General features: G+C 38.4%; 2 protein-coding genes, 1 long non-coding RNA gene and 2 other non-coding genes across 9 annotated transcripts; 2 read left to right on the forward strand and 3 right to left on the reverse strand.

The window, feature by feature from the left end:
* Positions 1–1,297: 1,297 nt before the first annotated feature.
* Positions 1,298–168,271, reverse strand: LOC136874889 (disks large-associated protein 5). The gene is made up of 7 exons (XM_067148594.2): positions 168,195–168,271; positions 122,315–122,709; positions 97,973–98,070; positions 97,689–97,869; positions 73,388–73,567; positions 19,266–19,403; positions 1,298–2,826 (listed from the first exon to the last, which is right to left on the reverse strand). The coding sequence occupies exons 1-7, from the start codon at positions 168,244–168,246 to the stop codon at positions 2,644–2,646; spliced, it is 1,227 nt and encodes a 408-aa protein (XP_067004695.2). The 5' UTR covers positions 168,247–168,271; the 3' UTR covers positions 1,298–2,643.
* Positions 168,272–231,655: 63,384 nt separating this feature from the next.
* LOC136874084 (platelet binding protein GspB) lies at positions 231,656–868,157 on the reverse strand. Of its 4 annotated transcripts, none has more exons than XM_067147621.2 (14): positions 867,860–868,116; positions 785,591–785,805; positions 708,533–708,793; positions 684,434–684,668; positions 673,539–673,661; positions 626,164–626,246; positions 490,223–490,404; positions 479,430–480,670; positions 422,644–422,801; positions 369,156–369,360; positions 348,687–348,866; positions 328,144–328,281; positions 305,560–305,806; positions 231,656–234,019 (listed from the first exon to the last, which is right to left on the reverse strand). In XM_067147621.2, the coding sequence occupies exons 2-14, from the start codon at positions 785,758–785,760 to the stop codon at positions 234,003–234,005; spliced, it is 3,240 nt and encodes a 1,079-aa protein (XP_067003722.2). In that variant the 5' UTR covers positions 785,761–785,805; positions 867,860–868,116; the 3' UTR covers positions 231,656–234,002. The 4 variants fall into 4 exon arrangements, with proteins under 4 accessions (XP_067003722.2, XP_068083754.1, XP_067003723.2 ...); XM_068227653.1 differs by lacking the exons at positions 231,656–234,019; positions 867,860–868,116 and adding exons at positions 254,737–256,488; positions 868,136–868,157; XM_067147622.2 differs by lacking the exon at positions 231,656–234,019 and adding an exon at positions 254,737–256,488 and having other exon boundaries at positions 490,235–490,404.
* Positions 521,194–521,267, reverse strand: TRNAL-CAA (transfer RNA leucine (anticodon CAA)). The gene has a single exon. It is a non-coding gene; the product is annotated as a tRNA-Leu (tRNA).
* Positions 521,570–521,643, forward strand: TRNAL-CAA (transfer RNA leucine (anticodon CAA)). The gene has a single exon. It is a non-coding gene; the product is annotated as a tRNA-Leu (tRNA).
* Positions 868,158–868,321: 164 nt separating the features above from the next.
* LOC136874086 (uncharacterized) lies at positions 868,322–925,785 on the forward strand. Of its 2 annotated transcripts, none has more exons than XR_010860217.2 (3): positions 868,322–868,457; positions 907,294–907,375; positions 924,865–925,785. It is a non-coding gene; the product is annotated as an uncharacterized lncRNA (long non-coding RNA). The 2 variants fall into 2 exon arrangements; XR_010860218.2 differs by lacking the exon at positions 868,322–868,457 and adding an exon at positions 868,529–868,695.
* Positions 925,786–1,018,002: the final 92,217 nt, after the last annotated feature.

Below are 1,018,002 nucleotides of genomic sequence, written 5' to 3' on the forward strand. Positions count from 1 at the left end.
TAGCTGCCTTACGACAGGCAGGGGATAAGTGGGTGTATTCTTAATCTGTAAATTCATCTTTCTTGCTGCTTTTTTGAGGCTTATGAAAGTTTCTCTCAATGCTCTTGGTGTTCTTGCGATGAAATTAATATCATCTGTACATATATATCCTTGTGATTGAAAGTTGTACTCCCCACTACCATATTTCTCGAAGATGCAAAATGTATAAGCCTGATTCCATTATCATTACCTCATTAGAAATATCATGCAAGCTGCATTTTCCAATACAAGGTCTGTATTAGTCTTCCTTTCCTATTTTCACATTCAAATCCCCAAAGATTAATTTACAGTCTGCTCTTGGGCACCCATAAATTCCATCTAATTCATCATAAAAGAAGAATAAGACTAATTGAAGAACTTCCCTCTAAGGCTGCACAATCTATGCATTTTTGCCCAAAAATTCATGGTATGATGTTTTATCTGCTTATTGACAATAAAACTAGTACCCAGTATGTGATTCTTCGTGTGGCAACTATAGAATACCATGCGATTCTTTCTCTGTATCACCCCTTCACCAATCCATCTCACTTCTTGAATAGCAGTAATATCTAGTCTATACTCATCCAGCTGATCGAGTAACTTTCTTAGGTTTCTAGCTTGGTAAAGAGTTAAAACATTCCACGAACTAATTCTCAAGTCCTTTACACATTTGCCGGCTATTTCTTTTGCAGATTTCGTAACAAGTTTTTTACAGATTGGATTGTCAGCCCAATGCCAATTCCCAGCAATCCTGGAGGGCCAATGTTTTCTTTTGGGGTTCTCCCCCGTAGCTGGTGGATCCCCATTTTAAAGAGCCGGGAACTGGCTTTTTCACCCTCAGACGACTTAACTGTGTACCAGCAGTGTACCCGTTGTCCAGGGACCATGGCGTGGATGTGCATCTATCCGACTTGGTAGGAATAAATGGTATTCCTGTGTTTTATTAGTACACTTCCACTAGCAAGAAGTGAACCCACAGGACCACATACTACCCCTTCGACCCCAAAACTTTAAACTATACCACTGTGAAATTTCAACATTCCAGTTGAAATACCAGGGAAGAAAAAAATTATTGTGTGTTACTTTCTGATCTGCCTATCATTTTCATGATTCATCAGCTTCAGTGACAAACTGCAAGGAAGAATACCAAGGGAAAGGTTTGTAATACAGTATTAAGAGGTGAAAAAGGAAGACTTTATGTCCAGAAACAAGAAAGGTTTAATAATAGAAAGAAATGCCACCCAGGAAACTAAATTTAGGAAATGATGATCAGATTAGGTATAATTAACTTATATTTATTTTTACCAGAAAGGCTACAAAAATATTATTATACAATATCATAAATTAATATGCATGGTATCATTAATAAAATTCAGTTTGGAGCAATGAATCATTCAACAAAAGACATAATATCTAACAAATCGTTAGTATTTACTATGGTCTGATTCTGATGCAATACAAAAATTAATAATATCATGTCAATATGATCAGCAAAATAAAAGAACGTATATCAAGGGTCGGGGAAAATAACATGAAAGTAAACTTTTTGTCATACTCGAGTATCAAGTTCGCAGTGATAGACTGGGCATTGGACCAAGCTCAATTCAGTTAACCACATTTCGAACTTCAGTTATTCACAGCTAAGATTTTGTAACCTTCATTAATTTATTTATTTATTCATTTGATTTTACGAGTTCTAAAGGAAGTTGACTTACCTGTTTCTTTCCCCTGACCCTTCATACACAACCACACCCTCCCTCCTTACACTGTTTTGATAGAACTGCTGTTTGCAGATTAAGTTTACTGTGGTCATAGAAAATCTGTGATATCAAAATGGGCAATATCAAATTTATCTTACTCAAAATATCACAAATTTCTCTTATCAATTTAAGAATGTTACACTAGGAACCAAGACAACACTAATAAGGTCAAATTCTTGATGATGCTTGTTGTTTAAAGGGCCTACCATCTAGGTCATCAGCCGAAGTCAAATTCTTCCATTACATCATTTTCTAAAAATTTTAAATTGTATATTTATCAAGAAGTCCTTTACAGGTGTTAGAAGTAATTATAATGCAAAAATAAACATTTCTTTAACACATATGCACAAAATTTATTTTTAAAATGCTAAAGTAAATTGAATATTACTTCAAAATAGAAGTTCTAAAATAATTCATAAAAGTATTGAGCAATTGAGCATGCAAAAATGATACTATTTCCATTACAAAATAACAATTCATACTATTAAAAGAGTGGCACTTGAAGACATTTTAAACGTTCATATTTAACATATTGCTAAAACATTTTAAAATTGCTGAAAAAATTATATGCTTGTCGCTGGTCAATTACACTATTCAGATTTGGTAACAGTTTATTTCAAGACACAAACATTAAAACAGACAAGAAAATTATTTCCTGCCAAATATGTGCCATAGTCAAACCAATAGTTTTCTGCTAAAATATAAGAAGTGAGAAGTGCAATTATGTAGACTAGCATTAACTTACAATAGGAGGTACTTTATAGCAACTTTCAACTACTGGCAACATTCACAAATCTGTAAAATATATCATCTCCAACTATAATATATATAAAATTTATTTCATCAGAAGATACTGGATTAAAACTTAAACAAGAGCTTCATTCTGCAACTTCAGACGTTCTTGCATTATCTTGCGCCTAAATTCCTCACGAGCCTTACGCGTAGCATCACGTATTGCTAGTTGCTTTTCAGTCAACACAGGTTTAGACAGTACAGGCTTCGAGACAGAACGCCGCTTGCGAACAACCACAGCTGAATCTTCTGTTTTCTGTCACACAAAACGAGTGAAATTATTAATATAGAAGAGAAATAAACAGATTAATGACTGATGATGATGATTATTATTATTATTTACGGAGTGAGACATGAGTCATTCGTCGCTCAAGCAATGAAATACACATTATTTCAGGAAAACTGTGCAATATCAAATTTTCTCAAAGTTGCTCAAATTTATACAAATTTCCCCATTGATGAAATCTTCAACCTGATCAAGTAATTCCCCTCACATCCCTTACTTCAAGATTATTATTATACAATCTTCCTGCAACAGCTGCAGGTTGCCCAGAGACAAAGAGTACCTTAACAATAATGGATACAGATAAAGTAGGTACACAAGATAGTATGAGGTTATATGTAGAAAAATGAGTGATGCACGTCAAACATTTATCTAAGGTCTGCAAGCGTGTTTCTTGAAGATGATGGGCTTCTTGAGAGTAGTAATGGCGCTGTTATAGATGAAATCTCTATTCAGCGCAAAGGTATTACAGAAGTTTAAGAATGTAATGGAACAGATTACAAGGAAAATATAAAAATACTCCTTTCCACACATCCTAAACACATGCTTCAAAAAACAAATGCTGGAAGATTCTCCCTATATATACATATATACAACAAAATGATACTGAAATAAAGCAGTTGGAAAGTACAGTGAGGATTGAAATACCATATGTAGCAAGCCCAATGACACGAAATGATTACACACAGATATGATTCCCTTCACTAGTTTTGTGTATTAACAGAAATTTCAGGACCTCACCATCGACACATCATATTCTGAGATGAATTTATACACTTCAGTAATAAGCAAGTTGGCCATGTGGTTATGGTCATGTAGCTGTAAGTTTGCATTCGAGATATTCTGGGTTCAAATCTCACCATCGGCACTGAAGAGGGTTTTCCTTGGTTTCCCATTTTCACACCAGTTAAGTGCTGGGGCTGTACCATAATAAAGGCCATGGTCACTACATTCCCATCCCTGCGCCGCTGAAAACCTTTGACGTGTTAATGTTATGTTATCCCACTAGAAAATAAGTCATACACTTTACTGAATGAAAATCCACAGCCTGTTTCCAGTCATTTGACCGGGTCAGGGATGGAATGAATGAAGCCCCTATCTAGCGGCGAGGATAGGAAATGTGCCGGCTGCCGAAGCCTGTCGCACTCCTCTGGAGCAATGATAAATGACTGATAGATGAAATTAAATGTGAATGGAGAGTGTTGCTGGAATGAAAGATGACAGGGAAAACCGGAGTACCCGGAGAAAAACCTGTCCCGCCTCCGCTTTGTCCAGCACAAATCTCACATGGAGTGACCGGGATTTGAACCACAGTATCCAGCGGTGAGAGGCCAGCGCGCTGCCGCCTGAGCCACAGAGGCTTCTCATACACATTACTACCAGATCTTTTTATATACAATGATTCTATCGCTTGTTTAAATTATACTTTCACTTTAAGGAAACATACACTGCTTATCTGTGCCTTGAAACAGGGCCATAGGTTATAAAGCACTGTTACCCTCGACAACATGGCCATCGCTATCCATAGGTAACAGACCGCCTACCTAGGTAAGCCTCCTGTAGAAAGTCTGAAATAAAGCACAGATCTCCAACAAGTTACACAGCAAAATACACAAGAGCACAAGGCTACCTTGTATTAACTGTAACGACGAGGATTAAAGCTGACAAGTGACTCAGCCACAGCACAAGAACAGAATAAGTAAATAACACTGGAATAAGAATTGTACACTGGACACAGTCCATCACATGCACATATAGAACTTAACCTCCCCACTCCACTTGGCATGGTGTATTCTGCTTGTCTTGTGTCTGTCAATCAGAAGCGAGAGATTTGTTGTGCTTAGTCTCCAACATAGCTGTTCCTCTTGACACACCTTAAACTATAACATTTGGGTCCATAGCTGCCATGTTCTCATCCATCTGATCATGTTGTTGACACACTCGTGACTTGGGGAAACTTTCCCTGGTTGTTAACAGCTTTCCAAATAGCTCTGTACTTCCCAATCAATGTACGAAGTAAATTACCAGAATCCAATATGGAGACCTTTCAGTGTCTAACGAAACTGCACGAATACATAAATAATAATAACAATGACAACAATAATAATAATAATGACAACAACAACAACAATAATAATAATAATAATAATAATAATAATAATAATAATAATAATAATAATAATAATAATAATAATAATAATGTGGGAGCGTGATATATGTAGGGGAGACCAGGGCTAGTTGTTATACGGGGCAAGCTGTTATATTCCAATTTTACATCAGCCGCCAGTAGTATATCCTCACCCTTCCACCAGATCGTATCACTTGTTGGTCCGGTTGTCCTTTCAATCCCGCCACTCGTGGCATTCAGCCACACAGCGTTTATGTGAGCAAATGTGTATTTTGTGTCTCCGAGTAATTTCTTTGTTAACAGAATATTGTTTCGTAGCTTCTAAGCATCAATAGATTTGGATTCAGTAATTATATTAATAACTCATCAACATTAAGTGACAGTACATTATGGTGTTGATGTAAGCTGCGAAACAAAATGGCGTCACATGGGGCTAGTTGTTACAGTAAGCTGGGAGTAAGTTGTTACACTAACAACTTGCCCCAGACTAGGTTTTAATGCATATGAAGTACATAGGATGCATATAGCTTACATTTTACAGGCAATATGAGGAATTATAAACAGAAGACAGACAGAGGTAGTACGCCAAAAGAGTTGTACATGGAAGTGAGGCGAAGCGAGTGTTCGCTGGTTCGTGTTACCTACGAAAGGCGGCAAAAACATTAAAATTCATTATGACGTTACAGAGACTCTGTAAGAAACTTGAGAAAGGAACGCCTGGTAAGTTTGTTTAGTTTCCATCATTCAGATAATGAAATGAACACATTACAGTAATTCATTCAATCATAGATATGAGAAAATGTTACTTTATTTACAGTGGTAGGATTATAATAATTTTAGGACGTAATTCTATTTTTTCATTTTTCATTGCTCACGTTACATTTTACCATAATCACATTTCCTTAAGAGTTAATACGAATATTTCCCTTTATGTCTACTTTGAGAATTTGGACAGTCCGTTTTGCCTAGTGTAAGATACAAAAGACCTCGTCAAGTCTTCTCTGATTACCAAGAGTCTGATCTTGCAGAATACATACAGAAAGCACCAAAAGTCTCTCGACAAAAGTGGTCCGACGCTTAGCATACCAATATGCTGTGTAAAACAACATGACTATCGCATTTGATTGGAGTGAAACAGAACAATCTTCTTGCGATTGGCTATCGGCATTTTTCAAACGAAAAAGTACGTTGTCTATCTGGACACCACAGGCAACAAGTTTAAGCAGAGCAACAAGTTTTAATAGGCACAACGTGGGAACATTTTTTAAGTTAAGTGTTGTGTATGACCGGTGTAAGTTTCAATGTCACGAAGTGTACAATATGGATGAAACCGCTGTAACAACTGTTCAAAACACAACTAAGATCCTTGCAAGGAAAGGCGTGAAACAAGTTGGTTCTGCGACATCTGCGGAGAAGGGTACCTTAGTTACCATTGCTGTAGCTGTAAGTAGGAGTGGAAATTCAGTGCCACATTTTTCATTTTTTGTTCCCAAGGAAGAACTTCAGAGATCATTTTATCGCTAACGGACCCAAAGGATGAGCAGGATCTGCAAATAAATCAGGATGGATGACAGGTCAAGATTTTCAGTCCTTTTTCATTACTTACTCTAGGGCTACCAAGGAAAAACCAGTTCTTCTGGATAACCATCAGTCTTACCTTGATATTTTAGTCCTCGACCTCACAAAGGAAAATGTTGAGGCATTGCTTTCCTTTCCACTGCACACATCTCGCAAACTACAGCCCTTGGATTGATCTGTTTTCAGACCTTTCAAGAAGTTTGTGAGCTGTGCTTCTGACCCAAAGCTGTCACTCATAACATCAAATCTGGGTTCCTAGTTACAGGCATCTGGCCCTTTAACAGCCAGATCTATTCAGAGGGTGATTTCTTGCCTTTGCTGTAACTGATCGTCCACTCAAAGAAACCAACAGAGATCAGTGTTGTGGGGATCTTGATTCTTTATTGCCAATTTTGAACAGCTATGTATGCAGCGACCCTTCTGCATTGTTTCCTATACCAGGACCATCTTCAACTACTCTTCACGTAAGTCCAGAAGAATTCAGGCCATTTCCTAAGGCAGGAACTCGTAAGACTGCACATAAGCGGAAGACAAGGGGAAGTGCCATTTTGACAGACACTCCGGTAAAAGCAGCGTTACAAGTGGAGGCAGAAAAGCATGAATCCAGCAAGCGGCGCAACTTGTTCACAGAGGGACATACAAAAAGTGGAACGTGGCAAAAAGATCAGGAAAACCATCCGGAGAACTGAATCATCGGAGGAAGAAGGCGACTGCTTTTGTATTGAGTGTGCTGAGCCTTACTCCCTCTCTAGGCCACCAACAAAATGGCTTCAGTGTACTCGATGCCACCAATGGGCACATGACCATTGTGCCAAATTCGACAAGTTCTAATATTTATTTTTTTATTTTTTTACAATTTGCTTTACGTCGCACTGACACAGATAGGTCTTACGGCGACAATGGGACAGGGACGAGCTAGGAATGGGAAGGAAGCGGCCGTGGCCTTAATTAAGGTACAGCCCCAGCATTTGCCTAATGTGAAAATGGGAAATCACGGAAAACCATCTTCAGGGCTGCCGACAGTGGGGTTCGAACCCACTATCTTCCACATACTGGATACAGTTCTATATCTGTGTGAACTGCAACTATGGTGATGACTTCGAGTGCAAGTCTTTTATATTCTTTGAAGATTGAAGTTTCCTTATACGGTGAATATTTTAAAATTATGATATTTTATGTATTTTATCTATATCGTGAAGAACTTGGCATATTAACCTATTTGTTATTGTTCTGTATATTATCTAAAATTAACTTTATGTGGAATACATAACCTCTCCTGGCACTGAAAAGGACAGTGAAATGGACAAAGATTGGAAGAAGAAAAATACTTTTAGATGTGCTACCTGGAATGTACAAGGTATCTCACACAAAGATGACCAGCTGGACGACATTCTTGCAAAAAAAGACATTTTAATTGCAGCAATTTCAGAAACAAAAAGAAAGCTTCAGGGATCAAAAGAGACAGTAAATTATTTACAGTTTTACAGTGGGGTTGACAGAGATACTAGAGCACAGGCGGGTGTACTGCTCATGGTACACAAAAGATTAAGATCAACAATTGATAACTACACTTTTTGGAATGAAAGGATTATCCAATTAAGACAAACTATTCAGGGGTTATCTTACAGTTATAGGGGTATACGCTCCAGTGGAGGGCAATTCAAACGAAAGTGATGGGTTCTATAATGATCTGCAAAATATAGTCAATAAAATTAACAAACAAGATATGCTACTATTACTGGGAGACTTCAATGCCAGAGTTGGTAATGAGAAAATTCAGAATCACATCGGAATCCACGGAGAAACAACCCGTAATAACAATGGAACGAAATTAATAGATTTCACTGTCTTCAATCAGTTAAAGATTATGAACACAGTGTTCCCACAGAAGGACACCCACAAGTATACGTGGTCTGCACGAAATCAGAAATCGATTATAGATTATATAATTTGTAATGGTAAATTGGCAGATTTAGTCTTGGATACAAGAGTCTATCGAGGCCCTGAATTGGAAACTGATCACTATCTATTAGTAGCACCTATTCGTCTGAGGCCTACATGGTATAAAAGAAACACACAAACAACACAAGAAATTAAAACTTCTTATAAGGTTAACCTATTAAGAGACCCCAGTATAAAATGGCTGTACCAGAACAGACTTAATGAACTTACACAGATGACACCAGTTAGCGACAATGTGGAACTGGAGTGGTCTAATTTGTGTTCAATTTTAAAGCAGTCTGCTTTTGAGAGTTTGGGAGTTAAGAAAAAATGGCAGAGGAAAAAGGGTTTAAGAATCTGGGATGAAGAGATTGAAAAGGTTATTTCAGACAAAAGAAATGCTTATAAAAAATTTTTTTCAACTGGCAAATTAGAAGATAAAATAGAGTATCATCACAAGAGAGCAATAGCAAAAAGGGAAGTGCGGAAAAAGCACAGAAAGAGTTGAGAAAACTTTGTTTCACAAATGGAGACTGATATAACAAGACCACAACCACAGACCTATAAAATACTCAAGAAACTAAATAATGATGTAAAAGAAGACATACGCATTAACGCAATACCTCTAACAGAGTGGCTCATTTATTTTTGGAACCTTTGGAGAGGTTCAAATATTGAGCCATTTCTTCTGCCAACATCTCTTAACAAGTCTTCGGAAACCATTACACTCTAAGAACTGGAGCTAATACTCAGAAAACTTAGAAATGGAAAAGCATCTGGAGAAGATTCAATAAATGCAGAATTATTCAAGTATTCCAGTGACATCTTCAAGCAAAGATTTCTCAAATTCATCAATTTAATTTGGAATGGCAACAGACCACCAGAGAATTGGCAAAAAGCTATAGTTATTCCTCTTCATAAGAAGGGCAGTGTGAAAGATTGTGGAAATTACAGAGGGATAAGTATACTCAACTCAGGTTACAAAATTTACTCAAATATTGTCAGAGAAAAATTATTCAGGTATTATGAAAATGTGATTGGAAATGAACAACATGGATTTCGAAAGGGACGCTCATGTGCTGATGCTTACTTTACCTTGAAAATCTTAGTCGAAAAACGCAGGGAATTTAACTTGGAAACTCACATAGCATTTGTTGATTTTAAGAAAGCCTTTGACCTAGTTAATAGGAACAGACTTCTTAATATCTTAGCAGAAGATAATGTCCCACAACAGTTAATAGATAACATATACAACATGTACAGTGACAACCTTATTGCAATAAAGTTAGGTAATCATCAGACTGAATGGAAACCGATCAGCAGAGGTGTGAGACAAGGTTGTGGACTTTCTCCTTTGTTGTTCATAATCTATATGAACAATGTAATACAGGAATGGAGGCATGAAAGGCATGGATCAATCCCAGTCAGCAGATATCTCACACATCTAGATGCCATACTCTTTGCTGATGATTAGAGTTTGTGATTTTTAGCATTTGCGATAAATGCGAAATATGCCGAAACTTTGTCAGTGTATGTGCCTTCATCTTATATGACCTGTACGGGTAGTTTTTAGCGATTTCGAATTCGTGATAAAATGCGAAATTATAGAATTTATGCGAAATAGATGCGAAATTCTCAGTTTTGTACGAAATAAACATATATTTTTAAAAACTATGCATTTTTCTTAAAAATAAGATATAAGTTAAATGTTGTTATTTATTTCAGGAGAAATAATTATTACGGCGCCCATTGCGATCGTAAAGTGGTAACATGCTTTGACGGACACTTCCGTCTTGGTGCACGGAACATCTATAAGTTCATTATCGCAGTTAGCTGGTCGGAGAGATTTATTCTCTTTGTTTTGCAGCCTAACCGATTGATGTCAAATGATACCTGAAGCTATTTTCTCTGTGTAAATAGTTACTCTGAGCTGAAATACGGAAAATAAAAAGCACCTCATTTTGCCGCTCGTTGTAAACAATCATGGTGGCATCCAAGCGCGGCATGGATGAGTTTATTCATAACTGGCTTGAAAATAGTGATGTTGAAAGTGGAAAAGATTCTCTGGAGAGTGAAAATACTTCTTCAAATGACAGTGATGAAAGTGATTCCGATTTCAGTTCCGAGATGATAGTGCCAATTAAAACTACGTGACAAAACCAGAATGCAACAAGAGCGAGTGAGAAGTCTAGTTTTTTTTTTTTTTTACGTCGCACCGACACAGATAGGTCTTATCGCGACGATGGGACAGGAAAGGCCTAGGAATGGGAAGGAAGCTATTTTTTTTTGCTAGGGGCTTTACGTCGCACCGACACAGATAGGTCTTATGGCGACGATGGGACAGGAAAGGCCTAGGAGTTGGAAGGAAGCGGCCGTGGCCTTAATTAAGGTACAGCCCCAGCATTTGCCTGGTGTGAAAATGGGAAACCACGGAAAACCATCTTCAGGGCTGCCGATAGTGGGATTCAAACCTACTATCTCCCGGATGCAAGCTCACAGCCACGCGCCTCTACGCGCACGGCCAACTCGCCCGGTGGGAAGGAAGCGGCCGTGGCCTTAATTACGATACAGTCCCAGCACTTGCCTGGTGTGAAAATGGGAAACCACGGAAAATCATCTTCAGGGCTCTCGACAGTGGGGTTCGAACCCACTATCTCCTGGATGCGAGCTCACAGCTGCGCGCTCCTAAGCGCACGGCCAACTCGCCCGTTGAGAAGTCTAGTAAAATGATACTTGGAATTATGATCTTGTTGACAATAAGCCTCTTTCTGTAACGTGTAAACCAGTTTTTGAAATTCACTCTATAGTGAGGAGGGGGTTGGGTAATAATCCGAAAGAAATGGACTTAGGGAATGAATTTCTAACCCCACAGTTCTGGGATCACGTTACTAAGGAAACCAATACCTATCCCTCTACATTTCTTGCTAATTTATCTGCTTCCCTTGAAACCAGTAATACTTACGAACAAAAACATTGGTTTCCTGTTACTATAGACGAGCTAAAAGCTCATTTTGCTTTGTGTATTCTGATGTAGCCTATGTGATTAATCAAATTTATGTTAAAGTGACGAAAAATAAATAGTATGTAGGCCTAAGGGAATATTTCCTTTCACAAGTAATGGCAGGCCAAAGGGGTAAATCATTCAATGTGTGGAATTTCTTTCACTGGCTCAAGAGCACTGCAAAGACCAGTCAATCAAACAGCAAATACACTTTCAAGCACCACGTTCATTCTCTTTGTGTGTTGACCCTTGATCTTAGTCGGTTATTCTTGACATTGGTGTTGAGTAGTAGTTCTGTTTAAAAGTACGGTAGCGATTTATTTTATTGTCTGTTAGCCATGGGTAGAAGCGAAGTGACGATCAAACAGCATGCCGAAAGTCACAAATCGGGACATTTTTATGTAAGGATACAGATGGCCTATATTGATGTGCCGACTCTACAATCAAAAACTTGAAGAAGAAAAAAAGTTTTGCAAGCTTTCCTTTGCCTTGGCAGCACTTCTGTGCATTTGGGCCTCTACGGACAGTGTCAATGTAGAGTTTTTTTTTTTAGCAAGTACAACATAATTGTAACTGATAGGCGGTCTCAAATGAAGGAGGATACCTTTTAAATAATTGACATGTTGTACTTAAATCATCATTGAAATCCCTCTTCCTCGTAGGTGTGTTGTACTGTGATAAATAAATACATTCAGAATAGTATTTTTCACTTTGAAATTGTGTTTGTAAATTTGAAAATAAGCATATTCCTCTGTGTGTTCGTTAATACTTCTTGCAGTCTTAAGTTGATGTTTGTCTTATTTTCCATAGTGAATACAAAACTGCACGACGAGCAATGTGTGATTAAACAGTATGATTTTACTCCCAACTGTTGTGTGTGCAATTTAGCAAATTATGCCTATTTTTAACCAATTTGCTACAAAATGCTAAATTTGAGAAGTTTAGATGCTACAAAACGCTAAATTTGAAAATCAAAACGCTAAATCACTGATTTTTAAATGCTATAAACCACGAACTCTACTGATGATGTTGCATTGGTAGCATCATCAGAAGATGATCTTCAGTGGTCAGTATTTAATCTCCAGAAAGTCTCTTCAAAATTCGACATGATCATTTCACCACAAAAGAGCAAAATAATGGCCTTTAAGGGGAAGGACCCTATCCCGAGTAAAATCTGTTTAGATAATAAAATTTTGGAAAGAGTCAACGAATTCAATTATCTGGGATACAATTTATCTTACCAAGGGGAAATTGATATCTCTGCAAAAATAACCAAATTTACCCGAACAACAGGAATCATAAATCATATCATGAAGCCATCTCTTGTCCAAAAACACACTCGCTTACGTCTTTATAACACTTTAGCCAGACCAACGCTTTGCTACGGCAGTGAGGCATGGACAATAAGAACTCAAGACTTTTCCAGAATTACAGCACGTGAAATAACATTCATGCGCAGAACAATAGGCTATACGAATTGGGATCGTATAAGAAATGAAGATCTGCATAAGGGACTGAATGTGAAATCAGTAATCAATTACATCTATGATTACCAAGAAAACTGGAAACGTCATGTTCTAAGGATGGAATCTGGAACACTACCAAAGGAGATCCTACGCTATCAACCAAGAGGACAGAGATCTATAGGACGTCCAATGAAGCGATGGAAAGAAAATGCAAGACCGTAACAGGCCACATGGCCCAGTACTTGGAAGGATGATGATGATGATGATGATGATTATGACATAACCTCTCCTGCCCAAAGGCCAACCTCACCTTCCCGAGATGAAAAACCTGTTCCCAGCCCTGTTGACAGAGTCACGGCAGTATAACCGTTACATCCATTATGGAGGAAATGCTGTGATTTCAGCTAGTCCATTAGCTGAGAGGTGGCAGCCCCACCAATGGTCTTACTTCCTTCAGGCTAGCAACCCGTCGGAAGGACATTTGATTGCTTTCAAGTCTTGCAAAAGTAAAATGCAAGACCGTAACGGGTCACATGGCCCAATACTTGGAAGGAAGATGATGATGATGATGATAATAATAATAATAATAATAATAATAATCATAATCATCAATCTCCCACTCCAGTCACCCAGGTGTGGCTGTATCCATAATAAATAAATAATTAATATATTTAGGGTGTGTGTACTGTTTTCAAACCCCTGTAACAACAAGCCCCATATAGTGTAACAACATGCCCCATAGTAGTGCAAGTTGTTACACTACACATACCGACAAATAATTGCAAAATGCAGATAAATATACGGCTTAATGACTGTAAAAAATTGTTTAATTTAACCTGAAGGGCAGTAATAACGTATTACGTAGGTATTCATATGCCACGTATGGTATGTGGGAAGTTAAACATTATTTTTAAAAATTGTAACAACAAACCCTGGTCTCCCCTACTATCACATCTCGATATGAACTCTTTTTGGAAAAAAATGTATATCTACACTTTGTTTCATGAATCCTATTAACTGAAATCATTTACAACACTTAACAGTATTGTACTTATTACACATGACTCTTGTCATGATCACTGGAAGGACATTCCAGGAATCATTAATGAACAAGGGGAATATATACATGCGAGGACTTACATAAGGAAGAAATATTAAATTAGCAGTATTAAAGGGAGTTGAATATAAGGAGAATGTCCAGATAGAGGAAGCAACTAATAATGGTGACTTACTGAAATTTATCTATGATAATGAAGCCATTTACAAACAGAAACAAAAGTTGAAAGCTATAAAAGCAGCTGGGATTGATAAGATTTTGGGGGATATATTTGTTATGCAGCAATGATGGTGGGCTTTGGAACTAAATGTAATTCCGGAGGTAAAATCGTCCCCAATTCCGATCTCCGGCTGTGGTCAGGGACAAAGCGTGGAAGAAACACAAGAAATATTATCTTAGGAACTTGGAATATACGATCTCTCAACATTTATGGTAAACTAGAGAACTTTTAAAAAAGGATGGCTAAACATGACAGACATATTAGGAGTGAGTGAAATAAAGTGGCCTGGGAAGGGGGACTTTTGGAGTGATAACTTTAGAATTACAGTGGAATTCCATTAGTCCGGCATCCAACAGTCCGGAACACCCGATGGTCCAGCACCATTCCAGGATTTTTTTTAATTTAAATTTTACGTTTGTGAGAGTTAAAGCGCATGACACGGTTCGAAACCATCCGGAAGTGTCCACTACGCGTCTGCTACTGTTAGACACAATCGGCATTGTTGGCTGTCACTTTTTGCTATAGTATTTTTTTCTTGCGATCTAGGATCCGTATTACAGTAGTGCAGTGAACATACATATCAAAGTGCCCCGTGGAAGTTTTCTTGGTTATTTAAGCAGTGACAATGTTTTCGAAACCAAAACCTCCTTCAAGTTCCAAATCAGGAGAAAAACTTAAGCACATCACTCTGACCATCAACCAGAAACTGGAAATCACAACGCCTGGAGAAAGGTGAGAATAGAAATATTTTGATGAATGAATTTAATATTAGCTCGTCAACCATTTAAGACATAAAAAAACAAAAGGATGAACTAATGAAATTTGCTTCTCAGTCGGTAACTGAAAAATTGGCTTCCAGACAAACATAAAAAAAAAAAAAGAACAATATTATTAGATAACTTATTGTACAAATGGTTCAGTGCATTACGCTCCGAAAGAAAGCCGGTAACAGGGCCAATGATTATTGAAAGGGCAAAGAAATTTGGACAAGGCTTAGGTGTTGCAGAAAGTGAATGCAATTTTTCTGATGGTTGGCTCAGAAACTTTAAGTTTCGGCATGGAATTCGAAGACTTGATGTAACCGGAGAGACACTTTCAGCAAACCAAGATTCAGCAGAAAAATACAAAGATGAGTTTGAGGAAATAATCGCAGTTAATAATCTAACAGCTGATCAGATTTATAATGCTGATGAAACAGGCCTACTGTGGCAGTGCTTACCAACATCTATTCTAGCTGCGGAAGATGAAAAGGCGGCTAAAGGATTTTAAAATAACAAAGACAGATTGACAGTTCTGCTACGTGCTAATGCATCTGGAAGCCATTGAATAACTTCTTTTGTAATTGGTAAATCTAGAAAACCTTGGGCATTTAAAAATGTTACGAGCTTGCCTGTTCATTATGATGCTCAATCAAATTCATGGATGACCGCCACCCTATTCAAAGACTGGTTCCTTCATCATTTTGTGCCACAAGTCAAAGAAAGCTTCAAGAACCATGGTCTACCAGAAGACAGCAAAGCCATCCTTCTTTTGGACAAACTGTAAAGCACATCCACCCGTAGCTGAGTTAGTTTCTGGAAATACATTTGCTACACTTCTGTCACCTAATGTTACGTCACTGATTCAGCCAATGAATCAAGGGGTAATCCAGAACTTTAAATGTTTTTATAGGAATTCTTTCGTTCGCAGCCTGTTAAACGCTGAGTGCGATGTACCTGAATTTCAAAACAAAATTTAACTTACAAGATGCTGTCTATGCTGTCGCAATGTCCTGGGCTCAAGCAAAAACAGTTACTTTACAACGGTGCTGGGGAAAACTTTGGCAAACTGCGGATCCTACATTTGATTCAACACCACAGACTGTTGAGGAGGAACATCCCGAATCAGTATCTGAAGTTTTGGATGTTGTAAGAAGTGTAACCAACAATAATCCTTTGGATAACGTATCTGAAGAGGAACTCGCGGAGTGGATTCAAATGGATAACAATGAACCTACCGAGCAGGAGCTAACCGAAAAGGACATTATCCAAAGTGTATTAAACCCTCAACCTATACATAATCTTGAAGGGAGATGAGGAAACCAAAGAAAAGGAGAGAATCAGCTGGGCAGAAGCCACAGAGTCCCTAAATAAATTCATCACTTTTGCTGAGTGTAATACTAATTATAATGCCACTGAACTTATTGATTTACATATCATAAGAAATAACTTTTATGACAAGTGACAACGATCTCAAAAACAAAAAGATATTCAAGACATTTTAAATCACACTAAAATATTGTATATTACATGTATGTAAAATGAATGTGTTGAATGAAAATTTGGTGCTGCCCTAATTTTGAGCTATAGTTATTAAACTAATGATTCTGCTGATCAACATTTTACTGCAAAATGCCTACAGCTGTTTTTGCTGTACGCCTTAACCTATATCGTAGTAAGAGGTACCGCTCGATAGTCTGGCATTTTCGGTAATACGGCACCGGGCCGGTCCCGAACGTGCCGGATTATCGGACTTCTACTGTATATACTCTGGAGAAAAAGGAAGCCATGCAGATGAAGGAATAGTATTAAGTACAAACGTAGGTGTACGAGTTCCGAGCTATGTACAATGCAGTGATAAAATAATTATGGTGAGAATAGAAAATGAACCAGTTGACATGATAATACAGGTGTACATGCCAACAACGAATCATTCAGATAAAGAAGTAGACCAGGTATATGATCAGTTAGAGGAGTTGATGGATACGATTAAGGACAACGAGAACATCAGTTTTCTTGGAGTCTGGAACGCTTCTGTTGGTGAAGGAGAAGACTGGAAGACTGGAGGTCAGTATGGTCTTGGAGTAAGAAATGATAGAGGACAACTAATAGACTTTTGTAAAGCAAAAGAACTAATAATTACAAACACCTTGTTCAAACAGCCCAAGAGAAGAAGGTACACTTGGACTGCACCTGGAGATAAAGCGATATATCAAATAGATTATATTATGGTAAGGGAAAGATACCACAACCAAGTCAAACAATGCAAAAGTTATCCAGGGGCTGATGTAGCGAGTGACCACAACTTAGTATTGTTAAAATCTGATTTAAGACTAAGAAAGAAGAGGAAGAACGTGGAAAAATATTGCAGATATGTCAGGAAACTAAAACAAGCAGAATCAAGGAAAATTATCAAACACTGGTAAAACAGAACGTCGCAGAAATACCCAATGGTACAATAAATTAGAAATGGATGGGCCTTAAACACTATCGTAGAAGCTACAAATCAGGCAATAGGGAAAACGACAAAACAAGCATGAGAACCATGGTTTACAGATTACGTGCCTGAAATTCTAGAGGAAAGGAGGAAATTTAAAAACTCAAAGAGTGAAGAAGGAATCAGAAACTATAAAAGACTCCGAAACCTAGCCAACAGAGAAGCAAAGAAGGCTAAGGAAGAATATATAATGAGACAATGCAAAAAAATAGAAGAAAGAATGGAGAAAGGAAACATGGAAACTGCTTATAAATTGATTAAGAAACAATTCAGAACAGCATATTAAGTGAAAATGGGAAACTGTTGTCTGAGAGTAAAGAAGTGGGAGAAAGACAGAAGCGATATACAGAAACATTATATGACATTAGATGACAGAACCTTACCGGCCAAAGTTCTAAGCTAAAATATTTCACATAGGAGGTTTTGTCCTGGCAACAACGATAAGCTTCATCTGGGGAAGATGTAGGAAGGATTATGTTAATAATTTGGAAGTCCTACAAAAAAAAGGGGCATGAAAATCATGTATGGATTCCCCTTCCTCAAATTGTCACATGAAGTTTTTTCAGAGTCAATTATTTTGCCATTCAATAAACAAATTAAATTTTCATCATCAGTCCTTATGTATAAGCTAGACAGGAAATTAACCCACTCTACTGTTAACTTCTCCCATTTTAGTGAAATTCATAGATATGAAACTACAGGATCATTAAGGATATATCCCTCTCGCTCTAATTCAGTAAAGTATGGAGTGAAAGGCATAGAATCATCAATGTTAAGGGAATATAATGTGCTGCCTCCTGTTATAAAGAACTAAATTGGTTATATGTATCTAGGAAAAACGGAAGGAATATTACTCTTATACAGATTTCTTAATATAACTTGCTTTAATTAATACAATAATATATTGTCCATATTGAATATCTTACACCCATGCAGTAATCTGAATATACTTCTGGAAAACTATGATGCTAACATGTTAAAAAAGTATGCCTTAGTTATCCAAAAATGTACTTGTCACTAGACAGAGAAAGCTGTCTATTGTATATGAAATCTAATTATTGTGTCGCCTTAAGAAAAGTATGTACTGTATTGTCCCTATCACGAGCCAGAGGCTCATGGGAACTTTTGTAATAACTAACTAACTAACTAACTAAATAAATAAATAAATAAATAAATAAAATCCGAGGTCTAGTAATTGGATTAATGAGGTTGTAAATAATAATTACAAATTTCTTCGTGCAGTTGTAGTAAGGATGCAAATGAGACCCCAACTAGAGTATGGTTCTAGTGTATGGGGCCAATGCCAGGATTATTTGATACAAGAACTGGAAAAATCCAAAGAAAGCAGCACGAATTGTTCTGGATGATTTCCAACAAAAGATTAGTGTTAAAAAAATGTTGCAACTTTGGGCTCAGAAGACTTAGAATTAAGGATATAAGCTGCTTGAATAAGCGGTATGATTGAGCTGTCAGTGGAGAGATTGCGTCGAATGATATTACTAGATGAATAAGGTTGAGAGGACCTTTCAAAGGTAGGAAAGGTAATATGAAAGTTATAAATTTAGAACTTACAGTTACAGAAAATATATAAAATTCTGTCGGGAAAAGAAAATTCCATCGAGACATAGAAAATATGCTTTCTTTGCTGCTCTTCAGTTTGTTCGATCCTCTTTGCAACATCAAATGATACAAAATTGTGCAACAAATAGAATACGGGTAAAACAACCTATAAAAATAAAAAAAAATAAAAAACACACAATACCCACCTCTACCCAATTAGCTTTTCGGAGTACATTAAGTTCTTCAAACATTTGGTCAATATGATTGACCTGTAACTTCACCATGTCCCAGAACCCAGCTAAATCCTCATTGGTAGTGGGAAACTCTTCATCATCTTTCGAACTCTGGAATCAAAATATGATAAATGTCATTAGTCCTCGGTAATCTTACTTTCATTTCACTACAATTAAGATAAAGTAGGTAATATAAAATTCTCCTATTGCTTTTCCCACACCCTAGCAGGATTGCAGGTGCAAACTATGTCGCACTTGGATGTGGCACGCCACATGTGGATATAGCACTGTGGATATAGCCTTTCCTGACGCTACCTTTACATGGAGAAATGTATTCACTACTGTGCGTTTCCATGGTGATGGCAGTGTGATGTGTGTGGGTTGTAACAAAGTCCCAGTCCTAGAGTCAAAGAAAAGCATCAGACACAGTTAAAACTCCATCCTAGCTGGGATTCAAATCCGGAACTCTCTGAAGGCCTTGACGATGTCCATTCAGCCAAAGAGTCTGACAGATAATCTATAATAATTATAAGAAGCTATTTTATCTACTAAAGTTAAAATCAAGAAAAGTGCACTAAAGTTTTCAGGATCCATATATTTTGTCATCTTTGGCCTTGTAATACAATATGTGAGAAATACGTCTTAACCTCAATTCATGTCAACATACAATAAAAATAAAACCTATTCTTATCATTAAAAGAGAAGTGAAAAAGTATCTACAAATTTTTATGCTATGACTTGAATATATCAGTTTCCTGTAATGGCAAAGTACAGTTACCGGTATCACATAACATCAACTTACAAAAAAGATTGTATGCTTACTACAAACTCCGCTTAAGTGTGTTGTTTAATTTGTAAAAGTATTTTGTTTGTTTATATGTGGTGTAAGATATGTCTCAACTATTATTTGGATTTATGATCGATAACTACCAACATTTTATTCTAATATAGCAATGCTGTTACAAAAAATTATCAATATTTTATTCTAATATAACAATGCTGTTCGAGAAAATTAAAATAAAGCAAAAAATATTTTCATTTTAATAGTAAACAAAACTTGATCATTTTATTAAAAGTAATAGTAGAGCAAAAACAGCATGAAATGAAATGTGAATATGAAATATGACACAATGAATTATTTTATACAAGAGAGGTGAAAGTATAAAGGCAAACTGTTAACACGTTGGCTGTCGCCTGACATGCCTGTGTGTCGTGGTTCCCGTGCAACATGCCGTAAACGCACACGTGTGCCATTGAACATGATCTGGTTTTGCTTTACTTTACTGGTCGGCACAGTGATTGGGCTTTATTCTACTGTAACGATGCTCAGGGTGTTCCGAGTTACATCTTCATGACCTGTTGCTTTTACTACCATCAGCAAAGAGAAGGATTTGACATGAATTGCAGGAAATAGTAACAGTAAGATCATCAATTAATGGGGCAAAAAGAAGGGGACTCAGGAAACTGCCCTGCAGCACACCCGAGAGGATGGTGGCAGAAGAACTGCATGTCGTGCATTTAAAAAGTGTTTTGATCTCAAATGCATTTGACGGCACAAAAGACAACGCTGTGTACGAAGACATTGACAGAGATATAAGAGACTATGAATCTGAATAATCTGGCTCGACGACTGACTGACCAATTAAATGGCAGAAAATTTATTTCTTATACTTTGTGTGCTGCCTTTTTTTTTAAATTTCCATTTCTGATTTCCAGGGGTTCGGCTTACAATCAGCTTATAATCAAATAAATACAGTAGTTATCTTCAACAGCACCATTGATAATGTGTACATACCTACCAACTTTACAAAACCAAAATTCAGGAATTTTGATACGAAAATCAGGAAAAATCAGAAGATACAAGTGGCCAAAACTGCTTTTTCTACATGTCTTGTGCAATACAGGAGCACCAGGGTATATATTATACCACTTATTGTCGCAAAACCCGACAGTTGCTGTAGGAGGCGACAAGGCTAAAAATTACACATCTCTATTCCCTCACAGGAAGTATGCGAGTGAAATGATCGGTCTCTGATAAGCCTTCCAAAAATAGTAATAACTCATGCTCCACATGTGTGAATCAGTCATGCACTTAGATGCCATTACTTAGAAAATGCATAGATTAATATACTGCATCACGCGTTCGCGCGATTATGCGAAGCGCAATGCTATTTTTATCACGTAATGAAATTCACCAGAACTGTCTCCAAATGGCTCCTAAAATCTCTAAAAAAAAGTCACTAGTCACCATCTTTGAGATTCTGCCACTAAATTACTGAAATAGACTCCAAATCTAGCAACTAGTCTCCAGAATCGACTAGACTGATGTGAACGAACACGAACACAGCACGCGAGAACGAGATATTTACAATCACTATATGCGTCGCGATATACAGGTTTCAATAAACATCGCACATTCGCGCGCATTTCTCGCATTAATAACCGGTCAATATTTCATCTGAGAGCGGCCAATGGGCAACGGATTTCCGGCCACTGCCGTACAGTGCTGAAATGGTGGGATTTGAACACAAATGTCTGAATTTCACCAAAAAATAAGCTAAAATTAGGAGAAATTATAGAATAATCGCGAGGTGGAAAAAATTGTCAAAAATCGGGAGTCTCCCATCTTAATCGGGAAAGTTGGCAGGTATGTATTACCCTGGGAAGAATCTTTCACTTTAAGAATCTATGGTTTTGAAGTATTCCAAGAGAACATCAGAGAAAAGAGGAAAAAATATGACATTAAGTTGCGGCGGTGGTATGGACATACGTCGATAGAAATCTTCTGTGCTGTCGTTTCACGTAAAATCATAATCAATTGGATCGCCAATCTTCGGAGGGAAACTGCGTCATAAGAAGTTGTACAGCAGTAAAATTTGAAAAGGTGTCTCCTTCCTTCAAGGTCCATTCGCTAATATTCGGAGACATGCAATGTTACATGTTCGGCCGCGGTGTGACGTGGTCTGATATCTATAGTTATAATGAACCAGTTCTGCATGCTATTATTGTGTAGTAGTGGTAACAAGTTGGACTGGTATTCACATGGTCCTACATTCAAATTTAAATTTAAGAATTTCATTTTTAAGTCCGTATTGAACCGAGAATAATAGATAAGTAAAAATGAAAATCCATTTTTTCAATACTAATATTAAACTAAATGTTGTAACATTTACTTGGAACTAGTTTCGACACTGGTGAGAGTCATCTTCAGCCAAATATGAGAACAAGCAATCGTAAATATACGTATCATTAAATCAATGCACATATAAACACTCTTAATATGGAACTTATGATGCTCCTAAAAGTATCTGGAGAGTAAAACTTCAAATAATCACAATTTCACAATCTTGAAATCATGATTAGAACGACACTTAGCATAAAATAATTCTCTTCACTCAAGTTAGAACTTTGAAAGTACATATTGAGTTTGACTTAGAACGGTAAGATTCTCCAATAAATAAAAAGTATTGTCATAAATGAAATGTTATACAAAGGTCGAACCACATATCGTCAGCGTTCTGGCAGAAGTTTTAAGTCCAAAAAACATATTTTTGAGATAAATGGATTTTAAGAATGGGCTAGTTCTTTCTTGCAATGCCTTCTACTACGTTACATATTAAGTGATTAAGTCCACTTAGTCACTTTTGCCTAACGTCAGTCTTCAAAAATGGACTTCACATTAAAGGGTAGGGTACCCGTACCCCCAAAATGGTTCATTCTATTAAAATTACCACCATGCCATCCTGTAGAACGTGCTTCCTTTACCCCAGTAGTGCATTTAACTCAAATTAGTAAAAAATGGACTTGGTCACTTCTGCCTGAACACCGACGATATAGAGTTTCTCTGTAAATAACAGTCACAATTAGAACGACATTTTACTCAAGGCGGAATCTTGAAAATCCTGCGTTCTACTTACAGTAGGAAGATTCTCAATTTAAATAAAAGGATCTTGTCACAATTGATAAGCAGAAATGTATACAGTTTCTTTATAAACATTAAAATTATTCTTAAAAAACAAACTGTGAACAGTCTTCTGTTTTAAATGTTGTAAATTGTTTCTATGGAAACTGTATTACAGCTGTGGATAGTTTCCTTTAACTTGAATGTTGAAATCTATTTTAAAAAGTGGAAGTTGTAACATTAACCCTGACAGCAACACGACTATAAATATCGCTTTAGTTACACCACACGTCTCGAAGACGTGCCACTCAAAGCCTATTATTTAAAGTTACGTTTCGGTAGGCGTTATGCTCTAGAAATAGTTCGCACCAATTCAAGTTTTATTGAATTCGATCATTTTAATTTACAAGAAAATGGAACGACTGAAAAAGTAAAAGAATTGTTTCAGATAGCATATCAATATTACCATATGATATTGAACAATTTAAAAACTTTCGTTGTAAGAAGTGACTACAATAAAAAGTCCAAATTTGATGTAGGCAAACGAGAATTTAAAAATATGAAAATACTGTGTCCATGGTACAAGCAAATTTGAGTCCATTAAATAGGAATATCCATATACAAATACTCAAAAAGGAATCAGGATTCAAACACTATCAGTACACACACAAATAAAACAGAATTTCAGAAACTGAAGCATAAGAGCAGAAAATTAACCAAACATAAGTTTCTAATTATGGCATAATAATTAGGCATGTTCCACTGTGCTCAATCCTGTTGAACGTCCACTACTGTCCCCGGCCTTCACAATTTGGGCAAATTTTTTTCTGATGCTCGCCATAAATCGCACATTCGCAAATCGCTCATCTTACTTTTGTCATCCTCTACCTTCCAAGGACAGAGACTACAGTACTTCCTGTTTACCCAGGCCTTGGTGGCAGACTTCTGACCTGCCTGATTTTCTCTGATCCCAAGACGCCGGCTGATTATCTTCCGAAGGTGATTAGGGATTGGTTTCTCCAATCTTGTTGCCAACCAAGGATCAACAAGCTGTTCAGAAAGCCTAACCATGAACTGAAATCAAGACATAGGTTTCCCATTTCCTCCTCCTTTGAAACAATAATGGAGGTACACAATATATCCATTGATGCATGTTATAAAATATACACATCGGCTAACGCTTTGTTTTGCGCCCAGTGTTCGTCAGCCGACACATTTGATCGAAGGAATCTACAGGACCTTTAGTGTCCTTATAATTCAAAATCATCTCTGGTTTTCTGTTTGACGGATTGACAGCGTTTGGCGCATTAGGTTTTAAGAACGGAAACATAACTTACCGTGCATGACAGATCAAAGTAACAAGTTTGTTAGCTTTTGGTTTATACGAAACTGCTGTCATATTTTCCTTGTGGTTAAATAAGGATGATCCAACTTCCCGTTTCTGAAACTTCACATCCCCGAATTCAACAGGAAAGCTGGGGTTTGGTTTTCTTTATGGTGCTTAAGCAAGTCAACTTGTAGCCATGGAAAAGTTCTTCAGCTAATGGAACACTCATAAACAAGTTGTCCCCCATGATGTTTCGTTTGGATCCTTTGAGGGGCTCAACGAGAAGCTTAGTGAAGTATGCAGCTGCTGGAATGCCAGGTGGGGTTGAACCTTTTCCCAGATATGGAACTGCATTCACCATGTATTTACTGCTCTGATCTCTTCGGAAAATGATTTTGAGGCCACATTTGTTTGGCTTGCTGGGAACGTACATTCGAAAACCACATTTACCTCTAAAACCTACCAACTGTTCGTCAATAGCCAGATATGAACTCTGCTGATAATTTTTCTTGCAGTTCAGAATGTCCCAAATTTCAGACACATGAGCAAATTTGTTGTTCTTCAGTCTCTCTTTGAATCAGATCTTAGGCAACTGCTAATGAATCGGAATCGATTCAATGATAGTGTTCCTTGATACCTGTCACCACACGATGAGTCGTAGAGGGCAGTAACAGGCAGGTGGTTATTTTTGGTAGCACCAGCCAAAATGAGCAAGTCAATAATTGCTTCCAGCTCCTCTCTCACATTATCTGTGAAGGGCCCTTCATTGGAATACTTGTTAGATTCACTGTTTCTAACAGCAGTCATCTCTTCAGTGGTGTGTTGTAAGATTGAATAATGTCAGAAGAAATGAAGGCTCTAAAACATTTGATAGGCTCTTTCGCACCAGCAGCATTACACAGTTTTAACACGCTGATTTACAAGGCTTTTATGGCGGGTTTTTGTGCTTGATGAAATTAGTGGTTTAGTGCTCCATTTAGTTCCATCTTTTCCAAGAACGTTGGTACCCGGAAATGTAATCTTAGGTGATGGTGTGCCATTCACATCTTGGTTTTCAGACGGTTCCTCAGGACGAACGCTTTGCTTAGTTGTAGATGGTCCAGATGCTCTCTTCTTATTTGGTCTCCCACCCTTGGAACTACCAGGAGCATCCAGTTTCTCATCTTGTAGAAATCTCCTAATGTTTCTTGCAAGAAGTTCATCCTCATCAATGAGGTCTTCATCTCGGGGTTCATAGTCGGGGTCATCCAAAGGGTTGTCAGAGTCATCTGTCTCCACCTCAAAATCAGCTGGTTCTTGTGATGCCTCTTCATCTTCTGAAGAAATGATATTGTCTTCAATATCTGATGAATAAAGATCTTTTTCCAGCTCAGCTGCAATTTCTTCCTCATTTGTACCTCTTTTTGTCCATTGTGATCTAGAAACAAAAAATAATGAAACCATTAGATGGCTTGTCAAATAAAATACCTAAAGGAAAAAACGGAAAAGCAACATGGTGTATTGAAGCCAACAACATGTGGTAGAAGGAGGCAAGTAAGGTAGGAGAGAGAGAGAGATGGGATAGTAAAGATGTAGAAATAATCCAACATTACAATGACGAGAATGCACTTAATACAGAAATAAAAAGAAGTGGTCTAATACCTAATATTTCTAACTTACTTCTCTTTATTCCTGCATACCTGACGTGTGCACAGAAACACACAACATACCGTACACCAAAATGAAGTGGGAGATCACACCATATAAGTTACACCCTATGTAAGACATGTGAATATTTATGTTAGAGTTACACCACACGTCATTTTGGCGCATTCGGTTTTAAGAACGGAAATATAACTTACCGCGCATGACAGACAGGCAAGCAGCATGAACAGGATCTCTCACCAGACTGAATGAACAAGAAATAGTGGTGGTGGAGGGGAAAACTCTCCCCTCCCTTTGAGCGCTAGATGGCGTTCATTCGCATGACACGTCAGAAAGTTGTATGGTGTAATTGTCAGGATTAATAAGAACTTCAACGAAATTTTTTTCAGTTAAATGTGGAGTCAAAGGAGTAAAAAAGAATAAAGAAAAGTAAATTAAGCAGAAATAAACAAGGGGAAGTAAAAGTTGAAAATGAAATTAAGTAAACTGTCAGGTTGAAAAGGAAAGGGAAGAAGGTACGGGGACAAGAGCAGGCGAGACAAGAGAGAGAAGGGAATTAAGGAGGGTATAGCGAAGGATATGCGTAAAGTAAGAAAGTGTTATGCATAATACGAAAGATAGAGCTGCAGTTTGGAGTTTTGTTATTAGTAAGAAGTAAAATAAGAAAATCAAACAAAACTTTTGGTTTTTCAGAGATGTCATTTAAATTTAGGCCTGCATTAAAATATTGGTCCAAGTGAATGTAACAATTTTCCGTAGCATCAAGCAAGGGACCTTTGTTTAGGACCTTCAATATCTCAATATCCTGATCGAATTCAGTAAAGGTATGTTTAGAATCCTTCATATGATGGCCTACTGCAGAAAATTTGTTATATATTTAATTGTATTAACGTGTTCTGCATACCTGATTTTGAAGCAACGACCTGTTTGACCTACATATGAGCAAGAACAGTCATTACAGAAAAACCTATAGACTCCTGATTTTGAAAGAGAGTTGACATTATTATAGAGGAGGGGTTGTGCAAAATATCCAAATTTCTGTTGTTAGTACGAAAAGAAATCTTAAGTGTATTTTTTGAAAATATTTGTGACTTTATATACATCTTTGTTAAAAGTGAATGTTGAAAACTTAGCAGGATTTGGTTTGTCTCTTGGTAAGGTGATTTTAGGACGATACCTAAATTTGTTAATTATTCTTTCTATAAAGGCCTCTTTGAACCCATTAGGTTTAGCTATAGAACGAATGATTTTTAATTCTCTATTCAAATCAATTTTGGACATGGGGATCTGGAAATTGCGATTTACCAGACTATAATATATGGCGCTCTTGTGCGTTTGAGGGTGACACGAGTCATATCTAATGGTAGTAGCCGTTTGAGTTGGTTTTCTGTAAATACTATAAAGTAAAAGAGGAGGGATGTCTTCATAGTTAAATCCAGAAAGTTGATTGATCTATTCGTTTCCAGGCTAAATATGATGTGCTGATCTATGCTATTAAGGCTTTTTAAGGTAGAATGTGCGCCAATAGAATGTTCATCAAGGATTACAAACATGTCATTCACATACTGGGCCCAGAACTGAATATTAGCGAATTTAACATCTTTATCAATTACGAAATGCTGTAGATAATCACGGTAAACCTCAGCTAAAATTCCTGAGGCCGGTGACCTCATCTCCCATGTTTCAATAGAAACAATTTACAACATTTAAAACAGAAGACTGTTCAGTTTGTTTTTCAAGAATAATTTTTATGTTTATAAAGAAACTTTATACATGTTTTCTACCGCCTTACCGACTATCAGCAGTAGAAGTTAAACATACACAAGAAAATAAAGAGAATAGACACCAAAACATTAATGTTAAACACTTACCGTTACATAGGTTTACCCAACAGTTACCCAGAGACCATGAACCAAAATAAATGTTGGTACGGTAGTGAAATTTCTAATCTACAATAAAGAGGACAAGTTTTTCATAATGAACATAACTTACAAATTTATTTATTTTAAAGAAAAAAGAATAAAGCCATCACTATCAGGGAAGCGTCCAAAATTAAAACCACCCAAACTGGGTTACAAATAAATTTAGAAAGGAAAAACTTAACGTGCCGTCCGGACGGAAAAATAAAATTACCTGATACATTTTGTATAACTTCAAACCAATCCAACTTCGTGTGAAATATTAACATGTTTCATGCATTGCATCTTCTTTAACTTATGAATATTTTCATTACACCGAAAACACTTAGGCTAACCACCACGGAGATTTCACACGGCCCCCAGTACATGCAACGCGGATGAGAAAATACCAGACATAAACCGGCAGAAGGCCAGAAAAATATAAGGATCAATAAAAGGGGAATACATAAAATTACATAAGCTATGGAAAACAAATGAAAAATCCCCAAAAAACGGACCAAAATTCACATGCATAATTAAGAGAAGCAGAACGCCAGCAAACAACAACAAACACAATCACAACCGTGACCAGTTGCCATGGTAACAAACACGCCAAGAGTCCTTGGCAACCCCGAAAAGATGAACCCAAATAACACACAGGTCCAACCAAAATACGTAGGGAAAGGGAAAGATTACCAAAACACAGTCAAAATTAAATGAGCAGAAACAGAGGTAAACAAGAAATTAAAACGAATAAGGAGACTGGTACCCAAGTGAAATCTCGCGTAGTTTAAAGATTATACACAGAGATTTTTCATAGTTACTCATTAGTATTATCAAATAAATAGGTTTTTAATTAATTACACTTCCTTATCACCAAACGGATCCTATATGAAACTAGATACAATTTGGAAACCCAATTCATAAAGACCTAAGGTAACCTAAAAAAACTGGACGACATAATAAATCCAAGACCGACGACGATACTCAAGATGAAAGAATTTCACTCATAATTCTTCACGCAGCAGGAAACAGATCCAAGACAGAAATGAAGAAAAGACTTACTTGCTTTGTTGGAGTTGGAGAAGTGTACTACTATCCGTTACTCACATAACTGAGATATACTTGAAGTTATAAATTCATAATAAAAGGAAGACGTTCCCAAAGTTGATAGATCAGCAGTAAGGACAAGTCCTTATGTAGAAACACTGTTATCCTTTATCTATGTGGTGGATCGGAAAACGACCCAGGAGAGGGAACGAAACACGTCTTGCCTCCATCGTACTCCAAGGATTACTCATGGCGGACCACACCGATAATGAGCATGGCCCCACAGAACGGAAAGCGAAAGTCATAGACTCGCCCACCAACTTAGGGCACGTAATTTTACCAGACCAAGATTAAGGGTTGCAAGAGAAAACATTACAGCAACATAAACTCATGGTGACAATGACGAAGATGGTATCAATTAAATAAAGTGGGCAAGGCCACGTAGAAGGTACTTGTAGAATACAAGACTGAAATAATTCTGATTGACACAATTTTAAAGAAACACAAATGCAGGTTTCGAAATATGGTTGGGGAGAGCTAATACTCGTCACCAACGTCACAGCCTCCCCCCCAAAAACCACACATAATGCTCTTACCATACAGTGATCAAACGAATAAGAAAATTTTTTGTAGTACCAATCACACGAGGGAAAGATCACTGAACCAATTTTCTTTTTTTTTTTTTTTTACCACACTTCCAAGATGCATAATATACCACCATTCTCATATTACTTAGACAGTTTACAATGTAAAATAAGGTCAAATGTTCAGCATACTTGTAGCCAAAATATAAATTCATAATTTATATTAGCCCTCCTTTTTTTTTTAACTTTTCACCATCAATATCTTTTTTCTTTTGAACAGAGTTCCTTTAAGAAAGTTCTTCAATACACATCCTTGTAGTTCCAGATATTTGTTATACCAAATGAAAGTTAATTTTCATATTAAAGTTCAGTAGATTTGAAATACTTAGTTACACTAAGTTGTTAACCATAGGCAACCAAAAGAGCATAATCACCAGCTAGGCCTTCGGAATTTCTTACACATTGTTAGAAGGATCACCCCTTTTTAATTTAGCATCACACGGGTCCAGCACGTACCATGAAAAACATTACCAATAGTTTATATCTTCATTCCTTTATCATAAGGTTCCTATCCACATGCGTCCATCTTAAGGCTTCAAGATTATCATCATAATATTAATCCTATCTATCGGGTTTCCATGGTAAAAGAGCGCAATATCTTGTTTCATGGCAGAACAATTAGGTTTTAAAAAGATAAAGGAAACGCAAAGGCGCAAGGGAGGGCAAAGGAGACGCAATTGGTGAATGAAAACTACAGAATAACCAAATTCAAAATTTAGATCAACACGGATTATTACACTTGATTGAGTCAGGGCCCAAGTGTACCACTCAAACACAGAGATCACCAGAAAGCCCACACTCCAGGGGGAAATCAATAGAGTAAGTACAAGTAGCACAAGGAGTACCCATAATACAGCAATGGAACAAGGAACGTTACATATCATCAAGTCAAACGGGACTCATTAATTCATCACTCGAGTCGGTAGCGACCCAATACCCAGGTTTTAAAAATTACCGCAAAAACAACAACCCATAATCAAGAGCATCAACCACAACATAAGGTGCCCTAACCACAGTGACCAAAGGCAATTTTCCACAGGAGCCCAAATTAGATGCACAGAGTGAAACAAGGCCTAGCTTACAAGTACCATCACGACAGTACAACGCCTTACCACCACTAACTAAACATAAATAAATATGACATAGGTCAAGAAATTTTTCCTCTAGACGAAGGTCATTACACAGGCGTACACCAATGAAAGCAGGTTAAGTCCAAGGTTAGAATTTAGTAGATACAGGGTTACGACACAGTGAAGAATCAACCACTAACAGATTCCAAGATCCACTGACAAGAGCATTAGGGAAAAAAAAATTTCAAATACAGGTTCAACTTCCCACATCAAAATACACCACCAAGTTGAATAAGAGTGAGGACAAGCAACCAAGATGCAATAAATAAATCCAGCTTCAAGAAGTCAGAGTTAGGATATTAAATATGGAAAATCCAAGGCTTAAAAGGGTAAACATGTTTAGAGCAAGGGAAGGATTGACTGGACCGGTTGGAGACTTCTTAAAGTATCCAGATGGAGGGTTCGCGAATAGTCTGTCATCGACAACGGATCAGCCAAGCAACACCAAGCAACCGCACACATCCTTAGTCACAAATAAGCAACCTGGAATTGACGGAACAGAAATAGGGATAGAAGAATCACAGGAGGGAACACAATCTGGAATCAGTAACCAACCTACTACACCGAACCTTAAATACAATTAATTTCACAATGGCCAGCCAATCAAATTAAAAGGCAAAGTAAAACCTCAGATCGGAAGACCAAAATGGAAAATATCGAGCAATGACGCACACAACGTACACCACCGGATACCCAATAGGGTCTCGGCATTACCCGGTCTACAAATACGTGACTTTCCCATCACACTGTCCCAATAAGGCCACAGGTACTTTCTCCTATCCACCAGGAGAGCAAGCAAATAAAACATAAGTGGCGGAATACGAGGCGAGTCCATGGAAAATGCTCACAGTAGCATGAAGAAGGCAGTACTCCACAAGAAGACCCCATAATCTACTCGCAGGAAGATTCCAGTACCGACTAAGGGAGCACTACTCCGTCCCATACCAGAGTAGCAAACCCAGAGCACGGTAAGATGACAAACACGAATGTCAACAGACACAAGAGATCCACTGAGAAAAATAAAACACCATAGAGTGGTAGGTAAAATAAAAATGAGCTTTACAGTAGAAGAAATTACAGACACGACAACGTCAGATCAATAGGAAATGCATGGAGACAGGGAAAGAAAAACCCGAGCATACCAAACAGACACATTACTGAAAATCCACAAGCTAATTCTGAGAGTAGTAGATTCATGTAGAAGAAATGGCCATATCCACAGAACACGGAGGTAAATCAAAGACAGACACGAACACTGCCCATACCAAGGTGCCAACATCACCAAATAATACAACACAAAGAATAACCCAACCATGACCAACCACACCGGACATGTGTCAGCTCCACAAAGGGATTAAAGGAACACAAACATCCTCAACAACATGCCGTGAAGTTCTCATGCCACCCCAAAATACATCCCCAAAAATAATCCACGGTACCGTCACAACACAACCACCTTACATATGTCCAAAGCCATCCCAATGAAGGTTCAAAAGGGCATATACCACCCCTCAGGCAGAGGATCATCAACAACACAACACAAGACCCGACAAGTAGATATGGTAGGAATACTTGAACCCACAACTCAAAGGAATTAGATAAGTACCAATAGGTTAACAACATTTTGACAACACATATTCTAGGCATATAATTACCACGGCAGTGCACGATACCAAAATGGAGAGAATAATCAGGCATAAGAAACACCAAATTACCAAATAACGTTTACACCGGGATGAAAACCAAAGCAGTAGTACCGGAAAGGTCAGACAGATTAATTAATACACAGCAAGACAAGTTACGAGTAGGAAAACTGGAAGTGGCCCAGACACCAGATAAATGCACTTCAACTAGTTGATAGCTTACACGAGGAAGATGGTTCACGACACACCAGAAATAGCTAAACCCGTCCTACCAATAATCAGGAAGGAAAAAACCAGTTAAAACTATAACAGCTCAGGCACAAGGCCATCTAGTTATTCCCACCTAATACCGGCCAACATGGCCCAACCATAACTGATAACTGCCTCAAAAACAGTTGACAGAAAGGATAACTCCAATCACAAACCAAGACCAGGCATACATACATATTCACGGATGGGATGATGAAATGAAAAGACACTCAAGCCAACAACACACAGCACTCAGCCAAGGCACAAACACACAAAGCTCGGTAATGATTGAGGCACATCATATAGGCAGATTCAATATACCAAATTCCACACAAGAATGGGAACACGTCTCTAGTAACAGGTCAAATAAACCAGACATGATCTCGCAAGGGTGCATATTTAACGGCACACTAAAAGCCAACTACACTTCAGATAACAGTAACTCAAACCAAATTTAAAGAAATAACAAAGGACAAGTGAGGATAAGCAATTTCCAAAATAAAAGCCAACCAAAGAGCACAGAAGCATCACAGCCTAGGTTAATTTCAAGATACCATGATGTTCCCCACTAGATTATCAGATACTAACAGCCAAGAACGGTTACAGGCATGGAAACAACAAAGGTTAGCCATAAGTTAGTAGGGGCAAATAACTTACCCACACAGCACCAATTAAATGAAAAGCACATACGACCACCAACGCCAAAATACCAGGTCTTAGTTCACAACCATGAAAGGGCATAACACATCACCGTACACTTCAGCACATAACCGTTTACACATATAATTAGGCATAATGACATGCTTAGCGGCTAGGTCAAATTATAGATCAGAATCACACGCCAGAGTTAACGCAACGGAAAACATTAAATTTAGAAGATAAATAAACGGTTAGCATGTACCCCACCGAAGTACCATACAGGAAATATGCTAGAAATGATAATAACAACATTAAGTCTCGGAGCCCAAAGCAAGGCCAGAACAGATAACGCAATAAAATGATTCCAGGACACACAGTGTCACTCTCCAAAAGCAACCGAGCCAGCTTCACATAACATAATGATCAGAAAAGGTCTCCAAGATAAAACCAGATTAATTCCCACCGAAATCGCAACCACAGGATGCAGGAAGGCAGTAAAAATACAAGGTTGACAGCCAGTACACATAACACAGCACATGTAGCCAACGGTAGTACACATGTAACCCTGAGTCAACCAAGTCATACTCAACTACAAGTTGTTCAATAATTACAACTTCCACCGACCCAGGATAAATAATTAAATGCAATCACTCACCAAATCCGCCGAGAATAAGGAAGAAAAAAAATTTACAGGTCACCTCAAAACATCCAAGCAGAGAGGCTGCGAGCACCACACAGTTACCAGAAGGGTTTCAAAATCATAATCAGCACATTGGATAATTATACAGCTCAGTTTAAGTGCAAAAGAAGTAAAACAGGGGACTCCAAATGGCAGATACATGAAACAAACAAATAAGATATTAGACAAGATCACTGCACTCTTTTTTACAATTTTATATCACAATATTTGTTTTGGTTTTTGCCTCAGATAGTCTTTCGACAACTTAATACCATACCATTAAAATAAAACCAAGGAAGGGTGCAATCAACCTACAGTAGATAAGAGCAGTCGGCACTCAAAATAATAAACTATCAGCACAGACAGTTGGGTCAGTTTGGGGTAACAGACCAGATTACAAAGGTGAGGATGCAACAAACCTACATTAATCCCACAACACCCAAACAAAATAACCACGCTCTGCTACCAATTAACTCTACCGCCTTACCGACTATCAGCAGTAGAAGTTAAACATACACAAGAAAATAAAGAGAATAGACACCAAAACATTAATGTTAAACACTTACCGTTACATAGGTTTACCCAACAGTTACCCAGAGACCATGAACCAAAATAAATGTTGGTACGGTAGTGAAATTTCTAATCTACAATAAAGAGGACAAGTTTTTCATAATGAACATAACTTACAAATTTATTTATTTTAAAGAAAAAAGAATAAAGCCATCACTATCAGGGAAGCGTCCAAAATTAAAACCACCCAAACTGGGTTACAAATAAATTTAGAAAGGAAAAACTTAACGTGCCGTCCGGACGGAAAAATAAAATTACCTGATACATTTTGTATAACTTCAAACCAATCCAACTTCGTGTGAAATATTAACATGTTTCATGCATTGCATCTTCTTTAACTTATGAATATTTTCATTACACCGAAAACACTTAGGCTAACCACCACGGAGATTTCACACGGCCCCCAGTACATGCAACGCGGATGAGAAAATACCAGACATAAACCGGCAGAAGGCCAGAAAAATATAAGGATCAATAAAAGGGGAATACATAAAATTACATAAGCTATGGAAAACAAATGAAAAATCCCCAAAAAACGGACCAAAATTCACATGCATAATTAAGAGAAGCAGAACGCCAGCAAACAACAACAAACACAATCACAACCGTGACCAGTTGCCATGGTAACAAACACGCCAAGAGTCCTTGGCAACCCCGAAAAGATGAACCCAAATAACACACAGGTCCAACCAAAATACGTAGGGAAAGGGAAAGATTACCAAAACACAGTCAAAATTAAATGAGCAGAAACAGAGGTAAACAAGAAATTAAAACGAATAAGGAGACTGGTACCCAAGTGAAATCTCGCGTAGTTTAAAGATTATACACAGAGATTTTTCATAGTTACTCATTAGTATTATCAAATAAATAGGTTTTTAATTAATTACACTTCCTTATCACCAAACGGATCCTATATGAAACTAGATACAATTTGGAAACCCAATTCATAAAGACCTAAGGTAACCTAAAAAAACTGGACGACATAATAAATCCAAGACCGACGACGATACTCAAGATGAAAGAATTTCACTCATAATTCTTCACGCAGCAGGAAACAGATCCAAGACAGAAATGAAGAAAAGACTTACTTGCTTTGTTGGAGTTGGAGAAGTGTACTACTATCCGTTACTCACATAACTGAGATATACTTGAAGTTATAAATTCATAATAAAAGGAAGACGTTCCCAAAGTTGATAGATCAGCAGTAAGGACAAGTCCTTATGTAGAAACACTGTTATCCTTTATCTATGTGGTGGATCGGAAAACGACCCAGGAGAGGGAACGAAACACGTCTTGCCTCCATCGTACTCCAAGGATTACTCATGGCGGACCACACCGATAATGAGCATGGCCCCACAGAACGGAAAGCGAAAGTCATAGACTCGCCCACCAACTTAGGGCACGTAATTTTACCAGACCAAGATTAAGGGTTGCAAGAGAAAACATTACAGCAACATAAACTCATGGTGACAATGACGAAGATGGTATCAATTAAATAAAGTGGGCAAGGCCACGTAGAAGGTACTTGTAGAATACAAGACTGAAATAATTCTGATTGACACAATTTTAAAGAAACACAAATGCAGGTTTCGAAATATGGTTGGGGAGAGCTAATACTCGTCACCAACGTCACAGTTTCATCATTTCTGCTTCTGATCAATTATGACAAGACCTTTTATTTAAATTGAGAAACTTCCTACTCTAAGTAGAACTCAGGACTTTCAAGATTCCATCTTGAGTAAAATAATCAAGTGTCATTCTAACTGTGACTGTCATATTTACAGAGAAATTCTATATGTGGTTCGATCTTTGTATAACATTTCATTTATGACAAGACTTTTTATTTATTTGAGAATCTTACAGTTCTAAGTTGAACTCAATACTTTCAAAATTCTAACTCTAGTGAAGAGAATTATATTGTGTTAAGTGTTGTTCTAATCATGATTTCAAGATTGTGAAATTGTGATTATTTGAAGCTTTACTCTCCAGATACTTTTAGGGGCATCATAAGTCCCATATTAAGAATGTTTATATGTGCATTGATTGAATGACGATATGTATATTTACGATTGCCTATTCTCATATTTGGCTGAAGATGACACTCACCAGTGTCGAAACTAGTTCCAAGTAAATGTTATAACTTATTTAGTTTAATATTAGTATTGAAAAAGTGGATTTTTAATTTTACTTATCTATTATCCTGCATTCAAACAACTTTCTGCTTGCTACTTTTCCAGAGAGAAAACACAGAAATGCTCTTGTCTCTTATGACTGTTCAAGTAAATAACACTAGGTTCATGAATTCAATACGCAGTTTTTTAAATTTCTTTTCTTTATAACTGAGCCTCTATGGACTGTGTTAACAATCAATCTCATCTTCAGTGTCTAGTAGATCTTGTTCATTTGCTGACTGACGTCCTGCTAGTATCTCTTTGGCATATCATTCAGCACTTTCTTTCGGTTTTCTGGTACAGGTCCTCTTCATCTTCTGGGTTCAGACTCATCTATAAAGCCATGACTTTTTACAATCCTCCCGAAACTTCCTGTCATTGATACTATCCTCCGCAATCCCTATCTTTTGCAGATCTTTCTCACACTCTTGGAACCATTTTAACTTGGATGCCTTCCAATTCGGATAATTCCAGATTTCTTTCCTGAGCCGCTCGTTATTCATGACTATCATTATTTATTATGACATTTTGACTTCAAATAAAAAGAATTGAAAGATTTTATTCTGAACGAAATAGCTTTTGTGCCATTAACAAAACGCTTAGTGGTATCTTCCTTAAAAAATTCACACAATTAAAAGTTTAAAAAATGAAAATAAAGCCATGATTCAATAATTGTCTATCTTCCTCCCAACTTGATCAAATCTTGCAGTTGAGTCTTTTCAAATGAATTTTTTTTTTTTTTTAACGGCACATGTCAAGATTGTGCCACAATTGAGTAAAGGCAAGTAATACAGTATAGATCTATCGTTTTCTGCAGAAACTACACGTCACTGCATTGCTTTATCCGGTAGCTCTGCCTGGTAATAATAGTTTGTTGGAGAAACAGCACTTGTCACTGACACTGTACGTTTTAAGTGGATATCTCCAAACTAAGATTTATTGACATGTGCTGTTTCAAAAAAAAACGATTCAAATAAAAACTGTTCTCAGCCAAGGCATCCTGGATGAGCTTTTACAAATCATCAGGATGTCTTGGAAGAGAACTGGGCCAATTTTTCTGTATATGTTTCTTTACTTGTGCCCACATATTCTCAACTGGGTTCAAGTCCTGAGAGCAACAACGTCAGTCTATGAATTCTATATCCTTTTGGCTCGCAAACCAGTCTTGAATCAATTAAGATGTGGACTATGATTTTCCTGCTGAAATTGATGAATTCCATCAGGATATAACAAGCTAATATAAAGAACCATAACATTCCAGCAACCGTTTATATTTATGCTGGTTCAATTTTCTCCAAAGGTGATGGATTGTGCCCACTCCACAATGAGAAATCCACCCCCAACACGACACAGACTCCACCACTGCAGAAATGGATCTGTGGTCAAATCGGGTGACAGGAGGATGATATATCAAAGTGGGTCCTTCCTTTGTGGTAGAAAAGAAGACTTCATGAGAAAAGAATTCCTTTTTCCAATCCTGATCATAATTTCCCATTGCAAAGACTAAGCACTTCTCTATAACCTGCTCCTTAATGACATGTCGAGATTTCCAACAGGCGGCACTTAAATGATTTCTCACAATGTGTCATGGCTTGGAAAATTAATAACTGGCTTCAAAGCAGCAGCCATATGAAAGGCATTTCTTTCAACCTCTGCCTATAATCTGGCATCCTATTGTAGTTTTGAAATTTTTCTTCTATCACTCCCAGCTTTTAGAGCAAAAATACTCGTCATTTTGCTCCCATCTCCGAGACGTCCTTTCTAAAATGTGGAAATGCCTAGCTGATTTGGATGCGCAAAAGCCTACTTGAATTACACTTTCCTTCATCCCTTCAACTCACCACTCTTCAGAACCATGTCAAAGAGTCAACTGCAAAGTCTCTTGCAAAAATTACATCGCTGGTTATCTCTACAAAGTATTCGCAATGATGCAAATATAAATTTGATAATTAAAAATTAATAACATAAACACATTTCGTTTCTTATTAACACATTGTGGACCGGGTGCTCGGTCATTTCCTGTGTAACTTATTGCTACAGCACATGCACTTAAATGAGTTTAGCATCAATAACCTTGTGCTGATTATGGTGAAATTTGCGGGAGACCTTCGGTAAGAGTCCTAATAATGTTTCCTGGTGTGGTATCTGCTCAAATCCGTTTCTGCTCGTTGTTTTGGAGTATATGAGGGTTTCAATGAGGGGATCATTTGAACAGTAATCTTTCCAAAATGAATTATTTTACCTGTCCCATCAATATAAACAAAGCATAAAATTTTCACACCTCACTACTAGTTACTGTACATCAGTCCACTTCAAGCTCTTAGGGGATATTTTGTGTGATGATACAGTGTGCTGATGATACAAGTTTGTCTACTCGGCAACAAGTTCAAAGAAATCATCACAACAAATAAGCCCTACTACAGAGTCGATGTTTTGTGGTACATGGAGTCTTGCCGTTATGCTAAGAACTCCTGGGAAATCTTCTAAAGTCTGTGAATTATTATTTGCTAGCCATTCATCAGAAGAAATAGACATATCACTTCCATTTACACTCACAGCATCACTTTCAGCCTCGTTCTCGACTGCCACTACTTCACGTTATTTTGGAGGGTGTACATCATTATTATCACTCAAGACATTTTTGTCAGAATAGCTTTCAACATCAAACTCGCGATCGTCAACATCACTGGGGCAATCCAAATACTTATCTGCATATAATTCATTAAAAATATTATCTGCATCTAAACTCGTGTTCAGTCTGGGAAGCGCCATCTTACCCACCACATGGCTCCTTGAACGATGTAAACATGAGGTCGGAAAACTTAGCAAATAAACATAAAACAGAAGAACGTAAAGCAAAGCTAGCATGGAATAAACAAAAGCTTCAACACCGAGATTCTAGCAACATTGGCCACCAGGTACTTCAGAAGTTCTGACAGATGTCAACGAACGTATGAGTCCCGTGAAGACGAGTTAACTAGTCTCCCGTCCACAATGTGTTAATTACTACATTATTTGCAGACAAGTTCCAAAGATTTAAGAGAAAATATTCACAATCTCAACCTTGACCTACACAGAGAGTAACTGCATCCACAAAATAATTTCTTAATCACTGCTTTGATTATAAGGTAAGAAATACTACTGTGGCTGCAGCGCCTGCTACAACTACAAAACAATGTCATAAAATTAATATATTTTTATAGCACTTTTAAATAATACTGTTCAAGAAATGACATTTTTACATAAACAGGGTGTCCACCAAATCCAGATTTTAAAATTCCCTGACATTTCCCTGTTTTCCAGACATAAAAACGAGTTTTTTTCCCTGACACAAAATGACAAAAAAACAAAATTATAAAAGGAAGTATCAGTAATATTCAAATACATTTTTTTTTGCTAGGGGCTTTACGTCGCACCAACACAGATAGATAGGTCTTATAGCGATGATGGGATAGGAATGGCCTAGGAGTTGGAAGGAAGCGACCGTGGCCTTAAGGTACAGCCCCAGCATTTGCCTGGTGTGAAAATGGGAAACCACGGAAAACCATCTTCAGGGCTGCCGACAGTGGGATTCGAACCCCCTATCTCCCGGATGCAAGCTCACAGCCGCGCGCCTCTACGCGCACGGCCAACTCGCCCGGTAATACATTTTAAAAAAATACATTTCTTAAAAAGCAATTCATGTGCATATTAAATTTCAAAACTTGGAAGTTTAATTTAGTCTAATTAAATTCACTAAGTTTTTTTTTTAAATGTACTACCATTACTGCTTCAGCAAAGAAATTTCTTCATAGCCACCAACGACTGTCGAGCTTCTGCCTTCACCCTCCGCTTCCTTTCTTCTAATTCTGCTTGCTTGTAGTTTTAAGGGGCCTAACATTGAAGGTCATCGGCCCTCTTCGAATTCTTTCAGCAACAAAGTGGCCTTTCTCTTATTTTTTTTTTTTGCAAAGAATCTTCTACTTCCAATGCTTCACATTTCTCCTTTAGATTTTGAACATACAAAGCATGAGCACTCCTTGCAGCATGGAGCATGTTCTTATTAATGGAGACCTTTTCAATTCCACCAGGGTTTGGGATAGCATCATATATTATTCTTTGTGCTACAAGGGATACTTGTAGCATGTTCTCGACTATAATTTCTTTATTAAAAGGAAAACCACGTTCAAGTGAAGCATTTCCATGAAACAATATTAGTATCATTTTGAGAAATGAAGCCCACTTTACTGTTTTCAAATTTACTGTTGGAAAAACAATGCGAAGCCAAAAGTGATCTAACCTCTCGTCTTTAGAAGTCAAAGAATTCACTTCTTTCAAAGCATCATTCTTACAAACAGAAGTGAACCCCCTATGTACATGATCGGCTTCATTACCCGAGATCCATTTGTTTTCAACAAAGGCATTTAAAGCTATCCTTAGCAGCCTGCTGCTTACAGGCTACTTGGCTACACTTAGATCGAAACAAGAAATTAATTTAGTTTATATGCCAGCGCTGAGCAGCCCAGCCAACAGCTGGAAACTGCAGATGATGATGACTATGATATGCCAGCGGTGACCTTTCCAGTAACTTCTGGCATAAAGCTACCATTCCTCTTAGACAATCTGTGCAAAACACTAACATATCTATATCATTTAATCCAGGAGTGCCATGAAGTGCTGCTTTAGCAGCAGAACCTACGTCAATTTTAGATGCAGGCAGAAGATTTTCTTTACTGTCTTAAATTCGTTTTAGGACATTTTCTGAAGACTGCACCAACTCAGACTTAACAAACCTTGTCATGAGATTTATCATCAATAAAAGATTCATAAAGGAGTGATGCAAATGGAAGATCTGTCTGAAACTTTTAGGATTTCTTTTACTGCCATTTTATATGAATTGTGCACAGTATGGAAGCCACAAGATCCAATGTTCAACAAAATAGGAGCATCTAGATCATCATTTAATAAATTATCAAAATTCTGAAGGAACTTTTTATTAACATTTCGACCATCCATTGAAATTCGTAAGTTTTTTTTTTTTTTAGATAGAGTCCTTGCTGTGCTTGCAAAAAAAAAAAAAACATTTAACAAATTTGAGGAGGTAGAGTGACCAAGAAACATGGAATCAAAATAAGAAGTGCATACTTCATTAGTATCAGGATTGAAACTATGAACTACAAGATCCATTTGGTCCATCTGAGAAACTTTATTCAGTGACTCGTCAAACCCAACGGTGAAATGTGTGCACTTACTCAAGAACTTGTTTATGGAAATAGAGAGCTAAACCATGAGTGATTCTATACGCAACTTTTGTTCTGTGCAGTTGAACTTTCAAAGTTATTTCAGAGTCTGGAAACATTACTGGAAACAAACGTACACTAGCTTCACTGGCACGTAAAGAATGGTGTTGCATGACAGTATGCATGCACCATATAATCTCAGCTTTGGTTACTTGCTCTCTTGAAAGATAATTCTGTAGACATCTCGTCTCTGGTGAACCTTCTTTAATGGAAGAAGAAGAAGTAGTGGAGTCACATGTGATAAAGTTCATTGTGGTAGCTGTGGCAGGCAGAGGGCAACTTGTGCGCGGCCAGGTATTATCTACTGAGTTTAAGTCTCTTGTTACTTCACTATTCTAATGTTCCTTTTTTAAATAACTTGAAAGGGATGACAAGAACTGGCTGAACTTGACACTACAGGCATGATCTTTCCTCCCATGTGACTTTTTAATGCCTGCTTCCCCATGTTGCTAACAGTAAATGATGTTTTACATATTATACAGATTACAATATTATGCAATATGCTGAAAATTTGTCTTGAGGCATGGGTTTCAACCATGTTCTGAAAGTACCATCAAGGAGCCACCCTTCATTAAACGAAGTTTTCCTTGGCTTTGATGAAGATATTGTTAGCTGAAAAAAGAAGATAAGGATATTGTAAAAATCGTTTAAATAGTCCTAAATTCCACACAGCTTTCTTCTAAATTGACAGTTCATAAAACCTGTGAGCATTGCCTTATCTATGCTGCCAGCACTCTACTGCTTCAATAACAGCTGATGCAATATAACTGCGGCACACAGCCCTCGTAAAATGTAATACCGTACTACAAAAATCACACGTGAATCACAAGTGAAAACAAATTCGCAAATCCTTCTAAGATAGTGCATGCACTTCCTAACAATATCTGACACAAACAAGAATAGGTACATTATTAATAAGAATAAAAGAAATAAATTATTCGCAACTAATGACTGGCATAGGAAGGATGTTATATGGCTGATTGAGACCACGGTGCCAATTTTTGCTGAGTCACATTCTTGCCACTTGTCTTTCATGAACTATACTGAGGTATGATACACAGACCAACTATATACTAACCAACACACGGATGTAAATACAATTCCATCTACACTGAACACTATTAAACCTATACCACACACACCGAGTGAGGAAGCTTAACCACATGGTGATGTAAACAATACAATTGTCAGCCAGGTTTCGAAATTGCACTCAACCGATATAAATCGATATGAATGGCAGCTTGGGTTTGGCTAGATCAAAACCGAATACATCCAAACATACTTCACAAACTCAAAATCTCTTAACCAACAAACAACCTTCATCCTTTTTTTTTTTTACGTCGCACCGACACAGATAGGTCTTATGGCGACGATGGGACAGGAAAGTCCAGGAATGGGAAGGAAGTGGCTGTGGTCTTAATTAAGGTACAGCCCCCGCATTTGCCTCGAGTGAAAATGAGAAACCACGGAAAACCATCTTCAGGGCTGCCGACGGTGGGATTCTAACCCACTATCTCCTGAATGCGAGCTCACAGCTGCGCGCTCCTAACCACACGGCCAACTCGCCCGGTAACCTTCATCTCACAATGTGATGTCACTATTTTAAATCTTGTTCTGTATTCACAAAATTACACATGATATTACAAGCTACTAGTCGTGCCTCAAAACTTCCGAACCCCTCACAGGAAAGATAGGTTGGAAACTCAACGTGGCGCAGCCCAAATGGTGTTGCGATGCACTACACATTTACATAAGGCTTACCTACGTCAGCGCATTTAATAATAATAAGCACTCGAATGAGTATTAAGTTTAAGAGAATTTCACACTTTTCTGCATTCAGTCAGTGTTTTGTGTCTGTTTTTACATTTTACGAGGTAGTAACTATCGCACAAGTCATTACATAGTAAACAAACACAGTCATCCATTGGGTTGTGGAATTTTGTCTATATGCATATATTGTTGTGGAAGCCATGCATTTAAGCGATTAGAAAAACTGAGAACGCAATATAGGCCAAATTCATCAAGCTCGCCATTCCTCAACAAGACAGAATATTCAATAGTAAGCAGATCAAAACATTGAAAATTCGATCAATCTATCATATAGCTATTGATATTATTGGTTACTTCACATTCGAGATCACACTTTATTAACTTTTCATTACGATTTATTCCTGGCATAAAAGACATGCCCTAGAGTAAAGTTATAAAAACTGAAAAATGTGTGTATATTACATGGATCTGGCAGAAGAATGAATTTCCAGAATTTTTCCTGAATTCCCTGACATTTCCAGGTTTTCCCATTATTTATCGAATTCTCTGACATTTCCCTGTTTCCCAGGTTTTCCATACGGGTGGACACCCTGATAAAGGAAAATACCCAATCTTTATAGATTTTGGTACGCTGAATTTGAAAATGTAATTTTTTTTGCTTCTAGCTCCTGTTTCTTTACATAAAGGAAAATACCCATCTATTACATTCTGGTACACTTTCATACATTTTCATGCTATATGAAGTTTGTTACGTCCTTATGCTGTGTTTCACGCAGTTTTAAGATATGCACATTGTAATGTGAGGTGACAAACTTGACCACATCCTCAGATATATAGACTGGAGAACACTTGCTCCGTGTGATATTACATCAGTGTTTTGTTGCTAGCCAGCACTGTCAGATTGCTTGCCTTCCGGAGTTCTCCATTACGGTATGTATTGTGATGCAAGTTCTGAGTTACTGTGTGGATTCAAAACTGCTGTTAGAATGCCCTGCAGATGTGTTAATAACCACAAAAATTGTGTTACAATGTGGAGATGCAATTTTTGGACAAAGAAAACGAACATTGTCAGAAGCAGTGAAAAAAGCTTATTTCCTATATTTTGGTTGCAGTGTTGGGGACCCATGAAAAGCATGGGCTCCTCGTATTTGTTGTACGACATGTTCAACTCTAAATGCATCAATGAAAGGAAAAACGTTCCCAGGCGTTTTGCGGTGCCAGCCACTTGGCGTGAACCTACAAATCACACCACAAGTTGCTACTTCTGCTTGGTGCCTCCACTAAGTAAAAGATCTAACAAGAAAATGAAAAGCATCATACAGTATCCTAATATACAAAGTGTGATGCGGCCAGTGCCTCGTGAAGTGGGTCTTCCGGTTCTAGATCCTCAAGTAACCACAACAAACTTTTCTAGTGACAGTGAAGATGAAGACCAGTCAGATATATGCCACCCTTCCACATCTAACGATCCCACTTTACACTAACAACATCTAGTGAAATGCACAAATCGCACAAAGTAAACTCAATCTTGTTAGAGACTTGGGACCTTCCAAAATATAAAGCTGAAGTATTGGCTTCTTGCTTAATGGAGTGGAATCTTCTGGAAGATAAAGCTCAAGTATGTACTTTTCATCAACATCAAAAGCCACTTGAAAGGTTTTTCAACAACAAATGAAATGACATACTGTACGGATGTTGAAGATTTGATGCAAGAACTCAATATGTTATACAAACAAGACAACTGGAGACTTTTCATAGAATGTTTGAAAACTAATTTGCAAGCTATTACATAATGGCAACATGCTTTCTTCCATCCCAATGGCATATGCAGCCCTAGCAAAGGAAAATTACATCATGATGAGAGGTATATGGCTCATATGTGCCAATTTAAAAGTCATTGGTATGTTTATGGGTCTACAAGATGGGTACACTAAGTACTGTTTCTACATTTGTGAGTGGGATAGTCGTGCTAAGGATTTTAAGTACAAACAGAAGGGCTGGCAATAACGATAAGCTTTATTGCCTGGCAAGAAATCTCTCACATGAGTCACTTGTAAATCCCTTACTACCACTAAATGTGAAGCTAGGACTGATGAAGTCATTTGCAAAAGCAGTGAATAAGAGCAACGAACAAGCATTTGAATACTTGCGTGGATAATTCCCTGGACTGAGTGTCGAAAAGATCAAGCAGGGAGTATTCATTGGTCCTTAAATATGTAAGGTTCTTGGAGACCAGCAATTAGAATGTATTCTCAGTCCTGATGAGCAAAACGTGAGGCAATGCTTTTGGAAAGTTACGTCATTGTTCTTGGGCAATAGGAGGGCAGAAAATTATATTGAAGTTGTGAACGACCTTATGTGCCTATCAGAAACTGAAATACAACATGTCACTCAAAATGCACTTCATTCACTCACATATAAACGTTTTCCCTGAAGATTCTGGGCCATTTGGTGATGAACATGGTGAGAGGTTTCGCCAAGAAATCTCTGTATTGGAACATCAATACCAAGGAAGATTCAGTGCTTCAATGTTGGCATATTTCTGCTGGAATCTGCAGAAAGACTCGCATCTCCCCTATAAGCGGCAGGTGAATAGAAAACGCGTGTTGTAAACAAGGTGGCTGTTAACAGTGTATCTTTAACTAAGTGGACTGTAGCATTTCATTTACTTAGTCTAAAGCACTTTGATTTATTTTTCACATGATTTGTGAATAGGTTATACTTTACAAATTTACATTGTAAAAACTAAAGCCTATTTGACAAAGAGGATAAGATATACGGAATCAGCACCCTTAAATAGTATAAATCCATTTAAATATTCTTGTCATTAATTTTTTTTGAATATATGAAAAATATATGTATCAGTATTTCAGTACAATATGAACTTCAACAGCCTGTTTATAGAAAACTAGAGCCATTCTGAAAGAAAGAAAAAAAAAAAAGAGAGAAAAAGAAAAAAAAAACGAACTCCATATTTGTGATCAGCGCATCAAATTAACCTCAAAACCACTGGCAAATGTTTGATATGTAAATGTTTGTAGAGCAGTGCTACGTTTTAGAATACGGCCCACTGTGACATGTGAAGGACAAAAGTTTCAATAACTTCCAAACCTAAGCTAATCTACATTTTGAATTGTCAGTTACAACTTCAGCACACTCAAATCCATGTAAATCAACTGAAGGGACACCATATGCTCTATGGACCAAACTAAAGAAAGTTTCTCTTTTTTTTGTTTTTTTTATTTTACTTCAGGGTAGAAAGAATCATGTCTATGTATTAGCTGTCTGTGTGGGTTTTCTGTAGATGTACGTGAGTTTTCCATTAGTCCTAGTAACGGTTAAATCCAAACCATTCAGTGAATTTCATAGAAGAGAATGCGGTATTTGATTCAAAAGATTCAAACTATTTTGCCATTGGAGACTTTATCGGCCAGTAGTTTAAAGGAGGAGATGAGTATAATTTACAGTTTGGCTATCAAGAACAGTTTTAACAAGACCTTCATTGATAAAATTGTCAACAAAATAAAAAATAAACCTGTGACTACCCTTGTTAGAGAATCAAAAACAAAAAGATGTCACATATACATACAATAATGAGAATACTTATCTAATTATAAATCTCTTTAAAAACAGAGTGCTGGGCTGAGTGGCTCAGACGGTTAAGGCGCTGGCCTTCTGACCCCAACTTCGCAGGTTCAATCCTGGCTCAGTCCGGTGGTATTTGAAGGTGCTCAAATACATCAGCCTCGTGTCGGTAGATTTACTGGCACATAAAAGAACTCCTGCGGGACTAAATTCCGGCACCTCTGCATCTCCGAAAACCGTAAAAGAGAATTGGTGGGACGTAAAACAAATAACATTATTATTAAAAACAGAGTTTCAACATAGCATTTAAAACCATTAATAACAATTCTACTTTGTTCTTTAATCATCCTGAAATTAATACTAGATCCAGATTTACAAATTCGGAAGTCTATAAATTAACTTGCATCCACTGCCCAGCGAGTAACGTGGGGCAGACAGGGCGTAGTTTCCCTACTCGTTACTTAGAACACGCTCATGCCAAGAGATATGGTAGATCGGCTATGAGTAGTCACGTCTATTATAATCACTCCTTCTCTAATATTGAACAAGATCTATCTTTCTTAAAAATAGCAAATAAGGTGTTCTCTTAAACATATAATTATGAGAACATCTTCATTAACGTTTACCAAAGGAACAACCCTAACAGCCAAAACGAAATCTCTGAAACCCTTAATATTCCTTTTGAAGAAATTATAAAAAACTTATTTCAGGAAACAACTAATACCAACATACTCAATCCTTCTGCTCTCATTCCTGTTCGATTCCCCCTCCTACTGCTCCCCTCACCACTGCTCTAAAGCATGCTGCTCCTAGCATACAATCACCAGGAGACAACAGTTCCACACAAGGCCACACACAGGCCAGCCAGGCAAGAGAGAGGGAGGAACGAGGCAAGGAAGTAAGTACTAAGGCGGCTTAAAATTAATTTATCTTCGAACTTTTCAGATCTTATACTCCTTCCTTTTTCTTTATTTTGAGATTAATTCTCTCAATCCTCAATATATGGAATCACATGGTATCTCCAGCAACGCAACCACTACATTGAGGAAATTCCACCCACTTTTATCAGGAATATTATGTGTTTTTACAATAATTTTATCAAGGCTGAAGATGTCCCATATAAGAGAGAAACATGTTTCTTATTAAATAGAAAAAAGGAATAAAAATGTATAGTATTGTAAAGATGGAATTACCCAAACATTAAGAAATCCTAACCATCTGATAGAGGTAACTTTTCTTTCAAGGGATTAAAGCTTGGCAGGGAAACATTCTTCCTGTACAGTCCTGACCCAGTAGCTGTGAGCCACTGCCATTTCTCCTTCAATGAATTTGCCTGGAGAAAATTTTCTATGAACAAGCTTTTGACACTGAGAATGCAAGTCATGATACTAAACGTTTTTATGTCACGCAAAGGTCCTGGAGCAGCAATGAAGGATTTGTAGATCTGATCCTCAAATTTCAGGGAGAAATGGAGGACACCAAATAATGGAAAGATTCTTGCGATAGTCAGTACGGTCACTCTACTACATACAAACATATTCTAGCAATTGGGATTGTCCTTGATCCATGCCACACAATATTATCTTGTATGTCAAAAAAATCTGTTAATAGTTAAAAATGTCTGTAATTGGCCTAGAAAAGTACAAGGCTTTCCTTATAAAATTTATCATCCGTCCTTCAATAACATCTGACGTGTTGAATACATAATTTCTAGAACATTGTTCTTTGGTTAGGTGTGAGTTATACGTATTTATGTAAAACAGCCCCCCACAATATGTACTGTGTAATATGCAATATGTAATATGTAATAATTTTGAAAAATATTATGAATGCAGAGTTCAACTTAAATTATATCAACAACTAGAAGTTTTTTCAATAGTCATACAAAGACTGTGATATTTTTAAAAAAGGACGATATTAATCTTACAATTATATATTGTGAGGGACTGTTTTACATAAATACGTATAACTCACACCTAACCAAAGAACAATGTTCTAGAAATTATGTATTCAACACGTCAGATGTTATTGAAGGACTGATGATAAATTTTATAAGGAAAGCCTTGTACTTTTCTAGGCCAATTACAGACATTTTTAACTATTAACAGATTTTTTAACATACAAGATAATAGTGTGTTTTAAGACGTATCTAACTTTCTAAAGATTAATTGGTCTTTGCTACTTAGTCACATATATTTTAATGTATATATACTGTATATATATATATGACTCGCTAATCAGAATAGTATGCTCTGTATATATTTTAGATTGTACTAATAGTTTTTTTATATATTCATCCAACACACCTTGCAATAATTTTCTCTATGGCTGATGATAGCATGCGAGATGCCGAAATTGGTACCATAATGTACACCATAATGTTTATAATAAATATGTGATGTCTTAATTGAATCACTATGTCAGTGTATTGAATAGGTGGAAACCTTTTATCTTCAATAAGCAATGTAAATCTTCAGGGCTGCAAACAGTGGGATTTGAACTCTTCTCAGATTAACAAAGCCTTTACTCTGCAATGTTCTTTCAACTTCTTTGTTGCTTTGATCTGTAGTAATAATGGCCTCCAGGAGGCCCAGTGCAAATCTTTTGAGTAGACTCCCTTACGGTGGCATGCACATCTGTGAAAATAGGGTCTTACCTAAGATGAATTCTAATGTTGAAGACAGCAAAAATATCCAGCCCCAAACCAAATTAATCAATTAAGGTTAAAATTCTCGACCCAGTTATGAAATGAACCCAGGATCTCTCGAATCATAGGCCAGCATGCTAACCATTTAGCCATGGAGCTGGACTGCACTGTGGAATATGAAGAGTGCTAAAGAGTAATATTTAATTTACAATCCTCCAGAATGGCATGTCCAGAAAGTAAATTATAATGTAGTTCATGCTCATTCTTCATTTCAACTCTAATCTTTATTAAATAGACAATGCTCGGAAGAGAAATCCACCACTGCATTATGCAATGCATCAGGACCAAGGGTTCTGTGTCAGTCCCAATGTAGGCAACGAGGATGAGTATCCTTGGAATCCTGCCAGACTTAAATTCAAACGGAAATATTTTGCAGGTACTCTATATGTAAATTCTTTGCTAAAGGTTGGTAAACAACGAGAATTGGAACGCCAAGATACAAATGAAATTCAGACCTTAGCGGTACAAGAGACCAGATTTTTTTATGAGAATGTGACGAAGACTAAAGATTACAGCATCTTTAAGAGTAAACCTGCAATCAAAATTATGAAACAAATGCCAGTTCCAGGTACAGCTTTCTTTGTACATAAAAAATTAAGACAATGTAACAGAATTCAAATCTAGCTCTCCTCGCAATTAAGTAAAACAATAAAAAGTATACATTTGTTGTCATGCACCAATAAATGAAGATAATAACAGGAATTTAAATAAAGAATTCTGGGATGACCAACTATCTAAAATTTCAAAATCAAATGCAGTGATACTACTAGGAGATTTCAATGCCTGAACTGGAAGAGAAAGAATTTACAGACCAATACTATGAGAATATCCAACACACAAAGGAAGAATGAGATTAGTGACTATCTGTAAAATCTTTCAACTGAAGTGAATGTCTACTTCCTTCAGGAAACTTCTGAGGAAAGCTAAAACATTGATATCTCCAAATCCGATGCTATGTGGATTTCAACTAGACCCTGTAGCCATACACAAAAAGTACGTGAAAGAAATAATGAAGGATAAGGTGGTAGGAAGCAGACAATGTGACTGACCATTATTTGTCTAAAATTAAATTCGTACCCCACAGAAACCACATAAGGAGGAAAAGAGTTAAGAAATATTACACACAGGCAACAAATCACTCGAGAAACATTAGAAGCATTTCAAAAACAAATAACAATAATAATAATAATAATAATAATAATAATAATAATAATAATAATAATAACTTTAATACAGCCATATACAAGTTCATTTTGGCTATTTCAGTAAATAATCAACTAAAATTACTTCTCCAGGCAGAATTTCTGTCTAAAGAAATAATCACCACAGCTCAGAAAATATTTGGGATAGGTAAATCTAAAAGGAAAACACGATGGAGTGAAATACAGTAGACGTCCACTATAACTAGTACGGGACATAACGAGAACAATGTTGTAACAACAGTTTTTGTCTGTCCCTTTAAAATTCCTATATTAAACTGTGTATTATCCTTCAGTTACAGCAAGAGCCCTATCACTGACGCATCCGTTATTACCAGCGATATTTTCTATTACCGACATTTATGCACCCAGCGATTATATTGCATGCGATCGATCTTTGATATCGTTTCCTTCCTATGTGAACTAGCGAGCTCTCTCGTCGACATTCGAAGGTGATGAGTCGATTAGTAATACCCATCGGCTGCTGTTCCATAAAGGAAAATGGAAATGAAAGAGAACATGTTTTCGTAACACATGTGTAAATAACGTGTCCGATAGCATTTGTTAACTCTTCAAAATAAAAGCTGAAATAGTGTAAATAACTTGTCTGATAGTTGTTAACTCTTAAAAGTAAAAGCTGAAGTAAACAAACGCTTAATTTTAATGCTAAATACTGCAATTAAGTAAGAATGGAATACACCTCAAGATATGACAGAGTGCATCATTGTTTTCAGTTTAGTTTCGGAAAGGCTATTATGTACATTTATAGCGAGAAGGTTATCATTTCTCTGCTGGCCCTTGAAATATGTTTTCGTGATACATACAGTACTATTAAGTTCGTTAGGTGACACTGTTTGAATAAAAAACACAAACATTGGCCACAAAATGTGATTGATCATCTTCAGTATGGTATAGTTTTCTTGTTATGTGCACTTGCGAGTTATCTTGTCGACGTTTGAAGCCGATGTCTGAGTCGATTAGTAATACAGTCAACAGCTGTTCCATAAAAATAAAAAAATCATAAATACAAGAGGAGGACATGTTTTCGTAATAAATACATAAATAACTTGGTTGATAACAGTTGTTAACTCGTTAAAAAATAAAGGCTAAGCAAATGATCACTTAATTCTACACTTAAATTAAGTAAGAATGTAATGCACCTTAAGATATGGCAGAGCGCATCACTGATTTCAGGGATTAGATTATGTTTTCTCGCGTCTGGTTAAATTTCGGTAAGGCTATTCCCATCTACATTTATAGCGAGAATGTTATTTCTCTACTGGCGCTTGGAATATGCTTTTATGATACATATAGTATGGTTATGTTAGGTTAGGAGACGATATTTGAATAAGAAAATTGAATCGTTTGTCACAAGGTGCGACCTTCGGTATCGTTTACTCGCTATGAACAATTGCGAGTTCTCTCGTCGACATTCAAAGGCGATGTCGGAGTCGATTCGTAATACCCGTCAACTGCTGTTCCGTAAAGAAAATCATAAATGAAAGAGGATGACACGTTTTTGTAATAAAGGCGCAAATTACGTGGCCGATAGCAGTTAACTTGTTAGAAATAAAGGCTGAAGTAAACATGTACTGAAATTAAGTAAGAATGCCATGCACATCAAGATATGGCAGAGTACATCACTGATTCAGAGGATAGCTTTTATTTTCTCACGTCTAGTTAAATTTCGGAACATGTACAATTAGGTTAGGTGATGCTATTTGAAGAAACCTGGAATGTTTGCCACAGAGGCCTCTGGAGTGATACAGTACTATGATTTTTTCAGAATGAATTTTTTATTTTTTATTTTTTGCTAGGGGCTTTACGTCGCACCGACACAGATAGGTCTTATGGCGACGATGGGATGGGAAAGGCCTAGGAGTTGGAAGGAAGCGGCCGTGGCCTTAATTAAGGTACAGCCCCAGCATTTGCCTGGTGTGAAAATGGGAAACCACGGAAAAACATCTTCGGGGCTGCCGATAGTGGGATTCGAACCTACTATCTCCCGGATGCAAGCTCACAGCCGCGCGCCTCTACGCGCACGGCCAACTCGCCCGGTCAGAATGAAATTAAACATACTTTCACGTAGTATCGGATTTCGAAAAATAACAAACGAGCAAGCTGTTTTGAACAAAATGATTGCCGTTTCATACAGATTTTAATGTGTATGGGCTTTTTTCCGACTCTTACGAAAAATATGATATAACAACAATCCGTTATAGCGAGTAATTTTTTTCGCCGTTATGAATTCTCGTTATAATGGATTAACAGAAAGAACGAATGGAAAGTGGAAATGCTCTAGAAGGATGGATGACTGAACAATTCAAACAAAGAAAGAGTCCACAAGAATAATAAGGGGAGTTAAAAGATCTTTCAAAAATCACAACTTACTGAATTGTGGGATAGTGTTGTTAAAAATAATATTCAAAACTTATATCAGATTTTTTAGAGTAAATTGAAGGGCTGGCAATCACCAAGTTTATGTTTTCACCCTTCCCAAGTGGATAGTTTTGTGGCTCTAAGGAGAATCTTTTTTTTTTTTTTTTTTTAAAACCTCTGTACATTATATCTTTCATGCATTAATTTAATTACAACGCAGCTATATTACGCTTACCTGTTGATATTGGAAGGTCGAACAGCATCTGCTGGCTGTAAAGTTGAATTCTGGTATTTTATGTCCTTGCATTTACTGCATTAACAGCACAAGTCACTGCACTTTACATATACAGAATACACTATACAATTTTTCAATGAAACACACAACACTTTCATGTCTTTTTACAAATGTCATGAAGTTTGATACACCTCAAAGCATGTATCAGGATGCAAAAAAAAGGCATCTAGCTGCAGCAGACATGTCAACTTTCAAAAGTAAAAAATCAGGAGAAACTTGGAAATGAATCGCGACATATTACAACATCACTGATGGCAGAACATGTACTAATTCATTATAATTCAATATATTAACAACTCTATTTTGCCTACATATATATATTTTTCATTATTTATGTGTGAATACTAAATACTGGATATACCTGAACTTTAAGAACATGTGATTTCTCATCCTTCAACAATCTGAGCACAAGACCAACTGAGGCATCTAGTATCAAAACCGGCCAAGTCACTGAAGGCATATTTTTCAGTATAGATGAAAAATCTGTTGACAAAGCAATGGTAGCCATAAAAGTTTTTTTTTTCATAGTTGTAGCCTTACTGGAAAAGTATTCAAGTTCCGCTGTTTTGAGAAATCTTACTTATAATGAGCCCATCATTTTTGTTAATATAAATTTTAACTTGGCCGTTTTTGTTGCGATTTTGAATAATTTTAGGCTTTTTTTCCGAAACTGTATTCAATTTAAACTCCAAACCCTTGTGAAAAAAGACTATTTAATGAAAATACATGGACATTGTAATTACTTTTCTTTATTGCAATTTAAAAAAAGCATTTCAGCACACATGGGATAATATATATAGGAAGAACATCAGAAAGCTGAGGAGAATACAATATAGGATTTCTCTCACTAAAAGTTTGTAGTTCACTTAGATCTTGAACACAGTAAAAGAAAATGATCAGCAATAATAGTCGCTTATATTAAGTATGAAGAGTGTTTTTTAAGTAAGGTCAGTTTTTTTTAGACACTAGTAGTTCGGGCGCATATCGCAACGAGCGCGTGCGTCGTGTACTGGCATGCCTCGGGAACAACTATGCTCAGTTTCAGCTCTGTAGCTAACCTGTACGGTTCTGTTCTATGCTTTCAAAATGTTTAAGACTATCAACTAGCCCGCCGCATGTGAGGTTCGGTCAGTGATACGGTTTTTGTCATCAAGGAACCTGTCTGCTGCAGAAATTCATCGACAGATTTGCAAAGTGTACGGTGATACTGTTATGAGTGAAAGCAAAGTGCGTAAGTGGGTACGACAATTCAAAGGTGGCCGTGACAACGTCCATAATGAGGACCGCTTCGGTCGCCCTTCTTTCATTACGGACGATTTGGTGGCTTCAGTTGAAGCGAAGATTCATGAGAACAGGCGTTTCACAATAACAGCTCTCTCAAACGAATTTCCTGAGTGTCGAGATCAGTGCTTTACAATATTGTTTCTGAACACCTATAAAGTTTAGGAAACTGTGCTCCCATTGGGTCCCGAAACTCCTAACAGAGGACCACAAAAACCAAAGATTTGAGTGTGCGATGAAGTTCTTAACTCGTTATGACGAAGAAGGTGATGGCTTCTTGAGTCAGATCGTAACTGGAGACGAAACATGGGTTTCGCATATGACGCCCGAATCGAAGCAACAGAGCATGGAATGGAGACACACTCGCCTGCAAAAGTGAAGGCCAAACAGACTCTGTCCCAGCGCAAAATCATAGCGTCGGTGTTTTGGGATAGGCATGGTGTTTTGTTGGTCGACTTCATGCAACGAGGAACCACTATCAATGCAGAAGCATACTGCCAAACCCTGAGAAAGCTACGCAGAGCGATTCAAAACAAAAGACATGGCATGCTGACAAAGGGAATTGTCCTTCTCCATGACTGCAAGACCTCACACTGCAGGTCAGACCCACGATTTATTGGACAGTTTTGGCTGGGAAGTTTTAGACCACCCACCCTACAGTCCTGATCTTGCGCCGAGCGATTACCATCTGTTCCTCCACCTCAAACATCACCTCAGTGACAACCATTACAATGACGACGATGTGAAAACGGCAGTGAACTCTTGGTTATCGGAGCAGGCGGCAAGTTTCTATGAAGAGGGTATTTTAAAATTGGTTATGAGGTATGATAAGTGTTTGAACAAACTTGGAAACTATGTCGAAAAATAGAGTGAAGTATGTACTTTCTGAATATAACTTTACTTTTTTGAAATAACCTTTCGTTGTGTACTTATTTTCAAACGGACCTTACTTAAAAAACACGCCTCGTAATATTCTTGTTTTAAGCCTTCAATTTGCTCTTATACAATGTCAGGCACTTCACGTGGGCTACTGATGCAGACTTCAGAGAGGGTGTTGGAACTCTCATGACTAGTGAAAGCTGTTTCACTTGCTAATATTATAGTTTTATAAAACTGCAATGATGGATGATCTTGCCAGGTTGAGCCAAAGTGGTTCTGCAAGGGATTTTTTATGTCTGTTTTAGAGACAGGAAGAGTAATGCCTTTGATCACTGTGTGAGGTGTCATTTGAGCCAGCGATTTTCCTCTTTTACACAGACTTCGGTACTTCCCAAGATCATTATTGTAAAATACCTCACCTTTTACACGAACAGAATATTGTGCGAGAAACTTTGATAATCTGTAGTATAATAAAATGAAATATTATTCTTGCCACTCTCGCTTTCGTTGTTATGATTTCCAATGTGATGTATCTCTTGTTCTCTTTCTTGCACTTGATCTGGGGAGTTTCATCTATTGATGTTTCCATTATGTAGGACAAGGTATGAAAATAAATTTTTCAGTTCACCGCTCGGAAAAATATACACGTTATACTACACAATGACAAAATATGACACACAGGAAATAGGATTGTTTTGTGCAAATGACGTTAGAAGCATGCGAATACGTAAATCAGTGTTGCAAACGAACAAAATATGAAATATTATGACTTCAAAGAATACACTGTACAATATAAGGAATGATTTTGCCTACTGGTAGTATTACATTGTTGCATAATATGACAACACAAGATTCCAGAGAATAATAGTGTAACGTGACATGGCCGGTTTTGAATTCACTGCCTGCATGACTTGGCCCATTCTGTTGCACGACCAAGAATTCAGTGCTCTGTAATGTGAAGACATGGACGATTTCAAAGCATATTCTTGTTTCACCTGATAGTACTATACTTCTACTTCACGTTAATAACCTTAACTCATTTTCGTAGATTTTCGTGTTTTGATACTAGACGCCTCAACTGTTGTTCAACGCACCCGTAGCTGACTTAGCCCTTTTCAGAAAATCGGAACTAAATTTTTGCTCAAAGCACTTGCCTTGCTAAACTGATTTTAAGGTTAAAAGTTTCTCCAAAGTTTATTCAGACAGCAAGGATCTGAACTGTGTTTTTGTGCTTGTAACTCTGCTAAAAATCCTTTCACGTTCTGCATTGCTATGTGGAATTGATAAAATAGCAAGCATCACCTTAGAGAGTGTCATATTCAAGTACAGTAGAACCTCGATTATACGTTCCCGGAAACTACGTTTTCCCGTATTATTAGTTCAAATTACATGGTCCCGCGAGCATCCTAATTAAATCACACCGTAAAAAATCCTGCATTATCTGTTCCATGAAGAAACTATTTCCTGGATCAACCCTCCAGAAATGTCAGTCCCATAAACGCTAAATCCTCGATCATTAAGCATAAGGAATTTCATGTTTTTATCCGTATTGAACTGAGATCACAATTAAATTAGCATATAGCAGGTTCCACCTTTTCAATACATATGCAATGTTGTTATCTGATGTTTACAACATTATTTATTACAAATTACAGGACATGTTTAGGTGTACAATTTTTAACACCATCATCAGCTGCATGGAAAGTGTGTAGAAACTTGGCGATTATAACAATGAACAGCATATTATCGTACTTAACTCCATATATACAGACAATAGAATGTTGTTATAATTAAATATTAACATCTTATTATGCTAGATTAAAACTAAAATGTATGACAAGGAAATTCTTGCAGGTCAAAGTATAAAATTCCTCATTTGTTATATGAGTGGACTTCAACTCCTTAATGTCTATAATTATATACACTCGTAATATTGGCTTCACATGCGATCCTAAAATTAAAGGATTGAAGTTGAATGCAGTCCATTTAATATTAAGATATTCATTTTTGTACATGTTACTTTGTTGAATTAAAAGTTCGTTATATACAAAAGGATTATTAAAGCTGAGCCGTTTTCTTCTTTTTGTTGAGTAAAAACGTAGTAGTGGTTGAACCGTGATATTAATTTGCCCTATAGTTGTTAAGCGGGCTAGGATTCTCAGTTCAATGGGAACCTGTAATGATGAAACCCTATGTTAAAAGAAAGAAAAGCGAGAAAATGGATAGAGAAACTGAATGAATCTAAGTGTTGATACGGCTGACTCACCTGACCATGCGTCTTCGCGTAATCCCCAAGCCTTCGGGCTGAGTAGCGGTCGCTTGGCAGGTAAAGGCCCATTGGGGCTGTAGTTCGGTTTTGTTTAGGAGTGTTTGTAAGATTATAACTTCATTTTTGTGATGTTTAGCCAAATTGTTGATGGTTCTCATTCATTCCCGTATTGGAAGTTTTTTCATGGTCCCTCCAAAAACAAAGAATCGAGGTTCCACTGTATAAGATTAGGAGGAAACAACAATTAACAGGGTGAAAATATTACTGAACAGATCAAAGATTTAGGGATATGGTCAAGCCGATTATCTATTAAGATGAACTGCGGGTAGACCAGCTCCGTGGCCAACTTGTTAACATGTTAGCCTTTGGCGCTATTGGTCCCAGGTTTGATTCCCAGTTGGGTCAGGGATTTTAAACATACATTGGTAAATTCTTCTGGCTCGGGGACTAGGTATTTGTGCCATCTTCAATATTAGATTTCATAAAAGGTATAGTCCCATCCTCACAGACGTGCACAAGTCACCCAACAATGTCCATTCAAACAACCAGCACTAGGCCTCTCCTTTCATGGGCTGAAACCGATCAGCTCTCCCTCATACAACTCCCACATCCATTCAACAGTAGGAGATTCCCACAAGGTTATAATACAGATCTTACATTTGCAAGTGAAATCTCAGCTCAAACATGTTCCAAATCTGTATGGTCCCCCCCCCCCATCTCTAACTCGCAACATATGCCAATATGTGCCAGTTACTTTCCTTAATCCACTATGTGTAAGTTGCATTCCCTAAAGCAGGCTTCAAAAAGTCCAATTCCAGACACTGTTTCAACTTTAATAAGGCTGACTTGATGAAGTTCTCAGAAATACCGGATGAAAAATTTAAGCTGGGGCTGTACCTTACTTAAGGCCACGGCCGCTTCTTCCAACTCCTAGGCCTTTCCTATCCCATAGTTGCAATAAGACCTATCTGTGTCGGTGCGACGTAAAGCCACTAGAAAAAAAAATCGAAAAATATCAGACAGTTGCATCAATTCCCAGAGAATATTTTATTTTATTTCCCAGTTTATTTTTCCTTTTGTTTGCACATCGAGAGAGGGGTAAGAATCACTGTGTGAATTCTTGTGAATACTGGGCAATTCCTCTGGGACTTAAAGGAACAACGATCCCCATTAATTAATGGTATAGAAAAGTACAGAGAGAAAGACTATTATTTTCATATATATATATGTGTGAATTGCGGATCAACAGTCAGCACGACAGATTTCTAGACGATAGATGTTAGGCGCTGCCATCAGCTTTTGCAGTTTTCCTGTAACTGCATTCAGGGGCACCAACTCCAGGGGTGCTACAGTGCTCGAGCAACCCCCAATATTTTTGTGGCGGTGCCCAGGAACCCCTACAAACAGGGAGGAGAAAGATTAAAAGAAGAGATAATAACAGAAGAAAAGAAATAAAAAGGGAGAATTTTTCATGACTGTTCTTAACCCTAGCAGTACCAAGATACATTTGTCCCTGCATAACCAACAGGGAGCTAAGGAGCCCACTAAGAAAATTTTCTGTACTTTATTCTCAATCACAAGTGAGTTATATGGATATTTTTATAATTAGATCTCATTGATCCAAAACTTCATAAATGGTAATTGATTCCAAGGTAGATAAGTTTGTTAAAGATCGCTTTAAATACACCCGTTTTTACATGTTCATCAGAACGTTCTTTTTCTACCTTGAGAAGATTTAAAACTTACCCACGCTGTACCAAGACGCAAGGAAAATTGAACGAAAATGCAATCATGCATGTCCATAATCAAGAAACAAAAACTACATTTGAACCTCGAAACTGCAGCAAATATTTTCATCACCACTATTATTTAACTGTGCTTTAGAAATGGTAATGAGGGAATGATTTAGGAAATAATCATCATCATCATCATCATCATCATCATCATCATCATCATCATTTCCCTTTATCCAGCTGTAGCCGGGTAGGGGCAAATATGGTTCCTCTCCATTTTCTTCGGTCTTTCCACTACTCCTCCTCCAACACTGTGTCCCAGTCCAGGTTTCTTCCTATAATACTGCATTGGATTGTGTCCGTCCATCTCAATCGTGGTCGTCCACAGCCTCTCCTTCCCTTCATTTGCATTTCCATCACCCCAAAATAAAGATTGGCCAAAAAATCAAAACAAATTGCCTGGGTTTTGCTGACGATTTAGCATTACTAGCAGTGGACATAAAAGAAGCGAAAACCCAGATATCAGAACTTCAAAACATTGCAAATGAAATTGGCCTCAAAATATCATTTGAAAAAACAGAAATTATGCCCCAAAAACCAACACAGCTAAAAGAAGTTACCATAAATGGTAATAAAATCGAAATAGTAACTCAATTTAACTATCTTGGAGAAGTAATAACACATAACCTAAATGAAAAAATCTCAATCCAATTAAGAACAAATAGATTAACTAAAGCACAAAAATTAACATGGGATATTTACAAAAAAGAAATGTCCATCAATAAATACAAAAATAAAACACTACAACACAGTTCTAAAACCGGAAGCTACATACGCAGCAGAAATACTTTTACCTGAATGAACAATCAAAGACTGATAGACTTCAGAAAATTGAAAGGAGGATTGGAAGAACCTGCATCAACAAAAAATACCAGAAAGATGGACAGTGGCGGTTAATACCTAACAAAGTCGTGTACAACGAGCTAGAACCCATTACAGATACAGTGAAACTCTTAAGAAGTTTTTCAAGGGACTGCAAAAATAAACTTCTTAAGCAGGAAACTTCTTAAAAGGGGTAATGCCCAAAAACTTATTCTGTGTTTTGAAATACATGTGAAACACACAGCCAACAGATTTCCTTGTTTGTAAACAATACCGAAATAGGCAGATATAAGAGCTGCTAACAGAAAGTCACAATATAAAAATTTGATTATCGTGACAATATTTTTAGAGATAAAGTAAAATAATTGAACATACCGTATTACAAATATATTTGATAAGAGAAGGGAACATATAAAACCTTACACAAGAGATAAGAAGAAATACTAAGAACATTAAAACAGTAAACAGGAACTGTACATAGTGTAAATTCTGTACTGCATTAGACATTAAATACATTTTCAAACACAAAAGTCTAGGCTCCTACTTGGAAAAGAAATTGTCCAGGGTGACTGTTTCAGGGTTGACTATTTTAGGTTTTTACTGCTTTCTTGAAATATAAACCTCTCCATCTCCCACACTGCCTTTATGTGTTCCGGCTCCCCATTTATGCATCAAATACCTGCATATACTCTAAACAGGGAACTTGTCATCCAAGCTGACTTGTTGCTGGTGTACTTGCACGGTAAATTCCTGACATTTTTTAAACAACGTGGCTTCCTAGACTTCCCTATCATCAGTTGAGGTAGTTTTTTAGTACCTTCCATATTAGCACCAACCAATACCGTAACTCAAACTTTATTTAATTTTACCCCGTGGCAAGATTCTCCCTTCAAAAGTAGAGACATATCCGGAATAAGCTGGTAAAAAAAGTGCGAATTCATCATGATTTAAAACGTTGCAGGGCTTGCTTATTTTAGCAGGCAGAACCATTTCCTTCCACGCTTCCCTTTCCTCCGCACTTACACACTCTGCTTCGCCACAAATTGTTTTGTAAACGATGCCGGCTCAATTTTTAAAGCGGTCCAGCCACCCGTTCGACGCGGCTTTCTCCTGCACAATAGTCCCACTGAAAGGTATGTTTAAACTTCGCTGCTGTTTAAACCATATTAGCAGAGCTTGTTCTATTTCATCGTACTTTTCATATTTATCTTCCTTGCAGAAGCAAAGATCTCTTCTTTCTCCGCTATAATGCCGTTCAAAGTAGATGGTGGCATCCCCAGCTCCTTTGCCAAAGCAACACAGGAAAGTGTAGATGACTCCACTTTCCTTATAATCTCCACATTGTCTTTTATTGTTAGTGCCTTTCGCTTGATCTCTTTCCTCTGAATTCCGCTCATTTTTACTTAAAACATTCGTAAGTTGATATTACGAGTACAACTAACTTCACAGACTCCTATTCATACTAATTACGATGCTACACTATGCTTGCGAATCCGTAGCTTAGGCTTACAAGACGCAAAGACAAGACGTGTACTACAGTTTGTTAGCATGTGCTTTCTATCTTCCTCACACCCCCGACACCTGCTGTAACGATCACTCACCTATTTTCGGCTACCGTCATCTGGAACTCCATCTATGTTCATATACTCGCCGATACTTCATTCATCTAACCGGCCTTGGACTTTCTCTGCTGCCTCGCCATGCATCCGTCCTGGTGAACTGCTGACTACACACTGAGTCTCCTCTGGGTTACGTCATCCGCTACGTCAGTGTCCGATATTTCTCGACGTTTTGTGTACTTTTTTCCGGAACTTTCTGCAGCGGTATAAAGGCTTCCCCCACATACTCGGTCTTCAGTCCAGCACTGATTCCGAGTGTGGTTGGAGGGTCGTCTGAGGACTTCCCAGTATTTGCTGGGGAGCTCCACTTCTTTTATTTGCTGTATTGGGTGAGCAACAGAGTATTTATTTTATAATTACCACTATTATTCTTCTCCTATGGATTTTGGAGTTATCTTCATTTCTGTGGCCGGTTTTCTTTTAAGCCTGATATGAGTGATATTGTTCCTTAACAAATGAACATCGAGTAATACGCAATTTCAAGAGTTTGTGAGTGATTGAACTTGTGGCCTGGACGGTACAACTTATCACATAAAACTGTTCCTGCATTTGGCAATGTTTATACTCGGACGACTCCCATTATTGTGATTCCCGCCCTTGATCCTTCCCGTGCCTTTCTTCTCCCTTTGTTTACTTTTTTGGAAATCTGTGTCCATATTCTCCGAGGGTTATAGGTTACCATGTTCATTTGATTAGTCACATATTATAACTTGTAAATGGTCTAGGGATTCTATTCTAATGTACGTCATTCACGATGAGTGTTTTTTTTTGTGTCAGGTTACAAAATTTTGAGTTGTAAAATTTAAAATTAATTCCCTTTGTAGAAACAATATACTGTTTTGATTAACCTTTTTTCTTCTTATTATTACATCCACTAACATCCCATTGGTCCCAGCTCTTTTCTCCTTGAACGTCTTGTCAAAGAATCTTAATCAACCAATACGTTGTTGCTATAAATCGTCACAAAATGGTAGCAGAGTAACTCACCTGATTTATTTACTGTTATCTTTTTTCAATTCTTCTCTTTTTTTACTCTTTGTTACTGTGCTCTCTTTTTCAACATGGCAACTTTTTCCGATAATTTTCCATTAAATTCTTCTGATAATTCTTTATATTTACCCCCGATTTCCCGGTCTCTACCTAATCCACCTTGTGCGGATTTAATTACTTTTGATGACACTTCGCCCTCAGAACCTTCATCCACCATTTGTTTGTCTTCGCATTCTAACACTTCAGACTTATTTGATCAAGACCTAAGACCAAAACTTCCAAGTACCACTTATCATTTACATCCTGAATCTTCTAGGCCACTCACCTCATCGCCTATTTCTCCAAATCCACTCATTTCCACATTAAATTTAGAGATTATTAAACAGTCATTAACACAAGTGCCTCCTTTAACTGATACAAATCCTCGAAATTTAACTATATGGCTATTTTTTGTCCGTAAATTTCTTAAAATTAACCTTGCCCCATTTTCTCAACTCATTAGTTTATTAACGTCTAAAACTACTGGACATTTAACGAATTTTTGGCTTGAAAATATGGCACAGTTTCAGGATTGGGCTCAATTTCGCACATGTCTCCATAATTACTTTCTACCTTATGAGGTACGTCATACATTGAGTTTGGAATTTGTCCGCCGTCATCAACGTTCTGACGAACCTGTACATGATTATTTAGACTCACTTCTTACTTTTAGTGATGTTCTTAATATCGCTAATAATCCATCGGACTTAATTTCAATTGTTACATTTTATGCTGTGCCTTCTTTCCGGCAACTTCTTCAGATACATTCTCCCCCTACCTCTTTGCTACAATTGTATACCACAGCACAAGCTCATACGACTTACTCGTATGCAGATATTTCCTACTATGCTCGTGTACCACCACCAACCAGTCTTACCTTCTGCTACTACCTCTCCCCCGGTGTCATTATCATTACCAATATCTCGTTCTGTTACAGTCAGTAAACCTATTATTTGTTACCGCTGTAGAGGTACAGGACATATAGCTAAATTTGGTGCCTCCCCCATCTCGGGAAACGCCCCCAACCCCCGTCCGTAGGCAGTGGACGCGTTCAAGGCGCAAATCTGCCTAATCAAATACATGCTTTTCATCACGACACCTTTACCACTCGGCAACCTTTTCGATCTTCTTACACTAAACCGAGCGTAAAATATGATTCTCACATTTTTTGCTCATTACCCAGAACTTCACATATTGTAGTCTTGCTCCACAATATTCCTACTATTGCACTTTTAGATTCTGGTTCAACGACTTCGTTAATTAGTTTAGAACTTTTCCAATCTCTTCAGACTATTTTTTCTCATCTTCAACTTTCTCAGTCTTCCCTTCGTTGTACTTCTGCATCAAATAATCTACTTCAGACCCTTGGCCAAGTCAAGCTCAACTTAAAAATTCAACATTTTTCGTGGACCTATTCTTTTAATGTTGTAGAAAATTTATCATATCCATTAATTCTAGGATATGATTTTTTTCGTCATACTGGTTTGGTACTTGATTCCTTTTCTTCCTCTATTCATTTCACCTTGTCGGATATTAGGATTCCATTAGTGAATTGTTCTGATTTCCCTCTTTCACATCTTCCTTCGGTTCGTAAGGACTATGTGTATTGTAATCGTTTTCAATCTGCCCAACTTGATCATTTGTTAGTTGAATTTTCTGATGTTGTAACCTCTAAACTTGGAACCGTTTCCAATTTTCAAGCTCATATTGATCTCCCCCGTATCATTTGAGTCCGCCCAGAATGAAAATTCTTAATCAACTTGTAGAGAAAATGCTGGTTGACAATACCATCGTACCATCCACTTCGGACTATGCCTCTCCCGTGTTCATTGTTGATAAACCTGATGGGTCCTTTTGTTTTGTAGTTGATTTTCGTAAAATTAATTCTAAGATCCTCTACGATGCTTACCCCATGCCTAAAGTTCAAACTGCGTTTCAACATTTTTCCAATGCACAGTATTTTTCCCTTTTAGATTTCAATTTGGCCTATAATCAAATACCCTTAGATGATAGTAGCTCTAAGTATACTGCCTTTATTACTCCTACCGGGCTGTATCAATTCACTAAAGTACCTTTCGGATTAAACCTTGGCTCACAAATCATGCAAAGATTTGTTGACAATCTTTTTTCTGATATAAAATATCAGTATCTATTTCCATATGTGGATGATCTTTTGATTTATAGTCCTGATTTTGACACTCATATTAAATATCTTCGTGAAGTACTCTCTCGTTTACGTTCTGTTAATCTTACCGTCAATCCTTCTAAAATTATTTTAGCTCAGACTTCCATTAAATTTTTGGGCCATATTCTGTCCAATAATGGCATTTCTGTTGATCCGGATCGGGTGTCTGCAGTTGATCGTATTCCTCCACCGAAAAATTTGAAGCACTTGCGAACATTCTTAGGTATGGTTGGTTTTTATAGTAAATTTATCCCTCACTATTCTCACATATCTGAGCCACTTAATTTACTTAAACGCAAAGGCATGAAATTTCACTGGGGAGAACAGCAACAAACTACATTTATTTCTCTCAAATCTGCCTTAACCAAAGCCCCTGTTCTTCAAATTCCTGACTTTGATTTACCCTTTGAAGTTTTTACGGACGCCTCTGACGTTGCTGTTGGAGGAGTCTTAAATCAAAACCGAGACGGTAAACTTCTTCCTATTGCTTATTTTAGTCGCTTGCTTTCGCCTACTGAACGTAGGTATTCTGTTTATGAAAGGGAAGCATTAGCGCTAATCCTCACTATTGAGCATTTTTCGGAATACCTTGACCATCGGCAATTTCTTGTTCAAACTGATAATCAGGCCTTATCCTGGCTACTGAACAATGCCCCTAAAATAGGCAGGACCGGTCGATGGCTGCTCCGCCTTTCTCGTTTTAAGTTTTCTGTAAAATTCGTTTCAGGTTATCAGAATTCAGTCGCTGATGCTCTTTCTCGCCTTTTTGACCAATCTCCCTCTTCAACTTTCGATCAACTTCCTTCTTATGAAATCAATGCGATTTCTTCTCTTATTGATTTTCCATTATCTTTTGACTCTTGTCATCAGCATCAATCTACCGATTCTTACTGTAAAGATATTAACCCTTTGGCACTCAGCCTATATGCAGGTGTTTGCTCGAAGACACTCAGACCAATTTTTGTGATTTTCCAAAGCAACTTACAAAAATTCAACACGTAAAGAGTTTAACACACATTAACATAAAATTAATCACACTAATACAGGAAACTATGAGCATTTCAGAAATGAATATACTTTGGATGTATTGTTATTGGTTAAGCCAAAAAAAAAAAATATTAAATTTCAAAAATAAATTTAAAAATAAATTATTGTTTTGAATGACAAAAACATTAGACATTGTTGCGTCTTCCTTCTTTACTCTTAGACGTGAACGAAATAACATTTAATTCTGAATAATTTGATATCAATATGATGTGTGTGCTGCAATTCACTCATGAAGCATTGCACAAAGTTATTCAGTGTACATGTAACGGTCATCGATGTCAGGTCCTCACGGTCCGATGCACGGATGAGCAGTTACGACCGTGTCACTTCCCACATAACGGGAATCACTTCCGGCAAAAGAAGGTCATTACTACTGTCTAAATCATCTGAAAATTCAAGGATATCGGTCTCATTCGGCCTTGAATATGGCCTAGCCATTACGGTAAAAAGATGACGCAAGCACGTGCAACAACGGAGTTATGAAAAGGAGTAAAATTGTAGTTTACGAAGTACATCGAATACACGATATACCAAAGAAACGAAATAAACTATAAACAAAACTCATAGCAAGATAAACTTGTTGTATTCATAAGCCAATCAAAACAGATCCACGCAATAACTTCAAATAACCACAACATAAACATTCACGGTTAATATATTTCATTTGTCGAAAATAAAAATATTTTGTAGGGCTGGTGGATATATCTGTTGAGTTAAACGCAAATTCAACACTTTAAGGTACCGTCATGATCAACTGTTACGATTTAACAGCTACGCAAATGACCAAAATCCGTAAATAAGACAGAGCCGATGTATCGGCGCCGTGAGCGTTTTCGCCATAACCTCTCGCGCCGATAGATCGGCGCGCTGAGTGCGAAAGGGTTAAGATTTCTCTCTCTGCTACTAACGATGATGGACCTTTTCGGATCCATAATGAATTGCTGGTTTTTAAACCAACTCCTAAATCAACCCCTAGAGTAGTCATTCTTTCCCCTTTACGTTCGATGCTGTTTCAGTATTATCATGGGTCTCCTACAGGGGGACACTTTGGGCGCGCTAAAACTTATTCTCGGTTGGCATCTCAATTCTTTTGGCCCAATATGCGTAAGGATGTCTTCACTTGGGTTAAATCTTGTATTTTATGCCAAAAACACAAACCCCAGAACGCATTGTCCTTTGGTGCTCATTCCGCCACACCTTCTACTTATCCCGCTGAGAGGTATTATATTGATGTTGTCGGACCTATCACTAAATCTTCCCACGGCAATGCATATATTTTTACTCTGCTTGATGGTTTCTCTAAATTTTTGATTTTGCGTCCGTTGCGTATGCTTTCTGCTCAGACTATTATTCGGCTTTTGAATGACCAAATTTTCCCTATTATTGGTCTACCGAAATACCTAGTTTCGGATAACGCTACCATTTTTACCTCACAATCCTTTTACAACTTTTGCTTTATGAATGGTATTAACAAGGTCTTTACCTCCCCCTACCCTCCTCAAGCCAATCTTGTCGAACGATATCATAGAAATTTGAAAGTTCTATTGTCCATTTTTCATTCCGAAGATCAACGCCATTGGGATTCTGAATTACCTGCCTTTGCGCTAGCACTTAATTCTGCCATCAATAACTCCACCTCTTTTTCCCCGGCGAAATTGTTTTTGGGTAGAGATTTGCAAACTCCTTTAGATTTAACATGGGATCTACCTTCTTTGCTCCTTTGCCCCCCTAAGCAAGTCACTCAAGTGGAGTGGAAAAGGGCCTTAACTAAATTACACCAGGCACGGGAGTTCCATCGACGGGTTCACGACCGTGGGCACCGTCCATCAAAATTTAAACTTTTAGATAAAGTACTGTTAAAGAACCATCCTCAAAGTTCCGCGAGTGATCATGTATCTGCTAAACTTTGCCCTCGTTGGACAGGCCCTTTTTCAATCATTCGCTTCTCTACTCCGGTTTCTGTATTATTGCAGGATGAAAATGATCCTTCCATTGTTAAAAAGGCCCATGTTTCGCAGTTGAAACAGTATTTTCAGTAATTTCTTTCTTTTTCTTTTCTCTTTTGCTCTACCCAGTGACCCTTCAACCCCACACTGGACTCTCCCATCTTGGTGAACATTAGGGAATGTTCCCCTTCTTTTGTTTTATTTTTTTATGTATTATGTAAAACAAAAAATTACCCTAGACCATATTGTGTTTGTTTATTGTAATTTTTTAATACCCCCCCATCCCTTCCTTGTGCCTTTATTATTTGTTTATTTAAACTTTGTTTCTTGCCGAGTCTGCTTTTGTTCCAGCTCCTCTTTTTCTTCCTTCCTCTTCGCCATTCGTCGGGTCCATCTTCACTTCCGGAATCCTTTGGATTCCTGGCCGGCGGGGGAATATGTAACGATCACTCACCTATTTTCGGCTACCGTCATCTGGAACTCCATCTATGTTCATATACTCGCCGATACTTCATTCATCTAACCGGCCTTGGACTTTCTCTGCTGCCTCGCCATGCATCCGTCCTGGTGAACTGCTGACTACACACTGAGTCTCCTCTGGGTTACGTCATCCGCTACGTCAGTGTCCGATATTTCTCGACGTTTTGTGTACTTTTTTCCGGAACTTTCTGCAGCGGTATAAAGGCTTCCCCCACATACTCGGTCTTCAGTCCAGCACTGATTCCGAGTGTGGTTGGAGGGTCGTCTGAGGACTTCCCAGTATTTGCTGGGGAGCTCCACTTCTTTTATTTGCTGTATTGGGTGAGCAACAGAGTATTTATTTTATAATTACCACTATTATTCTTCTCCTATGGATTTTGGAGTTATCTTAATTTCTGTGGCCGGTTTTCTTTTAAGCCTGATATGAGTGATATTGTTCCCTAACAAATGAACATCGAGTAATATGCAATTTCAAGAGTTTGTGAGTGATTGAACTTGTGGCCTGGATGGTACAACTTATGACATAAAACTGTTCCTGCATTTGGCAATGTTTATACTCGGACGACTCCCATTATTGTGATTCCCGCCCTTGATCCTTCCCGTGCCTTTCTTCTCCCTTTGTTTACTTTTTTGGAAATCTGTGTCCATATTCTCCGAGGGTTATAGGTTACCATGTTCATTTGATTAGTCACATATTATAACTTGTAAATGGTCTAGGGATTCTATTCTAATGTACGTCATTCACGATGAGTGTTTTCTTTTGTGTGTCAGGTTACAAAATTTTGAGTTGTAAAATTTAAAATTAATTCCCCTTGTAGAAACAATATACTGTTTTGATTAACCTTTTCTCTTCTTATTATTACATCCATTAACCTCCCATTGGTCCCAGCTCTTTTCTCCTTGAACGTCTTGTCAAAGAATCTTAATCAACCAATACGTTGTTGCTATAAATCGTCACACTGCTTCAAGGATAACGGCAGCAAATGGGAAATCTGGCAACTTATTCTTAGAGATTTCTAGAACCTAGGCTTAAATCGCCCCTGCATTCCTACTGGTTGTAACGGCAACGGGCGTAGTTTCTGGCTGTTTCGCAAGTACCGCATGGCCAAGCCAGTATTGAGTTTATTTTCCTGCTTCAATCCTCTTCATGCTACAGCTAATGAAGAAAAACACAGGTTCGAAGTTGCAGAAATGAGTGCATGGAAAAGTATCTGGGGCATTACGTGGGAGAGATGAAGGCGCAGTAGCAACGTTAGCACAACTAAACGTAAACAGTTTCTTTCCCCACGAGAATTTTATTTCAAGTCTCCTCATCCTTGTGCTACATTCTAATAATGCAATGTAATAATTACGAGTGACACAATAATACAATGTTTGGCTCGTATAAAGGTAAAATTAAAAATAACTTTAAATTTTATGCCAACACGTGGTACTGCAATGCCTCTGTGTGCCTCCCACCAACACCCAGTTGGCTATCAACATTTGTTCAACTTCGTAGACGATCGGGATCATTCGGCCGGCTGTTTGGCGGCATGTGTATCAGCTGGCAAGTTGACTGTTTCCTGCATAGAGACGGGATCTTGGGAAGTCGTTTTTGTTCACCTCACTAATAATGGACATGGAAAATCTTATCAGTTTAGTTCAAAAACATAATTTCCTCTACGACAAGACCCATAAGTATTATTGCAACAACGTAAGAGAGAATGCCTGGAAGGAAATAAGCAAGGAAATGAAATATCAAACAGGTTAGAATATTCAATTTTGTGGTAGATTAACAGTAATATTGTGGACAAACACACTTTACAGTTTTTAATTAATGTTTAGGCCTCCTCGATTAATGACTTCACCCTGTCACGGCCTGCAAATTACTGCATTAAAGTTTTATCAAACCATCCATTGCATGCTTTATGTTTTCCACGTAGAAGCCCGTTCGATTAGATACCGCTAGATGGAACGGTGGAGTGGAAATTTCGACTGATGGGTTCGATTCAATTCCACAAGGTGAGAGTGAGCATCTGGTGTCCGTGTTGTCATAGTGTGACGTCGTATGGCCTTGGCAAGCCCGCACAGGTTCCATGACACCAGAGACACACCGCGAGCGTGCAAACGGTCTAACACAGGGTGCAACATGCGTGGAGACTGGAGGGTTCTAACCACGGGCTGCTTTGAGCGGACGTTTTCTATCTCAAGGGGCTCTAAAATCTGAACTGGGAAACTGGGAAATATATTTACAACAGAACACTTTAAACGGGAAAAATATACATATATCTTAATGCAACTGATCACTGGACCAAGAATAGCACACTTCTTAGGCGGGAAAACTTATGCGGGAACTTCTTAACAGAGTTTCACTTGTGCGTAAGAGGAGACTGGGATTCTTTGGACATATCATGAGGATGCAGGATTCAAGACTTCTGAAACAACTAGTACACCACAATCTCTTCTCAAAAAATACCCCAACAGGATGTAAATGCATCAGAGAAGTAAGAGAGGATCTGAAGGAAATATGCCTTACAACAGAAGACACCACAAATAAGATAAAATTGAATACAAAACTCAAGAATACAAACCTCTGCTTTCCCCCTACATAAAACAAACCAACAACATGCATATTTTCAACTGAGGAAAGGGCACGAAGATCGGAGCGTCTGAAGAAGTACTGGGAGGACCGCAAAGCCCGAACAATCCCTTCAAAGAGACCTGAACAGCGGACTGACTAAAGTGATCCTATGTGGTCATAAAAGAAGAGGAGGAAGAAGAAGAAGACTTAAGAGTTTCAATTTTATTATACTAATAATAAACGCCAAAAATGATATAATTCTACGAGAAGACTAAACTATATTTTTTACTCAAAGACTTTAGAGAATTTTTATTTCTTTAGCTTCCGTCTTTTCAATTCACATTTATTTAAAATGTAAAATATCTTACTTTTTTTTCATGATTAAAACACACCTTTACCTTTTATGTAGATTGTATGTGGATTTATGCGGACTTTTGTATCTCATTATTTTTGAAAGAACACGTAACTGAACAATAGTTTGTTTTCCATCAAGTACTGCTCATTCAAAAATAACTAAAACTGCATTTTCATGAGGGTTAAGTTTCTACATATTCTACGGCCTTCCCCTTTTTGGACTCCGAGTTTTTAGAATTTGCTTATGCTGCACCATTGTAGATAGGTCTTATTTAATGTTAGGAATTTCATTACGGTCCGTATTGAATCGAAATTTACAATATTGATTAAGGATAAAGGGTTCCACCTGTTCAATACATTGACAATGAACAGGTGGAAACCCTTTATCCTTAACACTGTAGATAGGTCTTACGGCGATGATGGGAGAGGAAAGGGCTAGGAGAGGGAAGGAAGCTACTGTCTCCTTACTTGAAGTACAGCCCTAGCATTTGCCTGGTGAGAACACGGGTGGAAAACAATCTTCAGGGCTTTCGACAGTGGAGACCTACTATATCCTGAATGCAAGCTGATAGCTTAATATCAACCAAACCGTGCAGCCACTTCCTTGGCTCGACTGTGGTTAGAGCACTCCCACTCATTTTCAAAACCAGACACCCCTGACTGCATTACCTTTGGTGGTGCTATTTGAGAATCCAACCAGCCTCTAGACTGATGACACCCCCCTCAACACACACACGCGCGCGCGCGCGCAAGATGATCATAAGGAACTTTGAGTACAGAATAACAGGAATGTTCACCAAACTGCAAAGTTCTTACAACAAATACAAAAATTAAACTTTCAAAAACAACAGATTGAGGTTCTACAATAGTCATGGAAATAAATACATCCGTAGTAAATCCATAACTGACTCATAATATGGTGATCAAGTTCTTACCCCAAAGACAGATTATTCAGTAGCTTTAGACAGACAGCCAACTGAGAATCCATCTGGTGAACTTGGAACAGGGTAAACCAAGTGCTCAAGGTATCACTGCATTTGACAACCATTCTTAGCTTTTCTAAGAGACTTACGATGTTAATCTTGCAAAGACCATGAAATTGCTGCATTTTCTGTTTCATAAGGAGACGAGCTTTGCATGAAGCTACACGCAACTTTCCCCTTGCATCATCCGGCAATGAGTCTCCATCAGCCAATTCTCTTTCTGCTTCAGAAGCTAGATTTTCCAAGCGATCCATTTCTTTTTTCAAAACCTAAAATGAAAACAAAATTACACATTACAGTATGAGTTAGCTTAGTTCACTTCCAAATACTCAAAATCATGGTCAGCTCATAATACATATAGTCCTACCATTACAACACAATATAGAAAAAGAAAAGACAGGCCATTGAAGAACTAGGTCAAAAACAACCAAAGGATGTAATGTTGCTCAAAAGAGGAATGGCCACATGGAATTGTATGTTCCCTGCAATTGGTATTTTATCGGAATTGTAATTTTTAACATTTATAATTCACGTCCAATCCAAACAAAAAAAGTTAAAAATTGCCCATCATAATTTTGGTACTAGTACCACCATAGTTTTCAACAATGTCAACTATTTATTAAGATAAATAGTTTCTGAAATGTTAAAAAAAAAATATCTAAAAAACTATTTATCTTAATAAATGGAAAATGTTGGTAGACGTAACAGCCTTCCCAAGTGAATCATTCGAAAGAGATCACAGAGTTGTGATAGCTAAGTTAAAGATGGGAAAGAAACAAAAGATGACAGATTAGGCAGAGAAAGCTAAGAGTGTGGAAACTGCAGAAGGAAATAAATGAAGAGTTGCAGACACCTTAAAACAAGCATACCTAACGAAGACATCGGAAGGGTCAAAGAAGAATCGGCATACTTAAACAGTCAAGGTCGAGCCTGCAGAAAAGACCTGTGGAAGAGTATCAGCAAGGGAGAAAGATCAAGAAACGCCCTGGTGGAATGACGGGGTAAAAGATATAGTTAAAAAGAAGAAACAAGCTTGGAAATGATGGCTGAGAAACAGAACAACAGAATGCAAAACAGAAGCACTGCAATGAGTGCTCCAAGGTGGTTCAAGAAGAGAAAAAGAAATGCTGGCAAAAATTCACTGAATCTCTGCAAGAAGATACAACCAGAAACAAAAAGATCTTATTCCAGTGGGTTAAAAAAAAAAAAAAAAAAACCCAGTTGAAGGTGCTAAGTTCATTAAAAATGAACAGGAGGAAGTGATCACACAAGAGGTGGGGAAAATACTTTGAACAGCTTTACAACATGCAAAATACCTCGGTACAAGGAGAAATCGAAGAACCAGATTTAGTGCAGATGGAAGATAAGGAAAACGAGGTCTCCAGGGCAGAGATTGAGTGGGTCACTAAAGAATCTGTGCCTCTGTCAATGTTTTCCATACCAAATTCCTTGGGACACTGTCATATGCCTTTTCAATATCTAGAAATGTTACTACCATGTCCTTTCCATATTCCCAATACCCTTCCATCATTTGATGCAATGTAAATATTGGGTCAAATGTGGACCTGCCTCTTCTGAATCCATACTGGTGTTCTGCCAATTTCCCCTCTACTCTGTCTCTTATTCGTCTATCCAAGATTCTTTCAAGGATCTTAGCTGTATGAGGTATCTGTGTCACTCTCTGTAATTTTCACATTGCTTCCTGTTTCCTTTCTTGAAAATTGGTATAATAACCCCTTTCGTCCACTCTTTTGGAAGTCTTTTCTCTCCATATCACTCTGAAGAGTCTATACAACCACTGTACACCAACTACTCCTGCTGCTATTATCATTTCTATGATGAAGAAAGGGCATCCAGGTCAGCCAGAATGAAGAGGTTTGGGGAAAGGAAGAAGATGATGCAAGCTAAATCTTCAGTTAATTCTTTGTTAACATAAATGTATTTGCGTTTGATTTAAGTGCTCCAATGTGGGCGTAAACTATGTAAATAAATAAATCAAGCTTCTTCTCTTTGGGTTTTTTCCCGTTCTTGAATCCAGTAATCCTGGTGGGGGTCCCATACACTGGAACCATGCTCTAGTTGTGGGTCTTACCAGAGATTTATATGCCCTCCTCTTTACATCCTTACTACAACCCCTAAACACCCTCACAACCATGTGCAGAGATCTGTACCCTTTATTACAATCCCATTTATGTGATTATCCCAAAGAAGATCCTTCCTTATATCAACACCTAGATACGTAGATATGTGTTGAAATGATAAAGGCAGTAGAACCTATTGGTCTACATTGGTTATATAGGCTGCAAAGGTGTATATGGAGGAAAAAGAAGTACCTGATGATTGGTGTAAAGGTGTAATAACACCAGTATTTAAGAAAGGTGACAGGAAGGTACGTCACAATTATCGACGAATTACACTGTTGACGCAAGTAGCCAAAATAACGGAGAGAATAATAGAAAGGAGGATGAGAGGAAGGGTGGAAAGAAATCTGCAGTAGAAGAGCAGTATGGATTTCAACAGGGCAGGTCAACAACAGACCTTATATTTACCATGAGATTATTGATGGAAAAACAATCTGAATATGTCCGACTCATTGGCTGAACGGTCAGCGTGCTGGCCTTCGGTTCAGAGGGTCCCGGGTTCGATTCCCAGTCAGGTCGGGGATTTTAACCTTAATTGATTAATTCCTACGGCACGGGGGTTGGGTTTGTGTGTTGTCTTCATCATCATTTCATCCTCATCACGACTCGCACGCCATTTCATTTCAATGGGAATATGGAAAAGTTCTGGTGATTGTATTCCTTGATCTAGAAAAGGAATACGTCAGTGTTAAGAGAAAAGGGGTGGGAAACCCTGGAAAGAAAAGAAGGTAGAAGACAATCAAGGGAACTAGCGAAAGCAATGTACGCTGCTCTCTTAGCTAGAATGACGCGAGAATGACACATCAAGTTTGCCGTGAGGTAGGCTCTACTCCTTGCTCTGCTGTTCTCCAGCGCGCGCATTCGGCTCTATCTGTTGTGTGCGTAGAATGAGTGGTATACCGTATTTAAGGCATTTCAATTCTAATTATAATAGTCGTTGATTCAAAAAGAAGCGATTGGTTTTGTAAAATGAATCGGAACAATTGTCAAATTGCATCTTCTTCTAAGAAGACAGCAGTGTTACAGAAATATCGAGACGGTTACACAAAGGAATGGCCGTGCCTACTTGCTTCACGTGTTAGTGAAAACCACGTGTTCTGAAGAGTGTGTGTGTGTGTGTGTGTGTGTGTGTGTGAGATTTCTCTGTGGCTCACGGTGGACGAGATGATTGCACAGAAGACACACAGAATCCAAGAAACATCACGCATACGGTGAATCAAAATTACGAAACCAGTCTGTTTCATTGTTCTTCGTAAAAAGTAATGATACTGCAGTGACAAATGTCGAATTACTGTTCACATCGTTTCTTTTGGAGCATAATATTCCATTATCAGCTTCAAACCACGCTGGAAATTTGTTTAGATCAATGTTCCCCAACTTTTAAAATATCTCAGAAATATGGTTGTGCAAGAACTAAAACCTCTGCTTTAGTTCAATACACGGCATCTGAGGCAAAAAAGGAAATAAGTGAACTTTTGCAAATAACGCCTTTTTCTTTGGCTACTGATGGTAGTTTAAAATATTACCAAAATTTATTAGGATCAACCTATTCAATAAAATTGAGTTTCCAAAGTTAGGATTTACATCTTCTTACACTAAAATTTGAAGGGACCTGTTTCGCCCTTTATAAGGGCATCATTAGCCTTTTTACACTCATACCTTAAAGATATGAATCAGGATCCTGATTGTCATGGTAAAAATATAAAAATGAGAATATAAGATTGGAAATGAGTACAGTAGAAGTCCGCTATAGCGAGTACGGCATATAATGAGAACTCCGTTATAGCGACGACTTTTTTCTGTCCCTTCAAAATTCCTATATTAAACTGTGTATCATCCTTCGGTTACAGCGAGAACCCTATCACTGGCGCATCCGTTATTACGAGCGATTAAGCGTGCGCGCATTTTCCGTTACCGATAATTATGCACCACAGCGATGATATTGCATGCGATCGATTACCTTCGGCATCGTTTCCTCGGTATGTGCACTAGCGATTTCTCTCGTCGATATTCGTAGGCGATGTCGGAGTCGATCAGTATACCCGTCGACAGCTGTTCCGTAAAGAAAACTCGAACTGAAAGAGAACATATTTTCGTAATAAATGCGTAAATAACGTGTCCGATAACGGTTGTTAAATCGTTAAAAATTAAGGCTGACTAAACGACCGCTTAATTTTGAGGCTAAATACTGCACTTAAGTAAGAATGGGATACACCTCGAGATATGGCAGAGTGCTGAATTGATTTCAGAGGTTAGTTTATATTTTGTCGCGTCTGGTTAAATTACGGAAAGGCTATTATGAAAATGTATAGCGAGAATGTAATAATTTCTCTACTGGCGCTTGAAGTGTGTTTTCATCATACATATAGTACGATTAAGTTAGGATACGTGACGCTGTTTGAATAAGAAAACTGAAACATTTGCAACAAAATGCAATCGATCATCTTCGGTACGGTATAGTTTTTTCACTTTGTGCATTTGCGAACTCTCTCGTTGACATTCAAAGGCGATGTTGGAGATGATTAGTAATACCCATCGACTGCTGTTCTCTAAAGAAAACTCGAAATGAAAGAGGATAACATGTTTTTGTAATAAATGCGTAAATAACATGGCCGATAGCCGTTGTTAACTCGTTAAAAATAAAGACTGAAGTAAACAATATCTTAATTTTAATGTTATATACGGAAATTAAGTAAGAATGTGATACACCTCAAGATATGGCAGAGTACATCACTGATTTCAGAGGATATTTCATATCTTCTCCCGTTTAGTTACGGCTATTTACATGTAAATTTTTCGCGAGGAGGTTATTTCTCTACATGCATTTCAAATATGTTTTTATGACAGGCTACATATACGGTTATGTTAAGTGACGCTGTTTGAAGAAGAAAGCAGAGGTGTTAGCCACATAAATCTCTGGAGTGATACCGTATTTTTCCGAATCCAAGACTTTTTTTCTCAGAATCTCATGCGAAAACTCAAGGGTTGTTGCATTCGCGGCCTAACAGTAAGTTAATGGATACCACTAGCAACTACCGCGGTAACCACGCTGCTTCTTTTCACACGCGCATAACTCGTTGACAATAAATGACCGCCTCTTTACTACACATCGCTAGCCGCGACAACCGGTTTTGCAGTGCCTGTGTGTTTCTCAAATCTGCAGAATGGCATCAAAACATGCGACCCTTAGAATTCTTAGAAAAGCCATAGCTATTCAGTGGCAGAGTCATAACGCGTCTATTGTACTTGACGCTTAGTAAAATTACGGTTTATACACAGCAGGAATATTTTCGTGATGGATAGTCGTATTGTAAAGATACGTAGAAAAGGTATTGCCTGCAAATTTTCAACGGGTTCTAGTCGATATTATGATGCCAATTTTAAGTTAACGTTTATTAAACACTCGGAAATGTAGAATAATTGTGCAGCCGCAAGAAAATACGGCATAGCCCTAACTAAAGCCAATATTTGACGTTAGCGTGAAGACAAAGAGCTAAAAAAATGCGTACTGCACAAAAAATGCATTCAGTGGTCCACAACAAGGATGCTTTAAAGAAGTCGAAGGTGAAATTGTGAGGAATGTGCACAAAAAACGCAAGGGCGGAATGGCCATACCGTGGCGCAATAAACTCGTTCGTTGACTTTCAACGTTCGCGATTAGGCCTATACATCACTAGCCGCTGAATTTGGCCGAACCCGACAAGCGAGACGTGCGTGTAGTGGTAGCCGGTTATATCTGACGCTGCGTAAAAGTAACAGTTTTATAGATAGCAAGAATAATTTCCTGATTGGATCGTTGTATTGTAGAGACGCATGGAATAGATATTGCCAGAAAATTTTCAATGAGTTCTCTTCGGTATTATGATGCCAATGTTACGTTAATGGCCCTTAAACCAGCGGAAATAAAGAATAATTGTACAGCCGCAAAAAAAAAAAGCGTGCCGAAAGTCGATGTTCGGCATTTAAAAATAGTCTAAAATGCGTAGGCCTACTGTACAACAAGGCATTCATATAATTTTACACACTTCTTTTTGAGCCTGATTTAAATTTTTTGAAAGGAAAAGTGGGGTTCATCTTGGATTCGGAGAAATACGCTACTATATTTTTTTCAGAAATAAATTAAACACACACTTTCACCTAGTATCGGATTACGAAAAATAACAAACACGTAAGCCGTAGTGTGGATATAATCTGCGGAAACACAAGTTTTGAACAAACTGATTGCCGTTTCATACCGATTTTAATGTGCATGAAGGGTTTTCCGACTTTTATTAAAAAATCGGATATAACGACAATCCGTTATAGCAAGTGAATTTTTCGCTGTTGTGAATTCTCGCTATAACGGACTTCTACTGTATTATACAATGTGAGGAATTGTTATGAGTTCTAAAATAATAATTTACAATTGAAACTTAATTTTAAATGTTTACGAAGAAAAGGTTGAAGTTGGTATGATATTACACTAGTAACTTAAAATATTTTATAAAATAGACAAACTAGTCCTTATCCACATAACATGAAGGTCTATGGCTAAAGTTGCCATATCAAAGTTTGAGTGAAATTCGGCTAAAAGCAACTTGATTTACATGTTGAAGAGAAGGTTAACTGGACCTTAGTAGCTACTTAAGATGACATTGAAACTTTCTTGCTGAGAACTTGTGATATTAAACTGTAATATGGCGCTGTGTAGATGATAAAGTTGTTGGATCCATTAATCTCGTTATTTACGAAGTGGGTCCGTGGTCTCCATAATTTTGTTGAAGCTACTAAGGTCCAGTTAACCTTCTCTTCAACATGTAAATCAAGTTGCTTTTAGCCGAATTTCACTCAAACTTTCATACGTCAACTTTAGCCATAGACCTTCTTGTTATTATGTGGATAAGGACTAGTTTGTCTATTTCATAAAATATTTTAAAGTACTAGAGTAATATCATACCAATTTCAACCTTTTCTTCATAAACATTTTAAACGAAGTTTCAATTGTAAATTATTATTTAAGAATTCATAACTATTTCTCACATTGTATAATACTCATTTCCAATCTTATATTCTCATTTTTATATTTTTACCATGACAATCAGGATCCTGATTTTTACCTTTAAGGTACGAGTGTAAAAAGGCTGATGATGCTCTTATAAAGGGCAAAACATGTCCCTTCAAATTTTAGTGTAATAAGATGTAAATCCTAACTTTGGAAACAACTGTATTGAACAGGTTGATCCTAATAAATTTAGGTAATATCTTTTTTTTTGCTAGGGGCATTACGTCACACCGACACAGATAGGTCTTATGGCGACGATGGGATAGGAAAGGCCTAGGAGTTGGAAGGAAGCGGCCGTGGCCTTAATTAAGGTACAGCCCCAGCATTTGCCTGGTGTGAAAATGGGAAACCACGGAAAACCATCTTCAGGGCTGCCGATAGTGGGGTTCGAACCTACTATCTCCCGGATGCAAGCTCACAGCCGCGCGCCTCTACGCGCACGGCCAACTCGCCCGGTAGGTAATATCTTAAACTGATGTACATTTCAATACGGATCAAACACGAAATTTGTAACATACTGATGGTAGTACAGATTCAAATGCAGTTAAACTTTATCTTATAGTCGTCTCTTTCTTTAATGCTCAGAGAGGCCAAATACCAACACTTCTATTGTCACTGCATAGCTGCCAACTTTTATAAATGAAAATTAGGAAGATTTTTTAATTCTTGGATTTCATCACATATATTGCGCCAGGGTCTAAGTGAAAGAAAGGACAAGTTAAAAGGCATACATATCTACAGTTACAATGTGAATTGACCATTAAATTTAAAATCTTACAACTAAAAAAAACTAACCGTCTTACTAATATACTTTTATACAAGGTTTATACAACATTTATGTGAAATTCGTTACTAATAAACCGTGTATAAGCCTCCTGTGTATACATCTGGTATAGTTATTCATTGAATTGCTTATACAGACCCGGACCCTTGTATGAGCGTTGTATAGCAGCGAGTAGCGGAAAAAGAAACGAGTGGGCAGTTTATTTTCGTGGTATTTATTGGCTAAAGTAATATAATCGTGGTGAAATATCCGACTTATCCATTTAACACTGAACACGCATTGAAAGAATGGGCGATAACGATGATCTTCACGATATTTTAAACGTAAGACATACACCATTCAGAGGTTATAGAGGCTAGATATCTTCGTAAAGTAAAACACTTTAAAGAGACGGAATGACAATGAATAACTGTATAAAAGAAATGATAGTTGGACGTATCTTTGTGTAATAATGTGTTACTGCTTAATAGGCTTTTGATATTGCGAGTTTATTATACATTATCTTCCCCTACAAAGATCTTTCTCAAATTTGAGTACCTATAAAAGGGGACATATTCCTCGAGATAAAAAATGGCATAACATGAAAACCATACGTAATATGATTTCCATACTTTGTAGTTGAATACGCAGAAATATGATGTATAAATGCCTAATAGAAACTTTTTTGATCAAACCTTTCTTTTAGCTACAAAACAGGTTTTCCTTTCTCCTGAAAAGTAAGGATTGTGGAATGTGTAACCTTTTCAATTCGCCAAATCAATTACAATTGCTTACGTTTTCCGTACTATCCCATTTAGAAGTTATTGATCTTTTCTTAAGCTTTTCCATTTATTTTGTGGTGTTCATTACACAAGCAAGCTGAAGAAATGTTGATATCAGTATAAGGCAATTTCCAGCTGTCTCACTTAGTGTTGCCCACTGCCTTTCCGATATGCCGTGCTACTGTACGACTTTCCGGGAAGTTTTGCTCGTAGATAACCAGCAGAAGCGATCATAAAGGCGGTGAACGTGCGAAATACGTCAGTTAACTGCAGGACAAGATTCCTACCCCTTGGAACGAGTGTATACGTGCTGTATAGTAATACAATGCGTATACCTCGTTTATTGGTAAGAAAAATGTAAAACGCTTATACAGGGTTTATTCACTGTGTAAGTACACAAGAGTTAAACAAATGTATAAGGACTTTTTATTAGTAAGACGGTAAATGGTTACAAGAAAATATACCTAATCACTCTCATTTATGACACGTACATACGAATAATACAGTCGAACCTCGATATCTCAAACCTCCATTACTCGAATTTTCAGTATCTCGAAGTTAACTTAAATTTTGTAGCCGTTTGTCCTATCCTTCATGCGTATATATTTCTCTATTACTCAAAATTCGGTTACACAAATTTCTCGACTTCTCGATGCAAACATTTCCTCCCTTGAAGCAAAAAATACTCTGTAACTCAAATTTTGTGCAACATTAACTTGTGCCAGTCGGCACATGATTTAAGCCTTTCCCTTCAACATTTTAGACCTGGGCAATTTGCCACTGAAAAGTATGTCACTTGGAAATCTTTTCCCTATTCTCTTTTATTTTGCGTACTGTGCGACCAATGTCGCTAACTGTATCTGTATTCTGTCCGTCTGTCCGCGGAGTACTTTAAATGTTTAATTTGTTGTACGTCACCATTTCCCCATTATCTACTGGTCTGATCTCGGGCCAACTTTGGAGCGAGTTTGATTTCGTCCGGTTGCGAGCCTATGCTCTGTTGGTGTATCTCGCCTTGCTGGCGTGGGTTAGTGCATTGTTGGAAGCCATGCTGTATGCAAGCTTTGAGAGTTTGCTCTATAAACGAGCTTTTACCCGCCGCAATATGCCTGGATAACGTGTAAAGAATACGGGGCTACGGCCCTGAAGTGATTTATTCTTCTAATTTAAATTTTTTTTTCTTCAAATGAGTGGACGTGGATTATTTGTTTAGCTTGTTTTGAGCTCTTCAAGAACGTAAGTAGCTGTTAATCTATCTGACGCCATGCGTTAGCTGGGCTTCATGGACGAAATGTAAGTTCTATTTTTCAAACACATCTTATTTAAATTTCCTGGATTGAATCATCTCAAACCCAAACTTAATTTGTGGACATTACTACGCTCTACGATCTCCTATTCTGGTAATCCTTCATTTCGAGCCTGCTTGGAAATTTCATGCATAAAAAACTTTCGGCTTACGGAATACTCAGTTTAATCTGCATCTCCGTGGGAGTAATACCTTTCGACTAAGAGGTCATAAGCTAGAAGACTTTTCTGTTTCAACGGTGTAGAAGAAGTTTGGAGTAATGTAAATTTAATTTTTTTTAAAGGGGAATCATGTAATGCTATCAAATTGTACGAGATCGCGAGATTATCTCTGTGGATCGGAATCTGTTTTCTGCTTAATTTTTTCTCTCTCTGATCTTGTTTTCTCTTGCTGTTGATTTTTTCCTTTTGCTGGGGTAATGCTCTGTCTTGTTTACGTTTCTATGGTTACCGTCGCCCATGGGAACGTTTGTTCCTGATTATTGAAATGGTGGACGGGGTTCTTGAAAATAAATTGGCGACGTGCGTGTTTTAATGTTGAGTACTGTGGGCTATTTATTCTTCTTCCTTGCGATCTGTCATTTATTCCGGGAGCTTATCCTTTGGATTGAGCTGCCTGGCGTATTATGCACATTTGAATTATTGTGTGCTCACTCAGTTCTGATTTGAGCTGCTTACCCGGTTAATTAATGTTTGCATTCTCATTTTGTTGGGCACGTAATCCATTTTACCCTTTTGGTTGTGTGGTGGTTTCTTAAGGGTCATTTTTGCCCTTTTTAGTGCCTTTTGGTTTGACGTGCGCCTTCCGATTTGGATATGCTTTCTGGTCGTGTTAATTTGTTTCTACTTGTATCTGTTGTGAATCGGTTTCAGAGAAGAATCTCGCGGTCTCGCCTTGCCTAATGTACAAATATTTTGCGTTCCGCATTATATCTATTATTTGAGATTAGCAAGCCACACAATCTGCCGCATCGCTGATTGCCATAAACTTTGTGGATCTGGAGATCTCAAAATTATGGTGGGGAGCTGTTCCTCTGTCTAACCCCCACTCCATGCGAGTCCATATATGTACGCACATCTGAGGGTAGCTAGTTAGTCTGGAGGCAGTCTTGGATGTGAAAAGACGGTCGGTCGGTGGTCGGTTTTGCCTATTCTTTGTATAGAAAATGTCCAAACTAATGGGAGTGCTCTACGTATAATTTCTCATACAGTGTCAATAGAGAACCTAACTGATCGATAGTGCTATAGGAATTACAGATCATGAATTACATTATTACGTAATATGTACGCATCGCGTAACAGTGACGCTTTGATGTGACGAATATCGGACGGAGAGGACTATCCTTGAATTAATCTCCCGTGCGAGAGAGAGAGTCGTGTGGTGTAATATTAATTTTGAAACTGTGTGAAGGCAAACGTGTGAAAAGGTAGCACGAAAATCCGTGTTAGATAATAAACAAGATTTCCAGTATAAAATTATCGTGCTGAATGACGGCGTAGTTGTAGTAGTGCAGAGAAACAGATGCATGAGACTGGGTTTCAAAATAAATACCCAATGTCTCGATGATTCAGAATAACGAACTATTGCATTGACTACACGAGATTTTTGTACTAGCTTGTCGGACTGAGGTAGACGAGCTAAACCCTGCATCAAAATAATAAGTACGTAACTTTCATTCTGTCAGAGTAAAATGGGAAATTTGACTGTGACGTGTACAGAAGAAGCCTTCGTGAAAATCAGTGTGAGTAGTATCTTTCCAGCAATTTCAACCCTAATACCATGGATTACTCAAGAGGCAGCGAGGGACATCTTGAACCCGGGACTTCCCACTTCAGCACCATGGAGTAAACACTGCAGGCGGGTCCCTCGTGGACTCTGACAATGGGAGACAAACCAGCTGTTGAGTACCAAGCTATGACTTTGTAATGCTAGTATCCCCTTTGTAAATTTGTAAAAATGTAAGGATAGGGTTAGGATGATTTTTAATATTGAATTATTAGATTAGTTCACTTAGAGTGGTCGATAGAGTCCCTTTTACTTTTAGTCATTTGAGGTTACATGGGAAGGAAACAAATTAGGGTAATTGTACGTATTTTTGGCCCCATTTATTTCCTTGCATGGGCATGTTTTATGGGTATTTAAGAGTGCTGTCAGAGGAAGATGGGGGAAGAGAGTAGTTAATTTTGGTAGGTTAATGAAGTAAATTTCATCTGAATGACTATACAAGATGAGTCAGGGTAATGTGACGGTAGGATCTTTGCCAAGTGCCTGTGAACAATATAAATGTGGGATAGTTGAAGGTGTGGCTGTATCTGGATGTGTGTGAAGAATTCATTGTCCCCAGGTTCGAATACCCACCCTCCAACCACTAGCTAGGCTCTGTGTAATTTTTCTTTTTGTGTGTTTGATATTGTTTGATATTTGGATTTTATTGATTTGGTCGGATATTAAATGCCGATTTACTGAACGTGGTATCAATTTACCTCAGGTACACACTCTCATCTCATTAGTTAGAGATAATAGAAATTCATAGCTTGTGCGCTAGCAAAATCGTGGTTAACACTGCAGTGATAAGGAACAATGTTTGAACTCCGGATTTCTATAATGTCGAGAAAATATGAAGTGATATAGCGGCATAATTTTTGAGACATATTTATAAGATTGATGAACGCCTGAACTGATTTGAGCATATCTATAAATGCGTCAGTATGTTGCGTGACTATAATGATCCATTGTATTACACTGTGAGTGCGACAAGTACATAATTCATAATCTATGAGTCCTGTACATATATATTGAATATGCCTCGAAATGAATACTAGACAGCTACCCAATTCTTCAAAACAGTGTCCAAGACACTTCAAGATGCCCACCAGCAGAGGAACACAGTGAAACAAACATAGTTATTACAAGAATAAACCCTCGAAATGTTTTAACCAATGAGCCATATGTTTTAACGCAAAATAGTGGACACTTCAAGAATACTACTATCAATGCGTACATAGCATTGCAAGTTTTAATTTTTACGCTGATCAAAACAACAAAAACATTTGCAAATGACATGTCCTTTTATATTACGTAACCCTTTTACAATCCAAGAAGAGAGGACTTATTTTACTATTTTAATTGTATCATTTGTTTTAGACGGTCTGTTGAACTGGACAATTGTTACGACTGTACAACATTTTCCACTGTGATGTTTTAAGAACTATATTTGTAATTGTCAGCTGAGGATGACCCTTAAAGGGTCGAAACCAGTACTGTGAATGATAGTATGTAAATAAATGTATTGATAAGGTGGAGGCTTCAGTATCAATCTTATGTTGAAGTAGATAATTCCCGTTTGGGAGGGGCTGGATGCGAGGTGTGATTTATGCCAGGCGACCCCAGGGGGGGTTGTTTTCTTTTTGAGAGAAGGCCAGCTGAGCTGGGAGCTTGGGCCGCTCGACAAAGAAATTAAGTTCTTCAGACACTGCGTTCTCTGTTAGTAAAAGACGTATTTTACTTTATTACCACATTCACCACAAAGTATGGCTACATTAATGTAGGAGCATTTAAATTATTACCTTTTATGATGCGGAGGCTAGGGCTTTGTTTTCAGGATATCTTACTAGGCATGTAACCTAAAGTCACCACTTCAAAACCTTGGGAGCACAATGAGAATTGTCAGTCACACAAGCGGTGGATTATAATAAAACAAAATGCAGCCATTATTTTTATATTATGTGCATGATATGTTTTTTCTTTTTCAGGTGTTAGAAGGGTGCGAATCTGATGTTTAGATAATCATTGTTTTATTGAAGCTAGACTTCGTGAAAATCTTGATAGTTTGTTGAAGTGAAGGGCTTTGACCCTTATGACGTGTACAGTTAGTTCATCAAGTGAGTGGTTCATAAACTCCAGAATTACGTTCATTTTTAACATTGGTAGGATTATGCTGTAATATCGTAGCATTTGCTTATTTTTTTATTTGATGTATTTTTTTTTATAGATCATCTATCGTGTCATATTTAATTTAGGCGGCCACTCTAAGACTAATCTCAGTGTAAGTTAATGTTTGAATATGTAAATTGGGAGTCAATCCCAGGGAATATTTTGCATTCGCAAGGTCGTAGCTTCTCACTGTAAATACACAAGGGTTTTATTATGATATTGTTTGTCGTATTCAACAGCTGAAACATATTAGGTCGATGAACCTCAAAACCAATGATAGGAAAATTTAGAAGGAAAATTCAACCTTCTCCGATTTATTCAGATGAAAGTGCAGTAACACTCAATTGTTTAATTGATAAATGTGTGATTTCTTTGATTATTAAAATCAATGCCGAACTTTTGAAGTCCACACAGAGACACTTGTAAAGATGTTGATCGAAAGGTTTACTTGAGGGACAGCACGGACATGATTTCCTGTTGCTTTATCGAGTATCAAGTGTAATTATTGTAAATTTTAACCAGCAAGGTTGTAGAGTGTACTATATGTTTTAACGAGAGCTAATTATATTTTTTGAAAAATATATTTGTGCCTATCTTTGCCGATGACCTCTTCCGTTCAGTGTATGCCTATAAGTTAGATATAAGCTGGTTGATTTTCGTATCCGCGGATGCACCATGCCCTTGAGAGGCTTGCGCTCATATCTTGGAACGGAAGGGTAGCGGTTGACCTCGCTATGCTGTAATGGGCATTTGTCATCTCATGTGTTTGGATTAGTTATTAAAATCCAAATGAGGCGACATTTGTCACTAGGCAGAAAAGGTCCCTTGACTTATTTTCTGTAGCGCGTGGTCCCATGTGTTAAGACCTGATAGGGGTAAATTTGTGTTGTCACATGGTCCAATGAGCTATGGGAAATGATTGGAAAGGTCCCAGTACGTTGCATTCATACGCTGAATACTTGCGGCTCGCTGCCCTATTCCCGTATGTTTCGGCGTAACTGATCACAGTGAGTTTATATGATTAAGTATTACTCGAATACTTTCTCACTATGTACCAACAAACAATTTTGAGATCAGAGAAAACGCATGTCCTGTACCCGAAACACTCAAAATATGTTTGTACCAGACTGGAATAGTGTCACTAGTCACGTCTGCGCCGATTCTCTCACTGAACTAGTGCAGTGGTATTTCCTACCGGATGATAACAGCACATTGCCCAGCATTTATTTGGAATGCCCGGTTTTGCAATAGGAAGCCCGCTAACTGAGTAGTTGAGATCTTTATTTCAAAAGTATCCAGAGCTGCGTGATGGATGTTCGAAGAAGTGGGTGTGTCAAATACGTGAACATTTTCTTCCACTTTGGACCCAAAAATATCAGGATGCTTAAATTATGCAAGGGCATTAATTATGCAAGAAAATACGGTACTTTGGCTTTGCTTGCACTTTGACTCTGCACATCGCTATCTAGTCTTTACAGCAGAAACTACTAGAAGTCAGCTGCTCTCGGCTCTTCCCACATCCATGCCATTAGCTAAAGGAGTGGTTCACCCTCATAGCCCACCTATGATGTAGGGCCTATAATGGAAAATACTTTTGATCTGCTATGGCTCATTAGTATTTATTGATGGATGTAGTATTTTTACATCTGTGTCTGCACAGGCCAGAGTAAAATATCCTTTCTACCATAGTCTTATTCCCATTTATGGCTGTGACAATATGGAAGCTGCTTAGGTATGGTTATTATTATTATTATTATTATTATTATTATTATTATTATTATTATTCAATCTCCAAAGTGCAGTGAATCCTATTTTACCATAAGGTATTGTGACCGTTCATCACATCATCAGGACTATATTATGGCATTCTACCGCTCAAATACGCCGTTTTCCGCGCTCTCATACGTTAATTAGCGCCCACGTTAGCGCACGTTCACCCTCCACAGGGTGCGAGTGGCGAGCTGCCAGCCCCACGCACCAAACTCTCTTTGCGAGTAATTCTCTGGGTGGCGGGAAAAGGCACATAAGTCAAAAAATCTCATTTTTCGTTTATTTCACCTATGTCATATATAGCATCGAAGCCACGTTGTGGTAAAAGCCCATATGTCACTCTGGCTCCTAAAAAAATATATAGCTGAAAAACACAATCACCTGTTTCAGAACAGTGGAGATATGGCCAAGGAAAAACCACCTAAGTCAACTTATGTTATTGTGCTCAATTTGTTGAGTCTATCTTGATACTTGAAAAATCACTTAAGTCAACTTAAGTACTTTTTGCTTCCCTCTTGCTACAGTTCTGTGTGACTTAAGTGGTTTTTCACTATTTGCTTAAGAGCCATATTATTCTTTGCAATGTTATTATTTAGGCAAAAATTACTGAAATATTCTTAAGAGTATAATTTTATACCCGTTGTTTACACAGTGTTTAAATGTATAATTATAAAAACATTCCTTGCCCATCAGTTGGCAATACTCAATAACCTTCCCGCCAATTTTATTTCCTTACAGTGTTTTTGTGTTTGTGAGAAGCAGCATGCAAAATGTGTTCAAGGGGCTATAAACTGGTGGAACTAGCTTTAGATAAGCTGAAAGAAGATGATCAGAATGATATTTTAGGAGGTAGGTACAGGTTTTTACTTCCCCTAGAGGTAGTTTAATAGTATTTGTTCTAATGTAATAACCTAACCTTAAACTATGGAGTACATATGCAATCAAAATGTCTTGAAAACTAATTTTGTCAGTGTAGTTACTGCTGGATTTACATAGCAATATAGTTTTATACCATGTACAGTACTGTGTTACACAGTTGGAGGTGGCCGTTGAACATTGCAATGTGCAGCTGAAATACTGGTCATTATTAACTTGCAATATGTAGTAATTTATATACATTACTAGGCAATGTGTTTTAATGAACTGCATTCTATACAGGTGTTCTGGAGCCTAGAAAGTCACAATCTGACGCAGAACATAAGCACCTCAAACACGTGTTAGGAAGTGAGGATGTTATACATACCTGTCCTAAAACTGTTACCCTCCAGCAGGAAAATTCCAGTTTTACAGGAATCTACTGTGTACGTCCAGGTAATCTACCAAATGAGATGTTAAGTAATTGAAACTATACTTGATAATAGACCCGCAATTTGCATCTTAATATGAATGTGAACAAGTTACCAGTATTATTATTTACTTTTGTAGATGGTGTTTTGGAGCCGGAAAATATCACATCTGATGATAATATCGAAACTGAAGAGAATGCTGACCAACATCAATGTTACAATATATCTTTCAATGGTAAGTAGACGTTAAGGACGCTCAATACTTCTGTTCATGGTGGAGATCACCTGAGGATGTTGATTGCAATTTACATTTCAAATTTACGTGAAATGTATTGTGGTTTTACAGCAAAACACATTTTTAAAAATCTTATTTCTATGAAATGGAAGTATGTGAATTTTCATTCCCAATGTCTGCTGTCAAAATAAGAATATTGCTCTTTAAAATTGTGCAATGCGTTAATTAGGGTATCTAGCACAGAGCTGTGTAGCTGGAATTGTATTAATTGCATTACCTGAATTAATGTAACTTATCTCTAGAGGCTTAGAAAGAAAATGATGATTTGAAAATTCCGTAACATAAAATGACCTCGTACGACTTACAAAAGAATACCAGTGAATATAGTGGGTAATATCACGTAGGATAGTGGGAAAATGTCATCTAAATGTGTGTTGCTTGTAAACTCACGAGTTAGTTCTGTATGTTTTTAGAGTGGGTGAACTACTACCACTAATTTTATGTACTACTAATGCTTCAGGTGACGGATACATAAATGCATTTGGTGATGTAACTTCATTCTGTTTCAGATGATAGAAATCAAATTCAGTCGTCTGATCAACATACCCTGTGCAGTCCACGTCAGTCCAGTTCATTGGGAACATCTGCTTTTATGAAACGTGGACAAGTGTCACCAAACAAGGAACTACTACCCAACAAAATTTTGTGCTGTGAAAAACGCACGTTAGGGAACGATACTCCTGATGAAGATTCACCCCACAATACGACTTTAAATTTCAGGAATAGCCCAAAAAAGAGTCGTTCCAAAAGAAAAATTACACAGGAAAACAGAAACCTTGGAAGAAGGTACACAACGGACAAGGGAAAAATAATCAAGGAAAGATGTATGAAGGAACTTCCTGACTGCAGAAGTAAATGCAAAACAAAAATAGATGAAGAAAGTCGTCTGAAAATCTTTGAAGAATACTGGCAGTTGGGAACTTATGACAGACGGTGCGCTTATGTTTCTTCCCTGATGACAGTAATCGATAAAGCCACTTCTAGACCTCGAACAAACTCGCCTGATAAGCAAAAGTACAGGACAGTCACATACAGATACTGTACTGAACTCAATGGTAAAAAAATTTCTGTGTGTAGGCAGTGTTTTCTGAATACTCTTGATGAAAGTGATAACTTCATTAAGACAGTTGGCTTAAAAAAACGTTCCTCCAGGTGTGGAATTCCTTCTTTAGACTCCCGAGGAAAACAGACACCACCAAATAAGTGGTCTGAAGAGAAACTCGAAGAAGTCAGGAAGCATTTGAGGTCATTTCCTGCATATGAAAGCCACTACAAACGACAGGAAAATGATAATCTCTATCTGCCATCTCATCTCACCATAGAAAAAATGTACAAACTCTATCAAGACATTACACAGAACCCAGTTTCTAAGAAGCACTATGCCAACGAGTTCCACAAAATGAAACTGAAGTTCAAGAAACCCCATATAGATACATGTCACAGGTGCGATACGTTGCAAATGGTGATACAAGTGTCTGATGATCCAGAGAAAACACTTGCAACGAAGCAAGAACGGGATCAGCACCACCTCGAACAACAAAAAGCATATGATGAAAAGAAAAAGGATAAGTTAAAAGCAGTAGAAAACAACAATATGAAGTGTTTTTCGTTTGATCTACAACAGTGTCTTCCAACACCCGCTGTGAGTTCATCGATAGCATTTTATAAACGACTGTTATGGACTTTTAACCTTACAGTTCACGATAATGTTACTGGAGAAAGTACACATTATATGTGGCACGAAGCTGTTGCAGGTCGAGGTGCCAATCAAGTTGCCTCTTGTTTATATAAGCATGTTAAAGGACTGCCTTCACATGTATCACATGTCATATTTTATTCTGATACTTGTGGAGGTCAGAATAAAAATTCACACGTAACAGCTATGTTTACAAAAGTACTTCAAGAAGTACCAAGCATTCTCACTATTGACCACAAATTCATGGTTCCTGGACACAGCCACATGGAGGTAGATTCAGACCATTCTATAATTGAGAAAAAGAAGAAGAAAACAGAGCAACAAGTGTACCATCCACATGACTGGTACCAGCTGGTTCGGTCAAGCAGTACAAGATTCACTGTTGTAGAGATGAAACAAGAGGATTTTCTGAAGTTTTCCGCGCTTTTGAAGGGCCCACTTGTTTTGCGAAACAAAGATGAAAAAGGAAATGCATTCAAATGGCAAAAGGTTAAGTGGTTCCGTTACGAATCTAATTTTGGAGAAGTGAAATTCAAGACGATACTTGAAGAGGAAGACCAGTTTGAAGCACTATCTCTGAAAAGGCGTAAAACCAGTATGAGCGAGATTTCCTTGAAGCAAATCACAGACAAACCTGTCCCAATTAATGCAGATAAGAAGAAAGATCTCATTTCTCTGCTCCCTCTGATACCCACCGTGTTTCATCAGTTTTACCACAATCTAGCCACTTCTAGCAAGCAGCAAGATACAGACCCTGACTTGGTAGAATTTTGTGATTAGATTGACTTTGGCATACTAGCAGCAAATAATAATATGTGTCACTTCAGAGTGATGTTTGTGTACGCTTTTTAACATTATAACAGAGCGTTAAACTTGAAATATAATGAGAAAATAATAACTTAAGTCAGTGATAATTCCTGCACAAAATCACTTAAGTCACTCATTTATTTGTAAAATTAGCATTCCTTTTAGATCGTGTGTTTAAATAAATTTACTGTACCTGAAGATGATTAATATGTTATCTGTGTACCTTTCCCTTGCACATTCCTTGTAATAATTAGAAAAATGTCTCTCCTGAAAAGTTGCACTTTTTGACTTATGTGCCTTTTCCCGCCACCCAGAAAATTACTGTACCGAGACATATTTTCGCCTCCGGGCAGAAGCGCTCTCACTCAGGCGCGACAGAGAAAGAAAGACTCCAGCAGTAAAGTAGGTCAGAGACACTGTGCCCAACCTTGGCAAATATCACTTTGCCGTGCGCGTAGAGGCGCGCGGCTGTGAGCTTGCATCCGGGAGATAGTAGGTTCGAATCCCACTATCGGCAGCCCTGAAGATGGTTTTCCGTGGTTTCCCATTTTCACACCAAGCAAATGCTGGGGCTGTACCTTAATTAAGGCCACGGCCGCTTCCTTCCAACTCCTAGGCCTTTCCTATCCCATCGTCGCCGTAAGACCTATCTGGGTCGGTGCGACGTAAAGCCCCTAGCAAAAAAAAAAAAAAAAAAATCACTATTGCTCCTTTTCCCGCGGAAACACCACTACCAGTGACCCGTCTTCAATTGTTTTCAGGAGAGAAATTAACATAACTCGCATACAAGGCAGATTTTCTTGACTCAAGGTTCATTAAGAGCGGCGAATTTTATAGTAAATTTTGACACCAAGAAGTCCTCTACATGATTCTAATGAGATAATCTACGCAGTTTACGGACATCCTACAGGTGTTCACCATCTGGAGAAAGCTGTCGGGGAGAGCGAAGCCACAGAACCGCCAAATCACAAGCCCCTCCCTCACTGGGATATCAAAGGACGCTTTCAAGATTAAAGCAAAATGCGTGAAGCGATCAAGATGATAATCGATCAGTGGAAACTCTGGTAATCGAGCTTTAATTTGATGCGTTGATTGATCCTGGAAACTACGTGCTACCGGAGCGATTTCTGCAGGTAGGAGGAGTCTTACCCTCTCTCCCGAGTCTGACATGTTTTCATTATAAAAAGGGGGTGCGAACTGAGGCAAGCATCTTGTTCTATTCTGCCAGTTGTATGGTGAGGTGGTACCTAATGTGAGTGACTTCAGTATTTCAGTGCTACAAAGTGTGACCAGTCAGTAAATCGTTTGAATAGTGTTTATATAACTGAAGTTCTATCAGTGGTATGATTATGTAACAGTGAAGTGAAAGTTTATTGATATTAACAGAGTACGGCATTTAATCCTAACTATGACGGTCATATGGTAGGCGGAATGCTTGAGTGCACAAATATGTGAGTAAAGAGAATGTAAAGTCAAACGCTGGTAGGTTGTGCAATCGTGTAAGTAAGTTCACGAGCGTATTAATTGCCGATGAAACAACATGGGGACTCAAATTACCGTGTAATGATGAATAATCAGTTGTAGGAGAAAGTGCGGCTCAGTGGCGACGTGTAAACTCAGGGCGATATCGGTTAAAAATCCCAGACGCGGTAGCTAATCTGTACTCCCACAAACTAGTGCTGAATTAGGCAAAGTCAAACCAAGTTTGTAAGGGTAGCTTTGGACTTCTAATAATAGAGAAAGTGCGAACGTGATAGTTAGGGCCTAAACTGCCGACAGTGGAATAGACAGCCAATAGGGAAAGCAACGGGTTACAAGACTTTACCAATGCTTGATTGGAGGGCTAGAGCCTATGAGTCTCTCTGATAGTAGAAATTATAATGTGTTGCTAATTATCACAATTATAATTAAGTCAGATTCCCTCATTGTGTTGTGTGCCAGTGACATCAGTCTCCGAGGAAGAAGAGATTCGACGGGCATCCCGTACTTGATCAAGACGCCGTAGAACTTCCTACAGTGTACAAGAAGTCAAGACATCATGCCATCGACCCAGCAGAAGCCGAACACAGGACTCCAGGTTGCTGATACAGTCATAATGTGCAACTAAACAACTAGATGTGCCTTCCTGGGTGAGCTGTGGGGTGATCCAGGCAGATGAGTATTGTAAAAATATTTGAAAGTCCATTTCCTGTAAAAATGTAAATATTTAAAGCATGCAAATTCTTTAGAAATGTAGGGTAGGATTTCGTTGTTCTCAAAGGGATGGTAGTAGTTATTGATAGGGCTAGTACTTATGTTTCTTCACGGTCGGCGACCGTATTTCTTTGTTTAATATGGGAATTCATGCATGATAATTTAAGACCCTAGATTTGATTTACCGTGGAGCACTATGGGAATTAAAGGGATCTTTAAATATTAAATATCATCGATAAAAAATACGAGTAATATGAGTCATCCAGAAATTTCAGGGTTTCCTACAGTAGGTGCTCCACGTAATGTGTTAGGTCATCCCCTTGTATAAGTATGGTGAAGAAGAAACCCCAATGTGACAAGTGAAGTGTGATAATGTGTGAATTTATTTAGAACGCGAGTGTTAGCATATTTTGTCCCGAATGATACAGCTTTTCTTTCTTCTATAATGCTCGTGTATTGGTTATGCCGAGAAGTGGGATTGAACTACTCTAGCTGATGAGGAATAGATCGAATGCAGTGTTGTTGAAATATAAGCCTGCCCCCCCACATGAGTAAATGATATGCGTGATGTGGTATATCCCGTGCTAATGGTATAAATTAGGCTAGATGCGAGCCGATGTGTTTGTTTGATGCGTATGGCATCCAAGGAATAATGAGATTTAAAGCGAAGCGCCAAGGTGGCTAGATAACGGGACTGACAGAGTTCCCTTGTGTTGAAAGTGAAAGTGCAGGGCAAGGACAGTGTAAACAGCTGGCCGGTGAGATTTAAAGTCCGGCCAGGTAAGGAGGGGTGTGGAATACTATCGCCGCTGTGGGAGGAACTAAATGTTAAATGGCTCGTTCTCCTTCTTCGGCATCGATATTACATGCAACCAGTCAGAAATAAACACCGTTGGGTAGACCTACAATTCCAATAAATGAGAGAACTACCCCATTTCTTTATGTTAATTAAAACGACTAGGGATTTCAGAGTGGAAGTCACACTTCACAAATTGTCACAGGACATGAGTTTATGTCTCAGCAGCACCAGAGGCAGTTATGCTGCTGCCACCAGCTACGGGCGGATGCCCCTATCCATGAGTTATCTTGTGAATGCCGAGTGTATTTATTGTCTTCTATTCACAGGAGTGATATGTATTTGAATACTGTGTTGTTTTCTGGTTCACTAAATATGATTTGTTTAGGGACCATCGTTGTACAAATGTCCAATTCATCGATATTTAAGTGACATCCCATTGGAACATACGATGTGTATAATTTGCCTGTTTTATGAGATAGCGAGATAGGTGTTTTTATTTCTAATAAGTGAGAAGACTTTCAGATATTTTAAACAAGCTCATATATCAAATACGTCTCACCTGGTTCATTCGACAGCTAATGTTAATTCTCACCGATAGGACGACGACAACTTGTTAATTGAATATATAATTTAATAATGTAAATAAGATGAGTAATACGAGATACGCCATCATCCAATTATTTCTGTGTACAACGGGTACTAGTGCATAAAGTGTTTTGAATATCTTCAGAGTGAATTGCAATTCTAGAGAAAGGACTAGAGAGGACAGTCACACACTCAAGAAAATTTACAGTGTCTAATTTATAGGTTTAATATGGTGGCATATCCATGTATAAATTATCTACATGTTTTCTCAGGCATTAAAATAAAAAAATAAAAAACATAATTAATTCTGCTTATTTCACAGATAAATAGTATTCCTCTCATTATTAAGATTCCCCTACTGTAAATTATATTACTGCCCAGTTAGGACAGACTGCGACCCGTATGTCTCTACCGACTCAGCTAGTACCTTGTAACGCTAGTAGGGGAGAAGGGGTCTTCGGCGCCGCGCCTGATCGAAGGCCTCATCCAAGGTGTTCCATTTTAATGTCATGTTGCGGGACTATCATGATCTATTGATGTACTGATACCACGAAAAGGGTACATCAAGTTAGGGTTGTAGTTTATACAAAATATACAATTTGATAAAATTCAAAATACATAAACAACTTAGGTATGGTTAGTAGTGAGTTATGACATTCAGTGCACAACTAGGGGATCTGAGTGTTATGAATAGTGCTACTCAAGGAGTCAGTTATGCTACAATAGCACTCTGGCCCAGTGAGGAAAGCAATGGCAAACTACCTCACTCATCCTGTCCAGTATGATTTCAGTATCATCAGGTTTGTTTCCCTACAATCACACAACCTTTGGTGGTGCTATTCAACGATCCAACCAGCCTTTGGGCTGATGAGCTAACAGACATGTACATTTTACTTCATGATAAGTTTCTCTGTGCAGGGTCATAACCCAACAGAATTTTATCGCTTATGTCGAATAAAATTAGATGAGATTCATACAAAAGATAATTAGTACCTTTAAGAAATAATGTCCATCACAGTTTCCACTTTCCATTGTTTCCTGTTCTGGCACAGCAACATTATGGGGACATCTCTCTGCAGATTCTATTTCTACAGGTAAGATGACCTCTGCTGCAGCAGGCTGGACATCATGTAAAACCTCTGATGGTTCAGACTCTATTACCAAGGGCTCTGAGCTGTACGAAAAAGTACCAAAAAATGTCATATTATTATATCACCCAAAAATAAATTATGACCTAATTTATAAGCGCACTGTATTGAAAACATTCAGCCATTTACCTTCCATTTACATCCCCTTTCTCACTTCCAATTTTCTTACATCTGGATCGTAGACTTCTTAAGCAAGCAAGAGACGGAGTCTGCGACTTTTCCATATCCTACCAAAATAAGATCAATTTAGTTCTGAATGAATAAAAAAAAAAAAAAAAAAGACAAAAGTAAGTGAGTAATATACCCCAAACATGTGAAACTAGAAATAAAGTTACCACAAAAAGTAATTTTTTACTGATGTCCATAACAAACATACAAACAAAAATAAATGTATATAGACAAACTTCACATGACATGAGATATTTTAATAGGCACCAGAATCATTTTTGAAGGTCAACATTTCTTTGCTTCTAGCTTACTCAAAGATGACTGTTTTTTCCCCATACTTGTTTTACGTTGCACCAACACAAGACAGGTCATATGACAACAGACAGAACAGGGCTAGGACTGGGAAGTAAGGGACCATGGCCTTAAATAAGATACACCCCCACCATTCAACTGGTGTGAAAATGAAGAACCATTTTCAAGGATGCCGACAGTGAGGCTCGAACCCATAATCCCCCAAATGCAAGTTGACTGCTATGTGACCCAATTTGCGTAGCCAACTTACTCCCTTCTCCAGGATGTCCAGTCTCTTTCCAAAAGTAATTGTCACTCCAACTTACAGGACCACTTACTAGGCCACTAAGCCATTGCCCATGGATAGAGCCCTGCACGGATATACAAAATAATATCTGCACGCGCAAATGGTTATCCGCATCCGCAAATGGTTATCCGCATCCACAAATTGTTATCCGCAGATATTGTAAACATTTAACTACAGTATATTACACCCAGGTATTAAAACCGGTAGATCTGTTAACATAATACAATAGGCCTGACTCCTAGCACCGAAACCACTAGTCACAGGTTTATGACAGATTTTCTCTTGCGACAACTACCGATGTACTGACCTTTGTTCCTTCCTTCCATCCATTTATTGCGGGCAGGAGTCAGGTAGGCTCAAGTCAGATTTACATCTTTATGGTCTCAAGACTCTTCATATATCACCTTTCTCGCCTAATTAAAAGCAAAAATAAGAGTATACCCGAAAGAAAAATAATAAACGTCATTATTTAGAAATGATCAGAAACATTATCCGCACTGCCATACAGTTTGTATCCGTCAAGACACTAACCTGGCGTATATCTGCTGATATCCACATCCGTGCAGGGCTCTACTCATGGACATCATGGTTCACCAACTAGGACATGACTACAGGAACCCCACATTATGAAAATTAGTAGCATAAAGGTTGGACAAAATTCATTGGATGAAGTGAGATTCTGAAAGATATACAAGCAACAGAACAAACAGCTGGTGAGAATTAGAGAAAAGCAAGAAAATGTGAAGTTTCACGTTTTCAAAATTCAAACAACAGTGTCAGCTTACACATGGTAGAATGTTTCAATAAATTTTCAGAGAGATGCTCGCACTCCTCATTTAACAGCTGAAGGAGAATAAAACTGCACACTAGCGAGATGAATACAGTAAACCTAATGTATTCTATAAATCTGTTGCATTATTTTCTGTTCATTTCAATTCAAGGTTTTGAAACAGTTAATCAAGAATAAAACAAAAATACATAAAACATATTTCAAACAATGAAGTACACAATGTAAAAGTTTCCGGTTGGTCAAACACAATGTATAATAAAAACATAAACAATAGGCCTTTCTCGCCTAATCAAAAGCAAAAAATTTAAATGTTACCTCCTCCTCCTCAAATTGTTCTCGCAAATTTACATTTATCTTCAATGACACGTCTCTTGCAAATATCAAGAAGGCCTTGAGATAAAACTAATATTGCATCTCTCATTTATGTACATTACTCATTATAATGTTTGTACTGTACATTGAATTCAATTCTTAACTAAGGGTCACGAAAACAAAATTATTTTAACACAGAAAAGAGCTACTCTTAAGTCTGGTATTACTCGCATTCAGCACTTTGTAGACTCCGATCCAGGCACTGCTGACGTTAGTCTCATCCAAATCAAGCTTAGCAGATTACTTGCCATCCATGAAGAATTCAAAGAAATCCAGTGTGAATTAGAATTAAACAACGAGGACAATGGTGAATCTCATCTTTCTTGTAGAACAGAATTAGAGGATATTATCGATCTTCTCGAAGCCAAACTAAGAGAGGCCTCAAACCCGCAAAATACACAGACAAGTAATGAAGTAGGGTCTTAGTCTTTAAATGGTACCTAGAAAAATGTTATATAACCAAAAATCAATCTCCCTACCTCTAGCGGAACATTGACAACTTGGCTACACTTTAAGGACATATTTGAGAGTCTAGTATTAAATAATAACCTTTCAAACAAATATTATATTATTTGGTTTCTTGCTTGAAGAATGAAGCTAAGGATTGCATAAAGAATATCAACATCTCAGATTCCAACTTTCCTGTCGCATATAGTGCTTTGGTCAGTAGATACCACTGCCCCAAATTGATATTAGCCGAGTATGTCAGGCAGTTCGTAGAACCACCAAGTAAGCTGGGTTCAACAGAAAATTAAATATGGCACCTCATAATCAAGTTTCAAGGCAGCGTAGATGTTCTTAATGCTCTTCATACCCAACAGAGTATCTTAGACCTTCTTTTGAACGTGCTATTACTTTCACAGTTGGACAAGAAGATTAGGTTAGAATTTGAAACAACTCATTCTCATCTTCACTCCGTGGGATTGAAGGAGCTTATTAGTTGTCTAGAAAAATGCTGTCAGGCATTGCAACTCTGCCAAACTAGCCATACTCACAGCAATTCCTCAATTGACCACAACCGCAAAAAAAGGCCAAGGGTTGAATCACAATGCTCATACATTGCCACATCTGATCGGCACTCTATTTGCTCAGAGCAACACATATTATACAACTGCCCAGATTTTCTTGAGCCGAGTGCTGAAGAAAAATTCAAATTCGTCACGGGTAACAAATTTTGCACTGTCTTGGCTCAACGTATACATGGAAGAGCTGTAAATCTAAAACATCTTGCAGACATTGCAGTAAATTTCACCACACACTGCTGCATCAGGAAGAAAATGGTCGATCTCCGACTCACCCGAGATCAAACAAACTTCTGCTGATGCTCCACAAAATGATGACCCATGTCAGGTATCATATCATTCCTTATGAAACGCTCCGCAAACTCAAGAACTCCCGAGTACAGTCTAGGGTTGGGCACTATTTCCCAGTTTCGGCACACTGTGCCGGTGCACAGTTATGTTCTGCTGTTCCAAAACACCAAGTGTCAATTGTTCCGAAACATTCTCAAGCGAGACGGAGACACTGACTCTCTGTCCCGCCAGAAGCGCCACTATGCACCGCCCTTCGCCTACTAGCTGAACTGTACAGTGGGCACACGGGACTGTAACTGCGCAGTGTAGAGAGAACTTCGAGAGGCAACAGCACATGCTCCGCGCCAGCGGGAATGTGCCTGTACGGAACGTGCTGTGTAGTGTGTGCCTGTGTGTAGTTAAGGCCATGTCCAGCATAAAGCTGCACGGAACGTGAATGAACCGTCGGAACACTGAAATCCGCGCCCAATAATCATGTTTAAAGGCTGCTTTTAGGTTAAGATTTTTCCGGTCAATATGAAATACACATAACACAGTTACAATGGCAGTGCAGGTGTTTAAAAGTAACTAATTCAAGAATATTTTTATCAGTTGAATGTATTGGCCTGTATTCTGAGTAATTAGGGCCAGGATAAAACTTCACGCAACGTGAGAAAGCAGTCGGAACTCTGAATGAAATATTAACCCAAAAAATCATGTCTAAATTTTCTTTTTAGAATAAGAATGTTTTCATTCATTCTGAAATACACCTGTCACAATTACACTGGCAGTACAGGTGTTTACAAATGTCACAATGTTTTCACCAACTAAAAGTATACTCCCACAGTTGAAGAAACATTCGTCAGTGCTCTATTCACGTACACAATATACAAGCGGAACACGAAAATAAAAACTGTGGGATGTTTAAGTTTGTAATGTCTTGTCATCGTGCTGGTTGAAGGTCCCTTTGCAGACAAAATAGAACATGAATTGCATTTCACTCTGTCCGGTTTTCTTCTAGTAAAAAAGTCCTGAACAGGACTCCGATGCGACATTATGCAAAGTTTACCGTCTTTCGTACGGTTTAATTACTTTCATGCTGTTATGCTCTTTGCACTTCGAATTCCTTCCCTCTCAACTTCCATTTACTTTCTTTAATATCTCGAAAATTTCCCTCAACACTTTCTCAGGGATTGACGTTAAAAATTAATTTGGACTTTAAGGAAACTTTTAAGCCCAAGAAAAATATAGGTCATCGCTTTGGAATTAAAGATATAACTGGATGAAAAAATGTTTACACTCCAGCACACAGCCGGTAGCAACAGTCAGACACAGCCAAGGCCAACTAATCTATCTAGTGCGGCCTTCACACAGCACGTTCGGTATAGGCACATTCCACCTGACGCGGAGCATGTCGTGTTGCCTCTCGGAAGTTCTCTCTACGACGCAGTTAGAGTCCCGTGTTCCGTGTCCCAACACTCTGTACCGAAACACTCCGCCTCAAGCTCCTAATGTTGCAGAACAACTGAATGTTCCGGTCTGCCCAACCCTAGTAGAGTCCAGTCCATCTTCACTCCGTGCGATTCAAGGAGTTGTCTAGAAAAACGCCAAACTAGCCATACTCACAGCAATTCCTCAAATGACCACAACCGCAAACGAAGACCAAGTGTTGAATCACAATGTTCATACACTGCCACATCTGATCAGTGCTCTATTTGCTCAGAGCAACACAGATTATACAACTGCCCAAATTTTCTTGAGCTGAGTGCTGAAGAAAAATTCAAATTCGTCAAGGGTAACAAATTTTGCACTGTCTTAGCTCAACGTATGCATGGAAGAGCTGTAAATCTGAAACATCTTGCAGACAATGCAGTAAATTTCACCACACACTGCTGCATCAGGAAGAAAATGGTCATTCTTCGACCCACCCAAGAAGATCAAATATCACTTCCGCTGACGCTCCACAAAATGATGACCCATGTCAGCTATCACATCATTCCTTGTGAAACGCTCCGCAAACTCAAGTACTCCTGAGTTCAGACCAGGTAAAAGTTAAGGAGTCAAATGGAAGATTTCACCTGCTATGCACTGTGTTAGATTCTGATTCACAAAATTAATTTATCTCCAAACAGACAGTGAAACAACTGAAACTGAAAATAAGGAAGACAACTACAATATCCTTACAAGCACTTGGAAAACTCACAACTGAAGCTGACTCTGCCGTCCATTCAAATGTGACGCACCACCACTTCAACATGGAATGCGTTGTACTGCCCAATATAACAGGTAATATTCCCACTTCATACATCAACTACAAGGAATGGAATATCGCATAAGACGTCGTCCTAGCTGATCCAGATTTTCACCTTCCTAAAGGTACTCAACAGTTAATTGGCGCTCTGTTCTTCTTACATCTTATGAAAAAGGAAAGAAAATGCGACCAGGATACCCTACACTTCAAGATATTCATTTAGAATGGATACTAAGTGGGGAATATTCACAATTAGTAAATCAAAAGATGCATAAATCTCTATTCATCAGAACAGAGCTCAACTTTGAAAGCCCCTCACTGCCCTTCCTCTCTATGAACCCAACTCATGCCCACTTAGTAGCCAAAACAGATGGAAACACATACAAAAAATGGCTCAAAACTTCTATATAAGAACTATATTTGTCCACTGCAACAACTTCCCAAGTGGTCACAAAGACATTCCAACCTTCGCCCAGGTGACATGGCGCTGGTAAAGGATGGCAGTCTACCGTCTCTTTCATGGAAACGAGGGCTAATAGAAGCAATTCATGCCGATAATGACTCCCTCGTCAGAGCTGCTGCAGTCAGAACCAGTTCTGGAATAATAACGTGCCCCATCAGGAAGTTGTGTGTGTTACCTATAGTTACTTAATGTCTATGACTGTACTGAACATTCACATTTGTTAGCATTTCACTGATCACCGAACCTGCTTCACTTATCTGTTTGGTTTTTTTTCATTTTCTTGTTTTAAACACTGTGCCTTTTGGTGGGCCGGTATGTTAGTAAAATTTTACCATATCATTTTAGGTTAGATTAATTATTAAGTTGGCAATCAAAGAAATACAGAGAGTTCCCAGATGGAAATTATGTACATATTTTTTCGACTATTAACCATTAATCTATTAAATTTCTTATTGAAATTTTACCTTAATTCTTGTCTTCCACCTCAGAAGAATCTCTTGGCTGTATGTAAATCCTCTCAATGTCAAATGTCAATGTTCTTGTAACTATTTTCTGTTTCCTCCATGTGGCTGATGTAATTTCTCCACTTGTCAGGTGTCACAAGAAGTACTTTAATTATAGGAACAGGATGCAGGACAGGAATATTTTTATCAATCATATATTGAAGGATTCGATCTTTCTTCCAGGATTGATTAGGTTTAGGGTTAAATACACGACTGTGGCAGAAGGCATTGTCCATAACTATCACAGATGGTCCTAAACGTTGTAGTATCATCTCTTCAAACCAGTTGCCAAAAATTTCTGATTTTATGCTGCCATGGTTAATATGCGGGAGCATCTGCCATTTTAGTATGTGTGAGCATCACTAACAAAACCAAACCATCCACCGCAATAAACAAGAACGATTCTATCACCTTTCTTGAACGAGGTTGTTACAGCACAATTGTCAGAATTGTCTGTCCAGTTCTTCATTCTGCAACAGTAATTGTCGCACCAAGTTTCAATTAATTAATGTTATTTGCTTTGCGTCTACTAACTATTCTTATGGTTTTCGGAGACGCAGAGGTGCCAGAATTTAGTCCCGCAGGAGTTCTTTTACGTGCCCGTAAATCTACCGACACAAGGCTGATGTATTTGAGCACCTTCAAATACCACCGGACTCAGCCAGGTTCAAACCTGCCAAGTTGGGGTCAGAAGGCCAGCGCCTCAACCGTCTGAGCCACTCAGCTCGGCAAACCAAGTTTCATAAAGTGTGCCGTTCCATTGTCCTGATTGCCAATACACGGAGTTAAGATGTTATGATTTACCGCGAATAAAGTTTTTTAAAAAATACGTATTTTAATCATCGGAAGAATTCAAGTCATGTGGTACAAGCGCAACTCGAATCATAGTTGCTGTGACAAGAGAAAAATGTATCTTCCGAAATTGTTAGCATCAACACAGAACAAAAAAAAAGCACTGATTTTGAGAAGACAGGCAAATAGAATAGCAGAATTGATTTCAAGAAGAAAGAAGTTATTCTGGAAGTAAAACAACAAACTTATCGGAAGAAAACCAAGGGATATCAGAGATACATTTCCACACATATTATACAAGTTTAATTTAATTTTTTTTTTTTTTGCTAGGGGCTTTACGTCGCACCGACACAGATAGGTCTTATGGCGACGATGGGATAGGAAAGGCCTAGGAGTTGGAAGGAAGCGGCCGTGGCCTTAATTACGGTACAGCCCCAGCATTTGCCTGGTGTGAAAATGGGAAACCACGGAAAACCATCTTCAGGGCTGCCGACAGTGGGATTCGAACCCACTCTCTCCCGGATGCAAGCTCACAGCCGCGCGCTTCTACGCGCACGGCCAACTCGCCCGGTAGTTTAATTTAATACGGAAGACTGAAAACAGATAAAAAAATATATATAATAGAAATCATCTTGAGCGTTTGAAGGGAGAAGAGGAAGACTTTAAACGGATCTGACTTCTGTAAATAAAGCAAAGGTTTCGTTAGGAAGCATATTTTACAATACGCAATCGTATAAGATAAAATACCATTGAATTAAACGAGATAAAGTCACGTCAGTCATTTTGGTAGTCTGTATAATAACTTACACGTAGACGATATATTAGCAAATATCAAACAAGACAGTAGTACAAGAAGGCTTTGCATCTGACAAAATGTTATTAATATTGTCTTTGATCTGCATTTCCTGAATGTGCAATAATCCAACGTAATGGACCTGTAAATCGAGAATGGGGTTGACGACCAAAAGAGACCAGCTGACATCACCGGCAGGCGAGAGCTCATTTCCCGCAAAGGAAATCCTAGATGACTAAGCCCATAACCACAGGAGGACCAGAGCAGCTGACGATGTAGCAGAACCAACACCAATCCCGGCAGATGAAGAGAGAAAGTTCTCAAAACATTGTCAAATGATTCTGTTTTTATCTGTAGAATGTAGTTGAATATTTTATTTGGAAAGGAATAGGCCATTACATCTTCATGATATCATTCAATATTACGTATTTCCACGCGAGTGATCCAAAAGTGGAAGATAGGAAACTTAAAAGGGTCCACCTTTTCAATACAAAATTGTTATAGTTTATTACAACATATATTTACATTTGGAACTAGTTTCGACGCTGTTTCATTTTAAATATTGTGCAGAGACGTGAAGGCATGATCTTGAACATGATATAACTTCTTCATTTAACCCAATTTTTTACACAAGGTGTTACATTCAACAATACACATCTTACGAGGAGATAAAAACAGGGACGAATATAGAAACAAATGAATCGTTGAGAAAGCAAAATTTACCGTTTGTCTTTATAGCTATTGTTGAGAGTGAAGGAGAATTTCCTGTTGTGTGTATTTATCAGGAATTCAAGGGAAACTTCATTAGTTAGTCGGAACACAGAAAAAATGATGAACTCCTCTCAGAAGAACTCTTAAGGTTTCACTTTACTTTTTCCTGCCTGCTGGCTCTTCAGAAATGTGTGCGCGTGCGTTTTGTATTCAGGAATCATTCAAGGCGAATATTTTCACACTACAAGATGTGTGGTTAAGGTTATTTTTAATATGTATAACTTTTGCTTTCTCAACGATTCATTTGTTTCTATATTTGTCCCTGTTTTTATCTCCTTGCAAGATGTGTATTGTTTAATATAACGCCTTGTGTAATATAAATGTCTACATGCTAGCCTATTTCACACATTTTGGCTGAAGATGACGCCAAACAGCGTCGAAACTAGTTCCAAATGTAAATATATGTTGTAATAAACTATAACAATTTTGTATTGAAAAGGTGGACCCTTTTAAGTTTTCTATCTTCCATTCTCAGTTCAATACGGACAAAAATGAAATTCTTAGATTTAAATGATCCAAAAGTGACGTATTTAGGAAGGTGATAGATAGTCTTCAGCTTAAGTAAAGTATATCTTAAGATAGGGAAGTGACCACATAACAGTGAAGTGTTACGTGCGATATTCAGTTAATTATGATATACCTTGCCATTGATAAGAATTTATGATGAGAATAGATTGTGTTACGTAATAATATTGAGTCGTAGGATATCAAGTTCATAAAGATTGATCATTTATTGTCAATAATAAATCAGAATAGGTTGAATATGGATGAATACGAATAAATAAGGTACATATTGATACAGATGAAAGATAGTTGTTGGTACGTGAAATGATATTTTGGTTATGTGAGAAGTTAATTGAATTGTATGTTACGTTGAATTAAATAAGGAATACTGACATATGGTGCAGTATAAACATATAAAAAGAAATATGAGGAAGTAAGTGTGAAATGATGGAATAATGTTATATGAAGGAAAGAATCAAATTATGAAAAATACGAGGAGATATGAAGGATTTTCATATATGAATGAATAAAGAATAGTTAAGTAACGCTGATGTGGATCAATGGTAGATTGTGTGGTAATATTGATGTTAACGAAATAAATAATCCATATCGCATGGCAAATGGCAACTTGGTATTGAACTTATGAGCTAATGATAGGTATTGGTCATCAAAAATAAATCCAATAAGCCACGATCAACAATCGTATGGCAATTTCAATGATAAATACATATTATTTATGAGGTATAAGCTGATTGTAGCTAATATAACAGGTTGTTAGTGGAATATACAATCGAAATATCTTCTTAATAAGATTCTATATGACTAATGAGGCCTTAGAATTTTCATCCATGGTATTCCTTATTCATCTATACTAAAATGATTAAATTTTATGAGATGAAAAACAATAGAGTGAAAACTCTGTTAAGAAGTTCCCGCATAAGAAGTTGTCCTGCCTAAGAAGTGTGATATTCTTGGACCCTTGATCGGTTGCATTAAGATATATGTATATTTATCCCGCTTAAAGTGTTTTGTTGTAAATATATTTCCCAGTTAAACAGTTCAAATTTTAGAGCCCCTTGAGATAGAAAACATCCGCTCAAAGCAGCTCATGGTTAGAACCCTCCAGTCCCCGTGCAAGTTGAACCCTGTGTTAGACCGTTTGCGCCTGTCATCTGTCATGGAGCTTCTCCGGGCTTGCCAAGGCCATATGACGTCATGCTGTGACAACACCACCACCAGATGCTCACTCTCACCAAATATGCTCTCACCTTGGGGAATCGAATCGAACCCATCAGTCGTAATTTCCACTCCACTGTTTACATCAAGCAGAATAGAATCAAATGGGATTCTACGCGGGAAACACAAAGATGGTTTGATAAAACACTAATGCAGTAAGTTGCGTGCCGCGACAGGGTGAAGTCATTAATCGAGGTGGCATCAACATTAATTAAAAACCGAAAAATGTATTTGTCCACAACACAGCAGTTTCTTATGCATTACCGTACTGTTCGTTAGGAATACATGAACGACAACTGTAGGGAATGCCACTTACAAAATTGTTCACGGTAAATACTGTACATTCCAAGCAATATCAATTATCGTACTGACATACCGTACAGTATTTTTTTTTTTTTTTTTTTTTTTTTGCTGGGGGCTTTACGTCGCACCGTACCGTATATGGACTCAACATAATATGATTTGAAATAAGGTCAACAATAATTGCGAAATAAAGTACCATGTAGGCCTAATCTACCACAAAATTGAATATTCTAACCTGTTTGGTTTTTCATTCCCTTGCTTATTTCCTTCCAGACCTCCTCTCTTACGTTGTTGTTGCAATAATGCTTATGGGTCCTGTCATAGAGGAAATTACGTTTTGGAACTAAACTGATAAGATTTTCCGTGTCCATTATTAGTTAGGTGAATAAACTATTACGAAACAAAGAAACATCCCGACTCTATGCACGAAACAGCTGACAAAGAGAATGCAGCCGACTTGCCAGCTGATACATATTATGCTGCCAAACAGCCGACCGAAAGATCCCGATCGTCTACGAAGTTGAACGAATGTTGATAACCAGCTGGGTGTTGGTGAGAGAGGGCCTGACACGCACTCAGAGGCATCACGATACAACGTGTTGGCATAAAATTGAAAGTTATTTTTTACTTTTATACGAGCTAAACATTGTATTATCGTATCACTCGTAATTATTACATCGCATTATTAGAACATAGCACAAGGATGAGGAGACATGAAATAAAATTCTCGTGGGGAAAGAAATTGTTTACGTTTAGATGTGCTAGTGTTGCTACTGCTGCCTTTATCACTCGCACTTAATACCCCAATACTTACTCATGCACTCATTCCTGCAAATTCGAACCTGATTTTCTTTTCTTCATACCTTTAGCATGAAGAGGATTAAAGCAGGGAAATAAACTCAATATCGGCTTGTCCATGCAATACTTTTGAAACAGCCAGAAACTACGCCCGTGGCCGTGACAACTAGTAGGAATGCAGGGGCGATATAGGCCTATGATTTGGTTCTAAGAATCTCTAAGAATAAGTTGCCACTGTCCCGTCTGCTGCCGTTAACTTGAAGATGATGTCGGGAGGGGGTGCGAAAAACTGAGGCGGTTTATGGAAGGTTCAGTCAGTGTGTTCTGGGGAATGTGGGAGGTTTATAGTTCTTTTTTTTTTTTTTTTTTTTTTTTTTTTTCAAGTTGCTTTACGTCGCACTGACACAGATAGGTCTTACGGCGACGATGGGACAGGAAAGGGCTAGGAATGGGAAGGAGGCGGCTGTGGCCTTAAGGTACAGCTCCAGCATATGCCTTGTGTGAAAATGCGAAACCACGGAAAAATCCATCTTCAAGGCAGGCAACAGTGGGGTTCGAACCCACTACCTCCTGAATACTGAATACTGGCTGCACTTATGCAACTGCAGCTATCCAGCTCGGAGGTTTATAGTTCAAGAAAGCAGTAAAAACGTAAAAACAGTCAACCCTGGGCAATTTCTTTTCCAAGTAGGAGCCTAGACTTTTGTGTTTGGAAATGTATTTAATGTCTAATGCAGTATGGAATTTACATAATGTACGGTCACCATCTACCGTTATAATGTTCTTAGTATTTCTTTTATCTCTAGTGCAAGTTTTTATATAATATGTTCCTTTCTCTTATCAAGAATTTTTATAATACAGTATGTTTAATTACAGTATTTTACTTTATCTCTAAAAATACATGCCATGATAATCTAATACCGTATTTATATTGTGGCTTTCTTTTAGCAGCCTTTATACATCAGCCTATTTCGGTATTGTTCACAAACAAGGAAATCTGTTGGCTGTGTGTCCATGTATGTCAAAGTACAGAATACGTTTTCGGGCATTACCCCTTTTAAGAAGTTTTCTGCTTAAGTTTTTTTTCTTTTTTTATTCCTTGAAAAAATTCTTAACAGAGTTTCACTGTAATTGCAATCTGACAATGATGCTACTGTGTCTATTTAGAGCAATCTCACTTATTTCCAGAGTAGATATTGAATGTGTGTGTGTGTAATATATATATATATTGATTATATTAATTTAGAAAATATTATATCGTATGTAGCCAGCGGATACTACACATGATTGAAACTGATCTTATTCTGTATACGTCTAATTTATGAAGACAGATCAAAGCAATCTTTCTTAATATCAAAATATTTTGTTCACATCATGATACATACATACATTATCATTATAGACTGTTATGCCTTTCAGCGTTCAGTATGCGAGCCTCTGAGAATTTACTAAACGTCGCCACAATCCTCGATTTGCAACTTGAGTTGTGGCCTCATTTAATTCTATACCTCTTGTCTTTAAATCGTTAGAAACCGAGTCTAACCATCGTCATCTTGGTCTACCTCTACTTCTCTTACCCTCCATAGCACAGTCCATTATTCTCCTAGGTAACCTATCCTCCTCCATTCGCCTCACATGACCCCACCACCGAAGCCGGTTTATGCGTACAGCTTCATCCATCGAGTTCATTCCTAAATTAGCCTTTATCTCCTCATTCTGAGCACCCTCCTGCCATTGTTCCCACCTGTTTGTACCACCAATCATTCTTGCTACTTTCATGTCTGTTACTTCTAACTTATGAATAAGATATCCTGAGTCCACCCAGCTTTCGCTCCCGTAAAGCAAAGTTGGTCTGAAAACAGACCGATGTAAAGATAGTTTCGTCTGGGAGCTCACTTCCTTCTTACAGAATACTGTTGATCGCAGCTGCGAGCTCACTGCATTACCTTTACGACACCTTGATTCAATCTCACTTCCTATATTACCATCCTGGGAGAACACACAACCTAAATACTTGAAATTATCGACCTGTTCTAGCTTTGTATCACCCATCTGACATTCAATTCTGCTGAATTTCTTACCTACTGACATCAATTTAGTCTTCGAGAGGCTAATTTTCATACCATACTCATTGCACCTATTTTCAAGTTCCAAGATATTAGACTGCAGGCTTTCGGCACAGTCTGCCATTAAGACCAAGTCGTCAGCATAGGCCAAACTGCTTACTACATTTCCACCTATCTGAATCCCTCCCTGCCATTTTATGCCTTTCGGCAGATGATCCATGTAAACTACGAACAGCAAAGGTAAAAGATTACAGCCTTGTCTAACTCCTGTAAGTACCATGAACCAAGAACTCATTCTACCATCAATTCCCACTGAAGCACAATTGTCTACATAAATGCCTTCGATTGATTTTAATAATCTGCCTTTAATTCCATAGTCCCCCAGTATAGCGAACATCTTTTCCCTCGGTACCCTGTCATATGCTTTCTCTAGATCTACGAAACATAAACACAACTGCCTATTCCTCTCGTAGCATTTTTCAACTTCCTGGCGCATACTGAAAATCTGATCCTGACAGCCTCTCTGTGGTCTGAAACCGCACTGGTTTTCATCCAGCTTCCTCTCAACGACTGATCGCACCCTCCCTTCCAAGATGCCAGTGAATACTTTGCCTGGTATACTAATCAATGAGATACCTCGATAGTTGTTGCAATCCTTCCTGTTCCCTTGCTTATAGATAGGTGCAATTACTGCTTTTGCCCAATCTGAAGGTACCTTACCAACACTCCATGCTAATTTTACTATTCTATGAAGCCATTTCATCCCTGCCTTCCCACTATACTTCACCATTTAAGGTCTAATTTCATCTATTCCTGCTGCCTTATGACAATGGAGTTTATTTACCATCCTTTCCACTTCCTCAAGCATAATTTCACCAACATCATACTCCCCATGAGCTTGGCTGTTCGCAACACCACCAGGATGATTTCCTTTTACATTGAGAAAATGTTCAAAATATTCCCTTCACCTCTCCAGTGATTCCCTGGGATCTATTATGAGTTCACCTGAATTACTCAAAACACTGTTCATTTCCTTTTTCCCTCCCTTCCTAAGATTCTTTATTACTGTCCAGAAAGGTTTCCCTGCTGCTTGACCTAGCCTTTCCAAGTTGTTACCAAAATCTTCCCAGGACTTCTTTTTGGATTCAACAACTATTTGTTTCGCTCTGTTTCTTTCATCTACGTACAACTCCCTGTCTGCCTCGGCCCTTGTTTGGAGCCATTTTTGATAAGCCTTCTTTTTAGTTTACAAGCTGCTCTCACTTCTCCACCAAGATGTTCGCCTTTTCCCATCTTTACACACAGTTGTTCCTAGGCATTCCCTTGCTGTTTCTACTACAGCATCCCTGTATGCCACCCATTCACTTTCTATATCCTGAACCTGCTTACTGTCTACTGTTCGAAACTTCTCAATAATCATATCCATGTACTTCCGTCTAATTTGCTCGTCCTGGAGATTTTCTACCCTTATTCGTTTGCAGACAGATTTCACTTTTCCTACCCTAGGCCTAGAGATACTTAGTTCACTACAGATCAGATAGTGGTCTGTATCATCGAAAAACTCGTACATTCCTAACAGATTTCCTGAATTCGAAGTCTGTTAAGATATAGTCTATCATGGATCTGGTACCCCTAGTCTCCCATGTGTAGCGGTGAATAGCCTTATGCTTGAAGAATGTATTCGTAACAGCTAAACCCATACTAGCACAGAAGTCCAGCAAACGCTTCCCATTCCCATTAGCTTCCATATCTTCCCCACATTTACCAATCACCCTTTCGTATCCTTCAGTTCTATTCCCAACTCTCGCATTGAAATCGCCCGTTAGCACTATTCTATCCTTTCTGTTCACCCTGACCACGATGTCACTCAATGCTTCATAAAACTTGTCAACTTCATCCTCATTCGCACCCTCATATGGTGAATACACGGACACAATTCTTGTCCTAATTCCTCCAACTGACAAATCTACCCACATCATTCGCTCATTTACGTGCCTAACAGAAACTATGTTCCTTGCAATGGTATTCCTGATAAAGAGTCCTACCCCAGACTCTGCCCTTCCCCTTCTAACACCCATCAAGTACACTTTATAATCTCCTGTATCTTCCTCGTTATCTCCCCTTACCCGAATATCACTTACTCTTAGCACATCCAGATGCATCCTCTTTGCTGACCCAGCCAGTTCTGCTTTCTTTCTTCCATAAGCCCCATTAATATTGATAGCTCCCCATCGAATTCCATTTCATTCGCCAAGTTGTTTCCAAGGAGTCCCTCTCCTGTCAAATGGGAGTGGGACTCCGTTACTCCCATAGGTCCGAGGCTTGCTTAAAATGTTCTGAGCTCGGTAGATTCATGAAGTAGGATGCTACCCTACTTACACATAGTCCAAGTGAGGATCTCTCCTCTTAACGGGTTATGGACCACCGGTGGATTGTATAGTCCTAGCCACCTGAGCACAAGGAGGGCCAGGACACAGAATATGTCCGAGATGCCCACTCCCATTCCATAGCAACAGGTATCCCGACTCTCAGGACCACTTACTAAGCCACTCAGCCGTTGCCCATGGTTCACGAACTAGGACGTGACTACAGTAACCCACAAACATGAACCATGATATTTAGCAGGTTTATTTGCATGAATTATTATATAGATCCCATAAATTCTTAGTGTATATGAAGCACATATTTTAAGAAGAATAGCGCTTTAGCTAAACTTATAACTTCTTCGTAATGTTACTATCTGGTAAAGACTTACATAGTAGTTTGTAGATAAACTATACGTTTGCTTCAAGGTGATTCAGGAATTTATAAATCCCGTATGATAATTGAAGATGTCCCAAACCGAGGTATTATGTGAATTAGATAGATATGCGAGAAGAATTAAATAACCTGTAAGAATGGAGTCTTCTCTGTAAATTAATAGAACGGATTTGAAATGCGGTGGTATGATATGGAGGGTAAAGCTTGTGAATTTTTGAGACGTTGGAATGATAAAAGATTATAATAATTATGGCTGTTGTGTTATATTGAATTAGGCTAAATATATAGCCAGATATGAATAATAAGAAGTATAGGCTCTCAAATGAATGCGTGCTTGAGAACAAGCCGAGATGATACATAAAAGAAAGAAAGACAGGACGAGTTCAATGTGTTTTTGTAGCCACGGAGCTGGACACACAGCTGTTGTCATGATTGACAGTTTTACTACGCGAGGACTTGTAGGGTCTGAGGAAGATTCTGTTGTCCCCAACAAGCTTAATATTTACCTGCTGGATCCCTCTCGTTCGCCAATACAGTCTCAATTCCATTCTAATGACACGTTATGAGTAACGCGGATAATTTCCTGATTTTGCGAAGGATAAACCCCTTCCCATTTTTACGCATTAAATTACCTCGTGATAGGAGTTTTAAATTTTTTACCTCGGAAGCTGGAGTGCCTGAGTTCGACCCATGTTGGAACAAAGAATTTAACCCGATACTATGGCTTGATTAAGTCATATCTTCAAGATGTACTGTGTGATATATGTTTGATATTTTTTTATGTAATGTGTTTACGTGTTTTCTTATTCCCCAAAGTGTTCTATGGTGATGGGTTTGATTCCAGCGTTGGTTGATTTTTCTTTGAATATAATTTGTTAGGTAAACCTAGGATACACGTATGTGTTCAGTGTAATATATAATTGTCAAGGTCAAATAGACCATGTGTTTGATATGCGGCGATGCAATCTCGTGTGTAAAGTAGATGTACTTATGATATAAATCTTTTTTTTTTTTTTTGCTAGGGGCTTTACGTCGCACCGACACAGGTCTTATGGCGACGATGGGATAGGAAAGACCTAGGAGTTGGAAGGAAGCGGCCGTGGCCTTAATTAAGGTACAGCCCCAGCATTTGCCTGGTGTGAAAATGGGAAACCACGGAAAACCATTTTCAGGGCTGCCAATAGTGGGATTCGAACCTACTATCTCCCGGATGCAAGCTCACAGCTGCGCGCCTCTACGTGCACGGCCAACTCGCCCGGTGATATAAATCCTTTCCAAATCATGACTAATAATTAATTAAAGACATGATTAATGATGAATTATGATAAATTAATCAACAGGATGGATGCTATTTAGCATCACTGCTATAGATAAATAAATCCACGTATCAGTGTGTATTAATCAAATGATTTGAGGTATGCCGAGGACCAACTACAACTATGAATAAACTACAAGGACATTAAGTCATACTATATAAATAATTTTTGCATTATTCTCGATTGTTTCTTGTTTATGTGTTGTAGTATGGCACCATCTCATGCGATTTTATCAGTATAATAAAATGTTTAGCAAATAATATTTCAATGAAGATTCTTCTCATTTAATAATATTAGCGTACTCCTCTCACATTATAGAGAATCCTACTTTCGTTATATCTCATGTAGTGCTTATTTTCTTTTTCGAATATTCCATTGCCCGTATGCTTTATGAGTTCAGCCAGTGACGCAATGAAAGTAGGGAGGACGAGACTTCAAGCCTGGTAAGTGACTTCTGTAGGTTCTCATCCAACAATTCCATCTATACATCTGTTTGTGAAATCGAATTACGTAATTGTTGCCCTAAATGACCCAATATGGGTACAATACATGCTTCAACCTTAAAACATAACCATGCTTCTTTCTAAAGGAATATTCAAACTGATTCATACCCTAACATGAACGACTTTAACCAAGGTTCCTGTTTTGTAACAATACTTATGACTCAGGCGACTATAACAATTGAAGAAACCCCCAACTCACGCTGTGATAGATTTCTAGTCAATACAATTTGAGAAACCCCAATTCACGCTGTGATCAATCCAGTCTACAATTTGGATGTCTAGTCATTATAAAATAAATTAATTCATTGTTCGTAAATTCTGGCAAAGTAATGTACATATTGTAAACTATGTAAAAAGCATAGGACCATTGTATTTAGTATTAAGTTAAGTTTACTATTAAGTTCCGATGTTTATAGTTTTAATTCTTGACCTTAAGATTTAGTATTAGGCTGAAGATGCCCATAACTAGGGCGAAACATGTCCCTAACTAGTGTTTTTAATTCATGCAGAATTTAATCACTAAAAATATATATTTGTATTGAAAAGGTGGACACAATAATTTTAATCTTGAAAATGTTTTACTTATTGTATCTTCAATACGGACCAAAATGAGATTAGTTACCTGTAACTTGAGTTTAAGGTTCGCAAAATCCACGAGTTTGCAATGCGTAACAGCAGGTGAAACGATTTTTTGACAAATTCATTGAAGTGATGGAAAAATATTCATTCAAACCATCGATTTTTAATGCTGATGAAACTGGGGTATCTGTAGTGCATGAAAATCAGTTGAAGGTCATTTAAGTGAAAGGTAAGAAACAAGTAGGAAAGTTGACTTCTGACGAATAGGGAAAGAACGTCACCGTTCTGTTGTTCATTAATGCTTCAGGGGACCAGTTTGTTCCTCCCTTATTTGTTTTTCCACGGGTAAGAATGGACAGTGAACTACCAAAAGATGGTCCCCACGGTAGTGTGTTTGATGCGCAACCGAGTGACTGGATCACGAAAGATGGATTCCTTAACACATACAAAACACCCGTATCCGAGTTACTGCCTATAGCACGTGACCATGTTGTGGACCGTATCCGAGTTAGCCCGGATAAGCGCAACCTTGAACTGGAGCCGTTCCTACGCAGCTGGGATCTATTTTGGTCACAAATATGTGCAAGAGAGATGAAAGTAATACCCTTATGAATGCTTCTACTCACCAGAAACCACATGGCCACGGCGATTTTCCCTCCCAATGCACTTTCTTTACTTTGTTCCTGAAGGTAGCCTAGCGCTGGCACAACTAGCTGCGTAGTTGGTTTGTGATTGCACAAGCATGTGTATAATCGCGTTCTGAAGTGTAACCATGGCGTGTAGACACAATATAAATGATGCAAGTGATGCGAATTTACAAAGCACAGTTTTTCAGCTGCTTGAAAATTATCTTGGCCAGGAGTATAACAGTCTATATGGACAATTATTACAAATAACGTTGGACTCTCAAAACAATTACGGGAACAGAACACTGCCCTATGTGGAACAATACGGTCAAATAGGGGTGTACCAAAAGATCTAAAGGAACACCAGGCAATTCTCAAACGGGGGGAAAAGTGAACCTGATATACAAGTACAGTCACCTCTCTCCGAAATCTCAGCTCCATCTACTTCATCAGCTCCAAGTCAACGTCCCGCGATTTTGCCACTAAAAATCGCACCGGCCAACGATCCGTTATATAGGTTAGATAGGAAGAGAAAAGAGCATATTCTCTTTAAGTTTCCACTATCAAATATAGTCAAGTTCCCCTGAAGAAGGTGCAAAGTGTGCTTCAAAAATAAAATTATTAGTGAAACATGCTATTATTGTGGAAAGTGTGGTGTTCCCATTCACCCAGGAAAGTGTGACATTATCTACCACACACTACAGAGATACTAGAGGACTTCATTAAGGTATGTGGAAAATTTTGTTTCCATAACTTGTTTAGTTTAGAACTCATTGTGAAAAGAATTCGTTGTTTGCTCTGCCACTAACAGCTGGAATAGCTGGGCTAGCCCTTTAAATAGCCGCTCAGATGATGGGCGTGAATGTGTTAAGTGGACGAGAGCTTTTTCTGAAAGAGTGAATCCAGGTGAAGAGAACCCGGTGCTGTTGATTGTTGATGGCCACTGTAGTCATAAAGATTTAGAGGTGATATTGTTTGCTCGCTCCAGAAACATCCACATCTTGAGTCTTCCACCACACACTACCCACAGACTGCAGCCTCTGGATAGGGTTATTATGAAGGCCTTCAAAAATGCATACGAGGCGTGCTTTTTGTGGACGAGGAAGTACAGTAATTTGAAAATCTTGCTGAGAGACATTTCTGGGCTGGTAAATGCTGCATTTACCAAAGTGTGTCCTATGGATCTGGCTCAGGCGGCATTCGCTTGTACTGGTATCTATCCGTTGAACCCCAATATTTTCAGTGACTTGGACTTTAATTCGCCTCCCACTGAACTGACACCATGTTTGTCTGAAGTTGCCCATACATGCCAACGTTCTACCTTAGAAACATCACCCGAAGCACAACCATCAACTTCAAAACACGCTGTAACTTTCGATTCCATGCCTTCCTCTTCAAGACCCGTCTTGTCAGTACCAAAGGCCACCACATCTTTAGAGATAAGCCTACATAGCTCCTCTTTGTCCCCAAGTGGAAACCTAATTCACAACATCTGTCCACTTCCAAGTGCTAAGATTGTAAATTTCAACATACGGAAACAGCGTGGGGACCAAAGTGAAATTCTCACTTCAAGCCCTTACAAACTCCTCCTCGAAGAAAGGCAACGAATAAAAAGTGCCCATTCAGACCAGACGACCGTCAAGTCCAATATTAAATCCAGGAGAGATTTAAAAGGAAATATTCAGAACAGTAAAACTGCAAGGAAAGCGATGAAATTTCACACTGGAGACGACAAAACTGATTGTATCATCTGCGGGGAAAATTTTGCTGAGGACTGGATCCAGTGCAGTTTATGCAAGGGTTGGGCTCATGAAAAGTGTACAAATCTTGAAGGGAATGAACTTTATTATAAATGTGACATGTGCTGTGTGAAATAATGTAACAATACATAAGAAAGTAAGAACACTCCTTTGAAAGCAGAATGTCTGATACTGTACACCATGTTTTTAAATCTTTAAGATAGTTATGTTCCTAAATTACTGATAAATTGCTTTTGTTTAATGTTAGTATGTAAGAGTTGAACAGCAGTCATAAGGTGAATAATAAGGTTCCTGAAAATCGGTTATTTGTTTAATTCCACACTAGTCTACCTTTTTAACTCGAGCCTTTGCTTAGGTGTCTGGTACTGCCAGACCTTCCCTTAATTTTAATGAACTGTTAAGCGATTTTGAAAGTGTGAGTGATACAGAGTGTGCTGAAAATATTGTAAGTGAGAAAGAAACGGAGCCACCTAAATGAAAGAAGAAAAACACAGCGAGTTCACTATTTTCGTGGCGCACGGATGACTTTCACCACCGGACTTTCAAGTAACTAAGACAGACTCTGGGATCCACATAGTGTTTGACGACAACCCCAAAATTATTTATTTTTCTAAAATGTTGTGCCAGAGGAGTTGGTGTAGCTGGTTAAACAAATCGGTATCACAAACAACCAGTGGAACAGATTGAGCTCTCACCACATTCCAGGTTTAGAAAGTATTTTAAAATATCAACTTGTGTACTTTAAAGAGTTAAATGTATTAGTTGCCTACAGATTTTTGAAAATAATTTTATTTTGAGCTCATCACTATGCATAAAGATGATGTATGCATGGGCACAAAAAGTTTAATTTTGTTTTCTCTCAAAATAATATTGAACATAAGTGTAGGATTTTCCATTTGCATTTAGATTTATAAAGAACCAACATTTACAAACATTTTAAGCTAATCACCCTACTAATAAATTAAAAATTGAGGAATCTACATTTTTTACATACAAATAAAAAACCCTCAGCACTGAGGTACCAAACTGTCAACTGGTAACTCAGCACTTAAAATGTTAAAAAAAATTTTACCAGTTATAACACCGCCATTTCCTAAAGCACCTTGTAAGAAATTTGTAATGTTCCGCACACCAACATCACTGCTTGTTTTTATAATGTAATTAACACCTCCGACAATCACATTTTTGTCACTTTTCGTTGGAGTTCTTGGTGAAGAAGGTGGCAGTGGTCCAGGCAGCTGATTTAATTCTGCTTCATTACACTGAGATTCTTCATTTGCTCGTGGCCAGAAGAAGATCGACACATTACTGTTCTTGTGCTAAATTTATAAGTTATAAATATTACAAATATCACTTATTCCAAATATGACTATAAATAACGCTCACTAAGTCACTACACTGCACTCGACATGAGGAGTCAAGACTGAAGAGAGTGCTTTGGCAACCTCCCCACATCAAGCAAGGATCACTTAGAATTCATTAACTCAGTAGGGTGCACAATGGGCAGTGTTGCCAACTTATATTTTCAAGATCCGCTAAATACTACCAAAAATCTGCTAAAATTCCGCCAAGAAATCCGATCTCAAATAATAATAATAGTAATAATAATAATAATAATAATAATAATAATAATAATAATAATAATAATAATCATCTGAGGAAAATTCTCGGCCCCCGAAAAACAGAAGATGGATATAGACTGAGGTCACGCAAAGTGACAGAAGACCTTTCCAACATTGTAGCAGACATCCGCAAAAGACGTCTGAAATTTTATGGGCACGTCCACAGACTGCCGGCAAGTAGACTGACACACAAGATTCTCATCTACATAGAACATCTAAAAAATATTCCATGGGTACTGGAAGTGAAGAAGGATCTGGAAAAAGCCCAGATGAACTCAAATGACACCGCGGACAAAAACCTCTATAGGAAAAAAATGGATGGAAAATGCAACCAGAGAACGAAATGGGAAAGAAGACTGGAGCAAAGTGGACAGAAGAACGAAAAAGGATCCACGGAGAAAGGATGAGAGCTGTTTGGCAACTCAGAAAACAGAATCGTTAGAGCTTTGCGTGATCCATTGGGTCCATACGCACATAACAAAAATTAAAAAATGTCTGTACTCACCTGATCTGTGAGTTTCACTAGTATTAACCCCCTGCCTGCGAGCCGGCGAGCTAAAACTTGTAGGCGATTTACTGCCGGGTGCAATCTAGGTGAATCTCATACCTCAAGGGCCACACACAGAACAAGCTAGTTCATTAAACGGTCTTCCTTCATAGCACAAATATAAATGCTACTCTCTCACAGTTTCATTATCTGTCGTCATTCGTCAACTAAGAGATAAGTACCTTTCCCCACGCATTACAAATTTATGATACCACGATTTCATAACATCAAATCCAAATAACATGTTTTCCTCATGTGACTGCTAGCTCCTGACAAGAAATACGGAATAGCTCAGAGACTCACTGGAGTACAATTTTTTTTTAAAAAGTAATATAGATAAAACGCTAAATTCCGCTCTAATAAATCTAGAATTCCGCCAAAAAAATCCGCTGTCCGCTAAATGGTATATTTCTCGGCCGACAGTCTTCTAATTCCGCCAAATTTAGCGGAAAATCCGCCAAGTTGGCGGCAACACTGACGATGGGATTGACAGCTGGCTACCTCCTTACTTCCAAGAACTGAGGCCATCATGTTTTGTCCACAAGTATACCACAGCTGCACATGATGAGATCACCATACAACCAGCATTTCATCTAACTTGCTCAATTTTACAATAAAGAGCCTATATTTCTTAATGTAACTTCTTTTTCTTGGGCAATCTGAGGAATCAGAAGATGTCTACTTGCATGGACACGATTTTCTGCGTTCAATAAAAATCTTGTTTCAGCTCTTATCACTTATCAATAGTGTTTAAGTCACTGGAAAACATTTTTGCGCTGTGGCAGTTAACAAGTTGGCACTGAAAAAGAGTAGCTTCTAAGCAATCAGATAATGCATGTGGAAAAATTTAAATAAGCAATTGTGCCCTCCCAATAATGGACATCATTCAAATGCACATGCATTATGTATTACTACGAGCAGTGTCTGTAAATAAGAGGTTTTACTGTATCTTCATTTATAGTTTTCTATTATCATGCATGCTTCAAGATATTTCAGAAGCATCATCACTGATTTTCTCAATCACAATCCTATTTTACATACAATAAGACAATACCTACCTCAGATTCCAAAGGCAGTCTAGTTAGCTCTCGACTGCGTCGAAAGAAGCCCTGAACCAAAGCACCAGGACTATAGAGACGATCGACACGCTGCTGCCAGAATTGCTTTCTTTCAGAACCACGTGGTGTAAACCTCGATTTATCAACAGGCGTGGTCCAATGGATAGACTGATCTTGATTATCCGAGTCAGAGGAGCTGAGCGACTGCAAAGGAGTTCGGAATGGAGTACGCTGTTCTACTACTTGTGTTTCCTCAAGTCCATTATAAAAACTCTTAGGGGAAGACAACTCAGACTCGTACACTAGCAGATTGTCGGGCAAGGATGTTCCATTTTTTATATTCACTAATTTCTTATTTTTTGGAGAACTTAACACCTCGCAACCTTCAACTGCACCTGCAAGGAAAAGTTACAAAAGGATTTCACTATATTTTCACTTCTGAATAACATACTGGCAAACAATTCACAAAGGGAATATTAAATTTAAAGCTATAGCTCACCACAACTGAAACGAATTTCAGTTAAAATTTCATTGGAAGGAAGGAAAGAAGGAAGGAAGGAAGGTAGGTAGGAAGGAAGCCAGATCTAATGAAACATGGAGAAAAACGCAGTTTGCACACAATCTTGTACTTAGGCCTTTAAACTGTACAGAGGATATATTATTTTAAAATTTGTTTTATTTGTAAATTTTTCTTGAATTTTACACAAGTTTCATACTACTTCATGATGAATATACACTAAAATAGAACTCTATATCCTCTGGCTTATAACAGCAGTATGAGTTGGTACATTGAAGTGCTGGTCAGCATTTGCGTCTATCACACAAGCAATTCAGTCCATTGTTATACCGCTATTACTATATCATTCATGATGGGGAGTTATGGGAGAACCCTCAGAGAAATACCCGACCAAACCAAAACCAAACCAAACCCCTTGGCCTACCAAGTGATAGCCTGCAGATTGCGAGGTGACGCGTATTCAGCATAATGAGTCCTCGCAGCTGTTAATCTTGGCTTCCTAGACCAGGCCAGTATCTCGTCATATAGTACCTCAACTGTTCTCACGTAGACTTCGTACCAACTCTCAAATTCAGGTAAAAATCCCCGACAAAGCCCATAATCGAACCCTGGTACGAGGGCAGGCATGTTACCCCTAGCCTGTGAAGCAAGCAACTGTACTATCACTATCACTCCTGAATACGAGAATGCTGGGAAAATGTTTTTAAAAATTAGGAATTTTCACGGCTGGACCTAAATTGGTCAACTTTATTGCTCCTCTTAAAATCTATAGACAACTGCAAGATAGCTATGCACTATCATTAAGCAGTTAACTCACACAGATAATTATTTCTCAACAAATATAATCAGATTTAGGAAGTGGCAATTTATAATTCGAAAACAATAGTTTATCAGCTTTTTCAGCTAAATCAACTGTGCAAATTGTGCCCAGTGCTTCCCCAGATCTTTTGAATGGGCACACCCCACAGCAGATTTGACCAGTTGCCCAGATAACATAACTCCTAAAAGTTTCATGAGTAGAGGAGAGTTACAATAGTTTCACCAGGTCATATCAAAACACAGATAATTTTAAAATTGTCAAAATGAGTTTGAAAATTCATAACAGGACTCCTCACTAGGAATGTCATCAAAATTAAATGACTGGCATAACATTACTTGCCATGGCAGCTATGTTAGAGAAATCCAAATATAGATTTGAAGTCACGGCAGTAATCGACTGTGCGAACATCTTTCCTCAATTATTTCTTGACAGAGTTGCCAATGCCATTAAAATCAGAATGACAAGAAACTAATAAAAAGTCACAAAATTCCTTTATAAAATAAAAGTTAAAATCACTGAATTAGTAAAAGGTACCCTACCCACGGGAACAAAGCTAATGGTGCCAATAAAACAATTTTGCAACGTACTGAGTTTTAGCTTGTATAATGCCTGTATAGTTTATGAGATTTTTTTTTTAATGAACAGGAAACCAAGTCTGTTTCTTTAAGAAAGAACCTACATAACTCCCAACAGACGAATTCCAAAAATCGTAAATAAAATCGGTCCAATAAACAGATCATTCATTCACAATTCACCGTCGTCATCTGAAGTTTCACCATAGGAACTTTCGTTGCTGGCATCTATCCACAAATAGTCATCCTCACTACCGTTCACTGAATTTGAAGGCTGGTTCATCTAGCGAAATTCAAAAAGTGTGATCCAAGTGAATAAGTGCAAGGAAAACATTCTGCCAACCACTAGAGATAAGAAACCAGCTCCTTGTACCCATTTAAAACACACCAGATGAAGCTAATTCATCTGTCCGAACTTGTTCAAACCCATAATCGCACAGGCGCGACTTGCCAGTCTCCATACTCGTTCTGCACAAGTACACTCACAAGATGTAAAAAGTTTCAAACAAATTTATTAAAAGCCACCATTACAATACTCTACAATCTTTAAATTTAGATACCGTATAATTGTTACATGGATTTTAAAATGGGACATGTTTCGCTTAAACTTAGTAAGCATCTTCAGCCATTTAATCCAAAGTTAAGTCAGGGCCCTGAAACAGGTTCCTCATTGAGATCTAATACTTGCAATATTATAAGGTAGAAAGATGTAAAAATCTCATCTATGGAGTAAGCAGTGCTTAAATATACCGTATAATCCTGAATACCACCCGCCACCGAATAAGACCCGCACTCTAAATTTGAGACGGCAAAATAAGGAAGAAAATAAAAATCAAATAACTTACCTATTTAATTTTCTTCAAATACAGTAGAACCCCGTTTATCCAAAATAAAGGGGGCAGAGCCACTTCTGTTCACACGTTTTTTCGGATGACACATGGTAAATAATTTCAGAAATTAAATGTCGAAATAAAAATGCATATACTCTATTAAGCAAAAGTGCATACTGTATATTAACATTAAAATGTTTACATCCAGTGATTTCCTTCTGAATTTCCTTGGTGCAACACTGTCATGCAACTCTGTCACGCTACCGTTTAATCAACAATACATCAACTGGTGTAGATTCATTGCTTTGTTCAACAAAGCGTAAAGCAATATGAAATAATGAAACAATTTATTTTTCAGTGGGGTAAGAAAAGCATTGGATCTACAGAATAAAACCGCAAGGGCAGTGGAACGACCTTGGGTGAAAGAAAAATATTAATGGAGAAGGATCGCTGAACTTCCCTGGTTTCATAATAGATGCTGCAGTATAGTTCGAGCAGTAAGTAAGATGAAGCTCCCACAACTAAAGCAACGTTACCCACAGTCTAAATAATCTTCATGACTAATAATACAGGAATAATAATAATAATAATAATAATAATAATAATAATAATAATAATAATAATAATAATGCCTGCTTGTCCAAGAAAAAAATGTGTCATGAAACGAACTAGATGCTGTTTTGTTTTATGCTACACAAGCATTCTGGTATAAGTCATGATCTAAAAATAGGGTTTGCCTAGTAGCTCTCAGCACATATAGCAAGAGAATTACTCATATCGACGGCTAAGAACGAGAGGGTAAAAACAAAATATTAAAGTACAATTTTGCCAGAGCATTTTGGTTCAGCCGGGTTTCAGCTAAGCGAAGTTCGGTTAAGCGGGGTTCTACTGTATACCACAAATATAAATTCTAACAGCTTACAATTAATAAAATCATCACAAAAATCATAAATAAAATCGGTCCAATACTCAGATAATTCACAGTTCACCGTCATCTGAAGTTTCACCATAGGAACTTTCGTCGCTGGCATCTTTCCACAAATAGTCGTCCTCATTACCATCCACTGAATTTGAAATTCCACATTTCTTAAAGCTTTTGGACGCTAGATCGTTGGAAATGTGCGCCCATGCGGTCTTGATCCAGCTGCATATTAGTCCCACTTCAGGCCTCTTCACTCGTCTGGTTGGTGTTAACGCGTGATCACCATCAACATCCATTTAGTGTACAACTATTTCAATGCAGTTTTGAAAGGCCGGCTCACACACACACCTCCAATGGTTGTAGAATAGAAGCGAGTCCTCCGCGAATTATCGCAACATCGGTTTTTCCTTTCCTCATCATATATTTTACGGCATCAGTTGTATGTCCTCGGTAACTGTTCAACACAAGCAATTTTCGTTTTCATAACAAAGCTCCCGGGCGATGTTGCCAAATGCACTTCACCCAGTCCTCAACTAACGCACTGTCCATCCAGCCAGACTCGTGTTCTAACAATAACGCCGGACAGCCAGTTTCCTTTCGGAAGTGTTTTCCTTTTCAGAACCACATATGGAGGGAGTTTGGTTCCATCTGCTAATACGCACAACATTACAGTGCATCATTGCTTTTCGTTACCACCTGTTCTGATGGTTACACTTTTAGAACCCTTCGTATTCACTGTATTTTCCAACGGCATGTCAAAATAGACAGGTGTCTGATCAGTATTCCCAATCTGCGACAGCAAGTAAGAATTTTGCTTCCTCAAATTAATAATGTGACGCTGAAAGGCCATTCATTATTCTTCGTACGCCCCAGGGAGACATTGTGAAATAGATGTACGTCTCCGCATGCACAATCCCTTTCTCCGATAAAAGTTTCAGATCCATCCGCGGCTTGCAGTAAAACCCTGTGTTTTGAGTTCTTTTGAGATCTCTAGTGTTTTCAATTGACACATTTCATGAGAAACATTGTATCCTAACTCACGCTTTTCTATCACAAATTTGGGGAGCCGTTCTTCAATTTCTGGAAACGCGCACTCTGCCCACGGAACGCTCTGCGATTCCCGTTATTTTTTAGAAGACTTTACTTCTTCTTCCGCCAATTACGAATACACGACTCATCAATAACGTACTTTCTGCCAACAGCACGATTTCCATATATTTAAGCTTTGCTTACAACTAAGTTTCTCATGCACAGTAAATGACCGCAGACGCTGTTTTGAATCCATCGCTTACTATCGAGACAGCACCTTCACGATCACAATTTAGTCGTTGCTAATACTTGATTCAAACACCACAAACAACGGCTGTACACATGGACGAGACCTGGAGATATTGGAAGCTATCAAATAAGACTTCATTATGATTAGGCAGAGATTCAGAAACCAGTTGTTGGATTTCATAACTTTCCCAGGAGCAAACGTGGATCTGATCACAACTCTCAGGTCATGAAATGCCATCTGAAGTTGAAGACATTGAAGAAGGGAAGGAATCCAGTGAGATGGTATCTAGACAAGTTGAAAGAAAAGATTGTGAAGGATTGTTTCAAGGAACATGTTGCACAAGGACTAAATGGAAAGGTTAAAGGAAACACACAAGAATGGACAGTCATGAAGAATGAGGTCAGTAAGGCTGCTGAAGAGATGTTAGGAAGAAAGAAAAGATCAACAAAACACGAGATACTAGACCTGATCAATGGACGAAAATGCAAAAAATGAAGAGGGCAGAAAAGAATACAGGCGATTAAAGAATGAAGTGGATAGGAAGTGCAGGGCAGCTAAGGAAGAATGTCTGAAGGAGAAGTACAAGGATGTTGAAAGTTGTATGATCCTAGGAAAGGTAGATACTGTATACAAGAAAATGCAAGCAAACCTTTGGATAACGGAAAACTAGGTGTATGAATATTAAAAGCTCAGATGGAGAACTACTTCTAGGGAAAGAAGACAAGGCAGAAAGATGACAGGAACATATCCAACAGTTGTATCAAGGTAAGGACACAGATGATATAGTTCTGGAACAAGAAGAGAATGTTGATGCTGATGAAATGGGTGACCCAATTTTGAGGTCAGAATTTGACAGAGCTTTGAGAGACCTAAATAAGAACAAGGCACCAGGAATTGATAACATTCCTTCTGAATTACTGACTGCTTTAGGATAAACCAGCATGGCAAGGTTATGTGTGAGACAGGAGAAGTGCCATCTGATTTGACAGAATATTGTTATACCTATTCCCAAGAAAACCAGTGCTAACAAGTGTGAAAACTACCGCATAATTAGTTTAGTACCTCACGCCTGCAAAATTCTAACACATATTATTTACAGAAGAACGGATAGAAATGTTGAAACAGAGTTGGGAGAAGATCAATTTGGCTTCAGAAGAAATGTAGGAACATGTGAAGCAATCCTGACTTTACGTCTGAGCTTAGAGGATCGAATTAAGAAGGGCAAGCCCACATACATGGCGTTCACAGATCTAGAAAAGGCATCTGATAATGTTGATTGGACCAAGCTATTTGAGATTCTGAAGGTGATCAGGATCAGGTACCGAGAAAAAAGAATTATCTACCATCTACATAAAAATCAGTCTCCAGTAATAAGAATCAAGGGCTATGAAAAAGCAGCAGCAATCCAGAAAAGGGTGAGTCAAGGCTGTAGTTTTCTCCACCCCCTCCTTTTCAATGTTCTATATGAACAGGCAATAAATGAAATCAAAACTCTGAGATTTGCCGATGATATTTTATCTGAGACCGCAGTAGATCTGGAGAAGTTGCTGAATGGTATGGATGGAGTCTTGGGTGAGGAGTACAAGATGAAAATAAATCCAAAACAAAAGTAATGGAGTGCAGTCGTACGAAGTCAGGTGATGCAGGAAATATTAGATTAGGAAACGAAGTCTTAAAGAAAATGGATTAATATTGTTACTTGGGTAGTAAAATAACTGACGATGACAGAAGTAAGGAGGACATAAAATGCAAGCTAGCACAAACAAGGAAGGCCTTTCCTAAGAAAAGAAATTTGCTCACTTCGAACATTGATATAGGAATTACAAAAAAGTTTTTGAATACTTTCATTTTGAACATGGCATTGTATGGAAGTGCAACATGGATGATAACTCGCTCAGAAAGAAAGATAATAGAAGCTTTTGAAATGTGGAGTAACAGAAGAATGCTGAAGGTGAAATGGATAGATGGAATCACAAATGAAGAGATACTGAATCGGATTGGTGAGAGGAGTTATTATTTATAAGCTTCATTTTCCGTATTGATTGTATAGACAAGAAAAGTGTTCCACTGATCAATACTTATTTATTGTGAATGAATTATTACACTAGTACCGGTTTCGGCCTATCATGGCCATCATCAGCAAGTACATAACATTTATAGTCATTAGACAAAAATACAAAAATATTACGTTAGATCATCCGGATGTCTAATGAAGAATGGAAGTAAAATATATTGCAGTATTGTTATGTTAAAATATTTGTGATTAAAGGTGGTGGTGATGGTTACAATAAACTTAAAACCTATTTAGTGTTCATGGATATGAGTACATTAAACACATTAAAACATATAGGCCACAGTATGAAACACTTGAAAAATTATAACACATTAAAACATAGTATATATTTTTAAAATGTCTATTAAAATTTGAGTTCATGTTGAGTAGCACTCATTCTTCAATCTTCTTGTGGTTGTTGTGCTAATTTAGTTGTATTAGGTGATCGCTGAGAATGTTCTATGGCTGATATACTTCATATTGATGTGTTGTAAGAACTCTTGTCCTTAAAATTTTTTTGAAAATCGAGTACTGTGCAATTCAACTAATGATGTACTCCAGTAAGTTTTATATATACTGCGAGACAGGGTTTGGTTTTAGAGCAGTTGGTGGTGGCACCTCTCTTGTCTATGCACGTTATGTGGTTGTTATCTGTAAAGATAAGTTAATGTAAGTATAGTGTTCATATGAAGGAATGCCTGGTGTGTGTATGAAAATGAAAAGAGTACTTACTATTGTTGTTGTGGAACTTGTGTACCGCTATGTTTGGAGTTGTCTGTCTGATGCAGATACTATACTAGACAAACTTAACACTTTAGACCCCCAAATTAAATTCACTAAAGAAACCAAAAATAACCGTACTTTAAATTACTTAGACTTGACAATAACCAGACACGACAACCACTTATCTTACAAGATCTACAGGAAACCCACACACACTTTAAATACCATAAAAAATGACTCCATTCATCCTAACACCCACAAAAGAGCAGCCTATTATAGCATGATATATAGAGTTTTTAATATCCCAATGACAATAGAAGATCAAAATAATGAATTAAAATTAATCCACGATATAGCCAAACATAACGGATACAGCAAAGAAATGGTCAACAAAATCATTCACAAAATAAAATCCCAACCTAAAACTAAATTAATTAAAACAGCCAAACCCAAAAAAGATTATGTCCTATTTACCTTCAACAACACCAATATATATAACCTATAACTAATATTTTTAAGAAGCACAACCTGAAGATAGCACTGAAGACCACACACAACAGCACCAACACTATACACAACACCAAAACAGTCAATAATAATAATAATAAATACAACCAATCAGGTGTCTACCGTATCAAATGTAACAACTGTGACAAGTGTGACAAGTTATATTGGACGTACCGGCAGAAACTTCACCATCCGCTACAATGAACACATAAATGCAGTAAAACACAACCATTTTTCATCAATAGGTCAACATGTAGAAGAATCTAAGCATAGTTTCACAGACATCAATAATGACATGACAATATTAAACAAACTCTAAGGGCCCCCTGCTCAACATAACCGAAGATTTCTATATTTCTCTGGACCAATACGCTAACCCCAATCATAACATTAACAACATTACAGAGAAAACCAGCATCATTTTTGATAAAGCCATTCCTGCAATAAAGAATGACTATCTCAAAATAGTAAACACACGTCCTAACAAACCGACGAATCACAAGCCTAACCCCGCCTCTACCTCTACAATAGCCACTCCTCCTTCCCCTCCACCTACATCCCTCCCCACAGCTAACATGAGCCCCAGACGTACTCGTAGCAGAACACAGCAAGTCTCCAAACATACCGGTACACAAGCTCCACAACAACAATAGTAAGTACTCTTTTCATTTTCATACATACACCAGGCATTCTTCATACGAACACTATACTTACATTAACTTATCTTTACAGATAACAACCACATACCGTGCATAGACAGGAGAGGTGAAGCCACCAACTGCTCTAAAACCATACCCTGTCTCGCAGTATATATAAAACTTACTGGAGTACATCAATAGTTGAATTGCAGAGTACTCAATTTTCAAAAAAAATTAATGACAAGAGTTCTTACAACACATCAATATAAAGTATATCAGCCATAGAACATTTTCAACGATCACCTAATACAACTAAATTAGCACAACAACCACAAGAAGATTGAAGAATGAGTGCTACACAACATGAACTCAAATTTTAATAGACGTTTTTAAAATATATACTACGTTTTAATGTGTTATAATTTTTCAAGTGTTTTATACTGTGGCCTATATGTTTTAATGTGTTTAACGTACTCATATTCATGTACACTAAATAGATTTTAGTTTATTGTAACCATCACCACCACCTTTAATCACAAATATTTTAACATAACAATACTGCAATATATTTTACTTCCATTCTTCATTAGACATCCGGATGATCTAACGTAACATTTTTGTAATTTTGTCTAATGACTATAAATGTTATGTACTAGCTGATGATGGCCATGATAGGCCGAAACCGGTACTAGTGTAATAATTCATTCACAATAAATAAGTATTGATCGGTGGAACACTTTTCTTGTCTATACATTGGTGAGAGGAGATCGTTGTGGCTAGATTTGACGAGAAGAGAGAGAATGATAGAGCACATCGTAGGACACCCAGGACTTACGCAGTTGGTTTTTGAGGGAAGTGTAGGAAGTAAGAACGGTAGGGGTAGACCAAGGTATCATATGACAAGCAGATTAGAGCAAATGCAGGATGCAGCAGTTACGTAGAAATGAAAATAGCACAGGATAGGGTGGCAAGCAGTGCTGCATCAAACCAGTCTATGGACTGATGACTCAAACAACAGTAAGGATGTAAAAGGAGAGGGCATACAAGTCTCTGGTACGACCCCAAATAAAGTATGGTTCCAGTGTCTGGGACCCTCACCAGGATTAACTTACTTGATTCAAGAACTGGAAAAAATCCAAAGAAAAGCAGCTCGATTTGTTCTGGGTGATTTCCGACAAAAGAGTAGCAATACAAAAATGTTACAAAGTTTGGGCTGGGAAGACTTGGGAGAAAGGAGACGAATTGCTCGACTAAGTGGTATGTAACTAAATTTTACACTATTGAGAATCTTCCACCGTTTTGATACTTTATTTTGCCTTTTAGCAAATTTTTTATTTATATGTTAACAGTACATGTTTCGTTCCTTGTTTAGGAACATCCTCAGCTGTTATAGTGGCTTAGGTGAATGGTTAAGATTTTAAAATACATAGATTTACAAATACATTGATTCACTTAAAAACTAAATACGAATTAAGATAGATGATTTATTTAATTTATTTTCCGGGTTGAACCGTGTTGTTCTTGTACGCATATCACGTACAGTTTGCCGACGTTTCGAATACATTGCAGTATTCTTTGTCAAGGCGACTGAAATACCCCTACTCGATCCGAGGTAATCAGTCTCCCAGGCAGAAATTACACTACTAGAGTGGCCTTGATCTTAGCCTTTTATATCCTAGCCTATCTGGCTGACGTAAGCCCTGGCTGTCTCGCGAGGCTTCTGGAAAGTTTATGTCACAACCAGGTAGTGGGGGCTTGCCCGCGCTGTTATGTAATGGGGTTGCGGCCCGTGTGTTTATGTTGTGGTCTGTATGTCTTAAACTATAGCAAAGTAGAAATTGCAATCCGGCACCTTCCTACCGAATCTGCAGAGGAGATCAGACAGGATATATCATGTCTACTTAGATCCGCAAAGCCGCCGCCATCCAATTTGCCTAAAGAAGAAATTCATACCCTAAAAACACTACGTCAAGATACGGAAACAATTATCCTACCCGCAGATAAAGACAACGCTACGGTGATAATGACACGCACAGACTACACTCGGAAAATAGAACAATTAATCACCGATTCTACATACAGGAAAATTAGGAACCCTACCAACCGCATTAAGAACAAACTCCACACACTAGTAAAAAATTCCAGTATCCCAGCCGAAATACAGAAGAAACTGATATCCTCGGACCCGATACCTCCAAATTGTATGGCCTGCCTAAAATCCACAAAGAAGGCATACCTCTGCGACCTATCGTGAGCGCTATAGGCTCTCCCACGCACGAGATCGCCCGTTACCTAGCTGGACTACTTCAGCCACATACAGGAAACACTGAAACCTACGTGAAGGACTCCCGACATTTCATCCAGCTCCTTAAGGACCAATCAATTGAAAGTACGGACCTATTAGTAAGCTTTGACGTCACGTCACTTTTCACCAAGGTGCCGCTAACAGAAGTATTTCCGCTATTAGGTCAGAAACTTCCAGAAGACCTGTCAACACTAGCTAAAGAATGCCTTAGCGCCACTTATTTCTATTTCAACGGGGAGTTCTACGAACAGACAGAAGGGGCCGCGATGGGGTCGCCACTCTCTCCAATAATAGCAAACATGTATATGGAACACTTCGAACAGAAAGCCTTAGCTACATCTGCCCTGAAACCGAAATGTTTTCTGCGTTTTGTGGATGACACTTTTGTAATCTGGCCTCACGGGAGCAATAACCTACAGCTATTTCTCGACCATCTCAACTCCATACACGTAAATATTCAGTTCACCATGGAAATAGAAGTAGACGGAAAACTACCGTTCCTGGATGTGCTAGTAATACGTAACCCCAATGGGACGCTGAGTCGCGCAGTATACAGGAAACCCACTCACACAGACAGGTACCTACACGCCTCGTCTCATCATCACCCATCACAAAAGCAGGCTGTCCTAACATCACTAGTGAACAGGGCCATAGCGATATCTGACGCAGAGCACCTCGAGGAGAAAAAGAACACCTCACGGAAACCCTTAGGAAAAATGGCTACTCGCTCAATAACATCTGAAGAGTCCTTAAAAAATCAGAAGAGAAGTAAGAAAAGACCACCGCAGGAGAAAACAACGGGAAAGAAGAACTGACCCGCCAGAAAACAGCGATACTGCCATACATTAAAAACACTACAGACAGGATCGGCAAGATACTGGACAAATACAACATAAAAACTATCTATAAACCTCACCGTAAGCTAGCCCGTTATCTACCACCAGTGAAAGACACAATAGAATTACAGGCCCCTGGAGTGTATCACATTGAATGTAGCTGCGGAGCTTGTTATGTAGGCGAGACAAAACGTCTGATCTCCACCCGCTTAAAAGAACATATCCATCACACCAAGAACCAAAACACAGATATTTCAGCAGTAGCCAAGCATTCCTACGAAACTAGGCACGGAATATCATTTGACAAGACCAAGATCCTAGCAGCTATCCCTTGGAACCTGGAAAGGAAAATCCGCGAGGCTATCGAAATCAAGAAACATCCGAATAACATAAATTTAGAAGAAGGATACAAAATCAGTAATTCTTGGATGCCCATCATTCATAGTTTAAGACATACAGACCACAACATAAACACATGGGCCGCAACCCCATTACATAACAGCGCGGGCAAGCCCCCACTACCTGGCTGTGACATAAACTTTCCAGAAGCCTCGCGAGACAGCCAGGGCTTACGTCAGCCAGATAGGCTAGGATATAAAAGGCCAACATCAAGGCCACTCTAGTAGTGTAATTTCTGCCTGGGAGACTGATTACCTCGGATCGAGTAGGGGTATTTCAGTCGCCTTGACAAAGAATACTGCAATGTATTCGAAACGTCGGCAAACTGTACGTGATATGCGTACAAGAACAACACGGTTCAACCCGGAAAATAAATTAAATAATTCTTCACACCGTGGGAGTTTCACTTCTAAGATAAGATAGATGATATTTAAAACAGTGTGGGGTTAGTGTGTTACTGGTATGAGAGCAGATGATTACATGGTTGATTGACTTAAAACTATGTCTATTCATTAGAATAGTTGTTCAAAAAATTTTTCACTTTGTTACATAAAAAGTCTGTATGCAATTAAAATTCTTTAAAAAATGTTTGACTTCATAACATTGTTCGAATTGTTGAAAGTTTTTCTTCCTTTCCTTCCAGGTAAGTTGTTGTATGTTGTTGTATGTTGTGTGCTTGCTTATAGTGCTTTTGACTGAGTCTAATGTGGAAACTTTTGGAGCTGATTGCTGATCTATTAATGTGATGCAAAGCAGCATCAAACGTCCCTCCAGGGTCACAGTAGAATCGGAATTCAGCTATAGCAAGATATTTGAAACGAGGCTCCCTTCACATTAACTGATCAGCAATCAGCTCCAAAAGTTTCCACATTAGACTCAGTCAAAAGCACTATAAGCAAGCACACAACATACAACAACTTACCTGGAAGGAAAGGAAGAAAAACTTTCAACAATTCGAACAATGTTATGAAGTCAAACATTTTTTAAAGAATTTAACTGCATACAGACTTTTTATGTAACAAAGTGAAAATTTTTTTGAACAACTATTCTAATGAATAGACATAGTTTTAAGTCAATCAACCATGTAATCATCTGCTCTCATACCAGTAACACACTAACCCCGCACTGTTTTTAATATCATCTATCTTAATTCGTATTTAGTTTTTAAGTGAATCAATGTATTTGTAAATCTATGTATTTTAAAATCTTAACCATTCACCTAAGCCACTATAACAGCTGAGGATGTTCCTAAACAAGGAACGATACATGTACTGTTAACATATAAATAAAAAATTTGCCAAAAGGCAAAATAAAGTATCAAAACGGTGGAAGATTCTCAATAGTGCAAAATTTAGTGATTAAATTTTGATACGGAAAATGAAGCTGATTACTTGTAAGTGGTATGTAAAGTCAAAGAATAATACTAGATTATAAATTCCACCTATTCAATACATAAGAGTTTTTTTATTTAAATTTAAGAAATAGATCTTTACATATTAGATGCAGGGACATGTTTCACCCATAATGAGGGCATCATCAGCCTATAAATCTCATACCTGAGAGAATAAAAAAATCAGGATCCTGATTGTTCTTATTCGTAGTTTTTAACAAAGGTCTAAAATATAAATAAAAGGTTACTCTTGTAGGTACAAATGTCTAAAAAAGACTAGCAAGTGGAAAACAGTAGTTATAAGCACTCTTATGACAAAGTCTTATAATCAATCCTTATAATAGATTTTTACGAATGTCCTGGTTATAAATGTGGTAACAAGTAGCGAGTTAAAAGTTCAAAATGAATACGTAAATTGTTGCGCTGAAATGAAATCCGGTAAATATGGTGCCTTATTCTGGGGATGGCGTAAAGAGTTTATAATAGCTTAATATTTAGGGTAAAAGTCACTCTTAGTGGTGGTTAAATTAAAATCCAAAGTTGTTTGTCTGTTGAAGTTGTTAATCTTATGTGAAAAGATAAGACAGCTAACTTCTTAAAGTACTTAGGAGCGAGGACAAGTACTCATCAGAAATGTAGCTTTATTTATATTAGCAGGTAGACGTGGTTGTAGCTTCTTATATTAAAAGTCAAAAGGAAAACGTGTGAGGTTGAGTAGAGCTTATGGTGTTATGTATGAAACGAGAGGAGAGTGAAATGTTAAGGAATAAAATTAGAGGAGGAGAGAACACAGAAAAAACGATGTGTGTGCAATTACTCACCCCTTCGACAGTTGTGTTGTTAATTTGATTAAAGATGAGATGAGTTGAAGAAAATATGTTGTGTGCAATTTCATTTACCTTTTCGACTGTTGTAATGTTAATTAGTTGCCATGGTAGCATAGTAGTTGTCCTCGCTCCTATGTGCTTTAAGAAGTTTGCCATCTTATCTTTTCATATAAGATTAACAACTTCAACAGACAACTTTGGATTTTAATTTAACCACCACTAAGAGTGACTTTTGAACTAAATATTAAGCTATTATGAACTCCTTACGCCACCTCCAGAATAAGGCACCATATTTATCAGATTTCATTTCAACACAGCAATTTACACGTATTCATTTTTGACCTTTTAACTCACTACTTGTTACCACATTTAAAAACAGGACATTCGTAAAAATCCATAATAAGGATTGATTATAAGACTTTGTCATAAGAGTACTTATAACTACTGTCTTCTACTTGCTAGACATTTTTAGACACTTGTACCTAAAACAGTATCCTCTTATTTATATTTTAGACCTTTGTTAAAAACTACGAATAAGAAAATCAGAATCCTGATTTTTCATTCACCCTTCAGATGAGTTTTTTAGGCTGATGATGTCCTCATGGGCAAAACATGTCCCTGTACCTAATATGTTAAGATCTACTTCTTAAATTTAAACAAAAATCTCTTATGTATTGAATAGGTGGAATTTATAACCTAGTATTATTCTTTGACTTTAAGTACATTTCAATACGGACCATAACATGAGATTTGTAACATGTAAGTGGTATGTTCCTAGCTGTCAGTGGAGAGATGGAGTGGAATGACATTAGTAGAGAAATAAGTTTGAGTGGTGTCTTTAAAAACAAAAAAGATCACAATATGAAGATAAAGCTGGAATTCAAGCGGACAAATTAGGACAAATATTTGTTAATAGGAAGGGGAGTTAGGGATTGGAATAACTTACCAAGGGAGATGTTCAATAAATTTCCAAATTCTTTGAAATCATTTAAGAAAAGGCTAGGAAAACAACTGATAGGTAATCTGCCACTTAGGCCCCCAAACCAAACCCCATGGTACTAGAGCCCTTGAAGGGCCTTAGCCTACCAAGCGACCGCTGCTCAGCCTGAAGGCCTGCAGATTACGAGGCGTCATGTGGTCAGCACGACGAATCCTCTGGGCCGTTATTCTTGGCTTTCTAGACCGGGGCCGCTATCTCACTGTCAGATAGCTCCTCAATTCTAATCACGTAGGCTGAGTGGACCTCGAACCAGCCCTCAGGTTCAGGTAAAAATCCCTGACCTGGCCAGGAATCGAGCCCAGGGCCTCCAGGTAAGAGGCAGGCACGCTACCCCTACACCACGGGGCCAGCAAAATAAAGGACACATTAGGCAAATATTTGGCACATGGATCAATTCAACAAACCGCAATTGAAAAATGTCAGCCAAATCATTTGAATAAGCAGACCAAGATCAAAGAAAAACCACTCGCCCATACACAAATAAACAGCGAGACAGATCAGCAGCCTCTACTACTTCAACAGGAAAATTGGGAATTAAATACTGCAAAAAACAGCAAGACAGATCAGCAGCTTCCACTAGTTAACAACAGGTAACTCGGGAATTAACCCTTTGACCACCAGCCTCATACGCGGTGTCCATGTCTTATACTACCAAGGCCTAATGAGCACTTTTTAACTTGCAGTAAATTATTTGTAATAACTTCTGTTCAATTTATGTAAATTGGATGGGCATTTTTTGTTTTTTTTTGTTTTGAAGGTAATGCTTCAGGCATTTTATTGATGTAAATTAATGCACCTTTATTTTATAAATTTTTATTTTATGAAGTGATAATTCAAATAAATATTTCCTTTCTTTGAAAAAAAAGTATTTCATGATCAAAAAACGTTAAGAAAAAATATTTTTACTATAAAAAGCTGCATTATTTTAGAGAGGTGGTGTTTCCTATGCTACATATAAAAAAACAGAGCTTTATATACAATATTACAGTTACAATATTATTATTATTATTATTATTATTATTATTATTATTATTACATAAACTTGAAACTTTCTAATCTTATAGTATATGCAAATGCTGCAGTTCCTGGTCCGTTTTAAGTAAAAAATGAATACTAATGTCTATTGCACACAGGCTTTACACTCAGAAATTCACTTTTTGCCTTAAAAATATGATACAAGAAATTATTTACTAATAATTACACATGTTTATGATGTGTTCTAGCAAATGTGCTTAGGGAGGCACAAAGGGTGTACACCCTTCTTACACTGTTTACAAATGTATCTGGTCTTTTTTTCCATTTACCACCTTGACTAGTACTAATCTTTCTGAATACGGAAAAGTTGTGTTCCTTTCTTTTTTCGGTAAAATAGTAAGGGTTCGTCACCCACTCGCGGGAGCTGAATTGCCACTTGGCCACCAAGTCACTTGACAGCAAGTTCCTCAACTAAACTTGCTGTATATAAGTCTTATTTAATCCAATACTAGTCCAAAACATGTATTATTAAAATGAATAAATAACTTGGAAAGTATTTTTTCTGGAACGTCCAATCAATCGGACGTTGGCGTTTTTAGACTAAACCTCGAACGTCCGATCAATCAGACGTTGGCGGTTAAAGGGTTAAATACTGCAAAAAACAGCAAAAAAGATGGAAATGACCCATTCAGAACTTCAGAAGCAGGACAGGAAGACGTGGAGGAGCGCACCGAGGAGGAGGAGGAGGACGCTCAAGACAATTCATGGCCATGGACTACCTCTCAGGGAAGAAGAAAAACAAAGGCACGGGAATCTAGAAATACATATAATTTAAAAAAAAATATTTGTTTAATGTCAACCTGGTCAATACTTACAATTACCACTATTGTAGTTAAATGATCATAAATAATTGAAAAATCGTGAACATGTTTCGCCCTTCTTAACGGGCATCATCAGCACTATGAACAACTTTAAAAATAATAGTTACATTTAAGACTGTCTTACAATAATCAAGCATATAAGATTGGAATAAAATGTGACATTAAAAGTTGTTTTTGATACCATTATTAAAAAGTTATAAGTAATCTTATAAACAACAAGTTAAAACAATTGTAGGTCAATCTCATAATCTAGTCTAAAAAATATATATGTTAATGTTGGTAGGAAGATTTAGACTACATTATGAGATTGACCTACAATTGTTTTAACTTGTTGTTTATAAGATTACTTATAACTTTTTAATAATGGTATCAAAAACAACTTTTAATGACACATTTTATTCCTATCTTATATGATTGATTATTGTAAGACAGTCTTAAATGTAACTATTATTTTTAAAGTTGTTCATAGGGCTGATGATGCCCGTTAAGAAGGGTGAAACATGTTCACGATTTTTCAATTATTTATGATCATTTAACCACAATAGTGGTAATTGTAAGTATTGACTAGGTTGACATTAAACAAATATTTTTTTTAAAATTATATGTAATCACTGTCGTCAATACGGACCAAATATGAGATTAATGACTTGTAATCTAGAAATAACCATTCACGAGAGAACGTAATAGTTGGATCAAAACAAGAAACATATGTAGAAACAGGCAGCCAAGAGAAAAGAATGGATTTATATGAGAAGGCTGCATAGCAACACAGAACCGAAGTCAATAATCAAATTTCTCCAGGAAAATAGTATTGAGGGAGATATCGATTGTGAAACGTTACAAACAAAGCATTCCAAGTAGGAGTGGATTTAAAATTTCACAAATTCCTACAAGATTCCAACTTCTGGCCAAAAGGAATCAATCCAGCCATTTTGATTTCAAAGACAAGCAACGGGAGTATATTTGTAAGGCAGGTATAAGGTCACACTGCGAGAGCAAAGCAATGGACTTGAATATTCTACTTTGGAACGTGGAAGGTCTAAAGTCAAATCATCAACATCCGACACCTTCTGGAGTAAATTCAACATAATCACCACTGAGACTTTTTACGGAACCTATAAGTATGGCACATCTCTATAGTAAGCACGCCCTGACAACGCCCACAGAGAAAGGCAGACAGGAAGGAGGAGTTAGCAACATAGGTACACCAAAACAAGTCCATACAGAAGAAAATCTGATACTTAAGACAGACCGATTAACTATCATAGGTCTCTACATAAGCCCAACTAGGAATGCGGATGACGCAGCTGAACATGTATTGAATGCAATAACAAGAACAAAAAATGACTCGACAATGATTCTTGGAGGCGACTTCATCTGTCGAACAGATAAACAGGACTATAGGACAGAACTCATTCTTGATATACTGCAGGATGAGGGCTACAATTAATAAATCAGGCGGATGAAGCAACCCATATAGCTCCTAACGGCAGATCCAGTTTTCATCAAAGGTGATGGTCTCTCAATCAGTAGCCGTGTGATAATGTACAGAAACCCAGTTGCCATCCTGAGGAAACATATACCTGTTGCCATTCAAATCGAGGTAGGGAGACAAAACCTCATAAGAACCTACAGCAGTACATCACAAGAAAAATTTGCCCACAAAGACTAGAGAGGAAAATGAGTGACTTAGATGGAATCCCACAAATAATTAAAGGTCTACTAGACTTGGCACTTGACATTGTTCTAAGCACCCTCAAGAAAGCACAAATTTGGTCGACACCAAGTGGTTTGATAACGAATGTTACAAACTCAGACAAGAAACTTAGGAACTCCTCCACACAGCACGGCAAACGACTAAGAATTCTGTAAATTACAGAGTATGCAGAGAAGAGGAAAACATACAAAAACCTGATTCAACCAAAGAAAGCCCAGTATTTAGAAGTCCAGGCACTAATGAAAGCAGAAGCCTTAAAAGACCCTTTTATAGCACTCAAGAAAAGATCCACGAGTGACACTCCTGAACTTCCAATAACATCCTGGGAAAAACACTTCTCTGAGACCCTGAACAAACAAAATCTTGAGATCGCTCTCCCGTTCTGAAAGAATATAAATAATGTTCTCATAGATCAGGAAGAAATCAAAATGGCAATTCAAGCCTCAAAAAACAAAAAAGCACCAAGACCAGATGGCATATTCAACGAAAATTTGAAAGACTCATGTGACCTATTGATACGTATGGACCACCCTGACCAACACATGCATAACAGGAGTAATACCGGAAATATGGAGATAGGTTGATATAAGGAAGCTCTACAAAGGCAAGGGAAACAGAGAGGACCCTGACGCCTACAGAGGCATTGCTCTTGGAAACAAACATCTTCAGGATATATACAAAGATTCTAGAGAACAGACTCGTTTTAGAAACGGCAAGATCGATACCCGATCAGCAGTTCGGCTTCATGAAAGTTAGGGGAACTCTCAATACAATCCAAAACATCGACAGTATACAGACTGCAACGAGACATCCAAAAGGGAAATATTACGCTGTCTTTGACTTCAGGAAAGTTTTCGACCTTCTAAACAGAGATATACTTCTTGGTAAACTGGACAGCAAATTGGATCAGATAATCCGCTGACCATAGCGATAAACAACATCCTGGCACACAACATAGTCACAGTTCAAGACAGAAAGACATCTTCGGTCCCCACAATGCAAACAAATGGAGTGCTGCAAGGTGATCCACTCAGCCCCCTGCTATTCAATATAGCCGTTGCTGATATCAAACATCACTCACAGTATTTCAGTTGCACTATATATGTAAGCAGATGACATAGTTATAGGTTCAAGTAACAGATGAACTCCAAGAAGTAATGGTTAAACTTTGAGACTACGCTGCAAACAACAGCCTAGTAATCAACACTAGCAAAACGGTGCAGATGGTTTTCTGAAAGGGAGGAAGAATCTCATACAATGACAGAATACAATGTACACACAAATATAAAGATGGGAACCTTCCACTTAATCAATACTTATATTATCAATCAATCAATCAATCAATCAATCACTACTGATCTGCATTTAGGGCAGTCGCCCAGGTGGCAGACTTCCTATCTGTTTTCCTAGCCTTTTCTTAAATGATAGCAAAGAAATTGGAAATTTATTGAACATCTCCATTGGAAAGTTATTCCAATCCCTAACTCTCCTTCCTATAAACGAATATTCGCCCCAATTTGTCCTCTTGAATTCCAACTTTATCTTCATATTGTGATCTTTCCTACTCTTAAAGACACTCAAACTTATTCGTCTACTGATGTCCTCCCATGCCATCTCTCCACTGACAGCTCGGAACATACCACTTAAAAATAATAAAGGTGTTCTTTATTCCACCTATTCAATACTTTAATTTCCACTTATAGTGGTTACATAAACAGACTATCAGTTAAATGGGACATGTTTCGTCCTCAATTTACGGCATCTTCGGCCTAAAAACAATCTTCCAGAGTACACCTTATATTAACTCATTGCGGACCGTGGACGGCGTAAGACGTTTAAGCTTGCTCCTATGCTGCGGGCCGTGGACGGCGTAAGACGTTTAATGTTCGGCGCGAAGCAATGCTGTTTATATTCGTCATCTATGCATTCTTACACCTTAGTCAGCGTTCTGGTTGTAATAGGAAGTTAGTTGACCTTGTTGAGATAACCTTCGCGTTGAGTGAGCTCATGTTTATCTCAGCTGTTTTAGCGGGAATATCTCAGCACTTCCTCGCGCGTCAGGTCGGTACTAGAGATTCCCGTGCAGTGTGTGTCGTTCTTACCGAGTGTAGAATAATCTACACACACACACACACATATATATATAAAATAAGATTTTTGTCTCTGCATTGCTCAGAATTTTAAAAAGATGGCATTTATGTATTAGTCATGTCTACAGTAAGCACTTTTTAAATTTCCGCAATTTCTATCTGTCTGTATATATGTATGCACACGCATTACGAGAGAACGGCTGAAGAGAAATGAATGAAAATCGGTATGCAAAGTCAGGGAATAAGCCGCTACAATCTACGCCATAAATAATTGTATTCAGCCTTAGTCAAATTGTAGTTTAGGGGAAGGCCTAAAATGTAATTCTGAAATATTTATGTTAGTGGTCGTATCATAAAAAACAAAGTTAGAAGTGAAACAATATGTTACTGCAATAAGTGTGGTGTTCTGTTCCATTCTGGAACCTGTAACACCAGATATCACACCCTCAATATCTACTAGAGGTAAGCACAAAGTATCATGTTTCTAACATTTATAATTCAGGAGTAACTGTAAATTGTATTAAGTGGTGCATATTAAGAGGGCCAGGCATAAAAATGGCCGGTCCAGGCATTCAAGTGTCCTGCTGAGAAGCAGGTACTGAATGTGTTAATACGGAAGCTAAAAATTTAGGCAGTTACTAAAATATCAGTACATAAAAAAGTGAAAAATGATACATTATACAAACATGTTAATGGAAACACTGTCAATGATTAAACCATAAACTATTTTGTCAGGGACTAAAACTTATTCCGTTAAAAATTCTAATTAAAATGGTTCATTTAAAATTTTTAGTGGAATAACAAAGTGACAATGACATAATGCCAACGACATGAGGGCGTGAAACACAAGCACAAAAATGAATGTCATAAATACAACATGTTCAAGGCCGCTGATGAAATCGTGAGCATAAGGTGAAACTGAAGCATCAGTTGAATTATTGCAGAAGGGGCCCTTAGCACCGGTAGGCAATATTATTGTCGGAGACCTTGTCAGGAAATGTCAGTAGATACTGGAAAATGTTCTCTGTAAGAGAAGGAAAGGAAGGATTAAGAAGTTGAATGCAAGGCGAGAATTCTGTTTACGTTGTTAGGAACAGATGAGGACTTCATTGTTTGTTGAAAGCTGTCATTTGCTATCTACTGTTGCGTTGGTAGCTGCCCTTCTGTTGGCTCTGAGTCTCGTACTATAACTGTGCTGCAGAGGCAGTAGTGAATTTGGAGGGGAGGGAATGGGGGAGCGTGGAAGGGAGGAGAGGATGGCTGGAGTCAACTGTGAAGAGGCTGACAAAGGGGCGGAGTTATCTGTTTTGCTGGAAGTAGGCCTAATATCCGTAGGTATGGGTGGAGCACTAGAGTACGAAGAATTTAAAATATTAGGTATCCTAAATTTATTTGAACTAACTGTCTTTAATAATTTTGGCGTTAATTCTTGTAAATGCTCTTACTGTCCGTGATGTCATTAAGATTCTGTTCCTTATTATACGTCTGGTCTAAATAGATATACAAACTTTCTAGTTCATTCAACATTCTCCCTTTTTCTACGTTTCTAATTATCGCTAGGTCTTTCTCTATGGATTCAAATCGGTGACCAGATTCCCTCATATACAAACTCATCGCTGAGTATTTCCTGCGTTTTTCCGCATTAACATGTTCCATATATCTTGTCATAAAGTTTCTCCCAGTCTATCCAACATATGAAAAAGTACACTGAACATTTGAGTCTGTATACTCCTCATCCCAAATAACGATTTGACATAATTAACTTTTTATGATCAAAGAATATGGATTGGTTAGTATTAGTAGTTCTAAAAGCTATATTAAAATTATGTTTCTTGAACACATTAGTAATCTGGTGTATAGCTGGATTATTAACAGTAAATGTAGCATAGGTTTTTTTTTCTTTTTTTTTTTTTCTGGTATCATATTCTTGGATAACTTGATCTTAATTTTACTGATCAATTTATTGATCATTTCTATTTAGAAAACATTCTGTTTAGCAAGGTACCTAATATAATTCAATTTTTTCTCCAAATTCTTGGGAGATAGAGGGATTCTAAGTGCTCTGTAAATTAGACTGTGAAAAGATGCTTGTTTATGTGAATTCGGGTGTAATGAAAAATTGTTTATAATTGCAGATGATTGTATCGGTTTTCTAAATATTTGGAAATCAAGAGTGTTATCCTTACGCGTAACAGTTACATCTAGAAAATTCAATGAGTTATCGACTTCGTCCTCTTTTGTGAATTTCAAATTAGGTTCAATTTAATTTAACTTGTTTAAGATTTTTTGAATATTAGTGACATCTTTGTTCATAATTACAAACGTATCATCTAAATATCTCAACCATAAATCAATTCCTTTAATTTTTGCTATTATTTCATTGTGTTCAATTGAATCCATGAATATGGCGGCAAGGATGCCCGATATTGGGGCACCCATTGCTAATCCATTCTGTTTATAAATTTTATTGTTAAATGAGAAGTAATTATTGTCTAATTCGCAATTTGATAATCTAGTGAATTCTTCTACTTCCATTTTACTAAGATCACTATGTTTACAAATAGTATCATAAATAATATTAACAGTTTTTCTGTCAGAATGTTCGGGAACATATTCACTATGTCATACGAGCACATCGTCTGGTTTGGATGCACGCCAAATTTAATCAAAATGTCACACAAGTCAATGGAATTTCTTAATGGTTGTTTATTATTAAAAGTGTAAAGTTTTTTCAAAAAATTATGAATGTATTTGATTTGGAGACCTTATACGTGGGAGAATTTCGGCAATTGATTATCGGATGAATCGGAAAATCTTTTTTATGTATTTTGGGCAAAGCTCTAGTTTCTGGGAGCCTACAATTCATATTGACAAGTTTTAGTTGTTCTTGTTCGGTAAAAAGAGATGTGGATCTTTTAAGTAAGGCCTTTAAGCTGCGTTGAACTTTAGCTAACAGATCTTTAGTCACTACTGTGTACTGTATTTGTTATTATCAAAAAAATCTCCAGTTTTTTTTATATATGTATCCTTATCTACCAAAACAATTGCGCCCCCTTTGTCAGCCTTGGTTACTATAATATTGTTATCTTCACTACCGCCTCTGCAGCACAGTTATAATACGAGACTCAGAGCCAACAGAACGGCGGCTACTAACGCAACAGTAGATAGCAAATTATAGCTTTCAACAAACATGCAAGTCCTCATCTGTTCCTAACAATGTAACCAGAATTCTCTCCTTGCATTCAACTTCTTAATCCTTCCTTTCCTTCTCTTACAGAGAACTTTTTCCAGTATCTATTGACATTTCCTGACAAGGTCTCCGACAATAATATTGCCTACCCGTGCTAAGGGCCCCTTCTGCAATAATTGAACTGATGCTTCAGTTTCACCTTATGCTCACGATTTCATCAGCGGCCTTTAACAAGTTGTATTTATGACATTCATTTTTGTGCTTGTGTTTCACGCCCTCATATCGTTGGCATTGTCATTGTCACTTTGGTATTCCACTAAAAAATTTAAATGAACCATTTTAATTAGAATTTTCAACAGAATAAGTTTTAGTCCCTGACAAAATAGTTTATGGTTTAATCATTGACAGTGTTTCCATTAACATGTTTGTATAATGTATCATTTTTCACATTTTTATGTACTCAATTTTAGTAACTGGGTAAACTTTTAGCTTCCATATTAACATGTGTAGTCTTGAAGATTGTTTTTAGGCTAAAGATGCCCTAAATAGAGGGCAAAACATGTCCCATTTAACTGATAGTCGGTTCAAGTACCTACTATAAGTGGAAATTAAAGTATTGAATAGGTGGATTAAAGAAAACCTTTATTACTTTTGAACTGTAAATTTTCAATACGGACCAAAAATGAGATTTATAACATGTAACATACCACTTAGTTGAGCAGCTCATTTCCTTTCTCCTAAGTCTTCCCAGCCCAAACTTGGCAATATTTTTGTAACGCTACTCTTTTGTCGGAAATCGCCCAGTAAAAATCGAGCTGCCTTTTCTTTGGATTTTTTTCCAGTTCCTGAATCAAGTAATCCTGATGAGGGTCCAACACGCTGGAACCATACTCTAGTTGGGGTCTTACCAGAGACAAATATGCTCTCTCCTTTACATCCTTACTACAACCCCTAAATACCCTCATAACCATGTGCAGAGATCTGTACCCTTTATTTACAATCATATTTATGTGATTCCACCAATGAAGTACTTTCCTTATATTAATACCTAGGTATTTACAATGATACCCAAAGGGAACTTTCACCCCATCAACGCAGTAATTAAAACTGACAGGACATTTCCTATTTGTGAAACTCACAACCTGACTTTCAACCCCATTTATCATCATACCATGGCCTACTGTCCATCTCACAAAATTATAGAGGTCATTTTGCAGTTGCTCACAATCTTGTAACTTATTTATTACTCTGTACAGAATAACATCATCTGCAAAAAGCCTTATCTCTGATTCCACTTCTTTACACATATCATTGATATATATAAAAAACATAAAGGTCCAATAATACTGCCTTGAGGAATTCCCCTCTTAATTATTATAGGGACAGATAAAGCTTCACCTACTCGAAGTCTGAGTTCTATTTTCTAGAAACAGAGCCACCCATTCAGTCACTCTTTTCTCAAGTCCAATTGTACTCATTTTTGCCAGCAGTCAGCCATGATCTACCCTATCAAAGGCCTTAGACAGGTCAATCGCAATACAGTCCAATTGACCTCCTGAATCCAGGACATCTGCTATATCTTGCTGGAATTCTACAAGTTGGGCTTCAGTGGAATAACCTTTCCTAAACCCAAACTGCCTTCTATCAAACCACTTATTAATACTGCAAACATGTCTCATATAATCAGAAAGAATGCTTTCTCAACACTTACATATAATGCATGTTAAACTGACTGGCCTGTAATTTTCAGCTTTATGTCTATCACCCTTTCCTTCATACACAGGGGCTACTATATCAACTCTCCATTCATTTGGTAAAGTTCCTTCATGCAAACAATAATCAAACAAGTACTTCAGATATGGTACTATATCCCAACCCATTGTCTTTAGTATATCCCCCGAAACATTATCAATTCCAGCTGCTTTTCAACTTTTGTATCTTACTGTAAATGTCATTGTGGTCATAGGTGAATTTTAATACTTCTTTAGTACTGGTCACTTCCTCTATCAGGACATTATCCTTGTAACCAACAATCTTTACATACTGCTGACTGAATACTTCTGCCTTTTCAAGATCCTCGCTTACACACTCCCCTTGTTCATTAATTATTCCTGGAATGCCCTTCTTGGAACCTGTTTCTGCCTTAAAGTACCTATACATACTCTTCCATTTTTCACTAAAATTGGAATGGCCGCCAATTACACTTGCCATCATGTTATTCTTAGCTGATTTCTTTGCTCGATTCAATTTCCTAGCAAGTTCCTTCAAGTTTCTTTCCAACCCACACCTCCTTCTTAGTCTCTTTACTTCTCTGTTATAATATAGTGGATCTTTATCATTCCTTACCACCTTTAAAGGTACAAACCTATTTTCACATTCCTCAGCAATTGCTTTAAACCCATCCTAGAGTCTGTTTTTTTTTTACCGTTTACCGTTTCCCACCAATCATAATTACTTTTTTTAACTCTCTCATGCCTGTCTTATCAGCCACATGGTACTGCCTAATAGTCCTAATTTTAATATCTTCCTCTCTTTCACATTTATTTTTAATTACCACAAAAACCATCTATTACTTTGGTTTCTCTATAGAGCTCATCTGGTTTTACCAGCACCACATCCAGAATATTCTTCCATCTAATTGGTTCCAACACTTTCTGAATCAGGTGCCCTTCCCATTGTTGTTGTTGTTGTTGTTTGAGTCATCAGTCCAAGGACTGGTTTGATGCAGCTCTCCATGCCACCCTATCCTGTGCTAACCTTTTCATTTTTACGTAACTATTGCATCCTACATCTGCTCTAATCTGTTTGTCATATTCATACCTTGGTCTACCCCTACCGTTCTTGCCACCTACACTTCCTTCAAAAACCAACTGAACAAGTCCTGGGTGTCTTAAGATGTGTCCTATCATTCTATCTCTTCTTCTCGTCAAATTTAGCCAAATCGATCTCCTCTCACCAATTCGATTCAGTATCTCTTCATTCGTGATTCGATCTATCCATCTCACCTTCAGCATTCTTCTGTAACACCACATTTCAAAAGCTTCTATTCTCTTTCTTTCTGAGCTCTTTATCGTCCATGTTTCACTTCCATACAATGCCACGCTCCATACAAAAGTCTTCAAAAACATCTTTCTAATTTTGATATCAATGTTTGAAATGAGCAAATTTCTTTTCTTAAGAAAGCTCTTCCTTGCTTGTGCTAGTCTGCATTTTATGTCCTCCTTACTTCTGCCATCGCTGGTTATTTTACTACCCAAGTAACAGTATTCATCTACTTCCTTTAAGACTTCGTTTCCTAATCTAACATTTCCTACATCACCTGCCTTCATTCGACTGCACTCCATTACTTTTGTTTTGGACTTATTTTCATCTTGTACTCCTTACCTAAGACTTCATCCATACCATTCAGCAACTTCGAGATCTTCTGCAGTCTCAGATAAAATAACAATATCATCGGCAAATCTCAAGGTTTTGATTTCCTCTCCTTGGACTGTGATTCCCTTTCCAAATTTCTCTTTGATTTCCTTTACTGCCTGTTCTATGTAAACATTGAAAAGGAGAGGAGACAAACTGCAGCCTTGCCTCACTCCTTTCTGGATTGCTGCTTCTTTTTCAAAGCCCTCGATTCTTATCACTGCAGACTGATTTTTATACAGGTTGTAGATAATTCTTCGTTCACGGTATCTGATCCCTATCATCTTCAGAATCATAAATAGCCTGGTCCAATCAACATGATCGAATGCATTTTCTAGATCTACGAATGCCATGTACGTGGGCTTGTCCTTCTTGATTAGATCCTCTAAGATCAGACGTAAAGTCAGGATTGCTTCACGTGTTCCTACATTTCTTCTGAAGCCAAATTGATCTTCCCCCAACTCAGCTTCAACTTGTCTTTCCATTCTTCTGTAAATAATACGTGTTAAAATTTTGCAGGCATGAGATACTAAACTAATAGTGCGGTAGTTTTCACACCTGTCAGCACCGGCTTTCTTGGGAATAGGTATAACAACATTCTGCCGAAAATCGGATGGGACTTCTCCTGTCTCATACATCTTGCACACTAAATGAAATAACCTTACCATGCTGGCTTCTCCTAAGGCAGTCAGTAATTCAGAAAGAATATCATCAATTCCAGGTGCCTTGTTCCTATTTAGGTCACTCACAGCTCTGTGAAACTCTGACCTCAAAATTGGGTCTCCCATTTCATCAGCATCAACAGCCTCTTCATGTTCCAGAACAAAATTATCTACATCGTTACCTTGATACAACTGTTGGATATGCTCCTGCCATCTTTCTGCTTTGTCTTCTTTCCCTAGAAGTGGCTTTCCATCTGAGCTCTTAATATTCATGCACCTAGATTTCCTTTCTCCAAAGGTTTCCTTGATTTTCCTGTATGCAGCATCTACCTTTCCCAGGACCATACAGCCTTCGACATCCTTGCACTTCTCCTTCAGCCATTCTTCCTTAGCTACCTTGCACTTTCTATCCACTTCATTCTTTAATCGCCTGTATTCTTTTCTGCCCTCTTCATTTCTAGCATTCTTGTATTTTCGTCGTTCATCAATCAGGTCTAGTATCTCCTGAGTTATCCACTGATTCTTAGTTGATTTTTTCTTCCTTCCTAACATTTCTTCAGCAGCCCTACTGACTTCATTTTTCATGACTCTCCACTCTTCCTCTACTGTGTTTCCTTCGGCCTTTTCATTTAGTCCTTGTGCAACATGTTCCTTGAAACAATCCATCACACTTTTCTTTCAACTTGTCTAGATCCCATCTTTTTGCATTCTTTCCTTTCTTCAATTTCTTCAACTTCAGACGGCATTTCATGACCAACAAGTTGTGGTCAGAGTCCACGTCTGCTCCTGGGAAAGTTTTTCAATCCAACACCTGGTTTCTGAATCTCTGCCTAATCATAATGAAGTCTATTTGATACCTTCCAGTGTCTCCAGGTCTCGTCCACGTATACAACCGTCGTTTGTGGTGTTTGAACCAAGTATTGGCGAGGACTAAATTATGGTCAGTGCAGAATTCAACCAGCCGACTTCCTCTTTCGTTCCTTTGTCCCAATCCAAATTCTCCTACTGTGCTACCTTCTCTTCCTTGGCCTACCACTGCGTTCCAGTCTCCCATCACAATTAGATTCTCGTCACCTTTGACATATTGTATTAAATCTTCTATCTCCTCATATATTCTTTCAATTTCTTCATCATCCGCTGAACTAGTAGGCATATAGACCTGCACTATTGTGGTGGGCATTGGTTTGGTGTCTATCTTGGCGACAATAATTCTTTCACTATGCTGGTCGTAATAGCTTATCCGCTGCCCTATTTTCTTATTCATTATTAAACCAACTCCTGCATTACCCCTGTTTGATTTCGTGTTGATAATTCGGTAGTCGCCTTACCAAAAATCCTGTTCTTCCTGCCAACGTACTTCACTTATACCAACTACATCTAACTTTAGCCTATCCATCTCCCTTTTCAGATTCTCTAACCTACCACAACGATTCAAACTTCTAACATTCCACGCTCCGACTCGCAGAATGTCAGTATCCATCTTCCTGATGATCGCCCCCTCTCGTGTAGTCCCCACCCGGAGATCCGAATGGGGGACTAGTTTACCTCCGGAATATTTTACCCGGGAGGAAGCCATCATCAGTCCAACATTCATACAGAGAGAGCTGCATGTCCTCGGGAGGTGGTTACGGCTGTAGTTTCCCGTTGCTTTCAGCCGTGTAGCAGTATCAACACAGCTAAGCCATGTTGAGTATTATTACAAGGCCGTATCAGTCAATCATCTAGACTGCCGCCCTTGCAACTACCGAAATGCTGCTACCCCCCTTTCGATGAACCATTCGTTAGTCTGGTCTCTCAACAGATACCCATCCGATATGGTTGCACCTGCGGCTCGGCTATCTGCATCATTGGGACACGCAAGCCTCCCCACCGCGGCAAGGTCACATGGTTCGCAGAGGAGGGCCCTTCCCATATTAACTTATTTTCCATTTGTTGGTCATGCTTCCTGATATTCGCATTACCTTCCCAATTGACATTTGGTAAATTGAGATAACCCGCTACAATCACATTCCTTTCCTTATCATTTCCCCACATAGCTGATTATCTTATCAAATAATTCTGAATCAGCATCTGCGCTACCCTTTCCTGGTCTGTAAACTCCAAAGACATCAAGTTGCCTATTATCTTTAGAGATGAGCCATACCCCTAGAATTTCATGTTTGTCATCTTTAACTTTTTCGTAGCTTACAAATTCTTCTTTCACTAGAATGAATACTCCCCCTCCTACCATTCCTATCCTATCTCTACGATACACCCTCCAGTTCCGTGAGAAAATTTCTGCATCCATTATATCATTTCTCAGCCATGATTCAACTCCTATTACAATATCTGGTAAGTATATATCTATTAAATTAATTCTATTCCTTTTTTTTACAATACTTCTACAGTTGAGCACTAACATTTTTATGTCATCCCTACTTGATTTCCAGTTCCCTGTTCCCTTAATACCACTCCCTAGGCCACCCTGTTTCTCTGAATGTATCTCCCTATAACACTTCTAAACAAATTTCCTAACTTATATGTACCACTGTGGTTCAAGTGAAGGCCATCCGAGCGAAGATCCCTATCTCCTACCCACCCATTGGAATCTAGAAATCTCACTCCCAGTTTCCCCACATACCCACTCCATAGTCTCATTTAAATCCCCAATCACCTTCCAGTCAGTATCCCTCCAACACAGTCTTCTACTGATTACAATCTCCGCTTCCTTAAACACCCGTGCTGCATTTACCAGATCTCGCACATCCCCAACTATGTTGGTACTTATACCTGCTTGTCTTACATTGTTAGTACCAACCTGAAACACTACTTCTCCTTTCCCTCCTCCTTCTCTTCTACTTTCCTCAACATCTGCCTTAACCTAATTTCTGGATAACACTCTACCCTGATACCCTTTCCTCCACACACTTTCCCGACATGTCTAACGATGGAATCCCCCACGACCTGAGCCTCAACCCTACTCACCTCATTTGATCCCCTTCCCTCCTGGTCAGTCCTATCTTTCCTGACAGCTGCAGAAGCTACTTCCTCCTCCCTTTTCTGCATCCCGTGACCCTGTTCCACCTGTCTTTTCCTATCCACTACTCCACATTTCCCTTTCCTATCTCTTCCCTTTCCCCTATTTCCACACTTCCCTCTTCCTCATCTTTCCTCGGTTGTTCTACCTGCAGCGACTCATACCGATTTTTCACCGACACCTGTCCTGAATTCTGATTGCGAATGGAGCCCTTAGCCTGCAATCTCCTTCCCCTTAAAACATTAGACCACCTGTCTTCTACAATTTCCCACTTTCCTTCCCATCCCTCTATTACACCTACTGTATCCTGTACATTGTTTGAAGGACGCCTACTTTCCTTCCTGTCCTCTGAGAGAATCCTAATTATCTCTCTCAAGCTCTCCAACTCCTCCCTCATACTCCTTAATGCCTGGCCACACCCACAGTTCCTACACTCGCACTCCTTAGCCATTTTTTACTAAATAATGAAAAGAAAAGGAAGAATAAGATAACTTATTCTGTGAAAAATAAAAATGAAAGGAAAGAAATATTGTCTAGGTTAGTTCACAGAGATCACACGACAATAAGTTAATTAATATAGGCTTCTACTACACTACAATACTACTTAATTGTACGATTTTTTATTCCTACAACACGCTAACAGGATGAAAATTGCTGTTAATTACTGGAAACAGAGAATAACACACAAAAATTACACAATTCTTAACTGCAGTTAAGTCCACCCTAATTACAACAACAGGATTCTAGTAAGAGAGTTACTACAGATACCACAGAAACAGTACTATACTGCACAAATATTTCACAGTAATAGAATAAACACACTATTTTCTAATAAGATACTATAATACACTACAATAATTTAAACTATGTTCAGACGTACTCTAATTACAACAGGTTATTAACAAGCACAAACAGAAAAGAAAATTACCATTAAAGTTCGAAATTCGCAAAACTACTAAAAAATTATAGAATAGGCACTAATTTCTAAAAAGTTACCATACTACAGTACATGAATGTTTAAACTACGTTCAGATGTATCCTAGGTTATTACTAAGCACAAATAGAAATGAAAATTCCAATTAGGCCTAACTTAGATATTCGCAAGAACTACCGGTAGGTATTCAAAGATTACCAACAAAGTTAACCCGAGAACGGTCGCTGTGGGTCGTCATGACCCACACGCTTACATTTCCGTTCACTCCTCCTCCACCAATGGCGACACAGCAACCCCCATCCCAGTATCTTCCTAAGTCTACCCCCTCTACACAGCACAACAGGCGGCACTCAGTTCGACGGGAGCAGTTCTCGAGGAAAGTAGTGTGCGGGTCACCACGACCTTTTGTGTTCACATAAATGTTCCGAGTTAAATTTTACATTTCAGTACGTTTTCCTTGTTTCGGTGAAATGGATGAGAGAGAAGCAGACCGTATTCGTTCTCTGCTAAATGAATCATTCTCGGCAGAAACAGACAATGAACTGGGAGGTGATGAAAGTGATGTAGGGACTGATGTCGATCCAGAAGAAGAAATACAAGACGACCGAGACCGGAACACAGATACGGAACAAAGTGATGTTAGTGATGAAGTAGCCACTGACGGTGAACATTTGGAAGGCAACTCTACTTCGGATGATGACATCCCACTGCTTTATAGAGGTAACTACACCGGTAAAGACGGCACTAAATGGAAACTGGCTGAACCTACACAATCAGTCCGTACAAGACGCCGGAGTATTGTGACTCATCTTCCAGGGTGCAAAGGAGCAGCGAAAGAGGCTAACACACCGGTGAAAGCATGGCAGTGTTTCTTCACAGATGACATTCTACAGAAGATCGTTGATTATACCAATATATACATCAATATAATAAAAGACAATTACGAACGTGAAAGAGACTCAAAGAACACAAATTTAGAGGAGATAAAGGCATTACTAGGACTTCTGTTTTATGCATGAGTATTGAAATCGTCCCACATGAATATGGATGAAATCTGGAGTGACGATGGGACTGGAGTACCTATTTTTCGGTCTGTAATGTCTCAGCAGCGCTTCCGGTTTCTTCTCAGAGCTCTTCGCTTTGACGATAAAAGGGATCGCCACATTAGAATTGCTGGTGATAAACTCGCTCCATTGCGTGAGGTTTTTGAATACATCGTAGCTAAGTGTCAAGCAAATTTCAGTGTATCGGAATATACCACAGTCGATAAAATGCTGTCGGGATTTCGTGGCAGGTGTCCCTTTCGTCAGTACATGCGAAATAAACCAGCTAAGTACAGCATAAAGGTGTTTTCCATTGTTGATGCTCGCACTTTCTACGTCCTGAACATGGAGGTCTACTTGTGGAAACAACCACAAGGTCAGTATCATCAGATTACACAAACCCCTGCTGAAGTTATGAGGCTTGTATCACCTATTTCAGGAAGTGGACGTAATGTCACCCACGACAATTGGTTCACAAGTGTTCCCCTAGCTCAGAACATGTTGCTGCAACATAACCTAACAACTGTTGGTACCATTATAAAAATAAGACACAGCTTCCTCTTTGCTTTGCGAAAAGTACGGGGTGTGAAGTACATTCTTCCATGTTTGGATTTGGCAAGAATCTTACAACTCTGGTATCCTACGTACCAAAGAAAGGAAAGGTTGTCATCTTAATTTCAACGATGCACCACAGTATATCTATAGATACTAGCACAGGTGATGCGAAGAAACCGGAGATCACTACGTTCTACAATTTAACGAAAGGTGGGGTTGACGTAGTCGATGAAATGTCGCGAAGTTACTCTGTGGGTAGGAAAACAAACGGGTGGCCCCTTACTGCATTTTTTCATCTTATGGACATGACAGCTATCAATGCACTAGTTGTTTATTCCTGGAACAACAAAGACAAGCATCAGGTAAGAAGGCAGTTCTTGAAAGAACTCGCCAAGGAATTGGTTACGCCGTATATGAGGACCCGCTTGCTGGCTGGAAATCTTAGCCGTCAGCTTAGGACGGAAATTCTACGCACTCTGAAAGAAACGGATCCACTCCCTGTGGGACCTCAAGAGGACGAAGGTACCAGAAAACGAAAAAGATGTGCACTGTGCTCCAGGACTGTCAACAAAACGTATCAGACGTGTGCGATCTGTAAGAAGTTTGTGTGTGGAATCCATGGCAAACTGACTTGCCTAGACTGTCTGGAAAATGCCTAAACCAGAGACTGAGGACTATGAGAAGCTGGATTTGTAAATGTTTTTTTAATCCTAGCCAGAGATTCTGAATTTATCAGTGGTTTTCGACGTTTATTAGTTTCTGTTATTTTTTATATGTTTACTCGTACCAAAAGTTTATGTGTGAAAATCATTGAAAAATTCAATATGGTGCCTATTCAAAAATGATCTCTAAAACTTTCTTCATGTTCTTAGAAGGCATTCATGTAAAATTATTTCTGACTTAACAATACTCCAGAAAAGATACTAATTTTTGTAACACATGCAATTAAGTGGAGGTTTTGTATTAACGTTTTGAAAAATAAATTTGTAGTTGTATAGTAAGAACATAAATAAAGGTTCGGTTGATTCTATGTCCAAGATAATAGTATTAATTGATGTACAAACATAGTTTTAAAAAATAACAAGTCCTGGCGAAATAAGTTAAATAAAAATTTGTGGGTCATGGTGACCCACCGCGACCACTTTAAGATGCACCATGTGCGCAACCACTGCCGGGTTAAACACGTAGACAGATTAATATTAGTACTACTTTATCCTCCTATGCTGTAATAGTAATTAAACCTGCCTTTTGCACAAAAATACACACGAATATAACAAACAAGATACTATCTAATATACCCTATCTAAAACATTTCTATATCACAGTAATATCACAGTACCATTTTCGACCTTTTACTCAGGTCATCTTCAGCTGATTGAAGAACCTAGTAGTAATAACAACGTACAATTCTAAAACATTACCTATTCTAATCATGAATGACACACAATTCATTAAAGTAATATTTTATAGTGTTAAAATATGCTTCTGTGTTCTCATAGTCTAAAATGTTCAATAGCATTCTTGTGACACAAAATATTTAACTCTGTTGATAAAACATTATTTCCATTAATTGCTCATGGTAAGTTCTAAGGTGCATATGTGAGTTACAGGTGTGGAGAATAATCTAGTATGTTCACCAGTATATTGAGACTGTTCTTGATGAGTACACACGCTCATTTTACTTTGTCTGTTATTGTGCAATTAATTAACCTACTTAATTTATGATAAAACATCATAATGTTGAGTTATAAGTTGCTATATTTTACAGTGTCGGCATCATTAGTAGATATGGTAAGTGCAAATGCTCCCCTTTTCATACTCGTGTTCCATTGGATATGTCAAATAATGTGCCGTTCTTAGCTTGTCATCATGTGTTTGTCAGAAGGATGCCATGCGCTGCCTACTAATGATGCCGACACTGTAAAATATAGCAACTTATAACAACATTATGATGTTTTAGCATAAATTAAGCAGGTTAATTGCACAATAACAGACGTTGTTCTGTACAGAGTAATGAGTAAGTTACAAGATTGTGAGCAACTGCAAAATGACCTCTATAATGTTGTGAGATGGACAGTAGGCAATGGTATGATGATAAACGGCGATAAAAGTCAGGTTGTGAGTTTCACAAATAGGAAAAGTCCTCTCAGTTTTAATTACTGCGTTGATGGGGTGAAAGTTCCCTTTGGGGATCATTGTAAATACCTAGGTATTTATATAACGAAAGATCTTCATTGGGGTAATAACATAAATATGATTGTAAATAAAGGGTACAGATCTCTGCACATGGTTATGAGAGTATTTAAGGATGTAAAGGAGAGAGCATATTTGTCTCTGGTGAGACCCCAACTAGAGTATGGTTCCAGTGTATGGGACCCTTACCAGGAATACTTGATTCAGGAACTGAAAAAATCCAAAGAAAAGCAGTTTGATTTGTTCTGGGTGATTTCCAACAAAAGAGTAGCGTTACAAAAATTTTGCAAAGTTTGGGATGGGAAGACTTGGGAGAAAGGAGACGAGCTGCTCAATTAAGTGGTATGTCACAGAGACTTAAAATAATTGAAAATCTTCCACCTTTTTGATACTTTTTATTTGCCTTTTAGCAAATTATTAATTATAAACAGTACATGTTTCGTTTTCACTTGAGAACATCTTCAGCTGTTGTTATGCTTAGGCGAATCGCTAAGTTTCTGAATACATTATTTTCAGGTACATTGTTCCTCTTAAAGACTATTTGAATATAAATTAAATTAAAATGATGTTAAAACAATGTGGGGGTTAATGGGTTGATGAAATGAGACAGGATGAATACATAGTTAGCCTGCTTAAAAACTACTGTATATCTATTCATTGGAATAGTTGTTAAAAGTTTCAACTCTGTTACACTAAAAATATCTGTTTGTCTTTCAGTTAAAAGACTTTTTTTTAATGATTGGCTTCTTGACACTGTTCTAATTGTTGTTGAATGTTCATTTCTTTCAGTCCTTACAGGTAGGCTGTTATTTCTTTTGAGCTTGCTTAATGTGCCCTAAATTGAGTCTAATGCGGAACTTTGAAGCTGATTGCCGGTCACTTTTTGGGAAGTGAGCTTCGTCTTAATTTCTGAAATTAAATAAGGAAAATAGGAATTCGTTTTTGTAATGAAAACATGTGTCTTTACATAATAACTAACTAATAAATAAGAACGAGCCTCCGCCATTTTGTACATCCACTCTCCCCACCCTTTCTAAAGCCGAAGCCGTGACAGTAAGCGACACGCCTCCTCCCCTCACCACAGCCTTGCATCCCCGAAAGGAGGAGCAAACAATGGAACACACACACCATTATTATACTAGACGTAAAGCAGCTTCAAACGTTTCCCCTCCAGGGTCACGGTAGAATTGGAGTCTAACAACAGTAAGGTATGGAACCATTTTATACATTAAGTTATTCCTATTTTCCTTATTTCATTTCAGAAATTTAGCTCCCTTCTCAAAAAGTGACCAGCAATCAGCTTCAAAGTTCTGCATTAGACTCAATTTAGGGCACATTAAGCAAGCTCAAAAGAAATAACAGCCTACCTGCAAGGACTGAAAGAAATGAACATTCAACAACAATTAGAACAGTGTCAAGAAGCCAATCATTTTTAAAAAAAAGTCTTAACTGAAAGACAAACAGATACTTTTAGTGTAACAGAGTTGAAACTTTTAACAACTATTCCAATGAATAGATATACAGTAGTTTTTAAGCAGGCTAACTATGTATTCATCCTGTCTCATTTCATCAACCCATTAACCCCCACATTGTTTTAACATCATTTTAATTTAATTTATATTCAAATAGTCTTTAAGAGGAACAATGTACCTGAAAATAATGTATTCAGAAACTTAGCAATTCACCTACGCTTAACAACAACTGAAGATGTTCTCAAGTGAGAACGAAACATCTACAGTTTATAATTAATAATTTGCTAAAAAGTAAATAAAAAGTATCAAAAAGTGGAAGATTTTCAATTATTGTAAGTCTCTGTGATTAGAATTTGATATGGAAAATGAAGCTGATTACACGCAAAATAAGTGGTATATTCTGAGCTGTCAGTGGAGAGATGGCATGGGAGGACATCAGTAGACGAATAAGTTTGGATGGTGTCTTTAAAAGTAAGAAAGATCACAATATGAAGATAAAGTTGGAATTCAAGAGGACAAATTGGGGCAAATATTTGTTTATAGGAAGGGGAGTTAGGGATTGGAATAACTTACCAAGGGAGATGTTCAATAAATTTCCAATTGCTTTGCAATCATTTAAGAAAAGGCTAGGAAAACAACAGATAGGGAATCTGCCACCTGGGCAACTGCCCTAAATGCAGATCAGTAGTGATTGATTGAAAGTAAATGAGCGTGTGCACTCATCAAGAACAGTCTCAATGAACTGGTGAACATACTAGATTATTCTCCACAACTATAACTCACCTATGCACCTTAGAACTTACCATGAGCAATTAATGGAAAAAATGTTTTATCAATACAGTTAGTTCAAGATGTTTTTATGTGTGTCACAAGAATGCTATTGAACATTTTAGACTATGAGAACAACACCAGAAGCATATATTAACACAAAATAATATTTTAATGAATTATGTGTCATTCTGATTATATTAAGTAATGTTTTAGAATTGTACATTTTTATTACTACTAGGTTCTTCAATCAGCTGAAGATGACCTGAGTAAAAGGTCAAAACCGGTACTGTGATATTACTGTGATATAGAAATGTTTTAGATGCCTTATATTAAAGTATTAATTAGGTGGAAGGTTCCCGTATTTATATTTGTGTATACTAGAATCATCAATACAGACAATGAAGCTAATAGATTAGAATACAATGTGGCAGGAAAGACATGGAAATAGTAAAATCGTTTAAATACCTCGGAATAACACTCCAACCTTCAGCCACCTCATTTATGACCATACAAGGCAGGGGTCTATGGCAGCAATAAGAAGTATATATATCAGTGAACCCACTAGATATCCACAGCCATGATTCTGTTCTACGCCAAGGTGTTTCCAGTACTAACCTATGGGCTAGAACTAATCTGGGAGAATCTAACAGTAACCGACTTAAATAAGACCATAGAAAATGTTAAGCCTAGATTCCTTAAAAGGATTCTAGGAATCTCCAAGATGTCGCGCTCAAAACTGGCATACGAGCTAGCCAAAGACACATTTCTAATAGAAGATTTGAGAATCAGACCGCCACTCTCATTCACACAGCAGGAACAGGAATTACTCCTAAACAGGCAAAGGAAAAGGGCAGAGATTGACCCAGACTTCTACTCAACAGATGCCATGTTGGATCGAAATTGGATAGGACCAAGCAACAACCTAAGAAGCACCTTGAACAGACTAGCGGTTCATGGATTTCACCACCAACTATGTGCGCGCCGAGGTTTTCACGACCCGTCTCCACAGAGAGAGAGAGAGTGTGTGTGTTGTGCAATAAACAATGTGAACTGTACTGTTGTAACCAAGGTTGAAGTTTACAGAACACAACTTTATTTGCTTCACTTTATAATATTTACACAAATAACTGAAATTTATTTTTGAAGCAAAAAGGAATATTGAATCTTGAGAAAAGTCTGTCTTTATACAATATGTACAGGTTTGCAGTCTTTATATACACTTCTATCTTGAAAAGATAGTCTTTGTGAATTGACACTTTGATAGTCGAGAACTATCTGGCACACTAACATAAATGTTCATGAGAGTCCTTGTTTGTTGAAGTGCCTGAATTCCTAAAAAGCAAGTTCAATTGATTGAAGAAATTCCACCTAGCGAAACTAAGGGAGCTTGCATAAGTTCGGGAATGAAAATGGCTTGTAAAAGAATTACGGAACATAGGCAGCGGAAAACAGGTAAGGGAGCGGTGACCAGAGGTGAAACCTCGTACTGCCAGAAATTCAGTCCACCTGGTCGAAGCACATTTTCAAGAGGAGTAGCCTCCGTGCTCGACGTAGGGTGTATTCTGGAGCTGGACACCGGGGCAAGTGGGCAAGTGAGCAGGCCGGGAGCTCCTATTTATAGTACACTCGATGGTCAGGCACGCGCACTGAGGGCTGCGCGTCGAAGCTAGCAGAATGATACACAGGCGCGCGTGCAGCTGGCTGGCGGAGCGAGAAGGGAGCGCCGGACATACAACATGTACCATTCCAACAAATGTACAATGGGAACAAAATCAATACTGGAATACTGTAAATCATAACATTTTGTATACTATCATGGCCGTTCGGCTGCAATATATTCTTATTATAATTCACTATCAATATATTACATCATGTCAAGCATTCTACATTTTGACAGGTTAACACACATAATGCAGCTGTCCTTGGAAGTATGCTACATTTTCTTAACTTTTTGTGAAAAATCCATCCTTCTCTCTTAAAATTGATCAGTGGCCCTAATTTTGCAACCTGGTTTTGCAAGTCCCCTAACACCCAGCCAGCAGCAAGCAATGCACTCACTAACTACATCAGGACTTAACCAACCAACTGCAGGCAGTCCAGTTCTGCAACATCACTTATTTCTCACCATAGCTATCACAGGTTGAATTGCAGAGCATCAGTGATCTGTATAATGGAAAAATCACATCCTGTGGTTCGATTTGCACATTCTAGGTCAACGGCTTATGATTAGAAATGCAAACCAAAAAACGAGCTCCTTTCCCCAACCAAGCACTGTATTATGGTGCACTACCATGAACAATGCATTAAGCCCCTACATCAGTAGGCTGGGTGTGGACAGAAATAGTGTTCTTAGTCATCACAGAGCCGTACCAAATAGCTACATTTCTTCCAGTAGGCCTAAGTCAAGCACTACTTATTTCAATATCTGTTGAAGGTAGACATGTGGACAGGATTAGCGCATTGGCTTAGTTGCTGGCTTCCCACCCAAAAGACTTTACGTTCAATTCCCGGTTGATCGTTAGTCCAGATTTTCATCTTAAAAATCAGGTATCGTCAGGAAAGGCATCCGGACTTAAACCCCAGCCACAACTAAAATGAGCCTGCGTGGCTCCAGCAACCCCAGATATAACTGGGATAAGCTGAAGAAAGTAGCAGTCTGTAGTAGACAGATTCACTACAGTCTTAACATGGCTCCTTGCAGATGTTTGCTATTTGTTTTACGTCGCACCGACATAGATAGGTCTTATGGTGACGATGGGATAGGAAAGGCCTAGGAATGGAAGGAAACGGCCATGGCCTTAATTAAGGTTCAGCCCCAGCACTTGCCTGGTATGAAAATGGGAAACCACATAAAACCTGTAGGTTTTCTGTAGGTTCAGAGTGAACAGCGATGATGCCATAAAATAGTACAGATTTCTGCAGTGAAGGAATTTCAACAAAAAACTTCGAATTAAAGAAGATATAAAGTATACTTTATATAGTAATACTAAAAGTATAGTGTCTAGAAATTGTCACAACTGTAAACCCCTAGTGTACAGGTAATTTAGCTTGAATTTCGCATCTTATCAAGTACGCATTTCGGGAATAGATCACGATCTATGGGAGCCACCATCTTACCAAAGGTACAGCAGGCAGCATGGTGAGTATACAAGAGGTTCGGTTAGATACTACTGCTCCATGCGGAGAATGTGGGAAATCGACCATGAAAGCGGATGTAGCTGTCGAATGTGATGGCAGTTGTAAAAGATGGTATCACAAAGAATGTGCAGGTATCAGTGCAGGTGAGTTTGCTGTAATTAAGAAAGCAAAATGTACGCTCATTTGGTTATGCAAAGAGTGTAAAGATGACTTTGCCATGATGAAGAATGGGAAAGAAGAGCTGAAGGCAATTTGGGAAGAAATCCCTAACATGAAAGATATTATAAAACAGACAGTCTCAGAGGAAATTAGGAACGTTTTACCGCAATTGAAGCAGAGAGATATGAATGAAATTTCGAGCCACTCAAAGGTTCCAGCATACAATGACAGACAAAAGGAAAGTCTGACCAAGAAGAAAACTGCGCCTAAACCACCTGCTCTACAGCTCAATAATCAAACATCAAATGACCTTGAGTCAAGGTTTGATGCCTCATCTGTCAAGCCGGATCACTCCCAGGCATCCGATACCAACATCCAGTTCACTGCTCCGCTAATCAATGACCGGGAAGATGACGAAAAGAAAGATAAGGAGTGTGAAGTTTGGTCGGAGGTAGTTAAACGCAATCGTACGAGTATACCATTTATTAGAGGATCTAAACAAACTCAAGGTAATAAACTTCAAGCGGCAGCCAGGGTTGCTTGGTTATATGTTGGTAGTTTACATCCAGAGACAGAGTCAGAGGACCTCATAAATTATCTACAAGACAATGGGATTAACTGTAACATATCTTGTTCTCAACTGAACACCAAAGGGGCAAACAAAGCTTTTCGTGTCGGATTAGATTTTAACTTCTTAGACACGGTTAACTGTTCAAATTTCTGGCCTAAAGATGTGCTGGTTAGGCGATTTTCTTTTCGCTCCATTAGAAAAACCAGTACGCATTTCGATACACGCAATTAAGCGACAGGATGACCCCTACCCTCAAGAAATCAAGCTGCTATCTTGGAATACTGAAGGACTACTAGGTATAGCTCATTCAATTCGAGCAATGCTGCAGACGTGTGATGTTGCAATATTTGTGGAAACTTTTTTAACATCGGAATGGAATGTTAATAGCCACTACTCAGCGCATGTTCTAGCTGACAAAGGACCTACCGGAAGACCTAAAGGAGGAATTTCTTGTTTTTTCTCAGATAAATTCTCGCCTTTCGTTGTACAGCGAAAGTCCAAGAATGCTCTTGTAGTGCGCACTAGACTCTGTGTTCTCATTGGTGTTTATTTTCAACCTTACGCCAGTTCAACGGATATTATTGATGAAATTAGCCGCTGTTTGCAAGTGACAAAAAGAGAGGATACAGTAGTCCTGGCGGGAGATCTTAACTGCCGTATAGACATTCCTCTTCAGAAAACAAAAGAGGTCAGTAGTTACTTAGAGGAGGAGGGTTTTTATCTACTCAATAATAAGGATCAGAGGACATATATTTGCTACAATGGCATGAGTACGATAGACCTTGTATTCATTAACTCAAAATTAACTCTAATCAGTCAAGTAGTCAGAGCAGAAACAGAGAAAAAACATTTACCAGTTGAGACGAGATTGAAACTAGTAAACTTTTACTCCTGCCCAGAAGTACTACCAACTCAAGTGAGCAGGCGGATTGATTTGTCCTTAATTGGTGACTCAGAAAATAGGATAATTATTGAAAAACTACAAAGTGGCACTCTGTCAGAGGCAGCAACAAAACTAGAAAAGATCATTAAAAAGGCTGTCATCTCCAACGACATCCGCCAAAGAAAAGCGAAGCCTTGGTTTACTATGGCGTGTTTCAATGCAAGGAAAATTGCTTTACAAGCCTTACAAGATGCAAAAGTGCAACGGACAAAGGAACGGTTAGCAGTTTACGCTAGGTTAAGAAGAGATTATAAAGTCATTGTCGCAGAAGCTAAGAAACAGTTCAGAGAGAAGGAAGAGAGACTACTAATTGAGGAAGCGAAACAGAATCCATATAAAGCCCTTCGCCCAAGGCAACCATCATTCCCAAAGAATATACCGATGAGTGTATGGGAGACACATCTAACTGCAATCCTACAGGAGAGAGATACGCGGCCGGTTAACTTTCATTTACCCCACACGGAGGCTAGCGTCCATTACGAGGAATTCACACTTGATGAAATATCAGATACCATCTATAACCTGAAAGACAAGAAAGCATGTGGCCCTGATCTCTTATTCAACGAACATTTGAAAGCTACTTTCCCCAGTGTTACAGAACTCGATATCACTACTGCTAAACGAATGTTTGCGTCAAGGTAGAGTACCAGAAAGTTGGAAACGATCAACAATTAAGAAGTTATATAAAGGGAAAGGTGATACAGCAGATCCCAATTCTTATAGAGGTATTGCACTGGAGTGTATTCTCTTGAAGACCTTGACTGCTTTAGTTCATAAACGCATTACAGAGTTCATTGCGGACAAACTCCCAGATTATCAATTTGGTTTCAGGAGTGGTAGGTCAACACTTCAGGCAGTTCAGTGCCTTCAACGGGACATAGAGAAAGCCTTGGATCAACCTAGAGGAAAACTTCATGCTATCTTCATTGATTATTCAAAGGCTTTTGACACGATTGACAGAACTATTCTATCAGAGAAGTTACAAAATATCACCGACCATAGTTTCTATCTTCTTCCACTAATCAAAGATCTGCTCACCAGCAATTGGATAGAAATCAGTGATGGCATTACCAAATCAGGTCCCATTTTACAAACTATTGGTGTACTCCAAGGTGACCCGTTGAGCCCTTTGCTCTTCATTATTGCAATGGCAGACATTACAAAATCGATAACGTCTAGTAATGTCAAATTACTCATGTATGCAGATGACATGGCCTTAACGTCCATCTCAGAGTCTGACCTGCAAAGTAATTTTAACAAAGTGAGTAAATGGGCAGAAGATACTAAGCTGAGACTGAATGACGATAAGACCGTCTCGATGACTTTTAGGAGAGGAGGCAAGAAGGGAACATTTTACTACGGAGACCGGCAGTTAAGATCAGTATCAAGTTTACGGTACTTGGGAATAACATTTCAATCGGCTGGAAAACAATTTTCCCTTCATGTCAAAAAAAGACTAAAAGCGGCCATTAAAGCAATGGGTGACATCAAACTTCTCAGCAGCTTGTCACTGACGACGGCCAGAGAGTTGTTTCATCTCAAAGTCAGTCCAGTTGCGCCCTACGGAATAGAAAACATATGGGTGCATCTTACCAAGGCACAATTGCAAAGTTTAGAGAATGTAAAATCAGCATTTCTTAAAAGAGTACTTTGTCTATCCAAGTACACTCCTTCGCGCCTCGCTTACATACTGACAAGAGAACTGTTCTATGTAGAAGAGCTGCGTCTGAAGTTCCTGCTTCCCACCACCGCGGTGTATAAGGCACTACTGCAGGAACTTCTTCAAAAGAGGAACAACATATCGGACGATTTTTACCTCAGTGACGCAATGATTAATTTAGAGTGGATGCAAGGAGGTTATAAATTAAGACATATCAACAAGGCTTGCCGTGCATGGATTTCACCATAAACTGTGTGAATCCATGCAATTTCATGACCCCTGCCATGAATGTAAGTGCAGAAGATGTGGTGAACTCTGTGAGAGATACCATGTACTAAGGTGCAAATTGAGAACAGAATCTCTGAGACACTTTTGTGAGTCAGTGTAATACTTGTATTCATGCACATTGTGCGCAATTAAATGTTTATTTAATAAAGATGATACGTATTACATTATCGTGAAAAATCGAAGCTTTGACTTTAATGTTTAGAGATATTTTCTTTTTAATTAATTAAACCATAAACAGTAAGGTGTAACACAAATGCACCGTCTAGTTATGATGAAAGCTACGTACAGAACGAACATAATAAGTTCTGCCAAAATTAAACAAGTGCTATAACTTATATCAATAAATCGAAAAAAATACCGTCAAGAAGAAGCCAGAAAATTAAATTAAGGATTCCTGACAATTAAGTTACATTCATAGGTTACTCTCTCATACTGATCCAAAGCATTGGTAAGCGGAACAGTTCAAAGACCGGCTGGATTTGCAACACATCATAAATTGAATTCCCTAAGAATTCCTTACCATACCTGCAATTACTAAAGAAGACAGATCGTAGAGGTTTCTCGTTAGCTCATGCTTATCCTACACGTACCTGACAGTTTGTGATCCATTTTCAGCACAGCTTCAGCAAAACATTTAGCCATTGTGTATAATCTTGGCGCTCATTTACGTCACACTTCCATCAGCGTTTACAACTTTTGCACGAAAAAAATCTAGAACGTGGAAAGGAGGGAAGAATACGAAAAAACCCATCGATTGTTCTCTTAATTAATTATAAAAGACTATGAATTTTAAAATAATATCCATTCACGCTAAAATTGACCTTAGATAAGTCCAATTATAGGTCGTGATGTGATCACAATATGAAATGTCATCATTAAAAACATGGATAATGTTGGTGGACCTGAAAGTGTTTGTTCATTTACAGCTTATCGGTAACAAATTGCCTACCCATCAGCTGTAATATCTTTGAAGTTTTAAAATATTCCGGTGTTGCCAAAAAATACGGAATTTTACAATTTTTTAAAATGTACCAGAATATACGAAGTTAAATGGAAATCTTTCTATTTTTCCGTCCTCATAGACACAATTCTAGACAGAAGTCTTCCCTTCAAGTATTCACGTAACCGCAGTCGTCAATATATCACACACAACCACAGAAGTGCAGTCCTGTAAACCGCGTTTCGGAAGCTGGATAACATGTCAAAATCTTATTCTGTCGCCATGTTTGCGTTTTGTACTTCATAATAAAACAAAAACGACAGGTTTCCAAAATGTAAATGTACAGAGAAGACCGCCATATTTTAATCCATTTGAATGCGCGCTTGCCATACTTAAGGTATAACGACATAACAAGTGCACGTACTGATGAAGCAAATACACAGGCCGCATGAATAATGAACGTTACACAGTATTTTCAATTAGGAAAGCACTCAAATGTGCATAATGTCTTCTTTAATAGGGCATTAAAATTACAAGACATAATTACATGCTTATTGCCTAAAGAAGGAAAATTTTTAAAAATGCCTGTAGGCTACAGTAGGCCCTAATTATAAAGGAAATCAGAATTCACTGCCATTAAATATTTCCAGTACTTACTGAGAATACAAATAATAGAACTGAAAAACCTTGAACAAAATACTATGACAAAAGTCAGCTAAGAATAACATGACGTTGCATTCGGAAGATGGTGGCTTCGAACCCAGCTGTCGACGCCCTGAAGATGGTTTTCCGCGTTTTTCCATTTTCACACCAGGCAAACGCTGCGGCTGCACCTTAATAAGGCCGCGACCGCTTCTTTCCCACTCCTAGCTCCTTCCTATCCCATCGTCGCCATAAGAACTACCGGTATCTGTGTTGGTGCGACATAAAGCAAATTGTAAAAACTAAAATTAAAAAAAAAAAATAACATGATGGCAAACATAATTGCAGACATACGGATTTTAGGGAGCAGGTTCCAGGAAGGACATTCCAGGGACTATTAATGAACAACACGAGTGTACAGCATATGTGAGGACTTACAAAAGCCAGAAATATTCAGTCAGCAGTTAGTACGATATGTAAAGGTAGTTTATAATGTCTAGATAGAGGTGGCAACTAATACTGGAGAATTACTGAAATTTACCTATGATAATAAAGATATTTACAAAAAGATACAAAAGTCTAATTTTTTTTTTTTTTTTTACGATTGGCTTTATGTCACACCGACATAGATAGGTCTTATGGCAACAACGGGATAAGAAAGTGGTAGGAGTTGAAATGAAGTGGTCATGGCTTTAATTAAGGTACAGCCCCAGAATTTGCCTGGTGTAAAAATGGTAAACTACAGGAAACCATCTTCAGGGCAGCCAACCCACTATCTCCTGAATGTAAACTCACAGCTGTGCACTCCTAATCACAGAGCCCACTCGCTCGGTGGTTGAAAGTTAGAAAGGCATTTGGGATTGATAAGCTTCATGGGGATAAAGGTCATGGGTTTGAATATAGCATCATATCTGAAATACTTATTTGATTACTGTTTGCATGAAAGAGTGATACGGGTACTAAATGAATAGACAGTTGCAATTAGTAGCTCCAGTCTACAATGGAAAGGTTGACAAACACAAAGTGGATAATTACAGGCCAGTCAGCTTAAAATATGTTGTTTGTAAGCTCTGGGAAAGCATTCTTTTTGGTTATATTAGACCGGGTGAGTTGGCCGTGTGGTTAAGAGCGTGCAGCTGTGAGTTCGCATCCGGGATATATTGGGTTCAAACACCACTGTCGGCAGCCCTGAAGATGGTTTCCCATGGTTTCCCATTTTTATACCATGTAAATGCTGGGGCTGTACCTTAATTAAAGCCACGACCACTTCCTTCGCACTCCTAGGCCTTTCCTATCCCATCCTTGCCATAAGACCTATATGTGTCGGTGCAACATAAATCAAATTGTAAAAATTGATTATCCCATTAGTACCCAAGCACTCATTTTGTGTGAATTTTTCTGTGATTTTCATTTCAATGGGTTAGTTACTCTAATTATATAAGGAAACAAAGTTTCTGCTCCATGAGTTTTTTCATTTGTGAATTTCACATGCCTACATTTGTGTGCAGTGGACATGAATGGGAGGGGGAATATTAAAGAATAGATTCATAATAATTTGAAAGATACGTACTGTTTAAATTTTTTTATAAAATTTACCCTTCCTCCCCCCCACCCCGCCCCTTGGCACTACAGCCCTTGAAGGGCCTAGGCCCACCAAGTGACCGCTGCTCAGCCCGAAGGCCTGCAGATTATGAGGTGTCGTGTGGTCAGCACGAGGATCCTCTCGGCTGTTATTCTTGGCTTTTGAGACCGGGGCCGCTATCTCACTGTCAGATAGCTCCTCCATTCTAATCACGTAAGCTGAGTGGATCTCAAATCCCTGACCTGGCCGGGAATCGAACTCGGGGCCTCTGGGTAAGTGGCAGACACGCTACCCCTACACCATGGTTTATTCAGTTTGCATGGTCATATAATTAGCAAACTATTTAAAGATCACAAGCATATCTTGGTCTGAAACTTCTTGAAATATATCTACGTGCACGACTGCAAGACACAGAAATTTTTTTATCAAATATAAAATTATACAAAAAGGTACATAACAAAAGTACATGTTCATAAAATTTTAACATATGACAGTATGGTACCCGCTGCTATGGGAATGTGTTCTAAGAGTTGAAAATAGAGAAAGAATGAATATGACAAGCCACTTTACAAACTGTGCAAAATTTTTGTGCATTCCTTCTACACTGAGCGCAACATTTTATTGTTGGTGATGTCTCCAACACGTGCTGTGTTCTGGCTCATTCTGTCAACGCCACCCATATATACGGTGTACTGACCTACACAGTATGGTTGATCAACTTGAATAATATTTTTCTCGGAACTGCTCCAGCGCTTCACCTTTCCTACAGGCTGAACTCAACAGCATGTTGATGCAAGCATGACAACATTGTTGTCACTGAACTGCAGAGATACTGTAAGTTTTAGTAAAGTTCAACCTTTTCAATACAAATTACAAATTGTATAAGATGTTATCTACATTTATTCAATAGTGGTACCCATTTTAAAACCAAACCCCATGGCACTACAGCCCTTGAAGGGCCTTGGCCTGCCAAGCGACCACTGCTCAGCCCGAAGGCCTGCAGATTACGAGGTGTCGTGTGGTCAGCACGACAAATCCTCTCGGTCGTTGTACTTGGCTTTCTAGACCGGAGCCGCTATCTCACCGTCAGATACCTTCTCAATTCTAATCACGTAGGATGAGTGGACCTCAAATCCCTGACCTGGCCGAGAATCGAACCCGGGGCCTCTGGGTGAGAGGCAGGTGCGCTACCCCTACACCACGGGGCTGGCGGTACCCATTTCAACATATACAAAAGTCATCATCAGCCTAAATCACATAAATTGAGCAAGTTTACATATTAATTACAATTGTCGTGGTGACATGTAAGGATACACAACATACACTATTTTTCACCAAATAAATACAGTGATTAAAATTTTAATATCCTTTAGCTGTACCATCAACCTTTTCTAATCTATTTTTTTTTACACTCTGAATGTGTGAAAGTCTTTGAAAGTTTCTTGTTACTATATGTTAAAATTGAAGTGATATACTCATAGTAAATACATAATAACCTGATCTTGCTGATCTGTTTACATACAAATGCTCAAATCATCACATGTCATTTTACAGTTGCATTTAAAATCTTTTAGTGCTTGTCTGTCAATTTATTAAAACCAATTTTTATTCAAATGTCATCCCAGTAAGAACATAAACTTAGTCGATAACACATTGTTCGTGTAATGGAGCTTGTGGAACTATGCGTTTGTATATCTCATAAAATAAAACACGTTGTCTTGGAAAGGATTGTTACACTTGTTAAAATTTACACTGAGACATCTATAAAATTGTTTAGTATAAGACGGTATCATTTAAATATGGTAGTTGTTTGTCCTTCCGTTCTTCTCTTTGGGAGTAATACAGGTGATTTAAAATTTCTCAGTCCAATCGGGAAGATTTAAAGAAGCCTTGGACAGCATGCTGAGAAGTTTGACCTGTGAAAAGGAGGTGCAACTAACGTGAATGTGCTCTTGTCAATTGGCTCCTTGAAACTTCCAGCGCTGGTTCTACGATGTGGAGTTGAGCTGTAATCTGCACAACACTGCTTCTTAGCTTGCAGTGGTGTAACAAGTGAAATATCAGCCGTACATGGAGAATTAATTTCAGCAGCATCTAGATCTAACACTCCGGCAGCACATTTGACCACTAAACCCCCAGCTGTCATTCTTCTCCCAATGAGCTCTGCTCTTTAGCAAGCAGCTGATTGCCAGATAAATGATTGATATCTCCTCCCGGGTCGTCATCATCACTATCCTCATCACTTAACAGGATGAAGAGATCACCGTCTATCAGGCTTTCATCTTCTTCGCTAAGTGTCATGATTTCCACTGCAGTAAGCGATTTAGAACTAAAAAAGAAAAAAAATTGTATTTCAGCGAAATTAAACTTCCCCCCCTGGCCATGCCTATGGCACACAATTGTGTGCAACTGAATATAGCTCCACATTTGAGAGAGAGAATATAGAAGTAATTGGTTCATTGATAACCATGATTTCTAAGACTTATAATTACTTGAAATGAATAGAGATACGCGCAAATATATATTACTAATAAGATATGTAACTCATATTCTTGGAGGCAGCATAACTGCTACTGAAGTTTTATTATGAGCTATTTACTATTTTCTCCCCTGTTAAAGCACTTAGTTTGTTGGTTAGAAAGTTCATTATATTTTCTACTTTCTCATTTAAGTCCTCTATGCTTTCTTTATCAGGCGAAACATGTCTCATTATATTTGAACAATGTTTTAACTCATATGTTAACATAGGTCCATACTGAAGGTATAATTTAATGTATATAATAAAATATTTATTATTTTACCATGCAGAATTCTCTGAGTGCTATTTTCTAGAAAGGTAGCCACCCATTCAACCACTCTTTTGTCTAGTCCAATAGCCCTCATTTTTGTCAGTAATATCCCATGATCTAACCTATCAAAAGCCTTGGATAGGTCAATAGCGTTACAGTCCATTTGACCTCCTGAATCTAAAATATCTGCCATATCTTGCTGGAATGGTGCAAGTTGAGCTTCACTGGAATAATCTTTCCTAAACCCGAACTGGCTTCTGTCAAACCATTTAGTAATTTTGCAAACATGTCTAATAAGCCTATTGGTGCCCACTGCACACATTTGTAGGCACTAATTTAATAGGGATGTGTGAGCTTACAACACCAATGTCCTACTGATTCTTTGTCGTGGGTAATAATGTTGGCTACAATGTGAGAAACAAGTGAGTTGTAACATTGTTAGGTGCACACCGTTACTCATTAGAAGTCGATCAATCATTCACTACTGATCTGCATTTAGGGCAGTTGCCCATGTGGCAGATTCCCTATTTGTTGTTTTCCGAGCCTTTTCTTAAATGATTGCAAAGAAATTGGAAATTTATTGAACATCTCCCTTGGTAAGTTATTCCAATCCCTAACTCCCCTTCCTATAAATGAATATTTGCTCCAATTTGTCCTTTTGAATTCTAGCTTTATCTTCATATTGTGATCTTTCCTACTTTTAAAGACACCACTCAAACTTATTTGTCTACTGATGTCATTCCACGCATCTCTCCACTGACAGCTTGGAACATACCACTTATAATATATATATAAGAAAATTATTATTATTTTATCACTATTCAATACAATGCAGAATGTTAACATATAAGTTAAAACATTTGACCTTGGATTCCATTCCTCTGGAGAAATTTTTTCACAGATTCCATAGTAGTGCTTGAATTGAGCTTCCCATGTAGAGCCAGAATCTTTTCATTCCGCCTTGGAGTTCATCCTCCCCAGGCGAAACCTTTTCTGTTTTTGTTCCAAGTATCACAGGATTCTTTGATTCCTGTATCTGTGTCCTTCCAATATGCGTTACCTTTGCCCAAGAATCATGATTGGTAAGGGGTTCACTTCTTTTCTCTCTCCTTGTACATTTTGGAGTTGGCTCTCCACTATTATTGCCTTAGTATCAGTTATCTCCTCCTTTGATTTCACAGTAAAAGAGTCTTTGCAATAATCACAGAGCCAGTAAAGTTTCCTGTTCATGTTCTCTTGAGAATATCAAATTCTCCTTGAGTTAGTCCAGTACAGTATTTATGATATTTTCATTCACAAGCTCCATCGCATTTAAGAGAAATTTCCTTGTCCTCTTTGATATCCACATATCTTCATGGTCTCCTGTGTAGATGGCATGTCAATAATCTGCAGTTTATTCTTTGCTAATAAAATCCCCAGTGGTGAAATCACATGGCAGATCTAGTAACTCCCAAGAAGTTGACCACTTAGTGACACTTCCAATCTTTATACTTTATGGAAATGAATGAAAAAAAAGAAAATCCACAGCCTGTTTACAGTCATTTGACTGGGTCAGGAATGAAATGAATGAATGAAGCCCCTATCTAGAGTGTGATTTAATTATTTCTTCATTCAAAAGAATATAATCATCATTTCTTGTCAGATGAACATTCTTAATAACTGACTGGCAGCTATGAGTTTGATTATTACACTACCAGCTCTGTGTTGTACCTTGTTTTTAACCTCTGGCAACACGATTACGTGTTTGTTTTTTTGTTTTTTTCTCACTTAGCCATGATGAACACTTATATATTTTCTCTCTTGTTTTATGTTTTAACATTCTGATTGACTGACTGGTAGCAATGATACCCTAATGATTTTAATTATTTCACTACCAGCTCTGTATTGTATGTTCTGTTTTATCCTCTGTTTCAACACGAATGTGTGTTTTTCTTTTAGCCATGTTGTAATATTTTATGTTTGTTTCACACTAGTTTTAAGCTTATTTGATTTTCTAAATATATTTGTTGCTTAGGGTACCATATATTTTAAGGACACTATGTTCGAGGCCCTGACCTAACTTTAGGCTAAGATTTATTTTCGGCTGATGATGCTTACGACAGTTAAGCGAAACATGTCCCATCTTACAACGCCTGTTGTAATGTTTATTTCCTAAATATAAGGAAAGTTAAGTATTGGAAAGGTGGTGTTAACTATTATTCTTATTTTAATGTTTATAGACAGATTTGTAGTTTTCAAATACTTACAAAAAACCCGCTCACAACTCTGCTGCGCTAATCTACTTAGTAATTTACATTTTTGACTTGAAATCTGTATACCCTTCATGATCCATGGCTTTTTTGAAGCTTCATTAATTACTGCAAGGGGTGTAAGGGGTAGGTTGTCCTACTCAAATGTCAACCTCACCTGCACGTGGTGCACCCTGCTTTCGACTGACGAGGCTCTGGCAACCGAGCGACTCCCAGGATAAGGAGTCCCCCTCTGCTATGCCAACGGCTCCCTATGAAGGCGGATGAGCTGGCAGGGACTGGGCACTCTCTTGCCCTTGACGTGGGAAACCACCTCTTAAGGCGGAAGAACCATATAGAGTCAACGGCATAGTAAGTCCTCAACGGCGGACCAGGCGTAGGGACAACTAAAGCTTCCCTGGCGGCTAGGAAGATGGACGAAGGCTGCAGCAGTCTTGGAGCCTCCAGTCATCGTAACTCTTATGCCTCGGGGGACAGGTTCCGAGTCTGTCAAGAAATGTGTGATTGTTGATGTGCAGCAGTATTCCCACACTAAAAGATGTCACGCACAGGCATCTTCTGAAGAACTCAGCACATACACTACAAGTCCTGCGACGATTGGGGAGTTGTGACGGAAGCAGGATTGTGTAGTCTGGGAGCTCCTACTGACAAACCGGCACATAGGCGACGAATGTGTGATCGCCGTTTTGCTTGAGGAGAGGCTGTAAAGCAACTCGTGTGCTGCATTCGTGACTGAGCAGGCCTATTCACGAAACACTCTGCTCACCCTGAATGGGGAGGGGGCTATAAAAGGTGCCCTAAACATAGTCAGCCTCAACACAACCCGACTGGGGAACCGCTCCCAGAGGGTACACCATAAGCGGTCAAAAGAAAATAAAGATGAATTTTGCAACCTGGAACATCCGTACTCTAATGGATAATGATACAGCTAATCGGCCAGAAAGGAAAACAGCTATCGTGGCTCGTGAACTAAAAAGATTTAATATCAACATTGCAGCACTGAGTGAAATTAGAAGGCCCGATGAAGAACAAATTAAAGAACAAAGAGGCGGAGACACTTCCTTCTGGAAAGGTAAAAGCATTCATGAGCCCTGCATTCATGGTGTTGGTTTTGCCATTGCAAATGAACTTGTCCCTCAACTTGATGGACTTCCTTCTGGCTTAAATGAAAGACTCATGAGCTTACGCCTCAAACTCACCAACAATCAATGAGTTACAGTAATTAGTGCCTATACCTCGACCCTCACTTGTGAAGAAGATGAAAATAAGCATTCTATTGCCAACTTGACATACTTCTAACAAGAATACCCCAAGCTGACAAAATCATTCTCTTGGGTGACTTCAATGCGCGAGTTGGTAGAGACTTAACGCTATGGCCCAAAGAAATTGGAAAAGAGGGAGTAGGAAAGTGCAACTCTAATGGAACCCTTCTGCTCACAAAGTGCTCAGTTATCTAGTTATCACTAATACCCTCTTCAGACAAAAGGATAAATTTAAAACATCATGGCAACATCCACAGTCAAAACACTGGCATCTAATTGATTACATAATCGTACACGCCCGAGACCAACGTAATGTGTTAATCACAAAGGCTCTAACAAGTGCTGACGACTGTTGGACGGACCACCAACTTATACAGTCTACGATGAACCTGCAGTGAAGGAAACAGAGAAAACTTACGAGACCTAAAATGAACACAGACTGTCTCAAGGATCATAGCACTAAAGCAAAATTTCAACAACTCCTAGGTGACAAGTGCCAGATGAATATCCTGAAAGCACTGAAGAACACTGGGTAGCACTGAAGACTGCAATACTATCAGCTGGTGAAGAATTGGTAGGACACCTTAGGATCAAACACCAAGACTGTTTTGATGAAAATGACCAAGAAATTCAGACTCCAATACACAAAAAGAGAGCAGCACACCAAGCTTGGCAGATCAATCCTAGTTCACTCTCTAAGAAATGAGAATATCAAGAAGCGAAAGCAGATGTTCAGAGGAAAACCTGTGTTCTGAAAAACAGTTAGTGGATGATGAAGTCTCAAGAAATGCAACATCTAGCAGAAACTAACAACACTAGAGCTTTTTTCAGCATGATAAAAACCGTATATGGCCCAACAGCTCAAGGATTAAACCCTCTTAAATCTAGGGATGGCTCTACTCTTCTAAAAGACAGCAAATCCATTAATGCATGATGGAAAGAACATTTCCATGAACTGCTGAACAAGGATCCAGAGATAAACATAGTAGAAATCTTGAAAATTCCACTAAAACCTACAAAATCTCACCTTGGCGAAGTTCCTTCTTTACAAGAAGTTGAAAATGCTATTAAACAGCTCAAAAATAATAAAGCTGACGGATCAGATGGAATTCCTGCTGAATTTTTCAAGGAAGGTGGAGGAATTCTTGCTGAACATACACTAATGCTCATAGTCAAAATATGGAACACTGAAACAATACCTCGTGATCTCAGAGATGCTCTGATAGTTACGATCTTCAAAAAAAGGAGATAGAACTGACTGTTCTAACTACCATGGAATTACCCTTCTGTCTATTGCTGGGAAAATACTCGCTCAAATTCTATCCAACTGCCTGATGCTTCTCACTGAAGACTGCTTACCTGAAACTCAGTGTGGTTTTCTACCCAATCGCAGCACAACAGATATGATTTTCTGTGCTAGACAAATGCAGGAGAAATGCAAAGAACAACATCTACCTCTGTACATGGGATTCATAGATCTTGTCAAAGCCTTTGATTCAGTTAAAAGAGATGCCCTGTGGAAGATCCTAGCAAGAATAGGCTGTCCTCAGAAATACATATAGTATGCACACTTTTTAGTGATAGATTTTTGTACTCGTTGGAGAAGTAAGAAGGGTTCCGTTAATACTGCCAACTGAATGGAAATGAAATCTGAATTGAATCGATAATATGATCGATCGATATGAATTTTATAAACCTTTATTATTTTAAGCAAACAACTGTGTCACACACACAATATATAATACTATATAACATTTCCCGTTGCGAAACGTGTTCCTAGCATGAATTCTATAGTTTGGCTTTGCTGTGTAAACAACAACAGTACGAGTACTTAAAGTGTACGCCAGATGTCGCACAGCGATGATAAGCGATTCTTAGTTTGTGTTTCAAAGGTTGCCAATACGAATCTCGAAGATAACCGAAGTCGACCACTTCAGCACTAGGGTGTAAATCTATCACTAAAAAGTGCGCAGATAGTATATATTCTTAGATTCTTCTGAAGACGTCGTCTCCAAACAGAGGTAAATGATCCATACGGCCAGTTCTGATCTTGACGTTGCAGCCATGCCATGTGAATTTGTTGGAATATCTCTCAGGATCTTTAATGCAGTGGTTTCCTGTTGCCTTCTGCATCCTAATGCCATTGACCAAACTAATTCCTCCACCTTTGGGAACAATTTCTTGTCCCCAGGACAATAGAGTGTCCTTACCCATACCCGCTCATCCACTCTCAAAGAGACTGTTGGCACTTGGTATAGGGGATCTCCTTATACCGGGAGATAATTGGTCCCTTCATTTGTTAGTTGCCTGCATACAAAATGTTATTTTTATATGCAGTCATTGCCCCTCTCTACCGTGGGGAGGTGAATGTCAGGATTTCACCGTCATTGAAACAAAGACCAAATGGCAATTCCTTGTTTCTCTGGTAATATGATAATATGAAGGGCGTGGTTCTTGTCAACAATAACCCTGGAGAATATTTGAAATCACAGCAGGTGTGAAGCAAGGTTGTGTGTTAGCTCCCACTCTGTTCTCAATATTTGTTGGGACTATACTTCATCTTGTTGATGGGAAACTACCAAAAGGCATAGAAATTGAATACAGGACTGATGGAGGTTTATGCAATCTCAGTAGACTAAGAGCCAAGACCAAAAATTCCACTACATCCATCATTGTACTTCAGTGTGCTGATGACAATGTTGTTCTTGCAAACTCTGAACAAGATTTACAAGCAATCTTAAATGCATTTGATGAAGCTTATGTAAGTATTGGCCTAAGCCTTAAAATCCAAAAGATGCAGATCCTTTACTAGCCTGCACCCAACTCCACCTCCGTATGTCCTACAATCACAGTCCAAGGCAAAGTTCTGAAGAAGATAGAACATTTCCCATACCTTGGCAGCCATCTCAGCAAATGCAAATCTTGATGATGAGATTCAACACTGCCTCAAATGTGCTAGTATGGCTTTTGGTCGTCTTCAGGTAAGGGTCATTGATAATCATAATATCAGCACTCAGACCAAGCTTTATGTGTACAAAGCTACCGTTATACCATCTCTTACATATGGATGCGAAACGTGGACTACCTACAGGAGGCACATACGACGCCTGGAAAATACCATCAACATTGCCTGAGAAGGATTCTGAGGGTGAAATGGCAAGATCAACGCACTAACATCAGTGTTCTGGAAGAAGCTAACTCCACTAGCAATGAGGCCATGATTATCAAGCACCAACTTTGCTGGACAGGCCACATTATTTGCATGCCTGAATTCCGTCTCCCAGAACAAATTATGTACTCCCAGCTAAAGGATGGTCATAGAAAACTTGGGAGACCACAAAAGCGTTACAAAGATGCGCTAAAAACCAACATGGAAAAGTCTCAAATGAAAACTAACAACTGGAAAGCTACGGCACGTAACCGCACAGTCTGGCATTGCAATGTCTGGGAAGGAACTCAGCGCTTCTAGCAAGAAAGGCAGAGAACAGGAATTGACAAGCGCAATGCAAGAAAACAACGTAAGCTCATGAAAAAAAATACCAAACTACACAGCCAGTACCTAACAGAACAAATGTGTGTCAAAAATGTGGAAAAACCTGCAGTTCTAGGATCAATCAATTACTACTGTTCTGCATTTAGGGCAGTCGCCCAGGTGGCAGATTCCCTATCTGTTGTTTTCCTAGACTTTTCTTAAATGATCGCAAAGAAATTGGAAAATTATTGAACATTTCCCTTGGTAAGTTATTCCAATCCCTAACTCCCTTTCCTATAAACAAATATTTGCCCCAATTTGTCCTCTTGAATTCCAACTTTATCTTCATATTGTGATCTTTCCTGCTTTTAAAGACACCACTCAAACTTACCGGCTATTCGTCTAATGATGTCTTCCCACACCATCTCTCCACTGACAGCTCGGAACATACCACTTAACTGAGCAGCTCGTCTCCTTTCTCCCAAATCTTTCCAGCCCAAACTTTGCAACATTTTTGTAACGCTACTCTTTTGTCGGAAATCACCCAGAACAAATCAATCTGCTTTTCTTTGGATTTTTTCCAGTTCTTGAATCAGGTAATCCTGGTGAGGGTCCCATACACTGGAACCATACTCTAGTTGGGGTCTTACCAGAGACTTATATGCCCTCTCCTTTACATCCTTACTACAACCCCTAAATACTCTCATAACCATATGCAGAGATCTGTACCCTTTATTAACAATCATATTTATGTGAATACCCCAATGAAGGTCTTTTCTTATATTAATACCTAGGTAATTACAATGATCCCCAAAAGGAACTTTCACCCCATCAATACAGTAATTAAAACTGAGAGGACTTTGCCTATTTGTGAAACTCACAACCTGACTTTTACTCCCGTTTATCATCATACCATTGCCCACCGTCCATCTCACAACACTATCGAGGTCACCCTGCAGCCACTCACAATCTTGTAACTTATTTACTACTCAGTACAGAATAACATCATCTGCAAACAGCCTTATCTCTGATTCCACTTCTTTACACATATCATTGATATATATAAGAAAACATAAAGGTCCAATAATACTGCCTTGAGGAATTCCCCTCTTAATTATTACAGGGTCAGATAAAGCTTCGCCTACTCTAATTCTCTGAGTTCTATTTTTTAGAAATATAGCCACTCATTCAGTCACTCTTTTTTCTAGTCCAATTGCAGTCATTTTTGCCAGTAGTCTTCCATGATCTACCCTATCAAATGCCTTAGATAGATAAATTGCAATACAGTCCATTTGGCCTCCTGAATCCAGGATATCTGCTATATCTTGCTGAAATCCTACAAGCTGAGCTTCAGTCGAATAACCTTTTCCAAACCCAAACTGCCTTCTGTCAAACTTATTAATTTTGCAAACATATCTAATACAATCAGAAAGAATGCTTTCCCAAAGCTTACATACAATGCATGTCAAACTGACTGGCCTGTAATTTTAATAATAATAATGTTATTTGCTTTACGTCCCACTAACTACTTTTTAAGGTCTTCGGAGACGCCGAGGTGCCGGAATTTAGTTCCACAGGAGTTCTTTAACGTGCCAGTAAATCTACCGACACGGGGCTGTCGTATTTGAGCACCTTCAAATACCACCGGACTGAGCCAGGATCGAACCTGCCAAGTTGGGGTTAGAAGGCCAGCGCCTTAACCGTCTGAGCCACTCAGCCCGGCAGCCTGTAATTTTCAGCTTTATGTCTATCACCCTTGCCTTTATACACAGGGGCTACGATAGCAACTCTCCATTCATTTGGTATAGCTCCTTCAACCAAACAAAAATCAAATATTTCAGATATGGTACTATATCCCAACCCATTGCCTTTAGTATAACCCAGAAATCTTATCAATTCCAGCTGCTTTTCTAGTTTTCAACTTTTGTATCCTACTGTAAATGTTATTATTATCATAGGTACATTTTAATACTTCTTTAGTAATACTCACATCCCCTATCTGGACATTATCCTTGTAACCAACAATCTTTACATACTACTGACTGAATACTTCTGCCTTTTGAAGATCCTCGCATACACACTCCCCTTGTTCATTAATGATTCCTGGAATGTCCTTCTTTGAACCTGTTTCTGCCTTAAAGTAACTACACATGCGCTTCCACTTTTCACTAAAATTTGTATGACAACCAATTATGCTTTCCATCATGTTATCCTTAGCTGACTTCTTTGCTAGATTCAATTTCCTATCTCTACAGTCACTTAAGATTTCACAAAAACTAAGTTCTTCAAGAAGACAATCATACTCGTTTACGAGGGATAGCCCATCATCAATTACTGCAAGTTTTTTTAATGTAATTCAAATTGTGTTAAAAATTTCTTAAAAAGGTTCTATACTTTTGGTCAATGCTATGACCAAATGTTATTGGAGCCCAGGTCTGAAGTTTAAGACTTTCAATGCAGCTGCAGAGAAAAAACAAGTTAATTGTGCTTGCTTCATTTTGGTTGAATGTATGTTAGCATTCTCATTTTCTAGTTGAAAAATTTGAGCATGATGATCTGATAAAAAAAAAAAAAAATGAAAAGGCGTATTGCTTTTAGTGCCGGGAGTGTCCGAGGGCATGTTTGGCTCACCAGGTGCAGGTCTTTTGATTTGAAACCCGTAGGCGACCTGTGCGTCGTGATGAGGATGAAATGATGAAGACGACACATACACCCAGACCCCATGCCAGCGAAATTAACCAATGATGGTTAAAATTCCCTACACTGCTGGGAATCAACCCGGGACTCCTGTGACCAAAGACCAGCACGCTAATCATTTAGCCATGGAGCCGGACGCTTGCATTTTAGAACAATGGAAATTAATACAAATGTTGTCTATCGTTGTAACTGAGGTGGCAGTTACCCAGGTGGGTGTAATAATTAAGTGTTCTAGATTACAGCTTTTAAGAACATGCAGTAGTTGTGATGTTGATGGAAGGTTTTCTACAGCAAAATCTATGTTAAAATCACCACAAAGTATTACTTCTGCGCTGCTATTCCTATCGAAAATGTTATGAAGGATTTGATCTAATTTTCCTAAGAAAATCTCCACATCAGCATCCGGTGAACGGTACACGGTTAACAGAATTACCCTTTTACCATAGGTAAGCTTAAATTCCACTGAAGTCAGTTCAAATTATAATTCAGAATTATGCACTTCAAGATCCTTCCTTTCTTTACATTCAATTCCAGACTTAGCAAAAATACAAACTCCCCCATGCTCTTTATTAACCTGACTGTAATTTCTTGCCAGATAATAACCTTCAATATTGATGAGTTCAAGTTCATCATTATTACACCACTGTTCATCCAAACAGATAAACATAACATCCTGTATTGAATTTAAAATTATTTGTAATTCTAAAATTCTATTTTTAAGACATTGAATGTTCTGATGAAATATTTTGAACTGCCTATTCCCACCCTCCAAGTCATTACCGGTATTTAATTCTGGACCCACATTCTGGATTGAAATGTTATTGGGTCCAGAATCTAACACATGTTTTCCCAGACTAGGTAGTTCGTTCCATATCTGTATATTTATACCAGTTGTATTCACAATGTGTTTCAGCTGGTCCTTAAAACACTTAAGAGGGGCTCCATGAGGTCTACTGCCAGAGCAAAGTTCACCATAAAGAATTTGGCAGGGAAGCCTGGTATCACTCATGCGGTGAATGTGGCCTAACCATCTCAGTTGATGATTGATGATTGTTGCCTCAATGCTATTTAGCTGCGCTTTGTCAAGAACTACCATGTTGGTCACATAGTCCTCCCACTTAATATTCAAGATGTATCTAATTTTTTGTTGGTGGAAGAACTCAAGTTTTTTGATATCACAGCGGTAGAGTGTCCAAGTTTCACAGCCATACAGTAGCGTGGAAATGACAACAGCTTGGTAGACCATGAGTTTGGTATGCAGTTTTAGGCCATTTTTCATGAAGACTCTGTGCATCAACTGTCTGAATGCTGCATGAGCAGCCCTGATTTTTTGTCAGCATCTTGTTTGCAGGGACGCCGTTTAGACAAGATGCTACCAAGATATGAAAAGTGATCAACCTGCTCCAGTGTTGTGTCTAAGATGGAGATACTGAACTCAGGAAGAGTCAAACCTGGGGCAGGTTGTGCAAGTACATTCATTTTAACACATTAATGGCAAGACCAAAGTGATCTCATGCAGTTTTAAAGCAGTTGACTGACTGTTGTAGTTCTGCAGGTGTTAGAGTAGGAGATGCGGTGTCATTGGCATACCAGAGTATGACTTTGTGAGCGAAGTCTTGCCAGATTGAATAGACCTCCATCAAAACAGAACTTAATCTCCATGCCTAAGTAGTTTGCAGATGATTCATGCAGCATGGCAGCCATGAACAGTGCAAAGAGTGTAGGAGCAAGCACACAGCCTTGTTTCAATCCATGAGTGATTTGGAACGAATCTGATATTGAGTTACCATGAAGAACTTGTCCAGACATGCTATCATGAAGAGCTTGAACCAACAGCACATAACATTCAGGACATCCAAAATGTCTCAATACTTTCCACATACCAGGTCTTGGTACTGAATCAAAGGCTTTTTCCAGATCATAGAAAACTAAATACAGAAGCTGCTACGGCTCTCTACATTTTTCCTGGAGCTGTCTAGCACAGAAGATCATATCTGTTGTGCCTCTGGAGGTTCAGAAACCATATTGAGACTCAGGCAAAATCCTCTCTGAGATAAATTGGAGCTGGTTTAATAGAATTCTTGCGAGACTCTTACCTGCAGTTGACAAAAGTGATATACCACGGTGGTTCCCAGATATGCTACGATCGCCTTTCTTGAAGATAGTGATGATGGTAGCGTTCTTCAAGTCGTCAGGTACTTCTCGAGTTTCCCAAATCAAGAGGATGAGTGTGAAAAGTCTAGAGTTCAAGGGTATACGTCCATGTTCTATCAGTTCCAGAGGGATGTTATCAGGACCAAGGAGCCTTTCTTGGTTTCAGTTGATTGAGTGCTTTGGTGAAGTCTCGGTATGTGGATGGAACTGCCATCCATGATTGTTGGGGCTGCTGACAGACATTATGAAAAAAGCCCTCAGCGACATTGGAGGCACAATTTAGAAACTCAGAGAAATGTCCCTTCTAACGCTCTAAAATCTCTCCCATTATCAGTTAAAATGATGGAGTTGTCGGCAGTCTTCAATGTCCCCGATGAATATTGAATTGGACCTTATATGTCCTTTATGCCAGCATAGTTTTTCAGGTCATGGGCATCAGATAGTCTTTGCAGTTCTTCAGCTTTTTGTTGCACCTGTTTTTCTTGTATTTCCCTAATTTGTGCCTCACATTTTCCTTCAAGCTCCAAGAAATGTGATTTCTTTACATTGGAAGACAGATCTTGAAGGAAGGATAAATGGGCTTCCTGTTTGGTATTAATCAGACACTTCATTTCTTCATTATTTTCATCAAACCAGTCTTGTCTTTTTTCCCTCACAAAACCAATTGTTTCCTCAACTGACTCAGTGATGACCTTCTGAAGCACGGCCCATTCCTAATTTGTACAATCACTGCTGACTGAATGACTAGCCAGTTTGTTTGAGATTGCATTTCTGTAATCTGTAGCAATGGATTCAATTTGCAGTTTTTGGTTTGCGACAGATTGAAGTTCTCAACCAGCAAAAAAGGAGCTTATCATCTTCCTAGCAGTTATCGATATTTGCTGTGGTCCTTGTAACAAGGACGTCTTTTTTATCTCATCGCCTGGTGATAACCAGCAAAAAAGGAGCTTATCATCTGCCTAGCAGTCATCGATGTTTGCTGTGGTCCTTGTAAAAAGGACATTTTTTTTTATCTCATCGCCTGGTGATGATGCCAACGGCCGTAGCCGTGTTGAAACACCAGATCCTGTGAGATCTCCGAAGTTAAGCAACATTGGGCGTGGTCAGGAGTTGGATGGGTTGCCACGCGCTGTTGGTGGGGGGTAAGGGAATGGAGGAGCGGAAAGGAACTGGCCACCCTACCGCACGTAAACTCCGGATCAGGAACACCTCTGCGGAAGTTCGGACCTGCCTTCGGGCAGAATAACCCTTACCTTACCTGGTGATGATGTAGTCAAGGATGAGCCAGTGCTTTGAGCGAGGATGCATCCAAGTGGTCTTGTAGCAATTAGTCAGGCAGAACTGAGTATTAGTAATAAAGAGTTCATGTTCAGCACATAGACAAATGAGCAGTAGACCATTGACATTACAGTTGCCAAGTCCATGTTTTGCCATCACATTGCCCCATAATTCATGATCATTATCAACTCTGGTGCTGAAACTGCCAAGTAGTAAGAGCTTGTCGCTTGGTGGCACTTTGGTGATGGTAGTGCTCAGCAGGTTGTAGAATTGGTCTTAAGTTTCTACATCAGCATCCGAGGTGGGAGCACATGTGGAGATGAAACGTGCAGGTCTGAACTAGAGGCTTACAGTTTCATCCAAAAACCTGCCTCCACCGTCCTTATCCCATCGCTCCAGAGACTGGGAGTCAGAGAAACATTATTCTTTAACTGATAGCTGTTGGAGTTAGCTGATAATCATTCACCAATGTGGTCTTCACAGCAAATCCAACACCATGAATGCAGTGTTCTCCCTCATCTTTTTCCTTCCAGAAGATTGTGTAACCTGAGCTGAACTCTGTAAGTTTACCTTCGCTGGACAGTCTGGTTTCACTTAAGGCAGCAATATCAAGGTTCATTCATCCAAGACCAAGTCCGATAGCTGCAGTCGCTTAAGTGCAGCCAGTATCCAGTAATCGGGAGATAGTGGGTTCGAGCCCCACTGTCGGCAGCCCTGAAGATGGTTTTCCGTGGTTTCCCATTTTCACACCAGGCAAATGCCGGGGCTGTACCTTAATTAAAGCCATGGCTGCTTCCTTCCACTTCCTAGGCTTCCTATCCCATCATTGCCATGAGACCTATCTGTGTTGGTGCGACATAAAGCAAATAACATTCATCCAAGCTCATGGGTGACAAACGCTGTTCTACTCTCAGGTCTGTTATTGTCTTTCAAATCAAGTAAGGTTCGAGCATTCCAGATTCCTATAATCAAAGTTTTGGTAATCTTCGTATTTCGACCGCTTAAGTGGTGACCCGCTGGGTGCGGCCTTCCAGCCGTGCGAGAGTGTGACTACCGATGTTTAGCCCACATTTTTTAGGGCCTTCCCCAATCAGGGTGGGCAGCGGTGATCCTAAATAGACCTGTCCAAATGCAGATGCAGGACCAAATTCCTGAGTAGTCAAGGGATCTCAGAAAGACGACCATCACACATCTGCTGCCAACGTGCATATCTGAACTAGAGGCTTCCAGTTTCACCCAAAAACCAGCCTCCACCGTCCTTATCCCATCGCCGTTGGTCTTGAGTTGAAGGGTGTGATAGAAGGAAAAAGTGCCACAAGTGGGATTTTGTTTAAGGTGGATTGCAACTTGCAAGGAAGTGACCCACACACTATGATCTCGGAACTAGACTCTGTGGCATCCGTCTGGCATGACCTCATCCAGCTCCACGACCATTGAGAATCACAAAAAGGAGGTTCCTCCACCCGTTTTGCCGTTGGGCCAGATACACAGATGATGGGTTCCAGTGTCATTTCCTACAATGAGGGACCATCACTCCACCCAAAGGGGCTCATCCACCCGAAGCCATTGGCCCCTATGGGGGGTCGAGTTATTTACCGCTGTTTGACGCTCAGCATTAGCAGTTTTTACAGCTGGTTGCCAAGCCAGCCAACCCTTCTCCTTTCACATTCCGGACTTGGGACCGGACAATGGTGAAGTTAGGAAAGATTGTAATATGAAGATAAAGTTGGAATTCAAGAGAACAAATTGGGGAAAATATTCATTTATTATCATTAAAGTAAACAGCGCACAAATGTGCATTCAGTTTTACAATATTCCATTAGGAATGTTTCTCTTTCGATACATTTGCTGAAATGGTATTGTTCACACAAGGCTTTACAAAGCTTAAATACACATTGCTCAGATGGTTCGTGGAAGCCCGATCGGTTACATAGGATATGGTGAAATACATATATTGCAACCTATTTAAAGGACTCCTCATAATACTGTTCAGTTCTGTCCATCTCTGATCAAGCATAGCATCTGTCGAGTAGAAGTCTGGGTCTATGTCAGTTATTTTCTTCTTCCTTTTCTGTAGAAGCTCTTGTTCCTGCCTTGTAGATGGGAGTTTCATTCTGCATTTTAAGTCCTCCAGTAGAAACATTTCTGAAGCAAGTTCATAATGCCAGTCTTGAAGGAGACGTCTTTAAAATCCCAAGAGTTCTTTCAAAACTCTAGCTTTAACATTTTCAATAACTCGTAGGTCCGATACTGATAGATACTCCCAAACAAGTTCCAGCCGATAAGTTATTACTGGACTTTGGCATAAAATAACATCGTGGCTGTATTCAAAGAAAGTCTTGTGGGATCCTTAATGTCGTATATACTTCTAATAGCTGACATGGATTTCTCTCTTAAGTGGCTGGCTGTAGGTTGGAGTATGATGCCCAGGTATCTAAATGAGTTCACAACCCGCAGGTCCTCCCCTCCACATTGTAGTCTGTCTTTGGTTGAATTTCTTCTCCCTTTTTGGAATACCATCTGTACTGTTTTATTATTGTTTATTTCCAAGCTGTTATTTACAGCATAGTCCTTGAGTTCACTCAATACATTTTGTAATTCTTCTTTATTGTTTCACCCTATAATTATATTATCGGCATATAGGTACATTACAACTGAGGTAACGTGGGTGATCTTTGTGATACCTGCTCAGGCAATGTTGAATAAAATAGGGCTTAAGGGGTCACCTTGTAGGACTCTGTTACTCTGTGTTATTGATTCTGATGTTGTCTTGTCATCTTGAAAGTGACGATGTTGTTAATTGCTACAGTCAATGGATTATCAGATCCTATCATGTCTGTCAATTTCCTAAGGAGCATTTCTCTGCTTAGGAGGTGAGTCTGTTCTCCAGTATCTTGGCAATGACCTTGTAAATGTTTTCAAGGATGATACATCTGAATGAGTTTAGGTCACCTCCGTCCCCCTTACCTTTGTGTAATATTTTAATGTTAGATTACCTCCATCCTTCTGAAATTTGTCCTGTTGTGAAACATTTGTTAAACAGGTTGGTCAAAATGTCAAGTAATAAATCACAAGTATCTTTCAGATTTTCATTAAATACCCCATCTGGGCCAGCTGCTTTTCTCTCCTTGGTGAAAAACAATGGCACTTTTACTTCCTCCTTTTCTTTCCCTACGAGGAAGAGCAATTTTGAGATATTGAATGTTTAGAATCTTTGAGAAGTGTTGTTCCCACGAGGTTATCGGAAGTTTTGGAGTAAAACATATCCTTCCTTTTTTGAACGGAATGAATGGGTCCTGTAGTGCTTCTTGAACTTGGGTTTGTGCCAGGTCTTCAAAATATTTTGTTTTCTTTTGTTGAAGTAGCTTCTTGTATGCTTTCTTTTTTATTGCATACTTTTCCAGGGTGCAGTTGTCATTTGAATACAGTGCCTTATGTAGAAGATCCAGGGTCTCTTTCCTGATTTCATAACACTCATTATCGAACCAAATCTTGGCAGCACTTGGTGGTTTCCAAATTTGTGACTCCCGGATGATGTTCAATGCTGTAGTTAGCACTGTAACCAATAGGCCTTCCTCAATCAATTGTGATATGTATCCCTGCTCATCTTTTCACCTCTCAAGAGTTTTCTAGGAGACTTTCCTTGTAGTGATCCATTCCTCTTTGTTTGTAGTCAGCTGTTTTGCTTCAAGAGCAAGTCTCGATATAACAGGTATGTGGTATTTGTTAAGAAAGAAACCATATTTTCCAGTGTTGATGTAATAAATGTAATCAAAACTTTCCAGTCTGTCAGACACACAAATCCCCACTCCACAAAGAGAAATAATTAAGAACGTAGCCACCAACAAAGCCCTAAAGATAATCAAACTAGAAAATTTTACCAAACAACCGAATTGTGTCACTCAATACTCAGCATTACAAACAATTAAGAACAAAATAAATAAGGACAACCTAATCGTCACAAAAGCGGACAAAAGGAACACGACAGTTATAATGAAAAAAGATAAGTACACAGAAAAAACAATAGAATCCATCAACAACAATGAGATTCAGGAACTACAACACAATCCTACAAATAAATTTCAAAGCGCAATTAAACAAGCTATCAAGAAAACAGATTTTATTTTCACAAAACAAGAAAAAGTAAACATTACCATCAAGACCCCCAAACTCCCCACACTTAGAGCCCTCCCCAAAATACACAAAAGCACGTGTGCCAATAGACCTATAGTAAATTTTAAAGGTGCCCCAAGTTACAAATTAAGCAAACATCTCAACCAGATTCTAAAAGAGAAAGTCACACTTAAAAGAAGATAGATCAATCAAAAACAGCCTAAAACTAACTAAAGAACTAAATAAATTGAAAATAATAGAGAGCACACGAATGATTTCCTTTGACATCACCAACATGTATACCAATATACCAATAGAAGAATCCATTATAATTATAGAAAACCTACTCAAAGAAAACACGTCTCTACTATAAACAAGTGAATTATTAGCCTTCTTAGAACAAGGTTAAACCAAAATTGTTTTGCATTAATGATAAAATCTATTGTCAAAACGAAGGATTAGCCATGGGCTCACCTTTGTCAGGTATAATAGCAAACATCTTCCTAAACAACTTAGAAAACACCTTCTTAAATGGCAAGAATTCCAACGGAATCTTAAACTGGAGCAGATTTGTAGATGATGTAATTTGCATATATGATAATGACATCACTAATGCACACCAGTTATTAAACACATTAAATTCTTTGCACAAGTCCATCAATCATAAGATATAAACTTCATGGTTCTGATCCGTATTGAATTGTAATATCCATTTTGACCTTCTAATTCCCATTTTCAGAAACGTTAAACCAACAAGTCATAATTCAGTTTTTCATAATATTCACAGCACCTTTCCTCAGCAGCCATCCTTTTTCCCACATCCTTCAGCCCCGCCTTAATTCTCCCCTCCCCTCTCCCCATGCCCCGACTCACCCTCCTTGCCCGCCCCTTCCTTTTCCTTTGAATCTCACAACAGTTAGTCTGAAGCACACACAACAATAGGCCACACACCACATGCCGTATTGAGAGGTATGCCTCATATAACCTATGCCGTCTATTTAACACACTCTCTCATTCAATTCATTAATTTAATTTTATCTAATTTATTCAGGTTAACTTCATGGGCACCGCAATGAATTGAAAATTTTATACCAGACACAATGTATCTGTTTCAACCACATCTTCATGTGCCGTCCTGACAATGTCCAACAACATTTCAGCGTGATTTAACAAGCAGTACAAGAGCATCCCATTTTATTATGATGTTGAAACACCATCTAGCAGTTCTACATCAGGTGGTGATTATTTACAGCAGCGTCCAATGACTTGCATATGGTTAACACCACTCAATCAGATATGGTGATTGACTACGGGATCAACATTTACCAATTCCCGTTTACAATTGAATTAGTAATGATTAGCTGTGTTAGAACTAACAGTTTTGTGAATATTAATACATAAATTAGACTCAACGATGAGCATACTCAAGATGCAAGAATTTAGTACCTAGTTATTCAAATTTACTCATAATTTCATCCCAGTTTTTAATGTCAATTTGTATATATTTGTTTCATTTGTTTTATGTCAATTGTGTGCATGTACATTTGTTTAGTTATTAGATGTTTTACATTAAGGCTGAAGATCACCAGCCCTGGCTGAAACTAGTCCCTAGTTAATGTAATTTAGAATATTGCATATTACAGTATTGAAAGGTGGACCATTACGACATTAATTTAATAATTATATTGCAAGTCCATCAAGTTCATGATGGAACCAGAAACCAACAAAATAAACTATTTAGATATCACAGTCAATAGGAATAGTGGCAACTTGTCTTACAAAGTATACCGGAAGCCTACTCAGACATCAAACATTATTGACAAAGAGTCAAACCACCCACACACCCACAAAATAGCAGGTCTGAACACAATGGTACACAGCTATTTCCTTACCTATGAGCACAACAGCTTTCAATGATGAGAAAAAAATAAGTAAACAAATAGCAAAAGAAAACAACCACCCTCCGAGCACAGTAGATAAACTATCAAATAAACACAAGAAAAATGGCTGGAAAATCACCAAGCACGACAGCGAAAAATACGCAGTTATAAACTACGTCAATAAGAACACATACAAAGTAGCTAATATTTTCATAAAGCAAGGTCTAAAAGTTGCCTTTAGAATGAACAACACACTACAGAAACACATCAGCAAGTACAACCTAAAACAGAAAAGATCCTCTCGCCAAGTCAGGAGTATATGAACTCAAATGCCAAGAACCGAACTGCAAAGCCACATGCGTAGGCCAAACAAAATGTAATTTCCAAACAAGATACAAAGAACACAAAAACACAATCAGATATAATCGGCATTCGGCCTTTGAGAGCACATATACGACAGTTCACACCATTTCATAGACATCAACATGGGTCTAAAAATCTTACACTTTGAAAATAACAGTAAATCTTTGAATCTTAAGAAAGCCATTGAAATTTGCATTGCGAAGAAACATAAGGAAAACAACCTGAATGAATATCCTTTAAAACAATCCCCCCTATTCACCTTACTTAATTAACATATGGTCAACACTTATACATTAGCGCTTAATGAATCCCACAGGAGGTATCCTCTGACTTAAAGGTCTGGAATATGAGTTAGGATATTCTTATCTGTAGTACATGCAGGCTCAGAACGATCTTTTATAGATGACCAAATATCACTAAATAAAACTCACAGAAACACTCCTAAAATGCTGTAATAATAATAATAATAATAATAATAATAATAATAATAATAATAATAATAATAATAATAATAATAATAATAATAATAATAATAATAATAATAAATACAAAAAAAGTTTCATGTAGTCAGAACATTGGGTTAACATTAAAAATGTCTAATATTTCAATATCTAATTTATTAAACCCACATCATAAACTTGCATTTATTCATAATACATTATTATTAGAAGACGATAGTTCAAGAAAGTTTCACAACGCTCCACCCCTAATACCCTCCCCCCCCTCTCATCTGCAGGTTACAGTTGCTAGCTTTAAGAGGTAGGTATCAACCGGCTCTCCTCCAACCAATAGGCAAGATCCACATCATTACATGCGCCCCTCCCTGAGGAACCGTTAGCTAAGTTAAAAACTGCTCCTCTCCCAGGTTCACAGATCTCTTATAGTGAGAGGTGACAACAGACGTTTCTTCGGCAGTGTAGATAAGTACAAAATATTTCATTATACGGTGTTGGTCGTTTACCATACAATCTTTTTGCTCACATATGGTTCATATTATCACCTAGCTCCATATCACTGACAAGTGTACACTATGTAAACTATACTGTACATATACGCACATAATTTAAGTGATTTGATGAATCTGAGGCTGTTCTCGCAGAACAAAACATGTTGATTTTTGCAGGTATGCTTATAGTGTTTTAATCTGCATTAGAAATGGTTGTGTGTCTGACAGACTGGAAAGTTTTTATTACATTATACATAACAGATACGTGTTTCCTCAGAGCGCCAACTGGGTTTGAGTACAAGGCCTCTTGGCTGTAATTTGTGAAGAAGTCACCTTTCAAAAAAATTAGATCAATGGTGCCTTTTTCGTTATGAGCTATATAAGTTGTGTTTTCAACTATGTTAAGTAAAGCGAATCCCTCAATGAGTAAGAACTCAATCATGAGACTAGCCTTATGGTCAGGTTTATCTATTCTACAATTGAAATCACCCCCTAGAATTACATTCCTGTCGTCACTAACTGTTGTAACTGCTTTTACTAGATGCTAAACCTTGTCGTTTATTTTTCTTGCTGGACTGATATAAAGTTCTGTGATAGTTAATTTTCTGTTCGAATGATTAGTATAGTCTCTTCCATAATTACTTCCTTTATTATCCCTATTCTGCTTTTGTAAAAGATGCTTACTCCACCTTCCGGTCTCCTTTTTCTTTTGAAGTGGCTAAGGCATGTTTGCTGTATAGGTGAGGTAAGCTTATACGATTGATTAAGAATGTCTCTGTAGCTATAATTATATCGAACTGTCACCAGAAAGTATCTGGTATTTGCAGGATAAGTGACCTCAACCCTTTCATGTCCCAAAGTGTAATATCCAGATTCCTTGCCGTAGACTTATTTTTTGACATTCTAAAGGCTGGGTTATAAAGATATATCCGATCTGTACCTTCGAAAAATATATGGACGTATTACTGTTTCTTTAGGCCAGAAGTTTGGGTCTTGTAGAGAGCCGATGTAACTAAAGTCTACTCAGTCTTGAAGGCTTTGTTAGTTCCTTTGGTCAGGAGCATCTCACACTCAACATATCCTTCAATGCCTTTTGTTTGGAGGAATTTTATTATTGCTTCTGGTTCCGTTTTGCTGTTCAGTCTACCCATGTTAACCTATGCTTTCCTAGGAGCTGCCCGTAGTCAAATTTCCGTGGTCTTTTTGGTACCAATCAATACATTCCCTTGTTATAATAATTTCGCTTGGCTGTTTCTAGCCAGGTGCAGTCCTTGTAAGGCAGACCCTCCGATGAGGGTGGGCGGTATCTGCCATGTATAGGTAATTGCGTGTTATTGTGGTGGAGGATAGTGTTGTGTGAGTTGCAGGAATGTTGGGAACAGCACAAACACCCAGCCCCCGAGCCACTGGAATTAACCAATGAAGATTAAAATCCCCGACCTGGCCGAGAATTGAATCCGGGACCCTCTGAACTGAAGTCCAGTATGCTGACCATTCAGCCAACAAGTTGGACGTTCCCTTGTTGATAATTATATTTATTTTCTTGAGCTTTTAATCTCCTTTTTCTTTGATAAGTAGTCCAGGATCCTTCATCATTATGAGTACCACACATCCTGCTGTCATTTTCTGATGCTGAATCTGGAGCTAAGTTGTTTCCCTTTTTTGTGGTATAATTTGTACTGCTTTCTTCTAGAATTTCTTGCTGTTGTTCTACAGTAGATTGTTGGGGGCTCATTTATAGGACATGGAGTAAGAGATTGGATTAAATTATCGAGGGAAATGTTTGTTAAATTTCCAAGTTCTTTGAACTCATTTAAGGAAGGACTAGGTAAAAAACTGATAGGGAATCTGCCACCTGGGTGACAGCCCTAAATGCAGATCATTGATTGATTGATTGATTGATTGATTGATTGATTGATTGATTGATTGATTGATTGATTGAGTGAGTGAGTGAATAAGACATTTTTTATATCAATTCAAGTTGATGTAATAAAACAATGTACTGCACTGAAATTGCCCATAATAAAATAAGTAATAAGAATAATTACAATTATAGTAACAACAAAATATTATAGTACCATGGTGGAAATTGTTCGCAATCCTTGAATGGCGTATGGTCTCCAAAGAGAACTCATGCAGGTCTTCTGTGCAACTCTCATCTATTATTGAAGACAGCACAAAAACTAGTCCATGAACCAGAGGAATTAACTATAGACTATGCAGTTAAAATAGGGGACGGGAACCAAATCTGCGGACCTCCAAACCGAAGGGCAGCACACTGATTATTCAGCCAAGGATTCAGATGATAATAATAATAATGAGAAGAAGAAATTTTAGTTTAAACCATTTGAATTAATTATTTAAAACAGGATAGTCCTCCATGTGTTAATGATGTTAAATCTCATATTTACCTGAATAATTCAACTCCATATTTTTGGATGATGATTCCGGTAATACTGATTTTGCTTATTTGCCTTATGTCACACTGATTCAGACACGTTTTATGATTACAATAGCTTAGGACAGGGCTACGACTGGAAAGAAAGTGATCACGGTCTTAATTAAAGTACAGCAGCCCTAGCATTTGCCTGATGTGAAAATGGGAAACCACAGAATACCATGTATCAGGGCTGTCAACAATGAGATTTGAACCCCACTACCTCCCAAATGCAAGCCAACAGCTACACGCCTTGAACTGTGTAGTTAAAAATGTCAAAAACATATCAGATGTAAGGCTTTTCAGGCGTTTGCTCTATTTCTTTTTTTTTTTTTTGCTAGGGGCTTTACGTCGCACCGACACAGATAGGTCTTATGGCGATGATGGGATAGGAAAGGCCTAGGAGTTGGAAGGAAGCGGCCATGGCCTTAATTAAGGTACAGCCCTAGCATTTGCCTGGTGTGAAAATGGGAAACCACGGAAAACCATTTTCAGGGCTGCCGATAGTAGGATTCGAACCAACTATCTCCCGGATGCAAGCTCACAGCCGCGCGCCTCTACGCGCATGGCCAACTTGCCCGGTGTTTGCTCTATTAACCAGCGTTTCGTCTTAGGTCTGACACTAGACTCATCAGAGTCGGATGTGTCAGACCCTACCCACTGACGCTGGGGTGTATGCAGGTGAACTTATCAGAAGCCCTTATAAGAGGCACAGTCTGATAACTGCATACGGGAGATAAATCTCCACAATGGAATAATTGCCCGCCTAGCAATTCCGAATGGAAAACGCCTGAAAAGCCTTACATCTGATATGTTTTTGACATTTTTGACATGCTCTATTGGTGAAAAATATCTTATTCCCTCCATGGGAATTTAGAACATCGTTGGACGAAGTGTATAATCCTAAAAGGAGACTAAGTCGAAAAATAAAAAAGGTTTACCCCAAACACGTAAGTAGTGTTTATTTTTGCACGGACTATTCAAATGCCCTTCAAAAACATATTTTCACAGTTTTAATACATATTTTAAGAGCATCTATATAAGCATATAAATCGCCAATATTTGTTAATTAATAAAATTTAAAATGCTGTTGTGTTATAAAATAATGCTCATATTTTCATTTTACGACTACGGTATTGTTTTTAACAGCATATTTAATATCATCTGAATGTTTCGGCTATTTATAGACTTCCCTCCAGAAGTTCTAAAACTTGCTGATCACTGGCTACGTCGTTACATTTAGACAGCGATTTAATTTGTTGCACTAGATGTTTCCTTGCATGATGTCATTCCAACTCTCTTTTATGAGTCAGCCCGCTCGGGTTTTGTTTATAGAATATTGGCGAATGGCAATCATGGAGAGATAAGGTGACGGGTAATACCGGTACGACATGGGAGACTGGGAAGAATATTGCCCCACCATTAGGTAGTAGGATTTCATCACTCCTAAGAGTAAGTGATTTGATGGAATACGAGGATGTTCTTGTAGAACGAGACATGTCATTCTTTGTTTAACTGTATGTCTCTTTTACAAGTATGTTATAGTTTATATGTGTGAAAATTAATGTTTTCGACAGACTGATTTAAAGTTATGTTTTCAAAGGATTCTGATATTAAATTACTGAATGGGGATTGATGTACCATCAATGATGAAACATGTATTATCAGTGTAGACAGTAGGTCTTGGTCACCAAGGATGCTAGGGCCTATGGTACAATTTTAGTTTCTTTGACTTACTACTACTACTACTACTACTACTACTACTACTACTACTAACAATGCTTTCATTCCCCACCCTGAAGGAGTGGGGCGGGCCTCCTAGAGGGTAACGCCCTCTCTCTGGCCAAGAGATGCGGGCAGGTTGGGGAGATGTGATGGAAAAAGGAGGTGGGTAAAGAATGTGAAGAAGTAGGAGATGGGATAGGAATTATGTCTATGCCTACGGATTGAACGAACACTTTATTTAATTCATAAGTACATAGTAAAGCACGTAGATGATTTACGGAAGGGTGTGAGGGAAAAGGTGTTGTTCAAGGGGGAGAGATGAAGTTTGGAAGGACGTGCCGGGGTAAAGGTGCAAGGTGAGGAGATGGAGGGTGGCTGTCATATGATTGAGGGAAGCGATGAGAAGACGAAGGAGTTCAAATGTTGGGAGTGGTGGAGGGATAAAGCCAGTTGGAGGAAGTGGTGGACACACTGGTGGACATAGGTAAACGGGAGGAGGAACTGGCCGGGGGCGACGAGACGTTTGATCAGGGGTTGGCGACCGGGTGAGGGTGGGGAATGAGAGGGTTCTACTCGATAATGTTGGCCGTGGACACTGGCACCGGTGGTGATGAGCTGGAGGACGGCCTCAGATGTAGACAATTGGAGCCAAACCAGAAATGTTGGGCCATGGGCGTTCCGAATCCGGATAGCACGTTGGACCGGAAAGCCCGCTGCACGAAGTTCTTGTAGAACGTCCCTGTTGGAAATTTCAGGTGGAATTCCACGTAGTACACAGATATACACAGCTGGAGGGGACTGTGAAGATGACTGGGTCGATGATGTCTGGACGGCGGCTGCTGCGGTGTTGGCTGGCGAAGATATCGATGGCGAAGCGGCGATAGTTGAGTCCGGCGTGCTAGCAGGGAGTTGCTGAAGGGCAGTGGATGAAGAAATTGGGAGAGATGACAACATAACAGGTGATGGGTGACAAGTGGTAACTGTTGTGACAGGAAGAGAACAAAGGATACTAGCAGACATCGTGGTGGTGGTGGTGGTGGTAATGGTGGTGGTTGTTGGGAAGGAGGGTGTTGATGGCTGAAGCATCGTCCAGGATGAGAGCTCGTGAACAACTGGGACAAGTGTTGGTGATTCAAAAAGTTGGGCTTGAATGTCCAGAGGGGTTGGCACCACTGCATAGTTCTTACAATGGATCGTCGCGCCGGAAGCGAAGAGGCAGCGGAGGGCGTCCTCTCCGCTGAGATGCACTAGAATCTGCATAGAGGGTGTAGAGGTGTGGCCAACCGTCAGTCTGTAGGCGTTATGTACCGGGAAGTCAGCGGCGAGTAGGTCATCGATGATATCTTCTTCGGAGATGTCTGGATCCACTCCGGGGATGATACAATAGGCCATGGTCGTGGGGAGATCAACAGCCAACGAGGCGTCAACCTATATGCTGATTAGGGTCGGCTAGGTGGCAGGTAGAGACGAGGGCCGCCCAGCCGAGCAAAAATTGGAAGTTACGACGGCGGAGAGTATGTCCACTTTTGTGTATGTGGTGTATATAGTGGTCCTCACTTTGACAGTTCTTATTGATCTGATATGGTTTGTCAGGTATAGATGATTGTCTCATAAAACAAATATTTGATATAGATGTTGATTCACATAGGGAACTTGAAATATTTGTCCTGAAGGAGTAAATTCATAATTACAATACAATTGATCCATTATTGGAAATTATAAATTTTCCAGCTAACTCATTCTTGATTGCCAGTATTTCAACCCACTGTGCCAATTTGGGCTCATCAGCTGGTGACTAGTGCACATAGCGGAGGCCTCTTCTTCTTCAAGTCATTATTTCATTCTCTCCATGGCGAGTGGGCCACCAGTCCAACACAGGGACTCTTTAGCCATAGAATTTTGATACGTTTATTCTTCTTCTTCTTGATACATTTCTGCTTGTACAGGTCATTCATTGATATGTCTGATCCGAGTTAATTTTAATTGATATTGGTGTGCTATGTCACAGACAATTTTTCTTATGTTGGTCTGGCATAGAGGTTGTCATAAAAAGGCGTCACCCAGTGCGGACCCACATCACACCCACCGGGGTTTTATCCTGCTGTTTCCTGTTTTAAGTTTCAAATTTTATATACATAGCATAATTAGAAGTTACAATTTGCTTTACATTGCACCTACACAGATAGGTCTTATGGCGATGATGGGATAGGAAAGACTTAGGAGTGCGAAGGAAGCGGTCATGGCCTTAGTTAAGGTACAGCTCCAGCATTTTACTGGTGTGAAAATGGGAAACCATGGAATACCATTTTCAGGGCTGCTGACAGTGGGGTTCGAACCCACTATCTCCCGGATGCAAGTTCACTGCTGCAAAGATATTTGGTTTGTTACCAATGTTTGTAGGACCTTTTATTCCTTCGTTTTTATTCCTGTCATCTAACATCCTTACATCCTCCCAGCTTTTGATTCTAACAACTTATAGAATCAAAACATACACAACATATCTAAGTTATCTCCTACTTTGCAGGCCCCTTTAGTCCAACAGTCTGCGAGGGACCTTTATCCTTCTTCCATATTGCGTTGTATACCCCCCTTTTCTGACTAAAGGCAAGGCCAACTGGATAGACAGGCCATAAGGCTCCCCCTCCACTTTGGGCGCTACGTCATACTAGTCGCCGGCCGCTTCACTCCTTGCGAGTGACTTTTAGGCTGATCTGAACCTCGCAGCAATGAGGCTATCGATGGTGTTGAATGATATAAACGTGTGTGAACATTGTGAATTATGCCCACATCGTGTTGTATACCTCGATGTAAAATCAACCATAGTTCAAAACAGCCTAATATTTCAGTGTCTAAATTTCTTACTGACTTGTTTCGGAAACAAAAGTGGATCAGAGCTATCCATCGAGCCGAATTCGTCACTTCAGCAAGCTCAGTTGTATGCACAAAACACTTCGATGAACGTTTCGTAATTAGGGAGGATTCTCTTAAAAGACCTGATGAGTCTATTTTAACTATAAAACCTAATCATTTAAAATTCTCAAACGACGCTATTCCTAAGTTTGAACATGTGCCTGCCTATCTGTCTAAAAATCTTCCAACAGTGAGCAAAACTCCTATTCAAAGACAAGAAGAAAGAAAGAAAGCTGAGGAAGGAGATGACACGATCAAGGACTTTGATGACGTTCAGGGTAATTTCAGTATTAAACGCCAGTTAAATTTTGACAAAGTTTTGGCAATTTTAACAGCCAAAGTCTCTGTATTTTCAAAATTTATATGACTGAGGAAAATATTCTGAAAATTGGTACTTCTTTGACATTAAACGAGTCTCTTGATTTTAAAGTCACTAAACATGATATTTTCATGAATGATAACCCTGATATACATGCATTAAGTGATGGGGACAAGATATTAAAATGGTCAAATTTGAAAAGTATTTGTTTAGTCCTGCTTGTAACTCAAAAGTGACTGGACTGTCCATGACAAAATAGAAACTGTGCACAAAATAATCGATGAAAATGAAAGTGAAGTTGATGAGTGTATCATTACTGATAAATTAGAATTTTGTAAGGGACTGTTAAATTTAGCCTTTGCAAAGAAGGTATCTTACTCCTGTATACTAATAACATGATTCGCTTCAATATTTTTCGCATTTCCTGGGGCGTAAAAGAGGATAAGACAGTGAACGTTTCTTACAATGCCTCACCCGGTGTATTTACAGTCTTTACTGCAAAACTAGCCACGGGATTTTTAGGTATTGATGATTCACATTGGAATTACTTGAAAAAGAAACTAAAATTGTTAAATGAGCATGAAAGATTTTGCAACTTGTTGGATGGAGTCTACGTAAAACCTACGCTGAACTATAAAGGAGGAAAGGCTTTTTTGCTAGCGGCATTACGTCGCACTGACACAGATAGGTCTTATGGCGACTATGGGATAGGAAAGGCCTAAGAGCTGGAAGGAAGCAGCCGTGGCCTTAATTAAGGCACAACCCCTGCATTTGCCTGGTGTGAAAATGGGGAAACCGCGGAAAACCACCTTCAGGGCTGCCGACAGTGGTGCTCGAACCCACTATTTCCCAATGCAAGTTCATGGTCGCACGCCCCTAACCGCATGGCCAAATCGCCCGGTAGGAAGAAAGGTAGAGGGAGTTGCTTTTAGTAGTAAAGGTGGAGAAAATAACACTACATTAGCTACAACTGCACAAACTTTTATGTTGTAATCCATTCTTTAAAAAAATAAAGATGTTGTTGATTTGTTTCTATGTAAGAACCTAACATGGCATTTCTTAGAAGAACTAACTTTGCAAGTCTTTAAAGTATTAACAGATAGGCCTATAGGTTATAAGGTAGCATGCATAATTTCTGGTAACGGTGTTAGTAGGAGAATATTTGAAAAGCTGTGCAAAAGCAATTTACAAACCACTTTTCAAAACCCATTTGACAAATCACAAAAACTAATAAATAAATGTTTGATACTGTTCATTTATTTAAAAGCTTAAGAAATAACTGGCTTAATCAAGCTGACAACTTACCCTAATTTTGACAAACCTGAGCCAGACAAAAAATGTCTATCGGAGCCTATCTAATACGGCCTTGGCTTGCTCCTGCCCTGAACCAAAAAGTGTTGTACCCAACACATTTAGAGCTACAAGATGTAAACCTGTATATTAAAGTTTTTACATGAGGATTCTCAGAAAAACATTCTGATTTCGCTTGACAACAATGTTCTGGAAAATGAAAACGTCATGTTTAAAACATGCAGTGATTGTAGAAGTAGTTTTAAACATTTCGTTGACAAATGTATATACATCTTTTGTAATATATTACTGAATAACAATAGAAAAGTTATCATAGACAAACTTGTGGCTAAGAAAAAGAAATCCTCAAGAAAAGAAAAATGTATAAACTGAAATTTTATGAATTGTTAGGTAAGTTTTAAGTTGAAGCTTAATTTCTAAGAAAGGTTCCAGAATATTGTTGTGAATTGCCATCATGTATTTGCCTAGTAACATTAAAACTATTTTTATATGTATTATGCGTTCTAATATTTTACATGAAACCATGTTCAGTTACAAATGACAGATGTCAGCTTAATTTTACATAAAGAAATGTACGTAAACTGCCCCGCCAGTTTTCTCCATCCATAAAACTTGTGTAGTATACAAGCCTAAATAAAGCCACATTAATGTTGAATAAATGAACAATACCATGGTGAAAGTGAGAGCGGGCCGTACACTGCCATGCTGAATGCCAGCCACTCTCGTGACGTCACGGTCCGAGCCTTGTGGCCTGTCTATCTAGTGCGGCCTTGCTGAAGGCTGACCTGGAACACCCTTCTCCTCCATCAGCACTTCAGCAGGTGTCATTAACTTCAAGGGAAAAACTCACTGCACAGGACGAACCATCTCTCCCTGCGCAGTTTTCAGCTTAACAACTCTGATGCAACCGTCTTTACTAGGGTAACTTTCAACAACTCGGGCCATGGGCCAAAATGTCCTCTTCTTCGCTTCATTCTCGAGAAGAACTATATCACCCAATTCTTAACTCTCATTCCTTCTGCTTTCTTTGACGTCTTTAGATCAGCTGACTCAGATATTCTGATCTGAACATCTTTCTTAATTCTTCTCTTAGTCTTTGTAGGTATCAATACCTCTTACTGAGATCTACTTGGTTCAGGTGGTCAAGGTCAAGTACACCTACTTCTGGTATGTCCTGGAGAAACATTGCAGGCGTCAGTGGTGTAGGGTCATTGGGATCTTCAGAAATATAAGCCAAAGGTCTTGAGTTAATTGTTGCCTCACAATCACACAATAGTGTAGACTTCTCTTCATAATGTAAGGATGCAGATCCTAAGACTTGTCTTAATAGTTTCTTCACCATTTGGATAAGGCGTTCCCACCAGCCACCCCAACGGTCTGCTGTGGGTGGATTGAATTTCCACTGAATTCTCCTGGTCAAAGCTTCTACCACTATTTTGCTCCAATCAATGCAACGAAAGCTATTGTTACCTCCAACAAAATTGGTTCCATTGTCACTATAGACGACGTTGGGTCTCCCTGTCTCGCTATGAATCTTCTAAGAGCGTCTAAAAAAACTCTTTGTTGACAAAAATGCTGTCAGTTCAAGGTGGGTAGCCCTATACACTGCACAAGTAAAGAGCACTATCCAACACTTACCACTATCTCTCAACCTGAGTGGGCCAGTTAAGTCAACACCCGTAACATCAAATGTGTTGGCGTCTCTCACCCGGTCTTCAGGTAACGGTGCTGGAGATCCTTGCATTCTCTTAACCACATGGCGTTTACATCTTACACATCTTGATAGTACCTTCTGCACAGCCTTTCTTCCCTGTATGATCCAAAACTTTTCCCTGAGAGTTGTGAGCACATAATTTAATCCAGCATGATTAGTCCTCAGGTGTTCGTATTCGATTATACGTTCAACTAGCTTGTGATCATTTGGAAGAAGCATTGGAAATCTGAAGTTATCTTCATCTTGACACCTTATCACCTGCGTCTTCAAACAGAGAACCCCCTCTACATCTTCTAGAATGTGAAATTTATTCAAAGGCGATTCCTTCGTATATCTGAAACTTTCTTGTTGGATGATCTTTACTAAATTCCTTTCTGCAGCATCCAACTCTCCAGTAAGTCTTCTTCCTTGCGTTGTAAAAGAATCACTGCATCCGTGCTACCATTCGAAGGATCTTGTTGTATATAGAGAAATAGCTCAAGTACCATGCCTCTTTCTGACTGGAGGTAACCAGCAATAAAACATCTTCCTTTTTTCTCTCTTGGTTTACCTCTTCTTGATTTACGACACACTAGGACTTGGCCATTCTTCTTCAGGAAATTTGAGCCAGTTTGGACCCTCCCACCATCGCGACTCTAGGAGCTTTCTTGTATTACAGACTCTGGAAGATAGATCATCAGGATTTTCTTGTCCAGGGATGTGTTTCCAGTCCCTGGGATTGGAGTTGGTGCGGATTTCTTTCAGTGGTGGTGGCGGTGGTGGTGGTGGTGATTATTGTTTTAAGAGGAAGTACAACTAGGCAACCATCATCTGTATAACACTAATCAGAGAGAAAAAATGGAAGGGGTCCGACACTTCGAAAAATGAAGATATCGGCCAAAGGAAGACAAGGGCCACGAAGGGCGTGAAAATGAAAGACTCCCTAGCCCTCGCAAACCTAACAGCGTGGGGGTCAGAAAAGAACAAGAGTTGACCAAGGGAGGTCGGATAGGATAGCTGAAAGTCAGGAGCCTGGCACAAGTAAATGGAAGCAATGCCACGACTCAGCTGAGGGGGTCGCCAACCCACGCTCAAAAGTTCAGAGCCCCTGAGGCCCCTTTGAGTCGCCTCTTACAACAGGCAGGGGATACCGTGGGTATTATTCTACTGCCCCCACCCACAGGGGTCGGATTTCTTTCACCCTGTTCCCAACAAATGTTCCCCAGTGACCTTCTCTAGTGATCCAGTGCAATGTAGTGGTTGAATGTCCAGTAATACTCCCTCATGTCAGTTATATTTAACCCTTTCTTCACTTGCATGGCTATACGTACTCCTATTAAGCAAGCCAACAATTCCAACCTTGGAATAGTTGTACTTTTGAGTGGAGCAACCCTCGATTTTGCTTGTAGCAAACTTACAGTTACTTGCTGTGTATTTTTGCATCTCAGAAATACAGCCGTTGCATAGGATAATTCTGATGCATCGCAAAAGACGTGCAAGGAACAGGAGTCAGCATTTGTCAGTGAAGTCCATCTAGGTATCCGTACATCATTCAAAATTGGTAGTTCTTCGACCCATTTCAGAAATTCTGACTTCAGTTCTTCTGGTAGCTCGGAGTCCCAACTCAACTTGGCCTTCCAGCTTTTTTGCAGTAGTAGTTTAGGAAAGAGAGTGACGGGAGAACTGGATCCGATTTGATCGAATACTCTATGCTGCCATTGACAAAACAGATCTCCTAGTTATTACTCCTTCAGGCTTACTCAGTCCATCAATATTGCAGAACAGTTTATCTTCATTCTTGTCCCACGAGAGTCTGAGGACTTGTGCCGGTCTTCAGTCTTCTTTGCTTGGTAGTGAGGAAGTATTCTCCCAACCTCTCAGCTCAAATCTACCTTCAGCCATGATCCCAGTAGCTTGTCCACAAATGTCTTCAGTTCCTCTACTGAATCAACTGACGTGATGCAGTTGTCTACATAAAATGAATTACTGTTTCTCCGCCACCTCTCTCTGAGATGGTTTACATTGATCCAAATGGTGCTGTATGACAGCTCCCAGAATAAATGGGCTGCAGTTGACCCCAAAAACCACTCTACAGTGTCTCATAACTCTCATCTTCTTCTCTTAGAGATTTTCACTGTCTATTTTTTCCAGGGGCGATTTCTCCGAGCATGCTATGCTTGCTGCGCAAGCGCAATATTTTTCTTAAGCAGGCGAGTTAAAAAAATTACAATATGTACCGGATCTGTAATAGATCTGCATTATACAAATCGCATGTTGCATATACCTTGGCGAGTCCAGCGAGGCTTGCTCGTGTCTTAAGAGCTTCAGCGGAGCTCTCGACACAGCGAGAAATGTATGCGCGCGCAGGTTTCTTCTCTCCAAGGCCGGTTGCAAGCTGTTACGTTTGTAATGTGTAGTTGGAAGCTCTGGTCTAAGAGCTACAGAGCTAGTGTGTTGTGTCAGTGAGTAGTGTACTTTAAGTTCCTGATCATCTATTCTGAATGATTTGACGTGCTGCAATGGGTTCCGAACCGTGCATTATTGACAGCTTGTTATCAAATCCTTTTTCTCGGAGGAATATCCAAGAGAAAACAGACATTATTAAGAATGGCAGGCCCTGTCCGGCGCTGCCAGATTTAAAGACACAGCACAGGGAGAAAAATCTGTATCTCAATATAATAATACGCACTGGTTGACAGGGTCCAAGAAACTGAATAGACTGTTTTGCTGGCCGTGTTTACTATATTCTGCTGATAACGGTGTATGGTGTAAAAGTGGCTTTGACACCCTGACACTGTCCATTACAAGACATGAGAAATCTGCAAACCATATGAAGTGTTTCTTGCAGTTAAATAGCTTTGGGCGTACAAGGATCGACCACCAGCTGGATGAACAGAAACGCATCAGTGACCAACTTTATAATGAAAAGGTAAAGAAAAATCGTGACATACTTAAACGACTGATCGATGCAGTGTGTTTTTTAGCAAAACAGGAACTACCATTTCGCGGACATGACGAGTCTGCAACTTCCGTAAACAGAGGGAATTACATCGAACTTCTACAAATTATAAGTGAATATGATCCTCTTCTGGTAGCTCATCTGAAATACTCCACCATTTTTAGAGGGACGTCGTCTGCAATCCAAAATGATTTAATAGCAGAAATAAGTTCAGTAATTGTGAGAAGAATAAAGGAGGAGCTCAAACAAGCAACTTTTGTGGCAATAATGTTGGACGAAACGTCCGATATTATTAATAAGTCACAACTCTCTACTTTACTCCGTTTTGTAGATGAAAGTGGTGAAATTCAAGAGAGGTTTCTTGGTTTTGCTGACGTTAGTAAAGATCGCACTGCTGGAGCCCTCTTAAATCATGTTCGTGCTATTTAAAAGAGTTCAGTTGTGAGGAAAAGATTGTGGCTCAAACATATGACGGAGCTGCTGTCTTAGCCGGTCATGTGAATGGGCGTAAGAAACTACTTCAAGACCAGTATCCATATGCGACATTTGTGCATTGTTATAGCCACCTATTGAATTTAACACTACAGCAGTCTGCTTCAAAAATCAAAGAATGTACAATTTTCTTCCAAACAATGTCAGGACTTGCTGCTTTTTTTTTTTTCAAAGTCTACAAAGAGAACAGCTGCTCTTCGAGATTTTGTTCAGAAGAAGTTGCCAACAGTAGCACCAACGAGATGGAATTTTGCTTCACGTCTTATTAATACTGTGAAGGAATATTATGATACGCTGGTGAAATTCTTTCAACATGTACAGGATACTTCAGACGACTGGGATGAAGACACTACATTGAAGGCACAAGGATTTCTGTTCTTCTTACTTAAGTTCAACACTAGATTTCTGCTGGCAGTGTTCTCCAAGATTTTTTCATTCTCCGATACTGTGTTCAATATTTTACAAACAAAAAGTCTGGATATTCAGTACTGTGGCAAGAAGGTTGAGGAGCTCTTTTTAAATATCCAGTCTATGAGAGATGAAGATTTTGATAGTTTGTATGGACATGTTGATACTGAAATTGATGTTTATGGAGGACAGCCGTGCTCTAAAATTCGAAGAATTAGTGATGAACCAGAAAAATCAAATTACAAACGTCTATTCAATGAAATTATTGACAATGTACTTGTCCAAATAGGAGAGCGTTTTAAATGCATAAAGAAATCTGTGTTCTTCTCGCTGTTGGATTGTGATTTGTTTGAGAAGCACAGAAATAGGTCTCCAGACAGTGATGTTATTGCCCTAGAAAAGACCTATGGGTCATTTTTCGACATTGTTCGCTTAAAAACCGAATTAAGTGTGATGTATTCATCTTCTGATTTTAAAGAGAAAAGTGTTTCAGACTTAATGCGGTTTATGCATACTAATAAATTGTACATGGGTATGCCAGAAATTTTCAAGCTCATCAAACTTGTAGCAACAATTCCTGCTACTACATCCTCTGCAGAACGTTCTTTCTCAACACTGAGACGCATTAATACATATTGCAGATCGACTCAAGGTCAGGAGAGGCTATCATCATTAGCTACGTTGTCGATTGAAAAAGGATTGCTTGCGAAAATTAGATTACAGTCCTCTTTCTATGATGAAGTTATTGATGGTTTTGTAAAGAGAAGCCGCAGAGTAGAGTTTGTTTTCAAGTAGGAAGATCTAATAAATAGTTGCAATTTTTCTGTGTACACAGTTTGACGTTTACTTCTTTAAATTATATAATCACCGGCTTGTCATAATTTGTTAATAATTATAAAATGATTCTGATTGTTATTCTTTTGGCCATTCTTGAAGGTGTGACGTAACCAGTTTGAATGCATGTTCATGTAACCGATGATTAAAATGTTCATGTGATTTAGCGATTATTGGGTTTATACATTTTATTCATTCAGAACTATGCATGTCCCACCCCACCAACTTGCACGAATGGAAGAGCAAGCCTGACTTTCATGACCAGCACTCGCCCCTGATTTTTTCAATCAACTTGTCGTAAGTCTTAGTAAAAATTGTTCTTACTGCCTTGCATCTTTTCACGGCACCATTTGGATCAATGTAAACCATCTCAGAGAGAGGTGGCGGAGAAACAGTAATTCATTTTATGTAGACAACTGCATCACGTCAGTTGATTCAGTAGAGGAACTGAAGACATCTTGCAACTTTCACTTTGTTATGATAATAATGCAAGGATATTTAGACTTACTGATATTGGCTGATCATGTCGGGGTCATCAATAATGTTAGGACAGAAACAAAACTACCCATTTTATTCTTCCACTAGATATTTATTGACACTTGTTTTACATGTCTTCTTGATTTCTTTTAGTAAAAACAACCAAACTGGGGTTTGGATAAAAATCTTAAGAGTTCCCAGATCCATAGAATAAACACAGCCTGTTATCTAACATCCTAACACCTTGGTAGGTGTGCTAGTTACCAACTGATGAGCCCAAATTGGCACACTGGGGTGAAATATTGGCAACCAAGAATGAGTTAGCTGGAAAATGCATAATTATATTGGAATTAATAAATATTTAACAATTATACAGTTTAGATTTGGTGTAGGTAGTCTATTTGTAATATTGAACTTTGAATATTAAACAAGAAGAGGAGAAAATATTATACAGGACTCACTGATGTTAAAATTGATAAGTGTTCTCTACATTAAATTATACAGAAGAAATCTGCACTACTCAAAGTGACCATACTCGCTGTCACCTTACATGAACTGCAGACACAACCTATTTGAAAATTCCAAACAAATTAGAATTTTGCACTTCTGAAACAAGTAACTTGTCTTCCTTTCCTATTTTGGTGGAAAAATTTGACATTCTTCATTCCATCCCTCAGCAGTTTGTCCTTCTGGTCCAGGTCTTCATGGAGATATACTTCAGCTCCCACAACTTGACAAAAGAAAATCAAAGTTCTCATGGAAGCCATTTGTTCATTCTCGCAGTGAAAGCTCAGTAAATTGTTTTGCAAGAACTTTCATGTTTATCTTGCTAAGTACAGTTATTTTCTTGAAGGACTGGTGAACAATCTATGCGTTGATAGCACTCACATCCAAAACACGAAAAATCACAGCCTAGGGCCAGCGCTCTGTATGTTGGCTTGAGCAGTAATTTCACCTACAGTATCAGCACTACCTTTCACATTAAGCTGAAATTTCTTTTTGGTTCTTTTTCACGGTCCCCACTACGGTCATATTCCACAGCACATCTGCAAGTTCGATTGAAATATATCAGTTACCAGTGGTAAAGTTTTGGTTACTACCTGCTATCGGCTTGCACAACCTCACGACAGCCTGGGTAGGAACAGCATACTTCATCTTGTCTTGGGGAAGACTTGCTTCTTCAGTATCTTTACCACAGTAAAGATAAATGTTGAACACATAGTTAATTCGCAAATTGGTGACGCATTAAAGCTTCAGGCCATACTTTGCCAGTTTGGAAGGAATATTTCTATTTAAAATTTTTAGTGTCCTCTAAATGCGATTAGCATTTCATCCACAGTAGCATTAGCTCCTAATGCGAATTTTCATTAAATTCCTTTAAAATGTTCATTTAGCAGCAGCTGGATCTTATGAAACTCCCTGTCATTAGGGTTATCAAATCTCAGACAGTTAAGAATTACTACAAACCTTAGTAATGACATTATGATGTGGAAAATAGCACAACTTGTCCTGTCTGTACAGAAGAAAAAGCAAATGCCTTTGTTACTTGATTTGAATACCACAATGTTGATGAGAAGACCAAGATAGAACTTTGTTTCACATAATATACAAGGTCTCAACTCTGTCCTTTCCATATTTGAGTATTTTCTCCGAAATTTTCCAGTTTTTTTATTTGTCCACACAAGTATTTCATTCCAAATGTCATCACTGAAAATATAACCCCAGACAATAAGGGGACTGACTTGAGTGTGTGTTCTTAGACTGGGGAAAAGTGCTGGGACCGAGCTCGATAGCTGCAGTCGCTTAACTGTGGTCAGTATCCAGTAATCGGGAGATAGTGGGTTCGAGCCCCACTGTCGGCAGCCCTGAAGATAGTTTTCCGTGGTTTCCCATTTTCACACCAGGCAAATGACGGAGCTGTACCTTAATTAAGGCCATGGCCGCTTCCTTTCAATTCCTAGGCCTTTCCTATCCCATCGTCGCCAATAAGACCTATCTGTGTCGGTGCAACATAAAGCAAATAGAAAAAAAAAAAAATTGTTGGGATCTTTATTATATTATTAGCTAGAAATCTGATATTGCTGTTTGGTTCCACTGCCAACCACTTCAATATATTTCTGTCATATAAATATTTCCTATCACGATTCTCATCACTTTCACTTTCTGATTCTCCTTTGGCTATCTCCTCTCCACTTTCACTATCATCTGAGACACAGGAGTCTGAGTCATGTTCACTATGTATAGAATCTCCATCCTCTTTGTCAGCAATGTCTAAGTCAGATTTGTCACTTCCTAGCTCATCAAAATTTAAATCATTCATATTTAAATAAAATGGGTCAGGGTCACCTAACACAGTTCACCATTTACTGTCATCAACAGATACAGAAAACAAATAAACAAAATGAACTAAAAAAACAAAAAAAAAAAAAAAAAACAAAAAAAAAAAAAAAAAAACAGTTCAGTCTGTCACTGACTTAAATACTCATAATCATGTGGTCCTCCTGATAGTGTGTTAACAATATGAATGCCAGCACAGCACCTCCAACACTGATTACCACAGGCCGAAGCAGTAGACTGAGAATGAGGAAGTAAATGAGATGCGCAGAACTCCAACGCCAATAGTGTTCCTAGATTTAGGGGTGTAAAAATTATTATGGTTCCTGGGATTGCACAACTGTAGTTCAGGGTTAAGCAGCGAATTTGGGGTGCGATGCTGATATATTACCTTGAGAATGAGTTCATTAATGTGCCAATGGTATGGGTCTCTGACAAATAAGCACTTTTAAATGACAGCCGACAGAGCTGGGAAATCAATACATGATCTACCACATAATTCCTAGGGTCAATCAAAGAGTACTTTTGAAGTTGGCCACCATGTTTCCCAACGGGCCACAGTAGACGCCAGTGTCTGCATTACTTTATTATTGTTTTTTATATTAATTTTTTACTTTTGAATTAAATCTGTGGCGGAATATTGCTACTGAAATACCAAAGAGTAAAAATAAAGCCCACAGAGCTAAATTTCAACATTTTTGTTCAGCGCTCAACATATGTTATCAACTTTGAGCCAGTGGACATCCATGTCCTTGAAAATAAAATAAATGTTATTGTACCAGAATATGCCTGGTACGTGAATTACAACCGAAAGAGACCTGCCAGATATGTGATATGGTCAACTTCCATATAAAAGCGGACATATGTGTATGTTATCAATTTTGAGCCAGCGGACACCCATGTCTGCCGTAACTAAGCGGGAAGTCCAGAAATAGTCATCGGTGTCCGCTGTGGCATTCGACGGGTTAAAACAGAAAGAAACATAGATAAATAGAACTAACAAAATGAACAATGCCCAGTTTCTAACCTGGTCAAAGTATAATAAGAAATGCCTGTCAATAGGCTCTCCTGGAAGCCACTTACACTTGTGAAACCCTATTCCAAATTAAAAACAAAAGAACTGACCACCTCTTCAAAACTGAAAGAAGAATCATAAGAACTTCCATAAATAAAACATACTAGGTTGTAGGATTCTGGAGAATCCTTCCTACTGAAACTGTCTATCTAGAGATAGGCCCAGTCACCAGCATCTTGAGATTGAAAGGAAACCGAATTTTACAACAACTAGTGGTGAAAAATCTTTGAAGGAAGATAATGGGTCCACAAACTTCAGCAAGATCTCAAAACAGTTGGACTTGAGATAGCAGATGCAGAGACAAAAATTATAAAATAATAATATAAACCTTCCTTAAGACTCACAAATTTTCAGCAGAAATGACACACAGAAGAAGAAATTCAGATGAAATGAAAAAATTACAATTGCAACAAATGAAAAGGTACTGGGCAGGTCACAAGAACAAACCAGTACAACCTTCAAAGAAAAGTGAGGATGGAATGAATAAAGTGGTCCATTTTGACCAATAAAGTTAATAATTAATAATAATAATAATAATAATAATAATAATAATAATAATAACAACAATAACCGTACCCAGAGAGTTAGTTTGCGTGGGGATTAGCTCTGAACTGAGTAAGAGCTAAGCACAACCCTGCATGAGACACTGGAGTGGGAGCACCTCGACCCCAACACTGCGCGTCCCAATGGCTGATAGGGGAAATTCCTGTAGATATGCAGGACAAGTGTGAATAAGGCTTAGCCAAATAAGCACTCACAAATCACCTGAGGTAAAGAGAAAAATGGTCAACGTCCTCGATGACAGAAGCGGCTATATCCCAATTAAGGGTTATAAATTTCATGTTGTAGGTCCGTATTGAACTGAGAATAACATATGAGTAACAACACAGTAAAGGTTTCCACCTATTCAATACAAATATATTCACAATATTTTAAAATTACATAGAACTAGTTTCGACCCATCTAGGGGTCATCATCAGCTACATCAAAGCAAAGATCACTCTTGACGAAATCCTAAGAACATGTTAATTATAACAGTAAGATTATTATGGAATAACAAGTGAATGTGGTAAATGAAAGATGTTAGTATGGGACAGGTGAGTAATAGCTAATAAAATGTAACACCTGTGGAAAAACCTACATTGGGCAAACCGGTAGAAACTTCAATATCAGATACCACGAGCACACTAACGCAATAAAATACAACAAGTTTTCAGCCATCGGGCAACACATGCAAGATTATAACCATAATTTCACCAATATCGAACAAGACATGGACATCCTCGTATTAGCAAACAAGGGCCCTTTACTCAACATAATGGAAAATTACTACATACACCTAGACCAATATTTTAACGCCAGTCACAATCTCAATGAAATCTCAGAGAAACCCAACATACTCTTCGATCTATTTATCACTTTCCTCAGAAACAATAATGCAGCCAACCAAAACTCAATTCTAAATTTAATCAAAGGTACTTTTCCGAGACAATTACCCTTTCTCCCGCACCCTTCAGCCCCACCTTAAGCCCTCTTCCCCTCCTAAACCACTTCCACTCTTCCTAAGCCATATATAATTTCATATGTGTCATTTCACATTGCATTCTTCATTATAAGGACTTACTATTTTCCATGATTATATAATTTTTACAACACTAAACCCCCTTTTATACTTTGTTCCAAACCTCTTATGTATATTCCTTGCATATTTATTAGCTATAACTCACCTGTCCCATACTAACATCTCTTTTCATTTACCACATTCACTTGTTATTCCATAATAATCTTACTGTTATAATTAACATGTTCTTAGGATTTCGTCAAGAGTGATCTTTGCTTTGATGTAGCTGATGATGACCCCTAGATGGGTCGAAACTAGTTCCATGTAATTTTAAAATATTGTGAATATATTTGTATTGAATAGGTGGAGACCTTTACTGTGTTGTTACTCATATGTTATATCCCAATTGCAGAGAGGGCGGAAGAACCCATGCAAAACCACTTCGCGTCTGACCTGTAGCAAGCTGCAAAGTGGTCAGCGTCTGTTCACCAGAAGTGCGGCTATAAACATGCTCCAGGAACTAACAATCCCTGGTTTTACACCACTAGCGAAATCTAGAAGATTTATTACAAGCAATCATGACTTGTATAAGTAAAGACAACATTACCCCAGGTGGACAATCCACCCACGCTAAAGTGGCAACCAAGCATTCGGATTCTGGGGAGCTTGGACTTCTACAAGAGAGCAAGTTGGAGTGCTCTGCTAAACTTCCACGGAAAACACACACTTACATTGGCACTTTAAACATTCAGACACTGATTCAAACAGGAAAACTATAAAGTCTCACAACAGAACTTACGAAGCAGAAAATCCAAATTCTGGCCCTGCAAGAAACACATTTCACAGATTCAGAAACGATAGATTACAATAATTACAGAATCTTCAAAAGTGGAACAAACAAGAAAATCTGCAAAGGAGCAGTATTATTTGGCATGGCCTTCATTGCAGATAAAAAAGTTTTAGAAACCGTAAAAGAGGTGAAACCCATCAACAATAGACTTACGACATTAAGAATCAAACACACCAACAAAAGCTACACCTTTATTAATGTCCATGCACCAACAAATGATGACAAAAGAAAAGAGCCCGAAAAAACATAAATATTTTGGGAAGAACTCAAAATAAATCCCAAAAGATGATGTGAAAATTCTACTCGGTGATTTCAATGCACAAATTGGCGGGGAACGCATATACAAGAAGACAGTGGGAGACTATCTGGCACACAGGTTCATCAATAAGAATGGCACACGTCTTATTGGTTTGTGCCAACAAAACAACTTGAAAATTATGTCAACTTCACTCCAGAAAAATCCCATCCACCATTTAGGAGAATTTCAGATTGATCATGTAGCAATATTGTATGATTACCAAAAGGAAATTGATGATGTGCAAGTGCGCAGAGGTGCTAACATTGATTCAGATCATTATTTAACCAGGATCAAAATTAAATTCACACCACAAAGAAAATTCAAAAGGAAAGCGCCGGTGATTCCAAAATTTGATCTAAACAACATCAAAGACTCCAAAATAACAGAATAATGGGAAGAACAACCTGCAGAGAATTGGGAGAAATTTCAAACTAAGATTATCAAAATGGTGAAAGATCTCATACCTCTTCACAAGAAACCAAAACACCCTTGGTGGAATCAAGAATGTGCGAGTGCTCGAGAAGAAAGGAAAAAGGCATTTCATAAATACAATTGCAACAGATCAGAAGAACATATACATACATACATACATACATTATCATTATAGACTGTTATGCCTTTCAGCGTTCAGTCTGCAAGCCTCTGTGAATTTACTAAACGTCGCCACAATCCTCGATTTGCAACCAGTGTTGTGGCCACATTTAGTTCTATACCTCTTATCTTTAAATCGTACGAAACCGACTCTAACCATCGTCGTCTTGGTCTACCTCTACTTCTCTCTTACCCTCCATAGCAGAGTCCATTATTCTCCTAGGTAACCTATCCTCCTCCATTCGCCTCACATGACCCCACCACTAAAGCCAGTTTATGCGTACAGCTTCATCCATCAAGTTCATTCCTAATTTAGCCTTTATCTCCTCATTCCGAGTACCATCCTGCCATTGTTCCCACCTGTTTGTACCAGCAATCATTCTTGCTACTTTCATGTCTGTTACTTCTAACTTATGAATAAGATATCCTGAGTTCACCCAGCTTTCGCTCCCGTAAAGCAAATTTGGTCTGAAAACAGACCGATGTAAAGATTTTCGTCTGGGAGCTGACTTCCTTCTTACAGAATACTGTTGATCGCAACTGCGAGCTCACTGCATTAGCTTTACGACACCTTGATTCAATCTCACTTACTATATTACCATCCTGGGAAAACACACAACCTAAATACTTGAAATTATTGACCTGTTCTAGCTTTGTATCACCAATCTGACATTCAATTCTGTTGAATTTCTTACCTACTGACATCAATTTAGTCTTCGAGAGGCTAATTTTCATACCATATCCTTGCACCTATTGCAGGCTTTTGGCACAGTCTGCCAATAAGACCAGGTCGTCAGCATAGGCCAGACTGCTTACTACATTTCCACCTAACTGAATCCCTCCTTGCCACTTTATACCTTTCAGCAGATGATCCATGTAAACTACGAACAGCAAAGGTGAAAAATTACAGCCTTGTCTAACCCCTGTATGTACCCTGAACCAAGAACTCATTCTACCATCAATTCTCACTGAAGCCCACTTGTCAACATAAATACCTTTGATTGATTTTAATAGTCTACCTTTAATTCCATAGTCCCCCAGTATGGCGAACATCTTTTCCCTCAGTACCCTGTCATACGCTTTCTCTAGATCTACGAAACATAAACACAACTGCCTATTCCTCTCGTAGCATTTTTCAATTACCTGGCGCATACTGAAAATCTGATCCTGACAGCCTCTCTGTGGTCTGAAACCACTCTGGGTTTCATCCAACTTCCTCTCAACGACTGATCGCACCCTCCCTTCCCAGATGCCAGGGAATACTTTGCCTGGTATACTAATCAATGAGATACCTCAATAGTTGTTGCAATCCTTCCTGTTCCCTTGCTTATAGATAGGTGCAATTACTGCTTTTGTCCAATCTGAAGGTACCTTACCAATACTCCATGCTAATTTTACTACTCTATGAAGCCATTTCATCCCTGCCTTCCCACTATACTTCACCATTTCAGGTCTAATTTCATGTATTCCTGCTGCTTTATGACAATAAAGTTTATTTACCATCCTTTCCACTTCCTCGAGCATAATTTCACCAACATCATTTTCCTCCTTCCCATGAGCTTGGCTGTTCGCAACACCACCAGGATGATTTCCTTTTACATTGAGAAGATGTTCAAAATATTCCCTCCACCTCTCCAGTGATTCCCTGGGATCTATTATGAGTTCACAAGAATTACTCAAAACACTGTTCATTTCCTTTTTCCCTCCCTTCCTAAGATTCTTTATTACTGTCCAGAAAGGTTTCCCTGCTGCTTGACCTAGCCTTTCCAGGGTGTTACCAAAATCTTGCCATGGCTTCTTTTTGGATTCAACAACTATTTGTTTCGCTCTGTTTCTTTCATTTACATACAAAATCCCTGTCTGCCTCGGCCCTTGTTTGGAGCCAGAAGAAACACAGAAGAAATTTTTCAAAGTTCAAAAACAAGCATCTAAGATTCTAAGACAAAATAAACAGAAATACATCAATGATCAACTGAAGTAAATTGAAGACGATTTCAAAAATTACAACACACACGATTTTTACAAGACCTTCGCGAACCAATTAAAAGGCTTTCTCCATAGAACCTTTGCTTTCGTAAACAAGATGGTAAACTGGCCTTAACAAATAAAGAAAATTGCCAGGAACTAGCCACGTATTTTTCACAGCTTTTAAATTTTCCAGAACCTACAGAGATTCTCGAAAATACAGCCAGAAATCACACTAGAAAATTTGTCACCACCAACACAAGAAGAAATTTGTTCACACATCAAGAAACTTAAAAACAACAAAGCATCAGGGGAAGACGGAATTGTAGCTGAACTTTTGAAAAATTTAGGCCCAAATTCACTCAAAAAAATTATACAAATAATTCAAAATGTTTGGCAAACTGAAAAGCTCCCGGATGATTGGAAGATTGTTCTAATCCATCCAAAACATAAAAAAGGTGACAAATCAGATGTAAATAATTATAGAGGGATCTCTCTGTATCTGTCACCTACAACATTTTATCAGCATGTCTCTTGCATAGAACACAAAAGCAATTAGAACCCAAATTAGCTGAATATCAAGCAGGATTCAGACCAAATAAGTTTTACCCCAAACAAATTTTTAACCTCAAAACCATACTCAAAATGTGAGCTCTCTCATATGCACATTATTTGTAGATTTCAAAAAGGCTTATGATTCAATCGACAGGCTCTCACTGTTCCCAATTTTAGAAGAGAGAGTACTAGATTCCAAAACTCGAGAACTTATAAAACAAACAATGACTGGCATGAAATCTAAAGTGAAATTTATGGGGAAAATCACAGAAGCCTTCAACATTCAAACAGGCATGAGACAAGGTGAGGGACTCTCTCCTATTCTGTTCAATGTCGTTCTAGACAAGGTTATGGAAAAACGGGAGAAATAACCCAAGAAATGTGAGTTTTGGAAGCCAGTCCAACTGGGCTTTCCCAAAGATAACCTCTACATACCATATCTCACTTTTGCAGATGATCTGCCAATACTAACAGAGGATGAGGAGACGGCCATTAAACAGCTTGAGATACTTAAAGAAACTGCAGAAAATGTAGGACTACAGATATCATTAGAGAAAACGAAATTCTTTTATTCAAAGACAGATATCAAGAGCCTGAGAACAAAATACGATACAATTGACAGGGTTCCTTATTTTAAATACCTTGGAGAATTTATCGAACCAACAGGCCTTGAAAATATCTCACAACAAACTCATCTTCAAAAAATTAAAAGAGCATTAGGGTTAGTCCTAAAACATCTACAACACAAAATCCATGTCGAGATATACAAAAATTTGGTATTACAACACAGTCATAAAACCAACAGTCCTTTATGCAAGTGAAACATTGGCACTCAACAGAAAGCAAAAACTTGAAAAAATCAAAAAAGAAGAGAGGAAGATCATTAGGAAAATCTTAGGAGGAAGACACATCCAAGAAGGTTACAGGTTACAACAATCAAAACAACAGAAAAGTTCTCAAACATCAAAATTGGCATTAGGAAAAGATGAATGAAATTCTTAATGAGGAAAGTAAAATGCAAGCAACATGAGAATTTGGAGATGATTTTAGTTGAATGCCAGTGCCAGAATTCAACAATAGTCATAAGTGGACCCATCATTCTAAAGAAGGGCATGAAAACTGTATGCAAATTGAACATTGAATTTTCAGCATCTAATGATTGAGTAGATTGATTTTAGTCATGGACTTGTTTACTTCCAAATTTCTGGTGCCAGTGAAAATGATGTTATTGAGTACCAAAATATGCAGTATTTACATATTAGGAAATATGTAACTTCACAGTTGTTTACTTTGTGTCTAAAGATGTCTCTTTCTAGGATGTCTATTGAACTTATGTTTGCGTATTTCTTGTAAAACTGAATATTTTGTGTCAATTATACTGGACATATTTAGTCTTCTGCTTAATGTGCTGTTAACACGCAATCCCTTGATGAGCATTTTACCGAGTATGTGGAGAAATCTTACATTATACTGCAAATAAAGGCTATCTTGTTTGATGGAAGATATTGCAATCAGTATGGAAGTGAAGAGACATATTTAAGGCATATATACATGTCTAGGAAACCGATGGAGAGCAGCAGCATGTGCATGAACACATGGATAGAGAACACAGAAATGAAAGGGGACAAAAATTTTCGGCTGCAGCCTTCATCAGTGGAAGGATAAAATAATAATGGTAATGGTCACTTTTTAAAGGGACTGGGGAGACAGACACACAAGAGAATGGGAAAAAAAGGAGCAGTTATCCAATGCTTTCCTAGACCTGAGCAACAGTTGATTGTCCAACTTCAGAATCTCTAAGAGGGTGGGAAGTTGGGGGTAAATGTTTAAGGACTTGAACTGTGAAACAATCATCAAATAATGTGGTTTGATGGTGCCAGGCTGATTCAAACCAGTCTATAAACTGAAGACCCAAATAACAAGTATTAATACATATTGGATACCTAAAATACATAATCTTTTGTGATCTGTCACACATTGGTACATGTGCACAATCATTTCAGCAATATTTATAGTGGGTAATAATATTTCATATGCATGGAGGAAGTGTTTTGTTGCCTTCTAGGCTAGTGGTATAGATTTGTTTTTAGGCACCTGTCTGTTCTGTCTGTTAGGTCATCAGCCCAGAGGCTGGTTGGATCCTCAAATAGCACCACGAAAGGTTATGCGGTTATAAGGAAACCGCAAAAACCAATGGCAGCACCAAAATGAGGCGTACTAGGCAAGACAAGGAGTGAGGTAGTTTGCCATTGCTTTCCCCACCGAGTCAGAAAGTGCTATTGCAGCACGACTGACCCTATGAGCAACACCTTTCATAACACTCAGATGCAGTAGTCGTGCTCTGAATGTCAGTACTCGGCACCACCCATACCCCAGCAGCTTCCATATTGTCACAGCCATGGACAAGACTGGGACTTCGGTGAAAGCTACACTTTACTCTGGCCTGTGCTAAGAGATGGATACAAAAGTACTGTATCCATCAAGAAATGGCATCTTCTGAAATTCAGATTTTTTTTCCAAATACACTTTTGGAAAGGAAAAGAACAAAACATAAATATGGTAAACTATTTTGAACATAGCCACCCTCACGGTGTAGGGGTAGCAAGCCTGCCTCTTACCCGGGCGCCCTGCCTTTGATTCCCAGCCATGTCAGGGATTTTTACTTGGATCTGAGGGCTGGTTCGAGATCCTCTCAGCCTACGTGATTACAATTGACGAGCTATCTGATGGTGAGATAGCGGCCCCGGTCTATAAAGCCAAGAATAATGGCCGAGAGGAATCGTCATGCTGACCACACGAGAACTTGTAATCTGCAGGCCTTTGGGCTGAGCTGCGGTTGCTTGGTAAGCCAAGGGCCTTCAAGGGCTGTAGTGCCACAGAGTGCGGGGGGGGGGGGGGGGGGGGTATTTTGAACATGGAAGGGGAAACAATTGGTATTCAAATGCAGAACAAGAGTTAATGTCATGAGTAAGTAACTCATAACACAAAACATATCCATAAAATATAATGAGCGTATCACAAAACATATCCATAAAATATAATGAGCGTATCAGACTGAATCACGCTTTCAAATCTCCTGTGGTCCACGGCTTTCCCTTTTGCAAGTCATGCCAAGTCACAGGTACCTAGTAAATTTATCCACAACACGACAACAGGACTGAACAGAGGGATGCAATTTCTCGTTTAATACAGAGCATTCACCCCCTCCCCTTTACCCCCTCAGATAAGCTGAAGAGTGATAATGAAGAAGAATGCTGGATAACATGGTTTCGTAGTAGCAGTATTATTAGCTTATCAAAGCAAAGCAAAGCAAAGTCACCTCGTACAGGCCATGAAGGCCCTTGGAGGAGTGGAGGGTAAAGGCTTCCGCCATTGTTAACCTCGGCACGTGATGGGGTAGAGTGGTTAGCTCTACGCCCGGCCACCTTTGCCCCCAAGAATTAACCTGGTACTCATTTTTGGTGTAGGCTGAGTGAACCAAAGGGCTATATGCACCTCCGGAAATGAAAATCTCGTTTCTTTACCGCCTAGGCCAGGCAGCCCCTATTATTAGCTTATAGTACAACTTAAGCTGTACACAAATTGAAGAACATGATGAAAATACAATTAATAATTTACAAAACAAAATAAATACAAAAAAGTGAAGAAAAAAAAATAGAAGTGGAGAGATATTTGTATAATGTGGTAAAATAGAAATACTTAAATTAACAGATGAAAAACTTCCTAGGATGTCTAGTTTTTGCAGCGTCTTATTAGCCGTTGTTGGCACTGTCAGCAGAAGGTTGTCAATATTTCCAGAGAAGGCTCTACATGGGCATCTGAAGGCAAAATGTCAGATTGTCTGGAATTCTTCTGTGCAGTCACAGCTTTGAGAAAGCTGTAGGCCCCAAGAATGCATTGTAGAGCCACTTCTTCCATATCCTATGCACACTCCATATAGTGGGACCAGGGCCAAATTTAACTACTGCAACATCTCAGGGTGCAAATAATTTCATAAACTCACACTTACTACCAAGAAGAAAAACTTGAACTTCTTGTCATTCAAACAAACTTGCAAGACAGTGCCCTTTGGAAAACCACTTTACCTCAAGATAGAAGAGATGTTTATGTTTTCACCCTATATTTTCAGATATGATTGCAAATAATCTGGACTTGGCTGCTTTTGATTTTATGAAATTAACTATTTTCACTGCTTCTGTAAACAGTGTTTACATTCCATTTGGACATTTCTTCGTAACTAGAGCCCCTCTGTGAAGATTCATCTCTGGAGCAACCTTCTTGATCTGGGAAAACACACCAGTATGTTTTCCGGTCATTCAATCAGTCACTACTGATCTACACTTAAGGCAGTCGCCCAGCTGGCTGATTCCCTACCTGTTGTTTTCCTAGCCTTTTCTTAAATGATTGCAAAGAAATTGGAAATTTATTGGAACATCTCCCATGGTAAGTTATTCCAATCCCTAACTCCCCTTCCTATAAACAAATATTTGCCCCAATTTGTCCTCTTGAATTACAACTTTATCTTCATATTGTAATCTTTCCTACTTTTAAAGACACCACTCAAACTTATTTGTCTACTGATGTCATTCCATGCCATCTCTCCACTGACAGCTTGGAACATACCACTTATATTAAATAACACTACTATGTTTTTATTGTTCACCCACCTATTCAATACAATACAATCTTAAAAATTAGGACTTTGTCCTTATCAAAATTGTTAACATAAAATAAATACATTGGGTGGTACATGTTTTGCTTATCAATAGTAGGCATCATCAGCGATATTTTTTACCTTAGGAATAGATTAGTACCTGATTGGAAATGACTTAATGAATACTGTTAAAAACTACATCTTGTAAAATGGATTAGAGATCGTGAAACAACTATTACAATATAAAGTGTAGTATACTATTACTTAATATTATTGGTGTTAATATTTGAGTCTAAAACATGACAATGATTTGAGGATTATGCCATAGGTGGTTTATTCTTGATATTAAAAGATATTGCAATTAAGATAAAAATCAGAAAGCACATTCCATTTAATTGTCAAATGGTGTGTTGTTAAAAACTTGAGGAAAGTTGAGCATTGATAATGGCCGTTGGTTCTTGAAGTTGATAAGTACTGATTTTCATTTATATGCTTATACATTTTTTGAAGAATTTTCATATGGCATGGTTCTTTTTGAGATAATATTAGTTAGAATGCTGGTGCCGTAAGCTATATTGGAGTTTGTTGTTGGACATGTTGAAGTGAGCATACTAGTCGAAAGGGAACGTTATTGTCAATCAGTGGGTAGCCAAGTGTGTGATGAAATTCTGTAATTAAAGAGTTATTTTGAAAATTTAATGAAGGACCATAATTGGAATTAAGGGTCTGAAGTCGACACTTACCCCTTCGACCTCCACCCATTCAATCACTCTTTTGTCAAGTCCCATTGCACTTATATTTGCAACTAGTCTCCCATGATCTACCCTATCAAATGCCTTAGATAGGTCAATCGCAATACAGTCAATTTGACCTCCTGAATCCTGGATATCTGTTATATCTTCCTGGAATCCTACAAGTTAAGCTTCAGTGGAATAACCTTTCCTAAACCCAAACTGCCTTCTATCAAACCAGTTATTAATTTTGCAAACATGTCTAGTATAAACAGAAAGAATGCTTTTCCCAAAGTTACATGCAATGCGTGTCAAACTGATTGGCCTGTAATTTTCAGCTTTATGCGTCTCACCCTTTCCATTATACACCAGGGCTACTATAGCAACATCCGGTTCCATGGCTAAATGGTTAGCGTGCTTGCCCTTAGTCACATGGGTCCCGGGTTCGATTCCTGGCAGGGTCGGGAATTTTAACCATCATTGGTTAATTTCTCCGGCACGGGGGCTGGGTGTATGTGTCATCTTAATCATCATCAATATCTCTTTATTTGCAAATGAGGTTTCTACCTCGGTGGCAAATGGCACACTAAAATACATTATTGTCAAGCACTAAATTTTAAATTAACAAGAGAAGAAAAAAAATTTCTAGAATACAATAATATACAATTTATGCTAACAATTTTTTTCTATTAAACAAACAGATCATCCTTAATAAATTTATATTGTTTACAAAATTCTACTTATAATATCTCCTGTACTACTTACAAATATAGTCAACTGATATACAGTATGTGGAATTACTTCAAATGATACTATACAACTGGTATAAGATTAATATTTACATTGCATTTATTTACTTTTATTTTTTTACCCATTCTGGAACCTAAGTAGCATAACGACCTGCTGCGTCTTAACCAGAGCCCCTTTTGCCACCACTTTTCAGAGTTCCTGAAGGGCCTTCACAGCTACCGTAGCGGTCCCAGGGCCCTCAAAGTACCCACTGTACTTCACCCCTACAGGCAGCCCCCTACTTTGGCTGTCCAAACTCCTTAGACCAGGGGATGGAATTAATTTATTCATACACATTTTTAAATTTACAATAACCTGCAATGCTCAAATGCCCTCTTAACACTTCATTTATTTTCTCTGTTGCTGTTTAATCTCTTCTTGAATATCTGTACAGATTTTGGAAAAGGATCAAACATTACCCCTGGTAAACTGTTCCACTCCTTCACTCCCTTCCCAATGAATGAAAATTTACTCCAATCGCTTCTGCTAAAATTCCTTCTAATTTTATATTTGTGGTCAGTCCTGCCGATATAATTATTTTCCAACTGAAGCCTCTCACGGATATCTCCCCATGCTTCTTCTCTTGTATAGGCTCTATATAATCCTATAAGTCTAGTTTTCTCCCTTCTCTTACTTAAAGTTTCCCACCCAAGTTCCTTTAACATTTTTGATACACTACTCTTTCTCCTGAAATCCCGTTACAAATCATTTCATCCTCATCACGATGTGCAGGTCGCCTACGGGAGTCAAATTAAAAGATCTGCACCTGGCAAGCCGAACATGTCCTCCGACACTCCTGGCACTAAGAGCCATACACCATTTCATTTCACTATAACAACTCTCCATTTGGTAAAGGCACCGTGCGTGTCGCTCTAGCGGCCGGGTGGAGAACAACACGTGTGGCAGACTCCAGACTCGCAGTAGCTGTTCTATTATGACTGAGCGTGTAGTTACTCTGATCATAATGGCAGAGAAAAGGAGATCAAGTAACGCAAGTAAACGCAATTGTTGTGTTGTCGGATCTTCCAATACTTACGCAAATACGGGAAGTGAAGTACAATTTTATTGTTTTCCAAAATGAGCGATAGAAGTGGACCGAAGGAGGCGATGGATACAAGCAGTTAACCAAACGAAGTAAGCAGGCCTACACATACTACTGCACATGTTTGCAATAAGTGCAATTGAACCAATTTAATTTAATTTTGGTTTTAATTTTTAGCACTGATGGATCACTTTGGCAACCTACGACTTACTCAAGAATATGTAGTGCACATTTCATCAGAAACAGAAGATCTGGACACCCACTAAATCCAGCCTATGTTCTCACAATATTTCCGGATGAATAGAAGAAGAGGAATGTGCCGCCGGGACCCAGCTTACAGCGCTTTCACAGACAACTCAAGTGATTAAAAAAAGGAAGAATCAGATGGAAAATTTTCAAGTACAGTTTGGTCAAGTAACGTAACCAAGGATGCATCCGTGGCAACAGATGCATCTGATTTTAATTGTTCAGACTTCATGTTTTCTTGTTCAATAAATGAAAACAACGTAAATACACAAGCATGTATTCCACTTAATTTCGGTCTGGGAGGGGACATTACAAAACATGATAAAATGTGTGGAATGGAAGACAATCATGCAGACATCAAGGGTCCAGGTTTCCAAGGCTACAGTTCCGTAAGGAACAATAAATTAATGCGTGATTTAACAGGTGTGAACTTCAAAACTTCAACGTCTTTGGCTTGCTGCTTGCGTTATTACCAAACTGTAACATTTCAAAATTATGTAAAGAAACAAGATTATTGATTTTCCTAGTGAAAATGAAAATCGGACTGCCCTCCTCTGCTTTGAGAGTGCTATTCGGTGTTCACAGGACAACAATTTCACATACTTTTACGACCATGGTTATGCAACTGGCACTGCGTACAAAACATTTCATATTCTGGCCTAGTAAAGAAAGTATTCAAGAAACAATGCCTCCAACATTTAAGAGAAATTATGGTAATTGTTGAGTCATTACTGACTGCACGGAATTTAGGGATGTACAGCCTCCCCAAGTAGATCAGAGTGTGCATTTCTATTCTCAATACAAGGGTTGCTACACTGCAAAAGTTATAATTGCAATCCCGCATAGGGGTATGATCGCCTTTAAACTTAAAAATCTACGCTGGAAGAGCTAGCGACTCAATCATACAACCGACAGTGGTTTATTAACTTTCCTTCAACCTGGCGATGAGGTCATGGCTGATAAAGGATTTTCTGGCATCAGAACTAACGTATCTGGCCCCGGTGTCGTAAACGCGATAATATTTACAATATTGCGAGTGTTAGAATTCACATAGAAAGGTGTAATCAAAGAATCAAAATATACAATATATTACAGAAATTGCCAACAGAACTTTTTCCACACGTGGATGATATCGTGCATATGTGTTGCGTGTTAACGAATTTGCAACCTCCAATAATTAAAAAATAGTTTGAGAATTGTTCCACCATCAGTTTGTTTTATATATTCTTTGTTTACATTTTGATCCGTTCAACAAGCAAGAATTGACGAATAAATACTTATTATATTATTATTAGGAATACCGCTAATTTTTTGCAAGTAATTATTGAAATAGAACTTTGTCATTTTGGCGAGACATTCTTCGACATACTTGTCCTGATAAATAGGTATTGTCAACTGTTGTGCTTTGCTATATACATATAGATCACATTTTCCCAAGCCAGTTACGTACATCAGTATTTGTATTTGTGTGTAATACATATGACTTGTCTTTAACTGTATGTTATTTTGCTCGTCAAAGTAAAGATAACGTACTCGCACATTTCCTGACTCATCTACTATTGGTTTATCTTTACAGGAAGATGCATACTTAACTTCTAACACTCTAAGATACATTTCCTTTAAGCACTATGCCATCTGGAGATCCACAAATCCAAGGTTTTTTCTTGTGGATTAACCCACATCGAATAATACGAACACCAAATGAACTTCCATAGCATTCTATTACTTCACTTTCCATTCCACTTCCGTAAGATTGTTAAAAACAGCTCCCCCAATTCGAGATTTAGTTACAAATGCGAGAGCTAAAGTATCAAAGTTATATCGCCTAGCTTTTGATCTGATGTGCTTTCGTGCTAGCAGATATAATCTTTCTTTCTTGAAACCATCGAGGACTTCCTGGTTGAGATACAGTGTCCAGGGAGATTTTAATTATATGATCTGTATCAACCTGCACTTTGCTGGTAAAAACCATTTCGTCTCTCACAGTGCAAAAGGTGTATTTGTCTGGCAAGCGTATGTCATTAGAGACTTGTAAATGTAATAGCTGTGTCACGATTTCCTCACATTTTTCTCTCTCCACATCATTCACTACCCTGTCTATCAATGAGATGACTACGGGCCTGTACGATTGTTCGATTTCAGTACTTGTTTCTGCTCGAAGCATTGTACGAAGACTGTAAGGGATGTGTTTTAAAATATCCTCAGTTAATTCGAAGGGGGGAAGAGATGTCTCCAAAGTATTTTTACCGAACAGTTCCTTCACACGTTTGCCTTTTCTATATTTTTCTGCTGACATTGTTTTCGGGCTCAGTTTTCCCCATTGTTGCGGACGGTCTATTTTGGACACAACACTTTCATTATTTATATAATACACTATCACAGCTACGTGTTTGCAAGTTCCTCTGGCACCGGCAGGACAGGGACATTCGCTGGTAGGGACATTACGATTCTGGTCAACCTGAACACAAAATAAAAATGCGTACAACTTAGCAAACATGCATTAAGTAATCCTTACTAAATAAACTTTATAAATTGTTACCTAACTACACCTTGCCTACCTCAAGTTTCATGATATAAGGCGGCAAAGTGACGGACGTTTGATGAGTGACTTTTCCTGTGATTATCCGAAACCATTCGAAATCAACTTTTCAACGCCATACACGTGGCCACTGACAACAAGGTTTCTTCCTTTATTGCATAACGATTCACTTAGATCCCCAAACTGAATCGCTTTACACCCGGAACTGTTTGAATGTCACACATGTTGTACTGAGACGCTCGCACTGCGCCTCACCTCTTGTTTCAGAACATGGCACTATGTAGTGCTAGTAGTAGCATTTCGATCTATCTGCATGGTGCCTATAGCTCCTTCATGCAAACAATAATCAAATAAGTACTTCAGATATTGTACTATATCCCAACCCATTGTCTTTAGTACATCTCCTGAAACCTTATCAATTCCAGCTGCTTTTCTAGTTTTCAAATTTTGTATCTTACTGTAAATGTTATTGTTGTCATAGGTAAATTTTAATACTTCTGTAGTTTTAGTCACCTCCTCTATCTAGACATTATGCTTGTAACCATCTTTACATACTGCTGATGGAATACTTCTGCCTTTTGAAGATCCTCACATACACACTCCCCTTGTTCATTAATGATTCCTGGAATGTCCTCCTTTGAACCTGTTTCTGCCTTAAAGTACCTATACATACTCTTCCATTTTTCACTAAAGTATGTATGACCACCAATTATGCTTGCCATCATGTTATCCTTTGCTGACTTCTTTGCTGGATTCAATTTCCTAGGAAGTTCCTTCAATTTCATTTCTTTCCAACCTGCACCTCCTCCTTAGTCTCTTCACTTCTCTGTGATCTTTCACCATCAGTACAAACACCAACACACTTTTCCCAGTCAGCACCATCTGCCTTAGAAAGCCATCAAGTGTCAAATAAGTTTAGTGGTGGTGGTCGTTTTGGAAGATCTTGCAGAAAAGCATATCTTCCACCATTCCAGTGACAGAATCAATATATCTAACAAATGCTATCAGTTGCACCGTATTTATGCAATCTGTACTCTCATCCAGCCCTAACGCAAGGCATTTTGTGGACTTGAGGTTGGTTATGAGATGTTCTTTTAAAAAATTAGCCATACTTGAGATTCTGCGAGAAACAGTGCTCTTGGATACGGGAATAACACCAAGCCGATTTGCCTGTTTTTCACCAATAACACTCGACACCATGTCTTTAGCCACAGGTAGTGAATATGACTCACTATCAGTATGTGGGCTTCCAGCTCTACCTATTCTTAAGCTTATTTTGAATGACACTTCACGACCCTTCATCTTCACAGATTGAAATGAGGCAATCTGTTGTTTACCACATCTTTGATGAGCTTCCTTTCTTTTAGAAAAGTCAAGTGACTTATTCTTCAGGTTCTCGTGTTTCGTAGGAAAATGTCCTTTTAATAAAGATGGCTTCATTGAATTGTTAATAAAGGATCTCATGGCAAACAACACAAAGGAGTTGTGGTTTGGACACGCCTCCTCCATAAGTAAATCCTAAGGACAAGTATGAAGGATCATACCTTCTGACCTTATGTTGGAATTTCTGTTCAGAACATGTACTCCTATGAGAGAAGGATTCAGCTTCTGCTGGCTCTGCAACCTTTTCACAGTCTTCATCTTCATCAGAAGTAGCCTGACTTTCTGTTTTGAGTCTGCTTTTTAACAGGTTGTGCCATTTACCATTTCTTCATCTTGGTTGATGTGAGAAAAGTATAATTCTAAACTCACAACTATATTTTCAACCACTTAGTTAACAAATCATGGTTAGACTGCTTCGATTTGTGTGCAAGGAAATAAAATAATGCTACATATTAGTTTGTTGTGTTCTTATGCACATTAGGAAGGAAATATTAAAATAATAATAAATCTATTACATACTTAAAACAGATTGAAACCGTTGATATTCTGAGCAATGCATAATTTCTTGCATGTTTATCTACCTATATAAATTGTAATTAAGATTCATTAATACTGAAAAGAAATTATCTTCCACCATTGCAGGGATAGAATCAAAATATCTAACAAATTCTATCAGTTGCACCATATTTGTGCAATCTGTACTCTCATCCAGCTGAATTGTTGAGAACAATTCTCCCAATGCAGCAAAAGTGATGGTAAACTGTAACAGCATAGTAGAAATACAGTACTACTGTAGTGCTACGTCAGGTATTAGTATGTTCCTCAGATAATCAAAGAATGAAGGTCATATTTTATACCTTGAAAAACTGATCACAACGTTTGGTTCTTTTGTAATTTTGTCAATTCCTCAATAAGAATCATTCCCTTACCCCCTGGAAAACATGCACGTCAGTTTGAGAATCGCTGCTCTATAACATTGTAAGGAATTATTTCCTTTGTCGTCATAATGTCTGTAAATAGAAGCACTACTCAAGTGGGTGCTGAATGTCGGTCCTGATAAAGTGATAACAATGTACACCTACAGTAGCTGTCAGTTTCTGTACTTAGCCTACTCATTCATGTACTTACTACTGCATATAATGCCAGAATGTGTATCCTTTATAATTATGTATGTTATACTGCATCAATAATAGACCTTGGAAGAAATGAACGGCCAAGTCGCTTGTTGACAAGTATTTAAAGAATGGAAAAGGCCTGTGGCCGGCTATTCCCATACTCAGTACAAACATTAAACTGTCTACCTGAAGGCCTACAATACGCTGCTCACCGAACAATGCGGGGGCAATGCTCTCAAGATCTCTAGACGTTTCTCGTGAGAAACAGGTGCTTGAGCTAGTCTCTAGAAATCTTGAGACCATCTCAGGTTACCCATAAATACTCTAAACCATCTTAGCCAAAAAATTAATAAAAATGTTCACATCAAATAGTAATTAGGAGATATATGTGGTAACATCCAATGTTAACAATTTATTTATGCAATACATAGAGGCTACATGTAATAAGAATGTATTTTTAATATTGCCTCTTACAAAATTACAGTCAGAATTCATTCGTAATTACATCAGAAAATTCTGAAACAATCCAATTCATAATAAATACATGGCCTTTTAAATTAACTTCGATAATTTAAGTGTTAATCTCAATGGGAATGTTTAAGAAAGCCATTATCACCAAAATATTTCATAATGTCAGTCTTTCTTTGAACAGCAACTGGGTTGAATTGTCTGGGTAAAGAACAATAAGGATCTTGAGATATATATATCATTTCATTTGTAAAACAAAGCTGGACTATACAACGTGAAACAAAACTTTCAAATGAAAATAATCAGTAATTAAATTTCACAATCAATACTAGAAAGAACAGTTAACCGTCAATGCTAAAATAAGAAAATTGATGAAGGTTTCTGTGTTTCAGAAAACTTTGTTTAATATACAGTACCGGTAGTGTATTTAATGCAGTACACTACACATGAAAAAAACAAAATTACAAAAATTAAGGACTGTAACTGAATTTTAAACACAAGAGTTTTTGTAAACAAAATTCCAGTATATGTTATACATTAATAATGAAATTACTCAATTCAATGATTTATGCATTGCTATATTCTTAGGTAATATAATTGCATATACAGATACAATGCATTTCCATTCAAATGCCAACTACTGAAAACTATACTAATGCATAGTTGAAAAAAAGACTAGAAATCAGATGTTTTGAGATTCAGTTGTGGTATTTTAATCAAATAATATTTTCCATATTCATGAAATGTGTTCAAAATTAAGTAATCAAATTATTAAGATGATTATGTTTCTTCATTTTCATACAACCTGGCACATAGAAAGAATGAACAGTCCTCTTAACGGCATGAATACCGTAACAACAATTCTTGAAATTAACTTAGAGATGAAAATCAGAATTATAAAAATGATAGTATTTACACAGAACAATTTACAATTAAGTTTATTTAACAATATTTACAATGAAAGGAAATAAAATGAAAATATATCCTTGCTGATTTTATTTACAGGTGGCAAGAAAATACTACTGATCACTGAATCGAAATTAACATTTAAATACTCTGAAACAGCAATTCCCATATTCATACAACAGTTCTAACATCAGCTCCAAAATACAGAATAAATATTTCATGATTCTAACAAAGCACTGGAGTTAGTAACCTTTTTCTTCCTTTTTCTTTTTTGTGAGGTACTGATACATATGTTGGTTAACAGAAGTTTAAAATCACTGCTGTGATTTTGAAAATTTCAGATAAAACCGATTTCAAATTTACTCTAGCCGGGCTGAATGGCTCATATGGTTGAAGTGCTGGCCTTCTGATCCCAACTTTGCAGATTTGATCCTGGCTCAGAATGATGGCATTTGAAGGTGCTCAAATAAGTCAGCCTCATGCTGGTAGATTTACTGCCATGTAAAAGAACTCCTGCATGACTAAATTCCGGCACCCTGGCATCTCCAAACACCAACGAAAGTAGTTAGTGAGACGTAGAAACCAATAACATCATTATTATTAAATCAACTCAACCTTTCAAAACTGAAGGAAAACCAAGGAAAACTAACAGATAATTTCTCACTACTTGGTATGGAAAGAAAAAATCTGGACTGTACAAATATACAAAATAAATAAAATGTGATGTAAAAGCAGATTTCTAGTTATGTATGACCATATATCACACAAACTATGATTTTTAAAGTTGATCTGAACCGCAGAGACAAATGGCAGATTCACAACTTGGTAAAAAGTGATAAAAAGAACAAGCAAGCTTGTAGTTTTGTCACTATTGATACTTTGAACATAGCTATGGGACACGCTGTTTATCTCTAAAAATCTTACATTCATTAGCAGGGATTCAAACCATGTCCACCTTGGTATAAAACCAATCACTATGCCAAGCAGCCATCACGCCCCCTGATAAAAACTGAGCTACCATGCCCTTACATAATATTCTACTGAACAGTTGGTAAAAAATAACAAAGTATCAATATTCAACAAAAATATGATCACAAAGAAAACAATGTACTATGGGTTACTATAAAGTTAAAATCTTTATTGAAAGTTTGAAACATACAATTTACATTTAGGGTGAATACTGAAACAGCAACTAGAAAAGGAAAGGAATATCACTCTGGCTACTACTTTCCAACAATCCTTCTGTTGCTAACTTCCTCCGTACTTTGCTGTTTCTACTTATTGTTTAACCACAGTCTATTTATGTCTACGAGGAATGATGAAAAGAACTTGTTAAACTCCCACTTCTTGGAGGTTCGTGCCCTCTAAACAATCTTACAACCTGTAGAATGGAAAAAAGGAAATTAGTCTCCAACTTATTGTCAGTGCTCGAGTGTAGAACGTTGCATCCAAGGAAATGTGGGCAAGTTCTGGAATTAGTTGGCAACAAGCTTATTGTTGTTGCTGCTTCTATTATTATTATTATTATTATTATTATTATTATTTCTACTACCATTGCTCCTGTTATTTCTGTGTTAACTTGTATGTTTGTCATATTGATGAAAAATTGTTTGTATATTGAGATAGTTTTACATTTTCAAATTACACAATAATCTGAAAGCTAATGTTGGTTTTCTTGCATTTTGGGATTGAAAGTGTACAGAATCTTTATGTTCCTGAACATTTCATTTTCAGTAACAATCATTCTAATTTCTTTTTTGATGCTTACGTGGTCATTCACTCTTCAGTCTGTCTTTTTTATCCTTCGTACGGAGTTAGGTGGCTATGCAGTTTGGGTTGCGTCGGTGTGAGCTTGCATTCAGGAGAGGGTGGATTTAAATCCCACTGTAAGTAGCCCTGAAGATGGTTTTCTGCAGTTTCCCATTTTCACACCAGGTATCTTAATTACGGCCCCGGACACTACCTTCCCAATCCTAGCAGCCCTTTCCCATCCCTCCATCACCGAAAACCGCTGATGTGTTACTGCAACATTAAACTACTAGGGGGGGAAAAAGAAAAAAAAGCACTCTTCCTGTATTGACTGAACTTCTAAAACTATGAGGGTAATCCCAAAAATAAGGTATCCTATTATTTTATAAATACAGAACTCTGTTCATGTGGCTGTGGGTCACAATATTGTGAAGAGTATTTCCCATGCTCGCATATAAACATGCGGACGCCGTGCTGAGGCACTCAGTCTTGACTTGGCAGCCGTTGAGAATGGAGTTCCCATTGGATGTTACTGCCAAGTGGGAAGTGCGTGCAATAATTTCGTTTCTGAATGCAAAAGCTACTGAACCGATTGAAATCCATTGCCGATTGACGGAAGTGTAGAGTCGTGCATGGATGTCAAAAATGGTTGTAAGTGGTGTAGAGAGTTTGTATCAGTCGGACTGAAATTCACGACGAACAAAGGAGTGGAGGACCGTCAATTTCCGTTGAGACAGTTGTGAAGGTTGAGCAAATTATGCGTGAAGATCGGCGGATCACCCTGGATGATCTCTGCACTTTGGTTCCTGAGGTTTCTCCAAGCGTTGCTCACAGAATTTTAACGGAAAAGTTGAAATACCTGAAGGTGTGCGTAAGATGGATGCCACGCATGCTGACTGAAGACCACATGCGGCAATGAGTTGATTCTTCCTGTGCATTTCTTCAACGCTTTGCAGCTGAACAGGACAACTTTTTGGACTCAATTGTCACGGGTGAGGAAACCTGGGCGTTCTACTTTACACCCGAGATCAAGCAACAATCATGCCAGTGGCGGCATCCCTCTTCACCAAAGCCACGGAAATTCAAGCACAGTCTGCCAGTAAAGTCATGACAACTGTGTTTTAGAATCGAAAAGGGGTATTGTAGGTCGACCTTATGCCCACTGGGACTACAATTAATGCTGACAGGTACTGTGAGACCCTGAAAAAACTCAGATGGGCAATTCAGAACTGGAGAAAAGGAATGTTGAGCAAGGGCATAAACATTCTCCATGACAACGCTTGCCCGCATCTCACCCGGCAAAACGTTGCTCTCTTGCAACAGTTTCCGTGGATCATCACCCACTCTATAGTCCCGACTTGGCGCCCAGTGACTATCAATTGTTCCCTAAGTTGAAAGAACATTTGGCTGGAAAGTGATTCAGCACTGACGAGGTGAAAGATGATGTTCACAACTTCCTGAACAGCATGGCGGCAAGCTGATATGACAAGGGCATACAAAAACTGTCACAGCGTCTACCAAAATGCATCGACCAAAATGGTGATTATGTAGAAAAATAGCTAAATGTTCAAGCTGTAAAACGATGTAAACCATTGCAGAAATAAACAGGTCTATGTATTTATAAAATTTAAAAAAAAACTTATTTTTGGGATTACCTTCGTAGTTTTAGGCCTGTCTACATCTACAATTCCTTTGAAATCATTTAAAAATACATTAAATAACTGACAGGGAGTTTGCCAAGTGGACGATAGCCCTAAATGCAGATCAGTGGCGACTGACGGCTGATAACTGTGGAGACAAACCTGACCTCACCTACTACTCCCCCTCTACCAACACCATCAGCACCATGTTGCTTCCTTAACTCACAAATGAAAACTCGTTGTGCCTATAAAAGGTACCGGGCCGATGACCTTCCATGTTAGGCCCCTTAAAACAACAAGCATAAAAGGTACCCTAAGCAGCAGATAATCTTGTTTGGTCCCGTATGTCAACCAATATCACTTCACCAAATCACAAAGATGAAATGTCAAAATAATTCTTTTGTGATCTGCTGTGAATGAGTCATGTCCTTGAAGTGGTTTTCTCTATAATTTCCTTACCCAACTACAGACTAAGTGCCAAAAGTGAATTTTTCACATATTATTTTAATAGCCATTTAAGTGATTATATAAAACGTACTTAGTATCACGAAGGCAGTACTGATTTTTGTATCAGGAAAACAACAGGATTAACAAGCCTCTCATCACATGGCATGGGTATATCTACTACTATCTCCATGTATAGCACCAATGAAATACCACTCGAGACTCGAAGACAAAAACTTCAACATGGAAAAAAGTATTTAAACACATTGTCTAACCGTGTTAATGAATAGCAACAGAGGTCGTTTATGTAATTTAAAAGCAAAAAATTATGAGTTTCAAATATGATAAAAATGTTCGAAATCAATCGATTAACTTCTTCACATACTGCCAAGCACTGTACAACCCAGACAATAAGAGTATACTAACATAAATATTTAAACAAACAATACAGTAATCTCTAACCTATAACAAGCAATATATTAACACAGAAACCATCCAACGTTTTAGCACAATTTTAACTTATCACAGAGTTATGATACAGGACATTCAGATAAATTATACAAGAAATCTAATTATTAGAGGTAAAAGCCATCACAATTAGTTTCTTCCATAATTATCAACAGGAGGAAGAGCACTTCATAACAGGGGTACTAGAATAAGCATGATATTTTGGAGAAGGGCCTTTAGTAAAAATACAATCTCAATTGCTGTTAGTACTGTACCATTACCTGAGTAAATATACTGTATTTACATGTGTAAGTTTTTCCCCTCGCATAATCCACCCCTGCAATGGAAATATGGGAGAAAATTTTTAAAAAAAGTCACAATTTTTCTTCCAGCATTATGTAAAAGTTTTCCATCAATGTGTATTTTTTGCAAAATGTGCATTTGAGAGAAAATATTAAAGCTATGGCTAGAGGTTTTTACATGCAACATTTATCCATTGAAAAACGCAAGAAATATGCCCATAGTGGTGTGCAATATGACGTGGCTAGATGCTACGGAAATTACCATACAATATCGAAGTATAAAGCTGTCCTCAAGGTCACAATGCAGATGCATAGATCACGGCACATAATATTCTGGTAAAGGATGCAGTTTTTAGCAATTACATGTACATTTAGGTAGTGAATGAGCGAGCGGGTTAATCTATTATTATTTGACTAGCTGCAGTACTCGTTGATGGGACAATAATATATAATGTGCAAAGTTATCTAACTCCCTGGCTACTTTCCGCCAATATTCAGGCATGCTGTTTTACTCGGGACGCAGCAGTGGCCCCATCTATCGGAGATGAGTGGAAGCAGAAGAGACAAATCACATCACAATAATGCTCAATATGTTACTGTAGATCAGTTTTATGAGCTTCCGATATTGTAAGCCTTCACATTTAGTTTTTTTCCAATTCTGGGATATCAGAGCTTCTACTGTAAAGGCAGTCCTTCCTTCTTTCAAGTGTCCCTCTTGTCGTATTCTTCAAGCGATTGTTCCTTAATGATTTTTCTCATTTTTTTACAATCATATTCACATTTTTTCTTGACGGACCAATGACCACGCGGTTTTTACACAATAAGATTATCGTGACAAAAACCATCGCCAGTTAACACTATTAAACAATATTTCCATGTTAATGTTTGGTGTTGATATGGACTTAGCAACAAAAGTCTCAATTCCATATTCTATTATTATAGTAAGTATGGTAAAACTGTGTAAGGGCGGATGACCTTATATGTTAGGCCCCTTTAAACAACAAGCATCATCATCATCAAAACTGTGTAAGACATAAATGACTGGAACTAGAATTCTCTATAACATTTGTTACGGTGTGTAATACTTTTTGATAGGACCAATAACACAGGTATTTAAAAAATTAAATTTTAGGCACCTTCCCCTAAACTACCATTTCATCCAGCGTGAAAAAATTATAACCTAGACTGTAGCACCTTATTCCCAGTCTTTACATACCGATTTTCATTAAATTCTGTTCACCCATTTTCTTGTGGTTCGGCGTTGATATGGACTTAGTAACAAAAATGAAAATTCACAAATATCTGTTATATCATAGGTGGTAGGGTAAAAATTTACGAGACATAAATGATCGTAAATTGAATATGTAGGACCATTAACAACATAAATATGAGAATTCAATTTTAGGCCTTCCCCTGAACTACCATTTTACTCAGCGTGAATAAAATTATTTACAATCTAGACTGTAATGAATCATTCACGGACTGTACATACCGATTTTCATTAAATTCTCATCAGCCATTTTCTAGTGATGCCCGTACCTACAGACAGACAGACAGACAGACAGACAGACAGACAGACAGACAGACAGACAGACATCAATGACTGAAAATTACAAAGTGCATTTCCTTGTTATTGTGGACACGGCCGATACAGAAATAATATTCTTTTCAAATTCTGAGCAATGTACAGACAAAACTCTTATTTTATATATGTAGATGTTTCCACTACTTCTTCAGTCCTGTCTGTTCACATCGTTGTCCGATGATCAATAATGAAACAATTGCTTTTGATGTTATGCTTAATGCATGACAGTCGCACTGACGCCCAACAATGAAGGTAATTACGTTAAAAAAACACCATGTAGTATGCAAGTTATGAAACCTGCATCTTTTAATGCATATACAGGGTGAAGCGTGATTCGCGCACTCGGGCGTCGCAGCGCGACTCCTCACATGCCAGCAATAAAAAAATGTCTCTTACAAAGTTTCGTCTTGCGAGTATATCCGGCAGAAAAACGACGTTGAAGAGTAGCAATCTGGCAATGCTGTAACCACATGTAGGGTAACTACCTCTGTCAGCAGAAGCTAGTCGTACTATACAGTTGGTGCAGTGGATAGAGTTTTGGGTTAGCATGCAGGAGGTCGAGTGGTCGATCCTGGGTTGAGGCGTATGTTTTTTATTTCGTAAATGTAGTCCAGGTGGTATGGTATCTGGCATCTTAATCGTCAACAGCGATTGCAGTGGGTTTTCTAGAAACCATTTGCACTTACATACTACGATCCTAGAAATGGACGAACAATCGTTTTCAATCGTCAGCTTTGAAAGGCGCCTTTTCCACGTCGTGGGCATGAATTTAATATGGACAGTATTGGTGCTAATGTGCTACATCTGCGCGATCATATTACATGTAGTATGGCGGCGTCTCCGAAAACCTTAAAAAGTAGTTCGTGGGACGTGAAACAAATAACATTATTATTATACATGTAGTATGTAAATGACAAGGTAGATGCTGTGTTATTGTACTGTGCTATCATCTTTAGCATATCGAAAGTGATATTGTTTGTGTAGTTATTCTGTCCTATGACTGGTCATTTGTTTCAGCTGTCTATTTCTTATTAGTCTAACCAGGTATTTGTTGTTTCAGCGTTACAAAATGTTGTAAATGTAGGATACATGTGACCTCAGAAACGGTGTCTTACTGTATTACAGTAGGTAATGTTAGATGGAAATTAGCAAATAAAAAATTCGCCTCAACCCAGGATCGAACCATCGACCTCCTGCATGCCAACCAAAAACTCTACCCACTGCACCAAGTGTACAGCACGACGAGAATGTGCTGACAGCGGTAGTTACCCTACATATGGTTACAGTGTTGCCATATTGCTACTTTTCAACGTCCGTTTTCTACCGGATATACTCGCAAGACGAAATTTTGTAACAGACATTTTTTTGTTGCTGGCATGTAAGGAGTCCCGCTGCGATGCCCGAGTGCGCGGAATACGCTTCACCCTGTATAACGTGTTATGTAACATATGGTCTCGCTGGGGAGAAGGGCATGAAATGTTATGCTCATTTCTGTGAAAATTGTTATGTTTAACACCTGTCTAGCTGTAACCCTACTGTTTCAACGGCTGGTCATAGGTTTGTATGTGGAAACTGATAAGTGTAAGGAGCAATACTGCAGTAACAAGAACACTCAGCAATCTACACACAGTACTGGTCTATGCACGCATTGCTAGTATGCTTGTAGTAACCACTTGGGAGACATGCGCTTCATCTGTAAGATATACCTGTCTCACAGTCTGGCTCCATGGCTAAATGGTTAGCATGCTGGCCTTCGGTCACAGGGGTTCCGGGTTCGATTCCCGGCAGGGTCGGAAATTTTAACCATAATTGGTTAATTTCACTGGCACGGGGGCTGGGTGTACGTGTCGTCTGCATCATTTCATCCTATCACGACGCTAGGTCGCCTACGGGTGTCAAATCAAAAGACCTGCATCAGGTGAGCCGATCTTGTCCTCGGACACTCCCGGCACAAAAAGCCATAAGAAATTTCATTTCACCTGTCTCAGAGCTAATTACTTTTACCTCAATAATTGAATAGTGGTTAATGATGGTAAGAAAAACACGAGTTAAGGAACAGTTTAAATTAACAGTGTTTGTGTTCATAGAAAATGATGGCAATCGTGCTGCAACACACAAGTATTGCATAGAGCCATCATATTGTCAGTTTAGAAACAGAGAAACATAACTACATTTCCTCTAGTTTTCAGAAGAGCCAAAAGAAGCTCCAATGACACAATATTTTATAAGTTTTAGATACATTAAAGTATGAAGGCTTTCACGGCCGGTATCAATATAATAAAAATCTTCCAGGCTATTATGACGTGGTCCACTCCTCTCGTTTCTTCCAAACGTTTCGACTACTGCTGCTGGACTGCCAGCGGGATACAGGAGAGCGTATCGACACGACGCCACAGAAGATGACTACCGCAGCAGTAGTCGAAACTTTTGGAAGAAACGAGAGAAGTGGACCATGGCATAATAGCCCGGAAGATTTTTATTATAGTTTTAGATACAGTTACATGTATATGAGATTTGAAAAAGTGTCTTCAAGGATGTTTAGAGACATGTCTCTAACCTAAATGGAACATGACAATATGGCAAGCAGTCACATCAAATAAAATCAAAAATGCATATTGCAGTTATGTTCCTCTGTTTCTAAACAGATGATATGTACGTTAATGGCATAAACAAAAATACAGTTGCAATGGTCAAGAACACAGCCTTATCATTTCAGTGACTAAAATCAGGCCAGTATACAAAAATCAAAAAAGAACTGGAAAAGAGAACCTCTCTTTTTGAAGGAGGACATCTGTAGGTCAGCAACTGCTGAAGGACAGTAGCAAAAATTTGTGGAATTTTATTGATCAATGACTAAGCTTTTCAAATAACATGCTTCATCCCTCTTGGGGGCATCTTCAGCCTTACAATGAACAAAAGTTGTATGGTTAAGATATAAGCATATTTAAAATGTTGTTACAGTACATATGTCTTCAATAAATTTAAAATATGTAAAGATCTATTCATTGTTGTGTGTTTGTGTATCATTAAACCACAAAGTGGCAACATGCAATTAATATTCTACTTGAAAAGCTTAGTCATTGATCAAACTATGAAGAAGGCTTATGATTGCCGATACAGATATGTTATTAATGAAACAATTGTTGTACAGTTTCGATTTTCCTGCTACTGTTTATAGTAGAATATGTTCCATTGATGGGATGATAAATTTGAAAATATTGTGTAGTAAAATTGAACTTGTTTACACAGAGGAACATTTTTCATATTGTGTGGTCGAAAGTTGAAATGCCAGTCTTGGGTTGTAAGATGGTCTCATGTGTAATCCAGAATAAAAAGAGAATTTTGTAAAATTGTGAACAAGAAAAAAAAGTAAGATGAGTATAAGGCACATCTGAGCACTTATTTCCTTGCTGGACAATCCTTGTCTTGGTAAGCCTTCGTGTGGCCTAGTGCTGTACTGTGTGTGGTCTACTGTTTGCTAGGAGTAGCGGCCAAGAAAGGGAAAGTTCGAGGAGATTGAGGGGAATGAAAAGGAGTGGAAGATGTAGGGCGGGCTTTTATTCTTGTTGGAGTAGTTTTTCCGAAGAATTTCTACATTTAAGAATTTAGTATTACAAGTAGGCCTAATAACATCCATATTGGTGTGTACTGAATATATATATATAACTTGAGCAAAATCTAATCTGAAAAGATTATAGTGTTGTGTATTGATTAGGTGGTTAATATTACGGTATATGTTTTTCTCAAGTTTAAGAATTTAATACATTAATACATTCTTTGGAAAACTACTCCAACAAGAATACAAGCCCGCCCTACTCCTTCCTCTCATTTTCATTCCCCTCAATCCCCTCAAACTTTCCCCTACTTTTTCTTTCTTGTTCATTTTCACAAAATTATCTTTTTATTCTAGATTACACACAAGACTATAAATAGTAGAAAGAAAATCAAGACTGTACAATTCATTGTCTCATTAATAACATATCTGTATTGGCAATCATAAGCCTTTATCATAGTTTGATCAATGACAGAGCTTTCCAAGTAGAATTTTAATTGCATGTTGCCACATTGTTGTTTAATGATACACAAACATACAACAATGAATAGATATTTACAGATTTCAAGTTTATTGAAGACATATGAACTGTAACAACATTTTAAATATGCTTATATCTTAACCATACAACTTTTGTTCATTGCAAGGCTGAAGATGCCCCCAAGAGGGATGAAGCATGTTATTTGAAAAGCTTAGTCATTGATCAAACTATGATAAAGGCTTATGACTGCCAATACAGATCTACTATTAATGAAACAATGAACTGTTGTACAGTTTTGATTTTATCTGCTACTATTTATAGATTTATTGATAAAATCATAAAAACTGTTCAAAGTTGACAATATGGGCTAAATAGAACTTATATTACATGTCATCTGCTGGCCAAGCATCCAACAATGCAAAGAAAGCATCGAATACACTCAGAAATAAATAAACACCTAATCCACACAATTGTAGATCGTGGACTGAAAGGGACACCATATAAAACTGTTTTAGTTGATGGTAAACTTCAATTCAACTTTAAAATATTAATAAATATAATAAACAGTGTTATCCTCAAAATACAGCTATCGATTCTGGTTATTTCCTCATTAACGGTAAATGAAAATCCACAGCCCGTTTCCAGTCATTTGACTGGGTCAGGATTGGAATGAAGAAGTAACTTTCAAATCAGATATTTTATTTAAAAATTTAATCAGTATTCACAAAGTAAGTAAATGAAGGGCAAAAGTTAGCAAGCAATATTTCAAAAATACTATGATGTATAATTTTCAGTTATAATAACGGTGTTCTGTTAATCCATAATATTTTCTGCAATGGACACATTTTCATTTCCTGTAGGATCTGACCGAGTGAGTGGCTGTGTGGTTTGGGTCACGTAGCCATCGGCTTGCATTCGAGAGATAGTGGGTTCGAACCCCACTGTCAGAGTAGCCCTTACGACGGTTTTCCGTGGTTTTCCATTACTGCACCAGGTAAATGCTGGGGGTGTAGCATAATTAAGGCAATGATCACTTCCTTCCCACTCCTAGTCCTTTCTTATAACATCCTTGCCATGAGACCTATCTACATCGGTGTGACAAAGTAAACCGAAAAAAAGTATCTACACACACACACACACACACACACACACTCTCTCTCTCTCTCTCTCATAATTCTTAATAAAACTAGTTATCACTCTTTCATGAATACTTTCCTTGGCTGATCAACAACATTCCTCTAGATGCATGCTATGATATTGAGCACTTTTTATATTTCAGATAAAAAGTCCAAGGACATGTCAAACATACGACAGTATTACAAACAGGCCATGTGAAATTCATAGGCAATGAATTGAAGGCAGTTTAATAAGCGATCTTTGAAGTTGCAGTACAATCTATTTAGAAATTAATTAGAAGCTATGTGAGAAAATTCCATCATCATTCAAAGAAACATCAGAATATGAATGGATAATTCATGTGTGGAAATATAATATACTAGAACATTTGATATTTTGTGGAAAGAATGAAACTGATAGATGTCCGTTTCCACACAATTCTCATAGTACAACCTAGTATGAGATACTGCTCGCTGAAGTTAACTTGGGGAGATGAAGTCAAATTGATTAATTCAACTCTCAAGCTGTTATCTGGTGAAATAAAGACAATTATGTTTTAAAAATTCCATTAATTAAAGAAAGTCATGATGCTGAGTTAAGATTGCCGTACCGTTACCAAGACAAAATGCAAGATATAGAAAAACACCATCCAGAGAAAGGTAGACAAGAAGCACCTATTGAACGGAAGTGAAGACACACTTTCGATGGATGCCGACCAAGACAGGTGTAAGCAAACTGTGTGAATTGGTCTAGTTGAACGCATCACTCGCTATTTTGCTCAGAACGCCAGATTTGCTTTGAAAGTAAAGAATTCATCACAAAGCGTGGCTGTGAAACTGGAACTACACATGACTGCTAAAAGTTTATGAAGTAATATACAGAGAGAACAGAATATAGGTTCTAGGTTCTACTTTAAACACGAGTCAGAATTTCTGCATTAGTTAAGTATTGTTGTCTAGTGGTTAAGTTATATGGTCGTGCATGTGAGACAACACGTCTAATTTGGTCTCAACGTTTCAGTGGCCGAATGATGGAGACTGGCTCTCAGTGTGTGTGGACCAGGAATCCAACGTCACGATCAAGTAAAGGATCTGACCGTTGAGATGCTCCCTCAGCGACACATACATAAGCTAACAAAACAGGAGTGTGAGCAAAGGAAATAAATCAGTTATTTCACTAATATGTAGATTTATACCACGTAATTTTTCTTTTCTGTACTTTCTTTTTTGCAGGTGTAGATTTAGTATGTTACAGAATAGTCAGAATGTGTGAATAACGATACGATACGTTAAGATATGAAAGAGATAGTAGGGTCTTCCGGACATACAGTTAATTTATAACTTCAATTGCTATAGTCGTCTAAAATCCTACAAAAGTATTATTGAGACACGTTATATCTGTAATGGTTTAATTTAGGCAGACAATCTTCTAAATTTAACGACCAGTGTGATAGTTTATGTGTGTATTTCCGAATGAAAGGTAAAGTTTATCATGCGTTTAGCGAGCTTTGGTCTCATATTTCTAAAGGGTATGATGATATAGTTATGTTAAAGTGAATCATTTTAGGTATTATCCAAGATACAGGCAAATATAAGATTTGATTTACAGGGGGCTTTTGCTGCACCTATGTACAGTATATCCTTTTCGGGTTTGATGCTGTGTACGGGTCCACATTCTGTTGATGTGTATTTCCACTGTTGTTTACAGGACTTGTTTGGCAACAGCATTCAATCCTAATTGTGTTTAGACTTGCTATTGAGGTATGTTGCCGAATGTCATGGTGACGTTTCTGCGATGTGTATTGTTAAATCCCTTTCAGAATTAGTACGAACCTTACTTTTATTTATATTTTGATGGCCTTGTTATTTTCTTATTTGACCATGCAAAGAGCAAATACATGAAATAATGGACTTATAACCAAAAACTTATAACCACGTTTTCTGGGCAATAAATTGAAACTCCTAAATGAATACAAGAATTAAATAACTATTTATAGAACACTCTATGCGAGATATATTCCAGGACGATTTTACTCAATTCTGATTTGAGTTTATTAGCTGATCTTTTTCTGATGGTTGTGATTTAAATTGTAAGTTTAACTTAATGTTTGGATGATACACGTTTACTTAACATAAATGAAACTTGGAATATGGCAAACATTGTTTATTTACCAGTTCAACAATATACAGTTAGCACCTATTATCAGGCAAGAATAAACTAATCTCGCACAAATTTAAATTCCTTTGCAATCAATAATGTCAACCTAATTGTCCACCCCATCTTTATCATGATTTTGAATAAATGTTACTGAGGTCGCATGTCTTAGTATACTTGCTGTATGATTTCACGATGCAATCTCTATATCGATTCTGTTGTTTGATATCGACACTGTTTACATGCCATTGTACGAGACATACTTGCACGTCTCAGGCCGCATATCTTTCTCACCTACCTGCAATATAAAACTTTAGATACCCGTCCCATTTGCTGATCCTGCCTGACCCTGGGAAGAGTATTGAACCCTAGATAGAAGGTGGTAGTGAATATTGTTTTTTAAGAGGAAGTAAAACTAGGCAACCATCCTCTAAATAACACTAATCAGAGAGAAAAAATAAAATAGATCTAACACTTCGAAAAATGAAAGTATCAGCCAAAAAAAGACGAGGGCCACGAAGGGCGTGAAAATTAAAGACTCCCTAGGCCTCGAGTACTCGAATACCATCGGGTCGGAAGAGAACAGGTGTTGACCAAGAGAGTTTGGATAGGATGGATGAAAGTGAGGAGCGTGACACAAGTAAGAGGAAGTAATGCAAGGACTCAGCTGAGGGCCCTGTGGTCGCCAACCCACTCCCCCAAGTTAAGAGCCCCTGGGACCCCTTTTAATTGCCTCTTACGACAGGCAGCGGACACCCCTCCCTCCAGAGAAGAGATTGTTGTAGAAGAAGAATTTTTTGCTATTGGCTTTACGTCGCACCGACACAGATATATCTTATGGCGACGATGGGATATGAAAAGCCTAGGAATTGGAAGGAGGCGGCCGTGACCTTAATTAAGGTACAGCCCCAGCATTTGCCTGGTGTGAAAATGGGAAACCATGGAAAACCATCTTCAAGGCTGCCGACAGTGGGGTTCGAACCCACGATCTACCGATTACTGGATACTGGCCGCACTTAAGCGAACTGCAGCTATCGAGCTAGGTAAGAAGAAATCTACTGACTAGTCGAGATATTATTTTAATGTGTCACATAATCATCCCAAGTAGGGCACTATATAAACAATTATTGTATTCTAATAATAGAAGGATTAATCCAAATCTATCTGAAACACACATGCCATTTATTGGTAAAATGTATGCTATTTCTCCATGTGCACTAATTCTGTATAGTACTGTCATCAATGTAATGCACTTATTTCCTTTCCCTGCACTGCACTGAAGGTCAAGTCATTTATTACAAATGCACATATGTTCAACTCTTGTCTTGTTTCCTGATAACCTCATCAGACAAGTTCACGAAATGAAATGAATGACGTGATATATAGCAGGAAGGGAGAAGGTGAAACCCGGTGCTGGCACATAGCTTACTACTGTAGAATAGCACCCAGGGATCTGCGCAAGTCTTTACGTCCCCATCCGATGGACGCATCACCATCAACAGTGCCATATTCCCTCACTCCATATGAGCATTGTAGAGAGATTTGGATTTGAATCTAGGCTTTTGGCGTGCAAACTAGGGATATAAATTTTATACCACAACATCTACCCTGACTGCCAATTGTTTATTGCAAATTTTGCAAGCAAATAGCAGTAAATAACAGTTGGAACATACAACCTCATCATTTCCATTCATGAAGCATGTTATGATCTAATTCTGTCATGTCATATATTAAATATCATTTCATAAGCAGAAACTTTTAGATGAAAAAAAAAAAAAAAAAAAGACATTTTGATGATATGATGATAATTTTCTGTTGGCACTGCAAGCCTGGTGCAGCCCTTGTAAGGCTGACCCTCTGATGAGGGTGGGTGGCATTTGCTGTGTCTGTGTAGCGTACAAGTTGTAGGAATGCTGGGGATGGCACAAACTCCCAGCCCCTGAGCCAAGGGAATTAACTATTTAAGATTAGAATTCCTCTACCTGGGAGGGAATCGAAACCAGGGCCCTGAAAATCAAGACGAAACCCCCCTTTTACACACACCTCCCCCACCCTGGACATTTTTATATCATCTTGAAAAAAGCCAGGATTTCATAAAGTCTGCCTTTTTAAAAATATCAAGAAATATTCATCTAGGATACCCATATCTCAACTTAAAAGTTACATTCAGAATGAGACCTAAGCAATATTGAGACAAGTTTTATAATGTACAGAATCCATTAATTCAGTTAGTCTATAAAGATTAAATTTACCATAGGTAGGTCTCCTCCTTTAAAATTCATACATAATAACAGTTTCCAAATCTTACTAACAAAGTGTCCGACTCCATGGCTAAATTGTTAGTGTGCTGGCCTTTGGTCCAAGGGGTTCCGGCTTTGATTCTCGGAAAGACTACGGATTGTAACTCATCATCAGTTAATTCTTCTGGGTCCAGAACTGGGTGTTTGTGCTGTCTTCACCATCAGAATTCATCTCAGGTAGGCCTCATCCCCAAAGATGCGCAAGTCGCTTATACAGGGTCTACTCGAACATGCACCTGGCCTCTCCGGAGGCCACACGCCGTTATTATTATTACTAATAATGTGGAATATTGACAATTACCTTGTAATTTCTATAAATGAACATCTAGAAACCCTGCCTCAGGAACTAATAGTATCACATACTATTAAAATAGATCAACTCCTATACAAGCAAAAAAAAACAAAAATGTCTTATTTCATGGCTACTCTGCGTTCAGCACATGGTTCAGTACACGTTTTTGAAGATTACATTTTTATCACAGTATACAGGTAAACTGGCAAGTATAACGAAATGAGCCACAGCAAATAACATCAAAGCAGCTCCAACATATGCACCAGCAACACAAATGTATGTAATTATAGAAATTATAAATAAAAATGATAAATTAATCTTACAGAAAACTGTAAGGTACATGCTTTCAAAGTAACATCTTTAATATTTTGAATGTTTTTTTGTTCTTTTGTACATTTGAACAGAATTTTTTACTAACAAAGGCAACTAGAGGCCAAAAGCATCTCCACATACAAAGATCGGTATAAAAATGCACAGTACTTAAATATTTTCTATTTTTAGAAATGTGTGAAACAGCAACTACCTTAAAATGCAACAGCAGTTGCTAGTCTACTTAAATCAAGTAACACTGTACAAACATATTTACGCTTAAGAAATTAAGTTCTCCTAATATTACACAAAACTGTCATTAATGCATTATTGGTGTTATAATGTCGCATCAAGTACACTGACACACATGCACTTTAAATATTAAGGCCAAAGAGCTCTCTTTCTAACAATATATAGTTGCCACATTGTAATATGGTTCACACCTGAAGGATTTACACTGGAGGGCAGGGCATGTACATAGGAGAGACAAGCAACCACACTTGTAGTAAAAGCAAAAACTGGGCATCAACTGCAGTGATATCAGCAGTCCTCTCTGAAAATTTTTAAATAGATAAGTAACTTACGTTATTTCCCGAGTATTGATTACATTCTTTCTTCAGCTTATCCCAATTATTTCTAGAGTTGCTGAAGCCATCCAGACTCATTTTGGTTTTGGATGAGGGTTTAAGGCTGGATGCCCTTCTTCCTAATGCTGCATGATTTTTGAGATGAAAGTCTCAACCCCGGATTGATTGGGATTCGAACATCGGCCTTCCAGGTGGGAAGCCAGCAGCCATCACTAAGTTAATCATGCCCCCCCCCCCTCCACATACTTTCTTCACAAAACTACTTCAAAATATATCCAATTACCAGAACAGATTTTTCTTTATTTCTTGCATTAAATTCTAAGATGAAATGATGGCAAGGTGAGATAGTTAAAACTAAACTTAATATACGCAATGCTAGTACCAGTATAATGAAAGATTCGATATGGATGGGTGAGCCCCATTATACTGTCAAGTTGGATAAAAATAATTCATTCTCTTAAGATGTCAGTACTGCTACTGTAAAAGAAAAATTAACAGTAGTTATAATAATTAACAATGCACACCTATAACTGTGTCCATTTCTTTACTAAATAATAAAGAGAGGCAAATCTGAGTACCAAAATCAATTCACGTTTGCCACCTACACATGTCAAATCTTCGAAGTAGCCTTCTACCAATATATGATTCAAACTGAAGGTATGTGTAATTTACACTCCATTATTATACCAAAGAAGTTGCAAAATAACTACAGTAGAACCTCTGTTATCCAAAACACTTAACCAAAACGACAAGGAAAAAGAATTGGTTAAAACGAATTAATGAAAATAGTTTGTTATGACTAAGGGGATGAATAACAGAACGCATGGACTCTGACCTCAACTACCTCCTTCCCATATGCACTGACAAGTTTGTTTGACTCTTCACAAGATGTATCTTCATATATCCGTATTGACAGCTAACTCTTATATGAAATTTATTAATTTTCAATTGAACAGGAGGATACTTTTGAAAATACATTTTATATAAAAGTATTTTGACTCTTTCATTAGTACACTAATAACTGTCCATGCAGTGCTGATAGTACTTTCTTTTGCAATGTTATGTCAACAAAGCAGAAATGGGTAGTGATAATGATAGAAGAAAAATTAGCAGCAGTTAAAATAAGTAACAATGCTGAGGTTTGGTGTACTGTGGCAGCCGATTTTGGTGTTGGTATTTCCACTGTTTCCAACTGGGTCAAAATGAAAAATAAGTGTGAAGGGCATGCTTCATAAACAAGAAAACAATGAAAGCCTGTCAAAATGAGAAAGTAAATGAAGTTGTATTTTTCTGGTTCGTGCAACAGTGAGACGAGAGTACAGTAGTTGGAGATTACAGATGCTTAGCTGGGCACCCATTGAGGCTAGCTCAGTGCAGCTGGGCTCACTTGACGTACATGTGGGCAGCTTGTGTACCAAGTGTACGTCACAGTCAAGTGACAGAGCAAACACAATCGGCACGGACCAAGGCAGTGACGTTCAATTGTCACTACGAAGTTCTCCTCACACCATTCAACAAAGTGTCAATTGGAGAAGATTATTAAAAATCAAAGCTACTATGATCACAAGAAAAAAAAAAACTTTTTAAAAACATTCAGGTTTGATTTATACTGCGCTCAATATTAAGAGATATGACTATTTTACTATACACTAGAAGTCTGCTATTGCGAATATGGCATAACAAGAACTCTGTTATAACGGCAATTTTTTGCTGTCCCTTCAAAATTCCTATATTAAACTGTGCATTATCCTTTGGTTACAGTGAGAGCCCAATCACTGACGCATCCGTTACTACGAGTGATTAAGCGCACGCTATTTTTTTCGGTAACCAGTATTTATCCACCCCAGTGATTATGTTGCATGTGATCAATTACCTTCGGTATAGTTTCCTCGCTATTTCCACTAGAGAGTTCTCTCGTCAACATTCGAAGGTGATGTCGGAGTCTATTAGTAATACCCGTCGACTGCTGTTCCGTGATGAAAATTCGAATTGAAAGAGGACATATTTTGAAATAAATGCATAAATAACGTATCCGATAACAGTTGATAACTTGTTAAAAATAAAGGCTGACTAAACGATCGCTTAGTTTTAATGTTATATACTGAAATTAATTAAGAATGTGATACACCTCAAGATATGGCAAAGTACATCACTGATTTCAGAGGATAGTTAATATTTTCTCGCGTCTAGTTAATTTCGGAAAGTCTATTCACATGTACATTTTTAGCGAGGAATTTATAATTTAAAATATGTTTTCATGATACATATATGGTTAGGTTAGGGGACGCCATTTGAAGAAGAAAACGGAAATGTTTCCCACAGAAGACTCTACAGTGATACCGTATTTCTCCGAATCCAAGATGACAGTTTTTCTCAGAATCTCATGCGAAAAATCAAGGGTTGATTTGCATTCACAGCCTAACAGTAACAAATACCACTGGCAACTACAGTGGTAACCACGCTGCTTCTTTTCACCCCCGCACGCGCACACAAAACTCGTTGACAATAAACCACCGCCTCTTTACTATACATTGCTAGCCGCGACAACCGGTTGTACAGTGCCTGTGTGTAATGTCACTGGATCTCGGAAAATAGTGAAAAGAGAATTACGTTCTATTAGGCTCTACAAAAATGTTTCTCAAATCTGCAGAATGGCATCAAAACATTCGAGCCTTTGAATTCTTTGAAAGGCCACGGCTACTCAGTGGCAGAGTTATAACTTGTCTACTGTACCTGATGCTTAGTAAATTAAGTTTTATAGACAGCAGGAACATTTTCGTGATGGATAGTCATATTGTAAAGATATGTGGAACAGGTATTGCTGGAAAATCATCAACGGGTTCTCGTCGATATTATGATGCCAGTTTTAAGTTGATGGTTATTAAACACTCGGAAATGTAGAATAATTGTGCAGCCACAAGAAAATATGGCATAGGCCTAACTAATGCCAATGTTTGACGTTAGCGTGAAGACAAAGATAGCAAAATAAAACGCGTACTGTAGAAAAAATACATTCAGTGGTTCGCAACAAGGGCGCTTTAAAGAAGTCAAAGATAAAATTGTGAGGTATGTGCGCGAAAAGTTCAAGGGCAGAATGGCCATACCTTCAACGGCCGCGATTTATACATCGCCAGCCGCTGAAGTTGGCCAAACCCAGCAAGCGAGATGTGGGTGTAGCGGTAGCCAGTTATATCTGATGCTGAGTAAAAGTAACAATTTTATAGACAGCAAGAATATTTTCCTGATGGATAGTCGTATTGTAGAGACGCATGGAATAGGTATTGCCGGCAAATTTTCAACGGGTTCTCTTCAGTATTATGATGCCAATTTTAAGTTAATGGTCATTAAACCTGCAGAAATAAAGAAAAATTGTGCAGCCGCAAAAAAATACGGCATAACGAAAGCCAACGTTTAGCATCTAAAAATGGGTACTGTACATCAAAGCCATTCATATGATTTTACAAAGCACTTTTTGAGCCCGATTTAAATTTTTGAAGGAAAAAGTGGGGTTTGTCTTGGATTTGGAGAAATACAGTACTATAATTTCTTCAGAGGCCCAAGGGACGACCAAGAGAGCGATGGACCGATACAGTGCACAACGACCTGAAAGCTGTAGGACTACATCCAAACATGGCCAGAGACCGAATTAAATGGAGACAACTAATCCTCACAGCGGACCCTGCCACCAGGCGGGAAAACTGCTAAAGAAGAAGAATTTCTTCAGATTGAAATTAAACACACACTTCCACGAAAAATATCACACAAGTAAGCCATAGTGTGGATATTATCTGCGGAAATGCAAGTTTTGAACAAACTTATTGCTGTTTCATACCGATTTTGATGTGTATGGTTTTTTTTCTGACTTTCATAATAATTGGGTATAACGACAATCCGCTATAGCAAGTAAATTTTTTGCTGTTACGAATTCTTGCTATAATGGACTTGTACTGTATTTACATATGCAGACATGTTATAAGTTTCATGTTACAGTGTACAAATATACAGGGTTGAAGTGTGCAAACAATGATTTATACTTTCTTGGATGGAAATGATGTAACTTCCAATAAGAAAAGTAAAAAAATTCCAGTTATTCATTCAGTAAAACGTAATGTATCTACAAGTTTAATGCTTGATTTTTGCAGTGTGGTTCACTGAATTTCTTCAAAAAGTATTTTTATCATCAAATAATCACTGATAATAGCTCACGAGTTTTAACACTGGTGAAGAGACAGATATTTACTATCCAAGTATAACACTGTAAATGCAATAATAAGTAGCTATAGAATATGTCTTAAAATAAACAATCTAAGTAACGTTATTCCTGGTAAACATCCACTTAACCCAGTATATTAGAAATGTTTCTAAAGCATACCTTTCTTAAAATATAATAGTGAAAATTTTAATTCATATCATAAGAGTACAAAAACATTTTGAGGTACCGGAAAACACACTACTGTACCCGGTCAAGATATGTAAATAGAACAGAAATAATTTATTACAATGCAAATTATATTAAAAATTACTAGGATTTCTGTCTACTTTTAATAAAAATATTCTTTTAATACATGAACGTTCACCGTTCACTGACCTTTACGGCCTGTGATGTAACCACAATGTTGCTGTCGCTGAAGCGCACACACTGATAATTCGCCCGCTTATCTATATGCTCTGTACCCATGGGACAAAAAGCCCAGCATGAGCACCTCTGGTGTACATGTATTGTCATCATCTATTTTCACCTAAAGGTAAAAAAATGTTTCTGAACAGGTTGGGTGCCACGTGCCGCCATATGGTGTCATGCTGGTCTTCAAATTTGAGATGGCGTGATGCAATATGGCAGCACACAGGCCTTAAAATCAGAGTTGGGTTGACACCATACAGTGGTACAGCAGAGTTTCGGGCAATGCGCTGTAGAAAATCAGCCATGACATCTATGCACATAAAATTGTTACTACGTGAAGAGCGAACTACAGGGTCTCTTCCAACTATGTATTACTATGTGCCACCATATGGCGCCACAGTATTCTTCCAAAATCACTGACTGGCCAGTGGTCATTCTCACAAGTGAAAGCGCGCCAGGCATTGTTTTTTCCTTGTTTACGTGCAAATTATAATTTGGTTTGTTTATTTGTGCAAAAAGATAAAGAAATAGAAGATATTGATAATATTCTTGGTGGAAATGGTAAGCGACTTGTCAATAAGAGAATTAGTGAATTGGATATTTGTGAATTACTGATGGATTCTGATGGGGAGAAAGATGCGGAACATGATGGAGATGCTGATAGTGATATTATAGGTGGGGACGGTACTGGTAAAAATGGTGTACACAATCATGTGAACAATGATAACTGGCGTCCTTGTGTAGGGGCACAGAAAATTATTCCATTTACAAGCCAGGAGCATCTAAATCTTCAAATTTATACTTCTTCAGCCACAGGAGCACACACATCAAGAATATTGAATTGGAAGTAACCCTCAAAAAAACACCACAAACCCATGTTCCTTTTAGTTGCCTTGTATGACAGGCATCACCTGTGGATGTACTCAACCCTTCCCATCCACAGGGGGTCCAACACCATGGTACCAAACCACAATCTGTGTCCGTGCCTAGGTCACCCCCTTACGACAGGCAGGGTATACTGAGGGTGTATTCATCTGCGTGCCCCACCCACAGAGGGTAACAGTATGTAATGTAGTATAAGTACTTGCTTTGAATTTTAGTAGGTTTTAATAAATAGTGTGTTAGTTTGAATTAGCACATAAATTTGACGTATTTGAAATTTGTGTTGTACATTCCTTATAAAGCATCAAAAAATTATGTGACACCATATGGCGTCACACATGACCTTGGTATGATGAGATAAAGTTTACTTAGTACATCATATTAATATATCCCAAGGTTATATAAACAGCCTACAAGGCATATAATTGCTGTGGCACCAGCAGAATACTATTGAAATTCATGCCTGGCACTAGTGGAGTAGTGTGCTATAATTGGCTCAGCACTCACTGTGTTAATCTCTAAAATGACATTTAATTATTAAAAATTTGGTTATCTGAAACCCCCCTCCCTTTTCTGGTTAATGAGGTTCTACTGTAGTATTAAATATAGGAAACTGCCTACCTACTCCTCACTTTGTTGAGAGGACTGCTAATTTTCTCAGCAGAAGGTAATTCTACAATAAAAAAGTACTTTAACAAAGAGACAAGTCCTGAAAGAAAAACACACACATACACACTCACTCTCTCTCTCTCTCACACACCTTGTAAAGTCAGATTTGTAATGACACAAACAAAAATAGTTCAATGTTACCAAGGCATGATAGGCACATCAAGAATGATAATTTGTTCTTTACTGTTCTAGTATAGCCTTGATATCCCAAACTGGTAATTGCAATACTGTTTTTGTCATTTTTTGAAACTAGTTCTTTTTTCTCATATTCAGAACTCTTAAACTTAACAACTAAACTGTAAAATATTCATCAAGTCTTTTCTTAAAAAAACCTATCACAGCAATGATTATAAATACCTTTGAACTGTCATTTCAACCATCATTTAGACACAACCAAGACAATGATACCATTTTACAAGACTCAAATTCAATATTAAGCTGTCCTGGTGAATGCCATTAAAAAGTACTCAGTTGCTTATAGCAAAAAATGAACAAAGGAATAAAAAAAGGTAGATATGTGCTTATCAAATCTATATTTAGCTCACTGGTTGTGTATTATTTGTGCACAAAACAGGGGATTAAATTAAAAGAAATGAAAGAAGAGGATGAAGGGACAATTTACACAAAAATATATGACTATTATTCTGAAGTAGATTCCAGGAGGAAAATATCCCATAAAGCTCACAGTTTCTGCAGAACAAATTACACAGCAGGACTTCCTGAAAAAAAAAAAAAATTAAAAAAAATCATCATTTTGTTAAGTTTCAATTAAGAACAGTTTCACAAAACATAGTTAAAGCTCAAAATGTTAATCATGTCGAGATACTAAAGAACACAATGAGCAGATATATACAAACTAAGCAAACAGCTGGAGAGTAGTGACATACTAGTTAGAATATAATGGATACCAACCCCATACAAGAAAAAAAACAAAAAACACATATTGGTGTTGAAATTTCAGTAAAGCCTCCATAAATGGAGAAAAACAGCATGGCTCTCCAGATTATAGTTATACTGATGTTGACACTAGGCTGGAGGAGAGAACAGAGAGAGACTAGTAGGAAGTGGTTATATGATGCTTCCTTGACCTCAGCAATAGACAATGTCAAACCTTGGAGTTACTCTGGACAAGTGAATAAGATTTATAAATACAGTGAAATAATCATCAAATCAGGATCAGTGGAATTGGATGCAAAAGGCTACTGATATATATTCCACTGTAGATAACAATGATCTCAAGTTTTAATGATGGTGCTGGTAAAAAAATGAGCAAAATTACAGCAAGACATCTTCCCTGCATGCACCTGCATCAGACAGTACTCATCAATCCACAACATCAGCTGGGCTCCCACTTTACCTACTTATATTTAAAATGTTCTACTTTGGCCCAAGTTTTAGTAACAAGTCAAAAATTAAGCAATTTTTATAATTTTTTTATTAAGACCTTCCATTGGACGAGGGTAATTTCAGGGTATTTTTATGATATATCAAGTAGTATTAGTGCTGAGTGAAATAGTGGTGTGTAAGTGTGTGCATGCATACGTTCATGTATCCTGCAGTTGATATGTGACGAATATAAGAGCAAGTGTGAGAACTCCTCGAGTTCAAGCCAGGCAGTGCTAGAGTGGGCAAGCTCCACAGTACCGATCAGCTGGTCTTAGGAATGATACCAAAGAAAACGTATTACTCCGTAACTGATAAGTTCATACACTGTCTTTTAAAAAACAATGAAAGATTACAATTATAATACCATGGCAGGGTACAATGGAAAAAATCATACATGGAAATAAGAGCTGCGGCCTTCATCACATTGCGGAAAGCACAGGTTACTGGCGTGTACATATACTGATAAATAACACATAACTCCCAGCATATTAAAACAAACACCCATGAACTATTTAAAGGTAACAGTCTAATTACCAACTCAATTTGTCAGTTACTGGACTTTCGAAAGCTTGAGTGAAGATTTGACAGATGTTCGAGATTGTAAATCTCGCAGAATTTCCTTCGTTCTGAAGAAAAATCGACATTTCAGATAATGATAAACAAGTATGGGGATTATATCCATAACATGTTGAAGACAACAGCCAGCTCCTGAAGGATCAATTGAAATTTTTTCTATGGAATCTATACAATCAAAAATTATTTCACCCCACATAGATTTTGAGTTCAGATTTTCATTAATTATTTTCTTGGCCTGGAAAAGAATCTCACACGCGCTTGTTGAAGGACGTGTTAAAAACACTTCATTGTTGTTCGAACCATAGTCTTTTATTTTGGTAAGAACTGGAAAATTTACTTTGATTATCCTCACGTTGTAGAGAATAGGCACAGGACAAACGCTTCATAAATTTAGAAGTATGATTAACAAAGCACCCAGTCAAATATCTATATATATAAAATAAGAGTTTTGTCTGTACATTGCTCAGAATTTGAAAAGAATGGTATTTCTGTATTGGTCATGTCCTCATTAACCAGGAAATGTACTTTTTACTTTTCCGTAATTTCTGTCTGTCTGTCTGTACACGCATCACTAGAAAACGGCCAAAGAGAATTTAATGAAAATCGGTATGCAAAGTTGGGGAATAAGTCGCTACAATCTAGGCCATAAATAATTTTATTCACGCTGAACGAATGGTAGTTTAGGGGAAGGCCTGAAACTTAATTCTTAAATATTTACATTATTAGTGGTTCTATCTCATTGAAAATTGGTATGCAAAGTCGGAGAATGAGCCATTACAATGTAGGCTATAAATAATTTTATTTACGCTGAACGAATGGTAGTTTAGGGGAAGGCCTGAAACTTAATTCTTAAATATTTACATTATTAGTGGTTCTATCTCATTGAAAATTGGTATGCAAAGTCGGAGAATGAGCCATTACAATGTAGGCTATAAATTATTTAATTCACGCTGAATAAAATGGTAGTTTACAAGAAGGCCCAAAATTTAATACTCAAATATTTATATTATTAGTGGTCGTATCGATAAATACTACATAACCAAAGTTATAAAGAATTAAATTTCCGACCATTTATGTCTTATACACTTTTACCGTACCGGCTATTAGAACACAGATATTCATGAATTTGTGTTTTTGTTGCTAAGTCCATATTAACGCCGAGCCACGAGAAAATAGGTTAACAGAATTTAATGAAAATCGGTATACAGAGTCGGAGAATAAGAAACTACAGTCTAATCTATAAACAATTTTATTTACCCTGGATGAAATTGTAGTTTGGGGAAGGCGCCTAAAGTGTAATTTTTAAATATCTATGTTATTGGTCCTATCGAAAAGTACTACATAACAAAAGTTATAGAGAATACAATTTCCTGTCATTTATGTTTTATTCAGTTTTAACGTACCGATTGTGATAAGAGTGGTATTTCAGAGTCGGAAGGATAATTAATGCGAAGGCCTGAATATTGGCGGGAAATAGCCGGGGAGTTAGAAAACTTTCTTCTTTAGCATGCCATTCCTCTGGTTCATACATTTTCTGATACAGCTGGTACGTAGCACACTGGTACATCATAGTATTCCAGCTACTCGATCCCTGCTCTGACGCGCTGTTTTGAATGAGCAGTGGGCATACTTAAGGAAGAGGCACACTTAGTAGAGTTGTAGTAGCCCTGGTCTAGAATAACAGTTAGGGCTATTCCAAATGATAGCACCACAATTCACTAAATAACTCAAAATTCAACCCTGAAAAAAAGCTGCTTCTTAAGAAAATCTTCTTCCTCTTCATTTTTATTAAATTCTACATTCATTTAATTCCAAATTAGTAGTGAAGAGGGGTTTCTCCTCTGGCTTGAGGGAAAATTTGCCTCCAGTTCAGATAGATTTTTCCGCCGCCAGTGATGTCAATTGATACTTTCCGACTCATGGGGTACTCCTAGGAAACAGAGTAGTAAAATGGCATAGTTTTTTCCCTGGGAGTCTCCACTATTCGACCCCCTCCCCGCCGAAAAGTGACGAAGAGTGTTCACGGCTTACGGCAGTCTGTGGCATGGTCATTCCAGCTGTGGAACTTTGGACTGTTAGATCGACAGCTTTGTCCTGTTCGTTAAAAGTGAGAAAATGTGTGGTTTTTCATTTAATCGAGTATTTCATATGAAAGTATTGCTTTTAATCACGCCATTCCTACTGACTTCATTGTAATGTATGTTCATTTCAGTTGGGGAAACCACTAAGACAGTCTTTTCGAGGATGTAAAAAGGCAGGTGGAGAGTGTGTGTCTACCATTATAATAAAGCTCCCCAACCTGATTGTGACTGATGGTATGCAAGCGGGTCTACCACTACAGTGAACATTTCCTAACTCAGTCTTCATATGAGAAAATATGTTTGGTGACTTCCCCGTCGCGTTTCTAGGGCAACGTTAAGAGCTATACAATTTCATACAATCTTGCTCACAACGTGTACGCTACCTAACCTAGAATTCTGTATACAATGAAAAATTCCGTAGCGAAGCATGGGTACATCAGCTAGTTCACTATAAAATGATCTGATTTTACTATCAAATCATCACAGAAATGAACATGACAAAATTCTGCTATTATGTGTTAACTTGGTATCCTTCCGTAGAATTAGCTCTGGCCCATTTTTTAAATTGATTTCTATCCTTTGGTGGTGAAAAAAATTGCATATCATCAACAACTCTACCATAGCCTGACTTACAGCCAGGCACAAAACAGTACAGCATGCTAAAATATTAAATTAATCAAGCCACATAAGATACATGCTCAAAGTACACAACACACAATGAACTGAGTTTAGGAACTGAAAGCAAAGAAAATTCAGCTTATTCACAGAAATATCTTGCACAGTAACGTCTCTCCTACTTTTCTATACCTGGCTTGCCAGAACTACTGAAACACGTGTTGGATATAATTGCTTGCAGTGGCGGGACCACAAACTACCATGCTATAATAGCCGAGTCCTCACACTTGGTCTTATATTTGTCATGGTTTAAACAAAATATGGGTGATTAGCAGGTGTATGGATTCACAGGATGGGTTGTGAAGCCAACTGACAGAAATATAATTATTTCCTTCTGCTTTTATTTTATGGATAGAATTTTTCTGATAAGTGTTTAACACCATTATTTTTCATTTGTTTCAACATGTCTGAGAGACTGACTAGAAAATGCCACATGAGACACTTCAGTGAGGATATTTTTAATTAATGCCTTAACTGAATAAATCGCAACAATTAGCCTGTTTTACCTGAATATGTCGCAACAAGTAAGCCGGTTTGAAACTTTCAGACTATGCCTCTTTTGTATTGTTTATTAACCTATGTGAAAAATACACGGAAATTAAAATGTTCCTCTCGAATAAATAAATAAAATCCCTGTATGTATCTGTTTCTCATTACGAACAACGGTTCTGCCACTGTGGCTCCTAAGAATTCAGCCAGATTGCTGGTGAACAAGAGCCAAAAGTGGTATTTTTCATGTATAAATTAAAAAAAACCAGGGAAGAATCATACCATGAAACCTATCTATTAAATCAGATGGCGTGCAATCCGACCCGATGACAATGCAATTTCTGGCAGTTTCCGAGTCCATGCACTTTTAAGTGCTCTGGAAGTTTTCAGATTTATAGCATATTTTGTATAGATTACAAAGATATAGTGAGAGTTCCAAGAAACATAAGGAATTTCTTTCAGGGAACTGACAGAGTTCGTGATTTGGCCATGAAATAGTAGCAAAATACTGCATTAGAACTATAACGAAAAATGCCAACATTTTTGTCGAATAATCGAAAAGTAGTTAGTATAGCAAAACAGAGTGTAAAAAAACCATTCGACTGACAACTCATTCACATGTAATGATGCAGTTTTTGCTTGAATTACAGGATCTTTACAAGAGAAATAATGTGCTCCAAAGTACAGTAAGTGGCAAACCATACTAAAATTACATACATGTTTTGCACATTAAGAAATGTCATTATAACATCAAAGGTGATGACAGCAACATGTATCGGTGATGGTACAGCATGTATTCAAAATGTGCACCTTCCCTCATGTCTCAAGTATTGTTCATAACAGTCTTGTAGATTGTCGAACATGCTGATGAACTTAGGTTGCTGCAAGGACCCAAAAAATGACTACTTTCTCTTCTAATTCAGGTACATTTATAGGTAGGTCATCTGACAAGAGAACAGATTCTTTCAGCGTGCACCATAAATGTAGGCACCTGGGAGCGTGAGATCCAAGGAGTTGGAAGGTTACAGGAATTTTGTTCTGTAGGAAATTAAGTGATATGCAAAGTGTTGATGCAAAAGGACAAGTGAAAACACAATTGAGCAATAATTTAGCAGTCAGCTGTCAATTTTAACTCTAACTTAAATTTTGGTCAGATTACACATAACACTGTCATCAGTTAGTCAAACCTACATCTATTTCTAATATGATTAACTTCCACTCACATGCATAATATTTGATAATTATTGTTGAATTAGAGAAAAACAGAAAGAGATTGAATCATCCTTTAAGTAAATAGATGGTACTCTCAAAACAAAAGAATGAGTTTATTGGAAAAAATACATTTATTAGAACCTGAATTTAGAAGAAAATTCAAGGTTTCTTCCTGGTTTCCCCCCAGTTTTCAAGGTTTCCAGGTTCCCTGGCTACCCTGACTGTTCCAGCTACCGTCCAATTCACCTATTACGTTGCACAATGAAGAACTTTGAACACGATTCTTGTCTTTGACACCTAGCTGACACCCTGAACCAATGCAGTTTTACAAAAGTTAAAGGGATTATCGATGCAATAAATGCCCTTTGCCATCCAATAGAGTGCCACACAGCCTTATCTGGTGAGTGCTTAGGATGGATGCATGGAGTACCAGAAGTTTATGTTCAATGGACCCAGATCCTCTTTTTATTTCCAATGCACCACAGGAACCTCTCCTTTTAACAATCAAATGTAGACTCCACAACCATGATTTATGCCGATGATATCATGATTGTCAGCAAAACTTGGCATGACTTACAATTAATCAAATGCTGGAAAACTCACCTCGAATATGGCATGAGAATCTGAGGAAGAGAGTGTAATGTTATTTGTTTTACGTCCCACTAACTACTCTTTTACGGTTTTCGGAGACGCCGAGGTGCCGGAATTTGGTCCTGCAGGAGTTCTTTTATGTGCCAGTAAATCTACCGACACGAGGCTGACGTATTTGAGCACCTTCAAATACCACTGGACTGAGCCACGATCGAACCCGCCAAGTTGGGGTCAGAAGGCTAGCGCCTTAACCGTCTGAGCCACTCAGCCCGGCTGGAAGAGAGTGTACTTGAGTGTGAAGAGCAGAATGATGGGTGAATTAACAATGATGGTGATCTCCCTAAAACCAATGATTTTAAGTGTTTTGGATTGGTCATCTATTCGAAATGTACCACAGCCCCCGATCAGAATCAACGCTGCCTGGATGAAGTGGCACCAGGTTAAGGGAGTTCATTTTGACCTGAAGATGCGAATGTATATGAAATCAAAGATTTACATAAAGACTGCATGTCCAGTGGCATGGTATGGGATGGAGTACTGGCCTGTCACAAAGAAACACGAACACCTACATGTTACAAAAATGCTTCGATGGCCGAATGGGACTCACTAAACTGGACCATGACAGAAACCAGAATGTGAGGATGGAAATTAGTGTGGCTTCAATACAGGAGAAAATGCAAGAGGGGTTGTGAGGATGGAAATTAGTGTGGCTTCAATACAGGAGAAAATGCAAGAGACTTGTCTGAGATGGTATGGCCAAGTCCTGCACAGCAATGGAATTGCGAAGATAGCACTAGAATTGAACCCTGAGTGCTGTTTTCCACTAGGGTTGCCAAAGAAACAATGGGTCAATCCTCTAAAAGAGGATATGTCCTTGGTTGGCAAATATTATTATTATTATTATTATTATTATTATTATTATTATTACAAGTTGCTTTATGTCGCACTGACATAGATAGGTCTTATGGTGACAATGGGACAGGAAAGGGCTAGGTGTGGGAAGGAAGTGGCCGTGGCCTTAATTAAGGTATAAGACCCAGCATTTGCCTGGTGTGAAAATGGGAAACCACGGAAAACCATCTTCCGGGCTGCTGATGGTGGGGTTTGAACCCATTATCTCCCGAATACAGGACCAATTAAGCTATTGAGCTCGGTGGTTGGCAAATGTGGAGAACAAAGTGCAAAGCAGCAGATCCAACGATGAAGCAAGATAAACGTAAATAATAATAATAATAATAATAATAATAATAATAATAATAATAATAATAATAATAATAATAAACCAAATTATATTCAATACCAGAATTCCATAGTCAATTCTAGATCTAATGAAACTATAATAGTCAAAACTAGAATTTCCTAGAGAGCTTTGTTAGAGCTAGAATTCCCTAGTAAGTTAGGGTTTTTATGGATTTCATGTTCTGACAGCAACATTCGTGCTACCAACAAGTAGTAGTGAGATACTGGTGCTGATACAATTGAAAAACGAATTAACATCCAACATTCTCTTCAAACTTGGAGCCATCCGAGAAGACAAGTTGTGCTCCTGGACGCACAGACTGAGCCAATATAACAGGCTTATCAACAGGGAACCTTACGTATAATTATTATGGCAGGAGGGTAGAGTTTTTTTAATCATATGGCAGCACTTCACTTATGTTGAGATTTGGGCAGTGTATATTTCACTGCAATCCAAACATTTCTGATTGAAGCAATAAAATGCCCCCCTCAACCAAGACTGGTAGAGTGAACCCTGCATCATCACTTTAACTCCTCATATAATCACAAACTGTTGTCCAAATATTCCAAGGTGAATAGATTAATGATTGATTTGCACATCCTGTGCCCTGTTTCATAAAAATAACTAATAAAACTAGAATTCATAAAAATAATTATTAGTAAACCAAATTATGTTTTATGACTAATAAAATGTGTAGTTCAACAGTCAGTTGATACAACTGGAGAACAGAATTGGCTTATGTTCTTCACTTGTGTTTGCTCCTTGCAGTAGCGCTTGACTACAACCGGTTATTAATCTGTATATGTTTAGTAGGCTCAGTCGTTGCCACGTAGCTGTCTAAACCTCTTGAGAAGTTACAAAGTACTGCACAAGCACTGATAACTTTACAAGCTAATGTGGGATTTAATCTCCTATAGAGGCAGAGGGCAGGATATTTTTCTTTAACACTCTGTAACCCTCTTTTTACGTGTTCTTAAAAATCTCTGTTGAGATGGACTAGCAAAATCATTGATTAGTATAAGCCAAGATTTTGAAGGGTAGGTGGAGTCTCCAAGCAGAACTGCATCAGGGAAAGTTCACTAGCCATTAGCCATATTTGTGTTCAAGCCCCTCAGTTTCAGAACTCTAACATCGCTGACATTACAAGACCAATTTCCGCAAACATAGTAGAATTCTAAAAGTGGCCCACATATGAGCATTACGTTCAAGAAAGGTTTCTCATATCAATAAAAAAATGCCGGTTCATATGCACTTACTGTATAAATTTTGACCAGCATTCCATCATGTACTCTACAAACTAAAGGAATAATGCCAAGTTCAGTGAACGTGGCAACTACTTCACCACAGTCAGATGGCCAACGTTGAGGAAAGAAGGGAAGGACGAGGGCAAGGAGACAGTAGTAATTTTCCACGTTGGTACCAAAAACGCAAAGCAAGCAGGAATATGTACCAACATACTTTGGGATGTCTGGGATCTGGTTATGACAGTGTGCGAGAAGGTTACAGGAATGGAGATTGTTATCACTGGGATAATGCGTAGGAGGGATACTAACTGGAGGGTGATTGGGTATTCCCATGAGACTATATGGAGTGAGTCTGTGGGAAATATAGGAGATAGTTCTTTAGAACCTAATGGGTAGGTAGAAAATAAAGATCTACTCTCAGGTGGCTTTCACCTGAGCTGTCATGGTATGTAGAGGTCTGCAAACCACGAAGTTTGTTTGCTTACGCTCATTCGACACTCATAGATCGACTTTGAGCGGATTGACTAGTAGCATGTAGTCTGAGGTAAGGTGGCTGATGCATTAACAGACAGTATTAATGAAGTTACAATGAACAAACTTAAAAAAGGAGCGAGGAAAGGAGAGTGGCTGACTATGAAGAGTTGGACACCATGCAATATTATAATGAAATATACATCGAAGTATCGTAATTATAAACTTACTTGCGAGATCAACTTGTCACGTTAGCAGACAAAGAACATTAACTTGTACTGTCTTTCACATCATCACAAAAATGAACCATTATTGTTTTCTTTATTTTAATACAAATGAATCAAGAGAACGTTATTTACTATATCCGAGTTAAGAAAGCTCCTTTTGTCACTGATGATGATGCTTGTTGTTTTAAGGGGCCTAACATCGAGGTCATCGGCCCCTAATGGTACAAAATGAGACGAAATGGAATGACAAATTAAAAGTCTAAAATTCTCCACTGACCAGAATTCAAAGCGTGAGAACGAAGAATGAATGGACATGAATTTAAAACAATCAATGGATGCAACCCGCAATGCTTTACATTCACACAAACTGACGTAAAAGAATAGGATTACTGACCAAGGGACTGCTGCTATAGCATAGCACTGAATCGATGATGCTTGCAGTCTAAATGGGGTCCAAAATCCAAGTTATCGGCCCCTCATAACGGTACTGATTGCTAGGAAAGTAGAACGATGGTATTTGTCATGTTGCGGTACTAATCAAAAGTAGCAGAGACTTGCGGTATTCCACACATTATTGTACTACTCAGAGGTTACGAAATTCGACATATAATACAGACCTATGTTTTTCTCACATTGTGGCGCCATTTACAGGCAACGCAAACCTATGGTGTTCATCACATAAGAGTACTAACCACAGGGACCTTCCCCTATCCCGCGGTGTTCCTCATATAGTGGGTACTAATCACAGGCAAGGCAGAACCATGGTAGCTATCATCCCATGGTCCTGCTCATATAGTGGTACTAATCACAGGTACTGCAAAAGCGGACTGCACGGTGCTCCTGTGTGCTACTAATCACAAACCTATTTGGTACCTAATATAGTGGTACTACGCGTAAGTAAAAGCGAGCCATGATGCTCTCCGCGTGGTGGTACTAATCACAAGTAGTTTCATGGTCCCAAGACAATCATCCCTTGGTCGCCCCTTTTAGCCGCCTCTTACGACAGGCAGGGGATACCGTGGGTGTATTCTTCGTCGGTGTCCCCCACCCGCAGGGGGGTTGTGTGTTTGGGCCGTGAGAGGTATTTTATTTCCCTCAAGTCCGCCGGCAAGCCGGTTAGGACCTCCCTATCGCCACCTGGGACGCGCCACGTGGGAGTATCACCTCTCCCCCTGCTATGCCAGCGTAGCAGGTTCGTGGCCTTTTGTCACTAATTAGGTTATCATATGAACTAAAATTTTTCCTTCACTTTCACTTTAATAAAGTTGTTGTAGGAAAAATATCGGCAATGTTAATTCACCCATAATCTGCACCAACTCGTTTTTGACACAGATCTTGGAACCCTGCTCCCAAAACAACCGCGAAGGGATGGAGATCTGTTGCACACATTTTGACACACTTCTGTGTAATGTTTTGTTTGATATCACGAGATACTGTATTTGATGGATGCAATGTATTAGGCCACACTTTACACGCATGTTTTCATATGTGAGGGAATAAGGAAGCATAACGTTTAAATGGCACATATCCTACATGTTGACCATTCGCAGTTATTAGCGAGAAGTACTCCCACACTTTGCTCTTCATCCTTTCCTACTTTAGAAATCCATATTCCTCCCTCCCAAGTTTTGCTTTCACCATGTCTTGACTCCCTGTTCCATGTTTACAATGAATGTCAGAGACTGTGAATGTGAATCAGTCAGACGGAATGTAGTGCGTCGTTCAGAATGTCTAGCTCCAGTCTGACAGGTCATGCTCACTAGCGGAGGACTAATTAACTACATGACTACCTCGACTGATTGTAAACAAGGAACAGAGACCTTTAATGGTATGTATATATATATATATATATTTACAATTGGCTTTACATTGCACTGACACGGATAGGTCTCATGATGATGATGGGATAGAAAGGGCTAGGAGGGGGAAGGAAGTGGCCATGGCCTTAATTAAGGTAACTGGTGTGAAAATGGGAAACCATGGAGAACCATGAAAACCCATCTTCAGGGCTGCTGACAGTGGGGTTTGAACATATCTCTCAAATACAAGATCACAGCTGCGTGCTCCTAACCACATGGCCAACTTGCTTGTAATGGTATGTATAAGTTAGGAGGGCTTGTTTAGAAGAATGACAAAGTTGTTAGTGTGAAAGTGTTGAACTACAGTAATGAAGGAATATAATTAAGTACTTTAATAGATACTAGCAATTTCCCGCTGGCTCCGCCCGCAATGTACAAAGTATGGTGCTGTTTGTTACTATCCTCATGGATGTATTTGCAAAGTTTCGAATTAATGAAATAAAGCACATGATCTGCTGTATTAATAGAATGTAATATTATGTCAACCAACACACTTGAAAATACATCACACAAAGAAATTGATTTAAACGTTCCTTGGAACAACACTACGCGCTGAACCGTTAAGAAGCCCTTCAAAGATCTTAGTCATGGAAACAAATGTACTCATAACTTTTCTCAGAATCTACCAATTTAAGTAGTTATTACCTCACAAGAAAGTGCTTGATCCACTGAGTGTTTGTAGATGAAAACAAACTGCGTACCTCAATTAGAACGTAAGATATGAAAACCCAAAACAATATTATTCAGAAGCTAACTGGTACTACTTGGGGATCTACTGCAAACATCCTACGCTCTTCAGCCTTAGCACTGGTTTTCTCTGCTGCTGACTACTGTGCTCCAGTGTAGATTAATAGTCCATATACAAACTATATTGACCCACAATTGAATACCAGCATGCGTCATATCTGGCACCATCAGATCAACTCCAGTTCACTGGCTCCCACTTGTCAGGAATAATGCCACCTGACTTACGAAGATCCAGAGCTCTTGTTCGAGAGTACAACAAGATCAGCAAGAATCCTCTGCTACCTGTTCTAAATGACATACCAGCTCTTAGTCTCAAAAGACTGAAATCACGACATCCACCCCTTTGTGACGCTGCTCTGAAGACGTCCACCAACTTCAATGCTTTGGAGGAGTGGAAAGGCCGCTGGAATAACTCTCCCGACGTGCCCCTGCATAACATCTTCAGAGGGGAAAATACTGTAAATGGATCCCAACTGCCACGTGCAACTTGGTCCAGACTGAACAGGATCAGGACAGGTCATGGAAGGTGCAGGGATTCTCTCTACAAGTGGAACTTTGTACCATCTCCAGAATGTGACTATTCCCCACATTGTAAGCGAGTGTCAACTACAGGCTTATCCAGGTAGTTTGGAAGACTTCCTATCTCCAACAGTGGAAGCACTACAGTTGATTGATAAGTTGGACATTCAGATATAAGAGATAACACTAATGCCTGAAGAGAATCATGTTTTTTGTTATTGTGTATATATTGTATATTATGTATATAATTTCCTTGCCATACGCTAATAATAATAATAATAATAATAATAATAATAATAAATAATAATAATAACCAAAGATATGATTGCTTCAAAGAGACAAAAAATTGAAAAAAATCAAATAATTTGAGGAAGGCGGAGTTAAGTGACTTATAGTACCTGATGACAAATCTCTGCATGAATACCTTTCAGTTAAAAAAATAATGAAGGAAATTGACCGGATAGAATGGCCAGACTGACCGAGTTTAGTGTTCATAAATTTTTTTAATATATAGATTGTAACAGGAGTTGAATCATGGCTAAGAAGTGATATTATGGATGTAGAAAACTTCTCATGGAACTGGAGTGTTTCTCGAAGAGATAGAATGGGAATGGTAGGAGTATGCATAGTGATGAGAGGAATTTGTAAGTTACAAAAAAGTTAAGGATGAAAAACATGAAATTCTAGGTGTAAGGCTCATCTCTAAAGATGTTTTTGGGGAGTACAGACCTGGATAAGGTGGCACTGAAACTGATGCAGAATTATTTAATAACAATCATTTAGGAATATTATTGTAGCAAATGACAGAAAGAATGAGCAACAAATATTTAATCAAGGAAGGACAGCTGAATCAGAAACTGATCGAATCAATGAGGGAAATATATTTTAAACGTGGTGCTGATAAAACAGGATGAGTTCTATAGACAAAGTGACGTGATGGTATAAGAGTGACCACAAAGCTGTTTTTTGTCATTAAAAGTAAATGAGAATCAAAGGAAGGTTGTATATCTAGGACTGTTAGAAAATACCATCTCGTTGACAGGAGCAGCACGGGGTAAAGTTTTGAAACATAATTATGATCCATGAAAAATCCACTACTCAACAAGGTTTTCATAACATTGACAAGAATAACTATTTGATAATTTGTATGTCCTGATTATGAATATGGCCTCAGAAAATTCGCTACAAGTCACATTTTTTATAAATTCAATTTTTAGTTAGCGAATCGTATAAAAAATGTGTTAAAAGCTACCCACTTTGAAAGAGGTTATGTTCTTTAACATACATCTTTTACACAAATACGCATAATTTCTGTTCTTTTAAAGCACCATTTCAAACATACTTTCTCTTTTGTGCTTTGAATGAGTGTTACCCTTCACAGCGGATTATTGTTTTATTACCCTTATTATGCGTCTGCAAGGAGGATAGGCACATCCAACTAACTAATGGAAAGAAAAAAGGTTTGCTTGCCATTGTATTGAGAGACAAAACTATTTATTCCTGATTGTAGAAGTGCTGTGAGCAGTACTAGTTATTCGCAATAGTGTTAAATAGATCGCAATCGTCTTTCATGTAAAAATTCCCCATTTAGTTCTGCTATGTTTGTGGGGAATTAACTTTGAAATCACAACATCGATCAATTACAGACCATGTTAAAAAAGCATATTACTTGTATCTTGGCTGTGGAGTAGGTGATCAAGATAAAAATTGGGCACCACATGTGTTGTGTAATGTGTTATGTGAAGTTAACAGAGTGGTTGTGGTGGAAAAATTACAATATATCTTTTGCTGTTCCAATGATTTGGCAACAGCCTACCAGTCATGTGGAAAACTGTTACTTCTGTATTAAAAAAACCAAGGTATATTCAAGGAAAACTAAAGGTAACATTGTGTATCCTAATCTGCCACCACCCACAAGACTCTTGTCATTGTCCAGAGCTTCCTGTCCCTATCCCTCCCCCCCAGAGGGAAAGATTATGTCATTCCAGAGGAACATGAACAATCAGAATCCTCAGACTACCCTTCAACTTCCGCTGATCCTATCTATATTCCTGAACATCATAAAACACCTCATCTGATATGACAGGCAGAACTTAATAATCTAGTTAGGGATTTAGGTCTTTCCAAGCAACATACTGAACTATTAGGTTCTAGATTACACGAATGGAACTTGTTAACAAGAGATACCAAGATTTCAGTGTTCAGAAAGAGAATTATTTTGCAATGGAAAATTCTGTTTGTGAGTGCAAAAATGTGATCGGGCTGATAGATGAATTAAGATAATGAATACAATCCAAAAGAATCGAGACTGTTCATCGATTCATCAAAACTAAGCTTAAAAGCAGTTTCATTACACAATGGCAATATAAAACCTTCCATTCCAGTGGCTCATTCAGTCACTATAAAAGAAACTTATGAAAACATATCACTAATTTTGAATGCAGGAAATTATAATGAACATCGCTGGGCAATTTGTGGCGATTTGAAAGTAATAGCTGTGTTGCTTGGATTAAAAGGAGGGTTTACTATGTTTTGTTGTTTTTTATGTTTGTGGGACAGTCAAGCAACAGCACAGCATTATGTGGTGAAGGACTGGACAATCAGAAAAGGTTATATTCCTGGTGAACATAATATTAAATATCCTTCACTGGTGCAACGTGAAAAAAGTATTTCTTCCGCCTCTACATATAAAACTAGGACTAATTAACAATTTTGTGAAAGCTCTAGATAAGAGTGGATAAGCCTTTCAATACTTAAAGACTCTTGTTTCCTAAAATCAGTCATGCTAAATTAAAAGAAGGTATATCTGTCAGTCCACATATTAGAAAACTTTAGGAGAACAGCATTTTTGAGAAAACTTAACCCTAAGGAATTACAAGCAAGGAAATCTTTTGCATCTGTTGTCAAAGGATTTTTAGGGAATCACAAGGAAGAAAATTATCGCCAATTAATGGAGATGTTACTAAGAAACTACAAACAAATGGGCTGCCGTATTTCACTGAAGATCCACTTCTTACATTCACATTTGGACTTTGTTGCTGAGAACTTGGGGACTGTAAGTGATGAGGAGGGAGAGCGATTTCACCAAGACATTGCTACACTGGAGCAACGGTATCAAGGGAGATGGGATCCTCCAATGACAGGCGATTATTGCTGGTTTTTACAAAGGGAAGATTTCAGTTCACATAAGAGAAAAAAGTAAGATATTTTCCTATTTTATTGCATGCAGAGTGCCTTTTGTAAGTCTTAATAGCTGGTCAGTTATTAATACACCAGTTCTATCATATCTAAGCTAGGGGCCGATGACCTTCGATGTTAGGCCCCTTTAAACAACAAGCATCATCATCATCCTCATCCTCATACCTAAGGTGCCCTTGAAAATTTTCATACAAAAATGAGAACAAAATAATTTTTAATTGATCAAAAATCCTGATTTATTAAATGTATCAAGTAAATTCTATAACACAAAAATGTGACATGTTATGAACTTTTCACTGTCATTTTCAGTGCATGCAAATTAGTTAAGATCAGCCTATTTTATTAATGTTATGGGGAAAAAAGTTCAAATCTGTTGAGTAGTGAAATGGTAAACAGAAATGCAAACAGCCTGTGAGATGGGTTCAAAGTAATTGCTGAGCAGTGTGAAAACAGGTATGTACATTTAAAAGGTGATAGGGAATGGCAAAGACCCACTTTATTAAAACAGGGTGTTGTAGCTACAAAGACGCACACACGCAATGCTGTCAATTGTGTACAGTTTTATTTACAAATTATACACACGCACACACACTAATAACGGCCCTCTTGAACAAAACACTACTACGAAGGGTAAGAAGAAGACTGCAACACTTGCATGTCAACCAACTACAAACCCAACAAAAACACATCATAAATTCACATACTCGAAAAACGACTTGCACTCACAACCCTCGCTAAAACAACTCCATTCAACTCCCGAGACTGCCTCTTTATATACGTTGCCTGGCCAGGCTTCTAGAAGAATATGACACAGTATGTTTTCTTGTAATTTTGAGAGTCTACAATAACCTATATACAATGAATGGATTTTTTTGTAACTCTCTAGTGCCAAAGATATGTTGTTCTGAACTATTACCGTCTGTTGCACAACACTGCATTGATTGGATTTATACATCATACATACAGGAAATAATAAATTATATACTATTAACTCGTGTTCTTACATTAAATAAACTCATGTTAATATACATACAGCAGGTGTTTCATGACATAACCTCACAAATAATACGATCACGATTTATGCCAAATAAAGTCCGTACATAACTATGTAAATAATAATAATAATAATACTAATAGATGTAAACAACAACTTCATATCCACACTTCACAAGTGATAACAATAATAACAACAATAACAACAATAATAATAATAATAATAATAATAATAATAATAATAATAATAATAATAATAATAATAATAATAATAATAATCAAGGTCAATATTTCCATTATTTACCCATGGGTTAGAGAATTGTGTCCAAGTGATACTAGTCCATTTCAACTGCATCAATAAAAGACGATAGGGAATGGCAAAGACCCACTCTATTAAAACAGGGAAAGCAGATTAAGAAGGAGATGCAGGTTAGAAAAGAAATAGAGTTAGGAACAGTTGTGGAAGTAAGGAGAGATCAAAGGAACTAATTAGGAAATTGAATTTAGCAGGAAAAGTCAGCTAAGAATAATGTGATGGTAAACATAATTGGTCAATGAATTAATTATGAGGAAAAACGGAAGGTTATGTTTAGGTACTTTAAAACAGAAACAAGTTCCAGGAAGGACATTTCATACACTGATATACAAAGGGAGTGTAGATGTGAGGGCTTACAGATGCCAGAAGTATTCATTCAGCAGTATGAAAAGAGTTGGATGCAAGTAAAACATCCAGCTAAAGGAGGTTACAAACAGAGGCGAATTACTGAAATTTACCCATGATAATCAAGCAGACCCGGCCAACAACTGGAAACTGCAGATGATGATGAAGACCCATGATTCTCATCAACATAGGTTACTCTAGCCTTCAGCAAGTAGAGTCATGGCTGCAATTTCCACATATCTCTCTCTCTCTCTCTCACATGCCTTTTTTCTTTACCCCTGCATATCCTTCCCTTTCTTCTCTAATATTGTCTAATAGCTGGTATCTCCTCCTTACCTTCATTTCCCTTTTACAATCGCTCCCATCGCCATTCGTAATAAGGAATCATGTCATAAATTGTCCTATCCAATTCTGCTTTCTTTTTCTAACAGCTAGCATGCTCCATTCTTTTCCCACTCTTCAGGAATTCCACATTTGTTTTCTTCCCAACTAACTCCTATTCACATCCAAATCCACATTTCGAATGTGTCTATTCTTCTCTGTTCTTCCTCCCTTACTGTCCATGTTTCTGCACCATATAGAGCTATACTCCACACATAACACTGTACTAGTCTCTTCCTCAGATCTTTCACTAGCGGGCCACAAAATAGGTTTCTCTTTTTGCTGTAGCTTTCAATAGCTATGGTAACTCACGCTTTTATATCTGTTAGAGAGTGGAGGTCTTCAGTTATGATGTTTCCAAGGAATTTAAACTTATTCATCTAAATGATAGTTTCTCTGTAAGGTGTAATGAAGTTATATAAATTTAAAAAAATTTGATTACTGTTTGTATGAAGGAGCTATAACAAATGAATGGAGAGTTCCTAAAGTAGCCCCAGTGTGCAAGGGAAAGGGTGATGAATATTAAACAGATAATTACAGGCCAGTCAGCTTGATGTGTGTTTCGTGTAAGCTATGGGAAAGTCGTTTTTCCAACGCTCACCACTTCTTATTATCAAAGTATAGTTTCTGTTCCTCTACCTCCTCCCACTTGACCTTCCTCTTGCTGACCTCCGATTTCAATGTGTCTATTTCTTGGCCTCCCTACTGGACTCTCCCCTTTCACTTCTCTGTCAAAGTAATTCTTTGCTGTTCTCGTTTTGTACATCCTCATAACATGTCCAAACCATCTGAAACCAGCATCTGTCTAAAAGCTCAGTAACAGGTATTTTGATGCCAGTCTCCTTCCTGTTTGCTTCATTTCTGATCTTGTCCTTCCTGGTCTTTTGGTTCATTGTTCTAATGAATGCCATTTCCGTTGATTGGATTTTACTGTTAGCCTTGTTATGTAGGGTACATGTTTCGAGTCCATAGGTGGGAACTGGAATGAAGTAGGTATGAAGCATGGTTAATTTTGCTTTCTGGGGTATTTTATCATCCCAAAGTAGATTTCTTACTTGAAAATAAAATTGAGAAACTTTTGAAGTCCTATTACATATTTCTTGGTTTATTGTGTTATCTTTTGAAATGATACTTCCAAGGTATTTGAAGCTACTGTAGAAACAGATTGTAAGAGTGTTCTCTCCAGGGAAATATTTGAAACTGTGCCTTTCCTGCTGTTAGTAATTTCAACAGGCTTTGTTTTACTGAAACCCCACCAACCTGGGCCCAATGTTCGGGAAGCCAGATTCTGCCTGTCACAAGTCAAGGCAAAGGGTGAGTGATAAAGGAGCAACACCTCTTTAAAAATCTGGGTAATAAGACCAGGAACTGCTGCCTTGCGGTTAGAAGCGAGAACTTCAAAGACTGAGGGAAGAAACCCCGAAAGAAAATCAGCCTGGTGCCTCAGGCTTAAGATGGCAGCCCATCAAGGCACTCGGAAGCAGTGGGTTAATCACTTGCTCTTCTTAAATAATCTGATTATAGAAACTGAAGCAAAATTACAAAACTGGATGGATAACCTGATCACTAAATTTGGCATGAAGAGGATAAAGAAAATTGGTTTCTGGAATGTGAGGGCCTTGAGGGAGAAAAGCAGACTGAAACAAGTGACACAGGAAATGAACTATGGGCTCGACATTCTGAGATTGAGTGAGGTGAGGTGGCCAGGATTTGGCGAGATACAGACAACAGATGGAATTACATTTGAATATTCTGGTGGTGAGGACGAAGAGCAAAGCGATGGAGTGGGATTGCTGCTCAGCAGAAATGTAATGATAAATCTTAAGGAGCGGAAGCCGATTTCAAGTAGACTACTGACTACCAGGTTCAAGACCAAGATCAGGAATGTGACCATTATCCAATGCTATGCGCTTACAGAACAATCAGAGTTGGAAAGAAAGGAAGAATTCTACCAAATGTTGCGAGATGCCACAATGAAAAAAAGTAAGGATAATCTCATTGTTTTGGGAGACTTCAACGTGAAAGGGGTTCAAAAAATGAAGGATTGGAGCACATCCTGGGTATACACAGTCTTGGCGAGATGAATGAAAATGGGGAAAAGTTTATGGAATATTGTGCCAGCCAAGACTGGGCGATAGGTGGCACGGTGTTCCCCCTCTGGCGGTGTCACCAGGTCACGAGCGTGTCTCCTCATCAAGTCACGGAAAAACAAAACTGATCATATTGCGGTGAGCAGTAAGTTCAGAATAAGTTTGGAAGATGTTAGGAACGAGAGAGGAGCAGACAATGGCAGTGACCATCCTCTTGTTGTCACCAATTTCCGTATAAAGATTGTGGCAGTCCACCAAAAGTTCAATACTCGGCACAAGAAGTTTAATGTTGGTAAGCTATAGAATTAGCAGATGTTGGAACAATTTCAACTGAAACTTAGCAACAGATTCCAGGTGTTGGATTCCAAGACAAAGAAGGGATGTGGAAACTGTATGGAGTGAGATGAAGAAGATCTTTGTGGAAACAAGCGAGAAGCAACTCAGGTAAAAACTACCTGCGGAAAGAATGGCTATCTGATCAGACCTGGGACAAGGTGAGTTACAGGAAGTAATTGAAGGCCAAGCTAAACATCTGCAAGACTAGACAGCAGAAGGTTCAAACACAAGCAGAGTATTCAATAGCAGATTGAGAAGTAAAGAGGAGTGTGCAAAAGGATCATAAGAAGTGGACTGATGAGCAAGCAGAGAAAGCAGAATGAGCTTTATGGCATCACAAAGATGCTTTCAAAGAAAGGTTTTAATAAAATTAGGCCTGTGGAGAGCATGACAGGCGAGATCCCCACTACGTGCGAATAAGGGCTGAATAGATTGAGGGAACACTTTGTGGAGGTCTTTAACCCTAGAACGGCCAAACGTCTCACTTGCGATTCAATATAATGTCATTAAGATGCCAACGTTGCATGCGCGACGCATAGTATATGCTTTCGCTTAATCAGTTATAACATCATTTATTGTTTACTTACGCTTTTATAACAAGTAAGAAATTGAAGAGGAAGCTTCAGGTCTTTCATCATACATTCCTCACTAGCCGGAAATGACTCAGTCAAGGTCAGGGTAGGTATAAATTCAGCTACTCTTTCCTCATCCCACTGTCGTCTCATTTGCTATGTAACTTCGCGCTCGCTCATTGTCCCTGTTAGTTTCTGTGAATATCTTTCAACACATTATAGAGTTTATTTTTAAACTATTTCTTTTGAAGTGTAAACTTTCGTCATGGATGATGAGCTATGTGATTCAAGTGATATTCGCAAAGTTCTTGAAGATGATTGGGATGCTTTCTCTTCCAGTGACATATTTTCTTTAGATGATGATTCTTCTGACAGCGGAGAAGAATATATTCTAAAATATGAAGTTGAAAGTGATTCCCGTGAAGAGAGCAGTCCTGCCGACGTTTCTTTAGATGATATACTGTTTCCGTAACACAAAAGTGGTGTTGGGTTTATCCACCCAAACAGGAGTTTGATGTTTCCGAGAAGAACCACGTAAGGAATCCTGGCATTAGGAACTGTCCGCCCCGGAACAGTACACCCATTATGTATTTTTACTTGTTCTTTACGTATTTTATTTGGAAGCTCTTGGTGAAAGAGTGGAGAAAAAACTAAAACCAAAAGAGGTTCTAAAGAAATGCAGGCCTTTTCTCATATGCGATCCTGGTTTGATGTAACTGTCTCCGAAATGAAAAAGTACACTGCCATTCTAACCATGGGGTGCACCGTGAATGTTCTCATAAACTGCAGCATTTCTGGAAGCCTATGAGACCTGGGAGGAAAAGAAAACTCTCCGACAAGACTCCCAATAGTGCTCGGCAGCTGACTGAACTGTGTGCAGCTCGGAAATTTTTGATTCTTTTGCGATTTTATTTCTGTATTTACTTTTGAGAACTTAATATTTTTAAAAAGTACTGTAGAAGAAATTTTGTGTGTTTTGTATATAATGATTTTTTAAAATGAGTGTTCTTTATTACTAATGGTGAACTTGTAAATATGGAAAAAGAAAATTTTTAGTTTTCCAATACTTTGATCGCTTGATACGCACCAGGTAAGTAAGTAAATTATCTATTACTTATATAAGCATGTTAAATAAAGCTTTCCGAGTAATATGGTGTGCTGCATGTCTAACGTTTCTTTATCTAAGCGTGCTTAAATTTGTTAAAAAGAAATGTGTAACCCATGCGAAAAAGGCCTAGCATTTAGGGAAAAACACACGGCACTTCTAGGGTTAATAGAGATGTGGGACTTTAAAACAAGCAGCAAGGAGAAGATAAGAAGTAGAAAGTGATCCAGTCAATAGCCTTGACTCTCCAACCCAGGGTGAGATATGGACAGCACCGAAGCAGATGAAAAATGGAAGGCACCAAGCCTGGATAACATTCCAGTGGATTTACTGAAAGCAGACTTTGATACTACACATCAAAGAAAAGTACAATAAGTTCCACCTTTTCAATACATTATATTATGTGACAGTTTTACGTTACAGTTAAACCTTCACATTTTTATACACTCGGGACCGGTTTCGACAGTGTCCCTGTCATCATCAGCCAAGAACAATTAATCGAGGACATTAAACCTTACAATATTTCAGGTATGATATAACAGTAAATATAAAATTATACATTATCTATCTACAAAAAGGTGTGAACATGTCCAGGTAAAAAATCACGATTAAGAAAAATCATGTCCTGTAGGGTGTGCATTTATAAAAATTTCTAATTAAAATAACGCGTTAAAAATCTGCTATTATATTATAGCTATAGCAGAGTATGTTTATAGGTGTAAATCTATGAAATTTTGGCACTCAAGACATATAACTATGTTTGACAAGTTAAAGGTGTTCAAACATTTAATTAAATGGTGTTCCACTTAAAATATGTGATGCAGTTCAGCTGAGGTTGTAGTAAATATGTTTGTAGGCTTGATTTTGGTATTTTTAACACTCGAGACATATAGCCATGTGTGACAAGTTAAAAGTTGATAAAACATTTAGTTAATGATGTTCCACTTAAAGTATATGGTAAAGTTCAGCTGAGGCTACAACTTGGACTTGAGGAGCAGATGATTATATAAAATATCAATATAAGTAGAAATGAACAATTTAAATGGGTCACTGCTTGTTGATGTAGATGATCAGCAAGTCCTATTAAACAAATGTACATGTTGACATGTGGTTGTATATCATCTTGTTGAGAAGTAACAAAAGTCCTGGCTGAAATGGTGCTTGTAGATCTTATATTGTAGATTGTGATCGTATAAATTGATTAGAAGGGATCCTGATCCAAGTCGGAACCTCAGGTGCCAAGTTGATGGTAGACGATCACAATCTACAATATAAGATCTACAAGCACCATTTCAGCCAGGACTTTTGTTACTTCTCAACAAGATGATATACAACCACATGTCAACATGTACATTTGTTTAATAGGACTTGCTGATCATCTACATCAACAAGCAGTGACCCATTTAAATTGTTCATTTCTACTTATATTGATATTTTATATAATCATCTGCTCCTCAAGTCCAAGTTGTAGCCTCAGCTGAACTTTACCATATACTTTAAGTGGAACATCATTAACTAAATGTTTTATCAACTTTTAACTTGTCACACATGGCTATATGTCTCGAGTGTTAAAAATACCAAAATCAAGCCTACAAACATATTTACTACAACCTCAGCTGAACTGCATCACATATTTTAAGTGGAACACCATTTAATTAAATGTTTGAACACCTTTAACTTGTCAAACATAGTTATATGTCTTGAGTGCCAAAATTTCATAGATTTACACCTATAAACATACTCTGCTATAGCTATAATATAATAGCAGATTTTTAACACGTTATTTTAATTAGAAATTTTTATAAATGCACACCCTACAGGACATGATTTTTCTTAATCGTGATTTTTTACCTGGACATGTTCACACCTTTTTGTAGATAGATAATGTATAATTTTATATTTACTGTTATATCATACCTGAAATATTGTAAGGTTTAATGTCCTCGATTAATTGTTCTTGGCTGATGATGACAGGGACACTGTCGAAACCGGTCCCGAGTGTATAAAAATGTGAAGGTTTAACTGTAACGTAAAACTGTCACATAATATAATGTATTGAAAAGGTGGAACTTATTGTACTTTTCTTTGATGTGAATTCTGCTTCAATACGGAACCCAAATATGAAGTTCTTAACTTTAAATATTTGATACTACAATCAAACTGCTGCACCCGCTGCTGGAGAAGATATGGAAAGAGGAGAAAATACCGAGCGACAGGAAGAAGGGGTTGATATTCAAGTTACAGAAAAAAGGGAATACAACAAACTCCAACAACTGGAGGGGTATCACCTTGCTCTCCATTCCAAGCAAAGTGCTGTCGCGAGTCATCCTGAACTGCATAAAGGATTCTGTAGAAAGAAGGCCTTGAAAGGAACAGGCGGGATTTCATCAACATCGCAGCTGTGTGGATCTCATCAATACACTCCGAAGCATCACAGAACAGAGTGTGGAATGATGGAATACCCTCTACCTCGTATTTGTGGATTTCGAGAAAGCCTTTGATTCTTTAAATCAAAGAATCACGTGGTAGACCCTCGCGGAATACAGAATTCCTTCAAAGAACATCAAGATCATGAAAGAGATGTTATGAGGGGGTATGAGTGTCAGGTTCTCCATGAAGGGAAACTTAACAGAATAGATAAATGTCAAGTCTGGAGCGAGACAGTGGTGTGTTCTTTCGCCTACTCTGTTCCTGTTAGTCCTGGATAGCGTGATGAAGAGGGTAATGGGAGGATGGAAGAGGGGTGTTCAATGGGGATGAGAAGACAGGCTTGAAGATCTTGACGTTACAGATGACATTTGCCTTATGGCACATTGGTACAGGGTATAATGGAGTTTTAATTATTCTACATGACCTATGAACTGTTAAGTATCTCCACGTAATGCAATTACGAGAATTGGGTCCATTGAGTTGGCTGAGAGTTATTAAAATGTCGCCTCATCCTGTGTTTGCTTGGAGAACGCATCCGTGCCATTATATATATATATATATACTTGTCTGAGCGGCTGACTGTATGCTGATGCCAACTTGCGGAATCCTATGAAACTGACTTGATCGTCAACTTATGTGAGGAGACAATGCCTCGTGACTCGGGTTCTTTTTTTGTCGAGTTGAAGAAGAAAGCTTGTCACGTACTGCTGCTGGTGAAGCTAATTATTCTGGAAATAAGATAAGAAGAAATGATGTGGGGGTTCGATCCTGGCTAAGTCAATCACCAACTTGGCGTGAAGCCTAACAAATAGAATTTTTAATTTAAAATAACCTTGCCGACAATGGTAAGTAGCTTTGGTCTATAATCCGTATTTCTTCGAAACCGGAGTAACCATTGGATTCAACTAGGGAAGGTACTATGGAAGTGCAACGGGAACACGTCTGGTTTTATGGATGTTATTCAAATTTGAAGAAAACTGAACTTAGCAGTAATGTGGGGAAATTCAGGTCATATCATAATTGTGTAATGTATTGATAGTTAAGATGGGGCTTATATGAAATTGTAAGGTGGTAATTTAATTGAATATTTACTTCAAAATAACTTCCAAAGTTTTTAAGTGGCAATTTTGGCTAACGTTTAGTAGCTCCTAACAGCTATATTAATTTATATGTAATGGGTGTAACTCTTGATCTGGTGGTTCAAGTGTATTTCTCTTTAATTAACTTAATTACTGTATAGGTTCTGTTTATCTCACAACCACCTACATCGTGCGTAGAATGCTAAAGTGAAGGCATTTTCTAATGACTACTGTAGTTGTATGGCTGCCATTTTGTTGGTGCTGTCACATGATTTGTTGCCATGGTAACTTTATACACATTTTGTGGGCGTATGCCCTGTTGATCTTGACATTTGAGTGTCGTGGTCGTTGTTGAAGGTGACATTTGAAGTTCACCATGTGTTATGATTATTGATTCATCTGGTGTACTGTCGGATGGTTTGATTTTGCTGATAGTATTTAATTTACCTACCGTTCAAGGCCTCCTCTGCGAACCATGTGACCTTGCCGCGGTGGGGAGGCTTGCGTGTCCCAATGATGCAGATAGCCGAGCTGCAGGTGCAACCATATCGGATGGGTATCTGTTGAGAGACCAGACTAACGAATGGTTCATCGAAAGGGGGGTAGCAGCCTTTCGATAGTTGCAAGGGCGGCAGTCTAGATGATTGACTGATACGACCTTGTAATAATACTCAACATGGCTTAGCTGTGTTGATACTGCTACACGGCTGAAAGCAACGGGAAACTACAGCCGTAACTACCTCCCGAGGACATGCAGCTCTCTCTGTATGAATGATGTACTGATGATGGCTTCCTCCCGGGTAAAATATTCCGGAGGTAAACTAGTCCCCCATTCGGATCTCCGGGTGGGGACTACACGAGAGGGGGCGATCATCAGGAAGATGGATACCGACATTCTGCGAGTCGGAGCGTAGAATGTTAGAAGTTTGAATCGTTGTGGTAGGTTAGAGAACCTGAAAAGGGAGATGGATAGGCTAAAGTTAGATGTAGTTGGTATAAGTGAAGTACGTTGGCAGGAAGAACAAGATTTTTGGTCAGGCGACTACCGAATTCATCATCATCATCATTTCCCTTTATCCAGCTGTAGCCGGGTAGGGGCAAATATGGTTCCTCTCCACTTTCTTCGGTCTTTCCACCACTCCTCCTCCAACACCGTGCCCCAGTCCAGGTTTCTTTCTATAATGCTGCGATGGATGGTATCCTTCCATCTCAATCGTGGTTGTCCACAGCCTCTCCTTCCTTGGATTTGCATTTCCATCACCTTTTTTGGTATTCTTTCGTCGCTCATTCGCTTTATGTGCCCGAACCATCTTAGAATGGAAGATAGGAAACCATCTTAGTCGGCTCTTCTCTATTCTATCATTTATTTTTTCCACTCCAATTTCTTCCCGGATTTTCTCATTCCTTATTTGGTGTCTTCTACTCTTCTGTATCATACTCCTCAAGAATTTCATTTCGGCTGCCTGTATTCGACTCTCATCCTTCTTTGTCATTGTCCAAGTTTCTGCTCCGTAAGTTGTTATGGGTACGTAATACATCTTGTACATGGTATCCTTTGCTTCCATTGGCACATCTTTGTCCCATAACATATTTCTTACACTATGATAGAAACAACTTCCAGCTTGAATCCTTTTACTAATCTCAGCATCCAGTCGAGCATTCTCCATTAATTCACTCCCCAGGTATTTAAACGTTTCCACTACTTCCAGGGGCTTGTCTGCAAGTTTAATCTGACCTTTCCCTTCTTTCTCCCCTCTAGTCATAACAAGAGATTTACTCTTTTCTACACTTATTTTCAATCCACATTCTTCAATCTTCCCATTCACCACATTCAACTGTTCTTGAATCTTCCTGTCGTCTTCTCCCCAAATCACAATATCATCTGCAAATAACATCATGTTCATTTCTCTTCCTCCATATGCTGCTTTTGCTGTTCTCATGATGTCATCCATTACTATTGTAAACAGGATTGGTGATAGAACACTTCCCTGTCTCAGCCCACTAGTTATTTTGAACCAACTTGTCCTGCCAACTTGTGTTTGCACGCAACGACAACATTCCTTATACAATGCCATGATCATTTTTATTAATCCCTGTCCAATTCCTTTTTGCACCAGACTGTCCCAAACTTTCGTCCTAGGGACACTGTCATGTGCCTTTTCAATATCAATAAATGTCATCACCATATCATTCCCGTACTCCCAATGCTTTTCCATTAGTTGTCTCATAATGAAAATGGGTTCTATTGTTGACCTTCCACTTCTGAAACCAAACTGATTTTACTGTATCTGATTCTCAACCCTCAACCTTATTCTACTTTCCAGTATCCTTTCCATTAGATTAGCAACATGGGATATTAGAGTAATTCCCCTATAGTTCTTCAAAACTTTCCTGAAAATTGGGATGATTATTCCTTTCTGCCAATCCTCAGGGACCTCCTTATTCTCCCAGACATTCCTGAGAACCCGATATGTCCACTGCAGGCCTACAGCTCCAGCTGCCTTTATCATCTCCACTGAAATTTCATCTATTCCAGCAGTTTTTCCATTCTTCATCTTTCTTACTGCCATTTCAATTTCATTCATTGTAATTCCTTTATCCATTTCTTCGTCAACTAATTGCCTTTCCTGGTCGTCCATTGAATGACTGTCATCCGTTCTTATGTTCAGCAGCTTCTGAAAATACTCTCTCCATCTATTTCTTATTTCTTCTGGCTTTGTTAAAATTATGCCACCTTCATTCTTCACAAATCTGGTGTTTACTTGATCTCTCTTTTTGTTTCTTAAGATACCATACAGTAATTTCTTGCTGCCCTGCGTATCATCTCTCAATGTCTGTGTGAATAAGGCCCAGCTTTTCTTCCTCCACTACTTTCTTGGCCAAATTCTTTGCCTCCACATATTTTCTTCTACTTTCTTCAGTCTTAGATGTTTTCCATGCTTTCCATGCCATTTTCTTTTCCTTCACTTTAATCTTTACCCTATCATTCTACCAGTGTGTTTCTTTGTCTTTCACATTTCCTGATGTTCTATCACACACCTTTTCTGCACATCCAACCAGTGCTTCCTTAAATCTTTTCCATTCCTCTTCAACATTCCCCACCTCTGTCCTGGGTACCAAGGGTATTATTTCCCTTAAAAATTCTTCTTGTATGCTTTTCTCCTTCAACTTCCATACTTTAATTCTTTTCTCTCTTCTTAATTGGGGTTTTTCAATCTTTCCAACTTTCAATTTTCCTATCACAACTCTATGATCTCCACCAAAGGCTTCTTCAGGCATGACTGTTACATCTACAAGGTTCTTCCGGTGTTCTTTCTCTATGATTATATAATCAATCATGGTCTTTGTTCATCTGTCTCCCCAGCCATACCTTGTAATCTTCTGACTGTTCTTCTTCTTCCTAAACCAGGTGTTTCCAACAATCATTTCATTCCTCATGCAAAAATCCACCAACAACTCGCCTTCTGGATTTACATTTCCATATCCAAAGGGCCCTACAACATCTTCCTTTCCTTGTCTTTCCATTCCAACTTGTGCATTTAGATCTCCCAACAATAGTACTTCCTTATCTTCTATCTGTCTCTCCACTTCCTCTAAGAAGTCCTCTAGATGTTCATCTATGCAACCAGTTTGTGGGGCATACAACTGAAATAGATCTCTCACGCCATTTTCAAACTGGAGTCTCATCATCATCATCCTATCACTGACGTACTTTGTATATTCCAGATATTCTTGTATTTCTCTTCTAAGTATGATGGCTACTCCATTTTTTGCTTCAGGTCCTCCGCTGTAATACAGCCTGTATCCTTCTCTCAGAGGGATCTCTCCTGTACCCCTCTTCTTGGTCTCGCACAGTCCAAGTATGGCTATATCTTTTTCTATCATGAAGTCAACCCGTTCTTGTCTTTCCCGGTGTCAGTACATTAACTGTTGCAATTTTGATGTAGTTTGGTGCTGGTTGCCCATTTTTCACAGTTCCCCCAGCACCTGAAGAGCTGCGCATCGCTTTTAGCAGGGGACGCCCTAACCTTTTCCGAGGCACCATATCTGCTTTGTTCATATAGGCTATTGTTACGATGGGCTCGCCACACCCAAAGGCATTTTATACCTACTGCCAGGTTCAAAATTAGGCCGCCCCTAACATGGAGACAGACGCCTTTCGTAGCCGCTCCTCTGGAGTACAGACGCTACGGGTATGCCCCTTCCGCCATCTCCGCCGTACCAAAGTCCACCTTCTCCGCCGTAGATGCCGTTGAGACTACCGAATTATCAACACAAAATCAAACAGGGGAAATGCAGGAATTGGTTTAATAATGAATAAGAAAATAGGGCAGCGGGTAAGCTACTACGACCAGCATAGTGAAAGAATTATTGTCGTCAAGATAGACACCAAACCAATGCCCACCACAATAGTGCAGGTCTATATGCCTACTAGTTGAGCGGATGATGAAGAAATCGAAAGAATATATGAGGAGATAGAAGATTTAATACAATATGTACAAGGTGATGAGAATCTAATTGTGATGGGAGACTGGAATGCAGTGGTAGGCCAAGGAAGAGAAGGTAATACAGTAGGAGAATTTGGATTGGGACAAAGGAACGAAAGAGGAAGTCGGCTGGTTGAATTCTGCACTGATCATAATTTAGTCCTTGCCAATACTTGGTTCAAACACCACAAACGACGGCTGTATACGTGGACGAGACCTGGTGACACCGGAAGGTATCAAATAGACTTCATTATGATTAGGCAGAGGTTCAGAAACCAGGTGTTGGATTGCAAAACTTTCCCAGGAGCAGACGTGGACTCTGACCATAACTTGTTGGTCATGAAATGCCATCTGAAGTTGAAGAAATTGAAGAAAGGAAAGAATGCAAAAAGATGGGATCTAGGCAAGTTGAAAGAAAAGAGTGTGAGGGATTGTTTCAAGGAACATGTTGCACAAGGACTACATGAAAAGGCTGAAGGAAACACTATAGAGGAAGAGTGGAGAGTCATGAAGAATGAAGACAGTAGGGCTGCTGAAGAAATGTTAGGAAGGAAGAAAAGATCAACTAAGAATCAGTGGATAACTCAGGAGATACTAGACCTGATTGATGAACGACGAAAATACAAGAATGCTAGAAATGAAGAGGGCAGAAAAGAATACAGGCGATTAAAGAATCAAGTGGATAGAAAGTGCAAGGTAGCTAAGGAAGAATGGCTGAAGGAGAAGTGCAAGGATGTCGAAGGCTGTATGGTCCTGGGTAAGGTAGATGCTGCATACAGGAAAATCAAGGAAACCTTTGGAGAAAGGAAATCTAGGTGTATGAATATTAAGAGCTCAGATGGAAAGCCACTTCTAGGGAAAGAAGACAAAGCAGAAAGATGGCAGGAGCATATCCAACAGTTGTATGAAGGTAAAGATGTAGATAATTTGGTTCTGGAACATGAAGAGGCTGTTGATGCTGATGAAATGGGAGACCCAATTTTGAGGTCAGAGTTTGACAGAGCTGTGAGTGACCTCAATAGGAACAAGGCACCTGGAATTGATGACATTCCCTCTGAATTACTGACTGCCTTAGGAGAAACCAGCATGGCAAGGTTATTTCATTTAGTGTGCAGGATGTATGAGACAGGAGAAGTCCCATCCGATTTTCGGAAGAATGTTGTTATACCTATTCCCATGAAAGCCGGTGCTGACAGGTGTGAAAACTACCGCACCATTAGTTTAGTATCTCATGCCTGCAAAATTTTAACACGTATTATTTACAGAAGAATGGAAAAACAAGTTGAAGCTGAGTTGGGAGAAGATCAATTTGGCTTCAGAAGAAATGTAGGCACACGTGAAGCAATCCTGACTTTACGTCTGATCTTAGCGGATCAAATCAAGAAGGACAAGCCCACATACATGGCATTCGTAGATCTAGAAAAGGCATTTGATAATGCTGATTGGACCAAGCTATTTATGATTCTGAAGATGATAGGGATCAGATACCGAGAACGAAGAATTATCTACAATCTGTATAAAAATCAGTCTGCAGTGATAAGAATCGAGGGCTTTGAAAAAGAAGCAGCAATCCGGAAAGGAGTGAGGCAAGGCTGCAGTTTGTCCCCTCCCCTTTTCAATGTTTACATAGAACAGGCAGTAAAGGAAATCAAAGAGAAATTTGGAAATGGAATCACAGTCCAAGGAGAGGAAATCAAAACCTTGAGATTTGCCGATGATATTGTTATTTTATCTGAGACTGCAGAAGATCTCGAGAAGTTGCTGAATGGTATGGATGAAGTCTTGGGTAAGGAGTACAAGATGAAAATAAATAAGTCCAAAACAAAAGTAATGGAGTGCAGTCGAACGAAGGCAGGTGATGTAGGAAATGAAGTCTTAAAGAATATTGTTACTTGGGTAGTAAAATAACTAACGACGGCAGAAGTAAGGAGGACATAAAATGCAGACTAGCACAAGCAAGGAAGAGCTTTCTTAAGAAAAGAAATTTGCTCATTTCAAACATTGATATCGGAATTAGAAAGATGTTTTTGAAGACTTTCGTGTGGAGCGTGGCATTGTATGGAAGTGAAACATGGACGATAACTAGCTCAGAAAGAAAGAGAATAGAAGCTTTTGAAATGTGGTGTTACAGAAGAATGCTGAAGGTGAGATGGATAGATCAAATCACGAATGAAGAGATACTGAATCGAATTGGAGAGAGGAGATCGATTTGGCGAAATTTGATGAAAAGAAGAGATAGAATGATAGGACACATCTTAAGACACCCAGGACTTGTTCAGTTGGTTTTTGAAGGAAGTGTAGGTGGTAAGAACGGTAGGGGTAGACCAAGGTATGAATATGACAAGCAGATTAGAGCAGATGTAGGATGCAATAGTTACGTAGAAATGAAAAGGTTAGCGCAGGATAGAGTGGCATGGAGAGCTGCATCAAACCAGTCTATGGACTGATGACTCAAACAACGACAACCGTTCAAGGAGTTCTGGGATTTTAAAACCTTATGTGATTATTCTATTATTACTTCGTGGATGTTATGTCTATATATTTCTCAAGATTTTACCTTACCTATCCATGGTTATTTAACCTTTGTTTCTGCCTGTATCGTTGTGTTATTTTAATTTGAGGTTACTCTGTAGTCATTAGGAATTGTTTTGACTTTAATTGTCTAATCATCGTTTTTCTTATAGCCAGCGATGGTTACTTATGAAAGGTTATTTACTCAAAAATTAATTTCATGGAATATTTTAAAAGGATCCTACTGACATAGTTATTAATTTATCTCCAAAACCTTGCCTGAGTTTTTTTAATTGTTCACACTAATTTTTTCAAGGATTTAAATAATCAATGATTTGGTTACTTTTCTTAATTTCTATTATTCGTTGTCAGAGTTTGAGATAATTCTTTTAATTAAAAGTATTCTCTTATTGGAATAAGTCTTGTTATTTCAGTCAGACTAATAATAATAATAATAATAATAATAATAATAATAATAATAATAATAATAATAATAATAATAATTTTATTATTATTATTATTATTATTATTATTATTATTATTATTATTATTATTATTATTATTATTATTATTATTATTATTATTATTATTATTATTGTCACCGGTTGGTGGGACGGAGAATTGGAACTACAGTGTGTTTAGAAATATAAATTTTAAAGTTTTTGTGTAACTGAAATATGTTTGTAAATTTTTTTTTAAAACATGGAAACATCAAGAAACATTGAACTGTATGAATATTGTAACATGCAGAAGTGTTTTGAAGTGATTTTTTTAAAATGTAGTTTTTATGTAATCTGATGTAAAATTTGTAAGGTGATTTATTTTGGAGCATCCTGTACCTGTACTGCAAGTGTGGTTTCCTATGATGAAATTTTGGGTGTTGTAATCGTAATGTTCCAGAACTTGTGCAATTGCTAACGATGTTAAAATTACCATATATGGTAATGAGATTTCCTATTAGCAAAAAGGTCCAGGAATCTAGGGTAAGTTTGATCTTATTGGTTGATTGTAATCTGGCCATTTCCGGCCTTGTGGCCGGCTTCGAATTATGATGCGTGAGCTCGGCGTCTTTTCCATCCGACCGTCCAAGCGAGCGTTCGCGCTCGAGGGCTACCCTCGGGAGCTCCTGCCTTTCCGAAGTAAGTGTTATTTCAGTGTTTTTGCAATGTTATTCTCAATGTTTTCCGGTTTCATTTCATTTAGTTTAATTCCTTCTGTGTTTCATTACTTCTTCGCTTAATGTCATCTTAAAAGTTTAATTTGGTGAGTCTGAGTTTACCCTAGGTTCCAATTGCCGTATTTTCAATTCTTTCATCCATTAAATACTTTCGCTTTAAACTATACCTTTAATGTAGCATCACCTTCATTGTTAAATCAACTTTTATGTTAAGTTACTTAAGTATGTCTTGTTTCCATGTCGTGGAACTGTATTTTTTTGTAAAACTTTCTTGTCATTTTTAATATAGTTGAGCTAGAGGGTGATTCTTGTAAATCTTTTCTTCCCCATAACGTCATACGTTCCCATGGACCTCGATAAGGGCTTCCCGCAGCTTCCACATCCTGTCTTAGTTGTCATTTTTAGGCCTGTAAGTGTTCCCTGTGTTGGTTTATATGAATTCTCCGCCACTGCGTCATATTTCTACCTCCTTATTCATATTATTAAGTATTATCTTATTTACTACAAGTATTATTATATTGTTTACTATCTCATTATCATTATTATTTAGTACTAGTATTTTTATTTATGTACGCGCTCGAAGTCCCGCGGTGACAATAATAATAATAATAATAATAATAATAATAATAATAATAATAATAATAATAATAATAATAATAATAATAATAATAATAAGGTAAAATGTACCTCGTGTTCCACTTGACCTCTTGTGTCCAGCCTTCTACATTATGCGGCGAGTTTACTTGGGATCATGAGTTGGTAAGTCTTCCTGAAATATGATATTGTTTTAATGTTTACTGATCCCTGGTCATGCAAAGTGCTCTCGCTGTGTTAAGTATTGTTTGGTTGTGAGAGTGTTGTGGTAGCAGAGTGGCGATTGCTGTAGCAACAACGTTCTGTTATCATTTTTATCCTTTTGTGTTGGGCTCTATCTTTCTGATGTTTATGGTTGCTTTTAAGGCACTTAATGAGAGGTCATAGTTATCATACTGACTGAAATAACTGACTGCAATAGTAGAGAGAGGTGTGTATTAAAAGCTAAAATCTGTAAAGAGAAAGGCAATATTAATATTGGTTTTTGACTTGAGTGTTTTCTGTTACATACTGAAATGGCTGCCTGGTCTGTGTTATTGCCGAGGATGTTGCGGAAAGGAGAGCTGTTATATGAAATTGAGATTTGTGGATTGGAGTCGTCCAGTTCTATCGAGGGCGATGTTGCCTTGCTGCTGGCTTCTCTTAACCGTCCGGTGAAGCCGAGTAACATAAGTGTCGGATTGGGCGAGTCGGTGCAGACCGCAAGTTATTCCCTAAATGAATTGACATCTCATGTTAATCAACTTAAAGAACTGCAACCGTCTCATTACCAAACAAGACGACTAAAGTCCAGAACTAGTCACTCCATCAACAGAGTTGAGGATTTGATCTCTCTTGCTCCTGAAGTTGAATTAATGGCTCCGTGTACATCATTGTTGACATCAGTAAGTGAATTATGGTTAAATATTCCTAAATTACTATAATTATCAATTATGGATATGTGTGAATTTATTTGGTGAGTTGTTATGGTAAATGATTTGAATCTTGACAACGGATGTGATTCTCTGTTTGGTAATGTGTCTGGAGCATAGTGATTCAGTGGTGTGCATGATGGATGTCTGTATGGGAATCTTACGGTGATTAAATTTTCTCTGCACTGTTGCTATTGATGTGGAAAATGCCTACAATTTTTTAAAATAATGGTATGACTCGCCTATCTTGTGCCTGTTTATTGTAGTGTAGTGACGTGGAGGTGGTATATATACGATACCTGATTTTCTGACCCTAGTTACATTCAGAGAAGTTTATACCTTTAATTAATGGAAGGTATCCTGGAAATGATGCGAGTTTTACCTTCCGGTTTGGTGTGTGTTTGTTTATTTGGAGTGATGGTCTTATAGGCTAGCTTGCATTATTTACTTGTCTGCAACTATGCCTTTTGAACTGTAATAATCTATGGGAGAATCTGGGTTGTAAATCTTGGGATTATGGGCATCCTCTGCCTTAATCCGAGACAGGTTTGTTGTTGTGAAGTACTGTCGGTTGGAACTAGGAACGAGTACCTGCTTGCTATATGCATGAACTTTGTGTTCTTACAGAGTCTTAATTTCTGGATTCCTGGCTGATGGGCTTCTCAATTCAGACAAAACTTGATGTCATTCTCTTAGGGCTATTTTGATCTTGAGTTTAATATTATATTCTCCACATGAAATATCTGTACTCTAATTAATTTTGTATTTGCTATGCTGCTTATAAGGTTAGACTAATCTGTTTAAATTTGTAAATTATCTCTGTTCTCAATGCAGATTTAAGTTATAATGTGGCTTCGTTCTTTTGGAAGAAGTCATGAGTTTGATATTCATTCTGTGCACTGCTGTCATCCTTATTTGCTGAGGTTTTTGCTCGAAATTAGTACCCATTTACCATTGTATTGTATTGTTCTATTTGGTGTTGTAGCTTACAATGGATGTATTGAGAGTATTGTTTTGCCTACTTTGGGGTAAAGTTATTGTTATGAGGGAGAAAGGATTCATGACCTGAGGAGTGTACCTCCTTTAACCTATGGTTGGTTTCTGATACTCTGTTGATGTTAATGTGTGTTACGATGCCGTGGGGGTTGGTTTTGGAAATGACTTCGGGGGTTGCATAATGGTTTCGTCATGAGGTGACTGGGTTCCTCTGGAGTCATTGTGGTAGTTGTTGCTCGGATTATGTTAGGGTGGGTGCACCATGACTTGTTGGCATGTTGTCGAGGATTGTGTTGTATCCTCTAAACTTGTGTGGCGATGCATGTGGACTGATGATCATTGGTGTGGTGTTATGCGGTTGTATTGTTATGCGGCTAGGTTAATATTATTCTGGGGCACTCTGATGAGGTTGTATATCGTCTTTTGAATTGTATCCCAGTATCTTAGTGGAATTGGGAGCGATTCATTCATTGTATCAACAACTCCTTTAGAACTATTGTTTTGGTGAAATGTAACTTCTACTCATCGTGTAGTCTTGGTTCTCCTCCTTGTGATTATTTTTTAGCTGTGTTCCGATGTCATCTTCAGTTTATTTTGAGGCCGTAAAGTTCATTTTAACCAAACTACCTGTCTAGGGTATTTTCTCTGGGGAAATTGATATCTGTTAGTGTCATCATTGTAATATCTCACAGTTCTGAGAATTGCTAAACCTGGGTGAAGTTGTTCTACCACCCTTCTGTCGATGTGGAAGTATGCTGGGCCCATAACCCAGAGGTCCGTGGATCGAAACCACGCTCTGCTACCAAACACTCTCACAACCAAATTAGAAACAGTGAGAGCAGTTTGCACGACCAGCGATCAGAAGCAATAGCAACAACCAAAATTATAATTTGGAAACACCAACTCTGATCCCAAGGTAAGGTCGTCGCAACGCGTGGAAGACTGGACACAACAGGCCAGGCGGAACGATTAAAATTAATTTTATTTATCCTTGACTGAAATAATAATAATAGACTGATTTCAAAGAGAAAACACTTTAATTAAACTAAATTAGTTGAAACACTTCTGACAATGTTTAACACAAAGAAAAAAATGATTAATTGAACCAATTAAGATGATCAACTTTAGAGATCAGGATGAGAGGGGGAAAATAAACTCCTATACTAACATACTAAGGAGATTAACCAATAACCATGAATATAAACTTCCCTTTTTAAGTACTCACCAAGTTTTTTTAGTAGTAATTAAAGGGAATTAATTTGCATTAACAGCAGTCTCTTTCCTTGAGAACTTTTGATTAGGATATTAAATATAAAACAATTTCTAAATGACTACCTCGGAACGTAGGTAAATTAAAAATCGCAATGAAACACGATCGGTTTACAATGTCCAATAAATAAACCAGAAGAAGATAATCAAAGGTAATCCAGAAAACACCCACAAGAAAATAATTCAGGCCCAAATAAAATTAAATATTAATACTTTTAGAGCCTTGGTAAATAAAACTATCAGCACCGATCGAAACAAAACATCCATATACCAGAAGAAAAAAGTATTCTCATATCTATCGACGAATGTTAAATGTTCATACCAACAAGCAACGTCACTCAAGTGTCAAACTCAACAGAGTACATGCCCCCAAAACGTTTACATGAGGCTACCATAGCAACGAATCATGTGACATACGAAAATGTCAGCCCAAAACAATCCGAGTAGTCACTAGAAAATGTTTTCAATTTACCAGCTTACACGAGTATGGTGGTTGTGAGACATACAAGCTAATTATCATAATTTCCGTAAGTTAAACAATGATACACTTAAACCACCAGATAGAGTTTTATAGCAATTACCTGTAAACCAACAACGGTCATTAGGAGCTCCTAGATTCGCTTATATATAGCTTATGAACCATTCGAATTACCTCAAGATGAATATCTAACGGTATTCCACATTTAAAATTTCTTTGAAACCCCAACATAAGAAACAATGGATTACACTGTAATGATTATGACCTGAATTTCCAAATATTTCTGCTAAATTCAAATCTCTTGGAATTTAATTAAATAATTATCTCTTATGGTCATTATACCAAATCAGTTTCCCATTGCTCCTCAATAGTACGTCTTCTTGTTGTATCCATTAATCAGTTCAGACCCGTAGAAGAATAAGATACAAAAAGAATGTCGGAAGATAAGAAAAACAAACCAAACATTTCTGGGCTAATCGCCCGGGTGGCGATTATTCTATCCGGGATCCAATCCAAGCAACATCTACTCTAGTATTCAATTAGTTGCCGTACAATTCAATATTCACCAGCAGAACGTCAGGTAAGAAGCTTCTTTTCTTCAACAACAAATAATGACAACTGAAACTCGACACATCGTAGTACTTGCACACGTTGACGATCGAAAGGCAAGTTCAAATCCATGTATCCAGGTGGCAGCAGCGCACAAGCGGGGCAGTCAGACTAGTGGCCCGGAGGCGCACTATCAGCGAGCACAGAATGAGATAACACATTTTAAAAAGGCCCAGTCCACTCAGTGGACTTCAAATCTCATTAATACATTAGACAGAGCAACTAAATACTTCATGTACCGCATCAAATACTTTAAAATCCATTATACTGGGACATAGAGGACAAAACACGACAGATTGTAGAAAGAAGCGGAACATGCAGGTCTCATGATCAACACAAACAAGACCAAAGAGATGAGGATTAATTCTGATGTCATGACCAGCTTGACAGTCAATAGAATAGATTGAGTCCTTCTTCTACCTTGGAAGAATTAGTTACAATGGGTGGAGGAGCGGAGAAAGATGTTCGAAGCCGTATCCGGAAGGCAAGTGTGGCGTTTGTCTAGCCCTACCCCATGCAGAAGAACAGAAACATATCCAGGAAGACTAAGCTCTGCCTCTTCAACAGCAATGTAAAGTCGATTCTTCTATCCGTCTGTGAAACATGGAAAGTTACAAAACTGATCAACAACCAGCTGGAGATGTTCATTAACACGTTGAGTGCCATACGACCCCATATGGGTACGTGAGAGTAGCCAAGTTTTTGAACTTCACGTCCTCATATGGGGTCGTATGTTCGTTCTAAATCGAGAACTGTGCGAACCCATTTGGGTGCGCAGTAAGTATGTGTTTCGAAGATGTATAAAGTCTCTTCCTGCCATCTGCTGGTCGTCTTTTTAAAGTACGTGCATAGTCCACCTTCCATTTCTCAATTCCAGTTTTGGCGCGACCCCATATGGGTACGTCAAGAGTGCTTTTTAGGGTGACAAAGTCATTGTCTATCTCACGCACGGGTTGTTTATGTAAGTGTGCAGTGCTGTGAGTTTCCTTTTCTTTTTTAAGTCGTTACGAGTAAATCGAGCAGTAAAAGACTTAGTGCAGACTGTCTGGACGATATATCGAACAAGTCGGACAATGATGATGTAGACGAAGTATATAGTTACAGTGATTTTGAACCCAGTATACAGCAAATATCGATCTCGCACGTTCAACTACATTCATGAATTACAGTCTTCAGCACACACTTCCCCACTGTACTCCAGGTTTCCAAGCCAGCTGTTACAACAATTATGACCGTCTTCTATGATATAGTCACTGGTTTCCCATGTGCACAACCAGCGCTGCCAGCTTCTCTTACTCAAATTGAAAGTAATACAAAAAAATTGTATACTTATTCAATATTCCGTTACTACTAATTCTTCTTATAATATTGTTCTGTTACATCCTAAATTACCAAATTCACATGATTTTCACTACTTTATATAACTATATTCTATACGAAAACTTCCTAACCTAAAATCGAAAGATCGTCATTTCCAAACATTTTCTGACTTTAAATCGGAGATCGTACTTTTTAACGGCTCTAGTATGAACAAGATAACATATCTATCATAATCAACAGCATATAACGCGTCCCCGCAAAGGAAAATGTAAGTATGACCGAGCGTCGGGACAGTAACTACTGTATAAGTACGACCCCATATGGGGGCGCGTGTACGTGTACAGTTCGTAATGACCAATACGACCCCATCTGGGGTCGCAATATTTTACCTAATATACATAATAAGTTAACCTAATATATCATAAATACATCCTTATATCAGCGATCATTTGCTTGGTTAAGCCTGTGAACGTTTTGGCACCAGGGAGTAACTCGATGTTATTAGCTCACGGCACTAGACGGCAAGCCTATGAAAATCGGTCTGGCACTCAACGTGTTAATAGATGTCTGCGCTGCATAACAAATGTGAGGTGACCGGACATAATCTCAAATGAAGATCTTTGGACCATGACCAATCAGCAGCCAAATGACATCCAAATCAGGGGGAGGAAAAGGTGCTAGATTGGGCACACATTAAGGAAGTTGGATGGAGCTGTTGAGAGGGCGGTGCTGGAATGGAACCCTCAAGACACCAGAAAGTGAGGTCAGTCCACGAAGACCTGGAAGAAGCCAATCAAAAAGGAAATTGCAGAGGTAGACAAGACCTGGAGTGAAGTTAAGAAAATGGCCAGGAACTGTACTGTGTGGAGAAATTTCACCAAGGCCCTATGCTCCAAAGGGAGCAACAGGAAATAAGTCAAAAGAGGTAAGTTGTTTTACTGATGTTTAGTCCGTATTCTTTAAACCTGCCATTCCAAAGATTTAGTTTCTCCTGCACTTCTGCTTCATCTTCCATGCTGGATTCCTCTTTTGGTTTCAAACCAATCTGATCTTCCATCCCTTACTTGGACACAGCTAAAGCATTTTTGATACAGCATCCTTACTTTACAGGGAAAGTATGCTTTCTTATTACAGGGTGTCCGAGAAGTCTCTCTACCCCTAGTTTCATATTATTATTTTGTTATATTATGGCATGGACAATTGAGTTTGTATAATTGGGGAATTCAATAGTTGTTTTATTGGTATTGGTATCCCTGCTGCTAGCGTTGTTGTCAGTCTCATTTCAGTTGTTAAGTCATGGCGGACGTGAGCAGACAAAGCTACACTGTTGAGGAGCGATGAGTGGCGTGTGTGTGGGTGACGAAAGAGCACATACAGGGCAAACAATGACAGTGATAATGAGTGCATTTAGAGATCGCTTTGGCAAACCCCCACCTCGTAAAGCTACTCTGCTTGATTGGGAGAAACATGCATTTGCTTCAGTCAGTGTCAAAGACAGGCCGCGTAGTGGACGTAAGAAGACGTGGGAAGAAACGTGTGCAGCCGCCGTTCAATCAATTGAGCAGTCTCCATTGAAATCCATTCGTAAAAGAGCAGCTGAACTTCAAGTACCACAGTCATCAATGCATGACCACATTAAAAGAGATTTGAAAATTAAAGGATTTAGGCCGATGCATGTGAACGAATTATCTGACAATGACATGGAGCAACGAGTTGCAGCCTGCCGTGCTTTGTTGGAACAATTCCCAATTGCCGTGTCTCGCTCAAGAGTGTTATTTTCTGATTAATGTGCGATATATCGCAGTTCACATAAGAGGAATGTGGTTTTCTGGTCTAAGGAAAATCCTCATTATGTGCAAGAGTTGGAAAGGAACCCCCCCTCATGTTATGGTATGGGCCGGGATATCATCATGTCACTTGTGCGGACCGTATTTTTTTGATGGGTATTTGAATGGAAAATCTTATTTGCATATGTTACAATCTTGGTTAATACCTCAGCTTCAAGACAATGGAATTATGGGTCATGCGTGGTTACAGCAGGATGGGGCTCCAACACATTTTTCTATTCAGGTGCACGAGTTCCTTGACGAACAATTTCAAGGCCGCTGCATTGGCTGTGGCTCACCAACATCTCCAGCCCCGTTGAAATGGCCACCACGAAGCCCGGACCTTACCACGCCAACAACTCATTATGGGGAATAATCAAGTCCCACGTGACTCAATGTCGGTACACGACTAATGAAGAATTGCGCCAAAGTGCGGAGAAAGCCTTTCGTTTCATAACTCCCGAGATGCTCCCAAAGATGTCAATGAGGACTTGGAAACGGATAGAACTCTGTGTAAGTCATGATGGTGCATATACAGATTACCTTAATTTCATAGTTTTTTTATGTAAGTACTCCACTATAATATGAAACGTGTGAAACTAGGGGTACGGGGACGTCTCGGACACCCTGTATATTAGATCATCATCATCGGTTTGCCCTTCCAGCGAGCTGGGTAGGGTGTTTGAAAATAAGCGCCTTCCAAAGTTGCCTATACAAAAAGATTTTGTTGTCCATGATAGATTCCCAATTCCATCCTCTTCTCTCCACGTCTTCCCTCAGTTTGTCCATCCATCTTCTTCTTGGTCTTCCAGCTGGTCTTCTACCTGTTATTTTCTTTTCCAAATAAGCTCATGGTAACTTTGTGCTATTTATTCATTTAACATGGCCAAACCATTTAAGTCTAGATGGCCTAAGTCTTTCCTCCATCGATTCATTTAGACCTAGGTTAGATCAGACATAATTTTTCACGTTATCAAGTCGTGTCTTTTGGAGGGCAGTTCTAAGGAATTTCATTTCACAGGCATGAATCCTACTGCAATCCTTTGATGTTAGTGTGTAGGTTTCCAGAGAATATGTAAGGATGGGAATGAAATATGACTTGTACAGGGTCATTTTTGTTCTTTGTGGGACCTTCTCATCCCATAGTAGGTGTCTAACGATAACTCTAAAAGTTAGAGCCTTTGGTTACTCTGTTATTTCTATCTCAGCTCTATTATTACTAGCCATTATGCTTCCTATATAACTGAATTGATGTACTACTTCAACTTGATGGTCCTGTATTTTTATGTCGCATATTATGTCCGCTTATTTTCAATGCTACTGTTTTTGATGGGTTGAATTTCATTCCATAATCATCAAACTTCTTACACCATGCATTCAGATTATTTTGCACTCCCTCCTCTGTTTCATCCCATATTGCCACATCATCTGCAAACACCAGAGCCTGAAGATCTTTATTACCGTTTCCTTTTAGTTCCTTTAAAATCCATAACTGCTATGAATAGAAGAGGTGATAAGGCACTTTCCTGTTGTACTCCTTTGGTTGTATTGAACCATTCAGAGTGACCATCTCCAATACTGACACAGCTTTTGCAATTAGTATATAGCATTTGGATCTTCCTAATAAGGTACTCCAGTACACTAAGTTTTCTAAGACTTTTCGAAATAGTTGATCTAGGAACATTATCATACGCCTTTTAAAGGCCCATAAACACAATAATTAGGTCTTTTCCTCTTTCCCAGTGTTTCTCTAACAACATCCTCAAAACAAATATCAGATCTGTTCTGCTTCTTCCAGCCCTAAAGCCATGTTGTTCCTCTAAGATAGGCTCTAGTATATCCCTTACTCTGGCTTCAATGATCTTCTCTATAATTTTAAGGCCGTGTGATAAGAGGATAATGCCTCTGTAATTTTCGCTTTTCCTTCTACTCCCTTTCATAAAGATAGGAACTATCATCCCTTTTGTCCAATCTTCAGGTATTTTGTTATCCTTTATAATTAGTGGTAGTAGTAAGTTCTGTTAATATTGTTATTATTTGAATGTATTATATCATCTGTAATTGGAGAATCAATAACTCTGTTGATGATAAATAAACAAATCAAATATATTGTTCTGAGAACTCTATACAGCCACTGTATTCCTAGTGGACCAGCAGGTTTAATTATGTCAGCTGTAACTTCATCAGCTCCTGCTGACTTACCACTTCTCATCCTATGGAGAACTTGCTCTACTTCTGTTCGTGTAATTGGGATATCTTCCTCTATTGTTTTCTGTCCAACATCCTCAACAGAGATCTCATTAGGGCCATTTAGGAGCTTCTCAAAATACTGTCCCATTGTATCCGCGATATGTTTGATATTGTGAACTACATTCCAATCTGCTGTCTCCAGAGCTGTAATTGCTTCTTTATCTGATCTTTTACTTTTTACTATTCCATATATCATTTTCATGTTCCCTTTACTGTCTTTTTCCAGTTTAGTTGTAAATTATTTCCAACTTTTCTCTTTTTCTTCCTGTACAATTCTCTTGACTTCCAACTTCCTGTATCTATATTCTTTTGCCATTTCCATTTTATTGTTGTCTTCGGTCGCTGTTGATTCTTCTGTCAGACTCGTTTTATTATTTTTCATTATGGCTTCTTTCACTTTATCATTCCAGCAAGATGGTCTTTTCTCTCTAACTTTTCTGCTTGTTCTTCCACATATTTTATCTGCATTACCAACCAGATCTGCCTTAAAATCATTCCATTCTTCATTACCTTTCTTTGTGTCTGTTATTGGTATTTTAGCTCTGATTTCTTAGCTCTTATTATATTAGATATGTTTGTGAAATTACTAACTGATTTAATAGCAGGCAATTTGGGTTTCAGAAAGGTTATTCCAGGATTCCAGCAAGATATAGAAGATATTTTAGATTCAGGAGATCAAATGGACTGTATCACAATTGACCTGAAAATGAAAACCTACAACCTGTTTTCCAGTCAGTGACTGGGTCAGGGATGTAATGAATGAATCAGATATTGGCTATTAGTATGATGGGGTTGCCACTCCCAAAGTGATTTATTAATGGCTGATAGATGCTATGAAATGAGAATGGAAAGTGTTGCTGGAATGAAAGATGACAGGGAAAACCGGAGTACCCGGAGAAAAACCTGTCCCGCCTCCACTTTGTCCAGCACAAATCTCACACGGAGTGACCAGAATTTGAACCGCGGTATCCAACGGTGAGAGGCCAACGCGCTGCCGTATGAGGCACGGAGGCTCACCGCTATTGACCTATCCAAGGCTTTTGATAGGGTCGATTATGGGGGACTGCTTATAAAAATGAGGTCTATTGGACTACATAAAAGAGTGGTTGAATGGGTGGCTAAATTTCTAGAAAACAGAACTCGAAGGATTAGAGTAGATGAAGCATTATCTGATCCTGTAACACTAAATGTAAACTCATATCCTCGTCCTGAGGTGGTGGAGCTCTTTTAATGCACAACCCCAATGGAGGTGAACTGCATATACCATTTTTACCACATGCCATTCTTAAATCTCTCGTAGTACCGTGAATCAAACCCAGGCAGCCAATAGTGCTAACCATTACACTACAGAGGAGGACCCTGTGATGATTAAGAGAGGAGTCCACTAGAGCAGTATTACCTCTATGTTTTCTTATGTATATAAATGATACGAGTAATGAACTGAAACGATAGATAAGGTATTTTTCAGATTATGTTATACTGTATAAAAAAAGTAAATTAGTTACAGGACTGTAAGCAACTTAAAAGTGACCTTGACAATGTTGTAAGATGGATACCAGAAACAATAGTATGAAGGAGGAAAGTTAGATTGTAAGTTTCACCAAGAGGAAAAATTCCTCCCTGTTTTAATTTTCATTACTGTGTTGACAGGGTGAAGGTATCTCATCAGGATAATTGTAAGTACTCTGGTGTTAATCATTATTTTTATCTCCCCTTGTCCAGCTCCTGCCAGGTAGGGGTGTTGATGGCACTTCTCCACAGTTGCCTCTCCTTCCACCACTCGTCTTCAGTAATTGTACTTCAGTCCAATCTTCTTTTTCTTATACTGTTCTTGAAAGAGTCCATCCATCTTGCATTGGGCCTCCCTTTTGCCCTCTTTCCTTCTATCTTAGCCTCCAACACTTGTTTAGTATCCTTCCCTCCTCCATCCTTATAACATGTCCAAACCATCTCAATTTATTCTTCTTATCACTCAGTTTTTCTACCCCTATCTCTTCTCTTCTTACTCTGTCTCTCCTTGTCTTCCCCCTACCATACTTCTCAGGAGCAGGCAGCAGGTGGGGACCCTCTTTGGAGGCAGCCCTGCCCAGGGAGTGGCGCCCCTGCCTATGTGAGTCCCAAAGCACACTGGTCCAGTGCGTAGCATCTGGTATAGGTCCCAGCTCAGGATTATGAGCAATGACCTCAATGGAATCTACAGCAGAGAAGATAGACTTTGTAATGGTGGAGATTGTGGAAGAGGCAGCCAGTACTTTGAGAATAGTATGAGTACACTATTCATCAGCAGTGTTTGTTTCCCATGTTAGGGGCAGCTGCAAGGGCATCTGTTCCCCATGTAAGGGGCAGCCTGAATAATTGCTGGCAGTAACTCAAAAATGCCTCTGGGAATGGCGAACCCATTGTACAATAGACTAAAATGAGTGGCAGTCTTTATCAGCCTCGGAAAAGGTACTCTGGTGTTAATATAAGGAAAAATCTTCATTGTGGTAATCATGTTAACGAAGTTGTAAATAAAGTTTACAGATCTCTTCATAATGATTATGACAGTATTTAAGGGTTGTAGAAAGGATGTTTCGTCTTTGCTGGCGGGACCTAGTGTTTACAGTGCACTATGTCTTCTGGTATAGACTAGAGCAATTTTGTTACTTTCATTGACCTGTCTCAGTCTTATCCTTGGCTTTGACAATGTGAAAGTGACTGAGGTATGAGCAATGCTAGTAATGCCATTCCTTATGCAGTTAGTCTTTGCTATGAATGGTGTGAAAATGTTCATAGGGTCTGTTGATGCACACATTTCAGTGGGCTTGGCAGACTGATATGTAATAGCAACTTCTGGCTCAGTGAGGAAAGCAACAGGAAACCACCTCACTCCTCATTTCCCTAGTACTCTTCAGTGATACCTAGACCATCTATGATAGCTGATGGCAGAGCTGTTAAGGATTCAACCAGCCTTAGGGCTGAGGTGTGAACATAGTAAGGATGTAAAGGAGAGGGTGTATAAGACTGTGGTAAGACACTTATTAGAGAAGGGTTCTAGTGTATGGTACCCATGCCAGGATTACTTGGTACGAGAACTGGAAAAGATGCAATGGACAGCAGCAAGATTTGTTGTAGGTGATTCCGATAAAAGAGTAGTTATAAAAATGTCGCAAACTTTTGGGCTGGGAAGACTTGGGAGTAAGGAGATGAGCTGCTTGACTAAGTGGGATGTTCCTAGCTGCAATGGAAAAATGGAGTGGAATGACAGGAGACTTTTTTTAAAATATTTGTTTCACGTCGCACCAATACAGGTAAGTCTTATGGTGACGATGGGATAGGAAAGGCCTAGGAATGGGAAGGACGCGGCCGTGGCCTTAATTAAGGTACAACCCCGGCATTTGCCTGGTGTGAAAATGGGAAACCACGGAAAACCATCTTCAGAGCTGCTGACAGTGGAGTTCGAACCCACTAACTACCGGATGCAAGCTCACAACTGCGCGCCCCTAACCGCACAGCCAACTCGCCCGGTGACAGGAGACTATCATGCACAAGTGGAGCTTTTCAAGGTAGGAAAGATCATAACATGAAGATAAAGCTGGAATTCGAGGACAAATTAGAGCAAATATTCATTTAAAGGAAGAGGAATTAGAGAATGGAATAATTTATCATACAAAATGTTTAATAAATTTCCAAGATCTTTGAAATCCTGTAACACATTGGCGACCGGCCCCAGAGATCTCCGTAGTACTGCGACCGGCGGTTGTTGACAGGCTCTGGAGATCTCCGCTTTTACGCACGGGTATCGTTTGTAGCTTGTTGTGCTATCAGTTGACTATAATTTTAACTACTTTCAATCATGTCATGGAGTAAACGGATCACAGATTTTAGTGTTGATGTATTTTTTTATTGTACAATCTTTGTAGCCATGGAAACTTCGTATATACACGGGTGTTCTTACACGCCGAGAATCATCATACAAGATGGCGCGCCCATGGCAATGTGCGCTATAAGATGACAATCTATTTCAATTTTGATATGCAGATTCATTATCTGATAGGCCCTGAGAATTCTCGTAGTTTCTCAGCTGACAGTAGGTGATGGGCTACGAGAATTCTCCCTTTTATGCACATTGTATTTTCTTGATTACTGATGAAATTGTGGGCAAGATTACGAGTTCTAAATGGTGTAGTCATGGAATATAAATTATTCCTGCATCTTTCTTTCTTTAAACCTTCATGTATTTAACAGAATAATGTCGGATATATAGAGCTATTCCATGGAGCACCCGTGCAGATGTCAACAGGACGCGGTGTATTCAGTTGCAGACGGCTACCGATAACTGCGATTATGTACAACCGGTTATAATAGGTATCAGTTGCTGATGGCTATCGATAATTGTGATTAATTATGGACAGACCGGTTATAATAGGTACTGAGTAACAGTGAATTGGATATTCTAATGATTAACGGCTAACAGTAAACGGGAAGTAGCCGTAAAGAGAAATCCTTGCATACTTGAAAACAATGAGTATACGAATGGCAAAAATACGGCATTCAGACTACAATGTGCTCAGAAAGACTATAGAATGGAGCTACAAATGGTATCGCTTTGAAACGTATTACAACGTACAGTCTACAAAGCAACCTAGTGAGTACACGTTTCAAGTTTGAGGTCGATATCTTGAATACATTTCGAGTTACAGTAGTTTGAGTGCAGCAGTGTAATTTCTTTCTTGGGGGCTAGAACTATCCGGTCTGCATGGGATAGCAGCCTCTGTTCGGTGCCCGTCGTTAATGTGTTAAGAAAGAAAAGACTACGTAATCAACAGATAGGAAATCTACCACCTGGGCAATAGTCCTAATGCAGATCAATAATGACAGACTGAATGAAGCTTGGTTAGCAGTTCATAGAAACAATAACTTGTGGAATAAAAGTTGTTTCTCAACAAAGGACAAACAATTACAAGAACGATGTTAAAAATTCAAGAAAACATTTTGAGATTCCAGAAGTTTAAAAATTTGGAAATTTTAAGAGATTTATCTAGAGCAGTTTTGAAACTCACTCTCCAATTCTGTAGCAGCCCCAATAATACGCAATCAAAAGATGGTTCAATTCAAGGAGAGCAGGCTTAATGTTAAGGTGAGGCTCTAAATTGTAATATTAGATATTCAACATCATGAGCATATTTCTAACAGCAATGTTGTTATAAAAGTTACTTGCCATTCTCTTGAGGAACAAATATTTCAATGGTATCTTCCGCAGTTGCTTTCTGTCGCATTGCCTTTCGACGTTCTTCCATCATTTTGCGACGAGATTCTTCTCTAGCTTTGCGGGCAGCTTCACTGGCTTTCCTCTGTTCATCAGAAGCAGCTGGTTTGGTAACAGTTCGTTTACTAACACTGCGGCGCTTTGATGCAGATGGTGTACTTCTATTACCATCCACAGTATCCTTACTAACTTGTGGTTCCTGCAGAAGAACAACAGAAGTCTCAAAACAAAGATACATATATAAATTTAAATTTTCAATGCACACTGTTAGAGATTAAGGCGCCTATACCAAAGCTATATATACAACTAGCTTAGTGGTTCTTACTTCTAAATGGCTTACATTAAAACTACTCAACACAAATTCATCACTATCACGTTTCTCTTACCCTCATCAAATATTTTTAAGAACTTATTCTCATCCATTTTTTGCATGGGCCCACAAACCTAACCAATTACGATGTACTGATCCATCCCTTGTAATCATTCTTAAATTATCGAATTACAAACCCTCCTGTCATTTGCACCATTTCTATTACCCAGCATTCTCACTGCATTCTCGTTTGTTCCTTACAGTTTATCATGTTGAAGCCAAGTTCTGACTTGGGCTGTGTGAATCATTTGTTCATCCCATGCGATGCACAAGTTGGGCATGTTTCCTGTGTTGTCTGTGTGTATGATGAGAACTCAAGTTTGGGTTACAATGGACATCTTCACGGTCTTTTCTCTTTGAGGCTGTTTTCTGTGTCACCATGTGTCGACCACCTAAGAATTATTAGGAAATACAAGACGAGTGATATTGCACGGCAAGATAATCTTGTGTTATCTAGACTGAAGGTTACAAGGGAGAGATCACTGCATGACCCTGCCCAGGAAAACAATTAGATCTATTGTGATGCCCCCATGGGCATAGGGAGAAATTCAGCGTCAGCACATTCTACTCCTGTTGAACAACACCAAGGGGCCGGCTTAACGTCACCATATGACTGTTAAAAAACCATCAACAGCATCAATATGCCCTCACTCCATACGAACACTAAGGAGAGGTTTGGAAATGAAACTAGACTTTTTGCATGCAACTTAGTTCTTAGGAACTGAATACCACTACCTATCCTACCCTGCCGGCCAATATTCTGATGGAGTTTTTCCTTTCTTTCCCACTAATGGCACTCTAACTGGCTAATCATGGTGCCATACCATAGAGAATTGACACCTCAACGATCATGGCCACCAGTCGGGCTATGCTATCTACAGTAAAATTTCTTTCGTACGTTTCACACTTATACATTTTCTACACTTACACAGTTTTCCTTCAGCGGTCCTGCCAAAATTTGATACATATTATAGCAAATTATTTCATGAACATGTCTTTCATTTATATAATTTTTTATATGTTTATATGTTTACGATGGTTTCTGTCTTCAAAATTGCAAGAAATGTTCTAAGCACAAACTTTTTCCTGAAAATCATCCCTCGACGTGCACAATGGGTAGCGGGAGCAATCTTGAAGCTATTTTCAAGCAAAATTTGTAAAATACCAAACCAAACTTGCATCAAGCCTTTGTGTTTTGAGCTTTATTTGTGATTAGCAGCAAAAGTAATGAACATGAAGAGGAAGTGCAGTACGATTGCTGAAAAAAAAAGTATTTTGGATGTAGTGAAGGAAAACGGCAACATGAAACAAGCAGAAGTTGCAAAGAAAATGGGATTGCTCCGTCTACCTTAAATTCGGTAGATTAAGGTAGCAGAAATTGAAGAAAGTCTGAGTGTTAGGCGTTATGACAAATAAGATGACCCACATTCAAGGTGGAATATAAGAATGTCTGGAAGATTGTTTATTACAGTGGTTCAGGCAACATAGGGCAGGAGGCATTCCAATCAGCGAACCAAATCTTTGCGAAAAGGCAAGTGAACTGACAATTGGACTTGGTGTAAAGATTTTTCTGCTCTGTCAGGCTGGCTACACAAATTTACGGTTAGGCACATTATTGGCAGTCACAATGTGTATGGGGAAAGCAGAAGTCTCAATGCAGAGAATGTGCAAGATTGACAAGGGTTTTTTTTTTTCTTTGCTATTTGCTTCATGTCGCACCGACACATATGTCTTATGGCGACGATGGGATAGGAAAGGCCTAGGAATTGGAAGGAAGCGGCCGTGGCCTTAATTAAGATACAGCCCCGGCATTTGCCTGGTGTGAAAATGGGAAACACAGAAAACCATCCTCAGGGCTGCTGGCATACATACATTATCATTATAGACTGTTATGCCTTTCAGCGTTCAGTCTGCAAGCCTCTGAGAATTTACTAAACGTCGCCACAATCCTCGATTTGCAACTAGTGTTGTGGCCTCATTTAGTTCTATGCCTCTTATCTTTAAATCGTTAGAAACCGAGTCTAACCATCGTCGTCTTGGTCTCCCTCTACTTCTCTTACCCTCCATAACAGAGTCCATTATTCTCCTAGGTAACCTATCCTCCTCCATTCGCCTCACATGACCCCACCACCGAAGCCGGTTTATGCGTACAGCTTCATCCATCGAGTTCGTTCCTAAATTAGCCTTTATCTCCTCATTCCGAGTACCCTCCTGCCATTGTTCCCACCTGTTTGTACCAACAATCATTCTTGCTACTTTCATGTCTGTTACTTCTAACTTATGAATAAGATATCCTGAGTCCACCCAGCTTTCGCTCCCGTAAAGCAAAGTTGGTCTGAAAACAGACCGATGTAAAGATAGTTTCGTCTGGGAGCTGACTTCCTTCTTACAGAATACTGCTGATCGCAACTGCGAGCTCACTGCATTAGCTTTACTACACCTTGATTCAATCTCACTTACTATATTATCATCCTGGGAGAACACACAACCTAAATACTTGAAATTATCGACCTGTTCTAGCTTTGTATCACCAATCTGACATTCAATTCTGTTGAATTTCTTACCTACTGACATCAATTTAGTCTTCGAGAGGCTAATTTTCATACCATACTCATTGCACCTATTTTCAAGTTCCAAGATATTAGACTGCAGGCTTTCGGCACAGTCTGCCATTGAGACCAAGTTGTCAGCATAGACCAAACTGCTTACTACATTTCCACCTAACTGAATCCCTCCCTGCCATTTTATACCTTTCAGCAGATGATCCATGTAAACTACGAACAGCAAAGGTGAAAGATTACAGCCTTGTCTAACTCCTGTAAGTACCCTGAACCAAGAACTCATTCTACCATCAATTCTCACTGAAGCCCAATTGTCAACATAAATGCCTTTGATTGATTTTAATAATCTACCTTTAATTCCATAGTCCCCCGGTATGGCGAACATCTTTTCCCTCGGTACCCTGTCATATGCTTTCTCTAGATTTACGAAACATAAACACAACTTCCTATTCCTCTCGTAGCATTTTTCAATTACCTGGCGCATACTGAAAATCTGATCCTGACAACCTCTCTGTGGTCTGAAACCACACTGGTTTTCATCTAACCTCCTCTCAACCACTGATCGCACCCTCCCTTCCAAGATGCCAGTGAATACTTTGCCTGGTATACTAATCAATGAGATACCTCAATAGTTGTTGCAATCCTCCCTGTTCCCTTGCTTATAGATAGGTGCAATTACTGCTTTTGTCCAATCTGAAGGTACCTTACCAACACTCCATGCTAATTTTACTACTCTATGAAGCCACTGCATACCTGCCTTCCCACTATACTTCACCATTTCAGGTCTAATTTCATCTATTCCTGCTGCCTTATGAGAATGGAGTTTATTTACTACCCTTTCCACTTCCTCAAGCATAATTTCACCAACATAATTTTCCTCCTCCCCATGAGCTTTGCCATTTGCAACACCACCATGATGATTTCCTTTTACACTGAGAAGATGTTCAAAATATTCCCTCCACCTCTCCAGTGATTCCCTGGGATCTATTATGAGTTCACCTGAATTACTCAAAACACTGTTCATTTCCTTTTTCCCTCCCTTCCTAAGATTCTTTATTACTGTCCGGAAAGGTTTCCCTGCTGCTTGACCTAGCCTTTCCAGGTTATTACCAAAATATTCCCACGACTTCTTTTTGGATTCAATAACTATTTGTTTCGCACTGTTTCTTTCATCTACGTACAAATCCCTGTCTGCCTCGGCCCTTGTTTGGAGCCATTTCTGATAAGCCTTCTTTTTACATTTACAGGCTGCTCTCACTTCATCATTCCACCAAGATGTTCGCCTTTTCCCATCTTTACACACAGTTGTTCCTAGGCATTCCCTTGCTGTTTCTACTACAGCATCCATGTATGCCACCCATTCACTTTCTATATCCTGAACCTGCTTACTGTCTACTGTTCGAAACTTCTCACTAATCATATCCATGTACTTCTGTCTAATTTCCTCGTCCTGGAGATTTTCTACCCTTATTCGTTTGCAGACAGATGTCACTTTCTCTACCCTACGCCTAGAGATATTTAGTTCACTACAGATCAGATAGTGGTATGTATCATCGAAAAATCCGCGAAAAATTCGTACATTCCTAACAGATTTCCTGAATTCGAAGTCTGTTAAGATATAGTCTATTATGGATCTGGTACCCCTAGCCTCCCATGTATAGCGGTGAATAGCCTTATGCTTGAAGAATGTATTCGTAACAGCTAAACCCATACTAGCACAGAAGTCCAGCAAACGCTTCCCATTCCCATTAGCTTCTATATCTTCCCCACATTTACCAATTACCCTTTCGTATCCTTCAGTTCTATTCCCAACTCTCGCATTGAAATCGCCCATGAGCACTATTCTATCCTTGCTGTTGACCCTGACCACGATGTCACTCAATGCTTCATAAAACTTGTCAACTTCATCCTCATCTGCACCCTCACATGGTGGATACACGGACACAATTCTTGTCCTAAATCCCCCCCACTGACAAATCTACCCACATCATTCGCTCATTTATGTGCCCAACAGAAACTATGTTGCGTGCAATGGTATTCCTGATAAAGAGCCCTACCCCAGACTCTGCCCTTCCCTTTCTAACACCCGTCAAGTACACTTTATAATCTCCTATCTCTTCCTCGTTATCTCCCCTTACCCGAATATCACTTACTCTTAGCACATCCAGATGCATCCTCTTTGCTGACTCAGCCAGTTCTACCTTCTTTCTTCCATAAGCCCCATTAATATTGATAGCTCCCCATCGAATTCCATTTCGTTCGCCAAGTTGTTTCCAAGGAGTCCCTCGCCTGTCAAATGGGAGTGGGACTCCATTACTCCCATAGGTCCGAGGCTTGCTTAAAGTGTTCTGAGCTCGGTTAATTCATGAAGCAGGATGCTGCCCTACTTGCACATAGTCCAAGTGAGGATCTCTCCTCAAACGGGTTATGGACCACCGGTGAATTGTATAGTCCTAGCCGCCTGAGCACAAGGAGGGCCAGGACTCAGAATACGTCCGAGATGCCCACTCCCATTCCATAGCAACTGGTATCCCGACTCTCAGGACCACTTACTAGGCCACTCAGCCGTTGCCCATGGTTCACGAACTAGGACGTGACTACAGTAACCCACAAACATGAACCACTGGCAGTGGGGCTCAAACCCACTTGTTGTATGTCCTCCGCTCTCTTCGCTCAGCGCCAGCGAGCCGCACGCACGCAAGCGTGGATCATTCGAGACTCGACGCGCAGTCTTCAGTGCGCGTGTCTGTTACGTCATGTGCAGTATATAAGGAGCTCCCTGTCTGTCACTCATGAGGATTCTCCACAGTGTCCTGCTCCAGAATACACTGAACGTCGAACACGGAGGCTACTCCTTTTAAAAATGTGTCTCGACCACGTGGACGGACTTCTGGTAGTATGAGGTTTCACCTCAGGTAACTGCTCCACTTTCCAGCTCCATCCATGTCGAGCCCCGATGTTGTCTGCCATAAATCCCCAAGCTCACTCAAGCTCCGACACACACATTAGATTCTCTAATTGTGAACATAGCTTTCATTTAGTACAAGCTTATGAACTCAGACACTTCAAGTTAGAAGGAACTCTCTTAGCTAATCTATGCTAGTGCAAATGATAGTTTTCAACTATCACGAACTATATCTTTCCCAAGAACTATCTTTTCAAGATAGCAGTGAGTGTAAATACATTCAGAGTGTACATAGTGTATAGAAACAGAAACACTCTCAAGATTAATCATCTACTTTGCTTCAAGACAATTTTATGTTTTATTCCTGTACATACTGTAGAATTCTGTGTGAAGCAAATAAATAAGTTGTGTTCTTGTAAACCTTATCTTGTTTACAACACAACTCATTGGCGACGAGAAAAAAAAACTACGTGCCATCTGCCACCAACACATTGGCGACGAAGTCAAACAGTGGTCAGTGTGTCGCCCACTCATTAGAAACGAGGTACAAACCTGATTACATTCTGTCGTCAACTCATTCGCGACAGGGCAACAGGATATCGTCCACTCATTGGCACAGTGACACTATACTCCATAACTATCACCACTCCACATTGGAACCTGTACGGCCTCTACCAGCAGTTAGCCTTTTCTACAGTGCAACTATTAGCCTCCTTCGAACTACGGACAGTCAGCCGACATTCCAAGGCTCTCTCTCGCTCGCAGCACCTGTTCGGCACGCTTCAGCTTGCTTGCTCTCTCACACACTCCCAGCTGTTCCGGTGAAGGTCTCGCCTACAGCGAGCTCAGTACACGCTTCTAGACAAGTTCTTTTCTCTCACGCATCTGAACATGGCTACAGCCAAGCAGCTAGCTGCCGTATTGAAAGCTCTACAGCAGCAACAACAAGCGGCAATGCTCACAGCTATACAAACTCTTTCTGTTTCTACACAGCCCTCAGCAATTCCTCCGTTCTCTGCTTTTGATCCGGCTAAGGAAGAATGGTCAGTATATTTCGCCCGCCTACAGCAACATTTCATATGCCATTCCGTCACGGATGACAAGCGCCAACGTGCACTATTTCTCAGTTCGGTTGGCAATGCTACGTGCGAATTACTAAAAAAATTAAGTCCAGAGGAGCAACTCTCTGAAGTGCCATTCGCACAGCTCTTGGCCCGTATCACGGAACACTATGCTAAAGCCCCGCACATAGTGGCCGCTCGCTACAAATTTTTTCAGAGCAGGAAGCAACTGCATCAGATTCATGCTGAATGGATAGCGGAATTGCGAGGTCTAGCTAAACCCTGCCAGTTTATATGTTCCAAGGACGGTTGTGGTACGCCCTATACCGATTCCCTCATTCGGGATATGGTCATTCTGCATACTCCTGAGGACAAAGTTCATTTTGACGCTGTCAAGAACAGTAACCCTTCTTTAGACGATTTAGACGACGTCCAGCGTACTGCTACGGTATACGAACTTACTACCAAGACTTTGGCAGAAATAGCTTCTAAACACGAAGTCGCTCAAGTCTCTACTCCAGCCCGCCAGTCCTCTGCTCCCTTGAACAGCGCAGCCAAGTCGCTCTCTGCCAAGCATTCTTGCCCGGTTCCCTCTCGTTCTTCTCCAAGGAAGCCCACTTCTAAGAGCAAGTCCCAACTCCTGCCTTCCTGCAGAGGATATTTCAAACATCATGAACGTCCTGCCTGTCGTTTTTTCAAAGCCACTTGTGAACGATGTAATAAAGTAGCACACATCAAGACTGTATATCAGAGTTCGCTCCGTCCTGCTAAGACTCCTGCAGCGCGCCCGAAGCATATACAGCCCCGACAGGCCATGGAAGTTGATCAGATAAATCTTATTCTTCCCACCAAGAATTCTCACAAGATCATCGTTCCTCTATCATTCTCTGATAGCTCTGTCGATTTTCAGTTAGACACTGGATCACCTGTCTCTATCATTAACCTGGCTACATATCACGACTTAGGTTCACCTTCATGCTCTCCAGCTGACATCCAGCTTGTTACATTTAACAAACGGAAGATTGACACTAAAGGCCAAATCACGCTTCCAGCCAGTTATAAAGGAATTCGGAAGGTCATTCCACTACTTGTAGTCAACAACTACACCGCATCGAACATTATGGGCATGGATCTCTTTAATTTATTCGGCTTCCAGTTTCATGACAATATCAACGTGGTATCTACTTTGCAACCTACTTCTGATATTACGGCTCTCCTCGAGAAGTTTCCTGAAGTCTTCGACTCTACGGTTGGAACCGCAAAAAACTATACAGCTCACATACAGCTGAAATCAGGAGCTAAGCCGCGCTTTTTCAAAGCACGTCCAGTACCCCTGGCACTTCAAGACCAGGTCACTAAGGAGTTAGAAAGATGGGTAGAAGCTGGAATAGTGGTACCAGTCAATTCCAATCAATGGACCACTCCACTAGTTGTAATCAAGAAACCTGATGGCAATGTACGACTTGATGTGATTTCCGATCTACGATCAACGCACAAATCGACACAGATATATTTCCAATTCCCGGTCCAGAGGACTTATTCCATCGTCTAGCTGGTGGACAATTCTTCTCTAGAGTGGATCTTAAAGAAGCCTATCTACAGCTACTTTTAGACGAAGAATCCAAGAAATTTCTCACACTCAACACTCCTATCGGACTGCTCCAGCTCCAGCGTCTCCCGTTCGGCGTCTCTTCCTCAGCTGCTATTTTTCAGCGCTATTTAGCTCAACTCACCGCCTCCATTCCCGGTTGTGCTAACTACCTTGATGATGATATTGTGACCGGCGCAGATCATCAAGAACACCTCCATAATCTGCGCCTCCTTCCTACGAAGTTGAAAGACAATGGCCTACGAGCGAATCTCGCTAAAGGCACCTTCTTTCAGCCGCAAGTTCACTACCTGGGACACATCCTCGATAAAAACGGCATTCAACCTAGTGAATGGAATGTCTCGGCGATTGTAAACATGCCTGTACCACAGAACATCAAGCAGCTCCAATCCTTCCTAGGCAAAGCGAACTCCTATAACAAGTTCATTCCCCGCTTCGCTTCAGTTGCAGCTCCATTAAACGCCTTACGCAAAAAAGGTGTTAAATTTCAGTGGTCTCCGCAATGCCAACAGGCCTGGCAAACGATCAACAAAGCCCTTGTTCAAGCTGTTAAACTCACTCATTTTCAGCCTGGCAAGCTCATCACGCTAGCTACTGACGCATCAGATTACAGCGTCGGCGCTGTTCTCTCCCAGAAGGATTGTCACAGACAAGAACGCCCCATCGCCTTTGCTTCGAAGACACTTAATGAGCATCAACGTCTGTACTCCCAGATAGAAAAAGAAGCTTTAGCAATCATCTTTGGTATTCGGCGTTTCAATGAATATCTCTATGGCAACCATTTCCTAATCATTACTGATCACAAGCCTCTAGTACACTTATTCCATCCTGGTAATAAGATCCCTGAGCATTCCCTCAGAAAGCTTCAAAGATGGTTCATGTTCCTTTCTGATTATTCCTATCAGATCGCCTATCGTGCCACATCCCAGCATTGTAATGCTGATGCCCTCTCTCGCTTACCAGTCGGTCCTGATACCGCCTTCGATTCTCAAGAATCCGAATGTCTTCAGTCAGACATAGAACTCGAAGACACCGTTTCCACCTTTCCTATTGACGCTACCTGCAATGCTAAAGCTACGGATAAGGACAGTACACTTGCTACGGTACGTACTTACATCCGCAATGGTTGGCCCCTTCAGAACAAACTTCCTGCCCACCTTGCACCTTATCATCGTATTCAGCATCGTCTTACGACTCGTGCCGGAGTTATACTCCTCGAAACCGGCACCACCTTCCGAGTGGTTATCCCACCTAGTCTACAGACACAAGTTCTCGAATTGTTACACCAAAGTCATTGGGGTATATCCCGCAATAAGCAACTGGCGCGTCAACACTGCTACTGGCCTGGTATTGATGCCGCCATCGAAAAGCTCATCCGCCATTGTGAACAATGTCAAATCAATCAGAACACCCCGTCTTCTGATCTAGCTTCATGGCCTCCTGCTACTTCTCCATGGGAACGAGTTCACATCGATTTCGCAGGTCCTTTCCTCAATTCCATGTGGCTCATTGTCATAGATTCTCTATCGAACTTTTCCTATGTAGTGGATATGCATTCGACTATTACTACAGAAGCTACCATTCGTGCTCTTCAGAAAATATTTACAACTGAAGGCTTACCCCAAGTCCTAATTTCTGACAATGGACCGCAATTTACAGCTGCTGCTTTTAAGAACTTCTGTACATATAATGGCATTCGCCATATCCTAGCACCACCTTTTCACCCTCAATCTAACGGTTAAGCTGAACGCTTTGTACAAACTTTTAAGAAAAGTACGAAAAAAGCTGTCTCTTCAGGCTTAACTAAAGACCAAGCATTGTTAAAACTCTTAAGCAACTATAGAACGCTGCCCGGCGCTGATAATGTCACTCCCGCACAAAAGCTCCATGGACGACCTCACAGAACTTTACTTTCTCTGTTGCAGCCTCTTCCGGCCCAGCCTAAGACCTCGCCAACAAAGTTCACCATCAACGACAGGGTCTACATAAGGACATTCAAGTCAAACCCGCTCTGGTTACCTGGTGTCATCCGCAAATCTTTGGGCCATCGTCTCTACGAGATTCAGACTGCTGAGAAACGCATTTGCCGCCACCAGGACCAGATACGCCTGCGCTGCCGTCCATATCCGACTATTGATTCTCTTGTTAAGCCAGATAAATCTATTGCTGAATGAGCTTTAGACCACTTAATAACCATGGGTTCCTTTCAGGACGATGCAGCGCCACTCCGCCCAGTCACAGCTCCGGACAATACAACAGAGATGTCAGAAGCTCCTGCCCAGCATCGTAGCCACCGCCGCTTCATGCCGTATCGGCGTATTTAGGAGGGGAGGGTGTTGTATGTCCTCCGCTCTCTTCGCTCAGCGCCAGCCAGCCGCACGCACGCAAGCGTGGATCATTCGAGACTCGACGCGCAGTCTTCAGTGCGCGTGTCTGTTACGTCGTGTGCAGTATATAAAGAGCTCCCTGTCTGTCACTCATGAGGATTCTCCCCAGTGTCCTGCTCCAGAATACACTGAACGTCGAACACGGAGGCTATTCCTTTTAAAAATGTGTCTCGACCATGTGGACGGAATTCTGGTAGTATGAGGTTTCACCTCAGGTAACTGCTCCACTTTCCAGTTCCTTCATCCATGTCGAGCCCCGATGTTGTCTGCCATACATCCCCAAGCTCACTCAAGCTCTGACACACACATTAGATTCTCTAATTGTGAACATAGCTTTCATTTAGTACAAGCTTATGAACTCAGACACTTCAAGTTAGAAGGAACTCTCTTAGCTAATCTATGCTAGTGCAAATGATAGTTTTCAACTATCACGAACTATATCTTTCCCAAGAACTATCTTTTCACGATAGCAGTGAGTGTAAATACATTCAGAGTGTACATAGTGTATAGAAACAGAAACTCTCTCAAGATTAATCATCTACTTTGCTTCAAGACAATTTTATATTTTATTCCTGTACATACTGTAGAATTCTGTGTGAAGCAAATACATAAGTTGTGTTCTTGTAAACCTTATCTTGTTTACAACACCACTAACCCACTATCTCCCGATTACTGGATACTGGCCGCACTTAAGCAACTGCAGCTATCGAGCTCAGTAGAGTGGAAAGGAAACTGAAAGAACTGACATCTCATTTCGCGCCTAATGACATTTTCAATGTGATCGAGACAGACCTCTTTTCTAATTTAATACCGGGTCGCACAACTGCATCCAAAGAGGGAAATTGTCATGGTAGGAAACAAAACAAACAACATTTAACAGTTCTGTTGTGCGTCAACAGTGATGGAAGTGAAAAGCTGCCTCCACTGACAATCAGCAAATTTTCATAGCTGATTATTTAAAAACGTTGCTGTGCTCCTCATGAAATACACCAACAACAAGAAATCCTGGGTCACTATGAAAGGTTTTCAAGACTTGCTTTGAAGTGGAGACACCAAAATGGGAGCGTAAGGTCGTAAGATCTTAGTGTTCATAGACCGATGTGCAGCACATCCTCCTCTTACTTCTTATTTGAGGAATTTGTAACTGTTAGGTTCTTCATTCTGCTGAAACTAATTTTGAATAAATAAATTTATAAACTACCTGTAAAAGAAAACATATGGTAACAGAATTATACCAGAAAAAAGAAAACTTAATTAAAATAGAATGACATTCTTCGTTCTTGAAAGAGCATCATAAAATTCTATCAAATCACACTCAAAAATATTTAGAAACACGTAACATTTATGTTTAAATCCTTAAAGACCTGTAATTTGGAACTTATCTTAAAGAAGTCCTCACTTCTCTCCACTCTAGCATATACTGCAAGTTGTTGCACTACCGGTACTCTATTGCTGGACTGAGTCCTACCTGTTAACCTTTCTTCATGCCACGCACCTCCCCCACCCCTGGCTAGGTCAATGACAAGCTGTACTTAACTCTTAGGCGTTTTATTTTTAGTGCATCCCTTGTTGTTATTTTCCTGATATTAAAACAGTTTTGTAAACTGTGCAGAGGTTCTTAATGAGCATTTACTGGGCTGCCTATTATACCGGTAATGTTCTGTTATGTCATTTTTGCTTACATCGACTCTTTTGGAACTGTACTTGAAAGGCTTTTTTTATTATTATTATTCCACTTTTACAGCCTCATTGGACCACTTCAGCCAATCATTTCCTGATCATCATCTTTGATAGGTTTACTTTCCGAATTGCCCAATAGCTTTTCATACATTCTGTTCTTTTCCATCGTTCCTCATCTGTAAATACCCTTTTATTGTATGTCATTTGTCTATTTTTGGTTTAAATACTCGTAATATTTTTATGTTTTTCAGCTTCTTTCAATTTTTGGTTTTGTTTTGCAAATCGTCCAGAGTTATTGCTAGGTCTTCCATATCCTCTCTAATTTTCTAAATCCATCCTACTTGTTGCTTCAGATTCCAGGGTTTCTCTATAATTTTTCTTGGTAATCTGGAGTTCTCACATGTGACAAAAAAGATCCTCTTCCTATGTATAGTAACTGTGATGGGCTCAGGTTCTCTACACGCCACTTCATTTGGCACTATCCACCACTGTTCATCTTTCTGATAATTTTTATTTATGCATGTCATTGCTAATCTTCTCTACGTATAGGATTATGTCGATTCTGTTTCTCTGAGTGACTTTAACACGTTCAGTACCTGCTTCTGAGCGGGACACTTGAATGCCTGGACCAGCCATTTTCATGCCCGGCCCTCTTGACGTGCATCAGTTAATAAAATTTACAATTACTCCTAAACTATGAATGTTAGAAAAATGATACTTCGTCCTTACCTCTAGTAAATATTTAGGGTGTGATATCTGGTGTCACAGGTTTCAAAATACATCTAATTTTATACAGCCTATCTGTATTTTCGGCATAATGATTACTGTCACTGAAGTGAAGAAATGAAAGAATATGAAGGAAGCGTATTCGGAACATTGTTTTAGAAAATATCGGAGTATGAAAAACAGGGTCTTCGGTCCATTATATTTTTATATCAGGATTTTGGACTAATCGGTTTCCACGATTGCATGATCGAATTCTTTGTGAAAGGCCGGGGTGCCGCACTTATCACTTGACTCGCGTATAGATTGGTCTGCTCACACACATACTGATAAAATTCGTCATTCATGAAAATACTCACGTAACTCAAAATATCCTGCTTATTTTCTCTTTGAACATTTATAACTGAATTCTCTGTAAATAGTGGAACAGGTGGACAATAACTAGGATGATATGTATCAGGCACTTCACCTTCCTCTACAGGCCTATCGGATTCGGGAATCGGAATTTCCTCGTCACTCTCACTTTCACTGTCTGAGTCTATTTGAGGAATAAGTTCATCACCAGAATAATCATTGTCAACAATATCTAATAATTAATCTTCCGTAAGAAACTTTGTTTTACAAGCCATTATACTACACTCGGTAAGAACGACACGCACTGCATTGAAATCTCAAGTACCGACTTGACGCGCGAGGAAGTGCTGAGATATTCCGGCTAAAACAGCTAAGATAACATGAGCCCACTCAACGCCAGGGTTATCTCAAAAAGGTAAATCAACTTCCTGCTACAACCAGTAACGCTGACTAAGGTGTAAGACTGCATAGATGACGAATATAAACAGCATTGCTTCGCGCGGAGCATTAAACGTCTTACGCGGCCCGCAGCATAGGAGCAAGCTTAAACGTCTTACGCCGTCCATGGTCCGCAATGAGTTAAAGAAAGTTCTGCCACAAATCTTCTCTGCACAGCTTACAAATGTGTTTTTAACTTTGGTCCATTATTCTCGTACACTTTCTTTTTCTGATAATAGGGATGTGCTGTTTTAATTCCTCCTGAAATGTCCCCTGAGTTCTTTAATCTTTTATTTTATTTTCTTTTGTCTCATTTCTTTTACTCTCACAATTTTACCTATTTTCATTTTTGCTACCACTACTCTGTGATCTCCATCAAATGCCCCACCTGGTAGTGCTGTTACATCCATTAACAGTTTAAGATTTATTTCCTCAACCAAAAAATAATCGATAACTGTGTTTGTCCATTCACCCCAGCCAAATCTAGTGATCTTTCTAAACCAAGTGTTACCCAAATCATTCCATTTCTCTCACAAAAATCAATCAACTTATCTCCCTCACTGTTTCTTTCTCTATATTCAAATGGACCAACCACTTCTTCTTTACCAATTCTGTCATTTCCAACCTGCGCATTGAGGCCCCCCATGACTATCACTTCAACATTGGTTATTACTTAGTCAATTGTCTCAATGAATTCCTCTATACTGTCCTCACTATTTCCAGTTTAGCGCCAGCCCCGTGGTGTAGGGGTAGTGTGCCTGCTTCTTACCCGAAGGCCCCGGGTTCGATTCCCGGCCAGGTCGGGGATTTTTACCTGGACCTGAGGGCTGGTTAGAGGTCCACTCAGCCTACATGATTAGAATTGAGGAGCTATCCGACGGTGAGATAGCGGCCCCGGTCTAGAAAGCCAAGAATAACGGCCGAGAGGATTAGTCATGCTGACCACACGACACCTCATAATCTGCAGGCCTTCGGGCTGAGCAGCGGTCACTTGGTAGGTCAAGGCCCTTCAAGGGCTGTATCTGTAGTGCCATGGAGGGGATTTCCAGTTTGGTGTGCATAAACTTGGATGAAATCTTTCACTCCTCCTTCCATTCTCAGTCGTACTCTGATTATTCTACCTTCGTATTCCTTGTTATTTATTAGTCGTAGGTTCTCTTCTTTTTTGGGTGGGATTTTTTCTTTTTTAATGGGTGAATTTTATTTTTATTTTTTATCAAGTAATGATCTGATCCAGTATCTGTCTCTCTCAGGATTTTCACGTTATAGATTTACCTGTGGTAATTCTTATTCTTATCCTACAAACAAGAACCAGTTGCCATTATCTCTCTTTTTTTTGCCCCCCCCCCAGTCTAGATGTTTCCAAGTTTTGAGCTTATATGGCCTTTTCTTGAAGTATGTTGACTTCGAGATCATGTCATGGTTTCTGCAGAATTCCACTAATCTCATGCCATTCTTACTGGTTCTTCTTTCTGCTGGCCACTTTCCTATTATGTCTCTTATTATTATTATCATTATTATTATTACTAAATTCTTGCCTTCTAAAGCATCAATAACCCTCAATATTCCAAAATATGTTAATAGTTTTTGAATTTTTCTTCTGTTACCCTTATCCAGAGAGCTCCTGTATCAGGCAGTGGATCATTGAACCTTCATTTCATCCTCTCGCTAACCTGATCCATTTTGACACTTCATACATGCTATTATTATGGTGGGCACACAGGAGAACAGGAGCCTGTTCCACGAATGAACTTTGCAACTTTTCAACTTTGCACTTTTCACTTTTTAATTCTTGCAAAATGCAAAGTCTTTTTGTTCCACCATGATCTAGGTTGTACTTTTCAATTTCTTTGCAAAGTGAAAAGTCTTTGCGAATGAGTGACCCATTCAAGTTTATTCCATGAGCAAACTGTATAGGCCCTATACTGTATGATTTTAATGCTTTATGTAACAGGTGAACAATAAGTGGAAAGTGTTTTTGAAGACTTTATTTGTAAAGTATAATATAACGTTTTATTTGTAATGACCTAACCTGTACTGTGTAATATTTGTAAAATATGTAATTGTAAATGGTAGATTTCTATTCTGTACTTACTTAGAAAATTGTTGAACAGGGTGTGTGTCTTTTGTGGGTTATGTTTTCTAGAAGGAATTTTCTTACTATTCTGGAAATGGAAAATTCGCGAACATGTGTCTTCGAGAATGTTAGTTAAAGTTCGCGACAGGAGTAGGAATTGTGATTGGTGAACCTAGGAGCGGATGGGTGGACTCGTACATTCTGACTGGCTATTCCAAGCCAGAGTTTTCCTATATATAGTAAGCGAGGCAGCGATCGTGATTATTCGGTCTTGTCTTGGCCTGATCTGCCTTTAGTCTGTGTTGGTCTGCGTCATGTGCAAAGCCTCGCTTCCGAAATGGCGCATCCTCGGGTAAGCTCTCTTACTTTCCGTTCCGGTTAAAATTTCCGTAATGTTAGTTTGCAATTTCGTATAGGAGTCTGCCCTAGCCTAACCTAGATTCGCCAAATTTATTATTTAGGATGCTCTAGCTTTTCAGGCGGGCTTGCCTGTTTGTTTTTGAGGCATTCCCTTTTCTTATTTCACAAAATGTGTAGATCGTAAATTAATATATTTACCTTGGGGTTTGCCTCTGGTAGTTCAGTGTCATTTGATGTACGAGTTTAGGAGAATACGTTCAATTCACCGTGAATTGTAATTGGGTTTAAGCTACTAACTTGCATTGTACTACTGGATCTGTAACTAGTTGTATAGTTTTGTTTGAAGTTTGAAACTCGTAGTGAAGCCCATTACCAAAGAACTGCTAAGATATGTGTATCACGGAGGTTATAGTTCCGTAAGTTGTAATTTGGTGGACTTTGTCCGGAATGTATTTGTAAAATTTCACTTGTGAATAATATTTTTCAAATTTAAGGATTACGGCGATTCATTTCAGAATCTGCAATCCAAGCCATGTCCATGTCCTCGGAAGGTCCTGCCTGTTTCCACTTTCCTGGTTTATTATCCACTAGTTGGCCCTACTGATATTTCGTATTATGTTTTTGTTGGCTGAGATCCGCGTAGGCCAGCTGATGTTTCTCTGAGTGTATAGTGTTTTATGATAGTGTGTAAGTGCTCTTACTTCCCCCCTTTATTGTGTTTATTACTTGTTTTGTGTAACTACCGTAGTAAAGGTTACACTTTATTTTTTGCGATGAACTTGGCGGTATAACTGTGGTACCGTTTAAGTTTTTATAATGGGAAAGAAAGATTAGTATTACAAGAAGCTGGCTGTGCTGGAAGTTGTCAAGGAGAAATGCGACATCCTTTTTGACAACTTTAAAGATAACCTCTCAAATGATGACCCACATCAATGTTAATGAGAGTACCGTCAACACATCCACACACAGAAGGAAATTCACCCTTCATTAGAAATCGCATCGCTATATTATGTGGATTATCAGACCAACGTATTCTTAGGAAATATTACTATAACATCTATGACTCTGGTAACACTTCTGCAAATAACTGATTTTGATGTCCCATGCATTGGTGCTACACTGTGCAGCTGGGCACTATTTACTAACCAATGTACGCATATAAGAATTTGTTCTTTTTTGGAAAGAAATTGACTTCTTTTTGTTGCATGTTTCAATAAATGACCGATCATTTCAAGAATATAGTCAGCCTGTGTTGGGGTAATACAAAATCACTCGCGAAAGTCCGTCGAAGTGAGGTTATGAAAATTAATCTTGTCTTTGTACGTTCCCTTATTGAATTCTTCATCACTGTCCTCACTCGATGGTAACAAAAGCTCACATCGTAACGTGTTTACATCACTAAACAAAATTCTACGCTGAGAAACTAGTGTTGTGCCATTTTGCTGTTCTCAGCGACGTTTATTTGGAATGAAAATGGAGTCTAGGCTGTGAGAACGTCAGTAATAAAACATCAAAGTGTTCCTAGATATGAAAAGAATAATGTTTTCATCAGGTACTTGAGGAGAAAGAAGTATAGAAGGCGGTGATAAAGAAAGACGCGAGAAGATTGTTAAAATTTATTACTGAAAAATAACAATCGATTTTCACTGAAAACACATAAGTAAAACGCCACTCGAGACGGCTAGAGAGGAAGATTAATCTGAAAGGAAGAAAACGAAAGGCATTAAATAAGATAATAACAATTGTCTACGAATTATCGCAAGACACCGGTCTTGAAGGATATATTCAACTCCGTAAAGTTAAAACTATTCCGGCGGATTAGAAGATTTCCGTATTACGTCACAGCATCCTAGCCAGACGACGTGTTAGACAACAGAGTTGATTTTAAGAGACTACATAGTAATAACAGTGGCGCAAGACAGAGAAAGTGTTATATCGTAGTCAGATTAAAATATTCATAGACACATTGACAGATTCTAAAGCATTATAAAGATCATTTTTGAGAAGCGGTACACATAATTTATCAATAGATTATAGCAGGCTGTGTCCGTAAGATGAGGAAACTAAACATGCTGACGTATTATTCTGTTCTAACTGCGCAAGAGGCCGGAGACATCATGTGCTAAAGAAGTGGAGGCAGAGTTACCTAGGTTATGGCGACACGAGATGACAAATCCAACCCATGACGACCGGCAACGACCCGAGACTGTCCCAGATGTTCCCTAAAGGATGAGGGGAATGCCGTGAACTAAGCCCCGCATATCTAACTACCAGGATATGTGACGACAACGATGGAACTGGAGGAAAGATAAGTCATTATAGTCATTAATGTAAATGGTATTTGTTTTCTTTTGGAAAGTGCTATGCTCTATTTTTATTTTCATTTATTAAAAGATGAACCAAGTGCTATCTTAAATATTTCCAAAGAAGTGATGTTACATGAGAAGACAACTCCCGTAAATACATTAGAGGTTATTAGGTAATCATCTAACATGAATGTCAAATCCATTAATGTAGGAAGTGGTTAACCAGTGATAATTTAATATTCCGTTCGCAATGCTGTCAATATTGAGTAAGAGGAGGCTAAGTTAGTTTCAATGTGAATACAATATGACATTGTGGTAAATACTAGGCTTACGTTGGAACATGTGACGTGAAGTTAAGATAAAATGAGATCGTATATAGGACTTGATAATTTACTAGTAAGATATGGTGATGTTTTTTTGGAATTTTAGCAAGATTTAATTCTCAAATATCTCATATTAGTGGTTCTATCGATAAAAACTTTATAACTACAGTTATATAGAATTATTTTTCCAATCATTTATGTCTTATACATTTTTATCGTACCGGCAATAACGCAGATATTAATGAACTTTTATTTTTGTTGCTAAGTCACATCAACGTCGAGCCACGAGAAAATGGGTTAACGGAATTTAATGAAAGTCTGTATATAGAGTCTAAGCTAGAAACAATTTTATTCACCATGGATGAAATTGTAGTTTAGGGGAATGCGCATAAAATTTAATTTTTAAATACCTACGATATTGGACCTATCGAAAAGTACTACATAACAAAAGTTACAGAAAATACAATTTCTGATCATTTATGTTTTATTCAGTTTTACTATACCAACTATGATAAAAGTGGTATTTGAGAGTCAGAAGAAGACAAGGTGAAGGCCTACAATATTGAAAGCACATAACATTGATCAACAATAACATTAAGACCATTGTTTGTTGTGATATTCTTTGTCTCTTATGCAGCCACGCAACTCCGATGGATGAGATTACTGCTGCGCATGAAGTAATAATAATAATAATAATAATAATAATAATAATAATAATAATAATAATAATAATAATAATAATATTCGTTTTACGTTCCACTAACTACTTTTTAAGGTCTTCGGAGACGCCGAGGTGCCAGAATTTAGTCTTTTACGTGCCAGTAAATCTACCAACCCAGTCTTCATGTGAGAAAAGACGTTTGGTGACTTCGCCATCGTGTTTTTCTAGGGTAACGTTAAGCTCTAAGCGATTTAATACAATATTGCTCACAACGTGTGCGCTACCCAACCTAGAATTCTGTATACAATGTAGAATTCCGTAGCGAAGCATGGGTACATCAGCTAGTAGAGAAATAATTCCACATGAAGAATAAGATAAACGGCCGAGAAATTTAAGTTACTTCGAGATGCTGAAAATTTGATTGATGGAGGTCTGAGATATCGAGTTTCAACTGTATCTCGGATAAACTGAATTTGCCCATGTTCGCCCTTGGTTCATAAAGAATATCTAACCTCATTACAAATCTTGGAACTCACCACAGAGGTACGCTGTAAGAGATCTGGTCAAGATAACCACAGTTAGCCATGACATACTGTAACTCAAAATTTCCAATTTCTTTGAAATCATTTCGGAAAAGGCTAGGAAAGCAACAGATAGGGAATCTGCCACCTGGGCGACTGCCCTAAATGCAGATCAGTATCAGTATATATTGAGCACCTTCAAATACCACCGGACTGAGCCAGGATCGAACCTGCCAAGTTGGGGTTAGAAGGCCAGCACCTTAACCGTCTGAGCCACTCAGCCCGCCTGCGCATGAAGTATAACAGCCTGGCTGAATATTGGCTGGAAATAGCTGGCGAGTTAGAAACTTTCTTTCGCATGCCATTCCTCTGGTTCATACCTTTTGATACTGCTGGTACGTAACACACTGGTTCATCACAGTATTCCAGCTATTCGACCCCTACTCCGAATGAGCAGTGTGCACACTTTAAGCAGAGGCTCACTTAGTAGTAGTAGTAGTAGTAGTAGTAGTAGTACCTAGTCTAGAATTACAATTAGGTCTATTCCAAATTATAACACCACAGTTCACTAAATAACTCAAAATTCAACCCTGAAAAGAGCTTATTCCTCTTCACTTTTATTAAATTCTATATTCAATTTATTCCACATTAGCAGTGAAGAGGGCGTTTCTCGTCTGGCTTGGAGGAAAAATTTGCCTCCAATTCAGATATATTTTGCCTCCGCCAGTGTAGTGAATTGAGATTTTATGACTCAATGGGTACTGCTAGGAAACAGGTTAGTAAAAGGGCATAGTTTCTGCCCTGGGACTCTCCACTATTCGACCCACCTGCTGAAAAAATACTAAGTGTGTTCAAGGATCACAGCTGTCTGCGGCTTGGTCATTCCAGCTCTGGAACTTCGGTCTGTTAGATCGGCAGCGTAGTATTGTTTGTCAAAAGCGAGAAAATGCGTGGTTCTTCATTTGATCGAGTATTTCATATGAAAGCTTTGCTTTTAATCGAGCCATTCCTACCGACTTAATTATAATGACCTATGTTCATTTCAGTTGGGAAAACCACTAAAACAGTCTTTCTGAGGATGTAACAAGGCAGGTGGAGAATGAGTGCCTGCCATTATAATGAAAACTACCCAACCTGATTGTGATCTACCATTACAATGAAAATTACCCAACCCAGTCTTCATGTGAGAAAAGACGTTTGGTGACTTCGCCATCGCGTTTCTAGGGTAACGTTAAGCTCTAAGCGATTTAATACAATATTGCTCACAACGTGTGCGCTACCCAACCTAGAATTCTGTATACAATGTAGAATTCCGTAGCGAAGCACGGGTATATCAGCTAGTAGAGAAATAATTCCACATGAAGAATAAGATAAACGGCCGAGAAATTTAAGTTACTTCGAGATGCTGAAAATTTGATTGATGGAGGTCTGAAATATCGAGTTTCAACTGTATCTCGGATAAACTGAATTTGCCCATGTTCGCCCTTGGTTCATAAAGAATATCTAACCTCATTACAAATCTTGGAACTCACCACAGAGGTACGCTGTAAGAGATCTGGTCAAGATAACCACAGTTAGCCATGACATACTGTAACTCAAAATTTATTACTGATTACATTGAGGGGGTGGGGGGAAGAAATTATGAAGTACTTTCACCGAACGTAAACATCAAAGTAATGTTCTTTACGTCCCACTAAATCTACCAACACGAGGCTGACGTATTTGAACATCTTCAAAGACCACCAGACTGAGCCTGGATTGAACCTGCCTAGTTGGGGTCAGAAGGCCAGCGCCTCAACCGTCTGAGCCACTCAACCCACCACAAAGTAAAAGAATGGAAATTTAACTTATTTGTGCTTTATATGATGTTAAAAGAAGGGAAAATAGATGAGATTATTCCATTTGTCAAAACAATTTGCCACCAAATTCTTGACACATTCACTCAAAAATTATGCAACTTACTTTACTTACAAGTCAACTAGGGAAGCAACCCATCCATAGGATAAGGTAATGTTTGTCCTTATTCCCGAATGCTGGCTAATTCCCAACAGTTTCTTCATCAGCTGTCATACAAACCTATGCATCAATGACAATGTATACTAAAGAAACCAGGAGTGATGTAGCTTCCTCGTTACACTATAACCTGGAATAAATACCAATGTTAAGGAATATCCAAAACATGACACCACACAATTCTTACCTCCACCCAGTTGGCATTCCTTAAAATTCGAATTTCTTCGAAAAGTCGGTCCACGTGATCAACTTGTAATTTGACCATGTCCCAGAAACCTTCAAGATCTTGACTGGTAGTAGGAAAGGCCTCTTGAGGGCTTTGAGCCTACAATGAGAGAGAATAATAGCTGCAGTAATTTTATCTGATAGGATAAGAAAAATCAACTCTTGGATATTAACATAATTTAAGTTCCTATGGGTATGTAACTTTTGGCAAGAGAGAAACCTGAAATACAAATCCTTTAGTTGGGAGCCTCCTCAGGTATACATATATTACCTTTACATACTGAAAATACATTTTCAATCTGTTTATACATTTTTTTGTTAGAGGGCTCTATTCACAAATCAGCTGAGTAACACAAGGCACTTTCCTCCTTGTGTTCAAATTTGCAGAATGAACACTTGGCAGAGTGTAACCACTTTCAAACATTTCACAGACATATGAAAGAATTCTTCATTGAAGGAATTTTTTTTTTGCTAGTGGCTTTACGTCGCACCGATACAGACATGTCTTATGGCGATGATGGGATAGGAAAGGCCTAGGAGTTGGAAGGAAGCGGCCGTGGCCTTACACTCCCAGCATTTGCCTGGTGTGAAAATGGGAAACCACAGAAAACAATCTTCAGAGCTGCCGGCAGTGAGATACGAACCCACTATTTCCCCGATGCAAGCTCACAGCCGCACGCCACTAACCGCATGGCCAACTCGCCTGCTAGGAAAAATTCTGAGACGGCAGTGTTGTTGTTTGGTCATCAGTCCATAGACTGGTTTGATGCAGCCCTCCATGCCACCCGATCCTGTGCTAACCTTTTCATTTCTACATAACTAGTACATCCTACATCTGCTCTAATCTGCTTGTCATATTTATACCTTGGTCTACCCCTACTGTTTTTACTACCTACACTTCCCTCAAAAACTAACTGAAGAAGACCTCAATGTCTTAGGATGTGCCCTATCTTTCTGTCTCTTCTTCTCGTTAAGTTTAGCCATATCATTCTCCTCTCACCAATTCGATTCAGTATCTCTTCATTTGTGATTCAATCTATCCACCTCACCTTCAGCATTCTTCTGTAACACCACATTTCAAAAGCTTCTATTCTCTTCCTTTCTGAGCTAGTTATCGTCCATGTTTCACTTCCATACAATGCGACACTCCAGACGAAAGTCTTCAAAAAACATCTTTCTTACTCCTATAGCAATGTTCGAGGTGAGCAAATTTCTTTTCTTAAGAAAGACCATCCTTGCTTGTGCTAGACTGCATTTTATGTCCTCCTAACTTTGGCCATCATTATTCATTTTACTACCCAAGTACTGATGGGACATTCGATTCATTTTACTGAATCGATTCATTTGATTCCGTTCACGTTACTGAATCGATACAGTGATCTGATTCACGGCTCATTGGTCACCACTCCTACTGCATCTGTGTAGTATGTGCTGGTAAGACAGCAGCAACAGCATTCAGTGCTCGCAGCTGCCATCTGGTCTTCATACTATGAACTCCTTTCTTAGAAAAAATGCTAGTTACTCTAATACATCGAAGGTTTCCGGCGACGCAGGGTGGGAAAGGTTAGGATTAGGAAGGTAGCAGCCATGGCCTGAATTAAGGTACAGTCCCAGCATTTCCTGGTGTGAAAATGGAGAAACTACGGAAAACCATCTTAACGGCTACCGACGGTGGGATTCGAACCCACCATCCCCCAAATGCAAGCGCATAGCCACGCGATATTAACCGCACGACAACTCGCTCAGTCATTTTTGAAAATATGTATTTTTCTATTAGCTGAGGATTTTTTAATCGTCATATTTTGTATAGGCTACCCGAGATGTACAGTAGCCCGCTGGTTTTCTGATTCAACATAGCCTACTGTTATTGTGTCTGTCCACATATGATTGAAGTCTTGTGCAACAATGTGACATATGAACTGAGAGAATACTGTGCCGTTCTTCCCAATATAAAACAGGTACTTTTGAGTGGTCATGAGCATGACTCATAGTCATAGGGCAGGCTAGAGTCGAGTTTAATCGTCAAATGTCAACTAAGTTATAATACTAAGATTCATTAAACTAATAAATAGTATAACCTAATAGCCTACCTACTTTCTAGCTACTTCAGAATTATGTTGTGACTACCTTTTTAACACTGCAAATAAATCCATATATTATTTAAACCTCCCTGTAAGAAGAGGACAGTGAATGCAAATGGGTATTATTTTCAAATGAGCTGAGGTCGAGAGTCCATTATAGCATATGATTCTTTCAGTGTAGCATGGCTCACTGTATGTCTCGCTGCAGTGAGCCGATAAGGAGCCGTGCGTATCTTGTGTCTCACTGAACCGTGCTCGTTCACGATTCTTTCGGTGTACCATGGCTCACTGTATGTCTCGCTGCAGCGGAAGCTCGGCTCTCCGCGTGTCCAGTGAGCCGATAAGGAGGCGTGTGTATCATGTGTCTCACTGAGCCGCGCTCGTTCACGATTCTTTCGATGTGCCATGATTCACTGTCTCGCTGCAGCGGAAACTCGGCTCTCCGCGTGTCCAGTGAGCCGATAAGGAGCCGTGTGTATCATGTGTCTCACTGAGCCGCGTTCGTTCACGATTCTTTTGATGTGCCATGATTCACTGTCTCGCTGCAGCGGAAGCTCGGCTCCCCGTCAACGTCCAGTGAGTGCACCACTCAGCACTGTCTGCTGGGAGTAAGCTGAATCGTGTGCCGTGAGCTCACCGTTCCTGTGAATCAATTCACTCGGACACTTCAAGAATCGATACACTGCTTCGAATCATGCATTCAGTAGCCAACACTATACCCAAGTAACAACATTCATCTACTTCCTTTAAGACTTCATTTCCTAATCTAATATTACTTGCATCATTGATTTCGTTCAACTGCACTCCAATACTTTTGTGTATTTATTTCTTTTTTTTTTTGCTATTTGTTTTACGTTGCACCGACACAGATAGGTCTTTGGCGACGATGGGATAGGAAAGGCCTAGGAAGTGGAAGGAAGCGGCCGTAGCCTTAATTAAGGTACAGCCCCGGCATTTGCCTGGTGTGAAAATGGGAAACCACAGAAAACCATCTTCAGGGCTGCCGACAGTGGGGCTCGAACCCACTATCTCCCGATTACTGGATACTGGCCGCACTTAAGCGACTGCAGCTATCGAGCTCAGTTGTATTTATTTATTTATTTCCATCTTGTACTTCTTATCCAAGACTCTGTCCATACCATTCAGGAATTTCTCTAGATCTTATGCAGTATCAGATAAAAAATATGATCGGCAAATCTCTGGGTTTCGATTTCCTCTCCTTGGATTGTGATTCCCTTTCCAAATTCCTTTTTGATTTCCATTAGGGCCTGTTCTATATAAACACAGAAAAGGAGGGGAGGGGGCAAACTGCAGCCTTGCCTCACTCCTTTCTCGATTGTCGCTTCTTTTTCAAAGCCCTTGATTCTTATCACTGCAGACTGATTCTTATACAGATTGTAGATAATTAATCCTTCCTTCTTGGTATCTGCTCGCGATCACCTTTCGAATCACGAATAGCTTGGTCCAATCAATATTATCGAATGCCTTTTCTTGATCTACGAACACCCTGTATGTGTGCTCTTCCTTAATTCGATCCTCTAAGATTAGATACAAAGTCAGGATTGCTTCGCGTGTTCCTACATTATTCTTCTGAAGCCGAACTGAAGAGTGTAACCCAAAAATCTGCTATGTACCATTAAAAAAAAAGTTTTTGGCATTACAACCCATCTATGTACCATCGCCAATTCACCTAAGACATGGGTATGTGCCATAGTGGTTAGTTTAGTTCATACATTCATCACAAGACGGAAGCTATGCTATGTTGCTCACCAGTTCACCCAGAAGTCTGCTAAGTACCGATAGCTGATTTCAGAAATGAAGGGGAACAGTTCAGGCGCTTTGCATGCAAATAAGATTGAAATGGGAGAGAAAAGAAGAAAGAAAAGTACTGAATATAAGTTAGATGTGCAGAAGAAATTGAGAATTAGTGGGAAAGCATAAAACACACAAGAATGAGATTGAGAAGAGGAAGAGGCTGTACAAGGCATTTGTACCGGAAGACCTACATGACAATGTAAAATCTACTACAAATGCTAACAAATTTGATGTTGACTTAACTGAACAAAAATATGTTCATTAATATTCAGTCTGCTGCTAATTCCTTGATAACAACAGAACATTTGCAAATCTCAATGGTAATGATGTTACGCTTCTCAACAAGGAATTCCGGGGTCATAGGAGTGAAATATATCTTAAGAGAATTGCAAAATTGGCAAAATGTTAATATTCTAAAAAAAAAAAAAGGGAGTGAAGTTTTCCAACATAAGAAATGTAACATTAAATGGAATTGAAGGGCAAAGAGTAAATAAGTAAGTACGTAAGAAAGCAAGTAATTAGTCTTCATTCATTGCAAAGTTAGGGCTCAAGGACCTCTCTTACACTTAACCACAACATTTATAATAATTGACATACATATAATATTTTAAATACAACAAATCTTTAAAAAAAATATATATATAGTACTAATAGCAAATATGGAAATAGTAATAAAAGAAATAATTATAGAATGTACAACATGACAATATAAATGAACATTATAATAATTTTAAAACTAACACTAGTAATAATAAAAGAAGGAAACACAGTAAAAACCTATAACTAGCAAATACATTTCTAATTTTTAAGAAAATAAGCTCATTCACGCACTCATTCACACTACGCACATCGAACGAGTCAGCTAGAGGTGTTCAACAAGTGATTTTGACAATTCATCTTAAATTTCCTATGAGAACATAACTCCCTAATGGTAGCAGGGAGGGTATTCCACAGCCTAGCGGCAGTGACTACAAACGAGTGGTTGTAAGTCCTGGAGTGACAGAGATATTGTTCAACAGGAGCCAGATCATGTATCATGGTTATGATAAGAGGAGAGGTAATTAAAGTTCGATGAGAGATAATTCAGTACACCTGAGTTTAGAACTCCATGCAGAAGGGACAACATGTGAGAGACTGCAACGTTCATGAACACAAAGCCATGACAACTCCCTATAATAAGGTGTGAGAATAATTTCGCAGCTTAAATGTATATCGAATACAGGTGTTTAAACTCCGTTCAAGAATTTTGTTACTGTCTTGAGATACGTCCGTAAGTACAGTGTAGCAGTAGTCTAGAATTGGTAAGATTAGGAATTTTACCCGTTGTATTTTTAAGATGTTTTGGAAATATGGTAGAGTAGCATTTGAGAGGGAAAAGGGATTTCTGCACTTTACAGCATGTATTTGTCACTTGTTTAGTCCAATTTAGTGTCTCAGTCATTATAACACCTAAGTTTCCTACTGACATACAATAGGGCACGACAGTATTATTTAAAATAATTGCGGCCGGAAAACGACCAGTAGGAAGACCTAGGAAGAGGTGGCTGGACCAAGTGAAAGAGGACATCGGAACAAGAGGAATCAGCTGGGATGTCGTCTTGAGAGAAGAGTGGTACATGGACAGACAGAAGTGGAGAGTGCTCGTAAACCACACCCGGGCAACTGGAGTGGAAAACTGATGATGATGATGATGATGACATGTCTACTTCTTAACAAGTTAAGGTTTCTTTTGGTACCAAATATAATGGTCTGAGTTTTGTTAGGATTTATTAAAAAGCTGTTATTTTTGGCATAGTCATTCAATTGTCATAAGACAAAATTTACTCTGTCAATGGCTACATCTATGTCTTGTGGATATGAGTGATAATATATCTGAAGATCATTTGCATAGATATGGTACTTGCTATATTTCAATGCGTCCACACTAACAATAAATAAGTGGGCCCAAAGCTGACCCCTGAGGGACACCTATTGACTTGTTATGTCGTCCTGAGTACATTGTTCCCACTGATACTCATTGCTGACGGTCAGTAAGGTAGGAGCTAAAAAATTTAAGAGATGTCTCAAAGTTGAGACTACGGAGTTTTAGCAGTACTAGCCCAGGGTTAACTGTGTCAAAAGCGCTGCTTAGGTGTAGTAGTGTTGCTACAGTCATATCGTTGGTCTATTGCATGTCTGATATCGTACGTAACCCGCAGTAATGCTGTTGCGGTACTATGTCTTTTTTAAAGCTGGATTGAAAAGGGTCAAGGAGGGAATTCTGGGTCAGGTATACAGTGATTTATGCATGAATCAGACGTTCGAATGTTTTTGCGAGGGGTGGTAGGAGTGGTGGTGGTGAATTTTTGTTTTAAGAGGAAGTACAACGAGGTAATCATTCTCGCAGAACTAGTTAGAAAATAAATTTAAAATAAAAACAAAATTATTTATTCAACAAAGGAATTTGAAAACGCAGTACAAAATAAAACAAAAAATAATTTAATTAGGCCGCAAAATTACTAACGATTCAAAAGGGAACGTGCGTTCCCTGAGTAACAGTGCACTTGTAATTTATATACCCTTGATTAGTCCACTGTCGCACATAAAGCAGATGACGAGATCAGCAGTAGTCGCGTAATCGGCTAGAATGCGTTCGAGTGTTTCCTGCAGGCCGAGGCTCCGTCTTAGGCCAGAGAGATCAGTGCAATCTGTGGGGATGCGGGCCACGGTGAAGTCTGCACCACAAGAACACAGGGGGAGGGGGGTCTTCCCTCTTTAGGAGATAAGAGTGGGTAGATCGTAAATGACCTATCCTCAGCCTACACAATACTATGGCCTCTCTCAGTGAAGGCCGGAAAAAGGATCGCCACACGGTAGTTGTCTTCTTAATTGATCTCAGTTTGTTGGGAGTTTGGATAGCTAGCCACTCCGATTCCCAGGACGCCAAGATGATTCAAGGTAGTTGAGAACATATATCTTTAGCAGATACACAGACAGGTCTTGGAGGTAAAAGTAATGCATCCTTTGCAGCTTCATCCGCACGTTCGTTTCCCGCAATCCCGACGTGGCTTGGAAGCCATGCGAAAGTGATTCTGGTGCCCGCATCACTTATCTAGCTAGAAGGTCATGAATCTGCTGCACCAGTGGGTGCTGCGAGAAACAGGCTTCAATAGACCGCAGAGAGCTTAATGAGTTGGTACACATAAGAAAGTTGTTTCTTTCATCACGAAGTGCAAACTGCAGAGCCTCTAAGATGGCATAAAACTCCACAGTATACATGCTACATACACTAGGAAGCGAGATCTTCGTGCTCATATCATCGGTGACGAAAGAGCAACCAACATTATCTCCGATTTTAGAACCATCCGTGAAGATATGCTTCGCGGCCAGATATTGGTGAACGAAGTCTCGGAAATACCTTCGATATACAGAGGAATCTGTGTTCACCTTGGGTCCACGGAGTAGATCTACACGTATATCCAGTTGCGGAACTAACCATGGAGGTACCTCGCTGAAAGTTTGTTCCAGACAACCACCGATATCGATATTCAGATCACGACACAAGCTATCGATTCGAAACCCAACCGGCCATGTGGCTTTCGGCCAGTTTTGGTATTTTGGTGGTACTGGGTACTAAAGATGCATTAATAGCCTGGATATAGTGGCATTTCACGAATTTTGGCAGCATACGTGAGCAGTAGCTGCAGCCTCCTTATCCCTAAAAGGTGGAACTCCCGCTTCAGCGAGTAGGCTGGGAATGGGGCTAGTACGGAAAGCTCCCGTTGCCAGCCTAACTCCACTATGGTGAATACTGTCCAAAAGGTTCAGCGTAGATTTTGATGCTGAGCCATAAGCCGTCATTATGAACATCTGTGAAGAAGAATGGTGCAGTCAATTTGTTTCCTTCAATTGGAATCATTCCATATATCCTAATGGACATTGTATATGCTGTCAATAAAAAGTGAATACATGAGTTACTAGTCAAAGAGGGAGTACATTTTTTTGGGACACCCTGCAGAAGACAGAGTTCTGGCACATGGTAATAACATAAGGAAGATGATTAAGACTTGGCACAGATAATGAACACAAGTTGCCTGGTTACACTAATTCCCAGTAGACTCCCAGCCCAAAATCATATCAATGTTAATAACATTGAAATTAATCCTATTTTAATGGCCAGGCATTTTGCACCACACATTCCTATGCAGATAATACCAGACAACACACTCATTACAACAACATATAGACGAAACTAGACTATTGCAATTATCAAGGGTAGATAAGCAAACCACATGACAAATCTGATCAGTAGGTTGCCTATACAAAAATATGAGAAGATTATGATGAGTTTATTCAGATAAAAAAGATTTTATTCAGGTTTGGAATATTACATTATGTAGGATCAATTTCTTGAAATAAAACACAAATTAAACCCAATTTTCTACTCTTAAAATATTAAGGATTATTTGTGTATATATGGTACACTATTTTATCACCGAGACAACGTTGTCGTTGTTGTATGGGTCATCAGTCCACAGACTGGTTTGATGTGGCTCTCCATCCCAAAATTATTCTCCTCTCACCAATTCTATTTGGTACCTCTTTATTCATAATTCAATCCATCCATCTTATCTTCAGCATTCTTTTGTAACACCACATTTCAAAAGCTTCTATTCTCTTTCTTCTCTTTCTTTCTGGGCTAGATCATCCAGGTTTCACTTCCATACAACACCACGCTCCATACCAAAGTGTTCAAACACAACTTTCCAATTCCTATATCAATGTTCAAAGTGAGCAAATTTCTCAAGAAAGGCCTTCCTTGCTTGTGATAGTCTGCATTTTCTGTCCTTGCCATTATTAGTTATTCTGCTACCCAAGTAAAAAATTCATCTACTTCCTTTAAGACTTCATTTTCGAATCTAATATTTTCTACACCACCTGACTCCATTACTTTTGTTTTTGTTTTTCTTAATTTGATCCTCTAAGATCTTATATTCAATCACAATTCAGTCAGATCTTCATCCTCTCATTGGATGGATGGCAATTTATTTTCCAAATTAAACTTTGATTTCTTTACTGCCTGTTCTATACAAACACTGAAAAGGAGTGGGGACAAACTGTAGCCCTGCCTCACTTTCTGGATTGCTGAATTTTTTCACAGCCTTCAATTCTTATCACTGCACACTGATTTTTATAATTCTTCTTTCTTGTATCTGATCCTGGTCACCTTCAGAATCTCAAGTAGCTTGGTCCAATCAACATTATCAAATGCCTTTTCTTAATCTACAAATGCCATGTACTTGGGCTTGTTTTTCTTAATTTGATCCTCCAAGATCAGATGTAAAGTCAGGATTGATTCATGTATTCCTACACTTCTTCTGAAGCCAAACTGATCTTCTCCCAACTCAGCTTCAACTTGTCTTTCCATTCTTCTATAAATTATATCTATTAAAACTTTTCAAGCGTTACATACTAAACTAACGGTGCAGTAGTTTACATACTTGTCAGTACCTGCTTTCTTGAGAATAGGTATAACAACTGAGCCACACCTCATTATCTTCACATCTTACTTTTGTACTTTACAGATATTGCATTCTTTAATATGCCATAGATCAGTCTGTTATGGCTGCTTACTGTTCTCTATGCCTGACTTGACATGTAGCTCATCCCGATTAGACAGAGGGCACCCTCATGTAACTGAGGATTGCTGAAGCATTTCTTCTTATCTTTGATTTGAGAAATTCTGACAATAATGGCTTTTAAAGAAAAGATGGAGACGTTGGTTGACTTTCATCTCGTGCAAATGGTTCTACAAAAAGATTCAAACTTGATCATGCATGGCTCTCTTAGTTTAGAGTCAATGAATAAGATTTCTTCAATCTCCAGGTATTTATCCTACTTATCCTTTCTTGGCTTGCCATAGTTACACTAGTTTTTTATCCGAGAGATCCCTATTGTGTGTAGTATTCTTTTATCATTTTGCTGCAGACTTATTTCACTGTCCTTTCTTTCTCTTCAAGTCTGCTTGTTATGTAATCGTTCCTACATAGAGCGAAAGGTAGCAATGATCCGATCATACGTGTGTGTGAAGAGTTAGTTTGTGGTTTTTTATTGGAGAGCTTTTATTTCTCTATGTCTTCAACATCTGGCTCAAGCTTATGTTCTACATTATGGTTTAACGCTGATACTGTACGATTCATATGTGTCAAGCGGCGTGTAAGTTATTTACATTATGTGTTTTGACTGGGTCAGCCAGGCCTCTTTGCGGTGACCCAGGTATCTGACCTTTGCTCTCAGGTCAAGCACATGAGCCTCTGACTGATTCATGTGATGCTGTTACGGTTCTTGTTGTAACGTGTCTCGATATTGTATGTTTTATTGACTCTGCTTCGCATGTTTGATCTCTGAGTGTGTGTGGGTGTGGTATGGTTATGGGACCTGTGTTACTTTTCAGTATCTCATGGATTTTTGCTCGTGTCATTCTTATTTTATCTCGCTATTGTTTCCGGCTTCCTTAGCCGATTGATATGTTCATTTCAGGATTTTGCTCTCATTTTACTTGCTTTATGACTCACGTTTATTTGTTTCCATAACTATGGTAGCTCCTTTTCTTACCTCCTTGTGTTCCATATTTGTTTACTTTTCTGCCAGTCTTGATTTCTGGGGATGCAGTCTCTATGGAGATTGTTGGGAGCCATGTTTCTTTTTTGACAAATAAAGCCTTGAATTTGTCTGGGGAGCCGTGATAATTTTATTGTGTGAAAGCTGTTACTTTCATCTCATGATTCCAAATGTTCCTTAAGAAAGAAATACTTCGGAACACATTTTAATTACCACTCTCTGGTAATAAATAAAAATAATTGTAACACTGTCCATGATGCCTCAGTTGCTATGGTGTAAGATTCTATATGATACAGATTGATAAGTCAAGTGATTTGATTGTGATTGGAACATCTTTACAAACCATGCACAAGAGTATTTGACTTCCCAGTATTCCCCGTTTGTTTTATGCCTACCTTCAAACCTTTTCTCTCTTGTTTATGTTAATAAACCTAATTCATTTAAATTGACCTCTGCTCTAAGTTACTGTCTCTCTGCTTTGGGAACATGCATTTTATACTTTGGTTCTCTAGTCTAAGAGACCCAGATTTAACTACTGGCAGTTTTTAGCTAGTTTTGACCAAACCAGAATAAGTAGATAGGTGACAACATACTGCCTAAAATCAGATGGCACTCCTCCTGTATATCATACATCTTACACGTTAAATGGAGTAACCTTGGCATGCTGGGCTTGTCCAAAGGCGGTCAGTAATTCTTAGGGCATGTCATCAATTCCAGGTGCCTCGTTCCTATTTAGGTCTCTCAAAGCTCTATCGAATTCTAACCTCAAAATTGGGTCTACCATTTCGTCAGCATTAGCAGCCTCTTTGTTCCAGAACATGATCATATAATTCTTTCCCTTGATACAATTATATAATATGTTCCTGCCATCTTTCTGACTTGTCTTCCTTCCTTAGAAGTAGTTTTGCATCTTAGCTCTTAAAAATCATACACCTAGTTCTCCGTTCGCCAAAGGTTTCCTTGATTTTCCTGTATGCAGCATCTACTTTTCCTACAAGTATACAACGTTCAACATCTTTGCACTTCTCTTTCAGCCGTGGTAGCCATTTTCCATACATGTATGCAATTGGTCAAGCAAAATATCAATTTAAAAGTAACCAAAAAGTTTTGCACATTTTCCAGTGCAAGAACTTACCAACTGGCTATGTAGGAGCGTGAAGTTTACAATCAAGCAATGAGAGTTATGATTTCACATCTCAAACTTACTACTATATTTCATTTATTTACATCTCATGATGCTTGCATTCGTAAAGCATTGTTACCATCACCAATATGGATCAGAAGAAGTGTCAACAGTTTTCTTCAACAGAAAAATGTGAAATACTTCTGGACTGGAGAAAGAAAGAGACAGCAAAGAAGTATAGCATTAGCCCTTCAACACTATCTACTTTTCTAAATAAAAAAAGTAAGGTACAACAGAATACCGTATTTCACTGCATAATCATCGCACTTTTTAAACCAAAATTTTCAATAGTGTGTGACCATTACGCAATTTTTAAAGACACTTCCTCTAAAGCATTACTTTGTCAATTTATGTATTTTTCATCTAAACAGTGTTGTGTGGCTGAAGATGTTGATAATATACGAAACATGTACCACTTTTAACCATTAAATTGCCTTAGGCAATCATTGTATCGACTAGGTGGAAAATAAATAAATACTTAGTTGTGAGCTCCTATACTGTTGGCATATTTCAAAATATGTAATTGTGCAGTCTATGGAAGCTAAATAAATGGATGAATGAATGCCTGCACATTCCCATAGCAGTGCACCCCTGACTGCAACAAGTGTACACGGTGCCACTATTTCCCAGCGACATTGCAGATAAGCATTAACTTAACAGCCTTACGTATTTCAAATGAAAAATCATTATATGTCACTGGTGTATAAATTGTACTGTCTCGCAGCCACGTTGTCAAACTACCGATAATCCATTCGTTGTACGTATACCGATTTTATTTATTTATATGTTATAAGACATCTTGCAAATGTGATTGTGTTGCCAAATTGCCGATATGTGTATTTAAATTGTGCATTCATATGCAACTTACATTGCAGTTCCATTTAACTTTTAAACAGATTGATGAACAAAATTGGGATGTGCGATGATTATGCGATGAAACTTTAAAATACAATTTTTGTTTTGAAAATAAAGAATGGGAAGATTATGCAGTGGCGAGGATTATGCAGTGAAATACGGTACTGGTGCTGATGCCCATGACCCACAGCAAAAAGATGATGAGAATAGCAGATTAAGAGGAGGTAGACAAAGCCATTTATACGGGGATTTGTTGAAATGCAGGCCAGAAACATGCATGCCAATGGCTCACTGTTTCGCGAGTGTACACAATCCTTCGCATGTTCGCTTGAGTTTCCATATTCATGGGGAGTATTGGTTGGTTAGCTTCACAGGTTCTGGGAAAGATACGACATTTCTTCACAAGATTATAAATGGTGAATCTAACAATGCCGCAAACGAAGATGCATCTTCATGCCACAGGAGACCAGGGTTGGGAACTATGTCCCCATTTTGGCACACTGTGCACGTGCACAGTTATGTTCCGCTGTCCCGGAACACAGGGTGTCAGTTGTTCCGGAACATTCTCAAGCGAGACCGAGAAAGTGACTTGCTATCCCGTCCGAAACACCACCATGCACTGCCCTTTGCCCTTCACCTACTAGCTGACGGTCGATACCGGCAATGTGCCACCACGTGCTGGAGTGTTCCGTGTTCTGTCATATTGTCTTTGTTCTGGGAGTTCCCTTGCACCGGCAACTGGCCTTTGGTACATGCAAATATGTGTTCTGTTTTGTTTTCAACTGTTTTGGAAGAGTGTTTTCGTTGAAGCCTAGTAATACAACCTGTGACAAAGTTCAGTGAATGAAGTCAGAATGGTTGATCCGACAATACTGGCGACACACAACGCTGCACCTGCGTAGCAGCAGGTTTTGACCACCTGCTCCTGACATTGTTCAAGTGAGCATCGTGTGTGTGCCGTGTAAGACCTGTTTGACACAGTGCGTGTTTAGTGCGTTGGTCCTGAACTGCGAACAGGAACATGAACGACCAAAAGATCAATGTACAGTTTTGTTTTAAGCTTGGCAAGACACCGAAAGAAACGCATGCGATGCTGGTACGTGTTTATGAAGATCAAGCACTGTCCTTGAAGTGTGTGTTCTAGTGGTTCACCCTTTTTTGAGGAGGCTGGGAAAGTGTTTCTGACAACCCCCGTAGCGGATGACCGGCAACCGCCGTCAGTGACGAAAACACTGAGAAGGTGAGGACATTAATCAAGAACGATTGGCGATTAACTGCAGATTAACTGTGAATCCATGCGACTAATTGATACCCAGAAGTTAGGGAAGAAGGAAACGTGTTCTCGTCTTGAGCCACATCACTTGACTGATGATCAGAAGCAGGCACGTTTAGAGGCCACAGGATTTCGTCGAAACGGCGGATGCGACACCTAATTTCTTGAACTGTATTGTCACCGAGGATGAAACCTGGTGTCTCAGGTACGACCCTGAAACAAAATGGCAAAGCATGGAATGGCGTTCTCCAGGATCCCCTCATCGGAAGGAGGTCACAGCTGAAAAGTCATGCATCAAAACGATGCTCATCACCTTTTTCGATAGTCAAGTCATTATCCACAAGGAATTTCTACCTGAGGGAACAACGTTGAGTGCTGCACGGTACATTGAAATTTTGACCCGTTTCATGAAAAGTCTACGCAAGGTACGACCCCAGTACGCACAACAAGGTTCATGGTTTTTTGTCCATGACAACGCTCGCCCACACACAGCCAATATTGTCAAACAGTTTATGGCAAAAAAGGGGATGGTGCAACTTGAACATCCCCCATACTCTCCAGATCTCAATCCTCCAGACTTCTTCCTATTCCCACGACTCAAACTAGCTTTGAAAGGAAAGAGATTTGACGATATTTCTGATATCCAACAAAACATGACAAGGCTTTTGAACACCATCCCAAAGGAAGCCTTCTTGCAAAGTTTCCAGGACATGTATCACCGATCTCAGCAGTGCATAGTTATGGGAGGGGACAATTCTGTCATGCATTGTTCATCTATGTTGATAGTACAGGACTATTCACTGAACTTTATTGTCACAAGTTGTATATACCGTACAAAAGACTGAAAATTTTGCGTAATGTCGCACCGGAGTCCTGTTTAGGACTTTACTAGAATAAAACCGAAAGAGTGAATTGCAATTTATGTTGTACTATTTTGTCTGCAAAGGGATCTTCAACAAGCACAATGACGTGATATTTAAATGAAAATGGAAACCTACAACCTGTTTTCCAGTCAATGACCGAGGCAGGGATATAATGAATAAATCATACATAGGCTAGTAGTATGATGGGGTCACCACTCCCAAAGTGATTTACTAATGACTGAGAAATGCTACGAAATGAGAATGGAGAGTGTTGCTGGAATGAAAGACGACAGGGAAAACCGGAGTACCCGGAGAAAAAAAACTGTTCCGCCTCCTCTTCTTCCAGCACAAATCTTACATGGAGTGACCGGGATTTGAACCACGGTATCCAGCGTTGATAGGCCGATTCGCTGCCGTATGAGCCATGGAGACTCTCAAATTAAAATATCCCCCAATTTTTATTTTCATGTTCTGCTCGTATAGTTTTATTTTTCGTCTCCTGTTCTGCTTGTATATAGTGTTTAATATTTATCTTCGTTTTTTCCTTGTATTGGTTAATTTTCATTTTCGTGTTCCGTTTGTATATTGTGTATGTAAATAGAGTACTAACGGATGTTTCTTCAACTGTGCAAGTATATTTTTGATTGGTGAAAATAACATTGTGACATCATCATCATCATCATTGCGACATTTTAAAACACATCTACTGCCATTGTAACTGTGTTGTGTGTATTTCATACTGACTGAAAAAAATCTTAAACTAAAAGCAGCCTTTAAACACTATTACTGGGCGTGAATTTCAGTGTTCCGACTGTTCCTTCACGGTCCGTGCCGCTTTATGCTGGCCGTAACTACATACCGCATGTCCGATACAGGCACATTCCCGCTGACATGGAGCATGTAATGTTGCCTCACGAAGTTCTCTCTACTGCGCAGTTACAGTCCCGTGCGCTGCTATCCGACACAATGAACAGAAATACTTCACCTCAAGCTCCTAATGTTTCGGAACAACTGACTGTTCCGGTCTGCCCAACCCTAATGGGGACTATGAGCTGCCTTAAAAGTTTGAAGTTTGCTGGCAGACATTTACGATGCAGATGAGACTGCATTAGTCAAACAAAACCCTTGCACTGCAGAGAAGCAAGTTCTGGGGGGGGGGCACAAAAGTTAAAAAGAACAGATCACTGTTCTTTTGTTCACGAACTCCATAGGGACAAACCAACTGAAGCTTCTCATATTAGCGGAGTTTGGGAAGCTAAGGTGCTTCAAAGGGTGCAATATCTGCCCTGTGAATATAGGCACAACATCAAGGCTTTCCTTTTGTCGTGAACCTGACTGGTTTGTATTTTGGACATTTCGAATCTGATAGTATAATCTGTTATAAATCCCTTTCAGTGGTCTTCGAAGGCTAACATGTCAATTCAACCCATGCTGCCTGCAAGAATGTGACCCTGGACTACCTCATAGACTGTAAAGTCCAAGTTCGTTAATGCTTGAGCAATGACAGATCGTATTTTCATTGCGGCAATGCTGACAATGGTTATTGTCCGTGGTCCTGCCTGGAATATTTTGTATGGCCACTATATTGTCTGTCATTTTCAAGCATCACATTATTTACTACAAGATAATCCTTGAAGGCAACTAATCGACTGAATGGCTGGAGTGTGTTGACGAAAAAGGAAAACTCCCTTTCCTTTCTGTGGAAGGTCACACCACTTATTAAATTCAACTTCTCTCAATGCGCTTTTTATTTTCCAGGAATCGAAAGAAAACATCCTTTGTATTCAACATGCTGTCATCTGGAGTTAGATGAAGCCTTTTCAAACAGTTTAAGCTTTCTTCTTTCGGTTCCCCTGTATTTAGTATGTAAGGATTTCTGAGGGCATTAATGCATTGAAGAACTACCGCCCAACACGAATGGAATAATCCATGTCCCTTGAATTTCCTACGACTGTACAGCATGGTGTCTAGCAAATCAGCGGGAACTTGTAAGATTTCTTTCAATACACATTTGATCATTTTATCCGAATCTTCATGGAATTTTACAGGAATTTGTTCAAAGACAATTGTTTGGAACTGGTACACAAGAGATGGACAAACTAGTCATGTAGAATACAGAATTTTGTCCACAGTGAGCAAGAATTCGAGTAATACTGCATCAAATAAACTAACGGTGATCAGATGCACCAAAATAAACGGGAATAGGGCAGCGGGCCGCAAGTATTCAGTGTCTGAATGCAACATGCGCTACCATGGTAACAGAGAAGTGCACTTCAAGTGACTAACAAGTGTTGCAAAGCATTTTGCGGACCAAACAGCGACAAGTTTCTGTGAGTAGAGGAGGATCTGCTTAACTATATGATTTCGCTCGCAATGTTGGACATGCCATTCCTCATGAAATGCTGTATTTTAAAGGATAAGAAATAGCTACTGCACATGGCATCAGTGTCTCGGATTTTAAGGTTAGCCGAGGCTGGATGATTAATTTTATGAAGAGAAATAGACTTTCTCTTCGACGAAGAACAACATTATGCAAAGAAAAAAAAGCCAAATGATTTCAACCAAAAAGTAACTGATTTTCATCGCTTTGTGATTGAGGAGCATAAGGTGGAGGAATATTTGCTCTCCCAAATAGGAACCACAAGTCAGATGCCAATCGTTTCCATATGCCACAAAGTCGAACAATCGATAAGAAAGGGACATGGAGTGTTATCGTACGCACTAACAGAAGCGAAAAAACAATGCTGTACTGCAATGCTTGCCGTAACAGACTATGACAAAGCTTCCATCTTATGTTGTTCTAAAATAAAAAACAATGCCTAAAATAAAATTTCCACGAGGGATCCATGTTCTACCCAAGAAAAAGGGTAGATCGATACGTCACTTGTACAAGACCAGATAAGAATGGTTTGGGGAAATCTAGCAGGGTCCCTCCTTCAATGTCCAGCCGTTCACATGTTGGACAGTTTTCTTTTTTTGCTGGTATGTCATTATTATGTACTTACATGAATTGTAGTTTTATTAGTTCATGTTTTTCACTTCAGGTCGTACTGTCAGTTCATAACGGAAAGAATATTTTCCAGTATCGGCACTTCAAACCCATGTGTCCAACTTAGCTGATGTACCTTGTTTGACTTTTAAGAAAAAGTCTCACGCTGAGCTTTTATGCCAAATGACGATAACCGCAAATGTGTTGAACCAATTGTGTGTATACTAACATGGCATGTAAATGAATTGTAAATAATTTTTAAATATCAGAATTCCTTGAATAATTTATGCATCCGAAGTTATCACCTGTATTTTTCGTCAAAAAAGTGTGTTAATTACATGAGAAAATATGGTATTTACCAAAATCCAATGACTTGATTATGACAAAATGAATTACATGTTCAACTATTACTTAAACAATTGACATACAGCAAATACATCTTCAAAGATCGTAAGCTAATAAATGGATCCACTCAAGTAACACTATACACTTGTTCTTTAGTATGTAGTTGTTGCTAATTAAAATAAGGCTTGTTGTTGACCCATTGTTTATCTAGGACTATGAATGTAGATCAGCTGTGGTTATCAATGTATTGCAGGTAACTTGAAAGTAGTAGGGTTGTGACCTCTTAGCTCTGTGCGAACGTATGCACAATAAGAATCATAGTTACAAATATAGAAAAGATTTAACAACCTGTGAAAAAACAGGCTAATAAGGGTCTGCCAGTAAATACAATTGATTTCCACAATTAATATGGTTATTACTAATTTAATTTATTTCATCAATGTACATCTTTAGAGAAAAATGTTCATTTCTCTTCTTCAGCGATAATAGAAAGGAAAAAAAAAAACAAAGGAAAAATCTCCAAGGAGATGCTTAAAATTACAATACATAGACCTAATCATAAAATGTCAAATAAAAAAATATTAAAATGACTATTTCATGTCACTGTCTAAAAACCTATCTTATATTCCCTCCTGAGGCAAAATATTAAAATCTATAACATAGCATTGTTTTTCACCGTATCGGTTTCCTTAAATAAGAAGGGTTCCGCGTGCTAAGCTAAATATATACACTTCTATGCTTTTGGATAAATATGAATGCATCAATCAATACTTCTAGAATAACATTCAATACAGTTCAAGAATTGTCAGCTCAATAAACTTCAATCTGTTTTCACAATGTTCTTATTTTCGTGCAATTTAGATCATTCTCTCTTTCTTACAGATAAGAATGAATCTACATCATCCTTGGCAGGCTTAATCATTTTCCTACCATTAGTTCACTACCACACTTTGTCAAACATCAGTGTAAACAAAGGGCATATTATTCCTCCTTTTAACACTTCATGGACAAGGACTTGGAAGTGTATGAAGAGACAAGTGATGTGGTAGTTGTAAAGCTGAAGGCGAATGCAGTTTTAACACATCATATACACACGCAAATACTGACTAACCGTCCAATAATTCACATGCAATTTTTATGTTTACAATATTAATTGGAAGATATTTAGACACATTAAGGACGTTATAATTAGAATTCCAAGGTCATAGTTCTTAGTTATTTTAAGCAGATAGGAATGATATTACGGTATTTTAATAGGTTCAGAAATGCTAAGTTATTTAAATTATGATCTGAAAATTTATGTTCTCGAAACATGTACTCGTGTTGATATAGACAATAAATAAACATTGTACTTGATAAGTATTGACAAGGCGGATCCAAAGAAAAAACATATTGGTTGGTAACAGTCAATACGGACCAACAGTGACCAATATGGTCAAAATTATAGATTCTAGCCATTGCCATGTTAGTGTACCAGCAGAGATACTGCATTCTAATACAAGATGTCCTTAAAATGTCCACCAGGCACCTGAATTCACATCATAACACTCCACCTCACTGACTGTCAGACACATTCAAACACTCCAGGCATTTGCAAGTATTCAATGCCAACCTTGTTCTATATGCTGCCAAAGTACTGCAAATGTTTCAACGGCATGCCTGACTCCAAACTTAACCCTAAATACAAACTATCACCACATTCCACCTTATAAATAAAATGGGTGTAGCTAGTAAATGGTCAACTGCACGGTATATGTTCAATATAATTTCTTGGGTTCTTTTGGGGTGTTCCACCCTCTATTACTTCCCACACGTTTGGGAATACACTGTATAATTAAATGTACTTAATTATAGAAATATATTACAAAGAGAGGGAGGGGAAAAAATCAGAATGAAGAAAGTTTTCCGCATTTGTCGATAAAAATAAATTTAGTATAAAACTTAGCAACATATAGAATGAAATAACAAAACAAGGAAACAGAATGCATGTATTTACATTCAACTTAATCCGTCCAAGTAGGCTATTATCGGTAACATTTCTTTTGAAATACCGATTCAGATATGGTGTCCCCAAGATCACTGGGAAACAAATTCCAGGTCTGATTGTACTAATAACAAGAGAGTTATTGCAGAGGGTGAATCTGCGATTTGATACTGTGAGCTAATATGACAGAGCTATTCAGAATCCAAACTGCACGTTTTCTACTACAGTCATACATTTACAAGTTTTCCTTTGAATGGTTTAAACAAATGGTTAATGAAATCAAAATTGAAGCAAGATGATTTGGTTCCAAGAGATAACTACTCTGAAGCAGTTAAAGAAAAATTGGAGAAATACAGAAAGTCATAGAACCATGAAACCGTGATAGAAGTTAATTTCACTTTTTTCCCTCTTTATGCAAGAAAAATAACATATGACAGGCAGAAGAAGAGAGCTCATGCATAATTCATTAGCCGTTCTATATGGTCATTGAGGATGATAAATTCCATATTCTACTTACGATGTTCTTATGACAAAGGCCTTCAAACTGCTGTAATTTCTGTTTCATTAAGAGACGTGCCTGTCCAGAAGCGGCTCGCAGCTTTCCCAGAGCTTCCTCAGGTAGGTTTTCTCCACTTCCAAGTTCTTCCTCAGCACCTGCCACCAGTGATTCGAGTCTATCTGTTTCATGCTTAAGCACCTAAAACAAAGACATTATACATACCATAGTATTTGTATGATGTACGTTATTGCCAGAAGAGGGTGAAAAGATCAGAACAAGGGGTCATTGTAAAATGCTATAATGTCTGTCTACTCTGCTTACAAAAACAATCCATTGTAGGTAACAGTACACAAGGTGTAAAAAAGAGAGCAAAATGTCAAGAGTGTATTACTTACATGTGGAGAATAAAAATAGGTTATATAAACTAGGGTCCAGAAATGCCTGATTTCTGGGTTATCTACACCTCATTGTATTCAAATATTGTAATTTCCTGGAATTATTATATAGTTTGTTCTTTAAATTTAATATTCAAAATGTCTATCCTCTGTATACAGGTCTCAGTTCGTAACCTTAACTTCTGAACAAGTGCCAGCATTACTCACACACAGCTTTTACTGTCAGACAGGCAAAATTCACTCCCAGGGAGCTGAAGTGGTGTCGTTCAGTTCAGCCAAGACAGATACACATTATAATACATCAGTCTTGGATAGAGATCCAGCCAATGAACGTATAACAGATGCTAAATTCATACTAAAAACACTGTTAACTCAGAAATTAAGCATTTTTGGGTCCATATTGACTTATTTTTCTTTCCTGCACGAGGAATCTGTTTCAGAAACGCAGCCCTGTATTTCTGTTACATCCTCTATTACAGAAGGGCTGTGTATGGAAATGTTACGTATGTCAGAAGATTTTCTTTTCTCCGTCTGTCAAGAGAGAGTCAGGCTGCTGGTGAACACGGCAAATCAATTTTTTAATGCTTTATACAGGGTAAGAAAGGCAATAAAACAAGGATTTTAATACAGAAGATGTTATGAAGGCAAATATATTTGTGCTTGACATATTTATGCCAGTCCAACGGTTTTCAGGTAGCATGCCTGCCTCTCACCAGGAAGCTCCGCGTTCGATTCCCAGCCAGGTCAGAGATTTTTACCTGAACTTGAGGGTTGGTACAAAGTCTACTCAGTCTATGTGATTACAAGTGAGGAGCTACCTGACAGTGAGATGGCGACCCTTGTTAACAAAACCAAGAATAATGGCCTAGAGGATTCGTTCCACTTACCATGTGTCACCTCATAATCTGCAGGCCTTCGGGATGAAAAGTGGTTGCTTGGTAGGCCCAGGTTCTTCATGTCTGTAGTGCCATGTGTGGGATTCTCTTTTTTAAATTTTTTTAAAGCTATTTATTCCATACTTTTTGATAAAGATGTGAATATTATTAGCTTGTTTATGCTTGGTGTATATAATGATATATATATACTACACATATTTATATCTTTACAAGTATTGCTTTAAAGGGTGCTTCTTTTCAATTTTGAATGATGTAAACAGACATGAATAAATACACCAATCAATTTTAGTAAGGACATGATAAAGAACGTCAAACAAGAAACCAACAAATATGCAAGGTCCACAATTGCTAAACTGAAGTGTACTACACAGGAGAAGGAGTAGAGCATGTAGAATCATTAATTCCTTTTTTAATTAGCTAAGTAAATAAATTTCTAGCTATTTTAATTTTTGTATGCTTGGCACTTAAAAACTTTTTAAAGTCATCTGCTGTTGTAAAGCCCCACCTTTTACGACTGCTTTTGCAGTGAGACACACCAGTCCTAAGTCTATTCAATCGTTATGTATCGTCCCTGGAAAGGTAATGTATCGTAAAGCAACATTTTTGTCAAAATGTAGGTTATGATGTTTATACATCAATCAGACTCCACTGTACATGCTGGTAAAATATCGTGAGCTTCAAATGAATCAAGAGGGTAAAAACAACGCAAAAAAAGGAATTATTGTAACCACCATCATTAATATACAGAACACCAGGTTATCATAAGCACCTGTCATTACATCTTAAGTACCCGAGTTAGAATCTTGTAATCTGCATACAGATTATCGTAAGAGACAAGTTTTCATTCTGGAGGAAACGTGAGATGCGTCAGTTCATTGTTTGTTGGTCATTGCTGTCATACACATTTTATAACTGCCTCAAATCAATTTGGAACTTGAAACATAAGGCAAAGCCTGCTGGCGGACCTATCGCATGTTGATTGACAGTTGGTATACCAGTGAAATGAAGAAGAGGGGCAGGAAGAGAAGAGAAGGGGCTGCTGCTGCTGCTTCTTGCGCCAGACTTGACTGAGCAAGTACAGTCAGTAGCTAAACAAATCGGTTCCATTGTCATTACATATTCCTCCTGTTCATGCACGAAGTGAATTATGCTGCTGAAAATTCTAAACTGAAGTTTGCAACACCAAGAGGACAAACACGAGAGATTGTTCAATCTTCATACTTTTATGAATAAGAAAGCTGAGGACAAAAAAAATAAAATACAAAAACAGTACAGAAGGGAGTTGTTGAAAGTACAACAAAAAATAGCAGATGCAACAAAAGTGTTGCAGAGGACAGTCAAGAGAATTTTAACCATGCAAGTTGGCCATGTGGTTATAGTCACGCGGCTTTGAGCTTGTATTCGGGAGATGCCGAGTTCAAATCCCACCGTTGGCAACCCTGAAGATTGTTTTCCGTGGTTGTGATCTTAATTAAGGCCACAGCCACTACCTTCCCAATCCTAGCCCTTTCCCATCCCTCCGTTGCCAAAAAGCTTCAGTGTGTTAGTGTGACTTTAAACAAGTGGTAAAAAAAAAGAGTAGAACAGAGACAGCGCAAAACTGAAGAAACTTCATTTGGTACACCAGGAGAAACACGGAAATGGGAAAAGCATGTAACAGATTTTTAAGATTTAGGCGCACAAACTATGAATTTAGCATTCTTCAGAAAACAACTCCATCAATATCTAAAATGCTACCTGTGTCAGGAGAGAGGATTGGTTTCCAAGGAGGATGCATCAGTTTGAGAAGTATTGTAATAGAGCTGGGCTTCAACTGGAAGAAGATTAGAAATAATCAAAGGATTTTAATCGAGGTTGCCTATACGGAGTCAACTTGAAAGATCTGAACCAGGCCTCTCTGGAGGCCACACGCCATGACATGACAGTAGTTATCTTGTTAATAAATTTGTGAGTGAGTTGCTGTGGAAACTGAGTGTACTTCTGACAAATGATGGGTTATATCGAACGAGGAGATCGGCAGGCGACACACAACACAGGGTGCTGAGTAAATATTGTACTGTAATCATTGTAATTTCCACTTTGATTCTCTTACTGTAGTGTAACCCTAAACCCCACGGCACTACAGCCCCAGAAGGGCCTTGGCCTACCAAGTGACCGTTGCTCAGCCCGAAGGCCTGCAGATTACAAGGTGTCATGAGATAAGCAAGACGAATCCTCTCGGCAGTTATTCTTGGCTTTCTAGACCAGGGCCGCTATCTCACCATCACATAGCTTCTCAATTCTAATCATGTAGGCTGAGCGGACCTCGAACCAGCCCTCAGGTTCAGGTAAAAATCCCTGACCTGGCCAGGAATCGAACCCAGGGCCTCCGGGTAAGAGGCAGGCACGCTACCCCAACACCACGGGGCCGGCTTCTTACTGTAGTGTATTAAGTCAATTTTCCTTTTTTTTTTTTTTTTTTTTTTTTTTTTTTTTTTTTAATAAAATCATTTAAGAAAATTTCTTATTATTCTCATGCCTTACATTCCCTCAAACCAACCCTTCCAAAATATCATAAGCACTACAAACGCTATCGGAAGAGGACCACTTTTTTAAACAATGCAACCTACAACGAACGGCAAACAACCTTAAGCAACATTCATAACTTTAAATAAAATAAATTCCTTTTTGCTACAACTGAATAAATACATAATTTAATATGACAATAAGGTGAAAACTTCATTTCTGGAGTAGAATAAAAACAGAAACTGCCTAAACTGTAATTATTCGACTCCTGCAAAATTAATATTTTGCCGATTAGGATACTCTTTGCCTTTCCAGGGATGATATATATGTTGTTTATTTTATGTGTATGTTTATAACCAACAAAAGATTCCTCTTGACGTTTCTCCATGTACAGAATTGTGACACAGTTCTACTCGGCGGACTCCAGGCAACAATGGAATTGACTGTGTAGTTTGCAGAAAGCTCTTTCCTGACCTTGGTTGTAAGGTTTTTTGATGGGTTGGTCTCAGGCAGCCTATTACATCACACCCCATTTCATTAATAATAATAATAATAATAATAATAATAATAATAATAATAATAATAATAATAATAATAATAATAATAATAATGTTATTTGCTTTACGTCCCACTGCAGTTTTTGGGGACACCGATGTGCCAGAATTTAGTCCTGCAGGAGTTCTTTTATATGCCAGTAAATCTACTGACAGGAGGCTGACATATTTGTGCACCTTCAAATACCACTGGACTGAGCCAGGATCAAACCTGCCAAGTTGGGGTCAGAACGCCAGCGTCTCAACTGTCTGAGCCACTCAGCCCGGCCCCATTTTATTTAGAGCAATATCAACTTGTTTCACGCGAGTAGAATTTTGCCAGACTGGTGCAGAATATTCAACAGCGGAGAAACACAAAGCAAGAGCAGATGTGCAGAGAATGCTTGGCTGTGCCATCCATGTAGTATCAGTAAGTTTCCAGACGATGGATGATCCAGCCACATACTTTAAGTTTTGTCATCACAGTGGGTTTTGAATGAGAAGGTGCAGTCAAGTTTTACTCCTCGATATTACGGAGTATCACAATATGACAGATGTTTCCAGGTTATGCTCAGCTTTCTCCACGCATCCCTGTTTCTCAAGGGGAAAGTACAGACTTGAGCTCTTCCAGGGTTAGGATTCAGATGGTTTGTATCATAACAGACAGCTATATCATCAAGTCCTCATAACAAGTTCCTTTCTAACTGATTGGCTAGTCGTTTACATAGATGTCATACAATAACGGAGTCAGTACGCTGCCTTGAGGAGGGAGGCAATTTTCTGAGTTTTCCAACAGCTCCTCCTATTGTCTAATGCGGCAAAGAACCGTCTGTTCTGTAGTAACCACGGGATGAGCTGCATTATGCTCAGCACCAAGCTAGTTAGCGGTGTGGTTAGAGGCGCGCAGCTGTGAGCTTTCATTCGAAAGATATTAGGTTTGAACCCCACTGTCGGCAGCCCTGAAGATGGTTTGCCATTGTTTCCCATTTTTTCACACCAGGAAAATGGTGAGGCTGTACCTTAATTAAGGCCATGGCCGCTTCCTTCCCACTCCTAGCCCTTCCCTATGCCATTGGCACCGTAAGACATGTCTGTGTCGGTGTAACGTGAAGCAACTAGTAAAACATATATATATAGCGGATATACTGAAACTCAGCGGCAAAAATTTACACTATGTGATCAAAAGTATCCAGACACCTAGCTGAACATGACGTACAAGTTCGTGGCGCCCTCCATCGGTAGTGCTGGAATTCAATATGGTGTTGGCCCACCCTTAGCCTTGATGATAGCTTCCACTCTTGCAGGTATACGTTTAATCAGATGCTGGAAGGTTGCTTGGGAAAATGGCAGCCCATTCTTCACGGAGCGCTGCACTGAGGAGAGGTAGTAATGTCGGTCGGCGAGGCCTGGCACGAAGTCGGCATTCCAAAACATCCCAAGTGCAGGCCAGTCCATGACAGGGATGTTATTGTTGTGTAACCACTCCACCACAGGCCGCGCATTATGAACAGGTGCTCGATTGTGTTGAAAGATGCAATCACCATCCCCAAAGTGCTCTTCAACAGTGGGAAGCAAGAAGGTGCTTATTATTATTATTATTATTATTATTATTATTATTATATATTACCCCGGCATTTGCCTGGTGTGAAAATGGGGAACCACGGAAAACCATCTTCAGGGCTGCCAACAGTGGGGCTCGAACCCACTATCTCCCGATTACTGGATACTGGCCGCACTTAAACGAATGCAGCTATCAAGCTCGGTAGAAGGTGCTTAAAACATCTATGTAGGCCTGTGCTGTAACAGTGCCACGCGAAACAAGGGGGGCAAGCCACCTCCATGAAAAGCACGACCACACCATAACACTATCGCCTCCGAATTTTACTGTCGGCACTACACACGCTGGCAGATGACGTTCACAGAACATTCGCCATACCCATACCCTGCCATCAGATCGTCATATTGTGTACCGTGATTTGTCACTCCACACAACGTTTTTCCACTGTTCAATTGTCCAATGTTTACGCTCCTTACACCAAGCGAGACGTCGTTTGGCATTGACCTGCGTGATGCGTGGCTTATGGGCAACTATGAAATCCAAGTTTTCTCACCTCCCGCCGAACTGTCATAGTACTTGGAGTGGATCCTGATGCAGTTTGGAATTCCTGTGTGATGGTCTGGTTAGATGCCTGCCTACTACACTTTACGACCCTCTTCAACTGTCAGCGGTCTCCGTCAGTCAACAGATGAGGTCTGCCTGTACGCTTTCATGCTATACGTGCCCCTTCATGTTTCCATTTCACTATCACATCAGAAACAGTGGACCTAGGGATGTTTGGGAGTGTGGAAATCTCGTGTATAGACTTCTGACACAAGTGACACCCAATCACCGGACCATGTTCCAAGTCCATGAGTTCCACGGAGCGCCCCATTCTTCTCTCTCACAATGTCTAATGACTACTGAGGTTGCTGCTATGGAGTACCTGGCAGCAGGTGGCAGCACAATCCTCCCAAGGTGAAAAACGTATGTTTTTGGGGGTGTCTGGATACTTTTAAACATGTAGCGTATATCCTCTGCATGGCTTTACTTCTAAATTGACAGTTCACAAAACACATAAGCATTGCCTTACCTATGTACCCAGTGCTCTACTGCTACGAGAACTGCTGATGCAATACGACCATGGCACACAGCCCTTGTAAAATGTAAAACCAAACTCAGAAGTACTAATGAATCACAAATGAAAATAAATTCATAAAAATTTCCAAGATGCTGTATGCATTTACTAACAACATTCAACACTAAAATGAGATACATTATTAAGAATAAGAGAGAAAACAAATTACTCTGAGCTAATGACTGGTTCAGCAAGGAGGTTATGACTTACAGAGAGAACACACTCCTAATCTCAGAATCAAATTCTTGTCGCTTATCTTTCCCAAACTAAAATGAGACATGATACATAAAGATGAACTATGCACTAATCAACACACAGATGTAAATAATACCACAGCTACACTGAACTATTAAATCTATGAAAACCTACAGGCTGTTTTACTAATTTACACTATGCTAATGTGTACACTACGCTATAATGAACTATACTAGAGAGATAATGATAGACATAACAATATGAAAAACACAAATTATTCAAGAAAGTGTGAAAGATGTTAAGCCATACCGAATATCATATATGCAGAGCAAGATAGCTTAACCATGTTGGCAATTAGGTTTTGAGACAGCGCTCAAGCGATATAAATCAATGTGAATGGCAGCTTGGGATTGGCTGGATGTCTGTGTTTCCGCACACAACCACCAGATAGAGCCAAAATCGGCCAAAACGTAAATTTAAAAGCTATAATATTCAGAGTATAAGTGGTAATCTTTTGCAATGGTGTATAATTTTCTAATCAGCTTCTTGATAATGATGCTTGTCGTTCAAAGGGGCCTAACATCTAAGGTCATTGGCCCAGCTTCCTGTGGTTCATAGTATCATAGGCTGCAACAAGGCCAATGAATGTTACACCTGCGATCTGCCCTGTTTTATAGCAGTCTTCGATGTAGTGTATTAGGTTGAGTATTTGGCCCAGCATGATCTTTCTGGTTGGAAACCAAACTGTTCATTGATGAGAGTGTGGTGGACAGAATACAATATTTGATTGAGAATCAATCTCTTGAGTACTTCGTAGAAGATGGCAAACAAGTGACAATGGTCAGAAGTTTCTTGGGTATGTAGGATATTTTCCAAGTTTCTGTAGCGCTACAACTTTTGCTTTGCACCATATGTTTGGTATCTGCTGTCTCACGATATAAGCATTCATTAGATTTATAATCCATTTTTTTATACAAGGAACAAACATTTTTACCCATTCTGTTTGCAGGTCAAATCCAGCATCTTTATTATTCTTAATTGCCTGGATGCCAAACTCCAATTCTGCTATACTGAGAGGGTACCAACAAAGCCTTATGGCTGTTCTGCTTCATATCCAGCCGAGACACTAGACTGCACAATTTTTCTCTTCTGGAGGTTTCTATCGCACGCATCAGATCTTCACCAGTCTAGATTGTTTCTTCAGAGGAAAGAGCTTTTTCAAAACGTTTTTCCAATTCATCCAAAAGCACCTTAGGGTCTTTACCCAAACCTAAAATGTAGGCTGTTCTGCAGTCCCTAGGAATGTGCTTACAAAAAATAGCTATGACAGCTTCAACAAAATGATCGTAGTTCACCTGGGAGAGGGTAACTTTCTAGAACTTCTTGGGATTGGCCAAAATAACGGCCTTTCCAATTGGTGAAAAAAAAAAAAAAACCTGTGAATCTAGTGGATTTACGTCCCATTGGTTGATTGTGATTTGTCCATTTCTGGCCTTCCGCCGCTTCGCGTGCATTGTGCGATTGGGCCGTGTCTTTTACCACCTGACCGTCCTCGTGAGCGCTCGCGCCTGACGGTTCCCCTCGGGGGACTCCAGCCTTCCCTTGGTAAGTGTTAATTCTATGTTTTCCTATTGGGTTGATTTTATTTAATTCCTTTTGTGTTTCGGTGTTTTCATGTTTAATGTAACTTTAAATGATTTAAATTCAACATGTCTGAGTTTGCCCTAGATTCCTGTTATCTATAATTTCAATTCTTTGAAGGACTGTTATGACAGACAGTCAACTGTATTTTGTTATCGACAACACTTTGTAATTCTGCATAATCTTATGATGACAAACCTTGTGTTTTCAAAGTTACTTAACCCAATCGCATCATGTGACGACCCTAGCTCGTCATGGTTATTCGTGGCATATGAATCAAATGACGGGCTCTGCTCACGGCGATGCACAGCTGTACATCAATCCATTTAGTTCAGTCACTAACCCACAGACACCACTTGTATGCATTCTGAGCTGAAGTTTACACATGTGGCTTTGGTTTTTTCCCTTTCACCAGGTTCTCTCACACTTCCGGAACATGAGATAAGAGAATCTTTTTCCAATAAAATTCACTCTTGTCAGTTGCCATCATGGCGTCAAGCAGATGTGCTGGTGTTGATGAAGAAGGAATACGGAAGCTAATAGATAGTCTTTTAGGGAGTGATATTGAAGGCAGTGATGTTTGTGACGACGAAATAGACCCTGAAGTCCTTAGTTCGACTACTAGCGATGCGTATAATAGTTCTGATGACACGGAAAGTGATGCAAATAACGACAGTGTGCCGAGTCTTTCGAAGCGAGCTCGTACCTCGGCACAGACTAACTTGACTGACTGGAACTGGACAAAAAGTGACAATAAACCTGTTGTACATAAGTTTAGTGAATACAGTGGGGTTAGTGAAAACTTATTGAAAAAGTATGATATGCAGCCACTATCTGAACTCTCAGTTTTTTGTGAATACATGGACCCTTTGTTTGACAAAATATCTGTCGAGACAAATTCATATGCAGCAAAACAGTTGAGCAATCCTGACAGAAAAAAGTTGAAAGACGATGACAAATGGTTTGAGACTACACCCGACGAAATTAGGGCACATTTTGCGTTAGTTATACTAATGCCACAAGTGCGCAAGTCAAGAATACAGTTATACTGGAGTAAAAACAGGTGTATAAACACTCCTATTTTTCGTGAAAGCAAGAGCAGGGGAAGATTTATTATAATTTCACGATTTTTACATTTTGTTGACAATGAACAAGTCAATAGTAATGACAAACTAAGAAAGATTAGGCCTATCATACAACATTTCTGCTCCAAAAATTTTCAGAATTATATTTACCTTCACAAGACATTGCTCTAGATGAAAGTCTAATGAAATTCAGAGGCCGCCTTTCGTATGTCCAATGTAACAGGTCTAAACATTCTAGGTTTGGAATAAAAAATTACAAAATTTGTGAATCAAGTTCTGGCTACTGTCTGTCTTTCAAAATTTATGTAGGTGATGATGTAACGGATCCAAGTCTGCCAGCAAGTACAAACGTTGTTCTCAACATGTGTGAACCCTTGTTAGGCCGAGGACATACATTGTTTTTAGATAATTGGTATTCTTCCCCAGATTCCTTCAAAAGGCTACACGACAAGCAGATGAATGTAATTGGAAGTGTTACACAGAACCGAAAAGACTTGCCTCGCGATATCGGTAAGACGAAACTAAAACGTGGGGAGTATGAGATGTGGGCTGCCAACAGTATGTTGTGTGTGAAGTGGAAAGATAACAAGGATGTTTGCTTTCTCAACACTAAACACAAATCAGCTGACATGACAGAGACAGGCAAACTCAGACGAAAGAGAGGACAAACCCCGAGAGAAAAAGTGATAAAGCCCAAGTGTGGCCTTGAATACCAGAAGGGGATGGGTGGTGTTGACCTTCAGGATCAGGTTACAGCTCTGTTTCCCGTCATGTGACGCACAGTGAAAGGATATAGGAAAATATTCTTTTACCTCCTAGATATGGGCATTTTCAATTCCTTCACTGTGTATCACAAGATTGCTGCTAGCAGAAAGACGACCTACACGGACTTCCGAACTAGCATTGCACAGCAACTACTAGAGACTGTTCAGTTACCGGAGTACTGGGTTCGAGGTCGACCTTCAGCGAGCACCACCCCAACCAGATTACAAGCTAAATCATGGGCCCAATTTCCCATGCGTATTCTCCCTACAGAGAAGAAATCAAAAGTCACAAGAAGGTGTGTTGTGTGCTACAGCCGGGGTAAAAGAAGCGAAAGTTGCTGGCAGTGCAAAAAGTGTGGCGTAACTCTTCACTTAGAAGAATGTTTTGAGGTGTACCACACCCAGCAGACATACTAAAATAGCGGCATTGGTAAGTTTATTACTTCGTTATCATGCATGCAAATTTTCAGAAAGGAATATTTACTGGTTGGTTTTGTATGATATTCTAAATAATAGTGTGATGACGACGGCCGTAGAGTGGTATTTAAATGTGATTTTACCAGGCGAGTTGGCCGTGCACGTAGAGGCGTGCGGCTGTGAGATTGCATCCGCGAGATAGTAGGTTCGAATCCCACTATCGGCAGCCCTGAAGATGGTTTTCCGTGGTTTCCCATTTTCACACCAGGCAAATGCTGGGGCTGTACCTTAATTAAGGCCATGGCCGATTCCTTCCAACTCCTAGGCCTTTCCTATCCCATCATCGCCATAAGACCTACCTGTGTCAGTGCGACGTAAAGCAAAATTTAAAAAAAAGTGATTTCTTAGTGAACTCCTATGGTATTTAAATGTGAGGCGAATAGTTAAGAATCCAGATTATGTCTTTATTTTGGTTTACATAGTGGATCTGTATCGTTTGTTAATTTTAATATAATTGAACTAGAGGGTGATTCTTTTGAACCTTTTCTTCCTCATAACGTCATACCTTCTCATGAACCTCCACAGGGCCCTTTCACATTCTACACTCCTGTATTTAGCTGTCGTTTATTAGGCCTGTAAATTGTTCCCTTGCATATGGTTTGATTTTGCACATTTATAAGTCTACCGTCGTATTTCCAAGCTTAGATGTGTAACCGCCACTACTTTTGATATTTTACTATTTTCCCTATTCATATTATTAAGTGTCAATTATTATCATTTTCTTATTTTCGTATTATTATTAGTTTGTGTAGGCGCATAATTATTTTCTCGAGTGCGCTACATAAAAATAAAACAATTATACAGTTAAAAAAAATTATAAATAAGCAGCAGCTAGGCTGCAGAAGAATTGCTTTATGTTATTTTTAAGTGAAGCTGTACATGTGGTGGAGTACAATATACAGAGGGTCCTTTAACACTCTTAGTGCTATTTCTTGCACTGTAGATGAATTTATATGAAACCATTTGAAAAAACTGATTGTAAATTTTGGAACTGTTCCACAAGCACCAAACAACAGTCCTATAACTTCCCATCTTTCCATTTTATATTTCTCTTTCAGACATCTGAAGCAAGATTCATACAGTCCTTCCATCATCAACCCATTTGCCTTGTGAGCCGTCTCTTTCAAATCTTATTGCTGGGTTGATTGTTAAGCCAGTGTTCTGCTTTCAAATGACAGCTATTATTTATACATCTTGAGTAGAGCCTTCAGATGACAAACAGGCTAACACGCTATTTCTTCATACACTTCAAATCTACATTTCTTCAGACACTCAGCAATAGTACTCCTGACCCTGCAAAGTTGGTTTTTCCTATGAAGATCCCATTTATGACAGAAGCCAAGAACAAGAGGGAGGGTTTCATGCACGTTACAATGACAGCAAAAGACTTCTTGACTCCTGCCAGGGACACTGATTACTGATCATCTTTATAGCATTCACTCAATATGAAAAGGAAAGTCCTTTCTTAGTGAAAATCTACAAATTTGATTCTGGTCTATCAAAGAAATGTGATAACCCTCTTCCATTGTACAGTAAGGTTTTCCATGTCTTAAATAGCTGATCTCATAATATATTCCTGTGTTTGCACGTTACATTGTTATTGTTCATACGAAATAAATTCCATTGTGGTCCGTATTGACAAATGATCACTAAAGGCGAGATTCCACTGAGGCAACATTTGGACGACATGGAGCATGCGGCTGGCAACATGCGGTTTGTTGTCAGTCGGGCACAAAAGATGCGGTATGCTACATGTGTTGCCGGGCGTAGCATGCGTCACTTGTGGAAACTTGTCGCCAACTACAAACGTTATTCCATCAAGGCAACCAAGACAACAGTTCCTCACTCGACTTTGACCGGCTGGTGACAGCTATACTTCCTTGTTTTGAATTTCTCAACCTATCATCTCACGAATCATCCCGGAAATGTGCATGGCGCGGAGTGATCCAAGCTGAAAAGGCATGGAGCCCTTGGCAAACAAACCACGTCGAAATTCTCAAAAGGCGAAAGCCATTAGTGATGATTTTTGGAGTACTTTGTCAGATGAAGGTCGTGTACCATTACAGAATCTGTATGCCTAGAGGTACGGGAAGATTTAGAAACTTCTTGTTCACTGGAATTTAATGATACTTTCAAAAATTAAAATGTATTAGTTTTAAGCAGAATATTCTAACCCTATTTTGTTTATTTTACCCCCTTATAGTTCACATTTCTAATACAGTTATACTAGGATAATGAAAGATAACTCGTGGCAACTATGACAATAAGTAGACAAAAATAACATGGCACTACAGCCCTTGAAGGCCCTTGGCCTACCAAGCGACCGCTGCTCAGCCCAAAGGCCTGCAGATTACGAGGTGTCATGTGGTCAGCACGACAAATCCTCTTGGTCGTTATTCTTGGATTTCTAGACCGGGGCCGCTATCTCACCGTCAGATAGCTCCTCAATTATAATCACATAGGCTGAGTGGACCTCGAACCAGCCCTCAGGCCCAAGTACAAATCCCTGACCTGGCCAGGAATCGAGCCCAGGGCCTCCGGGTAAGAGGCAGGCACGGTACCCCTACACCACGGGGCCGGCAGTAAGTAGACACAGTGAGGAAGAAAAAGACTATGATGAAACAGTGTTGGAAGACTGCGTAATTAGAGTAGCGGCGAAGAATATCCGAATAAAAAGTAGATTAATGGTTGTGTGTTAACAGTGTAGAAAAGAGAACCATTCGTTGTTATGCTATTAAACGACGTGTTTAAGAGAAATCCATAGGCATGGAAATGCCATAATATACTGATATGTAGAATTTATTATTACTATTATTATTCATTGTTTGTTATTATTATTATTATTATTATTATTATTATTATTATTATTATTATTGTACAATAATGTTATTGGCTTCAAGTCCCACTAACTACTTTTACGGTTTTCTGAGTCACTGAGGTGCCGGAATTTAGTGCAGCAGGCGTTATTTTACGTACTAGTAAATCTACTGACACGAGGCTGACGTAAGTCTACTAGAACACCTTCAAATACCACCGGATTGAGTTAGAATCGAACCTGCCAAGTTTATTACTGTTGTTGTTGTTAGTACTATGATGTCAAATTCGATTTTAATAGTTATCTCTAATTTATTTATTTCTAGTGCAAACTATTGCCAGTACTAATAAGGATAAAACCAGGAACTGAATAATAATAATAATAATAATAATAATAATAATAATAATAATAATAATAATAATAATAATAATAATAATAATGGCTTTAGATCCCACTATCAACTTTTACGGTTTTCGAAGACTCCGAAGTGCTGCAATTTAGGCCTGCAGGAATTCCTGTAAGTGCCACCGACACGAGGCTGATGTATTTGAGCACCTTCAAATACCACCGGACTGAGCCAGGATCGAACCTGCCAAGTTGGGGCCAGAAGACCAGCGCCTCAACCGTCTGAGCCACTCAGCCCGGTGGGCATTGAATAAATCACAATTTTATTTACAAAAATTTATTAGAGAAAAACAGTCGCATAAAATCAATTCACCTCACGTTCCTCATCGTAACCTTACGTTTGGAGCATCGATGTCAAGAAGAAAGATAAGTAGATTATACACGAACCACAGATTTCTTCTCAATGGAGAAGCAACACCAGTTTTCATTTCCTGAATTTTTTTATGCTCTCGGTGGAAAGCTGAACGCATTTTTTAAATTTTCTTCAGTTCGTGGACACTGCAGTCATATTTTTCTGGGGGCCGTTTTAACATATGCTTTCTTTTCTACTGTTTTTATAATCACTCAATGTTACATTCTGCAATTTCGGAGCATTGTGATAATCCCCAATTAAATTCACGGTGTTTTCAATAGCCCACTTCATCTTGTTGCACGGAAATTGTAGCACCGATCCATATACTGTCGGATCCCGGGCGACACTGTTCAACAAGCATATTTTTGAGGCATGCGGCACCAGAGAATGTTCGACAGACGGCAACATGTCTCATGCCACACAGCCACACGCTACATGTCGTGCCGTGTTTCTTCAATTGAAAGTCGACTGCAGCATGCTTCACTGTCGCATGCTCCATGTCGCCCAAATGTTGCCTGAGTGGAATCCCGCCATAACAAAGAGGGAGAAAGAAGGTCCACCTATTCAATACCAGTTAAATAAAGTCTAATTATCTTCATTAAATGTTGGGACTGGTTTCGACCCTGTTATTTAGGTCATCTTCAGCCTTAACCACAAGATTGGGGGGGGGGGGGAAAGAAAAAAAGTTACATGCAATACAGTCATCAATAATACACTGAAATTGGCATGTCTTAGTCTTGTTTATATAATACACTTATGAGCATATGGGAGTCATATTTGACTTGTAGTTGTTTACATGTACATGTGGATTTAAATGGGTAACTTATCCTCATTAGGAATAAAGTCTTGAAAGTGATAAATATCATTATTGATCCATATTGAAGATACTATATGTAGGATGCTAAATAGTTTATTATGACACCTATTCAATACCTATTCAATTCAAGTGTAAGAAAGGGCCAAGAGCCCTAACTTCGCCACAGAAAATAAAGGCTTTATCTATCTATCTATCTATCTATCTCCATGTATTGAATAGGTGACATAATAAACTATTTAGCATGCTACATAAAGTCTTGAAGTCGAACAGTATATTAGAATGAAAACACAATCACATTTAAAAAAGAAAATTAAAACACATTAAAAAGCATCTTCCAGTATTATGTAGATATTACATACATACATACATACATACATACATACATACATACATACATACATACATACGATAGATTATCATTATAGACTGTTATGACTTTCAGCGTTCAGTCTGCAAGCCTCTGTGAAATTACTAAACGTCGCCACAATCCTTGATTTGCAACTAGTGTTGTGGCCTCATTTAGTTCTATACCTCTTATCTGTAAATCGTTAGATATCGAGTCTAACCACCGTCATCTTGGTCTACCTCTACTTCTCCTACCCTCCATAGCAGAGTCCATTATTCTCCTAGGTAATCTATCCTCCTCCATTCACCTCACATGACCCACCACCGAAGCCACTTTATGCGTACAGCTTCATCCATCGAGTTCATTCCTAAATTAGCCTTTATCTCCTCATTCCGAGTACCCTCCTGCCATTGTTCCCACCCGTTTGTACCAGCAATCATTCTTGCTACTTTCAAGTCTGTTACTTCTAACTTATGAATACGATATCCTGAGTCCACCCAGCTTTTGCTCCCGTAAAGCAAAGTTGGTCCGAAAACAGACCGATGTAAAGATAGTTTTGTCTCAGAGCTGACTTCCTTCTTACAGAATACTGCTGACCGCAACTGCGAGCTCACTGCATTAGCTTTACTACACCTTGATTCAATCTCACTTACTATATTACCATCTTGGGAGAACACGCAACCCAAATACTTGAAATTATCGACCTGTTCTAGCCTTTTATCACCAATCTGACATTCGATTCTGTTGAATTTCTTACCTACTGACATCAATTAGTCTTCGAGAGGCTTATTTTCATACCATACTCATTGCACCTATTTTCAAGTTCCAAGATATTAGACTGCAGGCTTTCGGCACTGTCTGCCATTAAGACCAAATCGTTAGCATAGGTCAAACTGCCCACTACATTACCACCTAACTGAATCCCTCCCTGCCATTTTATACCTTTCAGCACATGATCCATGTAAACTACGAACAGCAAAGGTGAAAGATTACAGCCTTGTCTAACCCCTGTAAGTACCCTGAACCAAGAACTCATTCTACCATCAATTCTCACTGAAGCCCAATTGTCAACATAAATGCCTTTGATTGATTTTAATAATCTACATTTAATTCCATAGTCCCCCGGTATGGCGAACATCTTTTCCCTCGGTATCCTGTCATATGCTTTCTCTAGATCTACGAAACATAAACACAACTTCCTATTCCTCTCGTAGCATTTTTCAATTACCTGGCGCATACTGAAAATCTGATCCTGACAACCTCTCTGTGGTCTGAAACCACACTGGTTTTCATCCAACCTCCTCTCAACCACTGATCGCACCCTCCCTTCCAAGATGCCAGTGAATACTTTGCCTGGTATACTAATCAATGAGATACCTCAATAGTTGTTGCAATCCTTCCTGTTCCCTTGCTTATAGATAGGTGCAATTACTGCTTATGTCCAATCTGAAGGTACCTTACCAACACTTCACGCTAATTTTACTACTCTATGAAGCCATTTCATCCCTGCCTTCCCCTTATACTTCACCATTTCAGGTCTAATTTCATCTATTCCTGCTGCCTTATGACAATGGAGTTTATTTACTATCCTTTCCACTTCCTCAAGCATACTTTCACCAACATCATTTTCCTCCTCCCCATGAGCTTGGCTGTTTGGAACACCACCATTGAGAAGATGTTCAAAATATTCCCTCCACCTCTCCAGTGATTCCCTAGGATCTGCTATGAGTTCACCTGAATTACTCAAAACACTGTTCATTTCCTTTTTCCCTCCCTTCCTAAGATTCTTTATTACTGTCCAGAAAGGTTTCCCTGCTGCTTGACCTAGTCTTTTCAGGTTATTACCAAAATCTTCCCATGACTTCTTTTTGGATTCAACAACTATTTGTTTCGCTCTGTTTCTTTCATCTGATAAGCCTTCTTTTTACGTTTACAGGCTGCTCTCACTTCATCATTCCACCAAGAGGTTCGCCTTTTCCCATCTTTACACACAGTTGTTCCTAGGCATTCCCTTGCTGTTTCTACTACAGCATCCCTGTATGCCACCCATTCAGTTTCTATATCCTGAACCTGCTTACTGTCTACTGTTCAAAACTTCTCACTAATCATATCCATGTACTTCTGTCTGATTTCCTTGCCCTGGAGATTTTCTACCCTTATTCGTTTGCAGACATATTTCACTTTCTCTACCCTAGGCCTAGAGATACTTAGTTCACTACATATCAGATAGTGGTATGTATCATCGAAAAATCCGCGAAAAACTCGTACATTCCTAACGGATTTCCTGAATTCGAAGTCTGTTAAGATATAGTCTATTATGGATCTGGTACCCTTAGCCTCCCATGTGTAGCGGTGAATAGCCTTATGCATGAAGAATGTATTCGTAACAGCTAAACCCATACTAGCACAGAAGTCCAGCAAACGCTTCCCATTCCCATTAGCTTCTATATCTTCCCCACATTTACCAATCACCCTTTCATATCCTTCAGTTCTATTCCCAACTCTCGCACTGAAATCGCCCATTAGCACTATTCTGTCCTTACTGTTGACCCTGACCATGATGTCACTCAATGCTTCATAAAACTTGTCAACTTCATCCTCATCTGCACCCTCACATGGTGAATACACGGAGACAATTCTAGTCCTAATTCCTCAAACTGACAAATCTACCCACATCATTCACTCATTTACTTGCCTAACAGAAACTATGTTGCGTGCAATGGTATTCCTGATAAAGAGCCCTATCCCAGACTCTGCCCTTCCCTTTCTAACACCCGTCAAGTACACTTTATAATCTCCTATGTCTTCCTCGTTATCTCCCCTTACCCGAATATCACTTACTCCTAGCACATCCCAATGCATCCTCTTTGCTGACTCAGCCAGTTCTACCTTCTTTCTTCCATAAGCCCCATTAATATTGATAGCTCCCATCGAATTTCATTTTGTTCGCCAAGTTGTTTCCAAGGAGTCCCTCACCTGTCAAATGGGAGTGGGACTTCCTTACTCCCATAGGTCCGAGGCTTGCTTAAAATGTTCTGAGCTCGGTAAATTCACGAAGCAGGAAGCTATCCTACTTGCACATAGTCCAAGTGAGGATCTCTCCTCTAACAGGTTATGGATCACTGGTGAATTGTATAGTCCTAGCCGCCTGAGCACAAGGAGGGCAGCGACTCGGAATATGTCCGAGATGCCCACTCCCATTCCATAGCAACTGGTATCCCGACTCTCAGGACTACTTACTAGGCCACTCAGCCATTGCCCATGGTTCACGAACTAGGACGTGACTACAGTTACCCACAAACATGAACCATGTAGATATTACAATGTCTTTTAGTATGTTTTTAAGCCTTGCATTGGTGTTGATATTAGGTGTTTGACATATAAGTGGTGGATGTGTTGATTCACAAATTATGTTTGGTAGCTCAGGCGTATTACTAGCAATTTACTGTGATGTTCAAAGGGGACATTCACAATCTGAATAATGAGTAAGTGACCTTCCGATCAAGGTGGAGCGATCGTCCATTCTATATACAGTGAATGTCTGGAAAAAGAAAAGTGAAAGATTGAGAGAACTGGGAAAATTAGAATGGAAACAACAAAAAATAAGATTATTGTACAGTGTAAGACTCATCCCCTGGTGCTTCTATGCTAGTGTGTGAACATGCAAAGACCAACATGAAAACTCATCGTTCAAAGAGATCAGTGACATGGCTTAACTGGAAGTGAGTTAGGAGGGGCAGGAAAGGGACAGAGGAATGAGGGTATGTAAGTTGAAGGGTTGATATATTTCTTTTTGTTTTTATATATAGGAATTATTATATTAAAAATAATATTGTATTTCTAATTAATCTCATTAATAATATTGAAATTAGGATTAAAGTATTTATCAATATGAATGTAAAGGTTTTCCAAGATGTTGAGCATTGGACCTTTCTTCTCAATTTTTAAAATGCTTAAATCTTGGTCAATAGATGTAAAGCTATGCTTAGATTCTGATATATGTTGTGCTACTGCAGAAAACCGATTGTACTTAATGGCATTAACATGCTCCATGTACCTTATTCGGAAACTACAGCCTGTTTTACCTACAGTTTTGGCATTGTAATTTATAGACACCTGAGTGAGAAAATTTGTCACTTTGATGGTGCGTGTCCTGTAAAAAAAAAATATTTATTTTAAAGGCTATTTGTTGGTTATACTTTTTAAAACTTGAGTAATTTGATATAAATTTGGATTATTGGACATAAATGAGGAATAAGTTTAATTGTCTATTGTTTCTCTGGCTAAGGTGGAAAGCTAGCATCTTTTGGTTGTATTGATTTCTTTATTGATGAACTGAGGACTGTACCCATTAAACTTGGCTACTGATGATCAATATGCACACTGATTACAAGACATTCATAATCAAAAACTAATTGTTATATACGAGAGAGTCCGAGGTCTTGAGGTTTCTTCTCGTTTTTTACTGATCGTTCACATACAAGTAAATTATGCATATACATTTGGAGAATTAAACTGAGGAGTAGACAATAGTTCATTTTCTCTCACCTGTGTGATGCTTACCTACAGAGGAATTAGTCACTCACCTTGAGGAAGTAATGTCCATCTTTAACTTCAATCCTATCCCCAGCCTCTGGTCCGTGATCCAGTTTTGGTGTCTGTGGGCTATCAACTATAGGCTGTACAGTATCAACAGGCAAAACAACCTCTGGAGCAGCAGGCTGCATGTCCGGTAGTGACTCTGCTAGGCTCTCAACAGACACCTGCTGCTGGAGTACCACAGGTTGTAGACTGTAATAAAAATAGACTCTCCAAGACAAAGGTCTATGCGCACTACAATGTTGCTTTAATTTCAATTGGAATTCAGTGTTAACAGAACCACTGTACAATACAAATAGGAAAATGTATCAATACCACACACTTTGCATAACTAGGAGGAGTCTCAGATGGGAAGATGTATGATGACAGGAAGAGATGGCGAGCGCTTGTACACCACACCCAGGAACTTGGAGTTAGAAAATGGAGAGAGGGAGAATGTATGAACAAATATAATAATACAGAGAGAAGTAGCCAAGTTACCGGCGCTTTAGATGGGCTGGGAATACACTTGCTTTGTTCCCGAGTGGCAGTATAGAATATGTGATCAGGGAGCGCAGCGAGAATGGTTATCAGTAAGCATATAGAATGAATGATCAGTTTACAAGGGGAAGTTCTTGTTGAGCACACATTATAAGAGTTATTAATGTTACATTCCTAGACTTTGTGTTAGCTATCAGTATGGTGATGTATAGTATTGACAACGATACTTCTCAGTGGGGCATTTCTCCTAAGGAAAAAAATCGTACGACAGAACCGTTCGCAAATTTCTATGTTGTTTCCAAGGCACTGCAATGCCATTGGCACATTACATAATCAAGATGGTCAGGAAATTCAGAGATCAGTCAATGTATGCACTAGAACAGCGAATAATTAGTTGTGGACTAACACCCCTGTCCCTCCACCCCTCAATTTAAGTATGTGAGACTTTTAATTTGGTGAACTTTATAACAGAAAGTATACAAGAATAATCCACATACTCCTGAAGCCCTGGAGAATGAAATAAGATGAATGATACATGACATTTCAGAGACTGAAATACAAGAGCTTCAGAATTGCTTACAGTGATGCAACATTTATCAAGAATAATGGACATCATTTTCAACTGCTGCTTTGATGAAAGGTTAAGACCTACATGAGCTTTATATTTCATTCATTACTAACTGTCAACTATACCAAACACAAAACAACTCTGAACACTGACTATCAGTAGCGTGCTTTCTACTGAGCGCTGTTGCCAGCTTAACAGACTGGTGACAAGAGATATTCAACACTTCTACGCTCGCAATGCACACACTAAGTTCTCCTTAAACAAAATGCACTCTGAATTGAAATGCATGTATGTGATAAAGCCTTAATCCTACGATTATCCATGCTTACAACGAAGTACACAAATGGTTATAATTACTATGTAAGATAGGTATACAGCAATAACTGCTGAAAGATGTCTTTCAATGCTAGTTGTGAACGCATACTCAACCCATGCAAGACTGTGTTATTATTTGATAAGATTTAATCTAGACCGCATACCATTCTGAACAAGATTTACAGTGGCATCTTTATAAGGTAAAATAATTAGTAAATAAATTCAACGGAGCCAGTTCTCGTTTTATTGGGTCAACCCATATTAACACTATTAGTAATATTAGCAGTACGCTATGTTTACTGAAAGAAAAAGAAAAAAATTACCTTATCGACTGAAAAGTCGAAACCCCCCTACGGTGGAACTGGTAGTTCTTCCTCCTCACTTTCATCCTCAACATTCCTGTCATTCACAATAACTGACCCTAAGATTTATTACAAATTCCTGAATTGTGCAGTCCCTGGTTCTCTGTGAAAATCCTCTTTCTCTTCCTGCAGTTTCTCAGCATGTGCCTCATGCGCGTCCAACTCCTTGGTCATAATTCCATCAAGCTGGGCTGAATGATTCAGATGGTTGAGGGGCTGGCTTTCTGAGCCCAAGCTGACAGGTTCAATCCTGACTCAGTTCGGTGCTATTTGAAGGTGCTCAAATACATCAGACCCATGTCAGTAGATTTACTGGCATGTAAAAATGACCTCCTGCGGCACAGAATTCTGGCACCTTCGTGTCTCCGAAAACCAGGGAATGAGTTAATAGGATGTAAAAGCAATATTATTATTATTATTATTATTATTATTATTATTATTATTATTATTATTAACTCTATCAAGAGCTTTGTATATGAATCGTTGCACGTCCGCAAGTCAAAATATACTGATTAACTCTGCCACTTCACGGTTCACTTTAGCCCACATCATGTCAATCGGATTATAATGACAATGATATGGGGCAAAGTGGATAAGGAATATCCTACACTCATTGGTTCGCTTGTATCTGAAACAGAGGGATTTCAATAACGTGTACATGGAAGACAAAAAGCATTAAGAGTTAATTTTCCCATTCATTAACACATTAATGCCCATCATCTGAGCGGACTATTTAAATGGCTGGCTCAGCTATTCCAGCTGCTAGCGGCACAGCAAACAACAACAAATTATTATCACAATAAGTTCTAAACTAAACAAGGTATGGAAACAAAAATTTTGCACATACCTTAAAGTCCTCTAGTATTTCTGGAAGGTGTGGTATCTAATGTTACACCTTCAGGTACTGTGATTTCTGTCACAGAGTCCAGGAGAATATTCTTCATTGTCATCACTGTCATTACGGTCACTTTCGCTTAGTTCAGGAATAGTTCATCACCTGAATCTTGTGTCCCTAAGCACCTTGGTTACACTTCAGAACATGACTGTACACATGCTTGTGCAATCGCAAACCAACTACGCAGCTAGCTTGGCCAGCACTAGCCTTCATTCAAAAACAGAATAAAAGAATTCATTGGAAGGGAAAAACTCCAAGGCCATGTGGCATTCATAAGGGTATTACCCTCATCTCCGTCACACATATTTCTGACAAAAATAAACCACAGCTGCGTAGGAACAACTATGATTCAAGGTTGCGCTTATCCGGGCTAACTCTGATACGGTCCAGAACATGGACACGCACTATAGGCAATAACACTCATACGGGCGTGAATGTGTTAAGTACCTCAGCTGTTGGAAATTCTCCATTATTGTGCAAGTCAAATATTTTTCGGCATAGAACACATTTAAAAAATCATTCATATTGCTGCACATTTCTGAACTGAGCAATGATTTCCTGGTGATCTAAACACAGGCTCACTCCTTAGAATATCGGACACTGCAAGTTTGAGCCGTCAGCTACTGGATTTAAGAAACATTTGTGTTCTCATGCAGTTCTGTATTTGAAAGCTTCTTTAAAAAGCCACACACGCTGTAAATTATATTCTCGCCAGACTGAGTAGAACTTTACAAATAATACTAGTATCAAGTATTCAACTGTTACTTGGCTTGCTAAAATACATAACGACATTATGAATACAAAACTTCAGCTCACAGCTAGGGTTAAACTTCCATCACACTAACCTGATACCACAATAACGATGATGATTGTTGTTTAGAGGGACCAAACAGCTAGGTCATCAGCCCTTAATGGTACAAGGTGAACGAAATGAAAATAAAAACTTCAAAATGTATCCAGTCGAAAACGAATGACCATGAAAAAATGATTGTGAAACAAAAACCATCAATGGATCCTATTAACAATGCATTAAGTACTGGAATGATACTTGTCGAAAGGGTCCTAAATCCAGGTCACCAGTCCCTCATAATGGCACTAATCACTAGTAAAACACAACCATTGTGTTCCTCCTACAGTCGTACTAATCACAGGTAACGTAGGCTCGTGGTGTTTCTCGCATAGTGGTACTAATCACAGGTAATGTAGACCCATGGTATATAGCACACAATGGCACCACTCACAGGTAATACAAACCTATGGTGTTTCAAACATAAGGGTACCACTGACAAGCAACCCAGACCCAGGGTGTTCCTCTAATAGTGGTACTAATCACGGGCGCCGGTATTCCCGTGGAGTTCTTCACTTAGTGGAACCAATCACAGGCCACGTATAATCATGGTGTTGCTCGCTTAGTGCTACTAATCAAAGCCAATGTAGACCTACGGTGTATCACACATTATGGTAACATCCACAGGCAACACAAACCCATGGTGTTCCTCACATAATTGTATTACTCTCAGGAAACGCAGACCCATGGTTTTCTTCACAGCAGTACTTATCACAAATGCCAATCAAACCCGTGGTTTTTCTCGCAATGTGGTGCCAACCACAAGCAATGTAGACCCATGGTGCTCCTTACAAAGTGGTACTACTTATACGTAAAGCAGGTCCATTCTGAACACAGTGGAACCGACCGGTGGAATGCACACGATGACACGTATCACAAACAACGGCCAGACCCACAGTGTTTCTCGCATAATGGTACTGCTCCCAAGTGTAGACCCATGGTTTTCCTAGCAAGGTTGTACTAGTCGCAAGTAACGTCGACCCATGGTATTCCGCATTCACAAGTGATCACATGGTTCTAATATCATTACCGGGCAAGTTGGTCGTGCAGTTAGGGGCGTGCAGCTGTGAGCTTGCATCCAGGAGACAGTGGGGTTCGAACCCCACTGTCAGCAGCCCGGAATATGGTTTTCCATGGTTTCCCATTTTCACACCAGGCAAATGCTGGGACTGTACCTTAATTAAGGCCACTGCCGCTTCCTTCCCATTCCTAGGCCTTTCCCATCCCATCGTCATCATAAGACCTATCTGTGTCGGTGCAACGTAAAGAAAAAAAGCATCATCCCTTGGTCTCCGCTTTTAGTCGCCCCTTACGATAGGCAGGTGATGCCGCGGGTATATTCTTCGCCTGCATTGCCCACCCACAGGGGGTGATAGCACAATACTGTCAGCCCAGCTTGTAGTTCACCGACAACTTCTCCACACACACTACCCCAGCGAACCTAAATAATTCAGTACCTTCTTACCTTTTTCACTCATGTGGGATTTTACATTCCTTCAGTACAAGGGCAGATAGTATCTCCTGAATGCCCGATCGTAGATTTACGAGTTTGGATGGGCAGCTACAGAATTTTTAGCAATCGCACAGCATCACCAAAACAACTGAATCTATAATGATTTTCATGCGTGGAAAGAAATATAGATATCAAACACAGCTCGCCAGTGCGATCATTTATCTAGGAATCGTCACACTCTTGATCTTCCACTGGCTGGCGTGGATTGGTGAACGCATGTGGCTCCTCCCTCGTGTTCAGTGTTGTTCTGTGTTTATCATATCATAATGAAACTGAATGACTTCCTGCACTGTTACAGCTTACTGGCGAGTCTAACAATGGATTGCTGGGTATCTGTTCCCCTAAAGGCCCTGCATAGAAAGGTAATTTTTCACAGCCATGTCTGTATAATGAAACTTTAAGATTACGATATTAGAAGAAGCATGTAACTCCCAGTCTAAACAAGTACTTCCATTTCCTATTGTATCATAAAGGAAACATTCAGCTAAAAAACATTACTAAGCACTGAAATGCAATTATTATTGGTCCTCCTGCCTTTCCACTCACTACAAACATCTGCTATTTTATATTGCTTAACCCATTTTAGGCCAATTGGTCACATATGACCTACAGTGCTTGAATTTGATTTTTCTTGCATAATGCCATTTTTCCACATTAATGATCACTCAGTAATACAAAAGGGACATTCTGGCATGGACATAATTATTTTCAAAAAATGGTCACTAACATGTAGGCTTAGGGAAGTGATGCATAAAAACTATTTGAGGTTATTGGAAGACAGAGTTTTGAAATTAATTCCAGTTAGGATAAAATGCTAACATACCATTTTTATTTTTGAGTGGAGAAGAATTATCAATAAAGTATGTCTCAGTGCTTTGAAAGGGACATTTAATGCGTAGTAATGTCTGTAATAATCAAACTGAATGCTGGGGTCCCATGCTGTAAATACTACACTCTTCTCAATTATTATTGAAATTCCTTTATATCTGCAATAATTTACCCCCAAATGAATGGATAGAAACAAGAAAACATGTATTTTGTAACTGAAGGGTACACGGGGAAAAAAAGAGGAATGTTAATGTAAAGCAAAAAATGAATTAACACTACCCATATATACTTTATGGTTAGGAGAATAGTTAAGACAATGTACAACCAAGTAAAGGGAATTATCACAGAAATATAACAAGTTTAAGAATACATGTACAATTGATGAAAGGGGAATATCACCACAGAACAAGAAACAAAGGGGGAATGTCAGTTTGGTATGTGGCAATAGCGATGGATTTCCAAAAGAATTTATGCATACCTAATTTATCCACAAACGACTTGATTACCATAGACAGCTGGCAATGTTCTCCTTCAATATACATGTTTTGTGTAGTGGACACTCAGTATTCTATACATACCCAGAGACAGTTGCACATAAAGCAGCAGATGAAGTGTGTTCTGTGTTACATCATTTTATATTTTGTGAACTTGGGGACGAGATAAAACACTTGACAATCTTCTGTGATTCTGCATGTGGACAAAACAAGAACTGGACTGTTTACAGATTTCTCCACTTTATAGTACATCATGCCAAACGCCTTTAGTCTGTGAAAATAGTATTTCCAATTCGTGGGCACTCATACTTGGAGTGCGATAGAAACATGGCACTAATTTATCAGAAATTTGCAGCTGAAACGCTAGAAGACTGGGTGGATCATTTTAGAAGTGCCAGAAATAAGCCCTTCCCTTTCCATGTAATCGAAGTTGATCAACCAATGATTCGTCTGTGGACCAAGTTTTTTATTCCCTTGCACAAATAAGTTTGTCCTTTTAAAACAAGACCTAAAAGGGAACTTCTCATCTCCATTGAGCATCCACGATTCATGGAATACAGAGAAAGTTACAATGGCCATTGGGAACGACCTGTTGTAAATGCTACAAAATCAACTCCACACTTCCCAGAAACACCAGTTAGTGAGTTTGTTCTTCCAGAGGCATCTTATGAACGTAAGTGCAAGAGTTAGTGTACATGAAGTTGTTCTATATTCGCAAACATTCTGGCAAGATTGAGATTTTAAATATGTAATTTATTTCTATTTCACGTTTACATCCAATCTCTACAGCAAAATTTTCTGATCTGCACATCCTTAGATCATTTTGTGGACCAGAGGGAAGATCATTCATTGATACACTTCCTCACTATTAATTGACAAGTTATTTGTTAGGTTTTGTTAAAAGTGACATTCCCCTTTATTTATGTGACAAATGTGTATTTACTTTATTTTCCTTTTTTTTTCCAATTATAAAACTTAATTCTATATTTTCATTACTATCTATTTACAATACCAATACATTAGCCTAATGTTATGTAATTTAATACTTTATGTACATGTATTATTGTAGACAGTATTAAAGGTTGAAACTTTCTAATTTAATTATCTCAGTTTGTAGAAGATATGGCATACCCCTTTTTCCCGTGTACCCTTCAATTATTTCTAACCTTGGCCTAAAATAGTTAAACAAGGCATTTTATAATAGTTGTGATTTTTCGTAATTTTATTGTAGCTCTGTCTTAACTCAAACTTTATATCTTCCTCGCTCTTAACTCTACCTTTTTTATCAACTGAATTTCAATAATACAGCTGTAAGTCCCAAGTCATACCTGTCTCATCGATTAATGGGCACAGCATCCTTTATATGGTATAATGGCTTTGGGTATTGAACCCAAATGGTTCATATCATTGGCCTATAATATAAAAAATGGTATAAGGTAACGGGAATAATGAAGTGGAGTTACACGAGAAGCCGAATATATGTTGTAATCCCGCTTGCTCAAGTCAGTAGTCAGATAATACACGTGTCATGGTTATTTGATTGCACAAGAGAGAAGCAATGGAATCTTCCACGCTAGAGAGAGAAAAAGCGCGACAGAGCTACTCAGAATTTAAGTGGGTAGGATTTCTGAACAGCGAATCAAAGCACAGTGCACTCGAGGCTGAGTAAGAAAAAAATACGGACGCCAACACGAGAGCCCTACTATATGGGTAAAAATCCGCAGGGAGATAGTGTAGAAGAAGATTCAGACTTCTACGTAGTCGGAAAATTAAGACGATATATCCTAGTAAAATATTGTAATTTATAAATGTGGCTATTAAAGGCAGGATGTTATGCAACTGATTAGGGGATTCCTGAAGCTCTACGCAACGAGGCAAGCGCATGACAGGAACCCACGTGCAGTCCAGGAGGCTCACTCTGCTTTTTGATTTGGAATGGCTCGGACGGAGATGTGTGGTGTTCGCCGTGGAACAGGAATTTGAGCATTTCTCAGCCTAATACATACTATATTGAGAATGCATAACTGAATCAGCTGGATTTATTACTATCAGAGAATTTGGAGTATAAATTGCAAATATTTCGAGATATAAAGTCTCACGTTAATAAACCTGTTTCGTCGGGTGGTAAGAACCGAAATGGCATAAAATCGCAGGACGCTTTGCAGTGCCACGGGGTTGAAATCGCGAAGTTTGCAGAGATGGAGTATTTATTAAATTGTGACAAGATTATAATGTGAAACTGTGTATAATTTATGTATGGTTTTCTTTGTGTATTTTAGTGTAAAAATGCAAGTGATGTCATGTGCAATGTTGTACAAAACAACAGTCAAGAAAAAGGACATTGAGGAAGGCATTTATGTACACGGTAACACTACCGTTATGATGGTGTGAACCATCTGAGGGCCTGAATGCTGTATGGCTGACATGGAACAATGCCGGATCCGATAAATACCTCCCGATTTATAATAGCTCATATATGCATGATACAGCTATAATTAAATTTGTAAATAATTTTCTTACATGAAATGATGAAGTTCAATTTTTATTTTTCATTGTAGCAGGGGTTAGCCAGATATAGGGAGTAAATTTCAATGCTGATGCCTTGGGGGAGTGAATCTGTGTAGAATAAGAAAATGTGTGTTGAGATATGATCTTCTGTGATAATAAGAAACATGTGCTAAGTTATGATCTTTGATAAAAAATGACGTGTGATCTTCTAACATGATACTCATGCGTGTAAATATATGAATTAGAATAGATGGCATTCAGTACGTGTTTATAGGCACTGGGGTATGTTAGTGATAGTTTGTGGCACGCTGCATGGATAATTTTAGTCATCGAGAGAGAGTTCATTGACATCATGAGGATATGAACCAGTGACCAGCCATGCAGAATACAGTGGATATTTAGAGTCAGTTTCATCAGTAAGTAACATGTATTTGACCAATAAATGAAAATGTGCTGTGAGGGAATAGATATTCTGTTATATTTCATTTTTGCGATTTAGTTGAGCTTAGTTTGGAGTAGAACCTGTAACATTCAAATGCCAGTAGCAGGTAACGAACCAGTGATATTATGGAACGAGATATTTGAATATAGCGCCAGCAAATGAAGTAAATTGTTTCTCGATAAGTTATGACGAATCCTGGTGAGAATTTGAAGCAATGGACATGTAAAGTGTGTGATATACTTTGTGTATTGAAAGTGTTGTATGCTAATAAATAATTGATATTGTAGCCCAAAGGGAGCTAAGTTATATGAAAGATGATTTTTGAGAGGAACATATGGAGTTAATTAGAACAGAGAGATATTAGTTTGTGCTGACAAAAATAACTGCCGTGCGTGTGGAATAAATGAATGTGACGTGTTCCCAGATAAGATGTTCTTACTTGCTTTGTGTGTTTGTTAAAGAGATTTAAACTAAGTTGGTTAGGGTCACAAAATGAAAGAATAAATGTCATTTATTAGATGATTTCGAATGAATGATGTAGGAATAGCACATTGAGGTTTAAAGATTTAATAATATTATTTGCGAAATTCCATTGTGAGATAGCGAATTATAGATCACTGTAATGTTGCGATCCAGGTGGTCAGAACTTCGATTCCCGACCAAGTCAATGATCATGATATTCCTGGTAATTATGAATAATGACTGATTTATTTGTTGCATATGTGACTTGTATTTACTGTGTATTTGACAATGCAAATTTTGATTTGTGGTTGCAACCTTTGTGTTTGATTTTGTGAATTGATTTCAAGTGGGGGCTGTGTTTGAGATAAAAAGGTTCCGCCCTATTGTCATAGAGTCAGTGTAGACTAAGTTTTTTTGGTGGAAATTTAAGATAGTGTAGGTCCCTTTGCTACAAGTTTATATTTATTTTATGTATTAGTGAAAAAGCTGATTATGCGTATGCAAAATAATTTTTTAAAATTGATAAATCAGAATGGTAACTTAATTTTACTTGGATCAGGGGTAATTATTGATCCGGGTTGCGTTCTGTGTTAGGTGTATATAGATGAGAGGAGAAAGCCGATATAAAAGAATGATTTAATAAAAGTAATGAGTTAATAATTTTAACATTTAATATTTTTATACAGATTTAACATTTTGAATGGTGTAATAAATTTTTTCTTGATTTAATAAATTTCAATACTGTAATGATTTAATAATCTCTAACATTATGATGGAACTTTTTGTAATAATTTAATCATTTCTGCTAGTTGCTTTACGTCGCACCGACACAGACAGGTCTTATGGCGACGATGGGACGGGGAAGGGCTAGGAATGGAAAGGAAGCGGCCGTGGCCTTAATTAAGGTACAGCCCCAGCATTTGCCTGGTGTGAAAATGGGAAACCACGGAAAACCATCTTCAGGGCTGCCGACAGTGGGATTCGAACCTACTATCTCCCGAATACTGGATACTGGCCGCACTTAAGCGACTGCAGCTATCGAGCTCGGTATTTAATCATTTTGAAAGTATAATGATTTAATGATTCAGTGTCAAGTTCAATAATTTATATTCAGAAAGAACTTTATATTTTGCAATGATTCATGGATAGAAGGAAAAGTGGATATGAAGTAAAGAGTTCATGTACAGAGGAATGTATTTCAATTTTTATTTTTTTTTAAATATGGTAATAATCAAGTATAATAAAAACCGAGATATATTAATAAAAGGAACAAGTTGATTAAATTAATGTCGGCAAATGATGAGATGTAATAAAAATTTAAGTGAGTGAGATGTATTTGGATGAATTTGGAATTCAGTAACAAGATTGTTGTTTTTCATGGTATAATTGATGATGGAAGTAAATTAATTTGATATTTAGGCCAACGAATTTTAATAGATAAAGATATTAGTGAATCACTTGGAGTGATTGAGTGAATTAAACATTTTTACAGATGAATTAGAAAATAATACGGTTCTAGTTGACCAGATGTTATGAATGACGTATCCATGTACAGCAAATGGTCGCCAAATTCTTTATTTGTGTAGGGATTTTTTTTTTTTTTTTACTTTGTCAAAGTTTAACTTTTTATTTTAATAAATTTGTCTTTTTACCAAAGGTTCTCATTCAGGTCTTTTTATTTAATTTATCTTCTCTCTTATCCTTCCTGCTAAATAATTTAAGGTTAGTTATATGATTTGAAGATATCTCTGTGGGTATTACCCGTTTAGTGACCCTGGGATTCATTTTTTGCCGGTGCCACATTTCAAAGCCTGGAAGGGGTAGAGGGTTAAGTATTATTATTCCCACAACTGTGCTCTGGAGTCTGTCATTTTAACAATGAAATATATTCTACCAATGACCTCTATTATATTGCAGAATATGGATTCAACTAGTGCAGCAATTGTGACAGAAATCAACACCTGGCATGCCATCTTCAAAAACACACTCCGGAGCAGACTAACGGAAGCAAATTTGGTCTCTAGAAGATCTGCACAGATCTACTATAACATTGAAGATGTAGTGATGATGATGACGATGACCAGGCTTGTTGTTTAAAGGGGCCCATCATCTAGGTCATCGGCCCCTAATGGTACGAGATGAGACAAAATGTAATGACAATTAACATTCCAAAACACACCCACTGACCAGAATTCAAAACATTATGAAGAATGAATATGAATTTAAAATAATCAGTGGATCCAACTCTCACAATACAGAAAGTTAAAATAATTCCAAAATCCATCCACTGACTGGAATTCAAAATACTACAACGAACAATGATTATGAACTTGAAACAATCAGCGGATCCAACCCGCAATGCCCCACCTTCCCATAAAATAACTTAAAACAATGGTATAAACAGAACAAGGGACTGCTTCAAACGCAAAATCCTAAATCAATGATGATGTTGTCTAAAGGGGTCCAAAGTCAAGACCACCGGACCCTCATAATGGTACTAATAGCTGGTAAAGTAGAACCATGGTGTTTCTCATGTAGCAGTACTAATCACAAGTAACGTAGACTCATGGTGTTCCTCACATAATGGCACCAGTCACAGGCAATGCAGACCTATGGTGTTCCTCACATGGTGGCACTAATAACAGGTGCAGCCCAGACCCGTGCTGTTCCTCACATAGTGGTAATTAATCATAGGCAACGCAGACCCATGGTGTCGCTCATATAGTGGTACTAATCACAGGCAACACCCAGACTTTTGGTGTTCCTCACATTATGGTACTAATCACAGGCAACACATATCCATGGTGTTCCTCACAGTGGTACTAATCACAGGCATCACGCAGACCTGTGGTGTTCCTCACATAGTGCTACTAATCACAGGCAATGTAAATTCGATGTGTTCCACATAGTGGTACTAATCATGTGTACTGTAAATCCATAGTGACCGGGACGTAAAGCAAATAGCAATATTATTAATCCATAGTGATCCACCCACGATACTAATCACAGACCCATGGTGTTCCTCACATAAAGGTACTAATCGCAAGTGAATTCGATCCATGGTGTCCCTCGCGTGAAGGTACTAATCACAGGTAATCTCATGGTTCAAAATCTATCATCCCTTGGTCGCCCGTTTTAACTGCTTCTTACGACAGGCAAGGGATAGCGTGGGAATGGTGATTCATCCATCAGAGACATAAAGCCTTGAGCAAACCCATTGATGTTATTTGAAAGGAGTAGGCTAAGTACCAACATCAAGTTACAATCTCTCCCTACCTTATTATGACACGAGCGTGCGCATTGCCTATAGATATCGATTATAAAGACATACACCAGGCCTCTCTGAAGGCCAGACAATATAACATCTAAACAGACAGCTTGCAATGTCTTGGCAAGATAACCCATATACTGTAGCTGGTAAAGTAGAACCATGGTATTTCTCATGTAGCAGTACTAATCACAAGTAACGTAGACTCATGGTGTTCCTCACATAATGGCACCAGGCACAGGTTTTGAAGCCTGAAATGATCTGGCTACCGAATGATCAGGCAACTGGTATACTGACACAGCTTTTCTGACCACTATTTATCAGTAACTCATTATTACACAACAATGCTCAATCTCGCATTGATCTATCATGGATGGCAATCCCAAGGTAAGGTTGAGATTCAAACCTTAGTCCGGCCTTCAAGAAGACTTGATGTAATGCAGATTAAGAATGCAAAGGATATGCAAAAGGCATACCACACAAAAACAGCCATGATGCAAACCCACCTGTGGGACTTCAAAAACAAGGTAGATGAAGCATGAATAACTCTATGACCCATCACTACAGTGAAGAAAGTTGAATTAAATTACAAGAGATTTGCATTTATCATTCTTGGAACAAGGAAACAAGGATGAGATTGAATCAACAAAGATATGTGGCTTTGGAACAACAATCTCAAAGATCCAGAATGCAACCTTAAATTTTGGAATGAAAAAACAGCATTTTGTTGGAATGTCTACAAAAAGCCTGTAAGAAAGCAAAAAGCTGCTAGGTAAGTACAGTAGAGTCTCGTTTATCCGAACTAATTGGGAAAGGAGTCTGTTCGGATTATGAAATTTTTGGATTAAACGAAAAATATTTTCTAATAATAATGTTATTGTTTTTACGTCTTGCTAACTACTTTTATGGTTTCTGGGGATGCCGAGGTGCCAGGATTTTCTCCCGCACGAGTTCCTTTACGTGCCAATCTCCTTGAAATCATTCAATACCTTCCTGGGCGGGAGGAAGCCACTGAAAATGGCATTAGCGAGTGGATGGAAGCTGACTGTCATCAATTACAAACAGACCAAGAAATTGTAGCTATGGTGGAGAAAGAATATGGAGTTGATGGGGGACAGAGTGACGACAAAGAAGACCGCAGTGAACACCTAGTGTCACATTCAGATACCGCGTCCACCTTAGAACTTGCCATACGCTACGTCGAGCAACGCTCTGCTGCTATGCCCACTGATGTGATGTTTATGAGACACTGGTTTAACTCTGCATCTTCGAGTAGGTTCCAATCACTACGGCAAAAGAAACTAAGTGATCTTGTAAGGATAAACGACCAGTGATTGATGGTTTATGATGTGTAATTATGTTTACATTAAGTTATTCTAGTAAAATATGACTAATAAAATGCAAGTAAATCTTCACTCTATAATGTGTTCTTTCATTTCAATACGGAGAATTTTTTTAAAAAAATTGAATTTATCAGTTTGGAACTTTCGGATCAACGGGGTTCGGATTAACAGGACTCTACTGTAGAAGTTTCCAGGAAACCAGCATGCTAGAAAGGAAAATTGGCCATCTACTGATACGTCAAATACAGACATAGTAAAATGGAAGATATTAAACATTTCTATAGCATGTGCTTAAATGTTGACTGACTTGAAACAGGGAATCAATAAACCCACTTGCAAAAATAAGGCAAGACTCACAGAGTGTGTTAATAAGTCCAGTCGAGTGTGTTAAGTATAGTCCCATCTAATTTTTATCCTATACAACGACGATCTTCAAAGAGATTCTGGCTAAACAAATTTGCAAAATCATCAAAATGACCAAGATTTAAAAAACTGCAGCAGAACCGATGTCATCCACGATACATGGCTTGTAAAATGCCAACAAAAGTATCATCGAGATGCAGCTATAGTCAGCCAGCATCACTGAATAGGAAACCTTTTCCAATGTAGACATAAGAAAACAACTTGGCAATGCACCGAAACATTACCGGCTTCCTACAACAAGTCAGTGCTCATTCCCTATCCACTCCTTTGTTTACATGGCCTGCCTGCTTCCTCCAGTAAGTCAGTGCTTGTTCTACATCAGTCATTACAGACGAGTTTCATAAATAGGTAATTTTTCTCCTCTTTAATTTCTTTTCTGTATGTTTATTCATTCCTAATTCTGGCTATCATTTCCATATTTACTTCTTTGCCTGAGGTCCTAAGTCAACTTAAAAGCATCATATTATGACAGGAAGATCACAACCATTTGTTATTACAGTAAATCGATTATCCGTCCCTCGATTAACCGTTCTGCGGATTATCCATCACAAAAATCTTGATTTTTAAAAAGCAATGAAAAGTCACTCCAAAACTGAAGCATACTCTTGATGTCAATAATAATAATAATGTTGGTTTTATGTCCCACTAACCACTTTGACGGTTTTCGGAGACGTCGAGGTGCCGAAATGTTGTTCCGCAGGAGTTATTTCACTATTTTACGTGCCAGTAAATCTACTGACACGAGGCTGATGTATTTGAGCACCTTCAAATACCATCGGATTGAGCTAGGACGGAACCTTCCAAGTTGGGGTCACAGGCCATCGCCTCAACCGTCTGAGCCACTAAGCAAGGCTACTGTCGTCAAGGTATCTAGATACAGATTTCTGTTTTGGAGCGACTGTACATTGACTCTCCGACTGCTGAGTCCACGTTACTGTACGTACACGCGCATACACTGGCAATCAGCATTGGAGACATGACTTCATACATTTTTTTACTAGGTAATTTTATATTGTATAAAATTATTTAATGTTTAACTGTTACGAAAGAAGAGGGATGCTATTCAAATTCAACAGTTACAAACTTTATTATCCATTCCATTGTTGACGAATAATGTACTGTAATGTGCCCTCTCCCAGCCCACGAATCGTAGATTACGGTATGCTGGTATTTCTACTTCAGAATGATACCTACAACTTATTTGGTAGCATGTAACATCTCTGAGTACCGTACGTAGAACTTTCATATTGCTCTCTGTCAAGGTTAAACATTTTCACCATAGGCTACTGCATCGTAAATATTTCACAATGCACAGGAATCGTAATCCAGCCTAGCGGTCTGCCATAGTCAACCTCCGCTATTAGTAGACAGGTAGGCTACATTCTGTACTGTAGTGCAAAGTAAGGAAATGTGAGAGTGACTGATAAAGTTGAACATTTATTTTCCGTTCTAACAACTGAGAAATGTTGAGATCGAAATCTGTAGTAAAAAGAGAAGAAAAACAATGAAAGCATCATCTTTAAAAGAACTGGATGCTGCGTTATTTACATGGTTTCAGCAAAAGAGAGGCGAAGGTGTACCTGTTACTGGTCCTATGATAATAAGGCAGGAACAAATTTTTCACGAAAAGATGGGGCTTTCAGGGTCCTCGCCTGCGTCCAATGGTTGGCTACTGAGATTTAAGGACAGACATGGGATTTGAGAATTAAACATCAAAGGAGAAAAACTAAGTGGTGACAGCAGTGCAGCAGAAAACTTTAGATACGAGTTTAAGAGCATAATTGAGAGATACAATTTTGTTCCAAGTCAAGTGTACAATGCCGATGAAACTGGACTTTATTGGAAGTGCTTACCCAGTAAAACACTAGCAGCTGCTGAAGAGAAATCAGCTCCTGGTCACAAATCTAGTAAAGAGCGCATTACCATCTTGTGCTGTGCGAACACTAGTGGCGACCATAAATTAAAATTAGCTGTTGTTGGTAAAGCAAAAAATCTGCATTCTTTCAAAGGAACAGTGATGAAATATTTCCCAGTAGATCATTCTCATAACAACAAATCTGCATGGATGACATGCGATATTTTCAGGACTTGGTTCCATAAAAAGTTCGTTCGGTGGGTTTGATATTTCTTGGCGTCCAAAGGCTTGCCATTAGAGCCCATCCTTTTTCTTGATAATGCACCCTCTCACCCTGTTGACACAGAGTTGAAATCAGAGGATGGAAACATTTTTGTTTCCTATTTGCCACCTAATATAACTTCATCAATTCAGCCGATGAACCAAAGTGGCATCGCAACCTTTAAGGCGCATTATAAGCGGGAATTGCTAGGCCTCTTACTTTCCAAAGAAACGTCGATGGTTGTTGAGTTCTGGAAAAAACTCAATCTTAAAGAATGCTTTATCTTGCCCAGAAATCATGGAATCTAGTAACCGCTCAGAATATCACTCGATCCTGGAGAAAATTGTATGTTGATGTCGAAGAGCTCGCTGATGATTTTCATGGGTTCGCTGATGAAGATGAAAATGAGTGATTGATGATCAAAGACATCCTGAAGAATATTGAAAATAACATTCATTTTGGAGAAGTGAATGAAAGTAACATTGAGGAGTGGCTTCATACTGACGATGTATTGCCTGGGCATCACATTTTAACTGATGACGAAATAGTAAAGAAAAGCGTGAACGGGAACTCGGCAGTCAGCTGCGAAGTGACGAGTGAAAGTGAGGGGGATGGGGAAGAAGAGTACATCACACACTACCTCGTATCACTTCAGACCGCACTGGAGTCGGCTGAAACGTTAAAGGAATTCTTGGAGCAAGAGGACGATGCAGATTTTTCAGACATTCTTGTAATTAGAAAGCTCAGAATAGACATAAAGAATAAAATAAGATGTAGGAGTGTGCAAAAAAAAAAAAAAAAGAAAGTAATGGATATTTTTAAAGCAGCTTAAATGACACCAGGTAAATTAATTATTTATGGTCTGCTGGTAATTTAGGTGAATATTTATTATGTATTGTTGTAGCTTTGTCTACATTTTGGTTTTAAAGAGGGTTTAATGCACAGCATTTTAAGGTTATACGGTATGTATTTTATGTACTTTAAAGTCCATTAAAATTAGTAGTATGGATTATCCGTTTTTTATTATTATTAACCGTTCACCCCTTCCCGGGTATTAGAACAGATAATCGAGGTTTTACTGTATATGTATTTTAATGTTATAATTATTCCTGCAACATTGTCTTTGTCTGGTATACATATGTTTTAGTTATCACAATATGCTTAATTTTTATTTGGCTGAAGATGGCCACTAAGTGGCTGAAACTAGTCCCAAGACTGATGTAATATTATTTATTTGACGTATTGTAATGTCAATTTATTGCACTTCAATATGGAACAAAAATGAAATTTATAGCTTGATCATGGAAAAGCGCAGGGAATATGAGAAGGATATAGTAATGATATTTATAGATTTAGGGAAGGCATACGGCAGCATCCCCAGAACAAAAATGAAGCCTGTCGCACAGGGGCATTGGCAAGGAGCTATAACCATGATAAAATCAATATACAATAACTGTTACAGCTGTGTGCAGACAACAGTACATAGAACAGTTTGGAATTGACAATGGGCTAAAATAGGGGAGTGTATTGCCACCTTTGCTGTTCATAATGGTGACAGACGACATCATTAAGGCAGCAAAGGAAGATTATAGAGGGAAAAGAATGAATGTAATGATGTTAGCAGCTGATGATAATGTAATCTGGGGAGAAGATGAGGAGTGAGGATCAGCGGAGAACAGCAGGACAATGGTGATGAATGCAAAAAAAAAAGGTGGGGAAAAGAGCTATCAAAATCAGAGACAAGGAACTGGAAATGGTAGAAAACTTCAAATACTTGGGAAGTGAACTGAATGAAAATGAAAGACTGGATATGGAAATTAGCAGAATGCAACTGGGGAGTGCCTTTTACCACCAAGTATGGAGATTAATATGGAATAGAAATGTATCAATGAAGGCTAAAGAAGGAATGTACAAGGGGTATTACCTATTATTAAATATTCAGCAGAAAGCTTAACAATGACTCAGAGAAATGAGAGTAGGATACAGGCTGATTAAAAGAAATTCCTGAGGAGTATGGTACGGAGGACAAGGATGGATAAAGTGAGAAATGCAGGCATACAAAAAGAGCTAAATATGCAATAACTAAATGACAATCTGGAACAAAACCCAAAATAAGACTGCAACAGAAAATATAACAGTTCATTCAGTAATGAATAAACACATCCTCCATTAGGATGATGGACATGCACTGTCCTTAGCTGTAGAGATGTCTCATAACTGAAATCCTTTCCAGACTGACAAGGCAATATTCCTTTTTACTGATGGATGGAAAGCGAACATTTCATTGATTTCTCAAATGTCTTGGGAGTTGTTCCTCTTGCTTCCATCAGCATGCTTATCACAGTGATATTCAGAAGTCTGTATTCTTGTTGGTAAAAGGGGACAGTCGGTTCGTATATTATCTTCTTTACCTCATCCACCTCGTTTGGCTGGTTAGCGTCATACAGGTGGATAGGAAATGGCAGGAAAATGTTGGATGTAAAATTTTATGGATGTGGCTAAGCTATCCAGCTTCAGAGTGATGAACAGTAGTGTTAAAGTCGTAATATAGAAATTAAATGGTCTTTCACTGTTGTAAGGTGGTGATTACTGTTATGAGAAAAGTACAACTGGGCAACCATCCTCTATTAACCCTCCATCGGACGCACCTCTGAATGAAACAAAATCAGGTGCAGCCGGACTGAGAGGCCACCCATATATTTTAACCCCTCCTCTCTACCTAATAGTTTGCTTAGGATCTAATACTTTGCTAGGATCTAAGGAAGGCAAATATACCAAACTAACGGGAAAGAAAGTTTTTATTACATGAAATAAAGCTTAAACTAAAACAACAAAAATTGATCACTTATCACTAAAGAACTTTTAAAATTAGACAAATTAAACATTTTTTATGAACATTTATTATAATACAAAGGTACAATACACTGTCTTCTGATGTGGAACCACCATTCTTTGCCACAGTTGTGAGCAGAAACCTACGATGAATCTTCAGAATCAGCAGCTGAATAACAGGTCTGGCACAGCGGTTTTACGTGACTTAAACGGATTGGTTCATGACAATTATGACACTCGTAATTTGTCACCCTTCTGAATCCTGTTTCAGCCATGCATGAACCACACTTGCGTCTTTTGGGAGGTATGGAGGAAAACGTTTCACGTTCTTTTGGAGGCAAAAACCTTTTCAAGCGCAATTGCAGCTGAGTAGGCATTCCACTTGTGTTCAGACTTTGCCGGGCTAAATGTCCAATCACTAGTTGATGAGACAAAGTTTTGAGGAACATTCTCCTTCTTAGTGCTTCCAGTCCATTTCCAATCGAAATCACATGGGTATTTATGCCGGCTATGTTCAGACAGGCAAAGAAATTGACCATCAGCCAGCGTCTTGTGTTCCAGCTTACATTGAAAGTTGCAGGCATTTGCTCACCTGTCAACTCCACCTTTCGTAATATTGTAGAATATAATCCCTTCTGGTTTCTTCTGCACTCCAGTAGATTGATCAATGGCATCAGTTTCACAGAGTGATGAAATGAGAATTACATTTTTCCCTTTCTTTGGTATGTATGAAACCAGTGTTACCATTGTTGAATCCGAACAAGCTGCTATATTGATCCCTCCCTCTGACATTGACAAAACTGGGTGGCAACTATTTTTTATTTTTTCTTACTGTCCGAACATATGACAGGTTCTTCTCTTTCAAATCAGTTACCCGATCAATGTCTGAAAACCAATTGTCACAGGTTAAGTTACGCCCTGTCTCAAAAATAGGCTCAGCGAATCGTTTGATCATGTCACCTGGCTTATTGCTTACTACATACGGCTCTTCAGGCTGTCTTCCTGAATAAATTTCCATATTGTAGGTGTATACCATTCTGGCATCAACAGGGGAAAATATCTTTTATTCCATACCTGGCGAGTTTAGATCGTATGTATTGTCTGAAACCACACTTTCCACGAAATCCTGGCAACATCTCATCAAATGTGACACTTTCTCCCGGAATGTAGTTCTTTTGATAGTTTTGAACAAAACAATCAAACAGTTCACGGATTGGGCAAAGTCGATCATATTATTTTCATTGTGAACGGCTCGTACGATTATCAACACAAATACAACGTATGAGGAACTTGAACCGTTTTATACTCGTCGTGAGGCCAAATGTTTCAATCCCGTTTCCTTCTGTTCCCCATAGCTCCTCCAGACTGACGGTTTGCTCTGTAAGCTCCAGTCAGGTACAAGAGACCAATTTCTATGAGGTCTGTTTCCTTGGCATCTCTATCTCTGGCAAATTTGGCTTTGACTGAGTCAATATATTGATTGGTATATTTGACAATCAATTCCAAAATTGAACAAACATTCCCAACATTGTAATATAGCTTTACAATTTCTTGCAACTCCTTTTACACCTGGAAGGTGTGTAATGAGGTAATGATGATGTGACGTTGTGCACGACGAACAGCAGCCGGAGATGGCTTTTTGGTCCACTTTGTATCTTTTCCAAGAAAAAAGACATCCGCTATGTGCTCTTCTCCTTTGCCTTCCTCACCACTAGTCCCTCCTCCTTCCTGCTCAGTTTCTGAGTCTACTTCACGTTCCTCAACCTTGTCCTCAGAAGCAACGTCGCTTTCTTTGCCCAAATCCTCAACTAAAGCAGGATCACCACCATTATCCTCAAGGAGGATGCTTCGTATTTCTGCAACATAATTGGGGTTGGAGACATCATACATTTTTCGGGCCATTTCAGCAAGACATCTGAAATTAAAAGCATAAATACTTAAATTAGTTATCAAGGCCAGGTTCAGAATAGCACTTATTTCTAAAGATATTGACGAATTTCCATACAGAACAAGATTATTTTGAGTAAAATTAACCATTGCAATAAAAACATATTGAAAAAACTCACCTTCAAAATTATGACGCAATCGGCCTCATGAGCCGTGAAAGTTACAGGCATGCCGCATGGAGACTGGCAGTCAACTGAGATACGGTGTCTTATGCACTGCCACGAGTCAGGAAACTATTCGGAGGGGCGGCCTGCTGGGAAGTCAGGTGCAGGATTAATACTAAGAAGGAAAATGTGGATGGAGTCTAACACTTCTAAAAATGAAGTTATCAGCCAAAGAAAGACAAAGGCCACAAAGGGTGTGAAAATGAAACACTCCTTAAGCTTCGGAAACCTAATACGGTCTGGCTCGGTAAAGAACGAGTGTTGACCGAGGGTAAGTTGGATAGGATAAATAAAAGTGAAGAGCTTGACAGAAGTACAGCAGAAGTCCGATAGTCCGGCACATTCGGGACCGACCCGGTGCCGGATTATCGAAAATGCCGGACTATCGGGCGGTACCTCTTACTACGATATAGGTTAAGTCGTACAGCGAAAACAGCTGTAACACGGCGTTTCACAGTAAAATGTTGATCAGCAGAATCATTACTTTAATAACTTTAGCTCAAAATTAGGGCAGCACCAAATTTTCATTCAACACATTCAGTTTACATACATGTACTGTACTGTAATACATATCCTAGATCGCAAGAAAAAATACTGTAGTGAAAAGTTCTCGCCATCAAAACAATGAACTGAACCTGTAAGTGGCGATAGCCAACAATGCCGATTGTGTCAACAATAGCAGACGCGTAGTGGACACTTCTGGTAGGTTTCGAATCGCGCCGTGCTCTTCAACTGTCACAAACGTTAAACATTAAAAAATCCTGGAATGGTGCTGGACCATCAGGCGTTCCGGACTGTTGGATGCCGGACTAATGGAATTCTACTGTAACTGGAAGCAATGCCAGGACTCAGGTAAGGGCCCTGTGGTTGCAAACCCACGTTCCCAAGTTAAGAGCCCCTGGGGCACCTTTCACTTGCCTCTTATGACAAGCAGGGGATACTGCAGATGTTATTCTACCACCACCGAGGAATTTATAAAATATTGATATAACTGCATGTAATAAATTTCATATTAGAGCGCGTATTGTCAAAAAGAATCAACTTGTGAAAATTTAAATTTATAATTCCACCTTCACAATACTGTAATTGTCTTTATTGAATAGACTACATTAGACTATATCCGCGACACATGTTTCGTCCTCTTATGGGACATCTTCAGTCACACATACAAACATTGAAAATAAGGTGAGGACACTTTAAAATTGGTCAATGAAAAGTCTTAAAATCTTGTGATGCGGCGTGTTGGCATTTTGTCAGTCTTGAATCTTAAAATGGTGCACCATGAAAATGATATGAACTATGAAGTCCAGTTAAAACAGAATAAAATGTTATATGTGTAGAATTGCCCAAATATAAAACAACATGAGTGGCTATGCAAATAAAATTATAAACAAGAATTCTTTTCCTCAAAAACTTAAAATTAATCCAAGCACTACTATTCCCAATTTTAGACTACTGTGATACGGTACTAGTCAAACTAAATGCTGAACAAGCTTTGAGACTTCAGCGAGCACAAAACTCGTGCATACGATATGCCTTCCAACTGCAACATGACGCTCATGTTGCACCATATTTCAAAACAATGGAATGGCTACGCATAAATGAACGAAGGAATTTTCACCTAATGCCACTTGTTTACCAAGTGCTCTTGACGAACACTCTTCTAATTTTCGTTTCCTTTCCTGATTCCATGAAATTAGTACCCGTTCTGGTTCCTTACTTGAAATTCCACTAAGTCGAACGAATTCCTACAATCATTTCTTTTTAGTTACTGCATCGCGACTCTAGAATACACTCCCAATGGACATTCGGCACCTTACTTCCTCTCATAAATTCAAATCTGCCTGCAGAAAGTTTTTCCTGGTAACTTAAAACTGAGTTGTGTGAGTCATTGTGTGTATGTTGTGTGAATGAGTTTTCTTCATTTATTATTATTATTATTATTAATAATATTATTATTATATTATTATTACTATTTGTCACATTAATTGCTGTACTGATATGTAGGCCTAACTTACCAGTAGTCTTAGAATTATCTGTCTGTAGTATTATTTCTTTTTAGAATTTCTATGTCTTACTTTTATGTTAACATTTTTAAATTCTGTGTAAGAGAGGGCCGTGAGCCCTAAATTCGCCACAAATGTAAGTCAGGAATGAATGAATGAATGAATGAATGAATGAATGAATAAATAAATAAATAAATAAATAAATAAATAAATAAATAAATAAATAAATAAATAAATAAATAAATAAATAAATAAATAAATAAATAAATAAATAAAATAGTGTGATGATAACGCCACCTTACAATAGCTTCCTTGATTAGATGAAGGTGGAGTTATGTTGATGATGAAAGTTGAACTGGATTGTGTGCTGACAATATTGGCCTAAAAAGAAAAAAAATAATATGAGTGAACTAATGAAAAAATTAAACTGAAATGTAAACCAAGTGCCCATCTGGTCACTCACCTCCTTGCCCATCCTACATCGATCAATCCACCTCAAGTGTTAAAGCTGAGTGACGTCCTCGAAGGCCATTGAAGACTGACTAGGAGGAGAGGTTTTTTGCCTTTGTGTGCAGAATTTAATGATTATCTCCTCAAAAAGTATAAAGTTATTTCATTTAGATTATAAATCGGATTGCATTTTTGATCAATATTTATAAAAAATATTTTCCAAAATATTTAATAGATTCCCTTTCTTACTTAATTGGAGAATTTGAAGGTCTTGTTTTATGTCCGTGAATGTATGATTGGTATCCACCACGTGAGAACCGAATGCCAAGAATCTGCCGTATTTTGATGCATTAAAATGTTCCTTAAACCTTATGTTGAAATTGCGGCCTGTCTGTCCGATTTAACTGGCGGAACATTGCTGGCACTTTAATTTGTAAACTCCTGATTTCTGAAATTTGTTATTGTCGTTATTGATCTTTTCTTCATGAGGCCTTTAAATATTAGTTCCTACTTATCGTCGACCTCTAAAAACGTTTTCTACCATGTTTTTCCTTCACTCCCACCTAGATATACCTGCTCCCTTCACAAAGCTGCAGGTTGTTCTTATTGGGTCGTCTTGGAATTTTTCTCCTTCACCTGGTAGTCCTACAGTGGAGAGTCTGATTCTACCCAGCGCCTCACATTCTAAAAGTTTGTGTTCAGCTAATTCCTCTGCTTCATTGCATTTCCTACATACACTATGTGATCAAAAGTATCTGGACACTTGGCTGAACATGACGTACAAGTTCGTGGCGCCCTCCATCAGTAATGCTGGAATTCAATACGGTGTTGGCCCACCCTTAGCCTTGATGACAGCTTCCACTCTCGCAGGCATACGTTCAATCAGGTGCTGGAAGGTTGCTTGGGGAATGGCAGCCCATTCTTCACAGAGCGCTGCACTGAGAAGAGGTAGCAATGTCGGTCGGTGAGGCCTGGCACGAAGTCGGCGTTCCAAAACATCCCAAAGGTGTTCTATACGATTCAGGTCGGGACTCTGCAGGCCAGTCCATGACAGATGTTATTGTCGTGTAACCACTCCGCCACAGGCCGTGCATTATGAACGGGTGCTCGATTGTGTTGAAATACGCAATCGCCATTACCGAAGTGCTCTTCAACAGTTGGAAGCAAGAAGGTGCTTAAAACATCAATGTAGGCCTGTGCTGTGATAGTTCCACGCAAAACAACAAAGGGTGCAAGCCCCCTCCATGAAAAGCACGACCACACCATAACACCACTGCCTCCAAATTTTACTGTTGGCACTACACACACTGACAGATGACATTCACCGGGCATTCGCCATACAAACACTCTGCCATCGGAACGCCACATTGTGTACCGTGATTCATCACTCCACACAATGTTTTTCCACTGTTTCCAATCTTTACGCGCCTTACACCAAGCGAGGCGTCGTTTGGCATTGACCTGCGTGATGTGTGGCTTATGGGCAGCCGCTCGACCATGAAATCCAAGATTACTCACCTCCCGCCGAACTGTCATAGTACTTGGAGTGGATCCTGATGCAGTTTGGAATTCCTGTGTGATGTCTGGATAGATGCCTGCCTACTACACTTTACAACCCTCTTCAACTGCCGGCGGTCTCTGTCAGTCAACAGATGAGGTCAGCCTGTACGCTTTTGTGTTGTGTGTGTCCCTTCACGTTTCTTCTTCACTGTCACATCAGAAACAATGGACCTAGGAATGTTTAGGACTGTGGAAATCTCGCGTATAGACTTCTGACATAAGCGACACCCAATCACCTGACCACGTTCGAAGTCCGTGAGTTCGGCGGAGCGCCCCATTCTGCTCTCTCACTATGTCTGATGGCTACTGAGGTTGCTGCTATGGAGTACCTGGCAGTAGGTGGCAGCACAATGCACCTAAGATGAAAAACATGTGTTTTTGGGAGTGTCCAGATACTTTTGATCACAAAGTATATGTTGTCTCTTATTACTTCCTATGTAAGTGTTTTTTCAGATGGCAGTGTCCTGTCAACAGTCCAACTACCCATCTTAAATTTTCTCTGCTCAGTTTTAACAGTTCTTTAGTATGCTTCTTGTTTGGTCCTTTTATCAGTTCCTTTGCAAACCTGCAACCTGGAGTATTTTTCCAGTTTTCCATTTGTTTATTTTGTACCCATTTTCCTATGTAGTATCAGGCTTGTCCATAGGAAATCCCACATACAGGTTCTGGCCCTACAAAATGTGTTTCTACCCCTTTCCTGGCCAGTTTACCTGCCTTTTCATTTCCTTCTATACCTGCATGCCCTGGTACCCATATTATTTTGACAATGTTTTACTTTGAGGGCTTCAGAAGAAGTGAGCGGCAATACTAGACAATTCTGGATATTATCTGGATTGCCTCCAGTGCCTTAATGGCCGCTTGGCTGTCTGTAAAAAATGAAAATGTTCTTATTCCTGAAGTTCATTTTCAGATTTTCTTCAAGACAAGTTGTGATAGCTATCATTTCAGCTTGAAAGACTGTAGTGTGTCTGCCTAGGCTTATCTGGATTGATCTCTCAGGTCTTCCCCCGTTGATCTCTCCTCCTGTCCCATCCACATTCTTTGAGCCATCAGTCCACCACACTATATCTTCTTTTGCAGTATTCCGCTTGTTAATATCCCAGTCTTCTTTTTTTTATTATCTGGGTCTCGAACGGTTTTTCAAAGTTTGGTATCATATGATCAGAAGGCGTGTAGAACTTCCTCTTTTATTACTCTGTGAATTTTTTGGAGTCCTAGATTGAGTCTTTGTGCAGTCCAGCACTCTGATTGTGTCAATCTATATGAACTCATTCTAGCCTGTCCTTTTATGAAACTGCATAGTGTTAGGCGGTCTAGTAAAGTATTCAAGGCTTTGCCGTTATTGATAGTGTGCTGATTATAGAAAAGATGAGCGTTGTTGTTGGTTGTCTTGAAAGAAACTTTCATATTAAGTTTCTTGAAAACACTCGTAATTTCGTAGGTTTTACTATGACTGTAGGTGAAAAGGGCGTTAACTGTCTTCTTTCTTTGTAGTGTCCCTGAATAATGTCAAAAATGATTTCTTCTCGATTTTGCTAATAATTTTGTCCACAAATTGCCTGTTGAACCCGTTACTTTTAGCTATACGATAAATAGTATCCAATTCATTTTTACGATCTACTTCTGACATGGGTATACTATACGCCCTGTAAATCTATATATAAAATAAGAGTTTTGTCTGTACATTGCTCAGAATTAAAAAAGAATGGTCGTATCCACAGTAACCAGGAAATAAACTATTTAATTTTCTGTAAATTCTGTCTGTCTGTCTGTATATACACGCATCACGAGAAAACGGCTGGAGAGAATTCAACGACAATTGGTATGTAAAGTTGGGGAATAAGTCGCTACAATCTACGCCATAAATAATTTTATTCACATTGAGTGAAATGGTAGTTTAGGGGAAGGCATGACATTTAATTCTGAAATATTTATGTTTATATTTATCGATAAATAATACATAACTAAAGTTATACATAGTTAAATTTTTGATCATTTATGTCTTATACATTTTTAACATACCGGCTATTAAAACAGAGATATTCATGAATTTGGATTTTTGTTGCCAAGTTCATATCAACACCGAGCCATGAAAAAATGGGTAAACAGAATTTAATGAAAATCGGTATATAAAGTTGGGAAATAATAAACTACAGGCTATGCTATAAATAATGTTATCCACCCTGGTTGAAATGGTAGTTTAGGGGCAGGCACCTAAAATATTAATTTTTAATTACCTATGTTACTGGTCCTGTCGAAAAGTACTACATAAGTCATAGAGAATACAATTTCCGATCATTTATGTCTTATTCTGTTTTACCGTACCAACTATGATAAGACTGGTGGTGGTGATTATTGTTTTAAGAGTGTAACTGTTCGACCCTAAGCTTCTCACTTGAGACGAAAGTTATTACCTTGGGACACAGGAATATCAAATTAACTATATGTGGCTTGCTCACAAATTGCCACGCCAATAGAAACAATTAACATTCCATGGTTTCCCATTTCTCTATGTGATGTTTGGGCGCCAGGGTTGCAGTTTTAAACAAAACTGTAAACCAAAATTTATATTTACTAGCATAGAGACTTATACTTAAATCACAGGGGTAGGATTTTAAATAATTAACCATTAAGTATCGTTTGAGAAAGAAAATTAACGCAATATAAAATACAAATGAATTTATTATTTTAAAAAAAATGAGATGAATCGGAAAAGTTCCTTAAAGCATGGAGGGATTTAGAATTTACGTTACTCAAATTACTATTACTTGCTTTATCTAACTGAAGCTCACCAATTGCAGTTTCCGTTGAAGTCATTTGGTTTCCGTGGTTACTCATTCTCTTCTTCTCGATGTAGAATTGGCTCCATGGACATCCTTCCTTCTCTGATGTGGTACGGGCTATCTGGACTAACACTCCCTAATTGCCTAGTCTTTAAATTAGACATTGGCTCTATACTTGTAAAAACTGATCAGCGTTGATCGTATGAGGAGAAAATTCAGAGATATGAATTTTTCCATGTTAGTGGAAATCTCAATCCAACTGAGCTATACTATTTATACGGTACAGACTTGTACCAAATTCCATGGACTTGAACTAAACATAGTTCTTCGTCCAGAAGATTTACTGAATATAACACAAGCCATAAGCTTGTTTCGTCTCACGCAGATCCGATAACATAACCGCAGCTAAATACTGTATCAAAGCGACAACACACTGTACAAAAATAACTATGTCTCGGAGAGACCACACACTGTCTCAAAATCAATAACGCCGTTCAAAGTAGATGTTCACGGTAGAAGTAGCGATGTGAGTCCGTAACTCCGTGAATAGAGGAATGCTCCGTGCTACATAATATTTCACCGGGCTCTCCCCACTCTTGGTAACAGCTTAATATCAGATCTCTATATAACGAAGCATCTGATTCATATATCGCATTATCATCTCTCTCTTCTTTCTTCTTGACAAGACCAGTAGGCGTGGCGATGACGTAGCTTTCCGCATAGCAAGCCTCGCGCGCAGGTCGCTGTTTACTGCCTTGGCTCATGAGTTTAACCCAAGTGAGTCATGCTAAATTCCCCTGCTATAAGAATAACCTCTTCCGTATACACAAATATGAGATGAAATGACAACAACTGTCTCAACATATTGACCATATTTACAATACAAAATGAATTCCAATCCTACCTAATATAATAATTTAAATAATAAATGATGTTATAATTATATAATATGATTGCAAAAGCCTTATTTACAAATGCTTGACGTTGAATAAATATGATATTACGAATAACTGCCGATGGCGGATAAACTTGATATCAAATGATATCGCGTAAAATGATAGTATATTAAATTATTTTTTTGCTAGTTGCTTTACGTCGCATTGACACAGACAGGTCTTATGGCGACGATGGGACAGGGAAGGGCTAGGAGTGGGAAGGAACCGGCCGTGGCCTTAATTAAGGTACAGCCCCAGCATTTGCCTGGTGTGAAAATGGGAAACCACGGAAAACCATTTTCAGGGCTGCCAACAGTGGGGTTCGAACCTACTATCTTCCGAATACTGGATACTGGCCGCACTTAAGCGACTGCAGCTATCGAACTCGGTGTATATTAAATTAGTCTGGATGGAGAAGCCTGGACGGTTACAAGAGGAAGAACAACTAGGCAACCGTCCTCTATATAACACTTATCAGAGAGGAAAACTGGAAAGGGGCTGACACGTTGAAAGAAAAAAGGACTCACTTTACATTTGATTCCCTAATATCACAGAGTCAGATGAAAACTTAATGTGAAGGCGTACAATATTGAAAGCTTATACAATTGGTAAACAATAACATTAAAATGACCATTGTTTGTTGTGATGTGCTTTGTGTCTTCTGCTGCCCCTCATCTCCGATAAATGGGGTTGCTGATGCGTACCAAATATAACCTCCTGCTTGAATATTGGCGGCACGTGGCTGGGGAGTTAAATAACTCACTTCTTTAGCGTGACATTCCTCTGGTTCATAAATTTGCTGATAACTAATGGTACGTAACACACTTCATCGTAGTATTCCAGCTATTTGATCCCTACGCTTAGGCACTGATTGTAACGTACACACTTAACGAAATACAGGGAGAGGAGTATACACAGCTGTCTGCGGCCTGATAATTCAAGCTCTGGAACTTTGAAATGTTAGATCGGCAGCGTAGTACCGTTCGTTAAAAGTGACAAAATGCGCGGTTTTACATATGATCAAGTATTTATATGGTAGCATTGCCTTTAATCATGACCTTCCTACTGACGCCATTGTAATGACCAGGGAATGGATTTATATGTACTAATAATTATTGAAATATGTACTGTACCATTTCATTGTCCTGATTATTTTGAAACGGAATGTAAAAATCGTCATTTTGCCGTGAATAACGATAAAGTGTCATAAATCAAGCGGCAGAAAATATGATTTAGAAAATACAGACAAGTGGAATCAAAGAGGCTGTAAATATGAAGTGAAAAAATAGACATACGGAACCCAAGTGGCCGTGACAGATAAATGCACTAATTTCAAATTGTTAAACCAATAGTAGGAACAATTGAACATTGCACTGAGTTATGACAAGCAGATTTTCAAGAGGATACATACGTGAAGAAAATAGCTGATTTTAAGAGAAGAATTCCAAAATTATTGAGAAAATAAGTTAGAATAAAAAGTCATAATGATATATTTCCTGTATATGTATAAAAATCCTAAGCGGAATAATCCAGAAGGAGATAAAGAGAATAGCTGTGCGCAGATTGGGATTGAATTAAAGATTGATGAAAATTTATTAGAGAAAAAGTTGGAGAAACGCTAACTTAAAGTATTTTATCATAAAACAAGACGTTATTTAAGCTACCCTTTATATCATTCAAACTAAAGTAGCAAAACTTATGACGTTATAATCTACCTTTAAGAACATAAAGATAATACAAGAAGGCTTTATAAATAGGAAGATTATGGAATTAACAATGTTTTTGAATATGTTTCTTATGCATGTCTACGAGAACGTCGTAATGGCCTGCTAGACTGGAGATGGGGTTGATGACTGGCGGTAAATCCAACCGACTCTTCCCGAGGACTCGAGACCAATGACCGCAACTTGGAGATGGCACAGCTGTAATCCAGAGATGACCGTCCCATAGAAGAACGAAAGAACAACTATCCCAGTCCAGAAACACAGGCAGAATAAGTTAAGTTTCATGAATTCTATTCAAAATTAATTATATTTATTTTATTTAGTAGCAAATTGTTGATTATGTTATTATAAGAGATAGGTCGATATCTCTTCGAGAAGTGATTTCAATGTGTAGTTTCAACGCGAGTGTATTGATAGTGACGTTTAAATGAAGGTTTTAGGTAGTCTTCCAAAACATATAAACACGCTCATGTGTAGGGAAGGTTAGATTTGCCAATGAAGTGTTTTACTATCAGTTTTCAGCTTACTTTCAAAGAGTTATGCCATAAATAAGGTGATCTGATGTATTTGAAATGTGAAATTGATGCGTATTGAATTGTAGGCTATCAAGATCATAAACAACGTCGACTTATGGCCAAATGTACGTAAATGTAAGCTAAATATGTTAGTACTTTGACAAAAGAGGTGCATATTGACAGGAATGGTAGTTGTAGATCCATAAAACGTTAAGTTTATTGAGATGTGGAATTTTATGAGTTGAGAGTTACATTGAAATGATTAAATGATGTTTATATTCGCGGCGAAGTAGAGATATGATGGGAACATGAGGTAAATAATGAGAATGTTATGAATAATATGTATTCGTGGATATACTAGTTGCGGAATTATGTCAAATATGACGACGTATGAGGAAAGAATTTTTACGTAAGGTTGATTGATGTTAATTTATGTAACGCAGATAAGGGTCAAGGTTACATTTGACGCTAGTAGCGACGTGAACTATGAAATAACCTATAATATGAGTTGATGGCAATTTGTTAGTGGACTTACAGGCTAATAATAATAATAATAATAATAATAATAATAATAATAATAATAATAATAATAATAATAATAATAATAATAATAATAATAATAATCGTAATCGTATGGCCTCAGCTACCGTTTGCAGACATTTCGATTTGACGCCATCTGGCTGTCTGCTCGTCAATTTCGACGTTCCGGTTTACTCTGTCTCCCATCTAGCGGACCTAGAGTAAACCGGATCTCTCTTGGGCGTCTATGGCTGAGATTTAATTAATTTTGTCGGGTAAATACCAAATGTATCACCAGAGTTCTTTTACATGCCGACATCGTACGACATGGAGTGTCAAATGGACTTTTTTCCGCCCTTCAAAAATCCTACTACCTCTGCCGGGTTTGAACCCGCTATCTTGGGATCCGGAGGCCGACACTCTACCACGGATCCACTGAGGCAGCTACAGGCTAATAATAGAGTATGATGATCAAAATAATTTCAAATAACCTATAGTTAAGAATATGTTGGCATTATCAGAGAGAACTTCACATGTTATTTAATATTTAAACTGATTTAAGCTGAGACAGAAGATTATTGATGGCAGATATGATTTTAGTGTCTTCCTAATGTTATCTTATCGCTATTAACGAGTTAGAAAATTCCATCTATGGTATTCCTCGACTACTTGCAATCAAACGATTGAATTTATGAAGCAATACGATCTAAATATAACCTGTTTGCAAACTTGTTGAGACTATATTGGAGAATTTTACATATTTCTTAGGGAATATTTTGAATATGTCTAATCATGATTAACAATAATATTTTTTTTAAATATACTAACTGATGTACCAATGCTTCGCTACGGGATTCTCAGAAAGACTGTCCTTGTGGTTTTGCTAACTACAGTTAACTTAGGCCATTACAAAAACGTCAGTAGGAATGTACGGATTAAAAGCAATGTTATCACATAAAATACTCGCTCAAATAAAAAACTGCACATTTTCTCACTTTTAACGAACAGTACTACGATGCCGAAGTTCCAGTGCTGGAATGATGAGGCCGCAGACAGGCGTGAACACTCCTCTGCTATTGTTCCGTTAAATACACACACTGCTCATTCCAATCAGTGCCTCAGGGTAGGGATTGAATAGCTCAAAGGCTATGATGAACCAGTTTGTTACGTACCAGTAGTATCAGAAAATTTACGAACCAGAGGAATGACATGCTTAAGAAGAAAGTTATCTATTTCCCCAGCTAATTCCCGTCAATATTCAGACAGGTTGTTATACTCGGTACGACCGGGCGAGTTGGCCGTGTGGTTAGGGACGCACAGCTGTGATTTTGCATTCAGGAGGTATTGGGTTCAAAAACCACTGTCGACAGCCCTGAAGGTGGCTTTCCGTGGTCTCCCATTTTCACACCAGACAACTGCTGGGGCTGTACCGTAATTAACGCCAGGGTTCCTTTCCACTCCTAGCCCTTTCCAATCCCATTGTTGCCATAAAACCTGTGTCGGTGCAACGTAAAGCAAATTTATTAAAAAATAATCGGTATGCAGCAGTAATCCCATCTATCGGACATGACTGGCAACAAAAGACACAAAGCACATCACAACAAACAATGGTCAATGTAATGTTATTGTTGTTCAATGTTATGAGCTTTCTGTATTGTAGGCCTTCACATTTAGTTTTCTTTCAACTCGTGTGATATTAGGGCGTCTTACGAAATTATTTATAGCGTAGACTGTAGTTCCTTATTCCCCGACTTTACATTAACGATTTTCATTAAATACTGTTTACCCATTTTCTCATGACTTGGCGCTGATATGGACTTAGCAACAAAAATACAAATTCATGAATACCTGTGTTATCATAGCCGGTATGGTAAAAATGTATAAGACATGAATGAATCGGAAAGTGAATTCTATATAACTTTAGTTATGTAGTATTTATCGACAGGACCACTAATAATATAAATATTTGAGAATTAAATTTTAGGCCTTACCCTAAACTACCATTTCACTCAGTGTGAATAAAATTATTTATAGCCTAGATCATAGTGGACCATCTCCTGACTTTACATACCGACTTTTATTAAATTCTCTTCAGCCGTTTTCTCGTGATGCGTGTACAGACAGACAGACAGACAGACAGACAGAAATTATGGAAAAGTAAAATAAAAAGTGCATTTCCTTATTACTGTGGACATGACCGATACAGAAATACCATTCTTTTCAAATTCTGAGCAATGTACAGACAAAACTCTTATTTTATATATATAGATTATGATAGGTAGCCATTGAAAGCTACAGAAGTGAAACATTTTTTATTCTGCGTATGTTTAATGATGAATTTACTCAAGAAAATTTAAAAAAAATAAAATAGATGAGATAATTTTACAGAAAGAAGCATTTTTGGATTCTTGAATATTAAAACTCAGTATCATGTAAAAACTTGACATCATGTCAGAACTTAATATTTTGCTAGAACTTGGCAATATATTAGAGCCTAATATTTCATGAAAATTTGATAACTTCAAGATTTATTCTCAAAGAATTTCATTTTATTTTATTCTTAATATATCATTTCTTTAATTTCAAGTTAGTCAATTGGAAGGATTATTTCATTAATGTCAACTTAAAGAATTATGTAATTTTAATTTTCTTTTATAAGAGACTGAGGAGATGAAGGATGTAATTCATGTCAGGTCAGGAAAACTTCCATTGATTATTTCAATCCACATAGAATTTTAGGAAAGGAATTATTTTTATCTGTGAAGATGAAACCTTGGATGACTGTAAAATTGATTGATGATTATGATTACATAAAATCAGCTTCATGGTCCGTATCGCACTTCAATAGATTCACAATTAAGTATTTATTTATTTTCCACCTAGTCGATACAATGATTGCTTAAGGCAATTTTTAATGGTCAAAAGTGGTACATGTTTCGTATATTATCAACATCTTCAGCCACATAACACTGTTTAGATGAAAAAATATATAAAATTGACAAAGTAATGCTTTAGAGGAAGTGTCCTTAAAATTAACATAAGATTGACAAATAACTCAAGAGAAAATATATAAATTATTTCTACAATAGAAAGCAGTCGTCAAGGAAACACTTGTACAATATTCCATAGAGAAATTGTCCTAATAAATATTCTTTTCTTAATAATTCATGAAAAAAGATCAATTTATAAATTAAAAATTATACAATTTATAAGTAATTATCGAAATGAAGAAATCCTGATATCACAGTGCGGCTCTTATTATTAATGTGGATGAAAATATAACTAATTCCTAGTTGTCAAATCTTATTAAGCCTGCTTTCCTTTGGAACAGTAACTCCTGTCATTCTTTCACAGTTTTGCGCCGGGTGTAATATTGATGATGCGTTCTTCCTTGCTCTTGCACCTGAGGAGGTGGAGGAGCAGGGGATATAGGTGTGTCAAGAACTTCTTTGCTGTCACCTATAGCTTCAACTGAGGAGGAATAGTTGTAGGGCTATCTGTAGGTGGAGAAATTCCAATTCTTTTTTCTTGATCCTTCTCAAGCATTTTCAAATATACTAGAATTTGATAATATAATGGATTCTTATATTCTACAGCCTCATTAAGGTTATCATTTTTCTTTACAAGTTTATATATACTGGAATCAAAAAAATTTTTTTTTTTTGATAAAATAATTAATAAATTTTCGGAGAAGCAACAATCTAAATTAGCAGTCGAACCTAGTAAAACTGAAAAATATATCAAGTTCACATATAATAATCGAAACATTCATGTAATAAATTTATTTAAGAGAAAAAAATTCAAAATTGCATTTTCCACCAATAACAACATGAAACATGATATAATAAATCTCTCGGAAAAGATAAATTTTTTGATTCCGGTATATATAAACTCACATGCTTTGAATGTAAGAATACATACATAGGACAATCTGGCCGCAATTTTAAAGTTAGATATTTGGAACATGTGAATGCTGAAAAACATGGAAGATTCTCAGCAATGGGATCACACATGACTGCCACAGGTCATAAATTTACCAACATAGAACAAGACCTGACCATCATAAAAAAGTTAAAAAAGGGCAGCTTAATGAACACATATGAAGACCTGTACATTCATCTAGACCAACTTGTAAAGAAAAATGATAACAGGAATAGAACCAGCTTTTGGGTGGTTAGGCCGTGTGCATATGCAGAGTTTCGTCCAGACGTGCCATTTGGACTCATCAGCTGGAATGGCACGCCCCTCCAGGACTCTGCTTAGCAGTGGCAGACCAAACTGTGTGGCCCCGCCGTGTTAGCAAATCAAGTTTGCTAACCTGCTAAAGGAGAAATGACTTCTCCGTTTAAAAAATGCTCCCCCATTGGAGATACAAATTCAAAAAAGGCTTTCACAGCCGCAGATCTAAAAATCACTGTGATTTTTAGCAGGTTAGCAAACTTGATTATATGCACACGGCCTAACCACCCAAAAGCTGGTTCTATTCCTGTGATTTTTAGATCTGCGGCTGTGAAAGCCTTTTTTGAATTTTTTGAAAAATGATAACCTTAATGAGGCTGTAGAATATAAGAATCCATTATATTATCAAATTCTAGTATATTTGAAAATGCTTGAGAAGGATCAAGAAAAAAGAATTGGAATTTCTCCACCTACAGATAGCCCTACAACTTATTCCTCCTCAGTTGAAGCTATAGGTGACAGCAAAGAAGTTCTTGACACACCTATATCCCCTGCTCCTCCACCTCCTCAGGTGCAAGAGCAAGGAAGAACGCATCATCAATATTACACCCGGCGCAAAACTGTGAAAGAATGACAGGAGTTACTGTTCCAAAGAAAAGCAGGCTTAATAAGATTTGACAACTAGGAATTAGTTATATTTTCATCCACGTTAATAATAAGAGCCGCACTGTGATATCAGGATTTCTTCATTTCGATAATTACTTATAAATTGTATAATTTTTAATTTATAAATTGATCTTTTTTCATGAATTATTAAGAAAAGAATATTTATTAGGACAATTTCTCTATGGAATATTGTACAAGTGTTTCCTTGACGACTGCTTTCTATTGTAGAAATAATTTATATATTTTCTCTTGAGTTATTTGTTTGTTTTAATCTTGTCAATCTTATGTTAATTTTAAGGACACTTCCTCTAAAGCATTACTTTGTCAATTTTATAAATTTTTCATCTAAACAGTGTTATGTGGCTGAAGATGTTGATAATATACGAAACATGTACCACTTTTGACCATTAAAAATTGCCTTAAGCAATCATTGTATTGACTAGGTGGAAAATAAATAAATACTTAACTGTGAATCTATTGAAGTGCGATACGGACTGTCACCGGTCGGTGGGACGGAGAATTGGAACTACAGTGTGTTTAGAAATATAAATTTTAACATTTTTGTGTAACGGAAATATGTTTGTAGATTTTTTTTAATATGGAAACATCACGATGATAATGAACTGTATGAACATTGCAACATGCAAAAGTGTTTTGAAGTGATTTTTTTTTAAATGTAGTTTTTATGTAATCTGATGTAAAATTTGTAAGGTGATTTATTTTGGAGCATCCTGTACCTGTACCACACGTGTGGTTTCCTATGATGAAATTTTGGTGTTGTAATCGTAATGTTTCAGAACTTGTGCAATTGCTAACGATGTTAAAATTACCATATATGGTCACAAGATTTCCTATTGGCAAAAAGGTCCAGGAATCTAGGGTAAGTTTGATCTTATTGGTTGATTGTAATCGGGCCATTTCCGGGCTTGTGGCCGGCTTCGAAAAATGATGCGTGTGCTCGGCGTTATTTTCCATCCGACCGCCGTAGCGAGCGTTTGCGCTCGAGGGCTACCCTCGGGAACTCCTGCCTTTCCGAGGTATGTGTTATTTCTGTGTTTTTGCAATGTTATTCTCAATGTTTTCCGGTTTCGTTTCATTTAGTTTAATTCCTTTTGTGTTTCATTATTTCTTCGCTTAATGTCATCTTAAAAGTTTAATTTAATGTGTCCGAGTTTACCCTAGGTTCCAATTGCCGTAGTTTCTATTCTTTCATCCATTAAATACTTTCGCTTTAAACTATACCTTTAATGTAGCATCACCTTCTTTGTTAAATCACATTTTATGTTAAGTTACTTAAGTATGTCTTGTTTCCGTGTCGTGGAATTGTATTTTGTAAAACTTTGTCATTTTTAATATAGTTGAGCTAGAGGGTGTTTCTTGTAAGTTTCTTTTCTCCCCCATAACGTCATACGTTCCCATGGACCTCTATAAGGGCTTCCCGCAGCTTCCACATCCTGTCTTAGTTGTCATTTTTAGGCCTGTAAGTGTTCCCTGTATTTGGTTTATATGAATTTTCCGCCACTGCGTCATTTTATTATCTCATTATCATTATTATTTCTATATTATTATTATCATTATTTATGGTAACCGTAATTGTCCCGAAGTCCCACGGTTACACGGACCATGAAGCTGATTTTATGTAATCCTAATGCCAACCAGGCAAGCAAAGAAGCTAACACCTACCTCAACTTAAAGATGAAAATAGCTGAAGTGACAAAAGATATAGTGTTTTTGAAGGAATGCCTTAAAAATAATTTGACTCCCAGTTTTCTAAAAAGTGCCCAAAGAAAAACGATATATTCTAATCATAATAAGTTTACTCAAATGAAGGTCAATAAAATATGGTTAAAAAGAGAAATTCAATTTATGTATAAAAGAAAGAAACTTCTTAATGAGAAAATGTACTTCGCGCACCTCTCAGCACCACTGAACTTGCTTCCTCTGGAATGGGATTCTTTCCAGAAACATATCAATGAAAAAATGGAGAACACACTTAAAATGAAACAAGAAATTTTGGAGAATAAATTATTTAAGTTGAAAAATTTAGCATCTAATAGAGAAGAAAGAAGGTTAGTTCCTAATGTTACGTTTGATGATAGTGTTTATCCAACTCCAATTAAAAACTTGTCTGAGATAGAATTTAATGAAGAAGAAACCTCTATTTTAAGTCAAGGCCCTAATTTCAATTGGCCAAGTTCAAACAAAAGTTATGATTTAATCACCACATTAGCTGAAACAGAAACAGCAATACAGAATCTACCTGTAGACTTACAGAATGACATAAGTTATGAAGCTAAGAAGAAAATTCCTATTTTAGTAGAAGGTTTACAATCACTTCGAGGCGCCAACAAGGCGGTTAATAACTTGAAACAAAAAATCAAACTAAATAACTTAATTATCACAAAAGCAGATAAAGGAGGAACAGTTGTAGCCCTAGATAGAAATGTTTATATTGAAAAAACAGAAACATTTTTTAATTACAATTCGTTTAGTACAGTTGATAAAGACCCGACATCACGTATTCAGAGGGATCTTAAAAAACTATTAAAAAGCACGTCTTTCTTGTTTAATGAACATGATGTGCAAACATTAATAAATATGAACCCTAGACTCCCGACTGCGAGAGCACTACCGAAATTACATAAACAGGGAGAACCGATTAGACCTATCATAAATTTCAAAAATAGCCCCATTTATAAAACTTCTAGATTTATACATAATTTCTTATCAAGTAAATACGTATTTCATTGTAAAACACCTATCAAAAACTCAGTGGATTTTTGCAATCTAGTTAAAGATTTTAAACTTGGATCATGTCACACGACATGTTCGTTTGACATAACCAACATGTATACAAACATTCCAATAGAAGACACTATCAGAATCATTAAGAAGAATTTAACAAAGAACAAATTAGTAAGCATACCAGAAATTGAAGATTTTATTAATGTTTTAAAATTCGTGTTAAATCAAAATTATTTTACGTTTAATAATAAAATTTACCGACAAAAAGGACTCTCAATGGGAGCCCCAGCATCAGGAATATTGGCTAATATATACTTAGACTATTTGGAACACACGAAAATTATTAATCAAATAGAGGGTTTGGATTTTTGGACACGTTATGTGGACGAAGTTTACGCTATAATAGATAACAGACTCACCGATAGCAATAAAGTTTTAAATATATTGAATAATTTGGATTCCAATATAAAATTCACTTTAGAAGAAGAAGTTGAAAAATCACTGAATTTTCTGGACATAGTCACAACAAGAGAAGAAAAAGGATTTTCTTTCAAAATACACAGAAAATCCACTTTCACACTGACCACTATCAAGAACAACTCGTTACACCCTGAGGCACAGAAAAGATCAGCATATTATAGTTACGTTAACAGAGCGTTTAGTATTCCTTTATCCAAATCTGAAAGGAATAAAGAACTGTTGTTTATCCGACAACAAGCCCTCTTGAATGGTTTCAACAATAACATGATTGATAAAATAATTAATAAATTTTCGGAGAAGCAACAATCTAAATTAGCAGTCGAACCTAGTAAAACTGAAAAATATATCAAGTTCACATATAATAATCCAAACAATCATGTAATAACAAATTTATTTAAGAGAAAAAAATTCAAAATTGCATTTTCCACCAATAACAACATGAAACATAGTATTTTCAACCATGATACAATAAATCTCTCGGAAAAAGATAAATTTTTTGATTCCGGTATATATAAACTCACATGCTTTGAATGTAAGAATACATACATAGGACAATCTGGCCGCAATTTTAAAGTTAGATATTTGGAACATGTGAATGCTGAAAAACATGGAAGATTCTCAGCAATGGGATCACACATGACTGCCACAGGTCATAAATTTACCAACATAGAACAAGACCTGACCATCATAAAAAAGTTAAAAAAAGGCAGCTTAATGAACACATATGAAGACCTGTACATTCATCTAGACCAACTTGTAAAGAAAAATGATAACCTTAATGAGGCTGTAGAATATAAGAATCCATTATATTATCAAATTCTAGTATATTTGAAAATGCTTGAGAAGGATCAAGAAAAAAGAATTGGAATTTCTCCACCTACAGATAGCCCTACAACTTATTCCTCCTCAGTTGAAGCTATAGGTGACAGCAAAGAAGTTCTTGACACACCTATATCCCCTGCTCCTCCACCTCCTCAGGTGCAAGAGCAAGGAAGAACGCATCATCAATATTACACCCGGCCCAAAACTGTGAAAGAATGACAGGAGTTACTGTTCCAAAGAAAAGCAGGCTTAATAAGATTTGACAACTAGGAATTAGTTATATTTTCATCCACGTTAATAATAAGAGCCGCACTGTGATATCAGGATTTCTTCATTTCGATAATTACTTATAAATTGTATAATTTTTAATTTATAAATTGATCTTTTTTCATGAATTATTAAGAAAAGAATATTTATTAGGACAATTTCTCTATGGAATATTGTACAAGTGTTTCCTTGACGACTGCTATCTATTGTAGAAATAATTTATATATTTTCTCTTGAGTTATTTGTTTGTTTTAATCTTGTCAATCTTATGTTAATTTTAAGGACACTTCCTCTAAAGCATTACTCTGTCAATTTTATATATTTTTCATCTAAACAGTGTTATGTGGCTGAAGATGTTGATAATATACGAAACATGTACCACTTTTGACCATTAAAAATTGCCTTAAGCAATCATTGTATCGACTAGGTGGAAAATAAATAAATACTTAATTGTGAATCTGATGATTATGAATCGAAAGTTATGATAAAGATAATAACTTCAAGACAATTTTCACAATGAAATACCAATGTGTACAAAAGAATGATTAGAAAAGATTTTAACTTATCCCGATATACTATATTATTTTGAATAAAGTTAGTAATTAAGAATCTAATTTATTATTGTTATTTATAGATTATAAGATTAATTTAAGATAATTCCATATTTGATGATGAATAATTGAATTTAAAATCGGTTATTTTTTACTTAATGATATAACAGATGTGCAGATACACTGAAAGATAGGAAAGGTGATTCTCAGTCGGACTCAAGTTAAAAATAGTTTTGATATAACTCATTCCTTGAGATGTTCTTCGTAGTTAGCCGTTGATTTTCTCGAAAGCCAGCATGTGGCTAGTTAGAGTACATATATGTTTAGTTACTTTTATTGAAATATGGACTTAAAATTACACATATAACATTAATTTCTATTTAATATCAAATTTCAAAGAAGCTAAAGATCTACATGCAACATAATGTTGCACTTCTCATTTTAATATATTTGAAGAACACACGATCTTTTATTCTCTGTTACCAAAACAATGGATTACAAAATGTTCTTTTAAGTGCTGGAAAGTGAATCTTCTCCTATTATCTCTAAGGACAGATTTATACTGACTGAAACTGCGTTCAACATCGGAAGAGGTAATGGGGGCATAATTCAACTTCACAATATCTGCTGGGGTTAAATCCAATGTTAATTTTATACTTAAATGTCCACATAGCATTGCAGCAACCCTTGTCATTTCTTCATATTCAGGGTTTTTTGAAAGTACAGTGGCCATCTTCATGCATACCGTACCTGCCGACTTCCAAAAAGAGAAATCCAGAAGATCTTAAAGCGAAAAAAAATTAAAATGTGCGCATGCGTCGCAAAGTCCCGAGACATAGTGAAAAAGGGCGGCAAGGGGGGAGATTACGAACAATACTAATACAAGTCAAATACATGTTATGATCACCTCTGAAATTAAATACTTACACAAAGTTACATCTTGATGAGTGCTCATCTGTTTTCACTTAACAGTACACAAAACAGTGTTTTTCTGCACTTTAAACTTGTGGGTCACAATATGAATGTCACCGTCAAAATTAAACTAAACATTCTGTGAAGTTCACAGTATACAGGCTATTATCCATCACAGGTTGGAGAGGACAGATGGAGATGAGTTGCTTTCTGTGCTTTCTTCAGAAATTCTGGAGAAAAACTATTCGAGTAACATGTGGACCAGTACTTATGGTTTTCAAAATAGAAATAGAATCCAGAACTTCATTTCACATTGAGGACCTAAACTGATTCTGGCTCTTTTTCACCAAGCTGAACATACGTTCACACTCAGCATTGCTGTGCGGTAGAGTCAAAACAGAAAGCATTAGCCTGGATATCCTATCATACTTAGGAACACCATCAGCTTCATGAATGTTCGTCAAGCAGCCCTTTTGGTGTCATGTCAGATTCTCAATCTCAACAGTAGCACAGTCATCAATCTGAAGAGCTACAATTTTTTTTTTTTTTTGTTTTTTTTTCTTGCGCTATTTGCTTTATGTCGCACCGACACAGATAGGTCTTGTGGCGACGATGAGCTACAAATTGGTCCTGAAGTACATTCATTGCATCCTCAACCGACTCACTGTCCTTCCTCGGCAGCAATAATGAAAATCTTTCTATAAAGAACTGTACAGAAGAAAACTGGGCATCTTCAATTTTTGAAACATCTTGAACCTTTGCATGTATCAGTACTTCATCACCTTTTTTCGTTGTTGCTATTTTGCTTTACGTCGCACCGACACAGATAGGTCTTATGGCGACGGTGCGATAGGAGAGGCCTAGGAATGGAAAGGAAGCGGCCGTGGCCTTAATTAAGGTACAGCCCCAGCATTTGCCTGGTGTGAAAATGGGAAACCACAGAAAGCCATCTTAAGGGCTGCCAACAGTGGGATTCGAATCCACTATCTCCCGGATGCAAGCTCACAGCTGCGCGCTCCTAACCGCACAGCCAAATCGCCCGGTACGCCTTCAGCATTGAGACGGAACTTGTTAATAATATAATCACATGCTGTGCAGAAGTAACCCCTGGCAGATGAAAAGAATGTTCATTTATCTCTATCATTAAGTTTCTTCAGTTCATTGTCTCAACGCTAATGACTAGCTCATCATTCTCTCTCTGATTCTCAATAGAACAGTACAGAACTTTTAATAATAAAAAAAAAGAACTTTTGATCACTTCTGGTTTAACAAATCTGGAAAGCAGCTGTTTTAACAGGTTTGTCATTAGTCCTAGTAGTTTATGAATTGAGGGGAAGCACTCTGAAGTGTAGAATTGAGATTCTCAAATAAAGGAATGACAGCATAAAGGAAGGCCTAATAACAGAACCGTAAATATTTTTGTTCACGATTTTGAATAATGTTCTTATTCTTTAGCACAGGAGTGTCAGATTTTGAGACACATGCAACTCTTTTGGGAGAGACCAATTCTGACGACACAGTAGCTTTCCTCTTTTCGTGGTCTTTGGAACTACCAGGCTCGGATTTGGGATCGTAAATGATGTTAAGCTGGTAGTTGATGCACACCGAGCATTAACAAGCACCTTGTCTTTAAAGAAACCCAGTAGTGGATTCCATTGCTCTAACAGCCTCTGCAGTCACCTGCGTAACGGTAACCATCTTGTGCAAACATGTTTCAGTATCTTTGTTTCCTTGTTGAAGCTCTTGGAATTTCCTAAGGCGTTCCTTCCTCTTACAACTCTTTTCTAAATAATAGAAGAGGTTTACTAATAGTTCATCACCTTTAACAGGCAAACTGCTTGCACCTTTCTCAGCAGCCAAGTTAATCAAATGGCATGAGCAACCCAGTAAAGACAATGTCTGTGCTTCCCTTAAAACAGCAGCAACTCCATTCTTCTTTCCAATCATGACTGGAGCATTGTCAAAACAGAACTCTACATAATTTTCAATTGGTATTTTGTAATGCTCTAACTGTGAAATTACCACATTACCAATATTACGTCCTGTTGAATCACCCACCAAGACTGAGACAGACAACAGTGAGCTAACTATCTTTTCCTGCTTTGCCACAAAACAGGTAACGACAATAGGGTAAAGCTTGGCATTACTGTTATTGCTCCCATACGTAGCTAAAGAAAATGGTTCACGTTGCATGTAACCAACGAGTTCACTTCTTGAATCCGTAGCCATTTCTTTCAAAATGTGTGTGGTTTTCGTACGACCACTCATACTTTTTTTGCCATTTCTGAACCTGGAAACATTTTCCTACACAGAGCACCAGCATAATCAGCAGCAGCAGCTAACGGGATAGTACGTTCAATTAAAAATTAAGTGAACAAGCATTCCACTCTTACTATATCCAGGTCGGATCCAGAAGAGGTACAAAAACGAATTAATTTTCTGATTACCATCCTTAAATTTTGTATTGGAGACGTGTTTAACGGATTTAATGTGATTTACTAATTCTGTTCTACCTCTGTGAGAAACGTTTATATCACACGAGCACAAGGAACAGAATGCAAGCAAATGTTTCGCTTTTCCGTGATCGTATAACATATGCCTCCCTAAAAGATTGATAATATTGTTTCTTAGTTGAACTCATTATGAACACCACTAAAAATACTAACTCGCTTACAAATTTGTCACACAATTCCACGAGTTTCAGAACAGCAGCAAATATTACTCATAACCTCATACCCACACACAAACAAAGCCTTTCAACTGCTACAAAGCACGACGCAATTACTAAAGTTATATATAAATTCACAGCCTGCTACTTTTCACTGATTTATTTTCATCTTAATCACAGCCTGCTACTTGCTTGGGAACATATCAGTGAAGAGTGAATGAAGTAGCAGTTGAGCTCGAACAGGTGACAAACGCACGGTGATAATAATGTGTTTATCGATACATTTACCGGTCGAATTCCAGCTACTATTGTAAAGTCAAACAAATCCGATTGGGACGCAGAAAGCGAAAACAAGCGCGGATATTTAAAATCCGTACAATAATGTTGTTCATCCGTACAACCGTAAAACACACTCAAAATCCGTACATTTTACGGAAAAACCAGAATACTTGGCAGGTATGTTCATTTTTGCTACATCTGCAACTTTACCTGTACCACGATCTAGTTGTTCCACAGTTTTATTCACAATTTCACAACTTTCAGAAAGTGAGATATGCGAGTTTTGGAACCTTTTCAGTGTTTTTGTGATGCATGAAAAATTATGCTGAATGCAACATAAGTCATTTCTCACACTTCTATCGCAGACAACTGTTTTCGCAGCTTCAATTGAGGCTGCGTGTTCAGAGACAATGGCATGCAGAATGTTCTTAATACAGTCTATATATTCAACATAACATTCAACCGCTTGCAGCCACGTACCCCACCTAGTTAGAATCGGCTTAGGCAGCTATGGAATATCTGGGTACATTTCTCTCAAAAGATGAACTCTTCTGTGGGCTTTGAGAAAAACTTTTTTTTTACTGAGGAAATCAATAAACCTACTTTGGGGTAACTGCTTCTTACCACTTCTGCCACACGAAAGGCATGTGCTACACATGTTAAATGAGTCATCTTAGTATATATAACACATAATGCTTCTCCGGCTTTTATCATACAAGGTGCGGCATCGCTAATAAAAAGTAACACTTTATTATACTTAACGCCCTGTGGCCAGAGGATACCCATAGCCTCATTGAACAGTTTTGCTATAGTTTTGTTATCACACACTTCTAAAACATCACAGAATAAGAGAATTCGTTTACAATAATCTTTGCTTAACAAACCAATGATTACGTTGCCAATTAGCCTGCCTTCTTTGTCTGTTGTCTCATCAATGGAAACCCAAATTGGACCGTCTTTAATCTTTTGCCTTATCTTCCGAACAGTTTCATCGTATATGGCTGAAGTGTACGTTTTTCTGAACGTTGACTCATTCGGGATGGATTGTTTAGTATATTTCTCGAGGTATTCCCTGAAGCACTGATTATTCAGTATGAAGAGAGGTATGTCAGCAGATATGAGAGCACAGTAGAGATCGGTGTTGAACTTGGACGTTATACTGGAAGTTGCTGGTTGTGTAAGAAACAACTGTCTGTGCTTGGAATCTCGTTGTTTATTAGCCTGGTGTTTACTGGTTGAAAGGTGCTGTTGCACAAGGAACCTTTGAGTAGATGTCACTGTACAATGACACAAATTACAAAATAATATCTTACTATCAGTTGATAAAATACCTTCTTTAAATTCTGATAAGTAACTTTTCAATTTTAAACTGGTTGACTGAGCTACTTTAGGCATATTGTAACAACGTTAATGTCTTCAATGAATATCAATATACTACAACTGCACACACTGAACGTACAAGCACACTATGATCCGTCTCACTGCTTATTCAAACTGCGAATGACTGGTAGTGAACTACATGGAGTTATGAAGCAATCAAAGGAAATGCCCGAATTACGAACTAATCCGGAAACCACTACCACATCATCTATGAATGAGATTTCCCTAGTTACGAAATTATGGCACAGACACAGTCGATGTTATGTAATGCAGCTTATCAGTGCTGTAAGTGTGATTCAGATAGTCACGGTACTGACTGGCTAATCTCCACCACTTCCGGGCTCAACATCTCTCTTTCTTCGCACCGCTTATCAGCTTATTTTATCAGCCCAGACGTGGACAGACATGATGATGACCTGCACACCAGCTAAAATATTAATTTTTTGAATATAGATTTTTAATTTATTTCTCCATTACTGAGAGGACTGCTAATTTAATACTTTTCAGCCGAAATATGGACTATATTGATTTTAATGATGATGAATATGGAACATATGTGCTAAACTCCAAAATATGGAAAAATATGGAAAATGAATACTACATTTTTCAACTCCACACGTCATGATTAGTAAAGATAATGCAAAATATAATTAATTTTAGCTTCCTAACTGAGTGTTAAGTAATGTTTTTTTCCTATAGAGAAATTTAATTTCGTTCCTGAACCATGGAATGCTGGATTTTTCTTGAGTCTTTCTATGCCAGGACGACAAAACATTCTTGTTTCGAACAGATTTTTAAAAAAATTAGGGATGAGTCCCTCTTTGAGACAGTTTTTCAAGAAAAGAATGTCCTTACCTATTTTCGCAATTTTGGTCTTAAGATTTAAATATTTGTTAGCTCTACCTGCCTGGTTGGCATCAACATTGCATGTAATAAATTTAAATTTATAATTCCACCTTTACAATACTGTAATTGCCTTTACTGAAGAGACTACATTACAATACAATTATTAAATTAATGTTGTAATGGTCCACCTTTCAATACTGTAACATGCAAGATTCTAAATTACATTAATTAGGGACTAGTTTTGGCCGGGATTGCCCATCTTCAGCCTTAATGTAAAACATCTAATAACTAAACAAATGCACATACACACAATTGACATAAAACAAATGAAACAAATATATACAAATTGACATTAAAAACTGGGATGAAATTATGAGTAAATTTGAAAATAACTAGGTTCTAAATTCTTGCATCTTGAGTATGCTCATCAAGACTCTTTCATGTATTAATATTCACAGAACTGTTAGTTCTAACACTGCTAATCATTACTAATTTAATTGTAAATGGGAACTGGTAAATGTTGATCCCGCAGTCCATCACCAAATCTATTTGAGTGGTGTTAGCCGAATGCGAGTCGCTGGACGCTGCTGTAAATAACCACCAGTTGACGGAGAACTGCTAGATGGTGTTTCAACATCAAGTAATAAAACGAGATGCTCTCGTGGTGCTTGTTAAATCATGCTGAAATGTTGTTGGACATTGTCAGGATGGCACATGAAGATGTGGTTAAAAACAGATAAATTGTGTCTGGAATAAAATTTGCAATTCATTGCGATGCCCATGAAGTTAACCTGAATAAATTAGATAAAATTAAATTAATGAATTGAATGAGAGAGTGTGTTAGTTAGATGGCATAGTTTATATGAGACTTGCCGCTCAATACAGCATGTGTGTGGCCTATTGTTGTGTATGCTTCAGTAACTGTTCTAAGATTTAAATGAAAATGAAGGGGAGGGGGGGGAGGCAAAGAGGGAGAGACGGGGCAAGGGAAGAGGAGTGGGGCTGAAGGATGTGGGAAAAAGGATGGCTGCTGAGGAAAGGGGCTGTGAATATTATGAAAAACTGAATTATGACTTGTTGGTTTGACGTTTCTGTAAATGGGAATTAAAAGGTCAAAAAGGATATTTGGCTTTTATGAAATTTCATCAAGATTATGATTTGGGTTGAAATATTGATCTAAATGCATGAAGGAGCTTTTGGTAGTGTTAAGGAGGGGGAGAATTTTCATATCTTGTTTTATGTCTGTGAATTTGTGATTATAGTCATGTAGGCCCTATATGCTGTCCTACAGCTGAAAATTTGTTGTATTTCAGGGCATTGACATTCTCCCGGTCTATACGACGTAAGAAGAATTACAACTGTTGCAAAGGATCCTGTATACTCCTGATTTTGAATAACTATTGAACTTGTTTACGGATGTGGCATTATGTAAGACTTGGGCAATCCTATTGTTTGTTTTGAAAACTACTTTTACATCGTGCTTTTTAAAGATTGGAAGATTTGTTCGTTGAAGGTAAAGATAGAAAGGAAGGAGTTGCTTTTCTTACCTTTCTTTCAAGTTCGTAGAAGGGCAGTATTTTTATTTATTGATTATTTTTTCTATAAAGAAACTGTTGTATTCATTGGATTTAGCTATATTACGAACAGTGTTCAACTCATTTTGGAGGTCTCTTTTAGACATTGGAACACTGAAGTCTCGTTATACCATGCCGTTGTATGCTGCTCGTTTGTGAATTTGGGGGTGTAAAGAATCCTGATGGATTGTAGTGAATGTTTGGGTGGGTTTTCTGAAAGTCTTATATCTTAAGTAGCTTGGGTGCCTGATAATAGTTAGGTCTAAAAAATTTATGTTCAGTTCAATTTCGGATTCAAGTGTGAATTTTATGTGTGGGTCAATTTTATTTAGATTAATGAGGGTGGTAGCTCCGTTTGTAATGCTCTCATCCATAATTACTATGGTATCATCTACAAATCTTGCCCAGAAAAGGATGTTGTTAAAGTTATTATTATCATCAATTTTGGTGTGTTCCAAAAAATCCAAGTTAATCTCAGCTAAGATACCCGAAGCCGGCGATCCCATAGCAAATCCTTCTTGTTGATAAATAACATTATCGAAAGTGAAATAGTTGTTGCTTATAACTAATTTAAGCATAGACATGAAATCCTGTACAGTGGAACCTTGGATTGCGAGTATAATTCCTTTCTGGGAACATGCTTGTAATCCAAAGCGCTCGTATATCAAAGCAAGTTTTCCCAACAGAAACCATTTAAAAGCGGATGATTCGTCCACAACACAAAAATATTTATTTGCATACCAGTTCTGAAACAAAATATAACGTAAAACATATTAAAGTGCACTTTTCCTTACAATAAAATCATTTTTGGTGTCAGGGAGACGAGAGACGAGATGAGAAGAGTTACTGTATAGCCCGAATTTCACTAACGGAATCACTGCTCTCTGTTGGCTCACTGGAATTGTTTCCTTTCCGTGCAACTTTAACGAGGAACCTGTTCAATGACTGTTGCTTTTGACTCTTTTTGAGGATTTCATGAAAATGTGACAAGGCATTGTCACTGAACTGATTCATCATTCATACTGCTACAGCCTTATTCGGGTGGTGTTTTTCTACAAAATTTTGCACCGTTTCCCACATTTTGCACTTTTCATGAATCTCAGCTGAAGTGACAGATTCCACTGACTTTTCCTCCTCATCTTCCTCGCGCGAGATCTCCTCCATAACCTCCTCCCGTTTTTCGCGATGCAGGTCCATTAGTTCGGTGGTGGACAGTTCCTGGCTATGTTCTTCCACCAGCTCTCGAATGTCCACGTCATTCACCTCCAACCCCATAGTCTTCCCTAAGGACACAATTGGCGGCTCATTTTCACCAACAACCCCCTCAAAGTTATCTCCAAGAACACAGTAAAGCGACAGCTTTCCACAAACGAAAGTGAGAGTTCTCTTGGTGACTCCATCCCTGGCTTTATCGATGATATTCCGGCAGTTCACGATGGGGAAATGATTTCTCCCAAACTCTCGGAGGGCAAGATTTGTTTCTTCGGTCACTTCAAAGCATCACTCAAATAGTGCTTTGGTGTATAGCTTCTTGAAGTTCGAAATGACTTGCTGATCCATAGGCTGGAGCAGTAGAGTATTGTTGGGAGGAAGGAACTTGACCTTAACGAGCTTGAATTCCTCTAGTAAGTTGTCCTCAAGGTCTGGAGGATGAGCAGGAGCATTGCCCATAACTAGTAAGACTTTGAACGGCAGATTATTTTCTGAAAGGTATTTCTTCACTACAGGACCAAAAACCTCGTTCATCCATTCAACAAACGAACAGGGGAGAGGAAAACGTAGGCACACCTCACGCTCGTATTGCGGAACCTCACTCGCTTATCAAGTTACAATTTCTTTTAAATATTTGCTAGTCTTGCAAAACACTCGTAGACCAAGATACTCGCATTCCGAGGTTTCACTGTATTTCTAGTATACTTAGGCCGCTGCATTTGCTTAAATTGTTTTGAATGATGGGGTATATTTGGAGACTTTTATGCTAGGATACATGTTTACAATATCGAAAGAGTAGAGATAATGATTAGATTGAATGTTAAAAATTTTTAATTTATCGATCAGTTCTTTAGTGTTTTTGACGGATTTGTTCGACAAGAAATGATAGCCCTGAAAATGTTGTCATCCCTTGAGAAAGAAACTTCATTTCCAACTCTGATAATAGCCGTCGCCACAGTTGCATGATTACGCAAAAAGGCCTTGAATTCTTGAACTTTGCAGGATAAGTTTGCACCTACGGGGTGCAAGGCATTAGTCTCACGACCAGTTTTGCTTGCCGGTTAGCAGCAAGATTGCCGAACCTGTCTGTGCTTGTATTTCGCACTCCATTCAGAAGTTCGAAAATTATTTTGTGTCGAGTGGTACACTGAAGTGTAGCGAATGTTTGTTGCGTGATACTGTACCCTAAATCTGGATTAGGAACATACCATAATCGTGTTTGACTAGCGTGGTGCATTTGTCTTGTGAGAGCCTCGTTATGGATATGGACAAAGTCATGAAATTCCTTACTAATGAACAAAAAATTAAAATCTGTCAGAAAGTGGACATTAAGAGAGCAGAAGTAGCAAATGTTGAACTTGCACCTCCAAGACATTAAATAAACATAGGTGAGCAGAAGCGGTTACATTACTAATACCAAATGATATAGCATATAGTAATACAACTAGTGTTTGAAACATGGTGGATGAAAAGGAATGATTACGTAGTAAAAAGAGCAAGATACATACTCAGATATTAAATAGAGGATGTGCATATTAATAAAATTATGGGATTATGATAAATATAATATTTAAGGACTACAATGAAGCCCAAAGTGAGATATAAATTTAGATTCACGGAAAATTTAGCCAAGTAGTCCTAACACTTTGGAAAAACCGCATCGGAGTCATGCATGATTTTAAAAAAAAGTCTTAGAGACGGACATGCTTAAAGATTATCTAAGACTCCAAGATATTCGTAATTCATCCACAGAAACGTGGTAGAGAAACGCAGAGAACTTTAGCATGCTGAGAATCCAAGATGAAGAAATCAATTTCACTTCGGGACTGAAGTACAGTAAAACCTCATTAAGACCTTTCTGCACGGGACAAGGAAAAAGAAAGTGTTAAGCGAGAAAATATACAAATAAAAGCTATCCAACATGGATATGGAAACACTAGATATGATTCTTTCAGATATGGCATTTTATGTCGTGTATCTGCGGGTACAGTGAAAATTATATCTACAATTTCTAAAGATGAGAGGAAAGTATTAAAAGGTGTGAATAAACACGAGAGGACAAATATAAAAACCTTTTCCACTGGAGCTTATAAAATAACAAGTGTACTGAAAGGTGTAATAAACACCAGACAACACATACAAAAACATGTGCACCGAGGCCAATAAAATTATCGGAAGTGCTATTGCAGATCACACACTTTCTAAAACAAATGTTAGTAGAAGCATTTTATTTCAGAGCAGTGGGTTATTAAGCATTATTTTCTGGTCACACTCTTACACAATGAATTGGAGGTTACACTCGATCATGTGCGACCAGGAGAAATGACTTTGGCCACCATTTTAAAGTAGACAAAACTTCGACCAAATGCTAAAATTAAAAACCTCTCTTGGTTCGCTTCCATTTTATTTTGGCATTAATGGAACATAGATCAAGTGAAGTGATTATCTGCTTGTTTTATTGCACCTCTGTTGGTATTTATGTTACGTTTTGAGCCCCATATTATCCTTATTATGCTTATTTATTTTACGGAACATATGCCTCACAAGATAAAATGAACACTTCAATCACAATCACAAAGGCTGAAATAACATACATTGTTTCCTTATGCACCACCTCCTGTCTCTCGTCGTCCAGACGGCGACGGATGGAGGTGGTCAAAGGAAGTTGAGCTCGAAATTCAGGACGGAGATGCCTTAAGACGGGCAGTCCAGGAGTGCTGGCTGGTGTAGTGCTGGGGGAGGCATCTACTTCCTGGAAAAGAAAAAGATCATTAAAAAAGTCTATTTGATATTAATAAAAATTTGGAGAGAATACATTCTTTACTCATCCCATATTTTTTAAATACAATCTGGGTACAGAGGATGCTTTCAATATCCTGTCCTTTGGAAGGAGAAATCTATTCTAGAGCAATTACTCGTATATTACTCATACATCAAATTATGATATAAAATAATAAAGATGATCTCAGAATCATGTATTCAAAACTAATTAGAATAGAGCACCCAGGAAAAGATAAAACTTTAGTTTACTTACAGGAGTTGTTCAAATCACCGAACACAATTGTGTTGTGCAAAAAGCTAGAGAGTTCCTAGTGTGTGATTCATTTTGTTTGTATAAGGAGAGAAGAGAATACATTATACTTCACACAGAATTGGAACTTCTTAAGATCCTCTGGGTTGATAAACTGCATGTTGTGGAGTTTCTATGAACTAGGACTGGAGACATGAAAGAATTAAGTTGAAATTGTAGTAGAATTCTCACAAAATCCAGACGTATTTCGCATGAAGTATCTAGCATTTATTCTTTCTCACATAGGTGAGTTTTTAAAATGATGCGAGCAGAAGCAGAGTGCTTACAAGATATTTCATATATAATCTGGAATAAGAGACATGAAATATCCAGATTCAGTTTGAACTGGAGAGACCAATCGTACTACTGGCTATGAAAAAATACATTTCTTTCTTCCCCAATGTCTAGTGAAATTTCCTTCTTTCCAATCCAACTTCATACTGAAAATACAGTTTAGTGGACAGAAACAACCACCGTATGCAACGCTTTGCAGTATTTTCAATAGCTAATGAAGGAAAGATTTAATCAATATCCCACATGAAAACAACAATAATAGCTTGATACTTTACAGTACCGTAGTCCCTTTTGAGAACAAAATTTTGTAATACACCTAAAGTTACATAATTACTGAATGTGACTCTGAATGGTCTTTTATCTGGATGAAAATAATGGCAGAAATGAGTGCAATTGGACTAGACAAAAGGGTGACTGAAGGGTGGCTATATTTCTAGAAAATAGAACTCAGAATTAGAGTAGGTGAAGTATTATATGATCCTGTAATAATTAAGAGGGGAATTCCTCAAGGCAGTATTATTATTATTATTATTATTATTATTATTATTATTATTACACACTAAGTGACCAAAAGTCATGGGAAGGAGTGACCCATCAGAAAATGTGCCGTGTATGACCCCTGAGCGTTGTGGCTAGCTGTGGCGTAGCTGAGCAGCCTGTCATAGACACCAGTGTCGTGAAGATGGCAACACGTCGCAAGTTAACCGACTTTGAACGTAGGACGATTATCGGCGCACGGGTCATAGCGATGCGGAGATTACATGTGAATTCGGGTATCCGAGCTTAACAATGTAGAGGGTGGATCTTCAGTTATCGCAGAGAGAAGGTTATCACCCACGTAAACTGCTGCATGGGAAGACCACAGGTATTTAATTAACAGATATCACGTCGCCTACGCTGAACAGTACTGGGCGCTCGACGGGCTATACTGAGTCAGATCACCGCCCAATTGAATGTTGGAACCCATTTCTACCAGGATTGTAAGGAGGCAACTGCACCGCATAGGCTTCACCAGCTGACGACCAACTCGTATCCCTTTGCTGACACCTTGACACAGAGCTCAACGACATGCATGCCCCATGAACATCAGTAATGGACAATGAAACAGTGGCAGTGTGTGATATGGTCCAATAAATCCCAGTTCCAGTTGTATCAAGCTGAAAAGCGCGTGCGAGTGTGGAGTAAGCCCCATGAAGATCTGCTCTGTGGTGGCATGCAGGTGGTTGGAGGAGTGTTCCAGGGAAGTTACGACCATGGATTGGCCCTTCAGATCCTCTGATCTTAATCCCAATCACTTGTGTGATGCTGTCGATGTTGGTGTATGTTCCGTGAATCCAGCCCCAACTACACAAGACCAACTGTGGGTAGCAGTGCAAGATTCATTCGTTCAGACACCTCCAGAACAATTCCAACACCTTGCAGAGTCGATGCCTCGCTGTATTGCTGCCCTCGAGGGCTGGCGGAAGCGCAACTCTTCATTAAGATCACATTCAGTCTTCTCTAAAATTTACATTATTACATTTTAACCCTTTGCAGTTGTATGGATCTGAGAAATTTCTGCACCCAGGACATACGTAGTTTGGGGTAAATAAGCCAAGTTCATATAATGTTACGGTTTTCAAATTATTATGTGTATTATTATTATTATTATTATTATTATTATTATTATTTCTATTAAACATAACTTTGATATGCACTAAAAAACAAGGCATATTTCTAAACCTAAAATTTACATATTTTCCAAAATGGGTACCTTTCCTATTAATATACAATGCACACGGTTTACATATTTTCATATTGTAGAAACAATTGAATGTTTCCTTTAAGTTGGTAACTTCCACTCGCCATACATGTAAACAAATTATCACTAAAAGTCTGAGTTACAATGTCCTAACGTTATCAAAATGGGTACGAAAATGGAACAAAAAACTTCAGAGTGGTTCAAGTGTTTTGTTCCTACACACGATAAAAATGAAATGTAATATTTCACACACATGTGGATTTATGAAGTCTTAAAGTTTACCAAAGTTTGGTACTGTTCAAAACAAGTACCAGACCATATAGTTGGCTGATTTGTGCAAGACTTTCAATATAAATAAGTTTCTTTTTCTGTCCCTCTTCACTTTTCGATTGCTAGAAACTATACAATCCTGATGTTTCTTGTTCTCATTGTAATATAAAAAGCGAGGCTTTTTGTTCAGGTGTTCTTCTCTGTCAGCTGAGCCTGGATGTGATCTTCTCCTTGAATTTTGGATATTCTCAACCAGACTTTCGACCAAAGCTCTGCGATACTTCACATGTGGCAAAGGCTTGTCACTGCCATTCTTATTTTCAACGGTGTACAGAATGTTTGAGTTCGCAATGCACACTTCCAAACACCAAAAGAAAAGCTTTCACCACCACTTTAGAGATTTCCTCATGAAGCAATATGTAACAATAGTGATCATTCCAATCAACACCACACACATTTTTTGTGTAGCTGATAACACAAGTTGGTTTCATCACTATCTTGTGTAGTCCTCCTTCCTGAAATGTAGCCACCAGTCTGGCACTTGTCATAACAAGGGGTTACCATAACCATTCCCTTACCCTTCCATGCAAGTACCAGGACATTACTTGACCTATAGCCCTGGATATCCCCCACTGTTAATTTTCTTCAGTGCTCCTTGTTTTACCGGCTTGGGATTACAGATTCTTCCACAAGTACGTGTAACTGATCCCTTAACATCACGTCACGAAATAATTTTATCTGTGACACCCACTCACTGGATTCACTGGATCAGTAATCTTTTCTATCAGGTAATGGAATGATACCCATATATATAATGATACCTAAAAATACCCTCATTTCAGTAACACTCACTTCGCTCCACTTGTTCCAAATGGATCTAGTGCTGAGCTGAACTTCGGCGATTTTATCACATGTGTACCTGTTGGTCTCAGTAACAACCGCGCCAAGCAACTCATTGTTAAAAAATAGGGAAAAATAGTAAATAAGCTCTGTATCATCTGGGAAGTTCGTCTTAGGCCCAGAATTATTACAGAAGGCATGTTTCTTCGGTTTCCTATCATCAGACTTCACTTCCTTCCACCCTCAACATATGGCAAACATCCTGTGCTTTCATCACTACTGAGAATTTCATCACTCGATTGTTCAGTTTCTCTTGTATTTCATACTCAAAATCACTATCATCACCGCTGGATTCTTTTCCTAAAAGTTTGCTTATCTGTTCCTCATTTAAAATATCCTACAGCTTTTTCTATTCAATCCTGAAGAGCCAGCTCCAACCTCATCTGATGCCATGTCGTCAAGCACTGCAAAGTGACACAGAGCACATGCTGTATATCATAGTTTATTTTCTTTGTAGCTTTCCAATATTGTGTAGAGATGGCAGAAAAAGCTACTCCATGGTTCCTTGAACACATCCCTTGGGGACACTGCGATATATAAGCAACAAGTGACCACAGAGAACGGAAAATGTGGAAGCCTATTACGCTTGTCGATCATATATCGACATACGTCCGCAAAAGGTTCATTCACAACCTAAAAGAGATAAATGAAAAAAAAGGACATAATATGGGAAACTTTCATTCCGATTATTTACAATAAAAAACAAGTTCAGAAGAATTCACAACTACTACACTTCATTTACTACCCCCACACTCCAGAAAGTCCCGCCCCATTTCCGAACTCCACCGCCTCCTAACAGCACGTCGCACATTTAGACTGCGGGAGCACGTCAATCGAGAGCGAGACTCCGCAGTTAGCAAACACGGGAAGGTGAAGCGGGCCACGTAACATAAGTTGGTTCTGTCATCAAAAACTTGCCATAAACGTTCCTGTTGGTCACATTCTTTTTAATTCCTAATTTGGTTTTCATTATCCACATTACAGATTATGAGTCGGATGGTTCAACTTCACTAGTTTACCCCTTCCTGCATCCAGGTCGACGTAAAGGATTCCCAGCCAGCTTTTCAGGAAATGTCATAGTTTGGTTTGATTTAACGTGGGATCCGAGTAAAAGGCTATCTGACGTGTTTACCACTATATCATCAATCTCAATCTTGCTGATGGACATCTCCATCCGACACATCTTGGCAATGATATCCAACTTGTAGATGCGAAAACTTATTTCTAGCTGTCTTATCCTATCATAATCCTTACAAATAATACAGCTAGTTAATCATTACTTCTATTTATTAAACATAATGATTCGAAAAAGGAATAGGAAGAGAAAAATATTGTTCTGTACACATCGTTTTCTTTGATTAAATAAGCAACCGCAGAACTGCTGCTTCTTCATTTGTTCAACTAGCCTACGAATCTTACATTCTATTTGCTTCATATCCATAATTGAAATAGGTTCATTTCTTCTTTAATATGCTTTCTTATAAACTGGTCAATTATCGTCTACATCTAGCAATTCTCATCATTCTAAACCTATTTTTCTTATTCATTTTTGGTTTACTCGTCTAACTGAAAACTGGAGTTTAGCGTCATATTTAACCAATATTATGTCCTTTAATATCATCAGTACAACATCCTACCTACGTTATCGACTACTTGGATTAAACAATCTGAACCTATTCTGATCTAAAGTGTTTTTGTCTGAAATTTCCATCTGAATTTTTATTATTTGACATCTTTATTATCTGAAATTTTATTATCTGGAATCTTATTATGAACTCCGTTGATTTCTTGGGTTTCGGAAGGCTCAGTAAGCTTATCGTATACAGCCAATATTTGCTGTTATTAAGTGAGGCGGTCCGTTCCAAAACTCGTCTTATCCATCATAAGTGATTTTTCAGGAAAAGCGAAAAACCTGTAATTTTTGTAATATAAGTCTCACTTGTTTAAATGTATTACAACGCGTTCAAGTCCAATGTCATAGGGTCGTCTTACTGAAGAATTATAAATATAATTAATAGAACATCCATAAATTACATTTGTATTTTGGATAAGACGAGTTTTGGAGCAACCAAAAAATTTCAAAATATATTACCTCACACAACTTATTTTTAAACAAGAAAAATGAAAGGATTGAGAATATAATGTTGTAATAAAATTCACCAGTACACTCATGCACCTTTTGCCATCAGTATAATGATATTCACAAATAAATTAAACACAGCAGTGTGATTTATCATATTTACATCCTATCCATAGTATTTGGAGAGAATTCTTCCTTTATAGGCTATACTGCACTCACAATAGAAGTAACTTGAACAATAAAACATCATTTTGTTGTTAATCAAACTCAAATTTGTTCCCTCCTCTTGAGATCCATCACAAAGAACTTATGTTTCTTCAACAAGGTTGTTTTCGTCTACAGGAATTGAGGTGAACAGATTCTTATAAAAAGAAAGCAACTCATTCCTATCCCAATCCATTCCAAAATGCTTTTCAAGCAAACTTTTTATGTCCTTTACTTTGGCGGGATTCAAGTTTACTCTTGGCAATAATTCAGGTGGCATTAGCATATCTCGCAGGCGTTTTCCCTTTTTCATTACGGATTTTCCTAAACCGATGTCTGAGTTGTAATGAGGTTCTCCCCATAAGGGTGACATTTCCCAGTGAGTCTTTGCTAATAACAAATCGTTTCACTGAAGAAAATTCAAATTGCCAAGATGCAGGCATTTTCATCATATTTTCAGAAACCATTTTCCAACTGTTCACCGAGCAGTCTCTGCCAAACTTGCAGACTTCAGCATGTTTGCTAACGATGTCTTCATATTCTGCTGGATTACAGATTATAGGGCATTTCCGTATCTCTCTCTCTCTCTCTCTCTCTCTCTCTCTCTCTCTCTGGACTTGAGCAAATACCCTGTCAGAGGGCAGAAATGAGTGGCCTGTCATAGGAAAGACCAATTCAACACTTTCTATATTAGGCAGAGCTGTGTGTGTCAAGAAATATGAGCACATTGCAATCATTGTAGATTTGCGGTTCTGTCCTTCGCAGCCATCCGCACGAATTCGTATAGTAGTGAAGTTCGACAAATCAGTTTGTGATAATCGATGGTAAACTGCAGATGACGTTTCATTAGACCCCTTGTTGAATTCATGATCCATCCATATGTATGTAAAAACATTCTCCTTTGTCAACTTGGCATGTGAGGTACCCCTCACAATGGTAAAATTATAGGTGTACAATTGGCGACTGTAATAGGCAATTTGATCTGGAACTTTTGGATTCACAAGATTCTTTTGGCAGTCAAATGAAAATATTGCCATGCTGTCCCTTTCTTCTTGGAGCTTTTTGAAAAAAGCTGCAGCCCTTAGTTTGTGTACTCTAAGTTCCAAGATTAAATCATCCTTCAGTGATACGTTCGAACTTTCAAGTTTAATTTTCTCCTTGAGCTCTATGCACTTTGAGCAAGCGTCAATAACTGGTGTTCCGAATCCTATGTTGTAGCAACGCGTAAAAATTTCACGGAAGAACCACCGCTTCACCCTCACTTCTTCAGGTGATTTCTTGTTATACATTTTGTAAAGCTTAGCGATGCTTAAATTTCCGGGTAGATACTGTCTGACCGGTGACTTTCCACGGCAATAGTGACTTTCACAACACTGCACACTTTCAATGAAACGTTTCAGGGAGTGCCTCTTTTCAGTGTACTCTGGTTTGATCCTAGCTTCACCCCTCTTTTCTGTTGGAAGTTTCCCTGTCGTGAAGTGATTTCTGGCAATCCTCTGAACCCGATCTTTGCTGACATGCAATACATTCAAGAATGTCTTTTGGCAGAACTGAATGTGAAACTGTTCTGTATTAGCAAGTTTTATATACCTTCCACAACAAGAGCAATATTTTCGGTCATCTTAATACACTTTATTCACAGCACAAAACTGCATGAAAGACTAACACAGTTCAAGAACAACTCAAATGTGGAAAGACTGGCATAAAACGCGGGTATATTGTAGCGCGAGTCACGTGCTGAAATTATCAATTCCTATTGGTTGATTGTATATGGCGAGTTTTGGAACAACAAGCGCCGTGGATAAGGCTAGTTATGGAACAATAGCCTAAGTTTGGTGACAGATTTCTATGGCAAAAGGCGAGTTTTGGTGCTTAATTTTCTGTTAGAACTATCACAAACATCACCAAGAAGGCAATGCTACCTCTAACTCATTTTTTTTTTTTTTTAAATGGATAAGACGAGTTTTGGAACGGACCGCCTCAAGTTATCATTGTGAATGAAATATGTCCACACCTATCATTCGTGTGTTAAATTCGTATATCACATTAGCAAAGTTCATTATACCAAACCTATCTTACACTGAACATAACTTAGTACACTGACTGACAGAGCAAATGCAACACCAAGAAGGAGTGGTTCGAAAGGGATGAAAGTTGGGGAAAAAACAGAGACGGCATGGATGAATAATTGATGTTTATTTCAAACCGATATGCAGGTTACACAATGCGCACGGCATCAACTCAGTAGGATGTAGGACCACCGCGAGCGGCGATGCACGCAGAAACACGTCGAGGTACAGAGTCAATAAGAGTGCGGATGGTGTCCTGAGGGATGGTTCTCCATTCTCTGTCAACCATTTGCCACAGTTGGTCGTCCGTACGAGGCTGGGGCAGAGTTTGCAAACGGCGTCCAATGAGATCCCACACGTGTTCGATTGGTGAGAGATCCGGAGAGTACGCTGGCCACGGAAGCATCTGTACACCTCGTAGAGCCTGTTGGGAGATGCGAGCAGTGTGTGGGCGGGCATTATCCTGCTGAAACAGAGCATTGGGCAGCCCCTGAAGGTACGGGAGTGCCACCGGCCGCAGCACATGCTGCACGTAGCGGTGGGCATTTAACGTGCCTTGAATACGCACTAGAGGTGACGTGGAATCATACGCAATAGCGCCCCAAACCATGATGCCGCGTTGTCTAGCGGTAGGGCGCTCCACAGTTACTGCCGGATTTGACCTTTCTCCACGCCGACGCCACACTCGTCTGCGGTGACTATCACTGACAGAACAGAAGCGTGACTCATCGGAGAACACGACGTTCCGCCATTCCCTCATCCAAGTCGCTCTAGCCCGGCACCATGCCAGGCGTGCACGTCTATGCTGTGGAGTCAATGGTAGTCTTCTGAGCGGGCGCCGGGAGTGCAGGCCTCCTTCAACCAATCGACGGGAAATTGTTCTGGTCGATATTGGAACAGCCAGGGTGTCTTGCACATGCTGAAGAATGGCGGTTGACGTGGCGTGCGGGGCTGCCACCGCTTGGCGGCGGATGCGCCGATCCTCGCGTGCTGACGTCACTCGGGCTGCGCCTGGACCCCTCGCACGTGTCATATGTCCCTGCACCAACCATCTTCGCCATAGGCGCTGCACCGTGGACACATCCCTATGGGTATCGGCTGCGATTTGACGAAGCGACCAACCTGCCCTTCTCAGCCCGATCGCCATACCCAGATGCAAGCTCACAGCCGCGCGCCTCTACGCGCACGGCCAACTCGCCCGGTATACTCATTTCTCCAAATATTTATGATGGATATATATATATATATATATATATATATATATATATAGCCTCCATGGTTCAGGCGGTAGCATGCCGGCCTCTCATCGCTGGGTTCCGTGGTCCAATCCCGGTCACTCCATGCGACATTTGTGCTGGACTAAACTGAGGCAGGACAGGTTTTTCTCCGGGTACTCCAGTTTTCCCTGTCATATTTCATTCCAGCAACACTGTCCAATATTTCATTTCACCTGTCATTCATTAATCATTGCCCCAGAGGAGTATGACAGGCTTCGGCAGCCGTTAGATGGGGCTTCGCTCATTCCATTCCTGACCCGATTGAGTGACGGGAAACAGGCTGTGGATTTTCATATATATAGTTTCTGGTTATTGACTCTAAATTTTCTTGCCTAATGTGAATATTAAGTAGTTGGTTCAGCTCTTTCTCTTCTTATAGTGGATTGCCTAAAGTTGCGTGTAGCGCTGTTGTTTTCTCCCGATGTCACAGTTCATCTTTTTAAAAAATAAAATATTGGATTTTCTTCCCTTCCCTCTCGCTGTTTATATGCTATTTGGTTAGAATTCCTCGTCAGTCTTCTCTTAAATGTGTTTCCTTGATTTATTGTGATGATTTGATATGATATGTTTTCCTCTCAGCTTACTTGTGTGTCTCTCCTGGTAAAAAGTGATTCAGAAGTCTTTTTTTTAAACAATCCAGATCCCGTTTCGAGGTCTTTTACACGACCCTCGTGATTCCATGCCTTCTGCTATGATGTCAATCTGGGTTTTGGTGACATTTTACGTTCATTTACTCTGATGTCGCCGCCGGCCATTGTATCTGTTCCAATCTCCTTCATATTTTCACCTTAGTGATAGCTTAATGGTACATTTCACCTCCCAGTTTGTTTAAATATACTGCAAGCAATATATTTATACCTCCTGTTTCATCTCACATTCAATGCAACTTTACGCTATTCCTCTTCGTTCTCCTAACTTGGGTACTCATTTTTTAGGACAATGCTTGGAATTTGCCCAGTAGACTCATGTACAGTGATGTTTATACAGTACTCTGCTCAATTAGTTCAATAACGTCTATCCATTTCCAATTGCTTTTTCTGCAGTAGATTCGACAAAACTTGGAGATTTATTTTTCATACATCTCTCTACAGGATTCATGGTGGGTGCCTGACTGAACATAGGATATGTTTAATGTTTAGTTCTTACATGGCCTCACGGAAATGCTTGGATGTAAATTGCGTATCTCGGTCGGTTAACATCTTCTCTGGCTTCCCCATTTTTGGTATTACATTTTTCATTAAGGTATGCAGGACTTGTTTTGAGTTAGCCCTTTGAATTGGTTGTAATGCTATGTATTTCAAAATTACATCCATGGTTACCACAATAAATTTTCTGCCTTTCTTCGTGGTAGGTAGGGGTCCAAAAATAGACTGCATATATCTCTTTGGTTTCGTTGGCAGTATAGCTATTGGTTTATGGCTAGTTAATTGAGTGTTATGTTTCGTTCTTTGGCATATGTCGCATGTCCTGATCATTTTCTTGACTGCTCTTCTCACTCCCTTCTAAGTGAATCTCTCTAGGATTGTGTGTGTCACTTCATCGATACCTCCATGTCCGATACTTCGATGGGTATGCCATATTAGATCTCTCTGTAGTCCCTTTGGTACAATGATTCATGCTTCCTCCTGATTTTTGTCTATATACCTGTTCAGTTTTCCTTTTATCATCATATATGCTCGCGTTATCTGCACCGCTTTGGTGTTATCTTCCAGCTTGTTTATGATCCGGCCTAACCTTTCGACTGCCCTTTGTAGTGTGCTTAGGACTTGTAATCTATTAAGCAAGTCCTCATCCAATTCACCTAACTATCTGATGGATCGCTTTTTCCTGCTCAGACGGGTTCCCACTTAATGTGTCCGCTAAAATGTTATCCTTGCCATTGCAGTGCTGTATCTTTAATTGAAATTGCTGCGTGAACAAGATCTACCTTGGTACTCGTTCACTCGTCATCGCAGCCTTTAATCCAAAGGTCAGCGCTTTGTGGTCCATTTGGATGATTACTGGGTACCCATATATTATCTTGCTCCATTGTTGTAGTGTGTATACTATTGCTAACAGCTCCTGCTCCGTTGTGGTATAATGCTGTACAGGCTACCGCAGTTTTCAACTTACAAATGTCAAGTACGTTCGTCTTTTTGAATCGCCTCCTTCCTCTTGGTACCGTACAGGCATGCTCCTATTCCTATATTCTATGCATCGAATTGTATGATGAATTCCTTCTCATAATTTGGATAGCCTAGTTTGATGTTTAACATTAACGTTTTCATTTCTAGAAACGCCTTCTTCGCTTCTTCATCTGCGAAAAACTGCATCATAACTAGGAATTGCCTTATTGATTTATTTTAGTTGGACATAGGAAATCACATATCGCTTTTATTTTAATTGGGTTTGGTCATATTCCTCCTCCATCTATAACATGTACTACAGATAGTATCTGCACTTGACAAAATTTTGACTTTGTGAGATTGATCTTAAATACTGTGTTCTTCAAGTTTTCTAGCAGTTTTACTAGCTTTTCAGAATGCTCTTCGAAAGTCTGCATTGCGAAGACCAGGTCATTCATGTAAGAAGTCACGTAATTCTTTACTTCCGATGTTAAGTTTCTGTCTAAGGCCCTTATCAGCAGTGCGCAGCTATTTTTCAGACAAATTGGAGCCTGCAGTATGCACATGTCTGGTTATTGAACATAAGCCCGGTTAACAACATTGATTTTTTCTCTAATACAACGTGAGGAAATGACTGAAATATCTCATGTTCCTAAATTTCTTAACGATGTCCTTTATTTTAGGTACCTGATCATATTCCGGGATTAATTTCTCATTTAATTTCCTACCATCCAAGCATATTCTTCCATTGTTTTTCTTTACTACAGTGTACTCCCGATAATTCGCGGTAATTAATGCACTCACTACCGTGAATTATCTGCAATCACTTTTAAGCCTGGTAAAAACAAAACGAAATAATGAAATGTATTTTATGAACAAGCAAAAAATAATTATAACACTTCACTTTGTATTGTAAGACACACTACAGAAAAATTACAAAATGCCATATGGATTATGCTAACATTCGTATCTAAGGAAAAAAAATCGGCCATCACTTTTTGTTTCTTAGACGCTCGTTCATTTTCTCTAATTTTGGATCGTACATTTCTCAAGAAAACCATATCTGAAAATGAAAATTCATCTCTATTTTCTATGTAAGAGATAAGTGTGTCTATAGAGACACTAGCTTGGCTGTGGGAAACTTTCGGAGTTTCCGGTGCATCACTCTCACACTCAATATCATCTGAATCTCCGTCTTCCTCACCAACCGTCAAATTCTGTACAATATCCTCCTCACTTTCATGTCTGAAACCATAATCATCCTTATCAACGTCTAACCACTCAATAATGTCACTTTCTTCTGCATGTTGGCATTTAACCAGGTTTTTCAGTAATGATATAGGCCCACTGCTACATCGTAGAGAAACGAAGTCCAGTCTCCTCAAGTATCAACGATATTGTCTCCACACATCGCATTAAAATTCTTTTAAACTAAGCAGAAATAATTTCACTCAGCATGATGATTAGTGGGTGTAAGAATTAATACTTTAAAAAATAACTCTCTAAGATCCGCAAATTAACCGCAAAGCGAATTATCCGCACGCGAATTATCGAGAATGCAATGTATTAGTAAGAATTTATTGCAGCCAGGTGGTCATATAATGGGATAAAACAATAGGTTTCAAGGTTACAAAGTAAGCATGAAATACTGTCACACAACATACTGCGATTTACAGATGCTCAAGGCGGTTTAGTCTTTGCTATAGTCAACTATGCTCTTTTCCCTTTTACTACACAGTGTTATGTGGTATTTGTCGCATGGATTCTCACACAGAGAACATATGCATTCTCTGTTCGGTACATGATATTTTATGTTTTTGCAAATTTTGTGATGGAAGCCGTGTACAGTGAGTCTAGAGATTACGTTTCTTAGTTCCTGATTTTCCTCTGTCCATCCAGTGTACATGGCTTTCCGAAAAGGGGGAAAACTAGCAGCGGAAAACAAAATGATTCTCGGCAAAGAACTTGCGTCGGTCAATACCTACAAATACCTCGGCGTCACCCTGCAAACAACATGCCACTCTTTCAGACACCACATAAAGGAACAAGCAACAGACGCCATCAGAGGAATATACAATCTGAAGAACATAACCAAACTCTCACTACAAACAGCAATAACACTCTTCCATGCCAAAATAACTCCCACTATCTCATATGGGCTAGAGATAATATAGGCGTGGCAAGATCGTCACTGTCCAGACTAATCTATGAATTAGCAAGGGAACCTTTCTATATAAAAGACCTCTGATTAAAACTACACCTGCCATCTACCCTGCATATGGAGAAGGTACGTGAGCAGAAGCATCTGAAGCAACAGGACATACCACTGGATTTTTACGCAATGGAAGTGCAATGTATTACCAAAGGATTGAGATATGGGGTTGCTGTTTTAGTTATTATTCCATCAGACAACATCTCCTGTATGATTCCCTTTACTTCCTGAAAGTATTTTTCTGGAATGTCATATCATTCCCCTATATGGAGTCTAATCATTTAAGAGTTTATATTTAAATTTTGGGATTTGCCTCTGTTTATTCCTAAAAATTTCAGAGTACTTCTTCAAAATTTCATACCACTTTGCGTTTTCTGCTGATGAGATTTCTGTCTCTGCAAGGCTCTTCCAAATTTCAGAATTTTCTTCTTCCAGGCTCAGGATTCTTTCAAGGGTGTTGGTCATTTTTGCCTCTGTATTGTTGATCAGATCTTGCCCATCACCAAAGTGTAATCCACCTTCTAGGATGCTATCTACTTCTTGTTCTTCCATCCTCATGTGCTCAATCATTTATGTTATCGTTCAGGCTGATCCTTTCGGCTGATTCTCTACCATTATTTTTAACAATTGAAAATCTAATTTCTTGGCTTTTCCATGTCAACAGTCATTTTCGTGGCTAATATGAAATCAACGCCTAAAATAATGTTATACTTTATTCTACTCATTATTACAAATGGATGCTCGAAATTTTAGTTTCCTATTCCAATTCTAAAGTAAGTTTGCATCTTGCATTCTTCTCAGTCAATACACCACATTGTTGCTGACTGCCCAATTCGAGCTTTCAAAGGAACGCTAATGGACATTCACCGCACATCGGATGAAGCAGTTGATTGGGTCAAAATGCTAGACCTAGAGTTATAGTATTGTACGGACTTGTGACTACGCACATTTATCCTAAACTATATGCATGTGTGTACATAGATTCATCATACGATAAATAAATGAATCTTGCATTCAACCGTTTTGTCTGGGATAATCCCTCTGATTTTTACTCCTGATATTGGCATTGTTGGTAGTTTGATCTTTCTCTTGATTTCCAAGAATAGTGCATTTGATAAGACACTTATACTTGCCCTGGAATCTATTAAACAATGAGTTCTCATCCCATTTATTCTTACTATGATTACTGCCACGTTCTTGCATTTACCGTGAGGTCATCTAGTAGATCATCTGGTCCTATTTCCCATGAATCAACTTGTGCAATTACCCAACTTAAAATTTTGCTATTATTTTTCTCTTCCTTAAATTCTTCTATGTCTAGACTTATTCTAAGGTTGCCAATTTTTTTTCTCTCTCAGACATCCCAGAGTTCACATAGAAATTTGGTGCATTCGGGTTCAGTCTGTGCTCCTCTCTTTCTCTGTGCTTGTGTCTTTGGGTCTCAAGACTCTTGGCACCTTCTATGTGTCCATTAACATCCTGATCTTTGATGGCTTGCTCCCATCTTTCCTTGCTTTTCGTATTCTCTCTCAGATACTGAATATACTTTCTGTTAGCATATTCCCTTTCTTTGAAATCCTGATGTCTCCTGCTGTCATAAACTGGTCTTCTACGGTAATTGTATCGATTCAATTCCCTCTGAATCGATTATTTGGTCTGTTATTCATATGATATCTCCCGTAAAACTCATTATCTTTTCTGAACTGGCATCTATTTAGTTCCCTTTTACCTTCTCTCCCATAGCGTCGGTTATTATCTCTTGACTCCCTGGGTATGTCTCTACCAGGATTTTCTTGCATTACAACATTCACCATTTCCTCATTACCCGAGTTGCGAATTACTCTACTTGTACGATGTATTGTTGACATATCTAGCTGTCTCAGGATGTTTTCCATATCTACAGCTGGTTCTACATTCGCAGCTACTAACAACCTCTGCACATCCAATAGGAATTGTTTTTGGATCGTTTTGATCGTTTCTAATTCGCTTGGTATTGCATCCAAATCTTGAAATTGGTGAGAATGATATGCAAAGTAATCGCTAAATCTTGTTTGTCTAGTTGAAGCATATTTATCTTGAGTATAACTCCAGCCCAAGTTGCTGTAAACATCCAAATTCCAAAATCTTCTTAGAAATGCAGTTTTGAATTCTTCATAATTGTGAAAACTGTATTTAAATGCTTGATACCATATATATTTGGATTCAAATCCAGGCGTTTTTCAATTATTTGTAGTCTTTTGTCTTCGGGAATCCTGATCTCTGTGAAGTATTCCTCCATCTCCCTCAAGAATTGTTTTGATGATATACTTGCAGTGTTATTGAAGTGTTTACGCCTATCATCGTAAGTTTTAATAATATACATGATTGCAGGATTTCCATTGTTATTGTTGATATTCCCTTTTATCATGTCGTTGGTATTCTGGTTTGATTCTACAGTGACTGTGGGTGTTGCTTCTCTTTCATTAATCTGGATCTCCATCGCTCTTTGCCTCTCATTATAACTTGATATAGTAGATTTCGTTGCCCGATTTTCTGCTCTCAATTCTTGAATTTTCTTCCGAATTTGTCGTAATTCTCCTTCCGTTTTATCATTTCTCTCATTGGCTTCATTCCTGTTGTGCTCCATATCTTCTTTCCTCTGGCTGCGATAAAATTTACCCTTATGGATGCATTTGTGATTTCAATTTCTTCGTTTAACTTATTCTTTCCTGGCATTGTTTCCATCTTTACTTAGAATTGATTCTCAGTCCCTCTAGGTTTTCTGCTAATTTCTTTATTTTCTCTTCCTTCAGGTTCTGAACGAAATTTTGGTTCTCCAATAAGTTCTTTTCTGACTCAGTTTATTTCTTCATAAATTTCTCTATTCTTGTTTTCCATTATTTCTGTCCTCTCCGCACGTAGGTTTACATTGTCAGTTTTGATATCTGCAACTTCTGCTTTCTAACCTCCATTTTCATCGCCTCTTTCTGTCTCTCCTCCATCTTTCTGATTTCTTGCATTTGTTTCTGCTGGAATTCTTCTGGCTTCTGTTGTCGTTCTCTCATCCCTCTGACCTCTTCCATCTGTTTTTGTTGGAAGTCATTCATCATTTGTTGTTGCCTTTCCTGTTCTTGTCGCCTTTCTGTTCTTGCTTCTTCAATCATTTCCCGCTGTTTCTCATTCTGCTTTCTTGTTTCTTTAATCATTTCCTGCTGTTTCTCCTCCAGTTTATCATTTCCTTCAGAATCTCTAATACTCCCTTTTGCTCATCCTTCGTTTTCTGTATTCCTTCCTGATTAATTCTTTTTGCCTCATCTCTCTTCTGCAACTCCTCCTCTTGTTCTTTTTGGTATTCCTCAAATTGAGTCCTCATTTGATTTAAATTTGACATGTTTATCTTATATTATAGTATCTCAATTGATATATATATATGTGTGTGTGTGTGTGTGTGTATTTTCTAAAGTTCTCTAAATTTTCTATAAGCTTCCAAAATTTCCTAACTTCTCTAATGACTTATACTAGCCTTAATTCTATACCTTAACTAATACTTATTTTTAGTTTCTTTTCTCTTTCTCTGTGTGATACATGAGTATGAGACAGGCATTGTATGAATGATAACAGATACATATGGGATGTTCTTCGAATTAATGTTACCCCAATGAGACGTTTAGAATAAAGTTACAGTCATACTACCCAATATACAACCTACTTATCTTCCGTAGAGTAACTGTAGTGTTAGTGTATGTGTCTTGTAGATGGTGGCAGAATTTCAGCAAACCAGAGGAGAGACCATGGACAAATCCAGATGTTGGCGTGTCCTGATAATTTCAAGTCATGATTGCTCGTTATAGTAGCATATAGATTTGAATATCCATTTTTGCTTAGGTGCAGCAGCTTGAGGATACGATAATTATGTTGTTCTTCTGTTTTAATACTTCTTTAACTTATTATCTGTGGTCAGCTGCAGAGTCTAGTTTTGAGTGTTCTGTAATTTTTTATTGTTAGGTTCCACGACGTTGCATTTATTTATTTTAGTAAGCGCTCAAGTTGTTAATTAGAAGTCATTATTTTATGCAACGGTTGAAAATGATATTAATGGGATACTAAAGGACAAGGTTTTCGGCCCAAAATGGACATGGACAATAACGAACAGGTATTTTTCTTTATTTGCGGCAGATAAGATAAATAATTTGAGATGACTGTACAATCAATTGCATGTTTAAGCCTTCAGCAAATTTCGTATTAACAATGATAGTTCATTGATCTACCATTATTCATATTGCTGGATTTGCATGTATTTATCTTTAACATCAGATAGGTTTGCCATTATTGTAAAGGTAGAATAACATTGTAGCGCCAATGTAGTCTAAAAAGTACGTCGCTTATTGTACGCAATGTTTACTATTTATCCACCCATGTTATAAGATATTTCTTTGATTATTGTTGATTATATTGTTATCGATGATCAATTTCATTAAATCCAAACATCCTTCCAGCTGAACTAGAATTTCAGCATTTTTATTTGTGAATTAGGATTCCTATTAGCCTCAGGTAGTTTTAAGCCATAACCTCTCATGATGGTAACATTAACGTGCTGATGATTATTATAAAATGTAACCGGTGCCTGATAGAACCTTCACGCCCATGAGTGGAATCTTATGTATCACCGTTGAGCAATGCCAAGACGTATTTACAGTATTTCTTTGAACCCCATTATTGTGCATCTGCGCAACTGCAGTTACAGTTTACTTTTTGGATTCTAATCCTCGAGCATGAGTTCAAAGCACAAAGGGGTTTGTGTACACAGTTTGGTCTTCACTGATGATATAGCAATCCTCTCTGCATCAGAACAAATCAACCTTCTGAAATAAATAGCAGGAAAAGGTGGATTTCAAATACCTTTCAAGAAGACTAAATTCATGACCAATATTAGGGATTCACCAATAACACTAAAAACAGAGTACAGAGAAATCAATAAGGTTAATAAACTTAAATACCTAGGCAAAATAAATCAGATTAATGGACTTGATCAGGAAGCAAATGGATCAAGAGCTAGAAAACTGGAAGTAACATACCAACAGACTGAAGAAGACTACAGTAAGAAGAATCTCCGTAGGAAAACTCAAATCAAACACGACAACAGAGTAATCAACCAAGAGTCTGTATGCCACAAAATGCATGTCATTTATGAAAACTAGAGAAACAGAAGAGAAAAAGGAAAATACTGAGGAAAATTTTTTTAAAAAATGAAAACTGAAGAAAGAGAGTTTAGACCGAGGACAAAATACCTAAACAAGGACGAAGAACATGAAAGGTTGTCAGACACGATCAGGAAGTGGAGAATTAAATTATTTAGTCACGTAATGCGGATGGATAACAGAAGATGGACAAAACTAACGTGATACTATATTTACAAGAACAAGAATGGCAACCAGTGATTCCAAGGAAATTTTTTAAAAAAATTTTTTTTTGCTAGTGGCTTTAAGTCGCACTGACACAGATAGGTCTCATGGCGACGTTGGGATAGGAAAAAACCACGGAAAACCATCTTCGGCTGCCGACAGTGGAATTCGAACCCACTATCTTCAGAATGTAAGCTCACAGCAGCGCGCCCCTAACCGCACGGCCAACTCGCCCGGTAAAAAACAAAAAAGTGACAAAGACTGGAATAACAGAATAACAGTTAGCAACTGTTAACTCTGAATTAACACAGATGTCTGGCAAATTTTTCTATTGGCTTCTACAGAGCTTTATTTGCTTCTCCACCACCAAGTGTTCGTGCAACGTGCACTCTCGGACTCCCTGCTTCAAATACTGACCTTATAACAGATGCTGGAATTGTCAACCTTCCTGAGTTATACAGGTATTGTATTTGGAAAGCACATTCTGACTGACGAGAGTTCTTCCACTGTAATGTTTCCAATCTCATTCATAATATTTTCTTTCAGTTCCTCCAATGTATGGGGATTTGTCTGACATACCTATATACCTCTTCTTTCACTCTACCTTACAAGTAAAAATCACACACTGTTAGATCTGGGGAGTGAGGGGGAAAGAGGCCAACACTGATCACTCTCTTTGCAAACACTTTTGAGATTGTAAGAAGGGATTCTTTCGCTGTATGCACAGTGGTTGAATCTTGTCGAAACCATTCAAGCAATTTTTCTTCTTCCGTCAACTGATGAAAAGAACGGCGTCAAAATATCATCCCTTAAAAGATAGTCCCAATTATTCTTCTTGCATTAATAGCACACCAAACACCAACTTTCCTACCAAAATGAGAATTTCATAAAAACCATGAGGATTTCCCGCACTCCGACAGTGAGAGTTATGACTGTTCACACGGTCAGTGATATGAAACCAGGACTCGTCTGGGAAAAAAAAAAAAAAAAAAAAAAAAAAAAAAAAAAAAAAAAAAAAAAAAAGAGCTGTGGGGCGATTAAACTATCATGGACCGATGAAAGATACTACTCACAATATCGCACTCTTGCTGCTGGATCACCAGGTTTTAAACAATGGGGCCACGTAAATCTGTACGGTTTGAGTTTTAGCAGCTTTGTTGCTGTGTGTAGCAAAAATCCAAAACCTCTACTTGTTTTACTAACTTCAGGAGAGGTTTGTCTAGCTTTTCCCCTGTTAAAACTGTTTATTTCTGCTCTGAACAAGTACTGTAAAAATGTATTTACAATATTGCAAATTGCTTTTGTAGAAGGTGGCACTGCACACGGAAAGTTCCGAACAAATTAACTTTTTACACATGAAGATGTGCTGCAGTTATGAAAACATCTTTCCACATGAACAAGCCAGGGCTTCGACCTACGGCTGAGCACTCCCCATGACAGGCTACAGATCAGTTTTCAAGGCCACAACCAGTGCTATCACGTGCCTGGCAGCAGAGAAAGAAAACACTCTGCTCTAGGTAAAGAGTTAAAAATTAAGCCCTGTATATCTTCTCCACGTTTATCCAATACCTTTTCATATCCTTAAGTTCTATTTCCAATTCTTGTAATGAGTTGCCTATTAGCCATATTACCTTTGGGTTGATCCCGATTACTGTATCACTCAGCACCTCTTAAAACTTGTCTACTTTATTTTCATCTGTTGCTTCACTGGTAAATGAAATGAAAATCCGCAGCCTGTTTCCAGTCATTCAACCGGGTCAGGAATGGAATGAATGAAGCATCCATCTAGCGGCGAGGATAAAAATTGTGTTGGCTGCTGAAGCCTGTCGCACTCCTCTGGGGCAATGATTAATGAATGACAGATGAAATGAGACATTATTGGAGAGTGTTGCTGGAATGAAATATGAATGGGAAATCTGGAGTACCCAGAGAAAAAACTGTCCTGCCTCCACTTTGTCCAGCACAAATCTCACATGGAGGACCGGGATTTGAACCACGGAACCCAGTGGTGAAAGGCCGGCGCGCTGCCACCTGAGCCACAGAGGCTCTTTCACTGGTGAATATACTGAGATAACCGTGTTCTAATCACTCAAGCCGGGAGCACGAGTGTAATGCGCGCGGTATCTATCAACGGATGCACGTGACTGTCACACCGAATGCATCGCTTGTTCCAAAACAGTCTAGCTCTGCCATCTCTTGACATTTCTTTATACTACATGGCACATAAAAACCTTCAGACTCTGTTCCTCCCCCTCATGTTTCTTTTCAGCCTAGAACTGTAACTTTGTGATGAAATAATCTTGGTTTCACAAAGCCGACTGCTGCCGTTTGAAGTGAAAGCATGGCAGGTCTGAGTACATAGTATAAACTTATGTCTGAACAAATGGTACAATATTTGGATGAACCGCATGATAGTGATATTACAGTATTTGATAACGGTAGTGAATTTGAAAGTGAAGATTTTTTGCCACAATATAGCCCTGAAAATAATGACGAAAGTGTAAACAGTGATGATGAAAATGGAAGTGTCTTACCAGTGAAGCATCAAGAAGACTGAAAATGGGATAAAGTGGACGATTCACACACACCACAAAAAACTGCATTCACTGGAAAATGTGAAGTTGTAAATCAGGTGCAGTGTGTTTCAGAATCATTTAAACTGTTTTTTGATAATGATATATTGCTTACAATTGCAGACAAGACAAATCGTTATGCCAATAACTTCTTGAATTCAAAGAAAGATGACCTGTGGTACAGAGTTCACAATTGGAAAAACTTGGATTGTGATGAACTGTATGTTTATTTCGATTAGAGATGCTCATGAGAATTATTCAGACACAGTCCATAAAATCATATTTTAGTAAAAATCCTATTGTTGACATGCCTATATTCTACAATGACACAGGACAGGTTTGATAAATAGATGTTTACATATTGTTGATAATGCACTACTTGAAAACTGTGAAGGCAACAAAACGTTGTTTAAGGTAAATCCAGTCATCCCACACCCAAAGAAAAATACTTTCTTCTTAATAATTTACTATTGTTGATATTTCCTAATATTGTTATTATTTTTATTAACAATATTATTTAAACATATAACACCATCTGTATTATTTTCATTTTATGCAAAAGTTATCACACTGAAGCCAACTTTTAAGAGATAAATTTCTTTTTTACTTTCTTCTAAGTGTCTATTGGCAGTGTGTCTCTCCTCAAAATTTGAGTTATTTATGTACAAACAATGTTGAGATATAAACGTTTATTTGAACTACTGCAACACAGCTACTGCTTGGACATTTAAATTACAGCCAATAGGCTCGGAGGAGGAAAATTTAAATCCCAGCTTGGGGGGATTTTTTTCTGCAACTACCAAATTTACCCACATCATTAGTTCATTTACATGTCAAACCATGTAAGTTAGTGTGCTCAGAAACATTTCACAGTTCACCATTCCCTTTTAAATACATCTTAAGAACACTTACTCAAATATCCCTACTCTGTTCACAGATCATCATTCCCCTACACTGCGCAGTGGGTCTCACGAGACCCATACTACTTTTTACATCCCTGAGTAACTGAATAACCGATCTTCCACATGAGGGTGGTGTTCCTTGTGAGGCCTGGACTATTCAGTCATTTTATTCATAAATCATCCACCCTAGACCAACAAAGGGATCACCTATAAGAAATTTTATAGAGTTTCCATGACAACAGCCATTACTCCAAATACCTGTGTTTCTCTTGTTGATAGGAAGTGCACAGAGTGACAAATTTCAGTTGTTAAAATATTTTCTATGTTACTGAGGGCTTTTAGGATAATAGATATGTGGTTTTTTGTGGAAGTATGTTTCTTTACAACAGAGAATTTAGTGAAAACTGTTTGTTCCTTGTGAGACCCACTGCGCAGTCATGAATATTTTTATGGAGACCATGTTTGAGGTTATATGATTTCGTTATTATTGACTTGGTTTGGTTCAGAGACCGAAATGAAGTGTGTGTAAATTGCTTGACAGTGTTTCAAAGTGTGTTTATGCCTTAATAATATTTGTATTGTATTAAAGATGTCATAATGACAAACTAACTGATAAACAATTGTTTACTGCACTGGAAGAAATTCCTGCAGTACCAGAAAATAATGAAGATGGACTGGATGATGCAGATGATAGTGATGAAGAGTTCAGGATGGAAAATATACCCTTTTCTAAGGACATACCCCCTAAGGCTTTCTCCAGGCAACCACCAATTGTCCCTGAGGGTTATGTGAATGATGTTGATCCATGAAATATCACTAATATTTGTCACAAATGGAAAGTAGTAATTGCTTTTACTCAAATAAAGTCTCAAATCCCAGGCTGATTAAGAAATAATGCAAAATATTTTATTTTAGAGAATTCATACTTTACTGCCTTACAACAACTATTTCTGCTACGTCGCAGCGCTTCCGTAAGTGTTTTGTTTGACCAACAATGTCGTCTGAGATGTCTTCGCTCACTGAAGTTTTTTGGTGTTGTTTTTTTGAATTTTCTCATTTGATGTAATTTGATAGGCTGTCACTTCATATGCATTAACTGATTCATTAAACGATTTATTGGTCCAGGGATCATGCTATTTTCCTTTTAAAATATATATATATATATATATGTATGTATTGGTCCAGGGATCATGCTATTTTTCAACAAAATACCCGCACTCCCATTCGCTAGAAAGAGAGCTCATTGGTGCCAGCCCTGGACCTCAAGAAAAAGAAAAAGAAAAAAAAAAAAAACGACGGCGCGAGCAGTGGAATGCAAGACATATGGCCACAGATAACAAAAATTTCAGACATAGCACTCCCATTCATCGGCGCCAGCCCTGGACCTCAAGAAAGAAACAAAAGACTGCGCAAGCAGCGGAATGCAACACCATGGACTCCTATTTACAGCCAGTAAATACGTATACATATTTCTTACTAGTAACGACAGTATTTCTTAATCAACCTGAGATTTGAGACTTTATATGGGTAAATCAATGATTACCTTTCATTTGTGACAAATATTACAGTGATATTTCGTGGATCAACATCCTTCACGTAACCGTCCCTGAGCCTAACCAATCAACATTTGGTACCAAACAACCACCACCTACTGAGCCTTATTCGCCTCAGCCACAAACATCTGTCAGTGTAGAGTCTGTCTCAGATGGTGCAAAACAGAGGGGTCCTTAGCAAATCAAACAACAGACAATGTGAAATATAGAAATGTCATATGGAAAAGAGGATGTATGCAATGGGCTGACAAAGATCACAAATTTTCCGGGGAAAACAGTGCTACCAGATGAAATACGTGAGCTGGATCTGTTAGTCGTAAATTGTTGGCTTTTGTCTAAGAGATGCCTAATTGAAAAAGGGATGCAGCCTATTATGACTCTTGTTGAATTCCATGCTGATCTTGGTGTAATACTCTGCTATTTTGGAAAACCCATTACACCCTCACAGGGAAGGCCTAGATCTGAAGTTGAAGTGCAGCTACAGCTAAAGGAGAGGAAAGGCCTTACTACACCAGCACCACCACAAGATGTTCGGAGTGATCAAGTTTCTCATTTGCCAGTATTTACCGAGAATCCAAAGTGCTGTAAATCGCCTGTGTGTAGTGCTAAAACACATTGTAAGTGCATAAAGTGTGCAGTATATTTGTGCCTACACAATTTTCAAACATTGTGTTTTGTACATACTGTATAAATATGCCCTTTGGTTTCTAGTGCTTTTTGCTTGGGAAGGTTAAGTTTTTAATTATATCTTTAAGAAGACCCCTGCAATAAAGTATTTGTATTCTAAGAGTTCCCAAACATTGTTTTACCCTCAATGCGCAGTGTTCCTCCCGAGACCCAAACCCCTTTTTAAGTCATAATCTTTCCATTTTGTAAATAGATACTTTTTTTTTTTTTTTTTTTTTTTTTTTTACAATTTTTCCACAAATTAGTACATTACATGAAATTTAAAAAAAATTTCATCAAAATTTGAAAAATTGTGCAGTGAAGGGAGGATGTTATAAATACTTTGTTTATACTCTTTGAATTTGTTATCTCTATGAACTGTTGATTGAGAGTTCCTAGGAGTGAGTAACTATCATCGGGTAATATGCTAATAATGTGGTGGTTGTTCTTGTTTTTCTTTATAAACATTGCAGAAGGTGAATTTCAATATAGTTTGCATGAGAGAAAATAAAGCATGTTTTAATATAAATATGGAGTCAGATAAAGAATATCCCTACTCTGTAAGATGTCTAGATGCATCGTCAGCCAAGTTGGCAAGTTCTACTTTATGGAAGTGGGACTCCAGCATTCCCATAGTTCTGAGGCTTGCTAAAAATGTTGAATGTGAACTGTAAACTTCTGTGAAGCCTCAGTGAATTTTCTTTCTTTGATGATGATTCAGAAATCTTCAGGGGATTAGGCAGTCCTAACCGTTTGAGCACAAGGCAGAACATGCTCGAGATGCTCACTTGTATTTCATAGTAACTAATAACTCACCTCTGACAAGGGAGAGGACCTGTGGTTGTCACTGATATTTGAGTAAAACCTATATAATAATGCAATATAACATACGAATAGATGTTTATCCCAACTGTATGTACTACAGCCATATAGTGACGGAAGGAGATGGGAGGGCAGTTTACATACGCTGTGCAACCATATGGTATCTTGTGCAGTAGATGTGACCACGGTCCGTGTTATGCTCTGTACAGAATGAAACAAACCATGGTTGTCAAGTTGTTGGCCAATTTCTTCAGTATTTTGAAGGAAATTCTGAAGAGGGACAAATTTACACGTTTTGAAGATTAAACAGCAGCTGCTTGAGAATGGTGTTATTGTTGACAAGTTTAACACACTTAATATTAGAGCCCGGATGTTGATGACTTAAAGAAAATTAAAAAATGCACTTACTGTTAAAAATGACTATTAAATGACCTAAAAATTAAGAAAATGCATTATGAAAATGTAATGCCGGGGCTGAGTGGCTTAGACGGTTGAAGCGCTGGCCTTCTGACCCCAACTTGGCAGGTTCGATCCTGGCTCACTCCGGTGGTATTTGAAGGTGCTCAAATACGTCAGCCTCGTGTCGATAAATTTACTGGCACGTAAAAGAATTCCTGTGGGACAAAATTCCGGCACCTCGGCATCTCCGAAAACCGTAAAAGAGTAGTTAGTGGGATGTAAAACAAATATTATTATTATTATTATTATTATTATTATTATTATTATTATTATTATTATTATTATTATTATTATTGTACCGGGCGGTACACCTCCACGCCGTTAATTCAAAAGGTGCGCCAGTTGAAACTCCTCTGCTGGAGGAAACCTGAACTTTATTGACGGTATTAATTTTCTACTTTCTCAGAAGATGTCACTACCTGTAAATTTCGGAGTTTTAGAACTGTGTCATTTTTGATGTGTTTTTGTTTTGCTTGAAGTAAGAAGTGTGAACTTTCTCTTCTAGAGGACACTACTGAAGAACTACAATAGTGCACCCTAGTGCGAAGAAAAAGAACTGTTCTTTGGAGAAATTTTTATTTCAAAAGTTTGTTTCTTGTTAAATTTTCTTCTGTTATGGTTTAAGTTGGCTGTATACCCCTCTCTTTCTCCTTGTTTTGTATTCAACCAATCCCGAATTTCTTAACTTAATTTTCCACCAATAATGTGTTTCTTCTTCATCTTGTGTAGGGGTTTCTCTTTATTCTCCAATAAAGTGATTGTGGGCGGGTGTTCTCATTCCCCTAATGCCTAGAACCTTCCGCGAGAGTATATAAACTGCTGATTTTAGGGTCTCTGCGCCACTTCTGTTCCATCTTTCAGTGTGTAAAGTACATAGCAGGGGGCGGGAAGCGCCTCTTTCTTCAGCAGCGGTCAACAACAAGGTAATGGCCAATTAATAACTTCTTTCTTTGCTAGCTCAGCAGTTTAACTCTCGGGGCGGGTCCGAAGTTTTTCCGTTATGTAACCTTCCTTAAAAATGTAAAGAATCTGGTATCTATTTTACCTTTTAAACTACGTATTGGGATAGAGAGTGCTTAACCCTCTCGATCTCCCACTCATATTGTTTTGAGGTGAATTTTTTTCTCAACCTATTCTTCCTTAACATTATGTAAATTTGTTTCTTTTCTAAAGTCACCTCTGTAGTATGGGATTAGCCCTTGCATCAGTGGCCTAAGAGCCAAATTAGGTTTTAAAAACAAAGTGTATTAGGAGTGCCGATCGCCTCCTCTCAAATTGTTATTTTGGAGGTCATGTAATCAACCTTCTTTTCATTTAATAGACCTCAGTAGGTTGGGTATTTTACCCCTGTGTCTATGTCCAGTGAGGACAACTCGAAGGTGGAGTTTGGTGTGGCCTTTGAGAGGCTTAAAGTTGAGAGCGAGTGGCTCTTTTTGAAAATTGAGTGTTGTATGCCTCGTGGAGGCTTTTCAGTGTAATTTGGAGCAAGGGCTCCTAGGCATGAATGGGGTTTTCTGCCCCTCTGTTGAAACTTGTGTTTGGGGTAAAACTGAGCTGATTGCCCAAGCATTGTGAAGTCAGGGCGCGAAGCCCAAATCCCGTAAATATTGTAACTACCCTTTTGACTTGCTACTTTGTACCTACCATGCTTGTTATTTCCTTATTTTGAAAAGAAAATATAACCTTGTTAAATTTTAAATTAATTTTACTTTCTTAGCTTGAGACCCGTTCACACCCGCACCTTCTTTCACCTCTACCTACCACGGAAAGCTCCGTAACAATTATTATTATTATTATTATTATTATTATTATTATTATTATTATGAAAATGTAAAAATTAATGCTTAAAAACCCTTCAGAAAATAATAGGTTAGACACAAACTTACGAGGCTGCTCGAAGACAAAGAATACACAATACAATGAAAATTGGTTGAAAAAGGAACGGTTTGAAAGGAACTCTATATAAGATGATTTGTGAAATTAAGGTCTACAAAAATATTTTAAAAAATTATAGGAGACAACTTGAGAAATTAATTTCTACAAAATTTAAAATAAAAATATGATTCAGAAATAAGACTCGAAAGAGCAAGTATAAGACTACTTAATATTATATTTAAATGTTTTATTTCAATATTTAAGTACTGGTTAAGGCTTTCAGATGTAATTACATGAAATATGGTAACATGACAAGAGGGACAAAATGACCTAAAGAGATCAGAATATGACCTAAATATTCTCCAAAATCAAAGAAAATCCTCTTAGAATATTAAAAACAAAAAACATGCATAAAAATGCAAATAATGCAAAATAAAAAGGATATATTTGTAATTGACATGCCATGAACAGAGTTTGTATATATAGTATTGGAGCATTGCACCTGTCCACTCAACAAAAAGATGACGTCCTCAACATCCGGTCCCTACTTATGATAGACAAAGAAGGCACTGATTATAACTAAAGTGGTAGTGATTTTGACGATAATCCAATGTTACAATTTGGTATAGAGTGGTGTCCAGACCTAAATCCATCGCATAGTGATGAAGAAAGCAGTGGTTCTTCATATGACCCATCAGCACCAAGAAGAGAGAGAAATAAATTCCCTAAAAATTACTTGGCTGATGCATAAAAAATTTGGACAAAGCAGCCAAAAGTAAATGACCCACCCCAGCCATGTCTTCCTGCATTGGCAATTGATATATCGCCTCATGTGAAATTTACATCTGTGATGGCTCAGAAAAGGAGGATAACAAAATAAGGCAGTCGTGCAGAAATTTGAGAAGACCCTCTAAACCCCTCACAGGCACAGCATAGTTCTATTACAAGAAAGACTCCAAAGAGGTACATGATCTTTTCATAGCAAAAAGACACAAACATGCAAATGTCCATGACCAAATGTTACGTATCTGGCAATGAATATTAATGAAACATGTTGACACAAACAACACTTCATTATTTATAGTGTCCAAGACGTAGATAAAAAATTAAAGTAAAAAAATAATATAGTTTCTCGTAATATTACACATAAAGTAAGCAGATTTTCTATTTTTTTTTTTCTATTTGCTTTACATTGCACTGACACAGATGTGTCTTATGGCGACGATGGAAAAGGAAATGCCTAGGAATTAGAAGGAAGCAGCCGTGGCCTTAATTAAGGTACAGCCCCGGCATTTGCCTGGTGTGAAAATGGGAAACCACAGAAAACCATTTTCAGGGCTGCCGACAGTGGGGCTTGAACCCACTATCTCCCGATTACTGGATACTAGCCGCACTTAACTGACTGCAGCTATCGAGCTCGGTGAAGATTTTCTGTTTAAGATTCTAATCATATATAAAAAAGCCCAACAATTAATGATATAGACATTTTATTGCAGAGCACAACTTTACTCCAGAGCAGATAATTAATGCAGATCAAACCTAATTTGATAAAGAGCTACATTCTGGAAGATTTTTTTAAATATAGTTTTTTTTTTTTTTTTTTTTTACGAGTTGCTTTACGCTGCACCAACACAGACAGATCTTATGGCGACAATGGGATAAGAAAGGGCTAGGAGTGGAAAGGAAGTGACCATGGCCTTAATTAAGGTACAGTACATTTGCCCGGTATGAAAATGGGAATCACGGAAAACCATCTTCAGGACTGCCGACAGTGGGATTCGAACCCACTATTTCCCTAATGCAAGCTCACAGCTGTGCGCCCCTACAGAAGAACTTTTGCTGTTAAAGGAAATAAGATAGCCTGTGATGCTGTGGGTTCCGTTGCAGGAACTAGACATTCATATATGATAATGATAGTTATAGGAATGGATAGCACACTACTTCCACAGTGTATGTATTATATGTTCTTGTCTCGGAGCCTGGTGGACAATTTCCAGCATGCATGACAGTAGAATTACCTAATATGAAAACCTATGCAAGCAAATCAGTGAATATGACCAAACAGGATTTGAAAATTCTGTTGGTTGATTTCTGGGCATCAGAACAAGGATGACAATCTTTACAATAATACAGCACCTGAATGTGTGGTATTCCATAAGAAGTTGATCTCGGCAAAATGCACACGACTTATACAAAGAGCAGATGTTTTCTTTTTGCATCCATTCAAAAACATGGCCAAATTCACCACAGATGCATTGACAGTATCGTCTGACATTAAAGTGTGGCACAGAGACCATTATCTCCACCTTCAATCACTGGTACATTTTCAGTTATTGGCCAGCAGATTCAGACCTATTTCCAATTGGATATTTAACAGAACATTCAAGGCTATTTCAAACACCTTCCGAGTATTGTTTTGACAGTAGACTTAGCATAGCATACAAGAAACAACTATGCAAAGCTGTTCTCATCCGATGTGCTCATTGTGAAAGATGTTTCTGTGTTGACCAGGCCTTAATTATGGATCTTCATGCATATACTGTTCACTTTAAACTACCGTAAGTAATATGGTACATATTCATTTCATAACCAACACTGAAGCCATTTTATTAACCATTCAGACATTTATCTCATAATTGTAGTCATACTCATTCCTTTGCACTGTTCTAGTGTGTACATACAGGGTCTTTATTTATGCTTGGAAGGGAGTTTATCGCTTGAACTTGGCCGCCGATGACAGGTCGTTACTGGCTGCTGGCACGTGCGGTTTCCGGCATTCTGCAGTTGTTGAGAGCTGAACCCGATATAGTAGGATGTTCAATGAAGCTACTGCATACTGTATGTCTATTGTATAGTGTTTTATTGCGATTGTGTATAGTGCTGTAATGTATGTGAAATATTCGTTACATGAACGTGTACATCTGCATAATACATTAAGTGCAGAAAATCATGCGCCCGGATAAGACAAAAGTTTTGAGTGAAATTTGCAGAGAGACCCATTCCTGTCAATCGGACAATAAAACAACTAGCCAAGAGATTCAAACCTACAGGTTCAGTAAACAATAACAATAGACGTAAAGGTCGTTATCTCCTTACTGAAGCGTGTTTGGTACGAGGGTCATAAATAAAAATCTGTAGCTCCCCCGTAGCCCAGATTTAATGGCATGTGAATTTTATTTGTGGGGAATGTTAAAAAACGTAATTTTTGGGAACAACCCTCACACACTAGATAAACTTAAAGACAATATACGAGATGCAAGTGCATCCATCAGTGCTGAAGAACTTGGTAGAGTAATCAAAAACTTCATTAGGAGATGCCGATTATTTTGGCAGCGCATGGGGAACATTTTCAGCATAAACTGTAAAAATGGTGAGTAAAATGCATGATAATGATTTTGAGCGCCGTATTCTGCCGTACATACACACGCGCAGTAGCCGGTAAGTGAACCGTCATTGGCGGCCAAGGTCGAGCAAGAAAGTCCCTTCCTAGCATAAATAAAGACCCTGTATATCAAGGCTAACAACTCCAGTTTACTGACCAAAGCAGCTATAATTTCTGTGCTAAACATAGTTCGATATAGACTACCCTATACACTACATAGAAATCGGAATTGTGCAACAACATGTGGGTGCCCTTCCTTGTCAGAATCACTTACTGGGCCACTCAGCCGTAGCCCATAGTTCACAAACTAGGGCATTGCTACAGGAATGCACACCCTGCACCACTTGAGAAGCATTCCATGGAATATTTTGGTCATCTATTTAGCACTCTTTCATAACAATGCAACTCAGAAAAACATTCTTCTTATAATTGTGTAAAACTGGCAATAGCAGTTTTAATTAATTAAAATAGCAATCAGCTCTTCTTAACATTAACTAATGGAGGAGGACTCAAGCCTCTGCAATACAAGGATTAGGATATTCAGTGAAGAAAAGAAGGACCACAATAACAGGTAAAATAATATATTCTCCATAGGTCTACCAAAACCAACAGTAGTGCAAGAATGAGAAAAAATTGAAGGAAGTTTCTTTTAACTTCACGTTGTTAAATTTTTATCACAGAAGACACTTAACTACTGGAATAAATAATAATAATAATAATAATAATAATAATAATAATAACAATAATAATAATAATAATAATAATCATCATGTTATTGGCTTTATGCCCCACTAACTACTTTTACAGTTTTAGGAGATACCAAGGTGCCAGAAGTTAGTACTGCAGAAGTTCTTTTTATGTCCCAGTAAATCAACAGACACAAGGCTGACATATCTGTGCATCTTCAAATACCACTGGACTGAACCAGGATCAAACCTACCAAGCTGGGATCAGAAGGCCATCGCCTCAACTGTCTGAGCTAGTTAGTCCAGCACTGGACATCAGTGACTAAATTAAAATGTTATCCCAGGCCACTCAAACTATGTGGAATTCCTACTATACAACCAATCTCTGGTTAATAAAGAACAGAAATTATGAGCTCGCACAGATATACTGTAATATATTCAATACCGGTACCTTTTCTTTCATCCTAGTATACATCCCGCATAGATGCAGAGTCTACTTATAGTATATTCAATACCAAACCCTCAAAATACTGTTGCATGCAAATCTGAAGTAGAAGTTTCCTTCTGACATTAGATAAATTACTGTCAACAAAGAAATGAGACATCTAACACAGGATCATAATTCACATTACATGAAACAGTTTGTCTTATATCTGATATCTAGCAAAATCAGTTTTATACAATGATATATTTAGTTCTGTTTATGACAAAATACTGTTAATATGTAATTTATGAATGTGTATGTCTCTAGATCATTTTATGGAAATAAGCCATCCAATAAAGACAACAATTCAAAATAAGTATAAACAAATGAAAAATAAGCACCTGGCACTTAATTACTACACTACTCACTCAGAAAAATATAGTAAGAACATTAGCTTAGCAAGAACCATGACAACAAGTACAATATATTTTACCAATAATGACAGACAACTCATTGTATTTTGTTTGTAATATGTTTTATCACGGTAGCTCATTCCATAAAAAATTATGCAACACTCGTTTATTGACAATTATTTTAGACATAACAAGAATCCACCGAGAATGTAGAATTTTCACACAGCGCAAAAGTGAGTCACTTGGTGACCACAACAAAATCAAAAGTAGCCTTTACTGAAATGAACAATATGATCAGATAATTAAAATTACATTTCCAATCGAATCCAAATACAAGAATACTGGTACTGAGAAATTCATAAATCTATTCTTGGTCAAAAATCTGTGTTTCGCACTAATGTATCTCAGTGTATTCATGAATATAACGCTTTATAAATAAAAGAGTTTTGTCTGTACTATGGACAGATATTTCTGCATTTGTCATGTCCAGAATAAGAAAAAAATAATGTTATTTGCATTATGTCCCACGAACTACTTTTACAGTTTTTGTAGATACCAAGGTGCAGGATTTTAGTCTCGCAGGAATACTTTTACATGCCAGTAAATCTACCAACACGAGGCTGACGTATTTGAGCACCTTCAAATACCACCAGACTGAAGCAGGATCGAACCTGCCACACTGGGGTCAGAAGGCCACCTCAACCGTCTGAGCCACTCAGCCTGGCAGAGAAAAAGAAAATGCAGACGTGCCAACTTTCAAACGTTAAAAATAAGGAGATTTCTTTGCAGCATATTCAGACATGTTACGACACATCACTGATGACTTAACTTTGAAGAATATTTAACATATTACGTAATTTTTCTTAATGCTGAAATACTGCACATACCTGGGCTTTAGAACATATGACTTTTCACTGTAACTGCCTTCGGGCTCTTCATAAATTTCTGAAGTAGATTTATACTCAAAGCAATTGGCCTTGTTGAATGGGTCTTAAGGTTAATTTTTTCCAGAATTTGTTTTCGGGAACCTTTGATCTGAATTGTTTTTTTGCCCTTGTGAATATTCTAAAAAATAGTCTCACAATCAGCGTTGCTATGTGGACATGATAAAATAAAAAGCATTACGTTAGAGATTCTGTCTTCTTAAAGAACACCACCAGCTGATTGCATCTGTCTTTCCAGTAACTGCTGAACATCAATTCTCTCCAGCTACTCAAAGAATGAGGAAAAACTAGGATTTTCAAAAAATAAACGTATACGAAATCTGTTCTCAAAATCGGGAGATAAGTCTCTGCGATCAGGGAAGAGGGAGAAAGGAGCAAAAATAGGGAGTCTCCCGCTTCAATCGGGGGAGTCGGCATGTCTGAAAGTGCAATGTTAAAATGTCATTATATAATATTCTGTTCTTTTAACATGGCCAAACTACCTCAAATTTTGCTTCCCCAACTTTTGTGCTTAATGTTTCTACATCTAATGTTCCTCTGATAGTCTCATTCTTTACTCTATCGCTCCTTGTCAGTCCACACAAATCTCTTATCTTCATTTCTGCAGCACGTATTTTTTGCAGCAGCCTTCTGGTGACAGGCCAGGTTTCAGCTCCATATAAAAGTGCTGATATCACTACCTTGTGTATGTTCCCTTTCAATTTGGCTAGAATCTTCGTTATGTAACAAACTTGAAACCCTTCTCCAAGCATTCCACCCAGACTGGATTCTGTTCAAGATTTCAGTTCCAAAATCACCTTTGTTATTTATAGTAGAGCCAAGGTATTTAAAATTTAGTTAGCGTATCTAGAGGGAATTCTGTTACGGTAATAGGGTGGACCGTATTTCTCATGATTCTACACCGAGTGACAAACCTGAAGGAGCCAACGGCTTAAGGCGGAAGAGCTCCTACCAGATGGAAGATGGTCTCCCAGCATACAAAATGATGCTGAAATCTGTAACTGTAAGAATCTGACTCAGAGTGGGCAGTTTGCGAGTAGCATCTAATTTTATACCCAAGTATCAAATGGAAGAGTCCACTCAGTTTTAATTACTGTGCTGATGGGACGACAGTACCTAACGGACATTACTGTTAAATACCTAGGTGTTAATATAAGAAAAGATCTTCATTGGGATAATCACATCAATGAAATTGTAAAGACAGGATACAGATCTCTTCACATGGTGATGGGTATTTAGGCCTAAGGGTTGTAGTAGGGATATAATGGAGAGGACGTATAAGTCTCTTAGTAAGACCCCAATTAGAGTATGGTTCCAGTATATAGGACTCATACCAGGAATTGATATGAGAACTGGAAAAGATCCAAAGGAAAGCAGAATGGTTTGATCATGACGATTTCTGGCAACAGAATAGTGTAATTCAAAAATAGTTCGTCCGTTATTGGACATTATAAATTTTCCAGCTAACTCATTCCTGTTGCCAGCATTTCAACCCAGTGTGTTTAGTTGGGTTCATCAGTTGGTAAATAGCACACCTACCAAGACACACGGCTAGAGCATTCCGAGTAGGTCACTGCCATAGGCTAACTGGAGTCACCGGCAGTGCCAGGCTGGCATCAATTTTTGAAAATGAGACACACTCATGTTGTATTGGCACTGCCAGTGGCTGCAAGTAGCCTACGCAGTGGCCTACACGGTATGCACTAGACATGCGTCTTGGTAGGTGTGCTATTTACCAACTGATGAGCCCAACTTAGCACACTGGGACAAAACGTTGGCAACCAGGAATGAGTTAGCTGGAAAATTTATAATGTCTAATAACGGACCAACTATACTGGTATTTTAAATTTACTCATTCAGGACAAATATTTCAGGTTCCCTATGGGAATCAATATCTGTATCAACAGAATAGTGTTATAAAAATGTTGCAAACTTTGGGATGGGAAAACTTGGGAGCAAGGAGATGGGCTGCTTAACTAAGCAGTTGCAAACTTTGGGATGGGAAAACTTGGGAGCAAGGAGATGGGCTGCTTAACTAAGCAGTATGTTCAGACCTGTCAGTGGAGAGATAGTGTGGAATGACATTAGTAGACGAATAAGTTTGAGTGGCACTTTTAAAACTAAGAAAGATCATAATATGAATGTGACGTTGGAATTCAAGAGACATAAGTTATGAATTTCATTATGGTCCATATTATCCATATCGATGTAAAGAATCATTGCTTTTAGATCCTTTGGGCCTTTTCTAAAAATTACCAGAAGTAAATTGTGACATACCAAACTGTTTACTTTATTACTGGTTATGTGTGAGCATATGTCTTCCAACTGGAGCGTGGCTGAAGATGACCCAATATATATGGGGTCAAAACTAGGTCCAGTCATATCGGACAATATACAAGCTAATGGTATTGAATAGGTGGACCCTTCTCTACCCTTTGATAGTGGAACTCAAGGACAAAGTGGGGCAAATATTCATTTATTGGACGAGGAAGAAGGGATGGGAATAATTTATCAAAGGAAATGTCCAAGTTCTTTAAAAATGTTTAAGAAAGGACTATGTAAAGAACTGATAGGAAATCCAGCACCTAGGCAACAGCCCTAAATGCAGATTACTGATGACTGACTGCTAACACAGTAAATAGGTTGACATTGCACCTACTTTACTGCAGCCCTTAAGATGAGACATTATTAGGATATGTGCCCATATTCTTATAGCAGTGAAAAACTAGATGGTGGTGATAGTATCAGCCTGCCTTTCTTCCAGATTAGTATTATGAAGATTTGAGTAGCGTGATCCAGTGCAGTCATTCTTTTATTGACTCATGAAAAGCACACTTCAAACTTTGCTAATATGTAGTTGACACTTTTTACTTGAAACCAGTCCTGTTCCTTTTTCAATAGCTTTTGGTAGAGATGACCAAGATACCTAGTGATCTAACAGCTGCACACTACCTTATGATTAATAGTTGCACATTACCATACAGTACATGCCCATATTCAGCAGGCAATAACCTGAAAGCAATTTTTTTTTCTTACAATTGGTTTTAAGTCGCACTGACACAGATAGGTCTTAAGGAGACCATGCAATAGGAAAGGGCTAGGAGTGGGAAGGAATCGGCCATGGCCTTACATGACGTACAGTCCCAGCATTTTCCTGGTATGAAAATGGGAAACCATGGAAAACCATCTTCAGGACTGCCGACAGTGGGGTTCGAACCCACTATCTCCTGAATACTGGACACTGGCCGCACTGCAGCTATCGAGCTTGGTTGAGCAATTTCTTAACAGACCCCATGCATAAGCATTTTCTGCTCAAGTTACTTATTTTTTCGATACCTATTATTTTAAGGAGAAAATCTTTCTGATAAAATTGGAATAGAAGATTGTTAAATTATATAACTAGAGTAACACACATAGGTAGAGCAGACAAGACTAGATTTTTAAAATATTAAAGCATATCCCAATCTGATATTTACATGTCTCCATCTCTCATTTTCAGCAGGTAAGTAAGAAGCAATTATGTTTCCATGGATGGATGATTTTAAGTTATCTGTATCGATGTAAAGAATCATTGCTTTTAAATCCTTTGGGCCTTTAGATCTGAAAATTAACATCAGAAGTATTTAGTAGAAGGTGTAAACCATGAACATAAAAGCATATTAAGTACATATATTTTCTATCTTTATCTTTGAGATTTATTGAAAATTATTTACATTTTATTATAAGATCCATAGAGCAGAAATCAAAGCAAAATTAACTGATTGTGCTATTTCGAGCCAGGACATACATTCCAGTCAGTCTACGCTCCCCATTATTAAACAGAATTGTTCATGAAACAAGAGGAGAAAGTTTATTTTGAACTCTCTTAATACATTTAACAGTGGAGTGATCACAAAACAAAACATAGTATACTCTCAATCATCCGGGCGCGGATTAACCGTGCACGTTTTCGCTTTATTAAAAATACTGTAATTGAAACTGAATATGTTTGAACTTAAAGTATTTTTCGTACATACTGCATTTTTGCAGTGTAGTCCAGGTGGGGGTAAGTTACTTTTAGTATGGTATTTTGTGACAGGTCGACGACTTCTAGCATTGTTCTGTCTTGTTTTGTAATAGGGAATTTTAAGTTCTACAAGGACGTGGTGGTAGGCTTATTTCATGGTTGCTGGCAAAGTGCTGTCTGCATTCCACTGAGGCATCCGCTTAAACGGTCAACAGCTTTTAAAAATTGTCATATAATAAGATATGGTTTGTTATGGTGTGAAACATGTCTGGTGTAAAACGTAAACGAGTAGTATTAACAATCGAACAAAAATTAAATATCATTCAGACATTTTTTTTTTTTTGCTAGGGGCTTTACGTCGCACCGACACAGATAGGTCTTATGGCGACGATGGGATAGGAAAGGCCTAGGAGTTGGAAGGAAGCGGCCGTGGCCTTAATTAAGGTACAGCCCCAGCATTTGCCTGGTGTGAAAATGGGAAACCACGGAAAACCATCTTCAGGGCTGCCGATAGTGGGATTCGAACCTACTATCTCCCGGATGCAAGCTCACAGCCGCGCGCCTCTACGCGCACGGCCAACTCGCCCGGTCATTCAGACATTAGATAATAGAGTTTTTTCAAGCAAATTCTTCTTCTTGCTATTTGTTTTACATTGCACCCACACAGAAAGCTCTTTTGGCGACGATGGGATAGGAAAGTCCTAGGAAGTGGAAGGAAGCGGCCGTAGCCTTAATTAAGGTACAGCCCCGGCATGTGCCTGGTGTGAAAATGGGAAACCATGGAAAACCATCTTCAGGGCTGCCGACAGTGGGGCTCGAACCCACTAACTGCCGATTACTGGATAATGGCTGCACTTAAGCGACTGCAGTCATCGAGCTCGGTTGCAAGCAAATTAGTCAGTGATCATGGAATAGGAGTGCAAACAGTGCGAGACATTCAAAAAAAGAAACTCTCGTAGCCTTCACTAGGGACTGCGATAATGATTCTGGCCCTACGAAACGGAAAAGTATGAAGACATCTTATCGGGAGCTTCCTCTGTGGATCCGTGGTAGAATTTCGGCCTCCGGATCCCAAGATAGCGGGTTCAAACTCTGCAGAGGTAGTCGGATTTTTGAAGGGCGGAAAAAAGTCCATTCGACACTCCATGTCGTACGATGTCAGCATGTAAAGGATCTCTGGTGACACATTTGGTGTTTACCGGACAAAATTAATTAAATCTCAGCCATAGACGCCCAAGAGAGTTTCAGTTTACTCGGTCTGCCATCTAGTGGACCTAGAGTAAAACGGAACGTCGAAATTGACGAGCAGACAGCCAGCAGGCATCAATTTTTGGTAATGAGACGAAGTATCTCATAGTGCATTGGCACTGCTGGTGGCTACAATTAGCCTACGCAGTGGCCTCCACGATATGCACTACTAGCCATGCGTCTTGGTAGGTGTGCTAGGTACCAACTGATGAGACCAGCCTAGCACACGGGGGCGAAACGCTGGCAACAAGGAGTGAGTTAGCTGGAGAATTTATAATGTCCAATAATGGACCATTTATATTGGTATTATAAATTTACTCATTCGGAACAAATATTTCAGATTCCCTATGGGAATCAACATCTATATCATCAGACAGCCAGACGGCGTCAAACTGAAATGTCTGCACACGGTAGCTGAGGCCATACGAATATTATTATATTATCATGAGCTTGATTCTGCACTCCTGAAATATTTTAACCAGAAGGGAGCAGAAGGAATACCGATTTCAGGTGCCATGCGCTCCAAGGAAACCAGCTTTTTTCATGAAGCGTTAGGCTTAGAGGGTGATTTTAACGTTTCATCAGGGTGCCTGACTAGATTTAAACAGCGACATGGTATCCGTCAATTAAAGGTGGAAGGAGAGTGTCTAGATGCGAATACAGAAGAGTCCGCATTATTTTACAGCAGCTTTAAGAAATTTATAGGTGAGGAAAATTTTCTTCCTGACCAAATTTATAATGCTGATGAGTCAAGGCTAATGTGGAAATGTCTTCCTACAAAAACTCTAGCTTTACAAAAGGAAAAGTCTGCTGCTCGACGCAAATCTTCAAAAGAATGCGTTACAATCCTGGGTAGTGGAAATGCCGCCAGAAACCACAAAATGAAGCTTGTAATGATTAGGAAAGCCAAGAAGCCCCATTCATTTACGGGGACTGAAGCCAAAACCATGCCTGTTACAGTAGAATTCCATTAGTCCGGCATTCAATAGTCCGGAACGCCCGATGGTCTGGCACCATTCCAGGATTTTTAATATTATTATCTCTTAATAATGATCCCTCCTGAACAATTTGATGCATTTGTCGAAACCATTGGAAGTGTATTTTTTATTATTTCAAAGTAAATATGCAAATGTATCTGATACAATCCAGTTGTTATGCAATGACTTACTTAAATATCTCTGGAAATATTCAGTCTAGAAGGCTGTGTACTACAGTGAGTACTGGAATGCCAATCATATGATAAAAACCAGATTTAAAAAATTAAATGCATGGGCCACGTTCAAAAACGGATGGGAACGTGCCTTCAAAAATTGAAGCGGACAGAAGGAAAAGAGAAGTTTGTAGATGGAAAGTCTCTAAATGGTAAAGAAAGACTTACAGATAAAAATATCGAACTTCGGCATTATTATGGAATGACAATAAGAAACAACACGTTTGAAAAGAGGAGTGTGTTATTAAACTAATGATTCTGCTGATCAACAGTTTACTGCAAAACGCGGTGTTAGAGCTGTTTTCACTGTACGCAATTTTCATCCTGTTAGGGTGTTACAGGAATAAAAAAATCGTACAATTAAGTAGTACTGTAGTGTAATAGTAGGCTATATTAATTAACTTATTGTCGTGTGATCTTTGTGAACTATCCTAGACAATATTTATTTCATTTCATTTTTATTTTGCACAGAATAAGTTATCTTATTTTTATTTTTATTTTCATTATTCAGTAAAGAATGACTAAGGAGTGCGAGTGTAGGAACTGTGGGTGTGACCAGGCATTAAGGAGTATGAGGTAGGAGTTGGAGAGTTTGAGGGAGATAATTAGGATCCTCTCAGAGGTCAGGAAGGAAAGTAGGTCTCCCTCAAACAATGTTCAGGATACAGTAGGTGCAAAAAAAGTGATGAGAAGGAAAGGGGGAACTGTAGAAGACAGGGGGTCTAATGTCAAGGGGAAGGCTCCATTCAAGATCAGAATTCAGGACGGGTGTCTGTGAGAAATTGGTACGAGTCAATGCAGGGAGAACAAGCGAGGGAAGATGAGAAACAGGGAACTGTTGCTGAGAAGTGTGGAAGTAGGAGAAAGGTAAAAGGTAGGAAAACGAAATGTGGAGTAGTGGACGGGAGAGGAGGGGAGAGGAACAAATGAGGTGGGTAAGGTTGAGGCTCTGGTCATGGGGGATTCCATCATTAGATATGTCGGGAAAGTGTGTGGAGGAAAGGGTACCAGGGTAGAGTGCTATCCAGGAATTAGGTTAACCCTTTCCCGCCCTTAGCGCCCGGCTCTTCACTTTGCCTTCCGGTCCTTAGCGCCTGAATGCACCCAGCTGCATTATCTGCACACTTACGCGAGCTATGCAATAGTTTTTTTGTTTTCTTCGGCTTTGAAGTGTTTATGAGGCATTTGGGAACACACAGTACGATCTACAAGCCTTAGGAAATGAAAGAAGAGCGATAATCTGTCTTGACATTGCCTAGGAAATGGTCTTGAACTTGCGCGAGCACGGGACAGCTGTTTCGTTCGTAAACATGGCAGGATTGAATACTGCGGATATTGAAACTGAGCTGAATATAGGCGACGAAAGTGACACACAATCGTTGAGTAGGGGTGGAGGTGAATTTTTAGTGAGGGAATAACGTATCAACGAAGATAATTTTTGTGATAACAGTGATGTAATTGAAAACGGATATTGAGAATTCGGACCTGATTGTGATGCCGCGGCTTTTCAGTTAACACGAACATTTTGTTTCGTTACTCCAAATGATTATATGGATGATGTTGAACCTGTCCATAATTTCGAAAGAGTATTATGAGAAATACATTATTTTTGACATATGTTAGGAGGAGACAAACTATTCAGTGAGGTAGCCACTTGCATATATGTCAATGCAGCATTCAAATAGGCACATTCCGGAAACATACGTACAGAATGTGAAGACACCTGCTCAGGGGAAATAGAAGCTGATACACAGTATACATTCCACTTCCAGAATTACGTGGTTAATGGTTTTGAGGGATTCATACAACATGAGGATATGACAAAAAATAGCCTACCTGTGTGTCGAGTACCACAATTAGGGAGGGTGGAGGTTTGAACCAACAATCTCTTGACTCAATGAATATGGAAATGGATGTGATGGTATGTTTTCTAATATTATTGAAAATTTGAATACATTGTGATCAAGAGTTTTTATTATATTTAACCTTTTCTGAAACAGTGTGCTCTGCTTCAATTTTTCCTAAATAATAGGTTGAAATATGGCTTTAAGAGGACTGAAAATGTGGGCGGGAAAGGGTTAAGGCATATGTTGAGGAAAGTAGAAGAGAAGGAGGAGGGAAAGGAGAAGGTGGTAGTGTTTCACGTTGGCACTAACGTGAGACAAGCAGGTATAAGTACCAACAAAATTGGGAATGTGTGGGACCTGGTAAATGCAGCACAGGCGAAGTTTAAGGAAGCTGAAATTGTTATCAGTGGAATACTGTGTAGGAGGGATGCTGACTGGCAGGTGATTGGGGATTTAAATGAGATTATGGAGTGGGTATGTGGGAAACTGGGAGAGAGATTCCTATATCCTGATAGGTGAGTAGGAGATACGGATCTGCGCTCAGATGGCCTTCACTTAAACCGCAGTGGTACATTTAAGTTAGGAAATATGTTTAGTAGGGCTAAAGGGAGGTACATTCAGGGAAACGGAGTGGCCTAGGGAGTGGTGATAAGGGTACAGGGAACTGGAAATCAAGTAGGGATGACATAAAAATGTTAGTGCTCAACTGTAGAAGTATTGTAGAGAACGGAATAGAATGAAGTAATTTAATAGATATAAATGTACCAGATATTATAATAGGAGTTGAATGACGGCTGAGAAATTATATAATGGATGCAGAAATTTTCTCACAGAACTGGAGTGTGCATCGTAGAGATAGGATAGGAATGGTAGGAGGGGGAGTATTCATTCTGGTGAAAGAAGAATTTGTAAGCTACAAAAAAGTTAAAAATGACAAACATAAAATTCTAGGTGTAAGGCTCATCTCTAAAGATAATAGGCAACTTGATGTGTTTGGAGTGTACAGACCGGTAAAGGCTAACACAGACACTGATTCAGGATAATCAGCCATATGGGAAACGATAAGGAAAAGAACGTGATTGTAGTGGGTGATCTCAATTTACCAAATGTCAATTGGGAAGGTAATGTGAACGACAGGAAGCATTGCCAACAAATGGCAAATAAGTTAATATGGGAAGGGCATCTGATTCAGAAAGTGATGAAATCAACTAGAGGGAATATTCTGGATATGGTACTGGTAAAACCAGATGAGCACTATAGAGAAACCAAAGTAATAGATGGTATTAGTGATCACAAAGCTGTGTTTGTGGTAATTAAAAATAAATGTGAAAGAAAGGAAGATTTTAATATTAGGACTATTAGGCAGTACCATATGGCTGATAAAACAGGCATGAGGGAGTTTTTAAAAAGTAATTATGATCGGTGGAAAACTGTAAATAAAAATGTAAACAGACTCTGGGATGGGTTTAAAGCAATTGTTGAGGAATGTGAAAATAGGTTTGTACGTACAACGGGGGTAAGGAATGGTAATGATCCACTATATTATAACAGAGACGTAAGACTAAGGAGGTGCAGGTTGGAAAGAAATAAGAGTTAGAAATGGCTGTGGCAGTAAGGAGAAATTGAAGGAACTTACTAGGAATCTGAATTTAGCAAACAAGTCAGCTAAGAATAACATGATGGCAAGCATAGTTGGAAGGCAAAAGCAGAAACAGGTTCCAAAAAACACATTCCTGGAAAAATTAATGAACAAGAGGAGTGTGTATGAGAGGATCTTCAAAAGGCAGAAATATTCAGTCAGCAGTATGTAAAGACTGTTGGTTACAAGGATAATGCCCAGATAGAGGGGGTGACTAATACTAAAGAAGTATTAAAATTTACCTATGACAACAATGACATTTAGAGTAAGATGCAAAAATTGAATTGATAAGGTTTCGGGGGACATACTAAAGACAATGGGGTGGGATATAATACCATACCTGAAGTACTTATTTGATTATTGTTTGCATGAAGGAGTTACACCAAATGAATGGAGATTGCTCTAGTAGCCCCTGTGTATAAAGGAAAGCGTGATAGGCATAAAGCTGAAGATTACAGGCCAGTCAGGTTGACATGCATAGCATGTAAGCTTTGATAAGCATTCTTTCTGAATATATAAGACATGTTTGCAAAATTAATAACTGGTTTGATAGAAGGCAATTTGGGTTTAGGAAAGGTTATACCACTGAAGCTCAACTTGTATGATTCCAGCCAGATATAGCAGATATCCTGGATTCAGGAGGTCAATTGGAATGTATAACGACTGATCTATTTAAGGCATTTGATAGGATAAATCATGGGAGACTACTGGCAAAAATGAGTGCAACTGGACTTGACAAAAGAGTGACTGAATGGGTGGCTATGTTTCTAGAAAGTAGAACTCTGAGAATTAGAGTAAGCGAAGCTTTATCTGTCCCTGTGATAATTAAGAGGGGTATTCCTCAAGGCAGTATTATTGGACCTTTATGTTTTCTTGTATATGTATCAATGATATGTGTAAAGAAGTGGAATCAGAGATAAGCCTTTTTGCAGATGTTATTCTGTACAGAGTAATAAATAAGTTACAAAATTATGAGCTACTGCAAAATGACCTCGATAATGTTGTGAGATGGACAGTAGGCAATGGTATGATGATAAACAGCGTTAAAAGTCAGGTGGTGAGTTTCACAAATAGGAAAAGTCCTCTCAGTTTCAATTACTGCATTGATTGTGTTAAAGTTCCCTTTGGGGAACATTGTAAATTCTTAGGTCTTAATATAAGGAAAGATCTTCATTGGGGTAATCACATAAACATGATTGTAAATGAAAGGTACAGATCTCTGCACATGGTTATGAGGGTATTCAGGGGCTGTAGTAAGGATGTGACTGAAGAAATACTAAATCTCATTCAGGAAAGAAGTAAAGAACATCGGAAAAATACTCCAGAAGGAATGATAAACTACAAGAAACTAAAAAAGTTACACCAAAGTGCCAAGAGGCAAAAGAAAGATGGATGTATGACATTTGTGTAATATGTGGTGGGATGGAGAACTGGAACTATGGGAAATGTAATTTTAAAGTTTTTTTATTTAACGTGTCCGAAGGATTTCATTTTTGGTTGTAACTCTGGACTCTGCTGGAATATTTTAAAAATGTAACTGGAACATATTTGTAATTTTATTTAAATAAGGAAACATCAAGAAATATTGAACAGTATGAACACTGCAAGATGTAAACAGTGATTTTTTTGTATGTAAGTTTTATGTTAAAATTGTAATCTGATGTACAATTTTGTAAGGTGATTTATTTTGAAGCATCCTGTACCGCACGTGCGGTTACTGATGTTGAAACAGGTGATGTAATTTCTCTCACATCAGTAGACCACGAAATGACCATATATGGTCATGCAGTTGTATTGGTGAACAGGAATCTAGTGTAAGTTTGACCTTATTGGTTAACTGTGATCAGGCTATTTCCGGTCTTCTGTCGACTTCGGAAAAATTATGCGTGTGATCGGCATCATTTACATCCGACTACCCTAGCGAGCGCGTGCGCTCGAGGGCTCCCCTCGGGAACTCAAGATTTTGTTGGTAAGTGTTATTTCAATGTTATTCCCAATGTTTTCTGGTTTTGTTTGATTTAATTTAATTACTTTGGTATTTCGGTATTTCCTTGCTTAATGTCATTTTCAAAGTTTTACATTTAACATGTCCGAGTTTGCCCTAGATTTCCGTTGCTATAATTTCAGTTCTATCACTTACTTTCATTTTAAACTATACATTGTAATGTAGCATCACCTTTCTATGTTAAAACTATTTTTCTCTAAGTTACTTAAGTATGTCTTGATCCCGTGTCCTGGAACTGTATTTGTTAAAGTCTTTTAAGTACCCTTCACTTGTGAATTAAGTATCTGTTGCTATGTCATGATCTTGTTTCTTGTAATATTGGTTTTGATTATGTTAACATGATGAGTTTCGAGGTGATGAGCGTAAACCTTTTCTCCCCCATAACGCCATACCTTCCCATGGACCTCATAGGGCTCCAGCAGCTTCCACATCCTTAGTTGTCATTTTTAGGCCTGTAAGTGTTCCCTTGTATTTGATTTAAATTTGCGTATTGAAAGTTATCCGTCACGTTTCCATGCTCTGATGTGTATTCACCGCCACTGCGTCATTTTACTATTTCTTTATTCACATTTTATGTCAATATTTTTATGATGATTATTATTATTATTATTATTATTGTACCGGGTGGTACACTTCCACGCCGCTAGTTCAAATATTGCGCCAATCGAAACTCCTCTACAGGAGAAAGCCTGAACTTTAAAAAACAGTATTAACTCAACAGTTTCTCAGAAGATGGCTCTGTGTGAATTTTGAAGTGTTTTTGTTTGTCATTGATCAAGAAGTGTGGACGTTCTCTACCAGATGTCTCTACATAAAAACTACGATTATGCACTCCGGTGTGAAGGAAGGAACTTTCCTGGAGAAATTTTTTATTCTTAAGTTTTGTCTTTACTATATATTTTTTTTTCTTTTGCTAGGGGCTTTACGTCGCACCGACACAGATAAGTCTTATGGCGACGATGGGATAGGAAAGGCCTAAGAGTTTGAAGGAAGCGGCCGTGGCCTTAATTACGGTACAGCCCCAGCATTTGCCTGGTGTGAAAATGGGAAACCACGGAAAACCATTTTCAGGGCTGCCGATAGTGGGATTCGAACCTACTATCTCCCAGATGCAAGCTCACAGTACTATATTTTGTTCTGTTATCTTTGGGTTGGCAATATTAATCCTTTCTATCCGCCTGTTTCGAATTTAGCCAATCCCGAATTTCTTTAATTCTCAGCCAATCATGTATGCCTTCTTCGATATGGATATGTAGCTCTAAGCTATCCAATAAAGTTGAGGGGGTGTGTCTACTCATTCTTGAAAGGTCTCGAATTTTCCACGAGGGTATAAAAACTGCGGATTTTCTTGTCCCGGGGCCACTAGTATAACATCTAACTCAGTGTGTGAATATGTAGCAGGGGGCGGGAAGCGCCTCATTCTTCAGTCAGCAGATCTTCAACAAGGTAATGGCCTTTTAACATCTTTATTTCTTGCTAGCTCAGCAGTTTAACTCTCGGGGAAGGTTTGAAACCTTTAATATGTAACCTACCACTTTTAAAATGTAAATTCCTCTTCTGTCTATGTAAAAACTACAAATCTCTTTAACTGTAAAGCGGGGATAGAGAGTGCTTTTCCCTCTCGAGCTCCCCTCCATTTTGAAATTGAGGTGACTACGTTTTCATAACCGTTTCTACGCTTCCTTAATGTATTAAAGTTTTCTCATACGGGTCACCTCCCTAGCTTGGGATTAGCCCCTGTGTATCGGCCTAGAGCCATTTGGGTTTTAAAAAGTGTATTTGGAGTGCAAGCTCACGCCTCCAGTCCTCTCTGTACTTTGGGTCAGTAACTTAACCTGATGTTTTATTTTCATTGCGAAGGCCCTGTAGGTTGGGTATTAAATACCCCTGTTTCTTTGTGTGCCTTGAGGGCAGATAAAAGTGAAATTCGTTGTGGCCTTTGATAGGCTTGAACTTTGAGAGCGGGTCTGCTCTTTCCTAAATTTGATTTCTGTGTGCCTCTAGGAGGCTTAACATTGTAATTTGGAGCAAGTGCTCCTTGGCATGATGGGGTTTTCTGCCCCTTTGTTCGATTTTGTACCTTGGTAAAGTTGGGCTAATAGCTCAAGGATTGTGATTGTGGGGCTCGAAGACCAAATCTTGTAACGAACTGTAATTTGTAATTTCTTAATTTGTTGATCTGCTACTTGATACCTGTTATACTTTGTTATTGATTGATTTTGAAAAGAAAATATAACCTTTGTTAAAGTTTTAAATTAACTTTAATTTTGTAGTTGAGACCTATTCCAGCCCGCACCTTCTTTCACCTCCGCCTACCACGGATAACTCCGTAACAATTATTATTATTATTATTATTATTATTATTATTGTGGATGCGTTGTCCCTCTAAGTGACAATTTGTAAAAGCATAGAACATTATATGAAAATCGGAAATGCTGACAGAGCATACAATCAAGTAAAAGGAATGCAATTCAAGGTTAAAATGAAATCCAGTGTAATAAAAGATAAGGAAGGAAATCTGTTAATAGAAGATGAGGAGGTAATGAAGAGAAGGAAAGAGTATTTGGAGGATCTATATAATGGAGAAGAAATTGACAATGTACTGTAGATGAGTACATCATAAAACAAGAGCAGGTTTCACAAGATGAACTAGGTCCTCCCATAATGAGGAACGAATTCGAAACAGCACTGTAACAGCTGAAAAAGAAAAAGGCTCCTGGACCAGACAAACTGCCTGCTGAACTGTGGAAAAACTCTGGAAAAAAGCTGAAGGATGAACTCTTCAAAATCACCAAGTACTGCTATGAAAACAGAGATATACCGGGCGAGTTGGCCGTGCGCGTAGAGGCGCGCGGCTGTGAGCTTGCATCCGGGAGATAGTAGGTTCGAATCCCACTATCGGCAGCCCTGAAAATGGTTTTCCGTGGTTTCCCATTTTCACACCAGGCAAATGCTGGGGCTGTACCTTAATTAAGGCTACGGCCGCTTCCTTCCAACTCCTTGTCCTTTCCTATCCCATCGTCGCCATAAGACCTATCTGTGTCGGTGCGACGTAAAGCCCCTAGCAAAAAAAAAAACAAAAAAAAAAACAGAGATATGCCAGAGGATTTTGTAGAAAGCAAAGCAGTACTTCTGCACAAAAAAGGAGATTCAACAGAATGCTCCAATTACAGAATACTAAGCCTTGTCTCACATGCAGCAAAAATATTCACATGCATATTAAAAAACAGAATCAAAATGAAAATTGAGCAGAATCTAGATGATCAGTTTGGATTTAGGAAAGGAGTGGGAACAAGACAAGCTATTATAGCACATAAAACCATCTTGGAGAGAAGACTAGAGGTTAACAACAGAAATACATATATAGCTTTTGTAGACCTGGAAAAAGCTTTTGACAATGTTTAGTGGAAAACACTGTTCAAAATTATGAAGGATATTCATTTGGACTGGAAAGACAGAAAAGCAATACTAAACCTCTACATCAATCAAAGAATAAACATCAAAAGTAATGAAAAATTATGCAAGGTGAGGATCAGGAAAGGAGTAAGACAGGGGTGTTCCTTATCACCATTTCTATTCAATCTGTACACTGAAGAGGCCATGAACATTTTTAAATCAAAAACACCTGGCATTATAATAAATGGAACAACTGTACACTGTATTAGATTTGCCGACGATATTGCACTTCTGGCTGACAATGAGAAGAACATGCAGATCATGCTCAACAAATTAACATCCATCTTAAAAGATTTCCAACTTAACATTAATGTAAATAAAACTAATGTTATGGTTGTAAGCAAATTTAAAATGAAGCCAGAGGCACATCTCAGAATTGGAAATTATATATATAAAATAGCTTGTCCTGACTGACTGACTGATTCATCATCACCGAGCCAAAACTACTGGACATAAAGAAATGAAATTTTGGGGATACATTCATATTAAGATGTAGGTGCTCGCTGAGAAAGGATTTTTGGATATTCCGTCGCTAAGGGGGTGAAACGGGGGGTGAAATTTTAAAATGAGTATCTATGTCTCAAAACTTGGAAAGTTTACACATGTGAAAAATGGTATTTAGAATCTCCTTTAAAAATAAAGAAACACGTATTTTTTTGTTTTCGGAAAATCCCAATAGGAAGGATGGAAAAGGGTGAAAAAGAGGTTGAATGCCTTAAATGAGGATATTCATATGTCAGAAACTGAAGATACACTGACTGACAGAGCAAATGCAACACCAAGAAGGAGTGGTCAGAACTTTATGCCAATTGCAGGGTAGACTGACGTCACTGAGGTATGCTGATGATGTGAAATGCGCCGCTGTGCTGCGCACGTAGCGAACGATAAATGGGACACGGCGTTGGCGAATGGCCCACTTTGTACCGTGATTTCTCAGCCGACAGTCATTGTAGAACGTGTTGTCGTGTGCCACAGGACACGTGTATAGCTAAGAATGCCAAGCCGCCGTCAACGGAGGCATTTCCAGCAGACAGACGACTTTACGAGGGGTATGGTGATCGGGCTGAGAAGGGCAGGTTGGTCGCTTCGTCAAATCGCAACCAATACCCATAGGGATGTGTCCACGGTGCAGCGCCTGTGGCGAAGATGGTTGGCGCAGGGACATGTGGCACGTGCGAGGGGTCCAGGCGAAGCCCGAGTGACGTCAGCACGTGAGGATCGGCGCATCCGCCGCCAAGCGGTGGCAGCCCCGCACGCCACGTCAGCCGCCATTCTTCAGCATGTGCAAGACACCCTGGCTGTTCCAATATCGACCAGAACAATTTCCCGTCGATTGGTTGAAGGAGGCCTGCACTCCCGGCGTCTGCTCAGAAGACTACCATTGACTCCACAGCATAGACGTGCACGCCTGGCATCGTGCCGGTCTAGAGCGACTTGGATGAGGGAATGGCAGAACGTCGTGTTCTCCGATGAGTCACGCTTCTGTTCTGTCAGTGATAGTCACCGCAGACGAGTGTGGCGTCCGCGTGGAGAAAGGTCAAATCCGGCAGTAACTGTGGAGCGCCCTACCGCTAGACAACGCGGCATCATGGTTTGGGGCGCTATTGCGTATGATTCCACGTCACCTCTAGTGCGTATTCAAGGCACGTTAAATGCCCACCGCTACGTGCAGCATGTGCTGCGGCCGGTGGCACTCCCGTACCTTCAGGGGCTGCCCAATGCTCTGTTTCAGCAGGATAATGCCCGCCCACACACTGCTCGCATCTCCCAACAGGCTCTACGAGGTGTACAGATGCTTCCGTGGCCAGCGTACTCTCCGGATCTCTCACCAATCGAACACGTGTGGGATCTCATTGGACGCCGTTTGCAAACTCTGCCCCAGCCTCGTACGGACGACCAACTGTGGCAAATGGTTGACAGAGAATGGAGAACCATCCCTCAGGACACCATCCGCACTCTTATTGACTCTGTACCTCGACGTGTTTCTGCGTGCATCGCCGCTCGCGGTGGTCCTACATCCTACTGAGTCGATGCCGTGCGCATTGTGTAACCTGCATATCGGTTTGAAATAAACATCAATTATTCGTCCGTGCCGTCTCTGTTTTTTCCCCATCTTTCATCCCTTTCGAACCACTCCTTCTTGGTGTTGCATTTGCTCTGTCAGTCAGTGTATTACGGACCTGAAAATTAATATTCGGGATCTCCTTAAAAAATAGACACATTTTTTGTTTTTGGAAAATCGAATTAATGGGGGGTTGAAAGGGGGGGGAAGTGAATTTATAAAATGAATGTATATATATCTCAAAAACTTTTAATGTGTACAGATGTAAAAATTGGTATTCAGAATAATCTTTAAAAAAATATTTTTTTGTTTTCAGAAAATCCCAATAGGAGGGGTGAAAATGGGTTGAATGCCTTAAATGAGGATACTTATATCTCAGAAACAGAAGATATTACAGACCTGAAAATTGGTATTTCGGATCTCCTTTGAAAATAAAGATACAAGTATTTTTTTGTTTTTGGAAAATCTAATTAATGAGGGTTAAACAGGAGTGACAAATTGGGGTGAATTTTTAGTAACTCTATATCTACACTATATCTCAGAAATGTAAAATGTTACAGACGTGAAAATTGGTATCTGGAATCTCCTGTAAAAATAAAGAAACATAGGTGATTTGTTTTTGGAAACTCCACTTAAGGGGAACTAAAAAGGGGGTGAAATTTTAAAATGAGCATTTCTACAGTATATCTAAAAAACTTAACATGTTACCGAAGTGAAAAATAGTATTTTTATCTCTATTGAAAATAAAGAAACATGTATTTTTTTGTTTTCTGAAAAACCACTTGGGTGGAGGGGTAAAAGTGGCTGAAAGTGAGGTTGAATTCTTTTAATTAGGATACCGATATCTCAAAAGCTGAAGATGTTACACGATACAGATGTTGATTCCCATAGGGAATCTGAAATATTTGTTCCGAATGAGTAAATTTATAATACCAATATAAATGACTGGAAAATTTATAATGTCCAATAACGGACCATTTATATTGGTATTATGATGTTACAGACGTGAAATTTGGTATTTGGAATTTCCTTTAAAAATAAAGGAATACGTATCTTTTGTTTTCGGAAATCCACCTAAAGGGAGGAGAGAAATTGAAAAATTAATTTAATTGTATGAGGATACTTACATCTAATAAAAACTAAAGTTGTTACAGACGTAAAAATTGATATTTTGATCTCCTTTAAAAACAAAGAAAAAGCGTTCTTGGGAGAAATCATTCTCGGGGGCGGGGGTGAAAAGGAGTCGAATTCTTTTTATGTGGACACATATCTGAAAAACTGAAGATGTTAGAGTCGTGATAATTGGTATTTAGAAGATTCTTTACTATTAAAGAGACAAGTATTTTTAACAGGAAATTCACTTGGGGGGGGGGGGGGATGTCAAAGGAAGTGAAAAAAAAGTTAATTCTTTTCATGGGGATACTTATATCTCAGAACTGAAGGTAACAGACGTGAACATTGGTATTTGGAATCTCCTTTAAACATAAGAAAACACGCCTTCTTTTTTTCGGGGGGGGGGGGGGGGGGTAAATCAACTTAAATGCAGTGGGGTGAAAAAAGGAGTGGAGACCAATTGATTTTACTGTTCATAATGTACTTATTCTGATCATAAACTGATCATTTTAATCTTTCCTGGGTTTGTTTTCAAGAACCATCTTTTCCTTTGAGTACATAAAGTTAGATTACAGTAGATTCACCTGGCATATAAATAAAAATTTTAACAGATTTGAAATAAATGATATGAATGATATTGACCGTGCAATTGTTCACCTCTATAATAAGGTCAATAATTCACGGAAGTATATCATTCATGTCGTCAGAAATCTCGCGCACTTGCCTACGCGCGACGATGGTGCTGGTCACATTGTCAGCAATGACAATGGCAGAGAGTGTAATTTACCGCCAAGTAGCGGTCTTACATCTTGCTGTGGGTTCCAAGCCATCAATAATAATAATAATAATAATAATAATAATAATAATAATAATCTAACTTCAACTAATATCACCCACCCTAATAATAATAATAATAATAATAATAATAATAATAATAATAATAATAATAATAATGTTCTGGACTGTCGTCAAAATGTGCGGACCGTGCTGAAAACGGGTCCTGGCCGGGTAATGAATACGATATCAGTCCGGCCGCTGGTTCAGTACCGCCAAGGCACCCAAGACGACACCATGCTGGATCTCCTCAAGGATTTGATCCATATTAAAATGCTTATAGGAAAAGATGGCAAAGATTTAGGGACCCAACTTGCCGGGTGGAATACCTGGCCCTAGCCCGAGAAGTACGAAATCGATTGCTGGAAAGAAAGATTGAAAAATGGGAGGAACTTTGCCGTAACTCTCAGGAAACGAGTCAGATCACGAATTTTGGCGGATTCTCTCAGAAAACGAGTTAGATTGCAAATATCAGCGGATTATATATAAAACGTTAAGTATTCAATTATAAATTTCATTATAATACCGTAGCGAAGCAAGGGTATCTTGCTAGTATTTTAATAAAACAGGTGCACAAGTTCTGCTACTTAGGATCAGTTATTACTGATGACAACAGATGTACTGTGGAAATAAAAAGAAGAATTTCCCTGTGTAAGAAAGCCTTTGAGGAAAAGAAGCAGCTCTTAATTAATAAATCCTTAGATACCGAACACAATAAATTGTTTATCAAAACATTCATTTGGAGTGTGCTGCTATACGCCTGTGAAGGATGGACTCTCTTCAAGGAGGACGTGAAACGACTAGAGGCAGTGGAAATGTGGCTATGGAGGAAGATGACAAGAACTAGCTGGACTGAGAAGAAAACTAACGAAGCAGTGCTCAGATACAAACACACACCCAGAGACATTTAATAACAACGATAAAAAGCAGAGAAGCGTCCGTTTTTGGTCACATTCTCCGGCATAATGTCTTCATAAAGAAGTTGTTCAAAGGCAAGGTGATAGGAAAGAAAGGCAGAGGGAAACCATGGAAGAAGATCATTGAAGAGGTAGTTGAGATGATGGGATGACAAGGTTATAGAGAGATGTAAACGATAGCAGAGAGAAAAGATCAATGGTTGCAGCGACAAGGCAAAAACCTTTAGATGATGATGAGTAAGGATGTAAAGAAGAGGGCATATAAGTCTCTTGTAAGACTGCAACTAGAGTATGGTTCCAGTGTATGGGACCCTCACCAGGATTACTTGATTCAAGAACTGGAAAAAATCCGAAGAAAAGCAGCTTGATTTGTTCTGGGCGATTTCTGACAAAAGAGTAGTGTTACAAAAATATTGCAAAGTTTGGGCTAGGAAGACTTGGGAGAAAGGAGACTAGCTGCTCGACTATGTGGTATGTTACAAGTAAGTAATCAATATCTATATCATCTGATGGCCAAGCAGGCATCAAATTTTTTACTAATAAGACAAAATCTCTCAAGATGCATTATGGAGAGCTGGAAAATTTATAATGTCCAATAACGGACCATTTATATTGGTATTATAAATTTACTCACTCGGAACAAATATTTCAGATTCCCTATGGGAATCAACATCTATAGGACATCAGTAGACGAATAAGTTTGAGTGGTGTCTTTTAAAAGTAGGAATGATCACAATATGAAGATAAAGTTGGAATTCAAGAGGACAACTGGGGTACCAAGGGAGATGTTCAATAAATTTCCAATTTATTTTCAATCATTTAAGAAAAGGCTGGGAAAACATCAGATAGGGAATCTGCCTAAATGCAGATCAGTAGTGATCGATTGATTGATAAACTACAGAAGCAATTTTTCTTGCAATAAACACTTACTCTTGGATTATTTGTGCCATTCACCCCGGTTATTAGCCTGGACAAATTAGAGTATACTGTATATGAATTTAAGTATCAAAATGGCCTAATGTTCAATATACTAACTTAATAACCTAGAGCCATCTAACCGGGCGACTTGACCGTGTGGTTCGGGGCGCGCAGCTGTGAGCTTGCATCCACGAGACAGTGGGTTCGAACCCCACTGTCGGCACCTCTGAAGATGGTTTTGCGTGGTTTCCCATTTTCACACCAGGCAAATGCTGGGGCTATACATTAATTAAGGTCACAGCCGCTTCCTTCCCATTCCTAGGCCTTTCCTATCCCATCGTCGCCATAAGATCTGTGTCGGTGCGACGTAAAGCAAATAGCAAAAAACGAGCCATCTCACATTCATCACTATATATTACATGGGTATGTCAAGAGGAAGTAGCAATTTGCTGTACTGTAGGAGTTTCATGACAACATGGGAACTTTCTGACTACTACTGATCCAAGCAAGTTCGTTTCTATCCAGGTTTTCTCATTTGTTTCTATTGTTTAGATTTTTCTCTGTTTGCACTCTCCTTTCTATTAAACATGTTATGGTTACTAATCCATTCCTGTCCCTAGTAACTGAAAGCACCCATCTGGTTTGATTCCATTCCAGTCATAGGCTCCCAAAGATGCTCGACTGCAATAACAATCCTTATCTGCAATAAGGGGCTTTCTTGCAACTTCCTGAAGTTGCACAGTTTATGTAATGCTTGTACTTGCATTCTGCACAATAAAGAAGGCTTAAGAAACAAAAGAGAAGAAGAAAGAAGAAAAGAAAAAAATCCAAATGTGTGTGGCTGCCGATCAGCTGATAATGTGTATTGATTGGGTGGACCAAAACCGAACATTGTTTCTTAGTTTTAACTGAATACAAATCAACACTATGAAGTTCGTAAACTGTATAGCTGATAATGTTTTGAGTACATCTGCGTAGAAAATATCAGACACAAAGTGAGCTCAATATAGACGATGAGAGTAATACTGTTACAGAAACTAGTAAAAATGTTCACGAAGCGTTAAACATTTGATTTGATTCTGTTGAATAATTTGCACAGTATTTTAATCTTTGTAATGTAACGCAATTTTTTTCTGCTAAGTAATAGAGCGAAGCCTAGGGATAACATGCCTGAGAATCCATGCTGGAAAGGGTTAAACTGCTTGATTTCCATGAATCTACATCACTCCTCTTCCTTACATAAAACTCTTCACCAAATGATTCACATAAAACACTATACATGGGGTTTGGGAGATATGTACAAAAAACATTATGGAATGCCTGCAGTTTATAAATAAAGATTCTCTTAAAATTTAGCAGACAGTTGGGCCGAGGGAGGAGCTTGAAGTAGAGTGCGATGTTTCTGAAAATAGCTTTGTTTGCCCCTCGGTTTATACCACGTGCCGTACCATGCTTCAGGCAGTATGCAGCATAATGTGTAAAAAATAATTCTAAGAACATACTACACTGCAGCTTCAGGAGGTACACATGTGAAAGTTGTGTGAAAACGACAGTAAAGCTGGAAGTTGTTCATTAAATACTACCTGAGTTACAAACATCCAATTATAAACTTCATTTTTTTCTTTTTGAAAAATAAAAATTTATTTATTTTTGAAATAGGACATTATTTTGACATCACATGTATTCAGGGTCCTACCAATAACCAGCAGTAAAAATATTTGTACTTATCTTCCAAACAACCAGCATACTAGAAGAATTAACTTTGCATTACCTACATACCTAAACAAAAATAACATATTCAACAAGTACAGAGCTTTCCTTACCTGAGATTCATCATGCGACTTGGAAAGTGAACGAGTCCGCCGGAAAAAGCCTTGGGCAAGTGCTCCAGGGCCATACAAACGCTCCACACGCTGTTGAATGAAAGACTTGTTAACAGTGCCAATAGGAGTACTTTCTACAGATGAACTGGAATAGAGAGTCTGTTGATGCTGACTACTATCACTACTACACTGTTCAGAAACAGAAGTACGAGTCACGTCGGATGCATTAAACGGAGAATCAATGGAACTGCTGGTAGCTAAAAATGTCCGTGACGAAACTAGCGTCTTCACATAACTTTTGGACTGTGAGGTAAACTCAACCACACGCACTGCTCCTGGCGAACGTTTCTGGGGAGATCCACTAGCAGGACTAAGTGAATCTTTTGATACTGACTTTGAAGAATCTGGTGATGGTTTACTGGGAGAAGCAGCTAAGCCTTCTTGTGAATCAGCAGAGGTAGCCTTGATAACTGAAGATGAGATTCCACACATTTCTTTTGTCCTCGTATCAACACTTTCACTAAGCATAGACGACATGAAGTGACGACTTGATTCCCTTATTTGGGAAGAAACAGCTTCCCTCCTGGTGATTTCTGAGACACCATTAATCTGGTGTAAATCTGATTTTACTACCTCTTCCATTGTACCATTCACAAGGAGCTTTTTAGGTGAGTTGCTCTTTGCTGTTGTACCATTAACCAGCGATACAAATTCACCGTCAGTCTTTAGTACATTCTCAGTTGTTCCTGACCTAAGCAACGATTTCCCTAATGATGTCCCTGCTGAGGTTTTGGGAGCAGTGAGGAAGTTACCACAATCAGATTTGAAACAAGTCTCTGAATTAAGATCTGGGCGTAAAGGGCTTGTATCTCTACTTCTGATCAGAGTTAATCGGCCAGGGCTGTGATCACGAGATCGAAAGCCCTCTCGAAGTTTGCTGTCGTAAGTTGTTATTCCACTATACCCACTGATAGAACAGGCTAATCCAAGATAAGATGGTTTCTTGCCAGTGGTACCATTCAAGAAAATGTCCTTAGAAGTGCCTCCATTCTCAACAACTATGCCAGGAGAAGCTGCAGTTCCTTTACTATTGCCTGGAGAAAATTCAAAGAGACGAGCAGTACGTTTCACATACTCTGGAGAAGATGCTCCACTACCGGTAGTCTCTGTTGCTTCAGCTTTGGGAGCTACAGCAATACTATGCAACGTTCTCCTTGATGCAGAGTCTAGCTCGCTGGTCTCTGCAACAAAAAGTACACGAATAACATACCATACTTACATGCATAACAAAGAAAAAAAGAATAACAGAGAGGAAATTGCAAAAGAAAAAGAAATGCTTGTTATTAAATCAGACAGTAGAACAACTGTTCCTAAAAATTCATAATTATTGGACCTTCAATATACAGCAATAGTCAAACAATCACCACTGATCTGCATTTAAGGCAGTCACCCAGGTGCCAGGTTCCCTATCTATTGTTTACCTCGTCTTTTCTTAAATAATTGCAAAGAATTTGGAAATTTATTGAATATCTCCCTTGGTAAATTATTCCAATATCTAACTTCCCTTCCTATAAATGAATATTTGCCCAAATTTGTCATCTTGAATTCCACTTCATATTGTGTTCTTTCCTACTTTTAAAAACACCACTCAAACTTATTTGTCTACTAATGTCATTCCACGTCATCTCTCCACTGACAGCTTGGAACATATTAACTTATGTATGTCATAGAAAGAAAGAGGTCCACCTTATCAATACTAAATTTAATTTGTTTTTAAAACAGGATCGGTTTCGACTCTTCACAAGTCATCCTCAGCTGTCATATACATACACATTAGAATACATGTTTTAACAGTTGTATCTTACAAATAAATATGTCATATTTGATAGACATTAGGTAGTATGTCTAGAAGTGAAATTCTGCTTCTTACGTCTAAGTTTAGAGGATGAAGAATATATTAAAAAGATATCTTTCTTTAACACTTTAAAAAATTACAACACATGATAAAATTTATTGTTTACACCTGACCTTGAATATAGCAATAACGTTCAAGTTTTACCAGTAAAAGTTCTTTAAAAAGACTTTCATATTGCGTTGTTTTTAATCGACTTAATATGCTAAATGTAGCTGCATGTGCTTATACAGTATACTTTTTATTAGGCTTAAACTTTGTCAAAATGAGTAATGTGAATCTGAATTTGAAATTACGATAACAAAGTGAAATGCGTTTGAAATAGCAGTAAGCTAGGTAATTGAAACCGGTGTTGAATAAATCCTTCAATTACATGCTATTTAAAATACATTACATTGTCTTATGTAAGACGTAAGAAGCAGAATTTCACTTCTAGACATACTACCTAATGTCTATCAAATACGACATATTTATTTGTAAGATACAACTGTTAAAACATGTATTCTAATGTGTATGTATATGACAGCTGAGGATGACATTGTCTTATGTAATGTATTTTAAATAACATATAATTGAAGGATTTATTCAACACAGGTTTCAATTACCTAGCTTACTGCTATTTCAAGCGCATTTCACTTTGTTATCGTAATTTCAAATTCAGATTCACATTACTCATTTTGACAAAGTTTAAGCCTAATAAAAAGTATACTGTATAAGCACATGCAGCTACATTTAGCATATTAAGTCGATTAAAAACAACGCAATATGAAAGTCTTTTTAAAGAACTTTTACTGGTAAAACTTGAACGTTAATGCTATATTCAAGGTCAGGTGTAAACAACAAATTTTATCATGTGTTGTAATTTTTTAATGTGTTAAAGAAAGATATCTTTTTAATATATTCTTGATCCTCTAAACTTAGACGTAAGAAGCAGAATTTCACTTCTAGACATACTACCTAATGTCTATCAAATACGACATTTGTAAGATACAACTGTTAAAACATGTATTCTAATGTGTATGTATATGACAGCTGAGGATGACTTGTGAAGAGTTGAAACCGGTCCTGTTTTAAAAACATTAATAAATTTAGTATTGATAAGGTGGATCTCTTTCTTTCTATGACATACTATAGATATCAATACGGAATATCATGAAATTTATTAATCAAGACATACTACTTAGTCGAGGAATTTGTCTCCTGTTTCCCAAGTCTTCCCAGCGCAAACTTTGCAAGCATTTCGTAATGCTGCTATTTTGTCAGAAATCACCCAGAACGAATCGAGCTGCATTTCTTTGGATTTTTTCCAGTTCTTGAATCAAGTCATCCTTGTGAAGGTCCCATACACTGGAACTATACTCTAGTTGGAGTCTTACCAGAGATTTATATGCCCTCTTCCTTACACTTTTACTACAACCCCTAAATACCCTCATGACCATGTGCAGAGATCTTTACCCTTTATTTACAATCCCATTTATGTGATTACCCCAATGAAGATCTTTCCATATAATAACACCTAAGTACTTAGAGTGAACCCCATCAGAAAGTTTCACCCCATCAACACAGTAATTAAAACTGAGAGGACTTTTCCTATTAGTGAAATTACAACCTGACTTTATCTTCATACCATTGCCTGATGTCCATTTCACAACATTGTCAAGGTCTTTTTGCAGTTGTTCACAATCTTGTAACTTATTTATTACTCTACACAGAATAATTTCATCCACAAAAATCCTTGTCTCTGATTCCAGTTCTTTACTCCTATCACCCAAAGGTCCAATAATACCACCTTGAGGAATTACCCTCTTAATGATAATAGGATCAGACAAAACATCATTTACTCTAATTCTCAGAGTTATATTTTCTAGAAATATATCCACCCCTGAACATGTATGAAGGATCTCATACATAACTAAGGTCAAGCACCATTTAAACTTTCCTGTAGTTTGCAATGAAGGATCAATGAAATAAAAAATGTACAAAATTAGGAATTGAATGGAACAAACAAGTGACAATCAAGAGAGGAACATGAATAGGAGCATATAACAGGATACATTTTATGACAGTTCAAGATAGAAAGAGGGAGCAACTGAAAAAGAAGAAAGAAAAGCATGAAAATACAAGGATAGAGACAATCTTTGCATCTCCATACATACATACATACATACATACATACATACATACATACATACATACATACATTATCATTATAGACTGTTATGCCTTTCAGCGTTCAGTCTGCAAGCCTCTGAGAATTTACTAAACGTCGCCACAATCCTCGATTTGCAACTAGTGTTGTGGCCTCATTTAGTTCTATACCTCTTATCTTTAAATCGTTAGAAACCGAGTCTAACCATCGTCGTCTTGGTCTCCCTCTACTTCTCTTACCCTCCATAACAGAGTCAATTGTTCTCCTAGGTAACCTATCCTCCTCCATTCGTCTCACATGACCCCACCACCGAAGCCAGTTTATGCGTACAGCTTCATCCATCGAGTTCATTCCTAAATTAGCCTTTATCTCCTCATTCCGAGTACCCTCCTGCCATTGTTCCCACCTGTTTGTACCAGCAATCATTCTTGCTACTTTCATGTCTGTTACTTCTAACTTATGAATAAGATATCCTGAGTCCACCCAGCTTTCGCTCCCGTAAAGCAAAGTTGGTCTGAAAACAGACCGATGTAAAGATAGTTTCGTCTGGGAGCTGACTTCCTTCTTACAGAATACTGCTGATCGCAACTGCGAGCTCACTGCATTAGCTTTACTACACCTTGATTCAATCTCACTTACTATATTACCATCCTGGGAGAACAAACAACCTAAATACTTGAAATTATCGACCTGTTCTAGCTTTGTTATCACCAATCTGACATTCAATTCTGTTGAATTTCTTACCTACTGACATCAATTTAGTCTTTGAGAGGCTAATTTTCATACCATACTCATTGCACCTATTTTCAAGTTCCAAGATATTAGACTGCAGGCTTTCGGCACAGTCTGCCATTAAGACCAAGTCGTCAGCATAGGCCAAACTGCTTACTACATTTCCACCTAACTGAATCCCTCCCTGCCATTTTATACCTTACAGCAGATGATCCATGTAAACTATGAACAGCAAAGGTGAAAGATTACAGCCTTGTCTAACTCCTGTAAGTACCCTGAACCAAGAACTCATTCTACCATCAATTCTCACTGAAGCCCAATTGTCAACATAGGCTAAATGCCTTTAATTGATTTTAATAATCTACCTTTAATTCCATAGTCCCCCAGTATGGCGAACATCTTTTCCCTCGGTACCCTGTCATATGCTTTCTCTAGATCTACGAAACATAAACACAACTGCCTATTCCTCTCGTAGCATTTTTCAATTACCTGGCGCATACTGAAAATCTGATCCTGACAGCCTCTCTGTGGTCTGAAACCACACTGGTTTTCATCCAACTTCCTCTCAACGACTGATCGCACCCTCCCTTCCAAGATGCCAGTGAATACTTTGCCTGGTATACTAATCAATGAGCTACCTCGATAGTTGTTGCAATCCTTCCTGTTTCCTTGCTTGTAGATAGGTGCAATTACTGCTTTTGTCCAATCTGAAGGTACCTTACCAACACTCCATGCTAATTTTACTACTCTATGAAGCCATTTCATCCCTGCCTTCCCACTGTACTTCACCATTTCAGGTCTAATTTCATCTATTCCTGCTGCCTTATGACAATGGAGTTTATTTACTATCCTTTCCACTTCCTTAAGCATAATTTCACCAACATCATTTTCCTTCTCCCCATGAGCTTGGCTGTTTGCAACACCACCACAATGATTTCCTTTTACATTGAGAAGATGTTCAAAATACTCCCTCCACCTCTCCAGTGATTCTATTATGAGTTCACCTGAATTACTCAAAACACTGTTCATTTCCTTTTTCCCTCCCTTCCTAAGATTTTTTATTACTGTTACTCTGCCCTTTTTATACAGACTGGTTCTGAAATAGTTATTTCTCCTTCACCAAAATAATTTGTAGAGTGTTGCAGTTAAAGGAAATAGTTTATCTATTTTGCTAGTATTTCAACATGTGCAACAACTCTGATAAGTTTTTGGCAACAATGAGAAAGGAAAGAGCTGGGATTGGGAAGGGAGCAGCCATGGCCTTAATTTAGGTACAACCCCAGCAGTTTGCCTGGTGTGAACATGGGAAATCACAGAAAGTTATCTTCAGGGTTGTGTATGGTGGGGTTCAAACCCAACATTTCCTGAATACAAGCTAAAAGCTACACAGCCCAAATCTGCAGCCAACTCACTCCGTACAAGTAAGATAGAAAAACTGATGAAACTCTTTTCTGATTCTGCATCAGAGTATGATAACGATTTAGTAATCGTGAAGTTGAGGACTGCACCTTGGATCGTAAGGAACTAGGCCCAGATTGTGATGTTATTCCATCTATGGTTGATTCAAATGATTTATCATGTAACAAAGTGTTATCAATTGGCAAGTGATCTGCAGAGTAATGTGTACGTGGTTAAGTAAAGTTGTTTGTACATGACTGAATTTTCATGCATTACGAGATGTGCAGTCCAATACTGGGAGAGAATGGAAGACCACTGAAGTGAGGGAAATATGTAATCAGTGTGTTGAGATGTTTTTCCCAAAGCACATTCTCTCAATAGTTATTCCAATGAATAAATGAAGCACGAAGTTTAAGCATACCTCAAATTGAGACGAACAAGATGGCTTTCACGGGTTTACTTATGTTCATGGGTGCCTAGTGTGAAAATGGGGCACGAGAGAAAAAGATCTACAAAGTTGCTGATAGAAGGGTTTGAATCCATCATCACCTGAATGCAAGCTAACAGCTACAGGGCCTGTACTGAGCAGCTAACTCATTCAGTCTGCTGACTAGAGGAAAATGTATTAACCATGGTGTTTTAAAAACTTGATGTGAAGTAAAGATGTCCCCCAAAATAGCAAACAAGTTATGTACCAGACATACTGACATATGTTTCAGAAACTTTGGTCTTTGGTAATAGAGAGAGAGAGAGGGGGGGGGGGGCAGGTTCCTGGCTAGTGAGATTTTTCTGAGCAGTAGAATACAAGGGGAGACTGGATGAAAATGACTGCAGAGAAATGGTGGGAAGACAAAAGACTTCTTCACAGACTGTAAACAGACTTGGTCAGTGGCTGGAAGCTGGTCAAGAAGATGACTGTTCTTTAGAAGTATAGTCACACTTCACAGAAAGTATGAGACTAACAGCAAGCCACGGAAAACAAAGTTTTCACCGATTAGTTTCATAGAATTGATGAAAAACTGGGCAGAATAGATCAGAAGAACTTGTAGGGCAGGAATATTCTTCTGACACTTCATATTAAAGATATGTGACTTTGGAGTTTTTTCCTACAAATTGCACCAACAAGTTTAAACCACTGAACCTCATTACAAAATGCAGTTTCAATCTGTACTGCTGCAAAATGCTTACATTGTAATGCATTCTCAATGAGGACATTGGTGAGGAGCACAAAATAGGGTATGACTGATCAAATACCATGTACATTCTAAAGGTACAATTCCCTCCTCCATATGTAATTTGAATCACTGCCTAGGATTCTTCACAACACATCAAATCTTTATTTTCTTTTACAATTTGCTTTTTGTTGCACCGACATAAATAGATAGGTCTTATGGCGACGTTGAGATAGGAAAGGCCTAGGAGTGGGAAGGAAGCACCCACGGCCTTAATGAGGTACAGCCCCAGCATTTGCCTGGTATGAAAATGGGAAACCACTGAAAACCATATTCAGGGCTGCCGATAGTGGGGTCCGAACCCACTATTTGCCGGGTGCAAGCTCACAGTTGTACACCCCTACTGCATGGCCAACTCGCCTGGTATTTTAAAGAAATTAACTGTGTAAAGTTATAAACCTTTGCTCTCTTATGACAGGAAATTCATTACTTTGCAGCTTAAAGTCAACTGTTTGATAATTTCAATCTGGACCTGCTTCACAGAGTCAGATTCCAAGGCAGTGAACTCTCTGATAATGTTTACGATGATTCCACTGATGAATAGGAATGAAATGCTTTTCATGATCAGGCATCAGTCTAAGATTACATTTTATATTGAAGAAAAAATATCTGCTGAAGCCACAACTATCTGGTGGCAGTAATAATTGTTTTAAAGATCTCCATTATGATAATATCCATACCTCTCCGTGAATTGACAGGTTCCTGCTGATAACATGTAAAGGCCTGAGATAGTTTTAAGAAATTAGCGAGATAAAGCAGAGGAAGACGGTGGTGATAAACACCCCAAGCATATTCCGGCTGACTTTAAGGATGTCATTAATGCCCTAGAGACAGTTTAACAGTTTAATATGATGAACAGCTTATGACTAGTTATCATCATTACTTGAGGCACATTTATGCTCTGCTTGCAACTACAAAAGGAACAGCCAAACACTGACACTCTTTCAAAAAATGTATGTTTTTCTTACTATGTACAAAATTCTCTTTTATACAGAGCACATACATACATACATACATACATACATACATACATACATACATACATACATACATACATTTTAACATACTTCTTAATTATTTCTGTGTTAATTCTTTTGCCGGCCCCGTGGTGTAGGGGTAGCGTGCCTGCCTCTTACCCGGAGGCCCCGGGTTTGATTCCCGGCCAGGTCAGGGATTTTTACCTGGACCTGAGGGCTGGTTCGAGGTCCACTCAGCCTACGTGATTAGAATTGAGGAGCTATCTGATGGTGAGATAGCGGCCCCGGTCTAGAAAGCCAAGAATAATGGAAGAGAGGATTTGTTGTGCTGACCACATGACACCTCGTAGTCTGCAGGCCTTCGGGCTTAGGAGCAGTCGCTTGGTAGGCCAAGGCCCTTCAAGGGGTTTGGTTTGGTTTTAAATAATTCTTGTAGTATGTTGTAGACCTCCACTTAGCCTAAGTGCTTTTTTATCATTATATGTTCCATTTTTGTTAATATTTAGATTAAACTAAATTTTACTGAATTTAACAAGTACCGATAGCTGGAACTCTACTTAATGGTAGGAGGAAGCCTTGGATTTAAAGCAAGCTTGCTGTATTATACAACTGTTGATAATGTGATTGTAGCTGCAAGACCTCCAGTTTTTCATGATACTTTTTCTTTTTTTCTAGTTGCTTTACGTCGCACCGACACAGATAGGTCTTATGGCGACGATGGCCAAGGAAGGGCTAGGAGCTGGAAGGAAGTGGCCGTGGCCTTAATTAAGGTACAGCCCCAGCATTTGCCTGGTGTGAAAATGGGAAACCACGGAAAACCATTTTCAGGTCTGCCGACAGTGGGGTTCGAACCTATTGTCTCCCAAATACTGGATACTGGCCGCACTTAAGCGACTGCAGCTATCGAGCTCAGTTTTACATGATACAAACCAAAGGAACACTGCTTTTCACTCTAAAACTCCATATGTGTTAGCCAGGATTCGAAACACGACCACTTTGGTCAGAAGCCAGTGAACAGTATCACATGGTTATCACGTTCCTCAAGCTCTAGATCTTGATGAATGATATCACTATGTGCTAGTCTACATGCTTCTATGGCGAGCTTTATATAATAGGTTCATGTAGGAGAAATGGACATTACCTTGTGCCAGTTGACAGGCTTTTGTTGAGAGCTTTACATATTTTGATCATCTTTTCTTTTTGATGATACCAGTGTGGTTCTATGGCTGAGTGGACAGTGTCAGCCTTCAGCCTCAGGTCCGATTCTTGACCGGGTGGTGGGATTTTAATCGTAAACAGTTACTTATTTTGGCTCAGAGATTGGGTGTTCGAGTTATCACCAATACTATTCTCCAACCACAATAACATAGTGTTTCCCACACACAGCAAATATGCCCACCCTTAGGGGGCCTGCCTTACAAGGGCTGCATCCGGCCACACAAAATTAAAATTATTTATTATTATTACTTCTTGTTTCATATAGGCCGACTAAGGACTATAATATTCAACTAGTGCGTTTAGGGTGGGTTTTGATGTTTGCCCAGTAATTGTGCATCCTCTGGCTGTGTTGTTCTTTCCTCTCCTTTATCCAGAGAGTACCTGTCTTTCTTCTTGGTGGTTTGTCCTGGAATCTCTTTTGCTTACGCATCCTCCTGAAAGATGTCTGGTCTTTAAAGTCTCTTTCTGTTCCTTCCAGTTCCTGCAATCTTTGTTTACTTCCATCAACCATGGTGACTGCTACTGATACGATACATACAAACAGCCCACCTCTTCAATTTAATACTAACTACCAGCCAGTGGTCTTCAACTCAGAAGACTGGAGGTTCAAAAGAATTCAAATTATGTGTCAGAACTTAGCTCTCAAAAGTACCAACTTAGATCCTTCACACTTAAGGACTCCTTAATGCCATGCAATTGTATTGGGATTTGATACCACAATCTGCAAGGAGAGCACCTACCCAACTGTTTTAATAAGTGGGCCATAAATAGAACCACTGTCTCACTGAAAACAAGAACATTATTCACGAAGTTGATAAAAGTAACAGACGTATGAAACATTCATGCATATTCATTGTGTGTGTTTTGACCTTTTCAGTGAAAAGCTAACACTTTTAAGGGAAAAAATTATTTTTAAAATTAATAAGTATGGAACCTAAATATTCTTAAGAAAGACAGGTTTGACAGTCATGGTCCAATACTGTATAAGCACATCACTAATATTAATACCACTCAACCCTTTGATGATAAAACATGCATCACTGAAAGAACCACAGCAAATGAATTACCTGTCTAAAATATCGGAATAATTTAACCAGTATTTTGTTATATCCTAGCAGTGAACTGCAGAAATGGCAAGCCTCACAATAAAACACTCAGCCAATGCAACATAATACCTGAGGCCTCACTTGCTGTAGCAAATGCATCCAGCGAGCAGCTACCTATCGACTCGAACGAAGCCATCTTGCAGGTGAGGGGTTGCACCCGAGGGTCTCCAGGAGCAAGGCTTGTTGTCGGGCACACCGCTGACTGAATGAGCAGCGTGTGTGGGCGAGATGCCAGGTCAGGATGTTGACTACTGTGGACAGATAGTAGCGCTTGACGCAGGCTCGGCAACATTAAGATGGTTAAATTTTTGCCATGCTTCATCACACTTCTTCAAATCATGCTCCTCAAGATCATTCTGGCTCCATGCAATGTACACAGAACATTTTATGCCATGCTTAACAAAATCAAACTACTCCTCCCATTTAATAAGTTGTACTTGAACTAGTGGTACTACTTCAAAATCACGTGCAATGCGTCCTTCCTCTTGATTCCCAGTGCAGTCTCTATTACAGTGCTATACAAACATGCAGAATATCTTGGACAAAAAAAAGAATCACATAAACATGCCAGTGTTGCTTCAAAACCATGTGCACCAAGTTCATTTTCTTGCTACCCAGTGCAGTCTCTATTATAGTGCCATACAAACATGCATAACATCTTGGACAATAACCATCACACTAACATGCCAGTATCCCTAGGAGAGGTCATTTCAATGAAGACTACACTATGCTAAATTTGTATAAACATCACTACAGGAAAAAGAGAGCACCCTTACTCTGTCCCAAGCATGATTCACAGTTGGAATTTTCTTCCGCAACTCGAACAAGATAACCACATATCGAGGAGGAGGAGGAAGAGGAAGAGGAAGATGAGGAGGAGGATGAGGATGAGGAAAGCCATTCAGTGAATACTTATACCTGCATATTCGTATTTTGCCTTCTTAAGCAGATTTTAATTAAAGAGTGTACAATAAGCAGCTGCAAATAGAAGACTTCCTGGCTCAATAACCATGAGTGCATGAAAATTATTTTTGTCTTATTTAACAATATACATTCTGTCATTAACGGAATTGCTTCTACAGTAATATAATTGTTTCTGTAGCATTTTTAAGATCATTTCTTGTGTCACATGTTTGCTTAGTTCTGCTTGGAAGATTATCAGTTACACTGAACTTTGGCTGTAGTGAACCAAATATTTGAGTTCGCAGAGGTTCACTATAGCCAGAATTGACTGTGTTATACAAATATTGATAGAAATCAATATACTGAAAAATTCTGCATTCAGAGTACAAGATATGGTCAATAACTTGCATTTCCAATAAAGAACCGTATGGCTCTACAAGCTGTCTCCTGTTTTAAAAATACAAATCTATACAACTACTCAGACTCTTAAGTATAGAATACGAGAATAATGAGTGTACTGTACAGACGTGCACATTAATGGTGTCCTGACATAAACAATCAACACTGCCCCACTCTAGTACTGAAAAGGAGGGGAGAGAGTGAAGGGGTAGTGTTGAAGGCCACGCCAGTACAAAACAAGAGGGAAGGGAGTGAAGGGGTAGTGCCGAAAGCACAATGACTCACCTTCTCGCTTAACGCATTGATGCATGTAGACAGTCCGCTACAAGACTTTGTTGTGATTGAAATGGGCACAGTGGCGGATGTATTGAAGTACAGCATTTACTCTGATAATTACAGTATCAAGAGGTAAACGAGGTTCTTAACCGAAAAGTATTTTATACTAGATAGGAAATTTTGTAGCTGCGTTATATCGGGTCGTAATTTGAAAATACTTTATACTGGTTCGTAACTTTGTTCTGGATTTTACTGATGTTATATTATCATAATTTACCACCTCGGATATAGAATTACGATAAATTCTATAAACAGAAAATTAATATGCTAAAATAAGATATTGAAGTATAACTGTGTAAGCATTTCTTTATAAAAATAACTGAAGATACATTTTACTTCATGAGCAATAAGAAAAAACATCTAAAAATAATTTTATATCATTCAAATTCAATTTCCATAAAATACAAAGTCGTGTCTTTACAACAAAAATGCTATTATTGCAACATCTCAACATAATTATTATAAAATGAACACATTTTTACAGAAATATCTTATAAAAACACAAACGTATCACATCTTTCTCCAAAATATATAAATAAAGTAAACGTACGGTACGATACATAATTTAAAGAAAAGAAAAATGTTAATTAACTCAAAACTGTGAAATGGGTATTAAAAAACTAAAGAGTGGTGTCAAATACTGACTTTACAACAAGTGTAAGTGACGGATTCCTCCTCCCTCCCAGAATGAATAATCAGTCCATGCCCCGTCCCTGTTTATCACTTGCTTCAGCCGCTTGGGAATGGAATCTATTATACGTTGGAAAAAAATCTGGTTCATACCTTAGATTCACCCAAACTCGACGGCAGTGCATTAACATAGCCGCGCTTGTCCTCTCCTGACCTGGAACCCACACGTTTACCATTCGTCCCCAAAGATATTCTATTATATTTAAGCCAGCCGACTTGGGAGGCCAATCAAGCACGTGAACGTCAGAATGCTGTTTGAAGAAAGCTTTGGCTACATGTGCAGTGTGAACAGAGCAGTTATCTTGCACAAACCTGATAACGGGAACTACTTCTATGGGGTAAATAGCTCGCGACACTAGGAAGAACGGCACCTTCTAAAATATCTACATATTCACAAGCAGTCATGTGTGGAGTGACCTATCAACTCTCCTGGACCAGCACCACTTAACCACCCCTATACGTCACATGTGACACAACCCGACTGATTAGTTACCTGGAAAAAGGGCTTCCAACTGCATACCAGCACTTCAGCTGTTTACCTGGTTCGGAGCAAAATTCCTTTTCATCCAACCAAATTGTAATTTCCCATTCCTGTCGTAGAGTAACACTTTCTTGTAGTGCAAAGCCTACGCGAAGTTCTCTGTAGATAAGAAGAAGTTGCCCCTTTTTCGCAGCTCGGCAACTGTAAATACCTGTTGTATGGAGTCGGCAACTCAAGGTAGTCCGGCTTACTGGCAATTCCAATGCGGCAATCGCATTATCGATAGTTGCAAACTGAGAATTGTCCATAGTTTGAACGATATCAGCATCCTGTTCTGGAGTAGTTCTTCTATGAGCCTTGTTATGTGTCCTATGATCTACCAATCCTCCTTCACCTCATTCTTACCATATTTCTACCCATCTCCAAACTGTCTTTAGACTGCACGATATTGCTTGAGCTATTGCTTGGGGACCATGTGAGCCTCACACATGCCAATAATACGGCCTCGATTCACCTGTGATAAGATAGGAGCCATCTTGCACAGTATAATGAAATGTAGGCCAGAATACACACACTGTGTATTCAGCACTACCTGATCACTCCCTTCCCCTCCTTTTTGGTACTGGAGTGGCCTTCAACACTATCAGTTCACTCTCTCCCCTCCTTTTCAGTACTGGAGTGGGGCAGTGTTGATTGTTCATGTCGGGACACCATTAATGTGCGTGCGTGTACCTGAGACAGAGTTCCCAAAACATGTTGGAAGAACCACATATTTCTTTTGTTAATGTGTATGTGTTTGTATGTTATTATAATTTACACAAGGTGACCTATGTCAGGCCTAACAGAAAAGGATGTGATACCTGTTGGTATGTCACTACTTCTTGTTTAGGAAATGCAAGGCTACCAACACTGATTAAGGCAGCTAGCTTGCCTTGGGGTTACTGAACCTAACGCTCACAATACTAGCAATCTAATTAAATTACATTTTTCTTCCTTAATAGAAAAAGCAGTATATTCCTACACATTGAGAAAAATAATTTACAACATGTAACAGAACTTGCTGAAATATCTGCTGTCTATATATTTAAAAAATTTTAAAAAATTTGCAAGATTATCAAGATGTAAGAACTGAAGTTGACATCATTTACATATTATATCCACTTGTTTTAATTAAAGGGATTAAAAAACCAATATCTCAGTAAATGGGAAAGAACTATTTAAGACTACATCAAAGAACTGCTTAAAATTCTGCAAGCAAGACCTGCTGTGGTCTTCCTTTTATAATTTTCTAAATATGTCAATTATGTAAAAATTCAATTTAGAGATATGAATATCTACAGCTACAGTGTACTTTATACATGAATCCAGTCTTTGCCTTTTTTTTTTTTTTTTTTAACAAGTTGTTTTATGTTGCACTGACACAGATACGTCTCATAGTGAGGAAGGGATAGGAAAGGGCTAGGAGTGGGAAGTGGCCGTGGCCTGGTGTGAAAATGTGAAACCGCAGAAAACCATCTTCATGGTTGCCGACGGTGAGGTTCGAACCCACTATCTCCTGAATGCAAGCTCACAGCCATGCACACCCCTAACCGTACAGCCAACTCGCTCAGTAACTCAGCCTTTGAACCTGCAATTACTTCAACCCATGACAGGTATTCCAGGATTTCAAACTGTGTTAACTTCCAGCCTTTCCCATGAGCAAATGGGAAAAGTAACCTGTGATAAACACATTCAGATAAGAGAAGTGGATATAATAAATGCAATGATTTAGGAATGAAGGTAATCAATCAGATAACACTAAAGCCCAAACTGAACCACCCAAATTTTACTTCCCAGAAGTATCACAGATTACGTTTCTGCACTTGACTATGATGTTGAGAGCTCTAAAAAACCAAACCCCATGGCACTAGAGCTCTGATGGGTCTTGGCCTACCAAGTGACCACTACTCTCAACCCGGTTTTGTACAGAAATGCTCTACCGTGTCCAGTATGGCGGTGTATATCACCTTCATTTCAGAATCTCTGGATAAGAGGCAACAAGTGGATGTTTACACAGATTTCTCCAAAGCCTTTGATTCAGTTCAACATGATGCTCTACTCATCAAATTGTCAGTATAAGGGACAGGAGGTTGTGCTTTGGAGTGGATTAGAAGCTATATCATTTAACAGGGTTTGCATTGTAAAATCTGATGGTCAAGAAGTAAGTATAAATAACCACCTAATCGATACTTTATTAATGCCTCAGGCAAAATTGAATAAAATTAAAACTTACAGGACATATTTCGACCACTTCGTGGTCCTCTTCGGATGTATAAATAAAGAACTGAAAAGAAAAACATTATGAAAATAAGCACAAATAAAAGTTCTTTGGAGACTCCTTTGATAAAAATGGAGATCATCAGAATAGGTCATCTTGCCTCTCGTTCTTGTTTGGAAAAGATGTTTATTCTGCGCTGTCTAGAGGGTCTGTCTTTGAGCGCGACCTGGTGAAGTAACGATGTGATACAGTTTGATAGTTCATGGAAAGCTCTGGAGAGAAGGGAAGTAGAGTTTTATCGTCATCTAAAATAACTTATTCAAGAAACACAATACCAAGGTAGCCTTCTCTACAAACAACAACACGAAACATAGATTCTTTAGTCATAACAAAGCCAATAAACTTAAAGATGACAAATTTCAGGAATCGGGTATTTATAAGCTGACTTGTGCTCAATGTAAAAAAACTTACGTGGGACAATCTAGAAGGAACTTCTCAATTAGATATCAAGAACACATCAATGCTGAAAGATACAAAAGATTCTCTGTCATGAGATCCCATATGAAAGAGTCCAACCACAAATTCACCAATATAAAACAGGACCTTCAAATTATCTGTATGATTAATAAAGGTAATCTTATGAACAACCTGGAAAACATCCACATCGCTCTTGATAAATTGGAAAACGGTGAAGAGAATCTCAACGAAAACAACGAGCATAAAAACATCTTATATGAGAATATTAGCAAATACTTAGAATGGGTAGACATGAAACAGACTAGACGAACAAGAGATATAATCAAACACGACATCGCAGAAGCACAGCCCAATATCCCTCCTCCCTCACATGTTATTTTAGATGACGATAAAACTCTACTTCCCTTCTCTCCAGAGCTTTCCATGAACTGTCAAACTGTATCACATCGTTACTTCACCAGGTCGCGCTCAAAGACAGATCCTCTAGACAGCGCAGAATAAACATCTTTTCCAAACAAGAACGAGAGGCAAGATGACCTATTCTGATGACCTCCATTTTTATCAAAGGAGTCTCCAAAGAACTTTTATTTGTGCTTATTGTCATAATGTTTTTCTTTTCAGTTCTTTATTTATACAGCTGAAGAGGACCACTAAGTGGTCGAAACATGTCCTGTAAGTTTTAATTTTATTCAATTTTGCCTGAGGCATTAATAAAGTATCGATTAGGTGGTTATTTATACTTACTTCTTGATTAAACATCGATACGGTCATGAAATGGACAACTTGTAATAAATCTGATGGTATTACGTCTAAGCCATACCACCCTACTTCTGGTGTTCCCCAAGACTCTTTACTGGACCCTCTTTTCTTTGTCATATTCATCAATGATATAACAACATCTATAAAACATAGTAATTGCCTTCTCTACGCTGACGATCTAAAGATCTTTAAGGTGTTAAATAGAGAGTTGGACTGTAAGTTGCTACAGTCTGACTTAAACCTCCTAAGTAACTGGTATAAAAAGTGGCTACTTGGTTTGAATACTTCAAAGGAAAATGCAATTATATTTTCACGTAAGTTGGAACCAGTAAATTACCCTTACCTTTTATGCAATTTTCAAATAGCTCATGTGAATGAAATAAATTATCTTGGTGTGACAGTTTCAAACTATTATGTTCTTTTCTTCAAGAAACATTTAGACAAGATTTCTAGGAAAGTGTTTAAATTACTCGGCTTTCTGAAAGGAAACTGCGCAAAATTTGTTTCCCCTATAACTCTAATAACTTTGTTTTGCACTCTAATCAGGCCATCGTTAGAATACTGTTACGGGGTGTGGCTACCTTCTCAGCAGTATTTAATACAAAACCTGGAAAGAGTACGAATAAGGTTCATGAAATAGATCAGCTACAAAGGTTTGGGTACTTTTCTCTCTTCATCCGATTACGAGTCTTTTTGTGAAACTATAAGCGTGAGGACATTGCACTCGCACCGCAGATGTGGCAATGCCCTCTTTCTTTATAAATGTCTGACGAATAGTGTGGATTACTCAACATTATTGGAGTTGATACCATTGTATGTTCCCCATTGCAATACTAGGCAAAGGTATAATTTTCCACCTGCCTAAAGTGAGAACCGTGGCTCAGGCAACCTCATGGCTGCTGAGGGCACTTAAGTCGCTAAATAAGGTGGGTGAATCAGTGGACCTTTTTCACTCACCCCCGTCTAAAATTAGACGTGCCTTAACGACCTCATGAATGTAAGGTACCGGGTACTCTCTGTGAAATATATAAATATGTATATGTACATGTCTCTAGATGTAGTTTAACCATAACAATTATTTAAGATTCATTTTCATTTTATTTATTTATTTATTTATTTATTTATTGAAGGTGTTGTAAATATATACATAGTGGGACATAAGTATTCATCCAGTCTGATATAGACACAAAATTACAACTTGTCTTATGTACCGTTGCCTACGAGATATACAAGGCCGGGAAATGGACCGATAGAAATGCGGGTCGCAGATAGTTTTACGAACGTCCGCTAGAGGTCCCGACATCGTGCTATGCTGCTCGCGCGAAATACATTCACTTAATAGTACATGTTGGTTTTTAAAGACGTAAAAATCTACAAATAATGAAGTTAGGACCACCTAAATGTGATTTTGAGTGATTGGATGTAAAGTAAAGCACATTTAAGTGGTATATGGAATTATTTTAGGCGAAGTCAAGTGCAATAAATAATAAAAGTAATACATTAAAAATGTCTTACCATTATCACTGCTCGTATCACTCACATTTTTAAGATCTTCCAAATTAAAGGCTTTGTCCTGAAGTTCTTTTCCAAGTCATGAGCATCTATAATTGTATGAGCTTCATTGTCGAGTATTGCGTTTAAAAGTTTTCTAATGAAAGTTGCAGTCAGTACTCTCTGATCACACTCGTCACATATGAATGCCTCAAAAATGAACTTTGGAACAACAAATGCGTTAAGTTTTAAAACTAAATTTGTACTTCCCAGATAACGTAATGAGTGACCCGTAAACTTCAACATATTTTGCAGGAAGTAAACAATTTTTTTTTGAGGGGGTAGCGTAATGCTCAATGATATTTCATCCTAATGAGGCACATCAATGGACTGTCAGTAGTGGCTGAGGATATCTGTCCCAAGCATGATTCACAGTTGGAATTTTCTTCCGCAACTCGAACAAGATAACCACATATCATGGCCAAGGAAGACAACTCCAGAGTGACAGGTTTTTCTGAAAAGGCATGGTGTCATTCTTAATATCAATAGCATCTAAGATAATATAAGACTACCGTGTGAGTTGGCCGTGCGGTTAGGAGCGCGCAGCTGTGACCTTGCATCCGGGAGATAGAGGGTTCGAATCCCACTGTCGGCAGCCCTGAAGATGGTTTTCCGTGTTTTCCCATTTTCACACCAGGCAAATGCTGGGGCTGTACCTTAATTAAGGCCACGGCCGCTTCCTTCCCACCTAGACCTTTCCTATCCCATCTGTGTCGGTGGGGCGTAAAACCAATATCAAAAACTTTAAGATATTTTAGGCCTATTAAAAATAGTACATATGAAAGAAAACACAATAATCGTGAATTTATTAGCTAGCTTACCTTCGAGCGTCTCGACAAGTAGGCCTATTTCCAGAACTGTTGCTGATCAGGATTACGATTACAGTGTACTCTGGGCTTGACAGCCATTTCATTTATGATAAGGAATCCTAACGTTTCCTCCATGCATGTCAAATTCATGGCTTTGTAATTAAGGTTTTCTTTAATGAGGTGGTGATTATTGTTTTAAGAGGAAGTAGGCAACCATCCTCTGAAAAATGAAAACCTACAACCTGTTTTCCAGTCACTGACCAGGTCAGGGATGTAATGAATGAATCATATATAGGCTATTAGTACGATGGGGTCGCCACTCCAAAGTGATTTATTAACGATTGATAGATGCTATGAAATGAGAATGGAGAGCGTTGCTGGAATTAATGATGACAGGGAAAACCGGAGTACCCGGAAGAAAAACCTGTCCCGCCTCCGCTTTGTCCAGCACAAATCTCACATGGAGTGACCGGGATTTGAATCACGGTATCCAGCGGTGAGAGGCTGACGCGCAGCCGTCTGAGCCACGGAGGCTCTGCAACCATCCTCTATATAACACTAATCTGAGGGGGAAAAATGTACGGATCCGATATTTCGAAAAATGAAGATATCGGCGAAAGGAAGATAAGGGCCACGTGAAAATGAGACTCCCTAGGCCTGGGGAACCTAATACTGTCGGGGTTGGAAAAAAACAAGAGTTGACCAAGATAAGTTGGATAGGTTAGATGAAAGTGAGGAGCCTAGCACAAGTAAGTGAAAGCAATGCCAAGACTCAGCTAAGGGCGCCGTGATCGCTAACCCATGCTCCAAAGTTCAGAGCCCCTGGGGCCCCTTTTAGTCACCTCTTACAACAGGCTGGTGATACCGTGGGTGTTATTCTACCGCCCCCACCCACAGGGGGATCTTTAACGAGGGATGTTATTCTAGTTTTCTTCCATTCGAAAAGCCAACATAGGCCTAATTCTTAAGTGACTTTAGATGCGGTAGTCTGAGGCAGTGAAGTGTTCTAATGAATCTGTAACCCATAAACTGAAGTCTTAATATTTAAAAATGTAAATTACAGACTCTGGATGACGTCCCAGGCGACCAAAGCGAACCTAATCCCCCCCCTGTCTGGATGTAGCAATTATCCACTTCTCCTTTAAAACTGACCGGCTGGAAATGATTGAAAGCTCAGATTGTTCTCCTTTTTGTGACGAATTGGACTTACAGTACGATATACTATATTTTATAGTGTATATGAAATTTACTTGGAGTTCATTTGAACACTAACAGTAAGTGAAATCTATAAGTAAACATATTAAAAACACTTTTCTCCATAAGTTAATACACTACAGCACGTGCAAACTATAGCAAGATGTCGAGACATCTGGCAGCGGTACTGCGAACTTGGTTGGCGACAGTTTTTATGCTCAGAACTAGCGCACACTTCCCGGCCTTGTATATCTTGTAGGCAATGTATGTACGCAGTTCAGATCACAAAAACATCAATAGAGATGCTTCATTACTAAACATCGTAAACGACACAACGTAAATAAACGGGAAAAGTTTTGTAAATAATAATGAAGTACTTCATTAGTCTGAATTACCCCAGTGACATAAGTATTCATACACCCGGTTTGTCCTTCAACTGTACAGGTAGTGGATACGTCGCCCTCCCTATTCAGTGCCCAATAGTCGTTGACTAGACATCAAGGAGCACTGCACTGGTACAGAGTACAAGCTGGTATTGTTATCCGTATGGGTCGCACGACCAAGGAAACTACAGTTGCTGAGTGAGAGAGATGATGGTTTGGCTTCATAATCAAAATAAATAATATTCTGAAATCGCAAATGTAGTATGTAGAAGTCGTGATACTGTCCAAAGTGTCATACACCGATTTAAAATAAGCAGTACCCTTGTAAACAGCAAAAGATCAGGCCGACCATACAAACTGATGAATCGATAAAGGAGGATGGTAGTGAATACAGTCCTGAAGAATCGGAAGATAAGTTTGATGGAAATAAAAGCCCATCGAGAATAATATTATGGTAAACAAGTCACAAATAGAACCATCAGAAGAATCCTTCACCGCATGGAGTATAAAGCTAGGGTCCCCAGGAAGAAACCCTACATTAGTAAGAAAAATCAAATACACTGCAGTTTGCCAATGAGTATGCAGGAAAAGATCAATTATTTTGGGACAGTTTTTTTTTTTTTTTTTTTTTTTTTTTGGGATGAAAGTAGGTTTAATATATTTCACAGCGATGGATGAGTGTTGATCTGGAGAAAGCCTAATACTGAGCTGAACATCAAAAATATCCAGGCTCCTGCGAAGCATGGAGGAGGTGGAGTAATGGTATGGGGCTTCATGGCAGCTTCAGGTGTAGCAGAACCAGATTTCAGTGATGGAATTATGGACAGATTTGGTTACCTGAATGTACTGAAGGAAAATTATTGCAGAAGCATGTCGATAAACTTGCCATTGGGGACAATTTCTATTTCCAGCAAGATAATGATCCCAAACATACTGCGAAAATTGTCCGTCTCTGACTGGTCTATCATACACCACACACCCTGAAAACCCCAGCTCAGTTCCCAAATCTCAATCTAATAGAGCATTTGTGCAACGAACTGGGCAAAGAGTAAGGAATTGTTACTACAAGAATAGAACAGGACTGGTTCCAAAATAACAAGAAAATTGGTATCTTCCATGCCAAAATGGCTTTACACAAATTATCCATAACAAAGGAATACATACCAAGTATTGAGAAACGATTTGGTGAAGGTGTTACTTATAGAAACAACAAATGTTTGTTCTTGTATGAATACTTATGTCCTACGTAAAAATTATATTCCAATGGGTTGTGTGTTTTTTATTTACCAAGGAGTCATTTTGTGTTGATTACCTGTATGTATATGTTTAGGTTGAAATATTAATAAATAGATGTCCTTTACTTAAATATGTCCTCTTGTATAATTGAAGGGGTCGGAGCAAAAGAGTGCCAAGCAAAATTTCCTTAATTTTAAGGGAGAGCAGTTAGAAAGTTTGTTCAAATCGTGAAATCATACCATTTACGGGAATGATGTATTAATAGCATTGAAAGGTTCAGTAATATTCATTTTTATGTGATTTGCAGGCATAATTTCTTTTGGGCTGCTATTTGTAGGGCAAAAGTCAATACTTTTAATACCATGTCACAGAATACTGTGGCTTGGCACTTTATTGCCCCAGTGGGAGTGACACTTATCTTAGGAATATTATTTTATGATAATGAAACAATGTCTGAAATTTCAACTATTTTAATCAGAAATGAAAACTAACACCAATCTTTAATTAAAATAACATTTCCACCAATAATATTTAAATTGGTAGTAGTGGAAATCAGGGTGGAACTGGCAACTGAAAAGAAATTTAAATAAACCAACATAAATCCGTCACAGAAAAAGGTCTGTTTGTATCTTTTCACTATGATGATCTTTTCAAAATATGGAATTTAGGAACTTTTAACTGCACATGCATAACATTTAAAACTAACAGATCAGCTGCTCCTTTCCTACATTTCTTTAACTTCATTAGTGTCTTCAGAGTCAGCAATCAAGCTGAGATAAAACTGGTGATGGACAGGTGGGATATAGTCCAGGAGTTTCAACACATCTTCCAGTTTGTTTTTCATTACTTTTTGCACAGTAGTGTACTTTTGTTTCAAGCTCAACGTTGTGGTGTTGCCTCTTTTTTGCACATTACAGTCTTCATAACCCACATTCACGCTTGTTTTTAGTTTGATAAACCATGGATTACTTGCTTAAAATTTGAAACAAATTACGTCTGTGAATTTAAATTCCATGCCACTTACACATGTTCTTTTACTGGTGTTCAGGAGTCCAACTTTTAGTGCCGCCAGGTCATAGAAGTCGTCTTGTTTCTTGTCTGTTACACTGAACTTCTTTTTTCTCCACTGGGCGAGTTGGTCGAGCGGTTAGGGTTGCGCAACTGTGAGCTTGCATCCAGGAGATCGTGGGTTCGAACCCCACTGTCGGCAGCCCTGAAGATGGTTTTCCGTGGTTTCCCATTTTCACACCAGGCAAATGCTGGGGCTGTACCTTAATTAAGGCCACAGCCGCTTCCTTCCCACTCCTAGGCCTTTCCTGTCCCATCGTCGCCATAAGACCTATCTGTGTTGGTGCGACATAAAGCAAATAGCATCTCACCTCTTCTTTCTCCCACATTCTTGAATGATATGTTTCCACTTGGCAGGGTCGTACACATGCGGTTCATTTCGTTGGTACTTCTCAATTTTGGCAAATCTCTATCTGATGGCAAGAATGTTTGGCCAGATGTTAAAAGCCAGTGTTCGATCTCATTAAATCGTTTAGTATGAATTAAATATGACCAGAGTACCATTATATTCCAGTTTTTAATCTGACCCCCACAGTTATCAGTAAAAATCACATTATTTTTAGCATCGACGGCGTTTGTTCTCAGATACTTCAAAAATGCACTACCTATATCGTCACTGTAATACTATCATCCCACGAAAACATGCACCTGAAGTCTTTAGCACAGTCTCCCACACTGTATGTCCACAATTTCTGTAGATAAATCGCTAGTGAACAAGTGAGTTTAGGTGTTGGTAAGGTCTGCTGTAAATCGACAGATATTACATGAACTGAAGAATTTTCTTTTGCTAACTCGCAGTATTCAGCCATCTTTGCTCTCAGTGCATCTGCTGACCATAGATAGAATTCTTTCTCAATTTTGGAAGATTTTTTTCTCTTCTTCAGTACCATGATCTATTTTCACTTGTAGGGAGTCGCACGTCTTACAGGTATCTGAGGGAGGGAGTTTGAAGCCAATATTGTACTCTTCACTGAAAATTCGTCTGTATTTATCCTCTGACACAGCTGGGGCGTTGTTTTCAGCAGCAAATTTCAAGTGTAAGTCATGCATTTGTTTAATGTTCATATTACTTCCGAAGTACATTCTACTGGGGTTTTGCATTCGACTGTAATGCGATTGATACTTCGGAAACCTCTTAATGTGCTGGTGAACTAGTGCTACAGCTTCATCTGAAGCACGATTAGGCCTATTATGTTTTCTTTTTTTATCTGCTGGGGGTGTGCTTGCCTTAGACTTTATTCTTTTTATTATATTGTTTAATCTTCCTCGGTGGTTCTGCAGACCATGAATACTCATAAATGACTTCTAGCAGATTCGCCGGATTATACCATCGGTTTTCACTTGGTAAACAAAGTTTTTTTTTTTTTTTTTTTAGCTTGGCTCTCCTTCAGGTGCCCTACAACTCCGTTTTACAGGAATAGCTTCAATGCATCCAAATAAATAAACATTTTGCTTATCAAAATCAGCGAGATCCCAAAACCCATTATATATTGCCCATATCTGTTGTTCAAGTTCAAAAAATCTCAGGGGACAGCGACACAACTCTCCAACTTTTGCTCCTGGAACAACTTTTCCGGTATTACGCGCTACATAATCTCTTCCTTCGTTTCGCCTCTTCTTATTCATCTGTATCTTCTTAATACACCTCTTTCTCTTCCTAGAATTTGGACCTTTCTCAGGCGAATGTAATGGTGACCTTGAATGATCCAGAATACACTAAACAGTGCAAAACACCAAGTCTTAGAATGAGAAATACCCATGTTGTATCCTCTGTTATGTAACTAATAACGATTACTTTAACAAGAGTGCTGCAAAATTATGCACTAGTTTTTCTGTTAACCCCAGCAAAAATGGTGGAAACTTCTGTTATGTTCAAAATAATGCCAAGCAACACATACCTCACTTCCACTTTCAGAGGAAATTTCACATGCTATGTGAGAAAGATAGTCAGGGTCTACATCAGGATCACTGGGATATTCTTCAGAATCACTCTATAACACAAGCTTCCTCCTACAATCCACGGTCATCCTGGTCTCCTGGTTGCTTGACACTGTTTAGCTCCGAGTGATTCTAAGAACTGTTGGGGGCAACAAGATGAAAGCCACATGCAGTGCCAACTGAATGTGTTTCTATGCAAGTTTCCAGTATTTACTGATAGCTTATCATAATCGTCAACAGATGTCACCGACAGCTCAATTTTGCCAAAAATGTTGCTTGGCACTCTTCTGCCTCGACCCCTTCAATTAAATCTTATAAAATGCTGTTCCATATAAACCCATCCGTATGAATACTTATGTCCTGCACTGTATATATACATGTATCTAGGTTCAGTTTAAATTTGGTTATTATTTTAGGAAATGAGTGTTACTTATTTCAAGTGTATTTGTTGTGTATACTGTTTTATTGAATCATCTATAATTGGGCAAATAACCTGTTGATGATAAATAAATCTATCTACCTAAAATAATAGTAATGTTTAAAGTTTCTTCAATTACTATCGCAATTTGGACAACATTATCATAAATGTCCCACTCCAGTTGCCCGGGTATGATTAACTAGCCTCCTCCACTCCTTACTGTCCTTCCACATTTCCTGCTCCATTACTACCGTCACATCCAATCCAGCTTCTCTAATGTCCTTCCAAATCTGATCCATCCACCTTCTTCTCGGTCTTCCAACTGATCTCTTTCCCTTAACTTCTCTTTCCAATTCCCTTCTTGCTACCCGTTCCTTTCCCATTCTTTTTACATGTTCGAACCATCTCAGTCTTGCTTTTTGTATGTTCTTTACTAACGGTTCTATATTTAGCTCTTCTCTGATTTTAATATTTTGAATTCTCTCTCTTCTTGTCTTTTTAACCGATGTTCTTAAAAATTTCATTTCTACTGCTTGAATCTTACTATCTTGTCTCTTACTAGTTACCAGCGTTTCTAGTCTGTATGTTACAATTGGAATGAAATACTGTTTACATAATGTTAATTTCACTGTCTTGGGTACTCTGTCATCCCATAAAAGCTCTCTGACTTGATGATAAAATGTTGTACCTTTGTTATTGATTTCAGGGTTGATTTCATTACTTCCATTAATAATGCTACCAAGATTTAGACAATTTCAACAGAGTGCCATAATTTTATCCTGGAAACAGGCCAGTGAATCTACTGTCATGGGTCTCATGTATTTAAGCAGCATCAAGATATGACCATAAACAAATAAGGCAATTACCAAACCAACTCAATATCCAGACAATATGATCTAGATATTTATTACAAATGTAATTTCTATAACCCGGTCTAGAAAGCCAAGAATAACAGCCAAGAGGATTCGTTGTGCTGACCACACGACACCTCATAATCTGCAGGCCTTCGGGCTGAGCAGCGGTCGCTTGGTAGGCCAAGGCCCTTTAAGGGCTGTAGTGCCATGGGGTTTGTTGGTTTGGTTTGTAATTTCTATAAAGTTCTATAACACTAGCACAGTAAAGTACAAAACTTTCAGATAAACTGAATTGCAATCTAAATCAAACTACAAAAACACACCAAACTGATAGCACTTCTTGAGCATGGGAACAAAATGAACAGAACTAAGATAAATTCAGTTGAGTAAGAACTGTGTGTACAGTTAAGAGAGCAAACCTACATGTTTAACAACTGTATCGTCATGGTCTATGCCTCCTAGCTGTAAATATACAGGAAAATAAGTGAAAGAAAGATGTAACTTTCATATTGGCCAAATGTAACACACAGCTAATGTAATTTATATAACTGTATTAAACATTTGTAAAATATTTGGTTAAGGTACCTATAAGGCAACTTTCACAGCAGTACTACCTCCATGGCCAAATCAATAGGAAATAGAATCTGGATCGGTTCCTAAACTTCTTGCCTTTCTCTCGAATAATTCCCTAGATAGTCCATTTGCACCCATCTTCCACAGACAAACTATCTAAACATTGTACAAGCCATGGTTTTATCTGCAAGTAATTTTATATGGATCTCTCAAAGGTAACTGTCCTCAGGAAGTTTTTTTTTTTGCAGCCTGAAAACTGCTATAAACTGCTACTATTTCTGTTGGTGGCAGTGTAATTTTCTAGGCTGTCAATTGTAGCTGGAGGAAACTTTTAAGGTACTTGATATGATAACTTACTACAGTTTCACTTATACGGCATGTTTAATATCATCTTTGCTAGCCGTCAATTTAATTATTTTGAAGTTAGGTTCTCCAATAAAGAAGGAAATTAAATGATGCAATACAGAGACAATATTGCCTGGACAAGGGGTAGTGGTATAGATTACAGAGAATGTTACTGTACCCCATCAAGAAGGGAGCTATTGTTAAGGCTTCTGCAATTACCTACATACAACTCCTTGAAAAAAAGTAGAAAAATTCATCACTACATAGAACACAAAACCATGTTATCATATAGGAAAAGTTTTGAATTAAGTCCCCTTAAATATAGATAAACATCAGGTACAGGCCACTTATTTATACAGCAAAATTTGTTTGGTGGTCAATGATACAAATAGTAATGGTGAACTTACAGCTAATATATTTCACAACCTTAGCAGCATTTATTAAGCTTATGTATACCAGTAGCTATTACTATTTTGTTTCTTCAGGGAATTCCATTTCAAGAGCTACAACCAAAAATGTTTTGAGAGATGTACAGTCTTTATTTGATCATTTTGATAAATTAAGCAATAAAAATCTGTTTACAGTTTTATGATTCTCAATAAACATGGAGAAAATCCATCATACTAACAAAGTTACATGCTGCCAAGTACTATGTTCCCTGACTCACAAGGAATCCCTATAGCTCCAGGGAGCATCACAGCCAACATATGACTCACAGGCAAAACCTCCCCTTGTTCCAGTTCAATATTAAAGAGAATACAACACAAGACTGACATATCTAACAAACATGTTCTTTACATAAAAATGAATAATAGACTTATAATTTTTGTATGAAAGAAAGTTATAGAACACCCAGAATTACATGGATTTTATATTTCTTTTATTAAAAAAAAAAACCTCTTTCTGGGCAGATTTGATGTATCACATCTACAATGATATTTCAAATACTCCTGTATTTTATTTCCTATGCAGTAGAACATTGTATGTTATCCCTTACTTTTACCTTACTAAACTAGTATAACTTTTGAAGAGTCATTACTGGCTGGTGAGAAACACAATAAGTATAATTTGACCTAGTGGCATCTCTATAATTAGGGAAGTTATAAAATAAATAATACGGACATGATGATTAACTACATGGAAAAACTAGAAGAATTGTATCACCAAAATATAAAGGGAATAGAGACCCACTTTTGTATATTGTTATCACCTCTTGTATTTTAAAATTTTGTAGAATCACTGCCACTGCTACATCTAGAACACCAAACATGATGATGAATCTATATCTGTTCACTGCAAAGGAACTTCAGTTTGCTTCGACCCTACATAATTCAATAATACAGATTAAGTATGTACCTAATCACTGCAAGTCAGCCCAGATTCATACTGGTCAGTTACAATATTTACAATCTGCAATGTCTTATAGTATGGGATAGAACACAGTCTAGTATACCAGTCGCAAAGCTCTGATGATATTTTTCATCCGAGGCAACTACAGCACTCCAAGCGGCGAGGTAGAGGAAATGCTGTATGTTCACTACAGCTGTACTGATTAAAATGCAGTCAACATAAATTACGGAAACACTATAAATTGCTCCTAAATTAACAACAGTCAGTGTAATTTTTTCCTAAGGATTCAGAAAGGTAAATGTCAGTGTTGGTAAGTTTTATGAGCCTAGAACATTGTCAGAACGTAAAAGAACTCCCATGGGACAAAATTACGGCACCTCGAATCTCAGAAAACCGTAAATGTTGTTAGTGAGACGTAACACAAATAACATTATTATTATTTTGCATATTATATAGACGCCGGCCCTGCGGTGTAGGGGTAGCGTGCCTGCTTCTTACCTGGAGGCCCCGTGTTCGTTTCCCGGCAAGGTCAGGGATTTTTACCTGGACTAAGGGCTGTTTCGAGGCCCACTCAGCCTACGTGATTAGAATTGAAGAGCAATCTGACGGTGAGATAGCAGCCCCGGTCTAGAAAGCCAAGAATAACGGCTGAGAGGTTTCGTCGTGCTGACCACAAGACACCTCGTAATCTGCAGGCCTTCAGGCTGAGCAGCTGTCGCTTGGCAGGCTACGGCCCTTCAAGGGCTGTAGTGCCATGGAAGTGGTGGGGGGGAGGATATTATAAAGACAATCACGAAAACAACCACCATAGCCAGTTAGTTTGCTACCGTGATGGAATAACAATACTTCGTCAGCAATGCTTGGCTGTTGATACACTTTGTAATAAACGCTTGAATATCTCCATTATTACAGCTCATACGGTAAAAATGTATCAGATATAAATGACCAAATGAAAATTATATTTTCTATAATTATTGTTACCTATGGGCTAATAGCTAGGCTGAGTAACAGCTCAGATGGTAGAGCGCTGGTCTTCTTAGCCCAACTTGGCAGGTTCGATCCTGTCTCAGTCCGGTGGTGAAGGTGCTCAAATAAGTAGTTAGTGGGACGTAAAACCACTAACATTATAATGTGCTAATAACTTATATTTCCGAATACCGGTATATTTCAAAGCTCGTGAAATAACACAGTATCCCTTATCCGATATATAGTAAATACGAAGAAAGAGACACAAAGATCGGTCGGTCACTAGTTTTCTTGGCTTTAGATCCCAAGTGTAAACGTACGAATTGTAGAGCATAGAAACCTCTACAAAAAGTCCATGATGGTATATACCCATTTCCAAACGGTTGCCTTCTAGAAGCGATTTTATATTATAGTCCGCGGTAAAAAACCTCCTTAAAATTAAATAAATATTTTGATATCCTCGAACTCCTCATCGAAATAGATTGTTTGACCTCCTCCACTATTTTGTAAGGATTACAATAACCTTGCCAGGACATTATTTGCATGAATGGTTCAGAAGTTATGACCATTTTAGACTGTAGTATCATATGTTCTCTGTTGTCTGCTAGCAAGTTGCCTCTACCTCAGAGGTGTTAGTGTCGCTCCAGCTGTCAAATGAATGAACCTTCGTCTTATTAGAGCTTCGTGACTGGGTTACTAGACTGTGAGCTAAAACAAGTTTGTTACTTCAACTGACCTGTATCCACCTCATCATTAGCTTTGACAATGTGAGAGTAGGAGAGGTATGAAATACATTGGTAATACTATGTTTTTTACAGTCTCCCTGTGACAAATGGGGTGCCAGGTGTGTCTCATAGGATCAGTTGCTGAATACAGTACACCGGGCTTGGAAGACTGAAATGTGATAGCACCTTGTAGCCTGATGTGAAGCAACAAGATTACTTCACTCATTTCCCCTCATACACCTCCTTAGCAACACCAGAGTTAAGTAAGATACAGATACAGTATGTTTTATGGTGACAATGGGACAGGAAAGGCTTAGGAGTGGGAAGTGACCATGGCCTTAATTAAGGTACAACCCCAGCATCTGCCTGGTGTGGAAATGGTAAACCATGGTAAACTATTTTCAGGGCTGTCGACAGTGGGGTTCAAACCCACTATCTCCCGGTGCAAGTTCCAACTTGCCCGGTGGTTATGTAAGGCAGTTGGTGGAATTATGGGAGAAATGACCAGTGTTCAGGATGAGGGATACACACACACACAATATATATAAATACACCAGTTATTATTGTGTGTAAAAATCACAAAGTATTTTTACCATGTGAGAACATTTCAACTCTTTTTCTGCCGGTGTGCAGCTAATGGTATAGGCCGCGCAGCTTGCAACTACAGCGAGGACACATCATCCAGGCTCAGCTGATATTACATTTTATTTAATATCTACAGCAGGGCCTCTCAGGGTGCATGCGCTTGGTGCATGCACTGTGCACGGTGCAAAAGACGACTGCGCTTGGTTGACCAGAGTGCAGACCCCCACTCCTCGATTTGGAGCAATAGCGCTGTCTCTCTCTTTCCCCACAGCTGTCTCCCTTGCTCTCCCTGTCTCCCTCTTCCTCACTTGCTCCGTAGTGTTCCAAAACCGAGCCGAGTTGAGACGAGTTGAGCCGAGCTTAACCGAGTAGCCCAGAGACGAAGTGTTGGTCCGAGTCGAGCCGAGCGATGCACAGTGCACGGAGCTCTTGCGCCTCTCTTCGCACGCGTGAGATTTTGGGCGTTTGAGAGGCCCTGATCTACAGTAATAATTGTGATACAAAGGAAGTGACAATGGCAACTTGTGTATTTTAAAAATGCCTACAAAACATACAGGGTCTCTCTTATAAACCCAGACCGAGTGCACGGTGTTTGCAGTCTACGTTACAGCAGCTGCCTCAGCCAACTTATGTAGTGCGTGTATACAACTGTACTGGTATATGAAATCTTACCTTATAAAAAATGCTGGAAGTGTCATCCTTTATAACGAGGGACTTCATAAACACCATTAGAATTTTCTGTACACCAATAGCGAGAGTTATGACAGTTCACACGACCATTAAGATGAAACCAGGCATCATGCAAAAAGAACACAAGCTGTGGGTCGAATAAACGATCATTCTATGATGCAAGATAGCATTCAGAATATCTCATTCTTGTGGCTGGATCAGCAGGTTTTAAACAATGGGCCCATGTAAACCTGTATGGTTTGATGTGTAACAGCTTTCTAGCTCTTGTTACTTGTTATGCTAATTTGAGTGATTTATTCAGTAACAGTTCAAGATTCGCACCAATGGCGTCTAGCTTTTACTCCATCAAAACTGTGTGTGCGTACATGTTTTTATTGAGCACTGAACCAGTAATTTCAAATTGATAGCAGTGGTAAGAAAGCAGCCTTGGCCTTAATTAAGGTACAGCCCCAGCATTTGCCTGGTGTGAAAATGGGAAACCACGGAAAGCCATCTTCAGGGCTGCCGACAGTGGGATTCGAACCCACTATCTCCCGGTTGCAAGCTCACAGCTGCGCATCCCTAACCGTACAGCTAACTCGCTCGGTGAACAGAGTTTTAAGATAATATATAAAAACTTGAAGTTGAGGAATACTGTGAAGTTCTTATTTGTTACTGTGGATATAAAAACATATGTTAAAAATGTTATCTTAAAACTCTGTTCAACATTGTACAAATGCACTACAGTTATCTGTGGCCTGAATCCTAGGACGTTCTTTAAATTTTAACGTTTTTTTATGTCAAATAACCCATGTCAACCATTTTAAGTGTGTTTATGGGTTAGATTTCATGTTGATTGTTAAGATCCTTTTTTATTTATTTATTTATTTATTTATTTACTGTGAAATGATGATGATTCCAGAGAATTGAAATCGGTTTTCACTTAATAAATGTTATGCATTATATAAAGTGTTGAATGGTGGAACATCCCTCAACTGATTCCTATTATACAAATCCGATAAATCATCCGCATTAACCTCGCAATGTTCAAATACTGCATTAATTCATCATCATCAATACCTGCTGAAAATATATCACGTGAACCAATTGCCATTTTAATGCCACAAATTCACTCACTGCAAGGAGCAATCTCTTACTGACCGGTCAGCGGTATGTCAAAACACAGGAAACGACTCTTGTGAAAGCTAGAACACCCTCATAGAACTGCCGAAGCACATAACTTTTAGCCCCTTTACTACAGGTTGTTACAAAAGTATACATGTCGCTACAGGTTGCCACAGAATTATCTACATCACAGAATTTTAAGCCGGCCGATGTAATCAGCTCTAGCCACTTCCGACTGGATTTTTAAAGGCTGACATGATCGGCTTTGGCAATTTAACAAGCGGGTGCTCGCACACTACCGCCTGGCTCAAAGAGGGTTAAACTAAGTTAAGTTTTGCTTTTATCCAAACCTCACTAGTGTTTGCCACATCCATCCTGTTTGTAAAATTGGACAATTCTATGGTAACACTTTACTAACATAGAGGTGCCAATATAAATGGTCCGTTATTGGACATTATAAATTTTCCAGGTAACTCATTCCTAGTTGCCAGCGTTTCGCCCCAGTGTGCTAAGTTGGGTTCAACAGTTGGTAAATAGCACACCCACAAAGACACATTGCTAGTGCATACCGTGGAAGCCACTACGTAGGCTACTAGGAGCCACCGGCAGTGCCAATGCACTATGAGAGACTTTATCTCATTACCAAAAATTGATGCCTGCCTGGCCATCAGATGATATGGATGTTGATTCCCACAGGAAACCTGAAATATTTGTCCCAAATGAGTAAATTTATAATACCAATATAAATGGTCAGTTTATGGGCTCATCAGTTGGCAAATAGCACACCCACCAAGATGCATGGCTAGTGCATACTGTAGGGGCCACTGCATAGGCTACTTGGAGCCACTGGCAGTGCCAGTGCATTGGAAGTCGGCCTCCCCATAATGCCTAACTGCATCGTTTGCAGCGTTGATTTCGCCTATTCTGATGAAGACCTTCTCCGCCATCTCTGCAGAAACTGCATTCCAGCTGAAAATGTATCCCGGATACAGAAAAATTTCGTCCCAACACAACGGGCCCTTGTTCAACTTGCCAAGGAAGAGGCCGTTCAGCAAGCTCTCAACGAGGGTATATACATCGCCGGCTACCCGCATGTAGTGGAACCTTGTCCTCAGTACATGGAAGGTATTTTAAACCACCAGCAGCAACCAAGCCACCTCCATACATACCACCACCGCCGCAGCCTCCGTCCTCTTCTTACACCACCCCTATCACTACCACCATCGCCACCACTCCCGCTCACACCTCCCCCAATATTCCTATAACCACCACAGTTATGTCCCATCCTTCTCCTCTTATGATATCTCCCCTTACCCCTACTCAACCCAGTCCACAGAACACACCACTCCGACCACCTGCAGAGGAAATCGCCAACAATACCCCTGGGGATACAGCAAGTCCAACTTCATCATCACCGCCGCCCGTCCGCAATACCATCTCCAGCTGCGTCATGCGCGGTGTGAACCCCAGTATACCAATGGACGTCATAGTCTATGAACTCCGCCAGGCAGGACTACCTGTGAGAAGAGCGTTCCGTATTCATAACGAAGATGGACCGACCTACCTGGTGAGACTCCACTTCCCGTCTCCTGAAGACACTCATCGCCTTATCCGCCAAGGGATACATCTCTATGGCTGCCATCACCGAGCTGAACTATCTCGCTCTCCTCCCCAACCTGTCACCTGCCCTACCACATCTCGTAGCCGTCCCCGACCTGCCCTCCACCCCCATTACCTAGTCCACATAACCGTTCCTATCCACCCCCACCCAGCTACTTTTTATCACCACCACCTACATCTGACCTTCTCCGCCTTCTACTCGCATCGCTAGTTAACATCTCTTCCTTCTATCACAACATTGTACTCGACCTTCTCCTTGGTACCCACATTTAAATTTAACATCCATGTGTAAGCAACTCTGGAAATAACCGAAATGTAATAATATGTAACCACATAAATCAACAATGTAATCCTGCTCAGAAAGAATGTGCAACCATGTAAAAAAATCCAAATGTACAATTTTGAACCGTTTAATAAAGCACTTAGCCAAGAGGTCGAAACCCTTCCCACCTTCTTCACCAAATCAAACCTCCTTCCCCCCCCTCTCCCAACTCCATCAAACCACCAAATGCGCTGCATCTCCCGGCCAGAGAGAAGGCATTACCTCCTGAAGGGGAGGGAAATGGAAACTTCCCTAGGCCTCCACAGTCATGCGCCTTGGTGGGTGTGCTATTTACCAACTGATGAGCCCAACTTAGCACACTGCGGCGAAACGCTGGCAACCAGGAATGAGTTAGCTGGAAAATCTATAATGTCCAATAACAGACCATTTATGTCGGTATTATTCATTCATTCATTCATTCATTCGGGACAAGTATTTCAGGTTCTCTATAGGAATCAACAGCTTTAACATGAAGGTGCATGTTTAGAAATGAGAAAATTATGCAAAAAATTATTTGAAGTGATACCTGAAATAGCAAAAAGGAAAGATCCTTCCTGCATGCTGGGCTAGGACCCACCAACCCGCCCTGAGAAGTATTCTTACTTATATAAATTTATAATAATAAATTTATTGGCTTTACGTTGCACTAACTTCTAATGCGGTTTTCAGAAACACCAAAATGCCGGAATTTAGTTTCACAGGGGTTCTTTTATGTGCCAGTAAATCTACCAACACAAGACTGACATATTTGAGTGCCTTCAAATACCAGCGGACTGAGCCAGGATCGAAGTTGGGGTCAGAAGGCCAGCGTCTCAACAGTCTGAACCAATCAGCCTGGCTATATAAAATTAAAAATGAGCCTATGTCAGTCTGGGAAATGCGACCATTTACTGTTTTCCTACTGGCCAGAGCATTGTGTATGGCCACAGAGCTGCCACATTCTGTGAAAATAACAAAACCGCAAAGTTTGAAAATGTTGTGGCATGTGACAGAGGCATCCGCAATATGAATATATGAAGTAGCTACAGGAGGAGTGAAATTCATTATTTTAGGCAGACGAATGGTCTTGTCACAAGCCATTACTGTCGCTGGTGAGAGTAGAAGCCTATAGACTTCTCACACTCTAAGCTGGAGGCTTATGCCCCCAGACCCCCTTCACTTGCTCCCAGACGAATGGTCTTATCACTAGCCACACTTACGTTGGCAGCCTTGTACACCGTGTTACGATACTGAGTAAGCCACGATATATTGATTCCTAACCTCTGTATTGCATCCGTGTTAGTAAAGTTTTACTAAATCTATTTTCTTTCTAAGGAAATTCTCACTCTCCATTCAAATAATACCTCATGTAATGTAATTCCATTCCCCAGGATTACCAGGTCTGTAAAATTGAAGACATATCATTCCTATGCAACTTATTTTACTCTGTTGCTAGCAGGTCTGGAAAGATTCTTAAGAAACAGGTTACTAGCTTTAAGTACACAAGATTTCACTACTTATACCATATTTCTTTTACTAAGATTTTGAACAAAAACAAAATCCATGGAGCCACAGCCCTGATGAGCCTTGGCATACCAAGCAACTGCTGCTCAGCCCGAATGTCTTGAGATTATAAAGTAACATGTGATCAACACTTCGAATCCTCTGTGGCTTTATTCTTGGCTTTCTAGATTGGGGCTGCTATCTCACTGTTGGATAGTTCCTTAATTGTTCTTGCAAAGGCTGAGTGAACCTTGAACCAGCCTTCAGATCCAGGTAAAAATCCTTGACATGACTGGGAATTGAACTGGGAGCCTCCAGGTAAGATGCAGACTAGCTACCCCTAGACCGCGGGGGCAGCCCTTTATTAGAATTTCACAACTTATCTCTAAACAGATTAACCCACCTGTTCTGAGTATGAGTAAGCCCAAGATGCATATTTCTTGTTCAAAGTTCTTACTAGGCTGTATGATATCTTTTATAGGTAGCATGCAGCAATTTTAAATCATTAGCACCACAGACCTTTAAATATTTTATAAACTGGACTTGTAGTAGGCCTAAACTATGGATGACGAATATTTAAGAATATAACAGAAACAAACTTAAAAGCTTTAGAAAATAGTTTCCCTTTTGTAATAAGTTAGCTAAAAGAAGGCTAAGTTTAAAATTGATTCCAGATGTACAGTTTTTCCTTTCCTTTTTCTTCAAAAGTGAATCTTATCCCTTTCAGTTTTTAATTCCAATTTGTTTCAAATGAAACCGTATATAGCAATAGATATCATACAAGGAATTATACCGGCAGGTACCATACCAATGTTAATATTTCTCCACACTTTATATTTCACTTAATTTACATCTATGATGTTACAGTTCCCTAAAATCTGCAGGTTTCCAAAGTAAATTTTGAAATAGTAATCCTGCACCTTATTTCGTAGGTCTCATAGAGTCCACGAGGTGTATTCTTTACTGAAAATACTGCCCAACTGTTAGAAAAAGAGAATCTGTAACATGACAATGGGACCAAAATTTATCTTAGTACGGTACACTATTTTGAGCAAAGTGTCACCTGTGTCACTGAATTTTGTCGCATTAAGTTGTTTTTTGCTCTGCATATTGATGTAAATATTGTATATTTGTACTATTTTGTTTCCGTCTAGGCTCTCTTTTGTTTGTTTTTTCATTTGCGCTTTCATTATGTTTTATAGCATTTTTTCAACTCATATTATGTAAATTTTTCCAACCCCCCTAATTTTTTCACTGAAGATGGCTCAAACGAGCCGAAACATGTCTGAACTTGTTTACTCCGTCTAATGACGGAATATATGATGTATTGAATAGGAGGATACTTTCATTTTTCGCCATTGTAAAGTAAAAGTTTGATTTGTTATGATGAGTTTAAAATGTTTGTGTAAATTATCATATGCCACACCAAGTAGCTCAAGACAATAGAGTGCTGGCCTTTTAAGCTTAAGTTAGTCAATGGTATTTGAAGGTGCTCAAATATGTCAGGCTCACGTTAGTAGATTTACTGACATATACCTAGCCTACATGAATTCTTACAAGATAAAAATCTGGCAATATGGTACCTCCAAAAACTGTAGAAGTAAGTTAGTGGGATGTAAAACTAATATTATTATTATTATTATTATTATTATTATTATTATTATTACATTATCATTTGCTGATGCTTGACAGGTCATGTATAAAAAAACTTTTTTTGCTAATTGCTTTACGTCACACCGACACAGATAGGTCTTATGGCGACAATGGGACAGGGAAGGGCTAGGAGGGGGAAGGAAGCGGCTGTGGCCTTAATTAAGGTACAGCCCCAGCATTTGCCTAGCGTGAAAATGGGAAACCACAGAAAACCATTTTCAGGGCTGCCGACAGTGGGGTTCAAACCTACTATCTCCCGAATACTGGATACTGGCCGCACTTAAGCGACTGCAGCTATCGAGCTCGGTATATAAAAAAATAAATAAATAAAAACTATGCTTTATATTGAAAAGGATCAAGTGGTAGAAGTAACGAGTGTAAGGTGTAAAACTACATAGACAATGGAATTAGAGGTTAATGTCACGACTGTGTAATAAAACCTCTATGGATCAAATGCAGTAAAAGACACTCAGATACCAAAGAAAAACCTGCAGTATTGGTAAAGAAGTTGGTTATTACCAATTTATTTATAGACACTCCTACATGTTATTAGATATATTTATTGAGGTAAAAGGAACAAATTAATGTGAGAAAATACTGCATTTTAAGCAGTCCAGATTAGTTGGTAGACAATAGGTGAAAAGGAAGAAAACATGAACTTTGATTTTGGCAAAATAATGGAGTAAATACAATTAATCAGTTTCTAGCATACAGTGCAGTGAATTTACGCTTAAGTAAGCAGCACATTATATTTCATAAAATATTTATTCCAACTCCAGCATAGTTAAATTTCTTTCCTCCTTTCATGTTTCATACAAACTGTTAAACTGAATAAGCTACATGAACAATTGCAGGCCCCATTAAGTATTCAAAAAAAAAAATTCTATAAAACTTCACTAAAAATTATGAAACAACGATCAACAGCCAAAGCCCTATGTACCATTCATACAGTGTACTAGCTAGTTCACGTCAAATGTCATATCTGAAAGCCTACAGGAATCGCATGCTCAGAATACGGGGGGCGAACGAGCAATTAATTATAACAACACTATTTACAATAGCAGACAGAACTGAAATATGATTTAAGAACTAACACTGTTCTTATAATAATATTTAGAAATGTAGACTTATATCAAACAAGGATTGAATGTACCAAAACAAAACAAAAACTCAAGTTAGTAACTATTCAAGCAACGATCATTACAATAAATTTATAAATTAGACCTACCATGAATTCTAAAGGAATGTGTCCTCCTGATACTTAATGATATTCCAGCACTGTGCTGACGACGAATTATGTCATTGTTTAAAAGGTGCTACTACGAACAATCGTAGGAGGTAGTAAAGCCTAGCAACGAAGTTGCCACATCATTCCAATTTGTAGTTCCGAATGGAATACTTACATTATTCGAAGATACAACGGATTCTAGACGCAGCTCATAACAAACGGAAGTTCACTGAAACGTTTTAATGTGAACTGTCACTGAACCACTAATTTATAATTTGGGTGTGACCCATTTCCACGCCCGAAGTCATCCTACACGTCAAGCTCAAATATGCCGACGCGCCATCTTTAAAGAACGTATTTTAATGCCATCTACAAACAGACGATTAAACTACTATAACAAAAGTAACAGTTGCTTTGTCGGCCGTGCTTTCTTTAATCACAATCTATGATCACAGTCCCATAATTTGGATCGTATTTGTATGTGCGATACATATTCTTTGGTTATGGTATAGAACTCGTACCACGCACGTGTCCTTTGCTACATAAACTACGGTTGTTTCGACTTTACTTTAGTACTGTATCATGCTGACTTCCTAAAGAACTATTATTTTTCTAGGGGGACGATATTTTCAAAGCCAAGGAAAAAAAAAAAAAAAACGAACCTGACAATATCGAAAAGCAACACAATTTGTTTGTCCAACCTTTGTACCGTTTCTCTGCGGCGTCGGGTATGAGGTGAGATGAATCTGTCGTGCCGGTTTTTTATGACCGGATGCCCTTCGTGACGTCAACCTCATCAGAGGAGTTAATGTGCGAAATTAATGACGTAATATACGATAGCAGGAAGGGATAGGGTGAAACCCCGGTGCCGGCATATAGTCTAGTTCTGTTGAATAGCACCAAGGGGTCAGCTCAAGGCTTAACGTCACCATCCAACGGACGAATCGCCATCAATAAAGAATTTAATCCAGGCTTTTGGCACGCAATCTAGCGGTTAGAAATTGTATACCACCACCTCCCCTGTCCTGCTGGCCAACATTCTGATAGTGAAATTTTTTTGACCAACAGGACATGAACTGGCTAACCATGATGCCAGACCGTTTAGATTTCAATGCCTTAACGATCATGGCCACCAGGCGGGCTTTAAATGCAACGCAATTATTTCTCTAAATATAAATGTATACTGGTATATATTTTATTCTGTAGCCAATTTCTTATTAAGATTATAATTTTTGAATGCTGTCTGCTGAAATTCCAGGAGCTTACTGGTATAAGAAGTCAAGTAAGGAAATTAAAATGCAGAAGAAAAGGCCTATCAATCAATTACTGATCTGCATTATAATTGTCGCCCAAATGATAAATTCTTTAACAGTCTAGTCTTTTCATAAATAATTTCAAAGAACTAGATTTATCACACATTTCCCTTGATAACCGATTCTATTTCCTAATTTGATACATAGACCACTTTCCTCTTTGCTTTACGCTTCGTACTGTATAATGTTGACTTCCCAACAATGAAATTATGAAATGATTTATTCAAAAAGAAAGTTACGTGGAAACCAGCCATCTTACATTTTAGGTACGGTACATCCAAAACCAATTTCACATAGTCATTCATGCAAACACTTGAAAAGTTAAAATATTATCTTACTCATAACACGAAGATGATATCTGTTTTTTCCCCATTCACTTTTAATTTGAAGATCATCTGTAAGTCTGAACTTAGATGTTGTCACTTTGTATGTTATCAGCATTGTCATTGTCAGAATCCTCTACGCCACTGGTGCATTCATCCAATATCGCTAACACATCTTCAAAAGAAGCATTGCCAATACATAACACTGATGGTCTAGTTTTAACCATAGTTATAACTTCAAAACAATTTTCGAACAAAAGTAAAGAAAGTTCCACCAGAACAGAAATTTTCGTAACCGGCGTTGTTAGGTCCAGCGGACCACTTGAGTTATGTAGTTAGTATAACAGAGCATATTACGATATTATTGAAACAACTTCCTGAAGCTGAATGAATAACTTGGAAGTACTGGAAATGTCAAGGTCATTGCACAAAAGAAACAGCATAGAGCAAACAAATATGCATTTACTCCCTCATACACAAAAATACATTACAAGATGACCAAGCAGCACTTCCCCTTGCCTCTTCACTGAACAGAGTTATTGCCTATAGCATTACCATCACTGTTACTTCCCCTCCCTTGTCCAATAAACAGAGTCATTGCCTACAATATAGCCCTCATCCCACTATATAGCAACCAAGACTGGAGCAAGGGAACTGGCTTCAGTTCAAACTTAGTCGCTGGAGGTAACAGATTATTACCAGCTTAGGTTAAATACGGAAAACTGTCTCAGAGTTACTAAGGTAATGGTAGAGGACTACTACAATCATAATTTGTCTCGCTTGTTTATAACATCACCAATTCACAATCACTGACAAGTTTATGCAATACTATAATTTACGAACTTCGTCGTGTACATCCGTATTGATACAGTTAAAACTAAGAAACAATGAATATTGAATTTTCACGACCGCATTGTAATCGAAACCGACTTTCAACCTATTAGGTCGTGTTACGTACATTTAGTACGTGTTGAAGAGATGTTAAGTACAGAACAAAAATGGCCAACCAGACACCAGTGGGATCCGAACCCACAACCTCCCGATTTTGCGTCGGTTGCTCTACCAATTGAGCTATGGTGGCCTAGGCCATCTTTGTTCTGTTGGAAAGGATCTAAGCTACAGGTCTGGTACTACTACCATCACACTGCAGAGTGCGTTTAAGTTGCCCGTTGAGGGCCAAGTCAATGAATATTGAATTTTCACGACCGCATTGTAATCGAAACCGACTTTCAACCTATTAGGTCGTGTTACGTACATTTAGTACGTGTTGAAGAGATGTTAAGTACTTGGCCCTCAACGGGCAACTTAAACGCATTCTGCAGTGTGATGGTAGTAGTACCAGACCTGTAGCTTAGATCCTTTCCAACAGAACAAAGATGGCCTAGGCCACCATAGCTCAATTGGTAGAGCAACCGACGCAAAATCGGGAGGTTGTGGGTTCGGATCCCACTGGTGTCTGGTTGGCCATTTTTGTTCTGTACTTAACATCTCTTCAACACGTACTAAATGTACGTAACACGACCTAATAGGTTGAAAGTCGGTTTCGATAAGAAACAATGTTAGGTTTTGGTCCACCCAATCAATACACATCACTTTACAAGTGAACTATTTAAATAAAAACATACTCAAAATATTTAGGGACTTGTTTTGTCTCTATTTGAGACTTCATCAGCCATAAAATCACATGGTAGATTACAAAACTCAAAAATCAGAAATGAAAAAAAATAATAGAAAAACCCAATGCCTTTTTAAGGATTATTTGAGAAACACAAAAGATATATACACATTATTTACAAAAATTGACCTCACTTCCTGCAAACACTTTTGTCTTCAATGTTAAAAAATGAAATATAACTTGAAATTGACAAGCTTGCCATAACATCTCATACGGAATCAATGTCCATTGTTGCTGTCCGTATTTAAAATGGAAGTTCCTTTGAACTGTTTCGGCTTGTCAATTTCAAGTTATATTTCTTTTTTTTTACATTGAAGACAAAAGTTTTTGCAAGAAGTGAGGTCAATTTGTGTAAATAATGTATATATATTTATATCTTTTGCGTTTCTCAAATAGTCCTTAAAAAGGCATTGGGTTCTTCCATTTTTTCAGTTTCTGATTTTCGAGTTTTATAATGTACCACGTGATGTTATGGCTAATGAAGTCTCAAATGGAGATGAAACATGTCCCTAAATATTTTTAATATGTTTTTATTTAAACAGTTCACTTGTAAAGTGATGTGTGTTGATTGGGTGGACCAAAACCTAACATTGTTTCTAAGTTATGCAATCTAAACAGTACTGTACTTACTGGGTGATCAACCTGTCCCTTGTGACTTTGTTTTATGCAAACCGTCATGTTTACTACAATTCTGAAATACATCGGTACCTCCTACTAAACCAGGCTAATATAACGAGATGTGTGGTTATGACCTAAAGACAGCAGGAATCATGAGCGCTAATAGTTATTCATTATGAGTACCCTGAATGAACCTGCAAAACAGCACATATATGAAGAACACATACCTTATAACAGGAGGTGCACACACAGACCAGGAACAGGTACTGTATAGGCTAGGAAATGCACGCTGCATGTCAAGCTTATCAATAGCCCACTCGGCAGGGCTGTGGTCGGAGATATGATAGTGGACAGTGTTCAAGGGTATGGAGATTCAAATCCACCACAAGTTTTTTTTCTTACCATCAATTGCCTGAGAGGCAAGGTTGCATACTTAATATTTTCTAGAGACTGATTTCTATATTTGGCCCTAAAAAGGGCTGTTGGTATTGTGGCAAAGGGGATGGAGGTGGGTTGTGTGAGAATGCGGTGATAGGATGTGGTCAGAATACAGGCTCGTCGCCATAAGACCTATCTGTGTCGGTGCGACGTAAAGCCCCTAGCAAAAAAAAAATAAAAAATACAGGCAACTAGAGTTAACTACATCGTACGTATTCCAAGTTTCGTAGGACACGGGTAGGGCAAAGTATGCCCCATTGGAACGATAACAACATGCTATGGCAGATAGGTATGAACTTATTCCAGACTCTGAAGATGTCACTCTAACTCACTGCAACACGGTTACAACAGGAGATGCACACACACAGACCACGAATGGGTATTGTATAGGCTGGGAACTGCCTGCTGCATGGCAAGCCTCGCAATAGCTCAGTTAGCAGGGGTGCGGACAAAGATGTGATAGCGGGCAGTGCTCGAGAGTAAGGCGGTTTTTATCCCATGCAAGTTTTTTTCTTACTGCCAATTCCCTGGGATTTGTTAAGGTTACATACTTAAGAGTGTCCACAGACTAATTTATTTATTTGGTCCTGAAAAGCGCTGTTGGTACCAGTATCTGGGCATATGGTATGGAGCTGGGATGGAAGAGGCTAGGAAACAAGTGACAGGATTTCAATTACCTATGTCATTTAAAGCTCGAACTGACAACCTCCGTGGTCGGTACAGGGCTGCGCGCAATGTTGTAAGGACTGTCTGGCATGTTGCAACATCTCCGGCGTAAGTGATCACCATGCCTCGGTGATGAGCAGTCTAAAGTGACCACGACTGGCTGGCTCCTGTGTATACACCAGTTGTTTTACGAGGGCTGTTTGTTTTTTCAACATCCAATGGGCTATAAAAAAAGACATATTGATATAACAAAATGATTTCATTACTAAAAAAGTTTAGTAGTTTCATACTTATTTTTTCTGCATAATTGCCAAAACCTTTTAGGCATTTGTCATCTCGTGACACCAGCTTTGTGATGCCCTCTGCAAAGAAGTCTGCTGCCAGTAAGGTAAGGTGCGCCTGGACAGCCTCCTGAAGTTCTTCGCCCAACTATGTCTTTAAACTCATCAACACGTTCCACCATGCGTATGGTAGCGGCACACTTGTGTCCTTGCCCACCATCGTCAAGGATGCCTGTTTGCCTTTCTTTAACTTTCCGACACCATTCTCGTACTCTACCACCACTCATATAGTTTTCACCACACCATAACACTACACTCATTCTGCGATGGATTTCGGAAACGCTACATCCTTCTGCTAGCAGAAAACGTATCACAGTTTGCAGGTCACACTTGGTGGGAGTATCAATCTTAGTTGCCAGTAGCTTGGCTACGACTGGCGCGTTGGAGCCGACAATGGCAGAGGTTGCAGAGGGGATGTTGCGTGATCGTATGATGCACAGATCTGGCTCCCGACTATCTCTTGTTTACTTACATGCACGATTGGAGTTTGAAAAAAAAAAAGGCCTTGTACCTAGCCCCACAGGAAAAAATCCAGGGGTGTAAGCTCGAGTGATCTGGCAGGCCAGGGAACAGGTCCTCCCCTTCCTATCCATTCATCATGATACAATGCATGGGCATGGCTCCAGACGACCACTGCCTGTGGTGGACCTCTGTCATGTTGAAACCACATCCAGCAGCAGTTAATGAGTAGCACATATTCCAACAATGGTGATAGTTCATCTTGGAGAAACCGCAGATAATGTTCTCCAGTCAGATAGCCCCCAAAGAAATGGGGACCAAGATGTGATCACCCACAATGCCACATTATACACTCACACACCACTGTACCTGAAAAGCTGCCTGCCATACCCAACAAGGCTTATCAACACTCCATTAGTGCATATTATGGTGATTTAAGGTTCCATTGTAGTGGAACCGCGGTTCATCTGTAAATTAAATGATCATTAAAAAGGCACGATCAGTGTTCACATGCTGTAGGATTCATTGACAGAACAAGCCCCTGAGAAGTGAGCTATTGCAAGGCTTGACATGCAGCGGACAGTTCCCAGCCTATACAATACCCGTTCCTGGTTTGTGTGTGCACCTCCTGTTTAAGGTATGTGTTTTTTGTATCTGTGCTCATTTTACACGTTCATTTGGGGTACCCATAATGAATTAACAGTGGCACTCATGATTCCTGTTGTCTTTAGCCCATAACCACAAATGAAATGGTGTATGGCATTTAGTGCCGGGAGTGTTCGAGGACATGTTCGGCTCGCCAGGTGCAGGTCTTTTGATTTGACGCCCGTAGGCGACCTACGCGTCTTGATGAGGATGAAATGATGAAGACGACACATACACCCAGTCCCTGTGTCAGCAAAATTAACCAATGATGGTTAAAATTCCCAACGCTGCCGGGAATCGAACCCGGGACCCCTGCAACCAAAGGCCAGCACGCTAACCCTTTAGCCATGGAGCCGGACCCCATAACCTAACCACAGATTTCATTATATTACCCCAGTTTAGGGAAATGGACCGAAGTATTTCAGAATTGTAGTAAATGTGGCATGTTGCATAAAACTATATCATAAAGGGCAGGTGGACCACCCGGTACATACGCATGATTTAAAACGATTTGATAAAATCTGAGGATGGTTTTTGCAGAATGAAAGATGTCATTCTTTGTTTATTAGTGTGTTTCTTTCACCGGTACGTTACAGTATTATAATTTGTGTTTCTGACAGAGTGAAAAGCTTTAAAGTTAGTGAAATATTCTATACAAAATGTTCTGTAAAACTAAATTGTTATCTCATGATTGTCCATTATTTATGCCATTAATTTTCCAACTGCATACTGCTTGTGATGTAAAACTATCATTTAAAATACTTAGTAGCAAATACTTTACAGTTAATATTGCTTAGCACGCTTGTAACCAGTGCCATTGTGTCCTTCACTGAAATTAACAGGCAATGTTCACACTATCTTGTCCCCTTTATCTCACAGATTTTCTAGGGATTTAAATCAGGACTCTTGAGGAGAATTTTCAGCCACTTTGGGACATTATATAGCAGCCATTCCCATACAGTACTGACTTCGTGCTCAGGATTACTGCTCTTTGTAACATTTAAAACTACCTTTGATACCTAGTTTTTCCGAGCTTGAGTGCAGCAATTCTTTTTGAAAGTTCCAGCAAACTTATAATAATAATAATGAATCCACAGCCTGTTTCCAGTCATTCGACCGGGTCATGAAGGGAATGAATGAAGCCCCCATCTAGTGGTGAGGACAGGAATTGTCCTGTCTCACTTCTCTGGGGCAATGATTAATGACTGATAGATGAAATGAAATGATATTGGAGAGTGTTGCTGGAATGAAAGATGACAGGGAATAAACAGAGTGCCTGGAGAACAACCTGTCCCGCCTCTGCTTTGTCCAGCACAAATCTTATATAGAGTGACCGGTATATGAACCAAGGAACCCAGTGGTTAGAGGCCTGTTATGTAAAATGGTATTTCCGTTAATAAAGTATTATTATTATTATTATTATTATTATTATTATTATTATTATTATTATTATTATTATTATTGTGCACTGCCACCTGAGCCAAGGAGGCTCCTGGTAAACTTCTGAAGACATAATTTGATCAATAAAGACTAGTTCACCACTCCAAGGCCATGCACCTCCATTACTTTACTATAGCCATGCTTTATAGTGGGATAAAGTTTTTAGTAATAATAATGTTATTTGTTTTACGTCCCACTAACTACTCTTTTATGGTTTTCGGAGACGCCAAGGTGCCGGAATTTAGTCCCGCAGGAGTTCTTTTACGTGCCAGTAAATCTACCGACACGAGGCTGGTGTATTTGAGCACCTTCAAATACCACCGGACTGAGCCAGGATCGAACCTGCCAAGTTGGGGTCAGAAGGCCAGCGCCTCAACCGTCTGAGCCACTCAGCCCGGCGATAAAGGTTTTGAATACTGAGCTGTGTGTTTGCCCTTTTCCCAGTTATAACTTTCCCATCTGACCCATATGGATTTAACTTCAATTGGTGTGTAAATTAGACATCCTCCAACAAATTTTCAGCCTGATGAATGAGTTCCCTCTGTGGATCAGTGGTAAAATGTCAGCGTCTGGACCCAAGCATGCGGATTCAAACCTGTCAGATGTATTGAGATTTTTGAACAGGAGGATAAAGTCCATTTGATACTGCATGTTGTATGATAAATTAGGTGTTTATCTCACAATTAAAACTCAGCCATGAAATACCCAATGGAGATCTGGTTTACTCTGCCATCTGGTATAGTAAAACAGAACATCAAAACTGATGTGCAGGCAGACTTCATGGGGTCAAATTCAAACATTTGCACATGGTATGTTGGGCCATACTACTACTACTACTACTACTACTTTGCTAATGAAGAGTTCTTTCCTAGCCACCCTACTGTTGTTAACTCCTTTCGTTAATACAGAACAGACAAGGTACATTCAGGATGCACTTGCTTACCTGTTTCTTCCAAAGAATGAGCATCTAGCTCTGGTGCACTTTTCTCGAGATCTGCTTGACTTTATGAACCACTTCAGGTTTGAGTGCACTCAATTTTTATTGCCATTTAAAAATATATCAGAAAGATCATCATTGGCAGGGTGGAATATCACCTTCTGCCTTTGTTCAAAATTTGTGTTTGATCCTGTATGGCCCAGCTCTTTGGTGAAACTCACAGCTGTAAACTTCAGCTAGACTAGTAGTAAGAGTCTGCAGAATTAATGTTTGCCACATGAAGTGGAATACAGTTAACACAACATAACTTGGTCTAACATACCTATAGTATATCTTGGTCACTGTTAGTTCTATCTGTAATAAACCATAATTTTCTGACACTGGTGGTTGCTTCATTTGAATGTCTGCTTCTTTTAAGAGTAGGCAAACTTGATTACAAGTTTGCACCGACCAAATATTAACATGAGCCTTTGAATGCTTATAAATGTAATTTCTCAATAAATAATATTTCTGAATATTATCCTTTTCTAGGATCTACTCGAGTACATATTTTTTTTAAAGCTAAATAAAGCCTTATGAGGACATTTCCAAAATATATATTTGATTTTTAAGTACTTCCGTCATATACTGACTCTTTAGAGTACAATATTTTGGCACATGAAGTAGGAAGGAATCTTGTAGTTTTTTGTGACAGTTGATTTCATGATCATAGCAGTGATGGGCAGTCTGAGACGAGGTCTCGAGATTTCTCGGGATTTCTCGACACTAGCGCAGGCATTATTTCTCGCGAGAAATTTCGAGAAATCTCGAGAGCGTTGTCCCCACAATGTGCTTCGAGCAGCGTGTCGTAGGCCTGCAGGTAGTCGGAGCTGAATGTTGTTTGTTCTGAATATGCGAATAGCCAACCATGGGCCTTCTCATTTTCGTAAATACGTGTCAACAAGCGACTAGGGTGTTCGTTTATACCGAGGTCTATTTTGAAGAAGTATAACATACTTATAAAGGATGCATATTCGGGCATTGTATGCACTGGTAGGTACACAAATGAGTGGTTTAAGTACAGAACCTGACGGCTGCTGTAGGTTCACGTAACTGGATACTAGCGGCGTGCATTATTCAAACTCGAGACGAGGCAAGATGCGCCTTGCTGCATATGCAACCACCATTACGCATGAGTGAAATATGCAATCTAAATTGCTATAAAGTATTCGCGTCATAATTAGGTAGGTACTACGATATATGACGGTGCAATGTGAACTGTGTCGAACTGTACGCGACAACTTGAAGACGATGCCTGAAATGCAACGTAAGTCCTGGATTCAATGTAATAGACAAGAAAAATGTTCCACCGATCAATACTATTTATTGTGAATGAATTATTGCACTAGTACCGGTTTCGGCCTCTCTTGGCCATCATCAGCTAGCACACAATATTTACAGTCATTAGACAAAATTACAAAGGTGTTATGTTAGAGCATCCGGATGTCTAATGAAAATTGGAAGTAAAATATATTGCAGTATGTTGCGTTAAAATGATGGCCAAGAGAGGCCGAAATCGGTATTAGTGCAATAATTCATTCACAATAAATAGTATTGATCGGTGGAACATTTTTCGTGTCTATTACATTGAATCCAATCAATACGGAATATGAAACTTATAAATAATAATAAGTCCTGGATGTCGGTTATTTTTAAGAGATGTCACATAGCACAGCGCACTGTGTTGCTTATTCAAAAGAAGTAAAATACATCGGCAGAAATACTTCTGGGATGATCCGGCACTTACAAATGCATAATATCAATGAAGAGGAATCGTCACAGAACACCTCCAGCTCGGTCTGAATCACAAGAAACTACCCTGCCGACAACGATTGTGAGGCATCCAGGTAGGATTACATCCTAATAACAATTATTAACAAATTATACAGGTTATTCAGCTAAGAAGTCCACATGACATAACTCGTGAACAGTTTAAGATACTGGCATTCTGTATTCACTTTCGTTAATGGTAAGGAGCTCATAATTCAACATGCAGTGCTTTCATAGGATTTTGACAAAATTTATCGTCACACACGTTTCCATGTGAGAACTGCTGATGATAACTATCAAGCCTACACTCGTAGTTACTGGGACGTCACACAGCTCGCAGCACACGAGAATCAGTCTCAAGAGCGTTGCCCATCACCCCTGTTACACGTTCCACTCATGCGTAATGGGGGTTGCGTATGGTAGCAAAGCACATCTTCCCCGTCTCAGGTTCGAATAATGCATGCCTCTAGTATCCAAGTAGGTGTACATCCTATCTACAAATTATGCATTGTTATTCACCTAAGATATCCACCCCAAATAAGTCGTGAACAGTTTAAGATACTGACATTCTGTTTCCACTTTAGTTAATGGTATTACGGGGTTCATAGTTGAACATGCAGTACTTTTCTAAGCTTTTGACAAAATGTATTGGCTCACACGTTTTCATAAGAGAACGTTATTTCACGCAATAACTGCCAATGATATACTGTCAAGTTTACAGTCGTAATTACTGGTACATCGCACAGCTTGCGCTACAGGAGGATCGGTCTCGGGATTCTCGCGAGAGTGTCGAGATCTGCGACGTCAGTCTCGAGAGTCTCGAGAGTCTCGAGCGAGAGCGTTGCCCATCACTAGATCATAGCCATGAGACCTCCAATTAACATGACATATGAACCACAGTAATGTGACGTCGTTTTAAAATTTCAAAATGTATCGGCTGGGGTTCAAACTGCAGTCGCTTAGGGGTGAAACTAGTGGCAAAGTTGTTCAGCTGACTGTCACATTTGGTACACTCTATAACTGTAGCTAGTACACATGAAATAGACAGGTAGAGAAAAGAGTACACTATTGAGTATTTTAACATCAAAAAAAAAAAAAAAAACACACAAAAAACAAATACAACACACTTAAAAAGAGTATCTCAGATTACCACCAAATACAGTAAAGACAATACGCGACACTCAGCGAGATATTGAGGGACAGCTGTTAGAGCTCTCTCTAGCGGGTAGACCTGAGAACTACTGATTCTGTCAGAAGAGCACGTGTATTTGTGTGTGTGAAGTTTTTGGTGTTATTTATGTGTTTTCAGTGAGTTGACATAATTAAATAGTAGCGTGTGTCATTCCTTGATATCTCCTCTCAACATGAGAGGAAAGGTATGTGCTGTGTTTGGCTTCAGTAACTATGAAGTAGAGAAGAATGCGCGGTCTTTCTTTCGCAACCCTTGTAATATTGTGTTTGCATACATATTCTTCCAGTGACAAAGAGATATTTATAGTACTTCATAATCTTCTGACCTGCTCGACCCATATTTTAACTGGCTTAAAATATAATATGCATATTTTATTGTATAGTGCAGCAGTTAACCTTCAATACTGATGTGTTGTTGTAGGTGTGATCTGTGGGTTTTGAAATGTCACAGAAGTGATTTGGATAAGATGTACAAGAAAGAAGGGACGTTGCGCTTATATAAGAATTACAAGATCTGTTCAGATCATTTCTAGGCCAGCAACTTTAAAAATCCTCGACTATACAGCCAAGGCTATGTTACATTTTTACTCTAATTGTAAGTAAATATTCCTCAAAGCATCACTATCGACAACATTTTCATACTTTTCTTTCTTTTATCCCTCTTCTCAGATTAAAGCCGGGATTTTATAGATTTTCTTTCTGTTAGTAGGCTTCATGTTAAGAGGAAAATTGTCCAGCTTTTAAATGTTAATTTATTGCATCATGTGTGTAATGAGTGTGCCGATATTTTTATTGACAAGTGTCTTAATTTGATGTTACAATGTTTTTTAAACATATCTAACCATAAAAGTTCAGGCAGGAATGCTAAAGCAAAAAAAGAAATGCATAAATGAAAGATCAACCCATTTCACAGCAGTCCATTTCACATCTTGTTTATGTCCAATTTTAGGCTTTAAATAATAACCTTTTCAACAGCTCTTCATTCATTTATCCAGAATTGCTTCAGCAACTTCGAAGTTAATATCTCAATACCGGTAATACTTTCTTTCTAGACGTAATTTATTTATCCATTTTCGTATATGCATTTCCATTGATATTTGAATTTAGCGTGACTTTTCATGTCAAGTCATTAGGAGCGCCACCATCGAATTGTCTCCAATTTTAACTAGGCTAAATCCGTAAGTGTCGCGTATTGTCTCTACTGTATTTGTCACCATCCTATCAGAATTCAATTATTAATGGCAAGGAAAATAATGTGGATTGGAGTCTATTATTGCTTTATTCTTAAATACTATTGTAACATAACTTCAGAAATGGTTATTATTAGATCATTGTTCTAAAGAAAGTTAAAATTATGATAGAAAACAACACAGATGACGATATATCATGCTAGTCATTGAATTTATGACATGGTATAAATGATTGGCTTACGTCTTGGTTGCAAAATATGCCAGTCACACAAGTGCATATGTGGAGCGGAAGTCAACATTCATGGCTGCCATGCTTTAAGTTGCCCTAAGAGGAGAACTGGTCAATTTTCAAGACACTGTTCAATTAATGACATTATCAAAAGAGCTTTTACATCTATCGATGTCTTCTTTGTCCTAGAACCAAGTGGAATTAGTCACACAGACAGAAAACGCCCTGATGGTCTGACTTTAGTCCCATGGAACAAAGGCAAATCTCCCCTGTGGGAGGCCAAGTGTGTCGATACTTTAGCACCATCTCATATGCCTCACACTTGCAAGGCTGCTGGTTCTGCTGCACAATTGGCCGTGTGCAATAAAAGGGCGAAATGCAGTGCAGTAATGGACAACTACATCTTCATGGTATTCAGTCGAAACAATGGGGATATGAAAGGATAACAGTTTTTACAAGATACACAACACTTGTGAACCAACTCATAGTGAGGTTTGCATAAGAATGCTTTGTCCGGGCAATGTTTACAGTATGTTGTTACTTTCTTCGGTTTCCTTGCAGCCTCTCAACCTCCAGTATCATTAGCCTCTTTGTAGCATATGCTGCAGTATTTCCTTCTCTTCGTGTGGAATTTCCAGCCTTTTCAGTTTCTTCCATCTCCACAAGGAGATGGATATCATGATTGTGACAAACTGTTTCTACTTCATCTGATAAGCACATAAATTCAAGAGAACATTTCTCCTTGAAGGTAGCGATGGACATTTACTGAAGCTTTGGTACAGTTTGACAGTTTCTGAATGCAATCCACGAATTCACCAAGCTCGTTCCAATTAGTAGTTCCGTCGCTACCTTGTGATACCATCTGACAATTTCTCCGAACAGATGTATTACAGGACAATAGCTGATCAGATACATTAACGCCAGGCTTTGCTTTGTTATAGTCAATAACTATGGATGGTTTGAAAATTTCCCTGTTACTCTTATCATCTTTTCCTGAAGATACAAATTCCACCTGGTACTTAGTTGAGAGAATATAAACCTCTTGCTTGTCCATCCATTTCAGTGCCAGAATACTATTCCGTGATTTCTTAGCAACCATTTCTCCTTTCTTGACTCTTTCTGTTAGACCTGGCAGAAGCCCAACTCTATTCTTCCGCAAGGTACCAATCAGGTGAGTGCGTCTAGCTAGGAGTTTATTCGCCAGATCAACATACGTGTAGAAATTGTCTGTGAACAAAGTTGATCCATTGTCTAAATAAGGATCCATAAGTTCAATCACAACAGCCGTAGCATGTGGTAGTCAAGGGTTAGCAGTTGTCCGTTTTGTCGCAGTACACTTTTGTGGTGTAGGTATAGCCATCTGTATCACATAGTTTGAATACCTTCACCCCATATTTATGAGCCTTATTTGGAATAAACTGGCAAAATATTAGTCTTCCCCTGAAGGGGATCATAGATTCGTTAATGACTAATGTTTCTTGTGGCTCATTTAGTTCTTTGAAATCCTTATTGAGCTTTAGAACAAGAGGTACGATTTTATAAAACCTGTCTTGACCTCGGTTTGCTTCACTATTGAAGTGCCAGAAACACAAAATCAGTAAGAACTTCTCCTGCATATTCTTCTTTTTCTTTTATGACCGCATAGGATCACATTCTTCAGTCCATCGTTCAGGTCTCTTTAAAGTGATTTTTCGGGCTTTGCGGTACTCCCAGTACTTCTTCAGACGTTCTGATCTTCGTGCCCTTTCCTCAGTTGAAAATATGCATGTTGTTGGTGTTTCGTGTAAGGGTAAAGCGGAGGTTTCTATTCTTGAGTTTTGTATTGAATTTTATCTTAACTGTTTTGTCTTCTGTTGTAAGGCCTATTTCCTTGTTGTAAGGCCTATTTCCTTCAGATCCTCTCTTACTTCTCTGATCCATTTACATCCTGTAGTGGTATTTTTTGAGACAAGATTGTGTTGTACCAGTTGTTTCAGAAGTCCCAAATCCTGCATCCTCATGATATGTTCAAAGAATCCCAGTCTCCTCTTCTGCATAGTATCTGTAATGGGTTCTAGCTCTTTATACACTACTTTGTTAGGTATTATCCACCACTGTCCATCTTTCTGATATTTTTTGTTGATGCAGGTTCTTCCAATCCTCCTTTCAATTTTCTGAAGTCTGTCAGTCTTTGATTGTTTATTCAGGTGAAAAAGTGTTTCTGCTGCATTTGTAGCTTCCAGTTTTATAACTGTGTTGTAGTGTTTTATTTTTGTATTTATTGATAGACATTTCTTTTTGTAGATATCCCATGTTAATTTTTGTGCTTTAGCTAATCTATTTGTTCTTGTTTGGATTGAGATTGTTTCATTTAGGTTATGTGTTATTACTTCTCCAAGATATTTAAATTGAGTTACTATTTTGATTTTATTACCATTTTTGGTAACTTCTTTTAGTTGCGTTGGTTTTTGGGGCATAATTTCTGTTTTTTCAAATGATATTTTGAGGCCAATTTTATTTGCAATGTTTTGAAGTTCTGATATATGGGTTTTTGCTTCTTTTATGACCACTGCTAGTAATGCTAAATCGTCAGCAAAACCCAGGCAATTTGTTTTGATTACATGACCCCCAACATAGTTTTTATACAGTCTGTTCTTTCTTGACCAATAATTATGTCTTTCGGGGAACTGTGCTAAGCCCATCCACATCAATAAGCCTAAGAACTTTTCATGTCAGCACAATTGATAACAGTCCACTGAGTGAATCTACTCCGTCTACTCAAACGTTTCCCTTGCAACACATTCCTTGCATTTTCATTGGTCTCTTGCACCATCATATTGATATCGTCAGTAACTATCGCAAGATAGAAATCAACTGGTTGAGATTTAGCATTCAGAGGAAATTTTAAACCGGGGCTACATGTGAATAAAAAATAATTCTGCAAACCTGAGAATGTTCCCCAGTAATTGTCACTGGCTAGTGATATGGTTGAATCATCGCATGATGCAGCACCGGATTCTTTGCTAGTGTCCTCACTACACAAACTACAGTCCAATTCCAACTCGGAAAAGGTGGCATCACATTGCAAATCCGAAATGTCAACATCACTTGATTCAGCACTCAAACCCTTTCCAAGTTCTTCTATCTCTCTATTGGTAATCATAGATTACTCGACACAAAATACATGTAACATGAATTAAATTCTTGTCACAAAACTGTAAATTACAAGGAACTCGTTGAAAGGCACGTAAACCAACAGCTCACAACACAGAGCACAGTGTTCTACAACAACAAAGGTAAAAATGCCATCACCCCCGTAGGGGTAACATGCGCTTTCTCTGTTGCATTGTCAACCTAATAACCATATGTCACCCCAATAGGGGGACACAAAAATAGTAACTTTGAACATAAATTATGCCTCTGATCATCATCTACGAATGAAATTGCGCACATTCGTTACCCACAACAACCTGAAATGTGTATATCGAATTTCTGCAGTTTATCATGAAAAAAGCAAATGTACACGTTGATGTTAATGTGTTAATATGGTCTTGAAGCATATCAACGGCCTACTTCAAATACCACATATTTGACAGTGCTGTTCTAATCCATTATTTTCCTTAAGACTGATCACCTTCTAGCCACATATGGATGTGCAGTCCATCAGAACAATTTTTGTTGGGCTTATTTTCCTATGCTATAGGCTCCGTACGTATAGAACTGTGCTGCTGCGGGTGGAAACTGTGAGAACTACTTACAGGTACCTTCATCAACAGCTCACCGTAAGTAGCTGGAATATGTGTGACGTTTACATGCATTTATTCAATTATTTTTACAGTGTTGCCTTAAGATGATTATTTTTTAATGTTGCAACATTCCGACAGAATGATGTGCTTGTGCTGGCTGCATTAATAGATACTGTAATACAGAGATTTCCTTCATGACCTCACGAAATGGATTTGAAAAGACGGTGGATCGTAGCAGTAAATCGCAAGAAGTGATTCAGGATTTCTACATTTATTTAATAGATATCACTTTACAAAATGTACAGGTTAACAATTACAAACAAATTATTATAGCAATGTTAAATTTCAAAGTAAGCTACAATAGGCCATCTTTTTTAAAGGACACACATCACAACAGATACATTGTATTCTATTAACATAGTCTTAATGATAGCTAGAAGAAGAAGAAGAAGAAGAAGAAGAAGAAGAAGAAGAAGAAGAAGAAGAAGAAGATGATGATGATGATGAAGAAGAAGAAGAAGAAGTTTGATGTCAACACTAACTTCTACACGACCATGCAGAAGACGGTGGTAATTGCCATGACTGGCATTGTACGGAAATTTATCGGTTCAAATTCTATGTAAAACTGTAGTGTAAATTTTTATTGTGCTTTGATTTCGTAAAATCTGTACAATTGCTTAAATATCATTACCACAAACATGTGCAAAATAAATAAATAAATAAATAAATAAATAAATAAATGAATGCATGAATGAATGAATAAATAAATAAATAAATAAATAAATAAATAAATAAATAATAATAATGACGACGATGATGATGATGCCGTATTGTACTACAGACCACAATGTGACATTTTATAGTGTTTGTCAAAACCTCGAGAAATGGATTTAAAAAGACAGTAGACAAATATAATTACAGAAATAGCCATCCATTACTCAATATCAATAGTTCACAGATATTCCGCACTTTACATCCGTAAAGTTCTGTCCTCGCCCCGAGGTGGTGCAACTCTTTTCCAGCAACCCCTAATGAACATGAGCTGCATGTACCCTCATGTCAATGTTAAATTTCTGTCTGTATCGGGAATCAAGTCCGGGCCCCCGACGAAGGGAAACTAGTGGCGCTAACTGTTATATTACAGAGGTTGTCGTGATCATATTATAAATACAGACACAATCATTTATTGGCAACGTTAAAATATTCTGATATTTTCTCCTCCCGCAACATTTTTGGTAGTGTACATTCGGTTTCGAAATCTTGAATTTCAATTGGTCCAACATCAAATCTGTGCCTTTTTATCAGAAAGAGGTCCTCTAAGCTCTTCTCCTTGTTTTATTCCTCTTTCCCCGCTTTTGAAGTGCGAAGTCGAAACTAATCACAGGGTTGATCAGAAGATCCTGTCTAGAATTATCCTCACGAGAATTCAAGAACAGCTCGACCAAGAACTTGGAGAGTATCAGGGGAGATTTTGACCAAATCATTAGTCTTAAGTGGATTATGAACCATCAAAGAATGAGAAACAAAAAGCTAGTTATCACTTTTGTTGACTTCAAGAAAGCATATGACAGCATTCACCGTGAGTCATTACTTAAAGTCGTTAAAGAATTTGGGTCACACCAGAAACTCATTAATCTCGTTGGTGTTACCCTCAAGAACACTAGAGCAAAAGTTAAATTCTGAGGAGAGTTGTCTGAATCATTTGAAATACGGACTGGACTTCAGGGGGATGGTCTCTCCCCAATACTGCTTAACTGTACATTGGAGAAAGTCATGCGAGAATGGTCTACAAAATGTCAGCCAAACATCAAGATTGGCAAAAATATCAAACTCAATTGTCTAGCATTTGCAGATGACCTTGCGCTACTTACAAGTAGTGTGGAAGAGGCTAAACTCCAAATTGAAGAATTAGAACAAATAGCAGCAAAAATTGGATTACAAATCTCCTTTGAAAAGACGGAAATGATGCCATCCTTCAAAGTGGAAACATCACCTATCACACTGACTAATAACAAAAAAATTAAGGTTGTTAATAAATTTAAATATCTTGGAGAGATTATAACTTGGAACTTAAAAGAGAAAATATCAGCTGAAAATAGTATTACCAAATTAAAAAGAGCACAACACATTACTTGGCCAACCTACAAGAAGAAATCTCTCTCAATAAATGCAAAATTTAAACACTACAACTCCGTTATTAAGCCTGAAGCAACCTATGCTAGTGAAACCTTATTCAATTTGAATACGAAATCAACTACAAATAAATTACAGAAAATAGATAGACGAATCATTCGAACAATTCTAAACAAAAACACCAAGTAGATGGACAATGGTGATTACTACCTAGCAGATATTGTAATAGGAGTTGAATCATGGCTGAGAAATGATATAATGGATGCAGAACTTTTCTCAAGGAACTGGAGTGTGTATCGTAGAGATAGGATAGGAATGGTGGGAGGGGGAGTATTAATTCTGGTGAAAGAAGAATTTGTAAGCTACGAAAAAGTTAAAGATGAGACACATGAAATTCTAGGTGTAAGGCTCATTTCTAAAGATAATAGGCAACTTGATATATTTGGAGTGTACAGATCGGGAAAGGGTAGCACTGACATGGATTTAGAATTATTTGATAATCAGCTATGTAGGAAACGACAAGGAAAGAAATGTGATTGTAGCGGGAGATCTGAATTTACCAGATGTCAATTGGGAAGGAAATGGGAATGACAGGAAGCATGACCAACAAATGGCAAATAACTTAATATGGGAAGGGCATCTGATTCAGAAAATGTTGGAACCAACTAGAGGGAAGAATATTCTGGATGTGGTGCTGGTAAAACCAGATGAGCTCTATAGAGAAACCAAAGTAATAGATGGTATGAGTGATCACAAAGGTGTTTTTGTGGTAGTTAAAAATAAATGTGAAAGGAAGGGAGGTCTTAAAAGTAGGACTATTAGGCAGTACCATATGGCTGATAAAGCAGGCATGAGGCAGTTTCTAAAAAGTAAAATGATCGGTAGAAAACAGTAAATAAAAATGTAAACAGACTCTGGGATGGGTTTAAAGAAATTGTTGAGGAATGCAAAAACACGTTTGTACTTTTAAGAGAGGTATGGAATAGTAAAGACCCACCTAATTATAATAGAGAAATAAAGAGACTAAGAAGGAGGTGCAGACTGAAAAGAAATAGATTTAGAAGTGGCTGTGGAAGTAAGAAGAAATTGAAGGAACTTACTAGAAAATTGAATCTAGCAAAGAAGGCAGCTAAGGATAACATGATGGCAAGCATAATTGGCATTCATACAATTTTTAGTGAAAAATGGAAGAGTATGTATAGGTATTTTAAGGCAGAAACAGGTTACAAGAAGGACATTCCAGGAATAATTAATGAACAAGGGGAGTGTGTATGTGAGGATCTTCATAAGGCAGAAGTATTCAGTCAGCAGTATGTAAAGATTGTTGGTTACAAGGATAATCTCGAGATAGAGGAGGGAACTAAGGCTAAAGAAGTATTAAAATTTACATATGATAACAATGACATTTACAATAAGATACAAAAGTTGAAAACTAGAAAAGCGGCTGGAATTGATAAGATTTCTGGGGATATACTAAAGACAATGGGTTGGGATATAGTACCATATCTGAAGTACTTATTTGATTATTGTTTGGTCGGAGGAGCTATACCAGATGAACGGAGAGTTGCTATAGTAGTCCCTGTGTATAAAGGAAATGGTGATAGACATAAAGCTGAAAATTACATGCCAGTAAGTTTGACATGCATTGTATGTAAGCTTTGGGAAGGCATTCTTTCTGATTATATTAGACATGTTTGTGAAATTAATAACTGGTTCGATAGAAAGCAGTTCGGTTTTAGGAAAGGTTATTCCACTGAAGCTCAACTTGTAGGATTCCAGCAAGATATAGCAGATATCTTGGATTTAGGAGGTCAAATGGACTGTATCGTGATTGACCTGTCTAAAGCATTTGATAGGGTGGATCATGGGAGACTACTGGCAAAAATGAGTGCAATTGGACTATTTAAAGATAAAAATTTCATTGTTCCGTATTGAAATTATTGATGTTAAAAATTAAATAACTGGAAAGGAGGTTCAACCTATTCAATACTCAAAAGAAAGAAACGTAGCAATCACATTTCTATTTAAATGGGACCGGTTTCGACCTTAGTCTAGGTCATCATCAGCCATAAAAAACATGTAAAATGTTTATGAATGTTGGAGGTCAGTTTCACACTCTGTTAGGCACAAAGACACGACACCACATTCTGTCCTGCACAAAGTCACAACACTACCAATCAACTTGCGAAGATCAAAAAGGCTTGAATTCGCAGACGAACAGATCTGTAGTAGAAAGCCGCCAGCTCCCGGTGACCAGCGCGGCACACTCAAGGTCAAGCGCTGCGGCCAAACACCAAAGTAGAGTGGAGAACGTTTCGAAGGTCCAGAACCTGTCACGGCTGCGGGAAGCCAAGTACGTATATAAAAATATACGACGCCAATTAGTACAACCGAATGAGCACCCGTACTCCAGTTAAGTTCTTGGTAAACATTTGACTTGAAAAAACAATTGTAGAGAGAAGAAAAAATGTAGTAAAAAGCGCAATATTGGAAAACAAATGAAAACTTATATGCACAGTGCGCTATTTTTTAAAAAGAAAAAATTTTTAGGTTATGATTGAAGTAGTCGAAGTTGGCGCAACATTGCTAAATTTAATGGCTTTAACAACTCCTTCATTAACCGCATCATCAACAAATTCAAACACCGTCCAAAAACCACTTTATCTAAAGACACAATCAAACCAACTGCTTTTTCCACCTTCACTTTTACTCAGGATGCTTATAAAATAACTAATATCTTTAAAAAACATAATATGAAAATTTCTTTTAGAACTAACAATAGAAGTCTTGATATCTTACACAACTCTAAATCTCTAAATAAGTCTAATGCTTTTTCTAAATCTGGTGTATACAGATTTAAATGCAACAACTGCAGTTCCTCCTACGTCGGACAAACTGGCCGCAACTTCAATATCAGGTACTCTGAACATGTCAACGCCATGAAATACAACAGATTCTCTGCCATAGGACAGCACATACAAGACTCCAAACATAGTTTCACCAGTATTGACAATGACATAAACATACTTAAAATCATTAACAAAGGCCCCCTCTTAAACATTACTGAAAATTGCTTTATCCACCTTGACCAGTACTTCAACCCTAATTTCAATTTAAACGACATTTCTGAAAAATCCAATATCCTTTTTGACTTCCTAATTCTTCTTCTCAAAAATTCCAAATTCCAAAACCCCAATTCTATTTTCCATGTCTTACATAGTTCCCACCCACATTTTCTACCTCCAATAACCCACCCTCCTAACCCACCTTAAACTTCATTTCCCTATCTTATCTTTCCTCATTACCAACTAACTTCAATTTCTTTTATTCTTTCTCTTATTTCACTATCACTCTTCCTCGTTTAATTTATTCTCCTCTTTCAAAAATTTTTGTCTTGCGCCAACTTCGACTACTTCAATCATAACCTAAAAATTTTTTCTTTTTAAAAAATAGCGCACTGTGCATATAAGTTTTCATTTGTTTTCCGATATTGCGCTTTTTACTACATTTTTTTCTTCTCTCTACAATTGTTTTTTCAAGTCAACTGTTTACCAAGAACTTAACTGGAGTACGGGTGCTCATTCGGTTGTACTAATTGTACTAATTGGCGTCGTATATTTTTATATACGTACTTGGCTTCCCGCAGCCGTGACAGGTTCTGGACCTTCGAAACGTTCTCCACTCTACTTTGGTGTTTGGCCGCAGCGCTTGACCTTGAGTGTGCCGCGCTGGTCATCGGGAGCTGGCGGCTTTCTACTACAGATCTGTTCGTCTGCGAATTCAAGCCTTTTTGATCTTCGCAAGTTGATTGGTAGTGTTGTGACTTTGTGCAGGGCAGAATGTGGTGTCGTGTCTTTGTGCCTAACAGAGTGTGAAACTGACCTCCAACATTCATAAACATTTTACATGTTTTTTATGGCTGATGATGACCTAGACTAAGGTCGAAACCGGTCCCATTTAAATAGAAATGTGATTGCTACGTTTCTTTCTTTTGAGTATTGAATAGGTTGAACCTCCTTTCCAGTTATTTAATTTTTAACTGCAATTGGACTAGACAAAAGAGTGACTGAATGGGTTGCTATATTTCTAGAAAATAGATCTCAGAGAATTAGAGTAGGTAAAGCTTTATCTGACCCTGTAATAATTAAGAGGGGAAATCCTCAAGGCAGTATTATCGGACCTTTATGTTTTCTTATACATATAAATGATATGAGTAAAGGAGTGGAATCAGAGGTGAGGCTTTTTGCGGATGATGTTATTCTCTATAGAGTAATAAATAAGTTACAAGATTGTGAGCAACTGCAATGTGACCTCTAAAATGTTGTGAGATGGACAGTGGGCATTGGTATGTTAATAATCGGGGTTAAAAGTCAGGTTGTAAGTTTCACAAATAGGAAAAGTCCTCTCAGTTTTAATTACTGTGTTGATGGGGTGAAAGTTCCTTTTGGGGATCATTGTAAGTATCTAGGTGTTAATATAAGGAAAGATCTTCATTGGGGTAATCACATAAATGGGATTGTAAATAAAGGGTACAGATCTCTGCACATGGTTATGAGGGTGTTTAGGGGTTGTAGTAAGGATGTAAAGGAGAGGGCATATAAGTCTCTGGTAAGACCACAAGTAGAGTATGGTTCCAGTGTATGGGACCCTCACCAGGATTACCTGATTCAAGAACTGGAAAAAATCCAAAGAAAAGCAGCTCGATTTATTCTGGGTGATTTCCGACAAAAGAGTAGCGTTACAAATATGTTGCAAAGTTTGGGCTGGGTAGAATTGAGAGAAAGAAGGAGAGCTGCTCGACTAAGTGGTATGTTACAAGTGATAAAAATCACTTTTTGTCCGTATTGAAAGTTTCATAAAGTATATAGGAAAATATTTAATATCTATTTCCACCTAATCAATACAATACAAGATGTTGGCATTTAAGTTAAAACATTTTTCAAATGTGAGATATGTTTCGCCTCTTATTGTGAGGCATCTTCAGTCACTTATCAAAACCTTATTATATTTGTCAGACAACATTTCCAAATATTTTACAGTTATTATACAAATGTTCATGAAATAACTAAAAATCTTATATAATGATAAAATCATGTGTAGTTCAGGCGAGGCGAAACATGTCTCACATTTGGAAAAATGTTTTAACTTAAATGCCAACATCTTGTATTGTATTGAATAGGTGGAAATAAATATTTAGTATTTTCCTATATACTTTAAGTGGTATGTCAATCAATCAATCAATCAATCAATCAATCAATCAATCAATCAATCAATCAATCAATCAATCAATCAATCAATCAATCAATCAATCAATCAATCAATCAATCAATCAATCAATCAATCAATCAATCAATCAATCAATCAATCAATCAATCAATCAATTAATACTGATCTGTATTTAGGGCAGTCACCCAGGTGGCAGATTCCCTATCTGTTGCTTTCCTAGCCTTTTCCGAAATGATTTCAAAGAAATTGGAAATTTATTGAACATCTCCCTTGGTAAGTTATTCCAATCCCTAACTCCCCTTCCTATAAATGAATATTTGCCCCAGTTTGTCCTCTTGAATTCCAACTTTATCTTCATATCGTGATCTTTCCTACTTTTATAAACGCCATTCAAACCTATTCGTCTACTAATGTCATTCCACGCCATCTCTCCGCTGACAGCTCGGAACATACCACTTATAATACCAATATAATGGTCCGTTATTGGACATTATAAATTTTCCAGCTAACTCATTCTTGGTTGCCTGCGTTTCGCCCTCGTGTGCTAAGTTAGGCTTGTCAGTTGGGACTTAGCACACCACCCAAGACGCAAGGCCAGTGCATACCGTGGAGGCTGCTGCTGCTGCAGAGCTTTCATTCCCCGCCCGAAGGACGGGGCGGGCCCTCTAGATCGTGTCGCGATCTCTCGGGCCGGGAGATGTGGAGAGAACAGTGGGATGTTTGAAATGAAGAAGAGGGAAAAACGGTGTGAAAATTTGGATGACTGGCTATACGGATTGAGATTTATACAGGAGTGTCGAGAAGGAAGTTTCGTGGAAGTGTAAGGTGGTAAAGTGTTGAAGCGATGTGATAGAGGACAGTTGTGAGGTGTCGGAGATGTTCAAGGGTCGGTGGTGGTGGGAGAGAGATATTAGCAGAAGAAGGAGTTGGACGGACATAGATAGAGCGTTGGAAGGGAGGATGATCAGGCCGGGTATGGCGACGATAGGTGGAGTGGTGATATCTAGGGCGGGGAGGTGAACGAGAGGGTTCGACGGGATGATGACGGCCGTAGAGAAGTGCTCCGCTGGAGATCAGGTGGGCGACGGCTGCTGCACTGGAAAGCTGAAGTCTGATTAAATACGTCGGACCGGTGGAGTCGTAGATACGGAATGCCCTCTTGATGGGTATGGCTTGAAGGCGAAGTTGTTCTTGAATGTCGGTTGCCGGGATGAGTGGGCTTACGCCGCGGACGACGCAACTGAAGACTTCGTTTGTGGCTGATGTATCTGACGGTGTTGGAGGTTGATGAGCGGCTGCTGCTGTTACGACGGACAGTGGTGGTGGTGATGTCGTGGTCGGCAAGGCAGATGTAGACAGCGTAGAAGGGCGGGTGAAGTAGCGGGGAGGAATACGTAATAGTCGAGGTGGATCAACAGGAGGTAGCGCGGGGAGAGAGGTGGATAGAAGCGGCGATGAATGGGACGACGTAACAGTTGTGATGGAAAGCGAGGAAAAGGTGTGAGCAGCGGTCGCAAAGGTAGTGGTGATGGTCGTGGTGGTGGTCGTCATGGTGGTTGGTGGTAGGGAGGCTGACATCCAACGAGGAGTCGGCCTATATGCTTTGTTGGCTCGGCGCGAGTGGAAAGTAAAGATGTGTAGCCACCCGGCCGATCAAAAATAACAGGAGTGTCTTCTGCGACGAGTTGTGGAGTTCACTTGAGGTTTACCCAGATTTGAGATCCTGGAGAGAAGATGACGTGGAGGCCACTGCATAGGCTACTTGAAGCCACCAGCAGTGCCAATGCGCTGTGAGAGCTATGTCTCATTTCCAAAAATAGATGCCTGCTTGGCCATCAAATGATGTAGATGTTGATTCCCATAGGGAACCTAAAATATTTGTCCTGAATGAGTAAATTTATAATACCAATATAATGGTCCGTTATTGGACATTATAAATTTTCCAGCTAACTCATTCTTGGTTGCCTGCGTTTCGCCCTCGTGTGCTAAGTTAGGCTCGTTAGTTGGGACTTAGCACACCACCCAAGACGCAAGGCCAGTGCATACCGTGGAGGCCACTGCATAGGCTACTTGAAGCCACCAGCAGTGCCAATGCACTGTGAGAGCTATGTCTCATTTCCAAAAATAGATGCCTGCTTGGCCATCAAATGAAAGGCCAGTGCATACTGTGGAGGCCACTGCATAGGCTACTTGAAGCCACCAGCAGTGCCAATGCACTGTGAGAGCTATGTCTCATTTCCAAAAATAGATGCCTGCTTGGCCATCAGATGATCATAGCTCTCACAGTGCATTGGCACTGCTGGTGGCTTCAAGTAGCCTATGCAGTGGCCTCCACGGTATGCACTGGCCTTGCGTCTTGGGTGGTGTGCTAAGTCCCAACTGACGAGCCTAACTTAGCACACGAGGGCGAAACGCAGGCAACCAAGAATGAGTTAGCTGGAAAATTTATAATGTCCAATAACGGACCATTATATTGGTATAATAAATTTACTCATTCAGGACAAATATTTTAGGTTCCCTATGGGAATCAACATCTACATCATTTGATGGCCAAGCAGGCATCTATTTTTGGAAATGAGACATTGCTCTCACAGTGCATTGGCACTGCTGGTGGCTTCAAGTAGCCTATGCAGTGGCCTCCACGGTATGCACTGGCCTTGCGTCTTGGGTGGTGTGCTAAGTCCCAACTGACGAGCCTAACTTAGCACACGAGGGCGAAACGCAGGCAACCAAGAATGAGTTAGCTGGAAAATTTATAATGTCCAATAACGGACCATTATATTGGTATTATAAATTTACTCATTCAGGACAAATATTTTAGGTTCCCTATGGGAATCAACATCTACATCATTTGATGGCCAAGCAGGCATCTATTTTTGGAAATGAGACATAGCTCTCACAGTGCATTGGCACTGCTGGTGGCTTCAAGTAGCCTATGCAGTGGCCTCCATGGTATGCACTGGCCTTGTGTCTTGGGTGGTGTGCTAAGTCCCAACTGACAAGCCTAACTTAGCACACGAGGGCGAAACGCAGGCAACCAAGAATGAGTTAGCTGGAAAATTTATAATGTCCAATAACGGACCATTATATTGGTATTATAAATTTACTCATTCAGGACAAATATTTTAGGTTCCCTATGGGAATCAACATCTACATCATTTGATGGCCAAGCAGGCATCTATTTTTGGAAATGAGACATAGCTCTCACAGTGCATTGGCACTGCTGGTGGCTTCAAGTAGCCTATGCAGTGGCCTCCACGGTATGCACTGGCCTTGCGTCTTGGGTGGTGTGCTAAGTCCCAACTGACGAGCCTAACTTAGCACACGAGGGCGAAACGTAGGCAACCAAGAATGAGTTAGCTGGAAAATTTATAATGTCCAATAACGGACCATTATATTGGTATTATAAATTTACTCATTCAGGACAAATATTTTAGGTTCCCTATGGGAATCACCATCTACATCACATACCACTTAGTCGAGCAGCTCTTCTTCTTTCTCTCAATTCTTCCCAACCCAAACATTGCAACATTTTTGCAACGCTACTCTTTTGTCTGAAATCACCCAGAACAAATCGAGCTGCTTTTCTTTGGATTTTTTCCAGTTCTTGAATCAGGTAATCCTGGTGAGGGTCCCATACACTGGAACCATACTCTAGTTGGGGTCTTACCAGAGACTTATATGCCCTCTCCTTTACATCCTTACTACAACCCCTAAACACCCTCATAACCATGTGTAGAGATCGGTACCCTTTATTTACAATCCCATTTATGTGATTACCCCAGTGAAGATCTTTCCTTATATTAACACCTAGATACTTACAATGATCCCCAAAAGGAACTTTCACCCCATCAACGCAGTAATTATAACTGAGAGGACTTTTCCTATTTGTGAAACTCACAACCTGACTTTTAGCCCCGTTTATCAACATACCATTGCCTGCTGTCCATCTCACAACATTTTCGAGGTCACGTTGCAGTTGCTCACAATCTTGTAACTTATTTATCACTCTATAGAGAATAACATCATCCGCAAAAAGCCTTACCTCCGATTCCACTCCTTTACTCATATCATTTATATATATAAGAAAACATAAAGGTCCGATAACACTGCCCTGAGGAACTCCCCTCTCAACTATTACAGGGTCAGACAAAGCTTCACCTACTCTAACTCTCTGAGATCTATTTTCTAGAAATATAGCAACCCATTCAGTCACTCTTTTGTCTAGTCCAATTGCACTCATTTTTGCCAGTAGTCTCCCATGATCCACCCTATCAAATGCTTTAGACATGTCAATCGCGATACAGTCCATTTGACCTCCAGAATCCAAGATATCTGCTATATCTTGCTGGAATCCTACAAGTTGAGCTTCAGTGGAATAACCTTTCCTAAAACCGAATTGCCTTCTATCGAACCAGTTATTAATTTCACAAACATGTCTAATATAATCAGAAAGAATGCCTTCCCAAAGCTTACATACAATGCATGTCAAACTTACTGGCCAGTAATTTTCAGCTTTATGTCTATCACCCTTTCCTTTATACACAGGGGCTACTATAGCAACTCTCCATTCATCTGGTATAGCTCCTTTGACCAAACAATAATCAAATAAGTACTTCAGATATGGTACTACATTCCAACCCATTGTCTTTAGTATATCCCCAAAAATCTGATCAATTCCAGCCGCTTTTCTAGTTTTCAACTTTTATATCTTATTGTAAATGTCATTGTTATCATATGTAAATTTTATTACTTCTTTGGCCTTAGTCTCTTCCTCTATCTCGACATTATCCTTGTAGCCAACAATCTTTACATACTGCTGACTGAATACTTCTGCCTTTTGAAGATCCTCACATACACACTCCCCTTGTTCATTAATTATTCCTGGAATGTCCTTCTTGGAACCTGTTTCTGCCTTAAAATACCTATACATACCCTTCCATTTTTCACTAAAATTTGTATGACTGCCAATTATGCTTGCCATCATATTATCCTTAGCTGCCTTCTTTGCTAGATTCAATTTTCTAGTAAGTTCCTTCAATTTCTCCTTACTTCCACAGCCATTTCTAACTCTATTTCTTTCCAGTCTGCACCTCCTTCTTAGTCTCTTTATTTCTCTATTATAATAAGGTGGGTCTTTACCATTCCTTACCACCCTTAAAGGTACAAACCTGTTTTCGCATTCCTCAACAATTTCTTTAAACCCATCCCAGAGTCTGTTTACATTTTTATTTACCGTTTTCCACCGATCATAGTTACTTTTTAGAAACTGCCTCATGCCTGCTTTATCAGCCATATGGTACTGCCTAACAGTCCTACTTTTAAGACTTTCCTTTCTATCACATTTATTTTTAACTACCACAAAAACAGCTTCATGATCACTAATACCATCTATTACTTCAGTTTCCCTATAGAGCTCATCTGGTTTTATCAGCACCACATCCAGGATATTTTTCCCTCTGGTTGGTTCCATCACTTTCTGAATCAGCTGTCCTTCCCATATTAACTTATTTGCCATTTGTTGGTCATGCTTCCTGTCGTTCGCATTTCCTTCCCAATTGACATCTGGCAAATTCAGATCTCCCGCTACAATCACATTTCTTTCCATGTCGTTTCCCACATAGCTGACTATCCTATCAAATAATTCCGAATCCGCATCAGTGCTACCCTTTCCCGATCTGTACACTCCAAATATATCAAGTTGCCTATTATCTTTAGAAATGAGCCTTACACCTAGAATCTCATGTGTCTCATCTTTAACTTTTCGTAGCTTACAAATTCTTCTTTCACCAGAATGAAAACTCCCCCTCCCACCTTTCCTATCCTATCTCTACGATACACACTCCAGTGCCGTGAGAAAATTTCTGCATCCATTATATCATTTCTCAGCCATGATTCAACTCCTATTACAATATCTGGTAAATATATATCTATTAAATTACTTAATTCTATTCCTTTCTTTACAATACTTCTACAGTTCAGCACTAACAATTTTATGTCATCCCTACTTGATTTCCAGTTCCCTGTTCCCTTATCACCGCTCCCTAGGCCATCCCGTTTCCCTGAATGTACCTCCCTATTACCCTTCCAAACAAATTTCCTAACTTATACGTACCACTGCGGTTTAAATGAAGGCCATCCGAGCGCAGATCCCTATCTCCTACCCACCCATTAGGATCTAGAAATTTCACTCCCAGTTTCCCACATACCCACTCCATAGTCTCATTTAAATCCCCAATCACCCTCCAGTCAGTATCCCTCCTACACAGTATTCCACTAATAACAATCTCCGCTTTCTTAAACTTCACCCGTGCTGCATTTACCAGATCCCACACATCTCCAACTATGTTGGTACTTATATCAGCTTGCCTTACGTTGTTGGTACCAACGTTAAACACTACCACCTTCTCCTTCCCCTCCTCCCTCTCTTCTACTTTCCTCAACATCTGCCTCAACCTAATTCCTGGATAACATTCTACCCTGGTTCCCTTTCCTCCACACACTTTCCCCACGTGTCTAACGATGGAATCCCCCATGACCAGAGCCTCAACCCTACCCACCTCATTTGGTCCCCTCCCCTCCTGGTCAGCCCTATCTTTCCTGATAGCTGCAGAAGCTACTTCCTCCTCGCTTTTCTCCTTCCCATGACCCTGTTCCACCTGTCTTTTCCTATCCTCTACTCTACATTTCCCTTTCCTACCTTTTCCCTTCCTCCTACTTCCATGCATCTCAGCAACAGTTCCCTGTCCCTCATCTTCCCTCTGTTGTTCTACCTGGAGTGACTCGTACCGATTTCGCACAGACACCTGTCCTGAATTCTGATCCTGAATAGAGCCCTTGGCCTGCAATCTCCTTCCCCTTAGAACATTAGACCACCTGTCTTCTACAACTCCTCCCTTTCCTTCCCCTCCCTCTTGTACACCTACTGTAACCTGTACATTGTTTGAGGGAGTCCTATCTTCCTTCCTGTCTTCTGTGAGAATCCTAATTATCTCCCTCAAACTTTCCAACTCCTCCCTCATACCCCTCAATGCCTCACCACACCCACAATAAGTATACTCGCGCTCCTTAGCCATTCTTTACGGGGGAAAAATTATAAATTAAAAAAATGAAGTAACTTATTTGCAAAAAAATGTTCCGAGCTCTCAGCGGAGAGATGGCGTGGAATGACAATAGTAGACGAATAAGTTTGAGTGGCGTTTATAAAAGTAGGAAAGATCACAATATGAAGATAAAGTTGGAATTCAAGAGGACAAACTGGGGCAAATATTCATTTATAGGAAGGGGAGTTAGGGATTGGAATAACTTACCAAGGGAGATGTTCAATAAATTTCCAATTTCTTTGCAATCGTTTAGGAAAAGACTAGGAAAACAACAGATAGGGAAGCTGCCACCTGGGTGTCTGCCCTAAATGCAGATCAGTATAGATTGATTGAAGTTGTATATCATAATCTATTATCTTCATTTCTGTATTGATTGGTACTACAATATAGGGAAAATTGAGAAGTCTCCACCTTATCAATACATCAATACATTCAATCATTCAATACCGGTTTCGATCCCTATGGGATCATCCTCAGTTGACACATGATGAAATATAAAAACATCACATGTAAAAGATTGCATCTTGTAAGACTAGTTCAATTAAATTAAATATAAAAGTTGTTAGGTTGTTAGTGAGAAAGTATTTGTATGTGTGTGGCACGTGACCACACTATGTCTAAGCTAATATACATTGTAGAGATCTTACATTTGTTCTCAATCAGTGTTTAGGATGTTACATTCAGTATAGTGGTTTCATATTGATTAAAACATTAAAAATTGCTTATAAAAGAATGTGTCTATCTTTGGTTTGAATAGCACTAATTGATTTGAGCCTTAACGTTACATGACACCTATATTACAGAACATAGAATAATTTTTGTGTGTGTGTGTGTGTGTGTGTGTGTGTGTGTGTGTGTACACACTATTAATTGTGAGTCTATTATGAAGTCCTAAAATATTTTATTGTTTGAGGTATCTCACTTCATTGTATCTGTTTTTGTAAAATATCAGTAGGTTGTTTACACTTTTTTGATGTTTGTGGTATTTCACTTTTATATAATAAGTCCAATTGGAAACAAACATGAAAAAGCTTGTTAAAACGATACCTTTTTGACTAGAAACACTTATTATATGGTACCTTATGTGTCCATTTTTGTGCGTTAGGTTTACATTTGTTGACACCAGTACTGTAAAATTGCTATTATCTATGATATATGTATGAAATATGATCTGACATGACAGGCTGTTAAAAGTATATAAAATATTGATCTAATGGGATGGGACCAAATTCTTATTGGTATTGTTGTATTTTACCACTTGCGCTAGTAAAGTACATGATATATAATGTTAAGGTTAGAGCTTATGTTGTTTTTCATTCGTTATAATTTATAAATGCTACTCGTAATGAAGTTGTCTTGATTGTAGACAGAAGCTGCGTATGTTGTTACTGGGTTAAATGGTGACAGTTATAAGTTTGATTTCCATTTGAATGCCGTGCAACTAGATGGAGATTTGAGTTGCACTTTGTTGTGATGATAGCGTGGAGGCTTCTATATATTGTAGGATGTATGTATCTGCAAGCAGAAATAATATGTGTAAGAGATAGTGTATTGTGGAGATGCAAAAAGTGAGTTGTGTGTTGTATTACTTACGTTAAATGTTGACGCTGTTTGCTCTGCGTGCCTGCCTGTCGAGATCTGTTGCGTGTTATCCTAGGACTGTAGTTCGCAGTGGCGGAGGGGAGGTCGAGAGGGATGGGTGGAGCGCTTGTAAGGGGAGCGGGGTTGGAGGAGGGGAGATCTTTGAGAGGTTCATTTGTATGTGTATGTTGTTGTTTGTTGATTATTTTTAAGTAATAATTTGTTAGGAGGGGAATAACTGTGTCAAAAAGAATATTGTTTTTATCTGTGTTTTCGTTTAAATTGAAATTTGGGTTTACGTATTTATCTAGGTTTATGTAGAATTCTTCTAATAGACTCACAATTAATAGTGTGTACACACACAAAAAAAAATTTATTCTATGTTCTGTAATATAGGTGTCATGTAACGTTAAGGCTCAAACCAATTAGTGCTATTCAAACCAAAGATAGACACATTCTTTTATAAGCAATTTTTAATGTTTTAATCAATATGAAACAACTATACTGAATGTAACATCCTAAACACTGTTTGAGAACAAATGTAAGATCTCTACAATGTATATTAGCTTAGACATAGTGTGGTCACGTGCCACACACATACAAATACTTTCTCACTAACAACCTAACAACTTTTATATTTAATTTACTTGACTAGTCTTACCAGATGCAATCTTTTACATGTGATGTTTTTATAAGTATTAGATCGTGTGTCAACTGAGGATGATCCCATAGGGATTGAAACCGGTATTGAATGATTTTACCACTTTAGAGTAAATAAATTAATGTATTGATAAGGTGGAGACTTCTCAATTTTCCCTATATTGAAGTTGTATACGCGAGATGACATGTTCTGAGTAAACTGTGTAAATAACAACAGAAATATTATTTTGCCAAAGCCTCCCTAGCAACATTAACCTATGCTGATATGATAACGTATTAGAACAAATATATTTTTCTGAAGACAACATTGTTGAATGTGTACATGAACATTAATCTCGTTATCACCACAAGTAATACATAAATTACTATGTTGCCTCTATCATGAAATGGTAGTGTATCTAGTGAACCAACGTTTTCCTCTTATCGTATTTGCAGTTATTTGCTCTGTTGCTACTTCCTGCAAACAGTTTTTCTTTAAAATTTAATACTTGACCACTTTCTGGAAGTTCGGAATACTTTGGCTGCTTGTTGTTGCATAAAACACTCTGAAATCCCACTGATATTATTTAGTCGGCTATGGTAGCATGCTGTCAGACGACAGAGATATGTACGCAGTGATCGCCTTAACTTATAGTGTTCGCCACTCGCAGCGCACGGTGCATTTTTCTCATCACCGCACGGAGCCTATAGTGTAAAGGAAAATGAAACTTAAATACATTATCAGTGGCGTATGCTGGGATCAAGACGTGGGCTACCACTAGACTTAGGTTAACCTTTTTCGATGGTTGGTTTAGTAAGCGTCAAGCCTTCAGCGTTTTGAGCTGCAACGAATAGCCAAGAGAGAAGCCTGCTGTGTTGTCAAGGCTGCTTCACAAGCTACTGCCATGGCCTCTGCTACTGCCAATGCTCAACCCCTGATCAGTGGAGATGTTAGCCTAAGGTTTATCAAATTAAAGTCCGGCTTTGTGGCTAAATGGATAGAATGCTTGCCTTTGGTCCGATGGCCCCGGTTCAATTTTCAGAATCAACTCCCTCATACTGTTAATTCCCCTGGCTTGGGGACTGGGTATTTATGACAACTTTGCCATTCATTTTATCCTCATTAGGTCACCACCAAGCCTATACAAATGTCATGCAGCATTATTATTATTATTATTATTATTATTATTATTAAATAAAAATGTTAGATTTTACAGTGGTCGTACCCATCGTTCAGTGGTTAATTGGTTTCCTTGGGAGATCAGTGGTGGTGTCCGATCCACGATCACGGGTTCGATTCCAACCAACAAAAGAGAGCACTAAACCTGAAAGGTTGCATTTCATTTTAGCAGATCTACCAATAAAAAGAAAATTACATTGCTCCTATAACAGCAGTACTGCAGTATCTTCCTACAAGGATGTAGAAGTAAACGGGAGTTACATATCAGCACTCTGTTATCTACAGTATATAAATAAGACAGAAGTATGAGGTGAAGAAGTATATACGATGAGTAGCGCATAGTTGATAGCTAGTAGTGGCGATCTGACGGACCGAAGCCAGCACACCTATCCCGCCCGGTCCCCGCTCCTGCACGACATACAGCACCATGAATGAGTCAGCTGGAAAATTTATAATGTCCAATAATGGACCAATTATATTGGTATTATAAATTTACTAATTCGGGACAAATATATCATATACATAATGTAGCAAGCCGCATGGGGCGAGTCGAGGGGAGAGGGACGAGAGTCTGGGCTGCAATATCGGTCTTCCAGAAATGCATGCAACGTTTTTCCTCACTGATTTCAAGTTTTGTAAATGGAACAATGTGTCAGATGCTTACATCATTCTCAATTGAGGTTTGGGCTTCACTGATAACCTTGGTAGCCCTCAATATATGCCACTGTACATTATTCTGTAGGAGTGCATAAAAATGTCATGCAAACACACATTCCTACAGTAAGGCACGGTAAGGTTCATCTTCCTTTACACATTCATATAGGAAAATGAACACAACGAAAATTGTTCTGATGGACTGCATATCCATATGTGGCTTGGAGGTGTGACCGGTCTTATGGAAAATAATGGATAGGAAGAGCACTGTGAGATACGTGGTATTAGAACTAGGCCATCGATATTCTGAGTGAAACTTTTTTGAAAGCAATGTTCCTGATGTATTAGCTACTATACTTTCAGTAAAATTCCTGGCAATGTACCTTCAGAGGACTATGAGTGAGATTACAATCATCAAAATAGTATGTTACCACCCATTGGAACAGCTATTTTGACATGCTGTAGTCAGTTCACCCTCAGATAGATGTCACAAATACTTTTAGGGAATGAGGGGCCCCTCCAATAAAATGCTAGGTTATGATCAGGACATCACAGGCCAGCTTAAAATAAAGTTTCTTAAGATATTTAAAGAAGCCTTAATTTATCCATCTTGAAGGTGAAGAGAAGCCAACCTGAATGCTACATTTTGTAGCACAGTAGAAAGAAAGAAAGAAAGAAAGAAAGAAAGAAAGAAAGAAATCAAGCAAAATTTGTCTTTCCATTACTTCTTCTTCTCTTATGTTGTTTCTTTCTAAGTCTTTTTTGATCTCTTGAATCCAGGTGGTTGTTGACTTTTTCTTTTTATTGGCAGATTCAAAGTGAACAAGAAATGCGGGATTGGTTGAAAATTAATTACAAAAATTCATGTTGGCTAGATTCAAAACTGGTGGAAAGAAAAGGAAGTATTGCCAACCCAAAAATAAATGAACATAAATCAGTTATCGAAAACCTAGGAATATGAAACTTCTTTAAGTTATAAGTTCTTCCACCTTGAACCAGAGTGCGTGATCAGAGTTTTGGGGTAGTGTCATCTGTGAAAAAATGTCCAAACTTCTTGATGGATTGCAAAGAAACCAAGCAGAAATTTAAGAGGGTGTGTCCTGATTAGTCTTGAATGACCTCGAACCTTCCCCGAGGGTATATAAACTGCGGCTTTTCATGGTTCCTTGCCAACTGATCGTCATCTTTCTGAGTGTGTGTGTTAAGACAGGAGGCAGGGCCACCTCTTTCTTCGGTCAGCAGAACATCTATAAGGTAATGGCCACATAACTTCATTCTTTCTTGCCACCTCCACAGCTTTATTCGAGGGGAAGGTCCGAATCTTTACTATGTAACCTACTTTTCTAAAATGTAACTTTTCTTTTGGCTAATGTAAAAATGTAAAAATAGAGAGAGAGTTACCCTCTCGAGCTCCCCTTCATCTCGGTTTGAGGTGTCTGCGATTTTGCAACCTTTTGTAATGGATTACAGTAATTTCTATGTGAGCCACCTCAGTAGTTTGGGAGTAGCCCCTGTCTCATCAGCCTAGAGCCCTGTAGGTTTTTAAGTTTTCATTACCTTGGAGCGCAGTGTGTGCCTACATTCATTTTGTATTTGGGCCAGTTATCTAACCTGTTCTTTTTCCATGAAGGCCCAGTAGGTTGGGTATTAAATACCCCTGTAAAAGTAAGTTCAATTTGTAAATGGTGGCTTGAGAGGCCAGAGATTGTAAATTTTGATGTAATGTTGCCTTGAGTGGGTAGTAAGAAACTGAGAGCCTGTTTGCCCTGTGCCTCTGGAAGTCTAGATATTGTATTTTGAGAGCAAGTGCTCTTGAATGAGGGGATTTCTCCCCTTAACTAAATAATTTCTTGTTTTTATTTCAAGTTTTGTAAGCTGGATCTGCTATCTCGGGAATTGTACAACTAGGGGCTTGAAGCCCATAATCTGTAAAATTCTCTATCTAGGATCTTCCTTGTCTTGCTTGAAGGTTGCTTTTGTACCCGACATGTTGTTATGTGAAAATTTGTTGAGTTGTTGTTTTTGAAGAAATATAGCCTTCAGTTCAAGTTTTAAATTAATTTTGGTATTGTAGATAGACCCACTCACCCCTGCACCTTCTTTAACCTCTTTCTGCTCCATGGGTAACCCCGTAACAAGTGGTAGCAGAGCGTGGTTGAATGGGTCTAAAGTAAGCCCTTTTGTTGGCTAGAATCGAAACCGATCCGAACTCTAAGAATTTTTCTCGGTCGCTGGAATTTTTTTTTTCTAAATTTGTAATTTTCTATTATCATGTCTGGCCCTCGTGAAGTCCTCCATCCCGGGTACTTGCGCAAGGAGGAATTGATTTATGAATTACTCATTAGAAATGTTCAATCTGGAGACATGGTTGCGGCAGATACTGCCAAACTTAAAGATTCCTTAGAATTGCCAATTTGTATCCCAATTTTGGGGGAGAAGGAAATTGATGAGGCTCTCTCCACTATCACGGACAACACCACCGAGCTAGCGTCTGTAGTTAGTTTCTTTGAAGTAAGCGATTCATCTCCTAATCAGCTTAACAGAGTACAGGCAAGATTGTTCCATTTTTATCATAGGGTTAAGGGCCTATTGTCTCTGAAATTAAAAGATCATGCTAAGGAGGCTAGTAATTTAGTTGACCATCTATCAAGAATGCCAAATAAAGTTAATCAATTGTTGACCGGGCCAGATGCTCCCAAAACTGATCAAGCCCCTTTAACCAACTTGCCTGCTGAGGAGGATTTTTCCAAAGGTGTAGAAAGTAGGAAATCTGTGGCAACCCAACAAACTTCTGCCCCATTAGAAAATGAGTCTGATCGTCGTACACAAATTCCACCTTTATTTTTGAACAATGCTGTGTCTAAAGCCTCTCAACCCTCTAGGCCATCACCAATTATGTCACCCTCTTTTAGTAGTCTGCCCCCTCCACTGGCTATGTTGCTTAGGGGAATTTCCAAATTTTCAATAAACTCCACCAATAATGCTATTTCATTTCTCAAGTTCCTTGTGAAATTTCAAGATCACGCTCTAGTGTTTTCTCTCTCTCACTCTCAAATTCTTCAAATTATGTACCTGTATTCTGTAGGTGTCCTATCGGACAAGATAGTTAAGGCTATAGCTGATAGATCATCCATAGAAGACTTCCATGCTCACCTTTTGGCAAATTTCATTCCGGCTAGGGCAATGTCCTCTTTAATACAGAAGTTCTATTTTAGGGTACAACGTTCGGACGAAAATCTTGCGGATTACATCCAGGATATCAAATTTTATACCCGAGTGTTCGCCCTAAATTTTTCGGAAGACCAAATAGTGCAAACGATTGTTGAAGGTATCCCACCACCTTATAGATCTTATTTATGTTTTGAGTCTTGTCTCCAAACCTTGGCAGAATTAGAGGCTATGGATGTCTCAGCCGAAGGAGTGCGGTATGCCGACACCTTAAGAGTTGTGAAAGAACCCCCTCCGTATTCTAATAATTTTCGGCCTTCACCTCGGCGAACTTTCACCACTCGTGAGTGCTATGCTTGTGGGTCTATGGAACATCTGCGTAACAAGTGCCCAGTGATAAAATCGAGTGGGACAAAGAATGAAGCAGGGTCATCACAAGGATGTTTCAAATGCGGCTCTTTTACTCATCTACCCAAGAATTGCCCTAATGCCAATAGCACCCCCTCCTGCTCAACTTCTGGTGCAACCTCCATGAACTCCAGTAATATAAAGTGACTAGTGTCTCCGGCTGAGTTGGCAGGTCCATCTTCCCAAGGCTCAGCCCCTGTTAAACCCAGTGAAAGCTCTGGAAAGGATAAAGGTTCTTCTAATCCATCATTTGAATGCCCTAAAGAGTGCCTCAGAATTGCGGTGGAGACCCCCGCACTTGTACCATTTCTTAAAATTGAATTAAATAGTGAACCAGTCACTGCTCTATTAGATTCTGGGAGCATGTGCTCTATTATTTTGGCTGAATGGTATTCCAAATTAAAGACTGTTTGTAAATTTCCTTCGGTACAATGCGTTTCGGCTAATTTCTCTCCATTAGAAATTTTAGGTTTCATCCTTGCCAAAATTCGTATTTCTAAATTTACGTGGAAAATAAAATTATTTGTCGCTAAACACTTGCCTTGCCCTGTAATATTGGGAGCGGATTTCATGTCTTTTATGGGTCTGGTGCTCGACAATCGGAGCAAGTCGTGCACCTTCAAATTTGCTCTAATGATTGTAAAATTTTTGCTAAAATGTAATTCTGTGTCATATTCACCTGTTTCGCCTACCCAGGATGAGATGTTGTTAGACCTTAGAGATCTACCTGAGGAGCAGGCTGAAAATATTCGTAAATTGAGTCAGTCATTTCCCGATATATTTTCCGATACTCTTGGCGTTACTGACCTTATCGAATACAAGATTGAGGTTACGGATTCGATCCCAGTTAGGTTTCTACCTTATAGGCTGTCTTCACCTAAAATGAAGGCTCTTAAAGAGATCATCGACCAAATGCTAAAAGATGGTATTATTCAACCTTCTAAGGGCCTATTCATCGCCCATTTTACTGGTGCCGAAAATCCAAGGTGGCTTCAGGCCTGTGATTGATTATAGGGCTTTAAATCGTAAGGTGGTGTTACAATCTGTGCCCCTTCCTGATCTTCATTCTTGTTTTTTTGTGGTTTCAAAAAGCCAAGTTCTTTACCATCTTAGACCTTAATCAGGCGTACAACCAGATCCCTCTAGCTGAAGAATCGAAACACTTAACTGCTTTTGCCACGGATTGGAACTTGTATGAATACAACTGTGTGCCTTTCGGGATCGCCACAGGGGCAGCCGTGCTCACTAGACTGGTAGATAAGGTTTTTTTCCAACATCAAATTCGAATACTTGTATCACTATCTTGATGATGTTGTTTTTTCCGAGACCTTTGAGGAACACCTAGATCATCTCAAGGAGGTACTAAATCGCCTTCGTAAGGCTGGGTTGACTGTGAAGTTATCTAAGGTAGCTTTTGCTAAACCTTCTATGTCCTTCCAAGGGCATATTGTGTCACCCAATGGGGTTTCTATTGATCATTCTAGAACACAGGCCATCTGTGATTTCAAACCCCCTAAGGACATCAAAGGTATTGCCAGGTTCATCGGCATAGTGAATTTCTTCAGGAAATTTATTCATAACTTCGCTAACAGAGCAGCACCCTTGAGCTTATTTCGTAGGAAAGGTGTCAAATTCGAATGGGGACCGCCTCAACAAGCTGCTTTTGAAGATCTGAAATTAGCTCTTTTTAATGCCCCGGTTCTTGCAATGCCTGATTTTTCCAAGAAATTCATTGTCCAAACCAACGCCTCATCATCGGCGGTGGCTGTTGTCCTTCTTCAGGAAACTGAACTCGGAAGAAGACCCATAGCTAATGCGTCTAGGACATTATCGGCTCAAGAGGCCAAATATTCCATCTATGAACTTGAGGATTTGGCAGTTTTATTTGCACTAGAGAAGTTCTGTTTCTATCTGGAACATGTCAAGTTAAACCTGGAAACATATAATCAAGCCCTAATTTGGGTCTTAGCTAGGCCGTGTCGTACTGGTCGTATAGCCCTTTGGTCCATCAGGATTTTGGCCTTCCAGTTTGATGTAAGGCATATCAGAGGATCTGAAAATGTCGTTGCGGATGGACTAAGCCGCATGTTTTCTCACAACGTGGAGACCACAGAACAGAAAGATAGTTCTTCTCTTCCCGCGCCCATACATTTGGGTGTTAATGCTATTCTAACTGATGCACCCACGTTGTTTCAAGACATTGCAAAATATCAACATGAAGATCCTGTGCTGGCCCCTATTACTGAAACCCTTTCTTCTGGGGAACATGTCGTCCCTTATGTATTGAGGAATGGGGTTTTGTGTTGCCCGTCGAGGCATAATCAAAAGATGAAACTAGTGGTTCGAGCCGTGCTTGTACCTATGATCTTCAAGTACTATCATCAGACCCCATTAGGGGGGCATTTAGTCATCTTCAAAACTCGGGAAAAGATCCAAGAGATGTTCATTTGGAAAGGTATGGATGGTGAAATTCGTGAATTGGTAAAAGCTTGTAAATCTTGTTTGCTTAGTAAACCCACCTTGTCCATTAAGCTAGGTCTATTATCATCTCACCAAGTGTCGCACCCCATGGAACGCCTCTATATAGACTACGTCGGACCCTTCCCCCAATTAAAGGGGAACGCCAATAAATTCATTCTAGTGTGTGTAGATGGTTTCACTAGATTTTCCTGGTTATTCCCGGCTAAGCTGGCAACCGCTCAGTCCATCATTTCTTGTTTAAATACCATATTTGCTTCTTTTTGGTCCCTGTCAATACATGGTGTTTCTGATAATGCTAAAGCCTTTACATCAAACCTCTTCTGTAAATTCTGTTTTTATCTGTCTATATCACATGTAACTACTTCGGCATATCACATTCGGCGGTTCATGAGTCCCATAAGTTTACTCCAGCTTCTCTTCTGTTTAAATTTGTTCCTAACACGCCGCTCTCTAATCTTTGGTCACTTAATGATATCTTACAAGAGACAATAGATCCCAATAACATTAGAGATCTACGGAAAAAGGCTGAGCACAACCTGGAGGTTTCTCATGAAAAGCTTAGGGAAAGATCTGATCGTTGATGGAGGCCCACGAATTTAAAAGTTGGAGATCGTCATGGTTAAGAATTTTGTTCCTGCGGGCAAGTTTGCCCCCAGATTTCATGGGCTGTGCATTATTTTAGATTTTTCGACTCCTGTTACATTACTGGTATGCAATCCAGCCACAGAGAGGATTTTTAGCGTGCACCTCTCCCAGGTGAAACCTGTATAATTGTATTACTTTTTTGCCACTAAAATTTGGCAGGAGTATAAGGTTATCTTTCTTCAATTTGAGGCCTTCTGCCCTAATGGCTTTATTAAAAATTGGTATATGACCTGTATGTACGATCTTCCCCTCTGTTTTGCCTGCTGTCAAATCCCTGGTGGCCATTACCAAGCCCCTGTCTCCTGCATCCACCCACTATTGGCACACACTCGCCTTCCACGCCGCCCGCCCCTATACATCACCAATAAATATCGTACTCTCAAGTCTCCAACAACTCTTCTCTGTCGCCAAGATCTTACTGTTTCAGTGCCCCCTCAGCTGTCTGCCGCTGTACTGTAACATCTTGTGAGGGACACGGGAGAGGAGAAAGGGCCCACTTCGCTCTAGTAAGGCCTCCTTCTGAAAGGCGCGCCCAGCAAAGGCTGGAGTGCGGTGACCTTACTGCCAATTCATCGGGGGACTGCAAACATACATCTCATCTGCGGCGACCATCACCACGACTACCCCTCTCATAGTAGTGGGAGAGGTGTATCTGAGCGTACTTGGGGGGTCCGGACGACCTCAGCTGGATATCGGCAGCGGCGGCAGGTCATGCCGTCTAATCTAATCAGCATGTAATGAACTTCTATGACCACAGGACATCTTAAATCTGGATTTATAATTTTTCTACAAATCTGTGTCAGTAAAAGACTTATACATTTTTCAACTGAAAAGGTTTTCTCAAATATTTTCTATGTCATCCCTAGCAAGGACTTTTTTTTGGGTGGGTGGGGGGAGGCAGGTCTGTACCGGGAGGTACACCTTTAATCCGTGCATTCAAAATAAGCGCCTTAAGAAACTCCTCTATCGAACAAAAGCGGAAACTGATACAACATAGCAGCAACCAGAGAAATATATCCAGGAGCTTCTATCAGCAGTGTCCTGGAAAACATAGAAGAAGCAACTAGGAACTTCAGCAGCGGCGATGCAGTGCTTATCATCGGTGGGATGAACGACGTAGCTCACGACGACGCCAAGAATGTAAGATCATAACTTAAACATACACTAGGGAAGCTGACCCACACTAACGTCTTTGTAGTTAACATGCCCCACAGGCATGATTTGAGTAGAGACTCGTGTGTGAACATTAAAGTGGACAAGGTCAATACAGATATTGTTAAAATTTGTAAATATTTTCGGAATACTCAGGTCATTGAATGCAGCCGTTTTGAGAGATACTGTTATACAAAACATGGCCTCCATCTAAACAATTCAGCTAAACAAAAGATAGCAAATATTGTTCTAGATTTTATTAATCTTAAGATATGTACTGTAAAACAGGCATCTCCCTTGAGTTATAATACTGACCAGAAAAACTAGTAGAAAGAGCCAGCTGTACTTCAAGCTGGCTCAGTCAACTAGAAAATGAAACTCAGGAAAGTAAGGAATTTTAGTTACCCAATTGCAACAGTCAAGTTTTAGGGAGGAAGGGGGTCTGAGATTGCTCTTGGTAAACTGTCAAAGTGTAGTAAATAAACAATTAAAATTTCGTACAATGATGGAATCTTATGAGACTGATGTGGTGATAGGAGTGGAATCGTGGTTGAGAGAAGGGGTGGGTAATAGAGAAGTATTTCCAGAAGGGCACACAGTCTATCGTAGAGACCGAGGAGATAAAAAGGGAGGGGGGTTATTTATTCTGGTGTAGGAAAATTATTGTTCACATGAATGGTTTACCGATGAAAGGGATGAAATATTAGGGATTAAATTAGTTTGTGATAATATGAAGGAGGTGGAAATTATAGGAACATACAGGCCTGGAAGAGAGGAAAGAGACATGGAAATATTTGAGAAAATAATAGATTATACTCATAAAAACAATAATAATGTTATGGTAATAATTGGGGGAGATCTAAACTTACCTGAAGTTGAATGGAATGGAGCTGCAAGTGAAGCCCATGAACAGAAACTGGCAAATAAGTTAATTTGTGAGGGAGGATTTACCCAAGTAGTACAAGAACCGACTCGTCTAAACAACTTGCTAGATGTATTTATGGTTAAACCATGGGAAATTGTTGATAAAACTGAGGTAATTGAAGGAATAGGTGACCATAAGGCTGTAATAATGGATGTAGGACTTGTACCAAAATTTCTTAATAAGAGGGTCACACAAAACAAGAAATTATACAGAAAAACTAAAGTTGATGAATTTGGGACTTACCTTAAATCACAATTCAGTTGTTGGATAAGTGAAGGGAGTAATCTGGATACACTTTGGGCTAAATTTAAAGGAATCATTTGGGAAGGAGAGAAGAGATTTGTACCTGTTAAGAAGGGTAAAATGACCTCAGACCCTGTTTATTATACAAGGGAAAAAAAGGAAATTAAAAAGAAAATGTAGAATAGTACACAGGAAAATCAAAGAGGGTAGGAAGAATAGAGAAACTAGGAAACAGCTAATGAGGGAACTGAATAGAGTGAAAAAGGAAGCAAAAGAGAATTATATGAATGGCATACTTCAAGAGAGTAATGACCACAAAGGGAAATGACCACAAAGGGAAATTTGGAAACCGAAACAGAAGATGGAGAGGGAGAGACACAGAGGGAAACAAGAAGCTTCTCATTCACAAATGAAGATATTTTCAGAGAAATCCAACTGCTTCAGCAAGGAAAAGCAGCAGGAATTGAAATTACTGGGGAGGTATTAAAGACAATGGGGTTGGTACATAGTGCCTTATTTAAAATTTATCTTTGACTATGTCATAATTAATAGTATAATACCAAAGGAATGGAAGGAATCTATAATAATACAGTAAAACCTCGTTAATTCGAAGTCGTTGGGACTCAAAAATCGGACTTCGATTTACGTGATTTCGAATTAACCGCCAATTCGCAATTCCGAAGTACCAACCCTTGCCGCATTACAAAATATTCTATGGCCTGTTACTGCATGCAGTTAACCTTGATTCACAGTTTATACCCTTCAAATGCCATGAAAAAAGAACTATTCCCAAAATATATCCAAGAAGGTGCATTTACAGTATTCAAGTAATTCACTCGGATATCTCACTGGCAAACATAACCTCACGCAACGAAAGAAGAAAAAAAAAAAAGCACGATTCAAAGACGAGGAGAAATCTATGCTGGCTCCCATGTGCAAGTGCTTTATTAATTGGATTACTATACTTTATGCATTTTAGATGCCTTGTATTTACAAAGGAAGTACCCGCTGCCCTTAAAATCGAACTTTTCTATGACTCTATCTTTGTACGATTTCCCACCAACTTCTTTCGTACTTCACTTTGGTACTTCAGAAATGGAAACGCTTGCTGCGTCACAAAGTATTCTAAGACCCATTAATACATGCAATCACCTCGATTCACAGTTTAAACCTTTCAAATGCCATGGAAAAAACTATTTCCGAAATGTATCCAACAAGGTGCATTTACAATGTTCAAATAATGCACTTGGATAAATCACTGACAAACATAACCTCACGCAACGAAAGAAAAAAAAAAATCACACAATCAAAGACGAGGATAAATTATGCCGGTCCCCCTATGCAAATGCATTATTTTTTGTATTTCTGTACTGTTCGCATTTTTATATGCTTTGTACTGGCATGGAAAGTGCCCGACGCCCTTGAAACATTGTGGTTTATCGAACTTTCCTATGACGAGGGGATAAAGTTTCTCGCTTCCATCCCATGTGCATTGCAACGTACTACTATGACCCATTTAAAACCATAAGACCGTTTGGGCTTGCATTAAAATAAAGCAATGCAGTTTCACCGGCAATGACAATATTGTTCGGTGCCTACGCTTTTTCGTCAACTGTCGGCATCGCCAGTGTTCGCGCATTCTGTTTTTCCACACACTGCCTGTTGAGTGATATTACGGCGTTCCTTAAAAGGTTGAATACAAAAGAATTCCGATTTAATTCAATTTAGCAATCACGAAGCGCACTGTAGACCCACCGAAGTGACTGTAAGTGCGGAAAGCTACCCTTCCACGTTCCGGAACGCGCGTTCTATTATGACAAGAAGCGGATAAATTTCGAGTAGAAATTACTCTGTAACATACTATTGTTTTAAAATGTAAAGGCAGATTCGAATTAAAAGTCTGAATTTCGGTAATGGGGCCGACATTGTACTTCGAATTATGAATTATCCGTATTTCGAATTAAACAATTTAAATAACATGCAAAACTCTATCTCATGTTTCCGGGAACGAGAGCTTCTTCGAATTAGGCGGGATTTTGAATTAACCGATTTCGAATTATCGAGGTTCTACTGTACCAATTTATAAAGGAAAGGGCGATAATAGGAAACCAGAGAACTACAGACCAATCAGCCTGATCAGTATAGTTTGTAAAATACTGGAGAGTTTAATATCAAAGTACATCAGAGGGATATGTGATGATAAAAATTGGTTCATGAGGAGCCAGTATGGATTTAGAAAGGAATTTTCTTGTGAGGCACAACTGGTGGGATTTCAGCAGGACGTATCAGATCAACTGGATTCAGGAGGTCAGTTAGATTGCATAGCCATAGATCTTTCCAAAGCCTTTGATAGAGTGGAACATGGAATATTATTAAAGAAATTGGAGGGAATAGGATTGGACGTAAGGGTTACACGTTGGATAAAAACATTTCTAAATTCAAGGGTTCAGAATGTCAAAGTAGGAAATAATGTATCGCAGGAAGAGAAAGTTTGGAAGGGAATTGCACAGGGTAGTATAATCGGTCCGTAACTTTTCTTAATATACGCAAATGATCAATCAATCAATACTGATCTGCATTTAGGGCAGTCGCCCAGGTGGCAGATTCCCTATCTATTGTTTTCCTAGCCTATAGCTAAATGATTTCAAAGAAATTGGAAATTTATTGAACATCTCCTCTGGTAAGTTATTCCAATCCCTAACTCCCCTTCCTATAAATGAATATTTGCCCCAGTTTGTCCTCCTTAATTCCAACTTTATCTTCATATTGTGATCTATCCTACTTTTATAAACGCCACTCAAACTTATTCGTCTACTAATGTCATTCCACGCCATCTCTCCACTGACAGCTCGGAACATACCACTTATTGCAGGTTATAAACTTCATTTTCCTTGTCCATATTGAAGATCTACTTGTGATACAATTCCTTTAGTTTTGCCAATTGCCACCTTTTCAATACAATAAAAATATATTATAAACTTACATATTTATTATGATGTTTACATAGTACATGTTTCGCTCCTTTTCGTGAGCATCATCAGCCAAACTATCATTAATCTAAAATTGTATAAGATCATAAAACAATTCTTTTGGTTCAAGATTACTCCTATAAAACTAATTGACAATCTTATAACATTTTAAAAGTCACACAACAATAAAATTATATCTTAAGCTAATACTTTTTGTCTAAAATCTTCTTCAGTCCAACATTTTATCGCCGAAACTCATCCGGTGAACATCTTTTAAAATTGTTTAAAAATAAGAATAAAATAAAAAATAAAAAACTTTTGAAATCTAGCTAGTTGTGTTGATTCCCATTGCTTAACTTGTATAATTGTCATTAAAACTTCATAACAGTATTGAATATTTTCTGCAGTTGATAATTGTCATTATGGTCGATAGACTTGTTCTCGTTGCTGGAGTAACATTTATAAAATGTATTGGTATTAATTTATATTCTCAATGGGGTAAAATTGTTCGTGAACAAACTTGTTGATGAAACACTTTTTGATGTGATATTGGATTTTAAATGTTCTTGAACTTTCCATAATGGCTCGTTGGTGTATCTGTAATGAAAGATAAAAATTATGTTTACGGTTTTGATTGTATTTCTGTATAACATCTTATTGGAAGAATTGTCACTTACGTTCCTTTCTGCTGCGTAATTGTTTGGTGTAACGCCAAACGTAAACTCATCCACACTCACTCATACAACACAAGAAGTGCAAACAGGACAACAAGTAGTTCTCAAGAGGCTAGGAGTAACACCAAACAATTACGCAGCAGAAAGGAAAGTAAGTGACAATTCTTCCAATAAGATGTTATACAGAAATACAATCAAAACCGTAAACATAATTTTTATCTTTCATTACAGATACACCAACGAGCCATTATGGAAAGTTCAAGAACATTTTAAATCCAATATCACATCAAAAAGTGTTTCATCAACAAGTTTGTTCACAAACAATTTTACCCCATTGAGAATATAAATTAAAACCAATACATTTTATAAATGTTACTCCAGCAACGAGAACAAGTCTATCGACCATAATGACAATTATCAACTGCAGAAAATATTCAATACTGTTGTGAAGTTTTATTGACAATTATACAAGTTAAGCAACGGGAATCAATACAACTAGCCAGATTTCAAAAGTTTTTTATTTTTTATTTTATTCTTATTTTTGAACAATTTTAAAGGATGTTCACCGGATGAGTTTCGGTGATAAAATGTTAGACTGAAGAAGATTTTAGACAAAAAGTATTAGCTTAAGACATAATTTTATTGTTGTGTGACTTTTAAAATGTTATAAGATTGTCAATTAGTTTTATAGGAGTAATCTTGAACCAAAAGAATTGTTTTATGATCTTATACAATTTTAGATTAATGATAGTTTGGCTGATGATGCTCACAAAAAGGAGCGAAACATGTACCATGTAAACATCATAATAAATATGTAAGTTTGTAATATATTTTTATTGTATTGAAAAGGTGGCAATTGGCAAAACTAAAGGAATTGTATCACATACCACTTAGTCGAGCAGCCTGCCTCCTTTCTCTCAATTCTACCCAGCCCAAACTTTGAAACATTTTTGTAACGCTACTCTTTTGTCGGAAATCACCCAGAACAAATCAAGCTGCTTTTCTTTGGATTTTTTCCAGTTCTTGAATCAGGTAATCCTGGTGAGGGTCCCATACACTGGAACCATACTCTAGTTGGGGTCTTACCAGAGACTTATATGCCCTCTCCTTTACATCCTTACTACAACCCCTAAACACCCTCATAACCACGTGCAGAGATCTGTACCCTTTATTTACAATCCCATTTATGTGATTACCCCAATGAAGATCTTCCCTTATATTACCACCTAGGTACTTACAATGATCCCCAAAAGGAACTTTCACCCCATCAACGCAGTAATTAAAACTGAGAGGACTTTTCCTATGTGTGAAACTTACAACCTGACTTTTAACCCCGTTTATCAACATACCATTGCCTGCTGTCCATCTCACAACATTTTTGAGGTCACGTTGCAGTTGCTCACAATCTTGTAACTTATTCATTACTCTATAGAGAATAACATCATTCGCAAAAAGCCTTACCTCTGATTCCACTCATTTACTCGTATCATTTACATGTATAAGAAAACATAAAGGACCGATAATACTGCCTTGAGGAATTCTCCTCTTAATTATTACAGGGACAGATAAAGCTTCACCTACTCTAATGTCCGGTTTCTGGAACGTGAGATATCGAACCTATAGCGGTATCGAATGGTTAACTCGTGTTTTGGCGTTGCAAGAACGTAAGATACATCTATCAATTCGATAAATTTCCTGCTAACTTAGAGGGCCCTGAGCAGGAAATATATATTTGTTAACTTGGTAACGCGTGCGCAGTACTTCAGTATCAGCAACTAACATTGTGTTTGTTAAAATTTTCTATGGCTTTCTCATCTTCTTCCGACGAAGAAATTGTAGAAAGGGTCAACATTGTAGAACGACCACAATTATATCATCGTGGGCCTAATGTTCTAATGAAGTACAGTGGAAATGAAATTCAAAGACAATTTGAGGCTAAACAAATATACTGCCATAGATTTGGTAGAGGTTACAGGCGACAACTTGCATCCTGTGACAAATAATTTTCATTTGTACCCTGTTGATCAAATATTAATTACGATACCCTTTAAGACTCGGTACTACTAAGTCGCTTATATTTGTATCTGAAACTGCATTCGTGTTCATAAAAGCACAGGTACCAGTAACTGAGTATAACAGATAATTACAGATTTATCGTAGCAGGTTTACTTGCATTGACAGTAAGCATATACTTTTATCGTGGGATTGTTTTTAATTAACGATATTACATTACAAGGAACTAACAGGTTATATAATTGTGTTAATTACCCGATATATATAGTTACACTGTGGTCGAACAATGTCCATATTTTGGAATAACAGGAAAGAGGCACCGGTACGGTATACTTATAAGACTCAGTGCAAACAGGATCGCGTGTGGCACATGCTACTGTTGTGCATATTTCATTAGAAATCCTCAAAAAAAGTCAAATACTTCTGACAGTCCTTAAACATTACGAAACTGTCACCCATGTCCGGAAGAACTAGTCGAATACAAATTTCTTGCTTCATGGCACAGAGGAGATAATGGGAGGTGCACAGAAAGCTCAAATGTGATGCATTACTTGTGCGCATGCGCCTGGCAATCTAGGGAACAAATCTAATGCATAAAAGCAAAGCAGTACGAGGGGTGGCATCTAGTGTGTATTAATGAAACTTAATCAATGGGCCAATAGTTGACAGTTCAATAAGTTAACAGCCATTACGCTGTGCAATGAAGCGAAGATTTATCAAGTTGACAGCTGTAACAAAGCAGTAGCTATCGGATAGATATCTCACTATTCCAGAAACCGGGCATAATTCTCTGAGATCTATTTTCTAGAAATATAGCAACCCATTCAGTCACTCTTTTGTCTAGTCCAATTGCACTCATTTTTGCCAGTAGTCTCCCATGATCCACCCTATCAAATGCTTTAGACAGGTCAATCACGATACAGTCCATTTGACCTCCTGAATCCAAGATATCTGCTATATCTTGCTTGAATCCTACAAGTTGAGCTTCAGTGGAATAACCTTTCCTAAAACCGAATTGCCTTCTTTTGAACCAGTTATTAATTTCGCAAACATGTCTACTATAATCAGAAAGAATGCCTTCCCAAAGCTTACATACAATGCATGTCAAACTTACTGGCCTGTAATTTTCAGCTTTATGTCTATCATCCTTTCCTTTATACACAGGGGCTACTATAGCAACTCTCCATTCATCTGGTATAGCTCCTCCGACCAAACAATAATCAAATTTCTTCAGATATGGTACTATATCCCAACCCATTGTCTTTAGTATATCCCCAGAAATCTTATCAATTCCAGCAGCTTTTCTAGTTTTCAACTTTTGTATCTTATTGTAAATGTCATTGTTATCATATGTAAATTTTAATACTTCTTTAGCCTTAGTCTCCTCCTCTATCTTGAGATTATCCTTGTAACCAACAATCTTTACATACTGCTGACTGAATACTTCTGCCTTATGAAGATCCTCACATACACACTTCCCTTGTTCATTAATTATTCCTGGAATGGGCTTCTTGGAACCTGTTTCTGCCTTAAAATAGCTATATATACACTTCCATTTTTCACTAAAATTTGTATGACTGCCAATTATGCTGGCCATCATGTTATCCTTAGCTGCCTTCTTTGCTAGATTCAATTTTCTAGTAAGTTCCTTCAATTTCTCCTTACTTCCACAGCCCATTCTAACCTTTCCAGTCTGCACCTCCTCCTTAGTCTAATGTAATTATTAAATTAATGTAGTACCTTTCAATACTATAATACGTAATATTCTAAATTACATTAATTAGGGACTAGTTTCGGCTGGGGCTGGCCATCTTCGGCCTTAAAGTAAAACACCTAATAACTAAACAAATGTACATGCACACAATTGACATAAAACAAATGAAAACAAATATATACAAAGTGACATTAAAAGCTGGGATGGAATTATGAATAAATCTGAAAATGAACTAGGTTCTAACATCTTGAGTATGTTCATCATTGAGAATAATTTCAAGTATTAATTTATATACACAGAACTGTTAGTTCTAATACTGCTGGGAACTGGTAAATGTTGATCCTGTAGTTTGTCATCAAATCTATTTGTGTGGTGTTAGCTATATGTAATCCATTGGACACTGCTGTAAATAACCACTAGCTGACGGTGAACTGTTAGATGTTGTTTCATCCTCAATCAAAATAATAAAGGAGATGCTCTCATGGTGCTTGTTAAATCATGCTGAAAATGTTGTTGGACATTGTCAGGACAGAACATTAATTTAATAATTACATTGTACTTGCAATTCAATACGGATCAGAACCATGAAGTTTATAACCTATGATCCTTCTTAGTCTCTTTATTTCTCTATTATAATAAGGTGGGCCTTTACCATTCCTTACCTCCCTTAAAGGTACAAACCTCTTTTCGCATTCCTCAACAATTTCTTTAAACCCATCCCAGAGTCTGTTTACATTTTTATTTACCGTTTTCCACCGATCATAGTTACTTTTTAGAAACTGCATCATGCCTGCTTTATCAGCCATATGGTACTGCCTAATAGTCCTATTTTTAAGACCTTCCTTTCTATCACATTTATTTTTAACTACAAAAAAACAGCTTCATGATCACTAATACCATCTATTACTTCAATTTCTCTATAGAGCTCATCTGGTTTTATCAGCACCAGAAACATAATTGTTTATAGGGAAATAAATAACATTGAGGATTGTTCAGAATTACAAAGGGACCTTGAAAGTATCCAACAATGGGTTGAAGAGAATAATATGAAGGTTAATGGAGGCAAATCAACTGTTACAACTTTTACAAACAGGAGCTTTAAAACTGAATTTGAATATACTTTGGATGAGGTAGTTATCCCAAAAGATGGCAAGTGCAAATACTTAGGTGTGAGATTTGAAAGTAATTTGCATTGGAAGGGTCATGTTGATGATATTGTTGGGAAAGCATACAGATCGTTACATGTCATAATGAGGCTACTTAAAGGATGCAATAAAGAATTAAAAGAAAACAGTAACTTAAGTATGGTTCGTCCATTATTGGAATATGCAAACAGTGTTTGGGATCCTCACCAAGAATACCTAATAAAAGAAATAGATAGTGTGCAGAGGAAAGCAGCAAGATTTGTAACAGGGGATTTCAGGAGAAAGAGTAGTGTATCAGAAATGTTAAAGGAACTTGGGTGGGAAACTAAGTAAGAGAAGGGAGAAAACTAGACTTATAGGATTATATAGAGCCTATACAAGAGAAAAAGCATGGGGAGATATCCATGAGAGGCTTCAGTTGGAAAATAATTATATCAGCAGGACAGACCACAAATATAAAATTAGAAGGAATTTTAGCAGAAGCGATTGGGGTAAATTTTCATTCATTGGGAAGAGTGTGAAGGAGTGGAACAGTTTACCAGGGGTAGTGTTTGATCCTTTTCCAAAATCTGTACAGATATTCAAGAAGAGAATGAACAGCAACAGAGAAAATAAATGAAGTGTTAGAGGGCATTCGACCAGTGTAGGTTATTGTAAATAAAAAAAAAATAAAAAAAATGTGTGTGAATAAATTAATTCCATCCCCTGGTCTAAGGAGTTTGGACAGTCAAAGTAGAGGACTGCCTGTAGGGGTGAAGTACAGTGGGGACTTTGAGGGCCCTGGGACCACTACGGTAGCTGGGAAGGCCCTTCAGGAACTCTGAAAAGTGGTGGCAAAAGGGGCTCTGGTTAAGACGCAGCAGGTCGTTATGCCACTTAGGTTCCAGAATGGGTAAAAAAAAAAAAAAAAAAAAAATAATAATAATAATAATAATAATAAATGCAATGTAAAGTTTAATCTTATACCAGTTGTATAGTATCATTTGAAGTAATTCCACATACTGTATATCAGTTGACTATATTTGAAAGTAGTACAGGAGATATTATAAATAGAATTTTGTAAACAATATAAATTTATTAACTCCGCCATTGCCGGTCCCAAGCCCGGGGCCCCATCTTGCAAGTGATGGGGAAGGAGGAGGGGGAGGAGTAACAACCTCGTAAAAAAACCTGGGTCCATCTGGCTCCGGATGGTAGCACCCTGTAAGGGCCCCTGTCTAGGGTTACAGGTGAAACCTGGTCAACGGTCTCGAAGGCGGATGAGGAATTTAATGTCCCAACGGCGGAGAGAGCGGAAGAACCTAGTGGAGTAAAGCACGAATAAAAAATCATTTCGGACTAACAATCCGATCTTATCTTGGAATTAATTTCCTACCTTGTACAATGTACAATTTCAATTGCAGAATGGAAAGTCCGCTGAATGAAAGCACTACCCCAGGTGGTAGCTCGGAAGAGAAATCCACCATTGCGTTATGCAATGCATCGGGACCTAGGGTTCTGGGGAGTCCCAACATCTGCAATAAGGGTGAGTCGGAGCATCCTTGGAATCCTTTCAGACTTAAATTTAAGAGGAAATTCTTTGCAGGCACTCTTAATGTAAATTCCTTGCTAAAAACCGGCAAACAGAAAGAACTGGAAATTTTCTTAGATAGACATGAAATCCAGATCTTAGCAGCTCAAGAGACATGGTTTATGGATGAGAATGTAACAGAAACCAAAAATTATAGAATGTTTAAAGGTAAACCAGCAGTCAAAATTATGAAAGGAATGCCACTACTAGGTACCGCCTTTTATGTCCATAAAGCAATAGCTGATAATGTTATGGAATTTAAATCTAGTTCAGAAAGGTTATCTCTTCTCACACTTAAATGCAAGAACAAAAAGTATACATTTGTTAACTGTCATGCACCAATAAATGAAGATAATAGCAAGAACCCAAGTAAAACTGAAGAATTCTGGAGTCTTCTAGATGATGAAATGTCAAAAATTCCAAAATCAAATGTTATTATTCTACTCGGTGATTTTAATGCACAGGTAGGCAAAGAAAAAGTTTTCAGCAAAACAGTAGGGGCATATCCGGCACACAAAAGAACAAACAAAAATGGCATGAGACTAATTAATCTCTGTAAATCCTTTCACCTAAAATTAATGTCGACCTTCTTTAAGAAACTTCCAAGAAAGGCTAAAACATGGGTGTCCCCAAATCCGATGTTAGGTGAGTTTCAGTTGGACCATGTAGCTATTTCTGAAGAAAGTGTTAAGGAAATTATGAATGTTAAAGTAATAAGAAGTGGGGAGTTTGACTCCGATCACTACCTCTCTAAAATTAAGCTAAAGCTTCTACCTCGCAGGAATCAAAGAAGGCCGAGAAAATTAATGAAATACAACATAGATAGGCTCAACATTACACAAGCAACTATAGAAAACTTTCAGGAAGAAATTAAAATAACTCAGCATGGCAAATGGCCAGAATTATCTAAACAGATTAATAGTGCAGCGAAGAAAGTATTTGGATCAGTTAAAACTAAAAAGAAAGTATGGTGGAATAATGTATGTGAGGAAGCACTTATGGAAAGAGTGAAAAAGTGGAAAAAATGGAAATGTTCCGGAAAGAATGAACACTATGACCTATTTAAACAACAAAGAAAGGAAACAACAAGAATAATAAGGCAGGTTAAAAGATCTTTTGAAAAATCGCAGCTATTAGAAATTGAGAATAATTTTGTAAGAAATAACTCCCGAAATTTCTATCAGACCTTTAAGAATAACCTGAAAGGTTATCAATCCCGGAGCATTTGCTTCCGAGATGCAAATGGTAATATTGGCCTTAACAATGCCGAGAATTGTGAGATTCTGGCAAAACACTTCGAACACCTGCTGAACTGCCCTGAGCCAAATCATAAATTAGAATTTTCAGAAATTCAGGAAAATCTAGAAGCTGATTCACCTCCAACAGCGGAAGAAATAAAGGAAGCAATAAAAAATCTTAAAAATAACAAAGCTAGTGGGGAAGACTCCATAACAGCTGAACTATTAAAATGGGCTGAACCAAAAATTATAGAAGATCTACAAACAATCTTTGAAGAAATTTGGGAAACAGAAAAGATCCCAGAGGATTGGAAAGTGGCTCTAATACACCCATTACACAAGAAGGGTAACAAGCAGGATGTCAACAACTACAGAGGTATATCTCTCTTGCCAGTTGCTTACAAGATATTCTCAACAATACTACTAAATAGAATAAAATCGACACTGGACAGTCAATTGGGTGAATATCAAGGTGGATTTAGAGAAGGAAGATCTTGCTCCGAACAGATTTTCAACCTGAAATCTATAATTTGACACAGATTAATAAACTCCAAAGACATAGTTGTAACATTTATTGACTTTAAAAAAGCCTTTGACTCTGTTGATAGGGAAACCCTAGATAAAGTAATCCGTGAATTTGGAGTTAAAACTGAATTGGCAAACCTAATTCGTGAAACACTTACAGACACTATCTCGAAAGTAAAATTTATGGGTGAAGTATCTCGACCTTTCAAAATAAATACAGGTGTCAGGCAGGGCGATGGTCTATCTCCACTCCTTTTCAATTGTGTTATGGAGAAAATTGTAAGAATTTGGAATGAAAAACTGAAAGAATCTAAAATATTGCCACTCATGCTGGGGAAGAAGAACAAAGGTGTTGCAATAAATTGCCTAGCATTTGCAGATGACTTTGCCATACTTTCAGAAAGCCTTACAGATGCAGCAATGCAAGTCAATCTCCTTGAAAAGACAGCCAACATGACAGGCTTCAGAATCTCTGCCGAGAAAACAAAATTTTTGACGAATATAAAAAGTGCCCCAAAGTTTTTAGCAACGGATATTGGTCGAATAGAAAAGGTAAAGAAATTCAAATATTTGGGTGAGACAATTCAAGAAAATGGTTTAGAAAAATCTGCTATAGAGGAGAGGATACAAAAGATGGAAAGAGCATACGGTATAACTAAGAATACTTACAACAAAAAGTGCTTATCAAGGAAAATTAAAATAAAGCACTACAACACAGTAGTGAAACCAGAATGCCTTTATGCCAGCGAATGTCTAGCACTTAACTACAAGCTTGATAAATTAGAAATATTAGAAGGAAGGATTATAAGGAAAATATTAGGTCCTCCAAGAATTGCAGAGTTTTGGAAATTAAGAAATAACAATGAAATTTACCAGAACATAAAAAACATATCAGAAACAATAAGAAAAAGGAGATTGCTATTTCTTGGACACATTTACAGAATGGATGACAATAGACTAACTAAACGAATCTTCAAGTACCTTTGGGAAAAGAAATCAACTACCACCTGGATTCAAGAAGTCAAGAAAGACCTGGAAAGGAACAACATACGAGAAGAAGAATTATTGGAAAAAAAGATTTTTAGGAAGAAAGTCTTACAAATGGAAGGATTCCAAGGGAGGAAGGAAAAGAAAACAGGCACAAAGTGGACTGAAGACAGGAAAAAGAAACACAGTGAAACAATGAAAGAATACTGGAAGAAAAGGAAAGAACAACTAAGGAGGAACAATTGAAATTGTAACGTGGTCCTTAGAAGGCCGGAACGCAAGAAGAAATAAATTTATTAAGGATGAGCTGTGTGTTTAATAGAAAAAATTGTTAGCGTAAATTGTATAATATTGTATTATAGGAAAATTTTCTTCTCTTGTTAATTTAATATATAGTGCTTGACAATAATGTATTTTAGTGTACCATTTGCCACCGAGGTAGACTCCTCGTCTGCAAATAAAGAGATTTTTATTTGTTTTGATTTTGAACATGAACTTAGAACTTTAATCAGAAGATGTCACTACTGAAATATTAAGTTTCTGCCCTTAACTAAATAATTCCTTGTTTTTATTTAAAGTTTTGCAAACTGGATCCGGTATCTCGCGAACTGTACAACTAGGGGCTCGAAGCCCATAATCTGTAAAATTCTCTATCTAGGATCTTCCTTGTCTTGTTTCAAGGTTCCTTTTGTACCTGACATGTTGTTATGTGAAAATTTGTTGAGTTGTTGTTTTTGAAGAAATATAACCATCAGTTCAAGTTTTAAATTAATTTTGGTATTGTAGATAGACCCATTCACCCCGGCACCTTTCTTTAACCTCTTTCTGCTCCACGGGTAAGCCCAGAATACTTAGTATTGATTAAATTTGATATACTAATGTAAATTTCAGCTTACAAAATGTAATTATATTTTGCATGCATTAAATACATATAAATGCTGCTTTGTAAGCAAGTAGATGGTTTGTATTATATTTTTAATGTACAGGGTGTCCAAGAAGTCCCCGTACCCCTAGTTTCATACGTTTCATATTATAGTGGAGTACTTACATTAAAAAAAACTATGAATCCAGGTAATCTGTATGTGCACCATCATGTCTTACACAGAGTTCTATCCGTCTCCAAGTCCTCATTGACATCTTGTGGAGCATCTCAGGAGTTATGGAACGAAAGGCTTCCTCCACACTTTGGCGCAATTCTACATTAGTCGTGTACCAATGTTCAGCCACATGGGACTTGATTATTCCCCATAATGAGTTGTCTGGCGTGGTAAGGTCCGGGCTTCGTGGTGGATATTTCAACGGGGCTGGAGATGTTGGCGAGCCACGGCCAATCCAGCGGCCATGAAATTGTTCATGAAGGAACTCGTGCACCTGAATAGCTGGAGCCCCATCCTGCTGTAACCACACATGACCCATGATTTCCTTGTCTTGAAGCTGAGGTATTAACCAAGATGGTAACATATGCAAATAAGATTTTCCATTCACATACCCATAAAAAAAATTACAGTCCGCACAAGTGATGTGATGATATCCCAACTCATACCATAACATGAGGGGGGGGGTTCCTTTCCAACTCTTGCATATAATGAGGATTTTCCTTAGACCAGAAAACCACATTCCTCCTAGGTGAACTGCGATATATCGCACATTCATCAGAAAATAACACTCTTGAGCGAGACATGGCAGTTGGGAATTGTTCCAACAAAGAACAGCAGGCAGCAACTCGTTGCTCCATGTCATTGTCAAATAATTCATTCACATGCATCGGCCTAAATCCTTTCATTTTCAAATCTCTTTTAATGTGGTCATGCATTGTTGACCGCGGCACTTGAAGTTTAGCTGCTCTTTTGCTAATGGATTTCAATGGAGACTACTCAATTGATTGAGCGACGGTGGCACACATTTCTTCCCGCGTCTTCTAACGTCCAAACGCACGTTTCTCCCAATCAAGCAGAGTAGCTTTACGCGGTGTGGGTTTGCCAAAGCGATCTCTAAATGCATTATCACTGTCATTGTTTGCCCCGTATGTGCTCGTTCATGCACCCACACACACGCCACTAATCGCTCCTCAACAGTGTAGCTGTGTCCACTCATGTCCACCATGACTTAACAACTGAAATGAGACTGACAACAACGCTAGCAGCAGGGATATCAATACCAATAAAACAACTATTGAATTCCCCAATTATACAAACTCAATTGTCCACGCCATAATATAACAAAATAATAATATGAAACGTATGAAACTAGGGGTATGGGTACTTCTTGGACACCCTGTATATTGAAATTTGTGAAACTGAAGCATAAAGCGCCTGTTTAGTTTCGGCTGTACAGTTGCATTAACCGTACCTTGAATAAAAATTACATGGTTAAACATACATAGTTTTGTTACTTACATTATGTGCAGGTTATATTCACACCTCCGTCTTTTTCTGTTTTCCGTGGAATTTTCGGGTTTTTAAAGTTCTTGAATGATCTCTAGAAGGGTCATCTCGTGCAATCGACCAACAGTAATCAGCCATCATATTCACTTCCCAACGTCCCTGATAGTGACGTTCTGCATCTTTGAGATCCTGGTGAAACCTTTCACCTTGTTCTTCACTGACAGCTCCAAAATTTGGAGGGAAGTGATCCAGATGCGATGCTAAGAAATGAAGCTTACGGCTCATATTACAACAGAGTTCTTTAAACTTTACCAAAATTTTCCTTACAATTTCTTTGTATTGAAGGTCTTTAATGTTGCCAAGGAATTGTCACCACATCTTTGAATGCGTTCCATGCCTCTTTCTCAATTCTGGTCATCATGTCTGTGAAATTTTTATCCTTCATCAGTTTACGAATCTGTGGTACATCAAATACACCTTCTTTGATTTTTGCATCTGATAATGAGGGAAATTTAGTGGATAAATATTGGAAGCATAGGCTACTTTTATCTAATGCCTTGACATACTGTTTCATCAATCCTAATTTGATGTGCAAGGGTGGAAGTAGAATTTTTTCACGGTCAATAAGACTTACATTCAAGACATTTTTGGATCCTGGTTGTAGTTGTTTCCATTCTGGCCAATTCACTGTATCCCAATGTTTATCCCGAGCCCTGCTATCCCATTCGCATAGGAAACAGGGAAATTTTGTATAGCCTTTTTGTTGACCCAGCAACAGTCCAATGATCTTCAAATCACCACAAATTTGCCACCCATGCTTGTTAATTTTTAATTTTTTCAAGCACCAACTTTAAGGTCTCGTATGTTTCAGACATTTTTATGGAGTGTGCAAGTGGTACGGATGCCAGAACATTTGTATTATGAAGCAAAACAGCCTTTAAACTTATTTTGAAAGAGTCAATAAAAACACGCCAGTTATTAGGATCATACTCTTTCTCTCCCAATTGACGTAGAAGATTTGAAACATCCGTACAAAATACAAGTTCATCTTCTTGAGTATAATACTTTTGAAATTCTTTGTCACGATTTCAGTACCAGGAAAATGTCACACCGCGTGTCAACATGTTCTTTTCACGCAATCTTGAGCCAAGTAATTCACTTTTTTCTTTGGTTAGCTGTAAGTCCCTTATCAGATCATTCAATTCGGATTCGGATTCGAATTTGTCTGAAGGTGTGTCATATTGATGTGGCTCGAAATCTATTTCTACATCGTCAGATTGCAATGAACTGCTACTTTCCTCACTCAAGTGAGTAGGTGGAGTAGGTACAGGTAAATCAGGTCCATGAGGAACTGGTCGAAGAGCTGACTTGAGATTCAGATATTTAATTCTGTTTTTTACTTTTCTTATTGTAACCGACAACATGGGTCATACAAAAATAGCAGTCGTCATGATGGTTCTTTTGCTCTCACCATTGCATGGGTATAGCAAACGGCATTGAGTTTCGTTTGCCCTCATACCAGTAAAGTATTATTATTATTATTATTATTATTATTATTATTATTATTATTATTATTATTATTATTATTATTTATTTTCCACTAATTGTAGTTACAATTTAGGGATGGTGAATGGAGAAAGGGCATAGCCCCATATACACAAAAGTGCCTCCATCACCACTTAAAATTATAATATACAAATATACAATTACATTCTACATGATGTTCTTATATACAGTTAAAATATTTACATAGGCATATTTACATACAGTAATACTCACAAGACCTGTTCAACATTCAAGTCATGACGACACACACACACACACACACACACACACACACACACACACACACACACACACACACACACACAGAGTCTCTCTCTCTCTCTCTCTCTCTCTAGAAACCCCACATATATTTTAGCTAGGCCGGCTCACTCATACACATTTACCGTCTCAATCACTCGGGACCCCATAACTTTCATCCAACCTCCCACTCATACTGAACATTCTCACAGTAGATAAATTATGTTTTGTACAGAGGGTTTCGTTATATATACATCCGTTTTACGTCTTTACAGAAATTTTCTGCAGGTAGTTCTTTTATCTGCGGTGGGAGTTCATTCCACAACCGAGCAGAACGACTAAAGAAGCCACTTTGATATGATGCTGTTCTTGCAAATGGAGGGAAAAGGGACACACCTCGACCTCTTTGAGCGGAACGATAGTTCAGCTGTAAGCGGTTGAAAGGGTTTATATGAATGTTACCTGCGAGGGATTTTCTCAGGAAAGTAATATCTATTTGTTTACAGAGGGATGTTATGGAGGGCAGTGACCTGGCTGTATTTAAATGACCGTGTTGAGTAATTAGTCGTTCTGCTCGGCGTTGAACTCTCTCTAGTTTCGTCATGTTCTCCACTGTAGTAGGGTGCCAGGAAGGAAGCCCGTACAACAGTATTGGCCGTACTAATGCCAGATAGGCTGTCTGAACGGCTTTCTTCCTGGCTCCCAGTAGAGATCTGCGGATGAATCCCAGGACTCTGTATGCTTTACACCTTATTTCCTCAACATGTTTATTCCATTTTAAATTGCTGCAGATGTGAATGCCAAGCAATTTTATTGAGGTACAAGGCATCAGGTTTTTACCACACAGTGAAATTTCGTGTTGTAACTGTGATCTTGCTCTAGTAAAGCGGATATATTTACATTTCTGTACATTTATACACATTCTAGTCCCTCGACACAGGTATTGCATTCAATATGAGGTGCGAAAGATTTGTTTTGATTCCCAACTTTCAATTTGAAGTAAGAAAAATACAGTTTCTTTACAAACGAGTCTATTTGACGCACCTTGGAATAAAACACATAAACTCCACAAATGTAACAAAACTTTTGAGGACTTCGTTTACACTGTCTTCTGTGCACCCCTGAAATACTAGCAATGATGGTGTTAAAACACTAGAACTTCACTTAGTAGTGATCAATTTGAAATTAAATTACATTAAATCTCGTGCACATGATAGGCCTAAAATGTGAACTTTAAAAGATGGACTAAACACGTACTGGTACTTCTTGGAGCCTGTCTCAAGCAACACTGTTATCTTTGAAAGGAAACTGCTTTATCAGTCCATCATAAACATTGCATAAGGGATGGGACTTTTAACATGTCTGTTTATTCAAGTGGTCTAAGATGAAAGACAAACGCTCAACTGTCGTACCTTCAATCCTACATACCTCGCGGTCTATTGCGTATCTGGGGGAGTTTGTTATGAATTTACCAGGAAACTCCAACTACAAAATGAACATTTAGACAGCAATAAACCTATAATAAAATGGAAATAATAACAAATCAAATAACATAATTGTATTCTAAAAAAAAGTTGCGCGAGAACATCTCTCAACATTACATCTTACGAATTCATGCAGATATTAAAACTCTGAATTGCGTCAAAACTAGACAAGATAGGAAAAAATAGCATCATTTTCGGAATCAGAGCAGCGATTTCCATAAAAATTACATATTTTCTATTTTACTGCAAAATCATGTTGGCTAGTGTAATCGAACATACTTCGAGAAATCCACAACAATTGTAAGTGATAGCTTGGGAACCACTATTGACAAACTAAAAGCCATAGCAGAGTAAATTGCTTCCATTAAAAAATGAAAAAAACCATGTTTTTTTGAATGAAGAGTGTGATACAGCAATACTACACCGGCATAAAGCCTGGTTAAATGCTCAACAACAAAAAACAGAAAGCTCTTGAGAAGAAATAATCAATGCTAGATGATTGATGGCTAAAGAAATCAGCAGAGTTAAAAGAAATTATCAGAAGGAAACATCAAAATCTATTGATGAAGCTTTCAATCAAAATAAAACAAGATATTATTATAGGACATTTAAACAATACCAAAAAATTTACACTCCCCTTACTCTTCTGATGAAAGATAAGAACAGAAAAGTGGCCCATAATGATTACGACAATGCAATAATTTTGGCTGAATACTTCAAAACATTACTTAATAGTGATGAACCTGAAAAAATATTTTGAATTTAATCTATTTCCCAAAAATAAAACACCTTTGGAGTAGGTCATACCACTGGTTTATGATGAAGTAAGTGCAGCTATTGATTCACTGAAAAGTTTTAAAGCAGGATTCTCCATTAATTCATTCCCCAGGTATTTGAACATCTCCACTACTTCCAGGGGCTTGTCTGCAAGTCTAATCTGACCTTTCCCTTCTTTCTCCCCTCTAGTCATAACAAGAGTTTTACTGTTTCCTACACTTATTTTCAATCCACATTCTTCAGTCTTCCCATTCACCATATCCTATCGTTCTTGAACATTCATGTCCTCCTCTCCCCAAATCACAATATCATCTGCAAATAACATGATGTTCATTTCTGTTCCTCCATATGCTGCTTTTGCTGTTCCCATGATGTCATCCATTACTACTGTAAACAGGATCGGCGATAGAACATTTCCCTGTTTCAGCCCACTAGTGATTTTGAACAAACTTGTCCTGCCAACTTGTGTTTGCACACAACTACAACATTCCTTATACACTGCCATGATCGTTTTTATTAATTTCTGTCCAATTCCTTTTTGCACCAGACTGCCCAAAACTTTAGTCCTGGGCACACTGTCAATGTCAATGAATGTCGTCACCATATTATTCCCATACTCCCATTGCTTTTCCATTAGTTATCTCATCATGAAAATGGGCTATATTGTTGACTTTCCACTTCTGAAACCAAACTGATTTTTCTGTATCTGATTTTCAACCCTCAACCTTATCCTACTTTCCAGTACCTTCTCCATTATCTTAGCAACATGTGATATCAGAGTAATTCCCCTGTAGTTCTTCAATACTTTCTTATCGCCTTTCTTGAAAATTGGGATGATTATTCCTTTTTGCAAATCCTCAGGGACCTCCTTATTCTCCCAGACACTGCTGAGAACTCGATATGTCCACTGAAGGCCTACAGCTCCAGCTGCCTTTATCATATCCACTGAAATTTCATCCATCCCAGCAGTTTTTCCATTCTTCATCTTTCTTACTGTCATTTCAATTTCATTCATTGTATTTTCTTTATCCATTTCATCTTCATCTAATTGCCTTTCCTGGTCGTCCATTGAATGAGTGTCATCAGTTCTCATGTTCAGCAACTACTGAAAATACTCTCTCCATCTATTTCTTATTTATTCTGGTTTTGTTAATATTATGCCGCTTTCATCCTTCACAAATCTGGTGTTTACTTGATCTCTCTTTCTGTTTCTTAAGATACCGTACAATATTTTCTTGCTGCCCTGCATATCATCTCTCAATTTCTATGTGAATAACGCCCAGCTTTTCCTCGTTTCTTCCTCCACTACTTTCTTGGTTAAATTCTTTACCTCCACACATTTTCTTCTATTTTCTCCAGTCATATATGTTTTCCATGCTTTCCATGCCATTTTCTTTTCCTTCACTTTACTCTTCACCCTATCATTCCCCCAGTGTGTGTTTTGTCTTCCACATTTCCTGATGTTCTACCACATACCTTTTCTCCTCTTCCAACCCGTGCTTCCTTCCATTCATCTTCAACATTCCCCATCTCCGTCCTGGGTACCAAGGGTATTATTTCCCTTTGAAATTCTTCTGGTATGCTTTTCTCCTTCAACTTCCATACTTTAATTATTTTCTCTATTATTAATGGGGGGTTTTCAATCTTTGCCACTTTTAATTTTCCTATCACAACTCTATGATCTCCACCAAAGGCTTCTTCAGCCATGGCTGTAACATCTAAAAGGTTCTTCTTGTGTTCTTTCTCTATGATTATATAATCAATCATGGTCTTTGTTCGCCTGTCTCCCCAACCATACCTCGTAATCTTCTGACTGTTCTTCTTCCTAAACCAGGTGTTTCCAACAATCATTTGGTTCCTCGTGCAAAAATCCACCAACAACTTGCCTTCTGGATTTACATTTCCATATCCAAAGGGCTCTACAACATCTTCCTTTCCTTGTCGTTCCATTCCAACTTGTGCATTTAGATCTCCCATCAATAGCACTTTCTTATCTTTTGACTCTCCACTTCCTCTAAGAAGTCCTCTCTAGATGTTCATCTATGCAATCCATTTGTGGGGCATACAACTGAAATACATCTTTCATACCATTTTCAAACTGGAGTCTCATCACTATCATCCTATCGCTGACGCATTTTGTATATTCCACATATTCTTGGATTTCTTTTCTAAGTATGGTGGCCACTCCATGTTTTGCCTCAGGTCTTCTCCTGTAATATACCGTAGCCCGTACCTTTCTTTCAGAGGAATCTCTCCTGTACCCCTCTTCTTGGTCTCACACAGTCCAAGTATGGCTATATCATTTTCTTTTATGAAGTCAACCAGTTTTTCTTTCTTTCCCGTCAGTGTCAGGACATTTACTGTCGCAATCTTGATGTAGTTTAGTGCTGGTTGCCCACTTCTCACAGTTCCCCAGCACCCGAAGAGCTGCAAGTCGCTTTTAGCAGGGGACGCTCTAACCTTTCCCAAGGCACCATATCTGCTTTATCCATATAGGCTATTGTTACGATGTGCTCACCACACCCAAAGGCATTTTATACCTACTGCGAGGTTCAAAATTAGGTTGCCGCTAACATGGAGACAGTCGCCTTTTGTAGCCACTGCTCTGGAGTACAGACGCTACAGGTTTGCTCCTTCCGCCATCTCCACTGTACCGAAGTCCACCTTCTCCGCCGTAGATGACGTTGAGATTCACTCGTTATTCTGAGCTGGGACCCATACCAGATGTTACACACCGGATCAGTGTGCTCTGGGACTCACATAAGCAGGGGCGCCACTCCCTGGGTAAGGCTGCCTCCGAAGAGGGTCCCTACCTGCTACCTGCTCTTTGCTAGTTATCAACTATAAAATTTTCTCTAAGATCCTATATTCCAGAATCTATGACCAGCTTGATAGTGAATTGGGTGAATATCAGGGTGGTTTTCATCCAGGATGAAGTTGTGCAGATCAAATGATCAGTCTCAAATGGATCATAAAACATCATTGCATTAGGAGCAAAAATTTAGTGATCACTTTTGTTGATTTTCGAAAGGCTTATGATACTATCCAACATGAGTCATTACTACATATCCTTACTGAATTTAGTCTACATTGGAAATTTGTTAACCTTATTGTGGTCACTCTGAGAAACACAAAGTCTAAAGTTAGATTCAGAAATGAAATCTCAGAACCATTTGAAATTCATACTGGTCTTCAATGGGAGATGGATTGATGTTTAATTGTGTGCTGGAAAAAATTATGCATGAATGGAGCAAGGTATGACCTCTGACTGTTAAGATTGGAAGAAATATTCGACTAAATTGTCTTGCATTTGCTGATGATCTGGCACTATTAGCAAATAGTATAGAAGAAGCAAAATTTCAAGTAGAGGAACTAGGAAGATTAGCAGCAAGGGTTGGGTTGAAAATATCTTTTTAGAAAACAAAAATGAAGCCATCCTTTAAAGTCTACACTCATAATACTCAGAAAATAAAAGTTGTAAATAAATATAAATATTTTGGTGAAATTGTAACTTGGAATGCTAATGAAAAAAATCCAAATATAATAGAACTCTAAAACTGAGATGAGCACAACAAATTACATGGCCGAGTTACAAATAACAGTCGCCATTATAACTCATCAAACCAGAAGTAACATATGCAAGTGAAACATTATTTAAACTAAATACCCAAGCAACAACAGACAAACTGCAGAAAGTGGATAGGAGAATTCTCCGGACAATTATTAATAAAAAACATCAAGTTGATGGCCAGTGGAGACTTTTACCCAATTCAGTAATTTACAAGGAAAGTGAATCAATTATTGACATGACAAGAAAACGGAGGATTGTATTTTTTGGACACATATACCGTTTGCCAAATTTTAGACTCCTAAAACAGCTTTTTGATTTCTTTTGGAATAGTAAAACAAAAAAACACTTGTTTTAAAGAAATACAAATGGATTTGGATGAATTGAAAATTACTACAGAGCAAATTGAGAAAAAAAAAAAAAGAAGAGAAGAAGATTCTAAACAAATATACAAAACTATCATTTAAAACTCAAAATGTAAGCAGTATGTTATATCAGCAGAAGAACGGGCTGCAAGATCATGTAGAATGAAGAAGTTTTGGGAAAAGAAGAAATTATCAAGTGTTAAAAAATGAACTTATTCTTTTGTGTACTTACTTTCTTGAAGATTTTATTGTATAAGGTTAATTTTAGTGCTCGAATGTGGGCAGTGTAAATAAATAAATTAATTATTATTAATTTATTTTCTTTGGGAAGATGTTAACCATTTGTATGTTTTATTGTGCCTACCTTGGTAACTAAACTATTATCTTAAATAGTATTTAACATTCCCATGGCTTGAATTTATGTTATTGGGGTAACAATTTTCTGAAATAATAATTATTGTGCTTTAGAATTTTGAGGTGGCACTTAATGTAATTGGTGCTCCCTACTATTTTAATTTACATCTTGATAGACCATTATGTCATTGGTTGCCTTAGTAGAAGAGAATAGAATAGAATACTCCCGTCTCCCAGTTCCGGATTGCCTGAAACTGGGGAGAGAGCATTCATTTATTGCAATTCATTAAGTTTGATACATGACCTACATTTCCTTCTAACAGTTATTTGACTGTTACTATATTAAATATAATTTATTTTGTCCTAGACGTTAACAATATTATATAGTCTAGGACAACATGCATCTTACTATATTACTACATTTAATATTAATTAAACCTACTAGTGGTGCTAACTCATTAATTATAATATAAACTAGCTACCTACTACTACTGTCCAGCCACGCCATCACCCCTGGTGAGAGAAAGGCCACCTTCCCTGTGATGGCATGACCGGCCCTACCCATGGGGCCCAAAAGAGGACCCCGCCCCCTTACCTCTACCAGATGACAGTGCAGCTCTCTCACCATTCCATTTGTGACTGGCCACTTGGGGCTGGAACCGCTCTCATCCTATTCCCCGCCTCTCTCATTCCTCATCCCACATATATCTCCATCCTTCTTTGGGGTGGGCCGGTCCCACCCCACCCTGTTATGAGCATGCCTTCCTCTCCCATTTCCTATACATAAATAGTGAGAAAGTAGCACATGTCCTCATATACACCTCTAAGTGCCCTTAAAATATTTATTTCTCCATACGTCAGTTCCCCTACATACAGTACTAACAATAGCAGTACTTTTTGTTAGTGCTACTCTCTTTTCATTTCTTTCTGCCACATGCTTCTTAAAATACAAAAAAACTTAGTTATTCTTCCTAGGGTGATCCATTCTTTATTTAACAATTTAGCTATTGTATAAAATTCCTTCCCTCTTTCTACTTTTAATTTATATTCATCACCAAAATATTTAGTTCTCAGTGCATTTGTTCCTTACATGTTCTAAATAAATGCGCCTCTTTCATTATTTCCCCACAGAATAAACAATGATTTTCATTTTGGTTCTCTCTCAGTCCCTTATTTTTATATTATCCCATTAGCCACCACTCCACACCTCTTAGTTCTCTATTTGGGATTTTCTCTATTCTTATTGACATGTTTTGAATAATTCCACAAAATTCTCCTAGTGTTCTTTTGGTTTCACATTCTGCCCTAATCATCTCTTTCTCTATGTTCCTCACTCTAGTCGTTAATTTTTTAATGAATCTCTTCTCTTTACTGTTCATCTCTTTGTCCCAATATTCTCCCATTCCTATTTTATCTAGCATACTTTTCACTTTCGATACCCAATAATCATCATCTAAGTGTTTCATCTGGTGTTGGTATGCTAGGTTCAATACTTCCCTCCCCTCTCCCCTTCTTAATCTTAACCAATATTTTACTACTTTCCTGCTTATATCTGCTTGGATGCTGATATCTTCACATATACTTCTAGCTCCACTATTTGCTGTGCATTCTGGTAGACCCATTATTATTTTACGGAATTTATTACCTATTACATCTAGTTCTTTTTTTTATCTGCTTCGATACCCCATATTTCTACACCATACAGTGATCTTGATGCCACAAGAGCATTAAAAACATTTTTGTGTAGCTTGTATTCCATATTCGGCATCTTCCTATCTAAAGACCTTATACTTGATAGGGCGGCCATTTCTTTCAATTTGGCATGTCTTATCTGTTCCTTCCACATCCCATTTGATGTTATGATTCCTAGATATTCTAATTTATTTACAACTTCTAATTCAACATCTTCTAACCACCAGCGCTTTTTGTTTCTCTTTAATTTATTTCCTCATTTACAAACCATTACTTTAGTTTTCTTAATATTTATTTTTAAATTCCATGTACTACAGTATTTGGCCGTTTTCTTGAGACTGTTTTGCATACCGACTGTCATTAGTGAGAGAAGCAGGATGTCGTCTGCGAAGACTAGGCCAGGAATGTCTTTGTTGTTTAAGCAAGGGCTTGTCCTATCCTCTTTCCCCTGGCATTCCATTACATCATTAAGAAAAAGAAAAAACAGAATAGGTGATAGTTTACATTCCTGCTTAAGTCCAATATTCAAGTATATCCTGCCTACCGTTAGATCTTCCGTAACTTTAATCGAGCATGTCACTTCTGCGTATAATTCTATGGCTTTAATAATTTTATTTGACATCCCTATTCCAGCCAGCTTCACAGCGACCGCCCGTCTACTAACCAAATCAAAAGCTTTTCGTAGGTCTATTGTTGCAATATATAATCAACCCCCTTTCCACCTTATGTGTTTATCTATTAATGTTTTAATTATAAATATATTGTCTGTAGTTCTCATTCTTTTCCTGAATACTGATTGGTTCACTGAGAGTATAGAGTTATCTTCTGCCCATTTCATAATTCTTTTAGCTAAAATACCTGTGTAAATCTTACAGAGTGTATCCGACAAGGTAATACCCCTATAGTTGTTCGTGTTCGATCTTTCCCCTTCTTTTATATATTGGTCAAATTACTCCTTCCTGCCAAGATCTGGAAATTTTTCTGCCTTCAAAGATTTTGTTAAATATTTTAGTTATTATTTATAGCATCTGGCTGTTATTTCCTATCTCTTTTCAAAAATCATACGTAATTCCATTAGCAGCACCTGATTTTACGCCCTTCCCTTTTTTCAATGTATCTAGTACCTCATCTGTGGTTATTACATCATCTAGTACAGGCAGAGTAAACTCCACATGTCTCAGTATACCAGTCTCATTTTTCTTCCTTTCCCATGTGTCTTTAACCCCTAATAGCCCCTTAAAATACGTTAACCACTCCTCATTGGGTATACTTACTTGATTACAGCTTTTATAATCTTTACATATTGTGCTAATTCTTTTCCATACTTTCTTAGTTTCATTTTCTTTACAATACTTATGTAATAATTTTGTCTCTTTGTCCTGCCAGTTCCTTATTTTCTTTTTCATTTATTAAATCTTTGTATTCCTTCCTCTTTTTACAAAAATCTGCTCGTAAATCCTGAGATCCCTCATTTCTGTACTTTTTCAATGCCTTGATCACTTGATTTTTCTTTTCTTTACACTCCTCAGTACACCATACATTTTGTTTATATTGCCTTCTCTTACTCACAACCTTTTTTTACTAGCTACTTCTATTGATCTTTCAAGCATTCTTATTGCTTCATCTATGTTATTATCCTCTATCATGTACTCAATACATATCTTCAAAATTTCAAATGTTTTACTCCGATAGTAGTCCCTAAATTTGTTTCTCTGTTCCTCACTCCACCTGTATCTTACTAATTTTCTCTGTTCGTAGTTGAAATATTATTTACATTCATCTCTCAGTAATCGAACAGCAACTGGGAAGTGATGAGACGCTGTCCAATTTTTTACCTGAATGTCCTTAATATAAGTTAAAGCCTCTCTAGATGCCAACACCAAGTCTATAACACTCCCTCCTGACTCGACTATGTATGTTAGGTTACCTGATTCATCCCCCGGCCAGCCCCCATTCAAGACGTATAATTCCTCTATCGCACACATTTCCAGTAATTTATCTCCATTTTTGTTACACTCTTCGTCTTTGCTTCTCCTTCTTTCTATTAGTATTTCGTCAGGTTCTTTATCGTATAATGGGTTATTTGAGCCAACCCTTGCATTGAAATCACCCAGAATTATTCCCGCTTCTTCATTTCCTAATTTAATCTGGTTTACAACATCAATAAGCTCTTCAACGAAGTTTTTCTTCTCAAACGGGGACCCCGATGGGTGGTTGTAACCAAAAACAATGAACATCTCTCTCCCACTCTGGTTTCCTTTCTTTACTTTTACCCAAATCATTTCCTCACATCCCAATTCCCATAGCTCTACTTCCTTGCAAATTTCGTCTTTTACTATCACTGATATCCCTCCTGGGTAACGCCCTTTCAGACTCCTTTTATGATTCGTTCTACTCCAGACCTTAAAACCTGGTATTTGCACATTTTTGCTAGGCGACAACCAGGTCTCAACTATCCCAAAAATCTCATTATCTCTCATTAGGTCTATAAATTCACCATTTCCCACTTTGCTTAATATACCCTCGATATTTATTAATCCCACGACCCAGTCTAATTATTTGTTCGTGGGTATATCTGATGACGCCAAGGCCTTACTTCTCATCATTCGTGCTTTTTCTAACTGTATAATAGATCCACTTGGGGAGCTAACTATTTCCTCTTCTAACCCCCTAGCTTCCTCAGACCTTGTCAACCCTTTTCTTGCCCAAATGTCTTTCAAATTTAACGTTGGCTTACGTTTCTTTTCTTCTTTTCTCCCTGTGATGTCTTGCTTCCTCGGGACCAACTCTTCTTGAGTTAATCTCCTGAGTTGGTGATGCCTGGTTTCGATTGCCGCGTCATCCAGTTTACTGTCCCTGCTTTGTTGGTTGCCACACACACCTGCTGACTTGGATATACTGCCATCACTCACTAGATTGCTGGCCTTTCGCATAGCTGACGCATCAGGGCAATCTCCCAGCTCGCGGAGCTGACTAACAGTCCATATCCTGCTCCAAGAATCGGCCGCTATTATAAGTCTGCTTCCATGGATAAATGCTTTTAGGCCCGAGTGCCACGCCTTCCCTTGATGAAAATGTAATCTTCGCATATTTTCCATTTCTTCTTCATCCAATTTTTTTAAAATCCATATTTTTGTGCCCTTCAAGTTTTTTGTGTTTTCCAAAAATTTTCAAGTCTTCAAACTAGATACCATACATACTTTCACTGGTCTTTTTCCCATATTCCTTCCTAATCTAAAGGCACTATCGATATCACTCTCGTTGTACTCGACCTTCAAACTTTCCCTGATTAGGGAAACTACTCGGTCTAACATATCGTTAAAGTTCTCTCTTTCTGTTTCTACCAACCCGTAGATTATTATGTTTCTCTTCCTATCTTCCTTCGCTTGTGTCTTTTCCTTTTCTTCAAGGTTCCATAACCTTTCTTCTAGCTCCAGTACTTTCATCCTCATTCCATGTATTTCATTTTTATTCTGCAGTACACTCTCGTTGATATCCTTGAATTCTGATTGAATGTCTTCAAATCCTTGAATTCATTTTTTTGTTCGGTTAAAATTTCCTTGGTCTTCTCCGCTTGGCATTCTTGCATGGCCTCCTTGAGCTTCTCAATATCTTCCCGTGACAGCCAAGGGCCAGGATTTAGTTCCACTCCATCGATCACCAGTAGCACCATCACCACCACTAATGAAAATACTATTTGTGTAATGTTGAAACTGTTTTTCACCATTTGAGATCATTTCACCTTCCATCTGCCCTTCCATCTGCCTATAGTACACCTGTATTGCTCAACTGAAATTCCCATGTTAGCACACTCCTATACTTTTCACACATTCAGCACTACATCCATTCACCTCACGAGCTGAATTGCAACTGGTTGCCTTCATGTATTTTCCAAAATTGATTGGTTCCCTTTATTTTAATCTTATTACCCAGTTTGTTGTGTAATTACAATTTGTGAAATTTATACTAGTGTCACTTCAACAACGTGATTTGGAACAGGATTCCTATTGTTGATTATGTAACCCATTGCTAATCTTATGTTTTTGGGAGGCACGTTCCGCCTGGTACAGTCTGTGTTCGATTTCTTCCGGTGCGTGCATGATGTGTCCTGTGTTCATGTGTATTGGTTGACTTTTCTTGAGTTTGGCCTTGTGATTTTTTGGTTTTCAGAGAATTTTATGTTGCATTTTATTTTAACAAGGTGAGGTACATGGTTACAGGCTGTTCAATATAACTGTGAGAATATCCATTCTATAGAAAACGTTGTCAACAGTTTCTTGGAAGATGACTCCAGTGTATTAAGATGGCCTAGAGTATACTAAGAGAGAAGAAACTAAGGGATGATCTGACATATTTTCTTGTTACTTCCACATTCTTAGCAAATATTATAAAACAATTAGAGTCATCAGAAAACAGTTTCACTGAATTAATGTCTGTGTTTACAAAACCAGAGTGTCAACTGAAAAGAGCTACAGGAAACATCACAGAAATTGTTTTGAAGAAACTGTAAATGGTGCTGGACAGAAATCCGGGATATGCAGTATAGAAAAGTGGTTCAGATATTTTGAATGGGCATAACGCAGCCTTAGCAGAAGGATTTATAAGTTTCATTGTTCAAGTACGTTCCGGTCACTTAAGCATTCAAACTAATTCTGTCCAGGCATAAATTTAAACCACAATGTTTGAAAATGTTTTAGTGATTTACTGCACACACAATTATGGCAGAACTGACAGTGAGAATGACAATGATATATGAATGAATCTGTTGTGTTGATTTGCTATTTCCCACTTTAAGTGATTTCATAACAACTAGATTTAAACTATTGTACACAAATGCTACATAATAACGTCTCACTTTCAAGTATTTTTCAAAAATTATAAACATACAGTATTATTTCTACTTGTACAGTATGCATTCAGGTTGTCTTGCACCTATTTTAAAACAATAAGAACCTATTTTATACCTCTTCCTCACCTATATAGGCGCCTACATTTTACTTTTTCGGGAGCTAAATATCCGATGTCTACTAATAATAGCTATAGCTTCTTCTTCTTCTTCTTCTTCTTCTTCTTCTTCTTCTTCTTCTTCTTCTTCTTCTTCTTCTTCTTCTTCTTTTCTCTTGTTTTTACAGCCTCACTGGACCACTTCAGCCAATCATTTTCTGATCATCTTCTGCGATAAGTGTTCTTTCCAAATTGTTCAGTAGCTTTTCATCCATTCTGATCTTTTCTGTCGTTCCTCATCTGTAAATACTCCATTCATTGTATATCAGATGTAAGGCTTTTCAGGCGTTTGCTCTATTAACAAGCGTTTTGTCTTAGATCTGACACTAGACTCGTCAGAGTGGGATGTGTCAGACCCTACCCACTGACGCTGAGTGTATGCAGGTGAGCTTATCAGAAGCCTATATAAGAGGCACAGTCTGATAACTGCATATGGGAGATAAATCTCCACAATGGAATTATTGCCCGCCTAGCAATTCCGAATGGAAAATTCTAAATTCCCATGGAAGGAATTAGAAAAGCCTTACATCTGATATGTTTTTGACATGCTCTATTGGTGAAAAATATTTAGATATATTTAGACATACATAGATTCCCTAGAATACACGGCAATTAATAACAATAATATCTTCTGTAATATACTTTTCTGGTCCAGATATGTCAATGACACTCTGGTCATTCTAGATGACAGAACAGTAAATGCAGCTACCACCCTCAACAATTTAAACAATATAGATTCTAATGTAAAATTTACATTGGAGTCCGAGTCCAACAACTCAAATTTTTTAGACCTTACAATTAAGAGACTGCCTTCCTCACTAGAATACAATATCTACAGAAAACCAACACAAACAGCGACAACTATCAGAAGAGACTCCACACACCTATACACACATAAGTGCGCCACTTACTACAGTATGGCAGACCAAGCATTAAAAATACCGTTATCTAAGGAAAATCTAAAGAAAGAACTGAATACCATACGTGCCATCGCTAAATATAAGGGATATAATTCCTCATTCATAGAACGCATTATCAACAAATGTAAACACAGACTAAAGTCAACATTAATCAAAGAAAGACCTAACCCCGCCCTATACACCACCTTCACTTTCAATGAAAACATACACAGTATAACTAAGATCTTCAAGAAACATAATATTAAAATTTCATACAGAACCAACAATAGAAATATAGAAATAATGCACAATTCCAAGTCAATAAACAAATTCAACATTCACGCAAAGTTAGGTGTTTATCATTTCAAATGCAATAACTGTTTTTCCTCATACATAGGACAGACCGGAAGAAGTTTCAAAGTTAGATACCTAGAACACGTCAATGCCATTAAGTATAATAGGTTTTCTGCAATAGGCCAACACATACATGACTCAAAGCATAATTTCACTACCATAGAACAAGACCTAGAAATTCTCAAGATCATAAACAAAGGCCCTTTACTCGATGTTACAGAAAACTGTTTTATTCATTTAGACTAATTTTTTAATCCCAATCTAAACCTCAATGAAATTTCAGAAAAACCTAATATTCTTTTCGACTTCCTAATCGAAGTCTTTAGAGGCATCAAATCCATGAAGAAGAAATCGATCTTTTATGCTCTGCACAACACTCTCCTATGTCGCACACTACCACCACTCCATCCCCCTGACCCGCCTTAAACTCCGCCTTCCCATCCCTTCCATTCCCCTCCTCTCTTCTTCTCCCCCTCTCCTTTTCCTGCCCCTCTCACATCTCCTCCACTCACACTCAACTTACTCACATCCATCTCACTAGTCCACAACCCTTCTCACAACACACAACCAGCACGCTGAACAAGGTGAGTCCCATATTCCATCACATTCGGCCGCGACCCATTTTTAGCTATTCATTTCATAAACTTAGCTTTCCTTCCTTTCAAGCTTCATCACCTATGTTGAGCTGAGATGACCTCAAAATTCAACCTTATTCAACCACTCAACATCAGGCGTACCGGCCTTAAACAAATATCTGATGGTCTTGCCAACTACACACAACACTGGACCTGGACTTATATATCTCCATTGATAACAACAGAAGAGTGGACAATTTTACCACATCGTTTTGTTATTATACTAAGACTTTTACTCTCATTCATCAGACCAATTTTATTGTACAATACTTACCTACTTCATTAGACTATAACACCTCTATGCGTTATATTATGCCATCATATTTTACTCATTATTCATCTAGCTATTAATGTAAAAACTGTCAATCATTTGTACTTTGCAATGCATGTATCATGTATACAATTTTATGTTATGTACCCTGCCCACTTTGTGATTTCTAGCTGATGATGACGCCATTAAGCGTCAAAACCAGTACTAGTAATAACAAATAACATTTTGTGAACACCTTGTACAACACACTTTGTATTGAATAGGTTGAACCTTCTTTAATTCTAATTGTGAATCTCAGTTCAATACGGAAAAATGAAGTTCTTAACTTATAATGACATCCCAATCTGACGAGTCTAGTGTCAGACCTAAGACGAAACGCTGCTTAATAGAGCAAACGCCTGAAAAGCCTTACACCTGATATGTTTTTGACATGCTCTATTGGTGAAAAATATCTAATTCCCTCCATGGGAATTTAGAATTACCATTCCTTTCATTGTATGTCGTTTGCCTATTTTTTGTTTAAATCTTATTTTTATGTTTCAGTTTCTTTAAATTTTCAGTTTTGTTTTACAAATCTGCACAGTTCTAGTTCTTCCATATCCTTTCTAATCCCCTTAATCCATCCTACTTGTTGCTTCAGATTCCAGAGTTTCTCTATTATATTTCTTGGTAATCTGGTTTCTGGTGTCCTCATAATGTGACCAAAAGAAGATATTCTGTTTTTCCGTATAGTATCTGTGATGGACTCCAGTTCTCTGTACACAACTTTATTTGGCACTATCCACCACTATCCATCTTTTTGATATCTTTTATTTATGGATGTTCAAGTTATTCTTCTCTCTACTTTTAGGATTTTGTCAATTCTGTTTCTCTAAGTGACTTTAAAAATAGTTTTGCGTGCATTATTCGAACGTGAGATAGGGCAAGATGCTTCTTGCTGCATATGCAACCATTATGCATGAGTAATGTTTTAATTTTGCTTTGATCGAGACATTTTTTATTGTATGTAGACCGTGTTAATCTTTTATCTTTTTAGTTCCTTCTTGCCTCTTGTCCAAGTTGTATTTTATAGTTTCTCCTAGATATTTAAATAGTTTTACTATTTTTAATTTCCTGTTATTTACTGTTATGTGGTTTATTATTAGTGGATCTGCTACTATTATCTCAGTCTTTCTTAATGAAATCTGGAGTTCTATTTTTTGCGCTATATTTTGTAGATGTATTTGTTTTCTGGCTTCTTGAATGGTATTAGCTTGTAACACTAAGTCGTCTGTGAATCCCAAGCAATTTAAGTTCATTTGATCTTTCTTGGTTTCAGTTTTTATGTTCTTAGCATTTTCCTTGTACCATTCCCCTCATCACTTATTCTACAGCACAGCTGAAAAGTAATGGCAATACCATCTCCCTGTCTTAACCCTGTTTTAATTGTAAATGGCTCAGATATTTCTCCTCTGAATTTTAATTTGGATTTGGTGATTATTACGGTTAATTTTTTAATCTTTATTAATTTGGAATGAAGTCCGAAATTGATCTGTTCATACAATAATAAGCTTTATGAAGTCTATAAACTCGCCCGGTTTAAGTATAAATTTAACTAATGTTGTTCTCATTACATAGTGGAAGAATGCATATCCCTTGGTAGTAGTGATGAGCACCGCTCTTGCTCTTGTTTTTTCCTTCTTTTATCCATTACTTATTTAAAGGTGATTATTTGTTCTGGACAGCTTCTCCAGTATAATAATAATAATAACAATAATAATAATAATAAGTCATCTTCCTTTATTTTAAATTCTTTCATTAAAAGTGACTCACCTAAACAAGTTGGCATGTACATGGGGATATCAACGCATTGCAATTACTTATCTTTATTTTTAGTGTTCATTTAGGTATGACAATATTATTATTATTATTATTATTATTATTATTATTATTATTATTATTATTATTATTATTATTATTATTATTATATCATTATCATTATTATCATTAATTTTTTTATTACGAACTTGTGAGCTTTTTGGATTTTATTAACTCTGGGAGAATTTGAATTTATTACTTATAAGTTACTTGTTTCCTAGGTCAATTTGATTTTATTGATACTTGTTGTTTAAAGGGGCCTAACATCTAGGTCATCAGCCCTTTTATTTTATTCAAATTAATTATATTTATTTGTCTACCAATTTTGAAATTCTATATCTGTTTGTTCGAAAACTTTACTTACTTCATTAAATTTAATTATACATTTTTTTCTATTTGTTTTACGTTGCATCGACACAGATAGGTCTTATGGTGATGATGGGATAGGAAAGGCCTAGGAATGGGAAGGACGCAGCCGTGGCCTTAATTAAGGTACAGCCCCAGCATTTGCCCGGTGTGAAAATGGGAAACCGAGGAAAACCATATTCAGGGCTGCCGACAGTGGGGTTCGAACCCACTATCTCCCGGATGCAAACTTACAGCTGCGCGCTCCTAACCGCACAGACAACTCGCCCGGTTTATGTATAAATTTAACTAATGTTGTTCTCATTACATAGTGGATGAATGCATATCCCTTGGTAGTAGTGATGAGCAACGCTCTCGCTTGAGACTATCATCACAGATCTCGAGACTCTCACGAGAATATCGGGACTGATTCTCCTGTGCTGCGATCTGTGCGATGTTCCAGTAACACCAAGTGTAAGTTTGATAGTTTATCAGCAGTTATTGCATAAAATAACCTTCTCATATGGAAATGTGTGCCAATTAATTTTGTCAAAAGTCTGGATAAGTGCTGCATGTTCAACTATGAACTTTTTAATACCATTAATGAAACTGAAAACAGAATGTCCGTATATCAAATTGTTCACGACTTATTTGAGTGGGACATCTTAGCTGAATAACCCTGTATAATTTTTGAATAACTGTAAATAGGATGTACACCTACCTGGATACTAGAGGCATGCATTATTTTAATGTGAGACGGGGCAAAATGTTCCTTGCTGCATATGCAACCAACATTATGTATGAGTGGAACGTGTAATCTAAAATACCTGAGTTTTGGTCCAATTCCCCAGACATCAGTTTCTGTACTGAATTGGTGTAATTACCGCTGCATACAATGCCAGAATGCGTATCCTTCATAATTGTGTTATACTGCGTCAAAATAGACCTCGGTAGAAATGAAAAAATGAACGCCATAGTCACTTTTTGACAGGTATTTATGGAATGGAGAAGGACCGTGGTTGGCTGTGCGCTTACTTGGCACAAACAACATTCAATCCAGTCTACCTACAGGCCTACAACACACTGTTTGCCACACAATGCAGGGACAATGCACGAGACCTCCTTAAAACTTCCTTGCGAGAAACAATCTCGAGAAATCTCGAGACGCCGTCTCAGACTGCCCATCGCTACTTGGTAGCATGATCCCTCTCTTTCAGGAATTATTTCTTTAGGCTGGTCTTCAGTCACTTCCGCTAGTACTGTAGCTATGGTAGGTATAGCTTGTTTAGCCCCATGGTGGTGCAGTGTTGGTCCTGTGTTTCTAGTCTTTTACTGCCTGTATTCACCTTTATTTGTTTTATTTCTTCCCTTTTTCTGTGTTTACCTGGCTTTCCTCTAATTTTACACTCCCAAATTAAAACTAAACAACTGTCAAGATGGCCCCTTCAACTCATCAATGAGTGCAACACCTGATCTCCAGATGATGCTGGGAAGCAGAAAAGAGCTTGTCAGGGGTTGAGGAGAAACAGATGTAGAAGATCTGGGATTGATAAGGAGAAAGCCAACCTATTTGTAGACTGCATTGCATGAAGATGTGGAGTTTGTCCTTGTTGTATTGTTGTTTCCACACTTGTCTGTCATTATCTTTGTCCTGTTTGGGGTTCCTTTCAATGTTTCTATCTGTTTATGTATGACTTAATTTGCATTTGTTTGTACCCTTCTATTACATACATTGACCCATAGGTTTTCTTTTATCCTTTTGTATTTGTCATGTGTTCCTAGTCTCTCTACCACATATTTTCATCTTTATGTTTTTGTTTTTTCTTCCCTTTTCCTGCATTTATCCAGCTTTCTTCCTATCCTACACTTTCTGTATCAAGACTGAAGATCTTTCAAGATTGCCCCTCAATAAAGCCTGCCTTTCTGACGAAGCTGGAAGCAGAAACAAGCTCATTGGGCACCAAGAAGAAATGAACAGGATTGACAAGGAGAGAAAGAAATGGATAGTATTGATGAGGAGAGAGCCATTCTATTTTTCCTTTTATATTTTCTATTTCCCCTCTACCCACAATGACCTGTTATCATGTTTGTCCTATTTTGCATTCCTTTCAATGTACATATCTGTCTATATAAGACCTAATAAGGAAATATACTTATTAAAATCATCATTACATTCGTATTTTTGGAGGAACTGCAAACAGGGAAAATGATATTGTTACCCTGCTATCCCACACAGAATTACAGAACCACACACGAGCTGGCCGGGCAAGAGAGAGAGATAAAAACAGGATGGAAAAAATCTTTCATACACCAATAATATATGGATTGCACAAATTGTCCAGCTATATAACCAACATATTGAGTAATTCCACCTAAAAAACAAGCCCTGTTTAACCAGACACATATGTATTCAGCTTCCAACTTGAGACGACATCGACCTAATTTCAAGATTTAATTCTGATTTTAGAGCACTGTGATCATCATATGAATTTTAACTTTGAGTATCAAAACTCGATGAGACTTTCATCACTTAGTAATTGGTCTTAAGACAATTTTTAACAACATGAACTGTTTTTAAAACTGTGTTTACATATGACAGATTGATTCATCTTGACTCTTTAACATTTTAAGGATAAGTAATTTTTTTTAGTGTTAAGAATATCATGTGTTTATCATTATGATATTTTTAGGCTGAAGATGTCTCACAAGGAGACAAAACATGTCCCTTTTAAAATAAAGTAAAAAGGAATACACTGTACTATATTGTAAAGGTGGAGTCACTCGATTATTAAGACCTTCTAACTTGAATGGTGAAAGTACAAGAATGATAAAAATTAGGAGGGCAGAAAATACAGGAAACTAAATAATGAAGTAGATAGAAAGTGCAGGACAACTAAGGAAGAATGGCTGAAAGAGAAGGTTGTATGGTTGTAAGAAAGGCAGATGATGCATATAGGAAACTCAACAAAAATTTTGGAGAAAGGAAAACTAGGTGCATGAACAATAAGAGGTCAGACACAAAACCATTTTTAGGGAAAGAAGACAAGGTGAGAAGATGGTAGGAACATACTCAATAATTGCGCCAAGGGCAAGAAGTACAATGTCTGACAAAAACTTGAAGCACCCAAAAGAAATGGGGTCAGACGACAATGTAACTTCATACATGTACACACCATCAGCAAGTAAGCAAACGGTTAAAGTTGCAATTCTCTGTGACATGTAGATTGGCCACCAGAGTGCATTAGTGTTGTTACCACGCCATACTGTACTGTGCACCAAACACATCGTAGCAGATTCACATCTTATTTAAAGTTTAAAAGATTTTGTTCCGTATTGAACTGAGATCACAATGTTAAAATTTTGGGTAAAAGTTCAACCTTTTCAATACAATGCATGTTGTACAGGAATGTTATTTACAACATATTTTATTTAAGGTACCAGTTTCAACACCTATATATGGTGTCATCATCAGCCTAAAATTACAACCAAGCAAAAGAACATACTGGAATTGTCTTTACAATGTATGCAAATGACACAACACATGTTATAAAATCACATACTAGGTTAAAATAATATGAAATATGTAGCACTTGTTTTCTTACAACGCCTTATAGCGTAATAGTCTTGTGCGGTTTTGTGCAATTAAAATCACTGGCAATGGAACCAAGATGTGTTTAAATATGAAGTTAAAAGTCAGGTGTACAAATTAAAATGTTGATGAGCATGTTAAAATCGTGTTCTTCAAGTGAACATGAGGAAGAACAGTTGTTGTTATAAGCAGGTTCTTCAAAATCTTAGCATTACCGACACAATTTTGAGATAGTGGGATTATACAAGCAGGCCTTTGTTGGTTGGGTCGCTGTTGTTCCCAGTCCAATAGGGACTACAAATCCTATACGAAAGAGAAGCTTATTTAGATGAATGTAAGTTTAACATGGGGCAAGACGAACGTGTGAAGTAAGATATAAGTATAGGGCTCACCTTGTGCAGCGTATCTTGCAACTTGTGATGAGAGGAGGAGTGAACAGGAGCATGTGTGTTAGCACAAACTGGTCGGATGTGTTGGGGAAAGCGGAAGGAGTTACGGTTAGGAAGCGGAAGGTGTTTAAGGCAAGTCCGGAGGGCAGTGAGGTAGTGACATGATGCGCGAGAGGGTATTGTTCATAGCTTGAAAGATCATATGCCTATTTGAAAGCTTAATGCTTTTAATGACTCCGATTAAGAAGTCAAAGAGGATGTTAGTTTGTTCTGAAATTTCGTTAAGATTTGAATTAAGGTTGAAAAACTGGTCCTAGTGAATAAAACATTTTTCTGTAGTGTCAAGGAGGGGTCCTTTGCTTATGTTCCTAAGAATTTCCATATTCTGATCTATAGTAAAAAAGTTATGTTTTGCTTAATGAATATGCTGACCCACTGCTGAACATAACAAAGCAATGAGAGACCTAAACAGGAACACGGCATAGTAGTCAGAAACACATACTCTCAGAATTACTAACTGCCTTAGGAGAAACCGGCACAAAAAAGTTATTCCTGTTAGTAAGATATATGATACAGGAGAAGTGCATCTGATTTTAAAAAGAATGTTATTAAACCTACTACCAAGAATGCAGGTGTTTACAAATGTGAAAACTACTGCACCATTAGTTTCATATCTCAAGCTTGCAAACATTTACTATGTATTACTTACAGATAAATGGGAAGGTGAGTTAAAGCTGAGTTGGGATATGATCAGTTTGGCTTCAGAAGAAATGTATGAACATACAAAGCAATCCTGACTTTGTGTCTGTACAGTTTATCCCCACTCCTTTTCAATGTTTATATAATTAATGACATATGGCCTCCGAAGAGGCCTGGTGCAGATCTTTCGAGTTGATGCCTTATCGGTGACCTGCGCGTCTGTGAAGATGGGGCCCAACTTATGAATTCTAATACTGAAGAAGGCAAATATATCTAGCCCCCAAGGCCTAAGAATTAACCAATGAAGGTTAAAATTCCTGACCAGGCTGGGAATTGCTATTTGTTTAACGTCGCACCGACACAGATATGTCTTATGGCGACGATGGGACTGGAAAGGCCTAGGAATGGGAAGGAAGCGTACGTGGCCTTAGTTAAGGTACAGCCCCAGCATTTGCCTGGTGTGAAAATGGGAAACCACGGAAAACCATCTTCAGGGCTGCCAACAGTGGGATTCGAATCCACTATCTCCCGAATACTGGATACTGGCCGCACTTAAGCGACTGCAGCTATCAAGCTCGGTGGCTGGGAATTGAACCCGGGACCCTTTTGACCAAAGGCCAGCATGCTAACCATTTAGCCATGGAGCTGGACAATATTTATATCGAACAGAAGGTAAAGGAAATCAAAGAGGAATTTGGAAAAGGAATAACAATCCAAAGAGAGGAAATCACAACTCGGAAATTTGTTGATGATATTGTTATTTTATCTGAGTCTACAGAAGATCTGAAGAAATTGCAGAATGATATAGGCATAGTCTTGGAGAAGGAGTAGAAAATGAAAATAAATCAATCCAAAACAAAAGTAATGGACTGCAGTCATACAAAGTATGCTGTTGTAGGAAATATTTAATTAGGAAATTAAGTCTTTAAGGAAGTAGATGAATAGAAGAATAACGATGGCAGAAGTAAGGAGGACATAAAATGCAGGCTAGCACAAGCAAGGAAGGCCTCTCTTAACAAAAGAAATTTGCTCACTTCAAACATTAAAAAATTAGAAATATTATTTAGAAGACCTCCTTCTGGAGCGTGGCCTTGTATGGAAGTGAAACATGGACAATAACTAACTCAGAAAGAAAGAAAGAAAGAAAGAAAGAAAGAAAGAAAGAAAATAGAAGCTTTTGAAAAGTGGTATTAAAGAAGAAAGCTGAAGAAGACATGGGTAGATCGGATTACGAATGAAGAGAAGTTAAATGCTGAATCGAATTGGTGAGTGGAGTACAATTTGGCAAAATTTGAATAGAAGAAGAGACAGAATAACAGGACACATCTTAAGACACTCAGGACTTGTTCAGTTACAGTAGTTTTTGAGGGAAGTGTAGTAGCTAAGAAAAAGAAGCATTAATATCACAAACAGATTGTTTTTTATTAGTAGTAGTATATTAATCTACATAAAAAATAAAACTCAGAAAAAAAATGAAAACAGGGGATAGTCAAGACCAATAACTACTTTCTTAAATACATCATTAAGTTTCCAAAATGCGACCAAAAGGAAAATAACATTTGCAGACAATTACTATATAACTGTTTAAAGAGTAATTTCTTCAGATCTACCGAACATCTACCAAAACTTAAAGATTGTCAGACCTTACTAAAACCTCTCTATTTAATGGAGGTTAAATTCTATAACAAGGCTTTTTTAAAGAGTTTTAATAACCATCACTGCAAATCTAAAAACACTCTCTTGTAAATATGAATACTGGTAATCTTAGAATGAGGGAAGGACTCAGGCACTTCAATAACAACACATACATGATAGATTTGAAAGATCTATTTACTAAAAATTTAAAAATAAACATTTAATGCATGCTTACAATTAACAATCATGTGATGCAACAATGACTTTTTGTTCATATTAATAAACATAAAATTAAACAAAAGAAAAAGTTATCTGTACAATGGTTAGTAACAGTAAAATACACCATGCAAACATGACCAATCATTACACTACAAACATTTGCTAGAAAAGAGACTACTTAACAATTAGAAAATAACTATTAAGGGAAAGTACGAAGATACTTTTCTTCCATGTTAGTGACTCGAGTATCCTATTCATTACATGCATTCTTCAATAACTCATAGCTGATCTGCATTAATTTGAACCCACAGATGAAAATGATTAAACATGTATATTTCATTAAATATGAGATTTTAAAATATCTATGGAAGTCACCTTTTCACACCACTGTCTTTTTCTGGTTACCAAAGTACCAGTAGCTGAAATTTAATCACTACCCTCATGTATCACAAGGAAACTAATAATTTTTCCCAAGTAATAATCATTTTTTTATCAAATTACGTCGTACAGACAGAGATAGGTCTTCTGGCGACGATGGGATAGGAAAGGGCTAGGAGTGGGAAGGAAGTGGCTGTTGCCCTAATTAAGGTACAGCATAGCATAGTAATAATAATAATAATAATAATAATAATAATAATAATAATAATAATAATAATAATAATAATAATAATAATAATAATAATCACAATAAGCAGAAGAAGAAGGTACCTATTTAGAAGTTGTTGTACCCAAACAGATATAAACATGACGTTTTTAATGAATAACGTACAGGAGAACTTACAATAACTTTAATTGCTGCAATATGTATACCTACCTTCCTTACCACATGAAATCAGACAGAATTCGAAAGGAAATAAACTGCTAAAAATATAATAAAGGTATTGTTATCATCTAACAACAGATTATCCCTTCTACTTACAAATCTGGTGTACTGCTTTAAAAGCATTCATAAGAATGACATGAGTAGGATGTTTTTTTTTTTGCTTCACGTCACACCGACACAGATAGGTCTTCTGGCGACGATGGGATAGGAAAGGGCTAGGAGTGGGAAGGAAGTGGTTGTGGCCCTAATTAAGGTATAGCCCCAGCATTTGCCTGGCGTGAAAATAGGAAACCACGGAAAACCATCTTCAGGGCTGCTGACTGTGGAATTCGAACCCAATATCTCCCGAATACTGGATACTGGCCACACTTAAGCGACTGCAGCTATCGAGCTCGGTATGAGTAGGATGAAACAGACTCTAGTTCGCCTGATTATTCCAGATTCTCTGTACACTGTAGTGGCTGTAGTGGCAATCAAGATGAAGGAAAATGTAAGAAGGCAACTGTGAAATGAACTGCATGCAAACCAAGTCTCTTAGAAAAGAAACATTTTCTCTTACCATCTCAATTTGAGGACGGAAGGCATAAAACTATTAAGGGTAATACACACATGAATGAAAATAAAGGAGTCACCAAATACAGTAGAGACAATACGCGACACTTCCGGATTTAGCCTTGTTAAAATGGGAGACAATTCACAAGTGGCGCTCCTAGTGGTGTGACTTGAAAATTTGCACTAACTTCAAATATCAATGGAAATGTATATACGGAAATGGATAAATAAATTATGTCTAAAAAGAAAGTGTTGTTAAATATTAACTTCAAAGTTGCTAAAGCAATTCTGGATACATGAATGAAGAATAATTAACAGGTTATTATTTAAAGAATGAAATTAGACATATAATCAAGACGTGAAATGGACTGCTGTGAAAGGGCTTGATCTTTCATTTATGCATTACCTTTTTAGCTTTAGCATACCTGCCTGAACTTTCATGGCTAGATTTATCTTTTTTTCTCATTTAAAAGCATTGTACATCACATTAGGACACTTGTCAATAAAAATATCGGCACATTCCTTACACACATGATTCAATGAATTTACATTTAAGAGCTGAACAATTTTCTTTCTAACTTGAAGCCTATTAACAGAAAGAAAATCTATAAATTTATCTGCAAAAACATCACCCATATTTTCTCCAATGCTTGACAACACATTACGGCATTCCAAACGGGGTAACTTGGAACACAATCAACCACACACATATGCATATGCATTTTCCTGAATTAAATCAAAACCCACAAATCACACCTACATCAACACATCAGTATTGAAGGTTGACTGCTGCACTAATACAATAAAATAAGCTTATTATATTTTAAGCCAGTTAAAATATGGGTCGCGCAGGTCATAAGTTTAGGAAGTAGGCCTTCTATAAAAATATCTTTGTAACTGGAAGAATATATATGCAAACACAGTATTTACTTACATTTTCTTGTCACAAGGGAAACAGAAGAAAGACCGTGAATCCTTCTGCACTTCATAGTTATTGCAGCCAAACGCAGCACATATCTTTCCACTTATATTGACAGGAGATATAAAGGAATGACACACGCTACTATTTACTTATGTAAACTTAATGCAAATGCATAAATAACCCCAAAAACTTCACAAACGAATGCACGTGCTCTTATGTCAGAATCAGTAACTCTCAGGTCATTCCGCTAGATAGAGCTCTAATCGCTGTCCCTCGATATCTTGCAGAGTGTCACGTATTGTCTCTACTGTATTTGGAGTCACTAAGATAATCCCTAAAATGTAACGGGCCACTACAGTAAGTAACATCATTGTGGTGGATGTGTAGTTGATGATGGTCATCAGCTGGTCAGGTGTGGCTGATCATGACAACCTCTTTACTTTCTCTTTCCATGCACTCAGTTTTGACTGCCAAGTCATTCATTGCATGAAATCTTTGTATTTTTGTGAGTACTGGTTGTGGTAGTGATACAACATAACAGATGTATCTTTTGCTTTCATAGCTTTTCTTTTTTTGTATTATGATACTGGATGTGAGAGTTCAGAGGATAATTTTATCTTCATTCCTTACAGTCATTACATATCGCCAAGGTTCACTTTGATTGTAATTTAGTTCCTCAATAGATCCTAACTCTTTTATGAAGTTTACCAAGCTCTACTGAGACTTGAGTAAATCTGTTATTGATTCGACAGTCCAATAGTTCATCAACAGTTCACCTTGGTCTTCTTTTCTGTCATATATTTGTTTTAAGCCCATTGGTTCACTTTAATTTTTCTGTGTATGTCCTACATTCCTTGTCTTCTTCTACCCATATAAACTTTTGTTCTTTCTATCTCTTTTTTTCTTTAGCCAGGCTGAGTGGCTCAGGCGGTTAAGATGCTGGCCTTCTGACTTCGACTTGGCAGGTTCAATCCTGGCTCAGTCCAGTGGTATTTGAAGGGGCTCAACTGCGTCAGCCTTGTGTCGGTAGATTTACTGGCATGTAAAAGAACTCTTGTGGGACTAAATTCTGGAACCTTAGCGTCTCCGAAAACTGTAAAAGTAGTTAGTGGGATGTAAAGCCAATAACATTATTATTACTATTATTATTCTCTCCTTTTTTCTTATGTTTAATTTAATCCTTATCTTATCCTCTCCATATCAAGACTGAAGGGATCTCAAGAATGGACCCCCGCATTGAATGTACTGTAGACCTCAAACCCCTTGAAAAAGCTGGATAATTAGAAACAAGTTCATCAGGGGCTGATATGAAATAGACTAGATTAAATGGGACTGATAAGAGATCTAAATTAGGTAAATACCAGTATGTTAAGATGTAGAGTTTCTATATATATTTTTATGTTTGCCCTTGAGTCCTTTTGTTCCTTCTACCCACGCTAACCTAAATGTTTTGTTTATCCTTTGTGTATTTTTTTATCCTCCTTCCTAGCTTCTTGTCTTTGATTTACATTTTACATTTGTTGAGGGGATTCTAGTTGTATGTATAGGTTACTAGGTACATACAGGGAATATTCAATATCAAAACTAATAAAGACTCATCTACAATTTGTCAAACCAAGATAAGATCATCATGTCTTTATTTATTCTGAAATCGAGCAAATGAACATTGGAACTTGTACCATTCTTGAGTACTACAGCATGAATAAATAAAAATTATCCGCATCCATCATATTTCTCAAGGTTACATGCACAACATCCCAGAAATTATCTTGAGCAGCAAAAAGGGGCTCCAAATTTCCATTACAGTGCAATCAAGAGGGAAAATAAACCATGACTTTACAGATGGAGACTTGAAGACAATGCTGGTGATGGTGATGATAGCTGTTGTTGGTTTATGAAAGGTCAAACATGAAGTTCACCAGCATAAATGGAGTTTTATCTTTAAAATCAGATTCAAAATGGCAGTGTTATTGTGTCTTAAGAGTATCAGGTTTTATTTCCTTCTCTCTTAATAAAAGAGACATGACATAATTCCACACACTAACTTGTGAGAGCATATTACACAACTGGTACACTCTCATTAGAAGTTTGCATGGCTAAAGCAATAACAATGCCTTCCTCGGTCTTCTAAGAAGGATCAGAGGGCTTTCGACCAGTGCAGGTTAATGTAAATAAAAAATGTGTGTGAATAAATTAATTCCATCCCCTGGTCTAAGGAGTTTGGACAGCCAAAGAAGGGGACTGCCTGTAGGGGTGAAGTACAGTGGGGACTCCGAGGACCCTGGGACCGCTACGGTAGCTGTGAAGGCCCTTCAGGAACTCTGAAAAGTGGTGGCAAAAGGGGCTCCTGGTTAAGACGCAGCAGGTCGTTATGCTACTTAGGTTCCAGAATGGGTAAAAAAAAAAAAATTTTAAAAATAATAATAAATGTAATGTAAATTTTAATCTTATACCAGTTGTATAGTATCATTTGACGTAATTCCACATACTGTATATCAGTTGACTATATTTGTAAGTAGTACAGGAGATATTATATGTAGAATTTTGTAAACAATATACATTTATTAAGGATGAGCTGTGTGTTTAATAGAAAAAGTTGTTAGCATAAATTGTATAATATTGTATTATAGGAAATTTTTTTTCTTTTGTTAATTTAATATTTAGTGCTGACAATAATGTATTTTAGTATACCATTTGCCACTGAGGTAGACACCTCATTTGCAAATAAAGAGATTTTAATTTTTGATTTTTTAAAATCAGAATAATTGCGTAAACAGTGGATGAATGTTTACTGACAAACTGTAAAATGTTTTACATATTTTAAATGTGTAACCAGAAATATAAGGCATTAATTAAATCAACTTTTGAATATTTTTATTGTCCATGCTGTTTGGAATATTGGTGGATAAGACTATATTTTGACTGCAAATTTTTCATCTCTGCATAAGTAATGGAAATTACGGCTATACTAACCCATTTGTTACATCCTTGCATTGGACCCTTGTTAACATTTTTATCTTTATCCCTCCAACACTAAGAGACTCTTCTTTAAGTAGTATGACTTCTTTTGTGAACTGACCAGCCTTCAGCAATACTCTGTATCAGTTTATTTTAATGAGATTCATTGTTTGTTTCTTTCTTTATTTCTCTCTACACAGCACCTTTAAATATGTCATACTTGTGCTTGAGGTGGACTACTTTTCCTCAGGAAGAATTTATTTGGTACAGCTAGAGTGATGTAGAGAAATGCATCAAGACAGGCCAACCAAGCAACACCTTGTCATTCATGGCATCTCCTCAGAAGGCCAGAAATGACATACGCAAGTGTTTACTTACATCATCGCAACACGATATATGTGATATCTAGGTGAGCATTGAGAGCTGACATTCGCTCTGAGAGACTAGCAGTTGAATGGGGAGGGCTGGGCGGTCTGTAGAGGAAAGGTTGCTTCTGCCGTCACCAATTGTTTTATAAAACTCAAAAAGTCAATTGCCTCTTTCGTACAAAAAATATTGAAAAGCAACTATTCTACTAATTCAACCTTCCCTAAAGAGATTGTTAATAACATAACTATGAAATAGCTTAATTCACTGTCTTCAACAAATTTTGTCAGGAATGAAGAGAGCAATTGGTATTTGTCACCTGATTGTGGAACTGTTGGGGATTCAATCAGCCTTCTAGCCCAGGATCAAAAATAAAATGATAGACATTAGATTAGCAAAGTCCAAATAGAATGATAGACATTAGATGATCAAAGTGCTATAACCAAAGTGCTTGAGTCAATTTCCGTCTTTTACATGTGTTTCCCCATACTAAAATGTATACATAAAATATTTCTTGTAATTTAGAATAAATCTAAAATTCTTATCCTACTCAAAATATTTAATACCATGATTTATCAAAGAGGACTTTTTTGCCAGTAAGTCTACTGATTTTCTCATATTTAAGTCAGAAAAAAAAAAGTCTGCCAGTGCTAGGTCAGGTAGGTAAGATGGACAGGGAAGCATAGTTGTCTTCTTGTTCAGTAAAATTCACTATTAAACAGCAATGTGTACGAGTAAACGGTAATTGAGGAGGTTCCAGGAGTTATTTCTCCTCAAGTATTCTTCTTCTTCTTCTTCTTCTTCTTCTTCTTCTTATTCTTCTTCTTCTTCTTCTTCTTAGCAGTGTTTTGTTCAAGATAGCAGTTCATAGTGTGTGTGTGTATAATATAATTTGTAAATAAAACAGTGTACACAATTGACAGCATCTCCCATGTGTGTCCTTGTGATTATGACAAGGCTTACTCTAACCCGCAATACATTCTGTACTTAGCAGGTTATTAAGCGACTAACAATTTCATTAATATTCTGATAATATGTGATTTTCATCCTTAGTAATGTCATTGCGGGCAACCATGTTTGATTACTACCTGTCAAGCCAGAGAGTATACACTTCCTCTGATCATGGAACAACATTATTCCCTGCTAGATACTCTTTGATTCTCTAATCTTTCCCAGCTTCAAAATAACTTACATGCTGCTGAGATAAATCAGTCTACGTACATGCTTGAGACATTATCTGCAAACACCTATCGAAGGATAACCTAGCTACACTAGAAAGAGTAAGGCAAAAAAAAAAACACTCCTTGGAGACTAACTAATGAGCTCACAAGACATCCGTTCTACATAGAAGAACTAAAAATACAATTGACTTTTACGACACAATACCAATCTTTACATCAAGAACTAGAGGATAAGAAATATATGGATAGATGGATGAATTTTGACTATGAACTGCAGCATACCATAATACGCTTCTTATTAAATGTTCATAAACTCTTTGAAAAGGGCAGACAAAATAGTATGACTATGACAGGCAAATCAAGACGATCCAAATAAATAATAATAATAATAATAATAATAATAATAATAATAATAATAATAATAATAATAATAATCTTCTCAATTTTCAATCCTAAGATTGGTTGGCAGGAATTCGTATTCTCCACTCTTCTCTGTAATCCGCTAATCTCTTCATTTCCACATATGAGCCTGTTCCTATGTCATCTCTGATCTGTCTTGAATATTGCAGTCTAGGTCTTCCTCTTCCTCTTTTACCTTGAATCATTCCTTCCATGACATTAACTATGAAACCATTGTGCCTATAGAGATGGCCAATTAATTGGTTTCTTCTCTTTCTTATTGTTGCTAAAAAGGATCTTTTTTCATCTATTCGTCTAAGAACTTCTTCATTGGTGAGTTTTGCTGTCCATGAGATCTTTTCCATCCTCCTCCAGCACCACATCTCAAATGCTTCCAGACATTTCTTATCACCTGCACTAATAGTCCACGTTTCTGAACCATACAAGGCCACACTCCAGACAAAGCACTTAATAAATCTTTTCTTGGTCTCCACATTTAAATTCCTTGATGTAAGTAGTATCCTTTTTTTGTAAAAAGCAATCTTTGCTTGGGAAATTCTGGTCTTTATGTCGACTGAACTTTAGCCATCTGGAGTGATTTTACTTCCTAAGTAGGTAAAGACATTTACTTGTCTTAGTTGTATATCATTAATTCTGATGTCTACTGCAATATGCTGTCGGTTGCATACCATAATTTCGATCTTTTTTGTATTAATTTTCTATGTTATACTTATCTCTCAATATCTTATTCATTCTTATTAATGCACTTTGTAGTTTCTCTTCGTTCTCCTCTATGACAACTATGTCATCAGCAAATCTTATCATTTTGATTTCTACTCCATTTATCTTTATCTCTTCCATATCCTCTTTACATTCCTCAATGCCTTTCTCAATATACAGGTTGAACAGCACTGGTGACAAATTACATCCCTGTCGTACCCCTTTCTTTATATAAGCCTCCCATACTTCACCATTTATGTTTATAATGCCTCTTTGGTTGTTATAGAGATTCATATACTATTCGCCTATCTCTAAAATCTAGACCAACACTAGTCATAATCTTCATTAACATATTCCAGTTCACCTTATCAAAAGCTTTTTCTAAATCCACGAATGCAGTAAACAAAGGTTTTCTAACGTCTAGCATTTTGTCTATAACCTGTCGTAACGTTAGTGCCTCTATTTCGTCTAAACCCAAACTGATCTTCAGCCAAATGTGGTTCAATTTTATTGCTTATTCGGTTATGTATTATTCTTGTCAATATTTTTGACATGTGCGCCAACAGACTCAAGGTGCGATGTTAGAGTTCCAGGTTTCTTTGGTATAGGGATTATGAGAGACTTTTTAAAATCTTCTGGAATTTCTGTGGTTTCATATATTTCCGTAATCAGTTTAAAAATATAGCCGTGTGTTTCATCATCCAGTCTCTGTATCATTTCTCCAGTTATTTCATTGCATCCTGGTGCTTTATTAGGTTTCAATTCTTTCACAGCCTTAAGATATTCTACTTTTGTTAAAGAGGGTCCCAGCTGATCACTTATTATGTTGTCTTCATTTTCAATGTTTCTCTGTATCGCTTCCATCTTTCTCCTACTTCTTTGCTCTCAGGCAACAGTTTCCCATTTTCCCCTGATATGCTGTTACTACGGCCAGTGACTGTTCTAAATTGTTTCTTAATCAATTCATAAGCAGTTTCCGCGTTTCCTTTCTTCTATTTCTTTGCATTGTCTCATTATATATTCTTCCTTAGCCTTCTTTGCTTCTCTGTTGACTAGGTTTCGGAGTCTTTTATAGTTTCTGATTACTTATTCACTGTTTGAGTTTTTAAATTTCCTCCTATTCTCTATAAACTGAAGCACATAATCTGTAACCCATGGTTCTCGTGCTTGTTTTGTCATTTTCCCTCTTACCTGATTTGCAGCTTCTATGATAGAGTGTTTAAGGCCCATCTATTTCTCATTTATTGTACCATTGGGTATTTCTGCGATGTTCTGTTTTACCAGTGTTTGATAGTTAACCTTGATTCTGTATTGATTTAGTTTCCTGACATTATATCTGCAATATTTTCCCGCATTCTTCCTCTTCTTAGTCTTAAATCAGATTTTAACAATACTAGGTTGTGGTCACTCGCTACATCAGCTCCTGGATAACTTTTGCATTGTTTGACTTGGTTACGGTATTTTTCCCTTACCATAATATAATCTATTTGGTATCTCGGTTTATCTCCAGGTGCTGTCCAGGTATACCTTCTTCTCTTGGGTTGTTTGAACAAGGTGTTTGTAATTACTAGTCCTTTTGCTTTACAAAAGTCTATTAGTTGTCCTCTGTCATTTCTTACTCCAAGACCATATTGTCCTACAGTCTTCCCATCTTCTTCTTCTTCTTCACCAACAGAAGTGTTCCAGTCTCCAAGAAAAAAGAGATTCTCGTTGTCCTTAATCGTATCCATCAACTCCTCTAACTGATCATATACCTGGTCCAGTTCTTCATCTGAATGATTCGTTGTTGGCATGTACACCTGTATTATTATAATGTCAACTGGTTCATTTTCTATTCTCACCATAATTATTCTATCACTGTATTGTACATAGTTCTGAACTCATACACCTACGTTTTTAGTAATAATAATAATAATAATAATAATAATAATAATAATAATAATAATAATAATAATAATAATAATAATAATAATAATAATAATAATAATAATAATAATAATAACAACAACAACAACAATGAGAAATCCACCATTACGTTATGCAATGCATCGGGACCTAGGGTTCTGGGGAGTCCCAACATCTGCAATAAGGGTGAGTCAGAGCATCCTTGGAATCCTTTCAGACTTAAATTTAAGAGGAAATTCTTTGCAGGTACTCTTAATGTAAATTCCTTGCTAAAAACTGGCAAACAGAAAGAACTGGAAATTTTCTTAGATAGACATGAAATCCAGATCTTCGCAGCTCAAGAGACATGGTTTATGGATGAGAATGTAACAGAAACAAAAAATTATAGAATCTTTAAAGGTAAACCAGCAATCAAAATTATGAAACAAATGCCACTACTAAGTATCAAATCAAATCAAATTAAAATCTCTTTATTTGCAAATGAGGTTTCTACCTCGGTGGCAAATGGCACACAAAAATACATTATTGTCAAGCACTAAATTTTAAATTAACAAGAGAAGAAAAAAAAAATTTCTAGAATACAATAATATACAATTTATGCTAACAATTTTTTTCTATTAAACAAACAGATCATCCTTAATAAATTTATATTGTTTACAAAATTCTACTTATAATATCTCCTATGCTTACAAACATAGTCAACTCATATACAGCATGTGGAATTACTTCAAATAATACTATGCAACTGGTATAAGATTAAAATTTACATTGCATTTATTTACTTTTTTTTTTTTACCCATTTTGGAACCTAAGTAGCATAACGACCTGCTGCGTCTTAACCAGAGCCCCCTTTTGCCACCACTTTTCAGAGTTCCTGAAGGGCCTTCACAGCTACTGTAGCGGTCCCAGGGCCCTCGAAGTCCCCACTGTACTTCACCCCTACAGGCAGTCCCCTATTTTGGCTGTCCAATCTCCATGGACCAGGGGATGGAATTAATTTTTTTTTTTTTTTTAAACACACATTTTTTATTTACAATAGCCTGCACTTGTCGAATGCCCTCTAACATTTCATTTATTTTCCCTGTTGCTGTTTATTCTCTTCTTGAATACCTGCACAGATTTTGGAAAAGGATCAAACACTACCCCTGGTAAACTGTTCCACTCCTTCACGCCCTTCCCAATGAATGAAAATTTACCCCAGTCGCTTCTGCTAAAATTCCTTCTAATTTTATACTTGTGGTCAGTTCTGCCAATATAATTATTTTCCAACTGAAGTCTCTCACGGATTTCTCCCCATGCTTCTTCTCCTGTATAGGCTCTATATAATCCTATAAGTCTAGTATTCTCCCTTCTCTTACTTCAAGTTTCCCACCCAAGTTCCTCCAACATTTATGATCCCTGTTTCTCCTGAAATCCCCTGTTACAAATCTTGCTGCTTTCCTCTGCACACTATCTATTTCTTTTATTAGGTATTCTTGGTGAGGATCCCAAACACTGTTTGCATATTCCAATAATGGACGAACCATACGTAAGTAACTTTTCTCTTTTAATTCTTTGTTGCATCCTTTAAGTAGCCTCATTATGACATGTAACGATCTGTATGCTTTCCCAACAATGTCATCAACATGACCCTTCCAGTGCAAATTACTTTCAAATCTCACACCTAAGTATTTGCACTTGCCATCTTTTGGGATAACTACCTCATCCAAAGTATATTCAAATTCAGTTTTAAAGCTCCTGTTTGTAAAAGTTGTAACAGTTGATTTGCCTCCATTAACCTTCATATTATTTTCTTCAACCCACTGTTGGATACTTTCAAGGTCCCTTTGTAATTCTGAACAATCCTCAATGTTATTTATTTCCCTATAAACAATTATATATCTGCATACAATCTTATTTTTGATGTTATATTGTTCCCTAAATCATTTGTGTATATTAAGAAAAGTAACGGACCGATTATACTACCCTGTGCGATTCCCTTCCAAACTTCCTCTTCCTGTGATATATTATTTCCTACTTTGACTTTCTGAACCCTTGAATTTAGAAATGTTTTTATCCAACGTATAACCCATACATCCAATCCTATTCCCTCCAATTTCTTTAATAATATTCCATGTTCCACTCTATCAAAGGCTTTGGAAAGATCTATGGCTATGCAATCTAACTGGCCTCCTGAATCCAACTGATCTGATATGTCCTGCTTTTATGTCCATAAAGCAATAGTTGATAATGTTATGGAATTCAAATCTAGTTCAGAAAGGTTATCTCTTCTCACACTTAAATGCAAGAACAAAAAGTATACATTTGTTAACTGTCATGCACCAATAAATGAAGATAATAGCAAGAACCCAAGTAAAACTGAAGAATTCTGGAGTCTTCTAGATGATGAAATGTCAAAAATTCCAAAATCAAATGTTATTATTCTACTAGGTGATTTTAATGCACAGACAGGCAAAGAAAAAGTTTTCAGCAAAACAGTAGGGGCATATCCGGCACACAAAAGAACAAACAAAAATGGCATGAGACTAATTAATCTCTATAAATCCTTTCACCTAAAATTAATGTCGACCTTCTTTAAGAAACTTCCAAGAAAGGCTAAAACATGGGTGTCCCCAAACCTGATATTAGGCGAGTTTCAATTGGACCATGTAGCTATTTCTCAAAAACGTATTAAGGAAATTATGAATGTTAAAGTAATAAGAAGTGGGGAGTTTGACTCCGATCACTACCTCTCTAAAATTAAACTAAAGCTTCTACCCTGCAGGAATCAAAGAAGGTCGAGAAAATTAATGAAATACAATTTAGATAGGCTCAACATTACACAAGCAACTATAGAAAACTTTCAGGAAAAAATTAACTCTGCATGGCAAATGGCCAGAATTATCTAAACAGATTAATAGTGCAGCGAAGAAAGTATTTGGATGAGTTAAAACTAAGAAGAAAGTATGGTGGAATAACGTATGTGAGGAAGCACTTATGGAAAGAACAAAAAAGTGGAAAAAATGGAAATGTTCCGGAAAGAATGAACACCATGAGCTATTTAAACAACAAAGAAAAGAAACAACAAGAATAATAAGGCAGGTTAAAAAATCTTTTGAAAAATCACAGCTAGTAGAAATTAAGAATAATTTTGTAAGAAATAACTCCCGAAATTTCTATCAGACCTTTAAGAATAACCTGAAAGGTTATCAGTCCCGGAGTATTTGCTTCAGAGATTCAAATGGTAATATTGGCCTTAACAATGCCGAGAATTGTGATTTTCTGGCAAAACACTTTGAACACCTGCTGAACTGCCCTGAGCCAAATCATAAATTAGAATTTTCAGAAATTCACGAAAATCTAGAAGCTGATTCACCTCCAACAGCGGAAGAAATTAAGGACGCATTAAAAAAAATCTTAAAAATAACAAAACTAGTGGGGAAGACTCCATAACAGCTGAACTTTTAAAATGGGCTGAACCAAAAATTATAGAAGATCTACAAATAATCTTTGAAGAAATTTTGGAAACAGAAAAGATCCCAGAGGATTGGAAAGTGACTCTAATACACCCATTACACAAGAAGGGTAACAAGCAAGATGTCAACAACTACAGTGTGCGGCCAGTATCCAGTAATCGGGAGACAGTGGGTTCGAGCCCCACTGTTGGCAGCCCTGAAGATGGTTTTCCGTGGTTTCCCATTTTCACACCAGGCAAATGCCGGGGCTGTACCTTAATTAAGGCCACGGCCGCTTCCTTCCAATTCCTAGGCCTTCCCTACCCCATCGTCGCCATAAGACATATCTGTGTCGGTGCGACATAAAGCAAATAGCAAAGAAAAAAAAACAACAACTACAAAGGTATATCTTTCTTGTCAGTTGCTTACAAGATATTCTCAACAATACTACTGAACAGAGTAAAATCAACATTGGACAGTCAATTGGGTCAAAGTGGATTTAGAGAGGGAAGATCTTGCTCTGAACAGATTTTCAACCTGAAATCTATAATTCGACACAGATTAATAAACTCCAAAGACATAGTTGTGACATTTATTGACTTTAAAAAAGCTTTTGACTCTGTTGATAGGGAAACCCTAGATAAAGTAATCCAGGAATTTGGAGTTAAAACTAAATTGGCAAACCTAACTTGTGAAACACTTACAGACACTACATGGTCTATCTCCACTCCTTTTCAATTGTGTCATGGAGAAAATTGTAAGAATTTGGAATGAAAAACTGAAAGAATCCAAAATATTGCCACTCATGCTGGGGAAGAAGAACAAAGGTGTTGCAATAAATTGTCTAGCATTTGCAGATGACTTTGCCATACTTTCAGAAAGCCTCACAGATGCAGCAATGCAAGTCAATCTCCTTGAAAAGACAGCCAACATGACAGGCTTCAGAATCTCTGCCGAGAAAACAAAATTTTTGACGAATATAAAAACTGCCCCAAAGTTTTTAGTAACGGATATTGGTCAAATAGAAAAGGTAAAGAAATTCAAATATTTGGGTGAGACAATTCAAGAAAATGGTTTAGAAAAATCTGCTATAGAGGAGAGGATACAAAAGATGGAAAGAGCGTACGGTATAACTAAGTATACTTATAACAAAGAGTGTTTATCAAGAAAACATAAAATAAAGCACTACAACACAGTAGTGAAACCAGAATGCCTTTATGCCAGCGAATGTCTAGCACTGAACTACAAGCTCGATAAATTAGAAATATTAGAAAGAAGAATTATAAGGAAAATATTAGGTCCTCTAAGAATTGCAGAGATTTGGAAATTAAGAAGTAACAATGAAATTTACCAGAACATAGAAAACATATCAGAAACAATAAGAAAAAGGAGATTGCTATTTCTTGGACACATTTACAGAATGGATGATAATAGACTAACTAAACGAATCTTCAAGTACCTTTGGGGAAAGAAATCAACTACCACCTGGATTCAAAAAGTCAAGAAAGACCTGGAAAGGAACAACATACGAGAAGAAGAATTATTGGAAAGAAAGATTTTTAGGAAGAAAGTCTTACAAATGGAAGGATTCCAAGGGAGGAAGGAAAAGAACACAGGCACAAAGTGGACTGAAGACAGGAAAAAGAAGCACAATGAAACAATGAAAAAATACTGGAAGAAAAGGAAAGAACTAAGGAGGAAGAATTGAAATTGTAACGTGGTCCTTAGAAGGTCGGAACGCAAGAAGAAGAGATACAAGAAGAAGAAGAAGAAGTAGAAGAAGAAGAAGAAGAAGAAGAAGCTGATTCCAAAATGCTAGTAAGTTGAAGATAGAGAAGAGATCAATTTTAATCTATCTCAGTACTACAACTAAGTTAAGGCCTTACAGGTTGCCTCAAGGCATTTTCTGGCTTCTCTTTTACCCTCCTCCTTTATCCAGGCTTGGAACCAGCAACAGGAACTGTTGAGCTATTCAATCGACCCAACAGCTACTGCAAGCAAACTGTGACAGCTTTTGTAGATTTCAAAGAAGCATATGATTCTTTAGAGAGACAATCACTTTTTGATGTGCTCGAAGAGACTGGAGAAGACAAGAAAGTAAGAAATTTGATCAGATAGACACCACCTCAAAAGTGAATTTCTTAGGTGAAATTTCTGAACCTATTGATATTGAACCCGAGTGACTTAGGCCCATAGTCAGTCATGATTTGATCGGTAAAATAATATAGGGTACATTTATTGAAATACAGAAGTGTAGTTGAAAATATTTCGTTTATGTAATGTCGAAATCAGAGCGAAGGAAGGACGACAGACTGGAGCCTGACGGATTAGCTCGACACGACAACTTTTAGCTACTTCACAGCAGGGAATATCATTAGTTGGCGAACAAGGAAATACAAGTCTACAAATAAGTCTTGGTCAGAAAGAGGAAGGGGGAGAGTCATACAAAGGAAACTCACCACATGAGTAATACCTTGGGATATTTTTGGCAGGACGGAAATTTCGGGAGCTCGTGGAAAATTACAGCGGCTGCGTGTACGTTCGCTGGCCTAAGTTCGAGCAGGTGGAGAGTTAAATCACGTGACCGCTTGCCGGCCAATCGTAAAAATTTAATGGAAGGCTCAGGGATACCATCTTAAGGAATGATGGATGAGATATTTTCGTAACTACAAAAGTATTCAGTAATAAATTATTGTGAGTACACGGATGGATGTAATGAATTTATTAGATGTCACGCATGGAAAAATAATCAATAATTATTGGCAAATTAAATAAATTGAAGGCTGGATTTCTTGGAAACCAGACAGCTTGAATCTCATTGGCTGAAAGAAGACCACGTTGTAAGGGACGCTTACGAAGGCGCGAAATGTGAGGAGCTAAATCCACCCGTATCTCCTAAATCTGTGATCACCAGGAGTTCATATTTAATCCAGCAGATATGCTAGCGGAATGGATTAATTTGATGTAAATCTTAACTTCCAATTCGGAGTGCAAGTACCGATATTAAAAATCCACCCCCTCCCTCAGGGGTATGACGTCAACGAATCCGCGGGAAAAGGGCTTCATCCATATATACGGGGCAAGGGATCCTCGCCAACACACTTGAAATGAATCTCGGGAGCTGAATTGACGGTCGCAGCACACTTGAAGTGAATCTCGGGAGCTGAATTGACGGTCGCAGCACACTTGAAGTGAATCTCGGGAGCTGAATTGACGGTCGCGGTACACTTGAATTGAATATCGGGAGCTGAACTGTTGGTCGCCGATAACTTAGAATTCTACGGACGTACAGTCATTTAATGGCGCGAGCATCCGCCAGTGTTTGTAAAATGTGATCGCGCTCAAGCAAAATGAATTAGAAATAGTTAACGTAGGACAGTGTTTGTCATTTATAAATATCAGTGATGTAAAGTAATTGCACTGCAAGGGAGTAGTATAAATTATATCAAATAAGTACGTACATAATAGACTGTGTGACGAACAGTACTTTAAGGAAGTAGTAGCCTGTACTTTGCTATATCGAACCGATGTCATGAACATGTCAAGAGTGCCGTACGAAACAAGCGTATCGCGACGGGCGTAAAAGTTGACACCTCGTCGTACGTGTCCAGGTCCATTGTGCGGTAGTTGGACGAAGATTAAAGAGTGTAAATATTAAATTCTTGGGTCTAGGATAGTAATTTGTTGTATCAAAGTTAAAGTATTCAGTGTTAACGTTGTAAATGGTGAAGATTTGTGGAAATTAAGATACGAGTGTAAAATGGTAATGTGCCAGGAAATCTTTTGTGGAACTACGCCATCAAGAATGGAGGAGTAAAACGCAGCTGCAATGGAATACCGATAACTAAGATGAGTACTAAATTGTAAATAATATTTGAGAAATGTTATCGTGATGGGAAAAATGGGAATAATTTGATTATACTTGGTTACCTTCTGTAACAAGATGGGTCGCTTAACGACCCCATCCTAAATTTGTAGCACGGACAGTAGTAAATAATAATAATGTAAATAATCGGGTCTTTTATGTATTCAGTTTGTTGGAGATATAAATTTGTATATATAGTGTAGTACGGTAAGTCATGCATACATTCATATTTCTTTGTAGTCAATAATTTTCTTTACGTTTGATTTTGGTTATGGTAGTTAAATAAGACCCGATATGTGTTTTCTGTTTTATCATTTTAACGAGCTATGTAATGACATGGAAGGAAAATCCAGCTTCGCCATACCAGTTGTGTTTTGTTGTAATTAATATGGTCATATTTCATAGTGAAGTTGTTAAATTTGTGAGATGCGATTAATATAATATTCAAAGTAAATCATATCTGGAGTGTTTAGTGCCAGAATAAATCGAGTTTGTGAAAGGGGTTATGCGTTAAACATATTAAGAGTGAACTACCGTGTAACAGGCGAAAATTATTATTTTTTTAATAATAATAATAATAATAAATAAATAATATAACTACTTTTTTTTGAAGAAGATATTTTTTTTATATAATTTGGATATAATAATAATTCATGTGATATTGGAATATTTAGTGAGCCGTGCGTAATAATAAATTTGAGTGATCAGGTGTTGAGTTTGTCGGGAATCATTTAATGACGGGATGTCGTTTTTAATTCGGGATTAAAGTGCGTGGTAATTTAATTTGATCAATTAATAATATTGAAATGTAGATCGGTGTTAATAATCCGTACATGTTAATGAACGTGTGGTTTAAATTACGGTCCAATAATTTTTTACGTATAAATGTCGTGTCTTAAAGTTGCGATTCATTAGCCGGAACACGTAGGACTAATATTACGAAACCATGATTGTCAAATTTTGGTAAATATAATTTCAAGATGTTACGATTATTTGTGGAGAATGAACTAAGGCGTAGATCAAAATGAGATAGAAAATGTGAGAGAATCTGCAGTCAGATAATAAAAGGTCGTACGATGTCAGAAATGAATAAATAAGTCAGTTGATAATTCTGTGAGAAATAAACGAATCAAGGAATATTGAGATAGGAAGGAAAATAAATTCCGTACGAGAGACACTTAGGATATTGAAATGAGTGTAAAATGTACGGGCAGTGTCACAGAGAAAGACTGAGTTACGCAGCGGGTAGCATTCGAACCCGTGACAGCATGTACGAAATAAATAGACTGCACAGCTATTCGTTGAGATACAACGGATCTAAGGATAATGAGAGTTCAGATCCCACATAAATGATCGTATGTTGTAATCATTGTAATGACGAGCGATGACAATCATGATGTCGTAGTAATAATAATAATAAATATTGCAGATAAAGGATTGGACCGCCTTAATTAAATGAGCGTTGATAAGGATGTTAAACGGGAATATAAATGAGAATATGCAACCGATAATAATAATAATAATAATAATAATAATAATAATAATAATGTAAGGACGATGTTAAATCATCGCGGTCAGATTAATAATAATTGTCATGATAATAACAGTAATGAGGTCGTTGGTTGATCAGTGAAATATTTGTAATTGCGACCGATATCTGTATATATTTTGGCGGAAGTGACCGGTCCATTAATAATAATAACCTCTTAAGTGACGTGAATAATAATAATAAAATCTTGAGTCACCTATTCATTAATAATAATCACGAGAGGGATATACTAATAATAACAGTAATAACCATTTGTGTTTGCGTCCCGCATAATAATGACGATATTAATCAAACGTGACAGTGCCAGGAACCGTCGATAATAATAATAATAATAATAATAATAATAATAATAATAATAATAATAATAATAATAATAATAATAATTTCGAGGATGATAATTTCATGAATATTGTGACGACGGTGGAGTTAATTATTTGGTGACAACATCCCTCTATTCGTATGTTTGAATAATAAGAATGATATATTAGAGTCATTCGGTACCTCGTTATCGTACGGTTTCCGCATGGGACGATGTTACAGTAATACTTGGCGTGTTTGTTTACTTCGCTCGCGATGCGAGGGGGGCCATTGCCACGGTATTTCCCAACTGCTTCTCGTTATCTCATCTGTGTCAGTAGTCTGTTGAGGCTACTTTGCAACATTTCAAATCACATGTAAATAAAATATAAATGCTGATTCAGTGGTATGGCATCAGCTGGATATCGTAAGATAGGAACTGTCCGTGGAATCCAGTTTTCGCATTTCACGAGAAACATTACCCAGTCCGAGCACCGGTCTCGGAAAAATGTATATAGCCGGAGTACGTCATCTTAGTTAAATCGGGAAGCCGACCGTAACATGGGTTATGCTCGGGCTCCCGATAGAAGGAAGCTATATCTTTGAACAACGGTTCGATTCAAATGGAATCGATCCGTAAATTATACCTCCAAAATGTCATTTTATTTCAGAAGCAACCCAGCAAGATATTGATACCACTTGCGGTATGGCAAGTGATTTGTGTATGTAACATGTGTGGAAATTTAAATGTCGTTGCCAAATGTATCAAAGTTTCATACGTCAGATGGCGTAATAAATCGCTCCTTCTGGCAAATTATTTCAAAGGAAACCACTCTCATAATCTTTTTATTGTAGTTAGATGATGCCCTTTTTAAAGTTAACAGTCACTTCCTAGTCCTATCATGGAGTCCTTAAATTCAAGTTTACAATCGAGCCTTCCCTATTTTAATTTTAATTGCTCCGTTCATCCCCGTGTTCTATTATGCCGTTATATTTATATTTGATGACTTAAATAATGAACCGACACCCCTGAGATAAATGCTAGTCTGGGACTCGGGAGGTGGACGGGTGCAATATCAAGACAGGGGTCAGACATGGAGGTGGCTTATTACCATTATTGTTCAATCCTGTGCTAGAGAAAGTGGTCTGAACCTGGGAAAAGGAAACAAAAGGGATTAATATCGGCAAGCTAGTTGAAGAAAAAATTCACATCAAATATTTGGCCTTCACAGATGATCTGGTAATTCTGTCCAACAATAGGCAAGAAATTCAGTCCCTGGGAATACTTCATGCAATTGCATCTAAAACTGGACTCCAAATCTCATATGAGAAAACCCAATACATGGAAGGATTTCCTCGATACTTAGACAAACTACCTCTGGTAACTCAGTTTGGCAAAATCCCGCAGGTAAATAATTTCAAATACTAAGGGGAAATCATCCAACTATCCAGATTAAATCATGAAGCAAACAGAAAGACAATTTCTAAGTTACAAAAAGCATATAGAATCACGTGGAACAGGTACAACAACAAAACCAATATCTTGGAATGCCAAATTAGAACACTGTAATATTGTGATTAAGCCTGAAGCATTACATGCATCAGAAACCTTGGATCATTGAAAGCAGATCACTAACTGAATCTTTAGAAAGACAAGAAAGAAGAATCCTCAGAAAAATCTTTGGCCCAGGAGTGTGGATGAAAAGGTGGTTTTCTGAATTATACCAGCATTCTGAGAAAATATCAGATACTATTAGTAAAAGACAATTGAAATTTTATGGCCATATTCAAAGAATGAACAACAAAAGACCTACTAAAAAGATATTTAATTATGCCTCCCAGTAAAAGTCAAGAATAATGGGATAATCAAAATTAAAAATGACTTTCAAGAAATTTGCATAACAAGTGAAATTATATGGAACAGGCCTAGCTTTAGAACGTTGGTAAACAAACATCATTTTACTGAAAAACCCAAGATGACAGCCACCACTGCATGGACGGAAGAATGAAAAAAGAAAAAGAACAGTGAGAGGATAAAGAGATTCTGGAAAGAAAAGAAAGCAAATTCATCTGCTAAATAAGTTCAATCACACTCCTTAGTTGGGCACAACGATGTGAATTAAAAAATAATAATACCACCACTACACCTTATTAGTATACCCTGAAGCCTTTTACGTTGCTGAATGAATAAGAAAGAGGAAATTCCTATGGAAGATCCTCAACCCAAGTCTAAATTCTGAGGCCGAATATAACCTGAGGTCAAATACAGATCTGTACTCTAAATTTAAAAAGCTCTCACTAGTTATTAGGAAACACTATCTTCTGTTTTACACAGTCATCTGTCCCAAATGCCTAACACCATAATATCTCAAAGAATTCTTGATTTTCTCATACTTGGAAAAGTAGCACTCCAATGGCAATTGCAATGAAGCAGGATGTGGCCAGCGTTTCTGAGATACTGGTTCAAGATCTGGGTACACGGGTTAAAGGAACTTCCAGAAAGAATGAAAGATGACCTTGTGCAAAGAGGTTCGAAGAGTGAAGAACTGCATTCTCCATCAAGATGATGGAGTATGGGCAATTCAGAAAGGCTGACAAGTGTTAACTGTGGTCCTAAGAGGATACAACTACGATTTGCTTTATGTTGCACCAACGCAGATAGGTCTTATGGCAATGATGGTCCTAAGAGGCTTATTTGCTAAGCATCAATATGGATGTATTGAGAACTTTGAAATATGTTTCTTCCTTATTTTTGGATTCAACAAGAATTTCATAAAATGCTGCTTTTATTTCCCTGCCCTGTTCTTATATAACTTTTCTTAAAGAACATGCAGTTTTTAACTGGAGGGTACCTTCTAAATATTTCAAGATATAGAACTTCTGCACCAAGACACTGAAATGCTACACAGCAGATGATCCTTTGTGTAAGTTGACACTCCATAACTCACCCTAAATGCGCCGTTAAATGATGAAACTTGCTCCTGGACTCATGTTGAGCTGAATAACTTGCAGGCGACCCTGGCATAGAGAGCTGAAAAGAATTATAAAATAATAGCTACACATAAATACGTGCCAGTAAAGGTTCACTGTAATCTAATGCGTATGTCTATTCATCTGCCATGTTTTTGCTGGACCTCTCCTCTGGAAAGAATTTAGCACACTACTAAATATACTAAGATAATTCACCAATATCTATGCACACTTAAATATAAGTCAATTGCCTCAGGAATCAATTTTGCAGACAAGGATCATAGTTTTAGTGTCATAAATAATAATTACATAGATAAAAAAGGATTTGCATCACCTCCGGAACTCCTAAAGTAGCTTCTGATATTGAATAGTGTACCAGGAAGGCATAGGCCCTGGCACATATGTGTTGTAAAATCTTTATTCATGAGAGAACGGCTAAGTTACGATGACGAACTGCTGTACGAGAGAACGTTCTCGTCCATACTGCACTGCGTGAGGAAGACAGCATGAGTGGGGCAAGATCGAGTGACGTCAGCACCGCATGCATCTCACCTCCCCGCAGAAACGTCTCAGAACCATTTTTAAACTTCTCAACGACTTAACCAATAAATATGAGACTAACACTAAATTGTAGCTTACTGTACATTTTAAAAGTACAATGTTGCAAATTTGAGAATAATCCGCTTAGTGGTTTCAAAGATATAACGAGTTGAAGTTTGGGAAGTATTATCACCCCTCTGTCGCCCGGCTCAGAGAGCTGCTTCCAGTCGGATATAAATAGGTCGACGACCCGAGGGTATAGTCAGTGTATCTTAAACTCTACGACTCATGACTAGACGTCACTATACTCCGTCGTGCTTTGCGAGAGACATGAAAGTTACACTCTAGAACTTTGAAATTGTGCAAGGTTGTCGCAAGTGAATTTTCAACCACGTCGTGACGTGTGAAATATTGTAAAATTTTCTCCGACTGAATCGTCATTGTATAAGATTTACGAGTGTCCTAACCAAGTGTTTAACTTACCAGTTGACGATATTGTGGACTTTGTCAATCTCTCATAATTTTGAACTTTGTCATTGACAGTGACAGCATACTAGGACACTGTGCGTGGTAAACTGAACTATTAATTTATGACAATTTAATTAATTCTGAGATGCATTTCTCTTATACTATTACGATTGTGAACTGTTTGAAATACCATTCCACTAGAATATTTGATAATTGACAGGACTAAATGTGACTATTTTTCACGTACTTTCTCGAACTTTCTATTGTTACCACGAGAAACTAACTGAATGTTAAGGACATTTTATGGCAATATTAGGTCATACGAACTTGTGTGATGCAAATTCAGTCATAAAAACCTCTTAATCTATGAACATTAATATTCAAGAGACTGTTCTATGAGAGATATTAATTGCATTTTCTCGAATGTTTCATGGACTGTGATGATTACTCTACGAGTGAATTTAAGACATAATCAGTGACTGTTATGAACTGTGACAGTGTTCAATTCATGTTTTATAAACTGTGAGTGAAAGACTGCTTTTCATTTTGAAAACGACTGTAGGTCATTACTGCATTAACTTGACTTATGGATCACACTGTAGCATAGACTGTGATATTCTGAGTCACGTATTTAACATTATAAAATAAAAGTGAGAATACAAACCGTGCATTAAGACTTATGTCAGTGTATAATATATTTTTTAACGATAATTAAGAGCTCTACAACCCATTATATTGTGCCAATTGAACTTTCCGTGTTTCAACATTTTTCTTTAAAAGAACATCGGAAATCTTGGCAAAGTGTCGTCATATTACACTGTGTAGAACGTCATCTCCAGCGTGGGATTAATCGTGGTTTCTTCGAATGTGGTTTCGACAACGGATTGATCGTGATTTTGACGAGGGATGATAACGTGGTGTCTTCATTGGACAAAACTTGTCACGCTGCTGGTGTCGAGTTCGAGTCCTGGCTGCATGTTGCAGAAAGTTCCAGTCACCAAGCTACAGGACAATACTTCTTCAATCCTTATAAGCAGATTACAGGTGATATAAGTGTTTTTCATATATTTTTTGAGTGAGTAATTCCACTTAGACACTAACGGACTTTTAACAAAGCACTCAATCATTCATAGTGCTACATTCGTCAACAGAAAACTGCTTTGTCTGGAAGCTAATCCTACTTTTCCTAATAATTGTAGGAGGTTATTCAAGAAGACTTCAGGTCTAATTTTGAACTATAGATTTTTCTTCAAAATTTGTGCAAATTGAAGTCATTTCACTTAAATGAACTATAGGGCTTGCCATAAAACCAGTGCACTATTTTATTTTCTTATAAAATTGGTTTAGATGAACTGTAGGAGTTTACAGCAAGTGATTGAAAACATTTATTTGAACTACCAAATTATTAATGGAAGTGTGTGTTAATATTATTTTTAAATATCTTAGAAAAACTTGAGGTTTGCATCGTAAGTGATGGACTTAATTTCTACACAATCTAGAAATTTGGTTAACTGAAGTTCTATGTACAAAGTGTTATTTTGGAATTTAAATCTATATAAGAGATCCTAGATAAACTGTAGGGTGTTTAAGATCTCGGAAAATTGGTATTCATTTTGGTATACATTTTAACATCAAGTGGATATCTCAGAATATAACAGTGTCTATATTTCATTTTTGCATTCTGGAGAGATTGATTGAAAATTTAATCTTGATTAATCAACCACAGGGTGATTTACGTGAAAATATCAATAAATATTGTCAGAAAAACTTAGTTACCATCTATTATTCGCCCTGCGAAAATATCCTTCTCTGTACCTGATCCACTAAGTAACCGCACACTACCTGAGATCCTTCCCATGATCTGGCTCCATAATCTTTTCCTGGTACAATAGGTATTATATCAATCAAGTAGTAATTAAACTGGCTCTAATTTCAAACAACCATGTATGTAGCCCTACCTTGTCAAAGCAAACAAAAAACAAAAAATGCCAAGCATACCAGTTGAAGTCACTGCACCAAGAAGAAAGCATTTTCACTTCATTATGAACACTGTACGAAAGATAGGCTATTATAAGAAGGTCAATGTTGAAACCTGAGCATGTTTATATAATCATTTGTATGTCTGTCAGGTGGAGTGGGATAAGATAGACATGCTAGCTCTGCGAAAAAGTTTGCTGCAATGGAAATTACACTGTCAGGCTATAGCTAGAAATGCTGGCTTTCCAACTGAGCAAGATCATTGGTGGAGACATGGCTTTTCATAAGCTTCAAGTATCATCCCCAGAGATCCCAAACGATCTTCTGTACTGCACAGCAGTTCATCCAGTAGTCCTCTATGGAACTGAGGGTAGGCCAGTAACCAAGAAAGTAGAATACCAATTAAACGTCATGAAAATGCATATATTGCGGTGGTTAATATGTATCTCATGCCTCGACCACATTCTGAAAGCTGTCATAACAAGGAAAATTGGCATCATTCCAATTCATGAGAAAATGCACAAGATGTGTCCAGTGGTACGATCATGTACTGCGTGCTGCACCAAATACCACTGCTAATGGTATTTTCCATATAGAAGTTGATAGACATTATCAAGTAAAATGGCATTCCAAGATCCGTGAAGTGGACCCTGCACCAACAGGACAAATGCTCAGAAGAAGAAGAAGAAGAAGAAGATCTGAATTCAGGCAGACATAAGGACTTGCCTAATAAAAAATTATTTTCAAACATTCAAGAACAGATAGCATGATGCCAATTTTCACTCTAGGCAGCCATAGCATGGTTGGCTCTTACAACTGGACATCATGAAGCATGTTACAGATGGCCATAAAATCATGTCCAGCATTAGTGCAAGGTATCATTTACTAATGGATACTAAACATTTCTAATTACCAAGAATACTTGGCAATATCTTTAGAAAGAATCTGGAAATGCTATATGATTGAGAACAGAGTACAGTAAAGTGGAGCAAGGTGGAGACTGTGATGTTTTGGCATGACAATACAAGGAGTCACCATACATCTCTCCAGGTAATTCAGGACGATTTCAATTCCAAGGCAACATCCTTCAGCCAATTGTGAAATGTTTTATGTGAAGAAGAATTTGTCTGAATGGATGAAAACTACATATCCATTGCACAGGCTTTCTTTGCAAAGCCTTTAATTACCTATCAAGAGTCGTTCCCTCCCATTGCATTTAGTCTATTGAGCATTTCTAGAATTAATTAAAACAAGTTACTTTTGGGACATTTTAATATATCACACAATCTGCAAGATCTATGAAGAATAGCAAAATGGAGTCAAACTAGACCAACAATTCCCTGACAGGTCAATGAGTGGTATGCTAGGAAGGATACAAACATGAATCTCGATGAGGGAACAAATCTTAAATTAACATTAGTATACCGACAGCCAATCAATACTACAGTATTCAACACTTATTATTTTTAAGGATGCATGTTTCATCTTGATAATTAATGAGAAATCACACTCATATTTCAGGTAGCAAAAATATTTGAAAAGATACTAGAAAGGAAAATGAAAAGAAAGGTGGTAAGGAAGTTACGAAAAGAGCAATATGACTTTCTAACTGGAAAATCAAGACCCCATCTTCAGTATGAGGCAGTTAATGGAGAAACATCAAGAATACAGAAGAGATATGACGATGACATTCCTTGATTTAAAAAAAAAAACAGAGCAACTGTATCAGAAGTGATGCAAATGCAATAGAAAGGATTATGTGCAAGCGATGTATAAAACTGGTCATGTTGGTGTAATACTAAAAAAAAAAAAAAAAATACAAACAACCCCATGCCCTACCCACCCCTACCTACGTTTGCTACCAAAAACATTCTCTAATTAAAAGTAATCAGCCCGAGTTATCAACAATGGGTGCAGGAAAAGGTACACGATATGGTGGTTATCTTGGTTGCCTACAAAGCTCATACGAAGCAAAATACAACAGGGTGAAGAATTACAGACCACAAGATTATTTGTTAGATATTAACTTTGACCTACTAATGAGGTGTGATTTGTGTAGGAGTGGTTACGGCAGTGGGTTTCTAATGAAGAAGTCCCAGGTTTGAATCCTGCTCCTGTTTACAGATTTGAAAACCTGTAATACACTAGTATATCTACATAATTATGTCCTCTTTCTACGTATTTTAAGAGAGCTTCCATGGCTCAGGCAGCAGCCCATCCGCTTCTAACCGCTGTGTACCGTGGTTCAAATCTCAGTCACTCCATGCAAGATCTGTGGTGGACAAAGTAGAGGCAGGACATGTTTTTCTCTCTGTACTCCAGTTTTCCCTTTCATCTTTCATTCCAGCGACACTGCCCAATATAATTTCATTTAATTTAATTTGTCAGTCATTAATCATTGCCCCAGAGGAGTGAGACAGGCTTTGGCAGTCAGCACAATTTCTGTCCTCACTTCTAGATGGGGGTTTCATTCATTCCATTCCTGACCTGGTCGAATGACAGGAAACAGGCTGAAGATTTTCAATTTTTTCTAGGCATTTTGAGAAACGTCTTATTAGTCTTAAATAAAACATCAGATATAAAGGAGATGGTTTTCTCGTACAAGGGCATCTTACAACAGTAATGTATCAAAGATGTATACACATGAAGAATATATAGCAATGGTACAAATAGTTGGAAAGGCTGGGGGGAATCTTTTGCTGCACAAAACTCAACCAGCAACAGTTTCTGCAACATTGTTTGCCCTCATGTCAAGTCTTCTGGTGTACTACTGTGAGACTTAGAGATGTACAGAACTCTACAACCAGTCCATACACCAAGGATTAGGCTTACTGTTGATGAGTGTCAGGAAAATGTTCTGGCTTTATTTAGTGAAATCTTCCATGTGACCATCAGGCAAGCTACAGTCCAATTTAGAATTCAGCAAGACTTCCATTCATCAAATATGTCAGGACAGAAGTGGCAACCATATAAACTTCAGTTGGATGAAGTGTTTGCAGAAAATGATTTTCAAATCAGAATCACCTACTGCAATGTGATGATATGCTATCTCCAATAACAGACGAATTGCATCTGTCAAGCAATTTGGTCAGATAAAATACCTCCACCAACACTGGAAGCAAGAATTAGTATGGTATGGTATACTGGGTAGATCGGAAAATTTAATGGTTTCACGAGCATTATACCCGGATTTGCTGGAAGCATATTGCTCGTTCCGTCTTGTTGGTTCACTTTCCAGATGGAGGATGAACTACTTCCGCTTGATCCTCCCACCCATTACTTGCAACCCAAGCATTGATAGCTGTTAGGTATACGATATCGTAAAAGACATGTATTAACCACCTCCTGCATACACCCTTGGTGGTATATTTACGAGACATTTGGTCGATCACATCTACCCTGTGATTCGAGCCATTGTAGAAAGCTACAGTTTCTGGCTTCTTCTTTCGTTGTATGCTTGTTGTTATTTGAGCGTCCCGTGTGCTAAGAAGAAAGACGTTCTTTTTCTTCTTCCCTTGGTACACTGTGTATTCCCTATCTGTCGCAAGATGGTTGTAGAGTATAATTCAGACTTGGAACTTCATCACCCCAGTATTGATTTCACGATGAATGGGGTTCCCACCAACAAAGATTTTTTGTCCTGAAGCTACTTAGCAAGTTGGAGGGATGTGAAGAAGGTGTCTGTCGTCACATTTCTCCCTGAGTTTAGAAACAAGCTCCATGAGGCAAAACATGACGTACACTCCCAGTGACTGCCTATCCGGATAAGCGTTGCCTTGCTAATGAGTAGAAAGGCATTTCAGATGTATTTTGTGGCCACACCTCCAGCAATCCAGAATTTGAGTCCATACTTGTTTGTCATAAACTGGGTAAAGCAGCACCTGGTTTTGCTGGTGTAGCGTTATTAACAAATACGCTACCTGTGATGTATATATATGTGAACTATCTACTGTCTACGTGACATATAATTATACAGTGTATCTCATCAGAACTGGTATTTTGGTGAATTAACTAATTCCTCTACGGACATTATGTTCACGGGCTAAGTACTGTACTGAGCCGTGATTTTCCCGTTCATATGGAACTGTTATTCTACTCTATGGAAAGACTAAAACCTTGAGTCTGGCAGACTTGGTTATTTCAATGCATGAGCGCTATGAACTGTTGGAATATTGGGCATGTTTTCTGTCTAAACGTGGCAATTGTGACTTTTCGGAACACTGTTTGTTGCTTGGTAATGCTTCTAAGAGATATTACCACATAGTGGAACGATACATGGACTCTTACGCCATCTGTGAGAGTGGCTAGCAACTTATCTTGGTGGTTCAGCGGTCTCCGCCAGAGCGTGTAGCGGGGTTGAGACTGTGTCGCGCCTAGTGACAATGTGTGAAAGGCGCTTTTAAGCTGTTGGACTCGCTTGTGACTGCACGCGCTCGTGACTGGAAGCTAAGCCATGTTTAACGGCTACTCTGTAACCAAAATGATTGTAATGGAAACTGTAGGTATCGGGTGATAAAGGAGAGTACACCTCGCCTAACGAGGAAGTCTAGATGTGTTGTACAGTATTTAAATATATTCGTTTTTAGTATGTAAGTCATCCTTTGAAATTCTTATTTGTGAAGTGCCGTGGTAGTTGGTTATAGCACGAGAATGTTACCTGGGCATTACTGATCACCACAAAAGTTCGCCTTTAGGTCTTATTACTGTGTATGTATCGTTTTGGTGTAGTTTTCTGTATTCTATAAGTGTATTTATTGTAAGTGAAGTAAGCTACGGCTTGATTATGGTGTTCATATTTGAAGTGTGTGCTGCGTAACGGCGAAGTGCAGTGTTTGCTCTAGGTAACAGTCAAAATTCGTTTCTGCCTTTTCTAAATTTGTGATTCCCTTTGTTAATTCTTGTTTCTGGTGTATCTACGTGTGTTTTCGTGTATTATTTGATTCGTGTGCTGTTTCTTTTGATAAATTGCATCTTCATATTGCCGTGTTTATTGTGGTGTACACTATCGTCTGTTCTCTCTGATATTTTGTTCCCATACTATTGTTTTGTGATTCGGTTCGTGTGATTCGGCCTTCCATTACTCATGTTACGACCTAACTACTGCGATTGCACTGAATGCCACCCATTTCTCTTAAAGGGCATCATTATTATTATTATTATTATTATTAGTTGGATTTTTTATAGATTCTTATTTGATTCATACGTATGACTAGGGAATAGGATTGTATATTTCTTGCATTTCTGCGGGTGGTTGTGTTTTATTATTGCATAATAATATGAGGATTCCTACATTTATTACAACGATGAAATTCATTAACAATGTAAAAGTTGGAAGATTTAATTAAGGGTTTTGGGCACCCCTAGTGTGGAGTGATTGTTGCTTGGGGCTTATCTACTCTTCTCTGTATTGTTGCTTATCTTATCTTATCGCCGTGTGGCAGTTATGTCTGTCATTGGTCATTATTGTCTGGTGGGCATTAGCATCCGCTGTTGTGGGCCGCTGTAATTATTATGATGTTTTGTTTTGCGGTATTGAGGCAAGATCGTGTGTTTTTCTATCTTGTAAAGTGGGTTCCGCCTCATTAAATTGTGCATTTCTGGTTGTGTTGTTACTAATTACCACATCTACTATGTGGAGTGATTTTATTTATAATGTATTAGTGTTGATTTTATTTTAACTACTGTACGATATGTGTTTTCATATTGGTCGGTTGTAGTGTAATGTCCCTTTATTTTCATGCATTGTTTGGTTTATGTTATGTAAGTTTGTGGGGAATGATCCTTCCACTAGGATGTGTCGGAAGCCCTCTATTAAATAATTTGTTATAAATTTTATTAAAATTTTATGTTTGTTCACGAACACTTAATAGTAATTTATTTAGTTTTGCTGCCTGGTGCACCAGAAATTTATTTTACAAAAGAAGAAACTTATTTTAAATAATATTAATTTTATTTATATTTGGATTATTTATCTGACTTATTTTCAGGGATGCCAAAAATAATATAATTTAATTTGATCTAGTTCATTATATTAATTGGGGTCTAATGATTTTATTTTTTTAATTTCTAAATAATATGTAGAAAATGAAATTTCTTTTAAGTATAAATTTAATCTAAAATTTATGTTGGTGTTATTTGGGCGATGTCTGTCGCAATTCCTAATGATCCCATCCTCTAATCTTATTGCTTTGGGTTAGGTCCTGCACTCTTCCATTTTTGCCTCTGATGATGTTGTTTACTGTTTTTCTTGTATGCGCACGTCCCAATGACGCTTGTCATTTTCTTGTATGGTTTGAGGGCGTTGCACTGGGAAGTAACTGTTCGTTGAGTGTTATATTTTCACTTAGGCAGTAACAGTGAAGGCAATTTTCTACAAATGTGGCCCAGATTTCAGAGACAAGAGTGAACCTGTTAGCTAGCAGGCACTCAATTTGGATTGATTTCTTGTCGAAATGGATGAATCTGAGAAGCTCTCAAAATGTATCTCATGACATTGTGTCCTTCATGAATTGCTGTCCACACTAAAGCCCAACCATAGATCAACCACAGACACACCTTTTGGACACAGAAGACCACAGGTATACGATGCCAATCATAGCCTCCATCTCCTCGAATGATATTGTCCAGTCAGTTTTCTTGAGTTCTCTATGAGTGAATGATTCTGTGCATCGTTTCCTTAGACGAAGAATCGATTCAAAGAAGAGACGAAAGGCACTAACGACAGTCATCAACTTGGTGGTAAGCATATGTTGCGAGATCTCCCCACTCTTTCAGGACTTTCACAGCAGGCTGGCCTTCCAGATGAAGAGTTTGAATCCAAGACCTCCCACTTGGTTCCGTCTCTTGCGACCATCTTCACTGATGAAACATCTGACTGAAACTGAGACATCTGAGGCAAGTTCGGAGGCAGATTAGCACTTTCGACTTCTCCTGCTGATAATTACAATCTTCGTCCTCACTAGTCTGGCTTGTCACAAGCAAAAAGTTGTCATCTGAATCGGATAGTTCACGTTCAGATTCAACATTTGAATTTTCTAGAATACGAGAGACTTCATCAGTAGAAAGACGATCATAACACACTCCTGTAAGATAAAACACTTTCTTAATGATGAGATGAATACAATAATCCCGCTAACTGGAACTCCTCTGACGGTACAAGCTCAACAAAACTAACAATCCAGGCCGGTACACACTGTCATCTGGCAATGCAAAATCCTGCGTTAAATAAGGAAATGTACAGGTGTCAAAATGAACCCTTCCACTGCCCAGGGTATGCCATATCAAAAATCTATGAAAATGTAAATATTTTGCTGGATGTGATACATCACCGGAAACAGGAAAAGAGCTACAAAAAGTCAAGACACTTGAAGAAAAATTACATATATAAAAGTGCGCACATTAAAGAAAAATTAAAGGTGGGTGTCATTTTGACCCCTTCTGCTGTTCTACTGTTAAAATGCTTCCTCAACAATAAGCCAAATACAAAAACTATTAATGCTATTTAGATAAGCATTAGTAAGGAAACTTTTTAGCATGTGTGTGTTATAATAATATTTTATGATTTTAACTATATGTTTTTAGTGTAAGTTAGTATTAATAGATCACAGAATGTGTGGAAAATTGTTTTGAGATGTCAAGTTCACTGATGAAGAGAGTGGGCCACCTCTCGAAACATGTACAAGTAATAATTATGTAAAACTTACGAATTTTATAATAAATATTGACAGGGCAGACCCAACAAGTAACCATGGTATTTTTCAATACCGTACTGATAGTGTGTGGACTCCAGAGAGTCCTAGAGGAGGTATTTCTATTTGACATTCATGTATGACCTGCACATCTGTATGTGTGTAATGATCAATCAATCAATCAATACTGATCTGCATTTAGGGCAGTCGCCCAGGTGGCAGATTCCCTATCTGTTGCTTACCTAGCCTTTTCCTAAATGACTTCAAAGAAATTGGAAATTTATTGAACATCTCCCTTGGTAAGTTATTCCAATCCCTAACTCCCCTTCCTATAAATGAATATTTGATGATGATGATGATGATGATGATGATGATGATGATGATGATGATGATGATGTAGGAAGGAGGTAAAACCTGGTGTCAGCATATAGTCAACTCCTGTTGAACAACACCAAGGGGTCTGTTTAAGGCTTTACATCTGCATCCAACGGACAAATCAACATCAGCAGCGTCATATACCCTAATTCCATATGAACACTGTGGAGAGGTTTGGAACTGAGCCCACTAATTACTTCGACGGTTTTTGGAGACACCAAGGTACCGGAATTTTGTCCCACAGGAGTTCTTTTATGTGCCAGTAAATATACCGACACAAGGCTGATTTATTTGTGCACGTTCAAACACTACCGGACTGAGCCAGGCTCGAACCTGCCAAGTTGGGGTCAGAAGGCCAGAACCTCAACCGTCTGAGCCACTCAGTGATAGAATTGTACACCACCACCACTCCTTTTCTGCTGGTCAACATTCAGATGGTGAATGTTTTCCCCCCAAACACGACTCGAGCCTGCTTACCATGCTCTCAGACCACAAAGACTTGATGACTCAAAGATCAGGTGGGTAAAAATTCATGTCCTCATCCCAAGGTGCTACAGCCCTTTGCAGGAATAATAATAATAATAATAATAATAATAATAATAATAATAATAATAATAATAATAATAATAATAATAATAATAATAATAATAAATTTTTTTTACGAGGGATTGTGGAAAATCTTCAAAAAGACACTTGTGAAGGGTCCGCACTCCACAAGTGTATGGGATTCTTACCCACTAAAAACCACACACCCTTTTCCGACGATGTGAGTCATCACCCCGGAACCGCTCTCACATTACTTCAGGGTGATATCGTGCTTTGTCTTTCAGACGTCTTCTTTCTTCATTTCTTCTTTACGAACGTTCGTATGCTTCCAAATCCTTCTTCTTCTGACGAAGGATGTCCTCCACATGTATTGCCACGCGATCCCAGGATTCCTGATTTTGCAGCATCACCGAGATAACATTATCTGTTGTCAATTCTCCTACTTCAGTTTCCACACATCTTCTCTGAATTGTCCAATGGCCGCATACAAAAAAGGTGTGATATACGTCATCAATATCATCGCAGTATATGCATGCTGCGTCACTCGCTCTGCCCACTTTATGCAGGAATTTCCGGAAAGATCCATGTCCTGTTAGAAGCTGCGTGAGGTAGTAATTTACTTCACCATGGACCCTTTCAATCCAGATATCCAAGCGTGGTATCAGTCGCTTGGTCCATTTGCCTCGAGGGTCACTTTCCCATCTGAGTTGCCATCGCCTCATCAGTTGACTGAAGGCGCGCTTCTTTGCACATTTCTTTCCCAGCTCTCCTTTGGTACGCCAGATTTCATGCCGCTCCAATGCAAGTAGGTCTATTGGGGCTATTGCTGCCACCGTGAGGATTGCCGATTCGGAAACAGTGTGGTATGCACATGCAATACGTAAAGCCGCTCTCCGTTGTACGGCAGCTATCCTTCTCCGATACCAAGCAAATCTCAAGGATTCAGCCCAGATTTCAGAACCATATAGAAGCACTGACTGAACCGTCGACATGAGAAGACGTCGTTTACTGGATTTCGGACCTTTAATATTTCCCATTAGTCTGCTAAGTGCAGTCATGTATTTTACTGCCTTGTCTGTCACTCTCTGAATATGAGTCCAGAATGTGAGCTTGGAGTCAAGTGTCACTCCTAGATATTTTGTGCTCACAGATGTTTCTATCACTAACTCTCCAACAGTCATTGGTACAAGAGTTTCGATCCTTTTCCTCGTCAGAAGAACTATCTCCGTTTTGTGTTCGGCTAATGTTAAACTGTGGCTCATCATCCATTCTTTTATGCGCCGCATCACCTGGTTCAGTTTAATTTGAGCCATTTCAACATTACGAGCTACTATCAAGGCGGCCACATCATCAGCGTAGCCCACAAGCTTCGTGTCGTCTGGCATCTCCAAACGTAACAAGCCATCATACATTATGTTCCAAAGATCTGGACCAAGGATCGATCCCTGCGCTGCACCAGCCGTCAGACGCTTTGTCTTTTCCCCATCTTCCGTATCATACAACAGAGTGCGATCTTTGAAGTAATCTCTCATTATGCGCATAAGATATTGTGGTAGCTTGAAAGTTTCTTCAAGAGCTACCAACATGTCGCTCAATCTTGCCGAATTGAAGGCATTCTTCACATCCAGGGTCACAAGAAGTGTCAATTTACGGGAATGATGGTTGCCCATTTGTGCCCTTTCTGCTGTATTCACCACCTCCCACACTGCATCTAGCGTCGAGTGTCCTCTCCGAAATCCATGTTGGCAAACAGATAGATCCCCTGCTAGTTGAACTGCTGAGAGGATTCTGGGCTGCAGAAGTTTCTCCAGGCCTTTTCCAGCTGTGTCCAGCATACATAAAGGTCTATAACCACCAAGTTTTCCTTTGCTGAATAGAACCAAACGAGCCATTTTCCATCGGGGACTAAAAACACCCGTTTGCAGGCAATGATTGTACATATTCAGCAACAGTTCTGGGCATAGTTCTGCTATTATCTTTAGCACTTCTGCAGGTATACCATCTGGTCCAGGAGTTTTCTTGTTTCTAAGAGAGCTAATAGCTCTATTCAGCTCTTCTACAGTAAAGAGGGGTATATCATCCAGTTCTTTCTCGTTGTCACAGTCAATCCTCTCTGGATGGTCTGGGAATAGTGTATCCACAATTTGTTTAATTGTTTGCGGATCCGCACTCGGGGTTGAAAATGTCCCGAGTTTCTTCATGACAATCTTATAACCTTGTCCCCATGGATCATCTTCTACTTCTTTAGCCAGTGCCCACCATTTATCGGCTTTACTTTTTTTGATTACATTACGGAGTTCCTTCTTCGCTGACTTGTACTTTGCTGTGACTGAGGTATTCTCTTGACTGCCTCTCATCCTCTGAGCCCTGCGTCGAAGTCGCAGACAATTCTTTCTCAGTTCAGCAATCTCTTTGGTCCACCAGTACGCTGGGCGCTTGCTGTTTCCCGGTCTCCTTCGGGACATTGAGGCGTTGCATGCTTGATGGATTAGCTGCATAGTGAGTTCAACACATACACCAGCTGCTTCTTTCCCTCTACGAGCAAAACATTTTTCAGTTATGTTGTCTATTCCATTCCGAATTACATCAATGAACTTTTCCTTGTCAATACCGGCTATATTCCACCGTGCTGGCCTGTGCAAGATGTTTCTTTCTTGAGGAGATTCTTGGAGCAGTCGAAAGATGATGTATTGATGATCACTCCCCGTGTAGTTCTCGATCACTTTCCATTCGCAAATCTTAGGCGTCATATCCCCTGATGAGAAGGTTACATCCGGTATTGTTCCCTGACATCCTGGCCGTCGAAATGTTGGCACATTTCCAATGTTGTTGACCACCAAACCTGTTCTGGCTACCATCTCCATTATACGACGTCCTCTGGAGTCTGTTTGTGGCATGCCCCATTCCAACGCTTGAGCATTTACATCACCAGCGACCAGTAGATTGTTTTCCATTCTGCGTATTACGTCCTCAAGACCATAAAGTTTCATCTGAAAGTTGGAAACAGATTCATTTGGTGTAAAATAACAGCTTACAATGGTGATTCCCCCAGTCTGTACCCAAACAAAACAGTCATCGCATCCATGCTGTGTTACTGGGACTTTTTCTGGATCTGGTATCCAAATTGCGGCTGTTCCGAGGTTATCCACAAACCACCCTGGATGGTCTCTCTCTTGATATGGTTCGCTAATAATAACAATGTCTACTTCCATCTCGTAAATCAGCTGTGTCATAAGATCGTTAGCTGTTTGACTCCTGTGCATATTTGCTTGAAGTATTCGCATCATTTACTGTGATTTTTTGCCTTTTCCAGAGCTTCACGAAATATTGCACATGCTCCCGATCCAGGAATATGATTTCGTTCAGCTTCATTGACACCCTTGTCTGGACAAAGCATACATCGCGGATTGTTCTTTTTACAGTCTACTGCCTTGTGGCCAGATTCTGCACACTTAAAACAGAGCTTGCTTCTGTCGGGGCCTGTGCAGTTCCTTGCCAGATGTCCATATGATAGGCATCGGAAACAGCGAGGTAACATAGTTCTAGCTCGTACTCTGCAGTATAGCCATCCTATCTTGATTCTTCCTGCTTCCAGTAGTTTCTGAGCGTCCTCGTCTTTGGTTTCAAAGATGGCAAGTTTCTGTCCCCAGCTGTTTGGTTTCGAGACCGATATTTTCAGTTCTCCATGGGGGTTGCCGGAATCTCGTCTTACGGCTTCCTCCACGTCTGCGGCGGTAGTGACGCCATCCATGTCTCGAATCTCCAGTGTAGTTCGGGGGATTAAAGCCTTTACATCGCCATCTCGTCCGAGGGCATCTCTCAGAGAATTACTGAATACCTCCCTATTTTCCATCTTAGTTGTTTTGTTAAATTCAAGAAGAACAGCTCCCGCTCTTGTTTTACGGATAGATCGAATGCCTGCTCCACTGTCTTCCGGCTTCACCCTGTCCCTGATATCCTTCAAAACATCAGCGAAAGTCTTACCGTTCATTGGTTTGATGATTACGGCTTCTGAACGACTCCTAGATTTAGAATGAGGTCGTTTCCCACTTTCGCTAAGCACTGTACTTTCAGGATTATTACTGACCTGTTTCGTTGGGATATCTCCTTGCTTCCTATCCTCACTCTTCTTCTTAGACAGAAATGTTTCCCATTTCCCTTGATCTTCCTCCAAGTCATACGTCACTGGTGATGTGTTGGACAATTCCTTATTCTCTGTGGTAGTTGGTCTCTGCTCTAGTTCTCCTGCAGATTTCTTCCACGACATGCTGCATGTTGCTCCAGCCTCTAAAGCTTCTTCCAGCTTCATGAGGCTGTTCTTTATTTCCATTTTTAGGTTTTTGAGAGGAATAGCCATTATCTTCTTCAACAGTGATCTTGCAGTCTCAAGATGCACCTCTTCTTTGTATTGATTCTCCATTATCTGCCGACTGATATCATCAGTCAGATTTAGGTCAATACTCCTACCATTTCGGCCATTGTGGATACTTTCCCTTGATACACCAGGGAGCTCCACCGTATCACGCAGAATGTCTGCTTCTGCCATCATGCCAATATGGGAGTCTAGTTGGCCGTGTGTTAAGTCAAGGAGATGAAGTTGTGGGTGGGCGCTGGGAGCGCTTTTACGCTAGAAAACGATCGTCTATCTACCGCAGTGTACCTTCTACGTGACTTTGATCTTTGACAAGATGGCTGCTCACAACAGGATTATTTCAATGCAAACTTTTCAATATTTCACTTAATATTCTGTCGTTCCAGTTGTAATAATAATAATAATAATAATAATAATAATAATAATAATAATAATAATTGATCATGTTGCAATCTCCGGGAGAAACAGCCCTGAGATTATGAATGTCAAGGTAAAGAAAGGCATCAATGTGGTGTCAGATCATTATATGTCTCTTATCAAATTCAAACCAATTCCTGCAAACACAAGGAAGACAACCAAACAGATCACACGCTTCGACAATGATAAACTTCGGCAAAGGATCGAGGAGTTCCAGGAGAAGGCTAGACCAAATGACTGTGCCTTTAACAACGCCAAAAGTCTCCTTGTTGAGGCCGCCAAACACGTTGCAGAAATCAAGAGAAGCAAAAAGCATGCCAGGTGGAATGGTACCTGCGAATCAGTCCTCCAAGAAAGACTCAATGTGTGGAAAGAGTACTACTCTACGAAATCAGAAAATGATTGGGAAACCTACAAAACCCAACATGCCCAAGCCAAAATCTCTCATTGAAAAGACAGAACAAAACTTTAGGAAGAATGAAAGCAGAGAGTACTACAGAGCCTTCAAACGCAAACTCACTGGCTATAAACCACCATCTCTATGCTTTGAGCGAAAGGACCACACACTGTCGATGTCAAATGAAGAAAATTGCAGCATTCTGGCAGATTACTTCAAGAATTTAATTAATTGCTCTAAACCGCAAAGCGCCATTGAGACCAAGGAACCCTTACTCAGGGACCCGGATTCCAGACCACCCGACAGAGATGAAATCAAGCGCCACATTGCCCGTCTCAAAAATAACAAAGCACCGGGGGAAGACACAGTAGTAGCAGAACTATGGAAATATGCCCCAGAGGAATCACTTGATATCTTGCAAAAGCAAATAGAAGAAATTTGGAACAAGGACACCCTACCCGAAGAATGGAAAATAGCTTTGATCCATCCATTACACAAAAAAGGCAGCATGAAGAACATCAACAACTACAGAGGAATATCTTTGCTACCCGTGACTTACAAAATTCTATCACTTGCCATCCTGGAGCGTTTGGAAGCACAAGTCAAACATCAAATAGGTGAATACCAAGAAGGGATCAGAAAAGGTCGCTCAACAGCTGAACAGATCCAAAATCTCAAAACGATCATAAGATATTATGCACTAAGGTCCAAGCAGTATGTGTCTGTCTTTGTGGACTTTAAGAAAGCGTACGACTCCACTGACCGGGAAGTCCTGCTAAACATCTCAAATGAATTTAGAGTTGATTTGAAACTGCTGGCATTAATTAGAGCCACCCTGACCGATACATTATCCAAGGTGAAGTTCCACGGATGTCTCTCGCATTCCTTTGACATCAAAACAGGAGTCCGACAAGGTGATGGGCTATCCCTGATACTCTTCAATTGTGTTCTTGAAAAGATCATCAGAACCTGGCGGGTGAGATTACAGGAAACCAACTACAGTCCATTGAGAATAGGAACCAAATCCAAGGGGATCGCAACAGACTGCTTATCATTTGCCGATGATATTGCTGTTCTCTCAAACGACATAGAAACCGCTAGAGCCCAAGTTGAAATTTTAAAGGAAATTGCCGAACAAACTGGTTTGCAGATATCGTTTGAGAAAACAGAAGTAATGACTAACATCAAAGAGGCTCCACCAAAACTCCATACAAAATACGGGGACATCACCCGAGTAAACAAATTCAAATACCTGGGTGAGATCATCTTAAAAAATGGACTGGACAAAGAAGCACTTCAGGAGCGAGTACGCAAACTGGAAATAGCCTACCAAACATCCCGCACAATCTACAACAAAAAATGCCTTTCCCAAAACACCAAGATACGTCACTATGAAACAGTTCTGAAGGCAGTAGTTCTATATGCAGCCGAAACCCTGTCTCTAAATGCCAACAAAGGACTCCTTGAAGAACTGGAGAAAAGAGAATGCAAAATTGTGAGAGGAATCTTGGGATCAAAGTACAGAAATGGAATCCATCAAAAGGGATCCAACAAGGAAGTCTACAGCAAAATAGAGAAAATTACTGACACAATCAGAAAAAGATGGGCATGATTTTACGGTCATCTGAAAAGATTGTAGGGAAGAAAGTTAACTAAAGGAATCTTTCACTTTTTTGATTCAAACCCCAAAACCACAATTCCCTGGTTTAGAAATACCAAAGAAGACCTGCAAATGCTACATATCTCAGCTGAAGACGCCCTTAACAGAGCTCTCTTCTGCAAGAAAATATTGACGAATGGGCTAAACCGAGACGAGCAACCGAAGAGAAGACATGGTGCCCCTTGGACAGAGGAGCGTAAGCAGGCCCACTCACAAAGAATGAGGGAAATTTGGGCTCTAAAGAAGGCCAAGTTCAGTGTCAAATGCAACAAGACTTAACGTGGTCCTTGATGGCCCTGGTGAATTATATAATAATAATAATAATAATAATAATAATAATAATAATAATAATAATAATAATAATAATAATAATAATAATAATAATAATAATAATTGTACCGGGTGGTACACCTCCACGCCGCTAATTCAAACTTTGCGCCAGTTAAAACTCCTCTCCTGGAGGAAGCCTGAACTTTAACTTCCATATTAATTCAACGATTTCTCAGAAGATGTCATTACAATAAATTTTGAAGTGTTCTGAACTATGTCAGTTTCGATTCATTTTTGTTTTATCTGTAGCAATAAGTGAGAACATTCTCTTCTAGAGGACACTACTTAAGAACTACAATTGTGCACCCTAGTGCGAAGTGAAGGAACCTTTTTTTTGAAGAAATTTAGTACTTATAAGTTTGTTCATTATTAAATTTCTTTCTGCCATTGTTTAAGTTGGCAATGTTAACCCTTTCTTTCCGCCAGTTTTGAATTTGACCAATAAGGAATTTCTGTAATTAATTTTCCGCCAATAAGGTGTTTCTTCTTCATCTGGTGTAGTAGTTTTTGCCATTATCCAATAAAATGCTTGTGGGCGGGTGTTATCATTCACGAAACGCCTTGAACTTTCCACGAGGGTATATAAACTGCTGATTTTCGGGTCTCCGGGCCACTTCAGTAACACCTATCATTGTGTAAATTATGTAGCAGGGGGCGGGAAGCGCCTCTTTCTTCGGGCAGCAATTCAACCACCAGTAATGGCCGTTTTATAACTTATTTTCTTGCCAGCTCAGCAGTTTAACCCTCGGGGCGGGTTCGAGATCTTTACCATGTAACTTTCCTCTAAAATGTAAAAGACTTTTGATTTAAATTCTGCCTCTGTAACTACATATTGGGATAGAGAGTGCTTAACCCTCTCGAGCTCCCACTCATATTGCTTTGAGGTGAACTTATTTTCACAACCGTTTCTTCCCTTCTAATGTAATGTAAATCGTTTTCTTATATAAGTCACCTCTTTAGTATGGGATTAGCCCTTGCATTAGCAGCCTAGTGCCAAGTAGGTTTTAATAAGGTGTATTTGGAGTGCAGTTTTGCCTCCTCTCAAGTTGGTATTGTGGAGGCCAAGTAATATTTCTGTTTCTTCACTGAATAGGCCTCAGTAGGTTGGGTACTTTTTACCCCTGTGTGTATGTCCTTGGAGGACAGCTTGAACGTGGAGTTTGGTGTGGCCTTTGATAGGCTTGAACTTTAAGAGCGGGTCGCTCTTTCTTAAAATTTGTTTCTGCGTGCCTCGAGGAGGCTTTACTGTGTAATTGGGAGCAAGAGCTCCTGGGCATGATTGGGGTCTTCTGCCCCTTTGTTGAATCTTGTATATCGTAAGGTTGGGCTTATAGCTCAAGAATTGTGTGTCTGGCTCTCGGAGCCCAAATCCTGTAACACTGTAATTGTACACTCTCGATTTGTTGTTAAGCTACTGAGTACCTGTTATATTTGTTATTTCTTGATCTTGAAAAGAAAATATAACCTTGTTAAATTAACTTTAATTTCGTATTTTGAGACCTGTTCACCCCAGCACCTTCTTTCACCTCTAACTACCACGGAAAACTCTGTAACAATAATAATAATAATAATAATAATAATAATAATAATAATAATAATAATAATAATAATAATAATAATAATAACAACAACAACAACAACAATAACAATAATAATAATAACAATAATAATAATAATAATAATAATAATAATAATAATAATAATAATAATAATAATAATAATAATAATAATAATAATAATAATAATAATCATCGTATGGCCTCAGGTACCGTGTGCAGACATTTCAATTTGATGCCATCTGGCTGTCTGCTCGTCAATTTCGATGTTCTGTTTTACTCTAGGCCCACTAGATGGCAGATTGAGTAAACCGAAACTCTCTTGGGCGTCTATGGCTGAGATTTAATGAATTTTGTCAGGTAAACACCAAATGTGTCACCAGAGATCTTTCACATGCTGACATCGTATGACATGGAGTGTCGAATGGACTTTATTCCGCCTTTCAAAAATCCGACTACCTCAGCCGGGTTTGAACCTGCTATCTTGGGATCCGGAGGCCGACACTCTACCACTAAAATTTGTATTATGGAAGAAATAAATAGAAAACTTGAACAGCTTGTTTCAAAAGAGTTAGTTAAATATGAACATTTTGGCAAATAATTAAATACATCATTTCATGATTCAGTTGTTAACCTAACCAAGACTCGGTTTTAACCCGAGGAAACAGAACTCTTGGAAAAAAGGCCCAAAACACAATTTACCCAATAATGTTAATCCAGAAAATATTTATACTTCTCATAGAAGCAGTAAAACCAGTTAAAATCCAAAACAGTGTTAATAAAATGGATAAGAATAATAATTTAATAAATAAATAAAGCTGGACACTGTTGCAACAATAATTATTGTACACTGCTTGCACATTTTTGATCGTTTGTTTTCCAAATCCCTTCTGCATCAAAACTGTCCATACTTATACTCTGGGGATGCTATCATATGCCTTTTCTAAATCTATATTGATCTTGTGCTAAAGAACTACCTGCATACACTAGAATGAATTCTTTCAGGTTTGTACGTACAAAGTATGAAATGTAATATCTGAATGTAGCAGACATTCTTACATTTGTTCCTCACTATATAGTTCAGTAAAGAACAGAGAGGAAGTGATCGAACTAAGAAACTATGAATAGTTTTCTCTCAAGTATACATTATTATCATTGTCTATAAATTTTGTATTTTTCCAACCTCATTCCTAGTTTTTTATTTGATGATAGTTATTCATACATGTATTAGTGCCAGGCTGAGTGGCTCAGACGGTTAAGGCGCTGGCCTTCTGAATCCAACTTGGCAGGTTCGACCCTGGCTCAGTCCGGTGGTATCTGAAGGTGCTCAAATACATCAGCCTCGTGTCGGTAGATTTACTGGCACGTAAAAGGACTCTTGCAGGACAAAATTCTGGCACTTTGGCATCTCCGAAAACCATAAAAGTAGTTAGTGGGACGTAAAGCCAATAACATTATTATTACACTTATTTGCTCCATTTTGATTAAACCTAATGGGTTCCTTTTCTTCTTCTGTGTGTGTTTTTTTCTTTTTTTAATTCTCCTTTTATCCAACTTTCTCCTTAACATACACTTCCCCCATTAAAAAAAATTCTCAAGAATGGCCTCCTTGAGGGTTGTAGTTGCCTACCGTGTTGATGAACCTGGCAGGCAGAATCAAGTTTGTTCCAGGCTAAGAAGAAATAGATCTTGTAGATCTGGGATTGTAATAATAATGTTATTTGCTTTACGTCCCACTAACTACTTTTTCGGTCTTCGGAGACACCGAGGTGCCGGAATTTAGTCCCGCAGGAGTTCTTTTACGTGCCAGTAAATCTACCAACACGAGGCTGACGTATTTGAGCACCTTCAAATACCACCGGACTGAGCCAGGATCGAACCTGCCAAGTTGGGGTCAGAAGGCCAGCGCCTCAACTGTCTGAGCCACTCAGCCCAACGATCTGGGATTGATGATGGGAGAAACCATCAACAAAGATAGTAGTGTGTGAAGATGTGGGCTTTGTACTTGTCCTTCTCAATTTTCATATTTATCCTTGTCGTTCATTTCTGTTGCGACAAGCTAGCCTGTCACTGCTTTTCTCTTCCAGCTTCCTTTTTTTATATATGATATTCATACATACACTTGTTTGTTCTACTTCCATTATATATAAATTATTGTAACTTTAAGGATTTCTTTATGTGATAATATTTCCAGATGCATAAACCTGTAATGAGTTACTTTCACATAATTTAGCCCCAGTCCCTGAAGTCAACTTAACACATTCTCTTTCCTCCTATTGGTTCCATATACAGTAATCCTGTATATATGCAAATACTCTGCACATATTTTTTCCAGAATTTAGCAAAGAAAAACTGGGGTGCGTACATTATTGGAAAGCTAGTTGATACCACTTCAGCTCAAACAATGGATCTCTTTACACTCTAGGGTTGTCCAGCCTCGGTCTGTGCGGTGTCAGTAGCACGTTAGAAATGAAATGTGAGCCAGATGCTTAAGTGTGGTTGAAAGTTCTCATTATTGGTGATTTACAGATAAAGAAAAGCTTAGCATTATTGAAGATACAGAGAACATTGGAAACTGCGCCACAAGAAAGAAAGAATGATTTCAGAGAAATTTGTATTTGTAACTAGCAACAAATCAAAATGCAACTTCAAGAAACAAATAGTAATCATCTGGCATTTTGCGGACAAAGTGCAAAGCATCTGCACATCGAAAAAATGATGTGTGATTATGAAGAAAATAGGAGAATATGGATATGCAGTTGCAAGTGAAATGTGCCAGCTGATCTTTTTAAATTGCAATGGATTAAGCTTCCAGAGAAGAACTAGCATTGCTTAATGGCTTTCAGGGGATTATGAAGAGCTATGTAATAAATTTGCACTGAGAACATATATACATACTATCTTAAATTGGTGACGCAGTTCAAATGTCCATCTATTTTTAAATGCTGCTCAATAACAATCTCAACAGAAAGAGGAAGTCCAGCATAATGATAAGAACTTTCAACAATAAAAAACAGAGGTGTATGATCATGTAATGTAGAACTGGTGATGGATGAAAGCCACACCTTATATGATATTTCAAAGAAAAACCATCCTAAAGTATCAGTGAAAGGCATACTTGTGAGAGCGAATCTGGAAGGGTGAATGTACAGTGACCTTGTGGTAGACTGGGTGATATCTATTTGGCATCATTGCCCAGGTTCCCTGATAAATTTATGTAACATGTTGATCCTAGACAGCTTCTGAGAGATACAACTCAAGAAGTGCGACAGAAGTTGTAACAAGAGAAAACCGATTTGATGATTATCTCCGGAGGCTGGAGGCCTAATATACATCATGGATGTTTGTTGTTTAGAGGGGCCTAATGTTTTTGTTTTGTTGTCATTATTATCAAAGGCATTTATGTTGACCGTTGGGCTGCTGTAAGAATTGATGGTAGAATGAATTCTGGGTTCAAGGTATTTACACAGGTTAGACGATAAGGCTGGATCACCTTTGTTGTTATTGGCACCCTCCAACTATCAGATATGAGTATAAGCTAATTATTCAAAGCAGGACTGAAACAGCAATAAACGCAATAGATGGCTAAGGAAAAACACGAGTTCACACACACACTGTGGAATAATTAAGCAGCTGGGTGTGACTCAGATTTGTGAGTAGGTAAAATGTGCATGGGACTCCAGTCAGTAACTACTGGTGGAAAAATCCATTTAAAAATGTGGTATTGTAAATTCACTTGACGGGGACCGAGGATGACTATGAAAGTCATGATGAATAGAGAGAGGTAAGGGAGCATGCAATCATTGACTTAAATATTTTATTGAACATATTAACACTAAATAGATGAACATTTAGCTATAATGAAGGATTATGGGATAAAGGGTAGATTGTTTTTGTTTTGTTGTCATTATTATCAAAGGCATTTATGTTGACCATTGGGCTGCTGTAAGAATTGATGGTAGAATGAATTCTGGGTTCAAGGTATTTACACAGGTTAGACAATAAGGCTGGATCACCTTTGTTGTTCATAGTTTACATGAATCATCTACTGGAAGGTATAAAGTGGCAGGGAGGGATTTAGTTAGGTGGAAATGTAGTAAGCAGTTTGCCCTGTGCTGATAACTACGTCATAATGGCTGAAACCCTGCAATTTAATATCTTGGGATGTTTAACAAGCATTAGCAAATTAAATAATTATATAATTTTGCTATGTTTTCTTAACGCGTGATTTAATTTAAACTTTAACGAATGTGAAATCTTTTAGGTGCATGTGTTCGTTGAGGGTTTTGTTACATCATACTCTGGTGACGTCATCGACCCACATGTAACTGTATTTGTAGTCCATTATTATTATTATCATCCATTAAATCATTCGCTAACAAAATTACTAGGTACAGTTGGAACGGACAAGACAAGTCTGTTATTGATTATGTCATTATAGATGAAGAGAGAAAAATCTTATAACAGATGTCAAGGTAATTCCCAGCAAAAGCCTTCATAGCAACCACCGGCTATTAGTGGCAGACCTGAAAGACATCCAGGTACCTAAGGCAACAACAAGGAGGCATCCAAAAATCTAAGTATGGGAACTCCTTGACAAGAAAAAGGGATTACATGTGAAAAAATTCATTTTTGGGCCCGTATTGAAAGTATTTGTATTTTTTCAATATAGATGAAGAGAGGAAAAGTCTTATAACACATGTCAAGGTAATTCCCAGCAAAAACCTTAATAGCAACCACCGGCTATTAGTGGCAAGCCTGAAAGACATCCAGACGCCCCTGAAAGATGCCCCTTCTCCCGCTGCTGGCAACTCCTCCTCACGCACAGTGAATGGGCCCTTAGCCACGCCTTCTCAAGCTCAACCCCCTCCACCAAGACTTCACAAATACAAACATGTGAAGTAAGCGCTCGGCGACTGCCAGTTGCTCTAAAGTCCTTAATATAAGTTAACATCTCGTCAACACTTTCCATTTAACTTCCACTATTCAGCCCCTTAATTCCAGTTATGGTCCTTCATTAAATTTTCAAAATAACTCTTTAATTACAGAATTTCATCACACACTTGGCTACCCACCGATTGACAACAACGTTCCCTTTCGACTAGTACGCTCACCTCAACACGTTCAACAACAAAGAGCTGCACCTATCACAAACTCTTCCTACAAATACTACATCAAAGAAGATGGCCTATTGACGTCTATACAAACGTCAATATAGCCTACAGCACCAGCATTCCAACTAATATTATCTTAAAAAGAACCAGGACATATGAAAATTCTTCCAAATTTATAAGCATATAAATGAAAATCAATACCTATTAACTTCAAGAATCGACGACCATTATCAATGCTCAACTTTCCTCAAGTTTTTAACAACATGCCATTTGACAATTAAATGGAATGTGCTTTCTGATTTTTATCTTTATTGTAATATCTTTTAATATCAAGAACCAACCACCTATGTTGTAATCTTCAAATAATTGTCATGTTTTTAGACTCAAATATTAACACAATATTGTTAAGTAATAGTATACCACATTTTATTTTGTAATAGTTATTTAACGATCTCCAATCCATTTTACAAGACATAGTTTTTAACAGTATTCATAAGTCATTTCCAATCAGGTACCTGATCTATTCCTAAGGTAAAAAATGGCTGATGATGCCTACTATTGATAGGCAAAACATGTACCATCCAATGCATTCATTTTATGTTAACATTTTGATAAGGACATAGTCCTAACTTTTAAGACTGTATTGTATTGTATTGAATAGGTTGGAGAACAATAAAAACATACTAGTGTTATTTAATAAGGAAAAGAGAATCAAGTATGAAGATCAGATAAAAAGGCAGCTACCAACTGATGAAATGAAGAACAGAGAAGAAGAATGGACCAGACTGAAGAACGTTGTAGTGAAGGAAGCCATCGAGGTGTGTGGGAAAACAAGCGCAAGAGGACGAGAAAAGGAAACACCCTGGTGGAAAACAAAGGCATACCTGCCAAGTTTACAAAATCAAAAGATTTTGATATGAAAACCAGGAAAAATCAGGAGAAATCAGGAGATACAATTGGTCAAAACTGCTTATTCTACATACATTATTGTAGCAAGCTCAATGCATCATGTCGTCAAGTCCACATTTAAATTAACACATATTTCCAGGGAAACTGAGTGAAATCAAAATCCACAAATATTTTACTCGCATATGTATTCATATTCAATGATACCTAAATACTTGTATACAACAATGGAAAATTTATAAGAACATGTATGGTATGGTAGGATTACCTTCCTTCCATCTTACTGATTTACAGAAACTTCTCCATCAGTAGAAAATTTCCATTGATTAAAAGAAGCAGCAGTGGCAGATTTTCCCTGTCTGAGAAAACCTCTGTCAAAGGTTTGTTGAAAGCAGTTGCCCTATAGCCTTGATTTTTCTGTCAACAACCTCTCCAAATTTTAAACTCCAATAGATGACTTGAATTGTGTTCGTGTGTTAGTCACCTGACTAAATATCCTCTTACATTCAGCGTTACTGTGAGAGATTGTTAAAATACCAATAACACAAACTAATCTATCAGTGAAGTATGTTTGAACTGATGAGAAAATTTCCTCCTCCTCGCCATGCTTCAGATGCTTTACGAATTGGGAAGTGTAACTACCAATGACCAAGTCACAATCATTCTTCTGGTTCTCCCTGCCGTGGTAATCAACTTCCAAAAGAGAGGAGGATTTAACCACTGAAGGTTGTACAAATTTTGATATAAAATTCCTTAATGTGTCCAGCATCAGATCTTGCAGTAAATGGATGTGAGGTGCACTTGACTGAAAATTAAATTTGATTTATGAAATGTAGGTATAACATTTGATAAAAACAGACAAAGTCTTATTTAAATTTGATGACAGGAACGTAAAAATCCTTTCTTAACAAGACAGACTGCACTTAATGAAGGAATTCTGTTTAGTTGTTTTGGGTGAAGAAGTACATGGGACTGGTGATTCATTGGTTCTTTTCCTTGAAGGGGCAGCACCCTCAACTGATGTTTGTTTCCCCCTTTGGAATATGGTATGTTTTGAGTCTTACCCAACTTCACTTCATAATTGAGCAGACTGGACAAAGGCTGCCACTGTTCCAACCTGAATAAACATTTACCCACAGAAAGCTACCGGGTGCACACGTGCTTTAAAATTTTCCTTGTCTCGACGTTATACAATTAGCTTTACCTCACACCGACACAAATAGGTCTTATGGCGACAATGGGATGGGAAAGGGCTGGGAGTGGCAAGGAAGTAGCCGTAGCCTTAATTAAGGTAGAGCCGTAACATTTGTCTGGTGTGAAAGTGGGAAACCACGGAAAACCATCCTCAAGGCTGCCACCTGTGGGGTTCGAACCACTATCTCCGGAATGCAAGCTAACAGCAGCGCGTCTCTAATCGTACGACACCAACTCACTCTGTCCGATTCCTTAGCTTTGTACATTGGATTTCTCTGAAAATATCTTCATTTGTGAATGAGAAGCTTCTTGTTTCCCTATGTGTCTTCTGTTACTCTTTCCAACTCCTGACAATCTTCTACTGAATCTCTGAATTCCCTACTAAACAGATTTGCTTTCTCAGTATCTGTTGAACAGTGTTCACCCCTTCTCCCACCATTGTAGGAATTTGGATTCCTTTTCCTTTTTGATTCCTAATATATGAATACATCTTTTTCCATTTCCCTTTGTGGTCATTACCCTCTTGAATTATGCCATTCTGCTTCCTTTTTCACTCTATTCAGTTCCCTCATTAGCTGTTTTCCAGTTTCTCTATTCTTCCTACCCTCTTTGATTTTCCTGTTTACTATTCTACATTTTCTTTTTAATGTCCTTATTTCCCTTGTATAATAAACAGGGTCTGAGGTCATTTTACCCTTCTTAACAGGTACAAATCTCTTCTCTCCTTCCCAAATGATTCCTTTAAATTTAGCCCAAAGTGTATCCACATTACTCCCTTCACTTATCCAACAACTGAATTGTGATTTAAGGTAAGTCCCAAATTCATCAACTTTAGTTTTTCTGTATAATTTCTTGTTTTGTGTGACCCTCTTATTAAGAAATTTTGGTACAAGTCCTACATCCATTATTACAGCCTTATGGTCACCTATTCCTTCAATTACCTCAGTTTTATCAACAATTTCCCATGGTTTAACCAAAAATACATCTAGCAAGTTGTTTAGACGAGTTGGTTCTTGTACTACTTGGGTAAATCCTCCCTCCCAAATTAACTTATTTGCCTATTTCTGTTCATGGGCTTCACTTGCAGCTCCATTCCATTCAACTTCAGGTAAGTTTAGATCTCCCCCAATTATTACCATATCATTATTATTGTTTTTATGAGTATAATCTATTATTTTCTCAAATATTTCCATGTCTCTTTCCTCTCTTCCAGGCCTATATGTTCCTATAATTCCCACCTCCTTCATATTATCACAAACTAATTTTATCCCCAATATTTCATCCCTTTCATCAGTAAACCATTCATGTGAACAATAAGTTTCCTTCACCGGAATAAACACCCCCACCCCCACCCTTTTTATCCCCTCGGTCTCTACAACAGACTGTATGCCCTTCTGGAAATACTTCTCTATTACCCACCCCTTCTCTCAACCATGATTCTACTCCTATCACCACATCAGTCTCATAAGATTCCATCAATGTACTGAATTTTATTTGTTTATTTACTACACTCTGACAGTTTACCAAGAGCAATCTCAGACCCCCTTCCTCCCTAAAACTTGACTGTTGTAATTGGGTAACATTTAACTCATGAGTTGAGAATGTCCCTGGAACCCAGATCTTTGTACATAGATCTTGATTTAAGGATCTGGGTTTTCTGGCAAGTTTCCCTGTATATGCCAATTTAGTGGTATGGGTTTTCTTAAGTGCATATTAGTTTGCAAATCTCTGTTGATAATTGTAGCAATTTGTCTACAGAGAGTTGCTTTTCCATTACCATTCAGATGTAACCCATGCCTAGTGAACATTTGCCTGCCAAGACCTAAAGTACCTACTACATAGACATTTCTAAAACTCTTACTTAATCTCTTGATTTTTATATTTACATCATGTACAGCTTTGTTCACACATGAGCCTTCTATAAGGTCACATCTGGGTGGCACATTAACTACAATTACTTTTGAGTCAGGTAGTTTCAAAATCTTACCTCTGAGGGTCGTAATTAGTTCCTCACCTTCATTTGCAGCAATGTTATTTGTACCACTCATAATCACCACGTAGTTGTCCTGTAACACAGGATCACAACTTGAAAGGACGTCTTCAGTTTTGGCACCTGGTTTTACTAGTCCTAAAACCTCAGTTTCTGGATTATGCAGCTCATCCTTGATGCCTTCTGCCATACCCTGCTCTTGACTGTCTGCGTAGAGATGAATTTTTGGCGATCTTGACTTCCGGTTGGTTTTCTTCTTCTGTAGGTTACCTCCAGTGCAAAGAGTTTTTTCCCGGTTTTAAGTTGTACGTAGTTTCTCCCATATGTTTAACATTAGGCCTAAAATGGCTACACGTCACTTCCGTCCACGGCGATCTTTCTTCTCCACTGTTTTCTTTATCTTCCAGTTTCTTTATTCTGTCCTAAAATCTTAAGCATAGATTCGTAAGTCTCTATTTCTTGTTGTTCTACCTCACTATCAGTTTGTTTACACTCGGGACACAGCCACACACTTTCTTCAATATCAGACCTATTTACAATATTTGCACAACGAAAATGGTACCATTCATCACATTTACGACACAGAATCTCATTTTTAACTACCCTTCTGCATTTGCCACATTTTTCACTGCATCTTACACCATTATCCACCACGGATATCACAGACTCACACACAGTAGCCGCCATCTTGAATCACCCTACCGGTTACAGCAATAATAACTACGTCTTAACTTCTCCTCGTGCTTTTCCTTGTGCCTTTACAATATTACTCTGTACAATTTAATATTCATGGGTTCGGGTTCGTACTTCCGACAGAACAAAGTAATAAATTAAAATTCGCCAGATTTGCCTCCAAATGGTTCCTGAAATCTCTAGAAAAGTCACTAGCCACTATCTTTGAAATTATGTCACTAAATTACTAAAAAAAAAATTATTTCAAATCTAATGACTAGTCTCTAGAATAGACTAGATTGATGCGAATGAACACGAACATAGCATGTGAGAATGGGAGATTGACCATCGTTGTACGCGTTGTGATATACAGGCAGGACGAATAGACATTTCTATTCGTCATGTTACAGGTTTCAATAAACATCGCACATTCGCATGCGTTTCTCGTATTAATAAATGTAGATATTTCATTTGAAAGCTGCCAAAGACTGAAGGACTTCCGGCCATTGGCGTACAAAGCTGAAGTGGCGGGATTTGAATGTTTGAAGTTCACCAAAAAATTAAGCTAAAATCGGGAGAAATAATAGAATAATCGGGAGGTGGGAAAAACTGTCGATAATCTGGAGTCTCCTGCCTAAATCGGGAAAGTTGGCAGGTATGCAAAGGTGAAACAGCCATAAAGGATAGAAATTTGGCTAGGAGAAAAAAGGGCCATGAAAAACTTAAGTCACAGGATATACGGGACGAGGTGAAGATCAGATTCCTTGAACAAGTGTACTGTGATAAGAAACTGAAAGCCAAAAGAATAATTATGGAGGAAAAGTTGAAATGTTGGGACGACTTCACTCAGAAACTGGAGGAAGACAGCAAAGGAAACATGGTTGCTGTACAAAGTGGTCAAAAACAGAAGAAAACCAATGGACACCATAAAGGCTCTTGAAGATAGCTATGGAAATGTGATCAGGAAAGAGAGTGGCATCAGGGAGGTCTTGAGGAATCACTTTGAGAATCTGCTAAATGGGACAACAGAAGAGCTGAAGAAGATAAAATTAGTTGTGGAAGAATACACCGAAGAACCTCTGATAACATGGATGGAAACAGAAACAGCCTTGAAGAAAATGCCCACTGGAAATTCACCAGGATATGATGATGTTAGCGTTGATATGATCAAAGCGGCAGGGATACAAGGTCTACAGTAGTGGCATACAGTACTCGGTGCAGTCTGGAATGACATTAGGATACCTGCAGACTGGAACAAGGGTGTAGTCATTCCACTATTCAAGAAAGGAAAAAGGCTACAATGCACAAACTACAGAGGAATAACTCTTCTATCACATGGGCTCAAAATCCTGGAAAAGTCATTGAACGGAGACTGAGGATCATTACAGAGGAGCAACTAGAAGAAGAGCAATATAGCTTCAGAGTAAATAGGTCAACAATGGACCTAATTTTCAGCATCCAAAGGTTGATAGAAAAACACTGGGAGAAAGGCAAGGATCTCTTCATGGTTTTCTTGGATGTCAAGGAAGCATATGACAATGTGACAAGAGAAAAGATCTGGGATTGTCTAAGAAAGAGAAATGTTCCTGAAGAATTAGTGAGGAAAATTCGGATGTTATATGAGGAATGTACAAGCTGTCGAGGGTTGCTAGTGGTTATTCATCCTGGTTCCAGACCAAGAGTGGAGGGTTGCTAGTGGTTATTCATCCTGGTTCCAGACCAAGAGTGGAGTACAACAGGGAAGTGCACTGTCACCACTACTGTTCATCACTGTGATGGAAGAAATAATGAAATCCATCAAAGAAACATAATTAGGTGAATTAAAAGCCATGGCATTTGCAGAGGATGTTGTGATCTGGGGAGAGTCAGAAATGGAGGTTCAATCATAATTAAATGTTTCGAAAGCCAAGTTTGAAGCATTCAACCTCAAGATCAGCATGACTAAGACCGTAGTGATGGTAGTGAGCAGAGAGGGTCATTCAGCAGGGATCACACTAGCAGACCAACTGCTGGAATGTGTAGAAAACTTCTGTCTTGGCAGCATAATCTCTAGCGATGGTCTAGTCACAAAGGAGATAAACAATAGGATGTAAAAGAGTTCCCATTTCTACCAACAAGTGAGGATGCTTCTTTGGGATACCAAAGTTCCAAAGAAGGCAAAATTAACCATGTTCAACAGCTACTTTGTACCAATATTGACATATGATATTGAGATATGCACCCTAACCTCGCGAGACTTGTCAAGGCTTCAGAGATGAAGTTCCTGAGGTCCACTATACAAAAAACCAAGTTGGACAAGATAAGGAATCAGGAGGTGCGAAAGAGAAGTGTTATACACACATCGCTACCAGACTGAGTCTGCAATGTTCGGACATGTGATGAGGATGGAACCAGAAAGAATGGCCAGACTGAACCTAGAGAGAGAGGTGATAGGAAGAATAATGGAGGGAAGGCCTAGAACACATTGGATAGACATTGTTAAAATGGACATCAAAGACAGAGGATCAACAATAGCAGATGTCATGGAGAAGAAGACGTACATGAATAGAATGGAATGGAAGAGGCTCATTAACAGTACCCAGGGAACTGGAACTGTTAAATAATGATGATGATGATGATGATGAAATCATTCAACAATAATACCAATAATAATAATAATAATAATAATAATAATAATAATAATAATAATAATAATAATAATAATAATAATGATTCAGTTTGGGTCATGTAGCTATCAGCTTGCATTCGGAAGATAATGGGTTCAAACCCCATGGTCGGCAGCCCTGAAGATGATTTTCCATGGTTTCCCATTTTCACGCCAGGGGCTTTATCTTAATTATGGCCACCAGTTCCTGTCCCATCATCGCCATAAGACCCCATCTGTATCAGTGCAATGTAAAGTAAATTGTAATAACAGGCTATAATTACAATTCCGGGAAGACCCATGCCATCATCGGAATGTGTCGTAATGTAAGTTACGGTGAACAAGTCGGCTGGTGCAACGCCAGTGGGTCTAGTGAGGAGAGAAGAGCCTCTTGAGGAGCACTTATTAATGTAAGTTATAACATTTCAATCATTATTAGAAGAGTGGACACAGGTTTTCATATAAACGATATTATGCTTCTCAATAATATTAATCCATTCATATACTGTATGGCAGACTGTGCTGAAACCCTGCAATATATAAAGTGTGTGACTTTATACAATCTGATGATATTCTTTCAAGAACAAAACATGACATTCTATTTTAATTAAGTTGTTACTTTTTCAAGTACAACCTGTTATACATTTTCTAAATTATATTTATTCATAAATTAGATTTGACAGTTTGAACAGCTTAACAGTTATTAAAAAGAGAAAAAGAAAGCCAATTAGGCATTCTGAGTAAAACAAAACTGAGTCTTAAATATTACCAACAAACAAGCAAGCAAATGGAAGAATGAATGAACAAACAAACAGTGAAACAAACAGTGCTATTATGATAAAGTGAATCTTACCTCAACTGGTAAGTTTCATCATTATCTTCTCTTTATTCTCCACAATGTACACCCATTTGTTCCACTTTTTCCTCATGTTTGTTTAAAAATTTTGTATAAGCATATATCCTCATTTTCACAAACATGACTACCAGAGAGCTTACCTAAAGGATCACTTGCACATATTAAAGAAACCTGTATCCCTATCACTCCTGACCCTTTTTGGACTATAAGCCTGTGATAAGAATAGAAACATTTCTCCATATCTTGTACAGTTAGTGACCAATAAGGTGTCGTCTCCATGAGACCACTGTATGACAGACTTTGAATCCAGGAACCCGAACAATATGTACTGTGATCTGTTCCTCCTATGTCCATATGGTGACATAAGTGCATATGATTGTGTTTTCTACTTATCCAACCTGCAATGTAATTCAAACCTTTGACCTCTATCACAATGTCAATTTCATTGACAAATTTTGGAACAGTATCATATGTTCTTTCTTCAAAATAGCTCTCAACAGAAGAATTTTCCAACTCATGACACATTACCCCACACTTCCACAGCGTTTGTGACAAGAGATATTCGTTGCTGGTTTCTATGTGTGTGTTCTTGTATTCTCTACCTTACTGCATTATTTCCAAGAATAATCATCCAAAGATGATAAATAGCATGTAATGGAATAACTCACCTCTTATCTGCCAGCAATATTCTACTCATCAAAGCACTCCTTCAAGTTGCATAACATACTATGATAACTGCAGCTCATGCCATCAGCATTCAAAATGATCACCTGATTTCCAGCCTGGCTTCAGTTGTTATATCATTTTCTTTCTACATCAGTACATAACTTGTACTGAGATAATTCCTGAATGTTCTACTGTTTTGTGATTGGTTCAATGAAGTGATTTCATCTCTCTCCTCCTTTCTCTGTCTTCTCACTGGAGCTATAAAAGCTGTGAATGTTAACCCATTGAACTGCAATTTTTCTTGAAAATAAATGTACATTGATTGCGATTTAATCTGGCTAAAAAGAGAACACTTTTGCTACACCAAGTTAACACCCTGAAACACAGTTCACATTATAACAATAGTTCAACACAGTGTGGTAGATCTTAAAACACTCATATACATGCAGTGCTATCTTACACTTATCACATTCATAGGGGGATTCACCCTGTTCTTTCCCGTGGGATTTTTTTCCTCTGCAGTTATAGCAAACCTCGCAAGAAAAGCCACAGTGAGAAGGTGAAGAGATTTCGGGAGAAGGAAAAGGCAACGACATCAGCTAAATAAGTTTAATTACGCTCATTAGTCAGGCATAAGGAAATAATAATAATAATAATAATAATAATAATAATAATAATAATAATAATAATAATAATAATAATAAATACAAGACCGACAAACCGCATCAATACCTTCTTTCAGCAGAAGAAAAACTATGGGGCTTGGAGAACAGAACTCTGTGGTAGCAAGATTACACCACATATTATTTGGTACATTGTCTGTTTGTGTACACTTTCAGTCTTCTAGGTTATCCACACACCCACCTTCGTTCCCGTCTTCATTTTCTTCAATAATGTCATCTAATTCTTCGGAATTACTAATGCTAACATTACTCGAAGGTAATTCAGTATCACTTTCATTGGAAAATCCGTCACTGACATCGCTTTCCTCCAAAAAAACGTAATATTCAAGCTTCATCCGACTCGGCCATGACGTTGACTTTACCTTCACTAAAGCTTTACGCGGCAATTTACTAAATCATATTTAGACTCTTTGGCGGCGAAATACGTAGCTGAAGGGCAAAGATAGCTGAAATACGATTACCAACATCTCGTAGACATGTTGGGATTGCGAAGAAATATCGATATGTATCCTTGGAAACCTCAACAAAGCAATAAAGAGGGTAGACGGAAATTTCCGTCTTTGCATTTATGGGAACCCGCGGACAATGACGGAAATTTCCGTCATTGCAAGGCAATGGGTTAACTCGCAAATCAGTCCATTATCAAATGCTATGAAAGAGAGGAGACATTGCGCTACCTGGATCTGGCTAAATGACAGCCCTATGTGTTGCCATGTTTCTGTTATGAGGTAGGGAAAAGAGTGACTGACTATAAATTTGTACCAGCCCCTCTTTGGATTTTAAAATTTTTGCTTCTTCTTCTTCTTCTTCTTCTTCTTCTTCTTCTTCTTCTTCTTCTTCTTCTTCTTCTTCTTCTTCTTCTTCTTCTTCTTCTTCTTCTTCTTCTTCTTCTTCTTCTTCTTCTTCTTCTTCTTCTTCTTCTTCTTCTTCTTCTTCTTCTTCTTCTTCTTCTTCTTCTTCTTCTTCTTCTTCTTCTTCTTCTTCTTCTTCTTCTTCTTCTTCTTCTTCTTCTTCTTCTTCTTCTTCTTCTTCTTCTTCTTCTTCTTCTTCTTCTTCTTCTTCTTCTTCTTCTTCTAGTCATGATTTCATTCTCCAAATGGGGAGTGGGGAGTCTCAGGAAGGGCCAGTATGGCAGACAATGACCTCATCTCCCTTTCCCAACAGGACTTTCATAGTTCCTTGTGGTGTTCTACTAGACCACTCATTGGAAAAGTTGTATGCTGGATTCACAAAGGTCTCATCCAATCATATGATGGTTTAATAATCAGTGTACCTAACAGTTTGCAATCAGCAACATGGCCAGATCACAATACCGTGTCTCTACATCAGCACAGTTCTACAGAATATTTTTCAAACCAAAATGTCAACTTAAGATGGAGTTCAGGGGATGACACACTCCCTCTACAACTAAGTATTGTCTCTCATAGTATGCCTACACATCATCAAATTGCATCTTGCTAGAAACCCATACTTATCAGTTGTTTGATGTAGTGCCAAGTTTTTGTAGGAGTAGACAAGCCTGCACTTGATGATCCAGCCAGATTCTGATCCTCTATTCCCACATCTTTCATTACATCTCATATGTTCTTTTTCCCTTCCTTTTCTTTTTCTTTCCCCATCCTAATTACAATTGCTCACAATAATTAAAAAGTTGCAGTTTTCTTTATACAACTTATTTGATGTCTTTTGGAGGTCTCCCATGTTCTCTCTCAACCTCAAAATATTCATACTTGTTTGACTTAAGTTTGATGGTACTTTGCAAACTGATTGTTTATTCTTCTTCCTCTTCTTCTTCATCCTCTGCCATCTCCTCACAGAAGAATGGTGATCATCATGGAATAATTTTTCTTATTTTATATATCCCATATCAGAGTTGTCACATTGTGGATGTCAATACCCTGCCAGAAGTCTTGTACCCAGGCTAATCTTTTCTTGCCTTGGTACATGTTTCCCTTCTATCCTGCCTCCTATGATCAGTTGTATTAAGCTGTACTTGTCCTTTGAACGATGTGACTGAAATAGGTTAATTTCTTGTGTTTTGTGAGGGTGAAGAATTAACATCTTCATTGATCATGTGGTCTACCCATGGATCTTCATTATTCTGCAGTACACCCACATTTTAAAGGCCTGTAGTCAGTTCATTGACAAAGCTTTTACTGTTCATTCTTCCAGCACCATAAAGCTTTGGTTGTAATATAATTCAACACACATAATGCTCAACTACACTATCATAAAATTCACTCAACTCAAAGGAAAAGCAACATATACGCTTATAATGTTATTGCCTGCTTCCAATCATGCCATGCAAAAATCACCACTGTTCAGGCCTACGCATTCAACAGAGGAGGCTGAAGAAGATGATAAAGATTCTGTCTATGATCTGCTTCAGAATACCTTTAACAAGATCAATGGACACAGGCATGGCTTCGAACATGTCATTGGGCCTTCCGGTTCAGCATTGCAAACAAATGATAATGGCCAATGTCTGATCTTATTCTATGGATGAAAAGTTTATGTGTTGGGAACACCTGCTTTGCGCATAAACACATTCACAAGGCAACATTGTGCACATCCAATGGTTTGATGATTAGTGAAATTGATTATATTTGTATGAGGGAGCGTTGGCGTTCTACATTGCTAGACATGCGTACCCTACCAAGAAGCAGAAGTGCACTCAGACCAATATTCAGTCACAACTACATTTTGTCTCAAGCTAAAGAAGTTACGCCAATCAGCATGCCCCTTTGCTTATTTAATTTAAAGTTAGAAACTTCATAATTGTTCCATATTGCACTGAGAATCACAATGTTAAGAAGAGAGTTAAGAGGTTCCACCTATTCAATATACTGATATAAAGTTGCACAAACTTATGTTACAACATGTTTAATTCAGGACCGGTTTCGACACATATTTGGTGCCATCATCAGCTGATTGAAAGAGCAGGGCAAAAGGTATACAATTATCAACATACATTGTAGCACCTGTTGGCATCTACACAAATAATAATAATTAAAAAATAGGAATTAGAAAAAAAAAATTTTAAAAATAATAATAATAATAATAATAATAATAATAATAATAATTAGAAAAACATGAATTAGGCAATGAGCATGAACGCTTAATAATAATAATAATAATAATAATAATAATAATAATAATAATAATAATAATAATAATAATAAATAGGGAAAAATAGAAAAATATCAATGTTGTGGTGGCTTCACATCTAAGCTTTGGAAAAGAGATGGTTAACTATCAATGTACCGGTACGCAAAATCAACAGCAAAATCAAACCATACGCAAGGTAAACATAACTTACAGGTCTAACAAACGACAACTACGGAAAGGAAGTGGAAGGTGATAGGAGCCCTATTGAGGTCCGTGGGAAAGTATGACGTTATGGGGAAGAAAAGGTTCACAATAATCACCCTCAGACTAATACTTATTAACAAAATGAAGGATACAGCTAAGTTATACTGATGCTCGATTTTGGTAAATGTGGAAATCTAGAGGAAACTCCGGCACACAAAATAAAATTCTACATAATCACGAAAGTTACGTTAAGTGGGAAAAGTCTGAAACACAAGAATGAATTTAAATTAATTATAATGCAATAACTTATCGCTTACCGTGAGAGACCGGGGACCGAAGGCGGGACGGACACAAGATGCATCCGCCCGCTGCAGTGATACGAATTCAAAGACATGGACAGTAAGCATCGCTCACACAAGGAGCCCAAAACCGGAAATCGTACAGTTACAAGTAATAATACCAATATAAATGGTCCGTTATTGGACATTATAAATTTTCCAGCTAGCTCATTCTTGGTTGCCAGCGTTTCGCCCTCATGTGCTAGGGTGGGCTCATCAGTTGGTACCTAGCACACTTACCAATACGCTGGCTAGCGCATACCGTGGAGGCCACTGCGTAGGCTAACTGGAGCCACCGGCAGTGCCAATGCACTAAGAGACTTTGTCTCATCACTAAAAATTGATGCCTGCTTGGCCATCAGATGATATAGATGTTGATTCCCATAGGGAATCTGAAATATTTGTCCTGAATGAGCAAATTCATAATACCAATATAAATGGTCCGTTATTGGACATTATAAATTTTCCAGCTAGCTCATTCTTGGTTGCCAGCGTTTCGCCCTCATGTGCTAGGGTGGGCTCATCAGTTGGTACCTAGCACACTTACCAATACGCTGGCTAGCGCATACCGTGGAGGCCACTGCGTAGGCTAACTGGAGCCACCGGCAGTGCCAATGCACTAAGAGACTTTGTCTCATCACTAAAAATTGATGCCTGCTTGGCCATCAGATGATATAGATGTTGATTCCCATAGGGAATCTGAAATATTTGTCCTGAATGAGCAAATTCATAATACCAATATAAATGGTCCGTTATTGGACATTATAAATTTTCCAGCTAGCTCATTCTTGGTTGCCAGCGTTTCGCCCTCATGTGCTAGGGTGGGCTCATCAGTTGGTACCTAGCACACTTACCAATACGCTGGCTAGCGCATACCGTGGAGGCCACTGCGTAGGCTAACTGGAGCCACCGGCAGTGCCAATGCACTAAGAGACTTTGTCTCATCACTAAAAATTGATGCCTGCTTGGCCATCAGATGATATAGATGTTGATTCCCATAGGGAATCTGAAATATTTGTCCTGAATGAGCAAATTCATAATACCAATATAAATGGTCCGTTATTGGACATTATAAATTTTCCAGCTAGCTCATTCTTGGTTGCCAGCGTTTCGCCCTCATGTGCTAGGGTGGGCTCATCAGTTGGTACCTAGCACACTTACCAATACGCTGGCTAGCGCATACCGTGGAGGCCACTGCGTAGGCTAACTGGAGCCACCGGCAGTGCCAATGCACTAAGAGACTTTGTCTCATCACTAAAAATTGATGCCTGCTTGGCCATCAGATGATATAGATGTTGATTCCCATAGGGAATCTGAAATATTTGTCCTGAATGAGCAAATTCATAATACCAATATAAATGGTCCGTTATTGGACATTATAAATTTTCCAGCTAGCTCATTCTTGGTTGCCAGCGTTTCGCCCTCATGTGCTAGGGTGGGCTCATCAGTTGGTACCTAGCACACTTACCAATACGCTGGCTAGCGCATACCGTGGAGGCCACTGCGTAGGCTAACTGGAGCCACCGGCAGTGCCAATGCACTAAGAGACTTTGTCTCATCACTAAAAATTGATGCCTGCTTGGCCATCAGATGATATAGATGTTGATTCCCATAGGGAATCTGAAATATTTGTCCTGAATTTGCTCATTCAGGACAAATATTTCAGATTCCCTATGGGAATCAACATCTATATCATCTGATGGCCAAGCAGGCATCAATTTTTAGTGATGAGACAAAGTCTCTTAGTGCATTGGCACTGCCGGTGGCTCCAGTTAGCCTACGCAGTGGCCTCCACGGTATGCGCTAGCCAGCGTATTGGTAAGTGTGCTAGGTACCAACTGATGAGCCCACTCTAGCACATGAGGGCGAAACGCTGGCAACCAAGAATGAGCTAGCTGGAAAATTTATAATGTCCAATAACGGACCATTTATATTGGTATTATGAATTTGCTCATTCAGGACAAATATTTCAGATTCCCTATGGGAATCAACATCTATATCATCTGATGGCCAAGCAGGCATCAATTTTTAGTGATGAGACAAAGTCTCTTAGTGCATTGGCACTGCCGGTGGCTCCAGTTAGCCTACGCAGTGGCCTCCACGGTATGTGCTAGCCAGCGTATTGGTAAGTGTGCTAGGTACCAACTGATGAGCCCACCCTAGCACATGAGGGCGAAACGCTGGCAACCAAGAATGAGCTAGCTGGAAAATTTATAATGTCCAATAACGGACCATTTATATTGGTATTATGAATTTGCTCATTCAGGACAAATATTTCAGATTCCCTATGGGAATCAACATCTATATCATCTGATGGCCAAGCAGGCATCAATTTTTAGTGATGAGACAAAGTCTCTTAGTGCATTGGCACTGCCGGTGGCTCCAGTTAGCCTACGCAGTGGCCTCCACGGTATGCGCTAGCCAGCGTATTGGTAAGTGTGCTAGGTACCAACTGATGAGCCCACCCTAGCACATGAGGGCGAAACGCTGGCAACCAAGAATGAGCTAGCTGGAAAATTTATAATGTCCAATAACGGACCATTTATATTGGTATTATGAATTTGCTCATTCAGGACAAATATTTCAGATTCCCTATGGGAATCAACATCTATATCATCTGATGGCCAAGCAGGCATCAATTTTTAGTGATGAGACAAAGTCTCTTAGTGCATTGGCACTGCCGGTGGCTCCAGTTAGCCTACGCAGTGGCCTCCACGGTATGCGCTAGCCAGCGTATTGGTAAGTGTGCTAGGTACCAACTGATGAGCCCACCCTAGCACATGAGGGCGAAACGCTGGCAACCAAGAATGAGCTAGCTGGAAAATTTATAATGTCCAATAACGGACCATTTATATTGGTATTATGAATTTGCTCATTCAGGACAAATATTTCAGATTCCCTATGGGAATCAACATCTATATCATCTGATGGCCAAGCAGGCATCAATTTTTAGTGATGAGACAAAGTCTCTTAGTGCATTGGCACTGCCGGTGGCTCCAGTTAGCCTACGCAGTGGCCTCCACGGTATGCGCTAGCCAGCGTATTGGTAAGTGTGCTAGGTACCAACTGATGAGCCCACCCTAGCACATGAGGGCGAAACGCTGGCAACCAAGAATGAGCTAGCTGGAAAATTTATAATGTCCAATAACGGACCATTTATATTGGTATTATGAATTTGCTCATTCAGGACAAATATTTCAGATTCCCTATGGGAATCAACATCTATATCTATATCAGTTACAAGTAGCCAATAAGAACACCGAATTCCTCTAGATTTTCATATTCACCAATAGGAAAGATCGTTATTCTGACCAATAAAAGTTAATTTCCTTATATGGGCAAGTTCAAGAGAGTTGGATTTATGAAACACAGAAATTTCACAATTGAAAATTTACACATGCGGCATAGATTGCCTCAAAAATAAAGACCCCTTTAAATTTTTCAAACACATTTTAAAATTACAGTTCTTGATGTACAGAATATAAAATGATAATACAATTTAGTTCAGTAATTCTCTCTTCTTCATTTGTACACAACACCTCGCGCTACTTGCCCCTACCACAACGCCGTCCTGATCCACCTTAGACAACTCCCCTAATTATGTTCATTCAATAATTAAAAATAATAACTTTCAATATGTTCTTCAAATAAACTTTTTCCTAATTCACATAAGTTCTTCAGTCTTTAAATGTTTCTTTAGTTTACCCAAAATGATGACAATACCAAAATTAAATAACATTACATGACAAGGATTTCTGTGGCTTCACTGATTTCTGTACACTGCTGTTCAACAATGGTCATATACACACACAAAATATATGACAATGTTCCACTCTAAAGGATATATGTAAAAATGTAACACTTTCATGAAGATGAAATATTCAATTGAAGTTCATTGTATACTCCTGCTGTGAGTGTTGAAATCACATATAATGATGTTGAATTAATGGATAAGAACTAAAGGATACATGTAAAAATGTAACACTTTTCACAAAGATAACATCTTTCGATTGAAGTTCATAAGCAATATCACATATAAAGATGTTGAATTAATGGATAAAAACTAATTAAGGGACTTGATTCAACACATTAAATCTTGAGGGTTGCCTTCTTATATTGTGATAAAAAGGATCTTGAAGGATGCAGCTTGTGTACAATTGTTGCTAGGCACGGAATAACATGCTTTTATTTTATCAGCACGTCCAAAGGTAGATAGAGACGTATCTGAGCTCCTAAGATATATTGTAGGATCTAAGTTCCTCAGTTCGATGTGGATTTAAGAAGTCTATAGAAAAAAGGAAAATTAGTTAGAAATAAAAACGAGGGGTATTTGTAAGTTAAAAACCAAACAGTATTATGAAGCTCAGCTTGTTCAGCTTGCCACGTTGGCTAGACATGTTTAGAGAAGCTAAAAAATGAAGTAAAAGTGGAAGTAAGGACAGATAATGAGCAGAGGTAAGAGAAGGGGGAGGGCTTAAGGGATGTGGGGGTAAGAGGAGTTGTCTAAGGTGGATCAGGACGGCGTTGTGGTAGGGGCAAGTAGCGCGAGGTGTTGTGTACGAAGTGAAAGATCGACCGCCTACTTGTAAACTTGAAGCTTTTAAAAACCAAGATAAGGAAGTCAAAAAGGATGTTCGGTTTCTCAGATAAGTCATTAAGGTTTAGGTTAGGATTTAAAAAATTGATCGATGTGTATAAAACAGTTTTCAGTGATATCAAGAAGAGGGCCTTTGTTTAGGACACTGAGAATTTCAATATCTTAGTCTAACGTGCTGAAATAATGTTTTAAGTCCTGCATATGTTGCCCTACTGCTGAAAACCTATTGTATTTTATCATGTTAATGTTCTGAGTATCTAGTTTTGAAGTTGCGTCCGGTTTGCCCTATGTAAGAAGAATTGCCAGTGGCGTACGCTGAGTCCAAGCCATGAGCTACCACTAGACTTAGGTTACCCCTTTTTGATGGTTGGTTTAGTGAATATCAAGCTGTTTAAGAGTTTCGAGCTGCAGCCAGTAGCCAACAGAGTCGCCTGTTGTGTTGTCATGACTGCTTCACAAGCTACTGTCCTGGCCTCTGGAACTATCAATACTCAACACCAGATCAGTGGAGATGGTAGCCTAAGGTTTAGCAAATTAAAGTCCGGCTTTGTGGCTAAATGGATAGAATGCTTGCCTTTGGTCCGATGGCTCCGGTTCGGTTCTCAGAATCAATCTCCTCGCACTGTTAATTCCCCTGGCTTGGAGACTGGGTGTTTATGACGTCTTCATCATTCATTTCAACTTCATTAGGTCACCACCAAACAAATGGCATGCACCATTATTATTATTATTATTATTATTATTATTATTATTATTACTATTATTATTATTATTATTATTATTATTTACTACACAAATTTATATTTTACAGCTTTACTAGAGGTGATACGCATCGTTTGCTGGTTTATGATCACGGGTTTGATTCCAGCCAACAAAAGAGAACACTACACCTGAAAGATTGCATTTCATTTTAGTAGATCTACCTAGAAAAAGAAAACTATATTACTCCTATAACAGCAGCCCTGCAGTCTTTCTACAAGGATGTACTGTAGAAGTAATGGGAGTGAAATATCAGCACTCTGTTATCTATGAGTATGAGGTCAGGAAGTATATACGATAAGGAACGCATGGCTGTTAGTAAGCAGTAGCGATCTGATGGACCGAAGCCTAGACAGCTATCCCCCCAGTCTCCGCACCTATCGGGCATACATCAGTAAGCCGCTCGAGGTGGGTCGAGGGGAGAGAGCCGCAGAGTCTGGGCTGCAAGATCGTCTCCAATGCCTTGCTCTCAGAAATACGTGCAACGTATTTTCTCATTGCTTTGAAGTTTTTTAAGTGGAACAATGTGTCAGATGCTTACATTATAATGTGTTTTAGATTTCCATCGTTCTTATTTGAGGTTTGGGCTTCACCAGTAGGCTTGGTAGCCCTCAGCATACACCGCTGAGAATTGCAGTTATTGCATTTAAACTGGTACACGCCTGACATACCTTAATCCCTCTCCCTTCTACCTCTGCTCATTATCTGTCCTTACTTCCACTTATACTTCATTTTTTAGCTCCTCTAAACATGTCTAGCCAACGTGGCAAGCTGAACAAGCTGAGCCTCATAATATTACTTGTTTTTTAACTTACCAAATTCCCGCCCCCCGTTTTTATTTCTAACTAATTTTCCTTTTGATATATACTTCATATATCCACATCGAACTGAGGAACTTAAATCCTACAATATATCTTAGGAGCTCATATACGTCGCTGTCCACCTTGGACGTGCCAATAAAACAAAAGCATGTTATTCCTTATCTAGCAAGAACTGTACACAAGCTGCATCCTTCAAGATCCTTTTTATCACAATATAACAAGGCAACCCTCAAGATTTAATGTGTTGAGTCAAGTCCCTTAGCTCGTTCTTATCCATTAATTCAACATCTTTATATGTGATTTCAACGCCCACAGCATGAGTGTACAAGACTGTCACGTTGCTTATGAACTTCAATTGAAAAATTTTATCTTTGTGAAAAGTGTTACATTTTTACATTTATCAGTTAGTTCTTATCCATTAATTCAACATCATTATATGTGATTTCAACACTCACAACAGGAGTGTACAAGACTATCACGTTGCTTATGAACTTCAATAGAATATTGCATCTTCATGAAAGTGTTACATTTTTACATATATCCTTTAGAGTGTGAACATTGTCATATATTTTGTGTTATGTGTGTTGATAATTGTATACCTTTTGCCCTGCTCTTTCAATCAGCTGATGATGGCACCAAATATGTGTCGAAACCAGTCCCAAATTAAACATGTTGTAACATAAGTTTGTGCAACTTTATATCAGTGTATTTAATAAGGTAGAACCTCTTAACTCTCTTTTTAACATTTTGCCCCTTTGCTGTCGATAAAATAAAGGGTCCTACAATTGTTTCACAGTTCCAACTCAAAACTAATCAACTATTTTCAGACATTTTTGCAGGACAATGTGGACATCAAAGGTCAATGGACGCACTTCAAACAAGCTATTGTTGACAGCACAGAGGAAGCAGTTGATCGAAGGTGACGCACAAATAGGGTCAAAAATTCCTACAAAACTTTACGAGGCAATAGTAATTAACTCTCAATTAAAAACGATGAAGTTGTCAACAGCGTACTGTATGTGTAACGTCCGAGCCCTTGTCATCACTCTTTCTCCTTCCCTCGCTTAGCCACTCCCCTCATTAAGGTTTAATCAAGGTAATTACACGCTTGCATTCATTCAGGTGTCACCAACAAGAGTGAACCTGCTCTGAGGCTGGAAGAGAATCGGTGAGGTGTATTACAATTATTTATCTTTTTTTTTTATAAACTAAATATTTCATTCCTCCTTATGTTTCCATTCCTTTTTTTCTTTTCAGATTTTTCTCACTATTTAGGTTTTTCAAACACAGCCTAGTACACTAAAGTTCCTTATTGACAACTTACGAAGCAAGGATCTGCACTGACAGTTTTAGAAGTCAGGCTGACTTAGTCGCAATTGTAACATTAGGAATTCAAGAAAAGTTCAGCAGACACTTACAAATAAACACAAAAGTCACATTTCTATGAAATGCATACCACCCTACTAGTGTGTATCCTGGATTTCAGTTCAACATGCAATGTGCTGATAGTAATGACTGTTGTTTTAACGGAAAAATAAGATTATCAGCCCCTAAGACCTGTAAATGAAAATTTTTGGTTTTTAGTAAAACTCTGAACTAGTAAATACTACATAATTCACCCAAATCACAAGATCTAAAGGTAAAAGTAAACCATACCTTTTACCTAGTAATTCATGTATTTAAATAAAATGTGTCATACTGAAATATTCAATTACTGTAAGGTACACAGGCATGCATTATTATTATTATTATTATTATTATTATTATTATTATTATTATTATTATTATTAATTTAGTATACTGTAAAATTCTCATTATTAAATTATAAAAAATGATAGGTGGAACTGAGTGAGCTAGCTATGAAGTTTTTTTCTTTTTTTGCAAGTTGCTTTGTGTCGCACCGACACAGATAGGTCTTATGGCGACTATGGGACAGGAAAGGGCTAGGAGTGGGAAGGAAGTGGCCGTGGCCTTAATTAAGGTATAGCCCCAGCATTTGCCTGGTGTGAAAATGGGAAACCACGGAAAACCATCTTCAGGGCTGCCAACAGTGGGATTCAAACCCACTATCTCCTGAATACCGGATACTGGCCGCACTTAAGCAACTGCAGCTATCAAGCTCGGTACTATGCAGTTTGAGTTATGTAGTAGTGAGCTTGAATTTGCGAGAGTGGCTACGAATTCCACAGGCGGCAGCCCTTAAGAGGGTTTTCCATGGTTTTTCCATTTTTACAGCGGGAAAATTCTGGAGCTGTTCATTAGTTAATGTCACAGTTGCTTCTGTCCCACCCATTGTCACTGTAGGACCTGTCTATGTTGGTGCAACATAAAACAAATAGCAAAATAGGTAGACTCTCTCTGATCTGAAATTCTTAACTTGCCTTAATTTTCCAAACTTGCCCCAAAAATTTTGACATTGTTTTACTAAGTTGCAGCACCCCTTTAAAAATTACTGAATATTGGAAAGGTACCAACCTGAGATTCACAAGGACTGCTTGCAGGAGTTCCAATTAGGATCTGTGGAGGAACCAATGCAGAATGGCTTGCTTCAACAGTTGGGTTGGCAGTATTCACAGATGTAGTTCTGGTGGTCAGTTGCTGTAAAAGGTTATATAAATAAAAAAGACAAAGATAATCAAAAGACAAACTCATCTACACAGGAATACCATATTTCACAATGCCTCCATCACAAACAATAAAGGAAGATTCTGGAATTTGGAAAAAATATGTTTTACAAGATGCATTCTCACTTTAGTACGAGCGAGTGTGAAATAACCAACAGATTTCAGTCGATCATAATTACATATATCACTATTGATCTGCATTCAGAGCTTATCCCCAGATGGCAGATTCCCTATCAGTTGTTAACTTAGTTTTTCTTAAATAATTTCAAAATATTTGGAATTTTATTGAACATCTCCCTTGATAAATTATTCTAATCCTTAACTCCTCTTCCTACAAATAAATATTTGCCCCAATTTGTCCTCTTGAATCCTAAATTTATCTTCACATTGTGATCTTTCCTACTTTTAAAAACACCACTCAAATTTATTCTTCTACTAATGTCATTCCACGCCATCTCTCCACTGACACATCGAAACATACCGCTTATTGAAGGTCATTATCCTCATGGTTAATCCGTATTGAATACTGTTATTAACAACAATTATTATAGGAAATTATTTAATGTCCACCTATTCAATACTATCCACCTTTACATGGTTACAGTTTCATACAATTATATCTCTTCATGGACATGTTTCGCTCATTTAATGAGCATCCTCAGCCTTAACTTAATCTTAAAATGAAGACCTTGAACAATAGTGCACATATTAAAAAATCAATTGTCAGTATTAAAATTTCATAGTCTCTAAAACTAATTTATATTACATCTAAAAGACAACACTAAACACTTCTTAAAAACGTGATAATTTGAGTGATTAAAATTATCACATGTTAATCCAAAGCTTTGTGTCTGAAACTAATAACAGATCTTCATCTTATAAATAGTAGTACCGAGCTCAATAGCTGCAGTTGCTGAAGTGCGGCCAGTATCCAGTATTCGGGAGATAGTAGGTTCGAACCCCACTATCGGCAGCCCTGAAGATGGTTTTCCGTGGTTTCCCATTTTCACACCAGGCAAATGCTGGGGCTACCTTAATTAAGGCCACGGACGCTTCCTTCCCACTCCTAGCCCTTTCCTGTCCCATCGTCGCCATAAGACCTATCTGTGTCGGTGCGACGTAAAGCAACTAGCAAAAAAAATAAAAAATATAAAAAATAAATAAACAGTAGTAAGCTTTTTATAATCTCAAATAGCTCCAAGGTAAACTCCAATATTACAGAAACGAAACTGAATACAAAAGTTATATGACGTAGTGAATCTGAGATGTGTGTATTAAAATAGAGTGTATCATCATCATCACTATCATCATCATCATAAATCTACAAATCTACAAATCTGACACCAGACAGAACCAAAAAAACCAAATAGGCCACATTTACGTATAATAACCCAATGATTCACCAAATTATGAATACATTCAAAAAACATGATACAAACATAGCCTTTAGAACAACTAATATGAACCAAAGTATACTTTTTAATCACGGTAAAGTTAATCAGGGAAACCATTGTTACTCGGGATCAGGAGTTTATAGATTAACATGCTCAGAATGCAGATTTTCATATATTGGGCAAACTGGGAGAAGCTTTTTTACAAGGTATATGGAGCATTTAACGCAGAAAAGCACAATAAACACTCAGCAATGAGTGTACACGTGAGGGAGACACGACACCATTTTACTTCCATAGAAAAAGATTTGACGATAATTAGAAGGATGGGGAAAGGTAAGCTTCTGAAGGAACTAGGAAGCCTGTACATATTTCTGGAGCAGAATTACAATAAAAATCAAAACCTCAATGACGTTACGGAAGTCAGAAGTCCATTACATGAATTAACACTCAAATTATTAAATACAGTTAAATCAGGTCAAAAAGGACTCCAACAGATGTTTAAGATGTTAGGTACAAAGGCTTCCGCCTCTCCTCCAAATGTCAAGCATGCTCTTGTCACTCGTGAGAATGCCTCTCCTATACCAGCAATGACGCAAAAGTGTCCGCCTACCTCCTCTCCCCTTCCAGGTTCCCCGCCGCCTCTGCCATACAGATACAATAGTAGGAGCTGCACTGGCAGACACGCTAAGAACTCCGGACCGGTAGGACGTACCTAACATCTTGAATAACAAGTAAGTACCTATTACAGTTTGGTCAGTTAGGAGAATTCCACATATCCACAACATTAAATTTTTCTTTTTTCATTACAGATCCTACAATCCATTTAACTTAGTCGAAGGTCAATCACGAAGCTTTATACTTCGTAAACTGTGTAACACAACCTATTATCTACATCCATATATATATAAAATAAAGAGCTTTGTCTGTACATTGCTCAGATTTCAAAAATAATGGTATATCTGTATCGGTCATTTCCACACTAACAAGGAAATGCACTTTGTCCTTTTCCAAAATTTCTGTATGTATGTATGTATGTATGTATGTATGTATGTATGTATGTATGTATGTATGTATGTACATGCATCACGAGAAAACAGCTGAAGAGAATTTAATGAAAATCGGTATGTTAAGTCGGGGAATAAGCCAATATAATCTAGGCTATAAATCATTTTATTCACTCCGAGCAAATTGGTAGTTCAGGGGAAGGCCTAAAATTTAATTCTCAAATATTTCTGTTATTAGTGGCCCTAAATACTGCATAACTAAAATTATAAAGAATTACATTTCCGATCAATTATGTCTTATACATTCTTATCGTGCTGGCTATGATAACAGAGATATTCATAAATTTGTATTTTTGTTGCTAAGTCCATATTAACGCCAAGCCACGAGAAAATGGGTGAACAGAATTTAATGAAAATCGGTATATAGTCAGAGAATAAGAAACTACAGTCTAAACTATAAGCAATTGTATTCACCCTGGATGAAATGGTAGTTTAGGGGAAGGCACCTAAAATTTAATTCTTAAATACCTATGTTACTGGTCCTATCGAAAAGTACTACATAACATAATTTATAGAGAATACAGTCCGTCACTTAATGGAAAAATACTATGAACACAACCGAGATTTGTGGTTAGCCTTTCTGGATATCAAGAAAGCATTTGATGCTGTGAACAGAGAGAAGGTGTGGGAAACACTGATGAAAATTGGAATACAGGATGACATGATATACAGGATCAAGAATTTGAATGAAGATACCTGAAGTAAAGTCAAAACACCTGTGGGTATGACTGAAACCTTTGATAAAAAATCTGGGTTAAGACAGGGTGGTGTTTTGTCTCCTCTTCTTTTCATCACTGTGATGAACAAGATTCAGAGAAAAGTTCACCAAACAATTGGAGGTAAGAAAATGAAAGTTAACTTGTTTGCGGACGATACATGCTTGTGGGGAGACTCTAAAGAAGACCTTCAGGGACAAATAAACTCCTGGACAGAAGCTGCTAAAGAATATGGACTCATCTTCAGCCAAGAGAAAAGTGAGGTATGGTCATGAAGAGATACGGACAACCAATGGGACACATTGAAACGGAGAGGAAACAGCTCCAAATATCTTGGAAGTGTTATCTCTGATATTGGTTCTAGAGACAAGGAAATTTCGCACAGAATTCAGGCAGGTAGCAACTTTTACAAAATAGTTAAAGACATAATATGAAACAACAAAATACCAACAAAATGTAAGAGAGTCATATATGAAACCTATTACGTACCAATCCTGACCTATGGTTGCGAAACATGGACCATGAGAAATAAAGATGTTAGTAGAATCCAGGCAGCAGAAATGAGATTTGTCCGTAGCACGATCAGTAAAACACGGAGGGACAGAGTTCGTAATGGGGAAATCCGCAAGCAAGCTCAACTTGTAAGACTGCAGGACAGAATAACAGCACAGCGACTGAGATGGTATGGGAGATAACAGATTACTGAAAAAAATCTACGATCTGAAACTTGAAGACAAAAGACCAAGAGGGCGACCAAGACTCAGGTACAAGGACATGGTGAAGATTGACATTCAACAGCGAGGACATACTTTGGAAAACATCGAAGAAGGAGAGAAGTTCAGAGACCGCAACTGGTGGAGAAGCCTTGTTCGCTGACCCATCGCTTAAGATGGAAAGGCGTGTGATATGTATGTATGTATGTATGTATGTATGTATGTATGTATGTATGTATGTATGTATGTATGCATGTATGTACAATTTCCAATTACTTATGTTTTATACAGTTTTACCGTACCAACTTCCCCGTTGCATTTCTAGGGTAACGTTAAGAGCTATGCAATTTATTACTACCTTACTCACAATGTGTACACTACCTAACCTAGGATTCTGTATACAATGTAGAATTCCAAAGCGAAGCACAGGTACATCAGCTAGTTGAAAAAAAATTTGACAGTAACTTCAACTGGGTCCTACTTTTGTCTTCCGCACATATTCTGTGTTCTGCCTGTTGTGTCTTAAGGCAGTATGAATTCTGGTGTATTCACAATTCATCATGATTACACTATTTTAATACACGTATCTCAGATACACTACGTCATTATAAGTTTTGTATTCAGTTTCGTTTCTGTAGTATTGGAATTTACCTTGGAGCTATTTGAGATTATTAAAAGCTTACTACTGTCTATAAGACAAAAATCTATTATTAGTTTCAGACACAAGGCTTTGGATTGACATGTGATAATTTTAATCACTCAAGTTATCAAGTTTTTAAGAAGTGTTTAGTGTTGTCTTTTAGATGTAATGTAAGTGTTAGAGACTATGATGTAATTTTAATACTGACAATTGATATTTTTAAATGTGCACTATTGTTCAATGTCATCATTTTAAGATTAAGTTAAGGCTGAGGATGCTCATTAAGTGAGCGAAACATGTCCCATAAAGAGGTATAATTGTATGAAACTGTAACCACCTAAAGGTGGATAGTATTGAATAGGTGGACACATTAATAATTTCCTATTATAATAATTGTTACATACCGCTTAGTCGAACAGCTCATCTTCTTTCTCCCAAGTCTTCCCAGCCCGAACATTGTAACATTTTCATAACACTACTCCTTTGGAATGTATTATTTTAATCATTTGCTTTAATTTGGTCCGTATTGACTTATATCAGATAAGAACCCTGAAAAATTACTGGTAATGTTATGTTGCCTTGTCAATACCAATAAAAAGCTATTTAATCCGTATTAATTAAACTATCGTACATATTTCGAAAACCACATTCATTCTCTTCATCAGCGACCAAAAAATCCACTAAATAATCTGTGCACCCAATTCTAAACATATTAACAACAAACCATTAAATCCAATATATAAAAATAAATATTTGTTCATTCCTCTCGAATAGACAAAAAAAAACTACTTAACTACTTAACCAATTTTGCTGAAAATTTCAGAATTTGTTCTTATTAGTTCTGAGAGGTTTTAGGAAGTGGTTTGAACAAAATCTGATAGGTAGTTTTATATGTTGATAATTTTATGTAATTAAATTAATTACAAAGCTGCACCAAGATTTGGACCGACCTTTATGGACAGACTGTCGCTAGGCGACAGCGACTTAATCTGTATCATGATAATCCGGTAAGAAATGTTGTATATAGGATGATGCGAACATGCTGCCATGTTTTATGAAGTACCTTTCTTGGTAGGAGGTTCATGATTGTGGCTGTATACAGGAGGATGGTAACACGCTGCCATGTTTTATTGAGTACCTTTCCACATCTCCTCCTAAACCATTGGAGAAATTTCAACCAAACTTGGTACACTTATGAATTACTACTGTATCTGGAGACTAAAAATGTGGGGGTGCTAGGGGTGGCATATAAACACAATCGAAAATAAGTTTTGGGATCGCTGAGATGAACAGTGACATTCTGAATGCCGTTTAAGTCAAAGTTCAGCCCCATCAGCATAGAGGGTGAGAAGAAAATGTCCATAAAAGACCGGATGGTTATATGTGTGTATGTTCCAGCGTAGCTCTCAACCAAACTTGGTATAAATAAGACTTACTATCTGGAAATAAAATGCTGTGGGGGCAAGAAACCCATAGCACCCCAAGGGGAGGAGGAGAAATGTAAAAATTTCAAGTTCCATATTAGCATCAAATCCATAGTTTTTGCGGTCAACAAGATGAAACGTGACACTCTTAATGCCTTGTAAGTCAAAGTTGAGCACCCAATCAGAATGGGGGTTGGAAGGGGTGAAAAAGAAAATGTATAAAATTACCGAAATTATGAATGAGTATGTTCCAGCACAGCCCTTAACTGAACTTGGTACACACATGACATACTATCTGGAAAAAATACTGTGGGGGTAAGACACCAATAGCACCCCTAGGGGAGGGTTTGATATATAAAAATGAGCAAAAGCGACCAATGTTAGTGTTGAATCCTTGGCTTTCGGGGTTGCTGAGATGAACTGTGACACTCTGGATGCCGTTTAAGTCCAAGTTCAGCCTCCATCGGCATGAGGTTTGAGAAGGGGTGAACAAGAATATGTCCAAAATGACCGATATTTTTGTTAAGTCCACAACTTTTGGGCTTCCTAACCTGACTCGTGACAGTCTCAGTGACAGTTGGAATTGTGTACATTGCATCTATTGAACGAAGCATAAATACAAAGAGTTATACTTTTATTATTTGTTTGAAAAAATCAGCTACTTTCCTGACAATCTGGACTGGCACAAGGAAGCAGTTTAACATGAAATTATAATCTCAAACAAAAAATAAAACACATAACAATAACTTTAAATTTACAAAAGATTTTGTAAACTAACAGTCAACATCACAATAAAAAATCTACAAAAAAAGATAAAACTTCAAACTATTCATACAAATCCTAAAATTAAACATTCAAAGAAAGTGACCAAGCAGAGCTGGGTACTACAGCTAGTAAGTTATAAACTGAAATACAAGAACAGCTATTTAAATAAAATCTTTAAAATTACATTAAAAAATAATACCAAGTAAAAAAAAAAAAATGATTCAGTTCTAAAAGGTCGTAAAACTTCAGGTGTGCTGTTCTACACTGATTTTACAACTTTGTAGGTCACACTGCTGGACGGCAAGGTCTTTGATGACAAGTTACATTGTGTTAAAACATCTTCTCAAAATATTCTGATAATGCCTCTAAAAACAATATGTGCATCGAAAATTTAAAACTTAAAATTTATATTGCAGCTCCTTCTGTATTCTTAATACGGTGTGTTGAAAATACCTCCAAAATAGCTAACAACTTTCTAGCTGGGTTTTGATTAAGTTTTCCATTATACTATAAAACAAAAAGAAAAAATACATATTATTTGCAAGATATATGACAAGAAAATATGCAGCAGCCACAACAGTAAGTCTATTTATTAACTTTATTCGTCAATTTAAAGATCTTGTTTAAGCAAGTATTTCTCTATGTTGGGAGTTTTTCCTCCAAAGCCTTCAGTAGTCTCATACCATATCTGAAAGGTAACAATCACATTTAACCCCTGAAACTACACTGCCTTTCTTGTTATTTTCACAATATTGATGCCCACCTTCTCTTGGGTGTAATTTGAGCATTTTGATTGGGGTGTAGGGCATGAATTACTGGGAGGGTCCAGGGGTCCTCCCTTTCAAGAGCAATGTTAATAATGATGCTTTCACAGCCCATACTTGTAGACATAATATAGGCTTTGAAGTTGTGGAGCAAAGTTCATTGTGAAACATAAAGACATTCACTTTGTTTTCTTGACATGGCATAAGCCCAAAAGCCTATAACATGACTATAATTCAAATGAATTTGTTACTTGGCATGTTTTTATCCATATAAGTAAAAAAGAAAAAAATCATGCAGACAACATGGACAAAAACAAAACTTTATTTTACATCATTTGATCACATCATATTTTTACACAAAATGAAGTCTTCTTTTTCGATCTGAATTAAAGTCATTAATTACTTCTGAAATAGCAACATCAGTACTCCTTTTGATAGCTAAAAAAGCCAAAGAGGATAACCTTCAGTGGCCAATCATGTTCCTGCAGTATGTTTTTAAACACCGCAACAGTAAAAATCATCTCATAGGCTGCTGAATTCATTGTAGCTGTAAAAATACAAATGGAAAAGTTAAAAAATGACAGTGAACACACTTTTCAAATAATTCTCTACAAAAATGGCAGCTCTTTCTTGGATATTTCTTTTTCTTTTAATTCTTTAATTTTGTACAAACCACTGCAGCTCAGACAGAAGTAGTTTCTTGTCCAAAGTGTAAACTTTGCAAACATATTTTACACTACAGTATGGTTCCAGTGTATAGGACCCTCGCCAGGATTACCTGATTCAAGAATTGGAAAAAATCCAAAGAAAAGCAGCTCGATTTGTTCTGGGTGATTTCGGACAAAAGAGTAGTGTTACAAAAATGTTTCAAAGTTTGGGTTGGGAAGAATTGAGAGAAAGAAGAAGAGCTGCTCGACTAAGTGGTACGTTCCGAGCTGTCAGCGGAGAGATGGCGTGGAATGACATTAGTAGACGAATAAGTTTGAGTGGCATTTATAAAAGTAGGAATGATCACAATATGAAGATAAAGTTGAAATTCAAGAGGACAAACTGGGGCAAATATTCATTTATAGGAAGGGGAGTTAGGGATTGGAATAACTTACCAAGGGAGACGTTCAATAAATTTCCAATTTCTTTGAAATAATTTAGGAAAAGGCTAGGAAAACAACATATAGGGAATCTGCCACCTGGGCGACTGCCCTAAATGCAGATCAGAATTGAATGATTTTATTGATTGATTGTGGCCATGTCTACTTCGCTTCCACTTAGAACTTGACTTAAAAGGTTGAGAATATCCAATTTATTTTCTTGAAGCCTGACCTTTATCTCTTCCTCAAGTATGTCAATAACAGAAAACAGCATTGTATTGTTGTAGTACTGTTACTCTGTCTCAAATGGAGCTTTACTCCCACTGCCCATTTTTGCTGGATTGTTGCCCCCCCACCCTTTTTTTTGAGAACTCTGCTACTTTAAATCCACATTTCTCAGCTACCTCCACCCCCGCGTAGTGATTGAACAATACCAAGTAAAAAAAATTATTCAGTTCTAAAAGGTCGTAAAACTTCAGGTGTGCTGTTCTACACTGATTTTACAACTTTGTAGGTCACACTGCTGGATGGCAGGGTCTTTGATGACAAGTTACATTGTGTTAGAACTCTTCTGAGTAAAAGTAAATCGAATAAAACGTTGAAATCCCGCATACTTTTTAAAAGAACTTCAACTTGTCTACCACTGGCAGGGTCAGTCCGTGAAATTTTTTGCAGAGCTGACAGAGTGGTTTCAAAGTTATTTAACAAATATTGTATACCTATTTATTTTCAAGTAAAATTAATAGTGTTAGTCAAATATGAAAGAACGTTTCTACATAATGATCAAAGTTTGATTAAAAAAGTAATAAACATTCGTGCAAACTGGCAAATGTTAATCTAAGAAAATAAATACAGTAGAGGGTTTACTTACCATTTAACTATTATATATAATTACAGTATTTCATTATATTATGGAGCAAAACAGAATAGCCATTAGACAAAACTACAGGAGTTGCACGAGACAAAGACTATACAGTATCATAACCAGTGTCTCCAACGATCGGCAAATATGCGTACGCAATATAATCTGATCATCAAGGCAGTCAAGTAAGGCCGCAGCCCACAGCCTGTGGGTGAAGGTGAAGGTAAAATTGCACAATAATAGAATCTACTTCTATCAACATTATATAGGTATACAATTTTGCCACAATCATTTTGTTTCAAGCACAGTAACAAAAAATGTGCTTGTAATATATGCATTCCTAAGTTTGTAACATAGGAATATTATAATATTGCAGAGAGTGGGGGAAGGGGGGGAGAACTGAACTCCTACCACTTGGCACCTCTGAATTACACCTATTCTCCTTCTCCACCAGCAATGTTATTGTCGTCTTCACTCATTTACCCTGATTTGGTCCCTCCTTATTTATGGCTCCTAGAAAGAGGGAGTTCTAGTATTATAAAGCCCCTAGAAATTGGGGCCACCTCTTGGTTGTTACGATGGTTTTCAAACTACCCCGTTTAATCAAAAAGGTTCCTTCCTGTTATGTGAAATATGCCTTCCAGAGGTTATAGGTCCCCCTGTGAAGGAGCACAGTCAGCTAGATGTTCAAGATTCATAAAAGATTATTATTGGGAAGGTACAAACAAGTGTTAAATCAAGTCATTTATAGAGAGGAACACGAAAAGGAACACACAACACGATGAACATGTTCTCTAGTTATATGACTTGCAAATGTATGAACAAATCAAAGTAAATTTTATAAAATTCTGAAACAGAATGGCTTTTTCATTTGATTTTATTAGCTTCCTGAAAATTATCAAGGCTGCCACAAGGACAAAGCATAAAAATTACAGAAAACCTGGTTATACAATTGCTGATAAAAGATCGGAAAATAGTAGGAGAGAATAAGGACAATAACTATTATGTAGCATATGTGATTTTGTAAAATCGCAAAAAATCCCTTAACTGCCGAGATTCCAATGTCTTGTATGGTATTATTAGGGAGGCCTAGCATTTTGCAGGTCTTTACAAGCTCAGTACTGTTCCATGAGCACCAACCATCAATCTCATCACCTCAATACATTCAAGGGTGTACTTATTTTTATAGTGTATTAAAGGTTATGGTCAATTATTTGTCTGTTATTACAATAACTTATTCAGGAACTACCTCAATAATTTATAAATTCATATTAATTTATACACTCGTAAATTTAAAAAGATATGGCTTCTATTACCTGTTCAATAGATTTACTCTTCTCCTTTGCTTTGCGTATTTCAGCTTCACGCAGGGCTATTTCAAAACTCTTATCTGAGGTGGTTGAATCATGAGAACCATCTCGCCTTTCTGTAACTCCAGGTTCCAAATCACGAGGTGAGAATTCTACCAGAATCCAGGGGCAAGAAGCAGGCTTAGGAGCAGGCCGACGGAGTCTGGGTGATAATTTCTTAAAAAGAGCCGTAATACGAGACCTACAACAATACATTCAACATCAGCTTAAAATAAACTCAGGAAATTTCATTTTACATAAGAACAAGATCATGCTTGGTACAGATTAATTATAAATATGAATTTATGAAAGAAGATTGTTTGTTTTAAAGAGCATAACAAGAGAATTATTAGGCCTCAATGAGAGAAAATTAATCACCAATTCTCTGCTCCAGCAAGTTGGTGCAAGTATCTACAAGCATCATCCAGTTTGTCCTGTCCCTCCACAGCTGATGTTCTACTATTTGCTGGCAAGGTATTTGAAAATTGCTTTTCCCAACCATCGTGCTCTTGAGGTCCTACTGGAGCCATCCTTCTCATATGTCCATCCCATCGTAATCTGATTAATTCTAAGGTTTTCAACAAAACTGTCCAGTCCAAGTTGTTGCTAGATATTCTCATTCCTTAATTTGTCTCTCCTCATCTTCTAAAGACATGAACTGAGGACTCTTTGCAAGTCCAGTCTAAGTTGCTGCTTCCAGTCCATACTTTAGAATTGGTACAAGATATGTTTTGTATAGTGTGATCCTTGAAACTTGGGAAATGTGTCATCCCAAAGAAGTTGATGAATGGAGTGGTAGAATTTTGGCGCAGTTTGTATACTATTGTCTATATCTTGCCTTTTGGTATTGTCAGACAAATCAAAGCTCCCTTAGTATTTGAAGTTATTAATAATGTCTACTTCTTCGTTTTTCACTCAGAGATGGACTGCTTCAGGATTTTGACTGATCATCAAACAAATTATTTCAGTTTGGCTGATGTCCAGTACCATTCTTTCAAATTCTTTTTGCCAAAGATTTATTTTAGCTTGTGATTCTGCTTCTATCTCACCCCATAGCATAACAGCATCAGCAAATACAAGCGGATCTGTTGTTCGACTCAGGCTGTAGAACATGGATTAGAGTTTGCTGCTGCCACGTTCGAGCATGGGAGGTAAGAGATCTTGAACAGTATCAAAACAGTATCACCTTTACCAATCAAGTATTTTTATAGGTTATTATTTATCACTAAAAATAAGGTCTTACATGTTACATTTAATTTAGTTCCATACTCTATCTCACCAAATTATTAACATACATTTACTGCCTAATACACAAAAGTACATTATAAGATGAAGAAGCAGCAGCACCTCATCTGCCCCAATCCCCTCTACCTTATACAGAACCAATGGGGCCAATGACCTAAGATGTTAGGCCCCTTTAAACAACACTCATCATCATCATCATCATCATCATCATCATCGAACCAATGCACACACATTCCCATCACCCCACCCTCACCATGAAACAGAGCTGCTACCTACAAAATTTACCCTCACCCCACTACTCAGCTACAAAGACTCGGGTCGGAAATAAAACCTGACGTCTGTCCAGACACAGCTACTGACACAGCAGCTAAGGTAAGTACAGGAAAATTTCCATAATTTACTAAAGTGACAATATAGGACTAATACATTCATTATTTGTTGACATTTGTTCATAGTATCATGAATTCATGATAACTGACCAGTTTATGCAACATAAACATTATTGTATATATTTGCCCATGATTTAAAGTGATTTGATAGAATTTGAGGATATTTTTGTAGAATAAAACAGGTAATTTTTTGTTTAATAATGTGTATTTTTTACAGGTATGTTATAGTGACATATATTTTGAACTAGCTGATGTACCTGTGCTTTGCAATGGGATTCTCAGAAAGACTGACTTTGTAGTTTTCCTAACTGAATTCAACAGAGGTCATTAAAAAAATATCAGTAGGAATGTAGCAATTAAAAGCAATGTTATCACATAAAATACTCTAACAAATGAAAAACTGCACATTTTCTCAGTTTTAACGAACAGTACTATGGTTAAAGTAGAACAATAAAAGTTTGTTTTCCATCTATTCAATACTTTAAAAGCAATCATAAAATTAGGATCTCATCCTTATTTTATTGCTAAATTATTAAAAACATAGGACATGTTTTGTTCAATTATTGAACATCTTCAGCTACATACATTTTTTTTTTTTAAACAAGGTTAAAATCGGTAACATTATTCTAACAACTTGCAACTAATAACTTGCAACTTATTGTTTACTGCTAACAGACTTAATCATAATAACTATTAAAATTCTTTTGAATATAAAACAACATATATTATGTCGTCTTATTAAAACAATATTACTATTTGTAGTGTTTGAAACTTTAAAATCTTGTTCTAAATCTGAATACAATGTCACAAGTTAGTCAGATGTAAATGCATTTATGATCTGTTGAAGTTGTTGAATATCTTAAAATTATTTGTTGGATACACATTAAAATCTTTTTGCTACTATTGGTGTGAGCTTTACCACACTTTGTACCTTATGAATATAAAATCTTAGTGCACTCTCAAAACAGTTGAGTTTGGGCGTGACTAACAGTCTTTTTGTCCGTAAATTAACAAAATGAAGCACACTGTTGATTATTATTTATAAAGTTGTCATACTTTAAATCTTTAACGTCCAATTGTTGAAATTCACGACTTGCTTGTAAACTTTACCAATGTGGAGCAATTCTTCAAAACTTTAGCATGAACTCTGTCAAATGGTGACTGTCAAGTTATGATGATAAGCAATTAGTAACTTACTCGAATTTTATGAAAGTAAGTTTGTTGACATCTCTGTAACAGAAAAAAAAAAAAAAAAAAAAAAATTGTTAAATTATGTTAGATGGTATTAAAAGTTGAAGAAACTAATGTTGAAGGATCAGCACTTACCCTTTCTACTTCTGCCTGTATTTACATTTGTGCACTCAGCTGTTTGACGACTACTTGTGCTCCTCGTGTTGTATGTGTGTCTCCGTATCTGTGGGGCATTGGGAGGGGAGGTAACAGAGGGCGGCGTTCTAGCGAATGACGTGGTTCTTGGAGGGGAATGTTCAGAATTTGTGTGGAGGGGTGTTTGTATATTCGTAGATTGACTGTTATTGTTATTCAGGATAAAATTGTTTGTCAGTTTTGTACTATTGAGTTTGAATGTTTGTATTAACTTCGGAATTTGTTCTATTAATGGGTTTTTTATTTCTATTTCGTCGTTCAGGTTTTTATCTTTATTGAAGTATTTGTCTAGGTAAATATGTATGTTCTCTAGCTCATTCATTAATTTTCCTTTATCGACCTTTCTGATTATTTTTAAATCCTTTTCTATTGTGGTAAAATGGTGTCCTTTTTTTGTATATGATTACTCATCGTGGAAAATTTGTTATGTTTAGCTGCATTTACATGTTCCAAATATCTAGTTATAAAACTTCTGCCAGTTTGGCCAACATAAGAAAAACCACAATCTGAGCAAATTAGCTTATAGATTCCTGAACTTTGGTATTTGTTATTGCGTGAATTTACACTATTGTGGTTCAAAAATATATTTCTATTTGTATTTTGGGTTCTAAATGCAATATTGATTTGCCATTTTTTGATCGGATTCATGATTTGGTATACAGCTGGGTTGGTGAATGTAAATGTTGCGAATTTTGGTTTTTCAGTTTTGATCGGAATAAGGTTAGTAGCTAGTTTCGATTTCACTCTATTAATGATTTTGTTGACGACATCTATTTTATAACCGTTGACTGAAGCTAAGTCTTTTATAAATTGAATTTCTTTCTTTAAACTATTATCAGAAAGTGGATTTTGAAGCCTCTGTATACCAGACTAAAAAAAAAGCAGCTTGTTTTTGTGCTTTTGGGTGTAGGGAATCTTTTTTAATAGCTACTGGGATGTAAGATGGCTTTCTATAAATCTGAAAATTAAATTTATTTTCTGTTCGTGTTACTGTAATATCTAAAAAGTTTAACGAATGATTATTTTCTTCCTCCTTAGTGAATTTTACTCTTTGGTCTAGATTATTTAAAAAGTTTAATATATTATCACTGTTATTAAGTTTGCTATCTATTATAACAAAGGTGTCGTCTACGTATCTCAGCCACAAACATAGTCCTTTTATGTTTGATTTTATTTTGCTGTGCTCAAGATGATCCATGTAAATATTTGCTAAAATTCCTGATGTGGGGTCACCCATCCGCAAACACATCTGTTTGTAAATTTTATCATTGAATGTGAAATAATTGTTGTTTAAAACAAAATTTAATAGATTTATAAACTCTTCTATTTCGTACGTACTTAACTTGCCCTGTTTAGTTAGATTAGATTTGATGATTTCAATGGTTTCTTTAATAGGTATGCTTGGATACATATTGGTTATATCATAGGAACATATCCTGTGATGCGGTTGCAAGTTAAAACTATTTAATTTTTTGCAAAATTCAACTGAATTGTTTATCATTGAATCGCTGTTAAATTTGTCATGTTTCTTCAAAAATTGATGTAAAAATTTTGAGATTTTATAAGTAGGACTCCCTCTACTATTGATTATAGATCTAACAGGCATATTTGCTTTGTGTATTTTAGGTAGAGCTTTAGCTGTTGGTAATTTGGGATTCATATTAATTTTTTGATACTCTTGTTCGTTTATTAAAAAAGTAGAATTTTTCAGTATGTTCTTTAGATTCTTCTGTATTTTATTTATAGGGTCTTTGTTAGTTATTACATAATTATTTTCCAAAAAAACTCTTCTGTTTTGCTAATGTAATCATGTTTGTTTAAAAGAACTGTAGTTTCACCTTTGTCTGATTTAGTTACTATAATATTGTTATTTTTAATTTTGGTTCTTAAACTATTTATTTGTTTAGATTGAGTAGAAACTGAGTTGTTAATTCCTCAACTAAGGTAGGAAATTTCTTTTTGATATCATATCTAGTATAATTTTGTGAATCTACTGGTACTTGTCTTACATTCGACTCTGCTTCTGCTATTGTAGTTATTAAGTCGTCTATTATGTTTGGATTAGGCCAGTTGAATTTTCATCCTTTATTGAGTAAACCTATTTCATTCTCAGTGAAAGTAGTACTATACAAATTTATCATAGTGGGTACATCTTTTAAAGCTTGAGTGGATTTATTAATTCTTGTCGGCTGATTGAGCGATGAAGCTGGGACTGATTTAGACCTCGATAATTTCGAAGAGGTGTATAAGTTGACAAATGGAAATAGTACAGATAGTGATTCTAGTTGCGTCGAGCCTGGAGAATTTCCATGGGAACATGAAATCACACAGCAGCCTTCGACCTCAAAGGTTAGGGAACTACTCGCCAAATGGCGACGCACGCACACTAGCAAAGCAGCTGATGACAAAGGTAAACCTATTTGAAGTTAGTCATTTTGTATTTACGTAATTCTGTGTACAGTGTAAGTAAGTTTGGTATTATATTTTGCAGGTGAAGGAAACACTAAGGAGGATAAAGAAATTACTAGCAAGGAGCATCATATCAACTACAGAAGGCTAGCATACGCTGTGGTAAGTCAACATATGGGCGTGGTCAGCACACGATGGTTGGCGAGGAAGAAGTCGCGTTGGATGGAACAGAGTGGACTCTTGTTGATCTACAAAGCCTGCAAGGCCGTCGAGGACAGTAAAATATACTGAGGGAAGGCCGAGGTCCCACAGGACATGCAAACGCCACATTGAAGGAACTTGTGCCGCTACAGTCTGTCGTCATTTTATTGACGAATCCAAGCTGCGCCATATCGAATGATATACTGTGGTTGGAGCCCGCAAAGTTCTGAACAATCTTGAAGGGACACTTTGTTTGGAAGAATTGGACGCTGTCATTGGTATTTTATACGCACGCGGAACTTAATGAAGCTGGCACGAACATTCTCGATCTGTGGTCACAGAAGTGGGGGTCCTGGAATTTTCTCCCAAACTATGGCACGAAACCGTTTCCCGCATATCATGAGGTTTCTTCGATTCAATGAAAAATCTACCAGCAGGGATCACCTGAAAATTGATAGATTTGCGCCTGTATCTGTTGTGTGGGACAAGTTTATACCTAATTTTACTATTTGCTTCAGACCAAGTGAGAACATTACTGTGGATGAACAGCTCTTTCCATCGAAAGCTGCCCATTTATGCAGTATATGGCCAATAAACCAGAAAAGTTTGGTATGAAATTTTGGTTGGCTGTCGATGTGGAAGCCAAGTACGTTGTAAACGATTTTCCCTATCTCGGAAAAGATGAAACGTGACCCACCGATCAGACCCCAAGTGAACACGTAGTACTGCATCTTGCTGAGTTTTTCATCAATCAGGGAAGAAGTGTGCAAAGGGAACAAGACTATTGAAAGGTGTGCAATCTGTAGAAAACTGGTCTGTGGTTTAGTTCACTTCGAAGGTGACCAAGCAAAGTGTGTGTGTACAGTGCAACAAATAAGTTGAAAAGCAGAAAGTGACATTCACGTGGATATGTATCCAATGTATGCTAAAGTGTGTAAGAAGAACATTCTGCCTTACTAGTGTACTTACTTGTTTATTTATTTATTTCCTCATAATAGTGTTTACAAGTCATGCATGATAAAAATTAAATGAGGGTTTATGATGTTTATATACTCACCTTTTCCTGCCACCAATATCCTCAAGAAACGAATACATGCCACTATTGGTCAAAATGACCGCTTCGGTAAAAGAAGGTAGAAAGAATGTTTGGTAATCCTAGTGTTAAGTTACACAAGAAGGCTATAGCATGAGAGGAAAGTTATATGACAAAGGGTGGGCCAATTATCAAATTCTGGGTGGAGCATTCTTTACGCTTAGCACCTCGAGCCAGCACCTGTGTAAATAGCTTACTGACGTGACAACGTGAATTTGTGCTGCATGCAACAACAGACTCTTCTCTTTTATTTTTTTTATTATTATTAGTCAAACATTCAAATCCCCCCACAAAAATGACACCATCTTAGCAACAAGCTGCCCTTTAGCACCATCAACCCATTTTAAATCACCACCAAAACATTGCCACCTTCGCTACATGCTGCCCCCTGGTAGCCTGCACCCTCGATTCATAGAATTCATAGCACATTTACAGGGTGGAGAAGAGTTGGGGAGGGGTCAAGGGGTGCAGGGAGGTGAGGGTTGCAGCTGTCATCACCTTCACTGATTTTCATCAATGTAAGAAATTATGTTCACAAGTGGTAACACTATTCACTGCCATCTTCATAGCCTAAATCTCATGCTGGCCTGGTCCCCAGCTACTTCGTTTACTAGGAATGTAGTTAAATAGAGTTGACGGAAATAAAATACTGGAGCCCTGTTGCTAAAAAATTCTCACCATGACATTGTCCGCCTCCATAGCATAACGATTAGTTTTGTTAGCTGCTGTCCTCGTGGGCCCAGGTTCGATTCCCAGTACTGCCAGAAATTTAAGAATGGCAGGAGGGTTGGTATGTGGTTGAAATGGTACATGCAGCTCACCTCTATTGGGGTGTGCCTGAAAAGAGCTGCACTACCTCAGGATGAGAACAAGAGTTTCCCTTTTACCATGAAATTAGTTAACCACAGAACTACTTTGCTGCAGTTCTAAACGCGTAGACATTTTCCAATGATCAACATAATAAATTAAATTCAGTCAATGACAACAATGTGTGTGTAGTTCTTTCAACTGCTATCAATGGTCTCTGCAATCGAGTTCTTGAAGGTTCTCTTTTACGAACTATTTAAGCTAACGGAACATGACTTTTTTGTACTTAAAAATCCTTAAAAGTAGACTATGCCCATAATTGATTCCATAACCCAGCAGGCAGGAGGAAAATGTTTAACTAACCGTAGCACTCACATGGTCACACTTAATTACTTTGAAGAAAAAATATTTTAATTATAAATAAACCCGAAAGGTAAGAGAGGAGCCTCCGTGGCCTCTCACCACTTGGTTTGGTGGTTTAAATCCTGGTGACTCCATGTGCTGGACAAAGCAGAGGCAGGACAGGTTTTTTTCCGGGTGCTCCAGTTTTCCCTGCCATCTTTCATTGCAGCAACACTCTCCAACACCATTTCATTTCATCTGTCAGTCATTAATCATTGCCCCAGAAGAGTGCGACAGGCTTCGGCAGTTGGCATAATTACTATCTTCGCCGTTAGATGGAGGCTTCATTCATTCCATTCCTGCCTTGGTCAAATGACTGGAAACAGGTTGAGGATTTTTCATGAAAGGTAACCCTAGTAATATGTGTAATACATACTGTATGTACATGTATCTTCATTATAGACTGTTATGCCTTTCAGCCTTCAGTCTGAAAACCTCTGTGAATTTACTAAATGCCACCAATATCCTCTATTTGTAACTAGCTCTGTGGCCTCGTTTATTTCTTTACCTCTTATTTTTAAGTCATTAGAAACTGAATCTAAAACATCGTCTTAGTCTCCCTCTACTTCTCTAAGCATCCATGGCCGAATCCATTATTCTCCTAGGTAACCTAATCAGTGTACCATTTATATCCGTGCAATGATGTAGCGAAGAGTAAGAGTCGAATGCTAGATCCAGTTCTAATTCCTGTCAACAGCTGTAGTTCATCGCCATAAGACCTATCTGTGTCGGTGTGACGTACAGCAACTAGCAAAAAAAAAAACAGCTGTAGTGTCAATCAAGATTATTATCCCATGGTAGCAGAAGACTTGCATCATCCAGCATTACAGCTCATCCTAAGTGTGAAGGCTCAGTGTAGATTTATTAAACAGTTTTCTGTCGAAACATATAATTTTCGTAATGCAGACTTTCTAAATCTATACAGAAGCCTGCAGGAGCTGGACTGGACTGAATTAAAAGTCATCACAAATGCAGAAGAGGTCACTGATTATTTCTATAATTCATTTAATATTTGTCTGGCTCCATGGCTAAATGGTTAGCATGCTGGCCTTTGGTCACAGGGGTCCCTGGCTCAATTCCCGGCAGGGTCGAGAATTTTAACCATCATTGGTTAATTTCGCTGGCACTGGTGCTGGGCGTATGTGTCGTCTTCATCACCATTTCCTCCTCATTATGATGCGCAGGTCGCCTACAGGAATCAATTTATTTAAAGTTAAATATTGTACATCTTCTTACAGGAATCAAATCAAAAGACCTGCACCTGGTGAGCCGAACATGTCCTCAGACATTCCCGGCACTAGAAGCCATACGCCATTTCATTTCATTTAACATTTGATAGCACAATATCCAAAAAGAAGTAAAAGTTGAAGCAAAAGTACTGTATCCACCTTGGTTCACAAAAGAAATAATATCGTTCCTGGAAAGGTAACATTCTTGTCAAAATTGAGGTTACAATGTTTATGCATCAATCGGAATCCACTGCACATGCTGACAAAGTATCATAAGTGTCAAATGAATCTAGAGGGTAAAAACAACATAAAAAAGAAATCATTGTAACCACCATCAGCAATATACAGAACACCAGGTTATCATAAATGCAAGTCGTTACATCTTAAGCGCCTGAGTTAGAAACATGTAATTTGCGTACAGATTATCGTACGCAACAAGTTTTAATTCTGGAGGGAAAGTGAGATGTGTCAATTTCATTGTTCATGACTGTTGTCGGTCAATGTTGTAGTACACATTTTATAACTGCCCAAAATCAATTTGGCACTTGAAACACAGGCAAAGCCTGCTGATGTACCTATCGCATGTTGATTGACAGCTAGTATACCAGTGGACTGCAGAAGAGGGGTGGGAAGAGAAGAGAAGGGGCTGCTTCTTGTGATAGACTGTGAATATAAGAAAATATTGGATCACCCTGACCTTCCAATTCATGACTACATTCCAAGTGCAATATCTGGCAGGTTAAAATCCAGACATCCAGCAATAAAATCTGCTGTTGAACGTTTCAATACGGACTTCAATATAAATGATCACTGGGAAGAAAAATGGACCCAACATGCACCACCAGACATCATAACTTTTTAAATACAAAAATTAAACCAGCTGGTTTTGATCTGCCTCAACGTATGTGGAAAACTGCCAACAGGATTCATACAAATAATGGAGTATGTAATGACTTCCTCTACAAACGGAATAAAATTTCTGATCCATCTTGTGTTTGTGGAGCGACTTCCATTGTGCAGCAGTGTAGTATTACGTTATACTCAGGTGATCTGAAGGACTTTCTAACGCTGACTCCAGATGCTGTTAACTGGATAGACAAATAAAATCTCACTATATAAATACATTGTCATTGTATACTCTGTTTTATGTCTAATAGTAATAACGCCCTAGTCATTTTAGTATATACTGTTGTATATTCCAATGTGTTTCCATGTAATAAATAAATAAATAAATAAATAAATAAATAAATAAATAAATAAATGCAAAACTAGACATCCATAGACATCCATAGTCTCAATACAAAATACGGACAAATCAACAGAGTCCCTCACTTCAAATACCTGGGCGAAATCCTCGAACCAACTGGACAAGAGAAAATAGCCCAAAACAACCGTGTCCAAAAACTCAGAAGAGCTTATGGGAGAACAACAGAAATCTACAACAAAAAATGTATGTCTCTCCACGTTAAGATTAAACATTACAATACTGTAATCAAACTGGAGGCTTTATATGCAGGGGAAACTCTAATGCTTCATAGAAAGGGCAAACTGGAAAATATCCTAAAAGAAGAGCGAAAAATCATGAGGAAAATTTTAGGACCAAGACACACGGGAGAAGGGTACCGCCTCCAAACCCGGAAATCCACAGAAAAATTATCTAATATTGCGGCAGACCTCAGGAAAAAAAGACTAAAATTTTATGGACATGTTAAGAGGCTTCCAGAAACTAGACTAACCCACCAAGTTCTTGAAAGAGTTGACAAACTGAAGAATTTTCCTTGGATACAACAAACAAAAGCAGACATGAAGAACGCACAAATTCTCTGTGAAGACATTTTGAATCGAAATATATATAGAAAGAAAATTGACAATTGGGAAGTTACTCCAGAGAATGAAGTACCAAAAAGAGCAGGTACCAAGTGGAAGGAAGAAAGGAAAAGGATCTTTAGTCAACAGATGAAAGCATCCTGGATCCTCCGCAAACGAAATCATAAAGCTTCGTGTGTTCCGAAAGGGACCATTCATGCATAATAAACAAACAAACAAACAAACAAACAAACAAACAAATAAATAATTAAAAATCTTGATAAAAGCACAAAACTGTTCAACGAATCACCAACAGTAAAATTTTACTGGTTTCAACTTTACTTTTTAAACCTTCACATCAAATTTACAATAGATTCAGAAGTGAATATATCATTAAATTACCTTGATTTCAAAATCAGGAGACACAACAATGGTCTTATATTTGATATTTTCAGCAAACCTCTTCAAATGATAAATGTCATCGAACAAGATCACCTTCACCCAGGCACTCATAAAAAGGCCACCTTGTACAGTTTGATTCATAGTGCTCTTAATATTACATTACCTAACAAAAATTATAGACACAATAAGTATTTGAACTCAGGAGTTTGGAAATTGAAGTGCTCCCAAGCAATGCTGGTTACAAAGGCCGGACTGTGAGAAGCTTTTTAATCCGACATCAGGAACATGTAAAAGCCACAGTGAACAGTCCACAACACATTCTTCCCATGTCTGTATTATATTTATACCAATTGTCTTCATGATGTGTTTCAGCTGGTCCTTAAAACGCTTAAGAGGGACTCCATGAGGTCTACTGCCAGAGCAAAGTTCACAAAAAAGAATTTGGTGGGGAAGCCTGGTATCACCCATGCGGTGAACATGGCCTAACCATCTCAGTTGATGAGCAATGATTATTTCCTCAGTGCTATTTAGCTGCGCTTTGTCGAGAACTGCCATGTTGGTCACATAGTCCTGCCACTTAATATTCAAGATGTACCTCATTTTTTGATACTGGAAGCGCTCAAGACGGTGGAGTGTCCAAGTTTCACAGCCATACAGTACCGTGAAAATGACAACAGCTTTGTACACCATGAGTTTGGTACGCAGTTTTAGGTCATTATTCATGAAGACTCTGTACGTTAACCATCCAAATGCTGCACGAGCAGCCCCGATTCTTTTGTCAACATCTTGTTCACAGGTACACCGTTTCGACAAGGTGCTACCAAGATAAGAAAAGTGATCAATCTGCTCCAGTGTTGTATCTAAGATGGATATACTGAACTCAGGAAGAGTCAATCCTGGGGCAGGTTGTGCAAGTACCTTCATTTTTTTCCACATTAATGGAAAGACGAAAGCAATCACATGCAGTTCTAAAGCAGTTGACTGACTGTTGTAGCTCTGCAGGTGTTAGAGCAGGAGATGCGGTGTCATCGGCCTACTGCAGTTCTGTCACCCTGGTAACCAGAGTACGTCTTTGTGAGCGAAGTCTTGCCAGATTGAATAGACCTCCAACAAAATGAAAATCTCCGTGCCTAAGTTGTTTGCATATGATTCATGCAACATGGCAGCCATGTACAGTGCAAAGAGTTTAGGAGCAAGAACACAGCCTTGTTTCAATCCATGAGTGATTGGGAATGAACCTGATACTGAAATACCATGAAGAACCTGTCCATCATGAAGAGCTTGAACCAATTCCACATAACATTCAGGACATCCAAAATGTCTCAATACTTTCCACATAGCAGACCTTGGTACTGAATCAAAGGCTTTTTCCAGATCATAGAAAAATAAATACAGAGACTGCTGTTGCTCTCTGCATTTATCCTTAACCAAAGGAACAATCCTACCTTTAATCTTAACAAAGTTTCAGAAAAAGTGAACATTCTTTTTTAGAAAAAATTATAGTAAGTTCAGAACAGCAAACCAATAAATTAATCAAAATATAAACACATAAGCTGTTACCTTCTCTTCAGCTTGCCTTCCTTCCCCCTAACCACCATCTGCCCTTGACAGTGGCAGCTCCCGGCAGTCATCTGCTAGCACTCTGTCTAATGTCAGTGTGGGCGGAAGGAATATTTGGTTTGTCATACACTGAACTTGGTAAGAAATTAATGTGTTTTTTTTTTGCCAGATACAAGTTTTACTTTATGACCTGATCCATATTGACTTACACCATAGTTAGGCAAAATTTCTTCTAAAGAAATCATAAAAGCTTGATCCACCAATTCAATACAGTATTTATAACATTTAATAACAGAAAATGTTTGACCCTACATGATACTTCTTCAGCTGAATAATTAAGCTAAAGAAACATATTAAACAAGACATAATACTAATTTATACTCAACATACTGATTATTGGTCAACAAGCCCTAATACAAAAATCCTAAAATACCATAATTCGTTTTTTTTTTTTTTGCTAGTTGTTTCATATCGCACCGACACAGATAGGTCTTATGGCGACAATGGGACAGGAAAGGCCTAGGAATGGGAAGGAAGTGGCCATGGCCTTAATTAAGGCACAGCCCCAGCATTTGCCTGGTGTGAAAATGGGAAACCACGGAAAACCACTTTCAGGGCTGCCGACAGTGGGGTTTGAACCCACTATCTCCCGGAAGCGATGACACAATTCAACAACATATTATAAAACAGGATAATGGCATCTTTATACATACAGTATACAAACTTATAAAATTCTACTAAAACTGCAGGACATACAAAAACTACAACCAATTAAAATAAAGTCCACAGGTAATCAAATCATCTTAAAGAACGATAAAATGTCAATCGTGAGTAATGTGAGTTAAAAATTCTTGAATAAAATCTCTTTTGAGCAGTAAAATGTTCCATAAATCACACTAGGAAACAAACACGTTGCCTTATCTTGATCAATACAGATTTGAAGAAAATTCTGTCGTGAAAGGTACATGTATTCAATCGTCTGATTAATATATCTCAACACGGCTCAGACGGCAGCACACAGCCTCTCACCGCTGGGTTCCGTGTTTCAAATCTCTGTCACTCCACGTGAGATTTATGCTCGACAAAGCGGAGGCGGGACAGGTTTTTCTCTGGGTACTCTGGTTTTCCCTGTTATATTTCATTCCAGCAACACTCTCAACATCATTCCATTTCATCTGTCATTCATTAATCATTGACCCAGAGGAGTGCGACAGGCTTTAGCAGACGGCACAATTCCTATCATCGCCACTAGATGGGGGCTTAATTCCATTCCTGACCTGGTCTAATGACTGGAAACAGGCTGTGGATTTTCATGTAAACAATGCAAATGAGAGGTATTCTGTATGCTGATGAACTGGCCCTAATTGGTGAAAGGAGAATGCAAATGGAGGAGGTTTCAGAAAGATGGGAGCTGGCACTAGAAACAAATGGACTCACACACACCAAGCAGGATGAAAGCTGAATATATCTTCACTGACTTCATAAATCGATCACAATTCAGCCCATTACATACAATTTTTCTTGCTACCAAGCCCCTGAGAATGGCTGATGAATTTAAATAACTGGGTTCTATGAGGGACACCCAATTGACAGCAAATGCTGATGAGAAACACCAAATCGACATTGGATGGACGAAGTGGAAGTCTATGACCAAGATATTGTGCACATGTGCAAAAGGCAGATGACAAGTTAAACGATACAAAGCGATGTATCACTGGCACTATGAAGTTGACCCCATGCCAATGGTTACCAGAACTCAGCCATATTCCACCACCCCACATAATGAGGAAGCAACTGAGAGAAGCAGAGGAGAGATGAACAACACCCTACTTCCTCTTCACCACAAATTCTATCACCCACCATATCAGTGGCTTAGATCTCAGAGACCAGCCACTATTACTGCGGATACCGGGCGAGTTGGCCGTGCGCGTAGAGGCACGCGGCTGTGAGCTTGCATCCGGGAGATAGTAGGTTCGAATCCCACTATCGGCAGCCCTGAAAATGGTTTTCCGTGGTTTCCCATTTTCACACCAGGCAAATGCTGGGGCTGTACCTTAATTAAGGCCACGGCCGCTTCCTTCCAACTCCTAGGCCTTTCCTGTCCCATCGTCGCCATAAGACCTATCTGTGTCGGTGCGACGTAAAGCCCCTAGCAAAAAAATTACTGCGGATAGACTTACGGCAGACCGCTTTGACATCAATCCATCTCAGAAGTATGAATGGTCAATGAAGACTTCTGGAACACCCACAAATGCCCTACATTTGATGAAGAAGCTGATAGGAAGTGACATCCCACAAAAAAGTGATGTTGTCTGAACAGGGTGAGAACCAAGCACAGGCAATCAAACAAGGGAAGGACTCTGCAGCGTGTGACTGTAGTGAGGAAGAACAGACCACTGGACATACTATTCAATGCTACCTCTACATTCCTATCCTGGAAGCCCTAATGACATTTACATTCTAACTCTGAAAGTTGTTAATTGGCTACATAATTTAAAGTTGATTTGTACACTTATGTATTTTCCTTCACTTTGTATTTATATATACTGTGCAACAAAAATATGCTGGCTAAACTAAATAGGAAGATCTATAAGCTGATGGTAAGACCTGCAATGATGTACAGAGCCAACACATCCACAAGGCTAATCAGACAAAATCATCAACTGCATGATGTCAAAACGAACATGTACGAGGGTCAATGGGCGTCACTGATACCTTAGAGAAACTGAATACTGCCAAAAAAAAAAATTAAAAAAAAAAATGGTTTGCTCATATTCAATTAAGAAATGAAAACAATCTGGTCCAGTGAGGCTTGGGAAATGAACAACCACCAGCTGATAAAGGAAGCCAAGAGCTACCTGAAAAACATCTTACAAAGAGCTGCTCAAGAAACAAAATATGCCAGACCAATCCACAGGATATGGTAGGTAGACAAGAGGGAGGGGGAGGAAGAGGAGAAGTTGCAGAAGACAGGTAGGCTAATCTTTTAACAGAAAGGAAAATGAGGGCTAATGGTTTTCCACTGGGAATGAGCTAAGGAGAGGTACTGGTGAGGAATTGGTATGATTCACTACAGGTAAAACAATAACACACAGATACCCACACATGGCAGATGCCACCCACCCTCATCGCAGGGCCTGCCTTACAAGGGCTGCACCCGGCTAGAAATAGCCACACAAAATTATTACATATTATACTACAGGTCTTTTTTTTTTTTTAAGCAGAGGGAACACGGAGATCAGGGAAGTGTTACAGAGAAAGGGTGGGCCAAGAAAAAAGCGAATGGTAGGAAAGGGAAATGTACAGTAGAGTAGAGAATCAGAAGAGGAAGGTAGAACAGGGTATTTAGAGGGAGAGAAGGGAGGACGAAGTAAGTTCAACAGGTGTCAGGAAAGTTAAGGGAGACCAGGAGTGGAGAAGATCTAATCAGGTAGGAGGTGTTGCTAGTTGCTTTACGTCGCGCCGACATAGATAGGTCTTATGGCGACGATGGGAGAGGGAGGGGCTAGGAGTGGGAAGGAAGCGGCCGTGGCCTTAATTAAGGTACAGCCCCAGCATTTGCCTGCTGTGAAAATGGGAAACTACGGGAAACCATCTTCAGGACTGCCGACAGTGGGGTTCGAACCTACTATCTCCCGAATACTGGATGGAGGGGTTGAGGCTCTGGTCATGGGGGACTCTAATGTTACCCGCATGTGGGGAAAGTGTGTGGAGGAAAGGGAATCAGGGCAGAGTGTTATCCGGGTATTAGGATAAGGCAGATGTTGAGGAAAATAGAAGGGAAGGAGCAGGGTAAGGAAAAGGTGGTAATTTTCCACTTTGGTACCTATAATACATGGTACGCAGGAATAGGTACTAACATAGCTGGGGATGTGTGAGACCTGGTTAAAGCAGTAAGGAAGAAGTTTAAGGAATCTGAGATTATTATCAGTGGGATACTAAGTTTTTAATATTTTTTTATTTGCTGACTCAGCCAGTTCTACTTTCTTTCTTACATAAGCCCCATTAATATTGATAGCTCCCCATCGAATTCAATTTTGTTCGCCAAGTTGTTTCCAAGGAGTCCCTCACCTGTCAAATGAGAGTGGAACTTCGTTACTCCCATAGGTCCGAGGCTTGCCAAAAATGTTCTGAGCTCGGTAAATTTGTTTTTTTGCTAGTGGCTTTACGTCGCACCGACACAGATAGGTCTTATGGTGACAATGGGATAGGAAAGGCCTAGGAGTGGAAAGGAAGTGGCCGTGGCCTTAATTAAGGTACAGCCCCAGCATTTTCCTGGTGTGAAAATGGGAAACCAGGGAAAACCATCTTCAGGGCTGCCAGCAGTGGGGTTCGAACCCACTGTCTTCTGGATGCAAGCTCAGAGCTGCGCGCCCCTAACCGTACGGCCTTCTCGCCTGTAGGGATAATATGTAGAAGGGATACTGATTAGAGGGCGATTGGGGATTTGAATAATACTATGGAGTGCGTATGAGGGAAATTGGGTGTGAGATTTGTAGACCATAATGGGTGAGTAGGAGATAGGATCTACGTTCAAATTGCTTTCACTTGTACCAAATGGTACACATAAGTTAGGGGGTTTGCTTTAGAAGAGCTACAGGGAGGTATATTCAGGGAAACGGAGTGGACTAGGGTGCAGTGATAACAGTACAGGAAGCAGGAGATCAAGTAAGGATGACATAAAATTGTTAGCATTAAACTGTAGACGTATTATAAAGAAAGGAATACAACTAAATATGTAAAAGGTACATATTTGCTAGATATTGTAATAGTAGTTGAATCATAGCTGAGAAGTGATATTCTGGATGTGGAAATTATCTCACGGAACTGGAGTGTTTATAGTAGAGATAGGTTAGGAAAGATAGGAGGGGAGTAGTCATACGGTGAAAGAATTCCTAACCTACAAAAAAATTAAGAATGAGAAATATGAAATTTTAGGTGTACGACTGATCTCTAGAGATTATAGCCGACACACTGTTTTTGGGGTGTACAGACATTGTCAGGCTGCCTAATAAAACAAGATGAGCTCTATAAAGAAACTGCAGTGATAGATGATATAAGTGATCATGAAGCTGTTTTTGTTGCAGTTCAAAAAAAAAAAAATGTGATAGAAAAGGAGGTTGTAAAAGTAGGCAATAACATATGGTTGATCAGAGACACATTCAGAAATTCTTCAAAAGGAATTATGATCACCGGAAATTGGTAAATAAAAATTTAAACCTATGGGATGGATTTACAGCAGTTGTTGAGGAGTGTGAAAAAAGGTGTGCACCTTTCAAGGTGGTAAGGAATGGTATGGACCCATTTATTATAACAGGGGAATGAAGAGATTGAGGAGGCGCAGGTCAGAAAGAATTAGGAATCATTGCGGGAGTAAGAGAGATTGAAGGAACTTTAGCAAAACAGTAAACTAAGGATGACATGATGGCAAACATAACTAGCAGTCACATTAATTTTAAGGAACAATGAAAAGATATGTATAGATACTTTAGAGTGGAAACAGATTCCAGGAAGGACATTCCAGCTATCAGTAATGAACAAAAAGAGGGTATACATGAAGACTTGAAGAAGGTAGAAGTATTCACTCAGCAGTATGTAAAGGTAATTGGATATAAGGATAATGTTCAGGTAGAGGAGGTGATTAATACTGGCAAATTATTGAAATTTATCTGTGATATTAAAAGCATTTTTTTAAAGATACAACATTTGAAAGCTAGAAAAGCAGCTGCGATTGCTAAGATTTCTGGGAATATACTAAAGGCAAAAGGTTTTGGGATATAGTGCCCTATCTGAAATACTAATTTGATTACCGTTTGCATGAAGGAGAAATACCAAATGAATGGAGAGTTGCAATGGTAGCCCCAGTTACAACGGAAAGGGTGATAAACATAAAGTGGATAATTACAGGCAAGTCAGATTGATAAGTGGAGTTTGTAAGCTCTGGGAAAACATCTTATCTGATTATATTAGACACGTTTGTAAAATTTTTAACTGGTATTGGTAGAAAAAAACTCCAAAGCAGCATGATTTGTTCTTGGTGATTTCTGAGAAATGAGTAGTGTAGTGAAATACTCGACCAAACTGCATGTAGGATGCTAAAAGATTTGTTTTGTCACTTATTCAATACATATAAAATTTTACAATTTAGGAATTTATTGTTGATTCCACTTGAGACATGTTTCGCCCTTCATTGAGGGCATCATCAGTCAAATTATCTCCTCAAGGCAAAAATCAGGTACCTGGTTAGTAGTTGACATACACAAATTAATACGCATTATTAATACACAATACAAAAATTAAGTATGAGAAACAGTTGTACAATAGTGATGGTTGAACATATAAGTTTATAGAATAAGAGGTCGGCACCAAGCGTAAAATTAAAATAGTAGAGTTTGGCAGTGGTGCTCTGGAGAATAATTGACGCACTCATAGGAAAATATAAAGTTTTAAAAATATTTACATTATAACAATCAGGGGAGAAAGGGTGTAGTGCTCGACGTCAATGTTTGTAACCAAAAATTAATGTCAATGGTTAGTAACTATACAGTATTTACATTGTCCAATTGAACAGTTGAGAATTTTACAATTTATATACATATTTACACAAGAGCAGCTTGGTGAGCAAGGATATAAAAAAAGTCTAGTAGCAAGTGCATCCTGTTGTTTTAAAGGTTGGAAGAAGAATGTAGCATTGACATTTCAGAAATGCAGAGTGGTTTATCTTAGTTTAAAATCACCAGGGGCAGGGAAATATTCCTTAGCCAAATGAGGTTCTATAGGCATCAAGCTGAAAGTTGTCTGGTTGCAGCACCGAGATCGGTACGGAGACTGGTCAGTGTGGATGGAGACTGAATGGGTATTCAGTGCGTTTGAACGGCAACAATGATGACAGTTATTTGTAGGTGACTGCTTATTAGGAATATGTTGCGGGTTGAATCTTTCGCTTTTTCTTTTAGTTGACTTCTGTAGCTTCGAATGTTATGTGAAGATGTCGGTGTGAGATGCCGGTGAGAATAAATTGATATTATGCCGTGGAAAAAAGTATGACGGACTCGGGATGAAGTTATTGTCTGGTGAAATAGAATAGAGTTGCTTGTGCTGTGGACTGCAGTGGAGAGAATAGAATTTATACAGTAACTGCAGAGTCAGAGCGTTGTAGCTGGGATGAGGCATCTTTTCATTCTGACTGCGAAGAGGAGCCGTAGTGGCACGCCATATTCGTGCCGATGTGCGCTGGGTTCTAGCATGTTGTTGAAAGTTTTTTTGTATGAAGTGGAAGTTATCTGTAATTGAGATGTTAATAGTATTAGTTGGTGTGTAAGAAAGTTTTATGGTAAGTAATGAAGAGTAAATGTTATGTTACATACCTGATGTGTTGCTGAGAGGCAATTGTTGATGAGTATTGGTGGACTATGAAGGAGGCTCAGTCGGTAATACGCACATGCGTTTGGCAATGGCGGCGGGAGGGGTGGAGAGCTTTGGGAGGGAGAGGCATGGGCGGAGTCATGTGCAGAGGTGAGCTGTCAGAATGGAGGAAGGTAGAGTGGAGGGGCGAGCTTGTTGTGTATTGGGAGTGCTGGTTGATATAGTGTTGGTTTTATAAAAAGAGGGAGGGGGGATATATGGACTCGAAAGTTACGCAGATAATATTGATGTCTTTTTGTTAATCCGATGAATGTTATTTGCTTGTGTTGGGTGTTGTTGTGTTTTTGAAGGTCGAGTGGTTTTTATTTCTCGTGTTGTATCGGTGGGGTCATGGTGGAGGGGGAGGTGCTTGGGTGGGAGGATGTATGGGCTGGCTGTCGTTGTGTGTGGGGGAATTGGGGGGAAAGGGGGAGGTGGGGGGTAGGGGGGTAATTGTCGACGTGCTGGGTGAGTTAGTTAATGTGGTATTGACGATTTTAGACAAGTTGTTGCCTTGAAAATTCATTTTTTGTAGTAACGTGGGAATATGTCCATAAAGGGGATTTTTTATATCTATTATCTCGTTGAGGTGTTTGTCTAGAAAGATGTATAGGTTCTCAAACTCAGTCATTAGTTTGCCTTTCTCAACCTTTTTTTTTTTTTTTTTTAGGATTTTTAATTCTTGTTCCATTGTGGTGAAGTGGTGGCCAGTGGGTACTCACTGCGGAAAATTTATTATGTTTTTGGGCATTGTAGTGTTCTAAATAACGTGTTTGGAAGCTTCGGCCCGTTAGTCCAATGTACGAGGAGTTGCATTGTGAACAGGTGAGTCTGTAAATACCTGAGCCCGCGTAGTGATTTCTTCTTGGGTTGACAGAGTTCTGGTTGAAAAATATGTTCTGGCTCGTGTTCTGCGTTTTGAAAGCAATGTTGACTTCGCGCTTTTTTAGGGGGTTGGCTATCTGGTGGATGACTGGATTAGTGTATGTGAAGGTTGCGTATTTGGGTTTATTGGGTTTTATTGGGGAAAGTTTTGTTGTTAATTTTAGTTTTACTTGATGATGATCTTGTTGATCATGTTGGTGTTGAAGCCGTTGAACTTGGCAATATCTTTTATGTAATCAAGTTCTTTTTTTAGATTGGTAGGTGAAAGGGGAATTTTTAAAGCTCTGTATATTAAACTGTAGTAAGGGGCTTGTTTATGAGAGTTTGGGTGTAAAGAATTATTGTTTATTGTTAGTGGGGTGAAGGAGGGTTTTCTGTGTATTCGAAACTCAAATGCATTGTCCATTCGTGTGATGTTGATGTCTAAAAAATTGATAGAGCCGCTGTTCTCATCTTCTTTTGTGAATTTTATATTGCTGTCTAAAGTGTTTAGGAATGTGAGGATGTTGTCGCTGCTATTGCACTGTTTATCGATGATAACTAGTGTGTCGTCGACATAGTGGAGCCAAAGATGAATACCATTGATGGAATTTATTATTTTATTGTGTTCTAAGTTGTCCATATAGATGTTCGCTTGAATACCAGAAATAGGGTCTCTCATAGCTAAGCCCTTTTGGTGGTATATCTTGTTGTTGAACGTGAAGTAATTATTGTTCAACATAAAGGTTAATACTTTAATAAACTCATCAATTTCTAATTTGCTTACTCCACTGTGTTTGGAGAGGTTGTTTTTTATGATGCTGATGCTTTCGAGAACTGGGATGTTCGGATACATGTTAGTGATGTCAAAGGAACATAGAATGTGGTTTGGTTGCAGTGTAAATTTATTCAAGGTTTGACATAGGTCAATTGAGTTCTTAATGGGGTTTTTGTTGTTGAATTTGTAATGTTTTTTTTGAGAAAGTAATGATGAAATCTTAAATGACAATGAAATCTTTAAACTAGTCAACATGAATCCAACTTTACCCACAGCCAAGTCCTTACCCAAAACCCACAAAAAAGACATCCCCATCCGACCAATTATCAACAGTAGAGGCAGTCCAACATACAAAATGTCAAGATTTCTACAACCCAACGCACATCGGCACGAATATGGCATGCCACAACGGCTCCTCTTCGCAGTCAGAATGAAAAGATGCCTCATCCCAGCTACAACGCTCTGACTCTGCAGTTACTGTATAAATTCTATTCTCTCCACTGCAGTCCACAGCACAAGCAACTCTATTCTATTTCACCAGACAATAACTTCATCCCGAGTCCGTCATACTTTTTTCCACGGCATAATATCAATTTATTCTCACCGGCATCTCACACCGACATCTTCACATAACATTCGAAGCTACAGAAGTCAACTAAAAGAAAAAGCGAAAGATTCAACCCGCAACATATTCCTAATAAGCAGTCACCTACAAATAACTGTCATCATTGTTGCCATTCAAACGCACTGAATACCCATTCAGTCTCCATCCACACTGACCAGTCTCCGTACCGATCTCGGTGCTGCAACCAGACAACTTTCAGCTTGATGCCTATAGAACCTCATTTGGCTAAGGAATATTTCCCTGCCTCCGGTGATTTTAAACTAAGATAAACCACTCTGCATTTCTGAAATGTCAATGCTACATTCTTCTTCCAACCTTTAAAACAACAGGATGCACTTGGTACTAGACTTTTTTTTATATCCTTGCTCACCAAGCTGCTCTTGTGTAAATATGTATATAAATTGTAAAATTCTCAACTGTTCAATTGGACAATGTAAATACTGTATAGTTACTAACCATTGACATTAATTTTTGGTTACAAACATTGACGTCGAGCACTACACCCTTTCTCCCCTGATTGTTATAATATAAATATTTTTAAAACTTTATATTTTCCTATGAGTGCGTCAATTATTCTCCAGAGCACCACTGCCGAACTCTACTATTTTTATTTTTACGCTTGGTGCCGACTTCTTATTCTATAAACTTATATGTTCAACCATCACTATTGTACAACTGTTTCTCAAACTTAATTTTTGTATTGTGTATTAATAATGTGTATTAATTTGTGCATGTCAACTACTAACCAGGTACCTGATTTTTGCCTTGAGGAGATAATTTGACTGATGATGCCCTCAATGAAGGGCGAAACATGTCTCAAGTGGAATCAACAATAAATTCCTAAATTGTAAAATTTTATATGTATTGAATAAGTGACAAAACAAACCTTTTAGCATCCTACATTCAGTATCTTCAATACGGATAACAATGATTTTTATCACTTGCAACAAACTGCATGTTCCGAGCTGTCAGTAGTAGACAAATAAGCTTGCGTTGAGAATTTAGAAGAGGAGAATATGAGATTAAAGTTGGAATTTAAGAAGAAAAATTAGGGCAAAAACTCTGATTGGAATAATTTATTAATAGAAATGTTTCCCCCATTTCCAATGTCTTTGAAAACATTTAAAAAAGGCGACAGCACTACATGCAGATTGATTGATTGATTGATTAATTGACGGGTTGCTACACCAATGAAAAGAATCTCCATATTTACCGATCCCAAACTGAAGGTTAACTGCAGTTCCGCCAAGGAGATAAGAAGACAAAGACATTTATTATTTGGAAGATGGTATATTTTAATTTAAACTAGCTAATGTGTTAATTTTAAAACATTCTAAATCATTAGTTTCCTTCCACGTATGGAAAAATAACTAGCACATTCTTCATTATTAGTTTACCTGTGGAGAAAAATTAATAACTCTGGAAGACAGTAAAAATATTTAATTTCAATATCAACATTTTATCACCTGGTGCTGGTAGACTGTGCTACATTGCCTGTACTGCGACAAGACATTTGAGGGCGCTGATGCTTACTCGGGCTGGAATACAGCATTTCTTCACTTCGGGTTGCATCTCGCCATGAGAGAGGGTTGCCAACTATACCACGTTCCCTCTCCCTCTCACAAACCACTTGACGTGCAAAAATGTTATCACAGGACTTGGTGGACAAAGGGGGAGCTGTGTAACTCTTTTGCTGCTTTGCATTTTGATGATCCTCTTCAGTGAACCTAAAATATAAGTGATTATATATTATATTTAAAAATACCTGTTTACAACAAGTAAGGTTGACATATCATCTCAGCTTAGCAGACAAAAATAAAATGAAATACTCTTGGTATATACATGGGTTGATTTTTTTAATAGTGGCAACTATGCTGTAACAATGACAGAAAACGTAGTCAGGCAGTATAATGTATACCTGAGGTAGCTTAGATAACCACCCTCCCTCAGCGTAAATGAACTCGCCCTCCACATGCCACGTACGTGTGCAGTAGCAGCAACAACAACAACAACAACAACAGGCGTTCGTGGAGTACAGCTGTAATGATTTCGAAGCAAGATCAGAGTAGCTGGTTGAAGGTTGAATGCGCTAGAGGTCGCAATGCAAGGTAATGTTATGAAGGATTGCAAGAGGCTTGCGGTGAAAGTGCATTACCTTACCGTACTGTAATACGGTGGGTCAAGGCTTTCAAGGACGGACGACAAAATGTGACAGACATGCCGCGGCCTGGTCATCCTGCAGTAAATGATGAGTGTAGAATGTGCTGGCGGATCGGAACACCACACTTCGTGAAATGGCCAACGATACAGGGCTGGCGCGGAATATCGCCTCCAAATGGGTTCCACATGATTTGACCGAACATCAAAAATGGCTGTGATATGAAGCAGCTCGTACACACTTGGAGCACCATGAATGTGATAGTGAGGCCTTCTTATGGTGGATAATCACTATTGACGAGACCTGGGCCAGAGATTATTAACAGGAGCTGAAACGCCAATCAAATGAGTGGCATCATCATGCGTCACCGCGAAAAGTAATGGTTCGGCCAACCGGAACCAATGTGAAGGCCATATACTGATCGTTGCCTATGACTAGGATGCTGTTATCATAAAGTATACCATTCCCCAAGGACGTCCAATTTATGCAGAATATTATGGTGCATTTTTGCAAATGAACCTGGTAGCAGCTCTAAGAAGAAAATGAAGATACTTCCTGAATAATCCACCCATCATTCTGCATGACAATGCAAGGCTGCATGCAGCAGGAGCTATGAATGAGTTGTTCAATTGCTGAGGCTGAGAAGTGCTTTACCACCCTCCTTATTCTCCCGATCTCAGCCCCTGTGAACAATCTCATCCCTAAAATGAAAGCACCACTTCGAAGGGTGTGTTTCCGCACAGCAGATGACATTCTCCAGGCCACCGACCACTCCATCTGCGACCTCCAGAGATCACGTTAAAAATTAAATAATTGAAGAAAGAGGTTCAACCTATTCAATACATAGGAAAGAAATGTAGTGATTACATTTTTATTTAATAATAAAAATAAATGGGACCGGTTTTGTCAGCCGTAAAAACATGTAAAACAATGCATATGAAAAAGAAAAAGATTAATTAAACTCTGGATCGGTATAAGATGAAACAGTACGTAATATTAAGAATGGTAGTATGGCACACGCATTTATAGGCAAAGTCTCACAATGTTTATGAATATTGGAGAACAGTCAAAAGGGTCAGTTTCCACACTCTGTCAGGCACAAAGTCACAACACTATCAAATAATATATGAAGATCATAAATAACTTGAAGTCGCAGACGAATAGATTTGTAGAAGCAAACCGCCAGCTCCCGGTGATCAGCGCGGCACATTCAAGGTCATGCGCTGCGGTCTCGAACGCCAAAGTAGAATGGAGAATATCCTGAAGGTCCAGTATTTGTCTCGGTTGCGGGAAGTTAAGTACGTGTATATAGAAATATACAACGCAAATCAGCAATTATACTGATTTGCGTTGTATATTTCTATATACACTGATTTGCGTTGTATATTTCTATATACACGTACTTAACTTCCCGCAACCGAGACAAATACTGGACCTTCAGGATATTCTCCATTCTACTTTGGCGTTCGAGACCGCAGCGCATGACCTTGAATGTGCCGCGCTGATCACCGGGAGCTGGCGGTTTGCTTCTACAAATCTATTCGTCTGCGACTTCAAGTTATTTATGATCTTCATATATTATTTGATAGTGTTGTGACTTTGTGCCTGACAGAGTGTGGAAACTGACCCTTTTGACTGTTCTCCAATATTCATAAACATTGTGAGACTTTGCCTATCAATGCGTGTGCCATACTACCATTCTTAATATTACGTACTGTTTCATCTTATACCGATCCAGAGTTTAATTAATCTTTTTCTTTTTCTTTTTCATATGCATTGTTTTACATGTTTTTACGGCTGACGATGACCTGGACTAGGGTCGAAACCGGTCCCATTTATTTTTACTATTAAATAAAAATGTAATCACTACATTTCTTTCCTATGTATTGAATAGGTTGAACCTCTTTCAATTATTTAATTTTTAACATTAATACTTTCAATACGGAACAATGAAATTTTTATCTTTAAATGCTCCAGAGATCAGGTGCTTTCAACGACATCCAACAGATTCCACACCACTGGGAACGAGCTACACAACAGTGGTGATTACTTAGAAAGCCTGTAAAATTCCCAATGTTGTAAGTATGCTATGTATCTAAATAAAAAATAGTTGCCACTATTAAAAAAATCAACCCATGCAACAATATAACTTAATTTATAATTGTGAGACCCTTCAGTCTGTTGGAAAATAATTTAGGAAAAAATAAATTTAGAAAGTACCTGAAAAGGGAAACATTAAATAACACAATATACCTGAAAAAGATACCATTAAGTAAAAACAAAAAGACATGTTCCATTCTTAAAAGAACATCATCAGCTTCTTCCAAATCACACTTTTTATGATTCTTCTTCTTCTTTATGCTCAATTAAAGAGTGTTTGAACTCATTAGCTTGGTCCGATGGTTTCTGTTTCTTCTTCTCCTCCTCCCAAAATATTATTATTATTATTATTATTATTATTATTATTATTATTATTATTATTATTATTATTATTATTATTATTATTGTTGTTGTAACATGAAAATATGGCCTGCCCTGTAATTAATCTACCCTTCTTGCATTTGATGATGTTTGTTATTTAGAGGAGCCCAACAGCTAGGTCATCAGCCCCTACTGGTACAAGAAGAACTAAATGAAAATTAAAACTTCAAAATGTATCCAATGATTAGAATTTAAAACAAAGAATGATGAAAAAAATGATTGTGAAACAAACACAATCAGTGGATCCAATTCACAATGCCTTAATTACTGGTATGATACTCATTATTTAAAGGGGTCCAAAATCCAGGTCACCGGACCCTCATAATGACACTAATCACTAGTAAAGCAGAACCATGATGTTCTTTCTAATCACAGGTAACGTAGACTCACTGTGTTTCTCGCATGGTGGTACTAATCACAGGTCATGTAGACCCATGGGATGTCGCACACAATGGCACCACTCACAGGTACACAAACCCATGGTGTTTTGCACGTAAGGGTACTACTCGCAAGCAAAAAAGACCCATGGTGTTCCTCACATAGTGGGACTAATCACGAGTGTTGGTATTCCCGTGGTGTTCCTCGCTTAGTGGTACTAATCATAGGCAATGTAGACCCACTGTGTATCACACATTATGGCAACACCCACAGGCAACACAAACCCATGGTGTTCCTCTCATAATGGTATTACTACTCTCAGATAACAGAGATCCATGGTTTTACTCACATAGTGGTACTAATCATGGCGCCAGCTAAACCCGTGGTGTTTCTCACTTAGTGGCACTGAAATGAAATGGTGTATGGCTTTTAGTGCCGGGAGTGTCCGAGGACAAGTTCCAGATGCAGGTCTTTTGATTTAACGCCCGTAGGCGACCCATGTGTCGTGATGAAAATGAAATGATGATTAAGATGACACATAAACCCAACACCCATGCCAGCGAAATTAAACAATTATGGTTAAAATTACCGACCTTGCTGGGAATCGAAACTGGGTCCCGTGTGACCAAAGGCCAGCATGCTAACCAGTTAGCCATGGAGCCGGACACTTAGTGACACTAATAACAGGCAATGTAGACCCATGGTATTTCTTGTACAGTGGTACTACTCATAGGTAACGCAGACCCATTCTGAACACAGTGGAACCGACCGGTGGAATATACATGATGACCATCATCACAAAAAACACCCAGACCCATAGTGTTTCTCGCACAATGGTACTGCTCCTATATGTAATGTAGACTCATGGTTTTCCTCGCAAGATGGTACTAAAGTCAACCCATGGTGTTCTGCACGTAATGGTACTGATCACAAGTATTCTCATGGTTCTAATGTCATCATCTCTTGGCCGCCACTTTTAGTTGTCTCTTACGACAGGCAGGGGATACTGTGGGTGTATACTTCAACTGTGTTCCCCACCCACAGGGGGTCCTTCTTACATTTATTCTGCATACACCACCTACTTCCACCTCTTGGGATCTTGTGTAGCTGTGTGGGGGATGTGACCTATTATCTACCATGCAAGTAGTCTATAGTTCTTACTCTCTACTGTGTGCCATCTGGCCCTAATTTCCAGAACCTTGTGATGCTGTGCTGGTACACCCTTTTACTGGATATTTAACACTATGCGCCCGCTGGTAGTAATATTACTACCAGGCGGCGTGCGCCTGAGTGCCGCTGTTAGTAATACTACTATCACGATCTTTGAAATTCAGCCACTCGAAAGCTATTCACGTTATCGAATTAGTTTTTGCTATGACGTGTTGTCGATTTCCTTTACTATCGTTAGGTGGTGTTGTCGATCAATAGTGATTGATGGTGCAACTTAGGGACGATGTTTCGTAACCACGTGCGCTCAGTTAGATCTTACATAATTGCTGACATACGTACTCCTCGCGTGCTCCGGTTAGATAAGCTCAAATTTATGTGCGTGTGTTCTATTGATAGATTATATTGACTTCACAGATTTAGAATGAAAGTGTAGTGAGGCAACAGTCTGCAATCATCTCTCAAGTAGTTGATTTATACTGTATAATTATGACTTTCTGTGGGACTGTCAGACTAAAGCAAATCGGAAGTAATGCCAAAATCAGAGTTCGCGAAAAATCTGAAAAAGGGTGAAAAAAAGTAATTGCAGAAAGAACACTTTCTAGCAATAAAGTGGCGAGATGTTCGAGACGTGTATATGCTGAGCACTGCACATGATGACATGATTGAAGTACCTGCAGCAAGAGGGAGCCACGAGAAATCCCAACCATCAGCAGCAGCAGACTATAACAAATTCAATATTGGTGTTAAGTCCGACCAATTGTTGGCATATTATGCATTCACAAGGAAATCGATCAAGTGGTGTAAAAAATTATTCTTCCATCTGTTTGATCTTGCCAGAGTGAATGCCTATATACTGTACCGTAAGGCTTCTTCACAAAAACTTCCCCTTTCGAAATTTTATGAACATTTAGCGGATGATTTGGAGAGTAGTGTTGGGGCCGAAATTACTGAAGAATCACCAGCATCAACTGCAGGAAGGCTAGTAGGTAGAGATCATTTTCCAGACTGAATACCTGCAGTAGGCGCGAAGAAAGGACACACGCAGCGTACGTGCAAGGTTTGCTACGACAAGTCCAAACATAATACCGGTCGTGCTGTGAAGAAAATGACAACCATGTATTGTCGTAAATGTGATGTAGGTCTTTGCAAAGCTAAGTATTGGGAATAACAATGTGTAATTCTGTTATTCAGTGACTAAAAACTATCGAACTTTTCTAGTGAATTAGAAATTCAAGCGCGTGAACAAGGATATCAGAATGGACCAATATTGTGGCCTAAGTTTCTTTCCAATGCTGAAGGTAAGCATTTTTTATTTGATTTCGTGGGACAGCCCACTCTTTGTACAATACGTATAATATGCATTTGTTAATTTATAATGCAAAAACTGACAGAACTGTGATTTTTTTCTGAGAGTCTAAATTAAGCCGGCACAGGGTAGGGATGCCATCTTGAAACGTCCAGGCTCACAGTGTTAAGATGACACTCACTGTGTCTAATGAGCTGCCAGCCAGCATGCTATTAAAGAGCTGTTTAATCACTCAGTAGAGGGCTTTGGTACTTTGTCAAACCTTGACTCGGACACTGCATGTGTCATTGTGGTGCCGCACCATGGCTGGCAGACTGAAGGAGGCCAATCTCTGAAAGGTGAATGTTTTCTCCACAACTCACTTACTGGCTGAGGGAGATATTTTATAGTATTTAAAGTGTACTGTTAGAAAAAATGCTTTCTTGCTAGTGGTTTAACATTGCACTAACAAATCAAAGATTTTTGGCAGCATAAGGATGGAAAAGGGTCAGGACTGGTAAGGTGGCGGCCATGGCCATAATTAAGGTCAGCCCCAGCATTTGCCTGATGTGAAAATGGGAAACCACAGAAAACCATCTTCAGGGCTATGAACAATGGGATTCAAACCCACTATTTTCTGTATGCATGCTCTCAGATACACAACCCTAACCGCACGGCCAACTTGCTCTGTAGAAATTACATAACTGTTAGAGTAGCTCCTGTGGGTTTTTCATTTAAATTATGTACGAAATATTAGACCTATCAAAGGAACAATTTGGCTAGATGATTATCACAGTGCGGAACTAACATTTGTACCAGTTTCATATATTACTTAATGTCTTTCCTTTGTTTTGCATGTACGTTTTCTTCTCTCTTCCATAATCAGTAAAGGAGAGTGATTTGTTAGCGTAATTTTAGCTTGCAGCCTGGTTATATCTTCAAGTTTGTCCAGAAAATCTATAGGAGCGCTAATAAGCCAAGTTACATGAACAGAAATTAAGTCAGCTTTCAAGCTAACTGAGGAAATAATAATAATAATAATAATAATAATAATAATAATAATAATAATAATAATAATAATAATAATAATAAAAGCAAGTTGAAATTCCCCAAGAATGTGCCAGAAAGGTCGGACTTCATATCTCCTTCCAGAAAACTGAATTTTTCTGTGCAAAACTAGACATCCATAGTCTCAATACAAAATACGGACAAATCAACAGAGTCCCTCACTTCAAATACCTGGGTGAAATCCTCGAACCAACCGGACAAGAGAAAATAGCCAAAACAACCGTGTCCAAAAACTCAGAAGAGCTTATGGGAGAACAAGAGAAATCTACAACAAAAAATGTATGTCTCTCCACATTAAGATTAAACATTACAATACTGTAATCAAACTGGAGGCTTTATATGCAGGGGAAACTCTAACGCTTCATAGAAAGGGCAAACTGGAAAATATCCTAAAAGAAGAGCAAAAAATCATGAGGAAAATTTTAGGACCAAGACACACGGGAGAAGGGTACCGCCTCCAAACCCGGAAATCCACAGAAAAATTATCTAATATTGCGGCAGACCTCAGGAAAAAAAGGCTAAAATTTTATGGACATGTTAAGAGGCTTCCAGAAACTAGACTAACCCACCAAGTTCTTGAAAGAGTTGACAAACTGAAGAATTTTCCTTGGATACAACAAACAAAAGAAGACATGAAGAACGCACAAATTCTCTGTGAAGACATTTTGAATCGAAATATATATAGAAAGAAAATTGACAAGTGGGAAGTTACTCCAGAGAATGAAGTACCAAAAAGAGCAGGTACCAAGTGGACGGAAGAAAGGAAAAGGATCTTTAGTCAACAGATGAAAGCATCCTGGATCCTCCGCAAACGAAATCATAAATAAAGCTTCGTGTGTTCCGAAAGGGACCATTCAGGCATAATAATAATAATAATAATAATAATAATAATAATAATAATAATAATAATAATAATAATAATAATAATAATAATAATAATGTTATTGGTTTAATGTCCCATTAACTACTTTATGGTTTTCATAGAAGCCAAGGTGCCAGAATTTCATCCTGACAGAATTCTTTTATATACTGGTAAATCTAAAGACATGAAGCCAGTGTATTAAAGCACCTTCAAATACCACTGCACTGAGCTGGGATCGAACATGCCAATCTGAGCTCAGTTGGATAGCATTCTACCATCTTCCTCTCAATTGTATTAATGTTAAAATAGTCCCTCACATCTATGTTCTTATAATCTCATTTAAGTGTTTTTAATGTTTATGTGCTGCTGATGGCTCCACGAGCTGAAACATGTCCACTATTATTTCATAAATAATCTTTTCAGATTATAGCATTGTGTATTGATTAAGTGATTAAAACTTTATATTTTTCTCAAGTCAGATGGTTGAGGTGCTAGCCTTCTGACCCCAACTTTGCAGGTTCAATCTTGGCTCAGTCCGGTGGTTTTGATGTGCTCAAATACGTCAGCCTCGTATCAGAAGATTTACTGGCATGTAAAAGAACTCCTGCAGGACAAAATTCCGGCACCTCAGTGTCTCTGAAAGCCATAAAAAATTGCGGTTACTGGGACACAAAAACAATAACATTTATTATTATTACTATTATTATAATTATTATGTGTGTGTGAGAGAGAGAGAGAGAGAAAGAGAGTGCTAAATTGTATGACTTATTGTGATTTCCAAAAGTTCATGAACTTAAATCTGTCCTTCCTTTTTGATTGGATGTTATTTTCTTCTCCTTTCTTCAATAAGTAGTAGGAGACAGGCATTTTTAAACATATTTTTAACTTGCAGGTTGGTGTATCTCAAGCTTACCACATTAGGAAAACCCAGGAAATATACAAGGGCACTAATGAGGCAAACAACATCAACAGATTAATATATCCTTTTTGCTGTTGTCGTAAGTCACACCAAATGAAGACAGGTCGGATGACAACAATGAGACAGGAGAGATGGCTAGGACAACAACAGAAGGAAGCAATTGCTGCCTTAATAAAGGTACAGTTAAAGCATTAGCCTGGAGAGAGCAAAAAACACCTTTAGATCTCCTGATTGTGGGGTTCAAATCCACCACCTCCCAAAAGCAAGCTCACAGTGATGTCACCAAACTGCATAGCATATTTACTCAGTTTCTTGAGATCTGTAATACCACATGGACTTCCTGTCCCAAATTAGACAAAATTTGGTCTTCAACCAGACGGAAATCCACTTACCTGCTATATGGATCTTCAGTTCTTCAATAATGCATATACATAAAAACATAATGTACCTTAATAAAATATACTTTCCTAGTCTGATTGGTGGAAGTATAAAAAATATATTCTGGAAAAAAAAATACTTGTATATTTACATAATCAAGAAGGCATGTTTTCATAGCAATAACAATATGCAAGGAAATATATTAATACAAAGAGATAAGCATAATTTGCTACATTAAATATTAGTTTATTTACATTTTAAGGAATATGTGAAATGTATGCCAGTGAGACCCTTACACTAAATGGGAAAGGTGGACCTAGAAAGCATCTTAAAAGAAGAAAGAAGAATCCTGGGGAAAATTCTCGGCCCTCAAAAAAAAGAAGATGCTTATAGTCTGAGGTCATGCAAAGTGACAGAAGAGCTTTCCAACATTGCAGCAGACATCCGGAAAAGACGTCTGAAATTTTATGGGCACGTCCGCAGACTGCCGGCAAGTAGACTGACAAACAAGATTCTTACCTACATAGAACATCTAAAAAATATTCAATGGGTACTGGAAGTGAAGAAGGATCTGGAAAAAGCCCAGATGAACTCAACTAACACCGTGGACAGAAACCTCTATAGGAAAAAAATTATGGATGGAAAGTGCAACCAGAGAATGAAGTGCAAAAGAAGACTGGAGCAAAGTGGACAGAAGAACGAGAAAAGATCCACGGAGAAAGGATGAGAGCTGTTTGGCAACTCAAAAAAAAAAAAAAAAAAAAAAAAAAAAAAAAAAAAAAACAGAATTGTTAATAATAATAATAACAATAATAATAACAATAATAACAGCAATAATAACAACAATAACAACAACAGTATGCAATAAATATAATTTACAACATTAAGAGCCATTTTTTGCCTGCTGCCATTTCTTGATGGATACAGTACTTTTGTATCCATCCCTTGGCACAGGCCAGAGTAAAGTGTAGCTATCACTGAAGTCCCAGTCTCATCCATGGCTGTGACAATATGGAAGCTGCTGGGGTATGGGTGGTGCTGAGTATTGACATTCAGAGCACGACTAGTGCATCTGAGTGTTATGAAAGGTGTTGCTCATAGGGTCAGTCGTGCTGCAATAGCACTTCTGACCCAGTGAGGAAAGCAATGGCAAACTACCTCACTCCTCGTCTTGCCTAGTACGCCTCATTTTGGTGCTGCCATTGGTTTTTGTGGTTTCCTTATAACCGCATAACCTTTGGTGGTGCTATTTGAGGATCCAACCAGCCTTTGGGCTGATGACCTAACAGACAAGAGCCATTTCATGGTCACTGAATTAAAAGTGAGGGTTATGAATACACAAACATAAACATGAGTACTGGTATTTAAAAAGCAAAAAAGTAATCTCCATACAGGCCATGAAGGCCCCTGAAGGGGTGCAAAGTAAAGGCTTCCACTATCCGCAACCTCAGCACCTGGTAGGGTAGAGTGGTTAGCCTTTGCTCCCAGGAATTAACCTGGTACTCATTTTTGGTGTAGGCTGAGTGAACCTCAGGGCCATGTGTACCTCCAGAATTGGAAATATTGTTTCTCTGGAAATATTCTTTCTTAAATTTTTTACTTTGTGGCAGAGAATTGAACCCACGTCCTTCTGGGTGGGTGAACCGATCATGCCTTTACCGCCTTGGATAGGCAACCCCTGACAGGAGTATTTAGTATAATTATACTAAACTTTTCTAAGCAAATACTCCACTTCATAATTAAAATCCTGAGATTGTACCCTTTAGCTTAGCATATATGTTATGGAGGTGGTATAGCAAAAACTGAAATTTTGAACAGTCTCAGAGTAGATACTCAGTTGTGGTGGTATGACTAAATGAGAGTATCTTATACGATTGACATGTACAGTATAGTGACGAGCAACTGAATCAGTGATACCTAGCTGGTAGCATGTAGGACCACCTTTCGCCCTGATGATAGTGGCAATGTGGGGGAGCAAGGCCTCGAAAAGACACTGATAATGTTGGGAAGTCATCATGATCCAATATCACTGCACAGTCTCCCATAATGCACGGAAATTTGTTGGAACAATGACCAAAGAGCACACATCCCTTTCGACACCATCCCATATGTACTCCATGGAATTGAGATCAGATGTCCTTGGATGCTAGGCAAGCATCCTTATACCCATGGGGGTATTAACTCACTAATGCCCACCGAATTATATCACATGCAAAACATGCTTTTCAAATTACATTATACCCGTGTCACTATAAGTGCATTGTAATTGTTAAGGCCATCATTTAGTGCATCAAGGTCACCATTAATCAGCCAAAAGTGAAAAACACTTACCTGAGAAATATTTTTCTCAATACTCCGTTTAGTGTTTTGTAGTGAAGAGATACATGGTTATCATCACTAAGTGAGAGTAACACAACTTTCAAAATGATTGCTTGCAGGCAACGTTTGCATGTTACAATAACATTGTCATTATTTTCAGGACTAACTATTTCAAAATGTTTCTTCAATTAGGGGAATGGAAATTCCTTAACCCCTTCACTGTCAAATATTTATTCCAGTTCCCCTCTCATCCATGTATTACAAAATTACCTAAATCTCAACCAGTAATCACAATAAGCTGCAAGTGAATGAACAAATACACATTGTATCCCTGACTTTATACGTTTGGCATGACTCCTTACGCAGTGAGAAAGAATGAATTGGAACTAATTCACAGATTTTTTTTCCATTTAAATGACGACCTGCAAATAACATTTGCAAGACAAGGTCACTCTTTGAACATCTCAACATGAAATCATCATATGACATGGCCGGAATAAGAAACTTTGTGCTTCACTCATGAGCATTCGCCCCTGTCCCACTGCAGAAGTTTATGAATTATTTAAATCCTATTTGTAAGATCAGTATTATGTTTTTAGAGTTAATTTATGTCACATTAAATCATGTTCTGTTCCATGTAAATCATAAACATGGAGTAATATGTAACCTGCTACTACCTACAGTATATCATACACTAAAAAAGTTCCCTAATGGACAAATTCAGTAATGTTTTTATATCCTTGTTTGAAATATTGGCTATAGATGCAATGTTGAAAACATTACAAGAATTTTTTTTAAATTCTGGGCATTAATGGGTGCATAGCTATCAAGCAGTCAGCTACAATTCGGGTGTGATATGCAAGTGAATAAACTTGCTATAAGTGTAGGTCTCTTGCAGGGTGCTGAAGGCAAAAACATTAGTGGATATGATCCGACAGCAGGTTCCTGCATTGTTTGTCAGTAAGGGATATATATGTGTGGATTCTAAGAACCTTAAAATTCTGTATCATTAAAAAATGAATTTATTGGCACCAAGCAAACTGGAAACAAAATGTATTATTAAGAATATAGTTAAATTAAAAGAACTTTACCTAGCGAGTGTGTATGAGGTTTGGGTCACGTAGCTGTCAACCTGCATTCAGCAGATGGTGGGTTTGAACCCCACTGTTGGCAGTCCTGAAGATGGTTTTCCGTGGTTTTCCATTTTCATACCAGGCAAATGGTGGGACTGTACCTTAATTCTCTCCTATTGGCTATATGTCGCACCGACACAGACAGGTTTTATGGTGACCATGGGATAGGGAAGGCCTAGGAGTGGGAAGGAAGCGGCCGTGGCCTTAATTAACGTACAGCCCCAGCATCTGCCTAGTGTAAAAATGGGAAACCACAGAAAACCATCTTCAAGGCTATCGACAGTGGGATTCGAACCCACTATCTCACGGATGCAAGCTCAAGGCTGCGCAACTAACTGCACGGCCAACTCACCCGGTGTGTACCTTAATTAAGGTCATAGTTGCTTCCTTTCAGCTTGTAGTCCTTTCCTATTCCATCACTGCTGTAAGACCTGTCTGTGTCAGTGCAACGTAAAGCAAATTGTGAATAAAACAAGAAAAGAACAGTGCGGCACTTGGTAATTTCCTCAAACTGACTCAAAATTTTATGTTACAAAACAAGAGTGGCAGACAGAGTGTACATTTTCAGTAGCAATAGCTGCTTTGACTGCACTCATGTTAAGCCTACATATTAGGGGGGCGAGTACACATAAATAAGAAAGCTGATGAAAGTATTTTCCTTCTAGACCTTCATGATCACCTAGAATACCAGAACAGATGTTTTGTTTGAAAATACTTTTTTTTTTTTTTTGCTATTTGCTTTACGTCGCACCGACACAGATAGGTCTTATGGCGACGATGGGACAGGAAAGGGCTAGGAGTGGGAAGGAAGCGGCCGTGGCCTTAATTAAGGTACAGCCCCAGCATTTGCCCGGTGTGAAAATGGGAAACCACGGAAAACCATTTTCAGGGCTGCCGACAGTGGGGTTCGAACCTATTATCTCCCGAATACTGGATACTGGCCGCACTTCAGCGACTGCTGCTATCGAGCTCGGTAAAATTAATAAGTTTTTTCGCTATCATATTGTTTATCTACTAAGTGAGTTTGCTACAGGGTTTCGGTCTTGTAGCTATCAAGGTGGAATTGAGAAACAGGGGTTTGATGCCATCTTCAGCATCCCTGATGTTGGCATTTTGTGCTTTTCGGTTTTCACATTTTAATTCAAGGCCATGGTCATTTCCTTTCCAATCCTAGCCCTTTCCCTACTCCATCATCAACATAAGACCTGTCCTAATCAGTGCAACATAAAACAAACAGCAATATATATAATGCACCAGGAAGGCATAAGCCCTGGCACATCCTTTTTATAAAATCTTTAATCATTAAAGAACGGCTGAGTTGTAATATCAGAAACAGCTACGCGAAGGAATGTTCTAGTCTCTACTGCTCCGTGCAAGTGTGAGGGAGACAACGAGAGAGGGGAACAAGGTCAAGTGACGTCAGCACCACATTTTTTTCACCTCCCCTATGGAAAAGTCCAGAAATTATTTTGTAACTTCTAAACGGCTAAACACATAAAAATGAGACATACACCAATGTGAAGCCCATATTTCAAATGCATACTAACAAAAATTTGAGATCAATCCATCCATTCGTTTAGAAGATAATGACAAGTAGAAGTTTGTCCTACGTAACCACTCATCTGTCGTTTGACACAGTAAACTCGCCTCCAGCGGGATATATATATAGGTCAACGACTTGTGAGGGATGGCGAGTTGAAATGAGCGACTCAATCATGACTGAAGGTCATGCTGCTTTGTCGCGTTGCGCGAGATACGAGTAAATCGTATTGCAAGACTCTGAATTTCATTGTGCGAGATCGTAATAAGTGGAAAACTTCAACCGCATCATGAACGTGTGGAATATTATAAAGTGTAATATAAATGAGTTTTGTCATATAAGACTTATGAATTTCTTGAATAAATAGTGATCTTGTGATATTAACTGTGTATTTAAGTAGAACTTAGAATACAAGTGTTAAATTTGCCAAGATAACAGCCTTATGGACTTTGTTAGTTCGACGTATATTTGAACTCTGTTGCGATCACGTACGGTAAAAAGTATATTGGGAAAATATGCGTGATAAATTAACTTTCAACTAGTGACAATTTCTTAAGTTCTGAGACATGTTTCTCGTCTATAATTATGATTATGAACTATTTTAAGTATTATTCCAATAGAATATTCAGTGATTGCTAGGACTGAGTGTAGTCAATTTTCACGTATTTTCTTGAACATTCGACCAGTGTCGTGAGAAAAGGACTGAATATTAAGGACATTTTATGGTTATACTAGCTGATGTACCCATGCTTCACTACGGAATTCTACATTTTATACAGAATTCTATGTTAAGTAGTGTACACCTTGTGAGCAAGATTGTATTATATTGTATAGCAACGTTACCCTAGAAACGCGACGGGGAAGTCACCAAACATCTTTTTTTCATATGAAGACTGCATTAGGGAATTTTTATTGTGATGGTAGGTCTGCTTGCCTACCTTTTTTGCTATTTGTTTCACGTCGCACAGACACAGATAGGTCTTATGGCGACGATGGGATAGGAAAGGCCTAGGAAGTGGAAGGAAGCGGCCGCGGCCTTAATTAAGGACAACCCCGGCATTTGCCTGGTGTGAAAATGGGAAACCACGGAAAACCATCTTCAGGGCTGCCGACAGTGGGGCTCGAACCCACTTTCTCCCGATTACTGGATACTGACCTCACTTAAGCGACTGCAGCTATCGAGCTTGGTTGCTTGCCTACTATCAGTCACAATCAGGATGGAGAGTTTTTATTATAATGGCAGACACTCACTCTTCACCTGCTTTTTTACATTCTCAGAAAGACTGCCTTAGTGGTTTTCCCAAGTGAAATGAACATGGGTCATTACAATGAGGTCAGTAGGAATGGCACGATTAAAAGCAACATGAAATACTGGATCAAATGAAAAACCATGCATTTTCTCACTTTTAACGAACAGTACTACGCTGCCGATCTAACAGTCCAAAGTTCCAGAGCTGGAATGGCCAAGCCGCACAGCCTTGATCCGTGAACACTCTTCGTCTTTTTTCGTCGGGGGTGGGGGGGGTCGAATAGCAGGGAGTCCCAGGAGGACAAATCTATGCCCTTTCACTAATCATTGAGTCGGAAAATCTCATTTCACTACAATGGTGGCGGAAAAATCTAACTGACTTGGAGGCAAATTTTTCCTCCAAACCAGAGGAGAAAACCCCTCTTCACTGCTATTTTGGAACAAAATGAATGTAGAATTTAATAAAAGTGAAGAGGAAGATGCTTTTCTTAAGTAACGTCTCTTTTCAGGGTTGAATTTTGAATTATTTAGTGAATTGTAGTGCTATAATTTGGAATAGGCCTAAATTGTAATTCTAGACCAGGTCATACTACTATTATTAAGTGAGCATCTGCCAAATCTGCACACTGCTCATTCAAAACAGTGTGTCAGAGTAGGGAACGAATAGCTGGAATACTGATGAACCAGTGTGTTACGTACCAGCAGTATCAGACAATGTATGAACCAGAGGAATGGCATGCTAAAGAAAAAAGTTTTCCAACTCCCCAGCTCTCTCCTGCCAATACTGAGTCAGGCTCTTATACTCGGTACGCAACAGTAATCCCATCTATCGGAGTTGAGGGCACGATAAGAGGCAAAGAACATCACAACAAACAATGGTCAATGTAATGTTATTGTTGATCAATGTTATGCGTTTTCGATATTGTAGGTCTTCGCATTTAGTTTTCTTCCGACTCTGAAATACTACTCTTATCACAGTCGGTACGGTAAAACTGAATAAAACATAAATGATCGGAAATTGTATTCTCTATAACTTTTGTTATGTAGTACTTTTCTACAGGAGCCATAACGAAGGTATTTAAAAATTAAATTTTAAGTGCCTACCCCTAAACTACTATTTTACCCAGGTTCAGTAAAATTATTTAGACTACAGTTTTTTCTTCCCTGACTCTATATACTGATTTTCATTAAATGCTGTTCACCCAGTTTCTCGTGGCTCGGTGTTGATGTGGACTTAGCAACAAAAATCAAAATTCATGAATACCAGCATTATCATAGCCGGTACGGTAAAATTGTATAAGACATAAATGATCAGAAATTTAATTCTATGTAACTTTAGTTATGTAGTATTTATTGACAGGACCACTTAAAATATAAATATTTGAGAATTAAATTTTAAGCCTTCCCCTAAACTACCATTTCACTCAGCGTGAATAAAATGATTTATAGCCTAGATTGTAGTGGCTCATTCCCCGACTTTACATACCGATTTTCGTTAAATTCTCTTCAGCTGTTTTCAAGTGATGCGTGTACATACATACAGACAGACAGACAGAAATTACGGAAAAGAAAAAAGTGCATTTCCTTGTTACTGTGGACATGAACGATACAGAAATACCATTTTTTTTTTTTCAAATTCTGAGCAATGTACAGACAAAACTCTTATTTTATATATAGAGGTTAGGTAATACGAACCCTTATCATGCAAACTCACAAATAAAATCCACTTAAGCAGTGAATGCCAGAATTCTACAGACTGTTGTAGAGGTTGTGTTAATTGCATTTACTAGTGAATTTAATGGAGTGTGACACTCCTTCTAATGCTGAATTCACGACATAATTTGTGGGTATTATGAACTGTGCTAATGTCTAATTTCATGTCGTACCAACTGTGTAGTGAAAGACTGTGCTTTCAACTTCAGAAGTGATCTCATTTTATTACCACAGAAACTTGACATGAAGTTCGAACTGTGACATAGACTGTGCTATTTCAAGTCACATATTCACTGCCATATTATAAAAGTCCAAGTACAAACTGTGCATTTAAACTTATCTCTGCGTGGAATGGAACACATTATTAAGAATTGATAGTACTACGTCGTGCAGTATAGTGCCAATTGGACTTTCCCGTGTTTCTACATTTTGTTTTAAAACACCAGAAATCTTGGCGAAGTATCGTAATCTCACACTACTTTGAACGTCGTATCCAGCATAGGACAAGCGACTTTGAGGGATTATTCGTGGTATCTTCGAGGGATTTTTCATTGTAACTTCGTGGGATAGAACGTGGTTCACTGCTGGTGCTAAGTTCGACTACAGGCTGTTCGCTGCAGAAGTTCCAGTCATCAAGCTGCAGAGCCATACTTCAACTACTCTTATAATCAGAACTCAGATGATATAACTGTATTTTACATTTTCTTGAATGAGTAATTACACTTAAACATTAACTGACTTATTAATTAAGCACTCAATCATTCTCGATATTCAACAGTGCTATGCATATTAAGTGAAAAGTGCCTGGTCTAACAAAATGATTTTTGACCGTGTGAATTCCAATCCTACAACTTGTAGAAATTGTAGGAGGTCATTTAACAAGACTTTAGGTCATATTTAAATGAACCTTAGGTTTCTCTCCTAAACAAGTATAACTGGAGAACAATTTTAAAATGAACTTTAGAATGTTCTTTTTAAAGTCAATGTAATCTGAAGTCATTTCATAACAACCTAATTGAACTGTAGGGCTTGTTCTATGACAAGTGTACAATTTAAAAATTATGTTTAATTTATTTATCTGGACTGTAGGATGTCTGAAACAAGTGATTGAAAATCATCAATTGGACTGTAGGATTCAGAAAGCAAGTGCAATTTGATATTACTGTATGTTTAATGATTTTAAACAGACTTTAGGCTTGCACCAACAGTGATTGATTTAATTTTCTTTGAATTCTAAAACTCTTGGTCAATTGACAAAGTGATTGAATGAAGGTTTATAATCAAAGATTTCATTTTTGAAATTTGAATCTATGTGTGAAATCTTAGATGAACTGTAGGTTGTGCTGAAATTATTGAAAGCTAGTATTCATTTTGAACATCATATAAACATCAAGTGGATGTGTAGGACAAAGACTATTTTGTTCAATCGTAACAGCGTATATAATTCATTCATTTAATTGCATTCTGAAGAGATCAATGGAAGATTTAATTTTGATGAATGAGAAGCAGGATTATTTTCTTGAAATTATTAATAAAATCTTGTCAAAATTTTACTACCATCTATTATTCGCCCTGCAAAATCATCCTTCTCTGTACCTGCTCCAACAGCAACCGCACACAACCCGAGATCCTTCCCATGCTCTTGCCCAACAACTATTTCCCGGTACAATATATATATATATCTTTTGTTATTGTACAAGTTTCTACATTCTTCCTTTGTTTAAACTGATTCCCAAGCCTCAGATTTTTCCTTCAGAGACTTCTTACACAGGACAACCAGCATAACATCATAATGAAGGAAAACTGTGAAAGTATTAACATACATGCCCTGTTAAAAAGGAAGCTGGATGTGAAAATTCATCAAAAAATCACATTTTGGTTTTTCACTTCTTTGAATAGACTCACTTTTTGTGAATCCAAAAAATATACAAGGACCATCCGGAAAGTAGTACCTGTTAGCGCCGCATGAAGCGCTGACAACTCTGGTAGCCGCTGGGCAAGGTCAGACTGCGTCAGTGGCTTGTCTGCCTGCTCTGTGCGAGGTTGCGGGACACTAGCATTGCCTGTGTTGTGTCTGTGATCATTTAAAATGTTTAAACAAATTGAGAACCCCGCCAGTTGTGAAGAGAGGGCCGTGATTAAATTTCTTAATGCACGAAACGTTCGACCTTGTGATATTCATCACCAATTAACGGAGGTGTATGGAGACAATGTATTGGACAAGTCGTCTTTTCGGCGCTGGTGTCGCAACTTCAACCTGGGGAGGGGGAATACACACGACGAAGTGCATTCAGGGATACCATCCGTCATTACAGATCAACTGCTGAGTGCTGTAGACAAATGTTTATTTACTGATGAACTCTGTGAACATTTTCCTAATGTGTCTCGAACAATTGTTCATGAAATTGTCAAAGACTATCTGCAATATTCAAAAATCTGTGCAAGGTGGGTCCCTCGCATGCTTACAGAGGAGCACAAAAACCAAGCGTATGGCTGCAGCACTGACATTTCTGGGATGTTATTCCGATGAAGAAGACTCTTTCCTGACTTGCATCATTACTGGGGACGAAACATGGGTTTGTTATGCATCACCTGAGAGTAAACGACAGTCAATGGAGTGGCATCATGCTCATTCACCAACCAAACCAAAAAAAATTCAAGACAGTTCTGTCCACCAGGAAACTCATGACAACAGTTTTTTGGGATCGCCGAGGTGTACTGTTCATTGATTTTATGGCCCATAGAGACAGAATTAATGCTAATGCGTATTGTGAAACATCAAAGAAATTACGGCGGGCAATACAAATTCGACGGCGAGGTCTATTGCCTACAGACGTCATTCTCCTTCATGACAATACCAGACCTCATGCAGCTGCGATAACACAACAACTTTTGCAGCAATTCAAGTGGGAAACCTTCGACCATCCCCCGTATAGCCCGAACTTGGCCCCTTCGGATTTTCATCTCTTTACGAAGCTTAAAGACTTTCTGACGGGAGGAAGATTTGACAGCGATGAAGAACTTAAACAAGCCATGACTACGTATCTCAATACGCTGGTGGCGGAGGACTATGACGCTGGAATAAAAAACTCGTCCCACATTATGACAAATGCCTAAATTTGCTTGGAGATTATGTGGAGAAGTAGTGTAAAGTATGCTCTTTCCAATAAAAATGTGTATATTTGCTAATATTTACTCCTGTGTCTTTATTGCGCAAACAGGTACCACTTTCCGGATGGCCTTTGTATAATACGTATGGGTAGGAACATCAAAAGTGTATTTAAATTTTTTTAAATATGGCAACAACAAAGTCGCCAGGAGTATGTCGCCATTCCCTCTCACCTTTCATTTAACATTTCAAACTAAATAGTTTTAGTCTTGAACCAAAAAGCTGTGGCCACTGCAAAGCAGTACAGACACAAAAACTCCCTTCCCTATGAGGTTCTCCAGCCTATTAAACCAATTTATCATGAACTAACTGACTGAGTTACTTTATAAGTGCTTACACGGTAAGACACAAAATCGTAACAAGAGTTCCAAAACCATGTTCCAAAAAACTGTGTTTGTTGACTGTCGGCCTCTAAAAAAAAACTGTGCAAATGGATGCTGTCATCTGTTTCGATGATGGGACATCCAGTAGTGTTAAGGTAATGGGAATGGTTTGGTTTAATAGTGGTTCATATATTAAGACAGGATTACTCGCCATGGACAGATAGCAAATATTAAAAGTTGAAATTCATACCCAAGGGACACGAAAGGATACCAGAGTGAAGAAAATTAGTGTAAACAAGAAAAAGAAGATTAGGAATGTAAGAGTAATGATAAATATGGAGCTGAGAAATTTTACAGCTGTGAAGGGCGAGTTTTAACATTATAAAAAGCTTGTTTTATGTTTTAACGAAAATGGAAGTTTTCTAATTTTTAGGTATACTTCCTCTGGAACCATAAGAGCTAGAGCAATCAAACTCAGCACACTCCTTTAAATACCTAATAGCTATAATAAAGAATTACAAAAAATATAATTTTCACAAAAAATATTAGTTGCAAGGCATGAACCACAATGAACTCCTTGAGAGAAAAAGTATTTTCTTTTCAAGAAGCCAATCTGCTTTATGTCGCACTGACACAGAGAGGTTTTATGGCAATGATGGGACAGAAAAGGGCTAGGAGTGGAAAGGAAGCGGCCGTGGCCTTAAATAAGGTACAGCCCCAACATTTGCCTGGTGTGAAAATGGAAAACCACGGGAAACCATCTTCAAGGGTGCTGACAGTGGAGTTAGAACCCACTATCTCCCGAATGCAAGCCCACAGCTGTGTGCCCCTAACCGCACGGCCAACTCATTTGGTACATCTGGATCCCACCCTCAGCCTTCATTTCAGGTAATAATGATTTTCATTTGAATAAAAAAATAAAAATAATATCTTATTTGGAAATTGTACCTAAAGAAATGTAAAATGATCCACATGGTGGTTCACTGGAATATCTACCAAGTTACACTGAAGGAGAATCTTCTTATTTTTACCAAACAGAGTACATACTACTTGGGTTGAGAACATACTACTAATAAGCGATCATACTCTTGAGCATAAACTTTGAGTAAGAACTCTGTTTTTCATTAACCCCCCCCCTCATGGTATTACAGCCTTGTAGGATCTTTTGTCTAGCAAGTGACCACTGCTCAGCCTCAAGGCCTGCAGATTATGAAGTGGGACATAGTCAGCACAAGGCCTCTCAAACATTATTCTTGACTTTCTAGACCGGGGCCAATATCTCACAATTCGATGGCTTCTCAGTTGTTCTCATGTAGGCTGATTGGACCTAGAACCTTCCCCCACATCCAGGTTAAAATCCTCAACCTGCCTGGGAACCGAACCCAGATCCTCTCATTAAGGGACAGGTTCGCTACACCCAGACAGCAGTACCAGCATAAAATAGCTATATTTAGCAAAAAGCCAGCATTTACCTATATTTTTTAAATATAAATTTTTATGTCAGAAAGGACAGGGCAGTTATAAATGCATTATTTCCCAGCAAAGTTGGAATACTCTTAATCTCATGGAATGGCCCTTACAATAGTACAGCTAACTCCTCCACTTCATCTGTTCTTCCTCCTCCAATTCACTGCTTCCATGATTAATGACATGTTCTTCCACTTCAGGACCACCTCTAACCTCATTATTGTGGAACTTTACAAACTTCTACTCTGCAAGTTTCACTTCATTTCTGCATATCTCTGCTGTAATGAGCAGGATATATTTAATACATTCTGACAAGTATACAATAAAATCCACTTCCCTGTATCCAAAATATAACATTTCCATTTGGCCTACCTGGTCAAGAGATTCTTTCCATACAATCCATGGCCTGGTTTGTTTTAATACTGCTTTGCCACAGACCATACTAATTCGATAGCACCGAAAAATGAGTGATACGGAGAAAGTTGTAGGACAGTATAGCCTTCATTGTGCAGCATCTTATCAACAACAAACCTGGTTTAAAAAAAAAAAGGACGAGGAGGAGGAATGACACAATCTTCGAAGCTCATCTTTTGTTGTATTTTCTGGTGGGCACACTCCATTCTGCTGAACTTTAGACTATAATCATCATCATGATCATTTTATAGTTCCAGTTTCCTGGGTACTGTTGGCTAGCCTCTTCCATTCTGTCTCAGTGAGATACGTTCTGTTGTTGATGATGTCCTCCAGTGTCCTTTGTCGATATGCAATGTCCTTCTTTACGATGTCCATCCAGTGGGTTCTTGGTCTTCTCACCATCCGTTTCCCTGCCACATGTTGCTCCAAGTTAACATATGCTATTCTTGTTGGCTCCATCCTCATTGCATGCCTAAACCACCTCAGTCTGGATATGCTGATTTGATCTAGCAATGATGTAACAATCCCAGCTTCCTTCCTAACTATATCATTCCTCAACTTGTCCAGTTTGGTTTTTTGAATTGTGGACCTAAGGAACTTCATCTTGGATGCCTGCAACCTTGATGAGTCTTTTTTAGTGAGGGTGCAGGTTTCAATACCATAGGTTAAGATTGGTATGAAGTACTGATTGAACATCAGCTTTGATCTTGTTGGTACTCTGGGATCCCAGAGGAGTGTTCGTACTTGCTGGTAAAAGTGAGAGCTCTTCTGCACTCTATTTGCCACCTCCTTTGTGGCTGGTGTATCTCAAGACATTACACTGCCGAGGTATGTAAAGCTTTCCACACTTTCTAGTGGATGGTTTCCTAGCATGATGTTCGCTGGTCGTCTCTCTCAGTTTATTGCCATCACTACAGTTTTGAGTTCGCTTATCTTGAGACTGAACTCCTGGAACTTAACCTTCCATTCATTGAGTCTCGACTGTACTTCTTCCTCAGTTTCTCCCCAGATCATATCATCCTCAGCAAAGGCCATTGCATTTAGTTCAGCAGAGGTTTTCTTGATGTTCTTCATTATGTCATCCATAATGACCGAGCTTGATAGCTGTAGTCGCTTAAGTGCGGCCAGTATCCAATATTCGGGAGATAGTGGGTTCGAACCCCACTGTCAGCAGCCCTGAAGATGGTTTTCTGTGGTTTCCCATTTTCACACCAGGCAAATGCTGGGGCAGTACCTTAATTAAGGCCATGGATGCTTCCTTCCCACTCGTAGCCCTTTCCTATCCTATAGTCACCATAAGACCTATCAGTGTCAATGTGACGTAAAACAGCTTTAAAAAAAAAAAAAAAAAAAAAAAAAAATTGGGGATAATGCACTGGCTTGCTGGATTCCACTTTCTGTTTTGAACCATGATGAATGTCCGACACCCAATTGCACACAGCTGGTACAGTTCTCACACAGCATCTGAACTTTTCTAACCAATCCCTCTGGCACATTTCACTTTCTCAGGCATTCCCATATCTTCTCTCTTGCAATGCTGTCATATGCCTTCTCTGTGTCAAAGAAAACCATAAACAGATCTTTGCCTTTTTCCCCAATATTTTTCCATTAACATACAGACACTGAAGATTAGGTCTGTTGTGGACCTGTTAGGCCTGAAGCCATACTGTTCCTCTTCAAACTGTGGCTCTAAGATTAATCGCAATCTGCTCTCTAGGATTTTCTCAAGAATCTTAAGCCCATGAGAAAGGAGTGTTATCAGGGGAATAATGACACCCTTGCTCCAATCAGTAGGTATCTTGCCATCTTTCCAAACTGCATTGAGCACTCTGTGTAGCTACTGTAAACCCTGGACTCCTGCTGCTTTAATCATGTCCGCGCTGACTTCATCGATTCCTGGGGACTTCCCTCGCAGCATCTTTTTAAGGGCTGCTTCTGTTTCTGTCCACATAATGGGAGGTACCTCTGTGCAGGTTTCAACAGCTGGTTCTATTGTTTGCTGATCTGCTTCTGTCCTGTTCAATAGGTGATCAAAATGATTCCTCACAACCTCTCTGATGTCCTCTTCTTTCCTGGCCGGGTATCCATTAGGATCCTCAAATGCTTTGATGGTTTCAACTGAATTCCTTTTGTTCTTGATCACTGTGAACACTAGTTTCATATTGCCTCTGCTGTCTTCCTTCAGTTTTTGAGTAAATTCTCCCAGCACTTTATCTTCTCCTCTTCTACTACTCTTTTAACTCTCAATTTCTTATCCCCGTAAACTTGCTCGAGGTCTCTGATATTCCCCTCGTCCCTTACCTGTTCTGGCTTGGATTTCTCTCTATCTTGTTCTTTTTCTGCCATGTCCCTTTCCTTTATTGAGGATCTTACTGTCTCATTACACCGTCTCATACCACCAGGGTGTCTCTTTTTCCCTTACTCTCACACTTGTCTTCCTGCAAACCTCTATTGCTTCTTTTATAAAGGTGTTTTTAAATCTTGTACACTCTACCTCACCATTCTCGACTTCTTCCGTAGGCAGTTGTCCTCTTATACGGTCCTTATAGTCGGGCTTTTTTCCAATCTGTTGTAGTTCACACACCTTAATCTTATGTTATTTTCTGGTTGTTATCTTTGGTACATTAATGTCTTTTAGATCTGCTACTAATAACTGGTGGCGGCTATTGAGGTTCTCACTTGGAATCACCTTGACATCAGTCACAAATCTACTTCTTTCTTTATCTGTAATGACATAGTCAATGACCGTCTTGCTCTTTCCATCCCAACTGTAACGGGTAATTTTGTGACTGGCTCTTTTGTTGAACCAAATGTTTTTTACTACCAAACAGTTTCTTATGCAGAAGTCTAAGAAAAAAAAAAAAAGGGAAATGGTTTATGGCTTTTAGTGCCGGGAGTGTCCGAGGACAAGTTCGGCTCGCCAGATGCAGGTCTTTTGATTTGACCCCCATAGGCGACCTGCATGTCATGATGAGAATGAAATGATGATGAAGACGACACGTACACCCAGCCCCCGTGCCAGCGATATTAACCAATTAAGATTAAAATTCCTGACCCTGCCGGGAATCAAACACGAGACTCCTGTGACCAAAGAACAGCACGCTAAACATTTAGCCAAGGAGCCAGACAGTCTAGGAGATGTTCGCCTTCTGAATTCCGTTTTCCATAGCCATGTGTCCCACCACCTTCACATAGCCATTCCTGTCTGTACCGAGCTGTGCGCTGAGGTCCCTGATGATGATGCCCTCTCTTCACTGATGATTTCTTCTAGGTCTTCGAGAAACTTGTTCTTTTCATCTTGATTGCAAACTGCCTGAGGGGCATACACTTGCACCAGAGTCAGCTTCTCTTTCCCAAGGTGAACTGCTGCCTTTATTATCCTCTCATTGACGTACTGGATCTCGGTAATATCATCAAACTTTTTTCCTTTGTTTTTGCTATTTGCTTTACGTCGCACCGACACAGATAGGTCTTATGGCGACGATGGGACAGAAAAGGCCTAGGAATTGGAAGGAAGCGTCCATGGCCTTAATTAAGGTACAGCCATGGGAAACCACAGAAAACCATCTTCAGGACTGCTGACAGTGGGGTTCGAACTCACTATCCTCGACAGCTGCAGTCGCTTAAGTGCGGCCAGTATCCAGTAATCGGGAGATAGTAGGTTTGAGCCCCACTGTCGGCAGCCCTGAAGATGGCTTTCCATGGTTTCTCATTTTCACACCAGGCAAATGCCGGAGCTGTACCTTAATTAAGGCTACAGCCACGTCCTTCCAATTCCTAGGGCTTTCCTATCCCATCATCGCCGTAAGACATATTTGTGTCGGTGCGACATAAAGCAAATAGCAAAAAAAAAAAAAAAAAAAAAAAAAAAAAGCGAACTCACTATCTCCCAAATACTGGATACTGGCCGCACTTAAGCGACTGCAGCTATCAAACTCGGTCATCCAACTCTTTAGACAATAAGTTAAAAGACTACAAGTTAAAGGAAAAATTAGAATTAAATTTTGTAACATCATTAAATATCATTCAGCAGAGAAAATATTTCATCTACTATAATTACCACTAATATTGACCATTCCAGGACTCATTAATAAACAAGGGGAGTGTGTATGTGAGAATCTTCAAAAGTCAGCAGTATGTAAAGATTGTTGGTTACAAGGATAATGTCCAGATAGAGGAGGTGACTAATGCTAAAGGTAAGGGTTACTCTGCCCGAAGGCAGGTCCGAACCTCCGCAGAGGTGTTCCTGAGCCGGAGTTTACGTGCGGTAGAGTGGCCAGTTCCTTTCCGCTCGTCCATTCCCTTACCCCCACCAACAGCGCGTGGCAACCCATCCAACTCCTGAGCACGCCCAATGTTGCTTAACTTCGGAGATCTCACGGGATCCGGTGTTTCAACACGGCTACGGCCATTGGCACTAATGCTAAAGAAGTATTAAAATTTACATTTAATAACAATGATATTATTACAATAAAGTACAATATTTGAAAAATAGAAAAGCGGCTGGAGTAGATTTTTTTTTCTTTGCTAGTGGCTTTACATCGCATCGACACAGATAAGTCTTACGGCAATGATGGGATAGTAAAGGCCTAGGAGTTGGAAGGAAGCAGCCGTGGTCTTAATTAAGGATCAGCCCCAGCATTTGCCTGGTGTGAAAATGGGAAACCACGGAAAACCATCTTCAGGGCTGTCAACAGTAGGATTTGAACCCACTATCTCCCAGATGCAAGCTCACAGCCACGCGCCCCTAACAGCATAGCCAACTCACCTGGTTGATAAGATTTATGGAGATATACTAAAGACAATGGGTTGGGATATAGTACCATATCTGAAGTACTTATTTGATTATTGATTGCATGAAGGAGTTATACCAAATGAATGGAGTGTTGCTATAGTAGCCCCTGTGTAAAAAGGAAAGTGTGATAGATATAAAGCTGAAAATTACAGGTCAGTAGTTTGATATGCATTGCATGTAAGCTTTGAAGAGGCATTCTTTCTGATTATATTAGACATGTTTGTGAAATTAATAACCGGTTCGATATAAGGCAGTTCGGATTTAGGAAAGGTTATTCCACTGAAGCTCAACTTGTAGGATTCCAGCAAGATATAGCAGATATCTTGGATTCAGGAGGTCAAATGGACTGTATCGCGATTGACCTGTCTAAAGCATTTGATAGGGTGGATCATGGGAGACTACTGGCAAAAATGAGTGCAATTGGACTAGACAGAAGAGTGAATGAATGGGTTGCTATATTTCTAGAAAATAGAGATTTAGAGTAGGCAAAGCTTTATCTGACCCTGTAATAATAATAATTTAGAGGGGAATTCCTCAAGGCAGTATTATTGGACCTTTATGTTTTTTTTTATTATATATATCAATGATATGAGTAAAGAAGTGGCTTTTTGCAGATGTTATTCTGTACAGAGTAACAAATAAGTAACAAGATTGTGAGCAACTGCAAAATGACCTGTATAATGTTGTATAATTATCTATTTTTTTGCTATTTGCTTTACGTCGCACAGACACAGATAGGTCTTATGGCGACGATGGGATAGGACAGGCCTAGGAATGGAAGGAAGCGGCCGTGGCCTTAATTAAAGTACAGCCCCGGCATTTGCCTGGTGTGAAAATGGGAAACCACGGAAAACCATCTTCAGGGCTGCCGACAGTGGGGCTCGAACCCACTATCTCACGATTACTGGATACTGGTCGCACTTAAGCGACTGCAGTTATCAGCTCGGTAATGTTGTAAAATGGACAGTAGGCAATTGTATGATGATAAATGGGTTAAAAGTCAGGTTGTGAGTTTCACAAATAGGAAAAGTCCTCTCAGTTTTAATTACTGCGTTGATAGGGTGAAAGTTCCTTATGGGAATCACTGTAAGTATCTAGGTGTTAATAAAAGGAAAGATATTAATTAGGGTAATCACATAAATGTGATTGTAAAAAAAGGGTACAGATCTCTGTACATGGTTATGAGGGTGTTTAGGGGTTATAGTAAAGATGAACAGGTGAAGGTATATAAGTCTCTGGTAAGACCCCAAAGAAAAGCAGGGTGATTTGTTCTGGATGATTTCTGACAAAAGAGTAGAGTTGCAAAAATGTTGCTAAGTTTGGGCTGGGAAGACTTGGGAGAAAGAAGACGAGCTGCTCGTCTAAGTGGTATGTTCAGAGGTGTCAGTGGAGAGATGGCGTGGAATGACATTAGTAGATGAATAAGTTTGAGTGGTGACTTCAAAAGTAGGAAAGATCGCAATATGAAGATAAAGTTGGAATTCAAGAGGAGTAGAGATTGGAGTAACTTACCAGGGGAGATGTTCAATAAATATCAAATTTCTTTGAAATCATTTAGGAAAAGGCTAGGAAAACAACAGATAGGGAATCTGCCACCTGGGCGATTGTCCTAAATGCAGATCAGTATTGACTGATTGATTGATTGATTGATTGATTGATTGATTGATTGATTGATTGATTGATTGATTGATTGATTGATTGAACAGACACTCAGTCTTTTGTGAAATGTAATATGACAATACCCAACCCCTCACGGACATCAGCACAGATAGTAAAATATTACACATCGAAAATAACAGAAAAAGAGTTAAATATAAAGAAGGCAATTAAAGACATATATGGATAAAAACGCCAACCGAAATAACCTAAATAATCACACACACCTAACATGCCCCGCTCTTTAGGCTACCCTACTAAATTAATTCATACAGCATATCTGTAAAGCATTACAATTCAAACTCCATTAAATTATATAAAATATGAATACACTAATGCTTATTAAATATTCCCTAAATCAATTCCAAAGCAATTAAAGATATAATAATAATAATAATAATAATAATAATAATTGTACCGGGCGGTACACCTCTACGCCGCTAATTTAAAATGTGCGCCAATTGAAACTCCTCTGCTGGAGGAAGTCTGAACTTTATTGACGGTATTAATTTTCAAGTTTCTCAGAAGATGTCACTACGTGGAAAATTTGGAGTTTTTGAACTGTGTCATTTTCGACGTATTTTTGTTTTGCTTGTAGAAAGAAGTGTGAACTTTCTCTTCTAGAGGACACTACTGAAGATCAACAATAGTGCACCCTAGTGCGGAGTGAAAGAACTGGTTTTTTTTGGAGAAATTTTTATTTCAAAAGTTTGTTTCTTGTTAAATTTCTTTCTGTTATTGTTTAAGTTGGCTGTATACCCCTCTCTTTCCCCTTGTTTTGTATTTAGCCAATCCCGAATTTCTTTTATTAATTTCTGACCAATCGGATGTATCTTCCCCCAACTTGGATATGTTGCTGTATCCTACCCAATAAAGTTTTTGTGGGAGGGTGTTCTCATTCCCCTAACGCCTCAAACTTTCCGCGAGAGGATATAAACTGCTGATTTTAGGGTCTCCGGGCCACTTCTGTGCCATCTTTCAGTGTGTAAAGTACATAGCAGGGGGCGGGAAGCGCCTCTTTCTTCGGCGACAGTCAACAACCAGGTAATGGCCGACTAATTACTTCTTTTCTTGCTTGCTCAGCAGTTTAACTCTCGGGGCGGGTCCGAAGTTTTTCCATTATGTAACCTTCCTTAAAATGTAAAGAAACTTGTATCTATTCTATCTTTTAAACTACATATTGGGATAGAGAGTGCTTAACCCTCTCGAGCTCCCACTCATATTGTTTTGAGGTGAACTTATATTTTTCTCAACCTATTCTTCTTTGACTTAATGTAAATTGTTTCCTTCTTAAGTCACCTCTTTAGTATGGGATTAGCCCTTGTATTAACGGCCTAGTGCCAAGTAGGTTTTAAACAAAGCGTATTAGGAGCGCAAGTTCGCCTCCTCTCAAATTGTTATTTTAGAGGTCAAGTAATTAATCTTTTCTCACTTAACAGACCTCAGTAGGTTGGGTATTTTACCCCTGTGTCTATGTCCAGAGAGGACAACTTGAAGGTGGAGTTTGGTGTGGCCTTTGAGAGGCTTAAAGTTGAGAGCGAGTGGCTCTTTTTCGAAAATTGAGTGTTGTATGCCTCGAGGAGGCTTTTCGGTGTAAATTGGAGCAAGTGCTCCTGAGCATGAATGGGGTTTTCTCTCCCTCTGTTAATTCTTATTTTGAAGTAAGGTTGGGCTGATTGCCCAAGCATTGTGAAGTCGGGGCGCGAAGCCCAAATCCTGTAAATATTGTAACTACCTTTTGACTTGCTACTCTGTACCTGCCATGCTTGTTATTTCTTTTGAAAAGAAAATATAACCTTGTTAAATTTTAAATTAATTTTACTTTCGTAGCTTGAGACCTGTTCACCAACCCGCACCTTCTTTCACGCATAACTACCGCAAAAACACGGTAATAATAATAATAATAATAATAATAATAATAATAATAATATGAAGAAGAAGAACAACAACAACACAACAATGGACTAAAAGCACAGTTCTGCGAAAGCCAATCACATCACCAGAGCATGACGTAACAGAGTGTTACCAGCAAACAACAAACCAGTTGGCATAACACCAATGACAAAGCATAACACCACACTGCACTCTAGCTGGACTACTGAAGAGAGAGAAAACACAAGAGAAGTACTGCATTAAGGTAAGTTCAAACATTCAATAATTATTAGAATGGTGTACACAGAATTTTAACATAAATGTTTGTACACTTCTTAATAATATTCATTAATTTGTAATAATACATAAAATTAATAATAATAACAATAACAACAATAGTAATAAATAATAGTAATACAACGTGCTATAGACTCTTGTATTAGATTTATCGTCAACTTATGCCATGATGTTCATGTTACCCCTTATTACTGTCAAATTTCAATTTTGAAATTTGAGCAATATAGAAACCTCCACGTGGCAGAATTAATCTTTCGAATATTAAACGAGAATATCCCATACTATTTATAATAGTAATATTAGTAATAAATTTATTATTATTATTATTATTATTATTATTATTATTATTATTATTATTATTATTATTACCGTGGTTGGTGGATCAGCAGAGGAGAAAGAAGGTGCTGGGATGAATGGGTCTAACTACCAAATCAAAGTTACTTTAAAACTTTAACAAGGTTATATTTTCTGAGTTTTAACAATTAATAACAACAAAATTTAACAGGATCCAAGAATTTTAACTCTCTTGGGCTACAAGCCCCTAGTTTTACAATTTCGAGCTCCTAGCTCAACGCCCAAATTAGTTCAACGGCAGAAATCCCCTAATAACATGGAGCACTTGCTCCCACTTTACAATGTCAAGCCTCTCAGAGACATTCAAACAACACTACAAAAGAGCTGACACGCTCTCAGTTTTTCAAGCCTATTCAAGCCAATATCAGAAACTTACAATTACTGGCCATCAAGGCACAACTTACAAAAATGAAACAGGGGTATCTCGTACCCAGCCTACAGGACCTTCGTGTAGAAGAAATAACAGGAAAATAAATGGCCCTAAAACAAAATGAATGGAGGCGAACTCTTGCACTCCTCTATGTAGCTTCTTAAAACCTAAAAGGCACTACGCCGATGAAACAAGGGCTATTCCCAAACGATGGAGGTGACTTGTATAAGAATTATTTAAGACATTAAGGAAGAGAAGAAAATCAGTTACCACAATGTAGTCACCGCAAACCAAAATGAAGGGGAGCTCGAGAGGGTAAATCACTATCTATCCCCAAATTATAGTTACAGATTTAATTAAGTTTTTACATTAGCCAGCAGAAAATTACATATTTAGAAAGATAGGTTACATGATAAAGGTTTTGGACTTTTCACGCGGGTTAAACTGCTGAGCTAGCAAGAAATAAAGATGTTAAATGGCCATTACCTTGCTGAAGACCTGCTGCCTGATGAAAGAGGCACCACCCGCCTCCTGCTTCACATCCACACACTTAGATAGACGTTGATCAAATGGCCAAGAGATGTGAAAATCCACAGTTTATGAACCCTCGGGGAAAGTTCGAGACTTTTCATGAATAATCAAGCCACACCCTATCACTTTTATTGGTAGATGAAATAGTTACACACAAAATTGAAGAAGAAACCTGTAATAGGCTGAAAATTAATTACAGAAATTAGGGATTGGCTGAATTCAAAACTGGCGGAAAGAAAAGGTCAATATTGCCAATCCAAAAATGAATGAACAGAATTTAGTAAAGGACAAACTTATGAATACACAATTTCTTCAAAAAAGTTCCTTAACTTCGCACCAGAGTGCATGATCATAGTTTTTTAGTAGAGACATCTATGAGAGAATGTCTACACTTCTTGAAGAATGGAAAACAAAACAAGCTGAAATCCACACAGTACTGGCAACTTCATAATCACAAAATTAATGTAGTGACATCTTCTGAGCAAAAGTTGAAGGAGGTCTAGTTTTAAGTTCAGTGTTTCTCCTACAGAGGAGGTTTCATTGGCGCAAGGTTTAAAAGTGCGGCGTAGGGGTGTACCTCCCGGTACAGACCTCTCCCCCCCACCCCCCCAAATGTCCTTCCAAGGGGTGACACAGAAGAATTTTGAAAATATTATAGAAAAAAAGTTTTTGTTTTGTTTTTGTTTTTGGAAGTAGTTGAGTAGCAACTAGATGAACTTCAGCTCTAGTGAGTCTTCGTTGCGGTATACTTTGAAATATATGCTGCTAATTTTCACAGCAAGACCTGCCGCCGCTGCTGATATCCAGTTGAGATTCACAATTAAGTATTTATTTTCCACCTAGTCGATACAATGATTGCTTAAGGCAATTTTTAATGGTCAAAAGCGAAACATGTACCACTTTTGACCATTAAAAATTGCCTTAAGCAATCATTGTATCGACTAGGTGGCAAATAAATACTTAATTGTGAATCTATTGAAGTGCGATACGGACCATGAAGCTGATTTTATGTAATCCAGTTGAGGTCGCCCGGACCCCTCAAGTACCCTCAGATACACTTCTCCCGCTACCATGAGAGGGGTAGTCGTGGTGAAGGACGCCGCAAATCCAAGATATAAGTACAGTACCTAGATGAGTTGGCGGTTGGTGCGTCGCACTTTAGCCTTTGCCGGGAGATGGACTCCGGCGCGTCATACACAGGTAGACATCACGGGAGTGGAGTGGACCCGTACCCCACCTCAGTGGCGGTACAGCGACGAAGGGCTGTGGGGCACTGAAACAGTAAGATCTCGGTGACAGAAAAGAGTTGTTGGAGACTTGTGATTTTAGGGTGCGATCTTTATTGGGTGAGGCTGAGGGGTCAGCGGCGTTGAGGAAGGCAATTTGCCACTAGAGTGGATTTGCAGGAGACGGGGGCTTGGTAATGGCCACAACTGAATTGACAGCACGAAAACCCGAGGAAAAGATCGTACATGACAAAATCTGTATCTATAATAAAATAACTAGTTTGGGGCAGAAGGCCACCCAAAAAACATAACCTTTCGATTGCTGTTAGATGTTGAAAGCTAAGTTAATAATGACGTTACACAGGTTTTACCTGAGAGATATGAACCCTAAAGATCCTCTCAGTGGCTGGATTGCTCACCAACAATGTAACAGGAGTCAGGAAATCTAAAATGATGCACAGCCCATGAAATCTGGGGGCAAGCTTGCCCGCGGGAACAAGGTTTTTTTTACCATGACTGGATCTCCTACTTTTAGATTGGTGGGCCTCCATCCACGATCATATCTTTCCCTAACCTTTTCATGAGAAAGTTTAAGATTGGGCTTAGCCTTCTTCCAAAGATCCCTAAATTATCGGTATCTATTGTCTCTAGTAGAATATCACTAAAGAGACAAAAGGTTAGAGAGTGGCATGTTAGGCACAAATTTGAACATCAAAGAAGCTGGAGTGAACTTATGGGACTCATGAACCACCGAATTCAAAGCAAAGGCTAACCAATGCAGAGACGTATCCCACCTGGAATGATCATCATGATGATAGGCAATTAAGAGCCGATCTCAGATTACGATTGACCCGTTCAGCCAGAGATGTTTGAGGATAATACGCCGAAGTAGTTACATGAGAGATGGACAGATCAAAACAGAAATTAGGGAAAAGATTGGAGGTAAAGGCTTAAGCATTATCAGATACAATATATTGACATGGACCAAAAGAAGCGAAGATGTTATTTAAACAAGCAATGGTGGACTGAGCGGTAGCCAGCTTAGTCGGAAATAACCAGGAAAATCTAGTGAAACCATCTACACACCCAAGAATGAATTTGTTGGCAATCCCCTTTGATTGGGGGAAGGGTCCTACGTAGTCGATATAGAGGCGTTCCATGGGGCGCGACGCTTGATGAGAAGATAATAGCCCTAGTTTGGTGGACAAGGTGCGCTTACTAAGCAAACAAGGTTTGCAAGCTTTTACCAATTCACGAATTTCACCGTCCATACCTCTCCAAATGAACATCTCTCAGATCTTTTCTAGAGTTTTGAAGATGCCTAAATGTCCCCCTAATGGGGTCTCATGGTAGTACTTAAAGATCATAGGTACAAGAACAGCTGGAACCACAACTTTCATCTTCTGATCATGCCTCGACAGGCAACATAATACCCTATTCCTCAACACATAAAGGACGAGATGTTCCCCAGAAGAAAGGGTTTCCATAATGGGAGCTAGCACTGGATCTTCACGTTGATATTTTTCAATATCCCTAAACAACATGGGGGCATCAGTTAGAATGGCATTTACACCAGGAGGTATGGACTCGGGAAGAGAAGAACTATCTTCACATCATTGGAAAACATATGGCTTAGTCCGTCAGCCACAACATTTTCAGATCCTCTCATATGCCTCACATCAAACTGGAAGACAGAAATCCTGATGCCCAGCAGGCTATGCGACCAGTACGACGTGGCCTGGCTAAGACCCAGCTTAAGGCTTGGTTATCAGTTTCCAAGCCGAACTTGACGTGTTCCAGATAGAGGCGGAACTTCTCTAGTGCAAATAAGACTGCCAAACCCTCAAGTTCATAGATGGAATATTTGGCTTCTTGAGCCGATAGTGTCCTAGATGCATAGGCAATGGGTCGCAGCCACCGCCACCGACGCATCAGTTTGAACGATGAATTTCTTCGAGAAATCCGGCATAGCAAGAATGGGCATTACAAAGGGCTAATTTCAGGTTTTCGAAAGCGGCTTGTTGAGAAGGTCCCCACTCAAATTTGACGCCTTTCCTACGAAGTAAGTTCAAGGGCGCCGCTCTATTAACGAAGTTAGGAATAAATTTCCTGAAGAAATTCACCATGCCGATGAACCTGTCAATACCTTTGATGTCCTTAGGAGGTTTGAAATTACAGATGGCCTGTGTTCTAGAATGATCAACAGCAACACCATCGGGCGACACAATATGCCCTAGGAAGGACACGGAGGGCTTAGCGAAAGCAACCTTGGACAACTTTACAGTTAACCCTGCCTTACGAAGGCGATTAAGGACCTCTTTCAGATGATCTAGATGTTCTTCAAAGGTCTCAGAAAATACGACAACATCATCAAGGTAATGGTATAAGTATTCAAACTTGATGTCGGAGAAGACCCTATCTAGCAGTCTGGTAAGCACGGCTGCTCCCGTGGGGAGCCCAAAAGGCATGCGGTTTACTCATACAAGTTCCAATCCGTGGCAAAAGCTGTGAGATGCTTGGATTCCTCAGCTAGAGGGATTTGATTATACACCTGATTAAGGTCTAAGATGGTAAAGAACTTAGCTTTCCGAAACCATGAAAAACACGAGTGAAGGTTGGGAAAGGGCACAGATCGTAACACCACCTTCCGATTTAAAGCCCTATAGTCGATCACAGGCCTGAAGCCGCCTTGGAGTTTCGGAATTAGGAAAATAGGCAAGGAATATGCCGACTTAGAGGGCCGAATTATACCATCTTTTAGCATCTGATCTATGATCTCCTTGAGAGCCTTGATTTTAGGTGGATATAACCTATAAGGTGGAAACCTAACTGGGATCGAATCAGTAACCTCCATCTTGTATTCGATAAGGTCAGTAACACCAAGAGTATCGGAGAAAACATCTGGAAATGACTGACACAATTTACGAATACTCTCAGCCTGCTCCTCAGGTAGATGTCTAAGGTCTAACAACATCTCATCCTGGGTAGGCGAAACAGATGAACATGACACAGAATTACATTTAAGCAAAGGGATTTTACAATTACTAGTAAATTTGAAAGTGCACGACTTGCTCTGAATGTCGAGCACTAGACCAGTAGAAGACAGGAAATCCGCTCCCAATATAATGGGGCAAGACAAATGCTTAGCCACAAACAGTTTAACTTTCCAAGTAAATTTAGCAATCCGAATTTTGGCATATAGGAAACCGAAAATTTCTAATGGAGAGGAGTTGGCCAAAACGCATTGAACCGAAGACGAGCAATAATCAGAAAATTTACAGACAGACTTTAATTTAGAGTACCACTCAGCCGAAATAATGGAACAAATGCTCCCCGAGTCTAATAGAGCAGTTAGCAGTTCATTATTCAACTCAATTTTCAGAAAAGGTACCAGTGCGGGGGTCTACGCCGCAATCCTAAGGCATTCTTTGGGACCTTCGAATGATAAATTAGAAGAGCCCTGACTTTTCCCTGAGCTTTCGCTGGGTTTAATAGGGGCTGAGCCTGAAGAATGTGAGCACGCCGACTCAGCCGATGCCACTAGTCGCTTTTGATTATTTACGTTGGTGGAGGTTGCACCAGAAGTTGAATAGGAGGGGGTGCTATTAGCATTCGGGCAATTCTTGGCAATATGAGAAAACGAGCCACATTTAAAACAGCCTTGGGATGACCCTGCTTCGTTCTTTGTCCCATTGGATTTAATCAAAGGACACTTGTTCTGGAGATGATCTGCCAACCCACAAGCATAACATTTGCGGGTTGTGATGGTTCGGCGAGGTGGAGGCCGAAAATTACTCGAGGACGGAGGGGGCTCCTTAGCGACACGTAATGTGTCGGCTTACCTAATTCCTTTGGATGAGACAGCCATAGCTTCTAACTCAGCAAAAGTTCACGGACGCGACGCAAAACACAAATATGACCTGTAGGGTGGTGAAATTCCTTCCACAATGGCCTGCACAATTTGTTCTTCTGGGAAATGAAGAGCAAGTACCCTTGTGTAGAACTTAATGTCTTGTATGAAGTCGGCAAGATTCTCATCCAGGCGCTGTACTCGGTAATAGTACTTCTGTATTAGAGAGGACATTGCCCTGGCCGAAATGAAATTAATTAGCAGATGGGCGTGGAAGTCTTCTATAGGCGATTGTTCAGCAATTGCTCTTACTATTTTGTCTGAGAGGACACCTATGGAGTAAGGGTAAATAATTTGAAGAATTAGACACAGGGAAAAAGAAAACACAAGAGTGTGATCTTGGGATTCAATTAAAAACCTTAAGAATGCAATGATGTCATTAGTGGAATAAACCAAAAACTTAGAAATACCTCTAAGTAACATAGCCAAAGGGTGAAGCAAACTACTAAAGCCAGGCGACATAACAGGTAATGGCCTAGGGGGTGAAGAGACTTCAGAGACAGCGTTATTCAAAAAGAAAGGTGGGATTGAGGTACGGCGATCAGACTCATTTCCTAATGGGGCAGACGTCTGTTGAGTAGCTACCGATTTTCTACCTTCTTCACCCTTGGAAGAATCCTCCTCATTAGCTATGTTTACCACAGTGGGCTGGTCGGTTTTGGGAGTAGCAGACCCAGTTAACAATTGACTAACCTTACTGGACATATTAGAAAGGTGTTCAACAAGATTACTTGCCTCCTTACCCTGAACTTTGTTTAACTTAAGAGACAATAGATCACTCACCCTATTATAAAAATGGTACAATCTAGCCTGCACTCTTTTAAGTTGATTTGGGGATGGATCACTTACTTCAAAAAAACTAACTACAGATGCTAGCTCAGTAGTGTTGCCAGTGATAGTGGAGAGAGCCTCATCAATATCTTTCTCTCCCAAAGTTGGGATACTAATAGGTAACCCTAATGATTTTTTGAGCTTAGTAGTATCTGCCGCAACCGTGCCTCCAGAGTGAACATTTCTAATACCTAATTCATAGATCAATTCCTCCTTAGGCAAGTAGCCGGGATGGAGCACTTCGCGAGGGCCGGACATGATGACAGAAATTTACAAATTTAGAAATATGGAATAATTTCCAGCGACTGAGAAAATAGTTAGAGTACAGATCCGAATGCTATGTTTAGCAATCAAAAGGGCTTAATTGAGACCCATTCAACCACGCTCTGCTACCACTTGTTATCGTGGTTGGTGGATCAGCAGAGGTGAAAGAAGGTGCCAGGATGAATGGGTCTAACTACCAAATCAAAGTTACTTTAAAACTTTAACAAGGTTATATTTTCTGAGTTTTAACAATTAATAACAACAAAATTTAACAGGATCCAAGAATTTTAACTCTCTTGGGCTACAAGCCCCTAGTTTTACAATTTCGAGCTCCTAGCTCAACGCCCAAATTAATTCAAGGGCAGAAATCCCCTAATAACGTGGAGCACTTGCTTCCGCTTTACAATGTCAAGCCTCCCAGAGACATTCAAACAACACTACAAAAGAGCTGACACGCTCTCAGTTTTTCAAGCCTATTCAAGGCAATATCAGAAACTTACAATTACTGGCCATCAAGGCACAACTTACAAAAATGAAACGGGTATCTCGTACCCAGCCCACAGGACCTTCGTGTAGAAGAAATAACAGGAAAATAAATGGCCTGAAAACAAAATGAATGGAGGCGAACTCTTGCACTCCTCTATGTAGCTACTTAAAACCTAAAAGGCACTAGGCCGATGAAACAAGGGCTATTCCCAAACGATGGAGGTGACTCGTACAAGAATTATTTAAGACATTAAGGAAGAGAAGAAAATCAGTTACCAAAACGTAGTCACCCCAAACCAAAATGAAGGGGAGCTCGAGAGGGTAAATCACTCTCTATCCCCGAATTATAGTTACAGATTTAATTAAGTTTTTACATTAGCCAGCAGAAAATTACATGTTTAGAAAGATACGTTACATGGTAAAGGTTTCAGACATTTCCCACGGGTTAAACTGCTGAGCTAGCAAGAAATAAAGATGTTAAATGGCCATTACCTTGCTGAAGACCTGCTGCCTGATGAAAGAGGTACCACCCGCCTCCTGCTTCACATCCACACACTTAGATAGACGTTGATTAAATGGCCAAGAGACGTGAAAATCCACAGTTTATAAACCCTCAGGGAAAGTTCGAGACCTTTCATGAATAATCAAGCCACACCCTCTCACTTTTATTGGTAGACTAGCTGATGTACCCATGCTTCGCTACGGGATTCTCAGAAAGACTGACTTGGTGGCTTTCCTAACTGAATTCAACATAGGTCATTACAAAAACGTCAGTAGGAATGTAGCGATTGAAAGCAATGTTATCATATAAAATACTCGATCAAATGAAAACCGCACACTTTCTCACTTTCAACGAACAGTACTACGGTGCCGATCTAAGAGTCCAAAGTTCCAGAGCTGGAATAACCAGGTCGCAGACTGCCGTGAACACTCCTCTGTCATTATTCCGTTAAATATGCACACTACTCATTCCAAACAGTGCCTCAGAGTAGGGACTGAATAGCTCGAATACTATGATGAACCAGTGTGTTACGTACCAGATATATCAGAAAATGTATGAACCAGAGGCATGGCATGCTAAAGAAGAAAGTTATCTTACTCCCCAGCTACTTCCCGCCAATATACAGGCAGACTGTTACAGTCGGTACGACCAGGCGAGTTGCCTGTGTGGTTGCATCCGGCAGATAGTGGATTCGAACCCCACTGCCGGCAACCCTGAAGATGGTATTCTGTGGTTTCCCATTTTCACACCAGTCACACCAGGCTGTACCTTAAAGCCAAGGCCGCTTCCTTCACACCACTATTCATTTCCTAACCCATCGTCGCCATAAGACCTACCTGTGTCGATGCGACGTCAAGCAAATTTTTTTTTTTTGCTAGGGGCTTTACGTCGCACCGACACAGATAGGTCTTATGGCAACGATGGGATAGGAAAGGCCTAGGAGTTGGAAGGAAGCGGCCGTGGCCTTAATTAAAGTACAGCCCCAGCATTTGCCTGGTGTGAAAATGGGAAACCACGGAAAACCATTTTCAGGGCTGCTGATAGTGGGATTCGAACCTACTATCTCCCGGATGCAAGCTCACAGCCGCGCGCCTCTATGCGCACGGCCAACTCGCCCGGTGTCAAGCAAATTAAAAAAAAAAAAAAAAAACCTTGGTACGCTCAGTAATCCTATCTATCGGGGATGAGAGGAAACAAAAGACAAAAAGCACATCACAACAAACAATGGTCAATGTAATGTTATTGTTGATAAAGTTTATGAGCTTTCTATATTGCAGGCCTTCACATTAGTTTTCTTTCGACTCTGTGATATTAGGGTGTCTTACAAAATTATTTATATTGTAGACTGTAGTTCCTTATTCTCAGACTTTACATACCGATTTTCATTAAATTCTGTTTACCCATTTTCTCGTGACTCGGTGCTGATATGGACTTAGTAACAAAGATCCACATTCATGTATACTGTATCTCTGATTATATGCGGTACAGTAACAATGTATAAGACATAAGTGATCGGAAAACTAATAACTTCTTACATAACTACTACTAACTTACGACATAACTAAAGTTACGTTAGTTATGTAGTATTTATCGATACGACCACTAATAACATAAATAACTTATTTGAGAATTACATTTCAGGCCTTCCCCTAAACTACCATTTCACTCAACGTGAATAAAATAATTTTCAGCCTAGATTGCAGTGGTTCATCACCCGACATTACATACTGATTTTCATTAAATTCTCTTCAACCGTTTTCTATTGATGCGTGTACAGACAGACAGACAGACAGACAGACAGACAGACAGACAGACAGACAGACAGACAGACAGACAGACAGACAGACATTACGGAAAAGTAAAAAATGCATTTTCTTGTTACTGTGGACATGACAGATACAGAAATATCATTCATTTCAAATTCTCAGCAATGCACAGTCAAAACACTTATTTTATATATAGATTACATTTCAGGCCTTCCCCTAAACTACCATTTCACTCAGTGCGAATAACATTATTGATAGCCTAGATTATAGCGATCTATTCCCCGACATTGCATACCAATTTTCGTGAAGATACGACCACTAATAAAATAAATATTTGACCATTAAATTTTAGGCCTTCCCCTAAACTACCATTTTTCTCAGTGTGTATAGCCTATATTGTAGCGAATTATTTCCCATCTTTGTCTAGCGATTTTCATTAAGACACGGCCACTAATAACATAAATATTTGAGAATAAAATTTCAGGCCTTCCCCTAAACTACCATTTCACTCAGCGTGATTAAAATAATTTATAGCCTAGATTGTAGCGGTTTATCGCCCGACTTTACATTCCGATTTTCATTAAATTCTCTTCAGCCGTTTTCTCGTGATGCGTGTAGACAGACAGACAGACAGACAGACAGACAGACAGACAGACAGACAGACAGACAGACAGACAGACAGACAGACAGACAGACAGACAGACAGACAGAAATTACGGAAAAGTAAAAAATGCATTTTCATGTTACTGTGTACACGACCGATACAGAAATACCATTCTTTTCAAATTCTGAGCAATGTACAGACAAAACTCTTATTATATATATATAGATGAAATAGTTACACACAAAATCGAAGAAGAAACCTGTGATAGGCTGAAAATTAATTACAGAAATTAGGGATTGGCTGACTTCAAAACTGGCAGAAAGAAAAGGTCAATATTGCCAATCCAAAAATGAATGAACATAATTTAGTAAAGGACAAACTTACGAATACAAAATTTGTTCAAAAAAGTTCCTTAACTTCGCACCAGAGTGCATGATCATAGTTTTATTAGCAGAGACATCTATGAGAGAATGTCTACACTTCTTGAAGAATGGAAAACAAAACAAGTTGAAATCCACACAGTACTGACAACTTCATAATCACAAAATTAATGTAGTGACATCTTCTGAGCAAAAGCTTAAGGAGGTCTAGTTTTAAGTTCAGTGTTTCTCCTATAGAGGAGGTTTCATTGGTGCAAGATTTAAAAGTTCGGCGTAGGGGTGTACCTCCCGGTATTATTATTATTATTATTATTATTATTATTATTATTATTATTATTAATAATAAGTGTGATTTTATAAAATCTGATGATGCTTTCAAGAAAGATACATGTCATTCTGTTTTTAATTAAGGGTATCTTTTCCAGGTATTTTCTACAGTATTTTATCCTTTAGTTTTTGACAGACTGAAGAACTTTACAACTATCGATTAACTAGGACAAAACTGAAGAGAAATTGCTCCCAAATTACATAAATTATAAAAATCCTGAACTCCAGAACTTCCTTTGTATGTCAATACACATAGTGATGTGTAACGCATCACCAGTTCTTTCTAGTTTAGAATTTTAAAAATAAAAATAGAAAGTTGTATCTAAATAGAGTTAAGAGTAATACTCTGACTAGTTTTGCTTCAGTTTCATTCACTTTTTCAACAATACAGCTTTGTGATATGATATACTATTATTTTTATTTATATTTATTATATTTGCCTTATTCATAGTGTCTAAGTTAGGATTCATGGTTCTCTCTTACACTCAACCACATTTCTGTAACAGTGCACATCTGTGAAAAACATTCATAATCTTATCTCATGAACTAGAAGTAACATGACACAAAATAATTTAAGCACAGTAAACGTACATTCACACCCACATTAACTCCACAAGATTCATTCAATCTTGCGACACACATTGAGGAGATGCTCATGGCACGACGACTTAAAGGAATTTAATGTTATGGGGGGGAGAGTTCCATATTCTAGCTCTACTCGCAACAAAAGAATGTCTATATGCTGCTGACCTGCTGAGTGAGATTGCAAGGGTGCTGCTGGAGCGTGTGTTTTGTTGGTGGAAAGAAGATAGGAAATTAAGTTGTGAAGATAAATAGTATGGGATATTCTCGTTTAATATTCGAAAGATTAATTCTGCCACATGGAGGTTTCTATATTGCTCAAATTTCAAAAGGGAAATTTGACAATAATAAGGGGTAACATGAACATCATAGCATAAGTTGAAGATAAATCTAGTACAAGAGTCCATAGCACGTTGTAATTGGTTTAGTTATTCTTTCATGGCATCAATTAGTACTACATCATACTACGAAAATACAGGGAGGATAAGAGTATTTATAAGCATAATTCTCATGCTTAATGGCAGCATATTTTGATGTTATTTTAGTGGATGAAGTGAGGCATACACCTTTCTACAGGGATTGGTAATGTGCCCTTCCCACTCATTTATAATTATATCAAGATTTCTTACAGTGTTCAAACGGAATAATTTAACCAGATAAAGTTAATGATGGAATGTTTTGTTCTTTAGCGCCCTGATTTGTTTCACATGCCCAACAATCATAGATTTAGATTTTGATGGATTAATATAATATATAATTTTCATGAACGTATGCACTGATATTATTTAATTCAGAGTTCATATAAGCCACTGCTTGGATTGTTCATTGTTCGACGCGCTTGTGAATGGTTGGCTGTTGAGAGTGCTCTTGTATTATCATAGGGATAAAGTAGTTAGTGTGTGTGTGTTTTTTCCATCTAATGCTATTTATATATTGGTGTTTAGTGCTTATTGGTAGAAATTAGGAGTAGTGATATATATCAAATAGTTCAGCTGGTGTTCAGTAGATTATGTTTTCTAGGTTAAGCAGGCTAGCTAAGTGTACTTTGTTTCGAGTTAAGGTTTAGGTTATAATATGAACTTCTTTAAATTCCATTATCTGTAGGTTCGTTGGTATAATACTTACAAAGACAGATTACATAAGGAGTTGTAACTTCCATAGTTTTTACATTCGTGCAGAAAATAGACACAGTATTTCGTATAGATACCAGTTTAAACTATCACAAAGGTAAAAATTTATTCAATTAAATAACACAATATTCCTCTAAACTTAGATTTAAAAAGATGTTAAAGAGAATATATGGTAATTCACAGGAGAATTACACAACAGTCTTTGGATTGTTGATGATTGTTGACAATTGTTGCTGCATTCCGACGAGAACAAAGAGTATAGGATATTTGAGAAAACAAATAGAAGAATCTGCTAGTTACTGTATTCTGATAATTTGTACTTACAAGTCCCCAGAATACTTTGTAATTTGTGCCTTTGATTATCCATCAAGTAAAAGTTAATAATCAAATTCTAAATACCGAAAATTGCAATTCAAGTTCCCAGCGTTGTTTTGACAGAAGATTTGTGAGAAATTATTCTAGACAACCCCTTATTTTTCAGCATTTAAGGGTACTTTTAATCTCCATCCTACAGTGTAGAGAAAATAATAGTAATCCACCAGCTGAAATAATCACATAACCACATTTCAGTTGAGAATTGTAGCATAGATATGGTATATTAGATAGTATCTTGCCTGCTATATTTGTGTGTATCTATGTGTACGGTAACCCTTATAGAACCTTCTTATAGAACTACCAATATGCAACTTGTTACCACATTTTTAGACAAGGACATTCAAGAAAGTGTATAAATTACGTCTATTTGTTTGTAAGACTTTATTAAGACTTTATTGTTAAGAACATCTTAACTATTTCCTACATCATCCTCACATTCATTTGTAATTTATTTATTTTTAAATCAACCACAATTAAGAACAATCCGGATCCTGATTTTTTATCTTTCAGATTGAGATTTAGGCTAAAGATGCCCTTAAATAAAGGGCGAAACATGTCCCTATAATTTAAAATCACTTTTTATGTATTGAATAGGTGGAATAAATAAACATTAATATTTCTTTGACTTTATTGTACAATTCAATATGAACCAAAATATGAGAATTATAACATGTAAGTGGTATTCCGAGCTGTCAGCGGAGAGATGGCGTGGAATGACATTAGTAGACAAATAAGTTTGAGTGGCATCTTTAGAAGTAGGAAAGATCACAATATGAAGATAAAGTTGGAATTCAAGAGGACAAATTGGGGAAAATATTCATTTAGAGGATGGGGAGTTAGGGAATGGAATAACTTACCAAGGGAGATGTTCAATAAATTTCCAATTTCTTTGAAATCATTTAAGAAAAGGCTAGGAAAACAACAGATAGGGAATCTGCCACCTGGGCGACTGCCCTAAATGCAGATCAGTATTGATTGATTCAATTTGTTGATAATCATTGAGTAGTTCTAGCGAATTTCAAACTTCAATTGCAATTTTCATTTCTGTTTTTGCTTAGTAATGACCTATTGTAATTAGCATACGTCTCAACGTAGTTTAAAAATGATTGCAGTGTATTGTAGTATCTTATTAGAAATTAGCGTGCTTATTCTATTAATGTGAAATATAGCAGAAGCATCTCTAGAAACCCTCTTACTAGAACTCTGCTGTTGTAATTAGGGTAGGCTTAACTGTAGTTTAGAATTGTGTAATTCTTGTGTATTCTTTTCGACATTCAGTAATCAATGGCAGTTTTCAACCTGTTAGGGTGTTGTAGGTTAAAAATATAGTACGACTAAGTAGTATTGTAGTGATGTAGTATATTAATTACCTTATTGTCGTGTAACACCAATATAATGGTCCGTTATTGGACATTATAAATTTTTGGGCTAACTCATTCTTGGTTGCCTGCGTTTCGCCCCTATGTGCTAAGTTGGGCTCATCAGTTGGTACTTAGCACACTCATCAAGACGCAAGGCTAGTGCATACTGTGGAGGCCACTGCATAGGCTACTTGAAGCCACCATTTCATGTTCCCCATGGGAATCAACATCTACATCATTATTGTCGTGTGATCTTTGTGTACTATCACAGATAATATTCATTTCCTTTCATTCATTTTTGCACAGCGTAAGTTATTTTATTTTCATTATTCCATACAGAATGGATAAGGAGTACAAGTACAGGATCTGAGGGTGTGGCCAGGCATTAAGGAGTATGAAGGAGGAGTTGGAGAGTTTGAGGGAGATAATTAGGATTCTCTCAGAGGACAGAAAGGAAGGTAGGCCTCCCACAAACAATGTACAGGATACAAAAGGTGTAAAAGAGGGATGGGATGGAAAGGGGGAATTGTAGAAGACAGACGATTTACTGTTTAAAGGATAATGACATTGTAGGTAAGGGCTCTATTCAGGATCAAAATTCAGGACAGTTGTGTTGTAAACAAGATAAGGTTTACAAGAACACAACTTATTTATTTACTTCACACAGAATTCTACAGTATGTACAGGAATAAAACATAAAATTGTCTTGAAGCAAAGTAGATGATTAATCTTGTGAGAGTTTCTGTTTCTATACACTATGTACACTCTGAATGTATTTACACTCACTGCTATCTTGAAAAGATAGTTCTTGGGAAAGATATAGTTCGTGATAGTTGAAAACTATCATTTGCACTAGCATAGATTAGCTAAGAGAGTTCCTTCTAACTTGAAGTGTCTGAGTTCATAAGCTTGTACTAAATGAAAGCTATGTTCACAATTAGAGAATCTAATGTGTGTGTCGGAGCTTGAGTGAGCTTGGGGATGTGTGGCATACAACATCGGGGCTCGACATGGATGAAGGAACGGGAAAGTGGAGTAGTGACCTGAGGTGAAACCTCATTCTACCAGAATTCTGTCCACCTGGTCGAGACACATTTTTCAGAGGAGTAGCCTCCGTGTTCGACGTTCAGTGTATTCTGGAGCAGGACACTGGGGAGAATCCTCTTGAGTGACAGACAGGGAGCTCCTTATATACTGCACACGACGTAACAGACACGCGCACTGAAGACTGCGCGTCGAGTCTCGAATGATCCACGCTTGTGTGCGTGCAGCTGGCTGGCGCTGAGCGAAGAGAGCGGAGGACATACAACACCCTCCCCTCCTAAATACGCCGACACGGCGTGAAGCGGCGGCGGCGCTAGTGGCGGCTACGATGCTGGGCAGGAGCTTCTGACGTCTCTGTTGTATTGTCCGGAGCTGTGACTGGGCGGAGTGGCGCTGCATCGTCCTGAAAGGAACCCATGGTTATTAAATGGTCTAAAGCTCGTTCAGCAATAGATTTATCTGGCTTAACAAGAGAATCAGTAGCCGGATATGGACGGTAGCGCAGGCGTATCTGGTCCTGGTGGCGGCAAATGCGTTTCTCAGCAGTCTAAATCTCGTAGAGACGATGGCCCAAAGATCTGTGGATGACCCCAGGTAACCAGAGGGGGTTTGACTTGAATGTCCTTATATAGACCGTGTCGTTGACGGTGAACTTTCTTGGCGAGGTCTTAGGCTGGGCCGGAAGAGGCTGCAACAGAGAAAGTAAAGTTCTGTGAGGTCGTCCATGGAGCTTTTGTGCGGGAGTGACATTATCAGCGCCGGGCAGAGTTCTGTAGTTGCTTAAGAGTTGTAACAATGCTTGGTCTTTAGTTAAGCCTGAAGAGACAGCTTTTTTCGTACTTTTCTTAAGAGTTTGTACAAAGCGTTCAGCTTCACCATTAAATTGAGGGTGAAAAGGCAGTGCTAGGATATGGCGAATGCCATTATATGTACAGAAGTTCTTAAAAGCAGTAGCTGTACATTGCGGTCCATTGTCAGATATTAGGACTTGAGGTAAGCCTTCAGTTGTAAATATTTTCTGAAGAGCACGAATGGTAGCTTCTGTAGTAGTAGTCGAATGCATATCCACTACATAGGGAAAGTTTGATAGAGAATCTATGACGATGAGCCACATGGAATTGAGGAAAGGACCTGCGAAATCGATGTGAACTCGTTCCCATGGAAAAGTAGCAGGAGACCATGAAGCTAGATCAGAAGACGGGGCGTTCTGATTAATTTGACATTGTTCACAATGGCGGATGAGCTTTTCGATGGCGGCATCAATGCCAGGCCAGTAGCAGTGTTGACGTGCCAGTTGCTTAGTGTGGGATATACCCCAATGACTTTGGTGTAACAATTCGAGAACTTGTGTCTGTAGACTAGGTGGGATAACCACTCGGAAGGTGGTGCCAGTTTTGAGGAGTATAACTCCGGCACGAGTCGTAAGACGATGCTGAATACGATGATAAGGCGCAAGGTGGGCAGGAAGTTTGTTCTGAAGGGGCCAACCATTGCGGATGTAAGTACGTACCGTAGCCAGTGTACTGTCCTTATCCGTAGCTTTAGCAATGTAGGTAGCGTCAATAGGAAAGGTGGATACGGTGTCTTCGAGTTCTATGTCTAACTGAAGACATTCGGATTCTTGAGAATCGAAGGCGGTATCAGGACCGACTGGTAAGCGAGAGAGGGCATCCAATGCTGGGATGTGGCAAGATAGGCGATCTGATAGGAATAATCAGAAAGGAACATGGACCATCTTTGAAGCTTTCTGAGGGAATGCTCAGGGATCTTATTACCAGGATGGAATATGTGTACTAGAGGCTTGTGATCAGTAATGATCAGGAAATGGTTGCCATAGAGATATTCACTGAAACAGCGAATACCAAAGATGATTGCTAAAGCTTCTTTTTCTATCTGGGAGTACCGACGTTGATCCTCATTAAGTGTCTTCAAAGCAAAGGCGATGGGGCGTTCTTGTCCGTGACGATCCTTCTGGGAGAGAACGGCGCCGACGCCATAATCTGATGCGTCAGTAGCTAGCGTGATGAGCTTGCCAGGCTGAAAATGAGTGAGTTTAACAGCTTGAACAAGGGCTTTGTTGATCGTTTGCCAGGCCTGTTGGCATTACGGAGACCACTGAAATTTAACACCTTTTTTGCGTAAGGCGTTTAATGGAGCTGCAACTGAAGCGAAGCGGGGAATGAACTTGTTATAGTAGTTCGCTTTGCCTAGGAAGGATTGGAGCTGCTTGATGTTCTGTGGTACAGGCATGTTTACAATCGCCGAGACATTCCGTTCACTAGGTTGAATGCCGTTTTTATCGAGGATGTGTCCCAGGTGGTGAACGTGCGGCTGAAAGAAAGTGCATTTAGCGAGATTCGCTCGTAGGCCATTGTCTTTCAACTTCATGAGAAGGAGCCGCAGATTATGGAGATGTTCTTGATGATCTGTGCCGGTCACAATAATATCATCAAGGTAGTTAGCACAACCGGGAATGGAGGCGGTGAGTTGAGCTAAATAGCGCTGAAAAATAGCAGCTGAGGAAGAGACGCCGAACGGGAGACGCTGGAGCTGGAGCAGTCCAATAGGAGTGTTGAGTGTGAGAAATTGCTTGGATTCTTCGTCTAAAAGTAGCTGTAGATAGGCTTCTTTAAGATCCACTCTAGAGAAGAATTGTCCACCAGCTAGATGACGGAATAAGTCCTCTGGACGGGGAATTGGAAATATATCTGTGTCGATTTGTGCGTTGATCGTAGATTGGAAATCACCACAAAGTCGTACATTGCCATCAGGTTTCTTGATTACAACTAGTGGAGTGGCCCATTGACTGGAGTTGACTGGTACCACTATTCAAGCTTCTACCCATCTTTCTAACTCCTTAGTGACCTGGTCTTGAAGTGCCAGCGGTACTGGACGTGCTTTGAAAAAGCGCGGCTTAGCTCCCGATTTCAGCTGTATGTGAACTGTATAGTTTTTGGCGGTTCCGAGCGTAGAGTCGAAGACTTCAGGAAACTGCTCGAGGAGAGCCGTAATATCAGAAGTAGGTTGCAACGTACAGTAGATACTACGTTGATGTTGTCATGAATCTGGAAGCCGAATAAATTAAAGAGATCCATGCCCATAATGTTCGATATGGTGTAGTTGTTGACTACGAGTAGTGGAATGACCTTCCGAATTCCTTTATAACTGGCGGGAAGCGTGATTTGGCCTTTAATGTCAATCTTCCGTTTGTTAAATGTAACAAGCTGGATGTCAGGTGGAGAGCATGCAGGTGAACCTAAGTCGTGATATGTAGCTAGGTTAATGATAGAGACAGGTGATCCAGTGTCTAACTAAAAATCGACAGAGCGATCAGAGAATGATAGAGGAACGATGATCTTGTGAGAATTCTTGGTGGGAAGAATAAGATTTATCTGATCAACTTCCATGTCCTGTCGGGGCTGTATATGCTTCGGGCGCACTGCAGGAGTCTTAGCAGGGCGGAGCGAACTCTGACATACAGTCTTGATGTGTCCTACTTTATTACATCGTTCAAAAGTGGCTTTGAAAAAACGACAGGCACGACGTTCATGATGTTTGAAACATCCTCTGCAGGAAGGCAGGAGTTGCGACTTGCTCTTAGAAGTGGGCTTCCTTGGAGAAGAACGAGAGGGAACTGGGTGAGAATGCTTGGCAGAGAGCGACTTGGCTGCGTGGTTCAAGGTAGCAGAGGACTGGCGGGCTGGAATAGAGACTTGAGCGACTTCGTGTTTAGAAGCTATTTCTGCCGCAGTCTTGGTAGTAAGTTAGTATACCGTAGCAATACGCTGGATGTCTTCTAAAGAAGGGTTACTCTTCTCGACAGCGTCAAAACGAACTTTGTCCTCAGGAGTATGCAGAATGACCATATCCCGAATGAGGGATTCGGTATAGGGCGTACCACAACCGTCCTTGGAACATATAAACTGGCAGGGTTTAGCTAGACCTCGCAATTCCGCTATCCATTCAACATGAGTCTGATGCAGTTGCTTCCTGCTCTGAAAAAATTTGTAGCGAGCGGCCACTATGTGCGGGGCTTTAGCATAGTGTTCAGTGATACGGGCCAAGAGCTGTGCGAAAGGCACTTCAGAGAGTTGCTCCTCTGGACTTAATTTTTGTAGTAATTCGCACGTAGCATTGCCAACTGAACTGAGAAATAGTGCACGTTGGCGCTTGTCATCCGTGACGGAATGGCATATGAAAGGTTGCTGTAGGCGGGCGAAATAGACCGACCATTCTTCCTTAGCCGGATCAAAAGCAGAGAACGGAGGAATTGCTGAGGGCTGTGTAGAAACAAAAAGAGTTCGCATAGCTGTGAGCAATGCCGCTTGTTGTTGCTGCATGAATTGCTGTTGTTGCTGCTGTAGAGCTTGCAATACGGCAGCTAGCTGCTCGGCTGTAGCCATGTTGAGATGCGTGAGAGAAAAGAACTTGGCTAGCAGCGTGTACTAAGCTGGCTGTAGGCGAGACCTTCACCGGAACAGCTGGGAGTGTGTGAGAGAGCAAGCAAGCTGAAGCGTGCCGAACAGGTGCTGCGAGCGAGAGAGAGCCTTGGAATGTCGGCTGACTGTCCGTAGTTCGAAGGAGGCTAATAGTTGCACTGTAGAAAAGGCTAACTGCTGGTAGAGGCCGTACAGGTTCCAATGTGCACTGGTGATAGTTACGGAGTATAGTGTCACTATGCCAATGAGTGGACGATATCCTGTAAGAGTTTGTTGCCATGTCGCGGATGAGTGGACGACAGAATGTAATCAGTTTTGTACCTCGTTTCAAATGAGTGGGCGACACACTGACCACTGTTTGACTTCGTCGCCAATGTGTTGGTGGCAGATGGCACGTAGGGTTTTTTTTTTTTACCTCGTCGCCAATGAGTTGTGTTGTAAACAAGATAAGGTTTACAAGAACACAACTTATTTATTTGTTTCACACAGAATTCTGCAGTATGTACAGGAATAAAACATAAAATTGTCTTGAAGCAAAGTAGATGATTAATCTTGAGAGTTTCTGTTTCTATACACTATGTACACTCTGAATGTATTTACACTCACTGCTATCTTGAAAAGATAGTTCTTGGGAAAGATATAGTTCGTGATAGTTGAAAACTATCATTTGCACTAGCATAGATTAGCTAAGAGAGAGCCTTCTAACTTGAAGTGTCTGAGTTCATAAGCTTGTACTAAATGAAAGCTATGTTCACAATTAGAGAATCTAATGTGTGTGTCGGAGCTTGAGTGAGCTTGGGGATGTGTGGCATACAACATCGGGGCTCGACATGGATGAAGGAACAGGAAAGTGGAGTAGTGACCTGAGGTGAAACCTCATACTACCAGAATTCCGTCCACCTGGTCGAGACACATTTTTAAGAGGAGTAGCCTCCGTGTTCGACGTTCAGTGTATTCTGGAGCAGGACACTGGGGAGAATCCTCGAGTGACAGACAGGGAGCTCCTTATATACTGCACACGACGTAACAGACACGCGCACTGAAGACTGCGCGTCGAGTCTTGAATGATCCACGCTTGTGTGCGTGCGGCTGGCTGGCGCTGAGCGAAGAGAGTGGAGGACATACAACAAGGTGTCTGTGAGAAATCGGTACAAGTCACTGCAGGTAACACAACAGAGGGAAGATGTAGAACAGGTTTCTGTTGCTGAGAAGTATGGAAGTAGGAGGAAAAGAAAAGATAGAAAAAGGAAATGTAGAGTAGAGGATAGGAAAGGTCAGGTGGAACACAGTTATGGGATGGAGAAAAGGGAGGAGGAAGTAGCCTCTGCAGCCATCAGGAAAAATAGAGCTGACCTGGAGGGGAGGGAATCAAATGAGGTGGGTAGGGTTGAGGCTCTGGTCATGGGAGATTCCATTGTCTGACATGTGGGGAAGTGTATGGAGGAAAGGGATGAAGGGTAGAGTGTTATCTAGGAATTAGGTTAAGACAGATGTTGAGGAAAGTAGTGGAGAAGGGAAAAGAGAAGGTGGTAGTGTTTCACGTTGGTACCAACAACGTAAGGCAAGAGGGTATAACTACCAAGATAGATGGGGATGTTGGGATCTGGTAAATGCAGCACGGGTGAAGTTTAAGGAAGCAGAGATTGTTATCAGTGGAATACTGTGTAGGAGGGATACTAACTGATAGTCATTGGGGATTTAAGTGAAAATATGGAGTGGGTATGTTGGAAACTGGAAGCGAGATTTCGAGATCCTAATGAGTGGGTAGGAGAGGGATCTATGCTCAGATGGCCTTCACTTAAAACACAAGTGGTACGTACAAGTTAGGAAATTTGTTTAGAATGGTTATAGGGAGGTACATTCAGGGAAACAGGGTGGTCTATGGAGCGGTGATAAGGGTACAGGGATCTGGAAGTCAAGTAGGGATGACATAAAAATGTTGGTGTTGAGCTGTAGAAGTACTGTAAGGAAAGGAATAGAATTAAGTAATTTATTAGATATATACATACCACATGGCTGAGAAATATAATGGATGCAGAAATATTCTCATGGAAATGGAGTGTTTATCGCAGAGATAGGAATGGTAGGAGGGGGAGTATACATTCTGGTGAAAGAAGAATTTATAAGCTACATAAAAGTTAAAGGTGACAAACATTAAATTCTAGGTGTAAGGCTCATCTCTAAAGATAACAGGCAACTTGATGTCTTTGGAGTGTATAGACAGGGAAAGGGTAGCACTGATGCTGATTTGGAATTATTTAATCAGCTATGTGGGAAACGATATGAAAAGGAAAGTGAGTGTAGCGCGTGTTCTCAATTTACATCAAAGTTTAAGCAAATTAATTATTATTATTATTTTATTATTAAATATATAGTATCAAACAGGTGGAAATTTACCTTTATTGATTTAATGTAAATAATATTTGATACAGGAAATGAAGCTGATTTCTTGCAAATAGTCTCAATTTACCAAATGTCAATTGGGAAGGTAGTACGAACAACAGGAAGCATGACCAACAAATGGTAAATAAGTTAATATGGGAAGGACAGCTGTTTCAGAAAATGATGGAACCAACTAGAGGGAAGAATATTCTGGACATGGTGATGGTAAAACCAGATGAGCTCTATGGAGAAATGGAAGTAACAGATGGTATTAGTGAGCAGGAAGCTTTTTTCTTTTATAGTTAAAAATAAATGTGATAGAAAGGAAGGTCTTAAAATTTGGACTATTATGCAGTACCATACGGCTGATAAAACAGGCATGAGGGAGTTTTTAATAATAATAATAATAATAATAATAATAATAATAATAATAATAATAATAATAATAATAATAATAATAATAATAATGTTATTTGCTTTACATCCCACTAACTACCTTTAAGGTTTTCGGAGACGCCAAGGTGTCAGACATTTGTCCTGCAGGGTTTTATTAATGTGCCAGTAAATCTACCGAAAAGAGGCTGATGTATATCAAATACCACCGGAATGAGCCAGGAACGAACCTGCCAAGTTGGGGTCAGAAGGCCAGCACATAAACCGTCTGAGCCACTCGGCCCACCAAGGATGTTTTTAAGAAGTAACTACAATCAGTGGAAAGGGTAAATAAAAATATAAATAGCCTCTGCAAAGGGTTTAAAGCAATTGCAAAAGGAATGTGAAAATAGGTTTATACCTTTAACCCTAGACCGGGCGCACTGGTTGATTTTGTCAACCAGTGCGCTATTTTACGCCGTAATTCCTAGAACTGTCAGTCTTTCACCACTTCGCAATAATACCTTTTCTCTCACTCTTGACCTTCAGTTCAGTCGAGTTTCGACAACAGTGGAAGCGATACGTGCGTTATTATTTCGAGCGAGCTCTTGGAACCCAAAGCTGGTTGACAAAGTCAACCACACGCCTGGTCATGTAAGTAAAATCAATTTCTTTAAAATTTCCTTTCTTCTGCACTTTTTAGGTGATTAGGCAAAGTCTAGTGTAATTACATGTAGTATATTTTTATTTTAGGTCTTGTTTTGTCAATGATTGTCAATGATGAAGACATACTTGACATTTTGAGCCAGTTGTCCGATGAAATAGAGGACTCTGCCTCGGATTTTTCGGACGGGGAGGAGGAAATTATAAACGTATCGGATCAGGATCATAACAGTGATATGGAACAGGAGGCCAATTCGTACAGTGATATTTATGAAGACAATAACGAAAGAGAATTTATCTTTGGGAGAGATGGAGGAACAATATGGTCCAAGATGGACTTTTCAAATCTTACTTCGAGGCTCAAAGCGAGGAATATTGTAAAAATACTGCCAGGACTGGAAGGGGAAACGAGGAAGGTATCAACAGAAATTGACTGTTTCATGCAGTTGATTAACGCTGAGATGGTCGATGAACTATTATACCGGACTAGTTTGTACATTTCTAGGAAGCGGGAGGAAGTGAATTACAGCCGTGAGCGCGATGCTAAATTTGTGAACCGCGGTGATATTATGGCATTGCTCGGGCGATAAGGTGTGAAAGATTTCTTGGACTTGGCGACAAAGTTCATTTTTCATCCAGCCAATTTTTCGCTATTATATCTGATCATTTCATTGTATAATTGTCCGATTCATTGGCTGAATGATCAGCGTACTGGCCTTCGGTTCAGAGGGTCCTGGGTTCGATTCCCGGCCAGATCGGGGATTTTAACCTTCATTGGTTAATTCCAGTTGCCCGGGGGCTGTGTGTTTGTGCTGTCCCCAACATCCCTGCAATTCACACACAACACATAACACGCAGTTACCTACACATGGCAGATGCAGCCCAACCTCATCGGAGGGTCTGACGTACAAGAGATGCACTCGGCTAGAAATAGTCACGTGAAATTATTATTATTATTATTATTATTACTATTACTATTATTATTATTATTATTATTATTATTATTATTATTATTATTGTATAATTGTGCAAATATTAACATATGACCATTATTTTAATTGAATTATGTATCTAGTGCTCAACTCATTTTAAATAGGCGCAGTATTCATGTCGCTATCAGAATTAGTTCACGTGTTCATGATCATCCATTTTATGTACATTGATATTACGAATTATAATCATTAATTATTAATCACTAATACAAGTTTTTAATTTTATTTGGATAATAATATTGAAACAAAAGATAAAACGCCATTAAATGAAATGTTCATGCGACTGGAAGCCTGCAAACGACTGGAAACATAACTGGTTAACAAAGTCAACCATGCGCCTGGTACTATGACAGAAATTGGCGCGCCCGGTCTAGGGTTAAAGGTGGTAAGGAATGGTAAAGACCGACCTTATTATAACAAAGAAGTGAAGAGACCAAGGAGGAGGAGGAGCAGTTTGGAAATGAATAGAGTAAGAAATGGCTGTGGAAGTCAGGATAAAGGGACTTGAAGGGACTTACCAGAAAATTGAATCTAGCAAAGAAGTCTCCTAGGGATAACATGATGGCAACTATAACTGGCAGTCATACAAATTTTAATAAAAACTGGAAGGGTATGTATATTCAGTCAGCAGTATGTAAAGATTGTTGGTTTTAAGGATAATGTCCAGACAAAGGAGGTGACTAACATTATACAAGTAGTAATGTTTATCAATGATAACAACAACATTTACAATAGCATAAACAAGTTGAAAACTAGAAAAGTGGCTGGAATTTATAAGATTTGTGGATATACCATAAACGATGGGTTGGGATATAGTACCATATCTGAAGTACTTATCTGATTTTCGCTTGCATGAAGGAGATATACCAAAAGAATCGAGAGTTGCTATAGTAGCCCCTGTGTATAAAGGAAAGGGTGATAGATATAAAGCTGAAAATTACAGGCCAGTCAGTTTGACACGCATTGCATGTAAGTTTTGGGAAAGAATTCTATCTGATTATATTAGACATGATTGCAAAATTAATAACTGGTTCGATAGAAGGCAGTTCGGGTTTAGGAAAGGTTATTCCACTGAAACTCAACTTGTAGGATTCCAGCAAGATACAGCAGATATCTTGGATTCAGGAGGTCAAATGGACTGTATAGCAATTGACCTATCTAAGGCATTTGATACGGTAGATCATGGGAGACTACTGGCAAAAATGAGTGCAACTGGTCTAGACAAATGGGTGACTGAATGGGTGGCTATATTTCTAGATGACAAAGACTGATGACGTTTCTTGCACTTCTTGATTTTAGCAGCGTCTTTGTCATGGTAAATATAGAAATACTGGTTGCAAAATTGAAATCACTTCTCCTTGGAGAGACAGCTCTAGAATTCCTTCTCTCATATCTTACCAAATGAAAACAATGTGTAATTCTTCAGAATAGGTCATCTGATGAAATAATCAGGAGTGCCTCAGGGCTCAGCACTTGGACAACTTCTCTTTGTTCTGCATATTAGTGATACACTGACACAACTAAGACACTGTAAATACCACTTGTATACTGACGATCTACAAATCTACTATCACTCCAAAATGGCAGAAATCAATCAATCAATCAATCAATCAATCAATCAATCAATCAATCAATCAATCAATCAATCAATCAATCAATCAATCAATCAATCAATCAATCAATCACTACTGATCTGCATTTAGGGCAGTTGCCCAGGTAACAGATTCCCTATCAGTTGTTTTCCAGCCTTTCCTTATATGATTACTTAGAAATTGGTAATGTATTGAACATCTCTCTTTGTAAGTTATTCCAATCCCTAACGGCCCTTCCTATAAACAAATACTTTCCCCAATTTGTCCTCTTGAATTCCAACTTTATCTTCATACTGTGATCTTTCCTACATTTTAAGACACTGCTAAAACTTATTCGTCTACTAATGTCAGTCCACGCCATCTCTCCACTATCAGCTCGGAACGTATCACTTAATACCAATATAAATGGTCCGTTATTGAACATTATAAAATTTCCAGCTGACTCATTCCTGGTTGCCAGCGGTTCGCCCCAGTGTGCTAAGTTGGGCTCATCAGTTGGTAAATAGCATGTCGAGCAGTTCGTCTCCTTTCTCCCAAGTCTTCCAAGTCCAAACTTCGTAACATTTTTGTAACACTACTCTTTTGTCAGAAATCACCCAGAACAAATTGAACTGCTTATCTTTGGATTTTTTTCCAGTTCTTGAATCAAGTAATCCTGGTGAGGGTCCCATACACTGGAAGCATACTCTAGTTAGGGTCTTACCAGAGACTTATATGCCCTCTCCTTTACATCCTTACTACAACCACTAAATACCCTCATAACCATGTGCAGAGATCTGTACCCTTTATTTAAACCCCATTTATGGGATTACCCCCAATGAAGATTTTTTCTTTATATTAACACCTATGTACTTATAATGATCCCTATAAGAAACTTTCACCCCATCAATGCAGTAATTGAAACTGAGAGGACTTTTCCTATTTGTGAAACTCACAATCTGACTTTTAACCCTGTTTGTCATCATGTGATAGCCAGGAGATCTTTTCAGGTAGATTGGCTGCCAGAATATTGTTGCTCGCTTAGCACCAAGTAGGGGTCATGTGTAGGGTACTTTAAGGTTATACCTATGGATGATATGTTGATACACAGCTGAACAACAAGCATGCGCCTTATTTCAAGCACAATCAGATCCACACCAGTCTATTGGCTTTGGGTGCTCATGGGAATAATGCCACCTGATCTGCACAGATCGAATGCCCTCTTACGAGAGTACCATAAAATCCGTAATATAAAAAACCAACTACTGGTACAAGAAGACATCCCTGTACTCAAACTTCAAAGGCTGAAGTTACACCACCCAACTTTGCATGATGCTGCTGATAAATCACAACAACTTTAACATTGTGAAAGTTTGGAAAGACTGCTGAGAATCTTCAATAAACTTGTCCTTTCACAACATGATTTCTGGTGTGCAAATTGCTAGTGGATTTCATCTACTACACAGGCAGTGGGTCACCCTTAACAGAGTTTGGACGGGCCATGGAAGATGCATGGACTCACTCGACACGCGTAACTGTTTAACGTCACCAGGATGAGACTATGATGCCCCATGGCAAACCATCCCTCACGTAGTTGGCAGCTGCAAGCTTTGGTCTATTTTTTCATAATATTCTACTTGGGTAGCTGGGCTGATTTATTAATTCAATCAGAGGCAGGATTAGAGTTGATGGAAGGACGGACGGACCGACGGACGGACCGACCAACCAAATAAATACTTGAGAATTTAGCAAATAAGAATAATTTAAATTAGTGTATTTGAGACATTTCAAGGAGATAAACTTCATTTAATATTTTCTATATTTGGTAAATTCTAAATTAAATTAATTATTATTTAAACATGTTTTATGACTTGTGATTGCACTAAATAGGAATGAATAGGAATAAACCAGGTATAAAGACTCAGCCTTTATACATTTTCCACAGATTCCTCTTGAGAAGTGAACTGATTAGTTAGTTTGTTTGTTTGTTTGTTTGTTTGTTTATTTGTTTGTCTGTTTGTTTGTTTGTTTGTTTGTTTGTAGTTAGCCTTAAACTGTCTCTCTCCTCATATGGTGCTTTATTGAGTACACTACACTGGTAGCAGAAAATGGTTTGTTTCTTACTGATTGCACTGGTGTACTTACGGAACAATATTTAAAAATAAAAAAATTAATTAATTGATTAATTCTGCTAATCATATTACTTCTTTGGCCTATTTTTTTCATAATATTCTATCGTCAACTACCAATCTTGAATTTCCTGAGAAAGCATGAAATTGTCTTTGGAGATACTAATGGGGGGGAGGTGGGGGTTCTCCCTCGGAAATAGTATATGATATTAAGTATCAAGAACATAGAGCAATCTCCAATTGTTCTGGAATTCATGGAAAAGGAAACATGTGACTCTTTGCCCTTTGTATCTAAACAAAATTAATGAGATTAAATCACTATTTTCTTTTCTTTTTTTAAATAGGAAGAGAGTTCTCCAACATAGTTTAAGAAAATTAAAAACCAGTTGAATCATTATGTGGATTACACTGGGGATACATTAACATTTAAATCTTCTACCTGAAGTTAATAATAATAATTTTGTGTGGCTATTACTAGCCGATTGCAGCCCTTGTAAGGCAGACCCTCCGATGAGGGTGGGCGGCATCTGCCATGTGTAGGTAACTGCGTGTTATTGTGGTGGAGGGTAATGTTATGTGTGGTGTGTGAGTTGCAGGGATGTTGGGGACAGCACAAACACCCAGCCCCTGGGCCACTGGAATTAACCAATTAAGGTTAAAATCCCCGACCCGGCCGGGAATCGAACCCGGGACCCTCTGAACCGAAGGCCAGTATGCTGACCATTCAGCCAACGAGTCGGACACCTGAAGTTAAGAAAGAGTGTGTTGAATTACAGGATAAACCTATGTCATTGCTTTGTGATATTAGTGATTTCTTTAATAAATCAGGAGTGCTCTGTTGATAATCCCAGTAGCAGAACCAGGATCAACCAACAGTGGGGGTTATAGTTACAAAATTATGATAGAACATAATGAAGGTGCTTGTGCGTTTCTGATGCGTGCATGCATGAGTCTCATTATAAGGACAATGATACAAGCGCATTATGATGATATTAAGATTGCAGTACCAGTACACTACAAAAATCTTACATTTAAATACAGAATAACAGCAGTATATGATCAAGGTCAACAGCATGGTATGTTCGGATTACGATCTAAAATCCAAATTTCGAGGCTTCTTAGAAAACAGATTCAAGAGACCTGTTGGTTTTTTCATTATGTTCCTACAAATGTTCAAAAGAGCCAACCAACTGAGTAGACTGTCGCTTGTTTATCGTCAGTTTCTGTGTATTTTCTTCTGTAAAAATTCCATTGAACACCCCAAGTTACGACCCTGTATAAACCTCACTGTGTTGATGAATATGCTGAAGTTAAAGTTAATTTACATCAAGCCGTTACTAGTAATGTGATTACAAATGTTAATAAGAGAAACAGGTTTTCTAATCAAGCTCCAAATATCAGCAATGGTTGTAATAATGAAATGAATGTTGGCATGCAGAATTTGTCTGTAGGACATATAGGTCAACAAGCATTTGGTCATCTATCACATACAATTTTGTAATTATTAAAGAATGTATCCAAATTCAGTCAGCTGTATGGAATATATTATTAAATTTTTGAAATTTCTGGTCAAATTTGAAGACATTTCTATGATATTTAAATTTAATAATACAGTATATGTACATACACACACTCATGTTCATTAAAAACAGAACACCTTGAAAGACTAAAGATAAGAAGTTCGTATTCACAGGATATGTTCATTAGTATGTTCTGCAGAAATGATTAGCATTTCAGTCACCTAGGTTCAGCATGTGTCCTGTTTCTTAGTAAGTACTGGGTCCTCCATGAGCACTGATAACTTGTTCCATACGTGACGGCATTGACGTGTATAAGGCGCCAATGGCGTTCTGGGGTATAGCCATCCATGTTGCATTCACCTGGTTCCACAGTTCATCTTTGGTGGTCGGCATTGGGTCACAGCACTGCACCCGTCGTTTCACCATATCCCACACATTTTCGATTGGCGACAAGTCCGGTGATTGGTGGGCCAGGGCAACATTCTGACATCCTATGACAACAAGAAGGCACGTGTTCGTGCAGCAACATGTGAATAAAGTCAAGAAAATATTAATGTTTAATATTTCTCCGAGTTTATTGGACAATTCAATACGGAGCAAAATATGAGAATTATAACATGTAATACAGCAACATGTGGTCGAGCACTGTCCTGCTGAAATGTGGCATCTGGGTTGTCGTGCAGAAAGGGTATGTCTACAGGTCACAGAATGTCATTCACATAAGTCAAACTGGTCACAGTGCCCCGGACACGCACCAGCTATGATTTGTGGTTGTATCCAATAGCACCCCACACCATTAAGGCCTTGAGTTGGCGCTTTATGTCTTGTGCGAATGCAGTCAATATAATGCCTCTGGCTGTGGAAACAAACAGAACCTGGATTCGTCTAAAAACACTATCTGCTGCCATTTCTGTCCCCAGTGACGTCGTTCCATACACCATTTCAGTCTAGCATGTTTATAATAAAGTTTTATTGCAGCCAATGGCCATATGTAAATTTTCTACTCTTTACTATATTCATGTAAGGACTTTTCTCTTTTGCTACACTTATTGAAGTGGTATCGTTCACATATTTTCTCACACAGTTTGCACACGCATTCGTCGCTTGGATCGTGATATGTCTCTTTTACGCATAGCTTATGATGGAAACCATGTACTGCCAGCCTGTTGATAGCGCTGCGCATGATCTTATTTGGGCCCATCCAGTCTCTGTTTGTCATAGCATCCGTCACGTAGAACTCCGGCCAGATTTCTTCTCTTTTGGTTAACCTCAGATTTAGGTGAGCAGTGGCTTGGGGTGTCGATGGCACAGAAAGATATCTAAGGTCCTCGATAAGAAAAGGCTCCTGAGCTAGTTCATAAGCTAGTCTAGATGGAGATGTCTTAGAAATACCTAATATTCTTTTCAGGAAGGTAGCTTTCACTTTTTCAAGGGTAGTTATGTCAGATGTTGATAATTTGTCCCAGATTAAATCTATGCCATATGTCAGAATGGGTAGTATCTTTGCATGAAAAAGTTTCATTGCTGAACCTATTGATATTCTGGTTGGGTCTTGTATATCGTAAATTCCTCTTATTGCTGCTGCTGCTCTTTCCCTCACATGTATTTTGAATGAGGATCCTGACGTTTGTAGAGTGATGCCAAGGTAGCGAAAATTATTTACTGTAGTTAAATCTACCCCTGCATATGAAATTCTATCTGTCGCTGCTATTCTTCCTCCTTTTCTGAAGACCATACAGACTGTTTTGTTCTTATTAACCTGGAAGTCGTTTGTTTCGGCCCATTCCTGTAGTCTGTCTACTGCGATCTGAAGGTCTTCTCTGTTTCTCGAACCTATTATCATGTCATCTGCGTAGGCATACAGCACTGTTGTCAAATTATCTGTTATTCTTGTGATGTCTTTTGTAGCTACGTTAAAAAGCGTAGGGCTAATGGGGTCTCCTTGTAACACACCGTTTGTTTGAGTGATGGGGGAAGAGAGTGATACCCCATCATCTATTCTCACGCTATTATAGGCTAGAAGGTTATTTATTATAATCTTAAGTTCGTTGTCTGCTCCAATCATGCCGTCTAATTTTTCCATTAATTTTGATCTGTTGAGCATGTCGAAAGCCTTGCTGAAGTCAATGAATATAGCATAAAATTTTCCTTTTGGGTGCCTAAGTGCTTCTTGCACCTCATCTAATAAATTAGCGACAGCTTGTAGAGTTCCTCTGCCTTTCCTGAAACCGAATTGTTCTTCTGGGAGATGATCATCTATTAGTTCGTTAAGTTTTTGATTAATGATTTTTGTATATACTTTCATGATGTTGTTCTCTAGCGCTATCCCTCTATACGAGTTTTCGTCATCAGGTTCTCCTTTTCCCTTGTATAAGATTTTTATATAGGACGTCCTCCAACTTTCCGGAATTCTACCTGTTTCTAGACATTTATTGAATAGTTTGGTCCAATAAGGTGCTAGCAATTGTAGAGTGTCTTTTAGATTCTCGTTGTAAATTCCATCCGGACCGGCTGCTTTGTATTTTTTAGTATCTTGAATTGTTCTCGTCACTTCATCTATTGTTATTTCTAGATGTTTTGTAGAACATTTTGCGACTTCTAGTGCTAATGTTCGTCTTCCTGTATTTAGTACATTATTAAAGTGGGTTTCCCAATTATTCATGTTTATTTGATTCGTTGGATTCATCCTTTTCCTCTTTAGAGCTACAAAAGGATCTCTTAAAGCTTCTTGGGCTTTCTGTTGTGCCTGCATTTCGGTATAGTTGTTCCTTTTCGATTTCAGTAATTGTTTATAGTTTCTTCGTTGTATCGCGTACGCTTGTAAGGTGATTACAGTTTTAAGTTTTCTGGCTATATGTAGTAAGTTGAGCGTTTTTCTTCTTTCTATGTAGCATTCTTCGTCAAACCATTCTTTGGACTTCCGAGGTTTCTTGTGGAACAAAGAATCCCTTATTATTCCATTGATGGCATCTAGAGCTGTTTCGAGATTACCTTCCTCGATGAGCTGATGGGTCTCTTCTATTCTTTGGCTGTTTTCCCTGAGTTTGTTTTCGTCTATATTTCTTGATCTTATGCTTATATTCTCTGTTTCGTGTGGAACCTCTTGTCTGATTAAGAAATTTGTCGATACTGGTAGATGTTTCCTTTGTGCGGCAATACCTTGATTTCTCATAATCTGATGTCTTATCAATTTAATATTTCTTCCTCGGTAGAAAATTAAATCAATGGTACTGGAACCGTTTGGAGCCAAGTAGGTGACTTCTTCGCTTTTATTGATTAGACGGTATCCTTCCGTGAACAGCATTTCTAATACGATATCTGTTTTGCTAGTCTGTTTATCCAGACGACAATTAAAATCTCCAGCTAGTATTACATTTTTGTCCTTGTCAGTAAGTGCTAGAATTTTGGCTATTTGCTCGACAGTGTCTTCCACTTTTCTCAACGGACTAATATAAGTTCCTACTATAGTAATTTCTTCTGCTTTCAAGATTACTAAGTTTTCATCTATTAATGTGTCTATCAGTCTACCCATTTTGTTGTTGTACATGCAGGTCACTCCTCCTTCTGGCCTTCCTCGATCCTTCTTAATTGATAGTGCATGTTTGCTGTAGTAGCCTGGCGTATCCATCTTTTCTGTCAGCATTGTTTCTGTGATTATAATTATATCATGTCCTGCCCAAGGATTTTCTGGGATTGTTGAGAGCAAACCTCTTATTCCTTCTACATTCCATAAAATCAAGTCAAGTGTGAGGTTTCCTGAATCAGAGTTATCTTTTTTGATTAATGTGTTCATTAACCTATTGAAATTTTGCGCCTTCTTGCCTTCTGTTTCGAAAACGAAACTGTCTTACTAGCACGCCGGCTGGCCAGAAAACTGGTTCCATGGCTCGTTCTTTTTCCGCAAGCGGGATGGAGATTTTAAAGGCTTTGAAATATCCTTTAGTTTGTAATTCTTCACAAGTTACCTGGTTTGTTATTCCTTGTTTTTGAAGATGTTCCTTAATTTTTTCTTCCGTAGTATCTCTGTGGAGTTTTCCTATGTAAAACCAGGCCTTTCTTTCTCCAGCTTGGAGCTCGCTATTGCTCATTGTTCCAATTATTGTGGGCTCATTACCCATCCCTTTCATTTTTCTGGTTATATTATCTTGTCGGGGTGCTCCTGTGTTATTCACTTTTCCCATTTCCACATTCTTATTCGTTGTGATATCATTGATTTTGCAATGTGTATCCGTTTCTGCATCCTCTCCTGTTGTTGTTTTGTTCCTTTGTATTTCCAGGTGACTTCTTCCCTTTATAACTGATGATCTAGATGTTTGGGCAAATTCTGTGTTATTTTGCTGTGGAGTTGTAGAAGTTATTGTAGTTAGTAGGTCAGTTTGCATAAGTTGTGTCTCCATTAAAAGGGTCATTTTTGTCATTAATGTTTCACCTAGTTCTTCTATTTTATCCTTTAATTCTTTATAATTGCTATTATAGTTTCTGGCGATTTCTGATTCTTCTTGCGAAGTTTTGCATAGACCATAGTTTTGAAGCCTAAAACGACATGATTTGCACATCCATAGAAGGTTTCCCTTTCGTGAGTTTAGTGCCTTGATTTCGGTTGCTCCAAGTTGCTCCATGTTTATGCACATTAGTCAACAGTAGGCAGAGAAGCAGACGACGTGCTGGTAACCCAGACCGTAATAAATGGTGACGGACTGCACTCCTGATAGTGTACGTTGTGTAACACTGTTCCACTGTTATGCCAGAGCCGAGGACGACACAGATCTGTCCTGTAATGCCATTTGAATGAGGTGTTAATCTTCTTGGCGGGTGTTCTGTGTGGTGTAACCAGACCCATCTTGTCGTGTTCTACGGCCTTCTGTGAACAATTCTGTACCCACCTGTTGCACTGACGATACACTTCGTCCCACATGAGCAGCAATTTCCCGGATGGATGCATCACGTTCTCTCATGCCAATAATGCGCCCTCTTTCAAACTCACTCACTTGATGGTACAGTTCTCGCATACGTCTTTGAGGCATCCTGCACGTCTGCTCAAGTCATACTGATCCATTACCTTCGGTTTATAGCGACGAGAGCCGCAAGTGCATGTTACCAGTCAGTTGTGGTCCACCGAGATATTGATGTGGACCTTGAACCTGAGGGCCAACATGGTTCAAATGCTAGTCGTTTCTCCAGAACATGCTAATGCACATGTCCTGTGAATATGAACTTCCTATCTCTATCCTTACAAGGTGTTCTGGTTTTTATGAACATGAGTGCATATATATATATAAGTGAAACTATGTCAGTTTGATTGTTTGTCCTGAATAGAATCAAAAACTACTGGACCAATTTTGCTGAAAATTTCACTATTTGTTCTTAATACTCCTGAGAGTGTTTAGGAAGTGGTCTGAATGAAATCCAATAGGTAGCTTTTTATGATAAGTAATTTTATGTAATTTATTTGATTACAAATCCGCACCAAGATTGGATTGACCATGATTGATAGATTGTCACCATTCTCCGGACCACCTTTTGAACAGACCAAAGCAGAAGTAACGTCGTTGTCTCGTTACACTCGTCGTTGTTGGCAAATGAACCGGCGCACAATTGAAAGTTGTACTCCAGCACTATAATACAGCACAGCTCACAGATTGTACCTCGAGTGCATTTAAAAGAATTAATACAATAACATATGCATGTTAGAATCCCATACACTTAACGGCTTACATCTTAAAACAATTAATTTACTGAATTACATTTTTAATGTACTAACTACAATTTCACACTTAAAGCATTGCAAACGAATTATTTTGACATACACAGTAGGCATTATATTAATGAAATTATTATTATTATTATTTTTATTATTATTATTAATATTATTGTTACGAGTTACCCGTGGAACGCAGAGGTGAAAGATGATGCCGGGGTGAATGGGTCTAACTACAATGTCAAGAAAAGAATTTAAAAACTTAACTGAAGGTTATATTATTCTAAAACAACAAATTTAACAACTTTTCACTTAGTGAGATAACAATGCATAGCAATTTAGAAACAAGACTTAGGAAAATCTGAGATTACCGTACTTGTAACTCTCTTGGGCTACAAGCCCCTAGTTTTACAATTTTTGAGTTCCCAGCTCAAATTTACCAAGAGCACAAATTTGTTCAAAGGGCAGAAATCCCCTAATACATGGAGCACTAGCTCCTTAAACTACAATATCAGGCCTCCCAGAGGCACTTTTACAACACTTGAAAAAGAGCTAAGGTGCTCTCAGTATTCCCAGCCTACTCAAGGCGACATAACATGAAAATCTAATAAACCCTGGCCTTACAAGGCATTATTTACAAATAGAAATCTTATTACACAGAGGTATCTAGTATCCAACTTACAGGGCCTTAGTGAAAAAGAACAGGTTAAATAAACGGCCGGAGTACAACTTGAATGGAGTCGAAGAATGAGCTCAAAAAAAGGGGGGCACTAGGCCGACAAAACAGGGGCTAATCCCGAACTACTGAGGTTGCTCGGATGGAGATAACTTTAATACATTGGAGAGACAAAACGCAGCACCTCAAACCAAGATGAAGGGGAGCTCGAGAGGGTATATCACTCTCTATCCCCGGTTTACAGTTAAGGATTTATGAAATTTTTACACGAGTCGAAAGGAGATTTACATTTTAGAGAAGTTGGTTTTATAGCTAAAGTTTCGAACCTTCCCTCAGGTTAAACTGCAGAGCTAGCAAGAAATAAAGATGTTAAGAGGCCATTACCTTGTCGGTGTACTGCTGCCTGATGAAAGAGGTGCCTCCCGCCTCCTGCTTGACACGCACACTTAGTTAGATGATGATCAAATGGCCAAGACACATGAAAATCCGCAGTTTATAAACCCTCGGGGAAAGATCGAGACCTTTCACGAATAAACCAGCCACACCCTCTCAATTTACTGGACAATTTAAATGGTTACACTCCAAATCGAAGAAGGAGGTTGTGATAGGTTGAAAATTAATTACAAAAATTCGTGACTGGCTAAATTCAAAACTGGCGGAAAGAAAAGATAAATATTGCCAACCCAAAAAATAAAGGAACATCAATTAGTTAAAAAAACTTATGAATACAAAACTTCTTTAAATCAAAAGTTTGTTCACTTCGCACCAGCGTGCATGGTCATAGTTTTGGTAGTGACATCTATGGAAGAATGTCCAAACTTCTTGATGAAGGGCAAACAAAACAAGTAGAAATACAGTCAGTTCAAGAAACTTCAAAATAACAAAATTTCATCAGATTTCTGTAGTTACATCTTCTGAGTAAAGCTTTAAGTACATCTGTTTTCAAGTTCACGTTTCCTCCAGTTCTTTTAGGCGCAAGATTTAAATGTGCGGCGTAGAGGCAATTATTATTATTATATATAATTCGCTGGGGCCATCAAGGACCACGTTAAGTCTTGTTGCATTTGACACTGAACTTGGCCTTCTTTAGAGCCGAAATTTCCCTCATTCTTTGCGAGTGGGCCTGCTTACGCTTCTCTGTCCAAGGGGCACCGTGTCTTTTCTTCGGTTGCTCATCTTAGTTTAGCCCGTTTGTCAATATTTTCTTGCGGAAGAGATCTCTGTTAAGGGCATCTTCAGCTGAGATATGTAGCATTTGCAGGTCTTCTTTGGTATTCCTAAACCAGGGAATTGTGGTTTTGGGGTTTGAATCAAAAAAGTGAAAGATTTTTTTAGTTAACTTTCTTCTGTACAATCTTTTCAGATGACCGTAAAATCGTGCCCATCTTTTTCTGATTGTGTCGGTAATTTTCTCTATTTTGCTGTAGACTTCCTTGTTGGATCTCTTTTGATAGCTTCCATTTCTGTACTTTGATCCCAAGATTCCTCTCACAATTTTGCATTCTCTTTTCTCCAGTTCTTCAAGGAGTCCTTTGTTGGCATTTAGAGACAGGGTTTCGGCTGCATATAGAACTACTGCCTTCAGAACTGTTTCATAGTGACGTATCTTGGTGTTTTGGGAAAGGTATTTTTTGTTGTAGATTGTGCGGGATGCTTGGTAGGCTATTTCCAGTTTGCGTACTCGCTCCTGAAGTGCTTCTTTGTCCAGTCCATTTTTCATGATGATCTCACCCAGGTATTTGAATTTGTCTACTCGGGTGATGTCCCCGTATTTTGTATGGAGTTTTGGTGGAGCCTCTTTGATGTTAGTCATTACTTCTGTTTTCTCAAACGATATCTGCAAACCAGTTTGTTCGGCAATTTCCTTTAAAATTTCTACTTGAGCTGTAGCGGTTTCTATGTCGGTTGAGAGAACAGCAATATCATCGGCAAATGATAAGCAGTCTGTTGCGATCCCCTTGGATTTGGTTCCTATTCTCAATGGACTGTAGTTGGTTTCCTGTAATCTCACCCGCCAGGTTCTGATGATCTTTTCAAGAACACAGTTGAAGAGTATCAGGGACAGCCCATCACCTTGTCGGACTCCTGTTTTGATGTCAAAGGAATGCGAGAGACATCCGTGGAACTTCACCTTGGATAATGTATTGGTCAGGGTGGCTCTAATTAATGCCAGCAGTTTCAAATCAACTCCAAATTCATTTAAGATGTTTAGCAGGACTTCCCAGTCAGTGGAGTCGTACGCTTTCTTAAAGTCCACAAAGACAGACACATACTGCTTGGACCTTAGTGTACAATATCTGATGATCGTTTTGAGATTTTGGATCTGTTCAGCTGTTGAGCGATCTTTTCTGAACCCTCCTTGGTATTCACCTATTTGATGTTCGACTTGTGCTTCCAAACGCTCCAGGATGGCAAGTGATAGAATTTTGTAAGTCACGGGTAGCAAAGATATTCCTCTGTAGTTGTTGATGTTCTTCATGCTGCCTTTTTTGTGTAATGGATGGATCAAAGCTATTTTCCAATCTTCGGGTAGGGTCTCCCTGTTCCAAATTTCTTCTATTTGCTTTTGCAAGATATCAAGTGATTCCTCTGGGGCATATTTCCATAGTTCTGCTACTACTGAGTCTTACCCCGGCGCTTTGTTATTTTTGAGACGGGCAATGTGGCGCTTGATTTCATCTCTGTCGGGTGGTCTGGAATATGGGTACCTGAGTAAGGGTTCCTTGGTCTCAATGGCGCTTTGCGGTTTAGAGCAATTAAGTAAATTCTTGAAGTAATCTGCCAGAATGCTGCAATTTTCTTCATTTGACATCGCCAGTGTGTGGTCCTTTCGCTCAAAGCATAGAGATGGTGGTTTATAGCCAGTGAGTTTGCGTTTGAAGGCTCTGTAGTACTCTCTGCTTTCATTCTTCCTAAAGTTTTGTTCTGTCTTTTCAATGAGAGATTTTGGCTTGGGCATGTTGGGTTTTGTAGGTTTCCCAATCATTTTCTGATTTCGTAGAGTAGTACTGTTTCCACACATTGAGTCTTTCTTGGAGGACTGATTCGCAGGTACTATTCCACCACGCATGCTTTTTGCTTCTCTTGATTTCTGCAACGTCTTTGGCGGCCTCAACAAGGAGACTTTTGGCGCTGTTAAAGTCACAATCATTTGGTCTAGCCTTCTCCTGGAACTCCTCGACCCTTTGCCGAAGTTTATCATTGTCGATTATTATTATTATTATTATTATTATTATTATTATTATTATTATTATTATTATTATTATTATCATCATCATCATCATCATCATCATCAGACATACAACATTATTGTATCATTTATCATTCACTGATATTATCTAAATATATGGCCTGATTCCATTCGAAGTAATCCATTCCAAGTATTTGAAATGAACCTGCCGGAGAGGTATGTCACGCTACTCACGAGCGATTGATGAATAAGCGAAAGAAGTGATTATTATGTACTCGTACTGGAATTAACTTGAAACTGACAGGGGAAGTTGGGGATCCAGGCAAAATCCTGTCCCACCTCTGCTTTGTCCAGCAATATTTCAATAAATGAATTATTACAAATATCATCATCATCATCATCATGTAGGAGGTTTGAGTGTCAGTTTACCTTGTGCCGCAGTAATTAATCTGTCATTTTCACACCAGGCAAATGCTGGGGCTGGACCTTAATTAAGACTATGGCCGCTTCCTTCCCATTCCTAAGCCTTTCCTGTCTCATTAATGCCATAAGACCTAGCAAAAAAAAAAAAAAAATCTGTATTGCTATCGAGTGGCTGCACACCCAAGTTGGAATCAGAGTCAGGGTCAGCACATGAGGTATCATCACCGGAGCTGGAGCTGTCATCATTGAGATTGATCACAATCTTGTCATGAAGACGTTCTATGAGGCCATTAGATTCCCACATGCGATTCTCCATCTGTTTCACGTGTTCTAGATTATAATACCAATATAAATGGTCCGTTATTGGACATTATAAATTTTCCAGCTAACTTGTTCCTGGTTGCCAGTGTTTCCCCCTCGTGTACTAGTTAAAAAAAGAATGAAGAAAATCAACATGAAAAATTTATAAAAAAACGACCAATATTAGTGTTGAATCAATAGTTTTGGGGGTTGGTGAAATGAAATGTGTTACTCTGCATGCCGTTTACTTCCAAGTTCAGCCTCCATAACAATAACTCTTAAACTATAAAATAGTTTGTAAAATATCAGTTAACATCATAATAATGAAATCTACAAGCTTAACACATAATTAACAGGTAATAAAATTAAACATTCCATAAAGTGGCTGGGCAGTGCCAGGTAATATAGCTAGAAAACAATAATTTCAAATTCAGATGTCATTGTAAGGTGCAAGAAATTAATGAAATCTAGCTGATTATATATAAGACTAGCAAGTTACCCGTGCTTTGCTACAGTTTTAAACTGAAAGTTATTATTCAAAGTTTTACATCTTGGAGAGTTCACTGTCAGCAGAGCCTGTAAAATACGCCCTCAGTTCATACGTCAAACGGTTTTGGGAGAAATGATTATTTATTTTCTGATCAAACACTCATTCGAACCCCATACGGAAGAATTTGAATGTTTTAAACCCTATCTTTTAATATCTAGGATGTAACAGTAACCAACCTGTGAAATTTTCATTCTGTACGTCGAAAAGTAATGGAGGAATGAATACTTTTTAAGGAGTGAATGTTTTTAAATAGTTACTAGCAGTTTCCCGCTGGCTCCACCCGCAATGTATGGTGTTGTTCATTACTATCCTCACAGATGTATTTGCAAAGTTTCGAGTTAATGAAATAAAGCACATGATCTGCTGTGGTAATAGAATGTAATATTATGTCAACAAAACACTTGAAAATACATCACACAAAGAAATTGAATTAAACGTTCCTTGGAACAACACTACGCGCCGAACTGTTAAAATGTTCTTCAAAGATCTTAGTCATGGAGATAAATGTACTCAACTTTTCTCAGAATCTACAAATTGAAGTAGTTAATGCCTCAAAAGAAAGTGCTTGATCCACTGAGTGTTTTTAGACCAAAATGAACTGTGTACGTCAGTTAGAACGAAAGATATGAGTGCTCAATGAGAAAAAATGTTGAAGAAATGAGACGTCAAATTGAATGTCCATTCATAACTTTGCTCATAATCAACCAATTCGAATAGTTAAGAGCTGAAATGAAAGAGCTTAATCCACTGAGTGTTCTTAGGTCAAAACGAACTCTGTACCTCAATTAGAACCAATGATTGCTTCAAAAAGACAAAAAAATTGAAAAAATTAAATAATTTGAGGAAGGCGGAAGTTAAGTGATTTATAGTACCTGATGACAAATCTGTGCATGAATACCTTTCAGTTAAAAAAAGAATGAAGGAAATCAACCGGATAGAATGGCTGGACTGACTGACTTTAGTTTTCAAAATTTTTTTTAATATATAGATTAACATCTAGGATACAGAAACACCCTTCATAAAAAAAGAAATAATAATAATTTGTACTCAAAACAGTTTTGAAAGAATGAATATTATGGTTTTGAGAATCAACCACCATCTAAACACCTTAGGGGAGAAATATTTTGAAGTATACGATATTTTACACCTAGGACATAAAAGAAGACCCTTCTCGTAAAATTAGAACTGTGTACGTCAAACAGTTTTGGAGGGATGAATAATTTTGTTTTCGGAGCTAACCTCATTTTACACTTTAGGGGTGGAACGTTAAAAAATATTTCCTATTTCACACATATGATTTAAAATATTACCACTATTTGGAATTTTGTCTTCGTATGTTAAACCATTTCGGAGGAAGGAATTAATATATTTGGTTTCAGATCTTAACCCCCACTTAACTCTCTGAGCAATTAAATTTGTTTCAAACCTTCTGTTATTTAACACCTAGGATATCATTTGAAATTTTAACTTCATCATTCAAACATTTTCTTATATATTCATATTTTTGTCATCATTCCTCACCCCTCAGTCAAAACCCCCTTAGGGGTGTATTGTTTTAAGTCCACTTTTTTATTTTTATCCTCATAAATCCTTTTACACCCCCCTTAAGTTGATTCCAGCCCCTATTTTTTGTGATGCTTTCACTTTCATATTTGAGTATTATTGAACCAATTATTCAAGCATATATTTTACTATTATGTTTTACGTAATCATAAGTAATAAATTTCATATAAATCCGTACTGAAGAGCAATATAGTGTAAAACAAAAGCTAAAGGTATCGAATAGGTGGAAACCTTTAGCTTTTGTTTTCACACTATATATATTTTATGTAAAACGGACTATGAAAGAGAACAAAAACGACTGCAAAGGCTTAAACTGTTTCCACTGAATCTAAACCGGAACAAGATGATGCTTCAGATGCTGACGAGGAGGACATACTGGAAGTTTAAGAAGAGAATTCGGAAAGTAAACAAGAATTGGATCCTGACAAAGACGCAGAATCCTTGCGATGGCACTATTATCACGGAGGTGGTAAAGACTCTCACTTTTATTATGGTAAGGATGGGACGAAGTGGAAAATTAATTCCCCTCCCGAAAATATTACAACACGACAGAAGAATATTATAACACACCTTCCAGGTGTCAGAGAATCAGTTGGAGGAAAGACCAATCCTTTCGAGGTTTGGCGACATTTCTTCGATCAAGAAATAATTGAAATTATTGTAAAATTTACAACCAACATATTACCACTCATGCAAAAGGAAAATATAATCAAGAATATCACGTTCGTGAGGTCGACTGTAAAGAAATAGAAGCTCTCCTAGGCTTTCTCATTTTGAGCGGTGTAAAGAAATCCAGTAAGTTAAATTTAGAAGAACTGTTCTCCCCAGATGGAAACTCCACAGAAATCTTTCGGCTAGTTATGTCTTAGCAATGCTTCTCTTTCCTACTCGGCCATATATGTTTTGACGAGGTTCAGACCAGGCAGCAGAGGATATTTTCAGATAGACTGGCTCCAATTCGTGGTCTGTTCGAATTGTTTTTTCACAAGTGTGTACAATGTTTCAGCTTGAGTCAGTTCGCTACAATTGATGAAATGCTATTTGGTTGTAACAGAAAGGGTGCCTTCCGGCAGTACATAGCTTCGAAACCTAACAAATACGGCATCAAGGTATATGCCTAGTGTGATGCAAAGCTATTTTATACTTCAAAAATGGAAGTCTACATTGGAAAACAGCCAGAAGGATCACAGTATCCTGTAAGTAACAGCCCGAAAGATGTAGTGGAGAGAATAATACAGCCTACTTTCTGGACAAGAAGGAAAGTTACAGTGGACAACTGGTTCATCAGTGTTGAGCTCTGTGAAATGTTTACCAGTTAGGACAAACTCACGCTGCTAGGCACCATTAGGAATAACAAGCACCAGCTTCTTCCTCAATTCACTCAAGGACAGTCCAGGCCTACCCCATCCAACATCTTTGGATTTTGTAAAGATTGCACTCTTCTGTCACATATTCCTAATAAACGAAAGAACATGTTAATAATTTTATCGATGCATGTTGATGACTTAATATATGAAGAAACAGGGAAATCAGATATGATTCTGGATTACAATAAAACTAAAGGTGGTGTCGATGTCGTAGACCAGCTCTCTGGAAATTATGATGTGGCCAGAAATACAAATTGTTAGCCTATGGTGGTATTTTATTCCTTTGATAAACACTGATGGCATAAACAATCAAGTTATTATACGCCAGAATTCACCAACCCAGAATGTAGTACGGCAAAAATTTCTTATAGGGTTAGGAATGACCCTTTTACAAAGCCACCTTCGCACTCGCGTGGCGATGACTAACATCCTAAAAGATCTGTGCGAGAGGTTTGCTGTCGTCTGCAAGCTTGAAAGGGCACAAGATGCTCAGCCTCTACGTATCTTTGGACGATGTCAAGCGTGTACTTGGAAACAAAACAAAAAGACAAAATACCATTGTAGAAAGTGCAGGGAGTTCATGTGCCTACAACATAGAAGTGTTATGCAAAGACTGAGTGAACGTGCAAATGCTTACAGGAGACCTTACTTTATAAGCCACAGACTTACATGTGATTTATATATAGCTGCAGTCGCTTAAGAGTGGCCAGTATCCAGTATTCAGGAGATAGTGGGTTCGAGCCCCACTGTCGGCAGCCCTGAAGATGGTTTTCCGTGGTTTCCCATTTTCACACCAGGCAAATGCTGGGGCTGGACCTTAATTAAGGCCACGGCCGCTTCCTTCCCACTTCTAGCCCTTTCCTATCCCATCGTCGCAGTAAGACCTAACTGTGTCGGTGCAACGTAAAGCAAACTGGAAAAAAAAAAAAAAAAAAAAAAAAAAGAGAGAGATAGATTTATTATGTGCCAAAACTGATACAACATAAAGTATGATATATTTGTATCACAATATTGTTTTGTCATTCTTGTTATTTAAATGATTTGGTTTTACCTGAGATTCCCTTTTCTGATTTTTTCCTTTGTTGTTAATGTTATCTTAATTGGTCTGATTGTACACAGAAGTCTGTTTTTTACTGTAAGTTTGAATAAATACATTTTGTATGACATCTCATCTATTCTTAAAATTCACAATTTAATAAACAAACAAAATAGAAATTCCCGGTCTTAGAGACCGGCCACATGAATCATGTTTAATTTTTCTCCACACTTACATAGGGTTAACGTGGAACTCACTAAGGTATGTACATGACACGTATAACTGTTTTTATTTTATTTTATAAACATACTGATATTTTGCACCATGTGAACAAGGAGAAATAACTATGGAACAACTTCAAGTTGTGTGAATGTATACACATTTTAAGAGAATTTTCAATTTAAATAATAAATACATCATAGTCACAGCGAGAGGGCCCAGATACTATACAGCATTATTTTACTACTACAGTTCTGCGTTACTTCTATAAGTAAGTTATATTATTAATTTTCTTGCTGTACTGCTCAAGTTAGTTGCATACTACCACCTCTCCTAAAGGTCCACTCTCTCTATCACCTCAATTCAGTTTTTTCAATTACGATCTGATCTACCTATGTCAAGGCAGAATTATTTTGTAATTTATCGCTTCAACAACATACATACAATCTCTTTCTGCATTAGTCATCATCCATGTACAACTTTCACTGCCACACTTCAAACTCGAAGTTTGATATGATTATTTAAAAATCTCTTTCAAGGTTTACCTTGCTTAAGCTAATCAAGCTAACCTCCTTGCTTCTGTCGATAAAAGGTATTTTACTGGCTAAGTATCAAAAAGCATTTACTTTTATGACTTCTTTTTATCATTATATGACAAAATGTTCTGAAATGTGGTACAGAATATACTTAGATTATAATGTTTCAAAATGTAATTACAGTGCACTTGAAATTCACATGACCGTACCTGTAATAGTCACGATCCCACTCCAAGCTCCGATAACTGATGTAATCCCCACATCGAATGTGTTTAAATTCAGCTCGAAGCTGGACGCCATCCTCTATCAGCGGCCGAAGTTTGGCCTGCTCTGATGATGGCATGCGAACCACTTCAATTTTGGGTTTTGGGCAGCTCATGGCATGCCTGACATTTTTCTGTCAAGGAATCAGGCATGGACAACCCTGGAAAAAAAAGGGAGTTATTTTATAATGTCATCATCGAAGACCGCAACCTAGGAAGGAAGACAGGAATGCACACCAGAACAGGTTACAAGGGGCAGAGGTAGCAACACAGCTATGAAGATGTGGAGTTTGATTTTATCCTTTTGTGTTTTCATGTCTCACCTTTCTGTTTCTCCCTCTGCTTTTAATACCATCGTTGTGTTTATGTTTGTGTTGTTTCCTTGATCTCCTTTCTAGCCACCTATCTTTAATGATCGGTTCTCAGAAATTATTAAACATCATGTATAAAAATTACGCTATTCCTCCGGTGACATTAAATGCTACCGTAATCCCGTTCAGTAAGGAAGTAAGGAACCTAGGTATGACCATGACTGAAACTCTTGATTGGTCTGCACACATAAGAAATACACGTAGAAAGATGTACGCGATGCTACACCCTCTGAAACGACATCAGGACATTTTGCCACAAAACGTAAAGATAAAACTACTCCAAACTTTGATACTACCAATTCTTGACTACTGTGATATTGTCCTCGTTGATGCGACCCATGAACAAATTATGAAACTTCAACAAGCATTGAACTCTAGTCTTCGATTTGCTTTTAAATGAGTTACGATGCTCACATAACCCCTAGCTACACATTTCTTTCTTGGCTGAAACCCGAGAGGCGACGGAAATTACACGTACTTACGTTGATATATCAAACTCAGAAGGAAAATCTACCCAAATACATCTCTTCAAAATTCCATTCATTATCCTCATTCCATAATTGTAACACAAAATCTGGCACTTTCCTCGCTATTCCCGTCAACCACTCTTCAATATATAACAGATCCTTCATTGTGGCTGGGACACGACTTTGGAATTCACTCCCAGCTGCTGTCAGGAACTCAAACTCAATATCAAAAATTTAAGACTGCATGTAGAGATTACCTGTTGAATACCGCTGATTGTTTCGTGTGTATGATGACGTGTAATAGGTTGTGTGATTGTGGTGGTGGTTGTTATTGTTATTATTATTATTATTATTATTATTATTATTATTATTATTATTACTACTATTATTATTATTATGTAATGTACATAACATTTAGCTTCTTACTCATGTACATAGATCACTTTTGTGACCATACTTATATTTCCATTATACAGACAAACGGAGTGTTACAAGGAGACCCCCTTAGTCCCCTTCTGTTCAACGTAGCCACACATGACGTGGTCCAAGCAATAAGAACTTCCACTCCGTCCCTCTAGATTTATATATACGCAGACGACATGGTGATGGGTACTCACGATACTAACGAACTCCAGAAAGGAATAAATGCTCTAGGAACTTGGGCTGAATACAACGGACTGCAAATAAACGCAGAAAAGACTGTACACATGGTCTTCAAGAAAGGAGGACGCCTATCCGCAAGGGACAAAATTTACCTCAAACATGAACCTCTACAAACTACGAACAGCTTCAAATATCTGGGCGTAACGGTCCAGACAACGGCATACTCATTCAGAATTCACACAACACAACGAGCAGCTGCCGCAATCAAAGCCATCTACGACATCATGTCATTAAGCAAACTTTCCCTGGATACAGCTATAGCCCTCTTTGAAGCCAAAATCGTTCCTATTCTAACATACGGAATAGAGATAACATGGGAAAAGTTAAGCTATAAAGGCCTAATACGAATGGAAAAAGTGAAAGCCAGATTCTTGAAAGCAGCCCTCGGAATTTCAAAGTACACCAAGTCAAGACTAGCGTACGAACTTGCAAGAGAAACATTTCTAATAGAGGACCTAAGATGGAAATTCAACCTGCCCTGCACAGTTAACTGGAAGAAACTGCGGTTAGAGAGGGAGAAGAAAAAGAAGGAGATATGGCCCGAATTCTACTCTTCAGAGGCCATGATGAACAGAGCATGGACAGGCACAAACCAGGAGCTGAGACATTTTGTAAATTCCATGGCAGTCCATGGCTACCATCACATAATCTGTAGGTCGAAGACATACCACGACCCGGACTCGATGTGCATATGTGAACTTTGTGGTAAACATTGTGACCGATATCATGTATTGTAAGAATTAAATAAAAACTTTTCCACCTGATCGATACTTTTATTATTTAACCTTAGGCTAAATTATGTCATTAAAAAACTGCAGTACACGTTTCAATTGCTTGGCAATCATCATCAGCTGCTTATCTTATAGCTTAGGTGAAAGAATATAAAAACATTTGATAATTAAAAATTTTTTTTTTGGTAAAGAACACTTAATGGTGAGGGAGGGTGGGGGTTGGGGAGGGGGATGTTAAAATTAGATATACAAATTAAAAAGCTATTTCTAAACTAAAAACTTCCTAAACTTCTTTCTATGACAATACAATCGTTCTTCATTAGTTTCAGCTGTGTTTCACTCAGTGCACAGTTCACTTGTCTTGATTATGTGTTGTCCTTCATTTTTCTAGATCATTCTTATTGTCCGCTAGAAGAATTTATGCCAACTATGGTCGAATTTGTTCAGTATTTCACTTAGAAGGATAGTTTGAAGTACGACCTGTAACCGGCAGGAAAGATATAATTATTAATTAAAAATATTTTTGTTTAAGATTCTGTTATCCAAATGAATCGCACGTATTTGAAAAGAATTGTAAAGGCCGAAACTTACCCCTATTTAATTGTTCGTTGTGTAAATTTATTCTAAATCTTCAAAAGATTGGCACATTTGGTGTGACCTGAAACCGGCAGAAGAACGTGTTGGTTATTTAAAAGAATCTGGAAACATGTTTCTTGCATGGAGTTATTATGCCGTAAAGAAACTGTTTTTAAACTTACCCCTGTCCAATTTATTCTGGTTACGGAGTTTACTTGTTTGTTTCCTTCTCTACCGTTTTCGGTTTCAGGTCACACCAAATGTACCAATCTTTTGAAGATTTAGAATAAATTTACACAACGAACAATTAAATAGGGGTAAGTTTCAGCCTTTACAATTCTTTTCAAATACGTACAATTCATTTGGATAACAGAATCTGAAACAAAAATCTTATACAATATATACAATCAATACTGATCTGCATTTAGGGCAGTCGCCCAGGTGGCAGATTCCATATCTGTTGCTTTCCTAGCCTTTTCCTAAATGATTTCAAAGAAATTGGAAATTTATAGAACATCTCCCTTGGTAAGTTATTCCAATCCCTAACTCCCCTTCCTATAAATGAATATTTGCCCCAGTTTGTCCTCTTGAATTCCAACTTTATCTTCATATTGTGATCTTTCCTACTTTTATAAACGCCATTCAAACTTATTCGTCTACTAATATAATTCCACGCCATCTCTCCACTGACAGCTCGGAACATACCACTTAGTCGAGCAGCTCTTCTTCTTTCTCTCAATTCTTCCCAACCCAAACATTGCAACATTTTTGTAACGCTACTCTTTTGTCGGAAATCACTCAGAACAAATCGAGCTGCTTTTCTTTGGATTTTTTCCAGTTCTTGAATCAGGTAATCCTGGTGAGGGTCCCATACACTGGAACCATACTCTAGTTGGGGTCTTACCAGAGACTTATATGCTCTCTCCTTTACATCCTTACTACAACCCCTAAACACCCTCATAACCACGTGCAGAGATCGGTACCCTTTATTTACAATCCCATTTATGTGATTACCCCAATGAAGATCTTTCCTTATATTAACACCTAGATACTTACAATGATCCCCAAAAGGAACTTCCACCCCATCAATGCAGTAATTAAAACTCAGAGGGCTTTTCCTATTTGTGAAACTCACAACCTGACTTTTAACCCCATTCATCAACATACCATTGCCTGCTGTCCATCTCACAACATTTTCGAGGTCACGTTGCAGTTGCTCACAATCTTGTAACTTATTTATCACTCTATAGAGAATAACATCATCCACAAAAAGCCTTACCTCCGATTCCACTCCTTTACTCACATCATTTATATATATAAGAAAACATAAAGGTCCGATAACACTGCCCTGAGGAACTCCCCTCTCAACTATTACAGGGTCAGACAAAGCTTCATCTACTCTAACTCTCTGAGATCTATTTTCTAGAAATATAGCAACCCATTCAGTCACTCTTTTGTCTAGTCCAATTGCACTCATTTTTGCCAGTAGTCTCCCATGATCCACCCTATCAAATGCTTTAGACAGGTCAATCGCGATACAGTCCATTTGACCTCCAGAATCTTGCTGGAATCCTAGAAGTTGAGCTTCAGTGGAATAACCTTTCCTAAAACCGAATTGCCTTCTATTGAATCAGTTATTAATTTCACAAACATGTCTAATATAATCAGAAAGAATGCCTTCCCAAAGCTTACATACAATGCATGTCAAACTTACTGGCCTGTAATTTTCAGCTTTATGTCTATCACCCTTTCCTTTATACACAGGGACTACTATAGCAACTCTCCATTCATCTGGTATAGCTCCTCCGACCAAACAATAATCAAATAAGTACTTCAGATATGGTACTATATCCCAACCCATTGTCTTTAGTATATCCCCAGAAATCTGATCAATTCCGGCCGCTTTTCTAGTTTTCAACTTTTGTATTATTGTAAATGTCATTCTTATCATATGTAAATTTTATTACTTCTTTGGCCTTAGTCCCCTCCTCTATCTCGACATTATCCTTGTAACCAACAATCTTTACATACTGCTGACTGAATACTTCTGCCTTTTGAAGATCCTCACATACACACTCCTCTTGTTCATTAATTATTTCTGGAATGTCCTTCTTGGAACCTGTTTCTGCCTTAAAATACCTATACATACCCTTCCATGTTTCACTAAAATTTGTATGACTGCCAATTATGCTTGCCATCATGTTATCCTTAGCTGTCTTCTTTGCTTAATTCAATTTTCTAGTAAGTTCCTTCAATTTCTCCTTACTTCCACAGCCATTTCTAACTCTATTTCTTTCCAGTCTGCACCTCCTTCTTAGTCTCTTTATTTCTCTATTATAATAAGGTGGGTCTTTACCATTCCTTACCACCCTTAAAGGTACAAACCTGTTTTCGCATTTCTCAACAATTTCTTTAAACCCATCCTAGAGTCTCTTTACAATTTTATTTACCGTTTTCCACCGATCTTTTTAATTAATAATTATATCTTTCCTGCCGGTTACAGGTCGTACTTCAAACTATCCATCGAAGTGAAATACTGAACAAATTCGACCATAGTTAGCATAAATTCTTCTAGCAGACAATAAGAATGATCTAGAAAAATGAAGGACAACACATAATCAAGACAAGTGAACTGTGCACTGAATGAAACACAGCTGAAACTAATGAAGAACGAATGTAGTGCCATAGAAGGAAGTTTAGGAAGTTTTTAGTTTAGAAATAGCTTTTTAATTTGTATATCTAATTTTAACATCCCCCTCGCCCCCCACCCTCCCTCACCCTTAAGTGTTCTTTACCAAAAAAAATTTTAATTATCAAATGTTTTTATATTCTTTCACCTAAGCTATAAGATAAGCAGCTGATGATGATTGCCAAGCAATTAAAACATGTACTGCAGTTTTTTAATGACATAATTTAGCCTAAGGTTAAATAATAAAAGTATCGATCAGGTGGAAAAGTTTTTATTTAATTCTTATTTGATTACAATATTGATACGGAATGAAGTGGATAGTATGTAATATCACGTACTGTCGTGTAAAAATCGTGTGAAATCAATCATAGACCTCTGTATTGATTGATGTATCCTAATATTGCACAACTTGTGCGCAATAAAGTTTATATATTTCCATTTACTTTATTACTTATTGTGATCTCTTTATGCATCACTTATTTTTTCAGTATGAGCCTCCTCCAGTTTGTTCTATCCATCCACAGATGCTGCTCATATATGCGATACCAGTTCGCATCTCTAATTTCAAGGTCCTTCATTATCTGTTTTTCCCAAACATCACGAGGTCTTCCTCTTGGTCTCTTCCCATGAACATTGTGGTCAAAGTAGGTTTGAGGAGTCCTGTGAGGGTTCATTCTTTTCATGTGACCATACCATTGCAATCTCTTCACTTCTAGAGTCTCCAGCAAGCTTCTTTCCAATCCAAGCTGTTGTCGGATATCCACATTCCTTATTTTATCCATTTTTGTTTTTTGTAAACAAGAACAGAGAAACTTCATTTCTGTTGCCTGAAGACGACTCTTTGTTGGTCCAGTAAGTGTTGCTGCTTCCAGGCCATACGTCAGTATAGGTACTAGATATATTTTGTACAAGCTGATCTTGGAAACTAATGGAAATGTTTCATCCCAAAGTATTTGACGAACAGCGTGATAGAATTTGGAAGCTTTCTGTATTCTGTTACTAATCTCTTGATGTATGGTATTGTCTGATGACAGAACACTACCTAAATACATGAAGTTGTCTACAATATCCATCTCCTCATCTCCAATTCTTAGATGAACAGTTGGAGAGTTTCTACTCATCACCAAGCCAACTGTCTTCGTTTTGCTGATTTTGAGACCAAAGGATGTAAAAGCTTCATGCCAGAGATCTAGTCTAGTTTGTACTTCCACTTCTGTCTCACCCCATACCATTACATCATCAGCAAAAACCAGGGCATTAGTTGTTGGATCCTTTCTCTTAACCGCTTTTAAAACTTCATCCATTATGATTGTGAAGAGAAGTGATGAAAGACAACTTCCTTGTTGGACTCCACTCTTCGTTTTAAACCAACCTGACTGTCCATCCTGGACCTGGACACAACACTTGGTTTCATCATATAATCGTTGTACTCGGGCTATGAAGTCATCGGGCACTTTCTTATGTCTCAAACATTTCCATATATGCCTGCGTGGTACATGGTCATATGCTTTCTCGATGTCCAGAAAAACAGTTTTAAGTTTTTTACCTTTCTCCCAATACTTCATAGAGCATTCTTGTGGCAAAAATGAGGTCTATAGTTGATCTATGAGGTCTAAATCCATGTTGTTCCTCCTCAAGTGTAGGTTCAACATATTTTCTAATCCTGCTCTCAAGGATGGATTCGTAGATTTTGAGGCCATGTGACAGCAGAGTTATACCTCTGTAGTTGGTACATTTCTTTCTATCACCTTTTTTAAACAATGGGATGATGACTCCTTGCTTCCAGTCATTGAGTAATACATTCTCTTTCCAGATTCTATTTAGTACCCTGTACATCCACTGTTGTCCTACCTCTCCTAGTGCTTTGATCATCTCAACACTTAATTAATCTGATCCAGTTGATGTGTTGTTTTTCAGCTTAGATATTGCTGTCTCTACTATCAACCATGTCAGATTAGTGGTATTTGTGCTGCCAAAATCATAAGGTTCGTCGTCTAATGGGGTGATATTTTCATAACAGTTCAGCAAAGTTTCAAAATGCCTTTGGAACTCCTGTAATATTTTGGTCTTATCCCTAGTCACCTCACCATTAGGAAGTTCTACAGATTGGATAGATTCATTTTGAGTTCATCTATTCTTAACAATACTATATAACAGTTTTTTATTTCCATCCTGCATTATTTTGGTAGCAAGATCTTCCTTGCATTTCTGCTTTTCAGCTACAACCGTTTGACATGTAATTTTTTTTTTTTTCTTTCTGTAAAGTGACAGCTTCTCCTCTATTTCATGTTGATCTCCCCGTGTTCTTGTTTGATATAAGGATCTTCTTGCACGGTTTCTGTCATTGATAGCCTTTCTAATATCATCATTACCGGGCGAGTTGGCCGTGCGTGTAGAGGCGCGCGGCTGTGAGCTTGCATCCGGGAGATAGTAGGTTCGAATCCCACTATCGGCAGCCCTGAAAATGGTTTTCCGTGGTTTCCCATTTTCACACCAGGCAAATGCTGGGGCTGTACCTTAATTAAGGCCACGGCCGCTTCCTTCCAACTCCTAGGCCTTTCCTATCCCATCGTCGCCATAAGACCTATCTGTGTCGGTGCGACGTAAAGCCCCTAGCAAAAAAAAAAAAAAAAAAAAAAAAAAAAAAAAAAAAAAAAAAATCATCATTCCACCAGGCAGTTTCTTTAGGTTTTCTTATTTAACTCTGTCATCCACATACTTTTTCTGCTGTACCAACCACAACCTTCTTTAGAGTATCCCATTCTTCATCTACCAATTTCAGTTCTTCTCTTGACAACAACCTACGGACACCTTCCCTGAATTATTCCTTTACACTTGGCTCGGTTAGTCGCCAAGTTTTTATTTTTGGGACTTCATTGTTACAGACTTTGGGAGGTCTTTTCTCTGCAATAACTGAAACCAACAGTCTATGGTCTCCACTAAGGTCTTCACTTGGAATGACCTTAACATCATTGACATTTTTCCATACATTTTGATCTATCAGAATATAATCTATTACTGTACCTATTTTATCATCCCAGCTATATCTTGTGATTTTATGGGAGTCTCCTTTCTTGAACCAAGTGTTACTATCAGGTTGTTTCTCATGCAGAGATCTAGCATATATTTTCCCCCTTCATTTCTGTTTCCCATTCCATGACGGCCCAGTATGGATTCATATCCTGTTCGTTGTGAGCCAACTTGTGAATTAAAATCACCCATTACAATTAGATTGTCATACTCAGTGTGTTCTTCCAAGTTATTAAGGAAGTTGGCCTTTTCCTCTTTTGAGCATCCTTCCTGTGGAGCATAGACTTGGATCACATTGTACTTTTTCCCTCCTAAGTTCACAGATAACTTAATTATCCTTTCACCAACAAACTCAACTTCACTACAAGCATCTATGTCTTTGTTGTTGTTTGAGTCATCAGTCCATAGACTGGTTTGATGCAGCCCTCCACGCCACCCTATCCTGTGCTAACCTTTTTATTCTGCGTAACTATTGCATCCTACATCTGCTCTAATCTGCTTGTCATATTCATACCTTGGTCTACCCCTACCGTTCTTACCACCTACACTTCCTTCAAACACCAACTGTACAAGTCCTGGGTGTCTTAAGATGTGTCCTATCATTCTATCTCTTCTTCTCGTCAAATTTAACCAAATCAATCTTCTCTCACCAATTCGATTCAGTATCTCTTCATTCACGATTCGATCTATCCATCTCACCTTCAGCATTCTTCTGTAACACCACATTTTAAAAGTTTCTATTCTCTTTCTTTCTGAGCTAGTTATCGTCCATGTTTCACTTCCATACAATGCCACGCTCCACACGAAAGTCTTCAAAAACATCTTTCTAATTCCGATATCAATGTTTGAAGCGAGCAAATTTCTTTTCTTAAGAAAGCTCTTCCTTGCTTGTGCTAGTCTGCATTTTATTTCCTCTTTACTTCTGCCATCGTTAGTTATTTTACTACCCAAGTAACAATATTCATCTACTTCCTTTAAGACTTCATTTCCTAATCTAATATTTCCTACATCACCTGCCTTCGTTCGACTGCACTCCATTACTTTTGTTTTAGACTTATTTATTTTCATCTTGTACTCCTTACCCAAGACTTCACCCATACCATTAAGCAACTTCTCGAGATCTTCTGCAGTCTCAGATAAAATAACAATATCATCGGCAAATCTCAAGGTTTTTATTTCCTCTCCTTGGACTGTGATTCCCTTTCCAAATTTCTCTTTGATTACCTTTACTGCCTGTTCTATGTAATCAATGAAAAGGAGAGGGGACAAACTGCAGCCTTGCCTCACTCCTTTCTGGATTGCTGATTTTTTCAAAGCCCTCAATTCTTATCACTGCAGACTGATTTTTATACAGATTGTAGATAATTCTTCATTCTCGGTATCTGATCCCTATCATCTTCAGAATCATAAATAGCTTGGTCCAATCAACATTATCGAATGCCTTTTCTAGATCTATGAATGCCATGTACGTGCGCTTGTCCTCCTTGATTCGATCCTCTAAGATCAGACATAAAGTCAGGATTGCTTCACGTGCTCCTACATTTCTTCTGAAGCCAAATTGATCTTCTCCCAACTCAGCTTCAACTTGTTTTTCCATTCTTTTGTAAATAATACGTGTTAAAATTTTGCAGGCATGAGATACTAAACTAATGGTGCGGTAGTTTTCACACCTGTCAGCACCGGCTTTCTTGGGAATAGGTATAACAACATTCTGCCGAAAATTGGATGGGACTTCTCCTGTCTCATACATCTTGCACAATAAATGAAATAATCTTGCCATGCGGGTTTCTCCTAAGGCAGTCAGTAATTCAGAGGGAATGTCATAAATTCCAGGTGCCTTGTTCCTATTGAGGTCACTCACAGCTCTGTCAAACTCTGACCTCAAAATTGGGTCTCCCATTTCATCAGCATCAAAACCAAATTACCTACATCCTTACCTTGATAGAACTGTTGGATATGCTCTTGCCATCTTTCTGCTTTGTCTTCTTTCTCTAGAAGTGGCTCTCCATCTGAGCTCTTAATATTCATACACCTAGATTTTCCTGTATGCAGCATCTACCTTTCCCAGGACCATACAGCCTTCGACATCCTTGCACTTCTCCTTCAGCCATTCTTCTTCCTTAGCTACCTTGCACTTTCTATCCACTTGATTCTTTAATTGCCTGTATTCTTTTCAGTCCTCTTCATTTCTAGCATTCTTGTATTTTTGTCGTTCATCAATCAGGTCTAGTATCTCCTGTGTTATCCACTGATTCTCAGTTGATCTTTTCTTCCTTCCTCACATTTCTTCAACAGCCCTACTGACTTCATTTTTCATGACTCTCCACTCTTCCTCTATTGTGTTTCCTTCAGCTTTTCATTTAGTCCTTATGCAACATGTTCCTTGAAACAATCCCTCACACTCTTTTCTTTCAACTTGTCTAGATCCCATCTTTTTGCATTCTTTCCTTTCTTCAATTTCTTCAACTTCAGATGGCATTTCATGACCAACAAGTTGTGTTCAGAGTCCACGTCTGCTCCTGGGAAAGTTTTGCAATCCAATACCTGGTTTCTGAATCTCTGCCTAATCATAATGAAGTCTATTTGATACCTTCCAGTGTCTCCAGGTCTTGTCCACATATACAGGTGTTGTTTGTGGTGTTTGAACCAAGTATTAGCAAGGACTAAATTATGATCAGTGCAAAATTCAACCAGCCGACTTCCTCTTTCTTTCCTTTGTCCCAATCCAAATTCTCCTACTGTACTACCTTCTCTTCCTTGGCCTACCACTGCATTCCAGTCTCCCATCACAATTAGATTCTCGTCACCTTTTTGATATTTTATTAAATCTTCTATCTCCTCGTATATTCTTTTGATTTCTTCATCATCCGCTGAACTAGTAAGCATATAGACCTGCACTATTGTGGTGGGCATTGGTTTGGTGTCTATCTTGACGACAATAATTCTTTCACTATGCTGGTCGTAGTAGCTTACCCGCTGCCCTATTTTCTTATTCATTATTAAACCAACTCCTGCATTTCCCCTGTTTGATTTTGTGTTGATAATTCGGTAGTCGCCTGACCAAAAATCTTTTTCTTCCTGCCAACGTACTTCACTTATACCAACTACATCTAACTTTAGCCTATCCATCTCCGTTTTCAGATTCTCTAACGTACCACAATGATTCAAACTTCTAACATTCCACGCTCCGACTCGCAGAATGTCAGTATCCATCTTCCTGATGATCGCCCCCTCTCGTGTAGTCCCCACCCGGAGATCCGAATGGGGGACTAGTTTACCTCCGGAATATTTTACCCGGGATGAAGCCATCATTAGTACATCATTCATCAGAGAGAGCTGCATGTCCTCGGGAGTTAGTTACGGTTGTAGTTTCCTGTTACTTTCAGCCGTGTAGCAGTATCAACACAGCTAAGCCATGTTGAGTATTATTACAAAGCCATATCAGTCAATCATCTAGACTGCGGCCCTTACAACTACCGAAAGGCTGCTACCCCCCTTTCGATGAACCATTCGTTAGTCTGGTCTTTCAACAGATACCCATCCGATATGGTTCCACCTGCGGCTCGGCTATCTGCATCATTGGGACACGCAAGCCTCCCCACTGCAGCAAGGTCACATGGTTATTTTCTTTCAGAGTCTTCTCCCTTAGCCTTTGGTGTCCAGTCACCTCAACCTACAAGGCAGCAGGATGTACTCATATTAATCACAGTAAAGGATTTAAAACACAAGGCCCACAGAATCAAGACACTCAAAAACATAGACAGCAGACTACAGACTAAGATCAACAGGCAAACCATGGGAAGAGTGATTTCAGATGAGGAGAGAAAATCAAGATCCGATAGAATGAAGAAGTACTGGGCTGAGAGAAAATCGAACAATCCATTGTATAACTAACTTAAGTGGTCCAAGGAAGGTAAATTAAATAAATACATAAATAAATAAATAAATAAATAAATAAATAAATAAATAAATAAATAAATAAATAAATAAATAAATAAATAAATAAATAAATAAATAAATAAATAAATAAATAATTAAATAATTAAATACTCTTTGATTCTCTGACCGTCCCCAGCTTCAGAATATACAAAAGCAGATGACAGAATGTTTTTAATAACTTACGTGTTACAAAGAGAAAACAGTCGACGTACGCACAGACGGGAAGTAGACTAGCCTTCTGTATGACTATTAATAAAGCGCAGGGACAAACTCTTGAAAAAGTGGGTAGTCTGCTTACTGGAACCAATATTCAGCCACGGCGAATTGTATGTTGCACTGTCTCGAGCAAGATCGTTTGAAAATATTAAGATGCAGATACGGATGAATGATCGAAGCACGGAGAATTTTGAATGGGAAGAAGTATTATAAACTACATTAGAGGTATTAAATGTTCGTGAAACTATTGAAAAGGGCAGGCAGAACATTACGACTGCGACAGACATATCGAGACGAGTTATCGGACCTATTTATAAGGAATGTTGCGGAGCAGCACGAGTCCACTACTTCTAGTTAAGTTATTCCCTTTTCAGGAATAATTCTGTAACCATATGTTTTCTTTTTCAGGCAGTTCATTTATTTATTCAAAATTAGTTTCGACATATTGAAGAACCTAACGGTTCGGCTACTCTATACAATGGAGTTCACAGAAGTTGCTATCGCAGGTGATTTGTGGTTTATGTGGACGGGTTTGACATGTAGATTACAAATATGCACATATTCTATGTCACATTCATTTGTGTTCTTCTTGTCAAATACTGTATGTATAGGTTCACTCACTGAGTTCAAAAAATGGGTTGGTGTTGGCTCTTGGTAAAAGATTACGAAGCTGCACGTGTTGAAGAAGTATAAAATGTAGGAAATAGATATAACGGTTGCTGCAGACAGTTTTCCGAAACTCATCCGCTGGGGCGATGCCTGAAATCTCTCTGGTTATCCTGCTACAATCCAGCAATACCTAACGAAGTGTATTAAGACAGGAGTACATAATTACTTGTGTATGATACACGTCAATAATGATATAGTCCTTCGCCGATGATGTGAACATTGTTAAGGATGATGTGATTGTATATCCACCCCAGCACCACCTATGGACATCCAGGAGTGAAGATCCTGACTGTGGATCGGATGGCATCTATACGAGTTCTTCACGGCAAGTTCCGAGCGAATCAATCAGAATAAGAAATTCTTTCGCTGCGTGTAGGAAGAAGAAGTCTCGAAAATAATTCGCCGTGATCTGTTTCGTGATTTGGCCGGACATCGAAATAACTTGATTAAAATTTTGTATCTTTAGCATGGGAAACGTCTACAGTACTGCTGACCTTAGCTGTCACTCCGTAAACTTCCTCGCAAGCATTCGTGAAAATACGTTTGATTTTGAGCATCATTCTCGTCCTTTGAGACCAAACACCTTTAAGAAACATTTAAGAATTCTATCAATATAGTTCAGTGTAGTTAGCAGAAGAGCTGTGTAACTCGTTTGTACCTTGGGATCCAATACGTCTAGCTAAGCATTAGTGCGCTCACCTCCATGTTCCAATATCGTTGGGCAGCTTTGAGGAAGTTGAACAAAATGATGATGGAAATAATAACAATAATAATAATAATAATAATAATAATAATAATAATAATAATAATAATAATAATAATAATAACCCGTGTGGGGATTTACCGGTTACCTCCATCGGGCGCGTCCCATTGGAATTGGGGAAGCTCGCTGGCTCTGCCGCCAGCAGAGTCAGAGGGTAGTAGGGAAATAAAATAACACCGTGAAAAAAAAACTGGTCCCTTGCCAGGGTTACGGCGAAGACTGGTAAATGACCAGAAGCCAGAAAACATATTGAGGCAACCTCTAGGGCTAACAACCGTAGTTGTAAAAGGACGGGTACCCGTCCAAAGCAAAGTCAAATCAAAAAGCACGATGGCACAACATTTCAAGAAACATACCCCAGGGGGTAAATCTTCGGATAAATCCCTCGTCGTGAATGCCACGGCGCACGAGTCTCGTTCAGATTCTGGGGGAGACTCGACATCATGCAAGAGACGAGTCGGAGCGTCTCGGTGTACCCCGAAGAGTCAAAAACTCAGGCCAAAATCTAAAACCTTTCTAGCAACTTTCAACATAAATTCACTTACACAAACTGGCAAGCTGAAAACCCTCACCAAAGCTCTTCACGAAAATCAGATATCCATAGTGGCCCTACAGGAAACAAGGTACCCAGATGAAGAGATTTTTGAATCTGAAGGCTACCGATTTTTCAAGAGCAAAACGCAAAGAGGAATCCTCAATGGAGCTGTGATGCTTGGAACCGCGTTTGCTGTTAGAACCAAGATCCTTAAATTGGTTGCAAATTTCGAACCTGTGAATGACAGATTGTCTATACTCACAATTAAATGCGCGAACAAAACCTATGCCCTAGTTAACGCACATGCTCCTACAAACAATAAGAACAAGTCTGATCCAGACGAAGTTGATCATTTCTGGGACCTACTGGATGAAAAATTGAACAAAATCCCCAAACACCATGTCAAGCTTCTTTTGGGTGACTTCAATGCCCAATTAGGTCGTGAGCAGAAGTATAAGAAAGTTATAGGAAATTACCCTGCTCACAAAAGAACCAATCTCAACAGCAAAAGACTGGTGACCACTTGCGAAAATCACAACCTGCAGGTCATGTCGACCCACTTTCGCCATCTACCCAGAAAGCAAATGATTTGGCGTTCTCCCGTCCAAGCTCTCGGAGAGTTCCAAATTGATCATGTTGCGATCTCCAGGAGAAACAACCCTGAGATTATGAATGTCAAGGTAAAGAAAGGCATCAATGTGGCCTCAGATCATTATATGTCTCTTATCAAATTCAAACCAATTCCCGCAAACACAAGGAAGACAACCAAACAGATCACACGCTTCGACAATGATAAACTTCGGCAAAGGTTCGAGGAGTTCCAGGAGAAGGCTAGACCAAATGACTATGACTTTAACAACGCCAAAATTCTCCTTGTTGAGGCCGCCAAAGACGTTGCAGAAATCAAGAGAAGCAAAAAGCATGCCTGGTGGAATGGTACCTGCGAATCAGTCCTCCAAGAAAGACTCAATGCGTGGAAACAGTACAACTCTACGAAATCAGAAAATGATTGGGAAACCTACAAAACCCAACGTGCCCAAGCAGCTAGGGTGTTCAGACCTGAGAAACGTAAATACAAAAAATCTCTCATTGAAAAGATAGAACAAAACTTTAGGAAGAATGAAAGCAGAGAGTACTACAGAGCCTTCAAACGCAAACTCACTGGCTATAAACCACCATCTCTATGCTTTGAGCGAACGGACGGCACACTGGCAACGTCAAATGAAGAAAATTGCAGTATTCTGGCAGATTACTTCAAGAATTTACTTAATTGCTCTAAACAGCAAAGCGCCATTGAGACCAAGGAACCCTTACTCAGGTACCCATATTCCAGACCACCCGACAGAGATGAAATCAAGCGCCACATTGCCCGTCTCAAAAATAACAAAACGCCGGGGGGAAGACTCAGTAGTAGCAGAACTATGGAAATATGCCCCAGAAGAATCACTTGATATCTTGCAAAAGCAAATAGAAGAAATTTGGAACAAGGAGACCCTACCCGAAGATTGGAAAATAGCTTTGATCCATCCATTACACAAAAAAGGCAGCATGAAGAACATCAACAACTACAGAGGAATATCTTTGCTACCCGTGACTTACAAAATTCTATCACTTGCCATCCTGGAGCGTTTGGAAGCACAAGTTGAACATTAAATAGGTGAATACCAAGGAGGGTTCAGAAAAGGTCGCTCAACAGCTGAACAGATCCAAACAGATCAAAGCGATCATCAGATATTGTACACTAAGGTCCAAGCAGTATGTGTCTGTCTTTGTGGACTTTAAGAAAGCGTACGACTCCATTGACCGGGAAGTCCTGCTAAACATCTTAAATGAATTTGGAGTTGATTTGAAACTGCTGGCATTAATTAGAGCCACCCTGACCGATACATTATCCAAGGTGAAGTTCCACGGATGTCTCTCGCATTCCTTTGACATCAAAACAGGAGTCCGACAAGGTGATGGGCTGTCCCCGATACTCTTCAACTGTATTCTTGAAAAGATCATCAGAACCTGGCGGGTGAGATTACAGGAAACCAACTACAGTCCATTGAGAATAGGAACCAAATCCAAGGGGATCGCAACAGACTGCTTAGCATTTGATTGAAATAATAACATTAAGTTATTTATTAGACCACCTAATCAATACAAAATCGTCTTTGATGATTTACATAGATTTGTTAGCTAATAGTGGTACATGTTTCGCCTTCCCTGAAGGCATCATCAGCCATAGTCTTAACCTTAAATTAAAAATAAGCATCTAAATAACATGTAGTAATGAAATGAATTTTAAAATCTTGAAGAGATTTGAAGTGAAATAACATTAAAAATAACAATGATGGTTTGAAAATACAATGTGATGAGATACAATAGTGGAAGTATTAACAAAATTAACATTAGAAGGCTGCTAAAATAAGCACAATGGATAAAACAACAGATTGTTATACAACAAGTAGTAAGATTGCATAAAAGTAAAGTTGATAGTCTGGCGGTTATAATTAGACGATGGCGAAAAATCTTATATAATCAAAGTAAAGAAGAGAGAATAAAAGTCAAAGTTAGTCGAGAGATCCGAAGTTAATCATGATCTTGAAGATAAAAGACGAAAGTCAGATGCATATGGTGAAGTTGTAGAACACTTTTTTGTTGAGGATATGAAGTTGGTGAATAGAAGTTGAAGAACAGTTTCAAATAGGATCACTATGGACCATCTCAAAATTTGAAGTGATGTTCAAATGTTGTAAATAGCGAGTTTGTAGATAATCTAGTTGAAGAAGCATATAGAAGTGAAATCATTTGACGGTGACAAAGCTTGTAATATTATGAGTTAGAAGTATTTGCAACAGTAGACTTCTTGCTACGTGTGTTACTGTTCTTCAACTTCTATTCACCAACTTCATATCCTCAACAAAAAAGTGTTCTACAACTTCACCATATGCATCTGACTTTCGTCTTTTATCTTCAAGATCATGATTAACTTCGGATCTCTCGACTAACTTTGACTTTTATTCTCTCTTCTTTACTTTGATTATATAAGATTTTTCGCCATCGTCTAACTATAACCGCCAGACTATCAACTTTACTTTTATGCAATCTTACTACTTGTTGTATAACAATCTGTTGTTTTATCCATTGTACTTATTTTAGCAGCCTTCTAATGTTAATTTTGTTAATACTTCCACTATTGTATCTCATCACATTGTATTTTCAAACCATCATTGTTATTTTTAATGTTATTTCACTTCAAATCTCTTCAAGATTTTAAAATTCATTTCATTACTACATGTTATTTAGACGCTTATTTTTAATTTAAGGTTAAGACTATGGCTGATGATGCCTTCAGGGAAGGCGAAACATGTACCACTATTAGCTAACAAATTTATGTAAATCATCCAAGACGATTTTGTATTGATTAGGTGGTCTAATAAATAACTTAATGTTATTATTTCAATCAAATATCATCAATACGGACCAAAAATGATATTTATTACATGTAATGCTTAGCATTTGCCGATGATATTGCTGTTCTCTCAACCGACATAGAAACCGCTAGAGCTCAAGTTGAAATTTTAAAGGAAATTGCCGAACAAACTGGTTTGCAGATATCGTTTGAGAAAACAGAAGTAATGACTAACATCAAAGAGGCTCCACCAAAACTCCATACAAAATATGGGGACATCATCCGAGTAGACAAATTCAAATACCTGGGTGAGATCATCATGAAAAATGGATTGGACAAAGAAGCACTTCAGGAGCGAGTACGCAAACTGGAAATAGCCTACCAAACATCCCGCACAATCTACAACAAAAATTGCCTTTCCCAAAACACCAAGATACGTCACTATGAAACAGTTCTGAAGCCAGTAGTTCTATATGCAGCCGAAACCCTGTCTCTAAATGCCAACAAAGGACTCCTTGAAGAACTGGAGAAAAGAGAATGCAAAATTGTGAGAGGAATCTTGGGATCAAAGTACAGAAATGGAATCCATCAAAAGAGATCCAACAAGGAAGTCTACAGCAAAATAGAGAAAATTACCAACACAATCAGAAAAAGACGGGCACGATTTTACGGTCATCTGAAAAGAATGGACAGAAGAAAGTTAACTAAAGAAATCTTTCACTTTTTTGATTCAAACCCCAAAACCACAATTCCCTGGTTTAGAAATACCAAAGAAGAACTGCAAATGCTACATATCTCAGCTGGAGACGCCTTTAACAGAGATCTCCTCCGCAAGAAAATATTGACGAATGGGCTAAACCGAGACGAGCAACCGAAGAGAAAACACGGTGCCCCTTGGACAGAGGAGCGTAAGCAGGCCCACTCACAAAGAATGAGGGAAATTTGGGCTCTAAAGAAGGCCAAGTTCAGTGTCAAATGCAACAAGACAACGTGGTCCTTGATGGCCCCAGCGAATTATATATATAATATACATCCTTTATATAAATACAAAGGAAAAAGGATCACCCGAATGGGCATCAATTCTTACTGTATTCACTAAAAATTTGGTTCTTTGTGCACATCATTAGATGATGCTTGGTACGCCTTTGATTACATACATAGTACACATACACATCATATGATAGTGTCTATATTGAACCCGAGTGACTTAGGCCCAAAGTCAATCATGATTTGATTGATAAAATAATATACGGTACATTTATTGAAATACAGAAGTGTAGTTGAAAATATTTCATCTGTGTAATGTCGAAATATGAGCGAGGAAGGACGACAGACTGGAGCCTGACGGATTAGCTCGACACAACAACATTTAGCTTCACAGCAGGGGATCTCATTAGTTGGCGACCAGGGAAAATACAAGTCCACAATTAAGTCTTGGTCAGAAAGAGAAAGGGATAGGTGACACAAAGGAAGCTCGCAACATGAGTAATGCGCTGGGATATTTTTGGCAGGACGGAGATTCCGTGACGTCATGGAAAGCTACAGCGGTTGCGAGGACATTCGCTAGCCTAGGTTCGGGCAGGTGGAGATTTAAATCACGTGACCGCTTGCCGGCCAATCGATAAAAGTTGATGGAAGACTCAGGGATACCATCTTAAGGAATGATGAATGAGATATTCTCGTAACTTCAAAAGTAATCAGTAATAAATTATTGTGAGTACACGGATCGATGTAATGAATTTATTAGATGTCACGCATGGAAAAATAATCAATAATTATTGGCAAATTAAATAAATTGAAGGCTGGATTTCTTGGAAACCAGACAGCTTGAATCTCATTGGCTGGACGAAGACCACGTTGTAAGGGACGCTTCCAAAGGCGCGAAATGTAAGGAGCTAAATCCCCCCGTATCTCCTAAATCTGTGATCGCCAGGAGTTCATATTTAATCCAGCAAATATGCTAGCGGAGTGGATTAATTTGATATAAATTTTAACGTCCAATTCGGAGTGCAAGTACCGATATTAAAAATCCACCCCCTCCCTTCTACGGGCGTACAGTAACTCAACATTTAATGGCGCGAGCATCCGCCAGTGTTTAGAAAATGTGATCGCGCTCAAGCAACATGACCTGGAAATAGTTAACGTAGGACAGTGTTTGTCAGTTATAAATATCAGTGAAGTAAATTAATTGCACTGTAAGAGAGTAATATAAATTGTACCACAATAAGTACGTAAATAACAGACTGTGTGACGAACAGTACTTTAAGGGAATAATAGCCTGTACTTTGGAATTTCGAACCGCTATCATGAACACTTCAAGAGTGCCGTATGAAACGGGCGTATCGCGTCGGACGACATAAATCGCGACGGGCGTAAAATTTGACACCTCGTCGTACGTGTCCAGGTCCAATGTGCGGTAATTGGACGAAGATTAAAATAGTGTAAAATATTAAATTCTTGGGTCTAGGATATTAATTTGTTGTATAAAAGTTAAAGTGTTCAGTGTTAACGTTGTCAATGGTGAAGTTTTGTGATAATTAAGGTATTAGTGTAAAATGGTAATGTGCCAGGAAATCTTTTGTGGAACTACGCCATCAAGAATGGAGGAGTAAAATGCAGAGAGGGGCCGAAAGGAGCCTCTCATCTGCAAAACTGTAATGGAATACCGAGAAACTAAGATGAGTACATAATGTAAATAATATTTGGGAAATGTTATCGTGATGGGAAAAATGGGAATAATTTGATTAGACTTGGTTACCTTCTGTAACAAGATGAGTCGCTCAACGACCCCATCCTAAATTTGTAGCACGGACAGTAGTAAATATAACAATGTAAATAATCGGGTCCTTTTACGTATTCAGTTTGTTGTAGATGTAAATTTTGTAGATATAGGGTAGTACGTTAAGTCATGCATGCATTCATATTTTCTTTGTAGTCAAGAATAATTTTCTTTACATTTGATTTTGGTTATTATAGTTAAATAGACCCGATATGTCCTTTTCTGTTTGTCATTTTAACGAGCTATGTAATGACATTGAAGGAAAGTCCAGCTTCGTCATACCAGTTGTGTTTTGTTGTTGATTAGTATGTTCACAGTTTCAAAGTGAAGTTGTTAAAATTTGTCAGAAGCGATTATAATAATAATATTCCAAGCAAATCATATCTGGATTGATTAGTGCCAGAATAAATCGAAATTGTAAAAGGGGTTATGCGTTAAACATATTAAGAGTGGACTACCGTGTAACAGGCGAAAATTTTTTTAAAAATTAATAATAATAATAATAAATAAAATAAAACTACTTTTTTTTTTGAAGAAGAAGAATTTTTTTAAAATTTGGATATAATAATAATTCATGAGATATTGGAATTTGTAGTGATCAGTGCGTAATAATAGAATTTTTAGTGATCAGGTGTTGAGTTTGTCAGAAATCATTTAATGACGGGATGTCGTTTTTAATTCGGAATAAAAGTGTGTGGTAATTTAACTTGATAAATTAATAATATTGAAATTTAAGATCGGTGCTAATAATCCGTACATGTTAATGAATGTGTGGTTTAAATTACGGTCCAATATTTTTCTTTACGAATAAATGTCGTGTCTTAAAGTTACAATTCATTAGCCGGAACACGTAGGACTAATATTACGAAACCATGATTGTCAAATTTTGGTAAATATAATTTCAAGATGTTACGATTATTTGTGGAGAATGAACTAAGGCGTAGATCAAAATGAGATAGAAAATGTTAAAGAATCTGCAGTCAGATAATAAAAGGTCGTACGAGGTCAGAAGTGAATAATTAAGTCAGTTGATAATTCTGTGAGAAATTAATGAATCAAGGAATATTGAGATAGAAAGGGATATAAATTCCATACGAGAGACACTTAGGATGTAAATGAGTGTAAAATGTACGGGCAGTGTCACAGAGAAATACTGAGTTACGTAGCGGGTAGAATTCGAACCCGTGACAGCATGTACGAACTAAATAGACTGCACCGCTATTCGTTGAGATACTACGGATCTAAGGATAATGAGAGTTCAGATTCCACATGAATGTTCGTATATTGTAATCATTGTAATGACGAGTGATGACAATCATGATGTCGTGATAATAATAATAATAATAAATATTGCAGATAAAGGATTGGACCGCCTTAATTAAATGAGCGTTGATAAAGATGTTAAACGGGAATCTAAATGAGAATATGCAACCGATAATAATAATAATGTAAGGACGATGTTAAATCATCGCGGTCAGTTTAATAATAATTGTCATAATAATAACAGTAATGATGACGTTGGTTGATCAGTGAAATAATTGTGATTGCGACCGATATCCTAATGCATTTTTGGCGGAAGTGACCGATTCATTAATAATAATAATAATCTTGAGTAACATTAATAATAATAATCATATCTTGAGTGACGGTAATAATAATAATATCTGGAGTCACCTATTCATTAATAATAATAATAATAACCACAAGAGGGATATACTAATAATAATAACAGTAATAATCATTTGTGTTTGCGTCCCGCATAATAATGACAATATTAATCAAACGTGACAGTGCCAGGAACCGTTGAGTAATAATAATAATAATAATAATAATAATAATAATAATAATAATAATAATAATAATAATTTCAAGGATGATAATTTCGTGGATAAATGAATATTCTGACGATAGTGGATTAAATTAATTGGTGACAACATCCCTCTATTCGTGTTTGAATAATAAGTATGAAAGATATTATAGTCATTTGTTACCTCGTTATCATACGGTTTCCGCACGGGACGAGTTACAGTACTACTTGGTGTGTTTGTTTACTTCGCCCGCGATGCGAGTGGAGGTCATCGGCACGGTATTTCCCACCGCTTCTCGTTATCTCATCTGTGGCAGTAGTCTACTGAGGCTACTTTGTACCATCTCAGATCATGTGTAAATAAAATATAAATGCTAATTCAGTGGTATGGCATCAGCTGGACATCGTAAGATAGGAACTGTCCGTGTAATCCATTTTTCGTAATTCACGAGAAACATTACCCAGTCCGAGCACCGGTCTCGGAAAAATGTATATAGCCGGGGTACATCATCTTAGTTAAATCGGGAAGCCGACCGTAACATGGGTTATGCTCGGGCTGCCGATAGAAGGAAGCTATATCCTTGAACAACGGTTCGATTCAAATGGAATCGATCCGTAAGTTATACTCCACTTGTAATTTCTTTCAGAAGCAACCCAGCAACATATTGATACCACTTGCGGTATAGCAAGTGATTTATTTATGTAACATGTGTGGGAATTTAAATATCGTTGCCAAATGTATCAAAGTTTCGTACGTCGGATGGCGTAATAAACTGCTCCTTCTGGCAAATTATTTCAAAAGAAACCATTCTCATAATCTTTTTATTGTAGTTAGATGATACTTTTTTTTTTAAAGTTAACAGTCACTTCCTAGTCCTATCATGGAGTCCTTAAATTCAAGTTTACAACCCCATTTTAATTTTAAACTGCTCCGTTCATTCCCGTGTTCATTGATGCCGCTATATTTATATTTGATGACTTAAATAATGAACCGACACCCCTGAGATAAATGCTAGTCTGGGACTCGGGAGGTGGACGGGTGCAATATTAACAAAAATATCATCATTCTGGATAGGCTGTTAATAAATAGTATTGAGTTTGTGTTTATTTTTTATGCAAAGATGCTTAATAAGGGATTAGAAAAATAATTATTTTAAAAAAATAACAATTTCTTTCTCCTCTCACTGTCAGAATTTAACATATTTCAGGAAACTTATTTGTGAAAAACTTGTATTTTTACCACAAAATTATTATTTATTGATCAAACTACCTGTGCTTTGCTATGGAATTGTACACTGTATACAGAATTCTAGGTGAAGCAGTGTACACGTCAGTATGATTTTAATAAATTGCATAGCTCTCAGCATAACCCCAAGAACATGACGGGGAGGTAGCCATACATCATTTCTCATGTGAAGACCGGTTTAGGGAATTTTTATCGTAATGATAGGCAACCCTTGCCTACTGCCAGTCATAATCAAGTAGGGCAGCATTCGTTATAATGATAGACACTCTCCATCAGCCTTTTTACATCCTCAGAAAGACTGTCTGTGGTTTTCTGAAAGTCTTAAAGGATCTGCCAATGGACACAAAAGCAACGTGGCAGCAATTTTAATGCAAAAACAAAAGGCACTTTTTTAATATGTATCTGCATAAATACAAATTCATGATGATGATGCTTTTGTTTAAAGGGACCTAACATCTAGGTCATCAGCCCATACTGGCGCGAAGTGAGAAGAAATGTACGGAAAATTAAAAATCCATAATCCTCCACTAACCAGAATTCAAAACGTGAGGATGAAGAACAAATGGATGCATATGAAGTTAAAACAATCAGTGGATCTGACCTGCAATAACCCACATTCCCAGAAACGAGTGTTAAACAATAGTGTTACTGACCAAGGGACTGCTTCTAAAGCACAATACTGAATCGATGATGCTTGTAGTCTAAACGGGTCCAAAATCCAGGTCATTGGCCCCTCATAATGGTACTTATCGCTAGGAAAGTAGAACCATAGTATTTGTCATGTTGCGGTACTAATCAAAAATAGTGTAGACTCACGGTATTCCACATATTATGGTACTACTCACAGGTAATGTAATGCACACATGTAACACAGACCTATGGTGTTTCGCACACTGTCGCTATTTACTGGCAATGCAAACCTATATAGGCAACGCAAACCTATGGTGTTCTTCACATAAGTGGACTAACCACAGGGACTCGCACTATCCCGTGGTGTTCCTCACATAGTGGGTACTAATCATAGGCAAGGCAGAAGCATGGTGTCGCTCACCCATGGTGTCGCTCATATAGTAGTACGAATCGCAGGAACTGTAAAATGCATCCTGAACACACACTGTCGCTACTAATCACAAACCTATTGTGTACCTAACATAGTGGTACTACGCGCAAATAAAAGTGACCCATGGTGTTCCCTACGTGGTGGTATACAAATTATAATAATATCAAGGTTCTAATTTGATCATCCCTTGGTTGCCCCCTTTAGTCGTCTCTTACAACAGGCAGGGGATACCATGGGAGTATTCTTTATCTGCATCCCCCACTCACAGGGGGTTGTGTGTTTGGTCCACGAGAGGTATTTTATTTCCCTCAAGTCTGCCGGCAAGCTGGTTAGGACCCCCCTATCCACCACCTGGGACGCGCCACGTGGGAGTATCACCTCTTCACCTCTCCCCCTGCTACGCCAGCGTACTAGGTTTGTGGAAATACAAATTCAAAGGAAAAATGAATAATATTAATTATCATCATAATAATAATATTTTATTATTGAACATACATGGGATAATTGTAAAACAGTTCCCTAAAGGACAGTATGTTCCCAAGATATATCATTAAAATTTATCATTACAACTTGGAGAATTTTAAGAATCAGGAAGGCTGTGTCTGAGCAAGAGGCAAAACGATCTCTTGTGTATTATATTAGTGCAGTATCTTGCAGTGAGCCTCCATGCTGTGATAGCTGACCGAGAGTGTTTCTGTTTTCATTTCATCATTTGTTTAATCTATTTATGTTCCTTGACAGTGAAAGGCAATCAAAATAAGATAGAGTTGCACGCGATGCTAGTGTAGTGTCCTCAGATTGAAGTGGAGTCAGTTGTATATGTTTTGTAATTGGTTACTGAAAAAAAAGTAAAGAAAAGGCTAGAGAGTGGGTGGGCACCGAGAATCACACACAAATGCGTGTAACAGTTATCAAATTAAATGGTACAGCTTCTGTCTATTTGTAGCTTACTTTACTTGTACAAGGTAAGGACATCACACTCCAACCCTCAGAAGTATGCCTCAAAACACTGGAACATTCTTTCTCAGAAGTTATTAGAGTTATGAAGAAAAGTCATTAACTTTTATCTGGAAAGTAGAATTTTAAGTTCATCTGCTCTGCTCCAATGTTTAATAGGACTAATTGTTCAGGATGCTTATTCAGTTTTAAGACTCCCAGGCATACGTTTTCCTCTGACTTGCTTCACAATTTCTTTTGCTACATGGCCTGTTTAAGAGATAGTATGATAGTAAAACACAGAAAAATATATTTTCCTGGAATAGTGTTAGAATTACGAAGGAGATGCTTACAAACATTTTTCTTGGAAATAACATTTTTTAAGTACACTTGCCGACTCAATTATTTAACAGGACTACAAGTTGAGACAAAGTATTCACTTTTAAGGGTCACAGATGTACATTTTCTTACAATTAACTTCACACTTTATTTTCCTGCAAGGCCCCCTTCAGATGCACTGTAATACTAAGTACCGGTAATCTATATGTTTACCAAAAGTTCCAGTTGTTTGCTTGCCAAATTTGAACATAGTCTCCCAAGAAGTTTTTGTGAAAGAAACCAAGACAAAGTGACCCAGGATAAAGTATGCGCCAAAACACAGCAAAACATTTTTTCCCTCAAAAACTATTAAAAATATGAAGAACATTCATATAAACTTTTTTTGGGGAAAATAGAATTTCAGGTACACTTGGTGTGCTTCGTTGTTCAATAAAGTTAACCATTTAGGCAGCATATTCAATCATTACCATGTTAAGAGTATGGAAAAGTGGATCCAGTAACCATCTCAGCAGATCAGTCTATGAGTCTCGGCAGGTCAATGCTAGTTACAAATTGGCCTTGTAAATAGCGAAAGCTCTTTGGTGCCATTTACAATCATTATGCTAATAGGAGTATGGAATTGTGGATCCAGAAATAATAAGTATCTCGCAAATTAACACTAGCTATGAACTTAAAAGGTTTAAACAGAATCTCTCCTTTGCCTTGCCTACACTCACACACGTCTACTTCGATTAACAGGCCTTCGTTCTAGAACACTCAAGCTGACATTGCCATGGTTGCGGCTGGTCATTTCTTCACCTGATACCCACAGCAAGGGAGTGCGGTGCCAATATCTCGAAAATGGTTGGTTTCAGTGTCTCTAAACGTCATTTTCCGTGTCCCATAGGGAACTGTGCTCTTCCTGTCTTCAGGCTTAAAATGAGCTTGTCCTTGATTGACAAATTCAATATTTTGCACCTATATTAACCTATGCTAATGTGCCAAAGGGCCCAAATCATGGGAACTGTATGGCATTCCAGGATGTTACCCGGAATGATCATACCTTCCAAATGGTGAAAGAAATTTCAAAATTGGTCCAGTAGTTTCTGAGATTACCCGTTGCATAGCCACAAACTCATAGTCTCCCTCTATATATTAGCAAGTGTGGCAGTCTAGATGTTTGACTAATATGGCCTTGTAATAATACTTAACATAGCTTAGCTATGTTGATACCGCTACATGGCTGAAAGCAACAGGGAAATGACAGCCGTAACTAATTCCTAAGGGCATGCAGCTCTCTCTGTATGAATGATGTACTGATAGTGGCTTCCCCCAGGCAAAATATTTTGGAGGTAAAATAGTCCTCCTTTCAGATCTCTAGTGGGGGACTACAGGAGACAAGGTAATCATCAGGAAGATGGATACTGACATTCTGAGAGTTGGAATGTGGAATGTCAGTTTGAATTATTCTGGTAGGTTAGAGAATCTGAAAAGGGAAATGGGTATACTAAAGTTAGATGCAGTTGATATATGTGAAGTATGTTGGCAGGAAGAGCAGGAATTTTGGTCAATGACTACACAATTATCAACACAAAATCAAACAGGGGAAATGCAAGCGTTGGTTTAATAAAGAATAAGAAAATAGGGCGGCAGGTAAACTAGTACAACCAGCATAACAAAAGGATTATTGTTGGCAAGATAGACACCAAGCCAATACCCACCACAATAGTGCAGGTCTACATGCCTACTAGTTCAGCAGATGATGAATGGTGAAGAAATCAAAAGAATACATGAAGAGATAGATTTAATACAATGTGTAAAATGTGACAAGAATCTAACTGTGACGAGAGACTGGAATGCAGTGGTAGGCCAAGAAAAAGAAGGTAATACAGTAATATGCTGACACAATTCCCTTCTCCTCATGATGAAGAAAGTCGATATGAGTTTTCTCCCCTTAAAATCTGAAGCACCTAGTTCCTTTCAATCCAGGATGATACATATTGGTCAAATTAATAATAATTTGTGAAAATACAAAAGAGTGCAAAAGGTAACAAAGTTCTCTTCTCCATCGACCTATTCAATTTTAGTCTAACATCAATATCATGAGTAGCAACAGCAAAGCCCATTTTGCAACTAAATACAAAAATAAATAAAAAATGTAAATGTTTACCACTAAACAGATTTTAAAATAGAAAAGGAATGAAACTGTTGCTTGTCCTCAGGATGATGATGATGATGATGATGATGGGTTTATATCCTACTAACTACTTTTAAAGTTTTCAAAGACTCAGAAAAGGCATAAATTTATCCCACAGGAGTTCTTTCACATGACAGTAAATCTATCGATATGCAGTTAACATATATGAGCACCTTCAAATATAACTGGACTAAGCCAGGATTGAGCCCACCTATATGGGTTCAAAAGACCAGCCCTTTTACCATTCTAGTCACTCAGCCCAGCTGTTGATCTCAAGACTTGAAACCAAATCTTCTATGTTTCCAGACAGATGTGATCACTACTTCACTATGTGATTAATATATGAAATGTCCAGTGTTCAACTACAAGACAGTTTTATATGCTATGTCTTCATGGACATCTTACAATACCATCAGTTCTCTTAATACTATACTGATCCAATAACTATCTGCGGCAGATTTGGCACCAATTTTGAAAGAAGGTTAAGAATAGTTTAGGATAAAACATTCTCACTCCTCATTTCCCTAGCACGCCTCTTCAGTGATGCCTAGGTCATCTATGACAGCTGATGGCGGAGCTGTTGAGTATCCAACCAGCGTTAGTGCTGAGGACTGAACATACACATACATTCTCACTTAAATAATTTTCTCTAAATACATATGCAACTGTTCACACACAAATTGGAGACAATGTTACTGAAGAGCATGATACAAGAAGGTGTGGGATAAGGTTGAATCGTCTCTCCAATTCTTGTTAACTTATACTCTGAAGCAGGAATGTAATGTCTACATTGCCAGTATTGCTGCCAGCAATATAGAGAAAAATAGAAATTACCAGTAGGTATATTCCTTATTATATATGGTAATTTGTACTTTCTATCAACAATCTAAATCCACTAGATTCTCATAAGAAGTGTCATAACAGATGTGAGTGCCATCTAGCACGAAAAACATCTTCAATCTTTCCAGTTTACGCTATGTATTGCTTACAATGTTTCAACGGCAAACTCACCCAGGCTAGGTGTCAGTGTTCTTCAATACCATGGTGGGAGTGTGTCACACTTGGTGTTGTGCATTATTTGCCAGTTAGACACAAAGGCAACCAGTATTTTTCTTCCTTCCCCTACACTCCTCAAACATGGCTTGTAAATTGACTTGTGAAGTATTCTCCTATAAGTGTGGCTGTGTTATAGAGAAACTTTATACTGTTTCTTAGGATCAAGTAAATTTAGTTTTAAAAAAAAAGTAATACTACTTCAAATGGCACACCCACTCCTGAATCAAAAGACTTGAAGAGTAAATCACATGGAGGCTTCGAAGGATATTTTGAAGTATCATGGCTGTGAGGTAGTGAAAAATTATCAAGACTTTTCAAATACAGTTTTTTCAGGTATTTTTTCCACATTTATTATTACTATTCTTATAATTCTATTATTGCTCATACAATTCTATACATTGGATACTGTATTTGGAAAAAAAGTTGCTGCAAAACATTACTAGAATGTAAATACAAATTATGTTACAAGTTTTTTTTTTTTTTTAATATCCACCTATTCAATACAAAGAGATCATTTTTAAGAATTAAATATTATAATAAAATGTTAAGGGACATGTTTTGCCCATATTAAGGGCATCATCAGCCTCAAACTCAAACCTGTATGGTGAAAAATCAGGATCCTGATTGTTCTTGCAAGTCGTAAAAGGAGGATATCAATATAGGTGTTAGTCTAAACATAAAAAATTATTAAAATGTCCTTTGTTAAAATCGTAGTAACAAGCTGCATGTCACAAGTTCACAAGTTCTTGTTATTACGATTTTAACAAAGGACATTCTAATAATTTTTTTTATGTTTAGACTAACACCTTTATTGATATCCTCCTTTTATGACTTGTAAGAACAATCAGGATCCTGATTTTTCACCATACAGGTTTGAGTTTGAGGCTGATGATGCCCTTAATATGGGGGAAACATGTCCCTTAACATTTTATAATAATATTTAATTCTTAAAAAAGATCTCTTTGTATTGAATAGGTGGATATTAAAAAAAAACACTTGTAACATACTTTGTATTTATGTACATTTCAATATGGACCTAACATGAGAATTATAATGTGTAATTACTAGAATTGTTGAGGAATGCGAAAACAGGTTTGTACCATTATGGGTGGTAAGGAATGGTAAAGACCCACCTTATTATAATAGAGAAATAAAGAGACTAAGAAGGAGGTGCAGACTGGAAAGAAATAGAGTTAGAAATGGCTGTGGAAGTAAGGAGAAATTGAAGGAACTTACTAGAAAATTGAATCTAGCAAAGAAGGCAGCTAAGGATAACATGATGACAAGCATAATTGGCAGTCATACGAATTTTAGTGAAAAATGGAAGGGTATGTATAGGTATTTTAAGGCAGAAACAGGTTCCAAGAAGGACATTCCAGGAATAATTAATGAACAAGGGGAGTGTGTATGTGAGGATCTTCAAAAGGCAGAAGTATTCAGTCAGCAGTACGTAAAGATTGTTGGTTACAAGGAAAATGTCGAGATAGAGGAGGAGACTAAGGCCAAAGAAGTAATAAAATTTACATATGATAACAATGACATTTACAATAAGATACAAAAGTTGAAAACTAGAAAAGCGGCTGGAATTGATCAGATTTCTGGGGATATACTAAAGACAATGGGTTGGGATATAGTACCATATCTGAAGTACTTATTTGATTATTGTTTGGTCGGAGGAGTTATACCAGATGAATGGAGAGTTGCTATAGTAGCCCCTGTGTATAAAGGAAAGGGTGATAGACATAAAGCTGAAAATTACAGGCCAGTAAGTTTGACATGCATTGTATGTAAGATTTGGGAAGGCATTCTTTCTGATTATATTAGACATGTTTGCGAAATTAATAACTGGTTCGATAGAAGGCAATTCGGTTTTAGGAAACGTTATTCCACTGAAGCTCAACTTATAGGATTCCAGCAAGATATAGCAGATATCTTGGATTCTGGAGGTCAAATGGACTGTATTGCGATTGACCTGTCTAAAGCATTTGATAGGGTGGATCATGGGAGACTACTGGAAAAAATGAGTGCAATTGGACTAGACAAAAGAGTGACTGAATGGGTTGCTATATTTCTAGAAAATAGATCTCAGAGAATTAGGGTAGGTGAAGCTTTATCTGACCCTGTAATAATTAAGAGGGGAATTCCTCAAGGCAGTATTATTAGACCTTTATGTTTTCTTATATATATAAATGATATGAGTAAAGGAGTGGAATCGGAGGTAAGGCTTTTTGCAGATGATGTTATTCTCTATAGAGTGAGAAATAAGTTACAAGATTGTGAGCAACCGCAGCGTGACCTCGAAAATGTTGTGAGATGGACAGCAGGCAATGGTATTATGATAAACGGGGTTAAAAGTCAGGTTGTGAGTTTCACAAATAGGAAAAGTCCTCTCAGTTTTAATTACTGTGTTGATGGAAGTTCCTTTTGGGGATCATTGTAAGTATCTAGGTGTTAATATAAGGAAAGATCTTCATTGGGGTAATCACATAAATGGGATTGTAAATAAAGGGTACAGATCTCTGCACATGGTTACGAGGGTATTTAGGGGTTGTAGTAAGGATGTAAAGGAGAGGGCATATAAGTCTCTGGTAAGACCCCAACTAGAGTATGGTTCCAGTGTATGGGACCCTCACCAGTATTACCTGATTCAAGAACTGGAAAAAATCCAAAGAAAAGCAGCTCGATTTGTTCTGGGTGATTTCCGACAAAAGGGTAGCGTTACAAAAATGTTGCAATGTTTGGGTTGGGAAGAATTGAGAGAAAGAAGAAGAGCTGCTCGACTAAGTGGTATGTTCCGAGCTGTCAGCGGAGAGTTGGCGTGGAATGACATTAGTAGACGAGTAAGTTTGAATGGCGTTTATAAAAGTAGGAAAGATCACAATATGAAGATAAAGTTGGAATTCAAGAGGACAAACTGGGGCAAATATTCATTTATAGGAAGGGGAGTTAGGGATTGGAATAACTTACCAAGGGAGACGTTCAATAAATTTCCATTTTTTTGAAATCATTTAGGAAAAGGCTAGGAAAGCAACAGATAGGGAATCTGCCACCTGGGCGACTGCCCTAAATGCAGATCAGTATTGATTGATTGATTGATACTGGAAAGAACTTCATCCTCTCCTTGACTGTATCAGTTTTGAATCTGTAACATCCAGGAAATTCCCATGCCATGCCACTGCTCTAAAGCCAATTTCTGAACTGGCCCTTGATGAAGTTGATATTTAATCAAGATCAACAGTAGCCAAATAAAATACCACCTGCTATGCAGATGAAACTGTGATACTACCTGCTGGCAATTTGGAAGACCTTTCACTTCATTTTCAATGGCATCAACAAAGTAAGCAAGGATTTTGGCCTAAAAATAAACATTTAAGCAACTAAATTAATGGTAATTAACAAACAGAAAATCACCAACACTGTTATTGTCCTGGACAGAAAAACCACTGAAAGGGTGTCACATTTCAAGTACCTAGGATGTTGGCTAACACAAGAATGGGATCCTGATATGGAAATCAAAACAATAATCAACAATTCAAGAAGTGTGTTCTTGAAATTAAAATATCTTGTGTGCGACTATGACCTCCGATTTGAAACTCGCTAGCACACCGTGAAGTGTCTTGAGTTACCAGTATTGCTTTAGGGTGACAAAAGATGGATACTAAAGGCTTTGATAATGAGCCAAATGCTGGCTTTGGAAATGTGGATGTATTGCAGAATGTTAAAGATTACATGGGTAGACCATGTCACCAATGAGGAGGTAATCTGTCATGCTGAGAAATAATGTGTAGTCTTAACCCTCGTAAAATGCATGAAAGCTGTTTATTTTGGTCATATCTTCGAAGAACTCACAATAGAAAGCAAGACAGTAAAATGAAAACGTGAACACGGTCAGAGATTATCCTGGATGCGGAACCTCCAAAGGTAGTCGACATCCACAATGCGGCAACTCTAATATAGGAAACATAAAATTAAAAAAACATACGCAATGATAGTTGTCTACCCTCGTGAGAAAATGGCACCAGAAGAGGAATAAGATGATGATATGGACTGTCATTATCTACTTTCTATTTAGAACCAATCCAGAAATAATTTTGCTACTGGTGTAGCTTTTGGCCACCATCTAATGGAACCTTCTCTGTAACATTCCGTGCAAGGCTCCACCATCAGTCTGAAGACTGCAAAATATGACAATTCTTTCTCAAAAGAAATGTGCCATCTCTACATAGCTATATGTTAGGCTTTTTTTTCTACTTGACTAACGTCACATTAACATATCAAAGGTTTTCTTTGGCGAGAGAAGGCTGGGAAAGGGCTAGGATTGGGATGGTAGCAGCCATGGCCATAATTAAGGTACAGCCCCAGAATTTGCCTACTGTGAAAATGGGAAACCACAGAAAACCATCTTCAGGGCTGTCGACGGTGGGATTTGAACCCACTATTTCCTGGATGCAAGCTCACAGCTGCGCAACGCAAACTCGCTCACTGTTAGGATAATTTAGCTCACAGCAAGTACCATGAAGTTTGAAATCAATTTCTCTTATTTTTCAATAAGGGTTAATACATGGGCCATTAAGAATTATTCTTCAATAGTTTGATATTAACTCTTGTCATTAAACCATCTGCAGAAAGGTATCCTACTTATTTGAACACCTCAAGCCTGTTGCATTTATGAAGGCTGTTAGCAATCATTGAGTGCACTCTGTTGTGACAGTCAACAGCAGGTGCCAGCATGTGGGCTAACATTTCATGCTCATTGCATCTTCTGCCAAGTGCTAAGGCACCAGGGATGCATCTTACAGAAATTAAGTTGCAGTTCATTTTGATTACTTCAGTCCACTGGCTACAGGATAGACTTTTCTTCATGGAGATACAGGAGTTTCTTTTTTCTAGTCCGAATAAAAGGTTACTCCTTACCCCTTACCAGGTAGTGCATCCCATTCCTTGAAAGAAGCCTTGTTGAGTGCTTTCCTGATATGTTTTGGCCGGAGGTCTTCTGCAATTTCTGGTGGTAAATACTCTGAGTAATTTTGTTATGAAGGTCCCTAGTTCTCTGAATGTATGGGTTGTTTTCTCTTATTAATATTCTGAATAAAAGCTTCCACTGAGCTCTGAAGACTCCCAAGCCCCTTAATTTTCAAAGTGTGTTTGTGTTATTAGCATCTGTTGGTATGCAGATTATCTTCTTAGCACTATGAAAGATTTAGCAGTAAGATCTTTTTACAAATATTTACTGGAAAGGATGAACTACCTAAGGCCAGATATTCGTTTAAAATGCTCAGCTAGGAATTGACCCGGAAGAAGTGACAAGTTGACTACGATTATGGGCAAGCTGGTCAATGGCTTCATTTCATCAATAAATGTTACCTCCAAATATTTTATGGTTTCTTTGCATGTAGTGATAGGCAATTCTTCCCATCATCTGTAATAAAAGTGTTTTGAGTTAAGTATACATTTTTTGCAAGAAGATTCATTTTGATGATTACCTCAAGACTGATTTTGGACAATGCATTGGTGGCTAGCATTATGAGGCATTTTGCAGCAGCTTCATTCTTTAACAGGAGTGCCGAATCATCAGTGAAAGAAAACACGGAAAGATTTGCAAGATCAAGAATCACAATGTAGCCATATCAGTAATTTGTTTCTCATTCAGTTCAGTAAGGAAATCAATTACTACGTTAAAAAGATAAGTGAAAGAGGGACACCCCTGGGTACATCTTTCTTCATCGGTATCTGACCAGTACTGGTTGTTCTGTTAACTCAGGTACTGATAGAATTTTCTTTGAGGAGAGCTGTAATGAGAGTTCTGAGCTTAGGAAGAACAGGAAATTTACAGAGAGTTTGTCCTATGTGATCATAAGAGAATCAAAAGAGAAACCTCAAGGAAAACAATATAACAGTGTTTTATCTTCCGTTTGGAGTCCTTCAAGCAACCATTCAAAACAGATGACAATAAAAACCTCAGGACAAGTTATAAACTCATGTTGATTTGTACTGAGCTCGAGGCAGGATCAAAGATGCTTTTGATCAAGTACTCATTCAATGATTCCCTGCAGTAGTGAAAAAATTGTTACTGGGCACCAATTTTTAATATTATCTGGATGTCCATGTTTAAAAATTAGGACTATTCTACCTCATCTTAGCCATGGTGGGATGTGTCCCCAGCAAAGCATGTACATGGTGATAAAAGATATGGCACTGTATGCTATAAGCTCTTTCATCACTTTCATAAGAATACAATCCTCTCAACCGAGTGAGTTAGCCATGCAGTTAGGGCCACGAAGCTGTGAGCTTGCATTTGGGAGATAGTGGATCCGAACTCCAATGTTGGCAGCCCTGAAGATGGTTTTCTGTGGTTACCCATTTTTCCACCAGGCAAGTGTAGGTAGAACAACCAAGGGAAGATGAGGAACAGGGAACTGTTGCTGAGAATTGTGTAAGTAGGAGGAAGGAAAAAGGTAGGAAAGGGAAATGTGGAGTAGTGTATAGGATACCTTAATTAAGGTAGTTTTGACAGAAGTATTTTTGAGAAATTGTTGTAAACAACCTTATATTTTTCAGCATTTAAGAACACTTTTATTATCCGTCCTGCGGAGTAGGAAAATAATAGTAATCCACCATCTGTAATAATCACATAACCACATTTCAGTTGAGAATTGTAGAGTAGATATGGTATATTATACAGTATCTTGCTGTTATATTTGCGTGTATCTTTGTGTACGGTAACCCTTCCGATACTTTAGCATTTAACCAAACGGCAGATTTCATTTTAATTACAGCATAGCAGGATAAAGTAGTACTAATATTAATCTGTCCACACGTTTAACTTTGTTGGTAATCCTTGAGTAGTTCTTGCGAATTTCTAACTTTAGGCCTAATTAGATTTTTCATTTCTATTTGTGCTTAGTATTAACCTATTGTAATTAGGATACATCTGAACATAGTTTTAAATTGTTGTAGTGTATTGTATTCACTTATTAGAAATTAGTGTGTTTACTCTATTACTGTGAAATATTTGTGTAGTATAGTATCTGTACTAAAATTCTGTTGTACTAATTAGGGTAGACTTAACTGCAGTTTAGAATTGTGTAATTCTTGTGTATTATTTTCTGTTTTCAGTAATTAACAGCAATTTCCATCCTGTTAGGGTATTGCAGAAAAGAAGAAAAAATCATACAACTAAGTAGTATTGTAGTGTAGTAGTAGCCTACATTGATTACCTTCTTGTTGTGTGATCTTTGTGAACTATCCTAGACAATATTTCTTTCCCTTCATTTTTATTTTGCACAGAATAAGTTTTTCCTTTTCGCTTCATTAATCAGTAAAGAATGGCTAAGGAGTGCAAGTGTAGGAACTGTGGGTGTGGCCAGGCATTAAGGAGTATGAGGGAGGAGTTGGAGAGTTTGAGGGAGATAATTAGGATTCTCTCAGAGGACAGGAAGGAAAGTAGGCCTCTCTCAAACAATATACAGGATACAGTAGGTGTAAAAGAGGGATGGGAAGGAAAGTGGGGAATAGTAGAAGACAGGTGGTCTAACGTTTTAAGGGGAAGGAGATTGCAGGCTAAGGGCTCCATTCAGGATCAGAATTCAGGACAGGCGTCTGTGAGAAATTGGTACAAGTCACTGCAGGTAGAATAACCGAGGGAAGATGAGGAACAGGGAACTGTTGCTGAGAAGTAGGAGGAAGGGAAAAGGTAGAAAAGGGAAATGTGGAGTAGCAGATAGGAAAAGATAGGTGCAAGAAGGTCATGGGATGGAGAAAAAGGAGGAGGAATTAGCTTTTGCAGCAGTCAGGAAAGACAGGACTGACCAGGATGGGACGGGATCAAATGGGGTGGGTAGGGTTGAGGCTCTGGTCATGGGGGATTCCATTGTTAGACATGTGGGGAAACTGTGTGGAGGAAAGGAAACCAGGGTAGAGTGTTCTCTAGGAATTACGTTAAGGCAGATGTTGAGAAAAGTGGAAGAGAAAGAGGACGGAAAGGAGAAGGTGGTAGTGTTTCACGCTGGTACTAACAATGTAAGACAAGCAGATTCAAGTACCAACATAGTTGGGGATGTGTGTGGTCTGGTAAATGCAGCACGGGTCAAGTTTAAGGAAGCAGAGATTGTTATCAGTGGAATGCTGTGTAGGAGAGATACTGACTGGAAGGCGATTGGGGTTTTAAATGAGAATATGTATGTGGGAAACTGGGAGTAAGATTTCTAGATCTTAATGGGTGGGTAGGAGATAAAGATCTGTGCTCATATGGCCTTCACTTAAACAGCAGTGGTACATATGAGTTAGGAAATTTGTTTAGAAGGGTTATAGGGAGGCACATTCAGGGGAATGGGGTGGCCTAGGGAGCAGTGATAAGGGAACACAGAACTTGAAGACATGTAGGGATTGACATAAAAATGTTAGTGCTGAACTGTAGAAGTATTTTAAGGAAAGGAGTAGAATTATGTAATTTAATAGATATATACTTACCAGATATTGTAATAGGAATTGAATCATGACTGAGAAATGATATAATGGACGCAGAAATTTTCTCACGGAACTGGAGTGTGTATCATAGAGATAGGATAGGAATGGTAAGAGAGGGAGTACGTAGGTGCTTTGAAAAGTTCTCGGAATGTACTAGAATTAAGTATCTTACCTCAGTGGAACTGCTTTTATTTTTCAACATAGTCTCCCTGTAGACTAATGCATTTGGTCCAGCGATGTTCCAGTGCCTTGATCCCATCTCAAAAATTATATTCCTCCAGGCCTGCAAAATACCTCTCCAATTCGGCTGTCAGTTCTTCCCTTGTAGAAAATCTCCATCCACCGAGGAAAATTTTCAACTTGGGGAATAGATGAAAGTCTGATGGTGCCAAATCAGGTGAATAAGGTGGATATGGCAACAATTTGTACCCAAGTTCATGAAGTTTTGCCATGGCAATAACACTTGTGTGCGGCAGAGCGGTGTCCTGATGAAAGATGACCTTTCTCCTTGCCAAACCAGGCCTTGTTTCACGTATCATTTCTTGTAGTTGGTCTAGGAAGTTTGCATGGTATTGCCCCGTAATTGTTTGGCCAGTAGGAAGATAATCTATCAGCAGAATGCCTTTTGCATCCCAGAAAACTGAGGCCATGACCTTTCCGGCCGAACGCACTGCCTTTGCTTTCTTTGGTGGTGGTGAATCAGCATGTTTCCACTACTTTGACTGCTGTTTTGTCTCTGGGGTATAGTAGTGGACCCAAGTTTCATCTGTAGTCACAAACCGGTGCAAAAAATCTTGTTGGCTGCAATGAAAACGGGCCAGACTTTGTTCAGACATTTCCAATCTGGTGCGTTTATTGTCCAATGTCCATCTTGCGGATAACTTTTTCATACCCAATTCTTTGGTTAAAATATAATATACCTGTTCAGAAGACATCCCTACAACTTCAGCAATCTCCCGCATTTTCAGTCTACGATCCTCCATGACCATTTTATGCACATTTGCGATAAATTCTGGGGTCGTAACATTTTTTGGCCGTCCACTACGCGGATCATCATCCAAGGTCTCCCGATCAAATTTAAACTCACTGGTCCACTTGGCAACAGTTGAAAATGAAGGAGCAGAGTCCCCCAGTGTGTTCTGAAAGTCGGCATGAATTTCCTTTGCTTTCATGCCTTTCTTTACAAAGTATTTAATCACTGCTCGAATCTCAGTTTTTCCATTGTCACAAATCACTACGCGGGAACAAAGTCAAAGAGTCGTCACTACCACACTCCTGCAGCTAGAGCACTGACGCGCCACGTGTTCACTCACAAAGGATGTGTGATTATTGCGCGAGAATCTCGTTGCTCTAGCACTGACATCTAGCAGTGATTCCGAGAACTTTTCAAACCGTCCTCGTATTCATTCTGGTGAAAGAAGAATTTGTAAGCTACAAAAAAGTTAAAGATGACAAACATTAAATTCTAGGTGTAAGGCTCATCTCTAAAGATAGTAGGCAACTTGATATCTTAGGAGTGTTCAGACAGGGAAAGGGTAGTGCTGACACTGAGTCAGAATTATTTGTTAAGATAATCAGCAATGTGGGAAACGATAAGGAAAGGAACGTGACTGTGATGGGTGATCTCAATGTACCAAATGTCAATTGGGAAGGTATTGCGAATGACAGGAAGCATGACCAACAAATGGCAAATAACTTAATACGGGAAGGGCATCTGATTCAGAAAGTGTTGGAACCAACTAGAAGGATGAATATTCTGGATGTGGTGCTGGTAAAACCAGATGAGCTCTATAGAGAAACCAAAGTAATAGATGGTATTAGTGATCATAAAGCTGTTTTTGTGGTAGTTAAAAATAAATGTGAAAGGAAGGAAGATATTAAAATTAGGACTCTTAGGCAGTACCATATGGCTGATAAAACAGGCATGAAGGAGTTTAAAAAAAGTAACTATGATCGGTGGAAAACGGTAAATAAAAATGTAAACAGACTCTGGAATGGGTTTTAAGCAATTGTTCAGGAATGTGAAAATAGGTTTGTACCTTTAAAAGTGGCAAGGAATGGTAAAGACCCACCTTTATATAATAGAGAAATAAAGAGACTAAGAAGGAGGTGCACGTTGGAAAGAAATAGTTACTGATTGATGATTGTTGTTTAAAGGGGCCTAACATAGAGGTCGCCCCTAATGGTACGAAATGAGACAAAATGAAATGACAATTAAAAACCCAAAATCCTCCACTGACCACGATTCAAAACATGAGGACAAAGAATAAATGGATGGATTTGAATTTAAAACGACCAGTGGAACTGACCCACAGTGCCTCACATGCACAGAAGCTGGCGTAAAACAACAGTATTACTGACCAAGCGACTGCTTCTATAGCACGATACTGAAACGGTGATGCCTGTAGTCAAAAGGAGTCCAAAATCCAAGTCATCGGCCCTCATAACAGTACTTATCGCTAGAAAAGTAGAACCATGGTATTTGTCATGTTGCGGTACTAATCAAGAGTAGCGTAAACTCGCTGTATTCCACACATTATGGTACTACTCACAGGTAATGAAATTCGCGCATGTATTACAGACCTACTGTGTTTCGCACATTGCGGCGCCGTTGACAGGCAACGCAAATCTATGGTGTTCATCACCTAAGTGTACTAACCACAGGGACTCGTACTATCCCGTGGTGTTCCTCATATAGTGGGTACTAATTACAGGTACTGTAAAAGCCGTCGCGCGTGGCTGTGAGCTTGCATCCGGGAGATAGTAGGTTCGAATCCCACTATCGGCAGCCCTGAAAATGGTTTTCCGTGGTTTCCCATTTTCACACCAGGCAAATGCTGGGGCTGTACCTTAATTAAGGCCACGGCCGCTTCCTTCCAAATCCTAGGCCTTTCCTACCCCATCGTCACCATAAGACCTATCTGTGTCGGTGCGACGTAAAGCCCCTAGCAAAAAAAAAAAAAAAAAAAAAAAAAGCCGTCGCGCTCTTATTTGATACTAATCACAAACCTATTTGGTACCCAACATAGTGGTACTACGCGCAAGTAAAAGTGACCCATGGTGTTCCCCGCGTAGTGGTACTAATCACAAGTAGTTTCATGGTTCTAATTTGATCATCCCTTGGTCACCCCTTACGACAGGCAGGGGATACCGTGGGTGAATTCGTCGTCTGCATCCCCCACCCACAGGGGGTAAGAAATAGTTAGAAATGGCTGTGCAAGTAAGGAGAAATTGAAGGAACTTACTAGGAAATTGAATCTAGCAAAGAAGTCAGCTAAGGATAACATGATGGCAAGCATAATTGGTAGTCATACAAATTTTAGTGAAAAAAAAAAAAAAAAAAAAGTGAAAAGTGAATAAAGCTTTATCTGCTTATTCCTTAAGGCAGTGGACCTTTAATTTTTCTTATATATATATATCAATATGTGTAAAGAAGTGGAATCAGAGATAAGGCTTTTTGCAGATGATGTTATTCTGTACAGAGCAATAAATAATAAATAAGTTACAAGATTGTGAGCAACTGCAAAATGACCTCGATAATGTTGTGAGATGGACAGTAGGCAACGGTATGATGATAAACGGGGTTAAATGCAAGGTTCCTAAATAGGAAAAGTCCTCTCAGTTTTAATTACTGTGTTGATGGGGTGAAAGTTCCATTTGGGGATCATTATAATTACCTAGGTGTTAATAAGGAAAGATCTTCATTGGAATAATTGCATAAATATGATTGTAAATAAAGCGTACAGATCTCACTGCACATGGTTATGAGGGTATTTAGAGGTTGTAGTAAGGATGTAAAGGAGAGGGCATATAAGTTGCAAATAGCACAAATATTTCAGGTTCCCTATGGGAATCAACATCTATATCATCTGATGGCCAGGCAGGCATCAATTTTTGGTAATGAGACAAAGTCTCTCATAGTGCATTGGTACTGCCGGTGGCTTTAAGTAGCCTATGCAGTGGCCTCCACGGTATGCACTAGCCATGTGTCTTGGTGGGTGTGCTATTTACCAACTGATGAGCCCAACTTAGCACTCTGGGCCGATACGCTGGCAACCAGGAATGAGTTAGCTGGAAAATTTATCATGTCCAATAATGGACCATTTATGTTGGTATTGTAAGTGGTATGTTCCGAGCTGTCAGTGGAGAGATGGCATGGAATGACATCAGTAGACGAATTTGAGTGGTGTCTTTAAAAGTAGAAAAGATCATAATATGAAGATAAAGTTGGAATTCAAGAGGACAAATTTGGGCAAATATTTGTTTATAGGAAGGGGAATTAAGGATTGGAATAACTTACCAAGGGGAATGCTGCAATGGTCAGCAGGTGTCACTCTGTCTGACCATAGTAAAATGAGCATGTGCAAGGATCACTTCATACTGCCTTTATCAGTAAGAAATTGGAGCTACTTGCACTGGTACAGGAACATAGATCGAAATAAAGTCATCCCATAGAGAGTGCTCTTGCCATCAAAGAACCAAGGAGAGGACAAGGACGTCCTAGAGCAATGTGGTGGTGAACAGCCTAAAAGACTTCGAAGATAAACAACATTCCAATGGCGTGCAGACATCAAGCCGAAGGGAATACTCTCTGAGAATCACAAGAGCCATTCCTGAGTGATACTCGGGAATGTCTATTACAGGCACACAGATGGCCAGGAAAGAAGAAAAATGTTACTAACCATGAAATGGTGTGCGATTGTTGCTGTTCTGATACAGCATATTCATTTTCTAAAGAAGAACCAAAGTAATGTATCATGGACTGTGTATGAGAAATATGCAAAGCTGATATGTATAAAAGCTGGTAATATTCTTTAGTTCGAGTTCTTGCCACCTAGATGGTGTTGTTTTGTTATCAATTAATATTCATATTTATTTTTTATTTAAGAATTCAGAAAGTTGCATACTGACTAGCATTATTGTTTCATTTATAATATGGGAGTCCTTGTAAAGACAGATTGGTACCAGGTGGAATTTAGCTCTGTTTATAGAATTGACCACATGTGCATTCATTGGTTGTTTCAAATTTTATATCAGTATCCCCATGGTTAAGAATATGCTCAGCTAGTTATGTAAACAAACAGATGTTCTGTGCTATTCGTTCACAGTTCTTGCCATTGTCCGTTTGCTCACAGAAGATCTTCACTCATAACACCATGTCTGATTCACACATTCTTCCTTATAAAGCTTCCTTTAACAAACCCTGAGTTTCTGGGAATGTCTTGCCAATTTTTATACAAAACTTCAGGCAAACACACTGTTCTCCAAATTTTCCATTCCCTTCAGGATACGAAAAAAAATTGCTGCAAGCACAAAATGCAACCTATCTTAAAGTCTTTTACAATAAAAATAAAACATCATAGGATAATGGCTGAGAGGATTTGTCACAATGACTATGCGTCATCTCATAATTTGTAGTTCGTCAGGCTGAGGAGCAGTTGTTTGGTAAGCCAAAGGTCCTTCAAGGCCAGTGGTGTTAGGGGATTTTTTCAATTCTTTACTAGATTTTTGAGGCATACTCCATCTGCAGAACAACACAATATAACACCAAAACTTGAATTATCTACTTTTCACCACTGAGGAGCTATTTGATCTGTTTATCGACAGACCAGAGACTTCCAGGTGTATCTTGAACATTTATCAGTTCCCTCACAATAGAGGTTGGGTTTTCTCAACTTCTTGGCATGGTCAAACAGGGTATTAATTATTATTCCATTTGGGATGATAATTAGAAGTCCCTTAGGTTTTAGTCTGTGTGTATAGAATTTACACATACATGTGGCGAACCTTTCTCCTAACCACAATGACAATAATGTGCATCGTCTTACTTTCTCTGTACTGTGAACTGAATATTGTGATGGACTCTATCAAGATGCTGGAACTTTAGAAAGGCCACTTTACATGCTGAGCTCAGGTCTCTAATGCAAACTGAACAAATTTCTCCATACAGAAATTTGTTAAAATAGGGCTCAGTGGGTCTTACCATTGTCTGCTCACAGAAGAGCTTTTCCATGTAATAAAATGCTCTTCAAAAGCAGTGATGATTGTTTAGGAAATGATTCATGCTGTGCATTTCATTGGCATAAATAGTCCTTTTTCTGGCTTGGCTATTTCTATGCAATTTTTGGGTCAGCTAGATAGCGTCAAGATTAACCCTTGTCTAGTTGCGCGAAAAATATTACGTTACTAGTCGCGCACGGAGGTAACCTCCGGGGTTAAAAATGCGCGTCATTTTTGTCCTTTGAAATGTTTTGGCATGTTCGTTAGCAGTATTCTTCGGTATAATTAAAAGAAAACCTTTCAAGTACTTGTAGGTTATTTTTACACAGTTTGTTTGATCTAAAAGCAGAATAATGTAGACCTTAACTATTACATGTCGTTCATTTCATGACCGTATCGATGAGTATAATCAAGAAGTTAATATAAAGAACCACCTAATCGATACTTTATTTTATGCCTCAGGCAAAATTGAATATATATTAACACTTACAGAACATGTTTCGACCGCTTAGTGGTCATCTTCAGCTGTATAAAGAAAAAACTAAGATGAAAAAACATTAGGAAAATAAGCACAAGTGATACTCTTAGGTTATAATGAAAAAAACTGCTGTGTTGACTGTTAGGTAAAAGTTCTTAGGTGACTCCTTTGTTATAAAATGGCGGTCACCTGATCAGGACATCTTGGCTCTTGTTCTTATTTGGAAAAGATGTTTATTCTGCACTGTCCAGATAGTCTGTCTTTGAGCGCGACCTAGTGTAGTAGCGATGTGACACAGTCTGACAGTTCACGCAATACTCTGGAGAGAAGGGAAGTAGATTTCAGTCATCATCTAATATATCATGTGAGGGAGGAGGAAGATTAGGCTGTGCTTCTGCGATGCCGTGTTTGATTATATCTCTTGTCCGTCTTGTCTGTTTCCTGTCTACCCATTCCAAGTATTTACTGATATGCTCGTATAAGATGTTTCTTTGCTCATTGTTTTTGTTAAGATTCTGTTCACCGGGCGAGTTGGCCGTGCGCGTAGAGGCGCGCGGCTGTGAGCTTGCATCCGGGAGATAGTAGGTTCGAATCCCACTATCGGCAGCCCTGAAAATGGTTTTCCGTGGTTTCCCATTTTCACACCAGGCAAATGCTGGGGCTGTACCTTAATTAAGGCCACGGCCGCTTCCTTCCAACTCCTAGGCCTTTCCTATCCCATCGTCGCCATAAGACCTATCTGTGTCGGTGCGACGTAAAGCCCCTAGCAAAAAAAAAAAAAAAGATTCTGTTCACCATTTTCTAATTTATCAAGAACGATGTGGATGTTTTCCAGGTTGTTCATTAGATTTCCTTTATTGATCATACAGATGATTTGAAGGTCCTGTCTGATATTAGTGAATTTGTGGTTAGTCTCTTTCATATGAGTTCCCATGGCAGAGAATCTTCTGTATTTTTCTGCATTGACGTGTTCTTGATATCTAATTAAGAAGTTCCTTCCTGATTGTCCCACGTAAGTTTTTTTACACTGAGTACATGTTAGCTTATAAATACCAGATTCCAGGAATTCGTCATCCTTAAGTTTATTAGGTTTACTGTGATTAAAGAACCTATGTTTCATGTTGTTGTTGGTAGAGAAAGCTACTTTGGTGTTGTGTTTCTTGAATAAGTTGGTGATCTCATAAATCCTCGGGTTATTAAAGGTGAATTTGACATATCCCTTTGCCTTTTCTGATTGCTGTTTAATTTGTTGTTGATATTTGCATTTAGTAATGATCTTATTGATGAAGAACTCGACGGTCAGTGTTAACGAAATGTGTCATCTGCAAGCACCAGGAAGCTAAATCATTGGTGGTACCAATACCATCACTCCCATCAGAACATGTAAGAGATGCTGCTGCCTATGAAGTTTCAGGTGTGGACATGGCTGGACACTTATCTGAAAAACTATCAAAAGGCATGGATTTGCTTATTCACGTGTGGAGTCACTAGAGCGGTCACTTAGAGCTGCTCCTATCATTAACAACAGATGCGTTTTTGCAAGCTTTTCATTTATTTTCAGTGGCAAAAGCCTCAGTAGTACACTTCTGCTGACGTTGGCTTGTGCATCCTGAACCAGAGTACCGCTTGCGAAACAATGTCTTACCAATGGTAGACACCTGCAAATTTCTGGGTCTCCATTTTGAAAAGAGACTAACATGGCAGCCCCACATCCGTCAGCTGAATGTTGCCTGCATGAAGAGACTTAACATGCTTAAAATTTCTTAGTGGCACTTTATGGGGTGCTGATCGTACAGTGCTGTTACGTTTCTACACAGCAACAGTTCTTTCCAGAATGGACTACGGTGGCGTAGCTTATGGTTTGCATCAAGATCTACACTGAGCCTTTTAGACAGTGTTCACCATAGTGGAGTTAAGCTGGCAATGGTAGCTTTCCATACTAGCCCCATTCCCAGCCTACCCGCTGAAGCGGGAGTTCCATCTTTACGAATAAGGAGGCAGTTACTCCTCACGTATGCTGCCAAAATTCGTGAAATGCCGTCCGACTCCATGGCTAAATGGTTAGTGTGCTGGCCTTTGGTCACAGGAGTCCCGGGTTCGATTCCCGGCGGGGTTTGGAATTTTAACCATAATAGGTTAATTTCGCTGACACGGGGGCTGGGTGTGTCGTCCTCATCACGATGTGCAGGTCGCCTATGGGCGTCAAATCAAAAGACCTGCATCTGGCGAGCCGAACATGTCCTCGGACACTCCCGGCACTAAAAATCATACGCCACTTCATTTCGTGAAATGCTGCTACATCCAAGTTATTAATGCATCTTTAGCACCCAATACCACCAGAGGTAGTAAGAACGGCCTGTTGGGATTTGAACTGATCGCTTCTTTCGTAAGTTAGATGTGGCCATCAGCGGTTGATGGTGACTGCGAACAACATAACACTCAGTACGGATCCCTGTGGTACTCCATTTTCTTGAACGTAATATTGAGAAAATGCATTCCCTACTCGGACTCTAAAGAGCCAGAGGGATATGAACTTCTCAATAAATGTTGGCAAATTTCCCCGAAATTCCCACTGTTGTAGTGGGGAGAGAATCCCATATCGCTAGGTAAGCTTTCGTAAGCTTTTTCCAGGTCAAAAAACATTGCAGGTAGGTGTTCCTTCTGGAGAAAGCCTCCTGAATGGCACTCTCCACTCTGACCAGATAATCGGTGACAGACTGATGAGGGCGAAAACTACACTGCTAGTTAGTCAAGGGACCTTCTTTTCCATGGACCACATAAGACACCAATTAACCATCCTTTCAAATAGCTTATGAAGGCCATTTGTAAGGCATATTGGCCTACAACAATCTACACATTCTGGATCTGTACCTGCATGCTTCTGAGATGGAAATACTCCCTCACTATGTATTATGTCGAATAAGGTGAGGATATCCTTAAGACATCAGTCCCTCAAATGTTTAAGCATATGACTGTGGATTTTGTATGGTCCAGGAACTGTATCCCTGCATAGCGCGAGTGCACTCCGCAACTCCTATTCTGTGAAAGGCATGTTATAGAAATGTGAAGCACTAGAGGCAAAAGAGAGATGGTGTGCCTCTGCTTCGCGCTTAATTGGTAGAAATGCAGAGTTGTATCTCCCAGAGCTGGACATATATGCGAAATGTGCCGCGATGTGGTCTGCAATGACTGAAGGAATCATAACTATATCTCCATTAATGGATATTCCGGGGACTGAGGGCAAGTTCTGTACTCTGACAATACACCGGAGTTTTGCCCACACTTGTGATGATGGAGTATGTGCTGTCATGGAAGACACATACTTTTCCCATGTAGCTTTCTTACATTCCCAAATAAAAAAAATGGGCTTAGAGTGCAGACCATAGCATAATACTGAATCAATGATGCTTCTAGTCTAAAGGGGTCCAAAATCCAAGTCATCGGCCCCTCACAATGGTACTCATCGCTAGGAAAATAGAACCATGGTATTTGTCATGTTGCAGTACTAATCAACAGTAGCGTAGGCTCGTGGCATTCCACACAGTATGGTACTTCTCACAGATAATGAAATTCGCACATGAAATACAGACCTATGGTGTTTTGCATATGGCGGCGCCATTTACAGGCAATGCAAACCTATGGTGTTCATCACGTAAGTGTAGCAACCACAGGTACCCGCACTATCCCATGGTGTCGCTCCTGAAGTGGTACTAATCACAGGTACTGTAGAAGCCGGCAATGCACTCTGTTACTAATCACAAACCTATTTGGTACCTAATATAGTGGTACTTTGTGCAAGTAAAAGCGACCCATGGTGTTCCCCGCGTGGTGGTACTAATCACAAGTAGTTTCATGGTTCTAATACAATAATCCCTTGGTTGCCCCTTTTAGTTGCCTCTTACGACAGGCAGGGGATACCGTGGGTGTATTCTTCGTCTGCTTCCCCCACCCACAGGGGGTTATGTTTTTGGTCCGCGAGAGGTATTTTATTTCCCTCAAGTCCGCTGGCAAGCCGGTTAGGATCCCCTATACACCACCTGGGACGTGCCATGTGGGAGTATCACCTCTCCCCCTGCTACATCAGCGTAATAGGTTCGTGCTGTATATGGCACACTTTGAACAGAAAGCCTTAGCCACATCTACCCTGAAACTGAAATGCTTTCTCCGTTACGTGGACCATCTCAACTCTATTCATGTAAATATTCAGTTCACCATGGAAATCGAGGTAAACGGAAAACTACCGTTCCTTTCCTGGATGTCCTAGTAAAACGCAACACCAATGGGACTCTGAGTCACATAATAAACAGGAAACCCACACACACAGACAGGTACCTGTACTCCTCTTCTCATCATCACCCATCATAAAAGTAGGCTGTTCGAAACATCACTGATAAACAGGGCCATAGTGATATCAGACGCAGAACACCTCGAAGAAGAGAAAGAACGCCTCACGATAACACTCAGGAGAAATGGCTACTCGTTCAATAACATCAAATGAGTTTTTAGAAAATCAGAAGAAAACAACGAAAAGGCCACCGTAGAAGAAAACAAAGGGGAGGTAGAACTGACCTGCCCAAAAACAGTGATACTTCCTTACATTAGAAAAACTACAGACAGGATCAGCAAGGTACTGGACAAATAAGACATAAAAACCATCTATAAACCACACTGGAAGCTAGCCCATTATCTACCACCAGTAAAAGACTTAATAGAACTACAGGCTCCTGAAGTCTACCACACTGAATATAGCTGCGGAACGTGTTATGTTGGTGAAACAAAACGTCTAATCTCTACCTGCCTAAAAGAACACATCCGTCACACCAAGAACCAATACACAGATACTTCAGCTGTAGCCAAGCATTCCTACAAAACAAGACACGAAATATCATTTGACAAGACCAAGATCCTAGCAGCTATCCCTTGGAATCTCCAAAGGAAAATCCGTGAGGTTAACGAAATCAAGAAATACTCAAACAATATGAATTTAGAAGGAGGATATAAAATCAGCAATTCTTGGATGCCTATCATACAGAGATTAAGAGATACAGACCTCAACATAAACACGCAGGACGAACCTCTAATTATATAACAGCGCGGGTAAGTCCCACTACCTGGCTGAGACACATAATGCCCCAGAATTCTCACGAGACAGCCAGGGGGCTAACGTCAGCCAAAGAGGACAGGAACTACTCTCATAGTGTGATTGCTGCCTGGGAGACTGATTTCCTCGGATCGAGTAGGGGTATTTCAGTTGCCTCGACAAAGAACACTGCAATGTATTGGAAACATCAGCAAAGTGTACGGAATGTACAGGAAACAACAAAACGGTTCAACCCGGAAGAAGAACTAAATAATTCTACACATCATGGAGGCTTCACTTCTAAGATTTGAGTAAATAAATTTATAAACTAAGTATCTAAAAGAAAAAGAAAAAAAATATGGTAACAGTATTACACCTGAAAAAGAAACTTGATTTAAGTCAACACTGCATAAGTATTATTTACCAAAACTTTAATCTGACACAGTACATAGGATTCATGGTGAAACTGGCAACAATGTGCAGTATGGATTACAATGGACAAGACGACTGACGTTACTGACCGTTAGCCAATTTTGATAGACAATACTTCATCTTTGAGAAAACCAACAGTCGTATACTAGCTAATGCTTTTAATGATGCTATGGCACTTCTGTGGCCTGATTGGCACTGATATGATAAAGTGTATCTATTAATAACAAACACTATACCTTATGTGGTTAAAGTATGCCAAGGATTGAAAGTTCTGTATAGCAAGACGATTCACTTAACTTATTTAGCACACAATATTCACCGAGATGCTAAAAGAGTAAGGAGTATTTTTTCAAATGTGAACAGAGTAATAACATCTGTGAAGCTGTTTATTTAAGCATCCAGTTGTGCGAGTTCATTCAAACAGTGTACCACTGATTTGCAGCTACCTCCACAGTCAGCGTGCACCAGGTGGGTTAACCGGCTAGATTCGGCGTGCTATTATGCGGACAATTTTGAGATTATAAAATCAGTCCTTGAAAAGCTAAACAAAGATGATGTGTGCATTAGTGAGTCTTTAGAAGCCGTATGTATGTGAAGGGAGTTCAAGGATACTTGATATACATTTATTCACAAAATTTGAAAAGAAAAGATGTACTGTACTACTTTTGTCACCTCTACAGGATATTCTTGAAGTTTGAGAATTCTCTTGGGGAGCCCGGAGAAACAAGCTTTTGCAAAATTGAGGAAAGTCTTATCATAGAATCTGGGGTATGATAAAATAGTGTAAATAATTAGTACCCTTCTTCTTCTTCTTCTTCTTCTTCTTTTCTTCATGGGGCCTCTAAATATTAGTTCCTAATTAGCGTCGACCTCTAAGATCTTTTGCTATCATGTTTTTCCTTCATTCCCACCTAGATATATCTGCTCCCTTCACAAATCTCCAGGTTGTTCTTATTGGGTCTTCTTGGATTTTTTCTCTCTTCACCTGGTAGTCCAAGAGTGGAGAGTCTGATTCTACCCAGCGCCTCACATTCGAAAAGTATGTGTTCAGCTGATTCCTCTGCTTCATTGCATTTCCTACATATGTTGTCTCTTATTACTCCAATTCTATGCAGGTGTTTTTTCAGATGGCAGTGTAGTGTCAACAGTCCTACTACCCATCTTATATTTTCTCTGCTGAGTTTCAGCATTTCTTTAGTATCCCTCTTTGCAAACTTGCATCCTGGAGTATCTTTCCAGTTTTCCATTTGTTTCTTTTGTACCCATTTTCCTATGTAGTGTTCGGCTTGTCCATACGAAATTCCGCATACAGATTCTGGGCCTACAAAATGTGTTTCTGCCCCTTTCCTGGCCAGTTAATTTGCCTTTTTATTTCCTTCTATACCTGCATGCCCTGGTACGCATATTATTTTGACAATGTTGTACTTTGAGACCTTCAGGAGAAGTGAGTGGCAATACCAGACAATTCTGGATAATATCCGGACCGCCTCTAGTGCCTTAATGTCTGCTTGGTTGCCCGTAAAAATGAAAATGTTCTTATTCCTATAGTTCATTTTCAGATTTTCATCAAGACATGTTGTGGTAGCTATCATTTCAGCTTGAAAGACTGTAGTGTGTTTGCCCAGGCTCATATGGATTGATCTCTCAAGTCTTCCCCCGTTGATCCCTCCTGTACCATCCACAGTCTTTGAGCCATCAGTCCACCACACTATATCTTCCTTTCAGTATTCCATTTGTTGATATCCCAGTCTTCTTTTTTTAATTATCTGGGTCTCAAACGGTTCTTCAACGCTGTACTTCGGTATCATATGATTAGAAGGCATGTGTAGAACTTCCTCTGTTACTACTCTGTTCATTTTACAGTCTCCTAGATTGCGTCTTTGTGCATTCCAGCACTCTGATTGTGCCAATCTATATGAACTCATTCTAGCCTGTCCTTTTATGAAATTGCATAGTAATGAGAGGTCTAGTAAAGTATTCAAGGCTTCTGTCAGCATAGTTCTCATAGCCCCAGTTATGGCTATGCATGCCATTCTCTGTAGGCTAACCAATCTACTGCAGACTTTTCCTTACTTTCTGCCACCAGATGATTGCAGTATAGGCCATCAACTGTCTAATAATCATTGTGTATATCCACATTACCATTAATGGACTTAATGTCTTCCCAACGGCTATTTTACATGCATACAGCAAGTTCTTGGCCCAGGTTATGTTCCTTTCTATATGTGGATTCCAGGTTAGAATTTTATCTAACACTACACCTAGGTGCAGTGCCTGTTCTTCCATACATATATCTTGTCCAAAGAACTTCAGTGATCTCTTTCCCTCTAATTTTCTCCTTCTTGTAAAAGGGAGCAGAGTTATCTTGTTCGGATTGACTGGTAGTTGTTCTTCTATTGACACCAGTTCTCCACAAGGTTGAGTGATCTTTGCATGAGGTCCTGGATAACACTCATCATCTTACCTCATACCACAATCACTAGGTCATCTGCGTGTCCTTGTGAATGAAAACCCTGTTCATTGAGCATAGCTATAATTTTGTTCACCACGAGGTTCCACAGCAGAGGCGAAAGAATTCCTCCCTGAGCACAGCCTCAGGTGGCCCTAACCGTCAGCGTTTCTTCAAACAGGGTTGCTTTTATCTTCCTTCCGTCTAACAATCCATTTGATAACGATTTTACTCAACTTGCTCTTTTCCAATGCTTTGATCATAGAGTCATACGTTGTATTGCTGAAGGTTCCTTCTATATCTAGAAATGCCGCCAGTGCAATTTCTTTATATTCTACGCTTTCCTCTAGTTTACAAACCAACTGGTGGAGTGCTACTTCAGTGGATCTGCCAGGTCTATATGCAAACTGATTTTCATGTAATGTTGAGTTCAGTTGCTCCGTTCTTCTGATATACAGGGTTATTCACCTAACATGTTACACGGAAATAACTTCTAGACCATTAAAGATATGGGCATTCTGTTTTCATATTCGTAAATGGTATCTAGGATCTCGTAAAATAACATGCTACTTAGTCTCATGGGGTGATTAATACCCGAGATATTGATATTAACTCCATATTTTTTAAATGGAACGGCACAAATTCATACACCTGGCCTAAAAGTTCAACTGCGTACAAGTTCAAATATGTAAGTATTTTCAAAATCGCACAATTACTTTTTGAGATACAAATAAGAAAAGCATGCGCGGTTTTGCATGCCGCATCTGATGGCGTGAAGTCGGGCAAGGACATATTGGAATGGAAATTGTAAGTTCCCATGGAGGGAATTAGATATTTTTTCACCAATAGAGCATGTCAAAAAACAGATCAGATGTAAGGCTTTTCAGGCGTTTGCTCTATTAACCAGCGTTTCGTCTTTGGTCTGACACTAGACTCATCTGAGTGGGATGTGTTAGACCCTACCCACTGACGCTGGGGTGTATGCAGATGAACTTATCAGAAGCCCATTATAAGAGGCACAGTCTGATAACTGCATACGGGAGATAAATCTCCACAATGGAATACACCCCAGTGTCAGTGGGTAGGGTCTGACACAACCCACTCTGATGAGTCTACTGTCAGACCAAAGACTGGTTAATAGAGCAAACGCCTGAAAAGCCTTGCATCTGATCTGTTTCAAGGACATATTGACGCGCAAGTAATTTCCTGGGAGCGAGTTCAGCCACAGAACGGATATCAGGCATGCACTGTAAACATAATGTGATGTACCATAACATACCCTGGGTGTGCAACGTTATTGTATGACTGGCAAACACACAATGTGGAAGGGAGATTAAAGTTGTTCTGCTTTGTTTTGTTTTGTTTTGACATCCATGTATAATAGGTTGCGCTCAGTTTAGAGTCTTTTCCCACGAACGAGAATGGGAAGGATTTGGAAAGGACATCGGCCGTGGCCTATCCCAAAGGTACCTATCCAGCATTTGCCTGGTGTTGAACATGGGACACCATGAAAATCACTTTCACGTTGGGCGAGGCAGGACTCGAACCTGCGCTCTCCCGAATGCACGCTACTACAGTCGCGCTTGAGCTCCGCAGAAATTAATGTGTGTAAAATAAATAATAGTGTTGCTGCCATCTCACCACGATCAGCTTGGAACATCCCACATAATAAGTTGAGCTGTTTGTCTCCTAATGTCTAACCTATCCCAACCCAAATAATCCATCATTGGTAACACTGCTCCTTCGCCTGAAATAACCCAGCACAAAACGAGTTGCGCTTTGTAACACACACACACACACACACACAAACACACACACACACACACACACGCGCGCGCGCGCGCGCGCGCAAGCGGGGCTATATGACCACGCTGTCAAAGCTCGGAAATAAAATAACAACAAACAGCCACTCTTCTCCACAGCCTGTCGAGTTTCTTAATCACGTGTAGCAGCTAGCATTCGTACCTGTCGCCGCGGTGGTCCGGGTTCAATTCCCAGCTCTGATAACCAATTTAATTCTGGTTGGAGGGCTGGAACGGGGTACAGTCAGCCTCGTGAGGCAAAACGGGGAAGAGGTGGGTTCGGTACCCATTTCAGCTATCCTGGAAGTGTTTCTGTGGTTTCCCACCGCTACTCCAGGCAAATGTTGGGATAGTTGCTTACTTACGACAACGGCCGCCTCTGTTCCAATTCCTCACTGGAATTGGAAATACAGTACAGTAATACAGACACCACAATAACACACGTTATCAGACACATTCTAACAGACGTACAGTACACACATTCACACACACACACACCCAAGCACATGGGGCTACACGACCACGATGTCCAAGCCCCAGAAATGAAATAACAACAACTATTCTCTGTACCCCTTCGAGTGTCTTAATCACGTACGTCTGGAGAGGAACCCGAACAATAAGATGCATTACTGGAAGTGCGACCGTATAAGCATTAGTGTTCTGGAGTAAACTTAGGGCCGTTTTCCCCAAATGAGTTTAAACTAAGTTTATTTTAATCTGGTTTAAGCCTGAGTTTAAACTAACATTCATTTTCTCCATTATGGTTTAAACTTTGTATCAAGTTAAACTTGGTTCAAAGTTAAACCTTCTATATTGTAGGTTTAAAATGCTGTTTATATTCAACCTTCTTTATATTTTATTAACGTATCTGTGATTTTCCTAGTAAAAGGGTTAGTTTTGACTACCAGTACTGCAGAACTTTAATAGAAAACGTACTAAAATTAGAACCTAGTATTAGCATTAGAAAAATGGGAGAATTTATTGAAGTCTTTGGTTAAATAGGAAATAATTTTGATGTGCATGTGAGGTTAAGAAGCCGCAGTCCAACAAAAGTTTACAATCTTGGAAAATCGGACGTAACAGAGGTTTTTTTTATGGATTTATAATTCATAAGCGAACAGCATGGATTGTCTAGTATCGAAGAAGGATTCATTTAAAACGTCAACTGCACGAGATAATGCTATTTCGCTAGAAGCAATGAATCTGGTTGCTTTAAGATATTATGCAGCAGGCATTTTTCTCTTTCACAGCGGGGACCACAGATCTTAAATTGCAGTCTCCTTATAATATTATATATTGTAAAGTACTGTTGGTGGTATGAATACTGTAATGTGAAGCATAAAAGTATTCGTACGTAAATCGTGTAATATGTCCGTTTTTCATATGATGTCTGGTGGCTGTGGTCGCTAAAGCATTAGGTCAGCATCATTCGAATCCGTGACTAGACGGTTCGAATCCAGTTTGTCGAAAATATTTTTACCATCAGAATGTTGGCCTGCACGGTAGGAGAGGCGGTGGTATACAATTTCTAATCGCTAGATTATATATTTATAGGATCAGAAAAATAATAAAGTGTTTCATGCTTGCTAGTAAACTTGTAATAAAAATTATAGTTAAGAATGTTTCATCGTATCTATTGCAAGCATACCAGCAATAGAAATATTAATGCTATAGGGAGTACAGTACGATATATCGCGAACTTGGTTATGTTATAAATGACTATGGAATCAAGTAATACATCTCCAAATAATACATCCTCAGTGGTCTGTCTGCTGGATCCAAGGTTTGTGAGATTGATCTCGGCCGAGGACGATGGATTTTAATAGGAGATAGATCCCGAGCATGCTTGGAATTTATTTACTTGAAATTCACGTAAATGTTGATTTTCTGAGGACAGGAATACCGTATTGCTGAAAGACCAGGATTTTAATATTTCAACGTACCCGTGTGTTCCGTAAGACAATACAGACATACTTGTTTATGGTAAAGCATGGCAGAGAAAAATAAGAAATAAAAATGCGTTCCAAAAAATTGTAGACAGCAATGTGTAAAATTATATGACAACACTTCGCATAAATGTAAACAATTTATTTATCAGTAAAGCTAATATCCCGCCGCATTTCTTCTTTATTCACTACGTACGATAGCATTAATTCGCCACAGACAGCTGATATTAATGCAAAAATGTCGGTCATTGAATTACTTGGCTCTGATTGGCCAATTCCTATCGACCATGCCTTCGACTATTCCTTCACTGCAGCCAACGCTAGCGCCAACGACAGCTCACCAGTTTAAACTAAACGAGTGTCAGAAATTGGTGGAGAAAATGGACGCAAGTTTAAACTAGGTACTAAAGTTAAACGGGTTTAATTTATACCAGGTTTAACTTGATTTGAAGAAAATGGCCCTTAGTGTTTGAAAATGTGGATGTTTGTCATGCAATCGCTACTATTTTTTTTTTGTTGCTAGTTGCTTTACGTCGCACCGACACAGATAGGTCTTATGGCGACGATGGGATAGGAAAGGTCTAGGAGTTGGAAGTGGCCGTGGCCTTAATTACGGTACAGCCCCAGCATTTGCCTGGTGTGAAATTGGGAAACCACAGAAAACCATCTTCAGGGCTGCCGACAGTGGGATAGCTTTCGTTATGTTCCTTTATTCCTTTTAAACACATCAACCCTACCTGTCCTGCCATGAGTTCGCCTGTCATACGCACTTTGCAAACCCATCACGTGTGCGAGGTGCTTGCATGTCTGGTATCCATTCTGAGGCTGAACTCACTCCCAGGAAACTGCTTGCGTGTCAATATGTCCTTGCCCGACTTCATGCCGTCAGATGCAGCATGCAAAACCGCACATGCTGTTCTTATTTATATCTCAAAAAGTAATTGTCCGATTTTGAAAGTACTTGCATATTTGAACTTGTACGCAGTTCAACTTTTAGGCCAGCTGTATGAATTTGTGCCGTTCTATTTAAAAATATGGAGTTAATATCAATATCTCTGTAATTAATCAACCCATGAGACTAAGTAGCACGTTATTTTACAAGACTCTGGATACCATTTACGAACATGAAAACGGAATGCCGTTACCTTTAATGGTTTAAAAGTAATTTCCGTGTAATATGTTAGGTGAATAACCCTGTATTTATCCAGAATTTTCTCCACTGCTTTCAGCATGAAGGAGGTTAAACATAATGTTCTGTATGCATTGGCTTGGGCATAGTTTGCCCTTCCTGGCTTAGGTATGAATACTGCTTTAACTTCAGACCATGATTTTGGTACATACCCTAAAGCTAGACTAGCACTGAAGAGGTCCGTCAGGGCATTGACAAGTATCTCCCAGCCTTCCATAGGAGTATTGGAAGTTTCTCATCTGGCCCCGGAGCCTTTATAGGATGAAACGTGTCGATTGCCCATTTTATATTGTTGTGTTTTTATTATTCTGTTGGCATAGTTCCTGTCTGCTCTTCGAGCTCCGATCTCTGTTCCAACCATTTCTTCTGTCATCTCCTCAGCCTCAGGAAAGTGACACGCCATTAGCATCTCCAGCGTGTCCTTCCCCCCCTGAGTAAACGACCCATCTGTGGTTTCTCCAGTGTCCCCACCTGATTTATAAGGGTTGCTTTAAGAACCTTCTGGAGCCTTGCTCTTTCTGTGTGTGATTCCACTTTCTCACAGAACAGTCTCCAAGATTTTCTTTTTGCTTTCCGTACCTCTAGGTTATACTCAGCAAGTTTCCTATGATATACGTCCCACATACCATATCTAGATGATATTCTATACAACATCCTAACCTCTTGAAATAGAATTCAGGAAACTCAATCGTCAAAAGTTACCAGTGTTTCGCCCAGAGTACGGCATTTCTAGCTATCTAAATGGGAAGCCATATTTTGGCCATCCTAACCTCTTTTTTCATTTTGGCTAGTTTGTTGTTCCACCACCTTACTTTTTTGGTGTTTTTCTTTTCTTTGAGAGGACAGTTGTCATGGAATGAGTCTAAAATGGCCTCTTCTAATAGTTCCACTGCCTCATCCAATTCTTTCTTTCCTCTCATGTTAGTTGGATTTTTTGCACAGCATTCCCTAGAACTTCTCTGTATCTATCCCAGTTAGTTCTTTTTGGGTCTCTGTACATCTCACTCCCACATAATCTTGCATCTATTGGATGTGCTGGTGGTCTGCCAATGATGGTTCGTCCAGTACCTTCCAGTCTTTAACAAAGTTTACAATATGCACTGTGCTTGGTCTAATGTCTATTACCTCCTTACGATTTTTATTTATAAATGTAGGCTTGTTTCCTAGGTTTAGTATAGTCAAATCAGCTCCAATAATAAACTCTAGTAAAGACTCACCTCTTGAATTGCAGTTTGTGCTGCCCCATGCCGTGTGGTGTGAATTTGCATCCACTCCAAGGACTAGGTGTTCGCCTTTCCACTTTGCATTGCAAATTAGGTTCTCAAATTCTTTTGATGAGGGCAGATTAGTTGAGGCATATGGGAGGTATGCAGAGCCTATGGTTATTTCTCTGGGACCTTACCAATTTCCAAGTTTTATCTTGGCCGCCACTAAGTCCTTTGAACAATGTTCCTGCAACAAAAGGCATTTTTGTTTTCTGCTCACAAGTAAACATGTTCTAGGCATATTAGTTGTACTATCGTACATTAGCTCACTTCCAGATTCTGCCAGTCCTGCTACTCTGCCTTTAACTACCCATGGCTCTTGTGTAAGAGCTGATTTTTTATGTTGCCTATAGAACTTTCAGTATCATCCTTGCCAATACTAGGTTTTTGTTTTTCCCTTAATTACTTGAAATTTGATCTGCCCAAGTCCAAGCTTGGCCTTAAGGCCTCTCTTCTTGAGCTCTTCAAAATCTATTTCATTAAGGGCCAAAACAACTGTCCTTCCTGTGTCATCAGTAGTTGTTGCATTCAGCACTCTCCACTCTTTCGTTGGAAGTTTGGTGTCATGCTGACGTATCCTGACAAACACATCATCAACCTTCATCTTGTCAAATGGAGGAGAAACTTGGTGATGACCTTTGTAGATCAGCACCTTCTTGGCTTCTGCCACCTCCAAATTCTCCCCTTTCCAAGGGTTGCAATTGGCTACTATCTGTTCCAGCCAGCTTTCAGTTTCTGGATTTGCACAGATCAGTATCATTACTCTACTTTCCAGCCTTGGAGACTCGAGGAAGCCTGGAAGACATCCGTCCAACAGCGGTTCCATTTGCGCTATCAGAGCAGATGAAAGCTCCTTCACGTCTTCCTCCTTCAGTTTCCTGCCTGGAAAGGTTTTTAGGTATTATTGCTACCTTGATTGAAGTTAGTCTTTCCGAAGAGGACATGACCGTCTCTTCTTTCTGTTTCTTGGCGGCAGTTTTGTAGCCAAACTTGATGGCGTAGTATCCCCCAACCTTGGCCTTTTGGGCGTTGTTGGAGGGATAGCCTCTCGCTGATCCCTGTTCCTTGGCTTCTTCTCCGCCGAAGTTCTAGCCGCAATTTTGGCTTCCTTCCTTGCTCTCTTCCTTTTCTTGTAATATACACTGTTGCGAGGTGGTCCGTCGATATGAAATCTGTTGATTTTCGATTCAGAAATCAATCTGTCTTTAGGGATGCTCCTGGTTTGCTTGTGGTAGCAGTCTGTTCTACTGGAGCTTCTGTTGCCATTTCTTGTTTTCAGGCAGCGACAGCCTGTCCAATTGGGATTTCTGTTTCCATTTTTTCATCTTGGGCTTGCTCCTGGATCTGCTCTACTGGAACTTCCATGGCTTCCCTTGATGTCAAAGTTTTTGAAATTGGTTCTTTATAAGCATCCATATTTCAATCAATCAATCAATCAATCAATCAAAGGGTTTTCGCCCCTTCTACGGTCCTGAGCGTCGTTCTCACCAACCGTGGCGAGACATATAGCCAGACATTGTCATCCCACAATTCATGCTCTCCGTAGCAGAGACCACGACCCTCAGTCGTCCAACCTAGCCAGGTTTGTTCCCCCTTCAGTAGGCCTACTCATGTGGTCTCCACTTGGTATTATTATGACTGAGTTCACAGCCATGACTTTCCCAACCCGCAGCTCGTCCAGGCTACGTAGAGCAAAGTGATGTGTTGGTTCCAGAACCCCGCAGTGTGCCTTCACCTCAATCACCAGCCCCACTTCACCTGAAACACCATATCACCCATATGGAGGAACAATGGATGCATCTCTAGCATTTTCGTAATACACAGGTAACTGATAGCAGCAGTTTCGAGAGACACTGTTACACAAAGCATGGCCTTCATCTAAACAATTCAGGTAAACGAAAGATAGCAAATAATGTTCTAGATTTTATTAATTTTACTATATGTACTGATAAAAAAGGGAACTCTCTTGAGTTATAATACTGACCAGAAAAACTAGTAGAAAGAGCCAGCTGTACTTTAAGCTGGCTCAGCCAACTAGAAAATGAAACTCAGGAAAGTAAGGAATTTCAAGTTACCCAATTGCAACAGTCAAGTTTTAGGGAGGAAGGGGGTCTGAGATTGCTCTTGGTAATCTGTCAGAGTGTAGCAAATAAGCAATTAAAATTCGGTATATTGATGGAATCTTATGAGACTGATGTGGTGATAGGAGTGGAATCGTGGTTGAGAGAAGGGGTGGATAATAGAGAAGTATTTTCAGAAGGGTACACAGTCTATCATAGAGACCAAGGAGATAAAAAGGGAGGGAGGGTGTTTATTCTTGTGAAGGAAACTTATTGTTCACATGAATGGTTTACCAATGAAAGGGATGAAACATTAGGGATAAAATTAGTTTGTGATAATATGAAGGAGGTGGGAATTATAGGAACACACAGGCCTAGAAAAGAGGAAAGAGACATGGGAATATTTGAGAAAATAATAGATTATACTCATAAAAACAATAATAATGATATGGTAATAATTGGGGGAGATCTAAACTTACCTGAAGTTGAATGGAATGGAGCTGCAAGTGAAGCCCATGAACAGAAACTGGCATGGCAAATATGTTAATTTGGGAGGGAGGATTTACCCAAGTAGTACAAGAACCAACTCAATAACTTACTAGATGTATTCTTGGTTAAACCATGGGAAATTGTTGATAAAACTGAGGTAATTGAAGGAATAGGTGACCATGAGGCTGTAATAATGGATGTAGGACTCGTACAAAAAAGGCTCAATAAGAGGGTCACACAAGACAAGAAATTGTACAGAAAAACTAAAGTTGACGAATTTAGGACTTACCTTAAATCACAATTCAGTTGTTGGATAAGCGAAGGGAGTAATGTGGATACACTTTGGACTAAACTTAAAGGAATCATTTGGAAAGGAGAGAAGAGATTTGTACCTGTTAAGAAGGGTAAAATGACCTCAGACCCTGTTTATTATACAAAGGAAATAAAATTAAAAAGAAAATGTAGAATAGTAAACAGGAAAATCAAAGAGGGTAGGGAGAGTAGAGAAACTAGAAACCAGCTAATGAGGGAACTGAATAGAGTGAAAAAGGAAGCAAAAGAGAATTATATGAATGGCATACTTCAAGAGGGTAATGACCACAAAGAGAAATGGAAAAAGCTGTATTCATATATCAGGAATCAAGAAGGAAAAGGAATACAAATTCCTACAATGGTGGGAGAAGGGGGTGAACACTATTTAACAGATACTGAGAAATCAAACCTCTTTAGTAGGGAATTCAGAGATTCAGTAGATGATTGTCAGGAGTTGGAAACCGAAACAGAAGATAGAGAGGGAGAAAGACAGAGGGAAACAAGAAGCTTCTCATTCACAAATGAAGATATTTTCAGAGAAATCCAACTGCTTCAGCAAGGAAAAGCAGCAGGAAGTGATCAAATTACTGGGGAGGTGTTAAAGACAATGGGGTGGTACATAGTGCCTTATTTAAAATTTATCTTTGACTATGTCATAAATAATAGTGTAATACCAAAGGAATGGATCTATAATAATACCAATTTACAAAGGAAAGGTTGATAAAGGGGAAACCAGAGAACTACAGACCAATCTGCTTGACCAGTATAGTTTGTAAAATACTGGAGAGTTTAATATCAAAGTACATCAGAGGGATATGTGATGATAAAAATTAGTTCATGAGGAGCCAGTATGGATTTAGAAAGAAATTTTCTTGTGAGGCACAACTGATGGGATTTCAGCAGGATATATCAGATCAATTAGGGGCTGCCTGGCCGAGGCGGTAAAGGCGTGCTCGGCTCGCCCGGAAGGACGTGGGTTCGAATCCCCGTCAGGAAGTCGTAAAATTTAAGAAATGTGATTTCCACTTCCGGAGGTGCATATGGCCCTGAGGTTCACTCAGCCTACACAAAAAATGAGTACCAGGGTAATTCCTGGGGGCAAAGGCGGCCGGGCGTAGAGCTAACCACTCTACCCCATCAAGTGCCGAGGTTACGGATAGTGGAAGCCTTTACCTTCCACCCCTCCAAGGGCCTTCATGGCCTGTAGGGAGATGACATATCAGATCAATTGGATTCAGGAGGCCAGTTAGATTGCATAGCCATAGATCTTTCCGAAGCCTTTGATAGAGTGAAACATGGAATATTATTAAAGAAATTGGAGGGAATAGGATTGGACGTAAGGGTTACACGTTGGATAAAAACATTTCTAAATTCAAGGGTTCAGAATGTCAAAGTAGGAAATAATGTATCACAGGAAGAGGAAGTTTGGAAGGGAATTGCACAGGGTAGTATAATCGGTCCGTTACTTTTCTTAATATACGTAAATGATTTAGGGAATAATATAACATCAAAAATAAGATTGTATTCATATGACATAATTGTTTATAGGGAAATAAATAACACTGAGGATTGTTCAGAATTACAAAGGGACCTTGAAAGTATCCAACAATGGGTTGAAGAGAATAATATGAAGGTTAATGGAGGCAAATCAACTGTTACATTTACAAACAGGAGTTTTAAAACTGAATTTGAATATACTTTGGATGAGGTAGTTATCCCAAAAGATGGCAAGTGCAAATACTTAGGTGTGAGATTTGAAAGTAAATTACACTGGAAGGGTCATGTGGATGACATTGTTGGGAAAGCATACAGATCGTTACATGTCATAATGAGGCTACTTGAAGGATGCAACAAAGAATTAAAAGAGAAAAGTTACTTAAGTATGGTTCGTCCATTATTGGAATATGCAAACAGTGTTTGGGATCCTCACCAAGAATACCTAATAAAAGAAATAGTGTGCAGAGGGAAGCAGCAAGATTTGTAACAGGGGATTTCAGGAGAAAGAGTAGTGTATCAGAAATGTTAAAGGAACTTGGGTGGGAAACTTTAAGTCAGAGAAGGGAGAAAACTAGACTTATAGGATTATATAGAGCCTATACAGGAGAAGCAGCATGGGGAGATATCCGTGAGAGACTTCAGTTGGAAAATAATTATATCGGCAGGACTGACCACAAATATAAAATTAGAAGGAATTTTAGCAGAAGGGATTGGGGTAAATTTTTATTCATTGGGAAGGGTGTGAAGGATTGGAACAGTTTACCAGGGGTAGTGTTTGATCATATTCCAAAATCTGTACAGATATTCAAGGAGAGAATAAACAGCAACAGAGAAAATAAATGAAATGTTAGAGGGCATTCGACCAGTGCAGGTTAATCTAAGTTAAACATAATCCCCTTGTAATGTTAGCTCAACGCCCGCTACCTGAGTCTGGCTCCGGTCCGCAACCCCCTGTTGCAACAAGTGTCTTGTTGAGACAGGCTCTCTCCTCTACGCCACATGGTTTGCAATGTTGCCATGTGAACGCTCTCTCTCTCCCTGCTCACATAGATGAAATACGTACAATTGTTAACGACAATGACGTACATGTTTTTTGTATTAGTGAAACTTGGCTAAGGCCTACTATCCCTTCCGCTATGGTAAATATTAATAATTACGAACTCGTCCGCTGGGATAGAACGGATGGTAGGAAAGGTGGCGGTGTAGCCCTTTATTTCAGAAATGACTTGAGAGGTAGAGTAATATGCACATCACAAAATGCCACTCAACCGGGACCAGAGTTCATGGTCGTGGAGATCACCGTTAAAGGGACGAAAGTCCTCTTCGCCGTAGTTTATAAACCTCCAGATATAGTGAACATGACGGAGTTGGAAGCTTGTTTATTCAACCTAGTACCAACTTACGAACATATCGTACTATTAGGAGACTTAAATATAAACTTACTGAAAGAATCAGCTCAGAAGGACAAACTACTTGATATACTATTTTCCTGTAACCTTACGATTCTCCCATTAAATCCTACCAACCATATATATAGCAATAATCACACTTCACACTCACTAATCGATCTAATCATAACAAACAATCCCCAGAAAGCCTTAAATCACGGCCAAATTCCTGTTCCATCGATCTCAACACACGACCTAGTTTATTTATCCTATTCTCTTCGCATACCCAAATACAAACCTAAGTTCACCACTTGTAGGAATATAAGAGATATTAATTTAGATCAACTGAAGTATGACGCCTACAACCTACCATGGAACGATATTCTACTACTAGACGATATTGACGCAAAAATAGACAAACTAAATTCCCTCATTACTAATCTATACGACAAACACGCTCCCAAACGACAAGTGAAAGTGAGTCGCCCCCCCTGCCCATGGCTAAATGACGAAATTAAGAATTTGATGGCTCGCCGTGATTCATGGTTCCGACGGTACAAACGTACCCGTAACGAATCCGATTTTGAAAACTATCGGGTACTTAGGAACAGAATTAAGCAAGAAATCAGAAATCAGAAATTTAAGTACTTAAACTGTCTTTCAGGTAAACTGAATGCCAGGAATTCCTGGAAAGAACTACGCTCTCTTGGTATTGTAAAAGGCCAACAACAGCAACGAGAACCAACTGTTCCCCTAGACGAGCTTATTACATATTTCTCTGAAGAACGAATCACGTTTAAACCAATCAATCAGGCAGAATTAAATACGAATCAACCAGCCATCCCTCCACTTAACCGTCCTCAATTTTCATTCCAAGAGGTCACTAGCAACCAAATTAAAAAAGTACTGTACTCTATTAAATCTAAAGCAGTAGGAGTAGATGACATCCCGATACATTTCATACATAATATAATAGGCGCTATCCTCCCGATTATCACACATATATTCAATTATTGTCTCAGAAATGGAACTTTCCCTGCACTCTGGAAACAAGCTAATGTCATCCCAGTGCCCAAGATAAACGATCCTAAACTGACCTCTGACTATCGCCCAGTTTCTATTCTTCCAGCGCTTTCTAAGGCTTTGGAAAGACTGGTGTACGAGCAAGTATTGAAATATTTAAATAACTATTCTCTCCTTGACCCATTACAATCGGGCTTTAAGAAAGGGTACAGCACTGCCACGGCTCTCCTTAAAGTGACAGAAGACATCAGACTAGCTATGGAACAACGACAACTTACAGTACTAACGCTACTGGATTTCAGTGGTGCTTTTGATACAATAGACTTACAGCTACTAATTAAGAAAATGGAATATTACTTGTTTGACCCTTTAGTACTGAAGTTTTTTACGTCATATTTGAAAGATCGGAGGCAGCGGGTGATAACTCGCGAAAGAAATTCAGAATGGCGTACAAGGAAAGTTGGCACGCCACAAGGTAGTATTTTAGGACCGTTGCTTTTTACGTTGTATATCAATGACATTTCATCTTCTCTAAAAACGTGTAATTATCACCTATATGCTGATGATCTCCAAATTTACTACCATTGCAGCTTAAGCGAATTACCAAACGCAGTAAAATGCATAAATGATGACATGAAAAGACTCAGTGAATATGCTCTCGCAAACAGACTTCTCATAAATCCATCAAAATCGCAAGCTATCATTGTCGGTTCCCAGAAGCTCCTACACAAGATCAATGATTCGATCATTCCTCCTTTACAAATAAATAATAGCACAATTCCGTATAGTAAAACAGTGAGAAATCTTGGGGTGACTATGACTGAAACTCTAAATTGGACAGAACATATCAAAAACATAAGTCATAAGGTGTTTGCTACTCTACACCCACTGAAATTAAACAAAGATATTATACCACTAAACATGCGGCAAAGATTAACACAGACCCTAATTCTTCCTATCCTTGACTACTGTGATGTTATCTTGGTAGACGCTACTAAAGAACAAACTAGGAAACTGCAGCGTATTATGAATTGTTGCCTTAGATTCATTTTTAACCTAAGATATGATGCGCATATTACTCCTTATTATCAAGCACTGCACTGGTTAAAACCTGATAAGAGACGTGAATATCATATACTTGTCTTAATACACAAACTCCTGCATAGTAACTCCCCCCGGTATATTTCATCTAAACTTCACTTCCTCTCTTCCTTCCATAATCGTAACACTCGCTCGGGCTCCACTTTAGCTATTCCTCTTCACCACTCTTCTGTGTATAACAAATCTTTCATTGTAACCGGATCCAGGCTTTGGAATTCCCTGCCAGTAAGTGTCAGGGGCATTGACTCCTTCCTCAAATTTAAAATATCTTGCCGAGACTTCCTGTTGAGAGATACCGATTGAAGTGTGTATTGGTGTGTATTGTGTGCGTGTGATTGGTAATTGTAAAATTAAAAGTTGTTTCTGTTAGTTTTATATAATATAAACGTAAGGGTAGTTGATAAGTGTGTACATTGTAAGTGTATGTGCAAGTGTCTGTGTGAGATAGAAAAGACTGAAGTAACGAGCTAATAAGCTGCATATTGTGTGGATGTGTAACTTAAGCTTAATTTAGGAAATAGTATAAGTAGTGTAATTAGTATAATTAGTAATAGGCAACCTTAATATTATTTATTGTATTGTGGTTAAGTGTAAGAGAGGGCCGGGTGCCCTAACTTCGCCACATGAAAGAAGCCATAATAAATAAATAAATAAAATAAAATGAAAAATGTGTGTGAATAAATTAATTCCATCCCCTGGTCTAAGGAGTTTGGACAGCCAAAATAGGGGATTGCCTGTAGGGGTGAAGTACAGTGGGGACTTCGAGGGCCCTGGGACCGCTATGGTAGCTGTGAAGGCCCTTCAGGAACTCTGAAAAGTGGTGGCAAAAGGGGCTCTGGTTAAGACGCAGCAGGTCGTTATGCTACTTAGGTTCCAGAATGGGTAAAAATAAAATAAAAAATAAGTAAATAAATGCAATGTAAATTTTAATCTTATACCAGTTGTATAGCATCATTTGAAGTAATTCCACATACTGTATATCAGTTGACTATATTTGTAATTAGTACAGGAGATATTATAAGTAGAATTTTGTAAACAATATAAATTTATTAAGGATGAGCTGTGTGTTTAATAGAAAAAATTGTTAGTGTAAATTTTATAATATTGTATTATAGGAAAATTTGTTAATTTAATATTTAGTGCTTGACAATAATGTATTTTAGTGTACCATTTGCCACCGAGGTAGACACCTCATTTGCAAATAAAGAGATTTTGATTTGATTTGATGTGTGGGAGATGCCTCTGCTTCCAAGCCTTGACTTGGGCTAGTAACAATTACATTGCCTCAAGATGTTTTCTGGCAATACCTGTTTTTGGTCCGCAAGAGGGTATTTTATTTCCCTGAGACCCTCATTTGATTCATTAACAGGCGTGGTTTCTCCCGTACTACCGGTGATTGTGGACTTACAAATCCGGAGGGCCCCCCCTATCCGCCACCTGGGATGCGCCCGATAGGGGAACAGTTAAGAAAACCCCCACGGGAATAGTATCCTTAGTGGCAATGAAGATCTGGAGCCTAACAAAGAAAACTTTTCACTGTCAGGCACTGTGTGTTTTAAATATGCACCAGTAACCTCATCCTATATGAACAGAAGTTTTTTGCAATTCAAAAGTGTTTTAGCTGAAAATAGACAGAGCTTTCTTTCTGAAACCTTGAAAATGCTGCTTGTTGTGCATTACGATACTTGAGCATATAAACAAGCTTCGACATGAGTCATGTATTTTTTTTTTTTCCTTTTCCTTTTGCACTTGGAATGACAAACAGGGTATACTTTTCCTTGTACATTAAGCATGGCTTCATTCATGAAATCAAAGCAGTCTGTTCTTTCTGTGTGTACAGGTATGTATATGTTAGACACAAGCAAAATGCTCCAGCACAAACAGTTCCGTATATGGCACTGAGTGCCATAAGTAGAGCATTTTTCTTTTCCATTATTTTGTTCTAGACACTGACAGTCAGCTAGTCGAATTACTAGTATGTTCTTTATGAATATGTTACCACTTGGAAATTGTGAAATCCTGTGTATTTTTGTATGTATTGTTCTATGTGCCTTGCACATTAAATTACTGTTGTTGTAATTTGTCTGTACAATGTAAGTTGCTGATGAGAACCAAATAACAAATTTTAGTGCATCTGAGGGCTATCCACGGAAAAAGGTGTTGCTGTGTTTAACTGTCTAACTGTCTGTCTAACTGAGTGTGTTTGTGTAGGCATGCTGGGGGTGAAAATTAAATTACATTTTGCATCAATCAAGCATATTTAGGTACTCTAGTAGCAGTATAAGACAAAACAATTAGTGCTATGAATTTCTTTGCTTCCACTCTTGAGAATAAAATTCGAAAGCAGTACATACATATTTTCATATTGCACATCCGCAGTACGTATTGTAGGATTCAGAAACTGTGGCAAGCGCCGGCCTATTACGCAGAAAGCACGTTTGGAAAAATATTTGTACTGTAGACTGGTTTATTCAACCAGCTGGATGTTTCAACTATATTTTTGAGTAACTGAGGGGTATAATTATAGTACAAATTTATGAAATTTAATCATATAATTTCTACTTTTTAAGCAAATACATATATAAATTTTTCTGAAAAGTTACGCACATAATTATCTAAGCTCTACTCATTACTGTTGGCTACTGAATGCACGACTCAAAGCAGTGTATCGATTCATTCAATCATTCAAGTGTCCGAGTGAATTGATTCACAGGAACAGCGAGCTCACGGCACACGATTCAGCTTACTCCCAGCGGACAGTGCTGAGTGGCGCACTCACTGGACGTTGACGGGGAGCCAAGCTTCCGCTGCAGTGAGACAGTGAGTCATGGCACATTGAAAGAATTGTGAACGAGCGCGGCTCAGTGAGACACAAGATACACACGGCTCCTTATCGGCTCACTGGACACTACAAGTAATAAATCTCATTGTGACCGTACTGGACATCAGAATATGAACAATGGTTTAAAGAACTTGCTGAAAAATTCATCTTTTCTCTTTCAAGAACATGAACAACAAAAACTCACCTTATGAATCCCACGTTACCTACTGCTAAAGCCTTACCAAAATTACATAAAAAAGATGTGCCAATGTGCCCTATTATACACTGTCGAAATAGTCCCACCTACAAGGTTTCTAAATTTTTACACCATTTTTTAAATAGCCATTATAAGTTCAATAATGAAGCCTATATCAAAAATCCAGTTGATTTTTGTAATAAACTTTCTAAATTCAAGTTGCATGACAATCACGTCATGGTTTCGTATGATGTCACCAATATGTATACTAGTATACCAGTAAATGAAACCATTAGTTTAATAGAAACTAACCTTTTGAAACATAACAGTATAAGCAAATGTGAAATAGATGAACTGATCAACTTGCTAAAATTTGTAGTAAACAATAACTTCTTTACATTCAATAACAAAATTTACCAACAGGAGGGACTAGCGATGGGCGACTCGATATCTGGAATCCTTGCTAACATTTTTATGGATCACCTCGAGACTAACAAGATAATCAATAAAATCAACGGTCTACAGCTTTGGCTAAGATACGTCGATGACACATTTGCCATCATCGACACACATCGCAACAATAGTGATAACATTTTAAAGACCCTTAATGACCTTGACCACAATATCAGGTTCACTAAGGAAGACGAAATCAACAGGTCTTTAAACTTCCTGGACTTAACCTTGACCAGAGCCAGTGATAATTTTATTTTCCAAATTTACAGAAAGCCCTCCGCTACTCCTTTGACAATAAAGAATGAGTCTTTACACCCTCAATCTCATAAACAAGCAACTTTCTACAGTTTAGTTCATCGAGCATTAAATATTCCACTATCCCCTTCTAACCGAAAAAAAGAGTTTGAATATATAAAAGAACTTGCAAAACTTAACGGCTATAAACCTAACCTGATCGATAAAATTATTGGTAAAATAAAATAAAAAAATACTACAAATATAATTCCAGATAAGCCCAAAAGAATAAACACTGCCACCTTCACCTTCACAAACCCCGCCATACACAGCATTACTAACCCATTTAAGAAGCATAACATCAGAATTGCCTACCAAACTCGCAACACTAATCGGAATATATCCTTTAATTCCAACTTGGTAAATACTTCTCAAGACAAATTTTCAAACTCTGGTATTTACAGAATTTTTTTATATTGGACAAACTGGCCGCAGTTTTAGAACTAGATACTTGGAACATTATAATGCCTTAAAGCATAAAAAGTACTCTGCCATGAGCAAACACATGAGGGATTCCAGCCACAATTATTCTACAATTGATCAGGACCTCCACATTATAAAATATGTAAATAAAAGCAGCTTAATGACTGGATTGGAAAATACATACATTTTCTTGGATCAACATTTTAATAATAATAATTTGAATGATGTCCCTGAGAACAACAGCCCATTAATTGAACAAGTCCCCAATTTACTCACTAATTTTAATATAAATCATAACAATTTCAAAAAAATCTTCAATTATAAACCTTTAAATACCCCTCCGGTCATCATAACGGATTCCACCTTACCCCCTCCCCACAATACAACTCCGCCGCCAGCTTCCAGCCCTCTCATTGTTGCGCCTACCCCTCCCGTCCCAACTTACTCTTCGCCTAGGCAAGCACACAGATACAACACACGCAGCAACGGGCATACGTTTAACAGACCCCATCGAACGGCTAATGTCTCCGGTCAACGCTCATCCAACATAAGAGGTAAGCGATCTTAGTCTCCCATTTTGAACACCCTATTTTCAAGGCCCGAGTACATCTTTTTCCTCTTTCCATTTTCAGATTTCAGTTCATGCACTTGGCATCTTATTTTTTCCGTTTTGGTCTTGAATTCCCAGCAAAAATGAAGCGGCTTCAGGCGTGATCAATCCTGTTTGAAGTGTTACTACTCCATGTCTGCTACAATATATGATCTCTCTTGCCCGTTCTCACGTATCTATACAAAGAGTGGGATTTAATTATTTCTTCACTTAAAAGAATATAACCATCATTTTTTGTTATGTATGAACATTCTTATTAACTGACTGGCAGCCATGAGTTTGATTATTACACTGCCAGCTCTGTGTTGTACCTTATGTTCTTAACTTCTGGCAACACGATTACGTGTTTTTTCTAACTCAGCCATGATGAACACCCTTATATATTTTCACTCTTGTTTTTATGTTTGAACATTCTGATTGAGTAACTGGTAGCAATGATATCCTAATGATTTTAATTATTTCACTACCAGCTCTGTATTGTACTTTCTGTTCTTATCCTCTGTCTCAACACGATTGTGTGTTTTTTGTTGTTTTTTTCTTCTCTTAGCCATGTTGTAACATTCGATGTTTTTTTTTTTTTTTTTTCATACTAGTTTTAAGCCTATTTTTATTTTCTAAATCTAAATGTTGATTCTTAGGGTGCCATATATGTTAAGGACACTAGGTTCGGGCCCCTGACCTAACTTTAGGCTAAGATTTATTTTCGGCTGATGATGCTTACGACTGTTAAGCGAAACATGTCCCATCTTACAACACCTATTGTAATGTTTATTTCCTAAATATAAGGAAAGATAAGTATTGGAAATGTGGTGTTAACTATTATTCTTGTTTTAATGCTCATATTCACTGGACACTGGTGGAGAGCCGAGCTTCCGCTGCAGCAAGACATTCAGTGAGCCATGGCACACCGAAAGAATCGTGAATGAGCACGGCTCAGTGAGACACAAGATACACACGGCTCCTTATCGGCTCGCTGGACACTGGCGGAGAGCCGAGCTTCCACTACAGCAAGACATACAGTGAGCCATAGTACACTGAAAGAATCGTATGCTATAATGGACTCTCGAGCTCAGCTCATTTAAAATAATACCCATTTGCATTCACTGTCCTCTTCTTACAGGGAGGTTTAAATAATAGATGGATTTATTTGTAGTGTTAAAAAGGTAGTCAAAACATAATTCTGAAGTAGCTAGTAAGTAGGTAGGCTATTAGGTTATACTATTTATTAGTTTAATGAATTTTAGTATTATAACTTAGTTGACATTTGACAAACTCAACTCTAGCCTGCCCTATGACTATAAGTCATGCTCATGACCACTCAAAAGTACCTGTTTTATATTGGAAAGAACAGCTCAGTATTCTCTCAGTTCATATATCACATCATTGCACAAGACTTCAAACATATGTGGACAGACGCAATAACTTAACCAACAGTATGTTGAATCAGAAAACCAGCGGGCTATTGTACATCTTGGGTAGCCTATACAAAATATGACGATTTAAAAAAATCCTCAGCTGATAGAAAAATACATATTTTCAAAAATGACTGAGCAATTTGTTGTGCGGTTAGTATCGTGTAGCTATGCGCTTGCATTCGGGGGATGGTGGGTTTGAATCCCACCGTCGGCAGCCGTTAAGATGGTTTTCCGTAGTTTCCCCATTTTCACACCAGGAAATGCTAGGACTGTACCTTAATTCAGGCCATGGCTGCTACCTTCCTAATCCTAACTTCCCACCCTGCGTCGCCGGAAACCTTTGATGAATTAGAGTGACTAGCACTTTTTCCTAAGAAAGGAGTTCATAGTATGAAGACCAGATGGCAGCTGCGAGCACTGAATGCTGTTGCTGCTGTCTTACCATAACATACTACACAGATGCAGTAGGAGCGATAACTAACTGCCGTGAATCGGATCACTGTCGATTCAGTAACGTGAACGGAATCAAATGAATCCATTCAGTAAAATGAATCGAATGTCTCATCACTACTACTCAATACCATATCTCTCTATCTTCCATAAGGTTACTTTAAAAAAAAGTTTGATATTTTGTTTGCGATAACCAGGTCCCACATGGCTTAAACTACACACTGAATGAGCTTTTCATTAAGTTTCCTTCCTTCAAAATCAGTATTCTGTAGAACAAGCATATGATGAAAACTGATTAGTACTAATGTTTCCATCTCTCTTAGAAAGGAATGTTTGGGCTGGATCAAAAGGATTTCAGTGAGACTTGGATGCAGTGACTGAGATGGTATGGACATATGCGGCGCACGGGAGATAGATTACCGAAAAAATGTACGATCTAAAACTTGAAGACAAGAGACCAAGAGGGTGACCAAGACTCAGGTACAAGGACATGGTGAAGATTGACATTCAACAGCGAGGGCATACTTTGGAAAGCATCGAAGAAGGAGAGAAGTTCAGAGACCGCAACTGGTGGAGAAGCCTCGTTCACCGACCCATCGCTTAAGATGGAATGACGTGGGATATGTATGTATGTATGTATGTATGTATGTATGTATGTATGTATGTATGTATGTATGTATGTTGTTTTTTTTTTTTTTTTTTTGCTAGGGGCTTTACGTCGCACCATCACAGATAGGTCTTATGGCGACGATGGGATAGGAAAGGCCTAGGAGTTGGAAGGAAGCGGCCGTGGCCTTAATTAAGGTACAGCCCCAGCATTTGCCTGGTGTGAAAATGGGAAAACACGGAAAACCATTTTCAGGGCTGCCAATAGTGGGATTCGAACCTACTATCTCCCGGATGCAAGCTCACAGCCGCGCGCCTCTACACGCACGGCCAACTCGCCCGGTATGTATGTATGTATGTATGTATGTATGTATGAGACTTGGATGAATGATGAATTAAAATATCCTAAATGTAAATAATAGCAAGGGACAATAAGTGCAAATCAAGTCACAGGCAGAGTTATAGAAACATCGAGAGGAACATAAAATAGGATGATGACAGTGACAGGTCAGTGTGAGTGGAGGGAGAAGTAGAATGAAACCATGACAGGAAAATAAAACGCCACTGACATTCTCCACATCTTCATACACTGCCATCTTCCAATAAACTGGCTTTCTCCTCATCAATCCCAGCTCCACTACAGTAATTCCTTCTCAGCCCCCGAAAACGTAACAATTACTTTACCAAAAAATCAACAGTAGTGTTACAATAAATTATACTTGCCTAGTAGCACTGATCGTTATGGCACCATATCTACAGAGTTTGATACCGTGGTTAGCCTGTTCAAGTTCCGTTGCTCAAAAAAAATTTCACCAACCGAATGTTGGGTGCCAGATAGGAGAAGTAGTGGCATACAATTTATAATAACTAGATTGCATGCCAAAAGCCTGGATACAATTACAAACCTCTCCACAGTGTTCACACGGAGTGAGGGCATATGCTGCTGTTACTGGGGATTCGTACATCAGATTGGGGACGTTAAGAGTTCAGCAGACCCTTGATTCTATTCGACAGAAGTAAGCTGTGTGGCGGCACTGGTTTCACCCCCTTCCTTCCTATTATCATATATCACATAATTCATTTCATCCCATTAACTCCTCTGATGAGGTTGACATGAGGAAGGGCATCTGGTTGTAAAATATCACTATGAAGATTCAACCCACTTCATATCAGACCCCGTAGAGAAACAGAGCAGTTAGCTGATGATGACTTAAAATGATCTTGTAAATGCACTGTAGAAAAATAGCTGTGATAGTGATAGCTCTATTAAAGTCACATACCCGAGTATTGGCGGGAAAACCATACCTCATTGGGTTAGGAGGAAATGCCAACCCAGAACCCTGAACATCTGGGGTTATCCCTCCGTGGTTAACAATCGTAGTTGTAAATCGGAGCTTGCTCCACCCAAGGTTAACTACCTTTGAAAGTCAATCATTGAAAGGTCTTTTAGGAAAAAATTCCACCGTCCTGTCCAAGAAAGCAGGAGAAGGCTACATCGGATTCGGTGGGTAGCCACCTTGAAGACATCAACGAGTCGGAGCGTTGGCAATCATCCATTCCTATGTCAGCACATAAGAACAGGATCAAACAAGATCAGATCAACTACATTGCAACTTATATTAATTCTCTACTTAAAGCAGGAAAACTAAAGAACTTGACGGACGAATTAGATAAACAAAAATTTTAGTAGCAGGACTCCAGGAGATGAGAAATACTACAGAAGAACCATTCAAATCTCAAGGCTACAGAATTTACAATGGGAAACCTGGACTAAGGGTTATAAAACAATGCCCCCAATTTGGAACTGGGTTTATAGTCAATGTGAAAATAATAGATTCGATAATCGATTTTCAAGTCTTCTCACCTAGAATTGCAACTTTGAGTTTAAAAGCATCCAACAAAATTTATACTATCACAAATGCCCATGCCCCTACTAATGAAAAGAATTTTCTAACGAAGACTAGGAAAACAGGGAATAGTTTTGGGATCTCCTTGACCAAACTGTAAACCAAATAAATATTAACAATGTTAAGATCCTGTTAGGGGACTTCAATGCCCAACTCGGAAGAGAAAAGAAATACCGAAATATCATTGGGAACTGGGCTCCACATAAACATACAAATAAGAATGGTCAAAGACTTGTTGAACTCTGCAGAGAACACAAACTAATCTCAAAGTCCACCTACTTCAAAAAGAGGTCCAACAAACTTAAAACTTGGAAACATCCTGATTGGAGAAAAGGGGAATGGCAGCTGGATCATGTATTTATGGACAAGACCTTCCACAGAGAAATCTACAATGTTAAAGTATTGAGTAGATACAGGTTCAGATCATTACATAGTCAAAATCAAAATTAAGTTCACACCACTAAAAAAGAAACCAAAACACAATAAACGAAAGAGGAACTTTGATCCACACCAGTTAATTAGGAATGATAAATATAGAGAAGTCACACAGAACATAAAACTGACAGATAACTTAGAAGAACTGGTCCCAATTCTCAGGCAACAAGCTGAAAATTTAGCCCCATTGAACACATGTAAAAGACATGCCTGGTGGACCTCAGAATTGGACAAAATTCATGAAGAAAGACATCAGGCATGGTTAAAATTTCAAACACACGAAATAGAAGAAAGTGCAACCAACCTCAAAAATATCAGGAAAAAGTTCACACAAATTATCAGGCAAACCAAGAGGTACAAAAATTTTCCCCTCCCACATTAATGGTGAAAAGTGAGGACGGAAAAACGACACATAATTACAAGGAAAATGCCGAAATCATGGCAAAAGCATTCATTAAACTTTTGAATTGTGAAGAACCCTAGGAACTTTTAGCAATTAATACAGACACGCCCATCAAAACCCTGCCTGAACTCATAAATCCCCCAACAATCCAAGAGGTGGAAACAGCACTCAAAGAGTTGAAAAATTATAAGGCATGCGGAGAAGACCAAGTTTTCAGAGAAATGTGGAAATATGCCAGTGATACAGTTTGAACATCCTTACACATGGCCCTAACAAAAATCTGGATAACAGAAAAGTTCCCCGAACATTGGACCAGAGCCATAATCCACCCACTCCACAAAAAAGGAGATAAAAGCAATCCAGATAATTACAGAGGTATCTCTCTCTTAGACTGCACATACAAGATTTTCTCCAGAATCCTATACAGGATGATCAGAGAGCAACTAGAGGAAGAATTAGGCGAATACCAAGGATGCTTCAGACCTTGGAGAAGCTGTGCAGAACAAATCATCACTTTAAAATTAGCCATAGCATATTACAAGAAGCAAAACAAACCTCTTGCAATAACCTTCGTGGACTTTAAAAAAGCTTACGACTGTATCCATAGACCTTCAATGTTGAAAATATTAAGAAATTTTGGGCTCCATCCAAAATTAATCAAATTGATTGAACTCACCTTAACCAACACTAAATCAAAAGTCAAGTTCGGGGGGGGAATTCTCTGAGCCATTCATCATAAAAACAGGCTTAAGACAAGGAGATTGCTTGTCACCACTGCTGTTGAACTGTCCCTTGGAATATATAATGAGGGAATGGTACAAGAGTAACCCAAAGAACATCCGAATAAGAAGACCCAAAGACAACATAAGTTTAAATGGCCTAGGTTTTGCCGATGACCTTGCTCTCTTGTCCAACAATATTCAGGAAACCAGACAAGTTATATCACTGCAGGAAATAGCACAGAAAATTGGTCTTGGAATATCTTTTGAAAAGACAGTAATCATATTTACTGACCCACCACTCATAAACAAAATTGCCATAGGAAACCAAGAAATCAAAATTGTAGATAAATTTAAATATCTGGGAGAAATCATAACATATAACCTCAATGAAAAGCCAGCATGGCATAACAGAATAAATAAACTGACCAGAGCACACTATGTTACCAAGAATACCTACAACAAAAAAGGCCTGTCAATAGCAACATTACAAAACTGTCATTCAACCAGAAATAACATACACAAGTGAAACCACCTTCTAACACTGCACAAATAGACAAAATACTCAAGATAGAGAAAAGAATCAATAGAACATGCATCAACAAATCATACCAAAAAGATGGACACTGGAAAGTAGCTTCTAATGAAACAGTCTACAAGGAAATAGAACCAGTAATGAGCTCAATCAGGAAGAAACGCATTTCATTTTTTGGACATCTAATCAGGACACCAGAGAACAGGATCATCAGGAGAATAATAGAAAAATTAGGGAATAGAAAGTGCAAGATTAAGTGGATTATGGAAATCAAGGAAAATATGGATGAACTTCAAATTACAGTGGAAGACCTAAGAAATAAAACCGACAAAATCAAGAAACTCAGACAAACAAACCAGACTGCAAATCAGAATCAACAAAGAGACAATAGGAAGGGTGATTTCCGATGAAGAAAGAAGGATAAGATCAGAGAGAATGAAAAAGTATTGGTCTGACAGGAAACTAAAAAATTCTTTGTATAAAGTTGGCTAGAGTGGCCCAATGAAGGCCATAAAATGTAAATAAATAAATAAAGTCACATACAACACTTTATACCAAAGATAAGATTTTGACAACATGAACAGAAAATTACGATCTACAAACCTATTTTACTAACATATACTGCATATGAAAATATCAAAATATTAGGATTTCAATATTTCTGTATCATTAGGCCCTAATAATAGAAGCTAAAATTTTGTGGAGTATGAAATCTTGATAATCTAACAATACTACACTAGCTGTAGTACCCATCATTGACAGGACAATCACATAGCATGTGCATTCCCAGATTCCGAGACACGTAAGTGGGCACGCCTCTCCCTGTCAGTGGCTTGTTGTGACATACTCGCTTCCTTGCTCTCCTCGGCCCTACAGAGTTTCATATTTCATTATTGCTGATCTTGATTTGATTTCTTCCTTCCAGTATAAAAGAAAAGCCAAGTCTGTCTGTCTGTCTGTCTGTCTGTCTGTCTGTCCAAACCTTGTCCCGTTTCTCTATGGGGTCGGGTATGAGGTGAGATGTCGGCCGTGGCGCGTTTTTTTTTTTTTTCATCGGATGCCCTTCCTGACATCAACCTCAGAGTTGAGTTAATGAGATGAAATGAATGAAGTGATACATGATAGTAGGGAGAGGGTGAAACCCAGTACCGGCACATAATACCTTTCTTAGGTACCAATATCTAGGTACCAATCTGCTGGAAAGGAAAATCACGGGGAAGAAGAATGGCCGAGGACAGCAGAGGAAAAAATTCCTTCAAAACTCGGCACAGAGTCTTCATTATGACCCCCACTATGAAATGAAACGATGAACTGAGAACAATGGTTGCATAGACAAGGCATTGCCTTTAGAAACTGATGATGATATCTTCTCACTGACAAATGCACAGTGTAAGGACAGAAACAGGTTCACATTTGGAAAAATGAAAGGTTTAATGTTTGTGTAGAATAATTTTAACCAGCTTAGCTGCACAAAAAGAAGAAAAAACACACACACACGGTTATGACTGGGAAGATAGCATCCATAGCCTTAATTAAGATACAGCCCCACCATTTGAATATAGTAGTGTGAAAATGGGGAACCACAGACAACCAGCCTTGGGGCTGCCAATGGTGGGTTTCAACTAACACTTCTTTTCAATTACCTAATTTATAAAATTATAATATTTACAGCTTTTCCCCCTTCATATTTCAACTAACAAGGATCATTTTACTTTGGATAACAGTGTGGGACCTGTTATCATGACTGTGATGGCAACACTAATCTGTCGGCAGCCCTGAAGATGGTTTTCCGTGGTCTCCCATTTTCACACCAGGCAAATGCTCGGGCTGTACCTTCTTTCCCACTCCTAGCCCTTTCCTGTCCCATCATCGCAATAAGACCTATCTGTGTCGGTGCCACTTCCAAAAAAAACTAATTTTGAGATGACTGTGGAAAGTGACCTCAAGGAAGACTAAGATATACATATCTCAAGCAAATGCAGGAAGATACCGGAATGAGAAACTATGTACCGGTAGAGATGAAAAGGGCTGCAAACAACCGTACAATAGCATCATTTTGTGACAACAGACCAGTCTGTAGACTGAATACTCGATGATGATGATGATGATGAAACATGAGATGATACTATACACAAGTCAATAATAACAATAATAATAATAATATTTGCTTTACGTCCCACTAACTACTTTTATGGTTTTCAGAGATGCCAGGCACCGGAATTTAGTCCTGCAGGAGTTCTTTTACGTGCCAGTAAAGCTACTGACATGAGTCTGATGTATTTGAGCACCTTCAAATACCACCAGATTAAGCCAGGATCGAACCTGCCAAGTTGGGTCAGAAGGCCAGCGCTCAACTGTCTGAGCCGCTCAGCCTGCCACATAAGAAAGTCATTTGACCTGAAATATATATGAATTCAATTTATACCTGGTAACGGTGTAATAATTTTATAAATCACTGCTTTTTGACCAATAATCCAACAAAATGAAGCAAATGTTTACAGTATCATTGCATCTAGAAAAACCACTATGTGATAATATTTGAGCTTAGAACTCTAACCAGAAAGGTTCTGTCATCTAAGGTTTAATGCATGAACTATCTCAACGAATTTTCGTTCTAGGTGATACATGTGCTGCGGGTGAGTATTTCTTTCCTCAACATTGTCATTAGGAGGTAAGAATTTCACACTGTTCCGTATTGAAGTGAATTCACCTTACTGAAAGGCTGAACCATTTTATACATTTTTTAAACTTATTAGTCAACATTTTCACATAACGGTGCAATGACGATATGAGGAACAGCATCAACTGAAGCATACACGTTACCACACCTTGCCACTAAGAGGTCACAGTCCATGAATCTTCCTTTTCTTAAGTCAGAAGAATCTCAAAGCTGGGTCATCTTGACTGAGAAAATATAACTAATTTGAATACCTGGTCCTTTTGGATCAAACTGATGATTAATGTAAATGGATTACAAAATAAGGTAAAATGGCAGAAGGTGGCAAGACAATACCATAGCAGATATAAATAGTTGAAGAAAAGTGGAAGCAAAGAAGACAATCGAACTGTACCGACTGTAATGCCCATGAACAGGAACATAATAATCATAATTTCATGATAAGAAGAAATTAACTGCCCATTCAATTATGCCTGCACCTAAGTAACCCTCGTTACATCTTTCGGTAGAATGAAAGGTAGCAAGGTGGTGGCGATTACTGTTTTAAGACGAAGTACAATTGAGCAACCATCCTCTATTAATTCTAATCAAACGTCTGCATGGTGGCTATGATTGTTAAGGCGACAATTCTAAGTGGTCTGACATCGTTGTAAGCCAGCTCAAGCCCCATTAGTGGAAAGAGTTTTCACCATCAGAATGTTGACCTGCAGGATAAGAGAGGTAGTGGTATACAATTTCTAATCACTAGATTGTGTGCCAAAAGCCTGGATTCAATTTCAAACCTCTCTGCAATGTTCATCTACAGTGAATATATATGACGCTGTTGACGGCGATTCATCCATTGGACGGGGACGTTAAGCCTGGTGTTCTTCAACACGAGTAGGCTATGTGCCGACAATCTGTTTCAGTCTCATCATCATCATCATCATCATCATCATCATCTCACATCTAGATGTGCAGGTTGCTCATCTGCATCAAATACAAAGACCTCCATCAAACGAGAGCTGAACATGTTCCTCAGACACTCCCAGCACTACCAGCCATATCATAAATAATACTAATAAGAGGAAAAATGAAAGAGGTCTGACCCTTTGAAGAATGAATTTATCGGCAAAAGAAATAGAAGGGCCACAATTGTCATGAAAATTAAAGACTCCCTAGGCTTCACAACCCTAATACCGTCGAGGTTGGAAGAGACCAAGAGTTGACCAAGGAAGGTCAGATGGGAAAGATGAAAGGGACAAGCCTGGCACACATAAGCGGAAGCAGTGCATGATAGGTGAACCATGGTTGCCAACTCACACTCCCAAGTTGAAAGCCACTGGTCCCTCTTCTAGTTGCCACTTACGACAGGCAGGGGATACCGTAGATGAAATCTACTACGGTGTCCAATTAGGAAGTCAGTTCTCTTTTGGTCATAGTTAAAAAGCTATATTATGGTCGAGACTCCAGTATTAAGTACCTTATAAATTTGATTCTTTCAGGTAACATTTACTCTAAATGTATGGGGTGGGATTATGAACTATGAGACATGTTATCGCCTAAATTTGGAAGAGGGCCATTAGGGTGAAGTGGTTCAAAAAGTAGGCCTATCTGGTTACACCAAAACTGTTCATAGTAGACAGTTAAGTCGTAGGTTACAGATAATAACTGCAAATATGTGGTGATGACTGCAAACTATTTCAAAACAATGCTGACGAATCTATGTAAGTAAACTGAACTAATAATTTTGTTGTATAAGACTGAGCATTATGCCTACAAACATTTAATTCTTAGTATTTATATCATCAAATTTTGTTATTTAGAGATTTCAAGCATAGTAATTCCTGTATCTTCTCCCTTCACTTACTCGTTTCATCCTCCAAGAAAATGAATTGCTCAGCGGAATGAAAATTATATATCTCCACGCCCAGTTTGCTCCTTCGTTTGATGCTGCGCTCTCGATACTCTAAAATAGCTCCAAGAAACCAACAGTGGCTATCATCGAAACGTTCTGGTATTCGAACTACCGTATTGTTGCATTTAACACTGTAATTCCCTCGGTGTGACCTACGATAACTCGCCTTTCTTTTTATGCAGCGAGTGTAATATGTGCACGAATCTTACTTTCACATATATTGCTTACTAGAAGTAATGAGTCAAACGTCCATTTGAGCCCAAAATCAGACAAGAGGGTATAAAGATAACCCTGGTGGACCATCTGCGCATGTCACATGCATCAAAAGTTTCATGAGGCGCCATTGCCCATTATAACAATCGAGATTCAATCTATTCAATCTAAATGTTCATACCACGGCCGTCTTGATGCGTCGCCCTAGCTCAGCCGTGGTTCATGGTTAATGTTATGTTATAGGTGGCAGCACAATAGTTTCTTGAACAGGTGATACAGCCCCAAAGATAATTTCATTTTTTTAATTGTGGTTCTGTTCGGCGACTGCTGGAAGGAGGTATGTCAGTTAATGGAATCAGCTGATTCTGGAAGAAATTTTTAGTTCATAGAATTTAAAGTACGGGTTATTGTTTGATTTGTATACTCTGTAACCAGCAACTGCTTTCTTCAAGGGAATCAAGCGAAGGACTGTTCAAGGTCTACCTTGGTTAGGTTGACTATGTATCCGTGCTATTGAATAAGCTTTCACCACCTGGCAGGCGGCTTCCTCGCTTGCGAGACGATCTTATTGTGCGGTGAGATATAAGAGTTCCATTAGGATTAGTTTAGACAGAATGGAAAAGATCGTAGGTGTATGTAAAATGGTTTTTCTTTGAGTTCAATATATATGGGATACACCTTTTAGGGTTATGTTTATTGCGGATTTGCTGTTCATGGGTTTTGTCTTCGAATATGTAAACCGAAGGCTTGTCACGTACCTGATAAAAAGTGCATTTGTGAACTCATCTGACAGTAAGTGTGGCAGATACCATCTGCTCTCCCATTCCAAAAAGAAACCAGATCCTTCGTGTATTTATAATGACCATTGGCTGCAATGAATTTATTATTTTATTGCATATTTTACTTAGGTTCCCAAACGATTTAAGCTTTGGACGTGTCGGCGAACTTGTTATTTTTGGAATGTGTATCAGAAGTGATTACCTACGAATTGGTTGTGATTATTCATTTAGAATTTCAGGTTTGTTTACTTTTTTCGTCTCGTGTTATCACATTTCTGCCTGCTGTCATTTCTTGATGGATACAGTACTTTTGCATCCATCTCTTGGCACAGGCCAGAGTAAAGTGTAGCTTCCACCGAAGTCCCAGTCAACATCCATGGCTGTGACAATATGGAAGTTGCTGGGGTATGAGTAGTGCTGAGTAATGACATTCAGAGCATGACTAGTGCATCTGAGTGTTATGAAAGGTGATGCTCATAGGGTAAGTCGTGCTGCAATAGTACTTTCTGACCCAGTGAGGAAAGCAATGGCAAACTACCTCACTCCTCACCTTGCCTAGTACACTTCATTTTGGTGCTGCCATTGGTTTTTGGGGTTTCCTTATAACCGCATAACCTTTGGTGGTGCTATTTGAGGATCCAACCAGCCTCTGGGCTGATGACCTAACAGACAGGCAGATTATCACATTGGCAGAAGTACTCCTGCAAGCTATCTTTCCTTCACTCTTGTACGTTCTCACCTGGTTTTCTCCTTCATAATGATCCCAGATACACACACACACCCACAATGGTAGTCTATCAGCCCCTTGTGATATAGTTTTATGCATCGTGCCTCTTTTAAACAGTTCTGAAATACATCAGTCCCTCTCCCTGAACTGGGGTAATATAACAAGATGTGTGGTTACAGACTAGAAGGCTGCAGGAATCGTGAGCACCACCATTAATTCATTATGGGTACCTTGAGTGAACCCGTGAAATGAGCACAGGTACGAAGAACACATACCTTACAACAGAAGGTGCACATACTGACCACGAGCAAGTATTGTATAGCCTGGGAACTGCACGCTGCATGTCAGGCCTTAAGTAGCTCAAGTGGCATGGAGAGGACATTATGGGAGATGTGATAGTGGACAGTGCTCGTAGGTTCAAATCTCACACAAGTTTTTTTCTTTAAACACCAATTGCCTGGGATGTGGTAAGCTTGATAGCTTCCTGTAAAAGGTTGTATGTATCATGGCTTAGGGCATGCAGCGGAGTTGGACGAGGATGAGGAGATGATGGTGTGTGGTTAGGACACAGGCAACCAGTTAGCTACGTCATCGTGATGTATTCTAGTGACAGTATATGGATATGTTTCTAATCTATGGAGAAGTTAGACAGAATGCATACAGGAACAGTGCTCGAATCGGAAACGCTATCCAGATAGATGACAACAGACAGCTATAACATTTCGGAGTGTGGAAGGATTTTCGTGGGCTAGCACACCCCTGGGAAGGACGCAGCCTGTTAAAGATCATCCCGTGAAGTCTGCTCGCAATGAAGAGGTTGTCTTGGACGCTATCTAGCTTAACCCTCACACTAGCACACGGGGCATTGCACAGGATGCGGATATTGCATACCCAGATGTTTATACCTGTACCATGTGCCAGGAGCTCCAGTGTCATGATTTCATAGCCCTGGTGGTCTGTCAACAGACCCTGCAACATGTGAACACTTATCCTGTCTTTTTAACAACTATCTTATTTACGGACGAAGCGTGATTCCACCACAGTGGAACCATTAATCACCATATTATGCATTTTTGGAGTGTGGATAATCCCCATTGGGTATGACAGGCAGCTTTTCAGGTACAGTAGGGCATGATTGTAGGCCTATGGTGTGACATCATAAGTGATCACCTTATTGGTCCACATTTCTTAGAGGGACCTCTGACTGGAGAACGCTATGTGGTTTCTCAAAGATATCTGGATGTATATTATGTATTCAACTGCTGAATACCTAGAATTTTGGGTGAAATAAAAGCTAAACTTTATAAACATGCTCCTTATTTATTTACTGTCTTAATTATTGTGTGAGTTGCAACATCTTATTTGGGAAACAGTGTTATTTAATGTAGGACCAGAGTATATTCACACATTGCAGTCTTAGACATCCATAATTGTAACACCACTTTAGTCTGATGAATGCTATTTTACTTACAATGCACACTACTCTACTTTTCAAGTTCCAAGACAGTAGACTGCAAATTTTCAATACCATTTACAATCATGTTATTGGCTAAAAAATAAACCCCACTGTGGATATATCATCGCTGCACCTAGAAAAACTCCTATGTGATAATATTTCATCTCAGAACTCTGACCGGAAAGGTTCTGTCATATAACGTTCAGTATTGCATGATCTAAATCGACGAATTTTCATTCTAAGTGGTACATGTGCTGTGGTTCAGTATTTCTCTCCTCGGCATTATCACATAACTGTATTTCGAGGCATGACATCTGTGATATCCCCTGTGTGTGGTAAGAGATAATTGAAGGAGGTGAGCCCAGAGGCTCTCAACTAGGGGAGTATGGACTGGCAACCACAGGGTTCCTAGTTGAGCCTAGCATTGCTTGCACCTCTTTGCGCTTGCCTTTTCGCTTTCATTTTTCCCATGTGATCGCCCTTGGGCCCTGCCCTCTCTGACCCTTCCAGTATTAGGTTTGCAAGAGAGAGTCTTTCACCGGGCAAGTTGGCCGTGCGCGTAGAGGCGCACGGCTGTGAGCTTGCATCCGGGAGATAGTAGGTTCGAATCCCACTATCGGCAGCTCTGAAAATGGTTTTCCGTGGTTTCCCATTTTCACACCAGGCAAATGCTGGGGCTGTACCTTAATTAAGGCCACGGCCGTTTCCTTCCAACTCCTAAGCCTTTCCTATCCCATCGTCGCCATAAGACCTATCTGTGCCGGTGCGACGTAAAGCCCCTAGCAAAAAAAAAGTCTTTCCACATTCTTTGAGAGACTTTTTTTTTTTTTTTTTTTTTTTTTTTTTTTTACTGATACCCTCATTCTCTGACGTGTTGGAGCTCTTACCACTTTTTACTGTGATTAGTATTAAGAGGGAATGGTTGCCCAGTTGTACCTATTTTTAAAAACATTCACCATTGGTGAAACCTGACTTACTTGCTTGCAACAAATCTGCAGAATTATGAAGAAAAGATGGGATTCCTAATATCAGAACAAAACAAACAAACCAAAAAAACACATGGCATTCAGATATCTGCATCAAGTGTTGTAATACCAGATTCAATTTGTGCGCCACGCATTGAATAGATATCTCATTAGGTGCAAATTATTTTACTTTGTAATCCATTGAAGTGCCCTTACATCATAGCTGCCGTATCATAACATTATCCTATTTGTGTTATAGTTAAATAGCTTTAACACAGTATCCATCAAATTGAACAAAGCTGCTGAGGTTCCATCACAAGAAGAACACCAAAATGTGTTCCACCAATTCACCACTTGTCTGTAAGTCTTGCAATAATGCCAAACAGGTGGATGTAGCTCTTAAATGAAACCCATAGAATTATACCAGGCTGCTTGAAATCAACTGCTGTTGAATGGCATTACCACTCACAGGAATAGCACCACTTCCTATTTGAAGAGAAATAGCTGCCAATAAGGAAAGAAATTAAGACAGGGTGTATCTTCTTCGGAAGCCGGGCCGAGTGGCTCAGACGGTTGAGGCGCTGCCTTTCTGACCACATCTTGGCAGGTTCAATCCTGGCTCAGTCCGGTGGTATTCGAAGGTGCTCATATACATCAGCTTCATGTTGGCAGATTTACTGGCATGTTTAACAACTCCTGCGGGACTAAATTCTGGCACCTCGGCACCTCCGGAAACCATATAAGTAATTTGTGGGACGTAAAGCCAGTAACCTTCTTCTTCTTTGTAATGGACAGTTGCGATCAGCATGTTTTGCGACACTGCTCAATGCAGTCTGTTCCAGGATGAACATTTATTTATTTATTTATTTATTTATTTATTTATTTATTTATTTATTTATTTATTTATTTACTTATTTGGTAAGCCGAATTACAGAGTTCCGCAGTGAAAAATATATTTACAATGGAGTAGCACAATGCAAACATAAAGAATAAGTGAAAGAATAATGAGGAAAAATCATCTAATGTTAAAAATAGAGGAAGAAAATTAAAAACTAACAAAATACTGTAGTCACAACAATTAACAAAAAAACATAAAGCCAAAAGAGAAGACAACGAAAATTAAAGATTGAGAGTAAAACAGAAGAATTTATAGTTAGCCACAGTAAGATAAATACAGATATAACACATAAGTAATGGTATAATACAGTAAAAAAATAAATATTACATTATGTAAAATAGAGGGGACAGCAATGAGAAGACAAGACAGGAATATGAAGAAAATGAGCTAGTTTAAATTAAGGAAGAATCAATTAAAGGAGTACATGAAGACAAAACATCAAAGTTCTTGTCAGAAGATAGAGGTAAGGAGGGTTGAGGTAAGGAGAGTTGGAATGCAGGTAAATAAAGTTCTTTTAACAAGAGGTGTGAATATGGAATATGAAGGGGTGAATTTATCTTGGTTTTGCAAGTTGGAACATGTAGGGAAAAGGATGCAGGTTCAAGAGAACGAAATAAACCGTTAACAGCATTATATAAGAATCTAAGGTTGGCTACTTTCCTGTAAGTAGATACTGGACCAAGATTTAACTTGTCCAGTATCTGATTGCTGTTCAAGTTTCGACAATTACTGGGCTGAGTGGCTCGGATGGTTGAGGCGCTGGCCTTCTGACCCCAACTTGGCAGGTTTGATTCTGGCTCAATCCGGTGGTATTTGAAGGTGCTCAGATACGTCAGCCTCGTGTCAGTAGATTTACTGACATGCAAATAAACTCCCGCAGGACTAAATTCCGGCACCTCGGCGTCTCAGAAAATCATAAAAGTAGTTAGTGGGACGTAAAGCAAATAACATTAAGTTTCGACAATTGGATACTCTGGCTCTAACGGTGGCAGGGAAGAATGATTACACGTGGTCAGTGTGATTCAGATAGTGGGTGAAGAGCTAGACCAAATGGGAGATGCAAATTCAATAATCTGTAGGATGCAAGATACATAGTAGGCTCTGAGGGTGTGGATATCGGTGATGTCAGAAAATCTATACAACAATTTACTGTCAAACAACACTCCTATGTAATTTTGTTTCATTACAGTTGGGAACGGGTTACCAAGGAGGTAGTATTTACAAATAATAGGGGATTTACAAAGCGTGATGGAAATATAGGAACACTAGGTAGGATTAGGCTTAAGATGCCATGTTGAGCACCATTCAGATATTGAGTTAAGCTCACTATGCAAGGAGTTTACATCTGATAAAGAATTGATTCGTTTTGATATTTTAGTCATCTGCAAATAGTAGAATTTCACAAGAAACGGAGGATGTAGTATTAATGAGATGGTCAGTAAATAGGACAAAAGGACGGGGACCTAGGATACTGCCCTGGGGGACGCCAGAATGTACCAGCGTTGAACTGAACCCATCAAAATCACACTCGTGAGTTCTGGTATTGAGGAAGCTCTGTAAGAGAGTTAGGAAGCAACCATGGATATTAAAAAAACTTTCTGAGAGTTTATAGGAAAGAAGTGCTTGGTCTGCAGTATCAGTGTAGCACACGTCGAGCTGAGAACCGGCATTAAGAGCAAATGTTACACGATGGAAAAAAGCCAGATTAGACAGGAGCTACCAGGAAGAAAACTATGCTGCTGGGACGATACATAAGGAAGGGTGAAAGAAAGGAGACGCTGGTGGATAATCTTTTCACAGAAGAGTGACAGCAATCGGGCGATAGTTTCTGATATCACACGTCTTTCCACTTTTAAAAACCGAAGTGATATTAGCGATTTTCCAGTCAGGAAAGTAGCTAGCTAAGATGCAGCAGTTAAATATAACAGCAATAGGATGGGTAAGAGTCGTAGCGGCATCTCTGTACCAGTAGATTTATTTTCTGGCAGGGATAAAAGTATAGACTTCTGACTCAGAGGTGGAAAGATTACTGAAATTATGAGAAGGAACAGGATCAATACATGGAAAATCTAGGAACTGAACAGGTGCAACTAAATTACTCAAAGTAATAGTTGAAAATTTCCGGTTTGTTACTACCACTGGCTACATTATCACCCCGAGTCACTGTGTCTGGCACGCGCTTTGTATTTTTCCTGTTGTTTATCAGAGACCAAAATCTTTTGCTATTACTTCTCACTTCTAGGCAGGCAGAGTTTATGTAGTGTCGGTAATCCCGTTTTAGAAGCTGTTTATGATTTTTTGCAAAGGTCCGAAAAAGTTTTATAGCTGGCTTCAGAAGGCAACCTTTTCCTGTCTTTCCAGGGGCTCTCAAATTGGGAGGGCATGGGTTGGCAACCACGGGGCCCTTAGCTTAGGCCTGGCCTTGGTTCCATTTACTTGTGCCAGGCTCCTCGTTTTCATCTATCCTGTCTGACCTCCTTGGGTCAACTCTAGTTATTTTCCAACCCCGATGGTATTAGAGTATTCGAGGCCTAGGGAGTGTTCCATTTTCATGCCTTTCGTGGCCCTTGCCTTTCTTCGCCCGTTACTTCATTTTCGAAGTGACAAATCCCTTCTTTTTTTCTTTTTTCTCTCTCTCTTTACCCCCCTGTTGGTGGGGGAAGCAGATGAAGAATACACCCTTGGTATACCCTGACTGTCAAAACGGGCAACCAAGGGATGATTGTATTAGAACCATGGAACTACTTGTGATCAGTACCATCACACGGGGAACACCATGGGTCACCTTTACTTGTGAGTAGTAACATTCAGGTACACAATAGATTTGTGATTAGTAGCAACAGAGGATGAAATCAGTATGGGTTTTACAGTACCCGTGATTAGTACCATTGTGAAAAACTCCATGGGTCTGGGCATTGCTTGTGATTAGTACCAGTATATGAGCGACACCGTGGGTCTGCGTTGCCTGTGATTAGTACCCGCTGTGTGAGAAACACCACAGGAATACCGGCGCCCGTGATTAGTAGGCTACACCTAGGTGAGGAACACCATGGGTTTGCGTTGCATATGCGTGGCGCCATTGTGTGAGAAATACCATAGGTCTGCGTTGCTTGTGCAACGTACAATACTTGTGAATAGTACCATAATTTGATTAGTACTGCAACATGGCAAATACCATGGTTCTACTGCACTAGCGATAAATACCATTATGAGGGGCCGTTGACCTGGTTGTACCCCTTCAGACAACAAGCATCCTCGAGTCAGGATTGTGCTTCAGAAGCAGTCCCTTGGTCAGTAATACTATTGTTTGATAGTTTCTGGGAAAGTGGCGCATTGCGGGTCTGATCCACTGATTGTTTTAAATTCATATCCATCCATTCATTCTTCATCACGTTTTTTTTTTTTTTTTTTTTTCCTGGTCAGTGGATGATTTTGAACTTTTAAATTGTCATTATATTTTGTTCCATTAGGGGCCGATGACTTAGATGTTAGGCCCCTTTTAAACAAGCATCATCATGAATGAATCATTACAAAAGAGGGAAAATTTTCAGAATAATTGAGGGTTAATTCAGGTGGACTGTACATACAAGCAAATAGATATTTGGAATGGTGAAATTTCACTTCTACCCAAACGGCTTCACAGTCACTACTTAAATCATTACGTAGGATAGTGTGCCATTTGGATTTAACGGCCATGAGAAATCCCCCGCCCAATCCCAAGATCCACGGCCCGTTCTGAAAATGGAAAACTCTTTGGAAAGAGGGATTTCCGTGTCTGAAACAAAGTCAGTTAACAAACTTTCAGAGAAGACGACAATATCAAAAGATGATAGTTCTTGTACGTAGAGTTCACAGCCAGTAATTTTGTTTTTAAGAGATCAGATATTCTGATGGTAAACTGAGAATGCACTACCCGCCGTGGGTCGTGGGTAATGCAGAAGGAAACCTAAAATTAATTTGTCTAGTTTCCCTTAAATCTTCTTAAATCTTCTGTTTTTGTGTCTTGTAGAGACTTAGCCTGCTAACTATTTGCATCCTGAAAAGTTTTAATACGCTGTAGTTGAAAATATTTTTATTAATTTCCCATCTGTGTAATTTATTTTTGAGGTTCCCCCACTATTTCTCCATATTCCTGTGTATCTCGCACCCTTTAAAAGGTTATAAATGTTTGTAATCCTGAAGATTTCTTTAAATTAGATTAATTAGGATCATATCTCTTATTTTTGTATAATGAAAGTCCTTTTAGTTTTTTCTTGTCTCAGAAATATCCTGCCTTCTCATAATTTTTTGTTTTTCAGTTTGGGTAGTTGTTATACTGATTATTGTATAAAGGGTCAATCGTTATACCGTTTGTCCTTTTTTGTGGTCACAACCCAGTGTAAATTCTGTGTGATGACCTGTGTTACTTGGTGGTTGTTCTTGTGTTGGCTATTTAGTGTGGTTAGGAGTGCAAAGGGAAGTGACTTCAGTTTACCACAAAAGCCAAGAATGCTGGTGGTAGCATTTCCCCAGAAATGTTGGGTGGGTATACAGTATTTTTATTCTTGAAGTATTAATTTAGTTGAACTTTAATAACCAGTTAAGAGATTTGAAGTTTTCTTTTGTTGAACTCTTTTGCTCTGTTCTGCTCAGTACCCTTTCCACTACACAGTGCATAGTTCCTTGGCTGGCTCTGTGCCATGCCAAATTTAACTTTGGTGTTGGAGGTCAGTAAGATGACAGCCAAGTGTTGCATAATAACAATTCATACATAAATATTAGCTGCTGTGTACATTTCTAAAGTATATGAAAGATACAGGTTTTTTTAGGGCTTAGGTTTTCTCAGAACTTAAGAGAAAGGTTGGCAAGTGCATGTAACAGAGGCTTAAAATATATTGAATAAAACACTACTGCTCAAAAGTTTTGAAGACTTCATTCTCTAGATTTATTGGAAGAATGGGGTTAACAAAATTTTTTATTTAATGGAACTAAAGAATATTTTCTGGATTTTGCTTTCTTCATAATAACTTCCCTTATGTCACTGCTTTGCTTGCTCTCGGAACCTGTTCTATCAAGTGCGAAAAATCAGTCGGTCAAACACCATTGATCTGCATTTAGGGCAGTCGTTCACGTCTTTTCTTAAATAATTTCAAAGAAGTTGGAAAATTCAATAATTATTGAATATCTCCTTTGGTAAATTATCCCAATCTCTAACTCCTCTTCCTACAAACAAATATTTGTTCCAGTTTGCTCTCTTGAATTCCAACTTTATCTTCATATTGTGATTTTTCCTACTTTTCAAAACACCACTCAGCCTTATTCATTTACTAAATGTCATTCCATGCCATCTCGTTGCTGACACCTTGGAACATACTGCTTAATATGCTTACAATATTGTGATTTTTTAATTTCCCACCTTTTCAATACAATTGGTTTTATGTTGTTAGTGTTGCAGCTTTATGATCTAACAATTGTATTGAAAAGGTGGGAAATAAAAAATCACAATATTGTAAGCATATTATAGCAAATTCAGTACGGGTCTAATCATGAGATTGGTTACATGTAACATACTGCTTAATCGAGCAGCTAGTCTCCTTACTCCCAAGTCTTCCCAGCCCAAAGTTAACATTCTCGTAACGTCTACTCTTTTGTCAGAAATCACCCACAATAAATAGTGTAGTTCTTTGGATTTTTCCAGTTATCGAATCAAGTAATCCTGATAAGGGCTGGAACCATACTCTAATTGTGGTCATACCAGTGACTTATATGCTACCTCCCTTACATCCTTACTGCAACTTCTAAATACCCTCTTCCTATAGGCCTAAACAAATATTTGCCCCAATTTGTCTTCCTGAATTCCAATTATATCTTCATATTATGATTTTTCCTTTCCAGTGATTGCACCTGTATCGTACTGCAACGCTACTCACTACAAAGCCTTATTTATATATTCTACCAATTTAAGAGACTGGTTTTAGCCAGAATCCTAACAGATGTTTACAATGCACTTGTGAATTCCATGTAGTGTGTTACAATATGGTGTCATAGGGTGGAGTGCGCATTAAGAAAATCGTTTTGAAAATCATACACTCAGAAACAAAATGCTTTTCTACAATTTAGCAAAGGTTTTAGATGTATGTCAGTTATATGTAAAAGTAATATTACTTTACATTTTTTAAAATATTCCAAATTTCTGAACAAACCAGGGTAGTACCATAATCAAAGACTGCAAATTATATGTGGTTTGCCACTCCCATACAGAAAAACTTTATATGGGCAGAGACATCAAAGTTATCTTGGACCTGTGTTATAATACCTTATCACCTCGGGTAACAAATGTTTGAAATTAGCCTGGAGTTAAGCAGATGGAATTAAACGTATCCTGGATGGTTCTGCATGGCCTTGAAGAATGTTACATTGTTCCTTATTCATAAATCCTTCAATTTTGAATCTATCAGTTTGTAAAAGTAACAGTAAAAGTAACAGAAAGCCTGTCACAACGCCGTGAATTATTGGATATGCTCTTAATTTTTAAATTGCTTCATTCCTTGGTGAATTGTCCACAACTCCTTGCAAAAATTAACGTACATGTACCAGACAGACACACAAGGTTCAAGAATACTTTGTCTACAAATTGGCATAGAACTAACTACGCATTCAATGGGCCAATTGAACGAATGTCAAGATCTCTAAACAAAGTGGATATTGATATATTTAACCGCTCATTGTCAAAATTTAGAAATCACTTACGTAATCTCCAGAATTGACTATTACTTTCCTGTGATTACTTGTAATATAACCTGTGTATATATCTACATATTTTTCTACTTATACTCCATTGAACTTTCGTTTTAGTGTGTTTTGTTTTGTTTATTCTTCTCTACTCTTATGTAAAATGGTATTACCGTTAATAAAGTATTAAGAGACAATGAACATTTGACGTGCATCAAAGACGAGGATGGGCACTGACTACTGGACAAAAGCCATATGCTGGAAAGGTGGCAGCAGTACTTTGAAGAAATTCAAATGTAGAATTCCCATGTTCAGCAAGTCCTTGGTCTGGACTTGCACACATCACCTCGGAAGTCGCCCATGCTATAAGGTGTATGAAGAACTCAAAAGCACCAGATGATTTACTAGCAGATATTTGGAAGCTGAAAGAACTCCTTAATGATGCTGCTAATTGGCTGGCTGGCCTCTTCCACAGTGGATGACTGTCATGCTCCTGCTGACTGGGCAGAAAATATAGCAGTGCCCATATGTAAGAACAAAGGTGGCCGAGCAGACTGTTTATAAACTATTGATCAGTCCTCCTCTTGTTATGTGATGAAAATCTTTGAGCAGATTGTTGACCAGGACTTTAGAGACGTAGCTACTATGGGCATCAACTAGTATGGTTTTGTAAAGGAGTCAGTTCTGATGCAATCTTCACACCACGCATGCTTCTGGAGAAACAGAGAAAAGAATAAGCTATTACACCTCGCATTCCTCAATCTAGAGAAAGCGTTTGATAGTGTATCGTATCAGCTCATCTGGTATACATTGCAACTATGGCATGCCAGAGCTGCTTATTGACTAGGTCCAGATGCTTTGAGAATTCTTGTAGGTGAGTAGTATGTGCTGCAGGCATCTCTGGGAGCTTTCCTGTGAGAGTAGGAGTACATCAGGGATCAGCCTTGTCACCATTGCTCTTCACACTTGCCATGGATACCATCTCACGCAACCTGCATGAGTGTTCGTTTGACTGTACTCTATGCCGATGACGTCCTACTTGCAGCTGCAACCAAAGAGGAACTGCGGAACTGTGTTCAACATGGAGTGATCGCCTAAGCCAATACGGCCTGTGCCTGAATGTTAGGATGATATGTTGGTCTTTTAAGGTTTCATTCTCCTTGATCATATAACAGACACGATCTGGCAGAGGATGGGAGTTGTTCCTATTCAGGGGAAAATGAGAGAAGGGCGGCATGTGAGATGGTATAGACATATCCTGAGAGCGGCAAATGATACCCTCGCTCGTGATTCATACAACTTCATTATCGATGGTAAGTGCCCGTGTGGAAGGCCAAGACAATGATGGTGTTACATGCCAGCCCCATGGTAGCCCCTTTCGGTACGTCCAGGAAGGCGCTAGTGAATAAGATGACCTGGGATCTCCCAGCTGGCTTGTTAGGTGGGGCCGGCCTTTCCGTGTATTGTTCTCGTCGGCTGGCTTACCTGTGAGCTTCTTGGAGATTCAGCGGGAATGTTTTGCCTCTAAGCCACCTCACGAAAATTCTGGCTCAAATCACCCGAGCTATAAAGAGGGAGGCTAGTGCGGACAGTCGTTGACAGTTGGGCTCCGTGGTGGAGTCGGTGTGAGATTCAGTGTGTTGAGGTTCGGTGGCTGGGCTGAGGGCAACAGAGGTGTTGACGTTCGCTATTGTCCCACCGATGTCTGAACCAGGAGCTATGGTTGTGGTGAGTGGGTGGGCTGGGGACAGCGGAACAGAAGACTGTACTGTGTGTTTGTGTATCTCTGTGGACTGAGGTTCTGCATGAGTCAGCGAGGGAAGCCACTATCGTGAGTGTGAGGGTAAATGGACCTGTGTTAACGTTCGCTGTTGTATCATCCTGCTGTTGAATACTGTTGAGCTTTTCAGTTGTTCACTGCATGTGACTGTGTGAATTGCAGATATCATTACATAAACATGCTGGGATCCAAAGAGAATACAGAGCCACAGACAGAACATGTCCCTCCATTCCTTCTACAAATGGCTCCGCAGTGCATTTACATTAGTCAAGGGTCTCTTCTTTATCTCTAACCAGGTGATCAAAAAGCTCAATCGAGTTGCAGTCAGGGCTTTGGGGGGCCCATACCATGTTTTTCTGTTCTTGCCTTGCTTCTAATTGTTCAACATACTTTCTGCATAGGATCTGTTTAGATAGATGTTTATTTTAACTGGCAAAGTTAGGGACATGTGTCCCTGTCTAACCAGTGAAATACATAAATAACATAAAATAAAAACATTAAAAATTGAACGAATGAAGAAAAAAGACTGAAATAAATTGCTATGCTGCTATGCTATCCTACTGTACATAAAATATCTATTATAATACACATTATAAATGAACATTTTGCTTTCTAAGTACAATAATATAGTATCTACGAAGATATCAAAATACAATGAATTATTATAATAAAAATAATATAAACCTACTATTATTTACAAATAATTTGTACAATTCCAAAAACTTTCTCACACTGACGAATGTTACAGTCCTCATATTATAATTGTGGGTGAAAAACATTACAAATGGGGATCGGTATAAGGATAACTATGCAGGGAACCACAGCTGAGTACTCTCTAACACTATTGATGAATGATTATAATAATAATAAGAAGAAGAAGAAGGAGAAGAAGGACTGTCTCACTACGAGCTCGTCTCGTGGAGATACTTTGAGCACCTACTTTTAAATCTTCCATGGTTTGATGTCCCTCTGACCTGCAGAAAGAAGTTCCATTCATGGCTGGCTACAACAGTGAAGGAATTATTGTAGGTTGAGGATTTATATTTAGGAATAGCGAGCAATGTCAAGTTCAGCGCTCTGGTGTTTTTATCATGGTGTTCAGAAAGGCTATGAAATCATTCATGCAGGTAAGTTGGGGATTGTAAGGTAAGGATTTGGTGCAATGAAGTCAACGTATGCAGCGTGTCTGTCTTTGAGATGTAGCCATCCGAGGTCAACGTAAGACTGGGTAACATGATCTGAAAATTTAAAATTACATATAAATCTTGCATAGGCATTCTGCGTACATTGTAATTTATCTTGAAGTTCGGCTTTCGCGCCTTTGTAAACTACATCACAATAATCAAATATTGGAAGAACGAGGGTTTTGACTAGTTTCTTCTTTAAACTGAACGGGAAAGTAAATTTCTGATCTGTCCACGAGAGGTGCTGGTAAATGATTACTGCCAGATTTTTTACACTCTTGTAAAAGGGCAAAGCTTGGTTTTGAAGTCGTACGTCAGGGATGGACATGCGGTAATTGCTGGAAATAAGTGTTGGGTGGGCAATTGCTATGGTTTGGGATTTTTTCGGGTTTAAAATAAGTCCATGCTGCTTTCGGCCTCTAGGTCCATGTTAATTTGCTCGATTGCTGTTGAAACGTCTTTGTTTTGCACGGATGTACAATTGTACGTCGTCAGCATAAATGTGATGTTTAATGTGTCAGCTGTTTAGCTAGGCTGTTGATATAGACATTAAATAACAAAGGAGCTAAAGTTGACCTTGTGGGACACCTCTTTTCACAAATTGCCACGAAGAAAAGGTACCTTGATTGACGATGCGTTGTTGACATTCGTATAAATAGGCTCCCATCCATCTCAGCATACTGTAGGAGAAACGTAGGCGATAAAGGAGCAACTCATGATCTACTCAGTCACATGCTTTGCTGAAGTCTAATAATACTAGAATTGTCAGTTTTTGCTCATCAATAGCCTGTCTTATATCACACTTAGTAAGGCAGTACATGTACTGTGGTAGTGTCGGAAACGTGACTGGTGTAGGTCTAGTATGTTGCGGTCGTTGAGATAGTTTGTGATTTATGTACAATGTGTTAGTCCCTTGGCTACAATTGACAGTATATTAATAGGGTCTCTAGTCACTGTTCAGTCTGGGAGATTTCTCTTCGGTAAAGAATGTACCAGGGCCATTTTCCAGACCGTTGGAAATACACTGTTTTGAAGGAGAAGTTGTTGTATATGAATGTCAATACTGGAATAAGAGTCAGTAATTTTCTTTAGCCTTACAATACATATATTGTCCACCCCTGTAGATTCAGTTTCAATTTGCAAGATAGCCACTTTCACTTGCAGGGGTGAGACATAACTAAAATAAAAGTTGTCTCTACCTATGGGTGGTGTGTTGTAATTTGCACTCAAAAGATTTTCGTTTACTTCTTAGTTTTAATTGTACATAGGAGGATTCAAAGTGATCAATTCAATTCATCAAGAGAAATCTCCAAATCATCTACCTTGTCCGGTTTTAGTCCAAATTGGCGGATTGACTTCCATAAAGTAGTGGGTCTTACGTCAGGTTTTATAAGGTCATGGGCGTACCGTAGCCAAGCGTTTCTTACTGTCTGAGTCGTTTTATTACGTAGTCATTTGTAATAGATAAAAGTTTTCCTCTGTCGGGTATGTTTATATTTCCTATGAGCTGCATCCCGTTTTGCCATCAGTGCTCTAATATCATTTAACCGCGGGGGGAGTCTTTTACAGACGCGTGCTGTTCGTAGAGATGCTTGTTTGTCAAAAATGTGTAGTGTCAGGTTATTGAAAGTGGTGACCATGTCGTCAATATTAGCTTCGAGTTATGCCACGGCCACGTCCTCAGCTTCCCTCTGATCCGCAGGCGTATCGTACAACTTCAAGTTGGCGGCATTGTAAAAGTTTTCCGTCCTACCATCCAAGCTCTGGACCTTGTATGAGTTATTCTCATATGTGTGTATAATCTTAATGGGCCCACAAATAACTTCAAAAACTTGTAATACACCTTCTGCTCTGGATTTGAAATTGTAGGTTTCTTAACCAAAATCAGCTTGCCTATTCTCAGTGCACGGTAGAATCGTTTGTTCCTGTGCCGCCTCAGTCTGCGCTCGGCTTATCTTGTACTGTATGAAGCCCTCGCCAATTAGAACTATCCCAGACGGTTTTGCATGGCATTGGAGAATGTTGTATATTATTCCTTATTCATAGATCGCTCCATTTTAACAATGTCAGCTATCGTCTTGCTACTAAAGAAACTCAGTACCATCGTTGAACCCCCTCCATGTATGACTGTAGCGGGTATGCATCAAGTAGGAGTAAAATGAATTAAAATAGTTAATATGTGTGTCCAACTCATCCCGTCTCTCTACAGGGTCTGGTATGAACTTGGAGTCGATTTCGTGCTTCAGTAGCGGTGGTGTGACGGTTGCGGAGAAATTGAAGTTGTAAGAAGCCGTCATCTTTCTCCGATGTTGCTCTTCTCAGGCGTGATCCTGGTCTCCTTGCAAATCCTCCAGCTTCCCTGTACCTTCGTACGGTTCTCGAAATTGTAGAAGGTGTAGTACTCAACACTTCTGCAACGTAATGCATGCTGCGACCATCTTCTACCAAAGCAACAGCTCTCGCAGGTTGTTCAGGGCTTAACGGCATGTTTACTCCAGAAAGATGATTAAGAGAATCACAGAAAGATCCTACAAACACGTGTGATTGAAAGGAGAACAATTAAATGTACAACAATAAGCGCTACAAGAGCGGGAAAACATTATTGGCTCGCATCCAGTGATGTGTTTTCCAGGTTGCGCGGGAAAAACAATTGAGGCTAGTGCAATAAACAATCAACACTTCATTGTTTACTCGCAAAGCAACGCCAATAGCATACCCCGTCTAAAAACAATGGTTGAAGTGCTTCACTTCGATTAAATAGATAATTACACATCATTTATTGGGTGTTGGGTTTTTCGTGCCGTTCAATCTATATATATGGGCAAATAGAATTGTTAATGTATTGAATTATAATGAATTTGTACAGGTTCTGCCATCAGTGATGTCGTAATACGTCGCGATTCGCTGCAAAATTTCTCTTGATTTTTCACTTTTGAAAATTGGCATGTCTGGTAATTGCTTTGTTCTCATTAAACCAAAACTTGAATTATAGTAATACATGTCTCAAAAAACATTTTGCACCACCTACAGTTCTGGGTTTCCAGGTTGCTGGTGACCCCAGGGAGTGTATGGGATGTAGATGCACACTTTGTCAAGCATAACATGATTGGTGTAAAGAAAAAGTAACAGTAGGCTTTGGAAACTTGCATCCATCTATCAAACATGGGAATTTGATTCTGCCTCTCATTATGGTATTACTCCATCCCATGAAGTGTAGCATGATTGGGCCAGTTGTTGCATGCTGTCTAAAAGTCGATTGAGGCTTTCCTGGTCGATCCTGTTCCACTCTGACAGCTGCCCTCCAGCCAGGTAAGAGGTGGATTCATTCGTCGTCACACTGCCTGTTTCAGCATCTCAGGCATGTTCAGTGCGATTCATGTCTGCAGACCTCTCAAACCAGTCCAGCCAATGAATGTGGGCCTCCCTGAGAAAGAGGTTCACAAGATTGGAGCGGTGTGGGAGGCATCATCTTGCAGAACGAATCTGTCACAAATGTTGTCAGTATGGTTGAACAATGGGCTCAAGGATTCTGTTCCTTATTATGTACCAGTCGTATTGCCCTCTACAACGATGAGTGGCATCCGACATCCATACATAATGCCGCCCAAAAACATAATAGATCTGCCTCTCTAGTGGACATGTTGGGTGGCGTATAGGACTTGTCTGGCATTACCTCACTCTCTCCAAACCCTCGTCTAAAATTACCCAGAGTCAGACACACTCGGCACTCATCTGTGAAGAGAACCCACCGCCATTCTTCCAGAGTCCAGTCCAAGTGCTCCCTTGTCCATCTGTAACCTGGTGCCATGGTGTGGGTATGTATGTGCAAGTGCTTGCCAAGGTGGTCCTTACGGAGACTATATCTGATTGTCTGTGTAGACACAGACCTGCCACTTGCCTGTTGTAAGGCATTATGCAGTTCTGTTGCTGGGTTCCTGGGAGCCAGGATTCACACGTAACGGTCATCAGTTGCTGTTGTTGACCGCACATAACCACTGCGAGGCCGATCTTCAAAATTTTGTGTCTCACGATAGTGTTTGTATGTCCTGACAACATTGCTATGATGTGCACCAACTAGGCCAGCAAATGCCCTCACTGACAAGCCTTGCTGATGCAATGACACTATGGGCATACCAAAAGCGGTAATTACTTGCCGAAGCTTGTCTGTATGCTGCACAAGATATAATTGTGCTCTCGTCATGTGTCCACAGGTGACTGTAATAGCACACTCTTTTGGACTGTTCTGAGACGTGTATTATTTCCACATCCACTAAGAGGTAGCATTGTAAGTCCTTCAGATATCTGTTAGTCATGCAACAACTTTCAGAGCGAACACCCTTCACGAACAAAAGAATACAGGTGGTGCATAACGTTTTTCAAGATGTGTATTGTCAATTTAAAAGGCAATAACTCTTTATCTTCTTAACATTCTTTTTGCCTAAACCGAGCTGGGGCTGTACCTTAAGGCCACGACCGCTTCCTTTCCACTCCTAGCCCTTTGCTGTCTCTGATTGTTGTCATAAGACCTATCTTTGTCAGTGTGACATAAAGAAACTTGTAAAAAAAGAAAAAAGGAAAGCCCAATGTTTTAAAAGCTACCCATGTAATTTACATAACATAAGAGTTGCTAGCTATTATGGACCATCCGTAATTATTACAAATTTTGCCCCAATATTAAGGAGAAATTGTTATGGAAAAGTGAAATTATCACAGAAAATAATTTTACAAAGAATGGAATGTGTCAGTGGAGCTTGTTTCTATGCACACTAATTGACCAACATACGTATTTGAATGACACTTCAATTTGCTAAAGAAACTGTGAACTTATTCCTGAGTTTCTGAACACTAACCCATACGCTTCTGTTAGGAGCGTGTTTAGAAACTGGCAAGCTCGCTCATGCCAGTTTCAAGAATAAGGTCCCTGATGAACACATATTAGTTTGAAGAGTGATTGATAGCTTGCTGTGAGCAATTTAATTCATTTTCGTTGTAGTATTTCTTGTAGTGGCTGTGTGGGATTGGATTACTGATATCCCACTTCACAGATTGGCACTTTATGATAACTTCTAGCTTGTTTGACTTATAATACATTTAGTTCAAGATTATTCCAGGTATGATAAACATGCTCGAGCGTCACTCTTATGTACCATGTACAACTAAATTTAATGCAGAGAAAATGGGAATATCCCAGGGAAAATACAGGGAAACAAAGTTTAGGTTACTAGTGGGAACCCTGCTTAAAGTGGTTTTGTTGGATTGGTACTTAATATTATCTAGGAAACCCAAGGGTGTCCAAAAACTTTTAAGCCGTGGTGTAAATTGATGATACAGTTCATAGAGCATTTACATCAAAATTATTAAACCCTTCAATGTGTTGGATAATGTTAGTATGTACATTTCACTATTGTCACCTAATGAAAATCCACAGCCTGTTTCCAGTCATTCGTCTGGGTCAGGAATGGAGTGAATGAAGCCCCTACCTAGCGGTTAGGATAGGAATTGTGCCGGCTGCCGAAGCCTGTTGCACTCCTCTGGGACAATGATTAATGAATGAAATGAAATGAAAAGATATTGGAGAGTGTTGCTAGAATGAAATATGACAGGGACAACCAGAGTACCCAGAGAAAAACCTGTCCCGCCTCCGCTTTGTTCAGCACAAACCTCACATGGAGTGACCGGGATTTGAACCACGGAATACGGAGGTGAGAGGCCGGCGCGCTGCCACCTAAGCCACGGAGGCTCATATATATCTCATACAAAATGCCTTGTGGGTAGTGTCTCCTTTTCCCTGAGTAAAAGTGAATGGTTACTATAGTGTTCGTAACTGCAATCGATGAATATCGTGTTTGTTCTGTATTGGCTTTAATAAAATAATTATTCCTTTAATTGGAATGTTTTATATTTCCGCCATTCTATACTTAGCAGGATGTAAATACATATATTAGAAGATGTTTCAATCTGTGAGAGCTTCAGACTGAAACATGTTCTGTGGCATTTCGTGGGGTGCTCATCGTGCGGTGCTGCTGTACATGTACATGGCTCTACCCTTATTAACTATGGTAGTGTGATGTATGTTTCAGCATCAAGAATTGTGCTAAACCTTTTAGACAGTATACATAATAGCGGAGTTAGCAAGGTACTTCCGTGGCTAATACAGCTAGATCTACTCGGTGGACCTAAGGTGAACCCCAGATGCCTCTGTTCAGCAGAGGTATTTCCAGGACTCCATTTACCAGTATCCGGATGCGCTACTTGTCTTCACGGACAGTTCTAAGATTAGAGAGAATATTGGATGCTCGTTCATCTACAATGATATCAGCACCAAGATCTCTCTTCCTTATGTCTGATGCGTATATACTCAAGAGCTCTTCACCACCTTAGAATTTGTGCAATTAGTGCTGTGGCATGAACGAGGCCACTTTCTCACATGTACAGACTCGTTCTCTGCAGTCAATTGATACATATTTGCTGCAACACCCACTGGTACAGCAGATTCAAGATCTTCTAGCCAGGTTTTGCGATACTGTCACCCTAATCACTTTCGCATAGGTATTGCAGGAAATGAACTTGTGGATGAAACTGAAGAAAGCAGTACTTCTACTGCCTAGACCTATGAATGTACCTGCTAAGGATATGTATTCTCGGTTACGTCGGACCAGCTTGACATCCTGCGAATCAGAGTTGCTAGCTATCCGAACTTCCTACAAGCTGAGATCAATTTATAAGACCACTGTGTGTTGGTTCTCTTTATGGCCTTCATGAAGAGGGGCTGTAGTTCTGTGTAGGCTGAGGATAAGTCATGGACAATCTACGCACTTTTATCACAAGTGTGTTCATGTGGTGCCGAATTCGTAGCGCACATCCTCACAGATTGCGCCGTCCTCAGTGCCGTATTCCTGCAGGAAACACTCTTAACTCATACTAGCCGATGACAAGAACCTTATCTCACAAATTTGTTAGTAGAATTATTTTTTAAAATGTATTTACAATTATTTTGTTAAGAGAGGATGGTTGCCTAGTTGCACTTCGTCTTAAAGCAAAAATTGCCATCACCCCTCAGGATATATTAACACCAGTGCTGTAGGAATTAAATCACTGTGAAGGAAATGTGCAGTGGAGCTTCACCCAAGCTTTACTGGAGATCTTAAATAATCAAACAGCACTATGCTTAGCTCAGAAGAATATTGATAGCTGATTTAGAAGAATATCAAGAGCTACTTTGGGTATATTTTAAACAATATATAAGCTAGATGTTTGTTATGCTTTACAAATTATCAGTAACATGATACTGTAAGTTGAATATAAGTACATTGGTTCAAACCCCACTCTCTGTGAGCTTGCATCCGGGAGATAGTAGGTTTGAATCCCACTATCGGCAGCCCTGAAAATGGTTTTCCGTGGTCTCCCATTTTCACACCAGGCAAATGCTGAGGCTGTACCTTAATTAAGGCCACGGCCGCTTCCTTCCAACTCCTAGGCCTTCCCTATCCCATCGTCGCCATAAGACCTATCTGTGTCGGTGCGACGTAAAGCCGCTAGCAAAAAAAAAACCCCACACTGTCAGCAGCGCTAAAAATGGTTTTTCGTGGTTTCCCATTTTCACACCAGTCAACCACTGGGGCTGTACCTTAAGACCTCGGTCAGTTCTTTCCTGATCCTAGCTCTTTCCTATCATATCATCTCCTATCTGTATACGTGCAATGTCAAGCATATTGTGTAAAATATATATATAAAATTACATTCATGTTGATTTTCCAGAAATGTTCAGAAGATGAAAAGTATTGTTTGAATCATGCATTGGAAGATATCCAAAATTGATTATAGATTCAGTTTTTTAATTGCAATAGCTTATTTAGTAAACTTCTTTAACCTCTACACTTAATGTGATTGAATAGTGATATTTTTAATTCTGGCTTGACACAATTTCTGAGACATTGGGGGACATAATAGCTGAGTGGCATTGTCTTGACTTCTCATCAAGGTGGCCGAAGTTGAAATTCCTGCCAATGCATGTGTGATTTTTGGAACAAAGTATCATGTCCCTGTGGTTGAGATTCCACATTAAACTGGAACTCCATGGCTATGATCATGTTATCAAGTCATGTAAAATTATGATCTTATTTTCTCACAGACACAAGAAAACTTATCAAACTTTGTTATATTTACATAAGTAAGATGTATTTATAGCTCCTAAATGAATCCAAAAGTGGCAGTGATGATTTATTTATTCAGTCTAGTACATTACATAAAGCTACCTCAAATAATGGATGGTTTGTTGATAGTTCTGGGTTTATTAACAGTAATAGACTGTTCTGACTTTATATTGGTTAGTAAAAACTGAAAAGGATTATCATTATAGTACATCTCTAGATTCCTAGTCAGTTTGACACTGAACTGTTCAGTTTTAAGAAGACTAAAATAAGGAAATGCTGTATAATTATTAGTGTACATAACCAATCAATAGTGGGTATTAGAAACACTTCTATCATGTAATATTTGCAGAACAGTGCTTAAAAATGTATGTTTTTTCTATCAGAAAGATGTTAGTTTAGTTTAACTGTTTACATAATATCACTAAATATTTGTGTAAATTAAGCTATTTTCTTTGTATATATTAATAACTTAGACTGTAAGTAGGGTTAAAAAGTTCACTACAGATATGAGAGAGAGCATGTGAACATGGACAAAGTCCAATCATATCACATGCAGCTATCATTGTATAGACCTGTGCAAACAACTTTGGTCTGGCCACAGTTCACACATTCTGTCTGCTGCTGATTAACACTTGTTTTTATAACACATTCAAATGTTTCACATGTTTAGCAGAATTCTTGGCTGAGTGAAGAAAGTTCTTCCAATGACAGGTATTATTGCTTTTTTTTGTTCTTGATGGTAGTGATATGTTTCAAACTTTGCATTAAATTGTTGTGAAATATTACGTTTGGGTGCTGAAGAGTAGATATGAGGGTATTTTTAAGTAAGGCTGCTTTGTTTGCGTCTGTTCTGTCTGCTTGTGATACTCAGTGAAGTATATTTCCGTGACATGCATTCTGTTTTTATTTTATTTTTGTTTTGTAATGGTATTGTTTGTTTTGTGGTGGTTATGATCATAATGTTGTTCCGAGTGCTAAGCATCAAGGTTATTGACCCTTATACTTGCGTCCTTCCCTGTAGGTCCAGATGAGGAGTGCAAATATGAACCTTGTAGCAATTTAGTGCATGAATTCTGGAACGGATAAGTTTTCTACTGTGGTGTATCACCCTCCTTTTTACCTGCCAAAGGAATCAAAAAGAAACCCATGTCATGGATATCAATCACCACTTATTTGCATTTAAGGCTGTTGCCCTGGTATTAGATTCCCAATCAGTTTTACCTAGTCTTTCCTTAAATGATTTTGAAGAAGAAGTTGGAAATTTATCGAAAAAAAATTTCCCTCGTAAATTATTCCAATCCCCAATTTCTCTTGTTATAAACAAGTATTTGTTCCAATTTGTCCTCTTGAATTCATACTTTATCTCCACTCATTCTGATTATATTAGACATGTTTGCGAAGTTAATAACTGGCTCGATAGAAGGCAGTTCAGGTTTAGGAAAGGTTATTCCACTGAAGCTCAACTTGTAGGATTCCAGCAAGATATAGCAGATATCCTGGATTCGGGAGGTCAAATGGACTGTATTGCGATTGACTTATCTAAGGCATTTGATAGGATAGATCATGGGAGACTACTGACAAAAATGAGTGCAATTGGACTAGATAAGAGTGACTGAATGGGTGGCTATATTTCTAGAAAATAGATCTCAGAGAATTAGATTAGGCAAAGCTTTCTGACCCTGTAATAATTAAGAGGGGGATTCCTCAAGGCAGTATTATTGGACTTTTGTTTTCTTATATATTGAAGTGGAATCAGAGATGAGGCTTTTTGCAGATGTTATTCTGTACAGAGTAATAAATTCAGTGAGTTACAAGATTGTGAGCAACTGCAAAATGGCCTCGATAATGTTAAGATGGACAGTAGGCAATGGTATGATGATAAACGGGGTTAAAAGTCAGGTTGTGAGTTTCACAAATAGGAAAAGTCCCCTCAGTTTTAATTACTGCATTGATGGGGTGTATATAAAGGGTATAGATCTCTGCACATGGTTATGAGGGTATTTAGTGGTTGTAGTAAGGATGTAAAGGAGAAGGTATATAAGTCTCTGGTAAGACCCCAAATAGAGTATGTTTCCTATGTATGGGACCCTCACCAGGATTACTTGATTCAAGAACTGGAAAAAATCCAAAGAAAAGCAGCTCGATTTGTTCTGGGTGATTTCTGACAAAACAGTAACATTACAAAAATGTTGCAAAGTTTGTGCTGGGAAGACTTGGGAGAAAGACAAGCTGCTCGACCAAGTGGTATGTAATACCATATAAATGGTCCGTTGCTGGACATATAAATTTTCGAGCTAACTCATTCCTGGTTGCCAGTGTTTTGCCCCAGTGTGCTAAGTTGGGGACCATTTATATATGGTATTATAAATTTACTCATTCGGGACAAATATTTCAGGTTCCCTATGGGAATCAACATCTATATCATAAGTAATATGTTCCGAGCTATCAGTGAAGAGATGGCGTGGAATGAATTTAGTAGACGAATAAGTTTGAGTGGTGTCTTTAAAAGTACGAAAGATCTCAATATGAAGATAAAGCTGGAATTGAAGAGGACAAATTGGGGCAAATATATTATAGGAAGGGGAGTTAGAGATGGGAATAACTTACTAAGGGAGGTGTTGAATAAATTTCCAATTTCTTTGCAATCATTTAAGAAAAGGCTAGGAAAACAACAGATAGGGAATCTGCCACCTGAGCGCTGCCCTAAATGCAGATCAGTATTGATTGGTTTGTTTTGTTTGTTTGTTTGTTTATTTAATTAATTAATTAATTTGTTTAATTTATTTATTTATGTTCTGTACTTGAAAAAAATCCATTCAAGCTTATCCATGTACCAATGTCATTCTATGCCATCTCTCTGCTGGTAGCTCAGAACATACCTCTTGGTTGAGCAGCTTGTCCTCTTACTCCCAAGCCTTCTTAGCCCAAAGTTTCCATCATTTTCATCACACTACCCTTCTGTTGGAAATCAACCATAACAAATCGTGTTGTTTCCCTTTGGGTCTTTTCCAGTTCTTGAATCAAATGATCATGGTGTTGGTCCCATGCACTAGAACCATACTCTAATTGTGATCATACCAGTGATGCATATACCTTCTCCTTTACTGCAACCCCCTACATATGAAGAGATCTGTAATCTTATGTATATACAACCTTAAAATGTGATTATCCCAATGAATATCTTTCCTTATATTAACACCTAGGTACATACAGTGATTCCCATGGAGTTACTTTCACTCCATTACCACCGTATTAAAATTCAAAAGAATTTTTCCTTCCTGGTGAAACGTGACAAAATGACTTACCATGTTTGCCATCATACCGTTGTCTGCTGTCCATCTCACATTGTCAAGGTGTTTTTGCAGTTGCTCACAACCTTGTAACATATTTATTATACTGTATGGTAGAATGTCATCCCCAAAGAGCTTTATCTGTGATTCCAGTTCTCAATTCATGTCATTTGTTCATAAAAACATATGAGATCCAATAATACTGCTTTGTGGAACCCTTGCTTAATCACTACAGAATCTGATAATGCTTTGGATTCTCTAATTCAGAGTTCTATTTTCTAGGAAAAAAGGGCACCCATTTAATCACTCCTTCGTCTAATCCAATAGCCCTTATTTTTGTCAATAGTGTCCCATGTTCTACCATATTAAAAAGTTTGCCTATATCTATAGCAATACTGTTTACAGTATTTTACCTCCTGAATATAAAATATGTGCTATATTTTGCTGGAATTTTGCAAGTTGAGCCTCATGCAATAGCCTGTCCTAAACCCGAACTGCCTTGTTTCAAAACAGTAATTTTGCAAATGTGTCTACGATACAGTAATCAGAATGCTTTCTCAGAACTTACATGCGATGTACTGTATGTCAAGCTGACTGACTGGCTTGTATTTTCTTTTGTACATTGGGGCTTCTATAGCAACTCTCCATTCATTTGGTATAGCTCCATGTTAAAAGTATTCAAGTACAGTTATTTCTGACATGGTACTAAAGCCCAACCCATTGCCTTTTCTTTATTATATCCCCAAAAATCTTATAAATTCTAGCTGGTTTCATAGCTTCCAGCTTGCATGTCTTTTTTAAATCTCTTTATCAAAGGTAATTTTCAGTACACTAATATTAATCTCCATGTCTGCCTTGACATTATCTGTATATCCAACGATCTTAATATACTGCTGACTAAAGGCTAAATACTTCTATGTATGTTCAGCCCGTCGGCGATGCTGCTGGTGGGATCCTCAACAGCTCTGCCATCAGCTGCCACAGATGGCCTAAGCATCACTGAAGAGATGTACTAAGGAAATGAGTGAGATAGTTTCCCGTTGCTTTCCTCACAGAGCCAGAGTTGCTATTACATATCAGACTGCCAAGCCCGCCGAAATGCATACACCAACCGACCCTATGAGCAACATTTTCACACCATTCATAGCAGGGATTGGCTGCATAAGGATTGGCATTACTAGCATCACTCATACCTCAGTTACTTCCCTTGTTTATGATTTCTGGAATCCTTCCTGGAACTTATTCGTGCCTTTCAGTACTTGTGCATACCCTTCCATTTTTTACTAAAGTTTATTTGACTGCCAATTATGGTTGCCATCATGTTATCCCTAGCTGATGTTTTTGTTGCCGAGTTCAGATTTCTGTTAAGTTCCTTCAGTCTCTTCTTACTTCCACAACATTTCTAACTACTGAGCAAGTTAGCCTTGTAGTTAGTGTCGCACAGCTGTGAGCTTGCATTCGGGAGATAGTAGGTTCAAACCCCACTGTTTGCAGCTCTGGAGATTGTTTTCCATGGTTTCCTGTTTTCACACTAAGCAAATGCTGGAGCTGTACCTTAAGGCCACAGCTGCCTCCTTCCCACTCCTAGCCCTTCCCTATGCCATTGTCGCTATAAGATCCATCTGTGTTGGTGCGACATAAAGCAAAATTGTTTAAAATATTTTAAATGTTGAGGCATTCCTGTTCATTTCTTTATCTGAGTTAACACGGGAGGACCAGACACTAAGTGCTGTGACTACTTTGTCATCTGTCAATATAGTACAGTGAATCATTTGTCCATTCACCTTTACTTCCTTAGTCGTAGCTTTCATTATTTCAATTGCATCCTCAGTAAACTATGAAATAAAAGTGGTGAGAGTGGACACCCTTGTCAAAACCCTTCTTATCCTGACATTTTTTGCACTTCTGTTAACTTTTAATAAGGAGCTCTAGTTCCTACAGAGTCAAAATAATTATCCCTTTTACTGATCTGATTATATCACTGTTAAATTTCTGGAGGTTAAAAAGATTAGTTTTTTTGATACTGTCAAACGGGGTTACTTGGGACTGCAGTCTAACTTGGGACAGTTTGAACCCATATTTTGGGAGCTCTTTGTCGACAGTTTCTTCAGTGAATACGCGCCAAATTCGGCAGATGACTGAACCCCAATGTTTACTGTATATATATATATTTATTTATCGAAGCAATATTAAGGTCGGGGTATTACTGAGGTTGAATTTATATATTGCAGATCATTTTTAAAGAAAATAACCATAAAAAATTGTGTGTATGAGCCGAGACACTAAGAGAATGAAAAGTTGCTTGTAGGGCAAGTTCTTTCAATAGAAAATGATGGAACCCACCAGTGCAAATTCCTGCACAGTTATGAAGGATAGAAAAACACAATATTTGTGTTTCCTACAGTTGATGACATAGACGATGTTACGGAAAAGCAAATCTTGAAGATTATTGTGCCATTTAGGTTAATGAGTGGAGGTAGATATGTTTTCAATGTACCTTACCTTCGTTGAATCAATTAGGCTACCGTACCTATGTATTAAGGAATTACATAATAATTAGAAGATTATTTTGGCAGTTAATGAATTATTTCCCTTTTAATTTGTCACTGTAGTGTCCCACATAACAGATATTTTTTAACATGGGACAGAGACATTAAACAGTAGAGTATTATGAAAATTATGAAAATTAAGTTACTGTCCCAAGTTACACCATCTCAAGGGTAACTTGGGACGGTAACAAAATTGTACTTTTTGGGTAAAATCCAAAGCCATACATTGATTGATGAAGATGGACATTAACATATGGTCACTGGGGTTTGCGTAAAATGAGAAAAAAAAAAAAGAAAAGAAAAAAAAAAGTGACATTTAATTTCCAGGTTGTAGAGCCGTTTGAAAAATAAAACTGTCCCAAGTAACCCCCCTTTGACGGTATGTTATTTTTTTATTAAGCGCTCTACCAACCATAACCTTTAAGTATAATTCAGAATGATTTATCTTGAAATGTTATGGAAGTATGTCACTAGCTGAAAACAGCTGGCAAATGATTGTGCCAAGTATGTTGTATGACCTAGATACTAGCTTGAAGTCAGTGGATTTTATTTTCAGATCATGTAAACAGTTTATGGCATTGTTGTGCAAACTTGTGCATGCATACTATACCATAACAACTGACACTTTGGTAGGTTTTCTCACTATATTTTCAGAAATGTTGGAGAATTGAAGTTGTTTTGTTATACTTTTTCTCATCGGCACCTGTATATTTTGAAGAACTAAGAAATTATTATTTTATCCTCTGTATTTATGCTAATTAGATCATATTGTAAAAATTTCCTTGAATAATTTATGTATGGTAATTTTTGGATGCCAAATCATGTCATTGTTCAGGGCTTTATTTCCGGATTTACTAGCTTATATTTGGGAGGTGATTCGTTTGAACTCCACCATTGTCAGGCTTGATAGTGTTCAAACCTAGTTTCTTTCTCGCTTTCACATGAGGTAACACCAAGCTGTACCTTAATTAAGGCCATAATCTTAGCAGATTTCAGTGAAATTAATCTGCTTATCAGGTCCTGGCTTTGGGATGCACTCAATGAGTGCTGATACCAGAATCAAGGAAGATAAGAAGTTGTAAAGTATAGATCTTCAGATATGCTTCCATGGCTTTTACAAGTACAGTTTTATAAATTTGAGGGTGCAGTATAGCTTAAGTTTGTATGAAAAATTTAACTGTGTTGAAAGAAATGTTTTTTTTTTTTTTTTTACTTTGTAGGGCAGATTTTTTATTATAATTTTATGTAACTTTAAAAAGTCTGTGATCTGCTAAAATTACAAGACTTACAATTCATGTGGAATCCGCATGAGAGGAACAAATCTTACCCGTTTAGAACATTTATAATATTAGTCATATAGAGCCCAGAAATTAAGCAAATATTTATTATCTAGTTGGATATATCGAAGTGTCAAATAGAGATAAACATGTTTGTGTACTACATTTGGGAAGAATAGGACCAGTTATTATTTTGCCTTTTTGCCTATTTTAGCTCCTGTTGCATAATTGAAAGTGTAATGCCATTTTTGTTGCCGTTTTTGAATTGTTTTGTACATTTTCTGCTATTATTTACATATTAAAATTAATCCCTGGAAATAAAATAAAATTCCACCATACTGTATTAATAATAAAGAGAACAATTTTAATGTAATACATAAAAAATTGCACAAACAATATTTTCCTATTACACAATTCTCTACTGAAAGTCTTATTTCACAAGTAATCTGATCCAGAGGGTTGCATAGTCCCATACCTACTATCTAAGTACTTAAGTGTGAGCTGGGCTGAGTGGCTCAGGCAATTGAAGCGCTGGACTTCTGGTTCCAACTTGGTAAGTTCGATCCTAGCTCAGTCTGGTGGTATTTGAAGGGTCTCATATATATATCATCCGCATGTTGGGAGATACACTGTACTAGCACATAAAAACTCCTGCAGGACTAAATTTTGGCATCTCTGAGAACAATAAAAGTAGTTAGTGGGACATAAAGCCAATAACAGAAACTAAAATGTGATGCAGTTGTGTATTAAGTAGCTTACATTAAACCATTTTGATTATTCAAGTGCCCATTTTTGTAATTTTTAAATTGTCATTTTCAAGTGCCTATTTTCATTATTCTACCATATATATCCTAAATTTTAAGTGGTTAGTCGTCTGCTTATTTAAGCTAAATAATTGCCTGAACTTCCAAGCTCTAAAGAAGTATAGAAGTCTTCTATATTTCTTGAAATCATCAGTGAATTTGGACTCAAGCAAATGTGTCACTTCCCAGAAAGAAACAGTAACTGTTTGGACCTTGTTCTAATCTTAGAACAACACTATGCCAACTTGGACTGTTCTGAGACAGAAAAGGTAATTACATCTGACCATCGAGCTGTAGAATTCACTTTATCTTTACTGCGAGTTATATGCTCCTTACCGCAGAGGAAATCAATGTTTGCGTGGACTAAGGCCAATTTTCCTCAAATGAGAGATCTCCTTTCGTTCTGTCCTTGAAATTTGTTTCCCCCTCCGTCAATCCTGTGTTAACCCTTTTCTATGACCTCCTCCACGCTGTAATAAAAGACATTGTACCAGGAAGAAGTACCCATGCTGGTAAGATACGGAGGTAATAGATAAATTTAAAGAAAAGACGGCACTAAGTAAATTTCAAGAAACGGGACAAAATAGTGATTACATGCAATTTTCGATCATACGCAATTAATTTAAGTATCTTCAGCACAAAGAAATACAGAAATGCAGAAAATATTTCAATGGAATCAAAATTAGGTGCCAACCTGAAGTGTTTATGGAATTTTGTAAACAACAAACGGAAATCATCCATTATGCTTCAGGATGGGAAAGAATTATAGGACAAAAGGATCATCTTGGACAGTTTTGCAGATACCTGTCATAAAGAATAATCTGTCCACTTTGTCCCTGTATGGGCTTGACCTCAACAGTGAACTCTCTTGCAGAGGTATCTTGAATTCTTGCATCTTTGGATACCTCCAGATCATTTGGTCCAGATGGCGTACTCACAGTTCTTTTGAAAGAATGTGCATCTCAACTAGGTAGTCATTCTCGTCGGGGTATTTTTCGGGTGGGTGGAAGAAAGGTTATGTCATACCAGTGTTCAAGAAGGGAGACAAAATAGTGTTTTTATAACTATAGGCCTGTTGTATTATTGTCTCCGATTTCAAAGGTGGCAGAAAAGATGGTGTATAACAAATTGTACGTTTTAGTTTTACAGTATCTTAGTATAGCTCAGCACGGTTTCATACAGAAACATTCTGTATCCAATATGGCTTTGTATATCAATTTTATTTTGGAATCTCTGGATAGGAGGCAACAAGTGGATGTTATTTACATGGACTTCTCCAAAGCCTTTGATTCAGTTAAACATGATGCTCTGTTCATCAAATTGTCAGCATATGGAATAGGAGGAAGTGCTTTGAAGTGGATTAGAAGCTGTCTTACTAACAGGGTTTGCGTTGTAAAATCTGATGGTATTATGTCAAAGCTGTACCGCCCTACTTCTGATGTCTCCCAAGGCTTTTGTTTGGGTCCCCTTTGCTTGTTATCTTCATAAATGATGTAACATTTATACAACACAGTAATTGCCTTCTCTATGCTGACTATCTGAAGATCAATAGGGTGGTAAATAATGAGTTGGACTGTAAGTTGTTACAGTCTGACTTAAACGTAAGTAACTAGTGTCAGTAGTGACTGCTTGAGTTGAATAAGCCTACTTCAAAATACAATGCAATTACATTTTTGCATAAGTTGAAACCAGTAAATTACCCTCATCATTAATGTAATTTCCATATAGGTCATATGAATGAAATAAATGATCTTGGTTTGACACTTTCAAACTGTTACGGTCTTTCCTTCAAGAAACATTTAGAAATTATTTCTTGGGGAGGGTTTAAATTACTTGGCTTTCTGAAAGGAAGCTGTGCTGATATTCTTAGTCCTAGAATGTTGTGATAACTTTGTTTTGGACTCTAATCAGGCCATCGTTAGAATACAGTTGTGAGGTGTGGCTACCTTCTCAGCAGTTTTTAATACAGAACTTGGAAAGAGTCCAAATAAGGTTCATGAAATGGATCAGGTACAAAGGTTCGCGTGTTTCTCTTCGTCCGATTAAGTCTGTTTGTGAGGCTATGAGTTTGAAGATATTGCACTCGCGCCACAGTAATGCCAATGCCCTCTTTCTTTATACGAAGGTAATGCCAAAAATAAGGTCTCCTATTTTTTTATAAATACAGAACTCTGTTCGTGTGGCTGTTGGTCACAATATTGTGAAGAGTGTTTCCCGCTCTCGCATATAAACATACACACGCCGCACTGAAGCACTCTGTCTTGACTTGGCAGCCGTTGAGAATGGAGCTCCCATTGGATGTTACCGCCAAGTGCGAAGTGCGTGCAGTTATTCGGGTTTTGAATGCAAAAGGTACTGATCCGATTGAAATCCATCGCCAATTGACGGAAGTGTATAGTGAGTCGTGCATGGATGTCAAAAATGTTCGTAAGTGGTGTAGAGAGTTTGCAGCTGGTCGGACTGAAGTTCACGATGAACAAAGGAACGCGAGACCATCAATTTCTGCCGAGGCAGTCGTGAAGGTTGAACAAATTCTGCGTGAAGATCAGCGGATGACCCTGGATGATCTCTGCACTTTGGTTCCTGAGGTTTCCCAAAGCGCCGCTCACACAATTTTAACGGAAAAGTTGAAATACCGGAAGGTTCACGCGAGATGGGTGCCACGCATGCTGACTGAAGACCACATGCGGCAACGAGTTGATTCTTTCCGCGCATGTCTTCAACGCTTTACGGCCGAACAGGACAACTTTTGTACTCAATTGTTACAGGTGGCAAAACCTGGAAGATCCACTTTACACCTGAGACTAAGCAACAATCACTCTAGTGGCGGCATCCCTCTTCGCCAAAGCTGCGGAAATTCAAGCAAACACAATCTGCCGGTAAAGTCATGACAGCTGTGTTTTGCGATCAAAAAGGGGTCGACTTTATGCCCGCTGGGACCACAATTAACGCTGACAGGTACTGTGAGACCCTGAAAAAACTCAGGCGGGCATTTCAGAACCGGAGAAGAGGAATGTTAAGCAAGGGCATAAACATTCTCCATGACAACGCTTGCCCGCACGTCGCCCGGCAAACCGTTGCTCTCCTGAAACAGTTTTAGTGGAACATCACCCACCCACCCACCCACCCACCCTCTAGTTCCGACTTGGCTCCCAGTGACTAACACTTGTTCCCTAAGTTGAAAGAACATTTGGCTGGAAAGCGATTCAGCACAGACGCAAGGTGAAAGATGAGGTTCACAACTTCCTGAACAGCATGGCGGCGAGCTGGTATGACATGGGCATACAAAAACTGTCACAGCGTCTACAAAAATGCATCGACTGAAATTGGGATAGAAAAATAGCTAAATGTTCAAGTTGTAAAATGATGTAAACCGTTCTAGAAATAAACAGGTCTATGTATTTATTAAAAAAAATAGGAGACCTAATTTTTGGGATTACCTTCGTAAGTGTCTGACAGGGTGGAATGCTCAGCATTGTTGGAGTTGATTCAATTACATGTTCCTCGCCACAATAATAGGCAAAGGTATATTTTCAATCTGCCTAAAGTGAGAACTATGGCTCAGGCAAACTCGTGGCTGCTGAGGGCCCTAATATCACTGAATGAGGTGAGTGAATCAGTGAACCTTTTTCACTCACCCCTCCCCGCCTCTAAAATTAGACTTGTCCTAACGACCTCAAGAACATAAGGTCCTCTTGGTATGTGTGTATATAAGTGTGTCTTAGATTTAGTTTAACCTTGGCAATTACTTTAGGAAATTAGTTTTCTTTATTCAAGGAGTATTTGTTGTATATAATGTTTCATTGAAACATCTCTATTTGGGTAAATGAATAAATCTTTTTATCTATCTATATATATCAGGGTAGTGTCTGTCTCTTGTCTGGAGGTTTGAGGTTGCTTGCCAGTTCATTCACTGTCTGGTGTGACAACTGAAATGAAGTTTACTTTGTGAGGTCAACTGAGGAGATGTGATGGACAGTAAACCCAGTCATCAGAGCCCATGTGATATGGCTGAGGAAGTTGTAATGCAGATCACAAGATTCCAATACCTGCAGATCATTTGACTGGACAACTGTTCTGTGGGGAGGCCAGAAATCCCTAACAGGCTGTATATAAAATTTTTTTTAAATGTCATGGTGCAGCAGCTCTGATGGACCTTGGCCCACAAAGCGACCTGTGACGTGTGGTCAGCACAGTGAATCATCTCGGCTGTTGTTCTTGGCTCTTTCTAGGCTAGGGATGCTATTTCAGCAATTGCTAACTCCTCAATTGTTCTTGTGTAGGCCGAGTGGACTTCGAACCAGCTCACCGATCCAGGTAAAAGTCCCTGACCTAGCCACGAATCAAATCAGGGTCCTCCAAGTAAGAGACAGGCATACTACCCCTAGACTGCAATGGGCTGTATGAGCATTTTAAAAATGTATTCCTATTTTAGTCACCTTTGAGAGTAATTGATATTACTGAGCTGTCGTACTCATTCAAATTCTTTTGAAGCACACGCTTTCCTTTTTTTTCTTTTTACTCTTCTTGGATCACTGGCTCCTTTTTATTTTTACCTTACTGATTGTGGCAAGAAATTCAAAGACATTGTGGTTAATTCTCATCTCTGAATTTAACTGCATGTAATTGAATTTAATTATACTGTATATTATGAAGTGGAAGAATCTGTCCTTTACCATATACTGGAGAGTGGCTGATATATTAGTTACTTATGATCTAAGATTGTTATATGCAAGCTTGTTAATTTCTAAATAACAGTCAAACATTGTACAAAGTTTATGGTATTTCAATCCTAAGTCTTAATGAAAAATAACATTGTGTCATATTAATAGAGAAATTCTAGATGTCATAAATGTTGAGACATATTTGTTAATACTAGCTGTTGCTCCTGTCATTGACTTTTTTGATAATGGCAGCAGTAACACCATCTAGCGGAGATGACTGGCTGCAGAAATGAGGGAGAACACACCTCAACAAATAATAATGCTGGTCAACAAAATTGAGGCTTTTGTATGTTAAAAGGGAAACAATGGGTGACTCAAAGTGACATTTTTGTAATCATTTCAAATGTTTTTACAGAACTTTATCAAAAATGTGAAAAACATATCAGATGTAAGGCTTTTCAGGCGTTTCCTCTATTAACCACCGTTTCGTCTTAGGTCTGACACTAGATTTATCGAACCAGCTCACCGATCCAGGTAAAAGTCCCTGACCTAGCCACGAATCAAATCAGGGTCCTCCAAGTAAGAGACAGGCATGCTACCCCTAGACTGCAATGGGCTGTATGAGCATTTTAAAAATGTATTCCTACTTTAGCCACCTTTCAGAGTGTCAGACCCTATCCACTGACGCTGGGGTGTATGTAGGTGAACTTATCAGAAGCCCTTATAAGAAGCACAGTCTGATAACTGCATACGGGAGATAAATCTCCACAATGGAATTATTGCCCGCCTAGCAATTCCGAATGGAAAATTCTAAATTCCCTCCATGGGAATTTAAAATTTTCCATTTAGAACTTTATCACTCTGGGTTTTTGAATAATCACTTGTGAAGTCATCATCAATATCCCACTCCAGTTGCTCGGGTGTGGTTAACAAGCCTCCTACACTCCTTTCTGTCCTTCCTCTTTTCCTGCTCCATACTTCCGCCACCATGCGTATCATCTCTGGTGCTCTGAAGCCTACTGCAACGCACTGGCTGCCAGTCCTGTCCCACATTGCTCCACCAAGCCTGGGATGTTCAAGAGCCCTTGTTCAAGAATATAAGATCATGTCCAGTCCAACTCTATCCATCCACAGGGATGTTGTGCATCTCTGGAGACAAAGGCTGAAATCCTGTAAGCCACTACTTCCGCCACCATGCGTATCATCTCTGGTACTCTGAAGCCTACTGCAACGCACTGGCTGCCAGTCCTGTCCCACATTGCTCCACCAAGCCTGGGATGTTCAAGAGCCCTTGTTCAAGAATATAAGATCATGTCCAGTCCAACTCTATCCATCCACAGGGATGTTGTGGATCTCTGGAGACAAAGGCTGAAATCCTGTAAGCCACCTATGAAAAGAGGAATGGAAAGAGCAATGGTTTTGTACAGCTCCGGAGTGGCCAAGCCTCTTTAATCCAAACCACGCCCCAGCTGGTTTCAGTTTGCCAAGAACGTGGTCATCACTAAACAGGTTTTGCACTAATTGTAGAAGATCTGCATTCTCCCTTCACCAGTGGGGCTTCAGGGACTCTCCGGCATGTGATTGTAATGCACTGGTCCAGACCATGCATCATACAAGACGAATGCCCCCTGCGTGCTTATGGTGGAGACTGGAAAGACTTTGCTGATGTCTCAGTATCCCAAGTGCAGTAGATAAATAATTTAGATATCCATGTGTAATTGTTCCCTACTTAGTACCATGAATTCTTTGCAGGTTTTATTTTGTATAATATTGTATATACTTGTCCATTATGTAAATTCCATACTTCCACCACATCCAATCCAGCTTCTCTAATGTTCCTCCAAATCTGATCCATCCACCTTCTTAGTCTTCAAACTGGTCTCTTTCCCTTAACTTCTCTTTCCAATTCCCTTCTTGCTACCTGTTCCTTTCCCATTATTTTTATATGTCCGAACCATCTCAGTCTTGCTTTCTGTATCTTCTGTACTAACGGTTATATATTTATTTCTTCTCTGAATTTTAATATTTTGGATTCTATCTCTTGTCTTTTTAACCGATGTTCTTAAAAATTTCATTTCTGCTACTTGGATCTTACTATCTTCTCTTATTAGTTACCAGTGTTTCTAGTACGTATGTTACAATTGGTATGAAGTACTGTTTATATAATGTTAATTTCGTTCTCTTGGATACTTTGTCATTCCATAAAAGCTCTCTGACTTGTAGTTCCCACACCTTAATCTTCGGGAATTTCCTGGTTGTTATATTTGGTACATTGTCTTTCAGATCTGCTAATAACCGGTGGTCGCTATTGAGGTTCTCGCTTGGAATCACCTTGACATCAGTCACAAGTCTACTTCTTTCTTTATGTGTAATGACATAGTCAATGACCCTCTTGCTCTTTCCATCCCAGCTGTAATGGGTAATCTTGTGACTGACTCTTTTGTCCCGAGCTGTGCGTTGAGGTCCCCCTCTCTTCACTGATGATCTCTTCTAGGTCTTCGAGCAACTTGTTCTTTTCATCTTGATTGCAACCAGTAACGCGCACCGCTGTGAGCTTGCACCCGGGAGATAGTAGGTTCGAATCCCACTATCGGCAGCCCTGAAGATGGTTTTCCATGGTTTCCCATTTTCACATCAGGCAAATGCTGTGGCTGTACCTTAATTAAGGCCACGGCCGCTTCCTTCCAACTCCTATGCCTTTCCCATCCGATCGTCGCCATAAGACCTATCTGTGTCGGAGCGACGTAAAGCCCCTAGCAAAAAAAAATCTCTGTTGTTACCATTCAGTATAGGGTATAGTTTTTCCTCAACTTTTTATTCCCTTTACCTTTCCATTTAGTTTCATTCAGTCCTAGGATTGATATTTTCCTTCTCTCTACGATATCTACTAACTTTTCACATTTCCCAGTCAAACTCATTACATCGATTGTTAGTATTCTAGTATGTTGTCTTCTCCGGGGTTGTTGCACAATCGCAAGGCTTGGCCTATCATCAGGCTGTAAGCAATCATGCCTGGCGTGGGTCTGCGAGTGCTGTTGTCTACTCAGAGTTCTTTGTTTGCATCCGAGGCTCATATAAGTGTTGAAAGCGATTGCAGTTACTCTCTGAACATAATAACCAAGATTAAAGGAATTCTATCAAGCCATTTTCTCGTGATGTTGTGACAAACACGCATGCAGAAAAATAAACCAACCTATTTTTTACTTCTGTATACCTAATTGAGATAAATAGAATGTATGAGGCCAAAATTTGAAGTGTACAGACAAAATTATTATTTATTTACATAGATGGTATCTTTTCTGAGAAGAACGAACTGGTGCAGGAAACCTGCATACAGGCCAACATAGTTTCACCACACTCAGCAAACTAGACTGCCAGTATGTCAGCTTTGTTGATTAACATATGACCTTGCTATGCTAACTGCTCATTCTTCTGACCATGGTAACATCATTTATTGTGAGCTTTGATGATTGGTATTTAGAGACTGGAGACACTGCTATGTCTTTCAATGATGTTACTCTGCCCTTGTAATGAATATTGTGCCTTAGCAGATCATGTTGGTGGCAGACGATAAGAGCAAAAGAGGGCTGTGCCCATAAAGAAAAAGCTTGCATGGAGATAGCTCTGTTAAGCAATGTTTATTCTTCAAAATACTGTAAAATAATCATGTTCTCATTCTTGATCTGTTTAGTGTCTTTCTTGTATTATTTGTGTGATACTGTACAGTGCATTATGATAGTCCTATAGTAAGGCCTTCCGTTAAAACATGCTAATACCGTGTCAGCAGAAGGCTAGCTGCTTTTGGACATGACTGCGGTCACTTAGATACACAACTTGCAACCTGACATACTGACTGCTACTGTTGAGAGACTGTCTGAATGCCCTGCAATATGTCATACTACCTAAATATAACTTTTAAAAAATATGTATGTTACAGGCAATACTTTTAAGAGCCCCGAAAATTGGCGATGCATCTGACTCGTGCCACCAAGTATGCTGTGAGGATTTCACTTACGCAGGTAAATGTTTACATCATTACAATATTTAGACTACTGTAACACCCAAATCTTAGACTTAATGGCTTTATGTAGTGGACAAAAAAAGTAATTTAGCAGATTTCGGAGAAACAGGTGCAACTGCCGATGGATTTTGACATTCTTATGTAGTCACTCGTTCACAGAAGCTCCCTCTGTGGCAGTGTTGACCTCTGGATCCCAAGATTGCAGGTTCAAAACTGACAGAGGTAGTCTGATTTTTGAAAGTTCAGGAAAAAGTCCATTCAGCGCTCCATTCTTATGACATCTACATTTAAAAGATCTTTGTTGGCATATTTGATGTTTGCCCAATAAAATTCATTTGTATTCAGCAATAAGATTTCTTCAAGGAAACTTCTGGGTATATGAATACAGTTCTGCTTTTATTTTGAAAATTATTTTACTTCTATTGTAGAGTAGAACTCTGAAAATTATTTAAAGTTAAAAAGGTCATAATTGATATGTATTGAACTGAGAATCACTATGTTAAAAAGAGAGGTTCCACCTATATATACCATTGTATTGAATAGGTGGAACCTCTCTTTTTTTTTACATTGTGAGAACTCTGGAAATCCGAACTAATTGGGGCTATGGTATTTTTGGATTCAGAAATGTTTGGATTACCTGAAATATATGTAATACTCTTTATAGTAGGCATACAGTACACAGTTACATCTACAATATTAGCAGCCACTTGGTAAATGTTATGGTTATATTGTGTTATGTTACCAGAGGTTGTACTTACAAGCATGCCTGTAGATGACAGGAAGAATGTTAACTCTACCGCATCCGTGATAGCTGTGAATTTCACTCAATATGAACAATATTAATGACTGCCAGTCCAAAGGTAGACATATAAACAGGAGATTACGTAGATTAATTACCGGTACGTAAGGAGAGATTCAACAAAGAAATATGATTATGCCAAAAACAAAGTAATATTCGAGGAAGATATCTTAGTGGAAACACATACTGTATGTTCATGAGCATTATGGGCTCTACCCATGAGGGGTCCATGGATATTAGCATTTAGACTATAAATATCTGAAAAACAAACATTCCAAGAAAACCATTTTATTGTAGACCGACTAATACTAACAGTATTGGGATATTTGGTATAAAGCAGTTATTAATTACATGACTAGTATGGAATTCCACTACAGGGAGTAACAAAATAGGTCACAAAATAACCTCACTTCTAGGATATAAAGTAATATAAACAGTTCACCACCAAAGAATCAAACAGCTGTCTTAGAAAGTTCCTAAAACAAGGATAAGATTGAGAAATAATTAGATGGGAGACAGTAAAAGGGCTAGTATCGATAAAAGGAAGTTAGATTAGAGTATTCAGGGTGATTTGCAAGACACCAATCTTCTTCTTCATAGTCCCCCTGACGTTGGCGATCACTGTGGCGAATGCAGAACGATCTCTAGCTAGGTGGAAAAGTCTTTCACCACTGTGAATTCCAGTCCATTCTTTGATGTTTCCAAGCCATGATGTTCGCCTCCTCCCGACACCTCTTCGACCCTGTATTTTGCCTTGTACAATCCGCTGTAAGATAAGGTAACGGTCATTTCTAAGGATGTGGCCAAGGTAAGAGATCTTCCAGAGTTTCATTGTTTGAACGAGTTCCCGACTTGCTCTTGCCCTTCTGAGTACTTCTTGGTTCGTTAGTCGTGCAACCCACGAAATCCTGAGCATCCTACGGTGGATCCACATTTCAAAGGCTTCCAAGCGTTTCACTGATATGTTCTTGAGAGTCCATGTTTCCACACCATATAGCAAGGCTGACCATATATAGCACTTGACCATCCTCTGTCTAAGTTTTAAATTTAAGTAGTCATTGCAAAAGAAAGATTTCATTTTTGTAAATATTTTTCGTGCTATTGCTATCCTCTGTTTCACTTCTTTCTCGGGATCAAGTTGTTCAGTGACAATGGCACCCAGATATTTAAAAGTGGTTACTCTCTCAATCTGTCGGTTGTTTAGTTGTAAGATTGCCTCAGCATTGGCACGTCTGCTGAAGATCATGAACTTGGTCTTGTTTACATTTATTTTTTAGTCCCATATCCTCACTTACTGCACTGATATTATTGAGCAGGAGCTGGAGACCTTCAAAATTGTCATACAGGATGACTGTATCATCCGCATATCTTATGTTGTTAATTATGCCGCCATTTACTTTTATTCCATATTGTTGATTTTCTAAAGCTGTTTTGAAAATTTTATCCGAGTAAAGGTTGAATAACAATGGAGACAAAACACAACCTTGTCTAACTCCTCTTTGGATGGCTATCTCGTTTGTAGTTTGATTTCCGATTCGGACAACGGCCTTTTGTCTCCAGTAAAGGTTTTCAATAATGCGGATATCTTTGCTGTCAACTCCTATATCCTTTAGAAGTTCTACAAGTTTTGGATGTTGTACTCTGTCAAATGCCTTTTCAAAATCAATGAAACAAGCAAATACTTCTTGCTGTTGATCTAGACTGTTCTGAATTAGGATATTTAGCGCAAACAATGCTTCCCTTGTACCAAATGAATTTTCTTGTTCACACTTAGTCTTGATTCTGTTATGTATTACACGAAGGAATACTTTTAAGTGTGTGGCTCATGAGGCTTATTAGCCTATAATCATTACACTTGCATGCCTTTTGCTTCTTTGGCAACGTGATGAATGTAGATAACAGCCAGTCAGATGGGATGTCTCCAGTATTATATATAGTATTGAACAACTTTACCAAGAATTGGATATTGTCTTCGTCAATCATTTTAAGAAGTTCTACAGGGATGTTATCTGGACCTGGTGATTTCTTGCTTTTTGAAACTTTCACAGCATATAGCACTTCTGATTTAAGAATGTCAGGGCCTTCACAATTAGCTCGTTGGTTAGATTCCTCACCTCTCTGATCACAGAAAAGTTCTATCAGATAATTTTCCCAAGTATTTAAAACTTCTTCTTCATTAATAATAGGCCTGTTTGTAACATCAACCAGTACAGAAAGGTTACGTTTTCTGTACATGCCAGCTATTTCCTTTAATTTTCGATGTATATTGAACAGATCATGTTTAGACTGAAAGATTTCCATTTCCACACATTGTTCTTTCATCCAGTTCTATTTCGCAGCACGTATTTCTTTCCTTATGTGGCGTTGTAATTTTTTGTATTCCTCGGCATCATTTTTTACTAATCTTCGTTGTTCCATTAGTTCAAGAATATCATCTGTCATCCATTTCTTTTTCTTCATTGGATGTATCTTTTGATCTTTGTTTTGAAGAAGTATCTCTACCCGACTCTTAAACTGATTCCATAAATCATTTGCTGTTTCACAGTTATTGGTATTGATTTCTTTTAAATGCCTATTCAAATCCTGAGCAATTTTCTGCCGAGCTTCACAATTTTGCAGATTAGGTGTATTTAGTACCTTTCTTCTAGGCTTATTCTTCATGATTTTCAGACGAACTCTTACGTTAGCTATCAATGGATTATGATCCGAGGAAATATCTGCACCTGGATATGCTGCGACTCTTTTGATGGAATTTCTGAAACGCTTATTTATCAGAATGTAATCAATTTGGTTCCTTGTTGAGTCAGGATTCTGAGGATCATCTTTAGGAGCTTTCCATGTGTATAAACGACGTTTTGGAAGTTTGAACCATGTATTGGTGAGAACCATTTGATGTTCTACACAAAATTCGCACAGCTTTTCTCCCCGGTCATTACATTTACCAAGCCCAAATTCGCCTACCAAGTCGGAAACGACGCCCTTGACCAATTTTTGCGTTGAAATCACCCATTATGACAGTTATTTCATCCTTCTTCAAGTCTTTAAGAACAGTTCCAAGTTGTTCATAGAATGTTTCTACTTCGTCATCGTACTTTTTGTCCGCTGTTGGTGCATATATCTGCAAGATGTTTACGTTAAAAGGTGAGCATGAAAGCTGTAATAACATGATTCGATCAGAGACTGGTACAAAGTTGCTGACATACTTCGTAAGTTCAGAATTGATAAAGATTCCGACTCCATTTCTATGATCTTTATCATTATCTTCACTACCAGAGTAATAGAATGTACCATCATCACGATGACATTTACTTGCACCCGGCCAGCGAACTTCACTAATTCCCATTAATGATGATCTTAATCCAACCATTTCCTTGATAAGATTGTCAAGCTTGCCAGCTGCATAGAGACTTCTGACGTTCCAAGTCCCCATTCTTATTGCGGAATTCACTAATTTGAGCCGGGAGATTCTTAGCACCCCTCGCCCATTTAAGGGCTGCCCGGGACTAGGGGCCCGTTTCTTTCTGATTCCTCGCCATAGTGATTTCCTGGGAATTTATACCAGTGTGGTTTCCCCTTGCCTTCTCTGGTGTAGACTCAGCCGCCCCTAACAGGGAGAACAGACGCTGTTGGTAGCTGCTCCTAACATGAAGTACAGACGCTACCTGATGGATTCTAGTGGCGTTTCCTCCACTAAGGGACCATCACCCTCCTAAGGGAGCTCCTCCACCATAAGCTGCTGGCTCCTTTAGGGTGTCAGGTTATTTCCCGCCGCCCAACACTCGGCGTTGAGTCGCTGGCTGTACGGTCTACTCCATACCGTAGCAGGATAACCTGGCCAGACAGGAAAGACACCAATACAATACATCAATAAGTCTGCCTCTGTGGATCAGTGGTAGTGTATCGGCCTCCGGATCCCAAGATAGCGGGTTCAAACCCGGCAGAGGTAGTCGGATGTTTGAAGGGCGGAAAAAAGTTCATTCGACACTCCATGTCGTACGATGTCGGCATGTAAAAGATCTCTGGTGACACATTTGGTGTTTACCCGACAAAATTCATTAAATCTCAGCCATAGACGCCCAAGACAGTTTTGGTTTACCCGGTCTGCCATCTAGTGGGCCTAGAGTAAAACGGAACGTCGAAATTGACGAGCAGACAGTCAGATGGCGTCAAATTGAAATGTCTGTACACGGTAGCTGAGGCCATACAATTATTATTATTATTATTATTATTATTATTATAAGTCTACACATTTGTGAGACCATGAATTTCCTTTCTCGATTTACAAAGAGATCTCAATAGAAATACTCGCATAATAAAACACCCAGAGCCTCTGTGACTCAGGCGGCAGCACGCCGGCCTCTCTCTTCTGCGTTCTGTTGTTCAAATTCCGGTAACTCCGTTTGAGATTTGTGCTCGACAAAGGGGCGGCAGGACAGGTTTTTCTCTGGGTACTCCAATTTTCCCTGTCCTCTGTCATTCCAGCAACACTCTCCAATATCATTTCATTTCATCTGTTGGTCATTAATCATTGACCCAGAGGAGTGCGACAGGCTTTGGCATCTGGCACAATTCCCATTCCTGACCTGGTTGAATGACTGGAAACAGGCTGTGGATTTTCATTTTCAATAAAATACCCATCAGAAAAGGATATGTTAATATACTGCCTGTTTACAACAATTGAAAACAACTACATTCTGATGAAAGTCACTGTATCAGTAACCATGACACTGAACAGGTCCAGTAGGGCAAAATTGAACAAGAGGTTTTTTTTTTTTTTTTAAAGTGAACACCAGAGTTTGAATAAATGTTCCAGTGTTCTCGGAAGCACAGGATATTCACTTTGAGACAGGCAGATAAAGTCTGAACACAATATTTTTCTTAAAAGCAGTCTAGGATAAAAAGGGAGAGCAGAAGAAAGCAGAAAAAAAGAGGTAAACCTTGCAATGCACCATAGATTAGGTCCGGAATCACATGCTACTCCAAACACGAGTAACGGCAGGCGTAGCCGAAGTGAGGAAATTCAAGTTTTTTTTTTTTTTTTTAAAGATCGCTGGGAAGATCCAGCTTTACCAGATAAAATAGAGATCTCTTCCCCTACCTGAATATAATCCCCCCCTGTGGGTGGGGGCGGTAGAATAACACCCACGGTATCCTCTGCCTGTCTTAAGAGGTGACTCAAAGGGGCCCCAGGGGTCTTTCTGTTGTTGATGAAAATTCTTCCAGGAGGTTTTCCCTTTTGAATGCTTTTCCGTTGTCGGGAGTCATTGTCTCTACTTTAATTAATCTTCATATGAACATTTATACTTTGCTACATAACTTAACACTAGTAGTGTTAGAAAAAAGGGGAATTTTAGCCAAATCCTACAATTTGTCCTATTGCTATGACTTGGGCATCAACTTCCTGTGATTGTTTTTTATTTTTTTATTTTTTTTTAATTCCCTCTCACCTGAGATCTCACTAGATTGTATTCATTAACCATCAGTAAATTTTACATTTACAATATTAAACCCTTAGTTGGAAATATAGAGCATAACTATCACAAACAAAGATCCTTAGTTTGACAATGATCAGAATCTCTCAGTGCGTGAATACGCACAGAGATCTGAAAATCCACATCAATAAATACAAATTAGAGTACACAGATTCATAAATACATCACAACCACACAATCACCTCAAAATTACGGAAATAATTTGTTGCCATATGGGTATTATTATTATTATTCATATTATTATTATTATCATCATCATCATCGGGTGGATGGACAATGGAGATTATTGCTTAATGCAGTGGTTTATAGGGAAAGTTAATCTATAATAGATACGATGAGAAAAAGAATTGCCTTTTTCTGTCATCTTTCTAGATTAAATAGGATAATAAAACGACTGTTTAATTACTTTTGGAAAAGTAAAACAAAAAATAATTGGTTTAAAGAAGTTCAGAATGATTTAGAAGAGCTGAATATTACAATGAAGCAAATTGAAAATAGAGAAGAAAAAAGGATTCTCAAGAACAAACAAATAAGATTGTCATTAAAAACTGTACAACACAAACAATATGTTACATCTGATGAAGAAAGGGCAGCCACGTCATCCAGAATGAAGAGGTTTTGGGAAAGGAAGAAGATGATGCAAGTTAAATCTTCAGTTAATTCTTTAAGATAAATGTATTTGGGTTCGATTTAAGTGCTCCAATGTGGGCGGAAACTATGTAAATAATAATTATTATTATTACATCACGAGCCCTCAGATTTTGTAGATGACTCTACCATGACGGCACACGCGACTTGTAGCAGTGAATATAGACACAGAATGAGACGACAATTGATCACGATCAGACAATAATAATCAACCACAGCCACGTACAATCAAGGATAAATTCATATATAACACATGCTCAATCGCATAAAACCAAATCCTAAATCATAGCAGGCACATCTTTAATTTGTTGTTGAGTTTATTTCATATTATTTCACTAATGACCAACGTGCACCCTAGTAGTTGCCACGTGGTTATAATTAATTCCTCATTTTAGTTAGCCGATCGTGCACCACCTTCACCGTATGGATTCAGTTCCACATCATTACAGTCAAATCTGGGATTTTCGGCATTTCCACATTCACTTCAACAAAAATTTTATCTCGACAACCTGTTTAATTATCTCGCCCTAAACCTTTACTTTTATTTCCATGATTATTATTCTCGATCTCGTGAAGGAATGAAATAAATCTTATGATCAGATTTAATTAATCATAATATGTCTGTTTCTATAAGTATTTTAATTTATTATTATTATTATTATTATTATTATTATTATTATTATTTGCGAATGAGCCCATTAGGACTACGCAAAGTACTTAGAGACAGGCATTTGCCTTTCTTTGTGCCCACACTTCCTTCATTCGTTTGCTGTGTGCTTCTTTTCTCTTTTGAGACCATGTTGTTCCGGTCTTCTTCCTTGGTTCCTCCTCTTGGTCAACTTGCCACTTATGAACTTTGACTTTGAAGATAACCCGGCTTTTGATGTCTTGAGGTGTAATTCCTGCCAGTTTGAGATCTGTTTTAATTTCGCCAATCCATTTTATTGTGTCCGTTTTGGCTTTACTTTGGTTTTCATAAAATTCAACTATTTGCTTGGTAAGTCTATCTGGGTTCATCCTTTTTAAATGTCCAAAGAATCTTAATCTGCGTTTTCTGATGTCGCTGTGAATGTTAGAAAATTGTTTGATTTCCTGTTTCCCTCTTGAGGCGGTACTGTTCATCTACGAGTTTTGGGCCTAAAATTTTTCTAATGATCTTGCGTTCCTTTTTCTGAATATTTTCTAGATCAGTTTTCCTGTTTAAAATTAGTGTCTCTGATCCATAGAGGCATTCTGGTTTTATTACTGTATTATAGTGTCTTCGTTTTGCATGCTTGGAGAGACACTTTTTGCTATAGGTATTTTGGGTGAGTCTATATGCAGTTTCCATTTTTTGGCATCTAACTTTATTGGCTTTTGTTTCTATTCCATTCTCCTGAATTATTTCACCAAGATATTTGAATTGCTGGACCAGATTTATTTTGCCATATTTTGTCTCCATGAATTTAGGGGCTTCTTTGCTGCAGGTCATGTATTCAGTTTTTTCAAACGATATTTGGAGGCCGACTTTTTCCGCTGTTTCTTTCAGGAGTTCAATCTGGTTTATGGCTGTTGAAACGTCACGAGTTGAGATTGCCAGATCGTCCGCAAATGCCAGGCAGTCTACTGCTAATTTGCCCCTACCAAGAGTGATTGGTTGGTCAATCTTGAGGACAGACTTCTGTTTGCGCCATTCCTGTATTACCTTTTCAAGGACGCAGTTGAAGAGTAGTGGAGAGAGCCCATCTTCCTGTCTTACTCCTGTTTTGATCAGAAAAGGGTCTGAGATTTCCCCCAATGAATTTAACCTTAGATTTTGTGTCTGTCAATGTCTCTTTTACAATTGCGAGTGTTTTCCGGTCTAGACCCTGTTCTTTTAATATCTGAAACAGTGATTGACGATCAACTGAATCATAGGCCTTTTTGAAATCAACAAAAGTACAAATTACATTTTTGCTACAAATTCTCTGATGCCTTAGGATTAACTTTAGGTTCAAAATTTGCTCTGGACATAAACGGCCTGGTCTGAAACCTGCTTGATATTCTCCAATTTTTGGTTCTAGTTGCTGTTGGGCTCTATCAAGAAGGCACTGAGATAAAATTTTGTAGGCAACAGATACCAATGAGATTCCTCTGTAGTTATTTACGTCTGTTCTGTCTCCTTATGTAAAGGATGAATTAGTGCACTTTTCCAATCTTCTGGAATTTGTTCTGTTTCCCAAATCTCTTGGATGATACCGGTGAATTCTTTTATAGTATTTGGGCCTGCTGATTTGAGAATTTCTGCTATGATCCCATCCTCACCTGCAGCTTTATTAATTTTAAGTCGTTTTATCTGTCTGGTAATTTCTTCTTCATCCGGTGGTACTGAATTTGGGTTTGTGAAGTCAGTTTCTTGCGGTGGAAATCTTTGTGTTGGCTCTGGGCAGTTAAGCAGTTCTTCAAAATACCTTGCAAGTTCGGTGCAGTTTTCTTGATTGTTCAGTGCAAATTGCCCATTTACTTTCTTAAAGCAAAGGTTTTGTGGCTGATACCCTGTTAGCTTTGTTTTGAAGTTCTTGTAGAAATTTCGTGTGTGGTTTTTTTCGAAGTCCTTTTCAATTTCTAGTAGTTGATCTTTCTCGAATTTCCTTTTAGTCTGTTGGATTAATTTCGCTGCCTCTTTCCTGACTGTCAAAAACATTTTGCGATTCTTGTCGGTCTTTTTGCTGTTCCACTTATTGTATGCATTCTGCCGGTATTGGATGGCTTGTTCACAGTCTGCGTTCCACCAAGGGTGTTTTTTTTCTTTTCTGCAGAGGAATCAGTGTTTGTGCTGTTTCACTTAGTTTGGTCTTGAGTTGCTGCCAATTGTTGGACTGCTTTTTCTCTAATTCTTCAGTGAGAGATGGCTGGATCCGACTATCAAATTTTGGAATTATTTGCTTCCTTCTTCTGAACCTTTGGGGTATCAACTGTAGTTTGACTCTTGTCAGATAGTGGTCTGAGTCTATGTTTGCACCCTTCCTTACTTGGACATTCATAATTTCTCTGTGGTTTGGGTATGAAATTACCACGTGGTCAATTTGAAACTCGCCCGAGAGGAAGTTGGGTGATCTCCATATCATTTGTTTAGGTTTCTTCCTGAAGTGAGTCGACATGACTTTAAGGTTGAATGCCCTGCAGAATTCGACTAATCTCCATCCATTTTGGTTCGTCCATTTATGTGCTGGGAATTTTCCAACTGTTTTCCTGTATTTCCTTTCCTTGCCTAGCTGAGCGTTGAAATCTCCTAACAGAATTTTGACGTGGTTTTGAGGAATTTTTGATGCTGTTTCTTCTAGTATTTTCCAGGATTTGTCTACCTTCTCGCGATCTGTTTTATTGTCTTCATTGACTAGCACATGTGCATTGATCAGTGTGTATGATTTGTTTGCACACGTTAGGGTGATTGTCATTAGCCTATTGTTTACACATTTCACACCTGTTACTGAGTTAAGTATGCTCTTCTTGACTGCAAAAGCAACTCCTAAATGTGGTGTGTTTTTGAGAATCTGTTTGTCTATTTTACTTTTGAAGAGTCTGTAGTTCCTGAAATCCATTGCGTGTTCGTCAGTCAGCCTCGTTTCTTGGAGTGCCAGTATTTCTATTTTTTGATCATTTAGGGTTTGCTCTAGTTTGTACAACTTCCCTGCCCGCAAGAGAGAATTTATGTTCAGTGTTCCGAAAAATGTTTTGCTGTTTGGGCGAAGTTAGCCAGAGGTCTCAGACTCCCTCTGTTTGCGTGTCCAGCCAGACTCCCCAGAATCCGATAGTTTGGTTGTGCTGCTAATGTCAGCAGTGGATTGGTTACCACCTGGGGTACAAATTTGTTTCCTGCCACGCCTCATGGTACTTGATTATCCAAGTATTGGACCGTAGTCCAATTTCATAGAACTGGAGTGGATAGTTCCAGAACATACATTTCCAGCCGCACCTCTGGTGAACAGATGCTGACCACTTTGCCGCTTGCTACAAGTCAGACGCGAAGTGGATTTCAGTCAGTTCTTCCGCCCTCTCCGCCATCGGGATGAATCCTCTTCTGCCGTCGAGGCCGTTGACCATTTTCCTTGTTCCCTCAGTTGATCCGCGGGTGCTTATTTGGCTACGCCTTACTCGCACCTGTCCTGCATATCTACAGGAACTTTCCCTATCAGCCATTGGGACGCGTCGTGTCGGGTTTGAGGGCCCCCACCCCAGTGTCTTACATAGTTATGCCTCACTCCTACTCAGTTCAGAGCTAGACCCCCACGCAAGCTGACTGGGCACGGATTATTATTATTATTATTATTGCCTCATTATATTAGTGGTGACCTTTTAAGATCATAAGTAACACACACATATAACACTAATGAACTAGCAACACACATGCTCTACTTAACCAACACCAAAGTGAAAGGAAATTCAAACCTAATAGTAGAGAAATCGATCAGTCTAGAAAACAATCTTAGGATAAATCTACAGAAAAGAAAAAAAAATGGTTTAGTGGGTACTCATGTTTTTGATACAGACAGATTCAGCTGGGATACGTAGGCATGAACACAGGTCTCCTCTCTCGATTATGTTGGGTCGTACAAGTTCATTGTGCTGGCTCACACAATTACAGCTTAGAAGTACATGATGTCTGCACAGTCAGGCAATATGAAGTTGTGGTGATAATTCCTTGAAATTCTTGTGGAAATCCTCCCTTGCTGATCCATAACTGAAGATCTTGCTCTCGTAGTTAGGCTGAAACTGAGATTCAAATTAGAAGTTTGATCCACTTGTATTACACCACTAAGTTGTGCATTATTATACTTGTTTAACACTTGTTGCAAAAATGTACAACAGTTGTTGCCCCATTTCCTCTGGCACCATAGAATAATGTCCAATACATCTAACTCCTTATTAATCTCTCGATTATGTGTCCCACAGTTGTGTACCACACGCCGTAAACTGCTTAAAATTGTCTGTCGACTTGCGCCCTGTAGTACTCTGTGTTGTTCGTTTCCACAAGTTCAATTGTTAAATAACCTCTTCTCGACGTCTTGAAAGGTTAAGAAACACTATTAGGTTTATTGTCCACCCAATCATTGCACATCACTTTACAAGTGAAAACTATTTAATATAAAAACTTATTAAACATATTTTGGGACATGTTTCGTCTCTGTTTGAGACTACTTCAGCCATACTCACCATAAGACCTATGTGTCGGTGTGACACAAAGCCATTAGCCAAAAAAAAAGAAAAATTCAGCCATAAAATCATGTGGTAGATTACAAAACTCGTTGTTCGAAAATTGAAAAAATGGAAGAACCAAATGCCTTTTTAATAACTATTTGAGATACGCTAAACATATAAAATACATATTATTTACACAAAATTGACCTCACTTTCTGCAAAACCTTTTCTTATCTTCAATGTTAGAATTGAAATATAACTTGAAATATGACATGCCAGCCATAATGCCTTGTAACGGAATACAATGATCATTGTTGCTGTCTAGTAATTTAAAATGGAAGTTCCTTTATCAACTGTTGAGAAAACACTGAAGACAAAATATATACATTATTTAATAAAGTAGTTTTAACACTTACTGCAAACAATCTTTCTTCGATATTAAATTTGAACGACCTTACTTGAAAATGATACAAGCAGTGTTGGTATCTGGTAGTTTCAGTGTGTTGACTGAGGGAGATTTAAATTCTGGCCTTAGAGTAGGATTGGGAACAAATCCACATCAGAACATTTAAAAACTTAAACTCGTATGGAAATTTCTTTCAAAATTAAGCTATTCTGGTAGAAGAAATCTGTCACCATACTGAAACTACCAAATACCAACACTGTTTGTAACATTTTCAAGTAAGGTCGTTCAATTTAACGTTGAAGAAAGATTGTTTGCAAGAAGTGTTAAACTACTTTGTTAAATAATGTATATATTTTGTCTTCAGTGTTTTCTCAACAGTTCATAAAGGAACTTCCGTTTTAAATTGCTAGACAGCAACAATGAACATTGTATTCCGTTATGAGACGTTATGGCTGGCATGTCATATTTCAAGTCTAACATAAGATAACAAAAAGTTTTTGCAAGAAGTGAGGTCAGTATTGTGTAAATGTGTATTTTATATCTTTAGCATATCTCATAGCATTGGGTTCTTCCATTTTTCTCAATTTCTGAACAATGAGTTTTGTAATCTACCACATGATTTTATGGCTGAAGAAGTCTCGGAGACGAAACATCTCCCAAAATATGTTTAATATATTTCTACATTAAATAGTTTTCACTTGTAAAGTGATGTGTATTGATTCTTAATTTTAACTGTATCAGTACGGATATCTATATGATGAAGTTCGTAAGTTGACTTGAAAGTTTCAAAGTGTACTTCGGAATGAAGTAATCCACACAAAATCGTGGAATGAAATTCAAATTCAAAGTCAAAATACGAACTCATTAGGACATTTGCAGACCAGGTCCAAAAAATTAGGTAAACGTAGTCGAAGTTTCCAGATGTTTAATTCCAGACAAAGTTGTATCATTTAGACTCCTTCAAAAGAAAAGTTTGTCTCTTGACATCTTCTCTCTTCTTCAGAAAATATCAGGAAAAGAATAGGACTGTTCATGACTAAACAAGAAGACTGTGTTTGTTCGCCTCTCTCACGCCGTACTACTATTTCACCTCTTGACCAACAAACAAGTAAAGTGACATAGTCTCCCGATTAGTTTCTGTTGGTCGAGATTTTAGCTTAAATATGATTTGTCCCCTCATATCATTCCAGAAATCTGTCGCCCCTTCTCCAAACTTCTCTTGCATGAAGAGTACATCCCTGTGAAGTAGCTCATATGTCCTTGACCGCTTGACCCAGTTTCGGCTCTCATTGCTCTCAACGGGACAGCTTGGCTATCCGCTGATAACTGGTTTGTGCATGTGCATGAAATTTACACAAATTTAACCAAATCTCCATTTGTTCCCATAAGGTACCATTTGGACGGGTACAATATAAGAAAACATAAAGATCCAATAATATTGCCTTGAGGAATTCCTCTCTTAATGATTACAGGATTAGATAATGTCACCTACTCTAATTCTCTAAGTTCTGTTTTTGGAAATGTAGCCACCCATTCAGTCACTTTTGTCTAGTCCAGTTGTACTCATTTTTGCCAGTAATCTCCCATGATCTACCCTATCAAATTCCCCAGATAGTTCAATTAATTGTGATACAGTCCATTTGACCTCCCAATATAAGATAGCTGCTATATCTTGCTGAAATCCTACAAGTTGAGCTTCGGTGGAATAACCTTTCCTAAAGCCGAACTTTCTTCTATTGAACCCTGTCTAATATAATCAGAAATAATGCTTTCCCAAAGCTTACAAGCAACACATGTCAAACTGACTGGCCTGTCATTTTTGGCTTTATCATCTTTCCTTCTTATGCAGGGGCTACTATAGCAGCCCTCCATTTATTTGGTGTAGCTCCTTCATGCAAACAGTGATCAAATACTTCAGATATGGTACTATATCCCAACCCACTGTCTTCAGTATATCCCCTGAAATCTTATCAGTTCCAGCTGCTTTTCTAGTTTTCAACTTTTGTATGTTATTGTAAATGTCTTTATTGTAGGTACATTTCAATATTTTGATAGTATTAGTCACCTCCTCTATCTGGACACCAGTCTTATGACCTATCTTTCCATACTGTTGAGGAATACTTCTGCCTTCTGTAGATCCTCACATATACACTCTCCTTGTTCATTAATGATTCCTGGAATGTCCTTTGAACCTGTCTTTGTATGAATTGGGCTGTACTTTAATGATGCTTCCTGATATCTGCATTCTGTGTTACTCTGACCACCCAGCACCTCATTAATCCAGATATCAGAGGTTTTACTGTATTTGGTTTCCATATTCGAGCCTTAACGTCTTCCTCTTTGTCATTGTGCTCCCTAGGTAGACACAACTAACTTGCTCTCTATTTGCTTGCCAGATATGGTGAGCTGGTTGTTTGCAGTACCATTGATCCTTATGTCTTTGCCTTTGCAGCATTTATTTTTTGCTGCTTCTTATTCTGAATTCAACAGCTTCCGTTTCATGTGTTCCATGTTCTTGGACAGTAGGCAGATGTCATCAGGAAAGTCCAGATCTTCAAGGAAGGTATATTCCTCCCACTGTATATCTCTACTTTTCTCCTGCACTGACTTCTGCATAACTCGATCTAACATTAGTGAGAACAATGTAGGATAGGGTACAACCTTGGTGAATATCTGAGCTGATTGTGATAGGCTCGATTATGTTTCCTTCGTGCATGATTTTACATTTGTATTGGAGATTTTATCTGGAATGCTTGTTCATTGAGTGTATTTCACATTGCTTTCCAATTCAGAGGCAAATGCTTTTTCATAAACTATAAAGGTAAGATATAGTGGGCTCTGCCATTCTATGCTTTGTTCTAGAATTATTCAAGGAGTGTTTATAAGCTCTCTTCAGCTATGATTTTTGCAGAAGGCAGCTTGATCTTTGCGCAATTTGCAATCAACTCCGTCCTTGATTCAATTGAGAACGATTCTTGATTGTAATTTGCCGAGAATGGACAACGCTGTTGCGCCTCTCCAGTTGTTGCAATCTGCATTATCCCCTTTCTTTGGGATCTTTATGATTAGTCCTCTTTTTCCAGTCCCTTGGCAATTTTTCTTCTTTTTTTCAAAAATTGGCTTCAGTAGTCTGACAGATTTCAGTATCGACTTTCCGTTCCTCATTTGGTTCAGTACTGTTCATATTTCTGCAGTAGTTGGATATCTGGATCCACACATACAGTTGGTTACCTCTTGTCATGTGTTATGTCCTGTATTTCTATTAAGGACACCTGTGAAATGTTCCCTCCTCTCCAGCTGATCTTCTTGGGTTGTTAGCTGGTCTCCGGCTTTGCTTTTTATGGGCTGTTCGTTTTTTGAACTTTCTCTTGGACAAGGTTATTGTGATGCTTCACAGTTCCTTACTATCACCTGTATATGCAGTTTTCTTGGCTTTCTCCGAGAGTTCATTTACATATAGCCGGTGGTCCCTCCGGACACTTTTCTTCTCGTGATATCATTGTACTCCATTTGCAATTATTCTTCCTGTTTGTTAGTGCAGCTATTGATACTTTCGGACAGTCAGTCTCTGTTTTGTCATTCTTTATAGCCGAGCACTGCTTCGCATGTATCAAGCAAAATATTTTTTGTCTTATTCCATACTGTTTTGATGTCTGAATCTGGTTCAGAAGGTAGTGCTTTAAAGAATTTTCTGAGTACTATTCTGAATTCTTCCCTTTTCGTATCATCCTTGCGTTTCTCAATGTCAAATTTTCTGTTGGGTTTGAACATTTCTCAGTTTTCCTTTCCCCAAATCCGTGTGAACACCCATCACTTCCTCCAATCCTTTGTTACTCGATCTGACTTTGGTGTTAAGATAACCCATTACTGTAACGATGTCCTTCTTGCTAGTTCCCTTAATCGTATCATTACTGGGAGAGTTGGCTGTGCGGTTAGAGGCGCGCACCTGTGAGCTTGCATCCGGGAGATGATGGGTTCAAATCCCACTGTTGGCCGTTCTGAAAATGATTTTCCATGGTTTCCCATTTTCACACCGGGCTTCCTTCCCACTCCTAGCCTATCGTTGCCATAAGACCTCTCTTTGTCAGTGCAACATACAGCAAGTTGTAAATAAAAAAAAAGTATCTTTGAGGAGATAGTAAAACTCCATTTTTAGTCTGAGATCAGATACCTGTGTTGGTGCATGGCACTGGATGATGATGATTTATATAGTGAATATTACTTCGGAAGCTGGTTGCCAGTTGATCAGGCACATTTTTGCTTGTTCGCCTAGTATCAGTCCTACACCATCTCTGCATTCAGCACCATCTCCTGTTCTTCCAGAATATGGTATTTGTACTTCAATAAAGTCAGGCCACTTCTCAATCCCAGGATGTCTAATCTATAGAGGATAATTTATCTTGCAATTTGTCTCAATCTGCTGCTCTCTCCCACTTTCCGGCATAATTTCCTGTCGGTTTCTTTAATAGGGTTCATTTAAGGAGTGCGAGTTATGTGCCCACTGCCCCCAAGTGTCATGGTGGGACTGTCACTTTAGGGCCTCAACACATGCTGCATTGTACTTAGCAGTAGAACAGGCGTTAAAGACTTCCTGTCCATATCTACTACTAACTGTGACACTGGTACATACATATATTAAAACAAATATCATCTGCTAAAAATTCTGACTCAGGAAAATAACACTGAAAACAATTTACAGCACTCAATGTACTATATATTCTTATTTTCTATGCAAAGTTAACCTCATTTTTTTTTTTTTTTAACTGATGTAGCAACCATGTAAACAGATATTTTCACATACACTTAAGGTTAATGCATAATAGAAAAATTCCTAAAAAATTCTATAATTTCTTCACAAATTATTTTCTTTCAAAAACTTGCATTTAAAACTTTTGGGGTATAATATCCCTTTGTAAAATGACTTCATACCTAATTTTGTACAAGAACAAATTTTAACAAATGTGCACTTTTGTTGTTTTTTATAGGGAACGGCTGCTAGTAGTGCTGCTGCGCAATCTCGAGATCGTCTCGTGCTGCCGTTTGCCTGGCTCTTAGCTGGTTTTGGTCTTGGCCTGTCGTCCTTCAGCCTGAAGCGGCTTCAGGAATCTAGGGCACGACGAGGCCTGTAACTTGTGACGTTCATTTCTATCACATCTTATATCAATGCAACACTACCTGCCTTGTAAGACTTGAGTAAACCAGTTGAAATTTTAAAAGTAGTAGAATACTGTGAGTGAACAATCATAACATCAGACAAGGCACTCCTTCATGTATTTTTAATGGATCTGCTAGCATTTTACTTCACTTTACCTCGAAGGGTGGTGAAAAAATATTCATTTTGATATGACTAACCCTTATATATCCATTCGTTACTGAAGCCTTACTTGAGCAAGTTTTTAACTATGTCTTTATTGGTACATATTTTGAAATGCAGAGAAAGCTATGATTAGCTACAAAATGTGACAGTTTCTTATAGCATATCCTTTTCCACATAGGGGGGTAATACGTATTAATCGTGGGAATCTCCTTTGGGTTACTAATGCTGTTTGTACGCTCAAGTTCTTCATTTAAGTATTTGTATAAATGCAGTTTGAATATTTCTTTTATATATTCCAAAGTATAAATTTCTTCTGTGCATATTAGGTTGCCTGTTTGACTGGAGAATCAGCTGTTGTACACCAAAGGAGTTACCCACATTTTTTTTGTGTATGCGAATTAGATTATTTTTAATTTGTTGTAAATAGTTCATTTTTGGACTTCCAGAACCCTCTCTGAAAAGGGATGTATGTGTATGATAAATTATCATAAAGTCATGCAGATATCTGTAAGTCTTCATTTGAATGTATTTATTTTGAATCTGATATTTCTTTTTGTGAGTATTTAATGAAATAAAATGTTGGTGTCAAGTTGTTATCTTTCTCCGTATATTACCTTCAGTTTCATCAATGCCATCCTACCTTTGTTACATAATATTCAGTCTTTACCTGTTAATTTTTTTACTCGCCTCCTCTTATTGTATTGCATCTATTGTCTTTGAATTCTGGTTGTATGTAAGCATCACATTGTCTCTTGTAACAATTTCTCAACATAAGATTCTATACTGTACTTCTTTCAGTTTAATTTAATTGTATTGGATTTGAATATCCAGAACTGTGGTGGGAGACAGGAAGGTATTGTGGTTAAAATACAATTGCACTCAGTCATAACATTAACATGTTATGAAAAGAATATACATTTAAACATTCATGAGAATGAATCAAGAAGATAATATAATTCGAAAGATTAATGTACACACAAATTTAATTGCTGGAAGAAAACTAGGTAGGTCCTAAATCCCATTCATAGCATCGTAATAACTGTTAGAGTCGATTGCGTTTATTACGATCCATTCAGTAGCATCCTCTACTAGCTGGTTTGTGCCCCACATATTTTCTTCCATCTCAATGACTTCTTTTACACACATTTCTTAGCATTGTGTGTTGCAGTATTGCTCACATAAAAAACATCAGTCAAGAAACTGAGATCAATGGATAGTTCGAATAACTCATTAACATTGAGGAGTCACTAATTTGACCCCTTGCAGCAACAGTTTTCATTCTTTTGCATGGATAAAAGTTGTCCTGTTACACACCACACGGCCCTTTACTTGGCTCCACAGACTTTCAATGAACAATGGTACGGGGGTAATCTTAAAACTTTCCTTCCCAATTGCAATGCGATATCACTTATCCAAAATGCCATACTATTCATTAGAGCAGTGGCATAACTGCTGGCTTTGCGCCATAAGGCTGAGGTGTGAATCCCAGTCAATTGCAGGTTGGAATTTTCAACTGAAAAAAATTTGGCATCAGCAAGGGCATCCTGCCTTAATTCCTGGCCAAATCCAAAATTAGCCTGGGTGGCTCCAGCGACCCCAGATACACCTGGGATAAGTTGAAGAAAGTTATTTAAAGTAATAACAACATTCACATTTTATATATGATAACTACAAATACACTGACTGATAGAGCAAATGCAACACCAAGAAGGAGTGGTCAGAACTTTATGCCAATTGCAGGGTAGACTGACGTCACTGAGGTATGCTCACGATGTGAAATGCGCCGCTGTGCTGCGCACGTAGCGAACGATAAATGGGACACGGCGTTGGCGAATGGCCCACTTCGTACCGTGATTTCTCAGCCGACAGTCATTGTAGAACGTGTTGTCGTGTGCCACAGGACACGTGTATAGCTAAGAATGTCAGGCCGCCGTCAACGGAGGCATTTCCAGCAGACAGACGACTTTACGACGGGTATGGTGATCGGGCTGAGAAGGGCAGGTTGGTCGCTTCGTCAAATCGCAGCCGATACCCATAGGGATGTGTCCACGGTGCAGCGCCTGTGGCGAAGATGGTTGGCGCAGGGACATGTGGCACGTGCGAGGGGTCCAGGCGCAGCCCGAGTGACGTCAGCACGCGAGGATCGGCGCATCCGCCGCCAAGCGGTGGCAGCCCCGCACGCCACGTCAACCGCCATTCTTCAGCATGTGCAAGACACCCTGGCTGTTCCAATATCGACCAGAACAATTTCCCGTCGATTGGTTGAAGGAGGCCTGCACTCCCGGCGTCCGCTCAGAAGACTACCATTGACTCCACAGCATAGACGTGCACGCCTGGCATGGTGCCGGGCTAGAGCGACTCGGATGAGGGAATGGCGGAACGTCGTGTTCTCCGATGAGTCACGCTTCTGTTCTGTCAGTGATAGTCACCGCAGATGAGTGTGGCGTCGGCGTGGAGAAAGGTCAAATCCGGCAGTAACTGTGGAGCGCCCTACCGCTAGACAACGCGGCACCATGGTTTGGGGCGCTATTGCGTATGATTCCACGTCACCTCTAGTGCGTATTCAAGGCACGTTAAATGCCCACCGCTACGTGCAGCATGTGCTGCGGCCGGTGGCACTCCTGTACCTTCAGGGGCTGCCCAATGCTGTTTCAGCAGGATAATGCCCGCCCACACACTGCTCGCATCTCCCAACAGGCTCTACGAGGTGTACAGATGCTTCCGTGGCCAGCGTACTCTCCGGATCTCTCACCAATCGAACACGTGTGGGATCTCATTGGACGCCGTTTGCAAACTCTGCCCCAGCCTCGTACGGACGACCAACTGTGGCAAATGGTTGACAGAGAATCGAGAACCATGACTCAGGACACCATCCGCACTCTTATTGACTCTGTACCTCGACGTGTTTCTGCGTGCATTGCCGCTCGCGGTGGTCCTACATCCTACTGAGTCGATGCCGTGCGCATTGTGTAACCTGCATATCAGTTTGAAATAAACATCAATTATTCGTCCGTGCCATCTCTGTTTTTTCCCCAACTTTCATCCCTTTCGAACCACTCCTTCTTGGTGTTGCATTTGCTCTGTCAGTCAGTGTATTTTCTGTCTTTGCAGAGTTCCTAAACTGAGTTTTGTTCTATACAGTTTCTGTTTGCAAATAAGCTGTTACGTAAATATTAGCAAAAAAGTAGAGGAAAGTGTTCATAATACATGCGCAGAGAGCGCAAGCACTATTCATTTTGACTTAAGTGTTTATGAAATTCTTGAAAATTTGGCTGCTGACAGCCTGGAGACTCGGGTGTGTTACGTGCCTGTAACAAGGGAAGGGTCCAAAATTGACTTGGATTTTGACAATAATTGTGGTCATGTTCAACAGAAGTCCCACTGAAATAATTTTTTGCTGATAGCAACATTCATTTTTACACCTTATACAGAAGTTTAAGGTTTGAATTGCTCTCCTACTGATTCTGAGATTTCTCACACAGAAGTGTAGTGGGAGGGGGAAAGGGAAGCATGCTGCTCATCTTGCGAGAGTTCAGCACGGTACTTTTTTATACATACTTTATACATACATCATGTATGTCATTTATGGAAAAACAACAAGTTTGCTTTAAAGAGAAAAATGTGAATGTCGGGAATATCCCCATGTAAAGTTGCATAGTTTTTAGTAAAATAATATTGGGATTCAAACCTGACCTAAATGCACAGAATATAAATATAGCTGATAGATATAATGAAAGATATGCGGTTTCTTTATTTGTAAGAATAATTCCATTTGCTTTTCAAAATTTATAACTTGGTATTTTCTCAACATTTTTGATCAGTTCTAAGTTCTTGGACTCTTATATAATGTACAAGTATAAAATTTAAAATTCAATTGGCTATGAATCAATTACGTATACAGTAGACATGACTTACTTTGACTTATTTCCTGTCGCTCCCTCTGGAGCATAGGGCCTTGGCGAAATTTCTCCACACAGTACGGTTCCTGGCCATTCTCTTCACTTCACTCCAGATCTTGTCAACCTCTGCGATTTCCTTTTCGATCGTCCTCTTCCAGGTCTTCTTGGGCCGACCTCGCTTTCTGGAACCCTCTAAACAGCTCCATATGGCTTTCTTACTGTGTGTACAATCCAGCGCCATTTCCTCTCCTTGATCTGGATGTCAATCGGCTGCTGATTGGTCATGGTCCAAAGATCTTCATTCTAGATTATATCCGGCCACCTCGCATTTGTTATGCGACGCAGACATCAATTAATGAACACCTGTAGCTGGTTATTGATCTGTTTTGTAACTTTCCATGTTAGCTGTATAGAAGAATCGACTTTACATTGCTGTTGAAGAGGCGAAGCTTAAGTCTTCCTGGAGATGTTTCTATTCCTCCACACAGGGTAGAGCTGGACAAACGCACCATTTGCTTTCTGGATACGGCTTCGAACATCTTCCTCTGCTCCCCCATCCATTGTAACTATACTTCCAAGGTAGAGGAAGGACTCATCAATTTCCTTTCCATTTACTGTCAAGCTGATCATGACATCCAAATTAATCCTCATTTCTTTAGTCTTGCTTGTGTTGATCATGAGACCTGCACGTTCTGCTTCCTTCTGCAACCTACTCAGTTTATCTTCTATGTCCCGGTACCGCTGTGCCATAAGACAAATGTCATCTGCGAAGTCAAGATCTTCAAGCCTGTCTCTCATCCCCTTTGAACACCCCTCTTCCGTCCTATTACCTTCATCACACTGTCTAGGACCAGCAGGAACAGAGTGGGAGAAAGAACATACCCCTGTCTCACTCCAGACTTGACGTTTATCTTTTCTGTTAGTTTCCTTTCATGAAGAACCTGACACTCATACCCCTCGTACATCTCTTTCATGATCTTGATAATCTTTGATGGAATTCTGTATTCCTTGAGGGTCTTCCACATGATTCTTTGGTTTACAGAATCAAAGGCTTTTTCAAAGTCCATGAATGTGAGGCAGAGGATGTTCCGGCATTCCACACTCTGTTCTATGATGATTCGGAGTGTATTGATGAGATCCACACAGCTGCGATGTTGCCGAAATCCCGCCTGTTCCTTTCGAAGCCTTCTTTCTACTGAATCCTTTATGCGATTCAGGATGACACACGACAGCAGTTTGCTTGGAATGGAGAGCAAGGTGATATCCCTCCAGCTGTTGCAGTTTGTTGTATCCCCTTTTTTCGGTAACTTGACTATCGGCCCCTTCTTCCAGTCGGTTGGTATTTCCTCCTCTTTCCATATCTTCTCCAGCAGTGGGTGCAGCAATTTGATTGTAGTATCAAGGTCTGCTTTCAGTATTTCCACTGGAATGTTGACCAGACCAGGTGCCTTCCCATTTTTCATTTGTTTCAACGCTGTCCGTATCTCACCTTGGGTTGGAGGGTCAAGGCCGATGCCTGGATCCCCTTCTGCTTCTTCATCTTCTCCTTGCTGCTCATTTTCCAGTCCAACATCTCTATTAAAAACCTCCGCAAAGTGTTCCTTCCATCTACTCAGCTGTTGTTCATACGTAGTGAGGATCTCGCCTTTCTTGCTCTTCACACGCCTAGTTTTATTAAAACCTTTCTTCGAAAGCATCTTTGTGATGCCATAAAGCTCCTTTATATCCCCCCTTTTTGCTGCCTGTTCTGCTTTCTCTGCCTGCTCATCAATCCACTTCCTGTGATCCTTTTGCACACTCCTCTTTACTTCCCTATCTGCTATTGAATACTCAGCTCGTCTTTGAGCCTTCTGCTGTCTGGTTTTGCATATATTTAGCTTGGCATTTATCTCCTTCCTATAATTTATCTTGCCCCAGGTCTGATCAGATATCCATTCTTTCTGCAGGTAGTTTTTTTACCAGAGCTGCTTCTCACTTGTTTCCACATAGATGTTCTTTAGCTCGTTTCATACAGTCTCCACATCCTTCTCTATCTCAGAATCCAACACCTCGAATCTGTTGTTAAGTTTCAGTTGAAATTGTTCCAATGTCTGCTGATTCTTTAGCTTACCAACATCAAACTTCTTGTGCCGAGTAATGAACTTTTGGTGGACTGCCACGATCTTTATATGGAAGTTTGCGACAAGATGATGGTCACTGCCAATGTCCGCTCCTCTCTTGTTCCTAACATCTTCCAAACTCCTTCTGAACTTCCTGTTCACCGCAATGTGATCAGTTTGTTTTTCCATGACTTGATCAGGAGACATCCACGTGACCTTATGACACCGCCTATGCGGGAACACCATGCCTCCTATCACCAAGTCTTGGCTGGTGCAATATTCCGTAAACTTTTCCCCATTTTCATTCATCTCGCCAAGACCGTGTATACCCATGATGTGTGATACAAATTCTTATAATTTTGTTAATTACCACCTATTCAATACAATAAAAACGTAGTACAAATTTACATCTTTATTAAGATGTTTATATGGTACATGTTTTGCTCCTTTTTCGTGAGCATCATCGGCCAATTATTATTTACTTAAGGTTATGTAAGATCATGAAACAATTATTTTGGATTAAGATTATGCCTATAAAACTAATTGACAAATCTTATAATATTTTACAAGTCATATAACAATAAAATTATGCCTTTAAGTTAAAACATATTTGTCTAAAATCTATCTAAGTCTAACATTTTATTGACGAAACTCATCTGGTGAACATCCTTTAAAATTATTTTAAAAAATAAAAAAACTTTTGAGATGTGGCTAATTGTATTGATTCAATGTTGCTTAACTTGTATGATTGTCGTTAAAACTTCGTAAACTATATTGACAATTTTCTGCAGTTGACAATTGTCTATGTTATGGATATTTGACTTGTTCTCGTTGTTGCTGGAGTAACATTTATTGGAAGAATTGTCATTTACTTTTCTTTCTGCTGCGTAATTATTTAGTGTTACTCCTAGCCTCTTGAGAACTACTTGTTGTTCTGTTTGCACTCCTTGTATTATATGAGTGAGTGTGGATGAGTTTACATTTTGCCGGGGAGTGGGAAGGGGAAGTTAAGGTAGGCGGTGCATTGATAGCTGCAGTAGATTGTGGAGGGGATTGTCTAGGAGAAGTAAGGGGAGGAGTTGAGTTTGTGTCAATAAGCCATTGACTTTTGTCGGATTAAAATGTTTATAGAATTTATTTATATCTGATTTAAGCATTTGTATTAGTTCCGGTAATTGTACTAAGATTAGGTTCTTTATTTCAATTTTGTCATTTAGGTTTTTATTTTTGTTGTATTGCTGATCTAAATAAATGTATATGTTTTCCAATTCCCTCATTTCTTTTCCTTTTTCTACTCTTCTTAAAATGTTTAAATCCCTTTCAATAGTTGTAAAACTGTGTCCAGTTTCTAGCATGTGTGCACCCATTGCAGAATGTTTCTTGTGTTTGGCTGCATTTACATGTTCGAGATATCTTATCATAAAGCTTCGGCCAGTTTGGCCAACGTACGAAAAATTGCATTCTGTGCACGCGAGCCTATATATTCCAGATCCTTGATATTGATTACTGTTTATATTAACTTTATTGTGGTTGAAGAAAATATTTCAGTTCATGTTTTGGGTTTTGAAGGCAATGTTAATATCTAATTATTTTGATTGGTATTAGTGAGCTGGGTTAGTGAATGTAAAAGTTGAAAATTTGGATTTCTTATTTTTATCTGGTATAAGATTAGTGGCCAATTTTATTTTCACCTTATTAATGATCTTGTTAACCATTTTTATTTTATAACCGTTATTGAGTGCCAGGTCCTTTATGAAATTAAGTTCTTTCTTTAAACTCTTACTTGTTAGTGGAATTTTTAGGGCTCTATAAACCAAACTCAAAAAATGCTGCCTGTTTGTGAGAATTGGGGTGGAGTGACTCGTTTTTAATAGTTATTGGAGTAAACGTCGGTTTTCTGTAAATCTGGAAATCAAATTTATTTCTTGCTCTCTTTACATTTATATCTAGAAAACTTAGCGAATTGTACCTTTCATCTTCTTTAGTGAATTTTATGTTACTGTCTAATTTATTTAAAAAATCCAAAATATTATCACTATTGTTCAGTTCACTGTCTGTTATAACAAACGTGTCATCCGCGTATCTCAGCCAAAGGTTTAGTTCATCTATGTTATTCAAAATTTTAACATGTTCCAAATGATCCATAAATCCTGATGCAGGGTCACCCATTCCCAAGCACATTTGATGATATATCTTTTGATTAAATGTGAAGTAATTATTATTTATAACAAATCTCAATACATTTATGAATTCTTCTATTTCACACCTACTTAATTTGCTATGACTGAATAAATTTAGTTTGATTATATTTGTTACGATGTTTTGTGGATTTGCAGAGGTGAAAGAAGGTGCTGGGTGGAATAGGTCTCAACTTACGAAATTGAAGTTAATTTAAAACTTTAACAAAGGTTATATTTTCTTTTCAAAATCAACAGATAACAACAGAGTAACAGGTACCAAGTAGCAGGAAAATAATTTAAGAAATTACAATAGTTACAAGATTTGGGCTTCGAGCCCCAAGATTAATTTCTGAGCTCTCAGCTCACCACCACAATAGCTGAAGGGAAAACCCCTAAGTACAAGGAGCACTTGCTCCTAATTACAACGTTAAGAAAAAGAGCAGACCCGCTCTCAATTTGACAAGCCTATCAAAGGCTACAACAAACTCCATTTCTATCTGCCCTTAAGGCACACCACGAAACAGGGGTATTTGATACCCAACCTACAGGGCCTTTACATGAGGAAAATAAAACATCAAGTTAAGTTACTGGCCCATAATACAAAATAGAATGGAGGTGAAGCTTGCACTCCTAATACACTTTTGAAACCTACTTGGCACTAGGCCGCTTACGCAAGGGCTAATCCCATACTAAGGAGGTGACACGACACGATAAGAAAACTCTATTACATTACGAAGAGAAGAAAAACGGTTATGAAAACGTAGTCACCTCAAAACAATATGAGTGGGAGCTCAAGAGGGTAGGCACTCTCTATCCCAATTTGTAGTTAGAGACGGAATTGTTACCAAATGTCTATTACATTTTAAAGATAGGGTACATGAGAAAAGTTTTGAACCTGCCCCGAGGGTTAACTGCTGAGCTAGCAAGAAATAAAGTTATTAAACGGCCATTACCTTGTGGATGAACCGCTGCCCGAAGAAAGAGGCGCTTCCTGCCCCCTGCTACATAATCACACACTAAGCAAGATGTCAATGAAGTGGCACCAAGACAAGGAAATCAGCAGTTTAAATACCCTCATGAAACATTCGAGACCTTTCAAGAATGAGTACCCACACCCCCCTCAACTTTATTGGATAACTTAAAGCAACATATCCATATCGGAGAAGACATACGTTATTGGTCAAAAATTAATTAGAGAAATTCGGGATTGGCTAAATTCAAAACAAGCGGAAAGAGAAGGGTTATACTGCCAACCCAAAAAATGACTGAAAGAAATTTAACAAAGAACAAACTTATGAATACCAAATTTCTTCAAAAAAAAAAAAAAAAAAAAAAAAACCAGTTCCTTCACTTCGCAGTAGGGTGCACAATCATAGTTCTTATGTAGTGCCATCTAGAAGAGAATGTCCACACTTCTTGATACGGAATAAACAAACACAAATCAAAATAGACACAATTTAGAACACTACAAGATTACCAAATTTACAGTAGTGACATCTTTTAAGAAATAGTAGAATTAGTTCAGTTTTCAAGGTTCCAAACTTCTCCTGTAGAGGACTTTAAACTGGCGCAATATTTGAATTCGCAGCGTGGAGGTGTACCACCCGGTACAATATTAATGGTTTCATTGATCGGTATGCAAGGGTTATGCATAACAGGGTTTAACCCTGTTTATCATCATACCATTGCCTGTTGTCCATCTCACACTATTATCCAGTTCATTTTGCAGTTGCTCACAATCTTGTAACTTATTTATTACTCTGAACAGAATAACATCATCTGCAAAATGCCTTATCTCTGATTCCACTTATCTTTCATTTGTGTGTGTATATATATATATATTATACCTTTATATATAAAATAAGAGTTTTGTTTATACATTGTTCAGAATTTTAAAATGATGGTATTTCTGTATGAGTCGAGTCCACAGTAACAAGGAAATGCACTTTTTACTTTTCCTAATTTCTGTATGTATGTATGTATGTATGTATGTATGTATGTACACGCATCACGAGAAAACGGCTGAAGAGTATTTAATGAAAATCGGTATGCAAAGTCGGGGAATAAGTAGCTACAATCTAGGCTATAAATAATTTTGTTAATGCTGACTGAAATGGCAGTTTAGGAGAAGGCCTAAAATTTAATTCTCAAATATTTACGTTATTAGTGGATGTACCTTCATGAAAATCGGTATGCAAATTCGGGGAATAAGTCGCTATAATCTAGGCAATAATAATAATAATAATAATCATCGTATGGCCTCGGCTACCATGTGCAGACATTTCAATTTGACGCCATCTGGCTGTCTGCTCGTCAATTTCGATGTTTCGTTTTACTCTAGGACCACTAGATGGCAGACAGAGTAAACTAGATCTCTCTTGGGCATCTGTGGCTGAGATTTTTAATGAATTTTGTCGGGTAAACACCAAATGTGTCACCAGAGATCTTTTACATGCCGACATCGTACAACATGGAGTGTCGAATGAACTTTTTTCCGCCCTTCAAAAATCAGACTACCTCTGCCGGGTTTGAACCCGCTATCTTGGGATCCGGAGGCCGACACTCTACCACTGATCCACAGAGGCAGCTATCTAGGCCATAAATAATTTGATTCACGGTGAGTGAAATGATAGTTATGGGGAAGGCCTAAAATTGAATTCTCCAATATTTGTTATTAATGGTCGTATCTTAACAAAAAAATCGGTAGCTGAAGTTGGGGATTAAGTCGCTACAATCTAGGCCATAAATAATTTTATTCACGCTGAGAAAAAATAGTTTACGGGAAACATAACTAAAGTTATGTAGTATTAGTTATGTAGTATTCAATTTCTGATCATTTATGTCTCATACATTGTTAGTGTACCGGGTATGATCACAGAGAGATTCATGAATTGGGATTTTTGTTACTAAGTTCATATCAGCGCCGAGTCACGAGAAAATGGGTAAACAGGATTTAATGAAAATCGATATGTAAAGTCGGAGAATAAGGAACTACAGTCTACGCTATAAATAATTTTATAAGACGCCCAAATATCACAAAGTCGAAAGAAAATTAAATGTGAAGGCCTACAATATAGAAAGCTCATAAAATTTATCAACAATAACATTACATTGACCATTGTTTGTTGTGATGTGCTTTGTGCCTTCTGTTGCCACTCACCTCCGATAGATAGGATTACTGCTGCATACCGATATTTTTTTAAAATTTGCCTTACGTCGCACCGACACAGATAGGTCTTAGGGCGACGATGGGATAGGAAAGGGCTGGGTGTGTGAAGGAAGCGGCCTTGGGCCTTAACCCTCCGTTACACGCGCCGCGGAGTGAGAGTCCGCACTTTATTATTCTTTGGTATCATAGGCCAAAAATGCAAGGCAGAACGGGCTGTCTTCTTGTAGCTTCCTTCTGCAACAATACAAAGGCCGTGACGGTGTGAAAATGTCTGAGTAATCGCCGAGCTGTCGATTACAGAAGTTTATATTGTCAACTGCAGACTTGCGGAGTCTGAGTCCGCAGGCGTGTATTGGTGAGCTGTTAATCTTACTCACTCTTTTGGTAAGTCATTCATTCTTCCGTTACTATTTATTATAAAATTATATAATTTTACTACCTACAAGTGTAGTAGTGGGCTCATTTTGATATATTTCCTACTTGCGATTATTTACAGTGGGATAAACATCATCATCATCATCCTAAACCATCTCCAGTTTCCCGCGTGTGGTATATGAGCCTCCTCCATCTCATCCTGTCCTTGTACCATTCTTCCTCCACCAACTTGTCCCAATCATGACCTCTCAGCAGTACATCGCTCTTAACTAAATCTATCCATTTCCTTCGTGGCCTTCCCACGGGTCGTCTTCCTTCTACCTTTCTGTCAAATTCCTTCCTTGCAGTTCTGTTTACTGGCATCCTCTTCGTGTGACCAAACCACTTCAGTCTTGATATCTGAATCTTATTGAGGAGAGAATCATCTATTCCTACTTCTTCTCTAATTTTCTCATTCCTAATCTTGTCTTTCCTGGTTTTCTGGATCATAGTGCGTAGGAATTTCATTTCAACTGCCTGAAGTTTAGAATTATCTCTATTGGTCAGTGTTGTGGTTTCGAGACTGTATGTAAGAATTGGTGTATAATAGGACTTGCACAATGTCATTTTTGTTTTCATGGGTATTTGCTCATCCCGCAGCAGGTGTCTTACCTGGTGGTAAAATTGTGTTGCCTTATTGATTCGATTGTTCACCTCATGTTTTGCTAGGTTGTCATTTGATATAACGCTACCCAAGTATTTGAAAACTGGAACGCTGTCCAGTTGAGCTTCATTTAACATGACTATTGGTTCTGCTCCTTCCCCATACACTTTCATCACCACCGTCTTGGTCTTGCTGATGTTTAAACCATATTTCTTAAACTCTTCATTCCAGCTTTGTATTCTCTCCCAATTCCTCTTCTGAGTCACTCCAGATCGCAACATCATCTGCAAATGTGAAGGCTTTGATATCTCCATGTTCTTTCCTTTTAATAGATTTCATTACTACATCCATTACAATAATAAATAGAAGTGGTGACAATGAGCTGCCCTGCTGCACTCCTCTCTTGTTTCAAACCAGTCCGACAAACCACATCCTACTTGAATACAGCTTCTGTTCCCACTATACAACATTTTCACTTTGTCTATGAGGCTGTCTCGCACTTGAAGTTCTTTCATGCATTGCCAAATTCTTTCCCTTGGTACACTATCGTATGCTTTCTCAATGTCCAAAATTATTAGAAATAAAGGCTTGTTCTTCTCCCAGTATTTTTCCATTATCATCCTAATTGCAAATATAAGGTCTGTAGTTGACCTTCCTGGTCTGAAACCATACTGCTCTTCTTCCAAAATTGGTTCAACAATATCTCTGATTCTGGTCTCTATTATTTTTTCCAATATTTGTAGAACATGAGACAGTAGTGTGATACCACGGTAATTAGTACATTTTTGTCGGCTTCCTTTCTTGAACAGAGGTACAATGATGCCCATCTTCCAGTCCTCAGGAATAGTATTTTCCTCCCATATCTTGCTGAGCAGTCTATAGAGCCATTGGATTCCTGGAACTCCCGCTGCTTTCAGCATATCTGCACTTAGTTCATCTATGCCCACTGCCTTTCCTTTCTTCATGCTCTTGAGCGCATTTTCAACCTCAAGCCATGTAATTGGTGGTTCAGTTGTGGTTCCTCGACTTGGCTCTCCTCTATCCGTTATGTTTTTTGTATCTCCATTCAGCAGCTTTTCGAAATAGATTTTGAGTTCTTGTTTAATTTCTCCCTCTTCTTGTGCCAGAGTTCCGTCATCACGTTCTATTGCTTTTATGGTCTCTTGATCCCTTCACTTGTTTTTCACTACTCTGTATAGCAATTTCATATTTCCGCTACTGTCCTCTTCCAGTTTGTCTGTAAACTCATTCCATTTCTTCTCTTTTTCTTCCCTTACAATGTTCTTTACAGCAAGTTTCTTGTTCCTGTATACTCCTTGAAGTCTTTGTATTTCTTGTTCATTTCGTTCTTGTCCCTGTTTTTGTTTTTCCTTGTCCAGTGCCTTCTTTATTTGGTTTCTTTCTTTCACCGCTGTTTTCACTCTATCATTCCACCATGGTGTCTCCTATTTTCTTTTGATAGAACTTGTAACTCCACATAGGTTTTTGGCTTCTCCCACAAAGGTGTCTGAAGGCCTTCCATTCTTCATTAACGCTGGTTACTTCACACTTCGGCAAACTCTGTTGAATCCTTAGTTTGTATTCTTCCTTTATTTGGACTTCTTGCAACTTCCAAGCTTTAACCCTTGGTTTTTTCGTAATAAGCTTCTGCGTTTCATTTGCCTTATGTTTGAAGTCTACTACCAACAATCTGTGGCCACTGTCCATGCTTTCACTAGGGATGACCCAATGTCCTTAACGAATTGGTTATGCAAATTAAATTTCTTACAAAAGTTGTGGAATGTGTGAGTAATGGTGTCTCTTGCTCCTATCATCATCTTTATTTGTGATTACGTAGTCAATCAATGTTCTATACTGGCCATCCCAACTGTACCTTGTTATTCTGTGACTGTCTCTTTTTTTGAAGAATGTATTTTTGATTATAAGATCATTTCTTCTGCACAGATCTAATAGTTGTTGACCTTCTGGGTTCCTTTGTCCAAATCCATGTGGACCAATGATGTTCTCGTACCCAAGTCTGTCTACCCCAACTTGCGCATTTAGATCTCCAATAATAATAACATTTTCCTCATTAACTGTATCTTCCAGGTCTTGCCGAAATTTATCTTTGTCTTCCTCACTGCAGCCTGTCTGTGGGTACACTTGTATGATGGTGTACTTAGTGTTCTCCAGTTTCATGAACATTTTAATGATTCTATCACATTTGCAGATAACTTCAGCTGTAGCATCAGTCCTTTCGTTAATTAAGAATCCAACACCATTTTTCGCTACCTTCTCCTGTCCACTCCAGTATAATTTATAACCTCCACGAAGTGTCTTACTTCCAATCCCTTTCCATTTGGTCTCACTTAATCCCAATATTGATATTTTTCTTCTATCCATCATGTCTAGGAGTTCTTCTAACTTTCCAGTTAAAGATAGAATGTTCATAGTTCCAATTCGGTATTTGGGTCTCTTTTTTTATTTGGGGTTTCCTTTCAGAACATTGTATATCATCAGCCTTACGGTCATCATACTTTACAATTGTCTGAGAGGACGTGTCAGTCCGGTCTTTAATATTCTTTCCGAGGCTCTTTTTCTTATTGAAAGCAACTGTACTCGATACTCTCCTGCTGACTTGCTAGGCCTAACGCATAAGAGGATTTTCTTTCAGGGTTTACTCCCTTAGCCTTTGAGGATGCCTTCCTCGTCCTACAAGGCAGTAGGTTCCATCTGTACACCCCAGAAGGATGGGTTGCCTCTTCTGCCATCTCCGCCGTACCGAAGTCCATCTTCTCCGCCGTAGATGCCGTTAAGGTCTTCACCCTTAACCCAGGGCAAGGGCCCTCTATATTTTATGACCCCTGGAGAGAGGGTGTCCCAGTATTTTAAAACCCCCAGGAATTGAGCTACCTGTTGGTCCGCGGGTTGTATTGGTTATTTCAACCAGCCCTACATACTGTAGGGGCCCCCTATCCGCCACCTGGGGACGCGCTCTGTAGGGGTCAGGTTCCCCTGGTTACTTATTGGAAGTTCACCCCACCCACAAGGTGTAAGGTTATTTGCAGAGGGGATAAACACAATATTACAAAATGAGCTATGAATAATTGTTTTGCGTCCTATTTCCAAGAAGTTGGTGCGATTTATTCCGAGAGTTACGGATAAAATCGAGCAGTGGTTGGACGACGATGAAGTTGGTGCAAGTGATGATAGTGATCGGGACGTCGTAAACAATAGTGATCGTAATTCTCAGAGCAGACAGTCCACGTGTGAAGAGGACGTGGCTGAAAGTGAGCAGCATGAAATGTATGTTGGAAAGGACGGGACCCAGTGGAATCAAGAGCCTGTAATGAACCGTAATGGAAGGGTCAGGCGACCTGAACATGATCTTATAAAACACTTGCCTGAAGTAGTAGGAGTTGCCATGAATACTGAGATGCCAGTTGAAGCTCTGCAATTGTTCTTTACCGACGAAATGCTACAAGAAATCGTAACATGCACAAATCGCTATATATACCCTTGTGTCATACAAGTCAAGAAAAGACAAAGTTGTATTGGTTCTATCTACTTTCCATGAAAACCATTCTATTGATGACGATTCAGATGGATCAAAAGCCCTCAATGATTACCTTCTATAATGACACGAAGTCGGGCGTTGATATGGTGGATGAAATGAAATGCACTTACTCCATGGCAAGAACAACACGACGTCGTGACTTCTTCCCTGCGATATACTTCAATTAATAGAATGTAACGATTACAATTTTATTCCAAGAAGTAAATTAAAAACCAATTATTGTTAATTTAAAATTAGTTTTGCTAAGTCCTGTGATTTGCAGTTTCTAATTTATCTTAAAGGACTGAAATGTTCTTGTAAATGTAGATTATATATAAATTTATCAATATAAATAAAATCGAAATAAAGTAATTATGATGTAAGACAGATTGACAGATGAGAGAAATCAGGAATTCTTCGAAAAAGAATTGAAATGAAAAGAATGGAAGCTTACAATCAATCGCGGACTGTCAGTCCGCGCACATGTAGTGGTGTTACAACGGAGCGCGCGTTTAAAGGAGGGTTAATTAAGGTACAGCCCCAGCATTTTCCTGGTGTGAAAATGGGAAACCACGTAATACTATCTTCAGGGCTGCCGACAATGGGGTTGGAATCCACTATCTCCGGGATGCAGGCTCACAGCTGCGTGCCCCTAACCATATGGCCAATTCGCCCGGTCGTACCGAGTGTAGTAGTCTGCCTGAATATTGGTGGGAAGTAGCTGGGGAGTTAGAAAACTTTCTTCTTTAGCATGCCATTCCTCTGGTTCATAAATTTTCTGATACTACTGGTACATAACACACTGGTTCATCATAGCATTCGAGCTATTCCATACCCACTCTGAGGCACTGATTGGAATGAGCAGTGTGCATATTTAATGGAATAATGGATAAAGGTCCAATAATACTGCCTTGAGGAATTCCCCTCTTAATTATTACAGGGTCAGATAAAGCTTCACCTAATCTAATTCTCTGAGATGTATTTTCTAGAAATTCAGGGGGCCTACTCAATATTACGGAAAATTGTTTTATCCATCTGAAACAGTTTTTAAATCCTAACTTCAATCTAAATGAAATTTCAGAGAAATCAAAAATTTATTTTACTTTTTATTTCCTTTGTATGTAATCTCTTTAAATTCCCCTCTCTGCAGCAGTCTTTCTGTCTGCATCGTTGAGCCCCACCTTAGACACCCCTTCTCTCTTCTCCCTTCATACCTTCCCTTTCCCTCCCTTCTTTACCCCCTTCCCTCCTCTCCCTATCTTCTCTTTTGTTTGCATTGCCTGCTTCCTACAAGTCAGTGCTTGTCCTACATCAGACATTAGATATGCACATTTCACTATACAGGTGAGTCTCATAAATAATTTTTCTCCTTTTTTATTTCTTTTCTGTATATTTATTCATTTCTAATTCTGGCTATCATTTCTATTACTTCTTTGCCTGAGGTCCTAAATGAACTTCAAGAGATCATATCATGACAAGAAGATCATAACCATAAAACCAAACCAAACCCCATGGCACTGCAGCGCTTGAGGGGCCTTGGCCTACCAAGCAACCGCTACTCAGCTAAAAGGCCTGCAGATTACGAGGTGTCATGTGGTCAGCACGACGAATCCTCTCGACAGTTATTCTTGGCTTTCTAGACCGGAGCCGCTATCTCACCGCCAGATAGCTCCTCAATTCTAATCACATAGGCTGAGTAGACCTCGAACCAGCCCCCAGTTCAGGTAAAAATCCCTGATCTGGCCGGGAATCGAACCCGGTGCCTCCGGGTAAGAGGCAGGCACGCTACCCCTACACCACGGGGCCGGCTCATAACCATAAATTTTGTTGTTATATGTAATTTAATGTTATAATTATTCTTTCAACATTGTCTTTACAGGTATCTGTTATACATATGTTTTAGTTATCACATACTCTGTTTAATTTTTATTTGGTTGAAGATGGCCACTAAGTGGCTGAAACTAGTCCTAAGACTTATCTAATGTCATTTACTTGATATATTGTATTGAAAAGTGGACCCTCGTGTCAATGTATTCTTATAATTGCATTTCAATATGGGAAAAAATGAAATTTATAGCTTGTAATGATTTACTGGCACATAAAAACTCCTGCAGGACAAAATTCCCGCACCTTGGTGTCTCCGAAAACCATCAAAAGTTTTTATTGGGATGTAAAAACAATATCATCATTATCTTTCCCCTCTTTCCCTACATTTTGTTTAATAACTAAGACCTCCCACTGTCGGCAGCTCTGAAAATGGTTTTCCGTGGTTTCCCATTTTCACACCAGGCAAATGCTGGGGCTGTACCTTAATTAAGGCCACGGCTGCTTCCTTCCCACTCCTAGCCCTTTCCTGTCCCATCTTCGCCATAAGACCTATCTGTGTCGGTGCGACATAAAGCAAGTAGCAAAAAAAAAAAAAAAAACAACTAAGACCAAGGATGGTTATGTCCTCTTTCATGAACTCTTATCAGCTCTTCGATCTTGTCTATCACGGTTAGGATGTTGACTCTCCCGAGTTAGATATATTGTGATGCTGGTCACCTACTTATCACAGCTGCCTCAGTACCCGAAAAAATGCACATTGTCTGGAGGAGATGAGGTCTCACCATATTTGCACTAATTTCAGGCTTTTATTACGATGGGTTCGCTACTCCCTAATGCAGGGATGGCGAACCTTTTCCAACTAGTGTGCCATTTCAAGTCTGGTTTATTATTCTCAACTGTCTACTACGCCACCGGCTATTTTCCTTTAAGGAATGGCTACAACTAACCCCCACCACCACCACCACCGACTTACTTTCCTAATTCTGAATTATGTTTCATAATATGGTATTTATGTATTTATTAATTAGATATAAGTATTACAATTGATTGTATGTTCCGTGGTAGTAATTCGCAAATACTGTGAAAATACATTTTTGTAAGTTTTAAGAATACCTAACATGATTCGGAAAAAAAAAAAAAAGGTAAAATTCACCCCGAAGAAAATTCATCATAAGAGGTCACAAATACCGAAGTTTGATACGACACAGATTGGAAATGCTAATCTGCAAGAAGTGTGGGAAAGGGAACATGCAGGCACCTGGGAGAAATTCCGCAACAAAATCATCCAGAAAGCTCGAGAGCAAATTCCCCTGAAAAAGAATACTAAACACCCTTGGTGGAATTCTGAATGTGAACGTGCCTTGAAGGAACGAAAAGAAGCATTCCAGAAATACAACAGCAGGAAATCGCCAGAAAACCAAACATACTTCAATGAAACTAGAAAACGAGTAGCCAAAATCATCAGGCATGTCAAGAGAAAACACCTGAAGCAACAACTGGACTCGATTGAAGACAACTTTCGTAACTACAATGTACGAGATTTCTACAGGGAATTCGGAAGACAAGTCTGTGGGTATGCTCCTCAAAACCTGGCTTTCAAAAGATCAGATGGAAAACTTGCACTCAGTAATCAGGATAATTGTCAAGAATTAGCACTTTACTTCGCTGATCTCCTCAACTGTCCAGAGCCCCTCACAAGATTCCCTCAAGAACCCCCAAGGCACACTTTCCCAGAATCTCCACCACCGACAGGAAGAAATCTGCGGCCACATCCTCAAACTTAAAAACAATAGGACCTCCGGAGAAGATGGCATCATTGCGGAACTTCTGAAAAATCTTGGACCTAACTCCCTCAAGGAGCTCACTCAAATCATTACAGATATCTGGCAATCGGAAGAATTACCTCAGGACTGGAAGTGCGCCCTCATCCACCCATTACACAAAAAGGGAGATAAGACTGACGTAAACAATTACAGGGGCATTTCTCTTCTCCAAGTAACTTACAAAATTCTTTCAGCTTGCCTTTTGAAGAGAACGCAAGAACAACTTGAACAAAGTATTGGCGAATATCAAGCAGGCTTCCGCCCTGGTCGCTCGTGTGCAGAACAAATATTCAACTTGAAGACAACACTTAAATACAAAGCATTGAGGAACAAACCGGTCATCTGCATTTTTGTTGACTTCAGGAAAGTGTACGACTTGGTTGATCGACAGTCTCTCTTCGTTGTTCTTGAGGAACTGGGACTTGATTGCAAGACCCTCAACCTCATCAAGGCAACACTCACTGACACTATCTCCAAAGTTAAGTTCATGGGGGAGATCTCTGAACCATTCCCGATTAAAACTGGCGTCCGACAAGGTGACGGCTTATCTCCACTTCTTTTCAACCTCGTCCTAGACAAAGTCATCCGCAAGTGGGAAAAGGTATTGAAAGACATGGGATACTGGCGCCCCATACGACTAGGACGACTCAGACGGTATTGAGATATCATGCCTCGCTTTTGCAGATGACCTGGCCATACTTACAGATGATGTATTCACAGCCGTTAAACAAATTGAAACCCTTAGCGAATGTGCTGAAAAGGTTGGCCTACAAATTTCCTTTGAAAAGACCAAGTTCTTCTGCTCAAAATTTGACATCCAAAATTTGAACACGACACATGGGCAAATCAACCGAGTACCACACTTCAAGTACTTGGGAGAAATACTTGAACCAACGGGAGGCGAGAAGGCTGCCCAGAAAATTCGCCTACAAATTTTCGGAAAGCCTACGGTAGGGTTCACAACATATACAATAAAAAGTGCTTGTCTTGCCATGCAAGGATCAGACACTATAATACAGTAATAAAGCCCGAAGTCTTATATGCCAGCGAGACCCTTACACTAAACGGGAAAGGTGACCTGGAAAACATTTTAAAAGAAGAAAGAAGAATCCTGAGGAAAATTCTCGGCCCCCGAAAAACAGAAGATGGATATAGACTGAGGTCACGCAAAGAGACAGAAGAGCATTCCAACATTGCAGCAGACATCCGCAAAAGACGTCTGAAATTCTATGGGTACGTCCACAGATTGCCGGCAAGTAGACTGACACACAAGATTCTCACTTACATAGAACATCTAAAAAATATTCCATGGGTACTAGAAGTGAAGAAGGATCTGGAAAAAGCCCAGATAAACCCAAATGACACCGCAGACAGAAACCTTTATAGGAAAAAAATTAATGGATGGAAAGTGCAACCAGAGAACGAAGTGAAAAAGAAGACTGGAGCAAAGTGGACAGAAGAACGAAAAAGGATCCACGGAGAAAGGATGAGAGCTGTTTGGCAACTCAGAAAACAGAATTGTTAGAGCTTTGCGTGATCCATTGGGTCCATACGCACATAATAATAAATATATATATAGTAATAAGCACCCATTGTAACACATTTCCTCATTAAGTATTATTAGGTATAAAAATTTTAAAAAACTAATATTTCCAATGGACTTAAAGTGCAATATCATTCTCACATTTAGCGCGAAACTTGCTGCTGAATCTTAGTAGCCATGTCATTTATGTTAGGTTCATAACTTGTTGTCTGCAATAACACACACAATGCACTTAGGTCTGAATCAAGATGGTTTCTAACTGTTCACTTCAAGAAGTTCATTGTAGAAAATAGCTGCTTTCAGGTGTATGATGACACAAACAAAGTAAGTAGCACTGTAGCAAGTTTCTTCATGGTCGAAAACTTTTGTGGGAGGCTGTTCCACTGTTCAAGTATTAAGTTCTCTGGCTTCTGGAGAGAGCATTCACCATCAACAGTGTTGTAGTGTCCTTCGCCTTGCAGCTATGCAAGCCGCTCCCACTTCGAAGCACCTGGAATGTATGAGTGTGTCCAGCTAGAGCGCTGACTCATGACGTCAGCCAGCCAGTATAAATTGGAGCGACAATTCTGTCGCTGTAGGCAGTCATCTGTGTCTAGCGATCAGCTCTACGCTGTAAGTCGGACACGGTGGTACTCCTCTTGAAAATGTGGACTGAAGATGCAGACTGAACTCTGATCAAGAGGTCTTACGTCTGGACTAACTACCGCCTCAAGATTCCCGCCTTCCTTATAACTTAGCCTACATCATTTAGCATTCTCCTATAAAGAACTTTGCATTAGGATCAAGACAGATTTTCAGATCTTAGCCATCAGCTATCAGAGACTTTCACATGTTAGTGACACTCTACATCGTCAGTATAGACATAATTGTACATATAGGACCAAAGTTGTATAACTGCAAATACGTCTTGTTCAGACAGCAAACTTATTCATGGTACTACTTAGTGTGTGTTCCACAATAAGAAGCAAGCCTCAAGTTCCTTTATTTTGTGTATTGTACAAAGGATTGCAAGAAAATAAACTTTTAAGTTGTGTTATGTATATTGTGCTTCTTGTATAGAACGCAACAATATGGCGACGAGGAAAATTCAGAACACCATCATTACCAACATTATGATGTGGACAACCAACATTCTCGCCGCAATACAATATTATGTTTACTCGGACCACTAGGACAAAATTGCATCACCAACACTCCAACAGTTTTGCGGTGAGAGATTTTTTCCAGTACTGCGAATTTCAAGATTTTCTTCCTAGTGTGTGCACCCAGTTGAACAGCCAGCAGTGGGCATCGAACGCAGAGCACCATTTCACGTCAAGGATACACAGCATTTGTTCCTACCGTGTGTCATTTTCCGTACAGGCTCTTCCCCGGTCGCATGTTGAAGGTCACGCTTATAGCTCGCCTTTTGCACAGTGTTCTCTCCCCTTGCATACCAGCCTCCAACCAGCATTCTACTACACACTACTCGACAAATCATACAAACTGTGTCATACATATTATATGCAAGCATGGTGAATGCAGACCAATTAACAGGTATCCTCCAGGCATTACAACAGTAGCAACAGCAATCAGCATTACTTATGACCCTTCAGGCTCTGTCTGCGTCCCAACAGACCAGTGCAGTTCCTTCATTTGCTTCCTTCGACCCAGATAAAGAGGAGTGGTCTGTCTATTTTGCTCGCTTACACCAACACTTCATCTGTCATGCCATTACAGACAAAAAGTGCCAACAAGCTCTCTTCCTCAGTTCTGTGGGAAATGCAACCTGCGAATTTCTAAAGAAATTAAGCCCGGAAGAGCAAATCTCGGAAGTTCCCTTCACTCAGCTCATAGCTCGCCTCAATGAACACTATTCTAAGGATTCCCACATTGTCGCAGCTCGCTATAAACTGTTTCAGTGCCGAATGAAACCATAACAGACTCGCACAGAATGGATTGTGGAATTACGTGGTCTCGCCAAAAGCTGCAAGTTCGTCTGTTGTAAGAATGGTTGTGGCACGTCATATACTGACTCACTCAAACGGGACATGGTCATTCTGACTCGCTCAAACGGGACATGGTCATTCTCCATACGCCCCAAGACAAAATCTGTTTCAACGCTGTCAAAAGCAATAATCCTTCCTTAGAAGAAGTACAGCATATTACCACAGTTTATGAAATGACTACTTTTTTTTTTTTTTTTTTTTTTGCTATTTGTTTTACGTCGCACCGACACAGATATGTCTTATGGCGACGATGGGATGGGAAAGGCCTAGGAAATGGAAGGAAGCGGCCGTGGCCTTAATTAAGGTACAGCCCCGGCATTTGCCTGGTGTGAAAATGGGAAACCACGGAAAACCATCTTCAGGGCTGCCGACAGTGGGGCTCGAACCCACGATCTCCCGATTACTGGATACTGGCCGCACTTAAGCGACTGCAGCTATCGAGCTCGGTGAAATGACTACTAAGACTGCAGCTGAGATAGCTAACAGGTATGAAGTGGCTCAGATGTCTCATGCGGCCAGCAAGCATTCTACTTCTCCGAATCAGCAGCTCAGCTCGCTCCTTTCGAAGTGCCCCCGCCCAGTTCCTTCTTGCCCTTCTCTGAAGACACAGGTGAGGCCAAGTCACAGAATTTACGAAAGTGAGTTAAGGGTATCAATTTGAAGTAGAAGTATAGCACTCTCAGGTGAAACAAGAATATGCTTTAAAATCATCCATGTCTTCATGTTATAGAGCACTGAATTCTCGGTCGTGCAACAGAATCGGCCAAGTCGTGCAACCATTGAATTCAAAACCGGCCAAGTCAAGGAACGAGCGACAATCTTTATGATGTAGCATTATTGTCTGGAACCTTGTGTTGTTACATTAAGCAACAATGTAATAATATCAGTAGGCAAAATCGTTCCTTGTAATGTATATTCTTTGAAGTCATAATATTTTGTCTTTTGTTCGTTTGAAACACTGATTTACGTATTCGCGGGCTTCTTACCGTCATTGGCGCCAAAGCAATCCTATTTCTGGTGTGCTCGTATTTTGTCATTATTGTGTGCTGTAACGTGGATATTGTTCTGAGTGGTGAACTGAAAAATTTACTTTTATACCTTGTGCCACATAATGGAAACATCAATAAATGAAACCCCCAGAAAGAGAACAAGAGATACGTCACAGTGGAAATCACAACAACAAAAATGAGAGCGGTAAGAATAATATTTCATTTTATTTTACTACAGATTATCGAAATTTCTCGTTCGATTCTTGAAGCAGTTAGGTTGATTTTAGGTTGATGTCTTTTCAGAAATTAGCCTCGCAGAACTGTCAAACCTAAAATATGGGTTTCTATGTTTCATTTTTCGAGATTAAAAAAGAATTCAAATGAGAACATTTGAGAAGAAAATAAGATCTAACTATGCATGTTTGTGTGAGTGAGTGTTCTTACTCACATTAACAACCATAGCAATAATAATAATATAGCGTCAGGAATCTTCCAGCACTGCAGTTTTATAAAACTGTAATATAAGCAAGTGAAACGGCTTTCGTTGGTCATGAGAGTTCCAACACTGTCTCTGAAGTCTGCATCAATAGTTCACGAGAAATGCCTGATATTGTATTATAAATGAGAGCAAATTGAAGACTTTCAACAACATTACTACTTAGTATGTTTGAACAGTACCTATCTTAATAATGATTCTATTAACATAAGTGACTATTATTGACGATCATTTCATTTTACTGTGTTCAAGATTGAAGTAAACTATAAACTTTTAGTGAGAGAAATCCTATTTTGTATTCTCCTCAGCTTTATGATGTTCTTCTTCATTCATTATTATCTCATTTATGCCTCTGTGGATCAGCGGTAGAGTGTCGGCTTCCGGATCCCAAGATAGCGGGTTCAAACCCGGCAAAGGTAGTCGGAAAAAAGTCCATTCAACACTCCATGTCATACGATGTCGGCATGTAAAAGATCTCTGGTGACACATTTGGTGTTTACCCGACAAAATTAATTAAATCTCAGCCATAGACGCCCAAGAGAGTTTTGGTTTACTCGATCTGCCATCTAGTGGGGGCCTAGAGTAAAACGGAACGTCGAAATTGATGAGCAGACAGCCAGATGGCGTCAAATTGAAATGTCTGCACACGGTAGCTGAGGCCATACGATTATTATTATTATTATTATTATTATTATTATTATTATTATTATGCTGAAATGCTCTTTTTATTGCAATAAAGAAAAGTAATTAAAATGTCAATTTATTTTCATTTAATTGCCTTTTTTCACAAGCATTTGGAATTTAAAAAGAATACAGTTTTACAAAAACAGACTGAAATTGTACAAAATTGCAACAAACACGGCCAAGTCAAATTTTAAATGAACAAAAAAGATGGGCTAATTATGAGATAGATTTCTCAAAACAGTGGAACTTAAATATTAAACGATTAAGGATATAACTGTGAAAAAAAATATTTTCTGACCATCATTGCTTTGTCTCTACAGGTTTTTCATCCATATTGAAAAATATGCCTTGAGTGACTTGGCCGGTTTTGATACTAGACACCTCAGGTCATTAAGCACACTCCGAAGCTCCTGCCTTCACGCAGAGGTTGTTTTAAGGATCACAACCGCCGTGACTGCCGATACTTTCAAGGCCACCTGTGATCGGTGCCATAAAATAGGGCATATAAAGACTGTCTGTCAGAGTACGTCCCGCCCTGCATGTCCTACTAAGAAGAAACCACAGGACATGGAAGTCGATCAAATCAACCTGGTTCTGCCTACAACCAATTCCAGCAAGATCGTCATTCCGATCACCTTCCCTGATCACTCAACCGATTTCCAATTGGACACTGGATCTCCATTATCAACCTTGCTACCTATCACAGCTTAGAATTGCCGTCATTTTCTCCAGCTGATGTCCAGCTTGTTACTTTTAACAAGAAGAAAATTGACATTAAAGGCAAAATCACTATTCCTGTAAGTTATAAGGACATTCATACATTACCTTACTGGTTGTAAACAACTACACTGCATCCAATATTCTAGGTATGGATCTCTTCAACTTATTCACATTTCAGATACATGACAACATTGTCGTTTCCGAATTGCAACCTACTACAGATATCACTAACCTACTTGAGCAACTTCCAGAAGTTTTTGACTCCACCCTAGGCACAGGCAAAGGATACACAGCTCATATCCAGCTTAAATCAGGAGCCAAGCCTCGCTGTTATAAGGCCCGTCCAGTCCCTCTCGCGCTCCAGGATCAAGTTACGCAAGAACTACAGAGATGGCTAGCAGCTGGTATTGTAGCATCCGTCAACTCCAGTAAATGGGCTACACCTCTCGTTATAGTCAAAATGGCAGATGGTAGTATCCTCATTTGCGTTGATTTTCGATCTACCATCAATTCTCAAATTGAAACGGAAGTTTTCCTGATTCCCCGTCCTGAAGATTTATTTCGCCGTTTATCCGGTGGACAGTTCTTCTCTAAAGTGGACCTGAAAGAAGCTTATCTCCAGCTACTCTTGGATGATGAGTCTAAACAATACCTCACACTGAATACACCTCTTGGTTTTCTACAGCTACAGCGCGTACCTTTTGGTGTATCTTCCTCCGCTGCGATTTGCCAGTGATATTTAAAGCAACTTACAGCCTCCATTCCCGGTTGTGCTACTTATCTTGACGACATCATTGTCACGGGCAAAGATCATCAGGATCATCTGCATGATCTACACCTGCTTTTTACGAAATTGTAAGAAAATGGCCTGCATGCTAATCTTGCTAAATGCACCTTCTTTCAACTGCAAGTTCAGTACCTGGGACATATCATTGATAAACATGGCATCCGACCCAGTGAACAGAACGTCTCTGCCATCATCAACATGCCCGCACCACAGAATCTCAAACAACTACAATCCTTCATCAGAAAAGCTAACTACTATAGCAAGTTCATTCTGCGCCTTGCTTCAGTAGCAGCTCCTCTGACTGCTCTACGCAAGAAAGGTACTAAATTTCATTGGTCTCAGCAATGTCCTCATGCCTGGCAGACCATCAACAAGGCCCTAGTCCAAGCCGTCAAGCTTAGGCATTTTCAGCTTGTTGTTTACTCGCATATCAAACACAACTCAGCCACACCAATAACAATAATATAATATCACTGCACAGCTACAAATGGGAAAGGAGCCACTACTTTGAACCCAATGCCACTCAAATTTTACGGACGTCACAGGACAACATGATTTGATTTTAACAAAACAACAAGATTCGACACACAGCAGAGCTGAATATACATATTTTAGCCTATTTCTATCCATACGTCCAGCACCCTTTTTTAAAATTGGAAAGTGTTTTATTCTATGTATATACATGACGACAAAATCTTTTATACATACAACGTGACAATTTTACAAGCAAATCATATCATTCAAACTTCAGAAACAGCAACCAAGTGTACAACTATGTAAATAAGACTTGAACACAGAAGTCAACCGATGAACTGAACAATACGCAAGACACGAACGTTCATGTGCATAAAGTGTTCCTACATATGAATCGGTTATTTATGAAAGGGCTCTTGTCACGAAAAGTAAACTGGTGGGAAATTTTAAAAAAGTTTTTATTTTCCTACTATTAATAACTACGACAGATTTTTTATTCTAGTTGTTTTTGATTAAAAACAGTTATGTTGTTTATGTTGCATGATAGTGCATATCAAAGTTATCTGACAAGAGTCCTTTCATAACAAAGGGTTGACAAAAGCCCATTCATAGAGACAAAAGTAAAAAGAATGCAATGACGAACTGAACAAGCTTCTTTATATCATCCATTTTCATTTTAGGAATAGATAATTTTTGTGTGTATGCTTTGTATATGGGTAGAGAAATGCATGATTGTGTTGGGATAGCTAGTTTCAATGTTTTGTAGAGGATTCCACTAATGAAAGCTGATACTGTTACTTTTCCTTTACTTGATTGCTGGAACGAAAATTCATGGTAGTTAGAAATAGTAAAATATTCTCTTTTTCCCTTCTTTTCAGATTTGGTTTCTTCTGAAACAGTACAGTTTTATAGAACTGAGGCCACCATTTTTGAAAATCCAAAACATTTTCTGTTTCTATTAAATCAACAGTAAACATTCCCTGTACTGAAAACATTAATATCATTTCACATACGTCTTTTATTGTGTAATATCGGTCACATTTCCTTAATTTTCTTTTGACAAGGCCAAAAACTCTGTCACAGGGCAGATACGAGTGGCCCCTTATGGGCAGTCTGTACACAATCTTTTTGAATCTTCCACGGTCTGTAAGAGAAAGTAGGAACCTAATCATTGTGTGATTTTTGTTTTGACCTGTCCAGTTATCACTGTACAGGTACAATTCATCAACATTTTCTGGTATATTATCATTGATATACTTCATTATAAAAGAGCAAACTTCATTGCTGCCCTTTCCTGCAACCCCTTGGTGGTACAAGTACAAGAATGCTGTGTCAGTACTGCTGTTGTGGATACAAATTAGATAAACTGACAACTGCCTAAGGTAATAGACATCCCGAACTGGAATTGTGGGCAAAGAAATGTTTGCCATGTAGTCAAAACACAAAAGCACAGCATTATCATATTCTGCGCAGTATTGTTTTGTTTCACGTAACGAACTATAAAATTTGTTACTCCGCCTTTTGTGCACGAGTAACTGTGCAACAGCTACTCGTTTTGCTGTATCATTAAGCTGAGAGTTTTTGATTCACGTATTAAGCTCACAGCAAGTGTCAGTTTGGAGCCTTCCAAACCGGTAGTTAAAATATTCTTTGAATATCTTATAATAAAAACTGTATTTTACATCACTACCATGATATTTTTCTAGAAACAGCTGGTTACCAGACCACTGCTGCCAACCATACTTTATTTAAGAAAGGGCTCTTGTCATTGACATGAGCCGTTTCATAACTAAACACAGATTTGCAATGGCTGTATCTTGAAAAGAATTGGTGCGACAAGAGACCTTTCATAAGTAAACGATGGTGGATGTTGGCACAATCCATTTTCATGATAAACTCGGTTTTTTTTACAAAAAGTGACATGAGCCCTTTCATAAATAACCGATTCATATATTGTATTTATATTTATATATATAAGTTAGTTTTAAGTAGAAATGTGTTTTATAAACTAATTTTAAGACATAGAATTGCATTGTCGCACATAGTGACATACACACCAGTTCCCGTTTCGACATGCTCCATTAGATATGACCAAATGTTTATTATCATATGACATTCCCTAGATAATGTAATCTTAATCATAGCTTCATGATATAGATGTGAATGTATCGTTCAGCTGAAGATGACCCTATGTAGGGGGTCAAAACCAGTACTGTAGCATAATAAGTGCAATAAATAAGTATTGATAGGTGGAAATCCTTTCCTATTTCAATTGTGTCCGACTCGTTGGCTGAACGGTCAGCGTACTGGCCTTCAGTTCAGAGGGTCCCGGATTCGATTCCCGGCCGGGTCGGGGATTTTTACTTTAATTGGTTAATTCCAATGGCCCGGGGGCTGGGTGTATATGTTGTCTTCATCATCATTTCATCCTCATGAAGACACGCAGGTCACCTACGGGTATCAAATAGAAAGACCTGCACCTGGCGAGCCGAACCCATCCTGGGATATCCCGGCACTAAAAGCCATACGACATTTCATTTCATTTCAATTGTGAAGTTTGTCAATACGGAAATGAAGATTATAGATTACAGCTGACTTAGTCCTCCTTCTAACTTCTCTTCATTCCTTGGCACACCTTTCTGACATACTCTATCTCTTAGTTTGCTCATTTCAATCAATCAACCAATCTATCAATCAATCAATCAATATTGATCTGCATTTAGGGCAGTCGCCCAGGTGGCAGATTCCCTTTCTGTTGTTTTTGTAGCCTTTTCTTAAACGATTTCAATGAGATTGGAAATTTATTGAACATCTCCCTTGGTAAGTTATTCCAATCCCTAACTCCCCTTCCTATAAATGAATATTTGCCCCAATTTGTCCTCTTGAATTCCAACTTTACCTTCATATTTCGATCTTCCCTACTTTTAAAGACGCCACTCAAACTTATTCATCTACTAATGTCATTCCACGCAATTTCTCCGCGGACAGCTCGGAACATACCACTTATTATGTAACTATTCTCATGTTTAGACCCGTATTGATATTTGCTATAATTTGCATACAAATTTTTTTATTTTTCTATTCCACCTATTCAATATGATTTTGTGTTGTTAGAAATTCATTTTACTACAACACTACATTAAAAGGAACATGTTTCTGAGCATCCTCAGCCTTTGTAACTTATCTCAAGGTTAAGAGCTGTCATTGTTAATTTGCCTATAACTAATTTGTACTTAATTATGATGCTAAAAACTAAGTGGTAAAATATGTGAACATAGGTATTTGTAAACACAATGGACAGTTTAACAATTTAAAATGACAGTGCTAAAATTGGGATAGACATTGATTCTAATAACACTGACGTCCAAAACACAGTAATATCCTCACAGTAATAAGATTTGGCTAAAATTCCCAAGTTCTTTGTTTTTAAAAACAATTGTTAGTTGACTTATTGTATTGTATACATTAAAATGTGAATCATAAATCCTGTTAAAACTCAATAGTACCTAAAGCTTAAAGTCTTAATATGCATGTCAAAGAGGATGGAAATATTCTGCATCATGTATTGGTTTGAGGCATGCTTCTGTAATTTATTAACTGTAAACGGTAAAATGCAACTTGTTGGTAGTTTCCTCGAATTGGTCTTGATTTGACGAGCAGATTTTACATTGGAAGCAGTTCGTTTTCATGAGAGCTTGGTCAAAAGGGACGTCAATCTGAAAATCTTGAAATGTTGATATATTCTTTTTCTCAATCTTTAAGTGATGGTGTGTCTGTAACAAAGGAAATTACGTGATAATGTTGTGTGTTATTGTGCTTTCACAGTGACAGTATTGGTGTGCGTCACTTACCCTTTTGCCTGCTACTATAATACCTTGTGGTGCTTGTTACATCGCGGTGACTGCTTGCTTTCGTGTTTCTACTTCTTGTGTTATACGTATGAGAAAGCTGTTGTGAAGGGTGAGTAGGGGACTTAGGGAAGAAATGGTAGGCGGGGCGTTGGACATTGGCGTATTGTGTGGAGGATAGTCTTTATGCGTTGTCAAAGTAGTAATTGTGTCTACTTTTGTGGTGGGAGTTTTCAGATTAAATGTCTTAAAGAATTTACTATTATCTGATTTGAAAGTTTGTAGCAATATTAGCAATTGCTCTATTAACAGACTCTTTATTTCGATCACGTCATTCAGATTTTTTCCCTATTAAAATATTGGTCCAAATGAATATAAATATTCTCAAACTCAGTCATTAACTTCCCTTTTTCAATCCTTTTGATTATTTTGAGGTCTCTGTCTATTGTGGTATATTCACGTGGTTACTCGTTGCGGAATATTTATTATGCTTTAAAGCATTAAAGTGTTCCATGTATCTGGCAAGAAAGCTGCGGCCAGTTTGGTCAACATACTAAAAATTACACTGTGTGCATGATAGTCTGTATATCCCAGAACCTTGATATTTGTTATTATTGGAGTTTACTATGTTGTGATTAAAGAATAAGATTTTATTGGTGTTGTGTGTCTTGAAAGCTATTTGTATGTTCCGTTTTTTCAGTGGGTTAGCTATTTGATGGATCACTGCGTAAAAGATGCATATATTGATTTTTTAGTCTTTTCTGGGGTAAGATTTGTGGCTAATTTGAATTTTACTTTGTTGATGATTCTATTTACCATCTCTATTTTGTATCCATTAACTAGTGCTAGTTCTGTTATGAAATTTAGTTCCTTCGTTAAATTCGCGGGTGATAAGGGTATTTTGAAAGCTCTGTAGACCATGCTAAGAAAGGTTGCCTGTTTGTGGGATTTCGGGTGAAGTGAATCATTTCTTATTGTTACTGAAGTATGTGTCGGCTTTCTGAATATTTGAAAATCGAATTTAGAATTTGTGCGTGTAGGAAATAAGGATCGAGTATGTCTCCTTGTCTTGCTTGGCAAGATAGTATCACCCGTGTCACCCGTGGGTGATTTTCTACGAAGAAATTTTCATTCTTCCACCTCTAAGAAAGTTTTCTGTGAGTCTCCCATTCGACCACCATCAGCACTGTGGCAAAACTAATTTCACCTGCATCTTGGATTTTGATCTCATTCTACCTATTTATCAAGAGTAACAAAACTCCTTAAACAACAAAAATCGATATTATAATTTAGAACATAATACTTCGAACTAACATTACACTAGCATACTAACACTTCTTATTATAAGCTTAAGGATCAAGATTTCAAGACCTATATTGTTTACATGCATAAATTATGTCACAAGACAACTAAATATACTATTTATATTGAGGCCTATTTGAATATGAATCCAGTGTATGAATGTATATAGCTCAACATTTTTTTTCAAATATCCATGGTATTAATGTTTTTTACTACAAATAGGACATAAAAAACAAATTGTGCCATGAGTTAAGATATTTTAAAGGGGTTTATCCAAACTCACCCTTCTTATACTATTGATTAGATCCTGTCAGACAACTAGTATTTTAGATCAATTTCTATCTAAATTCTGCATTTTCCTATAATTGTACATAAGTGCCCTTACGTTTTTTTTTTTGGTTTTTTTTTTTTGTGTGTATCCAAGTGTTTAGTTTTTCTTATTTAACAACATTGTCTTAAAAAGACGGAACAGTACCTAACTATACAAAGAAAAATAAATTAATAAGTGTCAAAAGACACAAAATGAACAATTTTAAGACTGTTTCAGGAGCATCAGTTAATTTTAATAATTTGCTTTGATTGTTAGTATAATTTTAACTAAAATGTACAGTATTTGTTAACACATAGTACACTGACTTAGCAAATGTCATGGGATAGTCACCTAACAGTGTGTGAGGCCTCCTTTGGCCCTCCAAACTGCAGTGAGGCGCCATGGAAGTGAGTCGACAAGTCCCTGGTAGTCCTCTGGACACAGCTGACAGCAAATCGTTTACAGAGCGGCTCCCAATACTGGTCTGTTCTTGGGTGCAGGATCCATGACACGGAGCCTGCGTTCCAGGACATCCCAGATATGCTCGATAGGGTTCATATCGGGGCTCCTGGGTGGCCATGGCAGTCGTTGGACCTCCGCTGCATGTTCTTGGAACCATTCCCGCACGACGTGGGAGCGATGTGGCGGCACGTTATCATCTTGAAACACCGCAGAACCGTCTGAGCGCTGGAAGGCCAAAAATGGGTGGAGATGGTCTCCGAGCAGCTCAACATACCGTGGACCATTCAAAGTCTCTTCCAGAACAACTATGGGCCCATTCCATACCAGGAAAATGCACCCCAGACCATAACAGAGACACCAGCGTCCTGGACCACACCTTCGAGGCAGGCGGGATCCATTGCTTCATACACGATGCCTCCCATCGGCATGGTGCAGTTGAAATCGTGATTCGTCCGACCATATCACATTACGCCATTGTTCCAGTGTCCATCCCTGGTGACTGGCGACAAATGCGCATTGTCGTGCCCGATGACGTTGGGTTAACATGGCACCCATGTGCGGCACTGGCTCCCATACCCCACAGAACCCATGTTCCTACGGATTGTCCACTGGGAGACGTATCTAGCACGGCCTGTGTTGAATTGAGCCGTGATTTGTTGCACGGTTGCCTGTCTGTCACTATTGGACAATCCATCTCAGATGTCACCGGTGATGGTCATCGAGAGTGATTGGACGGCCGGTCGTTTGTCTGTTGTGGACGGTGACACCCGCATTCAACCATTCACGATACACCCTGGACACGATTGATTGTGTGAAGTTGAATTCCCGCACCACTTCCGAAATTGCACTTCCCATCCATCGGGCACCGACCACCATACCCCGTGTATGGCTTTTCAGGCATTTGCTCTATTAACCAGCGTCTTGTCTTAGGTCTGACACTAGACTCTTCAGAGTGGGATGTATCAGACCCTACCCACTGATGCTGGGGTGTATGCAGGTGAACTTATCAGAAGCCTATTTAACAGGCACAGTCTGATAACTGCATACGGGAGATAAAACTCCACAATGGAATTAATGCCCACCTAGCAATTCCGAATGGAAATTCTAAGTTCCCATGGAAGGAATTAGATATTTTTCCACCAATAGAGCATATCAAAAAAATCTGGGTAGGGTCTGATACATCCCACTCTGAAGAGTCTAGTGTCAGACCTAAGACGAAACGCTGGTTAATAGAGCAAACGCCTGAAAAGCCATACATCTGATTTTTTATATGCTCTATTGGTGGAAAAATATCTAATTCCCTCCATGGGAACTTAGAATTTCCACCATACCCCGTTCGAACGGTGTCAGCTCACGACGACGTTCCATGTTACACCTGTCACATGCACAGCCACTGCTCACAAGGTCTCCTATACAACTGCCGCTGGCACAGGGGGTGTGTGGTGCGCAAACAACACACCTACGCATCAGTGCTGTGCTATTCCATGACATTTGCTCAGCCAGTGTATTCTTACAATCAAGGGTTAAGATAAATGATTATGAGAATATCGGGATCCCGACAATCTGTGATTTTGGGGAAAAGGATTTGGCTGAGGATGCCTACAATAAGGGTGAATTATGTCCCAATTGATTATAATGTATAAATCTTAAGCATTCTTATGAATGTAATGTATTGAAAAGGTTGACCATATAATGAACTTGATTTGTTTTACTTAATTTATAAACATTCAATATAGACCAGACATGAAATTTATTACATGTATTGTTGGGAGATCAGAAGAATGCACATGCCCGGTGAGGCAAGGGGCGAAGGGGTTTTCACCAGCAGAGCCAGTGACGCAATGGTTGCCATAGCAACTCCGCTACAACCCAGGCGACTTTATATTATCCTCTACTGGCAGCTCTTCGCTCTTGTCAGTTGTAATCCAGCAAACTGCAAAGTGTGAGTCAGTGTTTTCGTAAAGCAGATACGAGCAGATAAGAGCCGATCTGTCTGAGCAAACAGGAAGTTCGTGCTTGCAGGCCACATTCCTCATTCTTGCATTCTTCTCATCTCTACACAGTAAACTAGCCTCTACCGGCTGAAATGAGGAGAATATTGAATATATGGCATTTTATAATGTAATGCCAAAACTCGTTGTTCAAAAATACGAGTAGGAGTGGAATAGACGGCAATAACAATTAAGCAGGAAATTAGCTTAGAAAAGTTATTTGAAAGGTACATTATAATGCTGCCATGGAAATCATGAAGATGTATTTATATTTATTTATATTATCACTATAAGTTATAAATACTTAGTTTTAAGATAATTGGAAGTACCAGAATTTCATGATGTGTCTTAAGAAGGCAGACCTCATATCTGCATCCAGCCTATGGGTGGGGGCGGTAGAATACATCTACGGTACCCCTGCCTGTTAAAAGATGTGACTAAATAGGGAACCCAGGTCTCTTTTTAAGTTGGGAGCTTGGGTTGGCGGCTACAATTCCCCTAGATTCCACTTCTTGTGTCAGGCTCCTTACTTTCATCTTTCCTGTCAGATCTTCCTTGATCAACTCTTGTTTCTGACCCTAACAGTATTAGGTTATAAGGCCTAGGAAGTCTTCATTTTCATGCCCTGTGTGGCCCTTCACTTTCCTTTGCCAATAACTTCATTCTTCATAGTGTTGGAGTTCAAAATGAACCAACACCACCATCACATATTATACTTGTATGTAGATATTTTGTAGGAGCAAAAGAAAAATCTTAAAAGATTAAAATTAAATTTATGTGCTAGTCAATAAGATATATGAAATTTCTGCTGGCTCAATTTTGTTTTCCAAGTTCAATTATTGGAAACTTTTTTTGCTATCCTGTAAAAGCCGTTTGCCAACGTATGTTGATTTCATGGATCCCTTCCCAGGCTAGTCCACCATTCTGTACATCTGTATCTATTGATAGTTGATATTTCATCCTCTTCATTTCCTAATTCTTCTTTCTCTATCATATTGATCTTTTTATTCTCTACTTCTGTAGTATAATATAGTTTTTTTTTTTTTTTTTTTTTTTTTAGTTTGAAGCATTATACCTAGCAGTATTAAGTTGATGCAAGTGTGATAAACTGATATAACTTGAAAACAATATTCTCTCACCATGGGTAAGTAATGCAAGTATCGAGCTCGAATGATTATTTTTATGACTTGTAATGTATGCCTATGAAGTGTTTACATCCATTTAGTATTAATATTATTATTTATGTAGTTGGATGATCGCATTGTTTGTGAGGTTATGTGATGAGACATGTGCTGTATACAGACATTTATATGAGTTCAGTTAATGTAAGAACTTGGAATTAATAGTATATAATTTATTATTACCTGGATATATGATTTGTAATCCACTACAATATTGTGAAACACACTGTAACATCCAGAATGGCGCTAGGTAAGACGAGAACTATGGAGAATATTCTTTACATTATATCTGAGCTTTAAAAACTCTAGAATTTACGAGAGGTATTTTGTAACTTACAACCTGTGACAATAAAGTTCGGTGAATAGTCCTGTACTGTCAACATAGATGTCCTTCGAAATAGTTCCCTCCCATAACTATGCACTGCTGAGATCGGCGATACATCTCCTGGAAACTTTGCAGGAAGGCTTCCTTTGGGATGGTGTTCAAAAGCCTTATCACATTTCGTTCGACGTCAGGAATATCATCAAATCTCTTTCCTTTCAAAGCAAGTTTGAGTCGTGGGAATAGGAAGAAGTCTGGAGGATTGAGATTTGGCGAGTATGGGGGACGTACAAGTTGCACCACTCCCTTTTTTGCCATGAACTATATGACGATATTGGCTGTGTGTAGGCGAGCGTTGTCATGAACAAGAAAAACCATGAACCTTGTTGTGCATACTGGGGTCATACCCTGCGTACACGTTTCATGAACTGGGTAAGAATTGCAATGTACCGTGCAGCATTCAACGTTGTTCCCTCAGGTAGAAATTCCTTGTGGATAATGCCTTCACTATCAAAAAAGGTGATGAGCATAGTTTTGATGTGTGACTTTTCGGCTCTGACCTTTTTCCGACGAGGGGATCCCAGAGAACGCCATTCCGTGCTTTGCCCTTTCATTTCTTGGTCGTACCTGAGACACCAGGTTTCATCCTCAGTGACAATACAGTTCAATAAATTTGGTGTTGCATCTGCCGTTTCGACAAAATCCTGTGAAGCCTCTAATCGTGCGTGCTTCTGATTGTCAGTCGAGCGATGTGGCTCAAGACGAGAACACGTTTTTCTCTTCCCTAACTTCTGGGTATCGTTTTGTCACACAGATTCACGGTTAATCTGCAGTTCATCAGCTATCATGCGCGCAGTTAATCGTTGATCGTTTGTGATTAATGTCCTCACCATCTCAATGTTTTCGTCACTGACGGCGGTTGCCGGTCTTCCGCTACAGGGGTTGTCAGAAACACATTCCCGGCCTCCTCGAAAACGGGTGAACCACTCGTACACACACTTCAAGGACAGTGCTTGATCTTCATAAACACGTACCAGCATCACATGCGTTTCTTTCAGTGTCTTGCCAAGCTTGAAATAAAACTGTACATTGATCTTTTGGTCATTCATGTTCCTGTTTGCAATTCAGAACCAACGCACTAAACACGCACTGTATCAAACAGGTCTTACATGGCACACACATGATGTTCAACTGAACAATGTTGGGAGCAGGTGGTCAAAACCTCCTGCTACACAGATGCAGTGTTGTGTGTTGCCAGTGTTGCTGGATCGACCGCTATGACTTCATTCACCGAACTTTATTGTCACAGGTTGTATCATTCTAGAAGCCTGGCCAAGCACATATATAAGGAGGTGGTCTTGATTATAGAGACGAGTTATTGTTTAGTTGGAGTTATGGTTTAAAAGGAATTGTACTTGTGACCTCGTGTTGTGTTTGTGCCAACATGCTGTAGCAGTCAGCAGTCAATTGTTTTAAGGTTGCGATCTCCATGCGGCATATGCTTAGTGATAGGCAGTTGTTAAAATGGTGGTTTGTTGATGTGGTGTGTTGTTGTGACGGTAGTTAATTAGGTTGTATGCGTGTTTGATGTGTAGATAAATAGTTCTAAATAAATACAGGTACCAACTGACTGCATTTGGTGTGTGTCATCAAAGTTTATCCATACTTTGATTCCTATAAGCATTATTATTCAGGACTTCAGTAATTCTAAAGAGTCTAATGCATAAATGGGCAAACTTTGAATAAAATTTTACTACTCTCTGGCTGCTGTCATTCCTTGATGGAAACAGTACTTTTGCATCCATCTCTTGGCACAGGCTAGAGTAAAGTGTAGCTTCCACCGAAGTCCCAGTCTCATCCATGGATGTGACATTATGAAAGCTGCTGGGGTATGGGTGTTGCTGAGTAATGACATTCAGAGCAAGACCAGTGTGCCAAGTGTTTGAAAGGTGTTGCACATAGGGTCAGTCTTGCTACAGTAGCACTTTCTGGGCCATTGGGGAAAGCAATGGCAAACTACCTCACTCCTCATCTTGCCTAGTACACCTCATTTTGGTGCTACCATTGTTTTTTTCAGTTTCCTTATAACTGCAAAACCTTTGGTGGTGCTCTTTGAGGGTCCAACCAGGCTCTGGGCTGATGACCTAACAGACAAACTGGGTCAAAAATCGGAGGTCATTTAATTGGATCAGTTCATAGAATCGCTTCTTTTTTTTAATCCTTCTTATGATGTTCTGCTTGTGTTTTCTTTTGCAAGACAGGTTGTTCAATTGAGTACTACTAGGTCGGCTTTCCTCAATTCTTTTTAAGAATTGAATCGAATGGTCGGCTTGGGTATTGACTAAAGTGAAGGACTGTAGGTACGAGGGCTGTAAATACAGTAGTGGCAACACAGTCCAGACACTCGCAGAAGATCGGGCACGTGCAAATAGGATATGGGAGCAGTCAGGTTTTATAAATTAGTCTTTATGACTCACTAGCATTTTTACTTCTTAATTTACTAAATGATGATATTTAAAACATAAGACAATTAAGAATAAATTATTTAGGATATGAATTTACATGGAATGTTTTTAAAATGTGCTTGCATAGTCGGTATTGTCAAATCCAGTACATTTTCATCGTCATTCCCACTGTTGGTCAAATGGCACTTAAGGAAAACCACACTTTACATGACCACTGAAAATCATGTAAAAGCATGAAAAAAGTACTAAATGGGCTATTTCCACCCTTCACTCAAATCACTGCCTGCAGACATCTTCAAATTGAATCCATGAGAGGATTCGAATCCTTCTGAGGAATGAGGTTCCATTCAACCAAAATTTCTTTGAGTTCTTGCGGGGTCTTAAGGTCTCAGGCAGTGATAGGGTCTCGAAATTTCTCAAAAATAGCGCAATCACCTGTTCTTGCAAGAAATCTCGAGAACGTTGTCCTCGCATTGTATGGTGGGCAGCGTGTCGTAGGCCTACAGGTAGCCAGAGCTGAATGATGTTCGTGCCAAATTTGCGAATAGTCAACCATGGGCCATCTCCATTGTGTTAAAACATTTCAACAAGCGACTAGGCCGTTCATTTCTTTCATTTTAACATAGTATACCATACAGTAATCATAAAGGACATTGTATGAGTAGCCTAAGTACAGAAACTGATGGCTACTGTAAGGTGAATATCATTATCACTCATAATTTATCAGATCCCACATTTAATATCCATTTGACCCATGCTTGTGTTTACCAACATCATGGTGACGAAGGAAATAATTCCTTACAATGTCATACAGTAAAATATTTGCATCATAATTAGATACTATGGTATATGACGGTGCAATGTGTAATTGTGTCTGTCTACTATACACGACAACTTTAATTAAGACGATGTCCGAAACACAACGTAAGGCGTGAACGTGAGATTATTTTGAAGAGATGCCACATAGCACAGCCAACTGTGTTGTTTGTTCAAAAGAAGTAAAATATGTCAGCAGAAATACTTCTAGGATGATCTAGTACTTAAATAAAGTCGTGTCCTCATCCCAAGGTGGCGCAGCTCTTTTCAGTCACACCCCCAATGGAGGTGAGCTGCATGTACCATTTTAACCACATACCAACCCTCCTGCCAGCCTTAAATTTCTGGCAGTACCAGGAATCGAACCTGGCCCCCGAGGACGGCTAATAACACTAACCATCACGCTATGGAGGCGGACTATCTGGCACTTAAAAACATGTAATATCACTGAAGGGGAATCGTCACAGAGAACACCTCCAGCTTGGTTTGCATCACAAGAAGCTACCATGTCAACAACAACTGTGAGGTATCCAGGTAGGTGTACAGCCTATCTACATCGTCATCATCATTGTACAGTTCCAGTTTCCTGGTTATTGTTAATGAGCCTCTTCCACTTCTTCCTGTCCATATACAACTTGTCATGGAGAACATCATTCGCTGTCCATCCTCTGGTAATTAGATCAACCTTGATCATGTCCATCCATCAGGTTTTAGGTCTTCCTGCAGGTCTTTTTCCCTCCACCTGTCTTTCCAAATTTATTCTGGCTGTTCTTGTAGGCCCCATCCTCATCATATGCCCATACCAACGTAGTCTGGATGTGCTAATTCGGTCTAATAGGGATGTCTTTATTCCAGCTGCTTTCCTCACATCTTCATTTCTTAACTTGTCCATCTTGGTCTTCTGGATGATGGATCTAAGAAATTTCATCTCTGATGCTTGCAGTCTTGATGAATCTCTTTTTGTGAAGGTGCATGCTTCAATACCATAGGTCAATATTGATATGAAATAGCTGTTAAACATCATCAGTTTGGCCTTTTTTGGAATCATAACATCCCATAAAAGTGTTCTTACTTGGTAGAATTCTGATCCCTTTTGCACTCTCTTTTTAATTTCCTTTCTGACCAAATTATCACTGGAGATTACACTTCCGGTAAGGAAAACTATCCACACACTCTAGCTGGTGGTCTCCTAGTTTTACACTTGCTGGACGCCCTTCTCTGTTGACTGCTACCACCACTGTCTTGGTCTCACTGATGTTGAGGTTATATTCCTGGAACTGGGATTTCCATACATTGAGTCTACAGTTATTCACGAATTATACAGGATTATTCAGCTAAGTTGTCCACTTCAAATAACTGGTGAACCATTTAAGATACTGACATTCTGTTTCCATATTCGTTAATGGTATTAAGATGGGCTCATAGTTGTACAAGCAGTTCTTTTCCAGGCTTTTGACAAAATTTATCAGCACACACATTTCCACATGAGAATGTTATTTCACGCAATAACTGTTGATGACATACTATCAAGCTTAAACTCATAGTCACTAGGACGTCGCACAAGTCACAGCACAGGAGAATCAGTCTCGATATTCATACAAGAGTCTCGAGATCTGTTACATCAGTCGCGAGGGAGAGAGCAAATCCCATCACTAGTCTCAGGGTCCAAAATCGTTGACAAGCAAGTTCGGGCTGCATGCAGGCCAAACCAGAGTTTATATCTTGATGTCATGAAGCTACTGCACGACACATCCAGTAGCATGGTGGTGTGCATTATCCTGCACGAATGTGAAGTTTTTACCAATGAATGGAGCAAAAACGACAGTATGTTCATTGAGAACCTCATGTATGTACTTCTGGGCATTGAACGCATCACCATCAATCAGTTCAATATGGGCATGGGTATTTACCATCTCATACCATTATGGAACCTCCTTCAAAGGCACTCCTGGGGAGAAACAAGCTGGTGAATATGTCTCTCCCTATTTCCTCCAGACCCTTTCATGGCTGTCTGGAGACTGAGGCTGAATCTGCTTGCATCTGAGAAAAGAACCTTGCTCCACTGTTCTGGAGTCCAGTCCTCATACTGCCTCACAAAAGTCAGTCGTGTTATCTTTTGCACTCATGAAAGCTTTGGTCTGGATGCAGGATGTCTTGACTTCATATTGGTCTCCTCTACTCTTTATCCGACTGTTCTCTAACATACGTGAACGTTTGAACATTTGTGAGGCTATTTTTGGCCTGAACCGCAATAGTGTGTAGGTCCCGTAAAATCTGGAGGACCAGAGATCTGTCGTCATCTGGATCTTACCATACAACCGTTATGCAGAAAGTAGCAGTAATTGCAGGATGAAATACTTCCAATAAAATATTAAACTAGAATGTTATATTTCTTAGGCAATTCATTTTTCATGCCAGTCAGCGTACTCTACTTACTTTCACTAAGTTAAAGGATTTCACCTTTAATAATTCAACTATCTGAAAAATTATAAATTACAGTAATTTAATGGTCTTTGGGGAAAAATGACAGAGTAACTAACAGTGAACCTCTAGCTAAGAGAATTTGTCTCGACAATGTCCTCGGTGGTAGTAAATGTTAAATATAGATGATTGTTCTTTGAGATTATTGATACCATAGGACAATGTGTATCTCAGAAATGTAGTGAAATTTCAAAGCTGTACAACATCTTTGACCACATACAGTTCTCAAACTTAAAAAAGAAATAAGTCCTGAATGAGGCATTTTGCAAGATTACAAGTAAATTATGAATTTTTTTTTTATCATTGGGCTTGTTTGTTACTTGTTTGTGATATATAGTGATCCTGCTATGAAGAATAACAGTGTTTCTGAACTGCATCAATATATGGAAGCGATGAATCTTTTAGCAGTCTTTTCTGAAACATTCAGACCGACAGCATTAATCATGATATGGGCAGCCAGCAGTTTGGTAGAAAGACCTTTCTTATACTTGAGGAGAACAAAAATGAATCCTCATAACCTCCAGCGTAAAGGAAATCTGTCAGCTTTCTTATATGAACACTGAAGGCGAACTTCTGTAATATCTATACTCTGGCTCTTTTTCAGAGATGATGTCATTGATGTCTTTCGCAAGGAAAAACCAGAGGTTTTAGCTAATTTATGAAGTAGGCTTAATGTTTGTTAAATGTCATTTATACTATCTGCATGATCAGAACTATCTAAACTACTGTCCTATACCCCTATAATTTGGAGCTCTAGGGAACTGGATAATGTTCATTCATTGATTACTTTATAGCATTAAAAAAGTGCAAATATTAACTGCGTACATTTTTTCAGTATCTGTTAGTACTTAACACATCTTAGCTATACACTCTGTTTTATGGAGAAATCAGTAATGTCATCTTAAGATTAGGTAACATTCTCAAGATTTATTTAGATATTAGCTAGATTACAAACATGTCTAAATATTAGGTTACACTACTGTGTTGCCCTCAGCTATAGTCGTAATGAACATACGATGCTGAGATAATATAGTTATAGAACTAGTTAATATATAGCTTGAGCATACAAGTGGTAGAAGAAGCACAAATAATAACAACAACAGCAGCAATAATAATAATAATAATAACTGAACAATGGAAACGCGCAGTGAGAAGGAACTAGGCCAAGAGAAAAATATAGGAACAAGAGAAAACCAAAGGTTAACAATATAAATAAGATATATTTAACAATAAATAAATAAATAATTACACATTTCTCAACAAGATAGTAAATTGCAGACAAGAGTTTGATAGACAGTGAATTATATAGAGGAAATCTCAGAAGACAAAGAAAATGTGCCACATTTACAATATAGATTATTAGAAATACATCAAAAACCATATGAATAAGTATTAAACGTACAATGAAGAGTAATAAAAGTTGAATAAAAGGAAGCAACCTGAAAGAAGATACAAAAAGAAGGGAAAGGGGAATGGAAGTAGGGATCGGACTGGGGAAAGGATTCTCTTGGCCGGGTGTAGTTATGCTGCAGGATCTGTTATTATTATTATTATTATTATTATTATTATTATTATTATTATTATTATTATTATTATTATTATAGCAGAAAGTAGTATTGGTCCTAGGAAGCAGATAATGCGATTTCAAAATTCCATTGTCCGTAGTACAGTTTGTGGTTGAAAAGTTTTAGTAGAAATAATGTCTTGTATATTTAATTTTGATGCCAGAATAAGTTGGTAAAAGCAAAATTCAACTGGGGCAGATGGCCCAAAGAAGAATTTAATGTCAAAATAACATTATGATAAGTCTTGCTCACCAAATAACCAGAAGAAATAACAGTCCAGATGGTAGTGACAATATAGAACGTAGAGTTTGAGGGATGTTCCACCATTCAACACATTACAACAATTTATTCAATTATAAGAAGACCGGTTTCGACTCCATGGAGTCGTCATCAGTTCTTGGTGAAAATTAAGTTGAGGGGAAACTGATAACAATCATCATAATGAAAAATCCATGCACCTATAGGTGGTTGCTTGGAAATACATCATTGAGTTGATAGATATTGCCTAGAAATGTAACATACACTTGGCAAGGAGAACTTGAAGCTTAGAAAGTTCCCAGTTCTGGCTCTAACAGTCTTGTGTTCATAGAACACGGAACACTGGAATTACATGTACTGGATTGAAAATATATACAAAACACAATAAGGACACTTATAATGGTGTGGAAAACTTTGCTCTCTAAGAGCATTCTTGGATTTGACAGTCCTGTTTCTGTCTGAAAAAGATTGGATGAAATACACACAATGAAGCAGAATGTATAAAGACATAGATCTAGTCTAAACTGTGGTTTTCCGTGGTTTCCCATTTTCACACCAGGCAAATGCTGGGGCTGTACCTTAATTAAGGCCACGGCCGCTTCCTTCCACCTCCTACGCCTTTCCTATCCCATCGTCGCCATAAGACCTATCTGTGTCGGTGCGACGTAAAGCCCCTAGCAAAAAAAAAAAAAAAAAAAAAAAAAAAGTCTAAACTGTCGCGCGTTCATGTACACGGAACACTGGGAACACTTGTATTGTTTGATAACACACTCGTTCAAATGAAAACACTTATAACCATATGAAATATTGGCGTTACAAGAATGTTTATGGGTTTGACTGTCCTGCTTCCCCTGACTAAACTAGTGAAATAAATATACATTGAATGTTAAAGATAAACTACTTGGTATTTAAAGTTCTGGTTTTTGGTTTCAAAAATTGTCATGTGTTCATGGAACACAGAATAGAACTGCTGGTCCTGCTTCTGTCTACTGGAAACTAATGCATTAACACAGTTGAAATTAATTGATTGAAAGTTTATACACCAATGCAAAACACTTGGCACTTTAATATTCTTGGGTCTGAGTAAAATATCGTTGTATGTTTACACAACTTGGCATAGACTTGTCGAGCGGTCTTGTCACAATCAACCAGAATATGTGAACCTTTTTAAACTAAAATAAAAACAAAAAACAAAGACTTGTTGACTATTACTATGTAATAGGACCAGCAGTTCTATTCTGTGTTCCACAAAAAAATGACAATTTTTAAAACCAAAAACCAGAACTTTAAATACCAAGTAGTTTATCTTTAACATTCAATGTATATTTATTTCACTAGTTTAGTTAGGGGAAGCAGGACAGTCAAACCCATAAACGTTCTTGTAACGCCAATATTTCATATGGTTATAAGTGTTTTCTTTTGAACGAGTGTGTTATCAAACAATACAAGTGTTCCCAGTGTTCCGTGTAAACCAAAGTTTTCGTCTGGATGCAAAAATCATCCTGAAGTTGATGAGATTGGCAAGACGGGAAAGATAATGGGAAATCAATTAATTCACCTTATACTCGGATATAGCCAGCCCCATGGTGTAGGGGTAGCGTGCCTGCCTCTTACCCGGAGGCCCCGGGTTTGATTCTCGGCCAGGTCGGGGATTTTTACCTAGGCCCGAGGGCTGGTTCGAGGTCCACTCAGCCTACGTGATTAGAATTGAGGAGCTCTCTGACAGTGAGATGGCGGCCCCGGTCTAGAAAGCCAAGAATAACGGCCGAGAGGTTTCGTCGTGCTGACCACACAACACCTCGTAATCTGCAGGCCTTCAGGCTGAGCAGCGGTCGCTTGGTAGGCCAAGGCCCTTCAAGGGCTGTAGTGCCATGGGGTTTGGTTTGGTTTTTATACTCAGATATGATTTTTTCTTAGATACTGGCTTAATTTTTCACACTCAAACCTCTTCTATTTCTTTTCATTTTTATTCTGTGACCGGTGATAGCGTTCGACGTTAGCTTGAGGATAATATGGAGAGGTCTTTATTTTCTTAATTCCCAGCAGAAAGATGTCATGATAGTTAAAACAACTGCCTTGTAAATGAATAGTAGGAGAAAACAGAATTTTCTTCTTAACAGTGTAAAAATCTCAGAAAGGTGCTCTAGCTCCCTTACATATTAAAAGTTGATGAAGAAGTTTGTTGAAGTGTTAAAGAAGGAAGTGTATTTTGTTTTATTATTGAAGAGAAATGTTTCCAAATTTATGATATAATTAGCTGTATGTACTTGTTGAACTGTTGATATAATAATAATAATAATAATAATAATAATAATAATAATAATAATAATAATAATAAAGGTACAGGTATGCTACATCGTTCTGTAGTCATTGGCTGTTACTTGTAACTGTGTATTCATTTCACTCCTGCAATTCTTTCATTATCTGCATGCTGTATGAATATGCCTTTGATGGTTTAGCAGACCAATCCTGGCATGAAATATGCAGCCACATTGATTGCATTTAATGGAATGTGGAGGACGTGGCTGGTCCCGGCTTAGTTTATGTCTCTGACGTTTCTCTTCTTCCTGTCCTTGTTCACATTCAAATCGTGCAACAGCAGCTTAAGTGGTTGTGCACCAGTGAGTACGATCTTCTGCAATGGCATACCAATTACAGATCAATGGGTGTGCTCCTCAAGGTCTTTTTGAGGTCCATATAACGCTTCAGAAGGGCACCACAAGGTCTCCTACCTGTACTAAGTTCACTGAATTAAGCACGATTTATTTGGTAGATTAGCACTTTTATCAACCAAAATGCTGAAAAAACAATGAGAATCAATTATGTACTTCGATACGAGAGATGACATGTATTTACTAATGAAATGTATATTTGTACAAATGTGATCTGAATGAAGCATGCTTCCAATATCTACTCCATTCAATGATTGCAATTCACATACATGTTTGAAAAGCAAGAATGGTTCAGTTTCTCTAGATTCCTTTCTTCCCATCTTATGAAACCTTCAAAGAGAGATCACTTTTTCTGTTCATTCAAAATCAATGACATTTCAATAATTACTCATTTTATCAGTTAACGTTTTATTGTTTGCATTCAAGCCTATGTTAAAAGCTGTCTCAATGTTCATTTTCCTGTCTTTAAGAGCACTGATTTTGAATTTTGAGCAGTACAAGCAAATAACTCCTCCAGAACTGTTTGCTGGAAGCCAAAGTAAATTTGTTTTCCATTTCCTGAATCTCACTTCATCTTAACATCCTCCGATTATGCTACCGCACTTAAACTCACATTTTTAACATTATATTTTTTGCTAGTGGTATAATATAACACTAACACATTAAAGGCTTTCGGCGATGCAAGGATGGAAAACGGCTAGGATTTGGAAGGGAGCAGTCATGGCCTTAATGAAGGTATAGCACCAGCCTTTGCCTGGTGTGAAAACGGGAAACCATCTTCAGGGCTGCCAACGGTTGCATTCCAATCCACCATCTCCGGGATGCAAGCTCACTGCTACGCGACGCTACCCACGTAGCCAACTAATTTGGTAATCTCACAATTTCCACTATATATCACTATCACCTCCCTGCCGCTGCCATAATTGGAATATTTACCTGTTCAGTAGAAGACGTACGTCTATTATTAGACGTTTTGGACTCCGTTATTTAATGTTTTTTTATTAAAAATTTATCTATATTATTAACCAACTGAAAATCCACTCTCATTGAAAGACATACTCAACAGATTACCATAGAACACCAATCACTACTGCACTCATTATCACAGCACACATTCTTATACCATATTACTGCTGGCCAAAGGAAACCAACAGCCAACACAAAGTGGTAATATACACCTTATAGTATGTCCATTGTCATGATTTGGTTATACCGCGCAATGCTTGTTAGATAATTTATGTCGCTATCCATTGTGCAGGTGATACTGGTACGTTAGAATAACTGCATTATGAAGAAAAGTAAGTGTGTATTTCTGGTAATTGCATTGCATTTATGAAATGTAGAAAGATATAGTCGCATCCGGTATCCATTTGTGCTACTGGCGACAGCACATCTTCTTAGAGGGACAGGCGGCTTCCAGCCACACGAGATTGAGTAATAAAGGTCTGTGATGCCCTTAGATGTTCTGGACCGCACACGTGCTACACTAACGGAATCATCTCTGGCAAGGAAGGAATTTTTATTTTACGAGAGGAGGAATCCCCCCCCGTTAATTCGAACCCTTGCAGAGAGAAATTGGATAGGATGGGATTTTGTAATTTGAGACGAGTTTCAATCACTTTTTCTGATGAACTGAGATGACATTCAGTAAAGTTGATGGTAGAAGGAAAATTACATGAAAAAATTGTTAATAACTCTCTAGCACTTTTTCTTTTATACACAGATGTATAATAGCTTGGTCCACACTTATATAAAGGGAAACTATTTACAGGGATTTAACAATGTGTCAACAATAACACAAATACATTTTACAACTATAAAACAGTTCAGTCATAATGAATAACATGACAAGGTACCTCCATAACTCAAATTTACATGGAGGGATTACAGTGATAGCAAACCCAATCAAGAGATTCATGAGGCAGTAGTTGCAAATACAAAAAAATAGATAAGTCTCTACCTTATTTATTCATTAGGACTGAAGTCTTCATTTATTCTACTTATTTTCAAAAAATTGTATAAAGCACACATCTTTCACACAACTGTTGAAATTAAAAAACATAAGTAAAAAAATACATTGTAATTGAGATTAACTCTCTGAGGAACATTAAAGCGAATCACTGATGGGGATTTAGGTATTGGGATGAGAGAAAATGGGAGTTTAAGGAAATGGCAGAATCAAAGGTTGTACATCTTAAAGTATTATATAGCTGCCATATATTTACTATGAAACATTTTAACTATGGCACAAGTCCATCATAGCTTTATCCTGCAGAGGGTGCATAGCAATGATATTCAGGAAGTCTTAACTCATATATCTCATCACTTACGTAAATCATCCTATTCTTCAACTAGTTTTTTAAAACTATATTCTATTTTAGATATAAAACAACTTTATAAAATGAATATGTCAGCACTGTGATGCTATGATTCCAAAGTATGAAGGTTAAAATGAGAAAAGTCACTTTAGAAATTTATATACAAAATTATTGTACATAATTACACAATTCATAAAATGAAAACAAGTCTTCACTGTATAATAACTTTCCTCTTTTTTTTTATGCACATGTAATTACAAGAAGAAATTAATACTCTAATGTATATAAATATATTTTTAATCACAAATTTACAACAAGCACTATGTTCTTCATTTTTCAAATCATTTTAAATTCATTACATATGTATAGAAGTCAATAGAAAGAATGTTTTATTTTCATTCATATTATTTGAAGAGCCTAAGTAAATGTATGAAATTACACCAAAATATGAAATAAAGGGGTAGTATAAAAATTACTAGGCATTATGAAAATTGACGGCTTTCAAGGTTTAGGAAAATACGATATTCAGAAATCTGCATGCAGTTCCACACAACAAAGGCCAGATAATATTACTTTATTGTTGCCTAAATCTATTAACAATTTGGAGTGGAGGGAGCCATCTGTATCTCTTACAAAATGACCACTTTCTCTATGCAACAGCTGTGTTTCAACAAATAAAAGCCAATACATTTTTATTATTTGCATGATCAAGGAAAGTGAAGTTCTAACATAAGGATAGAATTTATAATACCTCTAATAACAGATAAAACATAGATATCAACACAAGAAAAGATAACAATTACAGATGATGAAGCGAACATGAAATGGCGCAGATGTTGTGTTCTGTTCATGGTCAAAACATTTTTTAAACACTAGGCATCATACCTTTGATCAATTATTGCTCAATAGCACAAGGAGGTTCATGACTTCATAACAAACAATTTTACAGAAATAGACATATTTTACACAGAAAAACAAAAGCACGCTATAATCTAGACCCTACAGACAGCTATGTATTCCATCATGAGCAGTCAAGCAGATGAAGAAAGAATGCCAATGGTATAAAATTCACAGCTGTGAGTACAGTCACTACAAAAATTTGACTGAGCTCGAAAGCTGCAGTCACTTAAGTGCGGCCATTATCCAGTATCCGGGAGGTAGTAGGTTTGAACCCCACTGTCGGCAGCCCTGAAAATGGTTTTCCGTGGTTTCCCATTTTCACACCAGGCAAATGATGGGGCTGTACCTTAATTAAGGCCACGGCCGCTTCCTTCCCACTCCTAGCTCTTTCCTGTCCCATCGTCGCCATAAGACCTATCTGTGTCGGTGCGACGTAAAACAACTAGCAAAAACAAAAACAAAATAATTGATAGATTCAGTTTATATCTGAACATGTCTCAACTGTTACTCAGGTTCTTATTGCATTTGATCTCTTGATTGAAAGGCTGAATACCAAATGAAATGGTTTTGTTGCATCTATTATCACAGGTTCTATACATGCAAGATTTCGCAACCTGGTTAGTTGTTGCTCTTTTCAAAATACAGCCAGCAAATTGTAGTGCTATAAACTATATAAATGTTTTTTTTTTTCAGGATCAATTTTTCTTTTTAGTACCGTAAACTAGGGATACTTGGACCTCCTGGGGTTACTCTGACTAGTAACACTGAAAAATATTCTGTGTTTACTCTTTCTGAACTCGCTTGGTTCTATTGACGATCCATGTTGCAGATAGTTTCGTTGATCCCTCCAGATGGCTCTGGTAACCCAATCTTTTCTTCGCTGTCTTTTTGGTCAGCTTGGCTGTTTTTTTTTTGAGTATTCATGTCAGTTTCCCGCTAAAAAGTATAAGTAGAAACATTGTCAATTTTAGCTCATCTCGGAGAAATATTTTGCAATTTTTCACCTATAGTTATGTACATCTGTACTTTATCTTTCAAAATCTCTCTCTCTCTCTCTCTATATATATATATATATATAAAAAATAAAGAGTTTTGTCTGAACATTGCTCATAATTTGAAAAGAATGGTATTTCTGTATTGATCATGTCCATAGCAACAAGGAAATGCACTTTCTTACTTTTCCGTAATTTTTGTCTGTCTGTCTGTCTGTCTGTCTGTCTGTACATGCATCACGAGAAAACAGCTGAAGAGAACTTAATGAAAATCGGTATGTGAAGTCGGGGGATGAGCCACTACAATCTAGGCTATAAATCATTTTACTCAAGCTGAATGAAATGGTAGTTTAGGGGAAGGCCTAAAATTGAATTCTCAAATATTTATATTATTAGTGGTCCTATCGATAAATAATACATAACTAAAGTTATATAGAATTAAATTTCTGATCATTTATGTCATGCATTGTTACAGTACTGGCTTTGATAACAGATATTCATGAATTTGTATTTTTGTTGCCAAGTCCATATCAACGCCGAGTCACGAGAAAATGGGTTAACAGAAATTAATGAAAGTCGGTATATAGAGTTGGGAAATAAGAAACTACAGTCTAAGTTATAAACAATTTTATTCACCCTGTATGAAATTGTAGTTTAAGGGAAGGCGCCTAAAATTTAATATTTAAATACCTACGTTATTGGTCCTATCGAAAAGTACTATATAACAAAAGTTATAGAGAGTACAATTTCCGACCATTTATGTTTTATTCAATTTTACTGTACTGACTATGAAAAGAGTGGTATTTCAGCGTCGGAAGAAAACTAAATGTGAAGGCCTACAATACTGAAAGCACATAACATTGATCAACAATAACATTACATTGACCATTGTTTGTGGTAATGTTCTTTGTCTCTTATGCTGCCGCTCAACTCCGATAGATGGGATTACTGCTGCGTACCGAGTATAACAGCCTGACTGAATATTGGCAGGAAGTAGCTGGGAAGTTACAAAACTTTCTTCTATAGCTTGTCATTCCTCTGGTTCATACATTTTCTGATACCGTACTGCTGGTATGCAACTCACTGGCTCATCATAGTATTCCAGCTATTCGATCCCTAGTCTGACGCGCTGTTTTGAATGAGCAAAATGCACTCTTAAGGCAGAGGCTCACTTAGTAGTAGCAGCAGCAGTAGTAGTAGTAGTAGTATGACCTGGTCTAGAATTACAATTTAGGCATATTCCAAATTATAGTACCACAGTTCACTAAATAACTCAAAATTCAACCCTGAAAAGAGCTGTTTCTTAAAAGGAGCTTCTTCCTCTTCACTTTTATTAAATTCTACATTCATTTTATTCAAGATTAGCAATGAAGACAGGTTTCTCCTCTGGCTTGGAGGAAAAAATTGCCTCCAAGTCAGATAGAGTTTTCCACCGCCAGTGTAGTGAACTGAGATTTTCTGATTCTGCGGCCTGGTCATTCCAGCTCTGAAACTTTGGACTATTAGATCGGCAGCGTAGTGATTGATTGATAAAATCATTAATAAATTAAGGGACACAAAGGGTCTTCATAGACCTACGTGTGGAGCCCTGCGAAGGCAGGGTTCACCCATTCTTTATCTATCTATCTATCTATCTATCATTAATAAAACCAAACTGAAACTAGCCACAAATTTAACTCCATTGAAACCCGTCAAACCAAAATACACTAAATTCACGTTCACTAACCATAGTATTTATCTGATAACCAATTCATTAATGAAGCACGAAGTAAAAATAGCCTACACAACAAAAACCACTAATCATAATTTATTCTTTAATCACAACTCTATTAACATCACAGACAATAGTTACTCTGGATCAGGAATATACAGATTGAAATGCTCTACATGTAATTTTTCTTATGTTGGCCAAACTGGCCGCAGCTCTCCACCAGATACGCCGAGCATTACAATGCTCAAAGACACAATAAATTCTCCGCAATGGCCAACCACATGAGGGACACAGGGCATAAATTCACCACAATAGAACAAGACTTCCATATCCTCAAAAGAGTCGATAAAAGTAAACTTATGACAGAATATGAAAATTTATTCATTTTCCTCGAACAGCATTTTAATAAAGATAAGAACCTAAATGACACTATTGATAAAAAAAGCCCCTTGTATGAACAGATTCTTATTCTATTACGAGAATCAACTACCCTCACCAACATATTCTTAAAAATCTTCAACCTCACATCAATTGGTGTTCCCACCTCCTCTACAGCTAATACACTCCCCTCCCTTCGCCTCACCGCTAGTAGCCTACCTCTAATTCGAATGCAACCAATAAACCCATAGCCACACCCACTGTAACATCGTTCCCTCCAATGGCCTTACACCGATACAACACGCGCAGTAATACACTCTCCTCCTTCCCTCCCACTAATAGCAGCCCCCCTCCAAGTACTACAAACAAACCAATAGTTACGTCACTGCAAACAGATCCCCCTCCAACACAAACCTTTAGCTATAACACACGTAGTAAGAAGTCTACTGTTGCAAATACTTCTAACTCATAACATTACAAGTTATCTTCATCATTGTCAAATGGTAAGTATACACGATTCTACTTCAATATTTTTAAAACATCTTTTCACACAATTAACTCTACGTTTCTTGTTTCCTTTTACAGATTCCACTATTATATGCCTTTTCAACTAGAATATCAACAAACTCACATTTTTGCAACATTTAAGCATTGCTTCAAATTTGAAATGGTCCACAGAGATCCAATTTAAAACTGTTCTTCAACTTCTATCCTACAACTTCATATCCTCATTGTGTTCTACAACTTCACCATATGCCTCTGACTTTCATCTTTTATCTTCAAGATTATGATTAACTTCGGATCTCTCGACCAACCTTAGAATTTTATTCTCTCTTCTTTATTTTGAATATACACGATTTTTCGCCATCGTCTAATTGTAACCGCCAGACAGTCAACTTTATTTTTATAGCAATCTTACTACTTGTTGTATAACAGTCTATTGTTTTATCCATTGTACTTATTATAGCAGCCTCCTAATGTTAATTTTGTTAATACTTCCACCATTGTAACTCATCACATTGTATATTTTTAAACCATCATTGTTATTTTTAATGTTATTTTACTTCAAATCTCATCAAGATTTTTAAAATTCATTTCATTATTACATGTTAATTAGACGCTTATTTTCAATCTAAGGTTAAGACAATGGCTGATGATGCCTTCATACAAGGCGAAACATGTACCACTATTAGTTAACAAATCTATGTAAATCATTCAAGACTAGACTTTGTATTGATTAGGTGGTCTATTTAATAAATAACTTACTGTTATTATTCCAAGCATAGTACTGTTCGTTAAAAGTGAAAAAATGTGTGGTTTTTCATTTGATCGAGTATTTCATGTGAAATCATTGCTTTTATTAGCACCATTCCAGCTGAGGTCATTGTAATGACCTATGTTCATTTCAGTTGGGAAAACCACTAAGCCAGTCTTTCTGAGGATGTAAGAAGGCAGGTGGAGAGTGAGTGTCTGCCATTATAATGCAATTTCCCAACCTGATTGTGACTGATGGTAGGCAACCTACCATTACAATGAAAATTCCCTAACGCAGTCTTCATAAAGAGAAAAGACATTTGGTGATTTTTCCGTCGCATTTCCAGGGTAACGTTAAGAGCTATGCAATTTAATACAGTCTTGCTCACAACGTCTACTCTACCTAACCTACAATTCTGTATACAATGTAGAATTCCGTAGCAAAGCACGAGTACATCAGCTAGTATATCTTTAAACTTAGGACTTAGCAATGGATTATGTCAAATCCAAACCAAACCAAACCAAACCCCATGGCACTACAGCCCTTGAAGGGCCTTAGCCTACCAAGCGACTGCTGCTCAGCCCGAAGGTCTGATGATTATGAGGTGTCTTGTGGTCAGCACGACGAATCCTCTCGGCCGCTATTCTTGGCTTTCTAGACCGGGGCCGCTATCTCACCGTCAGATAGCTCCTCAATTCTAATCACGTAGGCTGAGTGGACCTCGAACCAGCCCTCAGGTCCAGGTAAAAATCCCTGACCTGGCTGGGAATCGAACCCAGGGCCTCCAGGTAAGAGGCAGGCACGCTACCCCTACACCACGGGGCCAGCACTATGTCAAATCCAGATAAATTATTTATACATGCTCCATAACTGAAGAAATTGGGGATACACTGACTGGGCAGTCAAAGTTACCCAGCTTCATGAAATAACTCAGTCATGTATAAAAAACAATAAAACTTTTCTTTTATAGGCTATTTGTAGGCTGCCACATTCTACAGCACATCGCATGGAGGCAGCATTGCCTGTACTGTCAGACTGTGTCAAAGAAATGCTTATAGAAATGAGGCATGGGGGGAAAAGGGCAACTCAAAGTTCAGAAGTAAGAGATCAATGTTCCTGCTGGAATAGGTATGCTTGTTGTTTAAAGGGGCCTAACATCTAGGTTATTGACCCAGCTGAACGAATTGGCAGAACCTCATAAGAAAAATCTAGGAAAAGGAATAGGAGGAATCTTTCTACGTCCATCAATGAAAGCAGAGAGGGAGAATTCATGTTTCATTTTTGGCCATTTCTGATGATATTGGGATTGAAGATAATGAAGACAGCCATTCCCTACTATGTGCTGAGAAAAGCATTGAAATGACAGCATTTGAAGAGATGGAGCCTAAGTTAAAAATAGTTGTTTTTGTGATTGTTAGGATTCCTACAATTAAAGCGAACATCTTCAGGCATTATGTAGCTGAGATTCTAAATATTATCTCTGAGCTAAAATGTTGTGCCAGATATTTGAGAAAGGTGAAGAGGAAAATTGTTTGGCTTGATGTGGACTATACAGATACTGTAGACCAAACTCATATTGTTCTTATTCTCTCAAATCCAGACACATTGAAACAAGAGTTCATGTTTGAAAGGAATGAAGTTTATGGGTTCAATTTGTGCTAATTTGTGCTTTGAGGTTTATATTATCTGTCTCACTTTGGACTCAGTACATTCTGAATAGGTATTTCAGTTTGTGAACAATTCAGGAATTTTGCAGTATATTACTTTACCATACAGTTGTCATAAATTAAAGTTATCATCCTCAAAGTAAAATTAATGCCTAACTTTTTATTTCTAAGCCAAACTTTTAATTTACAGTGGTCAAAGTTTGCTTACTAAAGCTTAATATTGAATGAAGCATGTATTTAAGTAACTTTTACTACTCTGGTCAAAGTATCCCCAAACATCGGGTAACTTTGACCACTCAGTTTTCTTCAGATACCCACCAGATTTTGCAATATTGGTGAGCACTTGCAACTAAATTCTATTTACACATCCATGCCCCCCACAAAATAATATTAAAAAAATAAAGCCTGATTTGCAAGTTGAAATGAAATTCTAAAGTGGTCAAAGTATCCCCAGTTTATGGTAGTGAATTGAGCCTCAGGAAATTTTGCAACACTATCCTAGATATAGAATGATTTTTTTTTTTTCTGTCTTAAGTTCTTTCATTCCATCTTCCCACCAATAATTCCTTCAGAATAATTTTTAATGTGAAAAAAGGTGAAGACGCATGATTATTCTCTAGATGTAATACCATAGAATCTATAGCAAATATAAGCCCAAAACAGAGTATTTTGATTTCAAAATATCAAATATGAAGAGCCAGTGAACTAACTACACTAGTATAGAGCATGCATTGTAATTTAGAAGGGACTAATAAGATTTTCACTAGTCATCTGATTTGTCGTCATTTTCGTAAAAATGTCTCTAAAGTTGTTTTGATGTTTGTTTATTTTAAAGGAACTTGACAGTAATGGCTCGCATGGTTGCACGTGATTAATAGGAGAAATTCCGGTTTTATATGAAAGATGGAGATAATAGAATTAGAGCTGATGCCAGTAGGTAGGCAAGCTACATAACACCGCAACAAAGGATGGACTAAAATCTCACCTGAAAGAAAACAGAATATCTGGAGAAATTAAGTGTGAGGAACTGAACAATAGGGGCAACAATAATGCATTCAAAATTGGGATGGATTTTGAAAATGTAGAGAAAATCAACTCACCGGGACTGTGGCCAAGATGTATTGTGATAAGGCGTTTTCGTTTCTTCAGGCAAAGACAGGGTGGAGTACCCCTTCTGAAGCGAAATGACTAAATCAAAAGAAATTTTACTATTGCTTTGGAACATAGAAGGTTTACGAAATGTTATGAGAGTGATCCCAGATAATGCACTACAGGGGGACACAGTCGTACTAACAGAAACATTCTTACTGGACAATTTTAGTGTGAATGGATACTATAGTCATCATGTCACGGTACTTAGGTGACAAACAGGTGGACCGAGTGGAGGCATATCTTGCCTAATTAAGCCAAGGTTTAGACCCACAAAAGTTGTACATAAAACCCAAAATTTATTGGGTATTAGAACTACAGTTGGTGTAGTTATCTGCGCATACTTCCCTCCAGAATCGTCATCACTTAAGATGAAATGGCGTATGGCTTTTTTAGTGCCAAGAGATCCCAGGATGGGTTCGGCTCGCCAGGTGCAGGTCTTTTGATTTGACCCCCGTAGGCGACCTGCGCGTCGTGATGAGGATGAAATGATGATGAAGACAACACAAACACCCAGCCCCCGTGCCAGAGAAATTAACCAATGATGGTTAAAATTCCCAACCCCGCCGGGAATCGAACCCGGGACCCCTGTAGTGAAAGGCCGGCACGCTAACCATTAAGCCATAGAGCCGGACAACACTTGAGATAATAAAACCTCTAAGCAACGCCTTATATAAAGTCGAAAACGAGCCCACAATTCTAGCAGGAGACCTTAACTGCAGAATAGATATGAAAAGTAACAAAACAGAGGCTGTAACATCATTTTTAGAGCAAGAAGGTCTGCTACTACTTAACGATAATCGACTCTCAACGTACCTATGCCACAATGGAACAAGTGCAATTGACCTAGCCTTTTCAAACAATCCGGTCAGAATCCTTAGTCATCATATTTTAAAATCATCTATATTAACGGGTATCAGGAAGCATCTGCCGGTCTCAACTTTTCTGACAACTGCCTGGAAAACTCTTCAACCCCAGCAGAGTAATCAAGAACCCTCAACATAGAGAACTAAGTAACGGACAACTTGAAAATGCAGCCTGGATTATAGAAGACACAATAAAAACAGCAGCTGGACCAGCAGGAAGCTCTGTTCGTAAGTCAAAACCATGGTTCAATGCTCGATGCTATGCTGAAAGGAAATATGTAATAGACTGCCTATATAAAACAAGATCTAGATAAAAATGCAGAAGTTGAAAGATATAACAACACTCATTGAAAATACAAAGAAACTCTAAAAGAATAAGAAAGAAACTATCTAGATATGAAACACACTCAACTGGCAGAAGAAGCTGAGGCAAATCCTTTTGTAGCACTAAGACCAAGACAACCGCATTTCGGCAACAACATCGAGATAGAAACTCAGGAGAAACATTTTACATCGATTCTTAATTACAGAAACCTCAGTACAAATATCATAGTAGTTGAAACTTATGAATCAAACTACCAACCTATCACTGAAAAAGAAGTTGCAGAGATAATAACAGAATCAAAAAAGAAGAAAGCTCCTGGCCTCGACGGTATATTAAATGAACACTTGAAATCTTAACTTGAACAGATGAACATGTTATGGACAAAACCGTTCAACAAATGTTTAGGAAAAGGAGATAATCCACAGTGCTGGAGGTATTCCAAAATTAAAATACTATACAAAGGGAAAGGAAATATAGATGATCCAAATTCTTACAGAGGTATCGCCATAGAGAGCAATGGCTTTAAAGTGTTCGCTAAAATCCTTTGTGACAGACTGATCAAGCTGGCTGAAAACTCTATCCTGGACTCTCAATTTGGCTTTCGAAAGGGTAGATCAACACACCATGCAGTAAAGAATCTGTTGAATGACGTCGATGATACCTTAAGGATGGAAAAAGGAGAATTCTTCTCAGTATTCATAGACTTTAATAAAGCTTTCGACTTGCTAGACAGAGGAGTGCTTATCACGAAACTAAAGTGCTTAACAGGAAAATAAAACTACCTGGCCATATTAATCAGAAACATTCTGACACAAGAGTGATCAAAGACGATGGCATAACTACGTTCAGTGACATAACCGAAATGAACAGAGAACTACAGGGGGACCCCACGAGTCCTATATTATTCAATATTGCAACTTCCAATGTGACAAGAATCATTCATAAGAAGGATAAGAAAGTCTTAATGTCCTCTTCATAGGAGGACCAATCCTGCAAGAGGTGCTGCAAGATGCACTCAATAGACTCGCAGAATGGGCTACAGAAAATAAATTCACAACTAACACTAAGAAGACAGTTCAAATGACATTCCGGAAAAGAGGAAAGATTGCATCAAAAGACCAATTATACTTAGGGGAAAACAAATTAGCAATTATAAATCAGTTCAAATATCTGGGCATTACCCTCCAAACGACTCGGACCACTTTCTCTATACATGTTAAAGAAAAAGCAACAGCAGCGATTAGAGCTATGAAGGACATCCAAAATCCAGAAAAATTATCCTTGACCACCACAATGAAACTATTTCAAGTGAAAATAAAGCTGGTTCTAACATACAGAATGTAACTTATATGGGACCATTTAAAAATAAGCGACCTAGAAACCTTAGAGAAAGTGAAGGCATCATTCCTCAAGAGAACACTCGGTGTATCAAAATTCACTCGATCAAGACTTGTATATGTACTAACGAAAGAAGACTATCTAATACAAGAGATCAGAAATAAAATCCTTCTACCTTCAACGACCACCTTAAAGCAAACATTAAGAAGACGAGAACAAAAAAAAAAAAAAAAAAAGAATTCATATTTGGTGGGAATTTTACAGCACTGATGCGATGATGAAAAGGGAGTGGACTCAGTCTTACTACGAGTTGAGACATGTGGTCACCAGGTCTGCATCAATAAGATTCCATGAACCGTGTGATTCGTGTGTCTTTGAACTGTGTGGTGAGAGTTGTGGAAGATACCACTTGAAGTTTTGCAAAAAGAGATGAAAATCATTGTGTGACTATGCTAAACATAATGCACATTGTGTGCATTTCTTTATTATTATTATTATTATTATTATAATATGAAAGATCACAACCTTAGCGGTCAATTGACCTTTTGGTTTTTGGAATAAAATATACAAATAAGATATTTGAATTGCAGATTAAGAAATTTAAAAATATCTAGCACGTGCAATAGACCAACACATGCCACATGGAGGAAGTGATTGTGTCCTTGCCAAGAGAGAGACGCTGTGCTGTGGATAAGGAAGAAAGCAGTGATTTGAAATCTTGAAGTGAAGTATGATCCGGCGAATCAAATGCAAGCTACGTGTTAGTGGCAGAATATTCAGGGTGGCCAACTTCGCTTGGAACAGCTGGAAAAGGAGTTATTTCACAAACCAGCATTTTATCTGTAATTAAGTTGATTAAGATAAAAGGTAATTTATAGAGCAAATTAGTGCACTTACAGTACTTAAATTAACTATGTATTAATTATATGGATAAAGTCAGTTGTATAAACGTAAGCATGGGGGAATCACTGACTGGCATCCTAGTCGAGTGGAGACACGAAGCTCATCTTCATTTTTTCTGTGGAGAGCTTGTGGGCTCAGTCCATGTCGCTCAAAGCCTGAACTTTTCTTCTTCTTCCATCGCTTTTCCCACATCTGTGGGGTCGCGGGTGCGAACTGTGTCGCACATGTGGATTTGGCCCTGTTTTACAGCCAGATTCCCTTCCTGACGTCAACCCTATATGGAGGGATGTAATTACTATTGGGTGTTTCTGTGGTGGTTGGTAGTGTGGTGTGTTGTCTGAATATGAAGAGGAAAATGTTGGGACAAACACAAACCTCCAGTCCCCGGGCCAGAAGAATTAATCAGATGTGATTTTAAAAAATCCCCGACCTGGCCGAGAATCGAACCTGGGACCCTCTGAACCAAAGGCCTCAATGCTGACCATTCAGCCAATGAGTCAGACCAAAGACTGAGCTTTTCTTTGTATGAAAATAGAGGAGAAATAGGAGGCTCTGGCAGTAGATAGAACAGTTAAGTGTTATCTAGACATAATCTGCTGGGATTCTAATTCGGTGAAGATAACTTGAATTATTCAGTATTTTGGGAATACAAGTGTGTTGGAAAGACACTATTTCAAGGTGTGCAGAACCGCTTGTAAGATTATCTTTCATTAACCAAGTCATTACTCATGCTTAGAAACTAAGAAAAAATAGTGAAGCCGTATTGAAATAGTTTGCAAAGGAAGGTGATTGGGATATAACTTTGTGGAAATGTATTAGGCTGTTCAGTTATAACATTGCAAGTGTGTTCTTTGTTTCAACTGTGAAGTGCAATATAGTTATGCACGCATCGTGTCCGGGTCTTGTAAATCTCAAATTTAAGAACCACCACAGATGGAGAACTTGGTTGGAGCTGGGATGGAGAGGTCTTTAATCAGTGTGATCATAATGCAGTCCATAGTATGAACATGATTGCTTGGGCTCTCCCAACGCCCAATGCAATGGCAGAGGAAACTACAAGAATTAGTGAAGGATAAGTACAATATGACCTCATTATTAGTAAACAGAATGCAATAGATAGTCTTTGTTACAATGTAAGTATAAATTTAAATAATGGTTTAACAATTTTGTTTGTACTAATGCTGGTGGGAACTAGATTTGAATGTATCATTTTGATCACACAAGGTTAGTGTCCGATCGTGTTTTTCAGGAAGTGTCCGATATGTTGTAAGAGGAATCTAAGTGTAGAGATGGCATTAGTGAACAGTAAAGTAACTTATATATGGGCATGCTTTGATTGTGTTAACATTTATGTGGTATTACTTCGAGACAACTCATTCGTTGGTTGGTGTTTGAACTGGTGACCATCCGCGAGCTACAGCGTATTTTAGCTAGGGTCTTCATATTTTGTTTGCAGATTAAATAAGTTAGTTAGCCTAGTTTTATTTTCACCGAGCTCAAAAGCTGCAGTCGTTTTAAGTGCGGTCAGTATCCAGTATTCGGGAGAGAGGGGGTTCAAACCACACTGTCGGCAGCCCTGAAGATGGTTTTCCGTGGTTTCCTATTTTCACACCAGGCAAATGCTGGGGCTGTACCTTATTTAAGGCCACAGCCGCTTCCTTCCCACTCCTAGCCCTTTCCTGTCCCATCATCGCTATAAGACCTATCTGTGTCAGTGCGACATAAAGCAACTTGCAAAAAAAAAGTTTTATTTTCATGTGCACATGCTGTGACGTGATTTTGTATCACTTAAAAAAAAAGTATTTGTCATCCATAGTGTCATACAGAAACGCACACTTCAGTGGTATGGGCACATAATGAGAATGAACAGGGAAAGACCTGCGAGAAAATATTCTGACAATCTCATAAGACCACAGGGAAGAACAAAAAACTGCTGGATAAAGACTGTAAGATCAGATATGGAGGAGAGAGGACACAAATGGGAGACTGTACTGGAACAGAAGATGTAAACTTAATATTTGTGATGCACAGAGCAAGCCGTTGTTTTATTGAAATTAAAATATAGCAGATATTTAGTCCTGGTTGCTGTTAAGAAATAGCCCGAGTGAGGTCTTATTTCAGATGTTAATTAGCATGAAGCAAACTAGGTCAAGGCCATCAGATGTTAGTATCAAGAGCCCAGGGAGGGGCTGTGGGATCCGCCTCCCTCACGTAACCTTTCCAGCTCTTAAGAATGAATTCCAGGCTGGAAACTTGTTGGATCAATCCTCTTAAATAAACTCATTGAATAAAACCGTTACACACAGCACGATATTATTTTTCATTTTTCAGTTTAAATGAGAGTAATCCTCTCAGGGCATTTCAGGCCTGCTGGGGCATTCCATCCTAGACAACATTGCTTCATGTTGTACACTGATACAGTGGAGATCATCAGAGAGTGTTCATTTATTATGTATTGCAATGTTTTTGTGGACAATGGTTCTACCCTGAAGTCGTATAATTTATTTTGTTTGTGGATTCTGATCCATTGGGTTGTCAAGTCATTTGAGCAAGGGTTTAACACCTTGCATTAGAGTCAGTGTTATCTTTCAGTTTTGGGTCTTGTGTCCGTTTCCATAGCGGCATTTGCTAAGTTTATTTCAGCGTGTTTTTAGATGAATTAATTTCCTGAAACAATGTAAGTTCATGATGATTAGCCATTTTCAGTTTATGTGATTTCATTAACGGTCACTCTTGTAGTGATTAAAGAAAAAAATCGCATTCAGTATTCATCTGGATCCATTCATATTACTTAAAATAATGACTCAAAGAACTTTGGAATCATCAAGTTATTGAGAGCCAGTGGGGCTAATTTCACAACCCAGTTGACAAACTTTTTATTCTCTATTTGTGTTATTATGATTGTGTTTTGATTTAAAATTTTGCAAATATTCATTTATAGGACAAGGAGTAAGGGATTAGAATAAATGATCAAGGGAAATGTTCGATAAATTTCCAAGTTCTTTAAAAATGTTTAAGAAAAAGCTAGGTAAAGAGTTGACAGGGAATCTGCCACCTGGGCGACAGCCCTAAATGCAGATTATTATGACATTGATTGATTTTAGTTTTGTTAACCTGCCAAAATGGCTTTTAATACATTAGTTGCCTACACAAGTGTTTTCATTCATCATAATAATAACCATTTTCCTACCCAGTAAATATTTCAACTTATTTATCAAACCTATCATCTAGGGACAACCCATCAAAATCCTGGGAGAGCAGCCAGTAAAAGAGAATAGGCATGAAAGAGTATAATTTACCAGCAAGTGCTTTACTCCTTACATTCTATAAAAAATCCTAGAGAACTATTGCCATTAAAAGTAAGGTAATTACTAGTATAAAGCAGCAATGCCAACATCCACAAACAAAATTATCATGTTTTCCATAAAATAATTGCAAACTTGTCACTTCTTCTTCTTCTTTTATGACCACATAGAATCACTTTAGTCAGTCCGTCGTTCAGGTCTCTTTGAAGGGATTGTTTGGGCTTTGTAGTCCTCCCAGTACTTCTTCAGACGCTCCGATCTTCATGAATCTCAGTTGAAAATATGCGTGTTGTTGGTTTGTTTTGTGTAAGGGTAAAGCAGAGGTTTGTATTCTTGATTTTTGTATTCAATTTTATTTGTGGTGTCTTTTGTTGTAAGGCCTATTTCCTTCAGATCCTCTCTTACTTCTCTGATCCATTTACATCCTGTTTTGGTATTTTTTGAGACAAGATTGTGTTGTACTAGTTGTTTCAGAAGTCTTGAATCCTGCATCCTCATGATATGTCCAAAGAATCCCAGTCTCCTCTTATGCATAGTATCTGTAATGGGTTCTAGCTCCTTGTACACGACTTTGTTAATTATAATAAAAAGTACTATGATTTTTGCTGTACAAGAACCAACTTACCTGCTGTTAATCTTAACATTTTCAAACTGCATATTGGTGTCGGTGTCCAGTTGTTCAATGTTTACATTTCTGGGATACATGTTTTACTGAGTTTATAATTTTTTTGTTGGGCTCAAACTGTGTGCAACTTTTCACACGTGGTGTACTAAGCATTGTAGCACTAACCGAACTAGAATGCAAATTATTTCTTAAAGGAATTTTGATAAGATTGAATTTTGAGAACACTCGCTTGCAGTTGGCACCAGAACGGGATAAAACTAAGATATCTAGCATAGCACTTCCTAGTTCTTCAAATTCTTTATTTCCATAAAGATCCTTTGCATCTCTTATGGAAAACAAAAAAGCTCAGCCACATCTTTGGAAAGAAAGTCTTCAGGAAATACTGAATCTTCATTGCTCATCAATTTTTTATTTTTATTTTAAGATTTTCAATTCCTTTCAGGGCAATTCTTGAAGTGATTTTAAGAGGGGACTTTTGGACAAAGCCATCTGAGGTGTTAAAGAACTTAAATTCTGCAAAACAATATTTCCAAAGTCATATTGTTTCTTAATTCCACGACAACACACTTTTAAGGACTGTTGTACATCATAGCAGAAGTCTGCAACTTAATATTTTCCTGAAGCAATGTTAGGTTGATTCATAAATTGCATTACACCAAGTATCAAATACATCTTCAAACCCTGGTCACTCCATGTGAAATTTGAGCTGGACAAAGCAGAGCCGGGACAGGTTTTTCTCCGGGTACTCTGGTTTTCCCTGTCATATTTCATTCCAGCAACACTCTCCAATATCATTTCATTTTATCTGTCATTTATTAATCATTGCCCCAGAGGAGTGAGATAGACTTCGGCAGCCGGCACAATTCCTATCCTTGCTGCTAGATGGGGGCTTCATTCATTCCATTCCTGACCTGGTTGAATGACTAGAAACAGGCTGTGGATTTTCACCAAATACATCTGAGTAGAAGGTACAAACTGAGATGAATTCGTAGGGTCAACAATGGCAAAATCAGTTTTATGAATATAGTTTTGAAACATATAGCAGAGTAAGATCTATTCATATGTTCTTGTCATTTTATAATGCAATAAACACTTTGGAAACATTGGTTAAGTTGCATGAATTTTGGTAAAATCCATGCCAAAAATAATATCAATGGAGATATTTAAGGCTAAGTGACTTAACTGTTCATCAACATAAAATCTTTCTTCTTGCCACGTGGATGTAGAAAATAGTATAAGCGCATCCCAAATTGCTAACACTCGTGTAACTATGCGTCACATTGACAGTCATCTTATTTTGTATGGTCGTAATATTTTATGTGGTTCAACATGACATAAGTCTCGGAATTCAGAAACTTGTGCAATTCCTTTGAAACTGTGTCTAAAAAACAGTAGCTGTTTGCATGCCTCACTCGTATAAAGATCCAAGGGGTGGCAAATGTACGTTATATAAAAATGCTAGGGTAGTCTGCGTGAAATTTGGCAGAAGAGACAGTTGTTCTTAGCCATCATAGTATTGCACCCTGTCTACTGTCAACCATGCTATATTTCCTGCAGGAATTATATCTTCGATTACAGCGGTTTTCAAGACATCATAGAGGAAACTTGATGCAGCTTCCAGCCAGCTGCTATGTCTGTTTTGTCAAATATTTGTAAAAGTTGCCAAAACTTCAATACTTTTTTTGTCGATATTGCATCAAAGTACCTGATACATTGTGTTTTTTGTGCTAGATATGTCAGTAGATTTATCACATACTAAATTTCTGGCTGCGTAAAATAACATTTAGTTCCTCGAAATGGCATTTGCTGATTACATTTTTTTGACACTTGAAGCTTTATTTCTTTCTAGTTGCACATTTTGTGTTACTTTTGAATAAGGAAATGTGTTCTCAATCACATGCATTAAGTCGTTTGCAGTTTTTATGGAGATATTATGTTCAGTTAGAAACCTGCACATTATTATTTCGGCTTGTTTTGTCTGTCTTTCAAGAGTGAGAGAAGGTTCTGATCTGGAGGTAGAAAAATCCAACTTTTTTTAAAATAGCAAATCCTACAGACTTCACAGAAACGATGTGTTTCTTCCCTTTGCAATAATTTTTCACTACAGTTAGTTCGGCACAAGACTCATAGCGACACACTTTACATCGAGCTTTAAAAGCATTACCTGCCACCAGTTATAGCCAATCCTTAAAAGCTGGATTCGTTTGCCATTCTTTTCTAAGATTTTTGGTTTTTAGAAAATAAATATTAAAGTCACTACTCACTCTCAGTTTCTTTTGTGGAGTAGACAGCACATCAACATCAGTACTGTTATTACTTTCCACGTTAACCAATTTTGTCCACACATAAAAATGAAATACTGATTAAAGAAACAACTTGATCTTACGGTGTAATGTTATGATTGCTCTTTGCACAAAGTGAACTACATACTACAAATCACCAACGATAGCTAAGAACAAACTAAGTGTGGTAATGACCTATCCACGACCCGTCCCATACTTCTGTGATGTCGTGATCGCATGATGACACAGAATTGACCAAATTATCTCAGTGTGAGGGTGTGTGAAGGGTATTTCCCATGATCGTTTCATAATTTTGCATAAGGAAAGTTCTCTCACTATTATCTGTCACCTCTCACCCTCATATATGCCCAATGTCACCCCCAGCATTATCCTTTAACTTTTATTACAAATCGCAGGAAGGTTAAAATCCGATATTGTGATAGATTGTCATATGGTTGGCAATGCTGGTACAATTCCTATTGATTATTGTGATGTAGTTTTCAATAACCTTAGCACATCACTTTCCAATATAAAATAATTAGTTGATGAATAAACTTGAGGAGAGCTTTTAAAAGTAGGAAGTTGAAGTAGGAATTCAAGAGGACAAATTGGGGCAAATATTCATTTATAGGATGAGGAGTAAGGGATTGGAATAAATTATCAAAGGAAATGTTTGATAATTTTCCAATTTCTTTGAAAACATTTACAAAAAAATAGATAAACAACTGGTAGAGAATCTACCACCAGGGCGACAGTTATATTTTTTACCGCGGACTATAGAATAAAATCGCTTCTAGAGGGCAGCCGGTTGATTGAACTTCTGTGAGCCCATAATACATGTGTTAAGATTTATCCTTGGTGTACCACTGTTCAATCATATCTCCCTAGCGTTCTCCAAACTCAAATGGTTATGTTTGAAAGAGAGACAGAATCTTTACTCTGTCACCACCTTACATCACATACTGACCCTAAATACCCCAACATACCTTGCTTCTCAGTTTCATTACCTATCTACTTCTAGAAGCCCAGAAGCGAGATTCTTTTCTAGTTCTGCGCTACGTATATCCATTCACCAATCAACTGGTTATAGTAAGCCATTCGTTGTCTTCACATGCTATACCTGTAATTCCCTACCCGCTGAAATCAGGGCACACAATACAAGGTACTGCATTAGCAACTAAATCAGTTAGCGACGACCACACCAATTTCGGCCAGATAGGGTGGAGCCTGCTGCAGATAATGGCAAGTGTACGGGTGTGCATTCTCTTTTATACACTATGATGGAGGAACTAGATTCACAAATAAGGTTTGCTGCGGATGATGTTATAGAGTAATAAATAAGTTACACGATTGTGAGTGACTACAAAAAAGACCTTGACAATGTTTGTGACATGGATAGCAGACAATGGTATGATGGTTAATGGAATGAAAAGTCAAGTTGTTTCACCAAGAGGAGAAGTCCTCCCAGTTTTAATTGCTGTCTTGATGGGGTGAAAGTACCTCATAGCGTTAATATAAGGAAAGATCTTCACTGGAGTAATTATATTAATGAGGTTGTAGTAAGGATGTAAATGAGAGTACATATAAGTATATGATAAGGCCTCAATTAGAATATGATTCCTGTATATTGGACACTCACAAGGATTACTTGATATAAGAACTGGAAAAGATTCAAAGGAAAGTACACTATTTGTTCTGGGCAATTAACGACAAGATTAGTGTCACAAAAGTGTTGCAAACATTGGGCTGGGAAGATCTGGGAGTAAGGAGGCAAGCTGCTCGACTAAATGGTATGTAATACCAATATAGTTGGTCCATTATTGGACATAATAAATTTTCCAGGTAACTCATTCCTGGTTACCAGTTTTTTGACCCAGTGTGCTAAGTTGGGCTCATCAGTTGGTAAATAGCACACCTACCAAGACACATGGCTAGTGCATACCGTGGAGGCCCAGGGGGGGTCTCTTCCCGCATCGCGCTTACTTGTTTCTTTCCCTGGCCGTCTTCTGCGTGACGTTATGTGATATGAGACAGCGCTCGCCCGTCCTGCTGATACGTATTACCACTACAGTCTAAAATGGTCATAACTTCTGAACCATTCATGCAAACAATGTCCTGACAAGGTTATTGTAATCCTTATAAAATACTGGAGGAGGTCAAACAATTTATTTTGATGAGGAACTCGAGGATAATATTGAAATATTTATTTAATTTTAAGGAGTTATATTTTTTACCACGGACTATGGAATAAAATCGCTTCTAGAGGGCAGCCGGTTGGAAATAGGTATGTGCCATCGTGGACTTTTTTGTAGAGATTTCTATGGTCTACAATTCATACGCTTACACTTGGGGTCTATCATTGATGGTTCACGCAGCGAAAGCCAAGAAAGCAAGTCACCGACTGACCGACATTTTTGTCTATTTCTACGTAGTTACTGTATATCGGATCACAGATACATAATAATTTTATAGTGGTTCACTACGTGAACAGTATTCGTGTTGTCAGTATATGAAGTAGAACCACTGTACTGATTAAAATGCAGTCAACATAATATGGAAACGTATGTGGCGCTATAAATTGTCGGCACCTAAAAGAACTCCCGTGGGACAAAATTGCGGCACCTCGAGTCTCAGAAAACCGTAAATGTTGTTAGCGAGACGTAACATAAATAACATTATTATTATTTTGCATATTATAAAGACAATAACGACAACAACCATCATAGCCAGTTAGTTTGCTACTGTGATGGCATAACAATACTTCCTCTTAAGCAATGCTTGGTCGTTGAAACACTTTGTAATAAACTCTTGAATATCTCCATTATTACAGCTCGTACGGTAAAAAGGTGTCAGATATAAATGACTGAATGAAAATCATATTTCTATAATTATTGTTATGTGCTAATAGCCAGGCTGAGTTGCAACTCAAATGGTAGAGCGCTGGCCTTCTTAGCCCAACTTGGCAGGTTCGATCCTGTCTCAGTCCGGTGGTGAAGGTGCTCAAATACATAGTTAGTGGGATGTAAAATCCACTAACATTATGTGCTAATAACTTATATTTCTGAATATATTTCAAAGCTCGTGAAATAATACAGTATCCGTGATCCGATATAGAGTAAATACGAAGAAAGAGACAAAAATGTTGTGCGAGAAGAGACCTGTTACTGGATCACGGTTATTTCAAAAGGGGGCCTCATACATCCCAGTCATGAGTGGTTAAAAAACATATCCCAGTTCAAAATTTCATTTGGTGTGTTTCACGGTAAGACTGTATCCAGATGCAAAGATGTAATGAATACTCTTATTTCTATTATTAAGTCAAAATTTGCTGTATTCCATGAGAAAATAATTTGTCTCTACGTAAGGACCATGACATTTATTAGGATATGGCATTTTAATGCAAAGAGAAAGGAGCTAGCACTGAGAAAATATGCCAATAAGAAGGCTGAACTTTGGGCTGGTTCATCAAGTAATTAAGTCTTCTGACACGTACGTTTTAATAATTTAATATAATTTCATAAAGATATGATGTATATTTTCCTATGCCATTTGATATAAATATTTACTTCATCAGGAAATAAATTATTTTGAGTTGCATGGCAATATTTTATTTCTTATTGTATTATATGTCATGTATTTGATAGTTGATGTTCTACCTGCTCAGCATGTGACGAAATTTAACGCATTTTCACATTTTTAAATCTAATGGAAGTGCCGTTACTTATCGAATCGGACTAAACAAGACTATTATTTGATGAAAGATTGAGAAGATGTTTCACAGGCTTGCTTTACTGCGACTGTGTACCTTACTTGCTATCATTCATATCGCGTGACGTCATAGTGCTCCAGCCAATGGAAGCTTCAACTGCCGGAGTAGCCTACCTTTCATTCTAGTTACCCTGGTGGAGGCTACTGCGTAGGCTACTTGGAACCACCAGCCGTGCCAATGCACTATGAGACAGCGTCTCATTTTTATGCCTGCCTAGCCATCAGATGATAAAGATACTGATTCCCATGGGGAACCTGAAATATTTGTTCCGAATGAGTAAATTTATAATACCAATATAGTATACTCTAGTATACTATATTTATAATTCCCTATGGGAATAAATATCTTTATCATAAGTGGTATGTTCCAAGCTATCAGACAGATGGCACGGAATGACATTAGTAGACGAATAAGCATGAGTGGAGCTGAGGAGAGATCATAATATGAAAATAAAACTGGAATTCAAAAAGACAAATTGGGGCAAATACCTCTTATAGGAAGAGCAATTAGGGATTGGAATAATTTATCACGAAAAATGTTCAATAAAATTCCAAGTTATACAAAATGATTTAAGAAAATACTATGTAGACAAACAACTGATAAGGAATCTGCCACCTGGGTGTCAGCCCTAAATGCAGATTAATGATGACTGATTAATTGATAACTTCTGAAGGTCCAGTTCCTTGATCCTACTGATACAGGTAACCTATAAATGTACCTGCTAACATTAAAAATTCCACCTGTCATCATCTTCAAAAATGGTGATAAGCATCTGTGGTAATTATCATGGCATTTCCTTGCTCTCCATGGCAGGATTTATTTTCTCTTGGCAGAATCCTACTGAATTACCTGCTTTTCTCTGAGGAGATTCTTACAGAATGTCAGCGTGGGTTTTGAACATCTAAAAAAAAGCACCACTGACATAATATTTTGTACAAGACAACTGCACAAGAAGTGCAGAGAGTAATAAAAACCTCTGCTTTAGTGTTTTCCAATTTGGAAAATGCTTTGGGTATTGTGGCTATGGAAGCTATGTGGATGGTTTTAAGGTACTTTGGCTGCCTCAGAGCACTCGCTGGTTCTGTGGTGTGGACGTAGTGTAATTGCTTTTTACTCAGACATCCTGGGTTTGATTCCCTACCAGCTCAGGAGTTTTTTTTTCTATTTAGCTTTACATCACCGACATGGATAGGTTCTTATGGTGACGATGGGATAGGAAAGGCCTAGGAATGGGAAGTGGCCATGGCCTTAATTAAGGTACAGCACCAGCATTTGCCTGGTGTGAAAATGGGAAACCATGGAAAACCATCTTCAGGGTTGCCAACAGTGGGATTCGAACCCACTATCTCCCGGATGCAAGATCACAGCTGCACACTCCTAACCACATGGCCAGGAGTTTTTACCTGGACCTGAGGGCTGGTTCAAAGTCCACTCAGTCTACATAATTACAAGTGGGGGAGCTATTCGATGATGAGATAGCGGCCCCCATCTAGAAAGCCAAGAATTATGGCCAAGGGAATTCGCCATGCTGACCACACGACACCTCGTAATCTGCAGGCCTTCAATCTGAGTAGTGGTTGCTTGGTAGGCCAGAGGCCCTTCAGGGCTGTTGCACCATGGAGTTTTTTTTTTTTTTTTAGAGCACTTCACAATGGTATGGTTAGACAGGTTCTGTATCAGAATTATATATCAGGAGCATTCTCAATTATTAATGTACTTAAGCAAAGTTGTGTGCTTGCTCCACATTTTATCCTGTACCTTACAGCCATGCTCTACTGGAGATTGGGTAACAACATAGGTATGGAAATAAGATATTGCTTTTATGGAGGATCTTTTAATTAGGCCATATTCCATTCAAAACAACTAACTGAGCTCACCCAGGTAACTGAATTACAGTATACAGATGACAATACTTCTCTAGCTCATACACATGTAGCTGCTATCACTTAACTACTTCAAGAATGCGTATGGCAGTTCAGTCTAACCATGAACACTGAGAAAACTAAGGTCCTTGCACCAGCTGCCCCTGGAACTACTTTCCAGAATCTTAATATTACCATCTTAAATACATCTCAGGAACAAGTTAATACTTCTTCTGTCTCAGAAACTGCTTGAAAAGAATGATCAGCAGGAAGTGGATATCGAGAAATTGCTCTGTATCTTCCATGTATTCCTCATGTAAGTGAGAGATATAACACAGTTGCTTTTATATAGAAGGTGCATTCTCGATACGATGTACTGTGGAGAAGGGCATAGGAAACAGAATCCGAGCTGCCCATGTAGCTTTTGGACATCATTCCTGTCAAGTTTTTCTGAATAAAGATCTGGCTGATGTCATTTAACCTTTACTATATGGATGTGAAACCTGGAACTTCTACTGCCGTGACATCAAGAAACTGGAACACTTTCACCAGCAAAAGTTATGGACCATTATGAATATTAGATGAGAGGATTATGTAAGTAATCTGCCAGTTCTTGTAAGAGCATGGATGAACATCATACCAGACTCTATCATCCACCACTAGCTCAGATGGACCGGTTACATGCAACGTACGAATGACAACCAACTTCAATGATAAATCTTGTACAGCAGTCACAAGAGGTTTTGTGGTGTTCTTCAGAAGTGCTACCAAGATATGCTCAATAAGGCCACAATAAGCACAGGCATACATCCGACTACCTGGCATGCTCAGGAAGAAGGATGCACTTGCTGGCATGCAACTGGCTCACAAAATGTGGAAACTTTGACAAATCCAGCCACGCCCTCCAGCATCCATTATGTGCAACATGCATGACCACAGGTTCTAAGCAAGGGTTGGCCTTCAAAATCAACATCACCATCACAGACGAACAAAGGCAACAGGCTCAAAGTGTACGCTTGGATACAAGTATCGCCTGATGAATGCGACCCTCCGAGGACTCTAAGGAATCTTAACCACTAATCACTATAAACAGCCTAATATATTTACTCATGTGTAGCACACACACTTTCTGGGATTGAATCCACGATCTTGGAAATATGACAATGACTAACCAATGGTGCTACTGAGGCCTAGCAGAATAAGAATGACCAGCATTTGACATAATAATGTGCGCTTCTATATTTGAAATGTTGTTTGTGAATATAGCATAGAATACAGTATCTGAGGATTGTTTAGAAGGTAGTTTCTGATAATGGAAATTCACAGAGCAGCATAGTGCTAGCAAACAGAAGCATACTTATAAGCTCAGAATATCACCTGGGAGAGGTTAAAGTTCCCAGAGGAAATTGTTTCAAATATCTGGGATTAATTACAGGAAACAGAAAAGCAAACAAGCTTAAAGTTTTACATTACTGTTAGTATTGTGATCATAACTAGGGAATATTTAGTTTTACATGAAATCTGAACCACAGGAATGTGTCCTTTGATTGCAAAAATTCCACATACACTGGCTGGGATTTGAACCTCAGCAGACAGAAGACAGAGTCAATATCTCTTGGCTATCATGCCTTCATGTGAAACACACTTAATTGGGACAAATATTAGGAATATTGAAAGAATGATAATGTTATTGGTTTTACGTCCCACTAACTACTATTACAGTTTTTGGAGATGCCAATATTGAAAGAAATCCCTACTGATCACTATACTGTTTGATGACTGTGCTTAGAGGCTGTACTAAGGAAACAGAACAGAGAAGTTACTCAACAATGAGTCTATTGCATAAAAAATGTGTTTACTTTTACTTGTTGTAATTTAAGTACTCTTTCATTGATTAAAAACACAGGCGATTGATTACTAGTACATATTTTTTCTTGTGGAAGAAAAAATTTTTTTTTTGCTAAGGGTTTAACATCACACTAACACATCAACGGGTTTGGCAGTGCAATGAAGAGAAATTTGTAGGATTGGAAAGAGACTATCCATGGCCTTAATTAAGGTGCAGCTCCAACGTTTGCCTGGTGTGAAAATGGGGAACCACTTCTTTCTTTTACTCTCGCTGCATTAAGAATGTATTAGCCAGAAAAAAAAAAACCACCACATGATATTGCATGTTCCTTGCATTTAATATTTTATCAGACTTAATTTTAATTATTATCAAAATATGATTCAACTCTCATGTAGACACACACCCTGTGGATAACCACAACAAACATTATGTCTATAAGTACAATTGTTTCTGAGAAAAGTGTAACTGCGAAAATCTTATACAATACCATGTGATCATTCTTTTTTTAACAACTACACATCTCCTTCTGGAAATCAATCAGACTTGTTAGCCAGCTTCATCAATACTCTTAGATTGCACAAAGAGTTTGCATAATTGATGGCATTTTAACACTTCAATGAAATTTGGAACCGGGGATAGAGATTTATCCACACTACTCATACCGACTATGTTTTCATCAATATCATCATCATCATCATCATCATCATGCTCTTCCCTGCCTCTAAAATTCCTGTAGTACCAACCTATTTTAGATTCCTTAATGCACGTTTCAGAAAGGATTTCAGTTTGGTTTGTTCTCCAAATATGGTCGTACAACTCAACCTTGAGAATGGAAGTATACATAAATTAAATCAGTTTCGTATAACTCATAAAAATATTTTATGTAATACACAGCTGTTTTGCTAGGGCTTGAACTACATACAACTATGTTATGCATGTATAACTGTGATATAACTGTGGATAGAAAGAACAGTCAAACATAAAGGGAAACAAACAACTGAATCTTCCTATGATAGACAAAATGATGATGTAATCTAGTACAGGTCCAAAGTCTTTACAAGTTATGAAAATAATTTAACTCATGAAATTTTTTTTTCTATTTTCTTTACGTCGAACCAAAACAGATAGGTCTTATGGCAACGATGGGAGAGGAATGGGAAGGAAGCGGCCGTGGCCTTAATTAAGGTACAGCCCCAGCATTTGCCTGGTGTGAAAATGGGAAACCACCGAAAACCATTTTCCGGACTACCAACAGTGGGGCTCAAACCCACCATCTCCCAGATGCAAGCTCACAGCTGCGCACCTCTAACCACATGGCCAACTCGCCCGGTACTTATGAAATTTGATTCTTGGGTAGGCTATTAAGAATTAACTTCATTCCCAGGAAAGCAAAATCTTTTCTTTCACAGACAAGTGAGTTGATAATCCTACGGTAGTTACACAGGAGCTGGAGGCAGTGTAATTACGTCTTCTTACCACCATCATCCTCATCACCACCTAATTTGGCATCCAAACTACAACCCATGGGCCAAGGAAGTGTAAAACATGAAACACCACCAGAAAAAATGTTCACAGCATCTTCATAGGTGACACTTATATTGATTACTAGCTCATGTACCCATGCTTTGCTATGGAATTCTACACTGTATACATCATCCTAGGTAAAATATGATACACATTGACAGTAAAATTTATTAGATTAGATTGCTCTTAGCGTTACATGAGAAACACCATGGGGAAGTAGCCTTATGTCATTTCTCATTATAATGGCAGGCCCCATTTTCTACTGCCAGTCATACCCGAGTTTGACAATTTAGGTTATAATGGCAGGCCACCTTTCCTACTTCCACTCACATTCGAGTTGGGGAATTTTCATTATGTCGAGCCTCCATTTCCTACTGCCAGCCACAATCGAGTTGGGGAGTTTTCATTATAATGGCAAGGCCCCCTTGCCTACTGCCAGTCACAATCGAGTTGGGGTGTTTTCATTATAATGACAGAGCCTCCTTGCCTACTGCTGGTCACACTCAACTTGGGGAGTTTTATAATGGCAGGACTACTGCCGGTCACAATGACTTTGGAATATCTCATTATAATGGCAGGATCCCTTGCCTGTAACAAGTCACAATTCAATTGTGTAATTGTCATTATAAAGACATTGCCTACTGCCATTCAAATGATATTGTCTAAGGTGGTTGTTAAAGTCACAATCAAGTTGGATTTTGTTTTCCGCAGGATCAATTGTTTATTTCCATTGCATCTCCTAACAGATTTTTGATTGACTTCGGGATTTATCTTATTGTATTTTTAACAGACTCCCTATTATCATCAGGTTGTCTTTCAGTGAATTTTTTACAGACACCCTATTTTTAATCTTAATTCTATCAGTAAATCTAGTGGGGCACTGTTTTCCTCTTTGCTTTTCATAGGATGATGGAACTTTTGAGCTGTTTTTCAAGTCAGAGGGAGAATTTAGATCATTATGAGGCTCAACAGAAAGACAGATTTTTTTGGAAGAGGATGATAATCAATGAGAGGAAATTCAGTGTCATTTTTGTCACTGGCAGAGCAACAGACAAAAGACTTGCAGGGCTGATTACATTAACCCATTCGCATCCTATATAAATACCGTAGCAGTTCACTGAGAAAACACATTTAAATCTCGCACTACGGCAGTCGTCTGCACAGTAACTTTTCCATTAAGTTATCACTAACCCCGTTGTATTCACTAAACGTATGTACAACAGGGATATTGTCACTTTTTGAACAGTTCTAGTCATTCAAGTTAGTCTGTGCTGAGGTACGAATTCGTTTCGAAAGACTTGGCCCACCGTCGTCATTTGTATCACTTTCCGTGTCATCAGCACTATTACACACATCACTGAAACTAAGACCTTCAAGGTCTATTTCGTTGTCACAAACATCAGTCTTCATAATTACTCTCTAAAACACTATCTATTAGATTTCGTATTCCATCTTCATTAACACCAATACATCTGCTTGACGCCATGATTGCAACCGACGTGAGTGAAATAAGATTAACAACGATTCTTTTATCTCTTGATCCAGAAGCGTGTGATAACCAGAACGCAGAGCGCGGGAAATAACCAAAGCCATATGTCTAAACTTCAGCTCAGAATGCATACAAGTGGCATCTGTGAGTTAGTAACTGAACTACATGTACTGATATACAGCAGTGCATCGCCACGAGCTGAGCTCGTCATTGGATTGATATGCCATGAATAACTTTTGCGAGCTAGGGTCGTCAAATGATGCAATTGGGTTAAGTGATGTAAGGACAGAGCTAGCAATAGTGGGGGGGGGTTATTGATGAGGAGGGACATAGTAAGGTATGAGTGGTTCAAAATGCAATGACATCAAGGGACCAGAACTCTTAAAACGTAATAATGCCCTTCCCTCAACAGGCTCTTCAGGCTGCATTGTCACATTCCCTTCATGATACACCACTAGATGATGAGAAGGGACATGTAAACCTGATACTCAACCATGCTTCAGTAAGTTTCCACATGGCATCACCATTGCCAGTTGTTACAAATGTCCTGTACGACACTAACCCACACCTGAGGCATCAGTGAGTCAGTGCCTTAGATTAAGTAAGAAAGGGAGTAGAAAAACAGGACCCGTCTCCCTTCATAGGTACAACTCGGTGAGGTACCATTACACTGCCAATAAATATTACCTCCATGCCTAAGAAATCCTATTATGGAAGAGAAAAGGAAAGGAAAGGAAAATGGAGTCAGCTATGAGAAACAGGAACTACAGTATACAGGAGCTGTAGGTAAAGAAAAAGTAAAACTTGGTAGAGCAACTATATCGTGACCAAAATGAGTCTGAAAAGGTGGGAAGTATTAAGAATAAAAGAAAATAAGAGAGAATAATATGTGAATGATGAATAAAAATTGCTTCTATGAGCTGTATGAAGCAGTATGCTAGAACGCAGACGCACACCTGATTGTACTGCTGTAAATGAGAGCTGCACGCAGAAGCTCGCCTGTACTTTTCTAGCTATAGAAGACAGATATGGAAAAGAAAAGGCAAATAGAGTCAGCTGTGAGTAACACAAACTACAGTATACAGGAGTTCTACGAAAGCCTGGTAGAACAACTATAGCTAGTGGTGGTGATTACTGTTTTAAGAGGAAGTACAACTGAGCAACCACCCTCTATTAACATTAATGAGAGGGGAAAAAGTGGAAGGCATTTGACACTTCAAAAATTTAAGGTCTTAGCCTAAGAAAGATGAAGGCCACAAAGGGAACCTAATAGCGTCGAGTTGACCAAGGGAGGTTGGATAGGATACATTAAAATGAGGAGCATGGCAGCACAAGTAAGTGGAAGCAATACCAAGACTCAGGTAATGGCCTTGCTGTCACCAACCCATGCTTTCAAGTTAAGAGCCCCTGGGGCCCCTTTTAGTCACCTCTTACAGTAGGCAGAGGATATTGTGGATGTTATTCTACCATCCCCACCCACAGGGGGAACAGTATTAACTCTCAGAGGGCAGAATTTAATATACGTAACAGGTTGCCCACAAATAGAATTTAATATACTAAATGGTCAGAGATCCAGTATTACCGGCACACATAGTACTAAAAAAACTCAACAGATGGAAGTAAACAAAACTTTTAGGTCTGGCTGAAAGGGAATAGAGTTGTGTTATCTCCCTGCTAGCTCTTTACAAGCTGTAAGAGGCTACTGTGTTCAGTCAAATATGCGTCAAGTTTTGAGACAGTTTTTTTTAAGTGATTTGAGGGGCTGCCTGGCCGAGGCGGTAAAGGCGTGCTCGGTTCGCCTGGAAGGACGTGGGTTCGAATCCCCGTCTGGAAGTCGTAAAATTTAAGAAACGAGATTTCCACTTCCGGCGGTCCATATGACCCTGAGGTTCAGTCAGCCTACACCAAAAATGAGTACCAGGTTAATTCCTGGGGGCAAAGGCAGCCGGGCGTAGAGCTAACCACTCTACCCCATCACGTGCCGAGGTTAACAATGGTGGAAGCCTTTACCTTCCACTCATCCAAGGGCCTTCATGGCCTGTATGGAGGTGACTTTCCTTTGCTTTTTAAGCGATTTATAGAGCTATTTGCGACACGTTTTGTAAGAAGAGAGTCAGTGAGCAAGAGATTGCTTCAATTTTGGACTTCTTGGACATAGATGAAAGATTTTCATCTGAAGAGTTTGAAGATGGAAATTAAAGTAGCGAGTGTTCTCAGTGCAAGAGCGACTCGAGTGCCCTGGAGAACGAAACAGCTGACAAATGCACTGATGTAACTTAGACCAAGGACCTCCAAATAACATTCCGATATATAATATTAATCAAGGACTAATTTACACTCGTAATTTGACATGGCGACTGGCCTACAGAGTACTTTCTACTATATTTTCATACGTAAATTTTTGATCTACAGTAATTTACCAGGAAACGGTAATTCAGGGAAACAAACGGAAACAATAGTAAACACCTCCAACTGTATGATGCAGAATCAAAGATTGGTCATCTCCAACACTATATGCTATAAAGGCTTTAATTGGCATAATCACTAATAACTTATTTGTGGAATGACTCTTATGCCTTTTATGAGCTAACATGCTGCTGCAAAAAAATTCAATAATATCCTAAGCACCTATGTGACGGAGTACATCTAATATTCAAGGAAGTTATTAATATTATGTACATATGCATTTCTATAGCTAGTGTTCGATAATTCTGGATGGGTTTTGATTTGCCATATTGTTGGTGCACGAACAGACATAAAACGCTTCTCCTGTGTAGGGTTAAGAATAAAAGATAGTAGACAGATATAAGAGAAAAGAAGAAGTGTAGGATGAACAAAAGCTGTCTGATCGTACTGCTGTACATGATACAGTAACACGCAGAAACATGCCTGATCGTATTGCTGTCAATGAGACCACAGACGGTGGGTACCATGCAATTCTCTCACAGAATAGGACAGAAGCTGTATTTTGAAAAATCCTATCTTAGTGCACTTCTAGGGCAGAAGATGAACCTATGTTTCTAATTTCAGCTTTCTAGGTCTTTTGGACCTGGGAATATAGTGATCAGTGAGTGGTATTTGGCTTATATATATATATATATACACATAATTATTCATGTTCAATGCATTTTGTTTTTACATTGGTATGTGCAACATGTCTTTATTCTCTTTCAAGATAATGTGTGCGATGCTTTTATGAGTGCCATATGTATGTTTTCCTTTATTTTAAATTCCTTTCCATTCTCAGGTTGTTGACAAGTTACCATAACATGCCAACTTTCAAAAGTAAACAAAAATCAGGAGAAATTTGGCAGCGAATCACGATGTATTACGACACATTACTGATGGCAGAACATGTATTCATTAATTATAATTCAATACATTAACAACTCTATTTGGCCTACATATATATTTTTTTCATTATATTTGAATACTAAATACTGGACATACCTGAACTTTAGGAACATGTGACTTCTCATCCTTCAACATGCTGAACACATTACGATACACCTGTAGCTGACTTAGTCCTCTTCAGAAACTTGGAATTAAATTTTTGCTCAAAGCACTTGCCTTGCAGAACTGATTTTAGGGTTAAAAGTTTCTCCAAAGTTTGTTCAGACAGAAAGGATCTGAACCGTGTTTTCATCTTTGTGACTCTGCTAAAAATCCTTTCACATTCTGCATTGCTATGTGGAATTGATAAAATAGTAAGCATCACCTTAGAGAGTAATGATGTGTCAGGGAGTTTTGGCTCTGCCACCGATTGTTCCATGCATCTAGTATTTTGAAGTGATTGTCTTGAGGTTGATTGCTGTTCGCCACGATGGTTGTCTGGACTTTAATCGCTGCGGTAATGATACTGGACAATCTGAATGTATTGGTAACAGTGGGTTGTTTTCAATTTTCTTCCATGTGTTCAGCAATGACTGAGATCTTCTTAGGGGTGGGAGTGGAATGTTACTTAGAACAGATAGCCAGTGCGTGTTAGTAGATTGAATACATCCTGTGATGAGGTTCATTGCTTGATTGAGCTGCGTGTCAATTATTTTGGTGTGAGCACTGTTTAACCATGTAGAACAGCAGTATTCTGCAGCTGAGTACAAAAGAGCCAGAGCTGTGGATCAAAGGACTGATGCATTGGCACCCCAGGTGGTCCCTGTTAACTTCTGTAACATGTTGTTCCAGGTTTTAATTTTAACTGCTACATTCTTGAGATGCATTTTGTATGTCAGTGACCTGTCCAGGGTCACCCCTAGGTATTTAGGGTTCCTCCAGTATTGGAGAATCTCATCTCTGAAACTGACTGTAGGTTTGTAATCTGCATGTTTGTTCCACAGATGGAAAGTTGATACAACTGTGTTTTTGAGGATTTGGTTGAAGAGAATTATGTTTGAAATATTCATCCAATATCTTCAGATCTGCTGTTAATGTTGCTTCAGCTTTGGGGAAGCTTTGATCATGGGCTATCAAGGCAATATCATCAGCATAAATAAATTTCTTGGACTTGGTATTTGGAAGATCGTATGTGTACAAATTAAAAAGGAGTGGAGCCAGCACAGAGCCCTGTTGGAACCCGTCATTTATTTTGTACACCCTACTTGTACAGTTTTCTGAAAACACTTGGAAATACCTATTGCTCAGCACGGTAGTTTTCAACTTTTGAACGGTCTTTGTTTGGCTTTAGTATAGCAATGATCTTGGTTTTCTTGAATAGTGGAGGCAGATGACCTGTTTCTACAATGTTGGAAAAGAATGTGTTCAACCATCTGACAGAAGCTGGACCACAGTGTAACAGAAATTTGGGGTAAATGCCATCAACATCTTCTGCATTTCCAGGTTTCATGCACTTCATAGCTTCTATAGTCTCTTCTAGTTTAAATGGGGCAGAGAACTCAGATGATTGTGGAGCTGACCTTTTCCTTTTATTCAACTGATGTCTGACTTCTCTTATGATATGTTTTTCCTTTCTTGACTTGGAGGTAGTGATCATGTGTTTGGCCATATCATTTAAGTTTATGTTACATTTTTGCCTGATAGTATTTTTTGCTGTATCCAGTTTCCAGATTAAGGACCAGGCTTTTCTGCTGGAGTGAGTATGGTCCAAAGATTCTACGGTTTCTTGCCATTTATTTTGCCTGTTTTCATTTAGTGATTGTAGAAGAACAGAGGCAGTTGCAGGATCATCATTGTCTTCATATTCCTTGAGAAACTTTTCTCTGTCTTCAATCCAGCCAGGGACGTACTCTTTGCAGTAACCTCTTGGTATGCATCGTTTTGCTGCACCTTTTAGTATACCAATAAATCTGCTGTAGTTGTTGAAAGTGGGTTTTATCCATCTTATATTGGAGTCAGTCTGCTTTGAAAATTCTGTCCAATTTGCTTTGTTGAAGTTCCATCGTGGTCTCGGGTAGGAGAGGATAATGGGTATGAACAGACCTGTCTGGAGAATTACAGGCCAGTGCTGGCTGTGAGGGAATCTGGCTAGTACTGTGCGATGTACCTCATTGGGAACGTTTGGAGACTGTGTAATGAAGCACAGGTCAGGTGTATAGCCATGATTCCATCATGCAGAGATAAAAGTTGCCTTGTCTTTAGCATCAAAAACGAGTTTGAGGTTTTCTGTATCCATCCAGTCAACAAGTTTTTGTACATTTTCATCACACTCCTGATATCCCCAGAGAGTATGATGGCTATTGAAGTCTCAAGCGATGATGCTTGGATGTTGCAGTGAGGGTAGGGGTGGAGAAGGACAGATGAATCCTGGTAGTTTGTATAAGTTGATTATCGTCAGGTTACCCACCTTAACTGTTGCTGTAAAGATACTGTCATCTGAAGTTGATGGCAGGACTTCGTAGTTGCTGATGTTATTTCTTATATAGGCTGCTAATCCATATTTGGGATGATTGTTTGTAGCCACAAGCTTAAACCCTGAAATACTTCCTCTGCTGTAAGTCATCTTCAGCATGGGTTTCTTGGAGTAAGATGACATCAATTTGATGATTCTTCAAGCTTTTGGGAGCAGCCCGCAGGCTTTCATTCACCTCGACGACAGTGGTGTGTACTGAATACTGGCCAAGGAAGATGCGGTGCAATACTGAACAAGTGGGGATGGAAGTCTTCTCCTCATTGCGACTGCGGTGAAGAACAGCAAACCATGGATCACATAGTGCTTGAATGTCCCCTCAGAGCATTTAGAGGTTCAATGAAGGATCTCCACAACCTAACACAAGAAGCCGTTGAGTGGATTAACCATCTGGACATAGTATTGTGAATAATTTTATGAACTTGAGTGTGTGTATATGTGTGTATTTTTGTACATATTTTGTAAATAGCTGATATTCCTCCTTTCATCATATGATAAATAAATAACCATAGAGAGTCTGTCATATTTAAGTACACCATCAGCTGATTTCATATGACCTACCAATGGCTACTGAACATAAATTCTACCTTTTGCCAGATCTGTTTCTTTGAGCTGAAAGTTACAGAACTAGGAGTGCAGCATATCAGTTTATTTATCTAAATGTTCCGTTTCACTAGCCAGAATGTTCAGAAACTTGTTAATGAAAAATCTAAGGCTTACAGCAGAAATATTTGCAACTTCTGCATTAATTAAAACTTCATCTTTTAATGGAAATTTGTGTACCATGTAACACATGATGAAGAGAAACGCTTTCTAACAGACTTAAAGAATATGCACTTTTCCTCAGACTTCAAAGTGTCCACCAAAACACATGCAGAGTTCCCTATCATCAGATCTCAATCATCCTTTCAATTAGCTGCAGTATGATAATCTACATCAAGGAGAGAGAGAGGAGAAGCTTTTAATAACGTGTGGTTTCACAAACCTTACCATCAATTCCTCAACAGTTCCTCCAAAACTGACTTCAATAAGTGGATATGCGGCATACTTGACTGAAGAGCTACGTTTGGATTCTCAAAGATATCTGTACAACTTGAGAGAAAAAGCCAAAACGATTGATGTAAATTTGATGAAAGGAACATGAATAGTCGTTCTTCACATGACAAAGCATGGCTCTTAGTGTCATCAGTAGTTTCGGTTTTGTTTCTGGGTGAAACTGACAACTGGGTTTTCCTTTTAACTGAGGAGTGTGGTGAAAGTTATGACCTTTTCAGACAAACAAGACACATCTGCACTTACACTGTGCTTAGGAATTTTGTAAGTCTTCAAAATTCCCATCTGAGAATCCTTATTCACAATTTTGCTCCTGAATAAAGTAACCAAACGGCCCCACTGCAGCCGAGTCCTATATAAACACCTTCTTAGTGATAACCATCGAGTGGGCACATGCTTCAGAATTTTCCTGATCTCTGTGTTGTGTAAAGTCTGAAGTTCTCTGAACTTTACTTTCCTCTTTGTACTTCTTTCCAGATAATAAAATATATCAATTATACTTTCATCGACATTTACAGACAAGCAAGCCGCACCCTTCTCTGCAGCAAGATTAATTAGGTGACAAGAGCAGCCTACGATGATTATGTTACTATTTTTCCGTTTCAAACATCCTGCCACACCATTCTTTAATCCTACCATTGCTGGATCATTATCAGCACCAAGAGCTAGGCAGTATTTTAATGGAATGCAGAATTCCTGAAAAGTTGAGAGCAAAAGATTGGCAGTGTTAACTCCAGTAGTATCCCCTTCTAAATTAGGTGCAGAGAGTAGACAACTCCGAATTTCATCGAGTTCAGGCCTAAAAATGTTATAACAATAGGTTATATTTTCAAGTCGCTTTTATTCTACTATCAGTAGCAACAGAAAATGCATTCACCTGCAAATGTGATACAATTTTCGCCCTTTCTTCCATGCGCATTTCTGTAATAATAACCGCTGTTTTCATGCTAGCACACCTATAATCGTTTAGCGATTTCCAAATCAGGAAACATGTTGCGAAACAAAGGCCCTGCGTGGTCAGCACTTACGATAAATGACGTAAATGAAGCCTCGGTATTTGTCACAGGATTTACATCTTGGCTTTTATTTTATATGAAAAGTTCAGTTTCTGGTTTCTTTCTACACATGGGACACACTCGTTATGTTTCTTCTTTGCACATGTTTGAGTATACTGCACTTCCCACCATGCGCAACTGGAAAAATCACACCTAAATACAGCACAGAATGTAAACGTTGATCTCTTCCTGGATTCACTGAAACTCCTCCCTATAAGCGCTTTTAAACATTGCATCATATTTCATTTTTTGATATTTTGGCCAAAACAAATATTAAGACATACAACCAAGAAGCACTACCACATGACATAACACGAGCACTTATGCAGGTCCTGCCCGGGTAGATGTCTATGGTGTGCTACTTCTGAGGTTACCAAGCTCGATAGCTGCAGTCGCTTAAGTGTGGCCAGTATCCAGTAATCGGGAGATAGTGGGTTCGAACCCCACTGTCGGCAGCCCTGAAGATGGTTTTCTGTGGTTTCCCATTTTCACACCAGGCAAATGCTGGGGCTGTACTTAATTAAGGCAACGGCCGCTTCTTTCCCATTTCTAGGCCTTTCCTATCCCATCGTCGCCATAAGACATATCTGCGTTGGTGCGACGTAAAGCAAATAGCAAACAGCAACTCTGAGGTTAGGTTACTCACTTGCGACTTCCACTTCCTATTATTAAGCTATTTGAGTATTTGACTGTATTAAAGACCAAAGAGTAGCACATGAATGGCCACCGCGTCCCGTACTGCCATCCGGTTGCGATTATTAGGACTACTATCGACGAACCATACTCAGACATATATCAATAGAACGAGGAAACGTGCGGGAGTTTAAAATAATGTAGGATGCTAAAAGGTTTGTTTTGTCACCTATTCAATACATATAAATTTTACAATTTAGGAATTTATTATTGATTCCACTTGAGACATGTTTCGCCCTTCATTGAGGGCATCATCAGTCCTCAAGGGAGGAAATAATTTGACTGATGATGCCCTCAATGAAGGGCGAAACATGTCTCAAGTGGAATCAATAATAAATTACTAATTTGTAAAATTTATATGTATTGAATAGGTGACAAAACAAACCTTTTAGCATCCTACATTCAGTATCTTCAATACGGATAACAATGATTTTTATCACTTTCAAGTTTAAAATAATACGAAAATTACTAAAACTGCTCTAAAAATCGGAGGATCGGTCCCAGTGATCGGGATATCGGGAAGAATGATGAAAAATCGGGAGTATCCTGCTTAAATCGGGAGAGTTGGCCTGTCTGGATATTATGCATATTACACAATCACATACGATATAATAAATCTTTATTCTGTATCTTACGTATTAAAATTATTTTATTCCAAAATGGTAGCAGTCCGAGGTTCTGCTCGACACTGATTTGTTGACTGACTGAAACGAGATATAATATGATTCCACAGAAATGACAGATGAGTACAATACTGTATTCAAGAAGACAGCTTGTGGCATAAAACATCTTTTTCATCTGCACAAAATGACAAATTTTACAAAATAGACAGGAAACAAGCAATGATTTGTTTTGGGCAAATAATTTTTTCTGAAGTTTGAAATGTGATGAGTAAAAATGAGGCATAATGAATGAAGAAAAACAATAAAACAAAAAATTAGCTGGCAAGACAACGGGTAAACATGGTGTATTCTCCGGCGAGTTGTTTTGGAAAGTGATGCAATTTACAACACTGTAAGTGGTAATTCGGTAAAACCAGAAATATTTGTATTTTTTTTTAAAATTGACTTTACATCGCACCGACACCGTCTTATGGTGACAATGGGACAGGAAAGTGCTAGGAGTGGGAAGGAAGCAGCCGTGGCCTTAGTTAAGGTACAACCCCAGCATTTGCCTGGTGTAAAAATGGGAAACCAAGGAAAACCAGCTTTAGAGCTGCCGAGAGTGGGGTTCAAACCCACTATCTTCCGGATGCAAGCTCACAGCTGCATGCCCCTAACCGCATAGGAAATAAGAAATAAAAGATGGATATTTGGATAACATGAATTTCACAGTAAAGAAATGCCTTATGTTGTTGCTTCATACAAAAAGTATTGCTTCGTGTATGAAGTTTTGCAACTGTGAAAAATGTTTGGGACAAACTACTTCACCTGAAAATGGGGATGAATTTGTTTGGCAGCGAAAGTAATTTACCAATAAAAGTCTTATGCTGTTAATGAAGTTGCGATACTCTTCAAATATGGCATGAAAGACTTGTACATCAAAATGCACTATGGTCATCTGATGAGAAGTCGCGTGGATGCGGGTTAAAGGGTGCGATGGGTAAGCATGGCTGCCGCACATGCGCCTATCTGAAGTCTCAAGGCCTGACAATAAACATCTGTTCCGTCTGTGGTGACTCTTGTGAACTGAGGTGCTGTTATGAATTTTCAAAGTGGTAGTGCAATTATGCTTTAGTTATACATTTACTTAAGCACTGCATAATTAACAATTTAATAATGAACATGCATCTGTTTCAGAGACCTCGCACTGTCTATCACGACTAATGTTTGTACCTTAGTGTAGTATTTGTTACTCGTGCTGCACTTACAGCTACCTCAACTTGTCAGACGCTGATAGTAAACGTGTGCAATTGTTCCTAAAGGACCGAGGTACTGATAATAAATTTTGTGAAGGTTCTGTTTTGGGCAAGTACTACAATTGGGTCAACCAGACCGGGGGAATTAACCCATTTGTACATGCTGAGCATGTGTGATGTGTACCATTTTTTTCATGCATAAAATATTAGTTTTACACCAACTTACTAAGTTTTATACATGTAATCTGCAATGTACTGAATTTTAATCATACCTGTGTTTGATGTAACAATGGAAGCGCACCCTGAAGAAATAAATTCAGAAAGGATTACGAATTATTTGAGAGGCATGAGTTTGGAGAAAAAGGAAGTATGCATAGACTTCTGGATGGACTAATAATACTGTAAGATAGGATTTCTTACTCAAGCTGTGGGATGCATAAAGCTAACTCTGGTGATTCTCTTTGGATATATTTTCAATATGCAAATGATGGTTATTTTCCTTCTACACCGCTGGCATTATAAGCAAGTAATATTTATTCATTCTGCAAGAACAATACATAACCACATTTGTGAAGTAAGATATCAAGTCCGAAAATTATTGGGGCCGATGACCTTTGATGTTAGGCCCCTTAAAACAACAAGCATCATCATCATCAGCGAAAATTATTTGGTAAAAGTTTGGCCGCTGAGGAAGAGAACAAGAGGTTCTCGAAACATGTACGGCATTTTATTGACATAGATTAAATAACTTTTCATAGTATTGACAAAGCGGACTTAGATTTTTAACAGTGACTTTCAATGGTTTATTAGATTTAAGTCAATACGGACCAGAATCAAATCAAACCATAATGGTTAAAATAATTTACTTATTTCTTTGTCGTTTCTTTCATTTTCCTGTAATAAGCTATTAGATACAATGGAAAGTAATGGGGAGAGTACGCTTCCTTATTTCAAACCAATTCTTCTGTTCTAGGTAATCTGTTCTCTCTCTTGTTTTCACACAACCCACACTCCCTTGATACATCTCTGTTTTCCAGGGCCTTCCATACCTTGCTTCTGCAAACATTACCATACACCTCTTCAATATACAAGAAAGCCATCGGTAGATCTCTCCCATATTCATAATGCCGTACTTGTAGCTTTCTTATGGCAAAGATGAGATCAACTAAGGACCTTCTTCATCTGAAGCCATACTGTTGTTCTCCCAGCCTTCCTTCTACTTTGACCAGAATCCATCTCTCCAGAATCTGTTCATAAATCTTATCTTCATGTAATGATACATTAGAGCGATTCCTTGATAGTTTTTACACGCTCTTCTACTCCCTTTCTTGACGATAGGTGCTGTTTTTCCTTTCTTCTTCAATAAAACTCTTATCACCCGGAAAAGCCAATTTGTCCCCACTTCACCAGCTGCTCTCACCACTGCCGAACACTATTCATCCAAACCTTGTGCCTTCCCTCCTTCCAATATTGCTTCCACGTCCTCCCATTTTAAGTGTGTTTCCAATTGTTGTTCACCTTCCTCGGAAATTCCATCTGGATTTAATTCTTCACAGTACCCCCTCCACATCATTTTGATTTCCTCCTTGTCATCTTTAAATCTAATGTATGTACATATGATTCAGTTATATATCATGCATAACTGGAAAGCTCTCTACATCTTGAATTTTCAATACTGGTAAGGTAAACTAAAATTTTTCCCTCAAAACAATTTGAGATATAAAGATTCTACTGTAATGAAGTACCTGAACATCTCATCACTTAGTTGGTACCATGCTCTAAATAAATGTTCCAAAAATCTTAATCTTTGACAGTAGTTCATACCAGGCATGTCCATGGGGGCTGCCCTGAAGCTTGGCTTGGGGCATTGACGTAAAGAGAGGGCATGGTAGGGAGTATAGCATGACTGAATGCAGTGACAGATTCATTAAATGTAAAATGTTTCTGTTAGGTACTTTCATATTTTTGAATAAATTCTTCCAAGAATTTACTTTTTGCAGTAACTTATTACGAAGCTATAATTACATAAATTTAAAAAATAGTAACTTGGTTTTAACAAAACATAAACCAAAAATCTTACAAAGAATGTATTAAATTTAGCATAATTATATCCTTGCTCAGCCCGCCTGGTGGCCATGACTGTTAAAGTGTTGAGTCTTTATGGTCTGATGTCATGATTAGCCAGTTTGATTCCTGTTGGCAGAAAACATTTTCCCCATCAGAATGTTGGCCGGCAGGGTAGAAGAGGTGGTAGTATACAATTCCTAATCTCTATCTCCCGGATGCAAGCTCACAGCCATGCGCCCCTGACCGCACGGCCAACTTGCCCGGTATGTGCACTAATTTGAGCTCGTCAGAAGTGGGCTATCCATCGACACAGGTTTCACCTTCTCCCTATCTCGTCCAATGAACGAGGATTATTAAGCCTCAAGCAGACCCCTTGGTGTTATTCGACAGACGTATGCTAATACATTATAAATTTTCAGGCTAACTCATTCCTGTTGCCAGCGTTTTGCCCCAGTGTGCTAATTTGCTAGTGGCTTTACGTTGCACCAACACAGATAGATCTTATGGTGATGATGGGATAGAAAAGGCCTAGGAGTTGGAAGGAAGCTGCCGTGGCCTTAATTAAGGTACAGCCCCAGCTTGCCTGGTGTGAAAATGGCAAACCATGGAAAACCATCTATAGGGCTGCCGACAGTGGGATTCGAACCCACTATCTCCCAGATGCAAGCTCACAGCCGCGCGCCCCTGACCGCACGGCCAACTTGCCTGGTGTGTGTGCTAATTTGAACTCGTCAGAAGTAGGCTATGCATCGAGACTGGTTTCACCTTCTCCCTATCTCATTATCACCATCATCACCACACTACACAGCACAGCATCTTGAACAAAGATGGTGTGCAAAAATAAAAAGATTGCAAACCACCCCTCATCTCCGTTAATGGATTGGTATCCAAGTGTCTGGGCACTTAGAACACACACATCTTTCCATTTCAAAATAAATAAAGGAACATTTTTCTTATAAGCATGTACCTCAATCAACAATAGAGCTGGGACAGATACAATGCAACCATTTTATCGCAACTGCTTTGGGAACACAACCGTTGTTGAATGAAACCATTGCAAGAAAATAACAGTTTGCAGTTGCAGTGCTGCTCTTTTGTTGCATTCTTCACTAACAGTTTCACAACTGGTACGTACATAAAACAGTTGTTAGCAATCGTTGCATTTCTTCATACTGGGGTTTTCCAATGTAACTAGAATAACTTGGAGGTCAAGAAGGCCATTACAGAGAGCTGTGCTGCTATTGGCTGATGCTTCTGACATTACTGAGAGTGAGAATACAATGCTACACCAGATTCAAAGGATTGGGTGTTACAAGGTACAGTTATTTCAATCTAAGAATTTAATTTTTGTCCATATTGAACTGAGAATGGAAGATAGGAAACTTAACAGGGTCCACCTTTTCAATACAAATAAATGTTATAGTTTATTTACAACATATATTTACACTTGGAACTAGTTTTGACGCTGTTTGGCGTCATCTTCAGCCAAAATGTGGGAAATAGGCATAGCATGTAGACATTTATATTATACAAGGTGTTACATCAGTGTGATTAAAAGAGAGAATATGAAGACGTGAAGTACAATGTCAGTTTCAAAATAGTCATGAAGGGCGAGTCAAAATTGTATAAACATGAGATAACATAAACACATAAACAAAAAACATATATACATATAAACTGTAACAAAACCATGCAGAAGTACGAGATGATTGGCATTGGAGATTCAAATTATTTCAGACATTCTTCCATTGAATATGTTGCCTGCCGCGAGTGTAGTACATAACATAGGTTAGATTTCAATAAACACAATCGTCTCAAAAATGCACATAACATTTTAAAAATATTTGGGTTGAGATGAAATTTGGCAGTTAGGGATTGAAATCACTTATTCAATAAACATCAATTCAAAAAAACAGCTGTGAAGGGTGAGACAGAAATTGCACAAGCATGAGTTTGGACTCGATATATGCAAAAACCACATGAAACACACTCGGAAATGGAGGTTCTTGATGGATTTGGCATAAAAGGTCTGCGTTAAATCATTCGTTGAATGGCAATGGTGCGAGTGTAGTTCAAATGCGCGTGAGGATTTAACAGCCTCTTAGAATTGCACGTGACATCTGAACTCATGGTGCGAGATGAACTTGGCAGTGAAGGTTCGAATTGTAGGTATTCAGTAATGCCATTTCGAAACAGTCCATGAAGGGCGAAACAATAGCATGCTATTTGTATTTGAAAGTATTATTTAATGAGTCCTAACTCGTATGAATTATAGCTTTTGTTTCACCCTTCATGGACTGTTTCGAAATGGCATTACTGAATACTTACAATTCGAACCTTCACTGCCAAGTTCATCTCGCACCATGAGTTCAGATGTCACGTGCAATTCTAAGAGGCTGTTAAATCCTCACGCGCATTTGAACTACACTCGCACCATTGCCATTCAACGAATGATTGAACGCAGACCTTTTATGCCAAATCCATCAAGAACCTACATTTCCGAGTGTGTTTCATGTGTTTTTTGCATTTATCGAGTCCAAACTCATGCTTGTGCAATTTCTGTCCCACCCTTCACAGCTGTTTTTTTGAATTGACGTTTATTGAATAAGTGATTTCAATCCCTAACTGCCAAATTTCATCTCAACCCAAATATTTTTAAAATGTTATGTGCATTTTTGAGACGATTGTGTTTATTGAAATCTAACCTATGTTATGTACTACACTCGTGGCAGGCAACATTCAATGGAAGAATGTCTGAAATAATTTGAATCTCCAATGCCAATCATCTCGTACTTCTGCATGGTTT

This window comes from Anabrus simplex, chromosome 5, assembly GCF_040414725.1.
Source record: "Anabrus simplex isolate iqAnaSimp1 chromosome 5, ASM4041472v1, whole genome shotgun sequence".
NCBI classification, from domain to species: Eukaryota; Metazoa; Arthropoda; class Insecta; order Orthoptera; family Tettigoniidae; genus Anabrus; species Anabrus simplex.

Coding starts and splice junctions, on each gene's coding strand:
- LOC136874889 (XM_067148594.2), bottom strand. CDS start 168,246: ATGGCTAAATGTTTTGCTGAAGCTGTGCTGAAAATGGATCACAAACTG. Junction 122,710..168,194: donor AATGGATCACAAACTGTCAG/GTACGTGTAGGA, acceptor TTTTCCTTGCAG/GTGCAGTTGAAGGTTGCGAG. Junction 98,071..122,314: donor GACTGCCTTTGGAATCTGAG/GTAGGTATTGTC, acceptor TTATTTTGGTAG/GATATGGAAAAGTCGCAGAC.
- LOC136874084 (XM_067147621.2), bottom strand. CDS start 785,760: ATGAGCTGCCCAAAACCCAAAATTGAAGTGGTTCGCATGCCATCATCA. Junction 708,794..785,590: donor TGGGATCGTGACTATTACAG/GTACGGTCATGT, acceptor CTTATATTTTAG/GTTCACTGAAGAGGATCATC. Junction 369,361..422,643: donor GTGGTGCATAAGGAAACAAT/GTATGTTATTTC, acceptor TTTTTATTACAG/TCTACAACCTGTGGTACTCC.